This window comes from Camponotus vicinus, unplaced genomic scaffold, assembly GCF_025532165.1.
Source record: "Camponotus vicinus isolate PSW18456_S1 unplaced genomic scaffold, iyCamVici1.0 SCAF_14, whole genome shotgun sequence".
Taxonomy (NCBI): Eukaryota; Metazoa; Arthropoda; class Insecta; order Hymenoptera; family Formicidae; genus Camponotus; species Camponotus vicinus.
In genome coordinates this window covers 1,157,472-2,308,007 of record NW_028141950.1, presented here as the reverse complement: position 1 = coordinate 2,308,007, position 1,150,536 = coordinate 1,157,472, and the positions used below count along the sequence as shown (strand labels likewise).

At 35.3% G+C, this 1,150,536-nt stretch overlaps 104 protein-coding genes, 12 long non-coding RNA genes, 2 other non-coding genes and 5 pseudogenes across 260 annotated transcripts in view; 49 read left to right on the top strand and 74 right to left on the bottom strand.

Moving 5' to 3' along the window:
• LOC145965523 (prohormone-2) overlaps positions 1 to 14,011 on the top strand; it is a 16,031-nt gene extending 2,020 nt beyond the window's left edge. The window contains 11 exon segments of the mRNA XM_083089165.1: positions 721 to 925; positions 3,925 to 4,293; positions 4,295 to 4,450; positions 6,512 to 6,629; positions 6,757 to 6,852; positions 6,938 to 7,067; positions 7,269 to 7,499; positions 10,792 to 10,899; positions 10,990 to 11,072; positions 11,200 to 11,441; positions 11,561 to 14,011. Of these exon segments, the coding sequence (XP_082945291.1) occupies positions 4,141 to 4,293; positions 4,295 to 4,450; positions 6,512 to 6,629; positions 6,757 to 6,852; positions 6,938 to 7,067; positions 7,269 to 7,499; positions 10,792 to 10,899; positions 10,990 to 11,072; positions 11,200 to 11,441; positions 11,561 to 11,641 (1,398 nt within the window). The 5' untranslated portion in view covers positions 721 to 925; positions 3,925 to 4,140 and the 3' untranslated portion in view covers positions 11,642 to 14,011.
• A 1,727-nt stretch (positions 14,012 to 15,738) lies between these two features.
• On the bottom strand, positions 15,739 to 20,819 carry Nito (RNA-binding protein spenito). Of its 2 annotated transcripts, none has more exons than XM_083089163.1 (2): positions 20,490 to 20,819; positions 15,739 to 19,866 (listed from the first exon to the last, which is right to left on the bottom strand). In XM_083089163.1, exons 1-2 carry the CDS (start codon positions 20,612 to 20,614, stop codon positions 17,673 to 17,675), a joined length of 2,319 nt encoding a protein of 772 aa, XP_082945289.1. In that variant the 5' UTR covers positions 20,615 to 20,819; the 3' UTR covers positions 15,739 to 17,672. The 2 variants fall into 2 exon arrangements, with proteins under 2 accessions (XP_082945289.1, XP_082945290.1); XM_083089164.1 differs by lacking the exon at positions 20,490 to 20,819 and adding an exon at positions 20,114 to 20,455.
• A 950-nt stretch (positions 20,820 to 21,769) lies between these two features.
• LOC145965201 (uncharacterized) lies at positions 21,770 to 26,164 on the top strand. The gene is made up of 8 exons (XM_083088592.1): positions 21,770 to 21,985; positions 22,180 to 22,272; positions 22,363 to 22,524; positions 22,603 to 22,832; positions 22,908 to 24,747; positions 24,829 to 24,927; positions 25,053 to 25,102; positions 25,192 to 26,164. The coding sequence occupies exons 2-8, from the start codon at positions 22,193 to 22,195 to the stop codon at positions 26,028 to 26,030; spliced, it is 3,300 nt and encodes a 1,099-aa protein (XP_082944718.1). The 5' UTR covers positions 21,770 to 21,985; positions 22,180 to 22,192; the 3' UTR covers positions 26,031 to 26,164.
• A 305-nt stretch (positions 26,165 to 26,469) lies between these two features.
• Mrpl42 (mitochondrial ribosomal protein L42) lies at positions 26,470 to 27,253 on the bottom strand. The gene is made up of 2 exons (XM_083088593.1): positions 27,098 to 27,253; positions 26,470 to 26,944 (listed from the first exon to the last, which is right to left on the bottom strand). The coding sequence occupies exon 2, from the start codon at positions 26,942 to 26,944 to the stop codon at positions 26,591 to 26,593; it is 354 nt and encodes a 117-aa protein (XP_082944719.1). The 5' UTR covers positions 27,098 to 27,253; the 3' UTR covers positions 26,470 to 26,590.
• Positions 27,254 to 27,661: 408 nt separating this feature from the next.
• On the top strand, positions 27,662 to 30,041 carry Med19 (mediator complex subunit 19). The gene is made up of 4 exons (XM_083088943.1): positions 27,662 to 28,361; positions 28,520 to 28,676; positions 28,765 to 28,864; positions 28,948 to 30,041. Exons 1-4 carry the CDS (start codon positions 28,178 to 28,180, stop codon positions 29,230 to 29,232), a joined length of 726 nt encoding a protein of 241 aa, XP_082945069.1. The 5' UTR covers positions 27,662 to 28,177; the 3' UTR covers positions 29,233 to 30,041.
• Positions 30,042 to 30,316: 275 nt separating this feature from the next.
• On the top strand, positions 30,317 to 35,296 carry Glurs-m (putative glutamate--tRNA ligase, mitochondrial). Of its 2 annotated transcripts, XR_014436762.1 has the most exons (10): positions 30,317 to 30,636; positions 30,763 to 30,997; positions 31,111 to 31,306; positions 31,380 to 31,594; positions 31,762 to 31,984; positions 32,105 to 32,265; positions 32,346 to 32,515; positions 32,591 to 32,748; positions 32,838 to 33,041; positions 35,191 to 35,296. XR_014436762.1 is itself a non-coding variant. In XM_083089241.1 (9 exons), exons 1-9 carry the CDS (start codon positions 30,537 to 30,539, stop codon positions 32,916 to 32,918), a joined length of 1,539 nt encoding a protein of 512 aa, XP_082945367.1. In that variant the 5' UTR covers positions 30,317 to 30,536; the 3' UTR covers positions 32,919 to 33,230. The 2 variants fall into 2 exon arrangements, 1 of the variants encoding a protein (XP_082945367.1); XM_083089241.1 differs by lacking the exon at positions 35,191 to 35,296 and having other exon boundaries at positions 32,838 to 33,230.
• Positions 35,297 to 38,714: 3,418 nt separating this feature from the next.
• Positions 38,715 to 67,232, bottom strand: LOC145965562 (diacylglycerol kinase eta). 7 transcript variants are annotated; one of them, XM_083089235.1, is made up of 22 exons: positions 66,720 to 67,232; positions 47,531 to 47,735; positions 47,292 to 47,428; positions 47,028 to 47,119; positions 46,811 to 46,956; positions 46,519 to 46,687; positions 46,296 to 46,398; positions 45,384 to 45,706; positions 44,976 to 45,287; positions 44,745 to 44,896; positions 44,378 to 44,627; positions 43,909 to 44,288; positions 43,504 to 43,811; positions 43,085 to 43,427; positions 42,786 to 43,010; positions 42,602 to 42,704; positions 42,250 to 42,519; positions 41,882 to 42,176; positions 41,466 to 41,780; positions 41,282 to 41,377; positions 41,065 to 41,196; positions 38,715 to 39,574 (listed from the first exon to the last, which is right to left on the bottom strand). In XM_083089235.1, exons 2-22 carry the CDS (start codon positions 47,682 to 47,684, stop codon positions 39,278 to 39,280), a joined length of 4,602 nt encoding a protein of 1,533 aa, XP_082945361.1. In that variant the 5' UTR covers positions 47,685 to 47,735; positions 66,720 to 67,232; the 3' UTR covers positions 38,715 to 39,277. The 7 variants fall into 7 exon arrangements, with proteins under 7 accessions (XP_082945361.1, XP_082945355.1, XP_082945360.1 ...); XM_083089229.1 differs by lacking the exon at positions 66,720 to 67,232 and adding an exon at positions 48,401 to 48,812; XM_083089234.1 differs by lacking the exon at positions 66,720 to 67,232 and adding an exon at positions 48,401 to 48,812 and having other exon boundaries at positions 38,715 to 39,532.
• Positions 49,219 to 52,289, top strand: LOC145965567 (uncharacterized). Of its 2 annotated transcripts, none has more exons than XR_014436764.1 (3): positions 49,219 to 49,457; positions 49,758 to 50,028; positions 52,184 to 52,289. It is a non-coding gene; the product is annotated as an uncharacterized LOC145965567 (long non-coding RNA). The 2 variants fall into 2 exon arrangements; XR_014436763.1 differs by lacking the exon at positions 49,219 to 49,457 and adding an exon at positions 49,464 to 49,562.
• Trnat-cgu (transfer RNA threonine (anticodon CGU)) lies at positions 49,516 to 49,587 on the top strand. The gene has a single exon. It is a non-coding gene; the product is annotated as a tRNA-Thr (tRNA).
• Positions 67,233 to 67,433: 201 nt separating the features above from the next.
• On the top strand, positions 67,434 to 76,663 carry Btbd9 (BTB (POZ) domain containing 9). Of its 4 annotated transcripts, none has more exons than XM_083089239.1 (10): positions 67,438 to 68,420; positions 68,504 to 68,656; positions 68,747 to 68,936; positions 69,041 to 69,426; positions 69,588 to 69,725; positions 69,919 to 70,049; positions 70,140 to 70,268; positions 70,358 to 70,547; positions 70,632 to 70,816; positions 76,229 to 76,663. In XM_083089239.1, the coding sequence occupies exons 1-9, from the start codon at positions 68,106 to 68,108 to the stop codon at positions 70,806 to 70,808; spliced, it is 1,809 nt and encodes a 602-aa protein (XP_082945365.1). In that variant the 5' UTR covers positions 67,438 to 68,105; the 3' UTR covers positions 70,809 to 70,816; positions 76,229 to 76,663. The 4 variants fall into 4 exon arrangements, with proteins under 4 accessions (XP_082945366.1, XP_082945365.1, XP_082945363.1 ...); XM_083089237.1 differs by lacking the exon at positions 76,229 to 76,663 and having other exon boundaries at positions 67,439 to 67,841; positions 67,946 to 68,420; positions 70,632 to 72,474; XM_083089236.1 differs by lacking the exon at positions 76,229 to 76,663 and having other exon boundaries at positions 67,439 to 68,420; positions 70,632 to 72,474.
• On the bottom strand, positions 72,533 to 80,386 carry LOC145965566 (putative RNA-binding protein Alsin2). Its single transcript, XM_083089242.1, has 5 exons — positions 80,229 to 80,386; positions 79,901 to 79,995; positions 74,458 to 74,556; positions 73,444 to 74,174; positions 72,533 to 73,122 (listed from the first exon to the last, which is right to left on the bottom strand). The coding sequence occupies exons 1-5, from the start codon at positions 80,287 to 80,289 to the stop codon at positions 73,044 to 73,046; spliced, it is 1,065 nt and encodes a 354-aa protein (XP_082945368.1). The 5' UTR covers positions 80,290 to 80,386; the 3' UTR covers positions 72,533 to 73,043.
• A 417-nt stretch (positions 80,387 to 80,803) lies between these two features.
• Positions 80,804 to 90,216, top strand: Dysf (neuronal PAS domain protein dysfusion). 5 transcript variants are annotated; one of them, XM_083089515.1, is made up of 11 exons: positions 80,804 to 80,894; positions 81,052 to 81,260; positions 81,527 to 82,203; positions 82,664 to 82,840; positions 86,160 to 86,221; positions 86,369 to 86,458; positions 86,579 to 86,755; positions 86,831 to 87,015; positions 87,114 to 87,220; positions 87,359 to 87,512; positions 87,691 to 90,216. In XM_083089515.1, exons 4-11 carry the CDS (start codon positions 82,792 to 82,794, stop codon positions 88,739 to 88,741), a joined length of 1,875 nt encoding a protein of 624 aa, XP_082945641.1. In that variant the 5' UTR covers positions 80,804 to 80,894; positions 81,052 to 81,260; positions 81,527 to 82,203; positions 82,664 to 82,791; the 3' UTR covers positions 88,742 to 90,216. The 5 variants fall into 5 exon arrangements, with proteins under 5 accessions (XP_082945641.1, XP_082945640.1, XP_082945638.1 ...); XM_083089514.1 differs by having other exon boundaries at positions 82,659 to 82,840; XM_083089512.1 differs by having other exon boundaries at positions 81,107 to 81,260; positions 82,659 to 82,840; positions 86,579 to 87,015.
• Machr-a (muscarinic Acetylcholine Receptor, A-type) lies at positions 88,932 to 109,340 on the bottom strand. 4 transcript variants are annotated; one of them, XM_083089518.1, is made up of 6 exons: positions 106,955 to 109,340; positions 96,396 to 97,459; positions 95,964 to 96,246; positions 95,278 to 95,404; positions 94,703 to 95,002; positions 88,932 to 94,479 (listed from the first exon to the last, which is right to left on the bottom strand). In XM_083089518.1, the coding sequence occupies exons 2-6, from the start codon at positions 96,862 to 96,864 to the stop codon at positions 93,844 to 93,846; spliced, it is 1,815 nt and encodes a 604-aa protein (XP_082945644.1). In that variant the 5' UTR covers positions 96,865 to 97,459; positions 106,955 to 109,340; the 3' UTR covers positions 88,932 to 93,843. The 4 variants fall into 4 exon arrangements, with proteins under 4 accessions (XP_082945644.1, XP_082945645.1, XP_082945643.1 ...); XM_083089519.1 differs by having other exon boundaries at positions 107,698 to 109,340; XM_083089517.1 differs by lacking the exon at positions 106,955 to 109,340 and adding an exon at positions 101,775 to 102,210.
• An 86-nt stretch (positions 109,341 to 109,426) lies between these two features.
• On the bottom strand, positions 109,427 to 112,206 carry LOC145965816 (activator of 90 kDa heat shock protein ATPase homolog 1). The gene is made up of 9 exons (XM_083089521.1): positions 111,932 to 112,206; positions 111,586 to 111,714; positions 111,279 to 111,358; positions 110,848 to 111,041; positions 110,614 to 110,734; positions 110,439 to 110,521; positions 110,241 to 110,378; positions 109,915 to 110,150; positions 109,427 to 109,823 (listed from the first exon to the last, which is right to left on the bottom strand). The coding sequence occupies exons 2-9, from the start codon at positions 111,663 to 111,665 to the stop codon at positions 109,739 to 109,741; spliced, it is 1,017 nt and encodes a 338-aa protein (XP_082945647.1). The 5' UTR covers positions 111,666 to 111,714; positions 111,932 to 112,206; the 3' UTR covers positions 109,427 to 109,738.
• A 742-nt stretch (positions 112,207 to 112,948) lies between these two features.
• Positions 112,949 to 113,833, bottom strand: LOC145965199 (pro-resilin). The gene is made up of 2 exons (XM_083088589.1): positions 113,650 to 113,833; positions 112,949 to 113,476 (listed from the first exon to the last, which is right to left on the bottom strand). The coding sequence occupies exons 1-2, from the start codon at positions 113,758 to 113,760 to the stop codon at positions 113,225 to 113,227; spliced, it is 363 nt and encodes a 120-aa protein (XP_082944715.1). The 5' UTR covers positions 113,761 to 113,833; the 3' UTR covers positions 112,949 to 113,224.
• Positions 113,834 to 115,906: 2,073 nt separating this feature from the next.
• On the top strand, positions 115,907 to 207,188 carry Gluclalpha (glycine receptor alpha 1). 12 transcript variants are annotated; one of them, XM_083087869.1, is made up of 12 exons: positions 115,907 to 116,770; positions 166,980 to 167,538; positions 171,114 to 171,181; positions 171,719 to 171,837; positions 183,378 to 183,445; positions 197,219 to 197,288; positions 197,885 to 198,038; positions 198,393 to 198,475; positions 198,623 to 198,757; positions 198,843 to 198,995; positions 199,453 to 199,733; positions 200,273 to 200,644. In XM_083087869.1, the coding sequence occupies exons 3-12, from the start codon at positions 171,123 to 171,125 to the stop codon at positions 200,501 to 200,503; spliced, it is 1,353 nt and encodes a 450-aa protein (XP_082943995.1). In that variant the 5' UTR covers positions 115,907 to 116,770; positions 166,980 to 167,538; positions 171,114 to 171,122; the 3' UTR covers positions 200,504 to 200,644. The 12 variants fall into 12 exon arrangements, with proteins under 12 accessions (XP_082943995.1, XP_082943994.1, XP_082943990.1 ...); XM_083087868.1 differs by lacking the exon at positions 183,378 to 183,445 and adding an exon at positions 191,093 to 191,160 and having other exon boundaries at positions 115,908 to 116,770; positions 200,270 to 200,644; XM_083087864.1 differs by having other exon boundaries at positions 115,908 to 116,770; positions 200,270 to 200,644.
• Positions 117,545 to 122,475, bottom strand: LOC145964778 (septin-2-like). 3 transcript variants are annotated; one of them, XM_083087877.1, is made up of 9 exons: positions 122,312 to 122,475; positions 121,763 to 121,939; positions 121,358 to 121,450; positions 120,808 to 120,973; positions 120,506 to 120,656; positions 120,160 to 120,325; positions 119,421 to 119,589; positions 118,821 to 118,902; positions 117,545 to 118,702 (listed from the first exon to the last, which is right to left on the bottom strand). In XM_083087877.1, exons 1-9 carry the CDS (start codon positions 122,319 to 122,321, stop codon positions 118,541 to 118,543), a joined length of 1,176 nt encoding a protein of 391 aa, XP_082944003.1. In that variant the 5' UTR covers positions 122,322 to 122,475; the 3' UTR covers positions 117,545 to 118,540. The 3 variants fall into 3 exon arrangements, with proteins under 3 accessions (XP_082944003.1, XP_082944005.1, XP_082944004.1); XM_083087879.1 differs by having other exon boundaries at positions 121,763 to 121,943; positions 122,312 to 122,474; XM_083087878.1 differs by having other exon boundaries at positions 119,433 to 119,589; positions 122,312 to 122,469.
• Positions 123,271 to 127,214, bottom strand: LOC145964781 (fructose-1,6-bisphosphatase 1-like; annotated as a pseudogene). The gene is made up of 4 exons (XR_014436553.1): positions 126,938 to 127,214; positions 124,853 to 125,329; positions 124,250 to 124,439; positions 123,271 to 123,558 (listed from the first exon to the last, which is right to left on the bottom strand). The product of XR_014436553.1 is annotated as a fructose-1,6-bisphosphatase 1-like (transcript).
• On the bottom strand, positions 129,157 to 139,924 carry LOC145964769 (uncharacterized; annotated as a pseudogene). The gene is made up of 14 exons (XR_014436551.1): positions 139,810 to 139,924; positions 139,256 to 139,432; positions 138,852 to 138,942; positions 138,298 to 138,466; positions 138,005 to 138,155; positions 137,715 to 137,880; positions 134,589 to 134,828; positions 134,176 to 134,386; positions 133,127 to 133,323; positions 132,591 to 132,804; positions 132,116 to 132,278; positions 131,503 to 131,751; positions 131,093 to 131,308; positions 129,157 to 129,798 (listed from the first exon to the last, which is right to left on the bottom strand). The product of XR_014436551.1 is annotated as an uncharacterized LOC145964769 (transcript).
• On the bottom strand, positions 140,771 to 145,551 carry LOC145964780 (fructose-1,6-bisphosphatase 1-like). Its single transcript, XM_083087886.1, has 4 exons — positions 145,297 to 145,551; positions 142,366 to 142,836; positions 141,749 to 141,938; positions 140,771 to 141,059 (listed from the first exon to the last, which is right to left on the bottom strand). Exons 1-4 carry the CDS (start codon positions 145,467 to 145,469, stop codon positions 140,874 to 140,876), a joined length of 1,020 nt encoding a protein of 339 aa, XP_082944012.1. The 5' UTR covers positions 145,470 to 145,551; the 3' UTR covers positions 140,771 to 140,873.
• Positions 148,665 to 153,828, bottom strand: LOC145965621 (putative cytochrome P450 12b2, mitochondrial). Its single transcript, XM_083089283.1, has 8 exons — positions 153,615 to 153,828; positions 153,140 to 153,413; positions 152,118 to 152,317; positions 151,591 to 151,792; positions 151,116 to 151,278; positions 150,467 to 150,715; positions 150,057 to 150,272; positions 148,665 to 148,772 (listed from the first exon to the last, which is right to left on the bottom strand). Exons 1-8 carry the CDS (start codon positions 153,826 to 153,828, stop codon positions 148,665 to 148,667), a joined length of 1,626 nt encoding a protein of 541 aa, XP_082945409.1.
• Positions 156,515 to 161,950, bottom strand: LOC145965620 (putative cytochrome P450 12b2, mitochondrial). The gene is made up of 8 exons (XM_083089282.1): positions 161,743 to 161,950; positions 161,248 to 161,491; positions 160,524 to 160,720; positions 159,541 to 159,742; positions 159,051 to 159,213; positions 158,446 to 158,694; positions 157,966 to 158,181; positions 156,515 to 156,622 (listed from the first exon to the last, which is right to left on the bottom strand). Exons 1-8 carry the CDS (start codon positions 161,948 to 161,950, stop codon positions 156,515 to 156,517), a joined length of 1,587 nt encoding a protein of 528 aa, XP_082945408.1.
• On the bottom strand, positions 205,903 to 213,497 carry LOC145964772 (putative ATP-dependent RNA helicase DDX5). The gene is made up of 8 exons (XM_083087859.1): positions 213,137 to 213,497; positions 212,450 to 212,803; positions 211,709 to 212,362; positions 211,410 to 211,582; positions 211,237 to 211,296; positions 208,931 to 209,173; positions 208,680 to 208,856; positions 205,903 to 208,595 (listed from the first exon to the last, which is right to left on the bottom strand). The coding sequence occupies exons 1-8, from the start codon at positions 213,151 to 213,153 to the stop codon at positions 208,558 to 208,560; spliced, it is 1,716 nt and encodes a 571-aa protein (XP_082943985.1). The 5' UTR covers positions 213,154 to 213,497; the 3' UTR covers positions 205,903 to 208,557.
• LOC145964785 (uncharacterized) lies at positions 210,090 to 212,826 on the top strand. The gene is made up of 4 exons (XR_014436554.1): positions 210,090 to 210,364; positions 211,978 to 212,164; positions 212,268 to 212,380; positions 212,465 to 212,826. It is a non-coding gene; the product is annotated as an uncharacterized LOC145964785 (long non-coding RNA).
• Positions 213,498 to 213,957: 460 nt separating the features above from the next.
• Positions 213,958 to 218,568, top strand: LOC145964779 (protein Loquacious-like). 5 transcript variants are annotated; one of them, XM_083087883.1, is made up of 7 exons: positions 213,959 to 214,164; positions 214,919 to 215,243; positions 215,331 to 215,451; positions 215,548 to 215,842; positions 216,529 to 216,678; positions 216,835 to 216,946; positions 218,431 to 218,568. In XM_083087883.1, exons 2-7 carry the CDS (start codon positions 214,928 to 214,930, stop codon positions 218,565 to 218,567), a joined length of 1,131 nt encoding a protein of 376 aa, XP_082944009.1. In that variant the 5' UTR covers positions 213,959 to 214,164; positions 214,919 to 214,927; the 3' UTR covers position 218,568. The 5 variants fall into 5 exon arrangements, with proteins under 5 accessions (XP_082944011.1, XP_082944010.1, XP_082944009.1 ...); XM_083087881.1 differs by having other exon boundaries at positions 215,316 to 215,451; XM_083087882.1 differs by lacking the exon at positions 213,959 to 214,164 and adding an exon at positions 214,227 to 214,596 and having other exon boundaries at positions 215,316 to 215,451.
• Mthfs (methenyltetrahydrofolate synthetase) lies at positions 217,022 to 219,906 on the bottom strand. The gene is made up of 4 exons (XM_083087889.1): positions 217,883 to 219,906; positions 217,488 to 217,743; positions 217,342 to 217,389; positions 217,022 to 217,231 (listed from the first exon to the last, which is right to left on the bottom strand). Exons 1-4 carry the CDS (start codon positions 217,991 to 217,993, stop codon positions 217,059 to 217,061), a joined length of 588 nt encoding a protein of 195 aa, XP_082944015.1. The 5' UTR covers positions 217,994 to 219,906; the 3' UTR covers positions 217,022 to 217,058.
• On the top strand, positions 218,719 to 226,240 carry LOC145964775 (uncharacterized). Its single transcript, XM_083087863.1, has one exon. The coding sequence runs from the start codon at positions 218,721 to 218,723 to the stop codon at positions 220,170 to 220,172; it is 1,452 nt and encodes a 483-aa protein (XP_082943989.1). The 5' UTR covers positions 218,719 to 218,720; the 3' UTR covers positions 220,173 to 226,240.
• LOC145964774 (5-taurinomethyluridine-[tRNA] synthase subunit GTPB3, mitochondrial) lies at positions 225,811 to 231,918 on the bottom strand. 2 transcript variants are annotated; one of them, XM_083087862.1, is made up of 5 exons: positions 231,875 to 231,918; positions 231,687 to 231,778; positions 228,081 to 228,254; positions 227,014 to 227,974; positions 225,811 to 226,946 (listed from the first exon to the last, which is right to left on the bottom strand). In XM_083087862.1, the coding sequence occupies exons 2-5, from the start codon at positions 231,706 to 231,708 to the stop codon at positions 226,706 to 226,708; spliced, it is 1,398 nt and encodes a 465-aa protein (XP_082943988.1). In that variant the 5' UTR covers positions 231,709 to 231,778; positions 231,875 to 231,918; the 3' UTR covers positions 225,811 to 226,705. The 2 variants fall into 2 exon arrangements, with proteins under 2 accessions (XP_082943988.1, XP_082943987.1); XM_083087861.1 differs by lacking the exons at positions 231,687 to 231,778; positions 231,875 to 231,918 and adding an exon at positions 228,765 to 229,149.
• On the top strand, positions 227,548 to 231,386 carry Hinfp (Histone H4 transcription factor). The gene is made up of 6 exons (XM_083087860.1): positions 227,548 to 229,048; positions 229,329 to 229,867; positions 229,949 to 230,285; positions 230,363 to 230,678; positions 230,751 to 231,048; positions 231,130 to 231,386. The coding sequence occupies exons 2-6, from the start codon at positions 229,385 to 229,387 to the stop codon at positions 231,346 to 231,348; spliced, it is 1,653 nt and encodes a 550-aa protein (XP_082943986.1). The 5' UTR covers positions 227,548 to 229,048; positions 229,329 to 229,384; the 3' UTR covers positions 231,349 to 231,386.
• Positions 230,707 to 232,329, bottom strand: Phf5a (PHD finger protein 5a). Its single transcript, XM_083087890.1, has 4 exons — positions 232,141 to 232,329; positions 231,875 to 232,065; positions 231,687 to 231,778; positions 230,707 to 230,947 (listed from the first exon to the last, which is right to left on the bottom strand). The coding sequence occupies exons 1-3, from the start codon at positions 232,190 to 232,192 to the stop codon at positions 231,689 to 231,691; spliced, it is 333 nt and encodes a 110-aa protein (XP_082944016.1). The 5' UTR covers positions 232,193 to 232,329; the 3' UTR covers positions 230,707 to 230,947; positions 231,687 to 231,688.
• A 376-nt stretch (positions 232,330 to 232,705) lies between these two features.
• Eif3k (eukaryotic translation initiation factor 3 subunit K) lies at positions 232,706 to 234,027 on the top strand. The gene is made up of 4 exons (XM_083087887.1): positions 232,706 to 232,865; positions 233,080 to 233,299; positions 233,381 to 233,600; positions 233,670 to 234,027. The coding sequence occupies exons 1-4, from the start codon at positions 232,813 to 232,815 to the stop codon at positions 233,825 to 233,827; spliced, it is 651 nt and encodes a 216-aa protein (XP_082944013.1). The 5' UTR covers positions 232,706 to 232,812; the 3' UTR covers positions 233,828 to 234,027.
• Pus7 (pseudouridine synthase 7) lies at positions 233,675 to 236,891 on the bottom strand. The gene is made up of 6 exons (XM_083087858.1): positions 236,483 to 236,891; positions 235,912 to 236,406; positions 235,362 to 235,838; positions 234,625 to 235,279; positions 234,406 to 234,557; positions 233,675 to 234,328 (listed from the first exon to the last, which is right to left on the bottom strand). Exons 1-6 carry the CDS (start codon positions 236,562 to 236,564, stop codon positions 234,150 to 234,152), a joined length of 2,040 nt encoding a protein of 679 aa, XP_082943984.1. The 5' UTR covers positions 236,565 to 236,891; the 3' UTR covers positions 233,675 to 234,149.
• Positions 236,536 to 237,842, top strand: LOC145964786 (uncharacterized). The gene is made up of 3 exons (XR_014436555.1): positions 236,536 to 236,934; positions 237,021 to 237,101; positions 237,443 to 237,842. It is a non-coding gene; the product is annotated as an uncharacterized LOC145964786 (long non-coding RNA).
• A 202-nt stretch (positions 237,843 to 238,044) lies between these two features.
• Positions 238,045 to 309,027, top strand: Cap (Cbl-associated protein). 9 transcript variants are annotated; one of them, XM_083087819.1, is made up of 29 exons: positions 238,045 to 238,491; positions 261,149 to 261,300; positions 261,419 to 261,495; positions 261,575 to 261,637; positions 268,162 to 268,248; positions 269,127 to 274,526; positions 277,086 to 277,193; positions 278,483 to 278,530; positions 280,472 to 280,668; positions 280,928 to 281,120; positions 281,283 to 281,384; positions 281,638 to 281,777; positions 281,987 to 282,059; positions 282,327 to 282,362; positions 283,454 to 283,598; positions 283,810 to 283,915; positions 285,335 to 285,367; positions 286,279 to 286,389; positions 287,894 to 287,946; positions 288,039 to 288,208; positions 289,376 to 294,481; positions 294,872 to 294,931; positions 303,452 to 303,656; positions 304,462 to 304,720; positions 304,812 to 304,926; positions 305,039 to 305,161; positions 305,239 to 305,393; positions 305,512 to 305,591; positions 305,754 to 309,027. In XM_083087819.1, the coding sequence occupies exons 1-29, from the start codon at positions 238,396 to 238,398 to the stop codon at positions 305,920 to 305,922; spliced, it is 13,662 nt and encodes a 4,553-aa protein (XP_082943945.1). In that variant the 5' UTR covers positions 238,045 to 238,395; the 3' UTR covers positions 305,923 to 309,027. The 9 variants fall into 9 exon arrangements, with proteins under 9 accessions (XP_082943945.1, XP_082943937.1, XP_082943936.1 ...); XM_083087811.1 differs by lacking the exons at positions 277,086 to 277,193; positions 294,872 to 294,931; positions 303,452 to 303,656; ... (4 more) ...; positions 305,512 to 305,591; positions 305,754 to 309,027 and having other exon boundaries at positions 269,127 to 274,529; positions 280,931 to 281,120; positions 289,376 to 294,824; XM_083087810.1 differs by lacking the exons at positions 277,086 to 277,193; positions 294,872 to 294,931; positions 303,452 to 303,656; ... (4 more) ...; positions 305,512 to 305,591; positions 305,754 to 309,027 and having other exon boundaries at positions 269,127 to 274,529; positions 289,376 to 294,820.
• On the bottom strand, positions 259,584 to 260,744 carry LOC145964768 (uncharacterized). The gene is made up of 3 exons (XR_014436550.1): positions 260,362 to 260,744; positions 259,816 to 260,157; positions 259,584 to 259,674 (listed from the first exon to the last, which is right to left on the bottom strand). It is a non-coding gene; the product is annotated as an uncharacterized LOC145964768 (long non-coding RNA).
• LOC145964757 (uncharacterized) lies at positions 261,646 to 265,418 on the top strand. The gene has a single exon (XM_083087841.1). It carries the CDS (start codon positions 263,951 to 263,953, stop codon positions 265,001 to 265,003), a length of 1,053 nt encoding a protein of 350 aa, XP_082943967.1. The 5' UTR covers positions 261,646 to 263,950; the 3' UTR covers positions 265,004 to 265,418.
• LOC145964752 (uncharacterized) lies at positions 297,551 to 301,262 on the top strand. The gene has a single exon (XM_083087820.1). The coding sequence runs from the start codon at positions 299,130 to 299,132 to the stop codon at positions 301,260 to 301,262; it is 2,133 nt and encodes a 710-aa protein (XP_082943946.1). The 5' UTR covers positions 297,551 to 299,129.
• A 161-nt stretch (positions 309,028 to 309,188) lies between the features above and the next one.
• On the bottom strand, positions 309,189 to 315,372 carry LOC145965618 (uncharacterized; annotated as a pseudogene). Its single transcript, XR_014436769.1, has 18 exons — positions 315,014 to 315,372; positions 314,781 to 314,900; positions 314,400 to 314,578; positions 313,685 to 314,020; positions 313,432 to 313,566; positions 313,245 to 313,335; positions 312,973 to 313,109; positions 312,744 to 312,876; positions 312,587 to 312,659; positions 311,170 to 311,351; positions 310,940 to 311,059; positions 310,684 to 310,801; positions 310,346 to 310,610; positions 310,142 to 310,261; positions 309,904 to 309,994; positions 309,663 to 309,799; positions 309,422 to 309,554; positions 309,189 to 309,329 (listed from the first exon to the last, which is right to left on the bottom strand). The product of XR_014436769.1 is annotated as an uncharacterized LOC145965618 (transcript).
• A 1,029-nt stretch (positions 315,373 to 316,401) lies between these two features.
• LOC145965617 (uncharacterized) lies at positions 316,402 to 349,455 on the bottom strand. The gene is made up of 38 exons (XM_083089281.1): positions 349,348 to 349,455; positions 349,130 to 349,266; positions 348,770 to 348,902; positions 348,638 to 348,688; positions 343,540 to 343,718; positions 343,306 to 343,438; positions 343,182 to 343,221; positions 340,559 to 340,820; positions 340,134 to 340,224; positions 339,926 to 340,062; positions 339,708 to 339,840; positions 331,388 to 331,674; positions 331,187 to 331,297; positions 330,994 to 331,084; positions 330,729 to 330,865; positions 330,498 to 330,630; positions 325,333 to 325,515; positions 325,098 to 325,217; positions 324,842 to 324,959; positions 324,474 to 324,738; positions 324,273 to 324,383; positions 324,080 to 324,170; positions 323,815 to 323,951; positions 323,581 to 323,713; positions 323,439 to 323,485; positions 321,991 to 322,150; positions 321,756 to 321,875; positions 321,495 to 321,612; positions 321,119 to 321,383; positions 320,637 to 320,747; positions 320,446 to 320,536; positions 320,180 to 320,316; positions 319,954 to 320,086; positions 319,827 to 319,873; positions 317,106 to 317,196; positions 316,832 to 316,965; positions 316,599 to 316,731; positions 316,402 to 316,514 (listed from the first exon to the last, which is right to left on the bottom strand). The coding sequence occupies exons 1-38, from the start codon at positions 349,387 to 349,389 to the stop codon at positions 316,467 to 316,469; spliced, it is 4,890 nt and encodes a 1,629-aa protein (XP_082945407.1). The 5' UTR covers positions 349,390 to 349,455; the 3' UTR covers positions 316,402 to 316,466.
• On the bottom strand, positions 326,760 to 328,975 carry LOC145964759 (odorant receptor 22c-like). The gene is made up of 9 exons (XM_083087844.1): positions 328,931 to 328,975; positions 328,696 to 328,815; positions 328,435 to 328,552; positions 328,059 to 328,323; positions 327,577 to 327,687; positions 327,386 to 327,476; positions 327,120 to 327,256; positions 326,891 to 327,023; positions 326,760 to 326,810 (listed from the first exon to the last, which is right to left on the bottom strand). Exons 1-9 carry the CDS (start codon positions 328,973 to 328,975, stop codon positions 326,760 to 326,762), a joined length of 1,071 nt encoding a protein of 356 aa, XP_082943970.1.
• On the bottom strand, positions 333,269 to 334,483 carry LOC145964766 (odorant receptor 4-like). The gene is made up of 5 exons (XM_083087856.1): positions 334,265 to 334,483; positions 334,075 to 334,165; positions 333,854 to 333,990; positions 333,636 to 333,768; positions 333,269 to 333,548 (listed from the first exon to the last, which is right to left on the bottom strand). The coding sequence occupies exons 1-5, from the start codon at positions 334,315 to 334,317 to the stop codon at positions 333,498 to 333,500; spliced, it is 465 nt and encodes a 154-aa protein (XP_082943982.1). The 5' UTR covers positions 334,318 to 334,483; the 3' UTR covers positions 333,269 to 333,497.
• Positions 336,455 to 338,821, bottom strand: LOC145964756 (odorant receptor 4-like). 2 transcript variants are annotated; one of them, XM_083087839.1, is made up of 10 exons: positions 338,711 to 338,821; positions 338,418 to 338,635; positions 338,228 to 338,347; positions 337,924 to 338,041; positions 337,581 to 337,842; positions 337,349 to 337,465; positions 337,160 to 337,250; positions 336,939 to 337,075; positions 336,724 to 336,856; positions 336,455 to 336,638 (listed from the first exon to the last, which is right to left on the bottom strand). In XM_083087839.1, exons 2-10 carry the CDS (start codon positions 338,556 to 338,558, stop codon positions 336,588 to 336,590), a joined length of 1,170 nt encoding a protein of 389 aa, XP_082943965.1. In that variant the 5' UTR covers positions 338,559 to 338,635; positions 338,711 to 338,821; the 3' UTR covers positions 336,455 to 336,587. The 2 variants fall into 2 exon arrangements, with proteins under 2 accessions (XP_082943965.1, XP_082943966.1); XM_083087840.1 differs by having other exon boundaries at positions 337,581 to 337,671.
• Positions 340,767 to 341,567, bottom strand: LOC145964763 (uncharacterized). The gene is made up of 3 exons (XM_083087853.1): positions 341,402 to 341,567; positions 341,213 to 341,332; positions 340,767 to 341,019 (listed from the first exon to the last, which is right to left on the bottom strand). Exons 1-3 carry the CDS (start codon positions 341,540 to 341,542, stop codon positions 340,891 to 340,893), a joined length of 390 nt encoding a protein of 129 aa, XP_082943979.1. The 5' UTR covers positions 341,543 to 341,567; the 3' UTR covers positions 340,767 to 340,890.
• On the bottom strand, positions 343,651 to 345,389 carry LOC145964758 (uncharacterized). Its single transcript, XM_083087842.1, has 5 exons — positions 345,054 to 345,389; positions 344,821 to 344,940; positions 344,206 to 344,660; positions 344,006 to 344,122; positions 343,651 to 343,902 (listed from the first exon to the last, which is right to left on the bottom strand). The coding sequence occupies exons 1-5, from the start codon at positions 345,195 to 345,197 to the stop codon at positions 343,800 to 343,802; spliced, it is 939 nt and encodes a 312-aa protein (XP_082943968.1). The 5' UTR covers positions 345,198 to 345,389; the 3' UTR covers positions 343,651 to 343,799.
• On the bottom strand, positions 345,991 to 347,966 carry LOC145964761 (odorant receptor 13a-like). Its single transcript, XM_083087850.1, has 9 exons — positions 347,811 to 347,966; positions 347,621 to 347,740; positions 347,313 to 347,430; positions 346,970 to 347,231; positions 346,733 to 346,849; positions 346,549 to 346,639; positions 346,340 to 346,476; positions 346,124 to 346,256; positions 345,991 to 346,041 (listed from the first exon to the last, which is right to left on the bottom strand). The coding sequence occupies exons 1-9, from the start codon at positions 347,949 to 347,951 to the stop codon at positions 345,991 to 345,993; spliced, it is 1,170 nt and encodes a 389-aa protein (XP_082943976.1). The 5' UTR covers positions 347,952 to 347,966.
• Positions 349,456 to 352,661: 3,206 nt separating the features above from the next.
• On the bottom strand, positions 352,662 to 353,701 carry LOC145964762 (odorant receptor 4-like). The gene is made up of 3 exons (XM_083087851.1): positions 353,360 to 353,701; positions 353,051 to 353,183; positions 352,662 to 352,964 (listed from the first exon to the last, which is right to left on the bottom strand). The coding sequence occupies exons 1-3, from the start codon at positions 353,596 to 353,598 to the stop codon at positions 352,911 to 352,913; spliced, it is 426 nt and encodes a 141-aa protein (XP_082943977.1). The 5' UTR covers positions 353,599 to 353,701; the 3' UTR covers positions 352,662 to 352,910.
• A 2,913-nt stretch (positions 353,702 to 356,614) lies between these two features.
• Positions 356,615 to 358,614, bottom strand: LOC145964767 (odorant receptor 22c-like). Its single transcript, XM_083087857.1, has 3 exons — positions 358,499 to 358,614; positions 358,204 to 358,336; positions 356,615 to 358,071 (listed from the first exon to the last, which is right to left on the bottom strand). The coding sequence occupies exons 1-3, from the start codon at positions 358,612 to 358,614 to the stop codon at positions 358,018 to 358,020; spliced, it is 303 nt and encodes a 100-aa protein (XP_082943983.1). The 3' UTR covers positions 356,615 to 358,017.
• Positions 358,615 to 359,159: 545 nt separating this feature from the next.
• On the bottom strand, positions 359,160 to 361,008 carry LOC145965616 (uncharacterized). Its single transcript, XM_083089280.1, has 3 exons — positions 360,418 to 361,008; positions 359,603 to 359,724; positions 359,160 to 359,483 (listed from the first exon to the last, which is right to left on the bottom strand). The coding sequence occupies exons 1-3, from the start codon at positions 360,559 to 360,561 to the stop codon at positions 359,162 to 359,164; spliced, it is 588 nt and encodes a 195-aa protein (XP_082945406.1). The 5' UTR covers positions 360,562 to 361,008; the 3' UTR covers positions 359,160 to 359,161.
• A 201-nt stretch (positions 361,009 to 361,209) lies between these two features.
• LOC145964764 (uncharacterized) lies at positions 361,210 to 364,107 on the bottom strand. Its single transcript, XM_083087854.1, has 9 exons — positions 363,466 to 364,107; positions 363,210 to 363,326; positions 362,931 to 363,048; positions 362,510 to 362,771; positions 362,211 to 362,333; positions 362,007 to 362,097; positions 361,790 to 361,926; positions 361,504 to 361,636; positions 361,210 to 361,367 (listed from the first exon to the last, which is right to left on the bottom strand). The coding sequence occupies exons 1-9, from the start codon at positions 363,790 to 363,792 to the stop codon at positions 361,314 to 361,316; spliced, it is 1,362 nt and encodes a 453-aa protein (XP_082943980.1). The 5' UTR covers positions 363,793 to 364,107; the 3' UTR covers positions 361,210 to 361,313.
• Positions 364,108 to 364,859: 752 nt separating this feature from the next.
• On the bottom strand, positions 364,860 to 368,010 carry LOC145964765 (odorant receptor Or2-like). Its single transcript, XM_083087855.1, has 9 exons — positions 367,442 to 368,010; positions 367,179 to 367,295; positions 366,919 to 367,036; positions 366,486 to 366,747; positions 366,236 to 366,358; positions 366,020 to 366,110; positions 365,803 to 365,936; positions 365,493 to 365,625; positions 364,860 to 365,363 (listed from the first exon to the last, which is right to left on the bottom strand). Exons 1-9 carry the CDS (start codon positions 367,634 to 367,636, stop codon positions 365,310 to 365,312), a joined length of 1,227 nt encoding a protein of 408 aa, XP_082943981.1. The 5' UTR covers positions 367,637 to 368,010; the 3' UTR covers positions 364,860 to 365,309.
• Positions 368,011 to 368,138: 128 nt separating this feature from the next.
• Positions 368,139 to 390,041, bottom strand: Ssdp (Sequence-specific single-stranded DNA-binding protein). Of its 8 annotated transcripts, none has more exons than XM_083087830.1 (14): positions 388,128 to 389,406; positions 386,175 to 386,265; positions 386,009 to 386,070; positions 385,721 to 385,805; positions 385,485 to 385,526; positions 385,144 to 385,230; positions 382,726 to 382,833; positions 382,169 to 382,243; positions 381,882 to 381,930; positions 381,134 to 381,163; positions 379,747 to 379,958; positions 379,465 to 379,635; positions 379,106 to 379,306; positions 368,139 to 372,720 (listed from the first exon to the last, which is right to left on the bottom strand). In XM_083087830.1, the coding sequence occupies exons 1-14, from the start codon at positions 388,181 to 388,183 to the stop codon at positions 372,616 to 372,618; spliced, it is 1,374 nt and encodes a 457-aa protein (XP_082943956.1). In that variant the 5' UTR covers positions 388,184 to 389,406; the 3' UTR covers positions 368,139 to 372,615. The 8 variants fall into 8 exon arrangements, with proteins under 8 accessions (XP_082943956.1, XP_082943957.1, XP_082943958.1 ...); XM_083087831.1 differs by having other exon boundaries at positions 386,193 to 386,265; positions 388,128 to 389,400; XM_083087835.1 differs by lacking the exon at positions 368,139 to 372,720 and adding an exon at positions 373,995 to 377,604 and having other exon boundaries at positions 388,128 to 390,041.
• On the top strand, positions 388,149 to 393,537 carry Atg10 (Autophagy-related 10). 5 transcript variants are annotated; one of them, XM_083087847.1, is made up of 5 exons: positions 388,149 to 389,247; positions 391,925 to 392,050; positions 392,446 to 392,674; positions 393,124 to 393,289; positions 393,396 to 393,537. In XM_083087847.1, the coding sequence occupies exons 2-5, from the start codon at positions 391,943 to 391,945 to the stop codon at positions 393,493 to 393,495; spliced, it is 603 nt and encodes a 200-aa protein (XP_082943973.1). In that variant the 5' UTR covers positions 388,149 to 389,247; positions 391,925 to 391,942; the 3' UTR covers positions 393,496 to 393,537. The 5 variants fall into 5 exon arrangements, with proteins under 5 accessions (XP_082943973.1, XP_082943972.1, XP_082943975.1 ...); XM_083087846.1 differs by having other exon boundaries at positions 388,150 to 388,750; XM_083087849.1 differs by lacking the exon at positions 388,149 to 389,247 and adding an exon at positions 390,784 to 391,366.
• Positions 393,538 to 394,983: 1,446 nt separating this feature from the next.
• LOC145964753 (excitatory amino acid transporter 1) lies at positions 394,984 to 411,084 on the top strand. 4 transcript variants are annotated; one of them, XM_083087822.1, is made up of 9 exons: positions 394,984 to 395,152; positions 395,258 to 395,867; positions 398,656 to 399,736; positions 406,356 to 406,750; positions 407,886 to 408,077; positions 408,245 to 408,428; positions 408,621 to 409,049; positions 409,137 to 409,271; positions 409,400 to 411,084. In XM_083087822.1, the coding sequence occupies exons 3-9, from the start codon at positions 399,717 to 399,719 to the stop codon at positions 409,545 to 409,547; spliced, it is 1,503 nt and encodes a 500-aa protein (XP_082943948.1). In that variant the 5' UTR covers positions 394,984 to 395,152; positions 395,258 to 395,867; positions 398,656 to 399,716; the 3' UTR covers positions 409,548 to 411,084. The 4 variants fall into 4 exon arrangements, with proteins under 4 accessions (XP_082943948.1, XP_082943947.1, XP_082943951.1 ...); XM_083087821.1 differs by lacking the exons at positions 394,984 to 395,152; positions 395,258 to 395,867 and adding an exon at positions 395,967 to 396,833; XM_083087825.1 differs by lacking the exons at positions 394,984 to 395,152; positions 395,258 to 395,867 and adding an exon at positions 396,023 to 396,833 and having other exon boundaries at positions 407,886 to 408,071.
• On the bottom strand, positions 410,946 to 413,852 carry LOC145964754 (dol-P-Glc:Glc(2)Man(9)GlcNAc(2)-PP-Dol alpha-1,2-glucosyltransferase-like). 4 transcript variants are annotated; one of them, XM_083087827.1, is made up of 5 exons: positions 412,877 to 413,200; positions 412,679 to 412,728; positions 412,262 to 412,604; positions 412,039 to 412,178; positions 410,946 to 411,953 (listed from the first exon to the last, which is right to left on the bottom strand). In XM_083087827.1, the coding sequence occupies exons 3-5, from the start codon at positions 412,533 to 412,535 to the stop codon at positions 411,216 to 411,218; spliced, it is 1,152 nt and encodes a 383-aa protein (XP_082943953.1). In that variant the 5' UTR covers positions 412,536 to 412,604; positions 412,679 to 412,728; positions 412,877 to 413,200; the 3' UTR covers positions 410,946 to 411,215. The 4 variants fall into 4 exon arrangements, with proteins under 4 accessions (XP_082943953.1, XP_082943954.1, XP_082943952.1 ...); XM_083087828.1 differs by having other exon boundaries at positions 413,042 to 413,199; XM_083087826.1 differs by having other exon boundaries at positions 412,679 to 413,202.
• A 25,841-nt stretch (positions 413,853 to 439,693) lies between these two features.
• LOC145965703 (uncharacterized) lies at positions 439,694 to 440,521 on the top strand. Its single transcript, XR_014436779.1, has 3 exons — positions 439,694 to 439,745; positions 440,116 to 440,194; positions 440,484 to 440,521. It is a non-coding gene; the product is annotated as an uncharacterized LOC145965703 (long non-coding RNA).
• Positions 440,522 to 447,379: 6,858 nt separating this feature from the next.
• On the top strand, positions 447,380 to 450,426 carry LOC145965263 (dol-P-Glc:Glc(2)Man(9)GlcNAc(2)-PP-Dol alpha-1,2-glucosyltransferase-like; annotated as a pseudogene). Its single transcript, XR_014436659.1, has 3 exons — positions 447,380 to 447,865; positions 447,941 to 448,283; positions 449,047 to 450,426. The product of XR_014436659.1 is annotated as a dol-P-Glc:Glc(2)Man(9)GlcNAc(2)-PP-Dol alpha-1,2-glucosyltransferase-like (transcript).
• Positions 448,345 to 449,053, top strand: LOC145965571 (dol-P-Glc:Glc(2)Man(9)GlcNAc(2)-PP-Dol alpha-1,2-glucosyltransferase-like; annotated as a pseudogene).
• Glcat-p (Glucuronyltransferase P) lies at positions 449,408 to 466,164 on the bottom strand. 4 transcript variants are annotated; one of them, XM_083088685.1, is made up of 6 exons: positions 466,026 to 466,096; positions 454,947 to 455,016; positions 454,087 to 454,298; positions 453,491 to 453,899; positions 453,241 to 453,398; positions 449,408 to 453,083 (listed from the first exon to the last, which is right to left on the bottom strand). In XM_083088685.1, exons 3-6 carry the CDS (start codon positions 454,285 to 454,287, stop codon positions 452,685 to 452,687), a joined length of 1,167 nt encoding a protein of 388 aa, XP_082944811.1. In that variant the 5' UTR covers positions 454,288 to 454,298; positions 454,947 to 455,016; positions 466,026 to 466,096; the 3' UTR covers positions 449,408 to 452,684. The 4 variants fall into 4 exon arrangements, with proteins under 4 accessions (XP_082944811.1, XP_082944813.1, XP_082944814.1 ...); XM_083088687.1 differs by lacking the exon at positions 466,026 to 466,096 and adding an exon at positions 459,969 to 460,671; XM_083088688.1 differs by lacking the exon at positions 454,947 to 455,016 and having other exon boundaries at positions 466,026 to 466,164.
• A 1,699-nt stretch (positions 466,165 to 467,863) lies between these two features.
• Positions 467,864 to 482,809, top strand: Art4 (arginine methyltransferase 4). Of its 3 annotated transcripts, XM_083088684.1 has the most exons (9): positions 467,865 to 468,303; positions 468,965 to 469,105; positions 469,265 to 469,759; positions 469,842 to 470,108; positions 470,208 to 470,430; positions 470,594 to 470,880; positions 472,424 to 472,560; positions 481,128 to 481,163; positions 481,234 to 482,809. In XM_083088684.1, exons 1-8 carry the CDS (start codon positions 468,171 to 468,173, stop codon positions 481,158 to 481,160), a joined length of 1,716 nt encoding a protein of 571 aa, XP_082944810.1. In that variant the 5' UTR covers positions 467,865 to 468,170; the 3' UTR covers positions 481,161 to 481,163; positions 481,234 to 482,809. The 3 variants fall into 3 exon arrangements, with proteins under 3 accessions (XP_082944808.1, XP_082944810.1, XP_082944809.1); XM_083088682.1 differs by lacking the exons at positions 481,128 to 481,163; positions 481,234 to 482,809 and adding an exon at positions 472,804 to 474,386 and having other exon boundaries at positions 467,864 to 468,303; XM_083088683.1 differs by lacking the exons at positions 481,128 to 481,163; positions 481,234 to 482,809 and adding an exon at positions 472,822 to 474,386 and having other exon boundaries at positions 467,866 to 468,303.
• On the bottom strand, positions 477,806 to 482,755 carry LOC145965259 (P protein). Its single transcript, XM_083088680.1, has 17 exons — positions 482,273 to 482,755; positions 482,009 to 482,174; positions 481,881 to 481,949; positions 481,675 to 481,810; positions 481,528 to 481,600; positions 481,227 to 481,399; positions 480,933 to 481,036; positions 480,699 to 480,858; positions 480,544 to 480,615; positions 480,336 to 480,467; positions 479,990 to 480,244; positions 479,769 to 479,903; positions 479,496 to 479,690; positions 479,149 to 479,382; positions 478,771 to 479,029; positions 478,386 to 478,479; positions 477,806 to 478,262 (listed from the first exon to the last, which is right to left on the bottom strand). Exons 1-17 carry the CDS (start codon positions 482,376 to 482,378, stop codon positions 478,172 to 478,174), a joined length of 2,454 nt encoding a protein of 817 aa, XP_082944806.1. The 5' UTR covers positions 482,379 to 482,755; the 3' UTR covers positions 477,806 to 478,171.
• LOC145965257 (uncharacterized) lies at positions 481,149 to 515,505 on the top strand. Of its 10 annotated transcripts, XM_083088674.1 has the most exons (16): positions 483,746 to 484,516; positions 485,119 to 485,176; positions 488,500 to 488,631; positions 496,016 to 497,804; positions 498,081 to 498,243; positions 498,428 to 498,634; positions 509,447 to 509,564; positions 509,649 to 509,780; positions 510,065 to 510,088; positions 510,393 to 510,425; positions 510,534 to 510,731; positions 510,887 to 511,006; positions 511,205 to 511,278; positions 511,563 to 511,578; positions 512,375 to 512,383; positions 512,498 to 512,640. In XM_083088674.1, the coding sequence occupies exons 3-16, from the start codon at positions 488,533 to 488,535 to the stop codon at positions 512,504 to 512,506; spliced, it is 2,991 nt and encodes a 996-aa protein (XP_082944800.1). In that variant the 5' UTR covers positions 483,746 to 484,516; positions 485,119 to 485,176; positions 488,500 to 488,532; the 3' UTR covers positions 512,507 to 512,640. The 10 variants fall into 10 exon arrangements, with proteins under 10 accessions (XP_082944796.1, XP_082944802.1, XP_082944800.1 ...); XM_083088675.1 differs by lacking the exon at positions 512,375 to 512,383 and having other exon boundaries at positions 483,747 to 484,516; XM_083088668.1 differs by lacking the exons at positions 511,563 to 511,578; positions 512,375 to 512,383 and having other exon boundaries at positions 483,753 to 484,516; positions 512,498 to 515,505.
• L(3)87df (cytochrome c oxidase assembly factor COX20 lethal (3) 87Df) lies at positions 483,159 to 484,105 on the bottom strand. The gene is made up of 2 exons (XM_083088690.1): positions 483,779 to 484,105; positions 483,159 to 483,697 (listed from the first exon to the last, which is right to left on the bottom strand). Exon 2 carries the CDS (start codon positions 483,685 to 483,687, stop codon positions 483,343 to 483,345), a length of 345 nt encoding a protein of 114 aa, XP_082944816.1. The 5' UTR covers positions 483,688 to 483,697; positions 483,779 to 484,105; the 3' UTR covers positions 483,159 to 483,342.
• LOC145965260 (uncharacterized) lies at positions 508,250 to 522,660 on the bottom strand. Its single transcript, XM_083088681.1, has 9 exons — positions 522,212 to 522,660; positions 521,912 to 522,143; positions 521,704 to 521,801; positions 521,434 to 521,625; positions 521,219 to 521,346; positions 520,941 to 521,145; positions 520,588 to 520,859; positions 520,349 to 520,500; positions 508,250 to 509,016 (listed from the first exon to the last, which is right to left on the bottom strand). The coding sequence occupies exons 1-9, from the start codon at positions 522,452 to 522,454 to the stop codon at positions 508,547 to 508,549; spliced, it is 1,992 nt and encodes a 663-aa protein (XP_082944807.1). The 5' UTR covers positions 522,455 to 522,660; the 3' UTR covers positions 508,250 to 508,546.
• On the top strand, positions 515,847 to 520,143 carry LOC145965258 (uncharacterized). Its single transcript, XM_083088679.1, has 13 exons — positions 515,847 to 515,948; positions 516,111 to 516,349; positions 516,452 to 516,784; positions 516,854 to 517,118; positions 517,240 to 517,500; positions 517,580 to 517,815; positions 517,912 to 518,088; positions 518,175 to 518,374; positions 518,444 to 518,586; positions 518,660 to 518,854; positions 519,091 to 519,584; positions 519,654 to 519,737; positions 519,805 to 520,143. Exons 1-13 carry the CDS (start codon positions 515,918 to 515,920, stop codon positions 519,898 to 519,900), a joined length of 2,754 nt encoding a protein of 917 aa, XP_082944805.1. The 5' UTR covers positions 515,847 to 515,917; the 3' UTR covers positions 519,901 to 520,143.
• Positions 522,661 to 522,997: 337 nt separating the features above from the next.
• Ns2 (nucleostemin 2) lies at positions 522,998 to 525,668 on the top strand. Its single transcript, XM_083088646.1, has 2 exons — positions 522,998 to 523,106; positions 523,384 to 525,668. Exon 2 carries the CDS (start codon positions 523,389 to 523,391, stop codon positions 525,381 to 525,383), a length of 1,995 nt encoding a protein of 664 aa, XP_082944772.1. The 5' UTR covers positions 522,998 to 523,106; positions 523,384 to 523,388; the 3' UTR covers positions 525,384 to 525,668.
• Positions 525,443 to 527,909, bottom strand: LOC145965245 (uncharacterized). The gene is made up of 2 exons (XM_083088651.1): positions 527,287 to 527,909; positions 525,443 to 526,445 (listed from the first exon to the last, which is right to left on the bottom strand). The coding sequence occupies exons 1-2, from the start codon at positions 527,765 to 527,767 to the stop codon at positions 525,700 to 525,702; spliced, it is 1,227 nt and encodes a 408-aa protein (XP_082944777.1). The 5' UTR covers positions 527,768 to 527,909; the 3' UTR covers positions 525,443 to 525,699.
• Positions 527,910 to 531,816: 3,907 nt separating this feature from the next.
• On the bottom strand, positions 531,817 to 534,828 carry Oscillin (glucosamine-6-phosphate isomerase Oscillin). Of its 5 annotated transcripts, none has more exons than XM_083088652.1 (6): positions 534,347 to 534,806; positions 533,439 to 533,599; positions 533,063 to 533,347; positions 532,583 to 532,941; positions 532,361 to 532,442; positions 531,817 to 532,160 (listed from the first exon to the last, which is right to left on the bottom strand). In XM_083088652.1, the coding sequence occupies exons 2-5, from the start codon at positions 533,560 to 533,562 to the stop codon at positions 532,365 to 532,367; spliced, it is 846 nt and encodes a 281-aa protein (XP_082944778.1). In that variant the 5' UTR covers positions 533,563 to 533,599; positions 534,347 to 534,806; the 3' UTR covers positions 531,817 to 532,160; positions 532,361 to 532,364. The 5 variants fall into 5 exon arrangements, with proteins under 5 accessions (XP_082944778.1, XP_082944780.1, XP_082944781.1 ...); XM_083088654.1 differs by lacking the exon at positions 534,347 to 534,806 and adding an exon at positions 534,063 to 534,338; XM_083088655.1 differs by lacking the exon at positions 534,347 to 534,806 and adding an exon at positions 534,093 to 534,338.
• On the top strand, positions 534,348 to 539,115 carry Rtel1 (Regulator of telomere elongation helicase 1). Its single transcript, XM_083088644.1, has 12 exons — positions 534,348 to 534,951; positions 535,235 to 535,658; positions 535,745 to 536,000; positions 536,085 to 536,342; positions 536,432 to 536,742; positions 536,827 to 537,033; positions 537,143 to 537,305; positions 537,375 to 537,632; positions 537,718 to 537,957; positions 538,045 to 538,512; positions 538,587 to 538,731; positions 538,867 to 539,115. Exons 1-12 carry the CDS (start codon positions 534,819 to 534,821, stop codon positions 538,938 to 538,940), a joined length of 2,937 nt encoding a protein of 978 aa, XP_082944770.1. The 5' UTR covers positions 534,348 to 534,818; the 3' UTR covers positions 538,941 to 539,115.
• Positions 539,116 to 539,397: 282 nt separating this feature from the next.
• Positions 539,398 to 543,132, bottom strand: LOC145965244 (T-complex protein 11-like protein 1). 2 transcript variants are annotated; one of them, XM_083088649.1, is made up of 9 exons: positions 542,873 to 543,132; positions 542,582 to 542,773; positions 542,266 to 542,385; positions 541,845 to 541,970; positions 541,428 to 541,722; positions 540,817 to 541,338; positions 540,530 to 540,714; positions 540,242 to 540,408; positions 539,398 to 540,164 (listed from the first exon to the last, which is right to left on the bottom strand). In XM_083088649.1, exons 2-9 carry the CDS (start codon positions 542,590 to 542,592, stop codon positions 539,917 to 539,919), a joined length of 1,674 nt encoding a protein of 557 aa, XP_082944775.1. In that variant the 5' UTR covers positions 542,593 to 542,773; positions 542,873 to 543,132; the 3' UTR covers positions 539,398 to 539,916. The 2 variants fall into 2 exon arrangements, with proteins under 2 accessions (XP_082944775.1, XP_082944776.1); XM_083088650.1 differs by lacking the exon at positions 542,266 to 542,385 and having other exon boundaries at positions 542,873 to 543,129.
• Positions 542,587 to 544,866, top strand: LOC145965247 (uncharacterized). The gene is made up of 2 exons (XR_014436654.1): positions 542,587 to 543,133; positions 544,424 to 544,866. It is a non-coding gene; the product is annotated as an uncharacterized LOC145965247 (long non-coding RNA).
• Positions 544,462 to 553,386, bottom strand: Cat (catalase). Its single transcript, XM_083088648.1, has 9 exons — positions 553,301 to 553,386; positions 552,743 to 553,145; positions 547,588 to 547,762; positions 547,278 to 547,419; positions 546,502 to 546,652; positions 546,181 to 546,360; positions 545,894 to 546,085; positions 545,575 to 545,811; positions 544,462 to 545,342 (listed from the first exon to the last, which is right to left on the bottom strand). The coding sequence occupies exons 2-9, from the start codon at positions 553,055 to 553,057 to the stop codon at positions 544,941 to 544,943; spliced, it is 1,794 nt and encodes a 597-aa protein (XP_082944774.1). The 5' UTR covers positions 553,058 to 553,145; positions 553,301 to 553,386; the 3' UTR covers positions 544,462 to 544,940.
• A 703-nt stretch (positions 553,387 to 554,089) lies between these two features.
• Positions 554,090 to 564,768, bottom strand: Syd (JNK-interacting protein syd). 5 transcript variants are annotated; one of them, XM_083088641.1, is made up of 19 exons: positions 564,019 to 564,768; positions 563,359 to 563,687; positions 563,170 to 563,290; positions 562,673 to 563,089; positions 562,367 to 562,567; positions 562,249 to 562,284; positions 562,060 to 562,077; positions 561,634 to 561,691; positions 561,510 to 561,566; positions 561,102 to 561,440; positions 560,838 to 561,017; positions 559,145 to 559,349; positions 557,879 to 558,792; positions 557,472 to 557,691; positions 557,047 to 557,332; positions 556,782 to 556,979; positions 556,606 to 556,695; positions 556,367 to 556,427; positions 555,675 to 555,812 (listed from the first exon to the last, which is right to left on the bottom strand). In XM_083088641.1, the coding sequence occupies exons 2-19, from the start codon at positions 563,650 to 563,652 to the stop codon at positions 555,809 to 555,811; spliced, it is 3,699 nt and encodes a 1,232-aa protein (XP_082944767.1). In that variant the 5' UTR covers positions 563,653 to 563,687; positions 564,019 to 564,768; the 3' UTR covers positions 555,675 to 555,808. The 5 variants fall into 5 exon arrangements, with proteins under 5 accessions (XP_082944763.1, XP_082944764.1, XP_082944765.1 ...); XM_083088637.1 differs by lacking the exon at positions 556,367 to 556,427 and having other exon boundaries at positions 554,090 to 555,812; positions 564,019 to 564,767; XM_083088638.1 differs by lacking the exon at positions 556,367 to 556,427 and having other exon boundaries at positions 554,090 to 555,812; positions 562,682 to 563,089; positions 564,019 to 564,767.
• Positions 564,769 to 564,977: 209 nt separating this feature from the next.
• Positions 564,978 to 570,923, bottom strand: Mle (dosage compensation regulator mle). 2 transcript variants are annotated; one of them, XM_083088642.1, is made up of 9 exons: positions 570,685 to 570,923; positions 570,112 to 570,610; positions 569,279 to 569,325; positions 568,957 to 569,192; positions 567,101 to 568,745; positions 566,659 to 567,026; positions 566,317 to 566,586; positions 565,990 to 566,235; positions 564,978 to 565,810 (listed from the first exon to the last, which is right to left on the bottom strand). In XM_083088642.1, exons 1-9 carry the CDS (start codon positions 570,761 to 570,763, stop codon positions 565,472 to 565,474), a joined length of 3,729 nt encoding a protein of 1,242 aa, XP_082944768.1. In that variant the 5' UTR covers positions 570,764 to 570,923; the 3' UTR covers positions 564,978 to 565,471. The 2 variants fall into 2 exon arrangements, with proteins under 2 accessions (XP_082944768.1, XP_082944769.1); XM_083088643.1 differs by lacking the exons at positions 570,112 to 570,610; positions 570,685 to 570,923 and adding an exon at positions 569,726 to 570,027.
• A 1,181-nt stretch (positions 570,924 to 572,104) lies between these two features.
• LOC145965242 (protein regulator of cytokinesis 1-like) lies at positions 572,105 to 574,881 on the bottom strand. The gene is made up of 2 exons (XM_083088647.1): positions 574,723 to 574,881; positions 572,105 to 574,650 (listed from the first exon to the last, which is right to left on the bottom strand). Exon 2 carries the CDS (start codon positions 574,627 to 574,629, stop codon positions 572,695 to 572,697), a length of 1,935 nt encoding a protein of 644 aa, XP_082944773.1. The 5' UTR covers positions 574,630 to 574,650; positions 574,723 to 574,881; the 3' UTR covers positions 572,105 to 572,694.
• Positions 574,882 to 575,956: 1,075 nt separating this feature from the next.
• Tango4 (transport and golgi organization 4) lies at positions 575,957 to 578,760 on the top strand. 2 transcript variants are annotated; one of them, XM_083088481.1, is made up of 6 exons: positions 575,957 to 576,037; positions 576,288 to 576,394; positions 576,472 to 576,596; positions 576,675 to 576,955; positions 577,061 to 577,858; positions 577,974 to 578,760. In XM_083088481.1, the coding sequence occupies exons 2-6, from the start codon at positions 576,348 to 576,350 to the stop codon at positions 578,031 to 578,033; spliced, it is 1,311 nt and encodes a 436-aa protein (XP_082944607.1). In that variant the 5' UTR covers positions 575,957 to 576,037; positions 576,288 to 576,347; the 3' UTR covers positions 578,034 to 578,760. The 2 variants fall into 2 exon arrangements, with proteins under 2 accessions (XP_082944607.1, XP_082944606.1); XM_083088480.1 differs by having other exon boundaries at positions 575,986 to 576,145.
• Tbcb (tubulin-binding cofactor B) lies at positions 577,858 to 579,739 on the bottom strand. Its single transcript, XM_083088483.1, has 6 exons — positions 579,199 to 579,739; positions 578,982 to 579,125; positions 578,791 to 578,878; positions 578,525 to 578,716; positions 578,352 to 578,424; positions 577,858 to 578,265 (listed from the first exon to the last, which is right to left on the bottom strand). Exons 1-6 carry the CDS (start codon positions 579,316 to 579,318, stop codon positions 578,148 to 578,150), a joined length of 735 nt encoding a protein of 244 aa, XP_082944609.1. The 5' UTR covers positions 579,319 to 579,739; the 3' UTR covers positions 577,858 to 578,147.
• A 61-nt stretch (positions 579,740 to 579,800) lies between these two features.
• On the top strand, positions 579,801 to 581,719 carry LOC145965132 (protein AAR2 homolog). The gene is made up of 5 exons (XM_083088482.1): positions 579,801 to 580,357; positions 580,432 to 580,544; positions 580,616 to 580,769; positions 580,849 to 581,124; positions 581,226 to 581,719. Exons 1-5 carry the CDS (start codon positions 580,191 to 580,193, stop codon positions 581,632 to 581,634), a joined length of 1,119 nt encoding a protein of 372 aa, XP_082944608.1. The 5' UTR covers positions 579,801 to 580,190; the 3' UTR covers positions 581,635 to 581,719.
• Positions 581,720 to 582,039: 320 nt separating this feature from the next.
• On the bottom strand, positions 582,040 to 582,112 carry Trnav-aac (transfer RNA valine (anticodon AAC)). The gene has a single exon. It is a non-coding gene; the product is annotated as a tRNA-Val (tRNA).
• Positions 582,113 to 585,219: 3,107 nt separating this feature from the next.
• On the bottom strand, positions 585,220 to 587,990 carry LOC145965128 (uncharacterized). 3 transcript variants are annotated; one of them, XM_083088476.1, is made up of 5 exons: positions 587,737 to 587,990; positions 587,010 to 587,378; positions 586,723 to 586,854; positions 586,043 to 586,354; positions 585,220 to 585,765 (listed from the first exon to the last, which is right to left on the bottom strand). In XM_083088476.1, the coding sequence occupies exons 1-5, from the start codon at positions 587,863 to 587,865 to the stop codon at positions 585,541 to 585,543; spliced, it is 1,167 nt and encodes a 388-aa protein (XP_082944602.1). In that variant the 5' UTR covers positions 587,866 to 587,990; the 3' UTR covers positions 585,220 to 585,540. The 3 variants fall into 3 exon arrangements, with proteins under 3 accessions (XP_082944602.1, XP_082944603.1, XP_082944604.1); XM_083088477.1 differs by having other exon boundaries at positions 586,783 to 586,854; positions 587,737 to 587,976; XM_083088478.1 differs by having other exon boundaries at positions 587,751 to 587,975.
• A 1,057-nt stretch (positions 587,991 to 589,047) lies between these two features.
• Positions 589,048 to 591,174, bottom strand: Hpf1 (Histone PARylation factor 1). The gene is made up of 5 exons (XM_083088475.1): positions 590,921 to 591,174; positions 590,176 to 590,739; positions 589,917 to 590,065; positions 589,542 to 589,780; positions 589,048 to 589,414 (listed from the first exon to the last, which is right to left on the bottom strand). Exons 1-5 carry the CDS (start codon positions 591,065 to 591,067, stop codon positions 589,113 to 589,115), a joined length of 1,401 nt encoding a protein of 466 aa, XP_082944601.1. The 5' UTR covers positions 591,068 to 591,174; the 3' UTR covers positions 589,048 to 589,112.
• Positions 591,175 to 591,681: 507 nt separating this feature from the next.
• Snx1 (sorting nexin 1) lies at positions 591,682 to 595,053 on the bottom strand. The gene is made up of 7 exons (XM_083088191.1): positions 594,612 to 595,053; positions 594,020 to 594,271; positions 593,683 to 593,929; positions 593,437 to 593,601; positions 593,221 to 593,342; positions 592,589 to 592,888; positions 591,682 to 592,510 (listed from the first exon to the last, which is right to left on the bottom strand). The coding sequence occupies exons 1-7, from the start codon at positions 594,711 to 594,713 to the stop codon at positions 592,163 to 592,165; spliced, it is 1,536 nt and encodes a 511-aa protein (XP_082944317.1). The 5' UTR covers positions 594,714 to 595,053; the 3' UTR covers positions 591,682 to 592,162.
• A 556-nt stretch (positions 595,054 to 595,609) lies between these two features.
• LOC145964989 (phospholipid phosphatase 1) lies at positions 595,610 to 620,300 on the top strand. 4 transcript variants are annotated; one of them, XM_083088192.1, is made up of 6 exons: positions 595,610 to 595,867; positions 604,131 to 604,299; positions 614,700 to 614,854; positions 615,951 to 616,174; positions 616,833 to 616,953; positions 617,430 to 620,300. In XM_083088192.1, exons 1-6 carry the CDS (start codon positions 595,862 to 595,864, stop codon positions 617,826 to 617,828), a joined length of 1,074 nt encoding a protein of 357 aa, XP_082944318.1. In that variant the 5' UTR covers positions 595,610 to 595,861; the 3' UTR covers positions 617,829 to 620,300. The 4 variants fall into 4 exon arrangements, with proteins under 4 accessions (XP_082944318.1, XP_082944320.1, XP_082944319.1 ...); XM_083088194.1 differs by lacking the exon at positions 595,610 to 595,867 and adding an exon at positions 598,800 to 599,117; XM_083088193.1 differs by lacking the exons at positions 595,610 to 595,867; positions 604,131 to 604,299 and adding an exon at positions 612,004 to 612,257.
• A 4,106-nt stretch (positions 620,301 to 624,406) lies between these two features.
• On the top strand, positions 624,407 to 672,582 carry LOC145965852 (uncharacterized). 4 transcript variants are annotated; one of them, XR_014436839.1, is made up of 6 exons: positions 624,407 to 624,874; positions 669,011 to 669,152; positions 670,422 to 670,581; positions 670,720 to 671,034; positions 671,123 to 671,386; positions 671,878 to 672,579. It is a non-coding gene; the product is annotated as an uncharacterized LOC145965852 (long non-coding RNA). The 4 variants fall into 4 exon arrangements; XR_014436840.1 differs by lacking the exon at positions 624,407 to 624,874 and having other exon boundaries at positions 668,037 to 669,152; positions 670,720 to 670,974; positions 671,878 to 672,582; XR_014436837.1 differs by lacking the exon at positions 624,407 to 624,874 and having other exon boundaries at positions 668,040 to 669,152; positions 671,878 to 672,581.
• A 3,595-nt stretch (positions 672,583 to 676,177) lies between these two features.
• On the bottom strand, positions 676,178 to 681,202 carry Ppa (F-box and leucine rich repeat protein partner of paired). Its single transcript, XM_083089346.1, has one exon. It carries the CDS (start codon positions 678,511 to 678,513, stop codon positions 676,996 to 676,998), a length of 1,518 nt encoding a protein of 505 aa, XP_082945472.1. The 5' UTR covers positions 678,514 to 681,202; the 3' UTR covers positions 676,178 to 676,995.
• Positions 681,203 to 681,345: 143 nt separating this feature from the next.
• On the bottom strand, positions 681,346 to 685,365 carry Rab35 (RAS oncogene family member Rab35). The gene is made up of 3 exons (XM_083089350.1): positions 684,966 to 685,365; positions 683,841 to 684,265; positions 681,346 to 683,645 (listed from the first exon to the last, which is right to left on the bottom strand). Exons 1-3 carry the CDS (start codon positions 685,015 to 685,017, stop codon positions 683,517 to 683,519), a joined length of 606 nt encoding a protein of 201 aa, XP_082945476.1. The 5' UTR covers positions 685,018 to 685,365; the 3' UTR covers positions 681,346 to 683,516.
• Positions 684,915 to 690,099, top strand: Sotv (exostosin glycosyltransferase sotv). Of its 2 annotated transcripts, none has more exons than XR_014436775.1 (10): positions 684,915 to 686,965; positions 687,039 to 687,245; positions 687,334 to 687,517; positions 687,601 to 687,740; positions 687,827 to 688,052; positions 688,125 to 688,305; positions 688,398 to 688,564; positions 688,657 to 688,800; positions 688,904 to 689,009; positions 689,086 to 689,218. XR_014436775.1 is itself a non-coding variant. In XM_083089342.1 (10 exons), the coding sequence occupies exons 1-10, from the start codon at positions 686,439 to 686,441 to the stop codon at positions 689,508 to 689,510; spliced, it is 2,127 nt and encodes a 708-aa protein (XP_082945468.1). In that variant the 5' UTR covers positions 684,922 to 686,438; the 3' UTR covers positions 689,511 to 690,099. The 2 variants fall into 2 exon arrangements, 1 of the variants encoding a protein (XP_082945468.1); XM_083089342.1 differs by lacking the exon at positions 688,904 to 689,009 and adding an exon at positions 689,289 to 690,099 and having other exon boundaries at positions 684,922 to 686,965; positions 689,086 to 689,214.
• On the bottom strand, positions 689,210 to 693,297 carry Tasp1 (Taspase 1). Its single transcript, XM_083089347.1, has 10 exons — positions 692,931 to 693,297; positions 692,523 to 692,647; positions 692,378 to 692,445; positions 691,872 to 692,143; positions 691,666 to 691,745; positions 691,435 to 691,502; positions 691,250 to 691,366; positions 690,699 to 690,882; positions 690,468 to 690,619; positions 689,210 to 690,303 (listed from the first exon to the last, which is right to left on the bottom strand). Exons 2-10 carry the CDS (start codon positions 692,560 to 692,562, stop codon positions 690,208 to 690,210), a joined length of 1,077 nt encoding a protein of 358 aa, XP_082945473.1. The 5' UTR covers positions 692,563 to 692,647; positions 692,931 to 693,297; the 3' UTR covers positions 689,210 to 690,207.
• A 287-nt stretch (positions 693,298 to 693,584) lies between these two features.
• Positions 693,585 to 696,048, top strand: LOC145965689 (uncharacterized). Its single transcript, XM_083089343.1, has 2 exons — positions 693,585 to 693,723; positions 693,900 to 696,048. Exon 2 carries the CDS (start codon positions 693,973 to 693,975, stop codon positions 695,743 to 695,745), a length of 1,773 nt encoding a protein of 590 aa, XP_082945469.1. The 5' UTR covers positions 693,585 to 693,723; positions 693,900 to 693,972; the 3' UTR covers positions 695,746 to 696,048.
• Positions 696,049 to 696,080: 32 nt separating this feature from the next.
• On the bottom strand, positions 696,081 to 697,929 carry LOC145965693 (uncharacterized). Of its 2 annotated transcripts, XM_083089348.1 has the most exons (5): positions 697,626 to 697,929; positions 697,054 to 697,307; positions 696,645 to 696,831; positions 696,422 to 696,520; positions 696,081 to 696,354 (listed from the first exon to the last, which is right to left on the bottom strand). In XM_083089348.1, exons 1-5 carry the CDS (start codon positions 697,672 to 697,674, stop codon positions 696,227 to 696,229), a joined length of 717 nt encoding a protein of 238 aa, XP_082945474.1. In that variant the 5' UTR covers positions 697,675 to 697,929; the 3' UTR covers positions 696,081 to 696,226. The 2 variants fall into 2 exon arrangements, with proteins under 2 accessions (XP_082945474.1, XP_082945475.1); XM_083089349.1 differs by lacking the exon at positions 696,422 to 696,520.
• A 378-nt stretch (positions 697,930 to 698,307) lies between these two features.
• LOC145965695 (stress-associated endoplasmic reticulum protein 2) lies at positions 698,308 to 700,631 on the bottom strand. The gene is made up of 3 exons (XM_083089351.1): positions 700,374 to 700,631; positions 699,368 to 699,440; positions 698,308 to 699,142 (listed from the first exon to the last, which is right to left on the bottom strand). Exons 1-3 carry the CDS (start codon positions 700,455 to 700,457, stop codon positions 699,105 to 699,107), a joined length of 195 nt encoding a protein of 64 aa, XP_082945477.1. The 5' UTR covers positions 700,458 to 700,631; the 3' UTR covers positions 698,308 to 699,104.
• An 810-nt stretch (positions 700,632 to 701,441) lies between these two features.
• On the bottom strand, positions 701,442 to 706,039 carry Tm9sf3 (transmembrane 9 superfamily protein member 3). The gene is made up of 10 exons (XM_083089344.1): positions 705,647 to 706,039; positions 705,136 to 705,331; positions 704,925 to 705,047; positions 704,594 to 704,847; positions 704,264 to 704,503; positions 703,890 to 704,174; positions 703,592 to 703,800; positions 703,357 to 703,503; positions 703,185 to 703,268; positions 701,442 to 703,108 (listed from the first exon to the last, which is right to left on the bottom strand). Exons 1-10 carry the CDS (start codon positions 705,728 to 705,730, stop codon positions 702,964 to 702,966), a joined length of 1,767 nt encoding a protein of 588 aa, XP_082945470.1. The 5' UTR covers positions 705,731 to 706,039; the 3' UTR covers positions 701,442 to 702,963.
• Positions 706,040 to 707,080: 1,041 nt separating this feature from the next.
• On the top strand, positions 707,081 to 710,829 carry Asns (asparagine synthetase). Of its 2 annotated transcripts, none has more exons than XM_083088503.1 (10): positions 707,081 to 707,099; positions 707,366 to 707,568; positions 707,644 to 707,769; positions 708,395 to 708,631; positions 708,729 to 708,903; positions 708,981 to 709,210; positions 709,295 to 709,422; positions 709,604 to 709,893; positions 709,997 to 710,231; positions 710,301 to 710,829. In XM_083088503.1, exons 2-10 carry the CDS (start codon positions 707,443 to 707,445, stop codon positions 710,461 to 710,463), a joined length of 1,710 nt encoding a protein of 569 aa, XP_082944629.1. In that variant the 5' UTR covers positions 707,081 to 707,099; positions 707,366 to 707,442; the 3' UTR covers positions 710,464 to 710,829. The 2 variants fall into 2 exon arrangements, with proteins under 2 accessions (XP_082944629.1, XP_082944628.1); XM_083088502.1 differs by lacking the exon at positions 707,081 to 707,099 and adding an exon at positions 707,101 to 707,209.
• A 704-nt stretch (positions 710,830 to 711,533) lies between these two features.
• Positions 711,534 to 717,686, top strand: LOC145964700 (RRP12-like protein). The gene is made up of 5 exons (XM_083087721.1): positions 711,534 to 715,021; positions 715,291 to 715,473; positions 715,558 to 715,671; positions 715,796 to 715,955; positions 716,101 to 717,686. The coding sequence occupies exons 1-5, from the start codon at positions 711,643 to 711,645 to the stop codon at positions 716,198 to 716,200; spliced, it is 3,936 nt and encodes a 1,311-aa protein (XP_082943847.1). The 5' UTR covers positions 711,534 to 711,642; the 3' UTR covers positions 716,201 to 717,686.
• On the bottom strand, positions 715,950 to 728,470 carry Ca (RCC1 and BTB domain containing protein claret). 2 transcript variants are annotated; one of them, XM_083087719.1, is made up of 20 exons: positions 728,133 to 728,470; positions 727,582 to 728,000; positions 726,955 to 727,403; positions 726,343 to 726,524; positions 725,725 to 726,125; positions 725,444 to 725,621; positions 724,887 to 725,098; positions 724,559 to 724,740; positions 724,309 to 724,436; positions 723,663 to 723,797; positions 723,167 to 723,307; positions 722,400 to 722,529; positions 721,270 to 721,832; positions 720,752 to 721,105; positions 720,126 to 720,516; positions 719,370 to 719,704; positions 718,028 to 718,914; positions 717,549 to 717,685; positions 717,294 to 717,472; positions 715,950 to 716,854 (listed from the first exon to the last, which is right to left on the bottom strand). In XM_083087719.1, the coding sequence occupies exons 2-20, from the start codon at positions 727,980 to 727,982 to the stop codon at positions 716,591 to 716,593; spliced, it is 5,649 nt and encodes a 1,882-aa protein (XP_082943845.1). In that variant the 5' UTR covers positions 727,983 to 728,000; positions 728,133 to 728,470; the 3' UTR covers positions 715,950 to 716,590. The 2 variants fall into 2 exon arrangements, with proteins under 2 accessions (XP_082943845.1, XP_082943846.1); XM_083087720.1 differs by having other exon boundaries at positions 722,400 to 722,526; positions 728,133 to 728,469.
• A 360-nt stretch (positions 728,471 to 728,830) lies between these two features.
• Positions 728,831 to 733,932, top strand: LOC145964701 (PHAF1 protein CG7083). The gene is made up of 8 exons (XM_083087722.1): positions 728,831 to 729,148; positions 730,127 to 730,209; positions 730,381 to 730,608; positions 730,754 to 730,963; positions 731,066 to 731,215; positions 731,811 to 731,975; positions 732,331 to 732,507; positions 732,618 to 733,932. Exons 1-8 carry the CDS (start codon positions 729,085 to 729,087, stop codon positions 732,813 to 732,815), a joined length of 1,275 nt encoding a protein of 424 aa, XP_082943848.1. The 5' UTR covers positions 728,831 to 729,084; the 3' UTR covers positions 732,816 to 733,932.
• Positions 733,933 to 737,243: 3,311 nt separating this feature from the next.
• Positions 737,244 to 744,088, top strand: LOC145964987 (mitochondrial S-adenosylmethionine carrier protein-like). 2 transcript variants are annotated; one of them, XM_083088190.1, is made up of 7 exons: positions 737,244 to 737,653; positions 737,932 to 738,088; positions 738,165 to 738,274; positions 738,516 to 738,756; positions 738,863 to 739,001; positions 739,145 to 739,264; positions 744,049 to 744,088. In XM_083088190.1, exons 1-7 carry the CDS (start codon positions 737,588 to 737,590, stop codon positions 744,071 to 744,073), a joined length of 858 nt encoding a protein of 285 aa, XP_082944316.1. In that variant the 5' UTR covers positions 737,244 to 737,587; the 3' UTR covers positions 744,074 to 744,088. The 2 variants fall into 2 exon arrangements, with proteins under 2 accessions (XP_082944316.1, XP_082944315.1); XM_083088189.1 differs by lacking the exon at positions 744,049 to 744,088 and adding an exon at positions 740,006 to 740,268.
• Hsdl2 (Hydroxysteroid dehydrogenase like 2) lies at positions 740,033 to 744,046 on the bottom strand. Its single transcript, XM_083088186.1, has 8 exons — positions 743,640 to 744,046; positions 742,507 to 742,667; positions 741,784 to 741,997; positions 741,443 to 741,648; positions 741,038 to 741,235; positions 740,609 to 740,803; positions 740,400 to 740,528; positions 740,033 to 740,265 (listed from the first exon to the last, which is right to left on the bottom strand). Exons 1-8 carry the CDS (start codon positions 743,651 to 743,653, stop codon positions 740,153 to 740,155), a joined length of 1,230 nt encoding a protein of 409 aa, XP_082944312.1. The 5' UTR covers positions 743,654 to 744,046; the 3' UTR covers positions 740,033 to 740,152.
• Positions 744,089 to 744,432: 344 nt separating the features above from the next.
• LOC145964985 (leukotriene A-4 hydrolase-like) lies at positions 744,433 to 748,135 on the bottom strand. The gene is made up of 10 exons (XM_083088185.1): positions 747,651 to 748,135; positions 747,159 to 747,271; positions 746,946 to 747,091; positions 746,754 to 746,865; positions 746,594 to 746,662; positions 746,152 to 746,425; positions 745,703 to 745,998; positions 745,302 to 745,556; positions 744,873 to 745,168; positions 744,433 to 744,797 (listed from the first exon to the last, which is right to left on the bottom strand). The coding sequence occupies exons 1-10, from the start codon at positions 747,691 to 747,693 to the stop codon at positions 744,566 to 744,568; spliced, it is 1,836 nt and encodes a 611-aa protein (XP_082944311.1). The 5' UTR covers positions 747,694 to 748,135; the 3' UTR covers positions 744,433 to 744,565.
• A 361-nt stretch (positions 748,136 to 748,496) lies between these two features.
• Positions 748,497 to 755,199, top strand: Eif3c (eukaryotic translation initiation factor 3 subunit C). Its single transcript, XM_083088273.1, has 16 exons — positions 748,497 to 748,617; positions 748,984 to 749,089; positions 749,199 to 749,331; positions 749,473 to 749,757; positions 749,850 to 749,947; positions 750,036 to 750,163; positions 750,262 to 750,675; positions 750,853 to 751,062; positions 751,135 to 751,288; positions 751,364 to 751,579; positions 751,669 to 751,948; positions 752,071 to 752,264; positions 752,398 to 752,601; positions 752,714 to 752,852; positions 753,012 to 753,145; positions 754,718 to 755,199. Exons 2-15 carry the CDS (start codon positions 748,997 to 748,999, stop codon positions 753,143 to 753,145), a joined length of 2,682 nt encoding a protein of 893 aa, XP_082944399.1. The 5' UTR covers positions 748,497 to 748,617; positions 748,984 to 748,996; the 3' UTR covers positions 754,718 to 755,199.
• On the bottom strand, positions 753,159 to 756,000 carry Vps33b (vacuolar protein sorting 33B). Its single transcript, XM_083088281.1, has 6 exons — positions 755,426 to 756,000; positions 755,128 to 755,351; positions 754,541 to 755,044; positions 754,233 to 754,463; positions 753,751 to 754,076; positions 753,159 to 753,670 (listed from the first exon to the last, which is right to left on the bottom strand). Exons 1-6 carry the CDS (start codon positions 755,581 to 755,583, stop codon positions 753,407 to 753,409), a joined length of 1,707 nt encoding a protein of 568 aa, XP_082944407.1. The 5' UTR covers positions 755,584 to 756,000; the 3' UTR covers positions 753,159 to 753,406.
• On the top strand, positions 755,680 to 761,286 carry LOC145965021 (uncharacterized). The gene is made up of 10 exons (XM_083088272.1): positions 755,680 to 756,112; positions 756,460 to 756,578; positions 756,852 to 757,097; positions 757,186 to 757,307; positions 757,428 to 758,903; positions 758,965 to 759,177; positions 759,286 to 759,395; positions 759,542 to 759,756; positions 759,901 to 760,157; positions 760,228 to 761,286. The coding sequence occupies exons 1-10, from the start codon at positions 755,951 to 755,953 to the stop codon at positions 760,296 to 760,298; spliced, it is 2,991 nt and encodes a 996-aa protein (XP_082944398.1). The 5' UTR covers positions 755,680 to 755,950; the 3' UTR covers positions 760,299 to 761,286.
• On the bottom strand, positions 760,351 to 768,145 carry LOC145965027 (sorting nexin-7). Of its 2 annotated transcripts, none has more exons than XM_083088282.1 (8): positions 767,754 to 768,145; positions 763,379 to 763,628; positions 762,940 to 763,095; positions 762,748 to 762,858; positions 762,459 to 762,623; positions 762,194 to 762,389; positions 761,819 to 762,093; positions 760,351 to 761,738 (listed from the first exon to the last, which is right to left on the bottom strand). In XM_083088282.1, exons 1-8 carry the CDS (start codon positions 767,792 to 767,794, stop codon positions 761,379 to 761,381), a joined length of 1,554 nt encoding a protein of 517 aa, XP_082944408.1. In that variant the 5' UTR covers positions 767,795 to 768,145; the 3' UTR covers positions 760,351 to 761,378. The 2 variants fall into 2 exon arrangements, with proteins under 2 accessions (XP_082944408.1, XP_082944409.1); XM_083088283.1 differs by lacking the exon at positions 767,754 to 768,145 and adding an exon at positions 763,874 to 764,107.
• Positions 763,314 to 778,485, top strand: Rfx (regulatory transcription factor Rfx). Of its 7 annotated transcripts, none has more exons than XM_083088276.1 (19): positions 763,314 to 763,708; positions 764,016 to 764,183; positions 764,265 to 764,624; positions 768,646 to 768,965; positions 769,506 to 769,686; positions 770,015 to 770,059; positions 770,451 to 770,556; positions 770,641 to 770,740; positions 770,835 to 770,990; positions 771,444 to 771,575; positions 771,997 to 772,178; positions 772,270 to 772,743; positions 772,970 to 773,091; positions 773,167 to 773,264; positions 773,427 to 773,582; positions 773,751 to 773,953; positions 774,037 to 774,190; positions 774,354 to 774,405; positions 774,513 to 778,485. In XM_083088276.1, the coding sequence occupies exons 3-19, from the start codon at positions 764,567 to 764,569 to the stop codon at positions 774,551 to 774,553; spliced, it is 2,580 nt and encodes an 859-aa protein (XP_082944402.1). In that variant the 5' UTR covers positions 763,314 to 763,708; positions 764,016 to 764,183; positions 764,265 to 764,566; the 3' UTR covers positions 774,554 to 778,485. The 7 variants fall into 7 exon arrangements, with proteins under 7 accessions (XP_082944402.1, XP_082944401.1, XP_082944400.1 ...); XM_083088275.1 differs by having other exon boundaries at positions 763,316 to 763,708; positions 764,016 to 764,140; positions 769,494 to 769,686; positions 774,513 to 778,484; XM_083088274.1 differs by having other exon boundaries at positions 763,316 to 763,708; positions 769,494 to 769,686; positions 774,513 to 778,484.
• Positions 778,486 to 785,057: 6,572 nt separating this feature from the next.
• Pmp70 (ATP binding cassette subfamily D member Pmp70) lies at positions 785,058 to 789,387 on the top strand. Its single transcript, XM_083088271.1, has 12 exons — positions 785,058 to 785,328; positions 785,405 to 785,450; positions 785,516 to 785,703; positions 785,781 to 785,850; positions 786,019 to 786,116; positions 786,620 to 786,800; positions 786,907 to 787,119; positions 787,205 to 787,274; positions 787,386 to 787,861; positions 788,091 to 788,390; positions 788,623 to 788,784; positions 788,929 to 789,387. Exons 1-12 carry the CDS (start codon positions 785,213 to 785,215, stop codon positions 789,004 to 789,006), a joined length of 1,998 nt encoding a protein of 665 aa, XP_082944397.1. The 5' UTR covers positions 785,058 to 785,212; the 3' UTR covers positions 789,007 to 789,387.
• A 1,874-nt stretch (positions 789,388 to 791,261) lies between these two features.
• LOC145965019 (uncharacterized) lies at positions 791,262 to 825,510 on the top strand. Of its 2 annotated transcripts, none has more exons than XM_083088269.1 (5): positions 791,262 to 792,737; positions 812,757 to 812,844; positions 820,218 to 821,348; positions 821,651 to 821,984; positions 822,389 to 825,510. In XM_083088269.1, the coding sequence occupies exons 1-5, from the start codon at positions 792,244 to 792,246 to the stop codon at positions 822,670 to 822,672; spliced, it is 2,331 nt and encodes a 776-aa protein (XP_082944395.1). In that variant the 5' UTR covers positions 791,262 to 792,243; the 3' UTR covers positions 822,673 to 825,510. The 2 variants fall into 2 exon arrangements, with proteins under 2 accessions (XP_082944395.1, XP_082944396.1); XM_083088270.1 differs by having other exon boundaries at positions 791,270 to 792,737; positions 820,218 to 821,318.
• On the bottom strand, positions 824,884 to 833,106 carry Mib2 (E3 ubiquitin-protein ligase mind bomb 2). 2 transcript variants are annotated; one of them, XM_083088268.1, is made up of 12 exons: positions 832,533 to 833,106; positions 831,730 to 832,213; positions 831,524 to 831,639; positions 830,992 to 831,377; positions 830,542 to 830,754; positions 830,294 to 830,465; positions 829,886 to 830,147; positions 829,491 to 829,802; positions 829,023 to 829,386; positions 828,613 to 828,824; positions 828,161 to 828,408; positions 824,884 to 828,074 (listed from the first exon to the last, which is right to left on the bottom strand). In XM_083088268.1, exons 2-12 carry the CDS (start codon positions 832,158 to 832,160, stop codon positions 827,761 to 827,763), a joined length of 3,030 nt encoding a protein of 1,009 aa, XP_082944394.1. In that variant the 5' UTR covers positions 832,161 to 832,213; positions 832,533 to 833,106; the 3' UTR covers positions 824,884 to 827,760. The 2 variants fall into 2 exon arrangements, with proteins under 2 accessions (XP_082944394.1, XP_082944393.1); XM_083088267.1 differs by having other exon boundaries at positions 831,730 to 832,179.
• A 790-nt stretch (positions 833,107 to 833,896) lies between these two features.
• On the bottom strand, positions 833,897 to 837,805 carry LOC145965017 (uncharacterized). Of its 2 annotated transcripts, XM_083088266.1 has the most exons (5): positions 837,714 to 837,796; positions 836,538 to 837,611; positions 835,324 to 836,220; positions 835,017 to 835,218; positions 833,897 to 834,924 (listed from the first exon to the last, which is right to left on the bottom strand). In XM_083088266.1, exons 2-5 carry the CDS (start codon positions 837,438 to 837,440, stop codon positions 834,656 to 834,658), a joined length of 2,271 nt encoding a protein of 756 aa, XP_082944392.1. In that variant the 5' UTR covers positions 837,441 to 837,611; positions 837,714 to 837,796; the 3' UTR covers positions 833,897 to 834,655. The 2 variants fall into 2 exon arrangements, with proteins under 2 accessions (XP_082944392.1, XP_082944390.1); XM_083088264.1 differs by having other exon boundaries at positions 836,538 to 837,805.
• A 1,466-nt stretch (positions 837,806 to 839,271) lies between these two features.
• On the bottom strand, positions 839,272 to 845,733 carry Opa1 (Opa1 mitochondrial dynamin like GTPase). 7 transcript variants are annotated; one of them, XM_083088257.1, is made up of 18 exons: positions 845,625 to 845,733; positions 845,025 to 845,262; positions 844,662 to 844,797; positions 844,430 to 844,561; positions 844,002 to 844,046; positions 843,274 to 843,363; positions 843,037 to 843,194; positions 842,782 to 842,945; positions 842,448 to 842,712; positions 842,167 to 842,358; positions 841,898 to 842,082; positions 841,662 to 841,823; positions 841,391 to 841,578; positions 841,100 to 841,314; positions 840,720 to 840,977; positions 840,433 to 840,633; positions 840,103 to 840,307; positions 839,272 to 839,981 (listed from the first exon to the last, which is right to left on the bottom strand). In XM_083088257.1, exons 1-18 carry the CDS (start codon positions 845,651 to 845,653, stop codon positions 839,917 to 839,919), a joined length of 2,928 nt encoding a protein of 975 aa, XP_082944383.1. In that variant the 5' UTR covers positions 845,654 to 845,733; the 3' UTR covers positions 839,272 to 839,916. The 7 variants fall into 7 exon arrangements, with proteins under 7 accessions (XP_082944383.1, XP_082944384.1, XP_082944385.1 ...); XM_083088258.1 differs by having other exon boundaries at positions 843,274 to 843,360; XM_083088259.1 differs by lacking the exon at positions 843,274 to 843,363.
• Positions 845,734 to 846,229: 496 nt separating this feature from the next.
• LOC145965492 (uncharacterized) lies at positions 846,230 to 883,063 on the bottom strand. 2 transcript variants are annotated; one of them, XM_083089103.1, is made up of 9 exons: positions 882,041 to 883,063; positions 873,280 to 873,380; positions 867,941 to 869,520; positions 866,254 to 867,366; positions 864,655 to 865,093; positions 864,162 to 864,262; positions 853,234 to 863,181; positions 852,472 to 852,914; positions 846,230 to 850,584 (listed from the first exon to the last, which is right to left on the bottom strand). In XM_083089103.1, the coding sequence occupies exons 2-9, from the start codon at positions 873,341 to 873,343 to the stop codon at positions 847,581 to 847,583; spliced, it is 16,692 nt and encodes a 5,563-aa protein (XP_082945229.1). In that variant the 5' UTR covers positions 873,344 to 873,380; positions 882,041 to 883,063; the 3' UTR covers positions 846,230 to 847,580. The 2 variants fall into 2 exon arrangements, with proteins under 2 accessions (XP_082945229.1, XP_082945230.1); XM_083089104.1 differs by lacking the exon at positions 882,041 to 883,063 and having other exon boundaries at positions 867,941 to 869,518.
• A 634-nt stretch (positions 883,064 to 883,697) lies between these two features.
• On the top strand, positions 883,698 to 895,783 carry LOC145965499 (uncharacterized). 3 transcript variants are annotated; one of them, XM_083089118.1, is made up of 7 exons: positions 883,709 to 884,076; positions 889,484 to 889,666; positions 889,978 to 890,441; positions 890,725 to 890,832; positions 893,622 to 894,079; positions 894,208 to 894,323; positions 894,398 to 895,783. In XM_083089118.1, the coding sequence occupies exons 2-7, from the start codon at positions 889,486 to 889,488 to the stop codon at positions 894,451 to 894,453; spliced, it is 1,383 nt and encodes a 460-aa protein (XP_082945244.1). In that variant the 5' UTR covers positions 883,709 to 884,076; positions 889,484 to 889,485; the 3' UTR covers positions 894,454 to 895,783. The 3 variants fall into 3 exon arrangements, with proteins under 3 accessions (XP_082945246.1, XP_082945244.1, XP_082945243.1); XM_083089117.1 differs by having other exon boundaries at positions 883,711 to 884,076; positions 890,722 to 890,832; XM_083089120.1 differs by lacking the exons at positions 893,622 to 894,079; positions 894,208 to 894,323; positions 894,398 to 895,783 and having other exon boundaries at positions 883,698 to 884,076; positions 890,725 to 891,497.
• On the bottom strand, positions 887,025 to 899,131 carry LOC145965505 (uncharacterized). 3 transcript variants are annotated; one of them, XR_014436739.1, is made up of 6 exons: positions 898,728 to 899,131; positions 897,680 to 897,900; positions 889,967 to 890,458; positions 889,475 to 889,659; positions 888,396 to 888,483; positions 887,025 to 887,309 (listed from the first exon to the last, which is right to left on the bottom strand). It is a non-coding gene; the product is annotated as an uncharacterized LOC145965505 (long non-coding RNA). The 3 variants fall into 3 exon arrangements; XR_014436740.1 differs by lacking the exon at positions 897,680 to 897,900 and having other exon boundaries at positions 898,728 to 899,128; XR_014436741.1 differs by lacking the exons at positions 897,680 to 897,900; positions 898,728 to 899,131 and adding an exon at positions 893,312 to 893,351.
• Positions 898,829 to 903,445, top strand: Idgf4 (Imaginal disc growth factor 4). 3 transcript variants are annotated; one of them, XM_083089121.1, is made up of 7 exons: positions 898,829 to 898,981; positions 899,377 to 899,517; positions 900,281 to 900,531; positions 900,736 to 901,039; positions 901,154 to 901,316; positions 901,409 to 901,450; positions 901,858 to 903,445. In XM_083089121.1, the coding sequence occupies exons 2-7, from the start codon at positions 899,400 to 899,402 to the stop codon at positions 902,318 to 902,320; spliced, it is 1,341 nt and encodes a 446-aa protein (XP_082945247.1). In that variant the 5' UTR covers positions 898,829 to 898,981; positions 899,377 to 899,399; the 3' UTR covers positions 902,321 to 903,445. The 3 variants fall into 3 exon arrangements, with proteins under 3 accessions (XP_082945247.1, XP_082945249.1, XP_082945248.1); XM_083089122.1 differs by having other exon boundaries at positions 898,962 to 898,981; positions 899,391 to 899,517; XM_083089123.1 differs by lacking the exon at positions 901,409 to 901,450.
• LOC145965615 (uncharacterized) lies at positions 902,494 to 906,465 on the bottom strand (the record flags this gene model as incomplete). Its single annotated transcript, XM_083089279.1, has 1 exon — positions 902,494 to 906,465. A coding segment is annotated over one exon (864 nt), but the record flags the coding sequence as incomplete, so codon positions are not given.
• On the bottom strand, positions 906,446 to 956,764 carry Stacl (SH3 and cysteine-rich domain-containing protein). 2 transcript variants are annotated; one of them, XM_083089112.1, is made up of 15 exons: positions 956,264 to 956,764; positions 941,882 to 941,966; positions 940,787 to 941,566; positions 929,360 to 929,616; positions 928,510 to 928,902; positions 926,653 to 926,906; positions 925,946 to 926,057; positions 921,524 to 921,678; positions 920,445 to 920,498; positions 919,501 to 919,775; positions 918,398 to 918,556; positions 912,355 to 912,534; positions 911,607 to 911,859; positions 907,089 to 907,269; positions 906,446 to 906,612 (listed from the first exon to the last, which is right to left on the bottom strand). In XM_083089112.1, the coding sequence occupies exons 3-15, from the start codon at positions 941,241 to 941,243 to the stop codon at positions 906,466 to 906,468; spliced, it is 2,877 nt and encodes a 958-aa protein (XP_082945238.1). In that variant the 5' UTR covers positions 941,244 to 941,566; positions 941,882 to 941,966; positions 956,264 to 956,764; the 3' UTR covers positions 906,446 to 906,465. The 2 variants fall into 2 exon arrangements, with proteins under 2 accessions (XP_082945238.1, XP_082945239.1); XM_083089113.1 differs by lacking the exon at positions 920,445 to 920,498.
• On the top strand, positions 910,074 to 948,550 carry LOC145965504 (uncharacterized). Of its 2 annotated transcripts, none has more exons than XR_014436738.1 (4): positions 910,074 to 911,061; positions 932,058 to 932,241; positions 942,277 to 942,557; positions 943,632 to 944,050. It is a non-coding gene; the product is annotated as an uncharacterized LOC145965504 (long non-coding RNA). The 2 variants fall into 2 exon arrangements; XR_014436737.1 differs by lacking the exon at positions 943,632 to 944,050 and adding an exon at positions 947,518 to 948,550 and having other exon boundaries at positions 910,082 to 911,061.
• A 6,894-nt stretch (positions 956,765 to 963,658) lies between the features above and the next one.
• Positions 963,659 to 976,377, bottom strand: Rab3 (RAS oncogene family member Rab3). 5 transcript variants are annotated; one of them, XM_083089125.1, is made up of 5 exons: positions 971,852 to 972,360; positions 971,527 to 971,772; positions 970,000 to 970,212; positions 969,467 to 969,757; positions 963,659 to 968,948 (listed from the first exon to the last, which is right to left on the bottom strand). In XM_083089125.1, the coding sequence occupies exons 2-5, from the start codon at positions 971,653 to 971,655 to the stop codon at positions 968,793 to 968,795; spliced, it is 789 nt and encodes a 262-aa protein (XP_082945251.1). In that variant the 5' UTR covers positions 971,656 to 971,772; positions 971,852 to 972,360; the 3' UTR covers positions 963,659 to 968,792. The 5 variants fall into 5 exon arrangements, with proteins under 5 accessions (XP_082945251.1, XP_082945255.1, XP_082945253.1 ...); XM_083089129.1 differs by lacking the exons at positions 971,527 to 971,772; positions 971,852 to 972,360 and adding an exon at positions 975,951 to 976,377; XM_083089127.1 differs by lacking the exons at positions 971,527 to 971,772; positions 971,852 to 972,360 and adding an exon at positions 973,456 to 973,604.
• A 1,221-nt stretch (positions 976,378 to 977,598) lies between these two features.
• Positions 977,599 to 988,211, bottom strand: LOC145965498 (facilitated trehalose transporter Tret1). 2 transcript variants are annotated; one of them, XM_083089115.1, is made up of 7 exons: positions 987,619 to 988,211; positions 987,043 to 987,136; positions 986,149 to 986,316; positions 980,406 to 980,605; positions 979,646 to 980,059; positions 978,806 to 979,383; positions 977,599 to 978,568 (listed from the first exon to the last, which is right to left on the bottom strand). In XM_083089115.1, exons 3-7 carry the CDS (start codon positions 986,181 to 986,183, stop codon positions 978,242 to 978,244), a joined length of 1,554 nt encoding a protein of 517 aa, XP_082945241.1. In that variant the 5' UTR covers positions 986,184 to 986,316; positions 987,043 to 987,136; positions 987,619 to 988,211; the 3' UTR covers positions 977,599 to 978,241. The 2 variants fall into 2 exon arrangements, with proteins under 2 accessions (XP_082945241.1, XP_082945242.1); XM_083089116.1 differs by having other exon boundaries at positions 987,043 to 987,133.
• Positions 978,739 to 990,640, top strand: LOC145965509 (uncharacterized). Of its 2 annotated transcripts, none has more exons than XR_014436746.1 (5): positions 978,739 to 979,397; positions 979,657 to 980,061; positions 980,430 to 980,626; positions 982,759 to 982,873; positions 990,325 to 990,640. It is a non-coding gene; the product is annotated as an uncharacterized LOC145965509 (long non-coding RNA). The 2 variants fall into 2 exon arrangements; XR_014436747.1 differs by having other exon boundaries at positions 979,657 to 980,090.
• Positions 990,440 to 999,840, bottom strand: Scap (SREBP cleavage activating protein). Of its 2 annotated transcripts, none has more exons than XM_083089107.1 (13): positions 999,120 to 999,840; positions 998,644 to 998,830; positions 998,327 to 998,560; positions 998,014 to 998,194; positions 997,564 to 997,709; positions 996,388 to 997,483; positions 996,039 to 996,309; positions 994,883 to 995,931; positions 994,652 to 994,811; positions 994,333 to 994,516; positions 994,119 to 994,258; positions 993,815 to 994,026; positions 990,440 to 993,733 (listed from the first exon to the last, which is right to left on the bottom strand). In XM_083089107.1, exons 2-13 carry the CDS (start codon positions 998,757 to 998,759, stop codon positions 993,554 to 993,556), a joined length of 3,969 nt encoding a protein of 1,322 aa, XP_082945233.1. In that variant the 5' UTR covers positions 998,760 to 998,830; positions 999,120 to 999,840; the 3' UTR covers positions 990,440 to 993,553. The 2 variants fall into 2 exon arrangements, with proteins under 2 accessions (XP_082945233.1, XP_082945232.1); XM_083089106.1 differs by having other exon boundaries at positions 998,644 to 998,825; positions 999,120 to 999,839.
• LOC145965507 (uncharacterized) lies at positions 999,046 to 1,076,116 on the top strand. Its single transcript, XR_014436744.1, has 4 exons — positions 999,046 to 999,973; positions 1,000,525 to 1,000,606; positions 1,009,395 to 1,009,750; positions 1,075,530 to 1,076,116. It is a non-coding gene; the product is annotated as an uncharacterized LOC145965507 (long non-coding RNA).
• Positions 1,002,523 to 1,008,173, bottom strand: LOC145965508 (uncharacterized). Its single transcript, XR_014436745.1, has 5 exons — positions 1,008,092 to 1,008,173; positions 1,006,419 to 1,007,642; positions 1,004,271 to 1,005,573; positions 1,003,764 to 1,003,939; positions 1,002,523 to 1,003,215 (listed from the first exon to the last, which is right to left on the bottom strand). It is a non-coding gene; the product is annotated as an uncharacterized LOC145965508 (long non-coding RNA).
• On the bottom strand, positions 1,010,089 to 1,139,795 carry Alpha-man-iib (alpha-Mannosidase class II b). 4 transcript variants are annotated; one of them, XM_083089108.1, is made up of 7 exons: positions 1,138,405 to 1,139,795; positions 1,081,243 to 1,081,714; positions 1,042,515 to 1,042,607; positions 1,032,252 to 1,032,424; positions 1,029,607 to 1,029,740; positions 1,016,940 to 1,017,408; positions 1,010,089 to 1,016,708 (listed from the first exon to the last, which is right to left on the bottom strand). In XM_083089108.1, the coding sequence occupies exons 2-7, from the start codon at positions 1,081,564 to 1,081,566 to the stop codon at positions 1,014,563 to 1,014,565; spliced, it is 3,339 nt and encodes a 1,112-aa protein (XP_082945234.1). In that variant the 5' UTR covers positions 1,081,567 to 1,081,714; positions 1,138,405 to 1,139,795; the 3' UTR covers positions 1,010,089 to 1,014,562. The 4 variants fall into 4 exon arrangements, with proteins under 4 accessions (XP_082945234.1, XP_082945235.1, XP_082945236.1 ...); XM_083089109.1 differs by lacking the exon at positions 1,138,405 to 1,139,795 and adding an exon at positions 1,087,203 to 1,088,026; XM_083089110.1 differs by lacking the exon at positions 1,138,405 to 1,139,795 and adding an exon at positions 1,087,210 to 1,088,026.
• Positions 1,139,796 to 1,145,537: 5,742 nt separating this feature from the next.
• LOC145964738 (aquaporin AQPcic-like) overlaps positions 1,145,538 to 1,150,536 on the bottom strand; it is a 19,237-nt gene continuing 14,238 nt past the window's right edge. For 2 of the 3 annotated variants that reach the window (XM_083087785.1, XM_083087783.1), the window contains exons 4-5: positions 1,149,797 to 1,150,255; positions 1,145,538 to 1,147,249 (exon numbers count right to left, since the gene is read on the bottom strand). In XM_083087785.1, the coding sequence (XP_082943911.1) occupies positions 1,147,241 to 1,147,249; positions 1,149,797 to 1,150,255 (468 nt within the window). In that variant the 3' untranslated portion in view covers positions 1,145,538 to 1,147,240. Of the gene's footprint in view, positions 1,147,250 to 1,149,787; positions 1,150,256 to 1,150,536 lie in introns of those variants that run through there. The other variant, XM_083087784.1, reaches the window with a different exon arrangement.

Genomic DNA, 1,150,536 nt, shown 5'->3' with positions numbered 1-1,150,536 from the left:
TTTTACCAAGTTGTTTGCGATTTGAATTATAAACGATAACGTATCACGAATAAATCACTGCTATTTCCACCACAAAGAAAAAACAAGTCGACGTGAATGCAAAAGTAACGTAGCTCGTAAATTATTGCGGGCGAATGGTACGATAAGATACTTTAGGCGCATCATTTATACGCGAGAGAGAAAAGAAGAAAGGAAGCTCATTATGCTTTTGGATTAAAGTTGCTACGAGAGTACTATGTACATCGTAAATGAAGAGAGACGTAAAAAAAGTAGAATTCTGTTTCTTTGTAGTCAGCAAATTTAATTACTTTTGAAGAAAAGCGCAGAAAATATTTAGAGAGAGTCTCGTCGCCTTGATAGTTGGCACAAATTTAATTAAATTTCCAAGTAATAACAAATGCACTTCACTATCTAAATTCATTATCTAAAATTTAATTAAAAAGATAGAAAAGTTTTCGCGAGACTTTTATTTCTGGTATTCGGCGCAGCCCCTTTCGTGTCAAGTTCTCAATCTCTATTCTGGCTGGAGTCATTCATTGATTAGAATTGTTCAATTATTCAATTCATCTCGTAATATTTATAGGAATAACATTTTGTGATTTTAGCTATAATTCTTTGAAGAATCTTTTCTAACCATTTGCTGGAAATTTTGTTCAGAGAACTAGGAATGTGAATTTTTTCCACTCGACCCCAGGATAATATTCTCCTGTTTGATTACAGATCGAGAGAGAGAGAGAGAGAGAGGATCGGAGTAAACATGGATCTCTATTTTTCCACGATTGAAACGCTCGGCGCGGACTCCCGTAATTTGCCGGAAGCGCCGGCTGCACTTGTCCATCTCATGTTATGTACTCGCGCAATACCAATTTGCGCAAGCGTGCTGCAGCGGCTTATGATAACGACAGCGACGACGACGCTAACAAAAGTAGGTCAATTACGTTGCGAGGGCGGATGCACCGGGAGAGACGTCGCAGCTTAAGGTGGTGAAGTAGAGAGCGACGACTCGCCTCGCGAAAGTAGGACCAGTCCAATCAAACGACTACTTCCTTGTTATACCAAGATGTCGAGTCCGGGAACGTTTCTTTTCCGATTGACGTCGCACGAGAAATCGACATGATTGCGTACTTTCATATCGGAGATATGGATGAAAATAATCGCCAGTCATTTGTATTCATCGCACCTGTCGTTTACGTCGATGATTCGATCGATGAGCTTGCGAATCCGGCGGCAATTTTAATTTTAGCGAGATGTCCGCGAGGGCGTTTGATCGATTCAATACGCAGCTTTTACACTTGATTTAGTTTTTTGATGCTGCTTTGCACTGTCGTTTGATAAATACTGTTAGATATAAAAGTTCTTTCGCTTTAGAAATCGTTTTATTTATAATTTTGTAATGTCATATAAAATCAAAAAAATTGAAGAATCGAAATGTATATACGGAAAGTATGTCACATAAAATTATAAATAGAATACTGTTTTGAATTCTGTGTCGCGAATTTATAAATAATCCAAAATGAATTATTTTAAGCGGACGAATTTAGTTATCGAAATCAAAATGATATATAAAATAGCGCGAATATAACGTGTATTATTAAAATAAATATTATCTCAACGTAAACGCTATTCATACAACATGCGCAAAAATAATCTACATTTATAGCCTTCATGTCATTTTTCGTTTCGCCCGTCAAGAGTCCCTTCACAGCTACGCGAGTGCTCATCCGTTGATGTTATCAGACGTGATATTACTTTAAGTGCAGCGACGTCACTCCCAAGAGTTTTGGATGTATTCCAAGAGTCGCTCTTATTTAGAGATATTTCTTCTACTAAACAGAGATTTCTATAGTCACGTATTGACTCTTTATAAGAATCATATACAATTTCTTAATCACAGTTTCAAAATCGCTCAGAAAAAATATATTTGCATATAGCAAATCCAAGGTAAAAATAAAAGTTTTCACTCTTCTTTTCAAAATGAAGAAAAAATTACATTTTACTATATATATTCTATCTTTTCTCATTATATCTTGAGTTTAAAAACAAAATATAAAACAAAAATTCGTAATAATATATTATCGAAAAAATATTTATCATTCTTATTATTTTCGTGTTCATAACTGTTGTTAAGCACATGAAATTCTAATACCTGATGTAGGCATGTCGATCTGCGAAAAGAAAATATGCCCCCCGTCGCCATTCTCGGCTAGGGAGGTGGAAGGAAAGGGAAATCACGCGTGGGCGCGTAACGTTCTCGCGTAGGCGTGCGGCCTGTTGTGGGAGCTGAAGCTAGGTGATTGGGGATGAATACGGAACGAAGGGATGAAGGCCAGAGAATCTCTCTTCTCTCTTACGGCGTAATGTATGGCACTAGGCTGTGCTCACTTCGCCGCGAGATCGTCGTTGGAGATTTTTACTTCAAATCTGAACATCTTATATCTCACAAGACATAATCCATTTTGACGTTATGTATAATAATTTACGTAAATCTTGAGATACATGTATTCATATAAATCTTGAATAAGTATCTTCGGATGAAGAGATTGAGAAGGAAAAATAACATACCTTTTAAACTTGTTTATATATTTATATATTGTATATATATTTATTTATATTTATTTATATAGTATATATATTATATTATATTTATATTGTGTGTGTGTGTATATATATATATATTTTTTTTTTTTGTATAATTTCACAATTTTTTCACGAGTAGATAGAAATTTGTTAACATATTAAAATAATATATTACATACACACCACATATTAAGATATATGTAGACTATAATAGTGATAAAAGGAATAAGGATTCGATAGATTTATACTTTCGTTATCGCATTTTTTAAGTTGGAAAAAATTCTAAAATGTAGAAATATTGCTTCAAATTTTTTTTTTTGCGTCTACTTTTATTCTATTTTTTTCCTAAATTTGTATTCGTTTCACTATTACTTGTGTTTTATTAATTTTTTTATTACTATATTTTCCCTTTTTAATCGCAATGTTAGTATTTTTTTCTCTTTTTCCTAAATTTATCCAAACATAATGCGATATAAAAGTAAATGTTTGATAAATGAAGATAGATTGAGAAGATAGATAATATCCCAGCTGAAAATATATATGTCTCTACTCTTCCTCTAAGTACATGTATTATTATCATAGACCATAGAATCGTGACTTATACGTCACTATTTCAAATGCCAAAGAAAACTACCCCTATGACGTTTGCGTAACAGTCACATTAAAATTAAAAACGAGTAGATAACGTCATCATAGCCGATATGTGACGCAGTGGGTTGCTATGTCCGCGATATGTGGTGTGCTCCAACTTTCTATTAATTCCTCCAAGAATCTCCGGGCTTCTACACTACGTTTCATACACAATAATAGAACGCTTTTCTTTTAACAATTTTCTTTTATTTAACGTTATTAACAGCACAAATACAAGAGATTATTTTTATGAGAAAATTCACCTTTATAAATTTATAGAAAAAAAATTATATAAATAGAAAAGAAGTTATAGAAAAATATTTTAATATAATACACATAAACGCATATTTTTGTGCGATTTCTTTTCAATTTTGCGCCAAGATGAAAGCTCCGTTCTTTCAAGAAGAGAAACCGTGTTTGTTAAGTGGCCGTGTTGAATTTCATTCAAGGGCTGGCAAGGAAGCGTAAATGGACCTATGCCCTTTCATCAAAGAAAAATACCACTCAGGTTACAGAAATATCAAATTATAGCAGAGCGATTTATTACTTTATAAAAAAAACGGGCATTCTTTGCGCACAGAATTCATCAATATCACAAACGCTGTAACAATATCTTGATATGAAAAGATATTAATTAATCTTTGAATCTTTTCAAGATTTAAAGCCATTATATTCTCGATATATGTGATTGATGCAGATTTCATCTTCATGCTACAGTTACTAAACCGATGACAGCAACCGTAAACTTCACACCTTGGATAACATCGGCTGACAGGCTTTCGACGGCAAAATAACAACATAATCCCCACGCAAACGATCCTTAGAACGCCACGTAGGGAACCGGGATCCGTCGAGAAGACGCAGTTGGGTCATCGCGTGGGCAGACGTCTCTCTTATATCACGATAGGATCGTGTGTGTACACTCACACGGAGATGTACACGTACACATATATCTGGATGTCGTGTGCGAGGAAACGCAGCGCGCGCACAGCCAACAGCGTCGTCGTAGGGTGCTCACCACCGCGAGTCGAGAGATGGGGAATGCTCGTTCACCAAGGTGGGGGTTGGTTGATCGACCGTACCGTACCCGCTTTTCTACTCGTCCTGCCGAGCCCCGACATTCATTCCACCCCGAGCCGGCGAATCCGTTAGGACGTACCCGTTCTCCAGCTGGTGCCAACCGAAGGATCAGCGAAAAAGAAGACGAGCATAGGGTAAATTAGCGATCGTCACATCTCGCAAGGTAAATGAGATTATCCTGTCATTGTTTCGTGTGTTTCTCTTTTTTATTCTCAATTTCAACCGATCCATTTCCAATCCAAAAATTATCCGGAAATAAAACCGAATCCTGAATTCAAACGACTCGCGATATACATACGTAATTATAAACGCGTTCTATATCGTCCGCTTTTGCGCTGCTTTTAGCGTATTCATACAGGTAGTTGCGCAACTATAAATTAAAATTTTTATTTTATTAAATACTATTAAATATTTGAATAATACTCATATATCTTTATGTTCTGATAGATTTAAAAGAACCCGCTGATTCTCGGAATTAAATGTAATTTTATTCTTCTGTCTATATCTCTTTGAAATAATGGTGCTTTTCATCCATTATCGTTATAATGAAGACTAATTAACAATTAATAAGGCGATTAAAGTGGAGAAAAGAAAACATTTATCGCACGCAGACTTGTCAATGAAATTCTCATTCAATGAAATACATTTTTAATTAAGCGACTCGCCCCTAGCCGTGTAAGCTCATATACGCTCGTATACTGATAAATGACTATAGTATTTGTAGACGCAACAAGTGTACGATTTCTAGGTCTACTATATCCGGTTTGACGTTACTGCACAGGTCGCTTTAATTATCAAACTTTACCGTTTATTTCGGACAAATGTCAATATCGGGAGCGTAATTCCCAAGCGTTTAATTCGTTGATTGTTTAATGCGACACTTCAACATAATGAAATTATCGTGAAAGCGATTAATTCTCGCGGTAATTTTTTTGAATGTTTCATAATGTTATTTCAATTTAAACATTAAAAATCGCGTGGCACGCGCTCAAAGAGAAGAATATTTTAATATTTTTTTAATATTTAATGAGTGCAATTTTAATATGTATGTTTTATTAGCACGTATGTTTCATAACATGAATATACATGAAACATAAATGAAATGACATTTACATTACGAAAGTTTATTGCAAAATCTCTAAAATGTCAGAGGTGTAACATGTATTTTTTTTAGCTTTATATATTTTTTATAACTGCAAATCCGATTAAATTTTCTGTATTTTGTATTGCGTAACCTGAGCCATTTGCTACATGAAACTGCGCGAGATACAATAAGCGAACTTGTCGCACAGAGTACTGTAAATACGCAGTCGCGTAAATATATATGTATATATCGTTTCTGTACGCAATTTTGAACTTTGACATTTCGTTATTGCGCTCGCTAGCTCTTTACCAGCCATTTCCAGCATCACTGTTAGAGTTCACGTAATTACGCGTGTTAACTTACTAAGTCTCCGTAATTCATTAATGAGAGGCCAATTGAGAGCAATTAAAACGTAATTCGATCGTGCAACAAGCGGAAATGTTGCAATATGAAATTTCTATGATATCTAATGACTCTAATAAAGTTACATATCGATGCATGACAAACTCGAGCTCTTCAATTGCGAATAATTCAATAAAGTTTCAAAGATATCGATTAAAGATTATTGCGTTTCCAAGGTCATTATTTTAGGATACTTATTAATTTCTAGTGGAAAATTCCTTTACGTACGTAGAACTGCATTGACACACGATAAAACCAAGTTCGATAAAAAGCATTTGATCAAGTTACACACATGTGACGTAGCAGCTGCAAACTCTTGCGCTTGTACGTCATGCGGTAGTACGTCATAGTCGAAGAAACTAAACCGCGTCGATTATGAAGTCGTCAGATGAAACGATGGCGTCATACTTGAAAAAATTGTATCGTTTTATTGATTACAGAATATCGCTTCTCCTGTATAATATAATATTTTTATATAACCGCAAACATAAGCAAGCCCTTATCGAGCGCCCTTATTGTCCTCGCTCAATCTTTTACACACGTGGAAATAGACTCTCGGCATTCCGCATCACATGATATTTGATTTTCATTTATACAATGATCCCGTTCTAGAGTATATCTTCAATATTTTTATATACAAAAAGAGAAAAAAAAAAGAGAGTATCGCGAGTATTTTTATCTTTAAAATAATCACGCGAACGCATCGGCATTAATAAAAATTCCGCAACTCTGTCGCAGATGACGTACAACTGGGCGTGGTTGCTGCTACTGTTCTCGCTAGTCTCGATAGGTATATGCTTGCCCACGAGCTTGATCGAGGACGTGAAGAAAGCGGATCAAGCCATGAAACCAAAATGTAAGATCCGAAGAAATTAATCCTCACATTTCTCATTGAAAATGTACTAGAAATCGTTCTCTCGATTTCAATCTTTCACTTTTCATTAGTTTCCGTTTCTCCTTAATAATGCGCTATGTCACTTTAGCGAAACGAACACAGGAGATGCTAATGTTTGGCAATCAGCAGAATCGACAAGTTAACGCTGCTGCCAGTGACTCTTTCACGTCGAGTGCAGAAAAACGTGGGTGCATTACTATAAATAAAAGACTGCCACAATCCGAGATATGATTGTATGACTATTCTGAAAGACATTTTTATGCGCTTAGGAACTCTTGCTTCTTCGGGACTGGGAGGCTTAAAAGCGGCTCTCGCCGAGGATGATAAACCATCTCAGCCCAATTCGCCTAGCAACTCCATGTACGAGCAGACGTATTCGCCATACGAAAAGAATTACGAGTAAGTTTCTGATTCTTGTGTAGAAAATTCAAATTGAAATATATCGAATCAAGTCACGATTTAATCGATAAACGAAATCAATTTTTTTTACATTTTAATAATTTATAAATAACTTGTATTACATTAATTTCTCTCTCTCTCTTTAAATTTTTAATCGACCAACAATTCATCAACGTAACGAGTGTAATACTTGTATTCCAGCTACGATAAAGTCCTTTTGAATGAGGTCGAGGAGAATGGACCGCGCGTATGGGATGTGCCACCATATTCTCGATACTACACGGGTGAGGATCGGCGCAAGAGATCAGAAAAGTCCACCGCACAGCCGAGCATTACGACGTTGCAGCCTCCGACCAGCCAGACGTACAACTATAAAACGAGACTACCTCTCGTACCTACCCAGCAACCGGTGCAGGCTCAAGTTAAGAGAAGGTAAGTGGCCGCGTCCTACTTCTCCTAATTCCGAAATCGATAACCGACGTGATCGATAGCTCCGGGGCAACCGCTATTAGAGTGCGGTAGGTAACGAAATCTTCTTGAAAGAGATATAGAAGACGAGTCTTATAACTGTTTCACTTATTGCCATTTTTATTTGACGAAGTAAGAAATTATTCGTTTGGTGAATGATTTGCGCAAATCAATTAATACTCGTATTAAAACAACTACATTAGATCATCGAGAATTATGATGAAATGTTGGAAATCGAGGACACGAAATAAATTTTATGAAATAAAAAATATGCAATTTCTTTATTTTTTAATATTCTAAATCGCAATAAACGACGCTTGGGCGTCTTTAATATCGTGGAGTTGAGCATGCAGTTGAATTCGGAACAAGAGGGACTCTTCACGTAAAGAATGGATCGACTCGGCGGCAGCAACGGCGGTGGTTATGCGCGCCCTTTCCACCCTTTCCGCCCACCAAGCATCCCTCTTTTCCTCCGGCATTTCTTCTGAATGGGGGATGAGAGGGCTCATGAGGGCGTTGCCCCCTGGCGTAGGGACGGCGGCGGTCGACTTGACAACCGAAGTCATATCGAACCACTTGCAGAGAGAGGCTGTCGTCATCGGAGAACGTATCAGTAGCGTACGATTGGTGCCCTTCGAAATGATGATCAAATGAAATCCTCTTGCGCATTTTGCGCTTACATATGATCTCGGCGAACCGATCGATACAATCGATTGGTATTCGTTTCTTGAAGAACAAAAACTATCCTCGATACGATTAGAAGATACGAATTAATTGATGTGATCTTAATTATTCTTGATATGCTACTTGAAACGATTTAACGACGAATTTGATTGAATTATCGTGCGTGGTCGCGAGATAAAAATACGCCTTCTCGGAAAGTGCAGCGCGGATTTATCGAGAGGTGAATCTAATTTCAGAAAATCGCGTGAACACGAACGCTCGATATCAAAGTTGTAAAAGGGTGGGCGCGCGCGTTTCGCACGGAATTGCCTTAGGCCGGCGTGTTTAAAATTAAACACACACACGAGACTTTCATCGAGCGCGGACATTATTATCGCTGTAAAGTTAGCCGTCGCCATTGTTATTTTTACACGAAAAATGTACAAGAATGCACACGGCCTGACCGTCACAAATGTCACAGGTCGCCTCGTCGGGAACGATTAATTTTTCCTCGATGAAATTCTTATAACGCGATAACCGCGCGCATACCGTTTCCATTATGCTCTATTATATAACGCGTTATCCTTAGACCAGCAATGTTATAATAATAAAAGTACTCGAGCTAAGAGCACTTTGAATATATTTTCATAAGAAAACATGTTGCTGCAAAGCGTTAAAAACCGTGATAAATTTGATGTTGTTATCTTTCTGAAGTAACTCTCATTTACAATTAATAATCGTGTTATGATTTATTCCGAATATATTACCAGATTAAATCTTTCCTATTAAGATTTTCCAAAGAAAAATTTGAGCGCAAAAAAATCGCAATATTCAATTAATTTGTGAAATGCTCTTCACAGTTTTCAATATTTTGGCTAAACAGAGTGGTCGAAAAGTTGTAACTAGAATGAAAAAATCGGACATTTCGGGTTAAAACAAAAAAGATCTATTGTTCCCGTGAATTAACTACCCATGTCGCATTCTCGGCTTTTTGGACCGTATTCTTGTAAAGGGAGATAATTCTATATAGCGTGCAATAAAATACAAAAACGGATAAAGATTTAGGCGATATACATATACGCGCATACGGAGGTAAACGCATACACACACACAATCACACACACGAAGGAGAATTTGGTGCAGTGCACGAATCGCTCGATATGCGTGACGCAGGTGATGGTAGTGGTGGTTGGTGGTTGGTGGTGGTGGTGGTGGAGTGTCTGCGGGAGTGGACCCACGAAAAGCTGAATGGAGCCGGGAAGGCGAAAGTAGGTCAGAGCTTGATTGTTTGGCGTATCTCCAACCAATCAGCTGACGAGCGAGCTCCACGAGTTTATCGACAATACTTCCGGCTACGTACACAATGGCTTTCCGCTGATTTTTTTTCAGTGATATAATTCGCTGAATTAATAATTCGCCGATATATTGAATAATAGCCTCGCGCGCGCATCCTTGTTCGAGAATTGACATGAAAGTATTTCCTCGAGAGCGCAAATCATCTCGATAGAGAGAATAACAATGTAATAAAAAATAAATTAATAGATTATAAAAATTATAAACGTACATAGTACATACTCTAATAATTATAAATATTAAGAAGATAGAAAGCCTCGTCTTCGTTTAACATAAGAGAGAAGACTTTCATTCTATTTCCTTTATATTTTTATTAATTTTATACTGATTGATACACATTTTTCTCGCGAAATATAAGACTAACTATTATATAATTTTTTATTATTTGTGATAAAAATTCCAAGATACAAAGCCACATATATATGAACGTACGCGCAGAGATTGTACATTGCAGTAGTAAAACCAAGCGTGTAATCAGCCGAGTCTTGACGGCGCTAAGAATACGAATTCTTACTACGTGTTGATAAACACCGAAGCGATGAATGAAAATATTCTACGAGCTTTTGGCCCATGGCCAACCAATCAGCTGATAGCATTAGACCCTGCCAGGCGTCGTATCGATTATTCTATCCCGCTGCAGATGTGATATAACTATCAGGAGGCGACAATTGTTGCCACTCGTGTTTCGCGCGATCAAGGCGTGTATTGTCCGCATATTCGCTATTGTGTCGGGCACAAGAGGTTTGAATGCATCTATCGCGTTTACAAAGAATAGTTCGCGACGGCGAGATAAAACGGCGTTCGTGTCGGAGAACAATATTGCGCCCGATATAGGGACAAGTTGTCGGCGATCGTCGTCGGTCGTTTTGCGTCACGGATAAGCATCGATCAATCTTGAAATATAGACGTTGCGCGGACAAAGCGAGAATAATGAATCCACGAAGCGATTCCGAAACGAGATTGCTCGAGGTATTGATGTGAGCGTACACAATTGCGGAAAAAGAACGACAGTTTTTGTAATCGTTCTCCATTAAATCGTCGTTCCTCTTTGACATGTTTAATACAATTGCAATGTACAACATCTGCAATTAAGAGCTGTTAAGATTTTAAACGTTTAACTATCAAGTTACATATTTATGATATCAGAGAATTATTTTTAGATTCCTAATTTCAAATTCTTGCAAATCATATTTGCTGGGATATTATGCTAGCAACAGAAACATCTTATTTAAATTTTCAGCGTTCCGTTCTACCAGGAACCGCGATTCAAACGAGAATTACCCTTGGACATTGATCCTGACGATGTATTGACCCTTCTATCACTGTGGGAAAATGAACGACGTAACGGGTAAGAAGATGAATACGCATTCTTTTTTAACATTACTTTCTATAAATACATACGCGTTTTATATCGATCCCATTTTTATCCCATAAACAGAAACTGGCGCAACTATGCTAAAGAGGAATATGAGAATATGATAGATGACAATGGTTTTCTTGACGAGGAAGGCACTAGAAATGGTTTGTTTTGACAACTTTTTTATTTCATATGATTTTAAAACACTAACGTATATATTCAAATAAAAAGAATGATGTAATAACTTCCTTACTAAACATGTTTCCTATTTTTATCAAGATTTTCTTTTAGCTCTTCCATGGCTAGACGCGCCGGTATATCCCTCTCGACACTACGACACGTTATCGCCCTCCGACATCGGAATAGTCCGAACCCATCCACCCAACTATTACGATCAGTTGGATCAACAGTACGAAGGTACCGCTCAATACGGAGGTCCTCAATATGGTAATTCGCAGTACGATTTCGTTTACCCTCAGCGTGCCTACTATCCTCATGAGAAGAGATTCATAGTATCTAAAAAGCGAACGCAGGTGAGTTAGACTTGATAGTTTTGGTTTTTAAAAGATTATTGATTATAATGGAAAATTTACGCAATTGAAAGATGAAAGTTATATATGCAAAACGTATATATAATGTTCCTTTTTTTCAGAACTACGATCCGTACTCTACGGCTCAATTGCAATTAAGCTCCCAGCGTAGTTATCAATATCCCCATCGCATTGTCTATTAAATAATCTGCGATGTGGAGTTGTCTAGAGGCACTGCGTGCGAGTCCTCAGACAAAAATTCTATCGAAAAAGGAAAAATCAACAATTGATGTTTCCGGAGAGGGCTGATACTCTTTGGACGAACGGCCCTCGCTGTCTCTTCTCCTCAACTATTCTCCCTTTTTTTCACAGGGAGGAAAAAGAAACAGATGCAATGGCGGATTTATTCGTTTTAAGAAAAATGGTGCTCAGAGAAACAGAAAGAGAGAGAGAAAGAGAGAGAGAGAGAGAGGCTTCTCGAGTCGCAAGAGCCGCGTTGAAGAACTGAGAGATGATTCATAAAGAACAAATTTTTCCTTTTTGAACTCTTTTATCGAAATATCTCGAAATAAATGCAAAATATAACAATTAATATCTAAAGTACTTCTCTACTCGCGATGGAAATTTTACGGCGACAAAATTTATTTAGTACAAATTCTAGGAGACAATATGCAAAACATATCAGAGTCGTCCGTGACTCAATCCGAAATATCTTGTGTTATATAAACGTTATAACGCAAATTCGAGAATTCAATTAACTTTATTCAACTCTTGCAATTAGTTTGATCGCAATGATGATTAAAAAATTATTAAAAAATGATTTAAAAAGCTTTAGCGCGCTCTTGTCGCTCTTAACTCGCTTAATGGTAATGTTACGATTTTAAGCTCCTTTTGCGTGTAATACGAGCAATGCGCTCGTAATGACGCTACGACTGATCATTAAACAATCGTAGTATCGAATCAAATTACCCTCAGGCTTGGTTTCGACGACTTTGTGACTGATAAAAAAAAAATATATATATATATATATATATATATACATATATATGTGTATATGAAGCGATATAGTTTCGCGCGTGCGCGTTCATGAATTAGCATGAGATTAGATGTAGGTCTATTCGTCTATTAGGAAAACTGAATGAATAAGATGAGAGAAATCGGAGAAATGAAGAAAACGAAGGCGAGAAATGTTCAGTGTATATGTATAAAAGGAGGAAGAAAAAATCGAAAAAAGTTCATACTGCGCGAGATAAATTTTACTTCAGTACTACATATATATATATCTACGACGGAAATGTAAGAAACGCGTTATAGTTAAAATTTCTCCATAAATTCTTGATGGCTGCGCCAAATGCAGAGTGTCAAAAATTATTGTATTATATTTGCATTGTTAACTGAGAAGAAGTGCAAACTAATCTAACCGCGAACCGTCGTCATTTTGTCATATTCTTCATTAATATTCGTATTTCTGGAAAGCAGGGAAAGCGTTTGAATTTTGTGAGCGTAATATATCGAAGGAGTTCTCGTAAGATTTTCTTCGAACCAAACACGGCCTTCCATATTCAACACTCCGAGGAGACTGAACATCTCTATATAATTAACATAGTTAAATCCGTTACACACACGTCTTTACAAACGATATATACAGTATACTTACTTTTATTCCTCGTCGATTTTTAATTAATTGCGGAGTTTCCCATATTTTCCATTTATGATTTTTTTTCGAATTATGTGGAATCGACTTGTTTTCGATAAAAGTTTGATTTTTTCATTCGCAACTTTTTAATATTAGATATATGTGTGGCTAATTAAAATATTATGCTATTTCTCTCTGCTAATTACAATGCTCCGAAGTAAAAGATAGACTGGAAATATACTCTTGTAAGACTGGAGAGCACATTATAAGGATAATAGAATATTCGATTACGACGAGAAATCATTCATAATTTCCTTCTGTACATTTTATCGTTCAGCATAACTAGATTTTTAGATTAAGGAGTTTCGTCAGAAATATTCAGGATTCGTTATGTGCAATTAATGTTACACGGACACAGGAGCGGTAAATTATATATTATATAAATAAAAAAGAATCAGCCAATTATATATTATAGCTTTACTCTTCTCGACAAATAATCTCGCACAATCGATGTTTAAAGCAAGTTGGCCGAAAGTGTGTATTTTTGTTACGTATCACAGAAAAGGCAGCAGAGCATGCCGCATAATTTATTCTCCACACGCGTAATTTCCCAATTTACACGTTCTGCGTCTCTTCCCGTTATTAATAGAGTGCACGCCGATATTATATTGTTATTATTAAGGTTTAACGAAAGTGATCTTTTTTTTCAAATAAAGAGATAAGCTTCAATTATTTTTTAATCACGGAGATTTAGCGATAATTAATTTCATCTATGAAAAATTGTGAAAACTCAAAATAATATACACTGTCCAATAAAATGTCTAAAATAAAGATATCGTTTACACATCTTCTTTTTCGAAAAATATAAAGTATTTCTAGCACACACACACATGCTTTTTATATGTGGTATAATTATTGTACGAGATTCTTTTTTTTTTATAAGATAAACGATTTTTCAAACTTTTTATAACAAGAAAATATATTTTTAAATTTCCCGTTTAATTTTAATCTTGTAAAATATTTGAAACTTGCGCTGAAGTACGTAAAAGACCACGTGACGCTACAGCTGTTTCTTTACGCCTGCAGCTGTTCTTGCTTGCACTTTCTACGCTTAAAGTGAATGTACACATATATATTAAAGTTTCAAAGAATATAAAAAGAAAAATTAATTAAGTAGAGAGATACTGTAATTATATAAAACCAACAGATTTTTTGTATAAAAATATGTATATTCGCACCTTTGAATATCACTATATATCTTCCCTTTGCTGATAGGTTATATCAAACTACTTGAATTATTCTCTATCTCGAGCTGTCAAAATCAATATTTAACGTGGAGAAAGAATCAATCGTATAATTAGTGCATAATTACGTTTGCACGTCCGATAACGTTTGTGTAATATCCCATATAGGTTATAGATCAGTTTAGAATAGGTTATGTTGAATATAAGAACGTTTTGCAATTTGGTTTTTCGCCAGAGTGAAAATTGATAGATATATTAAAGCATGTTAAAAATTGCGATGTAAATTTAAGAGTTGTGCAAAACACCCGCGAAAGAAAGACGAGCATATAATTATTTCATATATAACCGTGTCTTTGTAATTTATTTTTGCAAATCTTAATACAGCAATCGGACGTTTCTCCGCGAACGTTATCGGTCTTCCGTTCCATTGGGCCGATTCTGAAACAGATTTTACAATTTTACAAAGCGATACCAAAAGAGGTTGCAAGGAAACTTGGTCGAGATCCAAAATCCACGCCGTACGGATAAGGATGGGAAGAAAGAGACGGGAAAGGACAAAAGCAGCACAGCACTGATGCAAATCGAAAATCAAGAATTACCACTGATAGAACTCACTTTGATCTACCCGCACACAAGATTGAAAAATTTTATATTACCCGAGACAACAAAACCACTGTCTTTTATTTCTACAGTTTTCTTTTTCTTTCTTTTTCTCTTTAAAGTTCTCCCTCTGCGATACTAGCTGCGTTTCAGATGCACAATTTTGTACTCGATATGTTGTAGACGACACAACTACTTTTCATTTATAAACAAAAATTTCGAATAATGCGTTTATAAAGTTAATTCGCGACTTTAATTGCTCTTCTCTCTTTCTCTCTCTCTCTTTGAAAATCCACAAACCACAAGAAATTTCACTAATGTCACAGTGGCAATTTCTTTTTCTTTCGTTATGGGCGATAATACATATAAATGACATGACAGCCTTCTTTCACAAACGAAGAAGGAAAATAATTGTTAGCCAACACAAGCACTTGAAATCTACAATTTACATTTTCTCGATTATTTCTGACTGTCATTGCTCTAATCGTTGCTCAAAATATCACAGCACTATATTGTTGCACGATAAAACTTCACTTAACAAAAGCAAGAGAAATTCTATGTATACCGAGTACAAAACTCTCGAGAATCAAAAGCAGTCTAATTAATTTGTCGGCCACATGCATGCATCTTAATCGAAGAGCTGCGAAGAGTCAATTTTTTATCCATCAAACATCCGATATTTTTATAACAGCCCTAATCTGTCTAAATCTTTACTCTCCTTGCAAATAGTAACATTCATTAGAATGCGTATCACTAAAACATTACCAGAGTTCCTAAGAATTTTCGAATTTTGATTAAGGTGAAGAAAAACGGTGCTAAGAAAATTGACACATTTTGTAATTTTTTTTCTCTACATAAACTGCATCTATTTTTCCGTTCAAACACTAAGTAATACTTAACCACTTCACCTTCAGTCACATTCAAGTATGGCGAAGATCATCTTTCTTTTTCTCTTTCTCATCTCTGGAATGAATATAAAAATATACATTCCAGATATGTATTCACAAAGCGCTCCCCATACTCGAATGTGGAACACAATCACTTTTTTTCCTTTACATTTCACTGTACACATGTTTATAGCGCCTTTTTCTTTCAATACCACCAACCAAACACTGTCCTTTAAAAAAAATCAGCCCTCACTTATAAAAGAATAAACTCTTGTTGACATTATGGAAACACAGATAGGATAAACTTTGTTTTATGATAAATTTCTGTAGTAGATTTCTGTCTCTTCCTGGGTTTTCTCCTTTTCCTCACTGTCTTCACTATTCGGCACAGTCCAAAACTTGAGAAACTCGTAACTATTCACGGATTATTTACTGCACAATCACTTACTAAATGTTGTGTCACACTAAAAAGAAATCTACAGAAATAAGTATCGAAACGCTTAATTGTACAAGTTTTCCATATCAAATATACTCTCTAAACCAGATCTTTCACATTTTTTAAGTTTTTCCATAATTACCATTATTTTCTTTAAGACATATATGTGTCCTCTCATTACTCATCATAGAGCTACACAATGTGTTTGGTATAATTTAAAATGCGCTTTTTTTGAATATTGTCCACATAATTTTTTCTAACAAAGTATAATTTAGAAGCATACAGCTTTGTCGATGAAAACAATATCTAAGACTTAATATTATTGAAGTCTATAATTATAAAAAAATCTTTCTTCAAACAATTATAAACAAAATATTCATTGCATGTTACTTTTTTGTGCACACACGTGTCTTAAAAAGTTATTCACTTTTCATTTGCTAAAAAAATTAAAGCAATTATATTATTATATAATCATATGCATATCTGCAAATGTGAAAGAACGGTGCACAATATATCATTATCAATATATACGTATAATTGCATTAGTACATATATATATATATATATATATATGTGTGTGTGTGTATATATATTATGTGTTTGTGTTGTTTGTATAATACAAATAAATTCTTATGCTACATTCCGAAGTAATCACACTGTAGTATATAATAAGAGAATTACAATATTTCTAACAAGATTCAATATAATCGATAAAGATTTTGCTGTTAGAAATCCGCCGGTAATCTGATAGATAATTAACTAGAATAATGGGGAGACCAAAATTGTGTTTTTTGATAGAAAATAAGTATTCTAATCTCTAGCATGTATTAGCAGTTAATGTAGATAATATACATTTATGAAAAAGTAGTTATTCTTCTAGAAAAGTAAATCATATAAATCATATAAGATTATATTGTACAAAAAATAATTCTCTTCAGTAATATTTCAAAATCGAGTCATTCATTTAGCATTGAGCTTAATTAATTATACAAGATTGAAGAGAGATCTCATGATAATGCGATAAAGATTCGCATCGTCGAATTTCGATGAGGATTTACTCAAGTGATATAGAGAGATTTCTAGATATAACTCTAGTCCACTGGTAAGCTCGAATCGAATGTCAGACGTCGCGAATTTTCAAACATCTAATTATGAAATAAACTTGTTAATATTCCCGACCTTTCGAGTTGATGCAGTATACATTCATGTGTAAAGTAAAGTATCAAATTATTAGCTCTCCTACGATCATATAAGATTAAATCCCGTCACATCTGTGTGGAAGCATCGATAAAAAGTAAAATACTTACATCAACCAAAAAACACAAATTCTTCTTCTTTCATGTTCTGTACATTATTTAAAGAATCTTTGCACTTACGATAATATAAAATCATACATACACACACGAGACCAGACATTAAAGGTTTTTCTTTTTAGGCGCTACCCCCTTTAACCACTACAATTACCAAGTGGTCCTCCTTAAGACTCTCCTCGCTTAAACTAGGGCACGTGCGTTTCAAAAGTTCCGTCGAGAACGCACAAGGCGGAAAGGCATAGAGAACACCGGTACCCTCCGTGTCTTTGTTCAACAGCGATATCACACCAGCAGCCTCCTTCTGTTTCAAATAAGAAACAAGATTGCGTAGCGGCCGTGTCTGCACGTTAGCATCGTCATTCGTGATCGCGGTGCTCGAGCCAGCCAGACCGAGGAAGATGGCATGCGAGCTCGACGTCTGGATTCGTTTAGATACATCGTCCAATTTCGGCTGATCGAGGCGCAGCCGCTGCGTTATTCGTAACATATGCTTACCCTCCTCATCTTTCATGAGGGAATCGATTATCTCCGTCTCGCCGTCAGTTAGATGGAACTTGGCCGGAAACAGCGAGTTCTTAAGTATCAGTGCGCCTTGCCAAACGGCGATAGATTTGCGCGCAACGTCCGGTAGCGTGCGAGACGTCGATAACATACCACTGCGAGTGTTCTCAGAGTCCGAATCCGAGTCCATTTGTCGTCTGCGTGGTGAACGCGATCTCGATCTGTCCACTCCTGGTTCGCGCGACAACGATCTTCGCAGTCCACGCGGAGCTTCGTACTCTAATTCGGGCGGTGGTCTTCTACTCGGCCAATCGGCCTCGTCGCGCATGTAACCCTCGGGATAAGAGCCTCTATAACCACCTCGACCGCTTCCTCTTCTGTCGTGCCACGAAGCATTACCTCTGCCACCACGGAAGCCTCTCGGCCCATAGCCGAACTCTCCCTCAGGTCCATATGGATCGTACGGCGATTCATAATCGACTGGGCGAGGCCTGAAATCGCTATTCTCCTCGGGATACGGTCTCGGTTTGAAGCCAAAGCCCGGTGTTACATCAGCAAAATCTACTCTCAATCGACGATCCGGTCCACCGAGTGGGAAACCGCGCATCTCCTTGACTGCCGCTTGCGCGGCGTCGATGGAATCGTAAAGTATATAAGCATTGCTGTCACCTTTGATGTAGTCGATCTTTTTGATCGCACCAAACCGATCAAACTCACGTTCCAATTGTGGCACAGAAGTCCATGGCCCTAAGCCGCCTACCCATATCCGAGTCGTCGGGGTGGCTTTGCCATAGCCGATCTTACATTGGAACTTACCGATATATTGACCCGACAATTCGACCTTACATCGGTGCGCCATGTCTAGCGTCTGGAAGCGCACGAAAGCGTATGCGTTTCCCGTACCCGGAGGCGGACGCTTTATATCAATGTCATCGACAATGCCGTACTTGCTGAAAATACGGCGCAGCTCCTCCTCCGTAATGTTAATCTCCAGATTACCAGCGAATAGGGTTCGAGTCGCGAGAGGATCGTCCTCGGGCGACACGTGATGCAGATAATTTGGGAACTTATCTTTCTTATTCTCCACGCGTTCAAATCCGTGCCCCGGATGGCGTATCATCATGTGCCGAGGTGGACCGTAGTGATGGGGCGGGCCTGGGTGAACATGCGGCGGTCCGTGAGGATGTATCGGAGGCCGAACAAACTCGTGATGCGGCGGCGGGATAGTCTCGCGACGCATTTCCCGATGCGGAGGCAAATTCACTGGTGGCCCGTACACGCGATCGTATCTCTCGACCGGTCTGTGTCTATCCGTAGGTCCCGGCGACCGGGCGTAGTATCTCTCGTAGTCCGGCGGCGTGATGGATCTTGGACGGCGATAACTCTCGGCCCTGTCATACACCGGCTCCACTATAGCCATCTTATCGTATATAATAATACGAGGTTTCGCGTGTTTCGCGTCTCGGGCATCCTCCGAGCTTCTGAAGCAGACGTAAGCGACGCGTTCATCCGGCTCGTGCGAGATCTGAATGGAGTAGTCACCGAACTTCTTGTATTCTCTGTACAAAGTATCCTTGATCATCTCGTCGCTGGCCTTTGGATGAATGGAACTGACGCAGAGAACCTTGTAGCTGTAGGGCCGTTCTCGTGGCATGTCACGTGGCGCGCGTAAGTATTCGTCGCGATGCGAGCTGGACTCGACGTAACGCGCATGAGAGGATGCTCGCGTAGGAGGACTAGGACTTCTTGCGCCTCGGCTCCGCCTCCGAATTCTCTCTGGAGTGATACGTTCATCGCTGGAATCCTCGTACCTAAAAATTATATGAAATATTAACATCAATAGCATTGTCATGTTAAAATATACAATATAAACCAGATAATTTACACTAGACCCCTGCAATAATAAATAAAGTGGATTGTAAATATTATAAAACATAATATTGAGAAATATTAGATATTGCGAGAAAAAGTAGCCTCATATAATAACAAATAGAAAATTTTAATAAAATTTCACGTCACTTATAAAAAAAAAAGATTACAGAACTTTTATTTTCTTACTTTCTTTTACGACATATAAATTGTTGGTATAAATAAATAAATTTTTTTCAACTGTGATGTCTGGTTCATTCCACACATATTACACACACATTACACACATGCGTAACACATATATTCAGTTATTGCAGCAATAACAAAAAAAAAATCTTCATATTCTTCAATCTTCACACTACATATTCATCATTAAGGCGACATATCACTACTGATTGACAGTTCAACGACCTCACTGCGGAGAGAAAGGGAGGAAAAAAAATAAAGGCGTGTAAGGACCGCGTGTAACTCGTATCGCAAATAAATTATCGAAGAGAATGAAGCACGTGAAGTTATCGCCGTGGAAACATACGTGTATCCCACGCCCGGAATACACCCTTCTTACCGTCCCATCGAGGATCGGCTCCGCTTGACACGAGGAGGCGGAGTATCGCGACTCGAGCTCCTCTTCATGTTGTTGCGGATCTTGACCGTGATTTTGTGTCGATCGTCCCGCGGAATCCCAATCATCAACGCTGTTTACTGCACCGTAACTCAACAAGGAACAAGAAAAAAGAAAGAAACGCGGGGGAGGAGGAGAAGCGCGGGTGACAGCAGCCGCAATTTTGCAAAAAATTGCTGCGTATTTTTCGTAAAACGTCTCTCTACGCTGCTGTATCTCGCTGAGTAGGACCAAGCGAACAAAATGGCGCTGTTTGCCACCGTCGTCGTCGCCGTCGTCGTCGCCGTCGTCGCCGCTCTTGATTCGGTTTAACGACGCATGCGCGATGCGCGTGTTGACTTCCGCTTGCGATGATGGCTGCGTTCCTTTTTACGCTTTCAGCGCTGAAAGCGTCGCTCTATCTTCGTTTGATATTCGATGTGCAACAAAGACAGAATGATGCTTCAAGCGTGTAAGCGCTCAAATGGAACGCAGCCGATGTTTGATTGCGCGATCTTGGCTGTGATTGCTAAAAATGCTTCGAAGTGTCCGATTGATCAATCAAAACAAAAAAAAATAAAGAAAGATTCTTAAAATTAAAAATTCTCTATATTCTATAGCCAATTGTATAATATTGTATCTATCTATGCTACGCAGGCTGCGGCCGGGAAGAAGCTCTGGATGCTTTGAAGCGTTTGATTAACCAATCAAGATAAATGGAGATAAAGATTTCTTTAACCTGATTGGTCAATCAAACGCTTCGAAGCATCCAGAGCGTCTCACCGACCGTAGCCACATTGGCCGCATTCAGCAGACTCAACCGCTAAGTAGCAATCGAACATGATTGGTTTCTACTTTCAGGTCCGACCAATCAGCGTCGAATTACATCGGAAAATCTAGTAATGTTGCCCAACTGTTGAGTCTGCTGAATGCGGCCATTGACAACTATTAATCCTCATTTACAATGGATTGAAAGTCGTAAGCAAATTGACCAATCACAGTCTATTATTTATCAGAATAATCAACTGTGGTTGGTCAATTTGCTTACGACTTCCGACTTGCGACTTGCGACTCATTGGTCCATATTCTGAATCTTCTTTTATCGATAAAAGTGCTTCTAAAAGTGGCTTATAAGCCTTCTGATTGGCTATAAGCCATTTTTAGAGGCACTTTTATCGATAAAAGAGGATTCAAAATATGGACCATTGTAAACGAGGTCTTAGAACATTTGTATATATATGTATTAGATTTAAAAAATATGTGAAATTTGTATGAAAAAATTAACCATCATGTTTCCAATACCAAAGGCATTGTGTATAATATTTATTATTATATGATTGGTGATAATGAAAACGCGATAAAATTTAAACGTCCTGTATTTATAGCGTTTTCCAAATGCGAAAACTGTAATGTTTCTTTCGTTATACGAAAATTTAAATCTCAAACTTTTTAAAAAAATAGTAAGTTTAATTATATATATTTATTTTTGGAAGGGAAACAAATTATTATCTATTATATTGACATTGTGTGCGTGCGTTTCACTTTGCTACATAAATTGTTCATGGTTTGTTGTCATAACAAAAAGCAAAATATGTGTAAAAGTAGCTGATTTTTATAAAGTATCATTTGCTGTATTATTTATTAAATACTGCAGAAAAAGCAAGAGGATGTTGGCGACTCCAAAAGGAAAAGGTGGCCTATTTTTAGCTTCATCCCTTTGCGATGGACTTGAAGACAATAATATAAGGCAAGAGATAATTGTTGATAGGAAATTTTCAGAATTACATTAGTATAGAGATTTTTTTAAAATTAACTTATAATTTTTTCATGTATATAGGCAAGTGGTGACCCTTCTGTTAAATAAAGATGCAGATCCTAATGTCTTAATTCCAATGCACGGTGTTACTCCATTTCATTTAGTTATTGGGAATGATTCGGAAGATTTTGCAGAAGAAGTCACCAAATTATTTTTACGCCATGGTGGCAATCCGAATGTGAGGTATGATTAAAAATCTAGATTGTAACAATCTTATTATGTATGTAAATATGTATATGAATGCAATAAATATAATTTTAGATCAAGTGATGGAATGACTCCGGTTCATGTAGCGGCAGCTTGGGGAAGAATAAATATATTACAGTTACTTTTAGCAAATGGTGGTGATCCATTGTGTTTGGACAATGATGGACGCAGTCCATTTCACTATGCCTTTGATGGAAAGTATTTCAAAGCTGTGACAATACTCTCAAATCACTGTGAGAGTATCCAAGATGAGGATGACAAACCAAAGTATAATATGGCACTTGGTAAGAGTTTCTTTTAAGCACTTAATTCTTAAATAATCACTGAATTACTTATTAGCTTTACTCTTTATGTTACAGATAAAGTTTTAATTACTAATGGGGACATTGTGGCTGAATATGTTACATCAAAAGACACAATGTCAAATTTAGATAATATGACAATAAAGAGTGTGCTTACTGATTGTAAGGCCAACTCTTCTTCAATGATTGTAAACTTGAACAATGCATTAGATGTACATAATATTGAAACTAAATGCAAATTACTAAACAATTTAGATGAATATTCTAAAGCTGCTAATACAATGACTGCTCAATTGCAAAATAATCTTATATGGACTCATAAGAAAGAAAAATCAAATTATTCATTTATTGATCTCGATTTTGACTTTGCAAACCTACATCTTTCTGATGTCATGCAAAAGGAAAAGTGTTTTGTTAGTCAAATCATTAATCATCTCTCATCATCATTAGCAAGCGATTGTACTATTAATGAAACTTTGCATAATTACAAAAGAAACAAGTGCGAAGAAAGTGATTCTGACATGCCAATTGAACTAAAGAAGGATGAAGATACATATTATAAATACAAATATTACGAAAATTCAAAGGATTACCTACAACATAACATTTCTAATAATGAAATCTTAAAATTTAATACTCCTAATCTGAGAGAATATTATTCAAAATATTGCACACAAAATACTTCTAAAAAACAACACAAAAAGAATTCCGACGAAATTCTTGTAACACCATCTTATATCTTGGATAACTCTATCATTAGTATGTCGCCAAACTTTAATACACCTAATCATAGAAAAGGAAAAAATATTGCTAAGACACCATTAACACCATCATATATTAACAATGACCCTATTGTTAGCAAGTCGCCCAATTTTACAACACCAGTTTGCACAATTAAAAAGAGAAATTTATCAAAGACATCATGCTCCAAAAACCATTTTTCCACAAATGTATTCAAGAAACTTTGCGAGTATAAAACTCGAACACAATATTCCGAACTTAATTGGCACAAAAAACATATTGCACAATCAACGCCAAGAAGGAAGAAAAGATCGATATATAAATTTCATTCTGGTAAAAAAAGATTTAATCCTTATCGATATGAAAGTGATGTCACTTCCGATGAATTTACTGCTGATAATAAATTAAAACCAGTTGATTTAAATAAAACAATATTCTTGGAGAAAACTGAAGATACTCGTGATATCCTGGATACAAGTAGTGAATATTCATCATTAAATGTTAAAGAATCTTTAAAAGTAAGATTTTCACAAAATCATTGTAACAATTATTTGATAACAAAGTTAGATGAAGGAAGATATGACGAGGATGGTAAAATATCTGACAACTCAAATCTTCTAGAAAACAGCTTTAATCAAATGGAGGAAAAGGAGAACAAATATGTTAACAATTTTAACAATGTTAAGAAATATGCAAAATCTGATAATTATCATGTAGATACTAAACAGTTTATAACAGTCAGAAAAGATATATTTAAAATCGATAAGACTTCGAAAATTACAGATGCTTTCACTAATAATATAAACTCTACATGTACAACCGAATCTGATATGTTGCATAGAGAAAATTTTATAGATTGTGTTGATTGTGATACCAAGAAATTACTGAATGAAGATCTGGATATGAATATAAGTAAGACTTGTAATTTACATGCAAAAAATTGGTGCAATAATGAATTTCATGAATCACATAAGTTAATTATAGAGAATAATTCACTGCCAAATGTAAACTTACCTATGCAATGTAAAAAACAGATTTATTTACTGGATTCTGAAAAATCATGTTCCTCAAAACTAGAGAATAACACTGACTTCAAGAAGATAGAGAATATACCAAAAATTAAAAGCATAGAAATGTCTGAAATCGAAAAAAATTCGTAAGTATAGTACACAATTTCTTAATAATAATATTTTTCAAAGGTATATAATATTTTATTTGAATAAAATGTGAGTTGTAGATCCATGCTTTCATATGTTAGTGCTCAAGAATATAAATATGAAGATTCAGAAGAAGGTGTAATTTTATTAGAACGACGACTTTGTATCACACCATTCAAGTGAGTTTTTTTACAACTACAATCTTTATTTTTTTCTAGATAATTTATATCAAACCAACACATTGATGTATATCATACTTTACAAATAGGAGAGATAAAGCTTATCAAACTTATCAATTTTTCAGTACTTTCAGTGGAATTGAATGTGATGTCAAGAATAAAATGATCGCATCTGGTAAGTTAGCAAAAATTTCGTCAACATATTATCGACTATAAAATTATTATTAATAAAATACTGGAAAACTTTCTATGTTACATTATCAGATACAGCCAGTTCTCAAAATTTACCAGAAGAGTTATTATTCATTGATGATGTTACTCTTAGACAAGAGCTTAGACAACTTGGTGATCAACCTGGTCCAATCACTGATACAACTAGACAGCTTTACCAAAAACGTCTTATGCATTTAAAAAATGTCAAAGATACTAATATTCCATCAATGCTAAATCTGCAAAACATCTCACAAAATCACGTAAAACTGAGTGACCAAATCAATTCTCATTTAGAGTTTGGAGATTGGTTAAATCACATAGATACCTACAAAAGTCTAGAAAAACATGTATTCCAAGAATTTGTATCACCGGACCCATCTCGGAGGTGGCGCGAAGGCAAATCAAAAACATCTTTTACTTATCTACTTTTAGATCCACGTATAACGCAGGATTTACCGAATCGTAGTGTTCATCTTACACAAGCTGAAGTCTGGTCGATCTTTCTTAATGCTATATTTTACATTGGCAAAGGCAAGCGTTCTAGACCTTTTGATCATCTTTATGATGCATTTAAAACATGGGTTGACAATTCAACTACTACAAGTAAAAAAATTAAATGCATTCTTGATATATGGAACAGTGATCATGGTGTGATCTGTTTACATGTTTTTCAAAATATTATTCCGGTGGAAGCTTATACGAGAGAGGCTGCCATGATAGATGCAATAGGAAGGGAACATTTAGGTAATTGCAAGAGTGGTGAATATTATGGCATTGCAGCAACATGGAGCATGCAACAAAAACAGAAATTTGGTAGATATTTATTGTATAAAGCTTTACAAATTTTTATGCAAGAAGGAGAAAGACAACTTTTCCCCCAACATTTATAGTGAAATAGCAAGATAGATGCAATGTTACAATTCAAATTTTAATATTCTGCTAATTTATACATGGCATAGTTATATAAATATGGTTGCAAATTATGTACAAATGATGATATATAGATAGTAAAATATGATTATTATTTTTGCCAATTAATTATATTTTTAAATGACATCAGGTGTGCAATTTGATAAAATAAGTATATAAATGTATGTAAAATAATTTTATTAACAGCGCGTTTTATAAAAAGCGCGTTTATCACAAGTATTATTTTAAAAAATAAATTAACACATTAAAATTATATTGTAATATATTAATAATGAGTTTTATTTCTAATTTCTTTTTTCTAAGAAAAATTGTGTGACATATATATGTAATTTAAAAAGAATGGAACAGGCTATCATAAATATATAAGCAAATCATTTATACAGATGGACTACATAAAAATTATCTTTGTATAGTATTTATTATAATAATACATTTATTTCCTAAAAAATAACTACATATGTAAGGCAAAAAAAGATACTTTTTTTCCAATCAAGAGATTTTTTCAAATCCTTTTTAAAGATTACAAGTATGGTCTGTCAGGTTCTGTTTGCTTAGCTCTTTTGTCTCTAGATCTAGGATACCATCTGTGCTTGGTAGTATATGTAATCTTCGACAATTCCTCTACAACCTGATAAGGCTTCTTTTTCTTAAAAACATCTGTGATATCTTTGTTTCCAATACACAGTACAGAAGTATCAGGCAGATTCTCTTCAGGCAGTGGTAAGGAATATTCATATGGAAACTGTTTCTCTGGATGCCAACACACAATCATGCGATCATCTTCTGTAAAGATTACTGCTTCCGAAGGTAAAGTACTGTACTTGGCATGTCTCACGGAATAAATGGCTCGAATCGTACGCAATGTGGGATTCATCTGTCGTAAAAAATCATAATTATTAATACAATATTACTCTTTTATTTGCATTTTAATTTTACGTTAATAATCAAAAAATTCATCTGCAAAATAAATCCATATAATATAGTTTTTAAAATATTAAAGTGACAATTTTATTAAATCTTTCAATACCTTGATGTATGCTTTTTAATATATTTTTATGTATTCTGTTCAAGAAGAAAACCCATGTAAATATTCAATCATAACCTCGTGAGATAAAAATCATAGAGTATAAAGGGCACAGAGTTTACATTTTCATTCAAGTCTACGTTTAAGGCCCTTGCACAATGTTAGGCAACAGAAAATAGAAGCTATTCAATAAAAACGCGAAATAGAAAGTATTTGCCAATAGGAGCAGAGAATAGATACTATTTCTGTTCCTATTGGCTGTTGCCTAGCATTGTGCAACGGTCTTAACCATTTGCAAAAAGACACTCTCTCATTGGTTGTCATTGGATGTTAAATAACCCAATGGCCCAATGTAATCCAATAATCCAATGTCTCTACAGTTTATTCTAAATTCACAAAATGCATAGAAATTTTCGTAGAAAGTCAAAGAATTATGCGTTTCGGGAGATGTATAATAGAAAATAAAATAAAATAATTAAAAAAAGTGAATTTTCAAGAATCCATGTTTGTATTGTGACATGAAAATTGCGCACAATTTTTTGTCGCATCATGTGTATCCGCGCTAAGTACATATGATCTATGGGTGACGAGCGAGGGCGAAGACGCGCAACGGCTGTGTGCAATCAAAGGTGTAACAGAGTTTTCTGCATCGAACCGATTTCTGATCCATGGAAAAAAGCACGATTGTTTAAGAGAAGTATGATAGCAGCGGAGAATGTACGTTCGAGTATCTCCGCTCGAGTATTTTTATATTTCACCAGAAAATCGTAGAGGAAGGCACTTTGCGAGGTCATTGTACTTTTCTAAATCTCTCGACGATGCATGTAACACGTTCCTCCACTGGTGATGCCGATCGCTTTCCTCGTTCAGCGATCGACCTCAAACTCGTGTTACAATATTGCAGCCGTAGATGAAACTTCGCGGATCGCGCGATTTCTAACATTCATTCAGGACGAGTGTCCGTAGTTTATGGGACTACATCGGCTACGTAATTATTTTTCTCTCTCGGTGTTTCTCCGGAGATCCGGAGGTGAACCGCTGCATTAGTTTTGACGTGAAGGTGAGATAAACTAGAGCCTTAGGATGATAATGGGCGATCAGTTTCGCAAGGTGGAGCAGTACTCGCCAAAATCTTCGCCGAGGGGCGCACGTTCCCCGGTTGTGTCTCGTCAAGATTCTACGGGAACATTGAAGACAACTATTTCCTTGGGAAAGAACCCTTCCATCGTACACAGTGGGCCTTTTTACTTGATGAAAGAACCTCCAGGTAATAAAGTCATGAAAGAGAAAAAAAGAAACTTGAAATCAATATTTATTACATATATAAGTTATATTAATTACTCATTTTGCAAGCACAATATATACAATTATTTAGAAAAAAATTCATAATTTTATTAAGATAAATCTATTACTCTCTTTTTTTAGGGGAAAGTGAACTTACTGGAGCAACAAATTTAATGAACTATTATGGTCTGGAACATTCCTATACCAAGTTTAGTGGCAAAAAACCTAAGGAGCAACTATCATCTTTTTTACCAAATTTACCTGGTATTATAGACAAACCTGGACATCATGATAATAGGTAATTTAAATCTTTTAAGAGCAATTTTAATTATTATTACAATAATTGTAAATTTCGATTATTTTTTTGTTTCATATTTTTCTTTTAGCTCATTAAGATCAGTGATTGAGAAACCTCCAATAGGCGGTAAGGAACTATTACCTCTAACGAGTGTGCAGCTTGCTGGTTTTCGATTGCATCCTGGTCCAGTAAGATATTCTTATATTGCATTAAAATATATACAAAGTATTAGAATAAAAAACAAAATACTAAATGTATAATTTTTTTGCAGTTACCAGAACAATATAGATATGTTAATCAAGCTCCTCAGAGAAAACACAAGAATAAGCATAAAAAACATAAACATAAGCCCGGGGAGGTGCTCAGCGGACAAGAGGTTGCGACGACGGATGTAGGCGGTTCCGATACGCATGAGAAGAAACATAAGAAACAAAAGAGACACGATGAAGAGAAGGAGGCTAGGAAGAAGCGAAAGAAGGAGAAAAAAAGGAAAAAACAGAAACACAGCCCCGAGCATACCGGTAGCCTTACACCATCTCAGCATTCCAACTCGTGATCTCTAATGTGCCCTTTTCAGTTCATGCCAAATCTTTAATTGAAATCTTGAAGCAGATGCTTGAATTGTCTCTGCGACTACAGCATATATATATACATATGTGCATATTTATTTTTTTTTTTTTTACTTAGACATAATAGATGTTGTTTGTTTTCAGCATTGGGTGTGATATGAAAGAGAAAAGAAAATGTGACGAAAATGTGCAAATTATGTATATATGCATATATATATTATATATAAAATTCTATGTAAAATTTATATAAGATAATATAATTTTTTCTTCTATTTAGAAGAGAGATATGCATATAAGTTTACTTTTAGAAAACGGAAAAATTTGTAAAAAGCCATATACTTTAGGGAGTTTTGTTCAAATTTTTTTTAAATTTTGCACCATACAATTTGACTGTAACAATTAATATAACATCATTTGTATAACATAATTTTTTGAACTTAATGTATATGAAATATTATATATATTGTCTCTTAAATATTTTTACATAATATATTATGTATTCAAAAGTTGCCTATATTAGTAAAATGGATTAAAATATGAACGTGTAATATAGCAGTCATGCACGGGATATATCAATTCACACATTTATTTATATACATTATCATTATTATCGTAACAATTATAAACTGAAATGTAAATATTATATGTTATAAAAGAGAAGAAGGAAAAATACCACTATTCTGCATAAAGTGTTCATTTACAAAATTCATAGAGAAATATACAATATCTATGATTAAGTTTATGTAACTGTAATATTTTTAATGTAAAGAATTAAAGTGATAAATTTTGCGACTGACTTTTTTTTGTTTTGATATTTTAATTATATTTCTATTATTCCTCTCTTTCCTTTAATTAATATAAATATTAATACAGTTAAATAATATATATATTTTTATTATTTTACCCCAATATTCGGAAAATTAGTCCTGAAATTTAAATTCAAAAATTATGTTTACCTGATTTTTTATTTGTCTATACTATGAAATTCAATTTTCGATATTAGGAAACGAAGTGATAAAAAATATAATTTTAAGATAAATTTTTTTTCAATTCTTATCAATGAGGTCTAATTTATTTTCGATTTAATACTCGTTAAAAAAGAAGTAAAAGAATAAAAAATGTCTGGAGACTCATCGTGTCGCGTGTCGTCTTAATCGCGAACACACTAAACATATGGTTTCAAATCCACGACTTTCAAAACGAGGTTTCTTAAAGGTCATTAAAATTCACGTGAACGTTGCGTGAACGATCCATTATCTTTATAAGATTCACGAGATACTTTAATACAGATATGCAACGTAATATACTCCGAGCAGCAAATTTTCAACTTTTGCAGAGACGCTTTTTCAAGAAATATCACGTCAGGGTTAGATTTGCGCCAAGTCCTACTGGTAATAATGGGCAAACGTTATATCATCACGTTTTCTCCTGCAATGATGAATTAAACTCGTCTTATTTAAATAATTAACTCTGATATTCAGATATCTTGAATGTCAATTCTGATTCATGTGTCCCAGGTCATTTGCACTTAGGAGGATTACGTACTGCGTTGTACAATTATTTATTTGCACGTAGCAACAATGGCACCTTCATTTTGAGAATTGAAGACACTGATCAAACAAGAATAGTTCCTGGAGCAGTAGAGAAGCTTCAGGATGATTTGCTATGGGCAGGAATTATTCCTGATGAGGATCCTACTAGAGGTGGTCCAACTGGTCCTTATGTGCAGTCATCACGACTTGAATTATACAAGTATGTATTTGGATGATACCACGACTTGAATTATACCAGTATGTATTTGGATGATGAAATAAAATTAGAAATTGTCAATAGTTTTATTTTTATAATTGTTAAAATTTTTGTAGGGAACAGGTGCTTAAACTCTTAAACAATGAATCTGCCTACTATTGTTTTTGCACAGAAACAAGACTGAATTTATTAAGAAAGGAAGCAATAAAATGTGGACAAATACCTAAATATGACAATAGATGTCGACATTTTAGTAAGGAAGAAGCGAAAGAAATGCTTAAGAAGAATTCATCTTATTGTATTAGATTTAAAGTATTAAGTTTTTTTTAAAACATATTTGACAAGTTGAAAAGAGTTTTAAAATACTTGTTGCTTCATATTTCAGTTATCATCTACACCAAAACCCTTTTATGATATGGTTTATGGAAAAGTGTTGCATGATATTTCCAAGACTGAAGGGGATCCAGTCATTATAAAATCAGATGGCTATCCTACTTATCATTTTGCAAATGTGGTCGATGATCATTTTATGGAAATTTCTCATGTCTTACGGGGTGTTGAGTGGCAAGTTTCTACACCCAAACATATTATGCTTTATAAGTATGTATGCTTTATAAGTATGTATGTATGTATGTAGCTTTACTCAAAATAATCACATACTCACATATGTTTTAGTTTTTAATTTAATTTATATTTAAAATTTTTTTTCTAAATTTTAAATAACTAAATTATATACAGTTATATTTGATAGATTTTATTCATTATAGCGCATTTGGTTGGGATCCTCCCATGTATGGACATTTACCTTTAATATTAAATGCAGATGGATCCAAATTATCAAAGAGACAAGGTGATATAAAAATCGAGTCATTTAGGGAACAGGGTATTTTTCCACTAGCATTATTAAATTATGTGATAAGCGCTGGTGGTGGTTTTCATAAAGAACAACAGAATCAAGATCTTTATAGTTATCAGGAATTAATTAAAAAGGTATAAATATAATCGATAACGGAAAAATCTATATTTTTACATAAAATTTTTTTATACATTACAATAAAATTTTTATTTATATATTACTAATTATTTATCTACATTTTTTTTCTATTACAGTTCGATATTAATAAATTAAAAATAAATTCCGGCAAACTTATGCCTGAAAAATTATTAGAATTTAATAAGTTAGAAATGGTAAATTTAGTGAGAAACGAGAAGAATCATAAATTTCTAACTGAACGAATTAAAAGATTAGTATTAAAAGCATTTTCCGAAAGGTATATTTAATTTTGCATAGAATAGTATACTATCTCTTATTTTTTTCCAGAGAAATTTAATTGTATTATTTTTATTTTAGAAAAAATGATGGGAGTTTGCAGTTAGATGATCATCACATAATAAGCACATTAAAATGGTCGCAAAACAGAATATCGACATTGAATGATCTTGTTACAGAGGAGCTTGCATTCTTGTGGATTATTCCAAATATTGCTTCTGTACCAAATATTGAACAAACTGAATGCTCGAGTATTAATATTTCTTTATACAAAAGTTTATTAATTCTACTGGTCAAAGCTATATATTACACTTGTTTTATTTCAGACACGATTAAACTGTTAAATGCAGAATTAGTTGAAATAGATGCAAGCAATTACAAAACGGATTGGATGATTTCATATTTGAGAGATTTTGCCGAGAAGAATAAAATTCCATTTGCTGCTTTGATGAAAATTCTGAGAAGCATTTTAAGCGGTTTAAAGGTAATTATATTGGTAAATATAGTACATATATATAAGTTTCTTTCCTTTGTGAGAAAAAATATTTAATATGTGCAATAAAATATACATAGGTTGGACCACCTGTTGCTGAAATGATGGAAATTTTAGGGAAGGACAGAACATTGTTGCGATTACAACGTTGCGTTTCCTGAGATAATTTACATTATATTATTTAATTAAAGATTGTGATCTCAGTTTTATTGACGATAAGATACATCTGAAATAGATTTGTATTAAATATGTTTTTTTGAGGAAGCATACACCAGAAACATCATGCAAGTATAATATATTATTCAGTATAAAATTATTAAAACTTCTTCAAATAATAATAATATTGTATTTTATTGCTGGAAATTATGAAAACTATTTGTAAATTATTTACAACTTCGATGTAATGAATGGGATTGATAATCTAGTCAACATTTTTTGTACATAATTTAAATTAATTAAAAAAAATTAAAATATTTCGCCTACATTTTAATATATTTACAGAAAATACATAAATAATATGAAAGATATTCTGAGAGCAACTACAATATTAATATTTCATAATATTATCATTTATCAAAGCATGTTTTACAATCTTTTTAAATATATACAGGGTGACCCATTTTAACTTAGGCAGCCAAATAACTCGAAAAATAAGCAAGATAGAGAAAAATGTTTTAGACAAAAGTTGTATGGTTTCGAGGGGGCCATAAGATGGTATCATTGGTTTGACCTTGAAGAGTCATTTGAAGGTCACGTGAAGGTCACTTCAATTTTTTTAAATGGAATACCCTATATATTTTTGTACATTCTTGTAGCTTATTTCGAGAGCTTTCCAAAACACTATAATTAAGTACCTTTCCGTTAAGTACTTTTTGAGTTATGATGCTTGAAATAATTTCTTAATTTTACATAAACCGTAAAATATCTTGTAAAATATTCATTTTTCGATTATCTTACCTTAATACTTTTATGTACAAAATAATGAGAGGAATCAATTGGTGTAAAGAAAACACATAGTTGTTTTTAAGAAAAAATATGGAATTGTTAATTGCAAATTACATATTTTTTCTTCGAAACAACTATGTGTTTTCTTTACACCAATTGATTCCTCTCATTATTTTGTACATAAAACTATTAAGGTAAGGTAATCGAAAAATGAATATTTTACAAGATATTTTACGGTTTATGTAAAATTAAGAAATTATTTCAAGCCTCATAACTCAAAAAGTACTTAACGAAAATGTACTTAATTATAGTGTTTTGGAAAGCTCTCGAGATGAGCTACAAGAATGTACAAAAATATATAGAATGTTCCATTTAAAAAAATTGAAGTGACCTTCACGTGACCTTCAAATGACTCTTCAAGATCAAACCAATGATACCATCTTATGGCCCCCTCGAAACCATACAACTTTTGTCTAAAACATTTTTCTCTATCTTGCTTATTTTTCGAGTTATTTGGCTGCCTAAGTTAAAATGGGTCACCCTGTATATATATATAATTTAATCAAGAAAGTACTTAAAAACTCTGAAATGTGTGAAATTTTTTTAAGATTTAACTTTATTATAGAATATTGATTTTTGATACAGTGCATAATTGATAATATTTTCACTTTATATATTATTTATAATAGTCGCACATCTAAGTACAAAAAGATTACATATAATAAACATGTAGAAATAATGCATAATTATCTTAACAAAACACATGTATAAAGTGCATGTATGTATAACAAATTGAACACATTGATTCTTAAGTAGCTTTTTTGATATATTACTGTGTTTTTCTGTTACATAGCACAGGATTTATAATACATATCAAATATTGACATAGTGTATTTAAAATTAGCACTAAAATAAAATCTTACAGTATCATAGAGAAATATACTACTTTATAATAATAATTCTTTGATATACAATAATGAAAATAAAAGATTCACATTGTGTATAAAATTTTGTAATAATTTCACGTTTATTTAAAAAAAAAGCTGGTCATAATAAAATAGGATATTAAAAACTAGTATTTATTAATATTACTATATTAATATGTCTATAAATCCTGCTATTGTATCAAAATATTGCTTGACAAATTACCAATTATTATTATGCCTGATAATATAATAAATTTTCGAAGTATTCAAATATAATGATTCAAAATTGTTTGGCAAGTCATACTCTTTCAAAAGTTTTATTATTATAAAATTATTCTAAAACTCATTTTCATAAAAATGTAAACTTATGCTCATATATAAGACCTATTATTAAAAGTTAACAAATGTTTTCATAAATTTCACTAAAAATCTATACAACAAAATATTTTATACAAGATATTTTATATGTGTCTTTTGGAAAGCACGTAATCAATAAATACATTAAAACTGATGCAAAAAATTCTAAATATTTAATAAAATATAAATCCTATGCTATTTTCAGTGCAATTCAAGAATAATTGTAAGTCAAAGTACTTCACATAGATCGATTCACATTCTTATGTATTCAAGCTTACAATGTAAAATCTTAATTTAAAAGGAGATGATACAATAAATCTTAAAATACAATTAAAATAATTATATTGCTAATATTTGGATAAATAATATGTTAATATTACAGATAATAACTTTTTATATTACAGATTAAAGTCTTTATCACAGTAGTTTTAGATTTATTTTGCAATATATTTATGGTCCTATTCTGTAAACAGAAAACTTTTCTACTTATTTCGAATGTATTTATCGCGATCTGTATATTACTATTATTACGAACATTTCCACATAATTTTAAGATTGTAAAATGTATCAATTAATATATTTAAATATAGATATCTATATCAGTATATTTTATAGATTTATTAAAAACAACATATTGAATAAATAAGCAACAAAAAACGAAGAAATTTATTTTGATTTTTCCAAGAACAGAGAACAAATAATTTTTAGGATCTTTTACATCTCTCTCGCGAATAGTTTTAATATGCAAATGTATGTTATTTCAAATATTTTTAGAGGTTGTTCACTATATACAAACTCAAATATTTTTATTAGTACTGATTTCAAGCTAATATATATCCTATGTGTAAAATATATATGTAATATAATACCATTGTGCTTTTATATATTATATGCATGTTTCAAAGATATTATCTAATTAAGTCAATAATAGCTGTTCATGCATGTATCAAAAGAAAGAAAAGAAGAAGCACATTCGATTAAAGTAGTAAAGGAACGAAAGACATATCGTCATATACACTGTATAAGTACTTATTTATAATTATCTGTTATAATAACACATTTTTTGCATTAGAAGATTAAGCAGTTACACAAAATTTATCACAGATACAAAAGGGAAAAATGCTTTCACGAATGCATGTTACATTTAAAAGAATCATATGATTCATCCCAAATGTGAAAGAAATGTTGAAAAACATATACAGATGCACGCGAATAGGTTCTAGAAAACTACGAATACTATTCTTTTTCAACTTCCTCCAGCGAGACTCACTATTACATATTTCGATTACATATACATCATTAATAATATAGTAAAATGGTATATTTTTTCTAGGAACGATAATTGAATAGATTAAATACATTCGTTTTTATGTAACAATGCCTTTCCAACATTTTATCATAAATTGTGAGGTATGCATATGTCAAATATTTTATTTTAATAAGTATACAAAACAACAATATATATGTATGTGTATACATTATTTTGGAAAGGAATATCTTACAATACATTTTATTCGTGCGTGTTACACGATAATACGAGAGAGATTGTCAATTCTGTATATTAGAATTTTACTGCAGAAAATATCCCCGACAAATATACATAAGATAATATTTGCAGAATTATCTCTAAGTTTAAAAAGGAGTAGAAGATTAAGTAAGAAGAATGGGCAAGTATTATATAAACGAACGGATATTATAATTCAAAACATCTATTTTAAGGAGACATGAACGTTATCTTTAATTTATCAGTTTTATTTATATTATTGATTTAGTTTTTTAGACGTTTAATAAATTATTTCTAGAAGGTATATGTATATCGAAGTATAATTAAATTATATATGTAAAATTCATTGTCATAATATTATATTTAAATGTTATAATTTCTATTAATTTTTAATTTTCATTCTCCCTTTTTCCCAAAAAGATATATAAATTAAAAATCATTGAATGTAATATTATCCTACATAATACTGTATTATATTACTGCATTACATTATTGCAACATTGTTATCTATTGAAATGCGACGTTTTGTTGCAGGACTGTAATGACGTAATTTTTGTACAGTTATACAATAAAAAAAAATATTTATATATAGATATTGCGCGTTAGTAATTAATTTCGTATTTCTAAATTAACAATAAAAAACATAATACACAATTAATGCCATATCATTCATGTACATGTAACAGTATACGACTGTATTCCTTGTTCATATGTAAGATTAGTGAATCTAGAATAGGCACTTTTGTCCTTTTCAATATATATATTATATATATTGGAATGTAAAGAAAATCCTTTTAACTCGCAAATAACTAAGTTCGTATTCGTTAATATATTTTATAAGTTGTTATATAAAAGACAAAGATAAATGAGTCGTCGTAGTGCATTAATATTGGACAACCTGTGGCGAACTAACATTGTTAATAAAGAATCTATATTTTCTCTGTGTATTACGATAAGAATATATTTTACATTTATCTCTGCATAATTGTTTTTAGTGTGTCCTCACAGTTTGATTCTACTTTGTTTTAAGTTTGTCAGCTAATTGTGTTTCATTTACTCTATTTATTTTTATAATAATTAATTACTTGTTTTATCGCATAGTCTAAATGCACTACTACAATATGTTCATCTATTTGTGTGAAATCACTCTCTGTATATGAGAAGTATAATACTTTCTAAAACTACAATATAAATATCTTTTTCATATCGAGATTCTTCAATTCAATCACACAATAATGAAGATAGGTCAAGAAACGGCAAAAAACAAAAAACAGAAAAACTGCATCTCTTTTATTATCAGTATGAGCAATATTTGATTACGCTGATAGAAGATTATGCAAATGATAGCACAGTAGTCATATATATATGTGTGTGTGTGTGTGTGTAGATCATCTTTTAAAATAATTATATAAAAATAGATAAATATTTACTGAGATATACGGGGGTAAGAAAATGAAGACTAGCTTTATAATATAAGGCAAGAAGCTCACAAGCAAGAGCTACCTCTAACAAGTTGTGATCTACAAATACGGAAGAAGAAAGTATCTTATGTATCATATACACACATAATAATCATTAGAACTACTATAATGTATGCATTTTGCATCTCTAGGTCTTTTCTTAATTATCATGTTTATTGCCATAAGAGGAGATATATGTAGGATCACTTTCATATACATCTTGGCCCAGACATTGCTTTTCAAACTAATTATTAACGTCGTCAAACAATCGAAAAAGTCAAATCTGTGTATATAATTACAAGATATCCGTTATGTACATATTTATATTGCATACTACATCTCGATGAAGTTATATGTAAAAGACAATCAGAATAAATTGACCGAAAGAGTTAAAAATTACAGATATAATATAATTAATCCTTATACGTCAAAGACAATAGGAAACGCTTCTTTAAGAATGTCGCATTCGCAAGTTTAAGATACTTATGCCGCGCGTAAGATTCATGAATTTCGAATAAGAAATACACGCAATAGTTGTTGAATATGTATGCCCGAGATGTTGTAAATTTTTTATTTTATAGTATAGTTTGTAATGTAAAAAACTTACTATTTTACAAGAATATTATCTATTCCGTATGTGTGTACAGTTTACACGAAACCTTTTTCGTCATGGATTGCCTCAATAAGAGAGAGTGAAATAAAAATTCATCCCCTTGGGAGATGTGACATATCTCATATTTTGTACTATATATATGTATGTGTATATATATATATATATATATATATATATATATATATATATATATGTATGTATGTATATATAAATAGAATTGCGTTGTAAATTTGTGTCGATGAGACAACAAATTCATCTCTTTGCTTCTTATCATGATTTTAAATATAGAGTAAATATTTGGCACAGGCAAAAAGTGGCTTTCTTCTATACGACAATGTTAAAGGATATAACTCCATAATAACTTTTATCGCTTTTAACATTGTCTTCTTTTATATATTATTTTAGTATATGTGTTTTGGAAATCGCACATTTTATAATTAACGTTTTAGGATAAGAATATAATAATCTATCTATCCTGTTCTACGAATTATTACGAAAGCTCTTTTTGTCAAGAATTCAATTCTAAATTTTATCTTCTCTGCTATCGATTTACTATAGTTGCGTATATTTTTCGTTTGGAATGATGCGCCGAAGATATACTCTCTTTTGCTACTGTGTCAAACACTATCTAGGTATCTAACTACTTACGCGTTCGTATTCTTTGCTGCGGACGTGCAAAACTTAACGTTTCTACGTGAACGTGATTCGTGTAAATTCAATTGTTGAGGTCATTGATGGCTTGTAAGATGCGTTTAACGTGCCCCACCTTGGTGATGCCCAGCTCCTTAAGATCACGACGGGCTAGCGTTAGCAATTCCCTGCCGCGTATGTCGTGGGACACGAATCTGTCAGAGTATTCTCCCAGTTGCAGGTTCTCTAACCAGCTGCACACCTCCTGCACGCCCCACGTGGTAACTTGATCTCGCGCCGGATGACCCGCGGCGCCCGAGTTGCCAGCGAAACGACGGAACTTTAACCAGAACAACCCTCGATGACGATTTTTTTTATCCCCCTGCAGATCCAGAGTTCGAGACGCCGGTTAGTACATGGTGTTAGTCAGATTAGTGGTAAAGCGCGTGTAAAGCGGCACGCTATCTTATATACGAGACATACGTTAGAGACATGCTAGTCATATGCACAGGTGGAGAATTGCACTTGATGGGATGACATGGGACTCATCAGGCACATAAAGTAGCTCTCGAATGGTCTAAGTGATCGTTTACGTTCGAATGATTTAGAATATTATATATTCGCGTAAATACATTTCCGGTATACATTAATAAGAGAGACATGAGATATTCCATTATATATTTATTGCTATATAATTCAGAGCGAGATTTACACACATATACATCCGCTACAAGATACATCTCTCATGAGGCTCATATAAAATCACGAAAGTTCCCCTCTCATTGTTACAATGCTAATTAAAGGGTGCAACGACTTTTCAACGAAACCATGAGAAATAGCGGGAGCGCGCGATGGCAAAAGTAAAAGTTAAACGTTTGGTGCGTACTATTGCTTCTGCTAATATAAACTAAATAGATGCGCAGCGTCGACTAAGATTGCTAAATATCACATAATATGTATCACGTATTTCGCTGTTAACTAACTATAATAGGAAAAGAAACTAGAATCATATAAGCGTATAAGTAGGTAAATAAAAACATCTAAATAGAGCAATCCATCTCTTAGCAGATATAACATGCACGCACGATACATACACACGTGTACAAAATAATCTGCACCATATCTCGCTACATTGCAAAACTAAGTTTCTAAATGCTAGTTCTAAATTCTCTAACGTCATAAGCATTAAGACTTAAAAGCGTATTACCAGCACTGGGATTGAGCACTCAATCAATCCGAAATAAAGCATAGGATAATTTATTAATTATCGTTTGTAAACAACATTTATATGCATAATGAATTGTTAAATTCTCTCGAGAAAGAGAGAATTGTAAATATTCTTGTGTTAATGTTTGTGAAGAGAGGTGCTTTCATAATATTATATTCAACTAGTTAATTCTCAAAATTTATTATCAACGTTGAACGAGTCTCTCAAAATATACTCTAGCGAGATGGAATATCGGACATGAGTAAAATATGATATTATAAAGTAACAAAAGATTGTATCATTAATCTTAACAATGTATTAATATGTTTCGCTCGAATTTATTAATTTCGTGAAAAATTAAGTGCTATAAGTATAAGTAGAAAAATTTTGTATATGTCCCAAAGTACATATAAATCTAATTATCTAAATTCTGTTTAAACAAACTGCTAAATATTTACGAGAAACAAAGTTTTCTTTATATGTACTAATTTTGTGAGTATATACTGTGCTATCCCAATTAAATGTATGATAAGTATCACAAAATGTAAACTTTTTATCACAATGCAAAATATACAAGAAACATCAGAATAGAGTTTATTTTAGCTCGTATATTTAAAAAATTGAATTTTGAACAGCATTGCATAAAGCATAAGAAATAACTATACCTGATCATCTGCGGGAGTGTTTTGCAAGTAAACTAGTCCTGTCCCTGATTCGTCAAAAATACATCTTCGTAATTCCTGTTCCATAGTAGCTAAAGACATAGATAGCTTGTTTTCCAAATCCTCTCGTAATCTCTGCATTTTACATACAAAAATATAACTGTCAATTTAATAAACTTATTAATGTATTAAACAGTAAAATGACACTTAATATACTTACCAAGTTGTGAGCTTTATCGCGCAGCAACTCGCAAGATTCTTCATATAATTGTCTCGCACTTGATACCAATTCAGTTACCATAGGTCTCAAGCTCATCTATTGATATATAAACTAATATAAGCAAGAAGATCTATCACAATATCTTATATATTCCTCGATTTTTTACTTAAATTATATCACCTACCCCTTGTAAAATTTTACCATCCGGATGTACTTGTTCAAGCGCATTTGCTGTACGCAAGGCGACTTGATACAGCTCTGGTTCTAAACTCGGGTGTGATATAATCAGTAGTTTTACCCATTTGACTAAAGTCGTCACTGCTTCGATAAAACTGAATAGAATAATAAGCTCCTCATCGTTCAAATGAGACGGCTTACATATCTGCAAATGCGTTGTGGACTGCGATGTAGTACTGCTTAGAGTAGAAGTAGATTGAGTTACGGCGCTTAATGTGTTACGCTGCTTCTCTTCCCATGCTCTCAACGAAGTCTCAAGCGCCTGAAATATAAAATATTTTTGATTACACGCATAACCTAGAATATTTTTTATTACAACCGAAATTACTTTTTACTTATTGAAAAATCTAAGTAGATACTTACCCTATTTCTATAAAGCATTTGCATACGATTCTTATGTATAATCCTTATAATTCCGGGTGGTTGAACCCAAGCCTCACCGTCAACCTGTATCGGAACACCTTCTTCACCCAAAATATTAATCTGAATTGTCTGGCACTGAGCTATCCTGTGATGTTGTAAGTTAATGAGCCGCGAAGCAGCCATTTGAACGGATCCAAAGACTGCCACCACTTCCAATATACGATCATCGAACGACGGTGCCAAAAATAAATCTCCTTCCTTCGTACCACCCCAGAAGTTCGTACCGCCCATAAAACTGTTATTCGAGGAAAAAATTTCATGTTAAAAAGTATGTAAAAATGTATCTATCACTCTTCTTTTGTAAGTACCTTGGTATATTTAACACGACGATTCCTTGCAGAGAAGGTAACGGTATCCTTTGACCATCGCATTCCAATTGCACTCTTTGCTCGAGATTTTTATAAGTCTTTTGTAACCATTGTTTAGATCCCAAAACGCCATACCACATATAATTTTTAGCGCGCGATCGACATTTCTCAGGATGCTCTTCTCTCTTATTATGAAAATCGAGACTGATCTTTGCATCTATGCCAATACCAAAATAATTGTTCATGACGCACCGTTCGAAGTAACCTTCCCTGTAGAATTCAAAAACAAGAATTAGAAAACAAAATTGATCACATCATAATTATTAATTACATGATAACACGTACAACTTACATCAATGATTCGTCCGGATCCATTAATGGCGATACTGCTGCACATAGAGCGTCCGCGTTTGCCAACAACGCTTGACTGATAAGACCAGCTCCACCACTTACATCTGAAAATACGTTTACAAAAAAGCATTAATAATTATACAACATAAAAGAGATTATATTTCGATATTGCACCTTAGACTTACTTGGCCACATCGGCAATCGGACCAAGGGATTTATTATCGGAAGTTTCTTCACATCTTCCGTTTTGTCAACAGATTTCGCTCTTTCATGGCGCAAGCTCATACTTGAACCACCTAGACGAGCAGTAGCCGCTAATGACACAACTTCCGATGCTTTCAATAAACTGCCGCTACTGATACGCCGTGTAGCTTGCGGAGAAAAACCCGATTCGGGCAGTTCCACGCTTACTGCGTCACATGAAGAAGCGTCATCAAAATATAATTCTTATGCTGGATAATATATTAATCAAGGTTGAACTTACATCTCTCCATACTACCACCACTACTGTATTGTTTATCATGCGGATCCAGATTAAAATCTAAATTAAGTTTGTGATGACTCTCAATTGACAACGATGGGCTTGGTGGATCAATGATAACGCTAATCTGCGGCGGAAAGTTTATAGAGCATTTTTCGTTGGCCTGTGTGTTGTCGGACGAAACAGTGAAACAGCATACCGGACTCAACAAATCAGACATTTTCTCCTTTTCAACATTATCGAACTTCGCGGATACTATATTTGTTTCTATAGGTTGTATCGATTTAGTTCCCGACACACGTACACATGTCGTCAAACCGTCTGTTTTATATTTATTTAGCATTCCCTGTTAATAAAAGGTACATTAATTCTATACGTTCAATTTTATAAGACAAAACTAAATCATCTTTAATATTCTTCACCTCCTTATCCATCTTTATACTTCTTGTCTTGAAAGATTGCCTCGCGATATCGTTGCCTTCATTAAATTGAGCTAAACCACAAGATTTTCGCGGTTCCTCGATCTCTAAGCCCTCTCTGACAGAATCATATTTTTCGCCCATTATCGCGCTGATAACGTCCTGTCCAAGAGAACTCAAATCCTCTAAACCACTTTCCGAGTGCTGAGTCTCCGTAGAAAGCATGTCAGAATTATCCGGCGAGTCAATGTGTCCGATTTCCGAACTTTCCGATCTCTTAGTGGAATCGAATATATCACTATCTATATGTCCTGAAAAGTGTCAGAGAAATTATCTAATAATTAGATACGATGTACATGCAAAGCAAGCGCTCTTACAACGTTTCGTAGTGGCAAAGAATCCACCTACCGATTTCACTTTCGCTATTTCGAATGGTGTAACTTTTGGAATCCAATGTGTCAGAAACCATGCTATCCGTACTGATGATGCTGTTGGTACAGCTACCTCTGGGTTCAAATTTGACTTTCGCGAGTTTTTGTGCATGCTCTGGTGAGATATTTCTAGAATGAAGTGAATCTGTGTCAGGAGAAACGATAGTGTCTTGTATGGTCGCATCATCTGATGATGTACTTGTATCTAAACTGGTCTTTGTCACAGTGATTGGGATGTCGGAAGCAGGTTCTATCTGCGTGCGTTCGGACGACAGGAAATTATCGTTAGAAGCAGCTGTTTGCGCTTCTTGTTGACTGCCGGCAATTTGTGCTGCAGGCGAGTCAAAACTGAAAACTCTAAAATTAAATCAGGATACATATAACTTTGACTATTCAAATACTATGATGATGCGTCATCAAGCTCAAGTTAAATTAGAAAAAGTTACCCTTGGGGCATATTTTCGCTGTTTCGTCTACTATCAGCGAAACCGTCGGGCGCAGGCAGAGTAAGTAATTCTTCGGGTTGCGAGTCTCTCCTTAAATCTGGCATCGGACTCAAGGATGCCACATTAGGAGTAGGACTTGGGCAAGGTGATATCTCTATGCTGCTACCGGATTCTAGAGTTGGCATTAAACTGATATTGTCGGATGTCTGATCTGTTTGTAATAAGCCAGAGATATCCAAATGTTTTTTATCTAAATTATTTATTATAGAAACACAAGTTAAAGAAAAAAATGTAGAAGAGAGAGAAAGAGAAGTAGAGGGAAAGAGAGAGAGAGAGAGAACCATTATCCTTATTATAAGGAACTTACTTATCGTAGTATTCATCGAAGGATTATCAGATGTTATGGTAATGTTTGGCATCTTGCTACTTTGTTTCTCGTCTGACGGATCATTCTGTTCATCGACGGCCGATTCTGTATGTTCCACTAATTTTCTGATGGCCCTTTTCAAACTATTTGCTCTAAAAAATATTAAAATATCTTTTATATATATATTTTTCTTTAATATAATATTATAAATAATATGCATTGTGTATATACCTAGACATCACAGCATCTCTCTCCATGTAACATCTTTTTTTTCTGACTTTTTTTAAATTTGTCATTTCCTTCTCTGGCTTTTCTAAAGCACCTTTCTCTTGATTGCTGTTTAAAGTTTCGGTATTTGGAGTGCCAATGTCAATTTCTTCTACGTTATCGGACAAATAGTTTTCCTCTTTTGATAATGTTTGCAATAATAAGTCAAGTTTTTGTTGAAGCGTTTCACATTTTTCTCCCAATTGTTGGTCCCCTGTGTTTAGACTGGCTTCCAGTATGTGTGTTGCAAAATCTTTCACTGTTTCACATAAAACTCTGTAAAAGAAAATTTCAGGTTCAGCAAAGCTTGAAAAGTTTGTATAAACTTTTACGTAATTGCATGCATACACACATGTGACCAAAACTACTTACTTGGCACTAGATATAACTATGCTCTCTTGATCGGATTGCAAAATGTTTGTTATATGAGCAAGAACGTCGTCCTCATACTGATGAACTACACTCGATTTTATAGCCGGGTCGGGCTGATGCAGAGTCACTTTGTGACATGGCAGAGATATGCTGCGTTCGAACGTCATAACGCTCCATCGATCCAGCATCTTTGTGCCCGCTTTCTCATATTTTTCCAATAGTTGAGGTAAATGCGTGTCATCATCGCACGATGATCCCCAGCCTAATACACGCGCCAAGTCATTTCCCGTTCCTAAAGGTAGCACTCCAACTTGGCATTGTTTCTATAAAGTTTGAAAACATAAATCTGCATATCTTTTTCGTTATACGTAAATAATTAATGTTTTTTATACTAAATTTTCTCTATAAATTAAATAAATAAATTAGTCATGCATTTTAGTACTTACCGTCTGTAAATAAAGTTAAGGAAGCTTTGCACATAAAGAAGCCTAAAGCATATACACCAGTTTCATCTGAAATAAAATCATAAAAGAGACACGCCATGCAGTTTATAATCATGAAAACATGAAAAGATTAATACCGTTGGCTGCAATATTGTAAATTTAAATATCATAGTACTGTTTATATTAATATTGTATTATAAACATATCTTGAAAGACATGTTAAAACAATTTACAATTATTAAGCTATTTTATATTTCTATATTCTCATGTATTTAGGCTAATAATTTATAGTCATGCATACATAATATAGAAAAGTATCACTATGCTAAGTTGCTGCACAAAGAAATAAATATACTTATATGTAGATGCAGTAGAACATAATTAGACTCGAGAGAAAATGATAATTGAGCTGAAAATGAATTCATGCGCTGAAGGAGATAGATAAGTAAAGTTGTCGAGAAAAACTCACATGCATTCCGAGTCGATCAATTTCCGAAAGCACCCATCCCACCGACCCATCTCCACTGCACACTAGTATCCGGAACGGATCAAAGTGACGGAACAGTCTTAATCTGGGAAGAAAAAAATACGATTTGCATATTTAATATATCTCTATATATATATGTAGTTAATTATAAATAATAATAATAATATTTCAGATTATTGATTATTATCAACAAGGATTCACTTACCCTGGACCCGGTCCTCCATTTATAAGGTCGAACACTTGTGCGGGATTCAATAATTGTTTAAATCTCCTAAGAAACTTAACACCTTGATTGTCACCAGATTTACTGTTTACAAATACTAAAAGTGGACTGCATCCTGTAGGTCTAACAGCTTCCCAAGCTTCATCGCTACCTGATAATCATTCAACATATAACTTTACTACTATAATAAAAGTTTTCTCTTGTGAGTTTGTGTATATGTAAATCACGCACATATAAAATCATATAATGTAATACAAACAAAAAGTATAATTACCTATACTATGCAAAGCCGTAGGAGGCACTACACTGAGTTTAGCTGGTCCTAATGGACACTTGATACTTATGGCAGGTCTGCACGCTGTATGTACAGTTGCTCTGCACCATAGACACCGCCAATCTTGAAGCCTAAATAATACGTCGCTTTATGGATGATATTTATGTGGTCAAATATTGTCTATTATTTATATAAAAATACATTATAGTATAAATACCTAAGTACAGAGCCACATGTTTTTTCACAGACAAAACATTTTGAGGACACTGGTAAATTCCCCTCCATCCACTGATGTGGCATTGTGATGTTCTACAAAAAAGATAAAATTAAGCAATATATATATTATATAAAATACATTCTTGGTATATTTATCAGGTAATTATAAATAATGTATCATTTTGAAATGTCTATTCACAATTGAAAACGTATTTGATTATCAATTCCTATATAAAAACTTTTAATTATAAAATTTCGCACGTACCCCATCTTGGTCCTCAATGATATCTTTCCCAATGGATGCTAAAGTGGTCCACTTGCAATTGTTTATTGCTTTTGCACTACATCTCTTGTGCACTTTATATTTACAAACTTCGCAACTTAAACCATGGGAAGTAACACCTGTAACAATATTGTATTGTAAATGTCACACATATTTTAAGTAATTTTACAAAAATTTTAATTATGATTATATTATTATAATAAATAAATAGAAATCCTTACCATGCAGAGCATCTCTGCAAACATTGCAATAGGTGGGTCTGGCATGATTAGTCGCATACCACTGATGATTACCTCCTAGTAACTCGGCAGTTCCAGGATCACCCTGAGGACGATTCTCCGTCACTGTTCTTAATGTATTTAACCACTCTTCCATGTCTTGTCTATTTTCACCACAGAGAACCAATGACCGAAGTGGAGTTATCACCTAATACATAAGAGATATATCGATTATCATACTTTATAGTATTTATATTATTCTAAAAAAAATCCAAGTATATACAATGTTATAAAGCTTGAATTGGAAAAATATAACTATCTATTGTAGTGAGTTTTATTTCTATTTCATCACATACATTACTAGAATAATTTAAAATATTACGACAATTAAACGTAACATATAACATATAAAACTATCAACTTTAAAAAAAGCAGGTATATTAAAATAAACTTTAAGGAATCTATTTCTGTAGGATTAAAAAGTAAAACGCCTTGGTTTTAAAAACTAAATATTCATAAATTATCATTTAGCTATCCTCAACTTTGATCGAGTATACTAGTTAAATATATTCATTATATTTAATAGTCTCTCATTCTTGTGTAATTTTTTTAAATCCTGCAAATGAAAAGATGAATCGAACGAAACGGATGGAGAACTCGTCATGAGTCGACGAGTTTGCAATGCTCATTACCATTCAGCCAACAGTCTACAAGCTGTAAACAATCGATAATAGCATTGTTACCAAACCGCGCGATAGGAAACGATTATTAGCGGCGGAACATATTCACAGGCGACCTAATTACAGCGGCCAGAGGACACGGTACGATCACTACTGCCTCGCCTCGCCTAGTCCAACCTTCGCGATGCCGTACCTTGAATCGGGAACGGGCTCTCCGTTGCTTCGACATTTGAGCTGCGACTCGCGACGCGTCGGCGACATCCGCGACACGACCCGCCCGCGGTATCGTTTATTACCCCGGCGAGCTTACCGCGACGACGTGTCACACGCGACGGCCAAGAGACGCAGCATCCGAGCTCGCTCGCCGCAGCGGCGACGGCGGCGGCGGCGGCGGCGGCGACGACGCATCGGCCCGTCTCACCCGCGATTCACGCCGTTTTTCTAGCGGTAGCTCCAGCGTGCCCTATTTCCCATGGCGCATGTCATGCTCTCTTCGTCGCACCGTTTATAAATAAATGTCTCGCACACGCTCCCTCGTCGCGTGTCACACGCGCGCGACACCACGTGCGCTATTGTGCGCGACGCCAACGCGCGCTTTCACGTCGTCCAGAGCCACGAGGCGCGAGGCGCGAGGCACGAGGCGCGAGGCGCGAGGCGCGCCTCGACGCGGCTGTCAATACACCGTATACCGACGCGACGCGTCGCGACCACCAATGGTCAATACACCGGCGGCGATCAGGCGGCGCGGCTGTCAATACACCGGCTGAACAGCTGTGCAACAGCTGTGCGCCGCGAGGGACTTATCGCTCGTGCTTATCCGCCGCCGCGCGCGAAACAATGTCTGACGTGTCTCTGACGTGTCTCGTTATTGACAGGGTGTATTCTCGGAGCTATCTTTCGATAACGTGGGCTTTTGTCCACGCGCGTGCAGTTTGAAAATTTCGCGATCTCTGGCAATGAATACTACCCTTTTTTTAATATCTGTGAAATAAAAATTGAATTATTCGTGGAAAGGTTATAAGTTTCAAATATAGCTGCGGTTGTGCGACATGTCAGTCTATGAATCTTTAACTTTCGCGCAGCGATCCTGCGTCTTTCTATTTTTAGAATTTTATTTTTGAAAGAATTATCAATTGTCAATCTTCGTCGTCTTCGAAGGAAGCAAAAGAGGATACGTTCGAATATATACGTTTTATTTTGTAGTCGCGTCAATGTCTCTTGTGTAACTTTCATGTGTCATTTCCAGAAGGGTAAATATTTCTCTACAGCTATCACAAGGGTGAATGATACCACTCGATGCTACAGAACGCCTCTTTAGCTCAGTGGTAGAGCACTGGTCTCGTAAACCAGGGGTCGTGAGTTCAAACCTCACAGGAGGCATTTTTTTGCTTACGATAAAACAATCAATTCTCCGAATATATTATTTGATCGATAATCAATGATACATTGGATCTTATAAAGTTATAGTTTTCCTCAATGATTCATGATACATCCAGAGCGTCAATAATGCTGTACCGAATTGTTATATCCTAGCTGAATTTTTTATACAGATTCAACCGTAAGAAGAATTCAACGATGATCCCGACAGCTGTCTCTTGAAACTTGAATTTTTCATGGAGGACGATTATTGGACATCGGTACAAATCCGCGGGAATTATTGACGAGCCGTAGGCGGACTCGCTCTCTGACACGCCAGCCAACAGTATATTTGCTTTATTGTCAGAACCACTTTTCCAGTCTCGTGAGTCGGACGTATAGGTGTTGGATTTGACACCAAGAACAAAGAAACCATACCGCGTCGCGCCGATGATTGAATGCCAGGTGAGATTGGCCTTCTCGGTCGGTCGGTCAGGTGGTCTTTTGTTATCCGCGTGCTTTCATCCCACGAATTGCGATATCGAAATTCGAACGCAGCCTTTGTACGACGCCAACCATCCGGCCACCCTATTCATCGCGCGCGAAAAAAGAAACGCGCGCTCCTTCGTTTCGCACATTCGTGCTCTCTTTCTCTCTCTGGTGATGAATATACAATCGCGCGACGTAGTATATTTTCCGAATCGCGAGATTCACGAGGGAGTTATGTAGATGTAGCAAATCGTGTTCAACCGTGAATGAAATAAAACGCTTGTATCCCACTCGGCGTGTCATGAAATTACAAGAGAAACAAGTTATATTCGCGGAATTTTCTCTTCGATAATCGAGCTTAATTGTTTCCAAATGGCATGGATATTGTTCCATGCGATTGTTACGCAATTCCAAACTGCTTTGACCGTCAGCTATTGTTCGGAATAACCCACCGATACAATAGAGACGAGACATCCGTGGCATGTAGATAGTCGCGACAGGATAATTTCCCATTGAGTGCTCGTAACTCGCACAAACACCGTAAACTCGCGGCCTAATGGCTTTTATAATAAGCGAAAAAATATGCGGCGCGATTATTATAGTATAATCGCGAATCACCTTATATATCTCGCAGGCTCACGCGCCGATATGAGGTGAATGCGACGGAGAAGTAATAGTGTTAATGGATTTTCCTTGTAATATGACGCACGAATATTCATCCTTACTAAAGATATACGAATGGCGAATCGCGGTCGAGAAAAAAATTCTATCCTTTGTGCGATATCTTTCTGCGTCTTTTTCGCAGTAAGCGATTAATCATCGTCAGGTAGTGCGGCCGATTAATCATCGTCCTGTACACGATGTACGCGAGAAATTACTTTTATATCTATCTATCGATGCACATCCCTCGAATTCTAATCCTTCAATTTGCTCAAGAAGATAAGACCGTGAGAATACACGCACAAGTTGAATCATAATTGATTATACGATAATTGATTATACGAAATATCTCAGACCCAAGAACCTTAAAAATAATCACTAAATTAATTTAAACTGTAAAATCTGAGGAAACTGCACGAAATTAATTTCCAGATGAAGTTTTCTCAAGACTTTGGAATTAATTTTCCACAAGTACTTGAAAAAATATGTCAAAGTTCTCTCTCAATTTTATTCTGGTCCAATACTTTACACACAGGATAAAGCGATTTTAATCCATTATCAACTTTAATTGTTAATCGCACATTCTTGTAAATTTTGAATGTGTCTGAATGAACATAACAAGGAATATTTAGGTGCGTACTTTCAACTGGGTCAGACACGGCACGGATACGCTCTACTTAATTCATTTAGACGCGTAGCTGTGAATGCGAGCTTTCGCGATGTCTATATATAATATATAGATTGAAATACCTGATATTATATCGCTCAAAATGTCCTTCGCGTTAATAAAAATGCGAGAAAAATCCTCACAATGGTGAACGTAACTCGTATAATGAGCTTGTCGATGGTTGAATATCGATTTCATATTATACGATATAAATATGATAAAATATTCTCCTACAATTGCACAAAAGCATTCACGATATAAAGACAAATTTATAAGTTTATAAAAGAATATTCCATCGTGTCATGTCGTTGTCGTATTACATGAATCAACTGTCTCAGCTACATATAATATGTTATTACTGTCAGATTTTCCCTAACTTATATAAGCGTCAGTTGCGAAAGCCTAGACTAAACTGCCATTTAAACTATATGATACCAGATAAATACCTTCCGTTGGCATGGTCCAAGACCACATATGTATTTGTATCTATATAAAACATGATAAATGATAAGAGAGACTGGAGAGATATTTTTATTTTACTTGGATATATATCGAAGAGAAATCTTCTATCAATGTCTCTTTTTTTTGAGATATTAGATGAACGAAGGTAAGAAAAGCGGGGACGGCCTGTAACCGCGCCAGAGAGAGCCATCGCTCCTCATTCCTCTTTTTTTTTTACCTTCGTCACCCTCAATATTGCACGATAAAAAATAGGCTACGTTCTTGGGGATGCTCCTCGTTCCTTTCTCGACCCTTTGCGTATACGGCGCACCATACATATTTTATGAACAAACGTGTTCCCAGCGATGGTGTAAGCCGAAAAAGAGTGAGAGAGAAGCGCCACGTCACGAAATTCCAGTGCGTGAGAGCTTCGAGAAAACGAGGCCACTCGTTGAAAGCTGGATTCTCAATATTGTATACTGGATGTTGTGAGCCTGCTTTTGCGCGCTGCTCGCAAATGACGCCGTGACCTTCTGACCTGGAAATCCATCCCATTCTAACGCGAGCTGCCGAATCCACGGAGGAAGGATCGATCGTCCCTTAAATTATCGGATGCTTCGGCCGCGCTATGGCATTAACCGGAATATCAGTCTTTCGTCTATCAATCAGGTATATTGCGTTTATCAGTGGTGTTGCGCGATAATATAAATTCGGCACGAGATCCTCGCGACCGACAGATGGATCGGGGTCGTAGATACATCTTCGTTTAGCCAAATGCGTAGACATCGAGTGATTTTTTTGCAGATTTTTCCGGCGTTTTAGTTTGACGTAGAGCAATATTTTTCGTCCAACTGTCTGTCGAGAGGTAGACATGTGTCAGCGTTCAGAGATATATTTGCAGAAATTTCTCTAGCTCCAGATATATATAAAATAAAACCTCTCTTTTAGTCCCGAATGAAAAACAAAAAACGACGTTCTAATGCTTATGGCAAAAAGAGGTCAGACATTCTCGGGTCACAGACTCGGTTTCAGACGCTCCGATATTCAATATCATGAGCTACTACAAAGAAAAAGAAATCCTCGCATTACCATCGCTTTGAAAGCGATGGAAATTTGTTCTATGAGAATAGAACGATGATACTTATCTCTTCTCAATTTATATATACATATTATATAACGTGGCAATTGTCATTGAAAAAAAGCACCATTTTTATGTTAAGCCGTAAACACACTACGGGTTGCGGTTGGAATTGACCAATTAGAGTAGCCGGCCGACAAATTGCTCTGTTCTGATTGATCAATTTCAACCGCAAGCCGTAGTGTGGTTACGTCTTTACATTTTGTATTATAAAGATCACAAAGATTCTAAAATAGTAGTAATTGTATAATGGCATCTTTTATATATTCTTTTCTAAAAATATACTTTTCTAAAGAAAACTTTTATACGCAAAGAGGAAGTAATATGAAAGATATTTTATAATAAAATGATATAAAATGTCAAACGTCTTTTAACGATATTGACAAATTCAGATTCAGTGAACTGATAAAATGAGACGAGTTACATAAATAAGACGGTTCTACTCAAGATTTTCGAGGACAATTTCCGAGAAATAAGAATTTTTTTCTTCGATTCTCTCTCATCGATAATTTAATATACTAGCAATTTATAAATACACACACGAAAACAAGTCTTAAATTAAAAATGAACCGAATGAGAGGGCGGTTTCGTTTTGAGCCAGTCACGTATTATCCGAGAGACAACACTCATCTTCGTGATATCATCCCTCTCGAGGGATGGGTGTAATCTAACGTGTTGTAGTATGAATTTATCATGGGTTCGTGAGTTGGGTCGCGTTATCTCTCTCCCTCTCTCTCTCTCTCCCCCCCTTTCTCCGCCCGCTCTTAAAACCACGCACTTTAATTAGCACCGACCATCCCGGTTTGTGTCATAACTTTCATTACATTACTCTACATACGCCTTTGACTATTTTTAGTAGCACGTAGAGCGTGCAATAAGCACCAGGTGGATTTAAGCACGGTCTCCTGCATAATAGAATGCGTATTTGTCCGGGAGAATACGTAGCACGCGAAAGGTCCTTTCGCTCACACGCGGTTAAAGCTGTGGGCACTTGATCTCATCACAGCTATATATCTTGCAAAGAGATGAGGGTATGTTACGTATATATCAAATGCGTTGTTATATATTATTCATATTATTCGCTCGAAATAACATATATCAGAGACACAAAGCTCGTTTCGAATAATTCTTTACAATACATGTTTCTCTTGTTAATTAATAATTTTCCATAAAATGCAAAATATGTAATTGCGCGAAATTGCTTTTCCACGCGAATGCAACGAATAGCTTTCATCTGTTTAAGAATATACAGAAATTTCGTAATTGCAAAGCTTTTAATGCATGAATGGCATCCCGCGTAAAAAAAACGCGATGTAGTTGAAAGCACGGAACGTCAAGTGAGTTATTCGAGCAATTTGCAAGTGACAATAGCGGTATTAAAATTAAATAAGTCCCGATTCGCGCTGATTACGCGGCGTTGTCCGGCGCAGAATGACACCGCGGATTACAATGCGGGAAATTGTTTCGCGCTCAGTCCACGAATATAGCACGCACGTGCTCCAATTTAGCCGTGTTCTTATTCAATTACGACGTGGCGTAACGACAATTTTCGCAAAGCGTACGAACAGAAATACATTCGCGTAATGGAACACGAAAAATCTCACGTGCCCGCATTTTCTACGACGCCAATATCCTTCTTCTCCTCCTTCTCCTCCTCCCTTCCGACCAAATCTGCGACTGATTTTTAATGGACACTTGACCTTTGCATAAACGCGCCCCGCGTTTCGATCCCTGGTCTCCGCTCCCCGCCGAATATGGGTCGCGGCTAAATTACGATCCTCGCCACATTTAACAAATATTGAGATAAAACAGTGGAATGCGACTGTTTTATTCAGGCTCGCTCTTCAAATAATAGAAACGTGTGTGATATCTCAATCATAATTTTATCCAATTAATTTCGCAATTAATTCTATAATCTTTAGTACCAAACAAAATATCAGTCGTCAAATAAAATATTTCGTCAAATATTGCTACTCCACGTAATTTGTACCGCGCAGAGAGATTTTTTCTGTTTGTAAATATTATTTTAAAAATATAAATATGTGTAACTTTATTAAAAAATAAAATGTCAAAAAGACACGATATTATCGGGAATCCGATAGTTTGATCGTTACATAAAGTTGGTGACTATGTTGGAAAAATATTTCTCGAGAAGCTAATATTCGAGCGGGTTGCTCGAATGGTTGGGGATCGTCGCATTGAAATGCAGGACGGTATGAATATGTTCTCGGACAAAAAGCAGATAGGGGCGCGAAACGCAAAGTTATATCAGAGTGTCCTTTTATATCACACGTACGTGCACTGGATTTCACGTGTCGTAATGTACGTGTAAAAATTCGGTCATCAGGATTGGTCGGATAGCCAAATGAAACATCCGGAAAAATTGTCATCGACCCGTTAAACTCCACCTTTCCGCCCGTTGCGGTCAATAAATACGCGTAGTTTCTAAATCGTTTTGTAATTGAGCGATTAAGCTTTATTTAGAAGATTTATTCGCTCTGATCCCTTCGTTTATATCATTTTTTTCTTTTTTCGAAGCAGCGTCAATTATATGTTTCATATAAAAAGTAATTAAGAGCGATCTGATTAATTAATCTACATCATCCCGTACCTTATTAACTCGGCTTTCCGCATTACTGTCTAACGATAAACAAATATTCCTCCATAATCTGGTGATCCGAATATAATTACCGATAATCCGATGCTTTACTTCGCTCTTTATAATAATATTTAAATTAAATTTTTCTAATAAACAGGTACCTTATTAAAAATTATCATTATTAAATGAGAAAGATTTCAATTAAAAACATGTAATTGAGTACATATATGTGCCAAAGATTAATAATATCGTAAACAGGTCATCTAGTTTAATGAAAGCCTTATATAACAATCATTTACGTAGATTTCTCTAATTAATACCATGATAGAATTTCACAAACAATCCCGCAGCTCAACTATTATGCAACGAATATAACAGCGCGTAAATAATTAATCGTTCTATTAATTAGCTCTAGGCAAAACGAAGTCGCACAAATGGATATCAGGATAAGGGTGAAGTCCGCGTTACAAATTAACCCCAAGAATTTGCGGCTTATGGTTACACGCATGCGTTTCTGTTTCGATTTCCCGGATTATGTATATTATTACGTCACACCACTTAAAAATGAAATTTATCGTACAAGTCGAGGAACGTCATCGTTCCTCTCCATCAGCGATAACATCATACATCGAGATACGCACGTGTATCGAGCATTATGCTACGCGTGCAATATACGCGCGGAATTACGTCTTGTTAACGCCAAGTGTTTGGACAAGAACAAGAGGCAGATTACCAGGAACTTCTCCTTTCTCCATTACGCGATATTATATTTCAACGCTAATTACAATGTTCGTAATAAAACTCCATCGGTGGTGTGCGCGAAGGAAATCGAAGCCAAACGAAATAAATGGAAATTTACATCAGGGTATAGGATTAAAATCTCCGTACAAGAGTAAAATCGATTAGAAAATCGATCGCGCTAGTCCACTTCCGAAATCTATAGATACGGATCTTTAAAAAAAAAACTAATATGCAATGCAGAAAGGTATGTATGTACATGTCAGGTATTTTCCGACATCTTTGACGTGACATTAAAGAGACGCTCTCTTCACCTCGTTGCTTTTTTTACGAGGAATTAAATGTATTAGATTTTTTTCCACGAAGCACATAGAGGCATTTAAAATCTCTATGACGTCAACATATGACGGTATTCCGGACGATGGGAAATGCCACCTCCGAGTAAATGTCGTAACGCCAGACGGTAGAGACGAATTGGCTATTATGTTTTGCGGCCGCGCGTTTTCCGCGTGCGATAAACGTTCAACTCGCGCGTCAAAGGCATATAGCGCTTTTCATGGGCTATAAATAAATGCGGCATGTAGGTGGTGATTCGACGCACACGATGCATCATACAGAATCTACACAAATATCTATATTTATTAATTTAAGATACACATCTCTCGCGCGGATCGACACGTATCTCGAGTCGCCTCATGCTCGCTTATGTACGACTAAAAATATCTAAACGGCTAGATCAAAGTATATTCAAAAAAGAGAGAGAAAGCGTAATCCAAATTTCAACAGCATTAACGCGCTAATTAATACGTACGTCGTGATAATAATTTTATTTTTTATATATGATCCCGAATCGCGTCTCGCATCGCGAAGTTTCAAGAGCAAACTCGATGCGAGCAAAAGTGTCGATTTAAATAGTCGTACCGTTTCATTCTGGTCGACGGTTTTAATTGGACACCAAAGTGAATGTGGTACGGGGTTAACGGATCGATATCGCAGTTAATTAAGAGTTTTCCAGAAATGGCATTCTCAAAACAGAAAGCGGCTAAATCATATGCTCGTTAATAATTCCTGGTAACAGAGCGGAAAACATTTCACGCGTATGCATATATTTGTGTAAGCTTTAATAATGCTGCATCGTAAATAGGATTTGCTTATTCCAGATAGATAGCGACGCACCCCTTATTCGTCGAAAGAGATGCTTATCGCTCTTTGCCCTTTCCAACGTTGTTGGAAAAAGTTGGTCGAGAATGCCTTCGAGAGTCGAAAGCCCGTAAAAGGGCTTGTGTCGTTTACGTACGTTTTGATACGAGCGACCGCAAATATATATTCCCGATGGGGTGGATATATATACTATGAAAACAATTATAGAGCGTACGAGGGAAATATGTTTCGCGACCGCAAGAGAAACATCTGGTTTTCCCTTCAAATTGTCAAGATTGCGTCAGCAATTGCGTGTTTGCAGAGCACACATACAGAGGAATGTTATCCCGACTCGAAACTAGCTTTCAACTTTCTCTTAAGTCTTAATTGTCTTACGTATTCTTTAATCTTTTTACCTTCAATTTTGTAATACTATTATTCCGTATCGATTACTATGGAATCAATTCACAGGAAATTTAATTAACGGTGAATTCACGAGTCTTTAGTTTATCCCATCAAGACTGAATATATTTCAGATTGCGATATATATGCATATATAAAATTATGCGTGTAAAATAAAGGCAGGAAGGAGATGCGAGGAGAAGGAATTGTGAAATTGCAGAAATTATCGTGAAACGCGATAGCGAAAAAATCTGCAGACATGATAGCTGCGCGAAGGAATCTTGTAAAAGGGTATCTTTTTTTACAGTTGAATTGCACGACAGTGAAAATAGCTGAACCGATCGTAAACGACTCGTTTTCTCGGGGCTTTTATATAACAGGCGCATCCATCTTCATTCGTTCTCCTTCGCGAAAGACGGATGTATAGCGAGAGTTCGATTCTTAAATTGAACTGATTGCACGAGGCAATGATGCTCGTCCGTTCCCTCATCTCTGTTCCTCTACCCCTGCTATGAGTTTAACATTCTATAAATTCTACTCGGCGAGAAACGTGCCGGTAAAGTTTCAGCACAGCAAAATAGCGAGAATTCTAAAGATACTTTGCACGATCGACTATTACATTCATGAGAAGTCACGATCGGTACTTTAACCCTTTGCTGTGGCACATATATAAGACTGCTTTTTCGAAAATACCCGATAAATAAAATGGAGATGCAATTTGCACGAGTCTATAATTTTACAAGTCAAATTTATTATTTCCACGGTAATCGATGCGGGATAATAGTATTATAAAATTAAACGTTGTATAGATTTAACAGCGCGAGAGAAATCCAACTGATATTTTTTTCCTCAAAATTTTTTTACTCGCCCGTTTTTAAATGCGCAGAATTCTTAATAATAGGTGGATATGACGTTCGTAGGTAAAGAGTTAAGAGCGACGTTATAACAAGAAATAACACATAAAAAAGAAGCTATTTTGACACACCCACGACATGGCAATTTTGCGGCCGCAATCTCGCTACGAATAACGAAACTACGTGGGAGATCTCATTTACCGTCTCTCTAACGCAGTTAACGTAAACGCGTAACATAAGTAACGACAATCGTATACGTTGGAGATATATATCGTAATAATATAAAAATTTCACGGCGACAAACGGCAATGAAAGAAATGCGGGACCGAGTCGGTTGGAGTAGCAAACATTGTATGTCATATATCAACGAGTTTCTGGCGCGATAGTTCGACTAGAGAAACGCAGAGTGGGCGAAGTTACTAACTCTGATATATGTATATTCCCCGGTATATCTCGATGATGGATGCACAAAGTCAAAACTCCATCTCGCGCAACTGAAGTGTGTCACGCTTGAAACGCATTAAATTTTTTTTATGAAATTCTGCGATACCTAGCGCAGGATAATTCGCGCGATTTTTATTTTATTTTAAATACATGTATATATAATGTGCGTCAAATATAGCGTTTTACGTATAATGCATGTTAATTAAAATTTTATAGTGTTTCGCCAAACGTTAAAATTTTACGAGAAATTTGTTCGAGATAGATCCCGTAGCGAATAGCGTGACTCGGCTTGGACTCAACTTCATTAATGGCCATTAAAATGGCCGGCAGTGCATCGCGAATATTACCTGCACGTGCTATTATTGCAACCCCTTATCGCAGTTGAACGCTCGTTAAAAATTCATCTCGACCCTATAACGCGAATATTTCAGCGCAACGCCACTTTCCGGAATACTCTTGTAACTTTTTCTAGATACGGCCGAAACTACTAAACGATATCTGAGAATACTGTTTAAAGAATGTTGCCGATGCCCCGTGTTAATTTTTAATGAATATTTTGACGACGATATCGACGAAGAAAAAGAAATAGAAGGAGAGCTCATTTTTCATTAACAATTCGATAAATTTGAAATTTACTGATATGCAAAAAAAAATTTTAATAAATTAGTTCCTCATCAATTTTCAATTCAAGTAAAAACTTTTCATTGAAATTAAAAGACATCGGTATTCCCATCGGTATTATCTGTTTCCATTAATAAAATTTAATTCTCTTGTCAGCTGTGTAAAATCATTTATATTCCAAGTTGAAGAGTAAGATCGATCTTCCGATAAGATATGCGTTTGCATTTAGCTCGCTGCACATAGTTATGTGTCACCATTTATAGACAAATTCTAGGACAAGCGCGTTCACAAATGTCACAGGCTATTCTTATCGCGCGCCGAGTTGGACAATTGCGGCCGTCCCAAACTTGTCCATTTGCGCGATAAACACCGGTTGGATCGATTGAACAAACGCCTTGGGTTGTTAATAAGATTTAGAGAATTGACCCAGAATCCCCCGAAATAGGATCTGAGTATATATAGCATAGAACTATGTATACATATATATATATACACATAATTCTAATTTTTTTATTCTTTCGATATACGTGACTTAAAAATTGTCACCATAAAAATTCACGATATAAAAAAAATCAGGATTTTCAAATACTTTTATAATATCAATTCTTTTAAAAGGTGTCACATTATTTCGTTCTTTCTAAATTAAAATCTATAGTATTAATTGTACGATAAATAAAGCGCAATTTTTCTCTTTCAAATAAAATTATGGAAAACCATGATAGTGGCGTTACGATACCCCGATTCTCTTTATTTGTCCCCGGGTGCCTGTTTCGGCTTTTACGACGAAACTTTCTTTCTCGCCTGTATATTTAGGTCTCGCACGTAAGGGTCGTCGACCCGGATGCTCTTCTCTATTCTCTACCACCCTCGTGTACATTGCACATCTTTCGTCTCTCCCTCCCAAAGTACCAGGCTACGTCATCATGGACCATGTACTCGTATCTCGTTTACACTATCGCCTATATTGCATTAACCACCCCCATCCATCGAAGAAGACAGGAATGACGATGGAAGAAGATCTATCTAGAGCGTCTCTCCTCTCTTATAGCCTCATCGTCGGTTCTGTTTACTCTCTTCGTGCCGTTCTATCATTCGGGCCGAGCTGTATAAACACATCCCGCTACACGGCCGATGCTGTGTACCAGACGCAACACTGAAAACCGAATCGATACGGAAAATGAATCTCGCCGGGTACACATCCGCACGCGCCGCTCCGTTGCCTCTCTCTCTCTCTTTTCTCTCTCCCTACGGCTCGATATTTCTTCCGCGTTGTGTATACCCATTAAATTCCTATTTTGAGAGGAACCCTTCGTACGAGAGAGAGGATGCTGTTCCCCGGCCACTCTATCCAGTATATGATTTATCATGTGCGTGCGAGCGGAGATATGTATGAGCGGGAAAGAATTACGTACTCGTAAACTTCTCATTTCCCGAAGGTATAAAAATGTGAAGAAGTAAATATCTCCCAGAGAAAAGTTTCTGTTTCTTGCGAGTAAATAACGAGTTTGAAATGAGCTTCAAATGATCCGCGCCTTTAGTCATTCGTCTTTCATTGTTACGCGCCGCAGACGCTCGTCGAGGGTGAAAGGACTGAATAGAAGGAGATCCTTCTAATGAAAACGAAGGACGAGAAGGATTTCTCGAACCGAGAACAAGAGTCGAGAATAAGAACGACGGTTAATAAGATGCGATATCCGGATTAGAGTCGACTCTGAGGATTTTGCGCGAGAAGTTCGGGCCTTTATCGTCGCGAAGAGAAATTATAGCACGGTGTCGACGACGTTGAATAATAAACTGTGAGAAGTATACTGTCCGGGGACGCGACGAAGGATGAAAATTTAATAAGTCGTTCCCACCCTTCTCCCTTAGGTCGAGCCTAACAATGCGAGAAATTATTCACCGAGCTTATTTAATGGAAGGTCTACCTAACCCAGTACCTGACTTGGCTCGGATCCAGCCTGGATTAAGCCCAAGATTCCGGGAACGAATTCGGCTCGGGGCTCGAACGGAATCCAGCGCGGACTTAATCTGGATCTGACCTGGACCAGTCTGGATTAATGATATAAAATACGATTTAAGCTCAATTCAATTCGATATTCTTTGAAGATTTTTAATTATAAAACGAAAGTTTTTAATTATAAATATATATTTTTGTTGATATATAAAAGATTTTATATTATGCACACACAAGACGAGAGAGAGTTCCTTTTAAAATATATTTGTTAAAAAAAAAGAAAATATATAATTATAAAAGAAAACACATATTATATAATTATTAAAGTAATTTAATCGTATAAATATTTCATTCTTAATATTAAGAGAAAGGGAGAGAGAAGAGATACAGTATTTATATTTAAAATGCTTCTTTAGAATCCACCGATCAATGTTCGGCGAACCTTTTCGTGCTGCAGAGCGTGATGCCGCTTTTTTCTTCGCATTTCTGCGACACGTGTATCAGAATAGACGTCATCGCGCCCCGAGTTAGATGCACCCTCCTGGCGCTTCCTCTTTGGAATTCCCGTCGACACAACGATGGAGATATAACAATTGCAGGTGTCATCTGGGGATTTAAATCCATTCGACGAGTTTTATATGACGATTCTGGCGTACGCGATATTGCGTTCGTTGTTCGATCTCTGTGGTATTCGGAATGCGATCCACTTCCTGAGAGATAACGCCTCTTTCGTTTTAATCTCGAAATTTTCTCGGTATTCCATATTATTTTACTAACGATTGTGTGTGTGTATATGTATGTGTCAATATCACCGTCATCAGAAAATCGATACGAATCTGTAGCTTTGAATTCAGAATACATTTCAGAACTCGAGGAATTCTGTAATCTTTATCATTTGCGGTGACTTTTTAACATCAAATATCGATAAAAGAAAAGTCTCGTACCTTTCGAATGAGATATTATTTTAGTTTCAACGATTTTTAATAAAATTTCTTCAACTATAATTATAAAAAAATGTAATATTAAAGTTTTTCCTTTGATCTCTTGTATGTCACAACTTTGCATATAACAGGGACAAAGGGAGACGGGAAGAAATGAATTAATCGAAATTAGCGGGATAATCGACGTCGAGGTGCAATCGGGCAGTAATCTATTGCGAGAATTCCGTTCTTGTTAAATCTCTTTGTTTCGCCGGCGCACTGAATCGTTTTTCTTTTCTCATCCTCCGCGAAATTGTTCGCCGATCGATCCGGCATCCCCTACAGCGGCATCGGCGTCATTAATGTTATTATGTAATAAGGACCCCGCCTGGACTGTCGTGTCCAGGAGAATTGTCATTTATATCCCGCGAGTGACAGATGCGCGCGGGAAAATGCGATTATCCGAGTCACGAAGATGCTGGCGGTTCTTGTTACGTATCAATCTTACACGCGTAACGTCAGCGGAAAAATATTTCGCGTCGCGCGTATCGTCTGTTTTTACTCGCAATTATTAATTACAGTTTGTTGTGGCTTGAAAAGTTCGTGGTATAATGTTGGCCTATTAAAGGCTCTCCCGGGAACCTCAAGCAATATCTTATCGCGGCGATATATAACGAGGGCTCGTTAAATCGCACGCAGACCACCACACCATATTGTATATTAATTTCCATCTACATAATAACAGGAGGGCATATAATAGTAGAGAATGTATCATCTCTCTCTTTCTTTTCTCTCAGTAGTAGCCCCGATATTACGCGGTAATTCAATATTGGATTAAATGTAACGACCCTACTTCTCTAAACTTGGAGCAATAACTCATATTTATTGACAGTTCGAAACATCGTCTACAATCCCTAAAGACCCCGCACGACAAATCCAATTCCGATAATCGAAGACTCGAAGGACAGAGAAAAATCTGTTACCGACCCTCTCGACCTCTTAAGAAAAATCATTCGACGTCCTTAAAGGATGCTGCGGATATCCCGTTTCAAATACAGATACATATAGACACAGTTTCTTTTCATGCGACCATAAAGTGCTTCCACTCGACGTGTAATACGAAACGTCTGCATTTCTCCTCGAATTTAATGGCGGGAACGCCCACGACACGATTGTACAAAAAAGGACATGGTCGGTCAGGAAAAAGTAACATTAATGGAAACGAGGACGATCGGTATCTTCCTTATAAAATTACTTTCATTGCTCAGCTTTCAAAAAAAAAAAAATATATATATATATACGACATATCGAACAATCTAATGAAGAAGAACAATTTTTTTTCATTTTTGCATATCTTTGATGTCCGATGAAAAGAAAAAAAGTATAAGTCAAATTTAAAAAATTTTTTTAGGAAAGACAAAATAAGTTTAACTATTGAACTAGTTTTAACTATTGAAATGATTTACATCGGAAAGAGAAAAAAAAAGATAATTAAAAAAATCTCAGCATATTGTTAGATTAATAAACTTTAAAATATTATTAGTTATTTAGAAATATTGCTAATGCGTTGTTAAATTATTTCAGATATGAGCTTGACCTAAGCTCTTTTCATTCAAGATCAAGCAAATATGCGCCCACCCGACGTAATGCATTTCGTCATCAATAAGTAAGCAAGTTATACGAATAAATCGATATCGCGGCGAACTAGAACGGCCGATATCATTTTGTGCTTGGCTTGGCGATAGGGAGAAGGGTAAATGTCCTCTATCTGAACCTACGACATTTCCTGCCGCCGTTCCCAGGCCACGGAAACGCAATTGCTTGTTCTACTGCTGAGATATCGATGTGCATGTAAGATTGATGCGACCGCAACCTCGACAATCGAAAAATGTCAAGGATATCCGTTGCATAATTTTTTAGATATCTACGATATAATAAATCGGAGAGAGAAAAGATGTGTGTGTCTTTATATATTTATTATTATTAATTATTATTTAAATTAAAATATTTATGAAAATCGCAAGAAATATCTCAAAAGAAAGAAATTCTTAGGGCAAAATAAATTGATAATTATTCTTGAAAGTCTTATGGAATTAAAAAGATTTGTCCGAGAAATTATAATAAATTTATGAAAACGTTAAAGGATTAATTCGTCGTCGGTCCACTCCGTCGAACCAACTACAATGTTCACAAATGCTCCTTCTACTTTATTGTACAAAGGGACTCTATATTCTCGAGTACAAGCAGGATTTCGACTTTCTTGTGAGGTATCAAAAGAAAAAGCTTGAAAGAAAGTTCCTCTCGCAAAACTTTTTCTTTTCAAAGTATCGTATATAAATTTTTCTACACACATCATTTCTACATCAAACTTCTATTTGAGTTACTCTTCGCTGATATATTTGCGTGTTATTTTGTCCAACTATTTAACTATAAAGCTTCTTAGATTTTTAGATGTTTTTTTGATTACGCAGCTTACGATGTCTGGTTTAATTTTTCTACGCGAATTTTTCTCGCTGGTATTTATGCGAGTTGTAGTCGAGTTATTCGTGCAATGTGCGAGAACGTTATATTCGTCGAATAAAAAAGGCGAATACAAAAGCTAATAATTATGGATTAAATTCGACAGAACAAACTCTCTCGATAAAACGTGTCGGTGCAAATGTAATACGTTTTTTCGCCATTCATATATTTGCAATTAATTGTTTACTTGATAAAATACCATTGTTAAACGCGGCAACGGATAATCGAGCGTTTTTTACACTCAATTACAGTTTACTCAAGCTAATTATGTCCCATATAAATAACAAATATTGATATTCCGCTCGATGCAATCTCATATCTGTAAACTCGCATAATCAATATTCGTCAAATTTTATTTACACAAGTTGCGCGCAATTTTTGTTACCGATATCCTCTCCTTTTTTCTCTATCAAATTGTTATTTGCCTAATCTATATTCTCCCCTCTGGTAAAAGTATAATTTCGAGTTTAATAAGTAAACTTGGAAAACAATTTTCTCTCTCTCTTTTTTTCTCGCTATGATTCACGTCTTCGATAAAAGTTCTGATAAAATCAAACTTGTTCTACGAAATAGAAGCAATCTTTATATTCCGAGGAAGATACAAAATTAAAAAATGATCGGAATTTTTTCTTATCAAGATATATACCTATTTAATATTATAATACTAGTACTATGCAATATCAAAACTGCCTGTTATTAAAATTAATAACCTGCAATTGCGGCAGGTATCCAAACCAGATTTCGTCGATCTCGCGGTCGATTAAAATCGAGTTTAATAGTTGCGACAATTTTAATTATTCGCCAGCTTAAATTTCGAATCAAATTTAAATTTCCAAATTAACACGCATTAATTTTAGTAATTACAGATTCTTTGTCTGACGGATTTAATTCACTCGGGAATCGCTAGCAAGTAAGCGCGACCGGACGATCTACGTCTGCCAATTACTATGTTTTTCTACTGCGCACAGTGTAAACTCGGTCGAATTGTAAGAGGACAAAAATATTCTTCCTGCGACTATAGGTGATACGTTCATTCTGCATTTCCTTTCATCTTGAAATTTTTTAATTTACATTAATTTGTAATTCAAATTCAAATGAGACACACATATACACAGTATATAGAAAATAGGAGAAGATTCATTCTTTACATTTTTTGTAAAAAATTCAAATTACATAATCCTTATATAATGAGCCTCTAAAACATTAATCATGTGTTTAGCTCACATTACTCAAATTCAAAATATTTACAAAAAGTAGAATCAATCGATTTGACATTCGAGAAAGGCTCGCATAATAATCAAAACTTATACACGAAATTCAACATTTCATTTGTTTATTTCACGCGACCGGGTCAGAATATTTTTCTCCTCTCAAGTCTCGAGAAATCGGCAACTCTTCAGCTGCACTCTTCCTCTATTCAAGTATAATAAATAAAAGAAACAATCAAGTATATCGAGAGGAAGGAAGAGAAGGAAGAGCAAAGAAGGAAAGAGACCGCGCGGAGAAGAGTGCAGCCGAAGAGAAGAGGATGCATAGTGTGCGTGCTCTAGACTCGTAGAGTCTACTCACGTGGTTCTCCGGTGCGGCGGGCGGGAGTTGCGACTCGGTCGCGACGAGGCCGGCCGGCCAGCCGGATCGCCCCGCGGAACTGCTGCGGGGACCACGGATGCGAGGCGCGTTGCCCTGGCGCTGTCGCTCTCGCTCTCTCGTCTCAGATCAGCGACGCATCGCCGGCGACGTTCGGCGTCGCGCGTCGCAACCTCGCGCCCTGCAGCATCGTGTTCTGTCTCTGTGCGAGTTTATCGGCGGTCGCCGCCGAATCCTGCTCCTCGTCGAGGCTCCCTCGTCCTCGTCCTCGTCGCGCAACGACGCGCGAATTCACGGATGACTCTAGCCGACCGCAAAGTGACGGTCCTCGCTGCTTCTCGCCGCGGGAAACAATCGCTCTTGCCTCGGCAGCGACCGCGGCATAACGCATACGGGATTCGCGCCACTGGCCGCCGCTGCTGCTGCTGTACCGCCTTCCTGCTCCGTGACGATGCGCGCTGGTCGACGTTCCCTCTCCGACTGAGCGGATCCAGCCGAGTGAAGTTGACAGCTACGCGCCGCGGTGGAGCGCTGTCGTCGTCGTTCGGTGGGCGCGTTTCCATGGCGCTGCACGGGTCTCGTGACCGACTCGCAACAACGTCGGTCAAACGACTCGCGATCTTATCGATGCTCGATAACGATAAGCGCACGTAATTAATGGCTTATTGCGAAATCGTTTTTATTCGAACGTAACGCGCATGGAGAGCCGATCCATTGATATCACAAAGAAATCGATGCATGTGCCTTATCGTTTGCGAATTATAAGATTTCCTTTGCCCAGCGTTATTTTCTTGCAAAAGATACATTATCGGTCCGTGAATGGCGCTGACTTCGAGCGACGCCGGAGGATTGTGTATATGACATGTGGGCCTCTCCGGAGTCTTTGAAAAATTCAATAGTACAAGTGATGCTGAACCAGTGATAGTACCAGTAACAACAAACGGCGATGGAAACTGTCGAAATTTCTCTTTTCCGTATTCTACGAAAATAAATAAGAGACCCGGAATACGTGGTAGCCGTGATCTTTGGACAAGCGACGATATCACGCGGGATTTAATCATTTTCGCGTGACACGCTCGTTTCTTGCCAATTTCATCGATCAAGGTTGCTGTCTGTATACGTATCTCGACGCGGAGAAAACAAAGCCTTTTTTTTTTTTACATGGCTCTTACAAAAAGATTAATCGTACTTTTTGCATATTCCCCTAGAGAAATTGACAAAGTGTTGAGCGTTATATCTCTGAAACCTCCACTCTCTCTCTTGTAAATGTTACAAATGACAAATTGCTAATGTTTTGACAGTCAAAATCTTTTGACTGTAGCGAGGAAGAATTTGTACTTACAAGTATAAGAATAATACCAAAAGAATATGAGCTCGCATCATCACTTGAATTCATCATCCGGTGAAATAGATCATGTTCACTTTGTCTCCGAGGATATCGGAGCTTTATACCTCTCCGAGGAATATTCGGATGTAACGATAGTGGTGGCGGGTCACAAATTCTATAGCCACAAACTCATCCTTGCTGCACGTAGCGAGTATTTTCGGGCACTGCTGTTTGGTGGCATGAAGGAATCTGCGCAAAATGAAATAGAATTGAATGCCTCCTCGTTGCCTGCATTTAAAAACTTGCTCAAATATATATACACTGGACGTATGTCTCTGGCTAACGAACGCGATGAGGTATTGCTCTTTGAAATTATTTATTTATAGGCTATATTAATTTAGAATCGTATATTCTCATCAACTAATTTACTTTGTTGTAGACAATACTCGATATTCTTGCATTAGCACATTTATATGGATTTGTGGACCTTGAAGCTGCTATATCTGATTATCTTAGAGAAATATTAAACAAAGGGAATATATGTTCAATTCTAGATACTGCACTTTTATATCAATTGGAATTTCTAACTAATGTGAGTATTAGTCTGCAATTATATAAAATATATATACAATTAATATATCTGTAATATTATATTCATATGACAATTATGATTTGCTGTCAGGTTTGCTTTGAATATATGGATAAACAAGCGTCTGACATTATTAAACATGAGAGTTTTCTACAATTAAGTCCAACAGCTTTAAGCGAATTAATCTCCAGGGATTCATTTTATGTACCAGAAATAGACATTTTTTTAGCCATGCAATTATGGATCAAAGCCAATCCCGAAGTTGATAATAGGAAAGTTATAGGTAATTTTTATATGGAAATAGTAATATTTCTTGTTGAATGATAAATTTTTTTTCATTGCTATATGAAATGTATTTTTGCATATAATTAACTTTTATATTTGCAGCTCAGTTAAGATTGAGTTTAATTGAACGCAGAGACCTTCTGAATGTTGTAAGATACACATTCGTAGCAGACGCAAAAATTTTAGACGCAATTGACAACCAAGACAAACTAGGTACTTTAGGACTACCTTACCGCGGTCGTTTGCTGATCGACGAAAATGTTGCCCATCCAATGCATGATGCCCAAGTGTTACAAGGAGAAATGCGTAGCTATCTACTTAATGGAGATACCAACAACTATGACATGGAACGTGGTTATACAAGGCATACCATAACTGACACACACGAACATGGAATTCTAATAAAATTGGGGACACAATATATCATAAATCATATGAAAATGTTACTATGGGATCGAGATATGCGCTCCTATTCTTATTTCATAGAGGTATAGATACTTTACATGGCAGAGTAATGCAAAATAAATATACATTATTATTAATATATATATATATATATATGTGTATGTATACACACACACACATCCATACATACATAGTTTTAATATAGAGATTCTTTATCCTGTTACTTTATCATTATTTGTTAAAGGGATCCATGGATCAAGTGAAGTGGATCAGACTTGTCGATTATACAGAGTATTCTTGTCGCAGTTGGCAATATTTATATTTTCAACCAAGAGTGATTCTTTATATTCGTATTGTAGGAACAAATAACACAGTTAATAAAGTAAATATCCCGAAAATTTAATAGCTTATAAATGTCATTTTCTCTCGTTTTAGAATTTATTATAATTGTGTGATAGAGTTTAACTGAAACTTGCACTCAAACTTGTTTGATTTTGGGTATTTTAATAAAAATCTTAATAACCTTTATTTTTTATATCACTATAATATTTATTTATTAATTGTTCTTTCGACAGGTTTTTCATGTTGTCAATTTTGAAGCATATTATACAAATCATACAGAGCAACTTTCCAAAGGTGTTATTGTACCAACACAAAATGTTGCTCTTGCGGAGAAAAGTGCATGTGTCATTGAAGGTGTGAGCAGGTATATAAAATTTATTTTGCCATATTTTAAAGAAATATGTAATATATGTAATATATGTATTTATTTTTAAACCTTATTTCTTTTAACTAGGTCACGTAATAATTTACTCAATGGAGATGTAACTAATTATGATTGGGATAGTGGTTATACATGTCATCAACTTGGCTCCGGATCTATTTTAGTGCAATTAGGCCAACCGTATATGATCGATTCTATGCGGTATGATTCTTGGGTACTTTTTAAAACAAGCTTATTATATATTGTATTATATATTAAAGTATAACGTTTCTGTAATAATTTTCGCACAGATTACTACTTTGGGATTGCGATAATCGCTCCTATTCATACACGATAGAAGTATCGGGCAATTCCTGGAGTTGGGTAATGGTTGCTGATAAAAGAAAGGAGTCATGTCGATCTTGGCAAATAATACACTTTTATCCACCCCGTCCAATAGTTTTTATACGTATAGTGGGAACTCACAATACTGCAAATGAGGTTTCTATATATTAATCAAATTTGATATAATTTTTCTATATTTAAGATATACATTTAACAAATAATTATTTTAAACGTTTTCAGGTGTTTCATTGTGTTCACTTTGAATGTCCAGCGCAATCTGATGATAAATCTCCGAAATCGCCAATACAACGAGGGCATTTGTCAACATCATCGGATAACAGCAACGCTCCCTTACCTCCTCCTCCTCCGCCTCCCGAAGTAGCTACGGAAGCAGTTCATATCGACAGTGATGAATAAAGTAAAGAGTAAGTAATATAATAGCAAAAAACACAAGTAACTCTATCGATGATTCTGATGATAGTTGCCACTCTTATTCTTCGAGCTCGAATTTGAATGATTCATCAAATGACCTCAATATAACTTTTCAAGACTGTTCAATAATATAAATTGAATATTGAATTGTAATTAATCGTCTTGTTCCTCGTTTACAAATTCTACTTTTGTTTCTTCATCACTTTCGACTTTAGATAATACGTACACGACGGCTGCCAATTTCATAATCACAGAGATATACAAATTAGTCATATTTTATACAAATACTCAATATTTTTGTAACGCTATAGTAGATTTTTTATTTTGATTCGTATGTAAAGTTTTATTTCTTTTACGAGAAAATGGCTGTAATATTTAAAAGTGTATTGTTATTGAACGTGTGATGTTTTTTCTGTTTTGAAAATATCAAATTTTTAATATTACGTGTGATTTTACGTTTTAATATTACAAATTGAATATTGTTTTAATTATTAATTATTATAAAACTTATAAATTATGCTACATATAATTGTTTCTTATTTTATATATAATCATTTTTCTTTATTAAATTATTTCTAATTATAAATGTAAAAATATAATTGAATATATTAGAATATTGCACTCTTATACATATATAAATGTCTATCTGCCAATTTTTATATAAGGTGCTAGAAAATTTATTTTTCCACAAATTTATATTTATTATATATAATAATTTAATTTATTTTTTTAGTATAATATATTAGATACGTTCAACTGAAATATGGATTAAAATTATTGTTCCATAAAAAGTTTAATCAATGTTTCAGTTGAATACACCAAATATAAATTATATATATATATATATATATATATATATATATATATATAAATTTATATTAGATTAGTTATTGTGCTAAAATTACAGAAGACTGTTATATATCAATTGAATGTAATCAATTATAATATTTAAATAAACTTGTAAATTTAATATATCCTAAATTGTGATTGAGAAGATAGAGTTCTGCTCTCAAAAGATGAATGAATACTAGATGTGATTGAAAATTGGCAACCGCCACAAATTATTTTGCATAGAAACTATTACATACTTGAATTTTATGTTACCGAATATTTTTTATGAGCACGCGATTACACTTATAATATTGACACTCTGTTAATATATAATGGTGTCTGGTTTCTCAGTATTTTCTCATTGTATAAGAATCTTTTTAGTAGAAATTTTATTGTGAATTTAATCTTATGTACATATAATGTAAAACATTATTTTTCTAGTCTACATATGTTTAATATAATATGTCTCGAAAGAAATCGAATGTATAATAAATTATATGAAAGGTTTGATTGCTACGAGAGTAATAAAATATTCTGGTATTTAAAAAAAACCTGATACATTAAATGTTATTCCAATCATCATTCTACTAAAATATATCTATTTGAGATAGTCACAGTTATATTTTTTTATCTTACATTGACATGAGAAACAGAATATGCATCTTTTAATACTCTCGGGAAATTAGAGTTAGAAATTAATCCCGAATATGAATTCGCAACTTATTTCAATTTGATGTGCTCTTTGTTGAAATGTATCTTTTCCTAATTTCCTAAAATATATAACGTTGATGATTTTTCCCAACTCTCTTTACATTCAGAATGTTCAAGAGACAATTTTTGCCTTATTTTTGCTTTTCTCTTCAAAGATTAAATATATATATTCGAAACAAACAGATTTTTATTTTCTTATCACTTATTCTTCTAAGTAATTAATTATTTAATAGAAATGTTATATTTTGCGATTAGGATAGGACGACGAATATAACGTAACGTCATTATTTATATCATCACTATTATTATATATGCTCAAGTGTATAGTAAACATATAACAACTGGTAATACGAATCATACTTAAGCTATATTCTTATTTACAATAGATTAAAACTATTTTAAAAACCAAAACATAGAGATGATATATTAGATCAGTAAAATCTAAACAAAGTTAAGATAAATTTTAATAAGAGTAGATTCTGCATAAATAGTATCAATATCAAGTGACGAGTAATGTACAAAGTTACGTCAATACAGAGCATCACATTTGCTATAGATAACTGTTCAGCGCGAAAATTCGTACACACGTAATTACGAAGTGTAATTACACATTACATGTACAAAAGTACACATATAAGAGAAAAAATAAATGATTGAGCATAATTTTTATACTGTCTTTTATCTCTTACGGTCATTAGATCCACTGCGGCGAGAATGAGATCGACGGCTGTGGCTACCACTGCGGGAACGTTTTGATCTATAATTGATATAACAGAGCATATAAAACGTTTTACTTTTTATAGGAAACTAAATATTTTCTATCGTTCTCAATACGTTTAAATGACAATTTTCTCAAATTCTTTGCTTAAATTTGAACATTCTTTTTAATCTTTCTTCAGATTCAACAATACACACAATAATTTATTTTTACTATTTAATTTTTTATATAAATATTTTTTGTACATCTTTTTTATTATTGTGAAATATGTTTATATCCGACACACTTTTAGCTTTGCATTTTTTATCTATTAAAAAAAGAATCAATCTTTTAATAAATGAATAATAATAATTGACATACCTTTTTCCACGACTGCGACTACGAGATCGTGACTTTCTCCTCTCTCTGTCTCTGCGCTCCCGATCGCGATCACGCTCACGATCGCGTTCGCGATCGCGATCACGATCCCGATCGCGTTCGCGATCACGGTCACGGTCGCGCTCACGGTCGCGATCACGATCACGTTCGCGATCCCTGTAGCCCAATCCTCCGCGGCTCCGATCCCTATCACGATCCTTATCACGGTCCTCCCTGTCTCTGTCCCGTCTCCTGTCAAGCATGGATTCGCGCTTTTCCTTACGCCTTTCCTCGACAGTCTTCTGAAGTTCGGCGAGCTTTTCGCGGATCTTAATGAAGCCAAGATGCAACTTTCCGCCAAAGTGGTCCGCCAGTCGTCTATCGTTGTCATGTATGCCAAGATAGGCACTGCATACTTCGCACACTCTTAGCTTTTGCTGCTGGTAACTTGACGCCGGCATGCTGTTTCGATACTCTTGCTCTGCTTCATTCTTCTTTTTACGCAACTCATCGATCTCGCCCATCAGTTTCATCGATTCCTCGACAAAACCTTCTTCGCCTAGCTGTTCAGCCTTGGCTAGTTTCTTACCAATTTCCTCGGCGAGCACGTGGACACTGTTTGCCTTTGCCGCTACCTCTGCACTCAGCTCCTCCTGTGTCTCCGCCAGTCGCTGCTTGGCCTGTTCTGTACGACGATCGCAGTCGGCGATAAAATTTTGAAGATGTTCCATCGCCTAGAAAAAATTTAACAAAGACACATTGAAATCTCAGTCACAACTTCATCAATAAAAACTTTTTGATTGTCATTGCACGCAATGCATGGCATGTGATTATTACGTTTGATTATGAAAGAAACGCTGTTAGAGATATAGGATGCATAATAATAGGTTCAATATTATTTAAAATTTTAAACAATAATCATATTCAGCAACATGAAAAATGATTACTTTCTTGTGTTTAAATAAAAATTTTTTTTTGTTAAATTAAGTAATTACACATAATTTGACTAATACTCACATCGATGTCGTAAAAGTGATCCTTTTTCTTTTGCGCGGCCTCGTAGTCAGCCCGTAGGGCCAAGTCGTGAATCTGGGGGCATTCTCCCAGGTCCATGCGCTACGATTTACACAAATCAGTCTGTATTAGATTACGGTTCTTCCAATCGCGTATGTGGGTCTTATCGATTCTATGCGTATTATACGAGAACTTAGACCCTTTTCTTCCCAAGTTTGTTTTAATGAGTATTTGACAAGAATATATATTATGTATATACATATAACGTACTTGGTCGCGGTACCGCGACTGGAAATTAGCATGAATCGATAATCTAGGAGAGAGACAGAGATGATACACGATAAAAATTCTGAGAGCTTATATCGCCTGTATCCTTAGGATAAGACGGTTCCAATAGGCTTTTTTTTAGTTTCTCTCATTTTACGTGAATTCACGGAGAGACGTCAGTTCGTCTTCCTGCACGAGCTAGGATAGAATGTACAATAATGAAGCGATCCGATCGTCAATCGATCGCGTATAAAGTAGGAAATGCAGTTTTTGTTTTACAGATAAATAGTTTGTTGTTTTCACTTACAGGGTGGCAACAGTTCTCCGCCTGACACGAGAATGCGACGGCAATGAAGCTATAATCAGCACACATCTTTTAAGTTTTATAAAGTTTTATAAGTTGCACTTTTTTTTCTACGAAAGAGAACTTACAGCCTATAATGATTTAATATACTATTTTACGTACGGCACACGAGAATCGTGTCTTACGTCTTATTGGCTGCTAAACGGATTTTTAGAAAAGAAACTGATTCAATACGTACACATCCAATGGTTGTAGGAAATTTTTCTAATGGACCTGGCACTTGTTGTACTAATCTCCACCTAATCTCTCTGCGTCATGCTACCTCTCGCATTTTTTCTTGTCGACACGTTTGGGTGTTGCAAATTGCCAAAGCTAAATATCGCGAGACGATCCCCAAAGGGATCCCCACGTTCTTCATTCGAAGAGTTTGCATTTTATCAACACACACACAGCGCGTGTGCTTCCATAATAAAATTAAAATAATAAAAATCTATATTTCATTTAAAAATCTATACAAATATTTAGTTGCAACTTTTAAGCGGATAAATCGATAATCGAAAAATTAAGGAATGTAAACGAAAAAAAATCTTGGTTACGAGTCGATTTAAAAGAGCGAATATGTATACTTATTTTTCATATATATTTCATATATTTTTATAACGCGAAATCGCGAGATGAATAATTTTTTTAAATTCTGATGCGAGAGGAAAACTCGCGCGAAGAAAAATCGATAGCGACCGAACGGGTTCTTGGCAATTCGCAAATCTTACTTACAGATCACTGCTTCATTTCCTGCACCCTTTACTTCCACAGGATGATATATTTTTTTCTCACACACATTCTCAAAGTAAACTTCTCTTATTCCTACCTGCCGTAAACGGCATTATTAGTAAGAAGCGACATTAAGACATCGTCTCATGAATCAGCATGACGCTACTCACCGACTCACTGTTTACAGGCCTTTTCGGGGGTCTGGGAATTTATCATTCGGCATTACTCAGCCTCGCCACCGTGTAGAAAAATCGGTAGAGGGGCTGAAGTAAAGCCCGCCTGCCTTTACGTCTCATATATCGAATTAATATATAGATATATAGATATAGATATAGATATATAGATATGCATATATGTGTGTATGTATATCTAGTACTTGAATTATGGTAAAAAGGTAATCAAATTGTAGATGTAATACGTACGTCTTTTCAGTTTTCAGTACTTACAGTAACGCGCGTGTGAGAGTGACAAGTACAACACGGACATATGAGCGGACAATACTCGCAACAATATTGTACAATGGATCTGATTGGAATTGCTTTTTCCAGAGACTCTGGAAATAGAACTGTAGTTACGTTGATATTAGTGAACATCGGTACATCTCACATTTGAGCGATTTGCCGTTAGTATTTTTCATCTTTATTTTCTTTTTTTTTTTCATTTTTGCTTTTATTCTTTCTCTATATTTCTCTCTATTTCGTTTTCCATCTTAATGTTTTTCGTTATGAAAATTTTATCGCGAGACCTTCGGGGGTGTTTGCTATCTTTCACTGTTGCGTTCGCTTCCTAACTTTCACGTTTTAAGAACGTCGAGTCTTTTAATAAATTTTGCTCGCATCAAAAAGAGAAAGGAATAATTGCATCGACTATTTTAAATTTTAATATTTTATATTTGATTTATATCTGAATCTGAAAATAAATTTAGATTGATTGAGACTAAAAAGAGAACCATTTTCCTTATTCACTACTTTATTTTGTATTTTAATATTTACGGAGAATCTAATTATAAGACTTTAATTGAAGATAAATGTACAAGATGCACTTTGAAGCAATCTTTGGAATTGATAGAAATATAAAAGATCCTTCGTTTTCTGAAGGAAAAAAATGTATTAATCAGAAATGATAAATCTGAGATGAAATAAATGAACAACTTTGTTATTTTCATAGCAAAAAAATTGTAAACTTAATAACTACCTTTTGAAATTCTCCGATATCAATCAATGTCAGTGACAGACTCTCGAAACTTACATAAGTGCGGATATTTATGTAAATTCTAACATCTGCAGATGACATTGAAAACAAGCGATTGATTAAAGATTAAAAAGCAACTCCCCTTAGAGCAAACACTGGCACATTTCCCGAGAAGAAACTTTCCTACATAAGTAGCTGTCTGAGAGGAGAGCAAGATGAGACGAAACTTTTCTGTTGTATAAACTACAGCGAGTCTAGAATAGCTTGAGACAGACGGAGATTTGTATATATGTATATCGGAGCATCGATTTTGTGTTATAAAATTCGAGACATGAAATCCAAGGAAAATAGTCCAGACAGCTACATATAGGAGAATGCCAGAGAAAGAGAAAAAGAGAGAGAGATAGCGAACACCCCTGTGACCAATTCGCACAAGATGACACTGAAATGCATGAAGCAGTACTTGGAGCACGTTACAGCTCATATATAATTAAAATATTGTCATTTGATTAAAAATGTTGCTCGATCGACCGCATATATGCACAATATTACGCAATTACATCTTCCTCTATAAAAATCTGTTGTCTGTGGCTTCTTCTCCGATTTCATTGCGCTGCGAATAGCGAGTTGCAGTATTCTCGGTACATATATATTAGATATACAGAGTATCCTATTTTAATTGCCCATCTCGAATATCTTGTACATAATGCATTATCGTAGAAAATGTTTCAGACAAAATTTGTTTGATCTTGAGGGGACCATAAAAATCTACTATAGTGTTTAATCTGGATGGAGGTGTTAAAATCATACGAAAGAGGCATAAATCGAATTACCTCCGCGTGGTACAATTTAATAAGTAATTGGCATGGCTTTAGCATCTAAAATTAAGTAATAGTTTTTTATGGCCTCCTTAAGATCAAACCAATTTTGTCTGAAATATTTTCTACAATAATGTGTCATTTACAAGAGAGAGCAATTAATTCGAGATGGGCAATTAAAACAAGACATGTATATTTGGAGATTCAACGCGCTCCCGAAACTAGAACAGACAAGACTATATAATTTTGACGGCTTGGAAGAGAAATGGGACAGACTTCCCGTATGTATACTTTGTTACCCTTACTCTTGCTACTTCCAAGCCACATCAAATACATTGGCTGTTCTAGATCCAAATACCTCGTACGTATGTAATAGTATAATAAAAATGCCTGCCCCGTGTTGCACTTCGACGGTATCCAGTGTGAATTGATCGTAATCAATTCCTGAGGTACGCGTCGGTTACATTAAATGAGATAAAATGTTTTCTTTTTCGGGCGCGCTTATTAAATAATTTCGCTTATATTAAATACTACGATATACGAAGGACGTTCCTACGGATTCTTAACTTATGGTATTGAATACACACCAATTGGCACCGAGATGAAAAGTAAAAGCGCTAACGAATAATCGAAAGTTCGATGAATCACTGTGTATGGATCTATCTATTCGATTACAAATGGTCTAAAATTTATACAGCACTGAAATTTAATAAGTTTTACTAAGCTACTAGGCTATGGCGTTTCAATAATGTACACAGATATATTTCGTCGAGTAAGAAATTATAAAAATAGGTATGTAAACGTTCTTCAGCTTCTACATTCAATATGACTAATTTTTCTACGCATTTTCTACTTAATTTTACATTAACATACATTTCTATACAATATGTGTAAAAATATATGATATATGTGTAAAATATGTGTAAAAATATATAATATATATCGTGTATATGTTAATGATAATATATTAATGATAATATATATGAGTGTGTAACGCGAGACTACATAAGTCAGTGTGCATCGGAATCTATGAATGTGGCAGTAAAGTGATATATGAAGAGAAAGAAATTCAGAAATACGTTATTATTAATTTAATCGTCAAATTGATAAAGTTTGCCGTCAAAACAAACTTTATCACAATATAACTCCATAAAAAGCAGCAAACGATGACATTATAAAAAAAGTTCAGATAAATTAGAGAGATAACAAATCAATTACATTTTACAAAAGATTTCACAATTTAATTAAAATATATGGACAATTAAATTTAGTTTTTAAATTAGAAATAAAAATATTGTTCAGAGAAATCTACATGATTTTTACATTGTAATATATAAAATAATCTGCCCATATATCGCATATTAATTATTTTGCATTTGGACAATATATAAAATCTATTTGCATTGGTATGCATAGATTTTTTTATGGCTATTATACTTAATTTTGGTGGCTATACTTAAGAATATATGTGAAAAAAATAATCAAATCATTCACAATAACTTATATATATTACTATTATATGTACTGTAAGAGAATTATTATGGTTACATGATTTCATATGCTACGTTCAATGTTAGTTTTATTGATTATAATATCTATTGATATTATAATCAATATGGAATAAATATCAAAATTAATTTTATTAATAAATAAAAAAATATATAATTATACATCTATTATAATATTTTACTTATGACATTTTAATTTGTTGAAGTATATTGATATATATAAAAATTAGTCGTAATCAAAAAATACAAATTAATTATTATTATTAATTAAAAATCTTAGTTTTCTTTCCTTATGCTTCATGTTTATTATTGCATGATTATTTTGTCATTAATAATACTGCGTAAGTACAAAAGACTAACAGATTGAGCAATAAATCGTATAACCAGAAGTTTGCAAAATAATAAAATAAAATCTAAAAAAAGAGTAAAATTAATTATAATCTTTATACTTTACTCTTTTCCTCACTGCAATAAATAATATCAGAAATAAAATCAGATATATTTATATACAAGGTGCATTACTCTGCGCACAGTGCCAATGGTGTGTCATTCGTGTTTGGAATCAATGTGTTACGAGATATACTCACCGTTGATGAGAGGATTTCATGGGGACAGCAGGCCAGCAAAAAACTCTTGCAGACCTTCGAGTCGGAGTATTTCACTTGAAATTTGTTATTCTCACCTAGAAACATAATGTAGATTAATAATTACACTTCAACAGCATATATCTATATATGTACACGTACACACAGAATATATGTGTATATGTATACATATTGTATATACATGACACAGGATAGCGCTATTACAACAAATATGGCCGCGTTTGACCATCTTGCAATTATCAATTGAACTCTCGCAGAGATCTCGTTCCGTCACCTCCGAACTAAATAACGTATGGAATAGAATACATACCATTTCGTCCGGTGCCCATTAACTGGTCGAGCATAGCTCGCATTTGATCGTGCGCCGTCATTTTTCCGAAAGTAGCACAACCTCTCTGAATACGCACCGTCAGAGCGCAACCGATCCACAGCCAAAGCCACACCGTCCGATGTCCGATACACAATTCGAGACTTCGTCGAGTAATCGCTACGTCACGGCTTTATCGACTGCAACGTCATTGGTCGCATTCAGCGGACTTAACAGTTGGGCAACATTACTAGATTTTCCGATATAATTCGACGCTGATTGGTCGGACCTGAAAGTAGAAACCAATCACGTTCGATTGTTACTTAGCAGTTGAGTCTGCTGAATGCGGCCATTGCAAGGCGCGTTTCGATGAGAACCGACCACGTGAATTCCATTGGTCGTTGGATAAGGACTTTTGGATATTTTACCTAATTTTTGCGGACTCCATTAAAAGTTCCTATTAAGCTACCAATACGATCGTGCGACAGAAATAGCACGAGTAACCGCGAGATGTCAGTCTTTGAATTGAACATTCAGCAGAAAATGACGTCACGAACATTTCGTCGATCTTTCGAACAGAGCACCCACCATTTTGTCGGTAGAGGAACAGCCAGGAAATTTTTAATTGTCATAAATATTATGAAATCGATTACGATATATTCGACTCTTGTAAGTTTTGTTATTTATTACAATAAGTTTAATTATTTTATCTTTCTGACACTTAAAACTTGTGAAGTAAAAATTTATTTTCGAAAATACAAGAGACATTTTTTCAATGTAAAGATATTTATGTATGTATTATAAAATTAACTTATCAAAATTATAGAAATTAAATGAATTTATAAATCTCTCAAAACCTTGACAATATATATTGTCGATAGAGAAAGGGAGAGAGAAAAAGAGAGAGAATACGAGGATTTATACCGACAAAGTTCCAACGGTATTTAAACCAAGGGGTGCTCGGTGGCTTCCACTCGCTAGAGTGCAATGACCGGCAAACTGGAGAGACTTTAGATTTATCAAATTATACATACAGTATGTACAATATTCTGTACGTTTAAATTTAATCACATTTCTATAACTATCAGTTTTATTATATCATTAAAAATGCAAATATTTTTTTAAATTATATAAAAATCTTACAATAATTATTGCACACACAATCATATAAAAGAGTAGAAAGTATTATGAAGCTCTTCCTCCATATCTTGGTTCCATTTAATCTTTTCTAACGAGACTAATTAAAATGGTTTAATATGCGAGTTTAATAATTTAATATATTTATTATTTTTTTGTAACAGGTGATTTTGAATAGCAAACGACTTACGTGTATCTTTTGGTTAGTCGACCAAATATCTGACCTCGATTGATGGTCGAATTGCATAATAGCTCCCGAAAATTTCTTAAGTCAGCGAGCCAAGTCGAGCCACGCGATAGTTGCAAACCGCGCGCAGAAACCGCATACAGAGGAAAGAGAGAGAGAGACTTGCAACCGGTAGCGGAGGTGGTGGCGATGATGGTGGCGGTGGTAGAGACCAGGACTCCGCACTCTCGATCGTGACCTAAGAGCGAGCGAGTGAATACAACGAGCAAATGTAAAAGCGAGACCGAGAGATTAACCGATGCGGGGGAGGAGGAGAAAGAGGAAAGACCTCGGTACAGAGTGCGAGAGCGAGAGGGAAAGAAGCGGCGAAGACCAAGTAGTAGTAGGTGGACGATGAAGCAGGCGATGGTGGTGAAGCAGAAGAAGGAGAAGATGGTGGTGGTGATGTTGGTGGTGGTGATGTTGGTGGTGGTGGTGGTAGGAGAACCAGCCTCTCCGCCAGTCCACGTGTTCAGTGTAGTAGCGCGTTATGACCCGGATGTTAGATCGTAGCCGCAGTTTCGCGAGTACCTGCCGACCCGGATGTCCTCCCGCTCGCTGTCCACCAGTGATAGACCACTAATGACTTCCTGGCCACCGAAATATGTTCAATCGGTAAGTTACAGCCGCGAGATCAACATCCTTCTTCCTGTCATCGTCTGATTAAAACTGTCACTTGGTACTTCGGCGACGACTACCCGCTCGAATGTACAATGCGTCGCGTTAAAAATTACCCTAAAAAGTCCTGCGCGGTTTTTCTCGCTAATTAAAAATTTGTACGACTAGGAGAGAGATTTGATTTAATATAGAAGATTCCTCGATCGTTACTGATCCTTCTCATGCGGATTCGGGGGTGAGTTTATTCTTTTACGATCGTCTAAATACATAGCGGGTATCTCTCCAAGGATACGTAGCGATTCATGTCAAAATACGAGATGCTGAATGTGGATTTAGTGGGTGCTACAAGGGATTTTTTGCGCGCGAAAATCGGACGCATCGTATGGCGCGTCACGCACGTGTCGTATGCGCGTGCAGCAGCAAATGACAGTAACGTCAGTGTGTGCTTGAAGGATAGATGCGAGCAAGTCTACGAAAGGCGCCAGCAAATTACGAAGGGACCTGATAAACGCCGAAATTGCGAATCTACGTGACTTGCTGCCGTTGCCGCCCTCGACACGCCAGAGGCTTTCCCAGCTGCAGCTTATGGCCTTGGTCTGCGTGTTCCTGCGAAAAGCCAATTACTTTCAGCAAGGTACGTGAACGGCAACTTGCATGCGACATTAAATCTTAAAGCTCTGTGTGTGTATATTTTAACATTACGAGCAAATTTCCCCTGCGAGCTAAAAATCTTTGTGAGAAAGTAGTTGTTCAAAAATTCAATTTGAGATGTCAAAAATGAAATACGATGTTTACGTTGCTAAGAATTTTCAAAGTTTTAAGTTATAAATACGAAAACTTTGAAATATTACTAGCTTCAGTTCTTGAATATTATGCATAATTTTCTCATATATGATGCATAAAGAGTAAGATAAATCACTGATAATAATAGTTACGAGATAGTTTATTAAATATTAGCGTAATAAAAAAATAAATACAAAGACAAAAGCAATATACGGTCCGGATGATAACAAAACGCAATAAAAAAGAAAGGCTAAAAAACCGTAGCGCAAGATGTTAAAGCGTAAAAAGTAATAAAAGACTCTAAGTAAGAGACATAATATATTAATAATCAGTTAGATATAAAAATACATACGTACGTTTCGATCTTTTCAAGATCCTTTTCAATGTTCAAGAAGTCGTTAGAAAATAAACAAATTTAAAGTAATAATAACAGAGCGCGATGTTATTATTATTTTAAATTTGTTTATTTTCTAACGACTTCTTGAACATTGAAAAGGATCTTGAAAAGATCGAAACGTACGTATGTATTTTTATATCTAACTGATTATTAATATATTATGTCTCTTACTTAGAGTCTTTTATTATTTTTTACGCTCTAACATCTTGCGCTACGGTTTTTTAGCCTTTCTTTTTTATTGCGTTTTGTAATAAAAAAATTTGATTAAACATTTCCGTATGATTTTTTTCAAGTTTTTAGAGAACGAAAAGTCTCTCGAAAATTCGATTCGAATTGTGCGAGCATATGATATATAATGTTGGGGAAATTATCTAACGTGTGATATGATATACGCGTAAGTTGCATTCCGCCAAGTTACAACGTGTTGCTCCATAAAATAAGGAATAACGATAGGCGATAAAGCGAGTCCATCGCGGTATCGCGATTACTATATCTTTACTGTAATTCATATCCATCGGTCGAGACTTCAATGCCGGCAAGCGCGCGCTCGTGCCATGCAATTCACCGCGTCTGTACTCTGATATTTTAGAGAGCGCATTGGTACTGTACTATACGTAATGATTGGGACACATTGTATGGCCAAATATGTCCAATAGCTAAATCAGCATTATTCGATACTGTAACACAGGAATATTAACGCACACACACAATTTTTTACAATAATTAAAAATACTCTTGGGTTTCTTTTCTTTGATAATAAATTAACACTGAAATACAAGTCAAATAATAAACGCAATAAACTTTATCATTACTAATAATATTTGCTTTTTCTATTATTTTGATAAAAACTGTATAATTAAAATTATTAAAATTATATCAATGTAAGAAAAAATTTTGTTTGAGTTGTCTCAATAATCAATGTGAGGAAGAGACAGAAAGAGAAAAAGAGAGGGGAAAGAAAAGAGGCAGGTAAAACATACCGTTGGCACACGATTGCAAAAGAAAGCATCGTTATTGCTAAATATATATCACGGAAGTTTCGAGATAATTTCTACGGTAAAAAAACCGTTCATTCGTTGATGAAAACCGATTAATTTTTTAATTGATACTTAAAAATTAAAAGTTTGGCTTACATACATTGTCAACACGTTTTATTCGAATATTTATTCGGTCTATTTTGAAGAAAGCATCATTTTGTGATAGTAGCAAAATTTGTAAAAAAGTAGGAATTGTGCAAAATGTGTTGCTTCAATGCTGATTCTATAAATTTAATTCTCTCAATAAAAAACATTCGATAGTATCAAGAATTTCTCGTGTGCTATCATCAATTAAACGTTCTGATTCCGAGATACTGAATTTGGAGAATCTTTTCGGTGGTTCTCGAGATTTCTGCTCGCTTCATCGTCGTAATCGGTCGACGGTTTGCGTTCAAACAATCCGCGCGAAGGAGAATTTCTATTCGGTCGCGCGGGAGTCTGTCGGGTAACCCGGCTATGAGGGCTTCTCGTAGACACAGAGAGAAAGAGAAAGACGGCGGGGAAAACGCGGTAAACCCGGTGGGTACCAATAACGAGAGAGGAGATCCGCAAGAGAGAGGAGAGGAGAGGAGAGGAGAAGAAAGAACAGGAGAGGAGAGGAGAGAAGAGGCGAGGCAAGCCAAGCCGAGCGCAAAGCAAAGCGAGGCGAAGCGATGTAAGAAGGCAAGATCGGCCGGCGCGCGTTCAAACTCAGCGGAGTCTAAGCGCGAGTTCCGGGTGATCCGCTGACCTGTCGGCCTTTGCAACAACACTCTCACGCTCCTGTAACCCACACTCCTCCCCCTCTTCTCTCTTCGTCTCTTTCTCTCTCTACGGTTTCTTCTCTTCGCCGCCCGCCTCGGCCTCCCTTCCTCTCTCTCTCGCTCGTTCTTCCTCTCCACTCTCCTCTCCGCCATCCTTGTCTCCCTATCCTCCCCCTTTCTAGCTATCTCTTTTTCTCTCTCTTTCTCTCATTCTTTCTCTCTTCCTCGCGCTCATTGTCTCGCAGTGTATATCGGATACTATAGTCCCATGTAGCGCCGTTAGTAAACGCTGCCGTGCTGCATTAGCATACGCATTTTTCCTTACCCTTCTCCTTCTTCCTTTCGTTCGCGAGGTACATGCCTCTTTCCCCTTTACTTTTTCGAGGAACCCCCGAGCAAGAAGGGTGGCGAACGCGCGAAAAAGCATGAGATTGAAATGGGTCTCTCTCTCTCTCTCTCTCTCTCTCTCTCTCTCTCTCTCTCTCTCTCTCTCTCTCTCTCTCTTTCTCTCTCTCTCTCTCTCTCTCTCTCTCTCTCTCTCTTCTTTCTCGATCCTTTCCGTTGGAAGACCATCGTGAGCGATTAAGGCTCGAGATACAATGAAGCGTAAGAACAGCATATGAGGAATCAATACCTTGGTATCTCGGTCACATCTGCAAAATACGAATTATATTTCCAGGATATCGATCGGACGCGAATGCAGTTGAAAACAGCTTTTTTACAGTCGCGATATACGTTATCGAATGCGCTCGCACGTTTTCGCTTTGCGTAAAATAAAAATAGAAATAACGATTCGCGTCTATCGACACTCTTACTGGTAATAAACCCACATTACGATTATGTATTGATAATGAATTATCTTTTCTTTCTTTAAATATATTACATTGTTTTTTTGTTCAAATTGTACCAACAACCAAATATGCGACATTATAATTTATTTTTCACACATTACACGTTTGATTTTTTAGATATTTTGGTCTTTTTATTTTTCAGCGCTGAAAAACTACCCGTCCGAGTCTTCGAATATTCCAACACCCAACATTGGGTTCTCAAAAGTAATTTTGTTTTCAGTTCACTTACATTAATCATTTCTAATAATTTTTTCTTTTTTTAACTATCGTTACATCTTTACATTTGTCTACTATGTATTACAAACCTTTTGGTATCCATCCATGGAATCATAATCCATGAATCTTTTCCAGGCAATGTCCGGCTTTATCATGATGATGACGCAGCAGGGAAAATTGTTGTACATATCAGAAAATGCGGCGGATTATCTCGGACATTCTATGGTAAAGTAATTTCGTTAATGTAACATCGGATAATATGGCGCGTTAAGATGATGTTCTCGAGGAGCAAACGTTATTCGTTACATTTGAAACACAAATCGCAATAAAATAAAAAAATTTCAGGAGGATTTACTCATCCACGGGGACAGCGTGTACGACGTGATCGACAAGCAAGATCATATAGTAGTGCAAAATCAATTATCCAGAAATAGTCCGATTCCAAGTGACAGAAGATTATTTCTCTGTCGAATCAACGTGTCGAGAAATTCTCGCAGACAGCTACGATTCGGTGATCAAAAGGTGATTAAAGTACCGCCAGTTATTCTGACATCATCTATTTTTCGCGAATATCCCATTATTTGCTTCTCGCCACAGGTAGTCCTCGTAGAAGGTCATTTCCTGCCATTTGTGCCCGTCTGCAACCGCAATGAATTCGTCTTCCTAGCTTCTTGTACTCCGGTAGTCTTGCCAGAGACTCGAGAAAGCATCGTTCAGGGCGCAACCAATATCTTTACTACGATTCACTCGATGGACATGAAGTACCTGCACATCGATAAAACGTAACGTTTAATATCGACATTATCGACAATATGAGAAAATTAGTTTTGTTTGCAAAGCTCCGCTTTTTTCTTAAAAAACTTCCGTTTCTTCTTTGCAGCGCGGAAAGCCATTTGGAGTACTCTCGTGCCGAATTAGTCAACGTATCCTGGTACAATTTGCTTCATTGGGACTCCATAAGGACCGCTTACTGTAAACATCAAACCGGTATGTTAAAAAGAATTTCTTTAGCAATAGAAGAAGAATAAAAATTTTTCTGCACGAGAAACTGCAACAATGCTTAAAAAATATATTTTATTATTTTTCTTAAAAATTAAATTTTTTCCATTTAATTCACGATTTTAGTTATTCAATCCGATCAAGAGCGATCTACTACCGCTCTATTAAGGCTGCAGAGCCGCTCTGGGAGATGGTTCTGGGTACATTGCGTGTTGCAGGTCAAGGATACCTCCGATGAATGCCAACATCCTATCATCGTTTGCACAAATCAAGTACTCACGTAGGTTTACGATTTTTTATATACTTATTCTTTTCAATATCTATTTACTAAATTACTAAATTTATTATCAAATTAATTGATTAATTAATTATTTAATTAAATTAATTAATAATTAATGTATTATTCCGTTTATATCATACACATACATACATATACGCACAAACATAAATAATTACAGCGATAAGGAGGCAGAAGTAATGCGCTCCAGTTCGTGGCTATATCAGTACTCCTCTCAGACGAAATTCACCTACGGACTCTGTCCCGGCGGTCAAAGTCGCGGCATTGCGTATCCTTCTGCAGGACAAACTGTCAATCAAACTCAAGAATATATTCGAACATATTCCAATGATACTGATGCTCAGCACTCGCCGTCCCTTCATCCGGACCGGTCCGAATCAGAATCACACATGGCCCCGAAGAGCGCACAGCCGATAGATTATCCCGGTAGGCGATTGTTGCGAGACGATGCGGAGCCAGTGGACATGTCGATAAGCAGCGCGGAGCAGCACGAGGGTAGGAGCGTGCAGACCGCGATCGTGGATCATCATCATCAGCAGCAGCACACTCTGGACGATCCTGTCAGGTACCATCATAAGCAGTACCACAAGAGCTCGTTGCATGTGGCCGGCTATCGGGCCAAGTTTGTGCAGTGCCACAGCGGACAATACGTCAGCGGCGGCTGCGCGGATGTGCTGTCAATGCCCGGCACTAAGTATTACCTTACCGACCTAGACCGGGACTACTGTTGCGGTCCAGAACGCAGCAGTGGCCTGCACAGCAAGCGTCCGTCGACAAAGGCATTAATTGCGCCACCGACACCATCACTGACAGCCGATTCAGCGGCGCCGCCGCCACCGGATACCATCTCCCTGGAGAACTGGGGCGCCAGCCCAGCCTGGTCGGATGCATTACAGAGGGTCCCGGACATGGTGCACCAGGAACTCAGCCCGTATATCACCACACCGACTACACCGGTCAACACACCTGATTCCGATACCCTCGGTCACTCGGAAGCGCCCATCTTCAATTTTGATTGGGCCGGCACTGAGCAGCACGTACCCAACCTGAAGATCACCTTCCACCGTGGCAGCACCACGACCACCACCACCAACCATCCCGTCGTCCAGCCTAGGAAGCCGCATCAGGACACGGTGCAACCTATTACGCTACAGTTACCACGTAGAAAGGGACAGTCCTCAGAGAACGATAGCAAAGACTTTTCGAAATGAGCGTAGAGGGACGTAGTGTAAAAACTTACTAGAGAATATCGATATAAAATAACGATTAGCTTCTTAATAAAAGAAAAAAAAGAAAATGTAAGAATCTAGAAAACAAATTAGAAAAAATGATAAAATATTATAAAAAATTCATTTAAAGGAGTCCAAGTCGAGAGGATCGAATGTAAACATAAAAGAGGTGTTCAGACACAGTGTCATACTCTCTTTCTCTCTTTCTAACACATAGCTTTTGTCACAGACAACGGAGTATATTCTTCCAAATTCTCTATCGGTATCGCATTACACAATTTTCTACACGCTCGCGTTCGTCTTTTGTTACTTTTCTTTTTTTTAAATCTTTTTCATCACTGTCTCTTTGGCGGCTTATACACACATTTTACTCTCGAATCGTAAATTCTTCATTAATATAAAACACGTATATAAACATAGACTGATTACATCGGTGTTTACAATAATCTACGATTAAAAAAAGGTCGTACATTGTTTCGTTTATCTCCGGTATACGCTTTTATGCGAGAACATTCGTTTTGAGATAAATAGCACGCATCGTACGCGTATATATATATATTCCAAGTGTATATATATTTATATATATATATATAACTATATGTATGAGTGTGCAGTGTCGTAAGAGGGTACCCAGGTACATGCGCTATATGTGTTTGAGATTTCTTTTGAAAAATACCTAAATCTCTTATAGTTTAACACACGATCATGAAATATATTCGCTTTGTACATTTTAACGCATTTTCGACGAAGGAAAGTTTCTTTTTTTTTCTTTTTCTTTGCGCAACGTGTATGTTGTGTGTTACATTATGTCTCGACGTGATACTATGGAAATACATAAATAAGGAAGAGAGGCAGTTAATCATCGTATCGTAGTACGTAGCAGTTTCCATCAGTTCTCGTCTCTCTGTTCTATTTTTATTAAACAATTATCGATGTTTCAATCGGAGGTCCAACACGGAAATCCATCGTGCATAAATACGTGCAGTTAACTTAATCGCGACCAACGCGCACGTTTATGGATTTTCTTTTATAATAAATATCGAAATTAATATTGTGCGAACTGTACCTGCGAAACTAAATTTTAAAAATATTCTCCGCAGTGGAAAGAAATAATTAAAAAGTTTACATGCGAAAGCATAGATCGGTGAACGATTTTTTTATACACTTGAGGATAACTTTTCTTTCCAACTTCTTATCTCGCGTGAAAACAGACTATAGAATGTATTCTCAAGCTGTTATGCTATTTCTGACATTCCTCGAGGAACGTGAATTCTTATGTAACAAGATAACACCTTGCACTCTCACACTCCTTATTTAACATTGTAAGTTCTTGCCATGCTAAAATTGCCATATTAATAATCTTACACTTTAGCATTTACTTTCCGAAAAATGTATAATAAATATTCTAATGTGATTTGTACCGCGCGAAAGGAAAATGAATCCTATTTTTTAGATAAGATTCTCAACCATTTGATTATATTACTCCTTAAAAATAATCGATTTCCTTGATATTATCCCAGACTCCTATATAAATTGCGATTTTTTATTCTGCGTTAAAATGTCGAGGTATAAATGTCTCGAATTCTATAAAGTATCAATTACACAATCTCTTCGCATTATCACGATGATTTTCCTCCTAACACGATCTCAGACCATAGATGTTTCAGTGCTCTCGGAATCGCGATACATATACTATAATAAGCCTAACAAAAAATCTGCAATCTACTTCGATAATTTCTTTCGCTCGCTCGCAAAAAAAATACGAGTGCAACGAAAACGTCTTTTTGTCATGTTCGCGTGTACGTTGCGTTTATCATTTGCGTTTTAGATTCGCGGGAGGTAATTCGCATCGCACGATCGAGATCGAATCGCGCGCGCGGAATCAATTATAAAGGTAAAAAAATATTACCGCGAATCCCTACTCGCGCTACTCCTTTTCCTTGTCTCCGTATATTCGGCGACGTACTCAAAAATGCCGCAAAAACGCGAGAAATTATACAGATACACGTCTTCTTAGAGTGTTTCTCTCGTGTGAGACACATCTTTCCGCATACCGTTGCCTTTCGCTATAAAGATACATATATAAGATATATATTTATATATATATATATTAAACATGACAATTGCTTGTACAACATCTCGATTATATATTATCAGACATTTCTTTTTCTTGAACTTTTCTTCAACATTTTCTTTAACATCTATTAGAGGAAAAATGCTTTTAAATTTGTTATCATTATAAGAGACATATTGGCTGTTGGTTTGTCGCACACATTGGAAGAAACAGAAGTCGCGTAGTTTATCGGTGCAATTGCTCGCGTAATGGCCTTTAAATCGAGCGCAAATCCTCGTATTAAAAGTACTCGAATAATGAATCGAAATCATATGTCGATTAATTGTACTCGATTAATTGCGTAACTAACGACGCGCAACTGTGTCATCGCGTCCATTCGATGTACCTAGGTTCGTGATTAACGTTACCTGATGTAAATTACATCATCGAGTTTCTTTCTCGTTGAGATACGCATATACCGGGTGAAGTGTATCGAAAATCTCTCGGATTATTATACGCAGAATGATGAGCGATCGAGAAAGACGCATAGAGATTTTCGACGACGCGCCCGTAGGTGCGTATCTCCCTCGCGAGTACTTTTCGCGACACTGCACCGTGTGTATATGTGTAATGTTGATTGCGCGCGAGAGTGCGTGTTTAGTGTGCGTGGGTATTTTGTACAAAGGTACAAACGCACGCGTGCCGACGCGTACATAGGAACGTCGCTTGAGCAGGAGCGATTATGTTTCTCGCTTTGAGTAGTGGAAGATACGCAAAATTGCTGGAGAGAAAATATTTTCAGATTCACTTCACAGGAGATATTATCGAAATATTTTCAGAAAGTGGCGATGAATTTTGTATAGGCTAAATCACAATTAGTTTCAACATTTGTGACAAACACGTATGACTCGTGAAAAATAAATTACGCAAAATAATGAAAATGCACATGTATTAAAAAAAATTATATCTTTCTACTATAATATATATATTCAATTAGGGAAATGATTGCGAAATTGATCAAAGTGAAGAGCTCGCAGTCTTGATGGTCACTATAGGCATGTCGGCGCGCGTACGATTGACTTTGATTACTTTACGAGCCTTCGATTGCTAAAGTCGTGTATCGTCACAGTGCTCTTATCTTATTTGTTTTATTTAATTTCATTTTTTTATATATTAACTATACTTTTTCGGTATCGTTTTCCAAATAGCCTCGAAAGTGCGCTCTACAACATTCCTCCCTTTCCACCTTCGTCTACCTTTCTCTCTCTCTCTTTCTCTCTCTCTCGTATAATCTTGGTATAATCTTTTAAAGCTTCGTTTGGCACGTATAATTAGAATGTTATTTTTAGTTTTACGGAAGAATTCGATTTAGCGTTAATCTCTCTCTCGTTTCACCTAATCGCTAATTATCCTCCCGTATCCTCCGCTGGCCGTGCCAGCCATCACATCTATATCACTGCCCCCCTATCGTTCCCTCCCCGCATTATTACATTTAAACACATTCATTTACAGTTTTATACTTCGCTACGTCGTAAAATTTACATCGAATGTTTACATCGCCCATCGCGGCTTCGCGCGATGTATAGAGATATATATCATCTCGTAATCCGTTCGATATTTTTTACTTAAATAGGTTCTTGTGCGACTTAGCTTTTTTTTTCTTCGTGTCTAAACCCCCATTGCTACTCGCCATCATCCTCCTTTTTCCTTCTTCCGGAAGGAATTTCTCGAGAGCAGCGCGATGCTTCCGGACGACAGCGAACCGCATCGGGGGACACCGGTACACCCGGATGTACCGAGTATACCGGACACGTAATATAATTCCGAACGCGCGACTCGCGTAAGGTTCGCGCTGTTCGGAGAGATATTAATGAACGTTATATTCATGGCAGTATCCACGTCGCGTTACTTCTTGCGAAACTCGGAGACCGGAGCTGCATGCGTTTTGACTAGTGTTGACGGCCGACTCGCGCTTCCCATCGCGAACGGGTCCGTCCCTCTTTCCTTCTACGATGTCGCCAATTTTTCTCAATCTTCCGGTAGAGATAGCGTCAGGTGTTATTACATTTCCGGGAAGATAACCTGAACATCCGACAGAACTATTCAAAGAGAGAGTTTTGAATAAAATCAAGATGAGAACCCTCAGTTTCTCCAAAAGGTCCGCGACCCAAAAAAGATTATAAGAACCACTGCGGTATATTAACAATTCACGCGACCCGTTATAGACAATCGATACCGTTGAAATTTGATATTATTCGCGAGAATATTGTGAACAAACAAACCGTTCTTACATGCATAGAGCAAGGACCCGCTCACGTCGATCGGTGTGTCATATCGTTAACCCCCCGACGGAGAAACATTAGTTTTTTCTTTTTAATAAACATCAATGTAGTTATACAATAACGCAATTACATTAGAGAGAGAAAGAGCATTAAAACTTTGAAATGTTACACATTGAAGAACCGGATTAACAACGTAATCATCAACGATAATAAATTTTCATTATGACAAAGTGCGAAAGCGATAGAAACGCGATTGTCAAGGGGCTAATCTCTCTCGTTATCGTGATTCAATATCACACGGGAGAAAAATAACACATCTGAGAAAAATCCAGTGTCAGTTTCTCTACGTAGCGAAAGTGCACAAAGGATTGATTGGATATTGTCGATCTAACAATCAGAATCCGAAAGATGCGCGGCTCAAACGACCGGACGTACTCGAACAACGTCGATAGGAACAGGGTAGTTTGGCAGTCGCGAGCGCCAAATTCATTCGCGGCAGTTTGCCGGTCTCCTCGCTTCCATTTCTTCGTGCGTTCTGAGAAACGCGCAAAAAGGAGGAAAAGTAAACGGCAATATAATAATAATAATGCAGCATTGCGTATGTATGTATATGAATATGTGTATGTGTACGCGTATGTGTATATGTGCGCGAACGCGCGATCGTCGACTTCCAATTTTGCGAGATGTGGAAGTGAGCGAAAGGGATTGAACCGATGCGAAAAGATTGAATTACGCATCGGTTACTGATATCATCCCCGGTCGACCGCGGTGCCGCGGTTCCTGCTGTGCCACTTACACTTGAGAATCCTCACGTAGGTTCTGCGGAAGGCCGCGTTGCACAGCGCGTAGCACATCGGATTCACAGTACTATTGATGTAGCAAAGGTAATAAAAAAAGTCCCACAGCTCCTGTGGTATGTACCACGAGCAGGCGGTGATGGACTTGAGGAGTACCAGAATGTTGTACGGGGTCCACGTGATGATGAACGCCAGCAGAATCGCCGATAGTGTTTTCGCGGCCTTACGATCGGCCTTCTTCTCCTGCAGCTTCTTCTTCTTCTTGTTCGGTGGCTTGTTCAATATACCTTTGCCCGTCGTCGGCGCCTTCGGTATGTTCTTCGCGTTTAACGGTATCCTGACGTCCGGCATTTGCGACGGCCTCCTCATCACCGTCGACGGGCTCGGTCCACCGCCGAGACGGAAAACCTTGCCGGCACTGCCGACAGTGAGACCACCGCCGCCGCCACCGCCAGCACCACCATCGTCCTCGCTGTCCATCATGCTGTGCAGTTGAATCGACATAGACTCATCGTGGATCATCTTTATGCTCGGCCCCTCGCTGTACTTGCCGCCGTTGCTCGGCAATTTGATCAGAATCGTATAAACCTGGAAAACGAAGAAGGCGTGCGCATACTATCGGTCCTTGAATAATCCATTCGAGCGATTTCATAAGATAATAGAACATAATAATCATAAGAATTTTAATTTTTGTATTAATCATGCGTGATATTAATTTTTCTAGATAAGATAACAATATAATTGTCGCTTTTTGAAATATATAATACTGATGTCTCGCAAGATCTAATTCTCGAATAGGAGCATTACATACGGAATCACTGGAGATAGTCTTGAGATCGGGCGGCCGCGTCGGCCTTTTGTACTCGTGCTGGGCTGCGGCCTTGTCCAGAGCGATTCCCGCAGCCTGTATCGCGCTGATGGAGGGACATCGCGATACCGTGCTGGGAAGCGGCGTTTCAGCCGATAGCGGCGTGAGCGTGTCCTCGTAACCGGGTCCGGTGCGGCTGCTCTCCGGTCCCGCGATATCTTCGTCGTCGTCCTCGTCTTCCCGTCCGCTGTGCCACCACGCGATGCACCACATCTTCAGCCAGGTCCAGGAGAATGGCCTGTGCTGCTTGCCCGAAAACGAAAATGATAAGATTGTAATCGAGCGATGATGATTGAACCAAACTCGACGAAACTTTGTGCATAATAATGTAAAGTTAATTTGCATTTTTTGAATTGATAGTAAAAATGTAAAGAGAAATATAAGATGCTATGGAATAATAGTGAATTTTTTTTGAGTGTGTAAAGATTGGACAAATAAAAAGTTTTGATTTTTCATAGCACTTATAAGGGAATAAGATCTCTAAGAAGAGGAATAAGTACGATGGAAATGTTACTTACGCTTTTGTATTGCGGATAGTGTTTATCAATGTAGGAAACGGCAATGTGCGTGGCATGCGAGACATCTTCGCCGGTACTCGACTCGCTTCGCTGTCTTCTACCATCCTCCATATCTAAAGCTTCCTCGCTACACGAAAAATATCACAATAAATACACTTCGAACTGCAATGGTCCTTTCGACTTTGCGATATTTGCAAGACATTAATTACTCGCGTTGCCGAAAAGAATGTTTCGTTATTGATTTGATACAAAAATATTCTTATCAATATTCTTATCAATATTTAGATTAAACATATAAAATACATTGAAATAAATGACGAAATCTGTAAATCTGTGAAATTCAAATGAAAATCAAAATCATACAAATAGGAAACATCAAAGTAATAAAGAAAGGTGAGGGAAGCATTTAATTTGAAATACTTCATTATTTTTTAATATTAAAAGGGATAAGAAATGTGTGACCAAAATAATATAATATTGGAAAAAAGGTTGAATAATTTAACAATACTTCTTAACCGTTCATTAACTGCATCTCTCCTGTGTCACATCAAATTAGAACTAGGAGGGGAAATCAACCCTCCGAGTGGGGCATTACCATCTCTCTTGTGCAGGGGTTTCGGTTGCATATTTTTGGTGATGTGCTGACGACAAGTTTGGAGGGAGAAACATTTGAAAACGTTAGTTACCACCTCGAGTTGCTGCGCTTGCTCGCGTCTTGCTTGCCGGCCTGCAAATTCGGCAGATCCTTCTGCCGTTTCTTGGTCTCCTTCCAGATCCGCCAGTACAGGATTATCATTATCATGACAGGAACATAAAACGCGGCGATGGCCGTGCCGAAGGTGATGTAGTGGTTCGTCTCGATGAATTGGATGTAGCACGCGGTCTTTGGCACGGTTCTTTGACCCTCGATGTACGGCCACGCGTAGATCCAGGGTGGCCAAAGAAGCAACGATATACCCCAGGCGGATCCTGGCGGAAACGATTTAACGAATATTAATTTTACGCGATTTATCGCGATTCATTATATGGTAAAATTTCATAGCAACAAAATTCAAGAGAATGTAATTAATGTATAAATTACGATACATTTCGCTATATTCACAAATTGCAACACTCACCGATCATGACGGCGGCTTTGACGGTCGTTCTCCTGGCCCGATAGGTGAGTGGGCGCGTGACGGAGAAGTATCTGTCGAAGCTGATGATGAGCAGATTAAGGACCGACGCGTTGCTCGCGAGATAATCGAGGGCTAGCCACGTGTCGCACACGTGGGGCCCGAGCGGCCAGTAACCGAGCACCGTGTACAGCGTGAAGAGAGGCATGGAGATTAGGCCGATCGCAAAGTCGGCCACCGCCAGGCTGAAGAGGAAGTAGTTGGAGATGGTTTGCAGCTGCTTGTCGATCTTGAATGATATCATGACCATAATGTTGCCAACGACCGTGGTGAGACTGAGGAGGACGGCGATCACCACTATCATCACACGCTCCCATATCGCGTACTGGTGAGGCTCACCGCCGCAGTCGAGACCGTTGCTGACGTTGTAGCTGTCATTGCTGGGTATCTCCACCATCGGAGTAACGTTCATGTCTGACGGACTATCTCTCGCCCTCTTTCTCTCTCTTCGTATCGTTTCGGATCGCAAGATCGTCTTATCTATCCTCGTCCCGGTGCTCCGCGACCGATGTGGTTCGCGCGGGCGATCGCGCGTCCTCTGCTACTCTCGCGAACGATCCTTCGCGTTTTCCGCTGTACCCCGATCTTCGGGGCACCCCTCCGCGAAGCCCACCTCACTCTCGTCCGCTCTTTACCATGCGCGCGTTCGCCCACGCGCTCGTTCGCGCGCGCGCACGCACGCCCGCCCGCACGCACGCACGCACGTACGTACGCACGCACGTACGCGCGAACGCGCGAACGCCACGCTTCCGGTCCTTCTCGTCGGGATACCGGGATTCGGCGTGCGGCGTCTTCGCCGGTGCTACCGACCGCTTCGCGATCTCTTCCCTTCCCGTCTTCCTTCGTCTTCGTCTCTTCGTCTTCGTCCTCGTCCTCCTCGTCCCCCTCCTCCTCCTCCTCTTCCTCTTCCTCTTCGTTCTCCACCTCCGTCGTCGTCGTGCTCTCGCTAGGTGGAAGGTAGTGTCAACTACATCCCACACTCGCTCCTCTGGGCGGAGACATCGAGTCTGCGAGCAAAAGATAGAGCTGATATACTGAAGAATCATGCGGTAGATATAAGGATAGTAACGCGTATAGCGTCGGAATCGTATTAACGCCTGCAGTTAATATCTAGCTTTTATGGATATTTAATATACGTATATTTTACTTTCTTTCAGATAGACTTATTTTAATCGATGTTTATTTAACGGAGAATTTAAGATGGAAAATCTAAAGCGCCGAGAGACAATTATAGAAGTGCTTTCAAGTGTCTATTTCTGTACGTTGATAAATTAATGAATCCAACATAAACAAATTTCCGCGATTTAATTCTTATTTAAAAGGAAAAATAGTCTCGGCGCATCTTTTCGAATTAATTTCTCGCGATACAGCTGTCTGTGATCTTGACACACAAGTGCTCGCATCTTGTTCCGCTCGACAGACACGAACTGTCTTAATCCTCGATTCGCCGTCAGCGCGGAGAATAATAAAGGAGAAAAAAAAACAACTCTAGTGGTAATAAAGAAGAAAAAAGAAGTAGGAAGGAGGAAGAGGAAGAATTCTTTTGTCGTACTTTAGCACGACAGGTAAACTGTGAGAAGCGCAACCGAAGCCGCGGGGCTTTCACTCCGTTTCCGCTGCTGGATGCGCGCAAAAGACGCGTCTTTTTCCCCTAAACCGCATTACTTTGTCTCTAACGAGCAACTTATTCGCTCTTCTCGCAAACAAGACGTATCATATACGCAAGAAATAAAAAAAAGAAAAACACAGAACATTCTGTATTAAGCCTTCGCTATGTCAGCTTCAAGAAGCTCGAGAGCGAGAAAACAAATTGTCGATAATTATAGATCCTTCTTCTCGCTAACGATGATCCCGAATCTTTACATTTCATGAAATGAGCCATCGAGATTTCCCGCTTCTTCCTATTATTAATAAATTATATTTTCGAAAAATTAGGAAAAAATTTCTCTACTTTGTCTCTGCCACTCTTAATACGAATAAGATGTATATACACATGCACATATGATTATATCATTATATAATATTGTATATAAATATATAAAATTTTATATATATATAAATATATATATATATATGCTCGAGAAAATCCGCAAAGTTGTCGACTTAATGCGCGCGTCTTACACCGGATAACATTGTAAAAGCGGTGAGAGCAAAGTTTCGGGCTTGTTATCGCCTAGAATCACACAATTCGATCGCGTTCCGCGTGCTCGTCCCGTGGAAGGAAGACGACGAGGCAAAGTCGCAGTAGCGAGATCTTGATGTAACCGGCGGGGCGCGACGGCGCTTCAATTACGGATGTATTTCACTTGTCTCGCGAAGGCGGCCTTAATACGCGTAGGAAATTTTGCGAGTGTCACGAATCAGATCCGTCTACGTGTGCATCCGAAAGGGTCGTCGTCAAGCCCGTAATTTGCACAATTAGCTGACATTTATAAGCGCAGGCTGCATAAAGCACACAAAGACGAGGTAAATGATTCGCACGCGCTAATGAATAATTTTCGATCTCTCCTCGCTCGTTCTGACACAGTTCCCTTAATTTTTAAATTGAATGTTAAAAAAGAGATATTTCACGATTCAGAGAAGCGTATCCTCTTTCATCAATTTGGCTTCTCTTTGGCAAAAATATCGATACGTATCGGAAAAGAAAGATCGCGTTTACAAATTAAACTTTGGAAATTAATCAGTAATCAAGATTCGTCCCGTATTTAATTTCAAGTAGGTTTTACCGTAATAAAATGTCGTTAAAGTTTAAAATTAAAAGTGACTGAGGAAAAAGAATATTCTTCCGATCCCTGTCTTCCTCCTAAGTCTCTTCGTCAAAGAGACTATCGAGGGAGATTCCCCTTCGGAAAATTTCTCGAGTTTCCGACCTTACCGCGAAAGGACACCGGGAAGGACGATGGGAAATAACGTACTCGATAACTGCCATAATTGCGACAGATTCCTCATCGAATGCGGCCAGTTCGATATCCCTGGCGAGGCGGTCGAGCTGCTGCTGCGGCAAGGGCGTGGAAGGATGCATGTTGCGCCAGGTGTGCAACGCGATTACCTCCCCGTTAAGTGCGCATGGCATGCTCGACGCCTGTAATTATAGAAAGGCCAGCGATATTTAAATTATTCGCGAATACAAGTTTATGCGAGAGCTTTGCCGTGTACTGGATTAACGGCTCTTCTCCTAGGATTGAAGAGTTACATTTATAGAAAGGGCAAGTCGAGCGCTGCTCTTAGCTTTTTCTTGAGTTGCAAAGTCGTCTTGGAATTATTTACGTAAAGACAGAACTGATTATAGATACACTTTATATATTATCTTCTCTATATAACCGCCTCCATTTTACATCCGTGTTATATCTTGCGAGCGCATAAATAAGTTTTCGTTCTAAGGTTCACGCGTAAAATACACTTTCCTTTTAATCCCCAGATTTACTCGATATTCGCGAGAATTACTCCCAAATTAATTTCTCTCCTCTCGAAAACAGGGAGAACTGCCGAGGAATCAATGATATTACAGCGCACATATCTGGATCAATGGCGTTTTATGCCAGTCGACATTTACCGCGAGAACAAAAGCGCACGTATTTTGCTGTTATTCATTGGTATTAACGTTTCCGCGACAGTGTTTCTCGCGCGACGAGTAGGCGCGAACTCGGTTATCGAGCTTCTCTCGTAACGTTTGCGAAGGTCGAACGGCGTCGTGTCCGCCTCGAGATAATCGGAAGCGAGTGACGGGACGTCGTTCGAAAATCGATGCGGGTTTGTAATTTTTACCTTACGCCGTCTAACGAGGCTTTCAATTGTTCATCCTTCTAGATAGCCTCGTTTTCCACGAGGACGTATGAAAAAGTTCATTGAATATCTTAATAAAGACACCCTTAGATATCTCGCGTTTTTAACGATCTTTATTGGCAGATTCTTTCTATTGCTGCTTGCACGACATAATCGGAAATAAGTACATGATAGAATAAAAATTTCAAGAAGCGTAAACATGTGTCTCAAAATTGTCCGGAAATTGTAGACAGCAATGCTATCAAAGTGCAACAGAGCGTTAAAGATGGTCCCGGGACGGGGACATTTAAATCGCAGTGGATGCTTGCCAAAAAGTTGGCGATAGCGCTATCGCTACTTTGGACTTTGCGGTTCGTTTTTTTTACAAGGAAACTCATCGCATTAACAATTTAATGTTTTTTTTTCGCTTTTATCGTAAGAGGAAATATTATGTAGTCGAAGTACGTGGCATTCAAAGATATACATCTCGCAATTTTGATATTCAGATTGCGCTATTTTTTTACAAAATGATAATTATTAATTACACACGAATGAAAATTAAATTCTCATTCGATGTCGATCGATCTCGCGACACATCGCACGCAAAAAACATTGAAGAATTAACACGGATAGTTAAGCGACACGCGTGATTTCCACTCGTTCTCGGTTTTACCGGTCGTAAAAGCGGTTATGCGTTCGAGCGGAAAACCTCGGTCCCCGTCGACGTCGGTTCATTTCAGGGAACGTGTCACAATAGTGTAACTATTGTTACACGACGCCTCGCGGCGGTATCCGATCCGCTGGAGAATAGGTGCTATAACGCGGCGAGGGAGGAGAGGGTCGTTCTTGCTCTCGGGATAGTAGGTGCTGGCTGACCCTACATCGCCGTCTCACGTGTGACCTGTTCCATAAATAAATATAGAAACGCATAGAAACGCGCGGTCTCGTTAACGGCGTGCTTCGGTATAACGAACACTGGCCTTAATTAGTTTGTTAATACGCTCAGACAACTCGCGCTGTTGTGTCAGCATACGCGATTCTGGAAAATCGCGTTAACAAGTTACCTCGAGACGTTGCAGCTCGATCTCGAGGACTTAGTCTCTGATTTAGGACGAGCGGTCAAAATTATGCGCCGACAGAAATGACTCAACGACTCGCGGTTGAAGCGTCATCTTGACGATAGAGAGAGAAAAGCGAGTCGAGTAATATCGATAAATATTGATCGCTGGAGACTCGAATCCTGAAAGTTAGTCGTTAAAAGTCTCGGTACACGATTAAACAATGGTAACGGAATCTACGGCAGTCGTTCTCGCATTAACGCGAGTACTTTTAGCATTTATCGTATCCGAGGCAGCACGTGGTGGTATAACAGAAACGGCCATAATGCCGTTAAAATAACGACAATGACAGCTACGGGTTTGCCGCGTGCAGATAACCGCGTGGCGCGCGCGTGTCCGCATTCATCGCGGACAATGCGAGGGATCTTTTAAAAGAGATCTACTTCGCGCATCCGTATATAGGTAATACGAACGGTGGATGATGAGTATTAAAATCGCTTACGTCACTCTGTCCGCGATGTTCTCCGCCAAGTGGATAGGTAGGCCGCTCGCGATTATTCGCTGCCAGGATGCGTGTCTAATAATACGTAATGCACAATACTCGCCGTATCGCGCGATCGGACGTTGAAGTTCTTCGGCTCCCACGTGCTGGCGATATCGCGCGCGGAATATCATAGTTCTCGCATACACAGTAATAAATAAGTATACGATTGTACTCGCAAAATTGCTCGAGCAATCTTAAGCATTCTATGACATTTTTTTCTTAATGCAAGAAGACGAAGGAGCGAACAGGATAAATTTTTCTATGGCTCCGTCTCTCCTTCTCTCTTTAAAATATATATAAAAATATACATATATATATTTCGTCGTTTATTTTATACTTTGCCAAGATTAGTCATAAGTTTGTCAATCGAAATGCGTTTATTTTTCGAATAATTTATGCGTTTATTTTTCGAATAATTTATATAATTTCATAATAACAAGAGAAAAGAGTCGAAACTTGTGGGGGAAAGATGTGAAAAGTAACGTGGAAAAGAAAAATTATTATTCTTCTCGCAATGTTCTATCGTATATAAGAGCGATCGAGCTTCGTAACGATATTTATCCTGGAGGAGGATCTGTAAAAATGCACCGGCTCGCGTGCAAAATGTAAAAATAATGTTTCAACCGCGTGTAATAATGTAAACACTTTTATCGGCTATCGATTTCGGTCGACCTGCGCCGCTTCTTTTATTACGAGAGTATATATCGGGATACGTGATCCGAGATAGATTGCGGCTAACTAAGTCTAAGTCTCGCTGTATTAACAAAAGTCTCTCTCTCTCTCCCTTCCTTTCCTCTCTTCCTCTCTCTCAACCCCTTCGATCGGCTTTCACGGAATCGCGCATCTTCGTTGAGGAGACGCGATCTCGCGCGTGAATCGAGAAAGCACTATTCACACCAAGAGACAAACGCACGCTCGCGCGCGTAAAACATATTAGCGACTAAATAGAAAAGAATAGCAGAAGGTCGTGATCCACTTATATACATCAATCTACTTATTACGAGGCGTTACAGCCAGCCGCCGTTGCGGCTATCCCGGCCCCGCTATACAGTCGAACTATAAATAAATTTTCCGATACGCTGCTCTTTTTGCCGATAAAAAAATGTATATATATATTCACACATACATAACACACATATTCCTTCCTTGCACGCGCGTAAACGCGCGCGTAAATTGCGCTGTGCATATTTTTATGGGCCGTCCCCGATCATGCACGGCCGCCGTTAACGTCAACCGATCTCCGGATGTAAAAAGTTTCCTCTTCGAGAGCATGCGCGCGGAAACCGCGTTTCAAAAATCGAAGTCTATCGGATAGCGTACCTAGACTGCCGTTAATAACCTTTGATATTTCATTAATGAAGAATATTTCTTTGTTCCCCGCTCCAGAAAGGTTACGGAGGAACGTAATAATAAAGCGGTACTTGTCGGACGCGCTAAACATTCGTCTCGAACGAAAGAGAATCGTATGAAAAGTATTGTACGTATACTATTAACAAATATAATAAAATTTATCGCGACCTATATTTGCGTTCGCTTTAAAGAAAAAAATTCCGCTTTCAAAATTCAATTAATACTCGATTGTATTAATACAATCAAGCGTATTGATTGTAATATAAATTTGGCGATAAATTTAGGAAATAAATTGGACGGAGGCTTTGGCATAATCGTACAGTCGCGTATTAAAGATACATGTATCGTTCTATAGTCACTGGAAGATTTGCAGGATTATGAATTAAAAAAAGAAATAAAAAAAGGATTCCGATTAGGAAAAGGAATCGCATATCAATCGTCGCACACGCCTCGCCATTTTCCCAGGATGAAACAGGTGGCACTCGCTATTACCGCTGCGGCTTTTATTACATTTTGCTCGCTAGTAGACATAAATGGGACATGTCGATCGAATTACTTCTAACGCGCGCCATACCTGACGATGAGGTGGACTATATATCGGCGATAGCTCGGCGGCAGTAGCTAGGTCGGGGATGTCTCTTAAGAGAAAACGGTAGATGTATGTACAACCTAATTCGAGTATAGGAGTATAACACATGGTCGCCGGCCAGGTATTTCTCGTCGATATACACGATGCATCGGAGAAGCATCCGCTTGCGATTCACTTTCCCACGGACGAGAATTTTGAGCTGGCTTTTCTTGAGCGCAAAAGACTTTGAGGAACGTTTATCCGATAACGTTTCAACACACGACGTGAGAAGACTGCAAAGACGAAATAAATGAAAAAAGTAATTTTGAATGAATTGAAAAGTAGTCGCTTTACAATAAGAAACACGTTATAAAGGTACAATTAAAAATGAAAGAGTTGGTAGCGAACGCTGGAGATAAGCGAGGGAATAAAGTTCGTCTAATCTTAAATCTTCCGAACACAAGTTCTCGCTAAAAATAGATCAACTCTGAAGCTTTTCAGAATCTGCGACTGCGAGAAAGTGTGCGATTTCTGATACATTCTTTATAGTATCGCGCCAAAGCCTCGCCTTCGCGTCAAAAAAGAACGAAGCAAACATCTTTGAGATGCGTAGAATCGAGGTCGGAGCATTATTCTCTCTTTCTGTCGGAATTGTAGGAGACCGACGAACTTCGTGTTTTTATTTCCTGATGGAACATCGCGTATAGCGAGCGATTCGCCGAGCGATCGCGATTAAAATACCTGTCCATTTATACTATTTAAACCAGCGTTAATAGATTTTTTTAGAGCGTCATAAAATCAAACAAAAATAAATTTCCCTCCAACATAAGGTGTATACAAATACCGCGATCCTTTTTCGCATGCAAACATTTTCGGGAATTATACTATATGTTTTTTTTTCAAATTCTTCCATTCACGCAGATTATGCTGTGCAAGCAATAGAAAGATTTAGCTGGTCTAAAGTTAACGAAATATGATATTTTGCTATTCGATAAGGCGAAAATTGCATAAAGACTATTATCATTATCGCTGAAAGCTGTCATACTCAGCTGAAAGGTGGGACAGGCGACAGATTGTTATCGTGGATTATAATAGGTCTGTTCTCTCCTCGGCTGCCACTTTCCGCACTTGTCTACACTCCTCTTTCTCTCTTTTTTTCCCTCCCTCTCACGTTTCTCTCTGCCAAGCGTAAACTACAGTCGTTTCACTTAGAGTGCAGAAAGTGTAATAAAGTGCAGCTGAAAAGAAAGGATCTCCTAATGCGAGGTCGGGCCGAGGGAATTCAAAGCTTTCGTGCGATGTGACCGGAACTGCAATTGCAGTCTGACATCACGCGAAATGTTGCGTCCACCGACTCGATCTTCGCATTACGATTCCTGAATATAGTATATCTATCGCTTTTTAATTTTAAGAAGCTATCGATTTATTTATCTATTTGAGATCAAATAATGTCATTATTAATTAATTATAAATTAACATAATTAATTATAAATCTTTCTGAAAATATCGTTTGCTATTATTAATCAAAAATAATAATCAAAATATTTTCGAGTAGTGAGGAATACGAATAATTAACATGATATCGTAAGTAGACGCGAAATTGTCATTCATGTTTTTTTGATGTCTAAAAAAAAATTTGATATTTCGATAGTGTTTCAGTATCGGACAAAATTGACAAATTTTGCTGGCGAGACAAAAGTGACATAATGGCGACGATGTGATAAGAGTGCTATAATAATCTTACGTAAAACCGGAAGTGTGTGTATTGTCGGTGATACCGATCGCGAGTCACGAATTACAAGCGGAAGCGCAACTCCGCCCACGATAAGGTAAACGTCATGTGTGATGCCTGCTCCGAGAAATTATTTCTATTCTTTTCTATGCATACTATGTATAATCGGCTCGCTTGTAATATTTGATATCGAATGAGATCGAAATTATCGATACGTGTGTTGTTTTTTCTGTTTCGCTATAATAATCATATCTAAATCGCATCTGCATTTTTCAATAGTTGTATGACACGCAATCGCATAATTTTTTTAAAAGATTTAAAAATTTTATCCATTGTTCTCAATTTACATCACAAGTACTAGGAATGACATAAATAAATTAGACGAAAAAAATAAAATTATCGTTCTTATGCAACTTCCTAGAATATACAAGTGTATAATACGATTGCAATCAAGTATGATGATACGCAAGGATAGAAGCTTCAAATTTAAATATTCTCGTTCTAAAAAAATCGCCGAACGTCTATTAATTTATTACTTTACATGCAATATCTTGCTTAATCGTGTGCATAAATACCCCGCGCCCCTCATCACACAGGTACACGCAGACACAAACCTGCAAGTTGACACACGTACACGAGCACCCAGCCGCAGAAAAATAGCAACTCGGGTGCACGTTGTTTTAATGAAAAACGATATCCTCCGTTCCTTCGTCGGTTATTCTCGAATCCCTCGCATCCTGAAAAACTCTCACGTACCATGCCCCTCGTCAATAACGCGGAAAAATTTCGCGTGCATTTTTATAGATAAACAACCGACGCGACTTATCGCGTCCGCGGAAAGGGCGATTTCTCGCCGTCGTCGATTGTGTAATAGATTAAAAGATCGCGCCATCTCTTTTGCAAACGAATCTCCCGGAGACGAATTAAGCTACGACGATTACAGCAAACGGATGTTGTTACGGAAACTTAGTTGCGAGTTTGTGGCAAAGTCGAAATTGATTAAATGTACCTAGGTAAGGAAGCGCAAGGTAGTTAAAATGCAGACGATTATAACGCACGCGAGTGCATCTATATTGCATGTGATTTTTCGATTCTAACATATTCTCTAAGAAAATCATGAATAATTATGCATAATTATTCTCATGCAAGCATCTACATGGACGGATGATACTTCCAAAGGATTGGCGTGGCGAGATCTTACTCTGAGTTAATGCGCTTCTCTTCTTGTTTTCAACAACGTTAACACTTTTAAAAAACGATCGCGTCTATTTATCTCGTTTCCATCGAGGAATCTTTAATTCAAAAGTCCCTTGACGCACTAAGAGGACGAATAAGTCGAGGAAGAGAGGTCCATTCTCCTCATTGCCAATCTCGCGGCACACCTAAGGGATGATTTTTTACAGAGCACTGCCGCGAAAAACACTCCCCGGGCCGAGAGAAGTTGTCGAAAGCGACCCCGCACTCCTAGAAATCACTTACTCGACTTACCCCGACACGCACACGCTCCGATTCTGGATTGATTTCACCCGAGGATACGCACCCGCCGTAATCGCGTTATTTAAGGTTCTCGGCCCGAGCCGAGCCGAGCGAGAGACGCGACGCGACGCGACTAGAGCCTAGATAGCCCCGAGAAAGTAAACCATCCCGAGGAAAAGTAGGGTGGCTCGTCCGGCGGCGTGCTCGTTTGCCGTACCCGCCCAACACGAGCGAGACCGATCTCTCGGCTGTACGAGGGATCCGAGATGCCGGCCGATAATCGCGCTAGGATAACGAATAGAGAAAGAAGGAGATAACGAGAAAAGACGCACGCACGAACGCACGCACACACAGGGAAAAAGAGGGAGAGGGCCGCCACCTTCTACACCCCCGAGCTATACTCGCCCGTGTCGAGTGCGTCACGCATCCTCTCCTGGTGTTCCTGGAGCGAGGCGGCGAGAACGGATGCGCGAACGAGACGAGGCGAGATGATGCGATACGAGACGAGATGAGACGAGACGAGACGAGACGAGGCGAGGACCGATCCTCCCTCTTCGAGAGCGACCACCCCTCGGTCGGCGCGGTTGCGAGCGACCGTCGTGGGATCCTTCTTTCTCGCGAGTCGCGCGCGCGTTGCGAGCTCCGCTTTTCCGCCGTGCGTTTCGGCCGGAGGATCGCGCGGGGGATGATGGCAGCGACAGCGGTGAAGGCGGGGGAGGGAGAGGGCGGATGAGAGAAGGCGCTCTCGCACTCACATGTCTGTCGTGTGTAATCGGTGCGCGCGCGACGTGCCCTCGTATCACCGACGACGGGACCCGCGCGAGGACGAGCACCGGTCCGGGCGCGCGATCATCGCGAAGACGACGGCCCGAGAAAGGGATCTCCTCGCTACTTGCTGCCGGCGAGGATCGTTGCTGATGCTGGCTGTTGCTCCGCTTCGTGCGATCGACGACGACGGCCCGTCGTCGGGGAGCGACGATCTATCTCGCGCTGCGCGTGGAAGCCGTTAGGCTGTCGCCGACCGACTGACAGTCGCGTATACGGGTACATGCATGGTTTAACGCGGTCCGACACGCTTAGGGTGGGACGCGGCACACATTTACGCGTGCTTTAGGCGAAAGAGAGAGAGAGAGAGAGAGAGAAAGCAGTTAGATAGGGGTGGCGAGACGAAAGGGTAGATGGAATCCAGTGAAAGAGATCGAGATTTCGCTCGGAGAATGTAGGGAGAAAAGAGAGAAAAAGAAAGAGAAAAGTACAAGAGAGATGAAACGAGAAAGAGGATGCGCATAAGAGGAACCGCGTTAAACACAGAGGGTTGCTCCATACGTAAATCGTGAGCTCGCCGATGATGCTGGCGCGGGATCGGAGGAAAGACTGATTGTGATGGTAGTAGTGATGGTGGTGGTAGTGGTGGACAGAGAGCGCTTCTCGAACGAGTAATTTAACCCCGTTATCTCTCTCTCTCTTTCTCTTTTTCTCTCTCTCTCTCTCTCGGGCAGATTTGCTTCAATTTGGTCGAGGGATGCGAGAGAGAAGAAAATCAAAAGGGTGCGAAAGAGAGAGAATCAAATGGAGAAACGAAAAGAGAGAGAGAGAGCGATTGAAAAAGCTCGTATGTATGTGTGAAAGAAGGAAAGAGAGAAAAAGAAAGCGATATTAGATATATAGGAGAGGTGGGAAGAGAGAGAGAGACTCTGAAGGAGAAAGGGACAAGTAAATGTGCGTATACATGCCTAACTCAGTGTACGCTTGTGTACGCTACGCGAGTGAGAAAAGGAGGGGAGAGCATGAAAGAGAGAGAGAGAGGGAGACAGAGAGAGGGAAACGACAAACGGCACTGCACTCCGACAACCTCCGCGCTGGGAGGCGCACTAAGGGCGTGGGCAATCCGCGAGCGAGCGAGCGAGCAAGTAGATCGGTGCGAACGGCGGTGAACTACATTGATTTTGATTTTCGAAGGCGCGCGCACTTGGCGCTCTCTCTCTGGATCTGCCCATTCATGCCGCTCCCGCCTAGTTACCGAGGACATTGGTCCTGTCCTGTCTGGCCGAATTCGGGGGTACCGCGAAAGAAGGATCTTTGGGACTTTAAATGCGGGACGTTTAAATCTCAAATATACATTATCGCAATATACGCAATATATACGAACGCGAATAAAAATTGCGCAGTTGTCAATTAATCTTAACACATTGATTCGATGTTGTAGTATTAATTTTTAAGGCGTTTAAATTACTTATAGAACGATGATGCTATCGCTCACCACGTCGCAAAGTACTGTCGGTTCTTTTTATGAGAAGACTGATTATCTTATCCCGTTCTTAAGGAGATATTTTATAAGGAAAGATGCGGAGAGAGATAATTTTTAATGACACTTATGTACGAAATTATGATTATTTACATGATGATGTAACTAATGAAGTGTTGTAATTGGAAGGAATAAGGCTCGATATATCGGTCGTTCTCATACAGAAAGAACAGATTAGATTATTATTCACTATCTCAAGATCTCATTTATTAGACATAACATCTAATAATATAGATAGATATATTTAAAAGTAGAGAAGTCACTTGTAATGTCGCACGATACATCGCGCAGCGATATTAATTTCGAAACTTACATGAGGCGGTACCAAATATACGAAGAGAGAATAGAGTAAAACTGTGCATACACACTTCTTTCCCACTGCGTAAATTCGTCAATACTGCCACAGAAAGTAAGCATTCGCGCAATTGTGTCTGATTGCGCACAATTGTTCTACTTAGCAATAAATAAATATCCTTTAAAATGAATTTCGATCACATAAAATATCCGAAGCCGAAGGTACGTTTTATGGCGTCCCAGTAATACCTATCCCAATTTTCCTTCGTAGAGATCTCCTCGCTAAAAATTGTGATATTTTTGCATAATAATTTTTATCTTATCGATCAACAATACGGAGAAACAATATCGAAAAATCAATATTTATGTTTACCTAAGTGGAACACCAGTTTGCGTCAAAATGACCTCGGTATGATCGTTCTTCTCGCAGATATCGATTGTTACGTTGCTAAAATGTCCGGACGGCCATTGTTTACAGCGCCATTTTTGGATAATCTTGGTCGGTGTAATTTCCACGAATTCACCATGAATATTACCACCAAACAGCTCAAATTGACCATGTTTCTTTGCTTCTAATTTGACCGGGTTTCTCGTAAAGGCTTGTACCATCTATAAAAATTAAAGACTCCACTGCAATTACTTGTGACTTTGTTTAAGCTAATGAGTCATTATGATATCTCAGTAATTTGCAATTATTACCTCAATTGAAGAGAGGACATTGTAAAACTCTTCCGCCCTACACTGGAACTTAACATTTTGCTTAATTGTAGTGGTTGAGATTTTACATCCTACTGTTTCATGATTGTTTGCTGGTGTTATCGCAGTATTCATCTGCATCTGAAAAGAAAAAAAATTGTTAGTTGCATTTATAATTCCTTTACATCATAGACATATTACCTTAACATTAAAACCAGATGTTATATTTGAGATATTTTCCTTTATGTTATCTTTTTTGGGAAGTATCATTCCTTTCGTGAACTCTGTAAAAAAGAGAGAAATAGAAATTATACATAAATGCTCTTAAATATAATATGTAATACTTTATATCATAAAAATTAAAAAATTATCTTACCTTCTTTTAAAGAAGATACATATTTTTTCAATTTTTCTCTTATTGCATCCTTCCCTTTTGTATGCAAAAATTGTTTTACTTTTTCCCCTTCATCCGTACTATCTTTTAATGTAATCTCAATCTAATTAAATTACAAAACAGCATCAATATAATTTCAATGTAATGGATTTTATGTTTGCATACACACAATTATATGTATGTCTACATACACACAATTTAATAAAAAATACTTACATCTACTTCGCTGATGTCATTTTCCTCAGAAAGATTAGGAATATTAATTTTACCCTCAATTTTCTCACTTGAATCCTCTTTTGATGTCCATTTAAGCACAATATTCCATTCATAGAAGAAAATAAGTTTTCCTTTCCTATTATTTGCTACTGCTTCGCCTTCACATTTTTCCATTTCAGTTATTTTACACAAAACTACAAATTAAATAATATTTATGAAAAATATATATAATTATGATAATAAAAATATAAATATATAATAATAAAAGTATATGTATTACCCAAAATTTTCTCTTCTATATTTGACATTTATTTATATTCAAATACTATTTAACTATATGTATATACTATTAAACTATAAGTATATATGTATAACTATATGTATATATCATTTAACTATAAGTACATAGCTATAAATATATACAAATATACCTCCATCTCCTTTAATTTCGGAATTTACAAAAAGTTCCTTCAACTTTTCTTGTGACCATGCACAGGCATTTTTTTCCGTCCTGTAATATAAAATTTTTGTAAAATAATAAAATAATAATATAAGTATATAAAAGTTGTATGAAAATAAGATAGAAATATATAGATATATATACTTTAAAACTTTGATAGATTTACAAGAATAAGATAGTATTACAACATAAAGGATTTTGATATCAGTGACTTAAAATAGATAGAAATAAAGATATATTTTAATTATCATAAAGTATAATTATATTTATTAACATACCAATGCCAATTATTGACATTAGTTGCATCAGGCCTTTCTTCTACGATCCAACGTGGATCACCTTCGCCCCATTTTGCCATGCTTCTAAGTAGTAACTAAGATGCCAAGAACACAGGCAATACTCTAGAACTCAACAGAAAATTCAAACCTATAATACTAATTAAAATCATGGAAGAAACTTTTTCAAATACTTTAATTGATTCCAAGAAGGTTTATATAGATATAACCTACAACTTAAATAATGACAAAGCGATTTTCTGTGATGTTATTGCTAATAAATATCTCGTCGGTAAGATGAATTTAAGATTTTTGACAAGTATAAATTGTTCAAAGTTGAGCTACTTACTACTGTTAGAAAAATGCTTCAAGACTTGGATGTCCGGTCGTGTTTTTTGTGACAGTCGACAACGTTTCAAAGGTTGTCTCGTATATGTTTCGATACCAGACTTCGCCGAAGGAGTCGAATAACGTTGACAGAATGCGTGATCAAGTTAATAATTTCGATGATGCTGGTATTCTTCGCGAATTGCTCTGCAACGCCGAAACTACCGTAACCCGTAAGGTCAACTCCACACATGAAACGCGAACTGAAAAGCGTTCTCAAGCATTCTGGAAACTTCAGGCATGAAGCGTGCGATGATATCAAGATGACGTCTCACATGCGAATTTTGGATCACTGGCGATAAAAAAAGTTACTAAACGATTAATCTCTAGGAACTTTTCACCGCGGACAAGCTCCATTTGCAATGATCCGATCAGAAACCACGTGTGAGTGCGACATCTTAATATTATCTTGTCCATGCTTCAAATATTCAAGATGTCTCGAACGCGCGCCTTCGATCCTTCGCTTCAATAATTTCGGAGAGTTTATAAAATGCGTAAGTAAAAAGAGAAGCCTTTTGTCTTGTTCACTTGCAGACAATATTCTTGGAAATTAAATTTCATCAATATATTTAATAATTTATAACGCGATTTTCGTTATAAACGCAAAGTTCCCTTGATAAGATTACCACGTTTCAAGTCTCGATATATCTCGATATAAAATCATCTGATAGTTTTTCGAATGCTTATCTGTGGATAATATTTATTCTCGATGTCTTAATTTGTCGATAAGTTTATTAATAATACTAGAAAATTCATGATATTTATTCCAAGACACGTTTGCATCATCGATGGGATATACTATATTCATGCTACTATACTCACACGAAAGATTTAAAGATGCTACTATATTACAATCGCATAAAAAAAAGTGTAGCATATAAATTATTATCGGAGAATTATTATCGAAGAAAATAAAGAAATCTCATTATTTTCCTCAAATTATTTATTACGCATTATAAATAAAATGATAGTTGTCATTGTCATGGCAAACGTTTCGTTCATGTTTGTTCTCCGAACGAAAGATCATCCGCATTGTCCGTTACATCATTTATTCGGGTCGCATAACTCGAATGCCCGCAAAGTATTATTCGTTCTAGCATCCGACAACTTCGCTAATTACTCGATAATTCGATTGCTTGCGAAACACGATCGAGCTCGTGATGTATTTATATAAGAATTGTCTTTACAATAATAGTAGTTAATCTTCTCGGAATGCGTTTAAAGATCGGTGCTTAACCACGAAAGAGTTAAGGCCTTAATATCTGTAGCCTTCATCCTGTCCTCCCGGTCCTCCTGGCGCGGGATAAGTCGCGGTCCCTTCGTATCGTATCATCGGCCGATATCCGGCCTGATCGGCGACGTAGTCGACAATCTGGGTCCTACCGTCCGGTAGTAGCACGTGATAAGTCCCGGTGGCCTCCATGTCCTTCCTCATCTCGCGATGACCGAAGTCCAGAGCAGCCGCCGCATCTTGAACCTCGTACGAGAACTCGTAGTTTGCCGGATCCTATATCAATTTTATTAAGAACGTTCGATCACGCTTTCGGGGAAAATGTCGTAAAAAATTATATTTCAGGAAAATAATAAAAAAACATATCGAGATAAATTTCCGATGAATCGTGTCATTTTTTATTATCAAGAATTTTTTTCTTGTCCGAAAATACCGTAATACATACTTACACCGGCCCATTCATCCGGATGACCGGTCCCCCCTCCTCCTGCAGCTGGTCGAGAGCTGGGTGGAAGATAGGCCGGGCCTTGCGGTTCGTTCCGAACTCCTACCAAGACCATCGCTAAAAGTACCGCCTGTTCGAAAGAAGAGCGTGGAAACTTGCATACGTTTAACGAGATAAAAAAATCTTATTTTAACAAACTAACGTGAAACGGTGATTCTACATAACGGTAAGAATAATTTTAACACAAATAAAACCTAAAGCATCGTACATTAATTTATACATGTCATTGAATATTTCGAATTTTGTGCATTTCAGAAATTTATTTAATGTTTTATAAATTTGTTTAATAAAAATTAAATTTTTTATATCTGCATCATGTAAACAATATTTTAAAACTTTTAGTTGTTATTGGTACGATTATTATTGAAAAATAATTGGAAAAAAATTTCTTTTTTTAGGATTCTAGCTTGTTCACTGATTTGTGTAAAACTTGGCGAAATTTTAGCGAATTACACGAAATGCTTTAACGAGAAGTGCTTGTAACAAGTACCAACCTTCCGAATCATTAGCAATTCGGTGGAATTCTACGAGCGTTCAGAAAACTGAGATGACTCGACGCAAACGATTCGGTTTTATAGCGACCAATTCGATCGTGACGAAGATGGAGATGGAAAATGCAATAGTTATTTCGAGAAGCTCTCTCTAATGCGATCGTAAAACCTCTAATTATGGTTAATAATAAAACCGCAGATTTCTGGAGGCTCTAATCATTCGTTCGGCATAATTGCAACAGTTCCTGATTCTGTGCAATACTATTATTATATCAGACATACAAAATCGCGTCTCTTCCTCTTAATTGTAATTTTAGAGTAATTTAATAACTGGAGATATTCACGTGTGTTATATATTTCGGGGCTAAATATAATCTTTCAATTTAAAAAAAAAATATATAAAATTTTCCGTGAAATTTATCATGTACAATTACTTATAAATTTATTTGTTATTATAAATTAATTTATTTTTTATTTATTAATTTATATTACTTATTATACTATATTAGATATACTTATTATACTATATTTAGATATATTTTAATGGTTTGTTAAATTTGACGTGAAAATCGCATTTGGCAATTTCCCACGACTGATTTGTTAATAGATTGGGGTTACCATATAATTTACACGAGTCTTACTCAACAGATAACAATAAGTTAAATTAATAGTTCTCTTTTTGATTGCGTCACCGTTCATCCTCTTAGATAGACTTGCGGCAACGTTTAAACATTGCGAAGTATCGCTAGATAACGTAATAGATATTGAATTAATATTGTAATAAACGGTACTACATTTCAGCCACGAGATAAGATAGTTACTATCTCGTTATTAACTTTTACTTTTTTACGAATATTTGAGGGTAAACATGTTATATTAAAAATATCTTAATTTTTATCTTTTATGAGTATTTAAAGGTAAGAAAACATCATATTAAATATATCTTTTAAATTTGATGATAGATATTAATTTAAAATTTAAAGTTTAATTATGATTGTGCGCAACAATCTTAAACATGGCCCTAATTAATACTATAAACGTATAATCGACTTTTAAGTTTATCTATATCAAATTCTGTCTCGACTCTAAAAATATGCAAATATATGTTTATGGATAGAGATATATTTTAAAATATTTAATTCTTTGCCTGAATATTTCGTGTTAAAGATTAACTAAATTGATGAATATTAAAAAACTAGGCATCAAGATTCGTTATTTATTTTAATTAAAAATCTCATCTTTTAAAGACATGAAAACTGTAAATCTCTCTCTTTGTTTCTTCCTCGAGAAAATTTTATAATTATAAAATATAACAGAACTCTATATATATATAAATATATTCAATGACATGCCTATAAAATAATGTACAACGTACTTTAGTCTCTCTGTTAAAGTTCTTTCAAAACATTATCTTTAATTTTTTCAAAAATTAATTTAATAGCACAAATATCTTATCTTTAGTATCGGATGATTCAAATATTTCTTTGAAATCACGTCAAATCAAGTGCGAAGCACTCCTATTTGATAAGTCTCGTATGCGCGAAAGTAAAGCACTAAACTGATTAAAGGATTATAGAATATTATTACCACCAAAATCATTCAACAAAAACGATCGAAATATTATTGTAGCGTACGTGCTTTTTGTAAATAGAAGCGCGACCTTGACCGCTACAGCAGCGCCGAAAGCGCGCGACCTTCAGTTTGATTCGAGCTACCCTCGCGGTCGGACGCGTTGACGTGTCGCTCATTCGTCGCGAGTCGAGTGATAGACGTGCGGGTAAGACGTGTGTGATATCAAAATCGATTAATTCAATGATCGGAACAATGTGCGAGCATCGCGGACTGTGATAAAAGTGTGAAACTTTCAAATTCGTATGATCGCCGCATCGTAAAATGTCGATCCAACGCGGAGACGTGAAAATTGCGCAGTCGCGACTGGTCGTTTGTCGTTGAATCAAATTTTTTCCGGGCAATTGTAAGTTAATCGCGAGTAAAAAGTGCGTATCGATATTATGTGCGTCGCAATAAGTGATAGTCTGCAAAGATACATCGAGAATTTTCATGATGGAGCTCGGGATAATTCCAGAAAAAAGACCAGATTAAGAATACGACGTGAACTTTGCCGAGAATGTCGATTCGGGAGCGAAGGTTAAAGATGAAAATATCGCTCGATTATTCGCGATATATGACTTAAAGCATGTAAACGTCAGTGTATATTAATTAAATTTCCGAGATTAAATATCGTCTGCAAGCGAGCAATAATCGTGTAATATCGTGAGTGTCGAAAAGTGTCGCGTTTACGCCGACTCTTTTTCAAATATGTCAGTCGCATGCGCGTTTAATCTTCGCGAAATGTCGGTAATATCATCAAGAATTTGCCGAAACGTACTCGATATATTCGTCGTCGAGTATATTTTTTTCCGACTAAATAATACAAGTATATATCGCGTCGCGAGTGTTATGTGTGTGTGTGTGAATGGAATGTTGTGAAGAGACTCGACGAGGATAAACATCTGGGACGTCGCGGTTAAGCTCCCCCCTCCTTCCCAGTTCCAGGAACTAGGCGAGCAAAAGGTAAGCATGAATTTCTTAGAATCGAAACGTTATCTCTTCCTCACGATTTTCCACGTATTTCGCATAAAATAAATTCGGTAGCACCACTCTACTTTAGTTTTTAAAGCAAATGGATTATTATCGCGTACATTGATTTAATAGGTATATCGAAATGTTTTTTATGTATATTTCTGTATTTCTTAATATTTAATTAAAGTGTTAATAGATATATCGAAATTTTTTTTATCTATACTTCTATATATTTCTTAATATTTAATTAAAATATTTTTTAAGGTAAATTTAATTAAAATACTTTTTTTTCACAAATATGAAAATTTATGAATCTGACAGTGAACTTATCGTAAGGAAGAGATCAAAACAGTTATATATATTATATTTAAAATGTGAGAGAAAATAATTTTATACATATATTCTTTTCTTTTTGCTTCTCAAATAATATCAGAAAAGAATTTATTAAATAATGAGTAAAAGAAATATATATTGCTATAGATAAATGCCGTATATAATCGCAATTAAATATCAAATATGCAAATATAAAAGAGTAATTTTTGCTTGCTTGTAATTTTTCTCAATTATTTAATTTTTATCTTAGGTAAAAATTAAATATTCAAATTAAAAAAGTAAATATTAAATTAACAAATATATATTTATACTTTAATTTTATTACGCAATTATAGTGAAATAAATATTGAAATATTTCTCACTTGTGTCAATTCCATTAGACAGTTAAAGGAATACTGGATAAAAAATGGGATAAGAAAATAATGTTTGACGCAGTGTTTATTATTATTTATTTTTATCGTATTATTTATATACGGCATGTTTATTATTACAAAACCGTTTATATATTCCTTCTATCTGTTAATTTAGAATGATAAAACGAATTAAAGAGTTGACTTAAAGTTGATTATAGTGACAATTTTGTTCGTTCGGAAAAAATTAATTTCTCTGACATCCTTATTATATAATCATGGAATATATTGTGCGTATTGAGATTTTTTAATTGGAGTACATACATTTCGATGCCATAATATAAGTCTTGTACTAGCACTAAACGATGAATTAAATAAGACTGCTACATCGATTTTAATACCGTGATTAATCGCACATATTCGTTTTGCAACGAGCACATATCGATGAACATATATCTTTTGGTATAAATTTTAATACGATTACATATGTAATGCTCGCGTGATTAATCACATATTTGTTTTGCAACGAGCACATCAATGTAACATATCTTTCGATAAAATTTTAATACGATTACGTCTACCTATATATTTGTATAAATTATCTATGTGCGTTAAGTACAAAATACGTTACAACTTTTACGTGAAGCAGGATATAGTCGGTCTCTATACAAGTTCGACTCGATCGAATATTTAGCGAGCAAACACTCGTTAATCTTTGGCAGCTCTAGTTTGTCTTTCCTTTCGCCTTGAAAGATAACATATGTGATCAAGAGAGGGAATTATCTTAACGTAACAAATTTCATTAAAAGCGCGGAGATAGTTTTTTTTTATTTTGCTTAAATTTTAATTTATCATCAAGTAATTGAATGGAGATAAATTTTATTATTTAAAAAATCGTAATTTCGAATAAATAAATCCGTGATCGAAAAGTTTCAATCTCGAGTATTTTACGCTTCGTGTAATATGTATATATAATATATCGATAAACTAGTCAAGAATTGAACGAAATATGTACAGATCTCTCGGGCTATAAACTTTATATCGTGAGTATATCCTGAGGAAATATAACCTACGCTCCTCAAACGTCTATAATACTGTTTCGTTTCTTCTCCACGTCCGCAGAATCCAAATCGTTGCCGAGGCTGCCGACTCGGCCTCTCAATCCGACACCACCGCCGACTTGACCGGTTGCTTTGAGCTTCTCTTGCATCTGCGCCAAGATATCTTGCATCCTTCGTATCTGCGAATCGCGAACGTGAGTCGATAGCGAGATAGCGCGAGTAGATGCATACATAAGGAAATATTTTGTAAAAAATAAATCGCAAACGCACGATCGTCCTAAATTCTAACACTCTTACCTCCTCGTCCTTCTGTAAAAGAAGTCTGTCGGTGTCGGATATACTGTTCTCGAAATGCGGTCCGGAATCTCTCTTTAGTTTACTATAAAACGAAAGAAAAAAACCTCGATTATTTATCCTCGATTATGAAAGGGATATTATAAACTATCTATCAAATGCAATCGAAGCGTAATAAGGAAGGGATATCGTGCACTTTTTTACTAGAAAATATCAATTTCACAACATTGTTCAATTTTCGTTAGAAGGATTAATACAAAATTAATTTCCGATTGAATTACCATACGATATCAAAATCATCGCAGACTATTAAATAACTAATAGTTGAAAATTATTGCGGATGCTTTTAATAATCATGCAAAGCGTACGGGATGTTCGAAAGCACATCGAACTCTCTTTGAAGAGAGCCAACGTATATTTATTCCATTAATTATTTACATATGTTTTATATTTTAATGTAAAAAATATTTGCAATGCTAAATGCGGATTAATCTTTGAAAGTAATTATTTTAATTACGTTACTTGGGAAATATCCCGTACGCATTGCGAACGCGATAGGCGTTCGAATTTATATACCTACTGAAAAATGCAATATTTATTTACATGCGTAAATACCTCCGTTCCCGAATCGCTTGCTGTGAAATTTGAGAAATACATTGGGCCCGAAAATTCTCGTAGTGAACGTCCTGCGTGACGTCCTTTAAATCCTGCATATGCGTCGATATTAGCATCGTCCTTAGTTTGACGAAGTCACTGTGCTTCGGGTTCTCGACTATGATCAATCAGAATCGAGACGTTAAAGATCGAGTATGGGAAGGCGAAAGCCAGAGAAGTATTTAATGCATTCAACCCCTTCAGCTTTCGAATATGCTAATTGAATTGTCGCTGATTGAATATATACTCGTCGAAAGGTTAAGCTTCAGAGGCTTTTGCCAATTACGACTTTAATTCCTAACTGCTTTCATTCCGGCTTCGTTTCCTACTTGACAATTCGATCGAGAAGCTAGGTATTCTTCTAATAAGAGACATCGAACACATTAAAAATCTCTGTGTTCTGAATCGGCGATTCTTTTGAAGCTATTGCACCAAAGTGCACTTTCGATTCTTTCGCAAACACTGCTCATTAGCGAGGATTTATTTTATAATGATAATTACATTGTGTCTTTCGACGATCGAACAGAAGTTTTCGTCGCAAACGTGAGACGTTAATTTATTTTCGAAACAATATAATGCAGCGACGTGAAAAAATTGATTTTCCAAAATTATATTATACTTACCCTTGCAGTGGGTGGAATGAGTACAATCGAAAAATATTAATTTTACGTAGAATATAAAAGTTCACCTTCCACTACGCCCCACGGATATTGTCGACCGCGGACTTTTCTCCCAGCAACTTCCAAGACCGTCGAGCTTCCGACAATCGCGAACGGTATACAGGCTTTCAACTCTTTATCCTGCTGCTTGAATTCTTCGTCCTCGTCGCTGTCGCAATCCGGGAATTGATATATCTATGTGCGAAAAGTTATTTATATATATATATATATATATATATATATATATATATATATATATATATATATATATATATATTGTACAAACAAACTGTATAGGATTTTATACTGGAGATAAAATTTGCATCATTTAAAATTAATAATCGAAATATTAAAGTTGAAATTTTGCCACGTTACCTGAATCTCGTGCTCCTCGATATCTGCCAAAATGCGTTCTTTCAACTTTTTCACCTCGTGAGTGGTTAAAGTATCCGCTTTCGCTATCACGGGAACGACGTTAACTTTTCGATGTAAACGCCTCAATACCTCGAGATCAATTTGCCTGAGGCTGCAAAGAGATAAACTCGGGATTAGAGTAAGAAAATTGAACTCGTATTATATTAAAGTTTCATTAATTGCTATCGTGCGAGATAATTATTTTTCAATACGTAATATAAAGTAGAAATGTCGAATTGGAATGTTTGAATGTTACCACATACCCGTGACCATATGGTGGTATAAAGTACAGACAACAGTGTACTCTGTTATCTTGAATATTTTTCCTATTTAATCCACTTTCGTCCGTAAAATATTGGCGAAATTGTTCGTCTATGTAAGCCGAACACGCTTTCCACGTGTCCTCGCAATTTACCGCATCGCCGAATCCTTGAACAGTATTATTACTTGTAACATTTTTTACAGAAAATCGATATATCGCGAATATTTATAAAATTGCAATCTACAAAATTATTTTTACTAAACTATTTTTTACTTGTATATAAAATTATTTTCTTTTATTTAGAAAATTCCTTAAATAGTATCCTTGCAATATATTTTACAAAAAATCGATATATCGCGCGTATATTTATAAAATTGTATTTTATAAAATTAATATCGTTATTTTTACAAAATTATTTTTTATTTACGTATACAATTATTCTTTATTTATAAAATTAAATCAATGTGTGTTATCGACATATAGAGACATTGTATATGTAATTTGTTTAGTCTGATCGTACGAAAAAAGGAAAAAAAACATATTCTTCTCACCTGGCGTGTCTACGATCGTTAAACGGAGCCGAACGCCGCGCTCTTCTATATCCATTGTCTTTTTCTCGATAGAGGTGGTCTTAGCCACGCGCTCTGAAAGAGTGTACGATGAATATTTATCGACTTCTCCTCGAGATCGGGACGAGCGGTTTGCCAACGATGCAAGCTGATCAAATATTTTTCGCGTGTCAATAACTCGTGGAGAGCGTGCGGAAAATACATATCAGAGAGGGCGACCGTCTGCGAGTTGACGTTTACGCCCCCGTAATTACCGATTCCGATTACATCGTCGAACATAACGCTCGATCGAAGAGATTGATCGATGGCGAGACAATGGTTTTTTGTCTCATCGATAATTTTCCGCGGAAATTTACAAGTAGATTGCGAAGAATAAATTACACGCACCTGCCGCATCCGGAATTCGTCGGTCTTTGTACAGATCTCCGAGAAACAGGCTGTTTATGAGCGTCGACTTGCCGAGGCCGGTCTCACCCAACACCATCAGGGTGAACTCGAAGCCCCTCTTCACCGATTTTCGGTGTACTTGCTCCGGTAGCGTCGCGAAACCGATATAATCCCTGTCTTACTGAGCGAAACAAAAGATGATTTATATCGCAACGTCAATATTCCATCGCCAATTAAATCTCTCGATAGAAATATTAAACTCTCAAAGAATCAATAGCGTTTTGCGGGATTCAAATTCGTCGAGGGATATAAAACTCGCAAGAGCGTAGCCCCGTAAAGTCACGTATATCGAGGCATTTCGTCCGGTGTTAATAAATACCGCGTCTCACCCCTGCATAATTTACGTCACGACGAGGAGAGCCGACCTCGATATCAACTCGAGGAGAGGAACGATTTCGCGTCTATCGAGATCAAACTACCGAGATTAAATCAAGATAAAAACGCCCCTTTTTTTCTCTCCGCTTTTCTCTCAATAAAACGTTTACGTACCACCGGACATAATGGCAGCATCTAAGGACGCTTCGATGCGACGACCATAAGCATAAACGTCGAACAAACGCACTAAGGCCGAGGGCGGCTCGTGAATGCCTCGGTTCGTCCGGTCGACTTGCGCTGGCGCACTGTCGACCGGCCGATCAATAGTCGGTCGTGCTCTCCTACGAATGCACTTCTCTCGCCAGGCGCGGGCTGTGCACGCCGAGGGAGAGGTTATAAGCCCGAGCCGGGCGTGTATGGCGCGTGCGGAATAAATAGCAACATTATCAGCGCGCCCGTTGTTTCACTAACGGTTGTAACAGACGGAAGAACGGAAATGACACCGCTTGACGCGGCGGCCCTGATTATGTGCGCTGCTCGCACGCATGGCAAGTAACACGGTACTCGTGAAAAAATTATTATTACCGCGTGGTCCTTCGGATATAGAATAATAAAATATTGGAATATAGAAGTATCGAAATAAATCGAGCTTTTTGATGATATATGATCGAAATTCTTATATTATTTATGGTGATGTTTTTTTTCATCATCTTTTAATTGCGGTGCTTCTAGAAAATATAAATATATTTCTATTCTATTATATATATATTATATAAATATATATATATTTCTATTCTAAGAAAATATAAATATATTTATATATGAAATAGATATGCGTTTGTTTACATTGATGCTAAATAAATTTTATAATTTGCCATGTTGACATTTAGTGTAATTTTAGCATTTCGCGAGAATGCGATAAATTTTCGAATTTTCCGGATTTGTGTCAACAATCGCCCGTGATTATTCGTAATGACCTGCAAAAGCGCTTGACAACGTGAAATTTATTACATTTGTGCGTTTTCTCTGACTTTAATCTCGATTAATTAATAATTATCATTTATTTACCCAGCGATAATGAATTATTCGAGTATTTAAATGATGTGACTGTTCTTGATGCGACGTAGACGGAATTTAATGAAAAAATAAATTTATTGCAAAACAACAAATCAATATTACAAAATTCGTTGGTTTAAACATTCCCAGGGAGATTCCATTCGTTGAGATCCATCTTCATCAGTTTTTATTTTTTATACACGCCATACGTCGTTAACGTCGTCTTTGGAGCCTAAGAAAATTGGCGATCTCTGATGAATGTTCTCCGGAACGATATCCAGAATATCAATCTTGCCGTTTGTCGCCAGACCACCTGCTTCCTTGATTATGAAAGCCATCGGTACGCATTCGTATAAAAATCGCAGCTGAAATTACAAAATTACACACATTAGCATCAGTTATATAATAATTATCGCGGCTGTTTAATTTGTTAAGCGTATCTGAGCGCAGAGGTGAAGAGAGTATATTTTAAATATGCGATAATATGCGTGTGCACACGATGGCAAACGCGGAAAAGATAATTATGGATAAACATGTTCCCTTTTAAATTACATGACGCCAATATATCGATAAAAAGTTAGAATCGCGTGTTTACCAGAATGGATAATGCGTAAAGTCCGATAATTTTTCACGTATTTACATAAAAATTGAGAGATTACCGCTACATTGATTCGATGTTAAAACCAGATATTTACCGCGTCTAGATAGAATAATTTCCAAAGTCCGATACTCTCCCATACACGCTTATCGGACAGCGTAAACATCTGTTATAAAGCGAAGCTTATACAACGAATTATTTCATTACTCGAGTTGCTCGTGGTGATAAGTATATCCGTTAAACGCGGGGTCAGAGGGGTGTTTGGTAATAATCGGGGCAAAAATGAACACGGTCGAGAAAAAAATGCGAGAGGCGAGATAAACGTATCGCCGAGAAGACTGCAATGCGTTGTACAATCGTTTTTCTATTCATTTTTTTTTTCGTTTTATTTCTCCGAAATATTACGAAACCGTTTTACGTTAAATTGATAACGTTTGAAAATATTATCACGAGCTTACCTTGCCATTGGGATTGCTCTTGCTCGCGGGATATAGGAAGATACCACCGTATTTAATCGTTCGATGTACATCGGCGACCATGGAACCCACGTATCTTGCACTGTAGGGTTTTCCGGTTGTGGGATATTTTTTTGATCGTATATATTCCCTAATGGACGAGTCCTATATGCTCTCATTACCTTCGTTAATACTGTAAATAATTATACGATTTTTTTTTTCAATATAATCGACGACACAATCTTGTTAATATTTTAGTTTGCGAGAAAAATATAATTTTAAAATATAAATTAACACTCAAGCACGTATTTTAGATAATTTGTGCAGGAAAATTCTATTTATAATTATATGTTATGTGCAAACAAAATATGTATAATGTATATATTTTAAAAGGCACGTACATTAAAATTATGAATAGATTTCCATTTCTTGAATTTTGCCGGATATTGCAGATTTTAATCTAAAGTGGGTTTTAAATGTCGTACATTTGAATATAAAACGACGACTACTTTAATTACGTAAATTTTCGAAAATTACAGCATCTCTCCGAATGCGATTTTCTTCAATCACGGAATCATCTCACGCTCTGCCTCTTTTTTCCCTTACCTATAAATGTTCCCTCTGTCAGGCATACGCATGTTCCTTTCGGTCAGTATAAATTCCCCGATGGCCGGATCATACATGAATCCGTTTACGCCGCGACCGATCGAGAGCACTATCATGGTAGCCGAGCCATAGAGAGCGTATCCCGCCGCGACCAAGTTTCTTCCAGGTTGCAAGGCGGTGTCCCCGGATCGCCTGCGACACCGCGGTATCCCCGGATTGTTCGGGTTTCTTGTAAATTCCAAAGATAGAGCCCACCGAGACGAGGCAGTCGATGTTGGACGAGCCGTCGAGCGGGTCGAAGCACACGATGTACTTGCCGCGCTTCTCCGTCTCCACCTCGATAGCGTGCTGGTTCTCCTCGCTCACGAGCACGTGGTGAAGGAGGACGTCAGCATATTGATGAAGAGCTCGTTGCTCAGAACGTCCAGCTTCTTGACTTCCTCGCCCTGAATGTTGGTGTTGCCGGCGATACCGTACCTGAGCGAATCGAAATGCATCGTACGCGCTTAACAGCTGATTACTATTCCCCAACGATCATTGTGCGGTCAATCGAATTAGTTGCGACAATCGGGTAAATGTAACATTGGAATAGCTCTCGTAATATTTTCATATAATGTGTGTGTGTTAAAAATATAATATAAATATAAATTTTTAAATTTTAAATTATAAATTTTTTTATGTAAAAAGATGTTAAAAGATGTTCGATATTTGAAAAAATATTAAATTATTTTTTTATTATTAAGTTAGAAATGGTCGAGGTAGTTATTATGATAAATATCGCGAAAGAATGTCGAGAGATAAGAATCATTAGTTATATCATCGAAGAGAATTTTAATTATTACTTTCCAATCTCAACTTGAAGCTTGCTTATGCTAGTTAATCCTTGTCAGATTATTGAGAGCTTGCTTCTCGATGCAAAAGCGATCAATTATGAAATGGTTTTATTCATGTTGACGCAGTAAGCACTATAATAAAGGGAAATCATTTATACGTTATTTATATGCAAGGCTATACAGAATTGTCACGGCATAGAGACTAATGTTTACTGGCGTGTATCGGCAGCTTGAGCATGACGGTAAATGCGCGAAATTACATGCGGCTGCCGAATACATTTGAATAAAATAGTGATGAGCGAACGTTAGCCCGAGTTGACGACACTATGGAAACTTGGCACATGCACTGTGCAAGACATTAGTCGAGCCTGCTCTGCCGCGTGTTAAATTGTGTCCATCGCATCAAGTGAAAATATAAAATATAAAATTGCACATAAGAAAGATATAAGATAATTTAAACATGAAGAATATAGGAAAGAGAGAAAGAGAAGGAAAATTTTGTATTCGTTGCAAAACGACTTTTCAAGCAAATGTTTAAAGTAATCTCTAATTAATTCATTAAAATCACGTACGTGTCCATAATTAATTAATTTTTTGATTTCTCTTTATTTTAATCGATTAACAAATATTGAAATATTGAAATATTGTCGGTTTAACAAATCAATCTTCTACGTGTTAGTCACTTTTCTGTAATCGTCAACTCTAACACACGTGTTTAGCTGTTCTATTGTAGCTGAATTTATATATCGCTCAGTTCTTGTGAAATTATTTCGAAATGTGAAGATTTTCAAGAATAACTGTTCTCAATTTATTTTTGTTCCGGAAACTAACAGTTTTTCGACGTCTCCCCAGTATATTCTCTAATTACTCTCGATTTCCTTTTTCAACCGCGCATCTTGATTGATAATAGAGCTATATAAAACTTGAACTGAATTTATATAATTTAGAAATTTAGAATAACGTATAATTTAAAAAAAAAATTTACAAAGGATATAAATTATTATTAGATAAATTATAACAACTATATATCTTTTAAAGTATCTTTTCTCTTTTCTCTCTCTCTCTCTCTCTCTCTCTCATGTTTAATGTACGCTATAAATTAAAATGTTCCAATTTATAAAGCAAGTCTCTCGGGACGTGTACCTTGCTTTTATCTACTCGACGTATAGAAAGTGACGAACGATTCCGCGGCCGCGTTACGTTTTTCTCGCTGACGTGGACGACACTCGAAGCTTTGTCCGCGTCTACTCACATGTTAGCGATACCGGCCTTCCTCACGGCCGAGCTGACGGCCTTCACAGCGGTCTGTATGCTGTTCAACAGCTGCGTGAGATCGCCGGTCGCCGTCGATACCTTGCGCTGCTCCGCTAACACAAATCTCGTGAGCGTCATGCAGTCCGAGTCCATTATGTCTTTTGATGTCATCGCGCGCGGTCGAAATAAAGTGGCGAAGAAGCCGGTGAAAGGAAGCTGGGTTCGGCTCGGCTCAACCGAGACTGAAATCGGCGCTGCCGAGACACCGCGTTATATAAGACTATGATTAAACCGACGACACGTTATCGCGAGAGTGAACGCAGCGACATCAGTAATCGAGTTTGCCGGCTTCAACGTCGATTTCCCTCTGTCGACAAGATACGCGTGCTCGTTGAAGATGACAGTTCTCAAAGTGCATTATTAATTAGATTTAAATAATCGCTTCGTTTGTCAAAAATAATTTATATTATATAGTTTGGTAAATAATCGTACGATCAAGTGCGAACGATGTACGGACATTTGTGTGCGTGTATTGCAAGTATTTCGAAAGTTAAAACATGATAGAATTTATTTCTGAATTAGTTCGTGAAATCAATTATCGTATTGGAAAGATATGTTATCATTGATGTTCGCGATTCATGTTTGATTCGCTGCTACATAAATGTTATTTCATTAATTCTCTGACGCAAACGCGATGAATTATATATTTTTGATAAATTTGAACGTAACCACGCGCGTCAATTAATTATACACTGGCGTGATAACGTATTTAAAAAAAATTAAGTCTCTTGAAAAAACCGATAATTACGTGGAGTGCGCGAACAATGACGCAGTTAATACGCGAATTTAACTCGGCAGTTATTTCGCTTTTACTGAGATTCTCGCTCGCGTTTTATTTTATTCGCCTCGCTTTTTCCGCGAGTTATTTTTTCGGAACACGTATTATCTCTGTAACGTATTCGGTTTTGCGCGATATGCGCGATGTTGCAAGCGAAAAGGGAATATATAAAGAAAATATTGTAGGGTGACACGTGCACGCAGCAGTGTTATTACGCGGCCATACATCACACACGGGAACTAATTAGCATTATAAGATTTGTTTCAGCGATTATGCCTTACCTTTCTGCGTTATAAATGTGGGGTCTCGCGGTGTAACAATTTTTGTAAAAATTATTTCCTTGTTCCTCGTATCGCCAGATAAGAAGATTTTGAACTCGTGTACTACACGGATTTTATTAGATTGTCGATTTATTTGAAAACGCTATTACGAATTCCAATTGAAATTAATTTCCGAATTAATTAATTCGTGATAGATCGGGCCGGAACTTTGTTGCGAATGCTGTTATTCTGTCGTGCAGTATAATTAAATTAAATGGCATATGACGAAATTAGCGTCGTAACGATGTTAGATGGATCGATCGAACCGCGTACGCGGTAAACATGTAACGGCAATTTGTGGCTCTTGTGACTATTTTACGTTTTACGCAAATTCATTCATCTTCCCTCTGTAATAATGATTTAATTTTCAATGATTTAATTTTCTTTATTTAATTTGCAAGCAATATTACATGAATATTTAATGAAATAAGCAACCTTATGGATATTAATTTGCGCACCGTGCGTCGAGACGTGAGTTTATGCCATTGACATCTGAATAGATAGAGCCTTTTGAAAGGGGTAACTGATAAATGCGGTGAGGAAAAGGGGGGAATGCATGAACTTTGGTTAATTCCGTTAACATTCGACTATATTCGGCACAATTTGGCGATATAACGATTCCATTGACATCACCGATTCTCAATCAGATCTTCACAGAAATGTTTAAAGAATGTTTATTTAAAGAAAATCACCAAATAATTTTATATATATTTTAAATAGCAGTTAGAAGGCATTTTCTTTGTTGTTTCGCAAAACTAAACAAATGTAAAAAATAAAAATATGCAAAAAATTATATTTATATTATTATATTACTTTATTTATACTCATTTATTTTTAAAATTTTTGTAATAATAAAATTATATATATAAAGTAATATAAAAATAATATGAAAATATAATAATATAATAATATTAAATAATATATAAAATATCCTTATATACATATATGTATATACATATTACATATATATATATGTATATATATATATATATTAAATATATATATATATATTGAATATACATATTAAATATACATATTAAATAATATTAAGTAATATAATAAATATAAAAATAATATGACATTAGTCACACACAACTTCGTACAATATATGTGAGTTGAACTTTTGATGTCAATGATCGGAGTCGAATTATTAACCGATCATTATCGGGAATAACCGAATTGAACCGAGATTCATAGAGTCCCCCTTACCGCGAATATCAAAGCTCCCCTCGTCTTAATCGATAGCTAAGCTGCTCCGACTATTTATTCAGATGTCAATGGTTTATGCACTTACTCTTCCATGTGCTTGTTAAAAATTTGTAATTTTGGCATCAAAATTGTCATAAAATGTGTTACATTTTCTGTATTCGTTCGGGAAGTTAAAATTGTAAGAATCGTAGTAGAAGGGAGGAAGGATGTTGATGGTGTCCTTTCCATCTCGGTTGGCTTCTTCGAGATAAACGCTTGCAAAGTACAGTAACTGTAGCGACATTTTTGGTGCCGGCGTCAGTAATTATTTAAAAAAATGTTGCACGAAATGACGATGGATATTCTGATTGCGTTTCATGCAGCCCGCAGCGTGGATCGATCGCCGGGAGACTTTTACAAGATCCTGAATTGCATCGGCGACGCAATGTTTGAAAATTGGCCTTCGTATTTGAGCGGTCCGTGATGCCATTCGATCCAGAAATTTCGTATAACCTAGATAAAATAAATACGTTTTTAATACGTTTATTCTGCTGTTTGTGGCGAATACGACTGGCAAAGATGAGACCGTTTTCTCTCGCCGTTTTTCCACTCGAGAATTATATCGAGAATAAGAGATTCAATTGAAAAGTATGATTCCGAAACTCGTAATACTCCTAAAGAGAAGTGGTTCTTCATTTTTGTGTCTAAATTACTTTATGAAAAATCAATTAAATTCACGTGTAAAATAGGTATTTCGTATATTAATAATTATTAATAATTAAAATATTTGAATACATATGATACGTTTATATGTATGAGAAAAATTGATAATTGTTATTTGAAAAAATATATAAATTAAAAAAATATTTTCAAAAAATTAAATAACTTGTCAAAGATAAACGGGGATGAAAATGATTAATTCTGTCAAAATTTATACCGTGTCGTGTCGTCAAACTGTCGAACCGAGTTACGTAATCATTCTTTTGGGTTTTTTACGAGATGAGCAACGACGCCCCAACGGGAATCCGAATTATTAATCCTCCGAGAATTTATATCTAAGCGCGACAACGTTATTGCCATGCACAGTCACGCATAGTCCGGTGCTCCAAGAGATATTATGTATGATAGCACGTAATTGTTTCTGTTATTATCTTAGCGTACAGTGTATTTTTGCGCTCGCGCTCGTTTAAACATCTCAACTTATTAAGGATCTGCGCTTAACGTGTATGAATAAAACATCGTTGAGATGAAAGAGGAGAGCATGTATGCACGACGTATGAGTGGCTGCAAAACAAACGGACATAAATCGATTTTTCGTGCTAAAGCCATTTAAAGAATGTTTATATTCGCGTTGGTCGTGTATACGTAAAAGTAAAGTGGAAGAAGAATAACAGAATATTCGATATTCATAATAGCTTCCTCCTCGACAAATTTTAAATAGTATAGAACATCATGCGTCTAGAGATGATAAACATCATTCTCTATGATTTAAAAATGCAAAAGTAAAAATGTATAGAAGCGCAAATTAATTGATTAGTAATAAAATGATAAACTTGCTAATTGATTAATGATTACGCTACGTGAAACTTTATCTCAGTCGAGATTTACGTACATTACAGGACTCTTATCGAAACGTTTCAACTTTGACCGTAAAGATTTGAATGGTAATTTTACTTTTGTTCGGCGTCGTTATTTTTCTAATGAAAGACGCGTTATCGCGAATGGAAATTCGATTATCGCGATTCGATTGACTGAATCTTGGGAGGGGGGGGGGGGGGGCAATCAGACATGACAAAAGTTTACAAACTTTCAAGAGCAATATCTCGAGCTTCATCATGGCAAATCGTTGGCCGACGCAGCTGCGAGGACCGAATCCGAAAGGCATGCTTGCAAAGGAATGCGCCTGCTTTGCTGATGGAAACTCCGTATCGTCCCGTAACCATCTCTCGGGAATATATTCCTGTGGTTGCGGAAACTGCGTAGGCTCGGTCGCGATTAGTGAATGACAGGCGACGACATCAAACTGCCGACATACAAAAAAGGAAAGGATATTTTCATAGCAAAAGTGTCAAGTAGCATTATTAAATTTCTTCATCATAAAGCTAGCTTCAACTTTAAATATTCGAACAAAAATGTACAAACAGAAATAAAAATGAAAAAAATCATAAACTTTATAATTAATAATTAGAAAGAGCAAAAAAGAGAATTAACACGTACTCCTGCTGGTATTTTGTATCCTCCTATGCAAACATCCGTTTGCATGGTTCTGAGATTGCCGATGGTAATAGGAAACAGTCGGAGAGACTCCTTGATGCAGGCCTTGGTATATCTCGTTTGATTTAATATTTCGTACGTAATGGGCGATGTTTTTTCCGGTAACACGGACAGTACTTCTACGAACAATTTGTGTTGTTCCTTCGGGTTACTCGCGATATAATACAGCATGGCGCCAGCTGCGTCACCAGTCTGTAATTGATTGTTACTTAATCCTGCGCGAATGTATAAGTAGCGTATTGTATAACATATTTTATTAGCATTCTACTTAAAAAATTCCGATACAATTGATGAACTTTTCTAGCTTTAAATAGAAAAACAGTTGGAATGTAAAGGAATGTAATGGAATGTAAAAAATATAAATTTTCAATTATATGATCAGCAGTTTTATATTTGTTACATAATAAAATTGATGAAAATCTCTTTCATTTAGAATCGATTTCAATTTTATTACGATACATTTTTTTCGGCGTAAGAATCGTTTTTGGGAGATCGAGGTACAATCATTTCAATCGTCGATGACTGTCGGAAGTTAAATTCTCGCTTGCTCTCTCACCGTATCAATACCAGACGTCAGCATTTCGAGCGCCATTACGAGAGCCGTTTGTTTGTCAAGACGTAAAAGTTTCTCCAGGATGCGACGGTCATGTAGATTCGTGTCGTCGTCCGTTGTTTCGCGAAGCTTCGCTTCAGCTTGCTCGATGTGTTTACTAGCTATTCTAAAAGAGATCGTAAATGAAAATATGTGAATTCTAGAGGAACACGCTACCGTTTGGAGTTTGCGCTTTACAATTTGTTGCCAATGTGTAGAAGGGATTATGTGTAAACATTAAGTGCGTAAATACTAGTGGAATATCATGGAACATTTATTTTACAAGAAGCAATTAACGTGAGACAATACACAGTATATTATCGGCAACAAATTGTTTACAGTTATGATAGAAAATTACCGGAGAAATATGTCGAAAATTACGTAATGAAAAGTCAAGTTCTCGACTAATACGCCAACAGATACAAGTTTCAATATTTACCTATTAAGTGTATCCACCACGCGAAACAACTTCTCGCGACACTTCTCGAGATTCCGCGTATTGTGTATCTTCCACAGAGACGGTAGAATGTCCATGCGATACATAAGATTGAATAAGTCGTGCATGCAATTAATCATTATTTGCGGTTCCGAGTCGGCGGCGAGATTAGGCTTTAAGCATCCTAGTCGGCAATCCAACGCGATCGAACATATTGCTGTTAATTATACAAAAAGTGATTTATTAGAATAGAGAATGATTTTTAACTTTTAATTATTCTTATTGTGCCGTTTAAAAATACGTATCACGATTTAATTCAATTTGTAGAGTCGCGTATTAAATTGAGAGAGAGAATGCGAATTATTTTATTTATTCTATTGTTACACAAACGAATTATTATGTACATATATTACATTCTCTCGCGGGTAAAAAAATATATCGTAATCAAATTGAAATCAATTTTAAATGAAAGAGGTTTTCAATTTCCTTTTTTTATATTCATAAAAAAATCTGGTTCACTCGTACACATGTACACTTACACTCTAAACTCCACTTATACAATTCGTTTCTAAAATCAGCTGGCAATTCCCAGGTCATAGGATCTCGCATCGCTCGCATCTTCTCTATGAATTCGTCGCTTATATCGCTGATCTGCGTAATGTGCGCTTTGATTGTTTGCGGTTCCATTATATACGGATCAACTTTTGAACGAAAGTCGTGCCACATTTTGCCTGGGCTGAAAATAAGAGATTTTTTTAAAGTAGAAATGGGCAGAGATAATGTATTGTACGCAATTTACATAGATCTTTGTGTGTTAGACCTTTGTAGCTATTTGTACTCGCTGGACTATCGATCGTGCAAAATACGGATAGGAGAGACTAACAAGATAGATGGAAAGAGAAGGATGGAGAGAGGATGATTAGAACTATGATAAAAACAAGGGTCTTTTGCTTAGATGGCTTGTATTTCCCCTATTTTTACGAATTTTCGTAACATTTGTATTCGATTTTTTTATCACACGTCGAATATACATCGAGAATGCCTGTATTTATCTGTGCTATATAATCGAAATAATTAATTTAATATTTCAACATAACTTCCAGAATTAGCCACATCAGATAAGTCTTGTTGAAATGAAATCTTGAGTGAAGATATTATCTCTCGAAAGTTGAGAAGCTTGTTTCGCGAAATTACTTATTTTAGATTTTTCAGTATTGTGGCAATAGACTGCGAGAATAGAAGCAAATCTATTAAAATTACAGGACATTTCTTTATACGTAGAATATCATTCACATATATCTGCTCTCTCTTTTATAATCGTTTTTATTATAGATAAATTTATTTAAGGATTTTAGAATGCATTTTCACTAAATAATATATTAAAAATCCATATATTTTCAGTAATCATTATTTTTAGTTTGGACTTTTTTGAATCTTTATTATATTATAATTATCCATAAATTATATATAAATATTTTTTGCGTACTATGAGCGAAGATAAATGGGCAAGAATATATAAACATTGATATATAGAAAACGTAAATTTTTGTCTAATAATTTTATTTCTCTTAAGACGTGTTGTACTGACCTTGTTGCGAAATCGTATTGCTTTCGCAGACTTTCAATGCTAATTCGCATCGGCCACATGCTTTCCATCTGATACATCTTTTCGCATAGTTCCGCTGAGAATAATAAGATGTATGCTTGACGATTCATTACGCTGTCCAGTTTGACGATATCTCCGTAGCGATCACGCAGCATCCGCAATTGCGTTATCATATCGTGTGCACCATATTCACCTATCATTTTTTACATGCATTAATAAATTAAGAAAATAGGAGAATAGATTGTATTTAAACAATCAACATATCCGTTTAATTACGTGCAGAATTATATTTTATTTGACTTTGCTTAAATCTAATATTTAATTCAGAATAGAAAAAAATAAACTATAATGGTGAAGAATTTTTTGTACTTGCGACGAGATGAAAGATCTCTTACCTATGTATGGTATGAATCTAAACCAATTGCCAAGCAAGGGCAATGCTTTCGGGCCGGGAATATTCCTAGTCGGCAGCGCTTGTTGTAGTTCATCGTTTTCCTTCTTCGTTTTATCATGTCCACCAGAAGCCGTAGATTTTACGTGACGTTGTACTCTCGATAACAAACACGAGTTATTAATTTTGCAAATGAAGGATCTAGCATACATCATGCTTCGTTGAATGTCTCTTAATTTTCGTCCTGCAAAATATTCATAGTATTTGTTGCTAACTGAGCAATCTTGTAAGATTATCAATTCAACGCTTTCAATATGTATACGGCTACGTTTGTCGTCATTTGCACAGCAAGAGATGTATGAAACTATGTCGCTCGATAAATATGTCTCGGAATATTTATTTAGACTAGTGGAAAAATATCACGCTGAACTAGGTAATTTAAGTTTGAAGATTTTTGTAGAATGCATGAAGATAATTTTAGCAAGAATTGATTAATATATAAACGATTGATTTATTGCAGACATTTATTTATTATATATTGACATAGTGTATAATAAAAGAAGAGAATCAAAATATGATGATTTGACATTGTTAGGTCAAGTTGACATCGATAGGTTTTTTTGTAAAAGGATTCTCAGATTCTGTAAAAGCGTGATATGGATGTGCGTGAAATTTATTACAAAATATATTCACTGCGTTACGCAATGAACGAAATTAATTTTAAATTTCACGTTTGTTTCGGTTTATTCGTGACCATATGTGAAAAATCGGAATTGAAATACAGAATTGAAAACATTTGCGTGATATATTATGCACTCGTACAAAATTGAAACAAAGCGCATTTGAAATCCAGCGCAATCGTTTACTAAAATCCTTTCAATCCGTGTATCTTCTTTCTGTAAATTGGACGATCTTCCACGCGTCCTTCGCGATCAAAATCCCTTTTACATCGAACTAGAATTGGTTTGCGATTTTTTATAGTAAAGATAAATATGTGACGTTCATATAATAAAAATATAATAAACGAAGAAATATTCGCGCAATGTAATTTTTTATTATCGCGATAGTGTTTATACTCTGTACAATCAAAATTTTCATAAATGCGATGTTACGATGATAGATGCAATGTACTCAGTTCAATACAATAGTTAACGTAAATTTTGCGAGGAAGATACGCGCCGGCTTTGTATGATTAAGTAACCAGTAACGTGCTTGCTCGATATAATTATGACCGAACTGCAAACATAGAATTCTCCAGATTTCCTCATTTAATACCATGCGGAAATGCAACGATAAGTGCGATCGATGCGTACGGACAAATAACGCGAATTACTTACCGCGATTGCAATAAATGCACTGAAGATTTCTTTATTAATAGAATAATGTTACTAATAGCACTAGCTCGGCACGACTAATCGATCCTATATGGTAGGTAAACAATTAAAAACGGGCAAATTCGTTACATTTCTGTTCGCTGTTTACATCTATAAGTCTCTCGAAGCTTTCAAACGAGAGGAAGAAAAATAAAGAGAGAGTGATAGAGAAAGGTGAGCGATAGAGATGGAGAGAATTTCTAAAAACTCTTTTTAAAACATGAAAAAAATACAAAAGAAATTAGATAAAAACCATAATAAACACAACTATCCTTAACCGAAGCACAAAATTTCAAACGCTGTCATATAATTATTATGTTTGAAATCTTAACTGACGTGAGAAAGAAAGATGAAAACATATTTTTTTGCCTATAGATTTGTGATTAAACTTGACATGACTAGTTTAGATTGGTTTAAAAATTGTAGAAAATATAAAAATTCATCACTGACAATGAAACGGAAGCTTCTTAGTAATATCGAGATAGATTTTTCTTTCTCTTTTTCTGTTAATACACATGAAAAATAAATAATTGATTTTTTATACGTAGATACAACAAAAGATAAGGAATAACGTCATAAATACTAAACATTTCCGTTATATCTTACATTTGTAACGCGTCTTAATACATTAATTTTTAATACTAATGGAAATGTCGTGGAAGATAAATGTGTTGGCGTGTCCTCTCTTTCCGAAAGATTATCGCGTGCATTTATAGAAGAAATAATGCCGAGTGTATTTTTTAGCATTCGAATTTATTCATTTTTCACAGATATAATTATGTTATGTGCAATTTATTTTTATTTATATTAGAATTTGTAATAATATTGAACTAAACGGATGAAGAAATTAGTCGTAACAATGAAATAAATTGAAGTGCCTAAATAAACGGCAATTATGGTCCTTGTATACGCAGTGATTATATATTTTACATCGCAAATTATATTTTCTTCGATAATAAAGATTTTATTCAATTGTTAAAATGATATCACATACACACAGCGAATATTTAATAATAAAATAAAACGGCATTTATTAAATATTTTTTTCTCTTATTATTTTAATATTACTGTAATACGTATAATATTGCAATATATCTTTTCCAGAATAATTTAAAATAAAATAAATATACAAATACTAATATTTAGTAAAATAAATTTCAATATGTAACATTTATGACTTTATATCTCTCATATTTTTGTACCAAACACGAGCATTTATACTCGTTTTACCACGAGTTTCCCAAAAAGAATAGCATCATTCAACCCCTTCAGCTTTCGAATATGCTAATTGAATTGTCGCTGATTGAATATATACTCGTCGAAAGGTTTAAGCTTCAGAGGCTCTTTTGCCAATTACGACTTTAATTCCTAACTACTTTCATTCGGGCTTCGTTTCCTACTTGACAATTCGATCGAGAAGCTAGGTATTCTTCTAATAAGAGACATCGAGCACATTAAAAATCTCTGTGTTCTGACTCGGCGATTCTTTTGAAGCTATTGCACCAAAGTGCACTTTCGATTCTCTCGCAAACACTACTCATTAGCGAGGATTTATTTTATAATGATAATTACATTGTGTCTTTCGACGATCGAACAAATTTTCGTTGCAAACGTGAGACGTTAATTTATTTTTGAAAAAATATAATGCAGCGACGTGAAAAAATTGATTTTCCAAAATTATATTATACTTACCCTCGCAGTGGGTGGAATGAGTACAATCGAAAAATATTAATTTTATGTAGAATATAAAAGTTCACCTTCCACTACGCCCCACGGATATTGTCGATCGCGGACTTTTCTCCCAGCAACTTCCAAGACCGTCGAGCTTCCGACAATCGCGAACGGTATACAGGCTTTCAACTCTTTATCCTGCTGCTTGAATTCTTCGTCCTCGTCGCTGTCGCAATCCGGGAATTGATATATCTGTGCGAAAAGTTATTTATATATATATTGTACAAACAAATTGTATAGGATTATACTGGCAATAAAATTTGCGTCATTTAAAATTAATAATCGAAATATTAAAGTTGAAATTTTGCCACGTTACCTGAATCTCGTGCTCCTCGACATCTGCCAAAATGCGTTCTCTCAACTTTTTCACCTCATGAGTGGTTCAAGTATCCGCTTTTGCTATCACGGGAACGACGTTAACTTTTCGATGTAAACGCCTCAATACCTCGAGATCAATTTGCCTGAGGCTGCAAAGAGACAAACTCGGGATTAGAGTAAGAAAATTGAATTCCTATTATATTAAAATTTCATCAATTGCTATCGTGCGAGATAATTATTTTTCAATACGTAATATAAAGTAGAAATGTCGAGTTGAATGTTACCACATACCCGTGACCATATGGCGGTATTAAAATACAGACAACAGTGTACTCTCTGTTATCTTGAATATTTTTCCTATTTAATCCACTTTCGTCCGTAAAATATTGGCGAAATTGTTCGTCTGTGTAAGCCGAACACGCTTTCCACGTGTCCTCGCAATTTACCGCATCGCCGAATCCTTGAACAGTATTATTACTTGTAACATATTTTACAGAAAATCGATATATCGCGAATATTTATAAAATTGCAATCTACAAAATTATTTTTACTAAACTATTTTTTACTTGTATATAAAATTATTTTCTTTTATTTAGAAAATTCCTTAAATAGTATCCTTGCAATATATTTTACAAAAAATCGATATATCGCGCGTATATTTATAAAATTGTTAATTTTATAAAATTAATATCGTTATTTTTACAAAATTATTTTTTATTTACGTATAAAATTATTCTTTATTTATAAAATTAAGTCAATGTGTGTTATCGACATATAGAGACATTGTATATGTAATTTGTTTAGTCTGATACGAAAAAAGGAAAAAAAAAATATATTCTTCTCACCTAGCGTGTCTACGATCGTTAAACGGAGCCGAACGCCGCGTTCTTCTGTATCCATTGTCTTTCTCGATAGAGGTGGTCTTAGCCACGCGCTCTGAAAGAGTGTACGATGAATATTTATCGACTTCTCCTCGAGATCGGGACGAGCGGTTTGCCAACGATGCAAGCTGATCAAATATTTTTCGCGTGTCAATAACTCGTGGAGAGCGTGCGGAAAATACATATCAGAGAGGGCGACCGTCTGCGGATTGACGTTTACGCCCCCGTAATTACCGATTCTGATTACATCGTCGAACATAACGCTCGATCGAAGAGACTGACGATCGATGACGAGACAATGGTTTTTTGTCTAACCGATAATTTTCCGCGGAAATTTACGAGTAGTGTCAAGAATAAATTACACGCACCTGCCGCATCCGGAATTCGTCGGTCTTTGTACAGATCTCCGAGAAAGAGGCTGTTTATGAGCGTCGACTTGCCGAGGCCGGTCTCACCCAACACCATCAGGGTGAACTCGAAGCCCCTCTTCACCGATTTTCGGTGCACTTGCTCCGGTGGCGTCGCGAAGCCGATATAATCCCTGTCTTACTGAGCGAAACAAAAGATGATTAATATCGCAACGTTAATATTCCATCGCCAATTAAATCTCTCGATAGAAATATTAAACTCTCAAAGAATCAATAGCGTTTTGCGGGATTCAAATTCGTCGAGGGATATAAAACTCGCAAGAGCGTATCCCCGTAAAGTCACGTATATCGAGGTTGCATTTCGTCCGATGTCAATAAATACCGCGTCTCACCCCTGCATAATTTACGTCACGACGAGAAGAGCCGGCTTCTCGACATCAACTCGAGGAGAGGAACGATTTCGCGTCTATCGAGATTAAACTACCGAGATTAAACCAAGATAAAAACGCCTCTTTTTTTCTCTCCGCTTTTCTCTCAATAAAACGTTTACGTACCACCGGACATAATGGCAGCATCTAAGGACGCTTCGATGCGACGACCATAAGCATAAACGTCGACCAAACGCACTAAGGCTGAGGGCGGCTCGTGAATGCCTCGGTTCGTCCGGTCGACTTGCGCTGGCGCACTGTCGACCGGCCGATCAATAGTCGGTCGTGCTCTCCTACGAATGCACTTCTCTCGCCGGGCGCGGGCTGTGCACGCCGAGGGAGAGGTTATAAGCCCGAGCCGGGCGTGTATGGCGCGTGCGGAATAAATAGCAACATTATCAGCGCGCCCGTTGTTTCACTAACGGTTGTAACAGACGGAAGAACGGAAATGACACCGCTTGACGCGGCGGCCCTGATTATGTGCGCTGCTCGCACGCATGGCAAGTAACACGGTACTCGTGAAAAAATTATTATTACCGCGTGGTCCTTCGGATATAGAATAATAAAATATTGGGATATAGAAGTATCGAAATAAATCGAGCTCTTTGATGATATATGATCGAAATTCTTATATTATTTATGGTGATGTTTTTTTTCATCGTCTTTTAATTGCGGTGCTTCTAGAAAATATAAATATATTTCTATTCTATTATATATATATTATATAAATATATATATATTTCTATTCTAAGAAAATATAAATATATTTATATATGAAATAGATATACGTTTGTTTACATTGATGCTAAATAAATTTTATAATTTGCCATGTTGACATTTAGTGCAATTTTAGCATTTCGCGAAAATGCGATAAATTTTCGAATTTTCCGGATTTGTGTCAACAATCGCCCGTGATTATTCGTAATGACCTGCAAAAGCGCTTGACAACGTGAAATTTATTACATTTGTGCGTTTTCTCTGACTTTAATCTCGATTAATTAATAATTATCAATTATTTACCCGCAGCGATAATGAATTATTCGAGTATTTAAATGATGTGGCTGTTCTTGATGCGACGTAGACGGAATTTAATGAAAAAATAAATTTATTGCAAAACAACAAATCAATATTACAAAATTCGTTGGTTTAAACATTCCCAGGGAGATTCCATTCGTTGAGATCCATCTTCATTAGTTTTTATTTTTTATACACGCCATTACGTCGTTAACGTCGTCTTTGGAGCCTAAGAAAATTGGCGATCTCTGATGAATGTTCTCCGGAACGATATCCAGAATATCAATCTTGCCGTTTGTCGCCAGACCACCTGCTTCCTTGATTATGAAAGCCATCGGTACGCATTCGTATAAAAGTCGCAGCTGAAATTACAAAATTACATTAGCATCAATTATATAATAATTATCGCGGCTGTTTAATTTGTTAAACGTATCTGAGCGCAGAGGTGAAGAGAGTATATTTAAAATATGCGATAATATGCGTGTGCACACGATGGCAAACGCGGAAAAGATAATTATGGATAAACATGTTCCCTTTTAAATTACATGACGCCAATATATCGATAAAAAGTTAGAATCGCGTGTTTACCAGAATGGATAATGCGTAAAGTCCGATAATTTTTCACGTATTTACATAAAAATTGAGAGGTTACCGCTACATCGATTCGATGTTAAAACCAGATATTTACCGCGTCTAGATAAAATAATTTCCAAAGTCCGATACTCTCCCATACACGCTTATCGCACAGCGTAAACATCTGTTATAATCCGAAGCTGTTATACAACGAGCTATTTCATTACTCGAGTTGCTCGTGGTGATAAGTATATCCGTTAAACGCGGGGTCAGAGGGGTGTTTGGTAATAATCGGGGCGAAAATGAACACGGTCGAGAAAAAAATGCGAGAAGCGAGATAAACGTATCGCCGAGAAGACTGCAATGCGTTGCACAATCGTTTTTCTATTCATTTTTTTTTTCGTTTTATTTCTCCGAAATATTACGAAACATTTTTACGTTAAATTGATAACGTTTGAAAATATTATCACGAGCTTACCTTGCCATTGGGATTGCTCTTGCTCGCGGGATATAGGAAGATACCACCGTATTTAATCGTTCGATGTACATCGGCGACCATGGAACCCACGTATCTTGCACTGTAGGGTTTTCCGGTTGTGGGATATTTTTTTGATCGTATATATTCCCTAATGGACGAGTCCCATATGCTCTCATTACCTTCGTTAATACTGTAAATAATTATACGATTTTTTTTTCAATATAATCGACGACACAATCTTGTTAATATTTTAGTTTGCGAGAAAAATATAATTTTAAAATATAAATTAACACTCAAGGACGTATTTTAGATAATTTGCGCAGGAAAATTCTATTTATAATTATATGTTATGTGCAAACAAATGTTTGGAAAACAAAACACATATGTATAATGTATATACTTTAAGATATACATTAAAATTATGAATAGATTTCCATTTCTTGAATTTTGCCGGATATTGCAGATTTTAATCTAAAGTGGGTTTTAAATGTCGTACATTTGAATATAAAACGACGACTACTTTAATTACGTAAATTTTCGAAAATTACAGCATCTTTCCGAATGCGATTTTCTTCAATCACGGAATCATCTCACGCTCTGCCTCTTTTTTCCCTTACCTATATATGTTCCCTCTGTCAGGCATACGCATGTTCCTTTCGGTCAGTATAAATTCCCCGATGGCCGGATCATACGTGAATCCGTTGACGCCGCGACCGATCGAGAGGACTATCATGGTAGCCGAGCCATAGAGAGCATATCCCGCCGCGACCAAGTTTCTTCCAGGTTGCAAGGCGGTCGCCTGCGATACCGCGGTATCCCCGGATTGTTCGGGTTTCTTGTAAATTCCAAAGATAGAGCCCACCGAGACGAGGCAGTCGATGTTGGACGAGCCGTCGAGCGGGTCGAAGCACACGATGTACTTGCCGCTCTTCTCCGTCTCCATCTCGATAGCGTGCTGGTTCTCCTCGCTCACGAGCACGCACGTGGTGAAGGAGGACGTGAGCATATTGATGAAGAGCTCGTTGCTCAGAACGTCCAGCTTCTTGACTTCCTCGCCCTGAATGTTGGTGTTGCCGGCGATACCGTACCTGAGCGAATCGAAATGCATCGTACGCGCTTAACAGCTGATTGCTATTCCCCAACGATCATTGTGCGGTCAATCGAATTAGTTGCGACAATCGGGTAAATGTAACATTGGAATAGCTCTCGTAATATTTTCATATAATGTGTGCATGTGTGTGTGTTAAAAATATAATATAAATATTAAATTTTAAATTATACATTTTTTTATGTAAAGAGATGTTAAATTCGATATTCGAAAAAATATTAAATTATTTTTTTATTATTAAATTAGAAGTGAGGTCGAGGTAATTATTATGATAAATATCGCGAAAAAATGTCGAGAGATAAGAATCATTAGTTATATCATCGAAGAAAATTTTAATTATTACTTTCCAATCTCAACTTGAGGCATGCTTATGCTAGTTAATCAGTGTCAGATTATTGAGAGCTTGCTTCTCGATGCAAAAGCGACCAGTTATGAAATGGTTTTATTCATGTTGACGCAGTAAGCACTATAATAAAGGGAAATCATTTATACGTTATTTATATGCAAGGCTATACAGAATTGTCACGGCATAGAGACTAATGTTTACTGGCGTGTATCGGCAGCTTGAGCATGACGGTAAATGCGCGAAATTACATGCGGCTGCCGAATACATTTGAATAAAATAGTGATGAGCGAACGTTAGCCCGAGTTGACGACACTATGGAGACTTGGCACATGCACTATGCAAGACATTAGTCGAGCCTGCTCTGCCGCGTGTTAAATTGTGTCCATCGCATGAAGTGAAAATATAAAATATAAAATTGCGCATAAGAAAGTATAAGATAATTTAAACATAAAGAATATAGGAAAGAGAGAGAAAGAGAAGGAAAATTTTGTATTCGTTGCACAACCACTTTTCAAGCAAATGTTTAAAGTAATCTCTAATTCATTCATTAAAATCACGTACGCGTCCATAATTAATTAATTTTTTAATTTCTCTTTATTTTAATCGATTAACAAATATTGAAATATTGAAATATTGTCGGTTTAACAAATCAATCTTCTACGTGTTAGTCACTTTTCTGTAATCGTCAACTCTAACACACATGTTCAACTGTTTTATTGTAGCTGAATTTATATATCGCTCAGTTCTTGTGAAATTATTTCGAAATGTGAAGATTTCCAAGCATAACTGTTCAATTTATTTTCATTCCGGAAACTTTAACAGTTTTTCAACGTCTCCCCAGTGTATTCTCTAATTACTCTCGATTTCCTTTTTCAACCGCGCATCTTGATTGATAATAGAGCTATATAAAACTTGAACTGTATTTATATAATTTAGAAAAGAATAACATAATTTACAAATAATTTACAAAGGATACAAATTATTATTAGATAAATTATAACAACTATACAGGGTGAGTTTTTTATCTTGAGACATCGAAATATCTCGTAAAGTCTAAAAGATACGATAAAATGTTTCAGACAAAAGTTGTATGGTTTCAAGGGGGACATAAGATGGTGCCATTAGTTTGACCTTAAAGGGTCACCTGAAGGTCACGTGAAGGTCACCTCCAACTTTTTAAATGGGACACCCTATATGCTTTTACATATTCTTCTAGCTCATTTCGAGAGCTTTCCAAAACACTATAATTAAGTTAGTTTTCATTAATTAATACTTTCCGAGTTATGAAGCTTGAAATAATTTCTTAATTTTACATAAACTGTAAAATATCTTGTAAAATATTAATTTTTCGATTATCTTACCTTAATACTTTTATGTACAAAATAATGAGAGGAATCAATTGGTGTAAAGAAAACACATAGTTATTTTTAAGAAAAAATATGTAATTGTTAATTGCAAATTACATATTTTTCCTTAAAAGTAACTGTGTTTTCTTTACACCAGTTGATTCCTCTCATTATTTTGAACATAAAATATTCAGGTAAGATAATCGAAAAATGAATATTTTACAAGATATTTTACGGTTTATGTAAAATTAAGAAATGATTTCAAGCCTCATAACTCGGAAAATACTTAATGAAAACTAACTTAATTATAGTGTTTTGGAAAGCTCTTGGATGTGCTACAAGAATATGCAAAAGCATATGTCCCATTTAAAAAGTTGAAGGTGACCTTCAGGTGATTCTTTAAGGTCAAACTAATGGCACCATCTTATGTCCCCCTTGAAACCATACAACTTTTGTCTGAATCATTTTATCGTATCTTTTAGACTTTACGAGATATTTCGATGTCTCAAGATAAAAAACACCCTGTATATCTTTTAAAGTATCTTTCTCTTCTCTCTCTTTCTCTCTCTGTCTCATGTTTAATGTACTCTATAAATTAAAAAGTTCCAATTTATAAAGCAATTCTCTCGGGACGTGTACCTTGCTTTTATCTACTCGACGTACAGAAAGTAACGAACGATTCCGCGGCCGCGTTACGTTTTTCTCGCTGACGTGGACGACACTCGGAGCTTTGTCCGCGTCTACTCACATGTTAGCGATACCGGCCTTCCTCACGGCCGAGCTGACGGCCTTCACAGCGGTCTGTATGCTGTTCAACAGCTGCGTGAGATCGCCGGTCGCCGTCGGCATCTTGTGCTGCTCCGCTAACACGAATCTCGTGAGCGTCATGCAGTCCGAGTCCATTATGTCTTTTGATGTCATCGCGCGCGGTCGAAATAAAGTGGCGGAGAAGCCGGTGAGAGGAACCTGGGTTCGGCTCGGCTCAACCGAGACTGAAATCGGCGCTGCCGAGACACCGCGTTATATAAGACTATGATTAAACCGACGACACGTTATCGCGCGAGTGAAAGCAGCGACATTAGTAATCGAGTTTGCCGGCTTCAACGTCGATTCCCCTCTGTCGACAAGATACGCGTGCTCGTTGAAGATGACAGTTCTCAAAGTGCATTATTAATTAGATCTAAATAATCGCTTCGTTTGTCAAAAATAATTTATATTATATAGTTTGGTAAATAATCGTACGAACAAGTGCGAACGATGTACGGACGTTTGTGAGCGTGTATTGCAGGTATTTCGAAAATTAAAACATGATAGAATTTATTTCTGAAATAGTTCGCGAAATCAATTATCGTGTTGGAAAAATATGTTATCATTGATGTTCGCGATTCATGTTTGATTCGCTGCTACATAAATGTTATTTCATTAATTCTCTGACGCAAACGCGATGAATTATATATTTTTGATAAATTTAAACGTAACCACGCGCGTCGATTAATTATACATTGGCGTGATAACGTATTTAAAAAAAATTAAGTCTCTTGAAAAAACCGATAATCACGTGGAGTGCGCGAACAATGACGCAGTTAATACGCGAATTTAACTCGGCAGTTATTTCGCTTTTACTGAGATTCTCGCTCCTCGCGTTTTATTTTATTCGCCTCGCTTTTTCCGCGAGTTATTTTTTCGGAACACGTATTATCTCTGTAACGTATTCGGTTTTGCGCGATATGCGCGATGTTGCAAGCGAAAAGGGAATATATAAAGAAAATATTGTAGGGTGACACGTGCACGCAGCAGTGTTATTACGCGGCCATACATCACACACGGGAACTAATTAGCATTATAAGATTTGTTTCAGCGATTATGCCTTACCTTTCTGCGTTATAAATGTGGAGTCTCGCGGTGTAACAATTTTTGTAAAAATTATTTCCTTGTTCCTCGCATCGCCAGATAAGAAGATTTTGAACTCGTGTACTACACGGATTTTATTAGATTGTCGATTTATTTGAAAACGCTATTACGAATTCCAATTGAAATTAATTTCCGAATTAATTAATTCGCGATAGATCGGGCCGGAACTTTGTTGCGAATGCTGTTATTCTGTCGTGCAGTATAATTAAACTAAATGGCATATGACGAAATTAGCGTCGTAACGATGTTAGATGGATCGATCGAACCGCGTACGCGGTAAACATGTAACGGCAATTTGTGGCTTTTGTGACTATTTTACGTTTTACGCAAATTCATTCATCTTCCCTCTGTAACAATGACTTTATTTAATTTGCAAGAAATATTACATCAATGTTTAATGAAATAAGCAACCTTATGGATATTAATTTGCGCACCGTGCGTCGAGACGTGAGTTTATGCCATTGACATCTGAATAGATAGAGCCTTTTGAAAGGGGTAACTGATAAATGCGGTGAAGAAAAGGGGGGAATGCATGAACTTTGGTTAATTTCGTTAACATTCGACTATATTCGGCACAATTTGGCGATATAACGATTCTATTGACATCACCGATTCTCAATCAGATCTTCACAGAAATGTTTAAAGAATGTTTATTTAAAGAAAATCACTAAATAATTTTATATATATTTTAAATAGCAGTTAAAAGGCATTTTCTTTGTTGTTTCGCAAAACTAAACAAATGTAAAAAATAAAAATGTGCAAAAAATTATATTTATGTTATTATATTACTTTATTTATACTTATTTATTTTTAAAATTTTTATAATAATAAAATTATATATATAAAGTAATATATAAATCAAAATATAAAAATAATATGAAATTATAATAATATTAAATAATATATAAAATATCCATATATACATGTATGTATATGCATATTATATATGTATATATATTAAATAATATTAAGGGGCTATTCTACTGTGACGGCTCAAAAAATAAGCTATTTTTAATAATTTTTTTTTTGAAAACTTGCATGTATCGGTACAAACTTTTTTTTCGCTTAAAGGTACACTCTTAGAGAATAGAAACAATTTTTGTTGTTGCATATAAATGTATATTTATTTAACAATTTATAATCGTGTAAAGGCATGAAAAAAAAAGTATGTTGCTGGCGTTGATGATTTGCGCTCTCCAGGTGATCTGAAACAAAAAATTCAAAAAGGTTCTTAATCTGTATGAGTGTCGCTATCGCCCGAACTAGAATTATTAAAAAATATTAATTTTAACTTATACTTTTGCCCAAATTATGACGAAAAAAAACGTGTTTTTCGAACACTTTTGCAAAAAACGACGCCATTTTGTTATTTTGCAATATAAAATAATAATTCTAGTTCGGGCGATAGCAACACTCATACAGATTAAGAACCTTTTTGAATTTTTTGTTTCAGATCACCTGGAGAGCGCAAATCATCAACGCCAGCAACATACTTTTTTTTTCATGCCTTTACACGATTATAAATTGTTAAATAAATATACATTTATATGCAACAACAAAAATTGTTTCTATTCTCTAAGAGTGTACCTTTAAGCGAAAAAAAAGTTTGTACCGATACATGCAAGTTTTCAAAAAAAAAATTATTAAAAATAGCTTATTTTTTGAGCCGTCACAGTAGAATAGCCCCTTAAGTAATATAATAAATATAAAAATAATGTGACATTAGTCACAACATTTCATACAATATATGTGAGTTGAACTTTGATGTCAATGGAAATAACCGAATTCAACCGAGATTCGTAGAGTCCCTCCTTATCGCGAATCAAAGCTCCCCTCGTCTTAATCGATAGCTAATGCTCCGTCTATCTATTAAGATATTAATAATTTATGAACTTACTCTTCCACGTGCTTGTTAAAAATTTGTAACTTTGCCGTCAAAATTGTCATAAAATGTGTCGCATTTTTTGTCTTCGTTTGGGAATTTAAAATTGTAAGAATCGTAGTAGAAGGGAGGAAGGATGTTGATGATGTTCTCTCCATCTCGGTTGGCTTTTTCGAGATAAACGCTTGTAAAGTATAGTAACTGTAGCAACATTTTCGGTGCCGGCGTCAGTAATTATTTAAAAAAATGTTACACGAAATGACGATGGATATTCCGATGGCGTTTCATGAAGCCCGCAGCGTGGATCGATCACCGGGAGACTTTTACAACTCGAAGAGCCTGAATTGCATCGGCGACGCAATTCTGTTTAAAATTCGGCTTTCGTATTTGAGCGGTCCGTGATGCCATTCGATCCAGAAATTTCGTATAACCTAGATAAAATAAATACGTTTTTAATACGTTTATTCTGCTGTTTGTGGCGAATACGACTGGCAAAGATGAGACCGTTTTCTCTCGCCGTTTTTCCACTCGAGAATTATATCGAGAATAAGAGATTCAATTGAAAAGTATGATTCCGAAACTCGTAATACTCCCAAAGAGAAGTGGTTCTTCATTTTTGTGTCTAAATTACTTTATGAAAAATCAATTAAATTCACGTGTAAAATAGGTATTTCGTATATTAATAATTATTAATAATTAAAATATTTGAATACATATGATACGTTTATATGTATGAGAAAAATTGATAATTGTTACTTGAAATAATATATAAATTAAAAAAATATTTTCAAAAAATTAAATAACTTGTCAAAGATAAACGGGGATGAAAATGATTAATTCTGTCAAAATTTATACCGTGTCGTGTCGTCAAACTGTCGAACCGAGTTACGTAATCATTCTTTTGGGTTTTTTACGAGATGAGCAACGACGCCCCAACGGGAATCCGAATTATTAATCCTCCGGAAATTTATATCTAAGCGCGACAACGTTATTGCCATGCACAGTCATGCATAGTCCGGTGCTGCAAGAGATATTATGTATAATAGCACGTAATTGTTTCTGTTATTATCTTAGCGTACAGTGTATTTTTGCGCTCGCGCTCGTTTAAACATCTCAACTTATTAAGGATCTGCGCTTAACCTGTATGAATAAAATATCGTTGAGAAGAAAGAGGAGAGCATGTATGCACGACGTATGAGTGGCTGCAAAACAAACGGACAAAAATCGATTTTTCGTGCTAAAGCCATTTAAAGAATGTTTATATTCGCGTTGGTCGTTTGTACGTGAAAGTAAAGTGGAAGAAGAATAACAGAATATTCGATATTCATAATAGCTTCCTCCTCGACAAATTTTAAATAGTATAGAAAATCATGCGTCTAGAGATAGTAAACATCATTCTTTCTGATTTAAAAATGCAAAAGTAAAAATGTATAGAAGCGCAACTAAATTGATTAGTAATAAAATGATAAATTTGCGAATTGGTTAATAATTACGCTACGTGAAATTTTATCTCAGTCGAGATTTACGTATATTACAGGACTCTTATCGAAACGTTTCAACTTTGACCGTAAAGATTTGAATGATAATTTTACTTTTGTTTGTTGCATCGTTATCTTCCTAATGAAAGACGCGTTATCGCGAATGGAAATTCGGTTATCGTGATTCGATTGACTGAATCTTGGGGGGGCAATCAGACATGACGAAAGTTTACAAACTTTCATGAGCAATATCTCGAGCTCCATCATGGCAATTCGTTGGCCGACGCAGCTGCGAGGACCGAATCCGAAAGGCATGTATGCAAAGGAATGCGCCTGCTTGGCTGATGGAAACTCCGTGTCGCCCCGTAACCATCTCTCGGGAATATATTCCTGTGGTTGCGGAAACTGCGTAGGCTCGGTCGCGATTAGTGAATGACAGGCGACGACATCAAACTGGCGACATACAAAAAAGGAAAGGATATTTTCATAGCAAAAGTGTCAAGTAGCATTATTAAATTTCTTCATCATAAAGCTAGCTTCAACTTTAAATATTCCAACAAAAATGTACAAACAGAAATAATAATGAAAAAAATCATAAACTTTATAATTAATAATTAGAAAGAGCAAAAAAGAGAATTAACACGTACTCCTACTGGTATTTTGTATCCTCCTATGCAAACATCCGTTTGCATGGTTCTGAGATTGCCGATGGTAATAGGAAACAGTCGGAGAGACTCCTTGATGCAGGCCTTGGTATATCTCGTTCGATTTAATATTTCGTACGTAATGGGCGATGTTTTTTCCGGTAACACGGACAGTACTTCTACGAGCAATTTGTCTTGTTTCTCCGGATTACTCGCGATATAATACAGCATTGCGCCAGCTACGTTACCAGTCTGTAATTGATTGTTACTTAATCCTGCGCGATTATATAAGCAGCGTATTGTATAACATATTTTATTAGCACTCTACTTAAAAAATTCCGATACAATTGATGAACTTTTCTAGTTTTAAATAGAAAAAGAAGTTGCACGTTCCTTGATACATTTTACAAAATATTCTAGCTCTAATGGAATGTAAAAAAATATAAATTTTTGAATTATATGATTAGCAGTTTTATACTTGTTATATATTGTTCATGATAAAATTGACGAAAATCTCTTTCATTTAGAATCGATTTCAATTTTATTACGATACATTTTTTTGGCGTAAGAATCGTTTTTGGGAGATCGAGTTGTTACAATCATTTCAATCGTCGATGATTGTCGGAAGTTAGATTCTCGCTTGCTCTCTCACCGTATCAGTGCCAGCCGTCAGCATATCGAGCGCCATTACGCGAGCCATTTGTTTGTCAAGACGTAAAAGTTTCTCCAGGATACGACGGTCATGTAGATTCGTGTCATTGTCCGTTGTTTCGCGAAGCTTCGCTTCAGCTTGCTCGATGTGTTTACTAGCTATTCTAAAAGAGATCGTAAATGGAAATGTGCAAATTCTAGAGGAACACGCTACCGTTTCGAGATTGCGCTTTAAAACTTGTTGCCAATGTGTAGAAGGGATTATGTGTAAACATTAAGTGCGTAAATACTAGTTGAATATCATGGAACATTTATTTTACAAGAAGCAATTAACGTGAGACAATACACAGTACATTATCGGCGGCAAATTGTTTACAGCTATGATAGAAAATTACCGGAGAAATATGTCGAAAATTACGTAATGAAAAGTCAAGTTCTCGACTAATACGCCAACAGATACAAGTTTCAATATTTACCTATTAAGTGTATCTACCACGCGAAACAACTTCTTGAAATCCCGCGTATTGTATATCTTCCATAGAGACGGTAGAATGTCCAAGCGATACACGAGATCGAATAAGTCGTGCACGCAATTAATCATTATTTGCGGTTCCGAGTCGGCGGCGAGATTAGGCTTTAAGCATCCTAGTCGGCAATCCAACGCGATCGAACATATTGCTGTTAATTACACAAAAAATGATTTATTAGAATAGAGAATGAATTTTTAACTTTTAATTATTCTTATTGTGCCGTTTAAAAATACGCATCACGATTTAATTCAATTTGTAGAGTCGCGTATTAAATTGAGAGAGAGAATGCGAATTATTTTATTTATTCTATTGTTACACAAACGAATTATTATGTACATATATTACATTCTCTCGCGGGTAAAAAAATATATCGTAATCAAATTGAAATCAATTTTAAATGAAAGAGGTTTTCAATTTCTTTTTTTTATATTCATAAGAAAATCTGGTTCACTCATACACGCATGTACACTTACACTCTAAACTCCACTTATACAGTTCGTTTCTAAAATCAGCTGGCAATTCCCAGGGACACGTAGGATCTCGCAGCGCTCGCATCTTCTCTACGAATTCGTAGCTTATATCACTGATCTGCGTAATGTGCGCTTTGATCGTTCGCGGTTCCATCATATACTTATTAACTTTTGAACGAAAGTCGTGCCACATTTTGCCTTGGCTGAAAATAATAGATTTTTTACAGTAGAAATGGACAGAGATAATGTATTGTACGCAATTTACATAGATCTTTGTGTGTTAGACCTTCGTGGCTATTTGTACTTGTTGGACTGTCGATCGTGCAAAATACAGATAGGACAGACTAACAAGATAGATGGAAAGAGAAGGATGGGGAAAGGATGATTAGGACTATGATAAAAACGAGGGTCTTTTGCTTAGATGGCTTGTATTTCCCGTATTTTCAATACAAAGTTTCGTAACACTTTTGTAACATTCATGTTCGATTTTTTTATCACACATCGAAGGTGCCTGTATTTATCTGTACTATAATCGAAATAATTAATTATTTCAACATAACTTCCAGAATTAGCCACATCAGATAAGTCTTGTTGAAATGAAATCTTGAGTAAAGATATTATCTCTCGAAAGTTGAGAAGCTTGTTTCGCGAAATTACTTATTTTATTGTTAGATTTTCAGTATTGTGACAATAGACTGCGAGAATAAAAGCAAATCTGTTAAAATTACAAGATATTTTTTTATACGTAGAATATCATCCACATATATCTGCTCTCTCATTTATAATCGTTTTCATTAGAGATAAATTTATTTAAGGATTTTAGAATGCATTTTCACTAAATAATATATTTAAAATCCATATATTTTCAGTAATCATTATTTTTAGTTTGAGACTTTTTTAAATCTTTTTTATTATAATTATCCATAAATTATGTATAAATATTTTTTGCGAACTGTGAGAGAAGATAAATGGGCAAGAATATATAAACAATGATATATAGAAAATGCAAGAGTTTGTTTATTAACTTAATTTCTCTTAAGACGTGTTGCACGGATCTTGTTGCGAGACCGTATTGCTTGCCGTAAACGTCCTCCCTATTTTGGCGATAATAATGCAGACTTTCCATGCCAATTCGCATCGGCCACTTGCCTTCCATCCGATACATCTTTTCGCATAGTTCCGGTGAGAATAATAAGATGCACGATCGACGATTCATTAGACTGTCCAGTTTGACGATATCTCCGTAGCGATCACGCAGCATCCGCAATTGCGTTATCACATCGCATGCATCGTATTGACCTATCGTTTTTTATGCATTGATGAATTAAGAAAATAGGAGACTAGATTGTATTTAAAACAATCAACATATCCGTTTAGTTACATGCAGAATTATAGTTTATTTGACTTTGCTTAAATCTAATATTTGATTCAGAATAGAAAAAAATAAACTGTAATGGTGGAGAATTTTTCGAACTTGCGACGAGAGGAAAGATCTCTTACCTATGTATGGTATGAATCTAAACCAATTGCCAAGCAAGGGCAATGCTTTCGGGCCGGGAATATTCTTAGTCGGCTGCACGAACAGTTGCAGTGCATTGTTCTCCTTCTTCGTTTTACTATGTTCACCAGAAGCCGTAATCGATTTTACGTGATGTTGTCTTCTCGATAACAAACACGAGTCATTAATTTTGCAAATGAAGGATCTAGCATGCATCATGCTTTGTCGAATGTCTCTTAATTTTCGTTCTGCAAAATATTCATAATATTTGTTGCTAACTGAGCAATCTTGTAAGATTATCAATTCAACGCTTTCAATATGTATACGGCTACGTTTGTCGTCATTTGCACAGCAAGAGATGTATGAAACTATGTCGCTCGATAAATATGTCTCGGAATATTTATTTAGACTAGTGGAAAAATATCACACTGAACTAGGTAATTTAAGTTTGAAGATTTTTGTAGAATGCATGAAGATAATAATTTTAGCAAGAATTGATTAATATATAAACGATTGATTTATTGCAGACACTTATTTATTATATATTGACATAGTGCATAATAAAAGAAGAGAATCAAAATATGATGATTTGATATTGTTAGGTCAAGTTGACATCGATAGGTTTTTTTGTAAAAGGATTCTCAGATTCTATAAAAGCGTGATATGGATGTGCGTGAAATTTATTACAAAATATATTCACTGCGTTTACACAATGAACGAAATTAATTTTAAATTTCACGTTTGTTTCTCGGTTTATTTGTGACCATATGTGAAAAATCGGAATTGAAATACAGAATTGAAAACATTTGCGTGATATATTATGCACTCGTATAAAATTGAAACAAAGCGCATTTGAAATCCAGCGCAATCTTTTACTAAAATCCTTTCAATCCGTGTATCTTCTTTGTGTAAATTGGACGATCTTCCACGCGTCCTTCGCGATCGAAATCCCTTTTACATCGAACTAGAATTGGTTTGCGATTTTTTATAGTAAAGATAAATATGTGACGTTCATATAATAAAAATATAATATACGAAGAAATATTCGCGCAATGTAATTTTTTATTATCTCGATAGTGTTTATACTCTGTAGAATCAAAATTTTCATAAATGCGATGTTACGATGATAGATGCAATGTACTCAATTAAATACAATAGTTAATGTAAATTTTGCGAGGAAAATAAGCGCCGGCTTTGTATGATTAACTAACCAGTAACGTGCTTGCTCGATATAATTATGACCGAACTGCAAACGTAGAATTCTCCGGATTTCCTCATTTAATACCATGCGGAAATGCAACGATAAGTGCGATCGATGCGTACGGACAAATAACGCGAATTACTTACCGCGATTGCAATAAAAGCACTGAAGATTTTTTTTTATTAATAGAATAATGTTACTAATAGCACTAGCTCGGCACGACTAATCGATCCTATATGGCAGGTAAACAATTAGAAACGGGCAAATTCGTTACATTTCTGTTCGCTGTTTACATCTATAAGTCTCTCAAAGGTTTCAAACGAAAGGAAGAAAAATAAAGAGGAGAGAGTGATAGAGAAAGAGATGGAGAGAATTTCTAAAAACTCTTTCTAAAACATGAAAAAAATACAAAAATAAACACAATTATCCTTAACTAAAGCACAAAATTATTTCAAACGCTGTCATATAATTATTATGTTTGAAATCTTAACTGACGTGAGAAAGAAAGATGAAAACATATTTTTTTGCCTATAGGTTTGTTACTAAACTTGACGTGACTAATTTAGATTGGTTTAAAAATTGTAGAAGATATAAAAATTCATCACTGACAATGAAACGGAAGCTCCTTAATAATATCGAGATAGATTTTTCTTTCTCTTTTTCTATTAATAGACATGAAGAATAAATAATTGATTTTTTGTACGTAGATACAACAAAAGATAAGGAATAACATCATAAATACTAAACATTTCCGTTATATCTTACATTTGTAACGCGTCTTAATACGATATTAATTTTTAATACTAATGGAAATGTCGTGGAAGATAAATGTGTTGGCGTGTCCTCTCTTTCCGAAAGATTATCGCGTGCATTTATAGAAGAAATAATGCCGAGTGTATTTTTTAGCATTCGAATTTATTCATTTTTCACAAATATAATTATGTTATGTGCAATTTATTTTTATTTATATTAGAATTTATATTAATATTGAACTAAACGAATGAAGAAATTAGTCGTAACAATGAAATAAATTGAATCGTGCCTAAATAAACGGCAATTATGGTCCTTGTATACGCGGTGATTATATATTTTACATCGCAAATTACATTTTCTTCGATAATAAAGATTTTATTCAATTGTTAAAATGATATCACATACACACAGCGAATATTTAATAATAAAATAAAACAGCATTTATTAAATATTTTTTTCCCTTATTATTTTAATATTACTGTAATACGTATAATATTGCAATATATCTTTTCCAGAATAATTTAAAATAAAATAAATATACAAATATTAATATTTAGTAAAATAAATTTCAATATGTAACATTTATGACTTTTTATATCTCTCATATTTTTGTACCAAACATGAGCATTTATACTCGTTTTACCACGAGCTTCCCAAAAAGAATAGCGTCTACGTTAAATTCCTATGAAATGTCGTGCTTTCTGTCGTTCTCGGGCGTAGATGAAAATTGTAAGAATCACACAGTCGGTCGATATATACATATATACGGTGTCTTTTTTACCCCGGTTGGCTTCTTTGGATTTCAGATGCTCGCAAGCCTTGACTGTAGCGTTATTTGCTGGCGTTTATAATTTAAAAAAAAATGGCGCAACGTCGCGCAAAGAAGGACGACGATTTTGACGGAGAAATGCGAAGCGTGAATCGAGCGTGTAGGAGATTTGAGACGATTTACAAATCGATGAGCTTGAATCGCATCGGCGACGCGAGCGTGTTTATATATCGGCTTTCGTACTTCAGCGGTCCGTGATGCCATTCGATCCGGAAATTTCGTATGACCTAGATAAAACAAATGCGCTTTTAGTATGTTTCTTTTGCTGTTTGCCGCGTGCGACGAAAACGATTGGGTAGGGTAGTGCAAGCAACGCGTTTTCTCGTACTTTTCCCTCCGAGAACCATCTCGAGAATCAGCGATTTAATTGAAAAGTGTGATTCCGAAACTCGTAATACTCTAAGAGATTGCTTTTAATTTCCGTGTCAAAACTTTGCGAAAAAGCAAACGTTATAACTCACATATAAAACTAATATCTCAGCGTTGAGAAAATATCTGAGTATGTATGGTTTATAGATGTATGTATGCATGTGTGTGTAGGTGCATTTGAAATTTCAAATATATTTAATCGGAAAAATTGAGAAATATTTCGAAAGCAAATATTTATACGAGTATATTAATACGAGTAAAAATAGCTGTTTGTGCAAAAGTGTATGCTTATTAACATCAATTTGTCGCGCCGAGTTGTGGAATCGTACTTTTTAATTCTTTACGAGGAGAATAACGGCGTCAACGAGAGAATCCGCGAGAATATTTAGTCTTTCGGGAATTCATACTTGAGCGTGACATCGTTATTTCATTGCCATGCATAGTCACGCATAGTCCGATGCTCCAAGGGAATCTGCATATTATGCAAGCGCATTGTCCGTTTCAGTTATTATCTTTGCATACGATATACTTTTTCGCGCGCGTTTAAACCTTTCAACTTATTAAACATCTACGCTTAGCATGTATGAATAAAACATGATTTGAAAGAAGAGCGTAGTTTTCCGCGCAAGACGAACGAGTGGATTGGAAACAAACCGACAAAAATCGGTTTTCCTCGCTACACTCATTTAAAGGATGTTTACATTTATTCTCCGGCCGGCTGTGTACATCATGTGTGTGAAAACATGCAAACAAGTAAAATGCAATAAGAATAACAAAATTTGGTGCTCGTAGTAACTTCTTTTTCATTACTCGACAAATCTTGAATAATACAGTAAAGCAGAATCAAGTCCTTGGCAGAGTATTAATTTAAAGAAATAAAAAAGAGATAAAAAAAGAGAAGCAAATGGATTGTTAACAAGATGATGATTAATTCGCCAACTGCTTGATAATGATGTATGAAATTTTATCTCTCTTGTCAATTGTCAACTCGAGTATGTCGACAACTTTTATCTAAATTTTTAATTGCGAAAATTTAAACACAGTCGTAAAGATTTTAAGATATTTTTGATCGATGCTATTATTCTCCAAATAAACGATACGAGTAAAAATCTAGTTATCTGATCAAGATAACTAGATTTTTATTCGATTAACTGGATTTCGGGAACGATCGAATTGTCAGCGGAATAAAAAGTTTACAAACTGTCAAGAGCAATGTCTCAAGTTCCATCTCGGCGAATCGTCGGCCGGCGCATGTACGAGGGCCAAATCCAAAGGGCATATACGCGAAGGGATGCGCCTCCCTAGCTGATGGAAACTCTGTATCGCCCCGTATCCATCTCTCGGGAATGTACTCTTGCGGTCGCGGAAACTGCGTAGGTTCCATCGCGATCAGTAAATGACAGGCGAGGACATTAATCTAATGACATACGAAGGAACTATTGAAAATTTCGTTATTACGTAAACTGTTTCGCGACACGTTCGACTCTAGTCATAAATTCTTTTGATACGCGATTTAAAGCAAGATTTTCCTTAGTAAGAATATATTAAATAATTTTCCAAATTTTTTCGAATTTTTTCATCCTGAAATATGAGAACGTAGACATTAATTATAGAACATCAGAGGCTAATCTTAAATTCTACAATTAAATAAGAAACGTGAGAAATAAAAAGCGGCACGCACTCCCGCTGGTATCTTGTATCCTCCAATGCAAACATCGGTTGGTATAGTTCTGAGATTGCCGATAGAAACAGGAAACAGTCGAAGGGACTCTTTGATGCAGGCCTTGACGTATTTTAATTGTTTTAAAACATCGTCCGTAATAGATGACGTTTTATTCGGTAATAGAGACATTACTTCTTCTCGCAGCTTCTCTTGCTTCTCCGGGTTATTCGCGATGTAATACAGCAAGCTTCCAGCTATGTTACCGGTCTGTAACAGATTATTAATCCAACGTGATTATGCAAGCAACATATCGTATTATTTCTACAAAGTTGGTATTTCACTTTTAGAATGTCAATTTGACACGTGGGCGGAATTCTCCACTTTTTCCGAAAAATGTCACATTCTCGATTTTTATAAAAGGACTACAGTAATTACTTGAAAAAAATGGAGATATAAAGATGCATCATATGTTTATTTTTTCATTATATAGAAAAAAAATGGTAAAGATTTTATTTTAATCAGGATTTATTATTATTTTATTTATACTTTATCACGCGAAGAATAATTCAATGAATGATGACAATTATTTCGATCGTTGACAAATGTTAGAATCTCGTACTTACCGTATCAATGCCGGCTGTTAGCATATCGAGCGCCATAACGCGAGCCACTTGGTCGTCAAGACGCAAGAGCTTTTGCAATATACTACGATTATGCGAATCCGTATCATTATTTGGCGTTTCGTCAAGCTTCAGCTTAGCCTCTTCGATGTGTTTAATGGCAATTCTGAAAGAGATTGTCAACGATAATGATCGAATTCGGTAGAATGAAAAACTTGATTATATTAACACGCGAGAAGCGCGTGCACAAAACGCGCACTAGTGTAACAGCGGGATGACATAGAACTATTAATTGTCATTGTACGAAAAGTAATTACGGACGACACACGATTCATTATTGATAACGAGCTAGTCGTAGCTACACGACACGAAAATGCCAGAGAAATATACGGAGGATTACGGTAATGACGATGAAAAGTTGGCGTATTCACAGGAGTTTGCGAGTAATACGCTGACGTGGTGTGGTATAACGAGTATAAGTTTCAATATTTACCCATTAAGCGTATCTAGCACATGGAAGAACTTCTTGAGATTCCGCGTATTGTACAGCCTCCACAGAGACGGCAGAATATCCAAGCGGTACATAAGATCGAACATTTTATGCACGCAATTAATCATTATTTGCGGCTCCGAGTCGGCGGTGAGATTAGACTTTAAGCATCCTAGTCGACAATCCAGCGCGATCGAACCTATTGCTGTTAATTACAAACAGAGTTGGGAACGTTACTTCAAAAAAGTAACGCGTTACCGTTACCGTTACTAAGAAAGTAAGTAACGATTCGTTACTTTTTCGTTACTTTTTATAATATAAAAATTAAATTAATTTATTTTAAAATATAATTATTATTTTATAGTATTTATTATATAGTTTATTTTAAAATATAATTATTACTTTTATATATTCGATAATTATAAATTATTCCATCATTGATGTTCTTCATATTCAATTTTTCATTTATTGTAATTTAGAAATTTTAGATTTATGAATACAGAGAAAAACATCATGCATGTATATAATTTTCCGAAATATTTGCAAACTGTTTTGTAATAAGAATAGATTTTTCAATTATTAAGGGGATACTATCCAGGATTACCAAATTAAAGTAACGATAAAAGTAACGGTTAAATTCGTTACCGTTACTGTAAAAATGTAACGACGTTACAAGTATCGCGTTACTTCCCAACTCTGATGACAAATAATGACAGATTATTGTTTGACAATCGACGTCTAATATTGCAACAGAGAGCGGCGCGTTTTTAACTTTCCGCTCTCGTCGTATCGTTTACAAATGCATCGCGATCCACTCGTATATTTACAGAGCCGCAAAGTGAATTGCGAGTGCAAACTACTTTATCAATTCTATTGTTGCAAGCGAGTTTTATATGTACATATATTTCATTCCCGCGATACTTCATCTCCATTTTTGAAGAGGATAAAACATCGGTGGCGAAAAAGTATCTATCCGACAGACTCACATTCTAAGGCCCACTTGTACAATTCGTTTTTAAAATCGCCGGGCAGCTCCAGGGTTTCAGGATCCCGTAGAGTACGAATCTTTTCCACAAATTCGTCGGCCACTTGGCTGATTTGCGCGACGTGCGGCGTGATCGCTCGTGGTTGCATCATATGCGGATTGATTTTCGAGCGAAAGTCGTACCACGCTTTGCCTTGGCTGAAGACAGAAGAGGGCTTTTTTTAATGGGGGAGGCGACGGTACATCGTACGCAATTTACGCGGGCCTATGCGTTTGATCTCCGCGGTTCTCTGTATACTTGCTCGACTATCGACCGTCCAGGAGACAGGCGAGAGTGACCAGCACCAGAGAGGGAGAAGGAGAGAGGATGTATTAGCGGCGACGAGGACAAGGGTTGCTTCGTCAGCTCGTGTCCTCGTATTTTGACGAATTTTCGAGATATCGATTCGTGTTCTAATCGAATATAGCTAATGGAGCATTATTAATCCAACACTTTGGCAAGACATAATTTACGGAACCATTCGTAGATGGGATGTAATATCAAATAAGCAAAAAATATCACGTCTTAGAAACTGAGAAGATTGCTTCGCGAAGTTACTTACGCTTCGCGTTCTTATATTTCGCGATAACAGACTGCGAGAATAAAAACATGCGGATGGGTGAATAAATATAATCAGTCGTGCGTAAAGAATGAAAATTCCTCTTTTCCAAGACGCGCTACCAACCTCGTTCCGAGACCGTACTGCCCGTCGTAGATGTTTTTTCTACTCTCGCGATAGTGATGCATACTCTCCATGCTGATCCGCATCGGCCACATGCCTTCCACCCGATACATCTTTTCGCATAATTCCGGTGAGAATAATAAGATGGTCGTTCGACGGCCTATTATACCGTCCAGTTTGACGATGTCACCGTATTGATCACGCAGCATCCGAAATTGCGTTGTTAAATTATACGTGCCGTATTCACCTGTGTCGTTTTTTTTATTCGAATTAATAGAGCGAGAAAAGATGTTGGTTTAAACAATTGGCACATTTTTTTAAATACGTGACAAGGTGATAGATGTAGGATTATATTTAAGTTAAGTAAGTCTCTCATTCTTTAAAATATTATTTTATTTCACCTGATTTTCGTTAAATTTTGTACCTTAATTTGAGCAGGAAAGAATAACTCAGTAAGAGATAAAAAGTTGTCGAGTTTGTATTAGTGAGATATCTTACCTATGTATGGTATGAATCTGAACCAATTGCCAATCAAAGGCAACGCTCTCGGACCGGGAATATCCTTGATCGGCCGTGCGTTTTGTAGCTCGTTGTTGATATTTCTCATTTCGCTCTGTTCGATCGGATACGTCACCATCGATTTCGCGCAATGTTTCGATAACAAACGCGAGTCAATAATCTCATCAATGAGAAACTTGACGAGCATCTTGCTTTATCACGATCTTGGTCCTGTCGTTTTGCAATATATATATATCTGTAAATATTTGTCACATCTGATACTACTGAAGGATATCGCATTATTATTGATTTAACGCATTTAACATACGTGCGGTTATGTTTGGTTATTTACAGCAATGGACATGCGAAGCTATGTCACTCGGTAAATATTATATATGACTTGGAATATTAGTTTAGACTAATGGAAAAATATCGGGAACCACGTGTAGAATTTATAAGACAGACACATACAGCCGTACGAATAACGTTGTCGCGCATGCGCGCGATGCCGAACTTTTCTTAATATACACGTCCTAGTTGTGAAAAATGAAAGACCAACATTGAAATTTTAATCTTGAGTAAGAGATTAAAATACGGTGGAAAGTCTCCTCACTTGGGAATATATTTCTCTGCGATAGAAATGTTAATTCGTTGATTGCACCTAAAAATTTTTTTTCGAAATTTCCGATAAATGCGCTAGGACATAATGTACATAATTTTTTTAAATTATTGTCACATTAATCGATTTGAAATGCTATAAATTAACAACACGAAACTTATTTATTTGAGAAATTATAGGAGTTTAGCAAATATGGAAAAATAGCATTTTAATATTGAAAAAATTTTTCATTTAAAGAATTTAGAGAGGAATATTTTTTATTAAAAATGTATTTTAAATAATAAAACTAAAATAAAAATACATTTTTGAAACAAAATTATAATGCCGTTCTAATTAAAAGTATGGCCAAGATTTAATTTTAATATAAAATAGAGAATAGCTATTTTTTATCTTTACTTGTCATTTGACTAATGAAGAGAGTTCTTGAAACATTTATTTTTTGTAAAACTAGACATTTAAATTTAGAAATTGAATTTTTCCAATTTCTTCAATTTTTTTATTTTTTACAACTAAAAAAATGGAAATTTGATAAAAGTTTTAATCGAAAATGACAAATGTATAAGAATAAAAAGATTTACTTTTTCATTTTAAATGTCTATTTTAATATTAATAAAAAATTTTAATAAGGAAATTTTTTCTTTTTTTAAATAAAAATTTAAAAAGCATTTCACTTTTCAATTCGCTAGACTCTTACAATTAAGATTTTGTATATTTTTACTAGGTTTTACAGAGAGTTTCTTTATTCCAGTTGGATGTTTATATACAGTTTTCACAGTCAAAAGCTTAAAGATGGACGAGTTGCCGCGTGATATTTACAATCGGTCGACGTCTCGGGCTAGCATTCAATTCGGACATTGTATAAGCTGTAAAGCACGATAGGGGGATTTTCCGGGAGATATCGAGTTATGGTCCCAGGGAGACCCTGGCGCGGCTATGCCGCTGGACCGAAACACGCGCGAGTGCCTCTATATCGACACACGTCAGTCCACGTTATAGCACAACGACGATGATGACGAGCCCGAACGCCCCCCCATTTTTCACCTTCCCCCGCAACGCGAGCGTTTCGATCCGACATTTCCCGTCTTAGCTTAACCCTCAGACGTCGGAAATACTTTCAATCCGGAGAGTAACGAAAATAGGTCATATTTCACCTCGTGGCCGTTCTTCATGGCACGACAGGTTTGTTATTACAAGTTCCGAATGCAGGAAACGCCTGATGAAGCAACTTTTGCCGCGTAACTTTTACCCTACTGTGCAATATTTTTTTTTCTCTTTTTTTTTCATCGGAGAAAAATGACGCAACCTTTCTCAATGGTATCTTTAATGAGTCGCAACGAGTCGAACTAGTCGGCATTCGGATTAATAGATGTAACAAAACTTTTTAAATATTTCATCGATAATTATATTTCGATATTACGCAGATATCGTATCTTGTGTTGGAAGATTTATCTTTCAATTAAAGTATACTGATTAATTTCGTAAGCCGCAATCTAATCGAGCTTTACGATTTCGATCAAATCTCTGTCTTGTCTAGTAATCGACGAATGTCGATTTGAGCAAAGATATTTATAGAATGTAATTCATGTAATGAATGTAGTTGAAATAATTAGCAAATAACGATCTCCAAGTTACTTATTTATTTTACTTATTTATTACTTCGATACGCGCGATGTATTATGACTGATTATTTATAAATAATATAAAAAAATATATATATAAATAATATATAAAAAAGAATAAGGAAATGTGAGAAATATATAGCATAAATAAGGAAATGATGATATAATTCAATAAAATCTTAGATATATGCTGACGTGCGCGAAATTTAGTAGAAATATTACGCAATACTGCAGATAACATTAATCTTAGGTCCGCTTATCGTAAAAAAAGAATCGTAATATTTTCGGCAAGATACGCGCGTGTATTATGACGCATTTTAATTAAAACATTGTTACACAATGTGTATTTAGAAACATTGTGTATTTAAAAACATTGTGTATTTAGAAATACTGTGAAGTATAACAAAGGTGTGAAGGTAACAAAGTATGACAAAAAGGAAGCGGATTCCGCATTGAAACGTCAAACTATCTGTCTCACATATTCGCGGTATTCGACATAATGTCGGAATTGAGGGCAACGCGCGCATATATATATTATATAGTGTATTACGCATTCGCGTAACGCTCTGCGTCAAATTGGAACAAAGCGCACTTACAATCGAGCGCGATCAAACAATATTGTACGAGATACGTGCCTTTGAGTCGGTATCTTCGTTCCGTGCAGATTCGACGATTTTCCCTACGTGTCTTCAGATGGAATAGCCCGTGCACTAAACTAAAACTATTTATTCACCTGTTTCCTCTTGAATAAATGAGAATATATTTATAATAAGAATCAAACATGTACAGAGATGTGCCGAGAATGTACGACCTTAAAGTCTTTTGGTATCGCGAAGGTATCGACTAGCAGACTGAAGCTGTTATGACGCGAAACACTTCGTCATTTGCAAGATTGGTGAAGAAAGCGCCGATAACGGCTTTATCAGACCGAATGGCAAGTGACTTGTTGTCGTACAACATGCTCCCTGGGTGCGATCGCATGTGGAATCGTGTCCCACATAAAAACGTCAAAAATCTCGAGTACTTTTGTTCGTTTGACACAATGAAAATAATTAATGCGATCGACACATGCGAAGGAGCGAGTTACTAATCGCGATTACACGATAAATATGCCAGTTTTGAATTTATTTTTAAATTTAATTTTTTCCCCTCTCTAACAAATCGTTAATCGACAAAGTTGATTATTGATCGTGTACGGTAAATGAACAATTAGAGATGGACAAATTACATTACATTCCTTCATCTCGATTATTTATCGATTATTTCAACGAGTTTCGGCAACGGAGAGAAAGAATAAGAGAGTAATAGAGAAAAAGAAGGAGAAAATTGTTTATTTTTATCTTGGAACGAGCCTTCCAAGGTATATGAAAAGTAGAATAACATAGCATAGAAGAGTCAGGTTAAAAGTGTCACAGTTTTAAATATAGCTCAGACAAAGCGCAAAGTTATTTCAAACACTGTCATATAATCATCCTGACCGAAATCTTAACCGAAAAGAAAGGCGATAACAAAGATGTTTGTTTCCCTGTAGAGGATTGTGATGAAACTTAACATTTTAAGTTGGGATCTTAAAATTGCAGAGAATACAAATTAGCGCGCGGAATAAAGGCTCTTCGATAATATCGAGACTTTCTTTTTTTTCTTTTTTTGGTACAAATATACACAAAGAATAACTGATTAGTCTCTTGCACAGGTTTTAGAAGAGATAAAGGACACATTATAAATACTATGAACATTTTCATTATACATGTATTTAGGACATTAGGCGTTATATTATTATAACTTTTAGGAGAATAATAGAAATCGCGTAATTAACATTTTTCCGAAATGTTATTGCATACATTTAGAAATATGTATGTTTAAAAAAAAATAGAGGGTATTATAAATATTATGAATCTTATTATACACATTACATTTGTGACACGTGTCTTAATATTAATAACATTAATTCTCAAGAATGAAATATCGCGAGATAAGAATCCATGTTCTCTCTCGAAACGTTATCGCGTGCATTTAGAGAAAACGCGCATTGGACATTTAATCTTGGCCATAAGCTCGCGTAATTCGCAGTTAGCACGCGACGTGGAATAAAATAACTCGTGACACTTTCATAATGTAGATGCCACGATACAAGTTTTCGCCGAGGAAAGAATAATCTAGACGCCGCGACGTAAATTTTCGTTAAGACCATGTCTAGCTGAAATTCGATCAAGAATCGCGTGGCGGAAATCTGAAACGCCACATTTATTTTCACGTATAATCTCATTTCTTGTATATTAAACACGCAATGTACGCGCATTTGTATACAGGCAATTCTCGAAATTGAAAAAGAAAAAGAAAAAAAAGATGAAGAAAAATCTGAAATCAATATTTATTTTTATCTCGCGTCTTTCTTTGCAAAATTATTTATTGTTTCGTATCGTTTCATCTTCTATAATTATTACGTGTCAATTTATTTCTCGATGTCACGACGCATTTATGTAATTGACACAATACTTTGGAAAGAGTGTAAGGTGCGTTACGTCTTGTTATATCTCGAATTACATAACTCGTGAAAAAAAGAAGAGCTCCAAGGGCTGTCGTGTTACGCTCGCACTAGGCGTGAATTCGATCGTTTAGCGTCTCATTACGGATCTTGACGCTTCTGGTTAGCTCGAGCGTGAAGACTGGAGGCGAAAACGAACGTCATGTATGTATGGTGTATATCGACGGTTGGAAGCGTGATTCAGTCTCGGGGGTCTAATCGGTTCAACGACAATCGTAACATTGGTATCAGGAAACGGTATCGATACGCCGTAACGATATCGAATGAATTTTTGCCGCGATTGTTGCACTCGTGATATTTAGACAACTCGAGAGCAACGAGAAACGGAGACGATCGCTCAAATTTTTCTCGGAAGAAAATCTCTCACGGATAACGCGAAATACTCGGTCATTTATGTCGATATTGTTTTTATTAATGACTCGCTAACTCTATTTATAAATTGTATTTATCGTAGGTGAAGAAGAGTCGAAATCGGCAAACCAGCGCGCGAGAAGAGGGACGCTGGATGCTGGAGGCGAGAGGAATCGGTGGCGCCGACGTCGTCGTCATCGTCGGCACCACCGGCGGCAGTGGCCGCAGCAGCGCAGGAAAGGCTCGCGAGAGAGAGGCGAAAGATGTATAGAAAATCTGGTGGCGGGCTCTCTCTCTGGGCGTCGCGGGGCGGTGAATGACGTCACGTTGCTAAAGCGACGCGGCAACGCGAGGCGTCTGCGTGGGTCGGTGGGTGTCTGGGGGCCTGGGATCAATAGCGCGCGCCAGCAACCAGGTAGTAGGTATGGGTGCATGTAGCTTTCTCCACGGTGGCAGTCCAGGAGACGAACCTCGCGAGGTAGGACACTTTACGAGTCGAGCGAGAGAGAGATAGAGGGAGAGGAGAGATAGATAGGTAGATAGATAGAGAAATAGAGAGAGTTCGGCGGCCTGTCAGTGTCGTGCCGGAGAAGAGCGGCGCTATGCCAATAATCGAGCGTAGCAGCGGGGTGTCCAGCGTCTAGGACTGTCAGCCTCTCCAGGTAAGAAGGGTCCAGCGCCAGCCTCCTTCCTTCCGATCCCGGTTACGTGGCCGAGAGCGCGCGAATCTCGTTCCGAATCTCGCTCCGAATCTCGTCTCCGCAAATTCCCGCGGCGCGATTGACGTCTGCTCGGGAATCGTGACAGGGAATTCCCGGGACTCTGGCTTCTTCTCTCTCTCTCCCCCTCTCGAAAGAGAGAGAGAGAGAGAGTGCGGAACGAATTGGGCAGCGTGCGACCAATCTGCAAGTCGATCGAGGCGGCGTGTAAGATCTCAAAGTAGGAACATGGAGCGAAAAAAAGGCGAGCGACTGCAAGAAGCTAGCGAGAAGGAGAGAGAAAGAGGAGCAAGTGGGAGACGCGGGCATAGATTGGCAGATAGATTGGATAAGTACGTACGCACGCACGCACGCAGGTAGCTAGGCGGATGACACGGGATGGATAGGTAGAGGTTGATGGATGGATGGACCGATGGGCGGATCGACGGCAACGCCGAAACGGACGGGACGGATAGATAAATATGGGCAATTGGCAGAACGGAAAGACGGATTTCGCGGATACAAACGTAACGGAATGCGGATGAATGGATTGGTAGGTCAATCGCTCGACACTTGAAGATTACGCGACCGGAAAAATGTAGTCCTTTTTATCAAGATTCCCAAGATTTCATCGTTACGTGTAAACCGACGAAAATCACAGATATATATTTTGCCTTTTAAATTTTTATCCATCTAAAAAAAAATGAGAAACATTTGGATATCAACGATTATATTTTTTTTTCAAATGAGATATTCGGATATACGTTTCTTTGTAAAAATAAATTGGTGAGAAGGAACGAACAATGGAGATTGAGAGATGGCTTATTATTCGCGAGAGTAATTCCGGAGAGAACCGGTTATGAATATTAAGTTTTAAGCGCGCGCGCGCGCGCGCTTTATGCTAATTTTATTTTTCCGTCGGATTTTGCTTAACGATAAGCATGACGTATATTTCGCCATTAAAGTTGCATCAAGATTGATAAATTGCTGGGACGCGTCAAATATACGATGCCATTAAACTATGGCGCGCGGATGCATTTTCGAGCGCTTTATTTACCCTCCGTCAAATGGCTTTTATCAATCAATGACTGAATGATCACAGCGAGATGATCAGTCGTTTCTCGTGATAAACTAATTCGTCGCGAGTGAAATGCATGTGTATCCCCATACATTATCGCTCTAATGACGATGACAAAGATACACCCACGCACACACACACAAACACACACAATATATATATATATATATATGGTAAACTAACTCGGGGCATGTGTCGTAAATCGCTTGCCTGCCTCCTCGCGGTAACCTACCCGCACGCTCTTCTTCTTTGTCACCATTTGTCAGCACCGTACCTAAATTATGAGTTATGGTGTCCGCGTGGTCTATTCACGTAGCTCAAGTATGAAGAAAGGGTTTATTAAACTCCATATTAAAGGGAGAAATCGATATTCTTTCAATATACTCACGGTAAATTTCACTCAATTTTGCGCAACGTTTATAGAAAAGATTTCCCAGACAATTATCCAAGATTCATCTTGATTGTAAATTTCGCGCAACTCGCTTTTTTCGCATCTTGAAGATGCGACATTTAAAATATATCACTTTAAATGATTAAATTAATTCACGTTTTAATCTCGAGATTTTTATGTAATTTTTCAACTATCAGTAAAACGATAGAGATTGCGTGTTATCTCATCCACTGACAAAATGCTAATTTGTTAACGATAGATATAAGTGATAGGAGCGTAATTCACGAAGCGAGATGTTTCGGGGCGATACGATCGCTCTCGCCTTTCCCGGTATCGCAAACGACTTTGACACATTATTGATTGAAAAATATTTCTTATTATCTGTTTGCCGGCTCACTCGCTTGCCGTTCATGTACAGATCTCGTTAGGCGCAATCGCGCTCAATCATTGTCTCGCGTCCGGTCGGAACAAAATACGAGCAGTTCGTTCAAATCATCTTCTCGTCGACGTACTTTATCGTCGACTGTCCGGTCTCGAATGGCAAATAACAGGTAATATTCAACGCGCGGAATATTCCACCGGCGATGGATTCCGCAATATCGCAAAACAGCAGAGATTAATACGCGAAAGGTATAAAGCGATCAAATATTTGCACGGGACTGTAGATTTAAAAAAGTTTAATTCTCCCGATTTCTCAAACAATCGCACGGTTGAAAATATCTCAATCGAGGTCGGTCTTTACTCGGGCAAGAATACACGTATTATTTTTTTTTACCGGACTCGTAAGTAAATTAAGGTTCCAGCTGTGATCGAAAATCACATGCTCGAGATCTCGGCAACAATATTGCAAAGAGCAAAGGTTCGAAGGAGGGGAAGCGAACTGGCATTCAAACGGCCGATTAGCTCTCTCAAGTACCCGGAATATGCGGGTATTTCGAGGTCGGGGGTCGAGGGTCGGGTCGGTACTCGAAACTTTCGGGTTACCCGATATTGCCGACCAACGTGTCGTCGCGCCATATTTCGCGATCTTAAAACACCCGTAATTATCTACGTACAACGCGCAATTTCCGAGTCCAAAGTTGCGTCAAAAAAAAAAGAGAGAAAAAAGAAAACTCGCTCGAAATACACTCGACGATGTATACGCTATTGTTCGTAGAATGCCGCGTGTGTAATTTATTATAGCGGACGGGGAGGATTTCTCAGACGACCCCTTGTCTTATCCGACGGAAAATCCCGCATTCTTCCGACAAAAATAAGTTGCGTGCGCGTATCTTGGCAAGCGTTCAATTCTCGCGCGATGCAACCACTTGTGCTTAAAGTCACGATCAAGGCAGCCGTCCAATTCGCGTCAGCCTTTCAGATAGACAAATAGACGAAGCGGACAAGCGGAATAGACTTCGTCATCTCCTTCGCTTAATGAAAGATACCTTGGATCCGATCTCGTCTCAGTGGCACGCGAACGACGATCGCGTCGCGATTTCTCCTCCGTCTTCCGCAAAAGAGACCCTCGATTCGTGTATACGTGTGTAATATAGAGAGTTCTCTTGCCATCGCATAATCAATTTAATCTCGCGAGACGGTATATATTCCCGTACGGTACCCCTAGCAAAGGAACACACCGGTCTTGGCCGCGCTTTGATCCACACACACGTTGCCTTAATTTGATCAATCTCTGGGAGTTGGTGAGACACGGTAAATGGAGGCGTTCTCCGCTTTGTACCTCGCGCGCTCGTCGAGCTTCCTCGCGTGCTGTATTAAATATCGCGAGCGTATGATATCGTAATTAAGTGAATTATATAGTTTGGAAACAACGCCAGCTGCGACAACTCCGAGAAAGTTGACGTATAATTGGCGTATAATTGACGAAGTATCATTTTTCGACGGAATCGGTGCTAAACTCGAGCGTTGTCGACTTTTGCTCGGAATAAAAGCGTCGTTTCTGAAAAAACGAGGATATATCTCGGGTCGCGAGAGAGTAATATGTAGATTGAATCGCGCGAGATATAAGTTTAATCACCGCTAATGGGAGTTTTCGTCCAGTTGGGTGCAAATCTTGTTCCTTGCTTGCAGGCCGGCGCGATGTGGCCTGGAGTACTACCGTTACTGGTGTTACTAGCGGTCCTGCTGCATCCATCGAGGTAGGTATTGTTTTGTCGCATCGATAATTCGAAAACGATCGCGCAACTTTGGAGGTGGATTCTATCGAGTCGTGTCGCGTTCAATTAATAATGCAGCAGTCTGCGTTTTTGGAACGTCGTCAAGACGAGCCCGGTGACTGTTGGTCCGTGTAGCGATAGAAACATAATTCCGAGAAAGCAAGTTATGGCTCGTAAAGACGTACATTATTGACCCCTAGGATTATTGTTACGGCGCATAAAGTTTATACGGGGCTCAACGTGCTTAGCACGTTCGGCGCGTTCGGCGCGTTCGGAATTTTGTATCCCATTGTACGAGCGAAAGTAAAATAAAAATGTCATGGAATCTATAAAATAATTTATCTAAAATAATTTATCTAAAGAAAGATACAATTTGCAAATATACGTGTATTCTTTCGTGCTTTGTATTTTCGCGGAATTAGAATTTATTTTTGAAGAGCGGTTGCGTGACACGGGGAAATTTCTCTTCCCCGGAAATTAGATTCCTCGCTGACGGTATCATCGCTATGTTTTTTCCAGATGTACGCAGACGCAGGTGAAGGTGAACTTTCGGGAGAAGGAGAAGCAAGTGCTCGACAACATCCTAGGACCAGGCCGGTACGATGCGCGCATCCGGCCGAGCGGGGAGAACGGAACAGGTGAATATAGAGATTCTTGTGCATCCTTATTTACTCCCTCTGCCCATCCTCACCATGTACCGTGTAATTTTGTACCGACATATCTTGCGGCGAAATCAGCCGAAAAGTGTGAACGTAGGAATATGGAGAAAGAGGAAAGAAAAGAAAAAAAGATGAAAAAACGGGGTGAGAGACGGAGAGATACACATACATACAGTTCGGCGAGAGGGGTTGAGCTCCCCCCTTGATCGAGTGCGGAAAATTGAACGCGCGATGCAACACGATCTTACCTTCGTCGTCGTTGATGCGACGCAACGCGCAGACGACGAGCGCGCGTCCCGAGTCTATCGACAATACGTGGTATACACATATAATAAGCGAGCGAGACGAATTGTGCGAGAATTTTCCGCACGTCCTTAGTGAATGCATACCGAGCGGCGAGAAATTTCTTCATAAACTTTGCGAATACGAACGGCAGATCGGCCCCGTTTCAACAAGGAGCCGCGATCGGCCTCGAAATCTCGAGACAGCGTGATTCTTCGCGATATTATTATCGCGATCTTGCCATTGTCTTGGAATTGTCACATATACTAGTTGCTTTCGCAGAGCGGATGAATCTCTTACTAGTGGCTCGATACAAGTATGCGAGTAGATTGGGAAAATTATATCATTTATTAATATCGATTTTATACATAATTAAAAATTTTTAATTTTATACATGTATTATTAACGCATTATAATTTTATATATCGTGTAATTTTTCAATACGGATTATATCAAGGCACAGATTGATCCTTGAGCTTCAATTAAAAAAAGATTAATCTCACAACGATGATCGCACTTTACGCGATAGAGCAAAGATTTCGCAAATTCCCCCGAGTGTCCTCGGGCAACATACGCGAAAGCGATGCGCAATTCGTCTTCCAATCTCCTCCACATTACGGGCAAGATGTATCAATTTTTCTCTTTCCCTTTTTTTCGCAATATGGCAATTTCGAGTCCCAAACGGAATCCCACCGATATCGATCGTCGTCGACTGCATCGCGATAAATATCGCGATTCCCGTAGTCAGCGGATCGAGTGGAAGGCGAGTCGTTGATTTGGCGCGATAGATAAACGAAGCCAAGTAGATACGAGGATGTTGCCTCGTATCAACGAGAGAGACGATGACGATTGTTTGGTCCAGTCGCGTTTATCGTAGCCTAAATCGATTAACTTCTCAAGTGGGCTGCGCACGGTCAAGTACAATGGTAGCCAAGATAAACTAATTAAATATCGGAATATATGACAGCGGAGTGTTATCTGCACTTTGGCGCTTTTCGAAATCGCTTGCTCGTGCTTGTTTATATATCGAAAAGAAATTGAAAGAATCGTTAAAATAATCGTTTGCCGAAATCTTTCGTGTAAAAAAATATCTTTTTTTTTTCTTCAAATTTTTATCTTACGATAAAACGTTACATTTCCATCTCTATATTTAAATACTAAATAATGCCACGTGACGACACTTTTATTATTATACTTTATTTACTAGAATTCTGTTTATGAAACAGAAAGTAATTACGTGCAAGAAATCTTGAAATAATTATAATGATAATTTATACAGGTATAATTATATAAAATTTATATAATCTTTTTAGAGAGACGTTGTCGAATTTAGGACTGAAATCGTAAATAGAATTCTGTCCTCTGTAAGGAACCGTAAAAGAGTAATCGAATAAATCGCGCCCCGCGAACGCGATCACGTGTCGCCGTAAAACGGACGAATGCGACGAGAATATTCCCCAGGCGCGCTGCCGCGTGCCTATCCGCAGATATATATCGCGTTAACTCGGAATGGGAGAAGGAGGACGATTTCTTCATTACCCGTGTAAAGGCGTGTCGCGCGATAATAAAGTGTTTTTATAATTACCCGTCCCGCGCGAGTCTTCAAAGGTATTTTTGCATCTCGCGAATGCGATTACGTATAATTCGAACGGAGCGACGGTGCTTTTTTTAAACATCGGATCGCGTGCCTTGATAAACGCGACGCTCATTAATTTTATCGCCCGAGTATTAGCCGTGAATGCGCGTCGTCGGGGGTGAGTTTTTGCCCGGCCGGGAAGGAATAGAAATTCATGGCGCTTCGTGCCCGGCCGCCACTTGGATGCCTTGGCATTAAAAAAAAAAGAAGGCCGAGATTGCACGCAACAGGACTAATGCTACGAGGATATCGCGACACGTCGTTGCTGCCGAGCGGACACCGGCTCGAGGAGCCGGACCTCACCGGGCGTAATTCGGTGATGGCCGATTATCGCACCCCTCGATCGATCGCGCATTCGTAATTTCGGCCCGTCCGTAATCAACGACCCGTTTATCGTCGATGACGTCTCGCGACGGAGTTAATCGATGATGGGGGATGGTAAACGCCGCGTATGACGCATTCAAGTCCAGCGTCATACTCTCGATCCCCTATGCTCTTTCGATCGATCAGGCGCGAGGGAGAGAGGGTCTTTTTATAAAATTGTCGCTCTCATATATTCAATTCTATGAGAATGACGAATTTAAAATTCATAAAATGTCTATATATATGCAAATCTTTTCTCCACGAGTTTTTTTTTAATACACTCATACATACTCACGACGCATTAACAAGATTATACATCATAAATTAATAATATGTTAATGGTGCTCTTCAAGTTGAAAAAACGTATCTGCGATAGATGAATTTTCTGGTTCCGGAAACTATAGGTACCGGCAAGAAAATGGTGATAACAGATACGACGTTTTTAGCTAAAAGGACGGAAATTAGGTCGGCCGAAAATTATGCGTTTCCATGAATCTTTGGGAGCGCTGGGCAATGATAGATGTATAATTTATGAGTCTGCGGATCTGTATTTGCGCTCGGACTACAATTACCTGTAACACGCTACAGTGTGTAACGGTGTAATGAATGGCGCGGTACCAATATCGATCAAACACACTATTTTGCTTCGCATTGTCTGCCATTGCCGTTGATTTACAATCTTGATGAACTGTTGTCGTTCAATCTTTCGCCCAATGTCTTGCATTACTTAGACCTGCGATAACTGACTCGAGCTATTGCAATAGGCGAATAAGCGCCCACGATTGATCACGCGTGGGCAAGTAAGATAAAAAAAAAAAAATTACACAGGCATTTTACATACTCTCCTGGTCTCCTAGTCGCGCGAAGATGGTAATTTATCTCGCGATTTGGATGGACTTCTTTCGGAAAAGACGTATACAAATTGACTCGAGATTTTGCGCATCTGCTACATGTAATTTTTTAATTAATTTTGAGCCGGTTCTCGACGAAAAGTAGATTAAACAAGTTTTCGATTTGCGCTCTTTTTATTTTTCCAGCACTTGATGTATTTAAAAAAAATTACGAGGGTATTTTATATTAACTCGAACGAGCGGAGGATATTTTTATCAAACACATTTGCTTTCGATCAGAAAACTATAGTTGTTATTTTGATCGAGGAGTCTCGTTGCATAATGCATATGTGTTTGGTAACTCTTGTACTTTGTACACGAAACTCGATCGCCTTTTACAAATAGATCGTGAGAATATATCACTTTTCGTTCAGCTTGCTCCTGACATGTTTTCGCGATCGTATGAAAAAGACAATGTTTCTCTTGGCTCATCTTACAGAAATTAAAATAGGCGAGGAAAAGTATAGTAGGAAAATGTCGCTATTACCGCTAGTTGCCTCGAGATAGAATTGAGTCTGTGGGATGAAAACAATGGCAAACCGCCACATTAGGGAGAACATTACACACGCGTCTTTTGTGGTTGGCACATTAATTGTATCTTACGCGCGTCTTCCGTCTGCATAAAGCAAAACCTGGACCGAATACCGACTATTGTATGCGATGTAACGAGCATAAGTGACTCGAGGAAGATTCATAACTGGCATAGGAGGGAAAAGGAGGAAGTACGAGCGTGCAACTGCACGAATGATATATTCATTGCCGAATATTATGAACTACACTAGGTGATTAATCATGCCAGTTATACGATTAAATTCGCTACGATGGTGGAAGGAATTCGTCTTTTCAATCAAACGTATATAAAGTTTGATCTAGATACGCCAGTCATGCCAGTATAAATACACGGAATATATGAAATGGCAAGGAAACAGACAAATATTATCGTGCGCGAATGAAATTTTGCATCGAGGTAAAAATAATGAATAAAGATTGAATATCGCTCTAAACGAGCCATCAAAGACGGCCATATTACTCGGTAATTAAATGAAAACTTGCGCGGAAAATTGCGCGTTTACTTGTGTATGTGTTATTTGTCAATTAAAAGCTTTACAGGATGGAAAATTGAGGAAAATTTTAGCATGTTTGTTAACGTTAAATGAAAAAGAAATATAACACGCACGCACGTAGAAATACTTTTTTATAGAAAAAAAATTCTTAATATTTTTATCTCTTACATCTCGAAAACAATACGTTTTTATTTATATTTTATTTTCGGAATTGCACATCCTATTCGAATTCTGATCCAATTAGCTCGTTTCCAATACGACCGTATAAGGTGTGGCAAGACAGCTCGAGTGCCTTCTAAATAAGGACCAGTGGCGCACGGTAAATATTAACCGAATCAAAATAAAATCTATCGAGATGATACGTACGTGCTATGTACATATTTACATTCGTGTTTACATTACGGCTCGATCGTCGTCCTACGATCGAAAGTTAAGCGGGCGAGGCGTGAGAGAACGCTTGTCGGAGCAGGTGTTAACACACATGTAACGGAAAGAGAGCCACATGTGGATACGATATCGAGAAACAGAGAGAAGGAGAGAGAGAGAGAGAGAGGGAGAGAAAGAGAGAGAAACGCACAGACATACACGCAGCATTGATCTGGCTGGAGTCCCTGGCTCGCGATCGGCATGTCATCCGATGCAGTTATGGGATTCATCCGCGGCCGGATTTGGCAGACCGCGACCGGATTTCGCGTTGGACACCCGTCACGCCAAATCGGCGGGGATGAGATTTCGGGGACGAGGAGAAACGCGTCGAAACGTTGTCGACGTATCGCAGACGAAGGGTCAGTTTTGCCTGGGAAGGGACATTGTGTGTCGAGAGTCGAGTCGAGCCATATCGACGCGAATTATCGCGCTTCGCAACGACCTTCGTCCTTTACAACGAGCACCTTTGCCAACACGACACACGCACGCGTACTGCTTAACACGCAAAATTATCTCGAGCGAGCGCACACGCAAGTTGAGTCACGCGTATAACCGAGAAATACCGGAAGAAGGCTTTAACGCTTCGCGAACTCACCGTATCCTCGCTCGTCGAGTCCTTTTATACACGCTGGATATACGCGTCGTTCGTAATTAACAGATAATTAGCTGCGATAATTAGATCGTTACAATGCTAGATGACACAAATACACGTCTCGCAATATGTATATCGCACCTTTCATCGGACTGTCATCGAAAGCGAAAATAATTCTTATCGAGATTATGCCATTGAGATGCGCGAATGGATTAAGGCTTATATATCGCTTCAGATTAAATCCTCACGCGAGAACGATTCAGGTATGTAATTCACGTGAGTCACGATCCCGCAATTTGTTATCGCGTTTAAATGACGAAACAGAACTTTTACACAATTTTCCTCGATGGCGCTTTCCAACTTTTCGCGATAAATGGTTTTGTTTTTTTTTCTTTTTTTTTTTCGCAAATCGCTATACTTGGTGCGTTAATCTCTTTTCATGACTCCGCAGTTTTTTTCGTATCTCAAATTCCTGAGAAAGAGACGTTTACCCCCCCCCCCCCCCTTCCGGCTTCCTCAATACGTGATTCCTGTGTTAATGTTTGGAGCCGGTTCTCGAGGAAAATAGAGGTAAAGTTCTCTTCCAGAATGATCATTCTTCGGTCTCGACAATATTCCGCGACTTAGATCTCAACCGAGTTCGGCATAACGGTCCGAATACACTTTCTCGCTCATTCTTGATTATTACGCACCAATTTTTTCCTTCAAATCAGTTCTGTGACTCGACGGGATCGCTTTTAAGTAATAGCCAAGAGCGCGGTAAAAAGATAATATCGGGCACATTCCAGTAGAGTATGTAAGCCACCAGAAATGTTGACTCACTAAAAGGGAGCTGTATTGTTTTTGCCCTTAGATGGGCCGGCCATTGTCCGGGTAAACCTGTTTGTGCGAAGCATTGCGACAATTAGTGACATCAAGATGGTAAGTATATACGCTAATCAAGCCAAGCCTTTTGAAAACCGCAACCGGCCGCAATTCGCCGTTTTCTTCTCTTGCCGACGCGGTTAACCTCCCCAAACTTCCTCCCCCTTTCCCCTTTTTTAACCCCCTTTTGTCTCTGTCACTTTGCAAAAATGCAGTAGGCGCAAAAGTAGGTTTAGGCGGTCTTGGTTTCGCAATCGAACGAGTGTGTGAGAGAAAAAGAGAGAGAGGGAGAGAATGAAATCCCAGAGAGAGAGAGAGAGAGGGAGAGAATGAAATCCCAGAGAGAGAGAGAGAGGGAGAGAGAGATAGAATCCAGCAGCGGACGGCGACGACGAGCTCGATACTTCCTCGAAGAGAGCAAACAGGTCGGCAAAAGCGGTAGCAACAACACACGCAACGTAGTAGAGAGCAGCAACGTAGCAGAGTGCCGATCAGCAAGCATCTTGTCCTCCTTTCCCCGCGCTCTTTCGCCCTCTAGCTCCTCCTAGTCCCCTCGCCTCGTCACGTTGCTAGCCGCCATCGCTAGCAGTCTCTTCCCGAGGGAGAACGCCACGTCCACACAACTGACCACCATCACCACCGCCACCTTTAACCAAAGCGCCCGAGAAACCCACCCCAGAAACTCTAGCACTCTATAGCATAGACGCAGGCATGTGGCATTCCAGCTTATTTGCGTATGTTAGTTACGTCGCATTGGAAATACGGACGGACCATCGGACGAACGTGGAGCGGCCGGATGAAAGAGTGACACTCGAGCCAAGAGTGACGCGTGGGCGGGGAAATTTTGGGGGGTGCGATTATACTCGGACCTCACGGCATATATGATACAAGGACGGAACTCTATTTCGGCTTCGCTCGTAACGCGGCCGCTATTAATCCTCCGACCGTTACGTGCCTCGATCTCCGAGCAACGTAATTATTACGGGAGGGAAGGAGCATTTCTCTCTTCTGCCTTTTTGCCCCAAAGGTAATCTTATTTCTCGTTATTGCGGAACGGAACGGAACGTTATTGTGAGTTCCGAGTGTAACGCGAAATCCCCGAGACGACACGCGCCCTTTTCTTTCCGAGAAACTTCTTCTCGAGAGACACTTGAGGAATGTGTGAAAGGCTACACAGGACGTGGACTCGAGACACGTCTATCAGGCTTTTATGTCAGGCTCGGAGAAAAACTTTGAAAACATGTTTCCTCGCAATGCTCGCAATGGACGCTCAACGCGATTTCGCGGAGGGACGATCGGCCGGCCCGTTGCACTTTGTCGACACCGCGGAGCGAAACTTGTGTTTCACATAGGTAACGAGATTACACGTATATCACGTCGCCGCTCGGGCACCGGAAGTGCACGTCGAGAAGTTACATCGGACGCGTTCCGGCACTTTCGTTCATTCTATGTGAGACGAACGTGCTAGGCTTGCCGTCAGGAAGGCCTCTTCGTGCGTTCGAGTTCCTCCCTCGTGTAAAACGCACCGCTCGCCAGATCAAAGAGCGATTTCACGAAAGGACGATCGATCGGTCGAAAGGCTTGTACGGGATGCTCTCCCGGATGCTCGACTTTAATTTTTACAACGGAATCATTGAAGGAGAGCGAACGTTATATTTCATTCGCCACACATACAAAGATAAATTTATTAATTGATAAAAAAAATTTGCTACTATATTATTATACGCGTTAGAGACCGATCGATTGTTTATTATAAAAATTTTTGCAAATGGTGTCGCATGTCACATAATAATTAAATTTCAAACTTAAACTGGAGAAGCTATATATTTTCGCTTCCTGCAAAAAGCAGGTTGCTTTTTGTCAAAGTATATAAACGAGTCTACCTTTATTATTACTTTACGACAAGAGAGAATTTATCATTTGAACTTGGGAGGGAATGTTTGTTTCTACTCAGTTTTCAAAACTTGTACTTATTAATTATCTAAAAAGTGTTGATATCGCTTAGAGATGACCGAAAAAAGATTTCTGAATATAATGAGTTTGGTAGAAATGCCTGCAACTAACCGATATATTATACAAATTATTCTTTTCTCAATTTTCTGAATAATTCACAACATTAGTTATTAACGAGATTGAATATCATATTAGCATACTTGGAAAAGAGATGAGTATTTGTTATCGAAATTATTTGTAATGCTTCAATTATTAGTATAATTGTAATTTATGTATAAAATACACAATTATAATTACATTAATAATTGGATTATTGTAAATTTCGGACGCAATATAACAAACACTCATCTTTTTTCCAAGTACCCCAAGTGTGATTCAATCTCGTTGATACCTAATTTTATGAATTATTCAGAAAATTGAGAAAAGAATAATTTGTATAATATATATCTATATATATCGGTTAATTGCAGACATTTCTAATTAGGCAATTGCGCATAATTTTTGGTATCATTAGCAAAATTGAGGATATTCAGAAAGAAAAATAAGTATTCATTATCTGCGTGAAAAAGTTGTCTACGCATCAATCTCACAAATAACATCAACCATTTCGTGAGTGCGATAATTCTTTTCAAACAAGCGCTGATTTTTATCCCGCGAAAGATTTGGAGCTTTTTACGCTCGCGGAAAAAGGAGCACGTTTCTGTTCCACGTGGCGAGAGCTAATTCGAAATTTATAAAAATAGTTGAAATGGGTCGGCGCGATATCGACGACAACGACCCGACCGGACGTCCCGACGAGCACCGCGTGTCCGACGTCTTGTCCTGGTTCATGTAGGGCGGAATGGTACGCAAACACTCTGTATGGCTCAGGACGATACGGCTGGCTCGTTCATGCTGCTGCGGACGGATTAAGACTCTTCTCGATGATGACGTAACGCACGAGAAGCGCGTCGTTGACGGTTAAACGCGACTAAACGCTGATAATGACGCTGCAACGCCGCGAGCCGTTAATCGCCCTTCCGATAGCTGTCGATAGCCCGCCGGGCTATTTCGCTGACTATGTACAGGTTCCGGTTGGAGTAAGACGCAATTCGATCACTTGGAAATTAGTTTCGATCGATCTCGAAGAGACAGGTGCATAATAAAATGGGAAAGCGGCGAATTTATTAATCGTCATCGCTAAGTTAATTTTGAAATTGATGCGTGTCGATTCTTAAATGAGAATAACTTTCGAGAGATATATTTATTATCCCAAAAGTAACTTTGTTCGCGAGGGAGAGACACATCGTCACCTTCTCGAAATAGTTTAAACAAGACATTCTTCTTCGCTCGCGCGAAAGATAGATCGATTGTCTACGAGCAATGTCGAAGTGTATTCGTCCATAAACACGGATCGCTTGTTATTCCGGTTCCCTCTTCCGTAATAACGTCCATCGTGTGTTCGTCTCTTCCACGTGCGCCATATGACGCCTGGCATCGGTTTCTAATAGCGTCGAATGTCGCGCAACTTGGAGATTGATGCGAAGGCGTTTAACGTTGTTGTCGATGCGTCGTCGATGCATCGAGTTCGAAGAGTTAATTAATACACTTTCGAAACTCCTCCAGCTCTGGAATTGCATGTTCCTGCCGCGATCGCGATTTAACATCCCATCGATCTACCTGTACGTTAAACGTGCGTCGCATTTTTTGTGCGTGCATATTGAAAGGGCGGTCACGGTTATGTGTCTCTCGCTTCGACGCTAATTGGATCGTGATGGCGACATGGAAATTTCGCTCGATAATATATCGCGCGGACAGGGATGGCTCTAGATTCCGAAGAGAGCGAAGAGAAATCTCCGAGCCCCGTGCGAATATCTTTTTTTATTTGTATTATTGTATCCGCGTCGCGCGCTATTTTCAATTTTTCCGGGGCTGTTGGCGTCCTCGGGATGGATTTTCGCGAAAGAAGAAACGATGATCGAAACGCGCCGTCCGGGCAAACAAAGTTTCGGCTCTCCCTCGCGGCATGAATATTTTCATCGGTTTTGCATCTCTCAATTTCGCTCTGTATTTCCCAAGTTTCGCGAGGTTTTTGCACCTTGGGGAATTTTTAAAAGAGAAATCGTCACATGTGCGCGCATATATAAACCAGTGACTACATCGCCCGCTCTGTCGAATCGCAAACAAGCAGATTCGATCCAGAGATCGGATTAATTCGACATTGACGCGAGACAGATGCCTCGTCGGATGTGTCTCGACGATGACGACGACGACGACGACGACGACGACGACGACGACGACGACGACGACGACGATGGCGGCGGCTGTCATCGATTTTTCATCGCGTTTCCGCTTATCCGATCTTTCATACTTTAACCGCTCGATTGTGCCGCGTGGCGGGCGCAATTTATTTAACTTCCCTTGATCCGTATCTCGTGATTCGCGTCGTTTGTTCGTCCCGCTTGTATCGATTATCCCCGACGCGCCGGTTATTACCTACCTACCTACCTACCTACCTACCTACCTACCTACCTATCCGCCCATCCACCCATCTGCGGATAGCGTCGATTCCGTACGAGTAAACAAGATAGCACGAGAGAATTCGTTTCGCGGTATCGCGCGACCGATATTCCGCAAATTCCTCGGAATAACGTTCGCGCGTTCCTGTACGTCATATATTATTTCCGCGGCCGCGATTCCTTCAAACGACCGACGTGACCGAGGTTTTCGTCCCCGCGTAAAAATCCGATAAATCAAGTTAGGGAAACCGACCGCTCGATGACGATAACGCGAAACTCGAAGGGAAAATGTAGAAGAAACTCGAGAGTCGAGAGAAAGGAAGTCTATCGAAATGAATTCTCGCTGAACGACGCTGTAGACTTGATTTTGGGGGTTAATGCGACGGAGAAATTAAAAGCGAAAGGGCTTTTAACGCAAGCGATATATTTCTTTATTACCCTGGAAATATATGTGAATTATACGAGAAACGCGATTATGAGCGTGAAACGATTGTTAAAACAATATGCTTTCCACTCGGGACAAGTTTTATCGGCGCGTTTTAAAATCACGGTGAAACGTTTTCGCTGTATCAGCGACGTTACGTTTTAACGGTGATAAGCGCTCTGGAACGCCCGTCGGGTGTTGATGCCGATTCGTTCGATCGGAACAAGGAAATGCGACGAAATAAGTTGAAAGGACAAAGAAAAAAGAAAAAGAAACGAAATATGAGACAGAATAAAATTCTAACGAAGAGATAAAGGAATAAAATTGCATAAAAAATCTCAAATAAGAGACGTCTCGAATAAGATAACATTAAGCGCGTCTCACGACTCATCGCCAATGTCGCGCAGGTGGTCGAAGGGGACTCAATTTCTCATCATAGCACACACACGCACACATCTCTATTTCTCGATGTATCTGACTGCTGCTCAGCGATTGATTAATTTTGTTTGTTCTGTTTGCCATGTTAGATGGGCCCGCGGTTGTCCGCGTCAACATATTTGTTCGAAGTATCTCAAAAATAGATGACGTTACCATGGTAAGTTGAAAAAAGAAGAATGCAACGCCCCGTGATCACAGACACACAGACACGTGCCTCCTTTTTTGTATACCGTACACAAGTACATACATACCTAATGCTGGGTGTTACATTACCATATGTATTTACAATCAGCGCATATACGATCTAAGGGAGCTCTCTGTGCATTGTACATCGACGTAACGCACGTTGGCGCACAAACGGTTACGCGCTGAATACGTGCGTGCGTTCCACGGATGCCTCGTGCGCTGCGGGGGTGTATAACGATTACACGCGATGCGAAGACACGACGCACAGGTGATTCCGTCGCTGCCGGCGAACGGGATTCGTCTTGGACGAATTTGGGATCGATTTTTCCGCGAGAAAAATTGCGAGTCTCATCCCCGAGAAAAATAAAGAGATCTCCAAATAGCTCCGGATAACGAATACAAATTCTCCGATTAATCGCATTGGATTTGACGTCGACCGACTCGAGAGACTCGACGAGATGTCTCGATGTCGAGAGTGAAAGAAGTCGCGACAATTTCGATCCCGAGTTCGCCGAAGACGAAATATCCACCGACAGCGGTGGGAAACACTTGTGCGTGACACACGTTAATTTACTTGTTACCATTAAGTCGCTGTATAGTATCCTCCTAATGCCCTTTTTGATCTCACGATGTATAGACGACACATTTTCAATCTCTCTACTTCTCTGTGTCTCTCTTCTCCTCCTCCGTGCTAAACACCAAAACACCCGTTGCGTATCTCGAGGGCCGCTCTCGTGGCTCTTTTGTAACTCCACCTACCGTCATGTTCTCTCTCTCTACGTTAAGCAAGTATCTATTCTGTATGTCTATGAATGAGCTGGGACTTACGAATAGCACGACGCTCCCACCGCCTTCGCCCGTTGATATTAAACTCGATACTAAACGCATGACTGGCGAGGATACGCGTTTCTGCATTTTCGCAAAATTCAGATCGCACGAGAATGAAGGGAAATGATAATGGAATACGATACTAACTTAACTATGGAAATAACGCTAGTATCATATATGCTATTGGTCCGATATTTCAGATCGCTTTTTCAATCGTTATTCGCATAAAAGGAGTTTAAAGTTTATCGCAAAGCGGAATAAAACTGCGATTGGAGTAATTTTGAAAATTTCCGTTTTTAATATTTATCGAGGGGAAAGAGGAACATAATTTTGATAATATTTTATTTTTATTTATCTCTCTCAAATTGCTTCTCGAATTTTGTTTTTCTCATTTCGGCGCAATCTTGGCTCTCCCGTGACGAATATTTGTACGGTGTATTCCTTCCACGATCTTTCTTAGTCTACTTAGCGTCGTGCTGTGCGTAATTACGAGATTCCATTAGAGTATATAGTATCGCTCACCTGCTGTTGTGTGGTAGATGATTTGATGGAGTTTCGTCTCTTTTTGACTTGTTCCGATTATGTTTATTCGCGTTGGGTCTTTAACGCTAAGTATATATATTTATATACATACACGCTGTGCCTCGCAATACAGCAGACACATACATCACACATTTACATACATTACATTTCTGGCGCGTTCTCTCTCTCTCTCTCTCTCTCTTTCTACGTCTTATCTACTCTATCATTTTCTCATTTATTTCCGCATACATGTTTCTTTTTTTCGTTTCTCCTTCTCTCTTTATCTTTTTCGCAATATTACAACGACACACACCGACACGATCACACTATCACACATGTATATACATGTATACGCGCGGGATGTAGAATATTACGCAATCTATATACAGGGTGTTCTAAAAAGGTATGTCAAAAATTTAAGGAGATATTCCTCACATCTGAAGGATGAAAAAATGTTATATGGACATAAGTGCGGAAATGCTTATTTCAGGAGTTATGTTGAAAATACTGTTAGCTGTATTACTTGCACAAGGAAAAATTTAGGATTAATTATTGTAGACGACAATCGTTTAATTAGGCTTATTTACATTTGGTTTTAATGTGACGAGACAATCCGCTGTACGCCAGGCATTTTTGAACGTGTCCGTGAATCGATGCGTCGACGTGTCACTGCTTGTATTCAGGAAAATGGTGAACATTTTCAACATTTATTGTAACATATTCAAGGTCACATTAAAACCAAATGTAAATAAGCCTAATTAAACGATTGTCGTCCACAATAATTAATCCTGAAATAAGCATTTCCGCACCTGTATCCATATAACATTTTTTCATCCTTCAGGTGTGAGGAATATCTCCTTAAATTTTTGACATACCTTTTTAGAACATCCTGTATAATTTAGAAGACATGTACACGTACATACATACACACACACACACACACACACACACACGTACATACATTATCGGATGTACCGTTGATTTACTCATTGATCTTTTACTGCACCATGCGACAATACACTCGCTAAGGCATTCTCGTGCTGCTACAAAACTCTGCGGTAGTGTGCAACCTTTTTTATCTCATTCTTGGTAATGACCTTTTTTTTTCTTATTGCTAACACAAAAAACGTATCTCTGTATGCTGTACCTGTTAAGCCCATCTATATGAAAATGAAACACCTCGTGCGATATATTTACTCATGCAACGAGGGGAAATGATCTCGGCGAAAGCTTTCTCGTAATCATTGCGGGAAACCCGAAAGCGCAAGTCACGTCGGCAGCGTAATCACTAGCGCGAATCAACGGTTAATGCAATCGCGATTTAATTGCGAGGATCAAATTTTCAAGAGCCGCATTGCTTGCGCGAGCCGCAAGATTTACATTCAACACACATTTCTCATTTCTCTCCTCGTTAACGCGCCTAGAATACCTACAGGAATTCAGATTCTCCTCTGCTGTTTATTAGAGAATAGTAGACGCGTCGTGAGAGACGAATGTACGAAATGTTACAATTAATTAAAGAGTCGAGATTATCGTTACAAATATATCCGTAACTAAATATTGTTGCGGTAATTTTTTCTCGTGAAATTTTTCTAAAATAAGCGACTCGCAGACGAGCAGCGTCAGACTAAGTGTACCTTTGGAATAATGTCGTAGAACGTGACGTACGCGAGTATCTTCATTCGACGGAAAATAACTCGAGGATTACCGAGAACAAGAGCACGTCTTTCGGCGGAAACGGTGGCGTGACATTGTGCTGTCGCGGCAACAGCGGGATTAACCGCGAATTGCCAATTGCAGCGACGACGACGACGACGACGACGACGACGACGACGACGACGATGATGACGTACGTCGTCGTCGGAAGCAGCGTAATTAGACAAGCCTGGGACCAATCAATTATACGTGGGTGCAACGACAAGACGCGAAAGGCGACTTTGTCGCGGTTTTCTCGTTATAGAGTTGCAATTACCAACGCGCGTTTCACCCAAGTCCGTTCCACTTTGAGCCGTTCGCTTGTTCGTTTACCGATCGATCCACCGTGATTAACCAACGTTACAGACCGCTATTCAAATATTCACGTGCTAAGTGCGAGAAAAGATGATGACGTTAAGGATTTATCAGACATGACCGAATCTCTCTTGCTCTCTCTCTCTCTCTTTCTATCTCGTATAACTGACGTTTGAGTAATTTATTCAGTAGCCGATACTTCGTGTATGCATTATTGACTACAGTAGTTCCATTAGTTCGATCCTCTAAAATATACATACACGTCACATATAACGGTAATGTATATATTTACACCGTGAAAGTTTCTTAAGATGACTAAAATTCCAATTACGTCATTGATTTCATCAATCTGCGATATACTTGTGTTTTTTCTTCATCTCTCGAGTTAATTGCCGCATGGCTCTTTTCTCATTAATGGTACTCGAATGTTGCCGTTCGTGAAGCCCACTTCATCGGCATCGATGTCCTCATCACTTATCGCGCGAGATATGGCTGAAGAATAGATATTTGATACGAGATAACATAATAAAAAAACACGAGAGAGAAATAAAGGGAGAGAAAAAGAGAGCGGTTGGTTGGAGAAAATAAAAAGAGACTCTTTAACAAAAAATAATAATAAAAAAAGATTAATCAATATTAGAGCACACATGTAAATGCTTAATTATTTATATTAATTGTTGAGATAATAATTCACAAAAATTAATGCAATTGTGTTTTTAAAGATCTAATGAATAGAATTGAGAAACTCTTGCTCTTACGTTATCTCAATTTTGTTATCTCAACAGTGTTGTGTCGTAAATATTTATGTACATTTACATCTCTGCGATATAATTGGCTCCTCCGTTGTTATCGCGAGAGGATGTAGAATTTTACGCGACATAGTTGTTTACCATCGTAAGCAGAATTATTCTGAGAAGCTTATCGCATTCATTTGATGTATACTTAATTGTTTACGTGCAGCAACAATAATTTAATTCTCTAACTCTAATGTGACTTCGAAATAGCGACCTGCATCTCTTTCCTTATGCTAATTTTGCGTGCTATAAATTGCAATTTAAGTTTTGAAAGATGTATATATTTATAATTCTTAAATATATATATGTGCATATTTTTAAAGCTCGGGGAAGAGGAAAATATATCGCAGAAAAGTAGATTTCGTACATCATTAATCAGATTCTAGGAAAGAGAAAAGTTGAATCCGATAAAAGATTGATTCGTTTCTCCGTTACACGCTCGAATCGGTGCGAAATGCAGAACAATCGCTCTCCAGCAATCCACGAATGTCGCACGAGGGAGAAGCCTCTGTGAACCTCGCTAGAGCAGCAATATCCGAGGTCCGCTTATTAGATTACGAGCGTTTAATGCAACTGCAATTCGCCAATTAGCGACACAAAACATTTCCTGATCTGTCCGGCGTTTAATAAGGACGAGCCGAAAGCGTACCTCGCAACAACGATATTTCGAGAGAACCGCGTGCGTCCGTTAAGAGAGATTTATTATCAACGATGAAAAATATCGAGATACACACCTGGTCTGAATTATCTCCCTTTTATGACGGGGACAGGGATATATGGCGTGTCTTTGTACCCGAAATATTTTAGATCGCGCGAATTTGCGATGCGAGTTGAGAGAATTTCGCTTTGATATACGAGCTCCCCCGAGAGATTGTCACGCGGGCGATGCGTTTCTGAAATAAACTTTAATGAACGTTAAATTGATGGTCCGCAACTTTTCGACGGTTCGTTTAAAACCAAGCGGTGTTTCAACAATCGATGTTTCGCGGACGTCAACGGAGCGAAAAGAATTGTATTTCAGGGCTTGTCAAAGATTTAACGGATATTCCGTTGAATCGATATGTTCTTTCCTTCACGAGGATACGTCCATCTTTTTTTACACACGCACACAGACATACACGCGGAGCGTTTGCACCTACGTTTGATTCACGTGTTTGCTTCACATTTTTTCCCCTTTGACTTTTTAATTATCGAACTTTTTCTGTCTTCCCTTATTGATGGACGTATTTATTATTTCAACATCTTGGAACGCAAACGAACGTTTTGCGATTCCGTGAGTGAGAAAAATAAAACGTTTTTTACGTGTTCTTCATAAAAATATACGTATAAATTTTTAAGAGAAATTGTGCCAAGTTAAACAATGTTAAGCCGCAGATTAAGAGGCACATACACACGCACCTACAAGGAATACAACATATAAATCTCGGTAAAAATACAGGCGATGTAAAATATAACTCATATTTTATGTTTATGCGGAAATGCAAAAGAACTCTGGTGACTATTTTGCCTATTGTATTCGTCGTAATATCGATTAAATCATTCTCTCGATAACGCCTGGTGAAATATTACCTCGCAAACTACTACTACTAGTATTTTTTCCATTATACGTAGCGTGAAAGAGGTATTCTGTTGACAGGCACGAACAAAATGACGTCATTTTAGAATTTTACACGAACGATTACAAGTTGCAGAGTAAGAGTTCTGATTCTAAGTGAAACGATAATCGCGGACGATTCGCTCCTGAGAGCGAAATCAAGCCGATTAATTAATTAATTAGCAATCAATAACCGATTATCTCATCGTGTAACATGAGAATGGCAATGGGATTTTAGAATCCTCTCTTACATGTTCCCCTGCCGAGGACGACGATGACAAGGACGATCGGCGAGGACGTATCTCGCGCGTCCGAGAGAGCAGCGTCCACGAGAGAAGCGAAAGATGCGAAGTCGCGACAATCTGGCCTTCAATCCGACCTGTTCTGTATTAATTAAGGGTCGACCCTCTAGAGATACCTGGTCGAATCCGTTACGGAGGGCGGGGACGAACAGTCGTTGAAAGGGCGTACGATAAAAGATTAATAATCGCTTCGATCATCACCCTAAAAATCCGCAATAGAACGCATTCTTTCCCGAATGTTTATGCGACTCATCGAGTATGGCATTTTCGAGATGCCGATTTTTTCCCTCATTTTGAATACGAATATCTATCATCTTACCTCACATTTTTTCACGAAACGTTGCTCTCTTATTTCGAATTTTATTCCCCTTTGCCTTATTTCGCTTATATATATATTTCCTCTCTTTCGTATTTTTAATAAAATATTTAGGACATTCCGTCGCTTTTACCTTCTTTTAAGATTCAGCCAACCGGTACGTTTATCGCTCGCCATACTGATTAGACACAAAGCGATAGCTCTTTTGTACATTCGTGTACCACGCGTAAAACATCGATTCTATTCTCCTTACTTATATTCTTATGGGATTATTTACGCTTGGCGAAGCGCGTGGATCAATAATCGTCGCTTTTAGCGTTGAATATTATCCCGTCTTGGTAGTATAATGCTCCCGCGAGAGACCGTACGCACCGAGTATTATTATCATCCGCAAGTCTGAATTAATCTGTACTAGCTTGCAAGATAATTTCTTTTTTTTTTTTTTTCGACCGTAGATGCGTAGTTCGCCGCAAAGTAACTTGCGTGAGATGTTAATCGGATTAATATCGTGCTGTGAGAAAAAAATACGCACGCTCGTTAAATCGCTGCAACTACCTCTAACTCGCCCCATCGCATCACACCCCATGCCATTTAAATGTCGTATAGCGCGTTTATTTAAAATTTTATATATCGATCTCACACACGATCTCTCTGGCATATATCCAAAGCTCATCTTCAAGCTCTTATACGCTTTTTACACGTCACATATTGAAACGCGTAACGAGATATCACCACGTGCATCCTGTGCCTCGTGGCAAGATAATGAAAGGTCGAAAGAGTGTTTCATATAAATTGACTTTACGTAAAAACGATTCGTCCCCGTTCACGAGACGAATCTACCTCAGGAAAACGCTAATTCGAAATCGATAATTTGATCCAATTATAAGAATTTTTCGAAATGTATAACGCGAAGAATTCGATCATGATTTTATCACGGGGCACAGAAGTAATAATGTTTCATCGTTCGTCTATACTTGCTCGGTTGTGGATCGGCGGAAGCATCGTTCGATCCATGAGAATCAAAGAATCATCTTATCATCCGGTCACGATCTCCCGATCATCTCCACCCCTCTTATCCTCTCATTCATCGATGATCTCCCCCTACTCTCACACTGCAAAACTGTATTATCTCAGTCAATCAAATGAAAGCGAAAGCGAATTAGCAAAGAAAAAAAAGCAAGTAATTTTCGGTTGACGGCGACCGATTTAATTAATCGATTTCTTTTGTTCTGTTCCCCGGTCGACGTGTTAGATGGCCCGACAAATGTGAACGTCAACATCTTTCTCCGCTCTATCAGCAAAATAGATGATTATAATATGGTGAGTGCAATATACAAGTAATCATCAACAAGGCCTACAGTCTGTATATCCTCACATATTGTGTACTAACTATATTAACGTCACGTGTATATGATGCCGTAAGATTTGCACTTCTCTGTACTTGTATCTGTATTACGTGCATATGTATACGTATGTATATATATATGTATATATGTGTATGTATATATATATATATATATATATATATATATATATATATATATATATGTATACATATATACATATATAAATCTCGTGTCTTCGCGCGCGTCTCTGCACACGTGTATACATATACATATATGCATACTCACGTGCGTCGCGCTGACAATGGATATGTGCTAATCCAAAATCGCACCTCGTTGATTTTTCTCAATGTCGTTGACTGTCATGTTACGTCTATATGCATAGGTATTATACAGGATGTTCCGGATTCACCGTTGCCCTCATTGATCGACAGAATTTTTGGACAATTTAGGAGTCGGTCTCTCCTTGTAAAATAAAGAAGAAAAGAAGAAAAAAGGAGAGTGTCGGGATATTTGTAAATTTTATATCGCTAACAATCTCTCGAGGGTGCTGCGCACAAGTAATCGTCTATTGTTTCGACTTAAAAGTTCGTCGCACATTTTTAACGCTATACGTATACATGTATGTATGGGGTTGAGAGATTAACGAGAGATGACACGTTGCTGCGAAGGAAAAATCGACTTCGAATTGGTCAAAGAATCCGCGGCTGCGAAGCGGGCGCGGTGAAGCCGCCGCATCCGGGGTGCAATCGGTGCTCTGTCTGTCACATACCGATTGTACGAACGTTCGATGGACTGTACGTTGCAACCACGTCTTGTGCCTTGTTGGGACTTTTGCTAGAGAGACTGACTGACGTGCCCGCGAAAAAAAGAGGCGGAATGCAATCGGGAAGGAAACGTGGGCACGCGTTCGCGATGCAAATCAAAATGCGTTTCGAGACACGTTGCAGGGCCTCAGGTTTGCTCGCCGAACGAACGAGAGGATAGCAAACTCACACGTATGCACACACTAACGGATCTCTGTCTCGTCGTTGCGTCGCGATTGTCGTATATTACCGGGATTTGCCCGCTCGTGGAAAAATAAATCTTGCAACGCGCGCAAAAAATTGTCTCTTCATAAGACCGAGTGTCCTTAGAATTCCGAGATGGGATTCCATAAATAAATTATAATATGAAAGTGAAGCTCGACTTCTCCAGAGTCGAGTGAGAATGGAGGGCGATCTTTATCGCGTTCTTTAAAAAGCGATAAAATTTTTTTTCAGGGAAAAATTGATTATAAGGCAATTGAACGAAGGGATAAAATAAATATGAACGATTAATTTTTCACGTGACATTCGGCGCGTTACATATGTACGATGGCTCTTTGCGGCAAGGGTCACACCATTCTCACTCCTCTGTCGATTCACTTTGATACCTGCCAAATACAGTTTTGGGAGGAACCTGTCATGGACGACTCTGCTCGAACTCGCGATTCAATCATCAATTTTCCTGTCTCCGGCCGTCATACGAAACCTGTCGGATAATTGGCCAGTATTCTGCCCCGACGATTCAGAGACTCGTTAACGCTTGCGCCAGCATCATATGACAGAAGGATACTTGTTCACATATGCATATCCTTCTCCCTACCTTCGTCGTTCGGACATCATACGCTCGTAATCATTAAATCGAAAGTATGTATATACATATATTCATCGTATGGCGGCAAGAATATCGCGAGAGAAGTCGGTCGGTTCAATTTTAGGCCCTGCAAGAATTCCGTTCCTCTCTGTCTTCGTCTTCTCTCCTCTTTTATCTTTCTGTCTCTCCATCTTTTTCGCTGTCCCCTCTTTCATTCTGTATCACGCTCTCATATAAGTACGCGAGCACGTTCGGTATCGCTTATATCTCGACAAATATTTGTGGACTGAACGAATGTATATCGTCGAACACTAAAGGATGGGAGTGAAATTCGCGTGGGAATGATGTCGTCTGTTAGAGCTCTATTGCGAGTAAATATATTGAAAGATATGATGGTAATAGCGAAGTAATTTGTATGATACGCGTCGAAGATGCGATACGAGAGCGAAAATTCAAAACCCGTTCTCCGTAAAGAACACATGAAGAAACAGATTGCGTCACTTGGGCGAAACCAAATTCAATACGTGAAGCTGCTCATCGGTGAGAGAAACGGACGAATCGCCGAGCGAGCTGATTGGCAGTATTGACCCTTCATTTTTTTAGCAAACCCTCTATGACAATAAAATTGACAAATAATACATAACGATGGCAGATCGAAGAGTTTTAACGATTGGCGTATAAAAATAATTGTTTCTTGTTAAAATAATTTAAACGTGCAAAAATGTAATTCGAGAACAGATGTTTTTCACTCGCAATTATTTTTTTTCCCTTTCACTCGGCAATAATTGTATCGCACATTTCGTTTACTATTTTAGTACATTTATGATGACGTCAATTATAAAACTGTACATATTTTATAATAATTATTATTGATAATGAGAAAGAAAATATATATTTTAACATTGACCAACAAATAAAAATCACACCAATCTTTTTCACTGAACGTGTTAAAGGAATAAAGCTAATGCGGTTTATAGAGGGTTTGCGGGGGTACTTTTCGCGACGTTATCCCATTATCCCATTGCCATCAGGACAATTGTCGGAACAATAAGGACGACGATGTATACTTTTTCGTCGCTCAAACGACCCATTTTGCACGTGAGAGATCGAGACCAATTAGCCTTTCGTCGCTTCGCGTAATCGAGTTGTGCTCCTTCGCACCGAGCAGTCTGTATATCCCAGACACATTAAAAATATCCCGTACGATTCTCCGGGGACGGTAACTATCGTCATTTCCGCGACGATCAACGTAAAAAAAGAAAAGCTACGCCAAATGGCCGGCTAAACGCCAAACGTATTGCCTTTGCACGTAACTCGAGAATTTCGCCCGCGAAAGAGCCCAACGGCTATCTGGAGCAATGGCTTTACCGGAGGCAAGAGCCAATGAAAAATTACGAGTCCCAGCTGTTACGCGCGTAACAGTGTTTATGGTGCAACAGAATCAGGAATTCGTTGTGCGTCTCGCCGTTATATTAGATCTTATGGACGAGGATCGTTGGACGTAAATTCGAGGGCTGCGGTTATACTTCCTTTCTGTCTTTCTTTTTTTTTAAATATAGAAAACACTATATAAAATAATTTTGTGGATGCTTTGCACTTGTTCTTGTATAGCGTAAGACTAAGATATTCATTGTATGTAGATTTTGTATGCCAAAAATTTGTACAAAGCCCGCCCCCCCTCCCCTGATATGTATATCTCACTGTTATCGATATTTATAATTTTACGTCATCATCATTGGATATAAATCTATATTCGATGATGCGAAATATTCGATGAAATAATTCAAAGATTGTTTTTAAAAACCTTCGATAGGAGCTGTAAAGGGTGTACAAATTCTCCACAAATTGCACACATTTTTATTTCGTTCCATGTGTGCTTCGCAATTCGAGTGATTAGTTTTTCGAAAAAGACGTGGGTTCAGATTTCTTCAGAATTCTCGTTTTAGATTTTATTGTCGACTTTTATAAAATTGAACGTCAAAAAATCTTGCCACGCTAGTGGCGATTTATTTCGTGGCGGTCGACATAGAGCTCTGTATAAGCTACGTAGTATACGTCTATTCGATGAAACAACTTGATTTATATTTTGCCTATTTCGACGGCTACGTACAATAGACGAGTACGTGTGTCTATGACGTCATTTTATGCGCACTATTTTTTCATACGAACAAAAGCGATCGCTTTTACCTTGAGAAAAATATAAAAACGCATCTCGTGGTCGCGGTAATATTGTTTTACAGTTCCTAGGATAGCTCGTCGAGTTATACACGAGAAGGATAAGTACCTTGAAGTACAAACCGGCATCTCTCATACGATATTTAACGTATTCCTCTGTGTAGTGATGTATCGGTAGAAGAGAAAACGAAAAAAGCGACGCGTTGTGTGCGAAAACGAACGGAAGGTGGCCGCCGAATCTTCGTTTGGCGGCACGTTTCTCAATTTTTCAGAAACTTACCGCCGATATTAAATACGTGCGAATACGAATGGATACGATCGGCCGCTAGTCGCTGAGAGAAATTAACGACAGAACGAAAGCAGACGTTATTAGACGAATTAATAAGAGAAAAGCGGAGAAGAAACGCGCGCGCGCACATACACACACACATATGTACACGCACGCACGCACACACGAATGTGAAGTCGCTCTTGGAGCGAAACCTAGCACTACGACACACAGAAAAGAGGTGGAACAGAAGGGCCAGCGGAACGGAGCCTAATGTTTTCGCGTTAAAAAACACCGTAGCGAAACTGCACCGCACGAAGGATACAAATTGGCGGTCGGTAGGTCGAGGGAAAACAAAAAGCGAGAAGAAAGGAAATAAAAAGGAAACATATACATATGTGTATATACATATATATGTATATATAGGACGGGGAAGCGCACCCTCCCCCTTTACCCTCTCTGAAATAGGAAACAGGGCACGGGACCTCGTCGCCGGGGGCAGGAATGATCGCAGGCGAGCCGGGGAAACACGAGACACCGTGAGCCAAACTGCATGCCTTCTCTCTTTATCGCTTTAAACAGATTGCGTTGTAGTGCCCGTGACATTTCTGGCGTTTGATCTGATTACGATATCCGGTAGGTCCTCCTCTCGGTGTTCGCTTTTGCATGGCTCTCGTCCACACCTTGTTCCTCCCCTTCCTCTCCCAGGTCCTCCTTCTCCTTCATTTCTTGGCTGCGCGATGTATATTGGAGTATATTTTTAACGACAGACCGGCCGTCCGTTTGACGTTTGACGTTTGCCGTTATGTCGATGCTTGTACGCCCTCGAAATCGCATGATCGCTTCTGGCGGAAAAGCGTCCCCGGATGTAGGTCTCAATAATGCATTAACGAGAGTATTTTCGTTCTCTTCCCGGGACGCTCTTCCCACCTTCTGCCGCGATGATACATTTCTCGACACATGTATGTATTGGTTGATAGATAGTCGTCACGGATCGACATATCGTGTTCGATAAAATGTGATGTTCTCTTATCTACATGTACCGGCTCGATCCGTGACGAGTCAACTTCGATCGCGATGACTCCAAGAGAGATTAATCTCGCAGATGTGAATCGACGAATGTTGCTGATCTCGTTAATCTTTAGTAGATTAAAGATCTTTAGTAAATTAAAATCATGTAGAATATTCTGACATTGAAATAATCATCATTGGAACAATAGTTTACGTTACTTTTTCCATTCTGCTAAAATTGTCAATTACGTGATGAGTACGTATCTCGAGCTAATAATAAGTTGAAAGATGCAAAATTATATTAATTAAAATAGTAGCGGAACATTCTCTCTCTCGATCTAAGAATATCTTTTTACTTTCAATATAATTTATTATCCATATCTGTATCATCATTTTACGGTAAGAATTTGACGATCAATTTTTGTAATAATATTTTACATATATAAGGGTAGAAAGAAATTCTCTTGTTCTCACGAAACGTGCGAATAATTTTTTTTCTTTTAATGCAAAAATATATTTTTATCGAATCTTTAGAAAGAAAAGAATGATTACATATAACAAATAAATTCTCATTTATTCAACTTTATTAAGTCTCCCCATCGCGTCAAAATTACTGTTGAATACACCGGGGAGAATTATTCTAAGAATAATAATTATTAGGTTAAAAATAAAATTGTAATTATCGTGGTCTCTTGGTTAAATGCAAAACCATCATTTGCATAATATCTATTTTCTTCTTTCGTGAATATAGACTGCCATTATAAATGCTATCTGATTCGAGATTCTGGCGATTTAGACTTTTGCCGCTTTTCATTTCTCATCTCGCACGTTGGTTCTTCTTTACTTTACGAAACTTTATAATTGGGAAAACTATCGCTCGCGCGGGTGTCGAAGGAGAAAAGGAAACAACACGCCGCCGTCTCACGCAGGACTCTGTTTAATCGCAATTTTTCTTTCTCTCTAGGAATACTCCGTACAATTAACATTTCGGGAACAATGGTTGGATGAGAGATTACGGTTTAATGACTTTGGAGGTTTGTAAATTTTTATAAAATATTTTATACTTATGCTTAATTTGTATTTTTCTCGCGCGAGATACTTTTAGGATCGATATTTTTTAATGCTAATGAAGATTTCATAATATGAAAAAGTGGAAACAACGAATGTAATATGATATTCCGAGTGTAAGAATAATATATTAGCTGCTACATGAAAATGTATAATAGAGTTTTATACGTTGAATACATACAATGCATTCTATATATAATATTTTCTTTCCAAACGCGCGCGTTTTGCGGTGGAAAATTAAAAGAGCTCGACCGAAATCTCATTCCCCTTTAATTTGGACAAATGTCAAAGTATCTTTAATATCATATACGAGAATCTCTACACGTAAAGAGCATTTTTATATTATATTTTTTTCTCTATATCGCGTAAAGGGCGAGTCATAACATTTTCTTCTCACGCGCAACGATCGTTACGCAAATTTAACAGCGGCCACTTTTATCTCTTCTCTTTCCTAAATTGCGCGTTTTTCTTTATGTGTTTACCACGAATTGTATATTAACGAGCGACGCACACTCAAGGTACACCGATTTTTCATGAACTGAAAATCGACTGTCCGTTGCAGGTCGACTTAAATATTTAACTCTTACGGAGGCGTCGAGGGTTTGGATGCCGGATTTGTTTTTCTCGAACGAGAAGGAAGGTCATTTCCACAACATCATTATGCCCAACGTATATATACGAATTTTTCCGAATGGCTCGGTTCTTTACAGCATACGGTGAGTATCGTAGCGTTCGCCAGAGTCGATTTAATCAACGAGATGACGTAATTTTTATAAGAGATCGATCAAATGCTTTTTTCTTTATAAACATTGAACGCAGAATTTTTTCAACAAGTTTATCAGATTCACATTTAAATCACGTCGCTTCGATATAAAGCAGAATACATTATCCATCACGCGTTTCATTCTCCATATAATTGAATGTTGTGAAATTCGCTTCGCTAATGTACACACACCAGAGAGATCTATCTTGTGTACCGTGTGCAATCAAACACGTTCTCGTTATACTGCGAATTGGATTTTTTTTTAGAGCCGGAGCATTATATGAATCTATTTTTTGTTTTGACGCAGGATATCCTTGACGCTTTCCTGTCCCATGAATCTGAAACTGTATCCCCTGGACCGACAAGTTTGCTCACTTCGCATGGCCAGTTGTAAGTAACTTGCTGTAACAGATGTTACTGACGCGCAATAATTGGTATTATTTCCTCGTTACCGAGAAAATTCGTGGAATAATAATTACTTTCGAGAATTTATACTTGCGGAATAATAATTACTTTCCCCTCCCTCTTCTCCGATAGACGGATGGACGACGGACGACTTGGTCTTTCTCTGGAAGGAAGGCGATCCCGTTCAAGTGGTCAAGAATTTACACCTACCCAGGTTCACCCTGGAGAAGTTTCTCACGGATTACTGCAATAGTAAAACGAACACCGGTAAGTAGAATCGCTGTTGCATTTAGAATACATTAGACGAAAACTCGCTTAATCTGATGAGATTATTGGACGAAAAAAAAAACAGGAGAGTACAGTTGCTTGAAAGTGGACCTGCTATTCAAGAGGGAATTCAGCTACTATCTCATCCAAATCTACATCCCGTGCTGCATGCTCGTTATCGTGTCCTGGGTGTCTTTCTGGCTGGATCAGAGCGCCGTGCCTGCCCGAGTGTCACTAGGTACAAATTATTACAGTTAATCTAAACGCGCGGCGAACATGTCCAGGCATGTTATCGGACAGCCCAGAAACTTTGATTGCATATTTACATATTTATTGGCGGCTCTTTGATAATAACAAAAGTATAGAATTACAAAAGCTGCCGAGTGCAATATTGGTAACAAGAAATAAAATATAATCATTGAGATAGAAATCAAAGTAGATTTTCGAGAATTTAAATTTGCGTAGAAGAATAAAAAAATTTTGAAGAAGGCCTAGAAAAGTCAAATGCGCGCTGGAAAAAATTCGGGGATCAAAATGAATCATTTGTCAAAACACACAAGCAATGAATGTAATGGTTAATGATTCTGAAAAAAAGAAAAAAATTTATAATTGTGTTGTATTATTTTTTTGAATGCTTTTTATTCTTCTCATTCTCTCATCATCGAAGAGATCAGTTGACATGTGTCCGTCTCCAGGCGTTACGACACTACTGACGATGGCCACGCAGACATCAGGGATAAATGCCTCACTGCCACCGGTCTCTTATACCAAGGCCATTGACGTTTGGACGGGGGTGTGCTTGACCTTCGTGTTCGGCGCTCTACTCGAATTTGCGTTGGTCAACTACGCGTCGCGCAGCGATATGCACAGCGACAACATAAAGAAGCAGTTCCCGCCGAGCGAGATGGAGCATTCGTCGTCGATCGACCCATCCTCGGAGCTGCTCGAGCCGGACGGATCCGCCAACTTCGCCATGGTCAGTATGCCAAGAACAGAGATATATATACGATACGTTTCTCGAGATTCCGGGCACGTTCGAGATGCTTTATAGAGATGGTCGTCATGCTTTTACGAGAACTTCTATTTTCGGTCGAACGTTCCTCCGTTGGAATCTTACTCAACTTGCTTCGTTACGAGAAAATGTATAATTGAAAATTCTAAGTCTTTCTAAACGAAATGTTGTCCGCTTTAGAAGATTTGTTATTCGCGACGAAATTTGGAGCAAAATTTTATTTATAATTTTGTATCGCGTAATATTTTATGTATATGTTAAAATTAAATATATTAGAAAAAATGCGGCAATAAAATTATAAATAAATTTCCGTCTCGAATTTTGTCGCTAGTTGGATCGTCTAAAGTGAAACATTTAAAATTTTTAGATAGAAAAAATAAGATGATAGAATTAGTTTTTCTCATTTGGCAAAGAGGAGAGAATCGAAATTGCTCGAATTGAGAACTAGAGGAAAAGGAGTGCGAGTAACTAATGAATCAATGTCGTCCGAATTCTTTCAGAAGCCTCTGGTTCGACACCCGGAGGATTCCATGTCGATGGATAAATTGCGGCAGTGCGAAATACATATGCAACCACGGAAAAAAAACTGCTGCAGGTCGTGGCTGTCCAAGTTCCCGACGAGGTCCAAGCGCATCGACGTTATCTCACGGATCTTCTTCCCAATCGTATTCGCATTCTTCAACCTCGCGTACTGGTCCACGTACCTGTTTCGGGAGGAGGAGGAGGGCGAGTAAATCACGAAGAGGAGGCGCTCGGATCAACAAGGGAAGTGGCTCGCGGCCATCCTCAGCAACAACAGTTCCAACAGACACGACCGCCGCAACAACGTTCGCGTCCTCGTCACCGACAACCGTACAACCACCCTCAAAGTCATCAGCATCATCATCCTCCTCAAAATCATCATCACAATCATCACCATCATCATCACCATCACTATCATCAGCAGCTGCAGCGTCATCAGCGTGCCGGCGTTAGTCAGACGATGTCGCAGCATCATTCGCTGCCGCGTATATATCAACAGGACCACCATCAGCAGCAGCAGCAGCAGCATCACCAGTCGCATCGTCATCAGCGTTATCATCCGGATCGCTCGCCATCGCCGTCTTTCTCGCCGTTGAACGACGAAAATTGCGTCGCCGGCCGGTGCTCTCCGATGCGAGCACCGCGACATCATTCGCGCAGGAGCTCGGCAAGGTCGTCGCCATCGCCATCACGATGGCCTTCCCCGGCCTCCTCGGCATCACCGTTGGGCACGCCGTCACGTACAATGTCGCGCGTTGCGACACCCTCGCCGCCGATCGCTGCGCCGACGTCATCTACAGAGCCACCGTCCGCACCGGCGACGGTATCATCGCAAAATGGCTTCTGGACCATATTGTGCCTACCGCACAAACTGTTCACCTGCCGCACCCGAGGCAGCGCGAGGATCGACATCTTTGCACGCGTTGCCTTTCCTCTCGTATTCATTCTCTTCAACTTCGGGTACTGGTCTGTTTATCTGTTTCCCATCGACGATACCGTGGGCATAAAGGAATGAGGAAGAAGAAACGGAAAGTGTGACGGAATCAGAATTGCATGTACGAAACCAGGTCCTTAAAGAAGTGGCTCGAGGCAACTTTACAAAATTGTCGATCTTTCAAAAAAAATTTTTGACATCAACGAGATCGCAATCAAGTCGCATTTATTCAATAAGGACCGATCGAAGGCACTTCGACGAGAGGAGATTCTTCTACTGCCCGCGCCCGAAATGAAAATATTCCAGGACGAGGATCATCCAAGGTGCAACGAGGTTAGCGATGCTAGATATCTTACGACGGTGGGTAAAAATGATGAGGACGATAAAACGTAACACATTACCCGCGCGCACTTTACACATTTAATACACGTACACACACGTATACACCGTACCTTATGACCCGCTCGGAAGACCGCGTGCCACAGACTGAACTGAAAGCGTAGTGGGCCCTGTATAGCCACGGCCTGTTAACAATTTAAAAAAAAGCGTAAAGTTTATAAGTATAATTATATCTACGTTGCGTAAAATAGCGCGTCGTCCAGCGAGCGAGCTCGTTTGTCGACGCGCGAGCTGCGGATGCGTCCGTCGTTGCGAATTGACGTCGGACGACTCCAAATCCGGTAAATATTACCGTAAAACGGGGTAAAGTAATAACGCGCGACATATCGCGATAACGACGATCACGTTCCGATTTCTTCACAAAACGATAGTTACATCGGTAATGTTTGTACAGATGTTTCGTTGTCGCTTCGCAAAGAATACGGAACGGTCTGTATTACCTCGTTGTGTCACATGTTGCCCCTTCTTAAGACTGCACAGGGGGATTGACCGGAATGTTTGACGCTGCAAAATATTGGGAGATATATCTATAAAAGTGTTGAATATTCCGATAGTTTTCCAAGTGTGCAACGGCCTGCTGGTATGAGCTGGCAGATTTATCAACTCTAGCGGTATCAAGGAGCTTCAAAAATCCACATATTTTTGAGTTATCGTATTTTTTCCTATTTGTCTCGTAAATAATTTATATGAAAGAAAAACATGAAAAACAAAAAACGAAATGTAAAATTAAATCGGGAAGATTCAACCGTTGTAATTGAACGCTTAAGATCGGTGGATGTTTTAGAAAGTACTATCTGCTCCTCTATCACTGATAACAAGACGAGAGACGCCTTGGTATCGCTAATTTTAATCCTTATCCGGGCGATTCTTTTCTCGTTTGTAAGAAGAAAAGCTAATACGCTTTCGCCGAAGCGATCATTTGGCGTAAATTATCGACGAATTGAGAATTCGTAATATTTTGGGCGAATTACAGAGGAAATACAGTAAAGGAGATGTTATTTTTTTAATCCAAAGCCCGGATAAAGATTAACGCGCAGACGCGAATACGAGCCGAAGGCGACCACGGACTCGCGATACAAAATATCGGCGAGGCAATCGCGTCGCGCGCAATTCGCGGATAACGTATTTCCTTTTTCCGCTGCCCCGGGTCGGTCGCCCAGGGAAGAAGGGGAGATCCCCGGTTCGGGGCTCTCACACGTATTTTGCTCAGAAGAGATCGGCGATGCCGCGCGTGAAAATCTACCCTCATCGACTTATTATTCTACTTGTCGCGAGGAACTGGCGGTGTCGTCGACCTCGCGGACGGAATGAGGAGACGACGAAGACACGCAGAACGTGCTCATAAAGAAAAAAAACGTAAGAAAGAAAGAAAATGCGGTGCGGACGATAGTTGTATTTTTTGAAACTCGACGGGAGACGCTATCCTCAAGCGAGAGACGACACGGCGACCCCGGCAAGCCTCGACGAGAGCACACCCCGTTACGTACTCGGTGGTTAACAAGGAAACGGAGAAGGTGCGCGATTGGGCATGCCGTTTCTTGCGTATATTATTATTTTTCTGAAGATTAATACCCGTCTCCAAATCTTGAATTTAGAAGATTGTCGGAGGATAACTCCTCCCCACTGATAATTTGCAATGAACGGAGATTCACGCGTGTCCGATCAGCATCCCTCCGTTTCTCCTCATTCGTGTATCTTCCTTTTACTTCGTGCAATCGATGAAACCATGCGCGTGCGTAAGAAGAAGTAACTATCTCGCGGATTTGATAGTCCGCTTGCGACGTCAGCTAGTACACCTCACGCCTTTATAAGACCGTGTGTTGTATTCGGAGACAGGCATATATAAATTCATCTTCTTTCTACAATTACAATTATTCGTGTGATAAACGCGATTTAATGGTCTGGTTTTACACCGACCGTTTGATACGCGTATCAAATGTTATGTTCGTACTAAATGTATGGTGTAAACAATGCCGTTTGAGTTGGTACGATACGCATCGAGAAGGCGTATCGTATCAAAATAATACACGTATCAAGCATATGTGTGGCGCTGTAAACACTTGTGCATCAAAGAACGAAGGATTATTTCTGACTGGTCGGCCATTTTTCGTTCCTGCGTGTCACTTGTCGATCACTTGTCGACTCTTCGTACTTTAGTTGGATTCCTTAAAGCGCGCGCATGTATTTATACATTTGATGTAAACGCAGTCGAATTAAACGTTTGGTGCGCATTACTTTTGATTCGCGTATCAAAAGACGTGTAAACCAGGCCATTATCGATGTCATTATTTCAAGATTCGATTGTCTATAAAACGAAAAATGTATCTGTCTCTGGGTATAACAAACCTCCGAGATCACGCGTATGGAACGAAAAGTATCCTCAAGAAAACGGGAAAGTCGTCGTCAATGCAGATACAAATGTCATTAACGATGACTGTGTTTTTTTATAACGAAAATCACCGCACTTTTCGAAAATATTATCATAAAGGTATAAGGGATATTAAGCTGCGAGAGTTTATATTTACGTCACACGATTCAACTAAAAATTATACTCTTAAGTATTATTTAGGCAGATCTCTCAAAGTTCTGAAGGAATAAAATCGAATAATCACAAACGAGAATTATTTCCGGTAGCCGAGAAATAATTATATGCGCAAAGCTACGAAAAAATCTTGCGTTTAATTTTTTCAGGAAGGAAGCCAGCTTCCTGTCATTATAACAGTACCCCTCGTCGCATGCTGATCAGTTTTCTGGAATTCAACAATTGATAAAATCGAACAGAATCAATCTTTGACGGATAAATACTGTAATCTCTCGATCTGTAATTTGTTGTCTAGCGCAATTCAGACTAATAGTACACTTGCAAATCCGGATGTAGATTAAAATTGGAATCGATTGCACGTTTGTGCGTGAAATATTTGAAGCGTCACTTCATACAAGTAATTTAAGTAGACGAATAATAATGATCAATGTATTACAACGTGCACACAACGTTAGCAATAATTACAAGGGACACTTGATTTTTATTGTTTTGCTCGTATTTTTCGAATATTCTTATGTAGAATAATTAGATCGTAGACGTGGTATAGATGAGATCATCATATTTGTTTATCCGGTTTATTTCGAATTTTGCTTTGCGTCCATCTATACCATGACTACGATGAATATGATAGACTGTCGTTGTTTGCGCGTAAACACCCGGTATATTACTGGCTTTCGCGTGAGCCGGGAGTAAGCGACACCATGTATACTTAAGAAGTCTCTCTGTAAACGTCTCTGTACGTTAGAGATTTGAAGGGACACAAAGCCAGTATTTACGAAACGAGATTACATGTAGAGATCTATGTATATATATAATGCATCGATTATCGAATCTCTCAATAGCGTATAGATTCACGCGCACATCTGTATTAGCGAATCTTGTGGATACCCGATGCATCGAGCGATTCAACAGACTTAAATTATCGCAAGATCTCTTGCAAAGAACTACAGGCTGTTAGTAGAAACCGCCTGAAACTTTTCGCATCTTTTTAATCAACGCAACGCAATGAATATTCGATTTTGCGTCGTGCTCTGAAATACTTTGCTTCCTTTTTTTGCATCCGAAGCAAGTCATGAGAAAATATGATCGAGAGATTATATGTATTATCTCGGATATAAAAAGTGTTACAAGTCATTTCAAAAAATTACTCTTGTGCTTTCTAATTTCTCCTGGCAACACAAAAGGGCAATCCTAGAACGATAGTTACACGATAGTTTGAAATAATCGCATAACGAGCAGCGAGATAAATTGTCTTTCTTCGAGAAATCTTTTTTCCTGCTTCATGTTTGCATATCACGAAAACGAGGGGTACAAAAAATCGATGACATTCTTAGCAAACGCCTTTAATTTGAGCGACCGAGCAACGATTGCTTCCAACGTTTTATCTCTCATCATCGATTCGCTTCCTTTTTGGAAGCCGCTGGCTCTTCGAGATGAGGTTTCCGGCTATTTTAGCGGTTGCAGACAATTGACTGACGTTTAATTATAGATATCATCGAATCTACTGCACGCACGCGCCGGCACGCGTCACCGGATTGCGTATCTTCCTCAATTCTAAATCATAAGAGTAACGTTAAGGAACAAAGATTCTGGGATAGAAAGGCCAGAGCAGATCTGTATCGCGTGGATTGAGGAAGTTACTTCCGGTGACCGGAAGTTAGGGACAACCGTGTAAAACTTCACTCTCACACTTGTCACTCGCTTGCTTGGAGTCACTCGAGTCCAGGTGAGATCGATTCGCACACCGAAAAAAAAAAACATAGCGTCTCACACACATAAGTACACACATGAATATATGACCCTTGCACGACACACGAAGATCCCGTTGTATCGCAAATATAATTATAAGCGCGCCACACACATAGCTCTCTCCCACGTCCGAAGACACACCTAAAGGGTTTAATGTTATTGTTATATGCGTACGTTGTAATATATGTGAACGAAGCATGCTGAGCCCTCTGTAAAAACAAAATAAATCCCTCCTTTACCCCAAAAAATTGATGCGAGGAGCTTTAACACACTGTTTAACACACACGTAACACACATACACACAGGTCGCACGCACGCACACTGCGTGCTCAGAAGAGATTCTCGCGTTATCCCACGCACGTTCACATTGCGAAGAAACCAAAAATCGCACTTTAACGTTAACATTACGATTAATGGGACATCGGTATTGGTTTTTCTTACAATCACAGATAAATGACGAGCGAGTCTTGCGCTATCTTAACCGAAAATACGATGCATCTCTGATTTAAGGCTCTTGAATTAAAAAAATGAGAGGCGCGGTAAATTATCTTTTTTTTTATTATTATATATAGATCAAATTATAATATTCTCTGGAATATATATAAAATTGTGTTATAATAAAGTAAATTCTTGCACCCCTCTTTCAATCGACTCAAAGATGCCTTGAACTTTCGGTTGAAGCTGCCAAAGATTTTTTCGTCGTAATCGTGATCAATCTCGATTAATCTCTTATAAAATCGCGCTCGCGTCCTGGATGAATATCAACGAGCAGATATTACGTTGTCCATAATAATCGTAACGATTGTGTCGTCCCTTGGCGAAAGGGAGAAACGGCACGATCGATTCTCGAGCGAGCACATGTCGAGAACGTAAATAAAGAAGATATTGCATGTTTGTGATTCATGAGTGCAAAAGCACGATATTCCAAGATGTGTAATATAATAAAAATTTGTATCGTGGCGCATAGTCCGATAAAAAAAGAAGGGATCTTTTCCAGCGTGAAACTCATTAGATCGTCAATTACACCGGTGTACATCTTATATTGGTTGAATAATAATTATTCGTATCGACGAATGTCATGTGGCCGGAATCGGCCACCAGACAAAGTGAAACGAATCGAACCGAAAATCGATGCACATTAGGTTGAGAAAACAACAAACGGAATCGGATTCTAAAATTACCGTAAGATCTTTAAGCATTATCATTGTAATTAAGATATAAATTAAATTAAACAGAAGAACGGGGGCGAAAAATCGATCCTACGCACGAGTCATTCTTTTGTTGTTTTACTCTTCCCTACGCGATTGACGAAATAATTCCCACGATCACTACAATTAGGATTCACTTCTTTTTTATGACGAGTGATTTTTGTTATATTTTGTTAAATTAATAGCACTTAATCTATAGATACATTCTCGCCGAGAACATTACAGGTAAGTAATTCACTGCTAATAAAGTAACATAATCATTGGAAGATAGTCTAGTAATCTTAGTAATAAAAGCATGCATCAATATTACAATACAAAGTAATTTACAGTAATTTAGACGTATTTATGAATTTATTTGTGTCACGAGGTGAAATACTGTACATCAAGTGTTATTATTATTTCTTATTTATCGCAATTGTCTAGATATAGACGAATAAATTACAAATAAGCGCGCTAGACATTTATAATTATGGTTTCTATATATATATATATAAAATTATATATATATAATAGTATAATATTATATATACATATGTATTATACCATTATACATATAATATACTAAATTAAATACATCGCTACATTCTGGAAGTTTAGTTTGCATAATGATTACATTTACATCCTAGCTTTTCTTAGAATGTGAAAAGTAGAGTGTTATAAAAACATATAAACGAGATAGTTTGCATTGTGATGCATTCATATTATATCTAATCTAAATCTGGTGTATATAGATAATACTTGAGAGGGAAAAAATTAGATGCGGCAGAGAAGATGCAAAAAGAAATAAAAAATGATAGCACATTCTATCATTGTATTACAATGTGAGTAGCTATTAAAAATATCTCTCCACTTGTTCAAGTACTTTAAATATTCTTACAAATACACATGAATTGCGTAAAAGCTTATCTTATGACGATCAATATATCGAAGTTGACATAAGAGATTCGTGTAAATGTGGTCGGAAAACTATCAAATATGTTTCACGGCAAAAGCTGGGACGTTAGATTATTCGTAATTCGCGAAAGATTTGTCATTCGCCTGTATGGAAAACTTACGATTCGTCATTCGCGATTCGTGATTAATCATACTCTTTATCTAAAAATCATTCTTGGAGTGATTAATAATCTTTAACAATATTTTCTACTAATCATCTATTCACAAATCACGAACACCCGTATAATCTGGCGCCAGCTTAGTGGTGATTCGAATGGGATACGAATTGGTGCGCAGACTATACGTTGCTATACGCAAAATTACAATAGTGTCCCATTGAATTCAGCATAAATAACTTATCGCGAACAATGTATGTTTCATTTGAAATCAGCGATTTCAACAATCATTATCCTACAAATACATTGCTTCTATTGGACGTAAAAAAAATTTACCTGTAAATCTCGTAAAATACAAACATGGTTTTTAGCCGCCGCTGGAAGATCATCTCTCGCTACTCCAGTAACTCTTGCCGATAACCTCTGAGGAGAAATAATTTCTCGTTAGTACGTTGATCGTTCCACTGGATTTTAATATCTTTTAGCTTGCAATTTATAGCAATTTACCATTACGATTGCTAATAGGGCTACGACTTCGCGAATAGCTGCGACTGTAGCTTCGTCGACTGCTACGACCGTTGCGTTCTCTGCTGTGACTTCGACTTCTGCTTCGTGAATAGCTGCGTTCCTTCCCGTTACGACCACCGCCCCCGCCGCCTCGAGATCGCCATCGATTTCTTGCACCTGTCGGTGTTAATTCGATTGTCTTTACACGAGCTTCAGCTTTATGAAATGTAATGTCTAGATACTCGAAATACCTCTATTTCTGCCATATCCGCCGGCTTTGCCATCAGCGAGCTCCAACAGTTTCGGATTTATCACCTGATTTGCTTCTTTCAGTACTTGTATCAGGTCATTAGCCTTGTTGGCGTTATTGGGGGTGAAGAAAGTATATGCCGTGCCGGTTTTCTGTCGACGGCCGGTACGACCGATACGATGGACATAATCCTCGGAACAGGAGGGGTAGTCAAAATTGATGACAAACTTGACGTCTTCAACGTCTGAAATTAAGATTTGGCATTAGATCAGCCCGACTCTTTGTGGAATTCCAGTGTTGAGGACAGATATGGGTTAAGATAGTAGTAGTGTCGCAAGGATTGTGAAACACCACGAGTCGAATAGATCTTGAATGTTACCGAGCAGCATATTCCGGTAAATCGTATAACGATTCGATACACTTTCGAAGAAGCTAGGTAATAATCTGGATATTATTGCGCTGCTTCTTAGATTCAAAAATTTACAAAAAAAAATGAATATAAAGAATTCTGTTAAAACTAGTGAGACACGACTTGTTATAATTTTTATAAATAAGGTTTTCTATAAAGAGAGAAAATCTAAAATAAAAACAAACTGTAGAATCGCGAGCACGATTCTTTTCTTCCTTTCCTATATATCTCTTTCACGATGGTGAATTTAACTTTATTATAATTCCAAAAAAAGATTACAAAAATATGTTTAAAGTCTTTTTCCAACAAATACAAATAACTGATATCTAGAAAAGAGACTAGAATCGTGGCCTGAGAAATTGACATGGTATGATAGTTGTGATAAGAAATGCGACTGTATGGTGTTGATCATCATAGGAATTAAAAGGACAAGTGATCAGAGAATGCGTACAATTTAAAGAGACGTAAAAGTGATAGGAAGATTTGTGAGCGTTACGCGTTTATATCCGTATATATATATACATATATATATATATAGATAAATGAGCAATTTAATGAACATTATTCGTAATAAGCTAACAATTACACAGTCAATACAAACGCATGTATACATACATGTATTTATATATACGCGTATACGTGTATTATGTGTGTGTATGTGTGTGTGTGTGTGTACGAGTATATGTGTAAATGTCAATTAATTTAAAAAAAATTTAAACTATATTTTACTAAAATATATTAGGCAGTGGGCGAGTGTTTCGCTAGCAACGTACGGGCAGGGCCTGGCTATTTGCGCTCGCTCCAGCTACTGCCTCCGCCACTCTGTCGCTACAGGCGCAGGGCGCGCTAAGAGAGGCTCTGGCATATCTGCTATCACATGCCACCGCCTCAACGGACCAACGTTGTTGGTTGTCTGATTAGCTTGAGCGTGCCAGCGCAGGGGACTCTATTCTGGCAACAATGACCTGGCCAGTCAGCCCGGATGGCGTACAGCGCAGCGCAGTAGGACTGATATCCAGTATGTAGGTAGGTAGGTAAAGTAGTAGTAGTAGAGTAGTAGTAGTAGTAGATCCCGATTTGGCCCGGACTTGGCCGGACTTCACACGCGATTGACGGACGGACGGATAGAGGCACGGCGTCGCGGCCAGCGCAGACAATGCAAACCAGTGCACCACCGAACAAAGAGCGGCGGCGGGCACCCCCGACATGCTTTGCATTACCCGGCGTGGGCCTGCGCGCAATGTGCCTCTGCAATACAAACAAAGATCCAACCGCGTTAGCTGTATGGTTACCTCCAACCATCCTCCTGCTTCAATATGCTCATATCTCTTTTTGCTTTTCTTTTTGCCCTATTCCTTCTCTGATTTCCTTCTTTTTGATTTCAAGTTTACAACGCGTTAAAAGCTGTAATGTCCCGTTTGCAAAAACAATCCGAATTTAAATGTAATGCGCGTAATTGCAATTGACATTTGCATGTATAATATGCCGTATGAATTAGTTTAAGTCAAAGTCAGTTCTTATGCAACACACTTGTTTTCTGTTACTTCTTCGGTATTATCAATATATATGTATAATTTGACTTACTTAATTCATTACACAAGATTAACTCGCACTCTGCTCCAACTTTGTACAGCGTAAGATTCTCAAATATTTAATACATAATTTAAATATTTCAATCTAAATTGCTTTCAATTTATGCTTTTAACGGAACATTACATAACAAATAAGAATTTTTGATCAGAATAGAGCATTGTATATAAAAAAGAAAAAAAATTTATAATCTTGGGGATTTGAAATTAATACCGTGAATATTAATCAGTTTGTTTTCCATGTTATAGGAAAATAACTGACAATATATTGTTGCGTCATAACATAATAGAAAACATTGAATTACTCACCAAGACCGCGTGCGGCAACGTCAGTAGCAACAAGAATTGGTGCTTTGCCCGATCTGAAATCTACATAAAATACATATAAATATTTATACACTTTACACACATATTTTATATATATATATATATATATATATATATATATATATATATGTGTGTGTGTGTGTGTTCATCTATACCTTGTAAAACCCAATCTCGTTCCTGCTGTGTCTTGTCACCATGAATGCAAACTGCTGGCCAACCATCGCGCTTCATTTTCCTTGTTATCTCATCTACTCTGCGCTTTGTTTCAATAAATACTATGGTTTTATTTTCGCTTTCCGCCATTATTTCTTTCAACAGAGTACTTAATCTATAAAAATTTGATAAGACAGATTTTTTTGGAAATATAATTGTTAGTAATTCTTAATAATTGTTAACAATTGCTATCCTAAAAATTGAACAAAAAGCCACGAGTATACAAAACTTTTATACTCACTTATTCTCTTTTTCATAATCCTGACATACATCTATTATTTGTAATATATTATGATTCGCTGAAAGTTGTAAAGAACCAACATTGATTTGAGCATAATCTTTAAGAAAATCTTCAGCTAAATTCTTTACTTCTTTAGGCCACGTGGCTGACCACATCAATGTCTGCCTGTCTGGTCTAATTTGTTCTATAATCTTTCTAATTTGTGGCTCAAATCCCATGTCCAACATTCTATCAGCTTCATCTAATACTAAATATGTACATCTTTTCAGATTTGTCTTCCCAGATTCGAGAAAATCAAGTAGTCTACCAGGTGTAGCAATAACTATCTCTACCCCGCCGTCCAGATCTCTGGCTTGGCCACCTTTCGGCGCTCCACCATACAGACAGGTGTTTCTAATGCCTGAAGAGTGTCCAAAATCATCGGCAACCTGCTGAATCTGTTGAGCCAACTCTCGTGTAGGTGCCAACACTAATGCTACAGGCCCATCTTTACGACTTAATTTTGGCTGGCTATTAATGTGAACTATCGCAGGCAATATATAAGATAATGTCTTCCCAGATCCTGTGGATGCAATGCCTACCATATCTCTGCCGCTTAATGCAATAGGCCATCCTTGAGCTTGGATCGATGTGGGTTCGCTAAAACCTTGTCTCCTATGATATAAAATGAAGGTAATTAAACTGATTGCAATTATAAATACAAAATGTTAATACATCCAATCTTTGTAATCCACTGCTTACTTGATCTCTTTCAAGACATAATCCGGGAAACCTGCCTCCTCGAAATTAAAAACAGGATTAGGTATACTTTTGCCTCTCAACGTGATTTCCTTCTCAGCCCTGTATTGCTCCACGATACGCAGGTCTCGATTTTGAACTGCTTCGTGAGGAATATAAAAGTCCTTTTTGAAGGGTTCCAATCGGCTGAGATCCCATCGTGGTTTCCTTAAATTCGCACCAGGCTGACCACGACTATTGCGACTATTGGAAGGTCTATCGCGTCCTCCACTGCCACCCCAGCTCCTCCTGTCACGCGGTGATCTACTTCGCGAACGAGTACGCGATCTGCGCCGCCTGTCTCTATCGCGACTACGGCTGGATCAACATATATATGTATGATTAAATAAAATTCTAATTTTTACAGAATTTAAATTAAAACATACGTCCATAAGAAGCGTTGTGCACGACGAAGATAAGGGCTGTGCTAGTAAGTGCTAGTAAGTATCATATTTGAAGAAACATAATATATAGAACATAGGTTATGAAAATATTTTGTTGAGGAAAGAAAGACTACCAGTAAATCCGATTTTTAAGAGAAAAAGGTAAGCTTGCCGCAAATGGTTTCTCATCGCGAATCTTAGAATAGGGTAGCGTTCTCGACGAGATATATTTTGCGTATCTCTCGTCGCAACATTCTCGTTGACGTACCTTCTATAGCGGCCCATATTCCTTGTCAAATGAGTTTTTCGATTTTGTTATTAAACAATACTATTCGATGGTCCTCGCAAATAAACAACTCGCGACAGCTCGCATACGGTACAAATCAGAACGTGAACTTGAGCGAATCTGAGCGAATCCAAAGTGACGCAAAGAAAAAAAAGTGACACCATTAACGTGGTAATTATGTAGACGCGTCCCTTCGTCTAGATCGTCTGGGATTCTATAGAACTGATTGGTCGTTGCGTTACAGTGTGCGCCAATCAGATCGCGATTCGTTTTTCTTCAATATATTCATTCATATTCATCCTTGTTATGATATTTCTGATTGGCTACCGCTGAAAACTCTCTCTCCGTGCATAAAACCCTTGCTAAAAACATTACTTGAAAAAAAAAAACATTAAAAAAAACCAGCTTTCGGAAAATATAATAATAATTTATTTCTACTCTTGTAAACAATCACTAATAATCGTTCCGATTTTTAATTTGTTTAACCGATTGTTCCAATTAACTCCGTGTCGTCAATGACTCGAAGCTGATTGAGGCAAATGTTTTTATTAACGATAATACATGTCGAAACAAACAGAAATAACTACGCTGTATCTGTCAAATTCGCGCCGCTCCCCACTTTACTCTTATTTCAATATGCAGAGTTCAATGATTTCTCCGCACAATTCTTTACCCTGCGAAGATATTTTATCGAGAGTCGATACATTTCCCACCGAGGAGGGCGCGGGTAAATATATCGGCGGCGCACACGTGCGCGAGCGCGAGCGCGTGCGCGCGCAAACGCGATTCACGCGCGTGAAAGGGGATGCACGGACACACTCACAGATATCGCAGAGCTGCGAACGAGGAAGGGATTCTCCGCTAGCCAGTAAACCATTTTTCTGTCGTCAAACGGATCAAGCTTTTTGTGAGACTTGGATCGATCACAAAAAGCGGGATTCGCTTTTCGCATAGGAATTGGCCTGTCAAAGGAGCCAGCTGAAACCTTTACACGTCTCCCCGAAAAAATCGTAAGTGTGAGACGCGTGTTTGTTCCCCCGGTGACTTTGGCCCGCGGATCGAACCGCGTAGCGGACGATACATACACACATACAACCGGTCGGCCGTTACTCCCAACACCGGGTGGTCGTCGCCGTCATCGATAGGGAACGACGTCGTGTTTACGTCGTACATGCATTTTTCGCGCGACATCAGCTCGTCCCCGGCTCGAGCTCCACGCGTATTTTTCTCGCGTCGTTGTATTACGGTCAATCGATGGATTTTATAACAAACATGGCGGCCATGCCGGTCTCCCGACGATTTTATCGCATTGTCGATTAAAATACGATTTCGTCGTGTTTAACGTAACGGACAGCTCGTCCCGATTTCCGCGCCTTTAGGACGCACGATCGTTGAGAGTTGACGTTTCGCTTGTATCCCTCTACAATGGTCGGAAATTCGAAGTAAGCGTTGCGCGATTTCGATACGTATAGCATAGGATAGGAATATATCGTGTATGTAAATTAGCTGTTACATATGTTATTATTGTTCGATAAGACAAATATATAATTATAGATAAGAATGTAGGATAAGATTTATTAGAAGCTGTAAAATTCATTAGTATTCTCGTTATCTTTACTGTACATTTTTGGAGTTGCTAGATGAATGTTAGAAAACGTCGTTTTTTCTCTTTGTTTTTTTCACATCAAATCAATACAGTAATATGTTATCTTTCTGATTCTTTGACATTGAAGAAAAATTAACCGTTAATGCTTACAATTTCAGAACATTACAATGGAGGAAATGCATCAACCGCAACAGGTTGGGCCTAATATGATGGCTGGTGTGGGTGGCGTTCCTAATCATTCAAATAATGTTAATCGTCGTAATAGAGTTCGTGTAACATTGCACGCTATGATGTTGGAGAAGCTGCCGTTACATGAGGCAGCGCGTTTAGAAATGAAGGCGTTACCCAGCAAAACACCCGTCTCTGTTCTTCAGGAATTACTTTCCCGTAGGGGCACGATACCCAAATATGAGCTGGTCCAAATTGAGGGGGCTATTCATGAACCTACGTTTCGATACAGAGTCACTGTTGCCGATGTTGTTGGTTTGTACATTTTTTCTATTGTTACCAAAGGACGTATTATTAATCGATAAGTATCTAGCTATTTAAAAACAGACCCAATTGTTTCAGCAATGGGAACTGGCAGGTCCAAAAAAGAAGCAAAACACGCCGCTGCAAAAGCTGTTTTGGATAAATTAATTGGAGTAAATACCGAAACTGCAGAATCTCCACTCCCAAATAGTTTACCTGAGTAAGAAATTACTCTTTATAAATGTTAAAATATCCCAAGTATTTGCATTTGTATGTAATTGTATTTGTAACTATGAAATTATGCTTTTTTATGCAGTTCTCAAAATTTACAAGAACTACAGTCTTATGGAGAGGAGAAAGTAGTGAATAATCCAATTGGAGCCTTACAAGAAATGTGTATGTCGCGCCATTGGCCGCCGCCGAAATACACGATGGAAGGTGAAGAAGGTTTACCTCACGAGAGGCAGTTCACTATTGTTTGTTCAATCCTAAAATATCGCGAGGTCGGTCAAGGAAAAAGTAAAAAAGTTGCTAAGAGGCATGCCGCTCATAAAATGTGGCAAGCTTTACACGATATGAATAACCAGGCTCCTAGTGTTGATGAGGATGAGGTAAGAATTTGTATTGTCGTTTTGTTAATTAAATAATTTTGTTATATTAAATATTGAATATTATATCAATTTGCATATCCATTTAATTCCTGTCATTGTTGCCATCTTGATGTTTGAATATTTCAATTCCTTGTGATCATATTGTGTGTAAATAGTTGATAATTAAAATTCATCGATCAGAATTACGTCAGAATTGTGGAGATTAAAGATTAATTGTTAAAATTCATAGATTTTATTAGAAATATATTTTAAAAAGGGAAAAGAAAAAATATAGTTGAGATGTGATGCAGAATTGGTAGCTGTTGTTAGACATACGACAGCAAGAATTGAAAGACAAGTGGTTGATGATGTCTGTTTTACATTTGTCGTGTGTATGTGTGTATGTATGTATATATGCGAATGCGCGGGTAGTTAGCGAAGTGGAAGTGATTTTGGCTTTAACGCCATTTTGTAAAATGTGAGCTATCTTTCCGATCTGTTTAACTAACGGACCATTATTCGCGGGTAGTATTCGTATTTCAATGTGTAATTTAATCGTATATTCTCTCTCAAGAGTGATTACGCTTGGGTCATATCCACTTCATTTAAGTTTTTATGTAAACGTGAAGTAGTTATTAATAAAAAAATTCCTTGTAACTTATGTGCTTAACAAAAGTTTTATGTATATTATTAATTGTCCATTATAGATTGTGCAAAGAAATGCAAACGTGAGCGCCCGTTATGCCGATCTGAAAGGTAGCAAAATCTCGACATTGACAACAGTACATAGTATCCAAGTTTCGAAATTTCACAAGAGTCTCAAGTCATCCACAGGTGTTAAGCTTTTTCAACTGCAGGTTTGTATTCAGATTCGATGAAGCCAATAGAAGAACAAATATTTAGATAATTATTTTTCTACTTTTAAGCCAGAAAGAAGTTGTCTGTTTGTTTACATCGCTGTGTATAGATCGTAAGTGACGAGTTATCTGCAAACCACTCTGATCTTGTTACAGAATACCTGTTTCAATGATGGGGATGTAAATTTGGTACAATTCTTACAAGAAATTGCATCAGAGCAGCAGTTTGAAGTAACTTATGTTGATATTGAAGAAAAATCTATCAGTGGTAAGTTTGATACACCGTAAAAATGATTTTATATATATTTTTCATAAGAGAAAATAATTTTATTCATGTCACATGTAATGTAAAATAACAAGCTTTTATATTTTTATGCACTCTATTTATCGACCAATACAATATTAACAAGCATGTCATCTTCATTAGTAGGAATGTCCTCTTGTATCTGTTCTCTAAATCCTACTGCAATTAGATATGGCCTTGTGGTTTGTTTTTGAAAACAAATTTTTAAATATTTGTCATAATAACCCATTCCATGTCCTAGACGTTTTCCTAATTAATTAAAAAAATAATAATAAAATAATCAGTGAGATGCAAGAAATATAATACACATATTTATTTGTGTGTAAAAGTATATATAATAATTATTGAACAAAACTCACCATTCATTGTGAAAGCAACACCTGGTAAAATTATTAGATCTAATCCACCTATGTGTAATGAAATTTACATGATTTCAATTATTAATTGATGAACTTTAGAAATAAGTTTGAAAAATGATTTATTTAGTTTTATTGTAAAAGTTTACCTGTTTCCAATGCATTTTCACGACACTCAGTAAGACTTGGTTGTTTTATGTTCCATTTTGTTAACGGCAACGTCTCATAATCCTCTAATGAGTTTAGTTTTACCATGTCCATAGTTTTTCCTGCATATTGTGGTACAAACGCTTCCTTTCCAGTGTCAAATATATGTTTTAAAATGGGTAAAGTATCAAGTTCATCTTTAGTGCTAAGATATATCGATATTCTCTTGCTGTCTTGATATTGCTTCAGTGCACATAGCTGTAAAATAATACGAGAATAATTTGCTATGTCAAAAAAGTTTGTTTTATATACAACTTTTCTGTATACATATTTTATTAGAACATAACCTTTTCAAGAACTTAAGTCATATTATTCTATATGTTTTTTCCTGTCTCACCTTTTTCAATACGTTTATAGACTGTTCCTTTTTTTCTTGTGAGCTAATATTTTGAAGAACATTTTTCATTTGTTTCCTTAAAGTGTTCTTAGCTGATGTCAAAGCTGCCATAATGCACAGAGCACTTGTGCTGTTGCTTGTAGGTCACTTATAAGTCGAGTGTTTGTAGGTTGAGTGCTTGTAGATAACGAGCAATAACCGATGTTATTACCGGCGTAAACTAGCATTTACACGATATTTTTAATTAGTAGTTATAATTATTATAAATGTTAAAACAGATAAACATGTAAATATGTCACAGTGATCCTGTCAAGTACATTTTGTATAGACAGTGCTAAGCATCATAATCTTTGATTATATTATGCAAGTTGTTTGTTGATATAATATGTTTGTTGATATATATGACGTCTACGATCTTTGACATCATATTATCATGAATCATGATGCAAACTTTTATTAAAATTGCTTAATTATGCATGTTAAAAAATAAAAATAATATTGCAGCCATAATTAATAGATATAACAGATATTATTATCCTATCTCTCAGGTAAATTCCAGTGCCTTGTGCAACTGTCTACCCTGCCAGTGGCAGTTTGCTATGGTTGCGGTGCGACTAGTAAAGATGCTCAAGCCAGTGCTGCTCAAAATGCTCTGGAATATCTCAAAATCATGACCAAGAAGTGAGCCAGCGCTTTGCTCCTGCCAGCTGTCACCATCACCTGCAAGCCTCACAATAATTTCGCATCTAAAAATCAGAATAACAATACGGACACCAAAGTATTATCAACTAGCAATAAGATTTCCGACAAAGGAAAAAGCGGACAGAAGTTAGATCACATGGGAAATAAAAGTAGAACGTCTAAGCTGTCTGTCAGGACAGCAAACATTGCAGTGGGTAATAAAGATGCTACTTTGCATACCATTACAACGTCCGGGAACTCGATCGCCACCGGTAAAATTAACTCGTCGATGAAAAAAAATGACGGTAACAGTGAGAATCTGAAATCTGCGAGCGAATCGCACAGCGCGACGAAAAACGCATCAATCGTCAATGCGAAACAGTCCAGCTCTTCTACAGCGTTTAGCAGTGTACGGTCTGTCAGCACCTGCGTCAATAGTACCGCACATGAGACCAATCCGGTGAAACATTTGAAAGATTACGCCGGTCCAAAGAAATTTACGGGTGAAGCGGATTCGAGCATCAAAAATTATCCGATTCAATCAGATTATAAAGAACCGGTGTCGGTGAACAGTCCGGATTACAAGAGCAGGAGTAACAGTAACAGCGGTGGCACAGCTGCGTCTGCGATGGCCTGCGCCAATCTGCCGTTAAGATTCGCAACGCATCAGTCATCGGCCACGGCACCGACTGTTTTGCACAGAGAAAACCACACGCCGTCCAGCGTCACGTACACTTCTGTCTCCCAGAGGAATGATAACAACAGTAGTGCATTTGCGGTCGCACGCAAAGCGCTCGAGCAGCAACAGCAGCAGCAGAACTCGGTGCCGAAGATGGCGCCGATCAACTTTCCGCCGTTGCGTGCTCCGCAGAGCATCGTAAACGTGCGGCATCCGTTGCTAACGGATGCGCGTGCCAAGCACGGTAACGAGACGATCGGCGGTGCCAAGTCTAAACTCAACATGATGAGCTCATTGCAGAGCGGTGGTGTAAAAGACCTGACTGATCATACCGGTCGTTCGCAGACCACGTTCCATGGATACGGCACTTCGCCGCTCGCCGCTGGTATACCGAACGTGCAGAACCTGAGCAACGCGGTGACAGCCAGCATCTCGCCGTATCCGCGACCGGATTCTTTCCCGCAACCGACAGTCGCGAGTGTACTGTTCTCCGACACTGCGGCGGCGCAGTTTCCGCAATCACCACCGTTCAACACTACGCAGATCGGCCAGCTGAATCAGTATCATCAGACCTATGATCCCGGTAGTTTCGCCACAACTTCGGTCAACGTGAATCCTGCAGTGATTCCGCAATTTTCTGCAGAGAGCTCGATCCCATATCCGCAGTACGAGAATCCGCCGCAGTTCGTGCAACCGAATCACTACCCAACTGCCGACATGACCAACAGTCAGTATCAATATCAGGCAGCGGCGGCAGCGGCAGCGGCAGCAGCGGCGGGTGTAGGTCAGATACAGGACTCGTCCATGTTCATACAGAGTCTTCAGAGTCCGATCGCAGTGACTGATCAATACGCAGCGCCGAATTACGCCAGAGCTGTCAGGACGGAGCTGATACCACGGTTGAGGAGACCGCCGCGATTCAACAAGTAAAACCGTCAGATTTCTTTCTTTAGATTCCATTCAATTAGAAATTTGGGATTGCAAAGACAATTGCTCGAATGTTCTTCACTTTTTTATTCTGGTTATTATGAGATTTGTGGATTGCTGATTTTTAAGATAGAATTGAAAAATGAAATAATTTTTAAGATAGAATTTTTCTTCCTATTTATCAATTTTCTGACGTAAAAAATTATTTGTTGATACGCGAAAAGCGGATTGATGCGATGAATTATCGATAGTTAATCGTTGCGTTGAGCGTTTCGCAAGTATATTTATACGCGAGATTGGCCAAATTACTCGCACGAATCGCACACGCGACAGATGTGGTGAAAGTTATTTCAATTTCTGATCCAGTTTGAAATAAATTTTAGCCAATCTGAGTTATACATGTCACGATCGACACGAATATTCGAGCGAGGAGACGGTATTTTGGCAAATTTACGCGTATCGAGATCATCAACGGCGCACTTGAAAAGGATGCGAGGAGGTTTTAACGATACGAGAAAAAGCAGAACGATGATTTTCACTTGTTTCCGTCATTCGATGTGACACGGCAGGGCATAGTGAGTGTTGTGAGCTCAACTATAATTTTATGATGTAATAATATGTAATCTATATAGCGTGAATCTTCATACAGAGACACATAAGGGGGGGGACAATATAAAAAAATACACGCTATCTATGAAGTGGTACCTAAATTACAGCGAATGCTATAATTAGGACATGATGTCCTGTTTTGATTGTATTAGTTTTCAAGTCATGATGGGGCGGGCAGAAAATATCTGAGCGCGAAAAACGCTGCGCCTCTCGATGAGGAAAAGAAAAATTCTTAAATATTAAAGAGGGAAAGGAAATATGAAAATATATATTATCTCACGGTTATCGTGTAAGTTCTAGTTTTAATGAATGATATTCTACAAGCTATACTTTGCATAGAATTAGTGGAAGTTTTCCAATACTTACATAATACTTAGCTTACCGCTATGTTTTTAATGTGCTTCACTATTTGTATATGGGGTGGTGGTGTAATGATGCCTGCGCGCGAGAGAAAGATCATACATAGGAAAATGGGGAGGGAGATGAGGAAATTATGGACGAGGCGGAGACATTTAGAAATTTTTATTATCACGAATATAGAGTGACGCGTATCGTTCGAATTTTGCTCCCATTAACCGCGAAACATTACATCTCCACTAAGCGTATGCACAGTGCAAAAAGAAAAAAAGAAAAAAAAACGTAGCTTTGCGGCGCGATCCGAGTATAATTAATAATAACGCGTGATCGCGGAGAGATATAAGGAGAAATATAATCTTTCAGTGGTGTATGTTTTTTCCTTTAGTATAGGTAGCTCATAAACTCATAAGCATCATGTATTAAATACGCGTGTAAGGATTAATCGTTAAGGATTCCTCATTAAAGTACACATGTCAAGTCTAAAATAGTCGAGTGTGTGTACTCGCGTGTGTAGTCGAATTTCGAATTTGTACAAGTACGTACAAGTCGAACGTGTTACCGGATGGGACTTTTATACTAAATGAAAAAGAGTAACATCGCGCGATTATTAATAGGAAGAGAATAATAAACGCGAAGCGCGTCCAACGGCGAGGACGACTCGATCGAGAGAATTTCTACGAGAGTTTCTCCGAGATCCAATCATCCGTGCCGTTGCATTTCACGGATCGTGACATATCCCTTTGGGTCCGTCGAATGAATTTAGAAATTAAGGATCTTTCTTTTATGTTAAGGATCTTTCTTTTATCTCGGGGCCGATCTCACGCATAACATTTCACGCATAATATTCTAGCTCCGTGTGATAAAATTTTCTTTTCGTACTGTAATCGGAATTGTATTCTATGAAAAAATAAGATAGAGATTCGTTCGTCAAAGTCAAACGCGCGGCTTTAGATGTGCGGTTGGTCCCCAAAGATTTGCAGCAAATTGGTGTAGCACCAACGTGTAATTTTCAGTTCTCTTTTTATCGGCACATTCATCTTCAATTTTTTTTTTTAAATAAAATTATAGTATATCTGCGTGTGCATACGCCATTTTAAGTTGCGATGGTTCAGAAAGTTTACAGTTTCGATTAAATCACCATTGTAATATTTCTAAGTAGTATATATTCTCTTTTATACATGCGGTGCTCTATAAAAATTGCACATCAAGATAGAGCATTAGTATTGTATAATCGTTAGAACAGAGATAGCAGCAACGCCAATTTTAATGTCAATTGCGACTTGTAGATTTTCTTTTGTCTTGGAGAAGCACTAAAAAAAAAGTTTGTAATTCTATCAAAAATTAATCTATTAAATTTAATATTAAACTGCAAAATTATTTGTAAAATATGTTGAAAAATATTTCCAGAATTGATATTAATTGACGTTGCCATCCTAGATCGAATTCTAGCCAGATACCTGTGAGAAATACGCGAAATTACAGAAACGAAATCGTGTATGCACACCTTCTTCAATCGTCACCCCGAAAGCGACGTGCGGCAACGCGTTCCTGTAATGTCTTGAAATACAAAACCCGCGACAGGACAGGAGGGATGAAACTTCCACAATCAAGGGATCATAGAAACGCGTGAAAGGGGCGATAAGGGGAGAACGAATTCGGGAATCGCCCGCGCGATTTAATGATTGCGAAAGTGTGTGCTTCATAACGTATATCTTTGGAAAATAGGCATTACTTACATGCAAAGTATAGAATGTGTATGTGTGTATAGACATACATTCGCTAGAAGCGAAAAAAAAAGCGATAAATGCGGTCTCGTCTCCTTTCCTTTCGTACGGAAAAACGATCCGTGCCGATCGGCAGCTGATCCCGGTGCGTACCTCGGTACCAAAACGCCGACGAAACGTGCTGGTCGTTTCAGTACCGAGGACTTTATTTCCATTTATTTCAAGATTTTCGCGAGACGAAACGAAAATTCCGTTTCGAGATATTATACGACGCGACAGAATTGTCTTCGATATTTCAGCTTTCGGTTGATATCTTTGTGTTTTTTAAAGTGAGAATGTTTACCGATATTTTCCCACGTAATATAATTTGCGATTCAATCGGATTCCTTTGAAAGCTACCTCGTGTTCGATATCAGACAAGTATATAAGAATATATTTGTATAAATTTAAAATTTACTTTGCAAATTTTTAAATACACAAACATATGTTATACGAATTTATAAATATTAATATCTATATATGTGCTAATATTTATTTATTGATATTTATAAATTATATACATATGAGACACCGATATCGAGACAAGTAGGTACGTTTCCGAGATGCATCAACAGTTTTCCGACAAAATTACCAAAACTGTGCGTTGAGATATGCATTTTTTATAAGACGTAATCACAGCTCTCCGACATGATCTAGAGAAAGTTCTATTTCGCGAATCTGATAAATCGTACGAAGCTAATTTGATGTACATTCCACTTTTATTTAGTGCAGTCCGGTAAAGCTACAGATATGAGTATGAACAACGTTGACAAAATTCGCCTAGGCGGAATTATGCGAGGAATATCTTTACGGAAGTTTTCTAAACGACCTCACGAAATCGAAACCGAAAGTTTTAGCGTCTCAAATTCAATCAGCTGTTAAATTAATTACATAATATCTTAGCGGCGTTCTATTCCCTTTTAACGAATTGCTGGGTAACGCTCATGATAATAGTAATTTATCGTCGAATTTAGCGCCTTTCATAGAGAACGGAAACGAGAATCTTTAAAAGTTAATATTTAACAACTAATCACACTTCATTAAAGTATTTTCAGGAAAAAGAGCAAATGCTGAGCAGTTAGTATAAAGAGAATGCGCGCGACGTTGATGTGTGATATGATCAATGACGCGTTAAATAAGTTTAAAAAATTAATCGATAAGGAGGAAGAAAGAAGATTATCAAGGAAAAAAAAACGAAAACAAACGAAGCGGACTCCTCGATCATTCTCAGGACGGGGAGATGGTCTTCGTGGACCAATTATAGGAATGAGAAAAGGAATCGAGCGGAAATCGAAGAGTCTTCGATCCGATCCACGACAGACCTTTTACTTTCGCGTCTTTCTTTTCTCGTATTCCCTCCGCTGTTATAAAAGGGACGCGTTAGGTAAAGAACAAACTGCAAGTGAAATGGACGAGAGAATGGATGTCTCGTTCGATATCAGGAAAAGGTCTTCGTGGACCAGTTATGGACGAGAGAAGGGAAACTCGATGGATCTCCGACTCCGATCCTCGATAAACTTTCTTTTCTTTTCCTTTTCTCGTTTGTATCCTCCACGTGGCACGAAAAACCTTCTGAACCGCCTGCGTTTATCTATAATCAGTTTTGAACTGAATATGTATAGTGTGTGTTTTGTGTTTGTCTTAAACAAGATAAATCTTACTTAAATTTAAGTTGTATGATCGATTTATATATTTCAGTATGATTTCGCAATTGAAGTCCCGCATGAAATTTATTAATTCTTCTAATCGAGAAGATGAGGTATTACCTGATAAAAATTTAAAAATATTGAGTTATTACATTTGAAACTTATATATCATCAAGAATATTACATATTCTTATATTAAACAAGTAATTTTTTTCGACTGATTTGAAAATTTATATCACGTTATTATTCTTGAAACAAAATAAAATAATCTTACATGTATTTTCGTAATTATAATTTTAGTTGTTTATTCATGCAGTAATCGCTCTTGGAATTTTTTATTCTCTTGAATGTACTCATTGAATGCGCGGTTCACTAGGTTCGAATCAATCCTTAAGTTCTACCATGATTTTTCGTCGCATCATCAAAAGTCGGACGAAATTTCAATGTCAGTAGCATTTCAAGGATTCGAAAGATATACTTGCGCGAGATTGTTCAATCAAGAGCTAAGAAAGAGAGAAGCGATGTAGCGGCTTTTTATTTTCGTCGAATGTAAACCGCGTTGCGTTTTCTAATGCTTTATAAAAAAAGCGAGAAAAAATAGGACATTACGTGTAGATAGAAAATGAAGACGATCTTGAGGACAAGTCGCGAGTGTGCTTCGCGACGAGAACGTTAATTGCGTCTTGAACATGCAGTGCGAGTCAGTTTGCTTTCGGATAGATCTCAAACTAATCTATGCAATTGTACAAACAGTCTACTCTTCGAAGATTCTATATATTGGGTTTATATGATAAAAGAAATAGGGAAAAAAAAGGAAAGATGAATCTAGCGCGGCGTGATGTGATAAATTCGCCAAATTAATTTATATATATATACATATATATACATATACAGATATACATATGAATCATTCGATTTACCTTTCTTTTTTTCCAATCGATCTGTAATTATACTGATAGTGAACTCGTTCGCGACTCACATCCCTGAATATATTATGCACGCAGCGAGAAGTCGCGAACGACCCGCAACGAATATCATACGAATTTATTGAATTTAATTAATCCTTAATTGGGGGAAAAAAGATTAACAAAAAAGAAAAGTTATCATAGAGAGGTAAAGTAATAAAATAAAACAAAGAACCAGATGCATCTATTCGAAATTTGAATGTTGTAAAAAATGGGGGAATCTAGCGCGATAAATACGATTTTTTAAAAAAATGAAAAAAATTTTATTAACAGTTGTGCATGATGAACTTTGTGTAACTAATGATTAAGCGTCAATTCTTTCTTTTCTTTTTCTTTTTGTAATAGAGAAATATAGTCTGTTTCGGATATCACAGCATTGTAAGATATATATAAATAATTGTCCGTAGTAGAAAGAAGCGAATTTTTGTATGCGACTTATTTCTATTTTTTTTTTTTTGGTTTTTCTCTTTTCCTCAGTCGAATTGCTTTCATTATTTTAAATTATCCTTTTTGCGAGAGCGAGTCGAGTTATTATGAATAATGTCATAATAACGATTATAATTAGCACACATAACACGGACATGGCATACAGATAACGACTTGAGACCACATAACGGAGCCCTATCTGTGTATAAACGCATAGGGGTATCGATATCCTATAATCAGGCAAAAGGTTGTTCTATGTATGATTGTGCGTGTAACATTGTTAATAAACATACGATGCTTATGAAGGCACCTTTCTATTTATTTTACTCATCGCGCTATTCGTAGCTTTGCTCGAGCAAAGTTTCCTCGAATAATCTACGAGAGAGATATTTATACGTACATTTATATATGCACAGATAACTCCGTTTTAATGTCTTCCTGTTGCAATAAAGACAAATTATAGAAACGATGTCTCTTGCCGGACACCTTCCAAAAATAATGTGATTGGAATGTATCGTATCATATATCCTCAGAGAGTATTGCAATTTTATGTCTTGCGAGAATATTCCGCTTATCATGTATGCATGAAAGACGCGAATATATAATTTATAAAGATATACTAGATTTAGATATACTACATTCTTAAATATGTGTATAATCGTAATTTATTACATGCTCTACATCTCTCAGACATTATCAAATATCCTGTAAGGAGAAGTACGCAAAACGTACATTTTGTTTGTACAAAAATGTGTGGCGGCAGCGGTCCATCATTTGCCGATACAAAAGGTTTTGAATATAATGTCTAATATCTCATTGGTGCTGACGTGTCCCGTTATCCTTCCGAGTTCTCTCATCGCTTTGTGTATCTCCTCTGCCGCTATGGCCATGTCATGTTGCTCATTGCCGCACAATTCGAAGTAATTCCGCAAATGTCTCAGACAGCGCGTCAAATGATTCCTATGTCTCTCCTGACTGATGGTCGGATTCTCCGCGGACGGTTCGCCGCATCTACGGGACATTATAATAACAAACTTACAAATGTCAGCGTTAATTATACTTTGCATTGTATACGTACATGTTACTGAAGTGATCTGTTAGCGATTGCAGCAAGTCCTGAAAGCCGTCTTCTGTTTTGCAAGATAGGAGAACCGCTTCAACATCGTCCAGGCGACGGTTGTCCTCCGCTTTCAGTAAATCTCTCTTGTTCATTATCACGATGAAACGTTCCTTGCCCATTTTCGTTAACAGTTCGTATATTCCCAACGACGACAGATATCCGCGCAAGTAATCTTCATATGTCATTTCGCTGATCACGCACTTGAATGCGTCCATCACGACGATAACGAAATCAGCGTTCTTCGCGTAACTTCTCGCACGACGGATACCCTCGACCTCGACTATATCTTTGGTATTATTCGTGATGCCCGCGGTGTCTGCTATCAGCACGGGATAGCCCGAGATGTTGGCACTCAGCTCGATGACGTCTCTCGTGGTGCCAGCAACGGGCGTGACGATGGCGGCGTTTCGTTGCACCAGGTGATTCAACAGGCTGCTTTTGCCCACGTTGGGCTCGCCGACGATCACGGTCCTAATTCCATTGCGTAGGATCTCGCCGCGTCTACCATCAGCCAGATGTTCTTCCAGATCCCGCATCAGCTGTCTGAGAGCGTCGTGCGCCCGCTGCACCACGTCGCTCTCAATGTTGTCCTCTTCGCCAAAGTCGATGTACGCCTCGATACTCGCTACGGATTCCGAGAGGACCTTTCGCCAGCCGTCATATAACTTGTGCAGGACACCATCGGCCTGCAGAAGCGCCTGTTTCCTCTGGCACTCGGTCTCGGCCTCTATCAAGTCGGCCAGACCCTCCACCTCTGTCAAGTCCAACTTGTTATTGTAAAAGGCGCGTCTGGTGAACTCGCCCGGCAGAGCCGGATGCACTTGCAGCTTTGAGAGGGCTTGCATCAATCGTGTCAGGATCGCCGTGCCACCGTGCACGTGGAATTCCACGGAATCCTCGCCGGTGAACGAATGCGGACCTGAAAATCAATCGTTTTATTCAAGATGTAAATCTTGGAGATTATTAATGTGGAAGAGCACACTCTTGTTTTGAACTTTTAAAAGTCATGTTAAAGTCATGCCTACCCGGAAACCATAGACAGAGCCCATTATCAATGACTTCGCCGGTTTCCGGATCGCGTATCTTCCGTAAAAAAGCTGTCCTCGGTACCAATTTCAATATATTCGTCATCCTTTTCAGTGCTTCCAGAGATCGGTTTCCCGATAATCTTACCACCGCCACGCCGCATTTTCCGCGTCCTGTAAAACGCATTACATCTATTAAATACTCTGTAAACTTGAGTTAAATTTAAATATTTAAAAAATAATATTTGAGTTAATATTTAAAAAAGAAAAAATCAGCGAAAAATGTAATTTATACAGTTAATTTCGCATGCAAACGGAGCGGATAAATCTGTAGATTTGAAAAATTCAATAACGTGTTGTTTAAAGAGCCGCGCAAGAACTACGAAAATAGCTAGTGAAAACTAATTTTGCATAATCGAATACATTTGAAATTCAAATGTACTTGACACTTTAATAATTTTGAGATGCAAATCAAAATGTCATTGATTATACAAACGAAAAATGAACGTATCATTTCCGTAATTTTTAATCCTAATGAAACATCCCGCTAAACGCGCGAAGAGAAGGAAAACGCTCGACGAGGCGCGCTCGATCGGGAAAACTGCTTAACCTGTCGGAAAAGTAAAGGGTAAATAAGGAAGCTACGGTATGCGTGATTCTATTAATTAAGGCACGTGACACAACCTGAGGACAGGGCGCAAATGGTCGTGCCCCTTCGGTCGCTGCTTTCGGAACAGCTGAGCGTGCGAGGAGTAACGGCAACGTGACGCGTCCCGCGCAACACGACAGTTCGCGCCGTCCACCAAAAAGATCCACGGGCGAGACATTCGCGGGAGAACATCGGCTGGGCTTGAGAAGCACGTTCACAGAGAAATACTGCTTATCTGCGATGATAGGATGTTAATGCGGGACGATAAGGGAGCAACAAATAACGAGGCAACTGTAGCAGCACATTGTGGCTATGCACGGTAAGACTGCCGGAATAAAGCGTGGAATAATTAAGCGTGTATGTGAGAAATCATTCAAGTAGTATCGCGTGGTATCGATGCCGTACAAAGACGTTTTATCGAGGATGAGTACTTCTTACTTATTTCTATGCAGAATCATTCACAAGATCATCGTCATTTTCCTCGATCACTCAATGCGTTTGTCGTTCCATGTTGATGCCATTTCGGCGGTATATTTAAACGCGTAAAAATAAGTACGAATAAGCTTCGATATTTCACTGATGTATAAATTGCATTGCAGGTGAGACATTTAAGTGAGGTGTAATACATTATTTATTACGATTATTTATATACGTAATGGCGGACCTACCGAAAAAGTTGATGACGAGCAAGATACTAGATAGATGTAGCAAGTGGGTAGAATCACAGCAGGATTATCCTTACTTGGAAGAAGATACTGCCAAGCGAAAATTGGAGGAGTCCGAATACGATGATTGGTACAACACCGATTCGGAATTTGACTCAGTCTCGGAATGCGGTGCCAAGAGACACAAGGTAGGAATACAATTGAAGAACGAAGTTTTGGATCTGACCTGCGAATGGACGGCGTGCACGTTTCGTAGCAATCATATGGATCAATTTATGAGACATGTCTCGAGTCACATACCAAACATACATATAAGCATGAAAGATGACAATGAAGTCTATGATTGTCAGTGGAAAGACTGTTCTTACTATACTGATGTATGCGATGAAATAGTGCAGCATGTTAATTATCATGCTTATCACACCAAGTTGAAATGTATTGGATCTAATGTTCGTGGAAGAACCAAACTTCCTGTAAGTAGCAATATTATACATATGTTATGATATATTTTTAATCATCAATAAATACTGAAATTAAAAATTGTATTCTTACAGAGATGCCGTAGAGATCCAGAATGGAGGAACATCATAGATTCACCATCTCCGCATATGTGTAGATGGGAGGAATGTTTGAAAATGTTTAAAAATTATCAAATGTATCTGTATCATGTGACTATACACATGAAAGACTGTCCGCGTGGCAATAGAGTTAAGGATGGAGTTAAATGCAAGTGGACTGGATGCAATGGCAAATATCCTAGTTTATACAAACTTCGTGATCACATGAAGTGTCATACCAAAGAAAAAATAGTCGCGTGTCCCGACTGCGGTGCAACCTTTGCTTCTAAAACAAAATTTCACACGCATTGCCAGCGACAAATTCCTTTGGAAGGTAATAAATTAATCTCATATATCTCAAATTTTTTTTGCACTTTGTGTATATTTTGTCTAAAATACAATGACTCACAGTACAGGGATTCCAATGTTCACATTGCAATAAGTTTTATCCCACCGAGAAAATCCTACGCGATCATATGAGATCTCATGTGTTTAATTACAAGTGTTCCCTTTGCGATATGAGCTGTGAATCGCCCGCAAGCTTGGCGAAACATGTCAGGTATCGCCACGTATCGACTAGAACGTTTCCGTGTCAATTGTGTTCGCACGCTGCAAAATCGCAACAAGATCTCGATTCTCACATGACTGTTCATACTAATGGCCCGAATTTTTCTTGCCACTTTGAAGGATGCCTTTACACATGCAAAGGAGCTTACACCTTGGATAGGTAATTATACAGATCTTCAATAAGGAAGCTGTTTTATCAAATTATTTATTGCAATTGACAAATTTATTTTAGGCATGTAGAACGAGTACATGGCTTAGCAGTGCGATGGTACTGTTGTCACGAATGTCCGATTAAATATCGAAAGAGTTATAGATTGACCAAACATCTTATAGAAACCCATCAATTGCAATTGCCAAGTGGACATAAACGCTTCCATTACACACAGGACGAGGATGGATGTTATAGACTTCAAATGGTCAGATATGAGGCTGTGGACGAAGAGAATGAATCGCTCGTTAAAGAAGCAAAATTACCGGACAAAAAATACAAGTTAGAATTGAATCAAACTACATCCTTAACAAAAATAAAAGTAAGTTGTACAGTAATTTAAATTAAACTTATTTGAGATTTTTATTTAAAATCGAATTTTATTTAAAAAATAAAAATTTAGATTGTTGAAGATAATATGGAAGAGGTAGAAACTGTACAAGATTTGCAAGAAGAAATAACTGATAGTGATGTTGGTAAATCCATGCCTGTTATATCGAATATTTTAATATCTATTGACGAAGTCGATGAAAAAGGAAATATTATAAAAAGACAAATTGTAGAGACGCAAGAAACAAATGAGTTACCACCATCTGAAGAACCGCCATTAATTTTAACATAAGCATGACAATTCTATAATAAAAGATATATTCCGTGACACATACTTTTATATAACTATATCATACATTTTATACTATAGAGAACCTTTACAGAGATATATTTTGTTTTAGCTAACTTTAATATTAAAATTTTTTTGTCAAAATTGTTCCATTTGTGTTCGTTTACAGAGCATTATGAAGACTTATGTTTTATTATAAAATTAGTTATCTATAATTTTAATAATACAGAATGCAAATGTGTTATTGCTATGATAATATATTTTTATAAAAATAATTATCTAATGCTCAATGTTATATTAAATAAAAATTATATAGAGAAGTACAATATTTAATGTCTTACGATTATCTTCTTTTGAATCCATATTTTTTTCTCTCGTAAAAGAGATCTGTCTTTGAGCTTCCTAGATTAACTATTTTAGGGCAGCCATCTCTCTGAAATTATGTATTGAAATATTATAAATCATACTATATCGCATCATATAAATTTAGAATTGTATTGTACATAATTTTTTTTTTTAATAAGCTTACATCTTTCTCTTGTATCGTGCATTCTTTACAATAATACGCGTCCGATACGCCGGGACCTCCACAGATCACGCAACGTCCCTGATAAGAACCGTAATTACACTCGTCACATATTCTGACTAACGTGCAGGGTCTCACATAGGAATCGCAAATAACGCACTTTCCATCGCACTTTTCACAAAGCCGACCGATAGCTGAAAAATAACTTGGACAATTACAACAAATTACACGAATTGTTGAAAAAGAGGTTAGACTTAACCTCGACTTACCGACTCCCGGTTGTTTACGACAGAAAATCAAATCTGGATGATGCTTGGCCATACTTGTCAAATGCTATTATCTGGAAAGCAATATTTTAGAAGATAGTTATTGTTTTACATCAGAAAGAAACCTGAGAGCGTCCATCCCGCTTCAGCGGACACATAAAGTGTGACTTTAGTGAATTCAAAAATTGGACGCATTCTGCTAATACCAAGATTAGAAATATTTTCTATTGGCTGTAATTTGGAGCGAAACTTTTTCCAAAGAATAACCTGAGAGCGGTCATTTCGCATATTATAATATTATAGCTATTTTATTTATAATAATTCTATTTTATTTATAATATAGCTATTTTATCTACAATTCTATTTTATTTAATCGCATCGGGTTTAATCGCCCCGAAATAGTTTACTAGACGTCATTGACCAATCATAGCCATTCCTTGGAAGATATAACCATACATTCTTCAGAAAATAACTGTGATTGGTCAATAACATCTAGAAAATTATTCTAGAGCTATTAAACCCGACCACTTGAAAATACCATCCTTTCATTTTGTAATGCTTGTAATTTTTTTTCTATGGTCTCCATGCGCGCGTGTGTTGAGGTTATATGATCTAAAACACATTTCAGTCACATCGATAATATTTTATTGCAGCTGAAATTTTTCATTGACGAAAATGGCTGAAGCAATGCGTCAAACCGTGGCCGGAATGCTCAAAGGCATCGAAAGGTAGGATATTTCTTTCTTATGCTTGTTTCCATAGTGTCTTGTCTGTGTAAATAATCTCTTTAACGAAACTGCTAATGTTTCTTGAAAATATTGCACTGAAATGAAGAATTAAAATTCATTAGAAATATCGCGTATGTTTATTTGTTCTTCTAACTTTTAATTAATTGTTCTTTTTAATCTGTTATCTGTTACATTGAAATACATATATTTTTAGATACAATCCAGATAACCTCACAACATTAGAGAAGTATGTGGAAATACAATCGAGGGAGAATGCTTATGATTTGGAGGCAAACTTGGCTGTTTTGAAGCTCTATCAATTAAATCCACACCGATTTAATATGGATATTACCTGTCAGATACTACTTAAAGCTTTAACCAATCTTCCGCATACAGACTTTGTGCTGTGCAAGTGTTTACTCAGCGAAAAGCTAGTAAGTTTGATTAAAGTATAAGATAATAGTTTTTTTTATGAAAATGCGCTATATATTTATATATTTTATGTAAATATCTAGATGTCTGAAAGTCCCATTAGTCAAATCATGTATCTGGGAGATATCTTGGAACGATGTGATTTTCAGCATTTTTGGGACAGAGTATTATCCATGTCGGAACTTTGCGATAGAATTGTAGGCTTTCAGGATTCAATAAGAAAGTTTGTGTGTCACGTAGTTGGTATCACATTTCAAACAATAGATAAAGTATTATTGGCACAATTGCTTGGTGGTGTGGATGGTATGATCCTAAAATAAAATTCTATATTTTTAATATTACACAATGATAAAATATATTATGTTTCTGCAGATGCAACATTGAAGCATTGGGTAAAAAAGTATGGTTGGAAGGAAGAGAGCAAAACAATAATTTTCATTGCAAATCAAGATGAAAATATCAAGACTAAAAATATTACTGAAAAAATTGATTTTGAAAATGTGGCAGGTTTGATGGCTGCTTGTTTATAAAGGAGCGGCAACTATTTTTTAATAAATTAATCTTATTCATCTAAAATCTTTTATTGGATAAGTTAATCCTTAGTGTTGGTTTCATTAAAAAATACATATATGTATTAATACAATTTTATATAGAATACATGTATATATATGTTTATATTAGATGCATATATGTATTAATGATTTATAAAAATTTTTTTTTTTACACTGAACTTTGACATTTTAAAGATATATTTTTCATATCACCTATTTTCCTTATTTTATTCCTTTTTATAGAGCAGATTCGTTTTGGAACTCAATTCTCCTTTTATATTTTTTTCAATTTTATCTGAGTTTATACAATTACATTTACAGTACTTGTACTGGACTGTACATTCTCTGTATCATAAGAAGCAGATAAAGCAACCTGTGTTTCTGCTGAAGTATCATTTTTTAAAATTTCACGCAAGCCCATAGTGGCATAAGTACTGGGCTCTAGAGACATTTCAATGATTAATGCTTTGTTCTTTCCATCTGAAAATAATATAAATATAATGCAAATGCTTTGAAATAAATGTTTTTTTAAATATATAAATAATGGAACAGCTTACCTGGATCATTGTGCGGAGATGCAAGCTTTCTCATTTCGTCAATATCAGATAAAATAAGATTATCATGTTTATTTTTATAATACATAATTTTCCAAGACACTTTTATTGGAATTTGTAATATTTTTCTATAGGCACCACTTAAACTGTATTTTCTAGAAAGGACAGCAAATGATAGTAATAATTTATTGCTATATTAAAATTGCAGATAAAAACACTTACTTATTATTTTGTTTAAGATCAGTAGTTAATTCATCCTTTGCTAAAAATTCGCCATACCAAGCTTTAGCATACGATGGATATGTAACTTTCCACCCAGGTTGAGGCATAACTACATCAGCTAGAGTGTAATTTGGTAAATCTTCTTCTTTAAGACTTTTTACTACTGAAAAATTATTTTGCTCCAAACTTTCTTCACTTGTTTTACTTGCTTCTGGATCGATATTTATTTCTTCAGAAGAGATAACATCAGTTTCTCTGACATCACCATCGTTTAAAGGATAATTCATAATTTCATCAGTTACATTCTCTTGACAGCTTTGTTTATCATAAACTAGATCACCTACAATTACATTTGTTCCAAATTGTTTTATTCTTCTCGACACAATATGATTCCAAACAAAGCTTTGATAAGCATGAATGTACATTAGTCGAATATTTCGAGGTATAGAATCGAGTGCGCCTAAAGGATTTTTTTCGCCCGACACTTGTAGACCTTTCAAAAGTCGGGCCTCAATCTTATCGATTCTTTTGATCTTTGCATAAGCGGCATGGGCGTCTTTGGTTTCTGCATAAATCTGTCTAGCCTCTGCTAATTCTTTATCTTGTTCTCCTGGTCGCGGTTTCAGAATTAATTCAATTGCTTCATGCCATTTACCTAATTAAATAAATAAAATTATTGTAATATATTTGTTAAATCAAATGCTATGTATTATAATATAGAGAACAATAATAATTACCCTGAAGTAAACGTTTCCCAATTTCGTGTGTGGGTATAGAAGCTACTGTACCAAATCTTTGTAAACCATAATAATTAATGAAACCATTATCGCGCAATGATGTCATCGCTTGCTCAATCTCCTCGTCTGTCCCGCAAACATTTCTTAATGCTATTTTAAACTGATTGCCACGTAGCATGCCCAATTTCAGGCTGTTTTTAGCGTATTTAAAATTTCCTACATATGCGCCATGCGTTCTTTTACTTGCTCTCAGTATGTCGCGTGCATCTACCCTTTTCAAACTCACCCACTGAGTCGTCCATGCTCGACGATCTTTTGTACCGGGATAAGTAAAATTGTTGGGCTGTATTCGCAGATTTATGGCCAATTGATTTAAAGCATCAATTGTATCCATATTCACTTTATGCAATAGAAAGTGACAATAATCGCCATCACGGTTTTTCCAATTTATTCTGCTGTCTTTGCGTATCTTGTGATCTGTGATATAGGAGAAATTAAAAAGTATATAAATTAGATATAAACAAATTTTTATAATATCTCAAGAACTTACCAGTTTTAGTATTTTTAGGAATAATCGTGATAAATTTCTTATCATCTTCGACCGTTGTTTGGCTGATAACATTTGCTAAATTTTGTGCAATTGTATGAATAATTCTGCGTTCAGTTTTGTCTATATTTGTTACATCAATTTGTATTGTACTTGAAGGATTTTCCTTGAGAACTTGCAGTTGATCCCATATCGCCGATGATATCATTGTCTTCAGATCTTCGATATTTACATTATCATTTGAATCACTTGGAATATTCTGATGAGTCAGTTTGGCTACTTGTCCATCGAGGTCTATCTCATTAACATGGAAGTCAGTGTATCTCTCTTTAATTATTGCAGAAAAACCAGGATGTTTGCTGATGTATTCGGTAATTCCTAAATCACATTCTTTCAGTCTAATGCCAACATCTAACTTGTTCTTCTTTGCATTTTCTTCTGGTGATTGATCAAAATTGCGTTTAAAACCTCTTCGGTCAGAATTGTCCTTGCAACCACCTTAACAAGAATAATATTTTTTTAACAGCTGTAGAGTCATACCAAATATTTACTGCTGTAATAAGCGATAAATTACCTCTCCTATTGCGATTTTTATTATTTTGATATTTTCGTTTGGCAAAATTTTTATTCGCAAGAGTGGTATTATCAGCAGACATTGTGAGTGCGTTTGGAAAAAATCTGTGATTATCGCTTATGATTAATATATACTTTACATCTAGTATATATATAAATTAGATTATTTTTCCAAATGCAACTGTTGCGTTTGTTTTAAAAGTCGAATATCTTCAGTGTCAAACAAACACGTGTTGAGAAGAGAACGCTGCCATGTTCTTTCTTATTCTCTGTCTCTGTCATGGTTTTGAATTTTACTCTCATTGTCAGATTTAATTAACTTTTAAAAATCAAATTCAATTTAAATTTTAAAGAAATTTTTACGTTATCTCTCTTCTTTTTTAAAATTTAACCTTTTTAATAATAAAAAGGAAAGAGAGATATAATTCTTCATCTTCGATTGACCGCATGTTGGTAAAGCAATTCTATTTCAAGTTTCGTGGAGTAGTTTGAAGGTGTCACTAATGTTGAATTGCCGCCATATTTCTTTTAATTTTTAGCGCCATTTTATTGTTGCAAGTTCTTCGGTCTCTTCGTGCGCAAATACTCGGAAATATATATCTATCTGCACACTGTACAAGGTACTCAATTATAAATGGTTATATAATAGTAAAAACAAGAAAATTCCAGATTTGGTTTTAATATACAGGAAGAATTATTTATGTGTATCAAAAATGCATAAAACCTATCTTCCTTTCCCTCGTTTAATTTTGCGACAATGGCTTTTAAGATCGCTTCCAATCTTATTTTACTATAGATATATGTACTATAAAATATATTATGATGCTTATATACGAAAATAACTATAATAAATATATGTATATATAAAGTAAAAAAAATTTAGGAGAAAGTTTATGTATATAAATATTTATTAATTTTTTTATTTTACAACTAAATCTAACCAAAATGTTTTACTTTTTAGGATATCATGAAAAAAAGGACCGTCTTCCCTTTTCGCAGTAGAAAAGCGAATCACCGTAGAATTGCTAAAGAATACAAAAGAGTGCAACGAATTCTTCCATTCTAGATACTTGAAAAAGAAGAAAGCGTTGATCGGGCGTGAAAATGTCCCGAGAGTACATCTTGACGTGCGAGAGAACAACGATAAAACACGTACGCGGGATAATCACAACCAGGTAAGCGCGTGGCAGATAAAAAAAAGGAATAGAGGGAAAGATACAGGATCGGATCTATGAGCTCCCCGCAAAATTCGAAATTTCCGGCTGCCTTTTAATGGATTTTTTCCCAGAAAAAAAGTGCTTCATAAATAATTAATCTAAAACTCGAATGTTGTTAAACGATCCATAAAAAGTTGCGGCAGAAGCGAGCAGTCGTGACATGCGACAAGTATAAAAACAAAGGGAAGCGGTCCTGAAGGTGAGCACGCGCCCTTCCTCCCACCACGGACGGCGCGCGCACGAGATTCGCGGCGATGGGGGAGACGGATACACGCGCGAATTACGACGTACGCGGCAGCGGAGGAGTGGGGGAAGGAGGATGCGCGCCGCCGTCAGTTCAACGCGAGCCACGGACGAGTGCGGGTCGCGCGCGTGCGCGCGCGCGAGATTTAACGTTGTGTTTTCCGTCAGTGGGCGTCATCGCGTCCATACGTCGTCGTCGTCGTCGTCGTCGCTGTCATCGACGACGCGTTTCGCGCGCCCGGTTTTCGTCCTCGCTCCTCTGCCCTCGTCGCGAGGGAAATTTTGATAAGTGTGACAGATAACAGATTTACGTGCGATCTTTGTAGGTACGTGACGCCGACGCGAGTCGCCTCGCTCTGAATTCGGCGCTATTCGCGATGCGAAGTACGCGTAGATAAGACGCGGGAAATTCGGATGCGTGTGTCAACGACGCGGTGCTGCCTGTCGACGCGGGATGAGCGCCAGAGAAGTCACCCTCTACGGCGGATCCCCCTGGGGCTTTCGCATGCACGGTGGATGCGACACACATCAACCTCTGCGCATCTCTAGAGTGAGTGAATTTCGCTATATTTGTTTTTCATAATCATGTGATCGCACAATAATAATAAAAGTGACACGTTGAAAGAAATTTATATGGAGTGATTTTTTATTTCGCGGATACTCTTTTTTTTTTCTTATCACGTGATCACGTGATTATGATTATTCTTTTGAAATGATTTGTAGGTCATTATATATATATATATATATAGATTTCGCATAGAAATACGTGATATACACATAACACTATATATTATTTGTTATTTTATATTTCATATTTTGAAATGGAATTGTAACAACGAAGTATCGTACATAATATTATTAATGATAATAATTATCCGCGTGTATTATGTGTGCTATAGAACAGGATATGTCAATCATATGATTTATGTTTAACGGGATACACACACACAAAGTCAAGTGATACTGGAAATGTAACCATAATTATGTCACAATTTGAATATTTTATAAAGATACATATATCGCTGTAATTATTAACCAACAAATATTATATGGGGGCATAGCTAATTTCCATGCAATTCTCACTATCATTATTCATTACATCGCATTACATCGTGTCGATTAATTCGTCAAATTTCCGTCGGATATTCTTACATCCGTTTATCGCGAAAGCGCCGATGAAAAAAAATGTATTATTAAAAAAAAAACTCGAGAGAAAGGTTTTTCCTCATTATTATCCAATTTAACAGCGCATCTTGGACTTGTCGTTTATCGTGAGTGGTGAAACGAGATAATCGCGTAAGTGGAAAAAGTTGCATCGATCCGCCCGTGTCATGCCGTATACTTTTATCACTGAACTCGCCACCATAATTTTCTCGGCAACCACTGCAAATCTATATCCACTTTCATCTGCTTTATTTAGTTTACGAGAAAGTAGAAATTCGCCATAAAAATTCTCTTTTACAAGAAACAAATTTTCTCTACAAGAACGAAAATAATTATCGTACATCATATATTTATTATTGGCCGATAGATTGTGCAATTTATTTACTTTCGATTAGATCTCTTAATTTATATTGGAATTTCCTGTTTGTCCGACGCGAATTAAAGAGGAGAGTGCAATTGCGAAATCATAGGATAAATCTGCTTATCTTTATGCTCCTTTTTCTTAATGTTGGGTCAGAATTAGAATAATTTTTTTTTTCACTTTTTTCTCATGTTTCACTTTGATCGATGCTTCCTGCTGAGTAAGCTCTTGTTGCATTTTTATTACAATTTGAATAATCAATTTTTATGACACTTTGACATTTATAATTTCTGATAAAATTATAATTTCTTTAAATTGAACGATCCATAATTCATAATTCATTCAATTTGGAACATGTTGAAAAAGTGATAACATAACTAATAATTTTCAAGAAAAAGGATAAAGAAAACAAGATTTAGGACAGTGTTTTAAAGATTTTGATGTCGTTCTAATGTGTTCAATATTTAAATACCTGCCTAAAAATTATTTTATACAGTTCAATAGATTATTTATTTTTATTCGTGAAAAATAAAAATTATTTTCAAGCGCACTCTCTAGGAAATCCGATTGCGGCGGAAGTAATTTATTCGACTTCTGTAATCGCGAGAGAGAAAGACAACGCATAATTGCGACTATAACACGAATAGTTATCGCGCTAGGTCGGCTAGCTACAATTTCAGACATTCGATAGTTGGGTCTGTTGGCGAAGGCCAGCTCTATAAGAGCCTTGGCGTGACTTTCCTACCGTTGCCACGTGTGCCATCGTAAATGCTGACGAATCTCATTTTATTCTATCGGCGGCACTCGGGTCGACCACGTGCTCGACTTAAATTATGAACATAACGCGAATGTTGTCTCTCGCGAGATGCGATCGATTCTGGCACGCGGATCCTCTGGCTAAATTTTCTTCGTGGATAAAATTGGAGTAGAGTTAATAAATACACGCCGCGAAATATGCGCGCGTATTTCCGTAAATATATTCGTTTCAATCTCTAAATTGACGTCTTCACCTCTCTTAATCATTCAAATCTGATGATCTTGTATTATAATCTACGTAGGTGTTGCTTGACTTGATACGCGTTATATTTCAAGACAGTTAACACTATTTTTAATCAATTAAATGTCGATATTTCCACGTAAATCGTATAATTTGCATTGAAAAATTTTGATGTTAGTTTCGAAGATACTTCCCACGTGTAACTTGCTCGCTATCGCACGACACGTGACCTTTTATTATGTAACGTAGATGAGATGTTGTGACGCGATGATTCATAAATGTTACAAGCACGCAAATTGTTGCAACGTAAGCCGTGAGACAGAACTTTGTTTGAATTGCATATTAGGCACGTGACATGAATATAACATTTTACTGCGCTAACGCGGAAAATACGCTTCAAGTCGGGATGCGAAAACATTCTTCCTCTCTTGATGCGGGTCAAAGGTCGCGTTAAAATTACGGTAATTCACGCCGTATTTTCAGTTCGTGAAACATCATCGCGTCTCTCGAAGGAATTTCCACATTTTCCTTGATAGTGATGATTTTATCGTCGTAACCTTAAGATTTACTCGTCGGAGCAAATGGCATTTAAAAGTCTAGCATTTATTTAAATCTTGTAACAGAAATAACTGTTTAAGCATGATAAGCGTGCTTACATTATTACTCGAACCAAATTTTAATTAACTCTATGAATAAATACGCGATGATTGCATAAATTTGCCAGGTAAAAATTAATTTATTCGTACATTGTTATCTTGATGTTACTGACCGGACAACTGCGCGCTGATACGTGTGTACACAGCTTAAATTCGAAGCTTAATCGGTTAATATGTTATTTGACGAAGAGATACAACGACGTTCTTTCATATATGATCTCTAAGCGCTTATCAGTGCCGTCTATGCAGAAAATTATTCTCTCTCGAATGAGCAGCACGTGTTCGGTATTAACGTTTCATATCGTACGTTTTATATCCTCTCGGATGTAGGACGTATCGTTGTCGGCAAAAAATTCGGAGTAACCTAACCGAAAAATGAAGCAACTCTTTCTCTCTTTCTCTCGTTTTAAGTTACATTAAAGGTGACAAACTGCAAATGCAAGCAATATGAAAAAAATAAAGGGAAGGATATCACATGACATTGGCATCGCGTTTTCAAGGCCGCAGAAACTGGCACGCATTTGTGACGCAATCGCGTGTGAACCGGTAATGCGAGAGGAGTGTGTTGTCTCATGCTGCGACAATTAGTAGGTACGATTGTACAACACTTTGCGGCTGCGAGAGACAAAACAGCTCTTGTTTTAACCGGCATTATTAGAATATCTATGCTGCGAAAGTCATCTTCGAAGGCTGCTTTTTTTCCGCGACTATGGATTACTTTGACGCTTTCCTTCTTTGCGCCGACAGTTTCTTTAATCTTTGTACGGGCGAGTCGTCTCAATCAAGGAAAGATGCTTGTAATAATTGGAGTAATTGTGCGGGAATATAACGCCGGCGAAAAGGAGCGTAAGAATTTAATCAAAATTTTTTCTCCGCGAACTATTGGATTCCGTTTCAATGATCATCGCGATTATTAGGGAAATTTGAAAATTTAAATACTCGTGATGAGAGCGATTGTTCAGACTACGCTTTGTTCGCGTCAGAATGAACATTTATAGCGATAATAGGCAGTTTATGCTTATGAGCGCAAATGGATTAAAGGTTGCGTCCTATTCTTCCGTCCTGCGATGGTCTTGCTTAATACGGTGACCCTGTTAGCGATTACGAGCACTTTAACGATACAACATATTCAAATGGAGACTGCGCGATTTTAATGTCAATTATATGTTTCTCGTATTTAGAAAGTGTATAATCTTTTATTAAGTAAAGAAACGGCGCAATTTGTATAATTTTCGTGAGTCGAATTTTCGCTGAAACGAATCTGCCACATTAGCGAGGATTAAAGGACGAAACACGAGGAGGACATCGTCCTTTGCGACGCTTTTTGGAGGGTCGCAAAATTGCAATCAAAATTTACAAGGCACATTTCCGCCGTTAAATCTATGCTATAAATGTTAATAAGTCCTGGGAGAGAGAGAGAAAGAGCGACACGTTTCATCGGGACTAAAGTTCCACTTTAAGGCTCTATTCCATAATCCTAGGTCTCTAGTTCTCGCGTTCCTACGTCGGCGATGTTTCATTTTAATGCTCGCACGTGAATATATTTCGTTCGCCGACCGCCTGTCAGACTCACTTCGTTTTCTGTTAAACTGAAACCGGTCACGTGCTATCGACTTTGCACACGGAATTCCACGCAGAGCTGTCTTCGATCATTTATTAATTCTCGAAACATACATGCATCGGAATTTTAAGTCCCGACGAAGGGACTTAAAATCGTTTCTTCCTCGCAAGATACAATGAAGCTTCAAACTTGCCGATATAACTTTGAACAAAGTGTCTAGCTCGAAGCTATCGCCTCTCGATCGGCAGCGTTGTAGCTTCCTTTTTCTTTTGAGGAAGGTATCAGAAACAAAACTTTATACCACGTATTTGCAATCGACTGCATTATAGACTGTGGAGAGAGAGAAAGTACGATATAATTTATTCGCATATTTTTCCTATCTTGTAATTTCGCGTGCGTCTTAAAACTTCTTTACGACGAGGCTCTCCTTGGAGCGTGTCGAATGTATAAGTAATCGCGGCATTTTCGATCTCTATGCGCGCGGAATATAGCTTATCGCTATGATGAGCGATGACGGGGTGGTTAATCAACGAAAATAGACACGTAAATAGCAACGTATAGCGGCTCGGTTGCACCACCGGTTGCGGATACGCCATTGCTCGCCTCGTAATGTAACGTTCGAGTTAAGCTAAACGTCCGCTCTCATCCACGGAGCTGGGATAACGGATTTTATCACGGAGGCAAATAAATTATCCAACGAATCTTATTATTTCTCGCGCGCTTGTTGTCGGCGATGCTCGTGCGTTTCAGATGAGCGCGAATTACACGCCACGCGGCTTTTTACATTAAATCTACTCGAGACGGGAAACATATTTTTTTAATTAAATATTATAGAAATTACTTTCTTTCTCTCGGTAGACAAATTCGAAGATCGAGTGTTGATTTAATGACTAGTTTTCTCGATCTGACGGACGTGTTTGAAAGCGAGAGAGATGTTTCATCTCGTTTATTAAAAATATCTATCGTGATATTAACTCGTTTAGCTATCGTGCCTATTCATCCGCCGGTTGAATGATCGCGACTTGACATCTCTCGACGCACGCAAGTAAGATACACGTTGTGGGCGGAGCGCGAGAAGCGAAGGGTTAAGAAGCTCGGTGCAATTTTTTTCCGGCGTACATAGACGATCGTTTATTGACTATCGAGCATTAGAAACGAGCAGCTATGCGTCTACCTCCCTCTCTCGGTATCAATTTGGTGCGCTCGCTCTCTGACCCCGGGGCAAACGACCATTAATTCACACTTATCTCCCGCGTTCACGGGGTCATTTCATCGGTACGTTTGCGTTCTCGGATAAAATGACGAATCCTCTCGATGGCGGGATTCCCGTTCAATCGGCGGACAGGCATTGCCGGATGCAAATTGGACCGAATGCGGAATGCGCTTCGGATACAACGCGTCCGTTAAAAATAGATATTCGCCACAGACCGAGTATGCGTCCAGCTCGATACGCACTATTCGATTAATACGCGAGTTGCTTCTTGGAGGAATGTAAAGCGCGCGCGCGTCGATCATTTTGATTGAACGCGGTCGAATTTCTGATCCACGAGAATTATTCTCTTCCGTTCGAATTATGCGGCATGTTTTATCACAGCCGCGCGAGATCGCCCAACAATAATTGGGAATAATAATCAGAACAGCAGTGATACTCGCCTCCCCGAAATGCCAAAGTTTTCGATAATGAAATAAATTAATAGACGCGCGCGGGCTTATATTAATTGAACATAAATTGTCATTTGGATGTTTCGCTTATCGAGATTGAGCATCTTGCACGCTCGGTCCGGCGCGCGCGGTCGAATGATTCGATTTACAACGGATGAAAATCAGGGCATTTAACTTTGCAATCTACAATTCCAAATTGCGTTACTCGCGCCAGCATTTCGCTGCGGTTTGAGGAGCAGAGCCGCGAGAGCTGCGCCGTGGCTTAATTCATTGTTCAAAGCTGCGAGCGTAATAACGTGACGGCATGAAAGCCGTCGAGCTTCGCAACAAGACCGTTAACGACGATAAGTAACGCACCCCGACTCGAGACATGACATTAATAGAAACTTGTAACTCGGTCCAAGTACTTTGCACTACGAATACGGGAACGACAACATTGTGCCATTAATACATTCCCCTCTCCCTCCCGCTCTCTCTCTCTCTCTCTCTCTCTCAATCTTGGAGAGCACGAGGTGGAGCCGTCGCGCGCTTTACTCCTTTCCGCCCGTAAAAGTAATCGATCGCCGCCGCCTGCAGACTCGCGCAGCGCGCTTGCAGCCCGCACGCCGGGCTGCATAAGAGTAGGCGTCGTCGCCCCGACACCTGGCTACGCCAATGGTTGCGGCATCAGCCCCAGGGATGTCCCGATATATTCAACGAGACGATATCTTTGTGATAGCGAATATTATTATCTTTATCTTAGCTAGTATCGATGGCCAAGGGTATCACTACGGGTGGCTCCACGAATTATGCAATTTCGATATTATTAGGAAGGGATCTCTTCTTTAGAAAGAAGAGAAATCTTCTTAAATCTAATATCGAAATTGCATAATTATCCTCGAATAGTGAAATATCTCTATCTAAAGAAGAGATCCTTCTCCAGAGATCCTTCCAGAATCTCTTTAGATAGAGATATTTCACTATTCAAGGATAATTAAGAGAGCGAGATTTTATAATGATAAATTAATCGATGAGAATATATTACGTATATCCTCATGCAAGTGGCGAATGAAGAAAGTGATGTCAGAGTATCATTAAATCCTAGACGTCCCTAGAGGCGAAACGCTGCTCGGCTGTTGCCAAGGATTTAATAACTGTGTGCATTCGATCGCAAGCGCAAGTTTGATGTCTGGCCATAAATTTGCCCCGACGATCTCCGGGCCGTGCGTTTGGCGCGTAAATAAATGCTAAAGCCACCGCCGCCGCCGCTGTCTAATGAATAATGGACGGCGCAATTCCGAGCACCTGATAACACCTTTGTTTCTACCGCTATGAACGTGATAACGACAAGGTCAGGGAATATATTGCCGCGATGGCAATTATACAATATACTCGACGTTTACGGCGATCTTGAAACGTTCTTTCTGAGACGGTGGAGGAAGAGGGGAGGAGAGAACGTACATGCATATTTTATGTGAGGAATGCACTTTGATCCGTCCATTATCATAGTCACTCATGTCTCTACGAGGTAAAAAATCTTAAAGAGCAAAGCTCCTTCTCAAAATTTATTCAAAAAATGCAAACGAGACTCAAGCTTGCCATTTACGACAGCGGGTATTTAGGTCACTGGGTTCAGGATGATTTTTTTGCATAATGTCAAAACTCCGCTTAGGAATTAGCGATGAAGGTCAGCCACCTCTCGCGGTGACTCGTCGCGACCGCGCGCGTTTCCGCAGCTCGAGGGGCCTTTGAATGGGCGAGGGGCAAATGGCCGCTAATAGCATTTTGACGAGCCACTCGTACGACCCCGATGTTGTACATACATATGACGACGATTGTGTGTCTGCGGTGGCGCACGTTCCGCGGGTGCAAGAGGGGCCCCTTGCGCTCTTTAGTTCATTGGTCATTCCGGCAAAGGGAGAGAGAGTCGGTGACTCACTCGCTCGTTCGCGCCTGCATTCTCCCTGTCGACGTTTGCCCTCTCTGAGAAAGAGAATGTGCTCGCCCCGTTTCGAACTAGCGTTCGCTTACGCCCGCATAACAGGGCCCCGCTGTGTGACTACGCCTCTCCGCAGCCCTGTCGTCTACTCTCGATACTTATCGTCGTAGAACGAGTTAGTGATCAGGAACGTGTCCGGTATCGTCGAGGCCCCAAAACCGCGTTCATCATTTACGATTCGTTATCTCTGCGCTCTTTAGGATTAGATATTTATTTGATTAAAAATTTTCATTTTATCACGTTTCTTTTTTTCTCTTATTTTTATCTATCATAATTATAATCAATTTTAAAATTTTTATTACTTTTGTTCAATTTTTATTTGCCTTAAATTATTTTTTTTTATTTTACTACAATTTTAATCAAAGATTTTTAACTTTTTGATATTCAATTAAAAGTAGAAATATATTATATATGAAAGCAAATTATATTGAAAGTACCAAAATTGGGTTATGAAATATTTCTTTTAATTATGATTTTTGATCATAAATATTTCCTTTTGCGCAAGGGAATGTTTCCCTTCTCATCATTGAATATGCCGCCTTCTTCGGCGTATTCCGCGCACTCCGTTCTTCCTTGGGAATCTCGATGGAGCCTCGTAATGACGGGCCTGAGGGTCCCATATGCCTTCGCCGCGTCGAGGCGACCGCGCCGTCGTTTCTTGGGCCAGTGGCAGCGATTCCTCGCCCGCGTACGATCGAGAGACGTACGTTCCCGATCGCCGCTCGTTCCAGGCGCACGTGTTTCTTCGCTCCTCGAGTACGAATTATCAAATAGCGCGATCGCAAGTTTGTTATCGGAATTCGCGATTCGTATCTAACTAATGGATTTTTAATTTCGCGCCATTTCGATAACGCGGATGAGCGGGGACCGACGCCTTATCGGATCTGCGTCGTTGTTTCGCTAGTCGATGACGAACTACGGCTCTTTGTGCGGAGAGAGAAAGAGAGGGAAAAATGGTGCTCCGATAAAAAAAAGCCTGTTAAATGATCGATGAATGTGTCGGATTGATACAGCTCGACGAACAGGAACGCGAACGCCTGAGTCATATCGATGGTGCAAGACTCGATAGCGGCTTTTTTTTTCCGCGCGAAAACAGGGAAAGCTTTGTGCTACGTGTGCCACACCGCGTACGCCTCGTAAGAGCTTTGAGAATTCATCGCTCGTGTCCTGAGAAACGCGGAAGTCGCGCTTGCGAAGCGGTCCGGACATTTCAAAGTGTGAGAATCCCTCTAATGTTCAATTGACGTTGAAACGAGAAGACGCGAGAGAGAGATTGGTGAAAAGGATCGTTTCGAGCATTTCTTTTCCTCTCGAGAAAAGGAGGATTGAATTTTGAGCCAGATTCTTAGAAATTTCCTAGAAATTGCGAGTTGCGGTGTGAAACTACTACAGTGTATCAATGTTGTCAATGAGACGAAATTGCATCCGGCATCGAAGGCGATTGTGCGCGACGATGATTTAGAAAAGTGCGCGCATTTGTAGAGCAAGTAGTCATCATCAAGCGCGCATACAATCGCGCGTGCTTCAGGAGCAGGAGAGATTGCGATCGAGAAAAATCTCTTCACAATGGTTCACACGAGTTACGCGCAATGGGCTTGCTTGCCAAGCACATACCGGAAAAAGGTTTGTACGCTAATTCCTATGCGTTCGATCTATGTGACACATGTGTCACGTGAAAGGGAGCGTTAAAGAAAGCGTAAATCAAACGCTTGTCGCGCTCCTAAAGTAAATGTGATACAAATTTAAAGGGAATCGCGGATAAGAGAGAAAGAGATGTAGAGATCTCTGCAAATAATTTTACATAAAAGCCGTTTCGTACGAAAAAGTTTTATCTCAAACTGATGCATATATATATATATATATTTTTTTTTTATTTCACGAGACCTCGTTTATGATGAATACTGCGGATAGTTTGAAGGGAGTTGGATTCTCGCAGCCAGCAGGGATTATGTTCTCTCGCCGAAAGGCGCCTTTAATTCCGTAACAATCGTAACTTAAGCGGCCGCTCGAGGCTTTAATTGCGAGAGAGTCGGAGATCTCTTTTTCTCTTCCTCTCTCTTTCTTTCTCTCTCAATCTCGACGAGGGCTGTAGCTCGCGGCGCTATTCGGGAAGCAGACGCTGGTATTTATCTGCGAACACGCAGGATGTAATCATCTGACATACGCAAAAAGATGAGTAGAAAGTCTTACGAGATTAATAGGCAGAATCACGCCGAAATTAGACAGCGAAGTATAACGACAAAGTATAGCATCACAATGATGATGATCTGTCGTGACGTAAACATCGCTAGATTTCTCCGTCGACTAGAAACTTGACGTGCAATTGAAGGAATGCTTTCTCGTGTTAGAGCGCAGCTAGATACACATTCGGGTATAATGAAATTTTTTTTCTAGATTCAACCGGAAATATCTATAACCGCGCGCTCTTGACTTCAGAATAAGAGTATCGTACGCGAGCATACCCGCAAATATTTGCGCGTCCAACGTTTGCTCCGCGCACACCTCGGAAAAAATATCGACCGAGACCACATTCTTCGAAGGGAAGGTCGCCCATAAAAGCTTTATTCGCTTATTATACATAATGCATTCCTCTTAATATTTCTCTTCGCTTCAATATGCGTAATATCACGATTAGCGATGTAACGAAACGCAATGTTGGAGTATTCCAAGTTGAATCTGGAAAGAAATAAAGATGAATTATTTACAAGAATAAATAAAGTATATATTAAATATAAGATAAAATGAAATAAAAAGTTACATTTCTCGCGTTAAAATTGTAGCTACATTTTTTACTTAAAAATCGAGTCGATTGCTGACCGAATCTCGAATAAGAAGACTGTTCGATCGATATGCATTTCGCACTGAATGTGGAAATTTGGTGTCATATTGTTAATAAAAATGCGCTCTATCAGCCGATGCTTTATAAATAGCTCACCATTATGAAAGTCGTCTCTTAATTCAGTTTACCGCTCGATACGTCAATATCGAGGTGCAGCGGGTCCTTGGACGCGAACCTTCGCGTCGCGTGTTTACCCGACATTATTACCTGCAGACGAATTGATCTTTACTCGCTCCAACAACCGCCATTATTCCCGGGTTCCTTCTCTCCCCTTTCGCAACCCCCGCGGGATCCCGCAAGTAGCAGAAGAGATGCGCGAGACGGATGGTATCGGCGGTGATTGCGAAAGTCACGTAGCTGCTGATTGCGGTCTTGTTCTCTCCGGCTTCATCCGTGAATCTCTAATTGCATTATGCGTGTACGCATGTCGTATATGCGTTAGAATCATCCGATAAGAAGGCGAGTTACATCAAAACATAACGCGTTTTAACGCCCACGGAGGTGAAAAGAGAAAATGTCACATAGCTTCAAAGATAACTGATGAAGAACCTTTCTCAATCTTGATGATTCTGTTGAGAAGGAAAGCATTATCGAATAACGATAATAAAGAATCAACGAAAGAAATTGATCGCGAATCTGGAACTCTCTTTAATTTAATTTAATTACTTTGTATAATTTTTAATCTAATCTTTTGCATGAAAAGTTTGAAACTATTCTGACATATCGATCTGTCAATGCACAGGGAAACTATAGATCGGAGCGTGTTTTGAGTCATGGTGAAGTTATGGCGTGTTTGTATCAGAAAACTCCGGAGATGACGGACGGTATTTGAACTCTGACCACCCAGGTTGTGGAGTCCGAGTTGTTACCCGCTATACCAGAGGTTCTCAAATTGCGGGATCTGTCAAAGGGCAAACTTTCTTTTATCCAGAGAGAGCTTTAAAAACCGTGATTATATTTGTCGTATATTTATGATTGAGATCTCTTGGATCTCAATTGATAATATTACATATAAATATTCCATCTATTTTTTTATGTATTTTGCACATTGCACACAATTTTTTTATTTATTTATTATCGCGCGGTTAGAGTTCTACAACTGCAGACTCCTTTTTGCATGCATGCACTGTGGCGTCGCAGATAATTCAAGTGGTCTTCTTTATAAACGAAGGGGACTAACAAGACACAAGGGATGCGCAAAAAGCTCCTGGGTTGTAACCGATGCTTCTTGGTTTACGATTAAACGTCATAACAAGAGCAGCGATTGTGGCTAATTAATTCCAGATCTGCAAGCCTGAGACCGAAAACATACGTGGTTGTTACAGACGGTCTTCTTGTCGTATTTCGATTATGCCTCACTAATTGTATGCGTATAGCATAAGTGTAAAACATAGCATCTATCCGACAGATAGTATGTATATATGTATATATGTGCTGAATTTATATATACAATATAATTATAGGATAAACATATATAAATAGGATAATATTATTTTTTTTCTCCATCATATCTCTTAATTTTTTGCTTAAATTGCGAAATAAAAATATTGAGAGAGATATTGAGATCTCTTATTTCTCGATAAAAAAGAAATGTAAGTTAATAAAATATCGATAAGATTTAAAGATTCGTCTGACATTAGCCAAAACACTTGTTATTCGTCGTCGATGATCTTATAAGGATTATGACCAACTACAGCTATATCTATTAACATTGACCTGAAGGCGCACCCACGCGCCGAATAAGTCAGGTGGACTCGCCTCATCACGTATGTATCCCGCATCGTTGACCCTAAATCTAACACGATTCGCCTTATCACGCGCGTTGCACACGCGCGATGTGGGAGGGGCGGGGGCGTCTTACGTGAGCATTGCAAACATACCTGCGACGACGGGTCGTGGACTGTTACCTGCATCGCGATCGCGTAATGATCTCGATCTCGAGGTCGCGTTAGTGCGATTGCAATGCCGGTGCGCGCGTTCCACGATCGGATATCGAGTATGAACGCGCGATATGCAATCGTAGATTGCACGTAATAATTAAGAAAGTATCACACGCGTAAAACGAGACACAAGCGCGTGCGTGCGATGTGTAACGGAAATGTAAGGAGGTCTTATATAAGGCACTGTGGTTGTATTGTGTATTAAAAGAAAAAAAATAAGCGTCTTTTTGATATAATCATACCAAGGTGGATTCAAAGTCGATGATTAATCGATTAATAAAATGTTTGAGAAAAATCAGGTCTTTGTCTATAAATATCGGTATGACAATTTTACTTTTTCAGATTAAAATTATACGATGTCATCTTTGGATGAAATTTAACATCGATTTTAGAGAAATTTTAAACTCGATCTTTTCTATGAAAAAAAGTCGCGGGAGATATTCACTGGTATCTCGATAGATAATGAAATTTTTTATTAATATTAATTCGTTTAATAACATACACGCGTAATGTAATTTCAATGATTTACGGCCGAATGTCTGTGCGGAATTACGTCGTATTCAAGCGGGGTGAGTAGATGGGGAGCCTCGGGGAGTCGGGGGAGCGTGGGATGGACCAAGATCAAGACGAGAGGTTCGCGGGATATAGAGAGATGGACGAGGTGCGGTCCGGCGGAGAGAACCCGGTTCTAATATTGTCCTAGGCCAGTCCCTCTCTCTCTCTCTCTTTCTCAGTGAACCAACCGGACTCGGTGCCATCGGCCACGCTGAAAACACATCTCAGCGCGATTTTTTGTTCGGCGAATTTGCGCGTTTCGCATGAGACGAGAAGAGACATCGGGTGGATAGTTGTGCGTGGCGATTGTGGCGGGTGTCGTGAAAAGCGGATTCGGACGACATCGGTGACGGGAAAAACGGGGAAAGCTCGCCGGAAAATCAATGGAATAAAACATCCAGGAGAAAATACACAGTGAGTGGTGGGCGATGATTAAGCGCGCCAAGATGGAAATTACTATGGGGATCAAATTCGCGATTTCTTTTAGTAAAAAAAGAGAGAAAGAGTAAAAGAAGAGAAAAGAGAGAACAGATAGCAAGAGATATAAAATTGAAGAATGTACAATAGATTGAAAGTAGATATACTTCATTTTAATGACATTGTCTGTGAATTTGAAGCGTCAATTTTTCTCAACTAGAACGATCGGATGTCAATTTTTTTAATAAACAATTGTTGTAATCGTCGTTAAAAATCATTGTGTAATGTCGATTTGTAACATTGAGATACATTCGTACGCGGACAATATTATTGGAAAGTATTTCAGATCAATTTCATGATCAAACATATTTTTTATCGCGATTTAACTTTTTCATTAATTACGTGCTCTATTTTTAAGCACGTTTTATCGGCAAATAAAACGGACGAAAGTTTTTAACCGCGAAGAAAAATATTATTCTCTTTTTCTCTCTCACATGCAGTTCCATTAATATCCGTACCGTATTTTTCCACCGTACGTTTCCTGTACTTATTATGGAACAAGCATGTACTTACATCTTGGAAGAAAAGAAAGAACGAATGTAATAAGTGTAACCGGAAAGAATAGACCTATATATATCATTCATATAATTAACCGGAAATTCTTGATAATGCACAGAAAAAAAGGACATTCTTATTTTGAAAATATTTTTAGTTTTAACATGGAAATCTTGAAATGAGATTATATTGCGTTAATTAAAGAAAAATATAATTGCTTGAATAATTGCTTACTTGAATGAAGCCATTTTATATAGTTCAATCAAGAAAAATATATTCTTATGATTTAAGATTTAATTTTCTTGAATGGAAAAGAAACAATGTTGGATAGAAAATAACATTTTTAAATCAGATTATAATTTTCTTAAAGTAGAATTAAATAATTATATATTCTTGAGGTGACAATTACAATATTAAAATAAGACTATAATATTGTTGAAATTTAAAATTATTAAATTCTCCTAAGAAGATTATAAATTATTGCGTATGTACGAAACAATGAACGCGTTAGTTTAAGTATATAAGTTTTGATTTGACACTTATTTTTTTTCTGTGTGCTTTTTTCTTAATATACATATTTCAAATATGCATTTAGATTGTAAATTTAATATATATATTTTATATTGATAGGAGGAAAAATATTAATCAAATATTTTTTTGAGCGAATAAAAATCGGTGAAACATGTTCGCGCAAATATCGACCGCGAAATAATATTGCAGCTTTTTTCGTATTTTCGTATTGTTTCCGTCTCCCCGATTCTCTTTTTTATTCATTTGATAATTTTTTCGCTTTATGCTGAACGAAATGTTTCATTACCGAAAGAATAGACTCTATTCTCGCTTTATAGAATATATGAATTATTCGCCTTCGCTAAAAACGGTACCATGATCGATCGCGAGTCGAGAGTACGGGGTCACTACTGTGTGCAGGGTTATTATCGGTCTACTTGCAGGTGACATCGATAGGATCGATTTGACCCGGCAAAACTTGATTTGATTTCCGATAAATTAACGATGATGTTTTGCTCGCGCGTGAAATTGAAAATAAGCGATTGACACATGAAAAATAAATTTTTTGCCTTGCATATTTATACGAATCTTGTATACATGTTCACGCTTTCGCTCGCAAGGCAAATGCGGTTTGGGGGATGCACGAGAAACTTGAGACGCCTCGACCAAAGCGTGTGGCTATTTTCAATTCGGAAAGCTTCGTGCAAGCTCATCGATCGAAGGTCATCGGATGACGGTATCGAGAAACGAACGTCAAGAAACTCTGCGAAATCGTTTGATACACTTTTATTGGGATCATCATTTACGGAACGAAAGCATCACACACACGCGGCTCGGCTATTGTATATTTTTAAACGAGTTACATCACCAACGCGTTTTCGTTTTTGCGCTAACGAGCTTCGACACATGAATAACAATCCCCGAGACATCGACAGTAGATTTGGCAGGTACATTTATTGTCGTATTAAAATACTGATGATTAAGGCAACGGCGTTTGTGGTTCGAGAATGAGAGCGATTGAACGCGACGTTAAAGCCACAATACGCGATAAATCATGGTGGATCGGAAAATTGGGTGTAGAAATTAATTAGGGACTTAACCCAGCCTACGACATAATCCGTGGCTATTAGTGGCGACCGTAGAGAGCGGGTTACCAATACGAATATTTCATCGTAAATAATCCGCCGTTATTCCCATTTACGGAGGAGTCATTGGCCTGGTGCATTTTAATTTATCGATGTGTATCAGCAAGAAAGGGAACTTTTTTGTTTGTTCATCTTATTATACTTACGGATAATTAAGATTATATTGTTTTAACGAATCTTTCCACGACAAGATTTTTGCGTATTTTCCAGACGGGTATGGAATAGATGAGAATGTTTTATGATACCTATTGAAATGCAAAGTTTTTACTTCTCTTAAAGTTTTACCTTCACCTTGCGCCTCTTAAGAAGATTTACCGATGGTCGAGCTCTTTCTCTTTCTCTCTTTCTCTTCCTCTTGAAACGATATAAATAATCGAGGGTCGTACGATGCCAGTCACATGGCGTCGTTGATTTCTTGAATACGTGCCAGGCACTCGACGTAGGCTTTAACGAATTCAATCAAAGAGTAATTGGTATAAAGAGCATATAGCCAGCGAAAAGATTGGAAAATATCGGTTTTCAATGAAAAATGAGTGTTCTGTGTTCATCGAATATACAAGAATATATCTTCCATGGTGAATACTGTTACAAGTACCAGTGTATCTTTGTTTCGTTCCCGGATATACATATGTATATATTTCATCTTTATATTCTCCCAGCCCGTCAATTACGGCACCGCCCGATCCCTCGAGACGATCTCTCGATGAGACGGAATGTGCAGCGGGTTAATATCTGTTGTCAGACTGTCGCGCAAAACACGCGGGCGTTTGGCTTGTGTGACACTGATAATTCAAGGGGGGCGGTTTCTCTCCGCGCCTCTTCTTCCGCACCTCGAAAGAGTGGACTTTTACGCGGAATGCCCTCGTAAACTCGTTAATAGTCTATAATCCGCGGACGAGTGAGAATCCGTCGTGTTCGTTCGAATCGCGCGTGCTTGTGAATGACAGTATCCTCGTAGCACGGAAATGATGCGTGCGGGGTAAGATACTCTCTCTCTTCTGGAATATACTGATATTTCTGCGAATTTTTCTGCCGAGGGAGATCTTCTCAAGATAATTGTGTAAAAATAAAGCGAAAAAGATTTCAGCGGGTTTGAGATAATTCGAGGGGAGGGGAATATAATGGTACGTTTACCTTTTAAAGTTAATTAAAAAGTATATTAAATAGCAAGTTGACTGTATCTTTTTAGGTTTTCGTTCTTTGAAGAAGTAAGTGAATCATTTGCGTTTTAATTTCATAGTTTCGAAGCTATTACTATTCCATTAATGACACACGTGCGCAAACATGAATATTCCTTTGAAAAGTAATTCGGCAATTGAGCACTTTTGATGTATACATTCATGATTTTTTTTTTTTTTTTTATCATTTTTATAAGACTTTTTATTGAATTTTTTAAGCGTCCAGCGAATATTCATGCGATAGGTATCGACGAACATCGAATAGATTTCGCGGCTGGAATATCGGATATTGCATAAATATCCGCGGAACGTGACTATCCAAACTAGATTTATATGGATATTTATACGGAACGTCGATGTTACTGTAATGGATCATGCATGGTGATCGCGACTCAGACTTAAAAATACACATTTCGTTACGACAAACGAGCTTTGTTTCAAGTGAGTTTTGTCTCGATCGATACGAACAGATCGTGTGAATTTTCCTGGAAAAGTATAATGTTATTTCTTTTCAATATACTTTAATGACTTTCGGAAATTAAATATTAATTTAACCTGATTTCTTTTAAAATATAACACGAATAATTTAGAATAATTTAGTTAACACGAATAATTTAGAAAAGTTTTACATAAAAATTACTTAACATATTGATAAAAAAATAAAAAATCTGCGGATTTGCCGATTCGTCATTTCGCGTTAATTACCGTTTCAAAAGGAAGATGTAAAGGAAGGAGATTGTCAAACGGACAAGGGAAAATGCCAGTCAACGACGACGCTGACGTTTATATCGCGATCTGTTTTTCCTGTCCCAGCGCAGTGAGTTTAATTGCTTTTCTCTAGTCTACCTTCTAATTAAACCTCCAACCATCCTCGGCGAGGAACTAGCCAAATGCATAATGCATTTCGCAGGACTCGATGTCGGTCGTCCTTTCTTCCTGTCTCCTTTGAATCCCTCACGATTTGCCTCCATCCTCGGTTCTAGCGCGACCTGAGCTAATGGTCGAAGTTGGTCGTCGTCGTTTCGACGTAGTGCACCTTCGATTGAATTATAATTAATGCCACGCCATGCGCAACTCGCATTGTGAGCTAACAACGGTGGGAGAAACTCGCGCCGAGAAACGCACATTTCCAGCGACACAAATTATCGATTATAAAGTAATAACTCATAATTTGCGTGTGAAGTTTCCTCTCTATAACTCTCGTGGATGCGACTTGTACTCCAGAATTATAGTTAATTGATCGCACGATTTTCTTTCTTCGTCAAAAGATTCATCTTGATACAATTAATATAATATGACTTTTAACGAACACGTCAGTGAAAAGAGGAGAAATTTTCTCTCCGAGATATCCGTGAAAGTGCAAAGACCGATTATGAATTAATGTAAAAGTCGCGTGCTTGCGACCTTTTTTTTATTTAATTAGAAAAGTCTCGTAATTTTACTTTACAATTTAATGTGTTTTTAAGAAAACTAAACGCTCGGTTGTGACTGTGGAATTAAATTAAACACATTTATGACACATAAATTTTACTGAATTTATTTATAATTATATATACTTTTTTATACGCTGTAATATCAATTATAAATTGCCCTTATCTTTGGTGCGTGCACGAATATCGTATCTCGCGGTGGGTGTCTACAGATTTATCACCGGGGTGGTACGGCTGCGATCAACAGTTAAATTACAATCTAGTGTCTGTCTCGAATGGCTGCAATTCACTTCGCGATATAAAGTCTTCGCGGAAATAGATTTAGAAACGAAATATTGAGAGATCTGACGTGCTCCTTAGAGTGAAGAATCTAAGCGTCGTATTCCGCTCACGTAGCTCGAAAGTGTCGACTACCTGGAAATCCCTTCGACTTGTTACGCGTTTCTTATGCATATGCTATTATAATGTAGATAGGCACTCTATCTCTTCCTTTCTACAAAGGCGATTGACATGTTTAAAGCTCCGGTCAAGTCCACGACGTTCTCCATTAAAATTGTCACCATTAAAATATTTACGTGACGCTCAGTCTAAATTAATTTTGTTCGATAATTGCGTATAAGGTGTGTATTTGCATTTGAAAATGCTGGAAGAATTAAAATTTGTCTCGCAGTACTTAAGAAAATTCATTTTGTGACAAATACGTCATTTTACAATCTTGCACTTTCATTGGATTGGAAGGAAAGTTTTCTGGCAAGTTTTTTTCGCGAATAACGTGAACGCTATTTATATTTATACTCATCGCCAATTGCGTTATGCATACTCGTGCTTTATGCATACTCGTTCTTTGTAATCGATCGTTTCACATGATAAGTTGCACGCGTAAAATTTCACATCTTATTCGGTAGCGAAGCACTCTTTACGTCGCCTAGAATGGAAAGACCGCTAACGATCCTCGACCAACGGTAATTTCTCGGTTTCGACGATGTCTTTTGTACGTAACGGGCCGCCTTATTGCGCGATAATCACATAATGGGCGCGAATTGGCTCCGTCAATTAAAGCTGGCACGAAGTCGTCATGCCTTTCTTCGCTCGATAGACAGCCACGAAGTGGAGCCGAGAGAAAATTATTTCTCTCTCGTAAGAGTTTTTCTTTTAAAACAGATAAGTTTGCAATGTTGAAAAATGTATTTCGATTAATTTTAAATTAGTTTTAAATAAGAGAAAAATAGAAAATAGAAAAATAGAAAAGAAATATTTGAAAAATTTATATTTGTAAAAAACTAAAACTCTCTGCGGCGGACTCGATACACGGAAATTCGCCATTAGTTTTTGTCACCGTTAGATCGATTTGTCCTCACAATTATGTAAAGTTAGTATAACGGGTCGGGAAAAGTACGGGATCGATTTCACGATGCTCGTGCATCGTACGCACTCGAGAATATTCAATTTTTCGGTCTGCCGCGTCGCATGATTGCCGGGCGTGAGATATAAATCGCCTCGGAAGCGCCGATACAATGTTGTATAATCAAATACGAAATACTTCCGCGAGATTTTCGAGTAACGATAAGAGTTACGGCGAAAGGAGCTTGTCGGTGAAAATTGCTATCGACGTGGAAAAATCGACTTTAAGTTGATCGAGGAAATTTCAAAGGGAATAACTCATTCTTATTATATTTTTCTAAAGCTCCGCGAAAGATGTGAAAAAAATTGCAAGAATTAAACGTCAGAAGACGTCTTGAAATTTTCTTTAAGACCTTCCAAGATCGGTTTTTCTCTCTCGTTTTCTTCGCTCTATCCGAATTCCGTACAGATCTTAAGATCGGCACGTCCGGGATGATTCGCGCGCTCGTGAAACAAATTATGCGAATGTTTTAGCAAAGTGTGCGAGTACCCGCGGGCGGGTTCGGCATCCTCTGTAGTCCTGCGATCGCTTATTATCTCGCTGGTACTGCGCGAGGTTGGCCACGATAATCCTTGACCGGTCTTACATCATCTTGTCTGGTTTTTCCTCGCTTTCCACCCGGTCGCATCGAATGCTATTATCCCGCGTTGTCGGAAAGCAATTTCCTTCGTCGCTTTCTCCAATCGCTTTTGCGGTTTCCCGCGATGATTAAAGAGTCATTAAAATCGGACGACACTTGATCGAGAAATTGACGTTCCGAAAATAGTATATTGTCGAGAGATATAAAATTGAGGTATTAATATATCAGCGAAGAGTACTTATCGGTATTTTTATCGATATTTATATTGGTATTTTTTAATTCAATATTACTTTATCCCAAGAGAGTTAATTCCAAATGGACGAAGAATTTAGACTGTCTATTAAGATTTCATTTATGTATTTATTAATTTAGAACATAACGCTAAGATGTTGTCGCGAATAGCTTGGAAAGCTCTTTAGCCGCGAAAATAGCTTACATTGGCTGGTAATGAAGCAGAGCGTTCCAAGTTTTGTCGATGCACTTGGAAAGTCGTGTCGCGCATAGTTAAAAGTTTGAAAGATTTTATGCGCGAAGCGTAAAGCGTGGAGCTCCGTCTGCTAGTTCAACGCTCGTCCGCCTGTTTCACTTTGAGCGTATTTTCGTGGCTGCTCGCTCGCTCATTCGTCGATAATTTAGCTTTCTGCATCAGCTTGAATATAATTGCTAGCCTCTGATATATTATAAATATCGAGACACAACAATTTGTGTCTCATCCATTTTATTCTACTAATGTCATACAAACGTCATCCTTGTTATTTATTGTTGCTTGGATTGAACAATCTTCATGCAAGATACACGTATATCTGTACAATAAATTCATACACGTTTAATCGATTTAATACACGAAACAATGCGGTTTGGCAGAAAGCCAGTTTAGTTGCGTAAACAAAATCGAATTTCTCGCTTGAAAATCGGGTCGACGTATATTTCATTGTCACACCCACCCCTCATCCCTCCATTGCTTTCGAAATCCAAACAACATCGCGGGGAAGGTCAACCGGAAGAGCTTTTCTGTTGTTCCACCGTAGCCGAAAAGTCTGGCGCCGGTGCGACGGCGGTCCAACGGCGTCGTGGATACATCCTGTCCAGGAGACGAGCTTCAGTATTCGTTTCTCCTCCGACGTGTTGTGCATCGTCGCTCCTTCGACGTGGTCCTCCTGGTCGCGTCCATTCACTGATAGCTCTCATCCCGCGATATATAACTCACGGCGATATCTTGCATTTTTTTATTTTATGCTTATGATTTGTTGAGCGAACAACATGTCATTTGAAGCAAATTTAAGAAGCTATAATATAAAACGTTAATCGAATAGATAAAAGTGCATTCTCTCAAATATATGTGCGTGTTTACGAAGTAATAAACAACATAATATACGCACGTATCGATTGTTTCATAGAAAATTGCATAAAAAAATTCAAAGTTCACAAAGTTGGTTGGGCGACAAAAGGTTTTTTTCGGTGACAAAGGAAAACGCGGGATCGAGACAAACCTCCTTCACCCGGTGCTTTCACGTTTTTCTGTCAGCTATCGAGCGGAGGAGCTCGTCGGGATGTTGAAGTTCCGAGTAGTATCCGGCCAACGGAAGCGCGGCGGCATGGTGAGAATCTTAAACGTCTGCGACGTGCTTAAATCTCGACTCGACGCGCGGAAAAACGTCGTCGAAAAAAGAAAAGTTAATTTTTCCCGGATTTACCTCGGGATTTATTTATGTTGCACGTGAAGCGCTCGTTCAATTTTTTACTATCGCAATAAATGCGAAAGCATTTTTCCACGGAGAGACCAGCGCTCTTTCTCCAATTTTTCATTACGTCGCCAATACTACAGATATAATTGGACATTTTTGCGCCGTGTAATATAATCAACCATCTTGAAAAAAAGAATATAATTGTAAGGAAATATATTAATTTAAACATTGTAATATATTTTTTAAATATCGTACGGTATTTGTTAATCGACAAACTATCGATTTCTAAGTCATCATTGTATTTCGATTCCATCGTGCGGTAATTTGTCGTTGCTTCGCCTGCACGACCGCTTTCAGACAACATCGCGTGTCGACGTCTGAGAAGTTGCCTGCCTCCAGGCGCGAGGGATCCGCCATTAAGGGACTGCAGTGGCTCTCAAATGTCCTCTCGTTCTGATAATTCGCTCGACGTTTTCGATTAATCGAATCGCATCAATTTGCATTTGTTTGCGTTTAACGATCTCGCAAATTAAATTCTTATAGATAAAATCTTCCAAATGTTTCTAATCTTTGATTTTTTTATCTGTTACAGGTAAATCCGGGAAGCAAGGCAGCTCAGCAAGGGGTGAGAGAGGGTGATTTGATTAGTAACATTAATGGAAGACGCACTCGAGATCTGACCAACAGCGAGGCACACGCTTTGCTACGTAACTCTGGGGAACAGTTAAAGCTCGGTCTTAACCAGTAAGTCGCTTTTTTTAAGATATTAAGACTTTTTGCGAAATAATAGAAGCGAGAAATTAAATTCTATTCTATTCTATTCTAATCTAATCGGGAATTTTATTTTCTTTTTTTGTCGCAGAGAAAATATCGGCTCACCAAAAAGGAGGATCTACAAGAGTAGTCTACAGGAAAATACTACGACTGAAATTCAGAATAGTAAGTATTCGTCGCGAAAATCTATCAATCTCAAATACAGCGAGAGCCAATCATCATTTCTGTCATTTTTGTACCATAGAGATCACCACAAGGACCACAACGACCACGCGCACACGGACAGAAGCCGAGAAGAACGTTGCCAGTAAGTTTGATGTCTTTGTATAAAATTATTACCTTTTTTGTTACTTCAAATAAAGATAGAAACGCGTGAAATATTTATGTAAAACGATGATTGCGATCGTTTAATATATAAATATATCATGCATATCGATAATTAATAATTAACAGGTCGCTTCGCCGCAAAAACTTTCGCCGAACGCATTGAGAATGTGGCCTATGATTAATTAAATATAATGTTGAATTTACGAGCAAATTTCCAATTAATCGCGAGCGGTTTGAGCAATGAGTTCACCGTGTTCGATATTGATTCCCGATTAATCTCGTACGGTATCAAATATCGGGCTTATATATATTGAGAGTCTCAACCTCATTTCCCAATTAATTTTTAACGCGTCTAACTCGACGTATTTTACAGATATGCGACCACGATTACTAGTAATCGAAACAAGTTAGGCGGGGGTAACATGGTTAGTTCATAGATAGGCTATATCGAACATATAAAATATACCGAGTCATTGGCAGGTGATTATCGTGTCGACTCTCTTAACAATTCACGATTCGTTCTCCGCAATATATACGTTCGATTCTCGATCGTTGCCGTTTGTAACGCGTCGAGTTATACCGGAGGATTCAGAAATTACCCACGCATGACTGCCGGTGCTTGGTCGAGCACAATAATCCTGCCAGTTAACTGAGCGTGTACAATGCGCGTAGTTTAATTATCTCCAATGATCTCAATGGCGGACAATGGCTGCCTGTTCCTTTATGCGCGACAGCGGCAGAAGTTAGCCTCGGTGACATTTCGGTTGGCCGAATTAATCAAGTCGGCCTTCCGTGCATCGCCATTCATCTATGCTTGATAATTTTTTTTCACGATAAAAACAAAAAATAATTCCCTCTAAAAATTGAATCGATAGATGGAAGCGAATTTTTCTCATCAGTCTAACAAGATTTTGCGATATATATAAATTACAATCATGAAGATTTACTAAAGCGACCGAAAGAACATTTTAAAGATGTGTGTAAAGATCGAGAGACATCAATTTCGAAGGCTATCCTCATCGCGCTTAATTAATCGCCGATAATTGGCCGCTCGCTTCGATGTCGCTTTAGACTCTAACCAAGGATACGGGCCTAATAAGTGCAGCATATGACGTGTACGTTGACCATAAATACGCGACGGATCATCCCACCACTTTGGCTATTATTACCGGCTCTTTTCTCCAAATTGCCCGCTCGTCGCGGTACAGTGCACATCCAGATAGCATACCCACGCTTCGCGTCGAGTACGCGCGTGTGTTGTCTCACGCACACGCGACACACCTGTCCCCAACTCACATGTACGCTCTCACCTACGACGGTACACCTGCGACCACAACGACACGCGGCAATTCCGTGCCCGGCGCACCCTCGGCTCTCCAAGAAGGCCCTGCGTCGAGGAGACGACCCTCTTCGTCTCCTCTTCTTCCTTTTCGAGGCTTGCGAGACCCACCTTCTCGTTCAGTATCAGGGAACACCTTGTCGAGCGCGCCGCGCCGAGTAATCGAATTTTGAATCGCATTGCATCGTTTGTTTTAAAAAAAAGAAAGAAATTAATATCGCCGGAAAAAACGTAGAAATGTCCAACAAAAAAATTGGAGTCGATTGCATAGATTTTTTTCTTTTAAAACGTAACAGTGATAAAGGGATAATGAGAGAGTGAAGTGTGAATATCGTCGTATAAATTTGTATAACTTTGAATTGTACAATTTTTTTTCGGCGCGGCATAATAAAATTTAATCAAGAGATTCATAATAGCAGACGAAAAGTGCAAGAAACACCATCGACAATTATGTGATCGACCAATTGCCAGTTTACCACGATAATATAAAATTTCTCTCGCATATATATAAATTATAATCATTTTTTCGTTAAGTTCGTGACCGGCACAACGACCGATGAATTGAATGTTCGAGTTAATATAAAAGAAAACATCGATGAGTGTTCAATGAGGAAACGCATACACAACAGCGTGGAAATCTAGCGATGCGAGTGACGCGATCGTCAACAATACATGTATTATCCGGCGATACAATAGTCGCGAATCGCTGTTTAATGAAGCTGCATGCGATTGCGTAATAACGAAGGAAAGGGCATTACAACGATAAATTCATCGGGACAAATCACGCGATGAAAGTAAATTCAGCGAGGACGCGAATTGGATCAATGATAATTAACGACACTTGAAAACAAGGTACAGTCGTAGTATTTTATATAGGAAACGAGAGTTTGAGTTCTCAAATGAATTTAGAATTAAATAAATTTGGATAAAATCGATACGATCTTTCGGAAGAAGATGAAATTCTTCGATTGCGCTCAATGTCTTACAACGTTGAATCAGCGACGCTTGTCGCGATGGCGTGGCTGCAACGAGACGACGGATCCGTTGGTGATGACGAAACGTCCACCCACTCGTCGTCAACGTCATCATCGTCGTCGCTCGGAATCCGTGCAAAAAATCACCTCGTCGCGCTCCAAAGCCCGATTTCTGACCGTGATGCGTAGCTTCAGTGCTTCGTGGAAACGACGGGCAGCTAAGATGAGCAACGCGAAGAACAAACTGAAGACGCATCCGAAGAAACTGCTTGTCAGAAACGACGAGGTCGAATCGAGATACGTGGGAATTTCAAGAACGCTTAACGGAGTTCACTTGAGGAAGAGCAAGATTCCCGCGACCGTAGATACGTCGAGAGTCAACGGCACCGGACAGAAGGGAGACGACGGGGTTGCCGGAAGAAGGGCCGGGGAGCTCGAGCGTGAATATTACGAGCACCTGGAGGCGTTCAAGTTCCTCATCGATCCACCGCCGTGTTTTCGCAACACGGAGACCCGGCAAAACTTCGAGAATAAGCTCAACAGCCTGGATTTCAGGCGGATGAACACCGTGGCGATCCCCGAGGGACTCGAGACGAATAGATTCCAGGAGCTGAAGAGCTCTTCCGATGGATTTCGGAAGCTGACTTGCGAAAACGGCGTCTTGTACGACATTTGCGAGAGATCGTACGCAGATACGTTGGATCGTATCGTGGAGGAGCATCTGAAGATCGAACGTACGATGCTCGATTTGTTTGTCAGGGCGCCGATTTTGAAGAGCCGACACGGCGAACAGGTGTCCCTCGCGGCGCGCGAGAACAAAACCGTTCGCTTCAAGGACGAGGTGAAGCGCTCGGAAACATCTGTCGAACACGGGGAAGGGTTGAGACTCAGGGACGAAGGCTACGAAGGGGTGGGATCGAATAATCGTGTAAAGACGGAGATCATGAAGGAGGAGGACTCGGACTTCTGTCGAGACCGGTCACTGGGCGAGAGTTCGAACGTGTTCGATGTCGAAATAGGGAACGGTAGGTAGCGATTAAAGTCGATTAGAGAAATTTAACATGATGTATATGCTCGATGGGAATAAAAGTCGGAGAAAAGGACGCATGTCTGCATAAAAAATATTTGTAAAATTCTCATGAAATATTTTTCAAACAGATAAATGTTGTTTAAATAATTAATAATGAAATATGAGAAACTTTGCAAAAACAATGTTAATAATTTAATTACGAGCTTAACGAACATTTTGCGATAACCGAAGTTTCTCTCACATCAATCCAATTCGCATTGACATTAACAGTACGCTTCTTGTCACTGAAATTCAATCGTGCTTATAGGTTGTTCTTGCCGTAACAAACGAGGCGGCGCAATTAGTAACGCGTCATTACGTTTGCTTTTTGAGGGTCATCCGATTCTTTAAATAAAGGATGTACTAGAGTTATAAATTTGTCGACGCTGTCAGTTGATAAAACCAAATCGTATTATTAATTATAATTTTATTATGATAAAATGTATAATTTAAAAAAATAAGAAAAAGATATTAATTTTTCTTACAAATTTTTTAAAAATAAATAATGAATAATTCATGTTTTTATAAATATTTATATTATTTTTATATGATTTATTTTAACGATATTCGTTCACATCAATGACACTTTATCGACAAAAGTACAATTATTATAAATATTTTCGCGATAATCTTTCGTGCTCAACATTTATGCATCGATATTATGGTCAATGAAATAGATTTCGATTTATGTCGCGAAACTCGCAGTCTCGATTGAACAATGCGTTACCGGAAATAGTAATCTCCGTTTGTTGAACGGGTTTGTTCGAACGGAAATTGTTTCTTTATCGCGAACAAGTCGTGCGCCAGATATCTAGAACAGTTCGCGTAGTTCGAAAACGTAAAAATGCGATCGCTCGAACTACATTAAACGAACAATTAATAGAGTAATGGATCAATTGTGTCAAATGATGAAACATTCAGCTTTGGAAAGTATAATTTGGAATTATCTTTTCCCATTGTATCTGCACATTACAATTGTAATTACATCTTTAACTTGTAATTACATCCTTACGTCAAATTTCTTTGATATTAAAAAATAATTAAAAATTATAATTAAAAATTATAATTAAAAACGATAACCGATCTCTGAGATTTTTTCACGGAAATTGCGTTGAGTGTAAAAATGAGACTCAAGGGCGCGGATCTTAGATCCGTCGAATCTACGCGAAGCGTGACGCCGGCGATCGATTGTGCAACGGACACGCAGAGTCGTCGGGCAATAAAATATGTCACGCTAGCCGGATTGCGCAAGCGATGAGCGACGGCGGTGGCGATCGGATCGAAGGAAATCCCCCGCCGAGAATGACGCGAAGGGCGCAGGAGGGCAGGGCAGGGCGACCTCCGCTGTGGAGGAGACGAAGATGGAAGACGTCGGATCGCGGAAACGTGGGCTTGGCACCTTCGGGCCATGACGGGGCACACCCGTCGCGCCCATCGCGCGTATTAACGCGCCCATGGCGATGGTCCCGGTGCTGGTCCCGGCTCGCTAAATGCACGTCCCCTCTAATTTTCCCCCGGGGAAAAATCCGTCACTCGTAATTCGCCCCGTGAATCTCGCGCAATTTTTTTACAATAGCGCGACTGTAAATTAAAAAGGACTATTGTTTATATTAATTGTTATGACCGCGAACATAAACTCTGAAAAAGAAAAAAATGTTTCATTTTTCGTAAATTATGGAATTATGTAACGCTACGTCTGTAGTCGCCCCGATTTTCACCCCTTTCTATCGTATTTGCGTCCATGACTAATCAATCTTGCGATCGTAATCTCCTTCGATTCCATTACGTAATTAATGTGATATATTTTTTATCGTGCTCGGCGACTTTCGTTGCGTAACCGCAAGGTCGCGACTCTCCGATATATAGGTTTTTTTTATTACCATACCATTAAGCTTTCGATCCATCGGATTTCTTATTTTAGTTACATTCGCTCCTTTCGCTTTTTCGGATCGAGTTACGAGCGTCGCCGAATTAAACGGGTCAACTCGCTACACGAGGGGGCGCGTTCGCTCGAAAAAAAAAAAAAGATATTCCGTCACTTCCGGATCTCACATGCGACGCATGTGTGTCTGTGCCGTGACGCAATGAAAAGTGTGGAAAATAGATGGGTGCGCGACAGTCGCTTCGGCATTGTGTGCTCGGAAGGAAGTCCAACTCGGAAGCGGCGCTATTCATGAATTCAGAGGGGATTCTAGAGGGGACGTGTATACATGTGCCTGCTCCTGTGTGCGTACACTAATGCGCATTACAATTGCATCCCTGTATACAGTTTTATATCCGTATGTATACTTATGTACACTATCTTTTTTAAATACCCAATGTATTCCTCTTCTAAAAAAAAAAAAAAACATGGTTTCCTTCACCGGATTTTTTCTAAAAATGTTGTCGAGTACTCTTACGACACCTAAACTATACATCTTTCATCGCGGAATAAATGAGAATTTTGAGATCGAATTTTGTGCGAGCTACATGGACGACCGTAGAAATTCCCGACACCGATGACGGGATTGAAATTCTCTCGATGTGTGCGCGCGCGTCACACGAATTCACCTGGATCGACGTGTGAAGCATGTAGGTGTACGACGAAACACGTGACTCTTGACGGGTGGGGAACGCGGGCGCGTTTCACGGGTAGTGGTGGGTCCACTCGTCGTATGCTCAGTGCATAATCGCGATTCACAAACCCTACAGGTCGCGGTTGTGTCCACGATGATTTGCTTGTAGTTGACGTTTAACATGAGCGACTTGGTCGGGATTCTCGCCTAAATTTAACGCGCTGGTTTGTGCCTCGCGCACACGCTTGACGCTTCGTCGCCTCGCGAGCGGTGATATCGCGAATTCTTGTCGATCGATAGTGCGCGAAAGATTATTAGATTAGCGTCCCAGAGATCTGTCATAAGAATATGATGTATCGAGGAAACTACCAGCGAAGCGTTGCAACGTAAATTGCATATAACAAAGTTTAATAACTTAGATTTTTTTCTTCTTTTTATGTAACTTTATATCTTTAAAAAATATGTTTTTTAGCTTTAGCTATCGCGGGCAAACGAGGATAATTTTTAACTTTGAACGAGACAATTTTCTGAGATTCGCGCATCGTAACATCGAACCATTTCTTTCAGATGACACAAAAGTCGAGCAGAACTACGCCAATCAGAACGGTGCTCTGAAAAGCTGTCCGGGCGAACAACGAAGCGACGTTAAAAAAGGTAAGTGGGCCTCGTTATTGACAAAAGGAGGGAATATATATACTTGGATGCTGGACTGGACTACGCTTGTTTGCATGATCACTGAAACACTATGTACGATTTCTTCTCTCTTCTTTTCTTCATTAAGCATCATCTTGCGATTGCTACTGTTTGGGACGATCTCCCTAAAAGCTTGTCGAATTGTCTCGTATGTAGACAAGAGAAACTCGGATCTAAGATAACATAGATGAAAGGTGCTGGGTAAATTAAAAGTTAGCGTAGCAAATTAAAAGTAAAATTATTCGAAGATTTAACTACATCCAGTAATCAAGGATTTTAAAGATAGAGAAGAATAATATATTTTCGAGTAATTATTATAAAAAATTTAAAGAAACTATTTTAATCTTTTTTAAATCTTTATTTTTGAACGTTAATAAATTTGTTTGTCTTAGTCCCAAAAAATCCACCATTTCGCGTATTCAGTGGACATTTCAGTGGGAGAGATCGAATAATTTTCTGCCTAATGTAATTCTACAGTAACAGCTTTTTTATGTAATACTCTTAGAAATCTTAAAATTCCGCTGTTTTCCTGCGCTGAGTGCAGGGAAATCGTAACGAGCCGTCGTCTTTAAATGTAAAAATAAAAAGACGTGTCAAACGCACGTGAGTGCGCGCGAGAGAGAAAAGTCCGGAGAATAGAGAAACGCATAGCTAATGTTACGTGGAGGCGAAAAACGGAGAAGCTCGGAGAAGTTACGTAAAACGACCGCGACGGGATATTTGCGGAGAATCCTGCGCGAGGGAAGAGGGAGAAAAAAGGAAGGAGAGACGAGGAGAGAGGAAAAGCGGAAGAAACTCGCGCTCTGAGAATTTCTCCACGAATTCGCGAAACGTCGTAGGATATTGCGATCTCTCGGAGTACGCGACCGACGCGGAGGACAGCAGCGTCGGGATGCCGCAGGGTAACGCGCGCAACCGCAACCGCGGCCGCAGGAATCGGAACCGGCGAAACCGTCCGTCTCTTCAGCGACCGGCGAATCCTGCGGAATCGCCGCGGAACGTCGAGCAGAGGAAACCCGAGGAACAAGCAGCGGCGTCCTCGAGAAACGAGCGCGACGACGACGACGACGACAACGACCCGAAGACGAACGACTCCGTTTCGAAGACTGCCATTCCGGAAAATGCCGATTTGATCGAGGGCGAATCGTTGAGTCGTCGATATCGAATCCGCCCGGATGATAGACGCAGAGTCGAGAAGATTGAATTGAAGGAGTATCGCCCCGGGATAATCGAGATTACGACTGTCAGCAGTCTACCCCTCGAGGCAACGATCGGCCATATCGCCGGAGTGGGCATCCTGGAGACGGGAAGCGGCGACCGGACGACGGTGACGATATCGGAGCCGGTGGAATCGATACAACCGTTTTCTGGTTGCTCGAGTACCGAGCTCTCGCAGGCGAATGGAAATCGATTGGAGATTCGGGAAGTCGATGACAGCGATACGGAGGTGGATTGCCGGCCGACAATCGTCGAATTCGAATCTGCCGCGGATAAGGAGCCGGTCGAGAGATCGGGAAGCTTCGAAGAGCTCGAAGAATCTAAATCGAATGATCGAGTCGACCAGCAATTCGTGCTGCAGAAGAAGTTCTCCAGATCGGAAACGGAATTTCCGACTTCGATGTGTGCCACCGTGATGCCCAAGGATGTGGAGAGGAAGCTGCGAAACTTTATCGAGGGCCTGCAACTGCCGAGCTTCTCCGAGGAAGTGGCGGAGGACGGAGGACGATCTCTCGAAAAAGACATGTCTCGAGATGTCTCGACGGAAGAGAACAAATCCACTGAAAAAGTCGCTGTCTCATCGCGCCGGAAGACGAGGAAACGCGCGATGTCAACGGAATCGCATTACGCCCGCAGCTTCTTGGACATCATACAAGAAGAGACCGAGAGGTTGTCGGAGGACGAGGCGCAGCACATCAGAGATTTCATAAACGAGGAGATCAGCAAGTATCGGCGCGAGGATAGACATTCAGCCGAAAGGGCGACGGACGATACCGAAACAAAATTGGACTATCCTGAAAAGGTCGAGAAAGTTTCTGACAAACTGGAATGTGATATTAAGATTAAGATCGATACGATGGAAGGTGACGTTTCGAAATTACATTCGTGCGATGAAGCGAATAATCGCGCAGAGATCGAGCAAAATCTTGAACCGAGTTCAGCTAAAAATATTGCTGAAATGCAGACAACAGAGGACACCATATCTGCTATTAAAGTAACGGACGCGAAAGATGACGCGTTATCTCATGAATCTGTGGAAATTGTAGCGAATGCAACGCAAAGCAATCCAAAGATCGAGAATCATATCGAGATTATGGAAAACGATGCAAATAATAGCGAGGAAAGATTGACGAGTAACAAAGAGAACGTCGCTGAAGAAAATGCAACGATGAAAAATGATGTGACAGCAAGCGACACAAATAAAGCGAAAGATAATAAATTATTGACCGAGGTCGATGCACTTGCAGAATCACCAGAGAAATGTGACGTTTTGCTAAAAGAAGTCGAAACGCACACGGTGACCGGCAATGTATCTCGGATGGAGGACGAGGCTGATTCATCCTCGAATCCGCAAACGAAACGACCTCCGCCTCTTCCACCGAGAAGATCGTCCAGTTTCGGCCACGAGCCTCAGCGACCACCGACGCTACCTGAAATAGACTATATCTCGTGCGGCGCGAATATTCATCGTCAACCAGTCGTCGCGACGAATTTACGGAAACGCGATACAACGAGCTGCGAAGCCGAAGTAACGGACGAGTCACCACGACGACCGGAGCTCCCTAAAACTTGCGGAAATCCCTTTGTGTCGAAGAGAATTCGCGAAAGCTCTTCTTCCGGAAATTCGCGTAAATCCGCCTCGACTATGGTTGACGAGAGTTCCATAAACCAGGACATCGTTTCGAAAAGGTATGTCGAGAACGGCCGATCGATCGCGTCATCGGATATTCGTGACGATGATCCGTCATGCTCGCGCGGCGTCGCGTTGGCAGATGCGACGAGCACGGAAATAACGCGTCGCGGGGAAGGGAAGCCCGCGGCGACGCTTGTTGCAGCAGCGACACATGATCGAAGCGCACCGTCGAGCCGACAGGAGGGTGAAACCGAGGTGCATAGGTGTTCTCCTTCATCCCAGGTCGATTCGGGGAAGAAGAGTTCTACGATCAACCGGTCATCGAAAAACGATAAATCGGACGTCGGTCCAGATTCCTCGGCGAAGCGTAGATCGACGATGGGTTCTTCGAGTACCAAGAGTAAAGGAAAATCCGAGCAAGAGGAGAAGAATGATAAATCGACGTCGAGGTTTCTTCATCGCGAGCGAATAATGAAAAGCGAGAAGAAGATAGAGACGAGGATAATCGAACGACACGAGGAAAGCTTGAGCGCTAACCAGCGCGATAGCCTCTGCGATTCCAAATATTCGACGTGGGAGTCGAAGCGCGAGGAGAGACACGAGGAAGAAACGCGCAGCTCGTCTCGACAGAGTAACGCGAGGAATTCGTCCGATGACGAGACGAGCTCTCAAAGGCTGGATATCTTGGCGAGCAAAAATCCCTCACCCGAGGGCGACGTTCAAGGACACGATTCTTCTAGCAGTACTACGTCCTTGAGCACCGTGAAACATCGTCCATTGGAAGCATCGTTGACCGACGTCAGTGCAAACGTTCGCGAAACGAAGGAGAATAATTCCAAGAACGAAAAAAAGGAAGAATCTCTTTTGAAACGAAAGCTCACTCTGCTGAAGAGCGCGGAAGATCTCGCCAATGAAACATCAGCAGAGAGCTCGCCGCAGCCGATTCCTTATTCGCCCGTGGAGGATCTTTACTACGTGTCGCTGAATGATACCGAGGAAGTTTCCCGGAATAATCGCGAAAATGTTTCGAAGGACATATCGCGACGACCGTCTTCTCTGCGGGAGCTCTGCGTGAAGAGGATTCTATCGATGCCGTTCGGATCGCAGATGATTGACGAGATCACCGCGCCCAAGTTGAGCATCTTCGAGAGTCTGCGGACTCTGCAGAGGTTTGTGAGCGACGTGCCGCGGACAAGCGCGCGTCAGCAACATAACGATAACGCCCAGCGATTAAACACGATGCATGGAGTGAGTGATGCTCGACGACGCGGACTAACGAATACCCTAGACGGGAACGAACCGCTGCTTCGACCTAACGACATTGTAAACGCTGTTTCAGACCGGACTAGGTCGCCGGCGAACGTTAATATTGAGTTGTCAGAGTCGGAGGGCGAAATGGAGGAACGATGGCGAGCTCTGTCTACTTCCGAGGATCCCAGGCTCTTGGTGTGCCTGTCGCCCTCGCAGCAAGCCTCGCAAGTGCGCGCGAGCGCGGACACCCTTCTGGATCTTCACCGCAAGTTTCTGAACCGTTACAGTTATCGGGAGGAACAACCGCGGTGCGTTCCTGTGCCGCGATATCGAGTGGAGATCCATCCGACGATTAAGGACGATGACGTGGTCTCGAAAACGTCTTTTCGAATGACTAATCGAGATACCGCCGAGAGATCGAGCAGCAGGCTACTAGAAATTATCAAAGAGGAACAAAATGGAGGAACGATAACCGAGAATGACGTCCCGGATTCTTTAGGGCACAATGGAGGTCAGGGAAGTCTTAAGGCCGTCCGACCGAACGACTGGTCGAATTTAGCAGACTGCGATAATCGCCGAAGCGCCACTGCGAATGAGCTATTCTTGGCGGCGGCGAGAGGCGAGGAATCGGGTGATAAGCCAAATGGTCACGTGACCGATCGACTTAGGATTACGCCACAGTCCACCGTAGTGGACACTGACGGACATCGTCTGTTGGCGAACGGCGTCGCGAAAGTTCGCGATTCGGAGAGATCGTTTACGAAGAACGCGTTCGCGATGAACAGCGCCATTATTGATCGATCGATGGATGTCGTCGGGAAGAGAACACCGCCTCTTCGGAGAACGGCCGATCCCGGCAAACACGTGAATCCGGCGCTGATCGACGACAAACTCGAGGTGCCGCCGTTGCCGAAGCGCGCGGTTACGGTGGATAGATCGTGCATCGACACGACGAGCATCTTCGACCAGACTCCGCCGAGGAGTCATCTAGAGCCGCGAAGATCGTGTCACGAGACCGAGAAACTGAAGCAGGTCGCCGCCGTGGAAATTATGGATAAACTGAAAGTGCTGCAGAAGGAAACGTCGCGGCGACTCGACGGCGATAGAAGAGGCTCGTTGCCGCAGGAGTACTTTATCCAGCAGCTCAAGTATATCGAACTGTTGGAGGAGCAGCTGAAAAATGTGATAGTGGCGGAGGAGGAGGAGAGAAAAGCCTTCGAGGAATTTCAATCGCACTTTCATCGTACGAAACACTGCGACGACGCGAGGAAATCGTCCGTCGAAGAAACTGAGAGGAAAACCGATGGAAATTTCGAACGCAAAGTTGTCGACGTTCCGGATGGGATGACGAGCGAGAAATCTGCGGAAAATGAGCAACAGAAACATCCCCGTAGCCACGAGGAGAGGCGCTTCGAAAATAATACCTGTCGAAGCGAGCCGGAAATTCACAGTGAACACTGGCGAGAGAAATCACGGAATGTGGAAAAGACTCGCACGGAGACGATCGATAAAGCGGGAAGTCGGCAATTTTCAAGAAAGGTATCTCACGAGAACGGCTTTCACGAGGAATCCTCGGAGAGTATCGAGCGTAAAGAGTGCCACGTGATCACGCAGACGGGAAACGTGAAGAGAATATCGAAAAACGATACATCCGAGGGTAGAGTTAACGAGGAAACGCGGACGACGGAAAAGTCGAGGAACGATTCCGGGGTGTCTAATGAGAAAGAAACTCGATCGCGCAAGAAAACCATCGACGTCGCGAAGAGACCGACAACGTTACCGACGAACGGCGAGGTGTTTCGCCAGCGGATGTACGACGAGTACGTGGATAAGGTGCTGGAGCGGCAGGAGCGAAAGAACCACAAAGTCTTGAAGATCAGTTCGTGCGAGGACATCAGCCCCAAAACGGACGGCGACATGAGCGCGATGGCGAAGGAGTTCATCGAGAAGGCGCGGAGCCGGCTGGACAAGTTCGGGATCGATCTCGACGAGAGCGGGACGGACCGCGAAGAGGACGAGGACGACGTGATCAACGCGAAATTCCTGATCGACGGCAAGGAGCTGCGGGACGCGTCCGGCAAGCTGCCGAAGCATCTGCGGGAGTTCCTGAAGATCTCCATCATGTCCGACGACGAGGGCGGTGAGTGAGTTACGGCGAATGGAATGGACGGTGGATTTTGCTGTGTTGCTCGTCGTGTTGCGAGATATGATTGGTGACGATTGATGACTGCTCCCGTCCAAAGCCGGAACAATCCATCCTGGATATGCCGAGGAGAAATGCCCCTTTTGTAACAACCAACTAACGTAGCGCGCGCATCTTGTCTCGACGTTTGTAGATGCCTTAGTGTTTGTCGTCACTAACGATGTTGATGGTATTATGCTAATTCTCTCTCTTCCTCTCTCTCTTTCTATCTCTCTATTCGTCCGTGTTGGCAACGCGAAGAAATTGTTGAGCGCAGGAGGGGTGAAAAATAAGAATAATTTCCTTATAATTAATTTTGCACAAATTCACGGTGAGCCGGGATTGACATAATTTACATAAAAATGTTAAAAGTCAGTAATAATCGATTATTCGACAATTAAAATACTTGAAATTTTTTAAAAATCCTAGAAGTGCTCGTCTCCTCAATCTTCCGTATGGCAAAATCTAATTGTAAAGTATAAAAAATACCCCGGTTCTAATTAAAATATAATTGAGATTTATCGAAAATCAGGAATTCTCGTCTTCGACGAGCGTCGTCGCTATCGTTTCAGGCGAACTTTCTCAATAAGGGAGACAAGCGGTAATGTCGAAACGGAAATCTCATTATCGTAAATACGTTTTATCTAGACAACTCTCCGAAAACGAAATTAGTTCTCGACGATAAAGCGGAAGCGCGTCGAACAACGCGAATCTATTCGCGCCAGTAGATCTTGCAGCATCGCAAACGCGCGGTCCAGATCGCTCCGGTTCCTGTAATCCGATTAATATCCTGTCTCGCAATCGATAATCGCTCCCGTGTAAATAATAAATAACGTTATATCACGAGACGCATCTAACGCGACATTAATAAATACGTATTTACGCGCTATTTTTCATCATCGGCTTCGTCCATGCGCGTCGTGTCGTTGGGCGCAAAGCAGGATTTAATATTCAGTGACGTAAATCCGACACGATCGACACGTGTGTATAAACGTATATTTCGGCATTCATTCCGAGGCGAGATCGATTCATCAAAGCGACGCGATGGAAAATTATTGTATTAACATTCGAGCTTCGACTGCGTCCATCGTTGTTCAATGCGCGGATAATGAACCGCGACAGTTTGCGCGATAACGAATATCATTACGGTGGCTCAGAGGCTATCAAATTGCGTCACGTCGTTTACGTTTCGATTCTCTCGAGCGGCTCGATTAGCCGCGGAATACTTAATCGCATCGCGTTATTATATCGAGCAAGTTTCCTCCTTCTTTTCCTCCCCTGTCTCAGAGTGATAGCGTAGTATCTTTCGAATTTATCACGCATGTATAAAAAATCTTGATGCATTTTCTAAGCATTTATTTCGATCCTGTTGAACGATGTTTGCGGAAAAGTTCCGGATCGCGATTCATCCGGCGCGAGCGAGTCGCGGCGTGTGTTGTGATTCACGGAGGATGAAAATCTAAATATAAGTCTCTGCGGAGACGAGAAATAGGCCACGTTCGCCGTTTCGGCTTGTCGGAGAACCACCGTCTTGCGTTTTTCGGCTATTTTGAATCACTCGCGCGATGTTGGCCTACTGGCCCGTCCCTCTTAAGATCGCTGTCCGAGAGATGGACCTCTCTATTCACTAAGTACTCTATCCACTGATGCATACTAAAACTCTGGTTAATGAGATTGGAGAACTCGGCGCGATAATTAAAAAATCCGTAACTTTTCGATATTACAATATTACATTTTTCCTCTAAGAAACTGACGATTTTTATTTTATCAATGAAAAAAGTAATATAATTAACAACAACGATGACAATTAGATCCTACCACTGATTTCGTCTAATGGAATTGATTGTCTTTATATTTCATTTTCATATATTATCACATAGCATATATCATTACTCTTTCAATTTTTCAGCTTGTTTACAGATAATAAGTACATATAAATAAATTATGATACAGCACGAGTGCATGTTGAAATATTTCGATGCCGATTAACGGTCGCAACAATAATATAGAGATGAAATATTAGATAAAATAATAGATACTCGATAAAATAATAGATACAAGTCGCCTGTCCTCATGTAACATTGTTAATTTTTATTGACATATTGCCAACCCGTTCGCCTATTATTATTAACTTACTGTCAGTTATTTGTATTTCGTAAGTCTAGTGAACCTTTCAACGCGGTTACCGAAGCGTCCGTTTATTTTCTATTCTAACTTTAGCACGAAAGTTTAGCCACAGCACGCGCGTCTTATCGGAGCTAAATATGCGAATTTAGCCATTCATCTATGAACACGGGGAGGGGGCTTTTTGTACTCTAATGGTCGATATATTCATCTCTTTTCCCACAAACAAATGATAAATATTTAGTTGATAGAGAGATTGTGCCGAGAGATCCCTTTATCCTTCATTCTAACAAACTTATAATACGCTCTCTGTGCTTGGAATTAATTTATCGTAAACCTTTCTTTTTTTCTTTTTTTTTGGTGGATGTGGGCATGCTTTTTTAATCAAAGGGATTGGCTGCGGTAACGTTGCGAAGGCAAGAGACAATGACAACGACTGTCTGCTGCACGAGATAGACAAAGCTTTGAAAATCAGCAGAGGATTTCTACTCGAGCAAGGTGCGTTTGCAATTCCGCTTGATTACTCATGGCATGTATAAATATTTCCCTAAAAGATCATTTTCTAATACTCTGCGAGAAAGGATTAACGTAAAAGAGTGCACGGAAACCAATTCCAAGAGGGAAAATGAAAGATATAGGTGAATCGTCGAACTGCAATGTATTAAAATGTCGAACGTTATATTTATTCATTACGATGGTTAAGGGTGGATGGTTGAAAAATTGGAATTCATCGCATTCATCTTCCAAACGCGAATGTACACATTCATGCATATATAACCAGGCCCGTGCTGATTGGCGCGGTGGACTCGAAATTCTGTATACAACAGCTTTCGGGTGACGTCGACGTCGGCGTAGTGAGCGGCGCAGCGTCGAGCCTCATCGGCGTCGCGACGCTCCTCAGTCGATTGGCACCTACCGTGCTACTTTCTCGTACCTCGTGCCGAGAAGGTGTCTCGTCGAAATATCATCGCGGCGTCGCTTCATCGTGATCGTAAAGTGACGTAATGTTGGAGAAAAGTGAGTGATCGTTTCGAGAAGGTCGACGTATTATCGAGGAGGGAAAAGAGCGCGATAAGATGTTCGTGAATTTCTTCAACAGGTTGTTCTCCGCGATCGCGAAGAGAATCGGAAGGCAATCGTTGAGACTTATTCAAATCAGATCATTGCTCTCCAAATTGCCGAAGAAATTTAAAGGAACAGAGAAGAGAAGACTATTTGTGGACTTGGATCTGTCTCTTTGCGAAAAAGTTAATTTAATCTTGAGATATTAAAAAAGTAATCTCAAATTGAGGTTGAATAACTTGGGAATATAATCTGGCTCTAGTATTTGCAAATTGCTTTGATCAATTCACGAAACGCATTTGGTGTAGCTGATATATTGTGCTCTGTGGAGAAATAAGGCAATCCACTTCGCTTTGTCCTTCTTTATGCGCTCGTTTTATAGCACTTCATCAAGATCGCTTTTATATTAATGAATCGCGGTCCCCTCGTAAAAGTATCTTTGAAAAGCTTTCGACATGATATTGGATGCAGCGTATAATATAAGCGTTGTGCAATGTTGACGTTGACCCGCGATAGGCATCAGAATATTTCGCATTGATAGCTGGAAGGATTAAAGTTCGGAAAAGAACTCTTCTTCGCAAACACGCGAATTAGCATTACTGTAGAAAAGTTATACGGGATACTACAAGAATAAAAAACATCGCGCTAAATAGAAAAATGCTACTTTTGAAACGACGAGAATCCGAGGTTACACTGTTTGACAAAATGTTGTTTCATGCTTTCAGAGAACGTTATGTTTGCGCCTACGTTTAAAGCCTCGTCTGCGAAACCAGGTAAACCTGCGCGAGGAGTGTGTGAAACTAACATGTTTATTTTCATTGCGTTGTATAAGTACATTTTGCATAATGATTGAGAATATTATTTTATTTATCAATTGATATTCGATATTATTTATTGTTGATAACGCTCTTCATCAGAATATACATTTATTAATATTTATAATAAAATGTTAATTAATTAAACAATTCACATTTAACTAATTAACATTTTAAATTTAATTGATTGAATTCTTAATTAAATGCCAAGCTTTAAATTCATTGTAAATGACTGATGAAGACAATATGATAAAAAAAATGGGATTGCCATTGAAAGTGTGCCTGTATTACGTTAACAAACATCCCGAGATGTAACAAAATTAATTACGTGTAGGGTGTAGCCGCATTGTGTGTGTGTGCGGGGGAGGGGGGAGGAAGCCACGTGTGTTCTTAACGACAGGATCGTAATTAAGTTCTTGCGGCTGCTTATGATGTATATGCGTGCATGTTTCGAGTAACGTGTGTAATTTCGTTTTGTAATTTCTCGAAATAAGACCAGAAGGCGTGTGTGCGTTAAAATTTCAGAACATGTTATCCTTGCGGTATTGACGTTTCGGCTAATCGCTACCGGTTGTCAGTTACAAATGACACGGTACACGATCGGTACACGATCCAGAAACGATATTTTTGACATTTCGGGCAGCTGGTGTCGCAACAGCATTGATTAATCACGCGGATGTGCAATTAAGGAAAATGTATATCCGATTATCGTAAATTAACGCGAATATCATTGATTGTCGTATCGCTGTAATCAGAAAAATATGCGATATCTCTAAATTAGATACAGAGAGAGAAATAAAAGCACAGCGTTCATCAAATATGTAAATCTCAATTTTTCTCGTGTTTTTTAACGCATAATCTCGGATCTTCGATTCACACGTAACACTCTGCTGACGTGTCGTGCGCAGAGTGCGTGTCGCTCCAGAAAACCGCTGCCGCGGTATTGTGTTGAAGTTGTTCTCGGCCAATTGTAATTATGCGTGTCTTATAATGGCCAGGACGCCCACGCGAGTTTCTAATTTTATCCGCGTCCCGAACGAAACGCTCCTGATTTCCTGTTGTTGCGCGAGAGAGAAAGAGATATTCGATGCAAATTGACCAACAAGTTCAATTCGATGAGCATAGGCTGGCTGACTCATTGCGGCGAGTATCTTTATCGGGCTAATGTTGTCTCCCTATCTGACATTTGACGATGACAGCGACGATCACACCCGCCAATAATTCCATTTATGTAGGCAGCGACGTAGATCTTCTCCGATATACAAAGAGCGCAATAACAAGTTGCTAAAATTTATTTTTATGTGACAATAAAATTGTGCGGGTAAGAAAACGCGAGCTGAGCATGCTCTTTATAAATATTCTTCCCACGATTTAATTTTGCTCCTAGATGCTATAAATATGTGAGACAAATTAAGATAAACGTCGAAGAAGAGAGGTCATTTACGTCAAAGGACCGTTTTTAAACCGTTTTAGTCGGATTACTAATAGCAATATAGCAAAATGTGGGAAATAGCAGGGGAAATGATGATGCCTTATGTAATGCGCTCCCATGTGCACCCAAAATTAGCATCGTACCGATATACATTTCATATGTTAGCTTTAGCGCCAATTTACCAAATCCATGCGGCCACCATCTGTTTCAAGAGCAAAGACCTTTTGAGCGAGCTTCCTTTCGACGTAACGTTGTTCATTTAGGTCCTGTAATTGGATTAATCGGTATATCGCAAATTATGTATATCGGTATATATATATATCTCACATAAACGCAGAGTTATAGCAACTAATGGACTTTTCGAGACTGTTGTAAAGTTTGATGATAACCTGAATGCTAATCAACAACGTGCCACGAATGTCGTATCGATAATCGTTTTTCTCAAAAGTCGAAATTATCGTTGCCAGGCGTTTGGTCGCCAGGACAAACGCCAGCTGGGAAGGAATCGAGCCCCGTTCGAACCAAGGAGCTGCAGAAGGAGCCGATTCCGCCGGTCTGGACTCCGGCCAGCGCCGGCGCTAGCCCCGTCGCCGAGAGGAAGGAATTTCGTCCCGTGTCATTCGAGAGTCCTGTACTGAGTCGGAAAAAACAACCTAAGGAAGAGGTACGGTTAATTATACCAAGACGGCAACTATTTCAACGAGAAACCAAAGTTGCTTAATCAGAGCAATTAAATTTAACGTATTGGAATGCAATGTGGATAACATCACGTTTGAATAATGGGAAAAAAATATAAGTTTTTAATATTTTTTAATGCAAAAATTTACACAAATTTGTTCCAAACCATTCTTGACTTCTGCCGAGAGTCGAGAATTGCAAAAGTTCAGGAAGATGCGGACTCTTATCCAATGTACTTGTTTCAGAAGGCACCTCCACCTTGGGAAAACGAAGAGCAGAAAAGCGCGTTGAGCTCGCGCAGCGTTTATGAAAGCAGCAGCACCTCGCGGATCGTCAATTCTCATTCGGCACCATCCCAAGGATTGAACGCGCTCGCGTCCGCGCCGCGTTTGCCACGTGCCCAGAATCCGACCATTACGTTGTTGCAAAAAGCAAGAGGTCAGCGATTTTCATGAAAATCTTTCAGTTTCTTCTCCTCGAAGGAGAAACTTCGAAGAGAGAGGGAAAGCATGACTAAAGATATTGCTAGATTAATGGAACACAATTTCTTGGAGAGAAACGTTAAATCAATTGTATAGCGTCATCGTAATTTTATTACAGAGGGACAATTGCCGAAAGGTGCGGCTTATTTGGAGGAGAGCGAGTCCGTCGATAACCGTCCTTCAAGCGACGAAAGGTCGTTAATTTCGCCGGGAGAAATAAGTAAGTATTTTGATTAAATCGTACATTAAATAATTAGACAGTATATTATTATTATTAAGATTTAATTTAATTACAAAAAAAATTTTGTATGTACATCAATTTTCAAAAACCCAATCGCACCGTTTCTGTTTCTATTCCTTATCAAGCTAACGTTCGCTAATTAGCTGTGATGATCGTTTAACAAACATACGTGTTGATTTATCCTTCGATTGCGTACGCGAGTGCTAATTTCTTGTGAAATTGAATCGCTCAGTCTACACCTTGAAGAAAGAGTACGAGAGTGAGCCGGAAACAGAGAACGAACCGCCGAAGAAGATGGCCGATCTGGGCCCTCGAAAATTCGAGGGAATCGGCCCGGTGACTAAGGAGGGTATCCCTCTCGTATTGAGATCGGTAGGTCGATAAATAATTTTCAAAGTAAATTAAAGACATATTATCTCTATAACGAATGCTCGACAAGCACTAGTCGCGATTGTCGCGGGAAGAAAAATTAATTATATTTCAATTAAATCATATTGCATTAGAAAAGAGAGAGATCGCTTTATTTCGCGGGATACGCGAGACGCACTTTTCTCTTAATATTCTCGATAAATTATTTTTAGGAAGTCAAGGAGAATAATCAAGCGAAATGGTACAAGAGAATGTACGACTCGTTACACCGCGCGGATAAAAACGGTAAGTTCTCATTGCGTGTAATTACGTTGGTCATTGCATACGATTTGACGGGCAAAATAAAACGATCGCGCACATCTCTTTATTACGCCACGCATATACAGCAGCGAGTTAGTATTATTGTTATTATTGTTGTGGAATAAAAAAGGGGGAATTTCATTTCGCTTAAATAAATACCGTGTCCCGCTTTTGAATATTAATGTTTTCCGACGCAAAAACAATCGGTCAATTAATTATCGTATAATTTCATTGCGATTTCGTGTTTTCCAGATGACTACGTGACCGTAAAATACAAATCGAGAAGAGGTGAATATGCACTTCCGCGCATGACTTACCGCGGTGGTCGCGAATTGCGACATTGCTACTAATATTACACTGAGCGTGGGCTGGCTGCGTAACGCAGTAGCCGCAATTTGTACAGCAATAGCGCGACTAATATCTGTAAAATGAAATGTGTAGCGAGAAGGAGATGACTTTGATTGCGAAATAAAATATCGCAAAAGCGAGAGAGACAGGCCGCTATTTTTGTAAATGGACTAAAAAAAATGTAACAGCCATCCAGATGCCTTTTACGTAACGCAAGATAACAATTGCCGATGTACAGATACTTACCGTTTAACACTTGCGTTAACCGAGCGTGAACATAGTATTATATAATAATAAACAATATCTGCGACAAGTATATGAATCGTTATCTTGTGACTCTTTACCTAACATCCTGCTAATAATTAACATTTGTCTTTTTCCCTGGAATAATATGAGAAAGATGTTCTTGGATCAACATTAATCGATCCATGTGTGGTGATTAATTTGTGTTTTAACTTGTGAGATTCTTGATTTTCTTGATTCGCGCAGACATTCGAATCAAACATCTCAAAATTGAAGAATCTTAGGGGTACGAGCTCTCGTCGAATATATTAAGCCAAATCGGAATAACTTCAAGTTATTTCGATTGGCGCGAGTTGTTCACTATCGTGAAAACTTTTCGAATTGATTTGAAATTCTCACGTCCGATCTTTCCTGAACTTCGTCTTAAGATTGTTTCGCGGAAACCAAGTCGATTCTTTCGCGACAAGAATTTAATCCAAGAGAGAAGAAATTTAATTAAAGTTTAATTGCGCATTCCGAGATTATACATTTAATCTCAATATCGGCGAGCTCGATAATTAATTGTTAAATAATAATAACGTAATACGATATATATCTATGTGTGTGTGTGTGTATAACACGACATTTTTAATATAATATCGTAGAAACTAAATCAAGGCAAGCATTAAATTGTTTATGCTATTAATTAACGTTATTTGAGACAGATTTATTTCGCTAGAACTAAACGAGAGCTTCTGAAAATCGACTCTGGGAATAAAATAAAGAAAAGCGAAATATTTTTGTTTCAGGAGGCAGATATGGATACGGAAGCAGCAGCGGATATTTGAGTGAGCCGGAACCGCGCGCATACTCGGATCGATCCGTTACTCTCGATAGCCGTCGACGGCTGCGCAACAAAGAAAATGACTTCACCACAGCGACTATGCCCAGAAAGTAAGCGAGAATTTAGAAACTTTTCCCGCTTTTTTTCCTCTCAGTCACCCGGGAGGATGCTCGAGATCGTTTATATCCCCTCTCCCTCGCGATTTCTTTCAATTAGATTTTGCTCTCTTGAAGAACTTTAACAAAGGAGACAAAATGAAAAGTACGAAGCTTCTTATATGAAAAAGAAATCTATGACGAAGCATTTTATATCCTATTTCAGAAATGGGGCGCTGAAATATTCGACGGAGATTTATAAAAATCAACCCGGTCGCATCGAGGACTATGAACCAGGACGTTCGTCGATCGCCGAGAAGGAAGCTAAAGAGGTACACTTTATCGCTTGCGACTCGAAACTAGACGAATCACCTGCCTGTACCATAAAATTAAAGCGCACTTTCCCATATAACATTCGAAAAATTCGTTTATAAGGCACCGTGTAGAGGATTATTAGTTTGTCCGAAGAGAGTACCAATTGACGAAACAATCAAATTTTCCAACAACAAAAACGTTTCTCGCCCTAAGATGGCTTTGGTTAATTAATTTTTAGATATAGATAATATTATCTACATGTAATAGTCCATATAAATTCCTATTTTAGAGAAGAATATAAATAAAGAAGATTAAATGAGCACGCACATTAGAAATAAAAGATATTAGAGATATTGAATAAAGGAAGAAAAGTTTAGTTAACCATGGCCACAAAAAATCGATGGGTGCGAACCTCAAATTGGCCATCCATTTCACCTGACCGCTTCCATCAGAGCATCATTATACGTCGCGAAATTGATTAAACGCATAATATACGTCACTTTGTATCGCGCGACTGTGACAGGTACGATAGCAGAAATATTCGCGTGGATTAATTTTTTTTTAATTTTCTTCTCGCAAATATATCGCGCGCGCGATCGCGAAAGCTTACCCAAGGTTTACCTGAACCACACACCTGGAATATGATCGTTTGAAATGGCTTTGCTTCTAGCCGACTTTCGACGCGCGGACGAGAAGGAAGGTAATCACCGTCAGTCGAACGAGTTTAAAACGAATTGTTTTAGCCGGCCAATTTTTTTTCCATACGTTTCTTCCGTTTATTGACAGCTTTTTTGTTGGCGTCACGAATTAATTGATTGTGAGCTCTTGCTCTCTCTCTTTCTCTCTTTCTCTCGCTGCCCTCGAGGTGGCTATTGCGTTTCTTTAATACATACACACATATAAACAGCACAGACACTAAGCACACGCCCGCGCGTTCAGGGCACGTAGAGTCCTTCGAGAGAAAAGCTATTAAAAATAATATGGGTAACATAAATTTTCGTTGTTCCTCGTAATGAAAATTGCTTCTCGAGGCACTCTACGGTTTCACGTAGTACAACTCCGTTGTTTTTCACACAGCTTTGTAGCGCTGCTTGTAGTTGATCCTATGTTTGAATATTACGCCGATTTCCATCTACGATTGAGATATCAAATGATGAGCTATTATATATAAAATTTCTTTTAAATTAAAATTATTATTTAAATTAAAATTATTTTTTAAGAGTTAATATAATTTCTAATATAATTTCTAATATAATTTCCTTATATTTATTATTAGCGCTAGATTGTTTAGCTCCTTTTTTAATTTAGATAGAAAATGGCGAGAAAATCCAATTATACTGTTTTCGATATTACACTTTTTATTTAAACTTAAATGTTCCAATAGTCCCTTTTAGATAATGCATAGTATAACATCGTGTTTAATTCTATGATTCTAGTGGTGGGACGAGGTCATGGACATATTTGACGGGGTACGCCATTTTTATATTAATGTGTATAGTTAAATAAGAACTTTCTTTTTCTCCCTCTCTTTTTATTCCCTCTTTGCTCCTCTTCTTTCTTATCACTGGCACTGGTAAGACTCAATTAAAATTAACATTTTCCATTACTTTGGAATTAACCTGGTAGCTTTGTCTTGTAGAGGGATCTTGTAAAAAATACTTTGTTCCTACATAAATCTTTCTTCCTTCTTAGATTATAAAATCAGAATTATAAATAAGAAAATATTGTCACGTTTTTTATAAACTCGAGAATAATTTTCATCTCAATTTTTTTCGAAAAAATTACGCATTTTATTCGTTTGACGCGAACTAAATATATATTTTGAGATGCATTATTTGTGATTCAATCTTTGCAGTATAGATCATTTATAAAGTTAGACAGCAAAAGAACAACGGCAATTTTTCTCGCGCGGCTTAGCGTCAAATGTGATAACTAACGGTGGCTTGTCGCGCTCCGATAATCGATGGATGCCCTTGCATGCAACCTCCTCTGGGATTTCCCGAATCTCGCTTAAAAAATACTCCAGATTTTTTCGGTATCGATAACTAAATTGAAAGATTCACGGGGAAACATTATTGGAGACGTAAAAAGAAAAATTTATGCGTATTACGATGAACACGCATCGTTCTCCGTGTATTAACTTACGCACAGTGTGTCTTTTTATTGCACCTAATGTCTTCCGTCTCGAATCCCTGTCCTGCGTCGCCGAATCGTCCGGATCGACTGTCGCCTTCACACGATCGATGTCCTTGATCGTGCGTGTGTGTATGTGTGTGTGCGTGCTCGTCGATGTTTGCGTGTCGTGTCCGCTCGTGTGTCACCCACACCGCTGTCCATTCCTCTCCGATGACGACGATGACGACGATGCGCCGGATGATAGTGGCTGAACGAAAACGGACGTCCTCAGCACGCGCAGGCCAGGATGGAGTCTCTACGCAGCGACGTCCGGCAGTCCCGCGTCCTCAGCCTCTCTTATCGGCCGGAGGACAATGTAAGGATACCGGCGATCAGCAGCAGCAGCACGAAAAGCTCCGAGCTCGTCGGCAGCATGAGGCGGTCGCGTCCGATGGACGGTGGCTCGACCGATCGGTCGATCGATCTATCCTCAAGGTCGCGCTCGCACCGGTCTAAAACTCCGGTCCAAGACCAGTCGTCCTTGATTCCGCCGGTCGACTCGACCGATCAGTCGAACAATCGTCAGGCTGCCGCCACCGGCGACACCGGTCCAGGGGTCGGTCACATCATCCGACCTCTGGAACGCGCAGCCGCCGCCGATTCCTGCTATTGGCACGCCGCCAGCATGACGCTGGACGGGAGATCTAAGAGCTTCGTGTTGCCGGATCGTTGCCCAGCTCGCCGATCGCATCCGGTCGGGATCGAGCGATCGGTGGCATCGCCGCTTCCAGCTACCATCGCGACGATCGCGCCGAGCTCGACCGGCAACATTGGCATCCAGCAACAGCAACAGCAGCAGCAGCAGCAGCATCGTTCTCATTACGGCTACCATCATCATTCTCATCATCACGAGCATTATCATCAATCGCATCGTCACTTTCATCAAGACCAAGAGCCGCAACAGCGTCCACCGCTCTCTTCTTCTTCTACATCTTCTTCTTTTTCCAGCACTGATCATATCATGCTACCACCATCACCGACAACACCCTCTGTTATCACCGCGCAGTCGGCCGCCTCACGGGTTAGAACGGCTGCCACATCGTCGACAAGTAGAGTGCACGATGACGTTGTCCTCTATCTGTCTGCTCTGTTTGTCTCTATCTGGCTGTCGCGTCACATCTCTTCTTTGTTCTCGTTGTGTCTCTTTGTTGTACCTCTATGTATCTTTTGTACTTTTTACGTGCCTGTTTTTACACACTCACATGTCGTTTATCTACACTTCTCGTTAAGTGAAAAATTTTCAAGTTGCGCTTCTCTCTATCGCGATATATCTCGAAAACACTGGAAAATATTTTAATATTTTAATTGCTCGATATGATAAAAGCAAAGTTTTTCGTTGCAAAAGAAAATCACCGATCGATGAATGTATGCCAATGATCGGTTATTTAATTTTTATTATAAGTGAATAATTAGTATACAACATTTTTTCTGATTCATAGAATTGCTTATACATCTCACAACCACATTTTGCATCTTAAGCGGCTGTTATTATATTTACCGACCTCATACTTTGATTTTTATACGTTGTACTTGTTTCCTTCTCATTTACATCTCTTATTCCTCCGGATAATGTCTCATTAGCTTAATCCTCGCGCTTATCTCTTTACATCCCGGCTTAGCATTACACGATTGCAGCATGATCTGCTCGATGTCTTGCTCGTGCAATTACCGATCGAAAGCACCGGCTCTCGAATCCGATATCTGTCGCGTTGTAATGGAATCGCGGAGTAGTATATGCGTAGCATGTTTCATAGATGATAAGTGGCGATCAATGACTATCGAGGTAACGGTAACGGTAATAATCGTTTCTCTCTTTTCAGCCTTTCGATCAGCGCAGTCACGCACGAGTCGCGACCAAGCCGTATATAACTCAGTAAGTAACTTGGTTCGATCAATTTTGATTTTCACAATATGCTTCCTATAATGCACTCTGATGCCTTTTATCGGTATTTTTCAATCGCAAAGTGCTCTCAAAGAGTCAGGATACGAAAGCGATTCGACGCTGGTGTTTCGCCGAAGGGAGGACATCAATCCGCTCAGTCTTCTGGAACAGAGACTGGCGTACAAGACGGTGCAGAGCGGTGGCGACGTACCCCTCCATGGGCTTCGCAAGCCAGCCCCGGAACGTCCAAAGGGTGAGTCGCTTCGATCCTTAAATGAGTTTTGATTTGTTCGTTTTTTTATCCTTTTCATTTGATTGTCTTGATATGCTTTATCCTTTTTTTAATCAAGCACGCTGATCAACATCGGCCGTGTAAACTAGATGTTTTACTCTAGCATGTGGTATATATGTTTCAAATGTTGCTTTGTGTATTTTATGTGTGTTTTATTAATTATTATTATATTTTGTTATTTACGCATGCGTCTTGAAACTTTGAGTAATGTCAAAAAATATTTTCCACCATTATTATTAAAAAAAATTATTATTATCGATTTCTTTTTTTATAATCACGCATTTAGTATTATTTATGGAGTATGGTATTTTCGATGTTTCGCAAGTTTAGATGCATTAATGAGAGTCGAGACGATTTTTCTGCGGTGATTTTAAGTCTCGATTTTGCAGTGCTGATTTGTGCTGAAAAGCGCGAAGCATGACGTGTGAGTAATGCGCTGAAACGCACAGCTTGGCACATACGAATCTCCTCCAATGTGTATCTTTCCGTGGATGGTTGCATCAACGTCAGGTTAATACTAATCGCGATTAATTAGGCTGAGAAGGAGCCAGCGCGATAGACAATGAACGTATCCAAGTTCGCCAGATAGACCGGCTATTATGGCATCTCGCCGATAAACTTACCGAGGACGAACTCGACTCTGATATCGATTAATTAATTAATCAACGGCATTCGCTCTCGCATATCGACCTCCAGCCTAAAACTTTCCTTCTCCAATCACGTCATGCAAAGTTACAACGTGATCTAGACGGGAACAGGTAATCGATAATCGGCGTTAGTTAACCTCGGCGTTGATGCAACCTCGGCCTCGGGTGTTCCCACCTAAGTTTAAATATGGCACAGCTCTCCTCTCGAGATAGTCTATCGATATTGGTGCGCGAGTCGGTACTTTTATGAGCTCCTTTCTTGCAATCTTCTTTTATAAATAAGCGCACCGCCAGCCGCAGTAACACCACGACGCGAGGAGCCACGAATCTCTCAATGGCACGCAAGTTTGACGCCACCGGCTTAGCCTTGAACGAGACAACCTTAGACGACTTGATTTTTTGGTGGCAGGGTATAAGAGGCAAAAAGGGCTGAAAGTTCAGTTACAGGAGAACGCGAAACGACTCGAAACTTTGTCCACAGACGATTCCGAGATCGAGTATTTCCCGATCTCGCCGACCTTGACGAGGATACGCGTGCATCGCAGAAGCGCCTCGAGCACATCGACCGTTTTCTCCTCGTTCTCGCAGACACTTCGATCGGTACCATTCTCGACCACCTCAAGATCGCCGCCGGTCATGAGAGCTTCTCCTCGTAGTTTCCCGGCGCAAGCAATGTCGGCATCGAGGCCGCCCTCGCCGCCCCGAAGAAAGTCCTCGCGCCATAGCAGAACTCTGAAGCTGTACTCGGAGAACACGCGATTGATCGATAGTTCGCATTCTTCGTCGAAACCACGGCACGAACAGTGTTTCGCACGCGCCGATAGTGTAACGAGTATCAGGTCGCTAAGAGAAAAATTCTGCAGCAATCTCGAGCGGCATCGACGAAACCGTGAGCAGTTTCACAGCGCGATCATCACACGTACATCTTCCAACAGCCCAGTCACCTCGAAGACTACCAAGACCGGTTTATTCTCCAATGCCTTCAACAAAAGAAAGTCGGATCCCTGCCTGTCGCAGAGTCAATTTGAAGGAAGCAAAAAATTAAATTCACCGTCGAGCACTACAAGAAGTACCTTAGCATCGCCGACGTCGAGAACCATACGAGAATCTTCCACGAAGATTGATAAACTCCCGGTAAAAGTATCGTCGAGATATGCTTCTCTAACCAAAGAAAGATCTCCGGAAAGAAGCCAAATTGCCACGAAATCAGATCATCCTTTATCAAGTGCAAAGAGAGAAAAACTTCGTTTAACAAAGAAGGAGCAGGAGCAATCGTGCAGGAGACTGAGCAAATCACCGGCAGATATCTCCTCACCAGTAGAGATCAGGAAAGCTTTACAGAAGCAGAAAGAGAAGGAAGCGAGAGGCGTGCAGACTAAAGTGCTTTCATCAGGCACGGTGATAAAAAGTTCGACGATTCCGTATGGTTCGTCGAGTAAACAGAAGCGTTCGGTAGACAAATCTCTTAAGATTGTCGTAGCGGTGTCGCCCAAAGGACAGGAATTATTGCAAAAGACGACTGAACAATCTGCGACGACGAGAAAGACATTGAGCTCCCAGCAGAAATCTCCCACGAAAAGCACGTCGTCGCATATCACTAAAAAAATCTTATCGGAACCGAAAAAGACAAAGATTATCACAAAGTCGCCGGAGAAACTACTTGTCAGTAAGGAATCCTTACGTTCGGTGTCTTCGTCCTGTTCCGAAGTGAATAGCGAGACAAACAAGAGAAAGCGACCTCGTGAGAAGCCGCAAACGATCGTCAGGACTCCAGTTAAAAAACCAGAAACCATACGCTTGGGCGTAAACGGCAACAGGAAGAAGATGGAAGCCAAGAAAAAAATGCAAAAGAATAAGAACAGCGATCAAGTGGACGCAAGCACGTCCTTAAACGACTGGAGAGATATGGCCGAAAAGGAGGATATTAAGTTGCTGAGGAGAATAGAAAGAATAGTACCGACTATTGAGCAAGAGCCTTTCAAGGATCATGTCATTCCTTTGACCGTGGAGGAAATTAGGAAACACCAAGAGGCGACGCGCACCGACACTTTCTTCCAGAACCTCTTCCTGCGAAATAACTCGTCGGTTGTACAATCTCACGCAACTGTCAGAAAATCTCTCGTCGGCGAGCGTGCAAAGATATTTCAGGATATTGCGAAGGAAAGCTTCAAGTCGGAACCGTCTCTGAAATCCTTGAGCGTTTATCTGGCGCACAAGCGACCGGTTTCGAACTCAAAGTTCAAGAACTGGGAACGCGAAAGCGTTGTTTCGTCCAGGAGTTCCAGCCCGTACGGGGTTTGCTGGCCCGGCCGATCGGTTCTACAGAAAGTCAGCAAGTTTGACAGTTTGCTAGACATAAACGAGCTCAGCTCATCCACTACATTGCGTAATCGAAGCCCGGAATTGTCGCGAGAACACGTGAAAGAACGGAGTCTGAGCGAACCGCCGCTGAAGACCCTGCCCGAATCCAGAGAATCTTCTCCGCGATCGTCTTCGCCATCTCCAGTGAGATCTCAAGCGCCTCGACGAATTTACGTCTCGAAGCAAGATAACTCGAATATTCCGTTAACGATTACCTCGAAGAAAGCGAGAGCCAGAAGCGCCGGCGAGGCGGAGGACGCCAGGCGGAGAATGCTCGGTTCGAGCTTGTCGCTGACAAAAAGCACCAGCTCTTTATCATCGATCGATCGCGAGGACTATCAGCAATACATACTCGAGTTGTTGCATCATAAACGCAAATCGAAGCGATATAAAGACTTGCGCGATTTTTACGCGAGTCTTAGTAGAATGGATCAATTGGAGCGAACATTCTCGTCCGGGGATCTACGACCGAGAATGAAGAACGAGGAAATCATCGACTATGATCGTTGGAAGCGAGTCAGATCAAAGGAGAAGGCCGAACAGGAGTTGAAGACGCTCTATGGGAAGTTGAAGAGCGTCCAGCGCGACAAGGATTTTCTTTTCAGCGCGAAGGACATCGACAAGTTCAGGTGGCATGGCGACTGTGGACTTCGTTGTAAAGAACGCTCCGTGGAAGACATTCTGCAATATTTCAAAAAACTCCAGAGCGAAGGGAACGAACTGGAATCTTCCAGACGGGCAGCCATTTCCGCGCAGAAGGATACATACAAACCTCTTTGGCGCGGCAGTTCGGTTGTGAATGTGGCGACCACGATGCAGAAGAAGGCTAACGCTAGTCGAAACGCTGATAAATCCGCCGATTATCATCCATACCTGCAGAAGAGTCTCGGCGGCAGCAAAAAATTTTGGAGCAGTCTATCCATCGAACAAGTGGCCATCCTGAAGAAGCAGCTGAATGAAATCTACGGTAGCGACAATCCTCAGAAATCTACGTTTCGATCGAATGGTGAAATTATCGAGACATCTCATGAAATCAGCGAGGATCAACAATTTGTTAACGAAAATCGCGATGCGATTAAAAGCGAAACTTTGACGAGCTATGAAATAATTGTGCCGCCTGAAGGTGACTTCAAGGATCGCCCTCAGGACGATTCAAAGAGCCTTCATGTGCGATGTCACTCGATGATCGCGACGAATGAATCATCAATGTTGCTGAAGGAACAAAGTTCTGATGTGACTCGAGTCGAAGGTATCTTGAAGAAGAGCGATTCCATCGGTCGCTTGAAAGGGCTCGAGAGATCCGAATCAGAAAAATCGGTTTCACCACCGATGACGGAGCTGGAGAAGAAGAGGTTGTCGTTGACTCTCGGCAAGGAAGTACTGGATAAGATGACGCAAAGAAAATTATCCACACCTCTAGCGCCTCGAGAAACTCGCGGCAGCATTGCCGCTGCCCTAGCGATCGAAAAGATGCCAAAAAAATCTACGAAGACGCCAAAGACAATTTGCGCGTCCGATACACCCAGCGTAGCCAGCACCTCTCCAAGGACATGTTATTCCCTCGAAGCGCCATACGTCGAAGATTCGACCAAATCTAAGGACAAGAGCGATTTTCTGCTGGTGTTGACGCCCAATAACGAGAGCCCTAGTGACAAGCAACGTGTGGAAACCGTACTCGAAGAGTGGTCGAAGAAACCACCCTTATTGGCCGTGGCTATACCGTCCGAAAAAACGAAATCGAGCAAATTGATCTCGGGCAGCGAAGCGGACAGCATGACGGAAAGTTCAGAGGCTTCAGTGAAGACGGTGATTCAGCGGGGCGGCGTGATCGAGACGGAGGACGTGTCGCGCAAGATTGAATTTTTCGAAAACGTGGAAAGGAGAGGGGAACGAGAAGCAGCAGCAATGACGACAACCACGTTTCACGACAAAAAGAAGCTGTCATCGTCGCAGAGCTTCGCCGACCTGAAAGAGCTTTTCGGTGAGAGCGAATCGGCCAGGTATGGCCCGCTCGGCGGCAGGATCGATCGATCGCGATCGACGTCGCCGAGCGAAAGAACGATCAGCGAACGATGGAAGGCGGATGACAGTCCGGCCCTATCGGAAATGACGATAGGCATGCGACAACAACAACCACGACGATCGTTCCGCTCCTGTTCACGGGAGCGTGAACACGACGCCAGACCGCACAGCGTCAGTCCATGTCGCGCGACCACGCGATCGAACTCGTCCTGCAGCGTGGACAGCGGCAGCTGGCTGCGCAGTTCGTCACCGGATCCCGAGAGGTATTGGCGCGCCTACCTGAAGCTGGTGCGAAACGGGGCGGTTCGTAGACTGCGAGCGCGCTTCGAGAGCGCCGAGGATCTATCGCGGCGCGTTAAGCTCGCCCCCGCGCCGAAGCGCTTCCGCAGCGACCCGGAACTGGCGCGGTGCTTGCTGAAGAGGACGACCGAGAGCGAGGCGGTTAGCGGCGCCTCGCGAAAGCCGCGAGAGCACGACGTTGACGTGGCATGGTTGCGTAGGAGATTCGAGACGAGGAGAGGACGGCCGCGAGGACGAAGAGGCGAGTCGCCGCCGATCCCGCGGATGCCATTGCGTCGCGATAATCTCTCGATGCCGCACATCGACGTCATTAGCAAAACCGCCGAGCTGAAGGAACCGCAGGTCACCAGTACCATCACCAACCACGTGGCCAGGCGAGCGGAGACCAAGGAACTCGAAGCGAGGAGACCGGTCTGCCGAATGCGGAGGAGATTCGAGTCACCGGACGTCGCGGGGCGGACGTCCATAATGGGTGAGATGTTTACGTCGGCACCGGATGTACGCGAACTTCGCGACATCGCGCCCTACCTGGCAGGGAAGTGGGTGGCTCATCGGTACCCCAGTCGTCGCGACAATATGCGTTCTCTATCGTCGCCGGCCGATCTCGAGATTCATCGAGGCTCCTCGAAGACGCGTTTGTCCTCTCCCAGAGGCGACGGGAAGAAACCGGAAAGACCGCGCGCTACTTCTTCGTCGCCAACGCGACCGAGAACACCCGCGTCGATCCTCAAATCGTCGCAGACGACTGCCTTCGCCGGACAACCCTTCGACCCCGACAAGCACAGACCGAGGTTCAGGTACCAACCACCGCCTCCGCCTCCTTCGCCCATCACCGCGCGGAAGCATAGAGCTTGGTGGCCGACCCTGCCAATCTACACAGCGCGACCAACCGTCACCTTTGAAGGTCTGATTTCCGTCAATTGTTTAAAGCATCTGAGCTGGATCTCAGAGTCTCTCTGAGTTTGAAGAGCAAGAAAGAAGACGTCGGAAAAGTTTTGCCGAAATTTTATTTTTATTTACATTCTTCGAAATTAGTTCGGTATTTTAAATTAAATAGATTATCATTTAAATTCGTTAATTCAGGTGATTTGATATAAAAATTATCACGATTGGATATAAAAAATCGCTCATTTTGCGACACCAATATCGTTTAGATAATTCTAAAGAGGAAGACGCGTTTAGCGACGTTTGCTTGACGATGTACGTGTGACTTTGTTCAATCCCGAGAGTTTATTTTCATAGCTGTGTGTAGCACGGCTAATTATTATTTTAATTTTTTTCCGCTCATTCATAGAATACTCGAATGCACCCCCGCCGCCGCCAAAATCCCAGCACTGCAGGGACGATCGTCAAGGTAATGCCGATTACGAGTTCATCATTATTATTATGTAATATTTTTTTTCATATAAGCGTGCGAATTTTTTTATCTGCAGCTCATCTGTATGCGTTTACGCGCATGTGTATTCGATTATTGTAACGTCTCCCACTAAATGTATTAATCAATTAATATGTTTCAACCCAACATTATAATTAAGTAATAAGATCGTTTGAAGATCTCGTCAACTAACACATGAACAACCTAAACAAAATGTTTCCGAGATTGAAACAGCCAATTCTAAAGAGTGAAACTCGAGACGAAAGATACAAATTTCTTCGTGACGCATGCAAGCACCTGGTACTACTTGCATCGTCATCGATCAATTCAAAGTCGCGTTCATTAAGGTTCCCGCGCACGTGACGCACTTGTTACACGTGTCACGACGATGCACAATGAAGCATGCCTCGACTCGGGAAGAGAGACTGCGCAACCGGGTTTGCATGAGCGGCCGAGCATGAGCGCAATAATCGACGATGTTCATCCGCGGTACGTTCATTAATTATCTCTCGCTCGTCATAAGTCACGCTCGTTTGATCTCGCCGAAAATAATGCGCGCTTTCGCGATGGCGAAATCAGTCCCCGGATTAGAAATTCGACGTTAAAACTGCATCGTGCGTTCGCCTGCTTTCTTGTTGGATGCGACAACCGTCAATGTCGAGTGTATCGTTGCATGCGAAAAATTTGACGGAATAGTTTGCTGCTCTGCAGAAAGTTTGCGCGTAAAATTAGGTCTTGCTTATAAATATTATACTTTCACGCTTTCTTACGTTCTTCGAGCGTCTTAATTGATGATTTGAAAAATGAAATAGCATACATTAATCAATTACGTATTAGAAAGATACAACCATGATGGAATCATCTAAATATATATCATGTTACGTAATAGAAAGGAAGAGAAGCAGATGAGATCAGGAAATGATGGAATCGCGATAGAGAGTGATGATGGCAACATTTGATGTCGACAAAGAGAAAATTGTGCTCAGCTGATTCGTTACTAGACCGATCGATAGCGCACGATCAATTCTAAGTTGCTATCTCGCATCGTAAATTCCAGATGGGAAATCAGTTTCACCGGGATAATTGCGGGATAATCAAGATATCAGAGAGAGATAGCCCTAAATCATTTTGTCGGTTCTACCATGTACCAAGGGCATTCGACACCGAACAGTGATCGTATGCATGTTAATTGTCTAACGGAAAAGTAACAGTGAACTGGCTGACGTTCAATTTACACGCTTACAGTAATGTGACCGCACGCAATCGAGAACTCTCATTCAACGTATTCTGTTATCTCTTGAATGTATAATTTTTTTCATTATTTTAAATTAATTTAAATAATGAATAATGGGCATTATTTAATTTTTTGTACGCGTTCAACATATTTTTCATCGACAATTAGAATTTATTTGATTATCAACAAATATTGTTTGTTTAATTATCATCAAAAAAAAGAATTCGATGATTTCAACTATATCATAGACACAATATTTCGTAGAGAGAACATGTACTATAGTATATATATACTTATTGCGTTGTTAAAATTGGATAAGTAGTCGCGGTCACGATTATTTTCGACGATGACCACGCGCAACGCCAAAGTAGTCGTCCACGTAGTCCGGTTATAATGTCGCGCGATAAATCCGACCCGCTGCGTATGAATAGTCACTTGCCATCATTGCATAATATAATTAGCATACCTAATCACAAGCTCATGTGACCGAGTCTTTAACGTGAGATTATCCTTGGCATTGTACGCGCAAATAGCGTCATTCCAAATATTTAGCACGTACAAAGACAACCTGGATGCAATTGTCTTTTATCTAATCTCGCAATGATTGATGCTTTCCCGCTCTTCGACAGACCCGTCGAATAATGCCTTCTCGATAATGGAATCTATTCTGTTGAACTTTGCTCCTCTATTTTTATCAAATCTCCACAAGATACACGCGAGAGAAGGAAAACAAATACAGATATTGTATCATTAAAATTGTGATCAATTAGTAATGCATTGTGAAAAGCGATGAAACGAGAATGTAGTAATAAAGCCCGTGATGTACGTTTGCGTCGCAACTAACAACGCGGCTTTGTAAGCGGCCTTGAACGCTTTTCTAGCGCGACAAATATGATTTTTTATCTTCGCGGATAACGACTTGGAGGAAGTAACGTTTACCTCGCGCGAGTTTCCCCATAAAAATTACGTAATTAGAGATACTTCGTTATATTTAGACGATATTACGATTTTACGAGGTGTAACGTTATATAACAGGAATAATTTAATATATATTTTGATATCAATTGCTCGTTTTTGCAGAGAATTAATTTTAATCGTCGACTTTAATATCCCGAAATATAGATCGATGACGAATCCTGTTTTCGATGTAAACAACGTTCGAGTTGGGCGAGTGCGTCGCGAATCCGAAAGACGTTCCTCGAGATTCGTGCTTGGTGAACCGTTCTCCAAGGAGTAGGGAGTCGCGATAACCGGTGCTGACGTCGTGGAACCTCCTCAGACGCGTTTCGCGTGCGTCGCGCGACGCAGGTTCTTTTATTAACAGGTGTCAAAAAGAGGTGCGAGTGTAAATGGCAAGTGTAAGAAACGATTCGATTCTGCTTCGAAGAAGCGCGTTGAACGCGCCGTTGAATTTCTCTTCCAAGCCCAAGATAAATTAGTCGCGACGATCTCGCGGAGTTATCAGTGCGTGATCGATAATGACGATAATCGCGCTTATTTAATCGACGATTACGTTGGAGTGAATTCGAGTCGATTGTACCTACGTGCAAGGTTATCGCGTCTAATATCACCGGCTTTCGTCGACGTGAGTTTGCCTCTCGGACTTTGAACGACACGTTCTTATCGAGAAGTCGTGAAATTTGCACACGATCGCCAGATATTCCAGAATTCCCAAAATGGTCTATTTCAAATAAAAATCGGATTCAGTGGCGATAAACGTTTTTAAGATATTGTTAGGAAGGATTTGAAAATTTGTAGGAAATAATTGAACGCAGAATGGAATGGAAATAAGTCGCCGATGTGAAACTTTCGTTCTCCTTGAAAAAAGAACGATACGATACCGTCTTTCTCGCGAATATGTTGATCCACATTGCGCTGGAAACTCGGTGCTCATTTAAATAGAATAGCCATGAGAGTGCAAGTAGCACCTTTCTCAGGAAAAGATTTCGTCGGTACAACAAACACGCTTTGTTAAGGCACTTAAGATACTTCGGAGGAGTGATAGGAGAGGATCCTTAATAAGGCGAATCTTCTTCCAGTGACTCTTGAATATCTCTATTCCTACAACAACGCTATAGTTTTCCCTAAATGATGCTTTCCTTACGATATTTTTCCGCATTCATAGCATTCGCAAAAATTCCGCGAAAAGACCAGGTTCATTTTCGTTAATTATGCATTAAGAGACCGTTAATTAAAGAGTCAACGTCATTATTTTGCCCAGCATAATACCACGTCTGCACGAAAGATGTTGGACTATCACGAAAATTTTTTTCGAACCTTGTTTACTTAAAAAAAAATAATTGAATAAGCAAAATTACATATTTATAGATCACTCTGTATATTAATATTACACGCGGTATTTCGCGAATGCGTATTGGCACAGCAGCGAGAAACGTGACACGGAACGACACCGATCGTTTCGACCTTGATAGTCGACGTTGCACCTCGCGCGTCTCCACATCCGTTCGAGTAACCGTTACAACGATTTTACGCGGTTCTTAATATCCAAACCGACATAAAAGAAGTCGGACGTGACGTTTAAATAAACGATCGCGAGTCATCGTCCGATGGCAATAATAAATCGCGTTTCTCCGCGCGCGCGGTTTTCCAAAGACTCGTCGGCGAAGCCACAAGCACGTCCGAGTTGCTTAACGGCATATCGCGCTTTCCATTCTGCTCGCGTGTTATCGCGCAATTAATTCCGCGAGGATCATAATCGGGAAATCGGATTTTGAGTAATATCCGACGCGGCGATGCGCTCATCGATTTTATCTCTCAGGAAACTCAATAATGCTTGATAAAGGGAACCTCGACTCGCAATCCCTGAACCCGATAACAAGGCACAAAGCTGACTAAGAGACACTTGGGAAGATAGTTGAATGATAAACGCTGTCGTGCAAATGCGGGTGCATCAATTTTTCGCAGACGATTTCGTATTTCCTGATGAATGAGATGGGAAGCAAGACGATATTGCCGCGCGTCGCGGATCTGGAGCGCAGTGTTCAGTGGACCAGCCTGGCGAACGACATCCACAACCTGGAGAGACATCGCGACGTCTCGGGCGTCAGACCGATGGCCCGTGCCATCGAGAGGCATACCTATCATCGAGGTTCTATGCCGGAAATGCAACGGGCATGCACGGTGCTTTGCAACGATGATCGCGACGCACTCTCGCAAAGAGAGGACAGCTATCTGGAGCCGGAGAACTCCCGTTGGAGTTGGAAGCCGAGGACGGATTTTGAGCGGGAGTACTTTTACAAGGATTACAAAGACTATTACTGCGGTGGTTCAGGTGGTGCACGACTCGAACCGACCGTCCATGAGATCTCTGCGGGAGATCGAAGTTATCTGCAAGAAGAAGCGCGTTCCTACGCAAGTCCCGTCGCACGTTTTTCCTCGGCGGCGCGTCACCCCATTGGACTCGAGAAGGAGCACTTCAGCAACAGCAGGGATCGGTTGCACGAGATTTTCGAGCACAATCGTTATCTCCGGCGACAGTTCTTCGCTGATACGTCGGGAAATGCGCCACGGGATTCCAGCGGATTGCATTTCAAGAACTTCGGCAGGAGCAATCAGACAGAGACGTCCAGGCGTTGCACTGGGTTCGGCAGCACCGAGACGCTCACCAGCCAGAGCAATCAATCGTCCATGAGTAGTATAAATGATCGCAAGTCTCGGACGCAGACAACGCGTACTCCAGAAGAGGAAGAGGAGGACGACGCGTTGGTCGAATTCGCTAGAAGGAATAACATCGTCTCGCATAGGAAATTCAACATGAATTCACCTGGAATCGATCGCGAGAATGATGACGATGTCCGGAAAAATAGCAAGGTGCTCGTCAATATTCTACCCGGAAGCGAGATAAGACACGTCAACGTGAGAAATGTCCCGGTCGTTAATCCTGAAGAGACGAATAACGAACGAAATGAGGGCTCGCCGATTGTCGAAGCTCGAGAAGCGATATACGAGCAAAGAATACTCGATAATCAGTGCCGCGAGGACGAAATTGATCTCGGCGCGTGGCGCCGAAAGAGGAACCTGCCCGAGTACATCTTTGGTGGAGACACAAAGATCGATTCTCGACGGGACGGAACTTTGCCGAGCAATCGTTGCATCAAAAACGGACATCATTACGACGCGAATGGCGATCGACCGGCGCGGGACAAGTTGAAGCGAAACTGGAACCGACTCTCGCAAAATGAACTCTGCCCTTGGACGATCCCTGAAAACGAGCGATCGAACTGCAATGTCGCGTCGAGGAACGACGGAAGGATACGCCAGGATCTCTGCAAATCCCTGCCGAATCTGACGATCCAGAAGCAGAACCTCGACGCTCCGCTTTACGTTGCACGAGCGGTCAATGTTCCCGAGGGACAATCCACGTCGGACGATTACGCGCTCGATTCTCATATCGCGAGATCGGGTCACGGGTCGGGCCAATGTCGGGAGCAACGATCGGGACACGAGGGTCCGATACGCTCGATCAGCCACGGACAATCGATATCTAAGGCGACGACAGTCTCGCTCAAGCGTTTGACCTCACGGAGCAAGATCGGGAAAGTTGCTCCTCCTCCCCCGTTGGACCTCAGCATGGTGAATGAACAATGCGAACGCATGGAGGCGGACGAAAGGAAATATCTAAACGACTACAGCGTCGACGTGGCTATTCTGCGCAGCCAGGAGAATCTCGTAAAAGATCTGCTTACCGTCGCTGAAAACAAACGAGACCGCGTCGTCGGCAACGTTACAAGGATCAACGATATAGGTGCGCCTCGAAGTGGTCAATTTTGCGGAAGAAACGATGGAAGGCGACTGTCTTTCCTACGCAAATCCTGCGGCGATCTCTCGCTGGTCGATGATCTTCGATCGCCGCAGCTCGTCAACGATTGCAAGAACCTTAGCAGCGATCCGCGGATGACGGTAGATCCTGTCAGACGTCCGATTGACCCTGATGCCTCCCGCCGTGACCGCCGAGCCAACCCTTTGTTCGATCAGACGAGTCCGATTGGCGGACTTCACGCCGCCGGAAGCACGCTTCCGTCTACGGTCTACGGACCGATTCCGTACAGTCAGTAAACATGCGCACAATTTTCCTGAAATAATGCTCTTCCTGCTGCGCGTAAATAGCCGCGCGGCTCTGTTAGAATCATTTTGCTATAGCTGTTGGCGATGATTGAAGAGGCGAAAAAGATAGAGTAAAGCATAATGAAGTAGCGTAAAGTAGGTTTCGTATTCCGGTGGTCTTTTCCGCGTTATGTTAATTAAAAAACGCGATATAATCAGGTTACGAATCGAGTCGGTACGCAACATATTAAAAAATATCTTTACAGAATATGATAATAGAAAAATAATAATATAACAATAGAAAAATGAAATTTGTTTCTTAGAAATAATTAATGTTGAATACGCACCTCACAATTTGCTAGAATAAAGAAAGCCTCCCACGATTTACGAATGTCAACGATAAAAATGGAATTAAATTGTACCAAGAGAAAATAGAAAAGTGAATCGTAAAATACCGTAAATAAAAAAATAGACCCAACAAATAAGAGAAAGAGGGAGAATCGATCACGTGAGAATCTCGTTGAATGAAAGCGGTGAAAGGTGCCAACGGGAGGTTCCGCGTGAGATTGAAATTCGGTTTCTCATTTCGACATTTATAACAGATGCTTCGCGTTCGAGTCGTTACACGCTTTACAAATAGAATTACGCTAACGGTACGAAACTACTGGACGAATCTAGCACGATTTCACTGGGAAAGAATGAAAGTCACTAATTTAAAAAAGAGATTTCAATTTCAATCTGTCATGTTAAGACGCGAATTAATAATCATCTCTTCCTCCCGCATCTTTTTTATCATCTTACTTTTATATAGGTATTTAAATATTATTTTTGATATTGGTATTTAAATATTATTTTTGATATAGGTATTTAAATATTACTTTTTATATAGGTATTTAAATATTATTTTTGATATAGGTATTTAAATATTATTTTATTATAATATTCAAAGTATCAGGAATTTTTGCTAAAAAAATTTTGCATATCAACGGACTTACTCTCTCTCTTTTATGGCGTATCTGGTTTTCGCCTAAACGCATCTCGCGATTGCGCTTTCCCGTTGGAGATGGTTGCAAGCTGGATACCGTGTTATCAGTCGTACGGACTCGGTGCTGTCCGACGCATTGTGCGTGCGTGCGTTGCACCTCGTCGCGATAAACCTGGTCATTATCCCGCGCAGCGCGTTCGCTGACGAACAGGTGCGTGCGTAGCACTTCTGCTCTCTCCTGAAATATGAAGCTTCGTATAAGCCCTCACACGTGGTCTCTCTGATAAGAGGCGAGAGGGAAGTTTCACGCGAGCCGGTACACGGTCGTTGACTGTTCTCTTCGTGATTTTGCATAAATCAGTAAAGATTACTCGCGAATGTGCGGCAAACTGGGGATCCTCTTCCGAGGACGTTCGCGAAGATAATGCGTGTATTATAATGTCGTGGATCGTTGTAAATCGATTTAAAACTCGACAAGTCGCGTGCGCGTCATCAGATGTAATCAAGCGTTTAAAATGATGTTTAAAGACCGCGTCTAGGTTTTTATCTCTCTGGTCGATGACCGCGGTTTAAATAGCGTTTCTCTTGGCGAGGAAGCCATATGTTCTAGGAATGAGCTAAACAAGCGACCGGCCTCTAAGTGGGTCGAGTCGCCGTCTCTCATGTTTGCCTATGATTCAATCTTTCTCCATAAAATGATATGACGCGCGAGATACGATGTTCGCATGCTCCAGTAATTCTGTTGGACTTGAACATCCTCGGATGAATAATTGCGAATACCTTGGAACGTGCCGGAAAATCTCTTTCGAATGTCCTGTTAAAGTTGCGTTAACGATCAGAATAATTACGTAATCGCGACGATCTTATTTAATATGATCAGGATTTGCAAATACGAATCTTTAATCGACAAAATGCATGCCATCATCACTTTTAATAATGACAAGGATACAATGGGAGGATAATCGGATGATGACGCGATTAATAACTCGATAAAACGTCACGTGTTTTGAAACTAACACCCAATAAGACGCTCGTATCAATCGAATAATTGAAGTCGAAAATAACAAATATGTTAGATAGACACACTTGGGAGTATAATTGAATACAGTTGCGTAAATATATACCCAGTGTCCCCGAAAAAATAATACGATAAAACGCGCTCTTATTCAGCTCGCGGTCGATCGATGCCGATAAAAGCGTCCATTATTTAACGCAGAATCGCCGAGGCGTTATGTGGAGGGTGAGGTGACGATTCACTATCGCTCGCCGGTGCGTACAGAGGCGAAGGAACCGCTGAGCGAGGAGGAGCTCGCGCGGCGAAGCGCGGAGAATATGCGGCGCGTCTACCAGGAGGAGCGTCGTCGCAAGTATCTCCAGGAGTTGCACGACATCGACTCCCGTAGGCACACGGATAACTTTATGTAAGTGCAAAGAATCTCTTCCTATTTCTCTCTCTTTTTATCATTTTTTTAATTCGAGAAATCGCGGGTGAAAGTTCGAACTGAGGTTTTTACCTCTGCTTTTTTTTTGGGGGGGGGGGAAATTATTAAAGAAATGAAAAAAAAAACGAAGCGGAACGCTTTTCTTAATTTTTATTTCGACATTTTGCGCTGAAAGATGTACTTTATTCTCGCTGCATTTTTTCCGACAAGATAATATTTTAAAAGATGTTTATAACATGGGACATGTGCATTCTCAGCTTGTCGTCGGTTTATAAACACTTCCTGCTATTCACTAACAGCCATTGCGTAACGCGTCGCGCGTCGTGAGTTGTTTTACGCGGGCGTTACAATGAACGCGTAGGTGAGCAGGTAAATAGAGAAATCGAGAGAGAAAGAGAGACAGAGAGAGATTTCATCGACATTTTTCCCCCCTCCAGGGAAAGATGCTCCTCGTTCTTGAATGTTTGTGATAATAGAAAATCCCAGTTACCTTGGTTGAAGGAAAGCAGATAAAATTAAACTAACATAATTCTTAATTAAGATTATCAAGTATCTGACTGTAAAATATCGACCGTTTATTTGAAATTTCGATAAAGAATATAAAGCTAAAGGTTATTGAAAATAAAAATATGGAAAGAATAAATCTACATATCTCTTGGAAATCTGTACATCCGTAAATACTCGATAATCATCGCGAAATGGGATGGTATTTGCTTGGAGCAAACAGAAAAGACAGTCCACGGTTCGGGAAATAGTTTGATTTCGACAGTTTCAACAATTGCAGACCCTCGCAGAAGTCGCCCATACCTCTGAATCGCTATGACGATTTCGTGGACGATCTGACCCAGCGAAGTCGGTCTCAAGATCAAACACCGGAACCGCGTTTGATCGCGCGGGCGTTATACAACTTTGTCGGGCAGTCCTCGCGGGAATTGACTTTCCGACGCGGTGACATCATATTTGTCCGACGACAAGTTGACAAGAACTGGTATGAAGGAGAGTACAATGCGATGATCGGGCTGTTTCCTTCCAACTATGTCGAGGTATAAATCGCTGATCCAGATTGTAAAAGTATAACGCGAAAAGTCGAGTGTGCTCGCGTCGCTAAACAAATTTTAACGTTTAATGATGCAGATTCTTCCGTACGACGGTACGATGCGAACGACACCGAAGAAGGCTCATGAAGGACAAGCACGGGCCAAGTTCAACTTCATTGCCCAGACTAATCTCGAATTGTCCTTAGTGAAAGGTGAGCTATGGTTGCAAGTCAAGAGAGAATTTTTTTAAATTTATCTTGAGATAAAATTGTATGTCCGAATTATTTTTCGAATTATCGTTTCTCACGCGATATTTGTTTACAGGCGAATTAGTGGTCCTGACGAGAAGAGTCGACGAAAATTGGTACGAAGGTCGCATAGGAAACAGAAAGGGAATATTCCCGATCTCCTACGTCGAAGTCATCGTGGAACCCGGACATCGATCAGGTAATTCGCGGAAGCGAGAAATTCAATTGCGATATCGAATCGACGAAATTTGTATGAAAAAAATTTATATTTTTCAGAGACACCGATTCAGAACAAACCGGTCGCGTCTCCGGCGGCGCACAGTCTCTTAGCGAACGGCTCGTCCGGAGGGAAACTGAGTATGGGACCCCATCATTATGTGCCGTCCATCCCGGTCAATATCAACACAACCCAGCCCCATTACAATTCACTGGTAATTATCTCGCGCGATATCTTATACCGTTGTCAACGGAAACGTTGTTCATGGTTCTAATATAAAATGAGAGACTGTTAATAAATATTCGCGTAACAGATGTCTTTTGTTCTTGCAGCCACGTATGGGAGGGAGCAAGTTGCATGTATCGCAACTCAGTGAAACGTTGCACATTGACACGCATTCGGAACCAATTCCGTAAGTCTGCGAGTTCTTTAATTCAATGAAATCTTTAATACTCTATCATCTTAAAGAATTTAATTCGAATTACTTCTCAATAATTTGTATGCATTCATTATTTTATTGAAAAAATATATTGTTTAATTTGTATATACAAATAACTCGTTGCTTCTCATAAAGGTATCGAGCGTTGTACAACTACAAGCCGCAGAACGACGACGAGCTGGAACTGAAGGAGGGCGATACAGTGTACGTTATGGAAAAGTGCGACGATGGATGGTATGTCGGTTCCAGTCAGAGAACCGGCTACTTCGGCACCTTCCCCGGGAACTACGTGGAGAGATTGTGAGGAAGGCCGACGATCCGGGACTTGAACGCTGCGCATCGTATCAAGGTCCAGGATAATATTCACCAAAGCATTAAACGGAATCGTTAAGGTAGACAGCGAATTTCTTTGCGTTTAACCCGATCGTTTCCGGCGATATAAATACCTTCAGCATCCTTGATTGAGAAGAGTTTTCACAAATCATCGATAAGATCGATAGAGATTTTTGCGAACCTCTGGGATTTTTAACTTTTGTTTTTAGCATGACTACGTTGCAGCAAATAAGTATCAATTATGATTATTATTTTATCTCTGTTTTATTTTATATGTTTGCAATTTTATTAGACGCACATCTTACATCAAAAAATTTTAATTACCGTCTCTTTTGTAGCTTAATAATTAAGTTTTAATCATATGTTTATATTTTCGATATTATTTAATGAATATGTTTTAATTCCACACATTTTAGGGATACAATATATTTATGATAACAATTATATGATAATTCGCGCGAAAAAAATTGATATAATTATATGATACACATAATTCGCGAAATGTTACCAATACAACGAATGAAACGTCTAATTAAATCCCCGCGATTGTGTCGCATGAAAATTTCCGAAAGTTCGGTGAATATGATTAAAAATCATACATCATGCAATGTGAGCGATATTCTTATCTCCCTGAACGATAAATTATTTGAGAGGGTTAAGCGTTCACATTGAAAAGTAAAGAATGTCACACGAGTCTTCCTTTTTGGATCTAACGATGAAGTTATCGATAACGCAATTAAGATAAATATTAGAAGCGTCAATGTGTTTGCGGCGAGGCTAATGGAGCTCTCATACGATCAGAATTATTATCGTTAAAGTATCAACATTTAAAATACACATTGATATCGATATCACTTCTCGCATCTAATGTCACATATCGACAATTTGATATGATTCTCATAAAATCAAACCATCTTATTGATAATTAAAATATCAGAATTTTAATTACTGATTGTATCAGGGCCCTTTCTGGCGTCGGATTTACCAAAAGATTAGCAAGATAGTCCGCTAGAATACGCAAATTTGTAAGTAGAATTTGTAAGTAGTGTACGATAACGATTTTAGTAAATTATTGTTGTTACTGTTTCTGGCAAGCGCGTTTACCGCTATCAAGGAAGATATCTTCTATCTTCAAGTCGACGTTCGGCGAGTTTCGCGATGTATCATCGAAAAAAAAGAAGTGTAAAGAAAGTACGACATCGAAAAGTTTCGAAATATCCGAGATAGCGGATGATATAATTTGAGATTTTAGAACGGCTGTTTTTTCCGAGGGGCAAGAATTAGAATCTGCGCGCGGAGATTTGTGTTGAATTAGAGAAAACGTCGGTTTCCCTATGATTTCGTATATTGTAGATAAAATCGGTCACTGTTATTGTTGGATTTGTGAGTATTTCGAGACTAACGGACTTATAATTGAAAGTTTGCCTACCCAAATTAATATTTTTGTAAACATTATTTGTACCCACAGAGAGTTATATATAAATATACAACATATATATAGTAGATATATATATATCTATATACATATACATCTATATATACATATACATATGCGCATACAGAGATATCATATATACTGTGTACACCGCATGATAATATATAATATATACATATATATAAAAATATCATGTACCACACGAATAATTAGTAAATATCGGACGCAACGTTATCACGCGCATGCAGACATGTAACAAAGATATGTATATACATATACATACTACAAACGACTATGAACATGCAAATCATCGTTAAAGGAATTACCAGTTTCCTCGCGAGATGGAAAAAAGATTGTCGGCGATTATCCAAGTTGATCTTCTCTAATGTCACTTCACCATTACACACGATCGCCTACCTTATAAATGCTAGAATAACAAGAAACGAACGCAGTCGAGAATCAGACAATACTATTATTACAATAATTCTAGAGAAATATAGAGAGAGAAAGATGTAATGTGACAAGGGCATTATACAGACGCCGAAGTGTACCCGATAATATGATTCGAATATGGTAAAGTGTCGTTTTTTTACCTTCAAAAGGAGTTTGTGCAAAGGACCGAAGATCGTCCCTCTTTTCTTCGCTCCGTATCTTCAGAGCACATTTAACTTAAGGTCTTTCTTTCCTTTTCCGAAGAGAAGATCGAAGCTTGAAAAAGAAAATTTTATTTTAATATTATATTTCTATCTCAAATGTGTGGTAATGTAAAAATAAACAAATTTTCTTTCCTGATCAACGTAATTTAAAGAAGTCTGAAGTCTATCTCAGCTGCATCTAAATATATTGTTAAATGTGCAATGAAGATACGAGCTGCTCGCGTGCGTCAAGAAACATTACGTTTTGTGTATCACGCAATTTTGTGCATACACGTGCGCATATATCCACATACATATCCCGTTAAATCCTAAGATTTACAGTTTCAAGTTTAATGCGTTACAAGACAACTAGGAGAGATCGTTGATTCTATGTTGTCCAGTCTTTCTTCTCGTTCATGAAAAGAATTGGCGGTTCTAAAATTTTTAGGATATATTGATAATAAGTGTAACATAATTCTCTTTTTATTAGTATTAATTTAAATTTAACATTTTTGAAGAAAGCTATATAGTATATTATATATATATTTTCACGATACAAATTTCACTCTATATGAAAAAGAATTGTATTTATATTAAGTGAGTAAGCTATCAAACATCTTAAGATTTATTCTTTTATTCTAATTTAATTTTGACGATTTTAGCCTATTATTGATAATATCGAAAATTCATTGATTAGCGTAATACTATCGTTTCGATTTAACATATAATATATAACACACTCGCTCATATCGATAATGAATATTTTTGATTAATTTTCTTTCAAGTTTCTTATTAGTTAACGATTTCACTTTATTTGTTTTCACATCTTGCACTCGCGTTCTAATAATATTACATTGTATTATATATCCTAGATGCAAATAAAACCTAGTCCATTACCAAAATTTGTCAATTCGGAAATCGCGATAATTAATAACTTACCTCACGATAGATCAAAGATTATGTTAGATGATTACATCAGCATTTCAAGTAAAAACATTACCTTTCTTATTGTTGTTTTCCATTTACCAACTTTGTTCATTTCCTTATTCGCGAATATTTGTGTAGTTTCACTTGTAAAACTTGAAAAACTTAAAATTATGTATATTTTTCGACAATGTATTAACAAGATGATTTTTTTAAATGTGAGAAATTTAAAGGTACGTATACATATTATTTTTAATGCAATAATCTATTTGTCATAACATTGTTATGTATTATAATTGTACATAAATACTATTTGAATATATCGATCATTGATTACTGGAAGGACGCGAGTACCGTAAAATACGATACCGAAGATTGCAGAACCTTTGAAATAAGAATAAAATGTTTTCTTGAAAGAACTCTTTAAGTTATAATATTATAATATTGATGAAAATCTATTTTAAAATCTTCTTTACCGTAGTGAAACTTTTCAGGGAAAAAATATAAAGTCCTCCGGCGCTCAAAATATTCGGTTGCAAGCTCCTTCTCATCACGTTTAGAAGCAATCTTTGTGATTTCACTGGTATTTTATACCAGGAGGAATTGTATCTGCAATATTGCAATGATATGCATTTCAGTAATCAATTTCTTCAGTTTCAATTTAACTCTGAATCAATGGTAGATTTATACATATTAGAATTGAAATTGTCATCTTACATCTTATCGTGCATTTGTAAGCTATGGTCTATCAATTTTTGGCCTTGCAGAGAGAAGCAAAATAAATGAATCAATTGACCAACAACAAATGCCGTACACCTTATCGTTTCCAGAATATCATCTAATTGTACTGCCATCTCAAACGCGGTAAATATATATTAATTTTTCGCACTGAATAATATTTCCATTATCTAAATGCGCAAATGTAGAATAACAATATTCTTATTAAATAAGCACGTACTTGCAGCAAACTAATACTCATCGCTACGGTAACTATCGCAATTTGTATGGCAAAAGTTACGGAGAAAGTATCTTCCAGAAGCTCCGCGAATCTATTAATGTTACAAAAATATCATCTATTGAAAATCTTCCCTCACATAATGAGTTATCGATTTATTTATTTCTTCTAAAGATACAGAATAGAAAGATACAGAAGATTTATTTCTTCTAAAGATACAGAATATTCTTTATATACTTACTGTAAGGCTTGCCAGTGGGCATGTACAGATATAGCTATTTTTTGATTGTACATGCTAATTAAATTATTATTTATTTTCAAATCTGCGTCATTGTTATATGTCAAGTTTTCGAAACGAAATCTGCAAACATTTAGATATTTCTAAATTTCTTATCCAAATTTATGATATAAAAAGATAATAGAAAAAATATTAGTATATCCTTACCCAGCTACAGCGAAGATGCTGCAGACATGCTCAACGTAAGTCAAGGTCATGCAATCGTGCGCGAGTACACCCGTTATAACTATCATTATAGCTATAAGAGCATGGAAAAAAATGTAATAGAAGTATTCTCTGTCATCGTGAACGAAATAATGGGCTTCGTAAGGCAATAATATAGGACGGGATTCGTTGAGTGGTAACACAATATCTAGTATTTGCGGTGTCAGGCTAATTAATACAAACATGGGACAACATATGACATAATATGCTGCAATATAAATAAAATGAAATCTTTTTGCATTTATTACACGTAAAATAGAAATCGAGCGATGTATACTTACAGGAATATATTAAGGAAAACAATCTTGCTTTTGCCGCATACATTTTCATAATTTCGTACTCTTCTGGACTTTCTAAATGTTTCTAATGACTATATAATTGATCAGTGAGCTCTTTAATCTGGAAAAGTAGTTTGCATAGATATCGAATTTTAATTTAACAATAACTGCGAAAATATTATGAGCGTGAATAATAATAAAAATTTAAAATAATATTTTTTAAATAATACATAATATATAAATGTTTATATTATTATACTTTGCCACTGTTAAATTGGCATGTGTATAATTTCACTATAATCACAGTGTGCATTAGATATGTTGGTATTGTCATAAAAATACAATGCACGTCTCTGTCACATTGAATAAATTTGCCCATCTAAAACATTGTATTATAAAGCACGACATTTATATCACATTTTAATAAAATAATTTCTTAATTTTATTTTCGCAATTACTGATAGAAAATTCGTAAGTGGATGCAGCAACCTGTGGAACTATCACAGAAAATTCAGTCATAGTCACTAGAATCACTCGAAGCAACCTCTCTCTTCGATTCTGATAAGGCCACTGGCCCGCCAATGATAGCATTCTTTTCGTAATACTGTAATAATAATTCCAGACGGATTCCATAGTTTTCAAAGAGATATTTTGTCTTTGATAGCGTGCAGCTTACTAAATTTTTCGTCTCATTTTCCGATGTAAAGAACGAATAAATATTTAAGTGGGAAAGAATAGAATATCATATGCGAAAATACTACATGTCAAAAATATTGAATTTCACATATCACGTTTTGTGATACGAAATGAATAACAGTCTGTCAAATGGTAGAAATGATATCTCATCGCGCGAAACGTATCGAATATAGTATCCAAAGAAATAAGTGGAAACCGAGCGCTCTCTTCATATATTTAATAGTTTGATGTAAATGCTACGATATCTATGTAGATATAGATTATACGAAACAGGGTGTGTATGACACACCAATTATCATATAAAAAATTTATATTGTGCCATATTCGCGTGCATACTAGTTCTTTATTCTACAATTCGTAAAATATTTCACATTTCCATGTCGAATTCGTAGCGATGCAATCTTCTTATTCTGAGAATACATTAAAGTACGATTTATTAATTAAGCATAATTCATCATTCATTGAACTCTAGAATAGGTTAGTGAATTCACTTCAAGTAACTATCTTTCGAAATGAAAAAAACTAAAGTTAAGAAGGTGTTAAAATATTTTTAAAATTTTCAAATAATAAGTTTCGATAACAAAATAATTAAAAAAAATCTTTTAGTCTCTAATTTTTCTCTCAAATATAAAAGTAGAGAAAATTATATCGATAGAAGATATAAATATATAGATATCGATAAATCTCCCTTTATCTAACTGATTGACAAAAAATAAGCAGGCTCTTGGAATGGTATATCCTCTTTCTATTTTGAGTCGCAAACTGCTTTTGGTTAAGATAAAATATGCAGTCTATAGTTATTATGTCTATGGATAGTTTTATATATTTTACCCTATTATATTAAAGTTTTTTTAAAGAAAAAATATAAACTTTTTAGAAGCAAATATTTTTTAAAAAACTCAACGAAATTCACGCATAGCATCAATATGTTTGCGAAAATCGATTTTGTACCATAATGAAATCAAGCAGAAATGGTCATTCAAAAATTTAATCAAAGATTATTATCCTTATGACTAATAATTTTTATGTTATCATGGATATTTTATATCAGTTATCGATTTGAATCTCTTGTTTAAACTCAAACTGATGATATTACTATATATTATATATTTTAAATACAATTACAAGCTACTGAACTTTTGATTAATATATATTATTCTAAATGTTATATTAGTCTATTGCCATAACATTATAAGTTTACAGAAATATTATTTCAATTTATCGATCATTGATTATTGGAAAGACGCGAGTACGGTAAAATATGACATCGAAGATTGTAGAACCTTTAAAATAAAAGCAAATGTTTAAAATGTTTAAAAATAATTTTGTAGAATCTTGTAACATGAGATTCATAAAAATCTCTTTACCGTCATGAAGCTTTTCAATGAAAAAACGTATATTCTGCCAGCGCTTAAAATATTCGGTTGCAAGCTTCTTCTCATGATGTTTAAAAGTAGCTTTTGCGATTTCACGGGTATTTTGTACCAGGAACATTTATATCTGCAATATTGCAACATTATGCATTTCAATGATTACTTTTATTTTGACGGTCCATTGTGAAATTATATATATATTTTAGAATTGAAATCATCTCACATCTTATCATGTATATGTAAACTGTGATCTATCAATCTTTGGCCTTGCAGACTGAAGCAGAATATATGAATCAATTGACCAGTAACAAATGCCATATATCTCGTTGTTTCAATAATGTTCTCCAATTGTACTACCATCTCGAATGCAATAAATATATTTTAATTTCTTCCTCATTAAATAATTATAAAGGTAAATATAACAATTTGATTCTTAAAATGTGCAAATGTTACAAATTAAATTGCAATACAAACTTTTAACAACTAAGCACATACTTGCAGCAAAGTGACACTCATTGCTACAATAACTATGAACATTTGTATAATTAAAGTTACGGAAAAAGTATTTTTCAGAAACTCTGCGTATCTAAAAAGATATTTCTATTGAAAGTATATTGAAAATTTTCTTCAAACAAATATTTATTAATTTATTTTTACACATTTCGAATTACATATTACTTACTGTAAAGCTCTCCAATGTGCATGAACGGATAATGCTATTTTTTGATTATATGTCTTACATTGTATATCTTTTGATCGTACATCTGTCTTATCATTTTCTATGTCGGTATTATGTGCCAAGTTTTCGAAACGAAATCTACATGCATTTAAATAGTAAAAATCAGTAGTTAATCAATAGTTGGCTTTATTTTTTTGAACTTATTAACTTATTAATTATATTAAAGAAAAAACAAGAAAATACGAATTATTCTTACCCAGCCACAGCAAAGATTCCGCAAACATGTTCGATATAAGTCAAGATCACACAATCATGCGCAAGTAAACCCGTTAGAAAAATGAATGAAGATATAAGGACATGAAAAAAAATGTAATAGAAATATTCTCTGTCGTCCTTGACAAAATAGTGACACTCGTGAGGCAGTAATATAGGACGGGATTCATTAAGAGGCAACAGCCTATCTAATATCTTTGGTGTAAGACTAAATAATACAAACAGGGGACAAGATATATAATAATAAGCTGTAATAAAAATATGCTGTAATATAAAACACGACTGTTTTCTATTGGTTGGCGATCCAATCAGTGCGCATTATTCTACATATGTAATAGCCATCGATTGATGAAATATATTCTCCTAATAACTTGGAAATGCAGTTTACGAGTAGCAATATTGTGTTGAAATATCCTCGAAAATTCATTTCTGAATTACTTGGAAAATATATTTCGCAAAGAGATATACTAATAAAACGGATTACGATCAGTAATATTGTGTTTTTTAATATCCTTGAAAATTTGCATCTGGCTTATTAGAAAAATATATTTCGCATAGAGATTGATAATGCAGTTCACAAGCAATAATGTATCTTAATATACTTGAAAATTTATTTTTGAGTTATTAGGAGGGTATATCTCGCTAAGAGGTATTCTTGATTCGTGCAGAATAGTCGTTAACTGATGGCTAATATATACGTAAAATAATGCACGCTAATAGCTTGGATAGTGGATCGATAGGAAACACAATTTTTCTTACACGAATAAATCAATGAAATCAATCTCGCTCTTGCTGCATATGTTTTCATAATTTCGTATTCTTCCTGACTTTTCAAATTTTTCCAATCGTTATATAGTTGATCAGTGAGATATTTAATCTGGAACGTAAATACTGAACTGTGTTAAATAATTTAATAATCATTGTAGGAGACTGTGATGAATAATTATAAAAATTTGTAAAACTATGTTTACACATAATTTACAAGTGACTGTAGAAGATTACGATCAAGAATAATCGTGTAAAAACTCAAGAAACTGTTTTGTGATTAATGTATAATATAAATTTCCGTATTATCATACTTTGCTACTATAAAATTGACATGTGAGTAACTTCACCATAATCACAGTGTGCACAAGATACGTCGGTATACCTATTAAGATGCATTGCAAGTTTTTACCACATTGAATGAGTCTTCCCACCTAAAAACATCGTTATCATCAGATTATAAAATTTAGTGTTTTGTATATTATATTTTAATTAAATAATTTTGAATTCTATTTATCCATGTTATAGAGAAATAAATCGTCACAACCTGCGTAACCAGCACGGAAAGCTCAGTCAAAAATACTATTGTCATTCGAGGCAATCTCTCTTTTCTCTTCTGATAAGGCCACTGACCAGCCAATGATAGCATTCTTTTCGTAATGCTGTAATAATAATTCCAGACAAACTCCATAGTTTTCAAAGAGACACTTTATCCTCGACAGCGCACAGTTGACTAAATTTTTCTCGTTTTCCGATGTAAAGGACGAATAAATATTTTAGTGGAAAAGAATAGAGTGCGAAAATGCTACATGTCAAAAATCTTTAATCTCACGTATCACGTTTTGTGATGCATACGATTATGAATAACAGTCTGTCAAATGGTAGAAGTGGTCTTATCGTGCGAGATGTATCGATTATAATATCCAAAGAAATAAGTGCAAACCTAGCGCTCCCTTCATATATTTAATGATTCGATGTAAATGCTACGGTATCTGTATAGATATAGATTATACGAAACATAGTGTGTGACACACCAATTGTCATATAAAAAATTTATATGATGCCATAATTTTATTATGCCAAATTCGTGCATACTGGTTCTTTATTCTGCAATCCGTAAAATATTTCGCATTTCCATTTCGAATTCATAGCGATACAATCTTCTTATTCTGAGAATACATTAAAGTACGATTTATTGATTAAACATAATTCATCATTTATTGAACTCTAAAGTAGGTAAGTGAATTCATTTCAAGTAATTATCTTCCGAGGTGAAAAAAAACAAAAGTTAAAAAATCGTTAAAACATTTTTAAAATTTTCAAATAATAATTTTCGATAGCAGGTAAGATAATTAAAAAAAAGCTTTAGTCTAGCTTTTTTCTCAAATGTAAAAATAGAAAAAATTATAGATATCGATAGAAGGAAATTTCCCTTCATCTAACTGATTGACAAAAAATAAGCAGGCTCTTGGAATGGTATGTCCTCTTTCTAATTTTTTCAAGAACTATTTTTTGGTTAAGATAAAATATGCGCAATCATAGGTGTACTATATGTCTATGGATAATTTTATATATTTTACTGAAGTTTTATATAGAAGTTTTTACTGAAGTTTTTTAAAGAAAAAATATGAACTTTTTGAAAGCATATATTTAAAAAAAATTTAAATAAACACGCATAGCATTAATATATTTGCGAAAACCGATTCTTTATCATAATGAGATCAAACAGATAGATGGCTATTAAAAAATTGAATCAAAGATTATTATCCTAGCCATAACAATTAATTTTTATGCTTTCATGGATATTTTATATCGATTACCAATTTGAATCTCTACTTGTTTGTATATTTAAATTCAAGCTAATGATGTTACTACATATTATATATTCTAAATATAAATATAAGTTATTGAACTTTTGATTAATATATAAAATATCTTAAATGCCATAATATTATTATACGTTTACAGAAATACCATTTCGATTTATCGACCATTCATTATTAGAAAGATGCAAGTACGGTAAAATATGACACCGAAGATTGTAGAACCTTTAAAATAAAAGCAAATGTTTAAAATGTTTAAAAATAATTTTGTAGAATCTTGTAACATGAGATTCATAAAAATTTCTTTACCGTCATGAAGCTTTTCAATGAAAAAACGTATATTCTGCCAGCGCTTAAAATATTCGGTTGCAAGCTTCTTCTCATGATGTTTAAAAGCAGCTTTTGCGATTTCACGGGTATTTTGTACCAGGAACATTTATAGCTGCAATATTGCAACATTATGCATTTCAATGATTACTTTTATTTTGACTGTTCATCCATCGTGAAATTATATGTATATTTTAGAATTGAAATCATCTCACATCTTATCATGTATTTGTAAACTATGGTCTATCAATCTTTGGCCTTGCAGACTGAAGCAGAATATATGGATCAATTGACCAGTAACAAATGCCATGTATCTCGTTGTTTCAATAATCTCCAATTGTACTGCCATCTCGAATGCAATAAATATATTTTAATTTCTTTTTCATCAAATAATTATAAAAGTAAATATAACAACTTGATTCTCAAAATGTGCAAATGTTGCAAGTTAAATTGCTATACAAACTTTTAATAATACAACTAAGCACGTACTTGCAGCAAAGTGACACTCATTGCTACAATAACTATGAACATTTGTACAATTAAAGTTACAGAAAAAGTATTTTTCAAAAACTCCGCGTATCTATGACAAATAGATGTTTCTATTAAGCATATGTTGAACATTTTCTTCAAACAAATATTTATTAGTTTATTTATTTTCACACATTTCGAATTGCATTATTATATACGTACTGTAAAGCTCTCCAATGTGCATGAACGGATAATGCTATTTTTTGATTGTATATCTTATCTATCTTATCATTTTTTATGTCCGTATTACGTGCCAAGTTTTCGAAACGAAACCTACATACATTTAGACAGTAAATCAGTAGTTATTTTAATAGTAGTTAAAGTAACAATTTTATTTTTTGAACTTTTTGACTACATTAAAGGAAAAACAAGAAAATACGAATTATTTTTACCCAGCCACAGCGAAGATTCCGCAAACATGTTCGGTGTAAGTCAAGATCACACAATCATGCGCGAGTAAACCCGTTAAAATTATGAATGTAGATATAAAAACATGAAAAAAAATGTAATAGAAATATTCTCTGTCGTCGCTAACAAAATAGTGAGCTTCGTTAGGCATTAACATAGGACGGGATTTGTTGAGGGGCAACACAATATCTAATATCTTCGGTATAAGGCTAGTAAATATAAACATTGGACAACATATTAAATAATACGCTGTAACAAAATGAAACGAATCATATGTAATTATTTATATCATATATTTATGTATTCATGTAATCATTATATATAAAATTGGAATAGAGCGATTTATTCTTACAGGAATAAATCAAAGAAATCAATCTTGCTCTTGCTGCATACATTTTCATAATTTCATGTTCTTCCGGGCTTTTCAAATGTTTCCAATCGATATATAATTGATCAGTGAGATGTTTAATCTAGAGTACAAATATTAAATTTTGCCAAATAATTTGATTATTATAAAAGACTGTCGTAAAGAATGATTATAAGGACTTATAAAAGTAATTGTTTTTTATTTAAACATGTAATTACATAAGTTTCTAGTATTGTCATACTTTCTTGCTGTTAAATTGGCATGTGAGTAGCTTTATCAAAATAACAGTATACATTAGAGTTGTTGGTAAACTTATTAAAATACATTGCAGATTTTGATCACATTGAATAAATTTTCCTACCTAGAATTGTTAACAGCAGATCAACATTCTGTGTATACATTATTATCATATTTTAATGAAATAACTTTTTAATGTTCTTTTCCACAATTAGATAATCTATAATTGGATATAGTACCTGTGGAATCAACATCGAAATCTCGACTATTGTCACGAAAGCCATTCGGGGCAATTTTTCTCTTCTCGTTTGATAAGGCCATTGGCCAGTTAATGATAACATTTTCTTAGTAACATTGTAATAATAATTCCAGATAGCCTGCATACTTTTCAGAAAGATCCTTTCATTTCGATGGTACGAAATCTACTAAATTTTTCCTTTCATTTTTCGATATATGGAAGAAATAAATATTTTAGTGAAAAATAATAGAATGTTATATGAAAAATACCTGTCACGTGTCGCTTCGTAATGTAATTGTGAAACACAGTCTGTCATTGGTGAAGATGATAGCTTATCGCGCGGAACATATCGATTATAATATGCAAAGGCATATGTTTTCCTAGAGGGATTTGTAGTCCTAGTATTTTATCCATAATTTAATGTCCAATGCAAATGCTACGATGTCAATATATAAATATTGTAGAACGTAACATACTAAATAATTATATGAAACATCTAACGTTCTACGTTATAGTTATATGTACTCTTCATACATGTACTCTCACGCATGTACTTTATTCTTTATTCTTCTGAATTCGCATTCCTTATGTATTATAGCATTCAAAGTGATGCTTTTTCTCATTTTAACAATATATTGAAACTGCTTCACTTATCATTAAATTATAGAATAAAATATTAAATTATAAAATAGAAAATAAAATCGCTTTATCATCATCCGAGAAACAAAAGTTAAGTTATATTTTTTTCAATATTCAAAAATAAATATTTTTAATAGTAAATAATACTTAAGTATCATATTTTTCGAGAATTTATATTTTGAGATTTTATGTGAATAACAAGAAAGGGTGAAAAAAAAGGGTATTTAATTATAATATAATATATGTATATAAAACTGTACTAAAACTTTCTAGAAAAATTAATTTTGTGGATCCTAATAGATATATTGTTAAAAAATTTAATTATACTTAAAGATTATTTTTCCATTTTAGGGAGTATAAGTATATATTACTTTGAGATTTGTAATTACTTTGTGATTTGTACTAATTATGAATTTGAGTCTTCTTGCTTTCACATCTTCAAGCCAACATTACTACATATTTAAATGAAAATATAATTTACTTCATTTTCTAAATTTGTTATCATTTGTGACGATAACTTAGTCAAGACAAATAATAAAGTTAAAATAATATTGAGAATATTAACTTTTTTACTATTTCTTCCATTTCTGGTACATTTCTTTATACGCGATTATCTGTTTAACAGTACTTGTAAAATAGTAACATTTAAAATGTGCAATTCAATGTGCATTTCAATAGCATACATATTGAGATAATTTTTTTAAATAAAAATATTAAAATAATTTTTAATTTAATAATCTATTGCCATAACATTATTATGTTTGTACAGAAATACTATCTGGATATCGATTACTGGAAAGACGCGAGTACGGTAAAATACGACACTGCAGATTGCAAAACCTTCAAAATAAAAAAATTATTATATGTTTTAATAATTATTTTAAATTATTACAACACATGTGCTAGTATCAGATTTTTACCGTCATAAAGCTTTTCAACGAAAAAATATAAATTCCGCCAGCGCTTAAAATATTCGGTTGCAGGCTTCTTCTCATCACGTTTAGAATCAATCTTTGTGATTTCACTGGTATTTTGTACCAGGAGCAATTATATCTGCAATGTGCAACAATAGGTATTTTCAATAACTCTCTTGAATTTGACAGACTGTTACAGACTGTTATTTTACAATTGGAATTGTTATCTTACATCTTATCCTGCATTTGTAAACTGTGATCTATTAATTTCTGGCCTTGCAGACTGAAGCAGAATATATGAATCAATTGACCAATAACAGATGCCGCGTATCTCACCATTTCAATAGAATTTCCTAATTGCATTACCATCTCGAATGCAATAAATATATTTTAATTTGTTATTCATTGGGTAATTATAAACATATGTAACAATTTGATTCTTAAAATATGCAAATGTCGCAAATTAAATTGCAATATTTTTAACAATTAAGCACATACTTGCAATAAGGTGACACTCATTGCTACAATAATTATGAACATTTGTATAATTAAAGTTACAGAGAAGGTATTTTCAAGAAACTCCGCGAATCTATGACAAATTAATATTATTATAATATGATATATTTTTTTCAATAAACATTTATTAATTTATTCGCACACATAAAAATATATTATTACTGCATACTTACTGTAGTGCTCGCCAATGTGCATGAACGGATAATGCTACTCTTTGAGTATATATAATATCTATATTTTCATTTTCTATGTCAATATTATGTGCCAAATTTTCGAATCGAAATCTACATTCATTTAAGGAACATGTCACTTTGTTAACTTATTATATTAAAAAGGAACTAAATAGAAAAACACTATAGAAGACATTTTTATCTTATAGAATATAATTTAATCTCAAAATCATAAATATATATATTATTTTAAATCAAATTAATTTTTGTATAGTAACTGTACTACGAACATTTTTATAGTATTGTACACACAAATTTATGAAAATATGTATTTTGAAATTTAAAAAAAAAAATAGAAATTTTAAATGTTGCGCAATGTTAAATTCATGAATTTCAAAATATGTTAGATTTATTAACTTTTGATGTATCTAATTCGTGTAGTTTCTTTTTAAAAAGACAGAAAGAAAAATATAAATTTTTCTTACCCAGCTACAGCAAAGATACCGCAGACATGCTCGATGTAAGTCAGGATCACGCAATCGTGTGCAAGTAAAGCCATTACAATTATTATCATAGATATTGAAGCGTGGAAAAAAATGTGATAAAAGTATTCTCTATCGTCATTAACGAAATAATGAGCTTCGTGAGGCATTAATATAGGACGGGATTCATTGAGGGGCATCACGATATCTAAGATTTTCGGTGTAAGGCTAATAAATATAAACATTGGACAACATATGAAATAATACGCTGTAACAAAATTAAGCGAATTAATTGTAATTATTCATATTATATATGTATTTATGTACTCATGTAATCATTATATGTATATAAAATTGGAATAGAGCGATTTATTCTTACAGGAGTAAATCAAAGAAATCAATCTTGCTTTTGCTGCGTACATTTTCATAATTTCGTGTTCTTCCGGGCTTTTCAAATGTTTCCAATCGATATATAATTGATCAGTGAGATGTTTAATCTAGAGTACAAATATTAAATTTTGCTAATAAAAATAATTTTATAATTATAGAAGACTGTCGCAAATAATGATTATATAAGAACTTATAAAAGTAGTTGTTTTTTATTTCAAACATGTAGTATAAATTTCTAGTATTATCATACTTTCTTGCTGTAAAATTGACATGTGAGTAGCTTGATCATAATCACAGAGTACACTAGAGTCGTTGGTAAACTTATTAGAATACATTGTAGATTTTGATCACATTGAATAAATTTTCCCACCTAATAATGTTAATAGCAGATCAACATTTTGTGTATAAATTATTATTATATTTTAATGAAATAACTTTTTAATGTTCTTTTCCACAATTAGATAATCTATAATTGAATATAGTACCTGTGGAATCAACATCGAAATCTCAACTATTGTCACGAAAGCCATTCGGGGCAATTTTTTTTTTCTCGTTTGATAAGGCCATTGGCCAATTAATGATAACATTTTTTTGGTAATATTGTAATAATAATTCCAGATAGACTGCATGTTTTTCAGAAAGATCCTTTCATTTCGATTGTACGAAATCTACTAAATTTTTCCTTTTATTTTTTGATATATGGAAGAAATAAATATTTTAGTGAAAAATAATAGAATGTTACATGAAAAATACTACCTGCCACGTGTCGCTTTGTAATGTAATTGTGAAACACAGTCTGTCATTGGTGAAGATGATAGCTTATCGTGCGCAACGATTATAATATGCAAGGAGATAGGTTTAGTCCTAGTATTTTATCCATATATTTAATGCTACAATGCAAATGCTATGATGTCAATATATAGATATTGTAGAGAACGTAACATACTAAATAATTATGTGAAACATTTCCAACACGTTGTATTTACACATATACACTCTATTTTTTATTCTTTTGAATTCGCATTCTTTACTTAGCATTCATGGCGAAACTTTTTATTCTTATTTGAGGATATATTGAAACTCTCTTATTTATTATTAAATTATTAAATTATTAAAAGTAAGTACAATTGTTTTATCACCTGAGAAACAAAAGTTAAAAGTTGCAACACCTTCTTTCAGTTTTCAAATAAGTATTTTTAATAGCAAATAATATATTTAAATAACATTTTTTGAAAACTTTTGGGATTTTATGTGAATAACAAAAGGAAGAAAAGAAAAAAGAGAGTAATATAATAATTATAAAGTATTTAATTGTAATACATAATAATATATAAAATTGTTCTAAAGTTTTCTAAAAAGTAAATCGTGTGGAATCTAATAGATAGACTATTAAAAAATTTATATATAAAGATTAATATATATATTATTTTATGTTTTGTGATGGATTTTTTATATTTGTTATCAGTTTGACTTGCTCTTGTTTTTATCTTTAAGCTAACATTATATATTGTGTATTACTACATATTTAGGTGCAAATGTAGTTCATTGTTCAAATTTGATACGATTTGTGACGATAATAATTTATCTCAAGACAAATCAAATTATAAATATATGTCAGCACATTTAAATTAATTATTATAATATTATCCCTTTTAATATTTTTTTCTTTCATTTTCTAATATCGTCCGTTTTTTTATGAGCGACTATTTGTTTGGCTGCACTTGTAATATATTAAAATTATATTAAATTATATTAAATTATTTAAAATATATTAAATTATTTAAAATGTGCAATATTTCAATAGTGTGACTAATGAGATAATTTTTTAAAATAAGGATAAAATAAGTAGATATATAATTTTCAATTCAACAATCTATTACCATAACTTTATTATGTTTGTACAAGAAATACTATCTTACTGAATATCGGTTACTGGAAAGACGCGAGTACAGTAAAATACGATACTGCAGACTGTAAAACCTTTAAAATAAAAAAGCATATGTTTTTAAAATTATTTTAAACCATTACAACACATGCTAATGCATTAAGTTATTTGTGAAAATCTTTCTATTTACCGACATAAAGCTCTTTAGAGAAAAAATATAAATTCCGCCAGCGCTTAAAATATTGGGTTGCAGACTTCTTCTCATCACGTTTAGAAGCAACCTTTGTGATTTTACTGGTATTTTGTACCAGGAGCAGTTATATCTGCAATTTTGCAACAAAACGCATTTTAATGATTACTTTTTGATGTTGATTTCAAATCGACTGCAGATTTATAAATTTTACAATTTGAATTATTATCTCACATCTTATCTTGCATTTGTAAACTGTGGTCTATCAATTTCTGGCCTTGCAGACTGAAGCAGAATATATGAATCAATTGACCAACAACAAATGCAGTATTCCTCATCGTTTCTAAAGGATCTTCTAATTGTACTGCCATCTCGAATGTAATAAATATATTTTAACTTGTTATTAATTACAAATATATGTAAAAATTTTTGATTTTATAAATGAAATATATAAATATTGTAAATTGCATTGCAATATCTTTAACAATTAAGTACATACTTGAAATAAGGTGAGACTCATTGCTATGATAACTATTAACATTTGTATAATTAAAGTTACAGAGAAGGTATTTTCAAGAAACTCCGCGAATCTATGACAAATAAATATTTCTATAAAACGTATATTAAAATTTTTTTAATTAAATATTTATTAATTTATTTTCATACACATAAAAATATCATTATATACTTACTCTAAAGCTCGCCAATGTGTATGAACTGATGATACTATTTTTTTATCGTAAACATTTTCTATATTATTATTCTCTATGTCAGTATTATGAGCCAAGTTTTTGAAACGAAATCTACATGCATTTGAATAGTACAGTTAGCTATTAATTTTGTCTCTAAAATTTATTATATTAAAAGAACAAAAAAAAAATTTTTTTTCTTACCCAGCTACAGCAAAAATTCCGCAGACATGCTCGATATAGGTCAGGATCACGCAATCGTGTGCGAGTAAAGGGGACATAAGTATTATTATAGATATAAAAGCGTGGAGAAAAATATAATAGAAGTATTCTCTATCGTCGCTAACGAAATAGTGACATTCGTGAGGCATTAATATAGGGCGAGATTCATTGAGGGGCAACACGATATCTAATATCTTTGGTACGAGGCTAGTAAATATAAACATTGGACAACATATTAAATAATACGCTGTAACAAAATGAAACGAATCATATGTAATTATTTATATCATATATTTATGTATTCATGTAATCATTATATATAAAATTGGAATAGAGCGATTTATTCTTACAGGAATAAATCAAAGAAATCAATCTTGCTCTTGCTGCATACATTTTCATAATTTCATGTTCTTCCGGGCTTTTCAAATGTTTCCAATCGATATATAATTGATCAGTGAGATGTTTAATCTAGAGTACAAATATTAAATTTTGCCAAATAATTTGATTATTATAAAAGACTGTCGTAAAGAATGATTATAAGGACTTATAAAAGTAATTGTTTTTTATTTAAACATGTAATTACATAAGTTTCTAGTATTGTCATACTTTCTTGCTGTTAAATTGGCATGTGAGTAGCTTTATCAAAATAACAGTATACATTAGAGTTGTTGGTAAACTTATTAAAATACATTGCAGATTTTGATCACATTGAATAAATTTTCCTACCTAGAATTGTTAACAGCAGATCAACATTCTGTGTATACATTATTATCATATTTTAATGAAATAACTTTTTAATGTTCTTTTCCACAATTAGATAATCTATAATTGGATATAGTACCTGTGGAATCAACATCGAAATCTCGACTATTGTCACGAAAGCCATTCGGGGCAATTTTTCTCTTCTCGTTTGATAAGGCCATTGGCCAGTTAATGATAACATTTTCTTAGTAACATTGTAATAATAATTCCAGATAGCCTGCATACTTTTCAGAAAGATCCTTTCATTTCGATGGTACGAAATCTACTAAATTTTTCCTTTCATTTTTCGATATATGGAAGAAATAAATATTTTAGTGAAAAATAATAGAATGTTATATGAAAAATACCTGTCACGTGTCGCTTCGTAATGTAATTGTGAAACACAGTCTGTCATTGGTGAAGATGATAGCTTATCGCGCGGAACATATCGATTATAATATGCAAAGGCATATGTTTTCCTAGAGGGATTTGTAGTCCTAGTATTTTATCCATAATTTAATGTCCAATGCAAATGCTACGATGTCAATATATAAATATTGTAGAACGTAACATACTAAATAATTATATGAAACATCTAACGTTCTACGTTATAGTTATATGTACTCTTCATACATGTACTCTCACGCATGTACTTTATTCTTTATTCTTCTGAATTCGCATTCCTTATGTATTATAGCATTCAAAGTGATGCTTTTTCTCATTTTAACAATATATTGAAACTGCTTCACTTATCATTAAATTATAGAATAAAATATTAAATTATAAAATAGAAAATAAAATCGCTTTATCATCATCCGAGAAACAAAAGTTAAGTTATATTTTTTTCAATATTCAAAAATAAATATTTTTAATAGTAAATAATACTTAAGTATCATATTTTTCGAGAATTTATATTTTGAGATTTTATGTGAATAACAAGAAAGGGTGAAAAAAAAGGGTATTTAATTATAATATAATATATGTATATAAAACTGTACTAAAACTTTCTAGAAAAATTAATTTTGTGGATCCTAATAGATATATTGTTAAAAAATTTAATTATACTTAAAGATTATTTTTCCATTTTAGGGAGTATAAGTATATATTACTTTGAGATTTGTAATTACTTTGTGATTTGTACTAATTATGAATTTGAGTCTTCTTGCTTTCACATCTTCAAGCCAACATTACTACATATTTAAATGAAAATATAATTTACTTCATTTTCTAAATTTGTTATCATTTGTGACGATAACTTAGTCAAGACAAATAATAAAGTTAAAATAATATTGAGAATATTAACTTTTTTACTATTTCTTCCATTTCTGGTACATTTCTTTATATGCGATTATCTGTTTAACAGTACTTGTAAAATAGTAACATTTAAAATGTGCAATTCAATGTGCATTTCAATAGCATACATATTGAGATAATTTTTTTAAATAAAAATATTAAAATAATTTTTAATTTAATAATCTATTGCCATAACATTATTATGTTTGTACAGAAATACTATCTGGATATCGATTACTGGAAAGACGCGAGTACGGTAAAATACGACACTGCAGATTGCAAAACCTTCAAAATAAAAAAATTATTATATGTTTTAATAATTATTTTAAATTATTACAACACATGTGCTAGTATCAGATTTTTACCGTCATAAAGCTTTTCAACGAAAAAATATAAATTCCGCCAGCGCTTAAAATATTCGGTTGCAGGCTTCTTCTCATCACGTTTAGAATCAATCTTTGTGATTTCACTGGTATTTTGTACCAGGAGCAATTATATCTGCAATGTGCAACAATAGGTATTTTCAATAATTACTCTCTTGAATTTGACAGACTGTTACAGACTGATATTTTACAATTGGAATTGTTATCTTACATCTTATCCTGCATTTGTAAACTGTGATCTATTAATTTCTGGCCTTGCAGACTGAAGCAGAATATATGAATCAATTGACCAATAACAGATGCCGCGTATCTCACCATTTCAATAGAATTTCCTAATTGCATTACCATCTCGAATGCAATAAATATATTTTAATTTGTTATTCATTGGGTAATTATAAACATATGTAACAATTTGATTCTTAAAATATGCAAATGTCGCAAATTAAATTGCAATATTTTTAACAATTAAGCACATACTTGCAATAAGGTGACACTCATTGCTACGATAATTATGAACATTTGTATAATTAAAGTTACAGAGAAGGTATTTTCAAGAAACTCCGCGAATCTATGACAAATTAATATTATTATAATATGATATATTTTTTTCAATAAACATTTATTAATTTATTCGCACACATAAAAATATATTATTACTGCATACTTACTGTAGTGCTCGCCAATGTGCATGAACGGATAATGCTACTCTTTGAGTATATATAATATCTATATTTTCATTTTCTATGTCAATATTATGTGCCAAATTTTCGAATCGAAATCTACATTCATTTAAGGAACATGTCACTTTGCTAACTTATTATATTAAAAAGGAACTAAATAGAAAAACACTATAGAAGACATTTTTATCTTATAGAATATAATTTAATCTCAAAATCATAAATATATATATTATTTTAAATCAAATTAATTTTTGTATAGTAACTGTACTACGAACATTTTTATAGTATTGTACACACAAATTTATGAAAATATGTATTTTGAAATTAAAAAAAAAAAATAGAAATTTTAAATGTTGCGCAATGTTAAATTCATGAATTTCAAAATATGTTAGATTTATTAACTTTTGATGTATCTAATTCGTGTAGTTTCTTTTTAAAAAGACAGAAAGAAAAATATAAATTTTTCTTACCCAGCTACAGCAAAGATACCGCAGACATGCTCGATGTAAGTCAGGATCACGCAATCGTGTGCAAGTAAAGCCATTACAATTATTATCATAGATATTGAAGCGTGGAAAAAAATGTGATAAAAGTATTCTCTATCGTCATTAACGAAATAATGAGCTTCGTGAGGCATTAATATAGGACGGGATTCATTGAGGGGCATCACGATATCTAAGATTTTCGGTGTAAGGCTAATAAATATAAACATTGGACAACATATGAAATAATACGCTGTAACAAAATTAAGCGAATTAATTGTAATTATTCATATTATATATGTATTTATGTACTCATGTAATCATTATATGTATATAAAATTGGAATAGAGCGATTTATTCTTACAGGAGTAAATCAAAGAAATCAATCTTGCTTTTGCTGCGTACATTTTCATAATTTCGTGTTCTTCCGGGCTTTTCAAATGTTTCCAATCGATATATAATTGATCAGTGAGATGTTTAATCTAGAGTACAAATATTAAATTTTGCTAATAAAAATAATTTTATAATTATAGAAGACTGTCGCAAATAATGATTATATAAGAACTTATAAAAGTAGTTGTTTTTTATTTCAAACATGTAGTATAAATTTCTAGTATTATCATACTTTCTTGCTGTAAAATTGACATGTGAGTAGCTTGATCATAATCACAGAGTACACTAGAGTCGTTGGTAAACTTATTAGAATACATTGTAGATTTTGATCACATTGAATAAATTTTCCCACCTAATAATGTTAATAGCAGATCAACATTTTGTGTATAAATTATTATTATATTTTAATGAAATAACTTTTTAATGTTCTTTTCCACAATTAGATAATCTATAATTGGATATAGTACCTGTGGAATCAACATCGAAATCTCAACTATTGTCACGAAAGCCATTCGGGGCAATTTTTCTTTTCTCGTTTGATAAGGCCATTGGCCAATTAATGATAACATTTTTTTGGTAATATTGTAATAATAATTCCAGATAGACTGCATGTTTTTCAGAAAGATCCTTTCATTTCGATTGTACGAAATCTACTAAATTTTTCCTTTTATTTTTTGATATATGGAAGAAATAAATATTTTAGTGAAAAATAATAGAATGTTACATGAAAAATACTACCTGCCACGTGTCGCTTTGTAATGTAATTGTGAAACACAGTCTGTCATTGGTGAAGATGATAGCTTATCGTGCGCAACGATTATAATATGCAAGGAGATAGGTTTAGCCCTAGTATTTTATCCATATATTTAATGCTACAATGCAAATGCTATGATGTCAATATATAGATATTGTAGAACGTAACATACTAAATAATTATGTGAAACATTTCCAACACGTTGTATTTACACATATACACTCTATTTTTTATTCTTTTGAATTCGCATTCTTTACTTAGCATTCATGGCGAAACTTTTTATTCTTATTTGAGGATATATTGAAACTCTCTTATTTATTATTAAATTATTAAATTATTAAAAGTAAGTACAATTGTTTTATCACCTGAGAAACAAAAGTTAAAAGTTGCAACACCTTCTTTCAGTTTTCAAATAAGTATTTTTAATAGCAAATAATATATTTGAATAACATTTTTTGAAAACTTTTGGGATTTTATGTGAATAACAAAAGGAAGAAAAGAAAAAAGAGAGTAATATAATAATTATAAAGTATTTAATTGTAATACATAATAATATATAAAATTGTTCTAAAGTTTTCTAAAAAGTAAATCGTGTGGAATCTAATAGATAGACTATTAAAAAATTTATATATAAAGATTAATATATATATTATTTTATGTTTTGTGATGGATTTTTTATATTTGTTATCAGTTTGACTTGCTCTTGTTTTTATCTTTAAGCTAACATTATATATTGTGTATTACTACATATTTAGGTGCAAATGTAGTTCATTGTTCAAATTTGATACGATTTGTGACGATAATAATTTATCTCAAGACAAATCAAATTATAAATATATGTCAGCACATTTAAATTAATTATTATAATATTATCCTTTTTAATATTTTTTTCTTTCATTTTCTAATATCGTCCGTTTTTTTATGAGCGACTATTTGTTTGGCTGCACTTGTAATATATTAAAATTATATTAAATTATTTAAAATATATTAAATTATTTAAAATGTGCAATATTTCAATAGTGTGACTAATGAGATAATTTTTTAAAATAAGTAGATATATAATTTTCAATTCAACAATCTATTACCATAACTTTATTATGTTTGTACAAGAAATACTATCTTACTGAATATCGGTTACTGGAAAGACGCGAGTACAGTAAAATACGATACTGCAGACTGTAAAACCTTTAAAATAAAAAAGCATATGTTTTTAAAATTATTTTAAACCATTACAACACATGCTAATGCATTAAGTTATTTGTGAAAATCTTTCTATTTACCGACATAAAGCTCTTTAGAGAAAAAATATAAATTCCGCCAGCGCTTAAAATATTGGGTTGCAGACTTCTTCTCATCACGTTTAGAAGCAACCTTTGTGATTTTACTGGTATTTTGTACCAGGAGCAGTTATATCTGCAATTTTGCAACAAAACGCATTTTAATGATTACTTTTTGATGTTGATTTCAAATCGACTGCAGATTTATAAATTTTACAATTTGAATTATCTCACATCTTATCTTGCATTTGTAAACTGTGGTCTATCAATTTCTGGCCTTGCAGACTGAAGCAGAATATATGAATCAATTGACCAACAACAAATGCAGTATTCCTCATCGTTTCTATAGGATCTTCTAATTGTACTGCCATCTCGAATGTAATAAATATATTTTAACTTGTTATTAATTACAAATATATGTAAAAATTTTTGATTTTATAAATGAAATATATAAATATTGTAAATTGCATTGCAATATCTTTAACAATTAAGTACATACTTGAAATAAGGTGAGACTCATTGCTATGATAACTATTAACATTTGTATAATTAAAGTTACAGAGAAGGTATTTTCAAGAAACTCCGCGAATCTATGACAAATAAATATTTCTATAAAACGTATATTAAAATTTTTTAAATTAAATATTTATTAATTTATTTTCATACACATAAAAATATCATTATATACTTACTCTAAAGCTCGCCAATGTGTATGAACTGATGATACTATTTTTTTATCGTAAACATTTTCTATATTATTATTCTCTATGTCAGTATTATGTGCCAAGTTTTTGAAACGAAATCTACATGCATTTGAATAGTACAGTTAGCTATTAATTTTGTCTCTAAAATTTATTATATTAAAAGAACAAAAAAAAAATTTTTTTTCTTACCCAGCTACAGCAAAAATTCCGCAGACATGCTCGATATAGGTCAGGATCACGCAATCGTGTGCGAGTAAAGGGGATATAAGTATTATTATAGATATAAAAGCGTGGAGAAAAATATAATAGAAGTATTCTCTATCGTCGCTAACGAAATAGTGACATTCGTGAGGCATTAATATAGGGCGAGATTCATTGAGGGGCAACACGATATCTAATATCTTTGGTACGAGGCTAGTAAATATAAACATGGGACAACATATGAGGTAATATACTGCAACAAAAATGAAACAAATCTATCATCCGTTATATGGAAAATTGGAACAGAGCGATTCATCCTTACAAGCGTAAATCAAAGAAATCGATCTGGCTTTTGCTGCATACGTTTTCATAATTTCGTATTCTTCCGGGCTTTCCAAAGTTTTCCAGTCGAAATATAATTGATCAGTGAGATATTTAATCTATGATATTAAATATTAAATTTTGTTAGATAATTTCCTAGTCATTGTAGCAGACTACAATCAACAAATACAATGATGAATAGTCGTAGAAACTCGAAAATTTTTTTTTATTAACATAATAAATTTTTTATTATCATACTTTGTTACTATTAAATTGACACGCGAATAATTTCACCATAATCACAATGTGCACTAAATATGTTGGTAAACCGATTAAAATACATTGCATGTTTTTGTCACATTGAATTACTCTTCCCACCTAAAAGCGTCTTTATTAGCACATTATAGAGCTCAACGTTTTGTTTTAATCAAAGAATTTTTTAATTTATCTATAATTATAGATATGAAATCACTAAATAGATGTAACAACCTGTGTAATCATCACAGAAAGTTCGGTCGTAATCAATAGAGTTGTTCGAAGCAATCTCTCTCTTTTCTTTTGATAAGGCCATTGTCCAGCGAATGATAGCATTTTCTTGGTAACACTATAATAATAATTCCAGATATACTCCATATTTTTCAGAGAGATACTTCGTTTTCGACGGCTCGCAATCGACTAAATTTTTCTGCTCGTTTTCCATAGCAAAAAACGAATGAATGTATCAAAGAAGGGGAATAAAGTACTATGTAATAGTACTGTACCTCGAAAACGTTTTATTATGCATGTCCCAATACCTATCCCTCCATAATACATACAATGTGTATTTTAATAGATGCTTGTCACTATAGGTAGCATTTCCTGGCATACAACGTATCGATTTTAATATTATGGAGTAAGTTCCGATTATATACATGTATTTACATGGGATGTAACGTAACAAAAAATATCAATATAAAAATAAATTCCACGTATAATATTTGCACGCATTAGTGACGACCTTTTTTTAAAGAATAGATTAGGACTGAATAATTCTTATTATTGGATTCTAAAAAGGATACATGAAGTCGCTTCTCAGATAATCATCACTCGAAACAAAAATAGAAAAACAAAAATGGAAAAATTGTAGCAAATTTTAGATAAACATTTTTGAAAATTTAAAATTGTGATTAATAGTAATATTTAGGAAATATTATTATATATTATTATGTGTATTTAAGTTTCTGTCGCGTGTATCGATTAGCCTTTCCAAGCAAATAATAAGTTTTTTTTTTTAATATCAATACAATTTAATGACCGGATATAGTGTCTATGCCGAATATTGCGAAACGTGATATATCAAAATTGCTGTGTAACAAATCCTCGACACGTGACATTACACATATATTTTATTTTCTTAAAGAAATAATTGATACAACTGATCTTTGCATTTTTATTTTCTGAAAATATATTGGTACCCTGTGGAAATCATTACTGAATTCTGATATTGATGATGTCCTGATATCGTCAGTACTTCATCACTCGATTATCTGCTTAAAATAAAAACAAAAATGAAAGAGTTGTAATTTTTTCAGATAAATATTTTTTAAAATTTGGAACCATAATTAGAATAATATCTTAAGTATATGAAAAAGTTTGAAAGGACTTTGCAAATCAGAATATAAATTTGAAATATTACGTAATTAACAAAATTATGTAATTATAATATAAAAATGAAGTATAGTGTGATGTTTTCGAGATACATGGGTTTAAAACGCTAATTACTGGATACTTAACCTAACTATTGAAAGGATGCGAGCACTGTGAAGTATGACATTGAAGTTTGTAAAACCTAGAAATAAAAACACGTACCCATATATATATCACATATTAAAAAAGCTTTAAGATGGAATTTGTGACAATTATGCATGTGCTTTACCGCGGTGAAACTTTCCAGAGAAAAAATGTAAATTTTGCCAGCGCTTAAAACGCTAGGCCGAAGACATTTCATCATCACCACTATGAGTAGCTTTTGCGATTTCATAGATGCATTGTACCAGGCGCTATTGTATCTGCAATGTTGCAAAAACGTGCGAGCTAAATGCAAACTAACATAAATCTAATATTTTCTGTGTAATTCAAAAATAAATGTCTTACATTCTATCGCGTGTCTGAACACTATGATCTATCAGTTTCTGTCCCTCAAAATTAAGAATGAATAAATGAATCAGTTGAGCAATGACATAAAACATGTATCTTATCAAGTCCAGTAAATCGCCATCCTGTCGTGAGATCTTCAATATAAAAATTTAATGTTTGAATCCTTTGCAATCTGTTTGCATCTTTTGAGTACGATTTTATAATAAATTAATAAATACTTGTAACAAGGTAAGGCTCATCCCAATTGTTACTATCAACATTTGTGCAGCCAAAGGTATATTGAAGGTATCTTCTAGAAGTTTGGCATATCTATAACAAGTAGAAAATAAATGAAATGTAACTATTCGCTTCTCTGGATGTTTTTTTATTTATAAGCGGACTTGTTAAATTTCGCTCTTACATACATACTTTAAAGATTCTCGGTGCGTACGCACGAGAAATGCAACTTTTTTGCGATACATATCGTTCAGATCAACGATTTCCTTTGTTTCATCATGACCATAAATTAAATGCTCGAAGCGAAATCTATGCAAGTAATTGTATACGATTCATCGATTTCATTGACATTTTTCGAATAAATTACACATAAAGAACATTTTGCAGTTTTTATATACGTGTTTGCGTCTTAAATCATTTTCTTACCCAATCACAGAGAACATGCTGCAAATATGCTCGACGAAAGTCACGTACATGCAATCGTGGGCAATTATGCCGGTCGTAAGAATCTGCCAGGCTACGAGAGAGTGCCAGAAAATTTGCAAGAAATATTCGCGAATGTCCACGAAATAGTATCCCGGATACGGCAGTAGTACCGGACGGGATTGATTGAGGGGCGATACGATATCGAGTACGAATGGTATAAGGGATATTGATACAAATATAAATATCGCCATTGAGCAATATACTACAAGATGTAAAATAAGATTTAGAAAAGACAGAAATAGAATAGAGTACATATCATTTTTTTTATCAATCCTCACTTAAATACATCAGAGAGAATCGGCGACTATTCTGGGCATATGATTTCATTATTTCGTATTCTTCGGGACTTTCGGTTTTTTTCCAATCGATGAACAGGTGTCGAGTAAGGTCTTTCATCTGACAAAACATCGATTAATAGCGATTTTTTTCTCACAATTTGATGAAACAGTCTATGAAAATATAATAAGAAAAAACTAAGATAGAATTTAATTTTTTCTCTCTTCTTTTATTCTCTTTTTCAAACTGTGGTTTTTAAAATTGATCTTGTAAGAATACTTAATCGCAACACGCAACACTTAATCGCATTTCATCAAAACGTACTGTGTTGATGTTTAATTGAAATGTGTACATCTTTAACATAATCAAAATCGTATACAGGTACGACGTACTCGCCTTAAAAGTACACGGCAGGTCTTCCTTGCATGTAAATTGATATGCTATCTGAAAATATTATTTTTAACTTTTGCAAGAAATTCCCTGCATTAATCATATTAAATGCACATAAATTTACCTGAGGGATGAAAGCAGTAAATGAAGTTATTGTGAATACAGTAACGCGAAATATTCTTGTTCTTGGTTTCAAAAACGGCCACAAACCAATGAGCGATGATATTTTGTAAACAAAATTGTAATAATAATTCCAAGTAGCATCCATAGTTTTTAAGAGACACTGCGTCTTCGGCACCGCCAGGTCGACTAATAAAACTTTGTACGACCGATAGCTTATCCTCTGGGATGGAACATGGAATTAAGAGAACAGGGACATACATCCCCTCAAGCATAACAATAAAACTGCTATACATACATTTTGATTTTCGCAAAACAGTTCCGTTACATGTCGCCTAGATTAACGGTTGTCACATGTATTTTATAGACAGACATAGCATTTGTTCCTTTGACGCTGAATATAATGTAACGAAACTCTTAATTGACCAGAGAGGCTGCCGTCCATGTTCCTCCCGGGAGGGAGGGAGCTATCGATCGGAGTCTAAATAATACTACAAAAATAATACCAGCTATATAGCGAGTTTCTGCGTGCAAGTTCTCTTCGAAACCCTCGAGAAAAAGTAACATGATCCACATTATTAAAATATTATTATTATTTAAAGGAAAATAAAGTATGTAATATTTCTATAAAATTTCTATAAAATTTCTTTAAAATTTCTATAAAATGTTTATTGCAAACTTTTATAAATAAATATTTATTAATTTATTTTCATACAAATAAAATATATCATTACATACTTACTCTAAAGCTCGTAGATGTATACAAGCCAATGATATTATGTTTCGATCGTAAACATCTTCTATATCATTCTTTTTTCTATATTATTATTTTTATATTAATATTATATGCCAAGTTCTTGAAACAAAATCTACATGCATTCGGACGGTAAATCAGCTGTTAATTTTGCCTCCAAAATTTATTACATAGAGATACAAAAAGAAAAATTTTTCTTATCAGCAAAGATATCGCAGACATGCTGGATATAAGTTAAGATCGTGCAATCGTGTGAGTAAAGCGGTTGTAAGTCAGAATATAAATTTGAGACATTACGTGTAACAAAATGTGTAATATAATTGTAATAAAAATGTGTAATATAAATTTGAGGCATTACGAATATAAATTTGAGGCATTACGTTTAACAAAATTATGTAATTATAATATAAAAATGAAACATAATGTGATGTTTTCGAGATATATGTATAGGTTTAAAACGCTAATTACTGGATGTAGAAATATTGCTAACTACTGAAAGGACGCGAGCACTGTGAAGTATGACATCGAAGTTTGTAAAACCTAGAAATAAAAACACGTATTCATACATATACCACATATTAAAAAAGCTGTAAAATAGAATTTGTGACAATTATGCATGCTTTACCGCGGTGAAATTTTCCAAAGAAAAAATGTAAATTTTGCCAGCGCTTAAAACGGTGGGTCGAAGACATTTCATCATCACCATTATGAGTAGCTTTTGCGATTTCATAGATGCTTTGTACCAGGCGCTATTGTATCTGCAATGTTGCGAAAAACGTGCGAGCTAAATGCTAACATAAACCCGATATTTTCTGTGTAATTCAAAAACGAATGTCTTACATTCTATCGCGTGTCTGAATACTATGATCTATCAGTTTCTGCCCCTCAAAATTAAAAATGAATAAATGAATCAGTTGAGCAATGACATAAAACATGAATCTTATCAAGTCCAGTAAATCGCCATCCTGCCGTGAGATCTTCAATATAAAAATTTAATGTTTGAATCTTTTGCAATCTGTTTGCATCTTTTGAGTACGATTTTATAATAAATTAATAAATACTTGTAACAAGGTAAGGCTCATCCCAATTGTCGCTATCAACATTTGTGCAGCAAAAGGTATATTGAAAGTATCTTCTAAAAGTTTTGCATATCTATAACAAGTAAAAAATAAATTAAATATAATTATTCGCTTGTCTGGATGTTTTTTTATTGCAAATAGACTTGTTAAATTTCGCTCTTATATACATACTTTAAAGATTCTCGATGGGTACGCACTATAAATGCAAGTTTTTTGCGATACATATCGTTCAGATCAACGATCTCCGTTGGTTCATCATGACTATAGATTAAATGCTCGAAGCGAAATCTGTGCAAATAATTCGTACGATTCATTGATTTCACTGACATTTTTCGAATAAATTACACATAAAAAACATTTTGCAGTTTTTATATACGTGTTGCATCTTAAATCATTTTCTTACCCAATCACAGCGAACATGCTGCAAATATGCTCGACGAAAGTCACGTACATGCAATCGTGGGCGATTACGCCGGTCGTAAGAATCTGCCAGGCTACGAGAGAGTGCAAATAAATTTGCAAAAAGTATTCGCGAATGTCCACGAAATAGTATCCCGGATACGGCAGTAGTACCGGACGGGATTGATTGAGGGGCGATACGATATCGAGTACGAATGGTATAAGGGATATTGATACAAATATAAATATCGCCATTGAACAATATACTGTAAGATGCAAAATAAGACTTAGAGAAGACAGAGTTATAAAAGAATGGAGTATATATTATTCTTTTAATCAGTCCTCACCCGAATATATCAAAGAGAATCGGCGACTACTCTGGGCATACGATTTCATTATTTCGTATTCTTCGGGACTTTCAGCCTTTTCCCAGTCGACAAACAGGTGTTGAGTAAGATCTTTAATCTGGTAAAACATCAATTAATAGCGACTTCTCTTCTCACAATTTAATGAAACAGTCCATGATTATAAAGAATAATTAAGATAGGATTTAATTTTCTTTCTCTTCTTCTATTCTCTTTTTCAAACTGTTGTTTTTAAAATTGATCTTATTAGAATACTTAATCCTAACACATGTCCCATAAAACGTACTGTGTTGATATTTAATTGAAACGTATACACCTTTAACATAATCGAAATAGTTAGCAGATACGTCGTACTCGCCTTGAAAGTACACAGCAGATCTTCCTTGCATGTAAATTGAAATGCTATCTGAAAATATTATTTTTAACTTTTAGAAGGTATTCCTTACGTTAATCACATTAAATGCACATAAATTTACCTGAGGAACTAAGACAGTAAATATAGTAAATGTGAATAGAGTAACGCGAAATATTCTTGCTCTTGGTTTTAAATAGGGCCACAAACCAGTGAGCGATGATATTTTGTAAATAGTATTGTAATAATGATTCTGACTATCCATAACTTTTTAAAGAGACACTGCGTCTTCGGCACCACGAGGTCGACTAATGAAACTTTATACGACCGATAGCTTATCCTCTGGGATGGAACATGGAATTAAGAAAACACGGACATACATTCCCTTAAACATAACAATAAAACTGCTATACATACATTTTGATTTTTGCAAAACAGTTCCGTTATATGTCGCATAGATTAACGGTTGACACATGTATTTTATAGACAGACATAGCATTTGTTCCTTTGACGCTAAATATAATGTAACGAAACTCTTAATTGACCAGAGAGGCTGCCGTCCATGTCCCTCCCGGGAGGGAGGGAGCTATCGATCGGAGTCTAAATAATACTACGAAAATAATACCAGCTATATAGCGAGTTTCTGCGTGCAAGTTCTCTTCGAAACCCTCGAGAAAAAGTAACATGATCCACATTATTAAAATATTATTATTATTTAAAGGAAAATAAAGTATGTAATATTTCTGTAAAATTTCTATAAAATTTTTTTAAAATTTCTATAAAATGTTTATTGCAAACTTTTATAAATAAATATTTATTAATTTATTTTCATACAAATAAAATATATCGTTATATACTTACTCTAAAGCTCGTAGATGTATACAAGCCAATGATATTATGTTTCGATCGTAAACATCTTCTATATCATTCTTTTTTCTATATTATTATTTTTATATTAATATTATATGCCAAGTTTTTGAAACAAAATCTACATGCATTCGGACGGTAAATCAGCTGTTAATTTTGCCTCCAAAATTTATTACATAGAGATACAAAAAGAAAAATTTTTCTTATCGGCAAAGATATCACAGACATGCTGGATATAAGTTAAGATCGCGCAATCGTGTGTGAATAAAGCGGTTGTAAGTCAGAATATAAATTTGAGGCATTACGTGATTAACAAAATTATGTAATTATAATATAAAAATGAAATATAATGTGATGTTTTCGAGATATATGGGTTTAAAACGCTAATTACTGGATGTAGAAATATTGCTAACTACTGAAAGGACGCGAGCACTGTGAAGTATGACATCGAAGTTTGTAGAACCTATGAAATAAAAGCACATACCCATAAATATGCCACATTAAAAAGCTCTAAAATGGAATTTTGTAACAATTATGCGTGCTTTACCGCGGTGAAACTTTCCAGAGAAAAAATGTAAATTTTGCCGGCGCTTAAAACGCTGGGTCGAAGACATTTCATCATCACCAGCATGAGTAGCTTTTGCGATTTCATAGATGCATTGTACCAGGCGCTATTGTATCTGCAATGTTGCAAAAACGTGCGAGCTAAATGCAAACTAACATAAATCCGATATTTTCTGTGTAATTCAAAAACGAATGTCTTACATTCTATCGCGTGTCTGAAGACTATGATCTATTAGTTTTTGTCCCTCAAAACTAAGAAGGAATAAATGAATCAGTTGACCAATGACATATAACACGTATCTTATCGATTCCAGTAAATCTCCATCCTGCTGTGAGATCTTTATAAAAAACAAAATGTTTGAATATTTTGCATATTTTGAGTACGATTTTATAATAAATTAATAAATACTTGTAACAAGGTAACGCTCATCCCAATTGTCGCTATCAACATTTGTGCAGCAAAAGGTATATTGAAAGTATCTTCTAAAAGTTTCGCATATCTATAACAAGTAAAAAATAAATGAAATGTAATTATTCGCTTGTCTGGATGTTTTTTTATTTGTAAATAGACTTGTTAAATTTCGCTCTTGTATACATACTTTAAAGATTCTCGGTGGGTACGCACGATAAATGCAACTTTTTTGCGATACATATCGTTCAGATCAACGATCTCCGTTGATTCATCATGACTATAGATTAAATGCTCGAAGCGAAATCTGTGCAAGTAATTCTGTGCGATTCATCGATTTCACTGACATTTTTCGAATAAATTACACATAAAAAAACATTTTGCAGCTTTTATATACGTGCTTGCGTCTTAAATTATTTTCTTACCCAATCACAGCAAACATGCAGCAAATGTGCTCGACGAACGTGACATACATGCAATCGTGGGCGATTATGCCGGTCATAAGAATCTGCCAGCCTATGAGAGAATGCCAGAAAATTTGCAAGAAATATTCGCGAATGTCCACGAAATAGTATCCCGGATACGGTGGTAGCACGGGACGGGATTGATTGAGAGGCGATACGATATCGAGTATGAATGGTATAAGGGACATTGACATAAAAGTAAATACCGCTATTGAGCAATATACTGTAAGATGCAAAATAAGACTTAGAGAAGACAGAGTTATAAAAGAATGGAGTATACATTATTCTTTTAATCAGTCCTCACCCGAATATATCAGAGAGAATCGGCGACTACTCTGGGCATACGATTTCATTATTTCGTATTCTTCGGGACTTTCAGCCTTTTCCCAGTCGACAAACAGGTGTCGAGTAAGATCTTTAATCTGGCAAAACATTAGCGATCAATTAATAGCGATTTTTTTTCTCACAATTTAATGAAACAGTTCATGATTATGAAGAATAATTAAGATAGGATTTAATTTTCTTTCTCTTCTTTTATTCTTTTTTTCAAACTGTTGTTTTTAAAATTGATCTTATTAGAATATTTAATCCTAACACATATCTCATAAAACCTACTGTGTTGATATTTAATTGAAACGTATACACCTTTAACATAATCGAAATTGTTAGCAGATACGACGTACTCGATTTAAAAGTACACTGCAAGTCTTCCTTGCATGTAAATTGAAATGCTATCTGAAAATATTATTTTAATTTTTACAAGATATTCCTTACGTTAGTCACATTAAATGCACATAAATTTACCTGAGGGACGAAGATAGTAAATATAGTTATTGTGAATAGAGTAACGCGAAATATTCTTGCTCTTGGTTTTAAATAGGGCCACAAACCAGTGAGCGATGATATTTTGTAAATAGTATTGTAATAATGATTCTGACTATCCATAACTTTTTAAAGAGACACTGCGTTTTCGGCACCGCGAGATTGACTAATGAAATTTTGTACGACAGTAGTTTATCCTCTGAGGTGGAACATGGAATTAAGAAAACAGGAACATACATCCCCTTAAACATAACAATAAAACTGCTACACATATATTTTGATTTTCGCAAAACAGTTCCGTTACATGTCGCATAGATTAACGGTTGACACATGTATCTTATAGACAGAGCATTTATTCGATTGACACTAAATATAATGTAACGAAACTCTTAATTGACGATTGCGGCCGCCGTTCATGTTCCTCCCGAAGGGAAGGAGTTATCGATCGGAGTTAAATAATATTACGAAAATAATACCAGCTATACAGCGAGTTCCTGCGTGCAAGTTCTTTTCGAAACTTTCGAGAAAAAGTGCAACGCGAACGTGATCCACATTATCAAAATATTATTATTATTATTCAAAGGAAAAAAAGCATACAATGTTTCTATATAATAAAGTTTCTATAAAATTTCTTTAAAATTTATATAAAATGTTTATTAGAAACTAATACTATGTAAAAATACTGCACGTCGAAAATTCATTATCTTCTTACACATGTTCCACTCCATAATACGTACACGTAAATGTTTTAATAGATGCTTGTGAATGGCATTTTCTGCCGTATAACACGTATAGATCTTAATATTATAGAGTAAATTCCGATTACATACATGTATTTAGGTGGAATGTAAAATAAAAAAATAAATAAATAAATTTTCGACGTATAATATTTGCACACTTCAGTTGCAATTTTTTTTTAAAGTGCAGATTAAGACTGAATAATTTTCATTATTAAATTTTCAAATGAATACATGCCATAAAATGAATACAAGTCGTTTTTCAGGTAATCATCACTCGAAACAAAGACAAAAACAAAAATGGAAAAATTGTAACAAATTTTAGATAAATATTTTTAAAAATTTAAAATTCTTATTAATAGTAATATTCTAAAGGATAATATGAATTGTACATATAAATGTGAAATATTACAATATTATTAATTAATACTAATAAATATATAATTACTAATAATTGACTAATAAATATATAATAAATATATGAATTAAACAAAATGTGTATTTCGATGTGGATGTGCTAACTTTATTAGTAGATTTCGGAATACTGCGTATCATTAAAAGTATACATGCACAGTGAAAATAAAAACAGGAGCAAACACATTGGGTATTATTCAAGAAATTTTTAAATAAATAACTTGTTATAATTTTATTTAATGTACTTTACTAATTACAATTAATATATTTTATTACACATAAAGCTTTAAAATAAAGAAAATATATTAGCATTAAATATTATCTTTTTTTTACTACTCATTATCCAACTCTGTTTATTTCTTTTTTAAGCGAGTATTTCTTTGGCTTCATTCGTGAAACAATAAAAGTTTAGGATTTCATTTAAATAATATTTTAATTATACGTGGCAGTGCAGTTAACAAAATAACTTTTTATATAATAAGAATTAAGATTATGTATACACATTATAATTCTATAAGGCAATTAGAAAGTCATTGTCTATGTCATGACATTATGGTGTTTGTACAGAAATACTATCCAGTAGCAATTATCGACCATTGATTATTCAAAGGATGCGAGTACGGTAAAATACGACATCGAAGACTGTAATACCTTCAAAATACGAGTACCGAATTCTTAAAAGAATTTTAGATATATGTTATAGTATCAGAATATTCGTCAATATCTAATCTTTACCGTAGTGAAGCTCTTCAGGGAAAAAATATAAATCTTGCCGGCGCTCAAAAAATTTGGCTGCAAACATTGTCTCATCACGTATAGGAGCATCCTTTGCGATTTTACGGGTATTTTGTACCAGGAGCCATTGTATCTGCAATGTTGCAACGATAGACGCATTTTAACGATCGCTAAACTTTCCCCTTGTTGCGAACCGATGACATACTTATTTTACAATTGAAATCGATATCTTACATCTTGTCACGCATTTGTAGGCTGTGGTCTATCAGTCTTTGTCCTTGCAGACTGAAGCAGAATAAATGAATCAATTGACCAATAACAAACGCTATGTATCTCACTGCTTCCATAGCGTCGTCTAATTGAACCGCGATCTCGAGAACGCGATAAATACGTTTTAATTTCTCACAATCTCGCTAATTGCAACCGTATGAATAATGATTCGACTCTCGAAATGTATACAAGAATCGCAAATTCAACTGCAATACTCTTAACAATTAAACACGTACTTTTAACAAGGTAACGCTCATCACTGCGGTATTGATCAATATTTGTATGATGAAAGTTATAGAGAAGGTATCTTCGAGTAGCTCCGCGAATCTATGAAAAGCAAATTTATGTTACGATAACATTTGTCTTGAAAATATTCTTTCGATAACTATTTATTCATTTATTCATCTTTCATAACATATTAAACACTCACTGTAAAGCTCGCCAATGTGCATGAACGGACAACGCTATCTTTTGATTGTAAATGTTATTTAAATTATTATTCAGTATATCAATATTTTCATTATACGCCAAGTTCTCGAAACGAAATCTATAATAATCTATTTAAATATTGACTTTGTTTTGGTAAATTTTATTATATAAAAAAATTGCAAGAAAATTGCAAATTATTACCCAGCTACGGCGAAGATGCCGCAGACATGTTCGATGCAAGTCAGGATCATACAATCATGCGCAAGTAACGCTATACAAAGTATTACTATGCCCACAAGAGCGTGGACGAAAATGTAAAAGAAGTATTCCGTGTCATCGCGAACAAAATAGTGCGCTTCGTAAGGCAATAATATTGGGCGGGATTCATTGAGTGGCAAAACGATATCTAATATTTGCGGTGTCAGGGTAAGTAATACAAATATAGGAGCAGCTATGAAATAATATACTGCAACATACGAAATAAAAATCGTCCATCTCTCGTTATATATAAAATGAGAATCAAACCGTTTATACTTACATGTATATATTAAAGTAAAATGTCTCGCTTTTGCAGCATAAGTTTTCATAATTTCGCATTCTTCCGGGATTTCCACGCTTTTCCAGTCGCTATACACCTGATCAATGAGATCCTTAATCTAGGAAAATATCTCGCATAAATTTTATTAGATAATTAATTTTGTGAATTAGATTTTATTAAATAATTAATTTTGTGAAAGACTGTAATTGTGATGAGTAATATTAAAAATTTAAAAAGCATTGTTTATCAATGTAGAATATAAATTTTCATATCTTTACTTTGCTATTGTTAAATTGGCATGTATAAAGCTTCACGATAACCACAAGTTGAAATAGATGCGTCGGTACAATTGTTAAAATGCATTGCACATCTCTGTCGCACTGTATGAACTTGCCAATCTATAAAATCGTTATTGATAGAGATTATAGAAATCGTTATCATTGTATTTAAATTTAAAGAAAACACTTTCTTTTAATTTAATTTTTTCAATATAAAATGTAGAACCTGCAACCTGAGGAACTATCATAGAAAGCGAAGTTATAGTCATCAGAGACATTCGAAGCAATCTTTCTTTTTTTCTCTGATAAGGCCACTGACCAGCCAGTAACAGCATTCTTTTCGTTATACTGTAATAATAATTCCAAACGGACTTCATAATCCGTAATGATACTGATAATTTTTCAGAGAAGTATTTCACCCACGACGGCGCACAATCGACTACATCTTTTGTGTCGTTTTTAAAAAAGAGGGACGAATTAATGTTTTAGCGAGAAAATAAAACGTTACGTGAAAATAATACACCCGGAAACCTTTAATTTCGCTTGTCATGCTTCGTAACGCATACAATGCCAATGCGAATGAAAGCCTGTCGATGGGCGAGATGAGCTCCCGTCGCGTGTATCGATCAGTCTTTCCAAGTAAATGAGTTTTTTTTTTCTGAATATCAATACAATTTAATGACTGGATATAATGCTATAGTGTCTATGCAGAATATTGCGAAACGTATATTAAAATTGCTGTGTAACAGATCCTCGACATATGACATTAATACATATATTTTATTTTCTTAAGGAAATATTTGGCACAACTGGATCTTTGTATTTTTATTTTTTGAGAATATATTGCAACTCTGTAAAATCATTATACTGGATTCTGATATTGATGATATCGTCCTGATATCGTAAGTCACTTCATCATCACTTGATTGTCACTTGAAATAATAAAAACAAAAGGATTGTAATTTTTTCAGATAAATATTTTCGGAAGATTGATATCATGATTACAATAATATCTTAAGGATATAATAAAGTTTGCAAGGACTTTGCAAGTCAGAATATAAATTTGAGATATTACGTGATTAACATTATGTAATTATCATATAAAAATGAAGTATAATGTGATGTACATGTGTTTAAAACGATAATTATTGAATGTAGAGGTATAGTTAACTACTGAAATGACGCAAGCACTGTGAAGTATGACATCGAAGTTTGTAGAATCTATGAAATAAAAGCATACGCATATATATATACCACATATTAAAAAGCTCTAAAATGGAATTTGTGACAATTATGTATTTACCATGGTGAAACTTTCCAAAGAAAAAATGTAAATTTTGCCGGCGCTTAAAACGCAGGGTCGAAGACATTTTATCATCACTAACATCAGGAGCTTTTGCGATTTCATAGATGCTTTGTACCAGGCGCTATTGTATCTGCAATGTTGCAAAAACGCGCGAGCTAAATGCAAATTAATATAGATCCGATATTTTCTGTGGTTAAAAATCAAATGTCTTACATCCTATCGCGTGTCTGAAGACTATGATCTATTAGTTTTTGTCCCTCAAAACTAAGAAGAAATAAATGAATCAGTTGACCAATGACATATAACACATATCTTATCAAGTCCAGTAAATCGCCATCCTGCCGTGAAATCTTCATAAAAAAATATAATGTTTGAATATTTTCCAGGTTTCGAGTACGATTTTATAATAAATTAATAAATACTTGTAACAAGGTAACGCTCATTCCTATTGTTACCATCAATATTTGCGCAGCAAAGGGCATATTGAAAGTATCTTCTAAAAGTTCCGCGTATCTATAATAAAAAAGAAATTAGATGAATTTTGTCAATTCTGGATATTTTTTTATTTGTAAACGGACACGTTAAATTTCACTCTTATATATATACTTTAAAGATTCTCGGTGCGTACGCACGATAAATGCAACTTTTTTGCGATGCATATCGTTCAGATCAACGATCTCCGTTGATTCATCATAATTATGAAATAAACGCTCGAAGCGAAATCTGCGCAAGTAATTCGTATAATTCATCGATTTCACTGATATTTTGTAGATAAATTACACGTAAAAAGCATTTTGCAGCTTTTACATACATGCTTGCTCGTATCTTAAACCATTTTCTTACCCAATTACAGCGAACATGCTGCAAATATGCTCGACGAAAGTCACGTACATGCAGTCGTGGGCAATTATGCCGGTCATGAGAATCTGCCAGGCTATGAGAGAATGCCAGAAAATTTGCAAGAAATATTCGCGAATGTCCACGAAATAATATCCTGGATACGGCGATAGTATGGGACGGGATTGATTGAGGGGCAATACGATATCGAGTACGAATGGTATAAGGGACATTGACATAAACATAAATACCGCCATTGAGCAATATACTGCAAGATACAAAATAAGATTTAGAAAAGACAGATTTAGAAAAGAATGGAGTATATATTATTCTTTTAATCAGTCCTCACCCGAATATATCAGAGAGAATCGGCGACTATTCCGGGCATACGATTTCATTATTTCGTATTCTTCAGGACTTCTGACTTTCTTCCAATCGATGAACAGGTGTCGAGTAAGGTCTTTAATCTGACAAAACATCGACGATTAATAGCGATTTTTTATTCTCACAATTTGATGAAATAATCCATGAAAATAAAGAAAAATTAAGATAGAATTTAATTTTCTTTCTCTTCTTCTATTCTTTTTTTCAAACTGTGGTTTTTAAAATTGATCCTGTAAGAATATTTAATCGCAACACGTATCTCATAAAACGTACTGTGTTATTGTTTAAATGAAATGTGTACACCTTTAACGCAGCTATAGACGACAGCAGATACGACGAGCACCCCTCAAAAATACAGTGCAGGTCTCTCTTGCATGTAAATTGATATGCTATCTGAAAATATTACTTCTAACTTTTGCTAGAAATTCCTTGCATTAATCACATTAGATACATATCAATTTACCTGCGGGATGAAGATAGTAAATATAGTTATTGTCATTAGAGTAACACGAAATAGTCTTGCTCTTGGTTTCAAAAACGGCCACACACCAGTGAACGATGATATTTTGGAAACAGTATTGTAATAATGATTCTGAGTATCCATAACTTTTAAAGAGACACTGCGTTTTCGGCAGCGCGAGATCGACTAATGAAACTTTTTACAACCAGTAGCTTATCCTTGGGGATGAAACACGGAAATACGAAAGACAGCAGGGACATACACCCCCTCATAACAATAATACTGTTATACATACATTTTGATTTTCGCAAAACAGTTCCATGCATGTTGCGTGGTTTAACAGCTGACATATATATTTTATAGACAGACATAGCATTTGTTCCTTTGACACTAAATATAATGTAACTCTTAATTGACAAGTGGGGCCGCCGTCCATGTCCCTCCCGAAGGGAGAGAGCTATCGATCGGAGTCAAACAATATCACGAAAATAATACCGGCTGCTGGTAGAGTTCCTGCGTGCGAGTTTTCTTCGAAACTCTCGAGAAAAAGTGCAACGCGAGCGTGATCCGTATTATTGAAATATTATTATTATTATTATTATTATTCAGAGGAAGAAGAAGCATGTAACAAGTAAACCGTAATATCGATAACAAAATAATACTTTATTACTTTACACACATGTGTGTTTTATATACTAAATTTTATAGAATATAAATATATATTTTTTCGCTATCCGATATAATTATAATATTACATTCCTACTAAATTTCAGCGATATTTTTCACATATTTTTTATACATACTAATCATAATCATCGGCTGACAATTTATTCGTGAAAGGATGATAGTACCGTAAAGTACGACATCGAAGTTTGCAAGACCTAGGTAAAGATAAGTTAAAATTTTTTACAAATTTTATTCATTTTTATGATATTATAACATCTGTCACAATGATCGTTTACCGTCGTAAAACTTTCTAAAGAGAATACGTATATTCTGCCGGCAGTCAAAGTACTGGCTTCGATGCTTTTTCTCATCACCATTAAGAGCAATCTTTGTGCAGTTGTGGGTATTTCATACCACGAGCCATTATATCTACAAAATTAACGTTATACGCGAAGTAAGCGAAATGAATATAACAATTATAAATATGACCACAAGAAGAGATTCTCATAAATATTTTATATTTCGAGAGAAAATAAAATAACATATTTTAATTATAATTTAAATACTCTATAAGTATAATCCAAAACAAATTTCCTACATTATTAAGAAAGATTAATATTGCTTTAAATTACTTCGAATTTAATATTATATCTTACATTTTATCACAAATTCCGGAACTGTGATTTATTAATTTTTGCCCTTGGAAGCTATAACAGAACAAGTGAATCAATTGACCGCCAATGAATAACAAATATCTCACTGCTTCCCCGAAATCGTGCAACTGCATCGTGAACTTGAATATAAATAGATTACATTTTAAATCTGCATTATATTTTCCAGAGTCCTTATATTTAGCAAATTATAAATAACTCACTTGTACTAAACTAATGCTCATGCCAACTGTAACAATCAGCATTTGTATACCAAAGGACAATGAAAAAGTACTTTCAAGGAGTATCGCAAATCTACGGTAAAAAAAAACAATAAAATGATATAGTGACTAAATATCATTTATTTAAAAAAATGATCTATCGCGAATATCAAAAATTGTTCAAGTAACGAAATTGATAAGGCTCTGAATATTACTAAATAAAAATCTGGGCTTTTATTAATCCAGAGAAAAACAGAGAAAGAGAGAAATAAAAATTGCTCATTTAATCTTAAAACTAGTAAAGCATATGTCACAATACTATTACATACTCACTGCAATGCTTCTCGATGAGCGTGAACTGCAAACATAATGTTTTTGCAATACACGTCATCCGGGCGATTAATCATCATCTTTTTCACATTATTATATTTATACAACATATGTTTAAATCGAAATCTGTAAATTTTCGCGCGTGTAACATACATATTTATAGATTTTTAAAATTAATTTCTACCTTTCAAGCAAATGAATAGTTATAAAACTTATTATGTTATATATTTTTTTTCCTTGGTAAGAATTTTATTAGTTTTCTCGATATAACAATGTAATTCGATTCCAATATAAAAAATCACGACGAAACATTACCCAATCACGGCAAAAAGGCCACAAAGGTGTTCGATGTAAACAAAGAGCATACAGTCGTGCGCGACTAATCCAGTCAGACCTAATTCTGCGCTAATTAACATATGGCAAAAAATATAGTAGAAATATTTCTCCTCGTTAACAAAGTAATATGCCGGATATACTAATACTATCGGACGGGAAGTATTTAAAGGAAATACAATGTCCAAGATGCGTGGTATAAGAGCGATTGATGCAAATAACATCATACCTATATGGATATAATCTGCAATATGAACATAAACTGCAATAAAAACAAAATTTGCACATCAAAAATGGATTAAAAAACATTTTTTATATCTTTCTTTATAATATCACTTTTTGAAAATTTTGTTAAAATATTTCATATTTTGTTATTACAAATGTTTATATTTCTTTATATAATAGCGAGATAAAATAGCTGACAAATTCAGTTTTTTATTTAAAAAATTGTAATCTTTAACGTGTAATCTTTAAATATTTTTCTTTTTGGAAAATAAAATTATAAGGTAACTTTTTTTATACTTGAATAATATAATAATATAATTAGAAGTATATTTGTGCTATTAATGATACTAAAATACTGAAAAATTATAAGTTATTAGAGAAATATATTTCAACAAAATCTATGTAAAAAAATAGGGAAATATAATTATATAATTCGAAAAGAAAATACATTTAATTTAAAAATTAATTAGATTGAAAGTTACAATAAAAGTTACAAAACCAAATTTGACTAAATTTTTTAACAATTTTCTAACAATAGGAAAATAAAATTCGAAAGAAATGCAAAGCCCAAAGTGCGAATTTAAAGATACAGATGCGTCAGCAATTAATGGAGTAATATTATTTAATATGTAACAAATTTAAAAAGATAATAAGACAAGCAAACTGGTTTTCTCTATAGAGAGAATAGTATAGAGAGATCTTTATAGAAAATCTCAGGCATAATAGCATTAATTTGGATTCTAATATTCAGTAATATTCAGTTATAAAAAATATTTCTTACCTAAAATAAAAAGAGAGATTACTTACAAACATATAACAATGCATACCATTTGCCAGTCTTTGTATATTTTTTCATAATCTCGCGTTCTTCTTGATTTTCGAGCATATCCCAATTCATAAACAAACGATCTGTAAGATCTTTAATCTGCAAATATTATAAAATTTATATAAATAATAGCATTTATACAAATATTGGAAATTTAAAATTTAGAGTATCAATATCGTTATAATAATATCTGAAATTTTGTAGAAAGAATTTTGATATTGTATAGTTTGTATAGATTTATTGTATAAATTTGTATAGTTATTGATATAGTTTAGAATTAGAGACAACTAATATATATATAATTCATATTCTACCTTTTGTTTGTTAAAATAAAATGTAAATATTTTCACCAATGCCATTATTACTAACATGCTTGGAGGTAAAGTTTCATAGATACATTGCGCATCTTCGCATATAAAAAATTGTGCTACCTGAAAAATGAAGTTATTCGCAAGAAAAAGAGTGAACATTTGAAAAATGCATGATGTCTTGAAAATACGATAAATCTTTCAATTCATTTTATGAGCGAAATTTAAATTTACAAAAAGTTTTTTTAATGACAGTTAACGTTACCTGTGTAATAATCAAATTGATGAAAATTATGATCATCAAAATCAAGAAAGACCGTTTCTCCTTTGGTGTTTGATACGGCCACTGACCGACAAGCGACAAGAATCTTTTATTGATATCGTAATAGTAAACTATATTAGATTCCATACTTTGAGTTAACTAATATAGTTTCTCTTTGACGCACAAATGTTGTCTGAAGTACTCGAGAGAGTTTTACCCTCGAAATTTTTCCCGTAACAGAAAAAAAAATTAATATTTAAGTACCGCTATCTTTCTTCTTTGTTCTTCTTTTTTCCGGGCCGTCCGGCATAATAATCAAGCGAGTTTTCGTAACTGATAGATATAATGAATACGTGTCTCGCATAAATATAACACAGGGCAGAATCGATAATGTTACATTGATCGTGACAAGCTGACGCTTTGAGAAATGTTTTTCAATTTGAATACGTGCATATTGAACTTGCCAATGATGTGGTAGAAGATATAACTAGTAGTATAAACGCACTACAGTCGAGTAATATTCTACTGACCCTGTGCACTAATTCATAATTCTTTGATAAATATATATGAAAATATAGAGAGAGAATGTTACAAAATAAAATTCCGGGAATGACTTTCACATACAGTTACTTCACTTTTGATTATGTAATTCTGACTTTTCCACATAATTTTTTATACCTATAAATTTGACAAGACGTCGATTTCTACAATAAAGGCAATTGATAACTTGTTAATTTAATTAATCTCTAGTATTGTGCAACTTATATAAGAGTATGTAAAATAAAAATATTACATGTACGATATAAATGATATTTATTTAAATGGCTTTAGACGATTTATAATTCTTAACGAAATTCAAGACAAAATATTTTCATGTCGTGTAATAGAAAAAACACATTTTAAAAATTAAAATACAAGCATATACAAAATATATATCAGGATGTACACGTATATTAGATTACACATACATTGAATTATACATACATTAGACACATGCAATACATAAAATTATAAATACACATATCTTGAATTCTGTCAGCGATTTATGGATCGTCTAAAGTACGTATTATATTTTATTACCTATATAATTAAAAACTATAATTATATAATATTTATAATTATGCTTATTATGCGTAGAATAAGAAGTTATCTGTGCAAATCTTACAATCTGTGAGCAAACTGTGTTGCAATGTGTAAATTAATTACAAGGGCGGAGGAGAAGCCAGAAAAATAAAATATTTTTCATGTTAGAAGTGCTACTATATAATCGTCGACTGTCGATTTATTCGCTAACGGACGATAGAACCGTAAAATACGACATCGAAGTTTGCAGAACCTAAATAAGGATAAGTTAAATAATTTTTATATATTTCTTTGCCAATCTTTATGATATCATAGCAGCTATCATAATGATCGCTTTACCATCGTGAAACTTTCTAAGGAGAATATGTATATCTTGCCTGCGGTCAAAGTACTAGCTACAATGCTTTTTCTCATCACCATCAAGAGCAATCTTTGCGCTTTCACGGGTATTTCATACCATGAACTATAAAATCTATAAAATTAATATTGTACATAATGTAATATGAATATAATAATCTAATAGTGAAATTGATCATTTCAATATAAAAATGATTAAATTCAAATATTTTAATACGAAAAATAAATATCAGCCAAAAAAAAAATATATATATATATCTCTAATTTATTTTAATTCAATTATTATCTTACATTTTGTCGCAAGTTTCGAGACTATGATTTATCAATTTTTGCCCTTGAAAGCTGAAGCAAAATAAATGGAACATTTGAGCGACAATGAAAACCATATATCTCATTGCTTCTGCTAAATTGTACAACTGCATCGTGAACTTGAATACGAACAGATAACATTTTAAGTCTGTATTATATTTTTCAGAGTTTTCATAATTATCAAATTGTAAATAACTCACTTGTACTAAAGTAATACTCATACCGACTGTAACTATCAGAATTTGTATAGCAAATGATACTGTAAAAGTACTTTCAAGAAGTACTGCGAACCTATGGTAAGTAGAGGTGATAAGATTATGACGACTAAATATTGTTCATTAAAAGATAACAATCTATCATGAATATAAAAATTGTTTATTATTTAGTTTAAGATTAATGCAAATATATTACAATATATTATTGCATACTTACTGTAAGGCTTTTCGATGAGCGTGAACCGAAAACACAATGTTTTTGTAATACATGTCATGCGAATAATTAATTATGCTCTTTTTCGCACTGTCATGTTTATACAACATATGTTCGAATCGAAATCTGCAAATATGCGTGTAACTTACATATTTGTAATTTTTCAAAATTAATTTCTGTTTTTTAAACGAACGTACAATAATTATAAAATTTATTATGTTATTTATTCTTTTTTTTTTTGATGAGAATTTTATTAGTTTTCTCGATATAATAATAGTTCGATTCCAATATAAAAGAACATGGCGAAACATTACCCAATCACGGCAAATAGGCCACAAACATGTTCGATGTAAGCAAAGAGCATACAGTCGTGCGCAATTAATCCAGTCAGAACTAATCCCGCGCTAACAAACATATGGCAAAAAATATAGTAGAAATATTTCTCCTCGTTAACAAAGTAATACGCCGGATATGCTAATATTATCGGACGGGAAGTATTTAAAGGAAATACAATGTCCAAGATGCGTGGTATGAGAGCAGTTGTTGCAAATGAGAGGGTAGCTATATATACATAAGCTATAACAAGAACAAAATTCGTCAAAATTATATTCTAAAACATATTTCTTACACATCTCTATAATACTTATAATACTTATTGCTTTATGAAAAATTCTGTTATTAAAATATTTTATATTTTATCATTATAAATGTCTCTAGTTATTTATTATATAACAATCGAATAAAATAGCCGGCATTACTTGATTTTTTTCGTAATAAAATTAATTTTCAATTTTTAAACATACTTCAATTTGTAGAGATTAGCTATATACTCTTCAGTAAAAATAAATATTTTATTTTGTTCATGCAATATCAAAATTAAGCTAATAAAATATACAATAAGATATACAATACTTTATGAGTCGAAATATGTTAAAAGTATATTTATAATATCAGCAATCTAAAAATGCTGAAAAATTATAAAAGTTATGAAAAGAATATTCGGAAAATGTTTTACGGAAAATTATGGAAAACAAAAAAATATAATAAAGAAAGTAGATTAAACTGACATTGTTTGCGAATTTAAACTCGACTAAATCTTTTAATATTAAGAAAATAGAATTTAAAAAAATAATGCAAATTTAAATGTCTAAGCCTTGAATTTGAAAATATAATAGATCCATATTATGATAATGAAGGAAGCAACATTATTTAATATATATTGCAAATTTATAAAGATAATTATAGACACAAACAAATTGTTTTTCTATAAGGATCTTCAGGCATAATATTATTAATTTGGAATATCTGTAATATTTTTTTTATTTGTAATATTAATTTGGATCTGTAATATTTTTTACTATAAAATATATATATGTTTGAATAGAAATAAAAAAAGATTACTTACAAGCGTATATCAACGTGTACCACCTGCCACTCTCAGCATATCTTTTCATAATCTTACGTTCATCTTGATTCTCGAACATATCCACGTCTATGAACAAGCGATCTGTAAGAACTTTAATCTGCAAGTATTACCGATATATTTAAAATCTCGGATACAGTATCGTCAATCGCCACAACAACAATATCTTAAGCTGAAATTTTGCAGGAAAATTTTTTTATTTACAATAGTTAAAAGTTAGAGACAATTTCATCAATATATACATAAATATAATTCATATTCTACCTTTTGTTTGTTAAAATAAAATGTAAATATTTTCACTAATATCATTATTACTAACATGTGTGGAGGTAAAGTTTGATAGATACATTGCGCGTCTTCGCATATGAAAAATTGTGCCACCTAAAAAGTGAAATTATTCAAGAGAAAAAGAGTGAGAAATTTGGAAAATGTATGATATCTCTCTTGAAAATCTGATAAATATAATTCGTTTTATGGTTTCAATGAAACTTAAATCCACAAAAAGTTTCTTAAATGACAGTTAACGTTACCTGTGTAATAATCAAATTGGTTAAAATTATGAGCATCAAAATAAAAAAAGCCCATTTCTCTTTTGGTTTCTGATATGGCCATTGACCGATAAACGACAATAACTTTCTATTGATATTGTAGTAATATTCCATATTAGATTCCATACTTCGAAATACAGTTTCTCTTCGATGCACAAATGTCATTTGAATCCAAGAGAAACCTCTTATTTTCGAAATTCTTTCCGTGGCAGAAAATAAATTAATATTTACGCACCTCTATCTCTTTCCTCTTCTCTTTCCCTCTCTTTCCCGGAACGTCTGGCATAGCAATTGTGCGAGTTTCCGTGACTGCTATAATAAACGTGTCTCGCATAAGCCTGAATTGACAACGTTACATTGATCGTGACGAGCTGACAGTTTGAGAAATGTTTCTTAGTTTGAGTACGAATATATTGAACATACTGAATGATATGTTGGAAGATATAACGAATAGTCATAATCGCATCAAACAGTCAAGTGATACTATACTAACCCTGTGTAAAAATTCATAATTCTTTTTTACAAAGATACAGTGTGTTTAAAATAAAATTCCAAGATTTTCGGATACAGTTATTTCATTTTCGATTATATAATTCGGATTTCTTCAAATAGCTTCTCATATTTTAGCAATATGAAAATAAAAAAATTAACGCATATAATATTAATAATATTTATTAAATTAACTTTAGAATATATATAATTCTTGACAAAATTTAGGCAAACTATTTTCATATCATAAAATATAATAATAGAAGGAATATAAAAAAAGAAACGGAAAGAAACGGGAAAATTAAATTAATATATATAAATTATGTATCAGAATATATTAAGGCACACACATACATACACAATGTGGTATATAAAATTATATTAAAATTAAAATTAAAAATATATGTATATATATATTTTTTGCGTCAGCAATTTGTGCATCGTCTAAAATATTTATATTTTACATAAATATATAAATATATAAATATATAAATATATATATAATATTTATTATAATATATATTAATTATAATATATAGCGCTTTCCTCCCTCCCGTTCTTTCTTTTTTCTTTACTACATTCGGCATTGCAGTTTCCTTGATTGACGTATATCTATATCTTAAGTATATGATTTGTATAAATATAACGAATAGACGAAAATGAATAGCGTTTGACAAGTTGATTTTTAGAAATGTTCGTCGGCTTGCACACATATAAAGATGCATTGAAGATGCGACTAAAAAATATGATAATCTTCATCATATGGATAACTTGATGATGTTACTTATTGTGTATGTTCGGTTCAATTTTCAGCAACAGAAATGCAACAGTATGATTTTTTTATTAACATTCACTTATTCTCTTTTTACACTTACTTAGTGAACATGTAACTGCTTTGCACATATAATTGCTTCCTTTTTGCTTCACTCACTCTGTAAATTTAGAGTAAATCTATGATCTCTTTATTAATTTTTAATATTAATTCATAAATTATCTTACACCTTGTCTCAAATTTTAAGACTATGATTTATCAATTTTCGTACTTGAAAGCAAAATAAGTGGGACAATTTATCGTCAATGAAAATTACGTATTTTATTGCTTCCGCTAAATCGTGCAATATGTTCAAATCGAAATTTACAAATATTCGTGTAATTTATATATTTAAAACGTAAACTTTTTGAATTAATTTCTGTTTTTCAAGCAAATGTACAATAGCTTTAAAATTATTATTACGTTATTTATTTTTTTCTATATATCGATGTATTCCGTATCAAAATCATTACCAAATTTTGCTGCCAATCTTTTCACTATTATTTTTTTCTATTTCATCTAAAATGAGATATCAGTAAAGACAAATATCACTGTATTTATTGATTATATATTAATTAATATTAATTAAAAACATCAAAACAAATAAATAAACATACATTAAAGTGTCTCCTTCTCTTTAAATTCGTTCATACAACATGCTCACGTTTGTGTCAAAACATGTAACGTATGCAGCTAATAATAGTAATAAACAAAAAATAATAAATCTAAAAGAAAAATAGTATAGTAATATGTATATTGTATCCAATAAATACATGTAAATATATCAATAATAAAATAAAATTTTATTAGGATATTCCAGTTTAAATGATATAAAAAATAAATATATTTTATTATTTTCGATATTATTGATAATACTATATTCCCTTGTAGAATTTCTCAGCGTTATTTCATTGTGTATGCTATAATTATTCGAATCGAGTCATTCACTGAAGGATGCTAACATCATAAAATACGACATCGCGCTTTGCAGAACCTAAATTAAAATAATTAAAATTTTTATATTTCTCTGATTATATATGTTATACAGATATATCATGTTATATATGTACAGTATTTTTATATGCCTGTTTTCAAATTCTAATATCTATCACAATAATTGCTTTACCGTAGTGAAATTTTGTAAGGAAAATATATATATTTTGCAAGCAGTCACAGTACTAGCTTCGATGCTTTTTCTCATCACGAGCAGCAATAATTTTTGTTCCTTCACTGGCATTTCGTACCATACACCATTATAACTATAAAATTAATATACAAAAATAAAATAACTATAAAATTTATACACAAATGAAATGTGAATGTAATAACAATGGTAGTCACAAGAAGTGATTAAATTGATGAGATATTTTTAAATAAAAAATTTTCTACATTGATCAAGTACAATTCTAATATTAACTTACACCTTGTTATGAGTTTCCAAACTATGATTTATCAATTTCTGTCCTTGGAAACTAAAGCAAAACAGGTGGAATAATTGAGCAATAATGAAAATGCAGTATCTCATCGCTTCCGCCATATCATGCAAATGTATCGAGAACTTAAGTATAAAATCATATATTTTAGATTTGTATTATATTTTTTGGAGTCTAATACATTAATATATCTAATATCAAGTAACTTACTTGAAGTAAACTAATACTAATACAAATTGTATTTATTGCAAGTTGTATAGCAAGTGATTTCGAAAAGACATTTTCAATGAGTATCGCAAACCTATATTAAGAATAAGACAAATAAATAAAATTTATAAATTCATCATGATCATTAAGAAATGTTCATTAAATGACTTAAAAAAAAACTTATCATGATATGGTTACGAACTCACTGCAGAGCTTTTCGATGAGCATGAATTGAAAATACGATATGTTTGTGATATATGTCATCCGGACAATCAATCAGACTTTTTTTATCATGTTTACATATCAAATATTTAAACCTAAATCTGCAAATATCCAGGGAAAATAAATCATTGTAAAACTTATAATTTTTGATTTTTATGTGAATGTAGAAAAACAGATTATAATTATATAAATTTAGTTATTTTTTAAGTACAAGCTATCTCATTACCCAATCGCTGCGAAAAGTCCACATACGTGTTCAATGTAAACAAAAAACATAGAATCATGCGCAATTAATGCAGCCAGGCATACCATAAGGATAATTAGCATGTCGCAATAAATGTAATAGTAATATTTCTCCTCGTCAACTAAATAGTACGCTGGCCATAGTAACATTATTGGACGTGAAGTATTTAAGGGAAACACTATGTCCATGATACGTGGCATGAGAGAAGTTATTGCATATGAAATACCAGTTACATACAAGTACACTACACAAAAATCAATTTTATAAAAAACTGATTCTTCTGCTATATATTTCATAGATATTTATATTTATAAAAATATTTAATACGCATATGTGCATTTTTATTATAATTAAAGTCGGATGAAAATAATTCAAATTATTTTTTAAAATAATTTCTTAATTAAAAATATAAAAGTTACTTGCAGGAATATATCAATGTGTATCGTCTGCCGTTCTCGGCATATTTTCTCAAAATTTCACGTTCTTCCCGAGTCTCGAGCATATTCCAGTCTGCGAATAAGTGATCAGTAAGAGCTTTAATCTAGAAACGTTATCGATATAATACAATATTTTTTTCGATTCGAATAATATTTTTGATAATTATGAAAACATATAAGCAAAATCCAATTAAAATTTTTAAGTTGTATTTGTAGCTTAAAATTAAAATTAAATACAGTAATGTACAGCATGTGTTGCGGCTAGTAAATAACCGAATGAAATGTTTTTGTGTGAGTTTATTCTCAATCCTTGTCTTTTCAAAAATCCATTTTTAGAATTACATTAAGAGAAAGTTATTATGATAGATATTTCAATAATCTAAGCAATTTTAGCAACATTCAAAGCTTTAAAACAGTGCCACTCGCCGATGGTTGCCAAGCACACAAAAAATTAATAGAAAAATCTGTGGATGATTTAACAGCCGCACCATGTATAATAATGCTGATAAAACGTACTTTTTCACTTTTTAATCGATATGTAAGCACTTTCACCATAATATTGAACATCAATAAAAAAAAAGGCATAATTTGAAGAATACAGTCCATGTTATCGCGATGTATGAACATGTATGCCATCTAAAAAAATGTACTTATCATTTATGAAGAGATTTAAAAATCATGCATAAAATTATTTATAAACACAAAATATCCTAGAAACCTTTGAACAATTTATTCAATATAACACAGAATCTTATAAAAATGTTAAATATTCAAAAATTTCCTTTTCCAATTAATATTACCTGTGTAACGAGAGAATTGGATAAAAATATAAGTGCGAAAGCCAAGAAGAATAGTTTTGCTTTTGGTTTCTGATAAGGCCACTGACCGATTATTGACAAAAATCTTTTATTAATATCATAATAATCGTTGTTATATTTCATACTTTTCGAGAAATGGTTTCTATTCGCTATAACCACGCTTAATTATCTGATAGATATCTTCCCTTAGAAAGCCTTTTACATGCTCGCGTGTCGCAGAGAGAATAAATTAATATTTCATACAACGCCTCCGCTCTTTCTTCCTTCCCCACTACGTTCGACATTGCAATCAAACGATGCACGAGTTTCCATGACTGACATACACTTAATAAGTAAATGTCTCGTGTAAATATAATGTAAGGACAAATAAATATTTTTGACAAGCTTATTCTTTTGAAAATGTCCGTCGGTTCTAATGCAAGTATATTTAATATGTGACTAAAAAAAAAGTGACAGTCTTGCTCGAACAGTCTGATGATATTATTTATTTTGCGTGTGCGATTTATTCTTCAGTAATTGAAATATTCTTATAATATTTGAATAATAAAGATTGTATATATGACTGTTTCATTTTTGATCATAAATATCTAGCTGTACAATGTAGCTTAATTTCTGGAGTAAAACTCTGATTTCTTTTTAAAAATTAGATGATTATTCATTAATTAATTAATTATTTTCTTATTGATTCTTATTGATTGTATTGAATAGATATGTAGAGATATATCAATAACAAAATAAAATTTTATTGCTTTAGGAATGCCATATTTAAACAATATAAAATATAAATATATTGATGGTTTTTATAATATAATTTATAATACTATATTCCTGCAGGATTTTCCAACGTTACTACGCTATGCTATATCACCATCAAATCATTCACTGAAGGATGCTAGCACCGTAAAGTATGACATCGCGGTTTGTAGAACCTATTAAGAAAGTTAAAAAATTTTTAAATTTGTTTGATTATACAATATGTTACGCATATTATTTATGCGCTTATTCTTATGATTTATTATATTCTTATGATCATTGCAATACTATTGCATCTTACAATTGCATTACCATTGTGAAATTTTGCAAAGAAAATACGTATATTTTGCAGGCAGTCAAAGTACTGGCTTCAATGCTTTTTTTCATCGTAATCAAAAGCAATTTTTGTCCCTTTAAGGGTATCTCGTACCATGCGCTATTATATCTATAAAATTAACATTTAACAATTTAAAGAATATGCAATAAATATTATAATATACAATACTAATCATAAAAAAGGCCATTATAAATATTTGATACAGAAAGAAAATTGTCTATATGGACCAAAGTTGATTTAGACAAATTCTTATTATCTCACATTTTATCACAAATTTCGAGACTATGATCTATCAGTTTTTGTCCTTGAAAACTGAAGCAGAATAAGTGGAATAATTGAGCAAGTATATAGACGAAGTATCTCATTGCTTCCATTAAATCATTCAGCTGCATCGAGAACTTGAGTAGAATTATACGTTTTAGACTTACATTATATTTCTTTAATCTCTTATATATTGATTTAATTGTAAATAACTTACTTGAAGTAAACTAACGCTAATAGACATTGTAGATATCATGAGTTGAATGGCGAATGGTACGGAAAAAGCATTTTCAATGAGTTTTGCAAACCTGTAGTAAGAATATAATCACATTAAATAAAACTTATAAGCGTGATTATTAAAAGTTATTTATAACATAGTCTAAAAATTCTTGAAGAAAATATGATATTGTTGCAAACTTACTGCAAGGCTTCTCGATGAGCATGAATCGAAAATGTAATATTTTTATGATATAAATTATCCGAGCAATCAATCAGATTACTCCTCGCAATATCTTGTTTATCTAATGCATGTTTAAATCTAAATCTGCAAATATTCAAGTATACAATATATCGTTATGATTTTTGAAAAATTCATTGAATTTGCTTTGTAATTGAATGAAGAAAAAAAGTATTGTATTCATTTTTCGAGTATAAGATATATGATCGTATACGTTAATCATATGATGTGTATCGTTTGCAAAGTATATAAATAATCATTACCCAACCACTGCAAAAAGGCCGCAAACATGTTCGATGTAAATAAAAAACATGCAATCATGTGCAATTAATCCAGTCACACATATCAAGGCAGTAATTAACATATGAAAAGAAATATAATAGAAATACTGCTCTTCGTTCACAAAATAGTGCGCTGGATATGCTAATATTATTGGACGTGAAGTATTTAAAGGAAACACGATGTCCATGATACGTGGCACGAGAGAGGTTGTTATAAATGATACGGTAGATACATAACAATACGCTGCAACAAGGAGGAATTTCATCAAGATTAATTTATTGTTTCGAACTATTTCATTTAAATTTATATAAATATTTATGCATTCTTATTATAATTAATATCAGATGCTCACGCTCATATTTGTTTAGGAAAAAAATTTCAATTAAAAATATAGTTATTTACAGGCATATATCAATGAGTACCACCTGCCATTATCGGCATATTTTTTCATAATCTCACGTTCTTCTTGAGTCTTAAGAGTATCCCAGTCTACGAATAAGTGATCAGTGAGATCTTTAATCTACAAACGTCACCGATATATTTCATATCTTAAGAATATAATATTTTCAACAGTTATAAAACTACATATATAAACAAAAATCAACAATTTTGCAATTAGCTTTGAGTTATATTTTGTATATATATAAAGCTAAGTTATAATAAAGTACTAATAAAACATACTTTCTGGCTGTTAAATCGATATGCGAGCACTTTTACTAAAGAATTCCATACCAATAAATGGGGAGGTAAAGTTTGAAAAATACACTGTGTGTCTTCGCATACAAAAATTTTTGCTATCTGAAAAACGTATTTGCATACATTGAAAAAGCGTATAAATAATAAAAACATACAAGATACTCCAGAAATAACAATCACATCTATATATAAATCTCATCGAAACTAAATGCCAGAAAATATTTCTTGTCGATAATATTACCTGTGTAAAAAGGCAATTAGCCAAAATTATGACTACCAAAGCCAAAAAGGATAATCTCGTTTTCGGTTTTTGATAAGGCCATTGGCCGACCATCCACAAGAATCTTTTACTAATGTCGTAATAATAATTTCTATTGTGTTCCATACTTTTCAACGAAATGATTTGCATTAGCCACAACAACATCCCTAGAATATCTGATATAAACCCTCTTTCGCGAAGTCTTTCCCCTCGCGGAAAATAAATTAATATTTCATATAACGCTTTCACTTTTCCTTCCTTCCTCACTACGTGCGACATAGCAATCAAATAAGTTTCCATAACTGACATACGCCTATATCATAAGTATACGTTTCGTATAAATATAACGTAGACGAAAATAAATAGTATTTGACAAGCTGACCCGACCCTTCTGAAAATGTTCGTCGGTTTGAATGCAAGTATATTGAATATACGATTTAAAAAAATGTGATAATCATATCGAATAATCTGGTGAAGCTTCTTATTATGTGTATACGGTTTAATCTTCAGCAATAGAAAAGAGTACAGTTTTCTTATTAAAGTTCAACTAATAAAGTTTGCATAGCTATTTTTTTTCTAATCATAAAATTCCAAATGCATAATATCGCTTCACTTACCTGTTACAAATCTGAAATAAAATTTTGATTTCTTCATTCATTTTTGACAGTATAATTCGAATACATTGATTAATTTTTTATTATTATTATTAAAATTATAAGTAAAATGTTATATCTCTGGTAGAAAATATATATAGAGTTTAAATAATTCTTATATTGTTTATGTTATTGAATGTTACACTCATAAAAATACCTATAATTAGGCAAATAATATGTGCATGAAATTAGTTGAGTGTGAGTTTTATAACGCGCATGTAACAATTGAAATATATGCTACAATGAACATACGTGTAAAATAATCATAAAAGAAATTGGATTTAATAAGTAAGTGCTGTATATCGAAAATATTCATCATTTGACAAATTATAAAATATATGATCTATTTTTCTAACCGATCCGTGAGGAATTATATGTAACATTATTTATCTATCTACATGTTATTTTCATATATCGATCGTGATCGATATCGTAACGGTTGCATATGCAAAATAATTTCATACAGAAATTTGATCACAATCTCGAACGTTGTTAAGCAATCTTTTATAACCATTTTTTCTTCTTTTCTTTTCTCTTCTTATCCCTGAGATAAGATTATTATTACTAAAGCAAATATTACTACCGTATTTATTACTAATGTCTTAATTTATATATATCTAAAACAGAAAGAGAATAAAATATACATTTTCATGATGAAAGTTTTTTTGTAAACTTATTTACGTTAGTGTCGAAAGATGAAATCTATAGCTAATAGTAGTAATAAATAAAAAATTAGTATCACGCAATTAAAAAAAATTATAATAATAACTGCATCCGATAGATATGAAAAAACATCGATAATAAAATAAAATTTTACAGCATTTAGAATGCCATATTTTAAACGATGTAAAAATAAGGTTCTCATGAACTGTCTCAAAAATTTTTAATTTTTTAAATATATTGTACGTATATTTGCTATTTGCATCTCGAACCGGCCTATTATTTTGTTTATACAATATAAATATAATAGTTTCGATATAATCTATAATATTGTATTCCTGTAGAATTTTTTCAGCTTTATATTATACTGCCCAGTGAGAAATGATAAATCGAATAGACGTTTAAGACGTTTAATAGATGTTTATTAGACGTTTATTAGACATCTTAGACGTCTAACAAACGTCTATCCGACTTGTCATTTCTCACTGGGTGTATGCTGTAATCACCGTCGAGTTATTCACTGAAAGACGCTAACACCGTAAAGTATGACATCGCGGTCTGCAAAACCTAAATTAGAATAGTAAAAATTTTTTTACATTTGTATGATTATACTATCTGTTACATATGTAGAATATTTATGTATGTGCCTATCTTTATAATATTGTAATATCTCTCTCATCACGATAAATGCTTTACCGTTGTGAAACTTTGCAAAGAATATACATATATCTTGCAAGCAGTCACAGTACTGGCTTTGGTGCTTTTTCTCATCGTGACCAAAAGAAGTTTTTGTCCTTTCACGGGTATCTCATACCACGCGCTATTATATCTACGAAATTAACATTTAATACAAAGTATATGCAATAAATGTTATAATATATAATAATGATTATAGAAAGTGATTATAATAAATTTCTGTAAATATTTTATATAGAAAGTAGATTTTTTTCTATATCTCTCAACCAAAGCTAATTTTTTTCTCTGACTTCTTACTTTGATATCTTACATTTTGTCACAAATTTGAAGGCTATGATCTATCAATTTTTGTCCTTGGAAGCTGAAGCAGAATAAGTGAAATAATTGTGCAAAAATGTAAACGAAATACTTTGTTGTGTCCATTAAATTATGCAACTCTGCGATCTTAAATAAAATCATACATTTTAGATTTGTATGATATTTTTCAGAATTTTCAAATATGCAATATATTATTCTTTATAATTTACTTGCAATAAAGTAATGCTAAGACCAATCGTAGCTATCATGAGTTGTATAGCGAATGATATTGAAAAGACTTTTTCAATGAGTTCTGCAAACCTTAGTAAGAATATAAGAATAACGATAATTAAGGAAAATTCATAACATGTATCGTGATTATTAGAAAATGTTCATTCAATGCCTTTAAAATTGATAAAAAAAATAATATCATTACGTGAACTTACTGTAGAGCTCGTCGATAAGAATGAACTGAAAATGCAATATTTTTGTTATATACATCATTCGGGTAATCAATAAGTTTTCTTTTCGCGATATTACGTTTATATAATATCTGTTCAAATCTAAATCTGCAATTATCCAGACACATTTCGTTATAAATATTAGAGAATGCATAATTCTTGATTACTAAACGAATGTTGGAAAAGAAAATTATTATAGAATTTTACTTATTTTTTGATAAGTTATAATCATTACCCAACCACTGTAAAAAGACCGCAAACGTGTTCTATGTAAGTAAAGAACATGCAATCGTGTGCAATTAATCCGGTCATACATATCACTCCAGTTAATAACATGTGGCCAAAAATGTAATAGAAATATTGCTCTTCGTTAATAAAATAGTATGCTGGATATGCCAATATTATTGGACGTGAAATATTTAAAGGAAATAGGATGTCCAAAATAGGTGGCACTAAAGAAGTCATTATAAATAAAACAGTAGATACATAATAGTACCCTGTAACAAGAACAATTTCGTCAAGAACAAATGTCTACCATATTTCATAAATGTTTAAATTTAGATAAATATGTCTATTCTTATTATAATTAGTGTCGCATAAATGGTTATTTACGCTTATATTTATCTCTAAAGAAAAAATTTTTCAATTAAAAATAATGAGTTACTTGCAGGCATATATTAACGAGGACCACCTTCCATTCTCGGCATATTTTTTCATAATCTCGCGTTCTTCCTGAGTCTCCAAAATATCCCAGTCTACGAATAAGTGGTCAGTGAGATCTTTAATCTATAAATGTCACCGATATATTTTTGATATCTTGAATATAATATTTTCAACAACTATAAAACTACGTATAAGAAAGTATCAAAACTAATATTTTGCAATTCACATAACTTCAAATTAGACACGTTATATTGATAAAACATACCTTTTGGCTGTTAAATTGATATGTGCACACTTTCACTAGAGTATTCCACATTAATAAATGTGCAGGTAAAGTTTCAAAGATACACTGTGAGTCTTTGCACAAGGAAATATGTGCTGCCTAGAAAATATACTTGCATGTATTTTCACGCATGAAAAAATATAAACATTTTAAAAATATAAAAAATAACTAAAAAATTTTATTCAATACGAAAACTATCAAATCTCAGTACCGAAAAAATTCTTTTGTGAATTCGATAATGTTACCTGTGTAAAGATACAAATAATCAAAGTTGTGACTAGCAAAGCGAAGAAGGATAATCTCGTTTTCGGCTTCTGATAAGGCCACTGGCCGACCATCCACAAGAATTTTTTACTAACATCGTAATAATAATTTCTGTTGTCTTCTATATTATTTGAAATAATTTTTGTTAGGCACAACATCACTTCAATATCTGACATACACCTTCCCTCGGAGTCTTTTCCGTTACGGAAAATAAATTAATATTTCATGTAACACTTCCGTTTTTTCTTCCTTCCCCATGTTCAATAGCAATCAAGCGAGTTGCCATAACTGGACATATACTTACAATAAGTATACCTCTCGTATAAATATAACATTGGCAAAAATGAATAGCGTTTGACAAGCTGACCCTTGGCAAGTGTATTGAATGCGATTAAAAAATGTGATAGAGAATCTTGATCATATGATATAGTCTGGTGATGTTACTTATGCGCGTGCGGTTATTTTTTCAACAATAAGAAAATACATTGTTCTAGTGAAGTTTGCATATGCAACCGCTATCATTTCGATTTTAAAATTTTATAATGTAGTTTCACTTACCTTGTAAATCTGGAACAAAATTTTCCTCGTTAAAAGTCTTTTTCTTTATTTCTTCATTAAAATTTGACGACTTACTTTAATTAATCATCGTCGAGATTAAAAGTACCTCAAATATTATACTTGATGGGATATATGAGTGACATTTATTTAGTTACTTTATTATTTACGCTACTGAATGCTATACTCGTAATAGGTATCTATAATTATGTCGATAATCATGTGTGAATCCGTAGAATGTGAGGTCAGCCGCGCGAGTTTTACAGCCCATGTGTGAATAGTTTTACAATGAATATGCGTATGTAAATTAATTACAAGAGAGAATGGGGTCGGTCGAGGGTAAAGAGGGGGAATGCTGCTCCGAATATGTGGGTGCGCACGTCGTTTGACAAACAAGTCAACTGACCCACAATCAGCTCTCGCCCGCGATTTCGCCGGCTGATCCGCGAAAAACTATGCGCGATTTATATATCTACTATTTTTTTTCTTTATGCCCTTCGATCGCGATCGATATCGGATCGGTCCCTCTCGATCGCGTGTACGTAAACTAAGAACGGGGCTTGATCATTATCTCGAGGTCTGTTTTTCATCTTTTCAACAACTTTTCAATTTCTCGATCTTGACCCGAGTTAGTCGAAATAAATATTAATATCTGTTGACCATAATAATTTAAATTCATTCTCATTCATTTAAAGCAATGAAAAAATTAGGCACACATCTTTCCCGAACAAAGACTTTCGTTTCTTTTTTTTTAACATTCATTCACTTTCACACATATAAGTGCCAAAATATATATTTTTAAATAAAAATATAAGCGGCGAGAGATAATGATCACAAGTCCGGATACATACAATTAAAAACTTAGCAATATACAAGGACGTATATAACATAAGGGACGCAATCCCTCGTCAAAGAATTGCGATAATTCGTTTCAGCTTATTATATTCGCCAAATTAAAAAGGATTCGTTTCATCTTATTATATTCGCCAAATTAAAATAAATGAATAATAAAATTATTAGAGCATCCTCCTCCGTCACGATACATTTCGATTGATCATTATGTTTGTTCTTATTAGTTCTGTACTCTTCTCTTTCACGCTTTCTGTACTTAAAACGAAACAACTACAAGTTTACGCTTTGGAAAGAGAAAAAAGGAAGAGAGAAAGCGTAAAAAGTGCATCTAAAAAGAACAAGCTTAATGATCTCTAGAAAGACTTCTTACTTACATATTCTATTCGGTTTTTTATACAAAATACCGTGTAAAAACATCTCGAATTCAACGGTAGAGAGAGAGAGCGATCGAGATTAGATTCCATATCTCTTATCTTCTCCAAAATTCACCAATTATACGCTAAATTAATTCGCGACTAATTGAGGGATTATCGTGTAATCATGTGTTGATTTAATAAAAGGGATGATGCTCTTGAGACGAGTCTTAAAAAACGTTTATAATTAATGATACACAACAGTGAAACTCGATGATCGACTTATTTAATATAATAATTTTAGATATCTGAAATATTAATTTCACATATCAACAAGAAATTGTTAAAACAAAATGTTGTATTTACGAAGAAAACGCATCGTGTATAAAATCTGACAGCAATTCTCTGATACAAGCTGGAATCATCAACACAAGTCTCGCTCAATCCACTCATTGTCTATCAAAATTATTACAACAGCGGTCCCAACGATTATTCACGACCGGTTACAAAGCGTAGAAGCCTAAATATGTAATCATCTTCCTGACATGATGCATTAAAACAATTATAGAGCAATATATAAAACTGAATTACAGTTGATAACTTAACCATCAAATGTGTAAAATATACATATCTCTCATGATATTGACGAGAACAAGTATCTTTTGGAAAAGATACCTAATCTAATAGCAATCGTATTGCACAATTCTTTTTTTACTTTTAGAGAGATTAATAATAAAACACTAATTATAAAACTAATTATAAGACAATATTTCCCCCATAAAAAGATAAATATTATACCTTTTTTTACAAAGTGTTAGGTTAGATAAAATTTTTTTAGAAACGTACTATTGATAATCAAGATAATTCATTTAAGTGAAATTAAAATTCCCATCAATTTAAAATTAATTTGCGGTATAATATATGATATAAAGAAGAAATTCGTAATTTTTTTATACTACTTATTTAATTAAAAAATAATTATGTGTCCGGTACAACATAATTCTATAATATTTAACGATTCATGAAAATTAAAATTAAACATATCATATACATTACAATTAAATTATATTTTATAAATCACGATTATAACTACAGTCCGTATTAATTTTTCTTTTAATTCAAAAGAAGACCTCAAATTTCAATATGAAATGATTCCATATAAAAAATTAAATTTTATGCGTAATTAATGATAACATTATCATGAAAAATCGTCAATTACAATTGATTGTTCTTAAAACACGATTATATATAAAAATGCGTGAGTTTCCTAACAGAAGGCTTTGTAACCGGTTGCAGATGAATAAAATACTTTTTTCTTTCCTTTCTTAGTTTTCCCCGAAGGAGTAATCGTGGTGATCGCATTTCTATCGCACGGTAGAAATAAATTTGGTCCTCGATCGTGACGGAATACCAAAACTCTTCCATTCGAACGATGCAGCTTCCATCTTCGCGATTATAAATATGTTATCACGCCACTACAGGCGGTTATATGCTATCTGTGGAAAATGTCTTTCTTTTCCCTTTCGCTCGATTAAATTCCCTTTTGATCCATGTCGCATGCGATCATCGTTTTTGGCTTTTTTATATCGTAGAATTTTTTGAGCCTGAATGACGATAGCAGACGATTTGAATCACTCTATACAAAAACCTCGCATTGTTCACAATGATCACTGTCGATGGTCGCAATCAATAAGCTTCTTAGAAAAGACTAATTATTTGAAAAGTCTCGAAGAGTAGATTAATCAAATAAATATATCTTTTTAAAACAGACTTAGAATAATGTCCGAATCATAGTTTAATCAAAATATATATATATATATATATATATATATATATATATATATATATATATATATATATAGAAAGAGAAATCTCTCAATTATAAATATACATACACAAACAACTTATACGAAATTATATAAATATAATATAAATTTTATCCAATTATTCAAATCTGGGTATTTATATTATACGGATAATCTAAATCTGAAATTTGAATTTACAAATTCACAAATTCAGATCCAAACTATCCGAATCATAAAAAAGAAAAACAGATAAATAGAAAACTAGTTGCAATAATACAATAAATATTACAATAAATAATACAATAAAATAAAATTTATTAACATATTTAAATTTATATTCATTATATACATAAAACAATATATATATATATAATGTAAAAACTAACAAAGTGTATTATTTCTATTTCATCTACAGATTCGAATAGATCCGGTTTTTCAAATATCAAATATCGGAATTTCAAGATCAATTTATAGTAGTTTGGATATTTAGTGATTTGAATAATTGGATAATTTTCCGTGCACCAATTATTCGGATATCCGTACATACTAGCAAATCAGAATTTATAGCCCTAGTCTCAATTAATCAAAATTAATTTGAGCGACATTGATACAACCGGTTCTCGGTTATATACATTTGACCATACAACACTGATATTGCAATGGAGGTTGTTACATGATTGATGACTGCGATCGAGAACATTGTCTAAAAAATTTCACGAATTAGTTCTGCATTACTTGTCATAAAAATTTTCAAAATTTAACGTTTATTATTAATATATTATCACACATTCTCTCTTTCTCTCTCTCTCTCTCTCTCTCTCTCTCTCTCGCTCTCTCTTTTCTCGTCATATATACTAGAACAATGTTCGCGGTCGCAGTCTAAAAGTGGATAAACATTGAAGAAACAAACAGCGGAAAAGTGAACTTTCGCTGTTCGATATTTCGGGAAATATGTTGATCGCCGTGTTAATAATGTTAATGGTGTTAATAATCATTATAAATAGAATAATCGAACGTTCGATACGAATTTGGCTCGATTCGCTCGTAACACGAAACATCACAGAAAAATTTTGAATAGACTTAACTCGTGTTCGCTGTCGATTCGCTCGCAGTGCACCCATCTTAAGAATAACAGCATTTTCAAAATATCCGATACAATATCGCTGTGCGAAAACGTCAGTCGACATGAGAGTTGCGCGAGATCGAGTTGCTCTCTTTCTCTCGGTCTCCGTCTCAAAGATCTCTCTCATCTTGACGTCGTGATCCTCCTCGCAGCGCGTGACAAAAAGGACGGGTCGTAGATGTGCGCGGAAGAAGAATCTCTCTCTTGCGCCCTTTCTCCCTTCAAAGATCGTTTACGCCATTCTTGGCTCGGAAAGAAGAAAGGAAAAGACTCGCATGGCGAGATGCAGCGGAGATCCGAGAGAGGAATGAGAGAAGGAAAGACAAAACGCACGGGAAGAGAGAGAGTGGAGTTTCACGGCGAAGGGGAAAATAGTTAAGTTATCGGACTAAAGGAAGAAAGGAAATCGATTGTGTTTATCTCTTAGACTGTTAATTTGGTCTCGGGGTCCAACGACTCGTAAAGAGTTATTGTATGAAATAATCGGGATGGTCTGAGTCCTTCTCAAACCTCTTCGCCTCCTCCTGCATGCTCTCCTTGATCTTCAGGATGGCCGCCGACTCGGTCTGATCCTGCGAATCAACCAACACCAGGCCGGTTACACGGTAAAACGATCAGGCAAGCCCACCAATTTTGCCCAAAATTCCGCGCGGCGTCTTTCACCAGCGAGATTCGTGGGACTCCCGGTAATCGCGCGACGAAATTTCGATCTCTCTTATCAGGCTTCCGTGATAAGACCATTACTCGCTTCTTCAATTCAACTCGCGAGGGAGCCGGACGAAACCGAGAAGTCCCGCGAAAAAGTTCGGTCTTCACCCATCGTGCGAAAATGCTGGCCGGTGAATACGCGTTAAAAGCGCGTGATGGCGGTGCGTCGTGAAGGGGCCGGGCTCGTGAAAACGAAAAACTCCGTAGGAGAAGACACTGGGAGGTGTCGGTCTCGTTGTCAGGAATCGAAAGAAAAGTGGGGCTTAAGGTACTTGTTTGCTTAAGGGTGCTCTGACCCACAACACATGGACGTTACGTAAGATAGTGAAGCCCGTGTCGAGCCGAAAATAATATATAGCAACATAACAATGATAATGATGATGATAATAACAATAATAATAATAATAATAATAATAATATATATAATAAAATAATAACAATAAAAAATTTATTAGCGCTGCCTGCCCCCCACGCACGCACACCTCATCGACTATAATAGGTAGTATAGTGAAAAAAAAGGTACTCTATAGAGAAACTCGACGTGTCGTCCTTCACATACTTATATTTTTCTCCTCTCTAGCGGAGAAAAACTCTTTCGCCTTCTTCCAAGTTTTTTGATCTCGATACCGATTTTTTCCCGATCTCTCGCAATCCATCGATTCGCTTTGCGCTGACGCATCCATGTGCTACAGGTCAGTACAGGCTAGTACTATATACAGCTATCATTCTAATCCGGTTTTTCTCATGTAGATATGTATAAATATTTGTATTACGAAATATAAAGTAACGTTCTCTCAACGAAAGTGCAACATCGATTAATGACATCGATTAATGTGTTCCACAGCCGCAGCAATAGTGAATAGTGCAACGTTTCGATTTAGTGTCAAAAGTGTCGGAAGATCCAGCAAATACGTTATGTATATAGAATAATTAGTGATTTACGTTAAAAAAAAATAACACTGATCGCGTACTAATCGGCTAATGGAACGATCAAAGCAAACAAATGAAACACAAGTGATGTATGTGTGTGATTAGCACAAGTGCAAATACACGGAGACAGATAGTTATATATAAATACTGATGATAGCCAGCACCCCTCGGATTGAATCGTAATAAATAAAAAAGAAAAACGCAATAGTCTCAGTGTAACAGGATTACATTTATTGTCTCGATCTCCCCTGCCTTAGGCATATACTAATTATGTTACCATTCAGCGATAAGAGTTCGGCTTACAACGAGGAGTAATATCAAGTAAATTGGCATTAAGGGTACCAAACTATCTCCCTTTCGCGAATCTCTACGTTATTTCCAAATCGACAATTCTCACATCGCGAGAATCAATCTTGTTGTTCTCCTACATACTCGAGGAAAACAACTATCGTGAAATCGGCATCGCACACTGATTTTCGAGACTCATCCCGAGACCGGTCGTGTTCGAGCTTCGTACCCTCAATGCGCCGCTTCACCGAGCTTTTCCTTCACTCATTGATTCGTGTATGTATGATTAAAAAAGAAAAGATTGTTGCGATTCTCCGTACAAGCGCGTGTACTTTCTTTTCTCTGTTTGACAGGTGGGTTTAACGGCAAGACGTGAACTCCGGGATATCGGCAAGCAGCCTCTGCAAGGCTATCCTGCAATATCTCTCGCAAACAATTTCGCAGATTGCAAGCTTTATGATTCTACGATAAATAATTAATTACCCGTCACCACGGTTCGCTATAGTCGCGATCACAACTTTTGACAACGACCAAGTGATCGATGAGACGAAAAGAAACTTGCGCGATTTTTCGCTTCCCTGGTGACAGTATCAAACTATGTACTTACACATCTCGCAACAAATGTGGCGCAAATGATGTAAAGCAAAAAAAAACACACCCTTTTTTATAGCGATCAATCTTGTTAATCCACGACCCCAAGTCCAAAAACGAAAGCGTTAAGAACGCTCGACAACGTTCAGCGAAATAGCTTTTGTAACAACGAGCTCTTTTACGAGACAATGAAAGAAAAAGCCTGCAAGCGCGTCTTGCCGTCGATCCCAGAGCATGCACACTTGCGCATATGCACATTCGCTCCTTCTCTTTTGTCTCTCTTTCTCTCTCTCCCTCTCTCTCATCCACATTCTCTCCGTGTATCTTTTTTTTTTACATAAAATTCCATCAGTGTTTTTCTCGGCACTATAAGTTAAACATAACTAATAGCAGCACAGTATAGTCCAGTACTGACCTATAATCAATGCGGACGGATGGATTCCGGGAATCTCTCGCCTCTCACCCACATCGCATTATCTTCCGTTTCTCTATCTATACTCGCTCTTTAAAGGTTCAGTACTCGCACGTATCTTATGTTCATACAAAAATATTAACATTTGCATATATATTATATATTTATATGTATATCTATGCGTGTATACATATATACACACACACATATACATATATATAAAATCTTTTATACTTTCTCTCTACCATGTTTAAACTATAGTAGCAGTAGACCACTCGCCTCGCAATATTGCGTAACTTCGAGCTGTCGAATTACCGTCCGCTGAGAAATCCGCCCCTCTATTATTGTACAATCTTATTAATTAGCTACCAATATATAGGAGATGAAAACTACGATCGATTACTTACACGAATTATCATCGTTGTTTGAATATAACCGAGCGTAAAAATAGATTAAGAGAATTCTGTCTTTATAAAGATTCCTTTCTTTTCGTCCTACGAATATGACAATAAAAATTGAGCAATGCGACAAACTTTACATATTTTGTACAAGAACGACGGCGAAACCAACGTAACGTTGACCGATTCTACATAGATTTTCAGAGAGAGAGATCAGATTTAAATAGGAACGATTTTAATTATCGCATTTCTATTATCATACCAACAGTAATTCTACTGTTACGAAAAAGTTATTAGAAGCACGACGCGACTCGTGTTTAAACATTAATCACATTAATCCGAAAGAATTTGAGTAGAGAGAGAAAATTCAATCGAAAATGTTGGAGATTCTACGCGAGCTTCCCTCGTTCTGACTGATTAATCGTTTTCACGTACGCGTTTGCGTCGATTTTTTTTATGAGCAAAAATCCGCGTATCTTGTAGACGACGCATAAAGATATTGCAATGCTATAAGAAGGACAAAAGACGTCTGCTCCAAATGTCGAGAGCAAATTGTGAGCAAACAAGTGGAGGGATTCGGTCCGAGCTTGCCTAGACTATTCACCTCATTACAGAGTCTCATAATGTCATTATGTAAAATATATAGAAATTAAAACTACAAGAGATTCACGTGAATGCGCGGGATATATCCTTGCCGTAAAATTCTTTTGCGCATTAAAATGTTAACTCTATAATGCGATGAAGAACAGGTCAAATACCGATACAAATTAGCGCTGTCAATATTCGTTTATTCAACGATTTCAGATATTATTCCGATTATGCGGTTATTTTTTTTACTTCGAAATAAACAGATAATCTTTGAATATTTACATGAAATATTTTCCAGGTAAATTGAATCAAAATTTTTGGCTAACTTTCAACATATGAATATATGTGATATTATACGTGTATCTAAATGCATGTTTACATTCTGGATATAAAAAATATAGACAAATAATCTAAAATTTAAAACTATTCGTAAACATATTGTTCTTAATTAAAAAATATTAATAAAAATGTTCGGCGATCTCTTAAATATCTGAATACTTGGCGATTTTTGGTACTCGGGTAATGTTCGCGAATTTGGATATAACGAGTAGGTATCTGAGTAGCCAGACGTATATTGACAGCACTAATATAAGCAGAGTAGTGAATTTAAAAGAGATAAAAAAAACAAGAGCGATTGATTAATTATGCGATTAGTAATCACAGTAGCAAACTGTTATGTATGTATGTATATCCTATTCATGTAGGCAAATCGCCATATAAATGTGTATGTGTATGTATATGTATATGTGTATACGTATGTGTATGTAATATCCCCTTGTAACAATCTTTACGTAATTTTTCAGGCACCTTTGCTTATGATCTAATTGTCAAAAAAATAAATATAAATAATAGAAAATAATCTGCTAAAAAATCTTAAGTAAAATATTTGCTAGCTTCCATAGCAAATTAGAGATATTATCATAATATCGTAGTAAAAAAAAATATATAAAAACGAATATATCTAGTCTTGCAACCTTCTGAGTATTTGAGAGAAAGCATATACATACTGTATTCCTACGCGGCGAATCGCACGTGTATAATCATTGTTAAAGTATCTGCGCCGTTTAGTAGTAGTTGTAGTAGTAGTAGTAGTAGTAGTAGTAGTAGTAGTAGTAATAGTAATAGTAGTAATAGTGGTGGTAGTAGTAGTAGTAGTAGTAGTAGTAGTAGTAGTAGTAGTAGTAGTAGTAGTAGTAGTAGTAATAGTGTAATGAATGAGCGCTTAAGTGCTAACTCTAATCGAGTAGGACAATCAATAACGGCCGCACGTTACGCCGCGTCTGACACGAATATTTCTTTCTGTTCTTTCGCTCTATAACTCGTTATATGAGCGTAAGAGCCCATTGACGAAATTATATTATTATGTGCCGGACTATAAAGAAACTAGCCGGAACGCACCATGGAATACGTGAATACGCAGCGAGTACGATGCTTTTTTCTGCATATTATGTATATATATATATATACCGGCACCACGTGTAGAGTCTACGGCATCTACGAACTCGGGGCTGGCTCCAAGGCGACTTGACTTTTTAAAAAAACTGTCGAGAATACAGAGAAGGTGCACGTACGTGATTACTGATAACTTTCTTCAATTCGCAAGGAACATCTGCGACGCCGCCACTTGCGAATTACAAATTTTGTAAAATAACAACGAAGATTGATACATATATTTTTTTGTTACTGATAGACTTTTCTGTTTTAGAAACGAAACATATAAACGCATATAAATAATATCTTAGAAGAAATTTTTGTATGAGATTAAAAATACTAAAAATTGCGTTTAAAAAAATTTAAAAATATGAAAAATGTTATTATAAATAATTAGAAAAAAATATTTAATTAAATAGATAATTATCGTTTCAGATATAGATATATTTTTCGAGTTGTATAATGACTTTAATCTCTCAAGTACGAATACTTTTGCTTTGGCAAAAGAATTTTATTCATTTTCAATTATCATACAAATCAACAAAGTTTTAATAAAATCAGAAATGAAAGCGTCGTGATTGTTCCTTGTTATCCTACCGATAATCTTATAACAACATATAAGATCAGCATGTAAATTGTTCACGTGATTCAATCAAAGGTTCGGTTATTTTGTCGCACGAAAGTAATTTAATATCTCATTTTATAAAGTACGCAGAAAAAATTCAAGACTCTTAAGACAAAAGATATATACATATATGTATAAATATATCATCTTCTAAAAAAAAACTAATACAAGTAAAATGAAATTGAAACTATTGTATTTAACGTAAATCGATAAAATATCATGTTGAAAAGAACAAGATCTTATTTTATACTAGGTATACTTTTTATAACCATTTATAACTATTTAATTTAATAATTGTATTCGCAATCTTGTTATGTTATATAAAATAAGATTATGTTATATATAAAATAAGGCACACATTTTAGACTTGTATTGTATTAATGTTACGTTAAATCTCATCATCTTTCTGCCCACTTTATAACTGCATCGTTAGACTGTTAGTGCGATAGTAGTTAGACGCAGTTTCAGCGAATACGGTTACATGATATATTAGATGCGACCAAATGTAACTGGCTGATTAAACTTGCCAAAATACCATATAACACGTGATTAAACAAAACACCTTTTTCGAAAAATTTATAGGGACAAATGATATTCTGTAATAAAGCATTAACAAACAAGCCTGTTGGAGCGAGGCTGAAGATAAAACCCTTTGAACGTGTGACTGAACCCATATTATTTTAGCAAAATACGTGAAATATCCGCCGTACTGATAGAAGCGCTTGTGGCTGTTAATTGAGATAATTAGAAGGGCGACAAGTTGTAACATGAATTTATATGCCATATATATAAAAAGACAATAATATAAAAAGATAATAATTTAAAGTTATTTCAATATTAACTTTTCTCTCTCTCTTTCTTTCTTCAATAAAGTGCATGGACAAGAGAAATGATTTATCGGACAGAAAAATCGGCATACAAATCCACAACAACACATCGAATCAGGTTTATTAAAAACAGTTGTTAAAGAACCTGTGCATACTCACATTCTCTCCAGGAGCTCCGAATCCTCCCAGATTATAATCACCCATTCCGCTACCACTATCTTCTCGTGGTGTTCCGGGGCCACCATTCGCTGGACTGTTTTTCATCCCGTCGAGACCGTCACCGTTTAAAACTGGACCCATTGTATTAGGACCCATGGGTCCCATTGGACCGCCCTCAGGTCCGCCGCTCATTGGGAAATCCTAAAATATACAAATATTTTAAACATCATCATTTTACACATTGCTATTTTAGCAAAAAATCTCCAGTTGAAACATGTAAATTATTGAATAGTAGCTACAGAAAATGATTATTTTTTTTTTAATATATAGTGGCATGTGTATTATTTAATTACACTTACACCTGGCATATTTCCTCCAGGTACAGGTTTCATCATGGTGTACATGTTTTCTCCCCCGCTATTGCTGCTATCCTGGGGGCTAGGCATAATAGGAGTTCCAGGCCCTGGAGGACCTGTTGATCCAGGTGGTCCTCCATAGTTACCCGGTGATGACGACGAATAATTCATCGGCTGCGCATCATCATATAAAGCAAAATTGTATTAGAAATTTTACGTTCTTTAAAGTCGTAGTTAAAACCAGATAAAAATGCAAAAAACGGGAGACAAAACTTTATACTGTACCGTAGATGTGTTTGGCTGCCATTGTTGTCTACCACCTGGAGCAGCCATGCTCATTGGTGGCATTCCAGGACCTCCTGGTCCACCCGGGCCTAAGGTACTGTTGGGTGGCGGCCCTCTCATATTTGGACCATAACTGCCAGGACCCATCGGACCCATACCCGGTCCACGTGGAGGATTCATTCTCGGATTCATAGGGCTCATTCCCGGCGGACCTAAGATAGTAGATAAAGTTCGGTATATTTGATCGCTAAATGCGAGACTGTTAACGTTTGTTCTAGCTCTATGTTAATACTAATTGCTAGTTACGATCTTGTGGACTAAACATTTCGTGAATTTGTAAATTCTACGATATAATAAATTGTGTGTGAGATCGTGTGTACTATCGTGTGCAAGAATATTAAGTGTGGATTCAAAGTGCTGAAATTAAGAGTCATGCTTTAGCAAAGTCAAGCTCAAGATAAAAAAGCCGTTGGATGACATGCTGGTCAAACAACTGTCACCACACAAAAATTAACAGTGAAAAGCTCATGCTGAAAATAGAAACAGCATTGCAATATGTATTTTGGGGATGCAAAGGATAATTACAAACAAATATTCAAATTATGTATTCAACAATTTAAAAAAAACGAAATTTAGCTGTTATTAAATTCTATCGTTATTAAATTCTAAGTAGTTATTTCAGAGATGTAAAAGCGATTCTTTACTTTATATAATAATATATAATTATTGAGTAATATTTGGATCGTAATTCAATATTTTGTAAAAAAGCACATGTACATAATGTGGCATTAATAATGTCTTAAACATATTGTTAAACACAAGTAATCAGTTTTTCATTTACATGTAAAATGATCTTAAAAGAGAATTTTTAACTGATATTAGACACAATCAAATATAGCTCTTAATTTAAAAATATTCACATACATACATACATACATACATACATACATACATACATACATACATACATACACACATATATACATACATATATACATACATTCATACATATACAAAAAGTATGTTGCTTCAATCTAATATCTACATATACGTATATTACAGTTTTTTTAAATTAAGATGCGCACAAAAGTATCACGCAATTATTGTGTATTATTATGTCAAAAAAATAAATTCTTTCTAAATTATACACATTATCGCTATACACATAACTAAAATATTTTTTCAAATATTTAATTTTGATGGATTTAATCATGCTGGATGTACTAAATTAAATGAGCGAATAATTTTGCAAGAGAGCAAAGCCGGTGCAATTATCTTGATTAAAATGCAAATTTAAAAAAATAATAAAGGCAAGGAGGAGAAAAAAATAAAAGTTAGATTTGACTAAATCATGTGAGTGTGTTTTGGTTGCTGGGTTGCTTCCTACCTTGCCACCCTACAAATTCTCCAGCTTCGCCTGAGGAACACAAGAGCACACATTAGTACGGCAGGTAGGTAAGGTCGGGTTCATGGTGGTAAAGCCTAGTTATTTTGCAGTGGTATAGTAGATAAAATTATATTTCGATGAAAAATCTCTAATAACTGTAGAACATATTTAAAAATTATTTAAAAATAATTTTTAGAAAAAGTTTGGGATAAATTATGTTGATGTAACTGTAATTAACTATATAACTTAAATATATAAATGTATACAAGCCATTTACCAATTATATAAAAATTCATAATATTTTAAGAGAGTATTTCTTAATCGTAAATTGCAGTTTCTCGCATCTATTGTAGATTTGATGAATAATCAATTATTCTTGGAAGGCACAATATCATACATAACAGCACAAATTACTTGTTAAGGAAAATAAAAAAAAAATTAGATAAAAGCATGTCAAATAAAATATTCGGTAAAGAGAACCATTGAGAGAGATACATATTTGCATACTAATTACACAAAACTGTATAGCAGTAACAATCGAACGCAAACTACACCACTGCTTGTAACTAGACAATTCAAAAACCAATCCACTCCACATCACAGCAATCCAATCCAATTTAAAATATTACTTATTTGTTTATTGCTGTGTGGTTTTTGGTATGCATGCGTCTATGCCATTCTCCTCTCGCAATTCTCGTCAATGCCAGAAAAAAAGTAATATAACACCGGCATGTAAATGATCTCTTACCTTGCCTAGTAGGATCCATACTATTTGACATCATTGGTTGTCCTGGTGGCTGCAAAAGAAATAAAAATATAATGTAAATTTACAATATTCCATATGATATTTCTATACTTTCTATATTTAAATTTAAAACATAAGGACAAATTATTACAGCGAAAATCATGAATAGCACAATATGTCATATATCTTTTTATTTATATATTTCAAGAACAAATTTCAAGATATTTTTCAATAATAACAAAAATATCAAACATCAATCATATGGGAATAATAAATTCTCATATACTCACCCCATTGAAGTCATTGCCCATTTGTGGCATACGTACTCCGGGACGTGGTCCTGCTGGGTATCTGGGACCCATAAACTGTAACAGAAAACGATTTCTCATCATGTTGATCATGTAATAATCATAGTCATAATTTGAGGGTGTAAATTAAAAATATAGAATGTCTCAGTCATTATTACTCTCTATACACAAAACTGGCTAAATATAGTATAAATACCAGGCAGCCACAATAAGCAATCCGTGAGATGATAGGCCATAAAATATGCAAGTTCAGTCAAGTTCATCGCAGCACATAAGTTGGTTATATCATTACATGTATTTTTTTAAGCGCTTTTTGAATGTGAATCACATTTATTGTATACCATAAATATAATGTTTCACATTATCATAGAAAAACCATGTGTATACATTTTTGTAGTATAGTCAGACATCAAGAAGGAAACAGTTATAGCAATTATGACGACAGTTATGAGTTTTGGTTATGCCATGATATGGTGCGATGACACAGCGGAACAAGTGATCCTTTATGAGTGAGAGTGTATGTGTTGAATGAGGCTTACCTGATTGGGCATCATCTGCGAGTGTGGGGGCGGGGGTGGCTGGGGGTGCTGGGGGGATGGCTGTGATGAGGGGTGTGTGGGCGGAGATGGTCGCATTGTCGAGTTGTTCTGCAACAAGCAACGCAAACGACAGACATGTAGCAACACTGCGATCCAGGCAACAGCTAGACTAGAAGGCTTTTGGGGATGATTGTGTTAATACTATGATCGGTCTCAGCATCTTAAGAGTTACCCGAAAAAAAGTTGTAATTAGGAAAATCATTCATATGACGTTTCTCAGTCCATATATTTCTTTTTTTCATAATTACAACTCATGTGAGAGATCGCTTCTAACACTAAATTGTGAAATAAGACATACAAGAGTACGAAAGGATGCCAATCAATTGTAAGATGTACAGCATTGTAAAATGTAAAAAATGAACTTTGTAGGGAAGATATGATGACTCTTAAGCATTATGAAATACCTATTAAGTTAGACAAATCTAAAGAGAGAGAAACTCCATCATTTATATATCATATAATTATTTTTGTCTAATCTTTAATACGGGAGTGGCTATTTTGAAGCAATAGATGCATGACTTTTCCCATTTTCTTTCCCTTTTCCATATAAATTTTATATCTTCATATTACATATTTATATAATATTTTTTGTATATTGTGATTTATAATTTAGTATAATTAATAATATTAATACAAATATTATAGCTATACTATTAAATCATCAATAACGTAAATTATATAAAATCATATTTACATTGTTAAACAGAACAATATATATACATAATATTAATAAAGTAAAATACTGATGTAAAAATAAAAAATGTAAAGTTTTCATTTTCTGCTTATGTGTGATTGCAAATATTTTATATATATCTATTATTATATCATAAAGTTACACACAATTATCTTTTAAGATTGTAAATTCTTTCATTTCTTTTTATGTCAATATGTATCATTAATATACAGTATATCTATAATAATTGATTTTTATATAAAATTAACGCACTTTTTCAAAAATAATGTGAAGAAATCGCGAACCATTTGTAAAAGAAACTAGACTACACTCTAAGCAGGCTTCCATGTTAGTTGTCCCATACATTCTAAAGAGTATAACTTTGGCTGGTCATGTTAAAATATTAAATTTATATTGTTATTATATTGTAATGTTATATCTGTAAATATAATAAATCAAAAACAATAATCTTTCTCTAAAATATTTTCAGATATTACTATGACGCATGACCAGCACAAAGCAGTACACTCGTAATATGCTTACAGTATCACAATATATTGTGCTAAATATATTCTAACATCTATATAATCCTCTGTTCGCGTCATATAAAATTTCTAGATTTGCCTTATGCGCCAAGGAGATGAAACAGTGAAAATGGTACAAGAACGCACATACAAGTATTAGATAGAGAGCAGAGAGAAAGTAAGTAACATATATACAGTATAGACAAGCATGACATAAGAACGTCTTTTGAATGTACACTTGTTTCAAAACGAATTGATGACGACTATGGCTTGTACATACGTGTACATTTATCGATAATATAGGAATACATCAATCTGCTTAATTAAATAAATATGCGCTAAAAATATATAACTCTTTTGTTTGTTTCAAAATAAAAGAAAATGATTATGTACAAAAATCGGTTTATTATATTGTCTATTTATATATAATATATTTAAAAAATTTTAATATCACTTGACAAAATTAATTTTATATAAAAGTAATGTAAAGAGTAATTTTAAGTAACATCTCTTTAAATAAAATATTTCTTTTTATTCCTCCTTTCTCTTGATCTACTATGCAAATTAAAACTGTTTTCTTTTGACCTACTACTAGATTATGTTACACACTTTTTTTATTTTCAATTAGGCTAATTGCATTATGCTTTGAATCAAGTGTAAATTTTAAACCAGGTCTATATGTATGCATAACAATATGTATGAAAACAGATATATGTGATTATGTATATATATACATATAAATATTATACTAGATGTTTATGAAAGATATGTATCTATGAAATTAGATACATATAAAAGATCAGTTTAAATTTCCTTTGACACTTGTGAATATATTTTAAAAAATATTTTCTTTTCTCTCAAATATCTAATAATTCTCGTGCAAAACCTACTCAAAAAAGTATCTTTAAAAAGATATATTAAGGATGAATATAATATTAATTATTATATTTAATAAATATGAATTAAAATTGAATAAATTTTTCACTAGAAATATTAGAATGCATTTTAATGCAATCTTAATAAATGCAATTATGTGATGGCTTAATTAAGCCAAATATATATATAACGGTGGTTTTTTTCACTTCATATTCTGTAAGTAAAGATTGAGGAAAATGAATAATATTAAGACAGTTTAATATTGTAAAATGAATGAAGACTCACTGGAAAGAAAGCAGGAGGCATGGGACCACCAGGCATTCCATCATTTGGTGGCATCTGACTAATTGGAGATGGGGCTGGCCCAGCATTCTGTAAACATTTTATATGGCATTAATGTACAATATATCAAATATGAGCTTTGTTTAGCTTGAAAAAAAAATATCTTTATGTAAAAGTTTATAAAAAGAATATTTGCAAGATTGCTTTCTCTGATTACTATAATTATTGATACAATTATATTAATATAACTATTAATATATAAATATGTATTAAAGTAGAAAGTTTAAGAGAAGTATACATATGCTTAACACAAATATAAATTTAATATAAATTTTTCAACTTACATGCGCAATACCATTAACGTTGTAAGCACTGTTCACAAATCCCTGTAACAAGAACACACATTTTATAATTAGTACGCAATATGTCACAAATACTCTTGCATATCTTTTACATTTAAATATTAAAACTTAAATTTTTTAAATATTTAAATAGTTAATAATAATTTTCTGCAGGTTACAAAAAAAAAAACATTCTACTATTGTTAACATACACATACATTATTACATAACATAATTACATAGTCATGAAATGCTTTGGCTTCACTGCTATGTTCACAGGAATCTCTCCTTTCGGGTGCCGCACAGTACAGATCCCAAAAGACACTGAAATAATTTATATTATATTAATTTATATTATATTTTGTATTAAGATATTTTTACGGTAAGCAGCTTGTTATATTTTTTAAATTTAATAATATAAAATAAATGAAATAAAAAAAGAAAATATTTGATTCTTTTTTCAGCAGGAATGCTTAAGTCAATATAATCAGCCATCAAACATAGTGAGTACAAGTACTCGTACTTACCACCACCAAGAATGTAAAAACCCAGGTGGTTCTCCAAGTGTAATGTTTTTCTCCCATCGAATCTACAATAACAGAGCAAACAATATTACAGCACAAATACCATATTTTAAAATACAATATACACATAAAAATAATTAGAAAAAGTTTACCCTTATCACATTATTACCTGTAAATTGATTATTACCTCTGACAGGAATGTTTGTGCTGCTTTTTGTGCACCTACATGTAGCAAGTATTCATACACGTAGAGTGCCAATCTGAAACAACACATATATAATTAGAGATTTAAATTTTAAATTGAAAACTCCTCTCACACAATTTCAAACAATAATATTCAAATAATAAAAAAATCTCATGTAACGCAGAACCTCGAAGATAACGTAAATACAGAAATAAGGTGAAACGTAATAGAAAGAGCATAAACTCGGGATTATGAAAATGACGATCCTTCGCAACTGGCATTCTTTTTTCTTTATTATCGTTTTAGAAAGCCCGTACTTTACTCGACGAAGCCGACAATCATCGCATTTCCTTACGAGGCCGTCCATTAAACGTAAACTTTTTTTTAACATCGACTTTCCCCAGGTAGGTAGGTATAAGCAGTAGGTAGACGGATAGCCATATGACGCGCATCCAAACCTAAAGCAATTCGCGGCGAGACCGGCTTCGCGAGCGACGCGAACATGGCGCGGGAATTACGCCGATTCGCGAATCGGAGCGCGTGCTCGTTCAGAGTGACTGACAACGCGAGCAGATCAATCGCCTTTTACGAGAAAGCGGGTTATGCGCCGCGCGCGCGAGAGGAACCTCGGCTAAGCAATTTTCCAGCCGGTCGACTTCATCTCCACTTTCATATACTTCTCGTATCTTTCTTGGCGGTCCAAAATTTCTCTCGTTTGTACCCTATTCGCCCTACAATTTTTTCGTTCCTACTTTTTTTTTTTTTTTTAATAAAAGTTAACACTGCAACTGCAATCATAAACACAGATGAGTTTTTTGCCAATTGATCAGTCTCCAATTGTGATTTTTTTATTTTTCATTACAATTAAGATTACTCATCTTGTAAAAACAGTCGAATAAGATCGCAGCGTGATTGGATTCGGAATTAATCGTTGGATCCTACAGCAAAGTCAGTCGCATCGAAGTTTTGACGGATCGATTCTATTTTTAACGATTTCCCCACCTAATTCTACAAGCTTGCTCGCTTTTAATTTCGCTTTTTCAACATAAAATTAATTATTATTTATTTAATAAAATAAATACATTCAGTCTCTTTGACAGGAGAAAGGGCAAAGAAAATTAATGCGAGAGAAATGCGACCAAAGCGAACTTTGCATTAAAAAAAAACATATGCACATATATAGATTGTCAAAAATGGCTACAATCTGGACTGCGTTTGTCGATCGATTAATCAAACTTTTTTTCAGCAAAAAAAATTAATTCACCGCTAAAATTCCAACGTCGATTAAACTTTGAAAGTATAAAACTCGCGCCATTAGAGCTCGGTTCGAGAGAGTAGAAACTTGGAAAATCGCGATATTATTCGCTCGACATCGTCGTTCAACAACCATAAGTCGCCTTTCGGAATTTTATCTCGCGATAGCGCGTGCCGATTTATCGCGCAAACGATCAGCCTTTCGTACGTCAAGACTCGAGCCAATCTCGAGCGGGGAAAGGGCGGGAAGCATCGTGACGTTTGAACGAGAAGAAGTGGACAAAGGAGAAACGGACGGACAAATCGGCAGCTCGTCGCATCGGTAAACTGGATTAACCCGACGAACCAGGTTCCTCGACGACGTATGCGCGCTTCCTTCGAGCAAAAAGAACCGATGACGGCAAAAGAAAAAGAGAGAGAGAGAGAGAGAGAGAGAGAGAGAGAGAGAGAGAGAGAGAGAGAGAGAGAGAGAGAGAGAGAGAGCGATAAAAGTGACAAGAGAAGGGGAAGGGGGCTAGAGGGGTGAGAACTGCACGAACGAGCAGGAGCGGGAGAGGGGAAACGCGGAAAAGAGGGAGGGAGGATGCTCGAGAAAAATGGAGTTGCCGAGCGATCAATGGCCGGCGTAGAATTTTCACAATTTCCCATCCTTCCGATTCCCGCGCCACCGTGTAACATACGTACTTTTCTCTCGCCTGAGAGTCCGAAGGCACGGACGACCCTTTTCCCTTCGCGTACATGGTCGCCGTGGTGGCCGGTCAATCCTTCCACCGTAAACACAAGTGCGCCGCCGTTCCGTTCGTCGGTGCGCCGCTGGAAGTCGCGCTCGGCTCGGACGGCCGAGTGAAAAGAACGGGAGATCGGGGACTCGCGCGCGCGCGCGCACGTCCGTGCGTGCGTGCGTCCGTCTCAGCGTCTATCTCGCTCGCTCCAACGGCCGATGGTAATCCCTTCGGCGTGCCGCTGCCGCTGCCGCTGCTGCTGTTGTTGTCGCCGCTGCTTACGACAATGTGAGACTCGTGTCAAGCTAAACGCGACGTAGACGGAACTGAGAAAAGGTGCAACTGCTTCGTCCGACGCGCTCTCTCTCCCTCTCTCTCTCTCACTCGGAGGTGAGTCTTCTCTCTTCGTCTCTCGCCCGCGCGCAGATAACGCGAAGGTCTTCTCCCTCGCGCTTTTTCGTCGCGTCAAAAGTCACGACCAGCCGTCAGCCGTCGTCTCACAGCCGGAGCGAGGTTCCTGTCGCGCGATATCGGAGTGACACGACGCGACGCATCACGGCGTCGTCGTCATCGCCGTCGATTCAGGTGCGTCGCTGGCAGCGCCTCGTCGCCGCAACCGCCGTCGTCGCCGTCGACGTCCTCATCGTTTCCGCGGCGCGGAAGCCTTCCTTCCGTTCGTTCGTCGTCCTTCCGGAGCACTGCGTATATTTACGGTGCGTCGGGAATTATGCGCGACTCGCTTACGCGCGTCCTATTGTCCCGGGATCGCAATCCCGTCACTCGCGTCTCGTCGTCGGTCTCTCACTTCACCGCTGCTCACTTCACCAACCGTCCACTACTCATCGTCGGCCTCGTCTCCCCGCGTCTCCTCGCGTCGCGGACTCGGATCACCGGTCGTCGCGATCGCCGCCGAACGCGGCCTTCGTCTTCGACGAGTCTCGTTTTATCGCGCGCGCTGCTCCGAAGCGTCTCGGCAACACGGCAACAGTGATATCACTGTGTAACCGGAACCGTGGTGTGCGTTGCACATCTACCATCTACGCGCGTGCGCACGTACGCACGCTACTACTACACACACACACGTAAGCGCGATCGAGGATAGCAGAGGGGGGAGAGGGAGAGAGAGAGAGAGAGAGCGAGCGAGAGGACGGGCTGAACTTACCGTCGTGTAAACACGGGCAAGTTCGGAAGTGTAGCTCGTAGATTTCGCACGCGCTGCACGACTACATGCAGATAAGTAGACGAGTAGATATGCCATCCCTCCCCCTCCCCCGATTCTCGTTGCGCTCCGTCTCTTTCGCTCGCTCTCCCCTCTCGCTCCATCTCGCGATCATATCGACGCGCGCCGTCCTTGTCCCTCGCATCAGCCGGGAGCGCGATGCGCGCGCATCACCGTTTGTTATGTCAGGATCGTATGCACGAGGCGCACGACGCGGGGCCCGTGGCTTCCCTTGAAACGCGATTTTTTTTTTCGTGCGAATCGGGTCGCGAGTAACGTAATTCGAGATCATTTTACGCTCAATGATTTTTTGACAGGGCGTCTCTCGCGCTTCTTGCTTTCGCCCGAGGGAATTTTCTTAGCTTTGATACGAGACTGACTTTTACCGATAGCGATAATTCCGAATTTATTTAATTAAGTGTATAAATAATTACGTACGAGGGGAATTGGTATTAATTAATATTGGAACCTTACAACATCGAAGCGAGAAGGACCTGGCTGCGTAAATTGCGTCTATTTTCTTAAAACTGCAACTGAAAGACTGGTCGCGGTCGACTTATTTTTACCTACAGTGTAAGCGTAAGAAAGAGCCTCTTGAATTCCTGTCTTATCCCTAAAGGAATATACCTTTCCAGCGTATTATTTTATCACAGTTAACGATACACCGAGCATCGATATTTCTATATAATATTTTGACAGAATTTGTGTTTTTGGCTTATGTAATTTTCTTCAATCTTAAAACACACAATCATAAGAAAGAATTCATTATAAAGTATCCTCTGGAGAAAAAACTACATATTTACATCCTCAGTTTGGACTGTATTATATCAAGAAAGAGCCAAGCTACCTAAACAAATTGAATTCCTTTCAATTTATATACACTCACACATAGGAAAGCAAGGGTCGCCGATACCTGAAGTGCGATCGAAAAGATCAACGGGATTTTTAGAGAAATAAAGGAAAAGAGAAAGTTTCAGAAAATCGCAAAAAATATTTTACCACAAAAAATCGTCGTGTCGAGATTACCTGCCCAGTGAGAAATGACAAGTCGGATAGACGTTTGTTAGACGTCTAAGATGTTTAATAAACGTCTATTGGACATCTATTAAACGTCTTAGACGTCTATTCGACTTATCATTTCTCACTGGATGAGCTATGATAAATCAATCAATGTCATAAAATACTGATTATTGCAAAAATTTATCGCACTTTTTCGAATCTCGCGTTGAATATATATATCTCTCTCTCTATTTGACATGTTTGTAACATACGCTATTTATAAACATATATATGTCAAATTATGTTAGAGTAAAAAGTGACAGTTGACTGCGTCAAACTATGCGCGACAAGTTTTACGTAATTTTACCTCTCGCGTGGAATAATTAAAGTATATACTTAATGCCAGTCTTGCCAGCTTAACATAATCTCAGACTTGTGTAGCTACGGTAACAAGATCGCTGCAGGATAAATTTGCCGTTATCTCGCTAAGCGTGCGAATGCATTTTCAGCGCGGGAGGATAATTGCGCAAAAATGCGCCTGGCGACACGACGGGATGTATCGCGGGATGATATGGTCGTTGGCGAAAAAAACGCACCGATATTGGGATAGGTCGATATTTCGATATCGCAATAAAGGCGCAGGCGTAAAACAAGCGAGAAATTATACGCGAAACACGTCGACGCGGCACATTGTTGAATAAAGGACGAAGTTGTGTCCCAAAAAGGACCCTGCCCTTAACGAGGGACGAAGAGGGCGACACTCGGGCTCGCTCGCACTGTCTCTCTCCCTCCCTCTCGCCCGATACGTCACCGACTGCAACTCGGCGCTCGATTGGAGGACGATCCGCTGCATACACAGGAGCATAATATACACGGTGTGCGCACACCGTCGAGTACTATCGGCGTGCGTACGTCGACACGGAGAGCCGCGAAAACGGGGGGGCTGACAAGGGGGGAGAGGGAGGGGAGAGAAAGAACGAGAGGTAGGTAGAAACGGGGGAGGAAAACGAAGAGCCGGTACGCGCCCGATCGCGCCCGAAGCTCGACGGACGCGACCGACGCGAAATAGTCGACAATTGACGCGATAGAGTTTGGCGAGGGGCGAGGGAGGAGGGAGGGCGAGCGACAGCGGGGCACGGGCGGGAGGGGGCGCGCCGTTCTCTCGGGTGAACCGCTTCCCCTTTTTCAATTTTATCATACGATCGACGCAGGTTGTATGTCGGATCGGCGTCATTATATGCGAAATTAGACGAAACTTTTCCGCGATTCTTGCCTCCCCTCCCCCTCCCTCCTCTTTCCGCGCGGATCGATCCGAAAGGAAGAGCGTGATAAATCACGCGGCGACGTTAATCCGAACCCTAGAGAATTAACCGAGAGACTCTGGCTTGGAGAACTTTCAAACTACGCATAGTAAGAGGAATATCTTGCGATATGTATGACCATGAATTCTATCGGAATCATCTGTCAAAAGATGCACTTTTCGCGCGCATTATCCTGAGATGACTTCTTATGACGATAAAAATAAATTTCTCGATGTTTAGTAACCTTCGCGTGCACGCATGGACGGCCCGGGCACGATTACCTGGGAGGAATTTCTCGAGGATGCAGAGAGGTTTCTTGTTGTCTCCGACAGGATATCGGATGGATGGGAGTTTCGCGGAGACAAGGTACTTTAATTACGGTACTTTACCGCGTTACTTTGTATATCGAGTCGCTCGCTCGCATATCGAGTGTAAAATATGCAAGTTGGATAACGCGCGTAATATATTGTTAATGTAGCATTTGCAATTATTATTATTATCGCGTTGTTTGTTAAATACGTGAAATTTCGTAATATTTGAACGTATTTCTCAAAGCGATCTTACTCATGCGCACCTCGGACGGATATCGAAGCCACGGGTACTTGAACACGGGCCAAGCTTCGAGAAATAAATTTATTGTTTCGACGAAATATTGTGTTCATCGAGATAATAAAATTGAAGATAATAAAAAGAAAATTTAAGATATAATAAAAAAAAGTTACGAAATTATTCATAAATTTTTTTATCTCAATGATATTTAGGGTATTCCTGGACAAGGATATCTATTTAAAAGAACCAAGTGTTTCGTGCCGAGCGATTCCATTATGAGAAACGACGACGACGATGACGACAAGGAATTCCACGTGAAATTTCGAGAGGATCCGCACGAGGTTTCTTCAACGCTCGAAACGCCCCTTATCACCGAATATCATATCCTGTGGTCCATGAGTTACGGCGTTCCAGTTATCTACTTCAATAGATGGAAATCATGTAACTCATCGTTGATTATAAAAAAAATCATAATTTACTTGGCAAAAAATGTGTGCGAAAAAAACACTTGTTACTTTTGTATCACGTTAATTTTCGTGGGAAGAATTTTTAAGTATAAATCGAAAAAGAAAGACACGACGGGACGTTCTAGAATTTCGAAAATTATAGAAATAAATATATAATTTGCGCGGTTGTTGACACATTTGTGCCTCCTGCGTCTCGTATGCATCGTTTATTGATTATAAACGCAAACGCGTATTCGCCTATTTCGATATTCGCGCAGATATTCCGGTGATATAATTAATCTTGATAACGCATTTTAGCGCTGCGGAAATGCGTCATACCGTTTAGATTAATTATTAACGCTGATCATCTTTTACATATTTTGTCAACGAGAAGAAATTGTCGTGAGAGAGAAAGGCTCTGACGTTTTGCATTTTTTTTTTTAGATTTCCCTGGTATTAACCCAATGAGCGTAAATGAAGCGCAAGCGGTTCACGATTCCAAATTAAATTACATGGAATTATCGCAAGCGATTCATCCTATCGTTGGGACTCCATTCTTGCAATTACATCCGTGTCTCTCGCAGGAATTGCTACGAAGCATGTCGAAGAGGTGAAAAGCGCGTTAAAAGAAAGAATGATAGAAAAATAAAATAAAGATTATTCTATAAAAAAATTTTAAACTTAAATGTTTATCGAGAATATTATAAATGTTGCAGCAAGAATAAACTCGTCAGTTGGCTGAGCTGCGTAGCACCCGCGGCCCTAAATCTCAAAATACATCCGGAATATTACAAGCTGACGTACTGCAAAGTCTAGCCATTTCAAATTGTCAAAGAAATAATAAATATTTAAATCGCAGGTGTGTCTATGCGGGAATACTCCTCATCAACATCCATCTCCATTTAACGAGAAAAGAAAGAAAGGTATTATAACTTTTATAACGTCAACAGAAATAAGTACTGGTTAAGTGGTCATTTACCGATGACCGGTCATTCATCTGTACCCACACATACCTATATATAGCATCTATTTTATGTCTCGCGAGACTATTTGCGAGGAGCTTAATCTCATCTCCGCTCGCGAGCGTATTCGAATAATTAATTCCGATCACGAGTGTTCGATGGCGACAATTCAAATAAAATCCGTCCGTGTACAACAGGCAGCGGATCTAGCATTGACCCACGGCTGCCGGGTGAATTGCTCGCAATTAAACGCTCGGGCAAAAGAGACCGGGGCGTGGAAAAGAGAGCGCGGTAATTAATGCGGTCGTGCGCGACAATTAATTCGCGCAAGGACAATTTGCGTGCGGCCCCGGAATATATTCGTTCCCGGCGCAATTTTCGTGCGTACGCGCGTGTAATGTACAGTCGGGTGTATCAGTGACGTCTGCTACATCCCCGCTTTCGCGCCAACGTACTTTTGCGAACCTCCTCGTTCCTTTGAAACGGGGACAGAGACTAATTGGACCGGGTATGGTTAATTATATAATTGAAAATGATTCTTTTCCTCAGGTATTGCGAAAAACTTTGATCGCCTCGAATGTAAGCGCATCGAACAGTATTAAAACGTAGTCGAGAACGTACACGTTCCCGTCTTTATCGCGACTACGCATTCGCGTAGCACGCGCGCCAGTGGTTCTCAACTTTTGACATGATCAGCGACGGAGACAACAATCCCGTTATTTTCCCATCTCTTTCATGAGCATCCGCCTCTCACGAAACACGCGCCGTTTTAAATTACAATAACAAATGTACGAGATTATTCATGTATGACCTTCATTTCCAGATCGTCTCATGGTTTATAGATTTTATAGACACGTGGCGCAAAAAATCGAGAAAGTTATTTTTTATTCTTGCGATGAGAAGAAACGAAAGAGCGCGGCATTTTCATTGAACGGATTCAATTAGATACACGTGTCTTGAGAGAACAATCAAAATTATTTTTACACGTAGATCACGAGTCGGAGAGAAAGAGAACACCGACTTCCCATTTATCAAACTCGGATAACATTTATTAACGTTGACCGTGTATTTCCGCTGGTGCGGTTGAAAGATCGGATTGAAAAATCGGATTATTGCCGTTAGAAAAATCGGCACGTTTCTCTCCCCTTCCTTCTTTTTGGCTACTGAACAAATGCGTAATCGACGACAGCTCGCTACGGTTGCGTTAATATTTATATAAGTTTCATACATGTATTATATATTGATTATCTTTTTTCATTAACTCTTTAATTGTGATACCTTAAACTGCTCTTTTGCAATTGCAGGCAGGCAAATAGAAACGTACTACGGTATACTACAGTTATGATCAATCAAGATTAATTATTTCTATCTATATCAGCATCATATCTGTTATATAATATAACAGTGAACAACTTTAATCATTTATCATAATTTCAATATCAGCTAAATGCGTATATATTTACGGCATTCGCAGCTAGGATTAAAAACACAACAGATATGGTATAATAAAGGTATATAATATCGTCTTAAATACATATACATTATTAAACTAAATTTCTACAATACAATGCCAGGCGTATATGTAAAATGCCAAATTCTTATTTCTTGTGTTTTAGTTCATTATACTGCTATTGCTCCGTGATACAAATATAGCGAAGCAAGTAATCCTCCGTCGAGGCAGCAGTCACTGGCTCCACCTATAAAGGCGACAGAGCCACGCGGTCGGGTAGAAAGACCGATTCCCCGTCGCCCGCGCGCGCTTTTCGAACTCGAGCTTGGCTCAAATTACCTCGCGCTCGAGTATCGTACGGCTCAATCTCGCGTGTGCTCCCGCGACTGTCTCCACGCAACAGGCGCGGCTAGTCGTCGCGTAGCGCACGCGTGTCGCGAGTAATCCCGCGTCTCGCCAGCCGCCGAATAACGGCGTTCTCTCTCTCGGTGTGTCACGGTGAATCGCCAATTTCCACCCGAAGAAACCAACGGCAAGTCTAGGTATCGCGTTCCCATAAAGTCGACGGACATAGGAAAGGAACTGGATTCTCCCGTGCAGCGCTGTGTCCTGAAAATCGATAAAAAAGAAGAGGGAGAAAGGGTTCACAATCAACAGGGGATGAAGCACGCGAGTCCGAAGACGATCGCGCGCCAAAACGGATGCTGTATGCTCCGAATTTGACTCGACAACAGCGTCAACTTCTCGAGGAGAACAGCACGCATTTCTTTCCTCGAGTATGTTATCATCAAGAGAGCATGCACCGATCTTTCTATCGCATCAGTTTTCTGAGCAGTATGGTAAAATTTAAATTAGAGTAAGATACGTAAAAACAGGAAGATGCGCTTCGATGCCTCGTTCATTATCCGAATTTTAGGAGGAGGCGTTGTATCGATCCTCGCAATGCGTGGGCTGTACCTCCTGACATCTGATTCGTTGCGTTCGTCAGACGGAAATAGAAGCGCGCAGATAGAATCCGGGTGACAATGAATTTGCCATGGCGACCGCGCAAAGTCAGTGGAGGAGGACAAGGAGGAGGTGAAAGAGAGAAGAGCGCGAACGCGGGATATTTACTCTATCTCTGAAGATGCTAGATTCTGAATGAGAATTGTTTGTCGCAAAAATTATTCCTTTCGCTTTTTACTGCCAGTTTTTATCGAATAATATCAAAGATCATCCAGACAGAATAAAACGAAGCGAGATAATGATCTACTCAAGATCGCTTAAAATACTACTACTCGAGAGAAAGAAAAGAGAGAAAAAAAGAGAGAAAGAGAAAAAACATGACCTTCGCGCGATTTTATTGAGGACATTCAACGAAACGCACACATGCTCGTCCATGAATTCGAACGTAATTTTTTGTTTCATCCACTTAATCATCCTTCATCTCCCTCTTTCTCTTTTTCCCCCTCTCTCTCTCTCTCTCTATCTTATGTGCGCTCTACCCTTCTCTCGCGCGCTTTTCGAACTTGTGGCATAAACGTCACACGCGCGCGGCTCTCCTAACCGTCCATACACCATGCTATAAAGAAGCAACTTTATACCGCACCGCCACAGTCTCGCGATCGTCGTCGCGTCGCGCGCAACCGAGTCCACGTTATCCGGGAGCACGCGTAATCGCGAGACACGCTCGTTTAGCGCAAAATATCACGATTGATTGTCGCGACGCGAGCTCTAACAATCCTTAGTGAATCGTCTCAATGGTACGCGAGCACTCTATTTCTTCGTGAATGACTTAGAATATTGTCTGTGCGATAGAAATATTAATATGTACATGTACGAAGCGCTGAAAGAATAGATCAAAAAAGTCCTGACATAGAAAGCAAAGAAGAAAAAATCTTAGAGTTAAATTTTTTGGAATTGAGAAATTCCAAAAAATTGAGAAAAAATCTTACAATTAGAGTTAAATTTTTTGGAATTGAAGTGCAATGTGTTTATTCGTACCTTGAAACAAACAATAAGTGTACATTTTCCTTGTTTGAGTTCATTAATATGCGGTTTAGCAGTATGTGGGAGGATTAAACACATGTCTATTTGGATCGAATTATCATTCGTATGGCTTTGATCTATTTGGACTTGCACAGATGTTTTTGCATAAATGAAAGGTTTTTCTTTCTATCGCTTGACATAAAATCATCTTATGTAACTTGTAGTTCACCTTAAAATAAATCTATCCATTTTTTATCTATATAAGTATCTATATAAATCCTAATATATTATTTTATCTTGCATATCCTAAAATAAATCCATCGTACATTTACAGAAAGATACTTAATTTCCTTCAACTTGAATTATTATCTATTTTTCATGATGGGAAATTTTCTTCATATTTTCTTCGAAAAATTAAAAAAAAGACAAAAAGATAACAAAAAAAGGTATAATAAACGTTCACGAAGGCCATACGAATATTGTGTACATTTTGATTAACGAATGCATGCGAATAATTATGGATTCGAAGGTTATACGAAATTAATCGCAAACGAGGCAACAAAATCAGGGAGCTTAAATTTAAAGCGAGGGGATCGTAAAGGGACATTTTAGGACCTTTCATTACTGGTCGTTTCGCGCTTGATTGCATGTTATACGTTAAGGTGTAACGCCGAAATAATCAACGGTCGACGAAGCGTGAATCGTATCGGTACCAGTTATTCTGCACGATTAGTTCACGAGTCGATCTTTCCTTGTGTCATAATTAAAGCTGTCAAACCGCTTACGCGCCTCGTAACGTATCCAAGTCTTTCGTCTCTATCATCTCTTCCGTTGTGATGCTAATGGAATCGGCTGCGTGTTATACGCAAATTTGCTTAATAACAAATCACGAATAAATTACATCGTACTAGAATTAGCTACTGTATAATTTCGTAGTGCAGTTATCACGAATTATTCTGTTTATTATGGAATACATATCGTTATAGGGAATATCTATAATTTTGTTACGATTGATTTATTATATCCTATTAAATCAACAGCTGTTTTATCTTTTTATCCCGTTGATAAAACGTAATGTATTACATAATGGATTACACATCATGTGTTGCATTAATTGCGTTGCTTACTATTCATCAAATGACTTATTCAAAGATTCTTATTATGATTAATGACTTATTAAAATATTACATATATATAAGCACGAAAAAAGAAAGAGAAAAAATTTAAAAAAAGAGATATTAATGTTATTTGATTAATTTGACAATTTTATTGACAAGTGTCATAGCATAACGATCGACATCTGTTGCTGGCGCGTAACGAAAAAGCAAACAGCAACAAAATCAAATTATGTATGCGGATTTTTTGCATTGATGAAAAGTACGTATTCTCGTTACGTGTTACGTAAAAAAACATGGCAGCGATTACTGCTTATTAACATCGTGCGCGTTTGATCACAAGCCGTATTACAGCGTTGAAAATAAATGCAAAAAAAAACGTCGATAAGTATAGAGTGTGTACGGGTTAAAAAGCTCGTAATATCAAGATTCAATATGTATCATTAATATTATAACGCGTCGTTAATCTTCTGTGTTGCAGATAACAACAATAACTGCTCATTGATCGACAATTTGACGAATATTAACATTTCCAAGTTTCTCGCATCTCATCGACCGTCTCTGTCAAATTCGCCAAAGTAACTCGAAGGAATCGTCCCGTCAAAAGTAACAATAAGCGAGTTTCGCTCCGAAAAAAAATAGAAGCAAAGAGAAGACGGTGGGAATTCGTTTGAATGAGGAAAGGCTCGTTTTCGCAGCGAGATCGGACGTAGCCGAAACAAGAGAAGAATCGCGTCAGCGGCGGATCGTAATCGAGTGGACAAGCAGCCGACAAACAATAGGGAGACCTGGTAGCGGCTTCCGATGGGGTCGTAACCGCCGTACAACGCGCGTATTCGTATATCGTGATGATAGGCTAGCCGGTAGCGGCAGGAAGAGATCGTCGTAGGGGGAGATCCATAGCCATAGCTAATCGTACCACCCAAGGTGGCACAGATTGAGAGCCCCATCAGCATACATCCTCTCCTAGCTAACGAGATACCCAGCATCCATCCAGTTTGCACGCGCATCGACGACGGTGTTCCATACGTATCAACTTTCCCGGAAGCGTCCCTCGGACAATCGATCTGCGATTTAATCCGATTCGGCAAATCCTGCGTCCGCTAATCGTTAAATGGAAATTCGCTCGTAATTGCAGTGAGAAAAAAAGAAAGGGAAAGAAAGAGAAAGAAAATCGATCAGGATTAACGTTTTAATCGACGTTGAAGCGCCTGCATCTGCACGCATCCTCGACCTCCTTTTCTTATCGTCCTTCATCTCTTCTCATCCCTCTCGACTTAATAGGAATTAACGAAGGGCCGTCGTACATCACTACCACAACGTGCGTTTATTCGCAAAGAAACGACGACGCGAAAGGGATAAAAAGAGGGAGAGAGAGATATACAGAGATTTGCTCTTAGTGCCCCTCGACGATCCACAACTCCGGTGATCCTCTTCCCCACCGGGCCGCTCGCCGCTTCCGGCTAACTGGAAGTGACGCTCTATGTAAACGGTTTTGCCGAGCGACTCTCATTGGAACGTACAGGACATAGGAAGTACATCATGGAAGTAGCGAGCGAGTTGTAAGTATGATCTCTGCATGCGAACTTTTCTTAACGATTGTCTTACAAATTATTCGACTTGAATAGGAAATTTCTGTTCGAGCACTTACGTGCTTATTATTACGATACTCATCCGTGTATCTTTCTCGAGGAGCAATGTATTTCTATTTCTAATGATGCAATTAATTTATTTGAATTATATTGGATTATTACGATGAGCTATCGGCGCTAGACGGCTGATACACGACACGTGTATCGAATAAACTTTGCCCTCTGCCATTTGGATCTTACGTGACCCAGTTTCCTGCGGAATTTGTTGTCTGGACCCATTAAAAAACTCATGCAACGCAATTTTCGATAACAATTCTCCAAGAGAATCCGCAATTTAAAAATAACTATTACGTATATGATATTTGATTTAAACATATTTTTAATTCGAAATACATAATGTATTTTATTCTTCTTAAATTATTTTACAATTGACTTTTCCAAGCTTTTATACACATTATAATATATTTTTAATATATTGATAATAATTCTCCAGAGAAGAGAATCCGCAATTTAAAAATAACTATCACGTATATGATATTTGTTTTAAACATACTTTTAATTCGAAATGTATAATGTATTTTATTCTTCTTAAACTATTTTACAATTGACTTTTCCAAATTTGTATACACATTATGTAATATATTTTTAATATATTGATAATAATTCTCCAGAAAAGAGAATCCGCAATTTAAAAATAACTATCACGTATATGATATTTGATTTAAATATACTTTTGATTCGAAATGTATAATGTATTTTATTCTTCTTAAATTATTTTACAATTGACTTTCAAGCTTTTATACACGTTATATAATATATTTTTAAATTTAAACAGGTGATTATTATCGCACGTTTTTACATCTCTATACGTGTTTATTTATCGATAGTCACATAGGAAAATATGAAACACCTGTATCGATATGTTGAATTTCATGTCTCTTATTCTTAAATGATGTTTTAATCCTGTTAACAACTTACGTAAGAGAGACTCGACTTCAATTATTTTTTCCAACGACTCATTGTTATTATCGAACTGTAAATAAAAGAGGCGAGTGATTTATTCATGGGAGAGAAATTAATGGCATATCAATTTAACTTAATTATCTCTTAAATGCATTGAAAGTTATACACTTTTGAGATAATGTCTTGGAACTTGGCGCATATTTTACAGCAGTACTTGTTGAACTTGTCATAATCGTTTACTCCGCGAGTCAGATGTGTGTAGCGAAGAAAATATTGCAGAGATTAGAACACGAACATTATGGAAGGAGGATATTTATCTTACATTATATCACGCGTTGTATGAAAATAAATACATAGCATGACATGTCGATAGTTTGGCATAGTTCCGCAAGGTCCGCAAAGTGTACGAGAATTAAAACGCGATACAACTTTATATGCAGGATGATCTTGAAATTTATTGTGATTTGCGCCATTAGAAATGCAAATGCATATCGCACTTTAACGACGCCATGAATGGAAGCTACCCTGTATATACATACATATATATGCAGTTGTGATCCATTATGTGCCGCGTCGTATATCGCATTCAGCGGCAACGGGATTCATTGGCACAGAATTCCATAATGGCAACAGCGGTACTTGCCGACTACTCATTAAATCATTGTCAGACTCGTTCTTAGTGATAAGAAACGGAGGGAGAAGACGGTTGCGCACACAGCGCTTAAGAAAAATCATTGTTAATTGCGTGATTAGACTGTCCACAGATGCAGCCTCCGCTCTATCTGTCAATTAGCATCCCCGCGTATGCGCTTTCGAACATCTCTCCAAAAACAAAATTACAAAAATTCCATCGTGAAATATCATAAATTGTTTAGATTTCATCTTTGTAGCCTTTTAGAATACAAAAATATAGAGATAACTCTCATTTGTCAGACTTGTATAAAGAGACTATCGCGATAAAATATTTGCTTGAAAGACAAATTAATTATTAAATAAAAACGAGATAAGCTTGAGACGCATTCGATGGAAATGTGCCAATGAAATATATTGTCGCATATGCGAAAGTATATACATAGCAATCGCGCGTTTGTCTTTATTGCTGAGATAAGGGAATACAATGATTCGCCTCTATCGTTCGAAGCGCTGCAACTGCAAATTTGTCTTGTATCTCGTGCATCGTTGAGATCGACGGAATTTGATTAAGCAAAATAGGCGTGCCGTCTATCTTGTCGCATAGCGTGGGCGATTTTACCAACGGATTTTATTAGCAGAGAATTATTTGCTTTTAATGAGCTATGCGACGTATCGACCCGGAATGACAGATGTTTTCCATCATTTCTTGGTCTCGTCGACAATCTCTTTCGACTTTATTCATCGCGAAACTCTACATCTTTCGTTAATCTCTTAATCTTTCGTTTTCATCGCCTAATCGATTACATGTCACATGATATGTGTAACACGTGTAGAATCGATTGTTACTGTAGTAGCATGCTAATCAGGCAAGAAAAAAAAAATAGAAAGGTTGCGCGATAAACAAACATACTTTTATCAAAATTTTTGTCTCTTGATTTTATGACGTCAAACTTTAAGGCAATGAAATATGAATATTAAGATTACATAGGCGCGAAGGGAATCTTTTTCATGACGTTGGTCTTTCGAAATACATGCGAGACAAAGACACATCGTAAATTCTACAATTGTGTCAAGTGCAACTTCTTACATAAGTGTATTCAACAAGTTGTTTGCCGGAGATAATTTTGGAACTTTCATCGAAGCCAACATCGTACATAGTGTGACATTGAACATTCAGCTCGCACGCCGCGTGTCACTGTTATTCTACTCCACAATTCACAGATGCCAATTGATATTTACTGTAACCGTATCTAATTTATTTATGCGGATTTTTGCACGCGAAAAAATTAAAAATTTCGAGCGTATGAAAGATGATGCGAGAAAAAAGAACCAACGTCATTACATCTATTTTTAATCATGCGTTTTTAATCATCTTTCGCGCTGATCGTTTGCGTACAAGTTTCCCTAAACATAGTTGCCCTACATATTTTTCTCACTTCCGCAAAATGTACATGGTTCTACTTGATACGCTCAAAAGCCGTAAAATTTTCATTTCCCGACACGTCATTTTGACGTCAACGAAAAAAAAAAACGATTCCAATTGACCGTTATACGAGACTATTGAACACGGCAAGATGATACCATTTAACTCGGTATTTAGCGCAATTCACGAACGCGTCTATTAAATGTAATGTAAAACCGCGAGAGAGGAAAAAAAAGGCGACCCGTGCCGGAAATGTTGAAGTTCGGCGTTAATTCTCAGGGACGATTTTTTCTCATCCGCCCGCGACACGGGGTTGTTTTTTAATGATCGCGTGACACACGTGTCGCTCTCCATCTGTGAATAACGATACACGCCGAGTTTCGTCATGCTATCGACAGATTAACTCGCACGTTAAAAGTCATCTCGCACTCGTTGACCTCGATGTTTTCCATTCATCTATCACTCGCTAGATTCAAAATTCTCAACACGGAAATTTAACGCTTCCTGAAAAATATCACATTGCGAAATTTAACTCTGAGGAATTTATCGCCACGTTCGGTCCAAAAGTCTCTTTCGTTGAATCCGATATTTCTGTAGTATTTATTATTTAAAATTAACGATAAGATAAAAATATCGGTCAGTAGGGCACGGGAGGCCGCGCCTTACATTAAGTATCTGAATTAGTTTGGAACTTTAACGCGAGACGAAAACAATAGCCCCATCGACGAAACGAACCGTGACGATCGCCCACGCATCAAATTTATATCGTATTTTTTATCGTTACATTAAGCTCGGGAATTTATCATCGAGATGATCTCTCTTTTCTCTTCTACCTCATTAACACGAGTCACGAGACTCATTTTGATAGGCGCGTGCAATATTCGTCAATAGGTGCCGCGATTGTTTGCGATTATGTATAAAAAAGTTGATGCATACGAGATTGCTCGAAAAAAACTTGGCAAAGATTAGTGAGTTTAAAAGTTCGACAATCTATACACGTTGGCTTCGATAGTTTTTCTTTTATGCATGATTTTTTTATCGGCAAAATAGATAGATTATTGATATCATCAAATGTTAATGTTGGTAGCATCACGATGATCATCAGCATTAGTGTCAGGACGCAATGGCGCGCTTTCGTATGAATAGCATCGAATACACAGATAAACCATTACGTCTTATGCCGATGACGTAACCATGGTTGAAAAATTTACGTAAGTGAGTATCCCTGACCGGTTTTTGGAGCGACACGTGTGAGATCGAGATTTTTATTCGACGGTATCGGCAAGAATGATTTTCATGAATTTAAGGCAGAGGATCGACAGACTGTTTCCTGATAAATCTCCTTCCAATTTGCATGCGGATTATCACGGTTCGCTTCTTTTGGTTATTGCCTTTTGCGTATCTTGTGGCGTCATATGTATGTGTCGAAATCGCGTGGGACGAATTTTACGCTCCGATTTCTCTGTCATTCGATAAGATCGAATTTCAACAGTCGAACGACATGTATGATGTATGTATTCGTCACATTATTGAATACGGAGAACGCGTAATCATCTATTAATAATCAAAGATTCTTCTGTGCTCTCTCTCTAGTCAGCACAAAAAGCGATTACTAACGATCATGCGAAGTAGAAATACAAATTAAAATATTGGCTTGTAATAAAGAATGATAGTAAAACAGTAATGCTTCAAAGCAATAACGAGCTTCTCGAGCTTTGTAGCAATTTCCAGAGATACAACTGCATTTACTAATCTATAATCCGCAATAAAGTCGTAGCAGTAAACAGAATAATAGTAAAAATGCGTTCTTGTGTAATTGGCTCAAATACATAGCAGCGTTCGATAAATCATTATCGTGCAGCGTAAATAATAGTTGATCCGATCATAATTCGCAGAAGTGTAATTTCTCGTCTAATGCCAATCGCACATCCAAGTATAACGCGCGTGGGTGTCGTCGTGCATTGTCGCGTAATGCAACGCAGAAGAACCGATCTCTGTTTTGACAATTTTTTCTATTACTTAATTTAACATAAATCTTAATCGGTTGTCATCATCATAATTTGTGTCTATTTTTTCGAAACGTCGTATCTTCTTTATGACACGTTATTTTACGCGCGATTTTCCATATAATTATTGTATGATCCCTGCTCTTGTGTGTGTGTGTGTGCCGAGATTTATACACGCTTCGGAGAATCGAAGAATGAAGCTTGTCTCGATTTCTATATAATAAATGGTTTAAAACAGTCCGCGGCTGAGCGTGAAGGAAACTGGTGATTTTTAAAAAGTACAGGACTCGATAAATCTTGACTTTAAAGAACTATTTCCAGCAACGATCTTGCACGAATTATTCGGGAAACTGAGTGTAAATCGAGTGTTAATATTAGAGTAAACAAGTGTTAATTAGAGTAAAGTGTTAATTAATAAAACAAGTGTTAATTATTAAAATAAGTTGTTTGTGGAAATAAGAAAAAAGTCACAGAACAAAAATATTCCGATTTCCGGAATTTGTTTAACGATTCCAAGATATTAATTTCATAAAACAAGTTTTTAAGTTTACATCTTTTTTACAGTTTTTATTTTGTAATTTCGGTTGCACGAGTATCATGAATGCTGATGGAGTAGGGTAAGCAAAATCTATTTATAATCTCGAGACGTGAGAACAAATATTTTTATCCGAATGAAACTTGAAATTTTTTCATTCTTATTTTAAATTCGCATCCTTTAAAATTTCCTTATAAAATCATACAGTATATTTGCATTAGTTTTTATAAAGTATCGCATAAGATAATAAAAGACTAAACGTTTTATCTCTATATCAATCATAAATAGCGTATGACTCGTAAAAAGAATACTAATCTTAAGACTAATATTAATTGAGATTATTAGCTACTGATATTTTTTAAAAAAAGCTACCATAAATTCTCGAGAGATTATGAAACTACGCACAATCTCTCTCTTGTTTATTGAAATAATTTCTGTCGAAGAAATATACATATATAACAGATGAATTAATATTAGAAAGATTTCCGGCATTACTGTCATTATGTATATTTATCATTGTCTGCCAACGTATACACGAAAAGTCGACATGTTGCAGAAAGTTTTATGTCGCTGTCTAGTTTTCAAGGTTTATGGAAAATATGCAAAAGTCACGTTCGTCACCAAGAAAATTATCTCCAAACACTTGCTGTTTTACGTATTACGCACTTTACGTGTTACGTGTTAGTAATCATTTTGGAATCGACGCGTCAATCACAGATAATTTTTCTTCTAAGATTACATTAAACATATGCGTATATTCTTTGACGAATAATTATATTTTGATCATTTCGGTCAAAAACTCAGGGAATTAACATATGCAATTAAAACAACATTTATACATTTTATGTACCTGAGATTAAAAATTATCAAAATCATATCGTTTATATATTTCAACGCGTCATCAATGAATTATTCGTAATGAGAAATCTTCAAAAGAGTGCTCATCATGTAATAATCGAAACTTCCACTAGTTTCATTGAAAAGTGAACGAATAAATAAAAAGATATCGCTGACACGATTTTTTTTCAGATCGCCGTTGTCGGGAGAAAACCAGGGCAAGATCAAAGAGAGGAGCTCGTATTATCCCCAAGAACCTAACAAGAGGCCGCGAACAAGAAGGGAGAAGGTGCAATCGTGTTTGAGCCATAATGCACTAACTATACTAACTGTGGGCGGTGTGGTCGGCGGCGTGATACTTGGCATAATCCTGCGAAACTCCCGAGAGAAATGGACGCCGCGGGAGATCATGTACATCAATTATCTCGGCGATCTGTTCTTGCGGATGCTCAAGAGCTTGATCCTGCCGTTGATCATTTCGAGTTTGGTGTCAGCCATCGGATCGCTCGATCTATCACTCAGCGGCAAGATCGGCGTGCGTGCGATCAGTTATTACATGGTCACGACCATCAGCGCGGTTATATTAGGTCAGTAGGAGCCTAATTCATCTCTTTGCATATTAAGAGTTGCATTGTTTATATTTCGACAATGCGAAATTTTATTTATATTTTAAAAATAAGTAATGACACAGGAAATAATTTTTTTTCGCACAAGAAGGTGGATGATCATTCCTTGTAATTTTTTAATATTAATTTCGGTCTCTAGATCGTTCACAATTTTAAGACATTCACGACTAAAGTTGCAAAGAATAGCTGTTTAATGTATTTTATCGTGTTGTAATAACTGTATATGAGATGTTTCAGAAGTTTTATTGCAAAATTAAATATAAACTGTATTATACTAGCTACAAATTAAGTGAAACTATATAATAAGTGTAGGAGAATTTTGTGTAAATTTAAGTATGATTAATTAATACGGAATGTTGAAAGAGAGAAATGCCTATTACGTATAATTGCATATCTTCTCGCCCACAGCTGAATGTTATTTAACGTTTTCAAGTAACTGAGCGTATTACCGAGGTTAAATGTTAACGACAACGCGCGAATCGCGATCAAAGGGTCTTGCCGAGCATCTCTCGCTTGGCACTGCTGTCGCGATGCGGGACAATGATACGTTTCTTGGAAATGTTGCAACAAGCAGCAGATGTCACGATCTTCGCGCATTTACATATCTCTGACGATTGGAATGTGTGCGAAGTCCTGAATTCTCATGATTCATTTCGCTTAATTAATGAGTGCGATCAACAAAAAACAACGCGACAGACGTGACCGAAAAATTACTCGGAGATAATTTAATTTGTCCGATTTTATTTTGCAACCACCAATCGAGCAAATATGTGTCTCGATTATTTTTATTGTGTTAATCTTGCGAGATTAAACCGGTTATAACTCGAAACTTTGTTTACGCGCGTATCGTTCAACTTCTTCTCTCACGTCAATCATCTTCTTCTTGCGACGTATCGTTAAACCCCAGCCGGTTAGATGATTCTATTTTTTCGTCATCATGTCATCGCACTTATCTCGCCGATTCTTCAACGCAGCAAATGCTAACGTATCTTATCACGCGTCTTTGCTCTTTCGCAAGCGAGGAAATAAAGGGAAAGAATATGAAATTAAACATTTGTAGAGGTAGTAGCGATTATTGCTTTAAATCTGATTTCAGGTATAATTCTCGTTGTTTCAATCCAACCTGGAGTTGGCAGTTCCGCCTCGGAGAGCAAAAAACCGGCACAAAATATTTCCACCATCGATACGTTAATGGATCTAGTCAGAAACATGTTTCCACCGAATCTTGTGCAGGCTTGCATCGCCCAGACTCGAACCGAGCTGAAGCCACCGGAGAACGCTAGTAATGGTAATCATTTCTTTAAATACAATATTATTATTGCTTTGGTCTTTGTATACAATATTATTAATAGTGAGCAATATCTCAACTTAGAATTGAAGCCGATCTTAAGCTTATTGTTAGACAAAATGAGTTATTCTTGCGTTTAAATTAACGTCATCTACCATTAACGTTAGCTCCCGTAGACGATTGGGAACTGGAGGAGAGAGAAGTGTCTGGCTCCAATATTCTCGGACTCGTCGTATTCGCGACGGTGTTGGGCATCACCCTCGGTAAGATGGGACCGCGGGCTAAGCCGCTGTTGAACTTTTTCGAGTCGCTTTCCGGCGCGATGATGTTGATCACCAATTGGGTTATATGGTAAGATTCGCAAATAAACATACGTTTCTTAAACTGCCTCAAATTACCCGAGATAAATTATATTAATTGCATAACATTGTTGCGTAACTGTCACGTGCTATGTCAATTCGAGATCTCCATCTCCATCCCTCGTCTCGCTTTTTCTCTAAAGTACTAAGAATCTGAAGATTATGAATATTTTTATGTGCACAGGTTATCGCCGATCGGCGTGCTCTCCCTGGTCGCCTCTAAAATCACGGAAATGAAGTCACTGGAAGAAGTAGTCGGCCAACTTGGAATGTACTTCTTGACCGTATTGATCGCCCTTATCATACACGGTTTCCTAGTGTTACCAGGGATATTTTTCGTTCTTACAAAAAAGAATCCTTACGTTTACATATCAAACATGGCACAGGCGCTCGTCACCGCTTTTGGAACATCCTCGAGTTCGGCAACGTTGCCAATCGCCATTAACTGTCTCGAAGAAAGAAATGGCATCGATTCGCGTGTCAGCAGATTCGTCATGCCAATAGGTGCTACCGTCAATATGGACGGTACCGCTTTGTACGAAGCTGTGGCCGCCATTTTTATTTCGCAAGTGCGTAAAGTCAGTCTTTCCTTTGGGCAGCTGATAGCGATAAGGTGAGTTGTTCTAGTTCGATTTTTTTCTTCTTATAGAGAAAGATATATTCTTATCCTAACTCTCTTGTATCTAATGCGTCGTTTTAGTATTACGGCAACTGCTGCTAGTATCGGCGCAGCTGGAATTCCACAAGCTGGATTAGTAACAATGGTAATGGTGTTAGACACGGTCCGACTTCCGGCCAACGACGTCTTCTTAATCATCGCGGTCGATTGGTTATTGTAAATATCATGCTTATATTACTTCTCTATTTTACTTAATTAAAATTATTTATTATTATTTATTATTATTATATTTTATTTAATTAAAATTTTAAAAGGCATTCTTAATATGTTTCCTTCATTTTCAGAGATCGATGTAGAACGACGGTGAACGTCATCGGCGATTCGCTCGGGGCAGGAATCGTGCAGCATCTCAGTAGAACCGAGCTCGCGTTACCGCACAATACACAGCAGACACAAAACGGAGCTGATTGCCATGCGACTACGTCGATATGAGTTCGTTAATCGCGACTTACGTCTCCTTGACTGACGATTACGAAACCGCCTTGCGATCGACCACCCGCGGCAAACATATCGACACTTATTGTGCGGTTTATCATCCATACAAGAATGTTGCCATAACCGTTTGAACTTTCAAAAGAGTTAGGTTTTAAGAATATAACGAATAAATGAAATTAAAATTTTAAAATTTAAAATTAAAAAAACGAGTAAACGTGGATAATAATATATTACTTGTTGCAGACACGTCATATAAGATTTTTAATTTTCAAATTTTTATAAGTTATTCTATGGAGAATATTTCAAGGAATATATAAAATATATATAGCGCAATATAGATTGAGAGAGATGGGTGTATACATTTTTATAAGTGTATACACTCGACAATACGACGTTAGTCGATGATCGCGAGATACGATCTTGTTGAAGTGTTCTTGCGTACTCAATAAGTGTTCTGTTTTTATCTTAGTATCAAATAATCGGTTTAGTATTAATTGTCCCATATGAACCACAAACACTATGGACAAAGGGAACAATAAATCTGTACCACTATTATAACGTTATATTTATGATAAATACACGCGAAATGCGACGTGTAATCTCTTTTTCAATTATTATATACAAGTACTATAACCAGGATTATTTTTAGTAGTCACTAAATGACACCCATTCCGCGACATAAAATATATATATATATATATATATATATATATATATATATATGTATACATTTATACGTAATGATAGGGTAATCAATTATGAACGCATAACTCGCGGTGCGAGTAATAAGCGTTCTTCAAGTAATTTTGGAATATAAGATGTGCTTGAAATACTAAATACTTCTTAACTTTAGTCATCGTAGACTTTGCTAAGCAATTTTGCTTGTAAAATATATAATTGTCTTCCATTTTCGCGTTTGATGATAATTACGCTTGTAAATGTACGTTGCACGTTATATTTTATTTGAGCTATAAAATCCGCAGTCTATTTTTTTGTGAATTATACATGTTTTTTCTTGAAATGCATTTATGAGATTGCGGTACTCGTATAAATTTCATGAAAAGTGAAACATTTTTATGGTTTGAAAAATCGACTTTATTATTATCTATCAAAATATCAAAGTGTTTATTATTATTTTTTACATGAAAATAAAAAAAGAATATTAATTTCATTAATAAATTAATCGTTCTTTATTTTTAAGGATATTTGTACTTTTTTTTGTTTCAAGAGTACGTAATCCTTTACTACGAATAAAAAAAAATGAAAATGTTTAGTATCTATCACACTATACCGTCGCGCGTAACATTTATATTCGCTGAGAAAATGATATTATAACAAAATTAATAATTTACAAAAGAGCATAATAAAAATAGGGAATACAACAAGTTTTAAGTCGTCAGTGGAATACGTTTAATATATTGTATGCCGACGATACATGTGAAATTGTTGACAAACTGTTACTGTACAAAAATATTTAGCAGTATTGCCACAAGTTTCATCTGTGAACAATAAATTATTGTTCGTCCAAATGTAATTGTCGATCAATCATGAATAATTTAATGCCCCCCTTTAAGTTAAGTATACAAAAAAAGGTAAAATAGGGAGACAAAATACTTAACATTAAAATAAATTAATTTTTTTTATCATTCGTTTTTATGTTAAATATCACCAAGAAATTCGTTGGGCATAAGGCTGATCCTCCCAATAGAACACTTTATTAGAGAAAATCAAAAATTGCAAAAAATTAATTGTACAAGTCGTGAGCGATTCTAAGTAAATCTGCCATTTTTCCGGCTTTTTCATACTTAAGCGGTAAAAAATGTAAGGAAGAATAAAGTAACGCGGTTCTACCAGTAACTGAGGTATCAGAATCATGCATATGCAAATAACATAATTGATCTGTGTAAGGAATCTCAAGTGACTGATATTTCGTGATATGGCGAATAGGCTCGTGCAGTAAACTGGTATCAACAAATATTTGAATATCGCGTATCTGCCCATGAACCGATTCCACACGTAGAATAAATAATGCCGATTATCGGCCAAAACATATGGGTGAACGAGGGTGTTAAAACGAATCACCGCGGTCATTAATACAACGACGCAACTGGCCAAAATCCAGTATCGGCGAAGAAAATGCAAACATGTTCGCCAATGAGGCATCACGTACGGCCACGAGAATAGAGAGACAAAGGCCGAAAAATAGAATATCTGACAAATGTGAACCGTTGCGACGTGAGCGGTACGATCGCCGATTACTATGCCTTTATTCCATACGACGAAGGCGACAAACATCAAGCACACCGTTATATAAAGAAATAGACTGTGACATTCTTCTACAATAAACTTGATAAAGGATAATGGACCCTTACGTAACTCATACATTATCTGCTTCCATAATAACTAGAAATGATTTAGAAAGAAATTTGCAAGATTAATTTTTCCAATGCTTATGATATGCGCATTAAAACTTTTTAATTTTACTTACACGAAAGTGCAATGGAGTATTGAGCACTCGTGGTGAGATTGGCTGTTCCATCTTATTATGAAATATATCTAACGCATGTTCTACAGTAAGGAAGCCAAGCCAAATGATGTTTGTTTGACGAATAAGTACAGCTATTAAACCTGTATAATATTACTTTAATTTGTTTCAACTTCAATTTTATATTTTCTCTTTCTTATGATTTATATAAATATAATGTAATTACCTGCAAATGCTGTCATTTTTGTGTGCTTACGTTGGTGTAGAAACAACATTACGAGTACTATATTTACAGATATAACATCTGTATAATAAAAAAAGCACCAAAAGTACAATGGTGGAAAAAGGGTAATATTGTAGGCTAGTGTAAGTATCAACCAATTATTCCACCGCTTTGTTTCATTAGATTTACAATTTTCTTTTAGAATATTATAAATAAGATAAAGATTTAGGCACGTTCCAAATAAATTTATACACCTTATATATGTAATATTGCACATATTAAAAGGTGATAATATCGCAGTTGTAATAAAATATAATCCTGGAAATGTAGTGATTTTTGGATCCCACTGAAAATAATTTGATTTATTTTTGAGAATTGCGCACAATACTTAAGAGCAAATCTTTTTGTGCCATGTATTACCTGCGTAAAATTCCATGCACAGTATCGTATTGTCTGTGGTATGTGAAAAGCTTCATCGATGAAATAATGTGGTTGAATACGATTGAGATATAAGAAAAGTAATATAGTACTTGTAATGAATAACGTTAATGTGGAATACATAAATATTTTGTAGTTTAGTTTCATGTAATTGAAATGAGATACGAGACTCATGATTACTTTAAAAATGTGTCCACCAATATCATTTAACCTCAATAGCTGCACATTCGTCAAATTAATACTATTATATTAAATGCATCATCACAGCAGCTTGTTTTGATTAATTTAATCTAACCTAACCAATTATATCATACGCTCCTCATTAAATTATATGTAAAATTGTACCACTGTTACGTCACACATTTAATACGATTAATATACTATATAATAAAATGTATTGCACTAATGATTAAATATTATTTTTAAAAGCATGGTAAAATCCACGCAGCATATGCTCTTGTTTACATTCGACATTTGAAAATATTGAGAGGTTATATTAGGTTAGGTTAAACCGAAAAAATTATCATTTGACAGTTGGCACCCCTACAAAATAGGCTGCGCAAGCACTGCGCGCGCGTATACAAAAAACTTCAAATCGCTTCTAGCCTAACCATCTTCACGCGATCGACTTTACTTGAATTGCATCGCGTCGCATCGAATTATGATGCGACGCCGATTTGCCCGAATGTAATTCGGGACATCGCGATGCTGTATAAGCGTCGAATGAGCACGAATTGTCAGGAAAATATGATAAATCAAATCAACTCACCGTTCATCGGCTGTTCCACAGACCGCTCCGTTCGCTCGCCTCGGGACGTCCCATTCCGATCTTGATGCGCACAAACTCACACGATATCATCAACACGAACGCGCGGGACTTTTTTCGGCACTCCCGATACTCGCTCGCATCCGATAATCATCATCAAGGGCGCGAATAACGCGACGCGACTTCGCTCCATCTTCGCGGTGACGCCATCACTGAATACCGTCAAAAACCGCTGTCGCGAGTTTCCATCGACGCACTATAAAAGTCGCGCGATCATCTTGGACACTCTCAACGCTCGTTCACTCGCGATATTCGTTTACTTATGGTTAAAAGACGCGAAAGATGCGGATGTACGACGATATGCGTAACTGCGTATGACTCCGATTCACGTATGACGTGTGCAATGGCGCGGAACTAACATGGCGGCCGGACCGGTGCGCATTAGTTTCTACGCATGGCCATTACTGCGCTCAACGTTCGCGCGACTTTGATTTTTGAATACTGTTTACGGCTTTGATTAATAGCATATAATAATAAATATATAAAGATTGAATCAATTAATCATATATGTTGGTCATATATGTAGATTTGCCCGAAGAAAGAAAAAAAATTGAGATATTTTTAGTTTTCTTTAGTAAAGGATGCAAATATCTATTCATAGTCTTGTTTTTCTTTTCCTCTTTCGCGCGATTTCGATTTAATATATAACGTAGAAAATGCACAGTATATTGGATTTATTTTTATATATTCACAACTATAATATTCGTGCGGTTATTTTTTGACACTTACAATACTCGTGACTCGTATACATATACATTGTACCTTGTTCTTGATGTTCACTTCTAAAAGACGAATAAAGAGGAAATGAAAATGATACGCAGTCTTACGTCAGCGCGGTTTTCTTCGCGATCCGTTTAATCATCACAAATTTAAATCAAAGAGAAACAATCAATTAGTAAATTAAATTACAATAGAAATGCAAAGAAAGAAAATTATTATGTCTAAAATAATAATTTAATTTGAAATACAAAATTAAAAGTTATATTAGAACCTAACTTTGTAAAAGCGCAGTAAAACAATTAAATAGTAGACAATATTCAGAAATCAAAGTCGCGCGAACGTTAAGCGCAATAATAGCCATGATACCTCTCTCAGTCTTCTCTCTGATAATATAAATAATATAAATAAAAATATAAATAGTTTAATTAATAATAATTTATTATATAAAAATATTAGTATGTTCTCTCTTTCCGCGCTATTTTTTTTTTATTTATTTATATGTCTTCTTTTTCTTTTCAACATCATTTATTTATTGATTTATTTAGTTTGCTATAAATCAGTCTTTTAAAATGCAAAACAAAATATTATAGAATTTGACTTCGGAAAAGCGCGATAAAATCGATTAAATTCAAATAATTAGCTCCGTGATGAATTGTTTAATAAATAATCAAATTTAATCAATAAATTAAAATCTAATAATTTAATATTCCGCTCGTGTATATCTTATAGTATATAAAATATTTCGACGAATTATCAATAACATAATGTTCGACTTTTACAACGTAAACAATAGCGTGCTATTGTTTATATGTTATGGTTTTGTTATCATTTGCTCGGTGACATTCGAGCAGTAAAGTAACGATGGGAAATGCTTCGTATGTTAATTAATTGTTTAATAAATAATCGTTTAATTAATCTATAAATTGAAAAACTTCTACAATTTAATATTTTCATGTATATATTATAGTACGTAAAATATTTCGGCAACGAATTATCAATAACACGGTGTTCGACTTTTGACAATATAAACAATAGCACGCTATTATTAATATGTTACGGCTTTGTTATCATTCGCACGGTGATACTCGAGCAATAAAGTGGTACGAAACGCTTCGCATATTGTCGAATTTTTTTCTAAATACGATTACGATTAATATCGAAACAATTTGATATAATTATTAATAATTAAAAATTAATTAACTTATGAAAAACGACATAAAATTGTATCGCAGCGATAAATCCTTATCGAATCGTAATCATTAATTACTGCGAATAACAATTGAAACAGAGGATACATAAAAGGGGATAAAAGAATTAATTTTGTTATAATCTTTCAATTATTAATGCTTATTATAATAATTTCTCTAACGATACTTATTAAAATTAAATAAATTTCGATCAATTTTAAATTTTCTTAATCGGCAATCACTCATAGAATATTTCAACGACGAATTATAACAATAACATAGTATAAGTCAGCCTTGGCGATATAAACAGTATCGCGATAATGTTTATGACACGATCATTCTCACAGTATCCTTGAACAATAAAGTAGTGACGTTTCATATATTATCAAATTCTTCCTTTCCATAGTCAACCTTGGCGATATAAACAGTACCGCGGTAATGTTTCTGACTTACGATCATTCGCTCAGTGGCTCTCGAGCAGTGAGGTAGTGATGTGAGACGTTCCATATATTATCAAATTCTTTCTCTAACGACAATTGCAAGTGCAACGAGATACTTTTCGTGAGTGAGTGTAAGTGCAACGAGGAGTTCAATCGAGTGTAATGAGGATTGAAGTGTCACGAGGAAAAAGCGAAAAAAGCAAAAGAAAAAAGGAGATCTTGGAAATGGATGGATCAATAAGATATGATGTAAGTCATTAATATTTTAATTATTTATTACATTAATTATTTATTATATTGTTGCGTCCCCGCGTCCCAACCCCTTGGATGTATTCGTCACCCGTTGAATTCTTTCGGCGGGAAGTACGTCGACGGAATAAGATTGTTTTCGCGCGCGTTGTCAAGATGTTATAAACAATGACTGTCAGAGAGTCTGAGCCCAGCTGTCAAACTGTGCGGACGCGCGTCTATCTGTGATCCGTTTTACGATTATTCTGAATTTTTCTGAAGCGTGTGTCGATCGATTGTGTCACACGCGTTCGATATATATCGTTTCGCGGACGCAACAATGTATAAATTATTTATCAATAGTATATATTGTTGTATAACAACGACGGTCAGCTGAGTAGAAGGATAGCTATCAAGCTATTCTTCCGGACGCGTTTTACATTACGGGTCGTTAACGCGAGATTTCCCCTGTTATTATTTGTTGTTTGTGTATTCTGTGTTTCTAATTAAAATTCTTAATTTCCGTTAAGAGTGTCTTGTTATTTTACGCGGTACGCGAGTGCCCGATTGTGTTGAACGTGCTCCGATATCTCGAAGTCGCCGCCGCGGATGTAACAATATATTGAAAATTTATATATTTCTCATTTGGTTTTATTTCTTTAATTGTAATTCAATAGTGATTTTAAATTGTAATATAGAAAAAATAGAAAAAAATAGAAATTTTTTTATTTATCATATTTTTAAAAGTTTATATCTAAGAAATATAAATTATTTTGTAATATGAAATTTATAACATTAAAATATATCTATTTAAAAGTAAAAATGTAAAAATTAATTGCGCGCAATAATTAGTTTTAAAATAAATTATTTTGAACATTGCTTTATATAATAGATTTTCTCTTATCTTTTATATTTTTATTTATCGTTTATATTTGCGAATTAAAATTTATATAGTATATTACAAAATAAATTATATATTATATTATATATAAAATTATATATAATATAACCCTCCCATGGGGTACACCTTGTCGCGGTGGGAGGGCTTAGTACTTGGATGGTGCCTTGAGGTTTATCTTAAATTTTTCTATTTATGATAAATCTTAAGGAGCCTGAAGGGGAAGCCAAGTACCCTTTCGCGTCGTCGGTGCCGTCAACGTGCCGCGGACGGCAAGCGCTTCGTTACCGCGTTTTCGCGTTGTAGTATTCTCGCGTCGTCGCGTTTTCGCGAAACTTTTGGACTTTTTCATATAAAATCCCAATTTCATTTATTGTCACGAGTCTCTACTTCAGATGCCAATTAACTGGGATGTTTCACCGAGTTTGCACACGTTGCTATGCAACGTACACTCGCGCCTTGTGCATCGCGGCACTTGGTGATGCCGGCCGCGCAGAACGTATGTCCAGTACAAAATGTACATGGGCGCGCGGGTTCGAGCTTCGCGCTCGATCGGCTTAGTGATGGTCACGCTCTACTTCGTCAAGTGATTCGGCCCGAATTGTCTAGGACTCGATCGATTGTTCGGAATGGTCGTTAATGGGTCCCTTTTCTTTGCTCGTCTACAGCCACACGCCCAGCGTGTGTTAACCCTGTCGAGGAGTCGAGTGGATTCCCCTAGGCACGATTTTCGCTCGGTAAAAGGGGTTGCCTCCCCATTTTCTAAATTGCTGAATGTTAGCATTTAAAAAATGTGGGTATCCTCTTCTTTTACCGTCTACTAGCCTTGTGTACTGCGCTAGTGATATAGCATCCGTGCGGGTCACCTGAAATCGTGCTTAGCGGGTCCAGGTTCGATATGAGATAGGATAATTATGCGCGAAAAAGAGCTGGTGAACTTCATTTTCCTCTATTTCCGTCAATCGTTTCGTCTTCTTTCCGGTTTGGGCCTAGTCCTTGCTCGTTGTATCGTTGCATTCCCGACCGGTTGGCTCGAAGCTGATTCTCATAAGTGAAATGGGATTTTCGCTCGTACCGAAACCGGGTGCCGTTAAAAGTATATACATATTAAGTACATACACGCGCGATCAAATATACAATTTTTAATCGCATCGAAATAGTGCGGACATCGTTAAGTATCGCGCGTAAAATAGCGGAAATAGCGATATAAAAATATCGCTCGTGAGTGCGGGAATGTCGTTGAAAGTATCGCGCGTTAACAACATCAGAGAAGGAGGAAGTCTGGGAGAGACATCAGGCACCGGTAAAGCAACTCTATGGTAAATAAATTATATTACTTATATATAATTATTTATTAATTTCTACGCGAGATTTAAATTAAGTAATTAATCGCGTAATTTAACTTTTTATTTACATGACTTAAACAAGAGAAAAAAGCGAGAAATTTTTACATGAAAACTGTAATCTAAAAGTTTTTACTTTTGAATAGCTTTTAATAGTATTATTAAATCATTAAACTTATTAAAAAGAATTATAATTTATTAATAGAATTATAATTATAAACTTCTTAATAGAAATATTAAATTATTAGTTAATAGTAGAATCTTTTTCAAAATTTATAAAATTGTTTATCTGCTTATTGTTATATGCGTTGGATATAAAATTAAATACATATAATAATAATTTTTTGAAATGTTAATTTTTTGACCGTAACTACAATTGGAATCTTCTTTGTATGTTACAGATCAATGAACTATTGTGAGAGGAGGAGGAGGCCTGGGAGAGGCATCTTGCATCGGCGAAGCAACTTGATGGTGAATATTTATTATTTGTATATCGATTGTTATAAATCGCACAATAATAGTAGAATCTTTTTCAAAATTTATAAAATTGTTTATCTGCTTATTGTTATATGCGTTGGATATAAAATTAAAGACATATAATAATAATTTTTTGAAATGTTAATTTTTTGACCGTAACTACAATTGGAATCTTCTTTGTATGTTACAGATCAATGAACTATTGTGAGAGGAGGAGGAGGAGGAGGCCTGGGAGAGGCATCTTGCATCGGCGAAGCAACTTGATGGTGAATATTTATTATTTGTATATCGATTGTTATAAATCGCACAATAATTCGTTCTTATAATTTAAAGGAATTAAAGAAAAAATTAAAGAGAAAGATTTTTATAAAAATCATATTAAAAATTTCTATTTAAAAAATAATTTCAAACTTTATAAATTCTTTCCATACGTGTTTATATCTGCTTATTATTATACACACCGGATATGAAATTCCGCACAATTATAATTTTTTGAAATATTGATTGTATTTTGAGCTGTGTTATAAATGAATTTTATATTTGCATGTTACAGACGTAGTTTCAATAACGACAACATATGGTAGTTTCGATAAAGACAACTCCGTAACTTCGATAACAACCCTGTAACTTCGATAACGACAACTCCGTTATTGCACATCAATGGCCCGGTGAGTGACAAAAACTTTTATTTAATTTTAATGTAACGGATCCATAGAGATTGCAGATGTAGATTGTAGATAAATCCGTTGCCTTAAAATGGATGAGCTAGGATAGTTTAAATTAAATAATTTTTAATAGATTCGTTCGAAATGTAATGCATCACGAAAATATATTGCAGTATTTTAATTATAAAGAAAGAAGATCGAGAAAAGATTATTTTTGTATAAATTTTACCTAATTTATTGAAAAGAACACTAAAAGTTTTATCAATTACATCTGATGCTAATTTATTTTTATAACGCGCATTTATCTTATTCACTTATCTTATTTCTAATATCTTATAGCTCATCCATTATAGAATTTGTTGTAGATATTGTTTTTAAGCTTAATATAAAGCCAAATAATTCATTAATGAAATAACTTGTAATATGATAAATGTAATATGATTAATGTTATACACATATTAATTTTATATTTTATTATAAATTGTGTATTACTATAAAAATTTATTATTTATATATATTATTATAATATCAATCAATTTTTATTGGTAATCTGGACAGAGGTTTTTATATTATCAGAATTTTATATATTATACTAGGCTGCTAACAACTAAAGTCAGGATAACCATTTACAATTGGGCAGGATACATATACAGATTAGATTAATATATACATATTGTGTCATTTCATTTCGCCGGCATTTATTAAAATAAATATAAACTGCAACGAGATAAAAATAAATATAAGCAGTTATAAAATATTAAAATATAGTATTAAAATAAATATACAAGCAATAATTATATAAATTACAATTTTGCATCTTTCGAGAGTGACAGTGTTATGTTAAATTCTGTGATACCCGGAATAAATTCTGCCCAATTATAAACGGTTGCTCTTGTTTTATATTTTACCATATGAAATATGGCCGTGTTAGCACTCTAATACAATATATAGAAATTTGTAATTTGGCTTTATTTCAGTTTAAAAAATGAAATTGAATTTATTTTCAAAAATGCTTTAAAAATAAAATCTAAATTATTTAAATTATTTTTTTCAGGAATATTAAGAAAATTGTACATAATTATTAGTGTTTAAGAAATATCATGAATACATTCTTATGCAAATTACACGAAAAATTATCCAAAATATACGTATAATAATTATATAATAATAATTTATTAAATTAACGTATTTAATTCTATATATTTATTGAAATAATCATAAAAGAGTAACTGTTTGTATTTCCATATTAAAGAGTCATTAATAAATTCGGAAAATTTTTATATATAAATTTTAGATATATATGTATAATTTTATATATTTTAAATTTCATAAATATTTGATTAGAAACTTTACAAATATTGCTAATTTTCGTGTCGGTATTAAATATAAAAAATGTAAAAATGTAAAAATACGATGTTAAATTAATGATTAAATACAAGCTTCACAAAATTTGACGAACGTCTTCGTTATAGAATCGCGGCTCAATTATAAATTTAATGATACACTTTTCGTTAGATTTATCTATTTATGAATTCCATATCGCGCGGAACTGAATATTCATTAAATAAATTATGATAGCGAAAATACCGTGCTTTTTCCGCGTTCTTTTCGCGTTTTTAGACGAGATTGCCGTTTTAATAAAGGATCTTATTGCCGTCCCTCTCAAATAATATTCTTAAATATTGCTAATTAAAAATAAAAAAATATCGAATAAAAGTATAAAGAGTCGATGTTAAGTTAGCGATTAAGTATTAGCATCACAAAATTTAACGATCGCCTTCAATATTATAGAATCGCGCGTTAATTATTATGAATTTAATAATTTATTTTTTCAGTTATTATATTGGTACATTTACGAATTTCGTGCCGGAAAATATTAATTAATAAATTAATAAATTACGGTTGCGAAAACACCGTGTTTTTCCTTCGTTCTTTTCGCGTTCTTAGACGAAATTGCCATTTTAATAAAGGATCTTATCGCTGTCCCTTTCGTGAAATAATATTCCTGAATATTGCGCTAATTAAATAAAAGAAATATGGAATAAGAGTGTGAAGATTCGATGTTAAGTCAACGATTAAATATTAGCTTCATAAAATTAAACGATCACCTTCGATATTATAGAATCGCGAGTTAATTATTATGAATTTAATAATTTGTTTCTTCGGTTATATTTGTGTATTTACGAATTTCGTATCGGAAAATATTTATAAATAAATTAATAAATTACGGTTGCGAAAACAACGTGTTTTTCCCTCGTTCTTTTCGCGTTCTTAGACGAGATTGTCGTTGTAATATAAGAGTCTTATCGTTGTTTTTTTCGTTAGGTAAACGTTAATGAAAGTTGCGTGACTCGTACCGCCGAGGAGTCGAAACGATTTTCATCATGGAGAATTATTTCTTATCAGTTTTTGTAAGATCCATTCGCGACGTCTAGTTCGGTGCCTCGTTGAAAATTGGGAATTTTTATTGTAAGATTGGAACTAATCCCAGGTTTTCCTGGCAATTTCCGACAGCAATGATTTCGGTAGTCATTCAACGACGAACGCCATACGCTTCTTTAAAGTCGAATTAATTTAAATAATATATATTTAGATGTGAGAGAAAATGCATCTATTTTTTTCTTCTCGTTAAAAATGTTCTGTCATTATTAGGATTGGTATTATTATTGTCTAATGCCAGAAAGATTTAATAGTAGATTAAATATGGATATAGCGTTGTGTATAAATTTTTATTTTTCAAGTAATTTCATATTGTAATAGTTTTTATTAATTGTTTGATCAAAATGATTACGAACGAATATATTTTATTATTAATTATTAATTATTTCTAGGTACTGGGGATATTAATATTAGTTTTTAGTTTCTTTTAAGAAACTATTTGCAGGTATTGGACATCCATCGCCATTTTAGAATATTAGTTTTTAGATATATACCATTTTATATATATGTATAATAAAATACATGCACAAATTAACGTATCCAAAATATTTTTAAAAATAATATTTATTAATATTATATATTATATATACGCGAAATTATACATGAATGTTACATAAAATGTGCGAATACTTAAAAATTTTGAGACGAATCGAATGGGTACCCTTATATCAGCAAGATATTGATTAAAAGAAAAAAAATTATTAATTTAAACATTATAAGAATAAGAATTTAGAAAATTAATCTAGAATTAATTATATATTTAAAATTATTTTATTTATTTTATTTTGCACACTATTCGAATTGAAATTTTTTAAATCTTGCTGTTATCGGGTTCGATTCGTCTCGCGCGCGCAAACGGTACCCCAAAATTATTGTATTCGCACATTTAACACAAACTCCAATGGTGCATGGATTTTATTATTTATAAATATAATCGTTCGTAATCACATTTCTATAAAAATTGCTATATCCATTTAATTTTCAATAAAGAAATATATTTCTTAATAATGGAAGAACATGTTTTCTGACGTGAATATCAATTTCGTGAATCGAAGATAATGACGAGGGAATTGTCGTTGATTTATTACTGAAATCATTGCTATTGGGAATAGTCCGGAAGATCCGAGATTCGTTCCCTCCTACAGTGAAGTTCCCGACGTTCAATGGATCACTTAACTTTTCTTCGCAGATTGATCTTGCGAAATCTGATGAGAAACAAGATGTTAATCGTTCTCCATTTTTAAGATCGCTCCTCTTTTATTGGATATTACCGGTATGTCATCCACGTATCAAATGACGTCGAATTATATTATAAGAATTATGCGCAATCGTATATTTTGAATATTATAGATTTATTTATTCGTGTCTATTGAGGGCGCTTCGATTATCATATTATAAAAATTAATACATGTCGCAATCGGATATTCCGAATATTATCGATTTATTTTATTCGTCGCGTTTTCTCGTAAATTCAAATCGCGATTTATCTTATAAAGATTCGCAAATGACTCGGATAGTGAGAACTATATTGGCAAACATTATAGACATCAAATTGTCTGTCGAAATATCTTCGCATTTATGATAATAATTATATCGCGCGCGATAATAATGTCTATCGAGAGCGCTTCGGTTATTATATTATAAAAATTAATATAGTTATCGCGCAATCGGATATTCCGAATATTACCGATTTATTTATTTGTCGCGTTTTCTCGGGAATTTTAAATCGTGATTTATCTTATAATTTAATTGTTGACTTATATATCGAACCTTTGTTTATCCTTCTACGTCTTTGAATATTGTTTTTAATAGTCCGCGCAAAAGGCGCTAGTAGTGCGAATATTTTTTGCTACTATTTAAAAGACAATCGATAATTTTTTTATTAATGAATGTTTTAATCGCGATTATTTACAAATTGTGTGATAATTTGAGTGATAATAATATATCGCGCACGCGTCTTGATGATTTCGATTATCATATTATAAAATTTTTCCATTTTATCTTATTTAACTAATCATACGCGAGATAGGATATGTATCTTATTTGACGGCGTTTATATAAAATTGCGTGTTAATCGCAAATAAATCGGATAGTGAATTTTATATTTGCAAATATTACAGACCTCGAATGTCTGTCGAAATATATCTTCGCACTTATATGTGACAGCATAATTATATTGCGCGCGTATCTATTGAGGACTTCGCGATTATTATATTATAAAAATTATACGTATCGAATATTCCGTGTATTATCAATTTATTTATTCGTCGCGTTTTCTCACGAATTTTAAATCACGATTTATCTACTTAATCGCTGACTTACATCGAAACTTTGTCTATCTTTCCACGTGTTTGAATATTGTCTTTTATAGTCTGCGCTAGTAGTGCAAATATTTTTTTTCTACTATTTAAATAGACGATAATTTTATTAATGATTAATCGCGACTATTTAAATCATTATATAAATCTTATTAAACTCTACTAATACATCGACAATTAGAGATATAGTTAGATAGTTAAATTATTAGAGAGGGACTTCGATAAAATCATTCGTTCCGTTATTCTCTATTAAGCGTGACGAACAACGCGATTTTTTAATTATATGTTAATTATATTCAAAATTGTAAAGTCTTAAGATTCATTTTATTTCATTTAACTAATCATGCGCGAGATGCAACATGTATTTTCAATATGTATTTTTTCAATCGCGACATTTATATAAAATAGCGTATTAATCGCAAACAAAACGCAAATAAATTCGCAAATATTACAGACCTTAAATGTCTGTCGAAATGTCTTCGCACTTGTGTGTGATAGTAATTATATCGCGCGTATCTATAGCGGCACCGATTATATTATAAAAATTATACATATCGCAATCGAATATTCCGAATATTGTCGATTTATTTATTTGTCGCGTCTTCTCGCGAATTGTAAATCGTGATTTATCTTCTAAAAATTCGCAAATAAATCAGACAATAAATTCTATATTCGTAAATATTATAGATCTCGAAATATCTTCGTATTTGTTTGATAATAATTACGTCGCGCGCTGTCTATCGACGGTTTCAATTTTCATATTATACAAAAATTATGCGTATCGTAATCGAATATTCCTAATATTATCGATTTATTTATTCGTTATTTTTTCTCGCAAATTTTAAATCGTCATTTATCTTGTATTTAAATCATTGATTTATAATCGACGCTTGCTCTATCTTTTCGCGTTTTGAATATTGATAACCTACATAAAATGCGCCAGTAATGCAAATACTTTTCTCTACAATCCAAAAAACGATCAATAATTTTATTAATGACTCTTTTGATCACGATTATTTACGTTTAAACGTTATTTATATAAAACTATTTTCTATTCTTAAATTCTATTATTGTATGTCAATTATTAATAATAAATATCGCGTAATTCATCATTGCTAATCAGTCTTGTTTGGACTATGTAGAAATTTTTAATAAATTTTATATTATTCATATATTTTGGATACTTTCGTGTAATTCTTTGTAATAAATTAAAATTATTTTTAAAAAATAAAATTGAATTTAGTTTTAAAAAAGTTTTAAAAATGAAATTTAAATTATCAAAATTATTTTCAAGAAGATTAAACAAATTGTATAATTATAAATATTCAAGATATATTTTAAAAATTAAAAAAATATCATATATATGTGTAAATTAATATATAGCTATAATATTAAGTCCAAATATTAATGCTATTAATATCAAATTATTTATGTTATTAAACATTTGAATAAATCGAGTATATATTTGATATTGATAACATCATAAATTGTATTTTGTAAATTGTAAATAGTTATAATTGTATATTAATTATAATCTAATATTGATATTTTTAATTATTGACATAGTTTTGTATAAAATACAATTATAACTATAATGATATTACATAAAATTGTATTTACGATTTTAAATTACGTGAATACATTCTTGTAAATTACACGAAAATTTATTGAAAGTATACGTATAACGATTATATAATATTAATGTAAAAATTCGATACTAAATTAATGATCGAATATAAGCTTTACAAAATTTGACGAACGCCTTCGTTATAGAATCGCGATTCAATTATTATAAATTTAATGATATGCTTTTCGTTAGATTTATCTATTTATGAATTTCATGTCACGCGGAATTGAATACTCGTATTCGTAAAATAAATTAATAAATTATGATTGCGAAATTCCGTGCTCTTTCCGCGTTCTTTTCGCGTAATTATACAAGATTATCGTTTTAACAAAAGAATTGTATCGCTGTCCCTCTCGTCAGATAATATTCCTAAATATTGCTATTTAAATATAAAGAAATATCGAATAAGAGTGAAGATTCGATGTGATAAGTCAACGATTAAATATTAGCTTCACAAAATTTATCGCGATCACCTTCGCTATTAAAGAATCGCGAATTAATTATTATGAATCTAATAATTTGTTTCTTCAGTTATATTTATATTTACGAATTTCGTATCGAAAAATATTCATAAATAAATTAATAAATTACGGTTGCGAAAACACGGTGTTTTTCCCGCGTTCTTTTCGCGTTCTTAGACGAGATTGTCGTTGTTCCTTTCGTTAAATAAACGTTAATGAAAGTTGCGTGGCTCGTACCGCCGAGGAGTCGAAACGATTTTCATCATGGAGAATTTTTTCTCATCGGTTCTTGTGAGATCCATTCGCGACGTCTAGTTCGGTGCCCTGTTGAAAATTAAGAATTTTTATTGTAAGATCCCACAATGGCTCTTATGTGGCACGCGCATTTAATGCGTTGAACGCATTGCGTCGTCGGTGCCGTCAACGTGTCGCGAACGGCGGCGTCTCGTTACCGCGTTTAGCTTTCTCGCGTCATCGCGTTTTCGCGAAACTTTTGGACTTTTTCATATAAAATCCCAATTTCATTTATTGTCACGAGTCTCTACTTCAGATGCCAATTAACTGGGATGTTTCACCGAGTTTGCACACGTTGCTATGCAACGTACACTCGCGCCTTGTGCATCGCGGCACTTGGTGATGCCGGCCGCGCAGAACGTATGTCCAGTACAAAATGTACATGGGCGCGCGGGTTCGAGCTTCGCGCTCGATCGGCTTAGTGATGGTCACGCTCTACTTCGTCAAGTGATTCGGCCCGAATTGTCTAGGACTCGATCGATTGTTCGGAATGGTCGTTAATGGGTCCCTTCTCTTTGCTCGTCTACAGCCACACGCCCAGCGTGTGTTAACCCTGTCGAGGAGTCGAGTGGATTCCCCTAGGCACGATTTTCGCTCGGTAAAAGGGGTTGTCTCCCCATTTTCTAAATTGCTGAATGTTAGCATTTAAAAAATGTGGGTACCCTCTTCTTTTACCGTCTACTAGCCTTGTGTACTGCGCTAGTGATATAGCATCCGTGCGGGTCACCTGAAATCGTGCTTAGCGGGTCCAGGTTCGATATGAGATAGGATAATTATGCGCGAAAAAGAGCTGGTGAACTTCATTTTCCTCTATTTCCGTCAATCGTTTCGTCTTCTTTCCGGTTTGGACCTAGTCCTTGCTCGTTGTATCGTTGCATTCCCGACCGGTTGGCTCGAAGCTGATTTTCGTAAGTGAAATGGGATTTTCGCTCGTACCGAAACCGGGAATGCTGTCCAAAGTATATACATATTAAGTATATACATCGCGCGATCAAATATAAAAATTATATGTATCGTGATCAAATATTCCGCATATTATCGACTTATTTATTCGTCGCGTTTTCTCGTGAATTCAAATCATGATTTATCTTATAAAGATAATTCGCAAATGACTCGGACAGTGAGTACTATATTCGTAAACATTACAGACATCAAATTGTCTGTCGAAATATCTTCGCATTTATGTGATAATAATTATATCGCGCGCGATAATAATGTCTATTGAGGGCGCTTTGATTATTATATTATAAAAGATATACATATCGAAATCGGATATTCCGAATATTATCGATTTATTTAGTCGTCGCGTTTTCTCGAGAATTTTAAATCGCGATTTATCTTATAACTTAATATTATCTTAATTTAATCGTTGACTTGTACGTCGAAGCTTTGTCTATCTTTCCACGTGTTTGAATATTGTCTTTTATAGTCTGCGCGAATAGTGCAAATATTTTTCTTTACTATTTAAAAAGACGATAATTTTATTAATGATTAATCGCGATTGTTTAAATTATTTAAATCTTATTAAATTCTACTAATACATCGACAGTTAGAGATATAGTTAGATAGTTAAATTATTAGAGAGGGACTTTGATAAAATCATTCGTTCCGTTATTCCCTATTAAACGTGGCGAACAACGCGATTTTTTAATTATATGTTAATTACATTTAAAATATGTAAAGTCTTAAGATTCATTTTATTTCATTTAACTAATTATGCGCGAGATGCAATATTTATTTTCAACATGTATTTTTTCAATCGCGACATTTATATAAAATAGACATTTATATTAATCGCAAATAAATTCGCAAATATTACAGACCTTAAATGTCTGTTGAAATGTCTTCGCACTTGTGTGTGATAGTAATTATATCGCGCGTGTTTATTAGGGCTCCGATTATATTATAAAAATTATACATACCGCAATCAAATATTCCGAATATTGTCGATTTATTTATTTGTCGCGTCTTCTCGGAAATTGTAAATCGCGATATATCTTCTAAAAATTCGCAAATATATCAGACAATAAATTCTATATCCGCAAATATTATAGATCTCAAATGTCTCGAAATATTTTCGCATTTGTTTGATAATAATTATGTCGCGCGCTGTCTGTTGGCGGTTTCGATTATCATATTACAAAAATTATGCATATCGTAATCGAATATTCCTAATATTATCGATTTATTTATTCGTTATCGTATTTATCCGTTTTTTCGCGAATTTTAAATCGTTATTGATCTTGTATTTTAATGTATTTTGACTTACATCGAAGCTTGATCTATCTTTTCGCGTTTTGAATAAAATTCTATTATGTCGATTAATAATAATAAATATCGCGTAATTCATCATCGCTAATCAGTCTTGTTTGTAGAACTTTTTAATAAATTTTATAGTATACGTATATTTTAAATACTTTCGTGTAATTCTTTGTAATAAATTAAAATTGTTTTTAAAAAATTAAATGTAATTTATTTTTAAAAATATTTTAAAAATGAAATTTAAATTATCAGTTATTTTCAAAAAGATAAAACAAATTGCATAATTGTAAATGTTCAAAATATATTTTAACATGTTATATTTTATTTAAAAAATTAAAAATTAAATATATAATTTACACATATATGTGATATATAATATTAAGTCCAAATGTTAATGCTGTCAATATCAAATTATTTATGTTATTAAACATTTGAATAAAACGAATCCATTTATTTGATATTGATAACATCATAAATTCTGTATTTTGTAAATTGTAATTTGTAAGTAGTAAATTGTGTTTTATAAATTGTAAATAGTTATAATTGTATATTAATTATAATTTAATATTGATATTTTTAATTATTGATATTTTTGATATTGATATTTAATATTGATATTTTTATTTTATTGAGATAATTGTATATAAAATACAATTATAACTATAATTATATTATATAAAATTGTATTTAAGATTGTCAATTATATCAATGCATTCTTATGTAAATTACAGGAAAAATGGTCGAAAGTATACGTATAATGGTTATAGAATAGTAATTTGTTAAATTAACATATTTGTTTCTATAGTAAATATTTTTGAAATATTCATAAAAGAGTAACTATTTATATATTCATATCAAAGAATCATTAATAAATTCGGGAAATTTTTATATGAAATGTAAAAATTCGATGCTAAATTAATGATTAAATGTAAGCTTTATAAAATATGACGAACGTCTTTGTTATAGAATCGCGAGTCAATTATTATAAATTTAATGATATACTTTTCGTTAGATTTATCTATTTATGAATTCCATATTGCGCAGAACTGAATACTCGTCTTCGTAAAATAAATGAATAAATTATGATTACGAAAATACCGTGCTTTTTCCGCGTTCTTTTCGCGTTGTTTTCGCATTCTTATACAAAATTATTGTTTTAACAAAAGAATTTTATCCCTCTCGTTAGATAATATTCCTAAATATTGCTAATTATATATAAAGAAATATCGAATAAGTGAAGATTCGATGTTATAAGTCAACGATTAAATATTAGCTTCACAGAATTTAACGATCACCTTCGATATTATAAAATCGCGAGTTAATTATTATGAATTTAATAATTTGTTTCTTCGGTTATATTTGTGTATTTACGAATTTCGTATCGGAAAATATTTATAAATAAATTAATAAATTACGGTTGCGAAAACACCGTGCTTTTCCCTCGTTCTCTTCGCGTTCTTAGACGAGATTATCATTTTAATAAAAGAGTAATCGTTGTTCTTTTCGTTAGGTAAACGTTAATGAAAGTTGCGTGACTCGTACCACCGAGGAGTCGAAACGATTTTCATCATGGAGAATTATTTCTTATCGTTTTTTGTAAGATCCATTCGCGACGTCTAGTTCGGTGCCCCGTTGAAAATTGGGAATTTTTATTGTAAGATTGGAACTAATCCCAGGTTTTCCTGGCAATTTCCGACAGCAATGATTTCGGTAGTCATTCAACGACGAACGCCATACGCTTCTTTAAAGTCGAATTAATTTAAATATTATATATTTAGATGTGAGAGAAAATGCATCTATTTTTTTCTTCTCGTTAAAAATGTTCTGTCATTATTAGGATTGGTATTATTATTGTCTAATGCCAGAAAGATTTAATAGTAGATTAAATATGGATATAGCGTTGTGTATAAATTTTTATTTTTCAAGTAATTTCATATTGTAATAGTTTTTATTAATTGTTTGATAAAAATGATTACGAACGAATATATTTTATTATTAATTATTAATTATTTCTAGGTACTGGGGATATTAATATTAGTTTTTAGTTTCTTTTAAGAAACTATTTGCAGGTATTGGACATCCATCGCCATTTTAGAATATTAGTTTTTAGATATATACCATTTTATATATATGTATAATAAAATACATGCACAAATTAACGTATCCAAAATATTTTTATAATTTTTATTAATATTATATATTATATATACGCGAAATTATACATGAATTACATAAAATGTGCGAATACTTAAAAATTTTGAGACGAATCGAATGGGTACCCTTATATCAGCAAGATATTGATTAAAAGAAAAAAAATTATTAATTTAAACATTATAAGAATAAGAATTTAGAAAATTAATCTAGAATTAATTATATATTTAAAATTATTTTATTTATTTTATTTTGCACACTATTCGAATTGAAATTTTTTAAATCTTGCTGTTATCGGGTTCGATTCGTCTCGCGCGCGCAAACGGTACCCCAAAATTATTGTATTCGCACATTTAACACAAGCTCCAATGGTGCATGGATTTTATTATTTATAAATATAATCGTTCGTAATCACATTTCTATAAAAAAAATCGTTATATCCATTTATTTTTCAATGAAGAAATATATTTCTTAATAATGTGAGAACATGTTTTCTGACGTGAATATCAATTTCGTGAATCGAAGATAATGACGAGGGAATTGTCGTTGATTTATTACTGAAATCATTGCTATTGGGAATAGTCCGGAAGATCCGGGATTCGTTCCCTCCTACAGTGAATTTCCCAACGTTTAATGGATCACTTAACTATTCTTCGTAGATTGATCTTGCGAAATCTGATGTAGAAACAAGATGTTAATCGTTCTCCATTTTTAAGATCGCTCTTCTTTTTATCGGATATTACCGATATGTCACTCGAGTATCTGCATTTGAATATTTTGAATATTATCGATTTATTTATTTGTCGTGTTTTATCGCAAATTTTAAATCGCGAATTTTAAATCGCGATTTATCTTATAAAAATTCGCAAATATATCGGTCGGTGAATTGTATATTCGCAAACATTACAGACCTCAAATATCTATCGAAATATCTTCGATTTTCTATATTTACGTGACAATAATTATATCAGGCTCGTGTCTATTGAGAGCTTCGATTATTATACCATAAAAATTATACGTATCGCGATCAAATATTCCGCATATTATCGATTTATTTATTCGTCGCATTTTCTCGTGAATTCGAATCGCGATTTATCTTGTAAAGATTCGTAAATGACAGTGAGTTCTATATTCGTAAATATTACAGACATCAAATTGTCTGTCGAAATATCTTTACATTTATGTGATAATAATTATATCGCGCGCGATTATAATGTCTATTGAAGCTTCGATTATTATATTATAAAAATTATATATATCGCAATCGGATATTCCGAATATTATCGATTTATTTAATCGTCGCGTTTTCTCGGGAATTTTAAATCGCGATTTATCTTATAATTTAACGTTATCTTATAATTTAATCGTTGACTTATACATCGAAGCTTTTTCTCTTTTACCATGTCTTTGAATATTGTCTTTAATGAGTCCGCACAAAATGCGCCAGTAATGCAAATACTTTCTTCTACAATCGTAGAAATGATTTTATTAATGACTCTTTTGATCACGATTATTTACGTTACATATAATTACGTTACATTAAATTCTATTATTGCATATCTATTATTAATAATAAATGTCGTGTAATTAATTATTCTCGTCTAAACTACGTAAAAATTTTTAGTAAATTTTATATTATACGTATATTTTGGACATTTTCGTGTAATAAATTATTCCATGTAATAAATTATTTTGTATTAAATTTCATTTCGTGTAATAAATTATTCCATGTAATAAATTATTTTGTATTAAATTATATTTTACATAAACTTTTTTATTAAACCCTATGTATTGAAAAAAAATAAAAAATAAAAAAAATTTTTCCTCCTCGATATATCTCTACCTTAACGAAGGCATTTGCCAGGTGAGGAGGTTTGAGTACTCTAATGAACCTAAGAGCTATGCCGGCGATATTCATATAGAATTCTATTCTTATGTTTAAAATAATCTTAAGTATCTTAGATTGCTTCTTAAGGTTCCGTTTAGTTAGTAACATAAGTTATATAATAAGTTATATAATAAGTTATATAATAAATAGTTATATAACATTTTCCAACTTACTTAAATATAAGAGTGAATTATGAATCTTAAGACGATCTTAAATATAAGAGTGAATTATGAATATTGGCCGTCGTTACCGGCAGGGACACTCATGCCGGACAGGTCGAAGGGGAAGAATCAGACTAAGAGAGATACCAATATTATTTATATATTAATATATATTAATTATTTATTATATTAATATATTAATTAATACATATTAATTAATATATAATATTATTTATTATATTATTATATTAATATTTTTGAGTAAAATTAAGCAAAAGAGACAATAATCGAAAGAATAAAGAAAAATAGACTTCAGCAATTTGAATATTTGTTAAAAATGCCTGAAGACAACAAATGGCCACAGAAAGTATTCCGATGGACATCACAAGAAGAAGAAGCGTTTCTATAATTTTTAGGACGAGGCAGTGCGACAGTTCATAACAATCCGAAGATTCTAAGAAAAAGATGCATTGGACAGAGACGCATAATGATTAGACATATAAAAAGACAGCTTGCAAAGAGTAATAAAATTTACTAATAATATAATAATAATATATTTTGTAATTATGTTATACTTTATTATTAAGTACATTGTATTATATAATATAGAGCATTTTAAATATAAAAAATATTGCAGCAATGAAGATTATAATAAAATATTATGTGATTATAATATTATAATATTATATATATATATATATATATATATATATATATATATATATATATAATTGTATATTGTTAATCGTGCTAAGGAAGGGCTAAAGACGATACGAAATATTCGTTATTTTTGTAGTTTTTTTGTAGTTCGAAATAAACAACAATTAATAAGAAGGAAATGTTGTTTCTTTCCTGCGCTCCAACTACCGCGCTGTGGCATTTATGTGCAATTTTGATTTAATTAATATGAAATAAATTTTTATGAGGGAAAATTATTTTTTGATATTTATATAGAGTCAAATATAATTCATTTCCGACGTTTCATCTATTTTTCAATCATTTAAATATAATTCGGATTAAAAACGCGCACTTTAAAACGTCGAATGGTAGAATCGTCTAAATAATTAACATATAACGAAAAGCTCCATAAAAGATACATTAATCTTTTAATAAATAATTATGTAATTAATCCATATAATCTAAAATATTTCTCTATACTTTAATATTCCGCGCATATATTTATTAAAGAATGTAAAATATTTCGATGATGAACGGACAATAACATCTTGGCCTTGGTGGCGTAAACAACAGCGCGCTAATATTTATATGCCACAACTTTGGTATTATTCGCACAGTGACACTCGAGCAAAGATAGTGATACAAAATACTTTGTATATTATCGAATTAATAATTAAATGATTATTACATATCATGACTTCAATTACATTAATCTTTCGATCTTATAATTCGTGTTAATATACATATATTATACATATATCAACAATCAAAATAGCATTTAACAAGTAGTATTGAATTTGGCCCAATATAAATGTCGAGCGAATACGTCCCTCGTGTGTTCTCTATCTCTTACAATATAATAAGGTATATTTCTTGTATAATTATTCCGCGATGAGGCATGCCGTGCAAGGTATCTCGCAATCGTTTTATAATTATAATTAGTCGTATTTTCGAGAGTGAGTGCCACGAAAAAATAACAAAGGACGAACAAGGGAGGAAAAGGATATTGGGAAAGGCATATAGGTCAGGCAACATACGGAGTAATGAAATTGCGTGGTAAATGATTTATAAATTTTTTATATCATTTATATTATTTTTTAATTAAAAAAATTACTATCGTAAAATATTATTAAAATTATTATTACCTGATTAGTAAAATTATAATTACCTAATGGATATATCGTTACGTTTTGAACGGCTTCAACGAATCTAAAATAATAAATTATACTTTATCACGAAATAAATTTGACTATATGTATTATTAAAGAAGTAATTTTACTCGTATAAAACATATAGTAATTTTATTCGTATCACTATCTATATGTTATTGAAAATTCATTGCCGAAATATGTATTTTACGTACTATAAGATATGTATACAGGATATCTGATAACTTTTTGTAGTCCCGAAGTGTGAAGGTAGATTGGCTCAAATTAAGAAGGAAGGTGCTCTGTTTTGCAATATTAGTAATAATTAACGAAAAATTAATTAAAGAAAAGCGGCCAATTTGAGTGAGGCAATGAGAGTCGTCCGATTATAACCTTATACTAGGCGCGCGGCGGAGAGTGGGGAAGGAGTGGTAAGTTGGGGCACATTGTTTAATAAATAATCAATTTTAATTAATAAATTAAAATACTTCTATAATTTATTTAATATTACGCAATAGTGTATATTTTATAATATATAAAATATTTCGGCAACAAATTATCAATAACATAGTGTTCGACTTTGGCAATATAAAATATAAACAGTAGCGCGCTATACGTTACCGCTTTGTTATCATTCGCAGGATGACTCTCGAGTAATAAAGTAGTGGTGAGAAACGCTTCGTATATTGTAATTTTTTTACTAAACACGATTACGATTAGTATCGAAACATAATTTGCTATAATTATTAATAAAAATTAATTAATTAAAAATTAATTAACGATATGAAACTATATCGTAACGATAAATCTTTATCGAATCGCAATCATTCATTACCGCGATTAAAAATTGATACAGGGAATACATAAAAGAGTATATGAGAATTAATTATGCTATGATCTTTCGATCATTGCTGCTTATTATAATATTCTTTAACAATATTAAAATTAAATATATTTCGACCAATGTTTTAAATTTTCTCAATCCTTGTTAATTAAACACACAATTTAATCGAGAACCGATTAAATTATAAGAATATTAAAATATTAAATAATCCAAATAATCCAAAATATTAAATAATCACTTCGACCGTTGCGATTTTTACGGACAATAATTATTATTTTAATATTTAGAATCACAAATATATTTCATCCGTGTTACTTTATCGTTCTTAATAATCTAAATATAATTTGGATTGCGAGAAAACACGAAGTAAAACAATCGAATTATAGATGCAAATAATTAGCATAACGAAAGGCTCCGTGATAAATTGTTTAATAAATAATCAATTTTAATGAATAAATTAGAATACGTCATTAATTTAATATTCTGTGTTAATGTATATTTTATAATATATAAAATATTTCAGCAACAAATTATCGATAACACGGCGTTCGACTTTGGCAATATAAAATATAAACAGTAGCGTTCTATACGTTATCCCTTTGTCATCATTCGCACGGTGACTCTCGAGTAATAAAGTAGTGGTAAGAAACGCTTCGTATATTCTAATTTTTTTACTAAACACGATTACGATTAGTATCGAAACATAATTTGCTATAAATATTAATAAAAATTAATAAATTAAAAATTAATTAACGACATGAAACTGTATCGTAACGATAAATCTTTATCGAATCGCTATCATTCATTACCGCGATTAAAAATTGATACAGGGAATACATAAAAGAGTACATGAGAATTAATTATGCTATGTTCTTTCGATCATTGCTGCTTATTATAATATTTCTTTAACAATATTAGAATTAAATATATTTCGACCAATGTTTTAAATTTTCTCAATCCTTGTTAATTAAACACACAATTTAATCGAGAACCGATTAAATTATAAGAATATTAAAATATTAAATAATCCAAATAATCCAAAATATTAAATAATCACTTCGATCGTTGCGATTTTTACGGACAATAATTATTATTTTAATATTTAGAGTCACAAATATATTTCATCCGAGTTACGTTATCGTTCTACTTGATAATCTAAATATAATTTGGATTGTGAAAGAACACGAAGTAAAACAATAATCGAATTATAGATGCAAATAATTAGCATAACGAAAGGCTCCGTGATAAATTGTTTAATAAATAATCAATTTTAATGAATAAATTAGAATACATCATTAATTTAATATTCTGCGTTAATGTATATTTTATAATATATAAAATATTTCAGCAACGAATTATCGATAACACGGCATTCGACTTTGGCAATATAAAATATAAACAGTAGTGCCCTATACGTTACTGAATGGTTTAATAAATAATCAATTAATCTTAATCAATAAATTAAAATACTTCTATAATTTAATATTTCGCGCACGAATATTTTATATTACAGAAAATATTTCGGCAACGAGAGAATTATCAATAACACCGTGTTCGACCTTGATAAACAGTATCGCGCTATTGTTAATATGTTACACGGCTTTATTAATGTTTTTGACTTACGATCATTCGCACAGTAACCTTGAGCAATAAAGTAGTGACGTTTCATATATTATCAAATTCTTTCTTTACATAGTCAACCTTGGCGATATAAACAGTACCGCGGTAATGTTTCTGACTTACGATCATTCGCTCAGTGGCTCTTGAGCAGTGAAGTAGTGATGTGAGACGTCTCATATATTATCATATTCTTTCTCTAAACACAATTGCAAGTGCAACGAGGAACTTTTCGTGAATGAGTGTAAGTGCAACGAGGTTTGGAGTGCCACGAGGAAAAAGTGAAGAAAGCAAAAGAAAAAAAGGAGGTCTTGAAAATGGATGGATCAATAAGATATGATGTAAGTCATTAATATTTTAATTATTTATCACATTCATTATTTATTATCTTGTTACGTCCCCGCGTCCCGTCCCTCTAGATGTATTTGCCCGTTGAATTGTTTCGACGGGAAGTACATCGACGGAAGAAGATCATTTCCGCGCGCGTTGTCAAGATGTTGTTATAAACAACGACTGTCAGAGAGTCACAGCCCAACTGTCAAGTTGTGCGGACGCGCGTCTATTTGTAATCCGTTTTACGATTATTCTGAATTCTTGTATGTTACTCGCGGTTTATTAAAATTCTTGTGCATCTTAAATCGCGTTATTATTTACGAGTGCACGAGCGTCAGCGTATGTCGATTGACGCGCGCGTTCGATATATCGTTCCGCGGACGTAACAATATATAAATTATTTATCATTAGTATATATTCAAAATATACATATTTCACGTTTCGTTTTATTTCTTTGATAGTGATTCAATAGTGATTTTAAATTGTAACATATATAATACATATACTTATAAAAAATATTCCATTTTATTTTAAAATAATTAAAACATTTATAAAATTTTTTATTAATTAATATTTTCAGATGCTTCTTATATTTTACAAAATATTTCATATTAATATATTTACTTAAATATTTCATATATAAAAAAATAGAAATTTTTTTATTTATCATATTTTTAAAAGTTTATATTTAAGAAATATAAATTATTTTGTAATTATATAATTTATAACATTAAAATATATCTATTTAAAAGTAAAAATGTAAAAATTAATTCCGCGCAATAATTAGTTTTAAAATCAATTATTTTGAACATTGCTTTATATAATAGATTTTCTCTTTTCTTTTATATTTTTATTTATCGTTTATTTGTGAATTAAAATTTATATAGTATATTACAAAATATATTATATATTATATTATATATAAAATATTATATATAATATAACCCTCCCATAGGGTACACCTTGTCGCGGTGGGAGGGCTTAGTACTTGGATGGTGCCTTGAGGTTTATCTTAAATTTTTCTATTTATGATAAATCTTAAGGTGCCTGAATGGGAAGCTAAGTACCCTTTCGCGTCGTCGGTGTCGTCAACGTGCCGCGGACGGCAAGCGCTTCGTTACCGCGTTTTCGCGTTGTAGTATTCTCGCGTCGTCGCGTTTTCGCGGAACTTTTGGACTTTTTCATATAAAATCCCAATTTTACTTATTGTTACGAGTCTCTACTTCCGATGCCAACTAACTAGGATTTCGAGTTTGCACACGTTGCTATGCAACGTACACTCGTGCTTCGTGCTTCGTCAAGTGATTCGGCCCGAATTAGTTAGAACTCGATCGATTGCTCGGAATGGTCGTCAATGGGTCCCTTCTCTTTGCTCGTCTACAGCCACACGCACTGCGTGTGTTAACCCTGTCGAGGAGTCGAGTGGATTCCCCTAGGCACGATTTTCGCTCGGTAAAAGGGGTTGCCTCCCCATTTTCTAAATTGCTGAATGTTAGCATTTAAAAAATGTGGGTATCCTCTTCTTTTGCCGTCTACCAGCCTGGTGTAGCCATATCCTGCATTGCGGGAAACTTCGTGTTCCGGGCGAAGCACCTGAAATCGTGCTTAGCGGGTCCAGGTTCGGTACGAGATAGGATAATTATGCGCGAAAAAGAGTTCGTGAACTTCATTTTCCTCTATTTCCGTCAATCGTTTCGTCTTCTTTCCGGTTTGGGTTTAGTCCTTGCTCGTTGTATCGTTGCATTCCTGACCTGTTGGCTCGAAGCTGATTCTTATAAGTGAAATGGGATTTTCGCTCGTACCGAAACCGGGAGTGCCGTTCAAAGTATATACATATTAAGTATATACATCGCGCGACCAAATAGAAAATTTTTTATCGTATCGAAATAGTGCGGAAACCGTTTAGTATCGCGCGTAAAAGTGCGAAAATGGCGATATAACAATATCGCTCGTGAGTGCGGGAGTGCCGTTAAGTATCGCGCGTCTAACTGAGAGGAGGAGGAGGCCTAGGAGAGGCATCAGGCTCCGGCAGAGCAACCTTCTGGTAAGCAATTTATTTATTTGTAATTTGTAATTGTATTATATATTAAATATTAAATATATTTATTATAATTTAAATTAAACAATTAATCGCAACAATTAATTTGATGTTTTTATTTATATTTTTTCATTTATATTTAAATAAGAGAGAATTAAAGAAAAAGATTTTTAAATTAAAGCTATAATCTTGTAAAGGTGTAAGCTTTTATAAAGTTATAAGAGAATTATTAGTAGTTTTTTAAAATTTATAGAATTATTTTATTAATCTGCTATTATTATATGCATCGAATATAAAATTTAATGTATACAATAATTTTTGAAATATTAATTATTTTGAACGCTGCTACATTAGAATCTTCTTTTGTATGTTATAGATCGATGCAACAACCCTGATGATCTGAGAGGAGGAGCAGGCCTAGGAGAGGCATCCTGCACCGGCGGAACAACCTGATGGTGAATATTATTATTTATATATTAATTGTTATAAATCGTTAACTTGTTATAAACGAATAATAATTCGATCTTATTATTTAAATGAATTAAAGAGAAAGATTTTTATAAAAGTGATAAAATTTTCTATTTAAAAAACAGTTTCAAAAATTTATAAAATTTTTCCATACGTGTTTATCTGCTTATTATTTTACATATCGGATATAAAATTCCGCGCGATAAAAATTTTTTTAAATATTAATTGCATTTTGTGAGCATTATTATAAATGAATTTTATTTTTGTATGTTACAGACAACTAGCTTCGATAACAACAACTCCGCTGTTGCGCATCAGTGCCGGTGAGTGAAAAAAACTTTTATTTAACTTTAAGGTAACGGATTCGTAGAAATTGTAGATGTAGATTGTAGATTGTAGATAAATCCGTTGCCTTAAAATGGATGAGCTAGAATGGATTAAATTAAATAAATTAAATTAAATAATTAAATCATATTAATTAAATTAAATTAAATAATTTAACAAGTTCTTTCGAACTTATGCTTTGCATCTACTGCGAAAATATATTGAAATATTAATTAAAAAAAGAAGAGGTCAAGAAAAGATTTTGTTGTAAAGATTTTGTCTAACTTATTAAATAAAGGACACGCATTAACAATTATCAATTTTACCAATTTTTGATGCTAATTTATTCTTATAATACGCACTTATCTTCTAATTGCTCATAGCTTATCCATCGTAGAATTTGTTTGTAGATATTGTTTTTAAACTTTACTTTAACTTAATATAAAGCCAAATGATTAATTAATTAAATAATTTGTAATATGATAAATACACATATTAATATTATATTTTATTATAAAATATAATTTATAGAAATTTGTAGTAATTTGGCTTTATTTCAGTTAAAATAAAGTTATATTCAATATTTAACGAACGATCGTGAAATCGAACGATCGTTACTAAATGAGCGTAAATATTTCACGCTCTTTTGCCAGTAATTATCTGGCAAAAGAAGGAGTAATTATCTCCTTCTTCGATCTCTGATTAGAGATCGAGAATGAAAGTGGCCAGGATCAACGAAAGGTAGGTTCAACTGGCCTGAAGAGTACGGTTAGGGTACGCGGTTAGGGCACGCGGTTAGGGCACGCGGTTAGGGCACGCGGTTAGGGCACGTGACTAAAATATATACATGATTAGGTGAGGTGATGATTAGAGATAGGTTCCTCAAATCTCGAATAATTTTAGTTAATCAGGAAGTAGGGTTGTTAAGGATATTAAGTAAAATCATTAGAATTCTTCTATTAATATTAGGGTTGTTAGGGCTCTTAAGATCATTAGAATTCTGTAATAGTAGGATTGTTAGAGCTATTAAAATTATTAGAATTCTTTAATAGTAGAGTTGTTAGGGCTATAAGAAAGATTCATTCTTTCTTTTAATATTCCAATAATCCTAGAGGTAAATTAAAATTATTTTAATTAAGTTGAATTTATTTTTAAAAACGGTGTGAAAATAAATATAACATGTTTTAAAAATAAAAATGTTTTAAAAGTGAAAAAATTATCAAAATTATCTTCAGAAATATTAAAGAAATTGCATAATTATTAACGTTTAAGAAATCTTAACATGTTATATTTTATTTTAAAACTTAAAAATATATGTGTATTAAATCAAATATAATATTTAATCCAAATGTTAATGCTATCAATATCAAATTATTATATCGATGTTATTGAATATTTGAATAAATCGAATATTATTATTTGATATTGATAGCATCATAAATTTGTAAATTGTAAATTGTAAATTGTAAATAGTTATAATTGTATTTGAATTATAATCTAACATTGATATTTTAATTGTAAAATACAATACAATTATGACTATAATTATATTATATGAAATTGTATTTACGATTGTAAATTCTTATGTAAATTACACGAAAAATTATCGAAAGTATACGTATAATGATTACATAATAGTAATTAACATAATAGTAATTCATTAAATTAAAATATTTGTTTCTGTAGTATATATTTTTGAAATATTCATAAAAGAATAACTGTTTGTATTTTCACGTTAGAGAGTCATTAATAAATTCGGAAAATTTTTATATAGAATGTAAAAATTCGATGCTAAATTAATGATTAAATATAAGCATTATAAAATTTGACGTACACCTTCGTTACAGAATCGCGAGTCAATTATTATAAATTTAATGATATGCTTTCCGTTAGCTTTATTTATTTGTGAATTCCATATCGCGCGGAACTGAATATTCTTAAAATAAATTATTAAAGTATGATTGCAAAAATACCGTGCTTTTTCCGCGTTCTTTTTGCGTTCTTGTACAAGATTACCATTTTAACAAAAGAATTTTATCGCTGTCCCTCTCGTCAGATAATATTCCTAAATATTGCTAATTAAATATAAAGAAATGTTGAATAAGAGAGTGAAGATTCGATGTGATAAGTCAACGATTAAATATTAGCTTCACAAAATTTAACGATCACCTTCGATATTATAGAACCGCGAGTTAATTATTATGAATTTAATAATTTGTTTTTTCAGTTATATTTGTATTTACGAATTATTTTTTTCGTATCGGAAAATATTCATAAATAAATTAATAAATTACCGTTGCGAAAACATCGTGTTTTTCTCGCGTTCTTTTTCGCGTACTTAGACGAGATTGTCGTTTTAATAAAAGAATTATCGTTGTTCCTTCCGTTAAATAAACGTTAATGAAAGTTGCGTGGCTCGTACCGCCGAGGAGTCGAAGTGATTTTCATCATGGAGAATTATTTCTCACCGGTTCTTGTGAGATCCATTCGCGACGTCTAGTTCGGTGCCCAGTTGAAAATTGGGGATTTTTATTGTAGGAATGGAACTAATCCCAGGTTTTCCTGGCAATTTCCGACAGCAATGATTTCGGTAGTCATTCAACGACGAACGCCATACGTTTCTTTAAAGTCGAATTAATTTAAATAATATATATTTAGATGTGAGAGAAATGCATCTATTCCTTTCTTCGTTAAAAATGTTCTGTCATTATTAGGATTGGTATTATTATTGCCTAATGCCAGAAATATTGAATAGTAGATTAAATATGGATATAGCGTTGTGTATAAATTTTTATTTTTCAAGTAATTTCATATTGTAATAGTTTTTATTAACTGTTTGATAAAAATGATTACGAACGAATATATTTTATTATTAATTATTAATTATTTCTAGGTACTGAGGATATTAATATTAGTTTTTAGTTTCTTTTAAGAAACTATTTACAGGTATTGGACATCCATCGCCATTTTAGAATATTAGTTTTTAGATATATACCATTTTATATGTATGTATAATAAAATACATGCACAAATTAACGTATCCAAAACATTTTTATAATTTTTATTAATATTATATATTATATATACGCGAAATTATACATGAATGTTACATAAAATGTGCGAGTACTTGAAAATTTCGAGACAAATCGAATGGGTATCCCTATATCAGTAAGATATTGATTAAAAGAAAAGAAATTATTAATTTAAGCATTATAAGAATAAGAATCTAGAGAATTAATCTAGAATTAATTATATATATAAAATTATTTGATTTATTTTGCACGCTATTTGAATTGAAATATTTTAAATCTTGCTGTTATCGGGTTCGATTCGTCTCGCGCGCGCGAACGGTACCCCAAATTACGTGTTCGCACATTTAACACAAACTCCAATGATGCATGTATTTTATTATTTATAAATATAATCGTTCGTAATCACATTTCTATAAAAAAAATCGTTATATCCATTTATTTTTCAATAAAGAAATATATTTCTTAATAATGTAAGAACATGTTTTCTGACGTGAATATCAATTTCGTGAATTGAAGATGACGAGGGATAATTGTCATTGATTTATTATTGAAATCATTGCTATCGGGAATAGTCCGGAAGATCCAGGATTCGTTCCCTCCTACAGTGAAGTTCCCGACGTTCAATGGATCACTTAACTTTTCTTCGCAAATTGATCTTGCGAAATCTGATGTAGAAAGAAGATGTTAATCGTTCTCCATTTTTAAAATCGCTCCTCTTTTTATCGAATATTACCGGTATGTCATTCGCGTATCTGTAATTAAATATTTTGAATATTATCGATTTATTTATTCGTCGCGTTTTATCGCGAATTTTAAATCGTGATTTATCTTATAAGAATTCGCAAGTAAATCGGTCGGTGAATTGTATATTTGCAAACATTACAGACCTCAAATGATTGTCGAAATATTTTTGATTTTCTATACTTAGGTGATAATAATTATATCGCGCTCGTGTCTATTGAGAGCTTCGATTATTATATTATAAGAATTATACGTATCGCGATCAAATATTCCGCATATTATCGACTTATTTATTCGTCGCGTTTTCTCGGGAATTTTAAATCGCGATTTATCCTGTAATTAATATTATCTTATAATTTAATTAATCGATAACTTATACATTGAAGCTTTGTCTATCTTTCCACATCTTTGAATATTGTTTTTAATAGTCCGCGCAAAATATGCTAGTAGTGCAAATATTTTCTTCTATAATTTAAAAGACGATCGATAACTTTATTAATGCCTCTTTTAATCGCGATTGTTTACATTATATAAATCTTATTAAACTCTACTATTACATCGATAGTTAGAGATATAGTTGGATAATTAGATTATTAGAGGGACCTTGATAAAATCGTTCCGTTATTCTCTATTAAACGTGGCGATAACGCGATTTTTTAATTATATATTAATTATATTTAAAATTATAAAGTCTTAAGATTTATTTTATTTCATTTAACTAATCATGCGCGAAATACAATATGTATTTTCTCAATCGTGACATTTATACAAAATCGCGCATTAATCGCAAATAAATCGCAAATAAATTCGCAAATATTACAGACCTCAAATGTCTCGAAATATCTTTACATTTGTGTAATAGTAATTATGTCGCGCGCGTGTCTATTGATGGTTTCGATTATCATATTATAAAAATTATACGTATCTCGCAATCGCGGATATTTCGATTATTGTCGATTATTTATTCGTCGCATTTACTCGCGAATTTTAAATCGCGATTTATTTTATATTTTAATTATTGATTTACATCGAAGCTTATTCTATCTTTTCGCGTTTTGAATATTTCCTTTAATAATTTACACAAAATACGCCAGTAATACAAATACTTTCTTCTACAATCGAAGAAATAATCAATAATTTTATTAATGACTCTTTTGATTACGATTATTTACGTTACATAAAACTTATTAAATTCTATTATTGCATATCGATTATTAATAATAAATATCGCGTAATTAATCATCGATGATTAATCGATCGTTAATCAGTCTTGTCTGGACTATGTAAAAATTTTTAGTAAATTATTAGTAAATTTTATATTATACGTATATTTTGGACATTTTCGTGTAATAAATTATTCCATGTAATAAATTATTTTGTATTACGTTTCAAATTATATTTTACATTAACTTTTGTATTAAACTCTGTATAAAATTAAAAAAAATTTTTCCTCCTCGATGGTATTTTCACCTTAACGAAGGCATTTGCCGGGTGAGGAGGTTTGAGTACTCTAATGAACCTGAGAGCTATGCCGGCGGTAATGTACATCGATATTCATATAAATTATTCTTATATTTAAGATCATCTCTTAAGTACTTAAGATTATACTCGGCTAATAAAATGGTCATATAACATTTTCAAACTTTACTTAAAATGATCTTAAATATAAGAAGACTATAAATATCGATCGTAGTATTATTACCCATGCTGGACAGGTCGAAGGGGAAGAGTCAGACTAAGAGAGATACCAAAATTATATAAATATATATTATATTAGTTATATTAATATTTTTGAATAAAATGAAAGAAAAATACCTAATATAACTTTTAATTTTGTATTTCAAATTAAATTATTATTTTAGACATAATAATTTCCTTTCTTTGCATTTCTATTGTAATCTAATCTACTAATCGATTGTTTCTCTTTGATTTAAATTTGCGATGGTTAACCGCTTCGTGAAGAAAATCGCGCTGACGTCAGACTGCACGTCATTTTCACGCAGTGAAAGTCGTACGGGCTATATTCGCACCTCTTTATTCGTCTTTTAAAAATAAATAATAATATATAAAAATAAATCCAATATACTGTGCATTTTCTTGAGCACGTTATTGAATTGAAATTGCACGAAAGAGAAAAAGAAGAACAAGACTATGAATAGATATTTCCATCCTTTACTAAAGAAAACCAAAAATATCTCTCAATTTTTTCTTTCTTCGGGCAAGTCTACATATATGACCAATATGATTAATTGATTCTATATTTATATATTTATCATTATATGCTATTAATCAAAGTCGTAGACAATGTTCAGAAATCAAAGTCGCGTGAATGTTGAGCGCAGTAATGGCCATGCGCAGAAACGAATGCGCACCGGTTCGGCCGCCATATTAGTTCGCGCCATTGCTACGTCATACGTGAATCGGAGTCATACGCAGTTACGCGGATCGTTGTACATCCGCATTTTTCGCGTCTTTTAACCGTAAATAAACGAATATCGCGAGTGAACAAGCGTCGAGAGTGTCCAAGGATAATCGCGCGACTTTTATAACATGTCGATGGAAACGCGCGACAGCGGTTTTTGACGGTATTCAGTGATGGCGTCACCGCGAAGATGGAGCGAAGTCGCGTCGCGTTATTCGCGCCCTTGATGATGATTATCGGATGCGAGCGAGTATCGGGAGTGCCGAAAAAAGTCCCGCGCGTTCGTGTTGATGATATCGTGTGAGTTTGTGCGCATCAAGATCGGAATGGGACGTCCCGAGGCGAGCGAACGGAGCGGCCTGTGGAACAGTCGGTGAACGGTGAGTTGATTTGATTTATCATATTTGCGTGACAATTCGTGCTCATTCGACGCTTATACAGCATCGCGATGTCCCGAATTACGTTCGGGCAAATCGGCGCCGCATCATAATTCGATGCGACGCGATGCAATTCAAGTAAAGTCGATCGCGTGAAGATGGTTAGGCTAGAAGCGATTTGAAGTTTACTTTGTATACACGCGCGCAGCCTATCTTGTAGGGATGCCAACTGTCAAACGATAATTTTTTCGATCTAACCTAACCTAACCTCCCAATGTCTTCAGATGTCGAGTGTAAACACGAGCATATGCTGCATGGATTTTACCATGCTTTTAAAAATAATATTTACTCATTAGTGTAATACATTTTATTACATAGTATATTAATCGTATTAAATGTGCGACGTACAGTTTTACACATTTTAATGAGGAGCATATAATATAATTGGTTAGGTTACATTAAATTAATCAAAATAAGCTGATGATGCATTTAACATAACAGTATTAATTTGACGAATGTGCAGCTATTGAAGTTAAATGATATTTTGGACACATTTTTAAAGTAATCATGAGTCTCATATCTCATTTCAATTACATGAAATTAAACTACAAAATATTTATATATTCCACATTAACGTTATTCATTACAAGTACTATATTACTTTTCTTATATCTCAATCATTATATTCAACCACATTATTTCATCGATGAAGCTTTTTATATACCGCAGACAATACGATACTGTGCATGGAATTTTACGCAGGTAATACATGGCACAAAAATAATTTGCTCCTAAGTATTGCGCGCAATTCTCAAAAATAAATCAAATTATTTTCAGGGGGATCCAAAAACCACTACATTGCCAGGATTGTATCTTATTACAACTGCAATGTTATCATCTTTTAATATGTGCAATATTACATATATAATATGTATAAATTTGTTTGGAACGTGCCTAAATCTTTAGCTTATTTATAATATTATAAAAGAAAATTGCAAATCTAATGAAACAGAGCGGTGGAATACTTGGTTGATACTTACGCTGGCCTACAATATTATTCTTTTTCCACCATTGTACTTTTTGTGCTTTTTCTATTATACAGATGTTATATCTGTAAATGTAGTACTCGTAATGTTGTTTCTACACCAACGTAAGCACACAAAAATGACAGCATTTGCAGGTAATTACATTATATAAATCATGAGAAAGAGAAAATTAAAGTTGAAACGAATTAAAGTAATATGACACAGGTTCAATAGCTGTACTTGTTTGTCAGACAAACATCATTTGGCTTGGCTTTCCTGTAGAACATGCGTTAGATATATTTGATAATAAGATGGAACAGCCAATCTCGAACATGTTTGCATTTTCTTCGCCAATACTGGATTTTCACCAGTTGCGTCATTGTATTAAAGGCCGTGGTGATTCATTTTAACACCCTCGTTCACCCATATGTTTTGGCCGATAATCGGCATTATTTATTCTACGTGTGGAATCGGTTCATGGGCAGATACGTGATATTCAAATATTTGTTGATACCGGTTTACTGCACGAGCCTATTCGCCATATCGCAAAATATCAATCACTTGAGATTCCTTACACAAATCAATTATATTATTTGCTTATGCATAATGATTCTGATATCTCAGATACTGGTAGAACCGCGTTACTTTATTCTTCCTTACATTTTTTACTACTTAAATGAAAAGGCTGGAAAAATGGCAAATTTACTTAAAATCGCTCACGGCTTGTACAATAAATTTTTTGCAATTTTATATTTTCTCTAATAAAGTTCTACTGGAAGGATAAGCCTTATGCCCAACGAATTTCTTGGTGATATTTAACATGAAAACGAATGCGCATAATAAAAAAAATTAATTTATTTTAATGTTAAGTATTTTCTATCTTCCTACCTTAACTTTTTCTGTATACTTAACTTAAAGGGGGACATTAAATTATTCATGATTGATCGACAATTATATTTCGACGAACAATAATTTATTGTTCATAGATGAAACTTGTGGCAACACTGCTAAATATTTTTGTACAGTAACAGTTTGTCAGCAGTTTCGCGACACGTATCGTCAGCATACAGTATATTAAACGTATTCCACTGACGACTTAAAACTTGTTGTATTCCCTATTTTTATTATGCTCCTTCGTAAATTATCATTTTGTCAGCGAATATAATACGCGCGACGGTATAGTGTGAAAGATACTAAACATTTTCATTTTATAAGAAATATTTTTTTTTATTCGTAGTAAAGGATTAGGTATTCTTGAAACAAAAAAAAAGTACAAATATCCTTAAAAATAAAGGATTATTAATGAAACGATTTTGAGCCATTATTTTCTCCAGATTTTTATACATTAAATTGAGAAAAAAAATTAATTCAATATAATAGATTTTTTTATTTCTCGAAAAGCTGGCCGCCAATTCTTTCGGATCTGCGTAGGATACGGGTATAACATAAGATTAATTATTTTTTTAGAAATAAAAAATTGTATATATACAATTTTTTTCCCGATTCACGCATATACATTGTATCACTCGGCGTCTAAATTGCCGGAACTTTGAGCATTACTTGCGACGAGGCATCGGCGGCTCGTCTTTGCCGTTTCTCAATTGATGTTTTGAAACAATACAATCGTATATCACAAATAGTATCGAATCAACGCGCTAAGTACTCTAAAATTTCTCGAAATGTAAACTAAGACGCTTTCCCGACATATTTCGAACCGTTTAATAAAACAAAGATAATCATTCATTTCTCTCTCTGCCTCTCCCACTCACTCACTCTCTTTCTCTCTCTTTCTACAATCTAATCGCGCGAAGATCGCACGTATTGCTTGTCGTGAATTTATTGCGCGAACCGTATCCGTATAGATCAATCTCGAACGTAAATATTTTCTGTACATAATCCTCCGCACATTCCAGCAGGATATGTGATTGGGAGTAATCTTTACGCATTCCGCTTTCGACATTTAATCGATTTATGCATAGTGCAATTTTAACGCATAGATATATAGTTTCTCAAGTTTTGGTGTCATAAAGACACGATATAGTTCACGCTCTAGCGATAAATTATTATCATCCACGCGCTGGAGTCTATCGCTATAAGCGTCACACGTTAGATAGAGTAGATGAAAAGATCGCGAAATCATATCGGAAAATCAGTGTCGTGAAAAAATTATATTCGTGTCGAAAAATGTCATTTCTATTAGATTAAATCTAAGTTATATCGGCACTCTGATTTAACTAAATGACATGAAATTGTTCGATATCGATTTTAAAGACCTATGATCGAGGATATTTCTAGATAAGTAATACTAAATAACAGTACAAGATATGAAATGTAACAAAAAAACTCTTCTTTTTATCTCTTCGTAGCTTTTCGAGCGTTTGTACAGCAGAACACTCCTAATATCTAAGAATTAATTAAGCCGATCGAGATAATTACTCTAATCAATTACTTTATACAATTAAATTTTAAATACGAGAGTTGCTCGTTTAAAATAACTATGTTATATTCTACTTTTAAATAAACTGTTGTAATATAATATATTTGAAATATTTGTATATGTGAGAAAAAAGTGGTAGGAAATTAGATATGGTTGTATATTTGATCCACATTGGTCGAATTTTTTGATAGCGATATGTTACAGTAACAAAAGTATTCACAGAGAGGGAAATTTATATCAAAGTTCCACTGTACGTCGTGATTCGATATACCTCGATCTTTTTTCATAATCTCCATACAGACGAATATGTGATTAATATGTAATTCTTTGGATTTTGCACTCGGTGCGTAGCTTTCTTATTTCCTAGGTTTTTTAATCCTAAAAGAGATCGGGTCTTTAAAAGCGCGACTCGCGCGAACTATATTGTGCAAGAAGAGTCAAATGTAGCTTTAAATATTATGTCTTTCTAGGAAGTACATATTTCCTATACACACGTACACACGCACGCACGCACGATAATAACGCAACGCTCCGTTTGATTATATCCGTTATTTTGTTAATAATCTCACAATGTGTTAATGAAATAAACAAATTATAATCGATAATGAAAATAAAAAAAAGTAACTCGAAGAGCGCGATTCGGTAATTAAAAGTATTCCTATTCAGTCAAATACGGACGAAAATACTTGTATTAAATAATATTCATAGCATACATAAATATTCTTGTTGTTGTTCAGTCGTATAAATTAACTTTTCACATTCTTCTGATTTTATTCGGACTAATGGTAACGATATGCAATCTTTTTTTTATTTAGATTTATATTGTAACCGCGATTCCTAAAGAATATAAGAAAATAATTCCTAAAGAAAAGCTCTATGAGTGTAAATAAAAAATATTTAACGAAATATATATATATATATATATCATGCATTCCAAACTTCACATTTTTCAATTGGAAATATCTATCGAAGAAATTTTCTTAATCAGAAGTCCTCGTAATAATTTCTAATCTGTCGCCAAATTTTCAAATATTAAACTTCGATTTTCATGTACACATTTCAACGCTTTAAATTTATTCTTTTGTAATCTTTTTGTATAATCTTGAAGGTACGAGGAGTTCTTATTAAGGGACTTGCTTTAACTCTCTACCTCATAATCATCTATACTTGCTAATCGTGTAAAGAGGCGGGGCAGGATTAGATGACGATCCAACGATCGTTAAACATCGTGGTAACTACATTAACGAACGGTATCAGGTTCACGAGCTGAGAGATAGATCAACCGTGAATTCGAGGAGCGTAAAATCACCTAAAAGTAAAGTCGCGTGATCGACATGATTCAAACATTTTTCACTCTTTTTTGTTTTTCTTGGTCAAATCATCTTTGACCTCGCGTCTAGTATAGGAGCAAGTTTAGGAATGGAACTTTGCTAATGGAATAGAATGGAATAGAGAATCTATATTTGTAAAATTCACACGGGACAAATCCCTTAAGTAGAATAAAGATAACAAGAGCTTAGCGTTACAGCGAATGACCCGTTTGCTTTCTTTGGTCGTTCATCTACAAAGTGTGCGACTTCTCTCGATATTTATACGCGATATTTAGAAATGACTCGAAATCGCACGACCTTCGATTAGTAACTACCTCGTATTTTTGTCGATTATTCGTTCCAACGAAGAAATTCGACTCTCTTTTCACGTTTTTACGGAAACGAAAATGCTAGAAAATAAGAAAAGAGAAACGATTTCGAACTCTCTAAGCGTAAATTTCTATCGTTACGCTGCGACTAAAGCGTCACTCTGGATTCTACTTTTCCCCCCGCAGTTTCCTTTCTCAAACTAAAGGCGGACCATCTTCGGGGTGAACTACTTGTTGCGGATGTGTAAAAGCTGATAAAAAAACGATCGTTTTATCGGCTACGCTTAAAGGTAATAATAACGGTCCCGCTCTCAACCGATAGAGAGAGAGGGCAAATACTTTAGGCACTGAATCGCACAGTTTTTCCGCACCTAGGAATTCCCTTGGAGTGTGATATCCGATGAACTAGTGCGAAGGAGGGGCGGCGGGATCACACAAGATTCAGATTCGAGTCCTCGACGACGTCTGTCGTCGTCGGCATCATACTATCTGCTGCTTGAGCTTGACCAGATTCGTCGAGCCGTACAGCTTCATGTCCAACGCCGCGCTCGGCTCGTTCTTCTTGGTCTGCGTATGCCAGGCGAGCACCTTGGTACAATTATCCGCCAGAAGCTGAGCGTCTCGTGGCTCGAACGGCGCCAGGCTCTTCAGGAATCCGTCCTCCTCGTAACCCGCGCGAAACGGCATGCTGGCGTTGGGTCGCTGATGCAGGAACTTGACGTTCACGGCGAACCCGGCCATGTCCACCGGGAACTTCCGGCCGGCCACCCAGCCGTCGTAAAACCCGGCAAACTTGCCGTTCTTCAGGATGGGCGAACTCAGTCCGAACTTGGTGCACAGCCCCACCGGAAACATGGACACCGTCTTCGTCTTGCGGATCTGAATAAACGCGCGCGTTATTGTAGAATTGCGAATATACAGAATATACAGAATTCCTTAGATATCTTCGAGAAGGATTTTTCAGAGAGAAATATCAGATCTTTCTTACAGTGAAAATACACTGAAGCGAAAATACACTTTTGTGATCTTAACTTACCTCGTCGAAAAGCTCAATATCATAAGTATTGTCGTCGTCGGCGAAGTAGAACACGCCTCTCGTGGCATTCGCCCTGATCCATTGTAAACCGCGATTTCTGTTGGACACTCCCCGCGGCTTCGCACCTTTCTTGAGTTTATATTTCTCCGGCATCGGAGCTGCGATAACATAAAATCATGGTTTATATAACACCACTGCAGATATCGCCTACGACAGGTTTATACGTATATAAACTATTATATGCTATTACCGATTAAATGATCGAACTTTAAGCCCGTTCGTTCCAATAACTTGGTAACTTGCTTGGTAGCGACCGTAGCGTCCTCGATAACGAGCCAATGCACATTCTTGATCAACATCAAGGTGTGCGCCATCCTGGTGAGTTCAGGAATCTGCTCGGGTCTTCGATATGTCGGCGTGATAATGTAGAGGGTTTCCTCGGAGGGTTCTTCGGAAGGATTCGGTGATACCGTCTTATGTGTCATTGTCGCGGGCGGTTGCGATTGCAAAAGCGATTGCGATTGCGAAAGCTTGGGATTATTTCTCGAGGCCGCCGAGACATTTTTACTTAACTGATTGATAAGCTCTTGCACGAGCATCGAGCTGATCTCCGGACTCAGGCCGTTAGTAATTTGTACTCGGTACACGGCATACCGAATCTGCAAAAAGAAGGATAATTGTAGATGATATATAATTAATTTATATTGACTGAAATATAATAATAATAATTCCCCGTCAGGCGAGGAAAGCGAATAGTTGTAGCGAAACGCGTTTACGGAAATTAATGAGTAATTAATTCTCTCGTAATTGAGCGGTAATTGCTAATCGTTATTTTTGTCTCTTTACCATGTCCTCGGAGATCCTCGGGGTTTTGCTGTAGTTATCGCCCTCTTCACCGACCGGCAAATCCCCGGTGTCTTCCGCGGGATTGTCCGCATTGAAGGCCGTTACTTGATCGAAAGTAACGCCGGTGGACAGGTGATACTGATAAAAAACTACGCAGATCCCTATCAAAGCGATCACTCCCATCTTCATGGACGGCTTCATTATACCGATGCCTGGGTGCAGAAAATGCAATGTCCGGAAATATGATAAATAACAAGGATCTGGTGCATAATACGTATTATGAGACTTTAATAGAGAACGAAACTTTTTAATGGAGCGACGCGATGAAAGAGCAGATGATGTATTTAGATTTTTAACACGCGTCAAACGAGCTATAATGTTTTTCTTACACTCTAATACTATAATGACTTAATAATGGACAATGGGACTGGAAGATGGATCGGACTTTAGAATTTAAGAATTTACCGCTTCAACTTACTCCAACTTTTCTCTACTTGGCAGATAGCAGTTACTTTCGCGTTTCGCTTCCGTATTTTCTCCGGAGCATGAGATTCCAATTTTAATCTAATTCACGTTTCAATCCCATTTCGAGAGGAAGGGGAAAAGCACCTCATTCGCAAATATTATAGAACATATCTCGTGCAAATTATAAAATGTAAATTTAATTACGAATAAAAATACGCGAAGATTAACTAGCGGGAAGATCTATAAATTAAAACTCGACGTTGCGTTGAAACGTTCTATATTTCTCTCGTGTTCTACGTATTAGAATTAACGTAGATTACATCTCGAATGAAAAACGTCGGATCGCTATAATACCTCGTCGAGTTGAGAAAATTAAAACAAAGACGTTCACTCACCCGAATGCTACATGTGTCGACTGTTTCGTCGTTTCCTCTGCCTCTCCTGAATCGCGAGCTGCTTCTTGCTCTGTCATCAGACATAATTAGCTGTTGTAACGCTCGTAATATCTCGTCGCAAACTTTATACTTCTCGAGAGAGAGAAGGAGAGAGAAAGAGGAGAAGAGAAAAAGACCTAATAGCGACGATAATTTATTAGACTTGTTTGCGAATTATCGGGAAATGGAAATTTTCTCGCGACCAACTTTAAGTATCGCCTACGATTCTCACCGGGGATAATAATATTCGGGATTCGTGCGAGATGCATCTATACACTGAGAAAAATCATTTGATTGTATCAACAAACAGAATTTCTAGTTATCACAATAAGATTCGATTTTTTATAACTAGAGACTTAGAACGTTTAATTGATTTTACTACAAGAATTTGGTTAGTATTTTCTTGTTGGATCCATAAAACTTCTTGTTATATTAACTAAACATGGACACAGTGATGCCATTCTTTAAGTAAATTTAGTATTATTAACAAGAGAAAATTTGGTAAATTTAACAGGAAGGAGTTAATCATACTCATCTGATAATTCCTAAAGGAATTCTGATTCGTCCATTTTCCAACAGACATACTGATCGAATCTACCAGATTTCTAATTAATGCAACCAGATTTTTTTCTCAGTGTACTTAATTAATTCTTTAAGATGCATCGCGCACTGTCGCAAACATGCGCAACTTCCACTCTCTCGCGCGATCGAAAAGGAGGACGGTCCTCTCGAGTCTAATTATTTTCGCGGGTCGGGGCATCGGCATCCTTCTCCCCGAGGCCCGGTTCGACAGGCGCAGGCGTGTCGGCCCGTGATAACGCGCACCGGAAGGACATCCGTCAGGATCGCGAAGTCGTGGGCGATAAAGCGAGCGATGTTTAATACGGGATCCCGTCATCGTTGCTAACGAGCGAGCGATAACACTCGGGATTTATCTACGTACGAATGATACGACGACGCCAGTTCATGACTCCCGCGGGATGCGCGAACTCCCCGGCTTCCCCTCTTCTCCCGCTGGACGATCCGCGAGAGCGATAATAATCGCGAACAATTTCAATCCCGTTTTTCCTGTTTTTCATTCCATACTCTCACTTCCGCCCGACTTCCGCCTTTATCGCGATTATTTTTTCCTCTCGACATCGGGAGATTCACATGTCGGCCGTCTGGCATTAATAACGGTCCTTTCCATCCGATCTCTCGCGATTTTGTTGCCTCTCTCTTGAACGAACAATAGGTCTTTAACGATATCTACGATGTTTGCAAAATGTATATATGTTAATGTGTCGATTTAAAGAGTAACAATGCCACGTCGTGTAATCTATTACACCTGAGGAAAGGGATCAAGTATAACTGCATAATAAAAAAAATATAGTTGAAATTTCTGTTTTTATAGTTATTACTACTATAATGTTGAATATTAACCTTGTGCGTAGTAACAATAATTTTAAACACAAGTTGCCGCTAAGACTTATAATTTATGATAATTACAACTATTGTTTTTTTATCGTTGCTGTTTTTTATCTACCTTTTCCTTTTCGTCATTCGTGCATTGTAGTGTCTAAATCTTATCTCTCCTTAATCTCTTCGTCTTTTCCATATTAATTACTTTGCTAAGCGAAGGATACGCGTAAGCACACTTTTCGATAGTGTTCGTCTATAATGAGACTTTTAAACGCCTCGCACTTTGCGCGACCGAGAGAGAACGTTCTCTTCTAATTTACTTTCAACGCGTCCCGCTATATCTTATATAAGCCGCGTCATGTGCAGAACGACCGCTCTAAATTACACGAGGATTTAACACCGTCCCTCGTCCTACGTCACACACCGCGAACGCACTATTTTACGTCTCGCACATTGTCAGCGGCGAAGATCTAAGGCCGATGGCGATAAGATCTATGTCTTATTTTTCCTTGTCGGGCACTCCCAGCGTAACAAGGAGATATTTTACAAAAACTCGAAAGTACTTTCGCATCGATTAAAGATTGAATTTACGTCATGTCACGGCTCCCCGCGACCAATTTCAGTTGAAAATCGAATTCATTTTAAATGTGTCAGCTTGTCAAAACGCAAAAGCAGTTAACGGATGAAGGTCTCTGTGAGAAAACTACCGAGATAAGTGCATCGCAGATAGTGCGATGATAAGGGCGAAGATAATACATATGACGTTTTCTCTTGCTTTTGTTATATTAATAAAACAATAACATGGAAAATTTAATTAATCAAATATATTGATATTTTGATATAGCACTTTTAAACTTATCGATTTCGAGATATGACTTCTATCGATTCTATCGATATCAGGTTTTATATTATTTTTTATTTTTCGGACAACCCAATTAATTAACGCGAAACACTTTCATTATCGCGATAATAATGTTTTTTCCCGTTAAACGTAGGTTGCGCGAAAAGATATTGTAATCAGCGAGATTCAAATCGGTAGCATCGATAATATCCCATCTGCGCGAACAGATGGAAAGAGCAAAATAAATTGGACGTTTCGGTGAATTTCGGTTCGACTAAATGACGGAAAAGGTAGCAATTTGCTCTCGATCGATCTTCGTAATTAAGCACCGCGACACAAATGCGCTTAATCCAGCGCTTCCTCGATAAATCGCGATACGCTAATACGGTTTCCCTTGGAATTATGTTTTCTAGAGACGCAGCGATCGATGCGAAACACCGAATGGAAGATTTCGCGAAATGACAATATATTGTATTAAAATATCACGTGCCAATGTGGCAAGATTTATAAAAAGAATATGAAATGACAGTTGTCTGTTTGAAATTTTTCGCGATTTATTCGAACGTCTATTGGATATTTCGAGAGGTTAGGTTTTTTTATCACTATTTTTATTCGAGTAATCGAGAATAAAACATTATATTTTATTCGATTTTAACGATTCGCTGGCAAGCATTTTCTATATATATACACCGAAAAAATTGTATTCTTGAAATGAAGTCCTCTTAATAAATATTCTTAATGAATAAGAATATATTCTTAATTTGCGACTTCTGCGCAACTCAAATATTAAATAATAAAAAAACATCCATTATAATTTTACCTGTTAAGAATATTTAATATAAGAATATCTCTTTAGAAGATTTTCCTCTTAAATTAAGAGGATCCTCTTAGCGTCTATTTAGTAGAATTATTATAAAGAGAAGTGGCATATTCTTAAGATGAGAATACAATTTTTTCAGTGATAGGATATTCTGCGAGAAATTGCGCGATCGATCGGTCTCATCCGGGATTGTTGTCGATTGCTCATCGGTGGTCTCATCAATTAATAATTACAACAGCTGTCTTGCCTGGCAGAGATTTTGCGAGCTTTCGTAATTGGGCGGTCGTGATAGAGGCGGAACGAGAGAAATGACGGAGTGGAGGAGAAATCGCATAAATTACTAATTAGAATGCGGGAAAACGAGCGGCTCGGCCGGTGATTCTTCTTCGTTTTCGTTTGCATGAGACTTTCGTAGTTGATTACTTCTCGTATTAACTAAACATGTCGTTAGATAATCTAGATATAGGATCGCGTTTCTAATCTAAATCAGTTTACGAATCGGAGCAGCATCGATTATCGGAGCAGTTTGTCATCTGATTTAACATGTTTATTATCGAATCCATACATATCTAAAGACGAAATTTATCGTACTTTCGAGATATTAAAAAGAGTCGTGACATATATAAGGAGCTGCGGATTATATTGTTTTTTTTATATAACGAGTTTAGTAACATGCGTTACGTATCGTTGATGCAAGGAGATGCTTTGTTATTATATCACGCGTTATTAATGCGAAAGGAACGCGATGATCGGCAAATCCCACATTTAAATCCAAGTCATGGGCGCCACGCGATTATTATGCGTCATTCAAGGTGCATGAAGCCGATACAAACCGCATGCGGCGTGATTTAGAAACTCGGCGATATCGCCAAACTCTATCCAACAACTTTTATACCGCGCACTTTTTACCAGCTCGTGCCAAACGGTTCTACTCTCAGCTCCGATTAATTAAATTTTCTCTCTTTACCCGAATCGAAAGCTGAACTCGCTGTCGAAATATCAGCGCGAGAATGAAAACACTTCTTATCGAGTTGAACATCTCTTTCACGGCTCGTACTTTCGCAGCAACTTTTTCGCATTAAAACGATTTTATCTGTCTCTATTTTCAGGGCATAAACGCGCGTTTTAAATCATACATATCTGCGATTTTATCGTGTTTTACGACGCAAACTCCAAGCAAGGAGAATTAACTGTACAACTCTTGGCATTAATGTATTCTCTCGCAGACAAAAATATGTTTTGTGCGAAGCTGATCGGTTTCCTAGCGACAAAGGAATTTTATATGCGTGTGACTTTAAGATAATATCGTGGATATTTGTCGGTTACTTCAAATGTGTTCCTAAGACATTGAAGTAACTTGGAGAAAGACATCTATGCACATTACATAGAGAAAAATATCATTCTACTACCAAGAAAAACGATTACTCAGTTTATTTTTCTTTTTCAAGTAATAATTTTCTTCAACAAAAAATATATTCTTGATAATAGTCTTAAAATATACTCATCACAGTGTTAGAAAATCTCATTATCATGTACTCGAAAGAAGAATTTATTTTCCCTTCAAGAATATTGTAAAGTTGTATCAAAGAAAAATCAAACTTACTTTACGCCAACTCTATGCAAGCCAAATTTTTGTTTTAATTTAATATTCTTGACTAAAATACTGCACTTGCTAAAATTCAGAATATATTCAATGAAATTTAATGCTTGCGGTGAACTTGATATATTTGCGGATATACAAACTTGTGATATACTTCATTCATTCAAATAAATAATATTTACTTGAATACAGTATACATTTTTCTCTGTATAATCTCGTCTCTCAAAAGAAATTAATAATAAAATACTGATTCTCCCACATTTTGTTGGCGTATAAATATAAAGCGTATTAGTCATTATTTATTCAATCGCTTATACCAACCAACTCAGCGGAAACCGAGGACGATAAACGCGTCGGTTAATTGCAGTTTCCTTCTCCAGAAATACTTATCGCTCGTAAGCTTCGGCGTAGAATCGGGCAAATTAACGCGCTCATCGCCGATAGTCGCGAATTTATTTTTCACCAACGCGTCCTAATCACATGGCACGTTTTCGAGGTCGTTCTCTTCGGCGGATTAATCAGGTCACTCTGTTCCGTTAATATTCATCCTACGAGAGATCCCGCGTAATCGACGCGATCGGGACGAGCATCTCGAAACCTATTCCGTTTACGTCGTCCCATCGGAATCGCGATGATAAAATTGACAATGACTCTGACAGCTAGCAAAACGAGAAACGCAATCGCGGCTCACTCGACACTGAATCGTTTCCTCCGGTTTCCTCCTACTTGCGTGGCCACTTCTGTAACGTCGTTCGTAATATGCCCCACTACCGGAGGACCGCACGACAGAGAAAGAGAGACAGCCGTGTCCCCACGTGTGCGTGCTGCGCACGGTCCACGGATCACGTGGCAGAATCTATTAGCAGATTGCGGTAATTCGGTACTTGAGAGGTGCAGCGGCGCGTTTTCAGGTCGGCGAACGTTTAAATCCATCGATCGGGGTCTCCTTCGAAGAGAAGAATCGTGCAAAGCGCACGAGTTTGCCTCGTTTCAAAGATATATGCGCGAGATAATTAGGAGCGATAAAATAATAAAAATTTAATTTTATAAATTTCGTCGCGAAATGAGAAAAAGAAAGAGAGAGGAGGAACGTATATCGTGCACGACACACGCAATTTCCGTTTTGCAACGAGAACGCGTGCAATATTTATATTTATTCGCCAGAGTCCCGTGAAAAAATACAAGGTTTCGTTACCTTATTCCTTGTCTGTTCGTTCGCGAAAACCGGAATATTTCTGACCGTAGCGTTTCGCGAATCCAGATCGAACAACTGGAAAACCCGACGAATAATTCATGCGACCCGCTCGCGTATCGGTGTCCCGATCTTATCGATATGTGTATGATTAGCTTCTCAAAAATATAGCCGCCTACATGTGCGACGCGTAATATTGGAAGTATGTCATACATAATGGCGGCGGATGAATTATTTATTTTGGGGATTATTTTTATCCGCATTTCTATAATAAAAGCCTGGATTAAGGATGAGGCTCTTTACTCTAATATTAATTTCTCTCTTGCATGTGCGAGCAAAAATAGAATTTAAAGATATTTTCAGGATGTCGCGGGATACCGTCGAGCTTTTTACCTAGAGAAGCTCCGTCAAATGTAATATATCGTTCGTATACACGCCGCCGGCGGATAAAGCAAATAAGAAACGCTCCTGTGTCTTCATTTTATAAAGCAAGCTTTACTATCCTGATACACGTAAAGCTCGCGCAACTTTCCCTTTACGCGAAAGAAATATCGCGAGCGCAAAAATGTTGCAACGTTGTAAATTCTCGATATGACGAAATCGTGCGTGCCGCATTTTTCGCATCGTGACGTGCAAAAACTCGCTGTAAGCGATCTCGAGAGGAATGCGAGCAATACGTCGCAACACGAATAACTCCGGCGGAAGCAATTTTTGCCGCGATTAAAAAAGAAAATGAAAAGAAGAAGCGGAAAAACCGACGGTTGCTCCGAAGTAATAAATCATACGGGGGAAAAAAACGTATCAATTTCTCGAAAGAGAAAATTTATTAATTTTCCAATTAGCTCTGTAACTATGTATTTTTACCCGCAGTGTTTGCGTGCCGTTATCAGATAACTTGCATTTATCGTGCCCGCAAAGCTTACGCTAGATATGTCGTGCACGCAGCACGTGCTCACGATTGCCGATACGAGAAAGAGAGAGGGGCGCACGGCATAGGGCTTGTAATGATCAATAACACGGAGCGAAATGAGGTACAGAGTAATCGATGGACGGCGAAGAGAAGCGGCCCCAAATAGATGAAGCGCCGAGTTGTCATTTATCGGGCAATCGTGGTCTCGAAACGTGACCCGTATATAAGTAATTAGCCCGACGTGGAATCAATTTCCCGACAACGTTTCGTCGATTGATCGCGATCGACTGATTAAATATTGGCACCACTTGTGCCGCGGAACTTGGGTAACGGGGGCGGTTTAATTTCATTAAAATTTCCGGATCTCTCTCTCCGCGAGCGCGCAGAGCGAATGACAAATGCTTGATATCGCAACGAACTTGATTCGCGCTGCGGTATCAGTATTTTTATACAATAATCGATAAACAAAGATGTAAGCATTCGTCATGTCTAATCACCATCCGAGATAGATATCTTTAATATCAGGCTATGTCTTTGAAACTCATTAGTTAATTACGCGTGAAAGCATCATTTTTTCGGAGCAATTTGATTGCATTAAAAAATCATAGAAATATAATATTATCTTACAAATATTCGAAACATATATTTATCAGTCTTTCGATAATCCCTACTACAAACAACGGTCGCAGGATAACGAGGAAGGATGTAACGCGGAAGTTTGATCGATTCGCATTCAAGCCGAGCGGAATCTCCAGACGGACAGCAGATATTTGTGTAAGCTCCCCCTCCGCGTTTATTTTCCGAGCACGTTGCTGCCCGTCCAGACGGGATTCTCGGGGGTGCAATTTCGCGAGGTCGCGTAATTTGTAACGTAACTTTTGCTATCGAGGGTCCCACCCCGCCTACCACCATCCCTCGCGCAACTAATAAGAAGTTCGTTTCCCGGCCGACCTGCCGCGGCCGGTGTTGCACCCTATGGCGCCCTTTCGGTTTCGGAGGGCACATGGCGACCGCGCCGCTGGTCGATAACCAACGCTCGGCAGACACCATGTGATTCTCTCTCCCCCTCTTTCGTTTTCGATACCCCTTTTACCTTCCCTCGAGGCCCTTCACCCATAGCCGCCCCATGGGCGCCGGGAAAATTTTTCGCACGCGAACTGATAATAATTCTGCTGTTAACTTTTTATCGAGTACAACGAATAAATAGAATATCAAGAAAATTAGTGCTAGTGTTGTCCAAAAAAAGAACGAGAAAAAAAAACGAGAAGCGTTAGTATTGTACAAATATATCGTTAAGGGAGCAAATGCAAATAAAAATTACCAAAATACTAAAATTTCTTCTATTTAATTTTAGGATTATGTTGAACTTTATAAAATTATTTTTAGATATATTATAGTTTGAAAAATGATATTGAAGATATAAAAATGGTGTCAAAACTTTTCAAAAGATCATCTAAAATGAAATTATGATCTGCATTTTTATGTATCTTTTTTAAAAATTTTTTGTCTGATTATTTTTTTAATCTATTTAAATATATATATAAAATAAATTATAATTCGACTGTTCGGTTAAAAGAAATTGTAATTTTATCTTTAAAAGTTGTACGAACGGTCAATATTGCCAAAAGGTCAATGTTATTTAAACTATAATTAAAATTCAGAGAAGATTTATTTTCGGCAAAAGCATCGATCAAAATGAAGTCAAATATATGATGAAATTTCAGATATATTGACTCAGCGTTGAAAAATAGATAGTAACTTTGCATTCGCACCCTTAAATCATTTATACACATTTATAATAATAATGATGATGAAATTAGTAATGAATTAAAATAGACACAATATATATTGTGACGGAAATTTTAAAAGGAAGAAGAGGGATGGTGTGTTTATAAATGGGCAAAACTTCATTTATATATAGACAAAAGTTTGTTTATACTTTATATACGATATCGATTGGTATTATTCGTGGAAAAAGGTTTCATTACAAAATTCTTGGCTATGTTTCGTTAGAAAATTCTTGGCTTCTATTTTGTTGGATAGATTCCACGTCTATCCAACAAAATGGAAGTCAAGAATTTTCTAACGAAACAATAGCCAAGAATCTTGTAATGAAACCTTTTTCCACCCCTCTCTCGAAAAGCCAGAAGGTGCACTTGATGCATCTCGTTGGATTCCCCTCACGAGGCGTTCGTCTGTCACCCTCTCTTTCTCTCTCGTTTTCCATCCATTTCCGTCTTTCCTCTCCAGCGTCATATTGATCGTGACTTATAATACCAACGTATGATGTATAATGTTGTAAATCGAAAGGGGGAAATCTCGCTTGCCATCTCTCGACAGAGACCTTCCGTGACCGATCCCACGTAGATGTAGAGATTACGAGGGATTATCAATAAGGAACAGTTGGCGTGCTGCCCGGAAGAGAGCTCGAATAAAGCCAGCTAGCGATCGATCAAGGTCGCGGTCGATTATGTCGTTCTATCGGGTAATTCGATCGAGAATCAACATTATATTACTCTTTATCGTGTTAACTCGTCCACGGAAAGAATCTCTTCGAAGAAACATATTCAGCAAACATACGTGTAGATAGTTTATCTAGAACTAACTGAGATTTTTATCGACTATTTTTTTTTACTGGAAATTTTTACGGATCGATAACGAGATAGTTGTGTGCCATTTTTACTTCATACGTCATGGAACATATGTCGCATTTTTGCAATTCACTTGATCCAATCCAATTACTTGTGATATCTCTTTCGAAATGTCATGCCAACAACGCGTTTCCTGTTACTTGTAATTTCCCCGGGGAATTTCTGCTTCGGGTTAAATCGTCATTCGTCGCGAAGCGACCAAAAAAAATGTCATCTCTGTTAATCGTTAATTCCGCTAATTGCGATTACGGCGAAAGAATTATTCTCGAGAGGGAGAGAATCGTGTAATTCTCCTATTATCCTCGCTGCGAATAAATCTTTACTGCTGATGAATCTTTAATTGGCGTGAAACAAATCGCGATAGCGATTTGTCCGCCGCTCCTTGGGTCAGGCGACAATGTTCTTACCGGTGCACTCTCCGGCACAACTTCCCGATGGCTTAAGCCGGCTAAATACATTTCCACTTCCCTTATTGACCTTCCGGTATCAACCACCCCCAACCCCCAGCTCTTGGTAATCGGCACGTCGTAAAGGTAGCGCCACGGTAGCGGTCGAAGACTATCTCGCCACGCAAATGGGGTGGTGTGTATGTGTGTGTGTGTGTGTGTGTGTGTATGCGGATTTGGATAAATATTAAAGGTATCCGAAACGCGGTATCTCAAACGCGGTCACCAAACACGCCGAATGTTTCGCCCGATGATTCCCCTCGCATCTCCGCATTCGAGCGATGCAAATATTTAAAGTGACAATGAGAAGAGTCTCACTTCTAGGAATCGTAATTGAGGTTAAGCCATCGGATCATTAATCCCGGATTAATCCCGATAGCTGTCAGAGTAATCAAGACCGCCGAGAGACACGAGGTATGTCGGTGTAATTCTTCTCAAATTCCTCGCTCTCTTTAAAGTGACGTTTGCTTTTACGAGAACCACATGCGAGACACTGCCTTCGATATTTCGAAAAAATATGAATGTCTATCCAAAGCGAAAAAATTCCCAATTCAACGTTAAATAGTATTAATAATTTATTGAGTTTATGTGAAATATATTTAATTTATATTATATTACAATATTGTATCCTGATTATTTAATATATATAAAATAATTAACATTTAAAATCGTACGTGGTACTAAACGTGATCATATGATCCGCGGTTCATACGACACCGAACACGATACACATGTTCACGTTTAGAACCGTAAGCGAAAAACCCGTGTGAATGCCGTGCTTTGTCTCTGCGAAATCCGACAATAATAATATGCGTGGCGTCAGATTAAAATCGCGAACAGATGTTTCTCGACTGAATCCTATATCGTACAAGACCAACTAATACCCCTTATCGTTAACTAAACACCTCATCGTTATCGTCGCGATACGACATACGCGAATAATTGGTGAAATTTTCAACATTGAACATCGCACTCGTGTTTCAATCACGGAAAAAAAATGGAGCTTTGCGGAAAAACGGATACGCAGAGGGATTACTCGCATCTGACATTCGTATATGTGCGTGCAATCGGAATTTTTTTCGCCGAAGGAATCGCGCGCAAATTCCTCGCACCGTCCAAAGAGGTGGTTCTTTCCTTCGACGACGACGACGACGATGATAACGTCATTGCGGTACTCACCATAGTAACGAGGGTGTCCCGTCGTCCGCCTCCGCGTATGTCAGCCGGAACAGTCAGTCTGGGCGAACGATCGGCAATCGCGGCGGCCACCACACTGCGGAGGAGAGCGCCACGGGAATGCTAGACCGCTGGCTGCTCCGCTGTCGGGAAAAAGCGGGGGCAGATCCGTCGCCGTCGCCGCCGCCGCCGAGAGCCGACTTGCCATGCTGCGGCACGCGAGACTCGCGCATGTACCCTAGCGTCCCGACGACGCCGTCGGCGCCGCGCGGATACGTATGCACCGCACGCACACGCACGCACGGCAGCCCGACATTTCGGCCGCCCGTTCACGCGGCTGGCCGGCTGGCTGGATGGCTGGCTGATCGAAAGAGCTGCTCGCGACCCTTCGGCGTCACGGACGCTCCACTTCAGCCCTTTACGATCCTGCGTCGAGGTGGGGAGACCCTCCCCCGAGACGCGGGGCTTTGCGATAATCCTAAACGAAGTTTTCCGAATGGTCCAAGTGGCGCGCGAGGAAACTGATTGGAAAAGTAAATTCTTTTTCTTTTTTTTTTTTATATCTTGTGCGCGAGAAAAAATTGTCTCGTCGGGTCACATCGATGATGTCGAAAAAATGAAATATTTAATATTGATTTATTTGTCGAAAGCTCGGACCGAAGAGAATCGATGTCGCGGGTTTCTCGATTAGCTTTATAAAAGCCTAATTGAAAATCACGTGTCTCTAATGATACAGTAGATGAACTCTCGATATATATTCGTTATTATGTTTAATTGACTCTCTATTGCCCCTTTATTAAATTATTCTGTAAATGAAGTTGCTTGTATTTTGTGCGTAAATTGATATGTCAATATTGTTACACGTAACCATTGTTCATCGGCGATCGCTATTATACTCGACATGTATGAAATTGTCAGCGTGCTAAGTAATCCCTCGTGTACGATATACCAACTTTAAACAACGTACGGTTGGGATAAATCGATAAGGAATTACTAGATTCAAATGTTTTCGCTCCAATAAGCCATTTAATTAAACAAGATGCAATACTTGATCGCTGATTAGAAAGTTGTTTCGAGCGTGTATAGATTTTATTGACGATTTTCTCTCAAGGTTTATTTACGTAACACGTATATAATATGCGGGATCTATTCCCCCCCCTACCCCTTCTGATGTAATGATAATAACTAATAACGATTCGATCGATCCATTTTTCACAAGTAGCTATTTCCGCAACATATATATAGAGATAATTGGCATGCATTTTACAGGTCATATCTGTAATTAATTCGATATCGTGATAATATCGACAGCGTTATCGGCGATAATTATTAGATATAAAGGCTAACATGATTAACTAAATTAATATAATTATAGATATAAAGACAGATTCTTCGCTCCCCTTGGTTTCGGCGACTAATTTAATCAAGGCTAACTAGATTTCATAATATTATATAATGCAAATGTATTATTTTTTTTTAATGTGAAACGGATAAAATAAAATTTGTGTCACATTTAATTTTCAAAGACTCGAAAGAAATAACTCCGGATGGAGGGGGGAACAATGAAAATCTCACAATTATTCCAAGAGGGGTGCGCGGCATCTATTAAAGAGAGAGAGAGAGAGAGACGGAATAGGTTGAATCGGTGCCTAAAATATTCTCAGTCGATCCGAAAACGGTTTCGTGCAAACTCAACCGCTCGGCGACGGGTAAAATTCGCACGTTTACGCATACACGACGACGGTCCACGGTCTACGGTCTAGGGCGCGGAGGGGGAGGCGAAGGCGGCGGCGGCGGCGGCGGCGGCGCCGTAAGCGAGTCGTCGCGGCACCTCGCGGCGTCCGGTGGCGAACAGCGAGAATCGCGCGATTTTGCAGCGACGTCCGGGGGTTGGTCCCATCCTATCCGAGGTGTCGTACGTACCGTACGTACGTACGTGCGGCGGCGGCGGCACGCTTTTGTTCCTCACACGCGAGTGCTGCGGGAGACGCGAGAGACAGGAGCGGCATAACACGGAGCGTTACGAGCGAGCCACCACCGCCAGGAGGAGGAGGAGAAGGAGAGGAAGGTGGAGAGGAATCGAGGGAGCGAGAGAGGGAGTAAGAGGAACCGCGTCGGAAAGCGTTGGTACACGCGGTGTCGCGAAAAATGGCGAAGACGTTTCGCGCGGTGGAGGTCTCGACTCTGTCAAACAATGGACAGTCCACGCCAAAGTACAACAAACCGGTCATGCTCAATATCAATTACGACCCGCAGGGCCTCAGCGTCGAGCTTGTCTCAGGTACGGACGCGGCTAGGGATCCGAGGGCTCGGGGTCGTTTTCTCGGCGTCGACGGCCCGCACCGTCTCTCGGCGACGCGGCTGATCGATCACGCGATCGCGGCCCATCCGGGCGACATAACCACACTTACCGTCGACTGCTTTTTTTCTCGCCCCTCTGCTGGGCGAGATCGCGCCCAGCCGTTTCGCGGCCACGGTCGATCGCCGACCGACGTCGCTCTTGGTTCGGGTGATCGGGAAAGGTCGCCTGTCGAAACGCGAAAGATGCTCCTAACTCGTGTCTTGGTCTTTTCTTTCTTCTCCCTTTCGTTTTTTTCATTATTTATCTTTCATTGTTTAAAACACTTGAATGAAAAATTGCAATGATAGGTAGAGTTCTATCGTTGACGTGCTACGTGATACCGATGTTATTGTTATACTTTATAGAGGTGAGATGACATTACTTGAATAGGCAAATGATACTTAAAATGTATAAATCATTGAGTTGCATCTGTTGTTTTCATCGGAGACATATATTATCCTGATGATATTGCTTTTTAAGACTATATTTTTATGTTTTATCAATATAGTTGTTTGTATTTTTCTCTTTGATATATGCAATAAGAACCAGAATGAAAAGATAACGCTTACGTATGTTAATAAATATTCAACATTCTTTTTAGGAGACGTTAGCAGCAAGGAAAAAACAAGTCTGTTGGAATTTCCAGTGACTCCTAGTACTGAATGTTCTCGCGTATCATCTCGAAGTTATGTTTTTACACTCGATACAGATAGCTTACTCATTACATTTGCTAATGAAGCAGGTGAGATGATAATTTTGCATCTCAAACATCTTGCGTTAAGCTTTCAAATATTACAAATGAACATTACCATGAAAACGTGTGTTTTTGTTCCAATAATATCTTCTATAAAAGTATCCGTGAGAAAGAAACTTTCAGTAGATATATATATTTGATCCACAGATTCTCGCAACTTTCATTCGCACATAGTAAAACTCAAGGTAGGAAAGGGTATATCGGCATTTAACGAGAGGACGGAAGAATCCTCGGCGATGCAATATTTTCAATTCTATGGCTATCTGTCGCAACAACAAAATATGATGCAGGATTATATTAGGACTAGTACATACCAACGAGCGATCCTTGGAAACTTGTCTGATTTCAAGGATAAGGTTGTACTAGATGTAGGCGCTGGTTCTGGTATATTATCATTTTTTGCTATACAAGCCGGTGCTAAAAAAGTGTATGCGGTAGAAGCAAGCAATATGGCAAACCATGCTGAGCTGTTAGTTGCGGCTAATAATTTGTCGGATAAAATAATAGTCATAGCTGGAAAAATAGAAGAGATCGACTTACCCGAGCGTGTGGACTGTATAGTGAGTGAGCCTATGGGATACATGTTATATAATGAAAGAATGCTTGAAACTTACTTGCATGCAAAGAAGTGGTTAGTTCCAGGTAAGCACTTAAAGATATAATTTGCTTTTCTTCTGCTGATTTTTTCTATCTTTTTTTTTAATTAAGTTATTTTTATCCATAGGCGGGAGAATGTTTCCTTCTAGAGGTGATCTGCACATCGCGCCTTTTTCCGATGAAAATCTCTATATGGAACAATTTAATAAGGCCAATTTTTGGTATCAGACATGTTTCCATGGAGTAGATCTCTCTGCCATGAGAAATAACGCTATTAAAGAATACTTTAGGCAGCCGATTGTCGATACTTTTGATATTAGAATATGTATGGCGAAATCGGTGAGGCACATAGTAGACTTCCAAACAGCTGATGAGACTGATTTACATAAAATAGGTATGAAATACAAATATTGAAAAGTACATTGAAAAAATAAATTATATAAAGAGTACAATGAAACATTGCTAATGTTCTGCAAAATCGTATTTCCTTCAGAAATAGATGTCGATTTTCATATACTGGAGAGTGGTACATGTCATGGTCTAGCTTTTTGGTTCGATGTAGCATTCATCGGATCCACGCAACAAGTTTGGTTAAGTACAGCTCCTACAGAACCTCTTACACACTGGTATCAAGTACGCTGCCTGCTAGAAAATCCATTATTTTGTAAAAGTGGACAACTACTCTCTGGAAAAGTCATTCTTATAGCAAATAAAAGGTAAATAGAGTCTCCTATCAATTCCACTTCTATAGTTCCACCTGTCTTCAGTTTCTAATATCTTGCAAATTTATTTCCATACATTTGTTTTCACTAGTCAGAAATGTATTTCTATATGTATCTACATATTTTACTATTATTATATATATACGTTATATTTCAGACAATCCTATGATGTAACCATAGAACTGAAGCTTGAAGGAACAAATATGGAAAGCAGTAGCAACACCTTAGACTTGAAAAATCCTTACTTCCGATATACAGGCGCTGCAGCGCAACCACCTCCTGGTTTAAATAACACTTCACCTAGTGAATCTTATTGGACAACTTTGGACGCGCAAGGTGCTCGACAAGCGGTGAATATGGTCAATGGAATGTCCGTTAATGGTCTTGGTGAAGTCTCAATGGACACAAGTGCGACCGTAAATCCAAATAATTTGCTGGCAATAGGTAAGGTTTGGTTTGACTCTTCAGTGTATCATTACATGTATTGAACGTACCGTGTGCGAAATATATATAATATTGTAATCGACGTCCTTGCCACATGCATCACGCCCAAGAAATTTTGATTCCCTAATGTCCGATTTTTGTAGAAAATATATTTATAAAATCTTGTGTCACAAAATATATATATGAAGGATGCCTATATGATCGCGCATTGAATGATCGCTTCTCGGTCCGTATATTCTATACATATATATATATATATATATATATTTACTATATATTTAAAATATAGACTAAACAAAAACATTTTAGAAATAATAAATAATTATCTTCGCAATTGGAGACATTCTAAAGTTTAATATTGCTCAACATTTATAATATTTTGTCTCTACCGTTTTCTATATCATATTATATCATAGATTTTATGTAATATCTTGTTATACAAGAACTTATAATTCTTTTTCTAAACATTATTTTATGTCATTTGATTAAAATTTTATATTTTCTATATGGCTCCTTCTATATAAGTGTACCATTAAAATTGGCATGAAATATAGTAGTTTGTAAATATTTTATTAAAACTTTTATGTAGTGATGTACACATAAAAGTGCTTTGAAGACTGTTTTTATTAGGTATTGTTTTTCTTTGAAAATTGTAAAGCAAAAAGCTCTTGGATAATGATTACAATTATAGTTTGAAATGGAATTTATCAGCAGAAAAGATTGAATATAAGTCACTTTTGATTTTTATACGCTAATATTATTCCAATTACAGATGTTTGTATATTGTTAATTACATAAATGTCAAATTATTTGTCGAACTTTTTTATTGTGATGGTACTTACAGAATGGATTCATATATTTTATTACTGTACATCATGGGAGATATTTGTACAAAGAAGAAAAAGTTCCTTGTGATTGTTCTAATTTATACATATTTTGTAGAATTTGACTCGTGTAAATAAACTTGTTTTTAGTAGTATGGGTTTATATAAATATTTAATTATCTACTCTAATCCCATTTATAAAAATTGAGTTTATATTTTTTTCTATCTAATTTTTAGATATAAAATAGCTACAATTGTTCTTTATTTATTTAATATAATTAATAAACCTATACAAATGACAGAAAAATACTTCTTGTTGAGTACCAATAATAGATTATTTTAATATTTATATAAATTCTCTCAAGTAAATTTATTTTATCTTTAGATGTCTGTAACAGTTTTAATTTTTTATTTGAGCTTATGTGATGCTTTAAATACATATGTAACTTCTTTTTGAATTGTTTCTTTAAATAACAATCTTTACTAGATAAAAATTCAATAAGAAGTACATTAGTTTATTTTAAATATATTTGTGTAAATATATTTTGCTCAAACTTTTTAATAAATGATTTGTATATATACTTATATACATCTTTTATTCTCTCAATAATTAAAGCATATATATATATATATATATATATATATATATATATATATATATATATGTGTGTGTGTGTGTGTGACTTATAATAATATAATTGTATGATTTTTTATAACAGGAGGGCAACCGAATATTCATCCTGGTTCCATCTCGAGTACGGGACGAGGTCGTGTAGGAGGTACAGCCACGAGCACACAAGCGGCACAATTGATAGGCGGTGGAATAACTCCAAACATGTTTACATCACCCGCTACTGTAAGTACAGCTTAAATATTGATATTTTGTGCACAGACTTACCGTGTACAAGTTACTGTGAGCAAAAGGAGAGCATTTTTTAAAATAATGTTCTGAACAAAATGATACACAAGCATGAAACGACTGTTGCGCTGAAAATTTTTACTAGTTTTACTATCTAGTTTGCTACATATTAATTAAATAATTGACGTGAGAGACGGAAACTAAAGCAATACGTCTGCTTGCGTGACTTTCGCGCTACAGCTTGGTGTTACTTTCCAGCAATCGCTGGTCCTCGGCAACTCTTCTCATTATCCAGTGAATCCCAGCCTGATGATCGGTGACTATGTGACTCCTGGGAACGGTTTATCTCCGCAAGTATATCGGCAATGATCTACGGCGAAATCGTTTCTCGCCGAGTATTGCCGCAAAGTAAAACAGTTACAAAACGATCGTAATAGTTGTAGCAGTATTGGAAACAATGGCAACAACAGTAAGCAAAGCCGCAAACTGGTATTTAGCTCCCCGGCCAGTAAACTTCGACTCTCGTCTGCCGTACGGATTTTAAGTACCGTCGACTTGGCCAATTTTAATCCAGACTTTGGTCACAATAACGTCGCTTATTCAAGTAAAAGTACAGTTAGACATGGGTTTGCGTTGGATTGGAATCCCGTAAGAAATAATAGGTCTCAATGGGAGGCACGTTGGAAAAGACTGCGAGCCGTCCTCTCGTAGTTGTCATTAATTAATGATACATAATTAGTTTCATTGGCTGTTCCATTTGGTCATCATTCGGAAAAGGTAGAGAAAAAGAGAAAGAATCTTCCAGATCGACGTGCATGCTTGCCAAATATACCCACATGAAAATATAATATTTTTTAATGACAATACAGTGTCGTCGCTCTATAGTATAGGCATCACTATATTTTACAAAGTTTTGACATAAAACTACGAAACGCGAATAATTTATAACGAAAGAGAGAATGATCGCGAATTGTTGCGATTTCTTTGTTTTAATTTGGTGAATTGAAATAATGATTTATAGAATCTACTAAGCATTCAAAGACAGGGGCATATTTTACTAAGCTGCGACGTTGGCTTGGTTGAGTTTCGATATCAAGCGACTTTTACACAAGTTTTTTAGAATAGGCAAACAATGTTTCGAGAACATTTTGAGAAGTGCAAAGAGCAATAATACATTAGGCGTACATTGTAGAGCACTCTGTGGCATTACCTGTTATTATTCAGCTATTTCTTGCTCTTGTTTTAATCAACGTGTCTTTATTACGTTAGCATGACAATACATGAGAAAGTACAACTTTTTATGAGTATTAGTTATTACATTTCAGTCACCAGTGTAATCCACATCGAGGTATTTTAATTGTTTAATAGGTATGTGTGTGCGATAATTACTCATTTATTGATTATGTTTTCATAGGTAAATTGTATATATCTAAATGTATAACACAGATAGGGATACTTCATCTAGAAAGAGGAAACAATTGATCAAATCACGAAATCGTCCTAAATTATGAATACAACAATATAGTTATGTCATAGTGTGTAAATGTGTAATTGCAGATTCGTACAAATGTATTACACATTGAAAGAATTACTCGAATGAAATCTTATAGTTTTATATAAGATGATCTGTGTGTGTAATTTATAAGATATAACTTTGCGTTACACTTAATTTTTTTTTATATATTTTGTAGTCGCGAGAAATGTCTGTTTTAAAAGATTCTCATCAAGCTTTTCTTTTTTTTTTTCTTTTTTTTTCTTCAAAAAAGCACGTGTACTTTAATACGCGCATTTGTAAAGCTACGTAATTTAAAAATTAAAACCGATATGTATGACATATTTTTTCTTCCTACCACAGCTAATTAATAATTTCTGTATCAAATTTTGTAATAAAAAAAATTGGTAGTGCCATTTTTGCATTAAATTTTAACATCACTTTTACGTATAATAAAGTAACAGATATTAAAATCTTTGAAAATAGACACTTTTTGCTTGGATGATCTGTACACGTAATAAGTGATGTTCGGAAATTTGTATGTTCTGTAGCTATAATAATATTATGAAGTAAAGCAAAAATATACGGCCATAATGGCTTCTTATTATCTTAATCCTTTCCACTCATTGATACAGCAATGTAAAATTTAGTTATTGATAAGTGTAAATTGTGTATTTCGCTTAATATATATGCAAAGATAATTTTATTTAAAAAGATAATTTTTTTGCTAAAATTATGTTTGAGAGAAAATTCATTGACTATATTTTTATTACAATTTCTTTTAATTAAGCTGATAACATAAATTTGAGTGTAAAGGGTTAAATTGCAGATATTAAACTACTTAACTACAATCTCTCATATATAAAGCAAAATGTTGGGATATATGTATATATATATATATATATATATATATATATATACATATATATATATACATACATACATATATAGTATAATTAAGGATTTTTTATTATATTATATATGTATTTATTATTATACAATAAATGTATGAGAGATATTCAATCAATCGCGATAACGTGTATAGAATCTGCTGTACATACATATACATTCTCAAATAATTTTTACATATGTATTGTTTAATTATGTATAAGATGGTTGATTGGAAACAGAACACTTGAATAAAAATTCTGCCAAATTTGAAGATTGTAAAAATAAATATTACGAACATTATTTGGTCTAGTACATCAAAAGTTTCGTCGTATTTCATTTGTGTAAAATATTGTGGATTGATTGGAAGTATTTGGAACTATCCAAATCGTCTAGTCATACATTTGAATCGTGATTAAAGGATTTGGACAGCTTTTCTCTTCAAATGTAGAATAGTTATTCTCACACACAAGTGTGTTCTGTTTCTGATATAAATTATCTTGTAATAATATTACCGTAGAGATCTCAAGGACTCTTTCAAGTCTTATTAGGTCTTAAGCAAGTTACGTTTTGTTTGTTATCTCTGCACATATACTTGCCATCTAATTCCGATAACACCTCCTAGTTATCTCATCGCCGTGAATATGATTATTTTCAAACAGCAGCTTCTTGAGTGTTACCTTCATAGGTTTTCCCTCGAAACTCTTCGAGCGAGATGAGTCACGCGCGATTCGCGTAACGCACTTGGAATCGAAGCTAATTTGTACTTACTTTTCTCTACAGAACTTTTTCCTTTCTTTGCGCGCATACCTCTGAGAGGTGTAAATAAACGCGCGGCTATTTCTCGATGAAGTATTCTGGAAGAGATGTATCATATACGCTTGTTAAATGCGCGCCTCGACACATACACAAACCAATACCAATCTCGTAACAGGCATTCCACAAGTGCTACTAATATTGCATGGTTTGTTGTAATTAATATAAGGGCCTGCTTCTTCCATCGTTTCTTTGGGATAATAGCATCGAAAGCAAAATTTAGAATGTAACTTGATTTGTCTCTCTCCTTTTTTTTTACATATCACTGTCAAAAAATTGAGGATCTAATTGCGAACACCATCAAACATCCACTCATGTATCTAGATATTGTTTTCGATGCAATTCTAATTGATGTGAATGTGTGCGTTTTTCTTTTTGTATCGTTAGTATATCGAATATATAAGACTGCTACACCGCTCGGAAAAGCATATTGACGCGATATTACATATCTCATCCCAGTTATATCTGTGTTACGATTTTTGTCGTCTCGTGTTTTTAATGTCATTCTTTATACCGTCTCAAGCTTTCAACATCTCACGCAATGTTCCGCCAACAAGTGTCTTCTCTTTTCAAATCTCAAAGAGTCGTTCGTCACAATTGGATATCTTGTCGATTATTAAACTGGGGCATAACTTTGTTATCTCTCTCTCATTCACATGCGTGTGTTTTCGGGCGGTATGTTCGAGTATTAAATAGTTCAGCAGTGTTATATAGAAATTTGTGCGTTTCAACGACTGAAAACTATATAAGAGATATCTCAGGTAGTTATTAACGAGCTCTCGAAGGATGCCTTTACTGCGCGCTAAGTCTGGATTTTATTTGACAAAGTTACTTGGCTATTCGGCATCACGATGAAGATACAGATTTTACGTTTACGATTCGTACCCCGGTAAAGCGTAAGAGGATGGTTTTACGAAAACATTGTATAATCGCATAAAATCAGAATTATACAAATATAATCTATAGTGTAATTGTGTAGTAAAATTGATCGGTCATGTGTTTAAGATAAGTTTTTCTCGAATTGATTGTTTCCTTGTCATACCTGTGAGACTTTTTATTCACGTGACAATTTTCTAACGCTATCTTTATAATTTCAACAATTAACGAGTATCTTTCTGAATATTTCTAAATAATTTTAATCAAAATTTGAGAAGCAGCTAATTTTACTTTACATTTACAGATTATTCAGTCTTTCATGAATGTAGTAAAGAAATATGTCGTTTATCATGTATTTATGCATGCAAAGTTTTACGATACAGGTGGAAAGACAAATAATTGATCACCAAAAATTGTAGTACTTACGTAACAGGATTACAGTAAAGCAGAAAAACATCATTCTAAACATCACATCATTAATATGTTATATTTATTGTAAATACGATAATATTTTTGCAGCAGCTCTCTGTAACTCTTCTCTACCGCTTTTTTGTAAAAATTTTTTTTCTGTGCTATGTATACAACTCTAAAATAGCTTCTGATTTAATGCAGACGAGTTCAATGAACTCATAACGCTTATATTTATAATATCATAATTTTAATAAATTTCTTCTTCAATCACAATAATTTATTGTCAATTATTAGAATATTAATTTTGCGTGTAACAGATAATAAAATGGCGTATTTCAATTTTAATTTAATTCAAATGCAATTGTATTACGCTGAATTGCGAGGCACATAATTACAAATAATATAAGTTTGGGCGATAAATTATTTGATTTTGAAGAAGTTGACGATGTCACGCGACAAGTTTTGGGTATTTTTCTCTTTCCCAGAGAGTCTCATTTTTAATAAAAATATTTCAACGAATTGTCTAGTATATACAAATGTATTTTATGTGATCATTAAACCCTTTTACAATTAAGAAATCTGCCAATTACAATTCTTTTATATTTACACATTTTACATATTTCATTTTATAATTACACATTGTTATCTATAATATTATTATGAAATAATTGTGTTTTGTATCAAAATAAGTAATTAAAGAATAATATTGCAGAAAAAGATGAGACATATATGTACATGTAACGCGACTTTATTATATTATTATATGTCTGATTTTATATATTACAGACCATTATCAGTTTTTATTCTTACAAAAATACTATTATGTTTAAAAACATAAAAAGTATATACACATATATAAAAGTATATATTTAAATTATAATAAATACGAAGTAAAAAAATTATAATACGTAGATTTTCGAGATATTGTATCGCGTTAAATGAATAATTCTGTCTATCGGAATTTAAATCATAATAATTCTCTTGAGAATTATTTGATAATGTTACGTAATTGTATTAATTTGCTCTTAGAGGACATTATATATTAAACATTTCTACAAATGTACGATATACATTGTTTCTTGTACATCGGACAAATTTTCGCTCTCATATAATTCTTCATTATATTTACTTTCCATTCCAGTCGAAGATTACGTGGGCAATTAGCAGATATACTGTTATTGTTACGGTACTTGTTATCATGATGGGAAATCCTACCCTGCAATATATCAAGATAACGGATCTTTAGTCTTTAATTGAGATTTTAATGATGAGAATTTTTTGAGAAAAACGCGGTGACATCTTTTATTAGTAATAAATATTTTACCGCGATCTTACTTACTTGAAGAATTGCATGAAACTAAATTTGTAGCCGTGTTGCTCCGCGACACCCATGCAAACAACGTTGGCAGTAGCTCCAATCAAAGTTCCATTTCCTTTAAACATAACTATTGAGCTAAACAATACTGCTATTTATTTATGTAAAAAGACTAGAAAAGTTGGCGCCTGCGTTAAAGAGCGTCAACTTACGCGACGTGATTTTATTCTCTTCTATTCTAGACCTTATTTTTTTATTCTATACGATAATTGAACAAACTAAATCGTAATAATACTCTGCGAAAAGCTCAAGATCTATATTGAAGCTTTTACATACAGGACGAATTTTGAAACTTTGGATCATTTCAAGGAGAATCATTGGAGCTAACAATAAGACTAACTTTTCTTACCTCCCATACAAGCGCCAAACGTCAATGCCCATACCAAGGGTTGCATAGGCAAGCCGAGCTCGCGATTTTGCGCGAGATTCGACGCGATTCTCACCATCATGGTAGCGAGCGGTACATTGTCAACGAGAGAGCTCGCAAAAGCCGATACCCAGAGCAATAACAGTATCGCAACTGCTAATCGAGATTCTTCATTAACCGACAGAATAAAGTTTTCGGTTTGTTTGCCGATCCAAGTGATGAGACCCATACGCGAGAGAGCCTATGGAATTTTTCAATGTGTCTTTTATCAGATATCTTTTACTCCGAATATGTGATACGAGGAAATCTACGTTGAAACTAACGTGAGAATTTTTTATAGGAGTTTTACTCTGACGTTACCTCCATGAGAACAAACAACGATGCGAAAAATAATAACGTGCTCCATTCGACGCGCGCCATGAGCCCATCGAAATCCTCGCTGTCGGCCAATATCAAAAGCAGCGAGGTACCGACTAGGGCGATCCAGCCCAGAGATAGATGCAAACGAGGCACGCTATGCAGGAAGAAAAGCGTGATGACAAAAGATAGCACAAATCCCGACTTTGCCAGCAACCACTTATCTCTGATCGGATACTGAAAACGAAAGACATGCTTGTAGACAAATACATAAATTGTCATTTCATCAACCAGAAAGATAAATTGGACAATGACAGCTTCTCTAATACATATACGATTCAGAAGCTCACTTTTTCCTGTAATTCCTCGAGCGTGGTTTTGTATTTTTCTAACGCTGCGCTTCCTGTTATCAACTTCCTCTTTAGTTGCGACAGTAAACGTTGCACTTTCTTCAACAACGTCTCCCTCACCAGATTTTCGTCCTTGCTGTAACTGGACAGACTCGCCGCTGCTCGTTGCCAAATGGCAATCATGTGTCTCAGATCCTGTGAATGAATGTAAAATGTTTAATTCACTACATATATATATTTGTGATTAGAATCGATTTTTTTTCTTTGATGTACCTGTACGTCTTGTGGCTCGTTGAATCTGAGAGCTGCGATATCTCGGAAAATATAGCGTATTTGCGCGGAAATCACGACCAACACCAGTATCACCCCGATACTCATGTGCAACGAGAATGTGCCAAAGTCGATATTCTGCGGCGATATAATTATCTGTTAATTGTCAGTTCGATCAAGAAGAAAAATGTATTCTCAAGTATAATATCATAGTAAACACTCACGGCATTTTTAACATCTTTATTGGAAGCGATGATGACATTCGGTGGATCGCCAACTGGTGTCATCGCACCTCCGATATTGGAGTAAACCACCATAGCGGTCAAGATCGGGACTGGGTTCAACTCCATCACCTCGCACAACCGGATAGTCACTGGTGTCATTAACAACACGGTCGTTACGTTGTCCAGTATCGATGACAGAAAGGCGGTAAAGAAGCATAGGGCCATAATCAATGGCCATAATTTGCCGGCGGTTATCTAACAAATGGAAATAAAATCATTTCGCGCATTGTTTCGGCTATGAACATTTTATTTTAGGCTATTAAATATATATGTTATTTTTTCTCACCTTGTAAGCGTAGACTGCTAGCCAGTCGAATATGCCGGTTTCAGCGATAATGGCTACTAGCACCATCATAGAGAACAATAGCAGTAGCGTATCCATATCTATCCAAGAAATTATTTCATCCATACGTGGTCGCTAAAGCAAGACTATTTCTTAAATTTATTTTTCAACATTTTATATCATGTACAGAAAAAAATATGTATGTATATACCTCGTTTAGAATCGCCAATATCGCAATAGACGCCATGGACGTTAACACAGCAGCCAAAGTTCTATGCACAACCTGTTTAATTGAATGTAATAAATGTAATATTAATAATATTTATAAAATTTACAGGAATGCAAATATCTCGCGATATTAATTACCTCGAAAATAATCATGACGTAGAGGCCAATTAAAAGGAAAGCGGCGTATATTATGCCGGCATCGGCATTCATCGGCGACAGATCGTAAGCCAAGGAAAACGAAAAATTTGACTCTGAATTTGTACGTAACTTGATAAACATTACACCGCGCGATAGTGCCCTGTAAACAAAGTTAAGTGAGTTGATATGTGAAATTAAAAAATATAATAATAAATAATCATCAGAGCAACGCACTCGCTATCGACGTTTATTTTAAAAGTTCTTTCCTGCTTCTGCTCAGGAAAAATGTCCCTCAAGTTTTCGGGTAGTAACGGCAAGGTCCACACGTCGCTTATGTTCTGAAATTGACAAAAATTATGTGCGACTTAATAATTAAATGATAATTTATTCAGGTGATTGATCTCTTTTTTTCTTCTCTTTCTGTTTCAGAATTGGCCAGATTGGCGTGTTCTACCGTCGTAAAACGTGAGTACGTATGCAATAATTTTTGTATAAACGCTAATTTTCTTCAGTAATGTATATAAATACCTTCAAGTTTTCCAAGTTGGCATAGGACGGATTCTCGTCTATAAGAAGTTCAAGCCATATCATTAAGTGCGTAGATAAATTCGCGTGCTGTTCGATTTTATCCGAGGGCAACAATGATCCTTCCACCGTTATGCTAATCAACTCGTTCGTAATAAACTCGCTAACTTGATAATCTGAGAAAATATTATTAAGGATATTCCAAACGAAAGGAAAATTATTTTTTATTCAATTTACGGGTGAATTTTAATTTTGCCAAATACATCTCGAATTAGACGAGACGATTTTTTAATTGAAAGGATACTCTTAGTTTGTCCGTTAGGAATGGAAAACCGATGCATTGTCTCGATCTTCACAGATTTGAACATGAGTATTATCTGCAATATGAGGAATACAAGTACAGACGCATAGTTATAAGATACAAGTACAGTCGCAAAGATAATTTTCTTACTGTAACTAGTAGCCAACAGCAGGAGAGCACGATTAACTTCGAGTAACGACGAAACGGCTTCTGCTTCTCCTGAGTGTGAATATCCTGCCCGTCCTCGTCGACGTTGCTCTGAATTGTTTGAATTTGATTTGGATCACTGCAAAATTATTATATGAATCATCGTGTTTACATTTTTCTTGAAACCAGCCGTCAATGACAAAAGATACCTGGTTTGCGTCACAGGATGCGGGCACATGTTCACAACCAGGCAGTCTTTCTTCACGCAATCCATGGATCTAGGAATATCCGTTATCGTTAGAGGTATCGTTTTGACTATACTTGCATTTTATCTCACCTCGCCTCCGCTATCCGGTCGCATTCTCTCTGGAAAACCGCCAATGTGGGATCCAGGCGAATCGTCTCCGGCAATTGACTCCAGGCGCGGAGCACATCATCGGTGATCTGTCCGAATATCATAGAACTCGAGACAGAGGAGCTAGGACTGATCGGACTGGGCACAACTTTGAGAGGATACTCGTTACGAAATTATATCAAGAAATTACGACCGAGCTATTTTATTTAATTGATTTTTTTTACGTCTTGTGTATACATTGTGTACCTGAGTTGCTACAGCTGCAGTGAGCGATCTGTTCTAAACCTGTCTTGAGAAACATCCGAGGCCTCCGCAAATCCGTTTCATCGTCACTCGTATCGTTTTGCGACATTACAACTGTTTGAAATTTTTCGTTATTGCCCTTTATTATGCGTAATTTTTTAACTGAACTAAAATGTTAGGTTTATTAAACTCGGGCATTTTATTTACGCTCAAGCCGTACACATTATGATTGTACCTTTAGGGACACGGTTCTACTGCAGATAAGATTTATCCGCCGAATTCTTAGAGGTCACTCTACTGTTTATATTTTTCTTATACGGAGATATAATCGTCGAGCTCGCAAAATTTTCATATAATAGATACAATAGAACTTGAAATGATAAATATATTAAAATATTTATTGAAGTCTTCACGCAATAGAAAAAAGAAACATGTAAAAACATAATCCGTGAAAAATCACGTGTTTTATACAAATTTGAATTTGTCTTTTTAATGTATGAATTGAAATATAAAAATTCAAACTTTATCATTACCTAAAATGTTGAGTATTTAGGAAAAAATTAAATGTGTAACTGAAAATAATTTTATTCTACAATTAATTGCAAAATAGTTTTATTTTACAATTTGAACATATAGTATCTTCATGTGTTATATGGATCAAAAATATTTTTAGTTATCCATGAATCACTTTGATACAATTGTGTAACAATCATTGACATTGACTAAATTATATAATTCAACTGTACAATATTCAGGTCTAAGAAATTGTATCGATTATGCAAAATTATTTCTAGTATATCTAATATGAATTTCTATGTGAATCAAATATGTGTCTGTATACATTCGATACACATAGAATAGCAGTCTCATAAATATTAAGTTATACATATTATGTATATAGTTTATTAAAAAAAGAATCCGCAACTAGAAGCTTCAGACACTCTTTTACATGCATTTCATAGATATGATAATTTTCACTACAACATTATCGCATTATGTTATTTTTCTGAATTGCATAATGTATCTGTTCTTGTTATGAATAACTTAAAAGTTGGAAAAATATACACAGTGTCTTAAGCATCGACTAGCTTTCCCTCTTGCTCTTCATCGACTTTCTTCTTGATATCAATTGATCTCTGCCGTATGATAGACTGTACATCGACTATAGCATACTTTGTCATCGTATAATTATATCGGCAATAGCAAAAATAAACGATGGAGACACAAAAGTAGGATCCTAAGCTCATAGCCGTCGCCAGCCTTATGCGACTCGTAAACATGAAAGTGCCCAGGCCGGTGGCAAAGCCGCTGTAGATGCCATACAACTGGCTGTCCCTGAAACAGGGAATCTTCCTGATGTCTCGACCAAACAGCATCACCGCCTTGGATTGGTCATCGTCTATATTTTCAATGTCCATCGTGGTGTTTCTGTTATATAAAAGAATATAAACTATAAGTTTGTTCTTTTCAGCTGAACTAGTACAGCCAATTTGGTTAAAAAGAACAAACCTTATGTAATTTTGGACAACAGAAGGCGCAAAGTAAGGTTAGACAGATGGATCTTCGTTTCGGTTGCACTCTGCCTCTCCTTTTCTCACAAGGGCATGGATAAATACATTCATTTCACGTTCCAAGTACATAAATGAAAAATGCGAAAAGGTATGAATGAAATCAGCGGATCTTATCCTCCTCGGAAAATCAGCTGTTCGTCAGACGGTACCCGACATTCTCGCACGAGGGCGCTGCGAGCGCGAAATTTCAGGGCGGCCACGACTCGAGCGCTCATTCGGCCACGTTCGGCTATCGCCGATCTCGATGTTTCAGTTGCGTGTGGGGCGCCGGTTGACATTGGTTGACATCGTGGAGCGGTCGACGCGTGCTATCGAGCCCGAATGACAGGTGGTGCTCCCATCCGTACACATTAATCGCTCGCGCGAGGATCGCGACAAGGAGGACGTCGTCGCGCCTGTAAAGTGTAGTGTAACGTCTTTTTTCTACGGAAAGGAACGCGCGTATCACGAGTGAGGAAGAGGAGAGGTGAGAAACACGAGGAGCGCCTTGAACACAGCCGCAAGTCGTTACTCCGACTCGCACGTATACGACTCCCGCGAATACCAGTCCAAATCGCCGTGACATGCACGCACAATCGGTGCGTAGCTGCTCCTAGGTGCTCCCTTGTGTCAGGTCCTACGATGTATACCACGTATCCGTGCGACGACTTACCCGGGAGATTCAGCTGTAGAAGAGGTAAGCGGCGTTTGTATTCTCCTCGGTGTTATCCTTGTACCTCGCGAACGTCCTCGAGCGCGAGATTGCCTGTATCGTGGCCCTTTAACCTTGTATCCATGAAGACGTTTGTGATTAATCGTAATTGAAACACCTGACGCAACGATTCTCGTTGCTGAATTAGAATTTGTGATTCTGATATTGCAATTCGATTTTTCGAAGCGAATCGTGATATCGAGATTCCGATGCACACGCATGATACAGGTATATCTCGTAAATAAACGTAACGTATGTACGTTGGAGATATCGAACGTCATCACGTTACGTCATCATGCATGCGCGAAGCGCGCTACTCCCAAAAAATTATCATTTATACATAACTAAAGGGTGGAAATAAAAGGCACAAAATGTCGCGTTTACGATTAATATTCCAGAAAATATTATTCGAGAATTTTGACATACACACTTTATATTTTTTATTATTTTGAATTTTCGTGATTTTTTTTTTTTTTTTACCTCGACGAGAAAATATCTTCGTCAAGAAACATCCGCTTGAACGAGATGTGACGGCGAGTTTTTTCTGAAACTCTCGCATGAAAGTGGACGACTTTATTTTTTTACAGCATATTCGAGATTACTCTCCGGCAGGCCAGACATAAAACCGCAGGGATTTTCGTTTCTGTGAGTACGGAATCGCGGAAACGCGGTGTGATATTCATACAGGATAGTCCGCAGGATGCGGCGCGTGTAACTTTTATTAAGGGGGAAAGGTGCATGCACGCAATTTTCTCGCTGCTATCTCACTACTAATCACACATGTCGCTATCTCTCTCTCTCTGTCTCGCATTTCTTCTTTCTCTTGTACTCTCAATTTTCGCGAAAAAATTTTCCATCCCACGGATTAGCAATTTCAAATGATTTACGAAGAATTCGCGAATTAAGGAAGTTAAATGCAAGGGCTCTCGATTTTAAAAAAGAGACTAAAATTCAAAATTTAATTTAGATAATAATTTACTCATCAATTGTATCAATAATCATCGATACAAATTGAAAAAACGAATAAAGTGAAAAATAAATGATTCGTTATGTTAACAGCAATTCTCGAAATTTTTGCAATTTTTTTGCAAACGACAGAGTCCGATCGCGGAGATTCTTTTTCCTTGGAAGAAAATAATGATGTGGTAAAACCGGGCCCAATATTAGAAAATTACACCTATGATGGTGCAGAATATCTCACAGTATTTTGCGATGCTTGCTAACGGTAAGCGGAGATTTCGCACGGGAGAATCACTGCAAGAAAGGTCAGATTCCATGCATTTATATCGCGAAGCAGCGCGAAGCCGCAGACTTGCAGACACAATTACCTGTCGCTCGTAAATCAACTCGGATTTGTATTAAAACCGACGGGCCACATAGATCGCATCTTCCACGGCATGGAAATAAGCGCTGCGCAAAACCGAGTGCACACAAGATCTGTCATTACCGCGATGTATCTCATACTCATCGATTTTCAGTTTCGAGATACCTTTACCTCGAATCGAAATTTTACTCCTATTTTCAATCTCGATCTTCTCACGTTTGTAACTTGAAGAGAAAGGATTTCCGGATAAATTGAATTTGCATAAGAATGAAGCCTCTACTCTCTTAAATTGAGTCAGTGAGAATGTCATTGATTAAAGTAGTGAAACAAGATTTCATCGAAAGTTAGTGTGAATATTTGATCTCTTTACTGAAAACACGTCATACTTTAGATTACTATTATTTGAGAAGAAATTTTTTTTAAAAAAACAAACACATATATTTAAAGTAAAACATATTTAAATAATATGCAAATTTAGAGTTGTAAATAATATGTAAAATAAAAATTATATACATATACTTTTTTACTCTTAAGATATAATAAATCCAAAAAAATGAACAAGACTCTTGGTCAAAAATTCAAATATTTCTTTTAACAAAATATATATAATATATAAATTTATCTCATATATAAGATGTATTTTAAATTATTACTGACTCAAACAATCATCATTACTAATTCTTTCAGTGAGAAAGAGATGATCTCTTTTAAGAGAGCAATTTGTATTTAAGAAGCAGATGAACAATTAAAAGTTCTAAATCAGATCTTTCGACAAAATTAGATATATAAGGAATAATTTTAAGAGAGAATTTTATTTAAAATATCAGAGTAGATGTTAGAGATTGAAAATTGTGATCGACAGTAAGAGAAAACTTTCGACTGGGATTTTCGCTCTTTGGAATCTTCGAATTTCGGACTTATTCTTCCGTATTTATGCGTCGCGAAACGCGAACATACATTTCCGTAATCGTCGCTCTCTAAACCATAAAAAAAATTGGGCCAGTGCCATTTATCGTCCTACATCAGAGATCGTAGCACGCGCCGGATACCTTTCACCATCTATGCGATGCATTTGAAATTAAATTCCTTGGAACGCTCCCACCTACCTACGCGTGGATTTTTTTTTAAATTGACAGCCAAACATATGTTATCTCCAAGAGAATTGTTTGGCGCGCGAAAATAAATGACGCGCACAGATAACGCGTTGCAACCAATGTTTTCGCACATTCTAATAACGCTATTCGAGGTATTCGATAACGGTACTCGCGATATTCATCTCGCTGAAAGATTGAATAGAAAGAGTGAATCATTACATTCCTCCGCTCGGGTCAATATCCGTCTACGTTTGCGATCGAATTTTAGAAGCGAACGGTATTCCCGATCGGATCTTTAAAATCTTCGTTCTATTGTCTCTCGCGAGATTTATCCCACCCCATATTTTCGCTGATTTAGTGAGATTTAAGGATATTAATAAAATATTTTATTTATCTCGAATTTATTTTTTTATATTCAAATTATTGATATTATAAACAATGCGATACAAAGTGATTCAAAGAAATCCGAGATTGAGGAAGGATGCCTCGTGTCTCGAGTTTCTTGGAGAATGTCCTCTCGCGAGATTATCTCACCCTATATTTTTCTGATTTAATGAGATTTAAGGATATTAATAAAATATTTTATTTGTCTCGAATTTATTTTTTATATTCAAATTATTGATATTATAAACAATGCGATACAAAGTGATTCAAAGAAATCCGAGATTGAGGAAGGATGCCTCGTGTCTCGAGTTTCTTGGAGAGTGTCCTCTCGCGAGATTATCTCACCCTATATTTTTCTGATTTAATGAGATTTAAGGATATTAATAAAATATATTATTTATCTCGAATTTATTTTTTTATATTCAAATTAGATAGTATTATAAACAACGCGGAAATTTTTAATGATACAAAGAAATCTGAGATTGAGCAAGGATGCCTCGTGTCTCGAGTTTCTTAAAGAATGTCCTTTCGTCTCTCGCCATATCTAACGCTTCCTCTTCGTATATCGCAACGTTGGCGCATCTAATGGGGACGATTCGTGACCTGCAGATCGAGAATCGGGACCGTGTAACGTGAAAGATAATCATAGTGTACCTGGAGACGTGCATTCAATCGCGCATTTTCTCCCTTCGACCGAAATAGGCCTCTGTATATCGATCAGCACGGACTTATTTATGCCTGTCGGTAGCGGTACTTTTTCCATTTCTTGGCGCATATATCTCTTTCTGCATATCTCTTACGTTTCTTCCTTTGTTTAATAAGGGGAATCGCGAGTAATAAAGATATTCGCGTCGGCAGTCTACGTCAGTCGACTGGGAATATTAACGATGAATGGGAGAGGCAGAAGTGTGTGCAATCAGGATGATTATTACACGCGTAGTTTAACTCCTTCCGCTAGACGCGTGTTGTGTGATGGTACGCGAGCGTATAAGAAACGATGGAAATTTGTCTACTAATCTCTAAGTGAAAATATATTCTAGTGTATCGTACTTTGTGAAGCTCCAAACTGTACTCTCTTCTAAATTGGGCTTTAATAAATGTAGAGTAGAGCACAGAATAGTGTGGAAAATTCGTGCAAATCTAACATGTACTTTTCACGTTGACAGTATTCGGTGCTGGGACAAGGTTGGCGGATCTATATGGGGCAATGCGTGTCTCGTAAGGCGGGCGCCGTCGTCGCAGCATCCGGTCATCACAATTCGCCTTCGTACCGTATCATGGACAAGGCCCAGAAACAGGTGAGCTCCTCTCCGAATTCAAATTTTCCTTTTACCTTCAGTCTTAATCTTCTCACCTTTATGGATTCTAAAGGATTTCGACAGATTTAATTTATATAAGAATTGAGCTCCTACTTCAAATAGTCAATTTTCCATTTAAAGTCTTAAAAGAAGAGCTTTCACAAAACTACACACAGAAAAAAGATAAGTGTCACTTAAACTAACGCGTTTATTGTTTCGTATATACGCAACAATTTATAATCTTCTTAGAAGAATTTAATAATTTTAAATTCCAACAATATTATAGTCTTAATTTAATATTGTAATTGTCATCTCAAGAATATATAATTATTTAATTCTACTTTAAGAAAATTATAATCCTTGATTTGAAAATGTTGTTTTCTATCTAACATTATTTCTTTTCCATTCAAGAAAATTAAATCTGAAATCATAAGAATATATTTTTCTCGATTGAACTATATAAAATGGCTTCATTCAAATAAGCAATTATTCAAGCAATTATATTTTTCTTTAATTAATCCAATATAATCTCATTTCAAGATTTCCATGTTAAAACTAAATATATTTTTAAAACAAGAATGTCCTTTTTTCTGTATATATTTTCTTAAATAGAATCAATATAGAAACGATAGAAATTCAATCATAGAAATTAGTTATCAATGATTAGAAATTAATGACTGATTTTTCAGTGAAATCTCTCATAATTAATACAACTGGCTGATATTCGGTGAAGCCTTGTCAGCCTTCAGTAACATCTTTACTAATTTAATTTATGTAAGAGACTAGGTTGAATAGCTCCAAAGGAGCTCATCTATTTAAAGTATCACGAGAGATATTTGATTGAAAATTGAAATCGAAAGTAGGAGAATAATTCGACTCGCTGTCAGGATGCCTAGATTCGAGTCGTCACGACTCATAAAAAGCCATCACGCCGTAAAAACGCTCTTTCTATCATCGATGGACATTGAACTTCGAGGCGACATCGAGTTTCGCTCGCCGGATCGCGTTCAGTCAACTCTGTCCCTGACTCCTTTTTCTCGTCATTGCGTTTACATAATATCCATCGGATACTGTCCGCGCATGTACTATATAATATACAACGTATCGCGTGTACATCGCATCGCGATCGCGAGTAACGTACGCATGTAGCGAAAAATCCAGCTGATTGCACGGACGGTTAAGCTAAAGGCCACGTTGAAGTTCAATGCCCTTCCTCAACCACGTTGCACCTGCAACGGTATCGCTATCACCTGCGAATATATCATTTGTGCGCATCTGTCATGTCTATACGACGTGTAACACGATTTAATGCATCCCGGTTCATTCCGTGAAAATCCGCGCGATCGACGACGCGTGACTGAAAATTGCATTGGAGTATTACGTCCAACGTGTTAAGTTACATTATTCCTCGTTGTCTTTCGACATATATCAAAGTTAAAGGTGCAATCAACATGAATATTTTATTTTACATACTCGAAACGAGCAACATTTCTTTCTTACTTTTAATTTTAATTTTTAATCTAATATCTATTTTGATATTTTATTCTCTTGATCTATTTAATTTACAGTTATGGACTTAATTAAGAAATTTATTTATTTATATGAAAATTGCCTAAATAATTATTTATTTAAATAGTGTTTTATTAAATTTATTTAATTAATACACTATTTATTTAATTTATTTAATTTAATTTATATTTATTTAATAATTAATTAAAAATTAAATAAATAAGTGAAATAAATAAAATAAATGAATAAAAAAACATATAAATGATATAATGAATATTTGTTTATTATTTAAATACAAAATGCAGAAGTTTAACTTGAATACAAAATATAAAAGTTTAATATAAATTAAATTTATAGAAATTTTTTAGAAGCCATAAATGAGAAAATGGAGATTGAAAATAGGAGGAAAATTTCGACTCTAGGAAATTTACATGGTTATTATGTCAATGATCCCTTCCTTCGTATAATTATTTGGAATCTGAAATCGACACTTTCGCATATATGAACGTAAAGGAAATGATTTCGTGTATAATCATTCGTACGCTTGAATACTTTCACTAACGTTTAATGCAAGAACGTTTTTATTATCCATCGAACGTATTAATGTATCGATCTCCGCTTTCGCGGACGCGTTAACTTTCTCGTATATGCACTCGAATTGCAACGAATTAACTGTCTTTGAACGACCATACGTAACGTGAATAGATATGCAAATTGCTTTACGTCGGCAATTACCGTTGCTCGCGCTTACACTTTTTTTTTATTCGTGCCAACGTCCTAAGGTAAACGAGTTTAACGATAATAATGTTAGAAGAATAGTCTCTACTCCTCGAGTTACAGAAATACCGCGGCTTTTCGAGATTAATCAGTCCGCGAAATAAATAGTTGAAATTTATAGATCTCCGTTTCTTAACGAAGTCGAGTTTACCATTAATTTGCGCGATGAGCGATACTAACGCGCGCTTCCCCGCGATAAACATCGACGTACACACATGCATCGTTAATGAAATTTGTTATTAAATTTGTTAAATTTAATTGAATATATTCTGTTTATTAAATTTAATTGAATATATTCTGAATTTTACTAAGTGCAGTATTTTAGTCAAGAATATTAAATTAAAACAAAAATTTGGTTTGCTTACTATAAAAAGTTGGCGTAAAATAAGTTTGATATTCATTAACCGACCTAATCTCGCAAACGGTTTCTCATGTGCACGCGCTGTTAAATTTTCACCCGGAAACGAGATCCCGCGCTTTTGTGAGAGCCTTTTCGCCGATTCGGGGATGCGTTATTAATTCACGCGACCGATCCGGCCTCAGTCGAACATGTACTTTCCATTGTTCGTCGTCACGCAGCTCGGTTCCGTGGGTAGTCTCGCGCCGGGCCGGAAACCGAGAGACGGAAAACCGGCACGGCACGGCACCCGCACGGTTCAGGTGCGAAGAAGGAGAAATCGGCGGAGAGAGAACGCGAGAAGCCTTTTCTCCCCATTGTTCTCTCTCTTCCCTCGTCTCTCCTGCATCTCAGCCGTGCCGATTCGCACGCCGATCGCGCTTGCTCCCGCGATCGAACGACGCCGCTTGTTTCTGCCATTGTACTTAACTATCTTTATAAAAAAGTATCAAATATATGACGAATCTTAGGGTCAGTTTCACCATCTCTGGTTAACTCAATCAGCCGATTAAATTTAAGAATGGCCAACTACAAAACTTGAACGAATTTTTACTCACAGACATCTTATTATACATATTAGCAGCTGTTAAGTGAGTGTGTAATATTGTTATTGCCACGTGCATATAATATTAAATAAGTATGTAAAATTAATTAAAAGTATTATTAAATATATTAAATATTAATATTGACGTCTTGTGGTTGGCAATTCTGATGACAAAAATCGGCCGATTAAGTTAACCGGAGATGGTGAAACTGACCCTTAATGATTAATGAATAAAATTTGAAGTTTGTGTAATTAAAAAAATTTTTATACATATTTATATCGTGACGTATTGTATACGTAAGATGTGTGTATTAGAATATGATCATTTGGATGCAAAGTAGAGATTTTCAAGCTTCTTTCACGGGGACGCGAAGGCAATCTCTCCCTTCACGATTTCTCGTTAAAAATCCGCGGATTCTTTCTCGGTCGAGAAATGCTAGATCTCGTCTAGAAAGCTTTCCTAGACATCTTTCTTTCGGTTACGTGTATACACAGAGAAAAATGTATACTGTATTGAAGTAAATATTATTTATTTGAAGTACATCATAAGTTTGTATATCCGCAAATATATCACAAGTTCACCACAAGTATTAAATTTAATTGAATATATTCTGAATTTTAGTAAGTGCAGATGTTTTGGTCAAGAATATTAAATTAAAACAAAAATTTGGTTTGCTTATTACATATAATTGGCGTAAAGTAAGTTTGATTTTTCTTTGATACAACTTTACAATATTCTTGAAGGGAAAATAAATTCTTCTTTCGAGTACATGATAATGAGATTTTCTAACACTTGTGATGAGTATATTTAAGACTATTATTAAGAATATATTCTTTGTTCAAGAAAACTATTACTTAAAAAAAGAAAAATAAACTGAGTAATCGTTTTTCTTGGCAGTAGAATGATATTTTTCTCTGTGTTGTTTCTGCTATTGTCTCCCCCTTCACGATTTCTCGTTGAAAATCCGCAGACTCTCCTGAGAAATGCTAGATCCCGTCTAAGAAGCGCCTTTCTTTCGGTTACGTGTATAGGTAAAAAAAGTTTGGGACTCTTCCCTCTTCGACTTTAGCTTCGATTCTCGTGATCTTACAAAATGCCACCTTGCGCCCGATTTTATCGCGAGATGACACGCAAAAGTTTATTTGCGAAATCTTATCAGCAAATCGATTTAATTAAATACGACGTCATTTCAGTGGAGAAAGAAAAGAAGCAAAAATCAAGATTACATCTTTGTTAGAGAATCATCATGATAATCTTATCGTATTAACTTATCCGTTTTTTAAACAATGTTTGTTTCTTGGTAAAATCTGATATCACATTGACACAGTGTCTCTCATAAATCATCGGTTTTATTCTCTTTTTAATAACAAATTCTCTGGTTAATTTTGAAATGATTCTTTTCTTAACGAAAATATCAAGGCACTTGAATTATAAATCTCGATTGTCAAAGATTTTTACAAATTAAACTTTGTAGAATTAAAAATTAGAGAAATTACATTTTTTAATTAATTTCGGGTAAAATTTCAATTATAATTTTAAATCGAGACTTATGATGAAAAAAATGGAAACTGTCAAAAATAATAATCACCTACATTTTTACTGATAAAATGGAATCCGGATCAACTTACAATTAGCCAGAGAATCTACTATTAAAAAGACATTGATTTGAGAAAAAACAATCTATATTTATAGAAATGTGTTCGATAAAAAATTCGCACAATCGATTTATCGAAAGTTTATATTAATGTTATTCTCTGATTCGATGAGTCACGTTGCTAATTCGTGTTTCAAACGAAATCACGTAGCGAAAGAGATCGCTTCGCTTTGATAGCTTCGCATGATCGGCATTTATTGCCAATTCCGCAGGAATCGTTCCTCCTGATAACGATGCTTCGATCTGACGCAGACCCAGTCGCACCGCTGAATCAAACAATTCATATATACAGGGTGCGCCCCGAACGAAAGTGATCGATAGTAAATAGGAACGTTTCTCCTCGCCGACGTGAATCGATTCGTCTTCAACGAAACGGAGGGGAAGTATTATCGCGGGGTCGTTGCTACGTTACTTCACTTTGAAACCGCGCCAGGAAACCGAAAACACTCGATACAGACGATCCGTCCGTCTCTGTCGTGCTCCATCCGCAACTTACAAAGACGAAATCGAATTAAACACACGTAATACACTCTCCCGTTCTTCCCACCTCTGCCGTTAAGACACCCTGTATATCGGGAGAAACCCCGGGCCGCGCATCCGCAAGATCAGCAGCCCCTCGGCTGATGCGTCGGCGACGTCGCGGCGCCGGCGCAGACGACCGGATCGATCCCGCTTTCCTCGCCTACGACGGATAGGCCGGGGGAGCGAGCGAGACGGAAGAGGCGCGGGAGGAGCAGCGGGGGTGACGACGACGACGACGACGACGACAAACAGCGACGACGTCGGTGCGCCGTCGCGCGTTTCCGCGCCGTCGAAAGACCGTCACGTACCATCCTTACGATGTGACGGACCACGAAGAGAGAGATTCCTTGGCCATCGTCTCGCGCGGCTCTCCTCGAGAAGAACGCACGCTCTTCGCGCCGGTAAACAGTTACGTATTCGCGACATGACGACGCGAGCTGGAAACCCCATCGTGGGCGGCCGTCAATCCCCGTGAGAGAGAGAGATCGATCCGACGACCGGCCGTGTGACATTGGCCCGGACTGTCATGGAGTACCGGTGCGGCAGCACGAGATGCGAGGACGACTCGCTGGAGAACGAGAAAGACATTGCGGTAAGGGATGCGGGACACGAGAGCTTTGCTCGTTTCCTCCGGATTCTCTCTTCTACGGAAAGGAGTCGGAGAATCTCGGAGTTGTATCTGTGAAAAATTTCCATGGAATCGTACCATTAATAATGTTATCGAGTTGACATTTATCAAGTGGCTGAATAGGTCCTTTCATTTGCAAATTTTACATCAGGTATCGAGGTCTTTGCGGATTTAAATTTCTAGAACTGAAAATATTCTCCATCTAATGTCCATTCATGATGCAATACGTTTCCCCCTCATTCTTATATAATCAAACTTGATATAATTGTACTTAACTATCTTTATAAAAAAGTATCAAATTTATGGATCTTAATGACTAGTGAGCAAAACTTGAAGTTTGTGTAATTAAAAAAAATTTTATACGTATTTATATCGTGACGTATTGCAAGATGTGTGTATTAGAATATGACACAGACATATGTCAATCATTTGAATGCAAAGTAGATATCGAGATTTTCGAGCCTCTTTCACGGGGACGTTTCACGGGGACGCGAAGGCAATCTCAGATTTGTCGGGTTGTCGTCGAGTAGTTACTCTATTTCTGGAGTCCGAATGAGGTTGGCCGTTCTCGGGCGACCCGAAACGGAAACGACACACTCGGACTCGGCGAGTTGTCGCGTCGTGCACAGCAGATCGAAGTTGGCATCGCTTTTCCATCAACCGACTCGACAATCGTAGGCAATGTGGTGCTCGCGTGTACGTTACTCTGGACAAAGAGTTTTGTCCGTAGGATGCGCTATCGACTCCGCGCCGACATATAACCCCGTGTATGCATCTGTGTACGAATATCGATTAATATCGCTGCAGACGGCAACCACGTAGCAAGTTCGTCCAACAAGCCCTTAAGCCGCACGAACGCGCGGCACCGAGGTATCAACGTTTTGCGATAACGCCAGGTGAATGTCGGGAAAGAAGATACGCCGAAGAGACACGACATTGCGCTTGGATTAAGCAATTAAATATATTCATCTTATATAATCGATAATACAATGTTTAGACTAATTATTAACTCAATATCGATCTCCTTCCGTGAATGTAATCCGCGGCTGATGATGCGTGACTAGCGCTACTGATAATCTTATCCACCTTATATCTTGGTCCGAAGTATTTTTTTTTATCGTGGCAATTGTAAAAACGTGATGGAAATTAAGATTATTGTTTTATATTTAAGAAAAGTGATCTCGAGTTGAAAATTTTCTCTCACTTTCCTCCTATAATTTTCAATTTAATTTACTATGATTCTTTAAACAATCAGATTATCCTCTTTTGAAAATATTTAATTTATTGCGTGCTCCATTTCTTTCACTCTTTTGACGTGGACATCGCGTCTAACGTCTGGAAAAATTTTTCAGGGCGACCTACGGGGCTCTTCGAAGCGCGGCACGTCACACACGCGCGGCACCGCAATGTCTTTCGGCTTCCGGCGAAGGCCCACTAGCGGGATTCCGATGCCGATAACGAACTATGCCACCAGCACCGTCACCGAGAAGAGCCTGCTGCATCCGCGATCGAAGTCGGCCGGCCCGGAACAGAATCGCAGACGGGCGATGGACGACGACAACAGCAATGCGATCCATAATTCGTCGTCTGGTCGGTCGACGCCGCGATTGGCGCCGCCGAAGAAGGACTCGAACGGAACCGGTGTCAGAACCAACCGTTTCGGGTATCGGCAACCTCAGACGAGGTTCACGAACAAGGTCGGCGACATTTGCAGCAGCCACAATATCAGTCATTACAATCAGGAGAAGCTGCAGCAACATCAGCAGCAACAACAGTATTATCAACAACAACAACCGGAGAATTATTTTGTCAAACAACAGCAGCCGAATAGGGTTGCGCACGTGCAGCAACATTTGTGCAGTACAACGGCACCGACGAAGCCTCGATCGTCGCCATCGAATAACGTGGCTTACGGCGGCAGCAACAATACGATGATGCAGTACGCGGACGCCAACAAACGAGGCTCAGGCATTCCTGAACCCATTAGTAGGTATACTCTGCACACCAGTCACTTGCCGCTTCCGCAGTTCGCTGTGCGGGTAAGCGATTCCAATTCCAAGATCGCTAAGACAGCAGCGAATCAAAGCAGAAAGATATCCACGTCGAAGGGTTCGTCCAGTTCAAAGGAGGGCTCGGTGACCGAAGATTCGGGCGTTAGCAGCCAGCCGGCTGGTCCAGAAGACGACAGAATCAGGTCGATGGATTATATGGATGAGGGCTCTCTGAGGAGACGCGGCATCGGCAGACCGAGAAATTTGCGTATGGTGGTAAACGGCAAGAGCTTCGACGTGAGAGACGTTCGAGACGACGATAGCACGGTCACAGAGATTTCCGTGATCCCGTTGCCCAAGTCGTTCGCGACCGCCGCGGCCAATTTAAATACCGGCTTTGTACGAGAGCGGGCTACGCAGTACCAACGGATCGTAAACAAGGACAACAGATACACTGATTCGACCGCGTCAATGTCCACCACATCTTCAGAAGGATACGAGGAAGGTTGCCTTAGCGAGGAAAAGGTTTACAAGGATCGTTCGCGTACAGAGAAAATCCCATCCATAAAATCAGACTTTAGTCCGCCGAGTTCGGACGATCCCGAATACGGTCATGGTGAGGCCATGGCAGACGAGTATTCATTGAGCTCCAGTGACGAATGCCAGCGTTCGAACTCCATCATCGTTCAGCACGCGCAGACGATCACCGCCGCTACGAAGAGCAGTACGGCCTCGAAGAATGCTCTGCGTTCGGTACTGCTCACTATTGAAGATCCGGCGTTTGCTGCTGCCGCCGCTACCACAACTACTTTGATAGACGATGAGACCTCGCCGGTCGACAGTCTATTCGATAGTCCCACCGCCAGTATCACTCAGTCGGATGGAAAGCCCTCGAAGAGAGACGAGGAACACGCGCTGGAACGTTCGGACAACACCCTCGAGGATGATAGTCCCGGCACGCCGACGAACGCCTCCAACTCGCTCAGCCTGTCCGAGGGTAGAGAGTTCTTCGACGATGAGATTGCTGATCAGCCGGGATTGATCTTCGATGACAGCAACTCGAGGGCCAGAATCGAGACGCAGTCCGTCATGGGGAATCAAGTAATCACCGAGAATAACCACACTTTAATCGAGACGAGCTCTAAGACAGGTTAGTACGGATTACGATGCTATTTTTGGAATCGTTTTCTTCAAAGGTACATTGTATATCAGCATTTAAGTAGCGAAGATTTTATTGAATCTAACTCTCTCAATCTAATAATTTTAATAAACTTAAAAGTAACAATGCACATATAAAAATAATAAATAAAATTGTATAGTATAAATATAATAAATATCACTTAAAGATAATAAATATATTTATCTAGAAATTTTTAATTGAGATGTATTTTGTTAAATAATAATATATTTGTGATTTAATTTGTAGGTGGTGCGCACGTCAAAGGCATGGTAAACAGTCCCCATCACGGACAGCGTTTGCATCGAACGGGAAGCGTAGATACTTTGTCTCCTTGCGAATCCATCGCCTCGGATGATTTAATGTTGGATTATGATGGCAGTGATGCGAGCTCTTACGAAGAACAACAGCGGTTAGCATTAAACGATATAAATTTTTTATAAGTAAATTTTTATACATATAAATATATATTTTTTTACATACAAGTAATAATTTTTACATATATAAACAATTTTATATAAATTTTGGTTTTTCATTATGAAGAAAATATTGTTTTTTCCATCAATTAAATTCGCATAATTATCATTACCTTTCAGATTAAATTCCAATACTGCGTTGCACGATCTGGATGATGCCACTATAATTTCCGAATTGGAAGCTCAGGGCGAGGAAGTGATGAGGCAATGGAGCTCGTTGTTAAGCACCGCTCATATGCAAGACGAAGCGAATTCCAATTCCGCCAACAACAATTCTGTCACCAACACAGCGGGCAACAATAACAATCAGACCGCCATCGAATCTGGGTGTGTATTTGTATTTTTCACTTAATCTTTCCACGCTTGCATTGCTCGAAATGCGAAACTCCATAATGCATGAAGCTTTTTTGGGAATGATGAACAAAATGTTATCACGATTAGAGTTATGTGTGACATTTTACTCGTTAATGATATATAAATTATGCAAAGATATGTTTCTTTTCTCCGAAGAAGAAGTAGGAGAATATAATACAACTTTCCGTGAGTATTTTTTTGATGTGTAGTTAAAGTCTGGCAACGTATAATTATTAGACCTCTCTTTTCGTAATATCTTTTCGTTTTCTGCATATCGTTCAATTGTCTTAATTGCACCATCACTTTATTTTTTTGGATTTTGAATGTTTGCATATTATACACTTGCATCAATCATTTTGTATGCTTTTCTAGATACAACATATCGATTGCATTAATTTCACAACACAATTTGAATCAACTTTGATGCGTTTGTAGTAGAATTTTCAAGCTGAAAACAACGTAGTACAATGTAAAAGATAGAAACTGTAGCAAGCTTTTATCTAGAGACGATACGTTGCGTAGGAAGATTGAAAGAGTATCTGATCAATGTTGTGATAGTTAGTGGAAGTGCATATCATGTGAAGAAAAGAAGATAAAGAATGTGTCCAATTAATTAAATTAATGTGTCATCCAATTAATTAAATTAATGTGTATCTGCTGTCCTGTTTATTACAATTATATAAGTCGTATTCGTAAACTTTGATTAGTATAATCTCTTTTTTGAATTTTTTGTACATCATTTCTCGTGTACAAAAAATTCTACATAGATAAACTAAAATATTTCTTTGAAATATCTAAAAAATTTTATCTTGGGAAAAACTGCAAATTTTGCACTTTTTTCGATCTTGCAATATTATGAAAACTTTATATTATCTTTTAATCTTATATATTTTTATATTAATCTTTTTTTCGCGCGCTTCGTGTATAATTCCATAAATTTCTATCTTTTATATAATTATCTTTTCATTCGGTTGAATGATAGCTTGGCGACAGCGTCTGTGGAGAGGAAGAGTGTTGTAATATCTCTTGAATATTCTTTTTATATCTTACATCATTGACTGTTATTAATAGATATGATGATTTATGACAATTTTAATCGCGACACGATATTGAATTGCAATGAAGGATCGTAAAAGTTGGTCATTGCAGAATGTTACGCATATTTGTAAAATTCTCCTCTCGGTATTTTAATCGGAAAGTAATATCTCTTCTGTATCGGGAGCACGAAGCATCTTAGAGATAACACTTCGAATCGTACTTGTAATAATAATTGCCTGTTGCGAGTCGTGTAAATTTCGAGCTCGTCATGGCCACAAGCGCATAACAGCCTACTCTCTTTCGCGGCGTTAACTCTTTTTTTTTTACTCTCTCGGTGAACGAGAAAGAGCAAAACATCTCCAAGTTTATCTATTAAACCTGTCCTCTCTTGTATCCCCGCTGTTCATCTGCAATCCTCGTCCGACTTTAATCGACTTAAATCCTTGAAGCTTTAATCGAGCTTTTGTGAATTTTCGTCATTATTTATTTTGTCGACCGTTTTCCTTCCATTTTTCATTAAAAAGCGATCAATACATGTGATAGATAGATAAAAAACGCAAACGTTAGAAGAGATTTAATCGAGATTACGATAAATTGACTCAGTGCTGATAATGCGTGATATTTTCATGTAAAGATCAACCTACTAAAAATGGGAATGTTTCTCTTCTCACGAAAATATTACAAAAAATCTCGGTAACAAATCACTCTACTCTCTTGTGTCCGACTACATCTGTCTTTTTTGTCAGAAACTTTTCACGTTCAAGTCGTACGCGATAGTATCTTCTCCCTCCCTTGCTTGTACAAAATTAAACAAAATAAACATATCCGCATCCGTCACAGGAGACGCCACAATTCAGCGACAGTATTCTGTGTTCTAGCGCGCTAATAAAACGGGTGAAGCAATTACAAATCCCCGATGAGGACTCCGCGGGTGGAGACTACTACCAGCTGACATACCCTAACTAGCGAGCGGGGTCCGCCGATCCTCCCTCGAATGTCGACTAAGCAAAATCGATAACTGCAAGCCGATTACAGTAATAATAACATACGGACGCAGGCTTAACTCGTGAGTGATCGCGCGTAAAAAAAAATCGGAAAAGCTGATCACGTTAAAATGAAATGGTGGATGCAGCGTCATCAAGCTTTTACAATGAACAAAAAAATATTATCACTCAGAAGATAAAGAGAGAAAATAATTTTCTTTATCTAAGCGCAATCACTTACGAGATAAACGGACAGACGTTGCCAGGAGCGTGAAAGAGAAGCGGACATGATTGGGAGAATCCGAGCGATAACACGCGATGTCGCTAAATTAAAAAATTTAGCAATTAATCGTGATTTTATGCTGACCTGTGTGACTTTTGTTTAGGCTACGATCAAATGATAAAGAAAAAAGGGAGTGACGTATCGTCAAATATTATTTTCAATACGTAGTACAATTTCGAAGTTTAGTCAGAATAATTTGCAGTGAAAGTATATACTTTTTACATAATTTCTATAAAACGAGTATCACGCGATTGTTGTTATTTAATGTAAGAATTTTTTCTTACGTAATTCCTAGTTCGATAATTTTGTACATTAACGTCAACTTGTAGATATAATTTTTTAAATCCTTTAACAGACTTCGTGTATAATTATCATTCGTTTTGAGGCTTGTGCTGTTACGTATCCTTCTTGCGTGCGTTCTCGGAGAATTGATTTTTTGTTCCAAGGAATAATATATAATAACCAGTTATATACGTCCCATCCTACTCCAACTTCTTGAGCCCGACTTGGATAGGAAATCTGCTACCTCAAAGGGTACTAGTCCTCCAACCTACTCCCCGCGAAAGCTCATTATCTCGTTAATTTACTCGTCTTTCTTTGATCTAAGGAAAAATATGGCTTTACACATGACTTATAAGAGTCAGGCAACTTTCGAGATTACACAATGCGTCTTTATTATAGTCGCAAAAAATACTAATTCTCAAGTATAGTCGAAGTGTAGTTGAAAGAAGCATAGTACGCGAATAAAGAGTAACCCACCCCGAGACTCACGGTCGGTTCGCCTTGTCCTGGTAAATAGCGCTACTCTAAAGGACGATTCACTTTGGTGACTTCCTAGCACAGCGTACCAGTACAGAGCGGTGGGAATGAAACGTGTAGTAGCGAGGGTGATAGAGATTATTTTTCCAATTTCGTATTTTTCCAAGACGGTGGTCGAAAGCCGAATCCTTCCAAAAATTGTCGTCCTATTGTCGCAAACACCGGTCCAAACTAGTTTCGATGCAACCTTCTTGTAGTAGATGCAGCCTAGTCATCCCGACGATCGTCGCTTTCAACATTAATATAATCACATTCGTACTATCTAAAATACGTAGATGTTAGCGCGCGAAGGGTAATCACTTCATGTTATCAAATATTAATTAATTAATCGTATACTCTCGTGGCATTATAAAAAATTAGTCAGATGTAGACATGTAGCTTCGTAGAAGAGACGAGCGATCTCTCTTTCTCTGTGTGCGGTGATGAATAATTCAATTTGACGTCACTCTTCCTTCCAAGATCATTATAGAAGATGCGACTACAAATCGATATACGCTTGCTATCAATATAAAAATATATAAATGTACATTCCATTAGTTACCTAATTTTTAATTATTTCAATAATTCGGAGCGGTTGACTTTATGCTTAGTTGTTTGTAATCTTTAAATTATTAGGTCGTTACGTTGCAGTAAATATTCTTTTTGATCTCTCGTAGCCTCGTGCTTATCCTCGTCCATTATGACTGTATCCACGAAACATTTTTCCGCGTTATCGTTCATTTCCTGCCTATGAGATACTTTTACCGTTATCTTACATCCAATTTCTAGCATGAGCAACCACGAAATACGATCATCCCGTTGTACATCGTAAGCACAGTTTATATATATAATCCCTCCTTGCATCTAAAGCCTCGTTTTTCCACAAGTAAGACCTATTACAGGATGCTTTTTCGAAGGCGCTTTTTATTTAAGCTTTACATTTGAGATATTGCGGAAGTAAAACTATTATATATATATATATATTTTTTTTATTTTTCGAAGAATATAAACTCAGAGAGTTCAGGGAATGTCAGGAAGCAATAGCTTGAAGAGCGTTAGTTCTGTGATTATATACACAGTAAAAAATAAAATGTTAATTATAACATTTTTCACACGTCCTAGAAAGTCCACTCTAAATTTTAAGTTAAAATAACTCATTCGTCGTATGTTACTTATTGACAAACCAAAAATGTTAAATAATTGATACAATACTTTACATTTATTTTGGTTATTGTGACTTTAAGTATAATGTAAAAATAACATACAAATTAATTAAAAATTACATGAAAAAATAGTTACAATAATTCGGAAGAAATGTTGAGGACATTAACATATAATAGTAATTATTTTAACTTAAATTATTTGTAATAGAAACATTTGATTTTAGTAAATTTGATTATTTTTATATGTCAAAGTTCAAGATTATTTGATTATTTGAAGATTCATTTTAACTTTTCTTAGAATGTTAAACTGACTTTGAGACATGTTGATTGTTTAAAATGATTATGTTCAAAATACTCAAAATAATATTTCTAAGAGACATATACAAAGTGTTAAGTTATGAAGTTGACATAAATGTAACACATGAAAACGTTATAAAAATAATAACATATAGGTTGTATGTTAATTTTACATTAAAGTACTAACCAAAACGTGCTAACACAGAAAATTTTAACATATGGACGCACAATTTTTTACTGTGTATGCATCCTTAAACCAGATATATGCGGAAAGTAGCAATAATGACACATGTTAACGCAACACGTATACTTATCTAGCGTAGTACAAGAAACATATTCCAGACTTTATAATATAATAGCTCATTGAATTTAATCCTTCTTACTTCTTCTCGCGTCGAGTTCAATTTCTTCTGTCTTTGCTCTTTGATTTGATTCAGTTCCAATTTTCTCGTTTGTATTATCTATACTTGTTATAAAAAATTAGTGCAATCCACCGAGTGATATTACACCAGACATCTTAATATCAAGAAGAAAATGTTTTTCTTTTATCGCAAACTATGAATCCGCGTTAGAATTGATTCAGCGATATTAGCAGCCGTCGAATTCAACATTTTCACGGCACTCGTATATGCAAGTATTTATATCCAGGTGTATGTACTCGTTGTACTATCCATAAGTTGTAAGAACGAGCGAGAGAGAGAAAGAGGCGTTGTGGTGCCGACTATAATTCTAGAACACGACGTTATGAAGCATGATTGTATATCATATTTCTGTCTTCCTCATGCGTGCTACTGTATAAGTATACGATCCTCCATTGCATTATTAAAACACACTTCCTCTCGTTCGCAGAACCACTTGTTCTTATTTATACATCTCCATCGACGCGAGCCGATAAACGGCTATAACATTATATAATAATCGGTCTAGAGTTTAGAGATTTGGGTCGCGAGAGAGGATCGGACCTCCTCTCTAATCTTGGCCATCAGATTTAAAGAATCGCGGTTTAACCGTCGCGGTAAACCGGTTTCTCCGGGCCATGTATGACGGGCAACGAACGTCTCGTGATGTAACGAGACTCATCGAGTCGCGAAAATAATTGGAATCGATATTCACTCGAGGATGAACTGGAACGTTATGATGTAAATATAGACATGTTCGTTTCTAGCTTTTCCACCTCATGTCGATGACGGGAACCGACGAAGACGATCGGTCCGAGCTGAACAGCGCGATTTCGTCGTCAATCAGAGCGTTACTAGTTAGCCGTGTTGATGTTTTTCCTCTCTCTTCCCTTGCCATTTCGCGCGTCGAATTTTCAATTCGGACAATCATTGATCGCGACTGTAAAAGCGAGACAAATACGTATCGATTCGTGACGAGATTGTGCGAAAGAGAATCGAAATTGTCGATGAAAGGAATTTTTTTTCCACTCGAATTGCTATTATTTGTTACTTTCTCTCTTTGTATCTTGATAGAATAATGTATGCATGATATTGATCGCTATTCGTTTTTGAAGAAAAAAATCAGACGAGCACGCAATTCTCATTTTCCATGATGCTCTCTCTCTCTCCAAGTCGCGCTTGCCTTGGCGGAAACAACTTACTTGGGGCTACCTCCTTCGCGGTTTTATCGTGTAACGGTGAATTTTTTCGGTCTATTTACTAAACCTCTCGTAACGATAACTAGCTGTGGTCGACGGCGGAAAATATTGCCGTCAATAATCCAAAAGAGCCTCTTACATCTTGCAAAATTTTGCTGTAAACGACACGCGCGCAAGAAAATTCATCTTTATTAACTTTACTGTAACTATAATTTAACCGTGATTTAATGAACAATAATAAAAGAAGCGGGTTCATGTCGGAAATGTTCCGTCAGTGAATCTTTTCGTCCAGACGCGCGCGATCATCTATTATGAAACGCCAACTCGGGGGTGCTCGATGAAAGAGCCGTGAAAAATTCACCGAGAGCGTTGGAATTCCGATAGATTGCTCTCTCGTAAAAGGACCGCGAGGAACTACCGTTGGAAATGAAAAGTGCCTCATAAATCTCGGATTCTCGGCGCCGGTGGAAAGCCGTGCCAGAGCAAAAATTGCCAAGGAGGGTAGAAACGTCGTGCGTAAACACGGTTAAGGGCTAAAGGACGGCCAACTGGAGTATTGATCGTTCACTTCGGAGACGAGTCTGTTGCAGACGCGGAGAGATTTTTACTCTTTCTCTGTCAATGTAATTTCTAAACTCCTCTCATTTCGAGAAGTTGAGCAATTCCATACTGCATTATATATTAATTTGAAAAGGGGAATTTTAAAGAAGATGCTATAATTCTTGAATAGACGGGCAATCTTTCTTGATGATTACTCGTTGCGACTTAATATTATAATCTCGATGTCCTGTTTGAATCGATCAAATACTTGAATCACAATCAAGATAAGATCCGATAGTAATAAATAATTAATCATACTTGTATGACGAGAAGTTATATTACATAGAATTATTTTGTCGTGAATTTATAGGTTTCCAAGAAGTTTTATCCGAAGAGATAAGAGAAGCGACATGATTAGATATTATTGAATGATACAAGTCAATTTTCTTCGTATCGATTGGGAATTTATTTATTGATGAATCAAGCTGGTCGTTGATCTGACTGGCTTCAATTTTATTAGATCACGCCTGTCCAATTAGAGTAGACAGCCGATAAATATTCATTGGCGTGCCGAATTTAATTACACGAAAATAGCATGAATTTAATGACTCATTTTATTACGATATTTTTCATAATAAAATCTATAACAAACTCTTGTGGGATAAACTCGCGATGCTCATTAATTTCGACAGAATCCCGACTCTGCAAGTTAAATTAAAAATAATAATAATAATAATATATATATTTTAATTAACCTTATTATTTATTTGAATTTATTAAAATTAACTAAAATATAAATATATATAATAAATATATTTAAAAAAGAGAGGGGAAAAAGATTTCGATAAGAAAGACGCGCAATATTTCGCCCGGGGGGGGGAGGAGGGGAGATCGCTATCGTAAACTTCGATATCGTAAACTCAATAGTTCGCAGCTTTTTGTATTATCATCCCCACCTCCTCTCTACCGTCTGCAGCTGTTTCCCCTCCCTACTGTTTTTCCCTACCTCTCTCTTCTCGGTCGTTTCTCTCTCCTCTCCTCTAGCTCGTCCACCACGAGCGATATCGAACCAGGCTCGTCGTCGTAGTGCGAGGTGCGCACGCGTTCCCGTGTATCCCCTCGAGGGGTCCTTGGTGATCCTGTCTGCCTGCCGGCGACCGTCGCAGGTCGGATTCCGACGGATGCACCGGTTAATGTATATACGCCGTGAAACACCGTCCGTGCGTCGAAAACTTCGCCTAGTATTCCACGTGTTGCCCGCACTCCTTAGTAAGGACTCGACGAGAGTCCATCGAACGGGACGCCCAACGCGCGGCCTCGCGCGATGACGAGTCTCCCGTTGGCAAGTGATTGATTATTTTGAAAAAAAAAAAATGTTTGCTCCCGATGAGTGATTCACAGTGGGTCTCCAGTGAGCGGTCGCGGTAGGTGTTGGTGATGGATGTTTAATGAGCGTGCTTTTTGATTTTACGCGAGGGAACGTTCGGTTAAGGTAAAGCAATATTGCACTATACGTAATTGTCATGTCAAAGAAACGTCAAATATTCTTAGATGGGTCTTAAATATTGACAACGATGGTCCAATTGATGGTCAATATATATTGTTTTATTTGAGACTCATATAAGAATATTTGACGTTGCATCGACATTTAAGTTTCTAAAGACATTGACTTTATTTGCTCTTTTTTTTCCAACCGTTCTAAACTATTATTCTCGACCGTCTCATCTCACGAACGTCATCGCTGTCGCGTGAATCGTTGCAACCCCAGATAGGTATGATGCATTACTGCGTTACATGATGCGAGGCCGCGGTCGTATATTTAATGTGACATTAAGATTTGCTCGTAGACACACAAGATTATATTGATTTTTCGAGTCTCCAGGATATAAACCGAAATTAGCATACATTCGCTCACGCGATGTGTCACGTTAGAGATGCCAAATTTGCATCGCGTGCGTCTTATTTTAAAACTGTAATTATAATTTTGCGACGATGCTCCAGTTTTTCAAACTATTAGACGATCACGGGCATTGCAATGCGAGGTATACAATATATTAAATATATTAAATATATAAAATATATTAAATATATTAAATATATTAAATATATTAAATATATAAAATATATATATTTAATATATAAAATATATTAATATTTCTCTGAAAAAATGCAAACAAATAAATATAACAAAATGCTATTTGTTTGTTTCGTCGATACGCAAGAACTCGGAGCAAGAGCGTAAAATGTAGCGACTACGTATCCCGAAAGATTTCAGCCGGATAACTTTCACTTGGCGGAATGACTCAACTTCTTCGCGAGTTTGAGTTTAATATTGTTATGAAAATGAAGTGAAAAGAGTAGAGAAGAGTCGGTGAACGCTAACGAGCGGCAACGGAAGGATCGTGAGACGAAATAACTCGGGAAGCCGCTGAAGACGTTAATTGCGAGAGAAAGGGACGACAACAAATGCGAGATATAAATGGCGACATTAACCGAATTATCTTCGCGTTTCTCAAAATTAACTGAACAGAAGCGTAACCCGACGACTGTTTATAATTTGGATAAATAATTAAATTTAATTTAATTTATAATTTAAATAAATAACTCGCGCGGTGTGCGTTAATGAAAAAAAGGGCTCATTAGTAGTCAGGCTGCATAATATTACGTTACCATTATCCGAACGAGGATCTAGACCAACGTGCATCGTGTTTAGCAGGTCTATTTTCCTCTCTCTTTTTCCGACTGCACTTTATTTACCTGTCTATCGATCCGTCTACAGGTTTCGAATTTGCACGTTATTATCTCATAACTTCATTTACGATGTCATCAAGGACGAAATCCTCGCGTTCGCGACGAGGAGACGTTCGTGATCGAATTTGCGTAATTTAGATTGCGACAACGGAACGTGTAATTAAGACCGGCATTTCGGGAAAGTGACCGCGATTGCATATCCACCGTATTACGCATCGTGAGATGCTCGCTCTTGAGCTCTTACGTTAAATCCTCCCTACCGCGTTTTCTCGCATTTCACCCTCCATTTCGTCCGGCTAAATATGCCTGTCCATCCTCTATTTACATCGCGTCGTTCTCGCGTACGAGACTTACCGACGAGCTGTCACACTTAGCGATAAACGTCACGGGACTATTCCTGCAACGCTTGCACATTCTGTACATTACTACGATTCTCTAAGTGACACCTGTCCTTCGACACGTGATTAAAGTTCGAAAACGAGCCGCTAAAACTTCCTCGATAGTGTCCTGTTCACCAGTGAATTCAGTGAAACCTGGAACTTGAAGATAACCCACTCGAGGATTTTGCTCGTGAGGATGGCCTCCCCGTCGTCCGAGAGCTCGAAGGGTGCCCGACGACGCACCACCGGCTTGCCAACGCGCGTCCGCGTCCAGTCGAGCCAGGAGAACGGCATCGGCGGCGAGGATGGACGCGACGACTCGGGCCTCTCGTCCGAGAGCTCGACGCCTACGAACGGATCGCCGCCCCCGCGACAACCCAGGGCGACGTGCACCAGCCAGGTCTCCTCTTCCTCTTCTGGCGGTGTCGTCGGCGCGATCGCCGCTTCCTCGGCGGCAGCCTCGCGAGCCAAAAATAGCCCCGGAAGGTAGTGAATCCCCTCGTCTGACCGGAGGAAACGAAGACACTGTCAAAAAAGTATTTCCGAGTAGCGTGTATAGGAGAGATGTGAGATATATAACAGGAGATTACATAGATGCTGTTAGTTTCTTTCCTTTGGATACCGATTGTCGCGATTTTGGCGACGAGAGTTGGATAATGCGCGATTACGTTGCTTTCTTCAACTATTGGGTTTACATTTATTTTGAGAGGAGCCACCACTCTCTGCTTACCATTTATAATTTAATCCGTGTAATCAGTCTTTATCCTATATTTATATCTCGATGTATATGTTTGTAGCATGATAAATTACTTTATTCCGTTCCTTTTGTTTTAGAGAATGAAAAGAATACTGTTAGAACGCTGAAAAAGACGCTAATCGCATAATCCTCTTGGGGAACGTAGACATATCCGCGTGTAGATATGAGAGATGACGAGTTTCACTCTTTTTGTTTCAGAATCGGAAGTGACAGGATGTCAAGGCTGTTACGCAGCAGATCCGGAACAGAATCACCGCGTTCATTAGACAACATGCGCAATCGTCAGATTTCTAGTCCTATGAGAACGTCGGGAAGTGTAAGTTGCAATCTTTTATTTTTCCATTCTCAGAGATTTAATTTTCAATTTGTCGCGCTCACGCAATGTCTCGTTGATCCACAGGTTTCATCATCGTGCGTCGATTCCGGGGACGAGTCAAGCCTCAGGATAGATCGCGGAACGTACCAGTACATGTTCCAGGACATCGTCTCCATAAAGACGATGCTTCTGAAACTCAAGCGAGTCCTTCAGGAGGTATAATAATGATAAACGCATCGTTGCTCGCTTGCATTTCACGTTTGCACATCGCTTTCCTTTTTTTCTTTTTTTTTTTTTACGTCACGCAAAAATGTGTTTCGCGCGTTTTGTACGCCGTCGAAGTGTTACAATTGCTTTCAGCTCGCGTTACACATTATCCGACCGCAAGCGTTATTCCGTTACTTGTATACACGATGTGCTGTTTTTTGCCTTTTTTATATTAACACGATTCTTTTTATTTTTCATTTTTGTCGTCGTCCTTCCTGATTTTACATCTCAAGTCAGGGGAGAACGATTTGACGAGGGTACGTTGCATTGATTTTCTTTACATTTTTGTCACTAATTTTTATCACCTCACTCGCATGCGTGTGTGTGTATGTGTAACATTTTTATATTTATCAAAATTTATATCCGTATAAAAATTTAAATCCGTGCGGGACTAAGTAAAATCATTCATATTCATATACATGAAGATTGTAATTATTAGAGAGACAGAGATCAATTTTTGTCATACTACTATTTTTTACTTTGTCCCGACGATATATACGAGTTATCAGCGACGCTAAAGATAAACGTACAAGCTATTAATATTACATATTGATTTTTTAGGCAGAAACTCTCAACCCATTCGATAATCCGAAGGTTAATATGCTGTTTCTTATAATGAAATTTATTAAAAAAAAATAGATTGAGAATATATATTTATTTTTCAATCGAAGATAAAAATAATAATTGCCGATACACTTGTAGAATGGCCTCTTCTGTAACCTGAACGAGGGTAGTACTACTGATGTAAGCACGTCACCTGGAAGCGGTGGCAACAGCATCGCGGACGAGTTGACGGACTTGAGGAGGCAAGTAGTGTTTCTTCAAGGCCAAGTGGAGGACCGGGATCGTACCATACAACTGCGGGATCGTACCATCGAGCTACTTGAGGTAAATAACGAGGTAAATCGTTCATCGCGATTAACGTATTGCTCTGTGCAAAAAGCTCGCTTCGACCGGAGATCTAAATCCTAACTCGGTAATCATTCTTAGAATGTTTGTTATCGAAAAAAAGTAAATACTTTGAGTGTTACTAATGTTTTCGTTGATTTTCGCAGCTCCAGATATCGAAGCTTCAAGGACCTAAGAACGGTGATGCTCAAAATTGCATTTTACCGACGCGTAATAACGACATTTCCTCCGTGGACACGTGTAACGCCGCTACGCAAACCGAGAAGGTATTTTTATATAATTGTATCACATATATTCAACCCCCTCATCATATATCATTTACATTCGATTTTGTCTTGTCACTTGTTTTATTATGATAGTCGCATTTCTTTTGCGAGTATATTTCGTTTGTTATTATCATTATTATCGTTACTTTATCGCACTCGATTAAAGACAAAAACACATTTTTCATTTGCTCACTTTAGACACGTCCAGTATCGGCGGGACCCTCGCTCCTACAATCACTCCCACAGGATGGTGTTATGGGGCCTCTCGTTAGGTGAGAGTTTATCTTGTTTATTTTGTTCAATCGACAATAATATTCGTATAAACTAAATTGTTATACATGCATTTAATTCTTCTAATCTTTAACTTGATGTAAAATATTTCTCGTAATTAATTAAGTTCCATCACTGTCGAATAAAAAGTTGCATTTACGCGAATTGTTACGCTTGTGCCACTGACAATCGCATTTAAAATATATATCTTCCTCTGTATCATAAATATGTTTCTTTTTTGCTACTCTGGTCCCGCCTTTTACTCGGGTAATTCCACGCGAAGCAGCTTCAGGATCGGGAAGGTAGAGTGCGTCAGTCTGTGTGACTTACTATTGGGATATGTACTCCTCTCTGCATTTAACGCTCTCATATTCATGCACCTCTTCTATTTTCGTGCTACTTGTTTGACAATTCGTTATTGACGATTATATTCAGTTTTGCATGCGATTAAGTCATTTGACTTTTCCTTTTGTTCCCAGCTGTTCAACCAAGGCAAATCTTGCAAAGTAAAGTTAAATTCAGTTTACTAGTATTTTGTACTTTGATACAAAGTATAGTAATTTTATTTTATATATATATATAATTATATATATATATATATATATATATATATATATATATATATAATTATATATGACACTATGACATTGATATATAATTAATATATAATATGCAATTGAGAGATTGGTTGAATAGTTACAAAATACACTTACAGTTTTTGTATTTATATTATTTCTTATGTTCAGCTTTATGTCATGTCCGATGAATCCACTTTTCATTTCTGGGAGAAAATAATCGAGCGATTGCATTTCGCGTGACTGACAAGAGCCTAATTTTTCTCCATTGTAAGAGTCGATATAAATCTCGAGATTACTTGTAATGCATTCGCGCGCGTGCGTGGATGCGTGTAGATCATAGATGAATCTTGCTTGCTAGTTCGTATTTATAAAACCGATGTTCCTGGCATGTAACAGTAACTTAATATATTTTCGCCTCAATGCTAACGCGATAATTACATTATCTCGATATCCCCAAAATTATCTTTTGCGATAATATATTAGATTTACAATTCATCATGTTTCACGCTGCTTTGAATAGCCATGTGCGGTGAGTCCTTTCTTTCTCAATTGACTTAAAATTTGTTTTACTCGAATTGAATCTTTCGTACTACTTATTTTTACATCATCCACTTGTAACCATGACAATTCTTCTCGATTGCAGTTGGAGTGACTCGTCGGATCGTCAACGATTCTCGATGCTCTCCGAGCTTAATTCCGCCGGAAGCCATCGCAAGCCAACCGAACGTTTACCTCATACGTTAAGACTCCGTCAGGAACAGACCCCGATACGTCGTGTCAACGCGCACGCGAGGAGACATTCGTCAGAGACACTCGTGTCCGGCTCGTTCACCAAGTCGAAGGACACCGCGAAGTCGCCGTGCGATTCGAACGACGCGGAACAACGCGATGTCAAGGTAGAAGGAAACACAATCAAATCCCTTATTCCGACGCCTAGGAAGCTTCGACTTTAACGATAGGAAGGACGCGGCGATACTTGATTATGTTATCTTATCTATGTATAGCAACTTTCTTTCGTTTCAGACGTCCGAATCCCTCTCGAAGAACAGAAAATGCAAGATAGAATTAATTATGAATGCATTCGATTTATAAATTTCTATAATTTTTCCCCCGATAAATCTTATCTTAAATTGACAATAATAAGCCAATATTTTACACATTACTTTTTACACAATTAATATATATCTATTAGATAAATTATTTATTGAATACGATCTATAAGTAACGCGAATTAGTTTACTATTCTATACTAGTTTACATTGCATCAAACGTTTCGATCGCGATTCGGACGTCCAAAAGCGATCCACCAAACGATCTCTCGTTCCACCTATTCTTGTTCGTAATTAATTTTATCGCGCATCACAAAGTTCACGTTCCTTGTAACGACATCGTTACGCGCTCGTTTAATATAATTTACCGCCGTACTTATATGACGTACTTGCGTAGAGTATCGAGCGCGAAAAAAGTCATCTATTCCTGGTCGAATATTTCGAGCAACATATAATTTGTCGCGCGCACATACGAGTGCACACACTTATTAATATTAAAGATAAAATTAATTTCATCTAAATTCGAATGTAAAATTAAAAATCTATTGCAAAAAATTGCAATATCTATTCAACGATCGGTTGAAATCGATAAAGACAAATAATAAATGGGAAAAATAATAAATAATACATGTATGTAGAATTTTTCTTCGCACGATTTCATTTCGGCAGTCTGAAATATAAAAACTCTTTACATCTTTTAGTTCGAATAAAATTTCAAAGACAGATATACATATATGTATATTTATTGGAAAACATATTTATTGAAAAAAAATTTGTAATATAATTTACTGTAAATATGAAAATACAAAATTTATTTCAAACATAATATACAATTATAATCGAAAAAAATTAATCCGATTTTTCGACGAGACAAGTTTAGAATTTTTGGCCGATATTTCTATTCGACATACATGCCAATATTTCATAAAACTTGCTACTTTATCATTTTTATGTATATATTTTAAAATTTGTTTTTTCTCATCTAATAAATGCACAGCGATATATATAAGTAATGTATATTTAATAATCTCTCTCTTTTCCTTGAAAAAAGAGAGATTATTAATAATCTCTCTTTTTTCAAGAGAAGAAAAGAAAGAGATTATTAAATACAGATTACTTATATATATCGCTGTGCATTTGTCAGGTGAGTTTTCTCTCTACAATTACGTCACTCGCTGTGATCCAATGAAAATTAAATACAGTTAATTATTGTTTATAACGTTACATGCAAAAGTATATTCCGATTTATTTACCAGCATTATTCAAATATTATTATATACGTTTAAATCGTTTTAAAAAGAAGTAGAAATCACACCTCTTGTGACGGATTACATACCATCGTAATTAGCAAAGCCAGGGTACTATGTAAATTCCACATTTTTGTCGCTTTAATTTATTGCGTGTTTGGTATGCGCTTGGTGCTATGAAGTGTCTGTATTTGATATATGATATTTAGTCTCTCCTGTCTCTCATGTATCCCAGTATACTTTTTGCGAAAATATATATTTATATCTGTATTAGCGTGTAACATTTTGCACAATATTGCTGATAGATTCAAAAATATTAGAAGAATGTATAGTGCATTAAAAATTTAATTTTGAAAAGATTTACTTTCGAATTAAATTGAAACGAATTAGAGATATATATACATATATATGTATATATATAATCCAAACGAAAGGATGTGTGTATTGTAATAATTTTTTAGTAATGTGGAAAAATAAAAAAGGTCAGGAAAAACTAAATATTATATAATAATTATATACATATTCATTTGTCTATATTTTAATTTATACGGTGATTGTATGCAAAAGTAGAAACAGAGAGAATGAGAGAATTAAAGTGAGGAAGAAAAAAATAAAAGAGAAAGATGTATATGAATCTCATTAATTTTTTAAGAAATATATGATAGAAAAATATGGACTAGGGAAATCTTTCGTGAAACACAGTCGAGTATTTGTGGAAATGTATCGAGTAGTTATTCGAAATCCGCTTATTATTGATAACAAATCAATAGATCTGGTACAGAATAAGTTGAGCGACATAGTTTTATTGATATTATCGATGAATAATCGATATTGATATTAATCATCCGCTATTATATTTCTAAAGAGCGAGAATTGGTCGAGTCTACAACTAGAGCGAAAATTTCGAAAAACTGCAAATCTATTGTGTTGTCGCATCATAATAAATGTTATGGCAAATAAAGGATATACAAGATAGCGATCACATATTTATTCTCTGACAAAACGTCCGATGATTGTTCGATCATAATTATTTAATTGATAAGTCTACACAGTTTTCAAAAATTCTCATATAATGATCATCTTCGAAGAAGAACGCTCTACTTTAATGTCCAATATTATAATAATAATAATAATAATAAATACGCGCAAACACAATACATCTCTAAGTTAATTCTAGCGACGTAGCAATGATAGCGGATTAATTAGGTGAATCAATAAATAATTAATGAAAAATATTCACTCTTGTGTAATCATGATAAGAATTCATACTTGTCAAGACGATTTATCTCCAATTTTTAATCGTACGTTCGCCTGCCTAGTCCCAATGTCACAATAAAGACAATTTTATTCGGCTAGAGTATTTTTCCTTTTCACACCCAATTGTGAATACAAATCGACTATCCTTTACACATCGGAAAAATATTCTTGTAAAGTTCTTTCCGAGTTCTATTATCGCTTTACAACATACGTGATGCCTTGACATACTTTGTTCGCATGAACACGCACACGCATTTGTATATATTTCTCAATTTGAAACTCGTATTATCAAATTGTGTCACGCGTATAACAACAAGTTTCGCGTATGAATATAAATACATATAAAGTAAATATATAATTGTGTATATGTATATGTATATACACACACAAAAGCGATAAGCGTGGAATATATACATTCGGCAAGATACGTGTCAGTGAAACATTTCTGTCGTTTCCCACGTTGTGCGTTTACAAAGACGTGTTGACATTTGCTCTTACATCTGGGATGTGATGGACGACTTGAGTGTCCGACAGGAAAATAGTATACGCACATTTTTTATTTTATACTTCTCATAAAACGTTTCTTGCTCCTCATAAATATCCTTCCGTCAAGTCGGAAAATCGAATTTTCTCTTCCTATATACTTGGCGTCTCAATGTTACCGCTTGATAAAATTCTATAATTCTTATAGAATTATATATAGTTGTAGATTATCTCTTGGAGCGTTTTGAACGAGGTCAGATTTACACGTGGATCGATACGCTCCTCCTGGCAATCAATCCTAACGGCGAGGTTTCCACCGATGATATTTATGACTTGTCGCGTGCCAACAATCTATATGATAACGTAAGGATAACTTGTAAGGAAGTAACACCTCATATATTCACTGTAGCGGCTAGAGCACGCTATAAAATAGTTCAAGGTCTCGGGAAGCCTAGCCAGGTAAATCCAGGAAATTTAATCCATTCCTCGTGCGCGTGATCCTTATATTTCGGACAAAATAACACGTCTACATTCAATAACACTTCTACATTCTTCGTGAAGGTGATCGTCCTGAACGGTGAAACCGGAACGGGAAAGACCTTCAACGCGTGGAAGGCGTTAGAATTTTTGACCACCAGAAACGCATCTACCGACAAGCATCGGGGACGAGACGCAGCTTCCTGCGAGATTGTGCAGAAAATCACAAACGCCTGCCGTTTGATATCGGTTTTTACAGTAGCGTCTACCGAAAAAAATGAGATCAGCTCGAGACATGTGGAGCTCATGTGGCTCCAATACAAAATGGGCAGTATTTGCGGCGCGATGGTATCCTCGTACCTTCTGGAGAGAAACAGAGTTACAATGGGCCATTACAATTTTCAGATTTTTAGTCAGGTGATTTTCACCGAGCCTTATGATATATCTTGTGTTATTTAATACTCATTAAGCCCATGTACATTCTAGATGATGGCTGCGTTGACGGATATAGAATTCGCCGATACTAGATTATCGAGCGATGCGCTATATTTTATGTCGAGCGATCTAGATTCTTCAAAAGGACAACAGCTTCGAAACGATTTTCAAGATACTCTGAAGACGATGGATATGCTAGGCTTTACGGAGGATCAGAAGAAAGATATCTTCCAAATTCTTTCCTTGCTCATTCATATGGGCAACATACGGTTTACGCAAGAGGAGGATCATTGCAGGATTGATACCGATGACCAACGTATATGTAACTGATAATCTTTCCATTAGACGCATTCATTTATGTTTTCATCGGTGACTTGAATTGTATAATGAGAATGAAACGGCTCGATGAAGAACACGTAATATTACATGATTTGCAGAATCCAAGGAAGCCTTGGAAAACACGTGCAAGCTGGCTGGTCTCCAGGAAGAGGACATCACCGAATTACTTACGTCCACCCTGATAAATCCGCAAAATTCTTGGAGACGTCACATCACTTGTCGACGTAATCTCAACACGAAGAACGCTTGCCGTTACAGGCTGCACAGTATCATCCGCCACTTGTACGATCTTCTTTTTCACTGGTTGATCAATTCTATAAACAGGATCCTGTCTGTCCGTCTCTTCACTGAACGATTGGGTATCAGAAATCTCTTCACTGTCTGAAATCGGCGAGATTAATACACTGATACCGATATGACAATCTTTTCGCTCTTCAGGAATATTGGACATCTTCGGATTCGAGTGCTTCGATGTAAACGGCATCGAGCAACTCGGCGTTAATTATGTCAACGAGAGACTGCAGCAGTATTTCATGGAAAAGTGTGTGGAATTTCGTCGGAAGATTTTGCAGGAAGAGGGTCTTATTGAGGATATAGAACCGTCGAAGACTGTGCGATTGTTTGAAGATAGTTTAAATACGATTGAGAAACGTTTGTTCGCTCCTCTCAACGACGTAATGTGTTTTCAATAATCTTTACGATATATATATTTAATAAGAATTATGTGTGAAGTCAATATGTAGAATAATTAACCGTGAATCTTCGTATAGGTATGTTTGTCGACAGTCCCGAATGATTCAGCGACATTAATACGGCAAGTATGCGCCAACGATTGTCCCGAAACCAGGCGATTCTTGAAAGTGAAGAACGAAAATTTCATTATTCAACATTACGCCGGTGCCGTAAAGTATTCCATTAACGATCTGCTTTCCAAAAATACCGATAAGGTACGAACGATGCGTTTAATCTGATCGCATATGTGTGATTCTAAAAGCTGTTACGAATCTGAATGAATATTAAAAACGTGATACAGATCCCGGACGAGATAACTATAACGTTTGGCGCGAGTAAGAATACGTTTCTATATCATTTAATTAACAAGACTAAACTATATCACGAAAATGGAAAAGCCAAGAAACCCACGATGCTCTCCAAGCTGAGATACAACGTGGACTCGCTGATACAAGAGTTAAATAAATGCGATGCGCATTATGTTCGCTGCATTAAATTACGGTATAATATTCAATAGTAACACGTATGATCCAATTTATTTTTTAATAGAAATTATTTAATTACTTATAGACGTCTTGACAATCGCGAGTGGGACCGAAACAACCTTCTCAGGCAACTAGCTACGGGTATTCTCGACGCTCTGCCTCTGGCTAGATGTAAATATCCGGTTCACTTCACCTACAAAAAATTTTCCAAACGCTACCACTGCAAACGTACGACTAAGAATCTTAACAATTTTTAACGTTAAGCTTGTCATGTCTATACTACTGATTTATTTTTCTACAGAAACCTCCAACTTTCGCATAGGTTGCGAAATGTTGAAATCGTCTCGGCTAACGATAAATGATGATGATTTATCGGTGCATTACGGGAAACATTTCATCTTTTTGACAGAGCACGCTTTTTTACAATTAGAATCTGCTAGGAAGCAATTTTATATTGAATGTGTCGGAAAAATAGAATCTTTCTGGATAAAATATAGCAAGTATCTCTTTATGCAATCTCTTACGCAATTTTTTCTATAAATTTAAGTACGAGAAAATCTATAAGTTGTTAAAAAATATTAAAATATTATACAACATCAAAAGTAAAAAGGATGCATACATCGAGTAATTTAAACATTAGTAGAATAGAAGTTCTAATTCTTGAAAAAAAACGATGTGACGACATAGATTACAGACAAAAAGACCAAACTAAATTATTCTATATCTGTGCAGGAAATAATCGGCGACAAAATATAAAAGAAAACACGACATATCGAATGGCAACTATTGAAGATGAATTGATCGACAAACCTCAAGTGAAATGTATATCCATAGGAATACATATGTACGCAGAGACATATCGGCGACAAAATACAAGAAATACAGCTTGTGATGATCAAGCAGTTGATATTCAAGATGAGTCGACTAAAAAAAATCAATTAGAAATTAAATATAACGTGCCCTTAGTAGGTTATTCCTTTATAACAAAACCTCAATTTATACCGCCAAACGTATCGTATAATAAAACTGCATATATAATCCATTGGTTGGAAAATGTGAGCAAAGCGATGAATATAAAAAATATTGGATTCTTAATATCAAAACAATCGTCAATAAGTTACAATCAATTCGACATTGAATTACAAGATGCAAGACATATATGCTCAAATAACAATAGATTTCATATGGAAAATAGACATAAGAACAACTTTGAAGATTACAACAAAGTATGTAATATTAATAACGTAGTATATATTGACTCTGTTTCCTTGCATTAAAACAAAAATTCTATTTAGAAAGAAGATGTATATGTTATATGGAATGGTACTTCCACATTATTCTACAAAAAAGGAATTTTGAGTCGACGTCGTCTGGCAAAGGTAAATGTCGGAATTGGAATTATGAAGGAAATAATTAAGAAATTAAAAAAACATTATTATTTTACAGCTACCAGTTAGAATACATACTCGTCTCACGTGTTTAACTAATTCGCATTGTTTGGTACATACGGAATTACCACAAGGTCTACAGGATTGTCTTTAAAAGATTTAAGATTTGTACAATATATGTAAGATGTGTAGTAGATTATTTTATATATAGTACTTTATAGAAAGAATATATAAATTTCCAATTTTTATTTCGTTTAAAATAAAAATAGAAAAATTTACAAACTAAGAAATTAAAAAATTTTTTTATCTTGAATGACGTGAACAGGAATTCACGCCAAATGGAATAGAAATTTGTAAAATAAAAATTTATGAAATGAAATAGACGCGATTAAAAACTTATCAGAAATTACAATTAAAAAAAAACTAATGTAATAATTTCTTTAAGATTTAATGAAAATAATTTAGAATCATGATTAATGTAATACAAATAATGAAATAATCAGTGACAGTATGTTGCTATGTAATAATAATAATGTTTGAATAAATGAAATTTATATTAATTTATAAACAAACATGTGCTAAATTATAAAAATTATACGGACCTTTCTTTCTATCTTTAACTACAAGCAGTCTGCGTGATGCGACTAGAGCGAGAGTAGCTTGAAGATCGCTCCTCAAAATATGATAATTAGCTCTTAGACTGACACGCCTTAAGTTATTGGGAGGAACTGGACGACCACCAGCGAACGCAAACCTATAACAACCACGTTCAAATTAGGTAATATAAATGTACACATTCACGTCCTCACATTAACTATATCGAATTTTATGTGATGCATACCTTATTTCCCGTCTTGGTCCTCTCAGGGTAGAATCTGGAAATGCGGTTTGTCGATCCCACAGCGTTCTGTTGTTAAGTAACGGTCTGATTTCAACGTATTTCATCTTGCTCTTGATGATAATAGGCAATGTGCCAGTCTTCTTATTGCGTCTTTCTCTTGTATTATTGTCATTAGTAGGTAAATAAGGTAATAATGAATCTCCATAGTGCTCAAGCAAAGGGGTAAGATCCAAGGAATGACCTTGTGATCTTACGAGAGCGCAAACAGCCAGCTATAATGATTATAAATATGAATAATATGCAGAAGCAACAAATATCAAAGAAATTAGAATAACATTAAATCCAGTACTAACAGCTATTTGCTCCCAAATAATCGAACCAGATGAAGCGTAATAATACAAAATATTTTGTATGGAAAGAGTGTGTTCGACCTCGTGTTGGAAAAATATAAATGGCTGAAGACTCACTAACAATTCCACTGCCATTATCCTCTTTTTATAATGATCCACACTATCTATTTCCTTCTTTAAAAGGACATTCTTCAATGTTGGCATATATCTGTCGACATACAAATTAATCCAAGAAAAATCAATCTTTTATTTCTTAAAATGCGAGGACGTTTTAATCTTACTTGTCGGCGATCGACGGCCAGCGAAGCATTAACTTGAGCACGCACTCTTTAAAGAGCACTTCCAAATTCGGATGTATGAAACTCTGACTCAGCAATAATTCCAATAATAAGTCGGTCATTTTATCTACCTGAAAACAAATAAATCGAAACAAGATATATCCAAGAGTTCCAGAAAGATGTATATGCATGTGTAAAAAAACTTTGCTCTCAATTACCGATATTAAATGATAAGGATAGATAGCTTCGCTGTTGCTAGCAATGGCAATTATGAGCTCGCAGGTACGTGTGGAAACGCGCGTATACTGCGCATTATTTAAGATTAACGTAGACCTAGCGATAGATATCAATTTATCTACGACACCCTCATCACCTAAATGCACATTGGTAGCACAATCATTAAGCAAAACCTAGAAATATGCAAAATGTTACATTAATCTAATTATAATAATGTAAAATATTAAAAAACAATTTTTATTTCTGTATACTTGAAAAGTTTTCTGCGAGCCATTAAATAAAGTTTTCAATGCACGTTTGGCATAACTGATACGTGCTTCTGTCAACTTCTTGTCACATATTTCATTATCTATAGAAAAAGAGAGAGAAAAATATATATATTTCAACATGGAATGCACAAATTAGAAAATTAAAAGTGAGAGAAGGCTACAAATATAATATAAACATTGAAGAGTTTACCTTGCAGAAATGGCACATTAGTTTGAGAAAAATTTAACGGCTCGTTTATTTGGTGAGAAAGATTAATGATAGATTCATTAGGCACATACACCTTAGCTTCTGTATGATATTCTGGCATTGATTCTGGTGCACCAAGAATCGGATCTGCATCACACAAGTTGGTGATCACTGCATTTACATCCATGGATGTTAAGCGTCTTCTTTTACTATGTCTCAGTCTTGTAACGCATTTCTGAAATTTCAGGATGAATAACATTACAATTATCATAATGTACAAGTAGAAATATATTATTTGCTTACATGTAGAACTTCTCTCAAGCGATAGGAAGCATCTTCGGCTAATCTCTTCAACAGTGGATCCGGCAATGGATGCATACCCAATTCCTCACCAATGGTAGAAATCCATTCGGTACTGAGCATAGCGTATCTCCTTGAATTATTATCATTTGTAATATTACTGGTGCCTGCATCTTTACTGTTAGCGTTGACAAAAGAATTAGTGTATCCCATCCCAGTGGTTTGATTTGCCAACATCTCTTTCATGATCTACAATCTTCTGCCGATTTAACAATTGGATTGGATATCACGTTTACCACATACAAACACGTTGATAAAGTTTCAGCATCAGCTATCAATTAAAGGGGAGTGATATTTACACGTATAAATTGAATGCAACATATTATTTACGTATTATCAGCATTGAATAAAGAATACTAGTAGGATAGGAAGGAGCAAAGAGCATGTGTCAATACGGCTGGAACCGGAATGGTTTTATGACGTATTCATGACGTATTTATGACGTCATCGGAAGCGAAAAATAGCGGTAAATTTCAAACGTTTATATTTAATTTGCAAATCTCTTATTAACATAAATATACTTATATATGAAACGTTTCGGTACGTCCTTCAGTTTTCGAATATCCATATAAATAACAATTTATCATCTTTCTATCAATCCACTCATTACGAATCATAAAATTGATTTAGTTTTTTTTATCGACACACTCGATCATATCAATGAATTGAAGTTGTGTTTGTAACCCACCAGGTGTCACTTCAGTTTTATGACGTATTCGTTGCACCCCCCCCACCATTGAATTTTCGTTTCATGCTCCTTCAATGTGGTAACCTAATCTGAATTCCTAAGCTCTGGTGAAGTACGGTGAATTTTATAATTGCAATTCTACCTTAGAAGGTATTATTTATACGTATATTTGGTAAAAGAGTATGAAAAATGATATTTCGAAATTAAAGTCGAATTTAAAGTCATTTTTACAAAAGTTAAAATTAATACTTTAAATAAATTTTTTTAATATGTATGAGTGACTCGGAGATTTCAATCTTGAAAGAAAATGACTGAAGAAGAAACTATTATATCTTTTTCTTATATTATAACGTATATTTTTATATATAAAGTACGATATTTATTATTATATTTTATTGAAATGTTAAATAATATTTGTGTTATACAGGCAATATGGCTAAATCACATGGCACTACTAAAGCCCCGCGAAAGCAGGGCTTTAATCGTTCGGGGCATAGTATGAATCCTGAACGTTCTACGGAAGGATTAAAAGGAGTTGCTAAAGTGCGAACAAAAGCAACCATTAAAAGATTACAGATGTATCGCAATCAGAAACCAAAACGCAATCGCGTTGGAGAGATCATTAGCCCTGCACCTTTTCAAGGCTGGAACGCCTCAGGAACTATGTCGCGCGTGGAGCCATCCCGGAGATGGTTCGGTAATTCGAGAGTCATATCGCAGAATGCTCTACAAAAATTCCAAAATGAATTGGGAACTGCTGTGAAGGATCCCTATAAAGTTGTCATGAAACCGACTCAATTGCCTATAACTTTACTTCAACAAAAGGCAGCAAATGCAAGAGTACATTTGTTAGATACTGAAAGTTTTGAAAGTGTTTTTGGTCCAAAGAAAGTCAGAAAAAGACCCAATTTGATGGTAACATCTTATAACGAATTGCAAAAATCAGCCGAGGAGAAGGAAGATACTTACAGTAAGGAGAAGGATTCTAAAGATCATGATCTTGTTCGTGAGGATACTGGTATAAAAGATGCACAAAGGGAATGGATCATGGGAGCGGGACAAAGTAAAAGGATATGGAATGAGCTGTACAAAGTCATTGATTCCTCGGATGTTATTCTAGAAGTATTGGATGCAAGGGATCCGATGGGGACCAGATCTCTTCCTGTGGAGAAATTTCTAAAAACCGATAAACCATATAAACATCTGATATTTATCTTAAATAAAGTAGATTTAGTACCAACATGGGTCACTCAAAGATGGATAGCAATTCTGAGCAAGGAATATCCAACAGTTGCCTTTCATGCTTCCTTAACCCATCCCTTTGGCAAAGGTTCCCTGATAAATCTGCTGAGGCAGTTTGCAAAATTGCACGTTGATAAAAAACAGATCAGTGTTGGTTTCATAGGATATCCCAATACAGGAAAGAGTTCTATTATAAACACTTTACGTTCCAAAAAGGTCTGCAAAGTAGCACCTATAGCTGGAGAAACAAAGGTATGGCAGTATATAACTCTCATGCGCCGTATTTATCTAATAGATTGTCCCGGCGTTGTCTATCCATCGACGGAAACCGATACGGAGAAGGTATTGAAGAGCGTCGTAAGGGTGGAAATGATTCAGAACCCGGAAGATTACATCACCTCCGTTCTAGAGAGAGTGAAACCTGAATACATACGTAAAACATATAAAATAGATAAGTGGAAGGATCACGTGGATTTCTTGGAAAAATTGGCTCATCGAAGTGGCAAGCTTTTGAAGAAAGGAGAACCTGATATAGCTATTGTCGCGCGTATGGTACTGAACGATTGGCAACGCGGTAAATTGCCATTTTATGTTCTACCAGCAGGTTTTGAAGAACCACTATCGGAACAAACGACTAATAACGAGTGTTCAGATACGAACATTTGTGAAGAATCACTGTTGGAACAAACAACTAATAACGAGCATTCAGATACGGAAATTAGTGAAGAACCATTATCAGAACAAATAGCTATTAACGAGCATTCAGATACAGAAATTCGTAAAGAATCACTATCAGAACAAACGATTAATAATGAGAATTCAGATATGAAAATTCATGAAGAACTATTATCAGAACAAGCAACTAATAGCGAGCATTCAGATACAGAAATTCGTTTACCTGTCGAACATGACAACCTGAAACAGAATGCGTTCGACATTGTAGATAATGAATATGATTCTAGCGACAGTGAAATGACTTCCAAGGTGCCTTCAAACAGCAATACGTTTACTACCTCGTCAGTGTCCTCTGCTAAAAAAGCAACAGAAAAATTAACGAGTAGACAGCGAAGAGCCATCGAACGCGCGAATAAGAGGAAAAAGATAGGAAGCAATTTCTATGAAGTGGCAAATGTGAAAAACAGAAATAGAAACAGGAAAGTTCCCAAGGTCAAGAGAGAGCGATAAGTCGATTCTAGAATAAATTAAATCGATTTTCTTCAAGTATTTATAAAATACAATTTGAGATTTTTATATAAAAATAAATTTTATTTTTTTTTCTCAGCTTGTTACATTTTATATATATCTCTTTCTCTATCTTCTTTTTCTGTAAAATTGATGTCATTTTTTTATAATTTTTATTCTAATATGTAGGAGATAGAGAGTCAAATAATATGTATATACATAATTGCATTATGTGACCGTGCACATAAATAATTAAGTGTATAATATATGTATGTATAATTTAACATATTCTAGGGAGCCTTTTTTCCTATCGTATTGCTTAAATCCAATCGCGTTGAACAAAATACGATATAAGTTTGCGCTGCCGTTGGACGAATAATTGGTTGCCTTTGTAAGATACCAAAAATTTCTCCATATCATTGTTCTTGAATTCGTTTTCCTGTACATTCAACGTGAGTATCTTCAACATGAAGATCAAGTGCATAAACTCGAATTTGGCAGAGGTCATTAGATGGGCGTCGAACTTTTCTCTCGTGAACGACTCGGTGTCGCAACCCATTCGAACCAGCACGGCTATGAATATCTCATGGTAGAGATCTATCAGCTCCTCGATGTGATCGTTGCTGTTTTCCGTGCTGGAAAACAGGAAGAAAACCAACTCGCGCAGTGGATTGAAGAACAGATAATTCTGAAAGTCTACAAACTTGACATCGTCCACTTGGCCGTTCTCATCGCGATGGAACATGATGTTATTCACCCAGAAGTCCGCGTGTACAATGGTAGACCACGGTTCATCGGGCAACATATCCCACAAACCGTGCAGCATCGATTCGCTCATCACTGCGCTACACCGATCAATGTGAACACCTATCTCCGGATCATCCGCTATCCTCTTCAGCATGTCATCCCGCATTTGGTCGAAGTCCTTGGTTGGAATTTGTATGCACTTACTACGTTGCTTCAGCACCTCAAAATACTCTGGTTGCTTATATTTGGAGGCCATTCCTAGCGCATGAAATCTTGCCATTGCCCGTACAGTGGCTCTCGAGTGCTCGAGGTCACATCCTGTGCTCGGAAAATAAAAGGCAAGTGAATATCATTGAGTGATTAGGCATATTTTCTTAACCAGATAATAGAATGATTAGACATATTTTCTTAACTTTTGATAATCTTAAGGATAATAATCTAATCTTAGATAAACAATGACAATCATAAGTGATATAATTTCAGTAATCCTCAAACATCTTTCGCGACTGGCTTTTTAAAAAGGTCATAATTGAGAACTCGATATTTTTCCATGAATTGAGTCAAGAGAAATTAGCAAATAAGTAAACACGAGAGAAAAAAATGGTGTCAAGGATTGGCAATAATAAATCTCGTTTTTATTACTTAGATCATAAATCATTCTTATGACAAAAAATATGGATATTATGCGTCGAATGACATAAAATGTCTCTATTATGTTTTGTCATAAATATCTCTAAATATCATTAAATATTAAGTATATATTACTTAAAATTATTAGAAGATACAAATATTCCTAATCATTCGATTATAATTAATAAAATTATATGATTAAAATTACATTATGATTGAACAATTAAGCATAATATAAATTTTTAATTATTATGATTAATGAATTATAGAATAAAAATTTATATTAAATGTTAAGTCGAATGAAATTTTAGTGTAAAATAGGATTTGGAAAATATTCATAAATAATTTATGCTTTATAGTTGCATTATGTAATTCGTAATTTTTCTTAAGCAATTTTTTTTAATTTTAATGATCAAAGAATTCTCGATTAGAAGCATAATTATTCACATGATAATATCATAATAAGTTCAAAATTTCGCATGACTTAGTAATACTTGTTGTTTCGAATATGCAAGAGATTTAATACTACCTTTAACTCTGTCGCAGATGTAATAGCCGCGCGTTTTTAAATTCTCCATCAGAATAACGGCGTTATCATCGAAATCGACGTCCGGACTTAGCGACAATCGGGACTGGTAGTATTTCGGCAGTATATCGAACAGTTCATCCTCCTTAAAACCGACGTCTCTCTCTAGCTGTTTGTAATGAGGTATGATGGTCTCATACATAAAAATCTCTTTTCTGAACGAATACGGACTGTCAAAGATCTTCCGTTGAAATTGCGTCGGCGGCGGCATCTTCGCCACCAGATAAAGATTTTCCTCTTCGGCCTCGTCATCACGCTTGATCACAGCATGAACGTCGAAAATAGTACTGCCATAATTCTCACCGGGCTGTAACAAATTCTTGGTCGTATAACGGACCACGATCAGCTGATCACCGAACGTGCGGCTTAGTATCGGTTGCAGCTCGCGCAACTCGATCGTCTTGGAATCCTCGCTATTGTTCATGTCTAGTTGAATAAAAAAACGTCCACGCTCTATCTATCTGCTAACTAGCTATCGCTTCTCGTATCGCACCAAGACTGAAGACACGAGCTGGAGATACGAGTACGTAAAATAAGCGCGCGCGCGCGTATTCAACACCAACGACTAGTCATTCCAATTGTAATAATCACCGCCGTATGATACGCCTCTTCTCCTTAATCGACCATACATACAGGATCATTTTGAAAGGCATTTCCACTTGCTTGAAACTAGAAAAGTTGGATCTCTGTTGGAGTGAGGACCATCTCGTATCGATGCCTCTTACATTTACATATACAACATATATCATTCTTAATATCATTTACATTTAGTGCAAATTATACACAGTTAACATTACGTACAAACAAACATTGAATATTCCGAGATTTTCTGCGAACTCTGTTACATAATTGAATTGAATTTTTCCCAACTAATTAAAAGTCAGATACGTTCGACAAATGTGACAACGTAATTTTAAAAAAGCTGTTCAATTTATGTTAAAAATCGAAAATTAATAAATAGACTACAAGCGAAACAATCATCATTAGATATATTCGCTAGGATTCTTCCTTTTCTTCTTGAGAAGTAAATGATTACTCGGCCTTTTTTACGGAGAGATTCTTAGAAATTACACTTACATAATCAATCACACTTAATCACTTAATCACACGAAATCAACGCATACACTTACGAAATCAATTTTTTACAACTGAACCGCAAAAGGAATATCTTCATCAATAATTGTAATCATTTATCAATCTTTGCACATTCTATAATTTATTACGAGATGAAATATATATACGGATGATTCGGTAAAAGATATTCTGCTGATTGTGCTCTCGTAATCGCTTTTTTATGTTTAACGATATTGGATAATCTTATCAGCATTTTTTTTTGGCAAAAGCATTAATGATTTATAAAGCTATTGCTTTCGTATCGATCAATGATGTTAGAATAATTAACATATGTATTGATTCTTTTAATTAAATATTAGAAAATACATGAAATAATCATAGAAATTTTAAATCGGATACAAAGACAGGATCTTCTTAGATAAAACAATATGCTAGCAAATGATTTTACAGCAAATTTTGTGTGTTGCGTCTTTATTAAAGCAACAGCTTCAGCTTTTAATAGAACACAATATATATAGATGATCTGTACAACAGCTTCAGCTTTTAATAGAACACAATCTATATAGATGATCTGTATATATGATGGTAGAAAATTCAAAATGCAAGAAAATTAGAACATTGCCTACTATTACATCGTCATAGTAAATACGTAGCAAATAAGCAGGATCTATTATATCAAATATTAATGGCAGACAGGCAACAGAGAAATCAAATATGATTTGCTGTCATAACGTGATGATAAAATCGCGGTCGAAAATATGGCCAATATGATGTATCATAAAATATTGACAGCAAAAAGCATAGCAAAAATCGAGCTTAGCCTCGAGCATAATCGTAACAATAAAACCGCAATAAAAATAGTACAGATGAGGATAGAGACTTCTAAATTTAAACACAAATTAATGTTATAAAAATGTAATGTAACATAAAACTGAATATAAAAATGTAAATGTAACAAAACTGAATATTACAAATATTATCTCAACAAGTAAACATATAACTGAATATAAAAATGTAAATATAACATAAAACTGAATATTACAGATATTATCTCAATAAGTTATCGATTATTTGTAATATCTTATTATAAATATCATAGTTATACAGTACCCAGGTAGCACATATTCGTTTTAAAAACGTTTCATAAATGTTTCTTCGAAACGTTTTATAACTGACTCTTGAAAACGTTTCTAATTGGTTAAAATATCCACTTGAAAAACGTTTCATAAATGTTTCTTCGAAATGTTTTATAACTGATTCTTGAAAACGTTTCTAATTGGTTAAAATATCCACTTGAAAAACGTTAGGATACGTTTCTTTTCTGATAAAAACACGTTTTAAATGTTTAAAACCCGTTTAAAATATGTTTAAGATACGTTTTTTTTCTTTTATTCGTTTGTTTTCTCATGGAATTAATAAAATGCATTCATACACACTTTCTAAAAGTGAATCAATATATTATCAATGAAAACAGTAAATAGAGTCATTGATACAGCAGTTATAAGTTATTATAGCACTGTAAATCAATAATATTTCATTGAAAGAATTAGTAATATTGACTGTTTTAATCAATAATATTGGATTATAATTTATCTACTTCGTATAAAATAAAAACATTAGATATGTTTAAGAAACGTATATAAAACGAACGTGTGCTACCTGGGTACATACAACTTGTGCATAACAAACGATTGGTCTAATTACATAAAATAATTAAATTTAAATAATTAATTTATTAATAATTCATAAAATTCACACAAACTTTTATTTATAGGCATTAAAGTCTTATTTTGTAAAAATTAATACAAAAGTAATGAGCCTATAGAAATATTAAAAGATTGTTAATAATAATAAAAATTTTTTTAAAGAACATAAGCAATTATTATATAAATTAACTTTAATGGATATAAATGGAAAAAAAACGCTCCGACTTACTTGTATCTCTTCAGCATAAATATAAAAAAGAAAAAGAAAAAAATATAATGCATTTAAGAAGTGAATGATTACTATGGACAAAAAAGAATAAAACAACACTTTTTTTAACATTTAAATTTAATCAGTGTTGCATAATCCAGTTTCATAACAGAATAATTTAGCGTCTTGTGACCTTGCTAATTTTCTACATATTCATTACATTTCCATTACTTCCATTTTAATATATGACTCATAATATGTTTTTTTTTTCATGTATATTTGTGGCTGAAGAAACACAAAAGTAAACATCGAAATATTTCACTTACATTTATATTTAAAGATATTTATTTTATTAAAGATATTTTGAATTATCTATGTTCTTTGAAAAAAAATTCTTATTTATTAACAACTTCTTGATGTGTTCATATCCATTAATTTTATAATTATTTTTTTAATGTAACAAGCTTTTCTTACTTAAATTTATTCGTATTTTACATCTTAGGCAGAGTAAAGGCTTAAAGGCTGGAATATCACTATTTGATTTTTTAGATTCGTTTCCGTTTATAAAAGAGAATTATTGAAAGCAAATAAATTGATAAAACTAAGCGAAATATATAGATTTTATTGAAATAATGATTAAAAACATAATTAATTCGGGATCATCTCTCTTTCAAAAATTAATATTTTGATATATGTAAACAAATTTTTTAGAGTAAATATCAATATTGATGTAGAGGGCAATACATGCAAAATTTTACAAATTTAAAAATAATGATATTTAATAAAATAGTCTATACTAAAATTGATTGCATTATCACTGAACAAGTTTATACAAATAAAGTCTTACATAAAATCAAAATTAAAATTAACTCTAAATGCGAATATAATGTCATGAATTTATGTGTAATCATGTATTGGAATATTTTGGACTTGTTTATTAGAAGTGAGAAATTTTATTTCGACATAACGTTTCAATGGAAAATAATAGAGAAAAAGAAAAAAAAGAATCAATTCTTATGTCACACATAGTTACAATTAGAGTCACGATTACTACGTGACGTTTGCAGTATGTATATATACGTGCCGGATGAGATTAATCTTTGCGTGCAGAGATGCGTGTAGTCAATTCGCATACGTATTATTTGTCAATTGATGATCTTCCGCGCATGCGGCCACAACGATCCTCCCAGCCATCCATCGCGCTTTAACTTTTCTCTTTCTCTCTCTCAATACTCAATCAGTTTGTCCTCGTTTCACTATGAAGGACCTATGATTATTCCATGATTTACGTATATATTTAAAACATTACCTTGTACCAATCGCATTATGCGTCATATTTTTGCAGCTACTTATATAACATTTGTGTATTATTAATATAAATTAAATTTATATTAAGTTATTTTTGTTTCGGAATATTTGGGAATGTGGAAAATTAGATTAAATTTTATAATTTTAGATTATTCAAAAAATATCTCCTGCAATATATGTGGTGATAAAAAAGATATTTATTTATGAAAATTGTTAGAATAGTATAATATAAAAATACATTTCCCTGGCATTTATATGGCAGTTGTAAAAATACAGTATATATAATTAAAATTTTCATATAAAGTAAAATATGATTAAAATAATAAATGTAGGAGATATTTCCTAACATAATATTTCATCAATTTATTCACAGCTTGATTATCAATGCTTAACTTCTCTCCATTTGTTCTTTTTAAATCCTCTTTTTAATTCGACGATTTCTTCGAGAAACGTCGATAATAAGATTCTTACTTTGCCCGGCTCTCTTGCTCAATCAATTTGCTATGAATATCCCATAAACTCTGTAAGGAAAACATGATAAGAATTTTAAATTGTATTTAGCTATAAGATTTAGTTTTCACTATAAATTCATAAGAATAAATAAGTATAATTTATATATCATATACAATATTTTTACAAGACACAGAAAGGAAAATGGATATGTATTATTAGTATAATTTAAAAAATTTGAATTGATCATAAAGATCATGAAGATAACTACCATTTCAATTATTTTGCACTGTGCGACGAGGGATTGCATTTCCATCTTCCTCAATCAATTTGCGATGTACATCACTGAGTGCCTATGTGTAGCATATAAATTGAATGCAAGACGGAATTTCCGTGTTATATTTTTAGGTCAACTAACTTAATGTGTCTCTGCTTCACGATGGAAAAGCAAATTTATATACGAAAGAGAGAGATTATTGTGTGTGTAAATTACCTTAAAATATTTAACTGTTTTCACACGTAATTCTAAAGTTGCATCTTCATCACAGATTATAAGCGTACGAGGATGTTGTTGAAATGCTGATACCGTCCACATATGATTAACACCTTCTTCTATCGCTTTATAAAGAGCAAAGGCTTTATGAGATCCAGTGATAAGGATCATTACTTCTTTCGAGTCCATTACGGTGCCGACACCTACTGTTAGAGCCTGTTTCGGCACTTTATTGATATCATTGCCAAAGAATCTCGCGTTAGCTTCCAAAGTATCTTGTGCAAGAGTTTTTACTCTTGTACGAGAAACTAATGAAGAACCTGGCTCATTGAAAGCTATGTGTCCATCTGGACCAATACCTATCACATAATGTTTTACGATTAAACCTGAACACTTTTCTTTTTCGTTCTTTTTTGTAAATACTTGTTGCAATTAAGAATATCTATAGTCTTTATATTTAATGAAAAATTATCAATGTACCTCCAATGAATAATTCTATTCCACCAGCCTCATTGATCTTTCTTTCAAAATCATTGCACTCTTTTTCAAGATCCATCGCATTTCCGTCAAGTATATGTACGTTCTCGGGATTTATATCTATGTGTTTGAAGAAATTGTTATACATGTAATAGTGATAAGACTCTGGATGATCTCTTGGCAAGTCGACATACTCATCCATATTAAATGTCTTAACATATTTGAAGGAAATTTTGCCTTGTTGATAATATGTTATGAGTTTTTTGTACATTCCCAAAGGTGTACCACCTATATAATACGACAAGAAAGCAAAAAGAGATTGATAAGATAATACAATCAAGTAAATGTTAAAAATAAAATAAAACAAAAATTAACATACCTGTAGGAAGACCGAGAACAAAATACTTGTTCTCATTAGGATTGAAGTCATTGATTCTTTTTAGAACATACTTTGCAGACCAGTCTGCGACATAATCTACTGTATCACAAATTACCAGACGCATAATGAGTATTTATGTTAATTACAATTACAATCACACACTGCAAAATAAATAAATAGATTTGTAACAAAATTAATTTTTTACATCAAGTCTACATGCATAGATTATGTTAATTATGCAAAAATTTAAATTATATTTTTATCACAAAAAATTCGGTACAGACTTTTTATTTTTTACTATCAAAGAGATTAGACAGTTTTTCTTTATTAATTATATAAGAGAAATAAAGTCTAAAAAACACTAATGTATTATCAAGAACAAGTCTATCTTTTTATCTGCAATAAGACATATTTACAATTGCAAGTGCTTTGTGTTCCTATCTCAAAGATAAGTCATAAAAAAATATGTTTAAAAAATATATATATAAAATATTCAACTTAAATATTTTTCTACAAAGAAATTTTTTAATAATACACGAGTATGATATGTAATATCATATGATATATGATAATATATGGATACACATTATATGAACCATATATTTTTACATGTCACTTACATACATTTAAAATTATAAAAAAATATGTAGATACCGAAATCTATATTTAAAATGCTTGTCAAACTACATATGGTAAGTATCTTGCACAAAATCACATTACGCAGCTCTTTCTCGGGGTCAATAACCAATAACTATTGGCCTTCAGTTATTTATATACATGCGATAAATAAAATTGATTTATTATGCTATCCATCACAATTTAGCTTTTCTGATTTTATCAAATGACGGGGAAGCTATACAATTTTTTTAGCAACAAACAAATCGTAAGTAACTTGAAAAGGCGCAAACCTGTTACACGTTTCGTACTCCAACTCCACCGGTCGATCTTGCTGATCAGCTGATTACTTGACTAGCACGCATTAACCTAATCGCGCGAGTTGTCTCTTCTCGAATGCAGCGGCTCGTTTATTTTCAGTCAACTCATCGCCATGTAAATTCTTATCGCAGTATTATTCCTTTCGTGCCGTTGTTCTTTTATCTACCTTTTATCGCTCAAACGCGAATAATAAGAGGGAGTTTTGCGTTCTTGACAAACTACATATGTAAACAAGAGATCTGTAACGCGATTGCACTTTCTACACTACTTTCTTCTCTCTCATTCCCTCTACACTTCACCCACTTTCGTTCGCACAAGTGGGAGGAAATATAGGTTAGGTAAAATATCCATCCGGGGCAAGGTTAGGTTGGGTTTTCCTTCTGGCGGGAAGAAGCACAGAATTCCATTTTATACAGCTGATGTGTTTGTTGACCAACTCTCGAGATGCCTGATATCACGATTAACGATATCATCGTTAGCTTTCCTTTTAAACCGTATTCCGTACAAGAGGAGTACATGAGAAAAGTGATAGAATGTCTACAAAATGGTCAGCACGGTGTCTTGGAGTCCCCCACAGGTATACTCGTGCTTATAATTAATTGAAAAATCTTAAATCTTAGAAAATTCGTGTAAAGTAAAATTTCGACAAAAAATTGGAAATTTAAAGCCCTAAATTTAAAAAAGATATTAAAATATTTATATAAAAATATAAATTATCTCTTAAAATTAAAATTTGTCATTTGAGAAGATTCTACATGAAAAGTAGAATTTTTTGATTGATATGTTTTATTTGTGACTTCTTTTATTTATTATTTTAGTTTTTCTGTATTCTCTACTAATTAAATGAATATATCTCGTAGGCACTGGAAAAACTCTCAGCCTTTTATGCTCTTCTTTAAGTTGGCTATTAACAAAAAAAGCTCAATTACAAGCACAAGTAATAGCAGGTGCAATTGAGAAAAAAGACTTTGGTGGACATTTTTTTAAATATTTGGTTGACGGACTTGAAAAGGCATCAGGAGTACCAGATAATGTTCAAAATTTTGGATGGGCCATGCCCAAAATTATTTATGCATCCCGAACGCATTCTCAACTGTCTCAGGCTATGTACGAATTGAAGAAAACATCGTACAAGCATGTTGCCACTGCTGTATTGGGATCCCGAGATCAATTGTGCATTCATCCAGAAGTCTCTAAAGAAGCAAGTGCTTTTAACAAAATACACATGTGTCATTCCAAAGTAAAATCAAGAACTTGTTTTTATTACAATAATGTTGAAGCAAGGTATGTGCATAAATATTCTAGTAATTTTTTAGTCAAGATAAAAAAAGTTGTTATATAAAATCTTACATAAATTCTAATATGTTTAGAAAAGATGATCCTGTTTTTAAACAGGAAGTGTTAGATATAGAAGATTTAGTTAAAATTGGACAAAAACACAAATGCTGCCCGTATTTTTTGGCAAAAGAATTGAAGCAAAATGCAGATATTGTTTTCATGCCTTATAATTATCTACTGGATCCTAAAACACGAAAGTCACAGGGCATAGATTTACAAAATACTGTAGTTTTGTTAGATGAAGCTCATAATGTTGAGAAAGTTTGCGAAGAAGCAGCATCATTACAGGTATAAAAGCATTTTTAAAAGGTATTTTTTGTCATTTTTGATATTTTGTGTATATTTTAATTAAATATATATATCTTCGTATAGATAAGTAGTACAGATATTGCATTATGTATTGATGAAGTAACTGCAGTAATGAAAGATATGGCTAAAGATATAGATTTGGAAAATGACTTTTCACCAGAGAATAATGTTCAAAAAGATTTCACAGCAGAAGATTTATACATCTTAAAAACGATGTTTTTGGAACTGGAAAAAGCAGTCGATTCTATCGAATTAAAAAATCGTACCGAGGGAGACACTTTTCCTGGTGGATTCATCTTTGAATTACTTGAGAAAATTGAGGTAAACATTTTTAATTTTATTAAACATTATTAAATTTCATATATATTTTTTTTGTATTTAAAATTGTTGCTGTATGATTTTTGTAACAGTTAACACATGGTAAAGAACAAATTGTGGTAGATAAATTGGAAAAAATAATTTCATATTTGACAACTACTAGTACTTCTCCATTTGCGAGAAAAGGAAATGCACTACAAAAGTTTAGTGACTTATTAAAGACTGCTTTTAATAGCGGTACTTCTATCATACGTCATAAGGAGAAAGTAAAACGCTGCTATAAAGTCCATATACAGATAGAAGAGCAGAAAAAAAATTACAAGAATGATGTTTGGGAAACCAAGAAGACGATAAAAACGGACGGAAAACTCATTAGTTATTGGTGTTTTAGTCCTGGCTTTGGGTATAAATCGTTTAAAGTAAAAAGAAAATATTTTAATTATAAATCATACAAGAAATACGATTGTTTCTTTGTCTTTTTATATAGTATGGAGCAAATGGTAGAACAAGGAATACGTTCAGTAATACTCACAAGCGGTACATTGTCTCCATTAAAACCATTCATATCAGAACTTGGTATACCAATAGCAGTTCAGTTAGAAAATCCGCATATTGTAACAAAACAACAAGTATGTGTTGGTGTTCTTAGTCAGGGTCCAGATAATCATCCACTCAATTCATCTTACAACACGAGGTAAATGCTATATATATAGTATGGAATTATGTGTATATATGTATGTATGTATATATATAGCATAGCAATGTAACTCTATTATTATATTATCACATTTATATTTTAATAGAAATGATCCGAAATATATCGCATCTCTTGGAAGAACAGTGTATAACTTTAGCTGCATCGTCCCTCACGGATTGTTGATATTTTTTCCTTCATATCCGATTATGAAAAAATGCAGAGATGAATGGCAGAATATGGGTTTATGGACGCAAATTGCCGAACGTAAAGTAAGCAATTTAATGTGTTAGTAATGTATTTTATGCCGTATATAATATATTAATTATACTGGATAATAGCCCATTTATGTAGAACCCAATTCGAAAGATGGATTTGTCAACGTGATGAACGAGTACTATCAAAAAATTAGAGATCCATCTCATAAGGGAGCTGTTTTCATGGCAGTGTGCAGAGGAAAGGTCAGTGAAGGTCTGGATTTTGCTAATGCAAATGGTAGGGCTGTATTAATCATTGGTCTTCCATTTCCGCCCTTAAAAGATCCACGAGTTATGCTGAAACAAAGATACTTGGAGGAAATAAGGACAGCGAAGAAAGAAGTATATATTACATATTTGTTTAACTTTGAAAAAAATAACACTATAATGCTCTTTAATAAAAATGACGAATAAATTTAATATTCAGAGTTTAACCGGACAAGAATGGTATCAACTTGAAGCGTCACGTGCCGTTAATCAAGCTATTGGCAGGATAATAAGACACAAAAGCGATTATGGCGCAGTGATACTCTGCGATTGTAGATTTGAAAATCCAAATTTCAAGAAACAATTGTCCGCTTGGTTGAGGCCATACATAAAGAAGTTTACGAATTTTGGGATGATCACGAAAGAATTACGAGAATTCTTCAGGAATGCGGAAAATACTGTAAGTCTTTACTTCTACGCTAATTAAATGTAATTAAAAAAATTACGCGCTCTTAATAGTTTATTTTAATTTGTAATAATTTCACAGCTACCACAACCCAATAATGCTAGCATCATTCGTGCACAATATGGAAACGATGATATATCGCTGCCTGCCGTAGGTGCTACTTTTGAAACAACATTACCTCAATCTTTAAAACAAAAAGCGCAAAACAATCTTGTGTCAAAAGAAACTGAGAATAGTTTCAACATAAATATGTATTTGAATGAAAGTATAAAGGACAAAGAAAAGTTAGTGAAGCCATCTGCGATCAATTTTAGTGCTTGCAAACTAAAAGACAATCAGAGTACATGTGAATTAGCAAAACATGTTGACGAACCAACTGCTAAAAGAAGGAAAATTAATATTTTACCGTCCGGAGTTGATACGTATTTTTCTGCTCCTTCAACCTCTTCGTCAACAGTTCCAGAAAGTTATTCTGCAAATAACACACAAGACATTAAAGAAGCAAATAAAGACGATAAGAAGGCACTGGGGAAACAATATCTGAAAGATGTAAGTATATAAAAGTTCAATAATATTTATATGGAAAAATATAATGCAACACTTAAATAATACATAAATAATAGGTAAAACGAGCGTTATCAGCGAGTGATTATAAAATATTTGCAACTATGATACAACGTTACACACAAAATGGTGATTTTGATGAATTACTAAAAACATTATCAAGTTTATTTCCATCAGCTGGGCAATTTCAGCATTTATTCATAGGTAAGTTTATCTTTTACAGATCGATAAAATGAAAAGGTGATAAGGTGATAAGAAAAATAAAGATCATAATCTTTAAAATTACACATGCGAGACAGAGAATAAATTTACTCTAAAAAAATATATTCTTATTTTTAGGATTTCAGAGTTTTCTAAAAAAACAACATATAGAAGCTTTTGAGAATTATATAAAGAATAAAATGTTCCTCTAATCAATTTATATATAGATTTATTTAACTTAAATTTATATGTTCCTTTTTTTAGTATAGATTAATAAAAAATTAAGAATCTTAATGTATTTGATAATAAATATTTTATTCAAATTTATGTGATTATAAGCTTTTATGCTGTAAAAATGGTGCAGACATCATTATAGTGAGATCAAGAAAAAGTTCGAAAATATAAAATCTAATAAGATTAAATCTTATAATAAGATTTAATCTTTTTCATTTTACTTTTTTGCGATAATAATATAAAATTGGTTTAGTGATATAAGTTAGTTATATAAAAATTATATATTCAATATATATGTGATAAAATATTAAACATTTATATATATACTTTATCCACTTATATTACACACAACACATATTTTATAATCAAATGTGTTAAAATTTATATAAAATATTTTTGTTAAAAAACACGAGATAAAGAAGAAAAACATTATCATATATATCATTAATTTTATTACTTAATATATCATACATATAATTTTTATGTAAATTCTAAGTATTGCATATAGCATTATAGGAAAAAGAAAGAAGAACATAACACTGTTTTATTGTTCGTTATCGTGATTTATTATGATTCGTAAATCATAATAAATATAGATCTCTTCTATTTTGTTCAAACATGTGTATATATTATATATATATAATTTGCGAATATCTCATCCATTTTTCATAATTAAATGGATATAAATATGAAAAATTATATACACTTATATCTCGATATAATATTCGAAAAAGAAAAATCATGTCTCTAGTAAAAGAGATACACAATAAATATGAATGCAATTTGATGCTTATCATCTGAATTGTATTGAGAAAAATGTATATAATCGATTGGAGCTATATAAACAATCTTGATATAATTGTGCATATCTCAGAATAAGAGGTATATAGCGAAATTCTCGGAAGTGTATTAACATCATACATGTAAAATTTTACTTTGTTTCTACTTTCTTTTTTACAATTCCATGGTATGTGTTCCATGCATTTCCTTGTTATTGTCAACATCGCTTTTCGCAAACGCGTTTGCAACAATGTCTTGGTAATATTCACCAAATACGCTGCGATTATGCGAGATAAGTATTACAAATCGAGCAGCGACGGCTGTTAATTCCTCTTGCAGCGAAGAGAGACCTGGCGGTACTTGTTGGGGCGCAGTGGATTGTGACTGGATGATTTTCTGTAGGAATTGTCTAATTCGCAAACCTAAAACGATATTTATTCAAAGTCAAAAGCGTTAATTATCGTTAAATTAATCGTCAAACTGATTTTTATATACTTACTGACAAGATATCTGATCTTATGTTTTGTATCTATAAGATCGGCTATCTGGCCTTCCAACAATGTTTCTAATTCTGGAGATAATTCGGGAGCATCAACTTCCCTTAAGGTCGCTTTCACATCTTCTTTTACTTGAAGTACAATGTTAGGCATCGCAGCTTCCAAATCCCTATAGGAAGAATTATATTAATAATTCTAAGCTAATAATGAGTCAAAGTTTGTAGAAAAAAAAAGAATGATTAATATATTTTAATTATAATTTATCTTTATTTAATTATGATTGGACCTACTTGTTGGAATGTACAGAGTCCAACAACGCATTCAAGTGCTCCTTAATATTCTTTTTAAAACTCGAAATTCCGTGAATCGGTGCGCCAATTGTATTATTAACCAACAATATCACAGAACCGATAACGCTCAATCTATTAGTTATATCGCGCAATTCCAAAAGTCTTCCTTGATCCAACATCAATGTCTAAATAAAATACATCTAGCTTATAATAAACTTATTATCAAATAACATAAAATCTGCTCCACATATTTCATTAAAATAATAAATCCACACATATACACATACTTCGGCATTTGGATTAAAATCCCATTCCAGAAGATCGAGATACGCCTCTGTCACTAGAGAATAAGTGATTTGTCTTATATTACTAGTATCGCTGTTCGATGAACTCGCGATCTTTTCCGGATCGAAATGTCTCAGCAACCATTTTTCTGTGTACTGCAAACCGTTTGAATTAATCTTTAAAAATTCGGTAAACTTTGCTTTCTCATATTCGACACTCAAAGCGATGATGTTTGGCCTCATCATTGTGATGGTAAAATTCGCCAAGTCTAATCTCATTAGCTGCAACAATTCCATGACACCTTTGAACGTTTCAATTATGTCCACTTGCTGCGAGAGCTCTTTGACCTTTTCATCTCTGACAGGCGCGCAAATCTTACTCATAACAGAGATTATGTACTGTGCGTAATGATGGAAATCCAATACACCCTTTTCTGTTTGCTGTTTGATCAAATCTAGATCGAGCACTTCTCTGATATTTTCTTTAATTCTGGAATTTTGCGCCGGTACAAGTTCGTCCAAGGACTAAAATAAATAAAAAATATATAATTATTATAGATATTTGTCGCGTTTTCTTTGTTTATTACAAAAATAAAAGGAAATTATATAATTACTTCTTTAATTTCTTTCAATAAAACCAGTGCGTGCGAATAATCTGGCGGATCTTCGGCCAATTTTTGCGCTAACAGATTCCAAAAAGTTTTATGCATTATTTCTTTTACTCGCCTATGAAAGCTACCGTCTTCCGGTTCCAATTTTTGCAACTGAAAATTCTTATCTACCGCAATTTCATGCGCTAAGGCCATATTTTTCATCCCATTGGCAGTTTTTATAATTTCATCGAAAGACACAAATTTCGGTGGCGATGCTGCTGTTAATCCTCCCATCATAAAATTTGGCGTTGGTTGTCTATAAATGCAAGAAATATATAAATATGTATAATATCATTTTCATATATAATTAACATTAGTCAAAAATTTATGACAAGTTGCCATTTTTATATCTTTACTGTAAATTCTAACACTACATACCTATATTGCACTTCATTTTGCACTTCATTTTGCTCATTTGTATGTACATTATTATCATAGTTCGTTGATGTACCAGGATCATCTGCATTATGTTTTTGTTCATCTTCATTCTTCATTTTTTCATTGCTAAATAATTATAAAACAACAAACAGAATTTTATTTAAAATTAAAGACAAATGGAACAATGAAAGAAAACTCAAATCAAATTTTTAAAAAAAGTCATTGGAAACATATACTATTAATAAAAATTACTTCAAAATATAGCGTGTATAGTTTTTAATTGTTAACATTTTACTAACAATAAGAGAAAGAGAAAAACATCAATATTAGATTATTTAAAATAATTTTCCAATTAGTAAAATAGCAAGCACAAATCTCCTATAAATATTTTACATTGTTATCAGACAACTGATAAACTGACCGATATAAAATAGCAGGGATGAAATTTAATAATGCCATGGGTCTTAATAACTTGCGACTAAATAAAAGACAGCAAAGGGTTACACCCCATATTACTCCAGCACCGACCAAAACTTTGTTCCTGACAAAACATCATTTAATTATGTACATCGAGATCTTCTGATTACTCTTTACAGCGATTAACAAATATCAATGACGATATACAAGGATGAATCAATCGTTGACAAAATAACAATTCTATGGTATGCTACAATGAATTTTATCATTGCAAAAAAATATTTGTAAGATTTAAAATTCTTATACATAATAATATATACCTGTCTGGCATAGTGTTGTGTGGCTGTCAACATATATATATATATACATATATATATATATTACTTAAAAGATTGGCCGTAACATGATCTGTGCATAGAAGGGAGGCTGTTTCGAGTGCACTCTTGAGAAATAAGAGGTCAGAGAGCCTCCTCTATAAAAAGAACACCCACGATTTGCGCTGCGAGAGGAATCTGCAAAGACAACACGACTGCATTTTCACTCCCGAGTATCTTTTAGCAAAAAAAAAAAATTAATCGCACAGGTTAATCGTGCGATTGGCAAATACACACGAAGAAAGGTCTTCTCGAAGAGCTTCAAGTCCGTCGACGCATCGGATTTATCTGCAAACGCGTGTGTTTGTTGACAATATCCCGTGACGGGATTCGTGTGCCCTGATTCGAAGCGAACAGCTGTAGCTGTATGTGCGCCTACAGCATCTCGGACGAGGAATTTTACCGGAAGTGTCACGCTGCGAAGCGCGCATTTAAGGCTCCTGAATACTCACCGCGAAACTCTGAGTTGATGGTGGCGACAAAAAAAAAAAATACGCGGTAAGAATAAGATTTACCATATAAGTGAAGTGTGTTACTAATTGGTAAGAAATCAATCAGTGTAACACACATTTACACACATACTCAGGCTAATATTACATTTGCCGTACGACAAATTTTTTAAGCACATTGATTGGCTGCGGAATAATAATTTTTTGAATCTTTAGAAATTTTCTATCTCGCAGCCGATCAATGTGCTTAGAAAATTTGTCGTACGACAAATCGTCATCCGTTATTGATTTTTTTTCACGTCAAATGATATTGATTTTTACTGCACAGCTAATTTTATTTTGTCGTTTCTCATATGATGCATATTTATTATGTCGTACATCATACATTATGATAATTAATTAATATTAACAAATTATAAATATAATATTATATAAATATTATAAATATTATAATATAATAATAATAATAATAATATTATTATTATTTTATTATTATTATTATTAACATCGTACATTATAGTGATTATAATGTACATGTAATAAACATGTATATAAGAAACAACAAATAAAATCTCAAAATTTATATGTAAAATAAAATAAAATCAGCTATGCATAAAAATCAATATCACCTGACATGAAAAAATCAATAACAAATGACCACATATCAGAATTTTCAATGCAGCGCCTCACACTGCAAAACGACAAAGGCCTAGTTTACACCGTACGTCTTTTGATACGCGAATCAAAAGTAATGCGCACCAAACGTTTAATTCGACTGCGTTTACATCAAATGTATAAATAACATGCGCGATCTGTAGTGTTATTTTTTCAAAATATCTTTTTTTTTTTAAATGGCACGCAACAATTCTCAGCGTGTTATTTCTCGCTTCTGACGTCACGATTTCAATATGACTACTCAGGAGCCTAAAACCCGTGATTTAAACGCACGTAGCGTATAGAGAATTTGTTTTTCTAATCTTCTAATCTTCTCCGTTCAAAATGAATATCGAAGAAAGAAATGGAAAATTTTTTTTTAAATTATATTCTTTTAAGGCAATGTTAAAATAAAATAAAATTAAAATAAAATAAAATAAATTACCATAAACTCGCCCTTTTTATGCACTTACTTTAATTATCGATTGTAAAAAGGTGAAAACGTACCTCTCGCGAAACTTTCGATTCGACTTCAAAATGACGGATAAAAGCGGATGCGTTTCGAATGCACTTTAAATGCAGTCGAAATGGCTTTGTTGCTCAAGTTACCCTAATTGGAAGTATGACTAATTTTGTCGTCTACCTTGAATTTGTGCGAAGGTAAAATCTTTTCTTTTGTTCGCAGACAAGAGCCACGAGAATAGTGGAAAAAATGCTACGATATATAATGCATCTTAAGTATTCAAATTTTATTTACATACAAATCCCCATTATAAAGGCACTATTCCTTCGAAAAAATTATCAGGTTTATAAAATGCTCATTTACATTGTATTACATACAATCAATAATAGCTATAGCAAGATACAGTAAAAAGTGATAAAGAGTAGAATAATACATTATTTCTTTTCAGAAAAATCCTTGAACAGATAGGATGCATTTACTTTACATGTAAAAGGCACCACAGATAGGTTCATACCTTCACCCTCGTATTAGCGTTAAAAGGAGAAGTAACTTTAGAATGAAAAATGTCGATAAGTCAAAGCAGTATACAACATTGTGTACATGGAAAAAAAAATATTTTCAATAACACAATCTTTGATAAACAATTAATGTAAAATATAACATGTCGTAAAATATTACGTATTTAAGTAGAAAGTTACAAATTATGATACAAAATTTAAGAGAGAGACAAATATAAAGTTTAGAGATTGGCGGATTTTCCCAAAGCATTGATCTGCACTCCACATTTGCGCAAGCCATCTGTCAATCTCTGAGCAAGATCGACATCCACTCGAGCAAAGTTTCGCACGGCTCGCTCGACGATAAACACTGAGGCGTTGCGTAGACTTCCCACCATGTTTTGTACCAATCTCTGTTTAGCGGGTTCGTCGAGGGTTTTCTTCCAAAAGGTGGTAGCCTGTCCGAAGTCATCCTCGTCCTGAGGATCGTGACGGTCTACGTCTCCGCTTATATGGAATGGCGGTGAACGAACGGCTGGACACTCTCTCGGTCCGGAGAAGCTATTTGGATAATAATTCGGCGCGCCTCCGTGATTGTATATCGCCATGTTACCGTCTCGCTGATAATGCATCGTGGAGATCGCCTGTGGAATAATATATTTTTAAATTTTCAGGAAATATATATTTTAATAAATATATTAATCGAATAACTTTTGCTAAATATATATTTGAAACAATAATTTATTTATTTTTTTTTTAAGAAATATGAATAAAATTTATCGCAAGTTGCGAAATAAGTATGATGTAAGCGCTATCGTAACTAGAAAAAAATGCCAGTAATCATGTGGTTTATACCGTTGCAAAATAGAGTGTTACCTTATAAGGACAATTCACTGGCAGCTGAAGATGATTCGGTCCCAAGCGATGCCTATGAGTATCGGCATAAGCAAAAAGTCGACCTTGCAACATTTTATCGGGACTGGGCTCGATGCCAGGTACCATATGCGCCGGATCAAAGGCCAATTGTTCCACATCAGCGAAATAGTTTTCGGGATTACGATCAAATACCAGTTTGCCCACTGGTATTAGCGGATATTCCTTATGAGGCCACACCTATAAAAAAATTCGTACAATTTTCAAAAAGCGGAACTGTTTATAAAATAGAATACCAATATGATCGAAAAATATTAATTACTTTTGTCAAGTCAAATGGATTCCACCTGAAAGTCTTTGCTTGGTCAACAGTCATTACTTGGATGTAGAACGTGTAGGACGGATATTGCTTTTTAGCGATAGCATTGTAAAGATCTCTAATGGAATAATCGGGATCGGAAGCGCTGAGCTCGTTGGCTTTCTCCACTGGGAGATTCTTGATTCCTTGATTGGTCTGCCGATCAAACATTTGCAATATCTCATATAATTCTGCTGTAGATAGATCATGTTATATACTACTATTTTTTCTGATTAAATTGAAATAAGAACCTTGTAATGGAATTTACAGTAGACCATTTCATTCTTGCTGTTAATCAACTTGAATGTATGAGAACCGTAGCCGTTCATATGACGATGTCCGTCAGGAATGCCGCGATCACTGAAGAGGAACATAACTTGATGCGTCGACTCAGGTCTGAGGGAAATAAAGTCCCAAAACATGTCAGCATCCTAAAAAGAAAAGATTTTATTAATTGTGGTTTCTACTTCACAAAATATCATTTAATTTTCACATGCATTAAGGTAAAAAAATATATTTTATACACTTGACTGTTGAATTAGTTAGCTATCTGTAATCACATTCGAACGAACCTTCAAGTGGGTCGCGGGATTTCTCTTTTGCGTATGTATGAAACTTGGGAAAAACAGAGGGTCCTTGATAAAGAAGATCGGCGTATTGTTGCCGACGAGATCCCAGATACCTTCCTCAGTATAGAACTTTAAGGCAAATCCACGCGGATCTCTGAGAAGCAAAACGGAATATCAATAAATTAGAAAAATATAGATATAAATATAGAATATGAATATGAGAATCCTTTCGTATTCATTTTATTATTATTATTTCATGCTTCGCTGCTCGAATTTATAGTTGCATCAGCAAAGCGCATTTCCGAAGACTAATGCGCAATTCTTGCAAATTATATTTTCCCTCTATTGCATCACGCTAAATGATGAAAAATCACTGTACCACGAAAAGTCACTACAATTTGCTTTGCGGACGCACATAGTTAACCGCAGGAGCGATTCACTCGCTTTCTACTAATGATAAAAGTATTATGAACATTTATGATGGAAGTTGCATCATATTTCAATAACATATTCGTTAAAATAACTATTTTTAGTAGCATCATCTTGCATTTTATATATAATATTAATGTAAATATTATACTATTTTTTCGATTAACTTTATGCATATTTAATGATAATAAAACATAATATATTAACATATTTTATATATATTTTGCAACATGCACCTTGTGAATATACAAAGAGACACATGAAAAGGCGCAATTATCTTCTTTGAATATTAAAATTTCTGCGTCTCAGAATAATTTACACTATATTATAGCATTTTTCCTACTTATTACCTGACAGTATCGGCAGAACCGCTTTCGCCACCAACGGTGGAGAATCTCGCAGCAATAGGAGTCTTCTTTCCGATGCTGGAAAATACCTTAGCTTTGGAGTACTTGGTGATATCGTGGGTGACTTCAAAGTAACCGAACGCACCTGAAAAAAAGAAAAAAAATATGTAAAGTTATTTGACAAAATATAAATATAACATTTAAAGCTGTTAATAAGCTGAAAATAATAGATTACATAAAGATAATTGTACAAAAGTAATAGATGTAATATTTTGAAGTTATGTGCACACTATGAGAAATAAAGCAAACATACCGGCTCCCTTCGCATGCACAACTCGTTCCGGGATCCTTTCTCTGTCAAAATGTGACATTTCGTCCAGGTAAACATAGTCTTGCAGCAACATGGGTCCACGAGGACCAACCGTGAGGCTGGCTTTTTTATCGGCAATAGGTGCTCCATTTGCAGTTAATAATACAAATGGCTCACCCTGGGAAACAGATAGAAGAAATCAAGAATCAGATTAATTCTTCTGAGGCGCGAAATAAATTTATTTCATATAAAACAATTCTCATGTTAAAAAATTAAAAAAAAAAAAAAACCACGAAGTCTATATAATCTTCTAAAAAATCATCTAAATTAAAAAATTTATAAGAAAAGAATCTTTTAATTATGTCACATTTTATATTTTATTGTTGATAATTCATTTTATTAATTAGAGATATGTTTTAGAATCTGAAAGATTGATCTGAGAGATACTTGTTAAAGTTTAATTATTATAAATACATATAGATAATTATCTGACAACTTAATCGTTATATCAACAATCTAAAATTCCGTTACACAATCAGAAATTTTCTCGTGATTAAAATTTTTCTTCTTTTTCCAAAACGCAAGAGAGAAACCTCGAAAGACATGACATTGCTTGTCAGTATTCATTTTGCTAATAAAGAAATCAGGAGCGAGTGCGCTTTTATATGATAAAAATCGCGATAAGATCATAATACGATAAAAATAATCTCATTCTTCGATCGCATAGATGTACAGGAAGATTCGCGTATCTATCATCTAAGAACCCACTTCGATGTCTTGTTATGGCAATTATCATCCGGTCGTGTCATAATCACATTGTTACACTTTGCTCGCAAACTTATCGGCGTGTTTTTTTTCTTTAAATTAGAAAACACTACTTTCTCTCGAACAAATAATTACTGCAAAATCTATTGGTCAAAATTGCCAAATAATTGATTTCATATCAAAAATATACTGATATTAATCGCGAGAATTAACTTACACAGGTTGCACGTCTTATAAACAAATGTTGTAATATGTAAATTTTCGACTACAATGTTTTCAGTGCTACAACTTTGTTTTTCTGAAACGAATTTCTATTCTCTCTTTGATATTTTTAATAACTAAATATCATTATTTTTTTCATGTAGTTATTAAAATTCTTATATAATGGCATAAAATAAATAATTATTGAAAAATTGAAATATTATTGAAAAATATGATTGTTATAAAGTGTAATTACCTTGAATATCGTTATAATTAAAACTAGTACAATTAATTTATATTATTTTTCAGAAAAATATTCTTATATACTTATTATAATATATAAATGAAAATATAACATACAATAAATCATGAAAATGGAATTAATATTAATACTATTATATTTTTCACAGAAACTTTGTCTTTGAGATAAATAAAAGTAACTATTAAAAACATTAAAAATATATAATATGTTATAAAATATTATAAAATATAAATTAATATAATATATTATAAAAGAGTATGTGTAATATTGATGTATGTAATATTTTATATATTTTTAAAAAATTCTAAATTTATATTTATCGTTCATTGAAGTTCAAAAGAATTTCTTTTATCGTTCAACGCTCAGGAAGCCGCGCTAGAATAAGATTATATTACGCGTGATATGATTCTTACTTCTATATGCGTTGATTAGCGGAACGTCGCCGTAATTTGCATGTTACATTGCTACTTTTTTTTGTGATGCACACCTCTCGCCGCATTGAATTGCGCGATTTTATAGCACGCAAATAACGCAATACTTTTGCTTCAACATGACACAGCGAATATTGTCTTCAAATTGTCATTATCGTCCTAATGCACCCGGTACCACTCCTTCAGAATGTAAATCATATGTATCATGCGTAAATAATGCAAATAAATTTCACCTGAATATTTTGACAAAGTAGTATCATTCTATCGATACGTCATATGTCGCGAGATAAACAATTTAATCGAACATATTATTTGTTTGATCTGATAGATGCGATTATAAAAATTCCGCTTTACATCGAAACAGTATTTAATTCATCCACATCTACGTTTTATCATGCCGCTATATCGCAATCGGTTTAGTTATTTTCAACCATATCTATTAAAACACGCAATTTACTGTGCAAAACAAATCACTTCAATATAAATAAAAAATACATGAATACGACATCCGTTTTTTCATTTTCGCAAACGTCATAGACAAAACGTCTATGATTTTTTTAATTTAAATGTTTTGAGGATAATTAAGTGGAGAGATTACAAATCTCGATGTATTAAAAAAGTCTAAACTAAATCATAATATATTGTATTGTAAACGCTTTAAAATTCTGTAATTCTTGGTTCTTTCTTAAATTTTCGAACTATAACTTTTTGATTGTCAAATATATTTCGCAGGAACGATGTAGAAAATAAGAATCTATCAACATTAAATCAATTAAAGAAGGAAAAAACAAATAAATATGCCTTCTGTCTACAGTTGTATAAATAAAACTAATTTCAAACATTTACGCAAAATAATACACCAGCTAAAAATTAAAATCTCATGTAGCAAACACAAAATTTAAATAATTGTAATAAAGAAATGTTGTAAAAAGATATGACTATTAAGTGCTATAAAAATGCTTGAATTAAAAATTACAGTTTTAATTATTGATAGATTTTATATAAAATAATATTGGTTTTGGTCTAACTTTTATTTTTGTTATATAACGAAACATAGGAATAAAATAACGTATCGTATTCATATGCATATTATTTAAATTTTTTACTTAAATATATGAATGCATTTCCATTCTTTCTAATCATATCATATATATTGTTTTTATCTTTTTTGAATCCCGCATATTACTAAATATGACGTAGAAACTAATATTAGAATTCCTCATTACAAATCTCTGTTATGTTTAATGCGGATAAGGTTTTTACAATGTGCGATTGAGAGGCCGGAGATAATCGGAAAGATTAGAAATTATGTTCGTATACATCAATATCTTACAAAGAATTGTATGAAAAAATTTATATTGATAACATTCACTGTGCAATAGTAGATATAATCCTCGTTTATTCCTTATTGAATATTTAACCATGTCAGAAATCTTTTCATATTTCAAAAGGTGTTTCGCTAAATTAAACTTCGACGAAGTAAGTACATGTAAATATGAGGATAAATATATTTCTGATGTAATAATTCTAATCTTGGAATAATTGTATGGATCGAATTTTATATTCATCAATAGAAAAGTGTTTATATCTCGAGAAAAAATCCATACATAATCAAATATAAATATGATAAATTTATATAAATTATTTTCCCAATTATTTTTCAATTATTCTTATTATTTTTCCTGTTCATTTTATATATTTAAAATATGTCCACATACGTTTTCTTTCATTATATATACAGGGTGTCCCATTTTAATGTTCCACCCCAAATAACTTTCTTATTTTTAATTTTAGAAAAAGATGTTTCAGACAAAAGTTGTATGGTTTCGAGGGGGCCATAAGATGGTACCATTGGTTTGACCTTGAAGAGTTAATTGAAGGTAACATGAAGGTCACCTTCAATTTCTTAAATGGAACCTACTATTTGTCATTGCATATTCTTGTAGCTTATCTCGAGAGCTTTCCAAAACACTATAATTAAGTACCTTTTCGTTAAGTACTTTTTGAGTTATGAGGCTTGAAATAATTTCTTAATTTTACATAAACCGTAAAAAATATCTTGTAAAATATTCATTTTTCGATTATCTTATCTTAATACTTTTACGTACAAAATAATAAGAGGAATCAATTGGTGTAAAGAAAACACATAGTTGTTTTGAAGAAAAAATATATAATTGTTAATTGCAAATTACATATTTTTTCTTAAAAACAACTATGTGTTTTCTTTACACCAATTGATTCCTCTCATTATTTTGTACGTAAAAGTATTAAGATAAGATAATCGAAAAATGAATATTTTACAAGATATTTTTTTTACGGTTTATGTAAAATTAAGAAATTATTTCAAGCCTCATAACTCAAAAAGTACTTAACGAAAAGGTACTTAATTATAGTGTTTTGGAAAGCTCTCGAGATAAGCTACAAGAATATGCAATGACAAATAGTAGGTTCCATTTAAGAAATTGAAGGTGACCTTCATGTTACCTTCAAATAACTCTTCAAGGTCAAACCAATGGTACCATCTTATGGCCCTCTCGAAACCATACAACTTTTGTCTGAAACATCTTTTTCTAAAATTAAAAATAAGAAAGTTATTTGGGATGGGACATTAAAATGGGACACCCTGTATATGTTTTAATTCATTAATTAATTTATTTCATATATCTACATATTTGTTTTATTTTATTTTATAAATAATAATTATAAATAATATATTTGTATTTATGTTAGATGTAGACTTTTGTTACTCATTGAGAGAAATTTGCTAACAATATTCTCTAAATTCATATATTAGCACATCACGGTGACGCAATATTTCGATGAATAGCCTAGCAAGATTATTTACACACGCTCGACTTCATATTTACAATTCCATCTAACGGAACTTATCGATGGTCCTTAATTTTTTAATGCATCTTTAGTGTCAGTCAGTAATTATTACGTAATCGTTATACGAAAATATATTGTTTATAGTAAAATGGGCAAGCGAAATGTACGTATCGCTTTTTCGAGAACTCTCTAAATTGCTCAGATAAGCATATTATCGAATTATTGCTTGATTATAGCAGAGCAAAAAGGTCGCAATCGGTTTGTTCTTATTTTTTTTGTGGAAGAAATAGAGACTAAAAAGTAATATATGACAGAAAAATTCAGACTTTGGACTTGAAAACTTTTTTTCTGACTCGCATTATAATTAGTTTTCTATTAAAGATACACATACATATATTTCTAAATACATGTAATAAAATGAGTAGCACAAATGCGATCAGTTAAAAAGTAGTTGAGTCATTCTCGGTAATTATCAACTAATGTATCTCGCACACGTAAAAATAAAAATTCAAAAGAGTCAGAGTACACACGAGAAATCTGAGATACAGACTCCAATTTTCTCATATATTTTCATATATATTCCTTTCGAAAATATGAAATCCATCATAACATGCGTGCGACCGTTTGAGCATCGCTATAATTGCGTAGCACGCATGTAACAATCTCTCACCTTGAGGTTTCTCTTGTATTCGTTCAGCTGTTCCGATGCCGGATCTCTAGCCGGGTGAGACATCTTGTCGATCGATCTCTCGCAGCTGTAATTCCTGTAGATAATCGAGCGAAGCGCGATGAAGCGGTTTCTCGAGGTCTCGCGGCGACGTAGGGAGGCGTAACTGGTCGATGGCGACGAGGACGACGAGCTTTTATCGCGTCCATACGAATGACGGAGGAGAACGGACGGGTGGGAACTGACGTCGCGTTGAAGCGGGAGAAGCGGCAATAACGTTCGAAAGAACCGGACCAAGTCCGAACATACCCTTGGCATCCTTCGGTTCTCGAGAAGAGATCTTGGATCGTTCCTTGTCCAAAATTAGCGAAAAGTAGAGATGGCTCTTTCGATAGAGAATCGTCTCCTAAAAAAACAAATAATAAAAATAATAATAATTATTTATATAATAATTATTATTATTGATAATAATAACAATAATTATTATTATTGATTATAATATATGATATATTTCAGAAATTTTATATATGCATATGTTGATTAAATTATATTATATATCACTTCGTTCGCTAACGATGTCATTACAGATAACTAAACCATATAAAAATAAACTTAAGAAACAACTTGACAGTTTCTTAGGTTATATTTTGTTTAATAAAAATGTAACTTCACATCAAGGAAACAGTAAAATATAGAGCGATAATGTCAATACGGTAATGTCACAATACGGTGTGGTAATGTATCGTTAAAACATATGCAGGATATAAGGTAATCATCTGTCGTGTAGGTAGAGCGGGTTAAATTGAATCCTCTATCACTTTGCCATCTTCGCAATAATTAATGAATAATTAATTAAAAAATATCAATCAATTCGTGCGAGGCGAAAAAATTTAGCTGTCACATGTTCGCAACTTTCATACATATTACTACAGCTTACCTCTTTGCCAAATATATTATCTTCTTTAGTAATTCGAAAATCAATCTTCGAGTATATTTGAACGCAATATCATTTTCCCTATTTAATTTCTCATACCTTTTTATTTTAATAGAATTTTAATTTAAAATTTAAAAAGATATATAATGGTAAAAATAAACTTATAAAAGATGACTTTCTCTTCACTGAAGAAATCGACTTTAAATTGGCTAGAGAACCTACTGAAAAAAATTTAATTTCTAAACGATCTGATGATTTTGTAGAATTCTCTCTTTGTGTGTGTGGCGTATCGCCAATATCACTCTTTATATATATACATTTTAGAAAATCTGTAAGAAATTCAAGCCGAGCAATCTTTCGCACGTTTTCACAATTCAATGGAAGGATCTAAATCGGGTAACTAAATCGCGATAAAATTTAATTCTTCCGTAACTTTTCGTTTATTAATGCCGTTACATAACGCCACCTGAGCCAGGTACAATTCCGAGCTCGACATTAAAAGCCAGCTCGCGCGACAGTGCGTAGCTCTGTTATTGCACGTATCTAAATAGTCAGATCGGGAAATGTCGCTTTAACGTGACGATTTACAAAATTGTATCAATCCGGTTGTGTGTCACTTGATGACTCGGCCGAGAGCGAAAAAACAAGAGCATACGCATTCGAAGCATAATCCTCGTTGTAAATAATGTAAACGACATATAATTGGATCGTCGTTCCACTTCTTTGGCAGCATACTAAAGAGTTGGAGTTATAAAGTTGCAAGAATATAGAGAGAGAACAGGTCTTACATATTTATAAAATGATTCCGCTCGAAATTAAATAATGAATCTACACGCACGCACACACACACACACGCACACACACATGGGACGCTATATAAACATTTTGTTATTATTTACATCATTGATGCATTCCTAATAAATGAATCGTGTAAATTGCAAAGATTCTAAGTTTCGCCGGGCACGATTTAACAATGCTTGATTAAGAAGAGAGAGGGGAATATATATTATATATATTTTAATTATTATTATATAATTATATATATATAATTATCGTTAAGTTATGCTAAACACGATGTACGTGAATAAAATTGATTAGGTCAGGAAAATAATATACTCTCTCCGACGGAAAATTAATATTATGATCTATATATATATGCCTAAAAGACTGCCTGAGATTGCACGCACCTATTTCTCATGTATCGCGTTTATAATCGGTGAAATATTCTTCAACATGCGCAAAGTGATGACTGAACAGATTTATTGCAGCAATGTAGCAAATGTCACACGGCAGCTTCAAAACTCATTTCGCGCCCTATATCGCCTTCGAATATTATCACAATTATCGGCAGAAAGATAACGCTTTCCCTGTTACTATTGCATAGAACATGATATTTCTGAAGGGGACACTCGCGAGAGAAAAACCTTTCGACAAGTATCGTTTGATTAAATAATTCGATCCTAAGTCGCACTCGATTTATACGTATACAAGCTTCAAGTTTATAGAGATACAATTTAATTACGAAATAAGCGAGACATCGGAGATTTTGTATCGAAACTGTGTGAAAGATTCTAGATTATATCAATAGATTTTATAAATTTTTTCTAATCTGCACACGCATGCAAGAATTGTCACATAGCGAGTTTGCCTCTGCTATGGAATCTTGTGAAGTTAACTGATCTTTAATTCGAGAAAAAAAAAATCGATTTGACATCATCTCCGCTCTGCTAGTACGAAAAATTGTGATAATTATCTTGGAAATTATTAACATATTCTGCTACGATCTTTATATATATATATATATATATATATATATATATATATATATATATATATATATATATATATGTATGTATGTATATCTAGATGTAAATGTAGCATATTAGTTCGCAGCGAATATCAATGATTCACAATTTATGATCCATTGATAATCCATCGACGATGAGTGTAACGTTGTGCTACAGAAAGTTAGATTATCCAGCAAATCCATTTCTTCTCTAGGCTAGCCGTTCATTGGTATCGGTAAAGGACACTGCACTTGCCACACAATTAGATGACTCTGTTCACCATGTTCCTCCGTTCCATTGTTGACCGTAGCGTTCGACCGATCCATGCCCTCCTCCGTCTCTTCTCCATCACCTGTAAAAGTGATTATAAGATGTGAATATTTTTAATAAAGCGAATAAGTGCTCGAATGAAGGAGAGGACAGGTATAAGTGGTGACATTTGTACACGACAGATGGAAAAGCCCAACCCCCAGAGAATAAAAGAGGTAATGCATGATATACAATTGCATAAAAAGTCAGTGTTAGATTTTTCTTTTTAACAAGACAAGCGAGAGATCGGAGATTTTGCATCGGAATTATATGAGAAATTCCAGATTATACCGACAGAATTCTTTTTCTAAATTCGATCTTAAACATTTTTAATGTTTGCACAAGTGCGATAAATATACAAGCGCAATCTGTATATAAATTCGATGTATATTCCACAATTTATGTATACATAAAAAATTATAGAAATGCTGTTAGTCAAATTTTGTTGTAACGTGCAACAGTGAATATCGTTCTGTTAGTAAAGGATGCATCGCGATTAATGATATGATATTTGTCAGAATATACAAAGAATTGCTAATTCAAATTCAGATACAGAAGTCGATCAAACTTTGCTTGCTTCTCTCTCTGGGGGCATACCTGACCATTTGCCACACAATTAGGTGTGTTGCCACATCACTCTCGTCTTCAGCCTCATCCGCTGAAATTACAATAATCTGTTATCCAAAATTTGAGTTATAATTCGAGATTTTTCTTTACTGATTTTTGCAGGGTAAGAAATAAAAATTTATTTTATTCTTTATATTGCGGTTGAATTTTATTGATTTGCAATTAAGACGAAATATATTCGCAAAATCATCAGGTAAAAATTTACTCACCGACCCTGAAATCGATATAACCCTCACCACCGGAAAGAACGAGCATCGCAGGTTGCGTCCCGTCCGTCACTGCACTCTGACCACCGTGACCTACGAAAAAGATTTAATTTGAAATTATTTTTTTAAAGATAAACCTCGTGTAAAAAAGGTCGATATTCTGATTATTCGAAGCTTACCGGGTACAGCGACGAACATTTTGACGGCATCTCTGTGTCCGTGGAAACTGAGCTGAGCATGGGCCATACTGCAATAAGGTATGAAGCTTCCCGGTGTGACACCTCGTTCCGACGCGAAGATCCTAACTCCGACGCCGGGTGCGTCGCCTTTATTACCGCTAGTCTGGATTCTAGACACCGCCATTGAACCACCCGCGCCTACAATAATGTTATGGGAGTTAGCAAGTGTCATCAATATGTTTGATTCAGGCTGTTTCATACTTACTCTCTGACAGCGGTACCGAGATTATCACTCCGTTGCCGGTGCCGATCCATAATCTATTCGAGGAAATAAGCAAAGCAGTAATGCGTACGAAGGAAAATCCCAGCTTTCCCGTACCGAGCATCTTGCTGACGTACGGTTCTATATCGACATCTTGGAGATGTTGATAGGTATGAGCGTGATAGAGTCTTAACGTTGAATCGAGCCTGATGCTGATCCACACGCCATCACCTAACCACGCCAATTGTCGCACCTGAGACTCTCTGCGAGGATGTGCATCCACTGTGCACTGGAAAATAAAAATTTTATTAGTTTATTAAAACTTTTTCTTTTTAATCGTTACATATTGACATCGTGTGTTGAAATATTAAAATTCTCACACCTCAAACATCAATATTAAATATTAGATAATATTAAAATTCTCATACCTCAAGCGTCATCGAAATAGGATCAATCACATGGATCTTGTTTCTATATCCGCACCATACGGTTTTACCGCTAACTGCGGTCATGCATCTGATAGAATGTTGAGGGCTACCAAGCGTAATCACATGGTACTGAGACAGATCCCATTGTCCATCCGCGCCTCTACGAAATATCGTTACAGTTCCATCTGCTAAGGCGACTAGAACTCGACCTTGCACGTGTCTAATGAAGAAAGAAGTTTTCATCAATCTTTTATCGTTAAAAGACAAATAGATAAGTAAATGTTTATCAATCAATTACATCTCTTAAAATTAAAATTATAAATTGAGATAAATAGATTAAGTTAAGGGATTTTATCGCTTAAATTTTTGTGCATATCTGATCGATCACTATTTAAAAAACTACATACACGATAGCTAACGCCGCATCCTTCAGTTTCACAGAATGTAAGCAAACCGACCACTTGGCAACAGCCGAATGAACAAAAACTGCGCCATTCTGAGCTCCGAGCCACATGGTCGGTTGTATAGACGACATTTTCTCGATGGGTGTCTCCTCTTCGACAACTTCCTCCTTTGTTTCTTCGTTCACGATGTCTTTATCGTTCAATCGCGAAGGATGCGCTTCCACGTTGCGTACAAAGTGTACCTTTCCCAGATTCGCAGTCTCGCTATCTATACTCTCCAAACTCTGAGGCTCATTCGTCGTAGAATTCTGATCTGTCTCGGCAGTTTTTTCGGTATTCTCGTTCGCCTGATCCTCCGACTGATTGTCAGATTCGTTTTTATTTTTATCAACCGCATCGATATCCTGATGATTCTTTCGATCGTTACTTTGTTCGGCATTCTCGTTCGCGTTCGTAACGTCCTCGTAACCGCCGTTGTTGTTCTCGTTGTCGTTCGTCGTGCTACCGTTCACCGAATTGCGAACAGAATTCTCGTTCGAGGATTGCGCATAATCACTCTCCTTAGCACCGGGCACGCTCGCGATGCAAAGCAAGTGTCCCTGACAAACATTGAACACTTCGAGAATGTCCGCTGGATTGTTCGCATCTATCACGGTAACCTTGGACATTTTTTGGGTCGAGGTGCAGATCCAGACGAGTGAACTCAACTGTTGCTCCCATCGTTCCGCCTCGAGTCGCCGATTTTCGCTCTCCTGAAGCTCTTTGTCCAGATGTTCGACGGCATCCTCGGCCTCCGTCTTCGCGTTACCGCTCGTCGTTTCCTGAGCTTCGGCAGCATAGAATACACTTCCGCCGATCATGCATCCGCCGTCGCGCGTCTTACCGCCGCTTAGATTTACACCAGCACCACACCAAATCTAAAATTGAAATATTTGCCATTATTAATAGTATTAAATATTTAGTTGTTTTCTATATTGTTTTTAAAAAATGTATAAAAAATTGAATAAAACATAGAGTAGACTTTTAAATTTATATCTTAATTCACATTTTGATAAATAATTTAAATTAAGAGAAAAAAAACAATAAGTCTCTGTTATTTTTTTCTGTACTCGAGGTGAAAATATTTAAATATTGTAGAAAAAAGGGAAAAGATAAGTAGAGTACAAAAGTTGCAGCTGCAAAGAATTTAGTAATTTTATACTTACTAATTTTATATTTAATAATTTTATATAATTTGAACCCAAAAAGAGGGGAATGAATAATACGTACTTTCATGCCTGGCTCAGTTTCTTGCAAAGGTCGACAGTACACGGGGACTGGAACAGGAGGTTGTCTGACAGGAGCGCTTGGCTTTCCCGGTAAGCTCCATCCATAAGCTTGCAAACGACCGTCCTCCTTCTTGACGTGTGCTCGCACCTGACGATACTGCTCTCTTCGTTCGCTCGCGCGTCTCGCTACGAGCTTTTCGGACGATCTGTAAAGATGACACGAATCGTACCCTTAATTATTTGCACGCTTCCAAGTTTCGAAGGGAGAAAAAAAAGGGAGAAAATTGTCGAAACTTTTCCATGTTCTTAATAAACTGTGCGATTATGTTGATTATATAATCATCTCCGACCATCCAGTTCACCATACATATTTCCTCCAATCGTTTGGTTCCATCTTCACAGCCGATAGTACAAATCGCATTCTCATAGAATTCGTTAACACATAGAATACGTATTGTTATAGGCATATATCTATGGATATATCTATCGTATATACTTTTTAGAATCTGATGTTGAAGCGGAAGTAGTTAGAAGTAGTTAGCAGAACAGATTTACCTGCTGACCAATAAGCACCCCACCCGAAGCCAGAAAAACCAGGTATCTCTTGACAACGCCACGAGGGAGAGGCAAGGACGAAACCCGAACAACAAAAAGACCAAAAGCGTAGTAACAAGAGTGAAATAAAGGCCAAGTTTATAACGTAATCAAAACTTCATTTATTTCTGTCGATCAATAATGATCGCATATTATTATTTCTCCAAAAATTGTACAAACTTGTATTTACAAAGTTATGTCTTTTCTTTGTTCAAACATTACTGTGAGAAAAGTTGATGATCTATCTAATGGCCTATTTAGTGCAAAATTCTTGCACTCTTATGAACAATGTACATCATGATATAATATACAAATCATGTTAAAATTTTAAAAGACTTGATAAGAAGTTTAAATGTAAAAATAAATATATACATATATATTAACTAAAAAAGAAGAAAAGAAAAGGAATCTTAACATCTTATAAAACACGATACACTATTTCAATTTCGAAGATACAATTAAAATTTGATAAAATCTAGATTCTTGTTAAAAAGAGCCAAATTGACGCAAAATAAAGCAAACATTGGTTAATACATATACTGCAATGCACGCACAAATCCCGTCAGTTAACAGGATAAATTATTCAGAAAAGACTCACGTCTCTTTAGTGCAATTGAGACTAATACCGTGAATCGTGACATGATTACGGATCCCAACTGACCAAAGAGGATTCTAATCTGCAAAGATGAGCAATTCAGAAAATTATATATACCAAGTTCTTTTCATTTTAATACATACTACCCCGTGTGAATTTTAAAATAACATTATTTTTTCCTACACTCGTCATTACAATTTTGATGATAAAAAAAAATATCGGATGATAAAAAGATCGATTTTGATGATAAAAAATTACGCATTAATTTGTGCGTAAATTTTTCACAAAATTTTTATGCGAGAAATTTTTTTTGGGGGGGGAAAAATAAACTCATTAAATAAATAAAAAATAATCGAATAAAAAGAGGATGTAAAATGTGTGAGAAAGAAAATGAGAACCTGTATGATCGAACTAATGGATGAAAATCAGGCAAATCTCGATGCATCACGTCGATGTATAATATATCTATCTACGTGCATGTAGTAAAATTTGATTGATTTCTCACATGGTGTCTCCTTGGTCGAGAAAATCTTGACGACTTTTCAACGTACGTCTACGCATGGCATCCAAAGGCGGCGCTGGAACGACCTGATTCGCCGGCGCGCTGTACCGCACGTGCGGTAGCGTATGCGCAGAACGCATCAATGTTCCTCGATCGGCCGGGCCTGTGAAGAGATTACTAAAACTGGAAAGAAAATGATACACGAGTTAATCGTTTTCTTTGTTTTCTTTTTTTTTAGTTCAACAAATACGATATAGATATACGTACAACTTCCATACCGAACCTCCCTTGCCACCCGAGATGCTGGAAGGGACGGTTTTGCTGGCTCTTATCATCTCCGTCCACCTGACAGCATCTTGAAGTTCGATGAATCGTTCCTTGTACTGATTCCGTTCCATGAGCACTCTCGCCATCTCCACTCGCGTGAATCGCTTTCTCTGAGATAGAGGTACATCCTCCTCATCATCGCTCTTCGTCGTTTTTGCCGCCGCCTCTGCTTCTTCCTTGGCTTTCTTCAGTTCTTCTTCGAGGGCGGCGATTCGTTGTCGTAATCGTTCCCGCGCCTGTTGTAAACCTCGAACCTCTTCTCGCAATATCTCTTGCTCGCTGAGAAATGTTAAAATTTTTAATATCTAAAAATTATATCGATGTTGTAATAAAATATATTTAACTTACCTTGTCAATTCATCCACTTTAACAATTAGGTCATCTTTGACGACATTAAGCGCGTTTCTGTAAAAAGATATTTAATGTTAAACATATAAAGATTACATTACTACATTAGTAATAAAGAACTTACTTTGTTGCTAACAGTTCATTGTTCTCCATAATGAGATTCTCCACTTCTTTTCCCATACCTGTAAAAACAGAGAATTGATAAATAAAACAAGTTCAGAAACAGGCTTAATTAAATATTTTGTGCAATTTAAAAAATTTGTTTTATATAACTGTATACAATATTACGCATGAAGAATTAAAAGAAATGTTTTGCAATAAACAGTAAGCATTCATATCATATATAACTGTATTTATAAATTTTTATCAATAATTGGTTATCATATGAAAAGCGTATTTAGGAACTGTCTCATTCATATATGTAATATTAATAATTGAAATAAATAAATTATATGGTATAAATGTAATATATTATATGGTATATATGTAATATATTATATGGTATTAATATATTATATGGTAAGTAAAGTATTATTAGCATATATCTTACCAAAGAAGTTGTCATTGACTGCATGATAAATTAGTGTCATGCGATTGCGCGCATTGCAAATGTCACACGAACCAGCATAGGGCGCAAAGACAGATGAAACACAAAGAGAGGAAATTGTTAGAAATTATTAACTTAAAAGATGGATGAATATATGAGTTTTCAGAATGTTTATATAATGAATATTCATACCTGATGAAGCATATTCACCAGGATGTACCAAGCTTCCTAAAATGAAATGAGTGTATCGGTTTAGTTTTGTCAAGAAACAAGATGCGAATGTCTTGTAATATGCGCGAGAATATAATACCGGTAATGTCTGCGCCCTCGTCCATCTCGCCCAGAGCATCAGCGTCTTGGAAACTCAATTCCTGATACAATGTATTGCCACTTCGTTGTTCTCTTTCGGTTCTGCTTCTACCTCCTGGCGTAGTCGCCAATTTCTCCATGCCAGCAGTCGGTGTCGTTGGTGTCATCAAATTTGGCGGTACTTCCGTTTCCGGACTTTCATCTGTGTTAACAAACATACACTCTTAAAACTTTACGTTACAAAACGGAGAAACTTTAAAAAAAAAATAAATAAATAAATAAATGAAAAATATCTTATCAAACATACACAACATACGTCTAGATATAGCCGTAGTCTTATTCTCTTGCACCGGTTGATCGGTTAGCTGGCTCTTATCAGACGTTTCGATAGCGGCTTCGCTACTACTGTCCAACATTTCAGTTCTTAAATTAGCGGCGTTCGATACAATATCCTCGTGAACATCTTCGGAATTCATGCTAGCCTCTAGACTTTGAAAACCGTAGCTAAGCGGTCCGGAACTGCGTGACATATGAGCGAGACCAAGGGAAGGTAATCGCGACGGCGCGCGACTTGTAGATACACTTTCCAATCTTTCCGTACTACCAACCAGCATTTTTGTTCTCTCCATGTAATCGACATGGGTCTTGAATAATTCCGTATATCTATCATGTAGCCGGGAATATTCACGTTTTAGTTCAGCTTCTTTCTCTTCAAGCCGGCCAACTGAGAAAGAAATAAATATGTAATAAATATGCAAAGTATAATCTATGCGAGGCGACTGGAAATGCCAATAGCATTTGTACCGTGATCGTGGGAGTTTTTAGTCTTCAGTTCCAGCATTCTTACAATAGATTCCAAGCTATCAATCTTTGACAAAAGCTCCTTTCTCTCGTCCTCAGATATATCTTCCAGTTCAAGAAGTTTCTGAGATGAACAAACAGTATAAATTTATAGATTTTAAAGATTTGTTTACATAAAAAAAAAAAAATTACCTGATCTGATGCCTTTCTCAATTGTTTCTCCCTTTCATACTGTGTGACAAGCTGCTCGTTGTCTTCCCTCAATAACTCTAATTCTACTTCCCGCTCTTGATTCTCAGTATAGGATATATCCAGACATTCTAATACATTGACTAGCAGAGGCATCAAGTCTTTCACTACATCTTCATCATATCTCGCTATCATCTTCTCAAACTCTTGATAGATGCTGCCTGCCAAAGATTGCACTTTCTCTGACATGACAACATGACTATCTTCATGCGTGCCGTAAACCGTTTCTTGATCCATCTTGACCAGTATTTTATATATGTATATCTATATACCTAAGGAAATAACGTGGACAAATATATAGCAATACAATTTGAGCAGCCAGCTAAAGAAGCAATATCATCACTGTTGGCTCAACTCCAATTTATGTATTAATATATATATATATATATATATATATATATATATATATATATATTTTTTTTTTTTATTCAATAATAATATATTTCGATTATGAATTTAGATTGATGATTGACATGTTAACTTCCTAAACTCCAAAAAATTAGAAATAATATGAAACATAATTTGGATATCTTTTTCAAACTCTTTGGCCAATCGAAGACAATAAAGAATAGGAGAACCACGATAATAATTGCGCTACTCAACTCTTTGGACTCGATACAGTTACGTTGCACAATTTTTTCACAGCCAGAGTTGAACGAATCCCGCTCTCACTAACGAGACGTTGACTTTAAAGAGCGCCGAGTAGCGCGCATCTTCGGCCGTGAACTGTCAACGCGTCAATCGTAGCACCGTCCATTCGTCGGATCTGCCAAACGCGGCTCGAGCTACCTCGATCGACGTTCGTAAGACGCATAACTGCCTATAACCTCGAGCGAACGACCGTTCAAGGTTCACACTACTGGTGGAGAAACACTACTGGTATCGTTTTGCTGCGCGAATATCGTAAACGAACGACGATATTTCATCTCACTATCGTATCTATTTTAGCGTTGTTGTTTTTTCTGCCATGCGTTGCTCGTCGAAGGACTCATCGTCACCCTCGTGTCACTCGCGAAGCGAACAAATGGACAGATCGACGATCGCTGCGGACGGTACGACTCGCGCGTGACGTTTCGCAACCACCAACCGAACCATCGCGAGACCACTTTTTTTTATTTTCCGGTCCGTCTTACGTCAAGCGTGACAGTGACGAGATAAATTTATTTATCGGCACACTCTTCCCCTCTCTCTTTTGGATCTGACGTTCACTCTGAGAGCAAGTGTCAATCGACGATTCTCATACCGCGCGGATTCTCGCCATTTTTCGTCGGCCACCTGCTGTCCCACAGATACGTGTTCGAAAAATAGATTCGCGACATCTCCGTTCGGAGGATCGCCTACTCTCGGTTCACTTCCGTTAGATGGCCGTGACGTCATCCGACACACTTGCCGCGCGCGCGCGCAAGTGTCTATGAATGATAACTGTTGATAACAAACTTAGGATAGTTTTCTAGTCAGACCTATCGATCAAAATTTCATTGAACTGTAGTGAACGAGAAAATAATTTTTTTTTCTAATCTAATATTATTCGAAATTACGCTTCACAAACACGCAGATCTGTATGCGTGAGACAACATATATCATACATTTATTTATAATCACAATGTACACGATACGATACATTAAGAAGTTGATTAAAAAAAAGCTTTACATCACATCACAGACTTCTACATATTATAAAAGTCTGAATCACATACAAACATCATTTGTGTAATATTGAGATTACATATGATATAAGCTTAAGCTGATAAATTTAAGCTTAACGCTAGCTTTACTTCATATCAGCTTGGTATGAACAGGATGTTCGAGAAATCAATAAAATAAATGATTTGTCATATAAATGTAAGATTAAAAATGTAGAATAAAATTTTTCCCCGTATAATTTTAAAAATATTTTTTTTCGAAAACAAAAAGAAATCACGAATTGAAAAATCACATTTCATTTGTATCACGATTTCCAATATATCTTGTATAATCTATAAATATAGTCTTATATTATAATAGTGTTGACTATCGATACTAATATCGTAATAATATCAAAGACGTAAAATATTAATTAATAATGGCCACGAAATCCTCCTCCACCGCCACCGCTCCAGTTTTCTCTGCGACGTGGATCCCTATTGTAGCCTCCCCTGTATCCTCCGCCGAAACCGCCACTGTTACTCCCGAAATTATCACCACTACTTCTCCCATAACCAGTGGTGTTTGTGAATGGTGATCCACGATAGCCACCATTTCCGCGCATCAGTTTTGCAGGAGAATTATGATTGAAGTGAAAGCCAGGCACGTGTTCTCTTGGTGGACGACGCGATTGAAAGTTGCCTCCGGTAATCTGTTGCAATTCGTGACGGCAAGCGTTCATGCTACATAATGATTTGATCACGCTCAGCACCTAATAAGATGAAAAATGTTTTTTTTTTATTTCACCACACTATCATAAAAATATATTATTACTAGATGTTGTAAATACTAGATGTATATAATATTTTTATAGATATATTAGTTTTAAAGAGATAAAGATATAATATAGGGATGTTACATTATTATTATTTTTTATTTCGATTCGCCTACCTTTTCCTCGGTAGGGCTCAACTCCAAAATTGTTTCCGGATCTTTAGATGCTCTAACCACGAGACTCTCCAGTGCAGGTCGTAGAGCGACTATGGCCGCTGCGTGCTCTGGATTCATGTCGAAATTGATCCAGTTGTCTAGTCTAATCATGCCGTCAACGTATTCCACTTTTCGGGATCCGAACAGCAACAAATGGATGGGCGATACCATGGTCATTTGCTTGCAAGACACGGCTCTCGTACGAATCTGAAGGGGAAATAAAATAAAAAGAAGAGTTACAACGATGTTCAAGGAGACAGACATCGAGAGAAATGAATTTATCTTTACTTTCTCGCCGAACACGAAGAACGGGAACGGAAAATTTTGCTCAAAGTTACTGCAGTTCACCGATGTCTTGTGAATTAACGCAGCTTTCGATTCCGTAGTGAGAACCTTCCGCTTCTCCTTGTGAAAGCATACATTGGGGTAAAGGCCCATGCATAATAGCGCGGTAATAGTGTCGAGGCGCGGATCTGAGACAGCTTGATAGTTCAACGGAGTCGGGCATAGAGTCTCCTCGGGAAAGCCGGCGCTTTGCAGCAATGCTTGTAGTTGATTCTACACAATAAGAGATAAACAAAGTCACAGCAATACAATAATGTAAGAAATACGCAATGCGATTCCACTGACCTTAGCTTCCCATGTTATTCGTAAAGTTGGCATACTCAGGTTCTTTGACTCGCAAAAAGCTTGCTCTGCCCATTCACCGCCAGTTCTCGCCTCTTCCCAGGCTTGAAAAGCGTGAAACATCGCAACGTGGTCGCTGTATCTCGCGCCGGCAAACCACTTTTGCTGAGTGGTCAATCTTCTTACATCCGGACCCATGTTGTATACCTCTGGAAAGGTGGTACTATTCGCGGCCATTGTTGACAATGCGTCACCCACGCGAAACATGCAGCCCAGGATCATCATCTTTCCTAAGCGTGGTTCTATCGGTAAACGCGCCAATATCTTACCGAGAGGCGTTAATTCGTCGTTCTTGTCCAAGCATTTCATTTCTGTAATAGAAACATTTTTATAAAGAAAGTGTCTAGGGAAAAAAAAAATAAAAATATATAAAAAGTAAATATACCTCTTAATACGACTTCCGCTTCGATCACAGCATCAATGGGAGGTGGCTCAATTGCCTTTGATAGGAATTGCCCAATATTGCCTAATCTCAATAATTTAATGCTTAATGCCAGCTCGTGCAGAGGTGTTCTGAACATTTCCGGTGTCATATGCTCGTCCATTTTACTGAATCGGGCTTTCGAACATAAGTGGAAACAAAAGCCGGGTTTAACGCGACCTGCTCTACCCTTGCGTTGTTCCAGATTCGTTTTACTGGCCCAAACAGTTGCATAATTTGTCATATTATTGTGAGATGTAAACAATTTCATTTTGGCCTTGCAAGAGTCTACGACATAGACGACGTCATTGATTGTAATCGAAGTTTCGGCAATGTTTGTGGACAAGATGATCTTCGTTACGGAAGATGGTACGGGATCAAAGACCTTGCGCTGATCCTCTCTTGGTAATTGAGAATGTAGCGGGATAATGAGATAGGATGATCCACCAAAGACGGAATGTTGCTGTAAGTGTTTCATCAATGCAAATATCAAATTCCAACCAGGTAGAAAAATCAGCACAGCACCTGGGATATTTTGCCTCTTAATATATGTAAGCAGCGCTTCTATTAACTCGAAACTTATTTCCTTTTCTGTCAACTGCGCCATAGCGTTCTTCGTTTCGATAGTATAATCATTATCGATAACCTTATTCAGATTTTCTTCCGGCTCTCCATCCGCCGTCGGTAAATCATCCGAGTCTCTAGATTTACGTTTCCCGGAAGCTGTCGGCGGAACGAACTTTGTCAGTTCTATACAATCTTCTAAGAAGTACTGCTGCACGGGATATGCTCTGCCAGGAACTTCTACTACAGGACAATTGTTGAAATATTCGCTGAACAGTGTCGTGTCGATCGTAGCTGACATAAGAATGATCCGCAGATCGGGATAGAGATGGATCATATCCCTAAGCACGACCATGATAAAATCCGAATTGACATCTCGTTCATGAATCTCATCGACGATAACATGCGACACGCCTCTGAGACCACCTTCTAATTTCCTCAAGAGCACGCCAACGGTGCAAAACATCACACTTGCGTAAGGTCTCGGCAAAAACGATTCGAATCTCACGGAATATCCGATCGATTGTCCCAGGCTCTCACATCTCTCGACGGCAACCCGATCGGCCACAGATACGGCCGATATTCTTCTCGGTTGAGTGACAACTATGCTGCAATAAGCACCCTGGCCAGACGCGATGTAATCATCCAAGATGAATTGACAAACTTGCGTGGTCTTACCGCATCCCGTATTACCACGTATGATGATGATCGGATTTTCGTTAATGGCATTCATGATTTCGTTTCTCTTGGCGAACACAGGCAGATTGGACCTTTCCTTGATGCTCGCTTGCAAACTGGAATCTTGTTGTAACTTGTCGCGCTGCTCGTTCATCAGATCTTCTGACAGTTGATCTAGAGAAGTTGAAGCTAACGGCCCTTCGTCAATATTGCATCCGGTCCATGGATTCCAATTTGGCTGAGGTGGCGACCAGCTTACGACACCGGCTGGTTGCGGTACAGATGATATAAAGTCGTCCAGAACTTGATTCGTTATTAAAGACACCCCGGTAGTTGATGCACTATTTTCTTCTTTCACTATAGGTGGCTGTATTATATGAATAAATATTTTTTATTATAAATTTAATTTAAAATGCTTTAATATACATTTCCAAGTTATCAATATATACAATATATACAATAAGTATTTTATATATATATATATATGTGTGTGTGTGTGTGTGTGTGTGTGTGTGTGTGTGTGTGTTGTGTGCGATTCCTATAGTAATATGTTAGATTAACAGTACATTAATTAGTACCTTTTTAATATCGACTGGTTTTATATCCAAACTCACTAGAACATCCTGGATCTGATTTTCCAGTTCTGGTGAAATTTTAACAGGGTAAGGTTTCATTTGTTCGGCATCTTTATTCTTTTTTAATGTACCACTAAATGGTTCAATAACACCTAAATGATACAGTTGACGGACAATAGACAAAGCGCAGCTTTTAGAAGCTGTTTGTTTATTTGATCCAGTTTCACGACCAGTTATACCTGAAACACATTGAAGTGTTAGATGAATTTAATGTAACTAGATATACTTTACTAGATATACTTTAATAAATAATAATTATACGTACTTCGTCCAAGTTGTTTTACATAAATTGACATTTCTGCCATAAAACTCCTGCCAAAAAGATAATTTTTATTATAAATATTATAAACTATATGTATTATGAAATAATAATATATTGTCAATGCAATTAATAATTAAGGGAACAAGTGTAAAAGAAATATACACATCAAATAATATAATTGAATAAGAATAAGATTTTTAAGATGTTTCAAATAATTTAGCAAGACAAAACTCTATAAATAAAAAATGCTTTATCGAAACAAATTGAAAAGTGAATTTGCAAGTGCAATTTATTGAAAAACCATCTGAAATTAATATATATTTTTTTTTATCAATAATTTTTTAGAATTTATTAAATTTACTTCAAAATTATTGTTTATTTTCAAAATTATTGTTTATTGTTTATTTTCCTTATTCCCTCAATTAATTACAAAGAATAACAATGACTTACCATTTGAAGGTGTTACAGACGACCACATTGGAGTACATTGAAGAGTTTTTTTGTTTAGTCGCACCAAAACCATTATTAAATCAGTTTAATAAAAGTTTTGGTTTAATGCCATCATCATCTGTGTACAAGAGAGTCGATAATTACTCTCTTGCACCAGCTTTAGATGTGAGCAAACAATATACTCCAAAATGGCCGTATTAAAGTTCAAATGGTACAACAATCGGCAAGCGATTGTTTAGAAAATAGTAAAATAATACATATGTGTGTGTATATATATATATATATATATATATATATATATATATATATATACATATATAAATAAAGTGAACAATCACTGCATCAAAACGCCAATCCAATGTGCTAAAAAGACTCCGTCTTCATACCTCGTATGATCCGGACCGACCGGGGTATACTTGTAATCGGCATTAATTTTGTTAGTTTGCATGAATTGATGGAGCTTGGATTTGGCGTTTTCTATCGTCCAGTTTCCATGTATTCCAGAATTTACGTCAACGTCCTCGGCATCTTCCACTCTCTTTTGATCGGCCAATCTATCCATGTATGTATAATTATTCTGGCCGTGCTCATTGTAAGGCCTGTACGCTTGGCCAATGTCATTCGGACCCATGCCTCCTTGAAACACCGATTTTACCGGCGTTGAGATTTCCGGCTTGAAGCTGTCCTGTGTCATCGTGCCTGGCAACGTTATGTTTTCTCTCGGTACATCATTCGAATTCACACGATTCGTACGAACTAAGTAATTGACATAATCTTTGGCAGCGTTTCCCTGCGCATCCTTCTTGTTGGTCGAGTTTCCCGCACCGACATAGTCAAATCCGGGTACTCGCAATTCGCAAAGGAAACGTTGTCTATGTTTCGGTCCTGCGTAAAATACAAAAATTCATGTAGTCTTTTAATAAGATTTAGAAAAAGCAATCTAGGAAACTGATCCTTACCTGTTGGTCTAACATCAAATTGCGGTTCTTTACCATTCTTTGCGCACCACTGGTGGAAGAAAGATTTTATGTCTCCCATTTCTTACTTCCTGTTTTTTTTCTGAAAAGTTAATTATAACAGAGAGAAGCTCGAGAGCAGCCACCTCGCTTTAATGCGCTTTAATGAACATCAGAGAGAAATCAAGAGAAATCTGAGAGCGGCCACTTCGCTTTAACGGCCATATTGCCTCTCAAGCGCCCCCTGAGAAAGTGGACGTGAACTACGTCCGTTCCGCTCGGTAACGATACATGGTTCGTGTCCGTGCTATGGTTCATATCTGAACTAATGAAGTGGACAAAATCAAACAAGAACAGATAACCAATCGTGCTGGTGCAAAAAATTATAAACAAGCAGAAATCCTTATGTTTTCATTTTGTAATTAACGATGTGTTATTCGATCTAATCTAATGATTTAGCTTTTTTTTTAAATCTCACATCACCCTAGAATGCGCTATGAATTTTATATACAATCGATATTCTGTCATGAGAAAGTAAACAATTTCGTAAAAAGACATTTAGTAATATTATATCTGATTTATATTAAAATGAATAATTTTATTACCTTTGGTAGTGTGCGAATAAAAATATTTTAACGAGGAAGATATCGTAAAAAATATTAAAATTGTAATTTAATTTTTTATTAATCGTCTTGTAAATATATATGGAGAGAAAATATCGCAGAAAAATATTTTATCTCATTTTTCTCCTTTAATTTAATCCTTGTAAATTATTTTTATACATTTTGTACACAGGTTATACATATATATATATTTTTTTTTCTTTTACTTTTAATCTAGATATTTAACTTATTTATCCTATTGTCGAAATCTTATTGCAGTAAATATCATTAGCATGACATGATTTCTCTGGTTAGGATATAAATCTTTTTTGTGATCCAACATAAAAAATATTTTTTTTTTAGTGCAATTGTTCTTAAAATACTATATTATACTTGATATGTTCAAAAATAAAAATTAACGCGCAAAATATTAAATTAATTCTTTATATTCGATGTTTAAAAATAAAAATTACGTAGAAATTAAAATTACATATACATAACTGCTTTATAACATTAAAATGTAAACATTATTTTTAATATAATAATACATGCATTTGATATAAGTTTAAAATTAAAGGGAGGGGAAGAAAAAAAACACTGCTTTCTCATGATATTTTTCTTTTATTGAATAAGAGTGTGGTTTAATATGCAATCTTTATATGCAACTATGAGTAAAGTGTAGCTTAATCTATACTTCACTACTAACTGCATATAAAGATTGCGTTAAACTGCACTCTCATTAAATGAAAGATAAATATCATGAAAAAGTAGTGTTTTTAAGTTTAGCAATATAACAAATATAATAATAATAACAATTATAATTAAGTTTAAAAGTTTATTACTATTAGTATTTATAAGTATATTACTATTAGTTTATTAGTATTATTGTGCATATCTCAAATAAGTCAGTGTCAAACATTTATCTCTTTTAAAGCTTTAAGATAATTTTAAATAGAATAATCTTCGTACACTCTACAAAAAAGGTAGTACATAAGACAGTAGGTAAGTTTACAAGGTCTCTATAAATGTACAATATTTTAAGTGTTTTTTCTTAATCTAGCAATCTAACAAATATTATTATAATTAAATTAAACTTATATCAATTGCAGGTACGATTATATTAAAAACAATTTTTGCATTTCAATGTTACCAAGCAGTTATATATACTTTATACTCTCGAACAGTTACATGAATCTCGCGAGTTTATAATATCACGTATGATAAAAATCTTTCAGAAATATAAATCTTCAAACATTTATGTAGGACTTCATTAAATTAATTTGTAAAATCGTTTCCACAAATAAGAAAATAAGAAAATTTACTTCGTTGTTATATATTAAAACTTCTTATAGTCCTACATAAATGTTTTTAAAGATTTTTATCATATGTTCTCATGGTATCTCGTTCTTGCTTAAAAGATGAAAGGCAAATTACTTGGGGCTGTCGCTAATTTTGGTGTACTATTAATTCTAGGACTGTGCGGTGCTTTGCGCGCAGAACCGCAGGCTATAGGCGTCGTAGCCGCAGAAAGATTTTTCCTCAATGGTTTCATGGGCGTTCGTATTATCGGTGTTTTGTTGACATTAATTTTATTGGAGTTCCTCAATATCTGTTCCGGCAGCATCGAGCTCTGCAATTCCTCTCTGTTCGTCATATGACCCTGAAATTGATTATATGTGGTATCTATGATACTGTTGACGGGCGATAACGATTCCTTCCCCTTCTGTCCGCCTTTAGAGGACCTGTGTGCTTTCTGGACAACGATCTTCGGAATTCTTCCGCTTCTTCTAATCTTAGATGCGCTTACAGTGGGTTTATTTTTATCGTTTTTATTTTTGCGTTTTAACGACGTATTAGGAGATGGAGTGAACAATTTGCGTTTCGACAGCGGGGTTGGACCTCGATGAATGCTGAGATGGGATATACCCGGCGTCCTCTTCGAACAGTTTAAGGGCGACTTCTTGATAGATTTGTCTTTCGCTTCTTTCCTCGCCTTCTTCATCGTCTCCTTCTCGTGATTAATACTTTCCCAAGTTTCTGCTAAAACATTTTCCAATGATGTGCCATAAATGGTAAACATCTGTTTGTGCGTAGTTTCATATTCCTTTATCAACCGCTGTAATTCCGCTTCTATTTTGGGTAATTTCTTTTGTATCATCTTGCGCTCTTTCTCCTCCATTAACAATTGACCTCCGCGATTGTGATAGCGATCCGGATTATTTGCACGCTGAAGCAATTCCTTTATCTTCATTATGAAGTTTTCACGCTGCTCCAAAAGTTCAAATATTGTTTTATTATCGTCATAAAATTTGCGTAGCCTTTCCACTTCTAACTCATGTAGTGTTAGCAGATCCTCTGTAAACGTATTAGAATGAAATGGGGCAAATGTGTTTCTTTCTGTTTCGCAATATTTGCATAAATCCCACAAGTTCATCAATTCTAATCTTAACTTTGTGACAAATTTGAAAATATTCTCTTTTCTGCTCTCCTTACAACGTTTGATCTCTGCACTGAGCGCATTTATAGTACTAGTGCTGTAATCGGAATACCTGTCGAGGAACAATTGACAAACATCATTAGGTTCATCCAGACATCTCCATAACGCTAACAAATCTTCCTTCATTTTCTCGACACGACACTTTGTTTCTTCTACTTGTGTTTTCAATTCATCTCTAAATTCCCTCAATTTTGACATATTATTTGCACTAAATACAAACTCTTCGGGATTCTCACAGATTAACCGTTGAAAAGGTGAAGATGGAGATATACCCAAATCATCCATCATCTTAATTATAGAACGACGTATATCTGTAAAAACATTCTCCAAACGTATTTTCTCATTCTCTTGCTTTTGCAGGTACAATTTGAAGCTCTCGAGTTCCTGTTCAGTAGGCAGAACATCCGCGGTGATATTTATTTTCTTGGCACCAAGTTTCTCACAAATATCATGTTCTTTTGCCAACAATTCCTTCAAAATCATCATACGTTCCTTTTTCATATGTTCCAAATCTTGCAACTCGCTTCGAAGCATCTGTTCCACTTTACTTAAAGGGATCTGATCATAACTCTTAGGTTCCATGTCCAGATGTAGCTCTGTATACAGCACTGTTGTTTGCTTTAACATATCCTTTATACTCTCCAGCAATAACCGCTTCTTTGTCTGTGACTCTGCCACCATCTCATTCAACAGATCGTTTATGTGGTTGAGTGCTTGCTCGTAATACATCTCCCGTGTTTCTCTGGTGCATCCTATGTCTTCCCAGGTCTTCTGCAGCTCGTCGAATACTTGCTCAAGCTTCACGTGTGCTGTTTGTACGATGGGTTTCCACTCGGGTTGATCATCCATCGTGCCGATAATTATTATTCTCTGGAAAGGAATAATATTATCAATTGAAACTAACACACAGCTGTTGTAAATCGTGCGTCATTGGATACATACTTTAATCCTTGCAAAATGTCAATTTCTTATTGCACGGTAAGGAAATTTACACGGATCACTCTCGTCACAAAACGATACCAGAAAACACATGCCGTTAGTTAGCCGTTACTTTTTTGAATTTAAACCGTCAGTACAATTGCCTCAATAGTGGCGTCGTTGTCGCAGCAGAATATTCAACCATTGATAATAAAATAGTATAGATTGGCCGCATTCAGCGAACTCAACCGCAAAGTAGTAATTGAACATGATTGGTTTCTATTTTCAGATCCGACCAGTCAGCGTCGAATTACATCGGAAAATCTAGTAATATTGCCCAACTGTTGAATCTGCTGAACGCAGCCATTGTAAGCGTCTTCCATGGCTGCGTTCAGCAGAAAAAGCTACTTTGCAACTGTTGTAAAATTCGTGAATCTGATTGGTGTATGCTCTTAGATTCAGTCAAAATTAAGAACATACACCACAGACTTCTATAATACACTAGACTGCTAACATATATAGGCGGACATGATGCACAGGTGTGCACGTGACGCCATATTTCGTGTGGGCATATTATATAGGGTGTCCAAAATGTTATTTTATGATTGTAAGAGGATTGTATTATGTATATAGCTATATATAATTATCACATCTACAGATTTACACGACGCACAACCTATTTTGAGGCTATCTCGTCTGTTGACATCTGACTTATCTGACAACATCGACAATACGAACTGAATACCCAGTATAATTTGCCCACACGAAATATGGCTGCCATCCCCACCACCATTTGCACCTCGCATCACTTTTTCGAGTCATTTTATACAGATGTTAGCAGTCTAGTGTATTATAGAAGTCTGTGGCATACACCAATCAAGCTCACGAATTTTACAACAGTTGCAAAGCAGCTTTTTCTGCTGAACGCAGCCATTGGTGTATGTTCTTAATTTTGACTGGATCTAAAAGCATACACCAATCAGATTCACGAATTTTACACAGTTGCAAAGCAGCTTTTTCTGCTGAACGCAGCCCATATGACTGACCAGGCGGAAAACAGAAATCTTTGTTCCGATTGGTCGATAAAAATTAGTGCGAAAAAAATGAACCAAATTATCGTCCGATGATGCCATTGGCCGCATTCAACGGACTCAATCGCTAAGTAGCAATCGAACATGATTGGTTTCTACTTTCAGATCCGACCAATCACATCAGAAAATCTAGTAATGTTTCCCAACTGTTGAGTCCGCTGAATGCGGCCATTCTGATTAAAAGATCTCTAGTTTAGTTTAGAAACAAACAGCTGACTTGAAATATGTAAGAAGCAGGCTTCTCTCTGGTAAGAAGAAATCTAGAATAGAGAATATCGAGAATGTGTAAATAAAAAATATAAATATAAATATTTTTTGTTTGATCATATATCATATTCAGCCTGTGCTAAAAAATGGTAATGATATATTGAATTATATTTTTAATATTATTTTTAATTACATATATATATGTATGAGCACATTATATGTATATATATATATATATGTATAACATAATTTATACAAATTTTGTATATGGTTCATTATTTTATATTTCAGGATGTCCAGAGACACTCTGTACGTACATTAGTTTTTCGTTCTTTAAAAAGAACTCATGACATGTTTTTATTAAATCAAGGAACTTTACCACCAGTGGATCCTACTTTGTAAGTACTGTCAGTATAATTGATACAAATTACTTTTTAATTAAATTTCCTTAATCATATTTATTACTTTTTTTCAGACAACAAGTAAAGAAGGCTATAAAAGCAAAAGATAGCTACGGTCCAGTATTGGAACGTGTGAAGCAAAATAACATAGCTAAAGCTCAGCAAGAAAATAACGCTGTAGATCCTCCACCACCAGGAGGTAATGTAATATAACTGAGATGAAATATTTCTTTTGCTAGATATATATCATATTCATTTTTTTTAAATATACTTTCAGATGAAACTTTTGAAGCTAATATTACTTCGGCAGTTGTTCCTTACAATATAACCCAGGGAAACACAGGGATAGTTGCAACAGCTACAAGTGGAGGAGTTAACGCAAATAGTAATGCACTAACAATACCTCAAAAGAAAACGCCTTCAATGGCTAAACCAAAGTGGCATGCGCCTTGGAAATTGTATAGAGTTATTAGCGGTCACCTCGGATGGGTGAGATGTTGTGCTGTCGAACCTGGAAACGAATGGTTTGCCACTGGTTCAGCTGATAGAGTAATCAAAGTGAGTATTTGATTGTAGAATATCTTCATGTATTAATTATTGTATCTCTCGGAACAAGGAAATTAGCAAAGATAATAGTTTACATGTAATTTTTTTAAAAATTAGATATGGGACCTCGCAAGCGGAAAACTCAAAGTTTCTTTAACTGGTCACATAAGCAGCGTACGCGGTCTCGCTTTTTCTCAAAGGCATCCTTACCTGTTTTCTTGTGGCGAGGACCGTCAAGTTAAATGCTGGGATCTCGAATATAACAAAGTAATCAGACATTATCATGGACATCTATCGGCTGTATATTCCATGGCGTTGCATCCCACTGTAGATGTTCTCGTAACAGCGGGACGAGATTCTACTGGAAGAGTATGGGATATGCGTACCAAAGCAAACGTCCATACACTCGTCGGGCATACTAACACGGTAGCTAGTGTGATTTGTCAGTCTGCTGAACCGCAAATTGTCACCGGCAGCCACGACTGTACAATTCGTTTATGGGATTTGGCTGCTGGAAAATCCAGAGCTACTCTGACGAATCACAAGAAAAGCGTTAGAGCTTTGACGTTTCATCCATCATTATACATGTTTGCCTCGGCATCGCCGGACAATATCAAACAGTGGAAGTGTCCAGAAGGGAAATTTATTCAAAACTTGTCAGGTCACAATGCTATAGTTAATTGTCTAGCTGTAAATGCTGATGGAGTTTTAGTATCTGGCGCTGACAATGGTACTATGCACCTTTGGGATTGGAGAACTGGATATAACTTCCAGCGACTGCAAGCTCCAGTTCAACCTGGTTCAATGGACAGTGAGGCGGGAATATTCAGTATTACATTTGATATGTCGAGCACTCGCATGATTACAACAGAAGCTGATAAAACTATAAAAGTATATAAAGAAGATGACACTGCTGTAAGTAGATTTTCTTTATAAATAATGTACTATACATTTCTAATTTCATAATCATTCTATATAATAATTATTCTTTTTTATACTTTTGTATTACATATATTATCTATATTTTCAGACTGAAAAAACACATCCTATTGACTGGCGACCTGACATAATAAAGCGAAGGAAATACTGAGGATCATAATTATGAACTCTATTTAATTTATATAAAGCCTATTTTATAAAATTTTATCTATTTTGAATATTCAAAAATTGTAAAAAAACATTCTATGAAATAACATTAGGTGTTTTAAAGTTCTTCATTCAAATCGAAATCTTCCTCGGGAAAATCTCCGACTTTCACGTATGTTGGCTTCACAAATCCACCATACTTTGGTGGACATTCAAAATATCTTTTACCACCAACGCTGTTGACAATGTAAAAAGCATAATAAGTAAGAAAGAAAAATATTTCGACATCACGATATAAAATAGAATTAGATTATACATTTACCTTCCATCATTCTTGCCAAGAGGTTCATCATATTTGACACCAATCCACCAGCCTTCTTTAAATTCAGTTTTACCTAATAAGATAATACGACGAGAATATGATATTTAAACAGATGAAAATATATTTTTCGTGAAATAAAAATACAATTGCAAATGTGCTAAAATTCTACTAACCAATGTATAAGATAGTAGCTCTTCGTCTCGGTTGATTTGGAATGGATACTTCACAACGATCTCCGACTTTACATAAACTAGCTGAATGTTCCTCCGCTTCTTCCTCCCGTTTCTTTTCCTCCATCTTCTTTTTCATTTCCTCCTCATTATATTTTCCTAGTTTATTCTTCTCCAGAAACGCCTTAACGGTATCTGTTATATCCCAAAAATACATAAATAAAAAATTATTTATCACACTTTAATGTGCAAAATAAACAAAATTTTACCTGTTTTCTTAGCATACTCTTCTTCAGATATCTCAAACTTTTTCACATCATTTAAGTTTTCTGCAGTGCTCGAGAAATTATCGATAACCTGTAATAGTATTATTCATAAATTTTTACTTTAAAAAATGTTTGAAGCGGCTTTTCTGATATGATACAAGCACTCTTGTGTTGTAAAATATCAGCAAGCTTACATGTATTCTCATGCCATCATCAATTGGATAAGATCCCAAAAGGCGTTGTCCTTCCTCCAACTTGCAAACGAGTTTGTCATTCTTGTCATAGACTTCGATTATCATCGTAGCTGGATTACCGCCCGTAAGAAGTTCCAATTTACCCTGTAATTTTATAATTTATAAATGTTTTTACGCACGTACATAAGCGCAAAAAATTTCAAGAGAGAAATCTCACCTTAAATTCATCGACAGTTATACCCTTTTGAAATCGACGTTCCACGCAACAAGATTCTTGTGCGGAATTTGTGATAGATACATTCACAAAATCGGACGTAATCACGCTATACGAACTCATTTTATTTACTTTGACTTTAAACACGGTTATTTTAACACAGGTTAGAATATAAATTCCAAGTGTATATATGAATTCCACTCGATAATCGCGAGTATACAATTATAACGAATAATAAGAAAACTTGCGACACAATTCTATAAAATAAATTCACATCCGTTTATATATTTCAACGTTAATTACAAGATATACATTGATAATAAATTCGAACACTTTGACAAATGTTCAAACTCTCGAAGTGTCATATCACACATGTGTGTGTGTCGTGCGTGTGCGCCTGTGTGCATCAGCTGTTGAATATATGCACGAGTACACATTTAAGTTTGTTACAATTATTTTACATTTAGCTGTTTATATTGTATATTTATTTTAATTATAATACTTTCTAATCTAATTTGTTTGATATATCGTTTGATAAAATAATTATACATTTTTTATCATTTCCTGTCACAGAATTGCGCCAAAATAATTGGATCTTGACTACAGATGTCGCTATGTTCGCGCAACATCTGTTTCTCAATAATATTGTCAAATGACAGAGTATATGTGGATATTTAATAGTTTGTAATAAGTATAAAATGACTGCTTTTATCTAAAATCTAACACAAATGCATCATATTAAATGCATTGTTTATTTTCGTAATATAAATTAAAATCAATCTTATAATCTGGAAATACTAGAGTATATTGAAACGCTTTCAAAGGTTATCATAAATTTACAATAATGTAAACTTGTAATAATTAAAAGTTTATCATCAAAAATTCTATTATACCAGTAACAAAGCATTTACTCCAAATATTTACTCTATCTGTATAAATACGAATATATTTATAAGAAAACATACAATAGTAGTAAGAGACACATAGAATCGAAGATGGATCAAAATATTGCACAAGCTTTGTTGACACAAGGTGCTAAGTTGATTTTATTGGATGTGCCAGCAGGCACTGATATTGGCATTGATATGAAATCGTGGAATACAGGGAATAATTTTAAGGGCATTAAAATGATCCCACCTGGAGTCCATTTTGTACATTACAGGTAAGATATATGCATGACAGATATATTTCTCTTTCTTTACAAGTATATTGAATAATTTAATAATATCTCTATAGTGCAGTAAAACTTGGCGAGATGGCACCGAGAATTGGTTTCTTTCACGATTTCAAGGAAAGTGAATTCTTAATAAGAAAATGGGATAGCAAAGAAGAAGACATCAGTGCAGAATGTAAGAGAAAACAAGATTTTTAATAATTCTAAATCATTGCATAATAATATAATAACGTCTTCAAACAATAGCTGTACCCGAGGAGACAATTGAAAGATTGAAGGATAATTTAAAAGAACTGGATAGATATTTAGGACCATATCCATATGAGATATGGAAACAATGGAAGGAATTATCAAGTAGGATTACCGAATCTCTCGTGGCAAGATGTTCGCCTTTATGTGGGTGAGTAGAAAATATAAATCATATCAACCTAAAAATGTAATATTAAATATGTTATCATCAATAAAACATTATGTTTCAGTTACGTGCGATCTGCTTTGGAATTGGAGAATTGCAGTGATGCTTTGAGACCACGTGGTGGAGAATCTAATATTAAGCGAAGAAGATCTGGTAAACTCACAGTGGAAGACAAAGAGGAGGAGTTACTTCCGAATCTGAAACCAAAACCTGGCACAGAACTCAGACTCACAGAAATACCAGACAAACATTATCCCGATGACGCGACTCCGAGCGAGATAACGCGGCATTCTCTTGATTCCAGTTACGTTTTACACACTACCTTGAAAAAATTACGAGAGTAAGTAAAATTAAAAGTAAAATTACTAGTTCGAAGCAGAAAAAATATGAAATATGAAAAAAATGCATAAATATTTATAAAAAATCATTCGTAATTCTTAGACCTATCGAAATCATCGGGGAGATGCAGCTGACATTCATCTGTTTCCTAGTTGGACAGAGTTTGGACGCCTTCGAGCAGTGGAAGAAACTTGTGACACTGATCTGCAGTGTGGACAAAGCGATTCCTCAATATCGTTTTATCTATATGGAATTTTTGCAAGTTTTGGAGACAGAACTGTTATACGTGCCTGAAGAAGTTCTGTGCGATATTGTAGCGAGCAGTAATTTCGTGTATCACAATTTGTACAAATTATTCGGTAATATTGAATCAAATTCCGAGGTGGATGGTCGACTGAAGTCCTATGCAAAACGTTTGCAGGATCGATTGACCGCGAAATTTCTATGGGATTTTTCGAATTTGCTCGAAGAGACGGATGATGAAGCGCCTGTAATCGTAACTCTAGCATAAATGCAAAATAAGCTATCAAATATGAACGAATATATTATTGTTAAATATAATTTATAAATAAACTTGAATAAATCATGGAAATCTTCTTGCAATCTTTATCTATGATTATTATATATTAATATCAAATTTTATTAATTTTTCAAGATCCTCTCTTAATTTATTTTATATCCATATCGAAAATTCTCCCTTCTTACTTTATTTTTTTTATTTTGTTTTAATTATACTTTAATAGATATTAGATTTTATTAAACAATATAATCATTTTAAATGTCATTACAATTGTCAATTAGATTTATCAAATCTCTAAAAAATATACTACATATAATTGTATGTACACATACGTACAATGTAAGTAACGAGAAACAGTACTTTAAAGATAAAAAAAAAGGTGACAAAATTAAAACATGTTTCCGCCCGGGATCGAACCGGGGACCTTCCGCGTGTTAGGCGGATGTGATAACCACTACACCACGGAAACATTCGATTAGGAGATTCTTGTTACATGATCATATATCAGTATAATAAATTAAATATAAGTATATGACGTATTTATTTTAATATATTTAAAATATGTGGAAAACTTGTATAATAAGTTTCAATCAATCATGTACTTTAAGAATGATATATATTTAAAGTAATCATAAAATACAATAAATAAACTGAACAAAAATATACTTTATCTCTATTTCGTATTACATTGGATTAATAATTTTTAAAATAAAAGTTTAATATTAATATTATAAATGATGTATCACAAAATAATTTATAATAAAAATATGTATAGTATAATAATAATATAATATGAAACATAATAATATAAAACAATAACATATAAAATTAACATTTTTTTATATTATATTATATTGTATTGGAATTATGAAACTTTTTACATTTTCGCTATCTTTCTAAAACAAAATTAAAAACAGTTTTCATTATAGAAAAAATATATTTTATATAGAGTATCCCAAAATTCGAAATTTTAATGCAATATTATTATTTTTAAATTTCGCATACACAGAAATAATATACTACTTAAATAAAGAAAGCTTATTTTAATGTTAAAAAATTGGAATTTCTATTTTCTCTCTTTCTCTTTCGTAATTTATTAAAAAAGCTTATTTTAAGTACAGTAAATGCAAACTTTGTACACGTGCGCGAAAGAGCAAAATAGAAAATAAGACTTACGATTTTTTTAACAATTCTATGTATAATGCTTTAAATTAAATTGTTGCTGTGCTTATGTTTATTGCATCATTTTGTATACGAGTTAATAGGTCAGGATAAGCTTTCATTAATAATTTAAAATCTGGGATATTTTTTATTTCTTTTAAATACAATTGGATAAATTGCATAGCATATTTCTGCAAAATTGACGAATTATCTAAACACGTTACTTCTAAATGTTCTATAATGTTCTTTACTGTTGTAGTCATAATTAAATATTTTTCACATACTGATTTAAGATTTTTTATTTCATATTTATCAGCTGCCAAATAAAGTTCATGTAGTGCTACTGCATCTGTTTTTATTTTTTCAGATAAATAGCCATTTTCTATAAAGGATAATAATTCTTTTACAGTGTCATAACTCATATCAGTTATTTCTATTTTATCATCTACCTCTTTTGTTGGACCACAACATAAGATAATTTCAAAGACTTTACTGTTTAAACATAGTAACGGCTTACTTATTTGAAGACTTTTTTGTTTTATTACAAATGTAACAAATGAATCATATTTATCATCATGAACAAAGTCATTTGTAATAAATTTTGTTGGACAATGTGTATGGCATATATCATAGTTAATTAAGTCATGGAATACATGAAATTTAAAGCATATTGTAAATGTTTCATCAGATAAATATTTTTGGATATCGGAAGTAGGTAGTTCACATAATATCTCTGCATTATACAATTTATGTGTCGATTTTGATACATACATAATATCTACTTCATTAGTCTTCAAAAAAATAAAATAAGACCCTGAAAAGTTTTTTGATGTACTTTCATCTATAAGAATATGAAATTTTAAATTATCCTTCTCAATAGACATATAAAATCTAAAATGAGACTCGACTTTGGTAGAATATACTTCAGTAGCATATTTATAAACCTCCTCAAAATCATCAATATTCCAAATATAGGAGAATGTTTTTATCGCTAATCTTGTCCGACAATGATAAATGCTCTCTCCAATTATATTCTCTGAGAACATTATTTTAGTAATAACTGTAAACAAATCAGTTTAGTAATATATTATTATTATAAAACTAAATATTAAATTTTAAAATTCATAAAACAATTTTTTTACAAATATACTTAATATAATATATAAATATATTACATAGCTTATTAAAATTAATCGATCATTAATTATATTTATTATATATTTGATAGCGATTTTATTTGAATTATCTTTTTGTTGTTTCGTTTTATTTTTTAATAGAAGTTATTAAGTTTTTTAAAAAAAGATATTTCGTATTTCAACATTATTTTCATAAAATTAAAAAATGTATAATCCCACAGATTAATATTATATATCTTAAAAATCATTATATCTGATTATATCTGATTTAATTTTAGTATTTTATTATCCCATATTATACTTCATTCCATTAATTAATACTTATAAATAAAATCAGAACTTTTATAGTTTAGAAAAGAAATTTTTGTTACTCTATTCCCTCAATAAATAAATAATAAAGCAAATTCGATAAAAATAAATAATCAAATCGATTAATAGATTGACTAAACAAATATATAAAAATATGACAATTTAAAGCAATCAGAAATTAAATTACATATGTATATATAAATATTTTACATACTTATAGATCAGTGACACAATGTAAGCAATAAGCTTAAATTTCAATGCTCGTTATCTTTATTTCTAATAATCTTCTTTAAATATGGATTTGAATTTTGTAGAGAAGTGTACGTATTGAAATATTATTAAAAAATCTACACGTAACTTTCACACTCTAAGCTTCTTCAATTTAATCGCAGTAACGTTGTTTCTCCTTTGAACGTTCGTATCTCAGAGGACAAAATGTTCTCTAGATCGACATGCTTTGTATATAATCTAGACTTATAACGCACAAAAAATGTAAGCAATAGAACATAAGTAACAATCACAGATAAGTATTCTCATGGATTTATTGTAAGACATAAACGGTAAGTAAATAAATATTGTCGATATTATTATTGATTTTTAGAAAATATTGATTTTTATAATTTGAGCAAATATCTTAATTATCTTATCAGTTTTATCGTCTACATTGCTTTGTCAATTGCATGATTTTTCACTCTGGATGTTATAAGGATATGTGGAAGAAATTTAATTCAATTTAGAGCTTTTCCAATGTTCATCAATCATTATATGCATGGTTTCGTACGAATTTGCAATTTTTAATGCAAAGCGCAAGTTTTACACAGTAAATCTTTAACATCTCTATAAAAATAACTCTAACACATGTATAGAAAATTAAAAATCCACCAATAAATTTTTGTCTATGTTGTACCTTGATTAGAAATTGCAAAATTATGTGAAATTATAATTATAATTATAGATTCAAACTCAAATATGCCTTCAATTTTGCGATTTTAATTTAATCATCGTTACATTCAATATAAAAATATTAATCTGAGACTTGGAAATATACATAATATAAACATTTGTATTATGTATATTTAAATTAAACATTTTTATTATACAAATTGCCAGAATGCAAGTTTAGCATTTCATGGAAGACTGGAATTAAATTATTAGGAAAAAGAAAGGAAACATTTCGTTTTTAATACCGAAATTATAATTATCTAATAATATATCAGATAATAGACATACATACATTACGATGAAAAAGGAATTTGTATGCTAAATCCATTATAGATTGAGAAAAAAATCTTTATTCAGATGCAGAGGTAGCTGTTTCGAGAGCTCGTTTCTCCGCAGTTAGCAAAGAAATTTTTTCGTCGTATTTCTCACGAAGACTCTGAAACAAGGACAACTGAGTTTCGTATTCCTTCTTTAGATCCGCATTGAGTCGCATCGCTGCATCCATTTTACTAATCATCACGTTATGTCGTTCGCGTTCCTCGGAAATCTTCTTCTCCATATTGTCAACTTCAGCCTACAACGTATATCATACAGTTAGTTTTAAAATATAATAATTCGTATATCATACAGTTAGTTTAAAAATATAATAATTCTGGATTTATCTCTCTCTCTCTCTTGTCTAATGACGCGCACTTGGCGGTGATGATAAGACATTTTTAAAGAGAATAGACAAATCAGAAGGAAATTATTTTAAATATTCCTTTAAATTTTATGTACTCTTTAACTCGTACATATATTGTCGTACATAAGTATTGCCAAGGGAATGAGGATATAAGATCACCGCGACTCACTTGCAGTTGCTTCACTTCCATGTTACGGATCTGCAGCAGGTCCCGCGTGATCGATACCACCTCCTTCAACGAAGTTACTTGATTGTTCAGAGCGTTAATCTGGCTCTCCTGGTTTGTCGCTACCCGATTTCGCTCCTCGTACATCAACGCGGTCTGCGCCAGCTGACCGCGCAATTGTTCCACCGATTGTTGCAGGGTATCTTTGATATCATCCTGATTCGTTATCGTCTCATAGGACGCTTGCAACGCGGCCAGCTTTGTTTCCGTCTCTTCCAATTTTTTTCGATAATCGTCACGCTCCTTCGTTCTTTTCTATCGGGAGATTATAAGAGAATCATATCGTTGATGTTAGATTCGATGTAAAAGTTGAAAGATCCACGAATCTTTAAATAACATGTATCAAAAGTGGCAAAGTGTTCGTGACAAGATGATTTCTTATAGAAAATTATAGGATTTTAAACACTATTTGTTGATTACTATATAATGTAACAATATAATGTAACAATATAATAATTAATGAATTTAATTATAGTTTTAAATAAAATAATTAAAACCTACAACGTTATAATAGAAGAATAATTTAAAAGATAATTTTTTTTGGAAATTAAAAAAAGCTATTTATATAGCAAAAATAGCAAGAAATGACCAAATAATTCTTTAAGAATATGATCAGATTTAACTTCGTTATCAAGTTGAGATGATTCGTTTCTTTCAGGATAGTTCTCCACGGATTTTCTCACCCGCACTTCCGCTTCCAAACTGGATATACGCGTTGCGTTGTCATCTCTCGCATTAAGCTTTGAATTATCAGCCTAGATACAATAAAGAGCACGATTGATAAAAAAATAATGATTTAAATCAAATAATAATTAATAAAAAATATAAAATAATTAGGATAATAATTTTAAAAAACCATAATCAGTTACAATCTATTGTATAACTGATTATCTATTATTTATTTTTTCACCTTCTCCTCATTGGTAGATTTCGATTGCGGCGTTTCTTCACTTTGAAGAGCAATCGCAGTTAAACTTTTAGCTTCGGAGTCTTGCGCATCAATAAGTATCACAGCATCTTCTGTAGCTACATGTGTGATCTTTGTAATATTCGGATCAGCTATCTCTTCGCCGAGTGAGTCATTCGTCGCTTCTAAACATTCGGCCTGTACATTTAAGGTCGATACTAAGACTTCTTCCACGGCTTCATCTTCGGAACATTTCAACTCGATAGTTGATAGCGAAATTGCATCATCGACACGATCGGTCTTTTCTACAACGGGTGCATCTCCGCCGGCTGTAGGATCTGATCTATTTAATTTCGACATCTTTCTTTCCTTCTGCAAGAATGACATTAATTAATAACTTCAATCGTGATGAAGTCAATGCCGTAGCGTCCAATTGCGAAAGGAACAGAAGAACGCGAGAAATAATATAATTTTTTTTGTTATACTCTCCACCTCCACATGTCATAATTTAAGCATATGAAATATCACACGCACCTTCGTCAAATCTTTTTATATCAAATATATGTTATGATTATCGAAGCTATAATAAAGTGCTTTTTGCGCTTTAATGATATTCGTTTCTTTCATTTAATTGTATGTTAATTCATTTAACAAATTTAATAAGTTTCTCAAGTATTAATAATTCCTTCTTTAAATAGAAATTTCAACGTTGATTTAAATAGCTTATTACCAAGAATGATTTACCTAAAAAGGACAATGCACGTGTAAGTGTATATCTAGTATTCCTCGTCAGAGAAACTTTCATTGAAATTTCACTATTAACCGGAGCGACTGGACATCGACGACTAAGTAGAAGCATAAGATATTTTTGGCTGTTCGCGGTTCGTTCTATTTCGAGTTACATATGTCAGCAGTTTAATGATATTCATACGCTCAGTTATATATAATGTACACAATTTGTTGAATAATTTTCATACATTTCTCTTTTAACGCAAATTAATTCATTTAATTTAGATGACATTTAAAATTATAAATTACAATTCGATATACGCTAAATATTTATACCTTAAAAAATATCAGTATCTTAGTGTATATGTGTGTGTAATCACTAAAGAAAAAATTTTTTTTAATTTAATTAATTGCCAATTTTACGTCCACTGGAATTTTATCTTATTCTTATTCCGCAAAATAAAAAAATTTTTTAAATTATTTTTATTTTATTAGAATCATTCCTCAAAATTATTTTTTGAATAAATTCAAAATAGAATGTTAACACACAAGATAAATAGTGTTTTCATTGTCATTCATCTAATTCAAAGTGTTAATTCGAGACAAAATCAAAGACAAAAGCCGCTCGAAATAAATTAAAACCAATTTTCACAAGACAACTTTTGAAGAAGATTTAGCATTCTTCTTATCTATTACTAATATAACGTATATGATACGATAATCCTCGAAATATAATATAAACGGAGACATCAGCCGATAATTTTACCATATCCGCGAATCGAATGAAGAACTTCTCGAACTTTCCATTGAATGTGTTATTAAACTATCTGATTTTTATATAATATATTGAACTATTCTTTACGAAATTTTTTCGATGAAATTGTGCATTTTGATGCATTTCGAAACTCAACTCTTAGAAAAACTTTAAAAATTTAGAGACATAGATAAATATACATAATATAGGCATACATATAGAAAAAATAAAGACAATCTCTATCTCTAATATGAAGAATATATAGTATCATGGCTTTCAATATAATTGTAATGTGAACACAAAGTTTTAATTTATGATTTAATATTTAGCATTACTTTTTTATAATTTTTTTTTCGGCACTTGAAAAGATATCCGCATTTATATCCATTCTTTATGATTATTTTTACTATTTAAATCTCTTTTGTAATATATTTTAATAAATTAAAAAATTTTTAGAAACTTCTAATTTTACTAAAAATTATAATAAACGAAAATTTATCATCTCTTTACAAAAATGCTTTAAAATGCTAACCAATATAATCAAAAAAGATATTGAACTCACAATATATATCAAAGTTATAATTATCCTCTTTTTACATAAATATATAAACACAGTTTCTTTTTTAAATCACACTTAATTCGCAACCTTTCTTTCTGTCTTTCAAATGTGCTTTAAGTATTTTTAACAGTTCCTGCCTTTGTAAATGGGTATAGGCAATGGATAACATTTGTAAAGCCGTTGGTTGAACGTGAACGCCGCCGTTTGAGAAGAGATCATGTCCTAATTCCAAACAAGTGCCAAAGTCACATTCATCCGCGGCTATTGTCGCTAATCTTACGATCTCGTCGAGTTTCACGAACGATGTCTTTCTCTCGTCTGAAGTACCGGCTTCCTCTATCTGTTTTAATATCTTTTGCAAATCGTCTGTAACACATTAGTAAGAAACTTACTTAAGATTAACAATAAGTATGTTCCTTAAATATATACAGAAACTTAATTATTGTCAATCGAATATCAAATATATTATCAATGTTATCACCCAATTACTTACTGTCTGTTGCTGCCAAATCTCTATAACCCAATTGAGTCTTCTTATCATAAGGGACTACAATGCCTGCTTTATGAAAAGTTCGCGCTACAACTCGCCTCTCTCTCGATCGCATATTTACAGTGTTTTTTTCCAGTGTTATTTTATGTTGTTTAGCAAAGTTTTTCAGCTGGAAATGCAGACGCATTATACCAGTCTTCTCAAAAGGATTGGCCGATTTCACTTTATCTTGCAAGTAAGCGCTATAATTTAGACAGTTTAGACACAAATATAAGAAAAACAATACATAAAACAATAAACATACACAAGCAGATATATATATATATATATATATATATATATATATATAAATTTCCTAAAATTTTGCTATCTACTTACTCAACTGCACCAAATATATTTTCTCCAACAGATTCAAATATGCAATCTATGTTTGCTCGATTTTTTGCTACAAATACTGGCTTCTCATTAGCACTATCTCGCCAGTAACCAAAATGTAATCCTTCTTTATCGTCACATTTTATAATGGTCTGCAAATAAAACTTTTGTATCAAATTTGTTTGATTTTTTATTTGCAATATTTTCAGACATCATTTTTATAGATGTTTCATGATTAAAAACAAATATTATTCATCTATACCTGAAATTCTGGAGGATCATAATAGTATCTCCAGTGTACCAAATATTTTTCTTTATCACTTGTACTATCAGAACTTTTTATTTTACCATCTAGTACGTCATATGGGCCCACAAGTTTCAAGCAAACAGATTTACATGCCATGAGAGGATTATTCTTTGATAAACTTTTAGAAAATTCATAAAACTGAAAAAAATCTACTGGCATCTCGACCAGAAATAAATCCTTAATAATTCTTTCAGCATTGACATTGGATGTCGATATGTTTGCAGCTATGCTGCACTTGTCAGGTTCAAGTGAATGATTAGACTGATTCAATGATGTCTGCACAATTGTTGCATCCTTATCTGATGCTTCTGTTTTTTCATTAAAGTTTTTATCGTCATCCTCATCACTGTTTCTGATATTGTCGTTTCTCTCCGGACTTGGGGAAATATTATGCAAATTTCGCTCACAAAACTCGTGTATCTTTTGTAATTTTCTCTCGGGACTTTTCTTCTTATTATCCTCTTTAATAGGTTTTTTTCTTTTTATGCTAGTAATCGTTTTCTCAGCTTTTTGTTTCATCTGCAAGGTTTTTGAGATATAAATAATAGTGATGTGTCGATATATCAATTAACATAGCAATTTGCACACTTCTATGTATTATACATAATTATATATTATAATATATATAATATTATGTAGAATTCTATAATATATAGGAGTCAATTAATTAAAAGTAAATTTATATAATGTTCTTCGATACCGTATCTCTTTTTGGCGGGTGTTTATATTTGCTATGATGCTGTGGATTTTTCTGATAGCATTTGACACCGTATTGACAAGGAATTCGCGGATCATCCTTATACACCTGAAATTGAGTATCCTCGTTGTCGGACGACATCGTATACATAAGATAAAAAATATGTTCCTCGACTTTAAAACATTATTAAAAAATTTAGAACCTTGCGTGCAACTGACGCGCTAGGTTATCCTTCTTTACGTCACAACATTTATTCTTGGATACGGTCGAGGAGATGCTCTGAATGCTTTGAAGCGTTTGATCAACCAATCAGGTTAAAGAAATTTTTACTCCTTTTGTCCTGATTGGTCAATCAAACGCTTCAAAACATCCAAAGCGTCTTCCCGACCGTAGGTCCTTGTCCAATGGACACGAGTCTATTCATTTTGGCGGCACTTTTATTCTTTTTCCAACGTTTTGAAAATTCGCACCTGTTACATCGTAAGTAGATTTTATACACATAAAAGTGCAAATTAAACATTATTATCGTGTATACATTCATATATCTTTTCGATATAGTTTTATAATATATATAAAAATGTTCTTTAATTATTTTTGCGTCTGCAAGAATGATACCGACTGTAAAACATAAGTTTAATAGAAAATAGTTTCCATAACATGAAATATTATCTTAGTAATTAAATTTGTAATACATTGAATTTCATTCGGTTTAAATATTTACAACTTGAAAAAGAGGAAATCATATTTATATATAACCATATATATATATGTATATATATATAATTGATCTTTATTATATCTGGTAACATTTTTTAACAAATTGTATAATTTTTTATGTATAGAGTTATGTATAATATGTATATAAGTAAAGTAATTGTAAAGAATGAATATATATATACTATATTGACAATATACGTATAATTGAAATGTAACAAAAATCTGAAATTTTTCTATAATTAAGTTCGTACAATTAGAATATTTCCAAATTAATCAAGACAGTATCTTCGTACACTGCGCTCCTACTCTCTCTCTCTTTTTTTCTTAGATATAAACTGTTCTCTCAACAATGTTTAAAAATCCTGTTGGTAAAAATATCGCTACGTTCATCGATACTGAACGAATAATTTATCCCCATAAACAGCATAGAAATTATTTTAACGTTTAATGTTATGCGTTAGGCAGATATCGGCCTTATTATCGTATTAAAAATGTATATTATTCATTTTTCTTTAACATGAGGAATGTTTACGCCACCGCTCGGGCCTCCGGCAGGAAGCTCTCCCAATATTTTACGAGTTGGTTTTGGTGTTGCAGCATCGACTCTAGATACTCAATTAGCTGCTTCTTGAAATCTTGTACTCTGACCAATTCAAAACGTTCGATTTCCTCTTTTATCATTTTCGAGATATTATCGAATTCCTCCTGACCTCTGTCCACTTTTGACTCCCATTCTATGACTTCAGTAGCCGCTTGACTCGTCTTGTCCGTCCGGCCAGATTGCTCGAGCCGCGCCTTTTGTTCGCGCTTCTTGTTCAGCATTAATTGAGCATGTTGCCAATTTTGAAAAACTTTCACTCTCTCATGAAAGACATCCTGCACAGAAGAATATAAAGTATAAAGAATGTATTTCAACCAAGAACATAAATACAATTGTAAGTCGTAAACACCAACTTTTATTGCACCAATGAGCGCAACGTAATCCCTCAACATTTCTCCAAATTGATAGAGATCGCTGTTGCTTTGCGTCTTCCTGATAACTTCGACTTTTTCTAGAGTTTCGGCCAATTGCGCCAGCGCTCTACCGAGAGACGCCCCCGGTTCACCATGACCAAGGACGGCAACCGATTTTGCTGTAGCACCGGTGCAATTTGCTAATTCTCTTCTTTGATTTGTTAAGCAATCAACCGCGGAATGTAATGCACGTAATTGAATATCAAGGGAATCTATTTGCGATGTTTTTTCTTCAAACCACTGTAAAGAAATAGGATTTTTCTTTATTCAATTTCTTTTCAAAGTTTTGTATACTTTATATAATGGATAATTATTGTTGCCAAATATGCTGACAGATTATTTTAAATTTTATATGTATTTGACATTATATACATAACTTGACAATATAATTATAACTCTAAATGTGATTAGAGTATGTGAGAAATTAGATTGAAATACTAGTAAATGAGTCAATACATTGATTTCAAATGAACATACCTTACTTTCCTAATGCAAGCAACAAAAAGTCATTTCACGATACTTTGTAGGAAATACATGCAAGAAGAAATATGTTTATATTGAAGAAATCTCACCATATCGCTTTCATCCATTTTGTATGTTATCTTGTTAACAGTTTCTCCAACTTTGTTAAAAAGTCGCATCACTCCTTTACCACTTAATGCAGATGTATTGGTAGCCTTAGGTAATTCTATATCTATAAATGAAAATTAAATATTAAAATTTGAAAATATTTTTTTACATAATTTTACAAGACATTTACTAATTTACTAATTAATATTATTCCTTACCAGCTTCTAAAAATTCTCTGAAATCAGGATCGATACTCAGAACAGGATGTAAAGCTGTTCTATTCAAGTATCTTTCGAGAGCTGCTCTACGTCGTTCAAGAAATTCAGTAGAACTTGAATTTTGCTCTTGACTTTTATCTCCAGACATCTTAATTTTTGTCGTTCCTATTTATATATATGTGTGCGGTTCTTTATATTTTTCTTATAATTGTACAATCAAATTATAAAATTAAATTATATTCTTACCAATAACGCTTTTTTCTGGAGCTGGTGGAATTATTCTGCCATTCCTAAGATATTTCTCTGTCAATTTGTCATGGAGACCTAGAAAATCGCTGAAACGTCTAATTACACTAAAGTTCCTCTTCTTAAAGATGAGCATATTTGTTCTTGTTTCAACTTTATATGCAACATAGGCACCCATTCCATCACCGATCTTTTGAGGAGAAGTGACGGTAATCTTTAAGAAAACTTCTGATGCATCTGCTGGAACCTATATTGCATACAGACAAAAAATGATATAGTATTTAAATTATTTATACATAATTATACTAATACAATTTAATGTGTTACTTTGCAATACCTCTTCTAAAGACTGGGAGTGGATAATATTTGTAGACAATGTATCTGCATTATCATTGATAGGAACGTCATGGAGATCGCCGATATCTGTATTCATCAGTCCTAGTGGAGGACTCAAGGGACCTGGAGCTGGGCTGGACATGGAGGAGAATGAATTCTCTTCCGGTGCATCTCGCAAAGACAGCTTCGGCAGTTCCGCTTGAATCTTGGACACTCCATTATAAGGTGAAGTATCTTCCAATTGGCTTTGTTCCTACAAATATGCAAATGTTACCAAAGTGTGTATACGAGTTTACAAACTTGCCTATGCATCACAATGAATTATCATAATTGTTTCTTATCAAGTTTCTTATCATGATTCTCATATGCAATAGCAAAATTGTCTATTGTGCAGAGAAATGTCGAACTGAAATAATATTTTGACGAGTTCACAATATTTTTTCCATTTATATAGATGTGAAAAAAATGATCGCGTGTCATAGAAAAATAATACAGATCATTCTCGCGAGCAACATCGCACGAGTACAAATTCCATGAGGTTATAGATTCTTCCTATTTCGATTCCCAACGTCGATCGTTTCTCCGACGAATACCTGGACCGCGGACGCGAAGATATCCTCGTCGTCGTCCTCCAGATCGTCCAACTTGGTCTCGTTGGTGTCGAATAGCGGCGGTGATTCCATCATATCGGCCATCTTAGCGGTTCTGTCAAGCTGATTACTCTCTGTTTCGTTGGTACGCCAGGGATCGGCCCCTCCGGACGATGTTTATATCGACGACGTCAATTATTGCTATCGGAGCGATATCGGCTCCCGACACGAAATTTCCGTGTGATGCATCGTTCGTAAAAATTCCATTTTCCACGTGCCGCGTGTCAAACGCAATAGGTCCGTTCGTTTTAACGGCGTTTTCCCGCATCCTCCTAGAGGAATTTCATTCGTTTCGACTTTTCTGTCATGTATCTTTTTCCCTTCTTCGATGCTCGAATTTGTATTTTATATTTCATTTCACGTTGGGAAGGAGTGTACAACATAATCAAAGGTTTGTTGCTTTCGGTAGAAATGTATTATCAATTTGATATATATTTTTTTATTGAAAAAAAGTATATCAAAAATTTAAAAACTAAGCAAATAGAACAGGCCCGAAATATCTTTCCATTTCCAATGAGATAAATACATATCTCGAAAGAGAGAAAGAGGAGATAACGAAAAAGTGAAAAGATAAAGAGCAATAGAAAAAACCTAAAAATTACGACAAAATAAAAAATATATACGAAAAATCTATTTACACATCTAATACATATAAGAAGTTGTACATTACATTCTAGAAATGAGAAAAAGATGACGCAAGAAAAGCTAATACAATTCTGCGTCCGAATTAAAAATAGGGAGAAAAAGAAAAATTCAAGACGACAAAAAAAAGGACGAAAGAAGGGATATTGTGCACCCGAGAAAAAACAGATATCGACAGAGGAAAAGAAAAGAAAGGAGGCATCAATCATGCCGACCGTGTCGACTGTACGAAGTTCCTTAAAGAGAGAAAAGAGGGCGTGTTATTCGCCAACTTTCTCCCCGCGAATATTTCCCCCTAAAGAGGTCGCATTCCAATGGTTGAATCACTGCGGCGGGTTACTTCGGTGACGCTTCTTGACGCGTAGTGTGTGCCGGACGATCATTATTGTCGCGAGTGATGAATCGTCATCGTGCCGCGTAAGTTTGTCAATTTCCGGAAAGAAAAAGAGAAATATCCACGTGCTCGAGACGTGTTTTCTTCCACAACATCGCGCGAAACGGAGCGCTCGACGAAGCGTTCGCCAACTATCCGAAGGTCGCATCTTCGAAAAATGCAGGTTGGTACATTCTCTCTATTTTCGTGATATGAATTTCGATTTTTCGAGCAAAATCACGCGCAGAGAACGAGAGCGGAATCGCGCGATCCAACGCCTTTCGAGTTTTCCAATTTTTTTCACTTTGAATGTGAAAACGTACGAATTAAAAATGGAATCTACGCTGCTACTTTATGAATATTCAACAGGCGTGAAGGTGGTGTGGAATTTCCCGCATTTCCCGTTCGTGTCGTTTCGCACGCTTACGATTGCGCGAAGAATTTTCTTACGAATTATTATATTATTGATATTTTTAAAGTTATAAGTAAGATCGAAGCCGAGTGAGAAACAGGAAGAGAAACGCGCTTTTTGAAGTTGTATCTTACCGTATCTAAATTATAGGTAATAATAGATATTTCAACTTACTTTCACTTTCTTGATATCTGACTATATTCATATCGATCAAGATAATATTCCGAAAATATTTAAATGTTCCCTTAAATGAGTTTTTAATTTATTAATTCTTTGATACTTAATTAATATTGATTTAGAAAACTAATAATAATCAATGAACAATTAGTCATAGAGACTATAATAACATTAAATAATACTTGTTTTTAACTTGTTTTATTAAACATTAAATTAATTAAGATGCTAAAAAATTAATGTTTATAACCCTATTAAAATTGATTCTATCGATCTTTAGAAAAAAATGGGTACTTTCAAATTATCAAAAAAAGGGTTTCTTTCCTAACAGCATACGTGTCCAGAAAACGTTCAAAGGCTATCAAGAGGACATTCGATGGACATATAATATCCTTTAGCTGTCTTCTAAATGTCCCACTCTAGATGTTGACGTGGACATGTGTGTTGTTAGGATTGTGTCAAAAATTGAATTTTATAATAAAATTAAAATCATATATTTTCAAATAGACCAACACAAACCTGTAATTTGAAGAGAATTTTACAAATCTTTTTTTGCATCTTGAACATTGAAAAATTGTGACGAATGTGACGAAGTTCTTTGATAATTTAAAAAATCGAGATATATTAAACTGCTTTACTTAAAATTTCCAATAAATAAAATAGAAATAACTATTATTTAATAATCTAAGTAATTTTTTAGATAGATTATTAGCTTTTATATATACATACATAGATACATATATATGTATGTATCGTATATTATTAATATTTCAATTTATTTTCAGTTTCTTGATATATTCATGTCGAGATAATATTCCGAAAATATTCAAATGTTTCCTTAAAGCGATTTTTAATTATTAGTTTTCTGATACATAATTAGTTTCAGTCAGAAAATTAATAATAATCAATGACTAATTAGTCATAGAGAATAACATTTAAACCGAGCACTTTTCTTTCAAAAAATCATTTTCTTGTTTGTTTAACTTAATTATTTAGTTTGCTGTTAGCCAACAAGCTCAGATTTTATTTTGATTAAGTCCACCAACAAATAGGAATTGTAATTTTTCTTTTCATCTGCAACATAAAAAAGATCTTAAAAGAGTTAAAACAATATTTCAATTACATTACTTGTAAATACGATAACTAAAGATTTAAAGAAAACTAAATAATTAACTTAAACAAACAAGAAAATGACTTTTTGAAAGGAATTCACTGATATTTTGAAAAATACTCGTTTTAAATATTAGAGTCGTCATCTTTTCTCGTATATCTTTTCTCGTTTTTACATTGCATCTCACAAATACATATTTATGTATGTATGTATTATGTATCCATTATATTAAAAATATATGTTTGCGTTGATAAAAGCAAATTGAAATATTTTTACAAGTGTATTATCTGATATAACATTTTTCTAATTTATTTAATCTAATTATTAAGTGCCTTCCATTTTTTTTAGTTATAATAAATATCGAATCTCTTTAAAACAAATATCTTCTTAAAAAACGAACCAGTGATTTCACGTTGATTAAATTTACCGATAAATTATATAACTTCATCTATAACAAAAAAGATTTTAAAATCCAACAAATTAAATCAGAAACATTCAAATACATTTTTTGCAAACAGAATAGATCCAAAGTAACACGGAGAAAATTTTACTGTATAAATTACATGAAGCATACATTCTCTTTTACATTTATTGTAAAGCTGAAATATAACTATTAGGATATTTATTGCTATAAAAGTTGTAAATTTATTCTACCGTTTGTTAATTAATCGTTTATTAATATATCGTTTATTAATATATCGTTTATTAATATATTTGTTAATCAATTATATATTTATTTGTTCATCAAAATAATTGAATATAATTACAATATACTCTCTTTTAAATACTCTCTTACGTTAATTAAAATACTATTGAATAAAATATTATTGAATATTGTAATTTTTTTTCTCTCATGTACTAGTATGTTCTACGATTACAAAAACATTGTAATTTTTATCATAATATTTTCTCCGTGTAATTATATCCTCAATTATTTTCAATTGATCAAAAACTGACACGGATTAATAAATTAATATTACCTCGAATTCGATAGATTATATAAATTTATCGCACAAATAAATAAGGTAAAGATTCATTCCTTTTTTTATTCATGACATAAAAGAAGACCCCCTCGAAAAGGTCGAAAGGACAGAGAATGCATCTGCGCGGCACGGCACATTTTCGTAACCGACCGAATCGACCTCGTTTACCCTGGGGTCCAAAAGATTCGACGGAGGGAGGGGAAGGGGCTGGATCAGAGGGTGTGGAGGACCTAATAGAGTGGGTCTTACAGTACGCGGTGCAACTAAACCGTGACACAGAAAGAGAGAGAGAGAAAAGTCCGAGTCCGTTCCGCGACGACGTTGGTGGTGTTGATGATGATGGTGGTGGGGAAGCAGGGTGGGTAGAGAGAACATTTAATTTGAGCTTGCGAGGAAGTAGTTGATTGGAGATGTGAGGTACGGCTGTCGTCGGCGGACGAGCAGTTGCAGGCCGGCGGTCGGTGTCGTTGGACTATCTGGAGGAGAGGTTTCCTTCGCCGAGAGAGATCCGCGAACCCTGTATTATAATCCCGGGCGATCGATTTCGCATGCATCGGGTTCATCTGGAGAGTTCGCCGCTTTCCGGCGATGAGTTTTATTACCGATTCCGACCGTCTTCATTGTCCACGCTCGCAGCATCCGCGTTTATCCGATAGCCACGTGAGGAGCGGCGATTAAGTTTCCCGGCGAACGAGCCACTTCGATCGATGCATCGTCGCACGTGATCTGCCAAAGCTGAGCGCATTATTTACAGGTACTTCTTATCGCGATATATGCAACATCGAGGGTCATTAATACGGTGTGCTTGAGTTTAATAACAGCGCTCAATATAATCGCTTAGCGATTGTAAATATCTAATTTTAAACTTGACGATGGATTTCATAGGATATAAATCTCGGAATTTTCCTTGAGTCAAAATTATATTTGCGAACATCTTTTCGGATTTACTGTTGTTATTGTCGTATTTTATTTTGTAAACAATCGTATTTTATTTGGAAAGAATCGAATCTGAAACATTAAGAATTATTCTTGTCACACTTATTATGACTCTGTATATTAGTTTTTTATAATATATTTTCAATTCGATTTGATCTTATTAAATTTAGAATTATACATTATAAATTTAGAAAGGAAGATAAGGCGTAAAAATTAAAAACTAAATATTATAATCTCGTATATATATATTTGGGTAATGTACATTCTATCGTCACTGATAAAAAAAATATTAATATCCATATGATAGACTGGATAGAATTGTTCGAAATGTGACGCAAATTTTATTTATATATTATTAATTTATTAAATAAATTATATATATATATATATATATATATATATATATATATATTATTATATATGTTTCGAATAATTCTATCCAGTCTATCACATATTAATATTTTTATATTAATATTTTATATTAATATTTTTTAGTGACGATAGATGTACATTATCCAAATATATAAAAATGGAATCGATAATATTGTTTATAATATGATGAGAATTTATATAATGTGAGGAGAATTTTATATTTTATATCAATAAGTAGTAAGCTCATTGTCATCTCATTATCTATCGTAAGCTTATAAAAATGCTTATTTAATATATTTTATCTCGTTGTATTTGTGTGTTGCTTTTTATTGCGAATAGGGTTTATCTCTCGGTGACATTATACACTTTATCACAAGTCATTTGACGCATTAAAAAACTACTTTGAACTTTGCCAATTTGTATACTCTTCAATTAAATTATAACAACAGTCTTCCGCTGAGATTTGCCCAAAATTGATTGTGCTATTATGTAGTAATGTCGTGTCCAAGACTTAAACTACGTTTGAACTTCTTCTTTGCCGCCATCGTTATACAATAAGGAATACTTCTTATAATAAATAATTCGTACCCGAGTGTAAAATCATTTCATTTGTAACATTCATCTGTAACAGTCTAAGCTAAGCATAAAGAGAGAAGGGAAAAAATTTGAGCTTTTTTCTTTTAAATTATGTAAGTACAATTTGTCATAAACTCTCTCTCTCTCTCTCTCTCTCTTCTCTTAAAAGATTCGTGTGTTGGTCCAGCTGTTTGGAAATTTTAATAATCAGCTTCTTGATAGACAGAATCACGTAATTTGTTTACAAGTTTCTATCAGTAATCACTTCGTTATCATTCTTAAAAGTCAATTGAAAGGAAAAAAAAGTCAACGATTAACTACTCAGAGAAGATCAAGTTCAATTACATTTGCGTATCTTTATTTTTTTGCTCTTTATTGCACAGATCGTTTCGAATGCACATATGATAATTGGCAATATATGAAGGCAAATAACGCACGTGAATTATGCAAATCGTAAGTAAGCGCAATAAAACGACAAGCGTAATAAAATTTCGCACCGTGATAAACGATTGATCGTAAAAAATAATAATCGCACGAATCTCTCGAATTGACGCAAGTGATTGATGGAAAATGAGGCGCAGAAAGTTGCTAAAGAGAACGCTTATGCGCAAGATAATTTCTCGTTTATTTTACACGAACCTCCCCTCGATGTTGTTCTCGATCAAGCCCCCGCGGCCGCTTTTCTCCCCCTAAATTATTTCATAGTGGATGACCGAGTTGGACGCGCGTCCCCTCCGCGAAACGCGGATATATTATCGCGTTTTAGAACGCAAGTGTCGTTAATCGATGCACAGCAATCTACGTTGTCCGATTAATCGCCGGATTTTCCGCGAGGGACGTGCTTGATTATCGTCGTCTCTATTTGGTACGAATTGGGACGAAACATTAAATTCTGGATTTACAGTAGAATTTACACATTTATATATTATAGAATTTAAATTTTTGTAGAATATATATATATATATATATATATATATATATATATATATATATATATATATATACTCCAAAATTAACGCATATTTTTTTTTCACTTTTTGTTTAAAACTTTTCATTTAAATATCAGCGTTTAAAAAAAAAGTGAACAAAAAATTATCATATATTATATAATATAATATAATCAAAAAATCAACATATATTATATAATATATGTTAATTTTTTGATTATATTACATTATATAATCTATGATAATTTTTTTTTCACTTTTAGAGATTGTCATCGAAAACAAGATACGTTGGCAATTTAATGTAAAAATATTCTCTCTTTTGTAGTATACTACAAAAGAGAGAATATTTTTACATTAAATTGCTAACGTATCTTGTTTTCGATGACAATCTCTAACAATAAGTATCATTAAACGCAATGTGTATTTCAGCCCTGTTGGATAAGATTAAAGTGACATTTAAATAAATCTATATTAAATAAATTTATATTTGCAAAACTATTTAGGAAGATTTGTAAGAGAAGCGCGTGTAGATTTAACGTTCAAAGCAAAGAAATTTAAATGCAATTAGAAAATCTGACTTTTATATTAATTTTCAGATGAAATTTTAAAAAGATACACAGAAAAAATATTTCAGTAAAGAATATTTTTTTACATTTATTATAAAACTGAAATATAATATTAAAATATTTATTACTATAAAAATTCGAAATGATACATTTGTGCTATCGTTTGTCAATGATTATATATTTGTTTTGCATTAAAATATTTGAATTACAATATTTTTTTGTAAAATATAATACGTGTATAATATTCTTGAGTAAAAATATCATGATTTTTTTCTTACATGTTAGTACGATCCATAATTACAAAAATGTTATAATTTTTACTTTATTATTTTCTCCGTGTATTCAATTAAATTTTCGTTGAAGAGAGAAGCTTTTTGCGATTCGATGCCGAGACATATTTTATATTTTAAGTGAAATTCTAAAACTTTTTGCTGCAACCCTAATTAACGCCGTATATCATTTTTTTCGTTTCTTTTTTATTCCCCCGGAAGAACGCATCGCATCCACAGAACGTTGTTTCATCATTGTAAGATGTATAAAAAAACCGATTCTGGTGATTTAAAGCTGCATCCACGTTCGGGATAGGCCGTGAAAGGAAGCCGCGGATCCAACAGGTGGTTGAAATAATTCCTCGCGACACACTAGTGTGACAGAAAATTCAAAGGACAATATCTCTGTTTTTTGATGACGATAATGATTCGTTTCCGTCTCGCGCGTTTCCTTAAAGAAAAAAATCTTATTTGTTATCTCTCGGGAAAAACGTAGGTGCACATATATACGTATATTGTTAAATAATTGTACTTCAAGGAAGGTGGCTTTTGTCGTTCAAACGTGATTAAATATGGCGTTTTCATCTCTTCGCATAAACGAAATTAATCGATCTCTTTCACTTTGAGAGAACCAGTTTTTCCATTTTTTCAAACTCTAATATAATTACTAAATATTCTAATATAATATAATACAACTATAATATAATATAATTACTACAGTTTTGAGTTTAGATCTTTTTATTTATATTTCTGAAAAAAATTTAAAAATTTGTAGATAATAAATGAAATTAATCGATCTCTTTCACTTTGAGAGAACCAGTTTTTCCATTTTTTCAAACTCTAATACAACTACTAAATATTCTAATATAATATAATTACAACTATAATATAATATAATTACTACAGTTTGGAATCTAGATCTTTTTATTTATATTTTTGAAAAAAATTCAAAAATTTGTCGTAGATAATTATGCGAGAGATGTATTAAAGCGCAAATAATACGGCAAAATTATCGATGTTTCCCGATGTCATCTACGTGTAACAAAGCTTAATGTTTTGAGGGGGAGGAAAGAAGACAAGTATGCCAAGGGCGGCCAGATGCCGTTAAGAGGTCGGTTCCTGTTGGAGATTCAAGCGGCATTTGAGCGTATTAGCGTGATAGAAATCCCGACATCTGCAATCAACTATTAATCGCTGTTATAAGCGACGAAAACAGCTGCCTTCGTTATAAAGATGCGTTATTCAATACGCGAATTATGATAAAAAAAGTGGCGCGATAACGCATTCGGTGATAGCAAAACGAGCCTACTAATATTTACCGACGAGGCGAAATTTGATCGAGTCTTCGTGTTCTCGAAACGAATGATCTGCGTGCAAAGATCGGTTTACGAGAAACACTCTTGAAAAACGCTTGTTATCTCTCGTGGCTTGCGGTGGAAAACCGATATCGCGGACAACAGCATGCGAAAAAACTCACGTATCACGTTGCCCGATCCGACAGAACTCAATCGACGATGTGTCAGAGAACTCTGTTTTCGAATTCTGATGATGAAATCGTTGGGTAAACGTAATCACGTAATAATTTACGACATTAAATGACGATAAATCCAATCTGATGCATTTCTATCGAGATACCAGGCAGAAAGTGTCGCGAGATACAGTTTTAAGTTTTAATGCACCGCTAATAAAATATTTTGAAAGAATATATATTAGCTACGTATTAACAGAATTAATGCATAATTAACATACTCTTTCGAATTATTTAATTGTAGTAGAAAAAGTAATTCTGATACAATCTTCAGTAAATTCGACAGCTACTTTTCGTACTTTGATGATTTTTATCAAGATGTCTATTCCCTTGAAAAACATGAAAAACCTGGGATTATCAGGAATTTTTTTGTATTTGAAAAAATCAAGGAATTTTCGGGGATTTAAAGAAATTTTTCTTAATATGTTTTATATGTATTTATAGCATTTAATAAAAGAAACGACTCGTTACTTTTCGAATAATCCTGCTGACTATCATTGTACGCGATCGCATTTCGCGTCACACCTTTTTATTATGCAAGTGTCTAATTTTTTGGCAAATCTTTCCTTTCAGAGGTCCACGGAAGAGCTGACGAGGTGCAGCACAATCACATTAACGGAGGAAGTCTTGGAAAACACCAGTGGTGCAACAGCAACTCCTACCGTGTCCGAGAAGATCATGAGTGTCTGCAGGAAAGCCGTACGCTGGGTATACATGTTGGACGTGACCCTGGTGTTAACAGGTAAATGACATAATAACGTTCGAATTTTATTGATATAATGTAATACAATAATGCTTTTTACGCGTTCACATTTTCCCTTTGTCCGCTTTCGCTCTTTTTGATACTTTGTAATTATTATCGTTACCGTTTCAAAGGACGACAAAGAAGCAAAGCGAAAATTCTTCACGCAATTTTGCGAATGTTTAAATCGATTTCTGCAAAAATTCCCAAATACTTTTCGATATTTTTCGTTAAATGAGAAATTTCAGCTATATATGCGCGTTTTACTCGAAATTCGCAAATTAAAGTTTGCGGAAATAATCATTTCTGCGTAATTCCCGCAAATTGAATTTTGAAGTTTCGTTTATTGCATTCCCCGTCGTAAATGTAATTTCACGTTGCGGCGAAATTCCATAAAACGAGTTTGAGGATTATTCATGCAATGTGTATATAGGATATTTGATGTTTTTAGATTGCAGATATTTGTATTTATTTCAATGCATAATTAATACATTTTTTTAGAGATAGCTTATTTCTCTCTTATTTGCTTTCTTTCGTCAAATAGTTTCTTTCACGTAAGGAGAAATTTCACAACTTGGGATTTTACGGTCGTTTACCTTCCGTGAATGTTTCCGCGATGCAAATCATCCTGTCTATTTCAGTAACGCGTATAATAATGGCCGACTTGTCGAATCTCATACTTTAAAGTTCATTCTGCTAATTGGGCGCAACGCGGGCTTTTATTAGCTGGCTCTCATAAATATTCGTGGCCGGCAAATGTGCATATCTTTACACCAGACAGGAGGAAGTGTTAGCTTGTTAACTGACGCGACTGGCGTTATTGCATTAGCAAGCAAACCGCGAATAGTCGGAACTAACATGCCACGCATTCTTCCTGAACAATATGTCCGTTAAAAGCGCGAAACTTGGCGGAAACTGACCCGCTAAAATAATTAATTTAATCGCGAATATTCTCGCACGCGCGCGTTAGCAATTACTTCGTTTATTGAATCGCAAGTTCTTCTCTATTGTTTGAAAAAAATATTCCATTAATTCGAAAAATTATGTCATATATTCCTAAATAAGAAGAAATAAAAAAATATAATATATAATATTTCTCTAAAAAATTATGATTATTAAATTATTTTTAACTATATTTACGTATATCTTTATAAAAAATCTATTAGGGTTCGCATCTTCTATTTTTCGAAAATATTGTTATTATATATCTTTTGATTTTTTTCATTGTACTTACGTTGAAAATTTAACGTTAATTTAATCTTATATATTATATATATTATTTTATTTTATATTGTTATTATTATTTTATTTTATTTTATTTTGTTATTATTATTTTATTTTATTTTATATTGTATTATTTTATCAAAAACAAAGAAAGAGAAAAATTAAAACCTGCATCTTTCGATTACACTTCTAATCGGTATTAGATTCAGTATTTATTTCAGTATTAGACAAATTACGGAGGTGGAATAAAAATACAAGAATTGAAATCGATCGAGGGATTTTTTTCTCTCGTTTATGAACGCAGTCTTTTGCATAGAAGCGCATTTGCGTCGCGGGGATGAAACCACGCGTGTAATGAAGCCTGACAGGGAAACCGCGAACTGTGTAACGCAATATTACGAACGACTGTTTGACTAGAATTTTTTACGGGCGTGTCACCCTCTTTGTGTAATGCAATATATTACGGATGGCTGTTTAACTAGAATTTTTACAGGCCTGTCACTTTAAATTCCTTTGTGCAACTATGTCGCGTAATGCTAGCAATGAGCTGCACATATGTATGAGACAATTATAAACGCACGAATATTATGCGAAATGAATGCGAAAGATTTCTTAAACGTTCAACAAGTAGCGTATACGAAATTTATATAAAATTTATATTTATGTACAAAATATATTTTATCATTATATAAAAAATAAATATTATAAATAAATATTATAAATATTGAAAATAAATATTATAAATAAATATTATAAAAAATAAATATTAAAATATATTTTCTGATAATATACGCGTCATTTTAACTGATAGTGAGTTGCAAAAAGTGAATTGCGAAGAATTAAAAAATCAGTACTTGAGAACAAATTTTCTATTCATATAACTCGTATTTCTCTCTAGACATACATATATTATACAAGACATAAATTGCATTTATTCAATCATTCAATCATTCAATCATTGATTTAATAAAAATTCCCCCTCCCTATCTAAATGAATGAAAATCAAATAAGTTACTTTTATATTAATATTCTTTTTTTCTATCGTCTCAGCTAAATACTTGCGTATCCTATAAAGTCTACGCATGACAAGAGAGGAAAAAAAATATGCATCTGAGGTGTCCAACGGGCTTTAACCTCTTAACTGATTATAGCACAGTCGTCACGCTAGTATGAGTGTTGTATTCTCCCCCGCAACGTTTATGGCATTTACACATGTGTGCCGCTCATTGTCTGTTCGTCTCTTCGAAGCTCACATATGCAGCTCCGAAACATGACATGCATGGTTAGTCAGTCAGTCTTGAATTAAGGAGACTCAAGGCTAATTTCAGTTTAGGAATCCTAATCGCGTAAATGTGCACATGCATACATGTACGCTGTCGGACTATGCGGAAATGTCGTCTTAATCATAAAATTACACGTATTACATTACGCGACATTTATCGGTACTCTAGTTGCATAAAATGAAAAATTATAAACTGATTTGTATATTTAAATTTTTTTAGTTTATTTTAATTTATATATATATATATATTATTATATATATTTTTCAAAATATATATAATGTTAAAATACAAATATAAAATATATCTATGTACAACTATTAATAATCGAGACTTGAAATAGCAAAAGATAATAGCCTTGTTTCATAAATATCGGTTATTAATAATTATAAACAAATATATTTTATATTTATATTTTTTCAACGAAATATATTTACTTTATCAAAGATTTATTATCGTATATATTTCCTATTTTAATTTTATACTTATATGTGTTAAATTTTAACTTTAACACTCACTGATTTCTTGAAGAGCAGTTTCGACAGCGTCAAGTTAATACGTCATCGCATGATTTTTCAATTTAACGCAGTTATACGTTAAGATGCAATGAGAATGAATCACGATGTTACAATTCCAGTCTATTCGTTTCTCTCTACGTCACGATGAGGCATCTTTTGCTGCGAAAGTGTGACAAAGAGTATCTTAATTTCCGTAATTTGTCTTCGTTATGTCGTCGTATGATAAGACAGTAGCTTACGCGAACGCGAATCCGGAAGATCAAGGCTACCGCAAATCCGGAGATACAAACAATGCCTTAGACCCGGAAAAGAGTACAAGGGCGATATCATGTGTATTTGATTAGATTCTCGTTTGTTTCTGATTAATGATATCTTGTGTACATGTTGTGTGCAATTTGATAATTGACAAGGTTTATCTCCCGTATACGGTAAAAATACACGATAATATTATCTGGAGTATATTTAGATTGTATAATATCACGATTTTGATTTTAACAATTAGATAACAATCTTCGCTTTTAATGTTGAGAAAAACATTCGCATGTGTAATTCGTGTGTAACATGAGATGTGATTTATTTGATTTTAATAAATCATTTAAATTTTATGGAATTATTATTGATGAATTTTGATGTGTCACGATGATGTTGAATATTTGCCGTGAATTGATAAGATAGTCAGTCTAAAACATAATCACACTTGTACAAGCAAGAAAGAAAATCATAAACTTTAATTTAATTTAAATAGGGACATGTACTTTACAGTTCCCATTACATACAAACGATTTATAATTCACGATAAAATTCAAGATGGTATTTTATCATATAATTTTATTTGCTACATATACAAAGTAGATATCATGATATGTAATTATGTACACATGTGTATTTTACTCCTTCAAAAACGTTTTCCGCGTTGCACGACATATGAAATTATAAATAGAATTATGTCCCGAATTTCGTCGTGAATTATGAATCGTTTAAACTGAACTGTCAAGTTGTTTTGAGAGAATTTTGCATATTTATTTCAATAACGTGAGAGAAAATTTAATAATTAATAATCGATTACATAAACAAGTTTGATTATTTTCATGTATAAACGATAAAAATTATCGCGTTACGACGTTTGTGTGTACGTGCATAAAGATTGCACATTTTATTTAGAATTTATTCGCGAAAATCATAATTATTGCGTAAAAAACTTGACGTGAGCAGTGACGTTAGCATTATTTCTTGCGTAACTAATTGAATTATGAACTATTACGAAACAGGTAGAGAATGAAAAGAATGCTTGCTTTTTTTGCGTGCACGCCACGTGGAGACTGCATTCCCGCTTGACAGAACTAAAGTCTGTTTAGATTTTCTTTAGAAAGAAAGATGTACCCCAAGTTAATGGTAGAAAAAAAAATTACCGCCCGTCGTCGCGAAGATTTCTTACGAACTTAATAAAACAATCTTTACAATTTGTCGAAAAGTATAATATATTTTCAATTCATTTGCTTTTATATATATATATATATATATATATATATATATATATATATATATACAGGGTGATTTATATAAAGTGACCGATGTGAATATTAGCTAAAGTTGAAGAGCTATGAAAAAATTTTTATACCAAAAGATGTTTGACACAGAGGGGGACATCGTATGGTACAAACGATATTTTTATAGATGAAGGTATTAAGGAGATTTTAAGATCAACTTAATTTTTTTAAATGGATCGCCATATTTTTTATTACATATTCTTGTAGCTTATCTCGAGAGCTTTCCAAAACACTATAATGAAGTTAGTTTTCATTAAGTACTTTCCGAGTTATGAGGCTTGAAATCGTTTCTTAATTTTACATAAACCGTAAGATATCTTGTAAAATATTCATTTTTCGATTATCTCACCTTAATACTTTTATGTACAAAATAATGAGAGGAATCAATTGGTGTAAAGAAAACACATAGTTGTTTCGAAAAAAAAATATGTAATTTGCAATTAACAATTACATATTATCTTAAAAATAACTTAAAAATAAGCGATCCATTTAAAAAAATTAAGTTGATCTTGAAATTTCCTTAATGCTTTCATCTATAAAAATATCGTTTGTACCATACGATGTCCCCCTCTATGTCAAACATCTTTTGGTATAAAAATTTTTTCATAGCTCTTCAACTTTAGTTAATATTCACATCGGTCACTTTATATGAATCACCCTCTATATATACACAGAGTAAGTCACTTAAAACCGGCCACCCGAACTGTTACAATTTTAGTGATAGGAAAAAATGTTTGAAGGAAAAATTGTTTGTTATCAAGGGACACTAAAATTGTAGGAGTTATTCGGGTGGCCGGTCTTAAGTGACTCATCCTGTGTGTGTGTGTGTGTGTGTGTGTGTATTTATTTATTTATTTATTTATTTATTTATTTATTTATATATTAAGCGAGTGTTACAAATTAATATTAAAATTTCTTATTTTTTACAATGCATTTCTCTCTCTCTCTCTCTCTCTTTCTGTCTATCTCTCTCAATACCACATACTGTGATATCGTAAAATTTATTATCTACTTTGTCTCAGTTTGTCTTCAATATTGATAATAAATGATATTACATATGACTGTACATAGTGTGTGTATGTGTATATATGTATATACAGGATGAGACAATAATTTTGTCAACCTCAAATATTCCGTATTTTTCCTATTTTTAGTGATATGAAAAAATTATAATTATGAAAGTTGTATGGTATCAAAAAGACTATGTCGGATTAAAATTTTTTTCGTAAGTGGAGGCGCTTCAGAGATTTCAAGATTATATTTTTATTTTTTCATTTTTTTAATGGAACCATAATTTTTTTATATAAATCGATTTTTCACAATATTCACAATATTGTGGCTCTCTTGATATCATACGATTTTCATAATTAGAATTTTTTCTCTAAAAATAAGGAGATATTCCAGGTGGACAAAGTTATTATCTCGCACTGTGTGTGTGTGTGTGTGTGTGTGTGTGTGTGTGTGTGTGTGTGTGTGTGTGTGTGTGTGTGTGTGTGTGTGTGTGTGTGTGTGTGTGTGTGTGTGTGTGTGTGTGTGTGTGTACACACATAAATACAGTTGGAGAGATGTCTCTCTCACGCATATGTATATTAGATCTAATAAATTTAATTAATTTAGTTATTAAACTCTCGATGCTCTTAAGAGTTTTAGAATGATTAGTCTAATCTAATGAAATGTGTTATCAACATTCCTGGGTAATACGTTATCTGTATCCTAATATTACATAATTTATAATTTATAATCCTCCCATATCTTCTCATATTTCATGCTCTTATATATAGCTACTTTCCAGTATACTTCCTACCTGCTACATAGTTTACCTGTTATAATTGTTTAATGCTAAAAAGAATATTATTGAATTGTCACTTTACCAACTACCGTATACGTAGGATATCTTTTTTTCGCAATTCGAAATGACTATAATGGAAATCCCTTTGCGAAATAGTATAAAAATATTAGCGCGGAAACTGAGTAATCTGACATTATTTCCTTATGTCTTTCCATTCAAAATGCACCATAGTTCTAATAATTTCTAATGAAGCATCTTACACGTCATCCGATTAATTTTAAGGTAAAATTGCCTCTTTCACTTTTTGTATATCTATTTGGGATATTTTTTTTATATAAAGTTTTTATATTTTATCAAATAGAATAATGTATCGATATTTTCTTTATATATATATTATATATATTTTATATAATATATAATATTATAAAAATGCGAGAGCGACAAATAATCGATATGTAGATGCATGACATAAATAGTAGCTTAATAAAATTACAAATGCATACGTTGGGACGTAATAATGCATAATTTATCCATAGAATTATCATTTAGATAATTAACTAAAACATTGTTTGCTTCATTGACTGACACTATATTATTAATATTATCCGCATAAATTCAATATTCCCAAATGTAACCCAATATTTATGAATTGTCGCTTCGCCAATTACTGTATACAGGATATCTTTTTTCACAATTCGAGATGATCATGATAGAAATCCCTTTATAAAATAGTATAGAAATATCAGCGCAAATATTGAGTAATCTAAACATTTCTTTATATCTTTGCATTCAAAATGCACTATAATTCTGATACGAAGCATCTTATGTCATCCGATTAATTTGAATTTAAATACGATTTTAACCTGTATTTGCAAATTTATATATCTCCTACTAATATACATTACAAATTTTATTAATATGAACATTACATATTCTATTCGCTTCCTGAAAAGTGAACATTAAACTCAAGATCAAAAAATCTAAAAAAAAAACATGAAAATATAAATGATATATATTTTTATATGATTATTTTTTAAGTATTTTCTATTTATTAAAATTAGTAGAAATTTTTAATTTTGTTGTAAATTATAGTTTAAACATATCTGAAGTGACTTTTAATTCGCGAAGCACCTGGATAATTTAATTAATTGATCCAACCTTCAAATTATGTCGAAAATTCGCTAATAATTTATACCATTTCGATGCTGATTCAATCAAAATTTAAATTTTATCTCAACATTTGACTTTTCGCTACGATCGATCGGTTAAGCAGACTATATGACGTATATTATCATAAATGCGAGCATCGCGCTGGCACATGCGCATTGTTAAATCGTTGCCGACAATGATGGTATAACATACGACGTATCGCATCTGACGTCCAGTCCGGAGTGCTCGTGTTAATGAGCGAGCGACGACATCGGACGCCAAGACGACGTTTGTCATCTCGAAGCAATTATTCATTTTCGTTTGGAAGGACGTGTTCGCGCGCGAGGAAAGTTTTCCGATATGAACGAGCAGCAGGAGAGAAAAGCTGACAAGCGGAAGCTGACGTCATGTTTGTGCGCAAAGTGGTCTCGTCGTAATCAGTATGCCGTCAGTATGTACGAGAGAAAGATATACGTATGATTCAGAGAGAAAGATCGATACATTCGGAGATTGACCGGTCATTTTGATTAAAAAAGTTCATACAAACATTTCATACAAACGTTCGATTCTGAATAATCGAGATAGAGCTGTTTGAAGCAAATACGAAAATATCGCGGGTAGTAATAAGAAAAGACAAGTTACTTGCTGCTTCTGATATTGTATGTTTAATTATATAAGTAATCTATTAATAAAATATTTAATTAATATTCAAAAATAATAATAAACAATAATATTCAAAAATACTACCGTACATTTGAATCTCAGATGCCACATCGCTATTTTGATCTAGGCATTTTGATCTAATCCTTTGACAACGTCACTTACAAAAGCTATAACAATCAAGTAATAATAGTTTAAATTGCAACACGTTCTATTAGTTGCGTTAGAATAAACACGAGAACGACGATAAATTTGCATACGTGATACATTCTAATAGCTTTTCCTTGAAAACCATTTAAAATCGCGTTTAAATAAATTTTTATTCTTAGATATGACCGACATTATTATCTCCCGAAAATAATCTTTTCTTCTGAATTGTCCGATACGTATACAAAATGGCTCATAATTTATGAATTACATAATGCTACTCTTCAATACAAAAAAATATATATTTATATTTATTTGTATAATGGATTTATTTATTGAATATCATGAATATTTATTTATTAAATTTATTAAATTATTTAATAAATTTCATAAATAGAAATAATTATATTATTACACGCACATTATTATATTAATATTTTAGTAGTAATAACTCTAACAACAGAAATTCCAATATAATTTTTTTTACTATGTAATTATAAACAGTTGGCTCTTTTTTCAGTGCGTTTTTATATAAAGAATGGAAAAGAATGGAATGGCCTAATGCGGGAAATAATATTAATTTTTTTATCTCCACGCGATTGCTAACGTGCTCCGAAATTATATTTAGATCGAATATATTTTTATTCGATTAGAATAAAATTCGAATTGAATATATTTTAGATTCTTCTCGTTACGAAACATAATTTTTATCGTTACTCATCTCTAAAATAATTCATTTGATGATTTCATCAGCATTTATTAATATTAATGCAATACATAACACAGTTAAAAAAAAGATAAAAATAAGATTAATTACTTCTTGTAATTTTTATACTGAATACGAGATTCCCAGTTTTCAAATTGCACCATCACACGCATAATTTTGGGAAATGCAGTTAAAATAATATTTTATTAACCATAGTCAACACATAAAATTCCTTTTTCGAGCTTAAAGTCCTAACAATATATTTAATTTTGATTGCAATAAGACTTTTCATATGTTAATACATTATATAATATATTATAGCTATATGACTAAATTAAATTACATAACTTTGTTTTACAACTTTCGTAAAAAACCTAGTACATTTCTCCTCGATAAAAACTTAGCATTTTAAATACATTCTTGCATGTAAATTGAATGTATTTATATTGAATGTACTTATATTACGAATATATTACGCAACGTTACAAAACAAAAAAATTCGTCTCTTACGAACAAGATAATTTCAGTATAATTGTTTTTTGATGATAAATATAATAATTATATTTATACGTAAAAAAACTACTGGAAGTGCGCAAACTACATATTCTCAATTATTATTTTTTTATAAGATAATTTATAATTGTCGACTTGAATATAAGGAAAATATAAATTCTATAAATTTTATTTTTTTTGTTTTACAAATTATATTTTACTGATTGCATTAAAGCAAACGGAGAACACACATTAATTATAGTTGCACGATGATACAAATATTCATTATACGTCGATTATATTCATTGTTTTTTTTTTTAGCTTAACTTGACTATTGCTGTATATGACTAAGAAATTTCTATAAAAATATATTTTAAAATTGTAATAATTACTTTTATGCATGACTGCTAATATTTGAGGCTACATAGATATATTTACAGACTTTTACAAATCTTAACTGATTATTTAGACTTAAATGACTATTTTTATAAAAAATTTCTTAATCTTATATGAAGCGGTTAAAAAGGAGAATTTCAATGTGAAACTAGTCCTAAACTGCAGGCGAAGCATTGCATATTTAAATATTTTAAACAAAGGAAACAGAATATAATGTATACAATTCATAATTTTGTACTTTTCTTATATTCAAATTAAACTTATTTGAATAGAAGATAATAACTAAGCGCGTGTATTTTTTTTTAAATTATTATTAAAATCAAGTCATACCTTTTTCGCACCTTTTATTGCTACCTAATTAGCGCAATTTTTACATTCTTTTCTTCGTTCTAATATACATGTGAATTAATATACATTAAATTTTATATTTGCGTTGCGATATAATTTACATATAAAATTAATCCTGACTCATGCTTGTTATTTGCGTTTCAGTAACTGTACTTCTGGGGATCCTGGAATTCAATGTGATACCGCATCCGCGGATCGGCTTCTTCTGCAATGATCCAAAGATCTCGTTCAAGTTCACGGGCGACACGATCCCCATGAGTTTATTGATAATCTTCAGCATCTGTGTGCCGGTAATAGTCGTAAGTACCGTGCTCTCGTTTCTGTTTCCTCTCTTATTTTTAGTCATGTTATGACGTAAAGTCTGTACAAGTCAAGGATTAAATTTATGATTTTTACATTTCTATTGTCATGTAGATCGCATTGAAAATGCAAATTGATTGTAATGATCCATGATATTGTGAATACGCTACTTATTCTAATCTCTTTTTAAGATATCATTCAATGAATGTAATATTTATTTAAATTTATTCCTCATTTTTCTCATTTATCAAATACATTTAATTCATAAACGCGTACAAGATCATAGTTTGAATAACAAAACTCATCATAAGGCAAAATATTTTTGCTGGAAATGTAATTATGTACACACTGTAAGAGAAGATTTCGATGTCTAGTACGAAAAAAAATAATTCACAATTTTTCTTTTCCAACGAAAATTAAAATCTAACATGATTATTATGAAGAGCCAGAAGCTTTAATGATATACTGACTGTACAGGCTCTCTGCAAAAAGAGAGCGATTGAATTGAAAATATTAATCTTTATATTTTTCGGATAAAATAAGTAATGTATATATAAATAATATAATTGAATAACAATATATTTTTAATTTAATAATATTTTTTGAAGTTTGTATATTGTTTGCTGCTATTTCCGATTATTATAATACTATCAAAGAGTTAAATTTTTAAAATTTTACACGTAAATGTGTTTTACAACTAAAAAAAAGATTTCGATAACAAAGATACGCATTCCAAAATTCAAGTAAACTTTAATTATTTAGAGAAAAATTAATCTGCAAATCGTAGTAAAACCTTGCATAACTTATTTTGAAAAATACTTAAAGTATGTTTTACAAAAAAATTAAGATTTTTGTCATTATTACGCATCACAATGTCAAGTAATCCCAATGTTATCTTAAGAATATATGTAATTTTCACTTTTTATTGCAATAACTTTCACTCTACATTAGAAGAAAGTCGTGTGAATCACCGACTAATTTTTTATGTCACTTTAAATGCGATATAAAACAACTCTAATTTCCTCATTATCTTAGATGACAGATACAATTTTTACAATGATTACAACTTTAATGGATCCACATGTTCGATTTCAGATGTGGATCACGGAACACGTCTGCCATCCCGCTGATAGTTACAAGAACGTATCGAATCACGAATGGACCAGAAACAAGCAGATCTGGTATTGGTACAGTCATTACTATATAGGGCTCGCTACGCTCACGTTCGTTTGTACGGTCATGAAAGTCCTCATCGGTGAGCCGCGGCCGCACTTTCTCGACACGTGCAAACCGCGCGAAGCAGCCAACTGCACCGATGAGTAAGCACAATCTTTTTCTCCTCGTTTCCTTTTGTCCCGACTAGCTATTATCTAGATGCAATTGGGTCGACTTCTTTTTTCATGCTATCCGCGTAGGCGGCGAGACATGAACAGAATGTTCGTGGGCACTAATGGGTTCTAAAGGAACCAGGAATTATGCATCCTAGATATCTCTCTATGAGATGTGATATTTGTCAAATAGGAATTATTGCCAAGACATGCCGAAAAATAAATATAGAGTAGGCTTGTTGATTAAGTTGTAAATGCAGTCTCTGTGAAGTCTATATAACAAATTTTATTTAATTTTCTGTATAAATGTATATAGTGAACTATATTTACCGATTGCAAGCGAAGTAGATTCGTTACGTGCAGTCGGTTATGCGGTGTTCTATAACACTTGTAGTACATTTCATATCGAGTTTTATCTAGATTTTTACTTCATTTAAAAATATTCTAATAAATATAAAATGTAAAAATACCAATTATATTACTATTAATGAGATGGTAACAAAAAACCTATATTGAATTTTCTCTCTTCTCTTTCTTGGATATAATCGAAAGCTTTCCAACATATTTAAATTTTATTTTGTGCTTATATATACATGCGCCTAATCCGAAAGAATAAATATATGTATGTATCTTTCAATTTTTTTTGCAGATATATCAGTTCCTACACGTGCACAAATACTGAGTTCTCCGATTGGTTTGTCAAGGATTCCAGTAAGTCTTTTCCTTCCGGTCATGCGGCCATCTCCCTCTACATGAGCATCTTTTTAGTGGTAAGAAATTATTATTATTATTATTATTGTTATTTAATGCATTTCTCTTTTGTGTGACATACTAAAGAAAAGGAGAACACATGGTCTCTCGTCAATCGTTTATCCGTAAAGTTCGACAAGTTGTTGGCAATATAGAGAGCTGAGATGCCAGCATCGAGTACTTTTCTTCGGTATCGGTAGCCAGTATCTAAGAGTGATGAGAATTAAAGAATTTGCAAAAAATCCATTAACGGAATATCGATTTTTGCGGGACGCACGATAGGACGTAGACGATAAACGCGAGTCTCGCCAAGTAAATTTCCGGAAATAAACAGGACGGTTCGCCCCGAAGTGGGAAAAAGGAATCAAATATTTCCGCCAAGGGATTTTTTTTCCGCGTTCAATAGATATCGCGTAAAAAAGAAAAAAATTTACACGAGTACCGATTTTTCCTTTTTTTTCCCTTTTTTAAAAACGCGGTTTTGCACGCATCACAGTGGTACCTACAAAACCGTCTGCCGAATCGGACGTTGTTTCTGAAACCGTGGCTGCAGTGCCTGATGTCCATGTGGGCCGTGATGTGTTCGATGACCAGAGTAAGCGACAACCGACACCACTGGTGGGACGTTCTCGCCGGCAACGCTCTCGGCTTTCTGTTCGGCCTCTTCATCGTGCTGGTCTACTGCCGTCACTTCTGTCTCGGGCGTATCGGCGCCGATGTCGTCGCTGTCACGGAGACGACGCACACCTTTAACGAGCCCCTGGAGAACGGTCAGATCGGCGGCTTCGAGAAACAGCGCAAGCACAGCGTCAAGAAGCTGCTCGATCCCGCCGTCATTGATATCTCGGAGGTCCGTGAGATGAGAGACATCACGGCCAGGAATTGGAAGGAATAAGTAAACGCGAGAAACGTTTGAGCGATTTGGGGTACAGGAAAGAGGGAGAAAAGGGGGGAAAGGGGGGGAAAGGAAATAATAGACGCGAGGAATACAAAAACTTTTGGGACATGCCGACGAATCGCTCTCATCTTTGAGAAGAGATTCTGTCCCAAAAACAATGTCAGAAATAGATCTTTTACAGTTGTACCTGCTTCTTTTTTAAGTAGACTTGTACGATAAACAGCACAGCATGAGGAACGATGACATTAAAATGAAATGATAATAGAAAGAAAACTTCGCACAATCGATGCTCTACCAAATACATATCTTTTTGCATTTCTTAAAAGACGGGAATTTCGGAGTAAGTGCCTTTGAGACAATTGATTTGATCGAAGAGTGCAAGCCACGGTAATTTTTAATTGGGAAGCTACATTCGCGAAAAGAAACATTGCACGTCAGATTTATATTTATTATTCTATTCTTATAAACTGTTCAGTTTCATGAAGTGATCGAAAGTTTTTTGCATTTTTATTGAAGAAATATACATATCAGAGTCGCGGGGATGTATCAAAGTTCTGACAGATCGTAAAGTGACGTTAAAATCGAAAGGATGCTCGTGACTACAATTTATTATAACACATTTTATTGTAATTATCAATCAACTTACTCACTTCTGATTTTTAACGTAAGGAACTCGAATCGAATCAATTTATCGCTCGAAATAATTTTGATGGTAAAAGATAAGTTAATAACAGTGCATGCAATCTAACAAGATATATTTCGTCTCGTCGATGCTGAGATTTCTCTCTTGATGCCTCAAATGCTCTGCTCGTTCTTATCAATAATTTACACTTATGCTCCCGCAGCGATTACATTATTTAAGTATTCTCTCGCTTTAACCTTCTGATGCACTTTGAACGTCAAAATAGAGATGAGCCGCGTACAAATTTCGTTTTAATTTACATTATTTACATGTAATTTTTAGAAATTTTAGAATCAGATTAGAATGGCATCAGAGATGATTAAATCGAAAGGATAGTTGAAAAATGAATTTTATCCGAAATTAATTTATTTGTCTAATATTTAAGGCCACTTTTATAAATATGTATTAACAATGTTTCATTCACATTCCAAACTACAGTTTCTACATTTTTATATTGATAATTCTTAATTTATTTACAAACAAAATATAATGAAGTGAGAGTGAAATTTATACTATTTATATTATTATAAAAAGAAGTTTTTTACGGATACTCAGAGAGAAAGAGAGAAGTATTATGTACACATATTTAAAGAAACGAACGAAAAACGTGTATTATAAATAATAGTAGTACTATAATTACATAGTATTGTCGCCTCGTTTCATTATCATTAAGTCTCAGAAATGAACGTTTGTAGAACGATTTTTAATGCAAGACGGTTCTTGCACTGGCTTTATCTAACCGCGAAAAGTTATTCGCAAGAAGCCACGTTCGATCCAAGTCTTGTACTCGGATACTTTCCGCGAGTAGTGCATTGAATAACGCTTACGTACATACGAACATAAAGTGTTCACCTGTCAAAGTTATGGACCATAAATATAAGTACTGTTTATATACTACAATGCGACCACACGCAGATAATGGTAAGTTATGCGAAATTAAAGTGATTACATATTGTGCGTGAATGAGCTTTAACGCGGCCAATTATAATTTTTATACGCACGCGAGAAAGAGAGAGAGAGGAGTGTACTATTTAATATGCAATGCCGATTTCCGTCATTCCGTCATAATCGCGAATGCGAGATTGTACATATTGTAAAAAGTAGCTAATTTAAAATAGACAGATGCCGTCCGAGCTATAAGGGCGGTTTGGAGAACTGTAATTAGTAATTTAATTAGCCTACACAATGTAATTCGTCTCACGACCATATACATGCATGCACGTAAATGTATATGCAAATGCTCAAATTTATTCAATGTTTTTTTTTCTTTCAAACAATCTTGAGACAGTGCCTTCTTTACAATAGCATTAAAATGATTTAAGGTTCCCGATTATATTAATTTGAAAAATTCTAGTGTAAAACTAAGAAAAAATGAACAAAAATATAAGTTATATGAAAGTAGAAAAAATATATATTTTTAAATAATATATTTTTTTTATAAAAAATTTTTTAATACATTTTTTGCACACATATAAAAATTTACTTCCATTAATGACGATTTTTAAATTAGAATATATTATATATAAATATTATATTATACATAAATTATATATATATATATATATATATATATATATATATATATATATATATATACATAATATATAATATATAAATTTTAAATTTTGATATACGTATATTGTAAATTTGATACGAAATAAATAAACGTTTTGCGTTGTGGAGGGGACGCTTAAAATCTGCGATTTAGAACTGCGAAATCTTTCTCGTATTAAATAGCATCTATTTGTCTGACGTAAGAGAATAAAATGCAAAAGTTAAAAATAAAATGTTTCCCTCGATCGAAAATTCTCCCCTTCTACGACTTTACGTCGAATGAAGGATTGCGCTCCCTTTGAAATCCCGCGTTTCCTCCCTCGCCCTCGTGTCGTATTCCACCCTCATGTCGTCAAATAAATCTTACAGGACAGCGATCGGTCCTTCTTCGATATTGGTGGGAGAGCGACTGGACCACCGCAACTACGATGCTAAATCTAGCCTAGTCGTGCGCTTTTATTCGATAGCTCGCGTCGCTCGTGGATTTTTAATCATCAACGAATGCATTCGAAAGGCCTATAATTTTAACTATAGATTCTCGGATTAATTTGAAGATGATTTGTTTTTCGGGCAAAAATTCGAAGCAATTTTTTGGAGATTGAATATTTCAATATATACAAGTATGCCAGAAAAATTACATTTCCGAACAATTAAATTTAAAAATAGTACAAAGGATAAGATTTTATCGTCGGGTTATTTTTCAGAAATTTTAATTCTTCGAGACCTCTCTTAATTTTTAATAATTTTATAATTAATAGAATATTAAAAGTGAATTTTGATAAAGAAAAATTAAAGTTTGATGTAAGATTTAGTAGAATCGATGTAGAATCCCAGAGAATAAATAATCTTCTATAAAAACCTGGATAAAATTGATACCATCAAGTACGAATCGCAAATATGTTATTCGTCTTTGTTTTAATTTATTTTATCTTCAAATTATAATATTTTTTTATTATAATAAAGTGTAGATATATCTGTTTATATTTAGGAAGCTTTTCATGTTAATTGTGACATGATCGGAATCAAGATTAAATATGATCTAGATAACTTATAGATTTAGATATATCTCATATTTTACAGAAAAGTATTCTTTAAACATTTATCATTATTTCATGAAAATAAAGAGATAGAGAGAGAAAGCACTAAACGATCGAAATGCGGGCCATCGGTGGCCACGGAACTTGTTGACGATGTAAATCGCGAAAAACCTGTGGCGTTTTCTATGAAACGGTCCGCTCTCCAAGATACACCATGTGAACGCCATCCCCTCCTTCTCACCTGTCCGCTCCTTTTTTTTTCCTCTCGCACGCGGATGGATGTGCGACCGAAACAACGAGCGATTTAATTTGGTGGCCACGCGTATGCATCGCGCGACGGACGGGCCGAAGCATTTTTTCGTCGAGGCCGAGTTTTCCTCTCTCTTTTATTTTTTTATTCCGTCCCCGTCCACCTCCCCTCTCGCTTCGCGTTCTCTCCTTTTTTTTTCGCTCCCCCGACGAAACAATTGGTTAGAGGGTGCGGGCGGAAGGGGCGCGGGCACGGGATGCTCGAGGCGGGCGCGTGTGAGGGTGGCGGAGGAGGAGAATCGGGGGTGCAGCGGGGCGGTGGAGCGAGATTGGCGCGGTACAGAGAGCGCGCGCGGAGGCTGGATGAGAGAGATGAAGTGGCAGATTAACGTCAACCGACGTAGGCCATTCATAACTGGGCTCCGGTGCCGCGGCCGCGTGTACGACGGAGGGCGAGTGAGCGAGTGAGTGAGCGGAGACGTACGCTGTATGTACGTGCATACGTACGAGCGGCGTTTGATCTGTGTGCGGGCGCGCGCACGACGATTTATAGAATTGGAAAAACGATATCGGAAAAATAGTAAACTTTATTGATGAATCCCTTCCCGAGACCTCTAAGCGATATCACAACGAGCGCGAGTCGACCGCATTCCCGCGGTGCTACAGGTGGCATGTAAGCCAATCGACGATTCCACTCCTCCACCACCTCTTCCTCCTCTCCCTTTCTCTCTCTCCCTCGCGGTAACTTCCCCCCTCCCCCTCCCCCCTCTCTATATCCGCGTACTCTTTGACTGACGCTTCCCGTCCTTCGTAAAAATACCTTTGAAATTCGCCGGAATTAAAATCGCCGCGAGAAACGTGGCGCGTGTCGCCCGCGTGCGGATTCGCGAGGATTCGCTTCTTTCGAGATTCTTTCGCGTGTCTGAGAGGCAAAGGTAAGTCTAAAATTATCAGTCTTAACTTTGTAAGAGAAGGAAAATGAGAGAGAAAGCGTTTTTGAGAGAGAAAAAGTTAAAATATGTAGATACTAAGTAAGCTTGCGGGGAAATGTAAATTACATGTACAATTTATATGTAAAATTATGATCGAAAACAAACGTGCAATCAGCAAACAACAAGGAAAATTTAAAACATCGAAGACTAAAATTTCTATGAAAAAAATCAATGTGATGCGCCAAAAAGAAAAACTACTGTGTTGCATCCCTTATGATGTCTTACGATAAAAAAGTAAGTTAGTCGTAAGAGTTCCGTTTACATCGATTTCACTCTCTCTTGCAAGTTTATATATATATATATATATATATATATTTAAAAGTTTTCGTGGCTGTTCTCTTTACAAGTTTTGTGCAAAAGTATTTATTATAAAATTGCATTTTACATTCATTAAATAAAAGAAAGATTTATTCAATTGAATATTATATATTTCCTCCGACAACATAAATAAAAAAATGTCTTGTATCCCTTAATTTTGATATGAAAATTATCTATATAATTATAATTTTTTTAAAATCTTTTAAAAGAAATGTCAAGATAAGGTCTCAAATAATTTATATACTTATATCAAACAATAATATTAAATAGTTCTCATTACATAATTGATAAAACAATAATTAATATTATAAAAGTAAGAAATAATATATAAATCATTATAAATTACTTACCCCTTTACGTTGGCCATCGTCCGATGCATCCTCGAATTTCCTTTTTGTCTTGGCTCATCTGTCCTTTTATGGCACTCACATGACGAAAACACGATTAATTACGTTTGCACTAATCACTCGAATACAACGATCGCGCGATATTTTGTACGACACTCCCGATATTAATCGCACGCGATGTGCACTTTATTAAATTGCGACGGAAAAACAATGCGAGAACTTTGTTCGCACAAAGTTACAATTTGCGCGTCAGTGTTGCTTTTGTTACTATTAAAGGTATATTTCGTTTCAATGATTATTATTTTGTACTATAACGTATAAGTGCGCACGTATAAATATACGAATTCAAATTGAAGATAAATATTCGTAAAATAAATTTCATTTTTCTTCTATATATACATATATTTCGAAAATATATCGCTTTTCTAACTATTCGCGTGATATATCTCAACACATTATATCTAATGACATAATACCCGTTTTAAATTAATTATTAATAAATAATTAATATATGGCTTTTTTCAATATTTTAATTACTCGATTAAAACGATTCGCACGCTTATCATATCGAGAGCTTTTAATTCGCACAAAATCGAGATTAACAAATTACATTTGACTCGATGAAAAAGTCAAAGCGAAATATTTTCCTTCGTGTATAAAAAAATAATTATCACCCGTTAATATTGCAATCAAGGATTATCAGTCTGCGCGATTAATTAACTCTAGTGACTTGTAAGCGAGACGATAATTATTTATCGAAAGGTATATATTTCTCACGATACATACATACATACATACATATATTTATAATTTTAAAGTACTAGTTGAAATATATTCGGAATGGAAATAATACTATAATATAATAAAACTTATTGTTTTATTCTGAGGAATTGACCAATATGACCAACAATTATTTCTCTAAGTATGACTCAAATATATTCTGCCTTTCAATCTTTGAACTGTTTCATCGATTTGGATTTAATAATTTATCGATCATTTTTTAATTGAAGGCACACTATAATATACACGAATCGCAGGATCGAGTGATTAAGTACTAGAAAAAGCCACGATAATGATCCTTTATTAATAATTAATTAATAATTGCTAAGCTGTGTTCAAACGAATAATATGAAAATATACAAAATATCTCACGATGTTACCTGCTTTCGAGTATCTACTCAACTGACAAGGTCGCGCGGTTACTGTAAACAATGACGTGTTATACGTCATAAGCCGTCGAATTCTGCGTGTGACGCGAACAATGACAAGGTCACACGGTTAAATATAATCGTTAGTTATTGTTACACTCGACGGCTTATGACGTATAATGTTATCATTATGGCAACCGCGCGACCTTGTCATTTGTGTAGCGCGGTTTGAGCAACACAGTAAGATATTATTCGTTTGAACGCGGTCGCGACAAGATGTTCAGCGCGATCTTCCTTTACTATTAATCGAATTAACAATTATTAACTGTGCGGTTAATTAATATTCGATTATTGATTGACCAACGATTCATTTAGTATCGATAGTGACATTTAATCGTTTTTAATTTGTCAAAAAACAGATATGACTATTAGATATAATTAATTGAGATCTACCGCGGGAATCATGACTTTATGCGAGCAAAGTTTTTTCGCGTTTTCTTTCATCTCTCAATTTAATAAAGTGCATTGCGTGCGATTAATATCGGAAGTGCCGTATAAAGTACCGCGCGATCGTTGTATTCTAGTGTTTTATTAGTGCAAGTATAATCGTAATTAACCGAGTTTTCGCGAGTGTCATGTGAGTGCCACCTAAAGGAGTAATAAAGGACAGGAGAGAAAAGGATAGAAGCTCGGAGAGGCATCGGTGGACGACACCTGTGAGTAAATAATTTATAATTTGCTTAATCTATTCTTTATTACTTTTATGATATTTTATATGATTATGTTGTATAATATATAAAGAGTATTTTAGCTTATACTCTTTAAAATTAAGAGATTGGAAATTAAAAAATACATACACACACAGTAACAAAGCTTGTCTGTATTATTTATTCTTACAAATTACATGATGTTTAAACTTATTATTCTCTATTCGTTATCATTAGTATTATTTTTATATATTATAATTTAAACTATTAATAAGTTTATAATATTCATGTTAATATAAGAATATTATAAATAAAAATTATATATCTCGTAGATCCGTTGTATGTGTGTGTGTGTGTGTGTGTGTGTGTGTGTATATGGATCTTGTATTGTATGTATATAATTCTGGTTTTCATCATGAAAATTTTAAAATTTCAATATTCTTTTAATTTTTTGTTTCTTTGTTATTTTTCACTTATCTTAAATTTGTATTTTTTATCATAATTTCATAAATTTTATATATTATATAAATATATGTTATAAAATGATTTTTTAATAATTTTTTTCTAGTATTAACAAATTTTTAATTTTTTCAAAAATATTCCAAACTTTGAAGTCCGTTTTCTATTATATGTTATATCAAATTTTACTATACTGTTACATTTAATTAGAAAAATTAAGTATTTTAATATAAATTTATTGCATATATAAAGATACAAAACGCAATAACTATAAAATATTTATAATTTTTAGATAAAATTTTACTTTTTAACTTATAAAGTGTGTGCAATATGAACATATATAATAAATTTATATAAAAATATTTAATTTTTCTAATTAAATATAACAGTATAATAAAATTTGATATAATATATAATAGAAAACGGAAGAACTTCTAAGTTTGGAGAATTTTTGAAAAAATTAAAAATTTAATATTAAAAAAATTATAAATATATAATATATATACTAAATATAAAAAAAAATGAAAATTGTTGATAAATAACGGATGTTATTTTATGTATAAATTTCAATCTGACTGGATATATGCATACAATATACATACAATTATTTAATTTATCTTGAAAGTACATAATTCTGCAGTTTCACACATTTCTTTGAAGGAATAAAATGCGGTCAATTTTTCTTGAATATATTAAGAATTGTCCCTTTCAATAATTTTGAAATAAGAAATCTTAAATATACGTATTGAAACTGCAAAATATTTCAAATTATATGACAATAATATCAAATAATAATCATCTTTCATTTCCATTGTTTTTGATTATAAGCATATATTTTGTTTGCATTTTTTTTTTCTTACTTGTTGCAAGAAGATTAATTAACACGCACCACGATGTCGGGTTATTTGTATCGGGCTTATATTGGGCGGTAGCACAATGTCCGAGCTACAGAATGTAATCGAGTTCGATACGGTAACCCATTCCCTTCCCCTCCCTCCTTTCCACGCCTTTTTCCCTCTCCTCTTCGCGCGGGTGATTTTATTGTTATCGTATTTTGGCGTAAACCTCGTAACCCCGTAACAACGTATTATCGACGACATCAAATATCGTTACTACACATTTGCCGATAAATAGCCTCTATCGCGTTTTCACCATTTTTAACTCCCATGGCCGATTTTTTCTGCTTCCGTTTTCCAGATTCAAAAAATGCCACATGTCGGTATAAAATATTCAAGCGTTATACAGGATATCTCATAAATAAAGTCTCATAGATAAAGTACAGACCGATTTCTTGTGAAAAAATAAACGTCTTTTTCCTTTAAAAATTTTAAGAAAAATACATTGTTTTCGAGATATTTTAATTTTTCTTGTCATTTTTGGCAAAAATGCAATTAGTAATATTATGAAAATTTTTCATCTTCCATTTCTTCTTAATTGAGCGTTTCCAACGTTTAATTATTAAAAGAATAGCAAAGAAACCTCAGTTGGAAATTTTGTTGATCCTTCATAGTAAAGTACACTTTGCTGCCATAAAGCAATTTTTGTATTTTTTAATCAATTCAAATAAAATTTCTTTAAATAAATTTCTTTCATTATAATAATATAAAGTAATATAATTATAATATGTATTAAATCTAATTAAGAGAATTATTAAAATTTTTACACAAGAAATCAAGAAACAGCAAATTTAACTATAAAAAATAATTATTAAATTTTGTCAAACGAAAAAGATGATTATTTTTTGACAAAAAATACGATAGTATCTGTATCCTATTTATATCACTATCTAATATTTTACATTAAAAAATTACTTGACTTATAATATAAATCGTGGAATTTTAAAAGTTGTACGATTTTTTGTCGGATTATTTCTCGAAAATGTAAATAAATAGCATTTAAATGAAATATTGTTGGGATTAATTTTAGTTGAATTTTAATTCGCGAATTTAGCTTAGAACTCTAAGCTAGACACACATTAATATCTAAAATTTTAAAAAATTTGTGAAAAAACGTAAAACGGCAAAAGATTTATAAAAGTTTCATCGCCGCTGAAAAATTGGCTCGAAATTTATCACAGAAATCGCGTCAATCGACAATACTAGAACGTTATGCATAATGTTTTACGTCCGATTCGACTGCACTAGAACTCTCAAACACCTCGCTCATATATAATATGATGTATTTTCGTCCTGTATCAATGATGCGAAACGAGAAAGAGAGAGAGAGAGAGAGAGAAAGAGAGAGAAACGGACAAATGGCGTGCAACCTCCGGGCGTAATTCCAGGAGGAGCGTGACGTGGAATATAACGAAATAATATCTTCATCCCCGTGCCGTATTCGCGTTATCAGTCGGGGCCATTTTTCAGGGAACAACAAAAACCGGAGAAACTTTTGCGGAGATGTATTGCCAAAATTACTTTCCGCGGCGATAGCGCGCTCGTGCGATATGCACGTCTGGCCTTAGTCTCGAAATTGACACTTGTGACCAATGTCGCACCCAGGTCAGGGAGAGCCGCGAGGGACTCCTTTATAGAGACGAAAGATGTATAAAAATATAGACTCGAGATCAGAGTGAAGAGATACAAAAATATAACAATAATGAATAAAATTCAAAATTATGTAATCTATATGAGAATACATAAGTAATGCGAAAGAAAAATCTGATTGTGGAACAGAACGATGCTTTTTTTCAGGATCGAGAAATGGATAAATAAAAATACAAGATGTAATAATATTAATAATATATAATTAAATAGTATAATAATAATATAATAATATATAATATGTAATTAATAATATTAATTAAATAATATAATAATAATATAATAATATATAATATATAATTAATAACATTAATAATATAATAATAATGTAATAAGAATAAGTAAAATCTAAATTATAAAATTTACGAAGGAAACATTGAATACATATAATGTGAGTTCCAAAAAATATAAATTGAAAAATTGATTAGTAAAAAAATAATGTTGTATAAAGAATAATAAGAAAATAATTAAATTATACGTATACCAAAGAGAGAAAGAAAAAAAATGATTCTTATAATTTAAATTTCTCTCGTTTATTCTTGTTGCATCTTTCTCTATATTATTTTTTGTATATATGACATCTTTCCTGTTTTCTCGATCCCGAAAAATTTTTTTGATTGACATTTCTTTATGAATTATATGAGTATGTGTTCTCCCATATAGTTTAAAATTTTATTTGTTACTATATTTTTGTATTTCTTTATTGATTTGATGTATGTGTACATCGCAAAATGACTCTGGTACTCTGCCCTCCTCTCTCTCTCTCTCTCTCTCTCTCTCTCTCTCTCTCTATCTATCTATCTCTCTCTTTCCCTCTCTTTATTCGCCTCTAGAGTGCACGACTTTTTGTTTGTGAACAAAATATTCTAACAATCGCTGGGAAAACGGGATGGCGGTAACTCGATATTCGTTTCAAAAAATGATTGAGTCCCCCCTTAAAAATTACATCTCGCGATATCGAATCATCGTTAAATAACCTGTCATTATCGATCGCTTTCTTCGATAATGGTCGAATATTAATGCGAATTCTATGACAATTAGCAATATAGATTATTTGTTAAAACAAGTAATAATTCTTTTGCTATATTTTTGAATGCGTGAACAATTCATGAAAATGTTCTCGGGATTCGAAATTATTTGAAAGAAAAAACATGTCTCTATCATTCTCTGACCTAAACTTTTTAAATATTCAATTTATCTTTCAATATTCGATTCATTTCGACAAAAACGTAGACAAAAATTTCAAGGAATGCACATTCGAGATATGTTGTTTCAAAAAATAGTATTTTTGACGTAGACACATCGCCACGGCTTATAATCATATCTTATCCAAATTTATCGCGCCCGACTCAACACTGCCACGTTCCTTTTTTCTCATCTCGTATATTATAATAACATTTCATGTAGAGAGAGAAGAGAGGAGAGAACCGTAATTATTTACGGTAGAATGAACCCGTTCTCTCTCCATCCGGCTTACGCGGTTACGCGTAATACGATGTGCGTATAAGTTTCTTAAGAATTTTATTACACTGTAACATTATATTAGGAGGAAACATCGTTACATTAGCGTAATTATGCTCTGCATAATACTAACGAAATTACGTTACAATTTCGCGTAACGTTACATCAGCGAAACCAATAAGCTTCGAAAATTTGCTTACGAGATGCTTATTTCGCGTTGCCAAAGTTGAGGCTCCGAAAAAATGCGGTCCAAGTAAGAGACGTCGCATCGATTTTGACAATCGTATCCGCACGAATGTGGAAAAATTCACTTTACGCATCGCGCGTAAAATTAACTCCTCGTATACAAATCAATCTCGGCGGTGTATTTATATATTTTTGATTTTCGAGTATTTTTTCATTCGAAATATTCGATATATAATAAAATTCGAATCGACGCCGGATTTTTAATCGCAACGGATGCAAATACGTATATATCTCGTAATCGGCGTCAGTATCTATTAATATACGCGGGAATAAATTAATAATTAATTAATTCGCCCATTAGTAACCTATGACCCGTGCAACATAACATAGTACCGATGTATTTATAATATACTGATGGCCGTTGCTGTTTCGCCCGGAGCTTACCGCGGCCGTCTGGGAGTTAGACTACATCCCGAATGAAGCTTAACTTTTTGACGTACAGGCCCTATATAATCAAGCAACGTCACATTCATTATCTTTTCTCGAGAATTATGCGGGTATACCATCTTTTAGAGAATCGTACTGTAATAGACGTAGACGATGAAAGGAAAATAAATTTCTACGCTTGTAGGAATAATACATTTGTATAAGTTGCTCGCATTTTTTTTTCGAAAATATAATACATGCTATCGATTTTCAATCGCGGCGCCATTTTCATTTAAATAATTTTATATATTTCAATAATTTCGTCTTCGTTATCAAACGGCGCATCTGTGAAGCGAAACTAATAACGCCGTGAAATGTCAATTGATAGATACGTCAGAGATATGATATTTCCATCTAGAAGAAAGACACATTGAAGTATTTAGAAATATTTCTCGAGAGCGATCTCAAGCGCGTTAACCGTCCAGACGACGTCTCGAACTTTGCCTTTTTTAACCCTTTTTAAGCGGGGGGGTGGGATTTTTGCGGAGGGCGTCATCCGCCCTAAGGATAGGTAGGAGACCGTTCGGGGCATTTCGGGACACCCGGCGGGACACCGCCGTAGCTCTCCCTGTCTCGCGGGCTTTAATATCGTGGCATTCCCTTTATTCCGGGAACGGAGCGCAACGCGAGATCCACTTTAATCCTAATATACCATACGTAGCGCCGGCCGCGCAAGTATTGTCGCGGCGCGCGAACCGCGAGCGACGCTGATGGACGCGAGGCGAGTCGCCGCGAACAGCTGACGCGTCTGTCAAATATCCGCGACGTCGGGCGAACGCGCGAGTGACGTCACGGCCGTCCGCTCGCGCTCGCGTGGCGCGAGATGCGCGCGAGAACGTGACCCGAGCGTGGACCAAACATTCGCCGGCAGCGATGTTTGTCCGAGTCGGCGGCGAAAGTCGTGCCGCAAATGTCGCGATCGCGATCCTCCTGGCGGCCTATCGACAGCGCGAAAATTAGAAATTTATCTCTGAGAAGGTAGCCGCGATCGCGGGCGCGACGTTGCGCGAAGAAATATAATTGCGGAAATAAAATTGATAATTATGGAAAATATCGCGAGTCGCGCGCCGCGACAATAGTATTCCGGCCTGGTCGGGGGAGAGCCCGAGCGCGCCAAGCCCAGAAGGACGTCCTGTGACGCATTCAATTGAAAATCTCAAGGCACCCTCGTGCAACGTCGCAGGATAATATATAGGGTTACATTACGTGCAAAATCGATCGGTTATTTCGGCCGACGAGAGACACGGAATTCTCTCTCTTTCTCTCTTTCTCTTCCTGTCTCTCTCTTCCCGTTAATGAGACCGCCGTGGCTCGCTGGACGTTAATTCGCGTCGCGTTCGCTCGCGAGACGACTCTGCCTTTGCGAATTTTTGCGAGAGAGCTGTCGAAAATTTTTCTCGGATTATCTCGGCCGTGCGTGCAAGAAAATAGGCTGCGATATTTCACGATTGATATTCGCGCGAGGAAAATTCTTAGATTAACAAAGCGTATCGGATTTGCAAAAATTATTCATTTACATTTTTCTCGCTGATATGGCCTCCTCTCCTTGATTCGCTTTTCTGATACATTTGAGTGATGTAGAAGCAAAGGGACATTTTCCAATTTTTTTTTTGTACAATATTGAATTAGGAGAGAAGAGATAGAGAATCTTATTCTGTATTTTATACTCCGCATCGTTTCTAGATAAAGGTACGTAATAAAATTAACCTGCAGCGTTTTTAATGCAATTTTGAAATGAAAAAATATATATATATATACATATATATATATCTGGGAACTTTATTCAAATTTGCACTCTCGTGAGAATTTTTTTTTAAATCTAATCTTGATTGCAATTCTCGAAAAGTAGAGAACGTGTAAACTTTCTTTTATATTTCCGATTAAAATACAAAGTCAAAATTATAGAAATTTCAAATCTCTCGTACTTGGCGGCGCCGCTTGGTCCTCATTATCGCGTATTTCGACATATTCGGATCTGCTTCTGCAGTAGTGCCGCGTGACGTAATACACACATACACACACACATTTTCCCCGTCAACAATATAATTTTCCGAGAATTGAAAAATTCAACGCGTGCAAACATGACGTGCAATTGTCTAGCCTACTCTAATAAATTTCTCCTCTCTTTCCTTTGAATTTTGGATTATCCATGACGCGAATTTGCGTATATACAGTACATATATATACAGTACCGGCCAAAAATATATCATCTTTATGTTTTTTGAGGATAACTTAATTCAAAGTGTATATATTTAATCAATTTTTCTTGAGTTGCTGTTTTCATTATTGAATGAAAAGTTTATCGTTCAGTAACTTACATACTTAGTATTAAACATATTTAACTAGATAGAAATATATGCACTTTGAATTAAGTTATCCGCAAAAAACATAAAGGTGATATATTTTTTGAGGATAACAATTCAAAATGTATATATTTAATCAATTTTTCTTGAGTTGCTGTTTTCATTATTGAATAAAAAGTTTATTGTTCAGTAACTTACATACTTAGTATTAAACATATTTAACTAGATAGAAATATATGCACTTTGAATTAAGTTATCCGCAAAAAACATAAAGGTGATATATTTTTTGAGGATAACAATTCAAAATGTATATATTTAATCAATTTTTCCTGAGTTGCTGTTTTCATTATTGAATGAAAAGTTTATTGTTCACTAACTTACATACTTAGTATTAAACATATTTGACTAGATAAAAAGATATGCACTTTGAATTAAGTTATCCGCAAAAAACATAAAGGTGATATATTTTTGTCCGGTACTGTATGTGTGTGTGTGTGTGTGTGTGTGTGTGTGTGTGTGTGTGTGTATATATGTGCACAGTGTGGCATTATTATTGCTGTTGCTGTAGCGAGTGAGCGCGGTCGTGTAAATAGGAGCGCGCGCACGCTCTAATGGAAATAATATTCCGGCTGGCGTAATGAAATTATGTTTTCCTATGATCGATCAGGTATACGCGTTGCCCGAGTGATGATTGTGTTGTCGCGGAGAGAAGTCTATCCGAAAGAGGGCAAATTATTCCCGATATATTCATCTCGTCGCATTTTTTCCTTCAAGCCACTAGCTTTTAATCGTCATCGTCGTGAAATCGAAGGGTGAGTCGGTCAATTTTTCAAAATTATATCGCATGAACGTTGATCTCGGTGCGCCAGAATCGACGAAAGAGCCGCGATATTACTTTTTGCGAAATCATTCTTTTAAAATAATTATGTTTTGAGTTATGCATGCATGTATTATTGAATCAGCAATATGATAATTAGAGATGGCAAATTTTGCAAAAATAAATTATCAAATATACGTATATATATATTATTAATATATTATAAATAAAATATTGACTTTTGCGAATTCTTTCTCTTTTTCTCTCTTTCTCTTTTTTCTCTTTTTTTTCTCTGTCCTTTCCTACGAACCGACACGGGACTAAATTATAAACAGGAGAATTCAACGGGGGAGGATGCGAAGCGACGTCGCGTTTGAATATTCCCTTGCCGAGTTGAGGGAGGAAAAGGCCGGCTTGCCAACCCCTTCGTTCCGCGTGGCTGCGGAATCAGTAACAAAAACGTCACGAACGACAATCGAAGACTCGTCGGAAAGAACACTAAATGTTATATTTTAAGAAAATGTTATATTTTAAGAAGATTATTTCTTGTGGCAAAAGGCTCTGTGTGATTGCGAAATATCATGTAATTCTGACATAAAAATAATTAATATTTCAAAACACATCTATGATAAAATAAAAATTCACATTACGTTAAATTATTTATTTTATAGTTATTTATAAGTGGAAAAACAGCTCTAGTTATCAATAACAGCTCTAGAAACATGGAAAATATGTAGAAAACAATATTAAAGATATTAATAGATATTTTTAACAAAAAAAAATAAAAATATTTAAACATAATTAATAATCTAAAAATGTGATACATAATTTTTGTGTATTACTCTTTCTGGAAAATAAAAATTTACAAGACTAGATTAATCTTATTATAAAAAGTTTTAGATATTTAGATATTACAGTAAAATCGTAGCTTTTTTTTGTCGTCCTTGAATTCGTCATATTTTGAGATTCGATTTATGCCACTTTTGTAACAAACGACACACACGTAATTGTAAAGATGACTAAACGGGAATATGCGTTAATGTGTATGGATGCGAGACGAATAATTTGAGTTGCGCGAAATTCACGACTCCGCGTTTCGTTCGCGCGTATCCCGGCGGGATAATGCGATGTAACGCGAAGTAATTTCGCGGCTTTCAGATTTCAATTTTTCCACCGCGGGATTAGCGAGGGAAGGAGGAGAGAACGGGAAATAAACGCCTTGTTCTAGGCTAATATCTATTATTTTTGTCCTTACAAACGGACCGATCCCTCGAATCGTCGTAGATTAAATTAATAAGCAAGATTAATTAATAAGTAAAAAAATTCATTAGAGAAAAAAGATAAAAATGTATAAATATTTTATTTTATTCCTCACATATATTAGATATTTTTGAAATAAAAACTTGAAATGAGCTTTTTGAAATCGGCGTATCTTGGAAAATTTGAATCAGTCAATGTGAGATTTTACACGCTTAAATTATCCTCTCCTTTGCCTCTCTGAAATTGGGTGAAATCATTTGTTCCGATATGGAGGAGATATGTAATCATTTTTTCTTTTTTTCAAAGTGAATGTAAATCGGAAAGAGAAAAAGAGACACAGATGGAAAGAGAGAAAAGGCGCGTGTAGAGGAAATAAAAATTCTTTTTAAAGGGGATGGAGTCGCGCGCGACTTCTCTCTCTCTCTCTCTCTCTCTCTCTCTTCTAAAGATCAAAGAAAAAAAAGAACTACGCGCGGTGCGGTTTTGTATACTTTTTTAAAGTTAATCCAGTGCGTGGGTCGCCGGCCTTTCGTTTCGAATAGGGTGGAGAACGCGAAAATCGGTTTCGGTGTTAAATACGCGCTCTTTTTTTTTCCTTTTTTTTCTGTTGCGTGACCGACAGACGGACAGCCGGCCAGCCAGCCAGCGAGCAGTGACGTTTTCGCAACAAAGCCCCGGTTTCGTTCGTCCCGCCCTAATGAAATATCATTTATTCACGGAATTTAGATCCGGTGTGCGCTTCTATCTCTCTCTCTCTCTCCCCCCCGTCTCCCTCCCCCTCTTCCCCCTGTCGCGGCATACGCACAGATTATTTCGGGATGTGCGAGCAACGAACGCGACAGCTCGCGTACTTTCCCGCTGACGATATATTAAATACGCTCTACATTTTCGTGTAAAACAATTGTAATATTGAAAAATGTTAATGACGTCCTCGAAATATGGACGATAAGGCGACATTTATCAAACCTTCACAGAGAATCGACCGAAAATTACCATATATTGTATTTTTATCCGCGAAAAATAATTTCTAGCGTTTTATATTGTACATAAAAGAACACATATGACGGAAAAATTGTAGATAGATGCGAGATAAATATGTTTTACAGCAATGCCTTTAACTCGCTCGAACGAGCAGAGAGGAGTTGCAAAAATTTTTTCAAGGATTTTTTTTTTTTTATAAATAAAATATCTAAAATATACAGAAATCACGCGACGAACGATATATCGTGAAATAGTCTCTAAATGAGAAATAATTCATTAGCGAAAAAATTGAAACGTTTGCGACGTTTGCGTCCTCAGGTGCTCTCTCTTGCGCGCACCAAAGGATACGCAGCGGGAAATAAAAAATGCGTATCTTATCCCGCGTGCGTACGTGTCGTATTTCTAGGTCTCGTGTATTCCCGAACGATTGCACAACGTTTGCCACGCCGGTGATAAATATAGCCGTTGCTTTCTTGCTCTCTTTATCAAACCGTACGTCAACTTGCATAATATGCGACGCAATGAAATAAATTCCGGGCGACCTTATTACACACCATACACACACACTCACTTGGCCGCTCGATAATTTTAATTTCGATCGCGAAAAAAAACTCCTTGCGCATTTCTCGTGGAAAATGCTTCCCTCTCGGCGAAATTAGCTGAAACTCTACTCTATTTTATAGTACATATTGATCAAAATTTAACATTGCCATAATCTCTGGAAATAAATCGTTTTTGCGGATGAAATTCCACGTGTCTGATTATCACTTTTTATATAAATGGAACGAGAAAAAAATTGTGTCGCATGTTTCTTAAACAATTCGAATTTACAAGTGTACAAGTACACGGTTTTCCTCATTCTTACGTTTTCAAGATATTGTGTGACTCGACTTTAACCGTTCGCAAAGTTTATAGATTATGACAATGTTAACTTTTGATCAGAGCGCCGTTATATAAATTATAATACGGTAAAATTTCAGTCTCAACTTTGCCATTTTCCGTAAAGAAATGTGCGATATCCTCTTTGACCGTTTATCACCGATGATAGACGTTTGAGGCTTACGTATATCCTCCATTCCATCTTGTAAAGTTTGTTAATTACTAAATAACTAAATTATATCAGAGAATGTCAGATCACACAAGGTTTGCGAAATGTGTAATTTAGCTCTCTCTTTCTCTTTTATTAAAAAAAGATATCGTCTTGACGTTTGTGTCCTCTCTTTCTCTCTCCAATAAAGTGTCAAAACGTTGCTTTCAATAACGAAATTTTTCCTTGTAATTTGAAACTCTAAGATTGATAGATAATAACATCGGATAGAAATATGTTAAGAAACCATCTTTCGACAACAATAACGTATTCACGATAATGCAGATTCGAGCGCTATTTTTTCAGTTGCGCGATTTCTATTTGCGCGGGGACGAGAAATTGTAGAATTCTACGAAAAATAGGCCGCGTAGGAAAAACAGCGCGAGCGGCGTTTCGCATTATGAAAATACTTTGCATTATTTTAATACTCTTATATTTTATATAAAAATGTTATTTCAGAGAGCGGCGATACGATTCCTATTTTTCCTTGCTCCTGGAGAAAAGCTGGGGCTTGGAATTAATAGAATAAATTTAATAGATTTTTTTCTCTCTCTCTCTCTCTCTCTCTCTCTCTCTCTGTATGCGTGTGTGTGATAGAAAACACGCATATATTCTTCCAAAGACACCGACTCTCGAATTTTCCTATTTTCTTAACTTTAAAGTTTCATATCCCGAAGCGGAGGAAAATGGAATCGCGCCGCTGTTAAAATAACCCCCTCTTCCCATTTATAATGCGAACTCTCGCCATTCGCCCGGCGAGAGAGAGAGAGAGAGAAAGAGAGAAAAAATCAGAGTAATAGAGAGGAGAGGGAAATAAAAACGCACGACGAGCTGAATTTTTTGCGTCCCGGCGACCGATCGGAATTAGAAATGCCGGCCACGTATCGGAAGTTCGCGACGAAGATTAAAGCGCGCGTTTTGCCGAATTTCGTGACAACGATTCGTCGCGTCGCGCGTGCCGAAAAATCACTCTGCGTGTGTATGTATGCGTATGTGCGTTTTTGTCACGTCGCGTCAAGATACTGGATCGACGAATGTCAGACGCTAGTGATACTTGACGGACGGGGAAGCAAAGAGCCGCGATATCTGTATAAATATTGAGATTGGAGCCCGATTGGACGTGCCTGAAACTCTGTTTCGCAAGAGGATGAAATTCGAAAATACGTCGAAATAATGCATTACGTCGACTTTGAGCACGCGAGCATTTTTCTCGGCTCTTCCGACATGTTTACGTCGATGTTGCGCGAAAATAAGCGTAACGGAGAGCAACGGGCGACACAACGCAACGCGACGCAACTCGCTAACCTTCGTGCCACATGTTCCCGATCGTTCGCCCCGAAAAAAAGGAGGCGCGCGCGCGAGAAAGAGCGACGTCCGGTCTCCGGGAATAGAGGGGAACGGACGGATAGAGGGAGACTGAGACAGGGAGCGGAGAAAAAAAAGACAGACTTGCGTGCCCGCCGATGGGGTACTTTCACCTGCCGGCCCTTAAGGGTCCCGGCCACGCGGCGAGATACGAGAATATCGAGGTGACTCGGCGAAATTCGTGAACCCTTTCGCCCAAGGGTGTCCTGCCGTCGCGACGTACGCTCGTTATAGATAGCTACGGTCGACTACTCTGGATAGAACCGAATAATTTCAATATATCTCGCATTTTCTCAGCGATCCCTTAGAATCTTATTATTACGTAACACGGAATATTTTTGACTTGTGTTAGAAGGAAAATTGATCAGAAAGATCTTACATTTTTTTCGAAAATATTAAAGATCGAGAAGAGTATCATGTCAATTTGAAATAGGACAAGACGTTTTATCTTTGATATTTCTGTTTTCTGGAGATAATAAGATTGAAAAGCTCATCGGGATATATCTTACCTTCTCTCGGACAAATAATTTTATTACGACTTTCAATTCTAATGTATTTGAAGGCTAATTTTAAAAACTCTCAAAAAAATAGCGCGACACACTTTTATATTTTAGAAAATATCCGAATGTATGATATTAACATTTTTCCGTCGCTTTAATCCAGCTGTATAGCTTTTGATTATATATAATATTATAATATAATATTATATATAATGAAATATAATGTAACATATAAAATTTCAAAGATATGCAAATGTGTATGTACAAAATATTACACGATGTGCAAACTGAAGAAGCGTGTTTACGAAATTAAAGTAGAAAATATTGTATTAATAGAAAATATTCTATAAATCTAAACTTGGATCCGATTTAAAACCGTAATCCATCTACAAGTATTTAAAGTCGTTTAAATATGGCACAATTTTTGAAACATTTTTTTATTAAAAATGAGAAAGAAAATAAAAATCATAAACTGTTCAAAATGAATCCTTCCGTGGGATGCGATTTTGAAATGGATCGAATGATTACACAAGACACAACCAAGGATTTCGAATCGGGTCCACGTTTATAGAACACGTCGATTTACGCGAAACATGGCCTTTACATCACACATGTGTAACAATCTAATACACATACATATTATATGTACCGCGTTGTATATAGATTAAAAATAAAATACCCCTAGCAGGGGTGAAGGGGAACACGTGGAAAACAACCGCAGTGCGCTCGATACTTCGATCACGCTTTGGCCGAAACCGACCGTGGCCGAAGCGTTGCAAGGGTTGCGCGTCGCGTTTTCGATGTGTAATTACTTACGCCATACGTAGCGAGAACGTCAATCTTATATCCCGACGTACGACAGTCGGCCGGCGTATTCGCGTGAGCGAGCGCATCCCCGACTCGCCCGCCCCCGCTCCGTCTGTCTTAACCCTTGGGACGAGGCTCGCGTCCAGGAATCGCAATATCGTCCTCCCTCGCGTAACAACGTTAGGCCAAGTGGACGAAAACGAGGAGGGGGGAGAAAAAAATGCCGCGGAAATCGCTCCGTTCGCCAGCGACGAGAGGAGAATCGTCGGAGGCGCGCGGCTTTAATTTGGCGCCATCCGCTTTAACGGAAAGGAGGTTGATACGTTCCCTTTAATATATACAACATAAAAAGTTTCACGACGAATAAAGCGACCGGGAGAGTGGGAGCGAGCGGGCGCTGGGGCGGGAGGGTATGGGGAAGCGAGCGCGAGTGCGGCGGCGACGAGAGAGCGTAGTGTGGGAAGCGGGAAGAGAGAGAGAGAGAGAGAGAGTCGACGGCGAGAGAGCGGGCGCGAGCGAGGGTGGACCGCGGGTGCGCGAGGGAGACGCCCTGAGGCACGGGCGCGCGAGCGAGACGCCGCGCGGTCGCGAAGGTTTGGTCCGCGCTTTTCGGAACGATCTGGCCTGGCCACGTCGCCCTGGTCCTCGCGATCACTGGGACGACGACGACGTCTCCCCGATGACGAGGCGCGATCGTCGCGTACGGGATCGTCGACGAGGCCGAGCGACGTCGACGTCGACGTTGACGTCGACGTCCCCGTCGTCGGGGAAGCGCCGCGGTCGTTCCTCGCCAGGGCCCGGTCAATAGTTGCGCGCGCTAACGTCGGAGCGACGAGGAGGTCGGCGCGGGGGGGAGCGGGGGGAGCGGGGCGGCCGTCGCCGCGGGAAGCCGGGCGAGGAGGGTGGGAGGGAGCGAGAGCGTCGCGGGAGCGAGCGAGAGGGCGCGAGGCGAACGGGCAGAGACGATGGCTCCGGGCGACGGCGGCGTTCGTATTGTCCGCGCACCGCCGCGGGCGCGCGCCGCCCGGAATTTCGGGAGTGCGCGCAAAAAGAAAATTTCTCTCTGGTTCGTCGCGGCCGGCCGCGGCCGACATTCTCAGAGAGAAGTTTCTTTTTTCGCGCGGCCGGCGAAAATTGTGCAAAAATCCCGGCCCGCCGCGCGACGGTCAATTCCTTTGCCGGCCGGCCGGGTCTCGTTTATTTTTGCATTTTAAGGCATTGAAGAAAAGAAAATGTTAAAAAATAGGAAAAAGCGAGCGCTCGGGCATAGGGTGAGAGGGCGGTCCGGAGGTAGGTGGGGGCGGCGGACCGGCGATATAGGGGCGAAGAGGAGGAGGGCGAGATAGAGAGAAAGAGAGAGAGAGAGAGAGACCGGGGAAGATGTGCACAAAAACGTACCGACGAACGTACAATGAAGCAAAAAGGGGTACCCAACCTACCGGAGAGCGGAGTTGAAGTCCGTAGGCCCAGAAAAGAGTAGTCGGAGATGGAAAGAGAGAGAGAGAGAGAAAAAGTTCTCTGGCAGAAGCTACGGAGCGGTAGTCGATGCGCGGGGAAGAAAAGGAGGGCGGTGGCGGACGGGTTAAAGTTCCGGGGAGAATTCTTCAAAATGTAACTGCCAATCGCGGGCAGTGACGTAAGAAGGAGCGTACGTGTATTTTGCGAACCGCCGCAATTTCGAAAAGTATACATCGCCAGACGGTATTGTGCGCGTCGGGCGGACTCCGGAAATTCGCGCGAGCGGAACCTCTTCGATCGGGCGACCGCGCCGCGAAGGAACCTGGCTTTCATACAAGGTGCTCGCGAACGAAATCTCAACCGTCTTGCCTTTCTAGATCCCCCTTTTTCGGAGGGAATTGTGTTTTCCTCGCGATGGGATTTTTTGATTTGCGATAAACGCCCACGGATTTCGAGAGAATCGCGGTTGCCGTAGGTCATAGAGACGAGGAGCTTCTTGCAGGTTTAAACATCCGTTTATAAATCTGACGGGTACAAACGTCACGAGTCACTCGAGAAAAAAATTTTCATCCAGAGCTAATACTTTGCACGCATCGTATATATCTGTAAGCACCTTTTCGTCTCGTATCCTTGTCGTCGTGACGTCTAAGAACGGGATCAGACGTCTTCCTCCGTCGCGAAAAAAGAATTCGCGTATCGAGGTAAGCAAATCTTGGCTGCTTCCGGCCCTCGGTCTCGCCAAGTGTATTTCGGTGTATCTCTCTTTCGCGGCCTTATTACGTACGATTAGGGTCGACGCGGGATCTTTTCAACGCGTGGTTCTTGCGATACACAATTTTCACATATATTTTCGCACATACATATATACGTTACACACATATGTACCTACCTGCGGACTGTCGAAACGTTCCAGCGCTCTAGTGTGTTCCTCGCCGAGCAATATAAGTACGTATATATTAACCGTGTGGAGCGAGAGAGTTAATGGAAATGAGAGATGGGAGGAAGGAGAGAGAGAGACAGAGAGAAACGAGTAGGGAGAGAATTCCACGAAATGTATCCGTCGATGTCGGGAGCCGCGTGACGTAAGATCCATAACGGACGAGGCCGTGCATGCTACGTTGGAATCGAATCGCTCATTTCTACAAAAGGCTTTACACCGAAAATGTCGAAAATGAGTTTTCCCTGTACGTGCTGTCCCTCTATTCGGACGCATTTATTTGCTCGTTAGAGGAGCCTCTGTTCCAGCCTCCGTTGCATAGGGGATTGATAGACAGATATATGTTACGAACGGACAAATTAATCTATTTGTGCTCTAGGATGATTTTTTCGAGCCTTAAATCTCGAAATGGAGGTTGCATAAATATATATGCGGAAATTACAAATCTAAATTAGTGATTAAATAATAAAAATATTCAACTTATTCGATAAGAAATTATATAAAAAAAATTGATATTTAAAATTGCTTATAGTGCATTCCGAATTTTAAGTGAAATCTCATTCTCTGAGAAATTGAAGAAGAGGAAGAAAGAGAGACAATAATAAATATGTTCTAATAAAATTATAATGCTTTATGTATAATTACATATTAATATTTTCCGAAACTTAAAAATCGTGACAAAATTTTGTGAAAATTCCACGAAGAAGATAAAAGAAAAATCAAAGAAATAATCTTTTGAAAAATAAGAAATGCGGTGAAACAAATTGAGAAATGTAATAATAGGCTTTATAACAAACTATTCCATTTTTCACATACTACTGCATCTAGTATTGTTTAGCGATAAAGCAAATGTCGTGCAAAAAAATGACATAGATTTTATTTGCATTCAATCTAAATCACTTGTTCCCTAAAGGGATATTTTTGTGTATTTTTACACGCGCACTTTTTTTTCATCGCGTATGCGCAATACTGTTAATATTATTCTCCATTACATTTGCGTGGAAATGATTTTTACAGCTCTATTTGGTTATCCGAGAAAAATCGAGCAGAAATTGCAGAATGCGTTAACTCCCACTATCTGAAAAATTATCAGTTTTACTATATACATATGTAATAGTAAATAAATACATACACACATATGTAATAGTACTATATACATATGTAATAGTAAATAAATCATATTATAGAATACGCACATTGCGCCACGTGTATTTTTTATATCGAGTTTACTCACCCAATCAAGTTTACGATTACGTTACGATTTATAGAATATCAAGCCAGTTATCTTATTTACATATAGCTACAAAACTATGGATTTGACTTTTCACACAATCGTATCGATATAATATTGTCTCTATATTTCATATAATCCACATAATATAAGAGTTCTCGTTTAAATATGATATTACACTGTTATATAAGACGTTTCCGTAAAAGAAATCTCTTAACTTTATTGCTATTACATTATATTTTTGCGTTTTTACGATAAATTTGTGAATAATTTTACCTATTGTCTGTGCCTAAGGGAGAAGATGATTAAAAATGAAATGATCTATTATTTTTATCTATTTTATATTTATATACTTTATGTAACATTCCTTTCCTTCTCATTTTATCTAATCGATATTATTTATATTTCGAGATACTTACTACGATAATGCATTTTAGACACATTTTAGGTCTGACAATGAGATCATTTTAGTTGTACGTCACTAATCATGCTGCCCACGATAATCGCGTGATAACTTTATTATCATTTACATCAAATATAGACACATCACGTACATTCGATAGAGACGTTTGAGGAACCAAATTGTGTCCCAAATTTTTTACCCTGCTTATTAATTAATCGCGATGAGTCGTCACTTTCCGCGAATCCATTGCGACATTTGTCATTCCAGAATGGATTCGTTACGTCACGAAGAAGCTCCGATCTCTCCTCGGAGGAAATTATCGTTAGAGAACGGTCTCCCCCTCGTTAAATTATTGGGGTCCAAGGGCAGCACGGACCGCTTCCTTTTTATTGTCAGTCCGTAGCGGTCTCCTCCTCTGTATATTCGCATGCAAAGTTAACGCCGCTACATTTCGTACAAATATTTGAGTGATTCTAGAGATACTAGAAGCAGAGAAAACGATCATTATATGTATTCCCGCGCAATCAATTTGATTATATCCGTCTGTTGATCAACGAATTTGCATGGAGAATATTCCAACTGTCACAAGTCGATTAGTTTTTAACTCAATTGTACTCATTTTCAGATAAGAGATGCATCGTCTAATTTTGCAAAACTTTTTAGGTTCGATTTTCTTGTAGCTGAGAATTTCCAGTCTCGTTTCAAGTTTAATTACGAATGAATATATTCCGCATCGAAAATGGAAGGGCTTAAGCACAAATTAAACTTGGCGAATGTAACAGGATAAATAAGAGAAAATCTTGACTCTTGATTAATTTTAAGTAGACTTAACTTCGACTTTAGCTTAAGAAAATTTAATTTGCCGCTTAATCGCAAGGATATTGAATGCTGAAAGTTGAAAAATCGTAACAAGAGAACCAAATTTTACGATGGAAACTCGACTCGAAACTCGTCCGAAAATCTAGTATTAAGATTTTCGATATTAATCACATTTCCGTATTGCATTTTCATTTATTATTAACTCTTTTCGTACATAATATCATTTATACACAAAGACAATAATATCTGCATAATAAAACGATAATTATTCCAAAATTATTTCCCGTAATTTTTTAACGTTGAATAAATTTAAAAATCAAAATTCTATCCAGTGCCAAAAAATTAAAAAAGTGTGTTCTTACGAATGTTTTTTTTTTTTTATCAAATTATGTTATCATGACCTGCGATACTGTGTTTTAAATCGATATCTAGCCAAGCAGTATCTAGAATTTTGTAATAACGTGTTTCAATGCGTGCCAATCAGCTGATACTCGAGTCGCTTCCTTTCAGAGGAAACCCAAATATATTGATAATATCTCCACCATCCCTTATATATGCAGGTGCGTAAAATCGGTTGCGTTTACCGGACGCGTAATGTTATGTTAATGTCGTCGCGGTTATACTGATGCACGCTACGCACGCACCTTTTGAAATCCTGATTAGTTAATGAAGTTAATAAGCGGTCGGGCGTGGCCCGTGGAACCCGATACGCGATAATGCAGATAATGGCTATAATTTTTGCCCGCCGTAGTGGTGGATTACGTTACTTTAATAAAGCGGGGTGGAACGCTCGCGAGAGCGAATGTACGCGAGTCCTTCGATATATCGCGCTCCATAACTATTCCATATAAAACGTTCGATTTTTTTATAAGCTCCCTTAGAGAGCAGGATCGATAATTGCGCGCGGTGCTCTCGTATATCGAAGATTAATGTCTCGGCATCTCGTGATCTGAAAATCATCATTTTCGTAGACATTTGTTTCTATAAAATTGCTCTCACATGTTGAAAAAAATAAGAGAGGAAGAATCAAAAGAGAGAAATAGAGGGAATCAGTCTTGCCTCTTTTTCGTCTTTTTATTTATTCCCTCTCTTTATCTCGCCCTCTTGTCTTGTCCAGCTCTTCTTTGTCTTTCTTTTCATCTTCCTTTTCTCATTCTTTGTCTCTCTCTCTCTCTCTTATCTCTCCTTTATTTCCGTTCCAGCCGTCTCGCTCCATCTCTTGTTCCATCTTTTCCTATCCCTCTTTATCTTTATCAATACAGCCTTATCTCCTTCTTCCCTCCTTCTACCCTCGCTCCATAACACTCGTGTCACTCTCTTTCTACCTAGCGCTTTACTTGGCGTCGGATCAAGAAAGGTAAAGACAGACAGAGACGAAAGGTGACACGGGAATGACGGCGGGAGAGTGTACGCACATTTCTTTGCTTTTGACGTTTGTTATTGGGTAATACCATCACACAGCTCTCTCTCCTGCCAGGTTTTGCGTTATCCTTTGACACTCGGTGCGGCTCATCTATGAATTCTCGTCCCGATATATATATATATATGTATATATATATATGTGTGTGTGTGTGTGTGTGTGTGTGTGTGTGTGTGTGTGTGTGTGTGCAAATTTGAGAGAGAGAGAGAGAGGGAGATGAAGGAACACCCGCTTGAAGCTCGTGATATACATATATGGTCAATAAACCAGCGAATTCTATCGATTCTCTGTCGAATCTATGGCCGACGCACGATAAAATATTAGAGAATATAATATAAAAGACACGGGAAAAATAAATGCAAGAAATATACGATATACTATTGAATTAAGCAATTCAAATCTTGCAGAGAGAAATATTGCTTAAATACTTTGTCATTTAACATTATTTTTAATAAAGACAAAAATTTCAGCAATATTTTATTTATATCTTAGAAACACACCTGCGATTGAGCTTCAGGAGTGAAAAGCATTTTAACCAAAGAAAAATGTTATTTTTTGTACTGATTTAAAAGATTAATTAATGATATGTATAATATTGAAAATTAAAATCCACCGTTACTTTAACGCTCACTCAAATATTCACAGATATGAGAAAGAATGAGTGTACTTTTCTCAAAATATATAAATATCAATCTTTATATTTTTATGAGAAAAGAAAAAAAATTACGATTCCAAACAATGCTGTATCATTCGAGCAACATTTAAATATAATTTTTATTGTTCCACTTTTTTCGATGATACGAATTTTTCCGACATGCGAAAAATGTGGCACTGGCTTTCAAGTGAATTTTGCGAGTTCGAGGAGTGATCGCGGTCTCGGAATAAAGAAGAAAAATGGGAAAATTATATACGGCGAAACTACTTTTTCCAGCCTATATACTGTGTACCGGTGTGTTAATAAAGATTTTAACTCGGTTCCTCTTCTATTCTTTGTCCCACGCGGGCTGTGCCACACCACGCCTCCTAAACCCCCGGGCATCGTCGGTTCGTTCGAGCCGCGCTCTGCCCTTTCTCGGCTCGTCTCAAAAATTCTTGGTACTCCATCGCTTCCGAGAAAGCGCTGTGCGGTCGCTTTGCGTCGCGTCGCGTCACCGACCGTTCATCCAACTAGAGAAAGAACGAGAAAGAGAGACGGATGTAGAGAGATCCAGCAACCTGTGCGTTCTGGCCAGTTTTCAATAACGGTGCGCTTTTTTAATCCAGAGAAAACGTTGCACTGTAAAAGAGAGAGACAGAGAGAGAAAGAGAATGTGTGTGCATTATTGCATAAGAAATTGCAATAAGATAATCAAACAGCATGGGTTTTTATAAAGATGCATCTTTTTTCTAAAAAGAAAGTCCTTTTTTTATCGCGACGCGATCTCTTATTTATATTTCTTAATGAATCAAAATTTACTATTTATTATTTATTAAGTATAAATTTATAATTTAAATTTTATAATATAAATTTATTATTTATATTTCTTAATGAATTATAATATCGCTATTTTTAGCTATTCGAAATATCAAAGGTACTCTTACAAGTATTAATTCCTATGAGGTCTGGATTTTTTTTCATATATTTCTGATATAAAAATAATTGGATCAAATTAGTAGTCTATAAAGATAAACTGGGCGGACAAAATTATAATAAACATATATTTATTGCATAAAAACAGATCGTGAATTGTCATTGAATTTTATTGTTATTAGTTATTTTAATTAGTCTATTGATTTTTTTTTATAATATGGAATTGATTGAAAAATATTTTACATAACAGGCGCGAGAGTGGGGGTGGAAAGGGGAGAGAAAAATTTCGATTTCAATGCGAACGAGTAATGAGTATTTTGTGACAATAAATCACGCCTTGCGTGTGCCGCTCGCAAAAAAAAAATAAAAATAAAAAAAAATAAAAAATGAAACGAACCAATTTGATGTACTCCTCTCGTGCCTTTTCGTTCCAGTTCCGTATTCCCCGAACGAAAATATCAGTTCATCGATTGTTTTATGCGCAGTTTTACGATTCGCGCCTCCCGGTAATAAAACGCGACGAAGACCAACGCATTTACGCGCATCTACACATCTGAAAAATGCTATTTACGATTTATCATATCGATCGGATCGTTTCACCGGATATCTTCGCGACGACGATTGTTTTCTCTCCTCGATTAATTCGCGACAAGATTGCGCGCGAATATACGAGCGAAACTTTGCCTACGTATCAAGTATACCGCATTCAAGGACGAGCAAAAATTTCCATCATTATTATCGATATCACTCCGATATCGAGATACGTCGCGATTTTAAGGTCGATTTGACCGATCAAGTTGCAACGTTGATTAAAAACGGTCGATTCGCCACCCGAATAAGAGCCGGGATAACGGGGTTCGTCCCGCCCTACGGAGAGAGCCGGTGATTTTCGAGGCGCGAAGGAGGGAGCGAGAACCAACTACTCAGGTAGTTTCCTCGCATTCAGAGCCGGCGAGATGCCTGTCCGCCCAGGCGGAGCGGCAGCCCGTTTCTGTGATGAATATCCCATCCGTGTGCGTGTGTCCCTCCCTTGCTCCCGCGGGACCCTTCTTCCTCTCCATTCAACCGTTCCCCCTCCCTCCCTCCCTCCTACCCTCGCCGTCGTTCTTTGTCGTCCACACGAGGCGCGCACAATACCGTAGAGCAGAGTTCGTGGCATCCCCCCCCTTCCCTCTCCTCCCTGTCTCTAAGGCTCTGCTCCTTTCCTTTGGATCCGCGAGTCCGTGAAAAGGACTTAATCACATGCGGCACACTAGGGATTTGTCCCTTGCCGCCAGGTAGCGGCGTACACGCCCGCGTGTATGGCTGGAGGATCGCGCGGGGATTTCACCCATCGGTCCCGAGACCCGGGGCCCGATCGAATCTCCTCTCCTCTCTTCTCCTTTTCGTCGTAGTGATCCGGGCCTCGCGCGTTTCGGGTTTTCGGGAAAGGCGCTCTCCGACAGGTACCTGCCTTTCTTTTGTGCCGTCGCTCTCGCGAGAGAGCGGCACGTCGTAATTCTTTGAAGCCTTTTAGAAACCGCGCGTCTCGCTTCATTCCTTTACATACCGATAAATTCCTCCAAGAGTACCGGGTTCATCCAGCGAATTTTAGTCTTACATAAAGAAAGAGAATTAATGCACAGATAGTTTAATTATTTTTATATGTATGTTTATGTGAATTTATTTATACAATTGATTTTATATATGGAATATATTATACACATAAGGGATATATATTTTGTACACAAATTTCTAGATATAAATCAATTCTATGATTCCATAATAAGTAAACAGATAAATAAATATACATATACAGGGTGTTTCTTAATAAGTGCGAAAAATTTAGATGATTCTTTGGCGAAAATTAAAGGGGATTTTTTATATAAACATATACATCCCTCCCTGAGGAGTTACACTCCTCCAAAAATGGGGGTAAAAATTAGGTTTTTATTTTTTTCTCAAATTTGGAACAAGTTAAAGAAATGAAATTAGGTGGATATTTTCTACTAGTAAAAAGGTTACTTATTAATATTTTTTTCAGCCTCCCGTATTGTTATAAGGGGATGAAACTAGCAACCCCTATTCAATTTTTTATTAGAACTTTTTAATGTTTATATGGAAAACCCCCTTAATTTTCGACAAAGAATCATGTCCTGCAATTTTTCGCACTTATTAAGAAACACCCTGTATATGTATATGCGCATAAATATAGAATAAACTTGTCATATCACCCAATTAACTGTTATACATAATTTGTCTATCGAATAACGTTGATTTCGCTACGAAAAACATGATATCCGCTATTATTTCTGTTTTATATATCTGTTTTATATGTTTGCTTCGCGCCAGATGATCCGTGCTCGTGGTAGATACATTCTTTTTTTGTGGGGAAAACTGTAAATCGCCCGAGAAGGCGCGGGGAACGAAAATAATTATCGATATATATATATATAGAATACGCAATTTTTTTCTTCCCTCGCTTGGCGAGCGGGGGAGGGACAGGGATCGTAATGAATATTCGTTTAGCGACACGTGTACAACGGCAACGTCGAATAAATTAATGCGGGGGCTTGCATTTCCATGCGAATATGTCATCCGCATTCGCGTGGCCGGTCGCCACCGCGCGAATACCGCTCTCGCGTCGCGTGTCATTTTATAATGTTTGTTTCGCGATCGATCGATCGCGTATAGCAGCGCCATTTACGGGAGGCCCCTTTGCAATGGATGGCAAAGGGCGAGCGCGCAACAAATGACGCGAACTAATATCTCATGATAATGAAAACCCCGAAACACATCGCGATCTTTGATGTTTCGCGCGCCCGCGTTTCATTTTAACGCATTTATCTCGATTCAATCTCGATAGTATACGATATAAAATTCTCCTTTGGGCGCGAGCCTATTAATTAAAAAAAAAGGGGAAGAAATTTTTTAGCGGAAATATGTTAGAAGTAGATTTCACGTATAAATGTTCCTTCATAAAGACTTCTCAATTTTTTTTAAACGATGCTTCTACAATTTTTTAAATGTTTTTTAGAAAAGAAATAATTGTATGAATCCTAAGAAAATGTTTCTCGAATAAAATTATCCAGATTAGTAGAAATACATTAGTAGATTTCACGTATACATGTTCCTTTTATAAAGACTACTGTTCAATTTTTTTTAAACGATGCTTCTACAATTTTTTAATGTCTTTTTAGAAAAGAAATAATAGTTCGTATGAATCCTAAGAAAATGTTTCTCGAATAAAATTATCAACAAAATTGCAAACTCACTTTTAACCTAGCACAATGATATGTGTGCTGCATAGTGGATGGCATATTCGATGCATAATTCAGATGCAGTAAATTACATTAGGCAATAGAAATACACATATGCAAATTGCATTAGGCAAGACGCACCAATGAACGACCAGTTGGCGAATATTTTCCATCTAATTGTATCTCTAATTAAATAGCCATGCATTATTCTTAAGGTTGATCGCTAAGAAAATACATACGGGTGTAAAATCCTTAAAAAAAATTTATTTTTACAAGAAACGTGAGTTATAGCGTTTAATTCTTCTAAAGAGCTCGCTAAAAAATCCGGTTGATTTACCTCCTCCAAAGGTCGAGGGCCTACCTAATTTGTCTATCGCGGATATGTCTAAATTTCTAAAAATTGTACCAACATAGAAAATCATTGATACGTGTCTCACGCTTCCATTTACAGATTCTGAAGGCGCAAATTAATTTTTCGCCCGTGCACGCGGACTTTACGCGCGGTAAAATCAGGCCGCGCTAATTTCGAATGAAATACATTTTATTCGCTGTGTTGGTTCGCATCACGCGTGTACATTGTACGTGAACGTGGGTGGCAACAAGAAGCGATCGACTTGTGGCGTGCGAGAGCGGCACCGTAATTACGTTAATGGCGTATATCGTAAAACACGCGCGTGTTTGGATCGTCGGGACACGTATGTGTACGCGTCCGTTTAAAATATTATGTATTAATCGTCTACTGAAAAAGAAACATTCGTTCGGCTAATTGCACGCGAGACGCGTCCGTTAATTGTCGCATCAGGGCTGCCTTGAATGCGCGCTTTTTATTATAACGCGCGCGATAAAGCGCGTTTAATTCGCCGATTGATTAAGCAACAATGAAGGCCGGACTTAATCACGGCCAACAGCTCGTTGCCCGAATATATATATATATATATATATATATATATATATATATATATATATATATATATATATATATATATAGGGTGTTTTTTTAATAAGTGCGAAAAATTTAGATGATTCTTTGTCGAAAATTAAGGGGGGTTTTTCATATAAATATTAAAAAGTTCTAATAAAAAATTGAATAGGGGTTGCTAGTTTCATCCCCTTATAACAATACGAGGCTGAAAAAAATATTAATAAATAATCTTTTTACTAGTATAAAAATATTCACCTAATTTCATTTCTTTAACTTGTTCCAAATTTGAGAAAAAAATAAAAACCTAATTTTTACCCCCATTTTTGGAGGAGTGTAACTTTACAGGGAGGGATGTATATGTTTATATAAAAAATCTTCCTTAATTTTCGACAAATAATCATCTAAAATTTTTCACACTTATTAAGAAACACTCTGTATATATATATGACTACGCAATCGATATATGTGCGATGCATAATTTATAATCGCCACGAAAATATAGTGATAGTTTGTACTTACTTTGCGTGCATCTTACCTTTCTCGTTTCTTTCTTGTTCCTCTTCATGTTGCTATTCTTATCGAGAGTACAAGAGATAATAAGACACTTGAACTTTGTTATGTAGAGAATGTTCCAGAACTGTGCCAGTTGTGTCGTCGAATTGATCGATCTTGAGATCCGTCTTTTCTCAACAAAAGTTTCATTCTTTTTTCACAAATTTTAACTCGATCAATGAAGATCAATTTTTTTCTTTTAATTTTCTAACACAAAAAATATTTACCGATATCGGGAGATGCGTAAATACGAATAATGCAATGGCAAGTTTTGGATTATTCTGTATAACAAAATTATCGTCCAGAGCAATCGTTATCCCTGAAAAAAACCGGAAAAAATTCAGGGATTCTTTTTCTAGGATGTAGGAAGACGTATATATAATGGATTGAAATGAACGAAATGCCACATGTGATTTCTTGAAAAACGTAACATATTCTATATTTAACAAATATCTTCTCCATGTTTAATATTTACAATTACGCGATGCGTACGTGTCGTGTTTTCCCTAACGTACTTCGTCAATTGAGTATTTACAAATGCATATAATTACAGTGTGTCTGTCGCGGACGGAGTGATCAGCAGGCCGAATTCCGCTCGTGTTCTCTCGCATACGCATAATACATTTGTCTGCACACATACATATATGTGTATATATACATATAGACACACACACACATACATATATATGTACGTATACATACGCGCGGTATAATGAGTTCTACTTGACATTTTCAAATATTATTACCTTAACCCGAAATATCCATTTTGCAAAACGATCTAGAGTTTCCGGAAAATTCTGGAATCTTAATTTTCCTGAAATAAAATTGTAAAAAAAATTGGCCAATTTATGATTGTAAAAAAAAGACATTAGATATAAATAATCTTTTTTCATCAGTTGATGAATAAATATTAATTTTTCGCAAAATGACGTCGCGTTATTATATTGCTTATTTTTACAGAAAAGCTCGAGGGTTGCAAAATTTCTCAAGATCGTACTCTTCCCACCCCCCATTTTTTCGGAATTATTCAGATACTTCGAGTTAAGGATTGTAAGCCTCGCTCATGCAATGGTACGTCACGAGTTTCGCTCAAGGTATGGACTCGCTCTCTCTCTCTCTGTCCATCACTCTCTCTCTTTCGGTATCGATCGCGTTTCCTCTTTCGCACTGAGTGTCGCACCACGATACGATTCGCTCGGGATATAGAGCAGAGGAGGAAGAGAAGACACGTCGCGCGAACGAGGGTTGGAATTCGTTCGCGAGGCAAGAATCCTCCGAGTCGGAGCGATTAAAGCGCGAACTTTTCTTAGGGGTAAAGATCGTAGAGACTCGTATACACGATACATAAGGTCGCGTCGATCGTTCATCGATCGCGATTTATCATCAACGATCGTTCGCAGCGAAGATTGGGAACGATGTAATCTCGGTGCATTCAATTTTTGATTTAACAAGTACGAAAGAATGCATTTTACACTGATTTTTTTTTATTCTCCCTAAATATGACGGATCATTTTTTGACGCATCTGTGAAACATGAGAATGCGAGTTCTCGTCACTGGAATTACATCTTTCCTTCTTCCCGATTATTTATATCATAACGAATGGACGCGGAATCTTTGTAGAGAATCTCTTGCATTTTCTCTTATTTTAATTATTTAATATGTCATTTTGTTTCGAGCAGCAAATAATATATTCGAAATAATTTATTTCGTTATAATATTAATATACAGAAATATATCAAGAGACTTTTACTAAATATTTTAAATATTATTTTTACTAAATATTTTATTGTGCCTTGAAATGAAATAACAAATCTGTGCATTGTAAAAATAAGAGATTACAAGGGAGAGATTCTCTCTACGCGATACTGACAAGTAATCGCGACATCCGCAATTTTTTGTTTCAGAGAGAAATCCATAAGCTGATGAAAATAATAAGAGAAAGAATGGAGGAGAGAGAAAGATCGAGACAATATCGATATCTCTCGCGAGTCCAAAGGAAGATGGAGAGGACATTAACGTTGAATCTTAAGGCGTACGACCGCGGGCACAGTAGTCGAAATGTTCGAGGTATCTTCATCGCAGCGTCCATCGTATGTAAGCTACTTACAATGCTACGTTCAAACATTCGAGGTATATTCCACGGTCTATCCCTATGTATAATATAATATATACTTACAACTTTATCGAACGAAATAATCGAAAGGCAATGGAAAAAGAGAGAGAGACAGAGAGAAACAAAAAGAAAAAAATTACGAGATCACTTTGCTCGCCCTTTAATTATCGCGATTTCCAATTATTTCGACCAATCAATCGCTTCGATCGAGTACCGATCGTCGTTTTAAACATTCGCACAATATCGTAAATCAAAGTTACTGCGTAGATGGATGAATAAATTAAATGTGATCAAGCTATAATATCACGATGTCAAATATGTATATAAAAAGCGATCGTATGATTCGTACGATATATCGTCGAAATGTTACCGAATAGTTGATTCGTATGTCTAATGTGTGTGTGTACTCTTTTTGAATAATTAAAATATGTTTAGAACTGAAGCCGAGTGATTAAAAATCTATTTATATTTATTATTCATTATTGTTAATTGAAGATGCAATTTACTTGTTGTTAATTAAATCATTAAATGATAATGTGCATACACTTTCAACTATTCATTCAATTAGTATCCGAATCACGTAAAGCGTTCAACTTAATAGTTTAATTTATAGTTTTGTTGTCTCAACTAATAATTAAATTATTATTTTTAAATATATTAATTTGTTTAATTAGCAATTAATAATTAAATTAATTATTCATTAAAACACATTGTAATAGAATCTTTCGCAAACAGTGAGCGTTCTCTTTTTCTTGCAGAAAATATATACGCGAAAATATCTAGGCCGCGAGATAAAAGAAAATTGCAAGAAATGCTTAATGAATAATATATAATTATTTATATAAAATATACTGCACATTAAATTTGTATTTTTAAATCCTGTTTATTTAATAAACATTTAATAATAATTTCGCGAAAAACATCAGATTGAATCATTGAAATAACAGACTTTTGTACTGTATCAAGCGATTAGTACTTAAAAAAATTAGTGCACACTTTCTCTAGCGAGTGTTGAGTAGTAATAGACATTCGCTATTTGGACTTGCGTATTATTGATTATATTTTTAATTAGCAAAAGCGCACGCTTAGAAACAGGCATCATTAGCTTCGCATTAATCTAAATATTCTAACATTGACAAAGGATGTTTTCTTTTTAGATACGCATAACGCCGGAAGATTGAAAATAATTATACACTCCTTTGATTATACGTTTATTTATAATTATGCAAAGTTAAAGATATCTGATATAACGAGAGAAAATAATTAAAAAATATTCAAGCTTTTTTAATTAAATTATGGAGAGAAATGCCTTTTTTGAATTGTGTGATTTTTTAAACTAGTTTAGATTTTAAAAGTATGTGTGTGATGCATCATGCTTTATCTTAATAAAGTTCAATTAGACGACGATTACCTTGGATAAAGCATAAAAGAATGAAGTCGTGCAGTTTTTTCTGCAATAATCCAAGTAAATATATATATATATATATATATATGTGTGTGTGTGTGTGTGTGTGTGTGTGTGTGTGTGTATCTATCTATATATTTCGAGAACAAATATAGATAAAACTGCGTCAGGATAAACATGAGGAATAAATATTTTTTCACGCAATCGTTTCAGATACATTTCCCGCGATAACTCGAATGAACGTTTATAGAACGTTGCAGATAACGCGAGGCTTTCAAGCAACAATTTGTGTAAGTCTCGTATATGAAAAACCTCATTCTCTCCATCTCTGTGATATTTCATATTGCGACATGATACTTTGAAAATTTCACTCATATTTTCGTAACTGTATCAATAGGAATGGGAAGATCATTTTTGCATAAAAAAGAATTTTATACACTTAACACGATTGCAAATTATTATCTCTTTGTTATCTTTTTATGGCACAAATATATAAATATATTTTAATATATAAATATTTTAATATATAAATATATTTTCTTGAGAAATGGAAAATATATAAGTTTCGCAAAAATCGTGTCTTTTGCAAGTAATATCGTATGTATTATCCAGAGCAGTACGTTTCATTAAAATTTGTGATAACGATAATAATGAGATCAAAGCTAGAAATTTTAGTCAGTTGTAACTCGATTTAATCGCCTCGGCGTTTAGAGCTTTTGATATCAATAACGAAAATGCTTATGAGAATTATTTCAGTTTGCTGTCGACATGAGCATCAAAATTCACATAATCGACATCGAGGAATTTTTTGTAAAAATGTATATGTATTTTGTAAAAATGTAAAAATGTATATAAAAAAAAAGAAAAAACTAGATAAGGTTTGACGTTAACGTACTTATACTTGTGCAATAAGATGTAGCACAAGACGTGCACGAGTGCCCCTCGTGATCGTCGTATATAGGATAAACATCCGCAAGTCGCGCGTTGATTGGTCGATGATAAAGCTCTGTTGAATGGCAAAAATAAATCCTTTCTTCTCAAAATAAAATTTAACGAGAAACGATTGTATATAAACGCCCATTTTGCACGACAGTAATATCTCGTCGTCGACGCGAGCGGGTCTTCGAAGATTAACCGTCATCGTGTCGTTGTGTAAGTGAGAAAAATTTTTTCAAAGCAGCTCAAAGGAAAAGCGTCCATGCGACAACAAACGTTCGCCGATCGAATTTCTCAACCCTTGTAGTATCAAGAGAGTTAATTTCCCACACAGGCTTTGTTTGGAATTTACTTTACGTCGCGTCAATTTTTTTATCTCTATTATAATAATTATTATCTTTTATTATTTTAACGTTCGATTAAAACATCCGTGCTGTGTCATTTGCGAATGTATATACATATGTGTGTATTCTCTTATCGTACAATTTTTCCCAGCGAATAAAATTCTAAAAAAAATTTGATAGAAAAATTTTTTCAGAAACTGAGACAGCGAGCCAAGTTTTAGTTCCGACGAACTTGAAAGACCATAAAAATCTCGTGATCGCGATCATTATTCCCTTTTTTTACCTCTCTCTCTCTCTCTCTGTCTCTTTTTCCCGTCTCATCACCATTGACAGATGAAGGTGCGTAACTTCAATATTGCCCCGTGATGCGATACGCGAGGTCTGCGCGAGAGGACTCGTAAGACGAGTAATTCGCTACGAGACTACTTAGAACTAACATTTGGCATCCTGTCAATTAAACTATTCGCCAGCGAAAGTATTCGCGCTACTCGCAAATGGCGGGTGTGAAATGTTAGCGTTAACATCGAGGTTGCTGCTGCTGCTGCTGTTGAGCAGGAGCGGATCTATAAACAGAGTTAACCACTTGACACTCGTATAACAATACAATATCGAAAGAAAATAATACCTTTAAATCTAGCGAGTGAAAAATGATAACTTTTTTTCCGTGGAATCTTGAGATTTGCTGGTTAATGATTCTAAACCAACACGTATAAATTTTGCTTTTAAATTCAAGAATTTAAAGTGTTTTTCAAAAAAATAAATTTCTCACGCAATTCTTTATAAATATTAAATTTCGATTTCGTCAATGTATATCAAGTAAACTTTTCTAAATAAACAATAACATAACATGTAATATTACAATAATAATAACTATAACGATAATAAAATAAAATCACAACTAATAATTAACATTACATTAATTTATTATAATAATTCTCTATATGCGAAGCACTCAGAGAATTTGCCCATAAATGTTAAAACAAGCTTATTTTATACAAATGCTGACCATGAGAAATGATCAAAATGTTTCGAAAAAGCAAAAACATTATTTATTACGTTTTTAATTATTAATAGAATTAAAAATTTCGAAGAGTGACAAATTTAGGATAAATAGAGAGATTGAAAATTCGTTAAATCCTTTCGCGATAAAGATCCGTTCCTGCTAACAAGGATAACAAAATTGATGATTCGCTTATATCAATGAAAAAAATGACTAACATTACGTGTGAAAATGTATCTTAGAGTGTCTCCCAGAATTGAATGTCTTGCACTGAGAAAAATTTGATTGCACTAACAAGACGTATCTGATAGAAGGCATTTTGGTTAAATCAAGCAAAAAAATTTCTAGTTATTACGATAAGACTCGATTTTTTATAACTAGAACGTTTAATAGACTTTACTCTAAGGAATTGGTTAGTATTTTCTAGTTGGATCTATAAAACTTCTTGTTATATTAATTAAACATGGACACAATGATGCCATTTTTTTGCAAATTTAGTATTGTTACCAAGAAAATTTAGTAAATTTAACAGGAAAAAATTAATCATACTCATCTGGCAATTCTTAAAGGAATTCTGATTCGTCCATTTTCCAACAGACATACTGCTTGAATCTATCAGATTCCTAATTAACGCAATCAAATTTTTTCTCAGTGTGCGTTCAAATGACAATAATTTTCCTTATACAAGAGATCATTCGTTATTCAAATACAAACCGAATTTCCTTTAATTTTTCCTTTAATTAAACGGGATCTTAATTTCAAGACTGTTAAAATATCGAGCAATTTATATTATCGATATTAATATTATTAATATTATCGATAAGGCAAAATTCGTTTTGTATTTTGCGAACAACTCTACATATCTAGTCCGAAATACATACGACTTTGTATGTTAATGATAGTTTATAATTTCTCATTATACGATCGTCGACTTCTAATTTAATCGCATTGGCAGAAGCAGCATCGATGTGCAAATCAACGAGGAAAAAAAAACGTATAAACGTAACCGTATCAACAAAAACTGACGGATCAGTACGTGATATCAGGCGTACACGCTTGGATCGATAATCTACGCAGCTGTAATTAATTAGTACGCAGGTATCACACACAGCGGTACGCAATCCTCGCCCCTTCCTCTCCTTTTCTCACACGTCTCTCTCGGAAACACGCAATCGTATCACGAATTCGGCGCGCTAAAAGTAACACTTCCGTCCGGAAATTCGTTTTTATCTTTTAATATAAAAGCTTATAACAATAAACAACGAAAATAGCTTAAGCTGCTAGAGTATTCCGCTTTCTGTGGGTTTTCTTTTTGTCTTTCCTCGTTTCCCCCTTCGCTCTATTCATCCCGCGCCTCTTTCTTCCCTCCTCGTCTCTATTCGTGTACGATCATCGTCACAGTCACGGTCATTGTTTATCTGACGATGACATTTCGTTTGCGAAATACATATAAATGACTAATACACGGATCAATTGAAAAACATCTATTTTATTTTTTGACAATGTATTGATAAAGCCTCTCTTAAGAATCATGAAAGTATCAATTTAAAAAATGCGCATTATCGAGTCGTGAAAGATCTGAGAAATTGACAAGTTAATCAGTAGCAATACACATCTGAATTGTCAATGATATCATCAGGTTTTTTATGGATATCATTAGTTTTTTTGATGGAACAAAATTACATAAAAATGTGCAGATCTTTTATTCAGTATCTTGTTCACATATCTGTTGGAATATAATGTCATGTTTATATATATTACTTATAAATATGACAGTTTAGTAAGAAAATTCAGAAAGAATTCAACAGATATCGAAGGTGGGCAGATCGGCGGGAAGCAAAGACAAACCGAAAAAAAAACGCTGGAAAATTTCGGGATGAGCAGGGATTCAGAGGTGGATACGGAAAGGAAGATAGAAGGAATAATGAGAGCCTGCAAAGATGAAACGGTATCAGAAGTGAAAGAACACTTAACGATGGTGATGGAAGAGATAAGAAAAGAAATGAGAGGAGAAATGGAGAAGATAAAAGAACAAATGATGGAAGAGAGGAAAGAGAGGGCTGAGGAAAGAAGAAGAGAGAAAGACGAATGGTCGAAAGAAAAAAGAATGCTGGAGAGAAGAATCGCGGAATTAGAATGGATTAATGAAAGAAAGGAAAGGAACGAGAGGAAAAATAATATAGTGATCAAAGGAGTAAGTTGGAAGACCGAAAATCTGAAACAAGAGATAACGGAGTATATCAAAGATAACATAGAGGTAGATGTAGAGATAAAAAGAGCGAACAAAATTGAAGTGAGAGGGAGCAGAGATCAATTGCTGAAATAAATATGACAATTGTTCTGCATATAACTCATTAATACAAAAAAAAATCGAACTAAAAATTCTGTGTTAGATTAACTGATGGACACGCAAGAAGATGGCTTGCATGAATCTCGCTTAGATTTTTTTCTTACGAGACACAATAAAATACAATGTTTTAATTTGGTGATATGCATCAATTAGAAAAATATATTTTTGAATTTATTAAATTAAAAATAAAATAAAAAATTTTATTTATAATTTATTTTAAATCCATAGAAAATAATTGTAAAAATTATGAAGATCAAAGCTAATTTGACGAGAGAGATAATTTTTATCTTTTTTCAAAAAACAGAATGATCTAATGATCTAATGACAACCAAAATCTCTTTTACACTTGATGTATTTTAAAAATCAAGAAGAATATTATTACAATAAATGAAGAACAATTAATAATAAAATTGAGAGAAGATAAAAAGATTATGATATAGCAGAGATAGATAACTGCTACTTTTGCTAGGGCAACAAACAATTATTGTACGATTCAAATTAATTGAAATTTATTCTGCTTGTGAGTTTTGAATTAAAGTTTTATATATAAAATAAATCCAAGAGATAATTTATTAATTAATTCTTCATGAAAGATGAACTCCTTATGCTACGTAGTAGCAAAGAGACTGCGAAACTAAAGGAAATCGCATGATCTTGTAACCGCCTTTCGTTGGCCTAATTGGTTTCAACTTGATCGACTCGCACAATTATGAGTACATAATTTTTATGTACGGAGATATTATTTTTCCATTTAAAGAAGAACGCATAGTGATCATAAACAACGAATAAAACTTTGTTTCGGTTTTCTAAATAAGAGTATGCGCCAATAGAAAATGAAATATGAAATTAAATTAATAAAATTAATAGCGATGTTAGCCCATGGTTCATGGGATTGTTCACAAGCAGTTTGATTTTTATCAAACCACGGAAATAATTCAAATTACGATCATTCGTAACATGTCTTTTATAAGACGAAAATTTGTAAAGTGAATTTGAGTAAAATTCAACATATTATATCGATTTTTCCAGATGCAAAATAATAAAAAAAATTGGAAATACGAATGTTATGGGCAATTATTTATTCGAGTAACATGTCTTTTATAATATCTGTCAAATTGTGTAATGCTTCAATAGAACAAAATTTGATAGGGAAAAGTTAACTGATTTTTAATAACTAAAATTAGCCTTTAAATATTTTATGAATAATAAGAATGATACCAAATCAAAATTACATCAAACAAAATAATATCAAACGATATCATGAGTGGAAGAACGGAATTGAACAACGATCACCACGGTTTGAAAATCCAGTAGATTTTCATTTCTCTGAAAAAAATATATAAGAAATACCACGCTCTTCCATATGTGGCGCAGCTGCTGTAACAGGTTGTTTCTGACGCAAGAGAAGTTTTTATATGCATTTTTTGAGGAATATCATGATTGTAAATACTACAAAATATAAAATTTGTTTATAAGATTTTTAACTAGATAATTAGGATATATTCATTACTAATATTTGTAATAAATTCCCCTGAAATATTTTTATGCATTATAGAAAGCGTCAAAATGCATGGCTTTGATATATCTTATGATAGAAAATGTCAGCCATAGAATTAATACACGCTGTTCATGTAATTTCTTCACTCGTACTTACCATTTTTATTTTACTTAAAGAACTGTGCGTAATTGATGATGCAATGTTTTGCAAGTCGAATAATGTAAAAGCACCTTCAATAAAGTATAATATTTTTATGAAGACCTTTATCGCGAATATAAAAATACAATCAAAAATAGGTAAAATAAAATTAATATTTTACATAAATAAAATTAATTATTGATTGGATTGAATTTAAATGAAATAGCCTTATACTGAATTATATGTATAAATTGACAAAAAATCTTGTCATCTTAAAATTTGTAATTATATGATGAATTTTATATTTATATAAATAAATAAATTTAAAAATTTTAATTCGGCGTTAAAATTATAATTATAATTTTTTTTTTTTCGTAGAGAAAAAGAATTATAAATTTTAATAGGAAACAAAAATTTGGAGTTCTGTCTAACAAGGAGTAAAATCAGACAGGATTACCCTATGCATCGTATGTTATTCAATACATATATCATGAATTTGAAGGCAGAAATAAGAGAAGAATAGACTGAAAAAATTGTAATAGAAAAAGAAAAATCCTAGTCAATTTCGTACAAGGATGACATCGTATTACTGATAAAAAATGAGCAAGAATATAAGTACATTTTAAAAATATCTTTAATTTATAATATTATAACACCACGGATATTTTCTTATATAAGAAATGTAAAAATAAATTTTTGAAAAAATTATATTGAAAATAACATCGTGATATCGAATAAGATTTAGAAAAGAAAATCGCGCCTTTTATTGCGACAAGCATAGATCAATTATCCTTTCGGCGATTACGAAATCAATCTCACTTCAAATTTATACAAGTATCTTAAGAAATTTCTATTAGCTACCAAAGAGCGCTTGTTAGAAGAGAGTACAGCATCTTTAATCCGCGTCAGAGAGAGAGGAAATCATTTAACAAGATTTCGCGGCGAGAAACGAAGAACACGGCAATCTCTATCGAGCAAGAGAGAGAGAGAAAGCATGGATATCTTGCCGGACACGACACTTTGTGATGAGTCGGGCGGGTGGTCCCGCTCAAAGAAACGTCGCAAGCACAAGGTGTCTCGCATATAACCCCGCGGCGAGCAAACCGAACTATATCCCAATGCTCCGTCCATCTATCGCACGTGTATTTGTGCAAATGCGTGTATGCGTGTGTGCGTGTGTGCGTGCCCATGCGCCTGTATCGTGTTGATCATGTGCACGCGATGGTGTGTCGGTGCACATGCCTTCGTACTCGGCGCAAGGGGGTTGCCAGACAATGAGTAACGAGTCTGTATAGCAGGCAAGGGTCGAAGAAGAAAGAGTATATGAGAGAGAGGAGGGGAAAAAGAGAAAGATAGAGGAGGATCAGGGGAAGTCCCGCATCTCCAATCGATTACAATAGCACCTAACCTAGGGTAGCAGGAGAAGAGAAGAGACTCATGCGAAGGTCCTTTGCCGTTTCTCTCTCTTCTTTTCTCGGCCCCTACGGTATTCTCCCCCTCACCCTCCGTCGCCGACGACTACAGATGTTCCATCTCCCTTTTTCTCTTTCCCTCCCCCCGTTGCTCTCTCTCTCTTTTTCTATCTCTCATTCTCTTGCTCTGTCTTTCGCCGACGGGCTTCGGCTGGTCTCGGTTTTCGTCGGTGCTACTCACGGTCCGAATTCCCCCACCTGCCATTGGGAATGTATGCAATGTTCGTGCGTGTTCTCCCTTGCTCTCCCCCCCGAGCCCTTCTCCCTTCCTCCCCCCATCATGTTGCTCCGTATACAAGTGGATACACCACCCTTGTGTGTCATGCGGCACGTTTTTAAACCGGACACATAGCGATCCGTTGTAAAACGTGCGCGAACTTCTCGAGGGGTAAAATCGCGAGAAGCGGCGAGAATAATTTTGTTCCGTCATTTATAAGCCCGGTTTGTGAATACGCGGTCGGTTGGATGAATCGCTCGTTTGTTTCGTCACTTCCTACGGCGCTTGTATGTTTATGACGGCAAACAAAACGCGCGAACAATTATTTGATTAAAAAAGAAGCAAGTACGCGGGGCGCGTGTGTGAATCGAGAATTAGCGAATAAAGAGTCTCCTTTGTAACGCATCAACGTGATTAACTAATCCTCCTCGGCATTTGATTTAATACGAGAAAAAAATGAAACTTGCGCCACACTCGGCTTTTGCTTAATGCCGATATAAAATTACGAAAGTAATTCGCGGCAAAAAATTAAAATGTCTTAGACTTTGGCCTTATTCCACACCTTTGAGGTATTGCGTAATATGAATGCGATGCGTATACAAAACTGTTTCAATAAGAAAATTCGTCTCTTATTGTAAACGTGTATATATACAAAATATATAATGTATGGATATAATATTATATTAATATAAATGTATTAAAAATATAATATCGAATGTGTATTAAATGAAAATAAAATTAATAAAATTGAGAATAATTAAAAAAGAAGTAAAATTGAATGTATTAATTAAAAATATAGAATGCATAGATGTATTAAAAATATAATATTGATATGTCGTTGATTATATATATTGTAAATTGATCTTTTTCTTAAATATAAATTTTATGTTACTTTTGGTTTCTATAAACGTTATATAACACTGCACATTTAAAAACATTTAAAAACGTTTTATAATGTAGAGAATTAGTGACAAATTTATTATTATTTTTGGCAAAAGGAATTACTCAAAAGAAAAAGAAAAATGAAGAAAATAGAGAATCACCCAAATGGAGAATGCCTTACATCAGTAACAAATACATATGGGGTATTAAACACGCAACGTTTGCATTATCTCAATATTAAAATATTGAAAAAGAAATAATAATTCAAAGATCTCATATCCATAATGAATCTCTATAACTACGATTATAGATAAATATTTCAATTATAATTAGGAGAAAAAAATAGATCTCGAATGAATAAATGGAACAATTAATATTTTTATCTAAAAAGGGGGGTGATGAAAGGACAAACAGGAGGAATACTAATAGAGGAAAAAGATTAAACGCATACCTTATTGTCTGACAGAATTATTCAAATAATTATTCAACTACTTTGGTATCAATAAAAATTAGTTAAAAGGCTACAAGGACCAACGCAATGGTGGAATATATGCAAAAATAAAACGGTTATTACAATACAATAACCATATGAAAATGTTTATTTAATTTGAACATGACTTTGGTATCAATCAATAACAAAAAAGTAAAAGAACTTGTGAAAGGAAAATTGGGCAATACCAATATAAATCTCTACAAAAATTTCAAAAGAGGGTACATAATACGATATGTGCTTATTTAAGAATAAAACAAAATTATTATTTAAGTGCCAAGTAATATAATGTAAATAAGCATACAATAAAACAAATATCTATCGATAAAAAGAAAGATATAATTTTGATACCTACAGAAAGAAACCATAAATATTCGTGACGAATGGTTAACAGAATTTATTATTTTTTTATATAACAGCTAAAATAGTAGGTTTATGAAAAAAAAGGATATAATCTTTTTTGTAGAGTTTTTCAGCGGCTTCATTTTTTGCTTAAAATTTTTTTTCTCAAATCAATATTTTCGGAGATAAAAAGCATTAAAATTGTGAAATTCTTTTGTTAATAACTTTTAAATAAACAACGAGCGCCGGCTAAAATCTTTTGAATGTTACTCAGGACAGTGACTTTGACAACATATGTCAAGGTCAAAGTTATCCGAGGTGGCTCCCCTAAGCTAAATAATTACCCAACTTTCTTCTCCACGATTTCAAAATGTATTTAAATACAGTTAGTACAAAAATGGATATCTATCAACGCGGCCTGAAAAGTTTGATAATCCAATAAATTTTTGTTATTTTAAAGAAGAATATTCACCAAAATGCAGTATTTGTGATAGAATTGCTTTTATACGTTGCGCATGGTGTAAAAAATATTTGTGTTTTCAACATTTTTTTGAACAATATCATTATTGTAACAACTACAGAGAATAAATAATATTTTAATAATATTATTCCAATATTACAAGACGTTTATTCTATATTTATATTATTATGATGTAATGTATGTATGTAGTATAGAAATATTATTTATGTAACTAGACTATAAATATTATTAATATTTAGCATTAATATTTCGTTAATATTGCGAGACTTATGAAGAAAAGGAAAAAAAAAAGATAAGTCGTTATGAAACAGCGAACAAATAAGTGTAGTAGGCAAGTAGCGTGCGTCTTTATTTTATTTCTCAAGAACTAATTTCCGCAATATAACTGTAATATTCATGGTTGAATTTGGCGTAACACATAAGCTTTAAAATATATATAATTTAAAAATGTTTTCAAAATATAAAAAATATTGAGTGGTGGGGGTATTTTGAAAAATTTTATCATTTTTAAAAAATCCAAGTACGCAATTGTAAAGTACATTTAAAGCCATAAAACATTTGTTTGAACATAGAAATCTTTTATATTTCTATTCGTTTCGATGATATTCGCTTCGGAACGCAAAAATCGATTTTCTAGCGGTTGGTTAGGTTAGGTTATACCCCTAAATCCGTTTTTTAGCACCAATAAAAAATAGTTTCGTTATTAGGATATATTACTCTAAAATTATGCAAAGTTTCAGATTTTTTTGAATTTTCGACTTGCCGAACTTCCCTTGTTAGATGATGATCGAGACATGACGATTGCAAAATGTCACAATACACATTGTGCCAAAAAATAAAAAAACATACAAATATTAGTTTTTTTGAAGTCCATACGATTGGACATTGAGCATGCAGTTACTATAATATCAATCCATATACGTTGCTTGTTCGATTGAACATTAATGGTCCAAAGAAATGGCATTTTGCATCGAAAGAACATTTCCAAGAAGACATTTACATGAACATTGTTATATAAAATTAAAGATTTTATCCTGTATGCTCATGTTGTTCAGTTGTCGTCGTAATAACGTTTCTGTTGTCACCGTGCTTGTTTCGTATTTCTAAAGTAAACCGTCTTGTAGAGAAACAATTAATATATCTTAAAAAATTCCAACAATTGACATTGTTTCAATGCAAAAAATTTGTTACCTCGCGTAGATTATAAAAATAATTATAAAGTAATTAAATATTAAAAAGTAATTATTAATAATGAGTAGGCAGATAAATGTACAGATTGTATTAAACAATATTATCACACAAAATATTATGGAAACTAAATTTTCAAAATTCAAGTGAAATCTTATGTCGATGTTAAAAAATCGGAAATTTGCCGTCGTTAGATAAGATAAGAGGATGTAAATCTTTCTGTGACTTTGTCAGATAACGATTAGTAACGTTGCATTTAGTTAATCATTTTTAAGGCTATTCATGTGACAGTGCAATTCAGACAGATAGTTTCAGTTGTCCAACAAAATTACATTATTAATGTAACAAATAATCGACTTGACGATTGTTATATTTAATGCAATTGCATCGACGAAATTTACCTGCTGTGTAATTAGATTAATTAGATATTTGTTTGTGCAAGAACAACCGCGAATTTCATCCAACCGAATATTTTCCGTAATATCGCAATCGCTCTAATATCGTCGAAGGGCGGGCCATTTCACATACCGCGTTTTTGGCGGTTTCGGAGGCCATCGAGTCTAGATAGGTAGGTAGGTAGGTAGGTAGGTAGTTGAAATTCAGGTTTTCGAGACCCGGCTCGCGGGCAGACGCGCTCGCCGCCGCAGTCGGCCCTTCGATCCCACTGCTTCTAAATACCGGCCGCCTGTACATTCCGGTACAGGCCCGCACAAAAATTCTCACAATTGTCGCGATTACCACGGCACGAAAGCCGAAAACTTATCGGGATGAAAAAGTGACTGGACGCATGCGAAAATAAGTTATGCAACATCCTTTTCTAGGGAAAGCGTGGTCGAAAAATAGACCGGAAGAACTTGATTCACCGGTAGATTTTTTAATTCAAAAATCATTTAAAACCAACGATACAATATTTGCGATATTATTGCTATAATTGCCTGAGCATGATGCAAAAAAAATCCATTGTATACAATATTTCTTTCGCGATCATCATCCTTGTGATCGATGTGAACTATGAATATTTATTTACGATGTATATTTTATGTATATTTAGGTAATATTTTCATACAATGACTTATTAAAGAAATGTGTATTGTATTAATTTTAATGTAACGTAAATTTATTTTAAAAACCTATAATAAAAATATATTTATTAATATATTAAATAAGCTGAGGACTTGGTTAGAGGGCGTGCGAGTATATGGTTGAGTGTGACGATTAAGCGATTTAAGATATTAAATTTAACAATATTAAATAAGCTATATATTTATATTATATTAATATTAATCTTTATGTTACATATACAAGTCACAAAACAGTAATCTTTAAAAGAAATCTGTAGAGTAAAAGGAAAAATATAATGATGTGTTTTATATAATTTAATATTTTGCCAGATTATTTTAAATACTTCAAATATTACATTATTTAAGTCTTTATTTTATTATCTATTGTATTAAAAGGAGTTAAATTAGAAAATGAGGAAAAATTTAAAAAAGTAGATGGAAAGGAATGGGTATCTGAATTTCTAAGGGTGAATTTAGACATAATACGTAAGGTAGAAAGTTGCAGAATTAATGGGAAAGTATTTATTTTATTATCAAAGTATTTCAAATATTTTTTACTTAAGTACAACGTGAAATAAAAATTTAAAAGAATTTTGAAAAACATTGAAAAGAACGAACGGGATTTACTCGAATTTTCCACTCAGAATCGCGTTTTCAAAACGTTACAGTCCTGATCTGAATTTTCATGAATTTCCCAGCTAGAATCCATGATTTTTTGGGGAAATTGGAATTGAGCAAGAGGGTGTGTATGAACGAAGCAAGTAACGAGAGCAAAAAAATCAATGTTATATTAAAACATTACTATAAAAAAAAAATCTTTTACGTTTGATAGGATTTTCGACCATTTACTCGAAAATTTATTTAAATTGAACACATATATAAAGCTTCTTTTATATTCACGATGTAAAAAAATTAAACAAAATCTTATTTAAGAAATCAAATTCCCTCTGTCGAAGTTACTTTATGATGATGTGAATCATATCAATAACTTAATTAACTTTTGATTTATTTATATAATAGAAAGCGAAAGAAAGAGAGATCGATTTAATAGAAAAAAGCGTTCATCGAAATGATCCAAGTCATAAACCAAACATTTATCATTTCGAGATATATGATATCTTAGAAATTTATGCATTTAAACCAACAGAATATTACACTATCTGGATATATATATTAATTACAATACCTATGGAACTTGGCAGAAAATGTTTAATAAGAAATGGCGATTTAGATTTAAAAGGTATGGATGGATGAATGTTTAGAAATATTGTAACCAAGTCTCTTCTGGCAATAGCTGAAGAATAAAGAATTAACAATACTTATGCCACTTATTTGTTTATCAATAATTTATATGATTCATATATATATCAAATTTTTAGAATTTTTATTTTAGAATTTATGAAAGATTTTTTTTTAAACAGTTGACTAGGCAGGCCCGCAGGAAATAAGAGTAAGCAGAAAAATACACTAGAAGATTTCGGCACGAGCATAAACTCGGAGACGGAAATGGAGAGCAAGATCGAGGATATAATGAAAATCCTTAAAGAGAAAACAGTTGACAAGGTAACGTTAAAAAATGGATATAATTTTCAAATATTACAAGCCCAAAATAGGTTCAAAACAGTAACATGTGATGAACGAAAAAAAAAAAAACGAGATGTCATAAAATAAGTTATATATAAATAAAAGAAATGAATTATATATAAATAATCTTATTTATAATGAATATAATATAGCTGAAATAAAACCAACAATTCCGGAATATTTATGATACATTACAGTATATTACGAAAGGAATGGGAGAGAGAGAAAGAGGTGAGCGCGCGGTACGCATGCTGTACGGTTTGATTCTCCCCCTTCGTCTCCTTCGTCTCTTCGTCTCCTCCTCTTCCTCCTCCTCCTCCTCCTCCTCCTCCTCCTCCTCCTCCTCTTCCTCTTTCTCCTCGAGAACGAACGCTCGATCTCCACGTACGGAACTACAAAGACCCGAAGTACCTTTCGCGTCGTCTCGAATAAATAAGCGTGGGAATCAGCAGGGACGTTATCTCTATAGCAACGGATCCGAGCCGTTTATCATGACGTGAGGATGACGTTAAAAAAATGTTTAGTCAAAAATGTAGCTTCAGCGTAGAATTTTTAAAAATTTAATTTTTAACATAAGTCGATATTAAATAACAAGTAATTATTAAGAGCAACAATTCTTTAGATATTTTCTCTTTTATACGATATATTTGTGATCCTCGATAATTATATACGAGATATTATTAAGATAAAAATAACTTTTTCTGAATATAAGAAAAAATAATTTTTTTTGTGCCTAGATCAAAATAAGAGACATGTTTTTTTTTATGTCTGATATGATCGTTAAGGTAAACATCCCCTTGATAAAAATTCGATCGAATAATTTCTTTCTGAGATGACGGAAGATATCAATGAAGTCTCTAAATATACAATCAAATCAGACAAATACTTGCGGAACTCTCTTTAAAGAGACTTAAACATCTCACAATTAAAATGCGAATTTCAAAACGTGCGTCATCCGGACTCTCGTAAAAAAATCAGAATGTGCGTCATCCGGCGTTAATGTGCTAATAAATATTTTTATTATACAGTTCTTTGAAATAAATGCATGTTAAATTTGAATACCTAAAGGCGAATTAGAAAACTAGCGTATTGGAAAATATAAGAATAGTGGCTGTATTATATTTCTTTATAATATAAAATTCACAACATCTTTAAAATAAGATGACATACACTTTGAAAAAATATTTTTCAAAATTGTTGCCACCTTACTTGCACTTTGATAATATAATTTATTTAAAATTTAATTAGGACACCTAGCTAACTCGGATTTAATCTTGGCGATGCAGCATTCTGGTGCCTGAACAATTCACGCGTTGAGCGAACGAGCAAAGATGATTATAGTCCCTGAATAGCCCAGAAGTATCACGTACAATCTTGGCATTACCACCATTCCCTACCACAGAGCGAAGTATAACGAACTACGTTTCATTTTCTCATGATTAGTTGAATCGCATTTAATATGTAACGAATTTTTAGCGTGGCTAATGTCGCGCTACAAAGTCATTGCCACTATTGTAGCGTCGATTCCTCTTTTAATTTTTTTCAGATCGAATCATGGTGCAATATCGTTCTTCTCAGATCGTTGTAAAACTCTCATTAAGAATAAAGGATTTTCATTCCAGTAATACTACGTACAAAGTATCTCTTATAGCCATAACGCACGTCAGTCAGAATCACATCAACATTGTGGTCCTTTGAGCATACTTGAAACAACACCAGAAAAATTGAAAATTTTATTAAATATTTTCAAAGACAACAATGTGAAATGAAAGTAGGAATATTAGAAGGATTACAGGACCATGTGATTATCTAACCCAGCAGAATTCGTTTATAGATATATGCAATTACAACGTTGCAAGGAGTAAAAAAAATATTATAAAAGAATATTTTATTGGCAGAACTTTGTAACAATTTAGTTTTTAATTAATATTTTTATAAAATATCTCTAGGAGGAATCAAATATGGAGGAAACCAAGTGATACTTTTTAAAAGCATTTCTTCTGAAAGGCCAGAAAAGGAAGCAGAACGACAAAGAAAGGACCAGAGAGTAGCCAAAGAGAAAGAACAAAGGAGAAATAACAGAAGTGAATAAAGATAAAAAAAGTCAAAAAGAGGAGCAAGTTAAAATGCACAAGATACAAGGTTAAGTCATTCGGAATTCCGCCAGACACGAAGGCAAAGAAGATAGGGAGGAAAGAGAGAGGATCAGAAAGGTAACTGAAAATTATCGATACATGAATGTACTAATATTTTAAAAGAAGATTTGATTTCAATAATTTATCTTATTTGAACAAATAATTTAAAAATGATTTATTTCGCTTTTCAGAAATATTTGATTTTTAATGTCAAAAGAATACTTTTTCAAATAATTTTGTCGAAAAATTATTAAAATATTAACATCTTCAAAATTAAAGAAATTTATTTTGCAATTATTATATTATTGTACTAATATTTGATTTTAATAATTTATCTTATTTGAACAAATAATTTAAAAATGATTTATTTCGCTTTTCAGAAATATTTGATTTTTAATGTCAAAAGAATACTTTTTCAAATAATTTTGTCGAAAAATTATTAAAATATTAACATCTTCAAAATTAAAGAAATTTATTTTGCAATTATTATATTATTGTACTAATATTTGATTTTAATAATTTATCTTATTTGAACAAATAATTTAAAAATGATTTATTTCGCTTTTCAGAAATATTTGATTTTTAATGTCAAAACAATACTTTTTCAAATAATTTTGTCGAAAAATTATTAAAATACTAACATCTTCAAAATTAAAGAAATTTATTTTGCAATTGCTTTAATAGTTGAAGAAGTAATCTCTCGAAAAAGTAGAAACTGCCGAAGAAGTAATGAAAAAAGAAGAGTTAATAAAACAACAAAGAGAACAATGACATCGGGTGATTTGAATAAACAAATGAATATTTATATTAGGCAGATTTTTCAGGATATGACGATAGTTAAACAAGTTTCTCATAAATAGTTCTCATAAGTTCTTTCTTGGGCGATGGAAAGAAAATTGCGAAATTAATAACGAACGTGATATAAGACGATAAAACGTGACACAGCGTGATATAAAAGTGATATTATTGTATTCGTGAAATGAAATAAACTTAACAAATAGTACTTAATCTTGCTAAAAATATAAAACACGATCTACACGAAAGTCGCAATATACTCTGCGCAAACAAAAGATATGTATAATTTGTGCCCTGCGGCTCGCGGAATGAAACGTAATATTGTTTAATCTCTGGCGCATTTAAAAATGCTTTTAGCGATTTTTATAAGTATTAGGATATTATTCACCGATGACATAGTATAATGTATCTTATGTACGTTATGTAACTGTATTTTTCCAGTACATCATAATATATAAATATTATTCAAATATAAATATTTTTCATTACTAAGAGACGAATATAATACCTTTAGCAAACATTTAAAAATAAAAAAATTCTTCATAATTATATCAATTAAATAATTCATGGATCGTGAAATTTACATCACACTCGATAAATTCGCTATTACGTTAAATATGTAGATTTAGAAGCGTGGAATAGATCAAGGACATGTCAATATGAAAAGCGTATCACTTCTATTGAATATTAATGTTTACAATATTTATTGCAAAAGCTATTGCTTATTTCATTGCCTCGAGGCAGGATGTCGACATTTATGATATTAAAATTTTTTTATTTTATGATTAGTTTTTTTTTTGAAACTAATATTAAATTTTCAAAGCCGATAACTATCAAGTTGTATTTCGATTATTCGATCAATCTTATTGTCAATTGTTGCAAAAATTATTTGATCAATTTTACTATCAACCATTACAAAGATCATTCGATCAATCTTATTATCAATCATTACAAGCGAATCGCAACTGAAGCATAATTTTATAACAGTTTTAATTTAATAGACTATTTAAACAGCAGCGATATTACATAGGATTTCATATGGTGATTTAAATCTCATTTTTTGAAAGTAAATTTAATCAAATCAAATTTTCCAAAAAATTGATAATAGATTTAATTTGTATTAAAAATTATTATATATATTATACTTTTATTACATTATACTTGTAACGGTAAACTAGAAAAAGAATTTCTTGAAAATATAATCATTGATTATAATCAACGGTGATTATATTTTCAAAAAACTTTTTTAATTTATCGTTATTATATGTCAATTGTTAAAAAACTCGTAATACATCATGTATGACATCGTAACTATGGAATCCAATTAATAAAATTCATAACGAAATTATATCTATGAACAAAATTGCATCGGTAAAAAGACGATAATATAAAGAGAATTACTGTATCCGAAAAAATATTATACTTTTGGAAATCAATATCTTCAAATTATTATTGCGATTAATTTGTATATTTATTGAAGACACTTAAAAATATGAGACACGTGTTAATTTAAAATATTAATTTTATTCTTAAATATTTAGAACAAAATCAATTTTAAATATAATTTCATGTTTCAATGAAGTGAAATAGTTTCGTGTGCAAAAGGGATTATTACAATTGAATTCAGTAGTGAGAACTCTGGCGAAATCGTGAGAAGTAATATTAAATCAAAATCTCATCAACAAGACCCTCCACATAATAAAATGATACACCGAAATGATGAAACTGTTATATATATTTTCTTAATATTCATTTTAAGACAGATTATTACGAATTATTATACAAGACAATCAGGCGTTTATTGTAATCTCAATTTTTTTTAAATACATAATCGAGATTATTTTTCTTCATTCGATTATAAAGAGATAAATTAAAATTAAAAATATGCATATGAGAAAAATATATAAACTGGAGAAAGATCCGCGTTCCTTATATTTACCTTCGATCATCTAACTAAAACGACTTTGCGGCTTACAATCGTATCTCGAGGTACATACGTAGGTTCGTCGAGTGTCGTCCTACGCTCGATTGTCGCGACCCGAGATCCGCCCAAGGTAGTCAAGAACAACGAGAATTCACTGTGCATGCTATGTGTTTCACAACAAGCCATATAAAGAAGCAGTCTCACGATCGCTTCTTCGTGTCAATGGGGTTTCTTCGTTGGGTGACGCGATCAAATAAACTTCATCTCTCTCTCGTAAAAAAGAATGTAAGGTCCCACCCAAATAGGTATGCAGGTTCGTCAGGTTTAATTGACCCGTGCAGATATAAGCGCAACAATCCGATCTACCGTGAAGCCCTTGTTCCACTATCCAAAGATAGAAAGCGGATTACTCGAGAAATTTGAATATTTTCATGCGGAAGGGATTTTTTTCTTTAACAGATCGAATTTTTTTATTGCACGTTGCGTGCAATTGACGCGAGATTTATGCGACGTGTTCCACTCTCAGCCTTTCAATACATTGCATCATTGACCTTCGCACGTATGATTAAACTGTTAGATAAGAACGCGCGACACACAGGATAAAGTAATTCGTAAAGAGAGATATGTATTCTTTTGTACACGTCTTAAAAAAGAATCTATGAAACAATATTTTATAAACATATCTTGCGGAAGAAAATTTTATTTAAAAATTATTTTATTTAATTAAACTTGTACAATATGCGAATAAAAATGAGCAAAATCAAATCAGGAGAATACAAATGTCAATATGAGACATTTGAAACAAGTATTAGACATGAAACAGCTATCTATTTTTTAAGAGCTGACGCCAATATCTTTGACAACATATTCATAAAATTGCAGTGCATTATCCATAAAGATATCTGAAAAAAGATCTCGCACAGGATTGCAAATGCAACAGCACACAAGTTGTAATTTTTTCGTTATTTTTCACGAGATAAAGATAATGGCCAAATTTAAATCAACAGCAGAAAAAAATGATACAATTTCATCAACAAAAAAATCTTTTTCATATTGCACTCTATATTGCTATAATCATCAACTAGAAATAAGAGCAATTATCGATTAATTATCGAGAGAAGCGGATTTAAATGCAAAACATCTAAATGCAAAGGCATTCACATTCGTCACATCGATTCAATCTGTTTAATAAGAGGCAGAAAAAGGCGTGTCGTTTTTCTTGAACATGTTTTAATTCGTGTCTTAAGAAAATATTGCAAGAAAACCTAACTCAAATTTTATACATAAAATTTCCTTCCTCTTATTTATAATGTTATTATATGTATATCTTGAACTTTATATTTTTAATAAATAATTTTTTAAATTTTATTTATATATACAGGGTGGACCATTTTAACATTTAATGGAGAATAACTCGAAAACCAAGCCCGGGAGAGAAAAATGTTTCAGACAAAAGTTGTTTGGTTTCGAGGGGGCCATAAGATGGTATCATTGGTTTGACCTTGAAGAGTTATTTGAAGGTCACATGAAGGTCACCTTCAATTTCTTAAATGGAACCTACTATTTGTCATTGCATATTCTTGTAGCTTATCTCGAGAGCTTTCCAAAACAATATAATTAAGTACCTTTTCGTTAAGTACTTTTTGAGTTATGAGGCTTGAAATAATTTCTTAATTTTACATAAACCGTAAAATATCTTGTAAAATATTCATTTTTCGATTATCTTACCTTAATACTTTTATGTACAAAATAATGAGAGGAATCAATTGGTGTAAAGAAAACACATAGTTGTTTTTAAGAAAAAATATGGAATTGTTAATTGCAAATTACATATTTTTTCTTCAAAACAACTATGTTTTTTCTTTACACCAATTGATTCCTCTCATTATTTTGTACATAAAAGTATTAAGGTAAGATAATCGAAAAATGAATATTTTACTAGATATTTTATGGTTTATGTAAAATTAAGAAATGATTTCAAGCCTCATAACTCGGAAAGTACTTAATGAAAACTAACTCTCGAGATAAGTTACAAGAATATGCAATGACAAATAGTAGGTTCCATTTAAGAAATTGAAGGTGACCTTCATGTGACCTTCAAATAACTCTTCAAGGTCAAACCAATGATACCATCTTATGGCCCCCTCGAAACCAAACAACTTTTGTCTGAAACATTTTTCTCTCCCGGGCTTGGTTTTCGAGTTATTCTCCATTAAAGGTTAAAATGGTCCACCCTGTATATTTTATAAATAAAATAGAAAAAGTGTTATTGATTAAAAAAATAAAGTTCGACACAACATTATATGAAATTTCATTATAACTGTATCGTCCTCATTTGACTTGGCTCAAGTCGAATATCGATCAATTGCATGTCATAATGTCCGTATCGTCTCGATGATCGTACACGATGATCGCAATTTCGTCCGTGCGGAAAAACCTCAAGCGAGATATATTCGTTTTTTTCTCTCCTAAATTTCCGAGGGTCGAGCATGCCGCCGAAATCGAGGCGTCGAGACCCGTCCAACTCGTCGTTTTAATTAATCTAGCGATCGTCTCCGACGCGCGACGACCAAGTATAATCGGAAATATGTATATGTTGCTCGAGACACGTATATGTCGCTTTCTCGGGGAAAGAAAGTTGTCGAGGGGATTCGTAGCATGCACTATCTCGTTGGGAAACGGTGTCCCTCGAGAGCGAGCGCGGCTTGCTTTTCCCTCCCGCGAGAAAGAGAAATAGCCGTCTCGAAACGAGCTAACGCTATCCGTCGACGAACATGTCGAAGACGCTCGGACGACTTTGGAGCGTTCCAAGTGACAGCAAGAGACTTACCGCCTGCGGCAGAAACGTGCGCGCGAAAACGAGGTTGTCCTTGAGTTGCCACGAGGAGTCGTTGTCGCCTTGGTAACGATGACGATGACGTTGACGGCGCTCGTGTGTGTCCCGAGCACTCTGCCACGGAAAAAGCCATCACCGCACTGTGGCCATGTGCCACAGGCCAAGATTCAAGATGCTGAGCTGCGGCAGGCCCATGATTCGACTCAGGCCACTGGTGGTAATCTTGGTGCAGCCGTACAGGTCGATGTACTTGATGTTCTTCATGCTCTCGGCGATGATGTACAGACCTCGATCGGTGAGCCGACTGCACTGGCCGATGTTGAGGGTCTCGAGGTCGTGGAGGGTCTTGGCGATCTTGCAGATACCCTCGTCGCTGATCTGGCAGGCCGACAGCGACAGGGTCTTGAGGTTGAACAGTCCCTGGGAGATGTGCACGAGAGCCTGATCGCCGATCTTGTCGCAGAAGGACACGTCGAGCGAGGTGATGCGACTACCGCCCTCGGCCAGATAAGCCATACCGATGTCGGAGATGTTGTCGCACGAGCGCAGGTTGAGCTCGCGCAGACTCGGCATCCTAGCGAGGTGCTTGACGCCGGAGTCGGTGATGCACACGCAAAAGGACAGATTGATGGACTTGAGGGTGGTGAGACCGAGAGAGATATGCCTGAGCGCCTCGTCGCTCAGTCGTTGACAGTCCTGTAGACTCAGATGCTCCAGGGCGAGGTTGCCGTCCGCGGTCTCCCGATTCAGACCGGCCAAGTGAGCGATACCCAGGTCGGACACGTGCCAGCAGCTTCGCAGGTCCAGCCGCTTGAGCTTCTTAAGACCCCACGCGATCAGCAACAGGCCGGTATTGGTGATGTTGCAGCACCCGCCCAGCTCGAGGTGCTCGAGATTCTTCAAGTATTGCGCTATCCTGCTGATGGAGGTGTCCGACACTTGCTTGCAGAGCGACAGATTGAGCTCGGTGAGATACGGATACTCCTGGCCGAAGGCGTTGGTGAGACCGGCGTCGGTGATGTTGTAGCACCCGGACAGGTTGAGCGCCTCGAGATTCGGCACGCCCTTGAGCACGTCGCTGATTCCACGTCGCGAAGACAGTACCTGTACCCTCTTGACGCCGCGTCGCACCAGGCTGGCGAACAAGGCCGGTGCTTGCTTCTTCAGGTGCAGCCGCGCCTCCACTCCTCGCCAGACCGAGCGATAATAAGCGGCGTCGCGCCACGCGGTGCACACCTGCGCGGCGCGTCCCTTGTCGCACACGTCCAGGTAGCTGAAGATGAGCGCGAGGATCTCCGGGTAGAGGCAGGACACGTGGGTGCTGGCGGCGGCCTGGCCGTGCGTCGCCGCCTTGCCACGCTGGTGCACCTGCGGGTGCAGCTGATGCCGCGACGAGATGCCGCCGCCCTGGCCGATGGTGTAGGCCGGCAGGTCGCGTAGGCCGCCGCTGCCGCCGTTGCCGTCGGTGCCGTAGTGCCGCGCCGCCCCGCTCGAGTTGTGCTGGAGGATCGCCTGGTTCTGCGGCGTCGGTATCGCCAGGTGCGGCTGATGCAGGTGATAGAAGTGGCCCGGGCGATGCAGCAGCGTCGTGCCGCCGCTCGGCGTCAGCGGCACCGGAAGTTCCGTCATCAACAGCTGACTCTCCTCCATGTCGCCGTCGTCGTCCTCGTCGTCGTCGTCGTCGTCGTCGTCGTCCTCGTCCTCGTCGTCGCCGCCACCGTCACCGCCGTCTCCGCACCTGCCACCGCCGCCACCGTCGTCGTCCTCGTCGTCCTCGTCGTCGTGTTGACCGTCCTGCGACCCCGTCGCCGCTGCCGCTGCCGCTGCTGGCGCCCGCCGAAGCCTTATCCGCGGCGACTCGGCCGCGACGATCGACGACGAGCGAGCGATCGTCGAGCGCTCGTCGTGCCCTTGCCCGTCGCGGTGATTATTCTCCTCTATCTTGGAAAATCTTACTTGGTCTCTCGTCCCTGTACCTCTTCCTCCTTCTCTTCTCCTCTCCTCTCGCTCTCGCCGATCGTCCTGGTTAGGTTATATTATGGCGCCGATCTCGCGGGTAGTCGCGGAAAGAGCGTTTTTTTCTCACTTTGCGCCAACTCTACGCGCAACTTCCACGACACGTATTTATTCCGATACGACGAATGTCACGCACCCACATGCGCGCGCGAGAATCTCTCTTTCTCTCTCTCTCTCTCTCTCTCTCGCCCGTTATCGATCGCGATTATCGATCGTCGCGACAGTCGCCGCGATATCACCGCGTCGACACGGATCGACAACGCGGAGCGCGCGATCTACGACGCGATCGGGGGGGGGGGGGGCGGGGAAAGGGGGATTTATCTCGCGAGATCGTCGGAAAGATACGACACACACGCGACTTTGATTATCGTCGACAGCGTCGAGAGAGTTACTTTTCACCAAAGTACCATTCCCCCCCTCTCTCTCTCTCTCTCGCGCGCGCGGGCATATGTAAAAACGCACTACCTATATATCGCGTTAGCCTCCGTCTGGAACGACTCTTCTCCGTTCCTTCTTCTTCGTCCTCGCCGTCTCTCGGTCCTACTCGCGTCGCGCCGAGAGAGAGTCTCTCTCTCCCACCGACCGTGTATCTATCGCGCTCTGTCGCGCGCGCTCTCTATCTCTCTCTTCCTCTCTCCTTCTTCTTCTCACACCCGCCTGCCCCACCACGCCTCTTTGCACTCACCCGCGCACTCCATCTTCGTCGCGCGCACCGCAGTCACTTCCTCTACCCTCTCGCTCTGTCCCGTGGCCGCGACGACTGGCTGACTCTTTTTGCACGCGAGACGACGACCACTACGACGACGGGTGTATATACGGGGTCGCTTACGCGCGCTTCTTCCGGCGGACGATAGGGCACCACACACAGACAGACTCGCGAAACTCACGTACGTGTACGGCGTAAAAAAAAAAATTGTCGGAGAGCGTTAAGCGACAGCGCGCTCCGCGCCACCCGTACGCCGACCGCGTCGCGATACTCTGGCCGTTGTCGTTGAACGTCGCCCGTCGACGTAGCCGCCGATGCCTGCCGATGTGTCCGGGTCACTCATACGCGAGACAACCGCAGAGCGGCACATCGCCAAACTGTGAACCGGTGCGCTGCCAGCCGCGGACTGTTGTTCCGTCCGCCCGAACGTAGATGTCGTACCGTGGTTTCGTCGGGCACAGGCGGAGCGAGCCCCGCTCATTGGCCCGCGGCCGCGTCACGTGACCGCACCGGCGAATATCGATTCGGGTTGCGCTGCGGCGGCATTTTTAAGTTTTCGTTGCGGCGGGCGGGCGAGTGAGGCTCGGGGGGAGGGAGCGGGAGAGAGAGAGAGAGAGAGAGAGACACACGGCGCGCACACCGCGTAGCACTCCCCCTCCCCCTTCTCTTCCTCCTCACCGCCCTTGCCCCTCTCTCGCCACCCGGGCCACATTGCGCGTGAGAGACTATCTCGCTTGCCCCCGGAATGCCGCCGATTCGTTGCTCGATATATTAAATAAACACTGAATTCTCTCCGTTGTGTTCCCTCTCTGTCACCTTTTTTTTAGTATTTTTTTTTTAAATTCCTCGCCCCCCTCGTTTTTTTTTCCACGAGCGAAACACATGACGCGCGCACGCAAGACATCGGTCTTCTTGTCGCCGGAAAGAGTCTTTGAAAGTTCAGAGAGGCCGAGACGCGAGATAATCTCCTCTTATCCATTGCCTATTTTGCACTCGTATCTTCGATAGGTTCATCAGCATCGTCGTTTTCGTTCCACAACTTTCTTCTCGATGCGCGCTCATAAATGTATAACGCTCTGCTGTTATGATTATAATTTTTCGAATTTTGCGAAAGGAATAAATCTATCGAAAGAAAACAAACATTTCGAGCAACTTAAGACGCACATTGGTAAATAGACAAGCGCGTGTAGCAAGATAATACGTAGTAATAATTTTTATACATCAGCTAGATACGTATGATTTAAATAATTATATGATATTTGATATGTACAATTTTTATATTATAAAGTAGGAATTTTTTTTGAAACATCTTTGCTCGCATTTACTTGCACAGATGGGATATTTAAGCAGCGCGATCCTACGATTCAACTTGTAAGACGATTTGTACATTAATTAATGGAATTGCAGGATCGTGCTGCACATTCGAGATGTCAGTAGTGCGTTTCGATCGATCCGGAGCACATATGCACCCTAAAGAAATTGCACACGTATATTTTGATACATTTTCATTGAAGTTTATATCGATTTTTTCTCTAGTAAATGATATAAAAATAATGTCCAAGCAATTAAATATAATAATAACATAATAGCATGTGTTAGCTTCACTGACTGCGACTGATAAGTTATAGAAAAAATCGAATATATAGAAAAACGCATAGAAAAAAATGGAACGATAGCAGGAATGTTATCATACAAAGTCTCTCTTAACGAGTAACAACGTATATAGGATTTTAACATGTAATTATATTCGACGAAATGGCTCTTTGGAATAAAATATATATTGTCATTATATATTCGTTTAAAAAAAATCATGCGACATACATTTTTATAAATTAGAAATAATTTGCACATAACATTAAGAATCATTACATGTATAAAGCTCTCTTGAAAATATCCCTTTGTTTTTCTCTTTTTGCATGTATATCCATTGTTATTTAATCAACGTGATTCTGCTTGTTTTTACACATATTTTAGATTATTTAAAGAAAATATTTTTCATATAAAAATATGAAAAAATTGAGTAGAAATTTTCCAACTCGACAGAGATAGGAGTGGAAGCAATACTTATTTAATACATACATGTAGATTCCTATTTATTTATAATCGTAGTATGTATAATAATATTACAACGTCGTAACTGTATAACAGTAAACAAGAATGAATATGCTCGATTGAAATATTTCGTGAATAATATGCCACTAAAACTGGCAAGTAGAGAATATGTACATATTTTGTGGGATGCCGCTTTATTGCCTCTAAAAGGAAGATATGTAATTGTGATATTAAAGGAAAAAAAAGAAGAAGAGAGAAATAAATGGCTAATGATACTAATTACAACAATTATAATGGAGGCAGGGAGTAGGTACACGCAGCAGTATTACACTGGCAGCTGGCGACATTATCTTAACTATTATCACAGATTAATACAGACAGCTTCTGTCATAGCTGGACATGACCGATCATAATTCGTATTTTATCGTCTTGCTATTTACCCTTCTGCAATAAATATTTAACTGTATGTATATGGGGACGTGTGTATGTGTATGTTCGTCGTAAATGCATGGACAATTTAAAGTACTTTTCTGCGTATTTATATATCTCTCTGAGTATGTATAAAATTCGGACGCGTAGATATAAACTTTTCTTTTTCTCGTTATAGAGCCGCTATATTATGCATATAGGTATACATTAGACCGTATATAAAATTAAAAAGTGACATATATAATACTGTTGAATGTTTTATTTTCATGCGCACAACTAAATACTGCATATTCCAATTTCAATGGAAATATATGATAAAGGACACATATATCTTTTACTAGAGAAAATTTACTTCACTTTCAATTATCAAAGATTGCACTAAATAATTTCATTCTTAAAGAAAATCTTTTTCTTCAAAAAATATTTAAAAATATTGTTGTTCTCATATACACTCAAATTGTATGCTTAAAATAATTACAATATTTTAGCATAAAAAAATTTAATTATAAAATTCACAAGAGAAAGTTATAAATATGCTCATTGTAAATTTCGTAAATTAAATCACGATTGATTTTAAATTCATTACGATAGTCTTTTGAATATGGTAGAAAGGAAGTATATCGAATTTCACATGATCAAGCAGATTTTTTATGATTTTTATAAACAGTGTGTATCCAGTCTTTTTTCTATACCAATACATTCAATTGCCTAATGTCCGATCAAATCTTTTAGAGTGCACTGAAAGCGTCATCAAACTATATATATACAGGATGTACCTTAATTTTACTAAATGTCCTACGCGAATTATTTGGATTAGCTAATAATATCGATCGCTCGGTTTTTTGTTCAAGAAACTTTATCCTACTCATTTTAAATACAATTTATTTAAAATATGGTAACTCATTGTGCAGCAAAACTCTATGCAATGACCAAAATGACTTTGGAAAAATTAGCAATGTTTTATGAAGGAGAATTCATTAGTCGTGTGTTTTACTTAACGATTATGTAATATGAAATGGGCGCACGTTTGTGTGAAAATAATTTTTAATATTTGCATGTTTATATGTGAAAAGTTGTCCTTTTGTAAATGTTACAAATGAATAGGCCTTCGTTCTTAAACGTAGCACGCGAAAGCCCAAAAGGAATGTCGCATAGACAATCGTTTTCACTAAATAAGCCCTACGCGTTCGCTCGATATCTCGACTCGATATTTAAATACGATATATATTAACGTCAAAAGTGTATACTTTTTTTTTTCATTAGCATACAATCTTAGGTATCATAATTGGAATACAAAACTCACAAAAAAGTTGGTGTTAGAAAATATCAGGGTTTCCAGCGTCTCATGTCCGCTAGTGATACTAACACATGCTCTCTGTTTTATTCTGTCCTAATTATCGTATCAAATAATATTTTGTGAATAGGGAGTAGCATGCTTATACAACGCTCGCTAACAACATTTTTTCCTATGCTGTTTTGTGCTTTTTCTCAGGTTGACTGTCTCGTTGGTTTGTATGGCTTGCCGCTCCTTGCGTTCTTTTTTGGTCCGCAATACTTGTCGCGTTATTGCCATGAACATCTGCAAATAATGCATTATTGTAAATTTTTCTCAAAATACGAATCTACAAATTTATGTACAAGTTTCTTTAAACTTTGGTGAATAGTTACTCATTTATCATTAATATAATATTGGCATAATATAATAATTAAATAGTTTATACTTAAAGTTTAATCATTTAAAATTATAAAACAGAAAAAAATTAGAGCGACGTACTTCCTCCACATTAATATTATCCTTGGCAGAAGTTTCAAACAACTGTATTCCCATTTGATTGGCGAATCTTTGCGCATCTTCTGTCAACACCACTTTCTGATTAGGTGCATCATTCTTATTTCCTACAAGTACCCTGTTAACCACATCACAATTCTGTTCGATTTCATGCAACCATCGCTTAACATTCGCAAACGTATCACCGCTGGTCACATCATATACAACTATAACGCCATGTGTTCCCCTATAGTAAGTTGAGGTTATTGTCCGGAAACGTTCTTGCCCAGCGGTATCCCAAATTTGCAGCTTTACTCGCTCACCGTCTATCTCCACAGTTTGTATTTTAAAGTCCACTCCTATCGTAGTTATATAACTGCCATTGAAAGTATTGTCGGCAAATCTCAGAAGTAGCGAGCTTTTACCTACACCTTAAAAACAAAAAATATGTTCTTTACATGTATATAAAATGTTGATAAAGATAGTTTTCGAAAAAATTACAAAATATGCAGATGCTTTGTATGAATAAATATTAGCGCTGACAGATATATATTTCGAAATTATTCCATATTTTTACTACATTTTTATACTACAGAGTCATTTAAAGTAAAATAAATATATGTGCATAAATCTTTTATTATATTCATAAACTAAATATTAATGGTGAAAATATGGGAAATGAACAAGTGATAAAAAGTAGTCGATGAGTATCTCTTTATCACTTCATTATCTATTTCTCTTTATGTTGCAATGCGTAATCTCCTCTACCATTGCTCTAAATCTGCCCTACAGGAAGATACAATTTTCATCATGAAATGTATCTAAGCTATGCCAACAGTGCAGTGGACAGCCAATGTATATATGTCATCAGACTCATCATTTAATAAACTGACACTTCTGATAATGATAGGCGATCAACGAGTATCATGACACATAAAGACTGCGCGATCTGTCATTTTTCGCTGCAATTTCTTACATTTCCCGGAACAAAATTTATTGAAGAGAGAGAGGGGGAGGAGGAGAGAGACGAAGAAGCAGAGGAGAGAGAGAAAAAAAGAACGACTGACGGAGATTTCTTTAATTGCGCGTCTTCACGTACAGTATGGTGATGTTCCGTGTGCTTATATTTACCGCTGTCTCCTATGATGAGCAGCTTAAACAGATGATCGTATTCCCGGGCCATCTTACGATGCTCCTCTCGATGCCGCGGGGGAAATGACGATGATCTTTAACCCGACGTGCGAAGCCACTGACGTTTCCTCGGCGGGCGTGTGTACGAGACGAGATACGGTGTACTACCCCCGCGCGCTCTTCAGCAGCAAAACTCGCGGCTCGGAAGACGACTGTGATATCAAATGATCGCCATGTTTAAACGTCGCGATATCACCATTCATTATCATCACGACTTCGAGAAAAAAAGACTCTGCGTTCTCCCTCGTTTAACGCGACGCCCATCCCATATCAAATTGTCACCAGCCTGTCATCGCCGCCATGTTCCTTCTCGCGAGCTCACGCTGGCGTTTTCAACGCCCGGCGATTGCCTCAGGACCGATCTTCACGTGGCCATCGCGCACGATTGGGGGGTTTCTGCGCAGCTATTTGAACGGACCTTTGGAAGACACTCGGTGTAAAAAGTAGAGAGAAAACATGGTGTATGAGTTGTATAAAGTTGATGTTATAAAAATAATTTTTTATTTGTGATTACAAAATTTTGACACGTTCGGAAGGATGGAGAAAAGAGAAGAAAAAGAGAGAACGTGAGGGACTTTAGGAAAGTAATATATAATTTGTGAAAAAGATTTGTGATGAACAGAATTATTATAAATACAAAATAGAGATGATATAATCATATAGAAATTACTAAGAGAACAAAACCAATAGCTTTGTATCGGATAACTGTACCTACTGGAGACATTTTGATAAGAAAAAAATCAAGACTAACAAATCTTGACACATACTATACGAACGGACCTTTGGAAGACACTCGGTGTAAAAAGTAGAGAGAAAACATGGTGTATGAGTTGTATAAAGTTGATGTTATAAAAATAATTTTTTATTTGTGATTACAAAATTTTGACACGTTCGAAAGGATGGAGAAAAGAGAAGAAAAAGAGAGAACGTGAGGGACTTTAGGAAAGTAATATATAATTCGTGAAAAAGATTTGTGATGAACAGAATTATTATAAATACAAAATAGAGATGATATAATCATATAGAAATTACTAAGAGAACAAAACCAATAGCTTTGTATCGGATAACTGTACCTATTGGAGACATTTTGATAAGAAAAAAATCAAGACTAACAAATCTTGACACATTTATACTATATATACATTACATATATGTATGTTACAAGTATCTGTATTAATAGTATATTGACAATTTTATAAATCAAAGCTAAGAAAGAGTAAGATAGAATTTTAATAATGAGATTTGTATTCTTATAATACTATATATACTGAAATATCTACACATGATATAAAATGCTTCAAATGTTGCATATATTCCACACAGACATCACAGTTTAATGTCGCAGGGAAGATTGGAATATTTTATAGTATATGTGAGATTTACAGCATATATATATTTGATAAAATATACAGGATGATATTCCCAATGCGTATATCGCATAAAAGCAGTAGAATCTTATATCATTATCATAATATCTTTGTGATATGTTTGTTAATATTTACACTATTTATTATACTGATTTCGGTGTATTATATTTTCAAATTTGGCACTATACAAAAACGTTCCGAATATATTCCTATAACACTGGATGACGTAAATGCTCTACCCACTCAAATGTTATCCGCTGACTTGACTGCAAGTGATGCTACCAATTCTTCCTGTACATATTTCACTTGTTTCAATGTATATCGATGCGGCAGTCAGGGAAATAAACTTTTGGTATATGTCTATCCACCCAAGATATACTTGGATCCTATGGGTAGACCAATAACAAACCAAATGACGAGGGAATTTTATCAAATTCTGAATGCTATTATCAACAGTAAATTTTATACTCCAAATCCATATGAAGCTTGTATTTTTGTTCCCTCCATTGATACTCTCAATCAGAATAGATTAAGATTGCAAGAGGTTTCTCAAGCATTAAAATCATTACCTTTGTAAGTTACTTAATTACTGTAACATCTAATAGTTTATACTTTTAATTAATAAAATTTGTTATTATGTATGTAGCTGGAAGAAAGGAGAGAATCATCTAATTTTCAACATGGTACCTGGAAGTGTGCCAGACTACAACACTGTCATTGATGTGCCAGTGGGAAGAGCGATGATTGCAGGTGCTGGAATGTCATCATTGACATACAGGCCTGGTTTTGACATTAGTTTACCAGTGTATAATCCACTAATAAATAATCTCAAGATAAATTACAGTAATGGGAGGTAATTATATATATTATATATATATATATCTGATTTCTGTAACATTTGTATATAATACATTTGTAATACGAATTATTTTACATTCCAGGACATGGTTAGTGATGTCTTCGCAAATCAATATTAATACTGCTTTTGAGCAAGATTTAATGGAAGTAAAATCGACGTATCCAAAGGATATTTTAATATTAGGTCCATGTCTACATTTTAATCCTATGAATAATACAATACGTTGCGTAGGCAAAGGCTTATATAAATATCCTGATATTCTGCAAGTAATATATTTACAATAATTATTGCAACATTTCTTTTTCTCTCAATATATAAATGATGGAGATTTTCTTTTATACTTTTTCAGTCGGCAACATTTTGTCTAATAATTCGCGGCGCTAGACTTGCCCAAAGCTCACTTTTAGATGCAATGGCAGCTGGGTGTATACCTGTGATTATAGCTGATTCTCTAACAATGCCATTCCATGATGTAATTGATTGGACAAAGTGAGCAATAACATAAATTGAAATCTATAGTTAATTTTGTGTGCATAGTTATATTTATGAATTAATTTTTTCTTTCTAATTTCTAGAGCTGCTGTATTTGTACGCGAAGTTGACATTTTATTAATAATACAATTGCTAAAAAAGATATCCCATCAACGCATCATGGAGATGCAAGAACAAAATGCATGGCTTTATAATCGTTATTTCAGTACAATGGAAAAGATTACAGAAACTACATTAGAAATACTCACGGATCGCGTATTTCCGCATTTGATACGAGATTACACATATTGGAATGTGCCATCTTATAAGGTGGATATAAAGGAGCTATTGAAGCAAAAATGACGTATTTTTCATATGTCAAATAAATAATTTCTTTTATAGGGGAAGCCTTCACCACTTTTTCTACCGGTAACTGCTCCTAAAACACGCGGTTTTACTGCTGTAATATTAACATATGACAGACTGGAGTTGCTATTCCTATTAATTAATAAACTTGTGAAAGTACCAAGTTTATCTAAAGTTTTGGTAATTTGGAATAATCAGCATAAAAATCCACCACCTTGTAAGAAATTTTCATTTATTTGTAAGCATGTATTTTTAATTTATTTACATGTTAATTTTATCAAATTCTCTTTACAACTTAATATTATACAGCTACAAGATGGCCAAAAGTGAATAAGCCATTAAAAGTGATTCAAACAAAGGAAAATAAGTTGTCAAATCGTTTTTACCCATATGACGAAATTGAAACTGAAGCAGTATTATCGATAGATGATGATATTATCATGTTAACTGCTGATGAAGTGGAATTTGCTTATGAGGTATACTTGAATAGCAAGGACTTCATATTATATCTTTCACAAAACATAACTAGTTTTTCGGTAGTGGTGAAATTTATCTTAAATACTTTTAGGTATGGAGGGAATTTCCAGACAGAATCGTTGGATTTCCATCTCGTATACATATGTGGGATAATAGCACTAATTGTTGGAAGTATGAGAGTGAATGGACAAACAGCATTTCTATGGTTTTAACAGGAGCAGCTTTTCATCATAAGGTATATATCGTAAACATTTACGTTGTCTTCTCTCTGATTAAAAAATTAAAACCCGATTAAAAATTGAACCTAATTTTGTTATCCATCTTTTAACATGTTACAGACTACAAAGATATTGTTATAGAAATTTCGGGATCTTTTTCCTATCAAAAGACAATATCCTTTCCTGTTATCCTTATCCAGGAATATACAGAAATTAATCTAGCAAAGTAAATTATAGAATTTTTACATAATTTCTATTAGTATCAAATGTTACTGTTGTACTTTACCTAATATGATTTTCAGTATTGGAATTACATGTATACGACAGCCATGCCTGGAGATATAAAGGAATGGGTCGACGAGCATATGAATTGCGAAGATATCGCGATGAATTTTCTAATAGCAAACGTTACTAGAAAAGCTCCGATAAAAGTAAGCAAACATTTTTTTTATTCAAGTCTCGTGATACTGACATTTTCCTAAAAATCTCGTAAAACTTTGTACAGGTAACACCAAAGAAAAAGTTCCGATGTCCTGAATGTACTAATACTGAAATGTTATCCGCGGATTTGACGCACATGGTGGAACGTACACAGTGTATAAACAAATTCTCCTCTATTTACGGAACCATGCCATTGGAATCGGTCGAGTTCCGCGCAGATCCAGTACTCTTCAAGGACGTATTTCCGGAGAAATTAAAGCGATTCAACGATATAGGCAGTTTGTAATTGTGATATATATAGGTAGATTTTCTATTAAATTAAACAAGTTTTTGAAAAATATGTAAATCTATCGATCAAAATATGCAGAGTGTTCACGATTATAATCGATAGAGTTAAAGATATTTAATCTATAATATATTTATTATCTTTAAGAATATATTTGATTCCTTTAAGATAAATGATTTTAATATTGCCATAGCATCTGAACCGATTATAAAATTGAATTCTCTGTTTATATCTGTACATATATATTATACAATAATACATATATATTATATATTAAATATATAATATATATTAAATATATAATATATATTAAATATATAATATATATGTAATATATTAAATATATTAAATCATGTGCGTTTTGATGGATAGAGAGTATTTATAAGTATTGTAAGTAAAAATTACTTTCAAACTGTCATCATGATTCATTGTATTTTGTATGCACAAGTTAACAAGTTAAAAATTTAGAAAAATATGTGTGTATCTCGCAAAATTGATTGTGTAAAACAATTTAATCTGGCAGTACTATTATGTATGAACTCCATGAAACAAATTGACGCGAATTCGTATAAAAATTTTATATAAAGTATTTTAGGCTACCAGTTATTTTTACAAAACCTTGTTTTTACAAAACATCACAGGCAATATATATAATCTCCTATAATTATCTTATAATCAGGTAATATATAATATACTCTTATTCAGACTCTCTTTCAGATTTTATCTTGAAGCAGACACCTTCGACAATAGCTTTCTTACCTACCTCATGCGATGGTAAGGCCGACATGTAGCTCTATAAAAAAAAGGTGCTTTTTTAACATACAAATAATTTAATTTAATAATCTTGTTAGAAAACAAATCGGTGCTTAGAAATAAGAATATTCTTCATATGTAAATATTTATATTGCAAGAAAAGTATGTCTAAAACTAAACTCAAAGAAAAAATGGAACATATACCATTGGTGTGCGTTGACATGTATTCATGTAACCTATTATCATGGAATTCGTTGAGTGGCTCCACAGAAAATCACCTAATCCTTCTTGTGGCGAATAACGTATAGCGATAACACCGCCAAGTTTTTGTTCGAGCCCACAGAGAAATTTCGAATCTAATAGAAAAACATTGAAAAGATTGTCATTGCTTTGATTAATCGTCGCGACATTGTTTATGCTAAACCTATGATGCACCGATAAAATCTACGTTCATCGCTTGATGCAGACTCGTAGTCGGACAAGAGGTGTTGGAAATAGCTTCTGCAACTGTACGTGCTAATGAGGTGCGCACAAGATGTTCACCACAACCTGACGTACTAGCGCCCACTGAATAAGAAGTATCCTTGCACGCCCACGCACCGCAACCCCATACTCCAGCCTAATATTTAGAATATAAGATGTAGATATAATGTAGTACAAGATGTAGATGTAAAAATCTACATATACAAGATGTCCGGAAAATTGCCCGCAGTACTTCGGGAAGTGATTTCCAAAAGAAGGAAAAAATGCTATAAACATAGGTCCGGAAATAAGTCGTTTCCAAGTTATAGCCACTTTTATGTTAAAAAAAATCGTAACTTATAATCTGCTTGGCATCCTTCTTTTTTACATTTTTTTTTACAACTTTCCAGACACCCTGTATAAGAATTGTATAAAAATTTTTTAAAATTTTTTAGAAGATTGAAATTACATGTGTTTCATGGACAATTTATTATAGCCATGCAAGAAATATAAATTAATTATACCTGCCCGACTCTTCCAGGATATTTCAGAATTATACCACCACTCGAACAAGCTGCAGCAATATTTCCATCAACATCCACACATATTGCACCTACTGTGTCCATCCTTTTCTTTACACACTGCAACATAATAACAATCACTGGTGATGATAAATTTTATTTAAATCAGGTTCAATAACTTTTTTTACCTTTTGAGCCTCCACACTGCAATCTTCTACTTTTCTTTTATAGTGTTTATATATTTTCTGAGCTCTCACTGAAATGCAATATTAAAATATTTTATTAATTGTAGATATTGGGTAAATAAATAAGAGATGTAACGAGAAATAGCAGAACTCTCTTATACACAGAAAAATCTCTCTCAGAAATAATTTTGCTAAAATCTAATAAATATCTCTTATATTATTAATTATACATACTCGATATTAATTGTTCCGGTGGTAATGTTTGTATGCCCATTTCATGTGCCCAAATATGAGCACCATTTCCAACCAGAAAGCTAGTAAAAAAATAGAGATTATATATATATAAAATAATAATTATATGTGTATACATATAATACAATTATTACATTATAATACAATTATTAATATTTTGAAGAGATAAAATGATATTAAATGTGTACCTAGGTGGAATTCGGCCGTATGCAAATTTAATAGATTGCTGTTCACACAAACGTTTTGCCAACAAAACTGGATTTTTTATTCCACTAACTGCACCAATTGCACCGTACTGCAAATTATTGCCATCCATCACACTCGCATCACATTCTACTGTTCCATTCAAAGTGAGATTTGAACCAAATCCAGCATTTGTCATAGGAGAATCTTCCAGCACCATCACTGTTTCTACCGCTGCATCTAATGCATTGCCATTGCATGTCAAACTTTGAGCTCCCTTGGAAAAACAATTTTTAATTAAAAAGAAAGTAATTTTGATTTAAGTGTTATAGAAGTGATTTAAGAGTTACATAAAGAATATTTCAAAACTTCTGAATACTTTCTTAATAGTAGATTTTATGATCAAAATTTGGAGATTTTTCATTAACAAAAATGTTGAGTAATTATTATTTTTGTTAGTTTCCAATATTACATATATATTACAGTTAATTAAAACATTTAAAAGTCTTACCACTTTGCATGCTTCATGACATAACTTTTGATATTTTTCTTTGAGAGATGCAGAATGCTGTCCAGCACCTAACAAGAAAGTATAATAGTATTGTTAGTAATCATATAGGAAACAATTATAAATTATATCTGAATCAATTACATACCCACATGTACAGCAATAAATCCTTGTTTAATATTACTCATGAAATTAGATTTTGTTTCTTCTAATCAGTAATATATATATTTCCGCTTTATTTTTATACTCAAGTATAAAATACTTTTATCTCAGCTGCAAAAATATCATTGATAAAAATATAATTAAAACAGTCAATTGCCTATTATTATAAATATTAATATAATTAATTGTTATAGGTATATTCATTTATATAATAATAGAAAGAATGGAAAATATATTTTAAGTATAATAAATCCTAGTATTTTAATAGATTCTGCTTCATTTATTAAGTTTATGCAGCAGTAAAAGTTAGGATTTTTAGATATCCAAAAAAATAATTACAGTTTATTACACATAATTGTATTATTCTTATAAAAACTTGTATAATAAATCTTACAGATTTTTTTCAGACTTCGGTGTTCATCTTGATGTAGATATACGAACGAAAACGAAGATGGAGAAAAAACAACATTCCAATTCCAGACGTGGAGACGTGAGGTTACAATCGAGTCCCTTTAAACTAAACTCCTCTATTCTCAACTCACAAATTTGATAATTTAAAATTAGGGGGATTTAACTCTTTCGCTTTCTCTTCTTCTCTATATATTTATAAAATATTCGTGGATAACTCAGTTTTATAAAAAATTATAGATTTTTCTCTTAAAATATCTCAAATTAATATTCAATTTTATTATCGACACTCGAGTCATTCCTGAGAAAAGACGCGGGAGAGTTCTGCGTAAAAGCTATTGCCCATGAAAAGATTTTAATTTAATAACCGTAAGATCGTAAATTGATCAATCATAATCAAGCATTCTCACAACGCATAAGAATGTTCGATTATGATTGGTCGGTTTACTTACGGCCCTAAGCTGTAATCACACTACGCGTTGCGGATTCGGTTACGGTTGAAATATATATATATATTTGTTACTATTGTTCAATTTCTTAATTTATGACATTTATTCCATTTAATTAAATTTTATTTATTTATTCAACTCAATTGAAATAATTCCTCTTTTTGTTTTATTTAAAAATGGCGCGTAATGCTATAATTTCCGCTATCCATTAATGGCGGCTTTGTCCCATCCGTCGCTAGCTCTAATATGTTCGTTGAAGCGAGGTGGCCCCTAGTCAGAAACGAAATACGTATCAGTGTTTGCATATTTTTGCCTAATTTCAGATATGATGTAAGTATCCTTATTTGAAAATACGCAAGATATAGACAAGAATCATTTTATTTTTCTCATTAAATGTGATTTTTTGATCTTTAGTTTGAGATGAATAAAACTTTTTAATTGAACAAGAACATATTTAATACTCAGGAGTGTTAGAGCATATATAAGATCTCCTTATTTTCTTTTAGATCGAGCTAAATAGAAGACAGTGAATGTGTTGAATGGACAATAAAATTATTGGGATATATATTTTTCTTGACAATGACAATGATATTTGATTTTTTGAAGAAAATTTTTGGATGGGCAGATGAGCAATCTAAAAAACGAAAAGCTTCCAGGGATTATAACTTTGAGAGAGAATTTCATACGCCAAAGAGGTTTAAAACCAGTTGCAACACAGCACGTTTGATGGAAGATTATTTTGACATTGATGACAGTGATGACGATGATGATGTTATATTCCTGAGCGAACAGAAATGTTCGCCAACAAGACCATGTGCCAAGTTGAATGGCACTCACAAGAAACAACCACAATCTCATCAATGTCACGCATCAGTTGCATCTTCCGCTTATAAATCCACATGTTCTCCATTTATGTCGCATCAATCAATCAACAATAAATCTACTATGGGCCATTTAATCAATCATAAACACAGGACACAAGATCCTAGTCATAAATGTCCTACGTTATGTCCTACGTTATGTAAAACCAATCAGTTGAAAGAAAGACATCAGTATGAAGAATTGCTGCATAATTTCCTTCCAAATAGGATACATATATTGAAACATAAATGTGCGGAACATAATTATATGCATAAGCCCGTAGAAGTAATCGATTTGGAAAAGCGCGAGGAGGTTGTAACGCCTAATGATAAGGTTCAATCTGTCACCACTAATGCTCCTGTGCACTCCTGTATGGCGTACTCTAGCAGAGGCAACTTATCGAGTTGTACTAGAATAGACAAGGGAAAAGTTCCTACTTTAGATTATGGCAAGAAAGATATCACACCGCATTTACAATCCTTCAAGAAGATTACAATTGATAAGCCCAATGTCAGTACAGTAAAACCTGTTACTGCGCCGAAGTCGCCTGTTAAAGTCGTCGCAACTAATTCTTTACGCGACGAGTTGGCCGCGAAAGCAGTCATGAGGCAGGACTTTATCCCGCAAGTTGCTAAGAGATACAACGAGCGAATCGAGCAGCGGCATAGAGAGGCCGAAGAACTGAAAAAAATGACATGTGTGTTATCAAAACACAATAGATATGCACGGGAAGCGGCTCTAGAAGAACAGTTAGCACGCTCTATGAGACTATGTCTAGCTGTTCTGGATGACAGAGAGGAACCAGAAGAACCGGCATTACCAGTGCTTACGGATAAAATGCTACAAGAAGTGAGAAATGCTCTCATATCTTGTCCACAAGATGAGGTTCTCGCAGAAGGTTTTGGCCTGAGGATCACAAGAAAGGATATCCATACATTGGCTGGCTTAAATTGGTTAAATGACGAAGTGATAAACTTCTATATGAACTTGTTGATCGCCAGAGGCACGTCCTCGAATAAATACCCGAAGGTACACGCCATGAACACATTCTTCTATCCGAAATTACTCTCAGGCGGACACTCGTCTCTGAGACGATGGACCAGGAAAGTGGATATATTTGCACAGGATCTCGTGGTCGTGCCCATACATCTCGATATCCACTGGTGTATGTCGATAATAGATTTCCGGGACAAATCGATTCTTTATTACGATAGTATGGGCGGCAATAATCCAAAATGCCTGATGGCACTAAAGCAGTATCTACAAGATGAAAGTCAGGACAAGAAGAAACAACCGTACGATATGAGCAACTGGACATTGCAGTCTGCCAAAAATATTCCTCAACAAATGAATGGCAGTGATTGTGGAATGTTTTCCTGTATGTTCGCCGAGTATGTCTGCGCCAACAAAAAGATAACTTTTACACAGGATGATATGCCGTATTTTAGGAACAAAATGGTATATGAAATACTAAAAGGCAAACTTTTGTAGAGGAAAGGAAGAGATTAATATTAGGAAACCTATGTTGCAAAACAGATGATCTGATGCTATAAAGAATTAAAACCGGAAAAAACCAGTAACAATGCATTACACACAAGTGAAAGTTAATTGATTTTCTGTACTCTGGACTCAAACATATTTGTTAGAGATAAAAAAAAAATGGGAAATCCGTTAAATCAATTTTTTTGTAAAGTATACTTCTGTTTTAAAATGTGTGAATAGAGAAAAAGATGTGCTATATGTTATTTTTGTTATTAAAATGTTATAATTTAATAAAAATTAAATTTCATATTCTTTCTGACCATTTACAAATAATTTAATATGCATATAATTACAATGTTTTATTATTTATCAATACAAAAACATATTTAATTATAAAAAATAAATTATAATAGTAAAAATTTAATATTAAAACTTATATCTAATCTTATAAGAATCTGAGAACATTAAAATAATTCTTATATTATGATTATTACTGTAGCGTATCATCATCGGATATGTCAGATATTTCAGGTAAATCACAAGATAAGAATTTCTTGTGTTCTTCATCAAAAGATCCATCAAAAACCAATTTTGGAACTTCTAATAACATAGGTGTCTCTGAAAGAAAAAGAAAATGTAAATTATAAACTTACAAGTGAATAAATATATATGTTGTACTTTATACCTAACATCAATTCTTTTTCTTCAGAAGACTTTATATTTTCTTTCTCCTTAGAAAATAGATCTTTAAATTCTTTTTCTATGGCCTCAATATATCCATAATCTATATGAAAGATTTATTTGGAAAATATTTTGCTGCATTAATACTATTATGTAACATTTCGTTTAAATTTCATTTTAATTATTAATTATCTATTTATTAAATAAGAACAATTGTCCATACATACCAAATTTATATTGATCGTCATACCAATATGCTAATTTTTCTGGTTTAGGAAATTGCTTGATATTTTTTTTATAAGACAATGGTTTCTTAAAAATATCTTCATTTAATTGTGCTTTTGGACTTTTATTAATCATAGTCATTTCTTTTAAAGCAAATTCTTTGAATTTCGGTGACTGTGCAATTAACTTCTATAAAAGAAAAGAAAATATTGCAAATAATTTCTTGGCAAACAAAAATTAAAGACTCTACAAATTTATAAAAATATACAATAGAATTCTGATATAACTAGAAAATTCTTTATAATAAAATCTATGTATATAATCAAGTCTACATATTAAAATCTGTGTATTATACTTTATGTATTATATATATATATATATATATATTGATAATACAATGAATTTTATTACTTTTTTTTCTTTTCCTGGAGATATTGGGCATCCATTATTATCTGTTTGAGTTACTTTTAGTTTTAGGCAATCTAGTTCTTTGTTACCATTTGTATTTTTCTTGATATTGATTGAATGTGTGCTATGAGACAGATTCATATCAGAATTTGATCTCATCTTTAGTTTTTTTGGCTTTGTGCCTCCCATAGTCTTAAGAGAATTCAGTTTAATATTATGAGATGTTTCAGATTGCACAATAGATTTCATTATTTGACCTATAGAGAATTTAATTTATTATATGCATTTTCAATTCTAACATCACTCAATAATGTCCATTCAATATAATTTTTTTATATTCTGATAAAACACTTTTCTCTCTCTACACAAAATAAAGTGATTATTCGAACTAGAATATTTTTTGTAACTATCATATTGATTTATATGATGATATAGTAAAAAAAATATTCTTCCACAAATATATTTGACTTTATGTATTAGTTGCAAGTTTACAATTTTAATGGATTATAAAAGAATACCTTGTCGTGTCATATAATATATATATAAATCATATTATAAAAATAAGTTTTGCTCACCTCTGTCAGATTCGGCGATTTCGCCTAATAAATTAAATATGCTAGACATTTTTCAATTATTATTGTGTAGGATACGTCTGTGCACGCTTGATTCTTTCCACCTATCTTATAAAACTAACTCTATCATAAGTCTGCAATTTTCCTTTTAACTTCTAATTGACACAGGGAAGCCAAGTAATCTTAGTGGACTATAATCGTTTTACAATCTTCAACGTTTGAAAAGAAAAACAACCGTTTATCTATTCTCTCTATGCGCTTGCGTTTGATTTGTTTGTACCGAGTTCATCGGAAAGATAGATTGTCGTAAAATCTAAAAAAATAGAATAACCTTTGCAATCGCCATCTATCTAAGAGAGAGAGAGCGACTACAAATGGCGCCATTTTAGAATAATCTTGTAACAATTTCACATAAACTTCAAAAAAATTTTCTTCTGAATCTCCATCGTATTTTTAAGATCTTTAAGGAAAAATATGACATAAATGAATAAAATTAATAAGATATAATGCAATATGTACACAACTGAATTTTGAACAAGGTGTCGGTTCAATAAATAGCGATAAAAAGTGAAAGCAAAACATCTTCCTCTTATCATTAAAAAAACAAGACAGATTACAATTGGGTAAACTATATACAGAGAAAAAGGATTTGATTTAGAGATATAATTATTTAAAATGTCTCATGTAAAACAATATATATATAGATCTTTATTGATAATATATTTTATTAAAAGAGATATAATGCACTGTCAGTAGCAAATATTCAAATATTTTGTATAGACAAATCATTCTTGATATATGTGTGTATATTATAATATATATTTGTATAATTATATAATGACCTCCAATGCATCGATAATGCATGAGCATCGTACAAAGGCCATTATACCAACAGAAAGCCTACCAACTGCTTACAGTGGAATGCTTTAGGACAGGTCTGTCAAATCGTCGAGCCTATCAATTAGACAGGCCTACTTGAGGAGAAATCCGCATATAATAAATCCTGTATATACAATTATTTACTACATACACATAGACGAAAGAATATACATTTGACAGGAAGCAGAATGTAAAAAGCTTAACGGAAATATAAATATTTAGAATATAGTAAATAATCAACTATAAACAGATATTTATTTTCTTTCTCGATATTTGATTAAGACCTCTTTTCTTTTGGAAACATGATTAATTTAATATTATAACAAAATGCTCTTCTTTCGTTTATGTGTAGCGTAATTAAGTTAAACGCTTATAAATGCTAAATGTTATAAATAAATCTTTGAGCTTCTGTGAAAGAAAAATAATTTTCCAGCTACTGTCAAAATTTTGCCATTATGAGTATACATTTCGTTTCCTATAATATCACTCTTCCTTTTTACAATCTATTGAAATAATCCGCTAATCTTTTTTTCATATTAGCGACGAGTTGTAAACAGTATGTTGCATTAAGATTAACAGTAGCACCTTCCTTCTTCTTCATCTTCAAGCCATTCTAATACTTTGGATGATTTGAAATACAGCTGTAACAAAAAACATGTCTCTTTCTTAGCATTTTTTTACAATTCTTTTAATTAAAATATGCTTTATGGGAATCTAAAATTCCAAATATATCAACTATAACAGATATAAATTAAACAAAAGAAAAACTTATAGGCTTATAAGACAGACAAGTTTATATATAAAATTATGTTTGTTTATGTAAACTTTATATATTCAGATTTATATTTTCATATATATGTACTTACCAGATCCACAAACAACAAAGAGGAATAAAGCTAGCAACCAAGGACCAACTGGAGAGCTCTCTTCTTGCGATTTCTAATATGATAAAAATTTCTATTATTTAATAGCTATAAATATAAAGCAAACTTAAATATGAAAATAAATATATCTTGGCAGGGGTGTAGCCAGATTGAGATATTAGAACAGACAAAAAAACTGACAGAGTAGTTTTGTTGCTTGATGAGCAAAAAAAAAGGATATGATTTATGAAAAAATATTATTGTAAATAATACAATATTACAAACAATTTGCAAATGCTTAAAAAAATAAATAGAAGCATTTAGAAATTGCTAGATTTTTTTAAAAGCAGGCAAAAAAGCTACAAGAGCAGACTTTGCATTGCTCTTGCCCCACCCCCTGGCTACACTCCTGTATCTTGGTGTATTTCCAAAATATTATTTAACAGATGGAACATATATGAGGAAGATTAATAAATCTCATTATCAATTATTGCAATTCATAAACATTTCAATACAGAGAGATTATCGATAATAATTATTAAATATATGAATTGATGCATTTTTATCATTAGATTTTAAATAATAACTGAAAGTAAATAATATTAGTGGAAGTGAAGAAATAAAAATCTGAGAAACTGACTAGGATCAAATTCTTACAAACAAATGTTTATCTATAACCTCTCAATATTATACTATATATGTATCTCGAGTTGATAGTTACGTATTTTCATAAACAATCAATTAAAAAATTAGAATCGAATCACAAGCATGTATAAATTATCTTTACATTTTATCTACTTCATCCCCTATCCATATGTATAATTTTTTCTTCTGGGAGAATCACATCTTCTAAGTTTGACAGATCTCTACACATGTAACATTCTTTTCTTGTGTTTTTCTTTTTTTTAAATAGAATGATATCTTAATGAATGAATCGAAATGTGCATCTCGAAAATTCTCGTCAGAAGAGGATCCACATCGACTTCGGGATTCAAAACGACCGACTTACCGAAGACTTGGGAACGTTTCCGCGTAACGTGATGTTCTTCGTCGCCTTCTCGTTGGCGATGCGCATTCTTTGCTTCGGCGCCATCGTCAGATTCCCTCGATAGTGTGTGTCTCACGAAATAACAGAGCACGAACTCGACGAGCCGCAAAGGCACCGTATGCGTGTCCGGCGTTTACAAACGACACAGTGACGTTCCGCGACGTGTGCGCTAGCGTGGTTTGACACGTGAAGTAAAGTTGCGCGACAGCTCGGCAGCTCCTCGTGCCACACTGTCACCACGTTAGTCAATTGAGCGAATTCTTCGCACACTCGTGTCTTAAAAACTGATCCTGATACATTTACAATAGTCGCAATATTTATTTTTGATCGCGTAGAAAAATAAAAGGGAAAAAGATTAAACGCTTAGATAAGGGAAAAAAAAGATCCTTCACTTGCCATACGTGGCGGGAATTTTGATTTTTTGAATATCACATCATTAAAAATGTCTCCTTTCGAGAGATTTAAAATAATTAATGATTTTTTTAATAATTTCGATATATAGATCATGCCAATACCATATTTCATATCGCTTATCAAAGTAATAAAAGGAAATTAATCGCAAGATTAAAGGACGATCTCTAATTTGAATAATTCGAGAGATGGACACGCATCCAATTTTTCTAAAAAATAATTTTTACATCGAGAATAAACATGAATAAAATGACATCTAGCTACAAGTTACAGGGTGTGTCATCTACTCAAATTTTGTAAAAAACATTCACCAATTCGCTCTATTTTTGTTCAAAGTTCCAATCATGTAAAGAGAACATTTGAAAACTTTTTTGCAACTTTCTAAAATTAATTTTTTATTGTATGCGTTTTCTAATATTTTTTTAATCATACAAAGGAAAAAGTTCTCTCTTAAGTTTGAATAAAATTTTCCAGTTACAAAAGATATCTCCGAGAATTCCAGATTTTTCATGTTTTTTCAGAAAATGGACATTCTCTAACAATTTGGTAAAAAAAAATGAATGAAAAACGACGCTTGTGTTGTGTATACGTAGAAATTTTATATTTTTTTAGAATCGCTACATCTAACAACAAATCGTTTATTTTCGAACTCTCACCGACGTTTAGTCTCTCTTTCATTAAAATTATTGAAATATAATACAGTCGTCGTTATATTTTTCGCGAATAGTATCCACAAGTACCTATCTCTAACTGTGTTATGAAATTTTAACTTCTCACTTTTTCAACAGCGATCAATGCGGTATACGGTGCGGAAGAAAATCAAGAGCGAGGATTCGTTCAAAGTAACAATGGAAATATTCGAACGAAGAGAAAAAATAATACAGAGTTACGATACCGCATATAAGGAAATCTTACTATGAGTACTATGCATTCACGATTTCTCCTCTTCATTTGAACTACTACTAGAACCTAATCATAAGTTAAGAGTTTTCCACTGATAATGAAATTGGCAAATTGATTTAATAGTCACAGAATTTAAAATTAGTCTAGTTACAATTATATCTCCATTACACAATTTGCATATCGATGCAAAAGTCTTATAAAACTATCATGTTGGTAAATTATAATATACTTTTGCTTTTCAATATCCACTCCTGTTTATTAGAGCTTTCGATATTATAAGATTCTACTTTGCATTTTTTTTTTCAAGAGCTGGAAAACATTATTTCGCTTTATAAACCATTACGCTTCGCCCGAATCAAAAGCTCTGCTTTTTTTGCCAAAGAACAAGATGAAACTTTTCAATCTTCCCTTGATAGTTGAATCTCAATTTGATTAATTTTTTACTGTCGACAAGTGAGACAGCGACAAATATTGCAGCATTGAGACATTCCAAAAAACACATATGTTCATACGCATATAAATGCAATCATGCTATTATATATATATATATATATATATAAATATATATATGTATATGTGTATGTGTGTCTGTGCATGTATGTGTGTGTGATATGTGTACACATATACATATATAATTATTAAATTAAGTATATAAATATTCATCATGTTATAATTTTGTTAATATACCAGTGGTAAATTTGATATTGAAACAAAAATATATAACAATATAATTTTGCGCACGATTGCAGAATTTTCATTCATATAATTATTCAGACTCACATATGGAATTCGACTAATACTTACAATTATCATTTTATTATTGACAGATGACTGCATTTGCGACACGTGCGCGCGTACTAGTACAGTAAAATCCATTTACAGCGCATCTTTACTTGCATGAAATATAGCAATTTAAAAGAAGAATTAATAAATGAGATGCGAGAACATTTTGTTTGAATATCGTAGGTAGTACGTGACGCGAGTTCTGTTGGAAGATTAATAAGGATACTGTCGGTCGGTGATGTTTTTCTAGTCGCAGTTGCGTTAATTGAGCCAATGATAAACGTAAGAAAAAAATCCGCATTCTCGGATGACATAATGGACTGCTTCAAGACAAATGAAGAAATGTGTACTTCATTTTGTCGAGAACATCGTGAGCATCACAGGCTGCACGGAAATCACATCGTTCGACTCACGATGTAGATGATAGTATATATTATATTCAGCGATATACTTTTTAGTCTATTTTTACCGTGGAATATATCTTCCGCACGAATGCGTTGGTACCGATGTATCCGACTGTCCCGCACATAATACCTAGGGCCAAGCTGAACAATGCCATGTATCCGAAATAAAACGCCGTTTGGAAGAGACCGTACATTCTGCGAAAATAAAACCGTTGAACGATTACAGAGACTTTCATTAGTCGGCATAAAAAATTGATGTACCTCTACTTACTTAGTTTTAAAGAAAAAGTAATAAAAGGAATAAATGTAGACGTAACCGGCCGTCGAAGCCGCTGCAAGAAAACTCGTCCACTGCCTGCGAAAAGCAAAATATATAAATATATAATATTGTATAAATCATATATTCGGGAAAAAAAAAGAATACAAAAACAAGATAAACTTACCATCGATAGTCTTCGGCATTTAGCAAGAAATATGTACATACGATAGTAACGCATACGGTCACTATCATAAGAATAACGAATACTAATAACATAAAGCCATAAACATAGTAGATCTTGTACGCCCAGAATGAGGTAAAAATGAAGTACCTAAAAGGACCATAACTCGAGATCAATATATGCGTAAGAAAGTGATTGGATGAACAATTTAAGGTGTTAATATATATAAAAAACATACATTTCAATAAAGATCGAACCAAAAGGTAAGATTCCGCCGAGCATTATGATCACTAGCGGTTCCATGAACCACTTCTTCTCGGGTATCGGTCGAGGCACCGCATTCACGCGACACGGAGCATCGGGCGTCCCGGCGAGATTTCGGCCTAGAATCGTACCTACCATTGTCAGTGGTAATATCACAAATATGCAGATACATGTCACTGCGACCTGCACACATACGATTGACGGTGATCGTAAATACCAGCATAATGACTTCTACATAAGTTTATCCAATTTAATGACGAGCAGTTACGAACCATGGATCCGAAAGGTATTGCTCTACTGGCGTGATAATACATGGCGATGAAATTGATGAAGAAAGCAGTGCCACAGACCATGAGCGGCAACATGAAAGCACTGAGGAGCATCTGTTTAATCCAGACGCGTCCGCCCATCCGCGCGTATAGTCCACTTCCCGCGTAACCATTGATAGGCGATGTGACAGCATATACGAATATCGCTGTCGATAGCATCGACCCGCGTTCTGTATATAGCTCGCCCAGAATCGCAAAGATAATTACACTCAGTACAACCACTGTGACCTGTATATAAAAGATTGGAGAAGGAATGACATAATTTTATTCTTCTATTTTAAAGAATCAATAAAAGTGAGTATCCAACGAATACACACCTGATAGCCCGCACCTATAAGAGCTGAGAAGAGCATAGCATGACTCGCAGGCCTAAAAACGTCTCCGTGAACCTGCTTCCAGCCATATTCATCGCCCAAGTCCCTTTCCATATCATCCATTTCTTCATCCCTGCTGTATCGAGCATAATCTTTTCTCAAAGTGCGCATCAGAATCATTGACACAAGCCCGACGAGGAAGATCACCATCATGAAACTATTGAAGATACTAAACCAATGTATCTGAAAAAATTATTTGTAATTTTTATTTATGGAATATATTATACCCATTATTTAAGGTCACAAGAATGCTGTGTATAATAAGAAATTTACTCTATGCTGAAAGAAGTTAGGATCCAGATACTTGTCAAATCTATCCTCAAATTTGACATTACTCTTTTTCCAATTGACTTCATAGCTGAAAGATATATGTGCACCCTGCACCAGCTTCACCTTGTTTTCACTGGTCAGGTTAACATCCACTATCTGCTTACCATTATACCCAATGTCAAACTTTTTGTGCGTCCAGATATAATAGGAATCTGATACCGCAACTCCATCATTGTTTTCCAATTCCCCTACAACACCTGTAATACAAGAATTTCCTCAAATGTCTAATTCTATAACTTGATATACATATGTAAAAAAATAATCTTTCAATTACCCCATATTGGCAAATCATCAATATACATTTGATACCAATATTGATTCTTTATCGCATACACAAATGCTTTCTGGCTTTCTTCATTTAAACTTATCTGGCAGTATTCTGTTTTCGAGATATCCTCTGTAATGGAAAAAGGTTTAGGATTCTGTATCTCTAATACTTTGAACACTGTTATCCAAACAGTATTTGTTCATATAAATGTATCTACCTTTGAATTCGATATCTAAGCCACTGAACTTCAATTCAATCCCTTGTAGAGCCTCCGATAGGGTCTCGTGATAATGATTGATAACATTCTTGATGCCTGTACAAAAGGGTAGGGAATAATAGGAGTACGTCTCTTGACGATTATGATACGGTCCTACAGTACTCATCCATAGGACAACCTCGTCGCCGTCTTCGTACTAGAAACAAAGATATAATCCATTGATCACAATAATTAGTTATAAGAAGATGTTATATCAAGATGAAATTCAAGACTAATGGCAACTAGACGCGATAGAATTGCTAATATCGAGTAAGAACACAGCATCATGCAAATTCATTCAACATGATAACACAAATAGAGAAAGAGAGAAAGAGAGAGAGAGAGAGAGAGGGAAATAAAATTCGAGACAAATATTTGGTGACGTTTCCACTTGAGAGGCCAATATCGTGTGTAGATTCGAATGACAATATGGACATTCGAAAGAGGAATACGTTGGAACACGAGTACTCACGAGGTGATTGTGCTCGTCGGCAGAGGCTAGCAAGGAAAGCAGGCTAAACGCCAGAAAGTGGAATAGCAGTCGTTCCCGACGCATGTTTATTTATTTCCGAAAGAGAAAAAGGCGCGCCGACCGGCCGGGCGCCCTTTTACGCGAACGCACAAACGAGAGATCCCACCAGCGTGACACGACGACGGCGACGGACAATCCCCATAGATTTCGTAATATTGCCACCGACCGCGTTACGGATAGCAGAAACACCGGACACGGGACGGACGGACACGTATTATGCAGGAATCTCCAAAGGTGCGATATATCGTTATATATGCACCGCGACCGTTGATATGCGACGTCGACGTTGCCTGTCGACAGCTTTCGTTCGTCGCGCCGTCAGATGACGCTTGTCAGATTCCTCTCAATTTCGCGCCTTAAGGTCATGAGTCACGTCACGTGAAAAGATTTTAGTCCCAAGGTCGTAAGCAAATCGGACTAATCAGGATAGGAGAGGAACAGAAATTTCTTTGTTCCGATTGGTCGTCTACTCCCAGTGAAGTTTTGTGATAGGTTGATAGATATCCAATAGATGAAGATTTCTATATTTTTCCTAGAAAACAAACTTTTCTATTGGATATTGTGAACCATGGGTTTTTTCTTTATTCTGATTGATCGGATTCAGCGGACTCAGCAGTTGGGCAATATTACTAGATTTTCCGATGTAATTCGACGCTGATTGGTCGGATCTGAAAGTAGAAACCAATCATATTCGATTGCTACTTAGCTTTGAATCCGCTGAATGTGGCCATTGGGTGCATCCAGAAGCACAACCGCTCACTGAGCAGCTAAGTAGCAATTGAATGTGATTGGTTTCTATCTTTGAATTCACCAATCACAGTCGAGTGCTACTTAGCCGCTCAGTGAGCGGTTGTGCTTCTGGATGCACCTATTGGCTGCGTTCAGCAGAAAAAGCTGCTTTGCAACTGTGTAAAATTCGTGAGCCTGATTGATGTATGCTCTTAATTTTGACTGGATCTAAGAGCATACACCAATCAGATTCACGAATTTTACAACAGTTGCAAAGCAACTTTTCCTGCTGAACGCAGCCATTGGCTGTCAGATTATTTTCGCGCATGCTTAGAAAGGGTCATGTGAATGATCTTAAGTAGCGTATATATCTGATGGATTAGAATTATTAGGCCCATCATTTGGAAAGCACAATAGAAAATATGAAAACATATGATAAAAAGATTTCTATTGATTAATACATGTATACAAATCTCCGCTGAGATATAAGCGATCAATGGCACAATTATGTAATTGACATATCATCTTTTTTTCTATAAATTTAAATGACCTAAATATATGCGTCTGAAAATTTTGAAAACTTCTTTCAATCTTCCTATATCTTGTGACGCTCCTATTGCTTGCAAATATTGAAATTGTTACATCATCAGAAAAGAGAGCAAGGGTATATACAATACTGCCAGTTACTGGAAATCTATAGTTATCTATAGTTCAGTGATAAATGAAGCGTGATAACGTAGTTCATATATATACGTGGATACTCGTGGCGCGAAAGTATATACATCTGATCGGAGAGATTTATTTCTTTATTATTTAATTAATTTTTTATATCATTTATTAATTAAATAATGCTATATTTGCATCGCGTAATATTATATTGAGTTCCTTTTGTAAAGATTATTCTATAAAATTCCTTTTTATTTGTAACAGCGGGGATCTCTATCATACACCACGTGGCAATAACGATTTGATTGATTTCGAACAATTGACGATTATTTAAGGAAAAAATGTGTGGAATTTGGGCATTGTTTGGATTGAACACGCAGTCCTTGACCTGTATCTGCGAAAATTTTGATAAGATCTCGCACCGTGGTCCGGAAGCTTTTAAAATCGAATTTGATAACAGAGTCAAGGTCACTTTTGTTAAATAGAACTCAAAAATAGAGTATTATAATTCTTTTTTTTAATAAATATCCTTTTTTTTACAGAATGGGTATCTAGGATTTCACAGATTAACCATTGTTGATGGCTTATATGGAATGCAACCTATGAGATTACACAAGTATCCAAATCTCTTCCTCTTGTGTAACGGGGAAATATATAATTATGAAAGAGTAATATTTTATTTTTTGCATATTTATTACATATTATTGAAAACAATATTAATGATTTGAACAAAGTTTGCTAATGTTACATAATTATGGCAAATAGAACATGAGAATTAATTAAATTTATCACTTGATATTATAAGAAAATTTATAAGTTGCTAAAAATGATTAATATTTTTCAATAAGAAATCTATCATTAATGGAATATAATGATAACATGTACAAAAAATGTATTTATAAGCAACAACTATATGTGTGTGTTATATAATGGCTGTTTCCACCAACGTCACTTAACTTTAATCTTAGCTTAACTCATTTTTTGTCTTTTTCTAAAGGAATAATTAGAAGGAGATGAAGAGTGAGTTTAGCTAAGATTAAAGTTAAACGACATTGGTAGAAACAGGTATAAACAACATACTTATACACTTGCTTACATATGTTTATATATCATTATATTTTGTCAGTGTGATGAATTTCTTTAGAAAGCATTTTTTAATAGCTTTTTTTCATAGCAATAAATATGACACTTTAAATTATTTTTATATCTTACATTAAAATACATGTATGCAAAATTTTATGAAAGTACTGAGATTGTAACTATTTGTATGAAATAATATAAATGCAATTGTAGTTACAAAAACAATATCATTTTGAATACGTTACTAAATGCGATGTAGAAGCAATTATGCATTTATATACATGCAATGGTGCCGACAATGTTGCCCGATCTCTAGATGGTGTATTTGCATTTTGTTTAATGGATGTTGTTAAAAGGAGGATTTTAGTAGCCAGAGATCCATATGGTGTAAGACCACTATTTAAATTATATTCAGATGATGGGCAATTAGCCATTTGTTCAGAAAGCAAGGTACTTTGCATTAATAATTAAAAAATAATTTTTTTCTTGCTAATTATAAATACATCTCTATAAAATATAATTTACTAATATGACAGAATTATTTTAGGGTTTGATGGAAATTACAAAACGCATAAGTGGCAAATGGACATTAGAACCATTTCGTCCAGGTCATTATGAGGAATATGAAATTTTAGATGATGGTCGAGCAAAAATTTTGTCTAATATCTGTTATCATAAACCTGGTGACAAACCTTCTTTCCAAGTGTTTATTCCTTGGCCAAGTGAGTAGATGAAATTCTATTATCACCCTGAGAGAGAAAGTATATAGTATATAATATATCTAATTTATTTTTTGCAGCCTTGAATCCAAAAGATATTCATGGCAATATTCGAAAGTTACTTTCAGCAGCAGTAGAAAAACGATTAATGGCCGACAGACGGATAGGATGCCTGTTGTCAGGCGGATTAGATTCTAGTTTGATTGCAGCTTTATTAGTGAAACAAGCAAAAGAACATAATTTACCATATAAGATTCAAAGTTTTGCAATAGGTATGGGTGACAGTCCAGATATTATTGCTGCAAGACAGGTTGGTGGAAACTTTCACACTTTTGTATTATCTTCTTTCATCAGTAATTACTGGATAGTTTAAATTTTTTATTATGCAATATAGGTTGCAGATTATATTGGAAGTGAGCATCATGAAATTATCTTTACAGAAAAAGATGTAATTGATGTATTGAATAAAGTTATTTATTCACTAGAAACATATGACATTACGACTATTCGAGCTTCGATAGGGTAAGACAAATTATATTAAGATATATAACATTAAATGTGATTTAGTTTTTATTCAATTATAAATCAAAAAATTGTAGTATAAGATATGATTCTTTTCTTCTACTTTTCTTTAGTTAAAGAAGAGTAAATTTTGTAGTGATGGAATGATTTATCTATAATGGAACAACCTTTTATTTTGCAGGATGTATCTCATTTCAAGATATATAAAACAGAATACAGAGACAACTGTAATCTTTAGTGGAGAGGGTGCAGATGAACTGGCACAGGGCTATATTTATTTCAGAGATGCACCTAGTGCAGCAGATGCTCATGATGAATCTTTAAGATTATTGAAAGATATATATTTATATGATGGTTTAAGAGCTGATCGCACGACAAGTGCATTCAGTTTAGAGCTAAGAGTACCATTTTTAGATCTTCAGTTCACATCATATTATTTATCTTTGGACCCCAATATAAGACAACCTCAAGGTAGAGTAATAGTAAATTGAACATTATAAACAATGTTGCAAATAATTCCTATCCAAAAGTGCATAAAAGGAAGCTAAAAAAATCGAATATTATGTATGTACAGATGGAATCGAGAAGCATTTGTTAAGATCTGCTTTTGATGGAACTAATTTATTACCTTCGAACATACTATGGAGGCATAAAGAAGCTTTCAGTGATGGAGTCGCATCTATCAAGAAATCTCTTTTTCAAGTGATCCAAGAAATAGTAGAAAATCGTGTTCACGATGACGATTTAGGTGCAGCTCACACTAAATACCCTCATTGTACACCAAGAACGAAAGAAGCACTCTATTATAGGTATACATAAACATTTTAAAGTAAAAGAACTTTCTTACTTGATAATGCTTTATCTTTTGCTTATTTTAGAAATATCTTCGAGTCATATTACAAGGGGCGAGCGGAAAGTTTTATACCTTATTTTTGGATGCCGCGCTGGGTTAAAAATGTTACGGATCCATCTGCTAGATTCATTAAACATTATGCTGCAAACACTGATGAACAATCAGCTGAAAACAATTTAGAAAAATGATGAACATATTATAAAAAGAAGATGAATATATATACGTATTTTCTGATTAAAAGATGAAAATTTATCTTTTCATCATGTACCGCACTTTTGGAAAAGGACGTTATTTAGAATCTGAACATTTATTAAGTTTAAAAGTTTATATTATTTTTTATATTATTTTTTATCTGAACATTTATTAAGTTTAAAAGTTTATATTTTTTGTTTATTTTTGCAATAAAATAAGTTGCTTTAAATGTTTGTAATTTTTCTTTTTCTAGTTGATTCAATATTTTAAAATAATATGAATAAAATGATATTTTATATTGGTTCTATATATAATTTTATAAAAATGTTTGAAATTTAGAAAATAAAAAATATATAGTTTTATTTAATTGACTATTGAAAGCAGAGCGCTTACTAGACCTCCGCGGGACGCAATTTAGCGTCACCTACGCGTCGAGAACAAATTCGTTCAATGTAACGCGTCACTATCTGTAACATATATTGTTAACATCACGCTGAAGAAGGATCAAAAGATGATCCGAAACGTACGTTTTTTGTTATTATAATGTGTTTTTTAATAAGCTAATACTGAAAAAAAAAAGAAGTGTTGTTGCTTCTCTGCGCTCCAACTACCGCGCGTTGGCTCTTATGCCATTTTCTTTTTAATTTTTTGATTATTTGAGCCAAATCTCTAATTATTAAATATATAGTTGTATGTGTATTATAGTGTCCTATTTCAAGTACGGCCAACTCTTTTTATTTCCTGAATTAAAGAAAAGAGCAAAAATATGTATATGAAATTAATCAGTTTAGAATTATTGTTAGTATATAGTTGTCATTTGTAAAATCTATCTGCATTAGAAAATAAAAAAGATGTGCATAATTCTTTTACAATAACATGGATATTTCGATATGACTCAAATCATAACATCGTACAAAACGAATGTATGATTTAATAAAAACACTTTACATGAGTTTTATTAATTTGAAATTTGGCGGGCGACGGATTTTGTTTGCATGTTGCCGCGCATGCGCAACAAAAAATCGATGTAGGCAATACTGGAAACTCAAATCCCTATTTCATCCAAAGGAAAGTTTGTGCATTACAATTGAACACCCGGAACCGAACGGAAATTCAACGAGCGAGAAAACGAGGAAAGTAAGATAACCTCTGCTCACCTGCTCTGAAGAAACAGGATGGCGAAGCTGCCTCGTTTAGGAAGCAGAAAAAAGGCAAAACGATGGGCCAAGGGTCAGAGTTCCAGTTCCAATCCGGTGACCACGAAGCACCGCGAACAGGCCATCGGTATGTTCTTCAAGGATTTTTCTGGCACGCCGGGTATCACGAGGGAGGATCTACAGAAGCATGACGTTATCCAGGGTAATATCCAGCCACAGTTCGCGAAACTCGACATCGACGATGATCAGCCTGAGAGCACCGTGAACGGGACGGCGAACAGCTTCGACACGTTCGCTAGCAATTATAGCAATTGCACCAATGTTTCCTTTGGCAAGTTTCTCAGTCACTTTCAATCAACCTCGCTCGTACACAAGGAGATGCTGGCGGTACTGTCAGCCGTTACGGAGATCATCAAGCAAAACGGTGGTAATGAAAGCTCGACAGAATACTTTGCAGCCTTGATGACTACTTTGGAAACGGTCGAGGATGATACTTCCGTAGCTGCGACGTTATCTCTGGTTGGAATGAGCTTGAAAACGGTACCTAAGAGCGTACTTAATTTGCAATTTGGCGCAGCTAGTCAGATTTTCCTTCAGATACTTTCTAAGTACGTTATGACAGATAACTTTCTCATCCTGCGACATTGCATAGGTTGTCTCTCGGTGCTGTTGAGGGCGCAGGAGGCTGCTGCCTGGGCTAATTCCTCGATTGTGCGAGTGCTGGACGCTATATTATCGTTCACCACTCATGCTAAACCCAAAGTACGCAAGTCTGCTCAACATGGTATATGCATCATCCTCAAAGGCAGCGATATAATGAAGAGCGAGAACCCGCCGACTTATCATCCGGCCGCAGGACAGGTTGCGACGCACTGTATAGCACAATTGAACGCTGCCTGTGAACCAGGATCATCACTAGGGGTCACCACCATTCTGCATATCCTTACACTGTTAAAGGACATAATGCATCAACTATCAAAGTCACATGTGAAGACCATCTGTGAACGTCTCTTAAGTATCATGACGTTAAAAAATGCACTGATAACATCGTGCTGTCTGCAAACGTTGCATGGATTGTTTGTCTCAAGACCGTCAGAAGCAACATTGCCTCTGCAAAGAAACATGGAAATCATTAAAGCCCTTTATGATTATCAACCTCCCGTGACTGACACGCAGCCAATCTTGGCGTGGTTGGCGGTCATGCAGGAGGCTCACTGCAATCTGGCATATATTTCATTGAACACGACGTCCTCGACCTTGAATGTTGGATCGACAATGTTGAACAATGTTATACCGAGAATGTTGAGTAAGTGTACTGAACTCTGGTTATCTAATAAGACGGAAGTCATAACTGGCACGTCGAACACTGTCAAGACTATTCTGGAGGATTGCGTGGCGCCTCTCTGTGAAAACGAAGAGCGCATTAATAAGTACAGTTCGACTTTGACTCAGATTATCTCGATAATGCACAAGACATTGAGTTATCAATATCTCGAAGCCTGGCGTCATATCTTTCATCTCATAGCCTTGCTGTTCCAAGTAATCGGGAAATCCAAGCTTCAGGGACTTATGGATATTATCAGGTCTCTGGGAGAGCTACGAGATTCTTATAATTTCGCGTACAATAGCGATGTCGAATACGCCGTTGGAGCTGCAATTAGAGCCATGGGGCCGCAGATCGTATTAAACATCCTCCCTCTTCGGATCGACGACGACACGATAAATTTGAAGCGGGGCTGGCTGATCCCGCTGTTGAAAGACTGTGTAACAGGGGGCACCATCTCCTTCTTCAAGGACGTTCTGCTGCCGATTGCTTTGATATGCGAAGAGAAAAGTAAAACAGGCATAGAAGGGAAGACGTACGAATTTCTGATACCGCAAATCTGGTCAATCTTGCCGAGCATATGCAACAACGCCAGCGATGTAAAGGATAATTTTAAGAGTATCGCCAAGCTGTTAGGTATGATGATCAGTGACCGGAAAGACTTAAAGTTACCCATAATGGCAGTGTTGAGGAAGCTAATCGGGAAAGCGACGCGGGACGAATGCGTCGACGACATCGCCGAGCTCGCCCGCTTCGCCAAGAACTACCTACCGATCCTCTTCAACCTGTACACGACGAAACCGAGCGGTACGGACGAGGAAGGACAACGTCTCGCCGCGTTCGACACGATCAAGACTTACATGACAATCGCGAGTAGCGACCTGGCAAACGAGATGTTTGAACGCGCGCTGACCAAGACCGATGAGCCTGGCGCGGACGAATTCTTCAAGGAGAGCGTTTATGATCTGATAAGAGTGCTGATTGGCTATACGGACGTCGATAAATTAAAAAAATACTACGACATGTGCATGCCAGTCCTTAAGGATGATACCAAGCAGAAGGAGCAGAAGAAAGCCTATAGATTTCTGGAGGAGATATGCGGAAGTGATCGGGAGGTGTGCAAACAATTTCTGCAGGAACATAGACGTGAGGTTCAGAAACTGCTGATAACATCGGCGACCAGCGTGATTACGACTAGTCGAGGCGCTCGTTTACGATGCCTGACGCATTTCGTCAAGTTGCATCCGCAACTCGAGAAGACCAAATTCTTGCAGGCGATTGTACCAGAAGCTATACTCGGCGTTAAGGATATAAACGAGAGATGCCGCAATACGGCATATCAGTTGCTCAACGTGATCGCCGAGAAATTCCTTGATAATCCTGAGCACCTCAAGGATTATACGGATATGTTGATGGTGGGTTTGGGCGGCGAACAAAAATACATTAGCGCTACTCTACTGGCTTTGGCGTCCCTTACTTATCATTACAACGGTTCTCTGGGCATGGAGACTATCGGAGAGATCTTGGGGCATGTTTGTACGATTCTGACAAGTCCTACGAGGGAAGTAGTAGAGTCCGCGTTGTCTTATGTAAAGGTGTACATCAACATAATGCCGTCCATCGTCGTAGGTCCGATGTTACCACAGATGATCGACGCTCTGTCGCAAATGAACGAAGATTGTAAGCGTCACTTTCGCCAAAAAGTACGCGATATCCTTACGAAGCTGATAAGGAAGTATGGCATAGGGCCGATATCGAGTATGGTACCGGCTTCAGACGTGATCCTACACAAAAGGCTGAAGAACATCAACAAGATTGAGGATGCGAAGAGGAAGAAGCGGGAGCTTGAAAGAGCTAAGAAGTCAGAAAACGACGACATGGAATTTAACGCTAAGAGACGACCTAAGAGCATAGAGGAGATATTGGCTGACAGTGACGAGGAATTCGAAGCTACAGAAAACGAGGAATCGACAAAAAATAAAAAGAGAACATCCAGAAAAGATGCCTGGATTCAAGAGAATGAGGGGAACATAGTCGATCTTATAGATCCTGCAGCTGCTAGAAATATCACAAGTTAGTTTACAATTCTTTATAAATGAAGGTTCTTATAAACATTTTCTCTCTTATAATTGATTTAGTAAAATTAATGAATTCTGCCTTTTTCTAATTCTCTTGGTTAATTAAACCGAATTTCTAAATTGATCTTCTATATTATTCTTTTTTTTAATTAATTAAACTGAGATTCAATTGTAATTCTATATATGTAATTAATGTTTGTAAAACGGCTTATAATATTTTGCAAAAGGGATTCGTATTATTCAATTTTATATTTTATATTTCAGCTACACAACCGGGTGTGTCAAATCCAAAGATTCCTGTAAAAAGAGTAAAAGATCATGGCTTTAAAACTGCACCCGACGGCCGCCTCATCATCACAGATGGTGATGAAAAAGATAGTGATACAGAGGAAAAGAATAAGAAAAAGGCTCCTTTCCTTCAGGATGATTTAGAAGAGGACGATTACGGTAAGGCATTACCAGAATTTATTAGAATTGTGTTAATGATATATCTCTTATATACCTCGTAATACTTTTTTATACATTTCGTAGAAGATAAAGATGATATATCGGTGACGGAGAAGAACACCAACAAAAAACGTAAATATAGTGAGAGTATATCGGATGTGATGAGCTTGAAAAGTCAATCAACGTCGAAATACCAAGGTATATTTACAAATTTGTCGATTCAAGATATCTCAGAATCATCGACTAATTTTCTAAAGAGTTTTCGATAAATTTTTAAAGAAAATCTTTCTTAAAAATTATTTCATCTTAATTTCGATTTTAGCTGGTGGTTCGGGTATTCACCGACCGCTAAAAGCGAGAAAGGTGGAACGCGAACTTGGTTCGGAATATCGCGCGATGAAGGCCGGAGGAGATATCAAGAAGAAGGGTAAACCAGACCCTTACGCGTATCTACCCTTAACTAGAGCCGCATTGAATAAGAGGTCAACAATATATTTCTTTTATTTTATATCACACACACATTTATATATTTACATAAATTAATTTATATTAATATATTTGTCATATCACTCTCTTGCTTAATTTATTAATATATTAATAAATTGAATAATTTTATTCTTTTTACAGAAAGAAGAAGAAAAACGCGGGCAAGTTCCAGAGTATCATTTCTGGGGCGAGGAAGGGTGCGCGAATAGGAATGAAAAACAAACGTACGAGAAAACGTTAGAGGTTAGATGATAATTCTGATTGTTATAATTACGATATTATCTAACAAGACTTGTAGCATAAACTCCTGTTATTATTATAATTAAAAAAGATAAATTGTCGCAGCTTTTTTATTTAATATGCTGCATTAATCATTTCGATTGTTCTCGTTTTGTCCGATTTTTAGCAAAATTTTATATATAATATGCTATACGGTTTTTTAAAATCGGATATGTTCGAGAATCATAGAATGATTCGTTAGTGTCAAAGTTATAATTAAATTATAGCAAACATAGCTGTCCTTATTTCGAAAGTTTTACGCGTAATGAAAAGATCACACTGCGTGTGAAAATCGTTATCAGATCATTGAAAAAATTCTCAAATTTTTCGCTCGTGTTCCGGAGAAATACTTTCACTCGTAACTTTTCTCCGCCGTCAATTTCAATGCTCCAACTATACACAATGGACATAGAATTTCTGGCTTAGACGTATGAGATAACATGTTTCCTAAATATTGCGATGTGCATGGAAGAACAAACGACGGAGACGTTAATAATTCGGTTTCCATTGCCGGAATAACATCCGTCTCATATATAGAAACTGGAAAGTGATGTCCACAAGTAAATATCATATTATCCTCTTCCATCGTGAGCAAACGATCCACAGCATCCGAATCCTGTTAATATAAATCTCTTACAATAATATGCAATATAATATAAACTATAATATAATAAGATTTATAATATAATCAAAAATATAATAAAATTGTTATATTTCTGAAAAACATGAAATAATCTTTGCACACACGAAATAATCGCGGTTCTTAAATTTCTGCGAAAAGTGAAAGAAAGTGCATATGATCTTGATATTGATTAACTTTATATTTAGAAGATGGAGAATAAATAGTATTAATATTCTTTTTATTATATAATAGACACATACACATAATACTAATTTTCTTTAAAATGACTATTATAAACTAATTTTAAAGTTAACAGAAAAAAGGAAAACTAATGTAAAGGACTTGCTAATTTGATATAATTAACAATTTCATATAAATAACAAATATAAATTAATATAATGAAGTATATATAGATTAGTGATAGACATTTTACCTTGATGTGTGCGAATAGTTTGGAATCTTCCATTTCGGAGGACACCGTATTGATAATTCCCTCCATCATTTGTTGCGAGCTGTTATTTCTACTTGTGCCCGGATATCCGTTTAATGGCGCTCCGTAATTGTCAGCCATTAGAGAGGAGAAGATTTTGATGTATTCGGGCATAGTATCGTCTGAAGTACAAGTTATTCGTTAATGTTATTCTCATTAAATTCATCCGTTTTCCAAAAAATCGAAAAAAAGAAAAACCTTCATCTATATGTTGCATCAACATTGATAATATTTGTAGACAAAATTTGAGCGAGAATAAGTCATTTATCCGCCAATCGTTCTTACTCTCTTTGTCGCATTTATTTGTATCCCGGTACTTTTCCATTGCATCTTGGCTGTAAAAGAAATTATATCATGACTTCACTTCACATTTCGGTCTCAATATCTCAGAAATTCCCGAACTGTATGTACATGTGTCAAAAATGTTTCTCGTGCGCGATCAGAGATTAAAGCTTTAATATATATTTTCTATTTTTTTATTGTATTTATCTACAATTTGAAAAAGAATATATAGAAAATTAAAAAGAGCTGTATCTTTAAAAGGCATTTTGTTAATCTTTGCGTTTATTTATTAAATATATCATGTTAAAAAATGAAAAAAATTACGATTTTAATTGAAGATCAGATAAAAGACATAAGTGTCCGCAAAGCTGCTATATAATGTAACATCAACTCACCAAAACAATAATAATCCAAGTGGATAATAGATAATACATATATGCTCGAGAAAAACATTTTCCAAACTTTGCATAGGTAAATCATGTTCAAACCAAAAACGGATCGCGCTTCGTAATACTTCACATTTTAGAGTATTTGCTTCGTTACTGATTCTGTTTAAATAAAACTTTAGTGCTTTTATGGTTTCGTTGATCACATAATTCCTTTGAGAACGCGAGGACACTTTATCAGGGAACATGATATTCTCTTTATACGCGTCGCACTGATTCATCTGATTGTCATTATTAACATTATTTATTATTGTTTTCGCGCAAATTGATCGAGTAAGATTTTGCACATTGTTACGGGCAATGTTTTTGTGCGACAGTGAATCATTCTTATCGAAAAGATTTTCGATCCATTCGCATTGCTCATCCCTGTTCGGACTAGACTCAATGTCAGAGATCTGGTTCTCGTTCGAAGGTGATTCTTCCTCCTTTCTTCGCGTTATACATAATTCTTCTGAACCACCCTGACAATCGAAGGTGTAAAATTCTTGTGCGATCGCTTGCAAGTTATTCAATGATCTACTCGTGGAGATCTTTGTCCAGCTTCGCGTGACGCTGTTTTCCAGAGATTCCATAAGATTTTTCTCCGCCTGTCTATTGAACAATTCAGTATTTTTCTTAATACTTCGACAAGATGCAGTGTCCTTCGTCGCATCCGCATTTTGCGAAATAATCTTAGCCGTGAATTCCCGCGGAATTGTTTCCGATATTGAATGACTTATAGATGAGCGAATACTTAATTTGTGCAACGCCTTCAATTGATATGTAAAAGCGGTCAGAATGTCACCTTCTAATGCCGCTATCTTAGAACAAGCTTGATAATTTTCCAATTCGATACACTGTAACAGATAAGTTATGATGATACATTCGAGAATCTATACACTTATGAAAACTTCACTCAGAAATCAAAAGATATTACATTATCAAAAGATATTATATTCATAGTATGTTTTAATTGGAATTTAAATTAAAATATTCACAATTGTATATATTTGCGTTTACAAGATACTATTACTATTATGTTTTACGAAAAAAAGAGATAGCTGAAGAATATTTTATTACTTTTTTTAAAAAAGAGAAAAAAATCAATATGATAAAATTAAATAAAATCTCTCAAGTTATGAAAGGCATGTTGCGATAGGCGCGTTACTTCCAGAAATGTTATCTAGAAGACGACGTTTAACGATTGAACGATTAACATGATAAAAATGATTATTTTTTTTTATGTATAAAATTTCATTATCGTTTAATCATATCATAATCATATTATAATCATATAAAGTGATCAACGAACCTTGTCCATAATATTAGCAGAATGATATAAAGAGTAAAATTGTTCCAGGACATAATGAAGCGTCAATTCCCCAGGTGACTTTTCGATGACGCTCAGAGGACGAACAAGTCCAGTGAAACAGGAGGTGTCGTTAGACTGATAAGAGATTACCGGGGTAGAAATACCGGGTACTTGACTAGGAACGTCTAGAGCTACGTGCAACGTATTGGGGAGTCGCACTACTCGCTTTGACGATTTCAGCAATACAAGTTTATCGTCGGTATCGCGCGTCTCTTTCGCGGGGATGCGACCTAATTGCGCCCTGTTATTATTACCCCAGGCTAGTACTGTACCTCCTGAAAAAAATGCACATTTACTGTATTTTATTCCTTTTCAATCTATTAAGAATCGCGTAATAAATAATGATTTTAATCAATCATATTTTATTATGCTTCTATCTTTTAAAAATTGCAGATTAAGAATTTCATTAAACAATTAATAACTTTGTTTGAAAATTTATATTAAAAATTTACAGGAAAATCAAACATTTGTTACTAAAATTATAAAGATATAATCAATTATAAAACAAAATTTTAAAAATTTTAAATTACAATTGAATTTAATCATAAAATTGAGATTATTTCATTTGAAATAAAATTGCTAAGTTCTTTTTAAATTTAGAATAGATAATTTAAATATAAAGAAAGATTAGAATTTAAAAAACTATTATAAAAATTACAAAAAAAATTTGAATTATATTTTTATTGTTTTTCTAACCTGGTTGTATCGCAACCGTATAATCGTAACCACAGGCAATCCCAACGATATTAATTACAGGATTGCTTCTCTCCTTATTATTGTGACCTATATTTTCCGATTTCGATACACCGGTAACATTTCCATTATTTTCATGCGCATTTTTATTATTTGTCGATGAATCGTTTGATTTAGCCCCATTATCTGAATCTCGTTGATTCTGTGTCTTCTTAAAATCGGTATGTCTAGGTGGTATTTGCGCTAAAATACAAGCTGGATTATAAGACAAGGGCGTTGGAATTGGCACTTCTTTTCTTGTACCATTGCCTAGTTGACCATCCAGATTACGGCCCCATGTGTATAAAGAGCCATCCTTCGTTATCAATGCATTATGATGACAGCCGGCTGATATCTAGATACATAAAAATATGATCACATAGTTATATCTCATTCACTTTGCAAATATGTAGGATTTTCTTTTTTTAGCGTCACAAAACAATATTTTCGGAAATAATCTGAATAAAAAAAAAATTAAAAAAAAAAATATATATATATCTTTTATACTATTATTAAGTGAAATTACAAATTAAGTGAAGTGTAATTTAAGGACATAATCTCTTAATATTTTCAGACTCTTTTCAACAAACCTGAGTAATTTGTCCTCTTATCAAACTAGTATCGACGATAGACGGCTTCAAATGCGCTTGACTCTCATCAATTAACCCAATGTTTTTCAAATCTGCGCTTTCGGATGGTTTCTTTCGCGTTTCTACACTAGAAGTGATCCTTTCCGTTTCTACAGTTTGTACATTGTCCTCCAAAAGATCTTCGTTCAAATTTATAACGCCGCTTGGCATTCTCTCCGATTCCTTCAAAGTTTTATTCTTTCTTTCATCTTGTTGTTCTAATATACGAGTCCTCTTTTGCGCTTGCGCTTGTAACCTGAGAACCTGAGGACTCGCGCCCCATACGTATAATTTATTCGTATCACTGAGAGCTAGCTATAAACACACAAAATATAAATATATGAGATTGCCCCTTCCCCAATGTTATTCAGCGATACAAGTATCAAAATAAAAGAGTTAATAAACGATTGTGATCCTTAAAAGGATCAATCTTCTAGTCTTTATGCGAGGCAAATTATATATATCGTTCACTGACTTACATTATGAAAATATCCAGTACTTATAAGTATTATTCCGTCCGGCAACGATATTTTCGTCGGTATGGAACTCTTAGCGTTACCACCGATTCCCAATTGACCAAGGACGTTGGATCCGAAGGCGTATACAATACCGTCTACAGATAGTGCCAGGGTGTGCGCGTACCCGGCGCTGATGCATCGCACAACCACACCGAGTAAAGCCGTAACCAAAGACGGCGTGATCTTTTCGTCGGTGTTACCATGACCCAGTTGACCATGGATACCCCAACCCCACGTGAATACTCTGCCGTCTGCGGTAAGAGCCACGGAGTGATATTGCCCGGCCACCGCGTCGATGATAATTTCTTGCGCCAATGAAACGATCAATTCTGGACTCGAACATTGCAACACTTTGCCGAGACCCAGCTGTCCAAATTGACTTGATCCCCAGGCGTAGATTCCATTATTGGTAACAGCCAGGGTATGGCAATGTCCGCACGATACGCTGAAAACCTCTACCTCCATACTTCGGAAGAAACATATAGCATGAGGTGCTCCGTATCGTAAGACGCTAGAGCCAGTCCCTAATTAATAGTAATATATAGTTATTAAATTAATATATATATATATAATATAATATAAAAAATGCAAAAAAATTGAAAAAAAGATATAAAATAGATCAATGATCGAAAATTTAAAAGAAGGAAATCGAAAAACCAATATGAGCTGAACGAAAGATACAAATGAATATAAATTTTGTAGACTGTCAAAAGACATATAAATGTTTTGCTTTTTATCTTAAATCATATTCGAAGTCAGAGTATACAGAAATATAACAAAAATGTGTGATTTAAAAGTTCTAGAAATTTTTTAAAGATTATGGCAAAAATATAATAGAAAAATTAAAATATAAATAAAAAAATATTTTTTCTAATTTGACAGAGATATATATTTTAATACTTAATTAAAAAATACTACTAATACTAATATATACTTTAATACTTTTAATTAAAAAATATTAATAAAATAATAATACTTTCTTAATATGTGTTTATAATTTTATACCTTATATAAGTGGATTAAAACGCTTCATATAATTTATTATAATTTGTCTTTTTTTTATTTAAATAAAAAATAGGTCAAATATATACCTAAACAACCTTGTACCGAACTTCCCCAAGTATAGATGTTACCATTTCTAATAAGAGCAACATGAGAAAATCCAGCACTCAGTGATCTTCTTTTAAAGTCAACATGCAATACCATTTCCGAGTATTCCTGCTTAGATGAAGGTTAAAGATATAATTATAAGTTAAGCCAATGAAATAATGATTGAAATGGAAATACGAGATTCGGCAAATGGAAAACGAGATTGTAATTATGCAATTGATGTATGACACTCTTTCTCTCCTTAATCTTAAAAATTTCTCTAGCATCTTTTCAAAAGCATTTGAATATTCAAAAATTAGATAAATATTTATGTTACGCTAATTTTATGTGCAAAATATTTTTTATCTTTATTTATGCCAGAAATTATGTAAAAAAGTTTAAAACAATACATTAATGTAACTATAATTACAATTTCTAAAATATGTTAAAAAATGTAATAACATAAAGAAAAAGATTGTCAAAAATCATCTAAACAATATGAAGACATATTGAAAAACCATGCACGATAGAAGCATTCCCGAGAATAAAAAAAAAAAAAGAAATACTTTGAAGCAAATATGAAAAAAGATACATAGAGAAAAATTTCATAGAGGTATAAATAGATTTTTTTAAAGAAAAAAATAAATGTTTTGTATAAATTTTGTAATTTTTCGATGATAAAAACTTTATAACTTTCCTTTTTTTTGTTTCCTTTTACCGTATTTCGTATAAATTAAAATTTACAAAATATAAATTTTTATGGAATTACCTTGCTTATTTCTGGCAATTGCACATCGTACAAAAACGTAGATTTATAGTTGGAGTTTAATAATTGTTTCTTATGTATAAGAGTCAATAAAATTAATATAAACGTTTCTACTATATCTCCCACAAGCGTATCAAGCTGATCCTGTAAAATATTTTTGTTATTTGTGCATATTTCATAATTAAAGCATCCCATTTTATATTAATCGCTTTTTTTTTCTCTTAAAATTTTTATTGCATAGACATATCTATTTACAATATTATAAAATCTAACGTTAAATATAATAGTAACCAAAGGCTAAATTAAAATTTTGTTTAATATACTTGTATGAGAGAATAATCAAAAAACAACATTCTATTGCATATTAACGATTCTGAGAACTAATTTATAAAAGTTTCTCTTTCTCTCTTTGTTTTAGATAGTTATGATTTTTAAGAAAAACATCGATTTCTCTCAGGTCAATATACAGATTTATATGACAATAGCTTTCAGTACTCACAATATTATCTGTAATATCTGTAAAATCACATTGACTAGATCGTAGATTATACGATGCTGTTTTATGGCGTTCTATATACTGTAGCAATTTAGGTCGTAATACTGGATTTGTTGGATCATACAATGTCACTAATCTCTGTAAAAGTAAATCAAAGTATTAAATATATAATCGTAGCACACTTGAAAAATCATTTAAAAATAAACATTTAAATTTTGTAAACATATTAATCTATCTTTTTTCGTTCACATATAAATTTTATAAAGCAAAGTAATTAAAAATATTTTTATATTGTTTTTTTCTCTTTGATTAATTTGTTAATTTAGTTGTCCAAATGGAAAATAATATATATCTCTTCTCATTTTATCTATAAAATGAGTGAAAGCTATTTAAAACATAATAAATAATTATTAGCAGAGCTGAAAAATTTAATTAAAAAAAAGAACAAACAAAAACAAAATTAAATAAACGGTTCACATTTATTTATATACGAATATAAATTTGATTTTTATATAAAATCTACTCATGATATGATATTTATATCATGAAAATAAAATCATTTTATATTTTGCAAATGAGACATAAAAACCAGATTCACATTTTTATAATTTTATATAAAAAATAATACTTAAAAGTTAAGATTTCTTACCTGAAGCACGAAAATTTGAGATTCTCGCAGATTACTACGTACAAACAACATATGAGCTCTAGCTAAATCATGATTCAATAACATTGCTTGCATCAAATCAGATTCGCTTAAACATATAAGTAAACCATCTAAAATATACACATATAATTCATATTACATTCCATACATTAGTAATATTCATTTGTATTAATGTATAACTTGTTTGTGAGATACATGCAATCATATTTATACATATATATGTATACATTACATGATTTTGGGCGAACATTATTTGTGCCAAACATTTGTACTGTCTTCATGAGAATATCCAACATTTGGCCATACAAATTTCTCTGTGTAGCTAAATGATGTAATACTTCCCATAAATAAGTTTGACCAGCTATATTAATAGCTAGCAATTCGTCGTAAAACATATTTGTAGATAAAAAGTATCTAAGGACACAAAATATAAAATTATAAACAAGAGCGCATATATTACTTTTCCAACAATTTTAACAGGAAAAGAAAATAAAGAACAGAAGAATATATCGCTATCATTTTGGTAATGTGTGGTAATTGCATTGTAAAATGCAACTTACAAGAATTCTTTGTAAATTGCTTTAGATTGTTCTGACCAAACCCTCAATGTCATTTCGATAAAGGCAAGAATACATAAATTAGATAAATGTATCCTTGTTGCAGTAGGCATTTCAGTAATGACAGGTGTCAATAAGCAGTGAGTAAGACAACTTAATAATTCAGAAGTATGACCAATTGATGCAAACTTTAACACACTCTTCAATAATTTACACTGAAATATAAACGTTAGACAAAATTAATTCTCGCGATCGATAAATAAAGAAAAAAGAAGAAATATTAATATTTTTACATGAAATTTTTGATAATATATATAGCAATTTCTTTTTTTTAAATGATAAATATTTTATATAAAATACGTCACATTAGAAACAGAATATTTAAATCTTTCTTTAATTGACAGAAAAAATAATTTAAATGTTTCAAAAGAATGATCATGATGATATACTCATAAATTACTGTTTTATACATCTTCAAATTTCCAATAGAATTTACTTAAATTCTCTATTTCTGATAAATCAATCTATGATTTATCTATTTTGTAAGTCTTTTTATTTACCCTAGACATTTTATAAGAAGCTACTGCACGTGGAAATTCTTTATTTGATAGAAATATATCGCCAGCATATTCCAGCAATTGTTGTCCATTCAGTCCAAAAATCATTGCCAATTTTCCTGCTTTTTGTAGCTCGTTTTTTTTCAATACTAATTCCATGAAAATCGAAAAAAGTGATTTTCTATAATAAAAGCATATAAATAATTTAATAAATATGCATAATCTTTGCAATATTCTGTGAACATACTTCTCTCACTCATTGTTATTGCTACAATAAGACCTACCTTAAAATAACTTCGTATACACAACGATTTGTAACAATTATACATGTATCTAAATTAGGTACTTCAATTTTAATATCTTTTATATTCTTTGGTAAAGTACATTTATTCTCTACTTCTTGAGAGACTTTTCTTTGTATCACATTATCAAAATTTGTTACTTTGTAAACCGCACGTATCACTTCCTTATTGCTCTTAAAAGAAAAAGTTCCGATAATAGACTCGGAATTGAATCTGTAGTCTTTATTTATATGAGTCTCAGATAATTGATCGGATATTATATATATCACATATTGATTAATATCGGTAATGAAAAAGAATCTATGTGTCAATAAAACAGTCTCGCATGATTCAAATACTTTGTGCATCGATAATGGTACTGCAGCCATATTTGAACTATGCACCTAGAATAATAAATTGTTATTAAATATAAGAATTAATGTTATATTAAATTCTAGCAAAAACAATGAAACATATATATATATATATATATATATATATATATATACATATAAACATATATATAGAGATGTTAGAAGCTATTAAAATTTAAAATTGCATGTGTGTATACATGTATGTGTGTAGATAAATTGATTATTAAACCATAAAATTTTATCTTACTGTGATATGATGAGTGCTAGGATGATAACATGTATATAATTGCTGGCCTTCTCTATCATATTGCGAAGTTAGAAAGGTATCTTTTGATATTGGTTCTGGATTGATAAAATTTGTTTTAGATTCTGTTGATATTTCTGAATTAACAGCAAGCCCATTATAATTTTCTTTTTTGTTTGGAGCATCTATAACATTAGCATGTTATTAATATTTAATAAACAAAATTGGACAGAGCATGCATCCAAGAAGTGTCCATTGTTTAAATAACTCTTTTTATTATTTTAGTGACATTTCTCTAACAATTCAATAAAAGCAATATAAAACTAATGATTTAGCTTTTTCCTCTTTTTTGCAAATAAATATATACTTGAAAAAATGATGTATTAATAAATAATTACATAAATATTTTATTTTAAAACATAAAATTAAAAATTAAAAAATATTTTGTGAAAATACAAGTATTTAGAAAAATAATTTTAAGTTTGCTCTTTTGAAAAGTAAATGATACGCTATTTTTTCATAATTAAAGAAAAAATTAATACAAGAATATTATTTCTCTAAGCTCTTTAAAATTTTTTGACTTCCTGCATTTTTAAAATATACTCATACACTTACCATGGCATTGTGAACTTTCTCCTAATGTTTGATTTTTAGTATCAATTAATTTTTGTTTGAAAATGGCCAGTTTTTCGACAGAGAGCTGTTTAAGTTCTTGTAACTTAGATTTATTAGGAACAGAATCTTCTGTGTTATTATAAATAGTACCGTTTGAATTTACGCTACTATGAAGTTCTTTGTTTTCAAGATTATGTAGAAGATTATATAAATATTGTTTCAAAGATAAACGCCATTGTTGTTGAAATTTACTAGTTATCAAAACAAATGCAGCCTCATTGTTTTCATTTTGACAAATATGCAGACTGCTTATACTTCCATTGACATATGTTGTACCCAACTGCTGCCCATTTAATAGATTGAAAAGTATAATTGCTCCACATTCAGTTCCTATGATACCAATGTCAATAGACATTTTTGTATCTTTCCACCATGTGATAGCAGTTGGTCTAAAAATATATAATGATCTATGTAAAAAAATTCTTTCAATATTATATAATTACAATTACATTATATATAATTATATGTGAAATATATATATATATATATATATATATATATATATATATATATATTTATTTATTTATTATTATTTTTTAGTTAAAGATATTTTATATAATACAATACCTAAAATGAGAGAGCTGAAGATTTACAAAAGGAATATAGGTTGCATCATCTGTCTTCCATCTTTTGTCAGTGATATAATTTTCACCGACTAGAGTTAAAGCAGGCAATATGTACAACGAACCATCCAAGGTTATGCATAATAACCAAATACCAGTTGGATCAAAACAAAAACTGGCTATTTGTTTATGTGGTCCTTGAAACCAAGGTATTCTCTTAATGACAGGCAAACAGGAGAGTTCTTTTTTGAAATAAAGGACAATTTCAGCATTGCTGGTGGTCAGTGCAAGAAATAATCTTCTCCCAAAATTGCACTGTATGCTCTGCTGTATCTCAGTAGTTTTAATCAAACATTGCAGTTTAAATAAATTTTCATTCATCATCATAGTGTTAGGAACCACCATTATGTGCGAATGTTTTTTCTGAAATATTAAACATTATATATCACTGCTGAAATATTAAACATTATATATCACTGCTATTTATAATATAATGCAGATTTGTGTGACAATAATTATTATATCATATAAACAAATAAAAATATTGCTACATACCTTGAATATTTATATCACTAAGCTTGTCTGTCAAATGATATTTTAATTTACATAATTTATTGCTTTGTAATATATATATTATTAAAACTATTATATCGTTATTATTTATCTAATGTCAGGAACTTAGAGAGGCCATGTACTATTCCTAATGCATTTTTATATTCCTTTGTTACTGTTGAGTACTGATTACTGCTCTTGTTCTTCGTGATTGAATTGGCAGCTATGTATTAGCATTACTTTTTTTGCGCACGCGCGAGCAGACAGATGTATCCTATAGAAAATCAGGACCAGAATTAAAAAGAGAGAGGTCTATTTTTGATTGGATCTCCGTCTCTTTTTATATATCATACTATCTGAATTAAAAATACATTTCTCATCAGACATTTAGCAATAAAAGTGACACAGCGTCACGCAATTTCGAAGAAAAATGTTTAGAAATTTTATTTATTAATTTAAATAATGAAATTGGAAATAGTTGTAAGTTATTTACTTATCTTTCAATTCGTAAAATAGATATGAATACAATGTTTTTGGCCATGATATTAAATAGTATTAATTAATGAAATTCTGACAAAAATAGTGATCCCATCTAGCATGTATTTTTTTCTACGAACTGAAGCATTCTTTTACCTTTGATGACTCATAGATCTTAGTGGATCGAATGTCGCATCTAGATGTTTACGCATACTCCACGGTGCATATCAGCTGTTTAGTGACTGTTTGCCAACTGTAGAAGTCATAGAAGCTAAGAGCTAAAGGAGTCGGGAAACAGCGAAGGAGCTTCATTGTTCGGGATGTGATTGTGCAATATAGCTATCTGCTGAATAATAATCGAGCGATATGTTGAGATAGACGAAAAACAACGCGCAGTTCTTTTCTGACATATCGCGTGTCGCTTTGCCTAAATACCGTTTATCGATCGCTTCAAGTAGAGGCAGCAACAAGCGATAATATGTTGGAACTCGAAGTGGTGCCCGAGAGATCCCTCGGATGCGAGCAATGGGAATTTATTTTAGGCAAGTGATAAAACGCAAGCGCAAAAGAACGAGCGACACGAGTGTGTATATTTATTATGATTTGCATGATGCGCAAAAAAAGTCTATTTTTCGTCTAGATTTTATTCGATCGAATCAAATGAGTCAATAAAGTATGTATTGTACAGAGCATGAACGATCATACGGTTGATCGTAGTCTGTCAGTTTATATATCGATTGTAGACATTAGAGTCTTTGTTCCATTGTATATATACAATTCGTTCAGACTTCGTGTCATGTTCTATTTTTATTTCTATTTTTTTTGTTTCAATATTAAACATTTAATTATTTTCAAGGAACGATAGCAAAAATATGAGCGTTATTTTTTTCTTTTTTTTTGTAATATGCAATATACATGTAATATGTATTCAAATATATATAATTCTTTTCGCATATTTTGATACTCTATTACATCAGCGAATATATGCAATAAACATATTGCGTAAATATATAGACAGGAAATGTCGCAAGCCAATAAATCTGCAAAACGAATAGTAAAAATACGGGCAATATGTTCTCTTCCGAAACCAATTAAAAATGTATAAGCCAAATGTATGAACCAAAGCATTGATTTGTCATATTTATTTATTTCATTGCAATTTTTGTATGTGCTTATCATTATTAGTCTAAAAGATTATAACAAGATAAAATAAATATTTCAGATTAATTTATGCTCACACAATGTATTATGATTTGTATATACAAAGCAACTCTTAAAGTTACAATAAATTGCCTGTATTTTCATTAAAGTTGTTTCGCATACTTTTCCTAATGGCAAATATTTTTGTCCATTTTTTATATTGTATTACATGCTTCTTTAATTTTTTTTTCACTTCTTTTTACATTACCTCATATAAAATTTGTATACTAGATTTTTTGTTACACATGAAGAATGCAATAAGAAATGTGCAGACCTTAAATTAATTAAAATTCCAAGTTTTAAATATGCTTATGTTACAGGTATGCATTTTTCTCAGTCGGTATCAATAATACAATCTCAAGTTGGTGTTATAAGAGGAGTACAAGTACTTTATAGTGATACTGTAAGTATTCGATGTTTTATTAATATATAAAACTTACATATGTACATAATACATAAATTATATAAATTATGCATTGGATGTTTTATAGTTTTAGAATGCATGAATAATATTCTTTTTATCTCTATTATAATGAGATAATATAAATTTATTAAGTATTATGTATATTTGCAGAATCCATTAGATGTAGATCTAGTAATAAATTTACCACACGATGGCATTCGGCTTATATTCGATCCCGTTGTACAAAGACTTAAAATAATTGAAATTTATAACATGAAATTAGTGAAATTGAAATATTGCGGCTTGCCATTTAATTCGCCCGAGGTATTACCTTCGATCGAGCAGATCGAGCATTCTTTCGGTGCAACTCATCCCGGTGTTTATGATAGTGAAAAACAGGTATAGAACCATTATTTTTTAAATTTAATTATACAAATATACAGCCATACAAAATTACGAATAGGTTTATCATACATACATATTCAATAATATTTATATATACATATATGACATATTCATTATAATGTTATAATAACGATTGCAGGTGTTTGTATTGAATTTTCGAGGACTGTCATTTTATTTTCCAATCGATTCGAAATTTCAACCTGGTTATGCCCACGGATTAGGTTCGTTACAATTTCCTAATGGCACTTCTCCTTTGGTCGCGAAAACGGCGATTTACGTTGGGAATATGCCTGCGGGTGGTAGCGGCGAAGAACATGGTTCGAAAACACCACCACCACCTTTGCCACTTGTAATTATATAGCTAGACTTTGATTATCTCTTTATCATTTTTTAAAATAAAACAAAACTATCGAACGAATGATAAGGTGTTTTAATATATGTTTTTGAATAGGTCTGTTACCACAATAACTTATATTTGGAAAAAGCTGACATTATTAGAGATAAAACACGAACTCGAGGACTTAGATTACATCTTTTCACTGAAGGTAGTTGTGGGACGAGAGCATTGCTGGAGCCGAAAAAACGATGTCTGACCAAAGAGGTAATGTTTTATATTTTATTAATATATTCTTTTTATGTAGGAGATAAAATAATATAGTATTCTAATTGTTTCCATACTACAATTGAATTATAATTATTAGACGCACGAATATAAAAAATATAAATAATTTTTATATACTATACATAAAAATAAATATTTCATGTATATCATCCTGTACATTTGAGTATAGATTAGTAAAACTATATTGAAAACTTTCTTTTTTAATCCTGGATTAATAAATGTATATAATTTACATGTATTTTACATTTGATTTCAACAATAAAGCTGATCAAGACTTATTTATTAATCCACAAACTGAAAAGTCTTATCTTATTCCTTAAATCTTATTCCAAAAGGGTTATCAGTATGCTATATTAATCAAATGTGCATGATAATATATAAAAAAATTAATTTTTACACCAAATTTTTTTATTTTTGTCATAATTTAATATTATTTTTTAAATTTTTTCTTATCTTTTTCTCGACATGCATCGAAATATTCATCTTTAATTTATTATTGTTTGTATTACAACAAAATATTAAAATAAAAATAATTATGTATATATTTTAATCTATGTATTGTTTATGATTTTAGGTTTTATTCGGTGATACTTGCGAAGATGTCTTAAGCGCACTTGGTGCCCCATCTAGGGTATTCTACAAAGCTGAGGATAAGATGCGTATCCATAGTCCACACGCACATAAACGAGACAAGATAAGACGATCAGATTTTTTCTACAATTATTTCACATTAGGTTTGGTAAGTATTTTCGGCAAAATGATTTTTTATGATTAAATCAAAACAATATTACAAATTGATAATACTAGTTATTGACTAGTTAAAAGACTAGTTATTGCCCGATGAAAAGAGATAAAATGCTGTTTATTTTTCTTTTATTCATTTTTCTTTCAATCTCGCGAAAAATAAATATAGACATTTTATTATTTAAATATAGATAATTGTTACTTAAATTTTAGACTTAGATAATTTCATTTAATCGATTCTCTCTCTCTCTCTCTCTCTCTCTCTCTCTCTCTCACACACACATACACACACACACAATTGTAATTTATCAATTTCACTACACAAAATTTTTTTCAAATATATCTTACAGGATATCTTGTTCAATGCAAAAACTCAATGTATAAAAAAGTTTGTGCTTCACACGAATTATCCAGGACATTATAACTTTAATATATATCACCGTTGTGAATTCTCTTTGACTCTGCCGCCTGAAAATAATTCCGCAGAATCGGGAAAACTGATAGATGTTTCTCCTTCTCCAGTTACGGTAATTATAGATATATATAGATAATAATATTTTTAAAATTCTTTTTACAATTAGATGTATTTATATATGCTATCAATCAATAAGTAAATGAATCTTAATCTTGTTTCTAGATCACTGCCTACACAAAATGGGATAGAGTGAGTGAACAATTGAAAGCGAGCGCGCGTCCTGTAGTATTAAATCGTGCATCTTCGACAAATACAACCAATCCTTTTGGTTGTACGTTTTGTTATGGTATACGAGATGCGATTGTTGAAGTTATGGCGAATCAACATATTGCAAGTGTAACTTTATACAGAACAGCATGATAATTTACATATAATATTAATTGTCTTTTAAGATCGATTCCGAAATATAACGGGATTTTACATATTTAACATATAAATAAGAATAACATGGTTTATTTCCATCTTTTGTTATAATTGTATAATTATGATAAAAAAACGGACGTATATATACATATATATATCTGCAATTGAAATATTCGTAAATATTTTAACTAAGAAGACAAAAATGGAAAGAATTAGATGAGAAATATTATACAAACTTTTATAGAAGATATTATCTTTTTAATCGCGATCATAAAGATTGTTTATGATTAACAATCTTAATTTTTAATATTACGTTCTTAGATAAAATAAGGAGATAAGTCAACTTTCAATTCTCCTATAATAAATTTTTTTATACTGTAATGAAGAGAAAAATGCTAACATGTGGTATAACAAGTGTGTTGTTGACATTCATAATATAAGGCTAAAAATATACTATAACACTGCAAATAATCTTAGAATTCTTTGATACTTATATTAGACATGTTGACTTGTGATGGCAAAAGCGAGCAAAATGCAAAGGAAAATATCAGAATTTTTGCAACTAAAATTCATGCAACTATCTTTATTAATACATTATACAAAGCAGATTTGTAAAATTTAAATTATCTAATCATATTATGTACAGAAAAATGACATTGAGGTTTGAGTCATTTTCACAATTATTTTTATATATTTAATCATTTTATATATTTTTATGATAAATATATTGTACACAAATAGAAAATAGCAATATTTTTATCATATAAGCCTATTTTGTCAAACTAAAAAATTTATTATTTGCTTCATCACAATCTACACGAATTATTGCGCGTGATTCATAATAATTTTCTCGTTTTTGATGTTATGATGCAAGCTAAGTCGATATGTGTAGATATTAAGAATCTTCAATTATTACTTAATATATGAGAAATTGGCGGAAGAAATTAGAATTATGTCCACTTTGCACTCTATTGATTTTATTTCTTTATATAAAATTGCAGATATCCATTCAATAATTCACATTCAGATATAATTTACTAATTAACAGGAAATTTTAACAAAAATATAATAAAATTGTGTATATAATATAATAAAAATATTTATTGTATTTGTATTTGTTTATTGTTTCTTGAAAATCATAAATGGACATTCTTCATCATTTCAGCTAATTTATATTATGAAAAAGTATAATAAGAGAATTTATAATCAGATAAATGTGTGTGAAATAGAATTTAATATCAATAAAGTATCTAAAAAGTTGTATTATTAATGCTCATACATAATTTTATAAATATTATTAACATATATGAATATAATTCAAAAAAATATAATAGTCTATATTTAATTGATTTATTAAAAAATACAAGATAAATTAAAAAAGGAAAGAATATTGAAATAACTTTAAATAAAACACACAAGGATGAGACTCAAAATATTTCATTTAGCAAAAATATAATGTCAGAATAGATTTGTTACAAAGGTAGGAAAATTGCTAAAAAAACAAGTTTTAAAAAAAAATATATACAAAATTTAAAATAAACATCTTATTCTATAGATATTCAATAGCTTTTTTGATTTTTTTTAATCATTATAATAGAAAATATTTGTTCATTTTCAGCATTTGAATGAGGAAAAGAAAGAACTATTTCAATTAATGATTCTCGATTGGGATTCTAGATTGCACGTATTTCAATGATAATGTTTCTAAAAAGCTTTCACATTCCAGTCCAACATTAACATTCTCTATACATTTTATATTTTTTTCATCATTTAGATCTAAAGTAGATATATCCTTTAAAGCATCAAAATTTATGAAATTCAGAGCTAATTAATAAATTAATTGCTGACTACTCTCGTATAACTTATGGATTAAAATGTTATGCGATCGAAATAAAACATTGAACTGATTAAAAAATTTTCATGAATGTTTTAAAAATAACATATGCTTTAATTGAATTATTAAAATATTCTAAAATAATTTTTGCAGAGTCTAATATGTCTTCTAAAATAAATCAAATCTGTTTTGAAATTCTCCAATTTTACATTTCTTAATAGCTCTTACAAAAACCTTACAAAAACTTCTTATTCTGTCTTGGTCTGTCCAATGGATGTAGTATTTTCTTCTCCTTCTTTTATATGGATTTCTGTCCTGACAAGATGCAATATCACAATTTCAAATTGAAGGCTTAAAAATATTCTTCTGGTAAAGTAAAAAAGAACTATACATTATTTCATTATTTTCTCTCCTTATTTTTCTTTGGTCTTCTAGTTTATATATATTATTTTTCATAAAAATTTATCTTAAAAGTTCTCATATTAATAGATAGTGAAAACAAAACCCAAAGTTTTTATTCAAAAAGAAGAAATTTCTTTATCTTTGAAAGAAATAAGAAATTTTCAGAATCAATATCAGCCTCAAAGTTTATTATCTATTTATATAGATATTAAAATTTTATTAAATATATCAAGTTATTAAAATAACAAGGTATAAGATTATATAAATGTCCTTATATATTCTTTTATATGTTCTCATTCATATAAGCGTTAACATATGATCAAAGTTACATATCACGTTGCATACAACATTTATGAGAGAAAGTTGTACCTATTGTAAAACACATGTAATATTAATAAGTTCACAAATTTCACAAATTGTTTCACAAATTTCACAAGTTTGTTCTTCCTCGAAACAACAATTAAAAATTAATAATACAGTTTTAATCACTTGGAAAAAAAAACGTTCTACGAGAAAAGAATGGGTAATTTAATTCTTCGACTTGTCATTAGATTCTCATCCGATTCTTATTAGATTGAATCTAATTCGCATTTTGATTTAGTTCTCGTCGATCGCCAAAGTTGAGTAGAATGTAAATCAACGTGAATGAAATTCACGTATGAATCATAAGAATCTCGTACTGATTCACCAGCTCAAACTTGCTTGTACCCACGTGTTCAGTATCACTATCGATGTACACTTGGATTAAATGTTCCAATTGATTATGAAGCTCACCTATTTACTCGAGCTAAACTTTCTTTCAATCTCGTTCCTACAGACAGAAGTCGAATTAACGATTGTGTTTGAATTTCTCTTATAACTCTGAACATTCACAAAAAGTTTATAGGTTATTTTCATTGAACTATAGAACTAACTGGAATGAGCGCTCCTTTGTTTCGAGCCGAGCCTGCCTGTGCGACGAAGGCCATCGCTATTTGGAATCGCTGTCTCTGTTACACTAACATGCTATAGTATATTTCTCCTATAGTTTTATGACGTACTATCTGTGTCCATACCTTAGTCAGTATATGTTCGAACCATTGAACTATAGAACTAACTGGAACGCGCGCTGCCTTTGTTATTGCCCGGTGACCTCGAGCCGAGGGAGACAGTATCTATTTGGTATTGCCGTCTCTCTTTTTCATGTATTACCTTAGCTAAAAATATACGTCTGCGCATTAAAGTTGTGTACAGAATTTTTTCACCAAAAATTTAGCAAAATAGAGCATTATTTTATTTCGTTTATTGTCGTCATTATATTTCCTTAAATAATCCATTTCATTACAATAATATTTTTTATATATTCATTGTTCGAACATATACTGACTAAGGTATGGACACAGATAGTACGTCATGAAACTATAGGAGAAATATACTATAGCATGTTAGTGTAACAGAGACAGCGATTCCAAATAGCGATGGCCTTCGTCGCACAGGCAGGCTCGGCCCGTAACAAAGGAGCGCTCATTCCAGTTAGTTCTATAGTTCAATGGTTCGAACAATGAATATATAAAAAATATTATTGTAATGAAATGGATTATTTAAGGAAATATAATGACGACAATAAACGAAATAAAATAATGCTCTATTTTGCTAAATTTTTGGTGAAAAAATTCTGTACACAACTTTAATGCGCAGACGTATATTTTTAGCTAAGGTAATACATGAAAAAGAGAGACGGCAATACCAAATAGATACTGTCTCCCTCGGCTCGAGGTCACCGGGCAATAACAAAGGCAGCGCTCGTTTCAATTAGTTCTATAGTTCAATGGTTATTTTGGACCACGCATCACTGAACTTTCGCGCTTACATTTCCCACAACTGCGTATTTTCGCGGGAGCGTCCCGTTTGACCATGTTGCGATTGACCACAGCCAATTATATCGATCTGTGCCTAGAGAACCAGCAACGATTAACCAATCAGAGAATCCTATTTTGAATTGGCCAATTGGCGACGTGGTCAATCGGATCCCACCCCGTATTCGCGCATGTGCAATAGAATATATTTAAAATATATTCTACTGCGCATACGCGAAAAATCACGGCAGAGTTGCGTTCGAAAATCTACTCGCATAGAATAGCATTCGATTGACCTATCAAGAGAGAAAAATCTTTGCTTTTTTTTGTTCTAATTGGACAATCAAACATTACTCTATTCCTACGGATATATTTTCGAACATAACCCAAAGAGTGTGCTGACAGATTTCTAACCTCGATATCTTGAGAAATAACCTCACGATAACCCATAATATCGTGCAATTCATTTGAAGACTGAAGATTAAAAAAAAAAGAGATAATTTTTATTATAATCACAAAGAAAAAACACATTATATATTTTTTTATTCCCGAAATATGTATACGTAGATTAAATTTCATCGAGAGTAAAATAGTTTCTTCACACAATTTGCATAATCAATGGAGCCACATTACATTCACATCAATCAATACAAAAGTTATATTTTACAGATGAGAATAATTTGCAATTTGAGAACAAAATGACGAATATTGAAAGAAAAAAAGAAGGAACGAACGTGCGGAATGTTTTTGTTACTTCGCTTATTGTAAGTAATATATTGCATTTGTACAATGTATTTTTATTACACATGTAATATTCACAAAAAATATTTTAAATTTTTCTTTCATATATAAATACGATGAATATATCAGAAATAGAAGGACTAATTAAAATTGTTATATAACTCAACTATTGATTTACTAATATTTATATTTTTAACAATTAGATCACAAGAATATATCTATTAAATAATAATAAAAATGATTGTGAAAATGCCAAATATAGTAAATAAAATATTTGTATATTTATATAATATTTATTTAGGCAGGAGGTGCAGCGGGAACATTTGTGGATGTTACATTATTCCCAATAGATACATTGAAAACTCGATTGCAGAGTGCACAAGGATTTTTAAAAGCTGGGGGTTTCACAGGTCTTTATAGAGGGATTTATCCAGTCATAGTTGGTTCAGCACCAACAGGTGTTTGTCAGATTTAAAATTTAATATATATATACTCCTATATATATTTAATATATTTCTCTTTCTCTTATTTTAGCTGCGCTATTCTTTTTAACATATGAAGAAATTAAAACTATAATGCAACCAAAGATTTCTGCAAAGTACTATACAATAGTCCATATGGGAGCAGCAACATTAGGAGAAATGGTGCTATTTTAATAATTATTATTTTCTTTACTAATTAAAAATTGAAAAAAAATTAAAATATATGCATACAATTTTATATTTAAAGTCAAAATATACTATAAATAATTGTTTAGTTATATAATATATACTTTTATATTGTTTTTTGTTTGTATTTAATTAATTTATTTGTTGTAAAAGAAAAATGCTTATATATATTGTCATATTAATTATGTATATTAATCATATTATTTTATATCCAAAGGTAGCATGTTTAATACGAGTTCCAGTGGAAGTCATGAAACAAAGAAAACAAGCATTCATATATGATAAGGAATCACTTGGTCTTAAGTTATTGTACCGTGGGTATTGGAGTACAATATTACGAGACACACCTTTTAGTATAGTACAGTTCCCATTATGGGAATATTTGAAGAAGTTTTATAGTTTTTATATTAAGAGAGAAATATATCCAATGGAAAGTGCAATCTGTGGTGCAATTTCAGGTTTTTATTTTATATTATAAATATATAGAAATAGGATAATAAATTATTGTGTAAATAGAATGACCTGTTTGTATATTTAATCTGTATACATATCTGTGTATCTTAGGAAGCATTTCTGCAACTGTTACAACTCCATTGGACGTTGCAAAAACGAGGATAATGCTTGCTAACAAAACCATGCTCTCATCACAACTGACAATACTAAATGTACTTCATGAAACATATATAAAAAACGGTTTTCGTGGGTAAATATTTCTTACAATTAGTGACTTTGTTTTTCTCTATAATAAAAAATTGACAAATATTTTTAATGTTCCTTACTTATAATAGATATATTCTTGGTAATCTCTTTATGAAATAAGATGTATTAAATGCTTTAATGTCATAGATTATTTGCCGGTCTCGGACCAAGAATAACATGGATTACATTGGGAGGTTTTATATTCTTTGGAGTTTATGAAGAGGCAAGAATACTTACAGAAAATATTTTCAATCTTAAAATAACTATGTAAGTTTATATAGTGTTATAAAAAAGTTACACAAAAGGGAATATTGCTATTTAAAATATGTAAAATATATATATATAAAATTTTTCATTCTCTTTCCGATATACAAAATATAATATTTATTTTTCCTATTTTGAGATATAACAATATATGCAATAATATAATTAATATAATATATATAATAATTTATATGAATGTAATTTATAAAAATACAATTGTTATATTATTCTTTTTTATATCTATATATTTTTTTACTTTGTTTTTGTAGTTGTTATATATTACACAAAATTTTTTTGAAATAGAGAGATACTCTGTTTCATAGAAACAATCAAACAATTCAGTCAGAAATACTGATACTAATGTAATAAGTATTAATTTGTAGCAATTTGCATTTACAATTTATATGCATTTATCTGAATAATGTTATTAACCCCAATTTGGAAACAATATCTCTTTAAAATAAATATTGAAATATCAGTACATTTTATTTTACAATTTAAGTGCAGTATTTTGAATACTTAATTTTTTTAGCAAATCCTGATACTTTAAGAGTTAAATCTTCATTTATATTTCATATAAAACTGTCTAACGAGTCTTCAATTCAACATCAATATTTAGAATTGAGCACTTATAAAATAAAAATGAGATTTATAATGAAATTTTGGTTAAAGAAATATTGGTGCCAAAATTGAGCACAGATAATTAGTCAAAAATGCAATTGTATTAATATATGTTTCTCTTAGGTTCATGGAAGATAAAAATTGCACATGTGATGTGCATATGTAATGTGTATATTTTTTTTTTAATTTATAAACATTTTCTATATTATTATATATAAAAATATATAAAATATGTGAGATTTTTCAACAATATTATATTGAATTTCAGTTTCACAATTTGGCTTTTAAACTACCCATTAATTTTTCCAATTTCATTGCTTTCTGCAGATTTCCACTAATATTTAATTTGCCTGTCATAAATGCTGCAGTTGGCTTTAATTTACCTGTTGATAAAGCAAGTTCAGAAAAATTATATTAATTATATTAAACTATATCACACATACAATAATAAAACACATTAATTATACATGTACAAATATGCACACATAAAACAAATTGCATTGAAATTCATATGTACCTGAAAACATGGCAAATAAATTCTCTGAATCCATTGTAAGTGTTGCATCTGCTGGTTGACTTGGTTCTCCTTTTCCAATAGCGCCTTTTCCATTTTTTAAATCCAGAAACCACACACCAGCTTCTTTTCCTAAAATAAAAAAGGATGTGTATATTCATATTTGTAATCATATTATAAAACTTGAATCAAAAAACAAAAAGGAAAATTACCTTTTACATTAAATTGATATATTGCACCAGTTCTGTTTACTAATTCATTACTCAAATTTGCATTAATTGCAATAAATACGCGTTCCACCTGTCCTACTTCATTATTATTTGTTTTGTTAGAATTATATTTCTTATCTTGAGAATCCAAAGTGTTATCATCCAAAAAGAAATCCAACATTAAATTGTCCTTGTTTGCTAAAGAAAGAAATTACAAACATGCTTATTACAAAAGCATTTCAAAATCATTTAATAATTTATAATATTCAGCAATTTTTACATATCTATCTTTATGAAGATTTTATATGTAAGAAATAAAATATGTAAGTAACAATGCAAAATAATATGTGAATTTTATTAATTGTTATATAGAGAATTGTGATAACCTATACTAATTTTTTAGTTATTCATTAAGTAAAAAAATTAAAATACCTGGATTACATGCATAATGTGTAAAATCAGCAATGCCCTCGTTTTTTAATATGTCTTCATCAATCAAAAATTGCCCAGTAATAGATTTGCTATCTTTACAAAGCAAAGTGTAAACAGCATCTGCCATAATGTCTGGTTTTCGGCAAACATCTCTCGAATCCGAACCTGATAACATGTCCATTGCAGCTGTATATATAGCTGAAAATAAAATAATACAAATAAATTCTATATAATATTAAGTTCAAACTTATTTTATGCAACAGATAAGTTCAATAAAAATAATTTATCATATTTTAATTAATTTAATATCGCTATATATTCTGCATTTGAGATATTGCTAACACATTATTTTGAATAATGAATACTATGATTATTTCTTATAAAAATATGATATCAATAACATACCTGTTTTTGGCCAAACAGCATTAACTGCAATACCATCAGGTTTAAATTCTTCCGCCATACCAAGAACACACATGGACATTCCGTATTTAGCAATTGTATATGCAACATGGTTTTTAAACCAAATACCTTTCATATTTAATGGCGGACTTATATTAACTATGTGCGGATTTGCGCTTTTCTTTAGATATGGTATACAAACTTTTGATCTAGAACACAATTTTATTACAACATGAATATTAAATATTAATAATTTTAATAAAATGTTTTATATATATATATATATATATATATAATCTTACATATGCTTGAACATCAAGAAGATTATGATAAAAGATACCTACACAAGGAAAGTTCCTCTAGCATTAATATTATTCATCAAATCGTATCTTTTCATATCCGTTGCAATAGTGCTTGTTAAAGAAATAGCGCTCGCATTGTTCACTACAATATCTATACCACCAAACTTTGCAACAGCACTTTCCACTGCACTAATCACTTGGGTTTCATCCCGTACATCCACGATGCAAGGTAAAGCTTTACCACCAGCTGCTTCAACTGAAAAATATATTTTATATATAATAAATTTCTAAACTTTAAAATTGTTTTATTTAATGCATATCTAGCTGACATTTATTGTCAAATATAAAATCGCAAAATATCCCAATCTTACATATTTTGTAAACAAGAAAAATGCTCAGTAACAAAATTTTTGGAATACTATATAATTAAAATTTAAAGCATTTTTTTAAATTTGAAAACTCTAGCTAAATACTTATTATACATAATGAAAAATTCACTATTAATAATATGCAATAAATAATAATATGTAATAAATAAGATTATCATCTTTAATGTAATTAATAAAATACAAGATATTTATTTCTCTTAATTAGAAATAATTTTTTTATTATATGCTAATAATTAATTAATTTTCGTTAAAATTTAAAAATACATATTTCTTCGCATATAGAAATATACCTTGATAAAACTATTTAAATGACACCACAAAATAAGATTTTTATCAGAAATCTGAATCTGTTGAAGAATTAATAATCGATAATTACTTTCGCTAGCTGCTGTATAAATGGTACCCGGTAGTTTTGGATGTGGTTGGGCAGTTTTTGCAGCAATAACAACATTTGCACCATCTTTTGCTGCTTTCAATGCTATACTTTTTCCAATACCTCTCGAAGCTCCTGTAATAAAAATAGTGCGACCAGCCAACCTGTGTCAAATATATATTAATAAAGATCAGTATCATTTTTCTTAACAATATAAGATTTATGATATTGTTGAGGATATAAATCTCAAGTCTACAATCACACAAATAATATTTGGGATATATTTGCAATTCAATTTTAACAGAATCTTAATTTTGATAGAATTTTAATAGAATTTTAATAAAATCTTCATATTCAAGCCATTAAGATATTTAATAATTAAAATTCCTAGATACTGAAGAAATAAAGCTACAGTGAATTTTGGAAAATATAAATTATAACTTTTAATGAAAAAATAGTCCCAATTTTCAAAATTTAATGTTGCTCTTTTACTTAGTGGACATATTACTGAATATAGTATATTTATTGAAAATAACAATTAAATTTTATTTATCAATGAGATATAAATTATGTACTATAATAGTAAAAAATTTTGCTGGCTTTAAATTTTAAATGCAAGAGCTTTATCTTACAACTTTTTAATAATTTTTTTATAATTTTTTATAGCTTTTTTATAATTTTTTATTTTATAATCCAATATATTTCATTTATTATGTTATATATCAATCACAAATAATTCATTTTTAAAATAATCAAGTTTTATATACAAAAGTCAATGAATTTTTTTTTAATTAAACAAAATAGGAGAAGAATATCAATTATGATTGTATAAGTAATATATAAATATTTAAGACTATATATATATATAGTCTTATATATATATATATATATATATATATATATATATATATATATAACTCTATAAGTATTTAAGGTAACATATATACCTTACATTTTTTGTAGAAATTTACATATATATATATAATCATACATCATAAAAATTATAGATCTACTGAGCATTTAAATATATAATTATTGCTCAATATTAAAATTTAAGAATGTAGATCAACAATGATTGTAACAATTATGAATGTGTTTCACATATTTATATATCATGATTATAAGATTATACTTACCCTGTGTTAATCATTTTTTGCGTATTACAATATGTTAGCACGAATTAAATGTCGATTGATACACGAGAAATATTTACTAGACTTGTTTATGACAATTACAAAATTAGAACAAGCGTTCTTTAACAAATAAAATTTGCATATTAAAAACTGAGGAAAATATTGCAAATATCTCCTTTTGTTAATAGCACTTTGACACTTCAGTTCCTACTCTATAAGGCTCAAAGTTCAAAGAACGTCATATACATTAGGCAAATAATTGTTCACAAGTGTACTTATCACCACTTTGAATGCCAGAATGAAAATCATCGTTCTTAATGGTTTGACATTTTTGGCGTGGTTGTGTATGTGCCTACATGTGCAGAGAAACCTAAGATCGGCCACCTCGCTTTAACGGCATATTGTCCCTCAGGTGCCGCCTGAAAAAGTGGACGTGAACTATATCGTTACGTTCGATAACGGTACATGGTTCGTGTCCATGCTATGGTTCTTATCTGAACTAGATGAGATGAGCAATGTTCAAGTCAGTCCAAGTCAGACAAGAACAGACAATCAATCGCGCTGGCTTTGTCTCACCAATGAACAAATCATGCAATGATAGACACGAAACGAATTAGCGGCGATCTTATATTGTATTTATTAAAGAATATGTTCTTTTAATATCATGTTAATTTATTAAAATACCCTACTTATCTTTTTTTCTAAATTTCCGCTCATTGATGAAAACAATACCATGGAAGGGCCTAGCTTTGACTTATTTTATATATCTAGTTCTAGTTAACTGAATATCATATCATATAAGCAAGTTATATTTTATTTCAATTTTCATATTTACATTTTAAGAAAAAAGAACATTGGGATGCATTCTTATAGTTATATAGGAAATTAACATCGCATATTATTTTATAAAATATCGTATTTATCTTGTTTCAATCATTCAAATGAAGATCCTTTGCCAACATGTGCGCAGTCACGTACATCATCTTATTTTTCTTCTTCAAGTATACATCGATTGCTCGTTGACGCATTTCTTGCCACTCGTACAAATCTCGAAATATAGGACGAACAAATTTCATGCGTCCTTGTTCGGTGGCAAATTCCAAAGCGTCAGAAACTTTCGGCTCCCATCGACTTTTGATACACAAGCGCAACCAAACAAACCTGTGAAAGATACATGTGTGCTACATTATGTAATTACAATATCAGTAATCATAAATAGAGACATTAATATGATACCGTATTTCAGAATTCTTCACTAAATCCAATTGATAAGTGGCTGTGATCAACTGTATCTTATCAAGTGATAAAACATCAGGTGATTTATGTAAATTGGTTAAAAATGTTACTTTCTGGCCAGGAGAGAAACTTTCTATATCCGATTTGGTGAAAGGCGATACAGTACTTTCATCCCATTGGATCCATCGTTTCGCTAACTCGGTACATGCGTTTGTTAAGGTTTTGTCGTAATCAGGTATCACAGGTGGCATACCTGGCTTATAGAGCCATGTATCCCAATCGACAGAATTTAACAACTAAAAATCGAGATAAAAATGATCCATAATATTATAAATATTATTGAAGTAGTATTATGAAATGAATATATTAGTGAAATAGTATTGAAAGTAGATTAATATATATTTTCTTTTTATAAAAAACGTAAATTACCTTAACTTCTTCCGAAAAATATTGATACAAGTAATCTTTCCAAATATCAGTCTTTATACTTTTGTACTTGTATGTATTTAAATAAGATTTTAGAAATGGTTCGAATACTTCTGGTCCACCTAAAAGCTGCTCTAGATAAAACAGGAATGTATGTCCTTTTTCATAAGGCACAATTGAAAACGCGTCATCAGGATCGATACCGATCAAGTTTGGCACCAAGTTCGTTAATTGATTAGTTTCACCAAGATTTTTAATCTATAATAATAATAATAATATATCTTCAGAAAAGATAACAGTGAAAATGCAATAACACATGATATATTGTTCTCAAATAATATGTTTTATTGCTTATATTTATTTAATTATTTCTCTTTGTTATTTAATTGATATTCAGTATATACCTCTTCGCTTAAACATTCAATACCATGCAATGCTTCAAAATGTCTTGTATTTTCACTAAACATTTTTGCATTAATCTTCCTCTCTATAAACATAGTGAAACCTTCGTTCAACCAAAAGTGTTCAAAGTTTGCATTTGTAACTAAATTTCCTGTCCAGCTATGTGAGATTTCGTGAGCAATGACATTGGCCAAAGAACGATCCCCGGCAAGTATGGTCGGCGTCACGAATGTTAGACAAGGATTTTCCATTCCGCCAAATGGGAAACTCGGTGGTAATACTAATATGTCATAAATGCCTGCACAAATATATTATCAGGAATATAGCAAAATTAGATTAAGAGAAAAAAGTCTCTGAAATATTAATTAGATTAAGAGAAAAAAGTTTCTGAAATATAATTTATAAGAGAATTATTATGCATGCAATAAAATAAACAATTCCTTATTTTTACCCCAAATATAAGGACCGCATAATTGTTCAGCACATTGTAGCATTGTTTCCGTTTCTCCAAATTCATAAGCACTTTGATCAATATATTCTTTTTCGGCCCACACTTTACTTCTGGGACCAACTTGTTTGGACACTAGTGCACCTACAGCAATAGCCACTAAATAAGATGGTATCGGTACTGGCTGATGGAATTCATATGTTTTTTTGTCTGAATTCTCTGATACTTTATCCAAAAGTGCTGACATTGCAACCGTAAGTTCTTTTGATACAGAGATCTAAAAAATAAAATATATATCAATAAGTGAAATTTAAATTCAACATTTCTCTATTTCAATTTAATTAAAACAATATTTGTTTTCTTTACTAATATAGTTATCAATATTCAATATAATATCTTTTTGTGCTTATATAAATGAATACAAACTAAATTTATAAATATTTACCTTAGCAGAATATGTAGATTTGACAGATGGTGTATCCTGGCAAGGAAACATGGATCTAGCATGTATGGCCTAAAAGATACATTAATTTATTTATGCTATACATTAATATAAATATAAAAAAGATATATTATATATAAAAAGTATATTTATTTATTTTTACCTGACATTGAGAAAACAGATAAGGATGTATACCACCAGCAGTTTGCTCAGCTGTTAGCCATTGTAATGAAGTAGCATCTGGAGATGTTTCATATGTAATTTCAATTTTATACCTGAAAAGAAATATATCAAATATTTGAATTGATAATTTTTTTTAATATCTATTTTTTTCTTAAAAGCATTCCTTATTCACTTAGTATTATCATCTCTAACAGTCTGTGGTAACTGAACAACCAATTTACTTCCAAATTCAACATCAGCTTCTATGGAATATTCTAAACTAGATCCATCAACAGTATTTGTGATATTTGATATAACAAGTTTGCGATTATCTAAAATCTAATTTTTAGATATATATTAATATCATGAAACATTCCTTTTTAACATGAAACAAATTTTCACTCACTATTTCATTAGCTGAAGATGTTCTTTCGATGTCTAATATTGCTTTGCCTTCAAGAACTTTCCGATCAAAATCAACAATTAATTCTAAATAGGTATGAGTTACAACAGCAAGATCTGTAATAATTATAAACTTATAAGTCTAATACATATGTACATATATACACATATATATATATATATATATATATATATATATATATATATATATAATTTTATAATAAAAATCAATTTACATGCATGCTATATTTTAACCAAATTTTATACATTTAAAGAGAAAATTTTGAAATGTAAATTATTAACAGAAAATTATGGAATACGTATATTTTAGAAATTTATTAAAGAGATTTCTTTGTTTAAATATGTTAATACATTAAAGAGCGATGATCTTTTTTCACTTTGTCTTATTTTAACAAAAAACGATTTTTAAATGTTTAATATTACTGATAATAACAAAAAAATCGATAATAAAAAATGATAATAATGAAAAAAATACCTGGTCTTGCATAAGAGCTCGGATCTCCAGGACTTAAAGCCATTTCAAAAGCTTTAATAAATAACTTTAAAAATACTGGCTTCAAACTCTTTACTGAAGCTTTCCTTAACGAAACAAATTCGATATCGTATCTTTTTTCTCTTCCTTTTATTGATATTTGTTTTGTGCAACCTGTCCTACCTGCTACTTTTTTTCTTTTTATCTTTGTTTTTCCTTTTTTGATATCATATCACCTGTTTGTCAAAAGTCAGTACATATAAAAGTGGCTAAAGTGTCGAATCACAATTATCAGATTATCATTTTATGCGTTCAGCAAATCAAATTATTTTATGCAGTCAATGAACTCATTCGTTTCATCTTCTGGATATCCTTTTTTTTTCTTCTTTTATTAAAAAATCTTAATGAAGAAAATTAAGTGTTAAAAAAAACAATAAAATGAATTAGATATTTCTAATATATTTCAAGTTATTTAAAATAAAATGATTGTATATATTCGTCGTCGTTATAAATGACGTTATTTTCCTACATTATTCCCTATTGGCCACATCCAGTGGATTCAACCGCTAAAGAGCAATCGAACATGATTGGTTTCTACTTTCAGATCCGACCAATCAGCGTCGAATTATACCGAAAAATCTAGTAATGTTGCCGAACTGTTGAGTCCGCTGAATGGGATTGGCACCCGATTAACCACGTCGCCAATTGGTCAATTTAAAATAGGACTCTCTGATTGGTCAATGGTTGCTGGTTACCCTAGGCATAGGTCGATATAATTGGCTGTGGTCAAACAGCTGAATGCGGCCTTTTTGTCATATCTCATGACAGCCATTAAAATGGCAAGCCAATTAGAAACGCGGCTTTAACGTGCGTTTGCGAATTCGCCCTTCATGCCGTGAGCTTTTTAATCCTAACCTCTCTCTTTTCGCGACTGTCGGCGACGCGCCTGCTTTTGTCAAGAAGAATATCGGTAATTCTGTAATTTAAAATACGTTTGGAAATCGCGCACTTTGTCGCTCGCATTTACTTCGTGTACGCCTTTTGAAGTAAAAGGCTTATGATTCTCTCATTAAAAATATATCACGCCATGTGTTAAAATAAGACACAGTGAACGTATCATTCCCCATATGTGATTTCTGTGATTCTTCGAGATTGTTAAATCGTATTTACGTATTACGCGATGTACTTGTTGAAATTATGATATTTGTCTTAAATTTCTTATTTGGCACAGTTGAATCTTCTAATGAATTATTAAATTTTCATGCAAAAAGTTATAGTTTTAAAATATAATTAATAAATATGTATCGCCTTTTTTATATTATTTTGATTATTACAGAGAATTTGCCATCATGAGTCGTTTTTTCGCAACTGGTTCAGATTCTGAGTCTGATAGCGCATCTGAGGAGGAACAGGTGCCAAGAGCGCCAGCAACAGCTTTTACTGTATGTGTTATAAAATTGCAGTAAATTTTTTTAAATACATTATACTTTTTATTTCTAAATCTTTTACACAATTTTATTGCTATTAAGATAACATGAGATACTTTTATAGTTTAGTGATGATGAGGAGGAAACAAAGCGTGTTGTGCGCTCTACAAAAGAAAAGAGATATGAAGAAATTGCTAATCTTATAAAACTTATTAGGAATTATAAGAAAATTAAAGATATGAGCAGTATGTTAACGAGTAAGTAACTTTAGTTTTGTAAACCTATTGTTGATTATATAATAGAGTATTAAACATTAGTAACACTATTGAATCATTATTTGTAGCTTGTCATATATATAGAAATGTAATAAAAAGATTCTTTGTAAATGCCTATTTTAGGTTTTGAGGACTTGATGCGAGCTTATCAAAAAGCTTTACCAGTAATTGCAAAAGAAGAACTTGGACAAACTCCGCGATTTTATGTTAGATGTTTAGTAGAAATGGAAGATTTCATTAACGACGTATGGGAAGATCGTGATGGACGTAAGAATATGTCCAAGAATAATTCCAAATCACTTTCGACATTACGTCAAAAGCTACGTAAATATAACAAAGATTTTGAAGAAGATATAGTCAAATTTAGGGAGAATCCCGATCAGGATGACGATGAAGAGGAAGAGAGAGGTTTAATTATGAAATATATATTTCTTATAAATGTTTATTTAAAAATTTTAGATTTTTAATATAAAGAAATGATTTCTATTTATTTTTTTTAGCTGAGGAGATTATGGAATCTGAAGAAGAAGAGGACAGTGCTGTAGCTTTTAAGAAAGCAGGCTCAGAGGCTAGTGAACCAGATGTGGCTAAGTTTAAGGTTTTTATAATACAATTTACTCTGATAAGCTGTTTCAAATAATATATAATTCTTTATAAACTTGTTGCACACACATGTTGCATTACAGAAGACTGCAACTGATGGCGAAGACGGTAGTGAAAGTGAATCTGATTGGGGCAGTGATTCAGACAGTGAGAGTACAAGCAGTGATGACGAAGGCCAATATCAAAATATTCGTGAACGTTTCATTAAAAAGTATGTTTTCTTAATAAAGCTTAATGAAAAATGATATAAAAGAATAAATTCAACAATATAGATATGTTATATAATACAATGTACATTTTTGTACATAGGGCTTTAGCCCAAGAAGATGACGAGGATAAAGCAAAGAGAAAGGAACAACGTAAAGAGCGTAAAGACAAGGAACGAACGAAGAAGAAACGTGACGAAGATGATGGTGAAGGAGAGTGGGAAACCGTTAAAGGCGGCGTGGCTATCCCCTCTGAAAAGCCAAAGATGTTCGCCAAGGATGCAGAAATTAATACCAACGCGGTGTTGAAGAAACTTTCTGAGATAATTGCAGCTCGCGGTAAAAAGCGTACGGACAGACGGGAACAAATAGAACTCTTGCACGAGTTGCAATCGATTGCTGATGCACATAATCTTGGTCCAGCTGTGGCTGTGAAGATTAAATTTTCTATTGTATCTTCCATATTCGATTATAATCCAAAGGTTTCTGATGCTATGAAGCCAGAATATTGGTCCAAGTATGTACTTCTGCAAAAATATATATAATATAAATTTAAATTAATTTTTTAAAACATAAAATGAGGAAAAGTATGTATGAAATACTAGCTAGTATTTTTTTAAGAATACTTTTCATACAATATTTTATTTTTATTTTTAAATAATTTTATTTTTATTTTTAAATATTTTTTTTACAGAATACTGGAACGTATTAACGAAATGTTGGATATGTTGTTAAGCAATACAGATATGGTAATAGCAGAAACAATTGTAGAAGAAATGGAAGAATTTGAAACACCACCATATAAAATGCATGGCTGTGTATTGACATTGGTGGAGCGTCTTGATGAGGAATTTACTAAATTATTGAAGGAATGTGACCCACATAGTAATGAATATGTGGAGAGGTAATATCTTTTAAAGAATTAAATAATTTTGTGATTTGTGTTATTTCTTTATCAAATATCTTCTTTTCTCAGATTGAAAGATGAAAAGCAAGTTGCTGCTATAATAGATAAGGTGCAGGAATATTTAGAAAGGCAAGGAATTGTGTCTGAACTTTGCCGCGTCTATTTGCGTAAAATCGAACATTTATATTATAAATTTGATTCAAATGTTCTTAAGCAAAAAGAAGTAAGTTGTATAAAATATTTGTAGATACAAAAATTTTCTTGTTTAATATACTGACAAAATTATTTATTGTGCTAGAACGAACTGGGATTAGATACAATTACATCTGTACAAGTTATGGAAAAATTATGCAAATACGTTTATGCTCATGATAACACCGATCGATTAAGAACTCGCGCGATTCTTTCGCACATTTATCACCATGCACTTCACGATAATTGGTTCCAAGCTCGAGATTTAATTCTGATGTCGCATCTCCAGGAAACTATTCAACATTCTGATCCAGCTACACAGGTTTTTTAAATTTATATACATGCACTTTTATCTTTGTGTGTTATTAAAAAAAATTTGTAATAAAATATTTGTTTTATATTATTTTTTAGATTTTATACAACCGTACAATAGCTCATTTAGGATTATGTGCATTTCGTCATGCGAATATTAAAGATGCCCACAACTGTTTGGTTGATTTAATGGTGACTGGTAAAGTAAAGGAACTTTTGGCGCAAGGTTTACTTCCGCAACGACAACACGAACGCAGTAAGGAGCAGGAGAAAATTGAAAAGCAAAGGCAAATGCCTTTCCACATGCATATAAATCTAGAACTCCTCGAATGCGTATACCTCGTCTCAGCAATGCTTATCGAGATTCCGTATATGGCTGGTAAATATATATTTCCACACGTGTTTAATATTAATTTCTATATATAAAGTATATTCAATATTTATCACTCAACAATTATATACTTTTAAAGTAATATATTGTGACAAATTATTTAATTCTAGCGCACGAATTTGATGCGAGGCGAAGAATGATTTCGAAGACGTTCTATCAGCAATTAAGATCTAGCGAACGTCAATCGCTAGTGGGACCACCGGAATCCATGAGGGAACACGTCGTTGCTGCTGCAAAAGCAATGCGCAATGGAAATTGGTCTGCTTGCAATAATTACATTATAAATGAAAAGATGAATGCAAAGGTAAATGGTGTATAAACAGTTTATACATATTAACTATTATATATTCCTTTCAAATTTGAAAAATCGGGAGAGAATAATAATATATATTAATATATTTTCATACACGATTGATAATTATTTTTATTAATATCAGGTCTGGGATCTTTTTCATCAAGCAGAGAAAGTACGAGCTATGCTGACGCGATTAATCAAGGAAGAAGCGTTGAGGACTTATCTGTTTACATATTCGCATGTTTATGATTCGATCTCGATGCCAAAACTTGCAGACATGTTTCAGTTAAAACGACCTGTGGTCCACTCCATTATCAGCAAAATGATTATTAACGAAGAGCTTATGGTATTGTGCAAATACACATTATTTTAATATTTAAATTGAATAAGATATAATATAGAAGAGATGTTTTTTTTTTATAAAATTTATATGGCATTTCTTCTTTTCGTAAATTTAGGCATCCTTGGACGATCCGACAGGAACTGTCGTTATGCATCGCAGCGAACCGAGCCGCCTTCAATCTTTAGCCCTGCAACTCACCGACAAAGTAAACAACTTTGTCGATTCGAATGAACGTATTTTTGAAATGAAACAAGGTAAACACAGAGTACATAATTTTTCTAAGAAATCATATATTTTTTCGTCATATATATTTTCGTATACTTTATTTATTATATCTTACACATAAAATATGTAGCTTTAATCAAAAAGCTATAATCAAAAATTAATCACAATTTTATAATAAACACTTGCAGGCAACTTTTTCTCGAGAGGAAATCAAGGCAATTTCCGCGACCGTCAAAATTATAATCGCCAAGGACAGGATTGGGGCCGGCAGAGACGTGATCGCGAACGCGATCGTAATCGAGAAGAGAATAGGAATTATTAAGTAAGATAATAAATGAAATAATATTAAATTTTGACATTTATTCGAGCGTTTAAACGTAATCATTGTAACGTTTAAGCACTCATATATAAATAATATATCGATAAAATTATATACACAATTCGTGTTGATACATTGCAAGCTCATTCGCGTTTACTCTTTTCGTTGTTTATACATACAAAATACTATTATAATCTCTTATCCATTTATACAAAAGGATAGATGCAACATTTTTTACATTCCTGATGAACGTAACAAGAGTTTTCATATTTCTTGTATTCTCTGGATCAGTTTGTTACCCGTTAAAATAGTATCGGACGTAAGGATGAGACGTATTCCCGTAGATTTCTCGATGAGTCGACAGGCCGCTATTTCTGCGCATGTAATGCCTCCAATTACGCAAATTACGACCATCTTTGGCGATAACGCGCCCCGTTGACCACTTACGACGCAATCCGATAAATTCATCAAGTCTTCGAAGCTGCGAGGATCCTTTTCTTGATTCGATACGATGTTTAATATTTGTGCCTGCAATTAATTATCTTATTAATATTGCAAAATTAAGTAATATTATTATTATATAGAAAGAAAATTATACAAATACGAACTATGGCGGGTATATAAGCATTGTTGAACACATAACTAGGACAAGTACGACTGTTCTGATCATATCGTTTAGAGTAATTGGGTAACATTTTTAATTTCTGTGCATTGCTGCTCCACTCGCTATTCCAGTTTGGCAATTTATGTAAAATATTCTCGGTTCTATATTTTAATAAACCAACAGTGTGCAATTTGTAAAATAATGGGATATGCTGATAACCGTGAGTATGGAGATGTAGTTGTTGGATATTTTGAAGTTCGCTCTGTGTAACACCGTCGGTAGTGATGGACAGCAGACATAGAAGACGCAAACATCGTAACGCATGCTCATCTGCAAGACAGATATTTCGTATACTTTGTAATTAAATTATAATGTTCATTTATAATGTTGATTATAACTAATATAAATTATAATGTTCATTTATAATGTTGATTATAACTTGAAATTTTATTAATTTTAAAAGTAAAAAAATATATGTGTGTGTACCTATATTCCTTTCTATATAACTCAAACATTCTTTTCTGTCCTTGCAGTCGAGCATCAATTTCTCGATCGTTTGCAAGGCTTGAAACTCGGAGCCCAAAGTATCCATGATAGTCTGGCACGCGGATATGTGAAACGTCAATTGTCGCGTCATATCTTTGGTCTTTTGCAGTCTCGTTGAAACATACCTCTCTATTTCGGCCAATTTCATCGTTTGTGTGGCTTCCTGTTCAGCTAATATATTAGCCAGTATTGAAATATTATTAGCGAGATATCAATTGGTATAATGACTCGGGATAAAGATGGAATACATTTTAATGACTTAGCCTTTCCGTGTAAAATCGGGAAAACGTCGCTACAGGGTGTATCTCTTACTTGTCCATAGATTTGATCTTTATCAGGATCTAGTTTAATTTGTGATTTTCCCAGCACTGCTGTGTTAACATTCACCTCTATAACTTCGTTTAACAAGCCCGAATATGTTATAGGTATCAACAGAGTCGTCGTCAAATCAAAACTTCTGTCCATCACAATTAGAGCGCCGACTTCGTCCTCTAGGCTGGACGAACCCCAATGTTCCATGGATTCCATCAGTTTGCCCACTTGTTGGCTATGCTTGCCAACAAAAAGTGAAAGCTTTGGTGAACCAAGTATCAACTGCAATGACCACAAATTGCGTGCCAATGCTCGCAGAAGACTGGTATCTTTGTGATAGTAAAGATCAATGAACAATGGATTTTCTAAGGATAAAACATTTCCATCTAATTTTATAAACTCTGCAGATAGTGTCTGTAGTGTAACTAGCTCAGCCAAACCTAAATGAAAATGATTTGACATAATAGTTGAGATAAATAGAATGGATAATATAACAATTAAAAAACAATAATAATTTGCTGACCTTCCTCTTCAACTAAATTATGTAATACAGCTGGAACAAATGGCATGACCAATAAATGATGGCACACTTCGACATGAGGCTTGGTAATATGAGATATTTCGGATTGTATTTGATCCAGAACCCTCTTGCATGCAATTAAATCGTTAGATACTAAAAATATACGTTGGCTGTTTGATGGTTTTAATCCATCTTCCATTTTATAAATCTTGTCCACTCCGTATCGTCTAAGTAAAATTATACAATCTTTAATAATAGAAAAGCTTGTTAGTACATATAGAATTTGGAAAAACATTTATACTTTAATACAGTCACTCCTACAAAACTGTCTAGTATTTTCATCAATTTCTGCTCTATTATCAGATCCTTTGTGCCTGGAATAGCATCCAGTATATCTACAAGCTTCCGCTGGCTTATTTGTTGCAGTGCATTCAGTTTATCATCCAATGTAATATCCATTTTATTTCTAATAAATTATTATATTTGCGTATTAGAATACTTTTTAATGCGACAAAATCTCTCGATTATCCCTTAGGTGCTCCTCATCTATACATAATATACACAATACGATACTCGCAGCTGATTTGTATCGTCAGTGATTGTCACTACGTGAGCCGTGTCACTTGTCACGAGAGTCTACACGTGTGCGGCTGATCGGCTGATGCAGGCTGTGTGTTTATATATGTGTGTGTGTATCACTTGTCACTCGAAAAAGAAAAAAAAGAGAAGTTGACTCCTACACGATGATCCCTTTCATCCCTACCGAGGCGAGTCGTGTTCCACGCCGCGACACGAGTCGTGACGCCACGAGCGAGATTATTTAAAAATGGCGGACGCGTCGTCTTCCGACACTACCTCAGACTGTTGCAATGAGTCTTTCTCTGACATTACGTCGGAAAGATCGGAATTCGTCGTGGTGGGACGCAAGCCATGTCCGTCGCATCGACGTAGCAAGAAGAATTTTCTGCAGAAGCTGCTGATAAGAGAGGTAAGCCGGCCTTGATCCTCGAGCCCGATCGTGAGTCCGCATCATGACTGACAGGCTCGTTTCGAGCTGTCACAGAAGATGAATTACTTTATCAATAAAGCTCACAACTCGACGAGAAGCGAGAAATTATTTCGCTGTTTAGTTTATTTTGCTCCGAGTGAGCTGTCAGCCTGCGCTTAAAAGATATGCCACTCTTAGATGCATAATTTTTTTCCTTCAAGAGAATCGTCGACATGTATATGAATGTTCTAATAAATTTGTTTTCTTCCTAAAAAATATCACCAGTGTGCGTTAATTCATATAAATGGCTATGAAGCATTGTGGGCTTAAATTATTTTTGTTTGCAGATGAGAGGATGTCTATCGGCGCACAATTATGCGTCAGAGGAAAGACTGTTTACAACTGTACCTAAATGGCGACATTTGTCTCTCTTACATATAATCCCAAAATCGGCTCTCGAAGCAGGGTATATATTGATAATAATGATTTATTAACTAGATTTATTTAATCAGTTTCTTAGTTATTTCTCTCTTGAGCTTGAACTCTCATGAGGTAATAAATGCATTGTGTTATCAACTGTTTAATAGAAATTGAGAAACAAAGACTACATTAATGTAGTAAATCTTTGAGCATATATCTGATTGTCAAATTTTAACTAGTTAGCAAAGAAATGTCTCAATGATTCAGCTTCTAATTTAAGTAAACAATATGTAATAGTAATAAAATTTTGTTTTGCAAGGCACATTGTTATGGGATTGACTCAGTGTGGTCAATTTCTGCTCACATATACATACATGATGGAGCTCAGCAGTAATACGTCTTTATTTAAATATCTATTACACTGGTGGGCCTTCACACCAAACCATGTCACTCGCAAAGTTGCTGAAGTTACATTGTTTGGCAATTATCCAATTTATAGGGAATTAAGCATAGTTATATCGCAATGGCCAATGGAGCGAAATAAGCTTGTAATACATGGCCTCTGGTAAGTTTTAGATTATATATAGAATTAAGAGATAGATCTTTAGAGAAATTCGATAATCTTATATCTTATATATTTTATTTTATTACAGTACAAATTTTTTACATTTACAATCGACTGATAGAGCATATTTAACTATAACAACGGTACCGTCTCTGGAGAACTGCAAAGATTGTCTAAAAGTCGCCGCATCGTACGAGGAAGAGGGTGAAGGTAATGCATAATTTAAAATTTTTCTATAGAATGAAAATAATATCTTTAGATACATGTGTGTGCATAAATGGCATGTGTATTTATGTATTATTAATTAAGATTCTTAATATTATCATGCAGAATTAGCTGCGAATTGGGATTGTTGCGTGCGATGTAACTGCTTGCAACACGGTCTCACGGTTCATACAACATACGAAGTCATCTCGCCGTATCCGAAATTTCGAGCTAAAGTATGTTTGAATTATTGGAATCATGTGGTGGTCAACACGGGAAACTTCCTGCACGTTCTCAGAGTAGATTTGAATATACCCAAGTCGAAAAATCAGAGGACATCTGATAAACCGAATGCCTCTGATTCTATAGTTCCGGATACAATTCCGCTGGATATGAGTGACGTCGAGGAAACGGATTACTCGACGAGGACAGAGCGATACGAAAGTTCAGACGAAAAGCTGGGCACGCCCGAGTGCCCTCTTGATCGATCTCCGAAATGCGAATCCAGTCTAGAACACGACTTTTTAGACGAAGCAATTAAATTAGAAACAAGATTGGGACGCGATTTACCGTTAAAAATCTCAAGCAGCAATCAAAGCGACAGTATCTGTGATATAAATAGTAAGTCTACCGCTGCCGATGCTTTAAATGTTAAGTTATGTGAATGCTCGGAAATGACCGAGCAATGCAAGTGCCGAAATAATAGCAGCAGTAGTCCCGCTTCGCAGCGACCGGGTGGCATTGAACAGACAGCCATCTCGGTCCGAGACAAGATCCTGCAAGATTTTTGCGAGGACACGTCGCAGGAACTCAATATCGGCAGCGATCTGATCACGCTGGTGAAACATCCGTCGTGTTCGCCGCGTTCGACGCCGCAGAGGCTGCCCACCGATCTCAAGACGACGACAGCGGCATGGTCGTTGCCAATACTCACTCCACCGTCGGATATTCTGCGCACTCGCAATTCGGAATCTAGTCAAAGAACCCAGGTCCAACGGACTAATAGTAGCAGCCAACAATCGAGTTCTAGTTCGTCGCAATCCACAAGTGCTTCGGACAATTCCGTGGCTTCCATAAACTCGCCATTGCAGTCTGTTTCGATCAGTAGTAGCCCATCGTCCTCCTATTCGTCCCGCTTGATGTCGCCGCCCATCGCAACCAGATCTTTTCGTCCGAGCTCGCGCAAGAGATCGAATTTGCACTCGCCTCCGCCTGTCGTAAACCCGAGCCAATCAACGAGAACAACAAGAGCGACTCATAAGCTCATTCTCGAAGCGGAGAAGGCGTACGAATTTACTGATGAGACGCAAGAGACAACCTGCGAGAAGCTCAGTTCGTTCAGGAAACGCCGACTCGCTGACAAAAAATATGAATTTTGCGATGAGACGGAGGATGCAGAGAATATAGTTCCTTTCAAGAATATACGCGATCAATTCAGGCATCGTGGCGCCTGTTCCATACATTTAATATCCTCCTCACCGGCAATGTCGCCAGCGGTGCTGCCGAACGGACGAAGGCACTGGTTCGATTCGGATCAGAGCGAATCAGATGAGTTGAATCTTGCTCAAGATATAGCCAATGATTTGTCGAATCCCGAATCAGGTAAAGTCCTCGATTATTATTAAAAAAAGAAAGATGTAATAAATTTGTGTATCTTTACTAGCTGAGAAAAATGTGCTTCGACCATTGAATCAGAACCAATTGTCCAACGGAACTGTACGTGATAGAGATCGCGTCGGCAAGTGTTGTCCGAGTTTCTCACCTTTGGTTCCTAAAAATAATTTGCAGTATCCTTCGATAAAATGCACCGCGCGTTTCAAACGTAGCTATATAGAGCTCGACGACGAGATGATATCTGTGATTACAGATGTGGAAGGTATTCAAATTTTTTTATACAAGTTTACTCTTTTGGAATTCTGTTTATAAATTAGTTTCAACTGTAAAAGATTAATATTATACATCAATATATGATGCTTATATACAGATGAAGAAACAGGAGGATATGTAAGTTATCAATGTGTACTTCCAATGCTTGTGCATGGTTCTGGATATGTTCAAATGCAGATGATCAGCAATAGTAAAGCGGAAAAATTGGTATTTATTATCTTGAAATACATATTCAAATCTTTTAATATTTCTCATTCTTTAAATATTTTAGAAAAAATCGAGAATTCTAGAATAATTATAAATTAAATATATATAAATATATATATGATATATATATGTAACAATACTTTCAGATAGTGCCGTGTGTCTCTATAACTCAATTGAGTTTCGATATCGAGACTTTTTCTCATCACATAGCAGACTGGATTTGCACGAGATTCAAGAAAAAGTATTGGCATTGCAGCGACTATGATATCGAAATGATCGATGTATGTGCGCTCACTGGAGACATTATATGTTTGCACATAATGAAAATCCAGGCAAGTGAGTTATGCAGCCAAACGCAATGGTAAGCACACATACTATTCTTCCATTCTATGAATATTAATTATGATTCTTTTGTATTGTATTACCTTATATGAATTGTCACACATATTATATTCTAAAATATCATTAAAATTATAATCTTGATAAATTAATACATTTTCAACAGTACGCAAGAGAGAAAGCAATATGAAGTTGGGTGTAAGTTTACATGGAATATCGAGACGAGTCAGTACAGAATAACAGACGTATTGCCGATGGAGGAGGTCAAACCGGAATCTTGGAAGCCGACACTTACAAATGTACCAAATTTTCGTAGCCAGTTGTGGAATCCGACGCGTCGTTTGGCTACGCAGTTACGTGAAAAGATTCAACAACCGTATGCGCATACCGTACGTTTTCTACACAACGAGATGAGTTTAGCAGGTCAGTATTTCCGTTGTAGAAGCTTATTCATTTTTAGAGACATTTCTCATGTACATAGAATCAATTACAGGCGACTCTATTACCAAGCTCATCGATCTGGACAATTTGGTGCAGTTTTATCTAACGCCAGAAATAGAATAAAACGGACGAACGACGCCTTAATAGAGTGAGGAAAACACAGAAGCCATCGCACTTCATTGCAAACAATAATTTATTCATTGATACAAATTTCATCGTTTTTGCCGATTTGCGTCTAGCCGCGGCATATAATGTAAATAGGAATGTATTCTGCGTTTTACTTATGACAAATAACAAAGAGTACCTTCTTTTTGAGCATAAATAATAGACACAAGAAGAGGAATATATAAGCGCCATATACATAGAATTCTCATTACGTTTCTTTTCCGTGATGCCAAGAGTGTGACGACTAAGTGCGACGTGATTTGTTCATAACTTAGAAATATCGTAGATTAAAGGTACTAATTAATAATACAACGAAATTGTTGCAAGCATTTTGCTCCGCGATTTATAAAATTTATCAGCGCTGTAGTATACTCTGACATTGACTATCTCTACACTATCATGGTAACTGTACTTTGGTAAGTAGTAGATATAGGTTGCTAAACTGATTGTCAATAAATATATTATAATGTGATTCAAAGTAGGAAAGAGAAAGAAACACCAATGGCGATAATACCGGCTCAATGCTTGGTCCCCAAAATTATAATTCGTGATCTAAACCTCTAAAAAAAGAGGAAACATTGGAAAATCTTTCCTGTATATGATATATACTGAAAGAACTTGCTCCCTTAGTATGTAGGACCAAACGCGTTATATACTTAATTTTTCACATTATCACAAGATTATTGTATCATAAAGGCGAGTTTTCCAAATAGAGTTTTGATATTAGCGTATTATATGTACATATACATAAATGCGCGATTTTTATTATCATCAAACGCGTTCATTGCAATTCCGCAATTATTAAATAATTACAATTACTGTATGGTAATCTCGAGATTCCGAAGAAATGATTCGATTTTAGAAGCAATCGAAGCTAACGATATCGAAGCTAACGATAGATTGTTCTTTGGATTTGCAATAAACTTTGTGTCATTATTTAATAATAGAGATTCTTAAATTGGTGTATTATTACCTTTGTGTGTATAACGAATATTTATTCTATGTTTTTTTTTAGAGTGGCGAAGAAAGACTAGCAATTTAAACAGGTATCTTAACAGGTGGACCTACGTTAACGTCAGATCCAATTCCGTCCAATTTAAGGCCGGTGAGAATTTCTTCCCACGCATTCATGCACTGTTGATAGTGTCTGATATGTCGATCCGCCATCGCGATTAGCATATTCTTTAAATCCTGTTGCTTCTCTACGTTCCATCTCTGTAGATCGCTTCGCAGATTTTCGTTTGCGCATTCCACGCGATCTTGCAATATCTCCGCTTGTTTAGCTAATCGCGGAATGGTTTGACCGAGTCTCTCTAATTTTTCATCACGAGATTCTGCTTTCCATAAAGATCCACCCCAGCCTTGCGCAGGTATTGTGTAGTTTGTATTTCCTATCAGCTACACGAATAAAATGCAATTGTCTTGATTTAAAAAAATTTCAAAGATTAAGAAAGAAAATATATACACAAGACTAGTACCTGATCCTTTTCTAATCTCTTCTTTGCTAATACATCAACGGTTATCTCATATTCAATCTGCATCGAGTCACGTCGAGATAATGCATTTTTAACCGCCTCTATATACGAGATGTATTCGCGTTCATCGTTAGGGACATTTTCCAAGAGTTTCTGATGAGCTATCGCGTTCGTTTCTACTGCTTTGGCAATCGCCATTAAAATACTCGCGAGTTCCGGTTCTGAGGTTGTCCACAGTGTGAATATGGGATGTAACTGATGAAGCTCCAATAAATAATCTATGGCATTATAATGTACAACATGAAAAGAAATTGCTAAAAGCTAGATTTATTAAAATAACAATGAGATTATATTTAGAAACAGTTTCAGTTTACATACCTTGCCTTTCTTTGTATATGCGATGATTAATTTTATCTATGGCTGATAGTTTTTCGCTCAATGCTGTACAATAATCCCGAATCTGCTCAAATTCCAAATGATGCTGTTTCATTGTATATGTACTTGCTATGTTTTGCAAAGAATCGGTCATTTTCCCGAGTACATTTCCACGATTTTTACGATAAATGAGAAATTCCTGTATATAGCAATAATAATTTATGGTTTGTAATACAGTATGCATTGGTATATTAACACTATTACTTACTGCAGGCTTGGTAGTGAGAAAAATATAGAGATTCTTATCGCAGCTGAGAATTGGATGATTCACCACTCTGTTTAAAAATATATGCAGAAGCCTCATGCGTGCTATAATAAACTCTTTGGAGTAACGATCCAATTGAGCGAGGAGCGTATGCTTGCCTGGCATCGGCTGTAACAAGAATCAGGATTTATAAATAATTTTTTATTTATTTCTTAATGCATAATTTAAATAATTTAATTTTATATATGTATGTGTATCTTACATTATTATCAAAAGCAGAATAAAGACTTACCGGTATAATATGTGTCGGATAATTGTCTACTAACTTTTGACGCAGCCATATAAAATCATTGTAGCGTCTGCGAACTATATATTCACCTTCTTCAAACTCTGGACGCGTAGTCTATAATATATATGATTATAATATATATTAATGTTATAGTTGTATGACTCAGATCATACTTTATTATATGTTTATACTTACTCTAGTCGTTATACGGAATGTAATATACGTCTCCAAGGTCTCTAAATGTTTTTGCGGGTTGTCCACTTTCACTTGCAGATCTCGCGAGTCCGTCTGAAAGTCTGATATCTCTTGATCCGGCAAAGTGGAGAAGCTATCGATAGAAGGAGATGCAATCTGTAACGAAATACTTATTAACTAACATAAACAATTAATCTGATGAACTCCTCTCTTCCCCCTTTTAAAGTTATCCAAGTTTACACGCGCACGCGCGAATTTATCGCATATGTTACACCATGTATATACATATATAATTAAATGTGTGTACGTTGAAAAATGTCGTCTATTACAATTTTAATTTACATATTGGTCATTCTATGCAGCGATGTCGAGCAAGACAGGAAGCGCAAAAACGAATTGTCAAAGTGGGTCCCAGGTTATGTTACGTAGATTCTCGTACCACGGAGCCTTCGATGGAGGTGCTGCAGTTGGACAGGAAATCGACGTCGCGGCTCTCCTGCTTCACGATCCCGCCCACCGCCATGGAGCTCACTTCCAGGATCGCCGAGTCCTCGAGACCTTTCTCGCCTCCCAGATTCTCCACCTCCGACGTTTCCGACGAGGTCATCATCTTTCGCGACAGCTGGACAACACCGTGATGACAACGCCAGCCGCCCTCGCAGCTCGCAGCAAACATATGCGCGCATGTCCTGCGCAAACAAGAGCCGATAAGGGTGCATGAGGGGGAGTACGCTTCGATATAATGCCGCCCCAAATTTCTATTAATCGTGTATGTATATTATCAATATGTATATTATATCAATATTATTTTACATTACATTAAAATATATTTTATTTTATATTTTTTAAATATATTCTTTAGATTATATATGCGAGATGATCCAATTCTCCATTTTTTTTACTACTTTAGACGAGGAGCGGGAATTTTAATAACCTCTCAAATTTTCGATGCTAATCAAGAAAATGTCATTTTATCTTATTATACCGGATTTATAAACATATAGATTATTTTCTACGCGTTTTTAGCTTCGAAGATTGAATTTGAAGAAATATTGATTTATCGTTTTATTTTATAGATTTTGATGGCCCGGAACTAGGTTAATTCGCTACTGGCGACATTCACGTCGATCATCGATTTAAAATGCTTGGCCAACTTCGTACTTATCGGACACAGGTCCGATCGACTCATTTTCCGAACAAGGTATAACATGCACGATAATGTGTCGCACAGCATTTTTCCCGAGGTAAGCGATCTCTCTAATATCAAATATAAATTAATATAAACATAAATTTGTCATTTTGACAAATTTATTCGTGAATTTCAGATTTTCTACGCCGACGCGATGCGCTAAAGCAACAATGGCAGACGACGTTAGGCGTAAAAAAATCGACCGACGATCCGCAATTGTTATCGTCGAGGAGAGCGCCCGAGGATCGTCTCGCACGAGTCTCGCGGATACGGAAAATATTTTCGTGGATATCCCGTGGAAACGGTATCTTTGGAAACCGCCGAATTCGAGGATTTCCCGCGAATTTCGACGATTCGAAAGTGCCGACAGGGAGAAAGGAACAGCTGGGCGCGAAACCAACTCGAAACGATCCCGCCGAAAAAAATTTCGCCAGCAAGATGGTGGACGAATATTGGTCGGACATGCCTTACTATTTTCTCAGAAACCAACCATTGTGTAAGTAATTACTCCTAACGTAATAATAATTAGCGCCGGTTGATTTATCTAAAGTCTATTCTTTTTAATCCTACAGCTTTTTTTCTCTCCTTAAATGCAATTTTATTTTGATGAAAATAAAGGAATAAGAAATTTAAAGGAAAGATAAGACAAATGCAAAGGCAGATCAGGCCCCTAATTACGTCATTAGCGTATGAGCTAGGGATCCGTTTGCAAAATATATTCGGATTTATTTATTTAAAAAAATACATTCCTTTTAATCATACATTTTTTTACTTCTTTAAATTGCAATTTTATTTCGATAAAAATAAGGGAAATTTAAAAGAGAGAGAAAAGAAACATGAAGATAGACGAGGCCCCTAGTTACGTCATTGAATCTGATGCGCGCGCAACTCTGGTTGCGCGCGCCAAAGATGGCGCCGAAAAGCCGCATTATGACACGCACTTGTCATCGACGTGAGCTTTCCGTCATCGAAAGGACCTCGCGCGTTATCGGCTAATCGCGGGTTGGGACGAAACGAACGTAAGCCGATTTGAAGCGAGTGAATAGAATTTAAATCGCGACGGAAAAGCCATCCGTGGCGCAACGGGCGTCGAATACGCTCCTGATCGTGACGCGGTCAGTGATGCCGTAGCCAAGGCGACCGTAGCAGCAGACAAGCAACACCACTCCGGCCAGCCGTCCACAACAAAGTATAGAGATTTGTCGGAGTGTGTCGCTCCGCTCTTTTCACGCTTTGTACCGGCGCCGTGCGAACCCCACGAGCCGACCGCGGTCTCCTGGGTGACGGGCCGCCTTCGGGACCGAGGGACCGAGCAACAAGGGCGAGCGAGAAAAAGAGTGTACGTGTGTGCGTGCGCGCGTGTGACAGAGGGAAAAAGGAGACGGGAAGAGAGAGAGAGGGAAAGAGATAGAGAGCGCACCCGCTTGACGACGACGACGACGACGACGACGAGGACGGGGAGACACGTCGTTCGGCCGCACGAGTGCGCCCGGGCGCCGTTGCGTTTGAGCATAAGCCATTCATGAACACAGGTGAGTGAAAGAGAGAGAGAGAGGTCGACGGGTCATCGGAGTACAGTCGCCTGAAATCCTGATCGTTAATTTCGGAATTTCAAGTGTCGGCGACGAAGACGTCGTTCTCTTGACAGTTGATGCAATCATTTGTAGACTTGTGCAGTGAGGGTGCAGGTTTTTTTTTCAAGGAGATACTTTGAAATTATTCCTCTATCAAAGTTTGAATTTTTGGAACTTTAAATGTACAGAATGTAAATTGTTGCTCACAACACACAGAGTAATATGGATTGTTAATTGCAGCAAATTTATCTTGCGGAGAATCTATATAATCTATTTGTTACAATTGATCTCAATTGGTTTTCTCTAGATTGCAATGTGTGTAAAGGCAAAATTAGAATTATATATTTTGAATCGTGTAGTTTTACTCTATCAATTTCTTTCTCCATGTTACTGTCATCAATTCTGTACATATAACAGATATTGATTGAACACGAACATCATATTGGAACAGTCTATAACAGGGTCAGATCTTTGTAGATCTCTGGCTTCATTCCCCTAATTTGTAACGCATTGGCAACCCTATTATACTATACTTTCTATGGGGTATCTAATATTGAGAAGCAACGAGGTTTTCCAATTAAAATAGGTTTATCGATTATCCATGAATGCAATCTTTCAGCTGTAAGATCTTCTTCGCAACTGATATCTTCAAGTTGATAAATATATTTATTCTTTCAGCCATTTTTACCTCAATTTGCTTCAAAATTAATTTTTTTGAACATATTGTATAAGTTATATTAAGAGCTGTGTTTTACTTTTTTTATGATTCATCTGCATTTTTTGTCATTAATGTTTATCATTTGATTTCATGCTATCTATTTCTTATCTCTCCCTTTTACTTTGTAACATCTGCATAAGTTCTCACCCTGAGTTTATCTGACTCCAGGTGCATTATTTTCATAGGGGTCAAGAAAAAAAATATCAATATACAGAAAAGTATACAGTTTACGTGATATATGTGTAAATTTAAGTAATAAATTCTTTTTTACAATCAAATTACATAGCAAAACTGAATATAAATGAAATACATAAATGTATTGTATCGATAGGAAAGACTAAAGAACACAAGTTTCTCCCAATCAGCCATGCATAACAGTGGCCAGGTGCATTTATGACATTATGTATGTAGGTAGGTAGATAGGTAACAAACACAGACTATCATATCAGCCTGCTCAGTAACATTTGGCAACAAATGCTATATAAGACATCACCCCAAGTCTAAATATAATGTTAAGTATATCTAAAAAAATAACAGAATATAACAAATGCTCCAAAGTTTTGCATAAAAATCATATTAAGAAAATATATTAAGAAAATATATTAAGAAAAGATATTCTACTTGTATTTAAAAAATATGGATGATAAAATTCTTCAAATTTCGATTTAGAAATGTATTTAGCTACATGTAACATTATCAGAGCAGTAAAGTATTTTTCCCTTACATATTTATTATTCACAATGCTAGGCTACTTTTTCAGTTGTATTAGGGCAAAGACTATTATGTGATGTAATATTATAGCACATTTCTCTTTCTCTCTATTCTTATATTAATTGGCTGATATGTATATCAAAACAAGTGACCCTTAGATATCCAGTTACAATTCTCCTAATCAATAATATCAAGTAACAAGTGTTATGATTTTTTCTTATCAAAATATAACAGATTTTTGTTCTCATATATATATGAGAAGAATCATGTTTTATTATATATTTTATTAAGCAGGTTTTTCAGAGAGGGAGAAAATATACAGAAGAATAGCCATCTTTCCCCACACACATGGCAAAATATATTAACACAGAGTGTGCGTCGCTTATTAGCTCCCTGGTCCATCTTTGGCGAAAAGAGTGAGGGTTTATGCAGTTACTCAGGATAATGCTCTCTAATTGCTTTCCTGATCCAACTGCCTTCATTGATATGTTCAACCCCCTTAAAGCGAGCCGTGTATGTGTGTTCAGTCACGCGTGGGTAGCGCGCGTTTTGGGGCACCCTTCCCCTCCCCTACCTATCCACCCCAGCCGATTTCTTCCCCTTGATACATTGTGTTTGGTACCTGCCGCCCCAACAGGTACACCATTGGTTCCGATACACCATGATATACACGGGTAATAATGGCAGTGACGTGTATCGTTCGTCGTTTCGCGAGCTCCACGTCGGGGCTTCCCTTTGATCTGCGGATTATTGAATGCCACACCTGCGAGAAAGTACGTTATTGCGATCTCGCGCTGCGAGATATATAGGTTAGGACGGGACGCGGGTGGGATTTTTCATCGTTTTATACACATACGACGCTCTCTTGTCCCTTCATCCTCGACGCTCGTTCTGAGGAACATTCGCGATCTCGGAGTTTTTCTCGGCGCGAAACACACTATCCACCTTTGCACGAATATCTTATTTTAAAGAATCACACGGGATTCTCTCTTTTTTCACTCTTTTTGGCGACAAATTGACTTATCGACTGTACAAGCGCTTCAAGATGAATAAAATTTATTTACAATCTTGTATGTATTATAAAAACTACTTGGGCTTTTGTGTTCAAGTTTCAAACAAGAAAATTAGATCTAAATGATGAATGTTAGTATGTGATAAACTTTTTATTTTGAGAATTCCTATATATATATATATATATATATATATATATATAGATTTTAATAATATGAAAACAAAATATATTCTTTGTAAAGTATATTAATTTGTCAAAAATAAAAAATAATTTATTTTAGAAATATTTATATAGCACACATTGTTACATTTAATATTAAATTTTATATCCATATATATATATTGTTTCACATAATTATTAGAACATATCCATGTTTTATGAGTTAAAATGGGAATGCAGAAGCACATCGTGTTCTTAAAGATCTCATCGCTGGGTCTGGTAGAAGATGTTATTGATATTTAGTGAGAGAATATATATATATATGTATATCTCTCTGTTATAGACTCGTCTCTCCAGCAGCGGGGAGATAGCAGCAGTGGTGGTGATTCAGTGGGTGCAGAGAGAGGTGAAGGAGTGATTGCCATGACTACGACAGGAGCCCAGTATGCCCTCGCAGCAGCATCCACCGGAGCTAATAACAGTGGGGGTAGCTCCACAGCGGTAGGGGTGGAATCTAAGCCAAGTGTGGTTGTCGTGACTACTACTTCCAGTTCCAGTGGTGGTGGTAGCGGAGCACAGACTCAGTCTGCCAGAGGCCAGCAACTTATCACTGTTGTAACAAGTCCTGATCCTTCCAGTCCAAATAATCTACAGCCCATCCAGGTTAGTAATAATTATTCTGTATTATTTATAAATTATATGCCTTTTATCAATGTGTGAGGAAAATTATATTCCTTTTATACATTATTTATTACTTCTCAGTTGTGAGAATAATCTCAGTATTTTATAAAATACATTTTGTCTCACATTATTTTTTTCCTTTCTTTCTCTTTTAAAGATTTATTGCCCTATTATTATACATTACTGTAAACTGAAGATATAAGAATTTTTTTTGTCAAAAATATATTAAGAATTATTTAATGTATTTTATTATGTGATAGATATTATAACATCTGTTTGCAGTACACCTTTAAAGGTACTATAGACCCAATCTGATAACATGTTTGAGCCATCTGTTCTATCTGATAACAATGATATACAAATGTTGAACATTTACAAATGAGTACTTTCTCCATTCTATACATATTGATATTATAAATGTACATAAAAGGCATATATAATTTTTTTAATTTTTATTATGAAAGTAAATCGTGGGACAAGAGAACATGCATACTATAAATAATAATTTAGTTATTGGTTCAGGATCCACTTGAAACAGCTGCAGATTCTTCCAACGGCTCGACAAGTACACCAGCACATGTTACAGCACAAGTAGTAGTAAATACTACTCATTCAGGCCAACATACTCTAGTGGATTCTGACGCAGCTTCTACATCAGCTGGCACTATTGTTAGTGGTTCCCCGCATTACATAACAGTTACAGGTAATGAATCAAAAATCAAATATAAGTGTAACTCTAATATAAAAAGCATTAAGAATCGGTCTTTATTTCATCTAATTGCAATATGCACAATTCTAATGACAAACAGCATCACATTGCAAACAATCACACGCTAAACTATAGATATTTAGTTGCATAAACATATAGATAGAAGTTAATATCAAGTATTTGAAACTCGATTACGAATAAATTATTATTTGCGGTGAGTATGAGAATCAGTTTGAAAAATTATAGTGTTTGAGTAGAGATTTGGCCCTTTCCATGCTGCTGAAAAACATGCATCTCTATACTTCCACTCTGACTACACTAGGCACGAGTGATTCACCATCCTACGCGTCCCTCACAACGGCTGTAGGTGAGGGCAGAATATAAACAGCATGCGTTTTATATCCTTTATTATCTGTACATTCTAGTTTTTAGAATATTAGAATGAAAGATCTCCAATCTTACATGTATCTCTATATCGATTATATAGTATTATTCAATCTATTTTATTTTCGTATTTTATGCATTTGCCAACAAATATAGATACAACTAATTGAATTTTTAATAATTTACAGAACTGCTCTCTTCTCTCGCTTTATCCAAGTGCAATGTACCAAAGATACTTTAGTGACTTTCTCCATTAAGGAAATTTTAACAATTACAAGTGTTTTAATAAAATTGCATTTATATGTGAGCTTTGTATGTTGATACAAGTAATGTGTATTCATATATATTTAGCTGTATCTATTTTTTTGTTTCAGTGTCCGGTGACGCAGAGGCGGTGGGGTCCGAATCAGTTTCTCATCCGACCTATGTTCAATATGTTGAAGGGGATGGTTCCACGTATATACCGACGAATGGCCAGATGTAAGTGTAATCTTGCATATGCAATTTTTATAAATTATTTATAACTTATAAAATGGCCTATAATAATGACGTAATATTTTACAGGACATATCCTGTTTATGCTGTCGGCGAGGCAGGAGCAATGTACACTCCAGCTTCGAATCAGTACTACACTCCAGCAACCACACCAGTAACATATGCACAAGTATATATACATATAATTGTAATATGAATAAGAATCATTATAGTTATAATATCAGTGATATAGTGATATTAACGTTAATCGTTTCGTGGATTAGGTCACAGGACAAGGCTCGAATTCAGCTACCGGACAATTATTATCACAGGGCAACGGTACATATTTGATTCAACAGAGTGTAGTAGATGGAGATCCGACTGCTCACGCGCTCATATCTGCGGCCGCCGCGCGTGCCAGCCCGCAAACGGAAACGGCGGTAAGATTGCATGTCTTACGACTTCCTTCGATTGCTTTCACTTTTTAGAAGTTGAGTAAACTAGCCTCGATTACATTGAACAATCAATCGCGATACAAAATATATATTATGTCTCATCTCTGCAAGCATGGGGATCTGTATGATTGTAAGGGCTATCGAAATTTATACTTAATTTTCTCAACAGTTTTAACAGAAATATAATTCATATTTCTAATGTCTAAATTTTGTCAAAAATATATGCTGTAAACACAGAGGGTGATGAAAGTAAAAAATAAAATATATATAATAAATTATTTTCATTGATTGCATAGTTTTTTGGATATAATATATAATTAAATATTCTTTATAGATTTTATGATTAAAAAGAAATCATATTAGTACTCGAAAAGAGATTTTTACTATTCTTTCAATTCAGGGGTTAACAATGCATTGGTATATTGGGTTGTTTGATAGGAGGCAGTGGTTAGCGGGAGTGGCGGGGCATACTTGATCAGCGGTAATTCTGGAGGTACTACTGTCACCGTGGAAGAGGCAGCGGCTGCGGCTGCAAATATGACGCATGCCACTAGAGTTTCCCAGGCCACTGTAAGATAGAAACTGATTTCTTAATTTTTTTTCTTAGCTTATTTAGTGTAGTAATCAGTATTTTTTTGGCATGTTTTATTAATCAAATTGCTTTGAAGATACTATTCTAATAATGTTATGCATAGTTTGATTTCTAAAAAATTTCTCTCATGTAATCTCTAATGAAATGTGACATGGTATGCATAGTTATGCAATTGATAGATTTTTCTAACAATTATCGCAACAAACCCATTTATATTCCTAATACAAATTTATTTTTTAAAGATAAAATTTTGATATCTTTTTTTCCACAGAATAATGCGTTTTTTTTCGAGTTCTATGAAAATAAATAAAATAATTTTCATTTTCTTACATTTTTAAATATATTTTTAATAGAACTTTTTATAAAATATGAATATTAATTATATATCTCTCTAAATAGATACATTGGTTGCTGGAAAATTATGAAACTGCTGATGGAGTATCCCTTCCAAGATCAACTCTCTACAATCATTACTTACGTCATTGCTCTGACAACAAATTAGATCCTGTGAATGCAGCCAGTTTCGGGAAATTGATACGTTCTGTATTCTTAGGATTGAGAACTAGACGTTTAGGGACTAGGTAAAGCTTTTATAATAATGATTCAAAGGGCATTATGATATACATTGGATTGATATATCTTTTATTACATGGTATGTTACTTTAATTATAGGGGAAACTCTAAATATCATTATTATGGAATTCGCGTGAAACCAAGCTCACCTCTACTTATATTGAACGAAGATGGCACGTCGAGACAACAACAAAGCGCAAACTCTCAAGCCAAGCGATTTAAATTTGTCAATCAAAAGCAGGAGTCATCTTATAACGAAAATAATGCACATGCGAACACAAATATCTCCTCGAATTCCTCTCCGCCGCAGTATCATCAGTATCTCGGCGAAGCAAGCGGCGCAATTCCCGATTTTCCGGAAATCTTTATCGGTCACGATTCTTCTCTGCCCGAAGATTGCACTCTCGAGGATATTGATACGTTTCGCAGTATATACAGAGAACACTGCGAGGCATTTTTGGATGCGGTGGTGAATTTTGAATTTGCTACGGTAGAAAGCCTCTGGCGAGAATTCTGGCGCAGCCAAGACAACAATAATGGTGATGAGTGCGAAGAGGAGAAATATTTATCAAAGTGAGAGATACTTTTATCAATATCATATAAGAATTATATGTGAAAATGATTTAATTTAAATTTATTTTTAAATATCAATTTAAAATATTAAAATTTAATTAATATTTTTTACAAGTAGCCTCTTTTTGAATCATTATTTATATGTGCATCACATTTGCATATAAATTGTATATTATTTATAAAGCTTGACATGAACGGGTAATGAATAATGATTTCTATTTTTTAGAACCAAATTATATCAGATGTGTAAGTGCACAGGAGTACAAGACTTTATCAAAAAAGTGGACTATACATTCTATCAGAATCTAGTCGAAGTATTAATGCCTAATGTATTACGACCGATACCAAGTATGTAAGATTATTGCAAGATTCATTATCATTATTTTATTTTGTGTATTAAATGCTATTCTTTGTCTTGATAAGGTTCGTTGACACAATCTATTCGGAACTTTGCAAAAGGATTGGAATCTTGGTTACAGTCAGCAATGGTCGGCTGTCCTGAAGTATTGATGCAAATTAAGGTATTATCTTATTTAAATTCATTATACAACGATGTTTAGATGATCAAAAATGTTAGTAAAAAATATATTTAAAAAAATTCAGTAATTGAATATATATGTCATGTATAATATAATTCAGTAATTGAATATATATGTCATGTATAATATAATTGTTGGTTACAGTTAACTGCAGTGTCAGCTTTTGCTCAAACTTTAAGGCGCTATACGTCATTAAATCATCTTGCGCAGGCAGCACGTGCGGTGCTTCAAAATCCTAGTCAAATCAATCAAATGTTAACCGATCTTAATCGTGTCGATTTCCATAACGTGCAAGAACAAGTAAGTCGATATTTTGAAATATTCCCACAAAATTATCTTCTCTTTTTTGTCTTTTTATGCCATTTAAATTCAATATACACGGTATATCTTTTTTTTTTCTAAACAAAGATACTATTATATTATAAGATATTATTACATAAAAATTATACATTTATGACTGTTTTTTAGGCATCCTGGGTTTGCCAATGTGATTATGGTATGGTACAACGTTTGGAGGAGGATTTTAAATCAACGTTACGACAGCAAAATTCTCTGGAAGATTGGGCGATTTGGTTAAAAGGAGTCGTGACTCGAGTTCTTAAACCATTTGAGGAGAAACCGACATTTGCTAAAGCTGCACGTCAATTTTTGCTCAAGTGGTCGTTTTATAGGTACGCATTTTATTTTTTGTTATATTGATAATAATTTATTTTAATTTTGCTTTTAATTGAATGTACATTATTTTCTTTTATAGCTCGATGGTTATCCGAGATCTCACTTTGAGAAGCGCTGCGAGTTTCGGATCTTTCCATCTTATCAGACTACTTTACGATGAGTACATGTTTTATTTAATAGAACATCAAGTCGCTATCGCAACTGGAACTACACCAATAGCTGTAATGGGAGATGTTAGTACACTTTAATTGATTTATATATTTTGATTATTATAATACTTATATGACGTAATTGAACGCTCTTAAATTAATTTAGTTACTTTTGAAAAGGTTAATCTGACTCACAAATCAATTTTTTATTTGATATATAATTAAATAAGAACTGTATTTGTTTCAGAAAAGTCAAAATTGTTCTTTAATTAGTAACTTTGGAACAACATCTAACGGAGGTGAGCCACATTATATATGTATAGTTAATCGTTCTCATTAGAACTTTATGTTTTTAATTATATTTTAGAGAAATTGATTTGATTCAAGCCACAAAATTACATTTCAGATGCGTCTAATGCGAGCCAACCTAAACATAAGCTAAGCTAACTGTGCCTTTAGTTTTGTGAGTAAACCGGTATAACACACACGAAAATGCGAAGATATTAGCACGAAAGCATGCAGGCCTATTTACAAGAACATACTAGTCTCGTAAATTATTATTTTGTATAACGTCAAATTATACGATTATATAAGAAGAGGATTTTTGCATAACATCCACGATGTATACAATTTAGGTAAGTCTGTGTGATATAGAGAGGTATTATATCGTACTTCGTGAAGCCTTGTCTCATATACAGGTATGGTGCAGGTTTAAGGTATCGCTGGCACGATGTTTAGTATGTTAGTATATATCGAATCTAGTCGAAACATCTTTGAAAAAAATGGGAGAGTAATCGGGACCATGAATTTGTCATGTCCTCATTAGAACATGTACGAAAAGCCCACTCGATCATGTTTTCCGTGAATCATTCAATGCATTTATTAAAAATATGATTTTTTTACATTTCTATAAATTAATATAATGCATAAGTCTGTAATGAGTTACATGAATTATATATATTGATTATTATACAAGATATATATTAAAATAATTTAATCTATTTATCATCTAATACATTTATCTATTTATCATCTAATACATCGAAAGAATAAACATTATTAAATTTATTTATTTTACTAATACTCGTTGAGATAAAAATTTATATTTGACTTAACTATATTTATTTTAATTTATTATATTTGATTTAAATTTAAAATTTTATGTGTTTTTATATTTAAACAATTAAAATGATTATTATACTAAAAGTGCAATATATATCCGTGTTTGTCGTGAACAATGAATAACTTTTTAAAATTATTCGATGTACATGCTAAAACTATATTGGGTGGGCTTAAGATGAACATCAGTTTGTGCATAAGAAGACGCGAGAGAGCAGAACAATATGCAAAATCAAATGTCTAATCTTTCACTCGCGAATTCTATTTTGCACAAATTACGCGCAACCAATTAAAAAAAATCCGCCCTACCGACGGTAATATGTCAAAAGTATTCCTATCGGAATAGAAAAAAATTAGATTGCTGTAATGATATATAAACTTTTAAAGTTTACACATACATATATCCGACATTCATATTTTTTAACGTAATTTATTGATTGAACATCGAGCTCTGTGTGATGGTAATGGTGGCGATTTCTTTTGAAAACAGTCTCTATTGCAGTCCGTTGTTATTCTCTCAGTATAATTAAACGGATAGTACAAAATTCTATATTGAAAAGAGAGAAAGAGAGACGCGAGTACCCAGAGATCGTTTTAATTTACTGATAGAATATACAGTGTGCGTCTTATAAATGTATATACATTAATAATGAATAGCGGATGAATAAATATGCGCGATTATTGAAGTTGAAGGAGAAACTGCAAAGTATATAATAAGTACGAGTGTTTTCGATTATAGTCGATTACGCTCATTTTTAAAAAATCGGTTGAGAATATTTACAGTAAAAATATGTGTCGGTATATGTTTTGTATTCATAAGCACTCCAATAGCGTCTTTTGTATTGTAAAAATATATTAGATCTAAGTCCCCGATATCGCTACAATTTCAGTATATGTTGAGATTGGTTTGTTTATGTATATTATTAAAGGCGAATTTATATATATATGTATATGTATATGTACGTATGTATATGTATACGCGCGCTATTGCAAATGTCACGCATGCATTACATGGAATTTTATTTGTTTGAAGCAGGAATTGAAACTATTTTGCATTATCAAAAATGAGACATATATTTATAATGAACTGTATATTTCTGCGAAATTGCTTCTTAAACATCGAATGTAAGGAAGAAATTAATCAAATCGACATGTACTAATTGAACTAATTATTTATATCGTAGCCAAAGCTAGTAGAATAATTTAACATGTCCACATTTTTCCACAAGTTTTTTTTACTTCGAGTATAATATTGTTGATTTATTATGTATATCTTAGATGAATTGTACATTTAAGTCGTCGGAAACCTACGTGTCACGGGCCGAAAATCTAATCGATGTATATCTATGTGAAAAATATTTTTAATATTCATTACGATGTAGAGATGCGTGAAAACGCACAGTTTCAACGAAACCAAAGTGCACCATTGCATAACTTAACTCGCTTATTAATTTGTTTCTATAACTATAAGATGCATCGGCGAATCCTATACTTTCGCACAAATTACTTTCTAAATTCCTATTAATTCTCACTGAGAAGTATAGGAAAATGTATGAGAAAGTAATGTGAAATCGTTTATGGAAATCAGGAGTTCTATCCTTTATTTATCGTTATATTTTCAATACTTCAAAATTGCGTGTGAGTATTTTCAAACACAGACTAAATATTGAATTAACATCACACGCTTCACTGCAAATTAGATACATATATGTATTACATGTATGTATACATGTATGTATTTAAAATTTGCAGTGAATATATATATATATATATATATATATATATATATATATATTGTATATTTACATCTTGCAACATTATTTCTCAAGTAAGTTACAATTTAAAGTAATACAAACGATAATCGTGCTAACACATTCAAGAGTGACTTATCTGAATTAGAATAAATATCACTTTATATGCACAATAATAGATAGTGATTGGTTTCTATGTTGCTCAGAATAAACTCGCATTCTTAATTTCCGATAAAGCTTCCCGAAATAGACTGAACGTTTGGCAAAAGAGAAACTCGGTGCCTTTTATTTTATAAAAATAAAGGAACATAAGCATTTTTTTCTCTTTCACATTGCATCCTAATTATGGCGAAACACGTACGCGACACAAATCACGGAGCGTTGTCGCCGATATAAAGAGATATATAAAATATCTTTAATTTATTGTATAAGATCTATAAGATTACTGCGTACTAGTCAACACGAAAATAGTGTTAAGTGGTGAGAGAAACAGGGATTGAGAGAAAAAGAGAGAGAGAGTACATCGAGCACAGTATATCGAGCAGGATTTAGGATGTTTCTGTAACTGTAATGAGCTTATACGTGTAAAGATATAAAACAAAATCTATCGTCGATACCTATGTGTACTTAGAGTGTAAGGATATGGCTTTATATGGAGCGATTGTCGTGGCGTTCTTTCGCTGTCGACGTGTGAAAATTTGACAAGCAGAGCGATTTGGATATTAAGAAAGATGCATGCGAGGGAAAAAGAACATTCACGCTCTTCTGGGATGATTTTCTGTGCATCCTTCCGTGTATCTGTCGCAATTGCTTGTATTACTTATCGCTCCAATTGTAAGTTTTACAATCGCCGCAAAAAACCGGCGGATAAAAGTAGTCCGATAATAACACTATGCAAGATCAAACACACACATCGTGGTTTCCTATGTTGCGAGATAAGTATAAACACGGCCTTAAATATATTCCGACGAAGAAGGACAAGGAAAGACAGATTTAAGAGAAATAATTTGTGACGCTCCCCACGAGAGAAAATCGGAAAAGAGAAAAAGTAGAAGTGTCATCGTTTTTCCTTGTGACGTATAGAAAATATTTTGATACCTCTAGATTTGCACAAATCAAGTGTCATTCGTTACCGCTTGAATAAGATTATTTTTACTGAACGCCGCTCAAAAAGAGAAAAAAAAAAGAAACAACAGTAAACTTATAATATACGGATCGCGAGAGAACGTAAGAATCTCTAAAGAAGTCTGTGTGAATTGTGCGAATCACGAGAAATAAATAATAAATCTATGTTTAAAACTTGTAATTTGCACGATCTTGACCTTTAATAACCGCTTATATCCCGTCATATCTACATAATTTTTTATCAACTATTTATGAAAAAAATATTAATTACAATTATCAAAGTTCAAGAAAAAATAATAGGCAGTTAAAAAGCAATTCTAAATTTTGTTTCAAGTTGAAATTAATTTAATATTACTATTTATATATTTAAGTATTATTCAAATTGCACAAGTAATTCCGTTAATCAAGACAGAATGTAAGAATCGGTTTATATTATAATAAGAATTTAGAATGTAAATTTGTATAATTTTGTATTACACTTTTTCAGTATCATTGATTAATGAAACAGATTAAATTAGTAAATTAAAATATACAAATGTGTGTAAATAAAGCGGAAATGTAAAGAAATCAAAATTTTGAACACATTTCCACAAATTCAAAATTTATAGATTTCTTTCTTGTCCATATTGTAAATTCACACAATTCCATGTCATAATCGTGACACATTTTTGGGGAAATATATCTAATTACTAAGCGAGATATCATTAAACTAACAATATAAGCTTTCATTAAACTATAGAAACTTCATCGATTTCATTTTTTTGTGCTTTTATATGATATCTAATATTGATTGCAATATATGAGTAATTTTATTAATATCATGTAATTACATATCTATTTATTGCTTTATCAACCCAGTAAGCAAAAAATCATTAACCTAACGTTATTATAATGATATTTTCTAATGTCTAACGTTTTCAAATATGTAGTTTTTAATGTTGTATACAACGTCACTCTGAACAAACTTTGACCCAGATTTCGAAATATCGACAATGTTTCTATAATATGTTTTTGTAACATTCTAATAATAAATGCTGATTTAAATTTAATTTGTAACTATATTTTATCATTATATTAACGTTAAATAATATTAATTCTAATATTTATGTGAAAGTGTTAATTACATTTTTCTATAACAATATTAATATTAACAAAATGTTTTCTATGATATATATACATATATATTCTAACATTTATTTAAAATTGTCATTAATATTTTACTTCTATTATAATTAACATTTCATTAACTTTTCATTTTTAGGAAGAAAATGGAAACATCAATATTATTATTATTAATATATTTTATTTCTATTATAAGTAATATATTTCTTCCACTAATTTACAATTCTTGTACACTTTTTATTTTTCAAGAAGAAAATGAAAACGTTACAATTTTAGAAATTTCAAATATAAAAAATTGTTTATATTTGAAACTTCTAAAATTGTAACGTTTTCATTTTCTTCTTGAAAAATAAAAAGTGTACAAGAATTGTAAATTAGTGGAAGAAATATATTACTTATAATAGAAATAAAATATATTAATAATAATAATATTGATGTTTCCATTTTCTTCCTAAAAATGAAAAGTTAATGAAATGTTAATTATAATAGAAGTAAAATATTAATGACAATTTTAAATAAATGTTAGAATATATATGTATATATATCATAGAAAACATTTTGTTAATATTAATATTGTTATAGAAAAATGTAATTAACACTTTCACATAAATATTAGAATTAATATTATTTAACGTTAATATAATGATAAAATATAGTTACAAATTAAATTTAAATCAGCATTTATTATTAGAATGTTACAAAAACATATTATAGAAAAATTGTCGATATTTCGAAATCTGGGTCAAAGTTTGTTCAGAGTGACGTTGTATACAACATTAAAAACTACATATTTGAAAACGTTAAACATTAGAAAATATCATTATAGTAACGTTAGGTTAATGATTTTTTGCTTACTGGGTCATGTATGTATTGACACACGATACATCATTACGTTTTACAAAATGTACGATTTTAATTAAAAAAACACGCAAGTAAACAAGTGTGATCTTTACTTGATAGAACACACACACACACACACACACTTCTCATTAATCATACTGTTATATATAGTTGCTGTTCTCATATTGACAACATAACACTCATTATGCGCATTAATAATACGCGATTATAATATTATTTAATCGCCGCGATATTATATTTTTAATAATAAATAAACATGAGATTATACTTTGATATTTCAGCTTCTTTTCTTTTTTCTTTTTTTTCTTTTTTTTCCTTCTTTTTAACTTAACATAGTTTATTTCTCTGATAAGCTTCTTATTGAAAGAGAATGTTCTATAGTGATTTTTAATTGTAGCATATTTTAGATAATTTTATTATTTTATAAATATGTACATACATTTTTTATAGCGCTGTTCCTCGCATTATTAATATAAAGTTAACTATTCGTATATTTTTGTGCATTTAATTGTGCATAGAAAAGCAAAAAAATCTAGTCTATTTCTGTACTTTTGTCTCACAATTTACATTTAAATTGAAATAGCTAAATATTCGTGTTGTAAGAAGAGGGAGAGGGAGAGAGAAAAATTTAAAAAATTGTTAAAATGTAAAAAGCATACATGTAAAGAAGAAATTAATATTTTGCATGTAAAAAACTGATGAAAGATTTTTAAGTTTTTTGCATTTTTTTTCATTATACAGCATATTAAATTATAAACAATAGAAATCAAGTCATTTTTTTCTTGTTATATTAGCGAAAGAAAGCAGAATTTTTCACACTATTACCCACTTCATTTTTTTACACTATTACTCACTATTCACTATTCTCTTCAGGGCCGGCTTTAAAGGTGTGGAGGCCCTGGGGCAACGAAGACCCCTAACCATTTGTGAACCAAAATCAAATAGAAATTTTTACGTTGTTTAAATAATTTATTGCGAAATAACAAGGTCAAGCTATATACATAGACCTTGTAAGTGTTGTACCATTCGATAGGAAATTTTACCCAAAAATTTGTGTTGTGGATGCCCCCCTCTTGTGGAGGCCCCTGGGCTTCAGCCCCTGTTGCCCCCCCCCCCCCTAAATCCGGCCCTAATTCTATTTGATAATGCGAATCGATAAGATGTATCAAAAACTTTCTTTTCAATTATTCTGCATTATTACATATATAAGTGAATGGTAAAATATATTCTATATTTTTATGAAGTTGAACTTTACTATTATTCAAAAGTTACTTAATCCACGAGGTTCGGAAAAAAGTTTACATTTTATTGAAATATATTCTGTATACAGGGTGTATCAAAATTCGCGGATGCGGAATGCACAGCGTGATAGTTTGTGCCAAAAGAAATAATTTTTCCCTTTAGCAAAATTGCGTCTGAATATTACTTTTTTAACAGGGTTGGGAAGTAACGCATTACTCCTTAACGCCGTTACCGTTATAGTTACTTTTTTTTGGTAACGGACTGGTAACGGCGTTACATTTTTTTTTCTGTAACTGTAACGATAACGTAGTTACATTTTTTTAGTAACGATAACGAATTTAACAGTTACTTTTACCGTTACTTTTCATATTTTGAAAATACTTATGACATCGTATTTCTGTCATATTCAATTTTTAGTCATCGACCGACATTCATATAAAATTCGATAATATTTCGGATGAAATTTATTGCTCTGAGAGGTGTCTGTGAAGCTGACACGACAATCTACGAATTTCAAAAAAATACTAAGAGTTCTGATAGCACTTTTCATAGTTCTACAGTTCCTGATAAAAATTAAAGAGTTCTGCATTCCTTCTATTAAAAAGTCGAAATCGAAAAAATGTCGTGCTAACTTTACGAATCTAGCACGACACTCTTCCCTCTAAAGAACCAAAACGCGTTGAATATTATTATTTTTAGCAAGAGTTCCCAATAATTCTGCTATAGTTCAGCCTATATATGCAATTTCAGACCGATATTTCAATAATTAATAATTTTTTATGAATTTTTAATGTCCTCGACTAGCACGACACTTAGTAAAAATGTGTCGTGCTGATGATTTTCCGTAGTTTTAACGGCAATTCTGGACAGTTCTATAAAAGTTCTATTCTTTAGAAACATTTTTCAAGCAGAGATTTTTTTAAATAATTATTTATAAAATAGTAAACGGTCGGAATGGTCTAAATGTCATGCTGGTCTAAATGTCATACTGGTCAAGAACATTAAAATTCGTAGATTGTCGTGCCAGCTTCACAGCCACCTCTGGAGCGATTAATGACATTATTGGTCAATCACAGTTATTTCATTCGTCTGAGGAATGGATGTGATTGGTCAGCTTTTAAGTTTGACGTAATATCGGACGAGAGCACAAAAAGAATGCAAATTTAGCTGTATTTATAAATTTAATTAAAATTAAAATTTTTTTATTTACATGTGAAGTTACATGTTAAGTGCTTTAAAATCTATATCTCTAGTTACTTTTAAAAATAAGTAACTAATAACGGTAACGAGTTACTTTTTTTACTCGGTAACGAGTAACGGTAACGAGTTACTTTTAAAAAGTAACTTTCCCATCCCTGTTTTTTAATGAAAGCAACTTTAAGCTAATGAATAAGCACTTATATTATTTTGCTAAAGGTCTCATCAGAACTATGCATGATAATTAAATACTTATTAAATATCTTTATATCCATTAATAATCCACTTATATGTTATCTAGTCTACTTATTTTATTTTTAGTCATTGCCTCGGTGATATCAAATGGAAAATAGTCTTTCATTAATTAAATTGTTTCGAAAATAGCTATTTAATAGATATTTAATAAATATTTAGTTATCATGCATAGTTTTGAATCTTTAGCATAGTTTTAGAATCTTTAGCAAAATAATAAAATAGCGCATATGCTCAAACGTTACGCAAGCGCGTGCCGCCCCTGATTCAGACGCAATTTTGCCAAAGGAAAAAGTTGTTTCTTTTGGCACGAACTATCACGCTGTGCATTCCGTATCCGCGAATTCCGGTACAGCCTGTATATATATATATATATATATATAGATAGACCACCCGTACACCCCTTTTCTTTCAAAAACTAAGCATTTTAGAGAAAAACGTTTTCGATAAAAATTGTATGGTTTTGAGGGGAACATAAGATGGTGTTATTGGTTTGACCTTGGATGGCATCGTTAAGGTGAGGTCAAGGACACCTTTAATTTCTTAAATGGAACCACCTATTTTTTATTGCATATTCTTATAGCTTATGTCGAGAGCTTTCCAAAACACTATAATAAAGTATTTTTTCATCAAGTACTTTTCGAGTTATAAGGCTTGAAATAATTTCTTAATTTTACATAAACCATAAAATATCTAGTAAAATATTCATTTTTCGATTATCTTACCTTAATACTTTTATGTACAAAATAATGAGAGGAATCAATTGGTGTAAAGAAAACACAAAATTTTCGAAAAAAAAAATGTAATTTGCAATTAACAATTACATAAGCTATAAGAATATGCAATAAAAAATAGGTGGTTCCATTTAAGAAATTAAAGGTGTCCTTGACCTCACCTTAACGATGCCATCCAAGGTCAAACCAATGACACCATCTTATGTTCCCCTCAAAACCATACAATTTTTGTCGAAAACGTTTTTCTCTAAAATGCTTAGTTTTTGAAAGAAAAGGGGTGTACGGGTGATCTAGAACACCCTGTATATATATAATATATAAAAAATAATTCTATTTGTACGTATTTTGCAGAAAAAATTACATAGTCATCTTGTGACACTAATGCATAAGTAAATGGAAAGAATCTTAGGTCACCTAAGTTATTTTCGCGTGACACAACTAATGATAAAAGTATTGCGTAATATCTCATTAATAGGGAGAAGCGTAGTGGTTTTGCAAATATCTATATCTATTAGCATGATTTCGCAAATATCCGTATCTATCTATCTGAAGAATATTTTAAATATTTTATTTTTATTAACATGTATATATATATATATATATATATATATATATATATATATATATATATATATATGTATTTATACAAGTGTCGTATTCTCCCTGATTTTTTTTATTTTTCGTCTCTGATCCTGTCGTAACATTGTTCAATATGCGTTTAATACGAGTCTTAAGAGACGAAATAATGAAAAAAAAAATACGTAAGAGACGTTAAAACATCAAATATAATCGATCAATCGTCTAAGGCCAGGCTGCACCAACATTATTTTGGATTTAAGTGATACTTGAATATTTGCCTATCTTTGGCCCGGTTGCACCAACGTTATTTTAGCTTTAAACGAGATTTAAATATATGTCTATCTTTATCTTTCTTTCTAAATAAATAAAGACAGACATATATTTAAGTTTCGCTTAAAGCTAAAATAATGTTGGTGTAACCGGGCCTTTATCTTTCTCTTTAGATAATTAAAGACAGATACATATTTAAGTATATTGCTTAAATCCAAAATAATGTTGGTGCAACCTAGCCTACAGAATTTTACGACTTTAATACATCGTTTGACGGATTTCCTCGTCAAACGACAAAAACCAAAAAAAAAAGAGATAAAGTTTGCAATCTATGCAACTGCGGAAATTATTTTCAAACATTGTCACGGAATAATGACTCGTGTCATCAGATTCAAAGCGATTGTTGCAATCTTGAGTACTCTTAGATATTATTCTGCACTGATTACGCGACATGATCGCACACGTAAAAAAGGGGAGAAAGCTTGGAAAGAGGAGGACTCTCTTATGCGCGAGAGGATACAGAAAATGATACTTTATGCACACAGTCTGTGATGCACACGTGTATGCAAAATGTTGCTGATTCACAGCTGTAGCTGATTCGACCAATAGAGACCGACTTGTTTTCTTCTCTCTCCCTCTCTCTCTCTGTCCTTTCTTTTTCCTTTCCTTTTCCTAGCATCGTCTCCCACCAGTCTCAACCTATTCGGCTCCGCTCGACACTCGATGTTCAACGTTCAACTCGCTTCGGCTCCTTTTGCGCCAAAGGCCACGCGTGACGCGTGACGCGTGATGTACGATAGTTTAATCGTCGCGCCAGGACGGTGCAGTTGATATCTGTACACGGACTCCGAAATATGGCACCAGCGATCAGCAAATTCGCTACCAGGCGCACGTTGGCCGGTGCGGTTGCGGTTAGCACGTTGATTTGGATTTTGAGAAATCGCAGCAGGAGACGGGTGCCAAAGTCCAAGTAATTTTATTGCGCAATAAAAATTCCATCTCGCGTTCACTGTACCAAGATCGTAACGATATAATGTGTTTTGCAGAAACCAGTGGCCTGTCAGCAATGACATTCAATATATCATCAAGGAGGTAAGAGCATAACGTTATACCTCAAGTGCTGAGAGCAGGATTACATTGATTATCCTTTCATTCAGGAGAAACCGAAGAGCCCCAAGGCGCAAGTAAACGCCGTCTTCTTCCGCAGATTATGTCAGTTACTCAAGATTGGTATTCCTGGCATAATATCAGCAGAATTTGGCTATATTCTTCTGGTGGCAGGTGCCTTGGTCGCTAGGACCCTGTGCGACTTGTGGTTGATCAATAAAGCAACTCTGATAGAAACGTAGGTGCAGTGTTTTCTTTTAGTGATATGTAGATAAAAGGATCATCTCTCTAACTTAAAATCTTGTATGCCACCAGATCAATTGTCAGCATGAATGGACCATTGTTTAGGCGACATTTGTTAAATTTCCTTGCTGTAGTACCAGTGGTAAGTAGAATATATTGGTATACAATTGATTCAAAGATTGATACTCTAAATCAATTAAGATAAAAAAGATAACTGAAATTATTTGGATATTAAAATTAGCTTAATATTAAAGTTTAGCAATTGGAAAAGATTATTCATATCATATTTCACATGATTGTATTTATTTAGATATCGATCGTGAACAATGTAATGAAATATGGCTTAAGCGAAGTAAAATTGAGATTGCGTACAAATATCACACGTAACTTGCTAGAACATTATCTCAAGTAAGTAATTGGTACCTTTTCTATCCTCTTTTTTGTTGTAGATTTTTTTATATAAAGTTGATTTTTTTATAAAATACCAAATCTTTGTAGGCTAGCATTTTATGAAAGGCCTAGTTCTTTTGTGTGTAAAAAGATTGAATTTATAAAAAAACTTCCATTCAATTTTTATTTGCTTACACTCTTAATTTATATGTTATTTATTCACTTTCAATCAGCTTAATCAGCTTAATCAGCTTATTTTAATAAATAAAACAGTGATGTCAAAGGTAATATATTTGTTATGCGATGAACGTTGCATTTACATACATGACTTTGCAAAATTAAACATTATTGATATTGGCAGTAGTATTAACTTTTGCTTAAATGATTCATGACTGAGATAAATTATCAGGAAATATATTAGATATCTAATCATCTCTCTCTACTCATTTAAGTAATGCATAATAAAATAACCGTTACTAAAAAAAATAATTTGAATGTAAAAAACAAATATCTTTTTACAGGGGCTTTACCTATTATAAAATGAATAATTTGGACACTCGTATCGCGAATCCAGATCAAATGTTGACTACTGATATTGATAAGTTTTGTGATAGTTGTACTGATCTTTATAGCAACATAGCAAAACCATTGTTAGACATTGGTATCTATGTATATAAATTAACTTCTACTATTGGTGGGCAGGTATGTAACATAAATATTGTTCTTATTATGATTTAATTCTAATTTATTTTATGATAGTATATGTATATAATAATATAATAATATATATAATATTATTTTACTGCAGACGCCATCAATAATACTTGGCTATTTGGTAATAGCTGGTACTTTTTTGACTCATCTTCGCAAACCTGTTGGAGCGATGACTGTCAAAGAACAACGATTGGAAGGAGAGTATCGTCATATCAATTCGAGATTAATTACCAACTCGGAGGAAATAGCCTTCTATGGAGGAAATAACAGGGAAAAATTGACATTGTTAACTAGTTTTTATAAACTTGTAAGTTATTTATTGTAAATTGCATTTATATACATTTATTAGTATATTGTTAATTTTATTGTTAATTTCTTTTTTTCCTTTACAGACGACTCATCTTCGTAAATTCTTGGAATTCAGGGTTTTTATGGGCATCATAGATAACTTTGTTGCAAAATGTACAATGTGATTTATATAGTAACTAGTGCATAGTTAACAATATGCGTTATTTTGTTTTCAACTGTTACTTATGGTTTCTAATATTATCACTGCCATTTATCTTTTTTCAGATTTTGCTACCGTAATTGGCTTCTACGCTGTAAGCATACCCTTCTTCCAAAAAAATCATTCTGTGCTCTCTGGCACGCCCAATCATAGGTTTAAATCATATTACACTTACGGTCGAATGCTGGTGAAGCTGGCCGAGGCGGTCGGCCGATTGGTGTTGGCCGGCAGAGAACTGACGCGTTTGGCGGGATTCACGGTTCGCGTCACCGAGATCAAAAAGGTTCTCGACGACCTGAACGCTGGGAAATATGAGAGAACGATGATTTCTGATTACAAGAACAATGCAATCGGTTATCCCGGTGGCGGCAAGATTGTGCCGCGCGATAACATCATACGATTCGATCAAGTATCACTGATAACTCCGAATGGAGATGTGCTTATCAAGGAATTGTCCTTTGAAGTAAAGTCTGGAATGAATGTGTTGGTTTGCGGTCCAAACGGTTGCGGCAAGAGCTCCATGTTTAGAATTCTTGGTGAAGTACGTGCTCGTTATCTCTATTGTTCGTTTATCGTTCATTCTTTTCGTACATCTTAATATATTTGTGAATTTATTCTGCTATAGTATCAATTAAATTGCGTTGTAATTTTCTTTCTAGATTATAATTGATATAAAGAATGATAAATTAGAAATTCTATGAAATAGTGCTAAGCGCTAATTTTGGCAAAATCAGAATTATACCTATTGACTTTATTTTCGTAACTTTTAGCTGTGGCCAGCCTGGACAGGAACTATTACAAAACCACCGCGCGGTAAACTATTCTACATACCACAACGTCCTTATATGACGCTGGGCACATTGAGAGACCAAGTCATTTACCCCCACACGAAAGCCGAGATGAAGAGACGCGGTAATGCTAATGACGAGGATCTTAAAAAGTTCTTGGAATTGGTGCAATTAACTCATCTATTAGAAAGAGAAAATACCGCTAACAGTGAAGGACAAGGTTGGGATTCGGTGGCCGATTGGATGGATGTTTTATCGGGCGGCGAGAAACAACGTATAGCAGTGAGTTTCGCTCTTCCCCTATTTTTTTCTTACGCCTTTTTTAAATCGACATTAATTATTTTTACTACAAATATGTAATGACTTGTTTTAATCTTTTGTTTATATCATACATATATAAAATTATCCTTCTGACTAAGTAAGGCGTTATACATCATATTTTATTATATGAATATTAACATCTCAGAATAGCTGTTTGTTAAATATTTATATTTAAATTGTTTTTATTATGCAGATGGCTCGGTTATTTTATCACAAACCGCAATTTGCGATTCTGGATGAGTGCACGAGCGCCGTCAGTGTCGATGTCGAGGATTTCATGTACAGTTATTGTAGGCAAGAAAACATTACGTTGTTTACAGTCTCGCATCGTCGTTCTCTCTGGAAGCACCATGAGGTATTATTGAATTTTTTTCGATTAATTAATTTTATTTTTTCAAATAAATTTATATTTATCATACTTATTATTTATACTTGTCGTAACTATTATATATAGGTTTTCATCATTGTTTAATACTTATTCAATGTACTGTGTTTTCAGTACTATTTGCACATGGACGGTCGAGGAGGCTATGAATTCAAGCCGATCGAACATGATACGATAGAATTCGGATCGTGAATTTTTGCGTCCCTTGCACACGCGAGAACGCGTCTGCATGCAAGGGACATTTAATTTAGTTCATTCAATAACTTTAACATTAAACTAAATTTAAGTAACCATGCAAAGACTAGTGATTATGTAGGTACTGATTATAGTGATTATTTATAGGTGACATTTGTGAATTAAATACAATGTATAATTCTAACAAGGTAGGTTCACAGAATGTGAATATGATGCAAATGATGCGATTATTTTTAGCGTGTCATTGATTCTTTCATGCAGATATTTGAACTTGCAATGCACAATGAAATATTTTTCTACAGAGTTTTTATGAAATATAGTAATATAATTCTGGAATGCACCATGCGAATTGAAATATATGATATCGTTTTATATATATATATATGATCCTCTGATCCTTAGATCTTTATACAGTGTAATTTTGTATATATATTCCGTAACTTCCTGTGCATAGATTTGCAGTGCAAATTCGATAAATTATCAGTTAGTGGTTAATACATTTTTTATTTATGATAAATTATAGAAGCGAAAACTCCATATTATTCGCTAAATAAAAATTTGTTGAAATGTTCTATTATATAATATATAAAAACGTGATTTGTAAATTCAAAATGAAATCTCGTCAGCTTATTGTGAGTTACATCAGAAAAAAAAGAAAAATATATATATTTTATATGATAGGATCTAATATAGAGTTTGTTCTCCAGACTGCAATTATTAATATTGTTATAATTGTAAATTATATATATATATATATATATATATATATATATATATATATATATCATAGCACAGAGATATATCAGGCCGGAAGATTATACGAGAATGCTATAACGAAGGAAGATTTTATTGTAGATCCAGAGCAAATTAAGATTGATGAGGTACAAAAAAAATAATGTGAGAAATTGTAATTGTGATTCTCTTTCACATCGCAATTGCAAACTTTTTTCTCTCTACTCTGTCTTAATACAAACTAGACAATATTATTCTTTCATTGACATATATAACACAAAAAATATTATGCTATACACTTTTATAATATATAGAATTAAGATAATTTGATACATTCTATGCAATAACCGTATTCATATAAGAATTAATTCTGAAATACTTCCTGTTACATTGAATTATTACAGACTCGGAACTCATTTAAATATATTTTAAGAATAGTTTCAGTTTTCGAAGTCAAACTATTATTAGGGAAAATTGTTATAGAACTGATTATTAAATGCAAAGGTATTTTATAAAAAATAAAGTTTTTATAATTTAAACTTAAACGTGTAAATATTACCAATAATTGCCTTTTGGTTAAATTTAGATCTATTTTAATAAAAATTTCCAACACATACGATTTATCGAAAAATTTAATTTGAAAAATAATAATATCAATACGTTCAATTTTTATTAATTTGCATAAATAGATTATTTTTTATATTATTGATTACGTCGGGATTATTTCAAACTTTAAAATGTTTTTTGCAATGCTTGAGACTATTTATATTGTTAAAAGAAAGATTTCGTTAGAGAGTATAAAAAGAGAAAAAAAAATATAATTAGAGGGGAAAAACAACAGATCTTTATTAATATAAAAGATTTGTGTTCTTGCTCATTTTTCTTTGCTTTTTTTACAGATATTTTATTAAAACACATAATACAAGATTCTTTTTCTAATATTTTACACTTCTAAGTTTAAACTTTATCCTAGCATCTATTATTGATAATGAAAGATGCGTATTCTTTTTTTTATTTATAGATATCTGTCCCTCTTCTCGAGATACAATACTAAAAAGTGTTTTCCATTTTCAGGGAAATTTTTTAAAACTATCATAGCTAATAATTGCATAATATTTAATGTTAATATTGTATGGTTAGATAGATGGATTTTTTATTAAGCTCGAAATGAAATGAAAAGAATCAAATACAAAAGTTGAGCAAGAAAAAGAGGCGATGTAAAAAAAGAAGATACAAGTAGTAAACGCAGCGTCTAATCTGCAAGTACAATATATCGTGCAAATATATAAATATAATTCAAACACACACGCACGCACATATATTATACATAATTAGCAATATACAGGAAAGACAAAAAAGAAGAGAATAAAACTCGAAAGAACGCGACCATTTCTCTCTCCCGATTTGAACGATACGGAGAGTTGGCGGTCGGCGGCGATTCGCGATTCAAATAGCCCGCGCTCGGCTCGGCTCGAGTCGGGTCTCGTCGCGCGTCCTCGCGCGTGCGCTCGCTCGCGATGGAACGGGTTCGGCGGCCGCCGGGTCTGGGAACCTAGCAGAAGCTCCGGGAGCTCCGGTTTTCCGTTCGCTAGTCGCAGGGTTCGACCGCTCGAGGACGGGTCGTGGTTCGTGCATACGTGGCGCGTGCGTGCGCGTGAGAAAGCCAGCGAAGGAGGGATACCAGCGCAGGTACGAGGAGACTTTTTTGCAAGCAAGGAGAAGAAAAGGATAGACGCGCGAATAAAGACGAGGAGAGAGAGAGAGCGCGACGCGAAGGAAGGTGCGCTTCTGCTCGAAGGTGGAAGAGAGTCGTCGTCGCGCGGTATACGTGGTGCGTCGCGCAGTGTCGTCGAGGAGGAAAGAAGAGCCAGTGATCAGTGTTTTTTCTCTCTCTCTCTCTCTCTCTCTCTTTCTCGAGAGAAGCGGATTTCGCGAGTACTCAATCGCTATCGATCGTAGAACGCGGACGCGTCAACCACGCCGCGAAATCCGCCTTCCTCTCTCGGTATACACTCCTTTTCCTGCCTGCTGGCCTGCCTGCCTGCCTGCTAGTCTGCTGTCCCCCACCATCCCCCTCCCCCCAGTTTCATTCGTTTCCTCTTGGCCGCGTGCGCGTTTCCGCGGCCACTGCCGCTGCCGCTCTCCTCGGGGTTGCCGGCTGCCTCCTTCGTCGACGCTTGACTCGCGAGAAGGAGAAGACGCCGGGGAAGAGCACAGGTGCATGCATATAGACGACGGCAACGGCGACACGTAGGAGAGCCCGAGGTCCCGTCGCGAGCGGGGGAGGAGAGGGCGAGGAAGGAATCGACGGCGGTGAGAAAAGGAAAGGGAGGAGAAGAAGGAGAAGGAGGAGAAGGCGACAGCAGCCAGCGAGCGGCAGCAGCAGCAGCAGCAGCAGCGGACGGAACAGTCGTCACGCATACGCGGAACGATCGCCGTTCTCTCGGTTCCGCGTAGTTGGTGCAAGTTGATCGTCATCGACGTAGAGTTGTCGGTGACAGGATGGACGACACCGCGGGCCCGCCGCGAACATCGGACGTAGCGGCGATGGGGGGCGAGAGCGACGAGGCCGCCTCCTCCCCGAAGATGCGGACGCTCGACGACGAGTCGAGTGCCGCCCCCGCCGCCATCCCCCCGGACGACGTCCCCCCCGGTGACGCAGCCGCGGCCGCCGATAACGTCGAGTGTCGGGACCGGGGCTCGATAAGAGCCGCGTCCCCGGGGTCGCGCGCCGTTGCCGCGACCACCTCCTGCCCGACGACGACGATGACGACGACGACGCCGCAGCCGCCGCCGCAGCTGCCGGCCCCGCAACCGGGGTGTGGCTGCGTCGCCGCCGCCGACAGGGACGAGATCACCGTGTGCATCACGCCGACGACCGGCGGCCAGTTCGAGCTCACGGTGGACCGCAACGATACCGTGGAGAGTCTGAAGAAGATTATCTCCAAGAAGCTGAAGGTCGCCAAGGAGCGCATCTGCTTGCTGCACCGCGAGAGGTGAGTCTTTTTCTCTCGAGCTTCTTGTTTGAGTCTCTTCTCCCCTTTCTTCTTCTTCTTCTTCCTTCCTCTTTATCTCTCTCGCGAGGAGTAGGATCGAAACCGGTGTAATTTTGGTCGGGCTGGACTTCCCAGAATCGCGCGGACTACGAGACGACGGTCCACGTCTTTGTGTTTTATCGCGGGAGATGTCTCGAAATCAGCTTCTCGCGTATTTTTGTCTTCTTGGGATTTCAAATCGCCGAAATTACCGCGATTTCTATTTCTAGAAAAGCAGCTACGGTTCGGTTCTTTCTTTTTTTCAGTTACGTTGATCTGTGTTTAAAGGGAGATGAACGAAAAGGGATGATCGAAGAAGCAACATTGATACAAAAAATACAAATTTAATTGTATAAAGAAATCGCGATTATTTTTATTTTATTTTCTTTTATTACATATTACATCATAAATGTGCTTACAAGTGCTCGGTGAGAAAAGACAAAAATTATGAGAGATTTAAAGAGTGATATTAAAGAAAAAATATACATGATTTATAAAAATATAGATTTAAAATATCTGGAACGTGCTCTTAAAGTTCTAGTTACATCTTTTCATTCTTCTCATTCTGAAATGGAGACAATTATATCTCGACAACAATCATACTCCTACAGAAATATATATATAAGAAATACATTTCTTAGTCTCTATTGATTCTTAGAATTCTTAGAATTCGGCTGAAAAGACAGATCTATTGTGACAGCTCTTCCTCTCGTTCCCTCCCGTTTTGCCGCGGCGAGAAAAAAAACGGACAAGGAAACGGAAATGCAAAGTCTATTCTTCCCAACTACCCTTCACCAGATTTTCGCGGAGCGGGACAAGAGACAGATGCAGACGCGTGGACAGATCGAGAGAGTAGAAAAATGCAAAAAGCGTATAAACGAATTAGGAGGAATTTGTCTCGCAATAGCTCGGCTCCGAAACATTCTCGCGATAACTCGCGATGTTTGTCGCGATGACGTTCCGCCGCCGCCGCGTCGCGTTGAATCGCTCCCGGCGTTATCTCCAAGACGTCGCGGAGAGAGAGAGAGAGACAGAGAGACGCGGTGGAAGAGCGTCGCGACGCGCGTCTCGCTCACGCGTACACGTCACTCGCGTCGCTTCTATTTTTCTCACGAGCGACGTGCGTTCGAATCGGACCTCGCCCCATGCTCCGCCGGCTTTGCAAAGAAAGAAGAGAAAGAGTAATAGCGGGGAAGGGGGCGAAGAGAGAGACGAGCTGGGCGAAGGGGGAAGGTGGAGAGGAGGGGAGGCAGAATAGAGACGACCCGGGTAGAGAGCGAACGTGTACAGGCTCGTCCTTCGTGCCGGTGCACTTTTGGACATGCGTTGGTGAGAAGAGAGAGAGAAAGAGAGACGGAGAAAGAAAGAAAAACGGTATATATATATCCAGATGTATACCGGCTGTTTCAGAAGTAGAGATGCTAGCTTGTGCACGGAGAAAAATGTCATTCTACTGTCAAGAAAAGCGATTACTCAATTTATTTTTCTTTTTTTAAGTAATAGTTTTCTTCAACAACGAATATATTCTTGATAATAGTCTTAAAATATACTCATCACAAGTGTTGGAAAATCTCATTATCATGTACTCGAAAGGAGAATTTATTTTCTCTTCAAGAATATTGTAAAATTGTATCAAAGAAAAATCAAACTTACTTTTCGCCAACTCTATGCAATAAGCAAATCAAATTTTTGTTTTAATTTAATATTCTCGATTAAAATACTGCACTTACTAAAATTCAGAATGCATTCAATTAAATTTAATGCTTGTGGTGAACTTGTGATATATTTGCGGATAAACAAACTTATGATATACTTCAAATAAATAATATTTACTTGAATACAGTATACATTTTTCTCTGTGTGAGATGTAACAAAAAAAATATATATATGTAAACAAAGAGGCGCGTTGATAAAGATTAGATTCGAGGAGGAAATAATTTCTCATTAATCTTCAATCAGTAAATTGAAATTGTTTGTAATCTTATCAGTGTTATTACTCGAAATGTTGTTAAAGCTTGAAATTTTTGGAATAATAATTGTGTGATTTCTTTATCACTATCGTATCTCGTGATGCTTGTATATTTTCAGATTCGGGCATAATTATGATTGTCAAAGTATTCGAAATGAAACACACACACATATTCCTCCTATACTTTTTTATTCATCGTAGAAGTCATTATTCCATTTATTTTATTAATTTTGCAAATGTCTCTCCTTTTCCAAATTTCCAATATTCTTCCTTGATTCTATCTACTTGAAATATTTTATTAATAATACTTGACACGTGTGTGTCAACTAGAACGCAATGAATAACTTTATTTTAAAATTTATATAAATTTCAAAAGAATCAAGATTCACAGAAGAATCAAAATTAAACACACGTAACAAAATCATACTCTATTCTAATATTTAATTTCTCTTTTCGATGTACTCATATTTCCCTACGTTTATACACCTTACACATTTCTTTAAAGAGATATCGATTTTAAAAAATTCGAGGAATAATAAAGTTTCGACGTGGCTTAAAATAAGATACCGCGAATTTTTCCCGATGAAAGGACGAGTGTTGGAACCTTCTCCCCGATCTCCTCGCCGGGTATAATGATAACCCCGGTATCGTTCCCCTCCGAAGTATCGACCTATCCCCCTGAAACCGCCTGTATACGTGGGGTCTCGTGGGCGTCCGTGGGGGCCGCCGAGCGCGGATCCATCCACCTCCACTAAACCACCTCCCGCCGCTTGGTGCGAGCACGCGAGAGAAATATGGTGGAGCGGAAGGTTGGCATACCGCGGTGAGAGTAGTCGTGAGAGGTGGGGTGGGACGAGGTGGCGGAGGTGGCGTGTAGTAGTATAGTAGGTAGAGAATATCCTCGGGAAATCGCGCTCCCGTAAAGTGGAACAGTGACAGCCGTCTGCGGTAGTGGATAGAACGAGAGAGAGAGAGAGAGAGACCCGAAAGAGGCGGCGAAAGAATGCGAGACAGAGAAAGGAATCTATTTATTATTCGGAGTAAGCTGCATCGGGAAGAATGAGTATGACTAAGGAAATATCGTGGACGAAAAAAGACTCGCGTTACAAAGAGAGCGCATACAGATGTGCATACGTGTAAAATTGATCGAGCAACGTAAGATAATGAGATAATAATAGAATACCGCGGCAACTTTTATATAGAAGTCATACGAGGAAAAAGTATACAATGGATCGTGCATGCTGATGTAAAAAATAGACGTATGAAAATAATGAAAAAGCAGGTCGCGATTCTCGCGATTATTTTTTAATTGCTCCGGCACTTGAGAAATTTCTATACCATTAGTTTTAGCGAATCACGAACAACGAATAATCGTGTGCTTTTTTAATAACGATACAATCTTTCTAACGACCAATTAAAATAATGCTAACGGTATAAACACGTATGTTATAAATGTATATGTATGTTGTAAATGTAATCGATATCCCTACCGTTACATCACCAGTTGGCTCCAATCATTGAAGCGGATATTAAAAAACATTGCGATGAAAAGTAACGTAGGCACGAGGAGAGAGTTGGAGAGAAATGTCAAAAATTCGGCTGTATATATAATATATATTCCTATGGTTCGTAAAGAAAAATATCATTTTATACTTTGCCAAGAAAAGCGATTACTCAATTTATTTTTCTCTTTTCAAGTGATAGTTTCCTTCCACAACGAATATATTTTTGATAATAATCTTAAAATATACTCATCACAAGTGTTGGAAAATCTCATTATCATGGACTCGAAAGAAGAATTTATTTTCTCTTCAAGAATATTGTAAAATTGTATCAAAGGAAAATCAATTAAAACTCTAGATTAAAACACTGATTAAAACTCTAGATTAAAACACTGCACTTACTAAAATTCAGAAAATATATTCAATTAAATTTAACGCTTGTGTTGAACTTGTGATATATTTCCGGATATACAAACTTATGATATACTTAAAATAAATAATATTTACTCGAATACAGTATACATTTTTCTCTGTGTTCTTTCATTCTTTCTCGCTTGCTTGCTTTCGAGTCCTCGATGCTTTTTCCTCTGCCTCGTCTCTTACGTGTCTCGTTCGGGCGTAATTCCTTCGAGATATATATATATTTCTCTCTCTCTTTCTCTCTCTCCTTGTGCTCCTTTTCTTTCCTTCCCTCTCTTCTCTCCTCTCCTCCTCGTGTCTTGGTCTCTCTCGTGTCATGATACTCGCCATCGCTCGATTCTTTGTGCCTGCCGGGGCAGTTTCAGGCGCAGGTAGCACTCCGGATCTTTTTCCTCCTCCAAACAACGAGACTTACGTGTGTGCGTGTCCTCGCGACGACGATGTAGGCAGCTGCGCGTGTGTCAGTTTGGCTGTATCATGGCTATAGCGTGTCGGCCACGTTCGTCTTCGCCAGCGAGAAATATTTGTAATAAATATATTTAAAAAGGTAAATCTAAAAATGTAAAAAAAACGCGATTCTCGAGTCTTAAGAGGTATAAGTGTGCACGCTAGACTGACCGAGAAATGTTTTACGTCGAGGAATTGACCTTGACAGAGTCGCAGCAAATTTCGCGATACGGCTGATTTGTTACACCATGTACTCTGTTATTATTCTATATAAAGATCGGAAGATCGAGAGAATTAAATGTAAAATACTTTTCTTGAGATATTTTCGTTCTTTCCACAGACAAATATCGTAAAACTGATTAATGAAGTTTGTATGACGGAATAGAGTAAAGGTGATTTTTATTGGATGAATGTAATTATATTTTCCAGCGTGTTATTTTATAACTCTTTTTACGCTGCGTCATCATTACGCAAGATGGAAGTAAAATTAGAAGATTAATGGACAAACGGAAATATCACAAAGGAGTAATCCCGACGTTATCCTGCGTGCTTAGGCTCGCTGATATTCCCATCGATTAAATGAAAACCGTGCACAGTCTAAAATGCAAAATTATTTATCGATAGCACGCAATTCCTTTCTTTCCTTAATAAATTGTTTCTGTAAATTTCTCAATTTTATTTGATAACAATAAAGGATCGCAAAGATAAGTAAACGAGAAACAACGATATAATCATAAGACGAGAAAAAATGAGCAACAATTTTTCTTAACACGAGACATTAATTTCTAACATTGCTAACAATTTGTAGGCTATTGACAAAATATAGGCGTTTATTTTCCCTTTGCTTTTATAAATATTATATAATATTTTCTTCTTGTGTATTTATAAAATAAAAAAAAAATTCGCAATTTTTATTCACCTCGTTTTAAGGGTTTAGACGCGTTTTTCGATACCGCAGTCGGGTTGTGGCCCCCTTTCATCTTTCCGGACGCATGCGTATATCGATGCGTAGCGGGTCGTAGACCGCGATAAATGCAGTTTGACCTCGTCGCGACATCGTTTCCGAATCCATTCCGCGAGAGGATTTTTCAGGCGGCATTATTATTAATAGTTAACGCGACACCTGTCACGATAAGCGAGACGTTGGTATGCCTTGGTTAACGCGACATTGTCATCATTGTGTGTGACATTCAGTCAGTCCTTGCGTTACGTCACGAATATGATGCAAGCGTATCTCTCATTCAGATACTCGTTATTTCATCGTTTTCGCCTCTTTGAAATTATTTTTTTTTCCTTGTGTAGTAGAGAGAGCATCCGATGAATTAATTATTACATACTTTTTACGTTTTTTCTTTATTTCCGTATACAAGAAGAGTGTCATAAATTTTCTTAAATTGGCTAAAATTATTAGTATGCATGAAAGAATGAAGCTTTAGATATATTATGCGTATCTCGTGCTTGTCTTTCGTACTTGAAAGATGATAAATAGTCTGTTTTTATTGCGGCTTTTATAACAATTTTATATCGGATAACGTGCGATTTGCGCGCGATACCGCGATACTCTGCGTCAGCATTAAATGCCATCGATGGTGCGAATGTGTCATTGTGGGATTTCTGTTAGTCATCGTGTTAGAAGGAGCGGACTTTAAGCGTCGTCTTTGCCCACTTATGGCATAAGAACGACAATTAGCGATATCCTCTTTTTTTCTTCAGCGATCGTTGAAATATAGTCGTACACAGAGAAAAATGTATACTGTATTCGAGTAAATATTATTTATTTTAAGTATATCATAAGTTTGTATATCCACAAATATATCACAAGTTCACCACAAACATTTTTAATTGAATACATTCTGAATTTTAGTAAGTGCAGTATTTTAGTCAAGAATATTAAATCAAAACAAAAATTTGGTTTGCTTACTATATAAAATTGGCGTAAAATAAGTTTGATTTTTCTTTGATACAACTTTACAATATTCTTGAAGGGAAAATAAATTCTTCTTTCGAGTACATGATAATGACATTTTCTAATACTTGTGATGAGTATATTTTAAGACTATTATCAAGAATATATTCTTTGTTGAAGAAAACTAATACTTAGAAAAAGAAAAATAAATTGAGTAATCGCTTTTCTTGGCAATAGAATGATATTTTTCTCTGTGTACACAGAGCAAAATGTATACTATATTCAAGTAAATATTATTTATTTTAAGTATATCATAAGTTTGTATATCCGCAAATATATCACAAGTTCACCACAAGCATTAAATTTCATTGAATATATTCTGAATTTTAGTAAGTGCAGTATTTTAGTCGAGAATATTAAATTAAAACAAAAATTTGGTTTGCTTATTACATAGAGTTGGCGAAAAGTAAGTTTGATTTTTCTTTGATACAATTTTACAATATTCTTGAAGTGAAAATAAATTCTTCTTTTGAATACATGATAATGAGATTTTCCAACACTTGTGATGAGTATATTTTAAGACTATTATCAAGAATATATTCTTTGTTGAAGGAAACTAATACTTAAAAAAAGAAAAATAAATTGAGTAATCGCTTTTCTTGACAATAAAATGATATTTTTCTCTGTGTATACACTTCATTTAATTGGAATGTTAACATTATTTAATTGCACCTATAACCGCGTTAAACAATGCAGTTTTTTTCTGGACAAAAGAGAAAGCCTTTTGCGTGACTATAACAATTGTACAAAGATGAACATAATTTTACATACGAGAAGAAGGACTTATTAGAATCCGCTTTAATCTCGTCGCGAGAAAAGGGAACGGTCTTCAATCAAATTTCTTGGCAAGATAATCCTCATTCAAATTGAATTGGCGATAATAAATAATCTGACGATGCGGAAAGCGAGAAATCTTGGGGATCGCGAGTCATATTGCAGTAGTCGCGATGTACGGAATGCGCTAAATTTGCCAATTTTATCGCCGACTTCTGCGAAAATCTCGTTCGAACGAACGATCGACGTGTCGGAGAAATGAGCCTAAGAGTTTATATACTTCCCTTGTTATTTTTCGCCGAGCGAAAAACATGTTTATCGGTCGCACGAGCTTCGGGGACGACGGGTCTTCGGGAAAGTCGCGCGCGAAGCGAGTTGAACGCGCTGGGCGAGTGAATCAACGTGGACGGTCGCCAATTCGAGAAAACAGGATGATCGATAGGGCGGAATTGCGGTGGATTTAAAGAGACCGCGTACTCGTTTAGCGGCGGGCGGAATTGCCACGCGAAACGAAGCGGCTGTCCAAGGTATATCGGTGGCTGTCTATAAATTTCGAATTATCTATCTTCCGAGAAATAACGTTATCATCTTGCTTATCGATATTAATGATGGATACGAATGTCGGAATTAATGATGGATTCTCGATAACTCTCGAAATGCCGAGAATTCATTACGATTATTTTAATTAATGTTGTCGAGCTAAACAAATTTTTAATTTTTGTTTTTGCTTATATAAATTTAATATGGCCAAGAAATTTTTAATTTTACAATTATATTAATTTTATATGATACTAACATATTATATAAAATTAATATAATTGTAAAATTAACAATTTCTTGGTCATATTAAATTATAATACATTAAATTATTATTACATTTTTTTAAGCTTTTTATCTTATGCAACCGCGTATTTTTCTTTGTTAAATTTTATTCCTAAGAAGAGAAAGAGAGCATACACATCTTCGCGTATATATTACATTGTTTATATTACTACGAGTTAATATTAATTTAGTTGATTAAGAGAATCGAGGCACGATAAAAGATGCGCATGCGTGCGACAATCACGAGAACCAAAGACGGGACGCGTGGCAGGATTATATCACAAGACTATAAAATTACATCTACGTGACTTTTTTGACGTATTACATATTGTTTCTGTGCATTTTATGGGTGTCTTTTTACACATAAACTGACATGATACTTTATTATTACATATTTAAGAAATATGCACATATAAATCAGTTATCAAGTTAACGAAACAATACGATAATAATGGAAACGAAAACAATAGTTATCGAAAAATAAAATAACAATAAAATCATGTATAAATTAATGCGACCATAAATTTCTTCCGCTATTTAATGCCATTTTAATTATCACTTATAATATTTTTGTTACGTACATCAGTGTTGCATATTTCTTTTTTTTATGGTATTTATTAATTTTATTTATTTTTTAATAATATTTATTAATTTTATTTATTGTTTAATAATATTTATTTTATGGTATTTATTAATTTTATTTATTTTATGGTATTTATTAATTTTATTTATTTTATGGTATTTATTAATTTGTCGATTGTAATTATGTACATATAGTGGGTATCAGTATAGACTTTGTAACCTTTGTACTTGAGTACCTGACTAATAGCCATGATGATGAAGATCCGAGCAAAAACCGAAATATACCTGCGCCTTTATGTCTGTAAATAAGTACTTATCGAAGGTAAATGATATTTATTACACTCTGGATATATTATTTAGTAAATGAATAGAGACCTGACACTTTCTATCTGACGCAACTACTTGTCAATGAGTAAATATATTATCTCGTGTCTCACTAACAATAAGTATCTTACCATGACGGCGGTCAATTTCTTTGTAGTACCTGGGAAAGCTTTTCACTTGCATTGTTTGTTGTGTGGTTGTTTCCTCCTTTGTGTTCTTTAAAGACGAAAAGAACTGCTGCGTCGCAAATTAAGAGCTATCTTTGTAAATCTTTGTAAAGCATTCAACATATTTTAAATGAAAATGTTGACAACATAATTTCAATTCTCGTAATTTTTGTCAGAAGACTAACAGTTATACATTTTACACATTAAATTAAAAATATAAAAAAGGATTTTGCGACTCAAAAAACCAATTCTTTATGTGTCAAATATTTATTAAATTAGAAAATAGTTTAAACATTTACCTCCCCTAAGCTTGAGACTCGAGGAAAGGGCGGGGAAAAATGTAGTCATCGCTAGCGTTGTCAAAATCGATTTCGCATTTTGTCCGCACATGTTGAAGCGGAAAAACGCGATTTACCTAGCTCATAACACAAGGCATGTATAGACTGACATTGTTTACGCGCCATGTGTGCGATGGATGCGAGGCCGGTGCACGCACACGCGTGTTTCGCGCATGAGGTACGCAGGGAAGGTCGCGCGTCTCCTCCTCCTTTTTCTCCCCCCTCCTCTTTCTCTCTCCCTATCTTTCGCATACTCTTGATACCCGTGTCCCTGGGCGCGGTGAAAAAAATATTTTGCAGCCGCATCGTCAAGATTCTCAGCGTCCCAAATTCCTTTCGCAAATTTGCCGCGGGCCATGAAAATCTGCATAGTGCTCTATAAGACAATGCGAAATTAATATCTTGGAAAACGAGTGAGATCGTTTTGCGATTTGAAGGTAAATTAATAAGTTTCCTATCCCATCTACGATGGTTCATAAGCGCATTTTTCCCCGTTGCCTCTTCGAAGCGCAATTTATTTTTATTTTTTAGATATCAGGTGTCCTTGCATCGATTGCATAGAGATATTTATAGTAACATAGATTAATATATAAATTCATTAGCATAACATAATAGAAATATTTATAAGGGCACATTAACATACAATAAGTTGACATATGAAGTGCATCTATCTTAGTTTATTTAATATAAAATATGAAAAAAAAGGTTTATAAAATATGAAAAAAGGTTTATAAAATATTACAACATAAATTAACACATAAATGCTTAGTTATTTATATTAAAAGATTTGTTTATTAAATCATTTCTTATCAAATGGGAATAATATAAGATTTTTCAGTAGCTTTGGATTGTTTTATAAATCCCTTCGAGATGAATCATCATCTGAATTATTTATTCTGAATTATTCTGAATATATGGACCCGTTTCTTTGAGTCGTATGCATTCAAGTTGCAAACATATTTGGAAAGTAACGATTTTCCTGAATTGTTACTATATCCAATCGCGACTGTGCACATGTTAATCTATCCTTGGAGAGATCATCTATCTGTTCGCGACGTTGCATGCAAACTTCTGCAGAGCCTTATCGATCGGCGAGGTGCGGCTCAATGCTTAATTTTTTTCTACAAAGGATCAGCGCCGGATCTGCTCGAGAAATTCCTATACCGATATTAGATGCGTGTATAATAGACGTACTTTTAATTTGAGGAAAATTATAACATTTTGAAAATTGTGCGTTAATTACAATAATTTCATTGTAATTAGTCATTTTATTATTTACATTACAATATTTTCATACCATCATTAAAAATTTCATGTAGTTAAATAGTATAAGTCTGCATAATTTTGGAAATTAATTTATTAAATCGTAAAAACACCGTTGCATGAAAATATCACAGTTATTTATAAACCATAATGAGGCTGTTATTTTTAGCTGTACTTTCCACATTTATTTTCTGCTTTTCTCTCTCTCTCTCTCTCTTACGCTCTCCAAAGCGCAAGCATATAATCGGATTAGTTTAAGTACAGCAAGTGTGAAAAAAGTTTTATTAAAAAGAACAATATTATCTCTCTCTCTGGAATAGAACTGCATCAGTTTAAAAAGTTGGGAAAGTTAAGAGAGATTAAAAATATCCCGTTACATGAAGAAGCGCAAATTTATTTTCTATTACAGTCGTAATAAACTCTAACTGGGCACTGATATAATTTGTTTATGTAAAGCGCAGCGAGCGTAAGTGTGTTTAATAACAAGTCCATAATTTTCCAAAATAAATCTGCATCAATTATTTAAACCTAAGAGCTTAAAAATATCCACTAACGCGAAGGGAATCTAAATTTATCTGAAATATATCCGAAACAAATTTTCAAGGCAAGCATAGTAATTACTTTATTTCAACTACAATATACTACTATAAATGTAAAAAAAGAACGCGACTAAAAAGAATAAATTTGAGTTCTTGAAAACAAATCTAGCATTTAAATTGTTAATCTGAAAATTACTATGTATCATCTTTAGCATATCTTTTGTTAGAGAATTTAAACATATTTTTCAACTCATATATAATATAATTTAATTTAAAAACTCCGTTATATTAGGATAAAAATAATGGAAATAATGGAAAAATACGTGGCACATTTAAAATCAAATTTTTTGTAAGAAGAAAGTTTCTTCTAAATTTCTCAAAGAATCCATAACGTATGTCGCTTGTGTAAGGGGTACATCGTATATTATAAGGAAGCGGAAATTTATTCGCGTGAAATATACTCTGTGAAACGTACTGAAAATAAACGTTGAGCAACGGCGAATAGGACAAAGTGCCTCGCGATTACAAACGTGTTTATTCCATTCGCACGAATATATTCCGCGTCTGACCTCTCTGCGAGGCAGCGTGAACGATAGCGAGAGGGAAAGAGCGAGAGAGAAAGAAGCAAAACGATAATATTTGTAGTATAAACGCTATGCAAGAAGAGAGTCTCGGTTAAGCCCTATCGCGCTTATTTACGCTCGTCTTATTCTAGAAACATTTACTCTGCCGAATATTCCACTGCTCTTTGTGCCTTTATTTCTCCTCGTCTTCCGCACGACCTCTTTGCTGCTCATTCGTTATACATATATAATATTCAACTACGAGATATGATTAATCAATAAAAATTATTAATCAATAAAATTGTTAATTATTAATCAATAAAAATATTATTATTAATTATTAATTGTTAATATAATTATTAATTAATAATTAATAAAAATAGCTTCGTTTATTTATTTAAGATCGATATAAAAATAGAACCACAAATATTTAATATGTGATGTTTGCTGAAAATCGCAGGTTTATGTGGTTTTCAATGAATTTATAAATTAGACAGAGGTCTTTTTCGTACCCTAGAGATACGAGTTCTTTATGCGCGAGGAATCTCGTGTGTTGTCTCGCTCACGCACCGCACCGGGGTGAAGGGAAAGGAAAGGAGGGATAAAATCGCTTTGCGTCTTGGCGGCGACTCGCATTTTAAAAGTTCGCTCGCACGATGCTGACGCATCGCGATGCAACAAGAGATTGGATTCAACTCCATTAAAAGTAATAAAATGTTGCCGCGACCCAGAAAAATATAATTTGCAGATTTATTCGCGCGACCGCTATGTATTAATGTTTCCCGCTGTATCACGCTCATTAATTAGCTCGATTTTATCAATAGAAATGAGAAGACACGAATCACGTATTTATATGCAATCGTATTAAAATTCGACGTGCATTAACGTCTGTATTTCGAAAGTCACATTGACATTACAATTGTAAGAAAACGTGTAGGAGAAACATTGAGACAAGATGTCGGATAAAAATTAATTTTTTTTCTTAAATTCTTAAATTATTTGTATTTTAATTACGCGCGAGATTAAACATGTGCGTAAAAATTCACGGCTTTGCGGTAGATCTTTTATTCATTCATTTATAACAATTCAGGGACGATCAATCGCAATTTTCCCTTCTTGTTGCTCGTATAATTATATTATCTCGCTACTTCCATTTACTTTCCAATACGCTGTAAAGAGTATCGGATTTTCTTGTCGAACTTTTTGAACTCGTTTTCCCGAACATGTCACTACGGTTTTGTAAGATTCTCAAGGTGTCGTGCTCATTTTGCTTTCACGATTACGCCAGTAGTCTCTCCGTTAGTTTAATTTATACAAAAAGCCGGGAGTTTACCGCTACGAGTAAAGGCGAGACGAACGAGAGGAGGCGAGAGACTTTGCGTTACATTCATCGGCGCTTTTCAAATCGACTTGTCTCGAATTTCGATTCTAAATAGCGATGACAAGCACGTCAACGAGCGGTTATCGTGGCACTGGAATGATTGCTTTATATCGTCGAGCATAAAGATCACTGATACGCTGACACATCCCGATCGAATCGGATCAAAATATTGATCGTATGGTTACGCGTCAATTTTATACAACTCTTGTTTTATCGGACGCAAATTTAAATAAATAATATCTCTCTCTTTTATTCGACGAAATTATATTGATTACTCTTGCCACTTTTATTTTATTCGCGCGTATTCATGTCGTGTATGAGAGCCCCAAGTTCAAAGAGGAAGCACTTCAGCCTCGGTTGATAAGCAAGTTTAGCAATTACAGCGTGGAGAGATAACGGGTGTTGACAAACTGTGGACCAAGCGAAACTACATTTTCGTGCCAGACGCACGTAAAGTTTTATTTTTCTTAAATTCGATCGCCTTATCAATTCGGTAAGAGCTTTTATCTAAAAATTTTATTTATATTTTTATTATTATTATTATTTTATGTGTATTTTATGCGTATTTTATGTATATTATAGAAGAAATGTAAGAGACACTGGAAGTCAATCCAAAGTCGCAAGGCACGGATTATGTCAAATAAAATAATAAAATAATAAATTATTATTATTATTATTATTTATAATTTTATTATTATCTAAAACATTTATTTTATCTAAAAATTGCCGCAATACAAAATATACTGATAAGAATAGAATTCAAAAAGAAATTATAAATGCAATTATTATTAAACATATACTGTGTATTCAGTTTTTAGCACTATATAGATACGATAATCAATATCAATTTTACTATTTTGAAGTGCATTTGGTTGTCGCCATTATCGAGTCGCTCTGTTAGATCGTCACACAATCAATTACACAATTAATACGTCAATTAACCGATGATTAGGTAATTAATTCTGTTAATTTTCTCTTGCGAAAATCTCGCGTTGCATAGGCTGCTGCAAAATTGAATTATGTACACCAAAATTTATTCGCGCGTGCAATCCACGGGCTATTTGCATAAACGCCGATGAGGGGAATATTTGGCATTTTGCTTTAACGCGCATCTAATCGACACGTCGCTTTCGATTTCGAGTTACGCGTACTTGTGAGATATGCTCGTATTCATCAACTCGTGCAAGAAAGAACAAATAGTCGACAATAATCGTTCGAGTGTCGATATTTCCAATTGTAAACATTTTAATTCCGACGTCAATCCGACAGCTTTATTAATCCTTTCGAGCTCTTTTTAATTCTGGAACGCGTGGATGACGTACATCAATCAGTCAGTTTTATTCAATATCTCGTACCGTTGATGAAATGCGTGATAATTCGCAATCTTGAATGAACTAGCAATGTAATTTTATGTTGGATGAATGAAAAATAAAAATACGAGGTATAACAGATTTATTTGAACGTCTCATCGTCATTCCTCCAACAAAAAAGTAAAAATAAAAAAAGTTTAATGATAAATAATAAAATAAAAAGTAGATATAAAATAGTAAAAGAGAATATAAGTAATAAAATAAAAAGTAAAAAGAAAAAAGTTTAATAAAAAACAACAAATAAAAATCTAAAATGGAAAAAAATTAATTAAATAAATAAAAAATAAATAAAAATGACAATTCAAGAATAAAAAATACTATATTTTATTATTCTTGAAATATGAAAATTGTTTTCCAACACACAAATAAGTAAATAGCAAAAATTATTAGGATAATTAGAAAACGTGAACCAGAAAGACGTGAATTTTGTTAACGCCGCGGTAATCGGATTCGTCAAGTTATCAAGAGAGAAAGTTACGAAGGATCAACCTCGAGCATTTTACAAATACGCCAGGGAGATAAAGTCAATATCTCCCGAGCGATCGTGATCGATGCGAGATGCATATTCGCCAAGGCCGAGGAGTTTCGCCTTTTTTCCGAGTCTTGTTTGTCGATCACATGCCGCGGCCGCGTACAGCGTTTCGCAATGGGAATCATCGTTAACCACTCGCCGTTGAAGGAAAGCGACAGTGATACCTGGACTCTCAATGTGTGGCCAGACACGTTACTCGAGTGCGCTAAGAGGGTGAGTGACGGGGCGTTACCCTCGTGCGCCATGAAATGTCCTGGTGTCGGTTTCAAGTCGAAGCGCAGGGACAGAGCTTCACAAGGTTCTATGGAATCTTGTATTTTGATGAAAACATATATTTGTTATATATATGTTATATATTTGTTATATATTTGTTATATTAATTTGTTATATTTGATTATATATAATCATCTGGCTCCTAATGGACGCCTTGGATTTTTGCGGCAGTTATAAAATATTAAGAATTGAATTCCTTATCTAACAAAGTGTCTTATATTGTAAGCAGTTATTGGGGGCAGGAACAAGCTGAATGAATTATGTATATGTTTAAAGTATAAATATATATCTATTTCTATATTTATATATTAAGTATCTTAACAAATTGAATATCCATATTTTTTTATTATAATTTTTAGTGATAAAAAATGGGAATGTTATGCAAATGAAAAATGTTCATCGTATGAAAGCTATTCAATTTTTTTTTCAGTACATTTGCATATCTAGTACTTGAAACTCAAGTGTATTTGTATTTTGCTTTCATAAAAAATATTAGAAAACTCATACAAGAAAGAAACTTACTTTAGAAAGTTGCACCAAAAAATCTAAAATATTCTCTTTACGTACAATTTCGAGCAAGATATAATACCTGAAAGAGCAGAGGATTTTCAGGGAACTCTTTTCATAATATTTGGATAGATATCCTGTTTAAATATGCTAAATGGATAAACTTAATTTGTCTAGTTAACATCGCTCGAAATAAAAATCGAAAAGTAGTATATTGGAAAATGCAATGCGATATCCTTCTCTCTCGTGTGCGTTCGACACAAATCACGCAATAGTTCAACCTTAAATAAAATAAACCCTTTAACAGGCCGACGTTGATAACCGAGATATGAGTTGACCTCGCATTGATCACAACCTTGCGTGTCGATAATCGCGTATAGCTTTAAATCCGCCTCGGCTCGTCATTTAAATCACTGCCTCGCGTATCGCGCAAATATCGCGATGAATAAGTGAACGAGAAACAACGCTGGACGTGGCGCGAGAGGAGGAAGAAACACGCCCAGATTCTCCTCTTTTTTTTTACGCGGCCGGACCGAGGAATAAGAATGTGCGTGTTGGGGCCATTCGTCAGGTCCGAGAGATAACGATGGGCATTTTGGTGCTGGTGAAAATGGCTCGAGGGTACAATAACCCGGGTGGATGCGTGACACACGGGACGATCTGGCATCGAACGTCGCTCCCCCCCTCCTCTCGTCCTCATCCTCCTCTCGTTCTCCCCCGCGCTTGTATCTGAACAAAGTGCATTCTCCGTACGTCTTGGTCGATGACGTTAGAGACGAATGTATAGTTCACAAAGTACGCGTCTCGGACTTTTGGCTCTGGTATACCTGAGATTATACGTTGTCAGCTTAATTTCTTTACGTATGAAAATAAAGAAAAGCCTTCGAACGATTAATTTATACATCTTTTACATGTTAGATATTTTTTTCTAATACAGATAAATGATATAAAATTGATTCTTATGATAAAATGTGAAATTGTTGCGGAAAGATTGCTTTTGTCACTGCTAATTGCATCAAATAAAATTTATCAAAATATTACGAAAGAATATTATCTAGAATAATATCTAGAATAGATAGATAGTTATCTTGGATGATATCTGCATTGATACAAGATTATTCCTTTGAAACAGAATAATTTTAATCCGCAACAATTTTCTCTTTTAATAATTAATTTCGCGAAAGAGGATGAAAACGGAATACCTTTCACATCAGACATATAATTAAATATAGACTCGTGAAAATTGATTTTAACGACGTCCATTGTGATCGAGTATAAATCTGAAACCACGCGTATTACATTTATATTATATTTATACACAGAAAAAAGGACATTCTTGTTTTGAAAATATATTTAATTTTAATAGAAATCTTGAAATGAGATTATATTGCGCTAATTAAAGAAAAATATAATTGCTTACTTGAATGAAGTCATTTTATATAATTCAATCGAGAAAAATGTATTCTTATGATTTAAGATTTAATTTTCTTGAACGGAAGAGAAACAATGTTAGATAGAAAATGACATTTTTAAATCAAAGATTATAATTTTCTTAAAGTAGAATTAAATAATTATATATTCTTGAGGTGACAATTACAATATTAAAATAAGACTATAATATTGTTGAAATTTAAAATTATTAAATTCCTCTAAGAAGATTATAAATTGTTGCGTATATACGAAACAATGAACGCGTTAGTTTAAGTATATAAGTTTTAATTTGACACTTATTTTTTTCTGTGTACATACATGTGCAAAGACATTCTGGTTTTCATCGAGTTGTCCGATTCTACCAATGGTCTCTAGTAGAAACGGTGGATGTTACTCAACGATGTGTTACTGGGAGTCGTGCGGTCTAAATCTCTCCTGGGTCGGTCTTCTTATCGGTTCCTTTCTTCGCGTTATCACGGGTCTTATCAATGCGAGACCGCGTATGTACGTGATGCGTTTTTTGCACACGTGTAAACACAAAAACACACACCGTTTGATGTGCTATCGCGACGTAATCGTATACGCGATATCGGGCGATACCGGAAGGCGTATCGCGCATTATCAGTGTGTATCACACATGATAAGAACGAGAAAAGATACGAAGCAGCGAATGACTCGAGTAAATTACGGTATCTATGGTTAACGACGTGGCCGATAGAGAGTTATTTTTAGTTTTATCAATGCGTAATTACCCTTCTATTAAGATAAAGGAACTTTGAAATAATAAAGAAAAGAGAGTAATAGTAGTAGGTATAATAAAAATAAATAGGTTATTTATGTGGCTCTTTAAATTAGATGATATAAATTATTTTTATTAAGTATCACATAATTATCTTGCTGTATTAAAATTAAATAATAATTATGTAACATCAAGCATAAAGGTCGGAAGTGAAGAGGAAAATAATATTAAACATAATATTAAAAATTATATATTATATAATAATATTAAAAATAATATTTAATAATATTAAAAATAAAAACTTTAAACCCCTTCTCAATTTTTGCGACCGTTGCTCTACTTCCTTTCTGTTTCGCGTTGCGATAATGATAATTGTTCCGATTTTGCTATCTTCGAAATAACAGAGTACCGCTTACGCCTCACGTTTCCGCTCATCGAGCCTCTCCGAAGCGGCTTTTTATCGTGCGCGTTTATACACACGCGTGTTTATTTTGGTCGATTTCCGCTCTTGGGAGCAGTTGCATCAGCAACCTCGTGATAGTGCGTGCAACGTGCGTGCGAACCGGGTCGCGATGGACTGATTGCCAGAAATATGGCTCGATTTTAATCGGGTGGGAAAATAAACAGCGGTGATAAATTTTCTTAAACGAGTACAAATAATGATTCTCTTCGTATCTGTTATCTCAACAATTTCACAGACACGCGAAATAATACTTGTATTCATCGCGTCATTTATTTAGAGAGAGTTCAAGAAAGTCGATATACACCCCCGATATATTGCCCGAGATGTTTATGTCGAAGCGAGACGACCCAATTCTGTCGACTGTTGCATACAAGTATATATTTTTCATCGATTGCGAATACTTGCTCTTGGCGCGGTCCGCGAGTCGCTTTCTTCTTCTTCCTTCATCCTTTTTCAAGTGCTCTCGTTTAAGGGGTTATACCTAGTCAGCAAGTCGAAAAAAACGTATTTTTGGGAATTTAAAAAAAAAACTGTTAGGTATTTTTATTTCATCGATTCTTTATCATAATATATATCTATCAAAGAAGTTTTCATAATTTTTTCAATTAAAAATATCGAGAAATGTAGGCACAGTAGCTATTTTCCAGAGACATCTTTTTTCGGAGGCGCTTGGCGGTGAGCAAGATTGCTCGGAGCTGGATCATCTGAAATAAAAAATTCAAAAGGATTTAGCTTTCGTATGGATTGATCTAGTCGGTGAACGAAGGATTTTACAAAAAATTGATTTTTGACAATGTGACAGACGTTTGACGCAAAAATACGAATTTTTCGTGTTAAAACTTTTCGTTCTTTTGTTAATAAAAAAAAAAGGTTTCATCAAAGTTAAAATCCCTTCGTTCACCGACTAGATCAATTCCTTTAAACGCGCTCGAATAGCTCGTATTTTGGATGAGAAAACCTCAGAAAACCCCAATCTTATCCTTGCATATGAATATTCACGAGTTTTGGGCCTCTCGAGAGCGATCCAACGAAAGAGCAGATGCAGAGAAACTCTTTCTTTAGGAGATCATAACGATTTTACGAGCGGATCGAGCGTTAGGTTTCACGCATCGCGACGACTAATTTTTCAGAGAAATTTTGCCTCTTTTGGCTTTTTTACAGGCGCCTTTAAAAGCAAGTTCGACTTCAAATCATCGAAGCAAAATAATTATTCTCGACTACTCGAGACTCTAAGTACTATTACTGTTGATGGCAAACCATGCACTTTTCCCGATAAATAGATGACCATAAATCTTACGCGTATGTCGAAGAAAAAAGATACCTTTACGAGCAATCTCCTGCGAGGAGATCTCATTATGATAAACAAAGCATAGCTCTCAACTATTCTCGATAAAGTATATTGATTTCTAATAAAAAAAATAAATAAAAATTAATTAAAAAATTCTGGTATTATTAAATATTAGGTATTTATTTTCTTCTTTTTCTAACATGTTTTTTTAAATATATTACTGTGTATTTATTGTGTTGGTGCATTATTTGATGGTGCTTTTATTTGAAAAATTTTCGATGATCGTAACAATAACCATCCCGTTGGTATTTTTATTTTAGGCAGCTGCGGGAAGGAACACTCGCGGAAAATGGCCTACAGAACGACAGTCGACTTACATTGCTGCCGAGTGTGGAAACTGGACTGTTGGTAAGTTCTCGTCTCGTGTCTTGTACGCTCTTGCACGTGGGTATTAATCAAATGAACCCACTGGCAACTGACGCGATATAATGAGTAGTTATCGGTGCAGGTTTTATCTGCGCACGTCATCACCGAAAGACAAACTATCAGTTCGCGCGAAACGCTCAGACCTTGTTCTTCTCTCCTTTCCTTGGAATAAAAGAAAAATTTTATTATTATTACAAAAATTTTTAAATTTGTGCGTCATACATCTGTATACATCTTACACGTATCCAGGATTGGCGATATAATAGATTAAAAAAAATCAAACGAAATTCGACGTAGAAAGTAAATTAGTTTTTTGTTAAGACAAGATGTTGAACACAAATCAAATCTGTATCGATAAGATTTTTAATCTCGTTTCTCTGTTACATTCTTTTCATTAAATTACAAATTAATATAAAATTTGATAACATTTGCATCTCAGTTTTTCTTTCAAAAATATATTAAAACATATTTCACATATTAATTTGAATTGAAAAAGACTTTATTATTATATTGATTTTATTTCTTTAACTATATAATATAATTAGTAAAATTTATTAATTATATTATAATTAGTATAATTTATTAATTAAAGCAAAATACTATCATAGTGTTACATATTAATCACTTTTATAATTTTTGCCAGTTTATTCCGTTGAATAAAATCCTGCTGAATAAAAACCGAAATTTACCATAATTTTTTCCACTCACCGGACTTTTCCGGCCCATCGTGGATATATCGGATTACATAATTACTGGAATGGAAATTTTGTTTAATCACCCGGATTCTGTCGCGAATCATAGCTTGCCCGAGATGAGTTCGAGCCTCTATCGAACGCTATCTAACTGGGATTTGTCCGGTTTTTTTTCTGTCGCATCCGCGATCACAACCTGGATTCTCGCGCACCATCGGGTCTCCATCCTGGAACCGTTCCTCGCTCGCGAACGACGCCGGTGACTCGGTAAACCAAGAGAACGTACAACGGAGGAGGCGCACGATCCGCGGCGGACAAACGCCGTTAACTCCGGCATTCGCCTATCGCTGGGTCACTTGGTTTCTCGGTCACGCCATATCGTCCCCGACACCTTTATCCTTTGATTCGCGGATCCGTCGCGATCTTAAGCCCCTTAACCCTTTGTACATTTAGTATGATAAATCTGTATTCCAAAAATGAATCGATGAAAATAAAAAGACTCACGAAATGAATTAAAGTTTCACAAAAATTCTTTTGAAAGCTTGTATATTATTTAGGAATTATATATTTTTTTATACGGTTTCTTTCTCCTCTTTTTTTTTCTCTTTGTTTTATCAAAAACTTTTATGAAATTTTTAAAATGATTAATTTCGTGATTATTGTATTTTATTTTTGCTAATTTTATGGAAAATTTAACATGTAATCAACTTATAAAAAGAAGATACAATGGTTTTGTTAGGATTTAAAAAATGTTATACATATAATTAGAATTTTACAATAATATAATACATGAATATTTTAATTCGGCAAAACATGCGATACAAATTTCAATTTTTAAGAGTCGTTTGTGACATATAGGCAACATCTGGTCGCGCAACGATCTGTTACAGAAATCGGAACGCATAAACATATGACGTCCAGGCGGCCATATGACTTTAGGCGACGTAACGTTTCGTAAAGTCTGGCCGAAGTAACGTAACATAACGTAATCTAACCCGACCCTAACCAGTCGCGATACAACGTACAGGTGTTGTTCCGCACGCGGAACACCAGCTTTTAGGAAACGAGTTGTAGTAACGTTGCGGAAACGACTCTCCTCCCTCCTCGTTGTGCATTTCCGCTCAACAATTATACGACTGCGAAGGATATTGCAAAGACAAGCCAGCAAAGTGGATAGACTAGGCGCAAATTTAACGAAGATGCTTTTCGCATTCGCTTAAAAGAGGCCTGGAAAAGAGAAATGTATATCGCACGATATATATTGATTAATTAAAACAATATAAATTAATACAATATAATTAATACAATATAATTTAATTTATTATATAAAATGTATCAAGATTACTTTCCCTTCAGTAGAGAAGGTTGTATTTTTAATATATACTCCTGGACAAAATTAACGCATAATTTTTTTCACTTTTTCTTTAAAAGCTGATATTTAAATTTTAACGAAAAATTTTAAAGAAAAGGTGAAAAAAAATGATGCGTTAATTTTGTCCAGGAGTATATTTTGATGAAAGATAAAAGATGAATTCGGTGATCGGAGCACTATCGAAGCCAAAGCTAAAACTCGATAATCCGGGAGATTTTCCACGAGAGGAGACGCCAGTTTCGCGCAAGGATCGCGCCCGCCTCGTGAATGAACTCCCGGTTTCCAGCGAAGGGTTAAAGGGGTCGAAGGCATTACGAGGGAGGGACACACGGGGTCTTTCTCCCTTTCCCCCGAGGTCTGGAAATTGACTCTCCGGCGGTCGGTCCGGGCTCGAGCCGCTAGCAACAGCGCCCGCGCGCGCGCGCACGCGGTCCTTATCCGCGACCGAGACTTGTTCGCATGGCTGTCAAGGGGGACCGGCCCTCTCGCTCGGCTCTCTCGGTCACCCGCAGTCAATTTTAAAGGCTTGTCCCGTGCATGTGTGTGTGTCAATACATGTGTATGATCGAGCCGGGTGCGCGCGTCTCCCTCTCTCCTTCTCTCTCTCTCTTTCTTGTACGCCTTTGCCCCCTCTCCAAATCTCAAACCGTGATCGGTACACGGCATACAGGGTGTCGTGGAAAAAAAGATCGTTTTATGATTATTATAATTACTACAGTGATGTCTCTATTGAAGTAGATTCTGCAAAACACGCATATGATTCTGTTTACGTGAAACATTTTTATATGAAATTATCTGAATAATTGTTTTCTTTCAAGATTGAGATGTCATTGTAATTTCGTTAAATTTGACAGTTCGTATTAGAATATATTTTATCGTGTAATTTATTGATTATGTTTTGTTGACGGGATCGAAATTTGGACCCATTAAAATTGTTTGTCAAAAAAATTGGAGCATTTTTCGTAAGCGCTTTAGGATTTACACGCTACTGCCTCGACACACCCTATGAATATCGCTCGTGGGTGGCTTTACGGGAGGCAGGAGGAGGAAGGACGAGGCGAGACGCCTCTACGAGCCTCTACGGATTCACATCACACAGCCCGATTCGGCTGCGAAAGAAGCGAGCGCCTCGCGATCGAAGAGCAACGTTTCGCAACGCACTTTTATCTCGGCTCGTTCCTTTTTTCCTCATCCGCTCGCTCGAGATCCGAGTCCAGAGAAAGAGAAAGAGAGAAAAAGAGAGAGAGAGAGAGAGAGAGAGAGAGAGAGAGAGAGAGAAAGAGAGAAAGAGAGAGAGAGAACAGTCCGGCGGTTGTTCGGCTTTTCGGACTTTGTTCGGCGCCGCTCTCGCCGACTCGCGAAATCGTTAGACGTTGGCAAAATGGCAGATCCCATCTTCGACAGGACTCGATTAATTTCAACGCTTCCAGTCTCGCGATTTTTGTACGCGTGACGCTCGCATAATATCCTCGAGTAATTTGTCAAGTTGCCAATTGGGGGATTTAATCGTGTTATTATTCGAATTGTTTATTAATATTATTCTAGGCAAAAATTCGAAACCGGAATTCGTGATTAAAGGATATAATTTTTCACACCTTTATCGTGCATGTCGTTACATTATGTAATTTTAAACGCGCGTGCACTATATTTGTTATATGTTTTATTATACACTCACGTGTTATCCTTGACATTTTAGTACGCTTTTCTATATGAGTAAATAATTGTGACAGCGGTTATAAAAAGCCGAGAAAGCTACACATTTAAACGCTATTTTATTTTACAGACTTTGTGCGAGTGTTAAACATAAATCCATTAATAGAGTTCATAGCATTTAGTTGAATCGAATTTTATAATTGGGTTAATGCAAGTTTTATATATTTTCTAAGATAAGGTAGACTCGAAATTGAATCTTGCTCAAAAAACTTTCACTCAAGCGTCCATTTCGAAGCACTTCTATCACATCCATTGGTCGATATCTTTTGACGTTTGAAATATTTGGAAGCTTAAAGATAGGTCTGTCTTGAGCGGATATTATTCTTTTTATTAACGCTTTTTTGTGAACTGGGAACGCTTCGCTGATGATCATCATCGTTGTCGTCGTGTTTCTCGATTAACTACTCTATCCAGTTTCTAGATTTCCGGTGTTTTGATTCAACCGAATGGCAATCGAGATTATCGCGTTAAGGCATACACACCCACTTTACGGTAAATTGATTTCGCGGTCGAAGATGACGATGGCGAGCCAGTTGGTGTGTCGGCTATTTCCGTCGGAAATGCACGGTTATTGATCATTATTTCACCGTTGGATCAAAGAATTCGACAGATTATCATTTTATTCTGAAATCAGGTGTTTAAATAATCTATCAGAGTTTTTCTTCACATTTAGAATTTCAAGTGAAGCGATGAATAAATTAAAAGAGACGTGCAGATGGATAGGAGATTGAATCGAATTGTCATCTGAAAATATGGAAAGGGAAATAAGTGAAATTATTTTTGCAAGAAGAAAAAATTGTGTAAAGTATTCGATATAAAATACAGCCATTTCACTTTAATATTTTTATATCAAGTTATAAAGAAAGAAATTTAAATTAGAATCAACGATAACACTTGAATATCGAGCACGATAGAACTGCTGCATGTCGAGGTTTTATTTTTATATAGATTTGTATCCTTACTCTCTCTTCTTTTTTTTATAGTGGTTTAATTCCGATAACGAAAAGTCAACAAGTTCATCGTCAATTACGCGACCAACCACGTCAGTGTTTAATCTATTTGACCCGCGTGTATCGCTTTTATTATCGCTTTCACTCATTTAGTAGTTATAGTATCAACTTTCAAAAAGTCCTCAACAATGGAACACGTAGAAATTTCTTCGGGTGCAGCTAAGAATAACAATGATGTAGTAACACACTTTTTGCGAAAATTCGGAGAAATTATCTGATATACAAATGAGAAAATTTCAATCTTGAAAAATTATTTTCTTTCTTAAAGAGAGAGTCTCAATCTTCTTAAACTGTCGCGACTTACGAGTCTCATCCGAGCGATCGTTGCGAGGAAGTTTATCGCGGAAGAAGCAGATGATTTGATATCCCAGAAGTGAACCCGATTCGTTTGCAAGAGCATTTCACCGACGAGATCGAGTTTGTCAACTCGCTCCGATTTCGCGACAACAGAGTTTTAATTTAAAGTCTATTTAAGCATATAATATATGTAATGTCATGCATAACATATATGTAATGTCAAAGAAATTTTAAAAAATGAAAAAAGAGAGATAATGGCCGATTAATCTATCGATATTCCGGCAAAATTGTTCCTTTAAATCTGTTATTTATTTAAATAAGAGGCATTTTACCGAGAGAATTCGCATATTTACGCATCTTTATTTACACTCTTATTAATATTTAATTCTATTTATATATAAAACATTTATTAAACATTTTTTTATAATATTTTCTTATAAAGATACTGTATGATTCTCTTCTGCACATGATTATATATCTATGAATATTGATACGAAAAGTATTATATACTTATCTTTACGCATATTGATCTTCAAGAAATGATATGACTGATATTTAAATAAATTTCAAGAGAGATGTAGAAGAGAGAGAAGGACTCGATATAGAACAAAGGTATTTACACGTGTCGATTCGTTAAACACCTTGTACGTAATAAAGCGACAAAGTGCGTAAACGCATGCTATCATCGTTTTTTTCATGGCACCCTGCAGCCATGCGACTGATATACCGGTATCTTATCCCTTAGAACGAACAAGGTTTAATGCGACACGTGCAGCGAGATTTGACCTCGGAAGCCGCACCAAGACGATTGAGATTTCTTATATTTAACATTGACGATTAATAATTTAGACTGTCATCGCGATTATGTAAATTTTGTGTGTAAAATCTTACAATTTTGTGATTCTCTTCCGCACATGATTATGTATCGATGACCTATGAATATTGACCTCTCTCTTTCTCTCAAGATAATCGCGAAAATGATAATTTATATTTGTTTCTAGATTCTCGCGAATGCGAGATATATTTGATCGCTCTCTTAAAACTGCAAATTACGAAGAACGTGATATGCAGGCACGCGTGAAGGTCACATTCTTCCAGCAACGTTTTTTACATATTATGTTTTTTGCATATTAAGTCTACACGTGATCAATTGCGTAGGAAAGGCAGACATAATCCCGAAAGTTCTTCCCGATTTCTTGCCAGGATTATTGTTTAGAAAAAATATTTAATGATTTACGCCTTTTTAATATTAATTTATTTTTTTAAAGGCACTTTAGAATTTAATCTTTAAGAGATCGATTTAAGATTAAAACTTTGAAGAATTGATTAAGAAATGAATATAAATTTGTCGTGAAATTTTCGAGAATCTTAATTGATTATAAAATGACAAATAGATAAAAAAAACAACTTGTCATGTCTCATTTAATTAATTACAAATAGACTTCAAATTAAATAGAACTTTAACGTAACACTTTTAATATCAATAAGAAAATTAATAAGATATAGAGATCTTTAACAAGATTTACGTTGAAAAAAAAGATCTTTGAAATAATTTCATTTAAAAAAATGAAGTTATATTTTTAATGGACAATGTACAATATTTCACTTTGTATGACACTTTACTTTATTTGATCGTATTTTCCCAAAACTGTGAATTTTAGTTGTCGAAGGAATAATATGCTTTATCTAATCGTATTTTCCCAAAACTGAATTTTAGTTGTCGAAGGAATAATATGCTTCGAAATCGGAACTTTCCTTAGAAAAAGTTCGCGAATCGAATTACCGAATCCAATGATGACCGCGTCCGGCGAAAGGAAGTCCGTTAGGTGTGCGTGAGGGATGCCTAACTGTGCTCGTCGAGGGTTTGAGCCTCGGTGCCGCGAGGTTTCCTCTCCTCTGCAGGTCTTCTCGCGCTTCTATCTCGCATCGCGGCCGCGTTTTTTCTCGCGCCTCATCTTGCATCTCATAGTACATTCGAAATTTTGTATATTCCTCTTTCCCTGCTTACAATAGCATACATTGCCATATAATATATTATATTATACCGTAAGACATACGCAACTATTATAATTATAATATATTTTGATGAATACATTTCTCAATAATTTCTTAACAAGTTAATTTTTTTGTTCAAATTATATCGCTTATTATTTCGTGGAAAACAATCTCATATTAATCAAAGAAAATCTCAACAACGACAAACTCGTTTGTCATCACTCCCGAAATAACGACACCGAATAATCGTCTCTTTTTTCACGCCCGTTGTTTCAGGCACAACGGCCGGAGCAGAGTGTAATGCAGGCCTTGGAGAGTCTCAATGACTCACAGGTGAACGACTTCTTGTCCGGCAAAGCACCACTTAACCTGACAATGCGATTGGGCGATCACATGATGCTGATACAGCTGCAGCTGTCCACCGTAACCCCGGCTTCGCCGACTGCCAATCAGACGACGGGCTCCACTAGCAACAGCAGCCACAGTTTGCCCGCCAGTGGCAGTGCCACGAGCAACGCATCCAGCTTACCTAGCGGCCATGTTTCCTCCTCGTTACAGGCCAGAAGATGTCTGGCAGCTAGATCGCCGGGGAACATTGTCAAGTCGCAAAACGCTAGTGGTGGACCAAGTGGCAGAACGTCGCATCTGATTAGCAGCCTTGCCAGCGCCCTACACGCCGCTGCCGGTTACAGCAGCAACAGCAATACTCTGTCCACCGCTGGCATCACCACCACTACCACTAGCCCGGTTTGCTCCAGTCGCGTTACGTCACTCTCGTCCGTCTCCGCGACGCCGATCAGCCCGGTACACTCGTCATCGTCGTCCTCCAGCAACTCGAGTCAGTCGCAGTCCTCGCGCAGCAATTCGCACGGCGTTCCGCCTACGAGCAGTGGCTCCTCCAGCGCCTGCCAACCCTGCCCGCTCTATCATCACCATCATCATCATCACGGGCATCATCATGGCCACCATCATGGTCACCATCATCATCACCATCACCATCATCATCATCACCATTCGAGAAATAACAAGGCCGGTTTGCCCAATCTCTCCTCTTCCTCCTCCTCTTCTTCCGCTACGGGTTCTGTCCCGAGTCAGGAGCAGAATACTTTGGAGCCGACAATGTCCTACGATGCGACGCTACCCAGGAAAAAACTCTGTAGCGGCCACCATCATCACGGTCAGCAATCGTCATCCGTTACCTTCAGTGGCATTGACGTCACGAGGAGTCAGCACGACGAATCGAATCCGCAGAGTCCCAGTTGCACCTCGTCGTTGATGTTGGAACAGTCGCCGCCCAAGCCTGCCACGCTCGACACCCGCGCGCTCGCCGAGGCTTCCCGGAACCTCACGCAGAAACTGAAGCAGCTCTCCTCTGAGGTACTCACCTCGCGGGTCGACCTCGCAGAGGTATACATTGTTACCGAAGCCAGTTCCCCCTGTGTATCATTATTCGTGATTGACGCCGCGTCAATTAAGGTCCTAAGAGATGTGTGAATTCGGCCTCTTGATAAATTGAATTGTTTGTCTTTAATGAGACGAAATTTTCCATTGATATTGGATTTATTTCTCGATGAATGTTTTTGCTTATGCTCTCAGGTCCTTAAAATTATCGTATTTATGGCGTACATTCAGTATTACTTTATCGTTATCGTTAATGTTAACGGCACACGAGTGTAGCAAAATTTTTATGAAATATTTTACAAAATTAGGAGAACGCGAGACGTAGGCAAGGCGCGATAATAGAGAGTATGCATCATCACGGTAAGGGTGTCTACTCCGGCACGTTCAGCGGCACTTTGAACCCAGCCCTTCAGGACAGACACGGTAGACCGAAGCGGGACATCAGCACCATCATTCACATTTTAAATGATTTGCTCTGTGCGACGCCGGCTGCATCCGCAGGCCACTACAGGCATCATCATCATAGGCATTCGCACGCTCGTCAACAGTCCTCAATGTCCACATCTTCTACCAGCACAACCACTGCGAGTGGAGCGAATACGTCGGTTGGGTGCCATGATTCCACACCAGGATACTCTAACGGTACGTAATTATAAACGTGTTGAATAATATTTTTAATGTTAAAGTAATTTTTAAAAATTGTTTAATATAATCTTTTTAAGATTTTTTAAGAAAAGATTTAAATTCAAATTAATAATATAATATATGTATATGTTCAATATATTAATATCAATTATAATATATTAAATAAATTATTATTATTAATATATATTTTTTTTAAATAGATAAATTATTTATAATGCTACAACATAATGTTATAACATAATCATAGTATCAGAAAATAGAATAATATTTATAATAATATCACCCATCTTTATATATTTTTATAAAAACTATGCCCATCTCGAGATCTTGACGCTTCACTGAGATCTTTATTAATACTATTAATATCGATTAAATATCACGTAATGTTTGTTGGAATGCAGAGGAATTATCGAAAGAGAATGAAGCGACAAAGGGCAAGATGCGTCGGCTGCGCTTAGTCATGGAGCAACGTCGCGCCAAGAGGAAAGCGAGGCGACAGGCGCGCGCGGCACCATATACCACGCAATGGGCCGCGATGACTCCCGCCGATCCGAATCACGAGCCGAACACGTCGACGGCGGCCTCGGGTACCACCACCACTACTACTACCACGAGCACCAACAGCGCGGAACCGCAGAACGAGCCGGAGCTTCAACCATGCAGTCCCGAACCGGTCGTAGCTTAAAATACTACCGAGTCACTAACGAGTCAATTCACGGCACACAGTAATAGTAGCCTCTATATCGTAATACATAGAGAGTATAATTGTCTCTCTTTTATCCGTTCTTACCTGATCGCACTGATTTATTCCAAGAAAAACAAAAAAAAACATGATGCAGGGTTAAACGTGTCCTACCACAGGTAGTTGCATTCATTTCGTCTACAACTCATTCTGTTCGATACGTAACCAAACGCTGCAACGTTTTAACGTTAATTTGATACCCTGTTTTCATCCTCGCCGTATAAGTTAGATCATTGCCACCGAAATTCATATCGAGTTTCCCTCGAGTATGATGCAATTGTCTCACTTTCTACGATTTGCGTTATCGTGCGCAAATAAAAAATCGTTATTAACGAGACTTGATTGACGGATCAGAAGATGAAAAGTCTAATTTATCATTTTGCTTCTCTGAGTTTATAGCACTCCAAATTAATTGGATTGGTATAAAGATTTATTTTTCGTTTCTTATTATTTTTTTTCTTTAGAAAATTTAATTTTAAAAACAGGACTCTTGTCCTTTTTCATCTTCCTTCCCCTCATGATTATCTTCACATCGACGAAACCAAGTCGTAGACACGTTGAATTAGAATGTTTATGCGTTGATAAAAAATGATGGTGCGTGACATTATAGCTATTATAACGAAAGATATATAGTGTTACTGCTATAATAAAGCTATGTATATTTCATTATATATAATATATATATTATTATTAACGCACGTTATCTTATTAACGTGTAACGTAAATATTGGGTATCTTACGGCTGTCGTTTCCGAACGTTAATAAAACGGTAATGTCGCAGTGTTTGGCCGGACTCAGGACTTGATCGTAGTTGACAATAATTACGCTCGGCGAATGAATCAGTGTGACGGTTTTACGTATCTATACATCGACACACATCGCGCGAGAAGTCGATGAATCGTTTTAAGAGATAGAGAGAGAACAAGAGAAAAAAAGAGAGAGAGAGAGAGAGAAAGAGAGCAAAAGCTCCTATAAAGAATCCTATTAAGAAACTTCCTGTTAGGATTATAAAACTCGCCGATAAACACATCTCACGCAGAAATGAAAGAAAAAAAAGAGCAGTGTCGTTATTGTTCTGTATATGGTACTACGAGACTCCGCGATAATTATCCTCTCGCTATCATCGGGCACTTTGATCGAAATCTTATACGAATAGATACGAGTAGAACTTTAATCACGCACGAATCACGAAACAAGACCGTGTTTCGATAAGTAATGACAAAGCTTGCCGAGTTTTCGACGCAGAATTCTCGTCGCATGAAGCAATGAAAAAAAAAAAATTCGCACGCGTGAAATTTGTGCAAATTTGTACTTTACGATCCCCTACGGATCTATACGATTGATCTAAATCACTACAATCTTTTGTAAGTAGCAAGTGCACTTTCCAATGTCATATTTACTTTGCAAGAGGGATACGCGGATGATATGTTTGTTGGAATATTTTTTATGTTAATCCTTTAGTGACTTTTTTGTGTTAAATAATGTGTAGCAGTCGGATTTCCGTATTATCTACTCTATTCTTAAACTTAAAAAATCAAGTAACAGTCTGGATTGCTGAAGTTTAGAGAGAATATAATATTTAGTGATATAGGCAGATTTCTATTCTCAAATTTCGGTCTATTTTATTAATTTCAGCTAACATATGTACTAAATTAACCAATATTGAAGTTTAATATAAAATTCTTAAGTTCGGCAATTTATAATTATAAATGCTCTATCCGCAATTTGGTTATTGAAACTTCTCTAATCATTCTAAAAACTAGTACGCACGATTATATTTTACTCGTGCTTTGACAAGTGAAAAATGTGAAAGAGAGCAAGAGCAGCGAAAGTGATTAAGTATAAAAAATAGATATTACGGAAATTCTATATTTTTCATTCAAATGTTGTTGTTTTTTTCATTAATTGAAAATTATAATGGAAAATGATAATCGCAAATATATATGATGCGAAGTGTCTTGTAGACCTTCTGTATTGTGCTTACATTTGTTGTTCGTTCTTCAATATGTTAGTATTTATCCATTCAATGTAATATTCTAAATCTATGCAATTCGTTTTGAGTTATTGATACGTATTTTTCAATTCTTAATCGCATTTATTTTGTCATTAATGCATAAGGGCGATATCTCGACGGCCAATATTGTCCATTTATGATTTAAAAACGACGATGTCTCGATTAAGGAACGAAAGAGAAAAGCAAACTAAAAAGGGAAAAAATGAGAAATGAAACATTATTTTTTTGCGTTGTATGTAATTCTTAGAATAATCTAGGCACAAAGGAACCATAATATTGCGTTTAAGTAACGTGATGAAATTGAAAATAGGATATTCATATCAGTTTTCACAGTGTACACATTTTTGGACATGCTGTACCTTTTAATCGTTATTGTGAATCATATCTTGATGCTTGATTGCCCTTTGTTAAGATTACGCTATAATATTATTCTCAAGAGAAGAGATAAATGAAGAAACAGTACAGAAGAAAAGGTGTATAAGAGACAATTCTGTAGCTGAAAAGTTGCGTGATCGTACTATATGGCATACTATATGCCGTCACGATTTTGTTTAATTAGATACTACAGATAAAATACGATGTCACTACTAATAGAGTACATTGCGTTTAAGTTACTTTAGAAAAAGAGAAAATATTATTACCATTATTATACATTATTATATATCGTTAGTACCGCTATTACGATTTTTGCAAAACTGGCTCAAGATTGTAATATACGATTATCGGAACCTTTATCGAGTACCAAAATAAATAAGATTGCTTGCTAAGCTAAGGAGACAACAAACTCATTTTCAATTTTTGATGATGCGTTAAGTATTCATTATCGTTTCCTTATTCATCTTTGTAATATGTTATTTTCTATTTTCAGTAAATATACGACAATTAGTTAACCGTGTGAAGAAGATAGACATCTCTTCACGTTACTCAACAAAACGTAAAGTTTAAAGAAAGACAGATGGAATATTGAATTAGATTCATATTTATCTACCGTAAATTTTTTTGTTTATTTAAATTATGTCGTAAATTACAATCGCGTAAAAATCTATCGATGCTTAAAAGTTATGCTATAGTAATATAACATCTATAACATCTTTTGTGTAGTATATACGCCGCACGTATCTAAATGACAATACAGCTATTATTATAAAAAGAGGGAAAAAAGAAGAAAACTAATATCATCTTGACGAAATCAGATTGCAACACTATTGCAAATCGTACGTTTCTCGCCGTGAACGTAAAATTCGCGATGCGTTACCCTGTCCTCGTCCCAGCACAATCATTCGTAAAAAGAATCCCTCTCGATTCTTTAGTTGCTAATATAAAAATTACTAATATTTAAGTTAGTCGATATAAAAAAAATTGATTGATTATCGCAGCTCCGATATACCATGGTACATCTTTAAATCTTTATTTGCATTAAATAGAATTCCCTACGCGCGCATCTCGAGTTCGAGTTTTTCGTTGTGTTGTGTAGAAAGGCAAGATGTCTAATACTGATAGAAACAAAAAAATCGCTCGAAATTGTTTTATTTTTTCGTAATAGATCTGTCAAAGATCAATCCTCGTGTTAATAAGGTTGTACCCTGATAATTCGACAACTTTATAAACTACGTCTTGTTTTTTCCTTTCATTCGACATGCATTCATAATGAGAAACACGCTTAAAATTAATTGGTTCTATGCATTGTCACTGGATCACAAATGAATTACTTTATACAAATGAGTATATAATTATTCTATCTAAAAAATTTGGCTGGGCATGTATTTCCTTTTAGCGTGTCTTACTTATCATGCAAAAAGATTTATCGAACAATACGCAAAATGCGAGAAAGAGAGGAGTACACATTTGAATATCAAAAGAGATTCGCAGCTCTAAACAATAATTGTCAGTATAGTGGAAGAAGGTTTGCAAGACAGTTTTTAACATTTCTACATTAGATCATCGAAAACTTTTCATCATAATGAAGAATTTTTTTCGACTATATGTTAGAATTAAATTATATCTAAGTGTGTCTTCTCCCCTCTCTTCTCTTCTATTGCGCGTGAAACAGCAAAAGCTCGCACAATCTTGCCAGAGTCTTTGAATACTTTTATAAAACGGTATCTTTCGCAATAATGTGGCGATATATAAATACACGAATTTCTACGAATTTCTATGATTTTTATCGCGTAAAAACGACAATGTCTTTCGTAAGTAAAATTCGAGAGCTCGTTTTTTCGTGCTCGTTATCTGCATTTTCTTTAAACATGGATTAAAAAATGGACGGGATAAAGCATAGGCATTACGCCAAGAGGAAGGAGAGCGTACAATTGTATAGTGCGCTCGTTTGCCAAGATACGAGATATCTTCAGTATAATAATTAATTAATTAAATATATTTGCTGAAATTATATTAATTTGCTGAATTAATTTCTGAAAAAAAGTCAAAAAAAAAGGTAACGTAAAATCGAATTATCTCGTGTCCGAGCGAACGCGGATCTCGTGATGCGCGTAAACCTTTCTCGAAGTGATATTTGTGCGATATAGTGGAGCTCGCTCTTTCACATGTCGGAATTGTCACGGAATAAAAAAATGTATGTTTTGGCAGTTTAATTTTTTTCAGCACACGAAACGCTTCAGCACGTATCACTATGATCAACTGATAAACGTTTTTCTACGCACATCCACAGGCATTGGCAGAATTCATCATTTTTTTATATCATTTGGACAAATGTATATATATGTATATATACAATATCTTAAAAGCATATCTTGAATGAATGATATCTTGGAAGGTAATAGCATCGATCACAGTAAGTAAAAAGATTCCTGCGATATCTTCTTTTCCAAATGTCTCTTCCAAATTACATGGTGGCTAAATTGTTTAAAGCCAGACATATAGTTTATCACAACCATCTTATTCACGATAATTATTATTACCAGTTGAAGTATCGATGCTTCCTCCTGGAACACATTGTATACCGCTTGAAAAACCAATGTTGTTATACCGGCATAAACGTTTGGTCTCATTGAACCTATCTAATACAGATTAATCTTTTTTGTGATCGTCTTGCGACACATGTGACAAGTCTTTAGCGGGGCGGCACAGTGTTCGCAGGCACCGTGACCGCAAAGGAAAGCGACATTACGACGACGTTCCATGCAAATGCTGCACATGTTCGCCTCCTCGAGATCCGCGACTCTAGTTTCGAGATAACGTAATCGCTCCAAGTCTTTGTCCTTTTCCTTTTCCCTGTCGTTGATCTCTTCCTTCCGTTTTCCTTCCGACGACATGTCTTTTGATTTTTCTTCCGAATTAGCTATTGAAACCTCACCTGTTGCCAGCTGACCATCTAAATAATGCAAAAATAAAATATAAAATACACAAGTATAAACCTTTCTCGAGACGATGTTTAGAAAAATTTATAAAATCGAATACCTTGAATCGATTGCGTTTTAACGACGGTATGACCGCAATGTGCACAACCAAGCGTGACGCTACTGCTAGGATCAAGTCGGTTCTCTTGCTTTGTGCCCGTTACGAGTCCTGAGCAATCTCGACATTCCGCAGCGTCACCGGAACCGGATATACTTTTCCTCCCGCTACGCAATCCTTCCGATTGTGACATATTATCTATCCGATCCGTAGATGGTTCTACGTAATTACTTGGTGGATTATTTTCTATTCTGTAAAACGGATTATTCTTTCTATATTTACTAAAAAATTATCGAATAATTTGATAATCGATTAACCTCATTATTTTGAGAACATTGTAAGTCCAAATTTCAAAATGTTATAAAATCAATTTGTTATCGCGTTTTTCATACATATTTATAACATTTCGAAGATTGGATTTAGAATATCTTTTAAAATATCTTATCTTGTCTTACTCTAATTGCGTGCTGTGACTTTGGTATTTGTAGGATCGTAAAAGATCGACGAGCAGAGCGGTTTGCGGATCGCCCTCCAAAAGATCGAGCGGGGTCTTGTCTTTATTATTCCTAACTTGTTCAAGAAGTTTGCAGCTTCTGTCCACACTTACGAGAAAACAAGCTAGTGCTAATTCAGTCTTTGTGCTTTGCCTCGCCAGATTCTGCCAGATCTGTTTGAAGGAAAATTTTTTGTCAGATAAAAATGACAAGTCTATACTTTCTTTATACTTTTCAAACTATGAATATACACAGAATAATGTTGGAAACATTAATTTCATATAAAAAATAAATATTTATTCCATGAGTACTCGTTTCTTTTCGCATAAATGTATAAATATCCGAGAATGAAATCGTAAATTTTCACGTACCGCATATATGAGCGGCGAATCTCGGCTACTCTCTGGCGTAGGCACGGCAGTTTGTTGATTCGGGCTTTTTGCTATCGCAATATGCAGCACGGTGTCACCATCTTCGTCCGCGCTACCAATGTCCGCACCAGCGTGAACTAGTAATTCGACAATCGACCAGTGTCCCTGCGAGGTGGCCAAGTGTAACGGAGTCTGTCGTCGATTGTTGCGTAGATCGACCTTGGCGCGTCCACCGTTTTGTGAAAGAAGGATGGCCGCAACTTCTTTATGTCCGTTCAATGCCGCCAGATGCAACGCTGCAAATCCATCCTCCTTTTTCGTATCGACTAAATGACGTGCGCGTGTGACTAGCCTCTCCGTTGCGCTGCGAAGATCGATGAGTTTATATCATTCATGTGTGAATTATAGACAAATTTAAAATTATAATTCAATTCCATAGTTGTACTACTATTTGCTTCATATACGTACTGAGCGTTGCCTTTTAGCGCAGCATGATGCAAAACATTGAAGCCTCGTTTGTTCCGAAGCGTAAAGTCTACTCTTTCACAAGCGCATAACGCGTCGATCACGTCTAACGCGTCCTTTCCGATTGCATCGTGCAATGCTGTGTCACCATACGAGTCTTGCAGATTGACATCGCAATGATGACGCAAAAGCACTCTCACGCATTGTGCGTGTTGTTTGTTAACCGCCACATGCAGTGCGCTGCATCTACCATTGTTGACGGCGTTGATAGCCGCACCTCGTGATAGTAGCAGTTCCATTATCTCCGGTTGATTACTGTTCAATAGAAAGAATGAAAGATAACACGTTGCTACAGTTAATATCACAGGAAACTAAAGATAATGATTTCCCAAACATACCCGAATGCTGCGTAATGCAAAGGCGTATCACCGTCCTCATCAACCGCTCGTAGAGAGGCGCCGGCGTCCAGAAGAAGATTACAAAGCTCACGCTGGCCCTGATGTGAAGCCACTTGTAGACACGTTTTTCTGCCGCCACCAGGAGCGCGCGCATCCACTTTGCCAGGATATTTTTTGAGAAATTCTCGCACTGCGACCACACCGGCTTCGCCCCTAGCCGCGTCTCTCAACAGCTTCTCCACTTCGCTATCGGTACCTTCGACTGGAAGAAGTTAAAATAATTACATCTACACCATTAAGAACAAAATCGATCCAATGATGAAACTATGATACTTTTTATTTCGATTAAGTCGTTTAAATAAGAATTTTTTTCAAACCGTTTTTTTTAACATTAGAAAATAGAAATACCTGAACGATCTTTAAATCTATTCGCATTATCATGCGCAGCAGCCGTAGGATTCGTGCCAGAAGATACAGGAACGACACTTAGCGGATTAAATGTCCATGTAGGACCATCTAGTGCTACACGCAAATCACCATCAGGATAAATTTTGATTATCTTTCCGGTCTTTCCTAGAGCCTGCGACAAATATAAATTCGATGTGTAAATCATAAATACAAAAGAGAAACGATATATGTATAGATTGTCAACTAACGTTTTTCATGATATCTGTCCATTCGCCGTGACCAACTTGATATTGTTTGACCGCGGCTAAATCGCTCTTTACACGGACTATGTCACCGAGGGAGAACGCGCCCTTTGCGGTGACTTTCGTCAAAGCGCCTGGATGGAAAGTCCATCTATTATTGCAGCCTTCGTATTGCACGCGAATATCTCCCTTGTCTGTAATTCGATGTACTGTGCCAATCTAGAAATTTTAGAAAATTAACTTAATGCATTTTTTATATAGTTTCAACTGTAAATATTTAACACATATCACAGTTCTGATAAATATTAATCAAAATTGCTTAACTCTTTTTCTGCTTCATTTCTTAGAAATAAATCTCTAAAGAGATTTTCAGAGAATCAGTTAAACTTCAATTTATTTTAATTAATATTTATGGTACTTGTAGATGAGATGACATTTTATTTTTGCAGAGAATACCTTTCCTATGTATTCGGCCATACGTGGATTCCAACCACCATGACCATCTTGCATTTCTTTTAATATATCGACCTCAATTAGTACTTTCACTTTGTCACCGACATTAAATGTCAGATGGTGTGGACTAGACGTGCTGGAGACACTACTTTTTGTCGGTGTCGAGCTATTTCCGTTGTCTGGTATGGTCAAGACCGGTTGGCCGAGTAATGGAAGGTGCTCCTTGTAATAGGTACCAGCATTAGCTTCCTCCACATAACACAAATCTACGCAACCTTTGTAACCTAATCGATATACATTGGTGCTACTCGTGGACCATGTGACAGTCGCAACAGAACGACTGCTTTCATTGTCCCAACCACGTATATCCATGACTCTGCCAGTCTTTCCTAAAACATAGTCAGAGAAAGATGAGAGATTTATAATACTTCATTAAAATAATTATTACATAATTCTAAATAATATAATTTATTACATAATTATAACTCAAACTGAGATTTATATCTAGATGAAATATTAATAAATATAATAATACCACGGCCACCATCCTGATCTCCCCATTCCCAATCTGGTCCACGAATGACTTTTGCTCCTATAAAGATTCCTTTCAAAGGTATTTTGGTGCATCCTTCTCTCGGTCCTAGTTGAACTCTATAACATTTGATTGAGAAATATAATGATAATTTTATATCAGAGTCAATAACAGTGATAAAACACTTGGATAAAATCACGAATACTGACCCTATAGAATTAGCTGTTTGAAATCTTTGAAATGTATGAGTCAGCTCATGTACATCGGCCATGTAGCATTGTGTGCAGAGATCATAGTCAAAGCACTGAGAACATTTCCACCTCATGCCAATTATCCCATGTCTCTTGCAACCGTCACAGATAATGTTGGAGTGCTTGACGCCAGCGGCTGCATTATCAAACATCAACAGATCATAAGCATTCTGGTAACCGATTCTGTAATTACTTCTAGCGCCGTGGTCCCACTGAACGATAACCGTCTTGTCTGGCGTCCGATCGGCAGGATTCGGACTGGAGGCCGAGTTCCCTGTGGAAGGTGGCTTTCCGATTTCCACTACTGTTCCAGCATGACCCTCGCCGCCATCCTGATCGTCCCATTTCCAATCCTGACCACGAACAACTCGCAAGCCAACTTCCAACATCTCTGTTTGGCTTTTAATTCTTTAAAAGAATATTTCACATTGAGCATTACACACTGTAACATAATATATTGTAATGTATACATAATTGATATTAGTTTGTATTCATAATAATAATTATAATAATTATCAAAAAATGACATCAAATCTTGATTTTGAAACGTATAAATATAGAACTTAAAATATTATTGTGTTAAATATATAATATGATCATCAATTGTAGGAAATAATAAAATACACTGATCCAAAACGTTAGCACAGTATAATTCGATCAGTTTCAATTTTATTCCACGAATTATCAAACTCGCTTAATTTCGGAGCGCGTTTCTGGAGAGAGAACAGGAGGAAATTCTCGACGAAGATGCGTTCGCGTACCTGAGGACAGTCTCGAGATGGAGTCTATATACGAGCCCTATGAATCATACGCGGTGCAGCGACGACGACGCGACCGATAATCCACGAGATGCTTGCTGTAGCTAGAAATCGGTTGTGGAGAAGAGCCGACGTTACGCAGCATCATTGCCGAGTGATTACGCACGCTCCATCGCCGAGGAGGCGGCAACGATGACGGTGACGGTGACGGTGACAATCGTAACGAGTTCTACGTCCGCGATACCGACGACAGTAACCTCATAACTCATAACTGGGCCTGTTGATGATGGCGCCTCCTTCGGCCCGGGTACGTCGGCCCGCCAGATCCGACGCACGGGAAACCATCGGGAAACTAATTAAATATTTCCCCCCCTCCCTCCTACTGCTTTCTCCAGAGAGAAACCTGAGAGCGGTCACCTCGTTTTATAACAGGCATATTGTCCTGATGCGCCGCCTGAAAAAGTGAACGTGAACTATGTCCGTTACGCTCGGTAATGATACATGGTTCGTGTCCATATTATGGTTCATATCCGAACTAGATGAGATGAATAAAATCAGACAAGAACAGACAATCAATCGCGCTGGTTCTGTCTATTGATAATCTATTTATTTAAGAGAAAAGCAAATTAATTATACCATTGATAATCGATTTATTTAAGAGAAAAGCAAATTAATTATAAATAATTACAAAATGAAAATATTAAACTTCAGAGAAATGAATAGATAAACTCTTCGATTAATTTAAATTAGATTTGATTTTGATAGAATTCGATAGGAAAAATTGTCTCAAATTTGATCAAGAACTTGTAAAATCAACGAAAATGTGTTTAATAAAAGCTATTTAATATATGTTGTTGCAATTAATAGAAATATTTTTTATTATAAAAAAAATATAAAGATAGAAGAGATTTAGAGAATAGAGAAGTTTTGTATTAAAATTATTTAATTATATTACTTAAAGTGGAAATATATACTATAAATATATACTATAAATATACGTTTTTATATACGTTATTTTTGTAATTTTATCATTTTCATATCTTTTGTACAAATATATATAAGTCTTAAATTACATAGTGCAATATCAATAAAAATATACACATTAACATTCATAATTAATTCACATGATAATTTACTTAAATGTCACTATTTTGAAATATTTTTAGAGTGAATATAGAGTAAAAATATTGATTTACATACTATGAAACGCATCATTTTTCCTATATTTTAGGATATAATGTTTTATGAAATATATGTTTATACATATATTTTATATTTATACATATGTGAAAATGTTTATAAACATAAAAATATGTTTATATATATAAGAGTATATAATTTTGCTAATAAAGATGCAATTTCAAATGTAGATTGATATTTCATGTACGAGTATAAAAAATGTTAAGCCAATTTATAAATTATACATATAAGAGATACATATCGTCTTGTATAACACAATGTATGTTAAATTTTAATTATTAGTGAAAATAAGAAAACAGAAAAATATTAATAAGAGTAATATATCAAGAATTAATATTTTAGTATTTATACATTAATATAAATTTATAATTTTATATATATATATACACGTAAAATATAAGTTACAAATAAATATTTTACTATACAAAAATTCTGCTATCATTGGCTGCATTCAACAGAAAAAGCCGCTTTGCAACTGTTGTAAAATTCGTGAGCCTGATTAATACTCTTAATTTTGGCTGAATCCAAGAACATACACCAATCAGATTCATGAATTTTACAACAGTTGCAAAGCAGCTTTTCCTGCTGAATACAGCGATTGTTAATAAAATATAAAACTTATTTTAATTTCAATATTTCTAAATTAAATTTCTAATATTAAAAAAAATTTTTTAATAATTTTAAAATAATTTTTTATTTGACAATAAAAGTTACATATGTAAAACTAAAAAAAAATTTTGATATCTAAATCAATAAGTTACATCATTTTGACTAGTCTTTGAATTAAAACTAAAATTAGAATTCCAACAAATAAATAATTCGCAGAAATTAGTTAAACAATGATTTGAAAAATAATTAAAAATTTTACCTTGATATTGTATATTGTAGTTCTAAATCCATTTTTCTTTTACTATAAACAAAAGTGATTACGTTGTTTCTCTTCTAATATTCTGAAAAATAAACTTTTCTGCCACTATGGGTAGAGGTGTTTGTCCCGCGTAATTCGTGATGTTCGCAACAGCACCGGCTTTTAATAGTGTCTGTACCACCGTTGTGTGATTATTGTCTAGTGCATGAAACAGAGGTGTCCGTCCTGATCTCATATCTTTCAAATCTGTAGTAGCGCCAGCTGATAAAAGTGCTTTCACACCTTCCAAATTATTGCGCATGCTACAATAATGTAACGCCGCAAAACCTTGAAAAACAAAAATAGGTTTATGGTTAAATTTTAATATACCGTAATATCGATTCCACAAATATTTCTTGCATAACAATAATACAATTCACCTTCTGAATCTATTTGATCGAGTAATTTTGAATCCGAAACATGTTCAATAAGCATTGATAATAAGGGTGAGGATTGTTTACTGGCTATGATTAGTGCTGATTCATGTATATATTTTGGAATCACCGGTTGTGCTCCAGTCTTCAGTAAAAGTTTTACGATTTCGTCATGTGCATCATATTTGATTGCTAACTCTAAACTCGTCTGTAAAATGTATGAAAAAATGATACATAGTGTCTCTTAAGAAACTAAATCAAATTAAATTTAAGAAATTAGATTTAAAAAAAAAAAATAAATAAATAAACTTACCATTCCATTCTCAGTCAATATATCGACACTTTCTTTACATTGTTGAAGTACCATTAATTGTCTCTGAACAAAATGGATATTATTGCTTACAACAGCATTATGTATATTTAACATGCCATTTTGATCATAACGTTTAACCGATTCAAAGTCTCTTTCCAAATGCTCTATAAGATTTTTACACCTTATTTTTGTCACTGATAAAGTTTCCTTCATTTTCACAGTATCTGAATTTTCTTCAACAATTTGTTTAATAAAATTGTCTAAATCGAAATCGCTTTCTTGTTCAGTTGTAACAGGAGCTTTAAATAGGGAATCATTAGAATATAAACCATTTGTTACTGATTGATCTTGATTAGGCATATCATAAAGAGTAATTTGATTTACTCTTTGAATGCTATCCAAGTCCTTATTTATGAATATAAAAGATTTAGGATCCAATAAACCAAATACCATAGTCTGTACTTGTGTGTCATGTACAGCTTTGTGTTCTTCTGGTAAACGTATTGGAACATGTCTCTCGATTCCAATTCCACAATCTGCTAGAGCCTTCAATGCTAGTGCACGCAACTTGTTATCCCTCACACTATCCATTGCTTTTTTGATAATATTCCATTGATCTGATAACCCTGACTGAACTGAATCCTTGGGATGATCTTGGTTTTCTACATTCAATTGCATGATTGTGTCAGTAGTGCTTGTGATTTGTTGTAATTCTGGAATACATTGCATAGGATCATCAACCATAACAGTAGAACAATCATTTCCAGAGCCTTTCTTCAGATCATATTTATTCTGTATATTTTCACACTTGATATCACACAAAACTTTGCCATGATGAATTATGTCTTTCTCACTTGCTGATGATACAATATCATGCTCCTGTGTCAAAACTGTATTCTGATTTGAAGTAAAAAAAGTTTCATTAATAAGTATATAACTATCATATTTTTTTGTATGTTTCATATACTTGATTATTTAAGAAAACTATATCAGAATTAACTTGAAGTAATTTATTTACTATTTACTCAAATTACTTTGAAATTATCAATATTACTTTTACTATTATTACCTAAACTTTCAATTAAATTTTTAATTAAATTGCTAATAAACTAATATCTTTAGTTAAAACTTACTTCTTTTTAAAAATGGTATTAAAAGATGTAGAAAAATATTTCTACATCTTTTACACTAGTAATATATTTTCTCTTACTTACTTTTGAATACTCTTCAGACCTATGTATATTATTGCTATCAGAATTTATCGCATGCTTCAAATTTACTGTAGAAAATGGTGATTCAATAATTTTTTTATGCGGCAATACTTTTACAGCTAAAGTAGCTTCACTATCTTCTATTACTTTAATTTTTGGAATTTTTACATGGTTATTTTTATTGTTTATTTTATTACATACTATATACTTTTGATTGTCGCTATCAATAATTTGATATAAGGCTTGCTTAGAATTTGTCTCGCTCATGGAAACCGGAATTTCAACAATATCATTAATAAAGACTTGTGCCTCTTTACCTCCGGTCTTGATATCTTGATTCCCAATCATTTTATTTATTGACAGTGTTGTACAATGTTGCAACACGTTACTTTTATTTGTTTCAGATTCATTCTTGCTATAGGATTTAATATTCATCAAATTATTTTTTGGTATCCTTGCAGTACCTTGTTTAAGTATCCGTGGAAATAGCCTCTTCGAAATCGGAGACAGAGTCACTGTTACTGGTTTTTTCACAGGCTTGAGAGTATTCGATTTTGTTATCATAATCGCTTTTCCTTTTAACAAATTATCATTCCGTAATTCTACATTGAATTCTCCCAAATCCTTTCCTTTTGGAGATAAAATCCTTAATTTCTGCAGTTTATTTATAGAGATTTGACGATCCGATTCGACGCCGGATAACACTGTTACTTTTTCGGGCATCGTTAGCATAGACGGCGAAGATTCTACGGAATTTACGATACCCTGCTTCACTGCCTGTTTCAACGTGCTGGGAAATTGTTGTGGCAGCCGAAATTCTCGTACACATTCTATCAATTGCATTTTATTCTCGTTTTCTACAACGCATCTCTTCTTCGGCGGCGGGGGTTCCACTAGATTGTCCATTTATAAATAGTGACTAGCCAACGTTCACATAAAGTTTATTCGTGTCGCTTCGCGCCGCACTCTTCACGGTGAAATCCCCTTATAAGGAGGAGGGGAAAGGGGGATGGATCTCCAACCGAGTGATAAACAGATTGGTGTGATTTCCCGTCATACAATAAATCGCATATCACTCTGTAATGTTCATTGAAATGTAAAACTTGCTGATTTTGATACGAGTAGCTTGTAAGATTATTTCTGATACGCGAATGTAACGTTAAGCTGAACAGGAATCACCGAATTTTCCGCGACTAGAGGGGATATCCCACAGATTCGGGCTCTCGGACACCACATGCTTCGACATTTTCAGGTTCCACCATGTGGAAAAAATATAGCGGCGCATGCGTAACATTTGAAGATTCGTAAAGCCTGTATCATACTATAGGTTGCGGGCTCGATGTAGTTGACCAATCAGAGCAAAGCAATTTGCCGACCTTCTACTCTGATTAGTCAATTCTGACCACACCGAGCCCGCAACTTATAGTACATATAGGCTGCGTTTCCGATATTCACTGCCAGTACTGAAAATCTATAGTATGCGTGACATAAACTATGGCCGGTATTCATAGTCCGTTCTTATATTTAAGATCGTCTTAAGTTCATCTTTAGATATTGTATGTATCATTTTATTGGCTATGGATTATCTGAAGATGAACTAAAGACGATCTTAAATATAAGACCGGACTATGAATACCGGTCTATAGATTCTCAGTACTGGCAGTGAATATCGGAACGCAGCCATAGGGTGCGTTCGTTTACGCAGTCGCTGCCGCAGATGTCATTCGTTTATCTATAGTGTACGTGATGTAAACTATAGATAAACAAATGACATTTGCGGCAGCGACTCCATAAACGAATGCACCCATAATATGGGCTCGAGGAGACGCTCTGGATGCTTTGAAGCGTTTGATTGACCAATCAGGGCAAAAGGACTAAAGAATTTTTTTGACCCGATTGGTCAATCAAACGCTTCAAAGCATCTAGAAAGCGTCTTCCCGACCGCAGCCATGGGCTTAGGCTGAACCTACAATGAGGTCGTAAATCGTGTCAGATTGGAGCAGCTAATGAGAGGACCAATGAGAGAATTTCTTTTTCAAATTAATAGCCAATTGTGTGACTTATGTTTATCTCTGTTTTCTGGAAAGTTTCCAAAATATCCTTAATGTCCCTAGAAAATGCATTCCGCTTGTAAATATTTCAAATCGTTTAAATCTGACTGGAACAAAAATTTTTTAATTGGATCAATCAAGCGTTTTGAAGCCACTTGTAATATTGGTTGCGTTCAGCAGAAAAAGCTGCTTTGCAACTGTTGTAAAATTCGTGAGCCTGATTGGTGTATGCTCTTAATTTTGACTGAATCTAAGAGCATGCACCAATCAGATTCACGAATTTTACAACAGTTGCAAAGCAGCTTTCCTGCTGAACGCAGCCATTGTCTGCATCGCATATTTAAATTTATTATAAGGCCTATAATAGATTTTTCTTTGCTGAATTTTTGAAATACCAATTAAATGAAGAATTTTAAAAGACAATAGAGAAATAGAAATATTTCTATTTACACCTTTTTTTAACTATTCTCAGGGATAACTTTTTGATTTATAACTCATAATCAACATATTTATTTCTTTATATAATTGCAAGAAATTGAAAAAGCTTTTTGTTTTTACTGTAAATATGTTACATTAACTGAAAATATATACGATAGCAGGAGACTTCAAAAAGAATACAATATATACAGATATAGAATACATATATACAGTGAATATCTACCATTTAAATAAAAAATATGACTATATTGCTTACACAATACACACAAATTAAATACTAGTTTATTTGAGGAGCAGTCTATATTTTCTTCTACATTCGTTTTGCAGCATATTGTTTTGCTATTGATAACAAGCTTAATTATATTTATCTTGTCTATAATAGCTTTATAATCGTAACATGATTGTATTACACTATTGCAGTTCTATATCAATATATTCACTTATCAAACAATTATGCAATTGTAATTTATTTAATCATTTTACACTAATCATAATATTCTTACATGAAATGATCCTCGTACACTGAAGATAATTTTATGTAATAATATCTTTCTCAAGTCTCTCAATCACATATCAGTCTCGTATTTACAATTCTAAATCGTACAAAGAGCATATAGATTTTGGTTTTTATTTATATCATATAAACTTGATTAAGCATGTAAGCTTGTTATATACCTGCATCAATATTGTGCTCTTGATTTCGGATTTAGTATTTTGCCGAGAGACGAATTATCTCCCCGATCAAATTGTAGAAATCTGCAAAGATGTATACTGATGTTCCACAAAATATTAATCTGAATATACAGTCTTTCATTTATTCAATCGCGAGTGATGTTAGAGATTTGCTTCACATAACGTGATGCCCAATTTCAATAATAATTGATTTAATATGTTCATTTCTCTTTATTTAGTGCTTGGATAAATTCTTCTAATTTCTCTTGAATTTGCCTAACCCGTTCTGTAAATAAAAATAAAATATAATTAAGCAACACAATAAGATATAAATATTTTTTATTAATTTACTATTCACACTTTTATAAATTAAACAAATAATAATTAAAAAATATTGCAATACATACTAAGTTTCTCAGCTAATATGACTCGTCTGCCTGTGAGCAATTTCTCCTTAATTTCATTGTCTTGACTATAATCCTCCAGAACTTCCTTGATCTCTTTATCAAGTCTTCGAGCTTCTCTGTTCATGATTTGTTGTCGAAGAGCATTTGCAGTAACTTTTAGCATTTGCTGAATTCGCCAAAAAAGTACTACATCATTGCATTCCATCTGAAAGCATTCTATTAGCAAAATTTTCGAGTTAGGCCGACCAGCGGCTATATGAAGTGTGTATACAATAACATTTCTTTTTTACTGTGTGCTCGTATTTAGTTTTTAAAAGTATCCTAACATACTTCGTTTTCGTGCCCGGTATGATATAGATAGTATCCTTTCCTACAATCATATGCTCTTGCTAAACTCTGTTGTAGGAAAAATCTTCTATAAACGGGATGCCATGTTTCACGAATGAATTCATTATCGACCTCCAAACCATTTCGTTGTAAATTCTTTCTAACAGCAGTCAACTCATCATGTGTTAGAGTAGGTACATGTTTCTGTGCAATCAAAAATATGTGATTTAGATATTATAAAAAGAAATTACGCAATTTTATTTAGCTGCAATTATTTGATGTATGCATACCTTATCGGCATAAAGAATTTTATCTAGCTCATTCTTAACAGCCGCACGTTTTTGTTGGCCTTCTGTTTGACTCTGCCAATAGAGCCACCGTTCTTTGCGATTAGGGCCCAGCATATCGCGCAGGATCTGTTCTGTACTTTGCAATTTTTCTTTAACCGAAGTTTCTAGGAATCTTACTGCTTGATCCCACTCACGTTTATCATTTACGCTTCTGTCTTCCAAAATGTTAAGTTGAATAACACGTAACATCTCTGATGCCTACAACAAAATACGCTTTTTTAATATATAATTAATTCATGACATCATAATTTTATTTTTTTTCTAATACAAAGAATAAAGATGGAAAAATTGTAACGTAATTGTATCGTAATTGAATTTACCTTTTCTTCCCACGAATGACGTCTCATCGCCTCATTCACGACGGCATTTTTGAGATTGTCGAAAATATCGTCGTGATCCTGACTAAGTCGAGCTTGTGTCATAAAATTCTGGAATTCCTGCTGTAAACATTCCCATCCACTTTCGACGCTACGCGCAGGTAGTTGCTGTTCGGTCCAATGTCTCAGTTTAATATCGACAGTAGTATTGAATGTATCTATGACACAAAAACATTATATTTATGAAGCTATCCGCTTGTTCAAGGGAAAGAATAGTCTATCAATATACTATACTTGGATTTCCACTTTGAGCGGCAGGTAAGTAGATATTTTCAAATACATGCATGCTGACTTTATCCCAATTTCGAGCCATTAGTACTTCCTCCCAATGTCTTGGTGATACTTGTGACAAATTGACAATTTCATCCAAGATTTCACCTCGTGCTTTTTCAAACAGCTCGTCTCTATCTAATTCCCTTAATCTGGACATATAATATGTTATGGAATTAATTGATAAAACTACAATTGAACAAAAAAATTTTTTTTTATATGTAACATTTTTTACCTCGGAAAATTATTTTTCCATTCTGTTTCCAGATTAAATCTGGTAGCTTTAAACGCATCTGCTTGTTGTTCCACTGTCTCACGAACCATCTTCCAAAAACATTCGGCTACCGCCAAACTCAAATTTTTCGTAGTTACTTGACCCGACATTGCCAAACCATCTCTGGAAAATTCAAAACGTTAACAACTGCATTTAAAGTCATATCAATTCTTTTAAATGTTCGTTTTTAAACTTACTTGAAGAGCTTAGAATTTCTAAAGAATTGTTCTTCGTAATCTTTGATTGTTTGTATACTATCATCTTGTTTGCCTCGACCAGTAACTACAGCAAAATACCCTAATGCTTTCATTGGAAACAGTTTGCCGGATAATATCTTGCGCAGTCTATCAGGATTAGTCAAATTCTCTTCCGCCATGTCAACCTATCATAGAATAACAACAATTACATATGTCTTCATCTGTTTCTTCAGTTTAATTAATGTAAGAAGAAAAATCATTTCCCATACTTTTGTCAAGACGAAAATTGTTCTTTTACCCGATGGATCCATTTGAGCAACAAGATCGGTCACGTTACTTCTTTCCGCATCGACGGATCCGTCTTGTATGCAGAGAATAATTGCGTTAGGATTACTCATATACTGTTGGCTCATGTGTTTAATGGCCTCGCGAGTGTCTTCCGCCATATCGGCAGTTACCGTCTGTTTCAAAATAAAATCCGAAATTCCATAAACAATACTACAAAAATTTTCTTAGAGAAATTTATGAAATTTATTACTTATATACATACGCTAATAATACCAGGTAAATCGACTAGAACCATACGTTGAAGGCCCGGTCCCTTAACAGTCATAGATATGACATCCGGACTGACTGTCTTTCCATTTTTAACGCTATTTTTCATTCGCAATTCCACCTCTCGTCTGAGCTCGGCTAATTCCGTTTCTTTCGTAAGATCAAATTCTCTGGAACTGTCCTTGAATTGCGCTATATGATAGGGACCTTCGCTTAATGTAACCTTGACTGGCGCTCTCGTCATCATTTCACCTCCACCTCTATATAACAAAAATAGCAATTAGTATCAATATTCACAAATATACATAAAATAATACAAAAAAACGTACCTCGGAAATATTCTTGCTTGAGCTATCATTTCTAGCACAGATGTTTTACCAGAGCTTTGGTCACCAACAACTACTACTCTAGGTAAATGATCAGCAGTGGAATAAGTACTATCATAATCATTAAGTTCATCCAAGACATCGCTATACATATCGATTAATGATTTCTATAAAAATAAGAATAATTTTAAAAATACAATCAAAATAAGATAAATACGAATATATACATGTCAAAACATATATATGTGATTTACTTACTTTTATCTTTTTAGTGTTAAACTTTTGATTCCCTCGTAAAAGAATCTGTTTACGTAACTCTTTATTCTCCCTTTCTAATCTTTCTATTTCACGTTGATATTTTAATTGAATCTGCATTAATTCATCTTGCATAGCATTCATTCTCTGTTGCGATGATTCTTCAATGAAAAAAAAAAAAAATATGAGAATACTAATTGTTAAAAATTAAAAAATTTTTAATTTATGATATGTACATACGAGCTTTCTTACGTTCCTCTTCAGTATTATCATTAAATAATGGACGTGTAAAGACAATCATATTTTTGGGTAACTGATCTTTTGTTTCTGCTTAAAATAAAAATATCATATATTTACAAATTATAGTAACTTCTAATTTATTTCGCGCGCTTAAGTGTGCAAGAAAGCTAGTATCAATGTAAAAAATTAATGAAGCTATTTTATGCGCATGAGCAATTTACATATAAAGTATATTATTAAAAAAATAATAAAAACGAATGTGGAACATAAATTCATATATATATATATATATATATATATATATATATATATATATATATATATATATATATATGTGTGTGTGTGTGTGTGTGTGTATACAATATTTGTATATATTTATACTATATTATGTATACATATATGTAATTATATATGTATATAAATTACACATAAGTGCGCAAATAAAATAACAAAAGTGAAAAATAATGGTTGTCCCATTCAGTATTCAAAAATTAAAATGAATATTCATTGGTATTATACATATATGTTGCAATCACATATTTACATATAAGCTTATTTATGGCTTGGTATTATATATGTTGCAACCATATTTATATATAGCTTATTTATGGCTTTTGCATTATTGGAAAATAGAATATACAGTCGAATCTTGTGAATCATTTAATTACAAAATGCTGAATGGACAGAGAGTATGTATGAAATAGTAATTTCAAATTTTCTTTACACACCTGAGTAAGTTTGTTTAGCTACCAATGAGATGGTATCAAATGCACCTGAACAGAACAGACCATAATAAATCTATAATACAAATGTATGTGGAATAGTGCTTTGCACTAATAAATTGCAGTATAATAAACAAATATAAGTAAGTGTTTTGTCATGCAAATTTTTATATATCAACGATAAATTTAAGTAGAAATTGCACAACGAAATTGGAGCAATTAAAGAAATTATAATAACAATCATTCATCATCATTCATTAACTCATATTTTGTAATGATTGTTGTTCAGGTAGGAAAACGTCAGGCAAATGAAGGAATATGTAATATTTGAGGAATGGATCATAACATGGGACAGATGATGAATAAAATTATCAGACAAAATTAGAAATAATGTATAAATATGATAAAAAAAGCTTCGCGCGCCAATCACTCACTCTGTATAGAGTTATTCTCTTGGTAATCTTTTTGATGATTTTCTGCTGCCTTAATAGCATTATCCAGTCTTTGATCAAACCACATCCTGTATTCTCGATATTTAGTTAGTCCAAACTCTTTTATACGTGGATCTATTTATGTTTGACAATGTTTCATCGTGTATTACAATGCGCGCTTTACTTTGCCTTACGTTTTCACAGATATAAATGATTATATATTTGTCATGCTTACCAATCTCAATCTTATCGTTCACATTATTCTTAAGTGTCATAAGTGATTCTCGAAAATTTTGCCATTGCTTTTCATTAGGTATCAAGTTTTGTATCCATTTCAAATCTGGTAATCCTTCTTTCCATTCTTCATATTTCTATTTATATATGTGAGATTATATTAATATTATATTATTATAATTCCATATTATATTATATAATTCCATAAATATGATTAATAAAAAAAAATTAATTACATTATATAATAACTGATGCTGTTACACATATTTGATATTAATATTTAATAATTGATGAGATATATCATACAGTTAAAAAAAGATACATAAATAAGTATAAAGTATAAAGAAAAATACAGTCTACTTACCTTTTGCAAAGTAACTCCACCACCGACTGCACCGCCCAAAAGAAGATATCGAATTTTTAATGCTCCCCTTAAGACTCTTGCTACCACCATAGCATATCCACGATGCGGATTTGCAAAGTATCTCAATTGTGGTGATGCTAGTAATGGCCTACTGTACCTACTAAATTTTCCAGACATTAGTTTCCGTGTATTAATGACTGGATATCTGGAGCTTTTGGAGACTAATAAAATGCCATAACTAAAAAAGGAAGGAAAAATATATTAATTTATTTAGGAAAAAGTCACAATTAATTATAACCAATACAAATCGTATAATTTATCAAAATTTAAATAATGGAGAACATATCAAATAGAAACGAAGAAACACAATAAAGTTAAAGTATATTTTAAGCAAGTCACAAAAAAAAAAAACGTGATAAAGTATTTATTTTAATTGATAAAGAAACATATATATTATAACCCCAAATTCTTGTGCCGATCACACATATGCATATATGAAATATATGAATTGTATTCTAATAAATTTTGACATAAGGTTCAATTTAGATTAAATAGATTTATTATTTTGCTTTATTTTACAAATAATTATGTTGATTTTACCCGAATTTGCCGTATATTATTTGCTTCATTTTTTAAGGGTGATCGTTACCCGTTGTCGATAAATAACTGTAGACACCGCCATTAAAGGTATAGGCATGGTGTAAAGAAACCAGAGTATAGGTGGGTATATGTGTGTTCGGTTTGCTTGCACTTTCTATATTTCTCTCTCTTTTCGGGGAGATGCTCTGGATGCTTTGAAGCGTTTGATTGACCAATCAGGTTAAAGAAATCTTTACTCCTTTTGTCCTGATTGGTCTTCCCGACCGCAGAAAAAGAGAGACGATAAGAATATCTCTCTCTAGGGATGTGTTCAAAAACTCTATTCATGAGATAGAATAATATCCAATCATACCAACTGATTATTTTGTTCCTAGCACTTCATTTCTGAAACTAAGGGACATTTCTACGTATGGTAACATTGCGCGTGATGTAAAATTAACGCGCCAAATTTGATTTATATTTAATAAGAATCTCTTTCTCTCTCTTCCAAGAAATATATTATTAAGTACAATGTAAATTACGTGAATAAAAATATAATTTCAGCTTCCTATTTTCATGAGAACGATTTATTTAATATATTATATAAAACGAGAAAAAGAGAAATATATTGTTGAATAATTTTATTTTTCTTTGCAATCCTTATATTACAAAACATACTTTTTCCAGACACATTGAAAATATGCTCTATTTACATTAGATCGTCGCCTATAATTTTGTGCTAGAGATTTTTTGAATCTTTACAGAGGAATAATATTAATTACTATATTTTTCTCTCGCATAGGCTTTTTTCGTATAATATGATTATGGCAGTACATTTACATTAAAGTCTATAATCGTTTTTTGTTTTTTTTCTGTCATTTCCGTATAACATATATATATAACATTTTTTTCATAGTATATGAAAATCTATATACTTATGTCTTATATGTGCATGATGTGAGTACGAAAGAAAAAAAAATAATGTCCGCATTTCACGTATAAACGAACATTTGTTTTTTTTTTCGAATATAACCGTAGTTTTATTTCATGTTGTATAAGCTTGAGATCTACAAAAATTCGTAAAAATAAAAATTCAAACAAATTCGCCTCTTGCATTCGTTCGCGTTCATAAGCATTTAAGCTCCTCAGACGTGATATTTTCAGAATCGCGTCCTCAAATTTTTCATATTTTTCTTATTTCATTCTGCGATATGTAAGAATACATACGAATATATAAGAATATGCAAGAATACACGAAGAAATATATTTTACGAATCACAAAAAGCTGCGTAGAAGCGCTAAACTTGATTGGACCCGGTTTTATACGTCGTCCTTTTCTAAATAAGCAGCTGACTGATTTCCCTCTTCTCTCCTCTTTCTTCTTTCTTTTTCTCGCATTGTGTGTGGGAAAACTCGCTCCACTCTACGTAACTAAATGTTACAAAGTGTTCTAGTATTGTCTAAGGGGGTGCCTTCTTCACTCTCTACTACTTCTCACGTTCAGTCTATATATCGCATACTTGCATTATTTATATAAGATCTCAAGTTTTGTGTATGTATATTTCACACATACACACACTTTTAGTGCAACGGGAGGATATTTTTCTAATATCTAATTTTTTTTATTCTAATTCAAGCAACTATGTACATTTTATATCTCTTTCTTCGCTTCTTACGCTTTCCATTCATCGAGTTACTTTTATTCGTTCGATATTCATCACGTTTAATATGCAAGAAAAGAAGAAAAAGATCGAACACAACAAATAACTTCGCACCATTCACTTATACACAATTATTTACCTAAATATAATTGCCTGCGGATAACTGCTGTGAAATGAAATAATTTTAATCGAAGAGACAAATTTTTCTGGTTGCACTTTTGCCTCCATAGTTCGCATTTCTAGGAAAAAAACCGAGATGACATAATCGTCAATATCGCGTGTGTCATACGGTGCAAATTTAATCGTGAAACACGTATCAAGAGGTACTATTCCGATGTTTCTTGCTCTTTGATTTGCCGGATTCGAACTCGTCCTCGCTCCTACGTCGTTTCTCTTTCTGCTGCTTCTCCATCGCCAGCATCGTTATCATCCGCTTATGGGAATCGCCCACTATCCATCCATGTTGCTCCTGTCGATCGTCCTCTTCCTCCTCGGGTACCAGAACTAGCTCCGGCGCCTCTTCTTCGTCACTCGAGCTGGACCAATAATATAACTGATGGGCGGCAGTGCGTTTTCGTCTGCCGATCGCCACCCCGACGCCTTCCTCAACCTTGTTCCATGACTTGGTGGTTTTTAATTCTTCGTCGTCAGAGTCGTGTTTCCCACCAGACGATCTGCGCTCTTTCGAATCCTTGCTATTGCTCGCGGACGTTTTCTTAGATTTCTCTGCAGTTGATTCTTTATTCTTCTTGTTCGGCGAGATCTTTCCGTTCTCTCCGGATCTGGGAAATTTTTTCAGTCTCGTTGGTGATTTCGAGAGTTTCTTTCGCTTGGGTGAAATTGATAAATAACCATTGTTCTCTATGATATTTTCTGTAGAGCAAAAAGCATGTAAATTGTTACGAATATCTTCTGAGCTGTCGAGAGGAGACTGATTAATGGTGTGTTGCATACTCTTCTCAATATTCTCGTCGCCACTTTTCCTTTGCTTTTCCTTCGGTTGATGTTTCTTTTTATGAACCTGCCCGGAAACGATTTTGGTTTCCATCACATCGATATTCAACGCGGTATCTACGTCTGGGCTTTGTGCGAAAATCTCTTTTCTCTTACCGACTTCTCGTAAAATCTCTTCTTCGATCGCTTTCTGTTCTTTGGCGATCATTTGCTCATGTTTTTTCTCGAGATATCTCTCCTTTTTCTTCTCTTTCGATTCCCGCTTCTTACGCGACTTGTCGTGATCGCTTCCCTTCTTGTTGTTATCTCTAGCATATGATTCCTCGTCTGAACTGCTTATTTCTGCTAACAATCCTTGCTTGCCTATCGCGCACTTTCTCTGTCTTCTAGTCGGCTGGAAGTCCATGAGTATCCTTTCCTGCTCTTCTCGTAATTTATCTAACTGCTGTTGCTTTCTCTTCTTCGATTCTTGCACTTTTCTACTAAGGAATACATGAAGAGGAAGATTGTTATCGGATTCTTTCTGCGGTTTTTCGTTGCTGGATAATTTCTCAGGTAAAGCTGGAACATCGTCATCTAGCTCTTCTTTCTCATCTTGTGCCTCTATGTGATTTAAATGTTCATTTTCCTTCTCCATGTTAATAGTTCCATCATTAGAAACTTCGTTCATTGTATCTAGAGTGCCATTAATACTATCATTCTCGGTTTGGATTTTCGAGTGTTTTGAATCATTCTCAGATTTCGACTCAAGAATGTGCCGATCCAAAAGATCCAAAGCTTCCTCCAAGGGAATCAATTCGTTCTCCGGTGCGTAGTCGTCTTTCACATTTGTAGGAATAATTTTTGTTTGCAAAGTTGCGTTTTCATCATCCAACGCTTGTGTTTCAACTTTGTCTTTTGCTTCCTCAGTTGTCGGTGTCAGTTCTTCATTTCCTTCAACTTCCGTCTCCAACTCTGAGCTATCTTCTCTGTACAGATCTTCTAACTCGAACGTCCTTTCGTATTGATTATCTGCGTCGTCATCACTGTTCCTCGTTTCATCAGTCGCCTTTCTCTCATCTATCACCAACGAACGATCCGACATTTCCGATTCTGATTTTGCAGCATTGTAATCCTTCTTTGTAGCATCCTTCTGCACCACTTGAGTCTGCCAATCACAATTCGCAAGATTCTCGTTATCGAATTTGGATTCATTGATTACATGTTGATCACAATTCATGTTGTCGATGTCAAGCTGTTTCTTTAGACTCTTTCTCGGCTTTGACAGAGATTGTTGTTCCTTCGCAATTCCATAATCAACGTCGTCCTCCCGTTCGTATTCACTCTCAGACGATGTCGACAATTCCGCAAAGAGATTCTGTTTGCCTTTCGAGCATGCGCGTTGACTTTTCGAAATACCGACACCAACATCTTCCGCTTTCGCAGCCGTCCTAAATTCGTCCGAACTATCATTCTCATACCACGCATTTCTCGCCCGTTTTTTTGAACTTTTACCTCGCTTTTTGAGTTTGTTGGATTGTTTGACGCTCTGCTCAAGACGTTTCAAGCGTTGCTGTTTTCTTTCTACAAAATCGTCCATCGGTCCGGTGATTGAATCGGTAACTCGCTGCTGCTGTTGTTCTTCGCTCTGGAACGATTTCAAAGCGCCTTTTGTCTTGGGCGCAAACTTCTCCAGTTCTTGAAACTTATGATCGATTATAACGCCCAACTTTGTGTCCGCGATATAATTGGTCTTGCCATTCTCTGACGCGGTGCTAAGCTTTCCATCGATATCTTTCTTCGGCCAGTTGGTCTCGTAACTCTTGTCGACTTGGCTCCTATAAGACAACACGCTACCCAAAGTGGGTGCTATTTGGCTTTCCTCTTCGTCAAATTCGTACACGTCCTTTATCCTTTCCGATTCCCCTTTTCGATCGAAGGAATCACGACGCTTTTTCTTCTCCATCATACCACCGTATAACTCGTTTCTACGAATCAGCGGAAACTCCTGTTGTTGCTGCTTCTTACCCCTCTTCGGTTTGCGTGGTTTCTGCATGCTTAACTCCACGAGCGTAGTTTTTGAGCGTTCCTGTTCCTTTCTATCGTTTATCTCTTTTTTGCGTTCAAATAGCTCTTTGATAGGGTTTCTTGTTTTCTTTGTTAAGGATGTTTTTGACGTTATCGCCGATCCCTTCGTTGGTTTCTTCGACAAATCCGAGGTATCTTTAGTTGCTGTCGCTGCTGCTGCAGCTGCCGCCGCCACCGCCACGGCGACCATTTTCACCGATTGATGATTCTTGCCATTGTTCGTGGTATCCTCCGGCGACGTGGAAGTAGGAGCACGTGCACAAGCCAGTTCCGCCAATAGCTTCATTGGAGCGGATCCGCTGTAAGAAATTAATTTATAAGTTATATACATCGACGAGCAATTGTTCGTTCATCGACAATAACAAGATTCGTTATTAAAACATATATGTGATCATATAATTAATCGAGAAAATATAGTCGTATATAGATAACTATAATCATCTATTAAAAGCCTCTGCATTTTTAATAATTTGTTACCAAATTTTGATTATCGTACAATTAGAAAATAAACGAAAAATATTTTTCAATAATATATTAAAGAGGCTTTCAATAATAATTAAATTTCCAATATCGCCTATACACATATTGTTACGTAAACAATTTTACAGAATGAAAAACAAAGTCGAATACAGTAAATAAATAAAAATACTGTAAAAAATAAACTATTTTTTATTTTTAATTATTGTATAATCAAATTAATATATTATTATGTAAAATTTTAATTAATTAAGCCATAATCTTTTAAACTTCATAATATAGAATAACAAATGTTACTGAAATTAATAGAATTATAAAAGTGTAAAATATAAATCTTAAATATAAAATATATACAAATGTTATCTCCTCTTATAAAATTCTTTGATGAATTTTTTTAAATAAAAAAATTAGAAAATTATAAACTTAACAAAATTTGTGACATTTTATATGATATTATATATTGTGTTTTTAATATGAGAATATTAATTCTCATATTAAATTGTAAATTAATTGATTATTATAGCGACATTCTTTACACTTTATTCTATCTTTAAATTTATAGAAAAAGAAGATACTCTTTGTCGACTCACATAATTTCTTTCCTTTAAACTACTTAATTAAAATCTTTTCTTTTATCTCCTCAAGAAACATATTTGACGGTAAATAATCTGGCCGAATAATGAGTGTCGTGTATACTGACAAGCGCTATATATAGAGCCCTACAGTCTAAAAACGTTATACGTCGATGTTATTGCGGGAAAGATCGTTCATCGCGTATAGAGTGGAGTGACGAGAACGGATCAATACGCAACGAACGAATAGGCATCGTTCGGCGAGAGGTCCTTACGGCCATCCTTTGTGAAAACTGAGAATATCGACGCGTTTGGATAATTCCAGAATGAATTGAAAAAGGAAGAGTATATCGATCAAACTATTTATTTCGAGATTACGTTTTAACTTTGCTTAACAAAATTCAACTTCCATTTCTGGCAAAATTAATTTTTTTTTTTGAGAGTAACCGCGCTCGGAACACGTAGATTATTTTTTTTCCGAAACATGATCATTCTTTATCCTTTATACGCCGATCATGCGCTACATTTAGTTTAGCGTAATCGAAAAATGGAATGAAAACAAAACGCGTAGTCGCGCGCCGATGAATAAACGAGCAATCAACAGGTGTTGAACCGAAAACAAAATTGAAAAATGCGCTTTGACATGTGATCGTCCTATATAAAACAGTCGAATATATTTTTAATCATCCAGCTTGAACGCAACATTTCGTTGCATTCTATTAATCTCAAAAACTTTTTATGCTTCTACATACATACAATTTTATAGACATAAATGAAAATCATCTCTGTCTATAAGAAAAATAAATTGAAGTCTGCCTTTTAGCGTAAGAACTAAAATTTTATGGTATTAATAAGTCGTTAAAGAGCTTCGTAGCTAAGAAAATTCTGCAAGTTTATTCATGAAGTATTTATGAAGTTTTAAGCACCTTCGTTTCTCTCAAGTTTGAAAGTATATTATGTCAAAGTATTACTCACATCAAGGTTCATTATCACACTAATGTAATATTAATAATTTCCGTTTTTCTCTCAAAACTGAATATTCTAAACAAAGTTAAAATATTCATTACGCTCTTCGATTACATTTAACTAAAAATGCATAAATAAATGCGATGCAGATTTCAGAGCCGAGATACTCACTTGTGGTCATGTTTGCTGTTGCTATGCAATAAATTAGACAATGCTTTGTCTAGCAGACCTAAAGTCGAATTCACTTTATTCTTATGTCCCGGTGACGGTACGCGCTCTCTATTCGATGCGATTGAGGTAGATTGTTCGTGTTCGTGTATACTCGAAGAATATGAGTTCCCAATACTGCATCGCTTATGATCATTGTCGCCCGGATGATTACTGTCGTTGATCTTCTGACCGAATGTGCTAGCTATCAGATTCTCGCTTTCTCTCATACGCTGCTGAATCTTGTCTCGGAGTTTGTTATTATGTTCAAAGGCTACGTCCAAACTGTCCTCGTAGCCGAGGTTGTCGACTCGCGATGCGTCCGGACTGGCGGATCTGCTCGATTGCTCGCTACCACGCGTTCGATAGCTTCTGTCGTGACTGTTGCACATCTCCTCGCCAAGCAACTAGAATTTTTAAGTAAGAGATATATATATTTTATATCGTATTTTTTTTCATTGATGTAATTATAGAAAAGAGAAAGGAAATAAAGAAAAGAAACGAGTTAAAATCTCAGAACAATTAAAGATTATTTCCACACACAAATCATCTTAAATATGTATATATATTGTGTGTAAAATATATATACTTAAAAAATTAAAATTATAAAACAGATTAAATCAAATAAAATATAATACATATGTATACAAGAATTATTGCCAATAAATATTAATTTACACACACATACAGATTCGAGCGGAAAATATATATTTAAAATCTACTCACTTGATTTACCGATTCCAAAAGACTACCAAGGCTGTTTTGACTTTCCACGTCTCTCCATCGGTCTTTATTAACTTTGAATCCTTGCGGCTGATCGTCTCGTCTATGATAAGACTCTGTATGATCCAGTTTAATCTTCTTCGCACCTCTCAGTTCATTCTCACTGGTGGCCTTCAGTCTCGAACAACATTCCACGAAGAGCTCCTCGTCAAAGTTTAGAATCTTGCCCTGTCGCGGTTCTGTCGTCGACTCAATCTCCCTTGGCACATCCAAAGCGTTATCCTCGATTGCGTCCGTGGGCGCGATCGTTACCACATCTGATCTGTGACCCGATGACGGCGACCTGATGACAATTTTTTCCCCGGAAAACTCGCTAGGGTTCGTCTTTCTGGAAGTATCTTCGTGCGTCATTCTTTCTTCTTCGTCCTCTTCGCCTTCTTCCTCCTCATCCTCCTCATTGTTAGAGCTACTTTCTATCGAGCTGTCGGGAGTCTCACAAGCGTAGAACGGTGACATTCTTCGACGTCCGAGATCATTATCATCGTCGTCGTCGTCTTCCTGCTCTTCCTCCTCGTCATTGTTGTCGTCATTATCGGATTCCCGAATTGCCTGAGAATTTTCCTCGAGCTCGGCGAATTGATCTTTCATAGTTAGTCCTGCCAAATTGCTACAGCTACGCGATAGCGTTGTAGATATCTCGTGCTTCTGTCTAATCTCCTTCTCTATCGGTTGATCCTTCGCGAGATCTTCCTTTTCGAATTCCAGACTTTTCATTGAACATTTCCAGTCTTCATTGACGGTTCCTCTCTTGCTCTTTCTGGAATTCGTTAGCTGATGATTCATATCTGCGAAAAATTCACAAGTATTATCTGTGACAATTAGATTCTTCGACCGGTTTATCGATTCATCTGTAGATCGAGTCGCTTGATCGTTTTGCATTTCGTTCTTTGTTTTTTGATTTTTTAAAGCAATCAATAAGTCATTATCGGAATTTTTTGAAATCATATTATCCGTTTTTGTCTTGCCGATTCTGATTGTATTAAAATTCTGTTTTTTATGATTATTCGAGTCCTTTCTTGATTTGCCGCGTGCATTTTGCGCTTCAATTTGTTCTTGATTTATTAAACTGATATTTTTCCAAGTGTCATTATCTTTATGTTTGACATTCTTTGAATTATTCGAACGATCTGCATCTCTAAATTCATGAAATCCACTTTCTCGTTCCTTGAAATTCTTATGCGTCTCATTGAGATCCTGATCGTCGGACAGACACGATGAAGTCTCATTATCAAGAGTATACCAGATTTTCTCGCCGGCTTTAATCTTACTTTCTCTCCGTCTGCATTTGAACATGTTGAACTGCGAAGGTGAAGAAGAACGCTCGTTCCTCGCATTAGTGTCCTGTTTTTTACGGTAGCTGGAACTATTTTTTGATTTTCCATAACCGTTGTGATCGAGAAGATTGGCTTGAAGATTTTCACAGTCCACAGAAATTGAATTCCTATCTTTCATTCGCTCCTCATTCCATTCTTCCTCGTAGTATCTTTTTGACTCGTCATTTTTATTATTCATATAATCATCGTCAAACTGATTGCTCGTTTCTTTAATTTCGTTCACATTTTCTTCACTTTCCGAAAGAATTAGCGACTCGTCGTCGAAGGTTCTGAATATTCTCTCATCTGCTCTAATCTTGCTCTCTCGATGTCTTCGTTTAGCTGGGTTAATGGGTGATAGTGATTCGATACGATCCTCAGGCATTAAATTAAAATCCTTCTCTCGTTTTTTCCGGTTCTTTAATTTGCCGTGAACCTCGATAATGCCTTTGTCGTTTCCATTTTTTCTAGGAGAGAGCTCGGCATCCTTTTTCGTGTCGGAGTCCGTAAGAATTCCCGAATGGCGTTTCTTATCCTTCTTGTGTCCGTTTTCGGAGATCTTGGTCGATCCGCGTAAACAGGATCTCGCTTCGGAAGTGCTTCTAGATATGTCCGAGTCGTCTTCCGATCGCGATACCCAGTCATTCAGTACCTCCTTCACCTTGTCCGCTTTCTCGCCGCCGAATACTCTGCCAAACACGCTCTTTACAATTTTGCTTTTATTCGAAGAAGCAGATTCAATCCTATCAACTTCATTCTCACTATCGCTCGATATTTCAGCGATCTTGGCTGCGGTGACTTTTTTCCTTCTACCTCGAGAGACTTTTGATTTCCTACGACTAGTTTCTCGCTCTTTGTTGGCCGATTGTAAACTTCTCGATAATTTCTTACTAGACGATTCCAATCGAGTTGTTTTTTTATCGCGAATACTATCATTTTCTAAATCGTCTATAGAGTAGGCAGTCGACTGTAGGGCTAACAAATCACGAAGCCCTACATTTGTGATGGGAAGAGATTTATCATCAATAACTTCATCTTCGTTGCCTTCTGATTCCGATACAAGCTTCGTTTCTTTTTGGAATATTTCCATCTCTGAAAGTTCCTCTCTTGACTTGATTTGTTCTTCTTCTGAAATAATCGACGGCTTCTGAATCTCGAAACTTTCATCAAGTTCGATTGCTCTAATGGATTTGACTGATTGTACATCATCATTTATAGTTGATACATTTTCAATAATTTCTGGAGAAAATTCGGCTAAAGCTTCGACTGTTGAGTTAATTAAAACATTTGCGCTTGTATCATTGTGATCAGATTTATTCTCTGATTGATATTTTTCATCATCAGCACATATCTTCATCTCCGATAGTATCGATGTATCGGCAGCTTTATTCTTTTCTGATGGAACGTTGAAAGCAAGCATATCGCAATTCTTTGCGAGTACGGTATCAGCTATCTTGATGTTTGTAGATTCTATTTCTTGTACTGATTGGTTTTCAGAACTATTCATTTTAGTGAATAGAATTTCATTTTCTTCAACCTTTAATTCATCCCTTTTCGTTTCTGATAAATTCGATTCTCGAATGTAATCTTCAACAACAGGCAAAGACTCAACGTTCGATGTCAAAGAATCTGTCAGAGTGACCGAAGTAGCTTTTTCGATGAGCAGCATTTCAGATTCAATCTGTTCTGTATTTTCTCTTAATTCGTTGCATTTTAATTTCATCGATTCAGAGATACTAGAATCTTCTGCTTGTATTAATAAATTGTTTTCGACTTGTACAGGATTTTTTCTAGGTCTGCCTCTACGTTTAGAAGGCTGAATATTTGCATCAATATATGGCGCCTTGCTGGCTTCGTCAAAATTATCTTTGGTATGAGAAATTAATTCTTGATCTTTGCTTTTTGATTCTTCGAAACTACTTGTAGCGATATCATTTTCATTAATTTCAAATTCTGAATGAGCTAAAGTAACACTTGAATTCGGAATGATGCGATCTTTAAGTCTCGGTCTACCACGTTTTCTCTTTTTAATGTCGTTAGTCGAGTCTGGCTTTGATTTTGCGGCTTCCGTATCCTTATTTTTAGTATCAGTGTATGTCATTTCCTGTAACGCGTTCTCGATCATTTCTTCTTCCATTTCCTTCGGTTTCTTTTGTGGATCGCAGCTATTTTCTATCTCATCGTTGTTTAACTCCATACAAACATTCATAAAATATATATCAGCTTCTACGTCAGACTCCTCGTAATGTTGAATGTTTTTATTTCTTCTTGGTCTCAAACTGAACCGAGTAATTTCAGTTGAAGTTTGATTCTCTTCCTTTCTATCATTATCTATCTTGTAGAATTTCCTCGTACTTGTTTTTTTATCGCGAATACTATCATTTTCTACATCGTCTACAGGGTAGGCAGTCGACTGTAGGGCTAACAACTCGCGGGTTCGCCCTATATTTGTGCGGCTCCTTGTAGTTCTTGTCTCCTTGGATTCTATATGATGTTCACCTTTTACGTCAGTGTCACATGATAATTTCGAACAGCCTATTTCATCATTCAAAGATTTAACAATCGATTCTGCCTGATTCTTTATTTCTGCTGAATCTGCATGTTGAATTTCTTCAGGTACGTCTTTGGCTTCTTTTACTATTTGTATCGTTTCTTTTGTCGAACTATGCTCGCAAGATGACGAGGAAGAGCTCCATTCAAGATCATTAACCGAATTCAGAGGCTCATTCGAATCAAATTTTGATCCTTTTAACTCGGGAGATTCCAAGATCAAATGCTCTTCCGCTAGATTCCTCTTCTTGGATTTATTGCGCTTCTTATCGCCATTTTTACCTTCTGATTCTTCTTGTTTTTTCTGAATCTGTTTGATAGGAGTAGATGACGATACTGGATCCTCCGGCGTCACTTGATCAGTCAAAACATATTCATCGTGGCTCATGTTTTCGGTGATCTTGCAGATTTCCTCGTCCAGCAATTTATCTTCCAGCGCTTCCTGTCTCGTTACTCCTATATTCACCAAAGATTCTGTGCTAGTTGTATAAGAAACATAATTCTCATCCGATTCCAAGGACTTCTGAGTGACTTCATGCGATTGAGCATCGTCTAAAACATTCTTCGTATCACGCTCGCTCACTTGATTACTTTTTTCTTTGTCGTCGATTTCTTTATTATTTTCGGACGTGCCATTGTTAACAAGTTCGAGTTTATCTTTGGTAGATTTCGTCATCTGCGACAAATGAGATTGCGACAATGTATGCTTCTTCAAGGAACTCTTGCGAGTAAAACTAGTGGCACACACATCGCAAAAAAATCTAGCCGCTTCCTTTGTTAGCTTTTTCCTCTTTTCTACTATTAGAATTTCGCCGGTTTTTGTGTGCACTACAACGAAATTACCGGCCGCGCGTTTCTTCGGGGTAATCGGATCATCCGGAGAATCATAGTTATTTGATACTGATTGCTCTGCGGTGATATCTTTGTTTGCAGACTCATCTGCTATTGGTTTATCATCTGCGTCCTCATTTTGTAAAGCTAAAGATTTCTCAGCGAGTTCAAACTCTCGCTCGATGTTCTCCAAAGCTTTTGTATTTTCTAACGAAGCTTGGATATCCATCGGAATCTCGATATCGTCCACATCAGAAAGATCAAGGTGTTCATCGAGTAACGATTTAGCGTTTTGTGGCTTCTTCGAATTTCCTTTATTACACTTTACAATTATCGAATCTGCTTGCTCGTCATTATCGCCAACTAGGTTTTCCTCCTTCCTCTTTCTCTTAGCAAATCGCTTCTTCCGGAAATAGCTAGACTCGCTAGCGCATGAGCTTTCGGATAGATCGTCTGTGCTTTCAGCATCCTGATTACGAGTGTTGGAAACGGCAAGATCCTCGCTCGATAGCTGCGTCTTCTTTTTGAACATGGATCTTGTCTTGACTAGAGATGGAATAAACCCAATTGAACTTGAAGAGCTTGATCTTTCAAGCTTCTTCCTGCTTGATTGTTCTCGCACAATATGTTTCTTACATTCTACTTGCTCTTCGACTTTCTCGATTAAATTAGACATTTCGTTAACTTCTGCGAGTTCTTCGTTTATCCGAGATTCTTCGGAAACACTTTCGCCATTATAGCGATCGTCCTCGGGCGGCAACTTCTTTTTCGGACCTCGTTTCTTACCGCTCTGCAACAGATCTTTCACTTCTGGTACCTTGAAATGATCCAAGTCAACAGATAATTGCTCGTTAGAATCTGGAACATTAATTTCCTTATTAAATTTCGAAGTAATCTTGCCAGGTTCTTTTGGTAAGTCCAAATGTTCATCTGCTAGTGACTTTTTCTTCGTACCATGTTTCTTTGTTGTTTCTGATAATGTCGAATTAACGAGACTTGAATCATCTGCATTTTGAATTTCCTCACACTTCTCAGATGTTATTTGCATTGAATACACGGTTTCTTCTAAAGAAATATCTGAATTCTCGTTAGTAGTCCCGTTCATTAATTTTTCATCAGTGAATTCCAAAGAATCTCCTTTGGATGATGAAGGTAACAGCTTTTTTTCCTCATTAACGGGCTTCATAGAAGGTTGAAGAACATCTGAAAGCAATTGTGATTTCCTTTTTGACGTACGTCGATTTGAAAATTCGCTTGCATCATCGATTTTTTGGTTTTTCTTCTGAGTTCTATCTGTAAATTTCCCGCTTTTAACAGTTTTCTTCAAGGATAATGTTGACGATTCGATGCCTTCCTCGATCAATTCTATCGATCGATCGTTAGATTCTTCATCGGAAATTATTTTATCAACGGCTTCTTTAAAGCTTGTTGTTAATTCATTCGCTTCTTCATAAGCCGCTTCTGGAAGATTGGCCAATTTCTCTAAATTTGATTCTTCATCTTCCGCGAGGATTTTTTCTAAACTTGAAGATAGCTCCAAGTCTTTGATAATTTTGCTTTCGCTACATTGAAGCTTTTCGACTTCAGCATCTGTTTTTGAAATTTTTATAGTTTCATTCACTTTTTCGGCAAGCTCATGTCCAACATTGAACATCTCTTTTTGCTTGGAGTTGGTCACAATAACATCGTCAAACCAATCTTTCTGTATATTTTTTTCAGCAAGCTCTTGATCGATTTCTAATGATTTTCTTTTGCTTTTCTTCGGCCAACTTGCATCCTCCAGCGATCTTTTGCTAGATTTTCTTCTGGATTTTATGCCACTTGTCTTCTTTTCAAGTTTCTCTACACTTAATTTTTGTGTCGTAATTGATGAAATGGAAATTTCCGTTAAGGTATCTGTTAATGATGATGGAGTCTCATCTGGGATCTCCATTGGAATAATTGCTTCTTCATTTGTTGCTGATTTATTCTCGCAAAATTCAACTTGCAATTCTTCAACGGAACGCATTGTATCACTCGCTTGTTTATCTATGATATAGTTGTCTTTAATTTCAACATCTGAAACATCATTTATTTTAGTTTGATTCTTGCTCTGAGCTTGCATTTCAATCTTCGTTGTTAAATTTCCTTCAAGGTTATCTTGAATTACCAACAAATCCGTTGAATGGTTGGAAGTCGCACTCTTGATATTAGTTATATCGTCTTGAAACGATTGGATTTCAGAAGTAACAATTACCGGCAGTTTTTTATCGGTAGATGTACTCGTTATACTTTCATTCTCGTTCTTTGTAGTATAACTTACCTCGCCAAAATTCGCGCTTTCTGCGTTGTCGGCTAAAGCAGGGCCGACTTCGTTGAGAATGCTAGTCAACTCATCGGCGGCATTATCCAGAAGGGAACCTACCTCACCCTCCAACAAAGCGTCCTTTTGTTTCGCTATCTTTGACACAATCTTCTCTAAGAAAGAACCCTTACCCTTGGGTTTTCTCCTGGACAGATCGAGGATGATATCGTTGGTTGGTGATATCTTGGCGGTCGAGACTTTCGACGATATGTCGATCTGATCCGTGAAATTATTTTCATCCTGTGCTTTATCAATACAAGGATGAGCGTTTTTTTCATTATCTGCATGTTGATTATCGTTTGCATTCGTCGATATAACTTTATTCTCTGCGGATTCCTGCTCATTCCTAGCGAGAACTGATAATTCGCTGAATGCTGAATCCACTGCGATCATATTATTCTCGCTACCAACGGATTGTTGCGTACTTCCATTACGCGCCACTCTGTCTGGATTGTCTAGACTAGTTTGAACCGTTAACACCTGCACGCTCTGTTCCACGGGAATATTTATACCTTCCGTCAGAATGCCAATAACGTTGTTCAAAGATCTCTTTCTCGATGATCTCTCTCGACGTGCGCCCCATGTTTTTTTAGGTCTCGTTACTTTCAGTTTGTTGTGAATGTTTACGGAAGTTTCCAAAGAATTCTCCTTACCGCTATCGACAGATAAGTTGCTTGTTTCAGATTGCAAGTGATTCAGACTGAGATTCACCATCGCCGAGTCGCGATCAGAATTGCTATTATCATCGCCTTCGATTTCGTTTTTATCAATGGCTTCTTCGAGCTCTTCTTCCTTCTGGACTTCATTCGGCATAACATTTTCATCGTTATTTTGTTTTTGCATCGCACGTGCGTTAATCTCTTCAGGATCATCAATCGATTTGTTGCGACTGCGACGTTTCCCAAATAAACCGCTGCCTTTTTGAGAGCTACTTCCTGCAATTTCTGGAGGCTCACTCTTCGCATCAATCAATGATCTTCTCGTCTGTCTGCTGTCAATTTTATCCTCAATATCAGGGTTATTGATTTCCTTAATCTGCGTATTTGCGTGGTTGTCTTTTTTACTTGGCTGACTTTTTTCAACATTATTAGTCGTGTCTTTAGTAATCGTGTTGTTAATCGAGTCCTTTTCTAAATTAATCGTTTTCATCATCTTGCCGGTTTTCTTCCCAACGTTTTTCCTGGATGATTTCTTAATTGTTTCTATCCCCAGTCTCTTGCATTGCCTCTTCCATTTCTTCCAGCTGTCATTCATGTGGTCTCGCAGGTCTACTTTCGATCTTGGCGTCCTGCCAAGCCATTGTCTCAGATTGCGTTTTGAGTCAGTATCATTAGATTCAAGCTCTAACGTATCCAAGATACCTGAAAAACTGCTAACCGAATTCAAGAGTTTCTGTACTTCAAATGGAAAAGTTGCCAGTTTCATAGAATCCTTTTCTGAGAATGATCTTCTGAATCTTTTCCAGTTGGTCCGAGTTTTTTTTGTCGTTTCTTCTTTTCTAGGTTTTAAATCTTTTTTAGCAATTATCTCACCCTTTGATGTTCCTTCTTTATTATTTTCACCATTATTAGTATTTTTATTATACAAATTTTTCTTGTTTTTTATTTTTCTCCCTTTTAGCATCATCGTATTGTTTCTAGAAATCTCGTCTTCTTCAACTATCTCGATCTCCTTCCGTTTCATCGTATCTTTCGATTCCTGTTTCGGCTTTCGTCCCCGCGTCGGTTTCTGTTCCTTCGTACTTTTCTCCGGTATAACCTCACAATCAGTATTAATTTCGGTATTACTCTCTTTCTCTTTCAAAACATACTTTGCGAAAGTTCGGGGTGTTTTCTGATCCTGAAGAGATCCCGATGATGTCACTGGTGACAAGATGGGCAAATCGTTCGTCGATTTATCGGTATATTCCTCGTTAGAGGACACAATTTGCATCACTGGTTCTAAAGTCGGCATCTTGTCGCTGTCTGACGATAGCCGGGTGGTTCTTCGTGGTAGTTGTACTTCGTCTTTCTTTAACTTTTGAATCGTTTTCGACTTCAGCAACTTAATTTCGACTGAATTGGCAGCCTTATGTTTTCCATCGCTCATTTTCATTTCCGATTTCGTTGATGAATTCTTATTTGGATTTCGAGCGAATTTGCCGTCTTGCGTTCGTAACTGCAACTTCGCTTTAAGGGAGGCATTCAAAGATGCCACCGGATCCACAGGACGTTTCCTCTTCAGTGTACTCTGAGTCAATTTACTCTTACCCCTTATTCCAGGAGCTGTTGATATTCTTTTGCTATCGGGACTGGTATTGTTTTTATCGACCGTTCTCGGCATCATCTTCGAGTTCTTTGGTATATTCTTTGGAGAGGACGTTTCCTCACCTTTCGTATCACTCTTCGAAATAGCATTGCTCTTAAACTTTACAGATTTACCTCTTGCTTTTAAATTCACTAGCTTATCGCCAGCTTTACATTGAAATTGAGAGTTGTTACCCGTTTTCGTCTTTATATTTCCTTTTCTGCCAAAAATTTTAGGTCGTCCAATTACTTTTGAACGAACGGTTTTATCTTCCGAATCTGAAACCTTACTGGCCAAGAAAATCTCGTTGATCTCTTTGGCATCTTTCTTACTCTCGTTTTCGGCCCCGGCATTTTTGCTGTCGTCATCATCCAGTTTCTTTTCGGTCTCATGATAGTTCTTTACGACGCTTTCGATCACTGCGGTTATGTTGTCACTTCGACAGCGTTTCCGCTGAATTGATTTGGCATTCTTCAACAACTTGTTCCTCAGAGCGGCTTTGTTACGCGAAATTCGTGACACGGACGAATTGTCGCCGATTATGCGTGGCCGTGTTCTGGTCTGCACCTGTTTCAACAAAGTTCAAAGGTACCACTGTAATGACGATATCGAATAAGCATATTTTATAAATTGAGTTTCAATTGCATCGAGACGAAATTCCAAGATTTACAAAAAAATTCAATACTTTTATGTTTATATTTTATAATCACATACAATTTTAAACTTTTATTTATAATTTACTTTTATGTGTGTTTGTGTATAATTTAACAAATACATAAAATATAAGCAAAAGAAACATGTTGATTGAAGCAAAAAGAAAAACGTTTTTCCAAAGAATTGAACGTTACATGATAATATAAAAATCGCTCTATCTTCGTGTAATTGTGTGCGCGATCATGTGAACGTGTATTTGTGACGAGCATGTGTGTCAACTAATCGATGCCTTCGCTCATGTGCGACGAGGCGCGCAAGGTAATAACGTTTTATCATTATTTCGACGAGTTTCGATGTTTTCATAACTCTTCCTTGATTATTTAGAATATTTGTGTCATCCAGATTAACATCGCGATACGATATTTTGTTACTTACATTACTTGTCTAGATAATAAATAAATTTATCTAACACCGTTTTTATAATTTCAAGACAATTAGTTCTATTTATTATTTCTTATTAATGCTGACTTTTTTACCGAGGTATTAAAAAAAAGATAATAAATTGTGTCATTTTCTTTTTAATAATTTGCAGAAATAAAAAAGGAGCAATTATTTATGACATATTTTAAATAACATTTCATTATGCGATTTTGATACATGTAGATATGATTTCCATCGAAATAATCGAGAATACTAATATCTAACCATATTATCGCAAAGGCTTTATGTTGGAAGCCTATTAAGGATAGATATTACGCCGTCAATATCCTAATTGAATCAGTTGGCGATTATAATCGACGCCACTAATACCCTTTACGATTCTAATATCGATCCAATTTTGATCGAGTATATTATTGAGACGAGGCATTGTTCCGCACGATTAAGTTACTTACGTTACGTAGCTTGCTTTGCGATCGCATCACATTGTCCTGTAAAACTTTCCTCGTGGCCCTCTTAGCCGGGAGATTAGCTAGCATTTTCTGAATACTCTCGCCTAAGAACAAGTACACATCATTATCAATCAGTGCATATGATAACGAAAATCCTCTAAAATAATTTAAATATTATTTCTACAAGTCTGTATTAAAAATTATATATTAAAAGAGGATATATTTTCATCACTTTGTAATAATTATATAATTTATTATATGTATAATATATATAATTATATATTATATATATATTATTATTATTATTTATATTAAATATATTTTATCACTTGATAAAAAGCAATTTATTTCTTGCATCTTATTTATTCATTTTATGAGAACTCATTACTTAGAATACTAAGAATTAATACGAGAAGCTGGCGTTGTGTATGCGTATCATATAAAGTTTGCAACTTTTCTAGTAATGTGTTAAGAATAAAAAAAAAATCCTCCTTACGGTCGCTCGGCCGGACTCTGGGTCCGGCCGGTGCTTGCTTTTCCTTGGGCCGTTCCGTGTTGACGATCCGCGGCTGTGTTTGCGAGTTCTGTATGTTCCTCTTCATGCCGCGCTGACGTCGCCGACGGCTGCGGCTGCCGAACGGCCGCCACTTGCACTTCCTCTTGCCGCTGCCGGTGAGGCCGAGCAACCAGGCGTGATCGCCGCCGCATTCCAACATATGACGATGCAGCTCGGCCACGTTCAGGCAGGTCTTGGTACACTTGGTGCACACCGTTTCCGCGAGCATGGCATCGCGCGCTTCGTCGGTGGGCGCGCTTTGTCCAGGTAGATACAGATGCTTGTAGTGCTCGCGTTGATCGCCGGTCAGCTCGAAGTGCGAACATAGGACGCGCGGGTGCGTGGAAGCCTTGTGATCCTCCATCTCTTTTAGCGTCATCTGTATCGAGCAATATCGATGATTCGTTCAACTGGATCTCGTTGCGTTACATCTCGATCGATATGAATATGCGGTGTTTCAATCGGTGTAAATAGGATTAGAGCGACATAGAATATAGGTTTTTGCTTGGTTTTTTTTCTTGAAATTTTCTACTAGATGTGATCGATCGGAATCGCTTAAGCTTATGATAACGTAAAAACTCCGCAAACGTTATTTTTATGTTACTAAGATTACATAAAATTAAAGAGTTATATTTTCAATGTTACAAATTGCATCAGATTATCTATTCATTCTGGTGACTTGTAATAAGCCATCGTAGAAACAGAGTTGCACGAATGAGTTGGCGATTTAGTTGAATCGCCGCGAGTCGCGTTTACCATTCAGTTTGTATGTATCGCATGAATGTCAAAGATCAAGTACGCTACTTGATAAATTATCTAGACCACATTCGCACCAATTGAAATGCACCGTCCGCCACGCGACAGCAATATCTGAAATCATCTTAAAGGCTTATGTATACACAAATTTGCACATCATTTATAATTTATCAGTTGTATCGTATCTTGTTGAGTTGCTATGTTCGCAATCGTATATCGCTTTAAATATTGTTGAAAAATCCTGTATTAGGCTCGGCTCGCAAATTTTATTTAACATGTATTGTTGTTATAATGCACAAATTAGATTTATTAATTAAAATTTCTATTTATTTATTTAATAGAAGTAATTTATTATGTAGTAAATAATTTATTAAACCGTTTAAAAAATTAGAAAAAGAGAGATCTTTTATATATTTAGTAAATTATATTAATTAATTAATTTTAAAAAATTATAAATCGAATCTTTTGGTAAAATTTACGTATAAAATAGTCCTGATATTATTGCTCCAAGTAATATTTTGATTGTTGCAAAAGAGGCACTAAGAACAAAAGGGGTTATAAAAATTACACTTACCGAAAATAAAAGGTAAAATTTAAATTTATGTATATAATGAGAGGGATACGATTTTTTCTCAAAAAATATTTCTTATCTAGTTTCTTTATCTAAATTCTCAGCGCCTCGAATATCATAAAGAAAAGAAAATATAAAAGCGTTTTATATATATATATATATATATATATATATATATATATATATATATATATATAATAAAATGTACTCACGTGTTTGGAACCACAAGCCCCGCATATATAGATCCGTGTTCGCGACCACTCGCCACTTAACTCCGCATAGCTAATCTTCTCGACATTGGCAGTTTCATTACTACTTGGTTCTCGCCTCTTCAGTCTCATAAAATCTATAAATTCAATGGTGAATTCCGTAGTACTAAACGATTTTGTTAGACACGGTGACGAAGTCGAAGACGATTCTTCCGTCGTCGTCTCCTTCTCACTTGGAGGCGGATCGCCAGGATCGCAGCGAACAACGTCGAGAGCCGCGGAAGCCGCGTCGACATTGTAACTTTCATCGACATTATTTTGACTACTCGCTGTTGTTTCGACGATAGATTCAACTTGTTCTTGATCGCGAAGAGATACTTCAGTAGTCTCGCAGGATAACAATGTTTGATGTAACCTGTTAATAGTGAGACGTTCCTTGATCAGCTGCTGCTTTTTCCGAAGTGATAGCTGCGTAGAAATGTCAAACTTGCTGAGGTCCTCGATCGAGCACGTCCATTGCTCTTTACCGTCGTACTTGCGCGGAAAGTTGTACTTCTCGAAGGAGACTCGGCGTGGCCGCGAACTACTACTAGTTTTACCTGCCTTACGCGCATATTCGCTCGAGTTTTCGTATTCTTCGCCGGTCGAGTAGTCCTTGCTATAAACCGGTGTTGCCGCAGTTAGCGAGATATCGATAGGAAACTGAATCTGATTGACGCTATGTTCATAATACGATTGTTGTGGCGATTGTTGCTGTTGCTGAGATTTTGATTCTGTCGACGTGGTCGTTGTACCAGAGACAGTGACCGACGGTGCGCACGATGGTGAGCCGCCACCAATCGTCTGCAACTTGCCATCTAAATGATGTAACAGGTTCTCGCGGATATTGCAGCTCACATTGCTATAAAAAGAACTATCAAACTCAGGGCTGACCGGATTATCGATGGAATCCCGTGTCACGATGAGTTTTGATCGGGTGCTGTCTGACTGTCGACTGTCACCTTGACTTGTCTCCAATTCCTTTTCCTCGGATCTTCTTTCTTTGACTGACGATACTTTTATCATATCACGGTTGCAGAATTCCTTGCAGGACGAGCCTTCTTTGATTTTCTCCGGCTGAAAAAAGTGCTTGTTTGAAAACGATGAAGATCTTGATACTTAGATTTGGAGGCTTAAAATTGAATGTAACTTTAATAATATTAAAAAAATAGTAATACAGATATATTCAAAAACTATTACATTTTAAGATTTATCTTATAAATAAGATAATTATATAATCTATTCTACAATTATATACAATTATATTAATAATTATTACACTTATATATTATAAAGTTATATTAATAATAATTATATAGAATCTATTACAAAAAATTGCAATTATGAAATACAATTATTTAACACAATTACATAAAACAAAAAAGAAAAGAAATAATTAAGATTAAAAAAAAGCATAAAAATAATTCTTGAAAATAAGTATGTATTTAATGTAATATCAATAATGTGTTTAACACTTGAACCAAGAACAGATCAACAGAATAGAAGGGGAATAGAAGACTAACAAACTCTGAGATAGATTTAAGTGATCTTCAGCAAAATAAACACTAAGCTAAACTTGAATGTTCTATATTCTATTCTAGAACATGGGAAACAAAAACCACATTGCTTATTGATTTCTCATGATATTTACCGGAGTTTGACCGGTGGTCCTCTCCGCATTTCCGCCATGCATCTCGTTCATGTGTCCCATTAGAGCTTCCCGAGTGGGATACCTTGTCAAACATTGAACACACGCGTGATATTTGTCTCCATGGTTGCTGATCATATGCTGAAATAGCGTTTCCAGGGTATCGGCACACTTTTCCGAACAATACTGACAATTTTGAGAAGGTTTCCGGAAGTTTCTTTCCGATCTCCTGCCACCAAGTTGGTGCACTCTTTTCGTATGTCGCTGTCGCAGAGATATAGATAAGAATTTCCTATCGCAGTAGAGACAAAGGAGTCTAACAGGTGGAGTAGTGTAAGAGGATGACTTTGATTTTTGCGCCGATGAAGAATTAGAAGACGATCCTGAAGAGAGCCGCGAGGTCACCGAGGTCACAGATTCGCTGGTTTGACAATTTTGAAGCACAAACGCGATCTTATCTAAAGGTAGACTGCAATGCAAGCTCTTCAATTCCTGAGCTGAGTTGACGTTCGAATTCTTGATTTCCTCTATCTTAGACTCAGTCGTGTCGATAAGTTCCTTCATTTTCTCACATTCTTCTCTCTGGCTCTTTTGATTGTCGATCGTTAGATAGACATCATTTAACACCTCGTCCAATAATTCTATGCAGATCGCTTGCACTTCTATGTTTTCCGAAACCACGCATTCATCGCGTCGGTCTCTCCCTCTGCCATCGTCGACATTCGCTCTCTCTTCAACTTGATGTTCGCTTAACCTGTCCATTATGATTGTGCCCAGCGTTTGATTTTCCTTCTTCTCTCTTGAAATATCTCGATCACTTTCAGATGACTTTTCTTTTTCAACATCTACATGTTCCTCCTCCGTCCTCGTAGACAGTTCCTTTGAATCCTGACTAATTTTGACCTCCGAAACTTCTACACTCTCTTCTATTACTCCTTTTGTCAAACAGCTTATAATCTTAGAAGATTCGGCATTTTCGACGATGGAAGAATCCTCCAAACATGGTACCACGGCAGCTTCGATATCACTTTCGTTCGAAGGCTCGGATTTGACCGTCGTACCAGTCGGATTTTCTTCCTCTTCAGAGTCTTTTCTTCGCCTTTCCGTCTCTTTCATCTTTTCCGCGCTCTTTCCTTTGTCCTCCTCCTCATCATCCTTGATCACACCATTCAGCACTGTCATTACATATTTCTCAAGCGTCTCTAGATTTCTTTCGACGCTATTGCGATCGTCCTCCTCTTTTCTAGGCGATTCCGCGTTTCCTTTAACAGTTACGTCGGGCACCTTCTTGCGCAGGTTATTGATGACATTACTCAGTCGCGATCGCTTATCCTGGGCGGTCTGCGCCGACGATCTGTAAGCGTGACCGTATCGTTCCTGCTGTTGTTGCTGACGATCGCCGTTGCTATCTGTCGCGTTGGCAGGATGGTTAACGGCCAGATCCTCCAAGCTCTGCATCGACGCTACCATTCTGTCGGCGGACGACGTTGCGCCGGATACCGAAGAGATGCCGTGTAATTTGGCTGTATGATAAGCCTCGATTGTGTCGTCGCTCGATGTCTCGCTACCAGCTACGACCGCCTCTAAAAGGGATCTTTATTGTAATCGTCATTGTTCATCCAAAACGTTAACATTGTTTGAAGCCAAGTATCGCAAAATGTGTATGTTTAATATTTTGTGCCTAATCGTAGATAATTTTCGGGAACCAAAGAATTTCTGATTCGAAAACTCGAAATGCTTTTCGAGAAATATAGCATAATTTATTTTTAGATTACAAAAATAATTGTTTAAGAACAAACGGAGCAAGGCGATGAATCATTCCCATTAAGAAACAATTAAAGTAAAATGACTGTTCATTTATTTATTTAACCGCGTGTGGTGAAGTTTTAAAGTAATTTCGACATTTATTTCATAAATATATAATTTTAATTAGTTTAATTGATTCTTTCCCTTCTTGCATTAATAAATTTAAGTTGATCAATTTTTGCTTAACGCGATTCTTTTTTCAATTTATTCTCAATAAGAAAAGTTAATTTAGATTTCTCATATCGATGCAATACAGTTTGTTCCTTTAACTTTTTTACAGAATTTAATTTAATCACAAAAAGTATAAATTAAATTACAATCAGCATAGATTTGAAATCTTTCAGATATGATTCTTTGTTGAATATTCTGCTTTTCTCTCTTTCTCAATCTTGTTAATATTGTCTTATTTTGCATTGAATCATTTAGTTCTTCGACATTTCGTCGAGAGTAGAAAAATACAAATACAATACTATTTCATTTCACGGAGAGAAAACGAGAAAGAGAGAGAGAAAGAAAAAGAGAGCGCTCTTCGACTATATCTCTGCCGACACTTTTTTATCCGGAAGTCGGGGAGAAGGGAGGCTGCGAGAATCGATAACCGTCCCTCTGCCATGTTGAAAGGGGTTACGGCTGTACGAATAGCGAGCGTTCCAAAGGAGAGAAAAAGAGAGACGGATATACATGCGTGTATACATACACATACATATACACAAACACATACTTGTCTACCATAGCCCCTGACAACAGCCCCGAGGTGGTAAAAAACCGGCCGGTTTAGTGATACCAATGACAATCCTTTTTCCATCCGATTCGTTTTACGAAAGATATCGACAACAATGATAATTAATGATTTGTCTATCGCGGATTATTAACGATGTAATGATATCAATATACGCTACTCCCATTCGTGCAATATCGATTCACTTCTCGTCCGTCTCTCTTGAATTTTTCTCTTCGTTTTACACAGTACATAAATCCGTTGGAACCTCATCATCTTTAAAATTGCGAAAAAATCGATTTCATCAAGAAAAAGTAATTTCATGGAATTTAGAAAATTTTTCGATGAAACCGTACAATGCAATATCTCTAAAAGTCACAATCAATAAACAAAATTACATTTTTTAAATAAACGATATATACTTTCTTTTAACAAAAAAAAGATATAAGATTATCTCATAATAATTTCTCTCTCTATTGTATTTTAATCTCAGGTGAGTAATTTTCATTGTTGTTTTATAAAGTATGCAATCAAGTAATAAAGGCATTTACTTGACATTAAAATAAATATACTGTTAACCAATTTTATCATTATCTTTATAATGTATATAAAAGCTAATAAATAAAGTAAAACAAAAGCTTGTTATATTGCAATTAATATTAAAGAGGAAATCAATTATTAAGCGACAATATATTTCGATATTTCTATTTGCTCGCATTTTTTCTCGGAATAAAAATTTCTCTCTTTTTGTAGAATACTTTCAGAAGAAAATTATATTATGGAAAATTTTGCGAAAGATGAAAATTATATCTAGACATCATGTTTTCTCTCTCTCTCTCGAAGTAATTTCCTTCTCTTGGAAATAATCCCAATATAATTTTCAGAAATAATCTCGGGAGAATTTTCTGAGAAATTTTTTTCTTACGAGAAATATTCCTCCGGGAAAGCTTCGTGGAAAACATTTTTCCTCTCAGGGAACGCCGGGGACATTTTCTCTATATTACATTTCTAATCAGATAAGTAAAGACGCAATATTTTAACGCAGGCAAATATCGATGATTCGAAAAGTTCTAAGCAAATTTAAAATATTCAATCAAAAAACTAAACGATTTATAAGGTCTTTTTAAATACGGAATGATATAGGTGAAAAAAAATTTCACGAATCGCACGAGAAATTCTTGCTTCGTCGTTTATTCACCAGAAATCCCTCTTTCGTCTTTAATCTCTAAAGAGGGGTCGCGGTCGATGTAGCTATCGCTCGCGGCGTTTATCAGCGGGATTTACCGACGTCGTTGCATCTGGGAGCAAGTTCGATAATTACTTAGCCGTCGCCGTCGTTGCCGCCGCGATCTCGACCGGCGTGACTACTTTCAAAATCCCGTGTATGTTTGTATACATACAACTGCCATGGGTCCGCGAATGACGGATAGGCATTGCGTAATGCAAGGGAGCTGTAGCACCGCTTCGCGAGCGCGAGAATACGCGTGTGCGTGTGTATTGCACACGCACGCATGTGGAGGGACACCGATCACGGCCATCACATTGAGATTCACGCCGTTATTACGTATGCGCTATGAAATGTGGAAGGTGCGATAGAGTAAGTAATAATAACGATAAGTTCGAAATTAAGGGGCTTTAACACATCGTTTAGGAGAACTGGTTCTTTGGATGAGAGAGAAAAGTCGCGAAAAAACTAAAGTTTCCGGATAAGATTATTCAAAGAATAATCACAATCATTATATATTACAATAAGAATTATTCAGAGTCATAATTTTATACGAGATTATTTGTATTATTTTAAGACAAGTACTATTTAAAAGATGACATAAAGATCTCTATGATCTCTGACATTCTATGATGTGTCCACGTTTCTGAGACGTGCCTTGCAGAAGAAAAATTGCCTCTTGAATACACATTCTTTCCAGACGCAAACGTAAACGTCGCAATTGCATCGGGATCTTGAAAACAATCGTTACGCCATCGTAATCCGGCGGTCGTATGCACGTTTATAGTCGTGTGTACAGGAACCGACGATTGAATTGTGAATTTTATGCGAGATAAAGCTCATGGAATTTATACCCCTCTCGTCTTATCAAGTTTTTTCTGGTTTCTTTTTTTCATTGAAGAAGAAAAACCTTTGAATTCAGTATATTCCAAAAGAAAAATGACCCAGTATTATTAGAGCATGCTTTCTTCGTATTGTACATTGTAGTATGTTACTTTTGTGAATGATTTGATGAATGTATCTCTAATCGAAATTTCTTTATAGTAAAACTTTTATAAAAATTTATAAAAGATTGCGCATGAATATTTCATTAATCTTACGTGCGAATATACTTCGTAAAAAAAGATTAATATAATATAAATTGTCGCTTGTTAATTTTCAACATTAATTATACTAAGAAACCTGACTAAATGTTTCTTTTATCTGGCATTATAAACATAAAAATGAATGTGCAACAGATTTGTTATTTGTTTAGGTGCTAATTTTATTCGTAGCGTTGAATATTTTTCTGATTGATTAAACATCAGGTTGTACTATAAAAATATTTGGCAAGAAAAAAATTTACTAAAAAAATAGCATAAAAAATGCATCGATGAAATATGATATAACGAAGATACGCGACACTCTGTATGTGGAAGAATTATGATGCTAACATGGCATTAATTGTGATTTCCTAAACTGATGACGAGAAGTATCCTTTGTACCTGTTTTCTCGCTGGCAAGTTTTTTTTTCAACAATTTAAAAAAAATCTATAAAATTATATATGTGCAGGAATTTATTAATGTTAAAATATAAGATATATTTGAACTCACCTCTGCTTGGTGCCGGTGGAGCCCTTTTCGGGGTATCGTCGGCAGAGGGTGTCCTTTCCCTCATCCTTATCCGTGGGATCCCTTAGCATCATTATTTAATTCTAAAACAGATAAGAGAAATATTATTATTATTTGTTTGATAATAGTATTTGTTGGAATTAAATTTTTTGTTGCACAAAAAAGATATAAAACAATTAACAGGTGTAATATATGTATAAAAGTTATATATGATGAAATTATAAGATTAAAGAAATTATAAGATTATTTAAAAGTTATATATGATGAGATTATAAAATTTCTTTTTATTTTTATCATTTAATTTATATTTCTTTTCATTTGTCTCCAGTGATTATATAATAAAACAATTTGTTTACTTTAATATTTATTTGGTGATAAACAACCTCGTAAACAATAGTTACATAAATAAAATATATAGAGTGGCATAATATATATAGCTCAAGCGACCCCGTGACTTTTGTGAATCAAGCACAGTTTGCAAAATTAGTCTGTATTTTAACGATTTAAAAAATCGTGGCCTCGGAACTTTCGCTTAGCTAATCATAAGGAAATCTGATAGTCGTATGAACGTAAGCACAGAGATTCAATGAGGATTGAGAAGAAAGAAGAGGAAGGAAAAGAGAGAAAGAGAGAAGAAAAAAGAAAAAAGAAAAAGACGAGGGCAGGGAGAAAGGTGTTTGCCTTCACCGAGGATCGAGAACCGATTTTCGAGACAATGCATCTCATCCTGGCCAGTGTCAAAAGAAAATCTTTTCAAAAAATACAAATAGAATAGAGAAAAGGGATCTTTACGTGTTAAGACAAATAGTTTTCTGAGAAAAAATAAATAATAAATAACAAAAAATAGATAAATGATTACGAAATAAGACTTAAAAAATAGAAAAAAAATTAAAAACGGAAAAAGAGAGCGGATAAATTGATACGAAATTCGATAATAATATATAAGATATAAATATATATAAGAATAAACAAAAATTGACAATATTAAACATAGAAACACAGAATAAGCAAATTGATTAGTAAATTAAATCAACGGGAAATAGGAATAAATATTAATGCTAGAAAACTGACATATATTTAACGGTTAAAAAATACTTAAAAAATCTAAAAATTCATATTTTTTCATATAACTACTAATTAAATAACTATATTTAAATCTTTAAAGTTAAAATTGTTTTTTTATAATTTTTATAATTTAAAAGTTTCACATACTTTAAGAGCTCTTTGAGAAATTATGTTACGTAACATGATTGAGAAAACGCGGGAATGCACAGAAGGTTAGCACAACACAACAAATAAGAGGAATTTTAACGATGACACGATATACCTCTCGTCTTCCGACAGTTCTCCAACGAAAAAGGAAGCTGAAAATCCGTGAGATAAGATTACTCGTACATAAATATCTAGAATTAAATGATAATATTTAAGTAGGTGAGAAAAGAAGAGGACAGAGAGAAAAAGAGGGAGAAAGAGAACCATGGGGGAGAGCCGCCCCGTGTTCTGGGTGGAACTTAAAATATCGAGCGTCACGCACATCGACGCTGGCGCCGGAAACACGGGAAACGCGGCGTCGCGACGTCGAGAAACCTGGAAATAGAACTTGGACGCCGCGCTACCAAGAGAGAGCACCGGTTGAAATTCCCCGTGGGAATCGGCTGGAATTTTCAACAGGTGAAAAAGTGGAAATTCCGGTACACGTTGATTGAGATCATGTCTATAGTTGCTGTTAATCGCACGGAAAATACGCGAAAAAACGATCCATCCGGAGGTCTCGAAGATCACTTTGTCAATTTCGAGTGCATCGGATCGACAATCACTATGCGACAAGGACGACTACAAGAATGTCCTTGTCGATACGAGATTAATGAAGGAGAGAATGATAAATATCAATTTCTTGGACTCTTTGGACTCGCCCAATTAATATCAATATTTCATTAGTATAATTTATATGACAAAAATCTGAATATTTTTGTTGTTGACGCCAAAGGATGACGTCTGCAACAAAAGTAATAACAAGGAAGAATGCATCAAGAGAATAGAGATAGCTAAATCGATACTTTCTAGTCTATTATTGATATTTTTTAAATCTATAAATATTAACTCTTTTATCGTAATATTTTTATAAACGAGTATCGCGAGATTAGATCTAAGACAGTTAATACATTTCATAATTTTATATAGTTTTAATTAGTAAGAGAGAATTATTCGTATAATCTTTTACACAAAAATGAATATAATTGTATGATAATTAAACTTCAATTACAGCTCCATATATGATAATAAAATCTTAAATGATAATAAAATTTTAAGTGTTATATTTTATATTAATGAAAGAGAGAGAGGGAGAGCGCAACAATTTTATTTTTGATCACCTTTGTTAAATTTTGAACCCCAGAGAATATTAAAGCCCATGTACTTATAAGTCTAGATTACATCTAACGATAAAATATTTTTTCATTTTAATGCCTCACTCAATTAATAGCCAAATGTTTGTAAATTCAATCGTCGTTCTAACTTTCCAGCATTCGCTAGGAATGTTGAAATGCCGCATTCCTGAATGGAAAAGTCCATAAAAGTCAATTTTACGACCTTTAGCTTTTTCGACTTTTTATTTCACACGGAAAATCCAATACTAGTAGCCAATAATATGGTTTTTATCGTTGTGCGATAATTTTTATTGCTGATAAAAAATAATAAGGAGATCTTTTACGATATCTTGTATTATATAATATATTAATTGTATTATATTAATATTCGCGGCGTTATCTCTGATTATTGAGGAATATTAATAATTAAATGTTATGCAATAATGATAAATTAATGTAATTTGGTATATTTCGTGCAAATTTAAAAAATCACATTAATTTGCAATTAATTGTCCATATTTCGCGCAATGTTTTTAAATCATTAAGATAATGAGCAATATGAAAATTATTATATGTTTATGTAAAAAAAAAATTAAAAAAAAAAATTATAATCATTATCATTACATAATAATAATTAGCATAAAATATACGACATATTCTCTACGCATAGAGTCAAAGATTAAAGTCATCGTGATTCTGTTCAATTTTTCTTTCCGATCAATATTTTTCTTCCATGAAATAAATTTTATATTACTCGTAAAAAAACGACGAAACGATCGTTAATACTTATCGATATTCGAGGAAGTAGCTGTTGGAGAAAATATTGATAATCCTAAAGATAAAATTATCTCGTTGTTAATTTAATTTTGTCGAATTATCGATGCGTAAACTCGTTTTTTAATCGCAGATTATTTTGGATAAATCGTCGTTATCTACCATGATACATCAACGTTATCTATCATTAATAATGTTGCCGAAATATGTATTTATTTATTCTCGATTACTCAATTACACAAAGTATGATTAATTTTTCCGTTGCAGGTAACGTTGCTCTTTTGAGACTAATAAAGACAAGTGTAGACAAACGTGAGATTATCTTTTTCATCTTTCTCTGTTTTTTTTTGTTTCTTTAAATCGACTAAAAAAAATTTGACAAATCGTTGATCAGAATTTTGACGAATATTTCGCGTGTGAGAATTAATACATTAATAAATTACTCAATTTGTTAATAAATGTACGCTCATTTTTATTCATGCTTCGACTTTGCAAGAATTGTGAAAACATATTTTTTTGCTTATCGAAATTTGTAGATGCACGTTTCGAAGAACGTAATAAATCTCGGCAAAACTGTGTGAGATCCTATTTAGGAAAGTTTGGAAGAGCTGTAACTTTTTCTTGCATATAACGTTCCTTATGGGCTTTTCAAATTCTTTTCATTTATAATCTCGGGGTGCTTGCCCGACGCTTGGCGATCGATCGATGTATTTCCATGATAATGTAAATGTAATCTAAACGTGTATAATTAATACCGTGTATTTACTTTATATTATAGAGCTCATACTTGTTGATATGTTTATTTATCTACTTTCCATTCTTTAGCTTTCTATTAAGAGTCTGTCAGTTGCTATTGTTTGATATGAACACTAGATTATTCCTAAAATGGGAATTTTGTGAATAACTTATATGTTCATCAAACAATAATGACGCACTAAATTTGAGATATTAATATGTGATGTATTTAACTTATTATTCTTAACAATGAATATATTTTTTTCTCCGCAAGGCAATAAGAAAAATATTACTTTCTTGTGTCCGAGATAATGTATAAATTAAGAAAACATGTATAGTATCTACATACATGACCGCAGCGATACAGCATGAAGACGACAATAGCACCGCGACAATTGCATGTAACTACCGCAATTGTTATTGAAAAATCACCATTTGCGATTACAAATGCACTGAGTGACGTCAATACGAATACTCGAGAGGTAATAGAACAAAGTTTCCTACAAAATTGAAGACTGTTACTACAAAATATGACATGGAAGAAAATTAATTAAATTATTAATTAATTTCAATTTAATTAAAAATTAGTAGAGAATAAAAAATTTAATTCATACAGGTAATATGATATCCGATAATTACTTTTAACAAAATGAACATTTTGTTCCCGTGTGCTTTCATTTCGTTTGCATTTTGGAGGCTAAAATATTACGTAATCGGTGCGTGTTCGGTCTCTCTTGCACACAAGTCGATCTCTATCGAATCAAATCGACAGATCGGTGAAACGTAGCATCGTGCTAAGGCGAGATCGCCTCCGTTAGTTGCGCTGCGAACACAGTGAAACGGTCTCGCGGTCGCAAACATCGCCTTGTGCCTCCGCAACGCGCGAGTCCAGTTGACCTACTTGCAACGGCAGCGGCAGCGGCGTCGTCGACATCGACGTCGCCGGCATCAGTGGTCGCCGTCGTCGACGCCTCTCTCGCAAAGAGAGATCCGACTCCTCGCGGACACATGCCAGCTCTCGTACCTCAATTTCGAACGTCATCCCGAATGTATGACGTCACATCGGACCGCGTCACATGCTCCGCCAAAGACTTTCGTAATATCTATGTATCGCCGCTAGTCTTGAATGTATCCTTGCACAGAAAAAAAGGACTTTTTGTTATGAAAATATATTTAGTTTTAACATGGAAATCTTGAAATGAGATTATATTGCGTTAGTTAAAGAAAAATATAATTGCTTGAATAATTGCTTACTTGAACGAAGCCATCTTATATAGTTCAATCGAGAAAAATATATTCTTATGATTTAAGATTTAATTTTCTTGAATGGAAAAGAAACAATGTTGGATAGAAAATAACATTTTTAAATCAAAGATTATAATTTTCTTAAAGTAGAATTAAATAGTTAGATATTCTCGAGATGACAATTACAATATTAAAATAAGACTATAATATTGTTGAAATTTAAAATTATTAAATTCTTCTAAGAAGATTATAAATTGTTGCGTATATACGAAACAATGAACGCGTTAGTTTAAGTATATAAGTTTTGATTTGACACTTATTTTTTTCTGTGTGCACTTTCGAAAAGCTTCTGTTTAAAATAGATGAAAAAGATGTTTTTTTTATCGGAATTTTCAGAATTTCAAAACTCGACTCGTACTAATTTCGAGACTTTCGAGAGAAGTCTAGCTTATACATATTTAGCAGGAAAAATTATAACTCTGTAAACAAAATATCTTCGCCAGTGTTTTTTAAATTTTATGTATGCAATGTAATTTCTTGAATTTTTAAATTTAAAATAAAATGTAATTTAATTAATATATTTTATATTCCATCAGAATTTCGACAGATATATAATTTTACGTTTTATTTCTTAATAAATATTCATTGTTACAATAATTGATGCTGTTTTTCTTTTTATTTTTTATATCATATAAATGCAGCTATCTATATTGTTTTTACGTGACACGCGAGAATACTTATGTATTATAAGATTCATTTCAACAAACATGTTAAATGAGACATTTATATTATCTTTCATAATTATTCTCTATAGTGCACGATATATAAATTACTTAAAATTCTTCTTCTTTCTTTACAGCAAATCGTAACAAATATTAAACAAAAATTTGGATTTTACAAAAAAATTCCTCACAAACTTTTCAATACCTTATCCTCCCTCTCTCTCCTTCTCAAAATGAAAAATTCTCTAAATGGCAAATATTATTTCCATGTTATCGATTCGATTTCGTCGAGGACTCAAACGTGCGATGCCGAATGAAAAGCCGCGTGAAAAGAAAAATTTGGAAGAAAAGAGATCCCGGGGTTTGCGAATTTGATGCCGACGCGGAGCCCATTTTCTCTTTTTCCAACGAAGACTTTGAGAAGCCCTGCTCGGCCGGCAAGATATTGGTTACCGTCCCTCGTAACGCCGTGTGTAACGTGTGTAAAACGTGCTGACGAGTACGTGAACTCACGAAGCGATCGCGTGCGTCCTGATTCGCTTTTTAACCCTTTACGATCTTGCATCGACGTAGAAAAAACTCCATAATACAACGCGATATATGACAGCGGATTTTTGCTGCAAAATGGGATTTAATGCACACGATTATGACTTGTAAATTATAATCCTCGAACGCGTTTCTTTTTCTCTTACAAGAGACAAAAGTATAATGAATTATTAAAGCCGAAGCATATATCGATGTATTTCTGAAAGTTATCGCGGAAGATTTTGTGCAAAAAGTTTACAATTTCAAGATGAAACGAAATTTGCAATACAATGAATACAATGTCAACCGTGAAAAATAATTAAGATAGAATCTTTTAGATTAGAAATTATAAGTCGAATAATTTTATAAAAATATAAATGAAAAATATAAAGAACTATGAAATATGAAATTAATAAAATTTTGAGAAAATTCAAACTTGAACCGAACTGAACAATTATTGTCTAGCTAAGCAAGTAAACATTCCAATTTAGTTGATTACGACGTTATTTATAGTTTACGTTTTAGTTATTCTATTCATTAATCCATATGCTCCGAAATGATGCAATCGTAAATTGCTCAACTCTAATGTCAATGTGGTGTTTCGATTGGTTTTGTGGCAAAACGGCAATGATTGCGAAAATCATTGATGTATTCAAAGTGTATACCTAACAGATCGGCGATCGGGAAAGCCTCCGAAAAGATCGGCGTGAACGAATCACCATGTTAGTGTCGGTTTGCGAGGGGGCCAGGCTCGTCCTACTGCGCAGTGACGCTAAGCATTCTTCGCTTTTACTAATGACAAGCGTTCCGAAAAGTTCACGCGTCACCGTTGGTGTCCATAGTTCACGCGTCAAAATAATACACCCTGTTAAAGCTCAAGATTCCCTGAGAAAGGAGCAACTCGACCGAACAGAGAAAAATCGAACCGGACAACCGGGGGGAAGATGCAAGTTTGTTGGACGAAGTAATAATAAAAAGACCAGTAGGATAGAATCTAAGTCGAAAAGAAAATAAAAGACGGAGTGAACAAGAGAGAGAGAGAGAGAGAGGGGGGGGGAGAGGAGGGAGAGAGATATTGTAACGTGCGACAAATTCTGTGTCTCGTAATTTTGACATCGCGAGATAACATTGCAACTGTTTCTCTCGACGGGGACCTGACAAAGTTGTTTTATGAAGCGTTATTGCTTTATTGCTCCGGTTTTCTCCTTTAAAGCGAAGGAAACATGACTCATAGCGCCCGTTCCACCCAACGGCTCATCCATCTTCACGGTGCACTTTTACGATTCGATCAATCGTCCGCCAGAATGCCGCGTTTCTTCCGCGGCAACTGTTACGCGACACACTTACGTTTCTCGCTCGCGAGGAATCGGCGACGTCCGAAAATCCCGCTTTTGTTCTTATCGAGGGTCTCGGACGCGTCACAGGTGATCGGGTATTTCGGACAAGTCACAAATCATTAGTCCGAAACGTCCATTTTCCAAAGTTTCGCGGGAGAAAGGGAACGGCGATTAGAAAGGAATGTCGAGCCGTCACGAATCTCTTATCGAATCCGAGGAACCTTTCGTCGTTTTCACGCGGGGGCTCTCATTCTAATCCCACGAGATGAAATTAATCGACGCGAGACGCTTCTTGCAAAAATCGATATCTCCGAGGGCCGTTGTATCGTCTCGCGCTCCGAGTCGTCGTGCCTCGCCGAAGATTGATGACGCGACGTTTTTCCACGATGGACGGGAAATGTGCTCGACAACCCGAGCGACAAACGGAACTCCCGTTCTCGCGAGCCGGATACTCGCGTCGCGTCGCGTCGCGACGGAGGCGAAGCGCCGGTCCAAGGGCTACGTCGGCCACGTACCGTTCGAGGAGAGGAATCGATAGATAGAAAACAGACCTCGCGATTTCGCAATCCGGGACTCGGGACGAGGGATCCGCGTTGTTTTTCCACGTCACGGACGATTCTCGGAGCGGAGAGAAGTCGGTATTAATATATGCGGGAAGGAGGTGCAAACCCGAGGGGGAAAGGGGAGGGAGGCGGAGGGGGAAGGGGACCGGGCAGAGATTGTTATTGCAGGAGCAGATTGTATCGAGCAGTTCGGTGGACTTCTCTCCCTCCCCTCCCCCCCTCTTTCACTCCGGGGAGATAATTTGGAGCAAAAAGAAAAAGAAGCGCGCGTTGAGGAGAGAGATTAAGGCTTCTGGGGGGGAAGGGGGATATCGAGAGAGATCCGCGGGAATAATAATAAGTGGCGAAGCACGCGATGCATTCGTTCATCGCCGTCGGCTCCGACATTGCCCGACACCTTCGGTGTCCTTCGGCGACGTTAAATCCTGCAAACGACGATTCTCGTAAACGAATAATACAGGAGAGGGGTTACTCACCAGCATCTCGCGGGCGGAGGCGAGCGCATCGACGAGGCACATCCCGAGGAGGCGACGGCGGCAACGGTAGAGACAGAGACAGAGGCAGAGGCAGAGGCAGAGGCAGAGGTAACGGCACGACAGTCACGGTCACAGTCACAGGCGTTGCCGACGGCACGACGAGGGCTCGCGACGAGGACGAGGATGGCGATCGACGGGCACAGCACTGGAGCAGCGGCACAACATGACACTGTCACCGGCGTTGGCGAGGATGGCCGTTTTTGGCGGCGGCGCGCGAGTCCAGGAGGCGCGGCTCTCGGCGCGGTCCGGTTGGCGCGGCCCGACGGCCGTCGACGAGACGAGGGAACCGACGCGAGAGACCGAGGAGAGAACGCGCGCGCGAGGAGCTGGGAGAAGGAGAGCGCGAGCGGGCCAGCGCGGGGGAGAGCGAGACGGGGAGAGAACGACGATAGGAGTAGGAGGAGGGAATAAAAGCGCACGTCCGCCGTCGACGGGTTTCCTACTTCCGGCCGTTCCTTCTCTCTTCTTTTCGCGCGACGACGCGTCGTTACGCGTATGTATACATGTACGCGTACATGCGTACACATGCGTGGTCGAGGCGAGGTGGACGTCCCTTTTCGTCCCGGAATCGCTCGCTCGCTCGCTCGCTCGCGAAAATCACGACACTCGCGCGCACGGTAGCGGACACGACACACTCCGAGCCGATGGGCGGCGGAGAATGGGAATGGAAGAGAGAGAGAGGGGGTGGAAGGAGGATAGACGGAGCGACGGGTGCGCGTTGATCCTCTCTCTCTCTCTCTCTCTTTCGTACCGCTCGCGATGGCACCCAAGTCCTCGCGAACCGACACGATGCAAACGAGATCCCTGACTGAGCAGCCGTCGCCCGTGGAGCCTTGCCTCGAGAGACCGCAGCGCCGCCAACCGTCGGTCGCGCCGACGACCAAAGTTCCTGCGCGCCGCGCAGGCGCCGACTCGTTCCTCCTTGGCGCACATGTTCTCTCTCTCTCTCTCTCTTCTTCGCCTCTCTTCGCTATCGTCGCCTCCATGTCCGTATCTTTATTTGTATTGAAAGATGTTAAATAGACAGATACGCTCGGCAGACAAGCTATATTTTGACAGATAAAAATAAGAAAGATTATATAATGATAATAAACATAAGATACTTATTATCACTTTGTTTCTCTGTAAACAAAATGCACTTTCGACGTGCAATGGTTGACTTTTTATCCTTGAAAAAATTTTTCGTTTTTGTTTGTTACAGTAGAAATAATATATAAAATAAATACTATTTAAATTATAATAATTATATTAAGGAAATATAAACAATGTATAAACATAAATAATAATATATAAATTAGAAAATTATTGTAATCGAAAATGGTGGTAAAATGCAATTATGATAGTGATGCCAAAATACTCATACTAAAACATTTCCAAAATAATAATTAATAACAAATAATTGATAACAAATTATTATATATATCTTATCTTTCTTCGTTAATATTTTATTGTGCGAAAAAATAAACTATACCTCGATCGTGATCTCCGCAAGACGCCTCGTCCGATGGAGAACCGCGTGAAGTTGCAGCGGACGCATCTCGCCGCGGATAGGTCGCTCGGGCGTCGCACGCTCGATCGCCATTGGTGGAGCGCGCGGTGACGGCATCAGCGCCAGTTGATCGCGGAATGTCTACGCCGCGTGCATTTCCGTTTTACGGTGCGCGTTACTCTCGACGACGCGAGGACGAGGAGTCGCCGGCCACGTTCCCGCGATAGTCTCGCCCCGCGTTTCCCGCGACCTCGACGCGAGTGACGTGCGCGCGCGAGCTCGTCCTTATGCGAACGCGGTGTCGCGCAACGACGCCGCCACCGTCGCTACGAGCACCGCTGCGAGAAGCCGCCGAAGAGTTGCCGTCGTTCCCTCGCGCGACGCGTCATCGCCATTTCCTCACCGACGCGGTCGCCGCGATCGACGCACCGGGACACGCGATGAAGAAGAGCTGAGTGCACGGCTCGCCGTCGACCGGATACACGAGGTACGTACGTCACGCGTGTCGTAAACATAACCGAACGACGCTCTAGAGTGTCAACATATGTATATGATCCTTGCGATAGAGATTCTTCTTCCTTCGCGATGCCGTTTTTTTTTACGTTTCTCTCCTATCTAGGTTAACGAGGATTGAGGTTATCTCTTGTAAATGAATCGTTAATATTTTATATTTATCGTAGAATCGTTGAAAGATTCGTTTTCTTTGCCTGGTGTCATTTACTTTCTTAAATTCTTGTTGGTAAAAGTTTCAGCTACTAAGGATTAAAGTTAATTTTTATGAGCATTCGTGATTATAGCAATCTTATCTTATATTTATCGTTACATGTTTCTTTCGGATAAAAGAATATTTTTCTTATTACAACATTTATACATTAATTCTCAAGTGTATGTTTTGCAAATAAGATAAGTTTACGATTTTCAACTCATGATTTAAATCATGTCAATATACATTTTTCTAATAAAAGAATACATTTTTCGTATGACTTTTGTATTATTTGTAATATACGTTTTTATAACAGTTTCTTTTTAATAACTGCTTAAACAGCTATTTACACTAATGAGAATTAAAGTTAATTTTGCAGAAGTGCATCACGAATCTTCATTTCGCGTATAAATACGAATGAACGCATAATGCGCATTGAGGATTTTTCTTTTTTTAACTCATGACTATATTAAATCATCATTGCAATAATTAATAGATGCAAAGTTTGCGTAATGGGATATTCGCGATGAATGTGCTAGCTATTCATCATTCTAGATTACAACGACGACGTTGACAGTTCGGCAAGATCAACGGCGGCTTCATGAATGAAACGTCATCCGCGCAATTCCACGTGTACATTGCGATGTTCTCCAATGTTGGTTTAGGGAATTTTCGTTCGGATTGTCGGTCTGTCGCTTTCGGGGTGATCGACTGGAAGGCACGCGACTGGTCTACGTGTCGCATCGCGTCATCTTAATGGTCGTGTATTAATAAATCGGACACGACAGATAGAAAAGTAAATCCACGCTAGATAGATTTCTTCATCTTCATACATATCCAAGTCCATCTTATTTCTACAATTCAATAAAATGTTAATTAAGATTTAAATGTTACGTAACTATATGTCGCGATGCACGCATTCAAGTACAACGTTACAGGAATTGCAATCGAATACGAATACAAATAGTAGTTTTTATTATATAAAAGAATATTGAAACGATAATAAATAATTAATATGCATAATTGATCAATATTTTGCTAAAGATATTATTGGAATAATTATTGGAGAATTACCGATATTTAAATTACTCCAAAAACAGATTCATGACTTGGACTCTTTTAATTAAAAATCGCCCTTTTTTAAGCACTGTCATAATATTGAACTTTTTATGCTTTAAATATGTATTCGATTTTTTAAAGTAAATTTTAAACTATACTATCTATCTTTCAAATACAAAGTTAAGCGTTTTAGTTTCTCATTTTCGAAATAAATTTAGTTTTAGGTTTTGTATATATTCTCATTATGAAACTGCATCGTATAATTAAAAAAAAATACTTTGAGGAATAATTCATTCGCGATAGCAATGTTATGTCAATAGGTCTGTCCTTAGTTTTTACACTTTGTAGACTTATAATGGAGCGAGTCGGAAAAAAGATGAAAGATAAAAAGTTAAAAGCGTAGTGGAATGTACATGCGATACGAATGGACTTGATGTAAGTATTTAATTACGTATACAAGGTAATCCATAATTATTGCATAGACAAGGAGAAGCGCGTTTTGTTGAAAATTGCGAGAAAAAAAAGAGATTTAACATTGCAAAACAATATGCTCCATGTAAACAAAAAAATCGCTTTCAGTAGTCACAAACGGTATTTCTTAGAGATACTAAGATGGCTTTTAAAATTACTATTGTGACAATCGATGAATAAATGAATTCTATTGCGCTAGTAAAAGATTTCACTTATTTTGTTGCCGCAAAGAACCTTACATGCTTTTAAATTCTATTATTTATTGCTACTTATACTTTGAGAGAAAATACAATTGCTTTGTCAATGAATTATAAATTTCGAATTAAATATGTCTATATAGGTATTTGATTCTCTTTTCTCTAAAGAATCAACAATGGCTCGCTTGATAATAAATCTTATTCGCATTGAATCAAAAATATTCACAATATGATGCGATTCTATTTGATAATTTCTCGACAGACATACAGCGGTTAATCCAGTATTGCAGTGTCAACAGTGACAATAATGTCAACAGTTTATAATATGGATGGATATACATATGTGCGCGGTATTTGCTTGTGGTATTTGGAGTCGTAATATTTCCATAGCTGTCGCAGAAGGAATATTAGCTTAAATTTTATAGCGCAATTTATATGCATTTAATTTAATGATTAATTAGTTGATCTGTCGCTCATTATTAACCGATTGTATTATTAAGATTTTGATAAATATGTAGAATTTGAATAGCGCGAATAGCGCGATACTCCTCTTTCTTTTGTTACACTGAAAAAAAATTCTGGGTAAACCTGTGAGATGTATTTAGTAATGCATTTTTTTTTAAATATTTAGTTTTTATCAAGTATAGCAAAATATTAAAAAAAAATACATTTTACATTTAGTTGAGTCTACTAAATGTTAACATTATCACCACTGAGCTATGGTGAAATAGTTTCAACTAAATGTATAGGTGATTAAGACGGAATAATTTACTTAAATACACTTAGTAGACTCAACTAAACGTAAAATATTCTTTTTTAAAATGTTTATAACTATTATTATTATATATATTAAATATTTTTTTATTATTATTATTATACTTGATGATAAAAACTAAATATTTAAAAAAATGCATTACTAAATGCATCTCACAGATTTACCCAGAATTTTTTTTTCAGTGTAGGAATTAACTCTGGAGAAGGTATTTGTATCTTCCACCAGATTACCTTATATTGTACGTAATCAAGGATTCACTATTCCGTGAATATCCGACGTGTGGCGGGATGCCAGAGGCATGCAAAGAGTCAGGCAGAATCCGCTTGCGAGCAAGCAGCCGTCACGTTTCCGCGCGAACGGTACACGTGCGTCGCCGTTTATCGTCTCCGTCGTCGTCGCCGTAAACGAAACAAGGCTCGCATCGCGCGTGCTTCGAAATGTCAGTGAACTCCAATCCAGCTGCTAAGTAGCCAACTACCCCTCTGCATCACCTCCCCGTTTTTTCTTTCCTTGTGCTGTACGATGAAAATTCTCATTAATCCGCTCGAGTCGGGAAAGGAACGCGAGGTGATCCGATAAAAGATAGACGAATTAAAATGAATTGAAATAAATCCGTCTCTGTGTGAAATGGGATTTAATCCTCGTAACTGGCGATTGATTTATACAAAGTGGCAGTATTCTCAAGTCTTAGACTGCTATAATAAATTCCTTTACTTGTAAATCTACTAATCAATGTAATTTGTTATTTTAGTTTATATATATATATATATATATATATATATATATATAATAAATAAATTTTAAATATTGATACCGTAAATCGCGGAGACATTTTATGATAAAAAGAATTGCAGAGAATTCCTTTTCATAAATTAGTATTTAATCTTCCAGAAATCAAAAACAAATTTTGAAATCTCAATACACATTTATATAATTAATTATACTAAATTGTATTGTGTGAAATTTAGAAATATATTTTAATTCTAAACGCGTAAATTTTTTTTGTTTTTCAAATTAACGTTTATTTCTTTTGAAAATTGAAATAAATGATTAAAAGCAGAATGGAAAGAATTTTAATTAACATAAAATCAATTTTCGATTCTATATCAAATAGATTTTTATCGTTTCATTTTTCCTTTATTTATTTTTTTCTCGGTTTAAAATGCAGTTCTAAAAGAATGAAGGAATACTATGTAAATGATCTTCAAATCTAAATGTCAAAGATCTACATTTTATGGCTCTTTCAAATGCTCTACTAACAAGGACAAAAATGCCAAAACGTTTTCATAACGGATTCTGAAAAAGAAGTCAAAAGACGGAGAAGAAGAAAAATGAAAGCTAAACGATTCATAGGACTAATGAGGCTACGTCATAAATTAAAAACATAATTGAATATCTTGAGTACAGTCGACATACTTTTTGTCCATTCTTTGATTATTTGTTATCCATTTACAACTACATCTAATCTTTTAGTTTTTTATTCTTTTTCATTTTATTTAATTTAATATAAAATAAATATTTATACATGTTGATGCTGAGAATCTCTATTTATGATATGATGATATAAAAATTTTCCATCTAAAAGCGTCTAATTTACTTACAATCTTATTTCTGATGCATTTTGACGATTTTTGTTTTGACATCCAAAAATACTATTGTCCAATTTTGGTTTTTGCCCACAGGTGTCCTCTGAAAACAATTTAAATCATTTTACGCTGATTTTTTTGTCTTTGAAAAAATCGAGCTTTATTGTGAAAAAAAATATTTCGATTGTTTTGCAAGAACAAACAAAAAGAGAAAATACCAGTTACAAAGGAAAAAAAATTGCAAAATATATTTTGCACTTTATTTTACTTTGAAGCGAATAAATATATTTTTAAATAAAAAACAGATATGTATACATATATATATCGTGAACAAGGCGGAATTATGCAAGTACAATATTTTTTCTGTTTCTGCTGTTTCATCATATTTAGTATTTTCGTTCTTTCTTTGGTCGTCATTATTTTTTTTCCGAGATTTCTCTACACATTTTAAAAATCAAATTTCATATTTGTAATAAACTATCTCAAATAGATATTATTTGAAATCTCTGGAATAGAATTATAGAGACAATAATTATATAATTATATAATTATATATATATATATATATATATATATATATATATATATATATATATAGTGAATAATGGTAAAATGTGTGAACATAATTTTAACGTTCAAATGGTATATAGCTTCTCTATCATGTTTATATTCGACAGTGTTGTTATGTTTTAATATATTTGAATCTTTTTCTCGTAGTCCTTGATTTCTGTATTTGTTGACTTTAACAAACAAATTTCGTTAGTTATTGGTTAACTACTTTGGCAATAGAAAATCAAGGAGATTCAATCAAATTTTTGTGATATGGTTATCGGAGTCCCACATTATTATAAATGTTGTTCGTACTTTTTTTATATTAGTACAATTAGAGTAGAATTTGACTAAATTTTAAGAGTACTGTATATATTTTTATGATGAGCGACACACAACATAAATGAAGATCTATCACATTATATTATATCTCACATTAAATTACTGCTTATGATATCTCATTTTATAATGCAATATGTCGATATAAATCCACGTATAAACCCCAATTGTTTTTACAAGAGATAATGCAAGAAAATGTATCTTACTGTCAATAGGGATGAGCGGTTCGCGGCTTGGTAGAGGCCGAGGCGGTCGCCTGGCTCTGTATGGGAGCGCTGGAGTGGTAGCTCTTTTGCTGATATTCTTTTATCGTGCCGCTGTCTCGGAGATGACCAGGCTACAAGAACTTCACGAACAATGCGCTCATCAGCAGGAGGCTCTCGCCGCTCAACTGCAAGGTAAGTAAATGTATTATAAACGGTTACATGCTGTATCGGGATGAAGGAATCCATAGTTATAACATTTTAATTAATCTTAAAATATCGACATAACAAATACTTTTTAGGGTTTTAAAGCTATTTATCTTATAGAATGAAGAATCTTTTGTGGAAAGTATAACTTGGAAAATTATGCTAAAACTTTATGGCAAATCTTATAAATTGTTCCATTCTTCTGAGTTGTTTGATTGTCGATTATTGACAATTCAATTTTCCTCATTTGTTCATAAATTTTTCGATAATGAGATAATCAATACATACACTCTTTCTAGTTATATTCGAGTACAAAGTTCGGTTGGAAAAGTCCTTGGCCGAGGAGAAGAGTTCAAACGCCGCGGTGAAGCAAGAATTGCAACAGCGTGCATCGCAGGAGAGGTCTTTACGCGATAAGGATAGTATAGAGGCGATGCGAAGGTTCGATTCGCTTCAACAGACTTATCAGCTCCTGCAAACGGAACATCAAGATTTACAAGACGAATGTAAAAAACGTGAGAAGCAGGCATTGGACGAAACTAATAAGTTGGAAACGACGCTGCAAGATTTACGTGGTCGCATCCGGCAGGCGCATGAAGAAAAGGAGAAATTGAAGTCCAAGTACCTGGAATTACAAGATGAGAAGACTCAGCTTGAGAACAAGTACAACGAACTGATGGCAACTAGCGGTAATACCGATAATATCATCGATCACCTCAAAAAGAAAGTCTTTCAGCTCCAGCATGAATTGGATGACGCCAAGGTATTGTCTGTTGTTCGCTATAACATATAAATATATATGTAAGGTCAATTTATCAGTTATAATATGTATAAAATAATGTTTTAAGATGATTATAATTGTAGAATACAATCTTGATTGATAGTTATATAAAATGTTAAATGAGTTAGAGAATAGTTATTATACATGTACAGAAAATGATTAATATTCAATATTCAATTATAATATTCAATATTCATTAATTTAAAAGATAAAAAACAGTTATGTAAAGATGTATAAGTATTATGATTATCATGTTTTTCAGAAGTTCAGAAAAAGCACATCTCCTGATCCGATACCGATAACTCCTCGAGCGTCACAATCAGCATTGCAGAAGGAGGACTCACAACCGATTCCGGCGCCGCAACCGCAACAGGTAAGTCCGCTGCAGCCACTATACGCATTTCGCAACATCTATCGTGCGGACGGAAAAGCAGCTCCTTCGGAAAACAAAATGTTGAACGAGAATGCCAACAAGAAGACTAACAATACTAGACTCATTCAAAAGAATAGCAACATTATTTCAACTAGTACAAAAAAGATTGACGAGCCCTCGGGCGATGACTTTCAGCAAAAACAGCAAAGAAATGTTGTTGAGCGTCCAAATACAAAAGTCGTAGGCGACGAGAATCTTTTCGACGAGGAACAAAGGAAACAGGTAATGTCGCCACCATTGAATCGACGGGACAACAGTACGAGGCATGGTGGCAATCAAGCGGTGTTGAGTTCGCAAGCTGAACAACCGCAACTTGCCATCAAGAAAGCATCCACGGCCGTGCCTAATCGAGCAGTTAGTGACAAAGCTCGTGCGGAAGATGACGAACTGCAAGCTTTGCAGGAAAGAGTAAACGGGATTCTCAACCATAACCTACCCCATGATAGAATTCATTAAATCACATAGATTTGATAATTTGTTATCAAACTTATGGTTTGATTCTTTTCAATTCATATCAGGGATTGCAATATTACAGATATTTTAACATATATTTCGTGAATTATGTGAAAAATTGATTCTTGTTATATGATATAATTTTATAAAAATTTTTTGTCATTATTAATTATATTTTAATATACGTTATATTATAATAATTATTATAATGTGTAATATATATATATATATATATATATATATATATATATATATATAATAATTATTATTATTATAGTAATTGTGACTATAGTAAGATGTTAATTAAAAATTAATAGTAATGATTTTTTTTTTTAATCGGCATGATATACAAAGTATTTTACCTAATAAATTATACATATAATAATTTATATAAATTATACATATAATAATTTATATAATTTATATAATTATTTTTGTTTAATTTTTTATTATACAATAAATTACATGGATTAAGAACATTTTTTAGTTAGTTAGTTGTTTAAACCGAAAGTGGTTATTATTATTTCATTCTCTAAATCAACTAATGTTTCTTTATAAAATAGGATTGATGAATATATTTTGAGACTAATTGTTTTTAGTTGTATTGGTTTTTAAAATAGATAGTTATCAATGTGATGGGATTATAAAAAAAGAAAAATAAAATTATTCTATTTTCTTACTGGTGGTTTCTCGGAATAACTGTTTCTTTTTTGGAACTGTGTAATCTCTTTCTCTAATACTGCCGTAAACTAGACATAATAAAATTTGTTTTTGATAAATAAATAAGTTATACAGCTAATGTGCATTAATTTATATGCATATTTACAATAAATAAGATGAGATTATATATTATTTTTTTAAATTGTTTTTTGTTTATTGCTTAAAGTTAGGGTGATTCTTAGTGTAAGTTACTGTAAATCGCGCATTTATTACATATATGTAGAGTTTATTCTGGATATTTGTTTCGGAGAATACATATTAATGTATACGCATTAATGGATGTAATTCAAATAATTTGATTTACGTCATACACATGATAAAAAATGATATATTGTTTATTATTAATAAGTGTTTGTGTCTTAATTATTGCAGCAACAAATCGTTTCTTAAAGAAAGGTTTAATTTCTTATGTTTAAATACATATACATCTGCTTATAACACGTAATATTAATACAATTTTGAAAATAAATGCTTTTAACACTGCAATACTGTGCATAAAAAGTCCTTGCAAACATTAATAATAATTTTTATTAAGTATTCTAAGAAAGATAATTAAAAGAGAAAGTAAGAAAGATAAATATTCCTAAAGATTATTTTAACTGGAGTTATTGCAAACATCTTTAAAAATTTTTATTTTTCTTTTTTGTTATTGTTGACGTTGTGTTTTATAGATATTTTTGTTGATGTACAATTCATGAACAAATGCTATTATATGTTTAAGGAACGTAAAGATTCTACTTTTTTATGTACGTATATAATTTTCTTGACAAATGTTTATTTTTGCGGCTTTTCTGCAAGATTCACTTCTGTTATTAGAAATATGATATATTTTTATATATAACAATTCGTGACTTGTCCTGAATGTGCCTGTAAATCTGTGTTCTATAATGCATTAATAAATTATTATTATGTTTATGTGCTTGTATTTTTATTGGCAACCTTGTAACAATTTAGCTACTATTAACTTTTGCGTCGCATCTTTACCGTATCACTGATGTATGTTGCATAAGACTGAATCTATTACTTTTGCCAAGCTAGAGAATGCTCGAAATTTGTTGAACTGCGAGAGAAGCCTGTATTTATTTATGTAATGTGTAGTATAGCTCCTCTTCTACTGCTTAATAATTTAACTTTTAACTCCGGATCTTAATATAGTTTGCACTTCATAGTCATCACTTATACAGCTTTGTAGATGATAGTTGTTTGATCAATTACTAATTGAACATGAGAATAAATAGAATCTTACTTTTTATACAATTGCTTTTGATCACATCATTTGAATCAGAAGTCCGCTAAAGTTTTATCGATAAAAAAAAAGTTGAATTAATAGAGAAAAATTGAAAATATTGCAATGTCCGAGCTGCTTTCTTGCATAGCAATGAATTCTGAAGATACAATTCCTTTGTTTATTCAGAAATACTATTGTGCATTTATTAAAAAATGACAATTGTCATTATAACCGGTTTCATGATATAACATGAGTATAATTGTCGCGTTCCTATCTGTAAGTGTATATTTTCTACCATGTATATAATCTTGTGAAAAACTTTTTTCAGAATACAGCGCGCGATTCCGCGAGTTCGCGAAAAATGGAAAACTCTACTGTAGCGAATAACGCTAATTTAGTGTCGCCGTCTCTCGTCGACAAGATCGCCCCGCTACCACCTAGACCTTTGTCGAAGGTCAAATTGCCGGTCGGCGTATTGCCGATTCCGGAGATCATCGAACAGAAAGTCGAAGAAAAACGTCAGGAGGAAGTCCAAAAGCGAGACGACGCGGTGGCTCACAATAATTTGCAGCAGCCGCCGTTAAAATTCGCTTCGGTGGATAATAAAGAGGAAAAGGAGCCGATGATCGAAGCTGGCAATCTCGATCCTCCGTTCGCCGCGAATCCTCCCGCGCGACACGGCGATCTGATCGTCGAGAGGAGAGCGAACGACGCTTGGTTCAGAGTGAAACCCGGAGTACAAGAGATTGGCGAAGAACTCAATCAGCAGTTGGGTCGTGTTTCTGGGTGAGTCCTAGCTCTTTTTTTATAATTAGCACTGTAATCAAATTCTATTCAATTGCAATTTATATATCTTAAGATATACATACATATATTCGAAATCTATCAATATAAATAATTTTTTCTGATTTTAGATTAGACGATGGGCAAGCTAACGGCGGTGACGATCAGTACGATGGCGGCGATTACGATAAAGAACCTCAGCAAAAGAATGATATTCATTTGGCGGAGGGCGAGGATGAGGGAGAAGGTAATTTAATGAGATCGATCGAGTAAAATCGATTGCGCGTGATTCGTGAAATTATTCCTGTATTTCAATTTCAGACGAGGGCGACATGCTCGAGTATCCGCATAATTTGAAGCAAGATAAGCGGGAATAAAAGTCAACATTATAGTTCGAAAGTTTTTTACGCGACCGGTGGTCGAGTTCTATGAGTGGAAATCGTCTGAAATATAATCGACTTGACCAATGTTCACGATCATCTCATCAGTAAAAAATACTTATTATGCATTATAATCTGCATGAATCATTCAATCATTCAATGATTATCTCGTGAGAAGTTGGAGAGAACATGAATCATGTTTCGAAAAGTCGTATGAAATTTTAGATAAATATATATAATGATACGGTGTATAAATCGTCGACGAGCCTTTGACGTTTACACGGTTCTAATAAATCTTTTCCCGAGAATTTAATGCGAGCTCTTGAAAAAGAAAAGAAGATACTGTATTTTTCTAGATTAAGATCCATAGCGGAGATGCATAGAGTGGAATAGTCAAGAGTGACTTAATCGCACTTATTACTTAAGACACTCATGATTTTGTTATTAATACAAGTGCGTCAAGTTGGATTTATTGCACTAGCAGAGTTAACTTATCGAATGTTCTCGGAATAAATTAATATTCACGAGAAAATCGATCAGAAAAATGTTTCATCTACCAAATATCGAAACTGATCGCAAATTACTTCCTTCTGTATTAATTTTATAATATTCACGCGTCTCATGGTACAAATGGTTAATTCTTTTACTACTTGTACAAATGCAAGATGCGGAATGTATAAATGTAGATATTTTGTATAAATGTAAATAAAAGTTTGGGATATTTTCCGCCCAATCTTTTTTACATTTAAAAAATGTTATTATTGGAAAAGAAAGAGAGAGAATTCATGATACATCGTAAATCACTACAACATATATGTGATATTGCATAATATAAAGTTATCTCTGCTACTGCAAACCAATCCTGTTTTCTGATACCCCTTATCATGGCGACAATCGAGTTCTTCAATTTTAAAAGAATACATTAATAAGACTTAATCTTGTTTTTCTCGATATCATTGTCGCTAATAATTATAGATTGTCAAATTGTGTTATTTTTAATGCAGTTAAAAATAAACATGTCAAATTGATATACATATAAATAAATTGACGTATCTCGTTAAGTTAACATCTGCTGAAATTAATTAACTCTAACAAATTGTAGAAGAGTGATCGATGAAATATTCGAGACGTCTTATTAATTTTATTCTTATTGAAAATCTTTATGACTTAACTGTTAAAAAGGTTTATTTTAAGCAGTTCACATATATGATGAGCATAGCGTAATTTTGTTATAGTTTAGAGATCCAGTTATATATAAACATATACAAAGAGGCGTTGTAAATGTACATAAACGATTTTTTCTTAATAAAAGCATTTAAAAAACAGACTTTTCGCTTTTGGAATTTTCTGTTTTATGGCCCAACAATTAGGAGTATGTTTGTCTCGAATTATACGATAATATATATCTGTTATCAAGTCACTAATTCAAGACTAAGCTATTAATGATTTTAACATAATCATGTACGTTTCCTACGTGATCAATTTCTTTCTAACGGAAATATATCGAGATCCATATATACTAAAACATCAACTATCGATGATATGATTGAGAAAGAGAGCTTTGTAAACTAAATTTTTAAATAAGTTGATAAACCTTTTCCAACCAATTTTAAGTAGAGTTTAGATAATTCTAATTTTGTTATATTAATTACAAAGTTATAATATGATACTAAAAATGAAAGAACAATAAGTCTAATAATAAATAATACTTTCGACATTTTCATTTAGAAAAAATTGATTCTAGATTGGTCAAAGAATTTTTAAAGAAGAATTATTAAAAAATAAAATATTCTATTTACATTTCATAAAAATAAAATATTAATGAATTAAATTATTCTCTTATACATTTAGAGAATAAGGTCATAGTTATCGGAGCACAGGATAAATATATCATATTAGACGTTGTTTGTTAGCTGTTCTGATTCATACTATCATTATATAAGCAATACTAATGTCTTCTATCTCTCATCGACAGATTGGTTTCCGAGAACGGATATACATATCAATATGGTACGTTTCGTTCTTCTTTCATTTGCGCAGAAAACTAATGTTTTACATTTGGAAAAATGAATTTCTCTCAGATGTTTTAACGAAAAAAAAACTCTAAAATATATTTGTAGTATATGTTCTTTCTCTTTTTGTATTTTGAATTCTCTATATAAAGTATATTATTTCAAAGATACATCTCAAAGTCTAAAGAAATAACAACGAAGATTTTAGTAAATTTGTATTCTTTTTAATAGTTTAATAGTTTAGATATATATTTTAGATTCATAGGTTATCTAAAAAAAATAAAACTGTTTGCCGAAAACTGAAAAATGACTGCCTGAAAAAGAAGCATGACTTATAAAATTTTTTATCTATTTTCTGCTAAAACTTTTTCGAGAAGTTCTATTTCTAGAAAATATACTTATTTATAAAATAATTTTTGATGTATTTGATGATAAATTATAAAACAGTCCGTATAGATGCAAAAATTTTTCAATTAATTTTTTTGCAAATGTGTTTTATTTGTGTTAATTGTCATTATATTAATTAGTGGGAAAATACTTTTTCGTGGCACTTCTCACCAACTATTATATATAGTTATATCTTGTTTGGTCTAATAATATATGGAAAATTTGTTTGTGTATGCTTTCACATTTCTCGCGTTCAAGATGTGAGAGAGATCATTTATTTATTTTAACCTTTTGCCCGTGTTATCATCGTGGACCTTATTCTCAGTGAACCACAGTCAGAGAGAGAGAGACCTTTTATAATGGAATCAAGAACACAAATACACTTTAAATTCGCTCGTGCATGATCGTCATTTTAATCTTTTTCAACTCGATAATTCCCCTTGGTTATCAAATGTTCTGCAGTAATTCGCTCGCTTAGAGACGGCAATACTCAACGAATATCCAATGAATATTCAAGAAAAGAATTTGAAAGAATTAAATTTTATTTTTGCAATAATTCTCTATTAAAAAGTTATTTGTTTTATCATGTGTGTCCCAAAACAAGGATTTTATTAATGAGAATCAATACGTTTTATATTAGATTTTAAAATAGCATCATAAGAAGCATTTTTCTTAAATTATTTCTTAGACTTTTCTTAAATTGTTTTAATGAAAATAATGTTTAATATAAAGTACAAAAATCATTTGTGATGTTATATTATATTCTAGTTTCTATTCTGTTAGTCATAAAGTTAGGAAATAATGTTAGAAAAAAAATATGTTACCTTCTGTAAAATATTTTTAGAAGATTGGTGCAATATTAGTAATGATTTTTTGAGTGAAGAATCGCTGAGACAAGTAGTTATATTTGGCAATGCTCGGAATGAATGTTCATGTCGTGTTTGCGAATGTACTAAATTGTCGTGTCCAATTATCCTCTTACGAGCCTCTTTGGAAAGATTAGAAGAACACACATATCAGCAATTTTTGTGCACTAATTATTGCCCTGTAAAAAAAGTTAATGACTAAATATATTAATCGAAGAAATAGATAAATTGACAGTTTATTTTTAAATTGCGCGAATATTTAATATTAAAAATATTCAGAAATTTATGAAAGTAAAATATAAAACGCAAGTTATATAAAATGAGTAGATTGAAAACATGGTTTAATAAAAAGAATGCGATAACGCTAAATATAATAATAAATGTCACAATTATGGAATATGAAGATTAAGAATTTATTTTTGTAAAAGAAATTTCGATATCTTATAATTCATCTATCTTTTTGTAAAACATATTTCGAGTCTGTGTTTGTAACTAATCGCAGCTGGAGTATCGCGTTTAGTGTCATGTTAATATTATTGCAAATCAGGTAAAGTATGTAAACGCGCGAGTTTTATGCAGGATGCGTTTCAGAATAAATCGGAAAACCACACTGATCGTTTATACAATATGCGTCAGCAAGCGATCCTTCAAAGCCTACAGGGATAAAGCCTCGCTCTCAAAAATCAATATTTTTTTCGAGGACAGGCATACAAGATATCGCAATATATTTCTAACGTTACGAATGTATATTTCTCTCTCCTTGTATATGGAGCATGAATTTTATGAATAATTTCGATGCATTTATTCATAAGATTTATGAATAAATTTTATGATGAAATTCACATTCTAGAAAAATAGAAAATATGTGTCAGATGTCACATTCTTTAAAAAAATGTCAAATTTATTTTCAGATTATCGCTTAATTTACGAAAAATACGCATTAATTGTTAATAATACGAAAAATACTGATAACACAATCATTTGTATTGGTTCATCTCTTTCATACTTTTTCACAATCTTCGACCTTGGGTCACTTAGTGTGCATAAGTTTCGACTGTCATCCATATGATGAATTCTCGTGCGACGCACCTCGGCTACTGTTATATACATATAGATACATGTACCAATACGCAATGACGAACGATCACGGGACTGACGTAATCAACTGGGCCCCACTACTTGAACCGAAGATCGAATCGAGGTTTTAAAGTCCCTGACGAAGAGTAACGACGCGCCAGTACGTTCTTTTCGTTACCGAAGGTAAGTCACGAAAGAAAAACATTTGAAATCATAAAGTGTTAAAAATAGAAGACTTTAAGTTTCGGAAACTCAATTTAAGTAGAAACAAAATAATTTATTAAGCTAATGATTTAAAATAACATTTCAATTAAAGGCATAAAATCATACAAAAAATAAATAAATAAAAAATCTTAACGTTTTTAATCGTCTTTTTTTATATTGAAAGATCGACTTTCTATATTTGACTTTTTTATTAAATTATAATTATGATGATCATAGTGCGCTACTGGTACTAATATTTTGTTTCTAGCAAAATTATAAAAAGTGAAGTGTTATCAATGTTATTAATTGTCGTACTGTTCGCATCGTACAATAAAGTCTATTAATATTTATTAATTAATATTTAAAACGATCAGCTACGCGTTTCTAGACAACAAGGATGAAGGCACTCTTAGTCATTTTCGCGGTGCTGTATATTCAGACTGTGTTCGGCGTAGATCCTCACGAGCATTCCAAGATAGTCTGCTATTGGAATAGTACTGCTTATGAAAGACAAGGTGCGTCACTTTTTAATTTTTTACATCATTGATATTCATGTTACATACTCATGTTACATATACATGTTAATCTATTGGAAGAATATTTATTATCTTGAATTGTTTCTTAGTAAATTGAAAATTTCGCTATCAAGTGTCACGAATAAACATGAAATTTCTTTCTTAAAAGCATTAATAATGATATATAAGAATAGTATGAACGTTGTGTCAAATTAAAATTTTCATTATATTATTTTAGGGATAAATAACATAATTAATATAAAACGATTTTTTTATATCGATTTCAAAACACATCGCTTAAGGTTGAGATGACTTAATTTTCTACTTATTTTTACTCAAATTTTATGGCGAGAAAAATATCGAATATATTTTTATTAAATTTAAATTTGATTAAAAATGCAATTGTAAAGGATAACGGATTATATTAACGCGACGAGTTATTACTTTAATTTAGAAAAAAATCTTTCTCTCAATCATACGTATAATATTTCTCATTCTTCGCATATTTAAAACCAGCAACAGTCGATTATAAGTCGAAGCTTCGGCTTGTATTTACGAGTTTTTGTCACACTTATGTTACGAAGGTCAAGCGCGAATAGCACAACACACACATTTCATGTAGAAACTCATAATTGGAAAATATCACACGCTTTTGTTTAATATATTTCATTTAATATATTTGTTTAATATATTTTCATGTAAATTAATTATTTCTTATTACCAAATATTCGAAATATATGCAAATTTACTATTACCTTGACAGGTCCGGCAAAGTTTCAAATTGATGATGTCAGACAAGCCTTGTCTCTCTGTACTCATCTGATCTATGGATACGCTCACATCAATTCCGATTTTGAGATTGTTTCCGGCTCGCCGAGTCTAGATACCGGATCGGGCTACTCTTATTATAAACTCGCCACGCAGCTGAAGCGATCGTTTCCTGATCTAAAGATCTATTTGAGTGTCGGAGGAAACTCGGATCCTTATGATGAGGAACACAAGTATCTCGTATTGGTGAGTGCAATTTTGTTGTCCTACATATCAATTTTTAATATTGAATTTTCAAAATATCAAGAAATCTCTTATATTTAAAGCAATTAAAAACCGTAATTAATGTGATAGAAATGGAATAATTAGAATGATAAATTAGAATATGTAATCAAATAAAATTATGTGAGAAAAATAAATAGAATTAAAATATTTGCCTGGGATTGATAGACCGAGACTTCGGAAGGCAGAACGAAATTCATCAATTCCGTTAATCGTCTATTGAATGACTACGACTTTGATGGAATCGATCTGGCGTGGCAGTTTCCACCAGTCAAGCCCAAAAAGCAGCGTAGCACTTTAGGTTCTTTCTGGCACGGTCTCAAGAAGAAATTGGGCTACGGAAAATTCAAGGATGAGAAGGAGCAGGAGCATCGCGATGGCTTCACTATTCTGGTCCGTGATCTCAAGGCGCAACTTAGACCAAGATTCAAGTCCCTGACTGTCACTGTGTTGCCTCATGTTAACGCTAGCGGTTAGTATATCTTGCGATAAAAATCTAAAAAAATTAAAATAACATTAGTAATAATAGAGATGATGTAAAATTATTATCTCGGGGTTTATTAGACAATTATGTTTCTTTTAACAGTCTACTATGACGCCAGATTATTAGCACCCAATATCGAAGCTGTGCATATTTTCGCCTTTGATCAAAAAACACCGGAACGCAGCGCGAAAGAGGCCGATTTCCCGGCACCAATCTACGGCAGTTACGGACGCCTGGTGGATGACAATATTGATAACGCGCAAAGGTAAACCTGCTTTTTTTCCCTCATAATGTATCCCCAAAGTATCTTCAATATATATATATTTTAACATGTATTATACAATCAATTTATGACAGTTACGGATACGTGGGAGATGACAATATTGATGCTGCGGCAAGGTAAACCTGCCTACCTTTTTTGACATTATTTTTCCACATAGTACAATTTAATAATATATAAAGCGTAACGCATGTTAAACAAATTTCCACTTTTGATTTCTTAATTTCATTAATTTTTTAATATTTATCAATTTTCTCATGCAAATGAAATTCTACTTTTTCATATATAACTCATACATTGAGCAAATTGTAATGCGTAATTTATTTCATTTATCGGGACAATTACTGCCTGTACAGTGACATACATTAATAACATTAATCGATATATCTCGAATCCAAATATAAATGTTTCTTCTTATTTTTTCTCTTTTTGCCATCTTTATAAATCTTCCTAATTTTATCAAAACTAAAAATATTCTATATATGTTTTTTTTATAATCTAATAAAAGTAATTTATAATTTTACAGATACTGGTTGGAGAACGGCACCCCGGGTAGCAAGGTTGTTATCGGCATCCCCACATACGCTCGTACGTGGAAATTGACGGCCGATAGCCAGATTTCTGGCGTGCCACCTATCGAGACCGATGGCCCGGGCGCTCCTGGACCCCACACCAACGAACCAGGACTGCTCTCCTACGCCGAGGTATGCGCCAAGTTGACTGAACACGCGGCGGGACGATTGCGACGTGTCGGCGATCCGTCCAAGAAGTATGGCAGCTATGCTTATCAATCTTACAACGGGGATACCGGAGCAGAAGGGATCTGGGTCGGTTACGAGGATCCGGACACTGCCAGCAACAAGGCTGCCTTCGTGAAATCCAAGGGACTCGGCGGTGTAGCAATCGTGGATTTGTCCCTGGACGATTTCCGAGGTGTTTGCACCGGCGACAAATATCCTATTGTCAGAGGAGCTAAATACAAGTTGTAGAATGGAACGACGTCCGATCGGATGATAGCCGAAATAAATGTCAAAAGTATTGAAAAGTATTCAATTATCATATTCGGCTGAAGGAATTGCATTTGTCTCTAATAAATTTTGAATGATAGCCGCTGTTTGTTAACGGAAGTTATATTTGTATGTATTGTTTGACGAGTAAACTATTGAGGTTTTTAATTATCGAAAAAGAAACTTTTCGACAAGACAATTTTAACGAGAATTGTAATGTCGTTGTTATATATATATTGATCGCGGTGATAATAAAAATAGCGATGCTTTCCTATTATTCAAAAGTTCATTTCTCATCCCTAATTATTTTACAAGTACTACTTTTTTTCAAAATATAAAGTAACTACGCGAATAACACTTCAATCTATATAGTTATCACTTGTATAGAGCTTATTTATATAAAGTCGTTATTTACAAAATTATAAAAGTTTTCTCGTATTATTCTCTGATTTCAAGGATGATATTTCATAAATAATTCCGAAAAGAATAAAGATCAAAGAAAAGATAAACCACATATACAAGGTATTCATATATACATGATACACATATATGTATATATATTTATATAGATAATATATTTTTCGTGCAGTCTATTTTTCCGGCCAAACGATACATTTGCACGGGTGTATAGCAAAGGTTCTCTTGTAAATGGACTAGACTCGTTAACATATCCAACATTGAGGATTACATCACACCGGATACAGTTAATAATTCGCAGCCATTCTCACGTCAGACGCGAATCAAACTTTCTCTTCTATTGGCATGATGAAGTTAAAATGAAAAAAGATACAGATACACAGTGTGATCCATTAACGTGTGATAAATTAACATTCTGATTGACTTGTCGCATGTTCGACGCGCGTTTTTTTGCCATCGATCGCCATCTCGATCGTTGAACGCCTGCAATCGGTCTCTTTAAACTACCAATATACGATACTCTTACAAAATACTGGGAGTAATAGCTGGAACAGCTTTACGTCTCTACGCTAAAGTTAATAATCCGATAGAGAAAGTTTGATTAATTAATAAATCACATTAACGAAAGAAGGGCACTCGTGAGAATACAAGATTATAATGTAACATATGTAATAAAATCATTATTTCTTTCTCGTCTAGTTCAATTAATCTAGACCTACGACTATCTCGATTCGCAAGTCCACGCGTGTTAAGACCGATACAGTCTACGCAAATGCGATACCAAACTCATACGCGATAAATCGGCAGCAAGATAGTGCGTTGTTTTGTAAATTTACATGAATAGATTCGATCAAAATTAGCAACACACTTTGTTTTATCGCGATCCAACGTTATTAATCGTACGGTTTTAACGCGCGGTGTAACTCATACGAATCGATTTCTTCTTCTCCTTTTTCGTGACTTTCATTCGCTGACAGAGGATCGCTTTATATATTTATATGCGTGTGGGTTTATCTACGATACGACGAGGGGGAGGTGCGTCTCGAATCGTTAAATTATGTCGAATCACGCACCTTTGTTCGTCAATATATTTAATACTGGAACGTTCATTCAAATGCTTAGGTTTGTTTATAGGCATTAATTAATCGGCTGTCGCGACGCTATATATGGCACTTGGATTATGCGTGTACATCCGTTGTAAGTAGGTACTCGCTGCTCTTCTCTGGGTAATTTTTCTATTAAAGAGACAATTCTCGAAGAGCTAAGCAAATGAAGGAGATATATTACATTCTCGTAAAATTCCCTACTAATTCTTGTAAACGTAAAATGTTGTATCTGCTCCAGTACACACTATCGTATACACACTATTAATTTAATAATACGGTGATATCAGCTAAAGTTAGTTCATAAATGGATGATCCGTGCGCGTGTTATTAAATTACAGGCATGTAATAATTGATTAAATTAAACAATTAATAACTTTAAAGCGAATGGTCAGTTGACGAAAGTAAATTTTAGAAAATAAATTATACATATGAACTGGGCCAATAAGAGATAAAATCGATATTTGAAATTGTATTTTGCCTCCAAGCTACCGCTTTGGATATCACAAATGTGATATACATCCTTCATCCATTTGTCCCTTCGATCGCGAACGAACGATTCGCAAAAGCCGTTGTGTGAATAACTTTCACGCCTGACAAGAATAATATAGAGTCTTCTCAATTTCTCGATATAAAAAAATAATTCGGAGAAAGGTGCTGTCGCAAAACTTGGAAGGAGCTCGCGATTTAGCATCCGCGATGATCCCAGGCAGTTTAGTGGAATGAAATTGGCTCTTTATACTTTCTCCTTTTCTCTAACATATATTTTTTGGTTCGCTTTTTGCGCAGATGCGAATGATTAATTAGCTCCGCGCGAATATATATATATATTATATATATACGTATATATTTGCATAAAGTGCACTCGACTTAAACGAAACAATGCAGTACTTTTCACACCGAAATACAACACGGTAATATAATGAATGAACAACAATCACTAAACATCGTCGAAATTTGTTTCTTCTTTTTAATGAATCGTGACATTGACCACTTTGTTTTATAAAAGTAAAAACGTCCGATCAAAGTAATAAAGGGGATATTGCGTTTCGAGATGTTGGAATCAGCAGATTGGATACGCAACTAGAAGGAGATAATTTCTATTTCTAAACTGAGAGGAAGAACGAAACAGAAATGGTTTCTGTTTCTAAAAAGTGCTCTGCGCGTTATCGAGGTCGATAATTATCAAAAAATGGCAATTCAAACTCCGTAAATAAATTTTTATATAATAATTATGATTTTCTCGTTACTAATATTCATTCATAATGATATTATTAATATGAGATTCATTAATATATATATATATATATATATATATATATATATAAAATTATTAAAAAATGAAGAAATAGATAAATTCCTAAACTTTATAGACCGCTATCGGAAAAAAATATTTATCATAAATGCTATTATGGAAATAATTTACTGCAAATCTAAAATTTACAAACCTAAATATAAATAAAAGACAATTTCTTAAACAACTTTTATATAAAGATAAAAGATTAAAATGCATAAAGAATGTTTTCCGTCATACTTTCTCATTTTTTCGCATTAAAATTTAAATAAAGGATAGAATATAAAACTTACCGAAAATTATTATTATTATACAGCAGAAGTACGATACGCAAGTAGACTCGAAGCCTCGATTTTCGCGGAAAGCCGGGTTGCAGATACAAGCATATCAGTCCTACGGTGTTTCCTAAGAAGTCTGTTACACGTTTTTTCTTCTTTTAACTCTAATCTCTACATGACGGAACATCGTTTGACGTTGTACCTATTATCTTGGTCCACATTGTTGATGCTGAGTACCTTGAGAAGCCTTTCGGTGTCTTTAGAGCTATGCCTACCGCGCTGCTGTTGCTTCATCAGCAGCATCGTTGCCGTCGCCGACGTCGCCTTTTTCTTTTTCTTCTTCTTCTTTTTCCGTTTAGTTTGCGGTAACGTCAACTCCAACATCTGCTCGAGTCGTAGGCGAATAGGCCAACCGGCGCTTCCGTCCTCGACATTTCCACTCCGATGATAGGCATAGCTCGTCGACGCGTTAGGCTCCTGACGATCATGGCGATCCTGCCACCACCAGGGGTTCTTGCACGATCTCGTCTGCTGACTTGGCTGCGAGTCGTGATAAGGATCTTCCTCGGCCATCGGTCGTCTGAGTTGTACAAAGGAATCATGAACGCGAACCGGTCGCGCCAATGACGATCTCTTCTTGATCGGCGTTAGATGAGTGGACTGATGCCTCGCCAGAGACTTGGTCAGATTATCTCTGGCCCCTCGAATCTTCCTCATTTCATCGGGCGAAGACGTTGGTACATCCGGATACAGCGCCAAATTCGAGATAGGCAGACGATGATTGGTGCGATGAATCCGGGCGACGGCGCCATTGTCGTTATTGTTATTGTAATTGTTGCCGCTTTTGTTGGGAGGATTGTTATTATCGATCACGTGACGGCACTGTTCCGTGCACTGCAGACAATCGTAATACTTTTCGGCGACATGACGGCGCGACGCCGAGAAACGATCTCGCAGATCGGCGCATCGACGACGCTCGTTGCTCGTTGCGATCGCGCCATTACGCGTGCCCTGATGAAAATGGTAAGGCTGCTGTCACACCTCTTGCAGGTACTTGAGAGGACAGAGGATCTCCTTGTAAAGTACGTCGCCCTCTTTGCCCGTGTGATCGGCGGAACGCACATCCGCCGCGCATCTCACCATCGCCACCCCGTCCATTTCCTCGCCCACTTGGATCACAATCTATACGATATGATAGAATAGAAGAACTTGTCTTATGGATTATACTTTTTAGAGATTTACGAATAAAAAGAAACTTGAAAAGATGTGAATATAAATGTTTTTATAATCAAAATTAGAAGAGTGTAAAGTAAAAATTTCAAATAAATTTTAATAAAATTTTAATTAAATGTTGGGTTTAGTTATCGAAAAATATATATGTATTCGCATCAAAAAATAATTGAGCAAATTAAAACAATTCATATTAAAAAGCAGAATATATAATTCGATTAAAAATTACCAACATTAATTTTTATTTGCATTCTCTTTGTATCTATCTTGCATTTATTCACAATAATACAAGTAAAAGGTTTTAAATGAAAATTTTTGTCAAAGCTTGTTGAAATTTTTGATATAAAAAAAATCTTAATAGGATATATAAATAAAAATAAATTTTAATGCGGAATTTAGTTAAATTTTTTCAAAAAATACAAACATACCTGATCTCGCAGCAGAGTTTGATCACCCAGCTGCAGGTTACGCGTGACTTGAAGAGTCCTTTGACCGGATTCGACTCGCATAACATACGCACTTGGAAGATAACCGGCACGGCCACCGAGACATTTACCTTTCCACCAGTCTTTCTCCGATTTATCAATCACAGTAACCTTATAACCGGCCCTATAATTACGAGAATAACGTGTTCTTAAATCAATTCATATGCACACACACACATACACTACGCAATCGCGCAAACGAAATATACATATAAAAAATACAAACCGTTTTCAATCATATATTCGTAGACTAATTGTTAGTAACATCCCTAGACGATCGTCCGTCACTTAATTCGACACTCCCGACACTCTTTTGCACGCAAAATATTCTCTCTTGCGACGCGAGAATCGCGAAACGATCACGATTCACATCCGAAGAGATACAAGTTCGCGGCGAAACTGCCGAATGTCCTCTCCCCACCCTTCCCCGTGTTCTCGAGTCCCGAGTTCTTTCCAGGAAAGCGATAAAAATATTTTTCGTAGTATTTGGCGCGTGTCGCCAAAACATAATAGTGGACTGTTTTGAGATTTCGAAACATTTTACTATCACGACAACTTGCGAATATTCTTGACAGAATAAAATGTAAAGATACATGTTTAAAATATAAAGATATTTAAAATGTAAAAATGTATAATAATGGCGATGCGCGACTAACTTGAAAATACCGCTTCTTTTATCGCGTATGGAATACGCGAATTAATGAATGAAGATACGAAGAATCTCGTTGATTCGACGCGAAAAAATATATATTGATCGCGAAGATATAGACTGATCGAGAGAATATGTTTAATCGTACACACACAATTGACAGACTCTGATAGACACAACAAACTATCGAATGTCCTACCTCCGTCCTTCAAGTAATCGCGTCACGCTCGAGCTCGAAATTTTTCCCAGGAAAGCGATAAGAATGTTTCTCGTAGCGTTTCACTGCAATATAATTGCGATTATTTCGAGTTTTGAAAAGTTATCAGCATAAAAATTTTTTAGCGAATGACGTTAAAAATCACGAGACGAGACGAAACCCGATCACGACGTGCGCACACCGTGAACTACGCAATATTCTGTTGACTGTTGGCTAACCTTTTTTTATCCTTGACGCAAGCGCGATCTGTCGCTCCAGGAGGGAGAGAGAGAAAAAGAAGAGTCCAAATTTTCCAAGACAAATATTCTGCTGCGTATGTCATAACGCGACACAATACATGACAATTTGTGTCTCGAAATAAAAACTTTACAGAGTATTGTGTATGACGTAACTACTGTATAAAAAAAATTTGAAATGTACAATAATATACATTACAATAGTGATACGCAATAAACTATAAAGTGCCTCTGCTTTTTCGTCGTGGCGCGATATTTAATTTGAATAAAATGTGTGTGCGTGTGAAATAATATATGTAAAATTAATAACATATTACCGAGACGAAAAATTAAACATATCTTTAAATAAGTTACTATTTAATTATTTATTAAACGTTAAGAAATGCAGAAATTAAGGAAAACTTTTTATTAAAAAAACAAGAAACCATTTTGTTAGACTAATTTAACTTTACTTTATAACTTAAAAAAAATGATATAAACGAGACAATCATCTTTTGTTTACAAATCATCTCTTTTTTGTATAAAAATATTATTTTTCTTAATTTTTATTTTTAAAATTTATTAATAAATATCGAGGATTTTTCATTATAAAGAAGCGTACGAATTTTCATGTTTTGAGTGAGAAAACAATAGGAATATTAATATCTCATTTAATCTTATTTAGAAAACTATATTTTAATATCTCATAATATATTTACATTTTAATATCTCTAATATTTTTCAAAACATTACGTCTGTTATTAAACTCTCGATATATATAAATAAATAATAATTTACTCTTAAAAAAAATTTGTAATGATTTAAGATGATTGTAATAATTTACTATATGCTTAATGCCCTTTTATATCCTTATATTATTGATATTTTTATATTATTATTTTTTTATGTGTTTCTTTCTATTTAATTTTACCGCGATAATTATACGTGACGAAAGCAGCGGCACTTTGAAGTTGTTCACATATTATTGTTGCATCCTTTTCGAATAATTGTACTCCTATCGTAAAGAATATTTAGAAATTTGTGCGATACGAATATTCGAAATCCCAAAATAATTGAATCGTGTCGGAGTATATGTATGTAAGAATTTACCAAGAATTTTCTTATCTCGCCTTTCCCTGGAAAAAACTCGGGACTCGAGGACGCGACGCGTGAAGGGTGAGCAGAGGACGCTCGGCACAGTTTCGTTGCGCATTTGTGTCTATTCGGATGTAGATCGCGATCGTTGCGTGATTTTCGCGTCGTTTATTCGCGGGCAAACGAGTGTCGGGAGTGCCGAATTAAGTGACGGGCGATCGTTTCGGGATTAATTAATCTGTAAATTAACCTTTCTCTCGATTTCGCAAGCAATGTATATCGTCTCGCGTCAAATCGACGAGATTCTTCGTTCGTTAATTCGTGTATTTTGTACGCGATAGCATCGCTATTATTATAAATATTTTTATTCCGTCCAAAATTCCCAAGTTTTCGCGATAATAAAATCTCAAAATAATCGCCAATAATTGTGTTGCGACGACACGCGTATTACGGAAAATATTTCTATTGTTTTTTTAAAAGAAATTCCGGGCTCGAGCAGTGAAGGGTGGGAGAAGGACACGGCAGTTATGTCGCATATTTGCGTCTGTCGGATCGTTTCTCGCGTCGTTTATTCCCGGAAAGGAATATTTCGCATGAAAATAAACGCAAATAAAGGTGCTAATTAATCTGTAAATTGATTGAGCGCCCTCTCTCGATTTTATGATCAATGTCGTCGAGTTTCGTATCTTTGTTAGTTCATTAACCCGCGATATTTTGAAGTTGGCCGCGCATCACTAATATTATAATATTTCGTTACATTTTAAACATTCGTACACTGTCGAGAATATCCGGAAGTTTTTAAAAATTTTAAAAATAATGTTTCGAAATCTCAAAACAATCGTGCGGAACAAGGAATGTTTTTATTGCTTTCTCGAAAAAAAAAAAAATTCGTGCTCGAGCGAGAAGGATGTATTTGTCGAGGAAAGGACATTCGGCAGTTTCATTGCGTACTTGGGTCCCTTCGGACGCGGAAATCATTCGCGATTCTCGTGTCGTTTATTCGCGAAAGAGAATTATTTTGTTCGCGGACGAATATCGGGAGTGTCGAATTAAATGACGGGCGATCGTCTCGGAATAATAATTAGTCTGAAAGTGCGTGATCGAGAATGCGTTATCTCGATTTCGCGATCGATGAGTACCGCGTCACGTCGACGAGATTCTAACCTAAATTTATTTACTAATTTGCACATTTCGCGTTGTTTATTCGACAAACATCGACAAAATACCGATCAAATATCTGAAACATCAAAGCATCGTCGTAATAATAAATTCAACAGAAGATATGTGTGCGTGCGATTATTATATGTGTGAACGATCGACAATTGTATCTATTATTTTTACCCGATGATTTTTTTGCATATTAATCAGTCTGAAATATTTTGTCAAAAGGCCGGAAGTGTCGTGTAAATCGAATAATATTTTACGTTATTTGCCTCTTTGAACGATACAGTTTTCGAGATTTAATATCGTGTGTATTTTGTAATATTTATCGGGTGGCGAAAATGCTTTGAATAAATAATGAATAAAAAAAGTACGAGAGTGTATCGGGAGTGCCGAGCGAAAAATATAACGGGCGATCGTTAAAAGTAATAAATAGTGTATCGTGATTATCATATCCATCTGTATGAACACTCGAAGCAAGAAAGGAGCAAAAAGGAGCAAAGAAGCGGAAAGGAGCAATGAAGCAGAAAATAACAACAGCAATGGCGTATCATGTTGCGGTGCGACATCAGCTGATACGTAAGTCATTTATTCACGATATTTGTCAGAAATAATTATGAACACTTGAAAAAATGTCTAAGATAAAATATGAAGTTATATGTAAAATAAATAATGTGATATTTAAATTTTAAAATATTAATACTTCCTCATATGTTTCTTTCTAAAGAGAATAATTAAAAAAAATTACGAACGTTGAAAATTACAAATTATAATTATTAAATTAAAATAAAAACAAAATTATTATTGAAATTATATATTTATTTAATATCTTGGAAATTTTTAAATTATACATTTATTTAATATTTTGGAAACTTTAATTATTTCAAATATGCCATTATTTTTTGTCATATTTATTAAAATTAATTTAAATAAAATTGTGATAAATAAAATGATGCATTTTAGAAAAGGAATAAGGATATTATTTTTAAAGTGCTCTAATGTGTGTTTCTTTGAAGGCTCAAGTGTTCATAATTTATTATTATTATAAAGTAGATTGATTTATAGTAAGTAAAAATTTTGAGAAAAGTCCCGGGATTTCTGTGCTATGTAAGGTTATTACTTACTTAAGATCTAGCTCATCCGGATGTCGCGCCTCGAAATTGTACAGCACGACGTAGAGATTGTTCGGTGGCAATACGCGTTTGCCACCGGGTGGATTCAGATGATTCTGATTGTTAGTGTGTGGTGACGGGCACGGTGACGTACTCGCCGACGAGTACGACTTTTCATTCTCGTCCGGCAACTCCATGCTCGACATCCGGATAGCGCTTCGCACGTGCTTGTGTATGCCATGTGTCTGGCCCGGGCTGCAAGGTGCTGTAAAAGACAAGTAGATATGTGAAATTCACATGATTCAAAGATTCACTCATCATTCATTATTTTCGGGCAATTTCCGGGAAAAAGTTTTATATTCATATAATTAATATCGATTTAAATCTTTCACGAGAATGAGCAGATAAATTTTTTTCAGGGGAAAAAAATTATGAATCGCATATTCATTCGTATCTTTGTACTTTGGATTTCATATATCATTTCGATATTAAAATACGACTGCTTTTTAAATGAAATTAAATTTTAAATTAACGTATATTTTAAAACAATCGAGTATCAAATCACGCTTATCTATTATTTTATGCTCGAGCTTTGAAAGAAAATTTTAAGCTAAAGACAATGAAATGTATAATTGAGTGCTTTCTTTCATACAATACATAGTCTGATAATTAGTAGAAAGCTCGCAAATTGGCCATTTTATATGCACCGATTTAATACTGCATTAATTCATTGCGCGTGAAATGTGTGCGGTTTACTCACACAGCCTGTTGATACTGCCGCTGTCAGAATGTCGGGGTGGCGTGGTCTCTTTCGCACCAGTAGCAGGGTAGTAATCTCGTGGGCGATGCCGGACGTGCGCGGTTCCTTCCGGGGAGTCCAAACTGAGACTCTTCATCCTCAAGTTCAGCCTCTCGCGTCTACGTTGCGGACTATGCGGTGCTTGGTTTTTCGTAATAATCGGTTAGAAATTTGTTAATCATGACAAAAGAATCGCACCTCGACGCTGACATCGAATAATTATAAAATTTAATAATGAAGCACATGGGATAAACAAGATGATAAAAATAATTTCTCTGGGAAATAAAAGTATAAAATATATTTTATGCTTTTTACAATAATTGAAAATTTAAGATTGCAGTATTTTACAAAGTGTGAAATTAGGTGAAAGCCTTTTTAAACAAAATTTTAAAATGAGAGCGAATAAAAATTAATGAATCTCGTGAATTAGTGATGTAAATTATTCATTTGATTTTGATTTCTTTTCTCTTTGCACAGAATTTTTTGTTAATATTACTTCTAGTTGAGTTACTTAATTTGTTGAGAGAATAAAAAATGAACCAATCATGAAGGTTAATTAAGCTTTTGCAATTAATCGAGCGATGAGTAATTTCATTAAATAAAATTTCACAAATTGTGACATCTATCTGTAGAAAGAGAGATGTAATCGGTGTCAGCGTCGAATTATGTTGAAGTATTAGTATTATACACAAATATAAGTGGAACAATCTATTATTTACAGATATATACGAATTATTCAAAGTAATTTATACTGATAGTGGGACAAAAAGCACACAAACAGCATAATTACAACGGGACACGACTCGCGTAGAAATATGAAAAATTTCGTAATATTGCGGAAAAGAACATTTTTATTTACAATATTTACATATTTTCATCGGAAAAAGTTCAGAGATAATATTTTAAATATTTATGTGTGAGAAAACAATAGAGCTGGATGTAAATCACTTGATCCGCATATCGGATATTTTTAATCTTCTTCTTCTAGTCAGATATTTCGATACAAATTGTATCATACGATAATAAATTATGATAAATAAAATTTTACGGGAGCGAAAAAAATTTAATTGACAAGTTCTCTGCAACGATAAAAGTGAACATTTTTCGCAACAAGTTTAGCCTAAAAGCTATTATCGATACAAAGGCGTTTCTCCAAGTTTATTGTTAAATAGAAATGATTATTTTCATCGCTCTACTGCTCATAAAAGTGTGTCGCTCGATAGTATTTTATAGCGCGTTTTATATGAAGAAAAACCATACGTTTGTTGATTCTAAGATTATTTTCGAATTTCACTGCACGCTTTGCAAACAGAAATAAAAGAAAGGAAAAACGCGATGAACGACTCAACAGTCGCGCATCGAAACCAAATGAAATGAATGAAACAAATCCTGTTGCGACAATAAAGGTTGCGAACCGATAAAATAGCCTCGTTCGCTATCACAACGGCATAAAATCGATAGTGGCCGTGTTATATCGATTTAAATCAGTGACAAAGCGTAAATTGTGTTCCGCTGCTTGTATTTACATACTATGTACAACGAACCACAAAGTGCGATCGTTTTTCTCCTCGCTTGAGCAATAAATCTGCTTCGACAATTCGATACTTATTAAAGTCATACTTGGGGGACGCATCTCTGAAAAATATTAAAAAATAATTTTCTCTTTTTTAAAATTTATTTTTCAAATTTTATATATGCTTAGAATTTATAGATTATTTATTTACGTTGATATTTATTAGAATTTATAGATTATTTATTTACGTTAAAGAAAAAGGAAAAGCAATTTTTCAATTGTCTCAATATTGATGTGCTCTTTTGGAATAATAATAAATAATAATAAATAATTAATAAAACAATAAGAATGACAAAGTGTGATAATATTGAAATAAATACAAATTCGATAAGTCTTCTAAATGATATTTTTCCGAGTAAACATATTTTTATATCTTCTCTCGAGTTACAGATTCAGTATCAAATTTAAATTTTTACTCGAGTTATATTTTATAGTATCGTATGAAATGTTGGAAACGACACCTTCTTGTGAAAGGGTATTAGTTGCTCGATGAACAAACAATCCTAATTATGATGGATGGTTGCAAACGTCGGCAACGTTGATGCAAAAGATAACAATAAGTAGGCGAACACATTTCGTGATGTTATCGGTTCGAGAATCGAAAACATATACTTGCGTATAAAAAGAGGTTTTGTCTTCTGTTCCCGCGATCGATTCTGCATAATGCTATACAAAATTCCGTTTGCACTTGTAATCCGAGTGCATTCCCTCCGAGTATACTTCTTCCCCTCTTTTTCTTCATGTGGTTAGCTAACTACTTTCGCGGAGTAAATTTTTAATGATCGTGATGCGTTCGTGTTTCATCGATTCACGTGGGAAACATTTTTTTTTCTCTTCATGTAAAATACAGTCCACTTACATATGTTTAGCCAGATCGATATACTCGACGAAGAATCGATGCTATTTACTCAACGTTTGCGCCTGTCTAATATTTGTTGTTTTCTTGGTCGTTATTAGCATCTATTAATTAACGAGCGCGAAACATGTCCCTCCTCGAGCGTAAAAAACTCGAAACAAGTAATAGTCAAATTATAATAGATTGGAAATTATCATTCTATACAATATGTAATATTTGATAAATATTCTTAAATACTCCTTGAATATTTCTAAATATTCAGAATCAAAATTTTTTCATTAATATTGCTACTATTTTTTGCTGTATACAGCCATTTTACTTAAAGATATAATTATTATGAAAAATAAAGAGAGAGATAAGATAAAATATTTTTGTATAATAATACATTTTTAGAAATAATATAAAATATTTTAGTATAATAATATATTTTTAGAGATAACATAAAATATCATTTTACTCTGTAAATATATATCTATTTTCACAAAATAATAAATAACGGCAGTTAAGAGGAAAATTCATATTGTCAGAGTCTATTCAAATATTCAATAGAGAAAAAGAAGCCCGAGAATATCTATCAAATATATTTGTATCGTATAGAATACATCGCATAAAAGGAAGAAAATTAAGAACGAGTCGCGCAAACAGATAAAATTGACAATATTCGAGCGGAAGAGGAAACCGATGAGATCGATGGCGTCGCAAGGTTCTCGAGGTTGTATCGCGTTCGGGGAAAGATCTATCGCGCTATCCTTGATGCAGTGGATGCATATATGCTATCCTTGATGCAGTCGCGAATGCACTCGTATTACGTCACTACGTAACGCATCGTCATCGTTTTTTATTGGCGCCGCGTTGAGCTTGCACGTCCACGTCGGGTGATCTCAGCGAGGTTGATGTCGATGGCGGCGACGACGAGGATTCCTGCGACATCAGTACCAGGGGCTGTCCAAAGGGTCGTGTACCGGAAGTGGATCCGCCGCTACCGCGTCCTGATGAATCAGATTTCACAAGGATAACGCGATCGTATCGACACATATCGAGCTCTTCCGGCGGGATCGGTCGTTTTTCTCATTCTTCGTTCGATCTCGCGGTTGGTCTCAATCTCGAGATTGTTTAGAAGAGGAAAGGTCACGCAAATTCTCATTAATTGTTCTTATTAGAGTAGCACAGGCTGTGAAAATCTTGATGTTATTTGATGATCCTTGAGTTAGTCGGCGATATTTTTTTCGTTATTCGTTCCTTGTTGTCCTCTCTTATTGTGCATTTATGTAGAATTATTCTGATTACGATACCATAATTTCACTTTGCGAGATATAACATCAAATACACAAGAGTATCTATCGTTATAAAAATGTAATTAGAAACAAAAAAAGAAATAGAATTAATAATTATAATAAATGATCAAATAACGAAAAAAAGTGAGTCTTAAAAATTGTTAAAAATAATAACTGTTATTTTTTAAATTATAATTTGTTCTTATTATAATGATTACTGATATCGTTATTAATATTTGCTTATTATTATTACAGTTAATATTTTTGAATTATTATAATTATGATTACTAATATCAGCATTATCTTCAGTATCAGCATAATGATTATTGATGATGATTATTTTTATAAATATTATTATTATTATTATTATGATAGATACTAGTGATAGATACTCGAACATATGACAGAAAGCTAATAGGGCGTGATTGGAAGGGAAACTTGACAAGCTTCCGTGATAAGCGCGAGATAAAAGTCAAGAGGGTGAGAAGCGGAAAAGAGTTTCTTTCGTCGAAGAAAGAAACCACCCACGACGACAAACCTAAGCCAGCCTAAAAGATCGATTTGTTCGACTTATCGACGAGAAACGTGATTCTCGGTCGAGAGAAACTTGCAACGAGAGCTCCTTCAGAAAATCTAGTACACTTGCGTAACAAAGATAGTAAAGTACATAGTTTATATTATTGCTTAACAAACTGAAAATAAACTGAAGACGAACCGTTTTCGTAGAATTCGATAGACTTTTATTTACAGTGCAATTTTATATGCAATGACATTAGCGATGCACCTCATATTTTAATTTAAAAGATTTAAAAATATATATATTCATGCATACATAAATATATAAAAAATATATTTATGTATGCATGAATATATATATATATAAGAGGTTTTTACAAGTAATTTATAATTCTGTAAAAGTCGTTATAAAAATGAAAAAAGTAAAAAGAACAATTATAAAGTTAAATATATACACAGGATTAAATAGAGGGAATTTATCGTCGTGGGTGCGACAAACGTGACAAACATAATTCTAGATAATTTAAACAATTGTGCGTGATATGTATAACAGAATGCTGAATAATACTAATAATGTCAGCGACTTACCTCTAAAAATTGGTCGAATTAATCGTAATTACAAGCAGAATATATAGAAATATATATATATGATAGAAGAAAAAAAGAGCAGTAGAAAAAAAGAAAAGATATAAGCGTGGGAGAAGGAGAAGAAGAAGAAGAAGAAGAAAAGAACATTAAAGAATCGAATAAATTACGAATTTACGAGTCATGTCCCTGAAGAAGACGAGCGATTTTACACAACACATAGAGTGATTTCGGACCTTGGAACTGACAGTACTGGAGCACACAACGACCACGCACAATATATACGTGCTTAAAAAAATAACACATAAGATAATAACACATAAAATTACATAGCGACAATTTAATTAGAGAAGATAGAAATATGAATAAAATTCTAATAAAGATAGGAAATGTTTGAGCATCGAAAGATGCAATTTTTTAAATATAAGTAAGTTTTGCACATTTCATGTAGTTTATTCGAGATTCTCGTTTCCATCACTAATTGTAAAAAGTATTCAAAACTCAAAAAAGAAAACGATTGTAAAACATTAAATTAATATTCCCATCTTCTACCATCTCTAAATAATTCACATAATAGTTATTACGGTACATTGATAAAAAATAAAAGCGAGAAAGGAATGAGTGGCTCGTTGTCTTTTTAACAGAAATTGAATTTACAAAACTACAAAACTAAAAAAAATATAAAAATACTCTCGATTAAATATTTCGATACAAACTTAAACTGAAAAAGGTAAGATACACATTCAGATACATGTTCACTCCAGTACTATGTCGGTATGCTCCAATAATTTCGACATGTATATTTTTTATTTCACAGCAATATCTATCGTTTAAAATATTATTATTTAAAATTGAGGTGCAATTTTTTTTTATTGGCGAGATTAAATTATTCAGAGCGCAAGAGACGCTGTATCTAGGATTCTTATGAAAAATTCTCGGATCAAGAGAAAGAAATTTTTTATTAATAATAATAATAATAATAATAATAATAGTAAAGGAGAAACAGTATTTTTATAAATTTAATATTATTAAAATTCATTAGAGGTCGAATGATAAGTTCTGAAAAGTAAAATCGATCTTCTGTTTCGATGTCCCGGCTGACAGCGTCTTATGCGCACGTTATTCGCCATTCGTGATAAAATTTCGGGGAAAGATTCCGACGTGCGTTCCAAGGTCTACGGGAATTGTGGTGCACCTTACCAGAGGTGGACGAGGAACAGGGATGGGAAGAGGCCCTCGCTGACGAAGGTGCTGCACCGGAGGGGGGATGTTCTGCTGTGGGAGGCGTAGGTGGTGAGTTTGTCGAGTTTCCACGGATCTCGCCTGCCTGCTTCAGCACCTGGTATATGGCGTCCACGTCTGCCCATACGGGATAAAGAGACACAGCAATGCAAAAAAGCGCACTGACAGGACTGTTTGTGGTTTTACGGTTTGCGCGCTCAATTTCCTCTCACATTGATCTGTCTTCTTCTTCCCTTTTTGTTGTTTTGCGTTTGATATAAATGATAAGATGTGGCGCACGAAGAACGATATAGCGGCAATGGTATCGAAATCTTGCAGATTCTCGCGGATTAAATCGTAGTGCTGAGAGAGAATGTAGTGAATCTCATCTTTGAAATAATTTAAATAATTTTAACGAAACCTAAATTTTTTTAAGCTCCTCATTATCATAATGTTGAATTTAATCTACTTGAATTTATATAAAAGAAAAAATCTTTTATTTATAACATATGTTTTATTACTTTTTCAATTTGCAACAGATAAGCAATATTAGCAAATGAATGAAATTGTAGAGAAAGAATTGACGGATTTTTCTCTTTTAAATTTAAAAAATTAAAAATTAATTCACTTATATATACGTACATATTTTCTCTCTCTTTCACTTTGAATTATTCAATGAATAATTTTCCTAGATGAAGAAGCAGTTAGTTCATTAATAAATCTTGTATTTTAAATTTCGATCCTTTATTCTTCTCAAAATTCATTCACACTCACGTTATATATGAAACACGACAAAGAGAAACCGCGAACAAATCGCGTCCTGTCGCGTGTATTTTTTTTAACGAATTTCTAACAACGCATGAAAGGAAATCTTTTTTCCCGAGAAACAGGAAAAAAAAAGATCTCCAATCAACGAGATGATAAAATTATCGGAAAAATTGGCAGCGAGTCTCTTTCCGTTTGAAATATTCGATAAAACGTCCTCGACGATACAAAGTCTGTCGTTGGAGGACGAAGAAAAGAAAAAAAGGGATGAAAACGCGGATTTCTCTGTCGAGCGTATCGAAAAGTCGCGTACTCACTGTGATCGGACGACGCCGGCGTCTCTTCGGCGGATACCTGCGTCTTTTGCCGACGCAGAAGCGGTATCCCGCCGCTCTTCTTGGGCGCCAGGCTCGGGCACATGACCGGTTGCACCATGTTGATGCAGTCCGTGTGCGCGTTGGCCTTGCATCCGCGACAGCGAACGCCCTGGCGGCTGTGGCCGCGCAGCACCTGGCCGCACGCGTCGCACGGCGTGATCTTGCGATACGTGTACTCGCGCCACGTGTGTCCGCCCTCGGACTCGAGGCTCTTCCTGCGAAACCGCAATCTCTCATGTTTACCACGGTCTCGCGAAACTCGACGCTCGTGCGCGCGATTGCGTTGTTATTATTCATCGTTATACCGTTAATTGGGTGCTCTTGGAATACATGGTAATGGAATATGAATTAAATGTGATGTGCAAACATTTATTCAAGAAATTAAAGAATCGCTCGATGTGATGTTAAAATAATATTAATCGACGATTAAAATTATGTACATGGTGTATTTTTTTTTCAATTAGACAAAGGTTTATAGTAATTGCAGTATAATTGAGAAATGTTTTAAGAATTAAAAGAGAATATTGAGAATTAAAAGTTGAATACAATTTTTTCACACGGACCTTTGTATTCGAGGGAAATAGCTATGAAAATTTGAAAATTAATAAACTCATATTTTTTTTAAATCAACTTTTAACATGAAAAAATTTTATTCTCTATTTTTGACTTTTTTTAAATAAAGAATTACACATTCAATATGTGAGAATAAGGAACGTTAAATAAATCATTGAATTATCAAGCATTAAAAAATTGCGTAAATATAAAAATATTTTATATTATATTATAATGTTTATCTCTTGTTCCCGCAAAAAAACACGATTAGAAATACATTAAAAGGTAGAAATGCAAATGTCAATTAACGTTCACACAATTTGAAAATTTACCTGGACATGGCGACGACGGTGGAAACTGCGTGGTACATGGTCGCCTGCTTTCCTCTTTATTAGTCGAGCATTCGCAAAACAGTATCTACGGTTATTTAAAATCCTCTTCGTCTAATGCCTATTCCCCTAATTGGGAAACTTACAAAGCACACGGAAGTAAGAGCACATATTTAACTCGAGCGTTTCTCTCGTTTCGAACAAGAGAGAATTGACTTTGACAACATTATTCTATAAAATATGCGAAGATGCAACGAGAAAAATTTTGTTTGCTTTATGCCTGTTTGTTCCCCGAGATGAATGACAACAAGTTTTCTTCGACAGATTGTTTGCGAGATACAAACACAATTTTTCCTTGCAAAACTTTCGCATTAAATTTAAATTAATACATTGATATTGAATAAAATTATACTACGATGACACACACACGCACATACATACTCTTCTATTTTAATTTCTAAAAATTTGCGAGATATTCTAATTCTATTAAAATAATGAGAAAGAGAATATAACGTCAAAGATAAATATTAGATAGTTTATCTATCTACGTTTATCTTGCGATAAAGCTATTTTCAAAATGAACATTTGTTATTTTACTTGTTCATGCACACATTACGTAGGATTCGCGAGATAATTTTTTTCTATATTTATACTGCGCGGAAAATGAAGAAAAAAAATTAGGGATGTGGATTTTTGATTATACGTCTGTTAAAATATTTTCGAATTTTACAGCATTGTCTTTATTGTTTTCCAATGTTATCTCACGAATCTCGGTTTGCGCATCCCACGAATGCACGCGCTGCGCTATTTTCTACTGAATAACACGAAATAAAATTTAGCGAGATAAAACACGAAGAGAGGGCAATCAATGCCGGATTACTCGGAAAGCAAAATGTTTCTCTTTCGTTTCCGAGAGTCGTATCGAGGAAATATATGAGTAGAGAAATAGCAAACATATACGTGTAATTCTCGGGGCGAAAAACCATCTCCGTCGCGTCGGAAACTTTGTCGACTTGATCTTTTCGCGGCATGCACGTGGTGGAAATTGGTTGTACTAGTGGAAAGGAAATTAAGTAGCTCACTTGTCTGACAGGGGCGGCGTCGTAGGCGAGCTGGTTTTCAGGCTTTTAAAAGCCTTCAGCCATTTGAGCTTGGGACTTCCGGTCGAGCCGTTCGACATTTTCCGACTGGCCAGTCCATCCGGTTGACCGGCCTCCCCACCCCCGAAAAGTTCCTTCTGTAAAATCCATAGGAAATTTATATATAAAACTATTTATATCTATAATATATATAGATTAGATTTAAAATATTATACCATAAGATTAAAATTATATATAATATTATTAAAGTAAAATAAAGAATAAATTCTATCATGTTGTTTTTTGTAAAATGTAGAAAATTTTAAAATTTTAGTACCGAAAGATTTTGTTTTTTAAACGTATAATTGTAAAATCCTTGGCGCGATCTCGAATAATTAAAGTTTCGAAAAATAAAGATTTATAATTAAGAGGTTTTAAAAAAGCGAGCATTAATAACATGTTTTAATTTTTATTTATAATTAAAGTTTAATTTATAATTAAACTTTGCTTCAACAAAATTTTACTTTGAAACTTAATTATCAAGCTAATGAATGTTAAAAAAAATTGCAGGATTATTGCATATGAATAAAACGTCACTGCATGCGAAATTTTTAAAGAAAAAAAAGTAAACTTTCGATATTAACGAATCTGATAACAAGATAATCTATCTCTCCTGTGAACGAAAGAAGAGTCCATTGTCGTACTAAAAATTAAAAAAAAAAAAAAACAACTGTTATATCCTTCTCTTGTATCAGTCCTGTTATATCCTTCTCCGTCCTTTCTCATGTATCAGTTTGTGTATTTACATGTCGCTGTGAATGACTAAGGGGCGAACCCAATAGACACGTGACTCATTGTCGGAATGAGTTTAATCTCCATCCACGTGATATCAGCGAATCTCCTTCTGTTATTATACGTGTCACATGTGATGCATGTCACCTTACGAATAATAATCGTCGCGCTTGACTTAATATTAGCGAAATTTAATTTAATAAATGTGGAGTTTACTTCGAATTTCGATACTTTTCATACATTTAAAGGAAAAAACAGTTGCTAAATATGATTCTTTATACGAATAATAGCTTTTATCGGCCACATTTTAAAGAATAATCTACAAATTACGCGAATATAACTTTTCATAAACTCGAAAACTTTTAAACAACATAAACACTAAACTGTATTATTGCACTTTTATGATTTTCTTATGACGGCATCTCATCCCGCGATTAAGAGTCGGCTACGGACGTTTTATTTCTGCCGCAATGTTGGGCGCTTAACAACGCGTTACCCTGAAAACTACATCGACGATACATCACCCCGATGGAAAATGCTTTCACGCAAATATAAGATAATGGTTGGTCCATTTTCAACCATACAAATATTTATTGACATTGCATACATGTCAATTTTCATTGATCCTTATGGTCATTCAGTATATACTCGACCATTGTTCGCATTCGCAACATTACTCCCTTTGTGTTCGACTTGACAATGAATAACTTCTTATCCGTTCATAACGCTCGCATTTAAATTTACGCTCTTTGTCACACAAGTTAAATATTAAATATATTATAAATACGTGTTGTAATAAATTTATAATAAATTTTAGATATATTTGGCATACAACGTACACACACATATATCAAATAAATTGCAACATAAAATACATGAAATATACTGGAAAAAAATTAAAATTAATTTAATATTTTAATATCTTCTATATTTAATATTTTCCCTATTTACATGAAAAAAGATATGTGTGTATAACATATATTTATGCACTTGGAACATAGCAAAAATAAGGAAAAGAATGGAATGATTAATCGGATTATTGCTTATCTAAAACGTAATAAAAATGATCCAACCATCATCATAGAACTTCTTAATAATCATAGGTATCACTGTGAAGCACTTTTCAATCGGGACGATGCGCTCGTTGAGCGAGTCCACTGGATCATGCGGCACCCTCGCTTTCGCGATCTAATGCGCGCGTGGAAAATGTGGCAATTTGTCAAAAAAAAAGGGTAAGAAGATACTGACGACTCGCGTACGTAACGTGGTCCAACCCATCGTTCAGGTTGGACGTGACGATTCGGGCAATATAGGCGAAGAGCAGCAGCGAACGACGACGCGCGGCCAGACACAGTCGACGACGATCCTGCTCGCCTGACCTGGATAGACGGACTCTCTCTCTCGGCGAGGCCAGAAATGGATTTTCAGACGCTCGTGCTCTCGCCGATGACCCAGTTGCGAGGGCGCATGTCGCGCGATTGCGCGCTACCAGTATTTATCCAGTGTTTAGGTTAAAGCGTATCAGTGAATGACCAATTGCCAGTGAATGATCGCATTACTAGGCGTCATTGACGAATTTTTTTTTCTTTTTTTTTCCGGGAAATGGATCGTTTGTATCACGTGTCAAAAAATATAAATCTATGCTTTTATTACATTTTAAAATAAACTAATTCTCTTCCGATTGTGTATTTTTGGATAATTGGTTTGTTTGAAAAATACGTTAATGGAATTTAATATATATTTTGAAAAGATAAATTCAATTTATAAAAACACGCAAAGTGCTCATAAATTGGAATTTTCCTACCATCTACATCATTATATAGGGCAAAAATTATCTTGCAAACAAAAAAGCGCGCTGCTATCGCTTATTATCTCAATAAAATAATTTCCTGAATGCTTGCGATAATATCGACGATTTTTTACTGCTTTTAATATTCTCTTCTTCTATTATAAATTTTAAAAGGTGCCACTTAATTTTTGTTTTCAATTAATGACGTTCGAATAATTAGGCAACCATTCACTGATGCATCCCGTATACTGCACGTAGATGAAACGTGGCTCGAAGCTACGCGCTGCTGAGCAAATTGGATGAAATGGAGGGAATGCGCGGGGATAGATACCTGATCAATTTTAGGTCGCGATCATGCAAGCGTTAAATACAAAATGCCTGTAGTGGAATATAATCGAACTTTACATTTGTTTTTAGGGGAAAGGATTTTACTTTAATATACATTATACATTCGCCCATATTCCATTTCAGTTTATTACATTTCATCAGCGAAATTCACGAAAGGATCAGATGAGAGACATGATTGATATAATCTTCTGTTTTTCGCGATTCATCCTAGTATGATAAATACACGAAATATATGAAATGGAGGGAATGCGCGGGGAAAGATACTTGATCGATTTTAGGTCGCGATCATGCAAGTGTTAAATACAAAATGCCTGTAGTGGAATATAATCGAACTTTACATTTGTTTTTAGGGGAAAGGATTTTACTTTAATATACATCATACATTCGCCCATATTCCATTTCAGTTTATTACATTTCATCAGCGAAATTCACGAAAGGATCAGATGAGAGACATGATTGATATGATCTTCTGTTTTTCGCGATTCATCCTAGTATGATAAATACACGAAATATATGAAATGGAGGGAATGCGCGGGGAAAGATACTTGATCGATTTTAGGTCGCGATCATGCAAGTGTTAAATACAAAATGCCTGTAGTGGAATATAATCGAATTTTATATTTATTTTAGGGGAGAGGATTTTACTTTAATATACATCATACATTCGTCCATATTCCATTTCAGTTTATTACATTTCATCAGCGAAATTCACGAAAGAATCAGATGAGAGACATGATTGATATGATCTTCTGTTTTTCGCGATTCATCCTAGTATGATAAATACACGAAATATATGAAATGGAGGGAATGCGCGGGGAAAGATACTTGATCGATTTTAGATCGCGATCATGCAAGTGTTAAATACAAAATGCCTGTAGTGGAATATAATCGAATTTTATATTTATTTTAGGGGAGAGGATTTTACTTTAATATACATACATCATACATTCGCCCATATTCCATTTCAGTTTATTACATTTCATCAGCGAAATTCACGAAAGAATCAGATGAGAGACATGATTGATATGATCTTCTGTTTTTCGCGATTCATCCTAGTATGATAAATACACGAAATATATGAAATGGAGGGAATGCACGGGGAAAGATACTTGATCGATTTTAGGTCGCGATCATGCAAGTGTTAAATACAAAATGCCTGTAGTGGAATATAATCGAATTTTATATTTATTTTAGGGGAGAGGATTTTACTTTAATATACATACATCATACATTCGCCCATATTCCATTTCAGTTTATTACATTTCATCAGCGAAATTCACGAAAGAATCAGATGAGAGACATGATTGATATGGTCTTCTGTTTTTCGCGATTCGTCCTAGTATGATAAATATAAATAAATTGCATTTTAAAGCGGATAGATTTTTTTGCGCCGAGTAAAATAATATATTCAGAATGTGTGTATTAGAGGCGAATAAAATGACAGATATGCGAACGCAAAGGCGCTGACTGTAATGGAAAATAAAGAACACGCATACCTGTGCTTGCACCGCGGCTAGACGCAATTGCGCTACACCGAGGTCGAAACGCTTGAGAGAAATATCTTCTTGCAGCTCGGCCACTTTTGTATAAAGATTACTCTCGGCGCTCCTGCAATGGGAAGTGATAAAATAACTTTTACTCGTGTGTATGTGTGTGTGTTACTTCTTAAAAGATTAAAAAGCTGATATATATTTTCGTGTAAAAGTTACTCTAGCCTCTACTGGGACAAGTGAAAAATATAACTAGGAAAATAAGAAATACATGAATTGGAAAGCAATCTTGATCTTTTAATCTCTTTCGGGGATACAACGATAAAAAGATATTTATCGAAAACGTATACGTTTAAAACATCCGAAGTAAGCTTCGTTTATCATTTATAAATTCAATTTTTTAATTTTTTAATATTCTTAATAAATTTAATATTCTTAATAAATAAAAATAATAAAAATAATAAAATATTCTTAATAAATTTCGATACGTCATGCATAATTAATGAAACAAGTTTAACGAAAATAAAGTCGCGTAGTAAGATGAAAAAATATAAAGTAAATAATTTACAGGAAAGATTTATACGACAACACTTATTTTTCGACAAATAAAATTAAAAAAAAAATATCTCGAATAGAGATTAATGCTAATAATACGAGAATTACTTTACCACGATAAGAAAATACGTGATTGCGTTAAAAATAACCGTACGTACTTGCGCTGCATTCGCACTAGAGCGTCCAGAGAATCTTGCAAACGACCTATTTCCTGGGTGAGGCTGTCGTATTCGTGTTTGAGATCTTCCATGAGAGGGAGCGTGCTGGTGCCTGTTGGTACCAATTCGTCCCTGAGCGTGGGTATTTGACTGATTCTCTCCATTGGTATCTGCTCGGGTGGTGTCGGCGCGACGTAAAGGCGTCGCGGCGGCTTCCGGGGCGTCGCGTTCGCTGACAGACTTCGCACCAAGGCCTTAAATAACATTACACATTGCTCCTTTAATCAAGTATTCCATTTTATACATATGAATGGAAGAATAAAAGATAGGACATGTTAGGTATCACTTTAATATTTTTATACACAGTAAAAAATAATATACAGTAAAAAATACAATGTTAATTTTAACACTTTTCACATCCCAGAAAGTCCACTCTAAATTTTAAGTTAAAATAACTCATTCGTATGTTACTTATTGACAAACTAAAAATGTTAAATAATTGACACAATACTTTACATTTATTTTTGTTATTGTGACTTTAAGTGTAATGTAAAAATAACGTACAAATTAATTAAAAATTGCATGAAAAAGTAGTTACAATAACTCATAAGAATTGTTGTAGGACATTAACATATAATAGTAATTATTTCAACTTAAATTATTTGTAATAGAAACATTTAATTTTAGTAAATTTGATTATTTTGTATGTCAAAGTTTAAGATTATTTGAAGATTTACTTAAACTTTTCTTAGAATGTTAAACTGACTTTGAGACATGTCGATTATTTAAAATGATTATGTTAAAAATACTCAAAATAATATTCCATTTCTAAGAGACATATACAAAGTGTTAAGTTATAAAATTGACATAAATGTAACACATGAAAACGTTGTGAAAATAATAACATATAAGTTGTATGTTAATTTTACATTAAAGTATTAATCAAAACGTGGTAACACAAGAAAATTTTAACATATGGCCGTACAATTTTTTACTGGGTATATTTTTTGACTATCGTAGATCGTATATTAAGTATAAGAAATTAAAAAATGTCGACATGTCACGTAACTTTGAAAAAACATTCGTCCAATGGTATCCATTTATCGTGGTTCCTTCATTAATAATTGATTGTATCGCGAAACACGGGACAGGATATATCTAGGGATAGGATTTACGTTGCGTTCAAGTGACAAATCGCGATGGGAGTTTGCGCGTCTATTCGATCGATCCGAAGAGGACAAATCAGTGAATACCGGTGTGTTTTGAACAAGTTAATCCTCGGCGCACACAAACGACGCGATCCCGGCGTCCGATATCCCGGACGCGCAGGGGATATGACCGACTTTAATCAGCCGGCCCTGTTTTCATCCTTGTGTTCCAAATACCGACGAATGTAATCCACCACATCGTATCCCGTCGTCCCGAAATTGGATATATGCCCGGTACGTCTATTTGCTATGCGTGATCAATATGTCCGAATAGTCGTGGCTATCTGCGAGCGATCGATCGGCTCCGATTGACGTATCGAAACCGATATTATATCATCGACCGTTGAGAGGCTTTGCGAAAGACACGAGTTTTAGAGTTGGAGACAAACGGATAAATAGCGACGGATAATCGCGCATTTTTTTCTCTTGAACCATTCCGTTCAAACTGCCATATGGGTAATCAACAAAGTAGCAACAAATCCCTCGCGAAACAATATTTCGTTTCATTTATCGTAATGGATGCATAATATTTTTCTAATTTATCATAATGGACATTCGCGAGATTGGAGAAAAATGAGATGGAAGAAGGGGGGAAGGGAAATAAGTGGGTGAAAAATTCTTTGGGAAGAAGACGTTTCTCGATAATTACTTGTAAATCGTTGAATGGTACAACGGCTTGCGCTTCTTTGGCGACGACCTGAAAACGCTTGACCTGCTCGCCGGCTCGCTCCCCGGCCGCCTCCGAGATCCCGGCGACGCATTTGCAGGCCAATCCGCAGAGTTCCTCGTAGACCTCGGCAATCTCGCCCAACAGCCCCGGAAGACAATGGAACTGATAGCGCTCGGTGATGGCGTTCGTGGCGCGTAGCTGCAGGATATAGGCGTTGTGCGATTCCAAATAAGCGCGCTTCAATTCCTGCTCGGCGCCGCCGTCGTTGGTTAGCAACGCGGCATAGGTGCGCTTGTAATCTAATCTCGCCCGCTGCAACTTCTCCTCCGTCTTGCTAACCACCTGCTCGTAAGCGTCGCGATGGGCGAATACCTGCGAGATGAGAGAAGTCGCTGGAGTACGGGACAAATTGTACGGCGACGCGGCGTGCGCTGTCTCGAATCGAAATGCCGTTCGCGTAACCAGTTTGAGAGAGCGAATAATTGAGCGGAGGTCGCCTGGGAAACTTTACCGCCCGCTCTTACGCCAAATACGGCAAACTTGCCTCTTGTGACTCGATTACTAAGCAGCGATCAAACGTCTTTGAAATGGCAATTGCGACAGCGCAAAGCGGCGATGCTCGGGTGTATTGATATCGCCGCTCGATGCGATAGTGGAATTGCGAATTTAATTAAGAAGCGACGGATGGAAATAATTGTCTCTACTCGCGAGCGAAGAGATTGCAAATTGTTACGTCACGGAATTCAAATCTCTCGCAAGTTTACCATAAACGTGAAGGAGAGATAACGCCTCGTTTATCTCTCGGGTCTTTACGCGTGCGAAAATTTACCTTCTTGGATTGCAGCTTTCGGTGAAAGGTCGCCTCTAGGGTGGGCCTCGACAATTGTTGCTGCAGCACCGCGGCCAGATCGAGATGAGACGCCGCATCCGCCTCGACTTGCCGTAGCAAATTCTCCCAAACGCGTCGCATGTTGCCGACATCGATTCTCGAGTCGCTCGATCGGTTACGAAATTCATCGACCAGACGTCGCACATTTGCAGAGTGGGTCTCCATCGCGGTGCCCAACGCCTGGGCAAACTCGGAGACTGCTCCCGCGGAACAAATAAGAGGAAGCGTTAATCGAATAGTTGCGAGCAATTTACGGTAAACCAAGTCTCGACAAATGTATCGTAAAAAAATAGGAGAGATATTTCCAATTTTTTTAATGATTAATTTATTGTCATACATGCAACGAATTTAATCATTAGTTGTAAGTAAATAAATAGTCGGAGAGAATTTTTGAAAGAAAAGAGAAAAATGTTTGCCATCATGTTTGTCGAAATTAAAGTTTACTAAAAAAGATTAGTCTTATATTTGTAGAAAATTAATTTTTTACATTTGAACATCCTATAAATTTCTAGAATTTCATAGCAATATATGAAATTATTAGCACACACACACAAGTCGACGTATATTAATTTTTAAAATTACTTTTCTCGGGGTAAAATTTGAAATATTTTATCGACGAAAGTTAATGGCTGAATAAATAAGCGAGATGTTATTTAAACGGGAATCAAAAGTCGAGTCCCGCGAGTCTTGTTTTGGTAAGAGAAAGGCATGTCTTGGCGATTTGCCAATGGAACTTAGCAACTGGCGACGGCGAGTGCAACGCGCGATCGAAATGACGCGGTTGCGACCCTTTATAGTCTACGTCGATTCGATTTGCTCGTCAAAGGCATCGTTGCACTTTCGATATATCGGAATTGACGTCCCGGAGAGAAAGGCTTGCGGGGCGACCAAAAGTAAATTGCTCTCGGTGAAAATCGGCTCTGGTGAACGTTATTTTGGGCGTATCTAGAGTGGCACTCCAGATCAGGCCGGGAGGGAGGATGAGGGAGAAGGGAATTCAATATTCTCGCCGTCTTATCCTACATCTCGCGATCGGGGAACTTTGAAATATCCTTTTATGGATCGCGCCCAAATGGCATCCTCGCGACTCAGGATCACGGATCAAAGCGTGTACGAGGTTTTCTCGAAGCTCGTTATCGCCATCGTCGTGATAGCCTGGTTCTTTGCGTTATCTCCCCGCTTCCTCGCGCGGCTTATTTCCTTCACTTCGACGAACCGCAATTTTTATCGAAATCTCGAGAGTTTCGAAAAGAGAGCAAAATGTAATTCCTTGTAGAACCGTGATATCAAGGGAAGATGGAGAAGTAATAAGAAAGCTAAAAAGCCGATAAGAGGATGAACTTTCGTGCAAATTTTTTATCTGATATTAAGTATGTAACAAGCACTTCTTCCTTTTTTTTAGTTTGTAATTACAGAATATAATGCGCGATTTATATTATCTACATGTAATATCATTTTAATAATATTGCATTTTCTATTATTTACAATATATATTTGTGTATATATTAAAAAAAAATTATGTCATGTTATTTATTTGTGATTTAAATTGCAATGATTAATATTTTCTTTTTAAATAAAATTATTTTATTTTGAAAAACAACAAACTAATTAATGATTTTGTTGGATTACATTTAAAAAAAAAAATATTGTCTAAATCTCGGGAATATTTAACATATATTATAGAGTCATTCGAGTATAATTCTGCTCCTCATAAAGATCTATATTGAATCGAATTTATTTGAGATAACTGTCGTGAACAAATGCGTAGGAAATATTGCACGATTACGTCAAGAAATACCTTGGCGATGGAAGCGCATTGCCGTCATTTACGCTATATTTCGTCCACGCGTCGCGATTATCTTGGCAAGGAAATGCAAATCTGTCGAGAAATATATTTCTTTTTATTTTCACGATATGGAGAGGGGAATGCATCGAGCTTCACGACTTATACAAGCGTGTATTTCTATGATAAATGTTTTCTTTGTTTAATATACCTGAAAAGTGATTGCTTCTAGTAGAAATAATAAAAAATTTTGAATTTATAAGATATTAATATTGTATTAAACATTACGTATTTTTCGTTTGATATCTGATAATTAAACACATTTTTTTATCTGATATGAGATAATTAATGAAAAAAAATTAATATTTGCAGCAGATTGTGATGGTAAAAATATCATGAATGAAAATAATGTACGAATAAACTCTATTATTATTTCTCTTTTTCAAGTATTTAATTATCAGAATTAAAAATAATATTAAGCATATGACAAAAATGAAGAAGTTTTCAATTCTCTCTTTTCCGCCATTACATTTTTGGTGCAACTGATGAATCAAAATTATGGAGCAAGTAGAAGCTTTTAAATTTTAAATCAAACTTTGAAGATATGCGAGCAGAATAACATCTGCAAACATCCATATGCGATACAAACATATTTTCGGTCTAAAACGGAAGCGGAGCGAGAGATACAACATAATGCGATCAGTCGTTCAAATAATCGACTTATCTTTTCATACATCTAATATGCCCGAACATTAATTTAATATTCATTAATTTAATTTAATATATTTAATATTAATTTAATATAATTTAATATCATTTAATATTATTTTAATAATTAATTTAATATTGTTGCAGTTTGGCGGGACAAATATTTGCGACAAATTCGAGATGAACGGATGCGAAAGATGGAAGATTGATGCTAGCCAGCCAGGCGGCGGTGACGAATATCGTTTTTTCTCGTCAAACAATTCAAACAGACGAAGACTCTCGCGACGGGGACATTATTCCTCGGGCCAAGATAACCCGGGAATCCAATAAGGTAAGTCGAGCTCTCTCTCTAGAGCCTCCGAACTCCGACTTTGCCAGGGTTGCCTACCTACTGTCAGGTAATCCGACCCGTTTTTGTAAGCATTTCTCGTTTAGCCGAGTGCTTTCGTTATAAACATCGTCATTAAAATATCTTTCGTCCGATGAGGAAAAAATCAATGGGCGATTTTACATATATTATAAATGTGTTGGGGAAAATAGAAATTTTTTTAAAGCGATTGAGATTATGTTCTTCAAATTGACCGAATAGTTTTCTCATAAAGATATTATTGCATGTGAGAAGTTATATACATGTAATAAATAGTTGGCTATATAAAGATCAAATGGTAATAACTGATATATAGTAAGAAGCAATATGCTATTTAAAAGTAATTAAAATATTGAGTCAATAAATGAAAGCAACTGTTGATTTTTCAATACTGAAAGATGACGAGATATATTCCGTCTAAGGAGGTTTTAATTTCTTTTGAGAGCTTGCGCAGTTAATGTCAACTTGAATTTCACTTAACAGAATCTCGACTAGTTATCGAGTTGTTTTACATTGAAACTTTAGAAGCTGCAAGACGAAACGGAGAGGAGATGATATATAAGTAAATTATCGTACAGGAGCATCTCTCTGGCGCAAAATGATGACATGACACAATTTTCGAATAGCAAATTTAAAATATATCAATAAACATATATTCTGTCTACAATACGTTTATGTAAATATTATACATATTCATGCGCTGCGTATCTGCGTCGTTGCGTATCCGTGTATATATATTATATATATTTATCGAAAACACAAATCCGCGTCGGAATTATTATGATGAAACGGGCTATCGATCTCGGTGACGAGCACCTATCCCGTCGATAGTGATTTAAGCGAGCGAAGAGCTTTATACGAGCGCGCGCAATATCGCCCTCATTAAGACATTTGCATTAGCCCGAGCTGCCCCGGTTTCGGGAATTACGTTTAATGCGCAATTTGTTCACTGATTTCCCGCGTTAGCGTCCTGGAGAGACCGTTTAATCGTTTAATCATCGTTCACGGAAGCCTGCTTTGCGAAGAAACTTTGCGCGACGCGTGCATAATGCGGCTATTTAAACATTTTCGACTCAGACTTGCGCTATGGTCAAGGATTCTTATCGATGAATTTTGTTTGAAATTGACGTGTGATACGTGGCATTAGAGTAAATAATAAATTTAATATAATTCGAAAAACTTGTAGGGATACGCGATGCTCTTTATTAATAATAATTTATATTAATAATTATTTAAAACAAGTATATAGAATATTTTTTCTATAGAGCAATGTTATATTCTTTCGCAAGTTTTAATGATTTAAAATTATTTATTTTAAAATCAATACACGTATGTATATCGTGATATCGCGATATATGTGATAATTTTTATTCAAATTCATCGATACACATCGCGATATTCATTACATTTATTCAAGCAATAATTTATAATTGATAATGCCGTGCAGTACATCAGCAATATTGGTTTTCATCAAATCATGCTTTCGTCGAGTAGCTGCTTTATTATATTAATCTCGCGAAATTGTATTGAGAGAATACAATATCGCATAATGCGTATGACTGTATATTTCATATCGCGATACTCGTTCTTTGATCGAAATTATACGAATTAAATTAACGTCTCGCGCGTTAATTCCTTTTCACTTTCCATCAAATTATTGAACTCGATTAATCCTCTGACATTCTACATACGTCAGAATAAATAATAGTCGCACGCGCGGCACGTGCGAAAGAAATCGAGCCACGCATGAATACCGGCATTTTTCTTTAACACGGTTTCACGTTCGTCACGTTACTCGCTTTACAATGACCAAAGTCGTCTCTGAATTCTCAAAGCTATTTCCATCCTTTGTCTACCCACGCTCTTCCAAGCTTCCGTTATTATAGCTCCGCGTCGCGAGAAAGCAAAGCGAAATAATTTAAGGAAGAAAACACATCTCTCTCTCTCTCTCTCTCTCTCTCTCTCTCCATCTGTCTTTCCCGAGATTTTTCTACCCGCGGAAATGAGATATTTTCTCTTCGCGAAAAACTCGAAGCTCGAACTCGGGAAACGTCCGAGTTGGCGCCACGAATTATCCAGGCGCCGCGCGTTCCACTTTTGTCTCGGGCCAGAAATCGCGCTTGAAATCGGGCGTGAAAAAAAAACTACGTCATGTGCACGTACAAACGCAAAGCGCGGTGCACACCCGCGGTGTTCTCTCGTTCGAATTTCGGTTAATTGAATTCGCCGGAATAGCGGTCGCCCCATTATCGCCCACCGGCCCTATTTGCGAGTTCGGTGAAGCATATCGCGCACTGAATTCGAGCGGTTTTAATCATCATCTTTTCGCCATGGTTCGAGTCGATTGGTTAGTTCATTAAAGATCTTTTTTTACACCTGATGCCAGGAATAGAAAACAAAATCGTTTCGCATTGTTTTATCGTGAAATATTTACATCACAATTTGAAGAAACAATGAACTAGAATAGTTCGTAGAAAAAAAGAGAAATATAATTAGAAATATAATTTAGAAATAATGTAAATAAAATATAATAAAAATACAATATAAATCTGTAAAAACAATATACATCGAAAATGTAATCCTGAAATAATTAATCGATATTTTATTTATCCGGAAAAAAGACGATATACGGAGTATATATTTATAATTTTTTTTCATGACTGACGTGTGCAATCTTTGCGGAGCTTTATTGGTTTTGACAGATGAAATATTTCGCAACGAGAAATGGTTTTCTGAAAATATGACACTTGCATTGTCCATCCCGAGTTGTTTCGCATTGTTCTCGTATAATATATATTTTTAATTCGTAATCGAGCGAGACGATTGGATCTTTGGAAATCGCCGGCTGCGAGCAACGATTATCGATTCGAGAGAGAGAACGAGAGAGTTAGGGACTCGGCGCTCGTTAAAAATTGAAGGTAGAATAAATACCGCTCCAATTCTCGCGATATCATAGGGCGCCGCAAATATAGCGCAGGTGCTTTGTTGTACAGAGTATTGATACGAAGTAATGCGGCAAGATACCTCTTTCTCGACAATACGCGCAATTTTACTGTCGTCGTCGTCGCTTCATAACTCACCGACGTGAATCGAGGTTACCGAAAGAAGGTTTAACGAAGGAACGCCGTATATAATGTCCATTTCTACCATGTAGTTTGATGGATGACAACATGAAAATAATCATTGTCGTATATAATGGAAATTTTTAATCTCGATGTCATTTTGCAAATTAATCGACGATTAAGTTTAAATCGCATCGATAAAAATGAACATGAGATAGAAAGAGAGAGAGAGAGACATAGACGTAGAGGACACATGGTGAAAAAAGACGGATCATTTATGTTCTCGGCGCGACTATACATTTCACTGTATCGATTCTGCATCGATATAAGAATGTCCCTTAAGCGTTCCCGCAACTTATCTCTCGTATTACGAGTATCGAGTCGCGATAAACATCGCTGCATTTGCATTTTACTTACTAACGAGCGTTTCATCGACCTTGCACCGTTTTGTTCGGCGAGAATTTTCATCTCCGATAAAACGCTAAGACCAACGACAACGAGAATCGTGACCGCAGTTTCGTTTACTACGGTGATCTGTGAAAAATTCAAAAACCGTTCGTCCCGCATATATAAATTCCAGTCGGTAGCACGCAATGATAAAGGACGAGGTAGCGCGAGAACGAACGATTTTCGATTACAATCACGCGATGAGTTTTCGAAAGAGAAATAAAGAAAAAGCGAGATATAAAACAACCGCGCGGGAGAAAAATGAGAGGAATTTTGAAATGCCATGAGAATTTTATCGTACGTGATGGAATCCTCTTCAAGAAATTGTCACTTTCACGTGACTGATGCGTATTGACAGTTGTATTTGTATAAAAAATATATATCCGCCCGTACATCCCCAGCACATATAAATTATTATGCGTTTCAAAGCTAAAATAATACGACCGATTCGGAAAGAATAGAAGCAATTTCAGAATTTTGCGCGCAATTGAATTTTATCTCGTGGGATTTATCTCGTAGAAATTTCACATTTAATCGATATACTAGCTTTCTCTCTCTTTCTCTCTCTCATCAATAGATTGTCAGTGTAAATTTGATTTGATTTGGGGAAAAGATTAATCTCGATAGAATTTTGCAAATAAGAGCCAAAAGAAAATGTTCTCTAAATTTGTTAATAAATGACTTTAAACAAACTATACAGCTAATCAAAGAATTGATTCTACACGTTTCCCCTCTGATTACTTTTCCACCTCCATTATATTTATTATTAATCCCTTATATAAAACTTATCTCTCCAAAAAAAGAAAAGAAAGAAATCTTTAAAAAATAATTCTTTTTAAAACTATCTCATCATAACGCGCAGAAAGTTGCGAACTCTTGGAATGAGCAAGTTTTAAAAAAAGGAAATAATCAATGGGGCTCGATGTCGGAATCAAAGTACGTGATAACAAGCCATCCATCATTGTGTAATAATCCGCACCGATTCGTCAGTAAATGGGAATGAAAACGCGACAGATCGATGAGATGTTTAATGATTCGGTATAAACTTTCTTGCTGGAGAGAGAGCGCGCGCGTAATATAATGTACGGCTTTGGAAGAGGAAGAGGAGGAGGAGGAGGGGGGGGGGGGGTTATCGAATAATCCAGACGAATCGTAGCCGTAATAATGAAATGCCCCGCGGTCAGTAACGCATTTCCGCACGCAGGAGACACGGGGGAGGAGGTGGAGAAGGAGGGGGAAGGGGAGGGGGGGCGGTGGCGGTGGCGGTTTGATTGTGAAGGAAAAAAAAGCGAGGCGGCACGAGCGCAATAGAAACGGAGAGTCCGAAATGGTTATGTGGAAACGGCAGTTTAGTTCAGGGGTTGACCTGAATTCAGGTGGGGTGAATCAATATCCTGCCTGCCTGCCTAGCTGGTTGGCCGCGTGCTCTGTTCGCTTCGCAGTTACCGTAGCAACCGTAGACTCCTTCCTTTATTAAAATATGACCCACGTCGTTTTCTCCGTACCATCGTGTCGCGCGCATACACGGTTACGATCTCTCTCCCCCCTCCCCGAATGGGGGGGAAGGGGGACGGGATTATCGTCGTATTTGGGGGAACGTGGATGGGATTCTGATTCGCTCGAGTTACTTTTGCGGATCGACTCGGCCCGATCGACTTGTCCGATGATGCGAAACCAAGGTGTAATAGCCTTCGCGAGTGCAAGGATGCGACCTTGATACGCGGGGTCCCGCGAGGTTCGATGAACCCGATCGACCAAAGTCACGCGAGCTCCATAGACATTGTTCTAGCTCTAGAATAACGCTCTCGCGATTGAATGCGTGCATCTTTGGCGAAAATTGAATTGCGTCGATGAATATTAATTTGCCGGATCGGTGAAAGAGATACACTAGTATTATTTTACTCGTATTGTTACGATATTCATGCATGTATGCAGGCTCTCAATCAAGATGATTGTGTCACTGAAATATTTTTCGATGAATATCCGAGTAAATTCTTGTTTTTTTAAAAGGATATTAAACAAGACTTTTGATGTGATACGATTGTTTGAGAATAAAAGATAATTAAGAGTTACCGCGAATAGCAGAGAGTAAATTCAATGTGATAGTTGAGTGCGATAGTTGATAAAATGTTAATTAATTGAATTATTAATCGATATCATTGTAATTATATCGCTAAAGGTAATAACGTAATAGGAATTATCGAAATTTTACACAAAAATAATTTATGGCTTTATCTTTATTATTTATCAATTTGATCGATAAAAAATATTGCAGTTATTTAATTACGAAAAATGTCACGTCCCTCATTGAAATTGTTTTATTTGCATATTTCAAACAAGATGAGCCAGAGAAATCGTCATTTTCACCATTTTCGCAGACGCAGACCTTTAACTTTTAAACGACCGGCTAAAAACAGAGCTCAACAGTCGTCGCTACATTAATGCCGGCTTTGTTTACGCCGCTTCATCGAACTCGATTGCGTTTTCGTCGGGGATCGCCAAGCCGGGCAGAGCGATATCTGGCCGCGCCGATGAACCGAATAAACATCCAGGTCAACACACGTGACAGCCTCGAGAGATCGTTTGGTCTTGACGAGGCCGCGGTTATGCATACTCTAAATCCGCTACGAGGCGTAAGTCTATTTATATCGTCGTAACGAGCTCTTGTGTGCGGGGTTGTTGCGATCCTGCGAAACGGCGCTCGCAGAATTTTGTTTCCACGAGAATTCGCAATGTTCATCAGGAAAGGGAGATGTTCGAATTTACACGGTCGAACGATACACGTGACGGAATAACGCCAAATCACTTGTTATACCGTGTCATCTATTTGGGACGAGAGACTGCCGCGAGACACAATCGGAATAATACATTTTACGCAATAACGTTTCGCAAAGTTGCAGATATCTTTTATGAAAACGTTTTTAAACTATGAATTTTTTATTTTTTTTTTCAAAATGAAATGTAATCCTTTTATGGAAGAATAGTTGTTTGCATTTTCTTAGTATTTTTATTCTCCAATTTTTTGAAAAGATTTTTTTCGTTACGATCGATAAAGTATAGAGAGAGAACTCGCTATCTTTATTCACAGCTGATTGATTCACAGCTTCGAATACGTAAGAGCGCATACATTACGTGACAAACACGGAAGAGCGGATATATTACTATTTGATAAGTTCGATAATTCGAAATGCATTTGAACGTACTCTGTTTTGGTTCGAAAAACCCTTGTTCTAATCTGATTTGATCGGAGTCTTATGCCCGAATGAGAAAGGGGAGGTTCATAAATGACAAATCGAAAATTGAGGTCGATAGGTCGGATAGGGATAGTGACAAAGACCGATAGCTTCGAGTTCAGTGGCGTAACAAGCTCGCCAGTCCTTTATACCCTCTCTCTTCTCGCTACTTTCAGCTGTTAATTAATCTTTATCCCTACGTCTTCTCCGGCGTACATTCTCGATTGTCAAAGAGGGTGACGAGTGAAAAAGGTCAATTGTGACGAATTATTTAGAGGACACGTCCGCGGAGAGACGTAAGAGTAACGAGGACAAGTGGCTTTAATTAATCCTACGTCAGACGCAAGGCATAGTTAGCTGACGTTTTAACGTGATACGTTAAGTAAGAGTAAACTAAACTTGATTCCTTTCGTATTTTATACAGATTGTACCGCTCCTACTGCTAATGACGGATTCTTTGAACCGGAGACAAGAATTCTCATAACAAAATGTCAAGTATCTAATGGCTTTTGCGAGCTATTGAGAGTAATAAAGTGCTTTTCGCAAACTAAGGCTTAGAGAGGAAAAGGCGAGGGGAGAAAACAAATTTTGATAAGAAAACTTTATTCCTCGTTTAATTTCGAGTAAACTTTAGATTAACAGTATTTTGTTTGTTAGCTTGAAAGTTAATATAGAATATTAAAAGTTGACAAATAATAAGCGAACTCGAGACATTTTTCTCGAGAAGAGAGTAATTTCAAATTTATCAAGTATTTATTTACTCGCTAAAAATCGTACTCTTTACTTGATAATAAAAAGAACAAAATTAATAACGGAAGATATTTTTGCCGATTCTTTCAACACAGTTCCCAGCGCAAAATTGCTATTTCTTAGATATCTCTCGGAAAACTAAAGTCCGACGTTAAATGAAATCCTCGGATTTTCTGTTATATAATGGAATTCGCTATTATGTCATCTCTCCCTTACGCGATTTAACGATATAAACCTAAACTATCTTCGCTCGACAACTATTAAACTTCCGCCAAGTCAAGATCCGTAATATGCTAACTCGCGTAGAAGTTCGGAGTTGGCAACGGGAGAGTTGTACGATGTACGCGATTACACGAGCTTACACGTTAAATACATGGGTAATTTGAATCATCGGCCAACTGACAGATCGATTTTTTAGTTTACAAACTTGCACGTAGCAAGCGCGCGGATATATATTGTCGCGACGATGCGAATATTAGCTTCCAAGTGGATGCGATAAAGAACGCGGAAGGATATGGATGGGACAATGACGGGAGAAGAGCAACGGCGCTTTATCACGCGTACATGGTACGGCAATTAAGTTGGCTGTCACATTTTTTCCTCCCCTTCCCGACAAAAGTGCGACAAAATATACGCGGTTAATTTCTTATCTCTCTGCTTCCACGTTTTCTCCCGATGACGTACAAACGATCGTTTTATTTGATAAAACGTCTCGTTGCAAAATGTCGAGCAATATTTTGAAACAGCACGAAAATCAACAAAATTGCCGGCCAAGAATCGCAAGGATCTCTCGAGAGATATTTACAGAAAGAAGAGCCGAGATTGCACACGTGTTGCGACTCGAGGAAAGTCCCCGATATCCTCCTTAATATTTCAATCCAAGAGCTTGTAAAACGCTTTTAACGATGAAACGCTGCTGAATAAAGCGACGGAGAGACAAGAAAGTAACCCATGAACTTAAACGAGTGTCGCTCGCGCAAATTTAATGGTTAAATAGAGAGAGAAAGGCGCACTTACCCGTCTGCACGAGCTTAAGCGCGACGCCATTGTGTTGCTTGAGCGGCTCGTTGAGGCTCGGCTGCGTGAGGTCCTTGAGGGGATGATTGGCGGCTTCTTCGGAGCCGGAGGCACGATTATTTTGCATAGTCCCGGCGTGCTGCTCCTCGCTCCGTCGTCCTTCTTTCCTGTCGACGTTGCCGCCGCCGTTACGCACAGTTTGCCTCCTGCTGGCTGTCTGGCCAGTCTCCCGTTTCCTCTCCTTTTTGCGCTTACGAACGTCGTCCGACGTCGATGTCGACGCGACGACGATGCGTTGCGGTTGCTGTTGCTGTTGTTGCGGCTGATAATATCGTTGCTCGCTCTCTTCCTCCTGACAATCGTTCACTGGCGCGTCGTAGATAGTCAGTGACACAGATTCCCGAATCGGATTCTCATAGATACGCAGGAGCTCGTCCGCCGGATAGAAGACGTACATGCCCAGAAATCGTGGCCGCTAGCGCGATCGTCGTTGCCGTGGCCCCGATCGTAGACGACGCCACGGATTCCTTGATCTCTGCCGTTACATCCGCTACTACTGCCGCCGCACTTCTCGGATCCGCGTGAGCCAACATCGCTGTCCAACGATACATCCTGGGTCCTGCGTGCGGGATCGATATCGGCGCCGGTCGCCGTCAGGAGACGCATGATTTTCCTCTTGATCGAGCGCGATCGAGCGTCGCCCGCTACCCTGCGATGTATCGCGAGCGCGACGCGACGTCCGTCTCCCTATTCTTGGTCATTTGCCGCGTCGTCGATGCTCTACGAACGACCAGGATTAATCCATTTTCGATTATTATCTCCGATCGAACAAGGATCAGGCATTCTTTTCGCGTTAAGCACGAGACAAACTTTGGAGAAAATTGCCATTGGACTTTTTCTTAAATTATTTATTTATTATTCCAAAATATAGACTATAAAAATTTGATAAGACGAATAAAATAAACAGTTTTTTTGTAGTGTATAAATAATTTATTATTAAATGTGTATCAAAAATATTTAATAATAACGAAAAGGTAATTTATAAATTTCTTCTCTGACCATCTCGATTATTCACGATAGATCAATCATTCTTACAATGTATTTTGACGGTCGGTCTTGATGAGTTTGGATAAAATCTAAGGGGCTGAGCTTATGCCGGTGACTCCCGACGCCTCTTGGGCTGAAACAGAAATATTTTTAACAATGAGAAATTAATTCAACATGTAGATTCTCTTCATAATGATTCGTATAATTTCTCGTTTAAGAAAATTCTTTTTTCTTTTAAATATAAAAAGTAATTATATATATGATTATTTTTTTAATTTTATACAATATAAAAAAATATGCTAAATATTTTTAAGACATGTATTTTTTTTTAAGAAAACGGCTAGCTTTTCAAACTTGAATATTCAAAAGCTTATAATGTGGAATAAATAAAGCATCATTTATTTCGAAATATACTTATGGTTAAATTTGCTATAATTTTACAGATAAATCATCGATACAGCAACGGAAATGACGATAGATCTGCCAGCTTTCCTGAAGCTTTCGTTGACGTGCGCGTTTAATTCAAAGAGTATAAACATTTTTCATTGTTTTGACGCGCGGGCAGAAATAGGCCTTGAAAATATTCAACATCCGTTGCAATATTTCCGCTTCAATCGGAGCGCCGCACGTTCCACGTGGCGTATAAATCGTCGCTGCAACATCCCCCGAGAGAGCTTGCGAGATGTGCTAAAAGCGGTAGTAACAGACTACAAAACTGTGAAAGGTAACGCGGCACGCATATATAAGTAGAATCGTTTATCTCGCGCGATCGCCGTTACGAGCCATGAAGATACTTTTATGAATCCTTTTCCGCTACGTGAAACGACCGTGTCGCGTGAATTCTCGCGATGCACACACGCATGCACGTATTTTCGCGTGGGCGGGTGTGTGTGCGTGTGTGTAAACTACTCGCATGCGATTCACGGATTATTCGCGCGCTGTATAAATCGCACGGAAGTTTACATACACTTTTCAACGTGGGAACCGGCACACGTGTCCTGTAAAAGTAACATATCAATCAATCGTGATAACACTCGGAAATCCACGCCAGCTGATAGTCACGTAGCGGAATAACTCGGTTAGGGTAGTGGAAATTTATTCGCAATGTGCTTAACATGTTATGGACGAATCGCGTAAAGACCTATTTCGATCATGTTTTGTGGTGAGATATTTCTCCAAATCCATCAATCATTATTACGTCTATCTCAATTGTAATTAAATTTATATATATGATAGAAATATATCTAATGATGTATATTGTTTTTATAAACATTTGCAAAATCTTTATCAAAATATTAGTCCACATTAAATAGATCAAAGTCAACAATTCATCAATAATGTGTTAGGAATGATATACATATTAATTCTAATAATAAGTTATCGTTAAATTGTGAAAAGATAATGGGGTAGTGCTTTTGAACAATGAAAAATTAATATAAATAATGAAAAAATAATATATATATATAGGAATCCGCTTCAATGAAAATATAACGTAATATCTTTCTCACATTTTTTTTTTTCGAGATTGATAATAAATATTCCAAATCGTAAATCAAACTATTATTAGGGTAAAATGTCAATCCAATTTTCTAGGCAAAAATTGACGTTAAATTAAAAATATATGCGTATGCGAGGGACAAAGGAATATAGCATTCGAGCAATTTATACGAAAAATTTAGCTCGATGGCACGCTCTCTCATTTTTTCGAGCAAATATATTTAAAGCTTGTGTATTTTGACTCGATATCGATCATCAATGCGGATAGGGAGATAGCAATCGAGCTTATGTTTTTTCCTAGAAAGGAGGAGGAAAGGAAGGACGAGAGGAAAGGAATATATATATAATATATGCATATACGTGTGTGAAAGGCTACGTAATTACAATTTCGTTATAATGGACGGCCTCGCTAATGATACTTTAAAATCACTCTTGGCACTGTAAATGAATATATCAACGTTCTTTTAAGGACTCGCAGAGCACAGCGATAACGGTAATCATATTTTTGTGTCATAATGCACCACTATCCGCGTTTAAGCGCTCTCGCAGACTAAATCACCTTTTTTCGAGCGTTAAAAGCACGGAAATCCCGTTACGCAATGAAATTATATCTTTCCCGCTGCACACATTTTGTTCAAATTGCCGAAACGCTAAAGTGTCCTCCGTCTCGAAGAAGAAGAAATTAATCTTTGTCAACGTCGGTGGAATATTGAGAGATACGAGTAAAAGTAAAATTTTATAAAATATTGTATAAAATAATTCTTGTGCACAATTGTGACATTTTTTATTAGAAGAATTTTTTAAAGAAGAAACTGCGGATAATTGGAAAAAGTAGCAAACTAAAAAAATTAATTTAAAAGAGATTATTTTATTTTATTTTATTTTTTTTATATAACGAAACCCCCACAAAGTGTTATGTTATAAAAGGATTTCGTTCTTTGTAGCCTTTGGTTCATCGTGCAACAAGAGAAAAGACTCGGCTCTGGGGAAAAAAATGCCTGCAGAACTGTTAATTTTCCATACAACATTTTTATGTAAAATATATTACAAGAAGTTCAACGGAGGAGAGAGATGGATGATTATTCAAACCTCTCATTTTCCCATACGTTAGAACGTATGCGGAACGTGTGCCGATCTCTCGTTTACGCGACGGGATGTTTTATTTTAGCGTATACGTGCGGAAAATTGCATTCAGCTGATGAATCGCGGGGGATTTGCGCCGATATTAAAATTCGCGCGGCACGCTCGCTTCTTTTCACGTTGATGGCTCGCGTTATATAACCTTTCTGAAATATAATTATGTCGCGCGATCGAAGATACAGGAACGCGGGAAATAATTTCCGATGAGATACCGAGGAGGGACCCGGGAAACGCCAAGATCGAAACCGGGCTCCGTAGGACGTTCCTTTAAAGGACGTTCGTCAGGAGCAGTGCAAATAAGTCTTCCGGGACTCGTTCTGCGATTCTTCGGAACACAAATTTCGCGTGATTATTTACGCTCGAGTGCCTCCTTCGAGACGTTATATTTATGACGTTGATTTTACGACGAGGGCTCTTTGAGTGTTTACGGACTGTCTCATTAGCGGAACAAGTAAGACTTTGTTGATGCGCGCCTGTCGTCTTGCATCCGTGCTCAAATAACACGAAAAGGCAGTTAAAGTTTAAAAGGAAATCGGAGGACGTCTAAAATGTAGAAAGTCTCGAAACAACATTTTTCTTAAATACGTTTTAAGGTATTTTTTCAATTTTTACATTCCTTAAATAGTAGAGTACATATTTGAACCGTACAACAATTTTTCTCTTCATAAAATACGGATTAAAAATTTTATTATATTAATATTGAAACATTATAATAAAATATAAAAAACGTATACCGTGATGATGAAATTATTGTTGGCGAAAATTGCATTACGTTAGAATTTTATTTTTATCGACTTACACAATATCGATAATTACGATGTATTGTCAATACACTAATATAAAATTTCAATTAGTATCCCCTTTTTAATATCTTTAATTCTCTTTTTAATTTTATTTAATTCCCTAAATATTTTATTAATTAATGCCTTTTTATCAAAAATAAAATTGCTAAAAACATTTTCTTAATTTTTTCTGTAATTTATATTATTCCTATTAATGCTAAAATAATATATCATAAATGAGATTGTTGGGCATATAATGGAAGCATGAATCAGCAAAAATAAAACTCGAAATACATTACGTTCGTGGAACAGGCACACGTATAAATTATCGCAGCTTCATACGGACGTAATTGTTTCTCACATGACGTGCGGTCTTAGATTCTTCGGTTTACGAGACAATAAAAAGTGGTACGATATAAAGTGGATGGTACTGGATCTTAGTGGATCGAGTACTTTCGCGAATCCTTTTGTCTCTCGAAATGAGAGATATTCAACCTCCTACCATTGTTCCGCTGGAAGCTTAAATGTAACTTGGAGCGAGTTCCCAGTGAAAACAAAGAGAGTTTACACGCGCGCGGCACTACAAGAGAGTACAAACGTCATCGATCGCTCGAAACGAAACGTCCTCGGCAGAGCTCGATCGAAGCAACAGCTATTCCGCGAGTTTTCCACCGCGTGACAGAGCGGAGAGGGTACAGTTTGGGATGTCGAGTCCATCCACCGGCTCGTAATTACTAGGTCGAGTGGAGTGTGAAACGATGTATATACGTACAGGAAGCGTACCGATGCTTCCTGTGAAATTGGAGTGCTGCCAGAGCACCGGCGTTTCAATAACCATCTTTCGCTGTTACATCTTACAAATGACTTTCAAAACAACTTTCAGCATAGATGTGTTTCGTCGGGCGAATATGGATCATTAATTACTGGATATCATTCTTCCCGCGCGTACAAAGTGTCCCAGATTTACTTTACCAATCTTTTTTTTTTGCAACTTCTCTTAAAAATGAAGATTCTCGACAGTCTCTGTGTTAATAACGTGTGCTTAAATTGAGCTTTGGAAATTTAGTTTTCAAGGAATACAAGCAGGATAAAGACGCGTCCCGTATTTAATCTCCGAGTAAAATTAATTGTAACACAAAACTTTGGTATAAAATTGTTATATTATAAAACTGTCAAAGGATAATTATTGAAAATATAAAACGTGTCAAAAAAGATGTCACTTGAGAAAATTTTCATACAAGAGCGAAGATGATCGAAGAAAAATTCATGGCTGAGAGATAATTGATAAAAGAAAGATGAAAAATATGAATATCGGACGATATTATTAGCGATTGTTTTGTTCCGATAGTACAATAAGACGATTATATCCGTGTGATTAATTAATATTCAATTATTATTGTCAAATACGATAATCCGAAAATTATAAAACGTAAAGATATAAATGTAATGATAATTTCTTTCTCTCGTGCCTTGAATAGTATGCTCGCGTACATTTTTCACGAGACAGTTAATATTTTAAATTACATTCCGTGCTGCATACAATGTTTTACAACGATATCATGACATTTAAACGTCATTCCCGCCACGTTGTATTTTCCATTTAATTATAAATAAATGATGCTGCCACGAGCGTCCTTAATTACCTGTACCTACCATGTTTTAAATAGGAGACGCAGAGTTTGAATAGAGTCCCGTTGTAGATTGTGAATGGAACGAGAGATCGAGTTTTCTCACTTTTACAAATTCTTTCACCGGGCGCACAGAAGAGCATAGTCGATAACTACGGCCTGTGGACTTAATTAATTGAACATCATCTTTAGCTGGCACTTCGTTCCGCTTCTGACTTTGCTCGGGATTGTCCAATAATTCTGATATCTCGAGAGAAAATCTGATTAGAGTCTCTAGGTGTTCGTTCTTTGGACCCGATGTATAAAAGCAATATATACGTTTCTGCTATATCGATGTGATCGAATGATGTAAAATTGAACGAGAACCCGATGGAAAGATTGCTTTCCATGAGATGTGATTAAAAATAGATTTACGATGTTCGAAATTCTTAAATTCACCAAGAAAATAATAATGATAATAAACCATTATTTTAAGAGAAATGTTCTATCGGGAAAATGTTTTACCCATTAAAGAATTTATAAAAAATTTAATTTAATTTATATAAAATTTTTTTCACAAGTCAATCCATGTAATAGAAAACTTTTTTCAAAAATTCTAAGAAATTCTCAACTGACCAATGTTTTCTTGAATTTATAGACGTACGATTTCGAAAGATTTTCGTGAAACAAATAGAGAGAAAGAGAGGAAGGAAGAACGGGATCAACAAAAATATCTCGGAGTAGCGACTGAAATAAAACGTGCGTACAAGAGAGAGAGATGGAGGGAAGGAAAGAAGAAACGGACCACATCACGAGGAGACGTAATGCGCGCGTTATGCGTAGAATGCGAATTTTTTATTGCACTCGGCGAGACATCGAGTCGCCGGCGAAATGACGCGTGTTGCATTATTATCCCCGTTGACGATATCTCTTCTACATGCTGCACGATATCGCGAATACATGTTCGAGAGTGCTCGTTCGGCCTTGAAAATGCGAGGTTGAAAAATTGGAATAATCCCTAAACCGATAAACGATACAATGCGAGAGACGCCGGTCGATTTTCCACGTGTGAATAGAAACGCACGCTTTTACGGTCACCGGTCGTTCTTGTCAGTGACCGATGGCTAAGAAAAGCTTTCTGGCTTGTCGCGCGGCGCGATATATCGGGTGGCGCGATATTTCCGCGAGCGTAATGCGGCACTGTCAGCCGCGGACGAAGGAATAAAGCGGAACACGCACGCACAATCTAGCGGGATTTATACTGGCTCGGGTATACCGTCGATAAACAAACGACCAGATAGTATCGTTGCAGCGGAAAAATAATCCATTTAGAGTAGAGCCATTGAGCGGAAACGTAAACGTTATAAAAGCGAATACTGATAAGTCGTAGATTTTATAGGGCTTTTCATACACATAATATACATTGCGTCTCTCGGCGTGTTTATAGAAGATGAACTGCATCGCTTTCGTAGCACGTAAGAGTGGTTTAGCTGCGCGACTCATTATAATTTAATATTATTATTACATTTGAGCTATTGCCAAAACATCTTGTTAAAGCATCTCATTAAAAGTTTATTCACAGTTTTAATACATAATCTACAATAATTAATCCTATTTTCGAATTTAGTGGAGTGAATTTGATAAATGGCTTCGTGTATTTTTCGAAAGAAGCTTAATAAATTTCTCGGACATGAAATATTAAATTAAGTTGTTTTAATTTTATTTAATTTCGTTAGAAAGTAGTCCGTTATACTTTCACGTGTCAAAGCTAGATAAAGCTCGAAAGTTTTACGCTCAATTATATGTTGCTCCGAGAGTAGTAGCGCAAACTACTCATTTTTATCTCGCTATATTTCGATAAAGGTGCCTCCTTTTCCGAAAGGAAAACTTGACTTTCATTCATGATTGCAGCGAAATTGTGCGAGAGCCTCTCGTCACACCTCGCAAGAAATCGCTAGAAATGTTCTCTTAGACTTATTCTCGTCGGGCCATGAGAAGGAGAGTCTCGCTTCCGATATGCATGAAATTACCGTAATCAAGCAGCAAACGCTGCCTTTAGACGGAAGGAACGGAAACGTCGTTACCGTCGTCGAAAGTGTGTCAGACTGCATTACTTACATGCTCCACGGTGAACTTTTCGAGAGCCATGACGCGCTCCAAAGATTTCGCGTCCCGAAGCTTTGGCCGAAATGTTCGTACGGAGCATTGTAAATGGAAATGAGCCAACTGTAAGCATAGCCGTTTCACCATAGCTGGCGGAAAAAGCACGAATATATCTTAAATATCTCGACGTTCTCTCTTGTTGATCCTAATGCGATGAATTTTACGGGTATATAACGTCTGTTTTGACCTATAAAGTAGATATTTATAGAGAGAGAATTTTACTTTATCACATCTTTGATTTACTTGAAGTAAATCCATAGAAATTACCTACCGAATGTAAAAATCTCTCAATCACACATTCTGACGCCAAGTACGTTCCAGGGATTTAAACCACATGAATGTCATCTGAGTATATAAATACATAAATTCATAAAATTTGAGTTTTAAAAAGATTTCCCACATCTCAATTATCTTAAATGAATATAATTGCTCACGTCTGCTCGCAAAAAATTCAAAAAATTTAAATTTTCACCATTTTCAATAAATTTTCCCCATTTTGAAATACAATTAATTTTTTTGTGAATTTTTCATAACGCTTAAGATTTATGTTATTTAATGAATTCGTAATTTCAGACTTTTCGGATCTAAATTATCCAAATGTTCGAATTTAAGTGATTAAATGGTCGAGATGTAAAATTATCCGGATACTTATAGGTTTAATACAAACTATTCATTCGCTCTTACCATTTTCATTTTCTAGTAGGTGGGATTTATGAATATAATGTGGGTTTTTTAAAAATATGAAAATATTCATATTGAGAAATATGTGAAGTATATATTTATGAGTAATGTTAATGTCGTGGGCGCGTTCCGGATGTTTCTGCAGACAGAAAGGAGGGCGAAGACGGCGACCCTTTACAATGGTAATCAATGCCAGAATTTGCAATTACAATTGGTGGGAACGCCAAGAATGTCAACCGTCGTTTCTATAGGGTGCTCCTGCATCATGTATCTCAGTCACATATCACGCATATCGACGTTAATTCCCTCGGCTCTGTTTATCGAGACAGTTTCAAGCACGAACCCGGGACGTGCATGCACATTATAAACAGGGTCGCTGCTGTTGATCACGTAAAAAATATTTAAGCTGCATCTATGCCAAGATTTTATATTTTCCACCGCAAACATAATCCGATTAAAATCTTCATATATAAACATTCGGACTCGCACACATACCAAAATTATTCAATAATTTACTTTTAAAATTTAAAATCCAAATTTATAACATCTCATATACAACGTAGAATCAAACTATAATAGAAAATCCCCAATATATAATTAAATAACCGATGTAATTAATGTAAATATAAAAGTTTCACAGATCAAAATATTCTTTCGCGTGATATCCAGTAAGCGTGAAATTTCCTGGCGTTCGATCGAAAATTCAAATTTTTTATAGGCGTGAATGAAACTCATTTTTTCTGCTCAGAATTTATTTTCACCTAGAAATTTGGCATGCAAATTCGTAGCTCGCAGGTAAAGCCTCCAGCTTATACCGTCCGATCCCGGCGGTGGGGGTGCAATCCCGAGTTTCGGCGAGGATTGTAAGCCGACGGGATAGCGATTCTCGGCGTGAAAATAAAACGATTCTCGCGACGTGCGAATAAAACGATATACTCGCAATGTGCGACGCGCCTAGCGATGGACGCGCGTGCGTGTATCCGGGGAGATCTTGATGGATCTGACGCAGCTGATCGCGATAGAGCTAGCTACCGGCCAGTCGTTGGCAGGAATAAACTTGAAAAAGCGCGGCCAATGCCAGAAAGAGGTGCGCTTGGAATCGAGTCAGAGAAATATGAAAAGGTCAGCCCTCTCTTTCGATCTGTCTCGTCGAGACACACGTTATATCTGTCGCTCCAACTTGTATCGCGTTTGCATCAAGTCCTCGTTCGCGAATCATCAATCAATTGCCTAAAACTGTACGCACGGGATCAGACTTGTTTTTATCGCAAGATGAATTTAAAATATTGAATATAAATTTTTTTGTTTGACCACATTTTTTACCAACAAAAAAATTTGCAAATCAATTATCGTAGCTTGTAAGTTATACACGAACGATTTGTATGTATGTGTGTTTGGGTGTGATTAAAGAGACAGATGTAGACTAGCTTGTCAGATGTCAATCAGTTTTATAAACCAAATTTTATTCGAAGATACAAAAATTATGCGTAATATATTTCTGCTAAATTTGAAACATGATTATTTCGATTCGATAAGAGAAAATAATTGAATTTTGACCAACTCTCTGTAAGAACTATTATAATGAGGAGCAATTTGCGTCATTAATTTTAATTAAAATTTTATGAAAATACAGGCTTTATGGCTGATTGAAAAGCAGTTGGCTATTAAAGCGGTCCCCTCGGCGATGTTCTAATTAAATGCGTTAGTTAATAGATAATCGGGGATCTATTTCGATTTCTATTTGTAGCAGCGAGAGGAAGAAAATGCGAGGGTAAAAACCGAGTCTATCGATTGCCTCTCTATTCGATCCTCCGACACTGACTGTCGGCCAATGTACGTAAACCCACGCAATGAAAGCTAATTGAAAGTAGCTCACTAATGAACAGAGTTGGGAAGTAACGCGTTACTTGTAACGTCGTTACCGTTACCGTTACTTTTTTTCGGTAACGATCGTTACTTTTTTCTGTCTGTAACAGTAACAGTAACGTCGTTACATTTTTACAGTAACGGTAACGAATTTAACCGTTACTTTTATCGTTACTTTAATTTTGCAATCCTGGATAGTATCCCCTTAGTAATTGAAAAATCTATTCTTATTACAAAACAGTTTGTAAATATTTTGGAAAATTATATACATGCATGATGTTTTTTTCTGTAGTCATAAATCTAAAATTTCTAAATTACAATAAATGAAAAATTGAATATGAAGAACATCAATGATGGAATAATTTATAATTATCGAATATATAAAAGTAATAATTATATTTTAAAATAAACTATAATAAATACTATAAAATAATAATTATATTTTAAAATAAATTAATTTAATTTTTGTATTATAAAAAGTAACGAAAAAGTAACGAAACGTTACTTTCTTAGTAACGGTAACGAGTTACTTTTCAAAATTAGTAACGGTAACGGTAACGCGTTACTTTTTTGAAGTAACGTTCCCAACTCTGCTAATCAAGTATACTTGGAAGTATATTTCATTAGACGACGCTCTTTCGGCGTCTTGCGATAAAATTCGCGATTGTGGAGAAATAATGATGAAATATACTTTTTCCGTCACGTTTTCGCTCGCATCGCTTCGTCGCGAAGCCAACTACAATCGAACATAATTCAATTACTTTTGGTCGTACGATTCTTTGAAATCGTCTTAGCAATAATTTTACGTTGAATCATTATTTCTTCTAATCTGTTTATGGAATTATCTCTAGCTAGCGACAAGTGAAACAGCGATTTAAGCTCTACCCTGTCCAATTCCTTAGGTTTCGCTGGTTTCCGTTGTTAGTTGGGTTTCGTTAGACTCATGTATAATGTCAAATGTTGATATAAATGTAATCCCATTTAAATTCTGTTGTTTCGCTTATAGTCGCCTCTCACCATCACTTTACTTTAAATTTATCTGAGAAAAAGTTGAGAAAAGAGAGGAGTATGTGTAACGAGATAAAAACTTAAAACAAGAGAGCGCGGCGTTTTTAATTATCTTTTCTGGCCATATACAAAACTTTGAAACACTCATAAGGCTACACATGCACAATTTGTACTGGTATCGCTAGAATTTACGCGTAAAACTTGAAAAAGTTTACGTTACAAGCAAGACAGCGTTTTCTCGTAAGAAACGTAGCGTTTCCGAATGAGTTTACGGGAAAGCGATTGCGACGCTATTTCTCCCGCAAAATTACGCGCGTTACGAGGATTTACGGGCAAGAGTTTGGCGATTACCGCACGGGAATCGAGAGAAACAACACGCGGCGCGCAAAACACGAGAAGGCTATTTTAACGGGTGTAATGTCCGATGTTGGCCCCGAATGGGGTTCGGAAATGGAACGAAATCCGATAGCGGGCCGTCGGCCATGAGAACCACTTTACCGACTCGCGCTACTCATTGAGGAGTAGATAGGCAGGAGGCAGGCTTTGCCTTTCATACATCGGGGTAAGTAAAAGCGAAGGCTCTTATAAAGAACTGGAATTGCTTTCTCGAGAAACATGCTCCGTTTCCGAGGCAAAGAATGTACCTGGAGTTTGAATTACCTTTAGTTCTATATATAATTCCTTAGAGGGATCATTTCTCCCACGAGATATTCGTCTTCGTCAGAATTTGTGATTCTGAATGAAATAGCGACACAAGATACGTTTCTTCTCTTGAAAGATAAAGCGATTTATCATTTATTTAATGCAGAGTATGGATATTTTATCGCATGTGCTTTCTCTTTAGGATTAATGAGAGAGAGGAATCCAAAATTTTATGCCAATTGCATGCTACTTTATATTTTATTTTCAACAATTTACGCCACAAATGTTCTGCCACAAATTGTTTATTTTTTAAAGACAATAAAAATTTCTGACAACCATCGTCACACAAAATATATAACGAGTCATCTTGTATATATTATATTCGTGAATAAGTATAAAAAATATGTATCCTTAAATATTAAAATTGTTTTTATTATACAAGAAATAATATACTTTGAATAATGGTCCTCGCGCGAAAGGTAATAATTTATCTCAATTTACTATTCCACTTTGAGTTTTATCTAGATAGCTCGATGAATTATTGAATTACGTCATAATGGTATATGCCACTTATAAGAGGGACTCGTCAATGATGCACGGATCGGACCCTCGACGGATATAAAAATGTTCGGACACGTGGCGCGAATCGTATCGGGTGCGAGTCCATCGAAAGATAAAACGATAGTCTGCAAGAGTAGATCATGGATATATCGATCCGTTATCGATGATAGGAGAAGAGATCACGCGATATTATGCGAATAGGTAAATCGAAAATATCGAACAAGAGTTTTTCCGTAAACTTTATTCTCCTTGAGAACATCGAATATGAAATGTCAATCTTATAAACTCGCATAACTTTCGATGACGTTGTGCCATTGGTGAATTTCAACAGCATCTATCGAGATAGAATATATGAGTAAAGACATAATATTCCACTTTATATTTTAAATTGAAAACAATCCTCACATATTTTATACAAATAATTATTTAATAAAAACTTTTATTCCATATTTTATAAAATTTTTTAATATATATTTTTTCGAATGTATGGAATTTTTTTAATTGTATTTTCGCGTGTAATCGCTGTTGAACGATTTATATTATATTGTATGTAAAAGTTATCCAAGTATAAAAATGTCACAAAGTACAAGTATTAATTTTTCAATCGTTTTGCAAAATTGATTTTCACGAAAAAAAATCTTGCGTGAGAAGATTTTGTCGTCATATATGATTTATTTTCATGGGGTTATTATTTCTCATTGGTTGTAACGCGGATAACAAGCTTTTCTGCATAAAGGAAAGAATGAAAAAAGTTTATATCGTAATAGAGAACATGATACATACGTATATAACCTGAAATGAGGCTTTATTTTATTGCCGAGAGAATTCATCCAATGAATTTATAATCTCCCATGAGATTTATTTATTCAACACGCTCATGATGATGCGAAAAAGGTCGAAAACAAATTAATAACTAGCAAATATCACGTGATATTTCTCTACGAAATTAAAATTGACACTCCGTTATACGTTTCAAAAAAATACATAGATTCTATTAAAATGATGAAAAAAGAACGTGATATATTTATTAAAAGGAGGAAAAGTTATTTTACGACTATGTAGATATACAACACCATTTCGACAGAGGGGTACAATTTGATATTTGTTATGTCATGTAACTTAGCATACATTATTTGTTTGTCTCGAATGTGAGCTCTATTCTATTCATTTCTATTCATTTTGATGAATCATCAGAGGATATTTTAGCACATAAACCATGAACACATGTCATCTTTGTTGTTTACTAAATTTGCGTTTTAATCATAGTATTCATCCTAATTATATAACAATAAAAAGAGAGCTAAATGATGTACTACTTAAGAAAACTAAATGAAATATGATTTAATGATATATATAAAAAATGAACAGAAATTGCACACAAATGTCATATTTTTCATTGATTTATTCGCTAGTAATTTGAAAAAATGTGATGGAGCTACGCGCGGGAAAAGATTATTTTTGCTTTATGCAATAACGCAATAAAAGTTTTTCAATTTTAACTTTATTTATATATATCTCTCTCTCTCTCCAGAGTTTTAAAAAGTACAAATATTAATCGTATATATTTAATTAGATAATTAATTAATTTATACATTTAGTTGAATATTCTCAAACTGATTGATACACTTAGTCATAATTATTTAATTAGTTAATTAATTAGACAGATAATTGAGATTGATTTTTAAAGACTCTTTCGCCCGTAATTTGGCCCGTATTATGAGAAAACAAGTTAATAAAGGTCTTTAATATTCGCTCCGTGATTCCTCTCTCTTTGGCGAACATTATTTATCTGTTTTGTGGCGAAAACCGCGATATGCCGCGCTATATGTAACGCACGCTCGCGTTACGTGCACGGCATCGGTAAGTCTTCTTTTCTCGTTCTACTTTGAAATATTAATTTATATATGATATCCCCGCGCAGACAAACAAAGTCTGAAAAGTGGAACTTGTGATTTATATCGACGATATCGAACTTGGGGAATTCCCACTTCAGGGATTAATTACCTTGAAAACCGCACGAAAAAAAAGAGCGAAAGAAATCAGATAACCATCATTATACATTTTTCTATCATCATCCTTTATTCCGTTAATTTAGAGCGCTCCGTGGTTTTCTCTATTTGAGCTTTATTCCGCCGCTTTTCATGCTTTCCTCTAGTTCTTACACATTTCCGCAGTTTCCCCTCGAACAACTTTATAAAATTCCAACTGTGAGAAAGAGTAAATTGCACTTTTTTCTCCTTTCTAAATCAAATTAAATATGTGAAAATGTACGATATTATCGCAAAAGATATTTACACAGAAAGAACGCTTAAAATTTTATCTTATCGTGAAAAATAGGTGCGCGTAGACTTTTCTCGGAATAAATTTACACTACATGCCTACGGAGAACGTGTTAATAAAATATTTTCATAACGATACGTATTTCTGCGATATATTACATAAATAATCTCTCCCTTTCATCTACGCATACATTCACGACTTACCGTGTGCATAATAACAGATTGCATTATTATCCGGCTGATTATCTGGCCAGAGCGCGTTTCGAGAGTCAACGAGAAACGGAAGAAAGAAAGTATTTAAACGGGACGAAATCAAATACAACATATACACATACACACATGCAGATAGCGTTCGGCGCGCGGCGCGAAAGAGCACGAGTTTCTGCGAAAGTTTCCAAGTAAAGTTCTCCGAGAAACGGGTGCACGCATGCACGCACGCACGGGGGCGAAAACAATCGATAACAATAAGACGAAAAGGAAAAAAAGCGAGAGCGCGAAACCGAGTGCGAAGAGAAAAAAAAAAAGAAACCGAAGGCCGGATACCCGGGTGAGAAAAACAGGCACGAACGAACGAACGTACGTACGTACGCACGTACGCACGCATGCACGCACGCACGCACTAATGTCTGTCGAGGCGCAGCACGAGGGAGGCACGTCCTCGCGCTACGGTGTCCCGCGCAGCACTGACTCTTTCTACTGCGGCCCGCGCGTCTCGATACGCGAGAGAGGACGACGTAACGTAACGGCGGAACAAACTGAACGAGGATTATTAGCGGATTAATAAATAGTCAATGAACCGGAATACGAGTAATATTTATTCTTTCGTTGATTCATTCGCCGGAAACTTACAAAAATGCGATCGCGAGGAATTATTTTTGCTTTATACAACGTTCAAAAAGCTTTTTAATTCCAACTTTATTTATATATTTATATCTTTTCAAAGGTTTAAAGAGTATAAACGTTAATCATATATTTAATTAGATAATTAATTTGTACATTTAATGGAATATTAATTCACATTTATTGAATATACTTAGTTATAATTATTTAATTAATTAGATATTATTAATTAGATAAATTAGATGAATAATCATTTTTAAAATAAAGGCCTTAAGAAAAGAAATGGGGTAATTTCGAAATATATACAGTTTGCTGTCAAAAAATTGATTCGTTTAAATTGATTGAAAAATCTGCTTGCGAGTATATAAAACGCTTTGTATAATGTGGAATTTATTTTAATATAATAATACGCGAAACGGAGAATTTCCGAAAATTTATAATAATGGAATGTGATTGTAGCCTTTGTGCCATCATTAAAGAATATTTATGCTATTATTCGTATGATGCGTGTGTCCCTGCGAAATAATTCATATTACGAACATTTACTCATTTCTCTCGGTAAATCAATGCCATCGATTTGAAATTTGGTTGATTTTCCGAACGCCGCAAATTGTCGAGAGTTTCGTGTCGCCTTTTCATGAACCTTTCACAATCAGCTGTAATCAAAAAGTAACGGCGAGTCAAGTGATTAACGAGCGACCGCTTGTCGTCTTGTAATTACCGATTACTTTCATTGTCAGCCACATTCGAGGACAACGCGCCAAGATCAATTGATCGATTATCCGTAATCAAATAAGTTACACTTGAGCAGAATTTCGAAAGGTCAGACGAGCTGTTAAAGCTCGTGCACGGCCACCCTCTCATATACCTCATGCAGGAATTCTCGCTCTCTTGCTCGCCAAAGCTTCCGCAAAGGCATCGGATCTAGAAGTGTAAAGGAGGTGCGACACGCGATCGACTCGTGTGACGAAATTACACTTATAACGACGTATAAATCATTTGACCATAAAAAAATCATCATTATTACTGTCATTTATTAGCAGCATCTTACGGTTTTTATCATTATTATAATTAATTATTTATCGATATGTATAACGATTAATTGGATTGGTTATTTAATAAAATTCCTGTGAAATTAACGAAGCGCAATTATAAACGTATACAGTAATATAGCTAATTTATAGTAATAATGTTATGATATAAATGCATTACACATTTTATGTATAATTATAGTTATACATGTATTATATATCATAATCATATCAATTGGTAAATTTACGAATTAAATGAAATTAAATATACATTTCTCTCTCCTTGATAATTTACCAATTGATAAGATTATGATATATAATACATGTATAACTATAATTATACATAAAATGTGTAATGCATTTATATCATAACATTATTACTATAAATTTACATTATTACTATTAATTTTATTATATATATATATATATATATATATATATATATATATATATATATATAATAAAATTAAATTAACAATAAAATTAAATTTACAATGATAACTCAATGAAAACCTTTTAAAGACTTACAGACGGTGTACTAAATTTTGCTTCCCTCAGTTTATATTAGCACTCTGGTAGCTGAATATATTTCCCTTTAACGCACGGGCATACGTCAAACACGTGTTGCTACGCAATTCGTTACATTCGTGCGCGTCCGCTCGAGAGACGGTTCGTTGAGTGCCAAGGGCTTAATTTGTGCGGAATGAGAGATTAACCTGGCTTTAAAGTGATTTTAATACGAAACGCGCGACTGTTTTCGTCCTGTTCTCCCAGGACATGTCGTCGAGTACGACATTCTATCGTTTAAGCATACTCGGATTAAGAACCGCGATATTCGTCGTGTGCACGCGTGGCAAAAAAATTCTGTCGCTTTGACGTTTGACAATGAAATAGTAGCCGCGAGTGCACTCGACGCACGCATTGCTAACGCGATGCGTTACTGTAACTAATAATACCGCCGTGTTGCACAACACAGCACCTCTGGAAACAAAATATACTATGTACAGGTCGAGAGGTACTCGTGAAACTTTATTCCATCTCGGTTTATTCCAACATCACTATCCGTACAGACAGAAAAATGAAGATTAAACAAAAAATTTTTAGATAAAAATAAGAATCGTTCATCTCAATTAAAATTGAAACGCACGAATTAACTTTATAGTATTATATTAGTTTGTGTTTTTTTTAATTAATTTAAAAGAGAGATCTTTTCGCGAAAACTTATAACTTTGAGAAATATTATCGACTAGATGTTTCCTCAAAAAAATCGTTACCGACTTGAATATATATAAAATATTATTTTATAAATGAGAGAGAGAGGACCAGGAATCGCATTGCGTGCATGTGTAAATTTCTGGATGAAAGAATTTTATCCGCTTGTTTCCACGAGCGTTACGATAATCGAGAATTGTGTTATTTTAATCCAAATAATACGCAAAACACGGTTAGCGTGACAAAATGTGAAGAAGCACGTTCGCGAATATTGATCCACGTGTTCGGCTCAGTTTGCGAAATTTATATCTCTCTGTAATATTAAAGTTGATATATATGAGAGATCTGTTGGTCGCACACGAAGGGCGTCGTGTATGTTTAAGTTTGCAGAACGAATTGTCAAGGTTGCAATCCCGTTGGGATTAGTGGATTAGGTCGACTAGATCGGGAAATACATCTATATTTTCATACAATATTGTGATGTTGCAGAATTCAACAAAGCACATTCGTGACACGATAATTGAGGCGTGACGGCCAAGCTAATATTAATTTTTGCGACATTTAAATTCCTGTGCGTGCTTACAAATGTGATTGAATTCGGCATTATTTTCTCTTTCGTTTTAATGCGAATCATTCTTACTATACTGTTCCACTACGCTACAGTGAAATAATTGATTCGCGATATATATGCGTATAATAGAGCAAACATTTATGATATTATCTTCAATGAAAAATTATACGTTTTTTGAAAAAAAAAAAGATAATTTATTTTACATACTAATTAATTTATTTAATATATTTTAGAGATTGAAAAAAAGTATTTGATAACAAATTTAGTTTAATTTATATAATTTCTTTTTGCTTGATATTCAATCTTGTTATAAATTAGTGACCATTATATATTCTTTACGTGGGTTTTTATCGTTTTATCGCGTCGTTTCTTGCATGTTTAACGTTCGTTAACTGTCTCGTCTAGGAACAAAAAGATCATCGTCACGTAGCTGAGTCGAATCCTCCAGAGGACTAAGATGCTCATCAGGCACGACATTGCGCGCGAGTTACATGTGTGTATGTGTCGGACGACGTTCTATTTTCGAATCCATTTCACATCCCAGGTACTTTGGAATGAACGAAAACCGTCCATCACTTCGGTAATCTAATAAATATCGATGCGGATGTCGCGCGGGCGAGTTTTGTCCCCCTGGAGAATTCTCCGAGAACTGTCTTTCTCTTTGGCCTCCTCGTCGTCTTCTCCCTCTTCGTTTTCCGCCCCTTCAAGTTTCTTGTAACCCGGTATACACGATCGCGACATTGAGGCTTTGCAAAGACCGACCCAATTTTCCACGAATCCGCTGTATAACGACTTCGCTTTTGATCGAGTCTTGGCGTGCTGCACTCCGAAGACAATCTCGTTAGTCAACCTCGTCGTCGACCACGACGGCAACGGAAAAACTAATCATGCGCTACAAAGCCCCCGGGATTAATGGGGGATGCCTGGGCGGCGATTCGTGGTTTTTAAAATTCACGACACGTCTCGGCGTTTCTGTGTGAGGGTCTTAACTAACAAGATTACCGATACTACACACAGTGACCTCCATCGTCGTCTTTCATCTACGGATTCTTTGATCGATCCAGAATCGATTTTTCATTAACGAAAACATTGACGTATTCTCTTGACGGTTCCTCGAGAGGCTAGTGAAAGATATTGTCATATCCTCGAACTTTTGTCTTTAAGAAAAGATCAACGAAATTAGGTCGACGTGAGATAACTTTAATATTTACAAGATCCCAAAAGAATGATTTAGTTTATTTTTTATATCAGATTTGATGTTTTATACATGTGTGGCAAAATAAAAAATCGCATAAATCTAATAGAGTTATACGATATTTACCAGAATCGAGAACAAAAGTTGCTCTATATTCTTAATTTTTATTTAAAAAATATACATGTGCTTTAAATATTTATTTTGTAAAATTAGAGTGTTTTATATGTATTTTTTTGATAAATTCATGAGATGCAGGCGCGAGCAAAATCGCCGATCCACTAGTTCTAAATGAATCTGCCGACGTTTCACAACGTAGACCAGGTAGGCATAGACGGCCCTCTTCTCTGTGGGTCAATGCCTATCGACTATTTTTACCGTATTGAAAGACAAGAAGGCTTTGTTCAAAGAGGTATTCATTTATAGCCTCTTTTAAATGTTGAAGAAAAGGTGCAAAAATCTTTTCCAATACACCTTATCTCCATCTGATATATAATATCTGCACAATATCTAGAAAAATTCTCCGCTTAATTCTTAAAAAATACATTATTTTATTTTTAAATTAATGTGTCTCAATAATCATAGAAATATCTCTAACCAAAATACATATAATGATATTAAATTTTCAAAAAAAAAAACTCATAATTTGCATGAATTTTAAGTAATTGTGTGATGTGATAAAATAGTTTAGATAATATATTTTTTTACCGTCAAACATTCTCTATGCATCTAATCTATTCTACAGATGTATCATTTCATTAATTATTCTACGCACAAAAAGAAGCTAGGTCAATTTATAGAAAAGTTACTCGTAGATACTTCTGTAACCGTAATGATTTACGAGTCCCGTTTGTCTCGACTTTTGATCGTTAACAAAATAGCTACAATGCTAGCGCTTGTTTTCGGGCGAGACAGAATCAAATTGCAACGAGCTGCCAAGGATCTCCCAAAGTGCATCGCGTCGCGATTCCGCGTCGTCGATGCGAAAGAGCGAAAGAGAGAGAGAGAGAGAGAGAGAAAAATTGAGAGGGAGAAAAAGAGAGATGCAATAGGGTGAGAGGCAATGAGGCAAATATCTCGAATGTTTTCCCGGTGCAATCGGGCATGCGACATCGGGGACATCTCGCAGGGCCAACAACGCGAGTGCATGTCGTTGCTGCGGGCGCCAGATTTTTCCTGGACACGGGAGCGAGGATCGAGCTTCCCGCGTCGTCGGTCTGCTGCCAAGAAATCTATTTGCGGCGGCGTCGCTACGTTTTTGGACGACCAAGGACAGCTAACAACTCTCTTATTTGCCTTTATTCGCCCTTAAAGTTCGATTCGCCTTTTTCGATTCGATCTTTCAGATTTAACATAATATTGTGCAAGCATTTATTAATAATCGTGCTGTCAACACTTTCGATTCGCATGCGATATTTGAAATGTTAAATAATTTAATAAATTATTAAATTATATATATATATATATATATATATATATATATTAATTTTAAATTGAGAAAAATTATTTGACAGATAAAAATTTTCTATGTGAAATTTGGTAATTTTCTAAAGATGTATGCACACAAATTAATTTTTATAATTTTTTTTTGTACTTTGATTGGCATTACAACATCATGAATGTCCAACTTGTACCTATAATAGCCATTAAAAGTGTCGAGACTTCATCTGTGGACGATTGCCAAGTTCCAGGAGGATATTCTCACTATAATTTATTTATAATGATATATCTGCGTCGTATAAATTTTATGAAAATGTTTCAATGATTAATAATTACTTTGCGTAGATGTGAATTTTAAAGCCTATTATCTCGATGCTACATTTATTACAAAATATTTTATAGTGAAAAAAATATATAAACTTTAAACACAGATAATGAAACAACGTATTTAACCAAAAAAAGTAAAACACGGTGTTTGAAATAAAATTTTGCGACAATCTAATATATAACAAAATCTATTATAACAATATTCTGTATCTTGTTAACGACAATTATATATTAACTCAATTATTTCCAAACTTTGCTTGCAATAAATTGCAAGTGGAGCAGCAGCAAATAGAATTTAATATTCAAAATATATAAAATTTTATCGCCAATTTTTTTTACACTCATCTTTTTAATAATTAAAAATATTAAAAATATTAATAGAGTAGAAAATAGCGTAGTTGGACGGATAATGACATTTCATTCTCTTCTTCGATATGATTATTTTTTTATTTCTTCCCGATCTCTCGTAAAATGGATATCCTTTCGTCACCGAAATATTTAGTGTCAGTGAGCTTGGATGCAATTACGACAGTCTGCCGGATTTTGAGCTCTAATTTTGTATTCGCACGTAATTTTAGAGAGGGACGTAATGTGCACCTTTTCAATGACGCGTTTCTATTTTTATGCTGTGTGTGAGAAGAGAAAGAATTAAATTACCCGAATTTGAACGTTCTCCCAAATTTTCACGTGTGAAATAATTATGATCAGTTAGAAATAATTATAATCGGCGTTTAAATTGAATTTGTTCGAATTGAGCTTAAATCTTCCCTGATTATCTTTGTAAGCATTCTCTCATCGATAAATGAAAAAAAAAATCTATCGCACACTAATATTAATATTATTTAATAATTTTCTTACTTAAATATTTTCGCGTAGAGAGAGTTTCTAAATATTTTCTCACATTCTTCTTACCTTTCGCCTCTTGAGGAACATTCGTTGGAGCAGGTTCGTTGGAGAAAGAAACGCAAGAAGCGGCACAACGTTACTCCCGTGGAGAAAATCGTTATCGCTGACTGTATTTGTTTCTATACAATTAAGCTCTGTCTATATATATGATCGATGCTTGATACACTGGCGTACAATGAAGCTTCATCGTCCTAAATATTCGGGGAGAGGGGAGAGTTAATCTCCGTCGCGATAAATCGCAAGTCGTCGGATATTTCGAGATCGACGAGCGACAATGACCGAGAATCTTTTAAGATATGCGCTATGCAAGGCAGGAATGACAGGTAGCGACGATGCAGTCGTAAACTCTCGCACATCTCTTTCTCTCTTTTTCACGAAAAGAATTGACAGTGTCCCCTATCGTATCGACGTTTATAACAAGAGATCGATCTCGCCGGCTGTTTTGCGAAACACTCGATAATTCTTTCGCGACATGAGCGAAGATACGTTCCTTTTGCGAAAAATATCCCGCTAGTTGACCAGAGGATTCCAGTTGATACGATGATATGAAAACGCTTCGCAGAAAGAAAGACGAAAGAATCTACTTTATTTTCCGAATCTTAGAATTATGGCCGAGTGGCTTTAGAAGAGAATTGGCTTTAAATTTCTATATCTTTATATTTTTTTTTTATCGATAGAAAGAAAGCCGAAAGGATATTTTAGAAGACGTACATCCGAATGGATTTTTCAAATTGCATATTTTCGCATAATAGATAAAAGTCGATTCGTTCCTTCATTCGTCGATTTTTCTGCAAGGCGAATAATAGTGGAATTGGGGTGAAGACTAATCGAGAGTCGTGTTACAATTGAGCGAGATTGCGATGAGCGATCTGCCAATTGCGTCTACCAATTGGTCCTCCGAATTGTTTGTCAATGATTTGTACACGTATTGCAAATTATAGATTTACTCCACTGCTCGTTTTTTCTTCCTTTTCTCTGTATGTCTCTCTTGCTCTCACTCTCACACACGCACACACTCTCTCTCTCTCTCTCTCTCTCTCTCTCTCTCTCTCTCTCTATTCTCGTACGTGCACGCGTACATATTGCACATGCAACGCGTATGATACACAATTAGTTTTGTCATTTTTTTTTAAATATATATGTATATATATTGTTTACATTTGTCGCTACGTCAAATTTTTTCATTGTAATTTTCCTGTGTTACATTTTCTCATTTCCTTTCGCTCGTTTTTTCTTTTTCTCTCTTTCTCTCTCACACTTTTCATACACTTTCATACACACATTCTCTCTCTCTTTCTTTCTCTTCCTCTCTCTCTCTCTCTCTCTTTCGGGATTTGTGTCATTAACGGATTGTGCACATATACACGTATAATTAACATATACGACGTAGCGGTCGTTGAAAACATCCATGATTGAGACTTCTGCTACAAGTATACAGCTTATTTAGAATACAACTGTTTTACAAATCATCAACGTAACGCCTGTGGTGTGAATTTCTCTTTCTCATGTGTGTCTGTGTTACTCCTTTTCTTGGTGTGATATATTCATGTGTGTGTGTGTGCGCGTGCGTGTATGTGTCTGTATCGATAGATTATTGTTTTATCGTTAATGTAATTATAGTTAATATTAGGCGTATATATATAGTACAGTTTACACACCGTACAATACATACAAATACCCGCGACAACCGGAAGAACATTTCTATTCCATAAAAAACAGAGATCAAAATTGTCCCCGTTTCTCGTTCTCAGTCGCTCGATCGAGGACGCGATTGCTATTGACGATTCGCAACAATTTCGCCAGATTTGCGATCGGTTAATCGCATCGTGTCAATTAATTAATCGCGTCCGGTGTCGCGGGTCGCGTGACTTCTGGCATGTTTCTCTCGCTAAATTAACGCATTACACATTACACCTTATTACAGATTCAGTGATATATAATAGATACCTTTTTGTTTTTATTATCTCACTTATGTACAGAGGGCAGCTTGCCTATAGTAGGTAGGTAGATAGATTTTTAACGCCGGATGACGACTGAAGGTAGTAGTAATAGTAGCGGGACGCTGGTACTCCTCGATAATTGACGCCAGATCGATGCTCCTGGTTCCCCTCTGGATGCTTCGCGGTATCGTCGAATACAGCCCTATCGTTATCTAGATCTTCGTCGATACCGATATTAACATTCGCCATTGCTTAAATAATTTCGCAAAGAGTACTATTTCGAGGTCGATACAATATATAAAGTCGCCGAGTGATAATTACTGATTGCGTTGCACGTTATAACGCGACATCGCGTTGTCTCGAAAATTCGGAGATTCAAATTTATGGTTTACATTTTTTACGGTTCACCGAAGGGTCGTTTTCTTTCGTAATCTTGTCATTTTATTTGATGGATAATTAGGCAGATAATTGGTTAAACTTATAAAAAGAACTACAGAAATGAAAATTTTCTCTCGCGATATGACTCTCTTATCGCTTTTTATTGATAAATATTATTTCATTTTCTCTAAAAGAAAGAAACGCGCGACAGAAGAGACTTTACGAGATGTCAAAGAAATTACATTAGTTCAAGATTAATAAAAAACAAAATATCGATAAATGCAATCAAAAACTTTTCAGGAATGTCAAGGTTTGACATTATAATTAATTTGCATAAATGACACCTTAAAGTGTCTGCGAAGATGCGCTTCAGTCGCAACGAAAAATGCATTTAGCATCCAAATGCTAAATTTTAAAATACTCGAACTTTCGTGAATGAAAATAAATTGTGCATATTTGATCGGCATCGTCATTGTCGCTTTATATTTAAATTACGAGAGTTATACTCACCGCGAGTATAGTATACATCAGTGAATTATCGATTGTGCTTGAATAATCGAATACTACCAGTTAAAAAAATATTTCAAGTGTTGAAAAAGTTTGGATAACGAGATATTTTATTTCTTTAGAAGATAAACTTAAAAGATTCTTTTCAGTAACATATTATTTAATTAGTTTTCAAAAAATACGTAAGGTAAAGTTATCTATTATGCGGTTAAAATTTTATTTTGCTTGGGTATTCATGAAGTTATGAATATTGAGATAAGAGTCGTTTGCAAAAAATATCATTAGTCTTATTCTACATAATAAGCTTCTTGTTTGTGGTATAACTTTCTATCAATTAGTTGTTTATAGTAAAAAATAAAATTTCTCTGGAATTATTCGTTACTTGGGGAGATAAACGGTTGATGTTCATTTTCTTTTTATAAACTATTTAAAAATTTAAAATTTGTTTTTTTATAATTTTATTATGATCCAAAATTAGACTAATTGTAAGTATTTTTTTTATTCTATTTGATTTTTAATTCTTTTTTTTTATTCTATTTGATTTTTAATGATAAAATAATTTTTTAAGCATTTGCTGACACTTTTCATAACAGAATTTCATGTTATAATAGTCGGGAATGTTGTTAAAAAAAATTTATATACTTAAAAATTTTTAATAATATATTCTTTCAATTTTATCTTTATTTTATGTCAGATGTAAACGTTTAATACTCCCCATTAAAAATTCGATTTTGCTTAATTACACATTTGTTTTAGTTTGCTATTAATTTTTCAAAAATGCTCTCATATTAGGTAACTTTACCCTAAATCATTGAAATATATTTTTTTTATGTTATAATTTTATTTTATTAATAATTTTTCCCTTTATAGAGTATTCGATTATAGATTGATCACGTGAAATTTATTCAATCGTTTCCACGTGAATTACAACGAATATTAATGTAATAATCGTTAAAACAACTGCTCGCGTATCTTATGTTGCTTTTGCATTTAACCTTTCATCTTCTTAGATTGTCGCAAATGTTTAACCGTTTGTTTCTGTCATTCAATTTTTAGTCACAATAAAATAAATTGTTTTAAAATAGGACTAAATATTTAAATAAATATTTTTTAAAATGATACTTTTTTACAATTCGCACAATTACATTTTTGAAGCGATATTTAAAAAAACGAAATTTCGCATATATTTGCATATTATGCAGATAATTCTGCATTAGATTAAAGAAGCTAAAAGGTTAATTCGATTTTTCTATTACATTTCCAATTAATCAATTCTAAATTTGTGTAACTTTATCGAATGATTGACGCTTATTGTCAGACTTTCTTGGGCGCATTTTACTTAATGCACAAACTTGAGTCACTCCCTTCGGTTATGCCCGATATTTCTGCATGAATCTATAATGCCAAACATCGAGTGAGCAACATTGTTCCCGCTATAACGATCGTCGTCATTAATTATTATCAACCGCGAAACAATATAATCTTCGAGTATCTTCGTACTCCTAATATCTTTTCTTCGCGCAATTTTCTATCTCTTTTTTTCGTAACAGAAATCAAAACCTGCATTTCGTTGAGCTCAGATCTCGATGCAACAGATACGCGAGAATAATCCTGAAATAGTCTAGTATAAGTTAATAAATAAATAAAAGACACATATTTCACACGCAGTTATGTGCATAACAATCTTAGCATAAAACACGTGAAATTTAAGATATTTCTTAAAATTTAATCTTTATAAAGTTAACTTCTTAATAAGGTTGTAAAAAGCACAGATATTTCAAGCTTAATTTCTGTTGCTTCAGAGATTAAATCTTTTGCCTTCTTTGATTCTTTAAAAGAAAATAAGAAATAAATTTAAGCAATCTTTATAATAATCTAACGAGCAATCCGTAAACTTATATCGTCAATAACCACCCTAATTAATATTATGTATACTTTTGATAAGAAAATGCAATGATCAGCGTGTCTGCGGCATGGAAATTTGAACTTATCGAAGTCCATCCCTGGCTCTTATCAAATGGATGAACCGAAAGGAGGACCACGGCCGATCGGTCATTGGCCAATTTGGTCGCACCTCGATGATCACAATCGTTATGTGTGTGTATATATATTTATATATATATAATTATAGCGTACATTAGATTCATTTTACGTATCATTTCGCGCCGAGAAAGAATGAAAGGAAATAGAGAACGAAAAAGGCAGCCTCCGAAATAAATAACGTAGGAACGACGAAGTAAGTGGACTAGTTAACTCGCCAGCGTCGCACACGACACTTCCTCCTTTTTTCCCTTTCCTCTCTGTCTAACACACGCAACACACACGTGCAACACACACATACGATCTCTCTGGATTTTTTCTCCCTCCTGCATGTCGTCTCGCATTTTTTTTAGCAATTACAGTTAGCGTTCGCTGGATTGGTCGGCTGATCGGTAAGTCGTTGACCCTTGGTCTGGCCCATACCGCCCGCCATCAGGGTCGGATCATTGTCTAAAGATTCGCTCATCTTGTCGCATATTATATCCACCAGCGTCTCGAACACCGCCTGTTGAAACGAGAAAGAGAGAGAGAATCGATCATATGTGTGACCTCGCGACAAGCGGGATCGATATCCGCGCGTTTTCGCGGCACCATAAAGTACAAGATTGTATATCAGAGATTTGTGTGGAACGGCACTTCTCTCAAAAATTCTCGCAAGGATTTTTGAATTATTCCCACTCGAGTAAAAACAATTTATAAAATCACTCAATTTCGAATTATTCCGAACTATTTCGAATTTTTTGGAAGTTATTTTCTAAACAAGTTACTTCTTTGAAGGAAATACGTTACTTTATCAGTTTACTATAAATATTCAACTAAATGCGCAATTATACTTTGTACGTTATCTTATGTAAACCAACAAAAACTGGAAAAAAATATTTTTTAGTTTTTTTTTTTACAATTAAAGGTACCAATTAATTGTCAATATTTTTTATAACTGTGAAAATATATTTCGAGAATTTAATCTCATTTATCAGCTCGTGACGATTTAAAGAATGTTTGCAACACGCAAGACATACATACCTTAACGTTGATATTCTCCTTGGCTGAGGTTTCAAAGAATCGTACCCCTAATTGTTCCGCCAACTGTTTACCTCTTTCGGCACTAATTACCCTCTCTTCTTCCATATCGCACTTGTTGCCCACGAGGATAACCTGGGCGTTGTCCCACGAGTAGTTCTTTATTTGTGTGATCCAATCTTGGACCGAGTTAAAGGACTCCTCGTTTGTGATATCGTACATTAAAATGAAGCCCATTGCGCCTCTGTAATAGGCCGTTGTGATCGTTCTGTATCTCTCCTGACCTGCCGTGTCCTGTAAGGATAATCAATAAGGAATCAACAAATATAATGCACTTTTATATAAGATAATCAAGTGTAATCAATAATGCATGTAAACGTGATATCTGCAAAATAAGCGAAGAAAAAGTTACAAAAATATCGGTTAAAATCTAAAAGCAATACATTCATAATGCATGCAAATCACTATTTTTTATGCGCGAACGATTATCGAAAAATATTATACGAGCGTGAATGGACAAATGAAGATATACTGACCCAGATCTGTAACTTGACCCTTTTATCATGTCTGAAGACGGTCTTCACTTTAAAGTCAATCCCTACGGTCGACACAAAAGCCGAAGTGAAGGAGTCATCTGCGTAGCGAAAGAGGAAGGAGGTTTTTCCAACGGATGAATTGCCGATTATCAGCAATTTGAACATGTAATCAAAGTTCTGATCCGCGGCATCTCTGCCATCCTGGCGCGCCATCTGCGAAAAAATTGGCTTTAGAAAATTTAATAATTTTTATTTATACATTTTTTAAATTTATAAAAAAATTAGAATATACATACTAGAATATACATGTATAAATTATTTTTTTAAAAATTTGTATAAATTAAAAGGAATTAAACGTAAAAGATTATTAATTTCTTAAAGCAGGATTTTAAAAAAGGATCTTTAAAAAAAGAATTAGATTTATGATTATATATATAATAGTGTGATTAATGATTATAGGAAAATGTTTACATCGAAATAACATATATATATTATTTTTTTAGATTTTGTGGCATTTATTCACGGATCGACGATTCGAGGGAGAGGATAATGTGACTAGGCTCGTGTATTTCGATTAACTTTGCACGTGCTTGCATCGTAAAATTACGACCGTGATGGTCAAGAGAAGAAGCCGCTCGATGCAACAGATGCATGTTTACGATGCATGATTCGTCGCAGTTTATCGGACCGCATCATCACGTTTGAGAAAATATTGGATAAAAATATCGAAAAGTTGGAGGCCGCAATATGTAAAGACCCTACATGAGAGAAGGTCAGTATACAACTTTAGTTAACATCTTATTCGGAGATTCAATTTTGATTCATCAATTCAGTGGCATTAATGAAAGGCATTGTAAGTTGTACTTTTATTTTTTTAAAAGAAAATTATTTGTATATTGATTTCTCAAAAGTTGATTTATCACTTAGAGTAGAAAATATTAAATAGATACTAAACTGCGTGGATTTTAAAATTACAATTTTTCAGAATTTACTGACAAAATGATATTGGATATAATTTTCTTTTTCTGAAAATACAATACTTACATTACATTATATACTTTAATTTAACTTATTTTATTTAACGATGTCACTGAATGATAAATTAATCAATTGACATCAAAAAATTATACATGATTAAATAATTTTAGGATAGTAATTTCTAAAATATCTAAAACTCTTGTCTATTTTCTGAAGGCAAAACACGTTATATAAATAGAAAAGTAATTAAATTTAAATCATTAAAAGAAAATTATATTTTATTGGCATCTTGCGTATGTAACCATCTCAATTGTCTGTCAACTTCACCATCAAGTAATTCATTAGTCTTATAAATCTCTCGTTGTCAATTAAATTGCAGACGGAAAATTAAATTACTCGATCGTGGAGTTCATAAATCATCAATATTATCGCGCATGGACGGTCTTAATTGAAGTCCATTGAATTCTCTCTCGCGCGCTTTGTTTCTCTTAGGTTTTCTTTCGCTCGAAACGCAATAGATACATATCGAGAGAGTCGATATTCCGATACCATATTATTCTTCTGCGAGGTAATCTCGACGATGGATAGCATCCGGGCCATCCGCGTACGTAGCTCGAAAACGGAATCCTCGACCGGCGTGGAAGATGCGCTCTTGCACTTCCTCGACATTTTACACATAACATGCGACACCCGATTGATCTCTCACGTCCTTTGCTCTTCCTTTATTGCGGTCTTCGATCACATTAACGGGGCTATTTCTCTCAATTCTCTTGCTCTCTAGTCTCGTTTTATTAACTGCAATTTATTATGCCACTTTTATTTATCTTAAATCGCCTTTTGTAATCTCGTTTCATCGACGCTCTAATTTATTTACCGTTTAATCAAACGCCTCACACGTTTTGTCAACTAAAATTCATCAACTGCTTCGTTAATCGATTCTAGTCTTGTTTTATTAACCGTTTCATCAAGCGCGTGTAACAGCTTATTTTGAGACAGAATTATCAAGTAACGATGTCCGTACAACACTTTGATTACATTTGATCGAACTATAATTTTCCCTTCGAAAACCAGCTCACTTGAGGATTATCGGCCATCGGATTATAATTACTATCGAACATGTATTTATTATCATCACGGTCACCATTTATTCCTCTTTGACACCTACGCGAGATGCAACATATTGTCTGTTTTAATCACTCGACTGCGCTTAATTAATTAATTGAGGATGATTCATGGGTGATATTGAATAGTAAAGAAATTGTTGTAGGAGGTGCACTATGTTCGCGACGAACGGCATCACGGCAATTATTCAAGTCGACACGATTAGCGAGCGACGTGGCCACGTTTGCGGTTTCTATCTTTCTTTCGACGTATGATATATTTCTTCCGCACTCACGTGTCGATGACGATAATCAAACCTGCGATAGTCTGCGGTCGCGCAGGTGCGTACAGTCGCGATCGCGTCGCCTCAATTCACTCCTCTCTTGGATATTTGCTCGATGAATAATTGAAATCTTGCAAATCTTATCCGTGACTTTCTGTGGAAATACCTGTTTGTTCGCGTCAACTATCTTTTTTCATACAATCTAAATTATTTGTCATATAAATATTGCCGGGCTTAAATTAAAATTTTATATTAGAATTATATCTATGTGTGTGAAATTGAATTAATGGAGTGAAATTTTATTATTCACTTTTTGCACCTCATTGGTTACTTGAAAAAAATATTTATTTTTCAAAGCCTGTGTGTATAAAAATTGTTTAAGAAGAAAGAATATTTAAAAGAATTATTTAAAAATTATTTAAAATTCTCGTTAAGGAATACGATCGATATTTTTACGAGAAGAATAAAACTTGATTTCAATGTAATCTATACAATTAATAAAGATATCGTCGTCTTTCGTAATTTGTTTTCTTTCTCTTTCTCGATGCAGAAGTAACGCCAGACATAGCGGAGAATACGTAAAATGTAAGAGAAGTTGCGAAACTCATCGATTACCGACTCGTCAAAAGTTACACGGCTATACTCACAGTGAGAAATAAATCGGTGGATTAAGAGCTATAAATACCCTACGCGAATGTAAAACCGCGGGCGAACCGAGAAACTTTTAGATCCGATGGCAGGTCCCTATCGATTTCACGCTCGATTCGTCGCGCGAATTATTTCAGAAGTAAAAAGTGTACGATCGTGATTTCGTTGCTCTTTAACTCCAAGTTTTATATGAAAAATCATAATATTTCTCAAAGCTGAAGTCTCGGATTGATTTCTACTTTTTCTACTTTTTTGAGCGAAATTTTTTGCGGTTGAGGCCATTATAAATTCCAGTTTGAAAATATGGAATTAAAAAATTTTTTTTCCGAGAAACGAAAAATTTTCTGAATTTTTAAGCTTTAATATATATTTATCTTACATTTTTTAAATTTTATTTTAGTTTTTTTTTTGTGAAATTTAGTTTCTAATTCTCTAGTTTCGCTTACATATGATTGAAACATTATTGGCATCTTGACATTGTCGATCGGAAGAGTTCACACTTGCAATTTTCTTCAACTTATTTCAAATCGGCAGGTCTTTTCATTTCGCGTATTGTTGCTCGGAAACGTTAAAACGGATCCGATCGAGACGATCGCGCGGGATATACTGTATATACATAATTATTTTACGAGAAGCGCGCAATAAAAGGATAAAATCTCACCCGGAAGATTGCGTCACGTACTTATACACGCGCTTCAACACACGTATGATTACGGTAGTTGGAGGAAAGTAGGACAAGGTTTTCCGAGTACGATAACGATATCGGTCGCCATATGTCATGTCAACGTTAAATACAGTCGGTTCTCGTAAAAAAGAAACAGGTGTAAGTATGTTAACTGCACCACCTGCGCGCATTGTTGCGTAGCGTTACGATGATTTCTGTGACGATGGGTAATTGCGTGTGTCTGTCGGTGGACAGATGATTGAGGCGACGGGCGTTTTACGGAGGTCAAGCAGATACGGAAAATCGATGGCACGGCGACGGGATAAGTCCATTTCCTCTCCGCGACTTGGCTCGCTCGAAATTCCCAAGTGACTTTTTATTATTAATGCCAAAACATAAAGTTGTAATAGTAAAGTAATATTCGATACTCTTTTTTATTTTCTTAGTTATTTAAACCTTGGATCTCTTCTACAGCATATTTTTTTAAAGAAAAACCTCATTGAAATGTGTGTTTACATCTTCACAAGAGCCACGTTTTAAATATTCTATCCAATATAATTTTGTAAAATATAAAAATTCAACTTGTAAAATAATTTAATATAATAATGTAATAGTCGTTAAAATTCGAGATTAGAATTAAAATCGTAGAGGAAAAAAATTGTAGAGAAAGACAAATCTTTTCTTTGACTTTGACACTTGGACGCGAGTCGCCTTTTCATGGAATCGCGGGGGAGCGCAATTAGTATAGTCGACGGACGCGTAATGACCCGATCCGTATTCGCAATCACGTCCGCGATCCCGTCGATCTCGTTGACGACAGCGACGGAGAACGACATTGAGGGAGCAAATATTTTCGTAGAGGCAAATCGATTGTTACACCCGGTGCCCACCCACGCTCGCGCTCTCGCGCCGCCCGTCCCGTTACGTAGTTTCGATTTCAGTGCATCGGCAGAATGAACGGCGGCGAAAGATGGAGCCCTCGTTTACGTCAGAGACACGCGCGTCAGCGCAAAGATATCGAGTCTTTAAACAACTCCCCGCTACTTTCATCGAAAACGAATAATTAATCCCTTCGAGATGCGCAACTGATTACCGATGTCTCGCGTGTTCATTTATTTCGTAAAATAATCACGAATAATTGTCAATTTTACCCATCTTGGAAGCTAATAAAAGACGGCAAAATTAACTATTGTAAAATTAGATAAATAAAAGAGAGAGAGAGATGGAAATTGAAATAAAGCAACTAAAATTTACAAATTTAAAAAAATGAAAGATACTTGTCATGTTAATATATTATAATTAATAAAATATTCATTTTTTGTTATTTTATCAATAAGACTCTTATAAGAAGTTTGTATCTACCAGATATCTCTCGAAAGGATTAATGATAAGAATCAATGCTAACTTTCATCTTAATTACGCCGAAGAATTACCGATGAACTATCTGATGACAAAGACCGGATATGCAGCTAGGTGTTGCACGACAGGTAACTAACTTATCAGCATGTCCTCTAATCTCGGCTCTCCTCGCTTTAACTTTGAGGGAAAAGCTGCGGGAGAAAATTTATTTACGTAACGCGATTTCTCTGCGAAATCTTAACACCGTTTCACCAAATCTTAACTAATCTCGGAAAGAAATGTCGACGCGAAATAAATAAACGGTTAGGCTTTTGGAATTGATTGAGAGGGAAGGGAGCGTGGTCACCTCACAACGATTCTACGACGTCGCATGAAACGCAGAAAGTAAGCCTGAATGAATGAAAAGTCTGGCGATCATGCCCGCAGTTTTCACGATTGATAGAAAGCGAGAAAGCTAAAAACAAGTTTGTACCGTCGAATTGACATTTATACATTGATATTCGTACGTGACAAATGTGGTCTAAATATACACCTAAGGGAGAGAGAAAGAGAGAAAGAAAGGCATTGGCGAAAGATAAAATTGCGATTATCCGTATATATCGATCAAATTTTTTCACGTTTTACATCTTAAAATCAAGAAGGAGAAAACGAAATAAAATAAAGCAATTTATTTAGGAACAGGAGTAGACAGAGCAGCAGGCAGGAATGAAAAGAGACCGAAAGAAAGAAGAGAGAGGGAGAGAGAGGGAGAGATAGAGAGAGCGAGAGAGATAGTTGGAGAGAAATCAATAAGCAAGCTATCGCGACGAGCTTATTTCCTCGAGGAAAATCTCTCTCTCCTTCTCTCTTCCTCCTTTTCGACTTGACACTTTCTGCCGATCGCCAAGCAAAGATTCTCGCGGACTGTCAAAGTGTCACCTGGAAGAATCACTCCCTAGGAACGGGATAGGAGATTGTCTCCCTTGGCGGACGACGGATCGCTCTCCCTGATGACGGTCGATGTGGGAAATCCCGCGCCGATTTGGCTGTCGATGCGACGTGAGATGCGACGACGGATGCACCACGCGCTGCGCTGCGCTCGGCTCGACCGATCGATTAATATTTAACGCGCACGACGGGGGGAGGGGAGGGAGGGGGTTGCGAGCGATGCGAACGAGAGAGGAGCGCAGACGGGGACGTTTTCCCTCTCGGATGTAGCCGCGCTCTCGCGATTGCGGACCACAGTCAGCACACGATGCACGCAGGGGGTGTTATTTCAGCGGCAGAGATTACAGTGGCGAGGAGACTGGTGGACTGCTCGGACTCGGCGAAGCGTCTCGCGCACGGCCACCGTAAACCGCCCGAGTCGCTTGTCTCTATATAGCTAAAGATATCGACCATTCCGACGACGACGGGCGGGGGTCGTCGTCGACGACGATCCGGCGGGGGTAGTAGGATCCGCGTCTGCGCGCCGCCGACAACCCCCGACTGACATCAATATAATCGTGAATAGAAGCACACCGGGCTCGTCGGGGGAGAGAGAGAGGACACTTGTTGATCCGCGGGGATATGGGCCGCGGATGAATCTCGTCTCGTAGTCGACTTTCGCGACTTTCGATCCGGCGCCCTGAATCTTGATCTCTCCTGCGCGAGATTTACATGCAAATCACTGTTATTTTGAACTATTTTGTTAAGTATTTTTTTTCCCTGATAAAAAATTATTTTTTCTAAAATATATTCAAACATAAAGATGGGAAGTAAATTCTTAAATTAAAAAGTCGGAAAAATCTCTTTATTTCTAATTGTTCACCGCACACATTTTGACTCGAAGGAAGAGATTTTTAACATGAGAAAGTATTATAAAGTATATTAGCTTTTTCCTTGAATTTTGTAATTAAAATAATTTTGTTTTAGAAAAGAAATAAAAAGATAAAAATGATCATACATAGGTAAACGATTTCGTGATTTTATAACAGCTTGAAAGATACAGAGCAAATTTATTTTCGACAATGAATTTTTAATGGCAAAAGTCGTACCAAAAGATTTTAATTAAATATCTTTCGTGTGTATTTATCCCTCTTTTTCTCTCTTTTTCTCTGGAGAAAAAATTAATTCATATTTACTTAACTTAATGATATGTAACATCAAAATTATTAAGTATCAAAAATTTTTGTTAAAAAATCCATTTCACATTAATTAAAGAATCTGTGTTTAAAATCTGTCATTATAATTTATTTTAATGTGTATTGACAAAGTATCATCCCACTATGAATTTGTTTTTTAGATAAAAACGACTACGTGTTCCATCTACAGTATAATCGAAGAACCGAGTTCTTCCCTATTCCTATTGTTGGTGTCAAGTGGTTCCAATAATCACTTTAATGATTAAGATACTATATTAATCCTGATTAATATAACATCTTAATCATTAGATATTTCTTTTCCTCTTAATAATAATCTTAATTTTCGTACAGATAATAAGTATAATTTTATATATATAAAATTTCTCATCACAGAAGAATGATATATATAATTATTATTATTATTCGTTAGTACAGGGAGAATAAAAGTTTAATTCCACTTACAATTAAATGTTATATGGTCTTTATTTCTTTATAAAAATTACATTTAATTTAGAAATTAAATAAATATATATTTATAAAATATGAAAGTCTTCGCGAAATAAAAAAAAGCTTCTATAAGTGGTAACAAATTTTCTCGGGCATTCACTACATTTATTAAATATTAGTCGAGCGATGTTAGGAATGCTTTATACAACTGCAATTCCTTTTACGAAATAAATAAGACATATATACAATAACACATCACTATCACTTTAACTGTTCCTGGAAATGTCTTTAGCGAAATTATTATAATTCAATCGTTTATATTTTCTTGTCTTTGCTATATCGCTTCAATCGATCAATCTTCATATGTATTAATTTTTTTTATATTGCATTAAATTACTGAAACGATAATAGACTTTTTTGCGATTATTCTCTTTCGCGTTAAACGTAGTAAAAAATAAATTATACATGCATTTAAATATATACATTACTATTAGTTGATTGAATTCAAATATCATTCAAGATTATATAAGAATTCGTTTAAAAAAAATATACAATTACGCGTAACATTATGTGATATTAAACAAAATAGTTTTGATAATTATCGCGAAACGCAAGATATATTTCGAATAACCAGATCAATAATCAATTTGATCTGCGAATCTACAATTTACTCTCGATACTTTCGTCGTGTACGATCGCTGGATTCGCGGCTGCCCATTTCTCCTTGGTGACGTGTTGCTCTTTTCTAGGTCGGTCCTTTAAATTCTGTATACCAGCGAAATGTTCCTCGACTTCTCTTAAAGTTCTGCCCTCGGTCTCGGGTAGCATCCAATACAGAAAGCACAGGCCGGCCAAGTTGACCAAGGCGTTGAAAATAAACGTTCCAGAGAGCGATATGCCGTTCATCATGTAGAGGAAAGTTTTATTCGCGATCGATAATAAAATGTAGCCGACCATACCTGAAGCGCCAGTTGCGGTGCTACGTACCTGTGTATCAGTAAATTTCATGATTATTCGCGGAAAAAGGATTTCTAATACGTTAAACAGGCGCTTGAAAAATAAGTGCAATCTAGATATGTTAAATTTAATCTAAATTAATTTTACTTCTAATTTATATTAGTTTTATATTTTTAATTTATATTAATATAATTAAATTAATTTAAATAAAGATTTAAATAAGCTTAATAAGAATTAAAGCGAAGATTACTGAAAAAATACACGCACCTCGACTGGGAACACTTCGCCTATCAGAATCCAAGGCAACAATCTGACTCCAAAATTCGCCGCGAAAGCGGTGCCAATCATGAGAGTAGTCGGCAACCAGGTGTATCTGACCCCATCCAGATAATCGGCGTCACTCAAATAGCCGTAGACGGCGGTAAGGAAGAGGCACAGACCACTAGCGCTGACTGATATGAAGACTAGCTTGCGTTTTCCCAAGAAATGGATCACCAGCACGCAGACCATGGTGGCGACCAACTGAGCAACGCCCATAAACACCGTAGCCGTATAATTGTCGATCGGTGCTTTGAGTTTTGCGAATATCACGACGGCAAAGGTCTGCAGGGTCGCGCTACCACCGAAAGAACTGACGAAAAAACTCATGCTTATTAGGATGAAGGGCATGTAGAATGTGCGTTTGGTATAGGATCGCCAGATCTCCTTCTTGTCGGAATCGGTATTGTCGGCGGGCTTCTGGACCGTCTCGCAGATCGTCTGAAACTCATTTTGTACCTGCGGCGGATTTGTCCAACCCCGTAACCAGCAGAGAGCGCTTTCCGACTCCGCGAAACGACCCTTGGCTGAGAAAAACCAAGTATGCAATGATTAATTGAAATTCATTAATAAATTTGTAAAACGAAATAAAAATCAGATACTACGAAAAAAAGACGGAAAAACTTCTTTTTTGCAAAATAATTGTCTTGATTTTAATTGATTTGTTAAATTATTTGTTAAAATTTATAATAATTCAATTAATAATTTAATATAAATAATATTAAGATAATTTTTGAAATAATTTAATAACTTTTACAATACGTAAATATAATTCGACTGTGTGATCACCTGCGAGCCAGTGCGGGCTTTCAGGCACCAAGCACAAAGCGAGGAAACAGATAACCGGATAAATCAAATTGATCATCGCCACCGTTCTCCAATGGGCTAGACTACCGCTCAACATTTGCGTGAAAATACCCAGAATGACTGACATCGAAGAAGTCGCTGACAGCATTCCGCGCAAGTTAGGCTGAGTCACTTCGGCGACATAGGTCAGGACCGGCGCCTCCAAGAAGCCACCTGTCAGACCTGTCATTGCAAGCGCGGTAAACAACATCGCAGAATTGCTGGAATAATAAAATATCAGCCAGGCAATCACAAACGGGATATTCGTGAACATCATCGTTCGCTTCCTGCCCAGATACTGCGACAACGGTCCGCTCACGAGACAACCGATCGGCACAAGAAACAAGTTTAAACTGCCTGTAAAAGAAAATATATTAATAATAAAAATGTAAACAAAATATAAAGTAACTTAATGATAAATTTTTTATTTATTGTACAAGAGAAAGAGAGAAAGAAAATCTAGATACAATTTAAATGCAATAATATTAATTTAAATATAATATATACATATAATAATTTTAATATTAATTATTTTAATTTTAATATTGTTATATATAAGTTTTAATTAATATGAATTCAGATTATGATTAACTGATTTTATAAAAAGATAAAGTAAGGTTTCTTGAAAAAATCTATATGTATATTTTGAAAGAATTCTTTAAAAAAATTTGTTATTCTCAGTTATATTTGCAAGCATCCTTACTAATCCATGTTAATTCTTCCGTAGTGACCTTGATGTCTGAGTCTTCCCTTTGTAACGCTGGGATGAGGATAGTCGGGAATCCTAAAGTTGAACCAAAGGTAAGCAGGAGTAAATTTTTGGCACCGACTGCACAACATTGTGGTACTGCTTGCCGAAGTTTGGAAATGTACGCCACTTCGACCGGCGTCTTGTCATCATTCCTAAAGTGCACATAAGAAAAGGTATATATGTAATGGATGTTTTAATTAAATTAGTTATTTAGAAAATATTGAGGAGAGAGAGAAAGAGAGAGAGAGAGAGAGAGAGAGAGACATAAAGAGAGAGAGAGAGAGAGAGAGAGAGAGAGAGAGAGAGACATAAAGAGAGAGAGAGAGAGAGAGAGAGAGAGAGAGAGACATAAAACACAAAGCTTATTAAATATGAATGTAAAGTTCTTAACAGAAGACATATCTAGTTCCATTTATAACGATAGTCAAATCGATGACTGCGCGTAATTTAAGAAAATAATAATAAATTCCATTTCTTGCAAAAAAATTAATAATGATAAAATTATCGTATCATCGATAAAAAAATGCAATAATCACTGTTTTATAAAAGTTTATCTAAATTTTTAGATATTCATTTCATTGTTTCACATTACGTAAATTTTTCGTTTAAAATTATTGTTCTTTGAAACTACTTAACGTTACAGTAGATCGTAGAATTTAGCATATTTTAAAAGTCTTTAAGTCCATGTGCGCCACATTGAACTCTCAGTCAGTCAAATAAACGATTTTAAATAGACTTTCAATAACTTATTGTTAGCAGTCGAAGTAAAAGCCTGACAAGTTCGCGTTATCGAATAAAGTTATTTGAGAAAAAAAGAAAAACGATTGAACACGTGTTTGTAATTAATTGGAGAAAAATAACATAAAATTATCTTATAAAAGATATATTGCTTAATAAGTAACGGTTTTAAAGTTATGTAATTAATATATAAATCTCTAACAAGAAACATATACGTACAATAAATTATTTAAAAATACTTTATCATATTTTAAATTTAATAAAAATAATTACATATACAAACGCATATATATAATACAAATTGAAATAGAATGGAGATAACAACATGACATCTCGTATATTGACAAAATTACGCGCGTGTTCAGTGAAACGCAATCTCTCCATCTTGTTAAGACATAATCGATGATCCATTTACAAAGCCTTTCACTTGATGTAATCGCGTTGCTTTTGACGATAAATCTCTCTCTCTCTCTCTCCCCCCCTCTCTCCCTCTTTCCCTCCCTCCCTCCCTCCCTCCCTCTCTCTCAATCTCTCTCTCTCTCTCTCTCTCTCTCTCTCTCTCTCTCTCTCTCTCTCTCTCTGCAGCAGTTCTGAATTTCAGTTATCTCGCGTAACGATCAACCTATAATCCTTGGATTTATGTGCATTAAAAAAAAGATATAAATTGTTCATAAACTGTTTCTATACGCCAATGGATAATTTAATAATTTTTCAAAAGATATTTTAATCATAGATTATTTTTAATTATTGAACTAATTGACAATTGTCATCTTACGTCAATATTTTTATATTTTTTAAATTACGTTCCTTCGCATATTATGTTAATTTAAAAATTAATTATTTTTACAATCACGTAAAAAATTTTAGCAGTAAAATAGAAACAGGAAAAATCGCCATTTCTTTTATTACGCGGCATCATAGTACATTTGCCTTTACTTTATTATTACATCAAAAAATTACAATTTTAATACGTATGTTATTTATACGTATGTATTTTAATACGTATGTTATTTATACGTATGTATTTTAATACGTATGTTAATACTATAAATTATAATCCAGAAGATATTTCTCTCTTATGAAAAAATACAAGTGAATGTTTATAAAATTATTTACAATGTATGTAATGTAAGGAAGGGTATCGTTACTACATACAAATGCAATATTTTAATTCCTCATTTTTTAATAACATCTGTATTAAAAGATAAGAAATTAAAATAATTTGATAAAATATTGATAAAAGCGTTAGTAAAAAAAACTGGTTTATGCTGATCCACATGTTACATTGCGCAAACATTCAAGAACACGTGTGATGATTACATAAGTGCAATGACAGTTGAGGCACCTTTTGTGTCCAATCATGTCAGTTTAAAACCACTAGCATCACACGAAAATACCGGCGAACAATGCAACGATTAGCGTGAATGGATTTACGCAAGGTCGCGGTAAACATTCTCTTCCTAATCATCCTCTCACGCGTGAAATACTCGTGCAATATTTTCTCTCTTTTTCTCTGTCCGTAATAAATCATGGATTTATGATACCGATGTACGACGATTGGCTTTAGGCAAAATACGTCGCTCGCGGGTGCGTGCCATTCTCTCATTCTGAATGAAACGAGCCTGGCAATGATGTAACATGGCCAATCATGCAACGCAACCTCATTTTTGTCACCTGTTTGGGTATGTAAAAATAAATGCGGTTTTTTTTCACGTGCATTTATGCATTACATTTTTTATAGTCTTTATTAAGAGATTTTATAGATGAAAAGAGTAAGGATGCGTAAATTTACAAGTTATGTTTGAGATATGATAATAATGTAAAATTTGCAAACGCGTTTTCCTCAACAAAAAAAGTATCTAACGAATCTCAGATTAATGGCTAGCTCTTTCATAACTTCTTTTAATTTTAAACATTAAATACTTCTAATGTAAATTAAAATTCCATTTGGAAAATATACGCAGACGAATCAAGTGCGATTTAAAAAAATTTGTCGCTTGATTATAACAATTTTAGGGTTCCTTATATTTCAAAGGACTTGTTAAATGATACTTGACGACATTTAGCCCAATTAAACTCGGATGCGACTTTAATTGCGCTTAAAATGTTAATCGTCTAGTGTCCTTCATACGCGCGTAATATTGCGTCGACACTTTAATGCCATTCTATTTAAAAAAAATAATTATCGCTTACGACATTAATTGCTGAGAGAAAAATAGATTTTATCTATAGACTACGCTTAGAAATGATCATTTCTCGAATCAGTCGATTCTCAACAACGCTGAGCTACTATGTATGTATATAGATTTGGCCATTATTTCATAGTTTACTTTGTCATAACAATGGATGTTAAAATATGATAAAATCTTTATTATTCGAATTTTTATTATTCGAATTTTATTATTTGAATATTTTACTGTTTGCACAATATTTATTTTCAACAGAAAATGTGTATCTTCACTTAGAAACATTCGTAATGTTAGATAAGTTATCGGAAAATTCGTTTAGATCCGGACAACGTTAAATAAACAACAAAGACTTGATTGTAACATTTTTACTATATTCACAAAAATCTTTTTTCCGCTAGAAGGGCAACTTTATCTCTGCAAAGTTTATACAGTCCAAACATTTCTGAGAACATTTATGGCATGAGAAATATCGTGAAATACGTGCAGAGAATATTTTATTACTTGTGTTTTATTTCTTTTCGTAGATAAACATTACTCCATAATATTCCGTTTCGGGCAGTTACATGCAGCCTCTCACGTGGCAGCTATTCGTCAAAAAAAGATACGTATCATTGTCGAGCGCGATCCTTATCATTGAAAATAACTAGTATCATTATGCGTTAATAAATTCCATCGTTATGTTGTCGCACAATAAATCGCAGAATAGTTCTTTTCCGAGTTTTTTAAACGCTCTGTATTGTAATGCGTTGCAACGATGCTTAACATAGTGCCGGTGAAACTGTTATTATATTAATGAAATTTCTATTAATGAAATCGCCAAATCTAATGGAATGCCACATACAAAGACTCTTCGTCTCGTAGACACGTTTCTGATTGACGCAAAGAATATTAACGAATCTCGACGCACAAAAGCGGCATTAATGCAATAAGATTGTCGGCCAGTGACCTACTTGCAAATAGAGCAGATACAATTATTGTCCGTTGATCAATAAGAATTTATCAATAACAATTTATCGATAATAATTTATCAATAATAATTTATCAATAATACTTTATCTATAATAATTGATCAGTAACAATTTATCGATAATAATTTATTGATAACATCCTTAATTGATAGTGCATCATTTGAACTATATAAAATTTACATTTTCGTTACCTAAATTCATGTAATAAATAATAAATAAATTTACATTTATTTATCCATCATTTATCGCGATCAAGAAAGTTTAAAAATGAATAACTAGTGAAAATTTAGAAATTTATCGAACTTACGATCAGAATGAAACAGACAAAATTTTAGAAATTTTAGAATATGTTTCACCTTTAATTTTATATCTTTATCGCATTATTTTTTATGCTGTAATTCGGTTGTGTACGCGTATTTGTCTTTTCAAAATATAAAATGTATATGTTATGTAAGTAAATGTGACGTACGCCGGAATAGTTTGTATGAACAAAAAAGACAAAATTGTTAGGAATTATGTGGTCGGGAATTCAATAATACTTTACTTCCTGCAATTTGCCCAATGCCTTAGTTTTACTGACAGCTGTAAACTTATTCGCGGAGATATCCCTTTTTGACAGTTAAAACATAAAAATACATACATTTGTTACGAATATCTAGCATAAACGCGGCTATACAACATTATAAATTTTAATGAATCACGAATATAAACTAATATACAATTCAACGAATTTATGAAAGATACAACAGTTGTTTGCATCGCTCTCTTTCTTAATTTATTGATATTTATTATTTATATCTTTTCCTAAAAATAATATTTTAACTTTTTATATTTCTTAAAATTAATTTATCAATTAAGATTTAATTAGATTGTTATATCATATTAATTCACTGAAAATAGAGTGAGTTCCAACGAAATTCGATGGAACAAACGATAAAAAGTAGGTAACAATGACTGTATTCGTGGTTATAATATTACATAATAATAGATCTCATAAATCACAGTGACTATATTCGTGGTTATAATATTACATAATAATAGATCTCATAAATACATGTAAATTATCGATTTAAATCAAGATGCCAGATTTTAAATAACTTTTATGCAAAAGTATCGGGAAAAGAAATAAAAATAGAGAAAATAATGTTTTGCCATTTCTTTTATAATATACGTAAATATTTAATTGCCTAACAGTATCTGTGAAACGATAATTCATTATGCAAACGTCAGAAAGTTTGATTTCGCGGAAATCGACACAATTATGTCATTAACGCATTTTTTGTCGTAGTCTACCTCGAAACCTATTATTATAGATGCTGCACATCGATGTCTTATAAATTTCGAATTTTTAATTCTTTACATCCGTCATCTCGAGGTCGATTAATCTCATATACATTCAAGAATGAAAATTCGTTATGAAACTTGATAAACATTTGATTAATTTTTACGGATTTTTACGGACATTTTGATTAATTTTTACGGATTATTTATCATTTAAAAAAAATAGCATTTTTTTTTAAAAACAGTATCTTTTTTAAAACAGTATTTTTTTCTGGATCTTATCAATATCTTATTCGTGACGTTTATAACTTCATTTACGAGGAGGTTAAACTTCGCTTAAACATCATAAAAAAATGATTTATCATAATCATAAATATTCATGGGCAGAACAATCAGTTTCTTTGACAATATTCTTTTCATTCGAGAAAAGTTTTCTAGCGATGTTTGTGTAAAAGAACACTTGCACGGAATCCCCATAAGTCGTTAAAATGCAAAATATAAAATTCAAGTACGACGAACCTCTTTCCGTTTTCTACGCATTCGGATGCTGCCATCTTTGTGGCTCGATCCTCTTGCGATTCAATCTTCGAGTCTTTAGAGCACGTGAGTCGCTTGCGGTTTCGCGCGTATCAGATTCTCCGTTGCATATCGAAGGAAGGACGGCGGTGTTGGTGCAAGGATGACCTCCTTTTGAAGCAGAACAATGTAAAATTAGATTCTTGTATAAAGTCACTGATTTCGGTTTCTCGCGTAAAAGCGCTTAAAGTTATGACGCGAGAGGAAAGAATCGAAAGCAGAAGGAGCAGGAGAAAATCGCGCAATCGCAAGCTTTGTTGTACTAACAAAGTTACATTCATAAAGAATCGTAAAAGTTCAGTGAGCCGAATACATGCTTGGCGCGTTGTAGCTGCAATATCTGTGTTTAAATTTGATAAGCATGCGATTTTGAAAAGTATACAGAAATGCCATTTGCACGTAAATGATACGTTAGAGATTAAAAAATAGCTAGATCAAGAAACATTAATAGGAACTTATTTTGCGAATTTGTATAATCTTTGGAATAAAATTTCTAGCAGAGCAGATGATCTATTATTGATTTTATTTTTATTTTAATTTATTTTATTTTATTTTAATTATTATTATGTAATGAATAATAATATATAATGTATAATATGTAATATAAGTTTTAATAATATTTAAGATATATAAATATATTTCAAAAAATTCAGAGATAGTTCAAATCATCACGAAACATTTTGTATCCGTAAAGAAATTTAATGAATCAATATATTACATTAAGATCTTATATAGAGGACAAATTTTCTTTTATGTATCTTGATGCACATCTACTTGTCATACAAAATTCTTTCATTCGGAAAGAGTTTGGTTGTGATTGATGATTTTCGTACTCACTTGATTGCAAGCGTCCTGACAGAGCACTAACAATTCTTCCGATGCTTCTTCCACTTCGCGGAAAATCAGTCAGCTTTCTTGTAATTTCATGCTACTGAATGAAACAGAAATCTTTTTTTATAGCTTAACGTTACTTAACGTTAACGTTACTTCAACAAATTCAAGTTTTTCAAGTCATTCAAGTCGAGTCAAGTCATGGCGCTAAAAATACCAGAAGTATAAAAACGTTCTGACATATAATTATACTTAATGTATATTTGTGAAAGCTTCTTATAATTTGTTAGATTAAGAAAGAAGAATCTATTTCGCAATTTTTGCAATTTTTGCAATTTTTCTACTTTGTTACGCAGTCAAATGCGATTTGACGAAGGTTATAGTAAGATAATTGCGAAGCTCGCTGGCTATTAGAACGTTAATAATAGTTAGTAGTTTATTTTTGTTCGATTGTAATCCTCCTATTCGCTTCGTCTTTTATATTTGTCACATAAGGAGTTATAGTAGAAATTTCTTTTTTTAATTCGATGATAATGTTAAATATTTACCATTATGATAAGTTAATTGTTTGAAAATACATACCTTCAACATATGTATATACGTATATTGATATGGCTCATTAACAAGAAGAATAAAATAGCCAAAAGTATTCTAAATATGACATTCTCCTTTAAAAATTAATTTATAATTATGTTGAAAAAATTTTGCTTTCACTGAAGAGAATATCGATTCGTGAATCACGTTTCGCAAAGAAGTTTAAAAAATTATCGGCCAGTCGCACTTTTTTTCTCTTCCATCCTCGTTTCTTTAAATCTTTAATAAAAAAATTATTCTCATAGTGGCAATAGATTCTAAAAGTCTCTTTCTGGATTTTCTCTGTCTTAAAACAAATTTCTCTCGCATTAGCCGATCCAGAAACGCGAGAAAAGAGAGGAAAATCGTTCACTGAGAAAACTGCAGTGTCTTGTCGCGAAGCGAGGAATTTCGTGTCGTTCGCAGGGAAAATTATCCGAAAGATTTCGAGGAGAAACTACGGTCGAACTAGAAAGTAGGTAGAAAATAGCGAGGAGATTGCCGGTTTACATTAGATCGGGACGTCGCGACGGACTAAACATCGCGCGACGCGAAAGCCACGAGCAAGCTGTACTTTCAATTTTGAGCTCCCTCCTTCGACATCTACCTTCCAACGGAGATTGATGTTGAATCGGTACATACGCGTTTATACGTATGACTTCTTCTCTTCCCTTCTTTCGCCTCCGGTCATTTTGTCGTAATTATACCCACCGTACACGCTACGAGCGACTGTCAGGACAACGCGCGAGGATTGAGCGATCGGTAGATTTTCCGCTTTAAAAGTCATTAATTTTATAAAATCCACTTGAATTAACGTTTATTCCGCTTAAAAATTATTAATTTTATAAAATTCATTTGAATTAACGTTTATTTAAAAAAATTAATGACATTTTGCACTTTATCTTGCCTAAAATGAGAATTTTTTCCTTCATACGATTTGTCATGTAACGTAATAACCATTTTATTCACGCACGAATGTCACGCAAACATTTTGTTCAATTGACTTAAATGTTATCTTAAATAAGAATTATACTTAAACAAGAATCTTCCAAAGTTTCTTTTGATATTATCCTGCAAATCCTGACACGTGTAGATAAATTTTATTTATAATTTTTATTTTTTTGCGAAGAAGTTTTCTGCGAATTTCTTTTGTTAATTATATTAAGTAATTATTTCATCTGTGCTTATGTATATTGAAAGGAATGTTAAAAGATATTAGCATGCGACAAATAAAAAAATAAAAAATATGAATATAGTGTGCATATATAACATAGATAAGAATGATTATTTCGAATCCTGCAGTTTCGAGAGCAAAGGAAATAAAAAAAAAGGTAGTTCTTTTTAAATAGACTTAATGTAACTTAATGTAACATTCTTCTGCTTTCCTTGATTATGCTTTTCTAGAGAAAAGTTGCAAGCAATGTGTACGTGCATTACGTACGTCTGTTCATTACTATAGACATTGAAAAGTGATGGCTAATGTCTCGCCACGTTGGTACCGTTGCGAAACGATAATAACATGCCGCTATGCGTCCCACATTGTATTATTCTTCGCAATTTGTGTGTAACGCTATGTTTGAAAATTCTTCTAGGAAACATTTTTATTTTAATTTGGCGTCCACAAAAAAGTCAATTACAGATAAATAGTTTTAATTATTATTTTCTTTAGGTTTTTCTGTTTTTCATTAGTTTTGCTTGGTCCCTATTTCTTTTGTTTTTTCAGTGTTTTTCTTTCACATATGTATGTGATTAACAACTTGTGATTATATGTTATTGTTCTCTCTCTCTCTTTCTTCTTTTTAACTAAGTTGCTTGTTTTATATCCATAAGATATAGTTGTGTGACTGATATCTTATTTCAGTGGGAGATCAATTTTCAATGAAATGTGCAAATATGTACTTTTTTGCTCGCGAATAAATATGAAGATCATTTTTCAATATTTAATGATATCGAAATATGAAACTAAATGCCGAAAATACTTCTTTTCTCATTTATTTGCTTACACATTGCTGTTATAATTACGCAAGAAAAAACAAGTTGTTTTTCTCTTAGAAAATATTAATCATACATTATTTATCTCACGAGAAATTTAACGTTTGGCACATTATTTTTTCACATACATAATAAGAAAAGAGGCTGGATATATTAAAGATTATGTTAATTGCTGATCATTATCATCATATTGTCTAATCGCGGATTCCAGCTGTTATTTTAAGTGTCATCGAACTTTTAATTCATATTAGCATCATTTTTTTTCACTTCGAATAGCGATTAAGATTACTGATTTATATGATATTAAATAGCGACAATTATACAAAGTTTACATGCATATTTGATTAATCATAGTACATATAACAATGTCGTAAGGACTGCTTATAAATTAATTTTTTTAAACCTAGTTTTTTTTTATAAAAGTCGAGAGCAAAATATGCAATTTTTTATCGTACTTAATACTGTTTAGGTTTGTAAATTTACCTCTCTCTTTCTTTGAATACATAGGGATTTTAAGCGCGATTGCAGTTGCATTTGTCGATAAATTAAAGATATTTATAAGATTCGTATTGCGTCAACTCCAGATAATAATGTATTTAAAACTACGATACATTATATCATCTGGATAGTAGATGCATATTAATCCAAGGAAAGCTTATTTTAAAAAGATCTTAAGAGAGTATTGATTATTCTTTATATTATAGTGCATATTTTTCTTTTTAGCTTAGCATGCTGTTAATAATATGCAACCAGGAACTATCCAAAGGATCAAGATTATAGACGATGATAAATCATCTTAGTAAAGGTCTGTAATAAAAAGATGAATAAAACGAATATCTAGCATCCATTAAATATGACAATTTATTAAGAACAATATATTCTGCATACGATCGACATAAAAATTTGCATTAAATTAATTAAATAAATATAGGAGTACGCACATATTTAATCGTTAACCAGATAATAGTTGTTACTAGGAGCGTATTTTATTACTATAGTATTTATCATTACAGGGATTATTATAGGGATGTTCGATAAATCGTTGCGATTCGTGACAATTAATGTTTCCATCGCGACTAATTTTTACAAACAGTTATATCTTAATAGAATATAGAAACACGCATTTATATATATATATGTATTTAAGACTATTTGTCTCGAAAACTATATCAAAATATTTATTTTATGTTTTCGTTACTTTTTTTTCATGAGAGAGAAATCGCTCTCTCATCACGATTTATCGGACATCCTATACATTTTCTTTTTCTTCGTTTATTTCTTATCAATATAAAGTCGAGTCTCGCAGTGATGTTTGCGATATAGAAAGTTGCTTAGGAAATATATATGTATATATGTGTATGAATGTATATATATATGTTGCTGTCTTTCCTTCTCTTGGCGGTTGCAAATTCGTTCTCTCGGATAGAAAATATTAAAAAATAAAGAATTTATTAATAAAAATTACTGAGTACAATCAGTCTAAAACTTTATTAACTCGCGAAAATAGCATATGGATAATTTGATTCATATTGTAAAAGATTATCATTTTATTAATTATATATAATTAATAAAAAAAATATAAGACTCGAAATATAAAATTAAACAAATTAGTTTTAATGGCAATACGAGTCAAGTGTCGATCTTATAACACAGTTATTTATTATACAATCAAATAAGTATGGAACAAATTACAAAGAAAAGTTAGAACGTTTCGACCCTATTTTTGGGCCATCTTCAGCGCAAATGTGATGATGTGATAAAAAATAATAAAAGGTTTTATATCGGAGTCAATTACAAAGTGTGCCGTCTAAAGTAATAATAAATGCCTCGGTATCTCATTATTTTGACTGTGTTATAAGATCGACACTTGACTCGTATTGCCATTAAACTGATTTGTTTAATTAATTATATATCTTTTTAGTGTATATTTGTTTTAGCTGAATTTCTCGCACTTTCCATTTTCTCTTTTTTCAACTTTTAAATACATATCCATCTAATTAGGTTTCATTTCAGTTCAGTTAAAAAAACAAATCTATAATATAGAATACATTACATAAATAAAATCAAGAGAGAAATATGTGCATTTTCACAATGTGATGCTCGCATTATTATCCGATATGCCAATATTCTCGAGTTAATTTTCATTTGCTTATATTTGCCTTTGAGAGCATCGCATCCTATTGAAAGGAGATCGATGTACATTTATTTTAATAAGTTGATTATCCCTTTATATATAAGACAAGCAAAATCTATTACATTCTATAAGTCTACTTATTCGCAAGAAAATAATATAACATATAGCGAATCGAAACAGCATATATTCAAAGAACTATGTTTCTTTATTATATACGCTCCTCTATAAATCAGCTGCCATATTAAGTAAAGCAAATAAAGAAGCAGATCCTTTTCTCGTATACATATCAACGTAATACATTATTACAATAACAGACATAAACATAGTTAGGTAAAATAAAAGCGCAATGTTATTTTATTCAAATTGATGTTCCCCTTTAAGAAATGTGTTTAAAATTAAATATAAAATAATGCAATAATATTAAATAAATGTTCAATTAACATGAATTAGAAATAGATTATTTCAATTAGAATCAATTAAAAATATATTCACAAATAACTCATATGTGTGTAATTACACACACACACACACACATATATATATAAAACTCCCCTGAAATAAATTAATCATAGATGATAACATCAATCAGTATTAAATAACATTATAATTATAGTCTTTTTTTAAATTTTTAAAGTAATCTATATACATACATACATACAACATACATATATACATATACGCGCGCGCGCGCGCACACACACACATGTACTATATGATATATATACTATATGATATATATATACTATATATATCATATAATAATAAATATATAGATTTATTTTTTCATTATATTAATTATTTACTCATATTTAATTAATATTCAATTTTTGCTTGTAAAGATGAAAATGACGGATACTATAAAGGCACTTTTAAAACTTTGATGTGTATAACAATAGTTATTTCATTTTCACCCATACAATAATATTTATATTCATGACTCAGATTTAAATTTTGGATTCCAATTATAATTGCAATTATAGTGGTTGAACTGACATTATTTGATAATTGGAAAAATCATGCAATTAATTTCCGTGTAATTTCAAAATTGATATTTAATCATTAAAATGAATAGAATATTGTCATATTTCAAACTGTCATAGAAACTTACAACTACTTGTCACAGACATTTAGTTATAATTATCAACTCATAACTAGAATGTCTTATTTCTTACATCTATGCATTAGAGAACAACATTGGTTTTACAAATGCATGTATGTTACTTATCATAAAAAATAGAGAATACGAAAAGCGCTTTTATATTACAAAAATTAATAAGCATTTCAAAATGAAACACAGCCACTATGCATGTTATAAAATACTAGAATGAAGAGCTATTATAATTGTCCCAAAAATTATAATATCGAGTGTAGGATTTTAAGTTATCTTTGTAATTTAATTAAATAAAAAGAATTTTAAATAGAACATATGCTACATGTAAGTATATAATCTTCATTTCTTTAATTTTCTTACACAATTGGTGTTTATAAATATCATTAATATACTAGTATTGATGATTCGCTATAAAAATCAAAGAAAATGTGATTATATATTTTATCGGATAAAAAATATATGCTTTTGTAATTGTATGTATTACGATTATACGAAAATCGTGCACTCTAAAATGGCCACAGTGTAGTTAAAAAAACATAAACTTACATCGAAAATATATGTCGCTCTTTAAAATACCACGATATATATGTTGTATAAAAATCTATAATTTTTTAAAAGCTAAAGACTATAATCAACGTAAGACACTTTTTCTTTGAATAATGCTAGATAAAGAAAAACAGCTATGTACACCCGCATATATAGAGAATTTAGTCGAGCTTATCAGAGACCAATGGAAATCTAACTATTCGCAATTGCCGACCGTAATCGCAAACTACGCTATCCCCCAAAGCCAACATCTGTTTTACAAAAATGCAACTATCTTTATGACCCAATCTCACTTCTCGCACAGGCTCACCCGTCCTTACGTCCCAAACTACTAATGATCCCTGGAACATCAATAATTTAGATTTAAATTGAGATTTATAGTTTTGTAATCGCAAAAATATAAACATTCCAAAGAGTATTACCTGATTACTAGTTATGAGGAGATGATGTGTCAGCATCACTAATTGTAAACTGTAAGCTGCTTTGTGTGCTGGCAAAGTGTGTAATAAGTGCCCTTGAAAACGCTCCCAGACACATAGCCTTTCATCTGTTCCAATACTTATCACATACGATACCGAACATGTAATAGCAGCTACAGCACCGGCGTGAGCTTGAATACTATACATGCAAGTCCCTATAAAAAGAACCAAAAAAACATCATGAAGCAAAAATATATAGAAATTAATAAATTATAAATTTTGTTTTCATTGACATTAATGATACTACCTGTCAAAAGATCCCACACACACAGTAATCCATCCTGAGATCCACTACCGGATGTCATGGGACTGAGTCTATCGATAAACAAGCATGATATGGGACCGCAATGTCCATGAAGCGTGTACAGAGGCAGTTGATCCTCTAACCTAGATGAGAAAAATATAATTACATATAGACGATTGGAAAGAGCAGACCAGATCGTATATTCGAATTTATATACCTGTATACTTTCAAGGTATGATCCTGGCTACCCGTTAATACACGTCCACCTTCGCTGTCCAGGACGGTAATTGCTTGTTGATGCGCTCTATGAGAGCCAATTTTCATGCAGCGCAAATCTTCCTCCGTATGCATGCTGTTATTTAAGTCCATGGGTGAACCAGCGCTGCCTGTTCGCACATGTGCTAAAATAACAAGTTAATTAGAATATAAAAGAATTTATTTCAATAAAGAAATGAGCATTTTCTATTCGTAATACGAGAAATATGTATTATATAGTGTACAAACAAAATCTCTGCCATATTTTAAAGTCTACTTACTTCTTCTGTAGGATGTGAAGCCCCAATCAATCTGCTGGCCTTCACTGTAACTCTCAAGTTGCAAAAAATTGACAGTTCCATTCAATTTAGCTGCTACTACTCTACTACCGACGAGTTTAACGGCAGAAATTCCAAGGCCCGACCCATCATCGAAGAGACACTGCGAATTAAGAAGGAAAATGTAATTGACTAATTTTTATCTACTAGATACGCTTGCTTTCCGCGTCTCACCTTAAATCTACCGGTCGTACCCTCCCAGAATTCTAAACTGCCGTTAGCACATCCAACCACTATAAGATTTTCTTGATAATCCATACACCAAATCGCCGATGCAACATGCGATGATTGTATCGTGCGATCTGTATTTATGGAGGTCGTACTGCCAACCGAGTTATTTAATTTCGCGGGGGGAATGTTTAACTGTTCCCTAGTTTCAGATTTTTGCATTTCCTCAATCGATTTATTATGTTCCTGTAGTAAAATTTTATATCGCTCGCCAAAATCAAAACCTTGATCGTAACTCTTTTGCAAGGGCGGCATGTATCTTATGGATGAGAATTTAATATTGATCGCTGGTTTCAAATCAGGCAGATCGTAAGCGCTACCTAAGCTTCGACGTAACAACTTCTGCCTAGTGTCGATTTCAGTGATTTGATAATCATAATCCAGAGTATTTCCTATAGATCGTCTTTTATGGTTGTTATTAATAATCTTTTGCATGTTGTAGGCGGGAGATAGCTTTGCCTGATACATCGCCGAGGCCGGTGAGTAAAGTCCCATCGATTGCGCAGTTTCCATTTCTCCTCTGGAAGGCGGCGAACCGCTCTCATAATCCGACATCAGTTCATCAGTATCCGTTTGGCTCAAAGTTTTCTGCGGACCGATGAAGAATTGTCGTCTATCGATATGCGCCATCTCCTCGCCGGACGTCGAATCCCACACTCTGATATGTCCCGCTAGACATGTGCTAGCAATAGTATTACCATCCGTCGCGATACATTCCACTTCCTGAGTATGGCCTTCCAAAACTAAAGGCACTGCCTCTAGCACGAGTTGAGTAACGGAATCATGCGTCTTTTCTTGCTTGTTCCAGCTAGCTCGCCACTCAGCGTAATTTCTAGAGCAAATACAACGATAGAGTACGACCATTGTGTAAGCGACCACAATCACACTAATGAGACATAATACAGCGGCTAAAAATATTTCCATCGGACTCGACGGTACAAAAGGCGCATCCGTATTAAATACGCGTCCCTCCGATCTCGACCGTACTTCCATATCTAGAAAATAAAGATAAGTGTTAAAGTTGATAATTTTGTTGTGTCTGGCACGTGATTAATGATTTTGTATCTAGTATGTGATTGACTTTTTATTAATTTATACAAACCGGAAAAATCCAAAGGATCGAGAGCGGCGGTAGCAAGACTTTGCCATTGAAAGTGTTGGACGTCATTCGGATTGCTTATTTGTTTCACCAATTGCGGATTCACCGCATGCGATAACTTTATCGTCGGAAGTATAATTACTCGTCCACCGGCAATTGATACGTTGTACATCGAAAGAATCGAGGACCAATGATACAATGATAAGCTATTCCAAGGCGGAAAGTCCACTGGTCTTAACTTGTTTAATTCCTCGGTCGTATTATTAGTTACATCCTGAAAAAAAGATTTTTTTTTTAATATATAGATAATTATAAGAACAAGGAATAATATCGTAAAGAAAAAAGAATTCACCTGTTCATTCAAATTATCTGATGTTATAGTCGCAGGTGATACGGATATTGGTGTCACTGTATTTACTTCAACATAGTTATTCAACGATTGAGGTTTATCTATCGTATATCCATCAATATCAGCTTCTGGTTTTAACGTTTCACTCAAATGTATCACATGCTCAATAATGCCGGAATTGTTTATAGTCATGCTGATCCATACGACCATCCATACCATGAATGCACGTTGGAAGATTCGCGTTCGCGCCCAAAAGTGCACCAATCTCAAACGCTTGGGAATCTTGCCCAGAGTATGAGTATTTTGTGTATTTGGAGCGATAACGTTTGTCGGACCATTGGATAGACCGTTCAATCTCGGATGAGATTTGGAGCGGAAGATTTGTGGCTTTCTATTAGTAATAGTAGTAGTGAACTGTTGTCTGCGCGATGTAGGAATATGCGACAAGTGAAACTTGGAATTATCGCTAGATAGCTCCGTACGTCTGATATCGAGCGCAAGAATGGTCGAGAAGAATACCATTTGTAAGAAGAAGTCATTCAATAGTCCAACGATAGCGAATATGCAAAATTCCTGAATAGCAGGAACAAACGTGAACAGCCCGATAGTTAGAATCGTTACCTCCGTAAGTAGATTCTTCGTAATGGACCATCCCTCCTTCGATAGAGCTTGAGCGACGCGTATTTTCATGTCCAGATGCGCGGGCGTGCTAACGACACTTTTTGTCAACACCTGAACGTTTTCAAGGCCGAAAATAATCACCAAATACGGAAACACTTCTTTGGCGCTCAAACTCAGAGTCAAACCGAAGAAGAAGCACACACCCACTGTCATAGATAGCGAGCCCATCACTGTCACAGTGGCACTAAATGCAATGCCGAATTTAGACTTGATGAGTTCTATTTTCCGCACTTGAAAATATTCGTAGAAAAATAAGACCAGGAAGGTCATCATTAGTGGAAAAAATTCACTATAGTTGAATTCACCAGGATAGAAAATACTCAATATTTCATCGTGCGCATCAATGTCTGTGTTGTTGCCAACATTTTGATGCAGATGATAATAAGTTTTTAATCGATGCTGCAATCCTTTTATAAATCTGAAAACAAATAAAATGTACATTACTATACATCAAAGTCCATTTCTAATCAGTCGAAATTGTATTTTATAAATATTTACTCTTGATCGTATTTCTTTAAATAAATGGTTACAGCATATTGGAGAATTCTCTGACGAATCCGAGCAGGATATCTTTTCACTCCCGTTTCTTTCAGGCTCATTCCAAACATTACTTCTGCAAGACTTATTTTACCCCTCTGAAGATTCTGCGATATAAACATAAAAATGTAAAAACAAATTAAGAAATTTTATTATGTAATAAAGATAAGACTAAATTCATTGCCTAATTAAAAGATCTTTTTTTATCACCATATTCTTATATTATATAATAAAGATAAAGCTAAATTAACCATATTTTTATTACAAGAAAATCAAGATAAAAAAAGACTTTTATTTGTTGCATGACACCTAACATTAAGAAATAATAAACATAATTATTGTTTACAAGACTACTGTTACTTTACATAGACTAATTTTTCATTAGAGTTTATATCGCAATATTACATTTACCTGATAAGAAAATATTGTATTAATGAGATTTGTATCTTGGGCAAACAATTCCATGCTTTGTTGCCACAGATTTGCAGGTGACAAAACAAGACAATTGTATTCCGGTAACACTTCTGCTTTCTTGCCATTTCGTCTTTTTGCTGCTTCAATATGTAGACATACTTGGCCGAGTGTTTTGAATCTAAAAAAGACAAAGATATTTTATCCTTATTTTTTTGTTTTTATCTTGTATCGTTATTTGCACGTTATTATTTAATATAGATTATCAACTCCAATAGATAATAAAACTATATAAACAAAGTATTTTACTCACGTTTCTGGGTGTTCAAAGTTTTGTATGATCTCCAAGAGATTGAACACTTCGTAGAGAGGCCCTCGAAAGGCATCCATCAGCGTCAGATCTTCATTCCATGGCATTACTCCGACTCTTAGCACTACTTGTTGGACGTACAATACTGAAGTTTCCGTGCCATTCGCTGGTACGACGGTGTCGTTTATTACAGTTTTCGGAGCATTGCCAGGCATGGGCAGATTGACGAGTGGAAAGCTATAGCGACACAAAAGAGCAAGTTTTAATCCTGCTCCAGACTCGAGGAACGAATGAGTCGACATCAATTGCGAGCTACTTACCAGCAAAATAGCAAAACTGAGATTGCGAGCGAGAGTACGATGACTGGATGAGATGAGCAGAATAGGCCGTGGGCATAGTAGAGCCCAGCCACTCTGTCTGGCAAACTGCGAGACATTTTACCTAAGTTTGCTTCCTACACGACATAGTCCGCCGATTTACAGACGATCATTACCGTTCATAACTGACCTTGGCAACACACAATAATAGCGTTTCATATCGGGAGACCGCAAACATGATAGACGCAATACTTTTGCAGCACGTTAACGACTGTTTTTAGGAAAACAAAGCAAAAAGAGACGAAGAAGCGCATGTTTTTCTTCGGTTATCACTGTCATTACGCAATTGACATAAAACGTTTAATGCATCGTCGACCGGACGCTGCTTCGATAGCGATAACGATAACGCGGTAAAGAGATACGTACATTCTCCGCACGGGTGGTTATTACATTACATTACATTACAGGCGTCGACTTACACCATCTCCTAACCATCTCGCTTCATCGTCGGCGTTTCGTGCCCTCCAGGAAGAAGAGGAAGATCGACGTAGATTCGCGATAAAGTCAGATAATACCGATGGATCCCACTCGTGAATTCCCGTCGACAGCGCGCACTTCGGTCTCCTCTTTTTATTTACATTTCCCTCTTTCAGCCTTGCGACTCGCGAGGAACAGTCGGAGCGAATGAGCACGAATAGACGCGCAAAAACGAGAACCGGCGAAGAAGAAAAAAAAAAGAAAAAAAAAAGGAAGAAACTACGAGGCCCGCGAATGATTGTATAGGTTATGTCGTGCAGTCTTTCTTTTTCTACGACGTATTTAGAGGTTATACGCGGCCAGCATCACTTAACTGGGGGATCGATTACGCGATGTGCTTTTACGCGATTTGCTGCGCTCGCACGTGTCGGGGAGACGCGTCGCGTCATCTCTCGCCCACGTAATTCGAGCGCGCGGCAAAAATCCTGGCGAGGAATAAAACCAGCGAAATTACCATGATCGCAACGTGCGCGACGGCGGCGTTATGTCAGGTGTGTACGCGAACGTAGATGTATATGCGCCCGGTGCGTGCGTGCGCGCGCGCGCGCGCGGAGGGCTATTCCGCATGCATATTCATTGCGAATAGAGTCGTGGACGCGTAAAAAGTCCCGTCACGTCGCTCGCTTCGATTCCCGGAGGACACTGGTCGATTCGCGATTCGCGCTCGCACGGGCGTTAATTTATTTTTAAACGCGCGGGAGGGTTCCTCGCGCGTCCCGGTCGAGCCCCCGACCGCGAGCCAATCGCAGGTGCGCGAGAGCGGCGCGCACGTGGTCCCGAAATCAAAAAGAAAAAGGTACGTACGTGGAAATGTACAAAAACATGGAGCGCGCGCGCGCGAGGAAGCGGTGGCGAGCGGGTCGCGTAAACTAACCGTGACAAGTACTTATCGGCCACGCGTATATGTCGTGCATAAACTAATTCACGATTCGATCGCATGCATAATCGAAGATACGGACGGATGGAAAAATTTACATAACGTATACTCGGAGATCGTAAACTATATTTGTGCGAATTCGAAATCTTCGTCCTCGCAAAGATAAAGTAATCAAAGACTCTCCTAACGACAACATTTACGACGATTTGTAAAGCTTAATAAATTCCTGTGCTAAAATTATATGAATTTTTAATATCGACAAAAATCGAAAAGCGATATCTTTTTATGAAGTCAATTCTTGATGAATTTAAAGAATCGCAAAAGAATGCAAAATAAAATCAGTAAAAGAAAACAAATTTCAGTTGTAATATAATCTCCTCTTCGCATTTAAAACTAAAATTCTATTCTTTCCTATTACTATTTATGATTTTATTATACTTGAAAGTTTAATGCTAGTCATATTTTTTCAGATTTAATAGCTGATGATGAGCAAACTTCAAGAAGCCTCGAATTAAAATTGAGAGAACGGAAATTGAATTCCAAACATCTCTGGTAAGTCAAATATCAAAAATTACACTTTTAAATTATGACAGAAAAACGTTTCAAATATTATATTCACAAGATATCTTTTACTAATCGTTATTTTTACGGGCTTAAATTTTATTAATATTTTATTTCCTTTCTCTTTAAAATTTTCGAGTTTCTTCTAGTATTTTATATCTTCTTTGCTTTCATAAATAGTAGAAATTATAAAAATGCGAATTTCTCTTCTCTCGTTTAAAATTAGAATACATCAACGTTAAGATATGTTAATGAATTTCTTTGCACCTTTTTTTGCTTTCTATGACGCGTTTCAACGATAACATACATTTACGTGACGCTTAAGCGCAAGGTCACATGTAAAATACGTAATTCGAATCCCGTTTCATGTTAATAAAGCAGCCTAAGTTCCGTGCGAATACTTTCATCTTCTTCTTCTTGGCTTTACACGCTGCAAGCGAGCTTTATTTGATGCAGTCGGGCGCGTCTCGCCTATTATTCTGCGATTGACGTGTCTAATTGCATCAATTGCGTAATAAATGGAAATTAGACTGCTCTACAAATGGCCAAGTATCGCTCAGAGGTCAATCGTCTGCACGCGATTTTACAGCTCGCATCGATACACACGTGAAAACTTTGAAAAGAGATATCGGACATTATCAGATCAATGTTAACGTGACGTAATTATATTCTTGATTTTATAATCTTTTTTTTTCTCAAGAAAAATTACTTACTGAAAATATATTTGCGGGATTTAGTCACGTTATACGTTAGTGAAATTGCTATATCAGCATAAAATTGTTAAAATAATGACAAAAGCAATATTTACATTTGATACAAGTGTACATGATAAAAGTGTGCTTGATTAGAGCTTTATAAATAGCTACATTATCGATATCTGTAGTGAATATAAATAGAAATTGAAATTAAGTACATTTATAAAATTAAAATAATTGATACTTTATTTTTATATGGACCTACGAATAATATAAGAAAACATTTTTAGTTCACCAACTAATAGTTAATAATATATTTGGTAGAAAATCGTCGCTAATTTTAAATTTTAAATTAAGTTCTTTTCCATTTTTACACTAAATGCGAGTATGTTCTATGTCTATGCTCGATCCTCGATTATAAATTTATTTGGCTTTTAGCAAGTCGACTAAGTGTTTCATTACGTAGAAAAAAGTGTACTTTATTCTGTCTATATTTGCATAATTTGCATAAAATTTTCTGAGGAGATGCGTACTAAATAACTAACGAAGCGAGTTGAATAAATAATTAAAAATAATAATAACATTTACATGCTTGTCGTGTAATTAAGTTATTAAGAAATACTGTTGACTGAATCTGGAAAAGAATATTTTAGCTATACATTGAATTTTCATCTGAGGACTGTAAAATGACACGTCTAAAAGACAAATATATAAATGCATTTTATTGTCCATTATCGATGATATTCATATTTTTTTATAATTACTATTTTTTACGGAAATGAATGATAAATTGATATCTATAAAAATAATAAAAATTGATAATATTTTAAGAAAGACTAATAATTTTCATATTTTTAAAACAATATATAAAATATGATGAATGAAAATTCGTTATCGAGAAATAGAATCGTCTTTCTTAAAATGATAGTAATTATCGACAATAATAGCATTGAAATCACAAATGCATTAGTTTCGATGATTGCATAACTATACGTGTTGTTGTCGTTCAGACACTTTATATAATACATCTTGGCAAATCTATTGAACAGTATATATATTTAGAAAATACATACATATCATACACGCAAGATTACAATTTTCTATCAAATTTTAGACTTTTGACTTTTAATTTCAAAATCATCATTTTTCTCGTAACTGGACATACCTTTCATTGAAATACATTCATATACATTAATTACACTTTATAAACGGCCAAGTAATAATAATAAAGTGCTATTATTAATTCAATTCTATATTCAATTTTATATTAATTTTACCGACTTTTAATATGAGATAATTACTATGATATTTAATATTTAAAAATTCCACACAAAATGCATAGAAAGTAATATCTCATTAAATTTAAATATAAAGTAATAATTTGAGAAAAAAATTTCTACATGATTTTTTTAATAAAATTTTTTTCTGAAAATGTTAACTTAAAAAAATTCACACATCCTATATGCATATAATATCTAAATTACGTCAAAGTTCTTCGCGGTAATTAATCACATTCAAACCATATGCATTATGTTAAACGATTATGTGAAGGTGCAACGTTGTAATTTTACGTTTATCGTCCAAGTCCTCGAGGTATCTCATCTCTGGCTTTCATTATAACGGTAAACCAGTAAAATTTTATATCGCTTTCTCAGCAAAGTCTCGTGCTCGGATAACGGAGGCGATATCCGCCTTCCGGAGCACAGACGTTTAGACGAAATGGGGTTTATAATAAAATTGCTCCGATAAATATTAATGATATCGATAACGTTATGCGCCGGCTGTTGTTATTTAGTAGAGGCCACGATGACTCCTCTCATTCGCTCCGTTGATGAAATCGATATCCTTAGCTCGTAATCCAGATTTAATCCCTGACTTCAAATTTCTTCTCAGTTTAAACAAGCCCTATGCATTTTTATGTTTTATATTAAAAAATATATCAGGCAATATACAATATTTTGAAAAAATAAATTTCTAATCTAAAGTAAAAAAAATTATTGTACTTTAGAGTTAGATGCATAATCTTTTCTCATCATGTTTTTAAATTCACGTTAGTTAGATTCACGTTAGTTAGATTCACTTTTAGTTATTATTTTTAGATATTATTATTTATATATATTTTAGATATATTATTTTTTTATATTATATATTACTTATTCCATATTTGTAATTTAATTATTCTTAACATTCGACGAAAAATTTCCTTTTCATAATGCATAAAAAAATGTATATATGTATCGTAAAATTTATGAATAAAAGTAAATATCATTCGCAGATATTGAACGTTAAAAAATTGTAACTGACGATTCTCATAGAAAAGATTTTTTACCACAAATATAAAAATTTCTTGTGTTAAATTCAAGATTCGGGATATGTTTCCAATCATTCCCTCTGGAGATATTAATCTTATATTAATTCTAAGATGAGAGAACAATCTTTTTCTGGAAACTCACCTTCTCCAGTGACGCATCTGTCTTCCCTCTGATTTCCTCCGACTTTTGGTCGAAAAATCTTTTCTCTTCGCTTACGTATATTCGACTCGCGTTCGTCCCTTCGCTCTCGCACGTCTTCCTAATCGAAATTGATGCAACGGCGTCTCCGAGAGAGATGATGGATGGCCTGCCGTCTCCTAAACAGCGATTCGAGAAGCAGTCCTTGCAAATTATTTTTCTAGCTTGGAGGGAAACAGGAGTTTCGGAGTTTTAGACTCTCTCTCTAGAAAGAGCGAGAACTTTTAATCTTTCAGATATTTTCTAAAGTTTTGAAAGTTAAAAGGGGGCAAAAGCGTACTTATAATACTTCTGGCATTCATTAATAACATTTTCTAGTTGCCGTCCAACAGATTCTTTAGGAAGAGGCGGGAAAACAAGTCGAACTTCAAACTTGTCCGTGGCTAATATTTATGGAAAGATTCGCCAACATTGGAAATACTTTGCGGGGGAATTCGATTTAAAAAATACCTCGTGGCGAGCTTAATTTCCTATCCGTAGAATCGGCTCGTGGAAGATCGATGCGGCGCGGTAAGAGGCCGCGATATTACGAAACCGCCTTCAGAAGTTTGATAAGCTTCGGAGAGCTCGACGCTTGATGGAGTAGACTTATATGTCTTCGGCATTTTGCAACGATTCCACTCAACGAAACAGCACGTATGTCTCTATTCGCTTCTCGGAAACAAGGATGGGCGAGATAGTGTCGGTGGGTGGATGGTTCGTTTATCGTGCGACCAGAATGGCAATTTATCTTACTGGCAAGACGGACCGAAGATACCGACTCTCTTGGATATAAATGACGTTGCTTCTCGCGAAGATCTTCGGAATTTCGCGACAGAGATGGAGGCTGGAAAATCTGCTGTTCTCATGTAAACGATATCGCGTTGGAGTACATTTTCAATTTCTCGTATATTAAGAGTCCGCGAGTTTTTCTTGGCTTATGACGTATGCTGAAGTATAATATATTTTCAATTTTCTAGGGTATTTTGAGAATGCGCGTCTTGGATCTTTGAAACGAGGAAAATTACACGCAGGAGTCTCGCGACTTACGCGTCCACGTCCGGTAACTTTTACTTAATTCAATTGCAAGAGAAGTTGTGAAAATTGTGCGAACACTAACTCAATACAAAGTTAAATTGTTGAAACGAATTTTCAATCTAATCACGAAGAAAATTAAGTTAAATATCGCGGAAATAAATTCTGTAATAAATAAGAGAATATAAATATTATTATCTCTCATGCTTCTATAAAAATTGCAGCAAATATTTTCAACCAGAAGAACACGATCATTATTTTTCTTACAATGACTAAAAGCTATTTATAATTTACGGAGAAGAAATTATTACAACGAATATAGAAACGAATCGCAAAGAGATATCATCGACGTTGACACGCTAAAAAAAATACTATTGAGAGGAAAATCAGAGCGGCTCGTGTGTTTTTATCACTTTAAGAAACGCCACGAGCTTTGAAAATGGTCTGCGTTTGTATCTCCGCTTCATTCACTTCATTCACCCTGGTTGCAATCCTTCCATATGTCTTATACGTGTGTGTGTGTGTGTGTGTGTGTGTATATATTGGAGAGTTCGCGTTTCTGGAGTTTCTGGAGTTTCTATCCGCGAGAAAAGATACTTCGTCTTCCTTTGCGCCGGCTTGAACTTTATTATTGGTAAACAAGCTTGCTGTTCTTTTCTCTCTTCCATTTCCGTCTCCATCAGGCCGAGCTGATTTGTCATGTCGTGTTTTTCTCCATCGTCCTTTCTCGAATGGATATCTGTAGGCGTTTGGAAATCTTAGGATTAAACTTGAAGTACGCGATTCACGTCGGGAGGATGAGATCGGAAGAAGAGACGGAAAGAGAAAGAGAAAGAAAGATCAGACAATAGATGTATTACAAAATATATATCTCGCGTATCCTGCAAGTTGTCTACGTTATTTAATAAATGCATCACGTAGTTTATTACCGGCAATATATGAACGACTTATAATTAATTATTAATTAATTTCAAAACTAGTTCGCCGGCTCGTAAATTGTGGATTAATGTAAATTAGTGTATAATTCCAATGCACGAGAGAGATTAAGCGTGCATCTGCGCGAATGTCTCTTTCTTTCTTTCTCTTTCTCTTTCTACCCGAAATTAAGTTTAAACTACATAAATGCGAATTTCATATAAAGGAGAAACTTGTTTGTTTGAAGATTGAATGCAAATATTATATTTCAATCTTCAAATATGTGCGTAAAATTTGATACTTTTAATTTTACATTACTTTATTATATACTTCACACACACAAATGTATATCAATATAGATATTGTTTCTAATTTATCGATTTCATCAACGTTGCTTCAAGCGCGAAGTAATGTTCGCTTCTTCAGTAGAATACTTGAACGATTGCCAACCACGAACTTTTTCAATATAACTTTCTTCTTTGCGCTTAGGAGACTGTTGCTTCGCAGTAGTGAAACGGTCGACTTATCGTTTTAAGTTTATTTTATAAATTCGCACCTATACAAGGTAGAAACCATCTTTTTCACCGTCAAAATATATCATATTTAAGATATTATATTAATATTGTTTTATTTTTCTCAAAATTTCTAATTTCCAAAAGTTTTTCTTACGGTTTTTCTTACGGATCCTGGTAAAATGTTGTCCTAGAGATGTCCACCCTACGGATGTTTAAAAGCACACGCGTCTCTCTCCCCTTCATGTTCTTCGTTGCCCGTGTAATTGATGAAACCTGACTCGTCGTCGCGCTGAAGCGGAGAGACGGATTTTCATCTAGCGCCGAGTCGGGAAGAAGAAAAGCGATATCCTTCTGCGGTAGACGGTACATCCCAACGAGAAAAGTTTCCCCCGAGACATGCGTTTATTAAAACTATTTCCTCCTCCCCTCCTTCCTTTCTTCCATCGCTGTCTACACAGGAATCGACCGATACTATCTCATCTTTCACATCGAGCCAAAGATTCCTACAAAAATTTCAAATCTCTTTTAACAAATGTAACGAAATTGACTTTTCCAATTCCGCACATTTCTGTCTTTCAATGACGAAACAACTGTAAAACTACGGACAAATTAAAATCTCGATGTAAAATCGAACAAAGTTTATTATTTTCTGTGCCATTTTATTTTAAGAAATTGTATTAATTTTTTTTTTAAAAGAAGACCATTATAGGACACATAATATCTACAAGTTCTCTATTTGTATTTCTTTAGAATTATACATAGTGATATTTAATCTTTCTTTATGTTAAGTTTTTAATCAGTATCAAACATTATAATTTTCATTCGATACTTTAATGAGTCACTAATGAAATAACGCAAGTGATTGCGTTTGCGTTTAAATGACTCATGATATCGCTAATTATTAATGATATTATAACGAAGAGGCGCCGGCGGGGGTGGCAATCTCGACTCGCCCCGTTGTCTCCCAGACGACGACGGTCGGAATAATTTGCTGCAAGACGTTGCGCGGTAAGAAGCACAGCCGCGGCTTACATAATCCACGCGGGACTGCTTATATTTCCATATAAATTAACGGAACGCGACTGACGACGACTAACGAAATCCCGGGGCGTTCCTTACGGTCCTTTACGTCGCGCGACTTCATAAGACTCGTCGTATCTCAGCGTCACGATACAGAAAGTACCGCTTTTCTCTTCTTCTACCCTTCGCTCATCAGACGCGACGTTTATGGATACTGCCGCTGGTGGTAGTGATGACGGGGGAGAAAGAGAGGGAGTAAGACACCTTCGTTTCTTCGTGACTCGAGTGGAATACCTTCGTCCTAACGAGATTCTCAGTTATCCACTGTGCGTCTTGGGATTGTTCTCGCGCTAATTACCTGGTATAAAAGCATCGACATAGTGTAAGAAGAGGTGATGAAAATCGCGCCTTATAAAGTATCAAATTGTAACTGTATAATCCATGAATATTTCATTTCTACGGCTTCTTTCAACGATTTTGAGTTAATCTTTCTTTTGATGAAAATAAATCGAAATAACTTTGCATTTGCGAATTGTAACAATGAAAAATAAATGACTTTAATTGAGGCTCAAAATTAAATTTTTATAGAGATTTTTTAAGAATGTATTTTTTAACAGCTTATATTTTAAATGATTTATATTTTTCTGTGTAATCTATAATTTTTTAATATTATTCATGCGGTCTTGAAAGTTTTTAATTTCGTAAGCTTTTGGAAATTAATTATTATGTAGCGATAGAGAAAGAAAGAGAGAAGAAGAGAGCTCTTGTTATAAAATTCGATCAATCTTGAAAAGGAAGTATAATTACCTTATTATTATTTATGCGATACGCTTCGCGTTTCATTGAGAGAGCAATCTTCTGAAAAAAAGTTTCGATCGATTCGCTTGACTTATGTAACAGCGGGTTAAGATTTATAAATATTCATAACCGAAATGGCTAAGCGACGCTCCTTCCGTCGAGCTTTTCTTGCCACAGTCAATCTCGGCAAGGAAAATCACTGGCGTTTTCCTTTGAATATCTTTGAATAAATTCTACGATCTCTCCCGATTCTTGCGCGATACCGTCCTGTAGTGTGCGTATAATCTTCCTGAAGAAAAATGCAAATTATTCATTAACTTTCAGAGTCACGAGCATTTTATCGAATGAAGACCATCTCGTTTTAGGAAGAAGTTTTTAGTGCCTCAAACGCTATTTCATTTCATTATCCAATTTAATAATGCAACTATAATTTTTCCGATATAAATATTTGCAGTAAGAAATGAAGAGACGTTATAGCTTTCCTGATCCTCTAGATTTAAAAAAAAAAATATAACGTGTCATAGAAAACTTGACATATTTTTGTTATTATTTGTACAATTGCAGTAATAAAATTCTCCCGATTAAACGATAAGATCTATCTACATAAAGAAATAAAGAAAAGAAACATAGATTTTTAATCGCGATTTTCTGGCGTATTCCTCGACGATTACGAGACGAATCGTTGGAAAAAGGCCGCGTTTCGATCTTTCAGAGGAGGTAAACGGTGGACTATTACGAGTGTCAGGTTCATGAACGAGCTGACGAAGTATCCCGGCAGGCGAGTGGAAACTCCGTTGTCCTCGGCGAAAAAGGAAATTGAATCGATTGTAATTAAAACTTGTATAACGAAGACATGCGCGCGCGCGCAGAGTTCATTTCAGCTGTCGGGACGGAACGGCGGAAATCCCATTTTTCTGCCTACGTCGAGCTGAATCATCGCGCGAAAGACGCGAATGTGCATTTTATAAATTAATACAGTCTCTAATCTCTCTCTCGTCGAAAGCCCAGAATTACAAAGGTTTCGACACAATTATTTCTTTCTATGAATCACTTTTATCCTCCTTTGAATCATCAACTCTTTAAAATCCAAGTTAAACGCAAATTGAGTATCACAGAATATCCATTGTCTGACAGTTATATAAAATAGGCAAATTAAAAATATAAATCGAATTTTAAGTGTTATATATAATTATGCGATATTAAATCCGCATAAAAATTAAAATTAGAGCAAGATGAAATATTACCGTCACGAAATAGATGACTTTCCGTGTTTTTGCATTTCTGTAAATTGCAATGAAGTTCTTCTTTTCAGGATTTCATGACAATATAATCCGGATAAGTGGCCAAGTCTGTACTCGTGGTTTTATCTGACTCGGCAATATACAAAAGACGTCGGATTTGAAGAAGAGGTCCCCTAAGCATCGTCGAGGGTAGAATATGTAAATTAGCCCACTTCGCGCGAAGGGGACCACCTCGCAATTTTCTTGATTCTGCGTTTGCAGTCTCCCGTCTTATTACGAATTCAATTATGCGGTCAGTGGGCGATATCGGCACGATAGTGAGCACTTCACCGCGAGGATATCGCATATTCGCCATTAATGAGAGTTATGCATCAAGGAGCGGTGGTATCGATTAACGTTTAGCCCAGATATTCCTTCCGTCTTTCCGGTATGTATATATATATATATATATATATATATATATATATATATATATATATTTTTTGTACATATTTATTAGTATTTTTTAAGAGAAAAAATATCGATCGGTTCTTACTTGATCTCATACCTGCAAAAAAATAAAAAATATTAGAAGGGAAATGATATATTATAAGGAAAAATAATAATTCTATTTAATAATAAATCTATTTGAATGAGTTACCGTATCTGCAAAAACGTGAGAGCTATAAAATTGAATTTTGTTGAATTTTTATATATTCCTCTTAGTTATCTTTCTTCCATTCCTATTAGGGAAGTACATATCGGCACAAAAAACAACGCGGCTAATCAAAATACGTCAGTTACTAATTTTATTTAATAAATATAATATTACATCATATAACATAAAAGGAATATCGATATCGTAATCGCCGTCATCCGCCACTCTTGGATCAGGTAGCACTCGCGCGATTCCAAGTAATAAATATTATTTGCGAATCGCTCGAGCGACAGAGTGTTGTGAACATGTAATATAACTTTTATTCTTTGATATAGAACTCTTCTCCATTTTTCTCTCTCTAACGACAGCACAAAACATACAATATGTTACAATATTATTACAGAGACAGGAGTTATCGCGTGCCTTCGAGCATTTCGTCGACACTTGCTGATTTCGATTTGATGCTCGAATAAAATATTATTTCGCGAAAATATTTGACTCCGTCTTCTTAAAACGTCTACAACGAAATTTCGCTTGTCAAGGCGCTCTGTTTTTGATTCGTTACATTTAAACTTAAATGAAGCGGACGACTGAATATAATGTATCGGGGCAGTGCATTTTACGTCAATAATGTGCATTAAAGTAACAATATTAAAACAGGAACGATGATGCAAACAATATCATTTTATCATAAAATTAATGAATCAATCAGAGATTTTTACAATTAAATCGATCGCAGAATAAAAACAGTCGCATCATCGCTAAGTGAATAAATATAAATATTATATAAATAATTTATTTTTTACATTTAAACATTTGCCTGTTTTGGCCAAAGTCCAACGATAAGCAATAATAATAATAAAAAATAACACAAGAATGTTTCTCTCATGAAAGAGAAACTTTTTATTACACTTTACCCGCGTACCATCCACTCGTCTTTTATTTTCTATCGGTTTAATCATCTCATCGATGATCCTCTATTTATGGACGATGTCGTTGAAACTCATATAAACGATCGCTCGCAAACTGCGGAATTTATTACAGCTACATAAATTTCTTGAAAAAATTGCAATAACCGATACTTACAAAAGCTTAATTACACGGAGTAATTAAATCGTATCGTGAAAATGACGAGCATTTTCGCCGCTCTAATTTTGTAAGAAGCGATATTGCATTTTCGATAGAAATTAAATTTTTTATCAAATTGCGATGAGTGATTCAAATTTGTTGAAAAACTCGTTCCAGGAAATAGAGAATCTACGATTGAAATCTCGCGACAACGACAATTTGACACAAATAATGATCGAAAACAAATTGTATTTGATGAAAATATAATTTTTATCGCGATAAATATAATCGTGTAGCGCTGAAAAAGCAATGAATCGCAATTTGTGACATCTCGCAGCGATAACACGATTGCAAAACATCTATCATTTATTATCATGCAAATGTAAAATAACGGCACCATACAGTTTATACTGCAAAAATAAATTAAAAACTATAAAAAAATCTGATATAATTTATATGTTAAAATCTCGGTCAAGAATTTTATATATTCTGAAATTATACAAGAAATATATTCATCAAGAGGGGAAAACCGCGCACAGTATATCTCGTAAATATAATCTATTCTATATCCTAAGAAACAAAATTTTTGTACATGATTTACTTTTTGCAAATTAAAAAAACACGATCCTTTTAGATCATATAATAACATTACATCCATACGAGGGGTCAAGAAAAGTTTGTTGCTTACATACAAGTAACAATTGCATTTTATAAACCGCTTCAAATGATTTATATAATTCGTGACAAAATTCACAGCATAGAAGTCTATTTATAATTTTATGTGCCACAAAAAAATATTCGAAAAATTAAAATATACGTATATACAAGATTCATATCAGAATATACATACACACGCACACACACGTATCATATAAAATGTGTAGTATAAAATCATAAATCTGTCATAAATTCTGTCACGAATTGTAAATCATCTAAAATGAGCTCTACAATTTTTTTTCGGAAAAATTAATTCCTTCTCTTGTCTGTCAGAGGAATGCGACAAATCTACTCGTACGGGAGCTGCACGACTTTCCATTAATTAATCTAATATATACAAATTATATATAGAACTGACGTACAGCTACAAAAAGGGACACTTCGAGATTCTCTATGAAAGTGGAAGATCGCTGGGAACAATCGCGCGACAATACATCGCAAAGATATTCTGCGATATATTTATATATTATTGACGCAAATCTCAATATTCATCATTTATTTTCATAATTGTAAAAAGTTACGCTTAGAATATGAAAGAAAATATATTATATCATTATCAATTTGACAGATTTTTCAGTACGTATAATACAACAATTTAGAATGAAACAAAGCGAAATAGAATCATTCGAATCAGAGAGTTTATGAAATTATCTAATTATTTACAATTTAATAAAAATTATCTTGGTACCTTTTCCAGTAGAGATTCTCGTTATCTTTAAAAGATGACTTCGTCATCTGACACGCATTCGTAATATACGTAATTTACTATACCTTTGGATCTCGGAGAGAATCTCCGAATCATGTCCCCCTCTCTTTATTTATAAGAAGACACTTACTAGTATCAATATTCACATAGAGGGAAAGAGGGAGGGCCGACAGCAAAATATTTGACATACGAAAATAGATGTATGAGATTTCTTTACATTGTTCACTATCACAAAAGTTATCTACGATATCGTTAACTAACTTTTAGAGCGAGTTATAACTTTTGATATGTACAATACATGTGTATATACATATGTATCTATACGCTCTCTTAATGAAAGAACTGTCTGTAATTGTGTCAGTCAGTCTGTCTACAGGTATCTATCATACAAACAAATAAAAGTGGTAAATTTTAATTAAATTTATATTCTATCTCTTTCTCTTTTGTATAGGCCTAACTTTTTGGCCCCTTTCATATCTCATGTGTGTAATTTCTCTCCTTTTCTTTAAAAAAGATTTACATTTGTGAAGAGAAACAGGATTGCAAAAATTTAATTATAAAGATAACATGTTACCATTATTTTTCTCACATTCTTTTCTCTGAAAAATTATTTATGATTTTTTCCTCTAAAAAAATAATTGGTTGATGTTACAAAGTTATGTATCTTAAAAATAATTTGTTACTGTGTTACTTAAAAAATAATAAATCGTTACAATTTTTTATTTGTAAAAGTATACGATTATATTAATATTTTCCAATATAAATATAATATTTGTCATATCAAAAAGATAACGGTAACGTGGTTTTCTCTGAGAAAATATTTTTTGAAGAGAGATAAGAATTTACAAATTTAGAAATATTTCAGTATTTGATCATAAATACAAATAGTTTAAAGATTTTTAAAAACATTCAGAAATTGAAACTTTTACATAATAAAAAGATTATAATAAAAGAGATTTAATGACTATACGAAAAATAAATATAAATAAAACTGTATTAATGAAAAACGTATTAGTTTATGGAAGAATTGCATAAAATTTAATAAAGTAGATCTCAGGGTAAACCTTGAGAAAGATTTTGTGTTTCAGTGAATATACATACATTAATCAAATCTCTCATATATTATGCGCGGTACTAAATTACTAACATATTTATATATATACGTGTATATCTTTTTATTTCTCGCTTATCCCCTTCCCTCTTTCTCTCGATTCCTCCCGTTCCTGGCGTTTGAGAATAAAACGCAAGGAACGCATCATACAGGAACAATATGTACATACATTGCACGTGCATGCACGCGTTGCACGTTTGTCATAATTAGCAATTGTGTTGTATCGGTAAAATTCTCTATTTACACGCACACTTTCTATATCTGTCATTCTTAAAAATTTTCCGGCATAAACATAATGCGATTAATACGAAAGCTCATCTAGTGGAAATTGGCTAAATTTGTCCTTGACGGGGAATAATGGAAAAAATCCTAATGTGACTCAATATTTCATAATTTATATTATGAAATTTATAAATTTTTATAAATTTATAATTTTTAATTTTTATAAATTTAAAATTTATAATTTATAAATTTTTATAAATTTATAATTTTTATAATTAATCTGTTCTAATATTTTTACTTTCTTTCTTTTTTTTAAGTAGAAACAATTAAAGGATGACTCTAAATGTAAAAAGAAAGAAAATGGCACAAACAATTGATTTTTAAAATACATTGTCAAGATTAGCACTAATACAAATCAATCACACAAAATTCCCCCTAATAAAATGAAAATTTTTTTAACATACCTTAATGTTAAAAAAATACATTTTAATTAATCTGTAAAATGGCAATTATTTACTTTAATTGAATCTCGAATAATCAATATTATTCTTTTTCATGCCATTTCACACAAGAAATTTTTGTAATTACCTGCGCTTTCGTATTCCATGGATTTTCATCTTTATCGCCAACAACGTCGCACATTACACAAAGAGTTTAAAGAGGTAGTATTTAGTACGATTAATACGGCAGTGTGTCGTTCGGAAAGGGCAGATTGCGTATTATTGGAATTTCATCAACCAATCAACGCAAGATCGATGATCGATCATCAAACTTAGCATCATTGTATAAAGTTTACGTTATACGTTTCGAGCTGCATCGGTTGTAAACCGATTTCCTGGAGACCGTCCTTGAGACGAGCACCCGGTCTCGTGCCGGTCAATGATGTCTTAGTGACATTGACATTATCGAGCTTATAAAACGCAGTTCCCTGCGCGAGTCGCTCGATAAGCGGACAGTGTTTTAACGCTACGTCAACTCCTACAGAGCAACTATAGCCCTGCCGATGTAACACCATAAGAGCGCTATTTACCGGGAAATGCGGTAACTTCTGATCATGATTGGTGCGCAAATTGAGCAGATGGAGATCGCATGGAAAGCTCTGGCTTAGCAATCGCACCTCTGGCACCATGGTGACTTCTTGCTCGCTACCGTCCACGACAAAGATGTTGACTGGGTAATTGAGAGCGTTGCTCAGATGATTGGCGAATAACGACGGCCTCGAGTACTTGTCTTTTTCGCCGCTGATGTCCTCGAGAAGTAGCCAGTGTTTAATGACGGTCCGTCGATTGTCCAGCAAACCTTCGCCCATGCCCCGCGAATCGTCATACAAAGTTCTACGGTCAAGCATCACTTCCAACCAACCGGGTTGATAGCTGGCCGCGCCCTGACAGTGATTCACCAACAGTGTCAATCGGTGACTCGAATCCTCGATGTAAGCCATAGTTGTAATGGGAAAATAATTGCCTTCAATACCGATGCGCTCAATTTTGGTGCGTTTAATCATCTGGTGGCCATTCAGATCGGTGTAAAACTCTGGTGGATCGCCATTAGAGATATCAGTTTGTAACCGCATAAACATCTCTGTCTCACGGTTCTTAGGCGGTGTCTCAAAATCCACGATGTTACGCACGTAAATGGCTTCGCCGAGACCACCGTCGCGATGATAGATAGCTACATGATGCGTTAGTAATTTGCCATACTCGACGGTGAGACGAGAACTGAGGCTGCCACTGACGATGTAGATCTTTTGGTGTGGCGTGTATGCTTCGAGGACATCCTTGTCAGTGTCTCGGAGATTTGGATCCGGCATAAAGAGATATGCGCCGCTATGGAATTGCGCTGACGGGTATGCGGCAAATTGCACGGCACACTGCATAATCTTACCGGTGGATTTCTTGGTGACTCTTTTTAGAAAGCCTGTTTGTCCGTCAAATAGCAATTTCATTCGCTGATTTTCCAGCTGCACATCACCCACCTGCATCGGTTTGATAGGAAAAACATTGTCTTTACCGCAACGGCTGCAATATACCGTTGAGATAGCTTCCATTGGTACCTTATCGACTTGTTGCAAGTGGTATGTGGCGATCGATAGAGGTTTTAGCTCGGCTACGAAGAGCAATACATACACGTCATGCATGATATTCGTAGCATTCATCACCGGCGCAATCTGGTAAGGTATGGGATTTCTCTGTGGGTCCAGCACCTTGATCTTGTACGAAGTAACCTTGAGACTGATCACTTCCTGTCTGGGCTGCGCCAGTGGATTAAAGAGAACGATCTTTCTAGTCTCGTGACCGTTCAAGCCAATCGGTATCTTCTTTGGCAGCTTCTCGTAGCTGTCTCTGTCTGACTCAGCTAGCACATAAACAGAATTCGATTTGCCGTTAGTGACAGCCGCCAGCGATTGAATGGCAAAACTTTGCAAACTCGTAGTATCCGAGATTGACTCGAAGAGCTTCAACGCATAATCCTTCATTACGAAAGATTTGGAAGTCCCGGTAATCGCATCGTGATGCTGAAACAGACCTAGATTGCGCCTGGCCTTCACCAGCTTCTCAAAATACGTCTCGTAGAGTTTTATATCTTTGCCGGATTGCTTAGCGAGATTAAGCGTGATTGTATAGAGAATCTCGGCTGATCTGAGATTCGCCTCGAGTTCGCGGTCCAGAATCTTCATGTATGGCCTGGTAGTAAAGTAGCCGCTCCAATAGGCCGGTCTACCTTCACTGAAAATGTCTGAGTAGACGAAGAAGTCGCCCGTCAACGACGGAAACTTATCCACACGTTTCTGTATCTCGTGGAAATAATCCTTCGGCGTGCCGAATACCACTTCGGCATTGTATTCGTCTTTGCGGCTATTTATATAATCCATCAGGATCTTATAATTAGTGTACTGTTGATCCCACTCGATCGCGTGATCATATCTGAAACATGGGAAATATGTAATTTCGTTTATTAATCTACTCTTTGATGCATATATGTTTTTAACGCATAAAAATAATCATTTCTTTAACTTTGAAAATAAAACAATTGTGTTCCACATATACGTTTCAAGAATATTACAAAGGAAACAGATGGAATCTAAATAATACTAGAGTGAAGAGAGAGAAAAGATCTTCTTCGGTTTATTCCTCTCGGAATAAAATTATACAAACCTGAAATCATCGCCTAACGGCATTAGGACGACATTGTGAGTGAAGAGGGAGCCGGTTCTCGCGTATTGTTCCAACAGGAGCTCGGCCATCTGCTTGACGTTATTGGGCGTGATCTCGACGGCGCGTACCGAGTACTCGGTATATTCGCCTCGTATCTTGCGGAAATCAAAGTTGAGACAGACGTGCGGATGCGGACCGCACGAATGCTTGATGTTGTAAATGTCGAACGGCTGATTGTGGGTGAGCATATCAGCGGAGCCGATGCGATCCCACGGTTGCCGCCAGATAAAGTCACCGTACTGCTTCTTAGCGAACCATTGCTTCCACGCGTAGTGTATCCTCTGGATCACCGTGCCGGTCGCACCTGAGGCCCTCAGGAAGTAGGGTATGGTGCTACCGTGGCCGAACGGATCGACGGACCAACCCGATTCGGGAACCACGTCGAGGTTCGTTTTCAGCCACTGATGACCTAAAATTTGAGAAAACAAGTTTTTCTTATTATTCTAAAATGTTAGATGCGTTTGGAATGTTCGATGAATATAATAAAAGCAAGAAAAGAGTACAAAATTATAATAATTAATGTATAAACGTTTTTAGAAGAGAAAGTATCATATACAAGAACGTTTCATCAATTCTATTAAAAATTCTATTAAAAAATAATGATAATTCTTTTATATATGAAAAAAGTATATTATATAAAATGTACAGTCTCTCGCATGAATTTCTCGAGTTGTTTTTACAATTTAACGCAATTTAATAAAAAAAAACGACATTATTTAATTGGAAACTAAAATAAAAAGTATCGCTCTGAATTTATTTTGATATAACATTGAATTTGTTCGTTCGTTTATTTCCAGACATTTATATGTCAGAATCACGTATATCTCAAACGTCACGTATCAGAACTCTTTAGACGTTTTTTAAAATTATCAACTGTCAAGCTTGTTTGTCGTTGGCTTGTGGATCATTGTGAATTATAGTTAATTGACTAACAGAGGAGCTCGATATAACTCACCTACGGGTTTAGTTTATGGTTTATTCTCGTTTAATCCGCTAAAACTAATCTGCAACTTAATTATGAATCGCATATATATCGCTAAAGCCGCGTCTGCTGGCCTGTCGGTCTTTTTTATGGTATGCATTAATTTGCATCCAGAGAAGCCTTTTAAAGTTCATTCAGCCGCGTTCTGCATGGTGCGATCAAATATTCATAATGCGAATTAATCCGATGTTTCCGTGCCCCAAATATTCCAATTTTTCTAGCGATGATTAATGCGTATTGAAAATATAGATTTATACTGATTGCTTATGCAATATTAATTATTAAACAAATAAACAATGTAATAAAATGAATCAATGAAGAAACATATCGAATCAAAAAGTCCAAACATCATCTGTGAATGATATAAAATTTTCAAAATAATTAAAATAATTAATCTTAGGAATCCATGTCCTCAATTTTTTACAAAATATGGTTCTGAATTTTATATTAAGTTTTTTATTTATTCATAATTCATTATTATTCATAATTATTATTATTATTATTATTATTATTATCATATCATCAATTTATTATTATTCACAATTATAATTATTATTATTATCATAACTTGTGTTTGACAAGCACTTTTAATCAATAGCATAGAATGCATTTTATTAGTTAATTGTAAAAATAAATAAAGTTAAATAAAAATTAAAGTCAGAACAAAATAATCCGTAGATCAAAGTTAGCAAGTACAGAGAAAGGAGATAAATACGATTAAAGAGATACGCCATTAGCGGATAGGAAACATCGGGCTTGTCGAAAAAGTCATCGTCCTGCGGTTACGGGAAGAGGGTCGTCGATCATGGCCGGGTAGGACTAGACGACGCGGAAACTTACGGCGTTGGCTGGCGAACGAAGCCGCGAAATTAATCCCGTAGGAACGCGAGTAGAGAACGCGGGTAGACTCACTGGGGATAGTTAATAGAATTAGCCTAAAGTCAACGGTAGTTAGACGATATCCCGCAATCTCTCTCTTTCTCTCTCTCCCTCCCCCTCTCTCTCTTTCTCGTTCTCTGTCTCTTTACACAGCCACGACAACGAAGCACACTCGTGCATGTTATCATCGCTTATCGTCCAAGTCGTATTTTGTATAATAAAAGTTTATGGATATATAATAAATAATATTTGTCAAACGGATGAAACATAAATCAAACGGATTAAATGAAAAACCATTACATCTCTTCCATTGTATTATATTCTTTTATATTATATTTATGTGCGCAAAATTGTAATAAAATTACTGTTGCGTTGACAAATATTACAAAGGAATATTTTTATATAAAAATATGAACAAATCAATTGTACTATTTTTCACAACTTTGCACATAATTAAAGCTTGTATATATCTTTTGTAAGTTGAGTTACGAGCTTTAAATCGAAATTAGTAATTATTCAACAATTGTATGAAAATATGAGCTATTTAGAAAATTCGCGATTTAATACCGTTTGAAGAGCGCGCGGAAATTAATGTTCACTTTGTGACGTGAGCATCTCGTGAATCCACCCAAAATCCAAATTCTCGGGGTCATTCGCAGCTCGCTTGCAACCCGGAAATTGCATCAATTATTCGAGAAAGCCAGAGCTCGGCCGCAAATTGCGCGTTCGTCGTCCTATCCCGCCGATGGAGCTCGCATTATTGTGGAAGTCCGGAGATAGAGATGGGGAGGAATAGGAGAGAGAGAAATATATGTAGAGCGAATGAGAAAGAGACGCAAAATAGAGAGGAGAGGATGCGGGTAGAAACCAAGGTGAGAAAGAGGGACTAGAAGGGTGCCTAATGCAGAGAATAAACCATTAAACTGTACTCAGCCAGGTGCTCGACTGATTATAACTCGTTAGAACTGCACGACATGTGTGCATTAACAGAATTATCGCGACCCACCCTGAAAGATTGCGAATTCGTTGCATTTCCGCATTCTCTGGGCGAGATAGGTAGAAAATAATTGCGGAAAATAATACATATATAATATATGTAAAATTTTAAAAAATTAGGTAAAAATATTCGAATACGGAAATTCTCTTCTCGACAGTATGTCTCGAATCTTTGCAAACGAACGATTGGAGATAAGAAGAAATGTAAAAAAAGTTACGGACAAACTTTCGAAAAAGCTACGGTCACGTTCTGATACTCCGAGATAGGATGTGTAAGTGCATGTCGAGATGCTGCGTGATATATAGAGGATTTGCTACACGGAATAAGTCAACGTGTCAATTCTCTTTGGATAAAAGCAAAAATTTCAATTTATCACAAAGCGTTCGTTGTTTAAAAATTTTTTTCAAATTTTTTTTGCGAATTATTTAATCTGCACAGTCCAGAACGATAATAATCAAGAACAAAATAGAAAGTGGAGAAAGATTGATATTTTTTTATTCCTTCAAAAAATAATAAATTATTTCAAAAAATATTCTTTTTCTCGTCGTCCAAATTTTCTAATCCTTCTTATTGAAATGTAAAGATTTGAAATATCTAAATTCTAATGTAATACATAGTTATCGCTTTTAGCGAGAAAAAGTCACGAAGGCGAATAATACAAGATTTTTATTCCCATGGCCGTTGTCAATTATTAATAGTCCGATTGAGTGTATCGCGATAAGTCGCTATCAAATTTTCAACAACTTAAAATAAAGAAATGAAGAATGAGTTTGTATTCATAATCGGCCGATAATGAGAGATATCATGTGCCACTTGTTGCTTTAATTCCGAGTTCTAATCACCAAAGTTACTAACGTCGATTTTCGTACCGTCCTTACGTTTTCCCTAGAGAGAAGTTTGTCGGACCAGATTCGTTAATAGATTCGTTACTAATTACCATCGGACGAACCGAGAAATCCCAATTGACATGTGTAATTTATATCCATTATGTCAATTTTGATCGGAAATATCCGATGATTTAGTACTCAAAAAAGCGTTATCACGCTATGTTAAATCTCTATCTCTATCCTTGTTTTACTTTTGAATCTCATTTACTTAAATTTTATTTTTTTAGAATTGTATGAAACGATACTATATCAATGAGAAAACAATCGAGATATATTTTTATATCGTAGAACGAGCCATGACTATCCCGTTTCGCCGCAAAGAAAGAAAACTAACAAATTATCTCCTCAAACGCTATTTATGGAATCAAGCTGCGGTTAATAGTGGCTAATTTCCAGGCATCGGTATCGCCGAACGAGAATAAGGGATTCCGCGACAGCTCTGGTGATAATGGACTCATTTCGATGCGCTTCCGGTTATTATCGTTCCTGCAGCATGTTATAGCGTGAGCTAGGAGGGAATGGCGTTTATCTCGATCTCCACGATTCACGACCGACGTCGCGACATCGGTTCTCCGGGCTGTTTTCGGATACCTGTTGTCGAATATATACAATATATCGTGTTCCTCGACAACGGGAAAACATTTTCCGCCTTGCTGCACGTTCCAGCACCACAAGTCTCGCGATCGATTTCCAGTTCCGGAGTTTGTAAAAGGAATGAAGTAAACGTGAATGCGAAGAATAGAGGTACAATATTCATAAAAACCAAATAAAATAAGAACATTAGAAATTTTCTCGATAAATAAATAAATAAATGAATAACGCAATATTATTAATGAAATGAAAATGTGATATAAAAGTATTATAAACATGGTAGAATAAATTACATTACTTTGTTATTTTATGACATTCTTTACAAGATTTTTTGTTAGTTGCATCGTAAATTTTTACTGTATTATGGATTCTGTATTATCATTTTTTTTAAATGTTGCATATGTGTATGTAATTTATACTAATCAGTATATTTTTGCAAATTATGTGAAATAAGAAAGAAGAAAAGGGGAGGGTAGAAAAGAAGGGGGTGCATGTGTGTGAGAGAGAGAGAGAGGCGATGATGTTATTTGGATCCGAAATGAGACAAACAGGCGGATAATTAATTTGTCGTGTTTATGATTTATGGGGAACGGATTTCCATCGGCAAACACCCTGCTATTATGATACGATCGCTCTATTGTCCTTACGTCGAATCAGGCCAACCACAGAGTCGTATATCAGTCGAGCCATTCTGATCGAACAGGTGCGATCGGAATGAGATGCGTTCGCATTCGAGCTCGTAAATTATGCCGATCCGTTCGCCATGCGTGACGTCCGCGATTTGTTGCGGGATGCAATTGCGGACGAATGCATAATTCTACGCCCCTGTTCGTAATACCGCGTGGTTGCGCTGGTCAGCCTGATCAAAACGAATCTAAAATCAGCGCCGTATTTAATTCCGCATCGAAAGAGTTTCCGCTCGTGCGTCAAGCCGCAAAAAAAAATTAATTAGATATGTATAACAATTTTAGAATAAATATAAATTGCGAAGCAATTTTTTCCAATTTTATAGAGTATAATTCGTAAGAGAGAATCTCTTGATTATTCCCAAAGATTATATAGTATATTTAAGAAAAAATTATTTAAATATTTCAATTAATTATTTACTTTGAATTTAAGAGGAAACTTTTAACGGAATTTCAAGTTCTTTGGTTTATTCCGAAATACTCTGTATGTTTCGAAGTTCTCTCTCAAATTTCCGGGGGCGTGTTTCGGATAGAGTTCGGAGCAATCTAATGCGTCGTCCGATCTCTCGCGGGATTGTCTCGTCTCGCTTCCTTTTCCAGCCTCCGGCTGAATGCAACTGTTCCGTTGCCACTCTCTCTCTCTCTCTCTCCCTCCCTCTCTCTCTTTCTCTCTCCTGGGGATCTCTCGATTCCGAAATAAGATCTCTCGCTGCCCTTCTCAGTGGCAATTTTCGAGCGAATACTTATGGCGCGGAAAGTTTTCCATGTGTGCAACACGCGATTGCAGCAAGCTTGTCTTCGCCGATCTCGCTCGATAGCTCGATCGGATTTAATCAAGCGGAAGGAGAAGTGCAATCCGGAATTTACCGAAACGGAAAGAAAAAGCATACTTCCTGTACGTCGTTGTATATATATATTTCAAGTACTCAAACGAATCGTATCTTTTTTTTTTCAAATAAACATTGTTGTGGGCATCGTTGTGGAAATACTCGCATCGATGAAAGTTTTTCAAAATTGATAAATTCGAGATACAAAATTTTAAAAATGTTCAACATTAAAAACTGGTCAAAATAAATTTAGAAATGTTTCACACATGCAAGAGCAAGATTCTGCAATATGCATTATTCCATTAAATCTTTCTTTTATTAAAAAAAATTTTTTTCGCGCATCTACATATATCGCGTATTAAACTTTCACATTCTGAATTTTATTTCACGTAAAGTTTAAACTATCGCATTTAACGTTAAGCACGAAATGAAGCCATGAGCAGCGATACTTTGTACGCAATATCCGCTTGTTTTCCGCGTTTCTGTGCAATGCTTTGCATTCTCATCTCGGCGAAACAACTGCAATTGCAACTGCGATCGACACTCGAGGATCTAATTACGGACCTAATGTCCGTCGACCCCTTTTCTTGGCGTTTCCCTCTCCCTCCAAGGGATGGCGAGTAAAAAAAGGCGTTGGAAAAAAGGTTGAACAAGCGGAAGGAAAAAGTTGGGGGAGGGGAAAAGGGGAGGAAGCTGCCATTGTCTTCGCACTACCGCAGGATCTCGTTAGCCTACTTTCCGTTCTCTCCCTCTCTTTCCGTTCTCTCCCTCTCTTTCTCTCTCTCTTTCTTTCTCGGTCCTGTGATCCTCCAGGCGTGCGTCGTTTTTCCTTTCCGCGTGTAACGCACGTCTCTTCGCTTTTTTTTCCGCTCAGGTAATCACCCTTTCTCTCGAGCGACGCCACCCTTCGTTTTCCGCGTATTATCATCGCTCTTCTCTTTTAACTCGCGCGCACGCGACACTTTGTTCTTAGATCCCTTCTCCCTCTCCTCTCCCTTCCCCCCCCTCCTCTTTTAAACCCTTTCTGTATTATTCCGACGTTTTCGCAAATCTGCCCACGTTATTATCCTAAGGCTTACGCATCTGATATACAGCGCAATATGCTTTACGTAATACCTTGTGTGTACGCGCAGCTTTTCAATTTTTTTCTTTACGTAACTTTTACATAAACCTCTTCTTCGCGTTATCTCTCTTCTTCTATTATTCTCATTGTATATATCGACGTAAAATCGAAATCGTAACGATACAAGGTTTACTCGAGGATACTTTTGCGTACATGTTACAGATACATCGAAGTTAGATAACATCATACATACATTATATAACACTATACACCATACATTATATAACACCATACACCATACATTATATAACATCATGCAAAAAGTGCATTTGCTCTATCGTATTGCATATTGCTACGATACGAAATGAATCGTTTACTGAAAACATTTGCCATGTCTGTTTGATATAAAACAAAATGAATTCTTCATCAATATCATTTTTAACTAACGTTATTTTTCACAACATTGAATCGTCAATATCAAGTATCTCGATAATGCAGTTTTAATTTTTTTAATCAAAAGTTTATTTTAAAATTAAATGGAAGGTAAAGCTTTTCATTTGTAATTTAAAAACTATTAATGTTTCTTTTAAAAAGGATTAATCTCTCGATAAAACAACATATTTTTTTAAATATGCGTATTCATTGGCGATTGTATTAATATTTTGATCGCGTTAAAATTTTAAAGATAATATATATTTATATAACTTTGATAAAATTAAATTAAACTTTAAGTTGCTGAAATCGACATTGTTTAAAAGCATCATGACTTATATCGTCCGATAAGCGTCCCGTTTACGCGAACGTCTTTATTACCGTATATTCCTCGTCTCTCGAGGGTAGCGAGAAATAAGACTATCTTTTTAACAGCGGGAATTTCGCGTGCGCTTCGAGGTGCGGCCAACGACGGAAACGCCTGTATAACTAGCTGGTCTCTCAGTCAAAGTGTCGTCTCGTCGAGAGCCATAACCGTAACTATTCCGTAGTCCCGTAGAACAATAGTCGTACCGCAATAATAACAACAGCGACTACGCTAACTTGGACGTTTCTAACGCGAGAAACTCACAAGAACGAGATGGACAAAGAATCTCGATATTTGAAAATCTTTGTCGACAAGAACCACGGAAAATATCTCGCGAAATAAAAAGACGAATATTTGATTCCAAGTTATATTAAGGGAGGCATACGAGAACATTTCTCCGTTTGAAAATATTTTCATTGGCTCTTCTCTATTCGCAAATTTTCCAGTTTTTACATGAGCACATTTATCAGCAAAAAAAACACGTGTTTTAAGTATCACTGTATGCATTGTGAAATGATAAAACTCAGAATTTTTCCGGAAATATTGATGCATTTCAGTATTCGTGCATGGATCCATCATCTCCATGCAAATGACGAGTAAATCTCAGTGTCTCCAGTTATTAGACGAATATTTCGTCAAAGATAAAAATCAATCCGTCAGATCATCGCGATATACGACAGTTTCGTATCTCAGAGTGCATGTTTTTAAATTACTTGTCGAAGCTCGACAGGTGATGCTTACGCTTTCCCGTTACAAGTTCCGCGATACGAAATAGAACAGAATAGAAGACGGAAATGCGCGAGCCCGGAAGAAATATGAAGCCTTCGAGATACGACGTAGCCTCGTATAAACGCTTTTATCCCGCGCGATATTTGCAGTGAATTCTTCTTTACAAGAGCGTATCTCGAAGAAGACGAGGAAGGAGAAGACGAAGAAGACGGAGGAGAAAAAGGAATGACCAACGTGAAAGAAGCCCACAGTTTAAAAGGGTGGCCAGTGGGCCAGCCGGCTTCGCTCTCGATATTATCGCCGTTCATAGCACGCGGGATTACGTTTTAATACTCGGTCGTCGTTTATTAAAAGATTGCTCCTTTGTTGGCGCGCCGTGAAACTCGAGCGAAGAACCGAGAGCCTGTCTTCTCGAGATACACCGTCTGTGGAGGCCTCCCGCGCGCACAAATTAATTTTCTCGACAAGAAGAGGAAGGCGAAAAATGGGATTTAATGTGACACCGGCCTAAACGAGAATCGGATATTCAAAGACACTACGAGATGAGACATTTTTGCTCCAAAATCAAAGTCTTATACATGAAATGTACTCGTTTAATAATGTACGATTTTAGGAATGATACACATGTTTATGTATTAATCTTATGTAGCATTTATTGTTGGTGATTTTTTAGATATAATAGAATATTTTATGTTTTTAAAATTATTTGTTATAAAAATATCACATTTAATTATAAAATTTTAATCTTTATGACTAATTGATATATCTTGACAATTTTTCTAACGTGTATCATTCAATATTATTCTATAAGATTGCACAAATAAATGTCTCATCTTTTAACATTGCTTGGGATATTTTTCTATAAAATTAAGAATCAATATTTGTAATTATAATGATGACAAGATGAAAGAAAAATGAAGGAAAAATCTAAAAATAATATAGCATTAGTATTTTGCAGAGATTGCACGTTAAATCTTTAAGCAACCTTTCAAAGAAATATTCGCAAAAACTATCAATTTGTAAAGGCGATTACGTTAACGCGATAATGCATTAATCGTAATCATGGACACGAGTTATGTCGACGTTTTTAACGATTAACGCGCACGCTCGATACGCGGTTTATGCTTATTCGCGGTCAATCGACGATAACACGCTGGACTTGGATATTTATAACGCGAAGGGACGCCCGTAATCGCGAATATTTGCCTCGATGCAGCGCTCGTTCTGTAATGCACTCGAAAATGCATACGTATCGTATATCCAACACGCGGCGGTCGCGCTTTGCCAAAACTCGGCAATTTAACGTTCCAAGCGCGTTGCGCGTCGCGCCATACATATTCAGCAGCCTAATAATTAGGAGTTAATACACCTGAGCGGCATTATTTCAATTTAATGTAGCCGCTACAAAATCCCGCCCGCGAAATCACTGTGAAAGGAGAGAGAGAAAGAGAGAGAGGAGTTCGGCGCATTTCCCTCTTGTCGCATTGGACGTTGCATAATTTGCGCTCTATGCGTTTACCACCTTTGCTCTTAATTCGATAACTCCATTTACAAACAGCGACGCTACCACGATAGGGAAATTTAGTAAAGAGTCATTAGTACAATTTGCAACAATGATATAAAATTTGCCGTACGCTATTGACTTTGAAAAATTTATTTTTCAATCGCAATACCGCAACTCATTAAAATAAAAAATTTAAACAATTTTTAAATATATAAATTTATAATCTTAGTAAGAACATGGATTTTTTTTACATTGATATATTTTATCGCTCTGGAAAATATATTTTACAAAAACGCGAACAAAAAAAAATGAGAAATATTTTTCGAGAAAGATAATGGTTTCCGTTCTAGAAACCAAAGCGGTGGGAAATATTTTCTCCGAAAAATAAATCCCATCTTGCGGGCAACGAATCAGTAATTCAGAGATGAAATAAAAAAAACATTCGCATTACGCGAAGGTGGAATTGCTATTTACGGCGAACCACCGCATCGCACGAAACGTGAATATTTTCACGTGCGAAAAGGGCTACCCATCGCGGACATACAATGGGAGATTCGGTTTTCGTGCCGGTAATGGATAACATAACCGTGTGAAAAAAAAAAAATAAAAAGAAGCAAGCTGCTGGATTCGCGACAATTATTTCTATTCGCGAAACGCGAACGCAAGTGAGCGAGTGCATGTCGCTCGTTCTCGAGGACTCTCGTATCACTTGTACACACGTTTGTATGTGGAAACCGCGCGACGACGGGTCACAACACGCTGTACGTTTTGTTGTTGCATCCCTCTTCTCACCCTCTCCCTGTATCCCCTTACCGCTGTTAATGATCTCGTACGGCATTCGTGGAAATTTGATGTCACATACGCATCGCGATGCGGATATCCGTTCCGCGAGAGGCGAGAAAATATTTGTCTACTGAAAAACGAGAGAAGATCCATGACGCGGAAGTAACGACGATTAAATGTATTTTCAGGTACCGGAATGGACGTTTCGTAAAATTAAAAAAAAAAACGCTTCAGCAATATTTATCGTGTATTAATATTTATGAGTACCATCACCATATATGTATGAAATTATTTTCTTTTAAAAAAGCAAGAATTTTGAGACGAAAAGATAGGCATTGTGTTTTCGATAAAATTGGACATTTAGGTTTTTTATGCTTGTTATATCGAACGAGAGACATTTTAATTTTTATATAAAAACTATTATTCGAAAATTGTACGAAAGAAGAAAAATGCCACTTGTAATAATTCCTAATAATTTTTCTCAGATAAATAATAAATAATAATTCAATCTTTTAATAATTAAAGCACCTTGAAAAAAATTTACAATTTCGAGTTTAATCAATCAATCTAAAAGATTGTTTGATTCTCTGATTTACTCTTTATATATAATTGTACGCTTACATATATTATACGAGCAATTTTATCCGAGCTCGTCTTTTCTCGACTCGCACTCCGGTAACCTTTTCATATTGAATTTCCAAGAGATTCCCGTGCAAAAACGTGCTCCATATTGCGCCGTGTCGCGATATACCTGACCCGACTATATTCAAGGAATGCTGGCAGGCATTAGGAATAATCCTGCAGGCTGTGGTCGCAGCTATAACGCGACATATGTACGATAATAGTTATTACTCCTTCAACCCCTATATAACGGGCAGAAGGAAAGCGAGAGAGAGAGAGAGAGAGAGAGAGAGAGAGAGAGAGAGAGAAGGGAGAACGTAAACTGTGATATTCCGGCGATGCAGCACGCGAGAGAGAACCTTCGCAGAGAGGAAAGGTAATCAACACCGACTGAAATTTCCACGAGAGGACTCTCTCGAATCGAGCGAGAGCGAAGAGGATCCTTTTTCTCCTCATTGCGATGAAGAGAGGGAAAAGGGTGGGGAAAGGGAGAGGAGAGATCGTAATCAGGCTGCTCCGAAAGGACGAAGGAGACGACGACGACGACGACGATGAGGACGAGGACGTGGCGCGAAGAGCAATTTTACGTTGAGAGACCCGCTTGCACTCGCCGTCTTATTACTCTACTGCCTCTCCTCCTCTCCACGTGGTAAGACGAGAGAAATCCTTTCCATCTACTCGAATCTTCTTCCTTCCGCGGCGCATCGGCGGGATCCTTATTGCTTCCTGCCGACCGACGCTTGGCTAGCAAACGGGAGGGATATCTCGGCTACCTATCCTAGCTACCTATCTCGCCTACGGTAACCGGAATTTTCCGATGTTCTTTTGGCTGTCGATAGAATGTTTTCGAGCGTCGACTTGATCTTTATGTCATCGAAGGGAAGAGGATATTCTCTCTTCCCTCGTCATACGCTCAAATCCTTCCGCTCGCGATTCTTTTGCGCGATTCGATCGGTAGTTGGACGGGATTTTTCTATTCTTTCTTTTGAGCTTCGCGTAACGTTAGTATCACAATTCGATGTTTCCTCGAACCCTCTAATATTCAACTTTTAAATCGCATATTGTTTCGTTATCGTTTCGTCTTATTTCCATGTTTTTCCGTCTTAATTAACGTTTTCGTGCTTTCAAAAGTACGGATTTATTTAACTCTTATTTTTTATCCGCTCTCTAACAATTTTTTAAATCACTAAAGATAGTTTAAATTTTCATCTTTCGTATTCGGGGAGTGTGTGTACTTTGTTCTCTGCGCGTTTACTTACCTTCAATGAGTTGATCCAACATGGCGTAAATGTGGCACGTCGCTTCGTCGGTCATGACCCAGCCACCGGTGGTCATTTCCAGTCGACCGTCCTTAACTAATCTTTTCACGACCATCTTCTTCGTCGGATGGGCACTAAAAAACGAGAATGATACTCGAATTATTACGAGATAATAACGCGTGTGGATGGGAATTTCAATAAAATAAAATTTAATTTTCATAATTAAGTGAATCTAACGATTAATAAATACGATAAATGCAATTTTATGATAAATGCAATTGACATTTACGAGTGAATCTGATCTCTTTATATCGCGCGTAAAACAATAATTGTGCTCGATTGCAAATAATCGATCTCCGTTCGATCGAGATCAACCAGTCGAATTTAATCATTTTCACGCGACTTGTCCCGTCACGTTTGTTTTATATCACCCATCACGCAATTCGGGTCGCAAATCATATTTATCGCCGTCGCCGCTGTCCCATTTCAGCCTCGACTAGGATTTACGTGATTTGTGCGTCCGAGAGAGTGTTATGTACGACCTATATAACCTACCCTATTCGAAGGTGGTTTCCACATTACGTCGTTTATGTCGGCCATAAAGCCGCCACGGATTCCACCTGCTATACGTTTCTCTCTCTCTCTGTCTCTCTCTCTCTCTCCCTCTCTCTCTCTCTCTCTCTGTTTTCCCCAGTGGCTAGTAGGTTGGTTTAAGGTCGCTAAGGTGGTTACGCCCAGGCCAAACTAGGGCGTTTTGGAGATGAGCTTTCCTCGACGCGGGTCTGTTTAAACTGCACCGCTACCGATATAATAAATTTTTTATACGCGCCGAAACCTGCGACGCATAACGTTACGGTTCTTGGCGTTTTATATTTTCTTTAAGGGCACGTCAGTGCAAATGGTGATTGGTTATACATACGAAATTTGAATCGACAAGTATAAATAAAACGCGAATATGAAAGTAAAATATTATTAAACTACTGTAAAATATAAAATTTCCTAAAAGTAAAATATAAAGTTGTATTGATTTTCGAAGAAAAAATATATTTGATTAAATGCAAATTATAATTGATCAAATTTTCTAAAGCCGGGTAAAATTTTATAGGGTATGCAAAACTTTTATATAATAATTTTGACAAACGAAAATTAAACGGTAAAAAATAAGAGAATAAAAAGAATAATGTATAATATAATTCAATATTTTGGCCATCTCTATAATATTATATTTAAAATGTGCACATATATCAACGACATCTTAAGATGTTCGATAAGTTGCCTCATTTTTTTTCAAGACAACCGCTCTTTTTAGGTTCGGATCGTACTCAACGATTTGCAAGCACTTTTCTTTTCTCCCGTTTCTCTTCTCACTGATCTAGTGAAACCGTATAGATTCGCAGGGTGACTAAATCCTCGAGTAAAAATTACTTTTCAGCAAACCTTCGGATCCCATTCTGTTCCTAGGAGGAAGTAATGAAAGCGAGCTCCTCTGCAAAACTCATCTGGGAAACTTATCATTTCATCCGCTCTCTCTTTCTCTTCTCTCTCTCTCTCTTTCGTTTTCCCGGAATCCTTTTATGCTCGCGACACTTTTCCGTCTTCTTCATCCCTACTTCATCCATGGCTTTTCTCGCGGCTCGTTAAAAAGAGAAGGATTTCCTCGTTGCTCGTTGTTCTCAGGTTTCCGTTTCCCGTTCTTTCGCGCCAAGTGCTTCGAGAATCACTACTCTCGATACTATCCGCTCTTTTCCTCTCAATGGCCTATTTTACGATCGTCCATTTCGAGATATACATGTTTGCGTGACGAGTTTGCGATTTATTTAACACACAAGCCGGCGCTTGTCTTCAATTATAAATGCGAAAACTAACATCTGTTCGTTGCGGAAGAGAGACATCATCGATTGTTTCCCAGTGGCGAATTAAAATTTAGCGATATACGTATGAAACAATTACACGAGAATATATTTCGAATCATATTTTATTACTCGCTTCGAGAGGGAGGAAAAGAAAGAGAGATACTTGCAGGAGAATAGTAGAATAGTTTACACAAATACACTGGCCTGAGTTTATCTTTCATTACGAATACAGAAACAACCGCATTAAAGGTTCATCTTCTACAAGAATTAGATTGGGAGAGACGATCTTACTCGCGAATCCGAATTTCTTATTTTGAAATAGCAATTAATTTTTATTTATTTATCGTCATGAACATTATCCATTTCGTAATCTATTTATTAGCTGTCTTTGTAATATTTTAACAAAATTTAATTTATTACATACAGAATACAGAAACAACCGTATTAATCATCTTCTACAAGAATTAGATTATGGGAGAGACGATCTTACTCGCGAATCCGAATTTCTTATTTTGAAATAGCAATTAATTTTTATTTATTTATCGTCATGAACATTATCCATTCCGTAATCTATCTATTAGCTGTCTTTGTAATATTTTAACAAAATTTAATTAATTTATTTTATTAATATGAATTTTTAAAAATATGAATTATGAATTTTTCAAAAATATAAAAAATATATAATATGTGTGTATATTTGCATTCTTTGATGCTTGGCATTAGAAGCTTTGTTTCATTTTGCACGCAAAATATTTCACACATATTATGTATGCGCATACAGCATACACTCACCTGTCCCACCATAGCGATAAGAACGAGACTTCGCTCCAGATAAAGGTCATGTTTGGCCACTGCTGCAGCTTCGAGACCATATTGTTTAGGATGCTCCGCGTGGAGCTGTGGAAGTACTGTTCAAACGTCTTCAGCCATCCCGGATCCGTATGGCTGTGAGGCACAAGGATAACCTGCAGCAGAGAAATGCGACCATCGTTTTATCAGAAACGTGCCACAAATAGCAAATATGCGAGCACATGGGAGTTAATGCCTCGCCTTTCGCGCGAAGCATATTTAAGTAGAATAGCCACGAGTTTCACCAAACTTGGTAAAAGAATAATTAATTCAGCTCCTGATAGAAATCACATGTTGCTACTTTAATTAAGTTTGTTAGATAAAAAAGAATTTAACAAACTTATTTTATTAACTTTTTATATATTTTCGTATTTATTTTTTATTAATTTCGTGTCATGTAAACATAATTTTTTACGCACACAAGAAATATAATAAGCTCCTCAAAATTTGTTTTCTACTAATATATAGTGACAATATATATATAACTCAATTTTAAATAATACAACTTGTTCAAAAAATTAATCGAAGGCGACAAAAAATTTGTCAGAGATAAGAAGTTGTCACCCATGAATCTGATAGTCTATGAATTAATTCGTTATCCTATACTGTTCGTCAATCGTATCAAGGGGAAATTATTAATCGAATCGATGCGATCGTTGAGCAGACGGTGATCTAATTCTCGTGCTCGTTCATCGTCTCTCAATTTTCGATGCTAACAGCCCGATTCACGAAGATTCGTTAATTAGCACGTGCTACATCGACGTCGGCTTAACGACATTATAACGATGTAATTGATATAGTACCGCGTCTCATCGTTGCTCTAATTCGAATAAACTTGCGCGGTCGATTCGCGCGAAATTCACTAGTTTGTCTTTGGCCGATCCGATTATCCCTTTCTCTCTCGGCCGTGCTCAAAAAGTGTTTCAATCTGTCTCGAGTGTCGATATTTGTGAAGTGGAGTGCAAACGAGACATTTTTTTTTGTTTGCGGATTCAACCATGCGGGCGTATGCGCGATTTTATTGCTGCTCGTTTTGTTGCTAATATTTCGTGCGGGAATGCGATTAAAGTGCCACCAGATTTTTAAATCGCGCAGAAAAATTGCCAGTCCTTTCGTGACCACGCACTTCTTTCGCAAACTAATAATTACAGCAACAATAATTCATTTCATTCTTATCACTTGAAATTTACAAGAAGTATCTTTTTTTTATGAGAGTTTGTTTAAAATGCAAAATTTCTTAATCAAGTTGCATGAAAAGCGGGACGACGTTTAATTATTGTAAATATAATTTTTTCACTAGCGATACACGAATGTTTTATTAAAGGCAATATATACAGGGTGTTCTAAAAAGGTATGTCAAAAATTTAAGGAGATATTCCTCACACCTGAAGGATGAAAAAATGTTATATGGACATAGGTGCGAAAATGCTTATTTCAGGAGTTATGTTGAAAATACTGTTAGCTGTATTACTTACACAAGGAAAAATTTAGGATTAATTATTGTAGACGACAATCGTTTAATTAGGCTTATTTACATTTATTTATTTACATTCACGGACACGTTCAAAAATGCCTGGCGTACAGCGGATTGTCTCGCAACCTGCAGTGATACGGTCACGAAGATCTTGAATATCACGCACTGGTGGCATTTTTGAACGTGTCCGTGAATCGATGCGTCGACGTGTCACTGCTTGTATTCAGGAAAATGGTGAACATTTTCAACATTTATTGTAACATACTCAAGGTCACATTAAAACCAAATGTAAAATAAGCCTAATTAAACGATTGTCGTCTACAATAATTAATCCCAAATTTTTTCTTGTATAAGTAATACAGCAATATTTTCAACATAACTCCTGAAATAAGCATTTCCGCACCTATGTCCATATAACATTTTTTCATCCTTCAGGTGTGAGGAATATCTCCTTAAATTTTTGACATACCTTTTTAGAGCACCCTGTATATTTCGTAATCTTTTAATGTTTTACTTTATTAATCGAGATTCGATTCGGTTCCATTCCTTCGTATACATATATTTATGCGGAGAATATTTTGAAGTTTAATTAGCTACAGGTCCTAGATAGCTCGGTAGTAATAGCTGTCCCCGTAATCACGTAGAATGACAATGTCAATATTGTGTAATTGATATACATATACCGGTCATAGCGAGTTAATAATTCAAACGACGTGAGACGCAACAACGCGCACGACACAACGTGCGAAATTTATTACGTGTTGTCGCCGGTGAATTTATGCAATTTGGAACACGTCAGTGGACGATAATGAATCCCCCGAACCCAGGCTTACATCTCCTTTAATGCACGAATCCGATACTTTTAGCAGCTGTCCATCCTTCGTATAACGGATTGAATTTTTCAACGGTTATTAGATGACGGATCTCTACTTCTTATAAATAAAAAATATAAAAAAAATGTATGAAAAATATTATATTATAAAAAAATATTATATTATATACTTATATATAAAATTATGCAAAAGTATAATTATTTATGGAAGATATTTTTTTATAAATTTTTAAACCGCATCGAAGACCTGAAATTTTTACGTTGATTTCACTTAAAAGTTACGAATCTCTAGAGAGAGTAGACAAACTTTGGTTTTTCGTTCTCTGCGAACGGGAAATACTTTGGGGAAGTCGATCGAATATTCGATTTGCGAGCTACACGAGGTGGCGTAAATCTTTTAAACGAGAATCAACTCACAGCGGTAACTGTCATTAGTCGTCGTCCCGCCGACTGTTTCTCGTCCGAGCTCTGCATTTTCACCGAGATTTCGACCGCCGCTGATCAAATTCACATCGGCCTTAATTTCATTTCGCGCTCACTACGCGGGCAAATTGGAACGTTCTTTCGCGCGGAACGCGCTTCCAAATTCGCGAAAGCTGTCTCTCTCTCTCTCTCTTTCTTTCTCTCTCGTTAATCAAAATTCGTTTCGTCGAGCGAGTCTCTCCAACAACGACAGACAACGTTATTTTCCCGCCTATTGTTTATCACGAATTATTTTTCATTTCCGTTGTTTGTTCTCTCAAAACAATGGATATTTTTTTAGACGAGTTAAAACGTCGATTGTTTGACATTTTAGAAAAAGATGACATCGTTCATTTTATGGTAAAGTATAAGTATGTAACGTTCTAATGTAATATTAAAAATAATAATATCACTTAATTTTTATACGTATTTAATTTAATATAATTTACTTTTTATTATGTATTCGCGCGCGATACATCTTTCTGAAAATACTCGATAAATAATACGAATAATAACAATTAGATTCAAATATTCACAGAATCTCGACGTTAATCTCGATCACGATTATGAACAGTCAAGAGCTAACGGCGGGATCCATTTCACAGGACAAATAACCGAAGTTGCCAGCAAGCTGCAGGCGGATACCCGTCTGTGCACATGAGACCCGAGAGCTTATTGGTATGCATGAGACAAGCACGTCGGGTCATAGCGCCCCTTTAATACACCCCTGGCTCTTTTGCCCTCGCCTGTTCTCCGGAGGCACAGCAGAGACGATCGTCCGGTTTGCCCTTCCTTCTCCTTTTACTCTCTCCGTTCGCACGACCCTCGTGTACTTTGTCACCTCGCCGGTAACTTCGCCTCGGCTACTTGCCGGGATCGCTATTATCACCCTTAACCGCGACATCGGGCGGAAGATGGAGCGTTGGCGCGCGGAATCACGTCCTTAGTCCTTGCTCGAGATTCCCATCCGAACCCTTCGAGACCGAATTGGAATGCAGATTGAAGCGCGAGGCAGCGTTTCGATCGGAGAGACGGCGATTGTCGCGCGGCTCTGTCGAAACTGCATCGAATATTAATTACTATCGTATCGGGGAAGTGTCGCGATGAGATTTACCGGACGATATCGGAATAACCTTAAGGTAGATCAGGGAGCCTCGGATTTTTCTCTTTCTCTTTCTTAATGATAAAATAATGCGAGGAAGCAAACACGACGATGAGGAGGAAGTAATATCAGGAAGGGAGATGTAAACAGGAAACGTAAAATTTTCCGAATCAATGATGAAGGCACGACCTTTAAAGCGGACCTAACGGAGCGTCGTTTCGTTCCTCGCATCGATCGAGACACACCCGTAAAAATACGACGCTGATAAAAAATTGAGATAATCGTAAGAAGAAATTGGGGTGGGTTTTGACATACGATCCGACGACCAACCCAGACTCGTTCCATTATATTGTATCTGGCACTATATCAACTCGAATAAACGAGTGACAGTAAGAAACTCCCTTCTTAGTTTTTTTATGAGTACTGATCATATATAATCGTAGAGAGAAATAGAGAGAGAGAAAGAGAGAGAGAGAGAAAGACGCGTCTCATCTTTCGCGCGGATGATCTTGACGCGAAATTGTGGGTAGATATGTTGTTTACGTGTTCCACTTTTTTACGGGTCACCCCCAAGTACATCTCGATCGAGATTAATCGAAACTTTATCGTTCTGCTCGAATGAAGGCTCCCTTCGCTTGAGAATACAAATGTAAAAATCCTGTTAAAATGGAGCTCTATCGCGGCTTTTTGAGACAAAATTAACTCTTATGTTGGAAATTTTCTCACGTAACAATACGCATAAAAGCTTAATCTTTTTTTAACAAGTCGCATTGCATTTAAACGGTCGCGTTTGTATAAAACTAATCGACAAGAAAAATAGCATTAAAAAATCAGCGTATTGATCAGCTGATTAATCATTTTATAATTGTAATATTAAAAAAATACAATTATGAAGTGAAACAAAAAATAATTTTTTTTATAATTAAAATTTTAGAAATAAAATAGAAATTACATCTTCATCTTTTATCTATGTGCCTTCTTGCTTTTTATCCTGGTTATTAAACAAAGTTTGTAGCGAAATTATATTTTATTTGATTTCAGTAAAATAAAAGAAAAAGAGAAAAAAATGCGACAACAAGTAAAAAATTTGCTGCAGGATCACATGTGTCTTCTCGTTGGTTAATGCTAAAAATTTAGTCAAGGGGTCGTTAACACCGTAACAGAGCACCAAACTTTTCGAATCTCGTGGCAGTAAAGCTCCAACTTTGGGGATATGTAGTTACTAGCTGCAACTTCCACGTAGTTTCGTGGCAATGTAAATAACTCTCTTAAGAAGTCCTTGCTACACATAACATACACCACGGAAAAATTGTTGTTACGTATGAGACATCTTATGCAAGCTTTATTATTTTCCACAAGTGAATAATAACTATATCGTATCTGAATAATAGATTTGAATAATAGATCTGAATAATAGTAATCGTGCTAATCGTAACTAGCTAATAGTAGCTATTTCTAATTTAATAAAAGATGTCTAGTTATAAATGTTGTTAATAAGCTTTATCAATATTTTTTATTACAAGAATTTTGTTTGAAGAGGAATAAAATTATTTTTCAATTCTTGTCGCGTAAAAAACTAATCACGTAAAAAGTTTGCTCAAATATAAATGTTAAATGTTAGTTATTATGTATTAGTGCACTCTTTTCTTAAATTAAATTGACCCAATTTATCATTATTACTCATACGTATATGTGGTAAATATTCGCAACGTCATGATCCTGATTGGCTCCGGAAGAAAGAACGTGATGTAAAATTGGCTCGGTTCTCTCAGTTGCCCGGAGAATGCAAATAATCCCGAGTATTTTCCCGAGAGTGAGGCTTGCCACTTTGTTCGAGAGCTTTGAATGTAAATCGTTGGATTGCGCTATTTATACATGGACTGAGAATGAAATAGCGCCGTCGAAGGAGTAAACAACGCGATCAAAGGAGCAAATACGAGATGCGAAAGTGGGACGCGCGTTAAAGTTTTGACATTTGACCGAGAAACAGATGATAAACCAAAGAAAACAGAATGCAAATATTTGTCGACAATGCGTGTATTCCAACTGTTTATGAATGAAAAATTAAGTACCATCAATCTTACAATAGCAACGTAATATAATTGATAGCATCGATCTTTTGTATGAAATTAAAATAAATTATATTTTACAAATACATCGATGACAGTAATGAAAAATTGCAACTTTCCGAGCGTGGATTATATTATCTCTTTTGTATAATAATTTTATATGATCACATTTCTTTTTTGTATAATAATTTTATATGATCACATTTCTTTTTTTTGTATAATAATTTTATATTTATTATTTGTCTACATTTGTTGCTGAAAATATATTGATAAAATAGATATGAAATATTGGAAAAAGACTGTAATTATATTGATACTGTATATAAAAACGTATAAAAGTACAAAAAAAATAATATATATAGATTAAAAATAAAATTTTGAATATTTCCCTCTCAAGCTTCTTTATATAAAAAAAAATTACAAAAAATAACATACATGGAATAAAATAAAATTTTGAATAATTCCCTCAAGCTTTTTTAATATTAAAAAATCTTTCTGATTAAAAGGGAGATTTAAGGTTAAACATTATTCTCTTGCTGTTACATTTAATTCATTGTTACAGCACCAGATTCGAAAGTCGCTTATTTATAGTCATATTATAACTGTAATATTTAATATGTAATATTTTACATATAAATAATATAATCAAAATATGCAATATTATATATATTACTCTTTCATTATTGCGTTAGCATTATGATGTCTTTGGAAAGAAAATTATCCAACGCCTATATACGAAATGCTTCGAAGAAAATTCCGCTATTATTTTCGCACTGTTAACAGCAGGATCGACTTTCTATAAACCAATAGCGATCGCTATACGATTTGACGGAATGTTTCCTTCCTTCCTGGATCTCGACATTGCCAAATTCCCGTCCCAATACGGGCGAATTCAAACCCAAAAGAGCATACTTGCAAGCGCATTCGATGAATTCCGTCAACGAAATCGCGTCCATTGCCCGCTATTGTCGCCCACGTTTTCCGAAGGGCGACCACTGCCCGTGCTATTGTATCTCCACGACAATGAACTGATGAGCTGGTATTGTCGTGTTCGTTCAACTCTGTATCGCATTCGAAAGAGTGACGTGGAGCGAGAAAGAGAGAGGAAATCGCGGCGTCGCGTTTGAATTTTTAATGATGGGTTGGCTCCAGTCTCGAACAGGGGGTTCAAAGTACTCGCTTCGCTATATCCAGTGCTATCCATATCCGTAATCCCGCAGGATTAACCGAGGAGACTAGAACGGACGACGTTGAGATTCTCGGTTCGCGATTCTAAGTCTCGCGAACGAGACGCGGAGATGCCGCGAGATATTGCGCCTTTCGCAATTTTCTTCGGAAAAAGCGAAAAGACTCGAGTCTGCCAATAAAATGGCAAATAAAGCTAGGAGAGTATATCTCGCGCGAGAAAGCAATTATACCGAAGCCCGACGACTTTTACTATGGGACGCGCGAGACGGCTATTGTAGCGGCTCTCGCGACAACATCTGCAGAAGAACAAGAACCTGTAATTACTGCAACTCTGCTGCTTTTTCCAGAGAGGTTGAAAAGGAAACAGAGAACTTCAAGTGCTGTCTCAGCGCTTCACTCTATTGTATTTGAAAAATTATTTAACATTTAAAGAGAATGTTTCGTACTCGTAGATTTTTCATTCTTTTTGCTTTGTATATTTGACGGTTGATATGTCAAACTTTCGTTTAAACAGTGTTCCCTGAATTTCTAGGATCACGCAGGATCGCTAGAAATTCATTTTCGAATGCCTTATTTCCTTTGAGACGGATCGAAGGGTCGACGCGAGGAGCGAAATGCTCCTTGATCCCTTTTTCTCTTTTTCTCGCGAATGAATTTTATATATTCGAGATTTTCCGCGCGATTACCCGAAGAATTCCTTTTTCTACGCATAATTACCCGTCGTTGCCTGGCGCGATGTCACGTTGATGCGATCGCAATTTTACAGTGAGAAAATATTAAAACTGTGTAGAATGGAAGAGAAGCGCTAATTTATCACATCGCTTCAAAAATGACACGAAGATAAAAAAAATAAAAACGTTCCAGAAAACAAATTATAAAACTGCGTTATGTAACATTAACGCTCGGTGTGATAACGTCGCCTTCATAATACGGATACACGCTTCACTTTTAGATTAAATATCGTACGCGTACATTCGAAAATATGCGAGAATCTCGTATTTTTTTGTCATTTTTCAAAGATACACGGAATACGATATTTACGGCGCATTTATTCGTTTCGAAATTTTATTTTTCGAAAAAACCTTCATCAGCAATTATTCTACGATTAAACTGTACCGAAAATTGAAACGTCATAGTCGCACGAATTTCATAAGGACTGTACACATTAGCGTAGTCACAAAGTACGGGAAACGGAAAATTGCTAGGATTCATAATGGAGAATTATTCGTTGGAGCTTTGATCAAACGATTCTGTCACTTGTCTCGTTAAAAGCAGACCATCATGGGTCCAAGGATGATGGTTAATGGACGCCGTACAAAGGTTTGTCCGGAAACCGCGACATGGGGGATTACAGTACTCGCGAGTACTGTATACAGAGAAAGGAAAAGAGAGGGGAAAGGCATTTTTCCGAGTGCACATATGCATTTTGCATCAAGTAAATAAATAAGCATAATTTTGCAGACGCGAACCGGGACGCGTTCGCGATTTAAAATTTATTACGCCACAAAGGGATTAGCGATATCGAATAATGATTTACACATTTTCACAAAAGAGTCGTAATTCACACGTAAACTTATGTAAATTTAATGGAGCCAGGCGGAATAATCGATCGCTTTCGGTTAAATGCGAAAATAATTTGTTTTTTTAAATAAATAATTTTAGCATGTGTGATAACGTTAAAAATATTCATTATTTTTGACGATTTTGTGTTAACTTTATCATTAAATGATTATCGCGTTGTTTGTCTACTTGTAATGTTTTCGACAATCTCGTTTAATGTCGCGTGAAAATATCGATATTTATATATCATGTTACTTTAATTAATCAAGTTAATTACTCTCTCCGTGCAACATAAAATTATTTCTTCGATAGTTTTCGATAATGTAAGAGAAAACGACAGCAAATAGCGCAAGGCCTGACAAAGAACTCGTTATACTACTAGCAATAGAGTCGCACACGGCTGAGCATAAAAGTACTCTTACTACTTACGATACTTGCGCGAATGCACTTCGACTAAGTATCATAAAAAATATCCTTAAATGTTTCCATTATCGCAAACTCTCGAAATGTTGGAATGCTTATGCGGTTAATCTCGCGTTTTATCGTGATATGAAAAAATCGATTATAAAAAAAAAATATATTATTAAATTATTTCACTAAAGACCGACTCGGTTATTTTATTCATCAACATATTATTGTTTTATAATAAAACAATTATAATAAATATATCGCGCGACAAGCCAATAATCTCGGGTAAATGAAACGTCGTATGTATAAATTCACACACAAATACGTTGCAGTCACGAAAATGTCAGAAAAATTCATAAAAAACAATATTGTGTCGCGCAGATTTGAGCTAGCGGTGTGCAAATTGCGAGGATAAACCTCGAAGGATCGAAATGCTTTATAACACCATAAACAAAGCCTCCTTCGCGATTCTCCAGCGTCAGGCGAGCTTTTTACACTCCCTCGGCATCGTAAATCCTCGCTCGCGCATTAACGGGCAACGTGAAAGCACGTTGAGAAGAGCTTTGCACGAGCGAATACCTCGTATTCGCCCCCAACGTTTCCGCTGTTTATATCGTCTTACGCTTTTCTCTCATGCCCGATAATTTTATACAATAATTCCCTCTTACACTCCTCCCCTCTTACTCTCTTCCGCATCTGCAACAGCCGTTTATTCGCAGCTGCATTATTGCATGAGAGAGATGGAGAGAGATCCATTATACGGCAATATATTTAAAATAGTCTCGCTATAAAGCAATCGTAAATGTGTTGAAAGAAAATCCAATACGATTGAAATGCGCTTGCATTTCTTTAAATTATTAGCTTAACAAGCAATTCTTTCTTCGTTAATATTTTAAGATAGCATCATTAGATTTATTATTAGACTGTATTCTAGTGTCGTATTTTATTTTAAAAGTTACAGCGACAAATCATAGATAAGCATGTACTTTCGACGTAACGAAAGATTGCTTACAATCGCGAAGTGAGGCTTCTTTATTGGAAAATTGTAGAATCGCAATTTTACACCCGCCAGCGAAATATTTCATTAAATTCATTAGATTAATTAATTCACCTTCAAGGGCGGCCTCGTTGGATCTTTTCGCAGTTCGGCGAAACGCGCCTCGAAGCTGTCGTCCCAATATTCTCGACTCCGCATCCATGAGGGCTGCAACAGAAAGGTAAACAACCGTGAGAAATTTCGTATTACACAGCCGGATATTACTGCGCGGTTAATAAAATAAAAGCCGCGAGGACGTAATTTCGCTCCCCGTACATAACAAAAGTAAAATAAGATAAAGTAATGTACGTTGTACATATATATATGTATATATATGTTGTTGCATTTTCGTTCAGCGAAGTTAGAAGTTGATGAATGTTGGCAATTTTGTGAGAACAAATTAATTAGTTTCTCTCGTTTTTAATTTAACTTGGTTTCGCGTGTTTATAAATATTGCAAAAGCTTATAAACTTTACAGACATATATCCTACGTTTAATTTCTGTAGAATTTGTGTTCAATTATCGCGTTCGTTTCGTTTTGCAGCCTTATTTGACAGATGTCAATCTTATCGTTCCGCGCTTCATTTTGCGAACACTTTATCCTTGAATGATGATTAAATATATTGTACAAGTGCGAATCTCTATTCGCGACTTCCGTCTTTTTTCCGCAACGTTGCGTGCGTCGTTCCTTTTTATCGCCTCGTGTTAATAACAGCTTTATCGTGGTAATAGTTTTGACGCGATACCTTGTCGATAAGGTAAACGCACGTAGCGAAATCACGATGACATCGATGTTGACTTTACACGAAAGCTCTCGCTTTCGCCATCGAGATTCCGCGAAAATGTAAGTAAAATATTCCCCAGGAAAAACAAGCAAAAGGAAACATTCCCCTTACTTTACAAGATTTTTACAAATTAGAAGATTTTTCAAAGTTCAAAGTGCATGACACAAAAATACTATAATTGTAACAGAATTTATCTTAATTGGATTTTAATTTAAACATGAAAAATGTGATTTATTGTTTCAAGTATCGAGATATTTAACGTTAAGAAAGATGAGCCTTTGGGCGACAAATAAAAGTTTCGTTCGGAATAATTTAAGATTTTATCGTAGAACTCTCTTTCTTATAAAAGTTTCAAATGCCATAGTTTTTTGGGACATTTTATACAAAAGACAATAATACCTCGCCTGAATAATCGTCGAGGATCGGAGGAGAGGGGGGAAGGCGCGAGTTCACGCTCCAAGATGGGAAGTAATGAAGTAGAGCGAAATTGGAATTCGCAAGGAATCTGATCCCGTCGATTCTAAACATCGATTACGCAAGTCCGAACGCGCCGCGCATTGGTACAAGCACCACGAAATTCGAAGACTTCCGGTTCTGGCGCACCGCGTGACCGCAGAAAATTTGGAGCGAGAGAGCGAAATAATTTCAATCGACCCGTCAAATTTCGATGCTGCCGCTTCTAGCTACATTCCTATCAATCAAAATAATATTTTAACAAACGAAATTATTTCAAAATGATCGCAAATGCTCGAATACGCAGTGGTAAAATTGAATCCTACATGTAAAATATTTAATCACGCATTTCTTTTTTTTCTCTTTTAATAGCGTTTATAATACGAAATACCAGATTCATAAATCGAGCTTGTTTTAAATCGAATATCATATAAATTATAATTGCAGAGCAATAAATATTATAAAAATCTAAGTATTAGAAACATTAGTCCATGTAATTCGTACTTGAAAAAATCAAAATCTCAGTGCAAATTATTCAAAATAAATTACTATGAAATATATGTATTTTTTGCAAAGTACAAGCAGTGAAGAAAGAAAACTTAAAATAATTATTATATTAAAATATCAATCCTTTGATAATTAAAATATTGTTTAGGATATTTAGAGATAAATAATGTTAGTCTACAATTCTGCTCATCTTCTTATCAAACAATTTACATGTATAATTTTTTTATTTTCTAATTAAAAAAAGTTATTTAAAAAACTAATATGTCGATTAAAAAATCTATTAGAGACATTTTTAAGATTATTAAGAATATTAAAAATGCAATAATATTTGAGTGTTATTAATTATTATTTATTATTTTTAATTATTATAAAATTTTTTCAAACAATGTTTTATCTCTGAGAAAAAATGCAACACAATGACACGATTACTGCATATTAAAAGAAATTAAAAGCGAGCAGCTGAAAAAACGTTTTAATTTCTATCAACAGCAAGCCACCAGCGAATTAATCATCATAAATCCAGGATCGACGGCGGAGATAAAGCCGAGTCAAAATTAAATCCCAAGCGAAGAGCTCGTCCATCGAGCCCAACGGACTACCCATCGAGATATATCCTCCTTCTAAAGATCTTCTTCCACGGAGCTCTTTCCGATTATCCGGCGATCGGTCGAGCTTTCTTGTAACAGAGCTTATCCCGTCGACGTTAATTAAACATCGAAAAGCTTCGCTCCCTAATCCAACCGGGATATTTTCTTTCGCCTGAGATTATTTAGGAAGAGAAGGAATATTTTCTCCGAATTTTCTCTCCGATTTTTATCTGTCTGCTCTTCTCTCCTTTGATCGGATAAAAATGCTTTTTCTCGCTTTTGCCGGTCAGGATTTGTAAACATTTAGATAACGAATTAAATTTTTTAATAGAAAAGTAATTTGCACTCTAGATAATCAAATTATCGATTAAATATATATTATTAATATGATAATTTTATAATTTCAATTTTATATTTTCCAATTCATGACTGATAGCGTACTCGAATACGTTTCTAAAGAAATTATCAGAATTTTGCTTTAAAATAAAAAGATTGATTTTTTCATTTTCATATTTGTTAATTTATCTTTTAAACACACAATATAAATAGCTGATACACATAATTAAATATACGTATAAACATATTATTATTCACAAATAATTCAAGTTGAATACAAAATACGTTTGTACGTAATACTTTATAAAATTTTGATACGGGAGTATTTTATAGAATCAATCTCTTAAGCTTTTAAAACACCGGTTTTAACGAAACAGCGATGGCGTCTGTCAATCGCGAGAGAAAACGTTTTTTTACTCCAATTGTGTACTAACTATCCCCGTCCGGCTTCCTTTCGCTACACCTTCCGGTAGCGAATGAAGATGAAGCATTTTACGAAGTGTTCCAGAAGAGGAGGATATTTCCTCGGAGGATAGAGAGCGATCTTGGAGAGATGGCCGGGAAGAGAAGGAAGGACGAAAACGAACGGACGGATCTTGGAGGGATATCGAAGTAACGCTATCTTATCGACACAAATCCCACAGGAGACTCCTCTTGGGCAACTGCGTACGGTTTTACAAGAGCACTTTAAGCTGATTATTCGTCTAAGATGCCGATTGCCTTTTCATTATCACGCGACTTATTTGAATCTTGATAATAACACGAATTTTCTCTGGAATTTTATCGAGCAATCAAGCGAATGATAATCTGGACAGTTTAAAATCCTTTAATATTTGCACATTACTCTCTCGTTATCTTTTTGTCGTACTTTTTCAAGAATAAATCGTTTAATTATAAATTTTAATATAAATTATATTATTAATTATAAATTAATTATAAATTCGTCTAATTATCATAATTTTTTTCAAAACATTTTTATCTTCCATTTTCATGTGAATAATACTAGCTTATTAAATTGACAATTAATATTTTCCCTAACAATACATGCATATTTTTAGACAAATTATCGATCACAGAATAGAGAAATAAACGTTTATCTTTGCATTCCATTCTATTCAGTCTTTTAAAGATTGGCAAACGTTCCGAAGAACATTATTCCGCGCTCCGTTGATAGTTCGATGGCCTAAAGCTCAAGCTTCATTAGTTTCCGTCCATGTTAGGGCATGCTAATGTGTGCGTGGACGTGTATAGCGTGGTGCCGAAGTTAACGGCTGCACGGACGATGTACGATTCGCGAGTTTCACGCGAAATCTACCATAGCGCTTCACAGGCCACGAATGGGAAAGCCCAGAATAAGTTTACGAGATTGACGTTCACAGATACTCGGCGATCGATTCGCGGCGCTTCGCCGACAATCTATACTCGAAGTCGAAGCGACGAACGAGATTCGGGCAACGTGTGCAGTGATGAATTATAACAAGCGTATAAAGCCTTTAGTCGAGCTTTTGGAATTTGCACAAGTTTGCAAAATACGAAAGATTCGAGTTTTAACTGAAAAAAGCGTCTCACAAAATTATAAAAAATGATAATATATATTTAATATTCTTTCTCCCCTTGTCCAAACATTTATTTGATTATTTTAAATAATTCAAGGTAATAGAAAGATCGCATTTTCTCGATAATCTACGCGTTAGATAAGAGGCTAAAAATTAGTTGCGTTCGAGGTCGGTAAAAAATATTAATACACATGGCAACAAGTTTCTATTTTTATTGCACCCTTGCCGCAACAACTTGGATGGATCTATTGAGGGAATGTTTCGTGTTGCTCTGACGCGCATGTAAGAATTTCTTCGTACAATTTGCAAAAGTACCTCGTTGTCGTTCCATCGAAATGTTATTTTCACTCGTAGCAGACTACCGGTCTCGCATTTTTGCAAGTGATTACCGCAAGTGCTCTGCGGATCTAAAGGAAGAAGGTCAGCGCGGTGAAAAAGCGTTTTCATCCTTAAAAAACCGGGACTAATTGTATATCGCGCAGCCTGCGGCTGTGGCTTGTGTTCCTCCATTAAGCTCGCCTTCCTTTTGCATTTTGACCGCAGCGCATCATCGTCACGCTTGCCGAACGTGATGTCGGGGGATAATTCTATTTTGCGGCTCGCGAGATTTTAAGCGGTAAGATGCGCGCGAAATTATATTACGGAATATAAAGACACTTATAATGCGGATAAGAAAGTAGCAAGTCCCGAAAGTTCTCGCTTTGCAAATAATTTTGGCTCTCTGCGCACATCAGTTTTTTTATTCATAGAAATATTTCTAAATGTAGAAATTTTATTTTTAAATGTAAAGAAACTCCTCGCACTCTTTGGAATATGAGATATTTTCGGCAGCACATGTATAATTTTATACAACACATCTTCCTGTATACATTATTGTAAAAAAATTATAGAAACGGTTCTAATTGATTTCTCAATGTTTAATTTCTCCCTCTTTCTTTCTGAAAATTTTATTTTTAGAATTGACTAGATATTTGTTAGATAATTTTGAATTACAAATTAGAATAAATGTGATGCGAATAAATCAGAAAACTTTGTGCCTTAATTCCATCCAGATATTCAAATATCGAGAAGCGAGTTCCAAATCGAGAATATAAAATTTCGCGAATCGCCTAAACACGCTACTTTTTTCCATCGATATATTTTGCATTAAGCGTCGATCTGCCGAATGAAGCCACTAGAGATTTAATCGATTTGATAAAAAAAAAAGAAAAAAAAGAGAGAGAAGAGAAGCGGAAAAGATAGAGGAATGTTCCCATTTGCTGTAAGTGACGTGGAGAGAGAAGTCGAACTTGTTGAACTCGGAGATGTAACAGAGTGATGTAACATAGAGCGGGTGATATATGTCGAATTAATTGTTCCAAGCTGCGCTTGAATTACGTGTGAAAATTTTAATTATCGGGCGTCAATTAAAATGCGGAACGGGACGAGTCGTTAAATTCGCCGCCTATAATATAAATCGAGAATACTTTTTATTAATTCAATATTCTTTCGCTCCTTATTAATTAATTCAATCTTCGTACACGTGCCGCGAAACGATGGTAATAATCTTTATTACGAGATTCGCGTGCCTCACAAGGGACATTTGATATTCGAGCGAAGAGAGTATTTGTGAAATGTTAATTCGCACGGAGATTAACCAGATTTTAAATTTAACTCAAATATTTATATTCCTGTACTTTCATTCGCCGCTGCCGTACGAATTCGATCTCTGTTCTCTCAGAATTAAAAATCTCTTTAAAAGTCTAATTTTTTTATAAAAGCCGCGAGGATAATTTTTAATTAACTTGGTCTCTAATAAATCTAACGTATCTAGAGCGATTGATCATCTGACACTTGTTTAAAGTAAAAAAATTAATTTATATATATTGTTATTTTAAATTTGAAAAATCTGTTGCAAAGGAATTAATAATGCTCTTGGATAACGAATAAACTTGATACACCATTGATAATGGAGCATTTTGTCAAACAAATAAAAAAACCGTTAAAGGGAAATAATTATACATCTCTGCAAGAAATAAATTCGCTACAAACGAGAGGCTCTCTCTCTCTCCCCCCCCCCTCTCTCTCTCTCGAACAAGAATCTGCTCAACGGCAGTTTACAATTCCCCGGAGGACCGACAATTCCATGAGAGAAATTCGATATCGAACGCAGAATGGATGGAGAATATGAGGGGGAAGGGGAACGGAGCTGATAAGGGGGAGAGGGTGCCGCTCCCAGGTTTATTTTCCCCCCTCGTCGTCGTCTAATAGCGCGTCAAAGGAGACACGTAAACGACGGCAATGACGGCGCCCGGCGAAGCGAAGGCAAATGGGTGCATCCAGTGCACTAAAGCGCTCCTTTGTTCCCGACACGTGATTGACGGTGAGTGGTTCACGGTTTCCTACCCCCAGCGCGACGCAGGGGAGAGATTACCGTCGAACGCATCGAGAGGGACGATGCACTCGACGCGACGCGGTAGGATACGACTATCCCTGACCTCATTGGCGCGTTTATCGTCGCCAATTTACACGGGAACAATTTCGCGGGGAAAGACAGAAAGACAGTCTACATGTGAATCTCTCTTTCTCCCTCTCTCTCTCTCTCTCTCTCTGTCTCTGTATCTATCTTTCGATATGCGTCGACGACCCTTAATTACGTCGAGTTATTTATTCGACATCCAAGTGACTTGTGTTGCTCCTACGAAAAATAGATAATGATAAAAAATCTTTTGTCAATCAAATGCACCCTTAAATTACATTGATAAGATTAATTAGTTCTAATTAAGCGTAGAAAAATATTCGTGTAATTACGTAGGAGAAAAAAAATGTTGCGCCGGCGCCTAAACATTTTAATGAAGGAAAAATCGACTCCAAACAGAGCGATATTCCATGCGGAAATGTCCACGTACGCGGACAAATTATTTTACACGAGACGCGAATAAAATTATTCTCTCTCTTTCTCGTCGCGGATGAAACAAAATTTACAGCGCAACATGTTGCACCGCCGCGATGCGAAATTCCGTACGATGATTATGCGCAAATTGCGTTTATCCGATCGTATCCCGATGACGTCGCGTCGCCGTAATTGCTCGTATCAAGCGGCGTCTGGAAATTTATCGGAAGATGAAAGAATCACCGGTGCACCGGTGTTTACGACCCGATGCCGCGGGAAACGCTTCACGGAGTTCGAAAAGAAATGAGAGAGTGCAGACGAGATCAATAGCGTGGAATTTTGAGACGGATAATCTGTTTTACGATAATCGTGAATTTCCTTTTTTTATAAATAATTTTTATGCACTAATGCATGCGTTCAGGAACGGAATATAAATACGTAAAGATTATTTAGCAAGATAAAAAGTGTCCCGATACATTGTACAGATTGGCAGCAATTAATTATTGATATAATATATAATTTTTGTTTAAAACTAAGATTTTTAATCCTATTGATTTTTTTGAAAAGCATGGATTTTAAATCTTTTAACGAATAGACTTGCTAAATCAATCAGTCATGTAAAATACTAAATAAAGTATTAAATAATTATTTAGAGAGAATTATATTGATTTTGATTGTAAATTTAACGCTTCTGCAGGATGATAAAAAATTGGAAATATCATGCTTTTTGAAAGAATAAAATTTTGCTTAAAACAGATCAATTTATTTTATAATAGACTAAAAAACAATATTGCTGCGAATTATGCAGGCATTACGAAGAAATGGCTTATCACGAATATTAATAATTTAATATATCGTATCATTGGGCCACCAGTGAAAATGGCGTTATTATTAATGTAAACGATAAATCCTGTATTTTAAATATTGGTCAGTGCAATATCCACAGTGTAGCACTAAAAATTGCATTAAAAATGACTACAGTACACGACAATTTATATCGTTGATGCACCTCGACACGTCGATCGATCGATTAATGTGTGTGATTGATATATGATTCTATTTTAAATATATTAAAATGTATTACACGATTAAATTTATTTCTCTGATATCGGAGAAGCAACGGTCGATTATCACGTCATATTATGTGAGAACGATAATGCATCGAACGAAGTTAGCTCAATTCGACGCTCATCGTTCCGACAATGCTTTAGGCTGTTTAACAATATGACACATGGATTGCACGCACAGACATGTGCAATATAATACAGTTAGAGTATCGTACAGCAAGAGCGACAGAATCGCATATAAATCGGTTGCATTGACATATTACTTGCTCCATTAAATATGTTAATTAGTGATTCCCAGGACAAAAAGAAAAGCAGTTTATCTTCAATATACACAAGTTGCTCATTTATGCCTAATAATATTCTATAATAAAAAATATAATCGCGATTAATTTATGTTAATAATCTGAAATTGGCGAAGAATCAAAATATTGTTCCGTTTGTATATATTATTTCTTTACAAAACTTTTACAACTGTAATGTATGTGAAAAACTGTTAATAAGTATGTATTTTTTTAGTTTCATCGATTTTAATTAAATAAAATTACTAAAATTGTATGCTTTTTTGATTATATAATTTAAATAATAAGTAAAAATGAAAAATGTTTAGAATTGATAATAATTGATAAATTAATAAAATTTATAATTTTATTTAATTAGCGATTAAATAAGACTCGAGCGATATCATAGATTTAGTTTATTCGCATTTTTGATTTTCGGCGTTTTCGTGGTCATTATTGTATCGGGACATTACCGAAATCGATCAATGGAGAGGAAACACCTGATAGCCGATAACCGAAAGCGGAATTTCAGTCGAGGAAATTTAGTGTATAATGTCTGAGCACAGAGTCATGGTTATATTTTATGATTTCTGCAATTCTCCATATCTTCTATATTTATACTAGTCTCCATATCTAGATTATTTTGTCTAGCAGGAAAATGTAATATTTTTTAAATAAATACAAATCTATCTCTATTATGTGCTGTAATATACTCGATATAATATCGAAAAATTGGATTCATTTTATTTAATCCATTATGAGGCAGAGAAAGAGAAATGTATTTCGTAATAATTTCTTTCCTTTGGGGAAATAATAAATTATTTGTTTCAATAGAATTAAGGGGCTAATATTAGGAGACAAGAGAGAAAAGGAAAAAAAAAGAAGATGAATGTATGTTCGATTATTGTGTCCGTTTTTGATCGAAGCATATAGAATCGTACACAAATAGACGTGACCTTACTTAGATATTGTACGAGTTCTCTTTTGCTTAAGCTATGGTCAAGGGTATTCGTAACGCGTAGGTATCTCGTACAACTATTTTTGCTCTAATACAGAAATCTAATAAGGAAGGTCAAATAACTAGCTAGAGCAACCTAGCAGGTGAAATCGATCGGTCTAAATGCTAGAGACTTTTCACTTAAACTTTTGATGAATATTTTTTTAAATTTATTCTAACAGATATCTACACATTTAAATTAAAAATAGCCATAATTAAATATTTCTTACGAAATTTTACGTTTTCTCCCCATTTAGAGAAATACGTAATACTTAATACTTTACTAATTCTTGCGTGTAAGAAAATGTGAAAATGCACGACATAACAAATAGTGGTATAACGTTCGGGACGGTAAAAATTCCAAAACGAACTTTATTCGTGCAAATCAATAGCGTTCCAAGTTTGCAGATACACATGCTGCTCCATTATATTTGTGTTATATTGAAAGAAAGCATGTGAAAAATAAAGCAAATGTTGCTACGAAATCATGTTAGTATGCATTAAACAACGGAACAAATATTGATGAATATCTGCCGCATTTCAATTAAATGTTTTGCAAAGAAAGAAATTATAATTCCATTGAAATTTGTACAGTTATCATATTAATAACTCTCACAAGTAATTAATATTAGAAAATATACATAATAGCCAAATCTTATTTTAGAAGAAGCTAAAATAGTAAAAATCAAATTTATAAAACATGTTGAAACTCTATAAAGAAATAAATACCTTGAGGTAAATGCAAGTAAATTAAAGCAGAGCAAGTTGATATCGGCTGTCATTAAAGCAACAACAAGATACAATCTACTAATAATTAGTTATAAAAGTTATATCTAAAATATACATTTATATATCTATACTATTACAATGTTACAAGTATAATATACAATTTTACTTATTAATCATTCGTTATTATTACCGATTTTCCGATATCGAATTTGCATCTGCAATTCTAAACCAAGTCGTCGGATATGTAATATTTAAAATACGCGGCTCTCCCCATTTGCAAATTTAATAAAACCGCCGCTTTTATTCCGTGAGATATCGTTTCATAATTCACAGAGCCCACATAATCCTCGACATTTTATCGACACTTGCGGAAAAAGAGAGAAAAATTACGAGGACGAACAAAGAGCCGCGCGCAAAACTAAGTATGCGATGTAATCAGATTTTATCGAATAAAATATAAACAACACAAGAACAATCCATCAATGTAGGAATAATCGATTGAAATCTGATCGTCTTTCATCTTGCAGCGCAATTTCGTAAAAGCGCTACTATTCTTTCAGATATCGGTTTACATTTAGCATCATTATGCGAAAGATTGATCGATACAAATGCTGGATATAACAATCTGAACTGGTAATGCAAGAGAACTTACGTTCACTTTTTTTCTATATAAAATAGTCAGTATTTCTCTATTATTTCTCTCGAAACATTTAAGCAGAAAAATGAAAAAAAAAGATTATTTACGAGAGAAAGTGAGTTTTTTCAATTATTCATCATGTTGAGTCTTTTACAGTTCGGATATTATTTTAGTCATTATATGTTTTTCAAATTTTATTTTTCTAAAAAGAAAGCGCAAATTTTTCAAACTCGTTTAAAAAAAAAATAAATTTACTCTTGCAACGATCGATTCGATAATAAAAGGATGTCCTGGCGCATTTGCATTAAAAAAGTAATTTCAAATTTAGAAGGACCCAAGCGCGCGAGCAGACACGTCTTGGAAAATAAACCGATACCACCGTTTTTCATTGTTTATTTACCTGGACCGCGCCATTTTACAAGCTTCGCGTGTACGTTGTCTCGCATATTTTTTTGCATGCCACGCATGCTGTAACAACACAACGATGAAATAATTCTACTCAAAATAGGATCTGCTAATCAGAGGATTTACAATCCTCTTTTCGCGGCATCCGATATGTGCTCGATGACGAAACAGCGACAAGGTGAAAGAAGACGAAAGAGGCGGAAACTACGCGGGCTTTTTCCCTTCTGTTGAATTCTAAGATATCGACTTTTCAATTGGGTCACGTATACGTCGATTCTGCATTCGCTTACCTACGTATACAGGATGGTTCAGAGACATTGACTCTTGCGAGTTTCATTTGTACGTTACATGATTGAACCAAGATATGTGACAGTGTATAAGCAATTGGCAATCGTATTTTTAGATTAAGAGCTTTTCAGTAAAAGTTGAAAAAATAATCTATGGAAATAATTTATAAAAATTTGTAAGTTAAATATAATAACGAGATAATTATACACTCTGTATATAAAAATGATACAGTATTATTTGTAAGATACGAACATGCATCAAAAAATTTGGAAATTTCTCTCTTTTTACATGGAAAAAAAATTAAATAAAAAAATATTGCACTTTCTTAAATTTTTATTTTAATGATTAATTTCAATCCCATTCGAGATCTTAGAATTTGACGAAAAGAAATTTACAAATTAAAGTAATAGAAATAGAAATTTACTTTGATTAATAAAAATCTATTACGAGAATGTAATAACTTTTGAAAGGTGAAATAAGAATCGTTTAATAAAAATTTAAAAAAATTATTATTTCAATTTTTCGAGGACCAAGAAAGTTGTATTTTATTTTAAAAAAGGTTTAATTCTCACATCGAAACCCGAAGAAATTTATAGGTGACAGACTCCATGCGGTAAAGTGGAAGAGGGCGAATCGGGTCAGGCGAAGGAAATGTGTTTTCGAGAAAACGTGCGGACGGGATCGCGTAACGATATCCACGTATCGACATCGGCAAAGTGAACGCACGCGTACCTAAAAGCAGCTTGCGAGAGACCGGGTTAAGGGTCGACCTGTTTGCGTTTCGATGTGTACGTGCGAACAACGCATTATTCATTCTCGGAGCAGTGAACAAGGGAAGGTACGACGGCATTGTGACCCCCGATACGAAAAGGACTGACACGTTCCGATGTGTCGCCCTTCATAAGGCTAGCTTTGAGCTAAAAGCTATTTAACGAACTTCAATTAGCGCATAAATTATGTGCGTTTTCATATGTGTATAAACGATTACACTACAAATATATAACCCGAAAAATATTATAAGCGTTTTAAATTTCTACATAATTTGTAGAGCGAGAAAATTTTTAATTAAAAAAATTTTTCTCGATTAATAAGAAAAAGGATTTCGACTATTAAACAACTGAAAAAATTATTATTCTTGTAATTCTTTTCTTCGCTGCTTTTATAATCGAAAAATTAACGAGTGTTTTTGTAAGATATTTTATAAATGTTCCTGATAAGAAAATAAAGAATAAGTAGGGTGACTTCCCTAAGAAAATATTCGGTAGAACTATAAGTGAGTTGTAGCGTGTTGTTTTACACCCTATACACACGGAGACTTCTACAAGTTACTTGCGGTATTATTAGCAAGAAGGAGTACGACCCTTTTGTTTTCTTAATGATAATTTAATAGTACACGATGATGTTTTATTAAAAAGGCGATACGTGTCGAGCCATTATCGACATTTTCCAGTGTTTAAACATTTGAACATTCCTGACTTAATTCAAATTTTGATGAACGCAATTATATCTAGTGTTACGTCCCTGGTTTGAGTCGCGGTCGAGTCTGTCTTGAAAGAGGAAGAAGATCTCGTTGTCAAGGAATTGTTGATGGAGCAGCCGTCATTTGAGTCGGAAGCCAGCTGTCAAGCTGAGCGGACGTGTTTCTATTTACGAGCCGTTGTATTATCTTTCCGAGTTATTGCTTGCGTTTCTGTGTTGCCCATTCAAGTTTCGGTGTTACAGAGAACCGTGTTATTATTTACGAGTGCGCGAACGTGTGCGCGAGCGTGTACGCGAGTGCCGATCGTTGTATCGCGCGTTTCGAGATATATCGTTCCGCGGACGCAACACTACGATCTCTCTCGACATAAATATTGCATTTTTATGAATCAATTATGGAATTAATTAGATTCTAGTTTCGTTCTTCTTGAAAACTGTTTTATGAAAATTGTAAATTAAATGACAAATTAATTTTTATCTGTTTATATCAGACTTTTAGTGAGTTAAATTCAGGTTGAATTCTTAAAAAAGGTTGAAGAAAAAATTATTAGTTATAGTTTAATTATAAAAAACATACATATAAAAGTATCTTTCAAAAATAAAGCGAATATACACGCGCTTCGCGATAGTTCGCTCAAATTTTACCGCGATGACATTTCAACATTCATCTCATCGTGAAGATGCGTAACGCTACATTTCCATACGCATCTTTCCCTGGAATGGTTTCGCGGAGCATTAGATCGTAAAAAAACATCAGTACATATAAAGCTCGCATAGGCGTCGATAGCATCCCTGGAAAAGTTCTCTTCGCGAGGGTAATAGAAAAAGTTTTTTCGTTCAGCTGGGAAGGAAACGTCTGCGCGACGATGTTTTACATCGTCGACACTGTATTATTATCGATCTCTCATCGGTAGAACACACACGAAAACGTACGTAGTCTGTCCCTCTCCTTCTCCTCTTCTCCATCTTCGAAAGACCACGGGCAAAAATGAAGAGAGCGACGCGACTTTCCGAGGCAAAAACTTGCCCCGGACACGCTCTTTCGTTTCCGCATCCGGGAAATTGAGCGGCGAAAGCAAAAATGTGTCGATCGATCGCGAAAGATAGACGAAAAAAGGGGACGCGAGCGGCATCGCTGTGGAAAAGCGACAGAGACGAAACCACAAGGATATGCGCGCGGATTCCGCAGCAACAGAGGGTCGGAAAATTGATGGTTGGGCAGAGTCCAAAAACTTTCCGCCGCAGCCGGCTCTGGGATTTCCATTAGTCGGTACGTCGCACGAATCGCGCGCCGCGATATTTATTCGGTGGACTCGCGCGCGTTTCCAAATTTCCGCCGGCAAATACGGCGACATCGAATAATAGCGGTCTCGTCTGGAGCGATGCGCTTTTTTTTCCTACCCCCCCCGACGCTTGACGCGATTCAGATGAGTCGAACGAATGGAACAAATATAAAGCGAACATTGCGATTCTCACGTTGCAGGACGAGAGATATTAAAATTGAGAATAGAAAATTAATTTTTGATGAAGATATAAAATCGTGAAGGCGATGATTAAAACAGTATGAGATAAAGATAACTTAAAAGTTAAATTATTATATGTATAAAGAACGTGGGAACAAAAAGTCACGCAACTATTTAAACTCATTGAGAAATAATTGCTGAATCAAAAAATGGATACTCCTATTTTTTGATACTAATTTATAGTATTAAATTGTGATGTCCTGAGGCTTTTTTTGGGTTTCCCATAATGGAATAAACTCGTGGGGAAGACGATTAACTAACTGCAGCGCAGCTCGAAAGCATGAAGCGACTGAGTTGAGTCAAACGAATGGAATAAATATAAAGCGAACGTTGCAGGACGAGAGAAATTAAAATTGAGAGTAAAAAATTAATTTTTGATGAAGATATAAAATCGTGAAGGCAATGATTAAAACAGTACGAGATAAAGATGACGATTTTTTAAAATAAAAGTTAAATTATTATATAAAGAACGTGCGAACAAAAAGTCACGCAACTATTTAAACTCATTGAGAAATAATTGCTGAATCAAAAAATGGATACTCATACTTTTTGACAATAATTTATAGTATTAAATTGTGATGTCTCGAGGCTTTTTTTGGGTTCCCCATAATAGAGTAAACTCGCGGGCAAGACGATTAACTAACTGCAGCTCGAAAGCATGCGAATGAAGAGCGACTTCCACAAAGGCAAAGAGGCACGTCAGAAAGTGAGGAGGAAAGAAGTGAACGAAAAAGGAGCGAACTTGATTAAAAGCCGATAATGCCTAACCCGAAGCGGCACACGGAATTCGATTTCCCGATTTGCGTTCACGGGCGAACGCTTCGTTTCTTTTCCGACAAGAGCGAAACTCGTTGGACTAACCTGCTCTGCCTATCGCCCGGCTTTTTCTAGACAAAAAAAGTCGCATCGAAAATGCTCTCTCTGAAAAATATATATTTCCCTTCAATTATTTTATTCGCTTAGATAAAAAGTCCTATAAAAGTATCTGCGGAAAAGGTCAATCGAATAAAATATGCGATATAAAAGCGCATTTTTAAACACGAGTCAAATTTCTCATGGTTTTTAATTCATTTAATAACTGGATGCATCGTAATAAATCTGTATTTTTCGTATTTAAATAAGACATTAGAACATTTAGCATAATCGCGAAAAAATAAAACATATATACGCACTCAATTATTATTTAATATGCATATATTTATTAAAATTTGTAATGCGTTTGACAGTTGTATTAATATTAAGCGTTGCTGAAAAAAAAATGGAAAAATTTTTATTTTTGTCCGAATTGCGTATGCATCGCAACAAACCCCTCCCCTCTGTTCGACTGTATATTTGCTGATATCAGCGTATTTTTTATCGCCCTAGGGCCATTCTACTCGTGTTTTCGTGCGATTAACCACGATTCGCCGTCGTTTAATTCGTTCGACCGACACCGAGTATGTACGTATCGTTCCAACCGAAGCTCGCTCGTGCATAAAGTGCGTGTTAATCGCTATGTATGTACATGTGTCGTGCAGCAAGTGAAAAATTTCGCTGCGATTATACGCGATTATCGACGTGTATCTCGCGCGCGCGATTGTCGTCTCTCGTTCATCAAAAAAATTGCGCCGATAATATATTTATGTACAATATATATATTTTTTTTTCGAGTAACGTGGATTTTTCTCTTGGCGTCGGAGGAAAATCCATCGTACTCGTTAAAAGTGAAAAATCCAGATCTCCCGAATAAATTAGACCGGTAACGAGAGTTTGTTAAATAAGCCGCTTTTAATCGATAATAGTCCTTGTCGACGCGATAATCGGGGAAAGGACTATCGGCGTGCGCGATCGTGCGAGGAGCACGCGAGGTTCGCTACCGTGTTCAATGGCAAATTGAAATTAAGCTCCTCATTTTTCAAACTCGCACGAAACCGCAATGGCTAAACAGCGGCTGGCGCGATGTAAATCGACTCGATAATCTTCCACGCGACGCAACAATGACACGTTTATGAACTTTTAATATCGAGGCAGATTTTGATACACACATATACATTTTTTATACGAATCGACAGCAGGATCCGGATAGGATCGACGATCGCAATCTGTCACTTTAATAAATGGAAAATATTTGTTCTTCGCCTACTATCGCGTGGGTGCATCGCAGCAAGGTAATTTGGATTTAAAATTACAAGACGAGAGAAAAAGTATAATAATCTAATCTAATAATCTTTTTAATTACATCCGCGTATGTACACGTGTATAACGACAAACACGCTGAAGGGATAAAATCTATGGCGAATAAAATAGATGCTCATTCGATAAAAGCACGTTAAAGTTCGTTTAACTACGATCCCATTTACGATCGTTGGCGATATAGGTTTATGATTACGGGATAGGTTGCGATTCCGAAACGGCATCGTGATCGAAGGCACTCGTGTTAAGCCGTAATATCGGCGAAAAGCGCGAATTGCGAGCGCTACTAAAACGACCAGCGTTTGTTGCCACAGGAAACGGAAATGCAGCAGCAGCAGCGCGATTAAGCACAAAAGCACCCCGGGTTCGGGCGTATATACGCGTGAGTATTTAATTCCATTTATCGGCTAAATCAATAGCGAATTGTTGTTTCCGACTGGTGGGTCGGTATAAAACGACGTAGCTGCAACAACAACGCAGATTGAAATGCGCGTGGGTACGTATGTTGCTCGTATGCGTGTATCAATGCGCGTGTATGCGTGCATGCTCGTCTAAACGGCAAGCTTAATTAATTGATCGTCCTTAACTGCGAGTAGCCGTACACGGTAATAAGCGTTACGAGCGAGGAGCAGGCGAGCTGCCATGCGAGACATCTAATTAAATATCGATTGACTTATACCCGCCGTGTCATTTATTTGTCTCGGCAAGACTGGCTTTTTTCATGTCTAGCGTGAAATGTTGCGAGTTTAACTGAAACGTTATAAACATATAGGAAAACTCTTTGAAAATTCATAGTTTCTGTCATGTAACTTCAAAATTAAAGTTTCTTTCATCTAGATTAAATATCTCGAAATTATTATCGCTCTATATTTTGTATCGTTTGATTAGACGGAAAAGTATGGATTATGAAATACGATATTCAGCTGCAAAACTTTTGTACATAATTGTTATTCGATTTGAAAGAAAGAAGGATGCCTTCCTAGAGGCTTGCATTATATTATCGTTTGCACGCGTTATTATATTATTTCTAAAAAGATAAAGTTTTGTACATAATTCGACCTGATCCAAAAAGCTGAATCTCGAACGACTGCGATAAAAAGAAAGATGCTGTCAGTGCGTTCTATTGGTGATCCACTTTTAGGAGAGAATGGGATCTTATAATGCCGGCATTGTGCGAGCGTAAAAGCGATATTACGAAAATTCGTTTGCCCCTGAATAGCCGTAATACTCGCGCCTTGCTTTTCTATAATACAGAAAACGTTATTCCACGAAAACAAACAATTCGATTTAGTCACGCATGCAAACTAATTTTATTGTTAATCTCGTTTGTGTTCGATAAACTAAATAAAAATAATATCCGAAGAATATTCCATTTTTCTGCGAGAGAATAATATATTTTCACAGAATGAAATACCAATCTTCCGTAGCGTATCGTTCAGATTTCCGGAAATTCGCCGGCGAAATTTATATAAAAAAAAGATGGGCGCAAAAAATTTAAAAAAAATTTAACCGCGCACATTCCACTGTGAAAAATTCAACGTGTAAATGTGTGTGTATGTACGTGTGTGCGTCTGCGTACGTGTGCAGATGCAGTTTGAAGAATCCAACGCGAGGAAACTTTCATCTCGAAGACGCGGAAAACTTTCGTGGCCTATTTGATATCTCGTAAGAAATGTCACCGACGTTCGAAGAATGAGAGCGCTAGTTAAACGCACAAGATATTGCACAAGAAAGGCACGAGGGGGGCGGAGACGGGGGTGGAGGAAGCACGAGCGTAACGAAACGCGATTACATAATTAATGAGAATGGTGCGCTTCCGCGGAGGAACTAATTTTGCGAGAAGCGTGTATGTGTGTATGTATATGTGCATGTATATGTGTATGTGTGAGAGAGAAGCGCGACGCTGCAAAGTTTCGACGAGTATGATCCTGGTTTAGGAATCTTGCAGCTATTTAAGTGCCGGAGGCTATATTTATTTTCGTCTAAGCCGCCCGAAGAGCAACGTGTTTCATTATTCCGGAATGTCGAAGAAGATTGCTAATTACGCAAGTTTTCGAATCAAATTATGTGAATTGTTAGTGTGAATCGAAGAATCGAAGATATTCGCCAAGCGTTGGTTCTCTCTCAATGTATCATTTAAATATTATTTTACATGTATTTCTTGCACATATAATGTACAAATATTATTTTATAGAATAAAATTTATAAAAAAGTTGGAATATTAAATTGAATAACAATATTTCCGGAAAAATAAAGCTTCAAATAAATTCTTTCTCTCGTAATTTGGGACAACGTTTTTGGTATTTATTGCTAATCGGTATTTGACTTCCATTCCTTAATAATAGGTTTTGCTCTGCCACGCTGGCAATGACGAAAAAATATCAGCCTCGTAAATTTCCAGAATCGCGTAACGTCATCTGGCACGTAAAATCGATTCGTCGTCTGCATTCGTGTACCGCACTGAGTGACGAGCATTGTCATTAGCGGCGCCATTTGCAAAACTTTCTTCCCTCCAACATCTTTTTATCAGACTTTTATTCGATGTTCAAGTATCTCGTAATTAATTTTTTACTACTCTTAATCATAATCGACAAGTGTATGATTATGAGACGATATCATTCGAATTTAAAAAGAATCCCTTAGTCGATATGAAGATAAAAATTAACAATGAAATAAAGTATATCCTTACGTTATAAAATTAAAAGAATTTTAAGAACGTTTTTCTCAAGATTATTTTTTCTGATGATTGTAAAACACACGCGAGAATTATTTATTCCTGTTAATTTAAAATTTGTGTCTATAATGTAGTTCAATATAGCTTTTTTTTTAATATATGCCGGAAGAAATTGATAAAAATGATATACAATTCCATCATATAAATAAATAAATGACAACTTTTCTTCTAAAAAAATAAAAGTTTAATTTTTCAATTTCTGCTGTTTTCGCAGTTTGCCAGCGGTTAAAAAAAGCTACGATCGGTCAGAGAGAATGTTAAAATAAAAGAATATATATTTCATTTTTTTTCTTTTTACTCCCGATTCGTCGATCTAGAATAACTATGTTGGCCGCATCTACGCGCATATGCGCACACATACACGACACACATTTATTTAGAGAGAAATAAACGTTACGAACGTGTTTATGCATTTACCATATATTGTTTCCAAAGATTTATTTATAATAATAAATGTATCAATAATATACGATGTTATTAAAATACGAAACGTTTTGTAAAATAAACGTTAATTTGATATGCGATAAAAGTATCGGAAAAGCGATCACCTTTTCCATCGTGCATCCTAATCTATCCCTTTAATCAACGTAATATAAAGTTATCCCACGAGACACCGAGAAACAAACGATAAGGGTGCTAATAGAAAAGCACGGATATCTCGATCACGTGTCACGCGAGATAGATAAAGAGAGAGAGAGAGAAGAAAAGGGATATAATTACTTTTGCTGTCGTCATCTGGAAAACCCACGATCAAGGGCAGAGCTCGAGAGCCACCGAATGGAAGAACCGGCCACCGCGTGGAAGGCTGATAGATTAATCGCGAGCACAAAGAGCCTCCGAACAAAATCCATTAGCGCGGTCCACCTCGTTTCACCTACAAGAATGCGGCATGGTGGCATCGAGGATCGTCTCATGACGGGTCAAAACCCATTCGGATCTCCCCTTTTAGGCCGCCGTTTACATCTAATACGGAAAACTGCGGGAGATGACCCGACATTACGATGGCAATTCTCATCAAGAGCTAAGCAGATCTCGAGAGGGAGGTTTCGCGAGACCCTTCTTTTTGGTTATCCGACCAAAAATCATAAAAAGCGAGCCAATTAAGTCTTTTCGTATGGCAAAATATATTCATTTAATGCTTGTCTGTTTGTAAATATATTTCCCAAGAACATAAATCGCAAAGACAATTAGAGCTGACTAAAGAAAACAAAAAATTTATCGTGAAAAAATTAAAAGATAAATAATACTTAAATCTCTTGAGCTTATTTATAAATATATTTATGAAGAATATAAATTGCAAATGCAATTACGGCTTATTAGAAAATAATAATCGCAAAAAGATTAAAAAGTATGGATAAAACATTTCCATTTTCTAAAATCAATTTTCCAAAAATCAAAAGCATCGAGTAATTATATGCATCGATTTTTTATGTACAAATACACGTGTAATATTTTCGGTTAATCAATCGTGTCAAAGTACTTAAAAAGCGATATAATTAAAAGTCGGAATCCGAAAAGTTTCCTAATAATAAAAGTTCAATATTTGACACTCATAAATAATAATATCTTGATACATCATTTACAAGTCACTGAAATAGTGAGATTGATATTTCTAAGATTAATAATACAATAGAGGAGAGAGAAAGAGAAGCTTGATTTAAACAAATTAATACATTTTCACGGTCATGTGAACAAATGCAGTTGCGAAATAGAAGCAAAGTTTTTAAATCGATTCTTTCTTGTTTATAAATCTTGCGATATATCAGTCGGGAAAATAATGAAATAAGTTCAGAATTTCAGTCGCGCGAAAGAGCACATTTTCTGGTTTCTCTGAAATATTCTTTTTCTAGTATTTCATGAGTAATTTTTCCCGCATTAATCAGGATCGAAAACGCATTATATCGCATTCGATGTATTAGTCGTACGCATTGGTTGTTTTCAATTCGCCTGCGAATCTCGTATTAAAAATACGCCAACGTACGAGCGCATGTCTAATCAACGACGAATCCGGATAGGATTGAATCTCTCGTAATCAATGGTTTTGCATTCGCGGATCGCGTAGCGTATCCAATTTTCAAGCGATGAATTATTTATGGCCTTCGCTTTTTCGTCGTCATAAATAACCAATTAAGTGATTAATGGCAAACGGGGCGGACGGTCGAGCGGTCGCCGCATTGACCGGATAATCGCACTTTTATCCGCTCATCTTGTCCTAAACTCCGCGGTTTCTCGTATAAAACGCGGCGGACGATTTAAAATGCAATCGCGCGTTATACATAAGTGTTCTCCTTGAGGTAATCTAAACCGGCATATTAGCGCTGCAATCTGATCGTAATCGTATAATCGCGATTTAACTCGCTCCTACGGCACGCGTGAACGATGCACATGCGAGATAATTGTGAAGTTTAAGTGCGGTAACGGCGTAAAATGTATTTTTAGCGAGCAAATTAGTCAAGTATTTAGAGAGTAAAGGGTTTTTGTGCGAAAACGTGTGAGAGAGACAGAAAGAAAGAGAGAGAGAGAGCTAAGAAGTAGAATAAAAACGTGTAAAGCATAATGCAACATTTATAATCAAAACTGCGTATCGTGTCTCGTTCAAATGAATTTCCTTTATCTCGGTTAAAGCATATATATTAATAAATGTTACACGTAGTAATGAAAAAAAAAAAGAGACAAAAATCACGAGATTTGCATGAGGAAAATACATTGTCTCTCGGATATACAAAATTCGAGATAAATTTCACGAGAGCGAAGAAGAAGATTAAAAAGCGAGATTGGCAGATTTCACGGGTACAAGTGAGAACGGGTAGAGATATTCGCGAAGCCTCGCGCGAATTTTGGAGCACGGAAAATCGAGAAGGTTTTATAACCCATGCACAGGCATTATTTCTGGGCTGAATGGGGGAGAAGAGAGAAAGAGAGAGAGAGAGAGAGAGAGAGAGAGAGAAAGAACGGAATAGTCCGAGACAGGGTGGAGAGAATAAAGGGGGAGAGAGAAAGAGAGAGAGAGAGAGAAAAAAAGACCGATATCGAGCACCGTGGAATTTCACGAACGAGCGATCGCAGCTGACGTGAGAAGTGCCGAGGAACTATGCGGAAGGGAAATTCCACTGGAGTAGACAAGGGGTAGGGGAGACGGAGAGCGGACGGGGTTGAAAGGGTCGACGGGGGGGCAGGGGGAGGGGGAGGGGGGGGGGCAGAAGAGGAATATGTTGAGAGCGGTGCTGGAAGGGAAAATAAGTGGGCGCCTCCAGCGCGGCTTTTATTGCAAAATTCATGCGAGCCAAGCGCAACGAGCACACGCAATCGCGTCTAAAAATCTATACGCGCGCGTGTTTAATCTGCGGAGAGGGATCTTCTCTCGAGCGCGCGCGTAACGGAACGGAAAAATTACACGTCGGCGATATGTAAAAAGCTTATCTCCCACGAGACATCATCGACACGCGTGCGCGGAGGGACGACGTTCAAAATTAATACGTAAAATAAAGCGCGTGCATGTCAATCGGTCTTTTATACGCGCGCGTTCGCGAATCGTCCGAGGAGTTAATTAGATTTAAATTTTCATACAAGTAACGTAAAATATATTTTTACTACAATTTTAGGAGGTCATACGTCTGAATCTCTCTTTAAAATCTCAATTCAATTTTATCCGAGTCGGAAGTAATTCTACTTAATTGTCTAATATCACATCCTCCTTAAGTTACCTCATCCGATTGGCCAATTCGATTATGCCATGTACGATTTGAGCGATAGGGGAAGGGAATATCGATTATATAGTTGGAGAATGGTAGAAAGGTTCCGGCTGTGAACCAGAGCGGCCGGATTAGGAGTAAATATTTTGGCAGACGAGCACAGACTCGCTCTTGCAAATTATTTAGCAGTATCGCGCGAATCAAACCGGCGTAGCTCGTCTACGGGGAATAATCGGCGAGCGTGCAGCCGTACGTGGATAATTCCATACGAGGATTAACGTGGCGTACGCAACGATGCAGCGGTGCGTGGTGCGTGGTGCGTGCACCCGCGCGCATTCCGCCCCCTTAGATTTCAATTCCGACGCGCGATTGATACAGTTCGCGTGATACATAATCGGATTGTCGCGAGCGACGCCGTTAATCAAAAGGTGACGGCACTTTTTCCGCTTTATAAAATCGCGACGAGCGGCGCATTTTTACGAATCGCCGAAAAAATGTGAATATATAATTTAGCATCTGATAAAATACTATTCTTTTCCTTTAGGATTAATTGTAATGATAATTTAGAAACGATAAGTAACGATACGTAGGTATTCCTTGTTCAAAGTACTAATACTAAAATGTGATTAATAAGCGTTAAAGAATCTAACGTTACGTAACGTGTTTTTTTTAAGCACCGGAATAAATCGCGTGCATAAAACGCGCGTTGATTTATTCAAATTATTATTTGTCAACGCTACGCTTTACTTCTTCCTTTTGCTTCTGGCACGCTCGATGAAGCCTCGTCGTTCCCTTCCATGCGCATAATAATTCAACGAGCGCGAAGCACTCATTACGCATTGCATGCATTATGAGGCTGTCGATCAAAGGCAGATATCTAGATAGCTAGAATAAGCATCGAGCAACGAGGGTGCCTGGCAAATTAACTCCAAGAATGGTAAAATTATTCCAAGTGGTAAAAATCTTTAAACATCTTTAGCAGCGATATCGAGAATATGAATTGATTTTTTCTACAATTCTATTTTTATTTAATTCTTATTTTTTTATCTGCGATTTATGTCTACAGCTCTTTTCCCTCTGCTTCTCCTGTACTCTGAATAATTATACGAAATAAAATTGAGAAATATGAAAACATATCTCTATTATTAAGGAGAAAGATATACGGCAGTTTTCACCGCGTATTTCAAATTGAATATTCTTTTCAAGCATTTTGTGGTAACAATGAATGAAATTAATTTACTTTTTCGTTTTTTTATTTTTTTTTTCATATCGACTCTTCCCATCCCCCGAGTTTGATCGACACTCAATATGGTTTCACCTGAATGTCGATCAAAAGAGGCTGTCTCTCACTTTTCACGCCGTCAATTTCCGTCACAATACGCTGTAGCGAACTTTTGACTGCGGTCATGAAAGGGGGAGCCGAGCGAAGGGAGGTAGAAACTCGCGAAAGTCGGCAATGAGATGTCGAGGTATAGATGAGACGGGGAACAAAAAAAAAGAAAAGAAAAAAGGAGGATTCGCAGAAGTGGTTCTCGACGAACCAAGAATCTTCCCCCTCGTAGTTTTCAATCCAGTCCGATATATACTTGTCACGGAATTGTTTGCAACGTGTAGTATAACATTCAAAGATGCTATCCATTTCTCTCTCTTTCTCTCTCTCTTTCTCTCTCTCTTTCTCTCTCTCTTTCTCTCTCGATAATGTTTGATAGAAATTTTTGTTCGATTAAATAAACAACTTGCAAAGAGCGATGTAAACGATCGTATCTTAATCGAATGTCCTTCCTTTGCGAAATATCGATTTCGCCGCACGTTTCTGTCGGCCTGTATTTCCATTCAAAGGAAGATAAGCGATGATGTCATCATGCCTGCGATCTAGAAGCTCCGACATGCCGAAATACATTACGTACGCTCTGTTCGTTCTATATATATCAACCGTTTATTTTGAAAATGTAAAGCTGGAAAGTTTACCGAAATTAGAATAGTGCCATTCATATGAAAATCTCATACAGTTCTTGTAAAGAGCTTTTTCATATTAATTTTTTAAAATTTAGTTTTCGTCACTTTTAAAAACTTAACAAATTAGTTTTTTTCATCAAAAAATCTAATTTTTGCTACGTTAAAATGTAAGATATCTAATTTTAGGGTTAATTTTCATTGACATGTTTTTTTTAATGAGATTCGCGTGCGTATCAATCAGACATTGTTGAGGCAAAGTATATGTTTTTCTCCTTTACCAAGGTTTAAAATTTACCTATCATTTTCCGCTTTCCCGACTTGCCAAAGGAAGATTATATCGAAGCCAAGCCGAGCCGAGCTATCAAGTTTTCCGCCGAAAGGAAAGATAAATAAGACAGATCCTTCTTATTCTTTCTCTTGATTGCGGCATAAGCAAACTTCTTTAAACTTTCCGACTCTGAGAAAAAGTATGAGTAAAAGCGGAAAAAGCGAAAGAGGGTGAATCTGCGCGGACGAGAGCGTCGTCGAAAGTTCACAGAAAAAAAGAGAGAGAGAGAAAGAGAGAAAAGAGATTGGATTGGCATTGCAATTTCCATTCTAAAACCTCGTGGATCCATGCACATCAAGAGTCAATCAAAAAGATTAAGTCTAAAAAATTGAATGTCTAGAAAACAGAATAATGTCACAGATTCGTTAAATATAAGAAAAAGTTCACAGTAATTGCTACATTTCCAGAAAATTATAACATTTCTAAAAAAAAAAAATTAAAAACTAATTAATCACATCGTTAGTATTTACTTTTTGATTCTGATAAATTACAATTCAATAATGCATACATGATATTATACTTTTGAAAATTAATTAAATAACTCTTTAAGAGAAGCGATCACAATAAATGATAAAGACCGCAGCATCCCAAATAATTCATACCTGATTGCAAGATCAATCTTCTGACGCAATCTAAATAATTCATATTTGATTGCAAGGTAAATTTTCCGACGCAATCTCTCTTCATTTTAGGCTAATTTAAAACTGTTTTCCAAGAGAAAGTTATTTTAACCGCACTTTGGTCAGACAGAAAAAAATACACACCTTCTCGCCGACTAAAATATTAAAACCGTCCAAGGTCAGGAAGCTTGCCAAGATTGACACGTGTAAAGTTCACGGTTGCGGTCTCGCTCTTGGAAGTAATCGAGGTTCGATTGTATCGAGAAAAGCCAGTGATGAAACTCGACGATCGATCAGACGCTCGAAAGCGTTCTCCTCCGTCGTGTCGAAGTTGTCCGACAATTTGGTACATCTTTCGCGTTAAAATCGAGAGAGAGAGAGAGAGAGAGAGCGCTTGCACCTAATTCGAGGGTAAAATCGAAGCGAGAAGTAAACTCGGAAAGGAGACTTGGAGTTCCGGATGGGCGCTCCGTTTGAGAGAAACGAGTTAAGTAGTAATACTCGGCGACTGATCGAACAGTTCGCCTTGAGCGTCATCCGCAATAGCACTTGGCCCGAGTACTCGATGCAAGGACCGACCGATTCTATTCACGACAGAAGACGAACGACCGATTAAACGAGGTCGGAATCTTTTATTATTCTCCAACATTAGCTATCGGCAAAGCAAATTAAATCGTCGAAAGAAGACGTTACCGAAATTATTGCTTTCATTGTATAATTTCTCACCGAGCCATTATCGAAAAAAGCCAATTTTCTTATATATTTTATTATTCTTACGAGAAATATATATTATATATTTACACGCAATTTACGTTTATAATATTATTTAATTCCAATCACGTTTATAATATTATTTTATTCATATCACGAAATAGAAAATGGTATTTTTTTTCTGTTAACGCTGAAATATATTAATTATCGCCGCACAAGAAAATAATGTAATTTGAGAGATTATCGATGCCTATTTAAAAATTGATTAAAAAATGGTAAATAAATATAAGATTTTTTAATAAAAATTAATAAACACTGCGCCGCAATTATGAGACAATGTACTCTCGCGCTTTAACAACGCCTTTTTTATGCACAATGTCGTGTGTTTTAATGCGCGTTTCTTATTGTTATTACATTCAAAAGTTAGCGGCACAATGCAAAGTCGGGGAACAATGCCGGGTGCAGGCGAGCGGTCTCAAAAGAACGGCGCTGCGTTTGGCCTCATTGTCGCGGTGTCACGCGACTATTCTCGAATGGACAAAGTTGCAGGCGCGTCTCTGATGGAGTTTCTTGCCCGCAATAGATTTTGCGGGCGTTCCCGCGTATATTTCAACTCGACTACTGAAATGAATTTCTATCCGATTCGTAAGCAGAGATTATGCCCGACATCCAAGTAATTTGCTCAAAGCTCTTTCCCTCCCACCCCTTTCTCCTCGTCTGCCTACGTCACGGAAGGCATCTTTTCGATTACGCAAAACATTAATCAATCTTGGATGGACATTTATAAATTTATTTCACTAGAAAAATAAATAATCTCAAGGTTTAAAATAACAGATTAAATATCTTTCCAATGCTTATATTATTATTTTAAATAGAATCTGTTTTTTGATAAATCTCAAATTACAGATAAAATTAGGACTTTAACTATTTTACACACTTTGACTATTTACGAGAGAGATTTTTCTTTTAACGTATGATACGAATAATTAAGAAAGATATGTTTCAATTTTCAACAATTATTGAGGGAATTTTTCGGAATAGAATTTGACAAACAACGAAATTTTTGCAGAATTATTCCTGCTCTTTGATATAAATTCGCAAATAAAAGCGGTAGCGCGCTTCTGTAACTAACGTTGACGCACGGTGAGATTTCTCATTAACGGGACTAATTGATATTTGGCTGGCGTGCTGACCAGAGGCATGCGGCATGCGTTTACCTGTCGCCAACGCCGCTTGTCCACGGTTACCCGCGTATTGTAATCCTCTCCGATGGAGAGAGGAGAGCCTTCCTGCAGAGGCATTCCTGCGGGGGTTCAATTAGAGGGTTCAGCTCGTTACACGTGGACGTAACAGAGGTGAAAATCAAACCCAAGGCGCCGCTGCCGTGAATTACTACGTTGCCCGTTATAATTACGCGACATCTCTCGTCGATTGTTCGCGACGAGACCCGAGAAATGTCGCGAAAACGTGCGGTGGTTCAAGCGAGTTTTCTCGAAAATAAAATCTCTTTTCGTTATGATTTTCAGAGTTGAAGATAAAACGCGAAAGTTTCTTTTTTTCCAAACTTTACCCGCTTCTTTCTCGCAAACTTCTCTCTTTCTCCGATCCTCGCAAAGTTTCAACTACAATAACAACAATTCCAGAAAAGCATACGCGAAAATTGAGAGCAAATGAAAAAATTACTCGGGTACATTTTATTATCTTCTTCATATAAAAGTAAAATTTTGTTATTTGCGCGCTCTTAATATCGAGACATTGAATATCGATTAAAGCGTAATTTAATTTCTTGCAACTACAAATTATAGAAATGTTTCGCGAGCTCCCATTTTTTTTCATTACGTTCGTTACGTTGTTGTAGAAATCTACAATTACATTTTCCCGGTTTTCGTAATTTCCCGACAATTTTTCACAAGCCTTGCGCGATGGAAAAACAATTAATTCCATTATTCATTGTTTTATCATTCGGATAAGCCGGACAAAAGAGGTTTCAAATAGTTACCGACACTTGGCGCGATCATTGATCCAGCAGTCGAAGTTGTCATATTCGATTAATGGCGGCATAGGCGACGGGAGAGCAATCTGGAAAGTTCGACGCGCGCCGGGCTTTCGAGCTTAATCTACGGCCGAGTCAAATATTGGACTTTCGCGTGCGCCAGGAACAGCGAGGTTTATTGAATTCCGTATTGTTTACACCGCGCGCGAGTCCGCGGACGTCGTTTAATTGGCGTTTGTCACGTCGCGGAAAATTGCCGCTCGCGCGAACCGTACCGTGAGTTTTGAGACTCGCGACGCAACCGAGAAACTTAATTTACCGCCAATTTCTTAAAGTATGGAGTAAACGAATCAGACGGGTTGCGACATCGCGAAAAACACTGCCAAAGTAGTCGGATACCGTTTTTTTTTCTTTCCTTTCGGCGAAGTTCGTTACCGCTGCAACTGCAATTTCTTCACGAGCGACGAGATAATCGCAATTATATCGCGGCGCTCCGAACAATAGAGCTCTAATCGTAATTACATTTCTTTGAGATAAATGAACGATTAATCGCAAACGGATTAATTATCTCAAACATGTATAAAGTTCTTTTTTCAAGTGAAAATAAATTTTTTCCGTGCATTTATCGTTTCAAAAAATTTCATGCTTTCTGATTAAATTAATTACTCCGTAATAACGTTTTTTTTCCTCAAATCTGGCTGCTATTTTAAATTTTTATCAATGATGTATGATTAATATCTTTCTTTTAATGAAGATAAATTTTTCTGTCCGCTATAGAATTCGATACATGCTACTTTCTTGCTGAATAACCAGTCGAGATGTATATTTGATAGATCCGGTGTGTCATCGTCGGCGATATCGATCGCCTTACGTATCGAGGAGGATTAGGAGAAACATCCCGGGAAATGCGCGGGAGGAAACGCACGATCGCAGCAAAGTGGCCTCGTCACCGGAAACGAGGACGAAGCCGAGGGAAAGACCGGAGAATAAATGCGCGACGCGCGCTACACAGAAAACGACAATCCCGGAAATGCCTTTGCAAATCAGAGCGATGCCCGCCCGCTGGTGCGCGCGTAGGTTCAAAAGAACCGTCCGTCTTTTCCCACCTCCCTCCGCCTCCTCCTTTTTTTCCCATCTCCCTCCTTCGCATTTGTTTGGTCCTCCGGTTTTCCCGTGCTCTATCCTCCTCCAGCTCCTAGGCCGTGCAATCCCATCGTCGACGCTGAGTCGCGTTTTCTCAGAAGGAAGAGGGAGAGGAGAGGCAGAGGGCAACGCGGTAACGCGGGAAAATCCTTTGAGGAACGTCTTCGGTCCTTGCACGGCGCGATACTACTTGCAAAGTAGAGCGTGTATAAAATATATGTGCGAGAAAAGAAAGGAGAACGCGCGTAATTTCAAGAGAGAAAGATTCGGAACGAGGCGAAAGCTCGTTACGCGAAGGAAAATGCGATGCACGGCGAAGACAAAGGTGGAGAGCGAGAGAGATGATTCTCAAATTCGATTTAATTACGAGCCTCCCACGTACTTTTTTTTCCGCGATGAATATATACATATCTATGATCTCTATTGTCTCGTGCGAGGGAATTTGATCGGAAGAAGAGGAGACTCTTTGTAAAGGATCCATCGTAATCTCGCGGCGGCATCTCGTATTTGAACGCGTGTACCGCTATATAAAAGAGATTTGCGGAATCTTGGAGAATAGCAGAGCCAGCGGAAAGAAGAGAACGAATTTGTTCCAATCGTATAAATCCGTACAAGGAAAAATTATTCTCAACGTAATTGATAGTATAGCAATTGTGACATCCACGAGTCAAATAAATATATAAAAACTTGATATATGCGTGAATGAAATTAGATTATATTTTACAAAATTTATTTTTGCCAAAAAAAGGCTTTTCTCTGGATTACATCAAACAATATGATTTTTAAGGATAATAACATGTGAAATATTCCCTCTACGTACGTTTTAAAACAAATATATGCAAAAATAATTTATTGGAATTTTTACCTCACTATATGTGACATTTCAATTATAAATCTTCAATTGATTATAAATTAAAACTAAAACGATATACAATCGCTTGAGATACTACATTATTAGATTGCCGATTCTATGAAATATTCCAGGACGAGAAAAACAAACAGGCATTTAGATTATCTCGTTCTATTTGAAACGGAATTGCGCTCGATTCGACATGTTCGTGCTAGAAAGACTGAAAAAAACAAACATATAAAAGAATATAAAAAGAACGAATAACAACTAACCGCATTAAAACGCGGATATCTATTTTGTTTACCGTTGCAATCAATAAAACGCATTAAAGCGCCTTATCGTCCGCGATCACCGCGATGAATAGACAACCACCCCCTCGCCGACGACGACGACGCCATCGTCGCGGCGGCTGGTTACGGTACAGAAAATCCAGTAACGAAGTCGTTTCTTCGCGGATTACGAAGCGGATACGCTTCAGTGCCTTTTGTGTAGCCAAAGAAAAGGAAAGGAAAGGGAAGGAGACGAAACGAGACGAGTAAAAGGGTCCACCGGGTCACGTGGATTACTTATTCCTCACAGTCGATGAATCTTTTCTCTCTCTCTCTCTCTTTCTTTCTCTCGTTCTTTTCGGTCCGCGGATTACGTTTTCGTCGGGTTCAAGTGGCCGATTATCGATTCACGACGAAAGTGTCGCGTCGCGCGATTCCGCTTGATCGGTGGGTGTATCTGTCGCGGGAAAATAATGTTCTTTGAGGATTATTCCGTCACGTCGAGCACCGTAATGCGACGACACGCGGACGAACGACGAGGGTATTAAATTAAATGGAGGGTCGTAATTTGTCCTGCCGCGCGCGGACAAAGCGAATAGACATTGTTTGAAGCGAGATTATAAGCGGCGACGCGCCATTAAATTGTTAACAAGGATTTTCGCATAAGGCGGAATATGTATAAAGCCCGAGACATTCCTTCTCTCTCTCTTTCTCTTTCTCCCGTCCTGTAAATCCTGCGAAAATTGCAACGATGCGCAAACGCCCCGAAAGATCCGCACGCGTGTTTCCGTCTCTATCTTACGCTACGCTTTATGTAGCATAATGGCAAAAAGGCGTTTTCGCGCCGTTAGCGAAGGCACGTACGATCCTTTGGAGCACGTACGTACCGTGACACTCGCATGGTTGTACGCGAAAACCACGATGTAATTATGTAAAAATTGTTCAAAAATAATGTCGCGCGAGAGAAAGGTAAAAATCCATATTACGAGATTGGACTGGGGTTGATTAAGTTGAATGAAGAGTCCAATTAAAGCGTAAACAAACTTGTACTTGAAGCAAAATATATTTTTGTAATTATCAAAGTTGCCAATTTCCAAAGCGTGATATTTCTCCATTTAAAAGACAAAGTCATTAGTTCGAGTAACGAAAATTATGACCCAATTTCGAAATAAGCCGCCTCGATTTTCCAAGACGCGTTGCTCGGCGCGACTTTCAACTCTTGAAGTCCGCTCTCGTAGCTGGCAAAGAAGAAAGTATCACGTCTGAATTATGTCTTAAAAATGTCAAGAGCACGAGACGCAATCTGTCTGGAAAGCTCGCATCGGGACGAGCTAGGATTTTTGAGACTCGTAAAAAATGTATCGCAAGTTCTCTTCTTCTACCGACACGGAATACAAAATGTAACCGAAAGTTTTCTTTAAATATGCTTAGATAAAAGAACTCGTAAAATTGTAATTATAAGAAGCGATCGAAAATTTCACGCATAGTCTTATTCGTAATTTATTTAATTTTAGATTTGCTTCGCATAAATACTTTATTGCACTTGATTATTTCCTTGTACGTGCACAGAAAGAAGGACATTCTTGTTTTGAAAATATATTTAGTTTTAACACGGAAATCTTGAAATGAGATTATTTTGAGTTAATTAAAGAAAAATATAATTGTTTGAATAATTGCTTACGTGAATGAAGCCATTTTATATAGTTTAATCGAAAAAAATATATTCTTATGATTTAAGATTTAATTTTCTTGAATAGAAAGAAACAATGTTAGATAGAAAATAACATTTTTAAATCAAAGATTATATTTTTCTTAAAGTAGAATTAAATAATTATATATTCTTGAGGTGACAATTACAATATTAAAATAAGACTATAATATTGTTGAAATTTAAAATTATTAAATTCTTCCAAGAAGATTATAAATTGTTGCGTACATATGAAACAATGAACGCGTTAGTTTAAGTATACAAGTTTTGATTTGACACTTATTTTTTTTCTGTGTGGCCTCAATTTTCAACGCGCAAGAAACTTTGCTTAACGCGACACTTTTAAAATCTTGCGTGTCAAGCATATTTAATAAATCGCTTTAGAGATACAAAAGTATATCGCAGGATGTTTCAGAGACTCGTTTCTTTAAACGGATGACGGATCAACACCCCAATTGCGAGCTATATCCAGCCCGTCTTCTCGGCTCAACTCCTCCTCGGAACACGCACAAGGAGAAAATATCACGTCAGGATTACGTCTTAAAAACGTCAGATGCACGGTGCTTACCCGAGAAGAAGCTGTAGACGCGTTTCGTGCCAGACTGGCTCGGGGGACGGATATGAATTTCTGGGAAGGTTTGCTTAAGCAAATTGCGAAATGTAGTCTGCTAACGAATGGGAAGAGAGAAAAAGAGAGAGAGCGAGAGAGATAGAACGAGATGGCAAGTTCCGGAATATTGTACGCCTCGCAGATATTCGGACCACACCGTCCCATGCCAACGCGACTGGGAAACCTTCACCGGCGACGAGAGAAAAACGAATTTTGGCGGAAACGTCGGCCACGAATGAAATATTGTCGCTTGGACCGAATGGAATGTTTGTCCGGAATCGTGATTAGCTTCTTGATGATTTGGAAATATTTGTTGAATCTCGAAAAATTAAGAAAGAGTCTAGGATGTATTAAAACGTACGCCAATAAATGAAACAAAAGGAAAATATTTCTAAAAACGACTTCTTATTTCTTCAAATGATATTCAAAATCGGAATTTTGCTTAATTCATATTTCCCGGTGATATATTTCTGCGCGATTCGCAAAACTTTTATCATAAATTTGACGGAAATACATTTACTTCTCAATAAAGTCTTCGATAAATCATAACGAAAATTGTACTCGTGCACGCAATTTCTCTCTTTCTCTCTGAAAATCAAACAAACGCTAATAAATTGCAACCGAATACGAAATCCCTTGCCAATAATGTTATTCCCGTAAACGAATAGTCAGTTACGCGGAACGATTGTTGCAGTCAACGGATTACGAAGCAAAACACGGTTTCACCGGGGTATAATTTTCTAAATGTACTCTACTAACTCGCTAAAATGATACTCGGCGTTTGATGTTTTCCGCGATCCGCGATGAATTATAAAAGGGATACGCTCGCGGTAACGAATGTCGAGAAATAAATACACGGTAATCGGCGTAAATCTGTCCGCGCGCAACTATGGCGGGATATATATAGGGTGTTTCTAAATTCACGATAAATATTTTAATGACAAATTCTTTGTAACATTTTAAGATGTAAAATCTAATATGAAAATGTCGAGGCTATAATAGTTTTCAAATGGGAAAAGTTTAAAAATCACTGATGACAGAGCTAGAATTTCGCGCGGTCAGGGGTGACAAAATGGCTAATGGTAAAGGTGCTTCCATGAATCGGATACTTTTGACTGGTGAAATTATTGTGAAAATATTCAAGAATTTCATAGCCTCTTATTTTTTATAACCTCGACATTAGACTTTTCGTCTTAAAATGTTACAAAGAATTTGTCATTAAAATATTTATCGCGAATTTAGCAACACCCTGTATATATATATATATATATATATATATATATATATATATATATATATATATATATATATATACAGGGTGTCCCATTTTAATTGATCATCCCGAATAACTTTTTTAATTTTGATTGTAGAAAAAAACGTTTCAGACAAAAGTTATATGGTTTCAAGGGGGACATGAGACGGTGCCATTAGTTCGACCTTGAAGAGTCAGCTGAAAGTCACGTGAAGGTCACCTCCAACTTTTTAAACGGGACACCCTATATGCTTTTGGATATTCTTGTAGCTCATCTCGAGAGCTTTCCAAAACATTATAATTAAGTTAGTTTTCATTAAGTACTTTCCAAGTTATGAGGCTTGAAATTATTTCTTAATTTTACATAAACCGTAAAATATCTTGTAAAATATTCATTTTTCGATTATCTTACCTTAATACTTTTATGTACAAAATAATGAGAGGAATCAATTGGTGTAAAGAAAACACATAATTGTTTCGAAAAAAAAATGTAATTTGCAATTAACAATTACATTTTTTTTCTTAAAAATAACTATGTGTTTTCTTTACACCAATTGATTCCTCTCATTATTTTGTACATAAAAGTATTAAGGTAAGATAATCGAAAAATGAATATTTTACAAGATATTTTACAGTTTATGTAAAATTAAGAAATTATTTCAAGCCTCATAACTCGGAAAGTACTTAATGAAAACTAACTTAATTATAGTGTTTTGGAAAGCTCTCGAGATGAGCTATAAGAATATGCAAAAGCATATAGGGTGTCCCATTTAAAAAGTTGGAGGTGACCTTCACGTGACTTTCAGCTGACTCTTCAAAGTCAAACTAATGGCACCGTCTCATGTCCCCCTTGAAACCATATAACTTTTGTCTGAAACGTTTTTTTCTACAACCAAAATTAAAAAAGTTATTCGGGGTAATCGATTAAAATGGGACACCCTGTGTGTGTGTGTGTGTGTGTGTGTATATATATGTATATGTATAGTATAGCGGCTGGCTATCATAAATACAACCTTTTGCTCTTTGAGTGCTTGGTCGTCAATGCGATCATCAATATGCAACTCACTCACTGGAAACGCTGCGCTGCTCGCGCGAGATTACGTTATACTTTTGATTATGGCGCCGGCAAGCCATTCTCGAAATGGAAGGCAATTGATTCGGCAAATATATCTATGATAATCCAATTGCGCTCTCGCATAAATCAAATTATCAGCGAGTTAAAAGTATCAACTTTAATCGAGTTGCATAAAGATATTCTGCGAGCTAAAAAAATTATTTGGAAAAAAGTATACAAGGTTGCAATTATGTCGGAGCTCATAAAGAAATATATATGTACGTCGAGTGTTATTTAAAATTTAATAGGTATAATTGGATTATTTGCGCACCCGCGTGCTGAAATTAGCACGTGCTCTGCAAAGGAAAGCTTCATTTTGCTCGCATTAATAAATGCTCGGATGGATGAGCAACTTTACACCAGAGCTCGCGGCGGAACGTCTCAAAGCAAGTTTTCGCCGTTCTAAGTAACTCCGTTCCGGAAGCACCGGCAACAACAACAAGGCATTATCGAAATTCCATACCCAACGATGACGACGACCATGGCATGGAATTAAAGCGAATTTAACGAGCATCCTTGACTGGCAATTAAGCGCGATTGGCCTTCACTGTCGTAGCCGACTAATCCGTCGGTGATGTCGGATCAGACCAAAGTAACGTTTGTAGGGTTGTATGGAATTGTGCGTACAATTTTCAGCGCGGGCGCGATAACGTCAAATTCAATTTGCGACTCGAATTCGAAACGTCGTTAGCCGCTGTCGTCGTCGCTGCTGCTCATTTTGCAACGTAACTCGATTTGTCTTTCATCGTGTGTAACTGACGTATCGAGGTCGTAGATTCGAGCAAATTATCGCATGACGTATTAATTTTCGTTCGATTAGTCTTTCTCGATCGACGCAACGTGCGATTTTTCGAGCCCTATCATCACATCCCAGTTACAGAAACACCGACATTGTGCCAAATGTTTTGATTTTCGACACGAAATTCGAGTCGAAATTGACAAGAGTCGAGTTAATACCGCTAATTCCCTCAAAACGAAATATTCAAATTAGCCGGAAATTTTTAAAAGTGCGTTTTAAAACTCTTGTTATACTACAAATATGGATAAATTTGGAGAGAAGAGGAAAAAGATAGAGAGAGTGCGCGTGTTTATGCATGGTTATGTATTTTATTGTGGAAGTAATACAAGTTGAGGTGGAAATTTGCGAGAGAGCAAGCTGCGATTTCGACTTTTTTTCAAAACAGAAACGAACGGAAATAAACACGGCAAAAATTTAATGCAATTTGTGTGTAAAAAATTAAAAACAACGATAGGTCGAGTCGGTAAAAATCACCATAACGGCCAAGAGTAAACGAAAAAAAAAAGCACAATGTTCTTTATTACCGCTACGCAAAAGTTGAGTCGCATTATCAGAAACATTTGTTCGTGACAAGTTGCGCGAGAGCCACGGAGGGATGTCTCGTATAAACGAGACAAACTAGATTTTTTCGTCGGCGCGTTCGCCAAATTACAGCGGCGCGTGTACGATAAAAATTTCGGCACCGCGAACCTCGTTCGTCACGCGAAGCCATAAATAATCGATGAACGAGATCACGAACAAAATGTGCTTCGATTCAGCACTTTTTCCCCCTCCCCTCTTTCCCACAATTCTATTCTATTGGCTACGGAATAACGTCAATTTTTCGATACGCGAGGATGGCCGGTTAATTAAATTAGCACGGTGAGAGGTCGATACTGCATCCCCGTCGTTCACATATTCAACTGTGTAACAAGCATAAACATATCATCCAAATTCATTGCATTCGTTTGTTTGCAAAATTTTTTTATACACTACGGTTCAATGGAAATGAAGCTCAAAGCGAGAACATCATACAAAATGGTAAATTCAATTTCACATTTCAACGGTAAAATTAAATAATTAATTAACACGTGGCTCGAAATATTTAAGTTGGTTGAGTAAATCTTGTAAAATTATTAAAAATTATTAAACAAATTATTAAACATAAAAATGTACGAGAGAATTTTATCATTTTAATTTTATCACATATATTTTTACCCTAAACGTGTGTTTAATATTTTATAAAATATTAAATTTTTGTAAGTACAATCTATATTTTTTTTTTACTTTTTAAGCGTAATTATATAAGCTTGCAATTTTACAAATATGGATTTAATGGACGACAAATAAAATAATTACTCTGACATCATGTTTTTACGTCAAACAGATGTTTAACGATATTCTTGTAACGAAGCAAATCTCGTCAAGTAGCGAAATCAATGCTCCTTTGCATCTCGATTATAAACCGTCGCAAGTATACAATGTCGGAAATTACTGCCATGAACAGCTAAGCAGCGGAGAATGGCGGCCGGTTACTCTGTAATTAGGCGAACACGAGAAGATTTGAATTGTAGACTGCGCATCCGCTTATCAAGTATGCCAGGGGCGGCATAAGCAAACGTGGCACTTATTGAAAACGGTGACTAATAGATTGTTAGAAAGTAATTTCAACGAAAATGTGCCAATTTCATTCAACGCTACTTTCTAACAATTTAACGACCCCTATTTACAGAGCTGGCTGCCAGAAATTAATAGACGATTCCTATGAGATCTCTCGCATATTTCGAAAAATACTAATTTCTAATTAATCAAGCTCCATCATTTCATCGCGAAATTTTTAAAAGCAAAGTGTGCGACATGGCGGTAAACGACTTTTTCATTACATGGCGCGTAAATGGAAGAGTTCTCTTATTACAATGGCCAACCATTAAATCAGTAAAGTTCACAGACTCTCGCGGGGGACGACGAAAGTTCCGCGGCTAATGACGCGGTACTTTTAAAACGATCGGACTTAACGCGGACCGTCTATGAAGTATTGGTATAAAATTTAGCCGCTCGTATATTCCGCGAAAACTTTCGCGAACATAAATACTACGCGCCAAGGGTACATGCTAAAGATAATCTTATAGGCGAAAAAAACTATCGAGAAAACTCGATCCTCGATCCACTTTCCTTATTCTTAACTTTACTAATCATCTAAATGAGGATATTCAGATTCATTTTTCTCGAGTGCAAAAGAAAAAGACACTGCAAAATTATTAAACGTCTACACCATGTGTGGAAAAATATATCTCATGGGAATCAGTACGAAAAGAAGGAAAATGAAGGAAGAGCGAAGATTTCCCCCGGATGCAAAGAAGCAGAGCGGACTCACTTGAAAGTCAAACTTGCTAAACTCCTGCTGGGCGTCGATGTCTGCGTTTCGAGGGACGATTACGGGACAGGTGGCGAGCGACACTCGGGCGTCCGGTGACTCGCTATAATCCGGGGTAATGGAGGTCAGGCTGCTGCGGTCGTATCTGAGCTCCTCGTTTAGGATGGCGGCGGCGGCGGCGGCGGGATGACCCGACGACGACGACGACGACGACGACGGCGGCGCCTGGACCTGGCTGACGTAGTACAGGCACAACAGGAGCGACAGCACCACCACGCCGAGGACGAACACGCGGCCGGAGCCGCGACGTAGTATCTTGTACATAATTCAATCGACTCGATGCCACTCGCGTACTTTGTAAGCTCATAGATCACGGTGATTCATCTAGGGATGTAGCATCAGCAACGACGATCGACGATCGATCCTTGGCTTCGTCTCTCATCGGCTCCATGGATCGCGGCAGAAGAATGGCCTTGAAGAGAGAAAAGATTTTTTTAAATAACAATTTTTCCCGAATTTGCATGCAATTAAAATTTGAAATTTGAAATAACAAATAATTATCTTAATTTTGAATAAAATTTTGATATTAGTATATTTTGTGTTGAAATAATTTTGTGGATAAAATGTTCTTGCGAATATGCAAATTTATAAGCTTGTAATGATAATGCATAGAGCTTCATGCCGAAACACGGGAGCACAATGAATCGAAATCAAATTTTGAATAGTAGCCATGATCATTAATGATAATTAATTGCGATGCCGTGTACACCGCGCTCTTTATCGTTGACCGATCGAAATACGGATGTTTTAATCTCACCGAGATGAGAACATAAGGGAGATTTACATTGAATTAATTAATTTCATTGAATTCAATTATTCTGTCGGGAACATGGACGATAAAATATCTTTAGCAATCATACACAGGTTACTATAAAAGGGAATTAGACAGAGAGAGAGAGAGAGAGAGAGAGAGAGAGAGAGAGAGAAAGAAAGAGGACAGTGATTTTATTAGGTATATTCTTTTCGAATAAAGATCCAAATGACTCGAATTAAAAAAATTATCATCTTACTGCTGATATTGTTGGTCGCATTGTCGTAAATGTAAACAATTGCGTAACGCTTATGCCCCTAATGTTTATCGTATATTCAGTATGACGATGCAAAATTACGGCTCGATGCACCCTCACTTTATACGGAGATCGTAATAATCCGTGCACCTGGACTTTTCCACGCGAGATATAATATACGTATCTTTACTCGCGACTAGCCAAGGTTGGTCGAAATGCGATCGATCAACCCTCTGCTAACAATTTTCTCTCTCACTTTCCTAGTTCCATCATTTGCGGCAAATAGCCATCTGTCTTCGTAATACAGAATATAGCATTTTTATAGGCTTGAATAAAAAGGGCATGCGATGTATAAACGTCTACGAGAGAATATTAAATCCAACTATAATAAATAATGATTATTACACGTCGCGTTAATTGTACGCAATTTATTTTTTTTTATTAACGAGATGAAAAACGGGAAATAAATGATTTTAAAAAAATGAAAATGCAAAACATAAAGTTTTTTTTTTATCTTATGATAGTAATCATCATTAGTTTTCCAATTATATGCAAATAAACCACTAAACGTGACAGATTCGTAAATATCTTTAATCAATTGCAAATCAAAATTGTTCTCGCAAATTATATCAACAAATATTTTTCGAAATCGCGAATTAAGAGTATAGTAGAGGAATAAATAAATGGAGATAAAACTAATTCAGTCAGCCAACGATAAGGTCAAACTTGTGAATTAGAGATACGGTATATTTCCTCGGAACCTTTTGTCGCTCGCTAAAACCTCCATCGCAATACGGTCACTTTTCACGCGATAATCGATCGCGTCTCTTGTATAATTCCACCAACATGTGGAGGGAAACCGGAGCGAGACAAGGGGGAGAGAGAGAGAGAGAAAGATAGATAGAGATAGAGAGAGAAGAGAAAGGCGAAGAGGATAAAGGGTTAGCTAAAAGGAAGCGAGAGTTAGAAGGATTAGAGTTTAATTCGGTATTAACTCAACGCATGCATAACAGACGATGCGTATACACGAGAGAACGAGGGACAGAAAGAGGGAGGAAATGCAACGACTTGATTCAAGCGCAAAACGCGATAGAAACTGCTCGTCCGAAAATTCATGAAGAGATTAAACCCGGCCAGCCAACGTCAACATTATCGAAGCGTATATGAGCGAGTAACGAAACAGTTTGTAGAAGAGAATGAACAATGGTAGAAAATAATGATAATTCGAGGATGAATCTACGATCAAGTTGACTGACCGAATAAGTTGGTAAAAGAAGCTGAAAACATATTTATTTTGTATTTGTACAATTATTCATTAATTATATACACTCATTAGATAATAATTATTATTAAAAAAATAATATTTTCTGTTTTCTTTTAATTATATCGTCTTCTGTTTCTTTTAATTATATCACCATGATGCACGATATATTTTATATTTACTTTGGTATTTAATTTCTATAAGAAAAATATGATTTATGCCACCACTTTATGTTTATATCAAAACGAAATAAATATGCGTCATCGTTATATTAGCAAATGGAGTTGAATGACTAATAAATCAATAAAAATAAAATTAATTACATTAGTTCCCGTGGATAATGAAATTTTGAACCGAGCACTAAATCTATGTGACATATGCTCTAAATGTTTGCAGTGTCACAAAACGATGAGAATCGATTGAAGTGATTTACATTTGAGCCGTTGGAAACAATCCGTATTATTGTAAAAGTCCAATTAAGTTGATAATATAAATATCATAAATTCTCGATATCGCGCATTGTCACGATTGATTTCATCGAAATGATATAATAATTAATATCATGAATCGCGCAAAAGCTAGAACTGTCAAATGCGAATCCAAAAATTCAAACAATACGCCCTAATTTTCAAGTATCCCCATCCCCTTCCCCCTCTTACGTCATCGCTTCTTCTCGTGATGAAAAAGATTCCAAAGTTCCGCATCGAGTGCTTCAATTTTCTTCACGAGGATCCTAATAAAAAAACGTGAGAGGAGATTGAGGAGACAAACGAGAGGGACACGAGAACGGCCGGATGCTCGTCAGGTGCCGGTCCTCCAGCCATTCGACCGACGCCCCGAACATAATCCCTTTGTCCGTTCACAACCAGGACGATGAAACGTGTCGAGGATGCGTTATCGTGTCTAGTTCGATATGCTCGCGATCGAACAACGCATCGAGAAAAAAAATAAAGACGTTCAAATCGAAATTTAGCCAATGTCATACGCGATTCATTCCCTTTCTCTCTCTCTCTCTTTCATATCGCAACATATTTTATATCGCGAAAAATATACCTGTAACATTTTGTTACTATAAGCATTCATTTTAGCTTTTTATCCTATTAGCATTATATTTCCTACACTTTTTTTATTGACAATCGTAAGAATTATTAGCAATTTTTAAATTTTTCTTGGCGCGAATTAATTAGACTAATATTGTATTGATCGACAATAGGCAATCGGTCTCTAATTCGAGTATTTTTAAAAGAAAAAAAGTCTCGGAAGAAGCTATCCGATAAAATTCGTCTTGTTGCTAATTTAATTAAAGTTTGAAAATTTCTACCATTGATGGAATATCTATCCGATCGAATCGATACTTAGTTTCTGTCTCTACGAACAAGAGTCTTGCAACAAACAAGTTGCGGATTGCAATGACTAAATAATGGACGGTCAAAAAAGTAATTTTTAATATTTTATTCAATTATCTATATATGAAGGAGAATAAATCTTGAACGATTTTTTTTCCAAAAATTGAGCAAAAGTTATATTAAAAGAAGATATTTTTATTTAAAACATAATATTTTAATATTTTAATTGATGAGTTAAATAGACCGTCATTAAATATCTAATTCCGAAAAGTATTGTATAAATCACAAATTTTTTTATAAACGAATGAGAATTGCTTGCAATTTTCTATTTTTATATGAATTAAAGAGAAAGGATATGACTACCTCCATATGGATGCAAACCATTTAAAAATATTAGAAAGAATATTGGGTTTTTGCTACTGTGACGTTCAGCCGTTCGAATAATCGAACAGTAAGAGTCAATTACTGTTTCAATTAATCTTCGGCGGCGAGACAATGCCGCAGAATGTCATCGCGCCATTCGATCAGATCCTTTCGCTAGAAACTATCGGGAGGACAAATTGCGAGGGCAGTTTTAAAATCTATCGACGAAATGATATGCGTCAGTTGGCTAAAAAAATCCTCGATCGAATGTGCATTTCTCGAAGAACTCTTTTCCCCAAAGTAAAAACAGAAGAATGACATCGCGGAAGCCCCTAAAGATGCTCCTCAAGAAACGGGCGCTGGCTCTCCCTTCCTCCTTCCCTCCCTCTCTCTCTTTCCCAGGAAAACTTTGCAAATTGCAAGGGATGTAAAATCAATTTTTCAAATAGGCAACCGACTACTCTGTACTCGAAACTCGCGCTCGATGAGAGAAACGATTTCTTTCGCCCATCTCCCTTTCTTTCTCTCTCGATCTTTTCCGTGGCTCGCTTCTCGTCGCGTGCTGCATTTCGCGTGTTCGGACGCGCTTTAAATTGGGCGCCTTTTAAAACGTGAGAATTATTCAACGCTCCGCCGCTCCGCGTTACGCCTCTGCCGTTTGTTATTTCGCCTCTCTCTCTCTTTCTTTCTCTCTCACGTGTTACGTGACTCGAGTTACGAGCGCATGCCGAGAAAAATGTCGCGCCGTCGACAGTACGTTATGATTATCCATAAGGTATTAACTCGTTTCGTTACTCGATCTTCTATATGTTTAGTCGGACGTGTATTTTTATATTTTATACTCTTGCATAAAATATATTATTGTCTACACAACGTTTTACATTTCATTTCTTGTTAAAACGGTAAAAATAATTTTTTTCGTAAAAGCATTTATCAATTCAGATCATTGGTGCACATTTTAATTCCGCGATTATAATTTCACGCGAGGTTTCCAAATAGTCCCGCTTTTGGTTTTGAATTTTACTTACTAAATATGCGCACGTATATGTGTACACATCCGACGTAAATATGTAATTAAAATCGAATGATTAGCATTGAATGTGCGGCGCGATTTAAACAAAATTATCGTATTTTGTACGAGGGTGCCTCCACGGCTTGGCAATCAGCGGCGAACATTCGTTGCAAATTAATGGTAATCCGAACAGCTGCAAAACACATTGCTGCGGTAGAAATTTAAGCTGTTATATTTACGTTTTGTAACGATTCAGTTGTACATTTTCCAAAGAACTTGTACCTTGCGTGGATAAAATAAATTCGAAAAATGCATGTAAAAGTAAAAAATGCCATATTTAAAAAAAGAGAAAAAGAGGGAAAAATAGAGAGAATTATTCTGCGGAAACTATGAAAATAAAAATCGCGTAAAATTATTGTGGACTTCGTTGTAGCTTTTTCTCAATGTTGATTCATAAAATACATTCATTGTTATATTAATATTCTTTGCATGCGCAAAATGTTTGATCAATCTTTCAAAGTGTAGGTACATCAATTCTCGACGAGTTGTATTACTCTATTATAAAATACTATACATTATAGAATCTGTTACTCTTTTTCTCCCCTTCTCATCAAATATACATTACAAGCATATGTAATAATCGTAAATTATTTTTAGAAAACTATCAACTAATCCATATATATACAAGTTGTAAGAAAAAGGCTAATGAAAAATTCTTTCTTCTCTCCCGAGAAGAAAGCGATGCGCAAAGTTTCATAAACGAAAGCCTTGATAGGCAATGATAAAATTAATATTTTATAAATTTGTGTATATTATAATGTACACATTTATTAATGCATTATCTAAAATCTTGTAATTTTGTATTTTATTTATTAATTAAATTTGCACCTTTATACGACTGCGAATGATACCTTGTACCTTAATGTCGATTATGCTCCAATTCTCTGTTTCGGCGCGACCACGAAAAAGAAATCACGAGATGCTGAATTCACAGCTTCAACGAAATAGTTTTGACAGGTTGCCGGCTCTATTCGTTCCGTGTATGAGCCGAGTAATATACGAGCAAACTTTTTCACTGCCTCAGACGCAACATCGTTTTTAGTAGGAAACCGAGTCACTTTCTTCAAACACATTTCTGGGTACCGTATACATCACGAGCGTTGGCCTCGCGAATTTTCTACGCGAAGATATCCGTGAAACGTGCGCTGATTCGCTCCAAGAGATATCGTGTCATTAAGAAATGGAAAAAAATTCCTTTTAATTTCAAAACTGTCCCGCACGTTACTCGACACAAAAACAAAGTCCGAGAGTCATTCGGTGTCTCTCTCACCGTGTGTTTTCGCTCGCTTTCCTCAACAATGATGCATGTCCATTATGACACGCGACAAAACGAACGTGAATCATAAATAAAGAATGGAATCTCGCGCAAATTGTCAACGTTACTCTGACGAAATAAACAATCGAGCTAAAGTAGCTTGGAAAAAAATGGAGATGCGCTCGAAGGGATTTCGATGAGATTCCAATTATCTGTAATATTTCGCTACTCCAAGCTCGCCTATCTCTTATGCACCGAAAGACTCGACACCGGGAGACTCGACTTGCGCCGGCGCGCGCAAATACACGACGGGAGGAATCTCTGTCAAAAAGCGTCGTCCCGACGGGCGATTTTCACGGCGCGACCGCAACGATTCGTAACCATCGCGTCCGCGGCCTCGTCCAACCGCAACCAAGAACCACGCCGTACTAAACTCGCGGCACGGGCGGCGGAATGGTTTTGACACGCCGCCGGCTATATCCGCTTTTCCGCCGAGACGCGACAGTCGCGTGGGGCGCATGTGCCGATATAATCCACGTTTGTGCCGTCCACCCACACACGCAAGCGTGCATGCACACGCGCAAATACAGACAGACAGACAGACACACACACACGCACGTATGCTGCATATACGATCTCGACCGCGAGAGATAGGCGGAGTACGCGACGAGATGGAGAACACGCATTCTGAGAGGGCTCTCCACGTTCGTGGGATGTTTTGACTCTAGAAGAAGAGGAAATGGAAGGAGGGAGGGAAGATGGCCTCGAAGACTGTGACGTATGGTCAGGGCTCGTTTTTGTTACGCATTTCTCTTTAATCTTGCCTTAAATAATATAGGCATAATTAATTTTGTACATCCAACAATCGTGCGATCTTTTAAATTTGTTTAAAAAGATGTATGAGATTTCACAGATTTTGTATTTTGACTTGAAAAGTTTAGCCACACTATATTCCTTTATTATTTAAATAGATATAATATATCAAGGCAATAAAAACTGCTTAAATCGCAAATTTTTAAATGTCGGAATCAAAATTTAATCATTGATTTGAAAATCTTTGGATGAAAATTTTCAATAAGAATGTCAAAAATTACACGAGAAAATATTGTTAAATATGTATTAATAAAACGAGTGATTTTATATTATCATTTGCGTTATTAAAATCAGGTTGATGATTTTCGCTTGACAGTGAATCAACATGTTTATCATTTAGCGGAAACAGCCACGTGTTTAATACGCTGTAGAACTAGAATCGTTCAGAGCACTGCGATTAGCGTGCCTCTATTAATATTTACGTGTAACACCGATTGGATGTACATTGCAGCCATGAAAGCTGCACGCGCACAAGTATAACATGCTGTGTATATTGCAATCATAAATTATTAACATAATAGTCCATGGATAATTCCACGCTCAAGCAGTATTGGAGCTAATACTAGAGCTTGAACAATTTATGTAAGATCCTGTGTGTTTCTTTTTTTCAAAAGCACGAAATATCAATATTTTAATAAGAAAATATGCATTTATAATGTTTGTTAAGTGCCTCAGAGTAGCTCCCATGTGCAACAAAATCATATAAAATTCGTTGTAAAATATCTCTATCCTTAGGAAACTGCACGAATAAAAAACTTTTTATTTATTAATTTGAATCTATCGATTAACAATAGCGAATTAGTTTTTCAGAAAATTTGTTTATTAATGATGGATGAGTAATTTATCGAGGCAAGATAATTTTTCACGATAAACAATACAATGTCTATTAATTTTAAATATCCGACGCGCCCGTCCTTTTTGCGCAAAGACTCCATGATCGAGCTCGTTGTTTCAGCGCGAAAGCTCAGGAACTTTTCAATCTCGTGGAACAGGAGAGCATGGAGGGCACACTGCCGTTGGCACGGGATTGGCACAGGTTCGAACTTGATCGAACGGCAATTACGTTGATTGAAAGGCCAACACGAGTGTCGCTTGCGTACCCGGAGAACCAACGACCCCCCCGGTCTCCAGTTGTTCGCAAACACATTCTCGTTCCCCCTTTGTCGGCTCGACGAAGAGAGAAATCGAGGCGAAAACACATTTCTCAAAACATCCACGAACAATATCTCGAAATCTTGTTATTTCCTCGATCAATACAATCAAAAGTCGTCGCGCGCGTTTTGGACTCCTCATTTTAAAAAGATTAACATCGAATAAAAAAGGAATAAAAAAATTTTTAATTATCAACATAATATTTTTTTATAACAGATAAATCTTATTAAAAAAATTATGCATGAGTAAATGCACCTGTTTGAAGCAATTTAAATTTTAAAAAATTTTTAATTTTCAATCTTACTAAAAAATAATTTAATAAAATTTTTGATAATTTATTAAAATATTATTAGATTATCACATCGATATCAAAATGCAACGTGGAATCATTAATCTGATCATATTAATATTCGTCGATAAGTTTTGCTCTCCATAATGTTCGAACGATTGAAATTCGTGGGAAGAAATACGCTGGAATAAGAAGGGGATGCTGCCGTGCTTTCGCTACTCCGGAAATTGCATTTCCGGGTAATTGGATGGCGGATGTTTATGCGCGGAATTACATCGCTACGGAATCTGTCGTTTCAAGGTGTTATTACTTAATTCGCATCGGTATTGTTTTCGATATCTTCCGATCGCGCTATCGCCACAAATTATCGGTTAATCTTGCAAAAATAAATTATCGTCTTAAAATATCGTAAGGGACAAATCTGCATAAAACCTTCTAGAATAATTGAAAGTTCTCTCGGATTAAAGGATAACCAAAGAAAAATAGTGCGAGTTCAAAAGCGAAAAAGTGACAATTACAGAGTAAGCTTAATTTAAAGTTAATCCAAATTTCCATTAAAATTTCATTAAGATTACTAAACAAAAGCAGAATTTTAGTATTTAAGCGTAAGACTATAAATACTGAAAAAATTCTGTTTTTATTTAATAATCTTAAATTTCAATAAAAATTTGAGTTAAGATTTAATTGAAATAAATTTCTTACTAAAATGTTTTCGCTATGAAGAAACGGATTTTAAATTTGTCCGTGAACACTCTGTATAAAAGCCAGGAAATTTTTATCGCCTTAAAATCTTTATTTTCATTTAAACGGCACGTATTAATACAGTATAATAAATATTTCATCACGGTAATCAATTTAATCAATCAAAATTATTCACGGCATTTTTTTTATTGTTGGTTGAATATAAATGCGTGTAAAATTGATGCGACACAGTAGCCTAATTTTGGACGAATTTATATACTTTGCGCGAGAAAGGTCAAGTTCTCACGATAATATCCAAGAGCACGTTCGAGAGTAACGAATGGAAAGATATGTCATATAGCTTTAATTGATGGCAAATTCAGTGTTCCGGATCAGCTGTTATCTCGCAAAGAGATAGACGACGAGTCTCGCGTTCACAAGAACGATCAATTCATCGAGACTCATCGATTTCAATATCGAAGTATAAAAGTACTTCATTCGATCGTTTGAGAGAAATTTCCGTTATCAAATTTTTCTCTTATGTGCTATAAAGTTGAGAAAAATGTTTTCGAAAACTTCTTTTACAAAAAATTCCATGTTTCGTTATAAATTACCAAAAGAAATAATCGGAACTTTATAATCTTTATCTATATATGCTGCAGGGAGAATTATTAATTAATTTATATATATTAATTAAGTTAATTCATGTATAAATTATAATTTTAAAATTAAGAGAACAAGAATTTTAAATTCTATATTTTTACTGTATTATGTTTAAGATGCGATAATTTAAATCTTGAAATTGTTCACAGTTGCGAATCTTCCAGACTTTCTGGCCTTTGTATCTCACCCTCGAACCTTTGCTCGTATCCCACCCTTTGTCGGAAAGGGGTCTAATTCGGTTTTCGACGGAAAGCGAGGGGGCGGCCGGATATATAATTCGTTTGAAGTTTCAGCGCTATTTGCGTCGAAAATTTTTTTTATGCCCATCCCCATGGCCTTTCGAGGCGTCGCATCGCTTACGACAGGACTAATATCCGGTATCTGACGCAAAAATCCCTCGCTCCTCGTCTGTCTTTCATTCTGAATGAAACGAAAAATCGGCTTTGCCAGGCCAACTTTGACGACAAACCAATGCACGAATAAGCGTGCTTTTCACGAAGGATATTTCAACGTTAAAATATATACGAAAGCATTGTATGGTATTTAAAAAAAAATAATATTATTTACCTAATTATAAATTAAATTCACAAACGTATATTTTTCTGCCATTTCTACTTCCCATTTTTTACGCATAGATAATAAGATTTTACTTCATTATATTTTTAATCAAGTAGGACTCTGATGTTTTTAATGAAATATTTTATAAAATATTTTAATTCGACGGTTGTACGATAGGGAGTATTTAATAGCATAAACTGTAATGCAACTGCAATAGTCGATCTGCTAATAATAGTCTTGTAATAGCCGTTGCGATGGAGTGTTTCGCTACCATTCGCCAGGCGAGGCAGTTTGCGAACAAAATTAACGCTCGATTTCCGCGATCGCTGTAAGCACGAACCTGCGCACGCGGCGACCCTTTGGATAATCCCGATACGTATATAGGTGAACCACCTATCAAACTTGCGCTCGCGTAGTTACTCTCTCCCGCGGCTGCGACTCGATGTTCGTAAGCGAGTAAAGTTTGGGAATAGACATTTTCGAAAAGTGGCGCGCGAGTTGGTTTACGACTTGTGATAAGATTTCGCTCGCGGATTTTGAAATCTGAAGGAAAAAAGCCCGGAGAAAAGTCCGGCTTCGAAAAACGTAAGGCTACGTTAAGCAACTACGCTAATGGAGAGAGGATGAGCGTGGAAAATTGTTGTTCTTCCCTGGAAAAGTCGCGGGGCATTTTTGGCAACGCGCAAAGGCAAAGAGCTAATTTATATAAAAAAAAAAAAAGAAAAATATATATATATATATATATGAAGAGGAAAGAAAAGAAAAGGAATTCTCTCTCCCCGGAGAGAGAAAGAGCTTCTGCAAGGATTCTGCAGAGATGCGGAGGCTACTGCATAATTCCGGCGTACGGCAGAAGCAGAACTATGTTCATGAGAAAAACACGAGAGTAACCGTGGAAAGCAGCTATTCCCTCTCCTTTTCTCTCCTCCCTCTTTCAGAGCCGAGAGCTCTTTCTCCCTTTCTCTCGAGAACCCCCGACAGAATAACTTTAAAACGGCCGATATAATCGGATTAGTAGAGATGCGCAGCGAGCTGGCGCTGTTACTTTAGCTTAAAGTCGACGTTACATCGAACAAAAATTTGCCCCTCGTGCTGAAATAAAAAGCAGCGAGTGCCGTGCGTGCGTGCGCTACGTTCTCATGCAAGTTCTCGGAATTTCCTATTTTATGATAATGTAATTCGCGCGCGTCTCTCGTTCGCAGATCCCACTAACGATGCATCATTAATAAAACATTAAATTATCAATGTACGACTCGAGAATATTTTCTCGATATTTTAAACGCAATTTTTCAGTTATTTATTCTTCTACAAGCAATGTCGAACAGATCGTTTGCTTTATGCAACAAGCTGCTACGACATCCAACGACGAAGAATAAAACGCGAACCAAGTGTCCCTTCGCTTTGATAGAATGACAGATGCTATCGTTACTGTAATCAGGCGTCATTATCAGTCGAGCTTTCTAGATGATTCGCGCACTGGAGAAGGAAAGAAAGGAAGAGGGAGAGAGAGGAAAAATTCATGGGTGGCGATACAATTCGTAAGTATGCAGGAAGTCCTTGTTATCTTCGTTACACCGCGATTACGGCATTCTATGCCCATCCTCCCTCAGAGTTCTTAATGTTTCTCTCCGCTGCATCGCATCGCGAATGACAAGGGTTGATTTATATCACGGAAGGATTTATTGCGCGTGAATGTTTGTATACGTTTGTATGTTTCTGGTAAACCCATGTAATGTGATATTAATTCAATGCTTCGGAGAATTTGCGCGAATGATTTTTTTTTCTATTGGAAAAATTCTATGCCTCGATATTGAAATATTTTGCTGAATAAATTTTTTGCTGAAATAAAATGCACTTGAAATTACGCGAGAGATAAACTGAAATTAATCTGAAATTTAATTCGCCACGTTTCATCTTAATTTTCAATATTGCGTTATATAATAAGGTAAAAAGAGATCGTTTTTAACAGTTTCTTACTCTATCGTTCCACAGATTTTCTAAGATATTCCACATAAGAGATCGCAATGTTCTTTCGTATGACATTAGTATTTTTGTTTCATTTCGTTGGTTTTAAATATGGAATACGCTACGTTTCTCGTTCTTCATGATATGATTGCGAAACGCCCGAGGAAAAGCAAAACCAGATATTTTCTCACGTTCAGGAGAAGATCGATACGATCCGATTGTCTAAAATTTTTATTGTATGTTTGCAAAAGAAATTGGAGAACGCCAAGTTAAAATCGCAATGATGAATCTCTCTTATGTCTTGCGGCAAAAAGATAAAAGTTGGCAGCTGATGTACAAAATGCTCCGGATTCAGATAAGGAGTCTCTTTCTAGTCACGGATTCTGCATCAAATTAAAAGCAGCATTCTTTCCTCACGAAAACTTTGTACGAGGCCATTGCAAGTTTTTAATTTTCACCATTAAATACCTTGACAGTTTAAGCCTTAAACTAAACTAAACTTTTCAAGATAAAGTTGAAATTAACTGGACTATCAAGCTCTTATCAATTGACTGACTGGACAAAATTCCTTAATGTTTCAGATTGAATAATCGCGCAAGTATATCGATGATATAGATCTCCATTCAAGTAGCCGACGTTTTTTTCAATTTGTTCTTTATCGTTTACTCTATTGAAAAAATATGTAATACTTTTATATATATAATTAAAACTAAACGTGACGCGACTTGAAGACATGAAATCATCAACGAGAAGACGAGGTTTAAATGAAATATTAGACAAACATCGACAATCATTATCAATCGCGGTTCGCATCCTGCGCAATAATATTTTCACCTATGACTTATATACCGGGTCATTTTTTCAGTCTCTGTCTGGTTTTCTCAGGCGTCCATTAACATTTCGATTATCTACTGCAGTTTTTATTTTATTGTCTTTTCAGCCACCGCGTATACATAAAGTCCTAAGGATGAGTTTATTTCTTTCAATCTTTTTTCCTTTCTCTCTTTCTCTCTCTCTCTCTTCCAATCTCCATGCATTGGAACGCTTTCCCTGGTTCGAATAAAGGATCGAGCGTAAATAAAGAGTAGAAATAAAGCTATAATGCACGTGTAAATTTTTCGCTTTGCATCGATTCGCCATTCGGCGAGGCATGCGGCGATCGGGAACAATAGTTGTCGATTCCGATAATTCACTACGGGCTCATTGACTCGACATAGTCGACATTTTATCTCGGCTCTCTTCGTTAGTTCCTTTCATGCAAAATAATTTCAGAGCAATGTCGTTTATCCAATTCATCGGTTTACGTAAAGCTTGTTCCGCGAACAACAGACCATACATTATTAATATTGGATATCGACGCATAGTGCCAACTATCTCGACGTTCTAAAAAAAACCTGGGATAATTTTTAGAGTTTATATCAGATTTAATATTTCTATAAAACGTTTCACAAAAATACTATAATATCGATCCATATCCGTCGCGTTGTAATTTCTTGCTCCAAAGGTAATTTATCCGTCACGAGAGAGATAACAATTAAATCTAAGCGACATGAGTCTTTACAAAATATGGAAGCCGACTGTTACAGGTGCGATACTAAAATTCGCGTTTTTTGCCGGGCGGATTTAGTGCATTGGGAGCGAAAAAAAAGGAGGAAAGAGAGAGAAGAAACGCACGCGAAGGGTCGAGAGATGACGACGAGTGGGGCTCGGATAATGTGCGCGGAATGAATGTATATTTTTTCGCGAGATTACTGTCGTTTTTCAGCAGCTACCCGAACAATTCTTGCGCGCGCGCGCGCGCGCCGACAAATGGCATCCCTGATTGTCCATTGGGGCTAAAACTGCGCGTTTTGTCTCCGTTACATATGCGCGTGCACCCGCGTGCATCGAAAACGCAGTTTCGCCGGAAAAGCGGTCGTCGTGAAAATTATTTCCCCGCCGTGCTATTAATTGCTGCCGTATGTCTGGAAAATTCATGCGGCAAGAGAAAGAAGCGGCGAAAAAAATGAGCCTCGAGCGAATCTAAAAAAGAAAAAAAAAGCGTATACGTCGAGCGTAAAAAGTTAATGCATGGCGATTATAACAATGGATGAGATTGAAATATTTCCAGGTTAAATATGGGCGTAATATAAGAGCGGCATATCGAGATAATTATCATATTTCAGACAAAATTATATCAAATAGTATGACCGTGTTATTTTAACTTACGACAATATCGGTTATAAATAATTTTTAATTATACACCGAGTATAATCGCGTATGGTATATATTACATAATTAAAATTTATTATACTGTAATTGTGTCAAGAATTTATAACAAGTATTGAAGGATAACATTAATGGCGAGAATAATGTAAAAGACAGTATTATATAATAAAATAACACACGCACAATTTTATTGCGAGGCAATAAAGCTCGCGAATGCGCGAGCGATTTGGATCATCTTGAAAAAAAAAAAATTCAACGACCAGTTACACGTACCGCATCGTCGTAAAGGAAGTCGACATGAATAAAAAAAAGAGATGGAAAAAGAAAAAAAGAGATGCGTAAAAAGTTGAAACTATTATGACAATCGTAAAGAGAGATACAGAAAACTAAGACGGATCACATGGTGACGAGTCGAACGCATAAAGTGCGGAGCAAAGTGTATCGTTACCGCTAGCAAAAAAGCACTTTAACCATTCTTTATGCGTACTCGTAACTGCTTTTCTCACTTTAAAATAATCGTCTGAGTGCCGACAACTTTTGGTGAACTTTTGATTCGTGATCATCAAGTATCTCGTCGCCTTTCGCCATCGTCGTCTATTCGAAAATCAGAAAAGGTAGAGGTCCTGACAGTAAAAAAAAAGCGACACAGATAGACGGATTTTTGAGACACCAGAAATACATTTCTTTTTTTTTCAGAAAAATATATACACACATGACAGTTTATATAAGCCTAGCTGACGTTATAACACAAAATGGTTGAAGGTAAAATTTAAATTAGAATTATAATACAAGCGTGAAATTCTTTTTCTCTCTTTTATATAATTGTGAGAGAATTATGTGTATTGTCTATTATATTCTTTAAATGACACTTTTTTCAACTGTTGAATTTTTATGATATCAATTAGAGAGATTAAAGAAAAATTTTTCCCATTTATAGTAAATAAAAGAGTTGGTAAAATAAAAATTATAAACTTAATAAACGTAAGGTACAATAATTTTACGTATAAATAGCTGGAATTATTATAAAGAATAATTTATAGTAATGATTCATTTAAAAAAACTGAGAAATGTGTAATAAACAAAAAATTAAATATTGTATATAAATGTAATAAACGGTATATATTTAATTGTTTATTTTCCTAATATTCAATACAACAAAACAAAGACAATTGGCATTTAAAGAAATCAAATTGAGAATCAAGAAAGAAAAAATATTTGTATAAACAATCTAAACCTCAAAAGTTGTCTTAAATTTAATTTCATGATTCAAATAAAATGAGTCAATATACACACGGTAATGTAAAGGTGTGTAACTTGCATTGAAATTCAGCTTCTGCCGGCAAGTCAAAGATAACACACACAATGTATCCGCCGGCGATAATGGATTATCGACAAGATTACATTATAATATGCCGCATTCTCCTTCTCTCTTTCTCCTATGCACTTTCACTGTCTATATCGTATCGTACCTACAACATCGGCGCGTCGCCCGAAGGAGGTTCGTGAGAAAACTGCACTCGGGTCGAAAGGCCATCGAGGCCAGACAACCTACCTACGAATCCGGCCAACTAACACAAAGTAGGCCACCCATGAATTCAGACTATGATTGGCTCGCATGCCATGCACACGCGCGTTCTCGCCCTACCTTTATTTCTCTCGTATATGCGCGATGACGCACGAGGGGCGATGGAGATACACACGATCGCGGTGTATGTTGCACAACGAGTGGATATTTCAGCATCAGCTGAGTATCAGCTCGTCGGCGAAAGAAGAAGCCGCACGCGACGCGAATGTTTGCGACAGAGAGAGAGCCAACATTTCAAATAAACCCCGCCGCTGCTTCGTATGACGCGCGAATAGGTCGAAAAGACGGAACGTAAACAAACTGGATACACAAAGTGCTCCGAGATTGGCGCTAAATATTTCCCATCCCTTTCATTAGAACGCTGCGAGATGTTTATACAAATATTTTACGCATTCCAAAAAGTGCATACTTTTCTCTCTCTCTCTCTCTTCCATTTGAGTTGTAAATTCTCTCGCGAGTTATTTCAATCGGAAATTTTAGTAGAATATTTCGATAGAAATAGAGCCGAAAAACATCCGAATTATATAATTCTAGTTTACTTTTATTTGAAATGCATGTTTGTCGCAAGTGTGACATTTTCATATGCAGTACTCAAATGTTTACAGCGAAACGCACATGGCGCTACGTTATTCAGCTCCGAAAGAGTTAAAACTCCGTCACGTGTGTACTACGAATGCCAAGTGTGCAGGAACCAGTTACCGAGTGCGTGGGTTACATAATCGCAATCTCTGTCTAAACGGAGAACAAACTAGTCAACTGCTCCGTCATTCATGTCTCGCGAGTGCGATATATATTACACATGACGGCAATGAACGAAATGTCACACAACTAGATATTTGTGTTCTTTTCTCGTCGACTGAAATAATTACTTGGCTAAAAATTTTCAGACTTTTATGTATTATCGATAACGCGATAAGACTTTTAATAAGCGATAAAAGATAAGAAAATATATAACAAAAATTAAGATTATTTAAATCAAATAAATGTGCAATGCACCAAACATATTTAAAATAAAAATGACATTTTCTTGTTTCTTTGGCGAGATACGAAACAATTCACGTATGAAATTATGATCGTATTAAGCATGTCAGATATATATGAGGCATGTATTCATATTCATACGCAATTCGTGACTCGGTTGAAGGTCTGTTAAGTATTCAAACTGCTGTATATTCAAGTAAGATCGCTTGGCGAATAAACTTGGAGCAGGGAAAGCGGAAATCCGAGTTCGCGAGCCGTCTAGGAAAATCGCGAAACTCGGTAGTTTCGACGCGGAGAATCGACTGTCAAGAGAGTTTGTTAAAATCTCAATGGAAATCGGGAGAAATAGGCGATATTCGGCGCGAAAACATCGCACCGGGATGAGAAAAGTTGGCGATATTTTCCAATGAATTTTCGCGATGCGAGTAAACAGGAACACGTTAGAGAGAGAGAAAAAATTGGCCGCGGGGATGGTCAAAGTTTCTCAGAGGGCAAAACTACAAGACATAATTATAAATTTATCCCGCTTACGCGCAGAGTGAAATTTCGAGCTGAAAATTTTGAATCCAAAGGTTGAAATTAAAATTAATTATTTTTCGCCTATAACTTCTTTGGGGGGTAAGAAGGGTATTATAAGAATCTCGAATTGAGATTATAAATTTTACTTGGGGTTTAACCAAGACAAAAATCCGTGCCCTGTGCACAAATATTAGTTTCACAGAAAAATTAATTTTCTGTGAAACTGTCGCGCGATCACCCGCGTTTGGCTCTTATACGCCTTTGATATCTTAATATTTACGAATTAGAGCCTTACTATCTTCTTAATTATTTGAAATTAAGTTTGCTTAAAAATTCTTCGATTAAAACTTGGAATTAAAACTGACGACGCGGCGATAAAGACGCAACGCGTAGGCGCGCGGTTTCTTCCCTGAATAATAACTCGCGCGTTTAACTACCGGAATCAGTATGTAGAGCGGAGCTTCGCGAGTTGACTCGGTGACTCGGATATGCAGGAAACGCGACGTTCCACATACATTGTGTGTGTATCATTTACACAGTCATTCGCGTCGCCCGAGAAACGCTCGTGCGCTCGCGCGAGCACGGGCGGAACGTTAATCCAGTGGAACCGGAGACGTAAATGGCGTCGGCTCGCGGTCGTGTTTCCACGTTATTTCGGTCGTTACCGCCGGCGAGTGGTGTAACGTCACCGACGACTGTTTGCGCGATGCTACCCCAAATTCAGGGCTCGAGAAGCCGCGAAATTCGCCAAGGAATTGAGTTGACTCGACTGAACTTTGTCGAGTGCGCCGCGCCAACTCCCGAATTAATAACGGTAACGAGTTGAATTAGGGTAAAGTTAATATTACATCCGGAGGAAGACGAGTCGAGATCGATGAGGGTGCGCTTCGCGAATCGATAGTTTCGACGCGCGCACACTTGATTCCTTCAAGGACTAGCGTCCTTGAAGAACTTGCCGAAGAACTCTGGAACTCTGCGTGAACTTTGAGAATGTTCCGCTATATCCGAGAAGCATTACGGCCAAAGTACGAAAAGCGAGAGGATGACAAATGCAGATTGACGCGAGTGAGGAGGTTCATCGTCTCTTTCGAGCGAAATTTTTCGCAATTTCGAGAGATCTCTTTATTTTTCTTCTACAGATCTCTCTTTATTTTTTTTCTACAGATCTGGCGCTGATACCAACAATGTGGTTCGAGATATAAATTCCGTATTAAATATTTCACAAAAACATTATTTATAAAAAATGTGTATTATTGCAGAGATAATTGAAAAATTGTGTGTGTGATATTTTATTCGCATACTTGTCTCTCATTGTTGCAATGATTTGAAATATATGCGACAATGAGAATTTGTCACCGGATAATTTTCTCTATAATCCTTTTTACAAAGGGCGATTCGATTTTTACAAATATCGTATAAATGCGATATCAAATTTTACTCGTACTTTACTCGTATTTTTGCGCGGAGAAAACTCGAGGCCACGGTATAATCGTCTTACACGCTTACGTGATTTCGACGGGCGTTCCTAGTTTTGAAGCGAACGAAAAACAGAGAAAAGAAACGAAAAGAAACGAAACGCTCGAAAAGGCGGCAAAAATTAGTCGCGAACAAAGCCCGCGAGTATCTTTCCCCGAGCTCACCTGAACCTTCTAGTCTGGCGCAGATGCGAGGTACGCCGCTGTTCTTTTTACGTAGCATTTTTTATCTAACACATCTCTGCGCATATCGCCCCGTGTCTGGTGCACAAGTTAATTCTCAAACTGCTTTGCGATGCCCGGGCCCTTTGACGCATTTTGATTCTTGACGCTGAAATATCGCGGCGCAAAAAGGGACAGATGGAACAACAGTTCTATCGTTCGGACGACAAAGTTAATGTATCGCTGCACATGTACGTTCGCGTTTCCCCGGCAAAATATTTATGACATTCATTTTCGAGAAAGGAGTGCAGTCGCACACGCGTATATGTGTGTGTGTGCGTGTGTTGGCGCGCGCGTATAATTGAAAATACGCTGTTACAAATTCCCTTTAAACCAAATACCGAGCTCTCGATCGCGTTTGCTATTTTTTTTTATTTCCAGCAACGTTGTTGTCGTCGAGCGTGATAAACGCTTCTACATCGCATTTGCGAACAAACAGCTAAAATTAATTATTCGAAGGCATAGGGAATTATAAATAATCTGATTTATCCTCGTATCATTATACGCGTTTGATCGTGCTATTGATTTCGCGTCAATATTCCGTTCCTAGGTCGTTTTTGTGACTGTAGCGTGTATTATATTGTTTGACTTGCTTTCAAAATTAATTTCACTTTATTCGATCGAAAATTATATAATCACCAGAGACGTAAATACATAGATATAAATATTTATCTTACTCGTTTTACATATTTCTCATTTTATTCATACGTATATTACTTAAAATGGAATTATTTTTATTTATCTATCTATCTCTTTTATTTCATATAATTACATGTTTCATCGAAAAAGTCAAATAATAATGAGGGAGGAAAATTTGGCAGAACCGCAGAGAACAAAGCCCTTCGTCATCGAAACTCGGGTCGGGGACCCAAGATGAGTAGTTTACAAGCCGAGCATCTGGCTACCAATCACCGCGGCCATTTGGCAACACGTGCATCCGGACAAGATCGCGTTAACCAGTACATGTCCCGAGGTTCCCACAAAGGGCCACCGGATGGCTTAACGTACAGTCGGAAGACTGTCTGGTCCCCCCCTCTCGAATAACGGCGGGTGCCGTACGAGAAATCACGGCGGGGGACAGGATAAAGCCAAAGAGCGCCGCAATTGCAGCGGAAGAAGGAGAGGGGGGGGGGGATAGTAGTTAAGACCTGAGATTTATTTGGCAATTTGGCGCGAGTTCCCGAAAAGGCTTCTTCGCGGGAAACTTGGCGAATTCTTTCGGGCCACTTCTCAAGCGAAAGAACGGCCCTGCTGGACTGTCGCGACATTTCGTCCACTTTCGTTCTACCTTTACGTCGCGAGGGAAGAATCGGCGAACCACTACTGACAAAAGCTTAATCCGAGACATTTCTAAACGTTATCTCTCTCTTTCTCTCTCTAGAAGCGCGCAAGTACAAAGAATATAAGTACGACAAAACTATCCGGAAAAAGTTGTTACGGAGAATTCTTGGAGCTAAAGGGGTTAAAGATCGTGTACGACAGGCGCGTTTTATCTCCCTTGCTGTCGTATTGCTTCTCACAAAAGCGGAATACGACGTCCCGATGCACATCCGGCCGATGCGATCCTTTCTCTCTTTCTTTCTTTCTTGTGACAAAAGATTATTAAATGTCACGGGATTTTCCTACGGATAGGAAAACTCGAGCAAACGAGTGAAACACTCGCGGATCTTGTATATCACGACTGAAATGGGGTTGATCTAAACGGCAGAGAGAGAAGGAGAGAGAAAGAGAGAGAAACGATCGTAAAATCGCGTCGGTTTAGGAATAGAAGGAACCTCTCTCGTGCAAATATGCATATTTTACGGTGACCTTTAATTTCGCGTGAATCTTTTATATTTGCCATGTTAATTTTAAAGGGCAAAGCGCAACTCTCGGAGCAATCTCATCACTATACATAATTAATAATGAAAAACTTTGCAATAAGTATAAGTTTAATTACAATTTCATCCGCAAAACATCATCTTTTACGTTCAAAAGAGTTAAACGAATCTTAGAATTACGTTAATAAAAAATATAATTTTTCACAGAGCAAACAAGATTCTTCATGAAAAGACACGAATAAGGGGAAAAAAATTTGCGGACGGGGGCGAACAATTTTTCAAAAATGAATCAAATTCCATGAACGAACGATATGTCGACCAAATATTCGTGCAAAATTCGCAAGAATCGCTTGGCCAGCAATTTGCAGTCGAAGAAACAGACTTGAAGAAACGGTAGATCATAGTATCCCGGGATACTTGGAGCGATGCCACGTATTATCGAAGATCGAGAGATCGGACCGACCGAAATGAGCAGAGCGAAGACTTGGTCGATCGGGGTCTTCAGTCGATTCACCGGTCATAAATCGTCGGGCAAAAAAATTCGCTGAGACGAACGACGTCGGAAAACGCCGACCGTGAAAAGGGCGATCGCGCGCGAGAAATAATAATCTGACAATATAGAATCGTTATTAAAGTTGTAACGATTTCTTCCGGATTTATGGTCTAGAAGACATAAATATTAGATATTAGAAAAATCATATTTTTCCTGGAATATGTAGCAAGAATTAAAAATCTCCAAATAAATCAAATGTAAATTTAATTTATAAGCAACAAATTGTATTTTAACCGCCGATTAAAAAAAATGTAAATATAATTGTTAATTTTAAATGAAGATTTTATTGATCCGGAGAATGTGCAAGATCCTGTACGTTATTATCAAAGTGATTGCACATTTTTTTATGATAATATTAATGGTCACGACTTTTCTTTCGCGATGCATACAATACCCTCGTCCTCGCGTGAAACCAACGGCAAGGGAAACGCAACCGGATCGATAACCAATATCTAGAGAAACTAGATCCCTTCTCGTACAGAAAACTACTTTTCGCAGAGACACCTTCTCGTTGCCTTATCCGCGCACGTACGATATTATATGCGTGTGTTATGGGCCGCGCGATGGATATACTCGCGTCTCGCCATCATAATCCGATGCACGCCGTCTCGCGTAGGCGTTCCATTTTCGCAACTTTACATACACAATACGCACATTTCGATACTCGTGGTTTCGAGGCGTATCACGAGAGAGAGAGAGAGAGAGAGAGACGATTTTTAATATGTAAATTATCCGCGAAACTTGCGGCCAAAATTGTACCGCACGTCCATAAACAGTAATTTTATATTATTATAGTAATAATAGGATAACGGTTTTTTATCAGCGAGAGATACTTTATTAGAGTTGTGCGCTAGGGACGGTATCGAAATCAGTATCAATAAGGAAGGAGAGGTATATTCGTATTATTGAATATGAGTATTTATGCGAAAATATGCATAAACTGACAATATGTAGTTACAATTTTTCGCAGCTTTGAACCTTTGAAACGAATCGGCATCACTCACTTATACTTCGCAAAGAGATCAATCGCTATAAATTAAAGACGCGAAGAGAAAGAAACAAAAAGCGTCTGTTTCGCGATAATCGCGAGAGATCGGAGGTACGAAAAGAGAGTACGCTTTAAGGTCGTATTTTATGACGAAGGCGTTATAAGAGAGCAGGGATAACCGGTGGAGAAAGAGAGAAAGAGAAGAGATGAAAAAGAGAAAACGGGCTGGGCCGGAAAGGCCGAACTAGCAAAAAGGGATCGCGATGTAATTATACGGGTGCGATGATACGAAGGTCTGCTCGAAAAAGCAAAAGTAATCGGTCGAATCGATAGAGGCGGACATGGAAACTCTCTCTCTCTCTCTCTTTCTTTTTCTTTCTCTCTTTTCGCATCCACGCAACCTATCGTTCTCTTCGCGGTTCCCTTTTGTTCACTCTCTTCCTCTTTTCTCGCACCGTAAACTCCCATATAACGTGCTATATTCCGAATGCAACTCCATGCACTAACCGACGTACCCAGAAAATTCTGGTCATACGCGCTTTGAATAGCTTCATATTTCCCTCCGGTAACGAAATCCTTTAATACCGGTAACGAGCGACTGTCGATAAGCTTTCTCTGATTTTTTTGATGAAACGCGTGAGTTCGCACATAGACGCGAGACGATTGAATGATGTTACTTAATCCCTTTACTCTCAATTAGCAAACGGATTTAGATTGTAATAAAAGTATCGAAGAGCGCGATACCTGGTGCTATCAAACTTTCCCTCCAAAATAGATGATAAAAATAGACGATATTAATAAATTGACTATGATTACTGGCAAAACAATCATAATTCCTCGATTGTAATAGTATAAAAATTGATGCATAAATATCGGTATTGAATGTATTTCGTGCGCGACAATTGACATTGTTTCATATTTATATTGTTTTATACATATTTATATCCGCTAAAAAAATTCGCTTTGAATGCATGAAAATATTTCGTAAAATGGGAAAAAAATAATTCATTACGTCGAATAAAAAGTTTCTTTTCCGACAAAAACTACCCGTTTCAATTTTCAATTTATCGTTAGTACAATTACGCGCGCTAACAAAACATTATTTTTTTTTTAGATATTATATGTGTGGATATGTAAAATATAAGAGAATTTCGAGAGGAGAAAACTCGTGGCGATAATTGAGCCATCAATTTCCCAGATTTCGCCCAAGGGGCAGTCCTCCTCTATTGTTCGCTCGTTCTCTCTCTCTCTCTCTCTCTCTCTCTCTCTCTCTCTAACTGTGATTAACGAAATCACGATGCCGTTCATTAGGAAGATCCGGCGAAACTATTTCTCTGAGGTTTCGTACCAAGCAGCGGCTGCGCCGTGCATTTCATCGTGATACAGTTTCAGGCGGACAATGCACACATAGCTCTATGCTCTCCGATTTTACGACGAGGCTCCAAAGGGACTGCTTAAGTCCCGTCATTAAGCTCGTAAACACGCTTCTAATGCTACGACACAAAGACGACATAAACGTACAACGGAAGCTCGAGCTGAAAGCAAGCTGACGATAGAGCCCAGGAAACTGTATCCCACACATGTGTCCCTACACTATATCGCTGTCTTTTTATTTAGAGCCCGAGGAATAGAGAATTTTGCCACTAAGAAACTTGCTCGTAAGGGATGACACAGTTTTATTTCTTATATTCAAGACAAAGAAAATTATATATATTTTTTAATACATATTTTTGAAAAACTGTTGCATACATGTTATATGTTTGATTTAAATTTTTCATTAATTTAAAATTATATTTGGCAAATTTCAATTTTTTCCCCGAGTTATTATTTAACATAATTATTTTAATCATCAACGCGAAATTTACCCTTAATAAGCGCTTCTAGTTTCTATAAGATTGTAGGAGAGACGGTCGCATGCGTCGGCGAGAAATTGTGGTCGTTAGAGACGGTCGTCGAGTCCGTTAACAATGCAACAACAATCGTTAACTCGAAATACATGTCGGAAAGTAGGTTAACTGGTGGTGGATACTACAGATCGCGTACACGGAACGCGGGGGCGACATCCCCGGCATTCGCGGATTTCGAGATAACCAAGCGCTACGCAAAATCTAAACGTTTCTAATTGCGACAACGATTGTTTCTCCTTGTTTCTCCGCGAGAGCACATCCTTTGACAAGAAAACCGTTTTACGCGCAGTTGATAAGGACCCATTCCGTCGTAATATCCCGCCGATAAAAATGGTAAACAACGTCATAGAATCCTCTCTATTTTTCATCTAACGCAATCGCGATTTTTCGAGAGTGCAAATTTAACAATCATTTTATTATTGCGCTTTTGCCGACACAAATTGTTACGATGAATCGCGAGATACGACCTCGCGATTATATCTCGCATTAACGGATCCATTAAAGGGAGAAGAGAAGGGGGAGAAGGAGACAGGGGAGAGGGAGAGAGAGAGAGATTCGATATTAAAATTATCTCCCGGTAAAATTACACGACGGCCAAATGACTCAGAGCCGCCAAATTATCCCGCGGCGCAATTACCACTATCTCTCTCTCTCTCTCTCTCTCTTTCTCCTTCTCGATTAGGTCTGTTAGAATTCCGCCAAGTTCGAGCTAGGGCTCCGTTAGAGAGAAATGGGTTACAACAAAGTTACTCTCAATTAAATCTGGCACGATTTTCACTACGAGAACTAAATTGAATCCCATGTTTGAACATTAGTCGTCTTATACGCGCTCTTAATTAACGCTTCTAGTCGATGTAACTTTAAGTCCTAATGATGGGGTGCATTATTAAGTTTAAGCTATGATTACTCTGGTTATACGATTCCAAGAAACATCAAGAATGAAAAGTTCTTGGAAAAGGATTTCTTTGAAACACAACACCTATTATATGAATATTAACGCGTATATGCGTGTGTGCTTGCTCGCATTAATTTCATATGCATTTTACCTTGCTTTTTCTCGCTAAAAATGAATCTTACTTACGACGTGACGTATCGCTTCCGTGATGAAAAAAAAAAATAAAAACACATACACGTTTTTTGCATTACTCAAAAGTCACCGTGCAGTATCGCGAAGATCCTCGTCGGTGTTCACCTCGAAATGCCTAGCTTTCGTGGCGTGACTCGTGGCTGTAAATCAGTATCCGCGCCCTTCCCACATAGCGTAACCGCCATCGTAATCCCCCTTCGTCCCGGAACGTTATAAATGCCGTCGTACTTCATATGCACCGTGCGGTGCGCAATAAACGTGACGTCGACCGACGGCGGCATCAACGGCAAGCAGAATCTTTGATCCCGAGTTCAACGATCAAAGAGCGAATTTCCCATGCGAGGCCCAAAGGCCATTTTCATTGCGTCGCCCCGTGATCCGGTTCCTTGATAAAAATACAATGGAATCTCTCGCAATTATTTTTTCTCCAGATTAAGGGAAAATTATTAGGCTCGAGAATTACAAGATGCTAAACAAATAAAGTAAGAGACAGACGCGTGGCGAAAAGATAATTTTTCTTCTATTGAAAATGGAAAAAAGGCAAGAAATTCCAAATCTAAATATACACGACTTTACGAAAAATTCTTTGATAAAAAAGTATTTGGCATAAAAAGTGAAATTATAAATTAATAATTAGGAATTTGGCTGAAATAAATAAATAAAAATTAAATCAAAATTATAAGAGCCACAGCGTTTTTGTAATTTTTAGATTTGAAATAAACAACAATCAATAAGAAGCAAGTGTTGTTTCTTCCCCTGCGCCCCGCTCTTATGCCAATTTTGATTTGATGAAATTATAAAATAAATTTACGAAATAATCCACCGCGATAGCACTCGCACGTATAATTACCAGCATCGATTTTTCTCATCCCTTCGTCACGCTGAATTATGTTGCGCGTTCGTGACACGCGATAAAGCGAGGTTTCACGAGCGGGTTTCGCACCAACGTTGCGTCACGAAAGTTTCGGACCGTTTAATGCATTCTTGAATATGACGTCTTGCCCGGAAAGCGGATTCGTGCGCTGCCTCATCGTCGATTACATTTTTCTCCTTTCCACCCGCGGCCCGCGCTACGCTTCGCTGTAATTTCTCCGTGCATCGCTTTATTTATGACCCGGACCCGGACTCTACGACCTCGCCGCATGCGGAACAAAAGAAAGAACGAGAGAGAATCGTCCCTGTTCTACGGCAATAAAGATGTTACGTTTCCTCCGCCTAATAAATACTTATTTACATCCCGTTACATTTTTCATTCTACCGCCTCCTCGAGCAGCGCATAGCTTTCTATACTTAACGATTGCATCGTGCGAGGAATTAAAATTGTAGCTTCTGCACCACCAATCATTAGTATTCGACCAAATATGCGACGTGGAATCAGGGAGAAATTAAAACGTAATTCCTTAGTTTTTTACCAAATTTATGTTACATTGATATTTTGACCGAATAATTAAATAAAGGACGGGAATTTTATATTAAATAATCCTCATAAATACTTATACATTCGAATAAAAAGACGGTCTCGTAAATCGAGTTTCTTCCGTGCCAATTACTAAATTATTTCAAACCACCGTCCGGGCTTCAAAAATGACAGCTTTTTCCGCTAATTTGTGACTCGCAAACTACTACCGGAACATTCTACGTGCTCGCTTTTAGATGCGTAATCTCATCGTCGTCTCTCAGATGCTCGCGCTTTCTACAACGTTTGCAGAGAGGAAAAAAAGAGAAATACTCAAACTTTGACCTTAACTAAGGTAACTTCATCCGGCGATTAAACCGTTGTCAGAGGGTAAAGCTCGCGTTAAGTATTAAAGCTCCTTTAAAATTATGATTCCTTCCTACGCTATCCTCTCTTTGCAAATAGCTCAACGAAACTCTCGTAATATAACCTCGCTTAAATTTCCATCCTCTATAGAAATTTCATTTTGACGAGCGCGAAACAAGGGCGAAGTGCGCAAGTACACTGTATTATCCGCGACTACGAGATGCATTTCAATAAGGATTATATATCTACCTAGCCTCGCTAGGCGTTATATTGAAAATGTCTTTCTTATTTATATATATTTCATATGTATAAAAAACTTATCAATGGTTTATATTACGATGATGATCATGATGTGATTAAATCTAATAGAAAAATTTTATACATTTTTTATATATTCTGTATATATTATATGAAATATTTAATTTAAATATTTAATTTAAATATAAATTTATATTTAATTTAAATATAAATTTAATATAATAATATTGCACGCATCTTTCCTATATATACTTGTTTATTAATTAAAAAATAAACATTATGGAAGAAAAGATGTGGAATTATTAACGAATAAAAACCATCAGCCCGTAGAGGCGCCGTACGATGATAATGCGGCTTTTACACGATCCATCTTGTATTATCGAGTATCGAATGATGTGTCAATATATCGATCGATATTATCGTGTTTCGTAACGCAAGGATTGTTCGCGTCATTCGAATAGGAAGAGCGGATTTGTGTCTCTGTGGCGAATGAGGTGGACGAAATCATGATCGACACGCCGACATTGTCATCGCGTGGGCGAGAAAAAAAAAAGAATGGAAAATCGTCGTCACATGTAAAACATCGTGAAACCTGCCGTTTCGACATTAACAATGGCAGCCTTTGGACGTTCCGCGATACGCGCGAGAATAAATCACATCGATTATTCGCGGTATATTCCAAGCTGTCGGCGTTTTCCAGCCACTGCATTAACCCGTAAATGAACCTTGAAGAAAACTCGTATTCTCACGTAATCGAAGAAAAATGAGCCGATATAAAAACATATCTCCTTCTTTTTTCATTTCGACGCAATAAACTCTTATTATTCGAGATATTTTACGATATTTTTCAAGAGGTATTCAGGGGTTTTCAAAGGTATGATTATTCTTTATTTTGGCTTGTATTTTTTTAAAAAATGCAGATGGGACTTTAACAAATTTACACTACATCGATATAAATTCTCGAAGAATTAAACAGCTAGGAATATGATGTTATCTCTCCAACTTGGCTGCATCGTGCAATCAAAGAAATTCCGTTTTACATATCTGTTTATGTAGAAACGTAGAGCTTAAACGCGATGAATAAGTAAAACCGCTTTGAATAGAGAGACGCGCGCTATTTCCGCGCGGGTTAAAATGCTTTCCACGATTTACAGGAGGTGAAATCGCAAAACACAGGACAATTCCGTGCAATTTCCATTCGCGTTAAGAAACGGGAATCGATTCGGACGAATCAGAATTTAATTTTATCTTGTCGCGTTCGCAGGTTCGCGGGTTTAGTGGTACAAGTCGACTTGATTTTTGACGGGTTGACAATATGACAATATAACGCATTATCGATGCGGCGATGAAAATGCATCGCACGAATATAAATCGCGGTCGCGACTCGCCACACAAAGCTGTCGGATTGCTTTCGTCGCGTCCATTTTTATCCATTTTCAGCTCGAAGCGAGAAAAAATTGCGCGACGCTGCTCGAATATCAAGAATCACACGTACATTATGCTCTATTCTTAAGATAAACATATAGTCGCTCTTGGTGGCGACAAAATTGCATTTTCGATAATATAAAAGATTGCATGAAAATAATGCAATTTCGGAAAAAAGTCGCTCTTTATGTATATTTATACACAGAGAAAAATATCATTCTACTGCCAAGAAAAGCGATTATTCAGTTTATTTTTCTTTTTTTAAGTAATAGTTTTCTTTAACAAAGAATATATTCTTGATAATAGTCTTAAAATATACTCATCACAAGTGTTAGAAAATCTCATTATCATGTACTCAAAAGAATTTATTTTCTCTTCAAGAATATTGTAAAGTTGTATCAAAGAAAAATCAAACTTACTTTACGTCAACTCTTGTAGTAAGCAAACCAAATTTTTGTTTTAATTTAATATTCTTGACTAAAATACTGCACTTACTAAAATTCAGAATATATTCAATTAAATTTAATGCTTGTGGTGAACTTATGATATATTTGCGGATATACAAACTTATGATATACTTAAAATAAATAATATTTATTTGAATACAGTATACATTTTTCTCTGTGTAGTATTTTTGCGTTTGAAAAATAAAAGATTATTTTCTCCATTGAAAAATAAAGTTTAAAGATTTAATATTTTGATAATCAAGATTCACATTTATATTACAAATTAATTTGACATTAATTGAATAATATTTCCTTCTTTATTCACGTTCGTAGAAATTATTTTATCAAATAATCTTTATTTCAATCAATTATAATATTTCGACAAAAACTATTTCAAATATGTATGTTTACAATAAAGCACTGTTTTATTCACATGTTGACGCTTCATCCCATTTCTCTAGTTTATTTTCAAAGATATATTTAATCTAATTTTCCTCATATATATTCCATTACATATATTCATTTCAACAAATATTATTCCAATTTGCTAACAAACACCTCTATTAAAAAGATATCGTATTTAACTGTAACTCGTTTATTTACAGTCAATGTACCGACGTTAGGGGAAAAAAGAAACAGTCTTGATTAATTCCCGCGAATTTCGGTCCACGCTAATTACACTGAGTGAGTAGAACAAGTGGAAAGGAAGAGCTAAAAGTAGTTACAGAGGGAATATGCTTTGCCAGAGCGAAATGAGGACAGGAAACCCAAGCTCTTCCATAGAAAATATATAATATTAAAAATCTTTACAATTTCTTTACATCACATATGCCAGCAATAAATAATATTTTATATATAATTGTAATTTTTTAATTACAATTTTAATGTGGTGAGAGCTGAAAAAAATTCAAAATATGATCCAAAAGAAAAACATCCCTTTTCTTGTAAAAATTAAATTTTTTAAAAGGAAAAGGGATGTTTTTATTTTACAAAAATTAAATTTTTGCATACTTTGTATTCTTTTATCTATAATTTCTCGTACATCGCAGACATATCGAAAATAAATTCAATAATAAAACAATGTAATGACATACGAAAAATTATAAATAAAAGGATATAAAGTATACATGTAAGTGCAGATGCTGAAGATAGCAGGTTGTGGAGCGACGTTACAACTGTAATGCAACCTTAAAACGACCGCGCGAATGGACCCTCGGTACTGGGAGATACGAGATGAGACTCGGCTTTACGAGCGGAAGAATGTAACTTTTCATTTAGCGTCCATTTCATTTCATAAAGTGTAACGAGTTACGCGCTTGTGCGAGATCCGCTCGTAACTCCTTCGTGAAACCGAAACCGAGTTTGTATCACTCTGGCCAGTCGTGACACGTCAACGATTTTTTTCATAATAAAAATATACGATCATCAACCGTTGATTTGCTAGATTGCATATAAATCATCTCCAAATATGAGCAAATGTCATTTAATTTGGAGGTAAAGTTATCAGATACTTTTGAGTGAAGAAATAATTGAAAATATCCACAAAAATAATTTAATAATTTTTAATAATAATTATTAATTAATAATTAAATTTCCTCTTCTTTAAATTGAAAAAAATTAAATTTACATCATATGTATGTGTGTATATAGGTCATTAATATATGTAATAACATATAATAAAATTTTTTTTCTTGGGTATGTAACGTTGCAGTTTCTCTAAACTTTTTTGTGAAATTGTCTTGCAAATTACTAGAGATGCTTTTATGAATGGTTGCATCTCTTTGATTATACACATAACTATGTATAGATGCGATATATCATTTGGCCATTAAGGCTTGTCTATAACTAACCAAGGCTTTTAGACGGGCAACATCCATTATCATCATAATCGTTTCTATCCGCCAAAGATAACTCGATCTATGGCCATAACAGGACATAATATCGTGTATGCTACATATATATTACAAATTTCTATCGACTACGTCCCTCTCGACTACGTCCCTCTCTTTGACTATGTGTTTTGTAAGTAAAATAGTGGACACGAAAAATATTCTATCTTTTAATACCGCGATGCCAAAGTGTGTAAATTATAAATCAATAGACTGTTTATTGACAAATTGAGTATTAATAGTGTAATCGAGTGAAAAAAGGAAACATGAAAAGAAGAAAAATTTTATCTGCAACAGCAAGAGAAGAGCACCGGATGCGTGCGACCGGAAACGGAATCGCGTCAATTCCGCGAAATGATCCTTTCCGTGTTCCCCAACTTTTTTATCGAGTTAAAACTTTAGAGTAGCATAGAGGATCGAGATTAAGGGCTCGCAGTCATTCCGACCAATGAGAGCGCTCGAAATCGATTATTTACGGCAGTTCCGGGACCGAATGTATTATCGAACGGATATCGCGAGATCCGCGACCGCGTACCGCAATATCTGAATTGAAATCGAATTAAGGATTTCATGGGGAGAGAATGAGAGAGAGAGAGAGAGAGAAAGCGACGGGGAAACCGGAAGATTCATCGGTGAGCTTCGCCGCGCGGAAAGTTCGGATACGTTAATTAGCGTAACCCACGCTAAGCTTATCACCTTTGGGATAATCGCCTTTCGTACTAGCTTCTGCGTTATTTTGCTTGCCAAATTCAGACAGGTTTAAAAAAATACATCAGCAATATTAATAATTTTTAAAGAAGAGCTAATATTTTTTCAATTGTACATTGTAATTTTATGTCGTATGTTGTAAATTTTGAAAATAAAATGCAAAGTTTACAAAAATAAAACTATTTAAAAATATTGAAAATCAAAATTTGATATGTATAATAAAAAATTTTATAATATATATAAAATATATTTTATAGTATATGCAAAAAAAAATATATCTCTTGTGTATATACAAGAAATTTTACATTTATCTAAAGACGGTTGTATAGTTGAAATATTAACGCAATAAGAGGGAAAGGCTTAATGTTTTTATAAAGATCTGTTTTTAAAAGAAGGAATTATATATTCCCGGTTTATCTCGCGAAAGCTTTCTCCAGCTTGAAACTTAAAAATGTTTTCTTTCGATATGCAGTAGCTAGATTAAAAGGTGTGGTTTGAACCTTATTAAAGCGTCAAGCAAGGGGAAAGAGAAAAAACGTAAAGTGAAACGCGCAAGTGTATAAGACGCCGAGAACGATAGCGGCCGTACTAAAAGCTTTTTAATTACAGAGTGTAAACCACTGAGAATGATTATACGATCGACGTTTGAAAGCATATTCTCGCGGTCATTGACCTGGGATGAATGATAAGCACACGTAAAATTCGTAAACATAGAAAGTGTTTGTAGCATGGGTCTAATTTTAAATTTGAAACTCCCTTCAACTCATTTATTTTTTCACTTAATTCATATCTCTCTCTCTTTCTGTTTCTGTCATGTAAGAATTACACAATGAATTTTTCAAGTCATAATATACGAAACAGCAATTAATTAATGTTGATGCAGTGTTTTATCGATGCTATTTTAGCATTAATAGTAGACTAGAAATTGTAATCGCGCCATTTTAACGCGATGCTCGACCGTGCTTTAAACACAATTTTGAAAAAATAAGAATGGAAATTCATGCATCCAAAGGAGACTGTTGGCCACCGCATTTGCACGCGTTTACGTATTAAAAAGTAATCAACGCAGATTCTCTCTGAAATTTTTACAGGCAATTTCCTCGAAAGTGGCAAAGTCCATGGAAAGTTACAAGAAGAGGAAGGCGAAGAAAAATGAACGTGCTCCAGCGTGTGGTCGCGTAGATTACAAGATATGTTATTATTTTCGCATGCGCTAAGTCGAGTAAAATCGAAAATCAATCCGCCCTCGGGCAAATAACAAGGGACCGATGTGATTCAAGGGAAAACTACGCGGCACGTCAGCGTGCCAAGGCAAAAAACAAATGGACATAACGATAGGACGATCCAATTATTGCGTATGAAATATATATATATATTTCATATATACGCACACAACAGGGGGAACACCCATCGATAATTTTCATTTGCGCAACATTTTCACGCCGTTCCATGTCAGCCAACAATTCATCAAATTAATCGCAATTAATCACAAATCCTATTTCATCCGTCGTGCGCGTAATTTCAAAGTTAAGAATATGCCATGAAAAATAAATGTCGGTTTAAAAGTTATAATCTATATTTATTAATTTGACGGATTAATAAGATACCGGTATTTCGTAATATCAGGATAAGCTCCCCAACAATAGACACATGTCGATAAATAAATTTGCGTAATTTTCGTGTACAGAGCGTAATGAAGAATGGCACGAGGAAGACTGATGGAAAGGAGAAAATGAAGCGAATAAAGGAGCAGTCGGCCGCATCCGGAGCCTTCTTGCGTGTATACGATTATAAAAAATGGATCGGGATGTCAAGAAGCTAAATGAGGCGTTTACGGAGTTGCAAGTTCGTTAATCAACTTGGCAATTTGTAAGCTTCGCTTCGCAGAGAACGTCACGTTTAAAAGTGGATCTTGCGAGTTACGAAGTCGGTTTAATGCCGAGCGCCCCGGGAGAGTATCGGGGAAGAAACGACTGCGACATTTTTCTTGTTCGCTGTCGATTGCCGACGAGCGACGACAGGACAATGAAAATCGGAAACGAGCAATTGGTCACGGTCGTTAGCAAACGTTAGGCACGGTACATACAATGGCGGTGCATTTGCCTTCCCCTCCCATTTTCATCACGGCTCCCTCTGTATCTGCCTGGGATACGTTACATTCGGAAGCGGTCGAAGCACTTTCTCCATTTGTCTCCCTCGTTCTCTCTTCCTCGTCGCGCGTACTGTAATTTGCGAATTAATTTCCCTGAACTCCGCTCATCAGGCGCGAATTCTATCTCCGCTACCGTGGATTATAACCGGCGAACAGAGTGCTTCTAAGACCGGTAAAATGCACCTTAATGACCCGGCTGCAACCGCCATTTGTTGTCCTTCGCAGCGGGACAAAACAGCCACGAGTATTTAGCTCCTGGTTCGCTTTTAACGTGCTTCGCACCCTTACCGAGATACCGAGAGCCACGTGCTGTTTCTCTTAGACTCCGTACAAGTGGACTCGAGGAGAAATTATATCGTCGAACGCGCGGGGACAAATCGAGGGCCGGTCGACCGGGTTAACAACATAGTGGATAACTCGAGGTCGAGGTTATAGAGGAAATAGGGGGGAAGGAGAGGGATACCGGAGGTGGTAACGCTTGGAAGGTAGAGAGGTGATTAACCCCGTAACAAGTCGCTCCCCCTTGGATAGCGGGCCGATACGCTCGGCGCGAGAAGATGCGTTTGCGTCAAGCTTAGATTCATGGATCATTAAGATGAACGTTATGCATAAACGTCAGACTACTCTCTAAAAATGAATCAATAAAAATATCACTAATTTAAATAGTAAAATAAGATTTCACTGAGAATCAGTGAGTATTTTACTGATCTTTAGTGGAAACGCTTATTTTTTTGTTATTTTATCTTATATCTCACTGATTATGGTCAGTTAAAATAAAATTCACTGTAAAACCAGTAATCGCTAGTTCTTTCGTTTAACGCTACGATCGCTATCTCTCTCGTATTTAATTTTAGTCATAAGAATTATATAAAGTTTGCAAAGAGCGACATTTAAAATTAGAAGTATCATTTCGATTTAATTTTTGATACAATCTTAATAGAGAGGCTTCAGATATTAAATCGATCTTTATAAATCGGACAAATAAATGTCTGGCGACTTAATGAAAATTATTCGTTCGTTATCTGTTTAAAATAATAAGTTCAATATGCATGTAATATATATATATATATATATATATATATATATATATATAAATAAAATAAAATTTTTAATATAATAAATATTTAGTAAATATAAATAAAATTTTTAATTTTATATGAAATAGATAGAGAGATGAATTGCAGTTTAATATTACTGACAATAACGAAAGAAATATTACTGATATTGAGAAATATTACTGATTGAAACAGTCAAAATTATTAACTGATTCTTTCAATAAAATATCACTGATTTACAGTGCTGTACTTATAACTGCTGTAATCAGTGACTATTTACTGTTTTTCAGTGATAATACACTGATTCACTTTTAGAGAGTATACTCGCAAGCTATCATTGCTACTTATTTATTAATTTATTTTTTAATGTGTTTGTCCAAAAAAGACGTTTGTTTGCAAACGTTTTTTTTGGACAAACACATTAAAAAATAAATTAATAAATAAGTAGCAATGATATGTAGAGAAAAAAATAATTAGAAAATGAAACACGTAAAAGTCCAAATGAGTCAAAGGGCGCAAAAACATGTTTACTTGCAACAAACGTGAATGAGAAATTAACTTTTACGCGCGAATAAATTAACACATGTTTATGAATCTAGACTTCGATATCCCAAGCTAGGTTACAACCGGAAATGCACTCTATGCGTGCAGCACGATGCTCGGCGACCGCGGAAAAAAGGTCGTCGTACCGCGCCTTGCGGAAAATGCGAGTTACTTCGCGTGTTGTTCGAGTTACGGTAGCTATCCTTTCTGATACGGTTCTTTGTTCGCGTAACGCACTGAATACATTATATCTTCTACGATGCGTTACATCGACCGACTGTGCTTTTAGGTCGACCGTTCGACGACAACCACCTCGTCAACACGGCAAGGTTCTACTCGATAATATTAAAAAGAAAGAAGGAAGTAATAATAAATTTGATATTAAAAATATTGTTTAGAAGATATCTCAAAATAAGTGAGAAAAAAATTAATGCATTGGAATTTTATAATTTCAAACAAATTGTCGATATAATGAAATCTAAAAAGGTGTTTTAAGAAAAGAAAACAATTAGAAAATTGATAAAAAATTTAAAAAAATCACATATATAATTTATTGAGGCAAATATCATGTGTGTCAATTTATTTACCAGATCATAATTTTCCATGATTTTGACTCGACATCAAAATTGTTCACTTATTTATCCGTCGAAAATATAATTATTAAATATAATTTTTAATAACGATGATGAAGTTTCTTATTGCTATACTGAATATCGAGAACACTAGGCGCAGTTTGCGAGATCTTAACCCGGCATATGGCCGGGATCTTCCGCAGGTATACCGTGTACAATACCGTGTACATGCAGTCGGTAAATACAATTCTGGGCGTTTCCACCTCTTACTCTCGAGAGCGACTCGAGGCCGACACGACCGCGAGCCCTTTTCTCACGATCTCGTATCTCGCAAGACGAGAGGCCTTTACGAGAAACACGGCTGCGCGAGCGAGAGAGAGAGAAAGAGAGAGCGGCGCAAACGAATCGACCGGCAGTTTTACTAAAGCGTAATGATTACGAAAGGCATCTGAACTATATATTACATCCCGCGATGTATTCAATATGGCATTACAGAAATTACAGGTAAATTGCCTGATATTCGTTTTGGAGCGACGCCAAGTTCGCCGCGTCGAAACAAAGTCGGAATACGAAGTCGTGCAAACCGCTTCAAGGTACAATTCACGAGAGATACTGCAAACTGTGTTACAACGTTCCGAGAATACTTCGAATTTTGCATCAAGTGGGTTACGTCGGGTTCCCCGTTTCCATTTCTGATGAAATAAACGGCGCGAGACGTACGTCCCTAGGAATTTATCAATTATTTATCAACACTCGACTTAAATCTTGTAATTTTCTCTATATTACAAAAATATTTACTTCTAGACATTTCTATAATAATAATGAATAAATTCTATAATAACCTTCTAAATAATCAAATGTAGAATAATTAGAAATGTCAATCGTAAAAATGTATTTTTATTTTTACTTTTATTGTCCTTTTTTGTTTTCTTTCGTTCGCGTTCATTCCTATAACATCTTTAAAATTACCTCTGCAATATTCCCGATATTCTTCGAGAAAATATGTGTATACTCCGGAAATACAAACTGGAATATCTATTTTCCGTTCTACTTTTTCCCCACTACTTTTTCGATGCTTCATCACCGACACGAGCGCGCATATATTTTATTAAAAACGTCACGCCCTATCGCGACTCGCGGTCTGATTACAAAAGTTTTCAAGCAAATTAATCGCCCCTGCTTTCTCCATCTCTCCCTTTCTCTCTCTCCTTCTTGCACGTGTTGCGACCCCGTGTTATGTACGTACGATGACGACCTGGCATTAAGAGTTGAGAGACGAAACGGGTCACGGCACTGTAGAAATTGTAGCTCCGCTAAATTTGGACCGACGCGAGACGAAATAACCGTCTCGATCATAAATAGAAACTATCGCATAATAATTCGCGGAAAATATTCCGCATAAATCGCATCTTTCAAATTATATCTGCAAAATCTCGTTTAAACTACAATTGCATACATAGCGAGTATACTAGAGAAAAAACTGGCATCTACAGTGATTTCTTAATCGCTTTGAAATCGATTTTAAAAAAAGATGCTTGAAACGCGAAACAATTCATCGTACAGCGAATTTCGTGCTGCAATGTTCGATTGCGCGCGCCTTTTTTAAAGAAAACAATCGTGTTCTGCTTATACGTCTTAACTATACGCGTTATGTATGAAAGTGTAATTAAAAGTCCGCCATCTGAAACAAACACTCTCTCTCGACCGTAAATATCAAAACAGCCGGAAACGAAGTAGCGAGAGTACAATAACCGCTTTGTTCTCCTCTGCTTTGTTCTTTGTTCCAATTACAAGTTACACGGTTACTCTTTCACACCTCGCGCCACCGTTATCGCAACGAAACGGTATATAGACAAAATAAGTTGCTTTTTAATTAATGGGAGGCCCCGAAACAACTCGTCGAACCGGTAAACGAGTCCGAATCGAGATCAAAGCGAGACGCGGACGAAAAACAGGGGTAATTAGCACGCTAATTAAGAATCGCCGCCGTTTCTCGACAGCAACAAGGATCAATTAAATATAGACTGATGTTTAGTATCGACAAATATTTTGTATCCTTTTTCTTCAAGTGCCGTCAAGTACACTTTTCGAATATCTCATCGCATTAAATTTTCATAATTTTTAATCGCAATAATGTATTTTGCATCATGTACTGAATAATGTATATAAAGTCGACTCTAAATTTTATAAATCTTATTAAATTATTAAGTACATTGTAAAATGTGAAAGTATATTGATGTGTTGGCCACTTGCAATTACTTTGATTTTATGAATTAAAAGCATCGATGAATAAGACACAATTACAATCATCTTCTTACGCAAAATAAAAGGACGGAAAAATGCTGCGCGTTGGATAAAATATAGAAATATATGCATAATAGAGAAATCAAGATAAATGAAAACAGGAAATTTGCATGACAAACGCGCACGTGGCAACAATTGGCCGCATACAAAATAATGCATTTCTCAGACGCGTTTTCTCCTCGTCGGAGAAGAAAGAATCTCGTGACATAATAGGCAAAAAAAATACGAGCGTGAAACTGGAGGACGTAAATAGATACTGTTAGTCGAAAAAAGGTAAGATTAAAAAAATGAAAAAAAAGACTCGAGAAACTGGAGCGAAAGGAGCAAGTTTTCAAACACGGAAAGAAGAAGAACACGACACACGAGTTGCAATTGATTCACGACATCGAGACTGATTGATTTTTTAAAAGTTAAAAAGTTACAAGATGCGAAAGTTGCTAAGCAATAATACATTTAAATAAAGACCAGCTTTATAATGACGAGTTAACGATAAACATATTTATCGCCGACAAAATGTATCCTGTATAATTTAATTTGTTTAGAAATTATACATAACTATTTTTCATCTGCTTAAAAATATATATCTAAAATTTGATATTTGTTTAAAATTAATCGTGATTTCTATTAAACTCTATTGTTAGTAAATGATTTCTGTTAAAAAGCATAAAATTGTTATAATAAATAATAGTGAAATCGTAGTACAAAGAATGAAAAATTTCCATGCGAAATTAATGTAAAATATATTTTATCGACGGATATTCTCTCTCTTTCTCTCTCTCTCTCTTTGTCACCTGAATTTAAGATACAAGGATAACGACGATATATATAAAGAGAAAAGTATCTATTTTTTTCTTGAAAGTCCGAGCTTTTCATCTTTACTGCCCAACCTAATTAACGAGAGCTATTAGCGAGTCTCTTTAAAGTTTCGACTATCCCGTTTGAAAGTCAGCACCCTATAACACTGCTCCCTGGTCATTTTTTTCCGTTCCAACACTATACCCTTTTTACGACGTATTTACTTCGAAAATAATGAGCGGGTCGTACAACGAGCGTGTACAAGCACGTCGGAAGCCGGTGCTCGTTATTCTGTCGTTATTTCTTTCCAACGTACCTTCCTCACCTGTGTGCCTTTCTCCTTTCCACTTTTTTCAGATCAATTTACGTAAAGACACGTGTAACGCGTATGTCGGCATAGAAATATAGTGCAAGTGCACCGAACAGAATAATCGCGCTATTCTATCGAGCGGAAAGAAATAAGAATAAACATGTCTTGTTATATCCTTCATTTGCGTAAGAACGTTTCTTATGTTTGCTTTACCTTTGTCTGTGGATAAATGCATGACCGTCTAATTTAAACACTGAAATGAGATGAAAAGATTCTTTGTAAAGCAAAATTGCAACACTATACTTTTACGTTGTAACATTACTTTCCGCAAAATTCGTTCAATTCTAAAAAAAAAAAAATATTGTAAAAGTTTATATTCTAAATTACGTAATGATATATTTTCAAAATAAATATAAAAATGCAATTTCACGAATGCATGTACAATCTCAAATGAAATATTAATTAATCAAATTATTAATTATTAATCAAGGAAAATATTGATATTAATATCTCTAAATTTTTGAGGATAAACTATAAGAAACAACTATACGAATTTACGACAAACTTTAAAATTCCTCGTGAAAGGTAATCTACTTTGATATATAATTATATTCCACGAATTGAATTTACACGAAGCGTAAATCGGGAGTGAAGAAAATTCAAGTTTCAGTACCGCCGCAAAGTTTACGTCGTTCATTATCACTTCTCATCGTCCCGAGCAAAAGTATTAAATTTGATATCGGGCGTCGCGACGCGGCCGCGGTTAATCGGGAGGAAAATGCCACGAGGACGGGATAAGAAATGCGATAATTAAATGCGCGAATCTCGAATCGATGAACGATCGGGCAACGTCGATAACCGATTGAAAGGGGAGCACAATGGCCGCGTTTCCGGTTCCGGAACGCATTAAGCTTGTTATCGCGCTCAGCCAGGCTTGATTCGCTTGAATCTACCCGTCATTGTGCATCGATGAGAAACCCGGCACGCATCGTTCACAAGAGTAGACGTTGATTATTTTCAGAAAAGGTAATTTTGCGCGACTATTCCAGCAGTGAATCAAAATAGATTCAACAGCCTTAAATTTTTTCTCTCTCTTTTTCTCTTAAAATACACGTTTTTCCTTTGTAAATGTTGAGAAATGATTTAGGATTTGTCAAATACAGGGAAAAAGACGCGAGATTAATGTCCACAAAAGTTAATGTCGTAAAGTGACAAAGTTAATATCCGCCTAAAAGGAAAGATGCTCCGTCTAATCCCCGCGTTTCATTGGCCCTTTTTCGACCCTTCGTGCACGTCACCGCAGAAAGAAAGCCAAGCGTCGAGATAATCCAGAAGGATAGAGCAAACGTCGACTCTGTCATCCTTCTTGGAGTCGGGTCGGTCCATAAACGCGAACGCGGCATCGACCTCTCTTTGGGGATCGAAGGAGAACCGACGAGAATGAAGATAACAAGAATCGAGGTTCCTTCGAGAATGGAAGAGAGTCACTCGGGCGACTCGCTTGACTCCTCCCTGAGGAGTTCTTCGAGCAGGAACGATTATTCGGAGGACAAGACAGATATAGACACCAATCTGAGCGAGAAAATCTTCTTTGGTCTGGTCAACTCAACAGCATTCATCGATCACGCAACTCTCAAAATATTCAGCCGCTTATATAAATGTTTTAATAAAACAAAAAGCATTATAAAAAATATATTTTTATATTTTTAATTTTATCGCATCAATTTTAAAATTTATTTTCGTTAAAAATATCTATGCTCATTAGAGTAGAAAAATTGTGCTTAGATAAAAAATTATTTTCTAAAAGTGATTAGTATCTTGTATAAATAATTTTATATTTTTGCTAATCTTTATCGGAAAAATATATAATTATATATAATTAACATATTCAAGTTAATACAATTATATATTATTATTACTTTGTTTTTAAAGCAACAATGTTTCCTTTGACGAAAAAAGTCTGTAAATTTGTTTTGAAACGACAAGGAAAAATTTGAAGAGAGGAAAGGAGAGAAATCAAATTTTAAAATAAATTTTTACCAGAAACTAGAAATTGAGGACCATACTGAGGAAGATTTTTAGCGGAAGAGATTCTTCTCTAAAGGTCTCCCACAGAAATATCTCGAGCAACTGCCAAGGAAGTTCTTTTTAAGAATAGCTACGAGGGTTGTGAAATCCGGCGATTGTTGCCAAGGTGAGTTCCCATCCGAAAAGGGCTCGATGGTTTCTCGAGTGGCCGACGAGTGGGACGTGAGGAAAGAATCGAGGGAGAATGGGAGAAAGAAATAAAAGAAAAAAGAATAAAGAGAGAGAGAGAGAGAGAGAAAGCAAGGGGAGACGATAACGGCGGCGGGGATGGAGAGTTCGCATTAAAATTCAAATATCACAGCCGGGGAAGAGCCTTCACTTTGAGGTTCGTAGAGCGCAGTGGGCCAATATGAATACATTACAACGTGTTTGCATCCAGCCTCGGGCCGGTAATGCCTTCTATTAGAATCATGCCGCCGCATTTTAATATGACGTGAGAGGAGGAGGGAAGAGGCAAGCAAGTTGTTCGGAAACGGAGATATCCGTATAACACCGACAATGAACGCTCCGTGTCTAGCACGGCCTTAAATAATCCATCAGCGATTAATGACGGCTAGTGACGTAATCCCCGTTAATATCGCGTTATAATAGCACCGTACAAACCGGCTCAATAAAGTCTTTTTAAAGCGATTTACGCTTCGCGTAAAGTCAATTTTAACGTTTTATTAAATCAGACGCACATGTAAGTAATAATGCATATTTGCGAGATTTCATTGATGTATTTTTCATATTATGTTTATTATAATATATATCATATGTATATGATTTTCGATAATTGCGTTAAATTATTATAAATTATTGTACTTATTGTATTTCAAATGAAATGATATCGTCAGTTTCATATTATGCGTGAATCAATGTTTTATATGTATATAAATACATACATATATATGTGATTATATCTAGCCCATGTATAACATATCAACCGATCGTTGCTTGAAGCGAGGACAAAAATTGCTACAACTACTCGCGACTCGGAAAACTCTCGTTCTAATAAAACCGCGAGAGGATAATAACAAAATAACCGAGCAAATATCCTTGAAAGAGGGAATTGCAGTGCATCGCGAAATTCCGTTTGCTATCTAAATTCATGATTATTACATCGATTCGTAACGAATAATCAGCGATACGTAATTACCTCTAAATGCAATCGGCGAGGATGACAATGACTCTACGTTATCGTTGCGCAACAAGAGATGATACATCGCGTACGAATAGAGATCCTCTCGTGAATGAATAATGATGCACACCGGCAGCTTTATCAAGCCTACTCGGTTCTCTGTGTTTACATTTTTAATCGACTAGCCGAGAATACTATCAGTCATAGCAGCTGCAGCGATGATAGAACCATCCCATATCGCTCTCTACACCGGCCAAAATGCAATCGGTCAATGCAGTAAAAATAAACGCGACCTATGTATTTATCGTCAGCGAGATATGCTTTGGATTCGTCGAAAATCAAATTCGTTACTGAGAAAATTTATAATTATAGTTTAAATTTATTCATCACAAATTATGAAACATTATACGCAATATTTTTAAATGATTTAACTAACAAATTATTGTATATTCTGCTTAATTTCTACTTTTTTTGGGACAATATAAATTAGTTTGCAATTTTTTCCAGCGATATCTGTTTTGCTTTTTTAAAAAAAATATCCGATTAAATGTGATGGAACCTTTATATTCATTTTACTGAAATTGAATAAAGAGAAAAGCTTCAGGTATTTACAAAATCGATACCGCAATATGTGACTACGAGCACGTTCCTTGTAGCCAATTAATGGAGTAATCATAACAGTCAGTTTGACATGTTTGGCTTTCCCGAGAAGTCGATAGCCTGTCTTGTTTCCCCAACAAGTGCGTTCATTTACATATTCGCAGATATGTTTATCGATCGATACAACGATAGCAGCATCTATAATTTATGAGAAGCAAAATATACGGCTACCTTGTCATAAATTTATAATCATTCCGAGTAGAACAGTTTGACAGTGGTTACCAATGTTCGACTTCCAAGAAAGAAAATATCGTAAATTTCGACAGAATTAATAAATTATTTAGATATAATCATCTTGCATAGTCTTTAATTTGTATTATATTATTTAGTAAAATCAATTCTATAACAATTGTTTGTCTTCCTAGTCTACCTGGATATCAATTTCTTCAAATATGAAAAGAGCGTTAAAAGATGATTTTAAATTAAAATAATAAATTTAATTATATTAAATTATATTAATATTTGCATAAAAAAATCATTTCATGTACTTTATATATATTTTTTAAATTATTATATAATTCAATAATATACATTTTATTACATAATTCAATAATATAATTTCCATTAAAAATATATTCTAATACATTGCGAGTAAAAATGAATAACATGATTTGAATAAAATAATTGTTGAAAATAATTACTTTAATAGAAAAATAAAATTATTTTAACAAATTATATTTTTAATACGATTCATATTTTAAACGAACGAGAGATATTTTCTAACTATTGAAGAAAGAAACGACATAATTAAAAATGGAGAAATCTGGAAATTTCCATGCATGCTCCCATTCCCTCGGTAGAACCTACCTATTATTCTCCTACTGCGTTGTGTTTTAACGGTGAAACGAGTCGTTCGTCATATTAATTATACTCGAAACGTGCGCCAACTGAGGTCACCTGTTAACCTTGCAGACTCATTTGATACAAAATCGCGGCTGCAGTCGTGAGAGAAAGGAAGAGAACGTATAAAACGAATAGAGAAAACGAAGAACAGAAGTACGGGACTTATCTTTCTCTCGCACGTATGTGTCGCATTATTTTCGCAGACTGCACAAAATTAGAAGAGAATTTAATTCCACTGGGGTCACGGAATTAAAAGGTCCACTTGGTTCTTCTGATAATCTCGATTACTATTACGGAATAGCTGGATCGACGAAATCCTCGCTCGTCGTTTGACGAAAATTGTACATAATTTTCTAGATTTGTTTCCGCAGCAATTTTAAAAATAATCGCAGAAAATTCATTCACGTTTTAAAAATTCACGTTCCCATTTTTAAATTATCGCAATATTTCCCGTAACTTTTTTAATTGCTTCTCGTAGTTTTCAAAAATATTTTGTAGATTAAACGTACAAAATTTTACATGTATTATGTAAAGTAGAAAATGTAATAAAATTATAAATTATATAAATTCTAAGTTTTTTCAAACTTAATTGGTAAAAATTACGAGAAACCCTCGCTATACTTTCCGTACTTATTCCCAATCTTACTTTTTCTCAATTTCGAAAACAGTATCCCTTGCACGCGAGTTTCTGATTTATATAAAATAAATCAAAAGTCGCGAACAAAAGTGCGAGATCGGGCTAGGATTGCCGCAAAGCGAAAAGTCATTGCCACCAACCCGCCCATCGCGGTTTCTTCTTTTCCAGATTGCCACCATTCGTCTGACCTCCTAACAGAGGTATAAATCCACGACGTAAATGGAGAGTTTCGATAGTACGTTCCAAAGTAAATAGATTCATTGTGATGAAAATCTGCGCGACGCAAACTTTGCTCTATATAAACGACCGACCAAAGAAAATAAAACGCGCGATCAAATCAGGATGCGAGCGAAAATTGTCGGCGAAATAAAAAATTCATTTAAATTTTCCCATTACGAGATTCATAGTTTATCTCCCGTATACTGCAGATTCGCTAGTTATGCTGACTAAAAATTCGCACGTGGAATAAAAAAAAAACGCGAACAATTTAATCAACTTTTTTTTATAAGCGATAAAACTCGAGTTCAAAGAGAATAATGAAAATTATTTGAAAACTAATGCAATGCATTCACATAATAATATACAATACACGCGTTCACTATTCATATAAGCAAGATGCAAGAGAGATATAACAGCGCATACATAAATCTCGGAAATTTAGACTAGACTACGTTATCGTCATATATTATTTTGTAAGAGATAGATAATAGTGTGAAACATAAAAATCTCCTTTATATTCCCTCTCTCTTTATCTTGCGATGCATACACAAATTGCATATTAAAATGTCGGATGATAACAATATATTATCGAAAGATTATTCGATGTAAAACAATAAGAGCGCGAAATTTCTCTGTATTTTTGACAGCCTCTCTTTGGCCTTTCTCTCGTTTTTTTCATCGCCATTTTCTTATATACGTATATATCCACCGTGATTACGAGCAAACCTGGGAAAGATGCAATGTCATCGCGATTAAATCTGGCTTCATTTGCTGATTCCTTTCTCAACAACCGGAGATTGCATAGTGAAAGCGTTTTTTGCAAAATTATTGCAAGATGAAATTAAACTGAGGTTCAATCCGCATTAATTCGCCATTACACAAAATTCCAGTCTTATATTTTAAATTTGAAATCATCCAAGTTTTTTATAGGGATAATAATACAAGATATCGCGCATAATGAGCGCAATTGCAGCAACGATACCGTCGATGGAATTATTTCATTCTTCTCTACGATGAGATAATTTTGCATCATGAGGCAAGGAACTTTTACATCCACTTGATATCTTAAAGAAACGAATAATAATATGCATAAAATTTAATTTCACAATGCAACGCGCGAGAGTTGCTTACTAATTACGTTCTTGTAAAGTATAATACTGCATAGATTGCGAGATCGTTCGAAGCAAAAGAGGATACGATTATTCCTTTTCTTCGTGATGATAATTAAGCATTGTAGAGGGAAAATGATATCGCTTTCCGTATCGCGATATTGTTCGCGCTATCGAATTTCCACCTTGATGAAATAAGTCGTTACTGACGAGGCGCAGCCGGTAAACTGATTTTCTCGCCTTTTTCAGCGTATCGTGAGAAGTTTTCTCTCTCACTGAGGAGCGAGATTTCTTACTGAAAGTTTCGCGCGCGCCTTTTTCCGTATTCTCTTCTTCCTATTTCGTATCGGCTGAGGAAAAGCATGTCCTAATAAGTCGTACGCTACGAAGAAACGCAAGCAAACTCACTCGAGCTTCATCGAAAAAGAGAAAGAGAGAAAGAGGAGGGAGGAAGAGAGGAAGGAGGGGCAACATACCGGTTAGAGATCCATAAAGGGCGCCTCTAAAGCCGGGTCATTGTCACCGGTATAAAACCACGTTATATGCTGCGATTCGTTCATATACATTGAACAAAAAATAAATTATTTTATCGAAAATTGGTACAAATTTTATTATAATATTAATCAAAAAAGAATAAAATTTTTAATTAAAATATATTTATAATTTTGCGAAATATTATAAATCTATAAATTTTTATACCATCAAAAGAATGAAATTTCTAATATTTTTTCCAGCTCTTGTATTGTTCAAAACTCTCAATTATTTACGTCTTACTCAATATTCTTGTATTACACTCACGTAATCGATACCATTTTTCAGTCGAGTGAAAAAAAGATAGCAAGGTACATCCCATCTAACGAAAAAAAAAATGAAAAATTTAGTTACATTTTCGGCAACCTTCCTTCCTCCTTTTCGCGGCTTAAGATGCTACTCTCAAAGTTTCGATTATCATGGTCCAATCGGTAAACCCGTGACACGGACGAATACAAGTTTCCGGATCCCTTGTAAAACTTGCTAGACCCGTTACGTTACGAAGATCCGCGGCTAAACACAAAACTACTCTTGCACAATATACCTCGTCCGACGCACGCGACGGAACGTGTCATTGCCATGCATAAAATCATGGGATACACGAACGTGACATGGAATAAATCCATGGAATTATATTACGCTTCGTAACTCGACGTGTAAATCGCATGAAATATCGCACGACGCGCAAAATCAAACGATGTATGCTCAACGTATTATTTCTTTTATAAACTTTTACTCGTTAATAATTTTCCTTTTTAACTTTGGTAAAAAAACTCAAAGTCTGTTTGTCCATCTTGGGAAATATCGAAACAATTCTCGCAATTCTCTAATCGAGAATAATAGTAAGTACTTGTAGTATTGCACGCTATATCGTCTTTCGAGAATCTTTCTCTCGTCTTAATGAAATTTCTTGAGCGTACGATGAATATTCAACAACGTGAGGAATTCCATTCCTTAAACGCACGCGGGGAAATAGGGGGACAAAAACGTAATTTCTCACACGAACGCGGAAACGTTCGTCGGAATACGTTGCATCGGCCACTTCGAACCCGGAAAATCGATCGACACTTTTTTTTCTGTCAAAATAAATTCCGTACGCCTGCAATACTACAGCCACTGCTGCGATATTTGTTCCTGCTAATAGCACACTATCTCGTTACTTTAGAAACTTGTTTATAGAAAAATTTACGACACCTGCTTTCGATCAAAAAATTATAATGAGAAAAAGTTGCGACTAATTTTTAATTTAATTAACTGCATCGAAATCTGATTTCGTTCGTCTAATCGTATTTAATCTTACACAGTGTATTAAACATAAGCTATAAATAGTCGTTATATCGAATGCATATGCATTCGATATAACGTGTTGTTTTTATATTTAAATATATTCAATTATGGAAAAAAAATAGATTGAAACGCAAAGCTTTGAAAAAAAAATTGATGGCAATTACGATTCGAATTTAGCGTCGCAAATATTTCCATCAAAGACTATTACACGAATAAAAACTGTGCCAAGTGTCACATCGATGGTTTTCAAATGTGTCATTCTTCAGACATAGCATAAATTTTTTCCATCCATTTAACCCTTTTTTCGCTCATCGCCGCAATTCCTATTAAAGTTTTCATTGTTCGAGAGGCACCATTGTAATATTTAATCATCCTTGTCCGGAAATAAATGACGATTCAAGATTTGAGACGGAAAATTTCATCGTGGCCACGATCAAAGCGAATGGAAGCCCACCCCTGGCTGCAACGGTTGACTTCCTGCGTTCGATTCACGCCTCACGGGCAAACGCATGTCGCGTACGAATTTGCATGCGTACACACACGTACGCGACGCGGCGGGGGTGTATGGGAGCAGGAAGGCGGGAGGAGGGGGGGGGAAGGGAGGGAAAGGAGGAATAAATGTATTTACTCAAGGGCAACTGGTACATGGACTCTCGCGAGTACATAGAGCGCACGATAGAGAGAAACGAGACAGACAGGGACGGGGAAAGGGGAGGAAGGGAAAGCGAGAGACAGGGCATAAGCCGAAGGCCGAGGAGTGCCATCCGATATATTGCATTACAGGGCGTCTATCGATTCAGTGGAAGCTATCAGCTTTCGTTGCTAGGCGATATCTCGATGATATCTGCGCGAGAGAGACAGAGAGACAGAGACACACACACAGAGAGAGAGAGAGAGAAAGGGGATCTTTGTACAATTTCATAATGCACCTTTTTCCCCATTCTTCAAAGACGCCGAAATCTAGAGATTACGAGCGATTTTTATCGCGAGTCGATTAATCCGGTGAAAAATACTTTAACATTATAAAATAGAAAATGAGAACCACGTGATTTCCAAACATTAATACTAACGACACGTTTTAAATAACACAAAGTTTCGTAAGAAATATTTTTGAGAAGCTTAAAATTAATGAGACATATTCCAAAGTTTTATTTATGCATTTTATTCTACGATTTATATTAAAAAATTAAAATTGTAGCAGATTTATTCTTCTCGAAGAAAATGATGGAGAGGATCGGGAAAATGCATTTTAATCATTCCTTCTTGTCATTTTCCGATGTGACAAGACTACATAGAGGTTTCCCCTATCACGACTAGGATCGTAAGTCGATTTAATGCCACGTCTAACGTATGCCATAAATCATACGCAAAGATATAAACGTTTGCTGTAACGAGCGCGGAAACATTAATCTGCCAGGTTCACAGTGATATACGCGTTGGTCAGGTATTTTCGAATAAAATCGATAAAGTTGTGCAACGCGTACGATTCGTGTCACGCTTTCAAAACAGAATATCTCGTACATCTGTGATAAGTTTTACGCATAAACAATATATGGTATTATATATACGATATAAAATAATGTGCCTTTTAATTTATATAAAACTTGATTTATACGTGATTTAAAAATTATACTTTGAGAGAAATTTGTTAATTATATAATTAATTATTATATTTTCAGAACGAGAGAGAGAGAGAGAGAGAGAGAGAGAGAGAGAGAAATAAAAGTATGTACGTGTGTGTATATATAAATCTTTAAATTAAACAAATATAAAAATGCCTCTCTCTAAGATACCCGAAAAAATGTGCAATTTAATGTAAAATGTATATGAAAATTTTAATCTTTTAAATTGCAAAGTTAAAACACTCGTAGCCAAATATTGTACTAGTATATAAATAATACTTTGACACACGGTATACTCGTATGAGAAAAGGATCATACAGCGTTTTAACGATCAGATTTCAATCACAAACTAGATTATCATATCCCGTAAAAAGGATTGTATCGACGATTTTAACAGAACAGCAGGATACTCGGAGCTATATTTGTACGTATAACGCGTTATCGTGCGCATAAAAACTTTGATAAACATTCGCAAAACGACTCGATTTAGTCAGTGTCGCGTTCTACAATTCGCAAATAAACCAACATGAACACTATCGATCGCGTTGCAAGCAAATATACATGTAATCGTCAGTTCAAATTCTTTTCAATCGTATGTTATCGCGTTAATGTGTTTAAATGACCAATTTAAACGAATCAACTATCGATTACGAAAAATTCTCTGCAAAAGCACAACAAATGAGATAAAAAAATTAAAAGATTAATAAATTTAATGGCAAATTTTATTCCATTTTAGAAAAAAATTATAAAATGAATTTTCTTTTAGATTTAATTAAAAAACATGTTCTTTCGAAATATTAGCAGCATTCACAATATCGTACAATCGTGACAATTACATCTTCTATGCATGTATGTGTAAATTAAAAAATTTTAGAATAACATTTTTAATATTATTCCAAAATCTTTCTCTTCATTATTCATACATTTAAATTATAATACAATTATTATCTCTCAATTAATCAAGCTCTTAATATTTACAACAATGCAGAAAAATTATCGTTTCTAAGAGTCACTGTGAAACCAGTTATTACACGACATGTGACTTGACAATTGTAAACATGAACAGTTAAATGTATCTTTTATGCGCGTCTAGCTCTCTCGCTCTTTCTTCATTCGTAAATAGGAAAGAAGATCCAAAGAAATCAAGTGAATTAGATACATGGTCATGTAAGTCGAGGTCATGAAGCCGCGCATGAATCCAATTTGACGCACGGTAACGATATAATTATCTAGTCGTGCATATCCATTTGAATGTCGCAGTGACGTGTCTTTTTAAGAATTGGAGGAAACAAACGAGGCCTCTTCGCATGTAGAGAAAATTGCTATCTCAGGTAATCTCTACGCTTCAACAAGAATTATAATTGCAAATTCTACTTTTTTCCCCGAATAAAGATGTGTTCGCGCGCGCATAAACGTATATGTGTTTTGTTAATTTTCGACAAAATGAAAATTAAATATTTAGCAACGAAAATATCGGCAATTTTAGTCCACCCTATATGTTCAAGTACGGTATCGCGAAATATTCCATACGTTACGGATAAGCAGGTGAAACGAACTTTCGATTCGACGAACAGAATCATGGAACGATTATCGCCTCATCAAATTTCTTTCGAACGAGATAGTTTCGAAATCGGACTTTTAAACACGTGCAATTTAGCGGCGAAACGTCAAGTCCCTTTCTCTTTCTCCGTCATCCGATCCATCCTCCATATCTGTCAGTTTCAGTTTCTATCGACGCAGAACCGCGTGTGATCCTCGTTAATTGGATAAATGGCTATTGAATGAATATACCGTTAACTTTTATCACGTTTCGTTCCCTCTCGTCTCGTACTCGCCTATATATTTTTTAATTTTTTTCCTTTCTTTTTCCAACTTTTCCGTTCTCTTAGCCTGTTTCTTCAATTTTTAAAGCCATGCACCCGTCAATGGCTCGTTCTTATCGTCTCTTCTTTTCCCGTTTCACCCATAGGTGGGTTTAGGAAGCTAGTTTTTAAACGAACGTGTATATATCGTACGTGTAAACAGATTCATAAAACAAATGCTGCGGAATAATGTTGGAGAGAGATCCCGTTTCCCACAAACCACCTCTCCCCCTTTTACCGCGAGTCGTTTATTCAGAGCAGATAAAAAATTTTCAACAGCAGATAAAATATTGTTATAGAAAGCAAAGGAAATCTGATCATTTAAAATTTAAATGTGTATCTAATATAAAACTGTATCTGTTTTCTGAATTTATAATTTTTTATTTATTTTATAGGGCATTTAATTTATATATTATTTATATATTAATTATTTAATATATATATATTTTATTTATATATTAATTATTATATTAATTATTTAATATATATATATAATAATTATTTAATTTATATATTAATTTATATATTATTTATATATTAATTTATTTTATTAATAAATGATAATCATATTAAAATATAAATACAATATATATATATATTTACAAATTTTATATTTGAAATATTTGTCAAAAATAAACTATATAAATAAATCAGCGATATATTTATCATTAATAGAATATCAGGATTTTGTGATAATTAATTTAATTGCGTTGCATGAATCGTGCATCTTCTTTAATTAGAAACAGCTGTTGTCACGCGCGTGATATCATTAAAAATTTGATAAAGAAACGTGCCATTTCACGGATTCATGATGCAACTACTTTTAGAAGATACCACCTGTCGAGGAGAGATATTCTAGCTGGTGCGAAGAAACGGATAGCAGAATACTCGAATGTCACACCGGATTCCAACACGTCTACGTCTAACAGCGCGCGAGATATACGCCGGAAATGGGTATCGACAGAAATGCAGGCGCATCGTCCAAATATGCAGTAAAATATGCGACAGAGTAGAAACTTTTGTAAGGAGACTGGAGAGACGCGAAGAATTCATCGAATATAGAGGACATCGGACGCAAAAGTCGCGCACTTTTCGTATTAAACTTAAAGCAGGCTCGCTTTCAGAATTTAATTGCAAATCCGTTTCTTGGATAATTAAATATTTTCGTTGGGTATTCTGACAATTAAATCTCGATTAAAAATCCAATCTAATTCCCGAAGCCGCTCGAAATTAAATCAGGACGAAAATATCGTAATCTTTAAAGTTTAATTTCCCAAAATTCCTCAACCTTTAGGGAAAATTTACTTTATAAGACTACACAAAATATATATATATATAATATATAAAAAAAAATATATACATATATAATGTTATATTTCCTCTACTTTCAACGACGCAACCAGCGTCCAACTCCCGATATGCGAGTCGTCGCGAATAAAATTCCTCTGGCTTCCAATAAAACGGAGGAATTCACGGCGAGATATTTCGCGCGACGAGAGTTAAAACTGCCGAGTTCGACGCGAGAGAATCGGACGACGAGTTGCTGCATAAGGGGACAAGGAGCTCGTTCCTGGTATTTTACTGGCCGAATAAAATTCCGTCGGTTGCCGCTAATCCTCGAAAATATCGAAACGAGGTTTCACGCAGACTTTGGACGAGAGAAACTATTCGATTCGCCGAAAATCAAAGCAAACCGAAATGTCTCCGGTTACGGAACGGAATGTTGACGAGAGATAAAGAAACACGTTGCTTTACTTTGCGAAGGATCGCAAAATGCCTAGAATATATCGTCAGCTGGCTGCGATTTTTCACAAAGCTTATCCGCAAGTATTATTTGTCGTATCTTGAGAGAAAAAGTGTCAAAGAAATCAATTTCAGAAAAATGAGATTGTAAAATTTATATACTCCTATTAATATATATGATTGTTTTATATAGTGCGATAATATAACTATTATTATATCAATACTTGTGCAAAACAATAAACTCGAGAGATGAAATATTTTACTGATTTATTAATTTCAATTTTTATAGATTCCATTCGAGATGCACACGAATCTTTTCTTCGATTGTAATATTTTTTTAAATTTAAATAAAAGCCGATAAAAAATATGTCGGAAATCAATGACTGTGATTTCGAGATATATGTTGTAGCATTTGCAGATAATATAATCAAAAGTGGCTACTGTTAATTATTTTTATTATCTATTATACGAATAGGTATCGATTGTACGAGAATCAAGTTCACCGATGAAAAATATTTCAGTGCGCATTATTTTCAGAATGCAATTATCTCTCGCAATTGATTCCGCAAAATGAGGCTTAATATTTTATATAATGGATGCGTCATATCTTTGTTGGATTTGCCCAGGATGTAAGCATTACATCATAGAATTCAATGCGAAAACAGATGCATTTGTGGCCAGCGCGGAATGCGTAATAATTCTTTCTGGAAAACGATCCTTTACACGATAATGTATAGATACATTGGCGTAGAGCGCGAACTGTAACCGCGAACAAAGTGACTTGTATTGATAAAAAATAAAGCGACTTGTATTGATAAATAAAAAATAAAACGAGATCGAAGACTCTTAGAATCGCTCGTGTTTTAGTCGCTCGATTTTACAGGCGATCGGATTTAAAAGACCGCTAAAGTCGACATATTTTTTCAAATGGGCATATTTTCATGTATTTTTACATCTAATAAAATGTAAAAAAATTTAAAACATCAGGAAGTGAAAGTTGTTTTGTTGAATTAAATTTATAAATACGATTATAAAGAAAATCGTCGCGATTATTTTCACTAAAATGTACTGCGAAGAAATAATGATTTAAAATTATATCGCATTCTTCGAGAATTTTTCGCATCTTAAAATACGGATAAAAAATTTAGTATAAAATTTTGTATAAAATAATTTTTTTCCATTCTTCGAAAAACGAATGTAATCTCGTAAGCTCGAATGTAATCTTTAAACAAATGCACGATTCTTAAGTTTCTCTTGCATGTTGCACATAATTTTTCAACCGATTCGATAATCAACATCTTACGTCCACGAACAAGAAGAAACCTTTACGACCTTGAAACGGAACAGATGATAAAACGTTAGTTCGCTCCACTTTTCGTCCAAGACACGCGACCATTAACTAAAACGAAAGGTTGGGCCTGAAACTTTCTAGCTGCAGCATGCGAATGAAACGATAAAAAGAATCCATCGAGAATAAATCGATAAGCGAGAGCGAACAAGAAAGCTGAGAAAGCTTGACGTATGCAAGATCGGAATTTTATCTCGGTATTTTATCTCGAAAAACTGCAGATATTATTAATATTTTTAATCTTAATTAAACTCGTAAGAAGCTAAATTTAAAGTATTTATATCTGGCAATTAAAAAAACATTACTTGCTCAATTTGCGTGTTAAATACTAATTAAATACTAATAACACATTTCTTTAAATTAATCGGATATATATATATATATCTCGAATTTAATATAGGCAATATTATCCATCAGTGTCATTAATGGAAATTTATTTGAAAAAATCTTGCGGCCGTTTCGCGCCAAGTGTTAATAATTTAAAGACATATTTATCATAGCTCTCAAATTATTATCATGTTTAATACATCGATTATTATATGGAATTAAAATGCAAAATTTTGTTGTCAACGGCTTGTCCCTTTGTTGAAATTTCCGGCAATTTCTGAGATTTCGTTCGCGTAAAAGTGACGATAGTTTGTTATTCTGCTTAACGAGACTTTGCTGATGCAGTTTATACATTTTTGATGAGGCGAATAGACAACGTAAAGTTCGTGTGTTGCAATCAGCAACTTTGGTAACAACCCTGAGGAGGAAGAGAAAGAAGCCACCGAAAGGAAGTGCGAGACAAACTTTTTAGCATCATTGATTCGAGATAAAATGACGAGATTTATGCATAAATCATATATTTTCGTGACACGAATTCCCTTAACTATGCAATACTCGTTTCGCACGTATTTTTGTCACCGACGAATTAAAAAAATGCTATTAATGAATAAATACGACGCTAACATATTTGAAATTAATAAATATGTTAAAGAAAAATAAACGAAAAATACTTTTGTTCGCAGATTTTTTGTTTCCTATTTACAAGGCAAACAAGATTGAAATGAATCCAGCAGTTTGGTCGATTCGATTCTTTATGAAGGTCAAGGTGATATTTAGAATGGATCGTGACATTTACAGAAATATTCGAGAATACGTGCAAAACGATTGTTCTTTAATGACACATAAATTATTAAAACAGAGGACTTGACATTAAAAGGCTGTAATCGTTATATTCTGGAAAATTCCTTGAAATCTTTATTTTGAAAAAAAAGCTACGTTAAAATTAAAAGAACAGCAAAAAATAGATAGCACAAATGAAATTGTTATCGACATATAAATATATAAAATTGTTTATGACATTAAATTATTTAAAATTATTTATGATATATAAGACAAATGTTTTTCAAGTTAAATAAATATTATTTCAAAATAGTTATGTAGTTAATATTATTTCAAAATAGTTATATTTAGAGGTTATTTGACTTTTTAAATTTTGCATTTCGATAATATTGAGCGAAAATATTTGGAGAGACAACAGCTTACTTATTTACTTTTTAAATCTTCGACTTAAAAATTATATTGAATTTATCGCGCCAATATGTATTACGCAAATCACTCAAAATTATCACGAATATTACGAGAATTAATATTTAATATGCCAATTAACTGCATATAATATTAGTGTATAATACATAGAAATAACTATCTAATATATTCCAATATTATATCTATAATTACGAAATTAATAATTTAAATAGGCAGTCGAATTCGGTCACATTAACATATAACGGTATCATTTCGAATTTGCAACTCTAGAACAACGCCGTAATGTTATTTGCGTATTACGAGATTAGCGCGCGCATCCGGAAATAGTATAAATTTTACATTTCGTATCGTGTGAATATTCGAGGAAATATCGCGTATTCGAGAGAGAATTAGTCTCTCGTTTTTCACGATTACAGCCCTTTTACGTCGCGGCCGTTATTTTTCTACTCACTGGTCGCCATGGCAACTCGTCAAGTGTCCACAGGTGTCCGCGAAATCCTCAAGGAGCACGTACGACGACCGCCGAAGCCCGGCTGGATGTATGTCCCATGGCACAAAATCACTCGCGAGCACGAACGGTCCTCGATATTCACTCCGCGAGATTCGATCGGTTCCGAGACGCGGTTTACCTTTCCGGGAAAGAAAACGCGACACTCGCGGTCCAACGACTCGTCGCGATATGAAGGTCGTTCGGGACGAGAGAAGGGAGCGGCGAGTCGAAATTTTTGCGCGCGTCACGCGACGCCTATCCCCACTCCGCTGATTGGTTGCCTCCTTCTCCCTCGCGCGCGCTCCTCACTTCGCGTCGCGCCTCCCCTCGCGCCTCACTTCGCGCCTCGCGAGTCAAAATCAAAGTGGAAATTTATTCCTCTTCTCTCTCTCTCGTTTCTCGGGATCGAAAACTCGCGGATGTATCGTCAATTTTCCCTCACCGACGATTCCTTCGCACACTTCGCTCCGACGTGACGCAAGCGAGTGTTTTTATTCTCGACGCATTCGCGGAAAAAATCGGAATATTTAACGTATTACGCGAAATATCCTCACTCCCGCGCGAATGTCCTTCGAGAGACGAAATCGGAGTTATTAAAGACACGCACTCGCGGATTCCGCGCGACGTTCGCGAAGATTCGAGACTGCACGAAAGGCGCGCGTCCTTCTTGAAATTCGCCAAAGTTCAAGTACGTCACGTGATGCATGTGTGGCAACTGCAGGCAACCGTTTGAAGTTTGCAACTTACCAGATTCGTTGAGATTCGAAAGTGCAACGTCGCGTCTCGCGAAAGTGTCTCGCTCATCCCGATCGTTAATCGAGCGGATTAATTCGCCGGGTACATTATTTCGCGCTTACGTCTCACACCGCGATGGAATTCCGAGGGCGCGGGGATGGGACGACAACAACAACAACAACAACGCGACGCGGTAACCTTGTCGAGAAGGTCGAAGGACAACAAAGCAAAGTACGCACGTACATCGCGTACGGATCGCGTATCATTTACGTGCGATAGAGAGAGAGAGAGAAAGACAGAGAGAGCTTCTGCCACGCGCGACTACGATACGACTACGATGACGTCGCCGAAGGATGGGAAGCGGAGTCTCCGTTCCTGCGCTGCTCCTGCATCCCTCTCCCTCATCCTCTCGCTCCGTCTCTTTCTGGCAAGTGCACGCTGCACGGACGTGACAGACGTACCACGCGTGATTCGCGTCGATCGGAGTCGCGTCTCGTGTTCCGTTTATGCGCCGATGGGATGTCCTGACGTGTCGAGAGGATGCGACGAGTGACGTCGAGCGCGCGAGACATCGAACGACGCCACGACCTCCGCAATCCGCGGAAGGACTGTCGTCCGACCGCGTTCATCCGTGCCCCACCATCCGACGACGCAAGGTGGAGCGAGAGCGAGACAGAAACGAGGGGGAGAAGGAGTCCGGCAGACGGAGAAGGGATTCGAGCGAGGGTCGACGGCGATCGAGTGAGCGCAAAGGAGAGAGAGGGAGCCCCGAAGACCTTGCGACGAGACTTCCCCGCGTGCGATGGACAGAGATGGAGAAACGGCGCCATGGCCCGCGAGAGGGATGCTTCGCAGGACCGTAAACAGCCGCCGCGGACGCCTCTGACGTTTCGCCCCATCGGTAAGTAGGATTTCTCTCTTACCACTGACCGGCGCGCCGGGGATGTCCTTCTCCCTAGCACGCGTCAATCTTTTTTTTAATGACAGATAAATACGAAATGTGTATATTTTGTGCAATATATGTATCTAATGATATTTCTTCATTCCAAGATATCATAAGCATTATTAGACACGATTCTGTAGACAAACCTGACATTTTCAATAGTTTCTTCTCTTGCAAATGTCGAAAAAAATTATTTAAAAATATTAATCAAATTTATACTCATCGAATTATTAATTTATGTGTTCGATACATATTCTTATACGTATTTCTTATATATATATATTTTTTTATATCCTTTATGCATTTTTCTTATATTTAATTCTTTGCAGAAAATCTTGTAAATATTTTCGTTATAATCTCTCGAGTTAATTTGATGTATCACGGTATAATTTGACACGATTATTCGACTCTTCTAAGGACACCCGCTGTTAGGTCGGACCTGTTGTCGGATAGGTTAGTTTGCGGGAGCGGAGAAGAGCAGGGCTGAAATATCGAGGAACGGGGAAGGGACAGACCATCGAGTCGAACGACTAGTCGAGTTTGCGCACTGGACAAAGTATATAACCGGAATATACAAATTTGTTTTTTTTCACAGACCGACACAGACGTACACATCCGCGACTGCGGTAGGCCGCCTTTTAAAATCCAACCGCGATTTGTCCTTGGGACGGAAAATCAAATCGATACCGCACGACATTCGAACGATGTTTTTCCTTTCGCGGCCAGCCACTCTGCACGCGATCGTTTCCGGTGGTTAACCCTCGTGATCTCTGTCCGTATTGATCCTCCACTGAACTCTCTAGATTTCATTTCTAATAAAAGCTTTCGAGAAATAAGTTCGCGTAATAAATCTTACTTGAGAAATATGTCAGAGTTTCCTTGATTATTCGTTGATTGATCTTTAGGAGATCAGGATTGAAGGAGAAAATGCCGCGAATCTTTATTTTAGGAGGAAGTTTCCTCATTTACTTCCTGTTTCAAAGTAAAATATTATTTTAAGAATATTGTTTTATTTATTCGCAGAGAGAAGAGACTGTAATTTTTATGCAATTAGTTCGCAGAGAGAAGAGACTGCAATTTTGCTTATTCTATTTTTAAAAAATCATTTATAACGATACACGAATTTGGCTTCGAAAAGTTGTCTCATAATGCTTTAGTGATTAAAAATGTAAAATTATATTTGTCAAATTTCAAGTGACGATGTAACACATGATTAATTGAAATATTTAAAAGAATCTTTATACCTTTGATACAAAAAATGTGCAACATACGTACAATTAGATTTTTAACATTGGAATTTTTGCTCAAAATTTTTTATAAACATGATTTTTCATATATTGTTCGGGTTTTACTGCAAAATGTATATATATTTTATTCTTTTATCATGTGTTTTTTGTACGTTTCGTTGGAATTCTGAATGAAGAAGTATCATAGATGTTATCACATCTTTCTTTTCGTAATCAAAGATACAACAAATATAATATAAAACGATTTCGTAGAGTAAGATAATTCTCCTAATCATGTAAATTTAATCTCGAAGAGATGGCGATCACAGGCGCGTGCAACATTCTTTGCATGCGCTCTTAAAGTTCGTATACACTCGCACAATTATGAAACTGCATTACTCAGGAAAAGTGGAACAAGTAAACGGATTAAAGGAATGTAATGTGCGCGCCGCCCGAGGCTGCTGCCTGGCTTTACAACAAAGTTTACGAGAACATTGATGAGTTTATTCGATCATATATTCGCACGAGTATTCGCTTTTATTTTGCTAATTACGGAGATAAGTAATTGAGATATATATTCCTGTTCTTCTCTACGAAATTGTTGCGATATTATTTATATATTTTTATTATGCGTACAATATTTTACGTATCGTTATTAGATGAAATAAAGCAAAGAAGTTTCCGATCTGTAGTCTTGTAACAAAGTTTGCAAAGTTGATGAAATATAAAAATAATTGCGAAAAGTGTAAATTATATTCTCTAGCAAAGTTATTTCAGATTTTTTCGAGAGAGAAGATTAATTAGAAAGATAATAAATTTTAACTAAAGAATATATCTCTCTAGCGAACGAAACAAGACTTTAATGAGTCTCAAAGATCCTTAGGATTAAGTTAAACGAAAATCATGATTGAAGACTTGAATTATTGCGGAAAGAATATGTTTAAGCAAAATGAGTAAAGAATATGTCTCTTTCACAAGTGTGTCCAAAAAATTATTATTTCTTTATTATATATGTATATTAATTAGTGTTTTTACATTTATATTAATAATTTTTTTTTAATTATTAATTTTTTAAAAACTTTCCTCCTCTAAAAAGGAATTTTATTTAATTTAAAAATATATAATAGCCAAGATTGTGTTTGTAATGAACTTTAGGGAAAAAGAGAGAGATGTAATATTGAAAAATTTTTCTTACGTAAGATTTTTTCTCGTTTTACTTTCGAAATAATTTTTTTCTCTTACGTACATTATCTCTTCCCCGCAACAATTAATGCAACTTTTTATTTCTATACGGATTACGTAATATCAAAGTTTTAAATTGGATAATTACGAGATATTGCGGTAGAAGGCGGAACAACGGCGGTTTATTCGAGCTATAGATTTATAGATCGCAAACATTTTGTAATGCACCGATAAGTAATAATTTATTCGGATATTAGGCCATAGTAACGTGTAAGAGACGTGAAACTTTGTCTATAGTTAATCGAATCAACCAATCTCGAGTTGCCGCGCAACTCGAGACGCCGAACCATGCTTTAATTAGCACCCAACCTCGACCGCTTAATTCACTCGCAGTTCGACCTTGAAGGTCTCTCTGCTTCTGCCGGATATCCTCGTTCTCGCGTCTCAACGATGCAATTTTCATTAATTTTTAAAAGAGAGATATCTGCCTGGTTCTTTCTCTCTTTCTCTTTGCCAAATTCCACCGCTTTTGATTACGAGACGCGCGAACGCGAAAAGTACGGGGCAAACTTGGACGGCGATGTAAAAATTTATTCACGCTCGCCGTACTTATTTCGCCCTTATCTGAACGTCGACATGGCGGGATAAGTGCCGACGAATAAAAAGAAAGGAATAAAAGAGAAATAAAAGGAGGAAAGAAAAAGAGAGACGCGCCGGACGGAAACGGCGACGGTGGCACGAAAACGTAAAGTAAAGAGAACTGGAGGGAGGAGGAGAGACAGACGAGAACGGAGAGGAAAGGGGATGGAAGTTGGGGAAAACCCGGCGAGCATTAAGACCAGATTGAAAATTGAATTATTAACGAGCGACCTACCGCCCGGCATGTAAATCATACGGAAATATTACTTTTCTTTTCCGTAAAGGAAAAATGTGTCCCGAACGCGCGCGAAACGTCGTAGTAGTGACATTCGGATGTAGTTTTGCTTGCCTTCTTTCCTCTTCTTCTCCTTCCCGTACGGTCTTGAATTCTTTTATCGCGTTTTACATCTTTTTTCCCAGACGGCTCTTCCATTTTTGCTTAAGCGAACCCCCGTTCTTGTCTAATTTTGCATTACGTCACGAGTTATCGTTCTCGCGGGACCCACTCGCACAAAATGCGGCGTTACACATATAAGGTATTTGCTTATTGCTATATTTGTAATTGCATTTATCGGTATCTTTCGTCGACGATTAAAATACGAGATATAAAATTTTAATTTTGACTTTTTATGTCAATTTTAATTCGTCTAAAGAAGTCAAATTTCTAGTAAAATAAAATTATATAAAATTAAATAATTTATATTAATCAAAGAAGAATTTTCCAAAGAAGAAATTAACCAAGGAAGAATTTGTTGTTTTGCACTTTTCAAACTTAATTCTTAAATTCTTTATTATCTCAATTTTATTCACAATCAGAAAATATAATGTGAGAATATCGTTACGAATAAACTCGCGAATGGACACCCTGTATATATTCGGATAGGGGTAGCAGCTTTTTGTTTTATTCACTCACCTGGGACAGCTAATATACCGCGTTCAATTGCATACGAAATATTCGTCCGTCAACGCGATATTTTTATAAAACGTCATCGGGCACGGTCGTAACTTTTTTCTGTGTCTTGGGATAATTCTCGCGAAAATTTCTCGAGCATTGTTAGAGAACACATTGCGAAAATGCAACGGCATATCCCGGTTTCCAATATCCGCGAAGAAAAGGACGAGGGGGGGGGGGGGAGAGACGAAGGCACCTGACAGATGCGCCTGTACTGCAGCAAACCCCGAGTACGAACCAGTCACGAACGGTTGCCGCGCCAGGCGACACGTTGCAAACGCAGAACGTGGTGAATGGGAGAGAGTTGGAAAGTTATTCGGGACGCGTCACCATTACCACCGTGGTAACACACCCCTTTTTGCGCCCAAATCAATTTCTTCTACAAGACTCGATACTTCTTTTTCTAATTCGTAGTATTCGTAGCGACTTCACCCAGTTGACCCACTACAGAGCTTCTTCGAAAAGAAATAATAGCCGCGAAAAGTATAATTTGCGCATTCTTCTTACCTTTACGTCATCATTTTTATTTTGTTGCTTTAAAAATGTCGCAAAATGATAAATGCGCGCAAAAATAAGCGGCAGAGAAAAAAAATAAATGATGTATAACGAATTTACGCTCATGTAATATTTACGACAAAAATCTCATTTTTACTTGTCTATTGAGATGCGTGAATTTGTATACAGCTACGGTGGCTTATTGCAGCTTATAAAAATAGACACGAAAATGTATATTATTGCAAGAGGAACAAAAGAATATTATGAATATTCTACATTCTTGTTACAATTTCCGCGATACACGCTGTAATATGTCACAGTCAAAGGTCGGTATTAATGATTACACGCGTATTCAGAGACAATTACATATGATTTGTTAGGCGACTATAATTTAAACGTGACATTACAAATATTGTGCACGTCCAAATAGTCGTGCAATCGATGGCCGATTAACGACGTAGCGATTAAAATGTACGAAAAGAGAGATGACGCTGTTTTAGTCTCTGTCATATTTTTTTTTATCGTTTCGGACAAATTGATGAAGTGTTTGTATCCTGACGCGATCGGGACTGGCAGCGTAGATTCGCGAACGAGTTACAAAATTTTGACGGCAGACAGCCTGCGGCAAAGGGGAAAATCAAAAAGTTACACTTTTTACGCACGTCATATTTTTTTCGATGACACTCGCTCAATCCTTCTCAATCAAAGTTATTTTTATTTACGCGTTTTCATTTATCGCGCTACGCGAGCATAAAACTGAATTAAAATGCGCATGCGAAGATTATTAGTATTTTCTAAAAATCTATTATAAAACAGCAGGATATCGACCAGTTTTATCTTTGCTAAAAATAGAATAGAATAAATAATTGAAATGATAAAGTTGGGGAGAAAAATGTGTTACAAATATAAAAAGTATCCTCCATAAATGCAACATATTTTATTACAATATTCATCGTAGAAATATTTTTTTTTTCACATACATGCAATTACTGATTATTCTATCATTTATACTTCTCGCGTGCATAAATTAACATTAGAGCTTAACTAAAAATTTAATCTTCTTTTAATTAAATATCGATCAAGTTGTATATTTAAAAAGTAGAAACTTAAAAAATAAAATGCAATACACTAATTCTTCAAGAATATTCTTTCGAATTGTCCTTTATAGTAAGCAGACAATTCGTCCTGCAGGATACGTAGGATAATACGAATGGACAAATAATTAATGAGATTGTGTCATTTTATATTTACACATATATTTGTGCGTCTGTTGATAAAATTTATAAATAGCAAAACGTTACTTGTTTAAAAATGCTTGAAAGCTGCCCCTCATCATCTGGAAAGTGGATCTTTTTTTCCAGCGAACAAAATGCTTCTCCCGCTATAGCGATAGCTTGGAGCAAGCGTATATGCGTAACTATAGAAATAACGATAGTGTATGCATTCATGTAACAAAGGTACGTAAAGAGTCATCGGTCGCGACTCTTTTGCCGCTCGGGAATCGACATTTTCGCTTGCGGCGATGGATCGAACGACTAACAAACGCGAATACGAAACAGCCGCTCTGTCCGAACGAACGAATAACATCAAGTAAAGTTGATCAAGCAATATCGCATAAGAGTATTATAACGTATATCGGATTACGATAACTATAATATATTAAACATGCCACAAAAGGTACGAATCAAAGAGAATAAAAATATGGTACTATAGATTTCAAATTTCGTGAAATTTAATTTATTACATTTTATTATTAAATTAAAAATAAAAGAATAAATTTCAAAATTGAAATATCTTTTCTTTTGCAATTAGATGTACATTTTTCAAAATACTTATTTCCCACATTCCTATTCTCATCGAATCATAAATTTATACTTATCTCTAATCGTACGTACAGTAGATGAAGAAAAAAAAATATATATTATATATATATATATATATGTATATATATATTTTATATATATATATATATATATATATATATATATGTATATATATATTTTATATATATATATATATATATATATATATATATATATATAAACTTGTAGAGAGATGATTGAGGTATTTTATAGCGAATGTATTATATTACAGAGAGAAAGTGGCACACAACGGTTTATTCGAAATTAATTTTACATTTCATATCATTTGACGTTTAATGACAAGATTACGAGTCCTCTCTCGACGATTGTGACCATCGAGATGCTTTTGCGCGCGAGTTTTACCAGGATAATCTTTCGTTAAACATGGGCAAGCATTTAATTAGATATTTAAATTCGATAAAAGAACGCGAGAGTCTGATTTATCGATTGCAATTTAAACTGGGACATTGAAAAAAGATAACAATGATGATAAAAAACAATCACGTTTGTAAAATTAACACAGAAACGGTGTGATTTGCGGTTTTACGAGGATACGCACGTGATGATGGCTACGTCATTTTATGTTGACGATGATCCTGAGGAGATTCCGAGTACAACATCTTCTGATTGAACTTTGAAGCTCCTTTCATGATCCTGACTATTTGAATCCGTGCGTTTTAGAGTATCTGTCTTCATCAAGAGAAGTTTTTGAAACTTTTCTTCGTGTTGAGTTACTTTGATTATGTCCGTTTCGCCACCGAAATTAGGACTGCTGCAAGAGGAATGCGGAATCGTCAATTAATTTCGACTTGTATTTTGAACCGCGGTTGCAACTGAATCGAAAATCACGAATCGCGGAAATATATTTTACGCTTGAAAATGCCGCGGGAAAATGAGGATGTTTGAGGATCGCTAATAATCATAGGATTGGCTAAATAACGGGTATCCACCACGCGCTGTGTTGCGGTTAATAAATTGCGGTCTAACAATTAATATTGACCGAACATAATCTAGCGTTATATTTTAATCGAAACGAATGAAAATTATTTCTTGTTGCGCTCGAAAGTTTATAATTAGGATAGTATTTTCAGTTGCAACATAGTTAAAATTAATTTTCTCTAACATCTCACAAAATCTCTCAGATAAAAATCAGAAGAATATTTCATAACGTGCGTTATTTAACGAGGAAGAGGGCAACTTTTTAAATGCTGCGAAAAACGCAAAGATACACGCAGACTTTTAAGAATTGTTTTAATATTCTCGCACCATGCTTTTGTCGTAATACTTAAAGTGTGCTTTTACGCGCCCCAAATTAGGTCGTTTTTGTTCAGAGAGCTTTCAAGCGATTGTGTTCGCATGCGAAAAATCGCAGATGAAATAAGGAGGGATATATACAGAATAAAATACAATATCGTCGAGACGGACCCCACTCTATTTCTTATCTACTTAAAGCTCGCGACAATCGGGGTAAACCGACGATGTTAAATCCAACTCTCCAGTAACGTCCCGTAAAACCAGTTTTACTGAACTTCCTTGCCTACCTAGCGATTTATCGTCGACCTTTACGGTTGGCTCTTACAAGATAATCCGCGTCATGCGAAGCGCTCTGATGCATAGCGGCTATGGCGTTTACATGATAAAATCACGTGAATCTCGTCCCTCTCGTATTTTAAAGAGTCGTTAAAAGTCGCACGAAGATGGCCGTTAATTTCGTCGAAACGTCGTTAACGAAAATTATTGCTGGAACGGGATGTGGTTTCTCTTACGTGAGATATTCGCACGCATTTCGTAATTTATTTTTATCGTTGTGTTAAACTAAATATAAAAAACAAAATTCAGCTAATGTTTAGCTTAATTTTTTCGATGCTGAAAAAATACCGAAAAAAGTAATAACTTATATAAATTATTATTTCTATCGTCGCGAACAAATTATATTTGAAGGATTATAATATTTAACTAATTGTAGACAAGTGGTTTTAATATTTTATATTAAAATAAATTTTTAATTGTAACAGTTGATAACTGTGTAAATGTGCACAAATAATCTCTGATGCAATAAAAATAAGGACACAATTGTAATATTAATAATAACGAATGCAATTTAACAAATTAATTACTTCTTTGTAATATTTATGTCATTAATAAATACTTTTCGTGCATTTTAACATATTACAATACATTTAATGAAATATTCTCTTTGAATTTTATTTGAATTAACTTACAAAGTACTTTTTGATTGACTCTTGCAACAATAATTTAATTACATGTGACATTTTAATAATAATACAGTTATTGCGCGCTTTCTCATTTGCACAATTTATGGCACGATTCAATTACTTTAAAATGAAAGACAAAATTATATCGATATGTAACATGTTGTCTTAAGGATAAATGTTTACTTTACGTCACACAGCTCGAAAAATTTTTATTTTCACATATGTTGTAGAGGATATATTCCTAAGTAATACACCGTTTGAATTTTGTGGCGCTCTCTCTTCGTTCCTGAGGTATGCAATTTTGAAATTTTATACTTACTTGTATCATCTTTTCGTTACTTTCTAAATATGTTTATATTTTTCTGTTTACATTTCCTGAGGTCATCTTTCTGAATAACTTTCAGAAGGTTTTAGCCGCTTATTGTTATTTATTAAATAGTTATTAACAAAAAAAGTTTCAAGAATACAATATAATTTTACCACATCATGTATGTTTAAGAAGAAATATAGGCACACACACACACACGCGCGCGCGTGCGCGCGCGGGGAGTACAAGGAGGGCCTTCGGCCCCCCCTCCCGCAACCACCTCGCCGGTAGGGGACGCATTGCGAAGAATTCAATCACAATGCATATATGCTGTAAGTTGTAAAGCGAGGTTCACCTTGACTACCGGCGGGGTGGTTGCGGAAGGGGGGACCTTGGGCCCCTCCTTGCACCCCCCCCCGCGCGCGCGCGTGTGTGTGTACACATACATTTGTGATATTTCTATAGCTTAGCGACATGGAAGTCACAACGAGCAAACGTAAACAAAAAAATATAAACACATAAGGAAAACATAATATGAAACCGTGTTGAGCAAATGTAAACGGAAAAATATAAACATATTTAGAAACTAACGAGAAGATGATACAAGTAAGTATAAAATTTCAAAATTGCATATCTCAGGAACGAAGAGAGAGCGCCACAAAATTCAAACGGTGTATTACTTAGGAATGTATCCTCTACAACATATGTGAAAATAAAAATTTTTCGAGCTGTGTGACGTAAAGTAAACATTTACCGTCTTAAGTTTTCCTCCTTATTAACCATTCAATTATTTTACCTCGGTTTTGTGAATATCCACGCTGAGCGCAACCGCTTCGGCGGTGGGCTCTTCATCCTCGGAAATTTTTTCGGAAATGCCAAAGATAGTTCTGTATGCGAATGAGGCGATTAGGGCTCCGCCGATCGGTCCGAACCAGTAGATCCATTGATGCGTCCATTGATTATTCCACAACGCGGGCGCGAATGATCTCGCCGGGTTCATGCTGCCACCGGTGTAGGGCCCGAATGTGGTCGCCAGCACGGCCACCGTAAAACCGAACTTGATCGGTATCGAATCCGTGTTTCTCTCGTTTCTCGGGTCTGACACGGAGCAGAATACCAACACCAGAATGGCGGTGGCGATTCCTTCGAGGAGCAGACCCTGGATCGCGGACAGATCGGTGTGCAGATCGGTCACGCAAAACAGATTCGACTGTTCGACTGTACCGGATGTCAAGCGATTCCTCGGGGTTATCACCTGCAAAGAACATTGAAATTAATTGAGACTTTAATAGATGTAAATCTTTCTTTCTGAAACGTGATTAATATTGTCGCGTTTCGACAATTTTTCTCTTTAGTTTATTGTTAAACTAAATAAAGGATTTTATTACGGATAAAATAAAGCAGAATTAAATTTTATTACGGAGAAAAAACAAAAGCTGCATTAACAGACGTCCGTTTTTATATTTATGTTATTGTGCTAAAAATGCGCGCATAATTAAAATAAAATTGAATATTATTTATGAAAATATTTGTGTT

Bases quoted from the DNA above. Each gene is read 5' to 3' on its own strand.
- Nito (XM_083089163.1), bottom strand. From the start codon at position 20,614: ATGATTGGGATTCCGCGGGACGATCGACACAAAATCACGGTCAAGATC. The intron at 19,867-20,489 runs GTAAGAAGGGTG...TATAATTTTTAG, and splicing joins AGCCGATCCTCGATGGGACG to GTACGAGGATTCCAGCGATG.
- LOC145965201 (XM_083088592.1), top strand. From the start codon at position 22,193: ATGTTGGCGACTCCAAAAGGAAAAGGTGGCCTATTTTTAGCTTCATCC. The intron at 22,273-22,362 runs GCAAGAGATAAT...TCATGTATATAG, and splicing joins CTTGAAGACAATAATATAAG to GCAAGTGGTGACCCTTCTGT. The intron at 24,748-24,828 runs GTAAGTATAGTA...TGTGAGTTGTAG, and splicing joins TCTGAAATCGAAAAAAATTC to ATCCATGCTTTCATATGTTA.
- Mrpl42 (XM_083088593.1), bottom strand. From the start codon at position 26,944: ATGAATCCCACATTGCGTACGATTCGAGCCATTTATTCCGTGAGACAT.
- Med19 (XM_083088943.1), top strand. From the start codon at position 28,178: ATGATAATGGGCGATCAGTTTCGCAAGGTGGAGCAGTACTCGCCAAAA. The intron at 28,677-28,764 runs GTAATTTAAATC...TTTTTCTTTTAG, and splicing joins CCTGGACATCATGATAATAG to CTCATTAAGATCAGTGATTG. The intron at 28,865-28,947 runs GTAAGATATTCT...ATTTTTTTGCAG, and splicing joins TTCGATTGCATCCTGGTCCA to TTACCAGAACAATATAGATA.
- Glurs-m (XM_083089241.1), top strand. From the start codon at position 30,537: ATGCAACGTAATATACTCCGAGCAGCAAATTTTCAACTTTTGCAGAGA. The intron at 31,307-31,379 runs GTATTAAGTTTT...TTCATATTTCAG, and splicing joins CTTATTGTATTAGATTTAAA to TTATCATCTACACCAAAACC. The intron at 32,266-32,345 runs GTATATTTAATT...TTTTTATTTTAG, and splicing joins TTAAAAGCATTTTCCGAAAG to AAAAAATGATGGGAGTTTGC.
- LOC145965562 (XM_083089229.1), bottom strand. From the start codon at position 48,436: ATGTCGAAGCAACGGAGAGCCCGTTCCCGATTCAAG. The intron at 45,707-46,295 runs GTGAGTTTTTCT...CAAACTTTATAG, and splicing joins TTGATCGACTCGGAATGCAT to AAACAATGCCAAGTTGGAGT. The intron at 42,177-42,249 runs GTACTTACAAAA...CTCGAATAACAG, and splicing joins GTCGTGTTAAATATACCAAG to TTTTATGGGCGGTACGAACT.
- Btbd9 (XM_083089239.1), top strand. From the start codon at position 68,106: ATGAGCTCGCATCATCACTTGAATTCATCATCCGGTGAAATAGATCAT. The intron at 68,421-68,503 runs GTATTGCTCTTT...ACTTTGTTGTAG, and splicing joins TGGCTAACGAACGCGATGAG to ACAATACTCGATATTCTTGC. The intron at 69,427-69,587 runs GTATAGATACTT...TATTTGTTAAAG, and splicing joins CCTATTCTTATTTCATAGAG to GGATCCATGGATCAAGTGAA.
- LOC145965566 (XM_083089242.1), bottom strand. From the start codon at position 80,289: ATGACGGCGCACGATCAAATGCGAGCTATGCTCGACCAGTTAATGGGC. The intron at 79,996-80,228 runs GTATGTATTCTA...TTATGTTTCTAG, and splicing joins AATGGGCACCGGACGAAATG to GTGAGAATAACAAATTTCAA. The intron at 74,175-74,457 runs GTGAGTATTAGT...AATTTTTTCTAG, and splicing joins ATCACTTTTACGACATCGAT to GCGATGGAACATCTTCAAAA.
- Dysf (XM_083089512.1), top strand. The intron at 82,841-86,159 runs GTACGTGAACGG...TTTATTTTTCAG, and splicing joins AGCCAATTACTTTCAGCAAG to CGCTGAAAAACTACCCGTCC. The intron at 87,221-87,358 runs GTATGTTAAAAA...TCACGATTTTAG, and splicing joins TTACTGTAAACATCAAACCG to TTATTCAATCCGATCAAGAG.
- Machr-a (XM_083089518.1), bottom strand. From the start codon at position 96,864: ATGAACGTTACTCCGATGGTGGAGATACCCAGCAATGACAGCTACAAC. The intron at 95,405-95,963 runs GTAACTAACGTT...TTTTTCGTGTAG, and splicing joins AAGCGCAGCAACTCGAGGTG to CGAGGAAGCTTTAGATATGG. The intron at 95,003-95,277 runs GTAAGTAACATT...TCGGGCAAGCAG, and splicing joins ACTATCCGCAATACAAAAGC to CACAGGCCATTCTCCTGGAC.
- LOC145965816 (XM_083089521.1), bottom strand. From the start codon at position 111,665: ATGGCAAAATGGGGCGAAGGTGATCCACGTTGGATCGTAGAAGAAAGG. The intron at 111,359-111,585 runs GTATGTTAATAA...TTTATATTACAG, and splicing joins AATGTCAATAATTGGCATTG to GACGGAAAAAAATGCCTGTG. The intron at 109,824-109,914 runs GTAAACATAAAT...CACAATTTTTAG, and splicing joins CAAACTGGTGTTCCACTTAG to CGAGGAGATCTCTACGAAGG.
- LOC145965199 (XM_083088589.1), bottom strand. From the start codon at position 113,760: ATGGTCTTGGTAGGAGTTCGGAACGAACCGCAAGGCCCGGCCTATCTT. The intron at 113,477-113,649 runs GTAAGTATGTAT...AAATTGATATAG, and splicing joins ATCCGGATGAATGGGCCGGT to GATCCGGCAAACTACGAGTT.
- LOC145964778 (XM_083087877.1), bottom strand. The intron at 120,974-121,357 runs GTGAGAAGAATA...ATACTGTTCAAG, and splicing joins AACGATCGTAGACACGCCAG to GATTCGGCGATGCGGTAAAT. The intron at 120,326-120,505 runs GTAACGTGGCAA...TTTCGCACATAG, and splicing joins TCGAGGAGCACGAGATTCAG to ATATATCAATTCCCGGATTG.
- LOC145964780 (XM_083087886.1), bottom strand. From the start codon at position 145,469: ATGACATCAAAAGACATAATGGACTCGGACTGCATGACGCTCACGAGA. The intron at 142,837-145,296 runs GTGAGTAGACGC...CGATTCGCTCAG, and splicing joins AAGGCCGGTATCGCTAACAT to GTACGGTATCGCCGGCAACA. The intron at 141,939-142,365 runs GTAAGGGAAAAA...AATTATTTACAG, and splicing joins GACAGAGGGAACATATATAG to TATTAACGAAGGTAATGAGA.
- LOC145965621 (XM_083089283.1), bottom strand. From the start codon at position 153,828: ATGCATGCTAGATCCTTCATTTGCAAAATTAATGACTCGTGTTTGTTA. The intron at 152,318-153,139 runs GTTAATAAACAA...TATTATTTTCAG, and splicing joins CACGTCTTAAGAGAAATTAA to CCAAGGCAAAATGTGGCACG. The intron at 150,273-150,466 runs GTACGTGTTAAT...GTATGTCGCCAG, and splicing joins GATACAAAATACCAGTAGGA to TTTGATGTCGTCGCCTGTCA.
- LOC145965620 (XM_083089282.1), bottom strand. From the start codon at position 161,950: ATGCTCGTCAAGTTTCTCATTGATGAGATTATTGACTCGCGTTTGTTA. The intron at 160,721-161,247 runs GTTGGTAGCGCG...TTCTGTCTTCAG, and splicing joins CAGTACGGTCTCGGAACGAG to CCAAGGCAAAGCGTGGTACG. The intron at 159,743-160,523 runs GTGAGTCTGTCG...TGTAATTAACAG, and splicing joins GTACAAGTGGGCCTTAGAAT to CAATAGGTTCGATCGCGCTG.
- Gluclalpha (XM_083087876.1), top strand. From the start codon at position 171,123: ATGTGGCCTGGAGTACTACCGTTACTGGTGTTACTAGCGGTCCTGCTG. The intron at 178,033-197,218 runs GTAAGTATATAC...CTTTCTCTCTAG, and splicing joins CAATTAGTGACATCAAGATG to GAATACTCCGTACAATTAAC. The intron at 197,289-197,884 runs GTTTGTAAATTT...TGTCCGTTGCAG, and splicing joins ACGGTTTAATGACTTTGGAG to GTCGACTTAAATATTTAACT.
- LOC145964772 (XM_083087859.1), bottom strand. The intron at 212,363-212,449 runs GTAAGCAGTGGA...TTTATATCATAG, and splicing joins TATGTCTTGAAAGAGATCAA to GAGACAAGGTTTTAGCGAAC. The intron at 208,596-208,679 runs GTAAATTGCTAT...ATTTCTCCTCAG, and splicing joins CCCTATTAGCAATCGTAATG to AGGTTATCGGCAAGAGTTAC.
- LOC145964779 (XM_083087881.1), top strand. From the start codon at position 214,928: ATGGAGGAAATGCATCAACCGCAACAGGTTGGGCCTAATATGATGGCT. The intron at 215,843-216,528 runs GTAAGAATTTGT...TGTCCATTATAG, and splicing joins CTAGTGTTGATGAGGATGAG to ATTGTGCAAAGAAATGCAAA. The intron at 216,679-216,834 runs GTTTGTATTCAG...ATCTTGTTACAG, and splicing joins TTAAGCTTTTTCAACTGCAG to AATACCTGTTTCAATGATGG.
- Mthfs (XM_083087889.1), bottom strand. From the start codon at position 217,993: ATGGCAGCTTTGACATCAGCTAAGAACACTTTAAGGAAACAAATGAAA. The intron at 217,390-217,487 runs GTAAACTTTTAC...CATTACACATAG, and splicing joins TGAAAATGCATTGGAAACAG to GTGGATTAGATCTAATAATT. The intron at 217,232-217,341 runs GTGAGTTTTGTT...TTAATTAATTAG, and splicing joins TGTTGCTTTCACAATGAATG to GAAAACGTCTAGGACATGGA.
- LOC145964775 (XM_083087863.1), top strand. From the start codon at position 218,721: ATGGGAAATAAAAGTAGAACGTCTAAGCTGTCTGTCAGGACAGCAAAC.
- LOC145964774 (XM_083087861.1), bottom strand. From the start codon at position 228,921: ATGTTCTCCCGCGAATGTCTCGCCCGTGGATCTTTTTGGTGGACGGCG. The intron at 227,975-228,080 runs GTAGGCATGACT...ATTGATTTTCAG, and splicing joins GCTCTGTCTATGGTTTCCGG to GTCCGCATTCGTTCACCGGC. The intron at 226,947-227,013 runs GTACGTATACAA...AATGTCCCGTAG, and splicing joins ACAGATCACTTCAGTAACAT to ATGCGGCGAACCGTCCGCGG.
- Hinfp (XM_083087860.1), top strand. From the start codon at position 229,385: ATGGCGGACCTACCGAAAAAGTTGATGACGAGCAAGATACTAGATAGA. The intron at 229,868-229,948 runs GTAAGTAGCAAT...GTATTCTTACAG, and splicing joins GTGGAAGAACCAAACTTCCT to AGATGCCGTAGAGATCCAGA. The intron at 230,286-230,362 runs GTAATAAATTAA...AATGACTCACAG, and splicing joins GCGACAAATTCCTTTGGAAG to TACAGGGATTCCAATGTTCA.
- Phf5a (XM_083087890.1), bottom strand. From the start codon at position 232,192: ATGGCCAAGCATCATCCAGATTTGATTTTCTGTCGTAAACAACCGGGA. The intron at 232,066-232,140 runs GTAAGTCGAGGT...GTTATTTTTCAG, and splicing joins TCGTAAACAACCGGGAGTCG to CTATCGGTCGGCTTTGTGAA. The intron at 231,779-231,874 runs GTAAGCTTATTA...ACATAATTTCAG, and splicing joins GCACGATACAAGAGAAAGAT to AGAGATGGCTGCCCTAAAAT.
- Eif3k (XM_083087887.1), top strand. From the start codon at position 232,813: ATGGCTGAAGCAATGCGTCAAACCGTGGCCGGAATGCTCAAAGGCATC. The intron at 232,866-233,079 runs GTAGGATATTTC...ATATATTTTTAG, and splicing joins ATGCTCAAAGGCATCGAAAG to ATACAATCCAGATAACCTCA. The intron at 233,601-233,669 runs GTATGATCCTAA...ATGTTTCTGCAG, and splicing joins ATTGCTTGGTGGTGTGGATG to ATGCAACATTGAAGCATTGG.
- Pus7 (XM_083087858.1), bottom strand. From the start codon at position 236,564: ATGTCTGCTGATAATACCACTCTTGCGAATAAAAATTTTGCCAAACGA. The intron at 235,280-235,361 runs GTAATTATTATT...TTATTTAATTAG, and splicing joins TGGGAAACGTTTACTTCAGG to GTAAATGGCATGAAGCAATT. The intron at 234,558-234,624 runs GTAAGTGTTTTT...TGTCCTTTCTAG, and splicing joins GATCTTAAACAAAATAATAA to AAAATACAGTTTAAGTGGTG.
- Cap (XM_083087819.1), top strand. From the start codon at position 238,396: ATGAGCGCCAGAGAAGTCACCCTCTACGGCGGATCCCCCTGGGGCTTT. The intron at 287,947-288,038 runs GTAAGTAACTTG...TCAATCGCAAAG, and splicing joins ACCAAGCCGTATATAACTCA to TGCTCTCAAAGAGTCAGGAT. The intron at 305,592-305,753 runs GTAAGTCTGCGA...CTTCTCATAAAG, and splicing joins ACGCATTCGGAACCAATTCC to GTATCGAGCGTTGTACAACT.
- LOC145964757 (XM_083087841.1), top strand. From the start codon at position 263,951: ATGAAATTCTTCGATTGCGCTCAATGTCTTACAACGTTGAATCAGCGA.
- LOC145964752 (XM_083087820.1), top strand. From the start codon at position 299,130: ATGAATGAGATGGGAAGCAAGACGATATTGCCGCGCGTCGCGGATCTG.
- LOC145964759 (XM_083087844.1), bottom strand. From the start codon at position 328,975: ATGGCTTTCGTGACAATAGTTGAGATTTCGATGTTGATTCCACAG. The intron at 328,553-328,695 runs GTATGATAATAC...TTTGTACTCTAG, and splicing joins GTCAATTTTACAGCAAGAAA to ATTAAACATCTCACTGATCA. The intron at 327,257-327,385 runs GTATGTGCTTAA...ATTGCATTCGAG, and splicing joins TGAGTGTCACCTTATTGCAA to ATGGTAATGCAATTAGGAAA.
- LOC145964766 (XM_083087856.1), bottom strand. From the start codon at position 334,317: ATGTATCGCAAAAAAGTTGCATTTCTCGTGCGTACGCACCGAGAATCT. The intron at 334,166-334,264 runs GTATGTATGTAA...TACTTGTTATAG, and splicing joins ACGCACCGAGAATCTTTAAA to ATATGCCAAACTTCTAGAAG. The intron at 333,991-334,074 runs GTATTTATTAAT...TTTATATTGAAG, and splicing joins TGAGCCTTACCTTGTTACAA to ATCTCACGACAGGATGGCGA.
- LOC145964756 (XM_083087839.1), bottom strand. From the start codon at position 338,558: ATGGATAGTCAGAATCATTATTACAATACTATTTACAAAATATCATCG. The intron at 337,251-337,348 runs GTATGTATATAA...TACTTGTTATAG, and splicing joins ACCCATCGAGAATCTTTAAA to ATATGCAAAACTTTTAGAAG. The intron at 336,639-336,723 runs GTAAAGCATGCA...TTTTATTTCTAG, and splicing joins CTTTGGAAAATTTCACCGCG to GTTTTACAAACTTCGATGTC.
- LOC145964763 (XM_083087853.1), bottom strand. From the start codon at position 341,542: ATGGATAGTCAGAATCATTATTACAATACTATTTACAAAATATCATCG. The intron at 341,333-341,401 runs GTAAATTTATGT...TAATATTTTCAG, and splicing joins TTACTATCTTCGTCCCTCAG to ATAGCATTTCAATTTACATG. The intron at 341,020-341,212 runs GTAGGTTTTATG...ATGTTTTGCCAG, and splicing joins TTCAATTAAATATCAACACA to ATTAAAGATCTTACTCGACA.
- LOC145964758 (XM_083087842.1), bottom strand. From the start codon at position 345,197: ATGAAGTCCGTTTGGAATTATTATTACAGTATAACGAAAAGAATGCTG. The intron at 344,941-345,053 runs GTTGCAGGTTCT...ACGATTTTATAG, and splicing joins TTTCTATGATAGTTCCTCAG to ATTGGCAAGTTCATACAGTG. The intron at 344,661-344,820 runs GTAAAGATATGA...ATATTTTCCTAG, and splicing joins GCCAATTTAACAATAGCAAA to ATTAAGGATCTCATTGATCA.
- LOC145964761 (XM_083087850.1), bottom strand. From the start codon at position 347,951: ATGGATACTCAGAATCATTATTACAATACTGTTTCCAAAATATCATCG. The intron at 346,850-346,969 runs GTAAGAAAATGG...TTACTTGCGCAG, and splicing joins AGCATGTTCGCTGTAATTGG to ATTTCGCTTCGAGCGTTTAT. The intron at 346,477-346,548 runs GTATTTATTAAT...TTTTTTATGAAG, and splicing joins TGAGCGTTACCTTGTTACAA to ATTTCACGGCAGGATGGCGA.
- LOC145965617 (XM_083089281.1), bottom strand. From the start codon at position 349,389: ATGCTGATTGTTACAGTTGGCATGAGCATTAGTTTAGTACAA. The intron at 340,821-343,181 runs CCTTTGAATAAT...TGCATCTTACAG, and splicing joins GTATTTTACCGTACTCGCAT to TATATTGCTCAATAGCGGTA. The intron at 324,960-325,097 runs GTATGACAATAC...TTTGTACTCTAG, and splicing joins GCCAATTTAACAGCAAGAAA to ATTAAACATCTCACTGATCA.
- LOC145964762 (XM_083087851.1), bottom strand. From the start codon at position 353,598: ATGAGTATTACTTTAGTACAAGTGAGTTATTTACAATTTGATAATTAT. The intron at 353,184-353,359 runs GTAAGATAATAA...TTAATTTTATAG, and splicing joins CTCGAAACTTGCGACAAAAT to ATTTTATAGTTCATGGTATG. The intron at 352,965-353,050 runs GTAAAGCGATCA...ATCCTTATTTAG, and splicing joins CCTTAGAAAGTTTCACGATG to GTTCTGCAAACTTCGATGTC.
- LOC145964767 (XM_083087857.1), bottom strand. From the start codon at position 358,614: ATGGCGGAAGCGATGAGATACTGCATTTTCATTATTGCTCAATTATTC. The intron at 358,337-358,498 runs GTAAGTTAATAT...TTAATTTTATAG, and splicing joins TTGGAAACTCATAACAAGGT to TTATAATGGTGTATGGTACG. The intron at 358,072-358,203 runs GTAAAGCAATTA...ATTTTAATTTAG, and splicing joins CCTTACAAAATTTCACTACG to GTTCTGCAAAGCGCGATGTC.
- LOC145965616 (XM_083089280.1), bottom strand. From the start codon at position 360,561: ATGAAATATAACAACGATTATTATGATATTAATAAAAGATTTTTGTCA. The intron at 359,725-360,417 runs ATATTAATTGGA...TAACGTTTCTAG, and splicing joins ATTCTCTCGTTACACAGGTA to ATTAAAGCTCTTACTGATCA. The intron at 359,484-359,602 runs GTAACTTTTATA...ATAAATATAAAT, and splicing joins ACATTGATATATTCCTGCAA to ATCTATGAAATATATAGCAG.
- LOC145964764 (XM_083087854.1), bottom strand. From the start codon at position 363,792: ATGTCAGTTATGGAAACTTATTTGATTGCTATGTCGCACGTAGTGAGG. The intron at 363,049-363,209 runs GTATGTTTTATT...TGACGTTTGTAG, and splicing joins ATCGATTTAACAGCCAGAAA to ATTAAAGATCTCACTGATCA. The intron at 362,772-362,930 runs GTAAATAACTAT...TCCTTGTTGCAG, and splicing joins GTACTCATTGATATATGCCT to CGTATTGTTATGTATCTACC.
- LOC145964765 (XM_083087855.1), bottom strand. From the start codon at position 367,636: ATGTCAGATATTGAAGTGATGTTGTGCCTAACAAAAATTATTTCAAAT. The intron at 365,937-366,019 runs GTAAATTATAAA...ATTTTATTTAAG, and splicing joins TTAGCATTACTTTATTGCAA to ATCGCAGAGTTGCATAATTT. The intron at 365,364-365,492 runs GTAAAGCATTTA...ATTCTAATTTAG, and splicing joins CTTTGCAAAGTTTCACAACG to GTTTTGCAGACCGCGATGTC.
- Ssdp (XM_083087830.1), bottom strand. From the start codon at position 388,183: ATGTACGCGAAGGGAAAAGGGTCGTCCGTGCCTTCGGACTCTCAGGCG. The intron at 385,806-386,008 runs GTAAGTACGAGT...AAATTATTTCAG, and splicing joins TTTTTACATTCTTGGTGGTG to TGTCTTTTGGGATCTGTACT. The intron at 385,527-385,720 runs GTAATTATGTTA...TTCTTGTTACAG, and splicing joins CCAAAGCATTTCATGACTAT to GGATTTGTGAACAGTGCTTA.
- Atg10 (XM_083087847.1), top strand. From the start codon at position 391,943: ATGGACGGCCCGGGCACGATTACCTGGGAGGAATTTCTCGAGGATGCA. The intron at 392,675-393,123 runs GTAACTCATCGT...TTTTTTTTTTAG, and splicing joins CTTCAATAGATGGAAATCAT to ATTTCCCTGGTATTAACCCA. The intron at 393,290-393,395 runs GTGAAAAGCGCG...TAAATGTTGCAG, and splicing joins CTACGAAGCATGTCGAAGAG to CAAGAATAAACTCGTCAGTT.
- LOC145964753 (XM_083087822.1), top strand. From the start codon at position 399,717: ATGGAAGTAGCGAGCGAGTT. The intron at 406,751-407,885 runs GTCAGTAGGAGC...ATCTGATTTCAG, and splicing joins CATCAGCGCGGTTATATTAG to GTATAATTCTCGTTGTTTCA. The intron at 409,272-409,399 runs GTAAATATCATG...CTTCATTTTCAG, and splicing joins ATCGCGGTCGATTGGTTATT to AGATCGATGTAGAACGACGG.
- LOC145964754 (XM_083087826.1), bottom strand. From the start codon at position 412,870: ATGAGTCTCGTATCTCATTTCAATTACATGAAACTAAACTACAAAATA. The intron at 412,179-412,261 runs GTAATTACATTA...AATATTATACAG, and splicing joins AAAAATGACAGCATTTGCAG to GTTTAATAGCTGTACTTATT. The intron at 411,954-412,038 runs GTAAGTAAAATT...AATCATTTCTAG, and splicing joins ATACTCCATTGCACTTTCGT to TTATTATGGAAGCAGATAAT.
- Glcat-p (XM_083088688.1), bottom strand. From the start codon at position 454,287: ATGAAGCCGTCCATGAAGATGGGAGTGATCGCTTTGATAGGGATCTGC. The intron at 453,900-454,086 runs GTAAAGAGACAA...TTCTTTTTGCAG, and splicing joins CGAGGATCTCCGAGGACATG to ATTCGGTATGCCGTGTACCG. The intron at 453,084-453,240 runs GTAAGTTAAGAT...GCGTTTATTCAG, and splicing joins ATATTGAGCTTTTCGACGAG to ATCCGCAAGACGAAGACGGT.
- Art4 (XM_083088682.1), top strand. From the start codon at position 468,171: ATGGCGAAGACGTTTCGCGCGGTGGAGGTCTCGACTCTGTCAAACAAT. The intron at 470,109-470,207 runs GTATGAAATACA...TATTTCCTTCAG, and splicing joins GACTGATTTACATAAAATAG to AAATAGATGTCGATTTTCAT. The intron at 470,431-470,593 runs GTAAATAGAGTC...GTTATATTTCAG, and splicing joins ATTCTTATAGCAAATAAAAG to ACAATCCTATGATGTAACCA.
- LOC145965259 (XM_083088680.1), bottom strand. From the start codon at position 482,378: ATGTCGCAAAACGATACGAGTGACGATGAAACGGATTTGCGGAGGCCT. The intron at 481,037-481,226 runs GTATTTATATAC...TGTCAATTTCAG, and splicing joins CCAACTTGGAAAACTTGAAG to AACATAAGCGACGTGTGGAC. The intron at 480,859-480,932 runs GTGCGTTGCTCT...CTTTGTTTACAG, and splicing joins AAAATAAACGTCGATAGCGA to GGCACTATCGCGCGGTGTAA.
- LOC145965257 (XM_083088670.1), top strand. From the start codon at position 488,533: ATGGGGCAATGCGTGTCTCGTAAGGCGGGCGCCGTCGTCGCAGCATCC. The intron at 497,805-498,080 runs GTTAGTACGGAT...TTTAATTTGTAG, and splicing joins CGAGACGAGCTCTAAGACAG to GTGGTGCGCACGTCAAAGGC. The intron at 498,244-498,427 runs GTTAGCATTAAA...ATTACCTTTCAG, and splicing joins TCTTACGAAGAACAACAGCG to ATTAAATTCCAATACTGCGT.
- LOC145965258 (XM_083088679.1), top strand. From the start codon at position 515,918: ATGGACGACTTGAGTGTCCGACAGGAAAATA. The intron at 517,119-517,239 runs GTATATGTAACT...CATGATTTGCAG, and splicing joins GATTGATACCGATGACCAAC to AATCCAAGGAAGCCTTGGAA. The intron at 517,501-517,579 runs GTATCAGAAATC...TTCGCTCTTCAG, and splicing joins TCTCTTCACTGAACGATTGG to GAATATTGGACATCTTCGGA.
- LOC145965260 (XM_083088681.1), bottom strand. From the start codon at position 522,454: ATGAAAGAGATGTTGGCAAATCAAACCACTGGGATGGGATACACTAAT. The intron at 521,626-521,703 runs GTATACAGAAAT...GCATATTTCTAG, and splicing joins GCTCGCAGAAAACTTTTCAA to GTTTTGCTTAATGATTGTGC. The intron at 521,347-521,433 runs GTAATTGAGAGC...ATTTGTTTTCAG, and splicing joins ATCCTTATCATTTAATATCG to GTAGATAAAATGACCGACTT.
- Ns2 (XM_083088646.1), top strand. From the start codon at position 523,389: ATGGCTAAATCACATGGCACTACTAAAGCCCCGCGAAAGCAGGGCTTT.
- LOC145965245 (XM_083088651.1), bottom strand. From the start codon at position 527,767: ATGAACAATAGCGAGGATTCCAAGACGATCGAGTTGCGCGAGCTGCAA. The intron at 526,446-527,286 runs GTAGTATTAAAT...TTCCGAGCACAG, and splicing joins CATCTGCGACAGAGTTAAAG to GATGTGACCTCGAGCACTCG.
- Oscillin (XM_083088652.1), bottom strand. From the start codon at position 533,562: ATGCGTCTGGTAATTTGTGATACAGTAGATTATGTCGCAGACTGGTCT. The intron at 533,348-533,438 runs GTATGTTAATTT...CGTATTATATAG, and splicing joins TGTTCTCGGTCTTCCTACAG to GTGGTACACCTTTGGGAATG. The intron at 532,942-533,062 runs GTACATTGATAA...ATTATGTGATAG, and splicing joins AATAGAATTATTCATTGGAG to GTATTGGTCCAGATGGACAC.
- Rtel1 (XM_083088644.1), top strand. From the start codon at position 534,819: ATGCCTGATATCACGATTAACGATATCATCGTTAGCTTTCCTTTTAAA. The intron at 537,034-537,142 runs GTAAATGCTATA...ATATTTTAATAG, and splicing joins AATTCATCTTACAACACGAG to AAATGATCCGAAATATATCG. The intron at 538,513-538,586 runs GTAAGTATATAA...CATAAATAATAG, and splicing joins GGAAACAATATCTGAAAGAT to GTAAAACGAGCGTTATCAGC.
- LOC145965244 (XM_083088649.1), bottom strand. The intron at 541,971-542,265 runs GTCAGTTTATCA...ATAATTATTTAG, and splicing joins ATCCCTGCTATTTTATATCG to CAATGAAAAAATGAAGAATG. The intron at 540,715-540,816 runs GTATGTGTATAT...TATTTTATTTAG, and splicing joins ATTTTAATCCAAATGCCGAA to ACATTGATGTTGGATCAAGG.
- Cat (XM_083088648.1), bottom strand. From the start codon at position 553,057: ATGCCAAGGGTATGTTCGGACTTGGTCCGGTTCTTTCGAACGTTATTG. The intron at 547,763-552,742 runs GTGAGAGATTGT...TCTGTTTCCCAG, and splicing joins AATACAAGAGAAACCTCAAG to GGTGAGCCATTTGTATTATT. The intron at 545,343-545,574 runs GTAACACTCTAT...ATTATTCCACAG, and splicing joins CAGTGAATTGTCCTTATAAG to GCGATCTCCACGATGCATTA.
- Syd (XM_083088637.1), bottom strand. From the start codon at position 563,652: ATGGATCAAGAAACGGTTTACGGCACGCATGAAGATAGTCATGTTGTC. The intron at 557,692-557,878 runs GTATGTAGTTTT...TTTCTTCATTAG, and splicing joins GATGCGGCGTTAGCTATCGT to ACACGTGCAAGGTCGAGTTC. The intron at 556,696-556,781 runs GTAAGCTTCGAA...TCTTTTTCGTAG, and splicing joins AATGTTCGTCGCTGTACCCG to GTCACGGTGGTCAGAGTGCA.
- Mle (XM_083088642.1), bottom strand. From the start codon at position 570,763: ATGGGAGACATAAAATCTTTCTTCCACCAGTGGTGCGCAAAGAATGGT. The intron at 569,326-570,111 runs GTATGAAGACGG...TCTTTTTGGCAG, and splicing joins GTCGGTCCGGATCATACGAG to GAGTTTTATGGCAGAAATGT. The intron at 566,587-566,658 runs GTCAGTGGAATC...CTTATTGTGTAG, and splicing joins GAATAACATGGGAAGCTAAG to AATCAACTACAAGCATTGCT.
- LOC145965242 (XM_083088647.1), bottom strand. From the start codon at position 574,629: ATGGATGATCAACCCGAGTGGAAACCCATCGTACAAACAGCACACGTG.
- Tango4 (XM_083088480.1), top strand. The intron at 576,956-577,060 runs GTGAGTATTTGA...TTTAAAAATTAG, and splicing joins CAGCTGATAGAGTAATCAAA to ATATGGGACCTCGCAAGCGG. The intron at 577,859-577,973 runs GTAAGTAGATTT...CTATATTTTCAG, and splicing joins ATAAAGAAGATGACACTGCT to ACTGAAAAAACACATCCTAT.
- Tbcb (XM_083088483.1), bottom strand. From the start codon at position 579,318: ATGAGTTCGTATAGCGTGATTACGTCCGATTTTGTGAATGTATCTATC. The intron at 579,126-579,198 runs GTGAGATTTCTC...ATAAAATTACAG, and splicing joins TAACTGTCGATGAATTTAAG to GGTAAATTGGAACTTCTTAC. The intron at 578,717-578,790 runs GTAAAATTTTGT...GGGATATAACAG, and splicing joins AGAGTATGCTAAGAAAACAG to ATACCGTTAAGGCGTTTCTG.
- LOC145965132 (XM_083088482.1), top strand. From the start codon at position 580,191: ATGGATCAAAATATTGCACAAGCTTTGTTGACACAAGGTGCTAAGTTG. The intron at 580,358-580,431 runs GTAAGATATATG...ATATCTCTATAG, and splicing joins GTCCATTTTGTACATTACAG to TGCAGTAAAACTTGGCGAGA. The intron at 580,545-580,615 runs GTAAGAGAAAAC...TTCAAACAATAG, and splicing joins AGAAGACATCAGTGCAGAAT to CTGTACCCGAGGAGACAATT.
- LOC145965128 (XM_083088476.1), bottom strand. From the start codon at position 587,865: ATGCTTCTACTTAGTCGTCGATGTCCAGTCGCTCCGGTTAATAGTGAA. The intron at 587,379-587,736 runs GTAATAAGCTAT...TCATTCTTGCAG, and splicing joins TTTTAGGTAAATCATTCTTG to AAGGAAAGAAAGATGTCGAA. The intron at 585,766-586,042 runs GTGAGTCGCGGT...TATACGTTGTAG, and splicing joins TGGAAGTGAAGCAACTGCAA to GCTGAAGTTGACAATATGGA.
- Hpf1 (XM_083088475.1), bottom strand. From the start codon at position 591,067: ATGTATACGATGTCGTCCGACAACGAGGATACTCAATTTCAGGTGTAT. The intron at 590,740-590,920 runs GTATCGAAGAAC...AAAACCTTGCAG, and splicing joins ACCCGCCAAAAAGAGATACG to ATGAAACAAAAAGCTGAGAA. The intron at 590,066-590,175 runs GTATAGATGAAT...TTTTATTTGCAG, and splicing joins ATGATCCTCCAGAATTTCAG to ACCATTATAAAATGTGACGA.
- Snx1 (XM_083088191.1), bottom strand. From the start codon at position 594,713: ATGGCCGATATGATGGAATCACCGCCGCTATTCGACACCAACGAGACC. The intron at 593,930-594,019 runs GTATTGCAAAGT...TATGCAATATAG, and splicing joins ACTCCCAGTCTTTAGAAGAG to GTTCCAGCAGATGCATCAGA. The intron at 593,602-593,682 runs GTAAGAATATAA...ATATATAAATAG, and splicing joins TCCAGAAAAAAGCGTTATTG to GAACGACAAAAATTAAGATG.
- LOC145964989 (XM_083088192.1), top strand. The intron at 604,300-614,699 runs GTAAATGACATA...TTTGCGTTTCAG, and splicing joins CGTGACCCTGGTGTTAACAG to TAACTGTACTTCTGGGGATC. The intron at 614,855-615,950 runs GTAAGTACCGTG...GTTCGATTTCAG, and splicing joins TCTGTGTGCCGGTAATAGTC to ATGTGGATCACGGAACACGT.
- Ppa (XM_083089346.1), bottom strand. From the start codon at position 678,513: ATGGAGGAGAGTCAGCTGTTGATGACGGAACTTCCGGTGCCGCTGACG.
- Rab35 (XM_083089350.1), bottom strand. From the start codon at position 685,017: ATGGCCCGGGAATACGATCATCTGTTTAAGCTGCTCATCATAGGAGAC. The intron at 684,266-684,965 runs GTAAATATAAGC...TTTGTTTTTAAG, and splicing joins GCTCATCATAGGAGACAGCG to GTGTAGGTAAAAGCTCGCTA. The intron at 683,646-683,840 runs GTACGTCGCTCT...CATTATTTGCAG, and splicing joins ATAATATTAATGTGGAGGAA to ATGTTCATGGCAATAACGCG.
- Sotv (XM_083089342.1), top strand. From the start codon at position 686,439: ATGATATTCCCAATGCGTATATCGCATAAAAGCAGTAGAATCTTATAT. The intron at 687,246-687,333 runs GTAATTATATAT...TTTACATTCCAG, and splicing joins ATAAATTACAGTAATGGGAG to GACATGGTTAGTGATGTCTT. The intron at 687,518-687,600 runs GTAATATATTTA...ATACTTTTTCAG, and splicing joins AATATCCTGATATTCTGCAA to TCGGCAACATTTTGTCTAAT.
- Tasp1 (XM_083089347.1), bottom strand. From the start codon at position 692,562: ATGAGTAATATTAAACAAGGATTTATTGCTGTACATGTGG. The intron at 691,503-691,665 runs GTATGTATAATT...ATTGCATTTCAG, and splicing joins ACCGGAACAATTAATATCGA to TGAGAGCTCAGAAAATATAT. The intron at 691,367-691,434 runs GTAAAAAAAGTT...ATTATGTTGCAG, and splicing joins GCAGTGTGGAGGCTCAAAAG to TGTGTAAAGAAAAGGATGGA.
- LOC145965689 (XM_083089343.1), top strand. From the start codon at position 693,973: ATGACAATGATATTTGATTTTTTGAAGAAAATTTTTGGATGGGCAGAT.
- LOC145965693 (XM_083089348.1), bottom strand. From the start codon at position 697,674: ATGTCTAGCATATTTAATTTATTAGGCGAAATCGCCGAATCTGACAGA. The intron at 696,832-697,053 runs GTAATAAAATTC...TTTCTTTTATAG, and splicing joins CTCCAGGAAAAGAAAAAAAA to AAGTTAATTGCACAGTCACC. The intron at 696,355-696,421 runs GTATAAAGTACA...TTTTTCTTTCAG, and splicing joins AGAAAAAGAATTGATGTTAG to AGACACCTATGTTATTAGAA.
- LOC145965695 (XM_083089351.1), bottom strand. From the start codon at position 700,457: ATGGCGCCGAAGCAAAGAATGCGCATCGCCAACGAGAAGGCGACGAAG. The intron at 699,441-700,373 runs GTAAGTCGGTCG...TTATCATATTAG, and splicing joins GAAACGTTCCCAAGTCTTCG to AAATCGCAAGAAGAGAGCTC. The intron at 699,143-699,367 runs GTAAGTACATAT...TTTTTGTTACAG, and splicing joins CTTTGTTGTTTGTGGATCTG to CTGTATTTCAAATCATCCAA.
- Tm9sf3 (XM_083089344.1), bottom strand. From the start codon at position 705,730: ATGCGTCGGGAACGACTGCTATTCCACTTTCTGGCGTTTAGCCTGCTT. The intron at 705,332-705,646 runs GTGAGTACTCGT...CTTTGTTTCTAG, and splicing joins CCGACGAGCACAATCACCTC to TACGAAGACGGCGACGAGGT. The intron at 703,801-703,889 runs GTTCGTAACTGC...GTATGTGTGCAG, and splicing joins CAATACCTTTCGGATCCATG to GTCGCAGTGACATGTATCTG.
- Asns (XM_083088503.1), top strand. From the start codon at position 707,443: ATGTGTGGAATTTGGGCATTGTTTGGATTGAACACGCAGTCCTTGACC. The intron at 707,770-708,394 runs GTAATATTTTAT...ATGCAATTGTAG, and splicing joins AAATATATAATTATGAAAGA to TTACAAAAACAATATCATTT. The intron at 708,632-708,728 runs GTACTTTGCATT...GAATTATTTTAG, and splicing joins CCATTTGTTCAGAAAGCAAG to GGTTTGATGGAAATTACAAA.
- LOC145964700 (XM_083087721.1), top strand. From the start codon at position 711,643: ATGGCGAAGCTGCCTCGTTTAGGAAGCAGAAAAAAGGCAAAACGATGG. The intron at 715,474-715,557 runs GTAAGGCATTAC...TACATTTCGTAG, and splicing joins TTTAGAAGAGGACGATTACG to AAGATAAAGATGATATATCG. The intron at 715,672-715,795 runs GTATATTTACAA...TTTCGATTTTAG, and splicing joins ATCAACGTCGAAATACCAAG to CTGGTGGTTCGGGTATTCAC.
- Ca (XM_083087719.1), bottom strand. From the start codon at position 727,982: ATGGTGGTTCCTAACACTATGATGATGAATGAAAATTTATTTAAACTG. The intron at 724,741-724,886 runs GTAAGTTGCATT...TTGTGTCCTTAG, and splicing joins GCAATTTACAAAGAATTCTT to ATACTTTTTATCTACAAATA. The intron at 721,833-722,399 runs GTATATATTTGA...ACTATTAATTAG, and splicing joins TTCGGTACAAGGTTGTTTAG to GGACTGGCTCTAGCGTCTTA.
- LOC145964701 (XM_083087722.1), top strand. From the start codon at position 729,085: ATGTTGGAACTCGAAGTGGTGCCCGAGAGATCCCTCGGATGCGAGCAA. The intron at 731,216-731,810 runs GTAATGTTTTAT...TTATGATTTTAG, and splicing joins AACGATGTCTGACCAAAGAG to GTTTTATTCGGTGATACTTG. The intron at 731,976-732,330 runs GTAAGTATTTTC...TATATCTTACAG, and splicing joins ATTATTTCACATTAGGTTTG to GATATCTTGTTCAATGCAAA.
- LOC145964987 (XM_083088189.1), top strand. From the start codon at position 737,588: ATGACGAATATTGAAAGAAAAAAAGAAGGAACGAACGTGCGGAATGTT. The intron at 738,275-738,515 runs GTGCTATTTTAA...TTATATCCAAAG, and splicing joins CAGCAACATTAGGAGAAATG to GTAGCATGTTTAATACGAGT. The intron at 738,757-738,862 runs GTTTTTATTTTA...TGTGTATCTTAG, and splicing joins AATCTGTGGTGCAATTTCAG to GAAGCATTTCTGCAACTGTT.
- Hsdl2 (XM_083088186.1), bottom strand. The intron at 741,998-742,506 runs GTAATTATCGAT...TATATTTTTCAG, and splicing joins TTATACAGCAGCTAGCGAAA to TTGAAGCAGCTGGTGGTAAA. The intron at 740,266-740,399 runs GTACATATGAAT...CTTTATCAACAG, and splicing joins TTTATTTGCCATGTTTTCAG to GTAAATTAAAGCCAACTGCA.
- LOC145964985 (XM_083088185.1), bottom strand. From the start codon at position 747,693: ATGGCTTTAAGTCCTGGAGATCCGAGCTCTTATGCAAGACCAG. The intron at 747,272-747,650 runs GTATTTTTTTCA...TAATTATTACAG, and splicing joins GAGCTCTTATGCAAGACCAG to ATCTTGCTGTTGTAACTCAT. The intron at 746,663-746,753 runs GTAAAAATAAAT...TGTATCTTTTAG, and splicing joins ATCTGTTTTCTCAATGTCAG to GCCATACATGCTAGATCCAT.
- Eif3c (XM_083088273.1), top strand. From the start codon at position 748,997: ATGAGTCGTTTTTTCGCAACTGGTTCAGATTCTGAGTCTGATAGCGCA. The intron at 749,948-750,035 runs GTTTTTATAATA...GTTGCATTACAG, and splicing joins CAGATGTGGCTAAGTTTAAG to AAGACTGCAACTGATGGCGA. The intron at 752,602-752,713 runs GTATTGTGCAAA...TCGTAAATTTAG, and splicing joins TTATTAACGAAGAGCTTATG to GCATCCTTGGACGATCCGAC.
- Vps33b (XM_083088281.1), bottom strand. From the start codon at position 755,583: ATGGATATTACATTGGATGATAAACTGAATGCACTGCAACAAATAAGC. The intron at 754,464-754,540 runs GTATTCCATCTT...CTAATATATTAG, and splicing joins AAAGGCTAAGTCATTAAAAT to CTGAACAGGAAGCCACACAA. The intron at 754,077-754,232 runs GTACACACACAT...TCTGTCTTGCAG, and splicing joins TTATATAGAAAGGAATATAG to ATGAGCATGCGTTACGATGT.
- LOC145965021 (XM_083088272.1), top strand. From the start codon at position 755,951: ATGGCGGACGCGTCGTCTTCCGACACTACCTCAGACTGTTGCAATGAG. The intron at 759,178-759,285 runs GTATTCAAATTT...GCTTATATACAG, and splicing joins TGTGATTACAGATGTGGAAG to ATGAAGAAACAGGAGGATAT. The intron at 759,757-759,900 runs GTAAGCACACAT...CATTTTCAACAG, and splicing joins TTATGCAGCCAAACGCAATG to TACGCAAGAGAGAAAGCAAT.
- Rfx (XM_083088275.1), top strand. From the start codon at position 764,567: ATGGTGGACGAATATTGGTCGGACATGCCTTACTATTTTCTCAGAAAC. The intron at 768,966-769,493 runs GTTAGTAATAAT...ATAATAATTTAG, and splicing joins ATAATCTACAGCCCATCCAG to TTATTGGTTCAGGATCCACT. The intron at 769,687-770,014 runs GTAATGAATCAA...TGACTACACTAG, and splicing joins GCATTACATAACAGTTACAG to GCACGAGTGATTCACCATCC.
- LOC145965027 (XM_083088282.1), bottom strand. From the start codon at position 767,794: ATGGTGTATCGGAACCAATGGTGTACCTGTTGGGGCGGCAG. The intron at 763,629-767,753 runs GTACCAAACACA...TTGTTTGCGCAG, and splicing joins TGTACCTGTTGGGGCGGCAG to GACATGCGCGCATATGTTTG. The intron at 763,096-763,378 runs GTACGAGAATCT...ATTTCGTTACAG, and splicing joins CCTCCATCGAAGGCTCCGTG to ATTGCATCTCCTTCTATCGA.
- Pmp70 (XM_083088271.1), top strand. From the start codon at position 785,213: ATGGCACCAGCGATCAGCAAATTCGCTACCAGGCGCACGTTGGCCGGT. The intron at 785,851-786,018 runs GTAAGTAGAATA...GTATTTATTTAG, and splicing joins TCCTTGCTGTAGTACCAGTG to ATATCGATCGTGAACAATGT. The intron at 786,117-786,619 runs GTAAGTAATTGG...ATCTTTTTACAG, and splicing joins TTGCTAGAACATTATCTCAA to GGGCTTTACCTATTATAAAA.
- LOC145965019 (XM_083088269.1), top strand. From the start codon at position 792,244: ATGGACGACACCGCGGGCCCGCCGCGAACATCGGACGTAGCGGCGATG. The intron at 792,738-812,756 runs GTGAGTCTTTTT...TTTTTATTTTAG, and splicing joins TGCTTGCTGCACCGCGAGAG to GCAGCTGCGGGAAGGAACAC. The intron at 821,985-822,388 runs GTACGTAATTAT...GTTGGAATGCAG, and splicing joins CACACCAGGATACTCTAACG to AGGAATTATCGAAAGAGAAT.
- Mib2 (XM_083088268.1), bottom strand. From the start codon at position 832,160: ATGTTGGAAGTTGGCTTGCGAGTTGTTCGTGGTCAGGATTGGAAATGG. The intron at 829,803-829,885 runs GTATGTTTGGGA...TCTATTGAACAG, and splicing joins TTGCATTACGCAGCATTCGG to TAATCAACCGGAGATAATGG. The intron at 828,409-828,612 runs GTAAGACAAGAT...TCCGTTTTACAG, and splicing joins AGTCACAGCACGCAATTAGA to AATAGAAAATAATCCACCAA.
- LOC145965017 (XM_083088264.1), bottom strand. From the start codon at position 837,440: ATGGACAATCTAGTGGAACCCCCGCCGCCGAAGAAGAGATGCGTTGTA. The intron at 836,221-836,537 runs GTAAGTAAGAGA...ACTTCAAATCAG, and splicing joins GGTCTGAAGAGTATTCAAAA to AATACAGTTTTGACACAGGA. The intron at 834,925-835,016 runs GTGAATTGTATT...TTGTTTTTCAAG, and splicing joins CGATCAAATAGATTCAGAAG to GTTTTGCGGCGTTACATTAT.
- Opa1 (XM_083088257.1), bottom strand. From the start codon at position 845,653: ATGAAGCAAATAATATACGGCAAATTCGG. The intron at 845,263-845,624 runs GTAAAATCAACA...TTCCTTTTTTAG, and splicing joins ATAATATACGGCAAATTCGG to TTATGGCATTTTATTAGTCT. The intron at 841,579-841,661 runs GTAAAAAATGTT...TTATATGTCCAG, and splicing joins TGGAAAAATAATTTTCCGAG to ATTAAGGGAATTAGATAGAG.
- LOC145965492 (XM_083089103.1), bottom strand. From the start codon at position 873,343: ATGAGGGAAAGGACACCCTCTGCCGACGATACCCCGAAAAGGGCTCCA. The intron at 867,367-867,940 runs GTAAATATCATG...CACTTTTTTCAG, and splicing joins GGACCACCGGTCAAACTCCG to CCGGAGAAAATCAAAGAAGG. The intron at 863,182-864,161 runs GTAAGTAACTTA...TTGTTGAAACAG, and splicing joins CGCAAAGCAAGCTACGTAAC to GTGCAGACCAGAACACGGCC.
- LOC145965499 (XM_083089117.1), top strand. From the start codon at position 889,486: ATGAGCGGTTCGCGGCTTGGTAGAGGCCGAGGCGGTCGCCTGGCTCTG. The intron at 890,442-890,721 runs GTATTGTCTGTT...CATGTTTTTCAG, and splicing joins ATGAATTGGATGACGCCAAG to AAGTTCAGAAAAAGCACATC. The intron at 894,080-894,207 runs GTGAGTCCTAGC...TTCTGATTTTAG, and splicing joins CAGTTGGGTCGTGTTTCTGG to ATTAGACGATGGGCAAGCTA.
- Idgf4 (XM_083089121.1), top strand. From the start codon at position 899,400: ATGAAGGCACTCTTAGTCATTTTCGCGGTGCTGTATATTCAGACTGTG. The intron at 900,532-900,735 runs GTGAGTGCAATT...TGGGATTGATAG, and splicing joins AACACAAGTATCTCGTATTG to ACCGAGACTTCGGAAGGCAG. The intron at 901,451-901,857 runs GTAAACCTGCCT...ATAATTTTACAG, and splicing joins AATATTGATGCTGCGGCAAG to ATACTGGTTGGAGAACGGCA.
- Stacl (XM_083089112.1), bottom strand. From the start codon at position 941,243: ATGTACGTCTTCTATCCGGCGGACGAGCTCCTGCGTATCTATGAGAAT. The intron at 926,058-926,652 runs GTACGTACGGTT...TTCCCATTGCAG, and splicing joins CTAGTGCGAATGCAGCGCAA to GAGCGCCGAGAGTAATCTTT. The intron at 906,613-907,088 runs GTATGTTTGTAT...CATATCGTATAG, and splicing joins AAACTCTGCTGCGAGATCAG to ATTGTGATCCAAGTGGGCGA.
- Rab3 (XM_083089125.1), bottom strand. From the start codon at position 971,655: ATGTGTAAAATGTCGAGGAAGTGCAAGAGCGCATCTTCCACGCCGGTC. The intron at 970,213-971,526 runs GTATCGGAATAT...ATTTTTTCGCAG, and splicing joins CCTCGCAGAAGAATAATATG to ATGGCGCGCCAGGATGGCAG. The intron at 969,758-969,999 runs GTCAGTATATCT...TTATCCTTACAG, and splicing joins GGGTCAAGTTACAGATCTGG to GACACGGCAGGTCAGGAGAG.
- LOC145965498 (XM_083089115.1), bottom strand. From the start codon at position 986,183: ATGGCAGCATCCGAATGCGTAGAAAACGGAAAGAG. The intron at 979,384-979,645 runs GTGATCACACAG...GGTTTTTCTCAG, and splicing joins AAGCCCGCACTGGCTCGCAG to CCAAGGGTCGTTTCGCGGAG. The intron at 978,569-978,805 runs GTGCGTGTATTT...ACTGATACACAG, and splicing joins GCGAAGTGTTCCCAGTCGAG to GTACGTAGCACCGCAACTGG.
- Scap (XM_083089107.1), bottom strand. From the start codon at position 998,759: ATGTCTCGCAGTTTGCCAGACAGAGTGGCTGGGCTCTACTATGCCCAC. The intron at 998,561-998,643 runs GTAAGTAGCTCG...GTGTCGCTATAG, and splicing joins TCAGTTTTGCTATTTTGCTG to CTTTCCACTCGTCAATCTGC. The intron at 998,195-998,326 runs GTGAGTAAAATA...TGTCTTTTTTAG, and splicing joins AACTTTGAACACCCAGAAAC to ATTCAAAACACTCGGCCAAG.
- Alpha-man-iib (XM_083089108.1), bottom strand. From the start codon at position 1,081,566: ATGTACAAGATACTACGTCGCGGCTCCGGCCGCGTGTTCGTCCTCGGC. The intron at 1,029,741-1,032,251 runs GTGAGTGTATGC...CTCGTTTTTTAG, and splicing joins TTATCGCTATGGTGGGACAG to TGCCCATCCGACGAAGAAGA. The intron at 1,017,409-1,029,606 runs GTAAGTAAACGC...CTCAAATTTTAG, and splicing joins GTTGGATCAACTCATTGAAG to GTCATCAGTGGCTGAAAACG.